This window comes from Schistocerca piceifrons, chromosome 4 (assembly GCF_021461385.2).
Source record: "Schistocerca piceifrons isolate TAMUIC-IGC-003096 chromosome 4, iqSchPice1.1, whole genome shotgun sequence".
Taxonomy (NCBI): domain Eukaryota; kingdom Metazoa; phylum Arthropoda; class Insecta; order Orthoptera; family Acrididae; genus Schistocerca; species Schistocerca piceifrons.
This window is the reverse complement of record NC_060141.1, coordinates 615,015,605-616,073,095: the sequence shown is the minus strand read 5'-3', so window position 1 is coordinate 616,073,095 and position 1,057,491 is coordinate 615,015,605. Positions and strand designations below refer to the sequence as shown.

The 1,057,491-nt window shown below is 43.2% G+C and overlaps 3 protein-coding genes and 1 pseudogene across 5 annotated transcripts; 1 reads left to right on the top strand and 3 right to left on the bottom strand.

The window, feature by feature from the left end:
* Positions 1–85,241: 85,241 nt before the first annotated feature.
* On the top strand, positions 85,242–751,281 carry LOC124796313 (semaphorin-5A). The gene is made up of 15 exons (XM_047260440.1): positions 85,242–85,377; positions 243,979–244,114; positions 487,582–487,681; positions 736,914–737,121; positions 737,695–738,000; positions 738,176–738,375; positions 738,874–739,170; positions 739,397–739,553; positions 740,874–741,087; positions 741,209–741,550; positions 742,311–742,688; positions 745,579–745,746; positions 748,039–748,206; positions 750,448–750,603; positions 750,683–751,281. Exons 2-15 carry the CDS (start codon positions 243,988–243,990, stop codon positions 751,129–751,131), a joined length of 3,270 nt encoding a protein of 1,089 aa, XP_047116396.1. The 5' UTR covers positions 85,242–85,377; positions 243,979–243,987; the 3' UTR covers positions 751,132–751,281.
* LOC124796574 lies at positions 563,466–563,582 on the bottom strand (annotated as a pseudogene).
* A 558-nt stretch (positions 751,282–751,839) lies between the features above and the next one.
* LOC124795429 (acidic amino acid decarboxylase GADL1) lies at positions 751,840–921,762 on the bottom strand. Its single transcript, XM_047259455.1, has 11 exons — positions 921,592–921,762; positions 856,675–856,859; positions 829,539–829,645; positions 825,744–825,859; positions 819,640–819,891; positions 800,252–800,316; positions 793,408–793,486; positions 789,952–790,151; positions 779,777–779,921; positions 753,968–754,208; positions 751,840–751,989 (listed from the first exon to the last, which is right to left on the bottom strand). The coding sequence occupies exons 1-10, from the start codon at positions 921,733–921,735 to the stop codon at positions 754,026–754,028; spliced, it is 1,476 nt and encodes a 491-aa protein (XP_047115411.1). The 5' UTR covers positions 921,736–921,762; the 3' UTR covers positions 751,840–751,989; positions 753,968–754,025.
* Positions 921,763–950,309: 28,547 nt separating this feature from the next.
* Positions 950,310–1,049,947, bottom strand: LOC124796317 (saccharopine dehydrogenase-like oxidoreductase). 3 transcript variants are annotated; one of them, XM_047260445.1, is made up of 10 exons: positions 1,049,699–1,049,947; positions 1,025,021–1,025,200; positions 1,010,057–1,010,244; positions 1,007,627–1,007,756; positions 1,006,077–1,006,132; positions 990,791–990,921; positions 990,470–990,707; positions 984,192–984,359; positions 972,883–972,977; positions 950,310–950,613 (listed from the first exon to the last, which is right to left on the bottom strand). In XM_047260445.1, the coding sequence occupies exons 1-10, from the start codon at positions 1,049,796–1,049,798 to the stop codon at positions 950,508–950,510; spliced, it is 1,392 nt and encodes a 463-aa protein (XP_047116401.1). In that variant the 5' UTR covers positions 1,049,799–1,049,947; the 3' UTR covers positions 950,310–950,507. The 3 variants fall into 3 exon arrangements, with proteins under 3 accessions (XP_047116401.1, XP_047116402.1, XP_047116403.1); XM_047260446.1 differs by lacking the exon at positions 1,049,699–1,049,947 and adding an exon at positions 1,049,385–1,049,514; XM_047260447.1 differs by lacking the exon at positions 1,049,699–1,049,947 and adding an exon at positions 1,047,745–1,047,792.
* Between the last annotated feature and the right edge of the window lie 7,544 nt (positions 1,049,948–1,057,491).

Here is a 1,057,491-nt window from a genome sequence, read left to right as displayed (position 1 = left end):
CTCTGAGTTGGACCAGTGCTATTGGTGCAATTATCATTAGTTTGGATTTGCTGTGATTGATATCCATATGATGGACTAATGTCCTTTACTTTTGTTAGTAACTCAGCAAGTTTATCCTGATTATTGGTTAAAAGTATGGTGTCACCAGCAGACCAGAGGTTTAGTCCAACTACCAAGAGGATTCTTAATGACATCTTATGCGTATTGTATGGTTGTGGTTGTAGGACACAACCCTGTCTTACACCATTTGATACACTGAAGAAATCAGACATGCCATCCCTTGTCTTCATAGCTGCATGCTTATTAGTGTATAGACTTCTGATCAGTGCTGTCAAATCTGGTGGAGACTGAACTCTGCAGGCACCCGCCACAACTTTTCCCAGGCAGTACAATTGGAGGCTTTCGTACAATTAAGGAACCAGATAAAAACAGGAACACAGAACTATTGCAATTTCTCGATTATTTATTATACATGAGAATATGTACATCAGTGTCTTTTACTTCAACAAAACTTGCTTGTTCTGTATGTATGTGAGATTGAATCCACAGCTTCAAGCGCAAAATTTTGGGTGCTTGGAATGTGAGAGCAATGGTTCAATAGTTGGAGCAGTTCCTGATTGACCATTTCCTGTGTAGGAGGATTTGGTGAAAGACTTCGCCCGGTCTTCTGGCCTCTCCCCAGTTTCTCATATGCTTGTACACAAGGAATACAGCACATCGATATATTCCTGCCCCATTTTTTTTAATCTTGTCAACAGATTACTGTACTGTCTTGACCAGGGGATTTAGTTCTTCAGAAGTTGAAATGTTTATCAACATGATCATGATCTTGTACAATTTCTAGCCACTAGCAAGGTCTCCTTTAAACACAAGCCTCTCCATGTACTCTCGTATTCTCCTCTCTCCAAATGGTTTATTCGACTCCTGTAGCAACTTGTTTCTTGGTCTCTCCGTTGCTCTCTTGCCTTCCATCTGCATCTCACGCATCTTTCTAGACATCATCGCCGCGTCCATTCTTTTCACATACACTTATGATTTGAATCTTTTTTTCCTCACTATTATCCTGCGAAGGTTCTTCGTATGTTATCTCCCTAGCCCAACCATTTCTTTCCTAAATCATATACAAAACACTTTTTAACACCTATCTGACTTCTCAGTAATTTAATTTCATTTGTTTACTCGTTACTTTTTCCTGTTGTATACATCAGAATTCGTATGTAACATTTTTAAAAACAATATTGCAATGTTAAATTCCTACTCATCACATAGAGGTGATGTTGATTCATAGACAGGGTCAATGAAAAAGGATGCTATAAATATTCTGCTATTGGACTAAGTCCTTCATCGGATATAGAAAACTTGCACACATTCATTAAAGCACAACTCAAACACATACGGTACCTGTAGTCTCCATGTGTTAAGGCCTTAGCACCAAATAGAAGATGTGGCCAGATGTAAGAGTTGTGCTTGTGTGAATGTGTGTGAGTTTTCTATGTTGGAAGTGGAACTTAGTCCAAGGGCTGAATATTTCTAACATTATTCTTCATTGTGCCTGTCTGTGACTCAGTGCTTCCTCCTGTGTGATGAGTAGCGGTATGTGCTTTCTGTATTGTTATTATTCCATTCTGAATCTTCTATGTTGTTCCTCTCACACTCATAAAGCTATCAACTGGCCTCTCACATTCACTAATCTCTTTGTCATTTCTTCCATTTTGGAAAGTGCTGAAAAATTGTTGTTGCTTGTATATAAACTGTCAAAAATTTATATGTAGATTGTGTTACTTGTCCACAGATGAGTGAAATAGTCCAGTAGATCCAACATATATTTCCAGTTTGTATGTCTGACCTGTTATATAACTTTTGTCATGTAAATACTTTAATGACAATACATCTGTGCAGTAGGTGTGTAAAACACCACATCCTGTCTTCATATAACACCCTTATGCACTTTATTGTATTGCTAATTGCCTCCATCCTTGTCCAGTCTGTGGGATTTTGTGTTCTGTGGAATGTCCATGATATAACTTTAATGAATGAATGATATTAACAATTAATATTTATTTGTACAAAATACTTCTGAGGAATCACATCTTCTACAGCAGCACCCTCTTTATTACAGAAGTTACAATTTTTTGCACTATTAACAGCTGATAGAAGTTTTTCATATCAAAGTTATGTTCGTGCTACAGAAACGATGCAAATTAAATTTTTCTGTAGATAAGTTGTTGGTTGCTGTTTAACATTGTTTTGAATAGTCCTCTTCAGAAGCTTTTTTCTATGCTTCCATCCACCCCCAGTTTTGCAGTAATCTATCCAGTCCACAGTCTTGGTGAATTCTTATTTATTATTGTTACTTAATAGAGTACATTTCAGCATCACAATTTTAACATGAAAATTAATCTCAGTTAATGTATGTGATGAAAAAGAAGTTATTTCTTATTTTTTGCACATATTGTAAGTGGTTCTGATCTGTCTAATAGTGCATGTAACTTCATAAAAAGAGATCCCCCTCTCAAACATCCTGCCCATATCTCATCAAGAACAAATGACATGGGTATCTACAGTACTTAGATTTATTCTGTTGTTTGTAAATCCAAAGTCATGTGCATGTTGACACGAAGCCACAAAGAGCATCTGTGTACAAACTGCTGAAATAGTGGCAGTTGTATCTTAGTCAGTACTACAGATACAGAAACAGGAAACTGTATTTTAAGCTTTTGCACCCTTATAAACACATCTGCCTAACTACTGCAAAAGCCAGGAAAATATCGTGGAACGGGGGAGAGAACAGGTGCCAGATGCTGATGAAGTAATTATGTGTAACTGCAAGACTGAAATTTCCTGTCTCCTCTCACACCAACAGAAATGGTCTCTGGGTCTCGATCACGTACTTGTTTCTTCCCCTCTGTCCTATCTTACATTGCATAAGTGCCTTGGCTCTTTCATCCTTTTGAGGTCACTATTTCACAATTTTCTTTCTTCTTTCCCTCTTCTTCCCTGTATCATTATTATGAAATTGCATTTCAGTCTTACAGCTTTCTTTTGCCTTGCTTAATTATCATATCATTATTTACTTTTCTGTGCTCCTCTTGCACCACAACTTTTTGTTTGTTTGCATAAGATCTTCAGTTTTGAGTTTTGATCTGTTAATTAATTTTAGCTATTGGTTATGCTCTGAAATTGCAGTATCATCTCGTACAACTCATTCATTGTTACTGTTATGCCTTAACTGTAAGTCTCTTGATATGAGAATTTATGGGTGAGTTTTGCTCTTTTGACTTACTGCGTAATGTTGTATAGATATAGGCAGTACTACATTTTCTGTACAGCTATCTATCCGACATCATCTAGTTACCAGGTTACTTGAAAATTGTATTTAGTTATGTGGTAATTAGAAATTTTCACATGCAGTGAGTAATTGTTGGTGCTAATCGTGCCTAGAATCTATATTCTTCATAAACTAAATCTGATGGTGCTTTATATTTGCTAATTAACATTTTTATAGTCTTTAAGCATTGTTGTGTTATGTAAAATAGAAAAGTTCGATGTAAAGCACTCTCTCTTTCGTGGCTTGAAATAAAACCTATTTTAATTGAACTAGGAAAGTGTATCAGAAATTAAAGATTAATTTGTTTAGAGCTGTTCCGACATAATTATCGTAAACAGTATTTTAAGTCGTGTGAAATATTTTTGTATGAAATATTATCCACAATTAAAATTATTTTCATAAATAATGCATTTAGCTGGAAATATGATCTCTAAATTTAAACCATTTATGAAGAGCAGAATGTTTAAATCGCTTGCTTTGTTATTTTCTTGTTCTCAATAGAAACTTAATAAAGCGGCAGAATATTTACTAAAGATTTATGTATTAATTTTTGTGTGTGTGCCTTTCTATTTCTAGTTAGAAAGCAGTAATTTTGACATGTAAATGAGGTTTTAGAACCTAATACTTGTATGAACACCCCAGTTCAAATTATCTGAAAATCTTTGGACGTCTGTCATTACCAGAGTCAAATCTAATTCTCCTAAAACATTCCTAGAACATCCTGCAACATTTATAACACTTTTTTTTCAGTTTTCGTTCCATAGACTCAAAAAATGAGATGATTCCCGTGGGTGTGGAACATGTCAGAAAATATAACATAAAAACATAAAACGATTGAATATAATACTTACTACCCTGATCATTTGGCAGGAGATTGTCGAAATAGGTGAATACAATGCAGTAAACTGGAACAGCTAATATTTACAGAATTAACACGTTGTCAGAATGAAACACTGTTACGCACTATTAATAAATTTATCATACACAAAATACCTAATCTTGACTGTTGTGACCAAGTGCTGTCAAAACTGAAATCTAACAGATATTTTTACTTAAGCTGGCTTAACAGTCTCTGTTAAGATATTCATCTATGGAGTAGGAGGAGTTGCCTATCATAAAGTCTTTCAAACTCTGTTTAAATTGTACTTTATCTGAAATGAAGTTTTTTTTTAATGGTTGCTGGCAATTTATTGAAAATGTGTGTTCTTGAGTATTGGACCCTGTTTTGGACCTAGGTAAGTGATTTTAAATACTTGTATTCAGTTTGATGAGTTGCCCCAGAATATGATCCCATATGACATAATAGAATGAAAGTAAGCAAAGTATGCAAGTTTTTTTTTTATATCTCTTACATCTGACATCATTCTCACAACAAATACAAACGTGTCAAGGCACTTCAAACAATTCTGTGATATGCCCTTCCCAACTGAATTTATTATCGAGCTGTAATCCCAGAAATTTAACACTTTCAGCCTCTTCGATCTGCATATCTTCATATGTTATACACGTGCCAAAAGGAAATCTCTTACAGGTTCTGAACTGCATATAGTGGATCTTCTCAAAGCTTAATGACAGTGAATTAGCTTCGTGTCAGTGAAAATTTGATTAGCAGCTATTTCTAAATTTGTACTTGACTTGCTGCTTATTGCAATGTTTGTATCATCTGCAAACAAACTAAACTTAGCATCTGGCAGTGAAACAGATGAGAGGTCATTAATGTACACAAGCAAAAGCAATGGACCCAAGATGGAACCTTGAGGAACACCACATGTAATTAATTCCCAGTCAGATGAGGACTGACTGCTCACTGCACAGGTATTTTGCAATGACACCCTTTGTTTCCTGTAAGATAGATAAGACTCAAACCATTTCGTAGCATTGCCAGTGACACCACAATATACTAATTTACTTACGAGAATGCTGTGGTTCACGCAATCAAAGGCATTTGACAGGTCACAGAAAATGTTAGTAGCCTCTAATCTATTATCTAATGAATTAAGTACATTCTCACTGTAAGTGTAAATAGCTTTCTCTATATCAGAACCTTTAAGAAATACAAACTGTGACTTTGACAATGTATTATTTGCAATCAGATGCTTAAGGAGACGCTTGAACACAACCTTTCCAAATATTTTTAAGAAAGGCAAAAAAAAAAAAAAATGAAATGGTTGATAATTTGATGGTATCTCATTATCCTCCTCCTTGTAAAGAGGCTTAACTTCAGCATATTTTAGCCAGTCTGGAAATGTTCCGCTGATAAGAGATTGATTACACAAATAACTTGAAGTAAGACTCAACTTGCATGAGCACTCTTTGATCAACTTTGCTGATATGTTATAGTACCCACTGAAATACTTGGGAGATGTAAGTGTGATTTCCATTTTACTGAAGTTATTTTTAAAGACTGTTCTCAGATACTCCATTGCACTGTTCATCAAACCTGATAACCCCAAGCTGTCAGTAACAGAAATGACGTACTTGTTTAAGAGGTTTTCAACACTACATGTACTTGTTACCAAAGCCTCATTTATTTTTAGAGCTATCTGTTCCTCCTCCTTTTTGACCCCATCTGTCTCTGTCTTCACTATATCCCATATAGTTTTTATTTTGTTGCCTGATGTAATTATTTTTTTCTCATAATAAAGCTGCTTCAGTTTTGGATTACTTGCTTCAATATTTCGCTATATTTTTTTAATATGTTACAATTCCAACATCAGAGCTGTTCATAGATAGTTGATACAGTCTCCTCTTTGTCCCACATGATATCTTTATTCCTTGTGTAATCCACAGTTTATTTTTTGACTTCTGTGTGATTTGAGTTACCTTTGTTGTTGTTGTATGGTCTTCAGTCCTGAGACTGGTTTGATGCAGCTCTCCATGCTACTCTATCCTGTGCGAGCTTCTTCATCTCCCAGTACCTACTGCAACCTACATCCTTCTGAATCTGCTTAGTGTATTGATCTCTTGGTCTCCCTCTACGATTTTTACCCTCCACGCTGCCCTCCAATGCTAAATTTGTGATCCCTTGATGCCTCAAAACATGTCCTACCAACCGATCCCTTCTTCTAGTCAAGTTGTGCCACAAACTTTTCGTCCATGTTTCACTTCCATACATGGCTACACTCCATACAAATACTTTCAGAAACGACTTCCTGACACTTAAATCTATACTCGTTGTTAACAGATTTCTCTTCTTCAGAAACGATTTCCTTGCCATTGCCAGTCTACATTTTATATCCTCTCTACTTCGACCATCATCAGTTATTTTACTCCCTAAATAGCAAAACTCCTTTACTACTTTAAGTATCTCATTTCCTAATCTAATCCCCTCAGCATCACCCGATTTAATTTGACTACATTCCATTATCCTCGTTTTGCTTTTGTTGATGTTCATCTTATATCCTCCTTTCAAGACACTGTCCATTCCGTTCAACTGCTCTTCCAAGTCCTTTGCTGTCTCTGACAGAATTACAATGTCATCGGCGAACCTCAAAGTTTTTACTTCTTCTCCATGAATTTTAATACCTACTCCGAATTTTTCTTTTGTTTCCTTCACTGCTTGCTCAATATACAGATTGAATAACATCGGGGAGAGGCTACAACCCTGTCTCACTCCTTTCCCAACCACTGCTTCCCTTTCATGCCCCTCGACTCTTATAATTGCCATCTGGTTTCTGTACAAATTGTAAATAGCCTTTCGCTCCCTGTATTTTACCCCTGCCACCTTCAGAATTTGAAAGAGAGTATTCCAGTCAACATTGTCAAAAGCTTTCTCTAAGTCTACAAATGCCTTTTCTTAATCTTTCTTCTAAGATAAGTCGTAAGGTTAGTATTGCCTCACGTGTTCCAACATTTCTACGGAATCCAAACTGATCTTCCCCAAGGTCCGCTTCTACCAGTTTTTCCATTCGTCTGTAAAGAATTCGCGTTAGTATTTTGCAGCTGTGACTTATTAAACTGATAGTTCGGTAATTTTCACATCTGTCAACACCTGCTTTCTTTGGGATTGGAATTATTATATTCTTCTTGAAGTTTGTGGGTATTTCACCTGTCTCATACATCTTGCTCACCAGATGGTAGAGTTTTGTCATGACTGGCTCTCCCAAGGCCATCAGTAGTTCTAATGGAATGTTGTCTACTCCCGGGGCCTTGTTTCGACTCAGGTCTTTCAGTGCTCTGTCAAACTCTTCACGCAGTATCTTATCTCCCATTTCATCTTCATCTACATCCTCTTCCATTTCCATAATATTGTCCTCAAGTACATCGCCCTTGTATAAACCTTCTATAAACTCCTTCCACCTTTCTGCCTTCCCTTCTTTGCTTAGAACTGGGTTTCCATCTGAGCTCTTGATATTCATACAAGTGGTTCTCTTCTCTCCAAAGGTCTCTTTAATATTCCTGTAGGCAGTATCTATCTTACCCCTAGTGAGACAAGACTCTACATCCTTACATTTGTCCTCTAGCCATCCCTGCTTAGCCATTTTGCACTTCCTGTCGATCTCATTTTTGAGACGTTTACCTTTAGGGGAAAATAATTTTCAAAAATGGAGGTAACTTTATTCTAATGCTAAAATCCAATGGATGAAGGTCTGCGGTTTACTTCAGTAGGTCAGCTATAGGCCCTTGATGCTACTGTCTTAGACTTTCTCTACCAGTGATCCAGTGATATGTGATGAAGAAAACTACAGGCATCTGTCACATAACAAGAAATAACTAACTGTTCTTCCTTGGGGCCCTTAAGATAGCAGACACTAAAATTAATATTTAAAAAAAAAAGAAAATAAAACAATGCTAGAAGTTAACTCAGTCAGAACTTACATGCTTCAATGGTTGTTCTCATGTTGGGAAATTTTTTACAATGCCTTATTGTCATTTATCAGTAAATGCCCACTGATACATTGAAGATATGGCTGATTACTTTATCTGCTCTTTATAAAGGAAAATCACACCCAGAAGGTTGTTAAATTAACAGAAAGAAAATACTTAATATTCATGATGTGTGTTTCTTTGTACAGTTGATAAAATAAACACAGTTAAATCACAGTATATAACTTTCAAATCCATATGGAATCTTCAGGACAAAAAGAGAGAGATATGCAGGGTTAGGGGGCACAAAATGTCTTGTCTTTTGAAAACAACCATGCTCCACAAGAAGGGAGGCAATTATTAAGGAAAAGGCACCAAGAGGGATAAGATAAAAATAAAAAAGGTCATGCTGCCATCACACCACGAGTACCAAAGAGATTATATAATCAAAGATAAAAAAGGTGATGCTGTCATCATACCACAGTGCTTTGCTGGGCAAGGTCTTCATCCACAATGATGCTCCGCAATCCACCTCACAGTGTATGGTGGAGGGTACCCTTCACCACTACTAGTCATTTCCTTTCCTTTTCCACTTGAAAACAGAATGAGGGAGAGACAATATCTATATGTCTCCGTATGAGCCCTAATTTCTTTTCCTTATCTTCATGATCCTTCCATGCAATGTATGTTGGAGACAGCAAAATGGTTCCGCAGTCAGCTTCAAATACCAATTTTCTAAATGTTCTTCATAGCGTTCCTTGAGAAGAACGTTTCCTTCCCTCCAGGAATTCCCATTTAAGTTCCCACAACACCTCCGCAACATTGTACGAACCTACCAGTAACAAATCTAGCAGCCAACCACTGAATTGTTTCAACATCTTCCTTTATACTGACCAAGTAGTGATCTCAAACTTCAAGCAGTACTCAAGAATAGGTCACACTAGTGTCCCGTGAGTGGTCTCCTTCACAGAAGAACCACTCTTTCCAGAACTCTCCCAATAAACCAAAGTCGACCATTCGCCTTTTGTATTGGTAGTTCCATTTCGTATCACTTTGCAATGTTATGCCCAGATATTTAAATGATATGAGCATGTCAAGCAGGACACTGCTAATGCTGTAGCCAAACATTATGGGCTACAGTCACTTCGACACCTTATCGTCCACCACCACATCATCAGCAAATAATCACAGATTACTGCCTACCCTGTCTGCCAAATCGTTTATGTATATAGAGAATAATACCAGTCATATCACACTCCCCTGGGGCACTCTTGACAATACCCGTGTCTTTGATGAACACTTGCAGTTGAGGACAACATACTGAGTCCTATAATTTAAGTAGTCTTTGAGCTACACACATATCTGTGAACCTATTCCACATGCTCGTACTTTCTGTAACAGCCTGCAGTGGGGCACTGTGTCAAATGCTTTCCAGAGGTCTAGAAACGAGTCTGCCTGTTGTTCTTCATCCGTAGTTCAAAGTATAACATGTGAGAAACTGGCAAGCTGAGTTTCGCATGAGTGGTGCTTTCTAAAACTGTACTGATTTGTGGACATAAGCTTCTCAGTCTCAAGAAAATTCATTATATTTGAAGTGAGAAGACATTCAAGGATTCTGCAGCAAACCAAAATTAGGGATATTGGTCTGTAATTTTGAGGGTCCATCCTATTGCCCTTCTTATATGCAGGAGTCACATGGCGTGGGAGTCACATGCACATTTTTCCAGTCACTTCGGACTGTGCACCGGGCGAGAGATTCACAATAAATGCAAGCTAAGTTAGGGGCCAGTGCCGTAGAGTACTCTTTCAAAAACCAAACTGAGATTCCATCCAGAACGGGTGACTTCTTTGTTTTCAATTATGATTTACTACTAAGTTGACCATATGGGAGATGTGTGATGGTAAATCTACTGTGTCCAGACTAAGCGCCTGCAACTCTTGCTTCCCGCGAAGCAGACCGGTACAGCGGGCCCCGGACCGAGTAGAGGTCAGCCTGGCCGGTCGTCCCGGAAACACAGACGCTTCCCAGAGACCACCAGGAGGCGTCCATGGCACCGCAAGAGGTCGCTACAGCCTTCCGCTCGACACGTGACTGCAAATAGAGCCAGCCATATCCATGCGCCAAGCAGTATTTAGGCTGGCGCAGGAGCCTGGAGAGGCAGTTCATGCCGAGCGAGCCCACTGGTGTCATCGTAGCCGCCGCATCATCATCCACTGCCGCCAGAGCAGCACAGCCATCTTCGCAGGGCCTCTACTCGTCCTCGGACTCTGGTGACGGCAACGTGGACTCCACGCCGCTCTTCATGAGATGCCCGGGGCTTGGTTTGGTGAAGTTGTATGGTTAGTACAGACAGTTTATGTTTGAAAGAATCTCTGATTTAGTTATTGGTAGGCTTTGAGGATCAGTCCTACCTCACGAATATTGTTTTGTAAATTTTGAAGAAAGACTTTAGTTTAAATAAAACCGCTATAACTCACACTCTGAGATTTTCCTATCTGCGGACGGCAGATACATTAGTGGCGACGAGAAACTTTACGAATTTTCTATGTGTGCATCTCTCCAGTGGAGATATAGTTTCTTCTCTTGGACTGTTTCAGTTGCTCAAGTATGAATGAACAAATGGATGTGTCCCAGCAGATGCTCCTCCTGCTCCAGCAGATGCAGCGGACGAACCAGCTTCTGGTTGAACGTCTAGAGTCAGTGGCTAGCACCCCTCCAGAGGTCTCACAGCATCTTGCACGGATCGACACCATGGTCAAGAATTTCTGGACAACGACGCCTCCTTTCCAGCAGTTTGACAAGAAGGTGGAAACATGGACCAACTACGTGGCGCGTATGGAGCAGCACTTCGTGGCCCACGGCTTCGCTGGGGACGCCCAACAGCGTGCTTACCTCCTGGCACATGCGGAGCCTGAGATCTGCCGCCTCCTGCAGCAATTACACCTGGAGGTGGAACCCCATGCTCTCCCTTACGAGATGCTGTCAGATTATTTTGATTCCCAAATTCACGTGGCTGCTGCCCGGCATAAATTCTTTAGCAGCCACAAGACCATGGGGCAGTCTTACTGGGAGTGGATTGCCCATTTACAAGGGGTATCCCAGGACTGCCGTTTTGTCTGTCATGATCCTGCCTGTAAACAATCTTACGCAGCTTCCCTGGTGCGTGACACGATTCTGGTTCACGCACCAGATGACAGTCTCCGTACCGACCTGCTGAAATTGAAAGATCCTTCTTTGGAAGCATGTCTTTTGATCATACGGGCATTCGAGCAGTCGGTTCGTTCAACTGCCTCTTTCCAGGACCCATCTTCTGTATATGCCAACTGCTCTACATGTCGGTCACGTCCTCCTACAGGCCAGAGGGACACACCGGGCTCTGGTACTGCCCTCACATTTGGTCAACGCCCACAAGCATTGCCCTCCTGTCGACATTGTTTTTCCCAGCACCCTCGACCTCAGTGCCCCCATAGGCGTGCCAAATTCGCTGCCTGTGGTAAGATTGGTCATCAAGCCGAGGTCTGCCAGTCTTCCACTAAAATGGTGGTCGATTCTACTCGCTTAGATCAATTTGATACCGAAGAGGAGGACTCGACCAGTGGGTTGCCAACGGTCTGCTTGATCCAAAGTGTTTTTCCACACTTTACAAAGGCTATATCCCTCCGTCTGTCGATTAATGCTGTTCCTCTTGACTTTCAGATAGATACTGGCTCGTCTGTAACCATCATTGGCTGGAAGTCCTATGTACGGGTTGGCTCCCCACCTTTGCGTCCCTTTGACATCTCTCTTCGCAGCTATAGCAATGACATCCTCAAGGTCTGTGTACAGTTTTCGGCACCAATCCGATATCATTCTACTGCCTTGACTGCTCGCATATTGGTCATCAATTCTCCTGGTGCCAACAACCTCTTAGGCATGGATCTTTTCAACATTTTAGGTTTGGAGATCCAGTATGCGACCCCCTCCGTTCGGCCCATTGCCAATCACTCCTACCTTCAAGAGTTGATGGCACAGTTCAGTTCGGTGTTTGAACGACCCACTACCGGCATAGTCGGGTTCCAAGCTCATATCGCCCTCCTGCCCACAGCAGTACCTAAATTCTTCAAGGCGCATAATGTGTCCTTTGCTCTCTGGGATGCACTAGGCCAGGAGCTTCAGCGACTTCAAGATGAGAAAATCCTGACACCAGTGCCTCACAGTTTGTGGGCATCACCAATCGGTCTGGTGGAAAAACCTAACGGTGCGTTGCACATTTGTGGGGACTTCAAGCATATAATCAACACCCAGTCAGTTGTTGACTCGTACCCCATTCCCAAAGTTGAAGATATCTACTCACGCCTCGCTGGCAGGCGTATCTTCGCCAAAAATCGACTTAAAGGATGCCTATCTTCAGATACCATTCGATGCTGACTCTCGGCAGCTTCTTGTAATCAATACACCATTCGGTCTCTTCCAGTACAACCGGTTGCCTTTTGGCATAGCCAGTGCACCAGCCATTTTTCAACGGTTTCTGGAACAGCTGATTCGAGAGGTACCAAGCATTGCCAACTATTCAGATGATATCCTGGTTGCAGGAAAATACGCTTGGGATCTAGTAAACAACTTTCGTGCCCTATTTTCAGTACTCCTACAAGCAAACCTTAAGGCCAACAAGGATAAGTGATCCTTTTTTGTGAACCAGGTCGAGTATTTTGGCCATGTGTTCAGCACTGCAGGGATCAGGCCGATGGCCCAACACGTAGAGGCCATCCAGCAGCTTCCACCTCCTACCAACACTAGTCAATTAAAGTCCGTCCTGGGCCAATTAAACTATTGTCGCAAGTTTATTCCCCATGCAGCAGCCATTGCTGAACCATTACACAGACTACTTTGCAAGAATGTGAAATGGCATTGGTCACCTGAATGTAACAAGGCCTTCCAGGCACTTAAAAAGGCCCTCCTCCGGCCCACTTGTCTCACCCCTTATGACTCATCCAAACATCTGGTCTTAGCAGCGGATGCATCAGATTACGGCTTGGGTGCCGTCCTGTCCCAAGTTATGGATGTTGTAGAGCGGCCTATAGCTTTTGTCTCCAAAGCCTTATCAAATGCACAAAAGAACTATAGCCAAATTGAAAAAGAAGTGTTAGCCATTATATTTGCACTAAAAAAATTTCATGATTATGTATATGGCAGAAAATTCACGTTACTTACAGACCATAAGCATTTGCTTCCCCTCTTCAGAATGTCAGCTTCTGTTCCAACAAAGACAGCCAGATGCCTTCAGTGATGGGCCTTGTTCTTGTCTAGTTATCACTATGAGATTCAATATTGGTCAACCACCCACCATTCTAATGCGGATCTGCTTTCCCGCTTACCCCTTGGACAGGACCTGGAGTTCGATGAAGATTCTGCTGTGTGCTTCCACATCGATGTTGCAGAAGAAGAAGCCATTGCCAACCTGCCTCTGGATGCCAAGCTCATTACCAAACACACAGCCACAGACCCGGTCCTGTGGGAGGTATTACACTGGGCAAAAGTGGGGTGGCCAACCGATCGTCGACAGCTTCACTACCCAGACGTGCAAGCCTACTGATATCGCTGGCACGAGTTATCCTCTTGCCAGGGGGTGCTTCTTCTCCAAGGAGACAATGGGAGAACCAGGGTCATCATCCCCTTCGCCCTCCAACATCGGGTCTTCACATTACTCCATGAGGGTCACTGGGGTGTGGTGCTTACCAAGAGACTGGGTTGTCAACATGTCTATTGGCGAGGTATGGACATGGACATCACCAAACTCATAACCCGTAACCTCCTGTCAGACATGCCACAGGAAACAAGCAGCCCCCCCCCCACATCAGTTCTTCTCTTGGCTGGATACCTCAAGCCCTTGGTCTCGCCTCCACCTGGATTTTGTGGGACCCTTCCTGGGACACGCATGGCTCATACTTGTCGATGCTGGTACTGGTTTTCCATACATTTCCCAAATGTCCAACACATCCACAGGGCAAACCGTACAACTACTTGAACGCATTTTTGCCATCAAAGGATTGCCAGAAACTATTGTTACTGATAATGGGCCCCAATTCACATCGGTGGAATTTACTACCTTTTGCACTGCCAATGGCATTGAACTACTCCACACTGCCCCTTTCCATCTGGCATCTAATGGGAGAGCGGAATGATTTGTCCACACTTTTAAAACTCAAATGTCCAAGCTTATACAGTACTATCCGTTAGAAACGGCTCTACCGCTATTTTTGGCTTTGTATCGGGCTACCCCACAAGAAGGAGCAACATCAGTGGAACGTTTACACGGACGTGCACATCGAACATTACTACCATTAATGCAGCCGTCCCCATCTCAATCTTCTAATCGACGAACCCGTTATCACCGCTTTGCACTGAAAGATCTGGTTTGGGCGTTAATGTATCCCAAAGGTCGTCCTCATTGGGCCCCAGGAGTTATATCCCGCCTGCTGGGACAGGCTATGGCTGAAGTTACCCTCCTTGCAGGCCTGTCTGTCGCAAACATATAAACCAACTGCGGCCTCATCGTGGGGAGACTTCTGTTCCTAGGCCTTTACCGTCTTCTTTTGTTCCCGATAGCGATCCTCCTTCCCCAGAGTCAGAGGGGCGCCTTCCACCACGGCCGAGTTTAGATAGCCAGTAGCCAAACCTCACATCTCCTCCAACAGCTGCACCAACCCCAATGGAGGTGGACCCAGATATTCCAGCCACCCCAGCCACCGAAGCGAGGCTGACAGAAGCACATGACGTCGAGATGCGATGTGCCCTGTCCTCCCTCATGGGGGGGGGGGGGGGGGAGAATACTGTGTCCAGACTAAGCGCCTGCAACTCTCGCTTCCTGCGATGCAGACCGGTACAGCAGGCCACGGACCGAGTAGGAGTCAGCCTGGCCGGTCGTCCCGGAAACACAGACGCTTCCCAGAGACCACCAGGAGGCGTTCACGGCGCCACAAGAGGTCGCTACAGCTGCGGACCTCTTTCCTTCCGCTCGACACGTGACTGCAAATAGAGCCAGCCATATCCATGCGCCAAGCACTATTTAGGCTGGCGCAGGAGCCCGGAGAGGCAGTTCACGCCGTGCGAGCCCACTGGTGTCATCATAGCCGCCGTGTCATCGTCCACCGCTGCCAGCGTACCGGAGCCATCCTCGCAGGGCCTCTACTCGCCCTCGGACTCAGGTGACGGCAACGTGGACTCCGCGCCGCTCTTCACGAGATGCCCGGGGCTGGGTTTGTTGAAGTTGTATGGTTACTACAGACAGTTTATGTTTGAAAGAATCTCTGATTTAGTTATTGGTAGGCTTGGAGGATCAGTCCTACCTCACGTATATTGTTTTGTAAATTTTGAAGAAAGACTTTAGTGTAAATAAAACCGCTATAACTCACACTCTGAGATTTTCCTATCCGCATATGGCAGATACATTAAAAACGTCGATAAGTTTGTGCAGTTCTTTTACGGGAATGATTTCTTGAATATGAAATTTAAAACTTTGGCTTTTGTTTTGCTGTCATCAGTTGCCATATCAGACTGGTCAACACATGACTGGATGGAAGCCTTAGACCCACTTAGCAATTTTATGTAGGACCAGAATTTTCTTGGGTTCACTGCCAGAACTTTTGCTAGGATATGACAGTGCTAGTAGTTTTATGCTTCACACACAGATCTTTTCAGATGCACAAATCTCTGCTAACATTTCCTTTCCGTCATTTGCACATTCCCTTTTGAACAAAGAGTGACAGACTCTGCTTCCTCAGCATTTTCCAAGTCTCATTACTAAACCACAGTGGGTATTTTCTGTCTTTAATCCACTTACTTGCCACAAAATTCTCCAGACCATGATTTACAATCTGCTTAAACTTTGCCCTTAATTCCTCTATGTCCATCTTACTGGAACTAAGTGATTTCAGTTCACTGTCTAAGTGAGATTCTGACAACAGCTTATCTGTTCTTTCTAGCAGAAACGCTCTCCTAATCTTCTTAACTGAATTATTAACTTTTGTAACCATAGTTGCCATAGTGACGACATGATCACTGAGCCCCGTTTCTATACTGACATTGTCGGTAAGGTTCGGCATCTTTGTAGTTAACAGGTCTAAGATATTTCCATTGTGTGTGGGCTGCCAAACTAGCTGTTCAAGACAGTTTACAGAAAACATGTGCAAAAGTACTTCGTACAAGTTCAAAAGTACTTTGCAAGGCTGTCTGTCTGTATCCCCTGCACCGAATCCATAGATATTCCAGTCAATACTTGGTAGGTTTAAGTCGCATACAACTAGTAATGCATGATCTGTGATACACACAAGCAGATAACTTCACTGTGACACTCAACTTTGATCTCAATAGAGACAATATTTTTATCAGCTGCAATGAACCCCCCACCCTCCTATGGCCTGTAATCTGTCTTTTTCTATATACATTTCACAACTCACTGAATATCTCAGAGCTTTTCGCTTTGGGTTTCAGCCAGCTCTCGGTCCTGAGAATAATTTGCATGCAAGAACTTACCTGGAGGGCAGTAAATTCAGGAATGTTGTTACGAATACTCCGACAATTTACTGATAAAATTTTGACAGTCAAAGTTTCTATACTCTGAACGTGATCTGACTTCAACTACCGCCCAGCCCAAAAAGCCTAATGTGCACTCTGCAAGTACTCTGCTACTCAAGTAGCTGTTTCCTTTGGGCAGTGCATCCCTGACCTATCAGGGGAAGTCCTACGAATCCCCAGACGATTACGCATGTCTAGAAATCTGCAGCCAAGACCATCACAGAGTCGACAAAGCCTTTGCTTAGGACCCTGTTCAACTCTGGGAATGATGATGTAAATTTTGACCTCTACTTGCACTCCATGCTTTAGGCCAGCAGCCTTCACCATTTCCGCCAGCCACCTCTATGAACTGAGCATGGTCTCAGAAACCACATATGTGACAGGTGTCATTGGTGCTGACATGAGCCACAACTTGTTGATGACTGCACCCTGCACACTTGATAGCCGCTGGCAAGGCCAGCTCCACATTTCAGCTGAGGCCCCCAGGCAGACATAGAGTGTGCATTGGCTTTGTTTCCAGCCCTGAATGCTATCTGCATAAGAGACTTGTGCCTAACATTGGAGCTCCCAATAACTAATAACCTTCCCCCCTCCCCATGTGCCCGCTCAGTCAACTGTCCACTCACTGGGTGAACCAGTGAGACCAGATGACCAGTCTCTTCATTGGCCACCTTGAGCGACACGAACTCGTTAAGACCCACCACTCACTCTGCTGTGAGGGCAGATCCACTGTGTCAGGTACGTTAGAAGATGCCTTGATAGTGGCGCCCGTGGGCGAAACGAGCAACACCTGAGGTGTCATATGTGACGTGCCAAATTCTCCGCCACACTACACTCCGAGGCAGCAGCCAAAAGCACAATCAGCTGTTCACAAACTGTGGTCTGCTCCTCCTGCGTCCGCACACATCCTACCCATCCTAACAAGACTAACTGAAAAAGTGAACTATAAAAGCAGACAGAATCCTAGATATGCAACTTGCTGCGCTCCTGATTTGTCGCGAATGCACACTGGTGCGTCAGTGAGCTATGTAGTGTAGAAGAAATGAAAACTGCACTACAGACTGCTTGAATTTACACTTACAAAATGCAAGCTTACATGTCTTAAACAGTAACATGCACAAAGTTTTAGAAATATACTATGAGGAGAAGATAAACAATTAACTTGTTGTTCTGTTGATGTGTATCAGCTGAGAGCTGGAGTGTGTTTTAAGTGGTATGCCATTACTTCCATGTGATCTTTGAACTACTTACCCAACCAATTGTATGGTGACCTACAGTTTAACATGGACTCCGAACTACGGTGCACCTAGCTGACAAAGATGGGCCAATAAGTGCTGCAAATGTCAGCAGAAAAGTAATCAAATGTTAGAATAAGAAGTAAACACAGAAAATGAAATGCCAGGGGTGACTAGAGTTGAGAGGGTAGAGGGGGTTTAGAAATGAAGTATGATGATAAAGGGAAAGGGGGTATGGAGGCTACCAATTCAAGAATCTGGGTACTAGACATTTTTTATATGTCTTGACAGGCAGGTTGGATTTGTGGCATTTTACTTTTTCAAATTGTCACATTTTAATAGGATAACTATTTTATATGCTAAGCTGAATAGCACCTTTGTAAGCCAGGCTATGGAACAGCTGACAATTTGTGTACCGTTTCATACACTGTTTTCACTACAATACCTGCTGTACAGTTGCAAACGTGATATGGGGATTTTGCTAATGCAACTGTCAATTTTCCTTGGTTAACAACCTGTCTCACTCATGATGAAGTTTTCAACTAATTACTGCCATAGTCTTGTTGGCCCACAATATGGATGCATTTCACAGCATGAAGACAGTTAATGATGATGTTTTTCAATGCATGTTCACTCCCTGTTTATGATCTGAAGATGGTTGTAGAAAAGAACTGGTTGTAGGAAAAACTTTAAACTAGTTATTGTGCTGTAATTGTATATGATGTTCAGTTTACCTTATGCCACACTTTGTAAACTGCTTCTAGTACAGTTAGTTATTTGCAAAATGTGAAGATTGCTGCCCACATCATTAAGTTTTTGCAGCAGACTTCCACTATAAGTTTTCTTCATGCCAGGAGTGACAGCCTGATCCTTAGCTGGATTAAGGCTATCACATTAGGGGATAAATATCTTATAAATATCATCCCATCACACGATTAAGAACATTTTCATACGGATGTGATGGTGCATTGTCCAGTAACAATACAGCCCTTGCAGGTAGACCCTTCAGCATTAAATGTCCTCACACGGTAAATTGTGCATTTATTTTCTTTTGAAACAGTGTTGATTTTTAAGCTTTACCTATTACACCAAGCTTAACTTTCTGTGATCCAATAACACAGTTATTCTCTGTTTGTTTGGTTTATAACCAGGCACACTATGCTCTGTTTTGAATGTTAAAATCTTTGTTGGTAGACACTTCCAAAATAACTTGGTTTTGTCCACTTTGTTTATTTGCTCAAGCTCTAAATTTTCTCATGCAATAAACTGCTGGAAATATGACCTCACTTAACTTTTTCCCTTGGATCGCAATCTCTCGTATACCATGACAGTATTTAAATTTTGTTAAACAACCAGAAGACGCATTTAAATCCCATTCAATCCCCAAGATTTTGAAGAAAAATTGGAGCTGTTTGGAGCATATTAGGCCAGATACTTACGTGCACTCTGCTGTTTCCTTTTGAAACCACTCCACCATGGCTTTACCCAGTTTTGTGTATGTTGATATTTTCATAGCCTTCTGCTGTGACAAAGCTTTAGATTAGTCACAACTGCTACCAAATTGAATTATTTTGTCTTTGTTTTTCCAAATATAATGGCTCATAGTTTCACCCACATTGCAAATAAGATTTCTTGTATCCGTACTGCCTTCTTTTATTTTGCATATTATTTCTAGTTTCTGCTGTCGTTAACACCTTTTCCAGACATTGTTCAGCACCTTTGAAACTGGTGACTATCTTTCACAACTGTTAATAGTCCAGCACTTGCAATGTTCGAACAGCACATTGTGTACTATACTTGTGTTGTGATGTGAGATTATTGCGACCATTCTCAGGTTAAAGAAAAATTTTCAGCAGCAAAAACAAAGTGGGAGAAAGAGGCTCTGAGAGTTTATTGTTTGGGTCTGTGGAAAGTCCAGGAAGAAATTACTGAATTACAGACAGATGCCATGAAAAGGAATGCTAGAAAGAATTAATAAAACATAGAGAAGTAGAGAAAGTATAGGAGAAATACTGAGTTGTGTAATGCAATAGAGAATAGTAACAAAGGGAGACAGCACTATATTGTGGGATAATAAAACTTAGGAAGACAGAAAGGGATGAACACAGAAATATGATGTGATATAGAATAGTAACGAAGGGAAGCAGCACTGGATTGTGGTACTGCAAGACATAGGAAAGTAGAGACAGAAAAATACGGACACTGTGTAATTTAATGTTATAGAAAATAGCCAAAAAGGAAACAGTGCTGGGTTGTGGTATGCATTCTGTTTCATTGTACTTGTGTGTGACTCAGTGCCTCCTCTATGTAGTGAGTAGCAATCTAGCCTATAACAAGTCCAATATCACTAACAAGATAAGATATAAAAGTCTCAAAGAAGTGGCTTAATAATTCTTTTAAGCAACAAAATTATCAAAGACACAAAGGATTAATATGTAGTAACTTAAAAATTAACTTTCCTGTAAAATCAAACAAGAGAATGTAATAAAGAATCACAAAACTGAAAACCCTTATGGCTGCAAAGGGCAAACTGAAAGCCCTCATTTAGACCTCACACTCCTCCGTAAGAGGTGTGAAATGATGAATGGGAACAAAAACATTGCCAAGTCATTTTGCAGAGATGTTTTAAGCTGTTCATTTTTCTGAGTTTATTGTCTGCTGTGTTGATCATGCTGTTATATTGGGATTTCTGTCTTGGTTGTTGCTTTGAATTGTTCTCACAAGGCCTCAATGTCATCTTGGTTAGTCTCACACTTCTTTGAATTATGAGAGTCATACTTGAAGTGTGAGGCTCTGGTGGTGTTCTCTCTTGCACATTATAGGAAAGTACGACATGGGATAGTAATGCCAACTTTGCTGCACATTTATGTGCCTTACAATCAAATGAAACACTTCACTCAACAAATAATTGGTCAATAAGATAACAATGATTGAAAGTGAAACTGTGCAGTGGTTACGATGCTATAGAGGCACATTCATAGTTAGCATCTTCTCTGTCCAAAAACTCAGCATTTTGTATGTATTACAGAAAATTTATTTTGAAGTTTTTCATCATATTATCACGCCACATCCAGTGCCATTTTCTTCTCAAGCCATAGGTTATCAAGGATACGTCTCATGAGGGAGTTGGAACATTGTAGATAATGCTCCATGTCCTGGACTTCACAACATTCACATTTGCTATCTACTTCATCTTTGAGGCCCATTTAATTAGATTTCTTTTCACTGGTGCTACACAATTTCTTATGCAATTCAGTGTTCTCCAAATCTTCCAGCCGGATATATTGCCATTGGGCATCTCTTGTGAGCCAGGATAGACCTTCAGGAGCTCACTTAAATCAGTACTAATGGATTTCTTGCAGGATTTAAGTCTTCCAGGTCCACATGAAGCACAATCGAGGGAGTGGTGCTCATCGAAAGTCTGTTTAAATTTTTCTGTACGCTCATTTGCAATTCTTCACGATTCAGGATCTGAGAATTCAGTTGCTTTATTTAGTTCCGCAAGTGGTGTGTGTTTCTGTTTTAACCTGCATGTGTCATTTAGGCTTGTATTGACTTTTTTGACACATGTGGATCTGGACCATACAGGGCATGTGTATTTCGACGTGGGCTATCAAAGTGCTTGGCCAGTTGTCCCTAATACACATGGTCTGGGTCCCCATTTACTGTTCACTAGGTTTCTCAAGATGATGTTCATAGGAGCAAACTTTTTTGGCAGGTCTTCTCACAGTGATATTTGTATGTCTATGATCTGTCCAGCACGACACCTAGGTATGTTGGTTTGTCTGTATGTTCCAAGGTTTTGCCATTCCAGATGACATTCAGCTTTCTGTTTTCCTGTTTTGAGTAAGATGGAAAGTGCTGACTTGTATCTATGAGGGGTTTGGTTTGAGGGAACTCTCTTGGTAATATTCAGACTTGATGTTTAGCAGGATTTCCAGTTTCCCTTCCAGTTCCTCAAAGCTCACATCATTGGCATACGAGAAATGGTTAGTATGTTCTGGTGTTAATTGATAACTTTTATGTAAATTAAATGAAAAGGGGCCATGACACTGCCCTGGTGAGGCTGTTCTTTTGTCGATGCCCTTTAGCATTACATAAAATAGTTTGTTTTCTAATAGAGACTACATAATTTTTGTGAGATATTGATTCTTAAATATGTTGTAGAGTTTTTTCAAGAGCGCTCTGAGGTGGACAATGTCATATGTAGAACTTACCTCTGCTAGAGCTAAACCTGTTATTTGTTTGAAAACAAACCCTTTCTCTACGTGTTCTCTAAGGGACATGATTTGACTAGCATCTGATTTTTCGGGTTCAAGTCCATGCTGTTGGGGAATTAGCTTCTGGTCGGTGAGATTTTCTATGCAGTTTAAAATCATTCGTTCATACAGCTAATACAGATGGCATAGAAGTGCTATTGGCCAGTAGTTCTTCTGTTGGCCTGCCTCTTTCTCAGGTTTCAATAGCACTACTATCATTTATTTCCTCCACATCTTTGAAAGCATGCTTTTAGGCACTTGTCTTCTGTATAACAGAGGATGGAGTTACGTAATGGAAAGTACCTGAAAAAATAGTCCATATCGAAAACAAACAGTGGAAGGCATTTCTGAGAAATCGTGTGAATTTGGAATGATTAATTAAGAAAGAGATCAAAGATGTAAGAAAATGGTGCAATATCTGAAGAACATAAACAGCTGAAAACACAAATTTTGGCTTAGGGCAGACAATGTCATGAATGCAGGAAACTTTCTTGGTCTATTGAAACTGCTTGCTGATTTTGATCCTCTCATGAAAGAACATCTCATCTGTGTGGGAAACTAACTAGGTACCACATCTTACCTATCCCCAGTTGTCCGGAATATGCTCATTCAACTGATGGTTTCCCTCATTGAAATTAACTCGGGAAGATATGTAAAAACAAATACTATGAGCTTTTGTTAGACTCCACTACTGATCATGTGCACCATGAGCAGATGTCACAAGTTGTCAGATGTGTGGATATATATTTTGATAGAAAGACAATACGTCTTCGTTCAACTTGTCTTGGTTTCATTGACATAAGCCAGAAAAGTGATGAAAGCATCATGAATGACATCATAGGTTAACAGAAAGAGAGCAGGTTGGATAGCCAAGATTGTAAGTCACATAGTTAGAACACTGCTGCAGGCTGGCCACAAGAGTTGAATTAGTCACAGATCAAGAACAAAAATAATACAGCTCTCTTTGAGGACTAAGATGGCCACTATATGAATTTAGTACCATTTGGCAAACCATGACGTGATTATAGTATTTTTGTTTTGAATTATTCAAACACTTCAGATTTTCTTTTCTCTTGTTCTGATAGATACAAAATCAGTGTGTTTACCCTTAAGTTTGAATCAGGGTGTGAGAAGAAAAGCCGTACATCTCATTAGGCCTTATCTTGCAAAGGTAGTTACAGATTACCAGGACATGACAGAAGATAACTACGAGACCAAAAAGACAAGATCTGACCAAGTCAAGTGCTGAACTACAATTTTATGACTACGATTCTAAGGTGAAATACTCAACTCACATGCTCAGAGTTCAGAAAAAGCTCCATGATCCTTCCATGGCTCAGAAAAAAATGGTGTTGGTGACTAAGTAACTTAAAGGAGCGTTACCCCTCTGCAAGGAATGGGATGTCAACATTGCAAAGCAAGTCACACAAAGAAAGCCGTTGGCTGGTGAGAAGCCCAGAGGTCCCAGACTGACAGCTGATAATAAATGGAAAGCCACATTGAGCCGTCATACTGGGCAGTAGGTTCTCCTCATTGAATGGAAGAGACAAAACTATTAGGTTTCTTTTCAGCACAAGAGGATTGTGCTATAGTGCAAAAGTTTTGGCCAAGTTTACTGTCATGATCTGGGTAGTGAAGAGTTGTATGCAGACATTTTGGCCTGCAGGTAACTGCTATCAGGCTGCAATTTCATCAAACTACATTTAAGCACCCAGAAGACATGGTTGTGCATTAGTCTTGTCTGTGTTTGGTGGTGTTACCAAGCCTGGTTGGTTATATAAGGGGTGTGAAGGTATGGGGGCTTGCATTTTCCATCCCATCTATATCTGCATCATGAGGGTCCTGGATGATTTACGAGGTGCATTCAAGTTCTAAGGCCTCCGATTTTTTTTTCTAATTAACTACTCACCCGAAATCGATGAAACTGGCGTTACTTCTCGACGTAATCGCCCTGCAGACGTACACATTTTTCACAACGCTGATGCCATGATTCCATGGCAGCGGCGAAGGCTTCTTTAGGAGTCTGTTTTGACCACTGGAAAATCGCTGAGGCAATAGCAGCACGGCTGGTGAATGTGCGGCCACGGAGAGTGTCTTTCATTGTTGGAAAAAGCCAGAAGTCACTAGGAGCCAGGTCAGGTGAGTAGGGAGCATCAGGAATCACTTCAAAGTTGTTATCACAAAGAAACTGTTGCGTAACATTTGCTCGATGTGCGGGTGCGTTGTTTTGGTGAAACAGCACACACGCAGCCCTTCCTGGACGTTTTTGTTGCAGTGCAGGAAGGAATTTGTTCTTCAAAACATTTTCGTAGGATGCACCTGAAACCGTAGTGCCCTTTGGAATGCAATGGGTAAGGATTACGCCCTTGCTGTCCCAGAACATGGACACCATCATTTTTTCAGCACTGGCGGTTACCCGAAATTTTTTTGGTGGCGGTAAATCTGTGTGCTTCCATTGAGCTGACTGGCGCTTTGTTTCTGGATTGAAAAATGGCATCCATTGTCACAACCGACGAAAAGAAAGTCCCATTCATGCTGTCGTTGCGCGTCAACATTGCTTGGCAACATGCCACACGGGCAGTCATGTGGTCGTCCGTCAGCTTTCGTGGCACCCACCTGGATGACACTTTTCGCATTTTCAGGTCGTCATGCAGGATTGTGTGTACAGAACCCACAGAAATGCCAACTCTGGAGGCGATCTGTTCAACAGTCATTCGGCGATCCCCCAAAACAATTCTCGATCATATCGTCAGACCGGCTTGTGCGAGCCCGAGGTTGTTTCGGTTTGTTGTCACATGGTGTTCTGCCTTCATTAAACTGTCGCACCCAGGAACGCACTTTCGACACATCCATAACTCCATCACCACATGTCTCCTTCAACTGTCGATGAATTTCAATTGGTTTCACACCACACAAATTCAGAAAACGAATGATTGCACGCTGTTCAAGTAAGGAAAACGTCGCCATTTTAAGTATTTAAAACAGTTCTCATTCTCGCCGCTGGTGGTAAAATTCCGTTTCCCATACGGTGCTGCCATCTCTGGGACGTATTGACAATGAACGCGGCCTCATTTTAAAACAATGCGCATGTTTCTATCTCTTTCCAGTCCGGAGAAAAAAAATCGGAGGCCTTAAAACTTGAATGCACCTCGTATGATCCTCTCCTCCCCCACCCCTCCTCCTCCCCCTCTAAGCTAATTGCCTTACATATAAATGGTGGGCTGTTATCCTGTGGTTTTGGAACAGTGTTTATTTACAATTCTTATCAGTATAACTTATTACCCAGGCTGTGGGTGTTTATTTTGGATTCTTATCTCTAGAATTTATCATCCAGGGCAGGCTGTGGGTATTTGTCAAGGATTCTTATTGCTGAAAAAGTGTCATGATGATCTCTCCATTGTCAAAAGATTCTTGACTAGTCCCCCATTCAGAGCTTCAAGAGGAGACTGCCAAGGTAGAGGTCACAATGAGAAAAAGATTAAATAAGCAATGAAAGGCTAATGTTCTGTGAGTTGTGGCATGGAATGTTAGACGTTTGAACATTGTATGGAAGCTAGAAAATCTGAAAAGGGAAATGCTAAGGCTCAATCTAGATATACTGGGTGCCAATGAATAAAAATGGGAAGAAAACAAGGATTTCTGGTCAGATGAGTATAAGGTAATATCAACAGCAGCAGAAAATGGTATGGAGCAGGATTCGTTACGAATAGGAATGTAGGTCAGAGAGTGAGTTACCGCGAACAGTTCAGTGACAGGGTTGTTCTCATCAGAATCAGTAATAAGTCAACACCAACAGCTTTAGTTCATATATACAAGCCCAAAGGACAAAGAGAAAGAGAACATACGTGAGAATATTGAATGGGTAATTCAGTACATAAAGGGTTTTAAAAAATTTGATTGTTGAACATTAAGTTTGGTCTATAGCTGCCTTACCTCTTTTTTCCTTAGTGCAGAATGCAGTGAGAAATCATTTTCAATTCCTGAGTGAATGATTTTGAAGTGATGTTCCCTTACTTCTCAGCTGATACACTTGCACAGCACAGTAAACAGTCACATTTGTTCTTACATGGGTAATGAAATAGTTACCCATTCTGAATGAAAGTGATAAGTTTATTGGTGTTTGCTTGAACACATCATCATTAGAACAAACCAACTAAGTATCAATGCCTAAATCAAATTACCCAGGTTAGTAAATGTTTGACATACACACAAAAAACCTAATGTGCACAACCTCATGCCTATACAGTCAGCTAAGAGGCTGACAATGTAGTATTATTGACTCACAATGTAGCATTCTTGACTGACAATGGAAGCTGCACAAGAGAAACAAGCAGTTGTAGTCATGAGCACAATATGAGCTCAGTAGAGCAATCCTGATTAGCTAGCCTGAGAGTTACCATAATGTACAAAAAATGTCCATATGACCTACCAGTTGTTCATGATTGACAATCTGATGATTACTAGTGTGTATGAAAACTCTGGTAAAAATCATATGCATACCACATGCTTACACCATGCAGTGTGTGATGGAGAGTACTTCTGGTAAGAAACCTCTGTCATGTAATAACTTATTCAATGGTTTTCAGTGATGTAGCCACATTTGGGTGTTGAAATATATCAATGGCAACAGATGAAAAATTTTGCCGAACCAGGACTTGAATTTGGATCTCCCACTTTATGCAAGCGGTTGCTTCAGCCACCTCAGCCATCCGAGCACGTTTCCCGTCCAACCCAAATTCCCAAGTTGTTACACACTACTAGCATAATGTCTCCTACACATGGGTGGGTGTTTTGTACATGTATTTGTATGGCTTCTGGATCACATAAGGTGTCTGTTCTTTGGGACACGTTCAAAAGAACAGACACCATATATACATGTCTATCATTTAACTCACATCCATATTCCATATGCAAATGGTGTGTGGCAAAAATGATCACTGGTAAACCTGTGTATTAGTTGCAGATCTCTCAGATTTTCTTGCAGTGATTATTTCGCAAGATGTATATGGGAGGAAGTAACATTTTGCCTGACTTATCAGAATGTGCTCTCTTGCATTTTCAACAGTAAACCTCTCTGTGATGCATAACACCTCTGTTGTCTGCCACTGGAGTTTATATACCATCTCCATACCCTCGTGCTGACTGATCGATCATGTGTGTGTTGCCTGCTGTTGGGTCTTTTCTACCACTTCAATTATTGTGATCTGGTAAGGAACTGAAAGTGATGAGCAATCCTCAAAAATCTGTAGATCAAGTGTTTTGCAAACTACTTCTTTCATTGATGAATTACATTTCCTTAAGATTCCTGCAATGAATCTCAGCCTGACATCTGCTCTTCTCCTACAGTTTGTTTTTGTGATCACTGCACTTTAGGCCACAATGGATGGTTACTGCCATGTATTTTATGATTCATATTATTTCTAGTGATTTGTCGTCAACAGTGTGATCATACAGTATTGCATTTATTAGCATACTAATGCATCCCACATTACAGTTACTTACATTTTGTGTCAACTCTCAGTCTCTGTATCAATCATCGATCCTCCACAGGTCTTCGGGCAATGCACTACTACATTTTGCTGCTGCTATCTTCTTATGGACAACCACATCATCTATGACCAGCATCATAGATCTTTTGGCATTATCTACTGAATCATTTATATTGGTGTGGCTCCGTGGCAGGCATGCCACAATCAATCAACCATGTTACATGACTTTGTAAGTAGTGCCAATATGTGTTCGACATGTATCTTTTTCTGCTAAAGAATAAGTTAGAACAGTAGCAGCATGATGTTTTGTACTCGAAATATTATGTATGTTGGTAAGTAATAATACAGAAAATTTTGTTATGACACAAGATCAAATTTTTATCGTTCGCAATCAGAGATATGTAACCATAGTTACCCTTCACTCAAAAACACTTATTTGGGATAGAAATTTAGCACTGTATGTTAATTGAAGCGACATCACCCCACCCGCCTCCTCACTTATAATGCAACTCGACAGCTACATTGTATCCTTATGCGTCAAAGCAGTACATACTGCAAGGCCCCATTCTATTTGTGATGTTATTGTCGATTTTGACCAGCAGTCTAAAATCTGTACTCATACGTGTGCATTACGACAAGCACCATGCATGTATCTTTTTTTTTGTATACACTGTTACTCTACAGCTCAAAACACCTAAGTAGGTAGGAAATTTAGTCACATATATTTATTAAAGTATCACGCTCGGTATCTTTTTTCATGTGAGATGTTACTCCCAAATGAACATTACATCCAATCCAGGCAACTGTATAGAACAATCAAAGAAACAATGAGGTAATGCCAACCAACTGTTAACATCGCAATCCACCCTAGCATGAGAGTGACTGTAATGTATGAATGACTTCGGTATCCATTTTATCAGAACTAAGACGAGTTTTTTGACAAAATAATACAGGCAGTTTAGATGTGGAAATAACATTGTCAAATGAATTTTTTGTTCGCAATCAAAGATCTGAAATCATGCTTGTACGTTACAGTGAGCAACGTGTTCATTTTTAAATAACACATTTACACACAGGGAAGAGAGTGTCATGGAATAACAATCTGTAAAACATTGCGAAAATATTTTGGTGACCCCTTCTACAAAGGAAGAAATGACCATCGTATCAAAATATGAGAAATCGGAGCTCACACAGAGAGATTCAGGTGTTGGTTTCTTCCGCCTCCCCCATAGACCTACATACCGTGCAGTGGGTGATTTGGCTGATCACATTAAGTCTTAAGCGAACAACAACATATGAGTTTTGGGTTAGATTTGTGACTGGATTCAGAAACTTCCTACTGGATGGAACATCAATACGTGGACAAAATCGACAGATGTAACCCACTCCCGCAGATCTGGCGAGTTGATGGCCAGCACATCAACTGGAACTCGCCACTGTGTTTCTCGAACCACTCCATCACACTCCTGGCCTTGTGACATGGTGCATTATTCGAGACTGGAGTGGTTGAGATATAGCCTGTGAATCTTTTGCCGAGAACTTGGATGTGAACTGCAGATTAGTTTTTTACAAATGTGCTTAACATAGCGGCTTATGGAGTGAACTATCGTAATGGAATGTGATGTTAAAAAATGTATTAAAATATCTCATTTAGTGATGTTTAGCTGCAAGATGACAGAATGTATTAATTATAAATGGTCTGTGAGAAAGTAAATCTTCAATCTTCAATGTATGTAGTATGATTAATCGGATAATATACACTGATCAGCCAGAACATTATGACCAGCTGTCTAACAGCTGGTATGTCCATCTTTGGCACTGATAGCAGCAGCGATGTGTCATGGCATGGAAGCCAATGAGGCCTCGGTAGGTCGCAGCAGGGAGTGGCACCACATCTGCACACACAAGTCATCAAATTCCCGTAAGTTCTGGGGAGGGTGACAATGAGCTTTGAGGCCACGTTCGGTCACATCCCAGATGTGCTCGATTGGGTTCAGATCTGGCGAATTTTGGGGGTCAGCACATCAACTGGAATACGCCATTGTGTTCCTCGAACCACTCCATTACATTCCTGGCATCGTGTCGGCGCATTATCTTATTGAAAAATGCCACTGCCGTCGGGAAACATGATCGTCATGAAAGGGTGTATGAGATCTGCAACCTGGGAAACATGATTGTCATGAAGGGGTATATGTAGTCTGCAACCAGTGTACAATATTCCTTGGCCGTCATGTGCCTTGGACGAGCTCCACTAGACCCATGGATGTCAACGTGAATGTTTCCCATAGCATAATGGAGCCGCCGCCAGCTTGTCTCTGTCCCACAGTACGGTTGTCTAGGAGCTGTTGCCCTGGAAGCTAATGGATTCGAGGTTTCCCATCTGCTTGATGATGAAGGTATCGAGATTCATAGAACCATGTAACATTTGGGCACTGCGACTAATGTTCACTGCTGACCATCACGTGCCCATTTCAGTCATAGTTGCTGATGCCATGGTGTTAACACTGGCACTTGAATGGTTCATCAACTGCGGAGGCACACTATTAGGAATGTTCAGTACACTATGTGTTCGGACTCACTTGCACTCTGGCCAACTTAAAAGTCTGATGTTTGTTCCATCACAGTTCGCCGCCTGTCCTGTTTTGCTAGTCTGTCCAGCCTACGACGTCCGACATCTGTAATAAGGGGCGGCAGCCCAAACTCACGACGTCCGGACGTGGTTTCACCTTGGTTTCGCCACGTATGGATGAAATTCACCACGGCTCTCCTCGAAAGCCTGACAAATCGTGCAGATTCGAAGTGCTTGTCATAATCTGCCCTCAGTCAAACTCATACAGATCGCGCGTCTTCCCCATTCTATACACGGTTAGCACACTCACTGATACTACATGCACAGTACGTTTGTCTGACTAACAGTCATTCTCCATCAGGTGACGCTGCTATCGCCTGGATGGATTTATCGATAGTAAGTTGATGGTCATAATAAACTATACATCTACCCTCATTATTAGATGTGAGTCTTTATAAACATTCCAATGGATTTTTGAATACTAGCTGGAAGAGGACATGATTTAATAATGAGTGAACCATTGCCGAAGAGCCTTAATTGAAGTCAGAAGCTACAGAAAAGCATTAATCTGAACCGGATTTTCGAAAAAAACCATAGATTCGCAGACACGAAATTTAACCGACAGGAAGGAGATGCTGTGATATGCAAATGATTAGCTTTTCAGAACATTCACATAAGGTTGGCGCCGGTGGCGACACCTACAACGTGCTCACATGAGGAAAGTTTCCAACCGATTTCTCATACACAAACAGCAGGTGACCGGCGTTGCCTGGTGAAACGTTGTTGTGATGGCTCGTGTAAAGAGGAGAAATGCGTACCATCACGTTTCCGACTTTGATAAAGGTCGGATTGTAGCCTATCACGATTGCAGTTTATCGTATCGCGACGTTGCTGCTCGCGTTGGTCGAGATCCAATGACTGTTAGCAGAATATGGAATCGGTGGGTTCAGGAGGGTAATAAGGAACGCCGTGTTGGATCCCAACGGCTCGTATCACTAGCAGTCGAGATGACAGGCATCTTATCCGCATGGCTGTAACGGATCGTGCAGCCACGTCTCAATCGCTGAGTCAACAGATGGGGACGTTTGCAAGACAACAACCATCTGCACGAACAGTTCGACGACGTTTGCAGCAGCATGGACTATCAGCTCGGATACCATGGCTACGGTTACTCTTGACGCTGTATCACAGACAGGAGCGCATGCAATGGTGTACTCAACGACGAACCTGGGTGCACGAATGGCAAAACGTCACTTTTTCGGATGAATCCAGGTTCTGTTCACAGCATGATGATGGTCGCATCCGTGTTTGGCGACATCGCCGTGAACGCACATTGGAAGCGTGTATTCGTCATCGCCATAGTGGCGCATCACCCGGCGTGATGGTATGGGGTGCCATAGTTACACGTCTCGGTCACCTCTTGTTCCCAATGACGGCGCTTTGAACAGTGGACGTTACATTTCAGATGTGTTACAACCCGTGGCTCTACCCTTCATTCGATCCTGCGAAACCATACATTTCAGCAGGATAATGCACGACCGCATGTTGCAGGTCCTGTACGGGCCTTTCTGGATACAGATGATGTTCGACTGCTGCCCTGGCCAGCACATTCTCCAGATCTCTCACTAACTGAAAACGTCTGGTCAATGGTGGCCGAGCAACTGGTTCGTCACAATACGACAGTCACTACTCTTGATGAACTGTGGTATCGTGTTGAAGCTGCATGGGCAGCAGTACCTGTACCCGCCATCCAAGCTCTGTTTGACTCAACGCCCAGGCGCATCAATGCCGTTATTACGGCCAGAGGTGATTGTTCTGGGCACTGATTGCTCAGGATCTATGCACCCAAATTGCGTGAAAATGTAATCACATGTCAGTTCTAGTATAATATATTTGTCCAATGAATATCCGTTTGTCATCTGCATTTCTTCTTGGTGTAGCAATTTTAACGGCCAGTGGTGCATATGGTGTCATTTCTCTTCTACATTATAATCTTATTTAGTCAAGCCATACAACGCATAATTTGATGTGTAACTTAGAATGTTTCATCATTCCTCTATTAAAGTATAGATATGTGGTGCATCTCATTGTTACATTGCAGCGTAATCTAATTTGACGACATATTTTTACACTGTTTATTCGACCCATGCACTGCGTATTTTGAAGTACAACTTAGAATCTTTTGTCTTTCCTCTATTAAAGTATACATACTGGAAAGCATCTGGGAAAGAAGGGAGAAGAAAGAACTGTTTTACGGTAAATTTTATTAGTTTGTAACACTTATTTTTATCTGTACGTAGTAGCAGGAACTAAGGAAACACAATATCTTTGAAGTCATCAACGAAAGTCGGAGTTTGGGCTACATTCATTTTTTAAAATTACGTTCTTCTTTATGTACGAATCGTTGCTGGAGCATGTTGAGCGAATCAGCCGTATTAACGCTCTGTAACAAAAACTCCGGTTTTAACGGGAAAAGTACGAGTCTTAACGGAAACAAAGTTATTCAACTGATTTTTTTTATCAGCCCTACACTAGGAAAGGATTTCTAGTGGATAGGCCACCTGACGTGGCGGCCACACATCGAGATCGTCAGGGACAAAGCATGGGTAGACTCGGCTGCTCTACCCACCGCGAAATCCCACCTCGACGCTTCCCGCGCACTATAAAAGCCCGTCATTCGACCTCTGCTCAAATAAGCGTCCGTAGTGTGGGGCAACCCGGCTCACAGCAGCCTCCAGCGCCTACAAACTCTTCAAAACTGGGCGCTCAAGGCGGCGCTTCACATCCCGCGCGACTTCCCGATCGAGGACACCCACGTGTTCGCTGACATCCTGCCACTGTGCAGGAGGTTCGAGCAGATGGCTACAACGTTCTACAAGAAAGCCGACACCTCTCAGAACCCACTAATAAGAGACCTCGACCACAGTCCACACTGGCGAGCAGCCTTGCGCTCGCCTACCAGAAGACGATGCAGAGCCTCACTAAACAAACAGCTAAAAGAAAAATGTAGCAGCTTAGCCAACACCTACTGAAAAAAAAGTGCAGGTAGCCTCGCATAAAACGTTCCTCACGATGCAGCACAATATACGTAGGTTGGAACTTAAATAGCGGCAACACTGCTGTGGAGACACTATGCAATGGAATCTACTATTGTCGCTGATAGTACACGTTGTTGACATACCTTCCTTACCTCCGAGCAAATGGACTCGCCCCTCCCACGTCACCGGCGTGCGCACAATCGAGGGGGAAAACAGGCAAGTGTGAGCGAGCGGTGTTAACGTACGGTGTCACTGCTTTCGAAACAAGAACAACGGAGTTGGATCGAGATTGAACGTGCCAGAGGTCGTACAGCACGACAGTGTCATCAAAGTCTTCGAGAGGCGTGCGGGGAATCGGCATTGCCGTACAGAACAGTGGCATGTTGGGTAAAAGCCTTCAACGAAGGTCGGCAAATGTGGCAGACATGCATTGGGCAGGTCGTCCTAGCGTGTGTGAAGTAGTAGTGCATGCTGTTGCCGCGTTAGTGGACAGTGATCGACGCCATACGATTCGTGAGCACGCCCATGAAACCGGATTAGCTCATACGATTGCGCTTCGCATCCTGAAGAAACGCCTGCGCATGCGGAAAATTGCATCACGATGGGTTCCGCATGACTTGACGGAAATGAAGAAATGGATGCGTTACGACGCTGCTCAGACACACTTGGAGCGCTATGAGCGCGAGGAGAGGATTTCTTACGCCGTATCGCAATACCGGATGAGACATGGGCCACATCTTACGAGCCAAAACTGAAACGGCAATCCAACGAATGGCGTCATTATGGGTCGCCGCGATAGTCGAAAGTGCGTCAGAGGCCCAGTATGGTGAAAGTTGTGGTGATTCTCGTGTACGACTGTGGTGATGTTATCCTAACGCATTACGTTCCTCCACGGCAGACCTTCAATGCACACTATTCCTATTCGTTTTTTGAGCGTCACCTGCGACCAGCTTTGTGAAAGAAGCGGCGACACTTTCTCCGCAACCCACCCATCATTTTGCACGACAATGAGCGGGCGCATACAGTGCAGCCTGTGGTTGCTCTCTTCAGTCGATGGGACTGGGAAGCACTGTACCATCCATCATACTCCTCAGACTTAAGTCCTTGTGACTTTGATTTGATTCCCAAGATGAAGGAACCACTTCGTGGTATTCGCTTCAGAACTGTTCCAGAGATTCGACAGGCAGTAGACCACTCCATTTGCACCATCAACAGAACAGGCTCTGCTAACGGTATGCGACGCATTCTACATCGCTGGCAACGGGTTCTACACAACGTTGGAGACTACCTTGAAGGACAGTAACAGATGCAAACATGTAACTCTTTTGTATCGGTTGTGAATAAATAGTTGCCACTGTTAAAGTTCCAACCCTCATAGAAAACCAAAGGCTTAAATACTAACAAGAAACATGGATCAAGAAACTATAAGAAGACAAGCACTTCAGCATCATCTCTGTTAACCGAAAAAATTCAAATAAAGCAGCGCTTTGCGTTTGCTGAATGCCTGAATACTACAGGGCACCAGTAACCCACACTCGATGATCACTGCTTCTGACATTGTGGTCGCAAAGGCAAAAAGCTTCGTTTATTGGAAAAGTTGGAAGTCCTTAAACATACATGTAAGGTAGACGAACACTTGCTGAGCGACCAACTCACAAGTCGGAACCAATGTTATTACTATTCAGTGACGTCAGTTTTTAACATTTCTACGTAATCTGGTTATGTTTTTTAATGGGTTGCCATTTCGGTTTATTTATTCCATCCCTGCTCCTCAGCTGATTGATTCTTAGACATTATACTTTTCAAGTATAGTGGTGACTTGCTATTTTAAGAATTTGTTTTATCCCAGTTATCGGGATGGCGACCATCTTTGGTGGTTTTCTCACGGTTGTATTTAGGTACTGCTGGTGTTACTATTATATTTATTTGGAGTAATTTACAGTTTACATCTATGTACGACTATGTTTTGATTAATTGTAACCTCTTAATTTCATTACAACGACTCAACCATTTTTAGATGTTTTTTGTAAGCGTTAAATATGCTCATTGTCATATAAGTGACACCTATGTGTGTGCTTTGCAGTCACTGTAAGGAAGCCTCACTCCGTTGCTCATCTGTGTTCACACGTAACGCATCTCTTGTGAGATTGTGGCGATACCTCAATGCCTTCGGTTTAAATGGGTATACTTCTTGTTAGTGTGGTCTACCATTGAACTAGTCTAGTCTGCTGGTACGACTTTATTGAGGTAAGTTTCGTTCAATTTCATTATTTGTTTAACACTAGCTGTACCTGGCCGCACTTTTCTGTGGCTCTGTCTGCTTAAATGGAAGAGAAAGAAGAGACATCGCCCACGTTTCTAATATGTATGGGAACAGGATACATGTCCTAATCTCCTTCTCTTCTGTCTCCTCCTCCCCTCTCTTTGTTCATCTCCTTCTCCTTCCCCCTGTCTCTGTCCATCACCTCCTCCCTTCTCTCTGTGCATCTTCCAGTCCCCCCCCCCCTCTCTCTCTCCCCATCTCTTCTTGCCCCTCTCTCAGTCCAGCACCTCCTTCGCCCTTTCTCTGTCCATCTTGTCCTCCCCCATTCCTCTCTCTCCATTGCCTCCTGCCTCTCTCTGTCTATCTCCTTCTTCCCGTTTCTGTGTCTATTTCTTCCCACCCCTTTGTCCATCTCTTCTTCTCTGCTCTCTCTGTCCTTGAACCGTGCTTACTGTTGTTGTTACACATTACTGTAATAAAAGTTTAGGCACATATAGATCATATACTTCACACACTCACACACACATATTATTTACATGTATAAAGTCCGTACAAAAATAAAAACTACTTACGTGTTTGGGCTAAACCTTTTTTTTATTTTTTGACATAGTATCCTTTTAGACTTATACACTTCGGCCAACGCTGTTCTATAATTTGTTGATCCCTTCTGAATCATAGGAATTGCCCAAGTCTTCAAAATCAGCTATCAGTTGCTGCGATCACCTCTTCATTTGAATAAAATCTTTGTCCCGCCAACCATTTCTTCAAACTGGGGAACAAATAGTAGTTCAAGGGAGCCAAGTCTGGAGAATAGGGGGGATGTGAAACGAGTTGGAATACTATTTCCATTAATTTTGTGACCACAACTGCTGAGGTGTGTGCTGGTGCATTGTCAGGATGGAAAAGGACTTTTTTGCCGTCCAATCGCCGGTGTTTTTCTTGCAGCTCGGTTTCCAAACGGTCCATTAACAATGAATAATATGTACCTGTAATAGTTTTACCCTTTCCCAGATAGTCGATGAGGATTATTCCTTGTGAATCCCAAAAGACAGTCGCCATAACCTTTCCGGCCGAAGGAGAGGTCTTCACCTTTTTTTGTGTAGATTCTCCCTTGGTAACCCATTGTTTAGATTGTTCTTGAGGAGTATAGTAATGTATCCATGTTTCATCCACAGTGACGAAACGATGCTTAAAGTCCTGCGGATTATTCCTGAACAGCTGCAAATCATCCTTGCATCACTTCACACAATTCCGTTTTTCGTCAAGTGTGAGCAATCGCGGAACCCATCTTGTGGATAGCTTTCTCATGTCCAAATGTTTATGCAAAATATTATGTACCCGTTCATTCAAGATGCCCACAGCACTAGCAATCTCACGCACCTTAACTCTTCTGTCACCCATCACCATATCATGGATTTTATCAATGATTTCTGGAGTCGTAACCTCCACAGGGCGTCCAGAACGTTCAGCATCACTTGTGCCCAATGGCCATTCCGAAAATTTTGAAACCACTTATAAACTGTTCTGATGGAAGGTGCAGAGTCACCGTAATGTTTATCAAGCTTCTCTTTAGTCTCCTGAGGCGTTTTGCCTTTCATAAAGGAATGATTAATCACCAAACGAAGTTCTTTTTCGTCCATTTTTTAACAATCACTCGACTTGCTTGATTCACACGAATACCAAACACAAATAAATAGACCAATATGGCTGAAACTTGGTGTGCGTTCTTTCCAAAGATGCTACTAACTAAACATGACCTCGATACGCACTGGTGGTGCCATCTCTCGGACTTTGCACGGACTTTTCAAACGCCCCTTGTGACACTATGTGATCAAAAGTATCCAGACACCCCCAAAAACATATAGGTGCATTGTGCTTCTACCTACTGCCAGGTACTCCGTATCAGCGACCTCAGTAGTCATTAGACATCGTGAGAGAGCAGAAGGGGGCACTCCGCGGCACTCGTGGACTTCGAACGTCGTCAGGTGATTGTGTCATATGTCTGTACGCGAGACTTCCACACCCCTAAACATCCCAAGCTTCACTGTTTCCGATGTGCTAGTAAAGTGGAAACGTGAAGGGACACGTACAGCACAAAGGGGTACAGGCCGACCTTGTCTGTTGACTGACAGAGACCGTCGACTGTTGAAGAGGGTCGAAATGTGTAATAGGCAGACATCTATCAAGACCATCACACAGGAATTCGAAACTGCATCAGGATCCACTATGACAGGTAGGCGGGAGGTGAGAAAACTTGGATTTCATGGTCGAGCTGCTGCTCAGAAGCCAAACATCACGCCGATAAATGCGAAACGACGCCTCGCTTGGTGTAAGGAGCGTAAACATTGGACGACTGAACAGTGGAAAACAGTTGTGTGGAGTGACGAATCACGGTACACAATGTGGCTATCCGATGGCAGGGTGTGGGTATGGCGAATGACCGGTAAATGTCATTTGCCAGCGTGTGTAGTGCCGACAGTAAAATTCGGAGGTGGTGGTGTTACAGTGTGGTCGTGTTTTTCATGGAGGGAGATTGCACCCCTTGTTGTTTAAGTTTCAGAGCAATCGGTCAAGAACTTTCGGAGATCAACGGTTTTGAACAAACCGACATTTACATTTTTATAAAGTTTTCCCTTTTATTACATACATATTCCATGTATATAAGATGTCGTTACAGTAGCTATATAAAAACAGGTGATATTCGAATGCAATGTTGTGTCAAATTTTCAAAGCAATCCGTGAAGAACTTTCGGAGATTTGAGATTTTGAAGAAGGAAAAAATGGTTCAAATGGCTCTGAGCACTATGGGACTTAACATCTATGGTCATCAGTCCCCTAGAACTTAGAACTACTTAAACCTAACTAACCTAAGGACATCACACAACACCCAGCCGTCACGAGGCAGAGAAAATCCCTGACCCAGCCGGGAATCGAACCCGGGAACCCGGGCGTGGGAAGCGATTGAAGAAGGAAATAGCTACGTTTGTACTCATATCGAAACTGTAAATCTTCATAATCGCAAATCTCTGTATGCTTTTGATCGAATGCTTTGAAATTTTGACCCAACGTAGCATTGGAGTACACGTGTGTTTTTGTGTGTCAATTTTTAATACATGTAATATATATTTTTATAAATTTAATAATATGGAAATATTGCTCCAAAAAATCCCAAAAAGTTGCTATATAGTATTATATCAGTTGTTTTTGGCTGGGCGTCTGTGGGCTCATCTGATACAACAGGTGCTTCAATCTAATTTTTTTTAATGTTGTACATTTAGAAACAAGCATGCTAGGACCATACCCTAATTTTTGCTTTTTTTGTTATCCCTATCGATAATCTGAAGATGCTCCCTGAAGGCGAAATGTATTGTTAATAAAAGAAAAAATTGCAACCAAGACTGTTTTTGATTCAAATGTTCTATGTGCTCACTAATGAAGTGGAAGATCTATTTTAGTATCTCATTTTCACTTATATGTTGTACATTACCTTCTCCTTTAAGGGTTAGTGTTAGTAATCTCTTTTACCCCTAATTCAATCGACATTGTTAACATATCCATATCGCCATAATACTGGATGGCGCAGATAAAAGTCGCTCATGTAAGTATAAAGGGAACGCAGTGAAGTCATAGAAACGAAGAGCTCAAATAAACTTACCATTTATTTACAACGAAAAATACTGTGAAAAATACATGGTGACAATTATTGAACTATATGTAGTAAAGGAGTTTTGCTATTTGGGGAGCAAAATAACTGATGATGGTCGAAGTAGAGAGGATATAAAATGTAGACTGGCAAAGGCAAGGAAAGCGTTTCTGAAGAAGAGAAATTTGTTGACATCGAGTATTGATTTAAGTGTCAGGAAGTCGTTTGTGAAAGTATTTGTATGGAGTGTAGCCATGTATGGAAGTGAAACATGGACGATAAGTAGTTTGGACAAGAAGAGAATAGAAACTTTCGAAATGTGGTGCTACAGAAGAATGCTGAAGATTAGATGGGTAGATCACATAACTAATGAGGAGGTATTGAATTGAATTGAGGAGAAGAGGAGTTTGTGGCACAACTTGTCAAGAAGAAGGGACCGGTTGGTAGGACATGTTCTGAGGCATCAGGGGATCACAAATTTAGCATTGGAGGGCAGCGTGGAGGGTAAAAATCGTAGAGGGAGACCAAGAGATGAATACACTAAGCAGATTCAGAAGGATGTAGGTTGCAGTAGGTACTGGGAGATGAAGAAGCTTGCACAGGATAGAGTAGCAGGGAGAGCTGCATCAAACCAGTCTCAGGATTAAAGACCACAACAACAACATGAAACAAAACACAAATTAGTTTCAAACTATGGCGTGGACACACTTTATTCAACATGTAAACCTCACTACAGATATTCGGATTTAGATTATGACGTGTTCAATATGTCTGGCATCATTGGCGATGATGTGGCGCAGACGAATAGCGAAATTCTGCATGATCTGCTGAAGTGTCGGAACATCGATGCCGTCGATGACCTCCTGAATGGCTGCTTTTAGCTCAGCAATGGATTTGGGGTTATTGCTGTAAACCTTGTCTTTAATATAGCTCCACCAAAAGGAGTCGCATGTGTTCAGATCCGGAGAATATGGCGACCAATCTAGGCCCACGTCAGCGGCCTCTGGGTACACCAGAACTAGAATGCGGTCCCCAAAGTGCTCCTTCAGGACATCAAACACTCTCCTGCTTCGATGGGGTCGAGCTCTGTCTTGCATGAACTACAACTTGTCGAAATCAGAGTCACTTTGAATAATGGGGACGAAATCACCTTCCAAAACCTTCAGGTACCTTTCAGTAGTCACCGTGCCATCAAGGAATATCGCACCGATATTCCGTGACTGGACATTGCACACCATACAGTCGCCCGTTGAGAGTGAAGAGACTTCTCGATTGCCAAATGCGCCAGTTTTGCTTATTGACGAACCCATACAAATGAAAGTGGGCATCGTCGCTAAACCAAACCATAATGCACATACTAATTCCCATCATGTCCCGCGACCAACCGTGCAGTTTGAACGTCCTTACACAAACTGTTCAGATGTTACGACGATTTTATTTCATATATTTCAATAATTGTCGCCCTGTACATTGCTCCTGCAACATCAATACACAGCTGTGTACATCTAAGCATATTCACATACACTCGGCGTAAAGTTCGGATACTGATGGCGACAACTTCACGGCTGGTCTTGTCGTTCAGTTTCTGTATTGTGTGTGAATTTGTTTCATAGCCTCGCTCTTGAGTGTCCCCACAGCAAAAATCACACGTTAGATCCGGAATTCGTGATGGACATAAATGCTTGCTGACAGTTCGTTCCTCAGTGAAGACGTCACGGACTCGTTCCAGGGGTACCTTAGACATGAGGCATGTTGCACCGTCTTGCTAGAATAAGCAGTATTGTCTTTCATAGTCAATGTGTTGAGTACAAAATGGACAAATAATTTCCATGTATGCAACCATGTTGAGAGTAACGTCAAAAAATATCGGTCCACTGACGCGCGTTCCTGTTACACATAATCAAACGCTGATGTTTTCATCATGGAGTAATTGCTGACACACAGTGTTAGGTTCTCCGTTGCCCAGCACCTCGTGTTCTGTGAAGTATATGATCTGAAAGATGAAACCATGCTTCATCACTAAAGATGTAATCGGAAGGGTCTAACAAACTAACGTTGATTTTATTCAAAAGCCGTGTGCAGTCATCTACACCATTCTGACTGTCGTCCTCCCGTAATTGCTGCACAACCGTAACACGATACGGCATACGGCCTCACATTAAGGCTTTTCGATATCCGCTTTGTAACTCCTCCTACTTGCATGCACCTGTTGGGCCAGTTTACGTGTAGACTTCTCTGGGCTCTGAATAATTCTTCGGCGAATGTCTGCAACAACTCCTGGGGGAATTCTTCGTCGTTTTACATTTTGCACAGATCCCTAGGTGCGCCAGTTTTCGTACAGACTCTGCATTGCTCTCTTTGCTGGTAGTCCTCTATCCGGATACTTTCACGGGTTTCCTTAATCGATGCTGTTATCACATATGCTTCCACAATTTCAGTTCTTTCCTCTATCGATAAAGTCATTTTACAGATAGCAAACTAGAAACGTGTAACTTCACTGATGAAATAAACCGAAACGCTGACAAAAGAATGCTAACAATCTATTACTGCGTAAAACTGTCCATCGTTGTAGCTGTTTACTCTATTTCAGAAATCTAGATACTACCGTCGCACTCTTTACAGCGCCACCCCGTATAAACGATTTCCTCGTTTACTTTGCGTCGAAAAAAGAAAACTTTATTTGTCATTACGTCTTATGTGAGTTGCCTCGTATCTCTTGGCTCCAGATGTAAAAACAGGTTACAGTTACTACTATGTGGCCTGGATAAAAGAAGGGCTTCAGCGATAGAAACGTATGAATCTGGAAAGAAGGAAGATAGAACCGGTACTCTAGATGGAGGAGAAGGAAAGGAAATGAAGTGGTTTGGACCGACGAAATAAAGAAGATAGATCCCCAAAGACAGCTTACCTCACCACCTCCCACTCCAAGGTATTCTTGCTGATGAGTTCTTCACCAAGACGCAGAGGAAGAAATGTGGCCTGCGAGCCCTACGGAACGGACTGTCCTATTTTCATCTGTACAGTCTTCTAAAACTGATCCTAAATGCACTCCCATGAGCATCCAGTGGAGGCTGAGTAACTACACGTCAGTCGTCTGTAGTAATTAGTCTTTTATTCGTCAGTCTATAAGTCAACGGTCGTTCACATTATTTCACCTCTGTGAAACATATAATGTACTTGATGCATTAAAAAATGCAGCCTTGGTCATAAATTACTCTGCACTTAATGACTTACAGTACATAATTAACGTCTTAGATTACCTAATCTCCCATATAAAAGATATGCGAAACTCAACCATTGTTCAGAAAAGGAAAGGAAAAGGCGGATATCCTACATAGAAAACATGCAAATTACTTTCAAATACAGCTTATAATCATTATTTAATAATGTATGTTCTTTACACTTGAATAACAGACTTTTCCTGTCACTTTCATGTTACAAGATAGTAGCAGGGCTGTAAATTACAGACAATAGGATAGATGATCAGTAAGAAATTTCTCCACGTAAAACTAAATACTGTATCTGTGATGGTTTGTTTAATAGGATAAAGTTGTATATACTTCCATCAATATTCTGTAATCATAAAGATGTAAGTTTCCCCTACTCAACCTGTATGTAATTGTCCAAAAAGTCATCAGCAGCCAAATCGTGTATGTCTTTTGGTATAAGTGAATATAACTTCCGTCTTAGATGGCCGTTATCATACCTCAAAGGAGCACAGTAAATTTGCTACACTGATCAAAAAAATCGCAACACAAAAATACAATTAATGTAAAGTAATGAAATTTCGGAAATACTTTTGTCTAGGTAACACATTTAATTGATAAGTACTGTAATATCACGGGTTAATGTAAGTGTGACATAGGCCATTGCAAACGTGAAATGCTGGTACATTAATAACCAATATAACCGCCAGAATGTTGAATGCAGCATGTAAATATGCGTGCATTGCGTTGCACATGTACCGGTGTCAGTTTGTGGGATGGAGTTCAATGCCTGTTGCAGTGGTTCGGTCGGTACAGGGACAGTTAATGATATTTGTGGATGACTCTGGAGTTGCCGTCCGATGATATTCCATATGTGATCTGGTGATCGAGCAGGCCAAGGTAACATGTCGACATACTGTAGAGCTTGTTGGGTTACAACAGCACTATGTGGGCGAGCGTTGGAAAACACCTCCACTTGTTCATGAATAGCAGCACAACGGGTCGAATCACCACATTAATGCCTAAATTTGCAGTCAGGGTGCGTGGGATAACCACGATAGTGCTCCTGCTGGCATATGAGATCGCACCCCAGACCATAACTCCAGGTGTAGGTCCAGTGTGTCCAGCACGCAGACACGTTGGTTGCAGGCTTTCAATTGGCTTCCGTCTAGTCAACACACATCCATCACTGGCATCGAGGCACAACCAGCTTTCATCAGACGAAACAAGAGACCTCCCTGCTCTCTAACGATGTTTCACTTGACGCTACTGAAGTCGCAAATGATGGTGGTTTGGGGTGAGTGGAATGCACACTATAGGGCATCTGGTTCAGGGCTGCCCTTGACGTAACCGATTTGTAACAGTTCGTTGTGTAGGTGTGTTGTCAACTGCAGCTCAGATTTCTGCAGCAGATGCAGTAGGATGCGCCAGAGCCATATGTCGAACATGATGTACTCACTGTCGATAGTGCCACGTGGCCTCCTGGAGTCCGGTCAACTTGCTATCGTATATTCTCGTGACCACCGCTGCCAGCTATCATGTACAGTGGCTACGTTCCTGCCAAGTGTTTCTGCAATATCACAGAAAGAACATCCAGCTTCTCGTAGCCTTCTTACATGGCCTTGTTCAAACTCAGTGAGATGTTGATAATGGCGTCTTTGCCGCCTTAAAGGCATTCTTGGGTAGTATCAACTCACACCTCCAATCTCAAAGGTAACTAATGCTCACGACCATTACAGCGTGTATTTAGAGCAAAGTTGATTTGCATCCTCTTAGTGGCAGTACTAGCGCCGCTCTGATGTGACTGGCACGAAATTTGAATAGATATCATCTTTCAGATGTAGAGTGTTTGATGCACTTGCGGATACCGAAATGGCTGTATCCCTTATATACAACCACACTACATCTTCTTCCACACTTCGAGGTATGCATAACTTCCATGGTATTGTTCGGTGTAAAATAAATTACTTCAATACCTTAGTGTCTTTCTATTTAAACAATTTTATTTCAGACTTTCTCTTATGGTTCTGCTATAGCAGTGATGCAGGCCGATTCTATCACGTTCAGTTAAAGATGGTGAGATGATGATTTTTTTCCTCTTATCATTAAGCAATACTGAAGCTCAAGAGAAGTTCTTTGCTTCATTTTCCGTTAATAAACCATTTCTTTCAGCTACTACTGAACAGTTCGAGGATAAATCTTTTTCTTGTTGCATCTTAGAATAAGTTGTGTCAGTACAACAGGTCGAACCACCAGATTAATGTATAAATTTGCAGTCAGGGCGCGTGGGATAACCACGATAGTGCTCCTGCTGTCACGTGAGATCGCACCCCACGACCATAACTCCAGGCGTACAAAATGGTCCAAATGGCTCTGAGCACTATGTGACTTAATATCTGAGGTCATCAGTCCCCTAGAACTTAGAACTACTTAAATCTAACTAACCTAAGGACACCACACATATCCACGCCCGAGGCAGGATTCGAACCTGCGACCGTAGCGGTCGTGCGGTTCCGGACTGTAGCGCCTAGAACCGCTTGGCCACTCCGGCCGGCCAGGCGTACAATCCTGACTCCACACACGGACAAGTTGTCATTTGACATCTGACGATATTGACCACGTGTTGCTACCGCTATTTTCTATTCGATGACCATCATCTAAACATCAATATAATTTTTGAGAAATGAAATAATTATGTTATAATAATAAGGAAGTACTTGTGATAATCACAGACCCATTGCTCAATGACAATATATAGTACGTTATGAGAAGTAAATTGAATATGCAGTCGTAAGAAATGACATTGTTTACTAACTTATGTCAACTGGAGCTCAAGTGATTTATACTGTATAAGATGGAATTGCATGTATACTCACATATTTACCACAGAAATTGGATTTTATGAACATATTTTGATTGTTTAACTGCAATTTTTGCTGTGTATGCAAATGTATCTTCGAGAAACACTAATTTTTTATTGTATGATAATTTAAATTACATGTAACGACATGTATATATCAGCTCTGGGATCTATGATTAATTGTAACGTTTTTAAATATGTTACCATTAATGTCTTTACACAAATCTGTATGGCATTCTTGTTACATGCCACATATTTAGTATGTTCTGGATCAAGACATGTACATTATGGTACACTGTGTGCTGTACCATCAGAAAATGAATTTCTATAGCACAATTTGACCTAAACGTCATATTTACAACTGTATTTAAAGGAATTTGCCACACGTATGTAATTATCAGTGGTCATACGCATTTGAGTAATTTACTGAGTACTGAGTTTGTGTGCCTATTCGCACAATGTTGACTTTTATATTGAAGTGCATGTAACTTATTATTATTCATTTATTCACTATTATTTGTTTCTGTTACCAGGTCATTTATGAGACTTTTGATCTCCTAGATCAATTATTAGAGCCTGTTTTCTCAAAGGATACGACACCAAAGTTTCATGATAATCATGAATTCTTTCGTATTCAAGAATGTATACTTGTACTGTACACTAGTACTACTGATTCTGTACTGTATCTTTACCTGAATATGAAAAGGAATGACACACTAAATCATTTTTGGTGTGGTTATCAGTGGACATAGTGTGAGTTGTTCCAGAGTCTGCTGCACCTAAAACATGTGTTCCTTTACCTGGTTTTCTATTGCCAGATGATTTTTACTCTGTTAGAGAATTGTAAATAACATTTTGTTATCTTGTCAAATGAACTACCGCAAATATCAGGCAGATTTGAGTCCTCACCAGTACAATAATACCTGTATAAATAGTTCGAGGATAAATCTTTTTCGTGTTGCATCTTAGAATAAGTTGTGTCAGTACAACAGGTCGAATCACCAGATTAATGTACAAATTTGCAGTCAGGGCGCGTGGGATAACCACGATAGTGCTCCTGCTGTCACGTGAGATCGCACCCCACGACCATAACTCCAGGCGTACAAAATGGTTCAAATGGCTCTGAGCACTATGTGACTTAATATCTGAGGTCATCAGTCCCCTAGAACTTAGAACTACTTAAATCTAACTAACCTAAGGACACCACACACATCCACGCCCGAGGCAGGATTCGAACCTGCGACCGTAGCGGTCGCGCGGTTCCGGACTGTAGCGCCTAGAACCGCTTGGTCACTCCGGCCGGCCAGGCGTACAATCCTGACTCCACACACGGACAAGTTGTCATTTGACATCTGACGATATTGACCACGTGTTGCTACCGCTATTTTCTGTTCGATGACCATCATCTAAACATCAATCACCAGTACAATAATACCTGTATAAATATTTTCTCTTTCTTTGTGCTATGTGCAGTTCTATGAAATATTTGTATCTACACAACTGAAAGACTTTTTTTACGCTCTTGGAGAACTGTAAGTAACATTTTGTTATCCTTTCAAATTAAGTACTATCAATGTCAGCTGGAGATGGGTGCTTACATGCACAAGATGATACTTGTACATTATTTTTTCTTCACTACATTTTACAGCTTATCAATTTCCTATTATGTACATAAATTGTGTAATCTTATGCTTATGTTTATGTATTCTTCCACTTTTGTAAAACGTTGGATGCTATTCTTCTCAATTTTGTTATGTAAGAGTTTTGCATTTGCTCCTTACCAACATGTTAGGCAAGAAATATCTCCCAGAATTTTAAAAAATGAGGGTGCGAGTTATGATGTTAGACATCTAAGATTCTGCAGAGTGCATATACAAACTCTGAGTCTGAGATATTATTATCGTGTGTAGTAGCGAGCGAGCAATTGTGGAGGGGATTCGGAAGTGGTGCGACACAGTGTGTGGTGTAGAGAAGCCATGTGAGATGAAAGGTCGCAGCCTGCCATTATCTTGCTAGTAGTGTCAGTATTAATTGAGGATTTTTGGTAATTTGCCTTTTTGCTGCACGTTCTTTTAGGCTGCTTCTGCACTGGAGCGATTTTGTCAGATTTGTATATTGAGAGTAATATTCGTATTTTTGCTGTGGCCGGAAATGCGTTTATTAAGTACAGACATTGTGGAATAATCACAAGTCGGTGACAAGTTTGGCAGTGTTTAAGTAATATATTGAAAATGTAATAGACTATAGACTTTATTGGTTTCTTTCATTTTTCTTTATACCGTTTAAGGTTAATTGACCAAACCCGTCCTAATAATTCAATTTCTATGTATGAAAAATATGGCAGTAGTTGTTGCAATTAGCCCATGCATTGCTCTCTGCATGGATCACAGTATTGCTTTTGAAATATTTTAGCATGTTGCTGATCACGCAGTTGCCGAGACAAGCTGAGGTAAGTTATCTGTTGCACACAGGAGCATTGCAGAACAATTGTTAGGAGACGTTAGAGAATTTCTTCTAAAACTTGCAGTCAGATAGTTGAGAATTGATTTCTTTATAATTTGTATGAAGAGTAATTAATGTTCTGTTGCTATTTTGTTTTCCGTCAGAATTACATTATTGTCAGAGATGAAAAGTCTTACAAAAATAATTACCAAAAGAGTTTCAACATCCCTGAATAGGGATGGCGGGGAGGATTCGGGAGGGCACAACATACGATATGGTGGTGGTCGCCAAGGCCGTCAGGGAGGATTTGATTCTTTGCCGAGCGGTTTCGTTGATCGATGATGCACTGATGGGAATCCAGTCTTGTTCCAGGTTCGTCTGCATTTCGCCACCGGCTTCAACTTCGAGCTCCGCTCCTTATCTCGCCTTGCTCGCAGATGCGCCAAATACTGAGCCGTTTGGTCTGGTGCCCACAATTGAACTTGCTATCGGCCGCTCTCTGTAGCGTCGCGCCAGCAGAAATATTCCGATTTCTTAGTTTCATTTCGATTTCCCCTGATCCCTACATGAACTAAAAATTCTCCACCTCCTGGCATACATTTTCCTCATTTCTTGTTCCTACTAATCCAGGCCTGGCCAACATTTTCGCTCCCGGAACACGCTCAGGCTCTGCAAGCGCAGTCCAATTTGCTGAGCACTCCGACTTCCCCACCACTGCGCTATTCCGTTGAGCTGTGAGCGAGACGGCTACGTGGGAAATTTAGGAAGATGAGTTCGGAACACAGTGTGGCAACTTCTAAGAGACGAATATTCCAGCATGCTTTTATAAGCAGGTGTTTATCATGTGCGTCTATTTTCAGCTTTTTATTTCTCTGCCAAAGCAATTACTTTTATTACACAGTTAAATAAATACATTACATAGTGCTAATACAGTGATCAAAACTACAAGAAACATTATACACAGCCATTTAAAACAACGTTCGCTGTTTATAAACTTATACATATTTCGGCTTCAGAATATGTAATAATTCTGGAGCTATGATTCGCTATATAGTCAAACACATAGAGTTATGCAGATTAGAATCTGTTATACCTGAACGTTGGCAGGACTTCGCCAATTTCGTAAGAGAAGAAAAAATGTTCACAGACATTGTTGAACCGCACACCTCGGGCATGGATGTGTGTGATGTCCTTAGTTAGGTGTAAGTAGTTCTAAGTTCTAGGGAACTGATGACCTCAGAAATTGAGTCCCATAGTGCTCAGAGCCATTTGAACCATTTTTTGAACCGCACACTGAAATAAATTCAGCAGCTTGTCTGTGCAGTAGATGATATTGCTCTTGGGATAAAATTTTATAAAAGTTTTGTAAATTCCTGGATTGGACAAACAGATCACTGATCTGGTTGCTCCCCCTGTGCTTCTACCACATGAAGTGGGAAGTAATGAGGTACATCAGCAGCGAAAAGCAAAAATGGTTTGACAAATAAATTGGAACCATCTTCAGTCCTCCAGTGTCTTGCAGTTTATTTGAGAACTCATGATGAAACGATCCAATTACTGCAAAGTATTCAGTCGTGTATAGTCCACAAACAACTGCCTTGAGTAATGGTAAATGTTTCATGTCATGAACTTGAAGGTGATTTTTCCACAGGATTAAATTTTGTTTGAGAGCATCAGTCTCGTCTGCTACATCTGTTACCAAATGATTCTCCCCCTGGGTTAAGACACTTGAAAAAATAACATAATTTGCGATGTCAGCAATAAAAAAATTTATCACCACAGTTTTAATCCCCAATGGCCGCCTTCAGCCAGCATTCGCTGCTGTTCATCAGAAAAAAGTGCATCCTTTATCTTTGTGGCTGGAAATGCAACGACGTTCCAACACATGTTTTTCCAGCTCATAATAGCGCGATGGCATATTAAGTCCTTTCCTTGGTCTTTATCGATACGAAAAGTAAGGCAGTTCCCATTCGGCAGTCCGCAGCTCGTGGTCGTGCGGTAGCGTTCTCGCTTCCCACGCCCGGGTTTCCGGGTTCGATTCCCGGCGGGGTCAGGGATTTTCTCTGCCTCGTGATGACTGGGTGTTGTGTGCTGTCCTTAGGTTAGTTAGGTTTAACTAGTTCTAAGTTCTAGGGGACTGATGACCATAGATGTTAAGTCCCATAGTGCTCAGAGCCATCTGAACCATCTGAACCCATTCGGCAGTGAAAGAGTGGTTTTTCCACTTTTTTTTTTTTTTTTTTTTTTTTTTTTTTTTTTTTTTTTGGACAAGTGTGTAGACGCCGTAGCACTCCTAATGCAGAACATGTATCTAATTTAACGCAGGTAGTATTGGGGGCACACTGCCTGGCGTCTGACAAGGTGACTGCCTCTAGCGGCGACCGGCTTCTGTCTTGCTTTTCCTCCTCGCCCCTGAGCCCCATTCACCAGTGAGCTCAGAGCGTTAGGTAGGAGCGCGGCTTGAGCGCCGTTTGGCCAGGCCTGTACTAGTCTTTCAATCTGGAATATTTCCGGAAAAACCCTTCCATCCTTGACAACTGGTCAACAGTTTTTTCGCCACAGATCTACTATTCATCTTCCACTCTTGCCTTTTGTAGAGAACTTTTTTCTTGGAGCTCATTATTAACTGTCATAGCAAATCCTCAATAATAGCTGCTCCAAATTCTTTCAAAACCAAATCTCCTCTCTTCAGATCCATATTCTAATTCATGTGAACTTTCCTCTCCCTTGGTTTGTAACTCTTTGCTATTAGAGACACCGGAGAATACAACATTTACTTCTTGTGCATATGAAACTTTATTCATCTAGTAACATTAAATTTTCGACGTCTAATTCATCGTTCCCGATACCATTTGCTCCTTTAGTTCATTTTTACAAGCTTGCTGCATTGATCTGAACTGCTCTGCTAGACTTCCAAGCCACCTGTTTCTTTCTTCCACCCATTCCTTCAGCTTACACTCTTCCTCAAACCTCTTCTCGACTCTGTCTCGTTCCTTTTACCTCCTTTCGCGCTCTCCTAGCCCCTTTTTCTTTTCCGCCTCCCTTTCTTGCTTATCTGCTTCCAACTGTGCTCTCCTGGCTCCTTTTTCTTTTCCGCTTCCCTTTCTTTCTTATCTGCCTCCAACTATTCTCTCCTAGCTCCTTTTCCTTTCCCGCCTCCCTTTCTTTCTTACGTACTTCTCCTTAGACTTACGCTAAAACGTTTGTTGACACGCCTGGGTAGTTTCTAGACCCTGTGCTAGAAAGCGAAATAAGGGTCGCCAACCCTGCTTACACCTGTGAGACAAGATTAAAACACTCTCTTCCTCTACAACACTATTCAATGTGTTGAAGCCATCTGACAGTAGTGGAACAAAGTCGCCACCAGCGCATTTTGTTAGTGAGGGTTGCCAACATCAGGGGCAGATATTCACTCTGGGGCAATCCTATTGTTCTCCCCTTATTGTTCTCCTTTGATTGACAGGTCCTTAACCTATTGTTCTGTAAAAGAATCATTTCTTTTAATTGACAGGTCCTTAACCTATTGTTCCCCCCCCTCCCCCCATCAGGAAACATCCCCCCCTCGCTGCTACAGGTACACTTTCAGGTCTGAGTTAATGGATAGCCCCTCTCACTCTTATCAATTTGATTGACTACTTAATTAAATTGATTTATTTAAGCAATTTAGGGGATTCAAGGCAGTGTATAAAATACAGTTTATTTATTCATTTAAAGAATTTTTCAGGAAATCGATCACCATCTCCATCATCCCACCCCCCTCCCCTCCTCTACCTGGAAATTGGCGGTTCTGCAGAGGAGAGGAAGGCTCACACAAAGGAAAATTTGAGAGTATAGTGTCTTTTATTAAAAAAATCAGATTGCGGGGCTTGGATTTCACTTTCTCATCATTCTCTGCTGTTTGAAAAGATGCAGGTCTTGAGAGAAGTAATTACATCGATCGCATTTCTTTTTTATTCCGATTGCACAAGAAATACCATCATGAAACACACATCACACGCGATTACACACAGTTAAAAATCTTTCGGTCACGAAGCACCCACTGCCCGCCGTCCCCTGTCCACTGGACCGCTCAGGACGCTACCGCACAGGCACCCAGGAGTCGGGATGCACCGGAAGCACCCCTGAAGTGACATCACGGCCGTCAGGTGCTGAACCACGCGCAGACGTCAGTTCGGGTCCCGCAAGAATGAGGTGGCGACATCCCTTTGATACATGACACCTGAGAAATACCTGTGGAAATAAGTGTTTACCTAGGTGCCGTTGCTGGCGCAATGACAGAGAGCTGCAGGTCCAGTGCTGTAGAAATCTGTTCCAATCCTTCCCAGAATAGCGCAGGGTGTATTGTTCCTTGCGATCCTAATGGGACATGCAAGCTGCGTCTAGTGATGCACGCGTGTTTACTTGCCCAGCGTAGCTGACACATTGTCGCGAAATGTTAGTGTAGTGACTCACCATCACAGGTACATCTAAAAGGTTCTCAGTGTTCTACTGAAATCACATGGCTATGTAAATAAGAGCCAAGTCGACCTCTCAGAAATTGTAAACTACCACAGAAATAGTTAACGGTCGCATTTGTAGGTGCTTTCATGATGTCTCAGCTTGCCTGCATGGAAATTCTTGTCCTAACAGGAACTGTTTACAAAAAATAGCCCGAATAACACCGAATGCATTCTTCCTGTTGATCCTAGTGGGACAGCCCATCTCTTACTGAATTTACCCGTCAAACTGCTTCTGCCAGTGTGGAAGCACTGTCCGCCTTTTTTTCTGCAGATGAGACTTTCAGGGGCAAAAAACTATTTTGTACAGATCGACATATTGCACTGACAAGTAAACCCTGCAAAAAGTGGTCTACAGATCGTCAAATACATCCCATGTACTCACCGTGGTGCAGTGCAGCGCTGACAAAGGAAACTGCCGCCACAAACACAGCCCATGACAGCAGCCGCAGAAGAGCGTGTCAGCCAGAGAGAGGCCAACAGGCCGTGGACTAGCGCCCATCCCAGAAGGATCTAACAAGGGAACCTCCCCATCGCACCCCCCTCAGATTTAGTTATAAGTTGGCACAGTGGATAGGCCTTTAAAAACTGAACACAGATAAATCGAGAAAACAGGAAGAAGTTGTGTGGAACTATGAAAAAAATAAGCAAAATATACAAACTGATAGTCCATACGAAGATAGGTAACATCAAGGATGATCTGAGATGAAAAGCGCCGTGATCCCGTGGTTAGCGTGAGCAGCTGCGGAACGAGAGGTCCTTGGTTCAAGTCTTCCTTCGAACGTAAAGTTTTATTTTTTATTTTCAGACAATTATCAAAGTTCAGGCACTCACACATAATCAACTTCGCTCTCTAAAATTTCAGGACATGTTCATACTTGCTTGGACATATGCAGGATTTGACGGTCAACACACGGAAAAATTTGAAAACGTTAAAAACATATGTTTTGACAGAGCACAGGGAAAAGTGTACGACTGTGAAACTATTCGATTCATTTGTTGCAGTTTATGTGACAAACTCTTATGTTTTCATCACTTTTTTGGGAGTAATTCTCACATCCACAAACCTAAATCGGGCAATGTAGAAGAATCTTTTTACCCATTCGCCAAGTGCACAAGTTAGGTGGGTCGACAACATATTCCTGTCATGTGACGCACATGCCCTCACCAGTGTCATATAGAATATATCAGACGTGTTTTCCTGTGGAGGAATCGGTTGACCTATGACCTTGCGATCAAATGTTTTCGGTTCCCATTGGAGAGGCACGTCCTTTCGTCTACTAATCGCACGGTTTTGCGGTGCGGTCGCAAAACACAGACACGTAACTTATTAGAGTGAACAGAGACGTCAATGAACGAATGGATAGATCATAACTTTGCGAAAATAAAGAAAACCTTTTCACTTGACGAGAGACTTGAACCAAGGACCTCTCGTTCCGCAGTTGCTCACGCTAACCACGGGACCACGGCGCTCCTCAGTTCAGATTATCCTTGATGTTACCTATCTTCGCATGGACTACTCAGTTTGTATATTTGGCTTATTTTTTCATAGGTCCACACAACTTCTTCCTGTTTTCTCGATTGATCTGTGTTCAGTTTTTCAAGGCCTATCCACTGTGCCAACTTATAACTAAATCTGAGGGGGGTGCGATGGGGAGGATCCCTTGTAAGTGGTAGGAGCTCGAATGCTATCAATACTCCCTGCGCAGACACTCGTCGTATCGAACCTTCTCAAATTTACACGGAGTATGCACATGACACTTGCGGCCCCAAAGACAACTCAGCGCAAACTGCATATTAGTTCACTATTCACCCACCCAAGAGGAGCCGTGAGCCAAATTGTCGTAAGCCAGAAGCTTTCTCAGACTCTTTGAACAGGTGTACAAAGGATGGGTAACCCCCATCTTGGAACAAAGGCATTACTGTTTCCAGCCCTGACCTGCTTGCTTGCTGCTATGCTTTCTACGGCCATCTCCGGACTCGCAAGAATATTGAGAACCAGGCACATATTTATTAGTGTAACTACAATTAAATAGGATTGCTGCTGCAGTCTGACATCGAGCAATGTACTGGAAATATATCCTCTCAACGGCCTTGGTTTTGGAACGAATCTCAGTATCTATAGGGCACATAATTTTCCACGTAAAAAATAAATCTTTCATTCCCCTTACGGCTATCGATGTGCTGGATCTATACCTGCCTCACGATAAGACACACAGTGATTTTCTCTGGACATGCCGGAACATAAGCCACAATAACGTTACACTGCAACATGTACACATTTCAGACAAACAGTGCAGCACGCAAAAAAATTATAGCATGCCCACATTCACGCCAGATACATGTTTCGATTCTCCTCAATCCTTGGAAGGTATCTGACGTTCAAATTTTCCAGTCAGTGCTTTTGGAAGGTGCTGCATTCTGTCAAGACCGTCTCAAACAAGTGTTATAAAGCACAGGCGTCTGGCACTATGCGATAATCAACAACGCCCCCACGATCGAAAGGGTTGTAAAGATATAACGGATACAGGTTGGTGTACAGTAATCAACATCATTGTCGATAATGCGACTTTGAAAACGCGAGGATACGCTTACGGGGTGCCGATGAGGGGACTTTTTTTACAGCCATATTGCCCATCCTGTTTGTACACTACAGAAGGTCCAGTTGAGCCCTTGCAATGCTATATTGTGCAGCCATTTACGAAATGAATCTATCAACCCTTACGTTCGGATATATTCTTCAATGCACTGAAACCACAATTCACCATGTCAAATGTATCCTTTCCTTACAACAAGACATACGTAATTTTCTTTTTTACACGAATAGTAGTTTGATTACGTCCCACAAACGTCTGGTGATATGTTGGAACATAAGCCACAGTCCCTTTACGTTCAAGCAGCAGTACAATATTTCTGGCTGTCAGTTATAGGTGTATAAAAAAATTATGATACGTCCACACTTGCACCAGCTGGGTGTCGTTTACGCACTGTGAAAAAGCCTCCTGGCATCACAGACTTATCGATGAATAATGGATGTAATTACAATTTTTTTAATAAAAGCCCTAGAGTCTTTTAGGTTTATCGGTTTCACCACTTCCACGAAACCTTTTGGTATTTTGAATTCTTGTTAATCCAGCCAACACACAGTGGCGTCTTTTATATATTCAGACAGCCAAGGCGGGTTTTGCGTCGTGCGTTCCATGCATAGATTCCACCACCCAGTTCACATAATTTTCCCCTGACTAAGAAATCATTGTGAGTGCCAAATATACTAGCGTACGTTCATTCAGAGTTAATTTTCACAGGCGGGGCAGGTCGGTGGAGAAACCGCAAAACTGTTGTAGTCTAAGCGAATTTTTATGTTCGTGTTGCTAAGCACTGTACCTGTTTTATCACTTTGGAGCTGGAGGAGGATCATCGCGAGACGGTTCTCTTGTTACAACTGGCGAAATAGAGTTTGTTACAAAAAATCAAAAGTGCCTCTTAGAATGTCATACAAAGAGTTTGTTTGTTACATGTGGAAGAAATGGTGATATAGTGATGCAGCCTTATTTAGATCCTATACACTCATCATCATAGAAACCATGAAGTAAAGAAATAGGTCATAAAAAAGTAATAGCATCTTTCTTGGCTATTGAACAATAGGTTAAGGACCTGTCAATCAAAAGAAAGGATCCTTTTAGCAGAGCACTAGGTAAGGATCTGTTAATTAAAGGAGAAAATACACTCCTAGAAATGGAAAAAAGAACACATTGACACCGGTGTGTCAGACCCACCATACCTGCTCCGGATACTGCGAGAGGGAGGGCTGTACAAGCAATGATCACACGCACGGCACAGCGGACACACCAGGAACCGCGGTGTTGGCCGTCGAATGGCGCTAGCTGCGCAGCATTTGTGCACCGCCGCCGTCAGTGTCAGCCAGTTTGCCGTGGCATACGGAGCTCCATCGCAGTCTTTAACACTGGTAGCATGCCGCGACAGCGTGGACGTGAACCGTATGTGCAGTTGACGGACTTTGAGCGAGGGCGTATAGTGGGCATGCGGGAGGCCGGGTGGACGTACCGCCGAATTGCTCAACACGTGGGGCGTGAGGTCTCCACAGTACATCGATGTTGTCGCCAGTGGTCGGCGGAAGGTGCACGTGCCCGTCGACCTGGGACCGGACTGCAGCGACGCACGGATGCACGCCAAGACCGTAGGATCCTACGTAGTGCCGTAGGGGACCGCACCGCCACTTCCCAGCAAATTAGGGACACTGTTGCTCCTGGGGTATCGGCGAGGACCATTCGCAACCGTCTCCATGAAGCTGGGCTACGGTCCCGCACACCGTTAGGCCGTCTTCCGCTCACGCCCCAACATCGTGCAGCCCGCCTCCAGTGGTGTCGCGACAGGCGTGAATGGAGGGACGAATGGAGACGTGTTGTCTTCAGCGATGAGAGTCGCTTCTGCCTTGGTGCCAATGATGGTCGTATGCGTGTTTGGCGCCGTGCAGGTGAGCGTCACAATCAGGACTGCATACAACCGAGGCACACAGGGCCAACACCCGGCATCATGGTGTGGGGAGCGATCTCCTACACTGGCCGTACACCACTGGTGATCGTCGAGGGGACACTGAATAGTGCACGGTACATCCAAACCGTCATCGAACCCATCGTTCTACCATTCCTAGACCGGCAAGGGAACTTGCTGTTCCAACAGGACAATGCACGTCCGCATGTATCCCGTGCCACCCAACGTGCTCTAGAAGGTGTAAGTCAACTACCCTGGCCAGCAAGATCTCCGGATCTGTCCCCCATTGAGCATGTTTGGGACTGGATGAAGCGTCGTCTCACGCGGTCTGCACGTCCAGCACGAACGCTGGTCCAACTGAGGCGCCAGGTGGAAATGGCATGGCAAGCCGTTCCACAGGACTACATCCAGCATCTCTACGATCGTCTCCATGGGAGAATAGCAGCCTGCATTGCTGCGAAAGGTGGATATACACTGTACTAGTGCCGACATTGTGCATGCTCTGTTGCCTGTGTCTATGTGCCTGTTGTTCTGTCAGTGTGATCATGTGATGTATCTGACCCCGGGAATGTGTCAATAAAGTTTCCCCTTCCTGGGACAATGAATTCACGGTGTTCTTATTTCAATTTCCAGGAGTGTAGGTTAATGACCTGTCAATCAAAGGAGAACGATAGGTTTGACCCTGAGTGCATACCTGCCCCTGATGTAGGCAACCCACAGTAACAAAATGCGCTGGTGGTTTTTGTTCCACTACATCTCACTACCTTCAAAAAGCTCACACATCCCACCACTGGATCGCTAGACTGGACAAAAAGCACCGCTGTCAACCACCACACCATCAACAACCAGTTTCTCCCATGACTTCCGTAACCCACAGGAACAGAGCCTAAGACTCAAAGAGGGTAAGGACATACACAAGAACTCCACACTTCAAATTTCTGTTGGAGCAAAATTCAATTTATTCTTCTTCTAATAACTGTCGCCAAGTTGCACAATGCCTCGAACTATCCAAGTGCTCCACACTCTATTAGGTGGTCTCTTGCTTAACAGACAGTGTACACGCGCTAACATCAACACCCACCTGCAAAGCAGGCAATAGATGAAAAAGTGTCCCATGTGCTTGAGAGAGAACGCCTTTCTGAACACTTTCAGAATCTTCCCTACACGAAAACAGCCTTAGTGGCCCCTGACTACAAAGTCCCGAAATACTTCTTCTCACCACCACCGCCCCAGAGGGCTCAAACTCACCTCGTACACCCTACCTGGGCCACCGAGCGACTCCTCAATTGTGAAGCTGTTGCCAGCTCCATGACATTCTTTTCACATGAGGACTTTTCGACCAATCAGATCCAGGAGCAGAGAGCAGGCACTGTGGTTCGCCGTTTCCAGCTAATGCTCATTGTAATATTGTGAAGTGCTGCTGTCTGCCAACACTTTCAGCAGTTTGTTTCCCAAAGGGTACCAGGAAACATCACCCATTTTGTGGGACATACTCTCCTTTGAAGTCTACCCAGTAGGACTGGGTCACCACGCATTAGTGGAATTAGTGGAACCCAATCCTTTATCTTCTGGCTAGAGAATAGCTACATTTTTAAAGTCATTCAGAAACCATTGCTGTCAATCATAATAGCGCCGAGCATTCGCCAATGGTCGCAGCCCTTAAATGATCCGTTACAGACTGTTATTAGGAGATGGGAGACAGTGACATTTTGAGAGATGCAAAGGGATAATGATAATGAGTTGGGCCAGATGAATGAGTAAGAATGGGAGTGGATGGCTATGAGCGACTTCCAGCAGTGAGCTAGTGGGTGTGAGCGAGTTACAATTAGGTGAGCTTGCGGAAATGAGAGGTGAGTTACATATTAAAAAGGGAACGAATATATTTGCATTCCAAAATTTCTGGGTAAACTTTTTAAGACGCTGAGGAAGGTAGAATGAGGCAGCTGGTATCTTACTTTTCATTCAGAATCTTTTAAAAAGGAGGATATCCCCCCTTTTTGTGGTCTGATACATCTATGACCAACCATGGGATACTGAAAGACCACTTCTTTTAAGAAGAAATCAAGGGATGAAGACGGATGAACACCTTTGCTTCACATTTCAGCAGTGCAGACAGGCCAGAAGTTTATGGACAATTATCGATGATATTTTGTTCTGGAGACCAAACCGCATCTAGAAGGAATTTATGCATACCTCGATATTTGGAAGAAGATGTAATATGGTTGTCTATAAGGGATACGGCCTTTTCCATATCTACGAGGGCGGTTAAGAAAGTAACCTCCGATTGGTCACAGTGCGGGTTGTGGGGGGAGTAGCGACGCCATCTGTGCGTTCACGCACTCAACAGGTCAGTCGGCATCAAGCCGTGGTCGAGTGAACGTCGTACCTGCGCTAGTTTAGTTTTTGTGGCAGTTTGAAATGTGTGCTGCAATAGAAACCCCGTCAAATGTGAAGTGCGTGCTGTCATAAGGTCTTTTACAGCCAAAGGATATTCTGCAGCAGCTATTCATCGTGAGCTTTGTGCCGTGTACGGACCAAGAGTTATGAGTGAAGGAGTTGTCCGTGAATGGGTACGTTTATTTAAAAGTGGACGAGAAAACGTTCATGATGAAGAGAGGAGTGGTAGACCATCATTGGTGACTGACGAACTCGTTCAGACAGTTGATGCAAAAGTTCGTGAAAATCGACGTTTCTCAATGTCGGAGTTGTCTACTGGTTTTCCACAGATTTCTAAGACTCTCTTGTACGAGATTGTGACAGCAAGATTGGGTTACCGTAAGTTCTGTGCACAATGGGTGCCCAAAATTCTTACCGACCACCACAAAACTCAAAGAATGGCCTCTGCATTAGACTTTCTGTCACGTTATGAGGACGAAGGAGAACCATTGTTAAACAGAATCGTGACCGGTGACGAAACCTGGATTAAGTATGTGAACCCTGAGATAAAAGAACAATCAAAGATGTGGGCACATTCAAATTCGCCTACCAAACCAAGAAAAGCCTCGCAGGATTTTTCTGCCAGAAAACTGATGGCAACTGTGTTTTGGGATGCCAAAGGGGTGTTGTTGGTTGAATTCATGGAACGTGATACGACCATTAATCAAGACGTGTACTGTGAAACAATAAAAAAGTTACGACGGGCTATACAGAACAAACGCCGTGGTATGCTGACTTCCGGTATCGTTTTTTTGCACGATAACGCCCGTCCTCACTCTGCTCGCAGAACAACGGCCCTTCTTGAGTCCTTCAAGTGGGACGTTATCAACCATCCACCTTACAGCCCAGACCTGGCGCCAAGTGATTATCACCTCTTCATGCATTTGAAGAAATGGCTCGGGTCACAGCGGTTTGATGACGACGAAGAGCTCAAAGATGCGGTCACAGGCTGGCTCCAAGCGGGTGATTTTTATGCAGAAGGAATTTCAAAGCTTGTGAAGAGATACGATAAGTGCCTCAATCGCTATGGAGACTATGTAGAAAAATAGTGCAAAGATGTAGTTGTAAGATGTATATATTAAAATATTTTTATTTAACTTGGTGTATTTTTTTAAATCAACCGGAGGTTACTTTCTGAATGGCCCTCTATAAGTGCATTAAACACTCTACATCTGAAAGATGATATCTATTCAAATTTCATGCCAGTCACATCAGAGTCGTGCTAGCAGTGGCACTATGAGAATGCAAATCAACTTTGCTTTAAATACACGCTGTAATTGTCATGAGCATTAGTTACCTTTGGGATCAGACGTGTGAGTTGATGCTAGTCGAGAATGCCTTTAAGGCGGCAAAGACGCCATTTTCAATATCTCACTGAGTTTCAACAAGGTTGTGTAACAGGGCTACGAGAAGCTGTATGTTCCTTGTGTGCTATTGCAAAAAAATATGGCAGGAATATAGCCACTGTACACGATTGCTGGCAGCGGTGGTCACGAGAATATACGGTAGCAAGTTGACCGGACTCCGGACGACCACATGGCACTATCGACAGTGAGTACATCATGTTCGACATATGGCTCTGCCGCATCCTACTGCATCTGCTGCAGAAATCTGAGCTGCAGTTGACAACACACCTACACAACGAACTGTTACAAATCGGTTACGTCAAGGACAGCCCTGAGCCAGATGCCCTATAGTGTGCATTCCACTGACCCCAAACCACCATCATTTGCGACTTCAGTAGGGTCAAGTGAAACATGGTTAGAGCCCTGGGAGAGTCTCTTGTTTTGTCTGATGAAAGCTAGTTCAGCCTCGGTGCCAGTTAAAGTCGTGTGTTAACTAGAAGGAAGCCAATTGAAGGCCTGCAACCAACCTGTCTGTGTGTAGACACACTGGACCTACACCTGGAGTTATGGTCTGGGGTGTGATCTCATATGACAGCAGGAGCACTATTGTGATTATCCCATGCACCCAGACTGCAAATTTGTACATTAATCTGGTGATTCGACCTTTTGTGCTGCTATCCACGAACAACAAGAGGTTTTTTCCAACGCTTGCTCACATACTGCTGTTATAACCCAAATTGTTCTTCTGTGTGTCAACATATTACCTTGGCCAGCTTGATAACAAGATCTGCCTTCAGTCGAGCGCATATGGGACGTCATTGTACAACAACTTCAGAGTCATCCACAAATATCATTAGCCTTCTCTGTACAGATCGAGCCACTGCAACAGGCATGGAACTCCGTCCCACAAACTGACATCCGGTACATGTGCAACGCAATGCACGCTCATTTACATGCTGCATTCAACATTCTGGCGGTTATATTGGTTATTAATATACCAGCATTCCACATCCGAAATGGTTAATGTCACACTTACATTAACCTGAGATCTTGCAATGTTTATCACTTAAGTATGTTACCTAGACAAATGTGTTTCTGAAACTTCATTACTCTACATTAATTATGTATTGGTCTAGCGATTATTTTTCTTCTTTGTAGTAAATTTACATTGTTCCTTCAAGGTATGATAACGGCCATGGGATGGGATGGGAAAGGATGGGAAGGGAGGGCTCAGGGATTTCCTAGGAGGGGGAGGGGTTAGTTAATTTGTCAGTTCATTTGATATCAAAAGTGTGCTTGTATCTGTGAGTGGGAGGGGAGAGGGGTTGAGGATTTCTGCCCTCAATGTATATGCTTGTCCCTGAATGTATGCAACCCACACTAACAAACTGTGTTAGAACCTCCATTATCCTACTACTAGCGTACATAGATGTTAAGTAAGAGGCCATCCATCAGAGTGTGGAGCACTTGGCCAGCTGGAGGCGTTGCGTAACGAACGAAGTGGACTTTGCGAAGGTTATTAGAAGAAAAATGAATTGAGTTCTGCTCCAAGAAAAATTTGAGGTGTCGAGTTCTCATGTACGTCCTTACTACAGAAGATCCGAGACAACGGAGGAGAAGGAACTTTTCAAGTGTGCAACTACTACAGTCTCCTCTCACTTTCAGTGTCTCCCTCTTGCTCTATCTTACTACTACTCTCTCATTCGTTCCTTCCCACCATTGCTGTCCCTTGCCGCTGTCACTATCTCTCTCCTCCTCGCTGTCAATGTCATAAACTCTGTATCTCATTATCTCTAGCTCTTACCCACTTCTACTTTCTCATTCTCTCTATTCTGTTTCCTTCACTCTTTTTTTTAGCACTATTCTGTCAATGTCAACTATGTTCCAATGCACTATCTGTCTCTCTCTCACACACACACTGCCATTGTCTCTTTCGCTATTTCTGTACCACAACCACTGTCTACTATTTCCAGTATTTATTACTTTCCCGCCTCTTTCCCACTGCCAATGTCTCCTCCTCTTTCAACACATAAAAAAACGCGAATATGCTAGCATGGAAATATTTTTGCGAAAGGAGGTAGAATGAAGCATCTGGTACCCAATTTTTCAGTGAGAGTCTTTCAAAAAAAGGACCATATTAGCCTTTTTTTTTGCTACGAGAGGAACATTTTTCCGCTGGTTCCCTTCTTTTCCGTGCTACAGTAGGGCATGTCACTCATATGTCACTCATGTGTCTCAATAAAAGTTTGATAGTTGACTTAAGTGAAATTGAAATAACGCAAACTAATTTTACCCCTCGGATTTTAAGCGCACGAAAATTTTGCATGTGCTTCAGTACTACAAAATGGGATTCCCAGAAATCTTCTGATGAAAACGAAGGCACTTTACAGCATGTTTCTCCGTGTTTCGTTACTTTACAAACTACGTTTTTGCCTCACACCGGATTTTACGAGCGTATTTTACAGGTACAAGTAAGGTAACTGTGAACCTCTGTATCTCAGAAACGGATAAAGATATCAGGAAAATTTTCAAGCTTTTTCGAGATCAGAATCTTACGAACATATCGTAAAAATTATACCCATTTGCTATGCATAGTCATCTTGGAATCTGCGGCTCGGTTTTCGTACCCAAAAACCATGTTTTTGGATTGTTTCTTGATAACGGATAAAGGTTTTTGGAAATGGGAAGATGGCACTTTCAGATAAATCTGAGCAATTTTCTGCAGTTATCTATAATTTAGATTTCGCCTCACATCGGATTTTACTCCGCTCATTCTCTTGTTCCTTCCCTTCAGCTAACTCTTGTAGACGCTTCTCCAGGCTAGTCAAAGCATTTAGGGTACCAATTACTTCGCCAAAATGTTTACTTTGTTCTAAGGCTTCTGGTGGGCTTTGTGGTTTTTAGATTTGACTATATCTTCAAACTCCTGGCTGGGGATTTCTCATCCATAACGGCTATTAATGTTGATAGACATAATTTCCAAATAAATCCTAGGGACAGAAGTGTCTTTTGACAGTTGTAAAATTTGCAATAAATGTGAAACTAGAATCATCACATAAAGAACAGATGCTAAATGTGACACACACACACACAGACACACACAAAATGATGTGCACACTTGCTTAGCTGTACAGTTCTATTATCATATTCTTAATTAAGCATATTCTGTGGATTCAGGTTCAGACAATACTGCCGATATACAGGGCTATTACAAATGATTGAAGCGATTTCATAAATTCACTGTAGCTCCATTAATTGACATATGGTCACGACACACTACAGATACGTAGAAAAACTCATAAAGTTTTGTTCAGCTGAAGCCGCACTTCAGGTTTCTGCCGCCAGAGCGCTCGAGAGCGCAGTGAGACAAAATGGCGACAGGAGCCGAGAAAGCGTATGTCGTGCTTGAAATGCACTCACATCAGTCAGTCATAACAGTGCAACGACACTTCAGGACGAAGTTCAACAAAGATCCACCAACTGCTAACTCCATTCGGCGATGGTATGCGCAATTTAAAGCTTCTGGATGCCTCTGTAAGGGGAAATCAACGGGTCGGCCTGCAGTGAGCGAAGAAACGGTTGAACGCGTGCGGGCAAGTTTCACGCGTAGCCCGCGGAAGTCGACGAATAAAGCAAGCAAGGAGCTATTTTCATCTTTCAACAGGATGGTGCTCCACCGCACTTCCATCATGATGTTCGGCATTTCTTAAACAGGAGATTGGAAAACCGATGGATCGGTCGTGGTGGAGATCATGATCAGCAATTCATGTCATGGCCTCCACGCTCTTCCGACTTAACCCCATGCGATTTCTTTCTGTGGGGTTATGTGAAAGATTCAGTGTTTAAACCTCCTCTACCAAGAAACGTGCCAGAACTGCGAGCTCGCATCAACAATGCTTTCGAACTCATTGATGGGGACATGCTGCGCCGAGTGTGGGAGGAACTTGATTATCGGCTTGATGTCTGCCGAATCACTAAAGGGGCACATATCGAACATTTGTGAATGCCTAAAAAAACTTTTTGAGTTTTTGTATGTGTGTGCAAAGCATTGTGAAAATATCTCAAATAATAAAGTTATCGTAGAGCTGTGAAATCGCTTCAATCATTTGTAATAACCCTGTACTTACGATTATGAAGTATTACTGCTACGTACGTGATGTAGACACTGAATTATGTTGTGAATCCTAGATAACAATTGAGCAATGCAGAGCAACAAAATAATGCTTTGTGCTTCGGGCCCCTAGGAAAATGAATATCCGAGAAATCGGTGAGACAGCTAGTTGTGAATATTCATAGGTGCACTGTGGCGCTACAGCTATAGATAAATCTAGTTCACCGTAAAACGAAGATGCATCAGGATCATGCGTACATGCTGCCATCTCAAAATCGGTGACTGTGTGCTTTAGGCCCTTATCGTTCTCAGCGCCTCATCTGTAATATCATATTATTCACTTTTTTAAACTGTTCCGTAACCTCGTTCCTGGCTAAGTCGCTTTGCTTTTCTGTTTCAGTTTATAACTCTTAAGTAATTTGGCTGTGGTCGCGTCTGTATAGAAAATTTTGCTACCTCAAGAGTCTACTTCTGTAGCTACTTCCTAAGGCATGTCTTTGTTTATTAATATTACTAGATAATTCTCCTTTACTAGTTTTAATACTACTTTTTTATTCCTCCCTTGAGTTTGAAGTGTAAGGACAACAGTATGCCCGCTAAACAGCAATGAAATACCGCTACGCGGTTTTAACACTACTACACAATACTAGAAAAAATACTTCTCTACAATTCCACACTTCAAATAACTAAAACAAAAATCTCGGCTAGGTTCTTTTACAGCTCACCTAATGGGGTGCACAGCAGGCTGCTCTGCTCTGCTGATGCGTAGTGCGTGGGCGTAGCGACGTCTCGATGAGCCGTTGTGTATCTGTTGCCAGTCAGCTGACCGGCTGCCGCACTGCTAACATGACCGTAGGACCTTCCCCTCACCAATTTGATTCATACTGACTGCGTGTGTAGGGCACGATTAGGACTTCAATATACGAAAACATGCAGACACAACCCTCAACCGTTTTCGAGAAAAGCGAATTTGGAAATTTTATGCGTGCTTAGGTACTATGTTTGGTCGCCAGTATTTAAGAAGTCCGTAGCTGAGCGAGTAAGCGCTCAGCATCGTAAGCCTAAGGACTCTGGATCGAATCTCGCTGCAGATACTTTTTTCGTTCGAATTCTAACTTCAGATTTATTTTGGCTGTACGAATTATCAGTATTTAGTATTTCACTTGTTACTTTCATAATCCTTATTCCAAAACAAGGATAAAATAATTTGGGTACACGAGAGTTTTCACACAAATCAGTATAGTCCTTTTTTATTTATATTTTTTGTGTGTACATTTGTGGCAAGTGTAATGTGTAACCTACGGGGCACTGCACGCATCAGATTGATACTGATTGTAAAAATATGGAATCAATAATTATTGTGATATACAGCATATGTAATGAACCAAGATAGCCGGCACGGTAGCTCAGCGTGTTCGGTCAGAGGGTTAGCTGTCCTCTGTAAGAAAAAAAACTGAGTAAATGGATCAATAACGGACTTTAATGGGCGTCAGGGGACGTCCGCCACGAACAATTGCAACGAACTATAACGAGCAAAATGAGATTAAAAAGTCCTCCCTCGGGCATGGGTGTGTGTGTTTGTCCTTAGGATAATTTAAGTTAAGTAGTTTGTAAGCTTAGGGACTGATGACCTTAGCAGTTAAGTCCCATAACATTTCACACACATTTGAACATTTTTTGAACGATACATTGAATTTTCATACCGTCTCCTCTACAAGCTAGCTCTCTCTATCCTACTGGTTTTATAATGTTTTCACCTAATGTTTTTCACTTGCCTGTAAAAATAAACGGTGCAAGGCTGTACCGGCAGAGTACCTTTTGGACAAATTACTTTAATACTGCACGTTGGCAGATCCTCATCATCGTGAAAAGTTACGTCGTACAAAGCCCGGTTCATTTGTCCTCCCCACGAATTGAGAAGCAAAAGATATTGTTCTTCTCTCAGAAATGGCTTCAGTATGGTGGTTAGAAAAATTTTCCGGATAAGGTAACAGCAGGTTGTTAAAATTATTGGGAATAAAAGTAAAGAAAAGGAGCCGCAGTGGGATTCGATCGAAAGATGAAACTAAGCTCTTGGTCGCTCGGCTGCGGATTTCTTCAATACTAGCGACACCATCAAGTTTATATTGAACGTCTAGGGATGAGACTGAGAAGTTGCGCAATAATAATCACAACATCGAAAACGTTTGAAATATTTTGCGCTGTCCGGAAATATTGTGGGCAGTCTTGACGATATCCTTACCAGTCTGCCGCATGCTACAGACTGTGGGTATCAGTGTGTTCACTGTTCGTTTTGTTGTGGTATTGAAAATGAATTCAAAGTAACGAAAAGTTTTGTGATTGGAATGCGTCGAAATGTATAAAGAAACTGCCGCCATGGGGGATGTTAGGGCAGTTGAATACAAAAACAGAAATGTTACATCTGCATCTACAGGGATACTCTCCAAATCACACATAAGTGCCTCGCAGAGGGTTCGTCGAACGACCTTCACAATAATTCTCATTTTTGCACTCTCGAATAGCGCGCGGAAAAAAAACAAAACTTATATCTTTCCGTACGAGCGATGATTTTCCTTATCTTATTCTGATGATAGTTTCTCCCTATGTAGCCCGGCGTCAACAAAAGTTGGTGATTGAAATTTTGTAAGAAAATCCTGCCGCAATGAGAAGCGCCTTTGTTTTAATTATGTCCACCCCAAATCCTGTATCATCTCCGTGACACTCTCTCCCCTATTTCTCGATAATACAAAACGTGCTGCTCTTCTTTGAAATTTCTCGATGTACTCCATTGCTCTGTTAATCTTATCTGGTAAGAATCACACGCCGCGAAGCAGTACACCAAAAGAGAACGGATAATCATAGTGTAAGCAGTCTCTTTAATACATCTCTTGTATTTTTAAGTGTTCTGCCAATAAAATGCAGTCTTTGGTTCGCCTTCCCCCACAACATTTTCTACGTTTTCTTTCCAATTTAAGTTGTTCGTAATTGCAAAACCCAGATACTTACTTGAATTTACAGCCTTTAGATTTGATTGATTTATCGTCTATCCAAAGTTTAACAGATTACTTTTAGCACTGATGTGGATGATCTCACACTTTTCTTAATTTATGGTCAATTTTCAATTTTCGCATCATTCAGATGTCTTTCCTAAATCGTTCTGAAATTTGTTGTGATCTTCTAACGTCTATACTAGACGATGAACGACAACATCATCTGGAAAGAACCTAAGAGGGCTGCCTAGATTGTCTCCTAAATCGTTTAAAAAGATAAGGAACAGCCGAGGGCCTATAACGCTTCCTTGGGGAATGCGAGAAATCACTTCTGTTTTACTCGATGACTTCTCGTCAATCAGTGTGAGCTGTGAGCTGACAGGGAATCACGAATCCAGTCGCATAACTGAGACCATGTTCCATAAGCACACAATCAGATTACAAGCCGCTTCTGAGTTGCAGCGTCAAATACCTTCTGGAAATCTAGAAATACAGGGTAAGTTTGAAACCCTTGCCAATAGCACTCAGCACTTCGTGTCAGTAAAGCGCCAGTTGTGCTCCACGTGGACGATTTTTTTCTAAATCCTTGTTGACTGTCTGTTATTAGAACGTTCTCTTTGAGGCAATTCATAAAGTTCGAACACAATATACGTTCCAAAATCCTGCTGCAAGGACCTGTAATTTAGTGGATTATTCCTACTGGTTTTCTTAAATATTGGTGTGACCTGTGCAACCTCCCTGTCTTTGGGTACGGATCTTTCGTCGAGTGAGCGGTTGTGTATGACTGTTAAGTACGGGGCTATTCATCAGCATACTCTGAAAGGAACCTAATTGGTATACAGTCTGCACTGGAAGCCTTGACTGTATTAAGTGATTTAAGTTGCGTCACTACTCCGAGGATACCTACTTCTAAGTTACTCATGGTGACAGCTGTTCTTCATTCGAATTGTCGAATATTTACTTCGTCTTCTTTGGCGAGGGAATTTCGGAAAGCTGTGTTTAGCAACTCTGCTTTAGTAGCACAGTCGTCGATAGTATTTCCTCTGCCATCATGCAGAGAAGCCATTGATTGTATCTTGCCGCTAGCATACTTTACATACAACTAGAATCACTTTGAATTTTCTGCCAGGTTTCGAGAGAAAGTTTCATTGTATTGTAAACATTTCGCTAAATTTCGGGCTTCTGTAAAAGATGGCCAGCGTTGTAGATTTTGCGTTCGTTTAAATTTGGCATGCTTTTTTCGTTGTTCCTGCAACAGTGTTCTGACCTGGTTGTGTACCAAGGGGGATCAGTTCCGTCGTTTATTAATTTATTTCTTATAAATCTCTCAATTGCTGTGGATTCTATTTCTTTGAATTCAAGCTACATCTGATCTACGCTTATATTATTAATTTGGAAGGAGTGGAGACTGTCTCTCAGGAGGCGTTAGGCGAATTTTTATCTGCTTTCTAGATTAGGTATATTTTTCGTTCATTTTTGGACGATTTGGGAGTTAAAATATTCAGTCTCGCTACACAACCCTGTGTTCACTAATCGCTGTATCCGTTTTGATGTTCGTTGTGAGTTCAGTATTGTTTATTGCTAAGAGCTCAAGTATGTTTTCACAACCGTTTACTATTCGGGTGGGCTCATCAACTCACTGCTCGAAATAATTTTTAGAGATTGTGTTTAGCACAATTTCGGACGATGTTTTATGCGTACCTCCGGATTTAAACGTGAATTTTCGCCAACATATTGGGGGTAAATTGAAGTCACCACCAACCATAACTGTGTGAGTTGGGTAAGTTTTTGAAATTAGATTCAAGTTTTCTGTGAACCTTTGAGCAGTTGTATTATCTGAGTTGGGAGGTCAGTAAAAGGATCCAGTTATTATTTTATTCCAGCTGCCAAGACTGACCTCTGTACAAGCTAACTCACAGGAACTATCTACTTCAATTTTGGTACTTGATAAACTACTTCTAACAGAAACAAACACGGCACCGCCAACCGTGTTTAGTCTATCCTTTCGGAATACAGTTAGGTTTTTCGCAAAAATTTCGGCTGATCTTATCTCCAGCTTTAGCCAAATTTCAATGCCTATAGCGACACAGCTGCGACAATTTTCAACTGTTATACCGATGGTTCCTGGATATGGGTTCTTCCTGTGTTCTACCTGCACCCTTTGAGACTGAAGCCCTTTTTGTTTCCCCCGAGACCCCCCAACCTAAAAAACCGTCCAGTCCACGCTACACAGCCCCTGATACCGGTGTAGCCGCCTCCTACGTGTGTGGACTCCTGACCTATTTAGCGGAACCTGAAGCCCAACCACCCTACGGCACAAGTCGAGGAATCTGCAGCCTACACGGTCGCAGAACTGTCTGAGCCTCTGATTCAGACACTCCAATTGGCTCTGTACCAGAGGTTCGCAATCGGTTCTGTCGACTATGCTGCAAATGGTGATCTCTGATTTCATCTTGCAAACAAGACTGGCAACCTTTACCACTTCTGATAGCCGCTCGAAACCAGAGAGAATCTCTTCCGATCCAAAGCGATACAAGTCATTGCTGCTGATCTGAGCCACCATCTGCAGTTGGCTGCACACTGCGCTCTTCATGAAATCTAGAAGGATCTGTTCCAAGCCTGAAATAACTCAACCCGGTATGCACGAGGAGTGCACAATGGCTTTCTTCCCCTCCTTACCATCTGTGTCCCTAAGAAACCCCATAGCGCACCTAACATTGGAGCTTCCAGTTTCCAGTAATCCGCCTTTTGTGATTGCCCAGATCTTGCAGGCTGAGAGGTTTCCTCTGAAATAGGGCAAGTGATTCCATCTGGCTGTGGGAGAGTGTCAGCCACAGGCAGCACCTGGAACGTGTTTGTCAGACTAACCAGGGAGGCCTTACGTTCGAACCCCGGGGAAGTCTTTCGCCCCCTGCCAAAGGCGGCGTCCCGCTCGACTTCAGGTGACGGGTCAACCTTACAGTGTACAGTAACTGGGATGGCCACCGGTGCAGACCGATCGGCTGACTCAGATGTACTGGACATCTGTTGGATCCCCATGGCCAGCCCACAACAGTGGTGCCCCTCCACTGCAGCTTCAAGCTGTGTAACCGAAGGCATCACAACCTAGAGCTGAGAACGAAGTGTCACCAACTCGGCTCACATCTGCACATGACAATCAGAAAACGAATGATATGATTTGTTTCTCAGGAAGTATGGTGAAATCCCGCAAAGAACGATATTTTAAAACAATTAATTAATGCATAATTATGGATAAAAATATATATAGATATTTATTTGTGCTTATATACTAACTACCCATATACAGGGTGTTACAAAAAGGTACGGCCAAACTTTCGGGAAACATTCCTCACACACAAATAAAGAAAAGATGTTATGTGGACATGTGTCCGGAAACACTTAATTTCCATGTTAAAGCTCATTTTAGTTTCTTCCACCTACGCTCAATGGAGCACGTTATCATGATTTCATACGGGATGCTCTACCTGTGCTGCTAGAACATGTGCCTTTACAAGTACGACACAACATGTGGTTCATGCACGATGGAGCTCCTGCACATTTCAGTCAAAGTGTTTGTACGCTTCTCAACAACACATTCGGTGACCGATGGATTGGTAGAGGTGGACCAATTCCATGGCCTCCACCCTCTCCTGACCTCAACCCTCTTGACTTTCAATTATGGGGGCATTTGAAAGCTCTTGTCTACGCAACCCCGGTACCAAATGTAGAGACTCTTCGTGCTCGTATTGTGTACGGCTGTGATACAATACGCCACTCTCCAGGGCTGCATCAGTGCATCAGGGATTCCTTGCGACGGAGGGTGGATGCATGTATCCTCGCTAACGGAGGACATTTTGAACATTTCCTGTAACAAAGCATTTAAAGTCACGCTGGTACGTTCTGTTGCTGTGTGTTTCCATGCCATGATTAATGTGATTTGAAGAGAAGTAATAAAATGAGCTCTAACAGGGAAAGTAAGCGTTTCCGGACATATGTCCACATAACATATTTTCTTTCTTTGTGTTTGAGGAATATGTCCTGAAAGTTTGGCCGTACCTTTTTGTAATACCCTGTATAATTGTTTAGTGCATGTGCTATTGCATAACGCGACACGTTTCCATTAGCATGTCTCAAATACTGTAATGGGGAACTATTTATCCAAGGGGGAGGGGGAGTGTAGGTGAGTTGGTCAGTTTGTCAATTTTGAAACGTATCATGCTGTAAGAAGTAAATTTTATAGATGACACAAAAAACGCTATATCACAGGGGACTCATGGTTATCCACTCGATATCTGTTACATGTACATTACTTAGATATTTAAAACAACAAACAGTTAAACAGTAATTGCTCAAAGCACACTGTCGTTTCACTGAGGTCAGCCACGTAGTGCTACACTTGGCTAAACGAGGGTTTTCACAGGAAATCACTCCTAGAAGTGTATAAGAATTTTGTAATGAATAAAAACGCTGTACGCCAGATTCCAAGGGGGGAGGAGGGTGCAAGTGCCTATGCATGGGGACGCCTATGCATGTTGACCGCCATTTCCAGTAAAACATCAGATTGAGATTTTCACTCTGCAGCGGAGTGTGCGCTGATATGAAACTTCCTGGCAGATTAAAACTGTGTGCCCGACCGAGACTCGAACTCGGGACCTTTGCCTTTCGCAGACAAGTGTTCTACCATCTGAGCTACCGGAGCACGACTCACGCCCGGTACCTTTCATATCAGCGCACACTCCGCTGCAGAGTGAAAATCTCATTCTGGAAACATCCCCCAGGCTGTGGCTAAGCCATGTCTCCGCATTATCCTTTCTTTCAGGAGTGCTAGTTCTGCAAGGTTCGCAGGAGAGCTTCTGTAAGGTTTGGAAGGTAGGAGACGAGATACTGGCAGAAGTAAAGCTGTGAGTACCGGGCGTGAATCGTGCTTCGGTAGCTCAGATGGTAGAGCACTTGCCTGCGAAAGGCAAAGGTCCCGAGTTCGAGTTTCGGTCGGGCACACAGTTTTAATGTGTCAGGAAGTTTCAAAACATCAGATGTTGGACCATCAACACCTGAAAAGACTCTTTTCCTTCGTTCAACCTCAATTCTCTCAACAAGTTTTCCTGAGATACGTTTGACCAGATTTTTCATCCACCTTCTTTTCTGTTGCAAAAAAGTTGAGCAATTATGACAGCAACAGCTTCTCTATCGTCAACATTTCGAAACATTATTTTTGGGCAGCCTATGGAAAATGTCAATAATACTGCACAGTATGGGCCGCTTAAGATGTTGACAGTTATTTCAACATATAAATGTTTCTTGTTGTTAGCGTGCTTGCTATGTTCAACTAATCTCGTTTATCTCTTATGGTGAGACAATTCACTTTTGTTTGGTTTTTACCAAATCATGGACTTATTTCTTAAATACTGTGACTGTACTGAGCGACACCACAGTGAGTGCTCAACTACATCTTCCTCGCTGTTTACTTCGCGTTGCTGTAGGCAACGTCGTACATTCTTTCGCTGTTACTTGAAAAATATTTTTTTATCACAAAAGCTCTCTTATTTCAGTGCCTCTTATGCACATCCTTCACCTTCGGTGGCGAAATGAAATGTTTCGGAGCTCAAGTTGCGGGTTGTAATTCAACCAACAACTTCAGTAACGATATGTCAGCTTGATGAGCCGGCCGCAGTGGTCGTGCGGTTCTAGGCGCTGCAGTCTGGAACCGCGAGACCGCTACGGTCGCAGGTTCGAATCCTGCCTCGGGCATGGATGTGTGTGATGTCCTTAGGTTAGTTAGGTTTAACTAGTTCTAAGTTCTAGGGGACTACTGACCTCAGAAGTTGAGTCCCATAGTGCTCAGAGCCATTTTTCAGCTTGATGTTCAAAAAATTGTTAAAATGGCTCTGAGCACTATGGGACTTAACATCTGAGTTCATCAGTCCCCTAGAACTTAGAACTACTTAAACCTAACCAACCTACGGACGTCAGACACATCCATGCCCGAGGCAGGTTCGAACCTGCGACCGTAGTGGTCGCGCGGTTCCGTACTGAAGCGCCTAGAGCCGCTCGGCCGCAACGGTCGGCCAGCCTGATGTTGTTCATGAACGCTTTTACTTTATTCAATATTTACGGTCACCTTCTCGTGTTTTTTTTTTATGCTTAGGACCTGCTATGCAGTGCAACCAGTTCTGGTGTTAGACTGCCGGCCGGAGTGGCCGAGCGGTTAAAGGCGCTACAGTCTGGAACCGCACGACCGCTACGGTCGCAGGTTCGAATCCTGCCTCGGGCATGGATGTGTGTGATGTCCTTAGGTTAGTTAGGTTTAAGTAGTTCTAAGTTCTAGGGGACTTATGACCACAACAGTTGAGTCCCATAGTGCTCAGAGCCATTTGAACCATTTTTTTGGTGTTAGACTTCTTCGGCATCTACAGAAGGTCGAGGGCCCTAAGAGAGCTCACATCTACGCCAACTCGATGCAAAATGATGTAACTGCCTTTTAAGAGAACTCTTCTGAATTTGGTTGTTCTCGTATTCAACATTTACAACGTTAGGTGATAAATCTCTTATTACGCAGAACATCTCAAGTGAATGTCAGAATGGAACACAACGGCATCACATTTCTCCTCAGCTTTTTTCAACTGTTTCTTCTGGCGTTTACGCTGAAAGCAGCGATGAATGCTTTGTGCCTCCCAAAACACTGCCAAGCCGCGACACCAAAGCAGAAACGCCACTCCCACAGCAGGTGGACACGCTTGACAGCAATGCGCTTTGCCACTGTCCTGTGCTCACGCTTTTCCCATCGTCTCTGCACAAACCAATCTCAAAGCGCGCGCAATGGAGATTCCCTACACCAGGCCTGGCTAAACAGCGCTCCGCGTGGGCGACTCTCCAGTCGCGCTGCTACACAGAGATCCGAGCGCAGTCGCCACTGGGACAGAGGGAGGAAAATGAAGGCTGCAGTTGGACGCCTTTAGAGCGAGGCAGTCGGCTTGTCACAATTAGCTAACAATACAAGCTAACAATACAGGGATAAAATACAGGGAGCGAAAGGCTATTTACAATTTGTACAGAAACCAGATGGCAGTTATAAGAGTCGAGGCACATGAAAGGGAAGCAGCGGTTGGGAAGGGAGTGAGACAGGGTTGTAGCCTCTCCCCGATGTTGTTCAATCTGTATATTGAGCAAGCAGTAAAGGAAACAAAAGAAAAATTCGGAGTAGGTATTAAAATCCATGGAGAAGAAATAAAGACGTTGAGGTTCGCCGATGACATTGTAATTCTGTCAGAGACAGCAAAGGACTTGGAAGAACAGTTGAACGGAATGGACAGTGTCTTGAAAGGAGGATATAAGATGAACATCAACAAAAGCAAAACGAGGATAATGGAATGTAGTCGAATTAAATCGGGTGATGCTGAGGGAATGAGATTAGGAAATGAGACACTTAAAGTAGTAAAGGAGTTTTGCTATTTTGGGAGCAAAATAACTGATGATGGTCGAAGTAGAGAGGATATAAAATGTAGACTGGCAATGGCAAGGAAAGCGTTTCTGAAGAAGAGAAATTTGTTAACATCGAGTATAGATTTAAGTGTCAGGAAGTCGTTTCTGAAAGTATCTGTATGGAATGTGGCCATGTTTGCAAGTGAAACGTGGACGATAAATGGTTTGGACAAGAGAATAGAAGCTTTCGAAATGTGGTGCTAGAGAAGAATGGTGAAGATTACATCGGTAGATCACATAACTAATGAGGAGGTACTGAATAGGATTGGGGAGAAGAGGAGTTTGTGGCACAACTTGACTAGAAGAAGGGATCGGTTGGTAGGACATGTTATGAGGCATCAGGGGATCACCAATTTAGTATTGGAGGGCAGCGTGGAGGGTAAAAATCGTAGAGGGAGACCAAGAGATGAATACACTAAGCAGATTCAGAAGGATGTAGGCCGCAGTACGTACTGGGAGATGAAGAAGCTTGCACAGGATAGAGTAGTATGGAGAGCCGCATCAAACCAGTCTCAGGACTGAAGACCATAACAACAAACCAGTTGTGTTAAATTAGATTTACGTCCCACGTCAGAAATACGGTGGCGCCTACACACTTCGTTCAAATAAAGAAAAAGTAGAGAAGGCACACCATTAAATGCTGAATGGGCATTACTTTACTTTTCGTATGGTTTGAAGGCCATGAAAAATGCTTAGTGTGCCATCGCACTGTTATGAGCATTTATTGGAAGAACATTACAAAACCAGCCACAGAGACGATATGATGCAGTTGTCTTCTGATGAAGCCATAAGGATGACATGATGTATTTGGTTCTTACAAACGAAAGTGAACACTATCTGAACTTAAGGCGGCCATTAGGATAAAAACTAAGTAAAAGGTATGTAAAGTAGTGAGAAAATCTATTATGGTTGACATCAGAAATTATTTGATTTCATTAACACTTTTAATGCAAGGGGAGAATAGTTACGTAACAGCGGACATTGATGCTATCAAACAAAACTTAATCCTGTGGAAAAATCTGCTTCAAGTTCTTAACATGACACATTTTCCAGAACTCAAGGCAGTCACTTTGTGGACCAGACATGACTGACTACCTTTCAGTATTTGAAACTTTTCATTATGAGTTCTCATACAGGTTCCAAGACTTTGCACATTGAAGACTCATTTCGATTTATTTGTCACACCGTTCTCACTTTTGGTTACCGATTTACCTTCTCATTACCTCCAGCTTGAGCTAATAGGTGTAGAGTGTAGCACCCGGCTAAGTGACCTGCTTGTCCAGTCCGGGAATTTACAAAGTCTTATAAAATGTTATCCCAACAGCACTATCACGGACTACACAGACAAGTCTCTAAAGTTTAAAGTTATTTCATTGTTTGTATCAAATTATGTTCAAAAATGGTTCAAATGGCTCTGAGCACTATGGGACTTAACTTCTGAGGTCATCAGTGCCCTAGAACTTATAACTACTTAAACCTAACTAACGTAAGGACATCACACACATCCATGCCCGGGGCAGGATTCAAACCTGCGACCGTAGCGGTAGCGCGGGTCCAGACTGTAGCGCCTAGAACCGCTCGGCCACTCCGGCCGGCTCAAATTATGCATTTTTCTTTGGAAAGAAATTGAGAAAGTGCCGCCATAGTTCAGGTTTAACAGATGTTAATCTTCAAAAGACCAAGTGTTTTTGTTACGAACCACAATTCCAGATACATTACACATTCCAAAATTGTAATGTGTATAAATTTACAAATTTCACAACTTAATGTTACAGAAAATGCCTGTATGTTAAGTTTTTGTAGTTTTGTCCACTGTGTCACCACTGTCTAGTGCACTTATTCAATTAAGTTTGTAAAGTTGTTGTTTTGGCGGAAAATAAAAAGTTGAAAATAAACGACAGTGATAAAGTTCTTCTTATAAAAGTGTGTCTTACGGCAAGAAAAAGGAATAAAAGTGAGATTGTGTCAATACTTTCATCCTTCTTTACCTCCTCTGCATTACTGCAGATGACGTGTCACTGAGCACATTTGTACTGTGCATGCAGTACACGTGAGGTGCCTAATTGCCCTGTGTGGAATACATAAGTTCTTGTACACTTCACTAACCTGCTGTCTTCATTATGATGATGTCCCCAGCGCAGAAAACAGCACCCAGGTCGTGGATTCTTTTTCTTGAGGCTGAAATTAACTTCGCAAGGAACTGCTCCTACGAATAAACTATAACTCATTTGGGATGCCACTCGCGTTTTTATTGATATAGACACGAGAAACTATTCTTGATCGCAACGTATTGAACATATCTTTCAACAGTCATTATATCTGGCTAAAATAACATGAAATACGTCCTGCCACAGACAACATGTCTGTCTACTGGAACCGTCAGAACTGGAGAATAAAATTACATGAATCAAATACCACTATTACACACAACAAGTCTGTACATAGCGACGGTCGGAACTGTAGTAAATAAAATTGCATGAAACACATACTGCTACAACAGACAAAATGTCTGTATACTACAACGGTCAGAACTGGAGAGCCGGACTGCCTGAGACACTTTGCGCGCCAAGCCAGCAAGGCCTGACCCGAACGCCACCGAAGTGCATCGGCAGTAATATCGTCAGTCATTTGTTTTAGTAATACTTTGATTTTAATAATTTTGAAATGACTGATTGATAGCTGGCTGTTGAGAGATGTTTATTTAAAAAAATGAAGTAATTTGGATGGCAGGTTTAATTAATAATAGTAACGTTTTGGCGCCCTGCCGCCGAACACAGCAGCCAATCACATAGCAGCAGCATCATGCAGGCGGTCTTTCTCACAGGAATGGTACCGAATCTAACATCTGTCACCGGTACCTCATGCCACTTTGCGTCATCTCTATGCTTCCTGCATCTCCACTGCCCTGGGAATAGCTTCCTGTAGCCTAATATGATGGCTGAATAAGCCAGAAATATTACAGTCTCTTAGAAGTAGTCGCACTGTGTTGCAAACAGGTCTTCCCGCGTGTGCAACTTTCGGCATATAGCTGTCTTTTTCACACACTTGCTTAGAACAGCTCAGTGGTGGGGGAAGCCGGAGCAGGGAACAGACTAGGCTGCGCTGGAGCAGCGCGAGCGAGCTCCGTAAGCATGTCTTGGCCAGCCCTGCTCTACATGCTAACTACCTAAAGGACGGTTTTGCACCATCTTTCATCTGATTGGAACAACCTGGTACTCCATAATTCCAAGTAACCATCAACCTTCGGAGCCATTGAGCCACCTTTGGGTGCCTGTACGGTATGCAGATATTTTCGATATAAGAGCCACAAGCCGGCCGAAATGGCCGAGGGGTTCTAGGCGCTACAGTCTGGAACCGCACTGCCGCTACGGTCGCAGGTTCGAATCCTGCCTCGGGCATGGATGTGTGTGATGTCCTTAGGTTAGTTAGGTTTAAGTAGTTCTAAGTTCTAGGGGACTGATGACCTCAGCAGTTAAGTCCCATAGTGCTCAGAGCCATTTCAACCATTTTCGATAAGACCCACAAACTCCATAATCTGCGACCCATTCGCCTCGTCTTTCATTAGACCGATAAACTTGTTGTTATCATGCTTCATGCCATAAGGATTATCGACCCCTCGTCCAGACGTGTGGAACGTGTTGGGATGGTACATTGTCACTTTGTATGAACTGCAACCCTTCACCCAATAGATAAAACTGTCCGTATCCATATAATATAACTTCGGTTTTACAAAGTGCGTCTTTGCAAAACTACTTAAACCTAACTAACCTAAGGACATCACACACATCCATGCTCGAGGCAGGATACGAACCTGCGACCGTAGCAGTCGCGCGGTTCCGGCCTGAAACGCCTAGAACCGCTCGGTCACCGAGGCCGGCCCATACGGGGTTTGAATAGGTCCAATAAACAGGTTTCGTGAACTCCACAGCAACCTTAGCCATCTCTAGGGCCACGAAATTTTTGTTGAAGATTGTCGCCCATTTAAAATTTAGCTTGGCAATCAGTTGCCTTCCACTACAACGCCTCCCCCACCAACTGACTAAATAAATATTGCAATGATTTCTAACATTCTGCATTGTATTCCCAAAAATTGCATTACTCATGAATTTTTAAAAGCCTTTCTCAAAGGCACACGTTATGGAAGCTCTGTTACCAACGTACTTCTTCAGCCACTATGACTAGTCGAATTTAATAGCACGAGTGCCTCTAGTCACTTTCATCCCCATAGTGAGACATTGCTGGAGGTTTTCATAATGCAGTATATTTCTTCTCTTACCCTCCAGTATCGTCAACAGCTAGGGGAGGGAACAGTTTCGGTGCACTAGAGTGCTGTGGACGTAATGACAAATCGCTGTGTATGTCATGCAAACTCTTAGAATACGCCAAGTCTGCCTCTGATGCATGTTCTACACCCGAATCTACCTAATCAGGCGATTTATTTACGCTTCCTGATGGAATGCCCTTTTTTTAACCATTTACGTTCCAGCTTGGGTTTGCCGCGTAATTTATCAGCCGTTTTATGTCGACTGCATTTTAATTTTTATCTGTCGAAACAATATGGCAAAGGCCATTTAATTTTTAGTTTTGGACCTCCCTTTTTCCACATGCCTGTTTTTAGCTGTCTTCTATTATGTCAATTTGGACTGACGTATAGTTGTTTTTTAACTCCTGTCTATCTTCGTGACCTATAGTTTTAACTTGGGCGCGTAGGACCCCATTTGTTTTTGCGCACTAAAGCTAAGTAAAACAGACAAAACAATGTCAACATCGCTTAAGAGTTTTATGTTGAGTTGTGAGCTTTTGCGCATTGTGTCCCACGGAAGCCATGGTATGACGTAGTAGATAATTTTAATAGTTTTCTAATAGTCAGTGACACATGCTGAGTGGCTACACAGTAACATAGTGAGTGCAGTTTGTTCGTTGATCGGAGAAGCTACCTTCTCCCCAATTCGCATTTGACTAAAGAAATTTCCGACTTTTGCTTCATTTGGACATTGAACTAACTCAATGGCGACAGAAGAAAATTTGTGTCAGACCATGATTCGAACCCTCTTTATGCGAGCTGTCGCACCTATCCGGCCACGTCTCCCGTCCGACCCAAATTTGCCGTATGCCGCTCTCTACGGAGTAGTCTCCCCTGTCCATAAGGGTACGCTCGGGCAAAGGTGCGCACTTAACACTTTCCTGTTTTTCCCTTCCGCTTTTCTGGTTACATGACAATGAAAATTGTATACAACACACCTAAGATCGTACTTTACACGATACCATACGTACAAGATTACTTATATGATGTATTAAAGTTATATTTAAAGATATTAAAAGAAAAAGATATTAAAAGAAAATGGATCTTCGCCCCTGGCCTAGAGTAAACATCCTATTGTGGTTTGCGTCATTACTTTCGACATAGCACATAGGCGGCCGGGATGGCCGAGCGGTTCTAGGCGCTACAGTCTGGAACCGCGCGACCGTTACGATCGCAGGTTCGAATCCTACCTCGGGCATGGGTGTGTGTGATGTCCTTAGGTTACCTCAGAGTTAAGTCCCATAGTGCTCAGAGCCATTTGAACCAATTTTTTTTAGCCATAGCACATATAATCCAGATTTACACAGTACCCTACCAATTCAGTTTTCTGTCTCAGAAAACATCTTCTTGAAACTAACCCAATGATTCCATGCTATAGCATGCTGTAAATCTTTTACGTAATATGAATTCATTACATTCAAACCTTTTCGCTGCATTTGTAAAGTAATATGCATTTTCCGTTAGCTTCTTAGCCTCCTCTAACTTTTCAGAAGACAACGGCGTGGAGGGCGTTTTTTCTCAACTGGTTTCTGTAACATGAAGTTGAACTAATCTTATTCTGAACCAGTCGATGTGAAACAGTAAACTATAAATTACGGTACATTAAATATGTCAACTAAACTTATGGGTTCAGTGTCAAAACCGAAGAAAGAAGAGGCAAACGTTTTGGAGCAAAGTTACTCATGCTGACCCTTTGCCCCTGCTAGTTTGTAGGATCTTTGCCCCGTGGCCTTGACTTCTGATCTTCTGGTATCAGCTGCCGTATATGGTTCAAATGGCTCTGAGCACTATGGGACTCAACTTCTGAGGTCATCAGTCCCCTACAACTTAGAACTACTTAAACCTAACCTAAGGACACCACACACATCCATGCCCGAGGCAGGATTCGAACCTGCGACCGTAGCGGTCGCGCGGTTCCAGACTGTAGCGCCTATAACCGCTCGGCCACTCCGGCCGGCAGCTGCCGTATATGGCAACTTGTTAAACTAACAAGGAAGTTTAAAGTGAGAGTTAGGTTATGTACGTACATGTGAGATACTGGTAATTCTTTGGGATCCTGTTATAGCAGACAGATAGCTATCAATTGCGTGGCAAACTCTTAGCTCGCAAGTTTCAAAAAACTAACTCACCTCATATCTCGAAAGCTTCATAGTGCAAACAAGGAACACAACACACCTGGCTCTTATATCATAAAAACCCTAATTTTTATATACAGGGCTGACATACTACACTCACAAGCAGAAAAAAGCACTAGATTCGGATCGTTGCCCCGTGCGCATTTGCCCCCGCTCTTCGCTCGGACGCTACTGCATTCCCACGAGAAGTCGGACATTATTCTACATCTACATCTACATTTATACTCCGCAAGCCACCCAAAAATGTGTGGCGGAGGGCATTTTACGTGCCACTATCATTACCTCCCTTTCCTGTTCCAGTCGCGTATGGTTCGCGGGAAGAACGATTGCCGGAAAGCCTCCGTGCGCGCTCGAATCTCTCTAATTTTACATTCGTGATCTGCTCGGGAGGTATAAGTAGGGGGAAGCAATATATTCGATACCTCATCCAGAAACGCACCCTCTCGAAACCTGGACAGCAAGCTACACCGCGATGCAGAGTCTGCCACTTGAGTTTATTAAACATCTCCGTAACGCTATCACGTTTACCAAATAACCCTGTGACGAAACGCGCCGCTCTTCTTTGGATCTTCTCTATCTGCTCTGTCAACCCGACCTGGTAAGGATCCCACACTGATGAGCAATACTCAAGTATAGGTCGAACGAGTGTTTTGTAAGCCACCTCCTTTGTTGATGGACTACATTTTCGAAGGACTCTCCCAATGAATCTCAACCTGGCACCCGCCTTACCAACAATTAATTTTATATGATCATTCCACATCAAATCGTTCCGTACGCATACTCCCAGATATTTTATAGAAGTAACTTTACCAGTGTTTGTTCCGCTATCATATAAACATACAATAAAGGATCCTTCTTTCTATGTATTCGCAATACATTACATTTGTCTATGTTAAGGGTCAGTTGCCACTCTCTCCACCACGTGCCTATCCGCTAAAGATCTTCCTGCATTTCGCTGCAATTTTCTAATGCTGCAACGTCTCTGTATACTACAGCATCATCCGCGAAAAGCCGCATGGAACTTCCGACACTATCTACTAGGTCATTTATATATATTGTGAAAAGCAATGGTCCCATAACACTCCATTGTGGCACGCCAGAGGTTACTTTAACGTCTGTAGACGTCTCTCCATTCAGAACAACATGCTGTGTTCTGTTCGCTAAAAACTCTTCAATCCAGCCACACAGGTGGTCTGATATTCCGTAGGCTCTTACTTTGTTTATCAGGCGACAGTGCGGAACTGTATCAAACGCCTTCCGGAAGTCAAGGAAAATGGTATCTACCTGGGAGCCTGTATCTAATATTTTCTGGGTCTCATGAATAAATAAAGCGAGTTGGGTCTCACACGATCGCTGTTTCCGGAATCCATGTTGCATCCTACAGAGTAGATTCTGGGTTTCCGGAAATGACATGATACGCGAGCAAAAAACATGTTCTAAAATTCTACAACAGACCGATGTCAGAGATATAGGCCTATAGTTTTGCGCATATGCTCGACGACCCTTCTTGTGGGTCTTGACAAATTTTCATCTGTCGCCATAGATTTATTTCAATGTCACAAACACGTCTGAAAGGTAAATATACAGGGTGTTACAAAAAGGTACGGCCAAACTTTCAGGAAACATTCCTCACACACAAATAAAGAAAAGATGTTTTGTGGACATGTGTCCGGAAACGCTTAATTTCCATGTTAGAGCTCATTTTAGTTCCGTCAGTATGTACTGTACTTTCTCGATTCACCGTCTGTTGGCCCATTCGAAGGAAGGTAATGTTGACTTCGGAGCTTGTGTTGACATGCGACTCATTGCTCTACAGTACTAGCATCAAGCACATCAGTACGTAGCATCAACAGGTTAGTGTTCATCACGATCGTGGTTTTGCAGTCAGTGCAATGTTTACAAATGCGGAGTTGGCAGATGCCCATTTGATGTATGGATTAGCACGGGGCAATAGCCGTGGCGCGGTACGTTTGTATCGAGACAGATTTCCAGAACGAAGGTGTCCCGACAGGAAGACGTTCGAAGCAATTAATCGGCGTCTTAGGGAGCACGGAACATTCCAGCCTATGACTCGCGACTGGGGAAGACCTAGAACGACGAGGACACCTGCAATGGACGAGGCAATTCTCCGTGCAGTTGACGATAACCCTAATGTCAGCGTCAGAGAAGTTGCTGCTGTACAAGGTAACGTTGACCACGTCACTGTATGGAGAGTGCTACGGGAGAACCAGTTGTTTCCGTATCGTGTACAGCGTGTGCAGGCACTATCAGCAGCTGATTGGCCTCCACGGGTACACTTCTGCGAATGGTTCATCCAACAATGTGTCAGTCCTCATTTCAGTGCAAATGTTCTCTTTACGGATGAGGCTTCATTCCAACGTGATCAAATTGTAAATTTTCACAATCAACATGTGTGGGCTGACGAGAATCCGCACGCAATTGTGCAATCACGTCACCAACACAGATTTTCTGTGAACGTTTGGGCAGGCATTGTTGGTGATGTCTTTATTGGGCCCCATGTTCTTCCACCTACGCTCAATGGAGCACGTTATCATGATTTCATACGGGAGACTCTACCTGTGCTGCTAGAACATGTGCCTTTACAAGTACGCCACAACATGTGGTTGATGCACGATGGAGCTCCTGTACATTTCAGTCGAAGTGTTGGTACGCTTCTCAAGAACACATTCGGTGACCGGTGAATTGGTAGAGGCGGACCAAATCCATGGCCTCCACGCTCTCCTGACCTCAACCCTCTTGACTTTCGTTTATGGAGGCATTTGAAAGCTCTTGTTTACGCAACCCCGGTACCAAATGTAGAGACGCTTCGTGCTCGTATTGTGGACGGCTGTGATACAATACGCCATTCTCCAGGGCTGCATCAGCGCATCAGGGATTCCATGCGACGGAGGGTGGATGCATGTATCCTCGCTAACGGAGGACATTTTGAACATTTCCTGTAACAAAGTGTTTGAAGTCACGCTGGTACGTTCTGTTGCTGTGTGTTTGCATTCCATGATTAATGTGATTTGAAGAGAAGTAATAAAATGAGCTCTAACATGGAAAGTAAGCGTTTCCGGACATATGTCCACATAACATATTTTCTTTCTTTGTGTTTGAGGAATGTTTCCTGAAAGTTTGGCCGTACCTTTTTGTAACACCCTGTATATACCTGGCAGGACTATTTACATATTGACATAATCGTCGGTATTGCTTTCGTTTCCCAAAAGTTATAAATATTTCAATTTCGGAAAAGAAGCTCTGTATTTCGCCAAGATATCGAAGAAGAAGGTTCCTTACATACTGGTTGTATCGAGTAAGAACTGGAGACGGCGATTAGAAAGCGGACAGAAATAACGAAGAAGGGTGTCCCTTATCCGAGGGATCGCTACCTGGTGAAGGGGCAAGTGTGGAAAATGTCCGGCGTGGCAAATGTCCGTAGTGGCAAATGTCCGGCATTCGTAAATATGACGGTGTGGAAAAGGATTTGGGAGGCAGCCGATGTCTGGTTTGTGGTTAGGGCTGGTATTGTTTGAGGTCCAGGCAGTGACGGCTACCGCGTCCCGAGAGGAACCGGTCGCCGGTCGGGTGCAGGTAAGCCCATGCGTTGCGTCCTTGCGGTCTGTGGAGGGGGCAGGACTGTACAGCTCTGGGGGGGGGGGGGGGAGGAGAGGGGGGGGAGTGCAGCCTCAGCCCGCAGAGGCGGTGCTCAAGGCCGCACCCGCAGTCGCTTCGCGCCGTCCGACGCGATCTGATCTGGTTGCTGGTGTTGTGTGTTGTGAGTGCCCGCCGAGCCAGTGTCTGACGCCGAAAGAAACCACGCGAGCGATGCTGCTGCACCCGCCTGCGCGCCGCTAAACTACAGCCGCGTCTGCCGGTGAGTGGACAACACCACCAGTGCGTCCGCCCTCGCAAGAGACGCGCCGTTAATTTGTTTATAAGCTAACTGAGGCGTCGGGCCTGTACAATTTTTATCGATTTCACATTTGTCGGTGTTTTCTGATGCAGCAACGCAAGTGTGGCTACTGAGCCACACACGCGCGCCCGCAAAAATGTCTATTGTCACCAGTAAATGAAGCACCGCATCCTCTTGTAACCAATTTATTAATATACGGTTTGGGGTGAGGCAGGTAATTCGCACACCACCCTTGCACCTTGTTTCAAACTCGGAAACAAGATTTAGCCTATAGAAAAAAAAAGCCGTCAAATGCGAGCAACATCAGGAGAAACGTGATTCCGGACTGCGCGTGGACGTGCGAGCTTTGTTTACATGTAGCGTTTGCCGACAACTTCGGTCAACTGTTACGGTGTTGTACCACTTTTCGTGTTATTTTATCCATGCTGGAGTTGTTGAACTCTGCCCTATTGTTTGGTTGACGCAGAACGCAATCAGCTTCAAGTACTTTTTAAAAGAATAATTTCACTGACCTGTTTCAGTCGTTATGCCCATCTTCAGATGGTTACACTTGTTTCATTAGAGTTGCCAACAACATATTCTGTGCTCCCGTGTTGCATAAGAATTTTATGAAGTAAGCGCACTGCTTCATATGCTATGCAGACGACTTGCATAATACAGAAAAATATGCTAACGGGCATGCAGATGAAAACATATAAAATGACTCAGTTATGTGCAGTTACATTTCTTCAGGTGAACGCGTTGTAATCTGCATTAGCAATCTATACATTTTCTATGTTATTTGCGACTACTGTATGAATATATACACTTTTTTTTACAGCAAATTCCGATAGGTGTGTGTCTCACAGCACTGGATTACTTGCACTAACTTGTTTTTCGCACTCTTCAAAATACCACCCCTTATCAGTGACATTTCAAGAGCAGGTACGAAGAACTTGGCCTTCTGGTTCTGCGAAAGGCCGACGCTGTTTACATCTGCTGGCGCATAGGCTACCCCCCTCCCTTTTTTGTCAAGTGGGTCGTATTTACATTCGGGCTCACTTTGCTTTCATAACACCCAACATTTTTAGAATGTTGTATCCAAGCGACCTTTCGTACTAGTTACCGTGCAATTTGCAAAACGAACAGCTTTCAGACTCTGCCAGAAATACCGACTAGGTGGTCTGATATTATGTATCTGTTGTGACAGGAATCTCTTTATATTGTAATTTCGTTTCTTTGTTTTGTATGTGTGGAATACATGACAGTAACAGAAATTAACACATTGTTTGGACATCAGTAAATTAATTGGAAAGCCTTACTCCTATTGGCGTCCATAGATCTTAATCAAGTATCTCGATTAATATCCCATGAGATATTCCATTTTCAGCAAACCGAAATGTGGCATGTGGTGATCGAACTGGCCACAGAACGGGATGATTGTGCCCAATCTATCTTGCTCATCTCATTCAAGACTTGCATGAAGTTACTTACTTAGCGTGACCATTACATTACATATCAAAACACAAAATCATTTACGTAAACCTTAATTCTCAGCAGCCAAATTTGGCGCTGGTGCGTCTTTGTTAGCAAAAATCAAGTGTTAGTAGATAAAATTATTAGCAGTCTTTTGTGTCTATATCCAGGCATTTCGATGCACAAGCTGATGACATGCAGACAATCTCTTATTGTTCAAATTGGTCTTGATGATATTTACAGCAACGGATGATAAGCATAATAAAATAAAATAGAATCGTTCTAAACCCACCAGTTAAGGAAAGAATGCAAAATCTTGCTACAAGCTGTACATTTGTTAGCATTTTAGTCCAGTTCGTGATTAAACTTTTGCCGGCGTCTTGCAATGTAACTTAAGTGCCATTGCACTTCAGCTCCAATAGAAGAGATTTTCATCATCTTTGAAGCAGTTCTGCCTCCAACTGAAATGTCTGCCTCCCAAGCTTTAATTTCCTCCAGTTTATTTGGATATCAAAGCGTTTCAGATGAGGTGGATTGAAAAGTTCTGTTTTGTGCATAAGTTAAAACAAGTACGTCTGTTACGGCGCGCTACTCTGTTCTTAGTTCGTTGGATCATAATTTCCCCAAATATAAAATCCTGTGGTACAGTGTTTCATAGTTTTGAAGGAAAGGGTTAAGTACATGATTATGAGGTGATGAATTCAGCCAATTGTTTGCTGTTCGTGAATTTATGACCATCATAGGAGAAAACTGTATTATTTTTTTCTATTTAAAAAAATCTGTTAACAAAATAGTCAACATTATACGTTGCAACTTAACTTGTATCAAAAAATTGCTTTCAAAAATATTATTTGATTTGTTCGGGGAAAGGGGGGGGGTGGATGTTGTCTACATACAAAAGGAGACATAACACACTGAGTTATAGAAATGTTATATGTAAGTGAATTTGAAATGGTATAAATTTGTTGATATATTCAGTTAAGATGCTCTTGGCACATGGTATTGAAAGCTATGTTTGGTAACGACCGGAAACAAGTGAATATCGGTCCGTAGTCACACACCTATAGACTACTCCACCGTAACACTTCTAACAGTGAACCAATAATATGTATCGTTCTTCAACGAAGTAAGCCGCGAGTAACGAAATGAATTTCGTAGGATCATGGGTACAGCTTGCGTGGGAGCATCGTTGCAGATCCGCCCAAACTGCGAGCGTCTTTTAAATCCGGCCTTGGCGAAGCTAGCATGTCGGCGCGCCACCTGCACATGTGTTTAAATCTCCGAAGGCGGAGCCAGATGCGCCACATGGCCACGCACGGATTTTGGTCACCCTTCGCGGTCGGCAAAAAAGACGAAGACGGCAGGAGAGACCCCGCGTCCCTCGCCGCGTGCTGACCAAACCAGAGCCAGCGTCAGCTCAGTGACACGGTTCCTTGCATCGCACGTTCAAAACAGGGCCGACACTCGGGCACTTTTCACAGTATCTCTAGCGATCCTGTGTGAATGAAGCAGACAATCTCGATGTGCACACATTAAGATACAGTTTAAATATCTCCACAATAACATTCTGCCAACTGGCAGTCATTTGATGGATTAAAACACCCTTTATTTTGCTCTGTTGTCAAGTAATGGCACAGTTAGAGACCCGTCGCATTGGTGTTTGCTTTATTGAAAACTTGCCGTTAATGGTATTGGATTTACAAATACATAAATAGATGACTTGTACATTTTTCGCAGAGCACATGATACTTTAGTTTATAGATGTTTAGCCCTACAATGAACAGAGCTGCACAGCACCAAAAGTATGGTGATTATGGTTGAGCTGAAAATTCGAGTGAGAATGAAATGACTGCTTATCTGACATTGGTGTCAGTTTCATTCTGCATCAAACTTGTAGCGCAGCTGTCATTTTTACACTTGTGAAGCTAAAATCTCTATTTGTCCCTGGCCAACTCACATACAAACCAACGCGCCATGTCGTTTTAATAAAAGCATGCTAGCCGTCTGACGATGAATGAGTAAATTATAAACGGGGAACGGTACTTTTTCAATAAACTAAAACAAACACAAAGTCAACGTTTATATCCACTACCAGTAAGATACTGAAGCAGATATATTTTCGTTTATCGGTTATGTACTTATTCTTTAAAATATATTCTTATTTATTTAAAGAATTATTATTTAAAGAAATCTTGTTTGGTTTATAGTGTATGTTTAGAACAGGAAGTTATTTAGATCTCTCGTTACATATTAGTTAAAGAGCATTGCTTTAATTAATAAAATGGCTCTAAGCACTATGGGACTTAACATCTGAGGCCATCAGTCCGCTAGACTTAGAACTAATTAAACCTAACTAACCTAAGGACGTCACACATCCATGCCCGGGGCAGGATTCGAACCTGCGACCGTAGCAGCAGCGCGGTTCCGGACTGAAGCTCCTAGAACAGCTCGGCCACAGCGGCCGGCTTTAGTTAATAATCGACGATTTCTGTAGGTAGCTAAATAGTTCAAAATGTCATAAGTCATCGAACTGTTTTCAGTCAAGTCTCATGGTTCCTCAGCTACGACGCTAGAAAAACGTAGTGCAGCTGTAATCGAAAAAGTCAGGTTTATCCATACTCGTAGAATGATCGGAGTCTGCGTGCAAGTACAGCTCTTCGATGAAATTTGCATGCTAGCTTCCGGCAGGAGTAGGATTTCATATATTAGAAACGAGATAATAATTATTCCCAAAGAATTAATGACCGTGAGTGCACGTTCTACGCGTCCAATATCATAGACTGGAACAGTCTGTTGGCATACTCAATTTCCATAGTGATGAATCTGTATCTTGTTAAAGAAAACTGTATCATACCTTTTCCAATCGACAAACGTGTTCTACAACTCCTTTTACATTGGCTCAAACACGGAAAATAAACATCTGACACCATTCGCGTCGGTGACCAACAATGCTTTTCTCGCACAAAATGAGACTAATCACAATTCACGTACTCTTCGCTCCAAGCTCAAGACAAAAGTGTTTTTTTTTTTACATTACGTTAACTTGATGAATAATGATAAACTCCACAAAATAGAGCTACATCCAAAGAGCGTCTAATCTTGCAGTCAAGACTTAGTCAAGTTAATACTCTTGTGTTACAACTGACCTAAACTTTATCACAGCATAAAAGAGTTATTGCCCCTGCAGACAGATGGCAGGGAGGTTTGCCAATAAATAATATGTTGTGTTTTACGTTTTCCGATATCTGGTGGCTTCTGTATGCTATAACCATCCTGCGTCCCGTTATTATGCTTTCATTACTGCGAAGTCTCGTCCGTGAAGCCATATTTTCAAATCATTCTACGAAATAAATATCAAGGGTAACATAAATAAATATAGAACAACCATTGGCTCTTCAATCGAAAGCATGACGTGTTATCACAGTGCTAATTGTCTCTTCAAGCTGTGTCAAAATATCAACCGTTTAAGTTGAAAAGGCCACATTCGTAAGGGGATTGCTCATTAATTGAGAGAACATGACATTTAGTCGCTCATTGGAACTAGCATCTCTTTTGATAAAATGGGTTGTCATTATGGACTTTAATATTACATTTCCAGGTTGAACATAATGGTACTGTACATATCGTTCCATGTGATGTGGGCATTCCTGGTCAGTTGAAAACGATGACAGAAGTGATAGAACAAAGTTTCTGCATGCGTCATAGAGTCAACATTTTTATCTAATAAAGAGTCGAAGGAGTGAAAGAGTAGCAGTAGTAGAGAAGACAGGCTTGTTGCCTATCCCCCTTGTATTCAGTACGTACATTCAGCAGTCAGTAAAGAAAGCAAAGAAGTATAGAAAGTATCGAGGGAAAATAAATAAAAATTTAAAGGTTTACAGGTGACGTAATTCTGTCGGAAACGTCAAAGAACTCATGAAGCTATTCAGCTTATCGCACACCGGCAAGAACAGTGACACATCTCAAAAATGCAATGCCTGAGAAAAGTTGACTTAAAAAATAGTATACAACTTATGCTGAAGTCGTGTAAGCTTCCTCAGGCAAATATTTTTGGCAGTAAATTCCATTATATTTTATGCAATACCTTTCGTAGTCGGTTTTTTCTCAAGTGTTGAATTTTTGAGTCGTGTTACTGTTCTAGCCGGGGGCGTGGTATCTGGATTAAGGCCACTGGGATGCAAGAGGCATTGTAATTGCAGGAGAAAGGAGAAAGACAGTAAAATTCGCGTGTGATCAAGCAGTGCTGGCGCTATCAGAAGAGGAGCTACAGAAGATGTTGAAGAATACTGCAAGGGCAAGGAGTATGGAATGAAGATAAATATAGAAAAGACTAAAGTGATGAGAATAAGCGTGAAGGAAGCTCCATTTAACACATTCCTAGACGGAATAATGACATAGCAGGAAACTGCACAGAAGAAATAAGAGAGAATTTGAAAAGGTAAAGCAGAAGGTGAAGACATTACTGACATCTAGAAGAATTCCATTGGGGCTGAGAAAGAAGATTTACTAAATTTTGGGTGTTGAATGTATTGTTATGTCATGGACAGTTAAAAAGAAAGAGGAAGTATATTTAAAAACTTCTGAAATGTGAATGTGGAAAAGAATGTTAGCTGAAGTGGACTGACAGACATAAGAATCAAGAAGTAGTGAGGAAAACACGGGAATTACTGGAAATGATCTGAAAGAGTAAAAAAAATCTTGCCTGGAACATACGCTGCGTAGGAATGGTCTGGAACAAGGACATGTAGAGGGAAAGGTGGAAGGAATGACAGGAAGGCGTAGGAAGAGAATTGGAATGGTGGATGGCATTAGAAGGGGACGAACATACAAACAGACGAAGCAAAATGCTCTAAACAGGACACCCTGGAAAGCTTCCAATTGAAACCTGTCATAAGATAGATACACCAAAGAAGAAGTAGTACAGGTCACTTGTAAGAACACGACACAGTACAACTATGTTAAATTTTATGCAGATACACGCAGGAAGACTGTGTTAATAACGGCGTTAGCGTAGAGAGAAATCAAGTACAACGACCCCGCTGTGTTATAATGTGTCCGTCGCTGCCGCAAATGGAAAAAAACGCACGTACGCAATTTTTTTTGCCGTTTATCTTTATCCGATAAGAGCCCCTTAACAGAAAGAGAAATAACGCGACCGATGCCTTGCTGTTATCTCTCCTCTCGCGATAACTGTAAGACGATACTGTTTAAATAAAAACGAGAACAACTTTCTTAAGCGACGCCGGTAATGATCGTTTGCCTAACCGTAACATGTCACAGATAATGACGCGTTGTGATTCACGTCGTAGCGTAGTAGTTTCGTTTTCGCGGGGTTCTTTTCGGTTCGAAAATGCTCACATTGTGCGCTTACTAAAAGCTAATGCTAACGGTACTGCTACCGGTATCCTGCCTGTCAGTTAGTTTCATGTCCCGTGGATCATTTTTTACGATTGATCGTTATTACACTACTGGCCATTAAAATTGCTACACCAAGAAGAAATGCAGATGATAAACGGGTATTCATTGCACAAATATATTATACTAGAACTGACATGTGATTACATTTTCACTAAATTTGGGTGCATAGATCCTGAGAAATCAGTACCCAGAACAACCACCTCTGGCCGTAATGACGGCCTTGATACGCCCGGGCATTGAGTCAAACAGAGCTTGGATGGCATGTACAGGTACAGCTGCCCATGCAGCTTCAACACGATACCACAGTTCATCAAGAGCAATGACTGACGTATTGTGACGAGACAGTTGCTCGGCCACCATTGACCAGACGTTTTCAGTTGGTGAGAGATCTGCAGAATGTGCTGGCCAGGGCAGCAGTCGAACATTTTCTGTATCCAGAAAGGCCCGTACAGGACCAGCAACATGCGGTCGTGCATTATACTGCTGAAATGTAGGGTTTCGCAGGGATCGAATGAAGGGTAGAGCCACGGGTTGTAACGCATCTGAAATGTAACGTCCACTTTTCAAATTGCCATCAATGCAAACAAGAGGTGACCGAGACGTATAACCAGTGGCACCCCATAGCATCACGCCGGGTGATACGCCAGTATGGCGATGACGAATACACGCTTCCAATGTGCGTTCCCCGCGATGTCGCCAAACACGGATGCGACCATCATGATGCTGTAAACAGAACCCGGATTCATCCGAAAAAATGGCATTTTGCCATTCGTGCACCCAGGTTCGTCGTTGAGTACACCATCGCAGGCGCTCCTGTCTGTGATGCAGCGTCAAGGGTAACCGCAGTCACGGTCTCGGAGCTGATAGTCCATGCTACTGCAAACGTCGTCGAACTGTTCGTGCAGGTTGTTGTCTTGCAAACGTCCCCATCTGTTGACTCAGGGATCGAGACGTCGCTGCACAATCCGTTACAGTCATGCGGATAAGATGCCTGTCATCTCGACTGCTAGTGATACGAGGCCGTTGGGATCCAGCAAGGCGTTCCGTATTACCCTCCTGAACCCACCGATTCCATATTCTGCTAACAGTCATTGGATCTCCACCAACGCGAGCAGCAGTGACGCGATACGATAAACCGCAATCGCGATAGGCCACAATCCGATCTTTATCAAAGTCGGAAACGTGATGGTACGCATTTCTCCTCCTTACACGAGGCATCACGACAGCGTTTCACCAGGCAACGCCGGTCAACTGCTGTTTGTGTATGAGAAAACTTTCCTCATGTCAGCAATTTGTAGGTGTCGCCACCGGCGCCAACCTTGTGTGAATGCTCTGAAAAGCTAATCATTTGCATATCACAGCATCTTCTTCCTGTTGGTTAAATTTCGCGTCTGTAGAACGTCGTCTTCGTGGTGTAGCAATTTTAATGGCCAGTAGTGTGTGTGGAACGAGTCATGGCTACAGGCTGACTATTATATGCGTCCAGTCACACTAATGTGACCATCGCGAATGTTCAAGATCAACGTCCGACAACCACTCACACACGGCGGGTGGCAGCACTGGCAGTGGAGGGTATGTAGTGGGGGGTGAGTACCGGATTTGGGGGGGGGGGGGGTGGCAGGGACAATGCAGGCGTTGTAATGCAGAAACGTAGCGATTTATCTGACGTCCAAAAAGGTATGGTCATTGGCTTACGGGTCAAGGGTGGAAGCGTTCCCGAAACAGCCAAATTTTAAAACTATTCGCGTGCCGCCGTACTTAAAGTATACAGTCCATGGCAAAGTGGCGCTGTCGAAGACTGGAGCTGAGGTGCACCATTGGTCGCAGTGTGAACGACGGCTGCGGAGATATATACGGGCGAAGAGACGTGCAACTGTTGAGAGCAACTGGCCGCCCAGATGAACAAAGAGGCTACGAACAGTGTCTCCTCGAATACTGTTCAGCGAACAGGCGCCTAGTTCACGCACCCATGCTGACTGCTGTTCATCGGTGACGAAGGTTGGAATTTGTACGCCAATAGCGCAACTGGACGTCCACTGACTGGCGACGTGTGGCCCCTCCAGATGAATCATGTTGTGTGTTCCATTGGACAGAAGGCAGCTGGCATGTACGGCCCTGCAACTATACTCGCAAGTGTCCAGGGCGGAGGAGGGTGTTTTAGTCTGGGGAGTGCTTTCATGGCATTCCCAGAGTGAGCTCGTCATTCTGGAAGCCACAATGGATCAACACAAGTATGCAACTATAGTTGGGGACCACGTCCACTCCTACAGGCAGTTTGTTTTTTCTTGGCACGGCGGCATCTACCAGCAGGACAATGCAACGTTTCAGCTCACAGTGTACGTGCGTGGTTCAAAGAACACAAGGGTGATTTAGCTGTATGTATATATGTATGTATGTATCAAACCGGGGACCTAGAAACGACGGAGAGCTTCGTCCTGCCATAGCCCTCAGTGGTTCACAGTGCCACAACAGGCCACAGCAGTCCACCCACCCCACTGCCGCCCCGCCCCGCACCGAACCCAGGGATACTGTGCCGTTCGGCCCCCAGTGGACCGCTCCGGTAACGTCTCATACCAGACGAATGTAACCCCAAATGTTTGCGTGGTACAGTAATGGTGGTGTATGTGTACGTGGAAAGGTGTTTGTGCAGCAATCGCCGACACAGTGTAACTGAGGCGGAATAAGGGGAACTAGCCTGCATTCACCGAGGTAGATGAAAAACCGCCTTAAAAACCATCCACAGTGTGGCTGGCACACCGGACGTCGACACTAATCCTCCGGGCGGATTCGTGGCAGGGACCGGCACGCCTTCCCGATCGGGAAGCAGCGTGTTAGACCGCGCGGCTAGCCGGGCAGGTGATTTAACAGTACCCGTCTTTCCACTAAACTCTCCGGATTTTAGCTAGTCGAGAGTCTGTGGGACCATCTCGATCGGGCTGTTGCGCCAAGGCTTCTCAGGCGAGAAACCAAGAGCAGCTGGCCACAGTATTGCATTCGGCGTGTTTCCACATCCTGTCGGTACCTTCCAGATCCTCACTCTTTTCCTGCTCTGTGAAATATGGTTATTCTTGCTTTTGACAAGCGGTCACTTTAATGTCACTGGACAGTGTTTTATGAAAGTAAGGATCTTATAGGTTCCAACAAGAGCAGTTTTGGTTCTGTAGATTTGTTTACTGGGGTGGTCTCATATTTTGCCGCGCGCGGTAGCCGTGCGGTCTACGGGCGCCTCGCCACGGTTCGCGCGGTTACCCCGTCTTAGGTTCGAGTCCTTCCTCGGGCGTGTGTGTGTGTGTGTGTGTGTGTGTGTGTGTGTTATCCTTAGCGTAAGTTAGATTAAGTAGTGTGTAAGCCTAGGGACCGATGACCACAGCAGTTTGCTCCCATAGGACCTTACCACAAAAAATTCTCATTGTTATATGACATGACTAAGTACTTGTTCCAAGACGGTTGAATCAACTTAAGATGTACGTGATCCAAACTGCGTAACGGAAGAAAACTTGCGGTTTTGACGATCATTGTTTCAAAAGTGTATCTCGGTCAGTTTCTTCCTCAGGTCAAATCGCGAAACATCTAAAATTTTCTGATCGACATTTTTGCCCGTGTACTGTATTTCAAAGCATTGGGTTCGGGGCTGCACGAAGGAGCAGTTTGCACGTGATGGCTGAAATCGCCTTCCGGCAACGGTGCACGGACACGATCGGTCTGATTGGTCTTTCCGAAGGCCTGCGATATTGCGCGTGAAATCGCGAGAAGGGCGTCAGCGCTGCATGACGACGGCGGAGTAGAGAGCAAGCGAGGCGATCGGTATCGGCTGCGGCGTCAGGATGTACAGGGCACTGGGCCAGACAATACAATATAACACTCCCTCCCTGTGTAGCAGCTCTGCACTGGCCACTAGAGTAGGCGTATCACCAGAGGCCGAGCATGCGTTGTCGTTGTTGCTATGGTCTTCAGTCCGAAGACTGGTCTGATACGGCTCTCCCTTGTAACGTCTACCGTGGAAAACGGTTGAGCATGTCCATTACACTCTTACTGAACCTAAAAGATTTAGCTAATTTTACGACTAGCTCTTTACTATTGTGTACGCCTATTTGACATCCCAAATAAGTGAAGGACGACACTGGATCTAAAATCATATTATCCACAATGATTTTGGTTCAAATGGCTCTGAGCACTATGGGACTTAACTTCTGAGGTCATCAGTCCCCTAGAACTTAGAACTACTTAAACCTAACTAACGTAAGGACATCACACACATCCATGCCCGAGGCAGGATTCGAACCTGCGACCGTAGCGGTCGCGCGGTTCCAGACTGTAGCGCCTAGAACCGCTCGGCCACCCCGGCCGGCCAATGATTTTGGATCGAACCAGATCTTTGCCCCAGAAAGCCGTCACTTTAGCCTTGTTTTTGGAGATCTCAACATCTCATTGTTTACAAAAACGGCCAATCGCTTCGTGAGAAAATATTTGCAGTTTCCTGTGGCACCATGATTGTACCCAGGCGTGCATCTCTTCCTCCAAAGCAAACGACTATGAATCCATTTCTTCAGGCCTTCAAAAATTTGGAAGTCGGATGAAGTGTGATTGTGACTGTACAGAGAGTGTGTAAGGGCTTCCCAGCGAAACTTTTGGAGCAGAGTGGAAACTATTGTGAAAATTCGTGGTGAACCTTCAGCTGTCCTTTATTTTGCACAATGCGCTTCGCTACTAAACTCCGCCCGAACAAGCCATGGAGGTCCAATGGTACCGACTGGCTGCCGTGTCTTCCTCCGTCCGCAAGCGTCACTGGATGCGGATATGGAGGGGCATGTGGTCAGCACACCGTTCTCCCGGCCGCATGTCAGTTTACGAGACTGGAGCCGCTACTTCTCAATCAAGTAGCTCCTCAGTTCGCCTCACAAGGGTTGTGTGCAGCCCGCAGGACAACAGCTCTCGGCAGACCGGACGGTCACCCATCCAAGTGCTAGCCCAGCCTGACAGTGCTTAACTTCGCTACTAGTTTCGGCCAAATGACCATTATCTAGCATAAGCTGGCATGAACAGCTGGAAAGTTGTACCATAATAAGAGTAATTTGCTCTTTTGAGCCCGCCATAGTAGTACATAACTTTTACAATAAAAGCTGTGTACAAGAGATTCCATAAACAAGCAAAGTTCACGGCGACAACTAGCCACACACTCAAAACTGTAAAAAAAAAAAAAAAGTGTTACAATGGTTGGCCCAAAAGAGCAAATTACTCTTATTATGGTAAAAGTTTCCATCTGTTCATACCAAGCAATGCTTGATAATGGTCATTTGACCGAGCCTTGTAGTGAAGCGCTTTGTGCAAAATAAAGGACAGCTGAAAATTCACTAAGAATTTTAACAGTTATTTGGCGGCTGCACCTGCAAACATGCATAATAATAGTCGAAACAGCCTGCCAACAAAATGCCCGCTCACATGTTGCCAAGATTGCTTCGGGTATGCTGTAGAAGTCTCGCTGGGAAGACTTCACACATTCTCCATACAGTCCCAATCTCTCCCCCTGCGATTTCCATATTTTTGGAGCCCTGAAAAAATACACTCGTGGCCGTCAATTTGCTTCGGATGAAGAGTCGCCAACCTGAGTACAGTCATGGTTCTCTAGGCAACCGCAAACATTTTTCCTTGAAGGTGTTGGCCACCTTGTCTCACAGTGAGATAAATGTACAGTATTGATAGTTGTGAAAATTACTTTTGAAATAATAAACAGTTTATTTACTTTTTTCCTGTCTCGTTTTCATTTGAAATGAAATGAAGTGATCGTATGGCATTGATGGTTGGGCGTTTCCACCGGGGGAATTCAGCCACCGAGCTGCAAGTCTTTCCAGTTGATGCCATGTTGGGTGACTCGTGTGTCGATGATGATGAAATGATGAGGAGGATAACACAGCACCCAGACCTCAAAGTGAAGAAAATCTCTGACCAGTCAGGAATTGAGCAAGTGATCTACACAAGTTGCTGTGGATCACTAATAACGGCTCTTCTAGTCCCTCTCTTCATACTGCGTGGTTTCTAGTGCCGATCTTCTACTGTCCGGCCGAGGCTGGCGGGAGCGGCGCTTATATTCTGTTCGTACAGGGGCCGCTCCTATGCGATGTCGTCCTAGTCAGCATTCTATTGGCTGACGTCGTATCGCAGCCTTCTCTGCTCTTGCGTTCTTCATTTTCGTGTCCGCGTTTGTCGGTACGACAGAACAGATGTCAAGAGCTGGAGTTTCTCTCCTGCTGCATTATTTGTAATGAGTCTTCGTACACTTTGAGAAGTACAAATTAAGTGAATCTTCGGTTCACCGTGATAACTTGTTAACTAATCATTTCCGCTCCTATCCATCTTTCCTACAATGACAGTTGCTGCGCCACTCTTTAGCCCACCCCTCCTTATCATTGTGTATGAAGTCGTACACAACATTCCTCTATTTATTCAAATTTCTCCTGTTCTTGTTTCACAAGTATGTATTATAATTTTTTTATAGGCATCTTATGGCCTTTACTAATTCGCTAGGATATCCATTGCTTTCGATTACAGTCCAAGTTTGTGTCTGTTTTCTTTGTCATATAATTTGACCAAATCTCTAAATGCTATACGTGTTTGTAATTCTCATATTTTTTCTGTTACCTGTCTCAGAGTAAATACACTGTTTGTGATTGTTCTTCCTTTTCTAAATCCAGTTTGTTCTTCACTAACGAGAATTTCCGCAACCGTTTTAAGTCTGTTATTTATTATTCTTACATAAAACTTATATACTGAGCTGAGAATAAGTTTTATAATTTTTTTACAGTCAATAAATCTTACAATCTTTCCGTGCACTATCTTGAACAGAGATATTACTTCTGTTGTTTTACATGACTGCCGGCCGCGGTGGTCTTGCGGTTCTAGGCGCTCAGTCCGGAACCGCGCGACTGCTACGGTCGCAGGTTCGAATCCTGCCTCGGGCATGGATGTGTGTGATGTCCTTAGGTTGGTTAGGTTTAAGTAGTTCTAAGTTCTAGGGGACTGATGACCTCAGAAGTTAAGTCCCATAGTGATCAGAGCCATTTGAACCATTTTTTTTCTTTGCTGGATCTTCCCTGTATCCTCTATTAAACCAACCAGGTAAGACTCCTAGTGTAATCATCAATATTCGAGAGTCGGTGTTACAAATGTTTTGTAAGGCACTTCTTTGTGGATGAAGTACATTTCCTTGAGATTCTTCCAGTGACTGTCAGCGCGGCAGCTGCTGCACCCGTGAAACGAAGCATTTGGCTGCAGTATCTCTAGACACATGTGTCGGTGCACTTTTGAGGAGAAGTTTAGAGGAAATACGGAGACACCACTCGACTGCTGATAGGGCTGCTTGCCTAACGGTGCGTAGTTCGTAGCTAGCGTCCATCCGGCTGATCTTTGGCCGAGCAGGAAGTGTCAAAGAGCGGCAGGCGGCAGTGGACGTTGTTTGAGCACAGCAAGAGGCGAGCCCCTCCGCGTCTCTGCGCTGTCTGATCTGACGCCGAACACAGCACCACTCAGATGTTTCCGGAATACTCGCGTCAAGGGCAACTCTAACTGCATTAAGCAGTTCTCACCATCAATGTGGACGTACGAAATACTTTTTTCGAATATTCCTATGATATCATTAAGTAACTAACGGAGAAGTCTGGAGAAAAATCAGGTTATAGAAAGGGACGATCAAGTATTGACAATTTTAACTAAATTTTTCCGTTGGTGCTTGGCATACATGATAATAATATTAAAAAGGAAAAACACTACCTAATATTCTGCAAAATTATATTTGTCTGGTCACGAACCGGCTTTCGGCTTCTCAGGCCATTATCGGGTGACAACTGAATGTGGCGAACACAGATAAACATGATCTCCGACTTACACAGATATTATTTGTACAGAAGATACAAAAATGACAAAATGTTTACATCGGAAAACATTGCAATAATTGCATTAACTAAAAAAAGACTTGCAAGCGGCGTAAAAGTTTATATTGGTCAGTCAGGAAGAGCTGTGGCAATTAGGCTACGTCAACGTGAGAGAAGTTGCCGACTAAGGAAGAAAGATTCTATCTTTACTAATCATCTTTTGGCACAAAACCACTCATATGAAGTAGAACGAGAAGTTTTGCATTCTGTCAAGAAAAGTAGAAAGATGACCCTACTGGAAATACTGGAAATCAACAAACACTTGACACAGAATGCCAGCCTAGCATTAAACGATCGGACTAAATTTCCATTTTCCCCTTCGTTAAATTTTTTGCTACAAATACTAGATTCATACTATAAATTCATCGTATTTCTCATCATTTGTTAAATGTATCTCCACATAAAAAACTTTATTTACCACTCTTTTAGTTAATGTAATTGCTGTAATCTTTTCCTGTGAAAACAGTCTGTCATTTTTGTATATTTTGTATAAATAACATCTATGTAAGTCGCAAATCATGTTTATCTGTGTTCGCGATATTCAGTTGTCACCTGATCATGGCCTGAGAAGCTGAAAGCGGTTCGCGATCAAATAAATATAAATTTGCAGAACATTAGGAAGTGTTTTTACTTTTTGATATTGTTGACAATGTTTTTTTGTTACGCTACAATAAATAATAGAAAAGGGACGAGAATTAAGAAAGAATTCTGGCTTTTTAGATACTGAAAAAGCATTTGATAACGTGAACAGGAAAATGCTATGGAATATTGTGACTGAAAGAGGTTATCCGTCTCATCATACAAGTGCTGTGAAGAATCTATACACGAACACCGAAATTGTTGTAGATATGAGAAATAAAATCACAGAGCCAATGATGGTGTGGAACTACCTCATTTTATTTACTTTCATTCGATCGTCTAAGGCAGCGGTCACCGATATCGGTGGATTCCACCGACGACCGACATACACTGCTGATGTATGCAATACACGACAACTAGTATTATATGGGTTCTACGATACATAGGCCAAGGAATGAAAGTATTTTTTGGTTTATACTGCACCTGAAGATGGTGTAAGTGTTGCGCCGAAACTAGACACTTGAAATATTTTTCTTTGATGGTATGGCTGTGGTGGTTCGTTTCCTTTATTTACTGATAACTATAGTCAAAGAAGGAGTTTGTAGCATTTTGAGGATGAAAAATATCATAATGGGATATAGCTCGGAATATATGGACTGAAATGTCAGGTTTAGCTGATACGACAAGTAGGCAAAACATTTATCGGAAATTTTAGGCGTAAATTATAACATCAAATGACGTATCTTATGCTTAACGGTATAGTCCTGGATCTTTTTTGGATTGTTGTAGGTGGACGTTAGCCGTATACAAATTATTATGTCTGATTATTGGCGTTTTTATGGCGCCGGTGTCCGACGACCGTTATCGGTGCAAATGTGAACGCAGCCTAAGGTCGCGTTAGGACGTTCACTGTGGCACAGACAACAGTTGCCAAACGCTGTGCCAGAGGTCGCCAGATAACATCGGACGACAACTTGACCGTAGTGCTTCCGATCTCATTCCTCGGCGGCCGGAGTGGCCGAGCGGTTCTAGGCGCTACAGTCTGGAACCGCGCGACCGCCACGGTCGCAGGTTCCAATCCTGCCTCGGTCATGGATGTGTGTGATGTCCTTAGGTTAGTTAGGTTTAATTAGTTCTAAGTTCTAGGCGACTGATGACCTCAGAAGTTAAGTCGCATAGTGCTCAGAGCCATTTTTGATCTCATTCCTCAGTTTTTGACTGAGCCGCGGAGGTTAAATTAGGTTAGAATCTCCTCTGTGTATGAACTAGATGACATTTTACCCTCATAGGGGGTATGGATACCACCACATTTCTGTGCTTGGAGACGAGTGCAGCTATGCGGCTTTTGCTATTAAAAACGAGTCGAATGCATGTTAATGAGCTCTAAGTGTCTTTAAAAGAACGTGGCGAGAGCTGTACAAACTGTCCTCAGTCACTGGAATTACCGGACCAGTTTTAAGGATATATGAGATGAAGGGAGAAACGTTCTGGTACATACTGTAAACGATTCGTGGTGATCTTGATTTTTTGCTGTATTTATTTGGGTTGTGCGGACATCGTCAGTCAACCTTCAATGAAACTAATTGAGCATACGTGTGAAAACAAGCGCACAGCTTAGAATAAAAACTCTGAACACCTGCAACACTGAAAACTGGAAACACACACTCTACATTTGCAAACCACGTCATGCAACAGAATCACCAACCTACTGGCGTAAGAACGCCGACAAGCAGTAATACTAATCTGTAGTACCAACCTACAACAATCCAAAAAAGAACCAGTACAGCAAAAATAGGCCTAAGCATACGAACGCCACCATTCTCACTTTAACGAATTATTTTCGAATTATTTTTTGAGGTTATAAAAAATGGCTCTGAGCACTATGGGACTCAACATCTTAGGTCATAAGTCCCCTAGAACTTAGAACTACTCAAACCTAACTAACCTAAGGACATCACACACACCCATGCCCGAGGCAGGATTCGAACCTGCGACCGTAGCAGTCCCGCGGTTCCGGACTGCAGTGCCAGAACCGCTAGACCACCGCGGCCGGCTCTTTGAGGTTATAATTTACGCTCAAAATTTCCGATAAAGAGTTTTCTTACTCGTGGTTTCCAATAGAACAGCGATTTCAGTCCATCGATTCCTTAGTAAACCCGATTATAGTACTTTTTTATCCGCGGCATCCCACAAACTCACATTTTCTTGGACTAAACCTCTCAGCTTCTCAGAGTGTGTGAGAACGTCGGTCGATTTGACCGAAGAAAACAAACTGATCTGATATAATTGCGTAGGCTTCCGCGGCCAGAGTCAGTCGACATAAAAGTTTTCTGGGTATGGTACCGCGCTGTGCTGGGCTGGTACTCCGAGCAGCCTTCAGGTCATTAGGCGATACAGACCCAGAAGAAGGCCGCTGCAACCGTGGCCGAAACGTTGGTTTTTCTCCAGCAGCTGTAGTTTTTTTTTTCTTTTTACATTATGACGCGGTACCATACCCAGAAAACTTTTATGTCGACAAACTGATTTGAATTTCACCGATTTTCGTCCGAAATCTGTACGTTTCGGACGATGAGATCGGCTGCAGTGTGACCGCGCAGGTAGTGGCGTACTGATTTGAAAGGATCGGCCGTCTTCAGCCGACGTCGGTCGTCGGCGGAATCCACCGATGTCCACTACCTATAAATAAGCAGCGGAGTGGGACTACGCACCAGGGACCCGTGCGGTGGGCCTACGCAGGAGGGTAACGGCTGGCCGACGCCCGCCTGGCAACCCGGCCGCCTCCAAACAATGCACCTTTGTCCACAGCTGGCGGAGCCGCTGCCCACACGCCCGCCGTCTCCACTTAGCAGGTGGACACGTACAGTATCTGCTTACTTCACCGACACTTTGGCTTCACCAAAATTAATTTCACCCTTCGCGCTTTTTACGGGAGGGGGGATTCAGAACACCCGGAGTACTATGGCGGCGTTTGCGCGTCTCGTTTACGGCGCCTGTGGACCGCGGTGCTTTTGCCTTGCTGTGCTGTGCTGTTGGTGAAATTTAGTAGCCGTTTTCTGGTTGGTACCCCCAGCTTTTCTTTTAGCTCTGTAATCCTTAATTTTCCTGCTGAACTCTAACCTGATCTCATTGTGGTTAATTTCCGTTAGGGATGTTAGGAAGGGCGTGATTTCAGCAGCTAAGTGCCAGTTACGCCTGTTAGTTATTATGTCCTGCTCAATATGAAGTTCTGCAAGGCCTTTTTCTATTTGCATGATCCAGAGGGACCTAATGGCCTTCCCTGTTATGGCTATTTTCAAAATTTTATAGGACAGCCTGTTGGGGTTCATTCTGTACAGATGTCCGTAGAAACTAAATACTTAGGGATTACAATTACAAATAACCTAAATTTGGAACGATCACAAATATAATATTGTGGGTAGAGCAAACCAAAGACTGCGATTCATTACCAGAACACTTAGAAGGTGCATCAGGTCTACCAAAGAGACTGCTTACACCACGCTTGTCCGCCCTATTCTGGAGTATTGCTGTGCAGTGTGGGATCCGCATCAGGTGGGACTGACGGATGACATCGAAAAAGTACAAAGAAGAGCAGCTCGTTTTGTATTATCGCGAAATAGGGGAGATAGTGCCACTGACATGATACGTGAATTGGAGTGGCAATCATTAAAACAAAGGCGTTTTTCGTTGCGGCGGGATCTTCTCATGAAATTTCAATCACCAATTTTCTCCTCCGATTGCGAAAACATTCTTTTGGCACCCACCTACATAAGGAGAAATGATCATCACAATGAAATAAGAGAAATCAGGGCTCGCACAGGAAAATTTAAGTGCTCGTTTTTCCCGCGCGCTGTATGGAATCGCGCGACCACTACGGTCGCAGGTTCGAGTCCTGCCTCCGGCATGGATGTGTGTGATGTCCTTAGGTTCTGATGACCTCAGAAGTTAAGTCCCATAGTGCTCAGAGCCATTTGAACCATTTTTTCCCGCTCGCCGTTCGAGAGTGGAACGGTAGAGAGACAGCATGAAGGTGGTTCATTGAACCCTCTGCCAGGCACTTTATTGTGAATAGCAGAGTAATCACGTAGATGTAGAAAACTGGTCGTCTCCTTTTCAAGGCATCGTTCTTGGTGTTTCGAGGCGTATATTTTTCTGAAATAATTTTATGCCTTATCTTGTTTGATCTTCCTTTGTTCGTGAGCTGCCGTTTCACCGAGACCATGTTTCCGCGTAGCTCATTGCCTGGTGGAAACATTTCCGTAGGACGCTATTTTGGCTGCTTTCGAGTCGGATTTGTAACTTGTAAAGAGTTCCCATTAAAACGTTTGGCTGGCGTCGAAGCAACCGTAGACAGTAACCCAATCTAAAGTGGAACGAACTCATAGAGCTAGTTGCACAAAAAGTAATGATCGGACTGAGATTCATTGGAGGCATCCCATGGAAGTGTTATCATGCACGAAGGGATTGTTCTTCAGTCTATGTCTCTTTCTTCATGTTTTCGTTTGGTAAGTGCGAGAGCTTTGTGAAGATGTTCTTCGAACCGTAGTGTCAGACGCTGCAGGAGATGGGGTCTCGTGTTCATATACCGAGGGCGCATGTCTCGAGAAGAGATGGCCAACATATTACTTCCTCCCAGATGCGTACATTGAGCAAAATGACCACGACGAGATCAGAAAAAAAATTAGAGCTCATATGAAGCTTTCTCGACACCTACTCGTACAGCATAATGCGCAGCACGATAGTTCACGAGAGTGCAAGGGGAGCCAGACCCGCATCGTAGCCGCGCTGCGTCTGAACGAGACTGGGCTGGTACTTTGAGCAGCCTGCGCGTCGTTTTTAGGCGGTTTCTCTCGCTCGATTAGGCAAATTCTGGGCTGGTCCCCACTTTCCGCCTCAAAGAGTACAATACACAAACAGTTCAAATACGATAACACTTAGAAGAAATGCACTTAGAAAAACAATCTATATCACATTTGGTGGTGACCCGTTTCAGTCCAAAGGCGGAGCCTCTTCAGATCGTACTCCGAAGTTGATGTGTGGAGAAGGACCCATGGAAGAAGAATTGCAGATGTCTCCAGATGCTGTTGATAGCATCGGTTCACGCCATGGCAGCTCGTAGCCAGGGAAATCGTCGCTGCCAAGCAGTGCGTGCGGAGGGGTACGGGCAGGAGCGTGCGTCTATGCATCGTGCTATTGAAGTAGCTGTATACTATACGACATGTACATTTCTACAACAAGCTGAATACATTTATTAAATGATTTACGTTTACTGATGTAAAGCAAGATGTTCCGTTCCCCACTTCACATTCTCAGGGATCGATATTTTTTATTTTAACTTTCTAAAGTAGTCAACGTTCTTCCTCGGGCTTTAGCCTGTCTCCATACCAAATTTCATCGAAATCGGTTCAGTGGGCTAGACGTGAGACAGAGTTACTTTCACATTCAATAATATTAGTATGGATTAAACACGTTTATGCTTGTATAGCCATGGTATTCATTGGGTTGAAAACGAAGTGTTATATAAATGGTATCAGGCAACAAAAGCATTTTCACAAAAATTTTAAAGTTCAAAAGTCAAAGAGCAAATACGAGGGCTGACCAGAAAAAACACATGTTTTGGTCTGTCACGGCGGTGGGCGGGGCTACAGCCGCCATCTTGGTCCTGAGGGTATTTACGTTCCGTCGTTCCAACTACAAGAAAATGCGTATTTTTCTCCCTAGACGCGTTTCGCTTTATTGACGGAAAGTATCATAGTGGCGGTGACTTCTGCTTCGTTTCTCTCCTACATCGGAAATTGCCGTCTGCAGAACTGTGCATTTCTTACGTTTTTTACAGTACACTTTTCGCACGAAAAAGTACTTGCATGCATGTTCGAAGGAAATTACATCGTTACTTGGCATAACACAGGCCTGCACCGGGGCAGCGACTTTCAAGTAAAATGTCACCTCTGTACGGCATTATACATAATGGATGCGCGAGTACGGGTTGTAGACACGAGGTTGTCGACACGTGGAAGTTCGGGTCTGGCGGTGAGTCGTGCTCAGATGATCAAATGGTAAGACGACCGCTCGTGATAAACGGAAAAATCCGAGTTCTAGTCGCGGTCCCGCACAAATTTTCCTTGTTGTCATTCCATTATACAGCTGTTGTTGTTGTTGTTGTCTTCAGTCCTGAGACTGGTTTGATGCAGTTCTCCATGCTACTCTATTCTGTGAAAGCTTCTTCATCTCCCAGTACCTACTGCAACCTACATCCTTCTGAATCTGTTTAGTGTATTCATTTCTTGATCTCCCTCTACGATTTTTTCCCTCCACGCTGCCCTCCAATACTAAATTGGTGATCCCTTGATGCCTCAGAATATGTCCTACCAACCGATCCCTTCTTCTAGTCAAGTTGTGCCACAAATTTCTCTTCTCTCCAATTCTGTTCAATACCTCCTCATTAGTTATGTGATCTACCCATCTAATCTTCAGCATTCTTCTGTAGCACCACATTTCGAAAGCTTCTATTCTCTTCTTGTTCAAACTATTTATCGTCCACATTTCACTTCCATACAATGCTACACTCCATACAAATACTTTCAGAAACGACTTCCAGACACTTAAATCTATACTCGATGTTAACAAATTTCTTTTCTTCAGAAACACTTTCCTTGCCATTGTCAGTCTACATTTTATATCCTCTCTACCTCGACCATCATCAGTTATTTTGCTCCCCAAATAGCAAAACTCCTTTACTACTTTAAGTGTCTCATTTCCTAATGTAGTTCCCTCAGCATCACCCGACTTAATTCGACTATATTCCATTATCTTCCTTTTGCTTTTGTTGGTATTCATCTTGTATCCTCTTTTCCAGACACTGTTCATTCCGTTCAACTGCTCTTCCAAGTCCTTTGCTGTCTCTGATAGAATTGCAATGTCATCGGCGAATCTCAAAGTTTTTATTTCTTCTCCATGGATGTTAATACCTACTCCGAATTTTTCTCTTGTTTCCTTTACTGCTTGCTCAGTATACAGATTGAATAACATCGGGCAGAGGCTACAACCCTGTCTTACTCCCTTCCCAACCACTGCTTCCCTTTCATGTGCCTCGACTCTTATAACTGCCATCTGGTTTCTGTATAAATTGTAAAATACGGCTGATAGTAGTCCATACTCCCAGCTACGAATACATTTCGTGTATAACAAGGAAAAAGTTAAAAAAAAGAACTGCTCGTTTGTGTTATCGCGAAATACGTGAGAGAGTGTCACGAATATGATATGTGAGTTGGGGTGGCAATCATTAAAATAAAGGCGTTTTTAATTGTGGCGAGAATCTTTGACGAAATAAAATTTCCAGCTTTCCCCTCCTAATACGAAGATATTTTGTTGATCCCCATCTACATAGGAAGAAACGATCATTGGCTAAAATAAGAGAAATCACAATTAGTACGGAAAGAGTAAATGTTCGCTTTTTCCCGCGCGCTGCTCGAGAGTAGAACGGTAGAGAAATAAGTGCCAAAGTGGTTCGATGAACCCTCTGCCAGACATTAGAGTGCGAACTGCAGAGTAACCATGTAGATGTAGTGCGTATAAACAGACGGAAGGAACTATTACTGTGTGACGACTCGATTGAAGAATAGTCACTGGAAGCAGCCACATTCATCACATACAAGGGCTATTCGGAAATAAAGTTCCAATCTATGTTTTATTTGGAATAGTTAGCTACACCTTACAGCTACTTCTCTACACAGTCGCCGCTGCGACTTAGACATTTGTCGTAGCGTTGTACCAACTTTCCAATACCCTCGCCATAGAACGCAGCCGCTTGTGCTTTCCACCAATTCTCTACGCTCGTCTACAGCTCGTTGCCTGTGCCAGCGGTTCATGTGAGCAGAGAATTCAGGACGAGCCAATAACGGGCTGTTTTGTGGGTGATCAAACTGCAGCGTGCGGCCGAGAAGCAGAAGGGAAGCGCATGACAGTTATGTTATGTGGGCTGCACGATATCAGGCGAAATCTCACACCAGGCCGTCATACTTGGCGGGAGACACTGTTTTCTAGGCATCTTCACGTGTTCAGTGTGCGCTCAAAATTGAAAAGAGCAACGTGCGCGATCGACGGACATACTAGAGACACTGCCCAATACATCTGTGCAAAATTTCATCGGATTTTCACTGTGGTTTCCATTTCGCGACCGATCGGAACTTACTTTCCGAATAGCCCTCGTATCTGGGAGTACGCATAGGGAGCGATTTAATGTGGAACGACTACATAAAACTAATCACAGGTAAGGGAGATGCCAGTCTTCAGGAAGTAAAATGCACTCACAAAGGAGTTAGGTTACAAAACCCTCTTTCGACCGATACCTGAACATTCTCTTTAATATGTGACGTGTACCAGACAGGGTTGATAGAGGAAGTCGAGAAGATCCGACGAAGAGCGGCATATTTCCTCACTGGTACATTTAGCAGGCACGAAAGCGTCACGGATGTGCTCAATCAAACCCAGTGGTAGTCGCTACAAGAGAGCCGGTGTGCATCACGGTGTGGTTTGTTGTTGAAATTCTGAGAGTATAAGCTCCTAGAAGAGTCAACCAGTATATTGCTTCGTCCTAGCTATACCTCACGAAAACATCGTGATGGTAAAATCAGGGAGATTCGGTCTTACAGGAAGGCTTACCAGCAATAGTTCTTCCCGCGCACCGTTCATGACTGGAACAGGAAAGGGAGAAAGTGAGAGTGCTACACAAAGTACCCTCCGCCACATACCTTGGGCTGACTTGCGTTGCGTAGAAGTAGATGCAGATGTAGCAGCTACTGGAGCATGTACGGGCTCTGCCCCTCGGCTCCTATCTTTTGTTTACTACACCAGTTTCAAGTGGTCCGGTGATATACCTGCTGCGTAGTTATCAAGTTTATACTCGTAAAAAAGAAGTAGCCGTATACGAGCTAAGTCCATGTTATCTCATATTATCCCTTGCCACACCGGCGCCCAACTGTCTTGCAAGACTACAAGGACGATTCCGAACACACTAGTACCATCTGGCGGATTCTTTCGATTGTCCAACTCCGACTTTTGTGTCACAACGAGTTGACTACAAACTGTTTATGTCGCCTGCGACGGTGTTTGTTGTCATAGTGGAGTTCATAATTCTTGTGACGGCACCTGTAATTCTTGAGGAACTTATGAGTTTTCCGATGTCTGGACGCCTCCTGTCCTATCAGAAACGGAGCGCTCCCTCGTATCTTATCGCCGAATGCCGGAAGGGAGCACTCTCGAGTCCTCTGCCTCCAGACCCCAGACGATAAACCAATACCGACTGTCGCCGCTGGGTAAAGTGTTTGGAAACAGATCGATAGCTACAATATTCCGGAAATAAACGGAACCGCTGCTTTAAATGAGAAAACGTGTCTTCTGATACTACCAACGGACTGATACTGTCCTTTTTTACTGTTTCTGGACACTTGCTTCAGTTTAAGAAGACCGAAAATTGTGCACAGTATCAGATACTTATTTGCTATTAAATAGCGGTGTAAATTTAGTCTCCTATTGATTGACAGAAACTGCTCAAAAGAATTTTTGCACCATTCTCATCAGTTTCACAGTTTGTGTTGTATACCTTCTATCTGTCTCTTAAACAAATACAAGATCCATTCACATTAATGTGACCACCTCCTACATTCGATGTCAACATGAAACAGCTACTCACAGGTGGCAACACTAGCAGTGGAGGATATTTTAAGCCAGTCAGGGGGACGCGGAAACCACTGCACTCGTCGTAATGCGAAAACGGAGCGATTATCCGGCGCCCAGAAGGGCACGATCATTGGCTTTCGGGTCGATGATGGAACCACTATCGAAACGGCTAGGTGTGTAAACTGTTCGTGTGCGGCCATATCTAAAGTAAACCGAGCATGACAAAATGGCGCTATCCAAAACTGGCGCCGAGGCAACAGTGGTGTACCAGGGGTCATAGATGTCAGAGTGCACGACGGCTACGGAGATGTGTACGGGCGAATAAACGTGCAACTATCGAGCAACTAACCGCGCAGGTGAACCAAGGGGCAACCAGCAATGTCTCTCCTCAAAGACCGTTCAGCGAACGTTGCAGCGTATGGGCCACCGCAGAAGATGCCTGGTTTGGAAGATGGAAGATCGCCAGATTTAAATCCAGTCGAGAATGGGACCACCTCGATCGGGCTGTTCGCACCATGGATCCTCAGCTGAGAACCTAATGCAGCTGGCCACTTCCTCACGGTGGCCCGCTCTGAAAAAAGTGTTTATTAAGGCTTTTGGCAGGTGGTCACATTAACGTGACTGGACGATGTATAAGGTTTCTGTTACATTCTGGATAATTACAGTGCTGACTGCTGGAATTTGCACACCAATACTACGACTGGTCATCCACTGAGTGGCAATAGGTGGTATTTTCAAATAAATCACATTTTATGCTCCATCGGACAGATGGCTATTGGCGTATGCCGCGTGAAACGTATGAAAGCCAACACACTGATCGTCAGAAGAATCAAGGCTAGAGGAGGGAGCGCTATGGTCTGGGGAACGTTTTTCTGGCACTCCCTGGGTGATATCGTCATTCTAGAAGACACACTAGATCAACACAAGTACGCATCTATCGTTGGGGCCATGTCCACCCGTATATGCAGTTTCTATTTCCTCGGCACAATGGCATGTACCAGCAGGACAATACAACATGTTACTCAGCGCAGTGCACGTACGTGGTCGAAAGAGCACCAGAATGAGTTTACCATCCTTCCCTGGCCACCTAACTCCGCGGATTTAAACTCAATCGCGAATGGGATCACCTCGGTAGGTCTGTTCGCTCAGCTGAGAAACCTTGCACAGTTGGCCATTAGAGTGGTGTCTGCATGGCTCTGCATCCCTGTCGATATCTTCCAGAGCCTCACTGACTCTATTCCTGCAAGTCTCACGGTGGTCCGCGCTGGAAAGGTGGTTATTAAGGCGTTTGACAGGTGGTCACATTAACGTGGCTGGGCAGCGTATTACGTCCCTCATCACGGTTTCTGCTACCTTCGGTCTACTCTCAGTAGTGACTGTAGGCATTTTGAATCGGTTTTCGTTAATAGACAGATGGATACACGATGAAGGTATGTGTGTTGTCACCGCCAGACACCACACTTGCTAGGGGGTAGCCTTTAAATCGGCCGCGGTCCGCTAGTATACGTCGGACCCGCGTGCCGCCACTATCAGTGATTGCAGACCGAGCGTCGCCACACGGCAGGTCTAGTCTAGAGAGACTCCCTAGCACTCGCCCCAGTTGTACAGCCGATTTTGCTAGCGATGGTTCACTGTCTACATATGCTCTCATTTGCAGAGACGACAGTTTAGCATAGCCTTCAGCTACGTCATTTGCTACGACCTAGCAAGGCGCCATATTCAGTTACTACGAATGTATTCTGAACAGATAATATTGTGAATCATGTACCGTCAAGAGCGACGTTCATCATTAATGGATTAAAGTTAAGTATCAAACTAATTACGTCCGCTTCCTGAATTCTAATTCCTTGTCATGTTCCAGACCTCACGTCAGTATAGTTCTTGCCTCCTCACGCCAGCCTGCGTGAGCTAAAACGCCTGCATTTCGGCATCCACTAGTAACACGGTGTTGGCTCTTCTGCCAACACAACAGTTTTTTTTTGTCACCAGTCTACTGACTGGTTTGATGCGGCCCGCCACGAATTCCTTTCCTGTGCTAACCTCTTCATCTCAGAGTAGCACTTGCAACCTACGTCCTCAATTATTTGCTTGACGTATTCCAATCTCTGTCTTCCTCTACAGTTTTTGCCCTCTACAGCTCCCTCTAGTACCATGGAAGTCATTCCCTCATGTCTTAGCAGATGTCCTATCATCCTGTCCCTTCTCCTTATCAGTGTTTTCCACATATTCCTTTCCTCTCCGATTCTGCATAGAACCTCCTCATTCCTTACCTTATCAGTCCACCTAATTTTCAACATTCGTCTATAGCACCACATCTCAAATGCTTCGATTCTCTTCTGTTCCGGTTTTCCCACAGTCCATGTTTCACTACCAAACAATTCAGTACTCCAGACGTACATCCTCAGAAATTTCTTCCTCAAATTATGGCCGGTATTTGATATTAGTAGACTTCTCTTGGCCAGAAATGCCTTTTTTGCCATAGCGAGTCTGCTTTTGATGTCCTCCTTGCTCCGTCCGTCATTGGTTATTTTACTGCCTAGGTAGCAGAACTCCTTAACTTCATTGACTTCGTGACCATCAATCCTGATGTTAAGTTTCTCGCTGTTCTCATTTCTACTACTTCTCATTACCTTCGTCTTTCTCCGATTTACTCTCAAACCATACTGTGTACTCATTAGACTGTTCATTCCGTTCAGCAGATCATTTAATTCTTCTTCACTATCATTCAGGATAGCAATGTCATCAGCGAATCGTATCATTGATATCCTTTCACCTTGTATTTTAATTCCACTCCTGAACCTTTCTTTTATTTCCATCATTGCTTCCTCGATGTACAGATTGAAGAGTAGGGGCGAAAGGCTACAGCCTTGTCTTACACCCTTCTTAATACGAGCACTTCGTTCTTGATCGTCCACTCTCATTATTCCCTCTGGGTTCTTGTACATATTGTATATGACCCGTCTCTCCCTATAGCTTACCCTTACTTTTTTCAGAATCTCGAACAGCTTGCAGTATTTTATATTGTCGAACGCTTTTTCCAGGTCGACAAATCCTATGAAAGTGTCTTGATTTTTCTTTAGCCTTGCTTTCATTATTAGCCGTAACGTCAGAATTGTTTTCTTTTCCATTCTTCTGCATACTGTTGCCAGAACACAACAGTATGTGTACATAATTCCTAAATATTTCGTGCAAATGGGCTGAACTATGATGAATTAAATGCCCCTACTACTGTGAATGTCTGTGTAATTAGTTGAGTGTGTGCTATGGCTGACTCCAAATGCCTCTCTTTGGTCATCTCTGTTGAACATATAAAAAGGTATCTTCGTGACTATTTTGTTTGTGTACGTTTGCTGTTTTTCGCGCCTGTTGCGCACAGTAAATTGTGTGAGCTGTCAAGCACGATAACGAAAAAAATCGCAACACCAAGAAGTTGTGCGACATAAACGAAAGTTAGTATGCGTGTTTCTACACGTGAAAGACGATGTCTATTCAAATTTCGCACCAGTCGCATAAGAGTGGCAGTAGTAGCATCACTTCGAAGGTGCAAATCAGGTTTGCTATAACGGTCGTTAGCACTGGTTACCATTGAGATTGGACGCGGTGAGTTGATGACAGTCAAGAATGCCTTTAAGGCGACAAAGACGCCATTATTAACACCCCACTGAGTTGGGACGAGGTCGTGTAAGAGGGGTACGACAAACTGGATGTTTCTCCAACGCTACTGGAGAAAGACTTGGCAAGAATGTAGCCACTGCACATGACTGCTGGCAGCGGTTGTCACGGGAATGTGCGGTCGCAAGAAGACCGGACTTCGGTCGGCCACGTGGCACTACCGAGAGGGAAGACCGTCGGGTTTGGCGTATGGCTCTGGCGCGTCGTACTGCATCTACAGCAGCAATCTGAGCAGCAGTTGGCTTCATAGTGACACAAGGAACTGCTGCAAATCGATTACTTCAAGCAGAGCTCCGAGCCAAACGTCCTGTAGCGTGCTTTCCACTGAACCCAAACCACCGCCATTTGGGACTTCGTATGTATCAATCGAGAGCTGACTGGAGGGCAGGTTGTGTTTCCTGCCTCGGTGCCGGTGTGTCGGCTAGAAGGAGGCCAGTTGAGGGCTTGAAACCAACCTGTCTGCGTGCTAGACACACTGGACCAACGACTGGAATTATGGTATGAGGTGCGATTTCGTCTGACAGCAGGAGCTCTCTCGTGTTTATCCCACCTATCCTGACTGCAAATTTGTACATCATTCTGGTGATTCGACCTGGTTTGCTGCCAGTAATGAACTAAATTTCAAGCGATGTTTTCCAACAGGATAATGCTCGCCCACGTACCGGTGTTGTAACCCAAGATGCTCTACAGTGTGTCGACATGTCACCTCGGTCTGCTCGATCACCAGATCTGCCTCCAGTAGACCACATATGGGACATAATCAGACAACAACTCCAGCATCATACCGTCTCTGTACTGACCGAGTAAGTGCAACAGGCACGGAACTCCATACCACAAACTGACATCTGGCACATGTACAACACAATGCATGCACGTTTGCGTGCTTGCATTCAGTATTCTGGCGGTTACACGGATATTAAGGCAGCAGCATTTCACATTTTCAGTGGGTTATCTCGCGCTTACATTAACGTGAGATCTGCCAGTCACTTACATATGTTACCCAGACAAATGAATCTCTCAGATTTCATTACTCTACATTAATTATTTTCGGGTGTTCCGATTTTTTCCGGCAGTGTATGTGTGAGTGGACTACAAGAAAATTGCAAGTAAATTTTCAAATTAATGACTAACTGTATATAAAGATCGTTCATTAATGCCACAATTGAGCATGTTGATATATTATAGGAAAGACAGCCGAACCATGCAGCACCTCACACACCCAAAACATGACGAATAAATGCCATAGTACACGAAAAACCCTCTTGAGAATGGTCATCATTCCCAGAAACACGTGTCAGAAACATAAATAAAACGAAAATCGTGACTGGAATTAAAAAATGTTATTTTATAAACAAATCCATTTTAAAGAAGTCTACTAAATACTCATTTTACTAAGGTTTGAAGCTTCTCTTTTCTTTCTTCCGTGTTTGCTGGGTGGTTTTGGAAATCAGCCTTATGCAAACACAATTAGTTTATTTTTTTATATTTACCCAGACATGTTTCGACACGAATGTGTTATCTTCTGTGGGTCAAATTTTTATTACTTAAAATTACATCGCTAACTGAAATGCATTATTATACATCGATTTTAGTGCTCGTTTTCGTCGACTTTTTGACAGCATGTTATCTGCAAAATTTTCCGTCCTGTTTCGTGTCCCTGGTTGGTGTCTCAATCAGCTGCTGTTTAGAGCATTGCCTTCACTCAGTTTATCACAAATTTCCGCTCACTACTTCACCTCACCTGCACTTACACTAAATGTGGCGAAATGTGATTTGCTCAGACACTTCTGACAACATACTCTAAATTTCGGCAGCATGCCTGTTTCTCATACGTCGAAAGGAGACACCTGCATTTGATTTACCAAGATTTCAAATAAAAGAAGTTATCTTTCAGAACGATCGTTTTCAGATTGAAACAAACTGATAGAAAGCCTCCAACGACATAGAACATGTAAGTCTTCGCAAAGTGTCACGTACAAAGTAATTCCTAGCTTTCCCATACGGATGTAATATGAAATATATTTACAATCACAGTCGCTCAAATCCTGAATACATTCCAGATCTGTATAATAGGATACCGACTTGTCTTGAAAACCTGAAAAATCTAGAATTCCTGGGGAAACTGAATTTATTGGAAACGTCTGGAAGATCCCAGGGAACTCTGACTTAGGGAATTCTGATCGACTATAAGGGGAGTTGAATTGTTCGTTGACTGAGTTTTGATTCGGAAACAACCGGTTGTGAAGGAAGGGGCACCGAGTTGATGTAGTTTATTGCTCGATAGCTGCTTCTGGCGCATTTGCTGTCCTTGTGTATCTTTGTTATTTCCCATTGCACGGTCGTCAATGCAACAGTGTATGTGCGTGTGAGAATTTATCACGTAGTTGCGAATTCGTCATTTAAATAAAAGTAAAAGTAGCTTTTTTAAATTAAATAACAAATTGAAATAAGGATGCATTATCAAACACGCATACTATGTAGATCAGCACTGACTATTCATGCTTCGGTTTTCTCTCTCTCTCCCTCTCTCTCTCTCTTTCTCTTTTTAACACAACTGTAAATTGAAAGCAGTGCTTGCTCGCTTTCTCAGAGTATCATGTATAAAGTCTGAAGTGACCTCAGATCCTCCCGTTTGAAACTTGTGCCTTTGCTAACAATGTCTTCCGATTCTACATTGCAGAGACAATAGTTCGAAGCGTATTCCTGCGAGAATTTCTCGTATATGGAGTTGTAGCAGAATAAACGCCTCCGTCACCTTGTGGCTAGCGTCGCTGGCTATTAACTCGGAGATCGAGGAATCCAGTTCAAATTTTTCTAAGCTCTGTAACAGTGTTCACTCAGAGTAGTGAAACCATCTGAGAAACCGCTTGAATTAAGGAAAAACTGACACACATGCCGCATGAGAAGTGCGTCAATTAGGAATGCTTGTAACAGGCGGGCAGCGACACGACCTTTGTTGTTCTATCGCGGAATAAGAACTCGTAAGTGACGTGACACCTCGATAACTGTATTTGCGGCCATGAAAACTAGTAACGTAATACTAGTTTTCACAGAAACCAAAGACTGGTTCAGGGAAATTTGGAATTTCAACCTGGAAAAGCCTGGGGATCCCAGGAAAATCATTTGATCAAACGAAGTAGCTACCCCGTACGAAGACATCGAATTATCTTCCGTAAAAAGAAATTAATTTTTTTTGGTAGATGGTCGAGACGAAAAGCACTGCTCAGGATATTTTTGAAGAAAATTGTCTAGCTTGGCGGCTACAGAGAGGTTCCACAGACACGTAAATGATATGTTTGTAATGCTCGACATGGAGGCAAGGCAGCGCTGTAACGTATCAGTACTCAGTACGCGACTTTAACAGCGGAGGATCGGTGTTGGGGAATCTTTGGCTCCGTATGAGTCTGTCCACAGCTGTGGTCAGCCGCTCACAGTCGCTGATAAGGAGGCAACGGTTAGCAGTTATATATGGGCCTAGACGCGGAGTCGTGACCTTCCCAGAGAGCGCAGCAGGCTGCTCTACGCAGTTACAGAAGCAGGTCACAAGTGTTGAAGTGATACGGCGGCCACGTCTCTAACCGCCCGCCTTACCAAGTATAGCTGCAGAAAGCTCTGTAGACGGCCTTGTGAAGTCTTGCTTTTACTCGCCGTAAAAAGTCAGTTGTCAGCTGTCCGTCTAAATTGGGATATGGTAACAATTGTAAGTCAAATTAAAACTGTGTGCCGGACCGAGACTCGAACTTGCAGAACTAACACTCCTGAAAAAAAGAATCTTTTCTTCCCGGAGTGCTAGTTCTGCAAAGTTCGCAGAAGAGCTTCTGTGAAGTTTGGGACCTTTGCCTTTCGCGGGCAAGTGCTCTACCAACTGAGCTACCCAAGCATGACTCACGGCCCGTCCTCACAGCTTTAATTCCGCCAGTACCTCGTCTCTTATCTTCCAAACTTCACAGAAGCTCTTCTGCGAACTTTTCAGAACTAGCACTCCGGGAAGAAAAGATTCTTTTTTGCAGGAGTGCTGGTTCTGCAAGTTCGAGTCTCGGTCCGGCACACAGTTTTAATTTGACTTACAATTGCTACCAGCTGAGACGGACAGCTCACAATTCTAATCTGCCAGGAAGTTTCATATCAGCACACACACACACAGCTACAGAGTGAAAATCTCATTCTGGAAACATCCCCTAGGCTGTGGCTAAGCCATGTGTCCGCAGTATCCTTTCTTCCCGGAGTGCTAGTTCTGCATGGTTCGCAGGAGAACTTCTGTGAAGTTTGGAAGGTAGGAGACGAGGTACTGGCGGAATTAAAGCTGTGAGGACGGGTTGTGAGTCGTGCTTGGGTAGATCAGTTGGTAGAGCATTTGCCCGCGAAAGGCAAAGGTCCCGAGTTCGAGTCTCGGTCTGGCATACAGTTTTAATCTGCCAGAGAGTTTCATATCAGCGGACACTCCGCTGCAGAGTGAAAATCTCATTCTGGAATTGATTTGGTTGGCAGAAGAGCCAACACCGTGTTACTAGAGGAGGCCGAAAGGCACGCGTTTTAGCTCACGCAGGCTGGCGTGAGGTCTGGAACAGGACAAGGAAATTAGAATTTAGAAAAACTGACGTAGCTGGTGGAATACTTAACTTTAAACCATTAATGGTGAACGTCGGTTTGGACGGTACATGATTCACAATATCTATAGTAACTGATAATGGCGCCTTGCTAGGTCGTAGAAAATGACGTAGCTGAAGGCTATGCTAAACTATCGTCTCGGCAAATGAGAGCGTATTTTGTCAGTGAACCATCGCTAGCAAAGTCGGTTGTACAACTGGGGCGAATGCTAGGAAGTCTCTCTAGACCTGCCGTGTGGCGGCGCTCTGTCTGCAATCACTGATATTGGCGACACGCGGGTCCGACGTATACTAACGGACCGCGGCCGATTTAAAGGCTACCACCTAGCAAGTGTGGCGTCTGGCGGTGACACCACAGTAATTGTAAGTCAGTTCGCTGGGCACTAGATTGGTCACCCCCTTAAAAGAAATTTCCAAAAATTCTCCAAACAATCTTAAAAAATCCTTTAAAAATTTATTTTTGAAAATAAATGAAACTTTTGCATGCCGCATTAGCTGCATAGACGTTTCTTTACTACGCAACACAAACAGGTCCCGTAGATAGAATTGCGTCCTCAGGTGATAATAAGTTTTCACTTCGTAAGGCTAGATGGGACGTTGGGATATCGTACATTGCCCGGCCATGTTCCTAGTTGCATTACGTGTTCCCAAGGCCAAAGAAGGGTACGTCCACCATTGCCGAACTGTCCGGCTATGTTTCTAGCTGCATTACGTGTTCCCAAGGCCAAAGTAGGGTACGTCCACCATTGCCGAACATAATCGTTTTGGTTGTCAAGTGCTATTGTGTGGAAGGTGTAATGTTGTATAGGCAGACTGAACTCAAAAATCTTCCAACACGGTACATTCACCTATCAGCGCTATTGTGACACTGTACTCGTTCTCCAGGTGCGTGAATTTACATCTTCATCTACATCCGTACTCCGCAAGCCAACTGACGGTGTGTGGCAGAGGGTACTTTGAGTACCTCTATCGGTTCTCCCTTCTATACCAGTCTCGTATTGTTCGTGGAAAGAAAGATTGTCGGTATGCCTCTGTGTGGGCACTAATCTCTCTGATTTTATCCTCGTGGTCTCTTCGGGAGATATACGTAGGAGGGAGCAATATACTGCTTGACTCCTCGGTGAAGGTATGTTCTCGAAACTTCAACAAAAGCCCGTACCGAGCTACTGAGCGTCTCTCCTGCAGAGTCTTCCACTGGAGTTTGTCTATCATCTCCGTAACGCTTTCGCGATTACTAAATGATCCTGTAACGAAGCGCGCTGCTCTCCATTGGATCTTCTCTATCTCTTTTATAAACCCTGTCTGGTACGGATCCCACACTGCTGAGCAATATACAAGCAGTGGGCGAACAAGTGTACTGTAACCTACCCTGACTTCATTTTTACGGATGATAAAGAGTGATCGCATCGAACTGTGCACGTGGAGAAGCTCTTGAAATCAGTGGACTGGCCTGCCAGTTTCTAAGACTTAAATCCAATTGAGCTCGTGCGGGACGCATTGCACGTCCGCAAGCACCAACGACCATCCACCTCGCTGATGGAGCAATGGAACGCCCTGCCCTCTGGAAATCCACATCAGTCTATAGTCAGCAAGGGAGCACGTTGCAGAGGATGTACTGCCGTCTATGACGTTCACACATCCTATTAAGAACCACGTCGAGCCTTTTGTAATGTCCAGCGGACCGTCATAAATCGTGGTGACTTCACTGTAATTATTGTGTTTGAACAAAAGCGTCAATACCATTCGTCTCATTGCATATTTCTTTCAGTTACGTTTTATACTATACTGCAGCAGTTCTTTTCTGTGTATGGTCCGAGTCTCGGCAAGCTATGTTACTTGACGGTGAGACATCACGCGGAATTTGAAACTTCCTGGCAGATTAAAACTGTGTGCCGGACCGAGAATCGAACTCGGAACCTTTGCCTTTCTGGAGCAAGTTCTCTACCAACTGAGCTACCCAAACACGACTCACGACCCCTACTCACAATTTTACTTCCGCCAGTACCTCGTCTTCTACCTTCCAAATGTCACAGAAGTTCTCCTGCGAAACCTGCGGGACGAGCACAACTGGAAGAAAGAATGTTGCGGAGACATGGCTCAGGCACACCCTGGGGGATGTTTCCAGAATGATATTTTCACTCTGCAGTGGAGTATGCGCTGATTTGTAAGTTCCTGGCAGATTAAAACTGTGTGCCGTGCCGAGACTCGAAGTCGGGACCTTTGCCTGTAGCCCTGTTGGTAGAGCACTTGCCCGTGAAAGGCAAAGGTCCGGAGGTCGGATCTCGGTCCGGCATACGAAAAAAGCGTACCAAATTCAGAAGAACGCAAAATCCCCAAGACTGGCTAAGTTTCACGGAAGCTCGAAATTTAGTGCGGACATCAATGCGGGATGCTTTTAATAGTTTCCACAGCGAAACATTGTCTCAAAATATGGTAGAAAACGCAAAGAGATTCTGGTCGATTGTAAAGTACACCAGTGGCAAAAAACAGTCAATACCGTCACTGCACGATAGCGATGGAAATGTTACCGACGTTGGTGCCACTAAAGCGGAGTTACTAAATACAGTTTTTCGTAATTCCTTCACGAAAGAAGACGAAGTAAATATTCCAGAATTCGAAACCAGAACAACTGTTAGCATGAGTGACGTAAAAGTAGATATCTTAGGTGTTGTGAAACAACTCAAATCACTTAAGAAAGGCAAGTCTTCCGGTCCAGATGGTATACCAACCAGGTTCCTCTCAGAGTAAGCAGACACAATAGCGCCTTTCTTAGCAGTCATATACAACCGCTCACTTGACGAAAAGTCTGTACCTAAAGACTGGAAAGTAGCACAGGTCACACCAATATTCAAGGAAGGAAATAGGAGTGACCCATTGAATTACAGACCCATGTCACTGATCTCAATTTGCAGTAGGATTTTGGAGCATATACTTTACTCGAACATTATGAATCGCCTTGAAGAAAATGATTTATTGATACATACCCAACACGGATTCATAAAATATCGTTCTTGTTCAAGACAGCTAGCTCTTCATTCCCATGAAGTAATGAGTGCTGTCGACAAGGGATCTCAGATCGATTCCATATTCCTAGATTTCCAGAAGGCTTTTGAAACCGTTCCTCACAAGCGACTATTAATCAAATTACGTGCATATCAAGTATCGTCACAGTTGTGTGACTGGATTCATGATTTCCTCTCAGAGAGGTCACAGTTCGTAGTGATAGACGGTAAATCATCGAGTAGAACAGAAGTGATATCTAGCGTTCCGCAAGGTAGTGTCATAGGCCCTCTGCTGTTCCTGATTTATATAAATGATGTAGGTGACAATCTGAGCAGCCCCCTTAGACTGTTTGCAGATGACGCTGTAATTTACCGTCTAGTAAAATTATGAGACTATCAATTCCAATTATAAAATGATCTAGAGATAATTTCTGTATGGTGCGAAAAGTGACAATTAGCACTAAACAAAGAAAAGTGCAACGTCATTCACATGGGTACTAAAAGAAATCCGATAAATTTAGGGTATACGATAAATCGCACAAATCTAAGGGCTGTCAATTCGACTAAATACCTAGGAATTACAATTACGAGCAACTTAAGTTGGAAAGACCACATTGATAATATTGTGGGGAAGGCGAAACAAAGACTGCGCTTTGTTGGCAGAGCACTTAGAAGATGCGACAAACCCACTAAAGAGACAGCCTACATTACACTTGTCCGTCCTCTGCTGGAATACTGCTGCGCGGTATGGGATCCTTACCAGGTAGGATTGACGGAGGACATCGAAAAAGTGCAAAGAAGGGCAGCTCGTTTCGTGTTATCGCGCAGTCGGGGTGAGAGTGTCAATGATATGATGCGCGAGTTGGGGTGGCAGTCACTGAAGCAAAGGCGGTTTTCTTTGCGGCACCCACCTACGTATGGAGAAATGATCGTCATAATAAAATAAGAGAAATCAGAGCTCGAACGGGAAGGTTTAAGTGTTCTTTTTTCCCATGCACCATTCGAGAGTGGAATGGTAGAGAAGTACTATGAAAATGGTTCGATGAACCCTCTGCCAGGCACTTAAGTGTGAATTGCAGAGTAGACGTACTGTTTTAATTTGCCAGGAAGTTTCAAATCAGCTCACACTCCGCTGCAGAGTGAAAATTTCATTCTGGATCACGCGGAAGTTACTTCCGTCCTTCAGCTTTGCACACCAGCATATGTTTTCATAAGCCAATTTCGTTCTTAAACATTTATTTGCTAATTGTAAATCACCCTGAGCTTTTCAGAACATCAGCAGCCATTAGTCACCCGAGAAACCTTCCCCCAGCTACAGACAGGGAAGAACAATGGCAAGATTTTGGCACGATTCCAGAGACGGGGCATTGAATTACGATCTCATTAGCGGGATATTTCACGAACCGGCAAATGCGGGATCGGCTAGATACGTTTCGTGGCCTTTGCTGCGGATGCCTCGGCATTGTCTCCACAAGACTGTCGGTTGGATCGTGCGCCAGCAGAGGTCCGCGGTCCACTGCTGACGCCAGCAGCTCTAGCAGCCAGCGCTGGTAAGCGAAGGTCGCACTCGCGCATGCGCACCAGTACACTGTTTGTATACAACGGCGTGCATTGTGTGAGTTCATTCGCTGGGGCGCTGGAAAGTCCATTACGATTGCTTTTAATCCGGCGGCACGGAGCTAATTCAAAAATGGCTCTGAGCACTATGCGACTTAACTTCTGAGGTCATCAGTCGCCTAGAACCTAGAACTAATTAAACCTAACTAACATCCATACCCGAGGCAGGATTCGAACCTGCGACCGTAGCGGTCGCTCGGTTCCAGACCGTAGCGCCTAGAACCGCACGGCCACTCCGGCCGGCATGGAGCTAATTTCGATGTTAATTACATCATTCTTAATTCTAGATTCATTGTACCGCTCCACAAAAAAGTATTTCATTGATACCACTAGTGTTCTTAAACGTTCGTGATACTAAATACGATTTTGTCAAGTGATAAGTTCAAGTTGAGACACAAGACGCGTTGTTAAAATATTTCAAGAAACAACTAATTTTGCTTAAAATTTAATGCCACTTTATTGCCAGAAGCCTGCCGTGGTGGCCGAGCGGTTCTAGGCGCTACAGTCTTGAACCGCGCGACCGCTACGGTCACAGGTTCGAATCCTGCCTCGGGCATGGATGTGTGTGATGTCCTTAGGTTAGTTAGGCTTAAGTAGTCCTAAGTTCTAGGGGACTGATGACCTGAGAAGTTAAGTCTCATAGTGCTCAGAGCCATTTTGAACCATTTTTATTGCCAGAAGACCACAGTGAACACTTCAAACGCTACGACTGAGAGTAACGGTACGAAGACGCAAAGAGGAACTGATAATAGGATCAAGGTGAAAATAAGAATGTAAGACCGACAGAGCAGTGGTCGGATTAAAAAAGGCAGGGATGTGATCTTTCTCCTCTACTGTTCAAGTGGTTTACCTAAGAAGCAATAAAGAGAATTTTAAAAAAAGGTTCAGAAGTGAGATTACAATCAACAAACATTAAAAAAATGGCTCTGAGCACTATGGGACTTAACTACTGAGGTCATCAGTCCCTTAGAACTTAGAACTACTTAAACCTAACTAACCTAAGGACATCACACACATCCATGCCCGAGGCAGGATTCGAACCTGCGACCGTAGCGGACACGCGATTCCAAATTGACGCGCTTAGAACCGCACGGTCACACCGGCCGGCCCCAACAAACATTCCTCATTAATTTGCAGTCCAGTTAACTTCATTAAACTCAATAGCTCACTACAGGCCTGTAGATATATTCGTTACCGACAAGGGCAATCAGGAACCAATGTGACTTACAGTTCTACTGTAGCTTTTTCTTTACTGAAATCGTAGAGGAAAATAAGCTTTTGCTGGTCTAAGACACCGTTAACAATTGTGCCACACAGCACTTAACGGATAATGTGTTGTTCTGTTAAGTCATCTACTGTACTGGTACGTAACTCTTAGGACTTACAGGATATAGAACCAGTTGTGAAGACTTTTAGTCAAATAGATTTCTGCACGTGGCTGTCGACGAGAAGAAATCGTCAGATGTAAATACAGTTTCGGGCCTAGTCCACGGGAGCGTTGCCGGACCACTACTAACTACTCTGTCTCTATATCTCTTGACACACACACACACACACACACACACACACACACACACAAACGACGTGCGCACGCACTTAGCTGTACAGTTTTAACATAAAACCAAAATGTCTGCTCAACTAACTGACTGTTTGTGAACAAGGAATGGCCTTAGCAAAATGCTGTGCGTCGGACGTGAATGCTCTTTGATCTCTGCGACAGTGGCCTCCTTGCCGCTTTGTATAACACTGATATACTGACCTCGGAAACAAAGTCAAACAAAACCAGACGTAAACACTGAAACAAGTCTCACTTCATGTTTAAACAGTTATTAATCGAACGCGCAAGTACCAAACTGTATGTGTAATTTCAGAACTCAGATGAAAGTACGCGAAGTAAAGTATTTCTCCCATAAAAGTAAATTGGCGTTAAGGTTATCCAGGCACCTGTGGCATGTATTTTCTTTCCAATTCCATTCGCTCAGTTAATCCGATAGCAGTACACAGAAAAATAAATGATGGTAGTGACTCGTGTCCGAACTCCGTATTTATTTATTCTAGTCAATTCCCCTGATAACAATTGACCATTACAGAACATATTGCATTTATGTAGGCCATCATTACAATAATTTTTACAGTGCTTTCTTATATGCTGAACTGAGATAACAGTATCTATAATATTACTTTACCCTTATTTGTGTTCGTTATTTCAATCTGTTTAAATTAATTCTATTACTATCCTTGTCACCTGGCGCTATTACTGCCATTATAACAACTGTGACTGCAACTGTGTATACAAAAACAACAATCATTTGTATTACAAGAGCTAGTAGTGTATATTACTAATATCACAACATTGGATTTTTACAGCAACTATTGCTACTAAACAGTATGTTACCAACACTAAAACCAATTCTATTCTTGTACTACGATTTCGTTTGATCACAGTTATGGCACAACCTGACTAAAACGATCAAGGAATACTTTTGAATGCATTACGGGAACAGCAGTGATCAATGTCTTATAAATAATTACTATTAAAAACAGTCTTGATCACGATTTATTTAACAAGGTGACCGGTTTCGACCACTACTGTGATCATCTTCAGACCATTGAGTAGGAACCTCTTTCTGTTGGAGATTCTCCAACAGAAAGAGATTCCTACTCAATGGTCTGAAGATGACCACAGTAGTGGTCGAAACCGGTCACCTTGTTAAATAAATCGTGATCAAGACTGTTTTTAATAGTAATTACTGATCAAGGAATAGTCATCTGATATGGAGGGAAGTGTGGGGGGGGGGGGGGGAGGTGGGAAGGGGTAAAAATTGTTGAGGGAGGTCGAGAAGTGAATAAGCAGATTAAAATGGATGTAAGCATTCGAGCGATGTGATGGTCTTCACAAGTTTACCACTAATGGTATAATATGCTAAAATAGAGCTCTTCTCTTATTCTTTCTAACGTTAGAAAATCATTCAGCGTTGACTTCGGTCAAGACCGTCACCACAACTGAGTGATATAAGTAAGATTTCGAACATAGCTCGCCACCAGTGACTATTTCCGTGTCTGCATCAACTGGAACGCATGACGCGCATATAAATGTTAGAGTGCATAAATGGCATTTACGGCGTGAAAACCTTCATTATTTTCACATTTCTACGTTTGTCTTTTTTCCATTTGTGCCTTTGCGAGTTCTGCAATGAGACTCAAGGCAATGTTTGGTCCGCAGAGCACAGTTAGACTGCGTTGTTTCGTATCGTTACCCACATTATGTCTTCGCTATACGAGGTGTGTTCAAAAAATTCCGGATCATTCGTAATTTCGCGCCAATGGTGTGTTGGAGGGAAATGCGGTTGGTATTCCTGCGCACACCTGTGTTTAATGTGTAACTGACAGAAGTTGTTGTATGTATGTTAGTTATTGTTCACTGCTGCATTGAGTAGAACGTTAAGTCTCACAGTTTGCGAATTTCGAGATGGCGGAGCTAGAGGAGCAACGCGACTGCATTAAATTTTGCGTGGGGCTCAAGAAAATCTTTACAGAGACACACAAAATGTTGCAGGAAGCCTAAGGTGATGAGTGCTTAAGCCGTACTCGGAGTTAAGAAAGGTTCACGCGATTTAAAAATGGCCGACGGAAGTTAAAGATGACCCTCGTTCAGAAGGCCCTTCGACGTCTGCCGATGACGCTCATGTTAGGAACGTTAACGAAATTGTACATGCCAATCGAAGACTGTCCGAGAGATTGCAGAAGAATGTAACATTTCAGTTGTATCATGTCATGATATCCTGACACAGAATATTGGAATGTATCGTGTTGCCGCCAAGTTCGCCCCACGAATACCAGGAAGACCTTCGCCTTGCAATCTGTGATGAGCTTTAGGATCGCGCAAATGAGAACGATGTGTTCCTTTAGAGCAGGGGTCTCCAAACTGCGGCCCGCGGGCCGAAACCGGCCCGCGAGAGCCGGCAAACCGGCCCGCGTTAGCTGGCCGGGCATCCCCGTATCCGGCCCGCCAAATATTTGAGGTGGTACCTATACTGCCAATAATTGAGTTTCGAGGCCTATCGCGACCAATACACCGCGACATTGTCGGATTTTGAGATTTCGTTAACTTTGTAGGACGCTTTCGTGAAGAATGTGTAGTGACATACTTTTTTGTCGGTGAAATTCGCCAGAATAAAATACGCCAGAATTTCGGTCAGGTACGTCCACCAATCAAAATTATGTAATTAAATAAAAATCGTAGTTCGTTTCAATGCTAGCATTCCCACAATGTTAGATTTTTGCGATTTCATCTTTCCTTTAGCCTTACATTACGGTGATCATGGAGTGCTAGGGTGCTTTAATCCCACTACGTAGATCTTGGCCCTTATGACTTCGTGGAGAAGTCAATGTGGCCCGCGGACTAAAAAGTTTGGAGACCCCTGCTTTAGAGAATCATAACTGGTGATGAGGCGCAGGTCTACGGTTACGATGTTGAGACCAAGATTCAGTCTTGACAATGAGTTGGGAAAGTTTCTTCAACACCAAAAGAAGCTCGTAAGGTCAGATCAAATGTCAAAGCCATTCTGATAGTTTTCTTTGACTTTGAAAGATTGTCGGCCGGTGTGGCCGTGCGGTTCTAGGCGCTTCAGTCTGGAACCGCGTGACCGCTACGGTCGCAGGTTCGAATCCTGCCTGGGGCATGGATGTGTGTGATGTCCTTAGGTTAGTTAGGTTTAAGTAGTTCTAAGTTCTAGGGGACTGAAGACCTGAGATGTTGTCTCATAGTGCTCAGAGCCATTTGAACCATTTGAACTTTGAAAGATTAGTTCATCATGAATTCGTGCCAGAGAGACAAAATGTTAATCGATCGTACTATCGGAATGTGCTGTGACGCCTGCGAGAAAGTGTGAGGAGGAAACGGCCTGAAATGCGGCGAGACAATTTATGGGTCTTGCGTCACGATAATGCACCCTCACATTCATCCCTGTTGGTGCGTGACCATTGTACAAAAAACGAAATCACTGTGCTGCCTCATCCTCCGTACTCTCCAGACATGGCCCCTGTGGAATTTTTTTATTTCCCCGTTGAAAGGACGAACATGTGCTAATAGAATAGATAAAAGAAAATTCGCAGATGGCGCTTCGCGCGATCCAGCAAAAGGCGTACCAAGACTGCTTCCGGAAGTGGAAAAAGCGTTGGGAGCGGTGGATCGGTTATGAAGGAGAGAATTTTGAAGGAGACCCTGCACAATAAGTGGAAGGTAAGCGAAAAAAAAATTTTGTGGACAAATTTCCCGAATTTTAAAGACAGACCTCGTAGACTGACAAATACACACACATGACTTTTCTATTAACAGACTGCATTGTTCCTCCGGTGTCTCTGCACATCTTGTACCTGATCTGACATGCTATCGGGACCAAAAACGTGTGGTTGCCTCCAGACCACATACCTATCTTTCACTGACCCCTTCTTGTTCTTCTCTGGTAGGCCTGCTCATGTGCCCACCACACTTCACTGCGGCCAAGTCAGCGTAGTGCTGTAGGGGATCCGTTTCTCGTTCCCTATGCTCGTTCAAAGGTCTTTGCTGTGGTGCCTGTTGACTATAGCTACGCCTTACCTTTTCTGAGACAGCATCGGCTAGAAGGTTCAGAACATCAAAGCGATCCGTAGGAAGGCTGATAACGAATGTGGTAAGAGTAGCAGATAGCGGAGCGTCCAACCCGATAGCAAAAGAAATAAGGCCGCTGCAAAAGACCTCGATAGAGAAGCAGACAAAGGTGAAGAAGAAACTCATCCCCCCGGGCGCGATCTCCAAGGAGAAGCGGAGAATTATGGCCGCGGTAGCTGCACGCCGATGACGCAATACGGCAATAAAAAATCTCGCGCTGACACATTCTGCGATTCTTGTTCGCCAACATAATTGCTTCCTTTCTGGATCTTGACGCGCGTTGAATAAAAACAATCACACGCACACACACACACACACACATACACACACACACACACACACACACACACGCACGCACGCACGTTATATAACCGAACGTTAAAGCTTGATACTAGAATCGCGACACTAGCGCTCATTCTTGTTTTATGCACTATTACAGCAGAGCTCCAAGCCGCTGGTAAACTGCGCTGTTGAATGCGGTATCCGCTGAAACTGAATAGAAGGGTTTATGTTGATTTGAAACATGAATTTTACTAAAGGAATCCTATGTCGCACAATTAATTACAACATTAACAAAAATAACGTACCACGTATGTTATTCTTACACTTGCCGTGGATCATGAGTGATACGAAACACTACATTACAGGACACTTTAGCAATCCTTCTCTTCTTACAGGCATTAAGTGAAGAATAACGTTCCATTTTAAGAGCAAGAAATGCAGGAGACATGCTCTGTTGTAAGGTAGGATGTTATATACCTACATAATAATCTGAAGTTTTGTCCGCTACACGTGCAAGGAAACCAGTTTAAGAATGTGAAAACAGGAAACTGGTATGGAATGCAATACCTACACTATTCTATCTCGGTATCTGGTTACACTAAAAAAAGACTACGCAATTCAAGAAATAAATGCCGAATAAAGTAAATTCCAGTAGACAGCGTGTTACGAAATGGTATTAATTTTAATTTTGGTCCGCAGAAACCTGTACACAATTGAAGCAACACTCAAACGACGGAGCATCGTATGAAGTCATTGCTCTGTAGGGCTTCACATAAGTTTTCGATAGAGTAGATGACATGTAGATCTTACTGTCTAGGTCCATAGTGTGAAGCTCCTGAAGGTCGTTGAACATATAAAACAATAATACATAATACATTTAAAAAAAACGATAAGCTGATGCCCACTACAAAGATCCTATATGAAATTGGAAGAACATTATCATTTATGAGGCAATAACAAATGTGTCACAAAACATGTGAATGACCATACACGAGGTGTATACGATTATTCTTAGGTTATTGTTGACTCACACCATTACACACACAAAAAATCAATGTATGTGCAGAAGTCAGATTTTCGCAAACACATGCGTTATTTCTACTATCATTAGCACCATTAATTAGGAATCCCTACCATCTTCAACCCTCAGTGGGACAAATATCACCTTCTCTACTTCATCAAACAATATAGTAGTAATAGTAGATGAAAAACTAAATTCGACTGAGTGCGTAACTGCAGTTTGCAAGAAGGCGTCGGCATCTCGCCATGCCCTACGAAAATATAAAAACATGTCCTTGTTGACCTGAAGAAGAAAACTGTACAAACACTTGCGCTTTCTTTTATGTCGTCGTCGGCATTGCAGAGACTTGTATCATGGGAAGCAATGAGAGGATCTTTTTTGGTGGCCGGTATCCTCTTTCTACAATACAACTGCACACATGTATTAACAGGGTTCTTTATTAACATAAACAGAGAGCTACTTATCTTCAAGCAAGTTATCGGTCTTCATGCAACCTCTTTGCCCACCGTTGTGCTGGCGACAGCTTACGCCAGCACACTTTCCATTACTGACTACAGCGATGTTATCCTGCAGGACATTTCTCAGGAAAGCTCACGGCATCTCAAACTGGTCATGAATGCCTGTCTTCGTTATATCTGTGATGTTCGACTCTTTGCTCATACGAGTATTTCACTATCGTGTGCACAGCTATCCTGGCTGCATGCAGACAAGCGCAGAGATTTCCATACCCTCTGTCTTCTCTGCTGTCTTATCAGTGTACACCGTCCTCCACATATCTCATTGATCTTATCGCTCTTGTCTGAACAACATGGCAGAAACACCCGTTCCCATCAGGGCAAAACCTTTCTGTTCCACTACATCGTTCAGCCACTTTTCAGAAGTCCTTCTCAGTAGCAGTAACCTGACTCTGGAATAACCTCCAACATTATAGTATTTGAGAGCCTAATAACATCTGCTTTAGAAGATAGTTAATGACTTACCTTCTAAAGCAACAATAAGGATTACTTTTGTCCCTGTACACACTTGTCACTCTTGTACATCCTTCTTCCAGCCAGATGTTTATTCCCCAATATTCTAAGCTCGTGCAGTCTCCTTAAATTTCTTTTTCCCAGAAAAGATCTACTTTCTAACACATATAAATTCTATTTATGTCTGCCACTATCATTGTTGTCATTATTGTTTATTATTATTACTATCATCACTATTAGTGGCAGCAGCAGCAGCAGCAGTGTTACAAGTTCAAATGGTTCAAATGGCTCTGAGCACTATGCGACTTAACTTCTGAGGTCATCAATCGCCTATAACTTAGAACTAATTAAACCTAACTAACCTAAGGACATCACACACATCCATGCCCGAGGCAGGATTCGAACCTGCGACCGTAGCGGTCGCTCGGCTCCAGACTGTAGCGCCTAGAACCGCACGGCCACTCCGGCCGGCTATTACAAGTACTGCTACTATTAACATTATTAGTTCATAGTCAGTATTATTTACTCACACTGTAACTGTAGACACTCAAATCATTTTAATACTATTTTCAAGTTAAAGCTGTCATTTCTTAGTTAAATCTGAAATAAAAAGGATAATGTATGTTTGAAACCCTGGTACGACGTAAGAGAGCCGGCTGCTGTGGCCAAGCGGTTCTAGGCGTTTCAGTCCGGAACCGCGCGACCGCTACGGTCGCAGGTTCGAATCCTGCCTCGGGCATGGATGTGTGTGATGTCCTTAGGTTAGTTAGGTTTAAGTACACTCCTGGAAATTGAAATAAGAACACCGTGAATTCATTGTCCCAGGAAGGGGAAACTTTATTGACACATTCCTGGGGGTCAGATACATCACATGATCACACTGACAGAACCACAGGCACATAGACACAGGCAACAGAGCATGCACAATGTCGGCACTAGTACAGTGTATATCCACCTTTCGCAGCAATGCAGGCTGCTATTCTCCCATGCCATGGAGACGATTGTAGAGATGCTGGATGTAGTCCTGTGGAACGGCTTGCCATGCCATTTCCACCTGGCGCCTCAGTTGGACCAGCGTTCGTGCTGGACGTGCAGACCGCGTGAGACGACGCTTCATCCAGTCCCAAACACGCTCAATGGGGGACAGATCCGGAGGTCTTGCTGGCCAGGGTAGTTGACTTACACCTTCTAGAGCACGTTGGGTGGCACGGGATACATGCGGACGTGCATTGTCCTGTTGGAACAGCAAGTTCCCTTGCCGGTCTAGGAATGGTAGAACGATGGGTTCGATGACGGTTTGGATGTACCGTGCACTATTCAGTGTCCCCTCCACGATCACCAGCGGTGTACGGCCAGTGTAGGAGATCGCTCCCCACACCATGATGCCGGGTGTTGGCCCTGTGTGCCTCGGTCGTATGCAGTCCTGACTGTGGCGCTCACCTGCACGGCGCCAAACACGCATACGACCATCATTGGCACCAAGTTAGAAGCGACTCTCATCGCTGAAGACGACACGTCTCCATTCGTCCCTCCATTCACGCCTGTCGCGACACCACTGGAGGCGGGCTGCACGATGTTGGGGCGTGAGCGGAAGACGGCCTAACGGTGTGCGGGACCGTAGCCCAGCTTCATGGAGACGGTTGCGAATGGTCCTCGCCGATACCCCAGGAGCAACAGTGTCCCTAATTTGCTGGGAAGTGGCGGTGCGGTCCCCTACGGCACTGCGTAGGGTCCTACGGTCTTGGCGTGCATCCGTGCGTCGCTGCGGTCCGGTCCCAGGTCGACGGGCACGTGCACCTTCCGCCGACCACTGGCGACAACATCGATGTACTGTGGAGACCTCACGCCCCACGTGTTGAGCAATTCGGCGGTACGTCCACCCGGCCTCCCGCATGCCCACTATACGCCCTCGCTCAAAGTTCGTCAACTGCACATACGGTTCACGTCCACGCTGTCGCGGCATGCTACCAGTGTTAAAGACTGCGATGGAGCTCCGTATGCCACGGCAAACTGGCCGACACTGACGGCGGCGGTGCACAAATGCTGCGCAGCTAGCGCCATTCGACGGCCAACACCGCGGTTCCTGGTGTGTCCGCTGTGCCGTGCGTGTGATCATTGCTTGTACAGCCCTCTCGCAGTGTCCGGAGCAAGTATGGTGGGTCTGACACACCGGTGTCAATGTGTTCTTTTTTCCATTTCCAGGAGTGTAGTTCTAAGTTCTAGGGGACTGATGACCACAGATGGTAAGTCCCATAGTGCTCAGAGCCATTTGAACCATTTTTGACCGTAAGAGAGGACCTAATGGCCCTAATCGTAAATTTAATGATATAAATAGTATACGTATCGGTTGGTTCTGCTAAGAACTTCGTCAATGCGGTCGTCATGGCATTAGTTCTAGCGAATACCTTCATTGATCTAAAACCTATTCTATATTTTATGTCTCAGAATTCTAAATGTCGGTTGTGGTGAACTTCCGGGTGGCGAACTTAAATTTCGAACATGGCAGGGCACCTGTGTCTATATGCTACATCTGCATCAGCGGGAACGCACCGTGTACATAGATACGTTAGAGTGTATAACTAGTTGTAAGCTTATTTTCGGAAAGATTACAGGCATTTACGGCGTGAAAGCCTTCATTATTTTCACATTTCTACGTTTATCTTTCTTCTCTTGTGCGCTGACGCGTTTTCCGATGGGACTCGAGGTAGTGGTTTTTACTGCACACCCTTCTCGTGAAACGGTCGTAATGGGTGGCCACCTAGGGGGGTTACTACACTGACTGTTTTATCTCTCAGTTCCAAGACTCACGACAAAGTACAGCAGGAAATAATAAAATAAATGGGGAATAACGGGAAGAATCCCGACAGATCTATGAGTGAAATTAGACAACGGTGACTGCTGCAGGTAAATGTCTAAGGCAGTTCAGGTCTGAAGTCGCTCCACACATGCTGCATTGCATGAACATAAATGCAGGTGCTAGCCGGTCCCGTAGGTGGCACTCTTGTATTTGTCCACGAACGGCGCGTGTTCACTGGTCTCAATACATCACAAGTGGCATTGGTGGTAAGAACAATTTTTTGTGTTGTTGTGAGCATATTGTATCGGAGGTACGTGAATTCGGAAGTGGGCAAATTGTTGGTGCTTGTATGGTTGGTGGTTCCGTAACCGAGGGAATCGAAATGTTTTGTGCGTCAAGAGGCTCTGTATCGAAGAATTATACCGCGTACAGGGAAAGCGGAAAACATCGTTATCCACTAAGTCACAACGAAAAGCGTGTGTTGGGTGATCTTAACGAACGTTCATTGAAGAGGATTGTTACCAAAAATAAGGGGACGACAGCTGCAAAAGTCCCTGTAGAACTGAATGTCGCACTCGCGATCTCTGTCAGCGCCAAAACAAGAGGAAGGGAGCTCCATAAGCAGAGAAATCCAAGGCGAAATGAAATTCCAAAACAATTCATCGGTAACGCAAATGCGCGTAACAGAACGTGGTTCCGAAGCCATAAAACATGGACTATGGAAGAATGGAAGAAAACCATTTGGTCGGATTAGTTTTGTTTCAGACTGTTTCCAACTTTTTGCCGAGTTTATGTCCCAAGAGTGATACATGGCGGGGGTCTGGTGATGATTTGGACAGCCTTATCGCGGTATTCCATGGGCCCCTCGGTTGATTTGTATGATTGCACTACTGCCAAGGATTATGTGGATGCCGCGCGGAGTGGACGTGCGGTTTGAGGCTCCATGTCACGGATTGCGCGGCCCCTCCCGCGGAGGTTCGAGTCCTCCCTCGGGCATGTGTGTGTGTGTTGTTCAAAACATAAGTTAGTTTAAATTTGTTGGAGTAGTGTGTAAGTCTAAAGACCGATGACCTCAGCAGTTTCGTCCCTTTGCAATTCACACACATACACACACACACACACACACACACACACACACACACACACATACATCTGATTATGTGGCCTTTTCAGCTGTCCATCCCATGGTACAATACTTGTTGTCTATCGTGATGATGTGTTCCAAGATGAGAGGGGCCCAATTCACAAACTATCTCCAGGACTTGTTTTGTGAGCACGAGGATATATTGTCGCACCCCTTTGGCCACCACAGTCATCCGACTTCAGTATCATTGAGCATTTTTCGTCTACTTTGGACAGAAGGATACGTGACCGCTATCCTCCATCTCCATCGTCGTTACCTGAATTCGCCACTATTTTACAGAATTACCCTTGAAAATCATGCAGGTCTCGATTTATCCATCCCGAGACGACTGGAAGCTGTTTAGAATGGCAACGAGTTGGCTACACTGTATCGAAATGTGTGTTTGTGGTGTTTTCATATTTCTGTCCACCTACTGCAAATGACAACTATCGAGCCAAAGGATACTGACCAAGTTTCAAGAAACATCATTAACTGAATTAACTAGGAATATAACACAACCTCCTACGTGTTGTTGACTTGAGGCAGCAAAGATTAGACTAATTGCAGTGCTCTCACAGGCATTTAGACTCGCGCCCATACACGAATGAAACAGGAAGGAGCTCTAATAAATGGTACGATGTGGTTTGCAGAATGTAGATGTAGATGCAGATGTGGACCGCAAGTCTCAATGCATGCATTACACTGGCTCAGCAACCTATCGCTGTTGTTCGTTGTACAATAAAGCACACAACTACAAACCTAGTCAGCACTTAGTCTTCAGTTTGTAGTGAGGTTTCAAACAGCGAACCCACAAGACAGAATCGATAAGGGGGAGACTGGCGATCGTGCTGGCCACGGGGAAAGATCTCTCCTTCCAATCCAGCGATAAAAGTAGATGTAGTTCAGGTGCCCGACGACGTTAAAAAAAGCAACAGTAGTCGGACGGCGCTTAGCGACGCCGTCTTTAGCACTGAATGCCACGGTGAAGTCCAAGGCCGACGTGTCGCCTCGATGGCTCACACTGAGTTGCAACACGCGCGCAATCACAGCTCACCATTTCAGTATTTATTTGTCCTGGAAAGGTCGGGCCTGGTGATCTTTTAAGCGCGTGTCAGGAAACTGAAAGGTCGCGAGATCGAATCCCGGTCGGTCCACGGAGTATTCAGCCTGCCTTTAACCCAATACAACCTTCACCTCTCACTGATGTGAAGATTCACCAGGAACGACATGTGCTTCGGATTTCACGCTCAACTGTAGATGCCATTGTACGAAAGAGTGGTGTCTGTTCCTTCGGACATGTACGAAAGAGCAGATACCGCGCATTCGTATAATTTGATTGGCCTAGCTGGACAATGGATTCAGCTTCTTCAGTGCGGACGCACAAATTCGTCCGACCTGCTGTGGGAACCTCAAAGAGACAACTTGGAGGAAATGAACAGGGCTACCGCATCTGCCTAGTAGGCAGGAGAGCCCCAGTTCGAATCCCAGTCCGGTACACATTTTCAGTCATCGCCACTAATTCCCGAAGCAGCTGACAGCAGTGATACCCACCCTTTCCTTTCCTTTCTTTCCTTCTCCACCTTCAATTTATATGTACTGTAGACCCCCATTTCCCTGGTGGGATTGCCGGCCGGTGTGGCCGAGCGGTTCTCGGCGCTTCAGTCTGGAGCCGCGCGACCGCAGCGGTCGCAGGTTCGAATACTGCCTCGGACATGGATGTGTGTGCTGTCCTTAGGTTAGTTAGGTTTAAGTAGTGCTAAGTTCTAGGGGACTGATGACCTCAGATGTTAAGTCCCATAGTGCTCAGCCATTTTGAACCTGGTGCGATTGCTCGGGTAAATTGCGGAAATCAAAGTCGCCGAAGTGGCATCAGATAGATAGACTTGCACCAGACAGTTGAGCGACATTGTACTATTAGTTTTCTGACATGATTACGTCCGATATCTCTCACATTTGGCCAGGCGTTCTACATATTCTGCGTTGTGTTTGTTAGGGTATGTAAGAGGAATGCAAGACTTGAAAAATCATGATGGCGTAAGTAGTGGTAACAGCAGTGGTTATAGCAGAAAGTAAGTTTGCACAGTAGAATAATAAAGGGAAGTTAAAAGCATGTAGGTTAAAACTCTGAGTACTGGCAGCAATGGACGTGGTAGAGGGGAAGAATTAGGCACGTGTTAGAACACAAGCAATAAAGAGAGCAGAAAAGAGAGTGGTATGGATGACTCCGAAACGAATAGAGAAAGAAGCGTAAAAGCGAGAAGGCAGAAGCATTTGACACAGAGAAACAGGCTGCGTGTGTTAAGTTTTTTACGGAAAAGTTATACAAAAGAAAGCGCTTCAATTTCTTATTAAACGCAACAAGGCACTGAATTGAACGCAGAGGAAATCAGGGTAGCTTGTTCCATAGACGAACAGTAATACCGGACCAGGAGTTTGTGAAAGCTCTTATACTACTGATGGGAACAGCTAGGATTCTACATGAGTGAGACCTTGTATTACAATTACGATGAGATGATACAAGGGGACTTCTGAAAGGAAGTTACACATTATTATAGCAGGCCAAGTAACTTTTATTGAATACTGCACTACAATTCAAAGTGACAGAGATAACATGACACTATTTTTCAACATAGCAACCAGTGTGTGTAAACAACAGTTGGAACAATCTACCAGTCGTTCAGTTCCTCCGTGACACAAATCTGCACTTGGTCACAGAGCCATTCAAGAAACGCTGTCTGAAAGTCCTCATCGTCGGAAAATTTGTGACTGCTCCGAATCAGTTCATAGGTAGCTCAGATATTGTTGTCTGTGGTCGCTATCAATGGCCTTCCTTCCCGATCAGCATCACTCACATTTGTATGGCCTTCGCTAGATTGTTGGCACCGTTTCACTACGGCTGGACCGATACTACATTTGGTCTATATACCGTCAGAATTTCACGGTAAATCTGTGTGCAATTTCGACGTTTTTCCCACAAGACTTGTACTGTCCCGCGTGCTTGAATTTTGAGTACGTTTCCAGTTGCCATGATTATAATTCGTCTGGGTGTTGTACCGCGTCAACGTATAAATTATTAAACCGACATTTCGACCTATTACAACGGCCTGCCTCAACCTTGCGCTGAGGAAGGCCGTTGTAACACGGTCGAAACGTCGATTTTATAATTTATAATTCAAGTATTTTATACATTGACGCGATACAACATACAAAAGCATTTTAATCATCGTGATTTCGGCCAGGGAAGCCTATGTAGTTAAGTTTCCAATTGCCGAGCCATTTCACTCCGACCCTGTGGTGCACTTATTAACTGCCCGCAGCAGAATCGCGTCTGCACGAAACTCAGAACTGTATCGTATTTTTTTCTGACAGTGCGCGACTCTTGAATCGCTGTGGTCTTATCGTGTAACTTCCTTTCTAATATCCCCTTCGTAAGTATTTGGTCAGTAGTGCGAAGTATTGGGGTTGAAGCGTTCCTCTCGTGGTTTGATAACTTTTGAATTTTTTCTTACGAAACACAAAATAGTTCTCGAAAGCAATTTTATGAAACTGGCTGTTATTCGATACGGAATGATGAAAGATGCCGTCGTGAAAAATAAGATGAAATTGTTCGCGGACTTCTGGTTCAATCTAAATATCTGGCTCAATCTAAATATCGTAATTACACTTTTCTTTTGATGTCTGGTGAAGCATGCACAGCCACCACCAAACCAGTTATTTGAGTCTTATTGAGAAGATCTCTGGCACACTGATCATGTTCTTATAACTGAAACGAGATTTCAACTTCGAATCGAACATCAAAGGCTGTAAAAGAAGTTACTCTGCAGAAAGAGAGAGAGAGATAGGGAGAGAGAGTGCTAACGGTGTCCATAGCAGAAGTGGGTATTTTCACCTGTAATTCCACGCTCCGTGATCGTAAAGAGGTATCTTTTGAAAGAGGGTTACTTTACAACATTGCGGGGGTATGTTAAACGTACACCACGAAATTAGTAAGTTAGGTCGCGCAAGCGGTGTCAAATTGTCACCATGTGTCCGACCCACACTGGGCAAACAGCATCTGGAGGCGGGAAAGCGGGTCGCAGACGCCTGATCACTACCCTCCCTCCCCCACTCCCCCCTCCCGCCCAGCTGCTGCTCACACACACACACACACACACACACACACACACACGGAGGTACTGGTGGCTGTGCGACGCGACCAGCGATTGTCGCGTGGTGGAAGTTCAGTTTGCCGGGTCATCAACCGCGGCGCCACTGTCGCCTTTGCAGCGATGCCGCTGCACTGCCTGGAAGCTGCAGATCCGCTTCGACTTGCTGCACCCGTATTGTATCTCGCTGTGCGTAAAAAGCCCACCGTTTCACACAGCGGTCACGTAGTTACAGCGTGCGGCGGTGAACTAGTCTGGTACTCTACCCACCGCTGTGTCCCTTATCAGTTGAAACCGAAAGGACATTTTGCTTAGAATTAGAAGTATAGAGTTTTGAGAGGAATTTATCCACTCAAAGATGGCTGTATGCTTTCTGTTAGAAATAAACAACGAGCATTAGTATAGGACATTATATATATTTTAATAGGAGCCTATACATGGACGAGGTAAAAATATACCCAACCAGCTTTTGAAAAAAGAAATGTCAAGATCTTGTTCTCAGTCAGCTCCAGATCATTTTCGCTTGCTGGAAACTAGGCGTGCGTGTATGTGTTTGTTATTTCCGACTATCAGCATTCAGCGATACTGATCAGTGACTGATTTTGCAGCGTCCTAGCATTACGAATGGTATGTGCAATGTAAGTTCTGATCGGTCGCGAAGTGGAAACCAAGTAAAAATTCGATGAAGCTTTGTGTCTCTCATACGCCCGTCGATAGCGTCATGTCGCTCGTTGCAGATCTGAACGCTCAATGAGCATGTAAAGATGCTTAGGAAGTAGTGTCTCCCGCCAAGTACGGATGCTTGCCGAGAGATTTCGCCTGATTTCATGCCACCCTACGTGACGTATCTGTCATGCATTTTCTTCTTTATGTAAATTCTCGGTTGCACAATGCAGGGGCAATGAAGGCGCTCCTGCAGCGTTTTCGACGATTAGTGTTTGATCACACATCATACTGCCCGGGCATGGCTTCCTCTGATTTTCATCTCTGTTCACATGAAATGCTGGTTATGAAGACAACATTTTGACACAGACGTCGTGCTACAGACTATCGTAGAGAATTTGTGGAAAGCAGAGGCGGCTGGAGCGACAACTATGTAGAGAAGTAGCTGGAAAGTGTACCTAACTGTTGGAAAAAAAAGAAAGAAAAAAAATTCTGATTTTGACCTCGGTTTCCATTTCGCTATCGATCGGAACTCACTTTCTGGACAACCTTCATATTATCACGTATGAAGTTTGATTAAGTTACAGTATTGGTCAATTATGGTGTATCTTAGCCTAAGTATATCTTTTTTGAGCTGTGCTTCGCAACTTTTATGAAAGACCTTTTTACACATAAGCGCCATAATGCTGCTAATATCCTTTATTCCGGAATTAGTTCCACAGCAGGGAAAAAAAGTAAGCAAACAAAATCCGAACAGGCCTTGAAGGCCCAACGGCACCGACCGGCCGCCGTGTCATCCTCAGCTCACAGGCGTCTCCGAATGTGGATACGGAGGGGCGTGTGGTCAGCACATCGCTCTCCGGCCGTTGTCAGTTTACGTGACCGGGGCCGCTATTTCTCAGTCAAGTAGCTCTTCAGTGGTTGAGTGCACTCCTCTTGCCAACATCACTCCGCAGACCAGGACGGTGATCCATCCAAGTGATAGCCAAGCCCGACAGCGCTTAACTCCCGTCATCTGACGGAAACAAATGTTACCAGTGCGGCAGACGCGATTTTGAAATTTTGAAGCGATGACACACTCTCAGAAATAGCTGCAGAATACTAAAAGATTTTAGCGCCTTTGTAGCGACTATACATAAAAATGTCCAAGTTAATCGTCTTTTTGTATTCTAGTTTGGTTTGGTTGTTTGGGGAAGGAGACCAGACAGCGTGGTCATCGGTCTCATCGGATTAGGGAAGGATGGGGAAGGAAGTCGGCCGTGCCCTTTCCGAGGAACCATCCCGGCATTTGCCTGGAGTGATTTAGGGAAATCACGGAAAACCTAAATCAGGATGGCCGGACGCGGGATTGAACCGTCGTCCTCCCGAATGCGAGTCCAGTGTCTAACAACTGCGCCACCTCGCTCGGTTTTTGTATTTTAATTTATGTCTTTAATCAACACTTTTTAAATTCTTATTCATCGAATGAAGCTATGTAGATAGAAATTTGGGGAATGTTTTTATGATATATTACAAGCTGATTAACACGAGAGTGAGGAAAACTGAGGAAATGTAATTCATGAACGGTGGTTGTGGCTTACAAAAGACTCGTTCGACAAATTCTTGCGACGTGCTAACCAGGTAGAATTAATAAAGGAAAAGGAGAAGATCCGAAGGAGAACTATGCTTATCCCTACGGGCAAGAGAGTTGCATTACCTAGAGTTTTGGTATTCAAATTCGTAGAGCGTAAGCTTCAAGGAGAATAAATCGAGATGCTGCAGCGTGGTATATACATCTCGCGAAATGAACATGACGAGAAACGCTGAGCAATACGCGCTTTCTTTCCGCGCAGCATTCGCCAATGGAAGAAATGTTGATTCTTTCCAAAATGCTTTATCAGATGGTGCCCTGTCATATTGATACAAACACTCACCGTCTCTGAAATGTTCCTCTACTGTTCACAGTACGCAATGTTGTGAAATGCATTCATATCCTTGTGCATTTAGCATTTCCTTAAGCGCAAAAAGCGGATCACTCGCTGACGATGTTAAACAGCTGTGAAGAGCTGGTCGCAGGAATTTCTGAGACATCACGCCTCCTGTCTCCAGAACCTTTTCGAGACAACGCAGCAGGTCGTCAGTTTGTTACAAGCCACTAGCACGAAGGAGAGCTTACTTCGCAGTTGAAAACTCGTAGTTTAGTTTCCCCATACTTGTGTGTGTGTGGGCGCGGTCTCGTGTGTTCACAAATCAGCGATTAGATAATGTTAGCAACGGCGCGCTACTGTATCGAGGTCAGCCGCGATATCAGCCGAGTAAGCAGTGTGTAGAGGCGCGCCTTCCGTGCCCGTGAGCTTCCGCTGCTCGTCCGGCGACACGCGGGGTCGCCCCTGGTACTCGTAAAGCCGGCCTACAACATACCGGTACCTGTTCCGGCTGCCGAGCCGTCTCAGAGCGCTGACGTTTACGATCTGCTCTCGTATATCCCTCATGTGCCAACACAGATCGGTTGCTTCGGCTCCTGTTCGAGATAAGCGTTCCCAGTCGGCTTCGGTCGCCTCGCTTTACGAAGGCGACTTCGCGAGTACGCGAGTTTGAAAATAGAGGTCACTGCTAACCGGTGGCGTCCCAAGCGACACAAACCGCCGCGTGGGGCTCTAAGATGTGAAGGGCACCAGAGGCGTCGCAGCTGTAAGATTTATGTGCGGGGCGGCTTGGGCGGCCATGCTGAGAGGGCCGCCCGAGTATAAGATTTGTAAACAGTTGTAGCACAATTAGTATCGAGAAAGGGCGAGGGTGAAAGTGTATCCGAGAAAAGGGGGGTGGGGGTGGGGGAGGAGTAGGAGATGCGCCAAATCATAACTCGCTTGTGTGGAAAAATGTTGTCGAACCGGCACTTCTGCTAATGCAAGTTGGCGTGGCCGTCGTGTACCGTCAAATGTTAAGGCTGCGCCACAACAACAATCCTGGACCAGTAATATCGCCCCCCCCCCCCCCCCCTCCCCTCACCGAGCGAGGTGGCGCAGTGGTTAGCACACTGGACTCGCATTCGGGAGGACGACGGTTCAAACCCGCGTCCGGCCATCCTGTTTTAGGTTTTCTGCGATTTCTTTAAATCCCTTCAGGGAAATGCCGGGATGGTTCCTTTGAAAAGGACACAGGCGACTTCCTTCACCATCCTTTCCTAATCCGAGCCGGTCGGGATGGCCGAGCGGTTCTAGGCGGTACAGCCTGGAACCGCGCGACCGCTACGGTCGCAGGTTGTGTGCGATGTCCTTAGGTTAGTTAGGTTTAAGTAGTTCTAAGTTCTAGGGGACTGATGACCTCAGTTGTTAAATTCCATAGTGCTCAGAGCCATTTGAACCCTAATCCGGTGGGACCGATGACCTCGCTGTTTGGTCCCCTCTCCCAAATCAACCCGCCAACCTCCTCTCCCCCCGCCCCACCCCACCCCCCACCAACCCAAATACGATTCATAAAAGATCCAAGTCCCATGCTTATAACGGCTTCAAACGTCCGATTACTTTAGAAATACGTTAATGTGTTACATATTCACATTTTTCTGAAAAGCTAAATTTTCACGTGAAATGTGTATCAAACAATGATATAATTTTGTAGTATACATGGATATTGTTTGCGGAATGGGTAGTGAATAGACTTAGTAGTAAAGAAATAACGCATGAACAACGAATATTTGGGAAACGGTAATGTGTTTTCCTTTCTTTATTTTGTGGGGCTATAGGGGAGGAAATGTTTGGAAAAAAAATACGCGTGATGTGCGCTGGAAGTCGCAAACTGCCCTCTGTCTCAAATATTGCGTGAATATACAGGGTGTCCCAGGAGGAATGGTCGGCATTCAGATACATGACACAATCAATCATTCGAAGCAAAAAAGAAAAAAAAAAAGTTTATTTATACTGGGTTCTAAAATGGATACCTGAATAGCTTTGAGCACTGCTTCATCTGCGATACTCTAAAACAAATCTCTTTTACTGCAAGCTCTTTCTTTCCGTATTTTGCGAGAAGATAGTATGGATGAAAACAAGAAAAAATTGTCGAGTACACATGGGCCCTGAAATGAACATCTTAGGAACTGTGCGCCCTTGTTCAGTAGAATAGATGCGTTTCACAGTAGCGAAGATGAAGTGCTCATAGGTCTTAAGGAAAGCATTTTCGAGATCGTGTTTACTAGACTCTTTTGCTTCGAATGGTCGTTCCTGTCATATCCCTGGATACTGACCATTCCTCATAGGTGATAAGCGCGCTATGAGTCAACACTACCTCGAGACATATGCAAAATTTGTGACTACAATACTTACTGCATTGAGTTAGACCTTTAACGTTAGACTGTACCTCTTAATGACTTGATCATAACAGTATTTTATATCCAGAATGAGATTTTTACTCTGCAGCGAAGTGTACGCTGATATGAAACTTCCTGGCAGATTAAAACTGTGTGCCGGACCGATATTCGAACTCGGAACCTTTGCCTTTCGCGGGCAAGTGCTCTACCAACTGAGCTACCCAAGCACGATTCACGCCCTCTCCTCACAGCTTTACTTCTGCCAGTACCTCGTCTCCTACCTTCTAAACTTTACAGAAGCTCTCCTGCGCACCTTGCAGAACTGGACTCCTGAAAGAAAGGATATTGCGGAGACATGGCTTAGCCACAGCCTGGGGGATGTTTCCAGAATGAGATTTTCACTCTGCAGCGGAATGTGCGCTGATATGAAACTTACTGGCAGATTGAAACTGTGTGCCGGACCGAGACTCAGTTGGTAGAACACTTGCCCGCGAAAGGCAAAGGTCCCGAGTTCGAGTCTCGGTCCGGCACACAGTTTTAATCTGCCAGGAAGTTTCAGTGTTTTATATTTTTAAATTTGGTCAGTAATTATATGAAGCACTGGTAATCAGATATTTGTTGCCTCTGGAAGCCATTGAATAGGAAACCAGCCAGCAGCCGGCACCTAGTGGCTGATGTAACCGTTTAGTGACACACCCAGATTTTATCATCAGTGACAACTGACATGAAAATCTGCAGACTTAGATAAATACAGATGTTTGGATATCGAAATGAAAAAGAAATAACTAGCATTTCTTTCTCACCCGAAAACATCCGACAAGAGAACGCTTGAAAAGAGGCCGTCGCCACGTGACACTTGCGTTTCACGTAGACAGGTGGCCCTCGGCAGCCGGTGTGGGCGTGCCGATTCCGAGGAGCGACAGCTAATCCCAGGGAACCGGTCTCTTTCCTCGTGTGCGCAGACGTCCCAGCCGCGTTCTCGGAACGCGTGCGACGGCGGAGAGGAGACCCGACGTGTTCGTTCGCCGGCGGAAATGCCACACACCGGCCCCGTAGCCGGTGTCTGCTGTGCTGTGGCCCGGCACGCATCTGCCAGCGCTGCCGTCCGAGGGCCGAGCAACTCAGTTCTGCACCTCGTGCGAGGCATCATTACTATCACATTTAGGGTACCTCCATTAACACAGTTTCCTGCACCGCACGGCGAATTTGTATATGTACCTACACGAATAAGAAAGGCTTGTTTTGTAAATAAAACAAGCCCCATACCAAGCCTCTGTGCAGAGGCTGGTGAACCGCCACTTTATATGCGGCGACGGCTACTTACGGTGCGCCAGGCGTCTAATACTTTGTCCACACCATACACACCTGTATACCATACCGTTGCTTACAAGGGAACATCCCCATCGCACCCCCCTTAGATTTAGTTATAAGATGGCACAGTGGATAGGCTTCGAAAAACTGAACACAGATCGATCGAGAAAACAGGAAGAAGTTGTGTGGAACTAAGAAAAAAGTAAGCAAAATATACAAACTGAGTAGTCCATGCGAAAGATAGGCAACATCAAGGATAGTTTCAGCTCAGGTGCGCCGTGGTCCCGTGGTCAGCGTGAGCAACTGCGGCACGAGAGGTCCTTGGTTCAAGTCTTCCCTCGAGTGAAAAGTTTAATTTTTTTTTTATTTTCAGACAATTATTATCTGTGCATCCGTCCGTCCGATGCGAGGTAACTGCGCCGTAGTATGGGGGCGCTACATCTAAACAAACATCGAAACACACGAAGTCAGTCGACTACAGCGCACGGAAGAGAGAGTATTCCTGCTAACGACGCTCCTTGGCTGGCAGTTGACTGTTCGCCACTTTGGACGAGAGTGCATTAAATACGTGAGATGTATTCCGTGGACAATATGAATCCAGCAAATATAGCTCGCGACTTCAATAACAAGGTGAATGAACGAACGGACAGATCATAACTTTGCGAAAATAAAGAAAGTAAACTTTTCACTCGAGGAAAGACTTGAACCAAGGATCTCTCGTTCTGCAGCTGCTCACGCTAACCACGGGACCACGGCGCTCCTGAGCTCAGACTCTCCTTGATGTTGCCCATCTTGCGCATGGACTACTCAGTTTGTATATTTTGCTTATTTTTTTCATAGTTCCACACAACCTCTTCCTGTTTTCTCGATTGATCTGTGTTCAGTTTTTCAAGGCCTATCCACTGTGCCAACTTATAACTAAATCTGAAGGGGGTGCGATGGGGAGGTTCCCTTGTTAGCTTCCTCTGGCACGGCTATTTCATAACCGCCAACGTGCGACGCGGCCCCATGGGATTCGCGCACAGGATTGCCTCTCAGCGATGGATATGGCTGATCCTCATGTTTTACGTCGCGGTTGGAGCAGATTTTCACCTTGGCTGCTCCGGAGACCAAGACTTATTTTAGATTTGACTAATTTTAAGAAAGATAGTACACCAGATTTCACATTCCAATCTCTGTTTTTTAACATTTTAGATGTGCATCACGATTTTACTGTCGTTTACACTGATGGCTCCAAACAGGAGAATTTCCTTGGCTGTTCTGTGGTGTTCCCTGATCATGTTACCCGGATTCGCCTCCCTGCTGAATATACCGTATTCGCAGCAGAGCTCCACGCGATCCTGAAGGCACTGGAGCTGATGAATCGTGTTCGGGGCAATCGATTTCTCCTCTGCTCCGATTCTCTTAGTGCCTTACAATCACTGCAGACTCAGTACCCAACTGAGGTGATGGTCCAGCTGATATATGACCAACTGTACTTGCTCCAACGGCGGGGTAAGGAGGTGTCCTTCTGCTGGGTGCCTGGTCGTTTCGGAATATGGGGCAATGAACAGGCCGATCGGGCTGCCAAGGAGGCCTGCAGAGGGCAGGATGTGGTCCAGTATCCTATTCCCTTGCAGTCTGTCATTTCTGCACTTCTAACAACCCTACCACAACAAAGGTCAAAATTTAATAGTGATCGTGGTGTTGATCACGCTGCTAAATACTGCATTTTCGGGCAACAACAAAGTTATTGTGTGGCAGGTGTCATTACAGCACAGTTAATAAAGTCATTTCATGTAATAACGAATAAACTAGGCACTCATCTTTTCGTGTTTCCCACGCTGGTCTCGTTGTAAAATCATGGCTCAATCGTCGAAAATCTAGGTGGTGATGATTCCAAGCTCGGATGCAAAGAGGCCTAGGTTTTATTCTGCTATATTCAAAAGTTTTATAGATGTGTTCCACAAACCATTCCTGAAGATTAAACCTTTGAAAGTTAGCACAAAGGAGATGTAAAAAAGTAATCAGCACTCCGAATTTAAGTTACACTTCTTTTTTATTACTTTCGCTGCAATATCACGTAACACACAAAACATCACAATACAAAACATACTTGAAAACATCTTCCTCACTGTTAAAGTTCACATTTTATAAACTGGCTACAATATGCGTCTTTTCAACATGACGTCCAAGACTTGACTTTCTAAAGGTCCGACTCTCTAATAATCGCCTAAGCGCCCAAATATCAGAGTTACATGTACGTCAAAGATCATAGTGACAAAAGAAAGACTACACATAAGAATAATATCATTGCAATATAAACATATCGATGAATCAAAGTACTTCTACATTAATGAAATCAAATCTGAATGTTGTCTCAGAAATATGTCAACTACTTTAAACACAGTAGAATATTGCTGGTATCGAGAGGTTGAGTTGAGCTGCCGTAATGGTTACGTAATTCAAGTTCCATTACACACTCCACAAGAAGTGCATGGAGTTGTGGGAGGAAGAAGTGCATGGAGTTGTGGGAGGAACAATGGTTGGCGGTGACGACCAATAAACTGCGGTTGGTGAAGTCAACAACTCGGCCGTGGCGTTCCTCCTGCCAGTTGCTCAGGCAGGAAGAAGTGACCCTCACGCGTCTTCGGATCGGGCACTGTCCTCTCACACATAGCTTTTTATTACGGCGGGAGGATCCCCCGTTTTGTGATGCTTGTGGTGTGCACATCCCTGTCCGGCACATTTTAACAGATTGCATTTTATACCGCGATGCAAGAGCAGAAGCACAAGTTGAAGGGGATCTGCCCTGTGTTTTAGCTAACGATCAGACGTGTGTGTCTAGGGTTTTAAAGTTTTGTGATGTGTCTGGACTCTGCATTAAACTTTTAGGCTGGGGGTTTTAGTGTATTGCAGAGTGGCTAGCTCCTCCCTTTTTTCCTTGCGGTCAGCCACCCACTTCCATCTGCTATATTGTTTTAGCTCCCTCAACCTCTTTCTTCCTGTGTTGTCCATGTTTTACTGCTGACGACATGCTTCGTCCCACACTTCGGTGTGGGTAGGCACATATTTTTTAAACCTTGTTACCAGTGTTTTACGTTCTGTTTTATCTTACTGTTCTTAGTATTTTCTTGACACCCGTGTCAATTTGTTTCTGAGCGGGCGCTGAAGACCTTGCTGTCGTGCGTCCACAAAACCCTCTTCTACTAATACTACTACTACTACTGTAAAACTGCCTTTTCCTGCTGCTAGTTACTTTATTTATCCCATACGCGTTTCGCCTTTTCCTGTTCTAAGGCATCATCGCTGGGATCTATAACGATAAAATGGCTCTGAACACTGTGGGACTTAACAGCTGAGGTCATCAGCCCCTAGAACTTAGAACTACTTAAACCTAACTAACCTAAGGACATCAAACACATCCATGCCCGAGGCAGGATTCGAACCTGCGACCGTAGCGGTCGCGATGTTCCAGACTCAAGCGCCTAGAACCGCTCGGCCACACTGACCGGCGATCTATAACGATACAGTTTTGTTAGTTTTACATTATTAAACAGTTCACTTCGCGATGTATTTGTACAAAAAGTAATTACTTATGGTTTTATGATCTGCATTTCCTCACATCTGGTCTGGAAGCCGCACTACCACTTTCATCACTGCCATATAATCACATCTTTGTGCTCTGGCCTTCCTCACACTGATCACCACTTTCTCACTCTTTTTTGTGGTGTACTATTGTTCTTTTGTCACTCGATACAACTAGTTCGTCATATTGCGTAATTACGTAATACGTAAATATTGCGACTCCATTATGTGTTTCATCTTGTTTGATATGTTTACCTGTTTGTTGCCAATCTAACAAAGTCTATGTTCAAGACTCTGACTCATACGCACACACGGTATAACCATCGTAAATAGAAGGTTCCTATTTAATTAGGGTTCCTATTAAAAAACGCAGTTGATATCCATTTGGTCGGCCGGAGTGGTCGAGCGGTTCTAGGTGCTACAGTCTGGAACCGCGCGACCGCTACGGTCGCAGGTTCGAATCCTGCCTCGGGCATGGACGTGTGTGATGTCCTTAGGTTAGTTAGGTTAAGTAGTTCTAAGTTCTAGGGGACTGATAACCTCAGAAGTTAAGTCCCATAGTGCTCAAAGCCATTCGAACCATTTTGATATCCGTTTGACCTATCGCAGCGCCATCTAGTGGGCCAACCATAGCGCCATCTGGTTTCCCCCTCCTAGCTAGGCGAGTTTCGTTCTTTGTAATTTTTTCGTTTGATGCTTATTTCGTGAGATATTTGGCCCGGTCACTATCAATGGACCATCCTGTATAAGAGCATCATCTGCAGATTGCCTCATGGAGCTTCCGAAATTTTCTACTTGCTCACATTTATGTATAAAGAATGGTAATAGTCCTGTATCACTCCCTTCGGGCTCGCCCGAAGCTATTTATACGTCTGCAGAGATCTCTCTTTCAAGAGAGACATGCTGTGTTCTGTTTGTTAGGAACTCTTCCGTCCAATCAGAAAATTGGTCTGATATTCCATAAGACGGTATTTTATTCGTTAGACGATAATGCAGAACTGTATCGAACACCGTCGGGAAATCGAAGGAACTGGGCATCAACCTGAGCGACGGTGTCTGCTGCTGGGTCTCGTAGACGAACAGAGCGAGCAGTGTCTCAGTACTCAAGTTTCAATATTTCAATCGCTGTGCCATGAAATATTGAGGTGGAGAGCTAACCTGGCTCTCGGTAACCATTGATCTTTCGGTCTGCTGTACTGTAGAAGCAAATATCTGTCACTGTCTCCGCTAGTCTTCGATGTATTTGGCAGCCTGCATTGTGTAGCCGTTTTAGAGTAATCGAATAGTCGGAAGGGGCTCATAAAATAGTGACCTATGTCTTTTCGTAACCTAATTGGCCGCCGAGATAGAAATAATAGCTTTGTTTTTCCAGATAGCTCTATGTTACGCGTTAGCCCCAGAATATCAGTTTCCCAGCGATACAAATACAGCTATACAGTTATTTGGCAGGACCTCACAACAAATCAAGGACTAAAAATAAATACAAATCAGGCAAAGTTTTGAGATATGACCTGCCCGGATAGCCGTGCGTGTTAAAGCGCCGCTTCTGGGACCGGGTGGTGCGTCGGCCCCAGATCAAATACGCCAGCCAGACCGCATGTGGATTTTAGGCAGTTTCCCACATCCCACTAGGTGAATATCGGGCTGGTTTCGAGGTCTCTCGTTAATTACGCGACTCGCAAACATTTAGAAAATTGTCGATCACTTCCACATAATTAGCACTACACGCAGACAGGTGGGGTACATGTATTGCTTTCCTGGAGGGGGTTTGGAGGCGGGGGTTGGAGGGGTGGGGGGTGGCTGCAGGGCGGGCATCCCACCACCTCTCAAATTAACCATACCAAATCCGTCAGCAACCATGCCGATACCGTACAATGGTACAAGGAAAGGAAGTACAATGATGGGCGCTCAGAAGTGTATGGCACTGTTCCCGAATATGAGCGGTTGCGGGATAAAAAGCAAATTCACCTTTTAGTCTCCCGCCTCTGCTAATTTTTAAACGGCCAGTATGTGGTACCGATGAAATTGTAACATGAGAGGAAAAAAGTACTGGATTCCCCACTTAAGCTTCCAATTTCAAGTAATTACCTTCTGATAACCTAATCTACTTTGGTTCTCATTTCAGGGTTTTTGTTAAGATAACTCGTCACTTTTGAAAGGCGTTCCTGAAGTATTTCTTGCCACACTTGTTAAATAATTATGTCAATATTACAGTGTAACCCCGAAATCTCAACGAAAAAAATTTCGGAGGCAGTTCGTCTATATTTTATGCGTATTTTGGCGTAAGAGACACGTGCTCTCCAGTAGTTTGTTACAGAGTAATTGCATTTTACTGATTTCGTAGGTCTATTTATTTTTGTACCTGTATTGTACTGAAAGTGTCGATGATATTAGCTGTGTGTGTAGTGTGGAGACAAACTCCTTCCATTTACCCATGATACTTGCTGTTTACAACAGTAATGCTCACTTTACTCTTCATCCTCAATCCTGCATTCAGTATTGCTCGGTTCTGCCTCGGGTTTGTTTACTGTGGGAGTGTTGATTGTAAGTTATGAGTGATATGTAGCTACATGGGTTTTGTGTTTTGGTGTTCGCATATATTACATGCCTTTTCACTTCTGGGAAGGTAGTTTCACAGAAACAAATTGGGGTGATAAACCAATAAAAACACAGTTTCTCATTAAAAGTAAGTATGTCCACCCTTCGCTTTTTGACGGCTCAGCTGGGAACGTTTTCAAGTAGGTGCCTAAATGTCTATGGAGGAGTGATAGCCCATTCTTCCTCATGAGCCGAAGACAAAGAGCCGGCCGCTGTGGCCGAGCGGTTCTAGGCGCTTCAGTCCGGAACTGCGCTGCTGCTACGGTCGCAGGTTCGAATCCTACCTTGGGCATGGATGTGTGTGATCTCCTTAGGTTAGTTAGGTTTAAGTAGTTCTAAGTCTAGGGGACTGGTGACGTCAGATGTTAAGTCCCATAGTACTCAGGGTCATTTGAACCATTTGAAGACAAAGAAGGTAGTGATGTTGGACACTGGGGTCCGGAGCTAAGTCGACGTTGTAAATCATCCCAAAGGTGTACCGTTGGGTGCAAGGCAAGATTCTGCACAGGCCAGTTCATTTCAGGAGTTGTCCGCAAACTATTGTCTCAGAGGTGCTTTATGAGGGTGTGCATTGCCCTGTTGATACAATCATCGTCTCCGAACTATACGCCGTATACAGTGCTGAGGATATGTGTTCATATCTTTTAGTATTTACTTAAGCGCAATAAGAGGGCCACACCATAACCCCAAAAAACACTGCCATTCCGTAACACCACCACATCCGTTCTTCACTGTTGGCACTACACATTACGGTAGATAACACTCTTTAGGAATTCTCCAAACGCTAAAAGCCATCCATCGAAACGGCACAGGATGTAGCCTGATTTCATTACTCTAAATCACTCGTTTCCAGTCACCCACTGTCCACTGTCGTCGCTCTTTACACCACCTCAAGCTCGCTTACCATTGGCAGCAGAAATGTGAGGCTTATGAAGAGCTGCTTGACCAGTGCATTCCATTTTTTTTCACTCCCTACGGACAGTCAATGTGCCAGCTACGCTGCTGATAACACTCTGGAACGCACGACTGATTCCTTCTGCTGATTTCATGCCGTTTTTTACAGCCACCCTCTACAGTGCTCACTGGTCCCTGTCCGCCGGTACATACGGTCTGCCTCGTCTCGGTTTAACTGCGGTTGTTCCTTCTCGTTTCCACTTCACAATCACTTCGCCAAGAGTCGACTCGGGCAGCTTTAGAAGGGTGGAAATGTCCCTGGTGACGTCCAGTGACATGTCTACGTTCGAAATGGCTGAAGTCTGCTGACCGCTGTTGTCGCTGTTTCTGTACTGACAACTCAGCATTCTCGACCTCCTTTTATAATGACAAGTCCTCCTCTAGTGACATCTAGTGATTAGTTCTTCATTACGTAGGGATGTCCGGACACTTTCGATCAGATAGTGTAGTATTAGAGTAAAGACACTAACTATGATAAAATTTATGAGCTCCCAAACGAAAATGGATAACAGATGTTCTTGAAAAAGTTTGCATGTTAGACAGCTGCAGCGTGAAACAGCTAGAATAGTGCTGTCGAAATATCTCAAACATCTACATTTATTTACTAGAGACTGCACATGGATAGAAATGTGTATAATAGCATTTTTCTCAGACCCCATGTGTTTTATTTTCCTGCTAGTACAGATTAATGCCAAAACTAAAGGATTCTTCGTTCAATTACTGTAAAGCCTGAATAACATTTCGTTTTCAGGTACCTGGCCTCTTTTGTGAAAGAACACTCATAGGAAAAATAACCAAATCCTCTTGGAATCGTTGCAATGTGTAACGAAAACACAGCAGACAACGAAATAAAGATCAAGAAGATGCAAAATCCTCAACAATAACAAAAACGTCACCGACGTAACTTTTTTTTCTGAAGAACTTCGATGTTGATGTGTCGTATCGTCGATGGGTTGAGTGAATGCCGCAATTCGCAGTGCATTTTGGCATATTTTGACCTTCCATTCTGTTTTGTCATGTGAGAATCGAACTGCCTACACTACAGTAGTCAGTTATCTTTTGGAGTACTGCTGCTCGGTAGTGGATCCTTACCGGGTAGAACTGACGGAGGACATCGAAAAAGTTCAAAGTAAGGCAGATCAGTTTGTATTATCGCGGAGTAGGTGAGAGAGTCTCTCGCATGTGATAAGCGAGATGGGATAGCAATTATTAGAACAATGGCGATTTTCGTTGCAGGAAGATCTTTTCAGGAAATCTCAGTCATCAACTTTGTCGTCAGAATACCAAAATAGTTTTGTAATGCAGGTAGATTTGATAGTAATTTAATTTAGTTAATTTAGCTGCTATTGGCTCTGAGGTGTGCATAAAGGACCAACAACTATGTTTTATTATTTATTTCGTTTCCTATCGCAGCTGCATACATATTCCTTAATGGTTTCGACAGAGTCCGTTAATTTTCGAACTGTCGACAGCGTCTTTATAAAGTGATTCTAAAAGAATTCGAGCGTAATATATACAGTTTTATTCCATTCGTATAGCACACATTCGAAGTTTCTGTTCTTGGCGTTAATTGTTCGAAAATGCACGGGCTCGTTCGTGCTAGTCTCTACTACGGCGAATGTATGCAACTATAACAGGTATATTTTTTTTTTTTTTTTTTTTTACTACGACCTACATAGAGAGAAATGACTGTCGTAATAAAAAAAGAGAAATAACAGTTGGCTCGAAAAGATTTAGGTATTCATTTTTCCCTGGTTCGAAAGTGGATCGAACGAGAAATAGTCTGAAAGTAGTTGTGTGAACTCTTGGCCAAAACTTAAGTGCGAACTGCAGAGTAATCACGTAGAGGTAGGATGGATATTAGGAAGAGGGTCAGTCTGCAGTACGGATGTTAGTTAGGTTAATAAATTGACAAGTGAGTTTCTAAGAAGTGAGCAGCTCGTCCCGTATCTGTAATGTTACCGCTGATACGTTTGCGCGTCAGTCGGAATCAGAGGCGTGAAACCTCGCGTGATCTGTCATCATCTCACTTGGTATACAAGAACTTTGGAAATTTGTGATCAGAGGCTATGGGATCGTACTGCTGAGGTCATCGGTCCCTAAGCTTACACACTACTTAATCTAACTTAAACTAACTTACGCTAAAGACAACATACACATCCATGCCCGCGGGGGCAGCTGCGCGAAGGGTATACAAGTATACAATGAAGTAACGAGCAGAAAGGCGGTAACTCGCGTGTATGACAAAGACGAGTCAGAGATGAGGCTGGGTGACGGTTCGCGACATCATTGCAATTCCGTGGCGGCGTGTCCAGCTCACAGCCGTTGCACGCGCGCTAAGAATAGCACGTGACCTCCCCGGGAGAGCAGAGAACGGTCTGATGGACGGGTTGGGTCGCCGCCAGCTGAATGCAGGCGCACGTGGGCGGGAATTACTTCGCGGAACAAGGGGAACGGGTTTACCTGCATCGGTCCTGTTCTGCTTTGTGCTGTGTGGGCCGTAGTAATACTGCGAGCCGAGATGAACGACGGCAGTGCCTTGCCAGGTGTGGCCACTCCTTTTTTAAAAGCAGACGCGAGTACCACGGGGCTCCGCTGTCAGCATCTATACACACACACGGCCAGAGCCTGCGCTAAGTAGTACCTGCTCGTGTAGCCTTGCGGCTTCCATAGTGGTGCAAGAGGTGGAGGCACCGGCTACTAAGACTTTCACGGCAGTAAATAAGTACTACTTATGCCCTGGCCCTTTGTATTTATATATTCAAACTGCTCTGCTATTGCGGTCCAGTTTTATTCTTATTAATGGCTTTAGCTGTCAGTTCTTGTAGAACAGATTCATGTGTGTTTTGGTCTTCAGTCCAGAGACTGGTTTGATGCAGCTCTCCATGCTACTGTATCCTGTGCAAGCTTCTTCATCTCCCAGTACCTACTGCAGCCTACATTCTTCTGAATATGTTTAATGTATTCATCTCTTGGTCTCCCTCTACGATTTTTACCTTCCGAGCTGCCCTCCAATACTAAATTGGTGATCCATTGATGCCTCAGAGTATGTCCTACCAACCGATCCCTTCTTCTAGTCAAGTTGTGCCACAAATTTCTCTTCTCTCCAGTTCTATTCAGCACCTCCTCATTAGTTATGTGATCTACCCATCTAACCTTCAGCATTCTTCTGTAGCACCACATTTCGAAAGATTCTATTCTCTTTTTGTCTAAATTATTTATCGTCCACGTTTCACTTCAACAGATTGATATTCAATGTTAAGTACAGTTGAATAGGATTGCTGCCTGGCAGCCCCGAAGGGCAGGTGCAGTCGCCTAACTGGAAAGTTTTTCCTGTCTGTCGCGCGCAACGGCACCTTTCCTTCGCGAAGTGTGGGAGTTCCGTGTTTAAGTGTACCTGGGATTTGTAGGTGACCGTAATGCGCGCGTGAATATCTTTAGGTGACAAAACTCATGGGATACCTCCCAATATCGTCTCGGACCTCATTCTGCTTTACGTAGTGCAGCAACTCAACGCGGCATAGACTCAACAAGTCGTTCGAAGTCCCCTGCAGGAATATTGAGTCGTGTTGCCTCTACAGCCATCCATAATTATGGAAGTATTTCCAGTGGGGGATGTCTTGCACGAAATGAGCTCTCGATTCTGTCCCATAAATGTTCGATAAGATTCATGTCGTGCGATCTGGGTGGCCACATTATTCGCTCGTGTGATCCGATGACATGGCGCATTGTCATACATAAAAATTCCATCGTTGTTTGGGAACCTGAAGCCGGCCGAAGTGGCCGTGCGGTTAAAGGCGCTGCAGTCTGGAACCGCAAGACCGCTACGGTCGCAGGTTCGAATCCTGCCTCGGGCATGGATGTTTGTGATGTCCTTAGGTTAGTTAGGTTTAACTAGTTCTAAGTTCTAGGGGACTAATGACCTCAGCAGTTGAGTCCCATAGTGCTCAGAGCCATTTGAACCATTTTTGGGAACCTGAAGTCAATGAATGGCTGCAGATGGTCTCCAAGCAGTTCAGTTGGACCAGAGGACCCAGTTCCTTCTATGTAAACAACGTTTTGGAGCCGCCACCAGCTTGCACAGTGCCTTGTTGACAAGTTGCGTCCACGGCTTCTTGGGGTCTGCGCCACATTCGAACTCTACCATCAGCTCTTACGAACTCAAATCGGGACCGGCGCATAGCATACTCCTCTCGAATAGCACAGATGGGGCGGCCCAGTTGAATGTTCCCATTCGACGGATGGATCACCATCATCAGTGTCGCATGCGTTCGCTTCATAAGACACTGCGGAGGGATTTGGAATTTAATCTAGGACATTAGCGTTACGTCTGGTGATCTTACGAGAACTGGTCCATTCAAAGAAGCAATGCCATTGGCTTTTATTCAACTTGAAAAGCAGGTTGACTGCTTTTCTTCTATTAAAATTTACTCTATATAGAGACGCGTTTCGTGTTCTCTCCTATGTTCAATCGGTGTAATTGTTACACTTCACGTTTTTCCCCTATAAAATAAGCGATTCTTACGATGTCTTTTTGGAAAAACTAATGAATCAATCAACATAAATCCTTTGAGACACTATTTATTGATTCTTGGACAACATTTAACATTTAAAGAAATTCAGTCATCATTAAGACCCCCCCCCCCCCATGCGAGAAGTAAAAGTTACTCTGTCCAAAATGCGAAGTGGCCGTGCGGTTCTAGGCGCTACAGTCTGGAACCGTGCGATCGCTACGGTGGCAGGTTCAAATCCTGCCACGGGCATGGATGTGTGTGATGTCTTTAGGTTAGTTTGGTTTAAGTAGTTCTAAGTTCTAGGGGACTGATGACCTCAGCAGTTGAGTCCCATAGTGCTCAGAGCCATTTGAACCTTTGACCCTCACCCACTAGTCTCCCCGATCCTCTCCCATCCCCGCTCGCTGCCGCGCCTGTATTCCCACGTCCCACCCGGTCTCCATCTCTCCACCCTCCTTACCCTCTCCCAAGGTGGCTTCCGCCAGCTCCCTCTCCCTGATGATGCCCTCCTCCCCTGCATCTACCCCTCCTACCAACTTTGATCCTCCCACCCTCCTCCTGTGTTTGCTCCTCTGGGCACCCTCCCTCCCTTTTCTCCCTTTTCCCTCCCTCCTCATTTTCACCCCACTCCTCCCCCGGGCTTCCCCTCCCCTGTCCCTCTCCTCCTCCCCCATATCCTCAGCCATTGGCATCCTTGTTCTCCCCTCTCCCCCACCTCGCCCTTATTCCCCTCTTGGCAGGTCCCTGGACTCGCACACGCTAAGAGGAAATTCGCGCGCCGGAGATCATCGCCATCAGTGTCTTGTGTGTGCCGTCGTATTTAGTGTTCAGTGTTCACCGTCACACTCCATCGTTCACCAGTGCCATCGTCATCTTCAGTGTTTGTGCTTCGTGTCACCGGTTTGTCGTGTGGATTGTCATCGAGTGTGAACGGCTTCATGTTTTTTATGTTCATGTGTATACTGTTTTTTCCCGCCGTTTTTCCAAGTCATGTATCTTCTTTGTTTATATCATTGTGCTATCTTTGGCTGAAGAGCGGCGTATTGTGCTGCTGCCAGCCTACCTGTTATCCAGGTTTTAAAATCACAATAAAGAAAGAAAAAAAAATCTGACTTTCAGTAATCCCTACAAAAGAATGGCCCTGACTAACAATAACCTATACCTTTCATGAATTCTTACCTCACAAAAATCTTCGTTACTCGAACTACTGCAATACAGCGAACGCCAATACTGCCAGCTAAATAAAAGATTCTAACTACTGAAGGCACTAACTACTGATAGGCATAGTTAGCAAATAAAATATTTTGATAGAGGACAAACAATGTATTTACCTTAATAGTGTTCAAAAGTCATAATATATATATCAGTTCATGACATCCAGTCTTACAAATTTACTGTCTCTGTCCAGATCATCCGCTCTCAAAACTCCGCCATCTCATTCCCCACATCCACCACTGCTGGCGGCTCACCTCCAACGTGCTGTTAACATCCAGCTGCCCAACACTACAACAGCAAACAACAGTGATAACCAGCCACAGAATGCACACAGCACAGCCAGTGATTTTCATACAGAGCGCTACGTGGCGTTACCAATAAAAAAAAAAAAACCTAAACAGCCTACTTACAATGTCTGTTCCTAGGAAAGAACAGCAGGAGATCCCGGGTTCGAATCCCGGTCCGGTTCACATTTTCGCTCGTCGCCGCTGATTCCGCTTAATGCCCCGCTGCAGCTGACGGCAGTGCTCACCCTTCCATTTACTTATAGAAAACCAGTGTTCACACCGCGTAGCTCTTGGTTCACGGTTCAGGACCGCGACCCTCCGCTCCCCGGTGCGGCCGGCAGACGCGGCCCGCCACGCTGTCTGCAGGGGGTCTGGCGGCACCTGTTGCGCAGTCGCAGATCTGCCGCGCCGCGAGTCAACGGCCGAGTCGCTCTTTCCAGTTTGCGCTTACGACGTGTTGCAGAGAACGCGCAGGTCCGGTTTGATAACATTCTACCGTACAAGAGATGTGTCATACATTCCGCCAACTTTCCTCGGGCTCTCTGTAATGTCTTTAAAATCCAAGTCCAGTGATCGTAGAAAAGGGCTGTACTTTCTTTTAAAATAATTATTACATAATTCCACCGTAACAAAAACACCTTTATGGATTTTATTCCAATGATAAATATTAAAATAAGACACAATTTATTTTCATTTAATGTACTACCTGAGATCTTTAAAAGCTTTTAGTAAAGCAAATGAAAGTAGACTACTGTTCCAGGTTCAGTAAAATTTGCAGGCCATATACACAGAGATACCCTATTTTCAGTTTGATCCAAATATAAAATTAAATGAAATAACTGCATTCCCTTCAAAAATTAAATTGTGTGTCAAGCTGAATAAAAAAAATTGAACATCAAATCAAAACATTTCCACGTGAGCCTCTGTATTAACGCGAACAATGTGCAGTCTGTATTCAGTTTCCATCCAGGTTCGCTCCAACATGTCCGAAATGATGGTACGGGTGACTCCCACAATCCAAGTACGGCGGTCTTGAAGGTCCCGCACTAGAGCGGCGAACACTCGGTACTTCACATAGGCCGGCCGCTGTGGCCGAGTGGTTCTAGGCGCTTCAGTCCGGAACCGCGCTGCTGCTACGGTTGCAGGTTCGAATCCTGCCTCGGGCATGGATGTGTGCGATGTCCTTCGGTTAGTTAGGTTTAAGTAGTTCTAAGTCTAGGGGACTGATGACCTCAGATGAACTTCACATAGCTCCAGAGGTAAAAAGTCAATGACGCGATTTTAGGAGAACGTGGAGGCCAATTCACGAGTCCATATCTTCCGATGCAGAGTCCTTTAGATGTTCGACTCAGAGTTATCCGAACATCCAACGACCAGTGTGGTGGAGCACCGCCTTGTTAAAACCAAAGGTTTGGTTGCAGGTTTCTACCTGGGGAAAAGCAAATATCTCCATCTTGTCTAGGAACGTCGTTGTGACAGTCTTCTCAGCAAAAAGAGCGGTCCAGTCATTCTGTCGCAGGTGAGGCCACACCAAGCGTTCACTTTCGGGGTGCCCATCACCTCTTCCCTGACACTGTGTGGATTCTGTGAATCAAAAGGGATCCGTTATTCTTATTCACAGCTCCAGAGATGTGGAGTGCGGCTTTATTTACAAAAATATTCCGATCGATTCGGTTAAGCATTTCAGATGCAAATTCATAGCGCCAATGCTTGCCATTGGCCTTTGTTCCCTGCAGAATCTGCACCTTGTACGAATACAGACGCAATTGCTTTTTCAGGACCTTGTGAATAGCTGCACGTCGCAACTGAAATTTCCGTGAAGTCTGAGGAATTGATTTGCATGGACTTCGATGGAAAGCTCGGCGGACGTTCTCAACTTGTCCTTAACACGCCCACACCCTGCATGCGGCTTCGGAATTCTGGCACTGTCCAGAAGCTGGTATGACATGCTTTTACCGTCCCGTGCTACTTTCTGGTAAACAAACCGAAACTACCTTTGCACCATAATAAAAGATTTAAACCTCTGCGCAACAAAGCATACTTTAAATGTTTTAACTGGGTCGTGTCTTGCAGCTCTGAAATAGTGAAGAAAATCATTTTTAACACCAAAGCTGCTATTTATTTCCTGTCTGACTTGTTTAGGCCCTTGCCATTTTCACAAATCGCTTATTACAGAGAGCAGATTTTGTTATCTGTGGGCCGGCCGGAGTGGCCGAGCGGTTCTAGGCGCTACAGCCTGGAACCGAGCGACCGCTACGGTCGCAGGTTCGAATCCTGCCTCGGTCATGGATGTGTGTGATGTCCTTTGGTTAGTTATGTTTAAGTAGTTCTAAGTTCTAGGGGACTGGTGACCTTAGAAGTTAAGTCCCATAGTGCTCAGAGCCATTTGGACAATTTTTTTTTGTTATCAGTGGAAGTGTCGAATACGGATAATAAAGATATCACTGATAATGTGGATCATATGCTAAGTACTTACGTGTTTTGTATGTGGGATATATGTGGAGTGGATAGCTGTATTGAAGTCATCACACTGCAGTATGTCTCAGACCGATGTTAATGGATGTCACAATTGTAGGACAGGGCATTTGTCTGACTTAAATACAAAATATAAAACGTAAAGTATTACATAAAACCGGATTATATAAACAAAAATTAACAATCGTAAGAATAGCTTGTCTAAAAATTACGTTAGTCTGATTGCGCCGTTACAATAAAATATATACATTTTTAACCTAACATTTAATTACATATCGGGTGTACCTCCTAAGAATCATTACACATTTTTTCTGATGTTTCGGTAGATACGTGCAATTTTGCCTTTGCAATATGCGGCTGGAGTCAGCCCAAACAGATACTGCTCACGACGCCTTTCATGCGACGCCCAATGTCTATGGAAAGCGTCGGTATGTTTCCTGTCAGAAGCAAAATGATTTAAAAAGCGAAATTTTGCGTGCTCATTCGATAGAGCGGCCGCAAATTAGTCTAGTGCGATATTGGTTTTATCTAATTGTATTAGCAGGAACAATAAAACAGGAAGAATAACCAGTACTCCAGCACCGAGCCGGCCGAAGTGGCCGTGCGGTTAAAGGCGCTGCAGTCTGGAACCGCAAGACCGCTACGGTCGCAGGTTCGAATCCTGCCTTGGGCATGGATGTTTGTGATGTCCTTAGGTTAGTTAGGTTTAACTAGTTCTAAGTTCTAGGGGACTAATGACCTCAGCAGTTGAGTCCCATAGTGCTCAGAGCCATTTGATCACTCCAGCACCGACTGAATAACGTTGGTGCCTGGCGCTGACCGTCAGCGCGGGGCAGGAGGACACGGCAGTCGCCTCTTTTTTCGTCTGAGTGAAGACAAGAACAACAACAACCACCACATGTATTATGCAAGAGAAAAAGAGCAAAATCGAAACCAGCTGGTATTGGTTGGAAATAGATCCTGGTGGAAGTGACGTTTTTTAAACTTATCGAAGCTGCAGTCCCTTTCTAGAAGAAGGCAGTTCGAAACTTGAGCAACGAACCACTGAGCTGCGCAAGAAAGGCAGGAAGATATCGACCGTGACCTTGTCGAATGCACCAGCCCACCACACCCCCGAGATAAACTGAGAAAACCGAGCGGGATTTCAAATTGGCTGTTCTGTAGTGAGGCACGAATGCGTGCCCACCACATTTGCACACGGTTCGCTGATCCGGAGGAAGACTTAAAGCAGACGCAGAGTATTATGCAAAGCAGGCCGCTTACGAATTCTCGGCCAGGTGTGTGTGTGGGAAGCCGAGCCAAACTGGGCCGGCAAGGCGCAGGGGAGCGGACAGATTCAAATAAGCTCGGTCGGACGTTTAAGTGGTAATGTATTTAACTCGAAAGTCACAGGCTGATGGGCGAAACCCGAGCCCGGCGGATAAAAAGAGGAGTCGGGGGAGCGGTGGTGGTGTCGGCGCGAGTGCAGCTGCGCGGGCGGTTCCCAGCCAAGGCACTGCGCCTGCTGCCCCTAATCCGATTTCGCGAACCGGCGGCTGCCCCGCGCTCCACGCCACGCCGCATCCGTCTCGGCGGCTTTCTCCGCCGCGGGCCGCCGCTCTGCTGCCGAAGCCTCGCAGGCGACACCCCGACACCTCCCCAGTACACAGTAGCGACATCGCAGGCACACTGCACATCATCCTCTCTATGGGTGTTATAGCTCTTCTTACATTCTGTGCTTGGTGAGAAAACTTGCAGATAAACTCCACTTTATGCTAGACGCTAGGTAATTAAATCTCTGTTGATCCACTGTAGAGACAGGACAGCGGCGGGTCACATATTTAGCAAAGAAAAATCGCCCAACAGCCGTATGTTTTCAGAAGAAACCTACGTTTCTAGCATTTGTAGACTTAGAGAAAGCTTTTGACAATGTTGACTGGAATACTCTCTTTCAAATTCTGAAGGTGGCAGGGGTAAAATACAGGGAGCGAAAGGCTATTTACAATTTGTACAGAAACCAGATGGCGGTTATAAGAGTCGAGGGACATGAAAGGGATGCTGTGGTTGGGAAGGGAGTGAGGCAGGGTTGTAGCCTCTCCCCGATGCTATTCAATCTGTATATTAAGCAAGCAGTAAAGGAAACAAAAGAAAGTTTGGAGTAGGTATTAAAATTCATGGAGAAGAAATAAAAACGTTGAGGTTCGCCGATGACATTGTAATTCTATCAGAGACAGCAAAGGACTTGAAAGAGCAGCTCAACGGAATGAACAGTCTCTTGAAAGGACGATATAAGATGAACATCAACAAAACCAAAACGAGGATAATGGAATGTAGTCGAATTAAGTCGGGTTACTACTTAAAGTAGTAAAGGACTTTTGCTATTTGGGGAGCAAAATAACTGATGATGGTCGAAGTAGAGAGGATATAAAATGTAGACTGGCAATGGCAAGGAAAGCGTTTCTGAAGAAGAGAAATTTGTTAACATTGAGTATAGATTTAAGTGTCAGGAAGTCGTTTCTGAAAATATTTGTATGGAGTGTAGCCATGTATGTAAGTGAAACATGGACGATAAATAGTTTGGACAAGAAGAGAATAGAAGCTTTCGAAATGTGGTGCTACAGAAGAATGCTGAAGATTAGATGGGTAGATCACATAACTAATGAGGAAGTATTGAATAGAATTGGGGAGAAGAGGAGTTTGTGGCACAACTTGACAAGAAGAAGGGATCGGTTGGTAGGACATGTTCTGAGGCAACAGGGGATCACAAATTTAGCATTAGAGGGCAGTGTGGAAGGTAAAAATCGTAGAGGGAGACCAAGAGATGAATACACTAAGCAGATTCAGAAGGATGTAAGTTGCAGTACGTACTGGGAGATGAAGAACCTTGCAAAGGATAGAGTAGCATGGAGAGCTGCATCAAACCAGTCTCAGGACTGAAGACCACAACAACAACAACTTTATTTAAACGACCAGTTTCGGCGGTTCATTAAAGCCATCTTCAGCCCCCTGTGCACTTCATGTATAGACAATCAGACACATCGAACACCTCAGTTGCTGTCAAATCTTCGAGGTTCAAACTCCGCAAAAAATTCAGATATTGATGGCTCCAGTTATGCGAGCATCGATGTATCTGATGGTCTATACATGGAGTTCATAGGGGGCGGAAGATGGCATTAATGAGACGCCGAAACTGGTCGTCTGAATGAAATAACTTCTGAAACATCTGTAAATACATCTTTGGAGGAACAGTGTTATCTCGAATACAAGGTGTAAACAGTCTGGTTATAGAACGAAAATACATTATTCCGGAAACAGCACCCTACATCATATACAGGTTTAAATGAAAAACATCCATGCATCAGCGCAGTGCAGAACAATTATAAACGTAACAGAACACAACTATCTGTCGTATCTTCTTGTGAAGTGGGCCTACGTGTCATGCATAAACATGGTACACAAAATTACGAAAATTGGCCATTAAGATATTATGTGTCGTAACCAATACGTTGTGGAAGATATATAACGCATGAAATATAGGGAATTAAATACAGCCGCTCGGAGTGACCGCGCGGTTTGAGGCGCCATGTCACGAATTGGTGCAGCAGCTCCTGCCGGAGGTTCGAGTTCTCCCTCGGGTATGGGCGTGTGTGTTGTACTTAGCATAAGTTAGTTTAAGTAGTGTGAAAGACTAGGGACCGATGACCTCAGCAGTTTCATACCTTAGGAATTCACACACATTTGAACATATTAATTGCACGGTTCACGTAGTGATCGAATGTTTATGAATACAGAGGGAGTGTTACAGGGGGGAGGGGGGGCAGAGAGTGGTCGCGAGGCGGTGGGGGGAGGGGGGGGGGGAGCTGGAATGGAGTCGGGAATAAAGCGTGTGGGACTGTTGCTAGGGAGGTGGTGGAAAAGGTTTCAGTGCGATATAAGCACAACTACTAAAAGGGGGAGAGTGGGAAGCAGGGAGGAAGGGGGGGAGGGAAAGATGACATGCAATAGCGTGGATGAAATGGGTAGGGAAGATTATCACTATATGATTAGTTTTGTTTTACCCAAATATGTTTCAGCACATTCTTTGACATCTTCAATGGACTGTTTTTCCTGAAAATTACAATGATGTGATGACACTGTGGTTTGCCGATGACATTGCTCTTCCATCAGCGATAGCTACGTGGCTTGGAAGGGCAGTTCAACGGAGTAGATTGAGTCTTCAAAACAAGTTATAAAATGAACACCAGCAAAAGTAAAATAAGGATAACGGAAAGTACTCGAATTAAATCAGGCGGCGCTATTGGAATTGGATTAGATTAGGAAACGAAACAATAAATGTAGTCTATGAGTTTTGCTATTTGCGCTGCAGATCAGCTGATGGTGGCCGAAGTGAAAAGTATGTAAAATGCAGATAAGCTATGGCAAGGAAAGCAATTTTGCAAAAGAGGAAGTTGTTGACATCGAATATAAATTTGTAGCCTTGAACAAAAGTGGAACGTGAACGGTAAGCAGCTTAGAAAAGACGGGAACTTTTTTGAAAAGTGGTGCTACGGAAGAATATGGAAAATTAGATGGGTGGATCGTGTAACTAATTACGAGGTACTAAATCGAATAGGGGAATAAAGAAATTTATGGCACAACTTGAATTATTTAAAAATGAACAGTGGAGATCGCAATAATATTTCTTTGTTAACCGGTTTCGGCTTATCTACAAGCCATCACCACAATTTTTTGGCGCTCTATGGCTGGTGCTGGCGGCTCCTCGAATTTTTCAAGATCCCGCGATCGTACGGCTTGTAGATAAGCCGAAACCGGTTAACAAAGAAATATTATTGCGATCTCGACTGTTCATTTTTAATATAGAACCAGGCCACTGCTCACAGTGGATTATATTGTCAAAATTTATGAACAACTTGAATTAGTGAAGGTATCGATTGATAGGACACATACTCAATCGCCAAGGAATCATTAATTTGGTAATGGAAAGAGATGTGGGGTAAAAGCTGTGGAAGAAGATCAATGTTTGAATAAATTTGGCAAGTGCAAATGGATATAGGTTGCAGTAGTTACGCAGAGATCAGAGACTTGCAGTCTTCAGACTTAAGACCATAGTAACTACAGCATCTTGTGGAGGTTATGCATGATGTATGAAGCAACGGCAATTAGGCGTTAAATTTTATTTTCATATGCAGGTAAAGAAACATGTCACAGAGTTGGGGCATTAAATTTACGTTTGTGCAATGTTGAAAATTAAGCTTACGATACTAATTTGGAATGTTATGTTGGCGGCTGTTCTTTCGAGAATCTCCGAAAGGACAGACACCATTTTGATCCTGCAGCCACTACGACCATTGCGCCATCGGGACACAGTGGCCGTCGTAACTGCAAGGACTACCCTTGCACGCCTCCCGCGAGTAATGAGAATAACAGACAAGGACAAGGGGCACTACACCAGTAGTGTATGAATAAGTTGAGAATTTGGGTCTGGCGGGAGGAGTAATAGGGCAGTCCGTCCTGTGGCGCCTATCACTGCGTCCGGATGGGGCAGTGGTCAGCGCATCTGCGTAGTAAGCAGGAGACCGTGTTTGAATCCTGGCCCTGTACAAATTTTCAACTTTCCCCATTAATTTAAATCAATGCCCACTGCAGCGTATGTCATTAAATCCTTTGCGACTAATTTGGAAATACAGCAGTTACACAGTTTTTCACCTAGCTCACGCGACGCTATGACTTATCTACCATCCATTCTACAACTTGTCATCTATAAATAGCAAAAACTTTTTCTATTTTTCTTTTGTGTGTCTGTTTGAAACTGAAGATCGCTATATTACCATCAGTCAAACACGCAACAAAACAAATGAAAGTCATATACCTACACAGCCGGTCGGAGTGGCCCTGCGGTTCTAGGCGCTACAGTCTGGAACCGAGCGACCGCTACGGTCGCAGGTTCGAATCCTGCCTCGGACATAGATGTGTGTGATGCCCTTAGGTTAGTTAGGTTTAAGTAGTTCTAAGTTCTAGGCGACTGATGACCTCAGAAGTTAAGTCGCATAGTGCTCAGAGCCATATACCTACAATAGCAAGTTAACTGAGGGCAAAAACCATGTGTTTTACTAATAAAGTACATGAAATTCGTGAGTAACAGTTTGAATAGTAGTAGCAAAAGAAATAACCTTTCTAACACGTCTAAAACAAGGGAAGCAAACAGATTTTATGCAACAAGTTTCTTATGGTGGCCGTTTTCGCAGCAGCCGTATATAAATTGCAATAGTTTACAAGAAAAGCGACTTTTGCATGTTGCATATTATTTTCTTTTTATTAATTAAAATAAAAAATGTGCAGCATGCAAAATGCATTTTTCTTGTAAACTACTGCAGTTTGAATATTATTCATCTTGAACATTAGAGGAAGCGGTTGTGAAGATAATCGTTATCGTTATTTAGCATAAACCATACAAATGTGATGAATGTTATCCACAACTGCGCGTTGCGGGAGCCAAGCTTGTTTGCGGAACAAGCCAGCATACGAGAAGGCCGCTGGTGCGACTTCAAGCAGATGTGGTCGGTGATACTTTGGCGAACAGGCGGTAGTAAGAAGAGGCAAAACCCAGGATTAAGAGTTGCCGATTTTAAACTAAGACAAGGACTTTATATCCGAATATCTTTATTTTATTTCACTATTGTTTTGTGCGTTTTTAAGTGCATGTGTATGAAGGGTTGAATGCAGACATCCAAATGACGGGGGCTTGACAACCGAAACGCATAATTGTGGATAACGTTCCCCACATTAGGTTTTGTCTGCAAAATAACGTTAACGAAGGGAAGCAAAACCACAGCGTCTTAAACCGTAAGTAACACAGTAAGTAGCGCGACACATTATAGCAATTTTCAGTCTGAAAAGTACAAAAATAGAAAAACTGAAAACGTTTCTGTCGCTTGCAGATGCCTAACAACCCGAAGAATTCACTGTATATATAAAATTTCCAACATAAATAGCTGAGGTATGTGAACAACTGTATAACTATCGTACTTCTAAATTGCTACCCTAAGCTTAATTTTCAATATAGAATAAGGGTATGACATTTAATGCTTCAAGTTTGTGACATATGTCACTGTATATGTAAACAAGCGTAAAATTTAACGCCTCCTTTTAACAAATAAATAGCTTTAAGGCGAAAATCATACAACCTCCACAAGATGCTATTATGTCATAGTAATTTTCAGAAAGAACAATTAACAAAACGCGCTGAAGATAGCAAAGAAAGTGCTGGAACATGTTTTGGTGAAACAAAATTAATCAATGTCTTACATAAAGTGAAATTTCTCTCCGATTCGTCCACACTGTACGTGGTAAGAAAGTCAGCGCCTTTATTCTATCACACAGACAGACATTCTAACAGACACCAGACCTTATAATTTTTGTGTGGAACATAATTTGATTTGATCCATTGTAAATGGCTTTTGAAAGCCCGCGACTGTGAAAACAATAGGTTTGTTTATAAATAACTCTTCTGCTACCAGTCACGATTTTTCATTATTTACTTTTCGCACGACGCGTTTCGACAAACGATTCCCATTTTCAAATGCGTTTTTTTGTGTGCATTAAGCGATTTCTATTGATGTTGTCAATAGAGTTCACACATTGACAACATGAATGAAAATCGCTTAATGCACACAAAAAAACGCACTTGAAAATGGGAATCTTTTCCCGAAACGCGTCGTGCGAAAAGTAAATAAAGAAAAGTCGTGACTGGTAGCAGAAGAGTTATTTATAAACAAACCTATTGGAACATAATTATTATAGTTTAGGTATGTAAAGGATATATCGTAATTAATAGCGAAACCTGGAGAAAATGTAGAATAGCAGAAGCAAGACGTTATAAGCAATGGTCCCCAAAAGACTGCGAACATGTGTTTATAAGCCGCCACTGATGAAATATTGTCCTATTTAGTAGACATGTATTTGAAATGTAAACTTTTCGATTAAATCCCCGTCTAAACTGGGCGATCAAGAGGAGAAAAATATTTTGTTGTAGTCAGACTTCAAGAAACTACATTTTAGCTGTCACACTACAAGAGAAAAAAAATTATAACACTGATGTCACAGATCTACAATGGTATAAATAAATAATTTTTCAAACGCTTCACAATCACTCACCTGAAATAAGATCTCCTACATGTTACGATACCAGCTGTAAAAGTCGCCTGACGTATTTCTGAAAGCTTCGATTGCGAAACTGCTCCGGCTGAAGGGCGACTTTCTAATGGCCACAGGCCAAAGTTGTTCCCCAGAGGGATTTAAAACGAAGAAACAAATTCGAAGGCAGTGTTTGACTGCCGAAGTTGACCAAGGAGGGCTACAAGTTTGATAACTAAAATTTAAGTGTGGTATTCGGTATTTGTCGCTGCTGACAGTTCCACAGTTTATAGGCATCATGAGTTTCTGTGATAACACATGGTGACCATTAGCATCCAGCTCGATCGTTGTTGGACTACAGCTAATGACTCAGGACCTGGCAGCAGGTTTTGTTATCAGACAAGTATCGGATGAAGTGATGACGATATACGGGTTACGTGAATAGTACATTTTGCTTATTCTTCGAAGTGCCATGCTTCAGAGGACACCGCTACAAATTCGTGCGGCAGCAAACATGTATCTCTTTCGTGATGGATTATACGTCCTCAGCCATCCTGCATACGTTGTAAATAAATGCAGCTCATGAATGACATATTTGGAGCCGGCCGAAGTGGCCGTGCGGTTAAAGGCGCTGCAGTCTGGAACCGCAAGACCGCTACGGTCGCTGGTTCGAATCCTGCCTCGGGCATGGATGTTTGTGGTGTCCTTAGGTTAGTTAGGTTTAACTAGTTCTAAGTTCTAGGGGACTAATGACCTCAGCAGTTGAGTCCCATAGTGCTCAGAGCCATTTTTTTGACATATTTGGATTTGTTGCATAATACGCGATATGGGACTCAGTAACCAGTGCTGCGAAGTTTCAACAACACCGTCTGAGCCGTATATCAGACGTGCTTACAGCGAATCCGGAGCCCTGAGAAATACGGCCCTCGCAACGAACTTGTGAGTCACACTTCGCGAACGCAAGGCTTCGTGCAGAACCCACGGGAAATCAGTATGTAATTGAAGAGATTCCCACTAAAGGTCTAAACTTTGTCGTGTGCTATCGATGACTTGTACATATTTAAATGCACAGTCAAGAATTATTAAACTCGTCTGAAATAGTTACTCGCTCCCCGCCGGAGACAGCTGCTGGTACTCGTAAGACCTGCGGTGTCACGTGCTCTTTCTAGTGGACCTCGTACGAATCACTTCTTGGTCAGCGTCACCTTCCGGCAATCCATAGTTATCTTTTTCCTGATTTCCCGATGTTGCTTAAGATAAATACGGTATGGTTTCTTTTGGAGGGGGTAGTCGATTTCTTTCCACATCGTTCCTCAATTCGAGCTTGTGTTCCATGTCTGACTTAGTCGTCGACAGGATGTTGAATCCTAATATTCCTTTAGTTTTTACAAGACGTTAAACCCTAATATTAGTTAATTTTTCTTCGTCGGCGTCCGGTACACTGTCCAATGTGAATTTTTTAGTAGCATATCGGTCACCATCTCTAATTTACTGAAACAGTAAGTCTGTGCGTTAACATCTTTAAAACGTCACGCCCGCTATAGTTAGGTGTGAGTGATGGAGACCCACAACCCAAGTTCACCTCACGTGTCAACATTTGGTTCTGGAAAGTGTCACGAGCTCAGAAAGTACTTCCAGAAGCAGGCCCGACCGGCGAGAAGTGTAGCAAGAAGTGTATTTCACGGATTATCAGACGGACTGTGTCACGTCCGGCACGAACCATGGGAGCGCGGTCCAGCGGATTTCCTCCACGATCGCTGTCTGGGCGCCTCTTCCTCGTGCCAAACTTCTCCCTTCCCTAGGGAAAAGGCTGCCACAATCCTAAGCAGTGCTACAATTCGCCACTGCTCTACTTTTGTTAATGATTCAGGCCAGTCGTTTTCAGTCCGGACTATACAGCAAGGATCCGAGATCTGAGTGATTGTGGAAGTGGGGTTTCCTGCTGTGAGAACATAAATTAACCAATAAGAGAAAGCTCACGTCGGAAAAAAATAACATACAAGACGAGAAAAAAGTCCTAAATAAAGAAACAACCGTCTCCTGATATAAAACTTTATAGCTTACATTAAATGAAAGCAACGGAAAAAAATCTGATACTGCATAAAATATACTCTATTCAAATTTAGACATAACGTCTGTGGAACGTCAGCGGCTGATAACACAAAACGAATCTCAAAACAATCGAAGTCGCTTTAAATGGTTTCGGTTACACTATCTAGTAGTTCAGCATATGCAGAGCGTCCCTCCTAAGAGATGTCAGGCGCATTTCGGCACATACCTGCAGATTTGTATTTACAATGTGTAGCTGGACTCATGCTAAACAAAATTGCTTATTGCATCTTTCATGCGACGCCCAGCCTCGACGGAAAGCTTTAGCTCTTTTCCCATTCTAACCACAATGATTGTTAAAGCGGAATTTTACGTCCCCATGCGTTAGAGCGGTCCAATATTAGTCTAGCGCGATATTCATTTTATTGCTATGTATTAACATGTGCAGTAAAATATGAAGAATAACCCGTACTCCAGCAGCGACTGAGTAGCGCTGCTGCATGATGGTAGCAGACAGCGCGGGGCAGGAGTGCACGGGAGCCTCTGCTGGAGTACGGGTTATTTTTCGTGTTTTACTGTCCCTGTTAATACATAGCAATAAAGCGAATCTCACGTTAAACTAATTGGGACTGCTCTATGGAACGGACAAGTAAAATTGCTCTTTAAAAATCATTTTGTTTGTACCAAAGCTTTCTGTCGACACAGGGCGCATGAAAGACGTGATGCGCAATATTTGTTTGGGCTGAGTCCAGCTACCGTTCGGAAAAACGAATTTACAAATATATGCGAAACACTATATAAAATGCACCTGACAACTCTTTTAGGGACACCCTTGTATATACATGAGACAGGTTATGGTACCTCTGCTACGGCATCGAGGAACAGTCCGGTCTGTGCTGGGAGGAGCAGTAACGGGGAAAATAATAAGGGAAAAGAAAGGGTAGATCATGCAAACAGATTATAGACGATGTTGAGTGTAGTATTTTCTTCGAGATCGACAAATTAGCTCCAGGTGAAAAAAGTTACTAGAAGATTATTTTTTCATGTCTTTAGTGACTGTCTACCACCGAGAGTATGGCATCTACCAGTAACAGAATGTGCCTTTGCCACACGGCTTGGTAAGTCTGCAAATGGCTGGAACAGCATTGCCGAAGTGGGCCGTGTGAAAATTGCGCCATGCAGTTTTCTTCAGCACTGCTCCTGATAGGTGGAGAGATCTAACAGTACCTGACAGAAACACTTGCCGCTCGTGTAACGGCTACGCTAGGTATCAGGACCTGGTCGTATATGAAGGCCGTTCAATAAGAAATGCAACACATATTTTTTTCATTAGGATACCGATATACCCCCATTCTTTTGGCTATAAAATCCTATTTTTCAACATAATCTCCGTTCAATGCGACGGCCTTACGCCACCTTGCTGGGGGGGCCTGGTACCACTCTACTGGTCGACGTCGGAGCCAACGTCTTGCTGCACCAGTAACTTCCCCATCATCCACGTACTGCTTCCCGCGGAGTGCGTCCTTCATGGGGCCAAACTCATTGCTCTTAATGGTGTCCTGCTAGTCAGCAAGGAACTCAGCGGGCACACACCTTTGTGTACACCAACTGGTGGACAAGTTTGTCAGCACTACCAAGAGAGACGTCCAGTTGAGTAGCGAGGTGTTTGATTGTGATCCGTTGTTCACCTGAGCGAGAGTGTGCGCACGCTCCGACATTGCAGGAGTCGCGGCTGTGTATGGCCTGCCGGCACGCGAAAATTCGGTTAGGTTTTCGCGACCTCGTTGCGATGATGACAGACGCCTCGCCCGAGGACTCACCGCGCTTTTGTTCACTGCCAGGGCTCCGTAGACATTCTACAAGCGCCAATGAATATCTATAAGGGTCTGGTTTTCCGCCAAAAGAAACTCCATGGTTGGAACGCACCTCCGTTGCAGCCGCCATTTTGAAGGCTACGTATAGCGCAGGTACCTAATGGAAGTTGATAAGACTACAAAGCCTGAAGCGGGAATATTCCACGATGCCCCGCAACAAATATCGCATTTTTCAACCACCGAGAAAAAAAGTGTTACATTACTTATTGATCGCAACTTGTAATATGACTTAGCAGTGAGTCCAGCAGTCAAGATACCGCAGCACTCAGCTCGGTACGGTTTGGCTATACTGTGCGAATACACACTGGACCACGGCTTCAGTGAGCAGGTGACGGGCCGCACAGACAGCTGTGGAGACGGCGGCGCCGCGGGAGACGCTCTGGCCAGCGCCTGCCGGCCTGCTATTCCCGACGCCGGAGACCCACGCTGCGCCTCTGGCTGCTTCCTGTATTAAGGCGGCGCTGCGCACGCAATCCCACTGCGCACGGACCATATCCCACGCACCCGAACCGCGTATGTCTAAGAGACACATCTACATGTACAGTCGTGGAACAAACGAGCGAGACCCCTCGCCTTTTCGTTATGCTGTTCCGAACAGCTTTAAAGTCTGCTACACAGCATAAAGGGCAAGGCGACGAAGTGCTACCAACATACTATGCACAGGCGTGACATTGAAAAACTATAGAACTTTGTCAGACTGTTTTCAATCATGTGTAAGACTATATTAATGCTGATAAGTGTGTTAAACAGAACTCGTAAATATAAGATATAAATGAAAGAAGAAACGCTAATTAGTATGAACTGTACTAATAAAAATGAATTTCAGATAATCTAGATAACATAACTGTTTTAGTAAGACAAAGTACCCCAGACCGTTACGAATTAGCAAAATATTATGCTCATTCGACCGCGAAATGGTCTGTGTCAACGTTCAGACCAGTCATACTGGATTACTGTTGCTGACCTACCATGAAAGTGTGCAAATTTACCAATGCGTGAAGATTCATAACGAAATTCAGTTAAAAATCGTTCAGTGCCACACTTAAGTCAATTCAATTACTGACAGAAGCGGAAAAAGTAGGCAGTAACAATTGTGAAATTCTACAAGTGTTTCATATTGACATCCACAAGGCGCCAGTACAGAATAAAGGTAGCAATAAAAATATTTAGGTTACGAAATCCTAACAACGAAAATAGCTACGACAGTTGCTGAAGATGTGGGCCGCCTAAATAATTCCCCCTACTCTTTATTCTAAATCCTCTAGTTGCAGTCGATACTTCAGCATATTAATCGTAGCTGCGCTTTCGATCCAAATCACGTTTACAGGAATGCAAATAAAATCCATTTGCCTATACACGTGGTAATTCAGATCCCAGTATTAATGCCACCGCGTTTTAGAAGTCCCAACATTCCCACTGCTAGCTAGCTTAAGAAACACTTTGGCTAATGAACGTTTTCTGGCTGTGACGAGTCTAATGGAGAATTCTAAACATTGTACAATACGTTTGGCAGCTATGTCGCCATTTATTTCCTGGGGTGGTGCAGAATTATCGTACTAAATTTACTCGCTAATAACAGTATTTTGTTAGTTCGATAAACATCCAGAATTATTGTCACATAAGCGGTGACATAAAGGTCGAAAATTCATGTTTTTCAGTCCAGAAAGCTCTATGCAACAGAAACTGCAGATCATTTTGCCATATTCATTGCGAAATTGCTGGCTTATTCATGTCTGGCGTAATAATACAGGGCTGTTTGCCTGGGTTGTCTGCTAGCGTAGTGAAAGGTGTTTGCTACTGCAAGGGAGGTCTGGTTTGTTTTCGGCTCGAATCTCGATGGACGCAGATAGACTATTAGTAAAGCAATTTTAAGAAATTCTCGCGCCCCCAATACTTTTATTCTGTACTGGCACCCTGTGGATGTCAATATGAAACACTTGTAGAATTTCATACTTGTTACTGCCTACTTTTTCCGCTTCTGTCAGTCATTGAATTGACTTAAGTGTGGCACTGAACGATTTTTAACTGAATTTCGTTATGAATCTTCACGCATTGGTAAATTTGCACACTTTCATGGTAGGTTAGCAACGGTAATCCAGTATGACTGGTCTGAACGTTGACACAGACCATTTCGCGGTCGAATGCGCATAATATTTTGCTAATTCGTAACGGTCTGGGGTACTTTGTCTTACTAAAACAGTTATATTATCTCGTTAATCTGAAATTCATTTTTATTAGTACAGTTCATACTAATTAGCGTTTCTTCTTTCATTTATATCATATTTACGAGTTCTGTTTAACACACTTATCAGCATTAATATAGTCTTACACATGATTGAAAACAGTCTGACAAAGTTCTATAGTTTTTCAATGTCACGCCTGTGCATAGTATGTTGGTAGCACTTAGTCGCCTTGCCTTTTATGCTGTGTAGCAGACTTCAAAGCTGTTCGGAACAGCATAACGGAAAGGCAAGGGGTCTCGCTCGTTTTGTGCACGGCTGTACATGCGGAGGTATGGGAACCCCAGAACACACAATCCTACTCTGCGGGAAGTACAGACATCACAGGAACACACCAGGAATACAACACTTACAAACCGAACGACACATATACGATGCAATCGGAACACCAGAATTAGGGACGAACTAAACGTACTGTCAGAAAAAATCTCAGATGAATGCCATAAAGAGTACAGGCGCGAGAGACCGTACAGACGACAAACCTAGATGCAGCACCTACATAGACGCCATAGTGTGGAGGATGAAAAGCGAGACAGAAAGAAGACCGACAGAAATGCATTAGTCTAAACATAATGTACAGATATCACAATAGATTACACGTAACTAAAGCTCAACGTGAATAGATGTAAACAGTGTCGGCATACCGTCGCAGTTGCCACAGGCAAACTCGGCACTTTAAACCTGTCAATAGTGTAATTATCTTAGTAAGAGCTTTAGTAATTAGCATAGTAATTATAGATTAGCATAAATCTTCTTAGTTAAAGGTAAGCAAAGGATTGGAGACTGAGGATCAATGGCTTGATGACTAATTCTAAGGCTTTCATCCAAAGTTCCCCATGGTAGAGGGACTATAAACTTCTTCCTTTCCTATCTTCTTTTCTCTTCTTCATTCTAAACTATATTTTTGTATTTCTTTTTCAAAATTTAAATTTCATGTAAATTTTTGTCAAACGTTTTGGGAAAGCTGCCATAAAGAAAAGAAAAGAAAAGAAAGACAAATAGCAATCAAAGATAACCAAGTAAAAGAAAACCAAATAAAAGAGACAAAAACAAAACACGATCAACTATGGTCTGCTTCCACGTGGCGGGACACGGGCAACGGTGCGATCGGATGCGGGAACTGGTGTGGAGGTTCAGTCACATAAGCGCCCATATACCGATCGCAGCGGACAAGTGGTCAATAAAGACCCACCGTAAGCAGTTAGGTGGTGGGTCGTAAAATCAGGGCGGCAATTGAAAAAAAAAAATTCCGTCGCCAAAATGTTTGTTTCCCGTGAGTCACTTAACCACTTCAGATTCTTTCGATAAGGATTACTGTCGAGATTCTGTAAATTTTATAATGGTCGAGGATTTCTTCGTTGGGAGGATGCAGAAAAGGGTTTGTGACTGCATCAGGGATTTCTTCATTGGAAGAGCAGAAAAAGTTTTGTGACCAAATTGAGTTTGGAGCGTGACATCCTGGCTAGAGAGTCATCGTAGATGTGCCTCATCTGATGGCAAGTATCTGGACATCCGTCTGTCATGCGGAGTTGACAGCTAGAGCTCACGGGAAACGGTCTCGTCACCATAAAAGGAGGCGGGGAGTCAGCAGTAACAGCAGACTCGATCGATCAGAAGAGCCGAGGGACTGCGAACGTAGACCCGTCAATCAATGGCAGCTGAGTGATAAATCCAAAGCTCCCCTAGTCAGCTGTTGGTGGTGTGATTGTGAAGTGCAAAGGTGAAAGAACAAACACAGCTAAACCAAGACCAGGTAGCGGCCGTCGGGCATTCCAGAGGATGGATGTAAAAAAATGGCCTTAATTTAGCGGAAGTGATTTCCAAAGTGCTACCAGGAGTCCAACTGGCACAATGACTGTGCCGGGGGTTTAATGGTCCAGCAGCTCCTTGTGAGCCACACATTTCTGTATTCGGTGGCAAAGGGCACTCGGTGTGACGAGGAGAGCGCCTTGCTAGACTGGAATGGACTGGAAACGAATGGTTTGGAGTGATGAATCGCACTGTACCCTGCGGCAACCCGATGGAACGGCTTGGGTTTGGCGAATGTCTGGACAACGTTACATACCATCGTGCGCAGTGCCAACACTGAACTACAGAGGTCGTGCTGTTACGCTGTGGGGGTGTTTCCGTGGTTAGTATTAGTGTTATTGCGCTTAGAAAACGCTAAATGCGGAGGGATATGAACACATTTTACAACATTGTGCACTGCGTACTGTAGTGGAACAACAGTTCGGGGACGATGATTGTTTACATCAGCCTGACAAAGCATCCTTTCATTAAGTAGCATCCGTGCGTCAATGGTTTGTGGACATCAACGTTCCTGAAATAGACTGGCCAGCCCGGTCTTTACCTGAATCCAATGGAACAAAAAAATGCCTCTGAGCACTATGGGACTTAACTTCTGAGGTCATCAGTCCCCTAGAACTTAGAACTACTTAAACCTAACTAACCTAAGGATATCACACACAGTCATGCCCGAGGCAGGATTCGAACCTGCGACCGTAGCGGTCGCGCGGTTCCAATCTGTAGCGCCTAGATCCGCTCGGCCACTCCGGCCGGCACCCAATGGAACATCTTTGGGATGAGTTAGAGAGTCACCTCCGCTCCAGACTCCAGTTTCCAACATCACCATCTTTCCTTGTTTCGGCTGTTGAGCAAGAGTAGGCTGCCATTCCTCCAAAGACATTTTCAAGCTCTCATAAACCCGAAGAATCGACATACCGCTTATTTACTAACAGCTGTACGGATACTGTTGATCAGATAATGTAGAAGTAACAATGAATGTGTTTAGACACTTGCTGTTTAACGTTGTGTCTTGGTGACTGGCGGACAACATTAATAGTCGATGCCGCGGAGTGCACAAGATCCAACATATATAAAATAACGTCAATGGTAACCTAACACATTTTTAGATGAGGTGGTGTATACAATAACATACTATCTGAAAAAAAAACCGAAGTTCCTACAGATGTTGAGTCAGATCTAGATACGATTATAAAGTGTTGTAGAGATTGACAACTTGTTTTACATGTTCATAAACGTTAATTTTTGTACTTCACAAATCGAAAAAAAATCGTATCCTGTGACTGTAATAAAAGTGAGTCGATGCTTAAAATTCTTCCTCACTCTCTCAATTATGAGTGTTTTCTATAGTGCAGTAAATAAGGCAGCCACGTGCACAACCCTACTACCCCGCTGCTCTTCAGCCTCATACAACTATCTCACAGGAAGGAGTCTGTAAGAGGGGGTCTGGCGATAGTGCTCACCATGAGACAGATCTCCTCTTCCAATGCAACGGTGATTTACAGGAAATGTATTCGCAACTGCGAAATACGAACCACCATCGTCTGTATATTTGAATAACGACAGTGAAAATTTGTGCCGGACCTGGACCCGAATCCGGATTTCCCGCCTTACGCGAGCGGTAGCCTTAGCCGCTTCGGCTATCCGTGCACGAATCACGGTCAGATCCAAATTTTCATATGTTGTCCACGTGTCACAGCCTGGGCTCGTACGTTACGTAGGACATATTTATTGAGAGTTGGGGGCCTGGTACTGGCAAATAAATACGAAGTAACAGTGCCTGCTCCGGCCGCGGTGCTCCAACGGTTCTAGGGGCTTCAGTCTGGAACCGCGCGACCGCTACGGTCGCAGGTTCGAATCCTGCCTAGGACATGGATGTGTGTGATGTCCTTAGGTTGGTTAGGTTTAAGTAGTTCTAAGTCTAGGGGACTGATGACCTCAGATGTTAAGTCCCACAGTGCTTAGAGCCATTTTGAACCTCGTGTCATCCACAGGCAAAGTAGTTTCTTTTAGATGTGATGATTGTCTCCTTGCCGGCCAGGGTGGCCGTGCGGTTCTAGGCGCTTCAGTCTGGAACCGCGTGACTGCTACGGTCGCAGGTTCGAATCCTGCCTCGGGCATGGATGTGTCTGATGTCCTTAGGTTAGTTACGTTTAAGTAGTTCTAAGTTCTAGGGGACTGATGACCTCAGATGTTAAGTCCCATAGTGCTCAGAGGCATTTGAACCATTTAACAGTGCCTGCGTTATTCAGAACTACGATTCACTGTTCCTTCGGACATGCATAGAATTTCGTATTCCGCAACGGTGGTTTGATGTCCAGGTGTTCAAAGACGTTATCGAAAGCATCAGTCGGCCAGCACTCAGCTCAACGTTTTTAATACTGAATGCCACGCTGAAAACCAAGGCTGGGATATGAAATAGTATGGTCACATAGGATCAGTAATAGGAAAAAGAAAACTGGTAAACTCTTCAAGACTGACGACAACTATCCCACGAAATGTTATTTAGTAAGTTTCAAGTACCAATATTAAGAGAGGAATCTGGCGATATACAACCCTTACGTAGCGCTTTCGTAGGGACCGCGCAGGCAAGCTCAGACTAATTAATCCATTTAAGTAGTCGTTCATTCCGCGCGTCAGGCGCGAAAGGAACTAGAAGAAGATCTAATACCTAGTACAATGCGTACGTAGCGTGGAAGGCCATCACTAATTCCCTTGTCCTCTGTGGCAAAGATATAACTCCGTCTCTAATAATCTGGTTGTAGACAAAAAGTTAAACCCCAGCCTTTCTTCCTTCCATCAGTAACCGTCCTATCTGGATGAGTGACATTCCCCGATATTTTACTGTCACAAATATCTCAAAAGGGATGCACGCCCTTGCACTACATATAACGATGAACACCACTCGAATTTTGAATTGGACGTTGAGTATTTGTCACAAAACTCTTTCCTTTAACAGAAGTTCGACCTCTGTACCTTGTTTCAAAGGCCCTTTTTACACGGCCGCTACTGCACACCCGCTCTGCCCACATTACGCCATTGAGTTGCTTATTTACGGAATTTCCTTCTGTGTAAGAACAATTCAGCGACAGTTTCACTTACCTGGACACGAACTCGTGCATCACCACTCTTACGACAGTTTCTTCATCGAATATATAAACCACTCGCAGTGCAGTAAAAACAGAAAATTGTTGTCCGTGAAAGCACTTAGACGATAGAAATAGAAGAGTTTGTTTATATTCGGAGAGGATGTATTCAGTACTTTAAACGTCGCATATTTTAGACGTAAACTTTATCGAACGTAACGACAATGTAGATAGTTCCAGCATGCCTCTGTAATGCGAGACGACACAAATGCAAATAGGTAATTAGAATGTCAGTGAAATTATAACGCTATGAATGAATATTAATGAAAATTCGCTGTCTCGTAATTCTTGCAAATATCCATTCAATGTTGCGTGCTTCTGTGATCAGTTGTGATCACCAGGTAATGAATATTAAATATAATGGAGATAACTAGACTACGTACGTAATTCCAAGTAATACAGCCCACGCTCGATAAACTAGGCTTGCAAAACGCTTCGCAGTACCTGCACGTCATCGCATCGCCTCAAGGGTGGATATGGCAGTGACGATCCTAGTTTCCAACCTTGGAATTAAGAGTATCATCAGGAGAGCAGCAGGATGTGCAGAGAGATGAAGCTGTAATCTTTCTCTTGTGGTCCCCTGAGGCGCGCCCGGGTTCCCGGGTTCGATTCCCGGCGGGGTCAGAGATTTTCTCTGCCTCGTGATGACTGGGTGTTGTGTGATGCCCTTAGGTTAGTTAGGTTTAAGTAGTTCTAAGTTCTAGGGGACTGATGACCATAGATGTTAAGTCCCATAGTGCTCAGAGCCAGCCCCCTGAGGTGACATCATTTAGACACAGCAGGGCAACATTTCTCCTCTCCAACCTTGGTCACGTGCAGCACAGAAGAAAATTGAGTTCCTGCACTGCACCTCTTCCTGAAGATAATAAGTGATGAATGTGTATTTTTACTTTATTATCTTTTCTTTTCATCTTTTGAAAGAGTCTGTTTCAGACGAATATTGTTTTGATACGTGGACAAAACTACTTTCTCCTTATGTTTAAAAATCGCAGAAATTTACACCCTCGTTGATCAGTTTATTAATATTGCCTTCGCTAGCAAATGCTTTACATTAACTATATCACATTGCTTAAACAATATGTCTGCATCAGTTCCACTGTCATCGAGAGTACCTTTGAATACATGAGATACGAATTTCATTGTTCGACATAATCTCACTTTTTTTTAACTTTAATGTAATGCGTTATTAATCTCCCACATATGTGTGATTTTTTTTTAAAAAATCATCACCTTTGACGAAGTGAAATTTTTAATTGGTCGTTATCAAGCAATATTAATGTTAATAACTTCAAAGAATTGTCTGCAGAAACTGTTGACGCCTTGTAGAACACGTAATGTTTACAAAGAAATTAGTATTACCGGATGAGACCTCCATTCGACATTGTGATCTAAAAGGCTCCACAACTGTAAATATCTCGTCTGTAGCGTCACCTGTCAGCATGCGTGGGGTATCAGTGACAATGTAGCAACGCGTTCTTGAATCTGTGGCAGATACGTAGAACAGATTAAAAGCGAAGGAGGAAGGTGGCGCAACTTCGATTTTATGATCGATATCAGTTAGAGGTACAAAGATAATAAAACATAGTATCTCAGAATGAGTCAAAATAAATTAGACCGTCACGTACTCCAAAGGACTGATCAACAGGTAAAATGTAGCAAAGTATAACAGAATTAGGACGTAAATATATGACTCGCGTCGTCTTTCTCAACCAACAGTAGCGGAGAACGTCCAAGGGGAGAGAGAGAGAGAGAGAGAGAGAGAGGGAGGGAGGACAGGCAACCTGAAAATACCAGACAGCTTAATGCATGAAGCGGATGAAGATCATTATAAGCACTTTCGCAATTCATTGAAGTCGCTGCTTGGGCTTCCAGGGAAGGCGCAACGACTGCAATCCGCTTTGGAAATCTGTTTATTGGTTGCCTATATGCAGGAGTGAACTTATTCGATGCGACAATACGGAGCAAATGATTTGTCTACATGTTCTGACACACCTGCCACCTCTGCAACTACGCCACGGGGCATGTTACGAATCGAAATTTCCAGATAAGCTCTATCGACGGATTGAGTTGTTTTCATGTATGTGTTGTACCTTCCGCACAGTTGTCTTCTGAAACCCAATGGTACTTACGAATCACCCTGTATTTAAAATTAGAAAGTCTTGGTTTTTATATTAAAGCGCGGTCCCTCTTAAAATCATAAAAGACAGACAATTTTTATGTGTGGGCTTAATCGGCGGAATGGTTCGGTGAAAAGCTGATATGAATTATTGTCAGCATTCAACATTCATAGCCCCCCGCCCGCTCCGTCACTTCAAATTCCCAGTGGCGGCCAGTCAAACGAGTAGCATTTGCTTAGGAAATATTGCTAAGACTTTTCAAAGAATCGTTAAGGGAATTCTTCCACACCTAATATCATCCAAATCAGATCACACAAAGTTTTGACCTACTGTCGCGAGGCGCGGATTCTCGAGCACTTGAAGCCGGCGAAAACTACCTTCACTTATTAACGATATATAATAATATAATAACAGAATATTTCTTTTGAGAAATGCCGGCTACAGGCTGAAGATTACCAAGAAACATCAGACGGAATATTACAGCACAAAATTTCTTAAAATCCGTAGCGTCTGACGGGTAGCTTACTGGCTGGTGATATCACCACCCGCCGTGAACCTTTTGGCGGGATTTTCGTAAACCAAATAAACAAATTCCTTTAGAAAAAAGGTAAGTTTATATTTTTATACAAAATATTTTTTGTTGTGCCAGTTATATTAGTATCAAATACAGAAAGTTATAATGTGTTATTTTTAAAATTGAAACACACACACACACACACATATATATATATATATATATATATATATATATATATATATATATATATATGCCGCTCTTCATAAAGAAAACAGTTTTTGATCGGTGTGTCCTACCGGTTTAAACGTATGGGTTTGAAACTTGGACTTCAAATGAATTTTTCAAAAGGAAACTTACAACTTCTCAGAGAGCTATGGACAGGTCAATGTTAGGTCCCACAAAGAAAGATCGACAGAAAATTGAAGACATTCGAGCAATAACAGGAATAAAAGATATTATAGAACGGGTTAAGACTCTAAAACGGCAGTGGGCAGGACATATTGCACGAACGAAGGATGGAAGATGGACAAAATCAGTTTTAGAGTGGAGTCGCAGAGAAAAACGAAGACTCCCAGGGAGACCACCTCATCGCTGGGATAAGGAACTCAGGAAAGTTGCCGGCTTCAACTGGCTGAAGACAGCAGCGGACAGAGCTGCATATATATGTATACGATATGTAATAAGTTAAAATATGAACTGGAGACGGAACAGAACAGTACCATAGTAAAGTTTTATAGACCTTGAGACTGAACGTGTGTTGCAGGAAATTTTGTGAAAATTATCTCTAAACAATGCATTTTCGCATTAAAAGCCTATTCAGCAATACTGGGGGTTTATTATTTAACTGTATAAAACTTTAGCACACAGTTGTATGATATAAGGAATCAATAAAATATTATAAAGGGTGATTCATCCGTCCCAAACTAAGGGTTGTATGCAACCCGCAACGCCGTCAAATTGCACACGCAAAATTTTCATATTCTCTCGCTCGTTACTTGCAAACTATTAGCCGTACAGAAAAAATGTGCTTGACATTTCTCTAGGAAATTTAATGAAGTTAAATTTTGTACAGGGATACGTTTTCGCTAGAGGCCGTACTTTTGAATAATTTAAGAAAACGAACAAAAGTGGCCTTCAAAAGTGTTTATCTTCAATAACTCGAAGACCGTGGCCTCCAGCAGAAACATATCACAGAACAAACTTTACCTACATTAAATTTCCTACAAAAAGGTCCTCTTTAGTTTTTCTGTAGGACTAATAGTTTGTGTGTAGCGACTGAGAGAATATAAAAATCTCCCACATGGTTTCTGAAGGCACTGCGGCTTGCATAAAACAGATAGGGGCAGTTGAGTCTCTCTATATATGCTTTCCCAGGAGGAATGGTTAATATTCACGGATACTGCAGGAACTATCATTTGGAGCAAAATTGTCTACTAAACACGGGCTCTAAAATACATCCCTTAACAGCTACAAGCACTTCTTCATCTTCAACACTGCAAGCTTTTTGCTTTCCACATTCTGGGAGCAGGTAGTACGGACCAAAAACAAATAAAAAACTGGCTAATAAACATAAGTTATAAACTGCATACCTTAAGAACTATGGGCACTTGTGCCGTAGGAGAGATGTGTTTCACAGAACTCAAGTTGAAGAATTCCTCATGTTTACTAGACTATTTTGATTTGAATGATCCCTGAGTACTGATCATTCCTCCTGGGAGAAGATGTCCTCATGTTTACTAGACTGTTTTGCTTTGAATGATCGTTCCTGAGTACTGATCATTCCTCCTGGAACACCCTGCATATATATATACTCAGCCGCCCCTATCTGTTTTATGCAGGCCGCAATGCCTTCAGAAACCATGTGCGAGATTTTTATATTCTCTCAGTCGCTACACACAAACTATTAGTCCTACAGAAAAACTAAAGAGGACCTTTTTGTAGGAAATTTAATGTAGGTAAAGTTTGTTCTGTGATACGTTTCTGCTGGAGGCCACTGTCTTCGAGTTATTGAAGATAAACACTTTTGAAGGTAACTTTTGTTCGTTTTCTTGAATAATTCAAAACTTCTCCCTCTAGCGAAAACGTATCCCTGTACAAAATTTAACTACATTAAATTTCCTATAGAAAGGTCCTACTCATTTTTTCTGTACGACTTATAGTTTGCAAGTAACGAGCGAGAGAATATGAAAATTTTGCGTATGCTATTGGACGGCGTTGCGGGTTGCATAAAACCCTTAGGTTGGGACGGTTGAGTCACCCTGTATAATATTTTATTGATTCCTTAAATCATACAACTGTGTGCTAAAATTTTATACAGCTAAATAATAAACCCCCAGTGTTGTTGAATAGGCTTTTAATGCGAAAATGCATTTTTAGAGATAATTTTCACAAATTTTCCTGCAACACACGTTCAGTCTCAAGGTCTATAAAACTTTACTACGGTACTGTTCTGTTCCGCCTCCATTTCTTATTTTAACTTATTACATATCGTAAACAGTGCGAGGGAGACACTTCCTTTCAGCCACGTTGAGGAAGTACGTAACAGTTCCGCTGCTAGGAACTTTATTTTTCGACGACCGTAGTGGCCATTTCCTAGAGACGTGGCGAACGAAACGTCGCCGTTACTCGGCCGACGCCGTTTACGAGCGGCCGGTGTCAGCAGCGCGGCTTTCCCCGGGCTTATAAGACTTTGTTTAGAATCGCTGGATGTGGGTCGGCGGCCTTGCAGGTGTTATTAGTGCGGGCCGTTACCGCGGGATGTTAATGCGGCGAGATGCGCCGGCCGCTTGCGCCTATCTGCGCTTGAGCGGTGATTCACGGCTTCCGTGGGAACGCCGCGGCTGCCGCGGGCGGCCGCAGTTCCGCGTTGCTGCTCGTAATCTCCTGCACACTGCTGCTCGCACCCGCGGGATGACTGCCCGCCCATTTGGGCTCTCTTCTTACTCTTTGCGAAGCGTTTTTAGATTTCTGAACGAGGCAGAACATAGCAGGTGTATTTCAGTTCCGTAAGTCTAATTGTCTACTGTATAGATAGAGGTACTCAAGGTACCCTCCGCCACACACCGTCAGGTGGCTTGCGGAGTATGGATGTAGATGTAGATGCAGATGTATGCACAAGATAACTTTGGACTTAATACAAGGCGATCGTTGCAAAGAAGAAAACGGTAACCAGCTGCTATTAATGATGCTATTTATTTACAGGTTCATTTTCAGTCGGCTGTTCACGTTCGGATTACTTTTCTTGTTGTTTACATTAGTTGTCAGCTGTTTATTTCCCCTTAGTGGTCCGCTTAGCCATTCATAAATACAAAAATCACTCCGTCGTCAGGCCACGAGTGTCCTACCGGGACCATCCGACCGCCGTGTCATCCTCATGGAGGATGCGGATAGGAGGGGCGTGGGGTCAGCACACCACTCTCCCGGTCGTTGTGATGGTTTTCTTGACCGAAGCCGCTACTGTTCGGTCGAGTAGCTCCTCAATTGGCATCACGAGGCTGAGTGCACCCCGAAAAATGGCAACAGCGCATGGCGGCCTGGATGGTCACCCATACAAGTGCCGACCACGCCCGACAGCGCTTAACATCGGTGATCTCACGGGAACCGGTGTAGCCACTGCGGCAAGGCCGTTGCCTTATTCATAAATACAATAGATAATTTAATTTAAACTGTCAAGTAGCTATCACAAGTTAATATAATGCGTGATTTATGTTTAACTGTTAGTCATAATTTGTTTCCTTTTGCATACATCAATTTCTATGTAATACCTATTTCTATAATATTAACTAACAAATAGATTTCTTTATTTGTCTATTTTAATTGTAACTAGCCAACAGCCTTGCTGCAGTGGTGACACCGGTTCCCGTCATATCACCAAGGCTAAGTGCTGTTAGGCTTGGCTAGCACTTGGATGGGTCACCGTTCGGGTCTGCCGAACTCTGTTGGCAAGCGGCGTACACCAAACCCTTGTGAAGTCAACTGAGGAGTTACATTAGTGAGAAATAGCGGCTCTGGTCACGAAAACATAACGGCCGGGAGAACGGTGTACTGACCACATGCCCCTACATAACCGCATCAGATGATGCCTATCGGCAGAGGATGAGACGGCGGTCAATCGATACCGTTGGGCCGTATGAGGGCCCGCTCTAATAGAGAAAGAGTTTTAATTGTAACTAATGCTCATTCAGTGTAAATTGCAGCTAATGACACCTTCATACGTTGTAAATTTTCTGATGTCACATCAGTGTAGCCTACATACGAGAGCGTTTGAAAAGTTCGTGAAAAGTCCGAGAGGTGTCATATTTAGTTAGTAGCAACTTTGGGAAGAACGCACACCAAGTTTCAGCCATATTGGTCTATTTCTTTGTGTTCAACTGATTGTCAAAAAAAGGACAAAAAGAATTTCGGAACTTCGTGTGGTGATTAAACATTATTTTATGAAAGGAAAAACGCCTCCGGAGACTAAAGAGAAGCTTGGTAAACATTACGGTAACTCTGCACCTTCGATTAGAATAGTTTATAAGTGGTTTAAAAATTTTCGGAGTAGCCATATGGGCACAAGTGATGCTGAACGTTATGGACTCCCTGTGGAGGTTACGACTCCACAAATCGTTGATAAAAACCATGATATGGTGATGGATGACAGAAGAGTTAAGATGCGTGAGATTGCTAGTGCTGTGGGCATCTCGAATGAACGGGTACATAATGTTTTCCATAAACATTTGGACATGAGAAAGCTATCCGCAAGATGGCTTCCGCGATTGCTCACGCTTGGCCAAAAACGGAATCGTGTGAAGTGTTGCAAGGACTGTTTGCAGCTGTTCAGGAAGAATTCGCAAGACTTTAAGCGTCGTTTCGTCACTGTGGATGAAACGTGGATACATTGCTATACTCCTGAGACCAAACAACAATGTAAAGAATGGGTTACCAAGGGAGAATCTGCACCAAAAAAGGTGAAGACCATTCCTTCCACCGGAAAGGCTATGGCGTCTGTCTTTTGGGATTCGCAAGGGATAATCCTCATAGACTATCTGGAAAAGGGTAAAAATATTACAAGTGCATATTAATCATCGTTATTGGACCATTTGAAAACCGAGCTGCAAGAAAAACGCCGACAATTAGACCGCAAAAAAGTCATTTTCCATCACAACAATGCACCATCACACACCTTAGCAGTTGTGGTCGCAAAATTGATGTAAATAGGATTCCAACTCGTTTCACATCCCCCCTATTCTCCACACTTGGCTCCCTCGGACTATTATTTGTTGCCCAATTTGAAGGAATGGCTGGCGGGACAAAGATTTTATTCAAACGAGGAAGTGATTGCAGCAACTAATAGCTATTTTGCAGGCTTGGACAATTCCTATTATTCGGAAGGGATCGACAAATTAGAACAGCGTTGGACGAAGTGTATACGTCTAAAAAGAGACTATGTCGACAAATAAAAAAGGTTTATCCAAAACACGTAAGTAGTTTTTATTTTTGCACGGGCTTTTCAAACGCCCCTCGTATCGTAACATCTCTGAGAGAGAAATTATTTGTCATTAATGTATCTGTGATATCACTGTCTGTGTGTTCAGTCTTCCGTTTCGCGAAAACTATGTTGTGTGTGTGTGTGTGTGTGTGTGTGTGTGTATGTTTGTGGGTGGGGGTGAATATTTATATATCAAAAACTGCTCCATATATTTTTTACTAATCCGTGAACACAACATAATGACTCGGGAGTTCATTTCGTTATTTGGAACTTTTACCGTTAAATAGCCTGTTCCGCACACTGTTTGCTTTAAAGCATCACCAAAGTACTTTCGCCGCACAGGAGGAAAAAGAGGACTACTAATGTAGACAACGACAAATATAAACTAAACATGAACAGCTGTCTGAAGACGGGCATGTCGGTTCCAAACCGGCAACGGCACTATTTGTGTATGTAAGTAGCATTATCAACAGTGTTTGGTTCCTGTTGTCTTCTTCGTGAGATTGAACTTGTATTTTGTGCATGACCACAGTCTCAAAATATGTGTTCGACAAAATAGCAACTTGGCGCTGTTCTGGCAGCGAAGGAATCGGTGTTGGGATGATGACTTTGGGCCGGTGCGGAATATTTCCGCCCGTTGCCAACCTTAGTTACTGAAGAATACGACACACCATAGCATTGTTGTAGGTACTGTGAATGCAAAGTTGTTTCCAGTTGCTGCATGCTGTACGAGAAAGGGATGCGGCGACTGCAGTCATTACGAAATAAATAATATGTACTCGCAGTTGCGAATACGCACGACCATCAGCTGTATAACGGAACGACGACCGTGAAAATTTGTGCGGCACCGGGACTCGAACCCGGATCTGCTGCTTTACGAGAGCGTTCGCCTTAACCGCTTTGACTGTTCGTGTAGGACCCACTTCCAGCCCCGGACTTCCATGTGGTCTGCCTCCGTAGCTGCGCGGAGAGTGCGGCGGGTACCTAACCGATGGCGCTCGGGTTCGGTTCCCGGCCGGGTAGGAAATTTTCTCCGCTCAGGTACTGGTTATCCTCGCATCCGGTATCACATAATTGATATTGATATTGAGTGACAGTATAGGAACATCCCGAAAGCCAATAAATTAAAAAACAAAACAAAAAACTTCCACGTGCCGTCGTCCCTGCGTCACAACCTGCACTTGTATACACATTACGTAATTCCCATACAGGGGACAATGTTTTAACTGAAAGTCGCTGCCTGGTATCGGCGAATAAATAGGATATTGCAGTGCCTGTGTTGTTCAGAAGCACTACGGCGACTGCAGCCGTTATGAAATACGCGAGATATATTCCCAGTTGCGAATTAGAACAGCTATCAGTTGTATAAGGGAAGACCACAATAAAAATGTGTACCTGGGCGGGACTAGACCCCTGATTTCCCTCTTAACGAGAGCAGTCGCCTTAACCGCTTTGGCTATCCGTGCGCGACACACGACCAGACCCAAACTTCCATTTGTCGTCGTTCATGTGATTAAAATGCCATCCCTTGCACGAGAATTACATAATGTGCTATGATGCAGGAACGACGATATGAAAATTTCTCTATGTCCATCTTTTCGGCCGTTCAGTACAAAATGCCAAATCAAACACCTTCCAGCCGTCTAAATTTCCAAACTTTCATTTTATTGGGCAACAGATAGCATTCAAAGAGTGGTATCTGTAGGTTTTAGAGACATCGATCACTTCAGACATCACCTGCCGACCATATTTTGACCGGAACCGAGGTTGGAATCTTCCTACACGTCTGTCCGGGGTCCTGAAGATGGAGCAATATATCGCCGAAACTGTAGCCCCATAAAATAACAATTTGGAAATTTGGACGGATGAAAGATGTTTCCCAGCGTTACAAAAATTTCATGTTGGGAGAAGGAGAAAATACAGAGGAAATGGTTCAAATGGCTCTGAGCACTATGGGACTTAACATCTGAGGTCATCAGTCCCCTAGACTTAGAAGTACTTAAACCTAACTAACCTAAGGATATCACACACAACCATGTCCGAGGCAGGACATCTGACCGTAGCAGCAGCGCGGTTCCGGACTGAAGCGCCTAGAACCGCTCGGCTACAGTGGCCGGCAAACACATATGACAATCAAGTCTAGTAGACTAGTCTTCCTAAACATGATCAAGTAACTGTGCAGAAATAAGAAGATAACTGGTTGCTGTGTCCCACTGTGAACTGGTGATGTTTTAAGTGACCGCTGTCGCAAAAATGTACAGATACCAGTCTTTGAATGCTGGCCCCTATTATTACTGGAATCGAGGTTGGAATCTTCCTACACGTCGGTCAGGCACCGTAATATATTGCCGAAACTGGAACTCCAATAAAATAACAATATGGAAATTTAGACGGCTGGAAGGTGTTTGATTTGACATGCCTTTTGAAATTTGGGTCTGGCCGTGTGTTGTGCACGGATAGCCGAAGAGGTTAAGGCGACCACTCGCGTAAAGCGGGAAATCCGGATTCGAGTGCCGTTCTAGCACAAATTTTCATTTACGTCGTTTCCTTTTACGGTTGATGGTTGTTCGTATGCGCAACTGCGAATGCATACAATATGCACCAAGAAAGAGTAATTTGGTAATGGTGAGTATGTGGGGGGGGGGGGGGGGGGGGGAAGGAAGCGGAGGGTAAACATTTAGAGGAAACCAAGGCTTGCCTACAATAAGCAGGTTCAAATGCAAGTGGATTGCACACGTTATGCAGAGACGCAAAGGCTTGCATAGGATAGAGTAATGTGGATAAGTGTATCGAACCAATCTTAGGACTGAAAACGACGACGACAACAACAACAACAAGTTGTACCAGAACTACTACTACTACTACGACAGAAGACAATAGGTACGAACCAGCATCTATCGTCAAGTATCTCTCTTATTGTAAATGACGCACGACTACGTACCAAATGAGTCGGAAACTAACGAGAATGTGTTTGAGTTTTTACATTTCTTTGTGACAGGAACAGGCCCAATTTCAAGTAGTGCGACCCGGAACTTGCTGCACCGAGCGAAGAGCACGTGTTTCTGGGGAAACTGCGCTGAGTTACCCTGAGTGATATAAACTGCAGCCCAACGATAGGACGGTATATTGAGCACGGCGACTCAAGTCACTCTCTCCTATTTTCCGGGAACTAAACTGGTACTTCGTGTGTAATGACCTCTGCAACAACGGTACTTTAACTGTGAAAATTCGCTACAGACATTTCTAGAGTCACGAAAATGTCACGTTGGGAGAAGGAAAAAATACAGAGGACAACGACGTTTACTAGTCATTCCTGAACATGATCAAGTAACTGTACTGAAAGAAGAAAGTAACTAGTTACTGTGTCCCCATTGCCAATAGACGTACGGTTATTCGAAATCTTAGCTTTATTCTCCATAATGCATTACTCCTCTGGTCGATTAGACCTCGTTGTTTTACGTCCGTGTGTATCTCGTACAGAAGCGAGGGACAGTCATGTACTCATTGTTCAAACTGTTCTTTATTGCTTCTTTTGTCTTTCGTTATCTGCATTTGTTAGAACGTTACGTTTGTTCACAGCAAACGAAGTAAAGCAACACGACATTGTCTATGGCATTATTACAATTTCACATGGGAGGTCTACAAGGCGCAGGTGGTGTGATTATGCGCATTCCACGACCCGTAGCTATTGTTTTCGAGCATGCATGATTTAAAACACTACTGCTGCGCGCAGCGTAGGTGAGCGAAGGGTGCGTTGGTAAATACACACCGCTCGAGTGCTGATCGATTTATGATCCAAGCAATGCTTATGATTCTCAAGCGACAAGCAAACATAGCCAGGTTTTGTTAGCTCCTGAAATTTATGTGAGATGCACTGCCAAGACCACACCTGTATTTACGCCTATTGAATATTCTGATTGAGACTGAAATCCGTCAGAATTATAAACTGATAAAGCCCTTAATACTATTGTACTCAAAGTATACTAAATTAGTTACTACTGAAGAGAATATGAAAAATAATCAACTGTTTCTCATCGTGTAAATTGCTTTCTACTTTAATATCTGATAAACAGTGGAGTTTTTTAAGCCTCCGACTAAAGATGATTTGCGTTTTGCTAACTGTAAATCTTGAACAGCGTTTCATTCCATTTCGCAGAAAAGTAGATCGCAGTTACAGTTAAATTCGGTGCCGCTCAATATCACAGGAGTAGTGCACTGTTACATTACCTCACCATGATGAATGCGTACTTTTGCAAATGGAGAAACCAGCCCACTCAAGTAAAACAGTTGTCGCGTTCCATCTCCATATAAGACAGAAAGCTACATTTGCTTTTTGATGCGATGGAAGTGTCCCGTAATTAATTTCTTAAATATCTTAGTGCTGCACTGACATTTAAACAACTCTGCTTCACAAAGTCACCGGAATACTGTGTCCCTGTTTCGGGAATCAACGCAGTAACAACTAAAAAAGACGCACGTCTGAATGAAACCTCAAGTACTTTTACTTGCATTGTCAGGTCTACTCCCTCTGAGTAGGTTGCCTGTTCTGCTCACAGCTACACCTCTGGGTCTGAACGGAAAAACTGACGGGATGAGAATTTCTAAGAAGACAGAATCCCATATTAAGGCACTCCTAAATAGCCCTTACCAGAAACCACCAGCCTTAGGGACACAGTCGTTCCCGATGTCAACAGGAAGTGGAAAGAATGCTAGAATTAAGATCCACCCCAGAAGGCCCCTAATTCAATATCCAGCGAAGAAGGCTGTCCCTAGTGTTCAAAACTCAAGCACATCAGAACGGAAAAGAAGGGTGTGTCTACATCTGGAGGAAGTGATGTTATTGTTAAAGTGCTGCTTACGACTGTGCGGAGTAAGGAACAAAAGGATATACTATGAAGATCTGTCCACTCATGCTTGTAAAGGAGGCCTGAAAGATTTGCAAAAAGTGACCAAGAGTGCTGTCGTCTGGCTATCAGTTGTCAACATTAACTTGTTAATACATTGTGTGTATATGTGTATGTGTTCTGTGATATCATACGATGATGATGACGATGATAATGATAATAATAATGTATTATACAGGGTGAACATCAATAAACCGACAAACTGCAGGGACGGATCCCTGACTGGAAATGGGAAAAAAATGTGCTATGAACAAGTTTCCGGAAATGGACGGTGTGCATGCATGGACAACAGATCGCCCCGAACACAGTACAGAGCCGCATCGCATCCACGTCACAACAGATGTTCAAAGCGGCATCCATGCGACTGCAGGTGATACGGATAGCAGCGATTGTCATGCAGGATACACGGAGTCGTACTTTGGCGTATACCATGTTGTCGGGCCACTTGCCTAGAAATGGTTCAAATGGCTCTGAGCACTATGGGACTTAACATATGAGGTCATTAGTCCCCTAGAACTTAGAAATACTTAAACCTAACTAACCTAAGGATATCACACACACCTATGCCCGAGGCAGGATTCGAACCTGCGACAGTAGCGGTCGCGCGGTTACCGACTGAAGCGCCTAGAACCGCTCGGCCACACCGGCCGGCGCCAGTTGCCTAGAGCTTGTGCTATGAATCGTCTGAATGTCCTGTAGAACCTGAGGATCGGGATCCTCCAGATCTGGTGTATGCATACTTCGCCGCCTCTTTGCACGTTCGTTTGTGTGCAAGGACGCAAGATAACACAAACGCCTAAAAAGCCCTTTAAATGTTGTGTGATGTGGTTGCTGTGCTTGAGGGTATTTGTTTAGTAGAGCTGTTCTGCTTCTCGACTGTTTTCATTTGCTTGGCCGTACACAAACACCTTCTCGGCTTGTTTCCGACGTGAATGCCGGACCATTCTGCTGCTTAGAGTGCGCTACGTCAATCACACAGCGTGCAGCACACAACGGACATACGGCACGTGGTCAGAGGAGCTGTCGTGGATCAGCGTGTTCATAGGACCTTCTTCCCCTCATTTTCAGTCAGGAATCTGTCCCTGAAGTTAGTCGGTTTTATTAATGTTCACTATCGTATGCATCAGTTAGCTTACAACAACAAAACTGTTTTTACATACTTAACAAAATGGCTCTGAGCACTATGCGACTTAACTTCTGAGGTCATCAGTCGCCTAGAACTTAGAACTAATTAAACGTAACTAACCTAAGGACATCACACACATCCATGCCCGAGACAGGATTCGAAGCTGCGACCGTAGCAGTCGACAACTTAACAAAAAATACATATGTACAACTGCTGATACTACATAAACACTTCAACCCATGGCCCATATTATACACGAATGTCGGAAGACAATCCAATGGAGCCCATTGTCGGAAGTTTCATGTAGGCTCCTGATACTATCATGGAAATTTCTGTAAGGACATTCATTTGCAATGGGGATCCTTGTCTGACTATCACTACTGCCGCACATAGTGTCAGTGCAAAAGCTCCCCTTGTACATTTTCCATTTGCACGTATCCTCTCCAATCGGAATCTGTTGAGCTGTACCGTCATCTTCTAAGGACTCTGGAACAGTAACAGCTGGATTGTCAATGAGTTTGTGCTCCCGTGTTTTCGCGGCTTGGCACTCATGTTTCCATTCAGCGTTCCTGTTAATCCCAGTGCAGAACATTTGGATTCCTTCTTCATATGGTAACCTTCTTTAACGGAGACGTCTTCTAGGCAGCAACAGTGAATTTTCGTCAAGAGGGAGTGATTTATTTTTACAAACTTGCTGATACAGATTGTAGAGAGCCTCCTTTCGACGAAGGTGAGCTGGAAAGATGTTCGAAAGTATTGGTAACCAGCATGTAGGTATAGATCAGACTGTGTGCCGTCATTACATACGGCTTCGAACGCATCTTCGGATATGTTGGTCACGTCGGGTGCTCCCTGGCCACCTAACTGAACAGTTTCAATTAGACTAAGTCTCACAGAAAGCGTTTCGGATATAATTTCAACATCGAACACAAATTATATACCAATATTGTTTCCTATGTAGACGACACTTTTGAGAGGCAACTTGAAACGGGCTCAGAATTTCTCACCTGTATTTTGAGGGATTCTCCAGAAATAATAATTATAATATTAATGATAATCGGTAGAATACCAAATATTATTGAAAGAATAGCGTCCATTCGATTTTCTTCTACGTGCTCTCCGACTCTCTCAGTTCCTTTCACCTCGTTTACGCATGGCTTGTGCTTGACTGCGTTCACAGCAGTGCATTGTTTGTTACAGTCTGCTCGAGAATGTTTCCAGGAAAAGACAGCACTGATGAGACTATCAGTGTTGACACTGATCAGTTAAGCCATAGACTTGCGATATCGTGAGTTCTTTTTTCCTCACATGTCATTTTCTACGAACAGGCGTAGTACAGATGTTGATAAGAATGGTGCGTCGCTTGTTATACGAAAATGTTTCAATTATGAGTCCTTCTTTCAATATACAGATTGTGCCGGTCGATTTAAGATTTGTAATTTGAATCCGATTCTCATGAAATTTATCTTGTGACTAATGGAAGCGTAAAAAAGATTTTATTTACCAAACTGTTTCGCTGGCGGTCTTTTAACGAAACTAATTCTGTTTCCTTAGTCCTGTTCGCTGCTTGTGAGTAACCTGTTAAAACTAAATCATATCACTCAGGTGCCTTGCCAGAAGGCGTCTCTTGCTATTTGTTTGCCCATGTGAAGGTCATCAGTCCCCTAGAACTTAGAACTACGTGAACCTAACTGACCTAAGGACATCACACACATCCATGCCCGAGGCAGCGCTGTTCCGCACTGAAGCGCCTAGAACCGCTCGGCCACAGCGGCCAGCACCCCACTGGCCAACAGCGTCCCGTAGCCTAGACGGTCACCCACCCAAGTGCTAGCGAAGCCCGACGCATTCAACTTCGGTTATCTGGCGGGGACCGGTGTTACCACTGCGACAAGGCCGTTGGCAGAAGATGACTGAGAGTCACTAAAATTCTATTTAAATTGTGCAAGTTATTGTGTCTTAACAGCACATCGCATTTTGCTTTGATGAATGACCAAGACTTCTGTACAGGTAACAACATCTGCTATGAGACTGTTAAGTTGTTCAATTTTTATTGCACGTCCTTGTAATGGCCACGATATTTTCAGTCTTGTAATGTATGTGTTCTATTTGAAAAGCTAGCAAGCAACATTGATCATAATATCTTAGGAGTCAGTTGGATATTAAGTGACTTTCCTTCTGGGTTGATCTTTAGAGCTGAATATCTCGAAACATACACTTTCTTGTTGGTTCACTCTGGCGTAGGACCTTCAAAGAGCTGACGTGCTCATCAGTGAAGTTGTGTAAGCCGTTGCTGCTGCGCAGCTTCTCAAATACTGCTCCCGCGTTAAGACGGTTATACGAAATGATGAATTTTGGTGTGAAGTGTGTGGCGGGACGTGACTGGCGTCAGGTTTTGCAGGAAGAGAGGGGTCCGCGCCGTGGCCTTGATCACGGCCGGCCTTGGCGGAGTCTGCAGAAGCAGCAGGCAGCGCGAGCCGACTCATCCGCCGCGGCTGCGTCATCGCAAATGTTGGACCACGGAGATCAGCATTTTCCGCGTGCACGTCTCGAGGATGAAAAAAATTCACGAAGTATGACCTTCATCCACATATTTTGCTATTTATCAGCGATTCGGTTAGGATAAAACATTACCTGTGTGTCAGTTTACTTTCGTAAGGATGCACAGGTGAAAGATTCGCAGTAGTGGGTCGCACGACCACCTATGTTAATCACTTATATTTTCTTTCTTCTTCTCCTTATTTCTCTCTATCTTCGTTTTGCCTGCTTAAAGAACGGGACTGAACTTGATATTTGGCTTGAAGGTTTTTGCCTTCTCGTCCTTCCATATGAATTCATTACATGTATAAGCGTTCATCTTGATAGCATTTTGCCAGTCTGCTTTTTTTTTTAATTTTTACGTGAATCTGTTCTTTCTCACTAGCGTTCGAAAGATTATACGGTTTATTATGCTTCCTTCTCTGATGTTCATGTCTTGTGAATCGTCGTCAGGTTCTTCTAACCAGCTGTTTTTGACTCTCTTTGAATTAACACACGGTGTCCATAAAGTCCCGCTATCAGTACAAAAAATCATAAGTTGGGAAATGCTAGAGACAGAACGTTGTACCAGATCTTCAGCGTGTGCCCTAGTCGTCGCTTCTAGAAAATCAGGATGATATTCTAGCTACGCCCATGTACCGGTGTGCGCCGCAACATTAACAGTTCCTATTGGTTTATTTATTCCTGCACGAAGGGCAGCAGTGTCGTAGATGCTGTTTGGCATACGCGATCCTCGGAAATAAGAAGTGCTCTCCGAACCACGGTGCGACTCAGCATTTTCCACAGACACAAATCACTCTCGGAGGTGATAAGGGACAGCGAAGTGTACTGGGAATTATTGGGGATCCAACACCAGACCTTTATATTTTTAGTCTGACGCCTAACCTTTGAGTTACCGATGAAAAACTCGACTGCTCGAGCTTCAGTAGCTTGTGTGGTGACGCAGTGCAGCTCACTATTGCGTGCGTTTGCTCTTTCATTAATCAGAATACACGTACAGAAGCTTAACTACGAAGTGAATCACTTACAACAGACAGTAGATATATTTAGGTGAGATTAACATCTGCTTGGGGAGTCCTGTCGCCTCAGAACTAATTATTCTGGCAATACATCTCTTCCAGTCTAAAAGAAAATGGCTACGTGTGAATTTCCTTGTTATTGCTGGAGCGGCAACTTGCAGTATTTTGAGATTTGTTGCTTTCCTTGCCAGTTTTTTCTGTTACGTTTGAATCACGCAGTAGATTACCAAAGGGCTTCACAAAAAACAATTGACTCTGCACTACGGTGCATCTTGGCGTTTTCTAACGTCAACAAATCGTTGCCACAGAAGAAAGAAGTGGTATGCGACAGAAAATAGTTATTATTGGAAGGACCCATGATCGAACTCCAGATCCTTGGAATTGTAATGTGGCGCTTTCCAACTTTTTTTCCAATTGAGTTATCAATCCAGTTTTTACAGTTATGGGGTAATCTGCTGATCAGCAAACGGTAATACCACAATTCGACGAACCAAATGTTGACAATGGTAATACGACAATTCGACGGACCAAACGTTGACATTGGGTGCAAATGACAGTGAACGTCGTAAAAGAAATAAGGGTATACATCCATTTTTAATCTGAGCACAGTGTTCATTACATCACAGAAGAATACACTTATCTTTCGATGAATCAGACTGGCTTTCGTTTCCCTCCCAACGCTGTCGTCCCATATTAAATTACTTCTCGCCTACGGTCGTACATAGTGTATCCACAGCTCTACTAATCCTTATTTTCATTCTAGATGTCGGTACAGCTTTGACAAGTGATTGTATCAGTACCAAAAAGACGAGTGTGTTCTTCTTGGTTAATTTTTGTGTCACTTCTGTATCTGTAGGGGTACTGAAGTTACTACGAGTAGACTTTTTTAAAACAAAAAATATGTTTTTTTAACGGCCTTTGAGTTGAGCGATAGTAAGGCTCGTTAACCTTTGCAGGGGATTCCTAAATTGTAGGAAACACTTCACGGCATTCGCTTCAGAACTGGTACAAATTCGTCGGGCAATAGACCGCGCCGCTAGAAGTGTCAACATAACTGGCACTGCTACGAGTATCCTACAACTTCCACACCGCTGGCAACGGGTTATACACAATGCTAGTGACTACTTTGAAGTTCAGTAAAACTTTGAAACACGCATCTATTTTGTACGAGCTGTAAATAAATAGTTGCCACTGTTAAAGTTCCAGCCCTCGTATTTTTATTCTCGCAACTTATTGTTTCCAACTGTTAGCAAAAATAAATTCCAACTCGTTTTTATCACACTTGTTTCGTAATGCTTTGAACGAAGAATCTTTGTCTGTCGGAAAGAGCGATTTTCGTGTCGTCACATGCAGCAGACCGTTCAGTCACATGCGAAGAGTGTTTGTGTCTAAAGACACGAATGAGCTTCGAACAACGTCATATGTAAGTAGCACAGCAACGACTGATGAATGTATTCTGATAGAGGTCTAATCTTTCTTTCATGGTGACGTCCGACTATTTACAGCAAAGAAAGCAGATGCACATGTTAATCAACTCTAGGCGCCACGCCGGCGTGACGTCGGTGGACTGACGTGCATACAAAGTATGTGTAAAACAAAGCTGACATCGGAGAAACGTTTACTAGAAATTAAAATTGCCTGCTTTAAAGGCATTCACAACTAGGCGCCTGCTTTTTGGCTGCAGTTCTCTTGTCGTCTGTGCCATCACTCGACACGTGAACAGACTTAAATTTTAATTTACTTTTACATTGGTGTAAGGACGAAAGTAACTTTTGCATTATATGTCAAGTCAGATAACATAGCTCAATGAGACTTTTATTCACATTTACACACGATGGAATTACAGCAACCTTAATTCAAAGACAACACTGAAATTACGGCGATTAGTGATGGTCCCGTGGGCGTTACAAAAGACGGGACGTGGTTGTCGTCTCAGTAGGCTTTGTGCTCGCCACGGACGGCGATGCATGCTTTCCAACGTGCTCCCATCCTGATCACAAGGTTCGTAAGCAGTTCTGTGATAGGGCGTTGGTGCACGTGGAGGTGTATTTCCTAATGCATCCAACACGTGCTCGATGGGGTTTAGGTGGGGGGAACGGGCCGGCCAGTTCGTACACCGAATACCCTCTCGTTCCAAGAGGTGCACCACCAGTGCTGTTCAGTGCAGTCGTGCATTGTTATCTATAAAAACGATGTCAGGGCCTAATACGCATCTGAAAAGACGCAAGTGGGGAAGGAGTACAATGTCGCAATAACACTGATTGGTGGGTGTACCGTGTTCAGAGATTTGCGATGGTGCCAACGGTATAGGGACTGGAGCATCGGGGAGTGGGTTCGCGTGCTCTTCTCGTATGAGAGCAGCATCAGCCTGAGTAGTGGTTCTGGACGTACCCTCATTTGGTGAGATTTGGGAACACGTAATTCTCCCAGGAACATTGTCGAACACGATCGTTTTGCTGATCCAGATAATATAGTGTGGGTAGGCACAATGTTTCATGAGCGTACTGAGGCCGGTGCACTCACCAGCGTTACTGTGACGCTGTAATCTTTCTCCGTATGCATCTCTTCGCAGGGTGCATTTGACCCCGTTTTTATGGATGACAGCGCACGGCCGCATTGAACATTGCAGGTAGAGTAGCTCATGGAGCGAGAGGATGTTCGGCGTATGGACTGGCCTACCCTTCTCTTCCCTCCCTGCCTCCCTTCCCATTTCTTCCCTCCCGAGTTAAATCCCATCGAGCACGTGTGGGGAGACGTTCTGCAGCACATCCACATGCAGCAACGGTTACTTAGAGTTGTGAACCACTCTGGTGGAGGAATGGAACGCCCTACCAAAACTTCTCACCGAGTTGGGGGCCAGCATGCGAGCCCGTTGCGGACTATGCACCACCGTCCGTTGTAATCACACATCCTAATAAGAACCACATACCGTCTTGTGTAATGTCCAGGAGATCATTATGAGACGCTAATATATCAGCGTAATTGTTGTTGTTGTGGTCTTCAGTCCTGCGACTGGTTTGATGCAGCTCTCCATGCTACTCTATCCTGTGCAAGCTTTTTCATCTCCCAGTACCTACTGCAACCTACATCCTTCTGAATCTGCTTAGTGTATTCATCTCTTGGTCTCCCTCTACGATTTTTACCCTCCACGCTGCCCTCCAATACTAAATTGGTGATCCCTTGATGCCTCAGAACATGTCCTACCAACCGATCCCTTCTTCTGGTCAAGTTGTGCTACAAACTTCTCTTCTCCCCAATCCTATTCAATACTTCCTCATTAGTTATGTGATCTACCCATCTAATCTTCAGCATTCTTCTGTAGCACCACATTTCGAAAGCTTCTATTCTCTTCTTGTCTAAACTATTTATCGTCCATGTTTCACTTCCATACATGGCTACACTCCATACGAATACTTCCAGAAATGACTTCCTGACACTTAAATCAATACTCGATGTTAACAAATTTCTCTTCTTCAGAAACGCTTTCCTTGCCATTGCCAGCCTACATTTTATATCCTCTCTACTTCGACCATCATCAGTTATTTTGCTCCCCAAATAGCAAAACTCCTTTACTACTTTAAGTGCCTCATTTCCTAATCTAATTCCCTCAGCACCACCCGACTTTATTAGACTACATTCCATTATCCTTGTTTTGCTTTTGTTGATGTTCATCTTATATCCTCCTTTCAAGACACTGTCCATTCCATTCAACTGCTCTTGCAAGTCCTTTGCTGTCTCTGACAGAATTACAATGTCATCGGCGAACCTCAAAGTTTTTATTTCTTCTCCATGAAGTTTAATACCTACTCCGAATTTTTCTTTTGTTTCCTTTACTGCTTGCTCAATATACATATTGAACAACATCGGGGAGAGGCTACAACCCTGTCTTACTCCCTTCCCAACCACTGCTTCCCTTTCATGTCCCTCGACTCTTATAACTGCCATCTGGTTTCTGTACAAATTGTAAATAGCCTTTCGCTCCCTGTATTTTACCCCTGCCACCTTTAGAATTTGAAAGAGAGTATTCCAGTCAACATTGTCAAAAGCTTTCTCTAAGTCTACAAATGCTAGAAACGTAGGTTTGCCTTTCCTTAATCTTTCTTCTAAGATAAGTCGTAAGGTCAGTATTGCCTCACGTGTTCCAGTGTTTCTACGGAATCCAAACTGATCTTCCCCGAGGTTGGCTTCTACTAGTTTTTCCATTCGTCTGTAAAGAATTCGTGTTAGTATTTTGCAGCTGTGACTTATTAAGCTGATAGTTCGGTAATTTTCACATCTGTCAACACCTGCTTTCTTTGGGATTGGAATTATTATATTCTTCTTGAAGTCTGAGGGTATTTCGCCTGTTTCATACATCTTGCTCACCAGATGGTAGAGTTTTGTCAGGACTGGCTCTCCCACGGCCGTCAGTAGTTCCAATGGAATATTGTCTACTCCGGGGGCCTTGTTTCGACTCAGGTCTTTCAGTGCTCTGTCAAACTCTTCACGCAGTATCATATCTCCCATTTCATCTTCATCTACATCCTCTTCCATTTCCATAATATTGTCCTCAAGTACATCGCCCTTGTATAGACCCTCTATATACTCCTTCCACCTTTCTGCTTTCCCTTCTTTGCTTAGAACTGCGTTTCCATCTGAGCTCTTGATATTCATACAAGTTGTTCTCTTATCTCCAAAGGTCTCTTTAATTTTCCTGTAGGCGGTATCTATCTTACCCCTAGTGAGATAGGCCTCTACATCCTTACATTTGTCCTCTAGCCATCCCTGCTTAGCCATTTTGCACTTCCTGTCGATCTCATTTTTGAGACGTTTGTATTCCTTTTTGCCTGTTTCACTTACTGCATTTTTATATTTTCTCCTTTCATCAATTAAATTCAATATGTCTTCTGTTACCCAAGGATTTCTACTAGCCCTCGTCTTTTTACCTACTTGATCGTCTGCTGCCTTCACTACTTCATCCCTCAAAGCTACCCATTCTTCTTCTACTGTATTTATTTCCCCCATTCCTGTCAATTGCTCCCTTATGCTCTCCCTGAATCTCTGTACAACCTCTGGTTCTTTTAGTTTATCCAGGTCCCATCTCCTTAAATTCCCACCTTTTTGCAGTTTCTTCAGTTTTAATCTACAGGTCATAACCAATAGATTGTGGTCAGAGTCCACATCTGCCCCTGGAAATGTCTTACAATTTAAAACCTGGTTCCTAAATCTCTGTCTGACCATTATATAATCTATCTGAAACCTTTTAGTATCTCCAGGGTTCTTCCATGTATACAACCTTCTTTCATGATTCTTAAACCAAGTGTTAGTTATGATTATGTTGTGCTCTGTGCAAAATTCGACCAGGCGGCTTCCTCTTTCATTTCTGTCCCCCAATCCATATTCACCTACTACGTTTCCTTCTCTCCCTTTCCCTACACTCGAATTCCAGTCACCCATGACTATTAAATTTTCGTCTCTCTTCACAATCTGAATAATTTCTTTTATTTCATCATACATTTCTTCAATTTCTTCGTCATCTGCAGAGCTAGTTGGCATATAAACTTGTACTACTGTAGTAGGCGTGGGCTTCGTATCTATCTTGGCCACAATAATGCTTTCACTATGCTGTTTGTAGTAGCTTACCCGCATTCCTATTTTCCTATTCATTATTAAACCTACTCCTGCATTACCCCTATTTGATTTTGTGTTTATAACCCTGTAGTCACCTGACCAGAAGTCTTGTTCCTCCTGCCACCGAACTTCACTAATTCCCACTATATCTAACTTCAACCTAGCCATTTCCCTTTTTAAATTTTCTAACCTACCTGCCCGATTAAGGGATCTGACATTCCACGCTCCGATCCGTAGAACGCCAGTTTTCTTTCTCCTGATAACGACATCCTCTTGAGTAGTCCCCGCCCGGAGATCCGAATGGGGGACTATTTTACCTCCGGAATATTTTACCCAAGAGGACGCCATCATCATGTAATCATACAGTAAAGCTGCATGCCCTCGGGAAAAATTACGGCTGTAGTTTCCCCTTGCTTTCAGCCGTTCGCAGTACCAGCACAGCAAGGCCGTTTTGGTTATTGTTACAAGGCCAGATCAGTCAATCATCCCGACTGTTGCCCTTGCAACTACTGAAAAGGCTGCTGCCCCTCTTCAGGAACCACACGTTTGTCTGGCCTCTCAACAGATACCCCTCCGTTGTGGTTGCACCTACGGTACGGCTATCTGTATCGCTGAGACACGCAAGCCTCCCCACCAACGGCAAGGTCCATGGTTCAGGGGGGGGGGGGGGATCAGCGTAATTATTGCCTTTGAATAAAAATGCCGTTTCTGTTCGTCTCATTGCGTATCTCTTTCCGTTATCATCAGTACTACATTGCAGCAGTTATTTCTACATATGGTGCAAGTTGCATCTAGATATGTTATTTGGCAGTGACACATAATACTAATATTACTTTATCCTTAAGTTTTGCACACCACTTGTAGCCGCCCTCCGTCGATCTGCTTTCGTCGACTTCTCTGGCGTAATATATTGATGTTGTTATCTGCAGTATATGCCCGACTTTTCGTTATATCTACACATCAGATGGAGCAGCCACAAACATCTTCACTGTAACGGCAACTAAATTTCGGGTTTTAATACTAATAATTAATGTTAACATTTTGCTCAGTCGATCACCCTTCATTTATTGATGCGTTACCCAAGACAAGATAGTTAATAACGTCTGTGAATGTTAGTTATTATTTGCTAATACGCTATTGTGCAAATCACTTTATTTTTTTTACTAACAAAATTGATAATAATTAAATGATCGTGAATGATATCGTTTTATACATAGGGAAAAGGAGGGTTGATCCTATAATTACTCTCAGCAATTACGGCAACTAAAATGTGCGTGATTTTTATAGCACTCAAAGATATTATAGCAAGGACTATGGTCCATTACGATACTTCGTTACAGTCATTCAAACTTCGTACGCTTTTACTTTCACAAAGCTAAGTGTCTAGTCCGTTCTTATATTCAATTTAACGACCCTGCGTATCAGGGCCTAGGCCGGCCGAAGTGGACGTGCGGTTAAAGGCGCTGCAGTCTGGAACCGCAAGACCGCTACGGTCGCAGGTTCGAATCCTGCCTCGGGCATGGATGTTTGTGATGTCCTTAGGTTAGTTAGGTTTAACTAGTTCTAAGTTCAAGGGGACTAATGACCTCAGCAGTTGAGTCCCATAGTGCTCAGAGCCATTTGAACCATTTATCAGGGCCTATTATCGGTTATTCGGCATGTAATAGAATTTAATACTGAGCGCTACTTTATCTCGCGCACACAATTCCTCAGACATTCTTAGTCCGTGACTTTCCGGCAAAAGTCTGTCCCGTATACATTAACTATAGCCAGTTTTCTTGCAGTTTAACAAAAGTGCCCTGGTCCCTTCCGTAGCATATCATGCGGGAATGCCAGCTAAATTGCACGCCGCAGCTACATAGACTTAACGCAGAGCGCAAAAAAACAAGAGAAATAACAATACCCGCGCAGCATTCTTATAGTAGAATTTAGAAACAGAAATAGCCGCATTACACCCTCTCTGATTTCCTTGAAGCGCTACTTTGCCGCGGGCGTTTTTCTGATGAGAGTCTGTATATCGATAATTTTAATTAAAGCTTTTTCACTGCTATTACTTACTTCGGATATTAATTATCACCTCTCTCCTATATGAAAATAAGCCTGATAGTATTGTTCTCAATTAAAAGGGCGGTTTTAGGTGGAGTAACACTTTCGATGTGACATCAAATTTCTGGTTCGGCACGTTGATACTGGTTAGAGCCAGATTCAATAGTCAAATTAATACACAGACTATATGATGTGTTCGACATGTTCGCCGCTAATCTTTTAATAGCACACTACGGGGTTCTTTCTCTTTGTTGTAGCCGTTGACTTGCATCGCCTTCCTGTGGTCGTGTGCAACTGACAGTTCTTGTGTTTTCCGGCCACATCACGGAATTGATGCCTGTCAATATGACGACGTGACATGTGCACAGCGAGAAATACCAACTACGAATAAAGCGTAAGCTACAAAGAACAAAAGCGGAGTTTGTTAAAGTTTTGCAACTTCAGCTGAGCTAACAAGTCTATCGCTCTCCCTTTGCCCACTAACAAAAGATAGATAATGTGTTTTAGGATTACTGCCAACTGGTAGATATAAGGGGCCCTTATACCAATAGTTCCCCCCCCCCCCCCCCCCCAAAGAATCCACAGCTGTTGTATTCTTCTAAAATAAAATATTTTCCCTGTGCAGGCTGTTCCTGTTAATTTGAGTAAACAATTTATTTAATCATTTCACAATTAGCAAATTTCACCTTCTTGGACGTTATCAAGATACATCGCAAAAAAACTGTTATTCTTACAGCATGTTACGGTCACATATGAATGTGAGGGAAAGCAACGAGCAATCTCGTATGTAAGAAGAGTTTCGCAAAGCGATAACAGGTACGGGCCCAACTATTACAAACACGAAGTCCATATGTAATTTCACTTTTTACGTGTTACATACGGACTTCACGTTTGTGTTAAATTATGCTCGTATGTATTATGGATGTGCGAAGCTTGTATTAGGATCACCAGCTAATGTTGCTTCCCCCCCCACCCCCCCTCCCCCCCTTCCCACTACTGTTTGAGTCATAACATAGTAATTTTTAGCGAGATGGCACGAAAAACTGATAACGGCTGAGGGAGCGGTGTTCTGACCACATGCTCCTCTATATTCGTATCCAGTGACGCCTTTCGGTTGAGGGTGACATGGTGGTCGGTCGGTACCGTTGGGCCTTCCGAAACTTGTTCGGACGGAGTTTAGTTTTAGTTAGCTTGATAATGTCGAAAGGGCCGGAATTAGCGAACTGCTAAATAATGAAACAGAGTGCTTATTTCAAAATACGAATACGGGCTACACAGAAAAATGACTTCCTATAAGAGCTTTACATCCGCGGGAAGCATAAGAGGGCATTACTGTAGGGCTTCAGCCGTTGTGTGTGAGGAAGCCCTTTAGGTGGCCGGAAGGCTGGGCCAATTAACGGCTCTGCCCTGTGCTACGTCGTCCTTCGCCGAAGCGTGCGCAGCTTTTCTGCTTACAGCAGCACGCGGGAATGTTAATCGTTCATTCACTCCACTTTGCACGCACTCCTCCCCCTCGAGATTACCTGTTTGTTTTAGATGCCTTATAACGCCCTTACTTCGCGCTAACACCGTCCCGGAATGCCGTAAGCCAAATTTTAACGAGTGCCGCTAAGGAATATGGCACTGGAGCGGTGATTAAGGTTAAGCAGCTAAGCGCGACAGCTCTTAATTAGCATTCATAGTTGCGCGATTTATTTATGGCCGTTATATATCGAACAGCGCTGATTACAAAACGGTTAGTACATTATGCTGCGAGCTCGCTGGCAGCATTTTTGCGCTCTCAGTAGCTGCATGTGATCAGCCAACGAGACGCGTGCTTTTTGCAGCATTAATTACAGAATTAATGCCTGTGCTGCTTTTCGTGTCTGTGTTCGTGGTTCACAACCGCCACTGACATAGCTCGCAATTACGTTGGCGTTGTGTTTATGCAAACGGTGCTCTACAAGTCCATCATTTCTAATTTAGACTCGTTTTACATATCATCCGACGAGATACATAACCGTTTTTGCGACAATAATTGTTTTTCCTCGATAGCTGCAATGACTATTCGTGGAGGGTGCCATGCGATGTCCAATATTACACGCGCGAGAAAGTCAGACACCAACCAAAAAAAAGCTTTCGTACAGTTTTCAGCTTCACCAACACGAAAAATGATTTCGATTTATTTACTTTTCTTTTCTTTTCCTCTCTCTCTCTCTTTTTTCCACGAACCAGCTGCATGGACTAAAATTCCCGTCAGTACACTATACACAACTCCTATCCCAGAATATCATTCATAAAGGCAGATCTTGTCTAGTTTCAAGGGTGTACATTTTATTTGTTTATGTTATTTACTCGTATTATTTACCCTAATATGATTAGGACAATCAGGACCTCTCTTAGATCGGACCAAAGTTTCACACAAACAGTATCCTTTTTTACATCATAGTTACCTAAGAAAAAGTAATTTTAATATGGCAAACAATATTAAAGATAGTACTTCTACTACTGCAGCTGCTGCCACTAATAATGACTGTAGTAACAATAACGATAATGATAATAATAATAATGACAATATTAACTGAAGCCGGGCGGGGTGGCCGAGCGGTTCTAGGCGCTTCAGTCCGGAACCGCACGACCGCTACGGTTCTAAGTTCTGGGGGACTGATGACCTCAGATGTTAAGTCCCATAGTGCTCAGAGTCATTTGAACCATTTTTTTTATTATCAGAATGATAGTGGCATATATAAAAAGAATTGATGTGTGTACAAAATAGATGTTTTCTTATACAAGGAGTTCTGGGGAAAGGAAATTTAAAGAGACTGCACCAGCTAAGAATACTGGGAAATGAGAAAGATCTGGCTGGAAAGAAGGATGTACAGGGGTAATGTGTGTGTACATGGACAATGGTAATAATTATTCTTGCTTTAGTACGTACGTCATTAACTGTCTTCTGAAGCTGGAGATGTAATTCAGTTCCGTAAGACGATGCGCGAGATTATTCCACAGTCGATTTCCGGCTACTGAGAAGATTTTAGGAAAAGTAGCTGAACGATGGAGTGGGATAGGAAGGATTTTGCTCTGATGGGCTCGGGTGTTTCTGCCATGTTGTTCCCACAAGAGCGTTAAGATCGAGGAGATATATGAGGGACAGTGTTCGTTGGTAAGACAGTAGAGAAGACAGAGGGTATGGAAATCTCTGCGCTTATCTGCACGCAGCTAGGATAGCTGTACATATGATGGAGAAATATGATCAAAGAGACGAACATCGTAGATGTAAAGAATACAGGCATTCATAACCAGTTCCACGCGCCGCGAGCTTTCCTGAGAAAGGCCTTGCAGGATAATATCGCTGTAATCAGTAACTGGAAGTATAGGTGTTTCTACAAGTTTCTTTTTCAGGCCAAGAGGAAAGAGATTTGTATATTTTTGTAGGACATGGACGGATGCTCATTCCTTCTTGCACATTGCTGCTAGGTGCTCAGTCGAATTTAGATTTTCATCTACTATTACTCTTAGACTCTTTGCTGAAGGAGAGAAGTTGATATTTGCCGCATTTAGGATTAAAGATAGTAGTGATTCCAAATGTCTTGGGCTAACGAGCCTAGAATGAACAACAGCATCGCTTCGGTTTTGGTTGCGCCCATTTTAATATTACACACAGGTAGGTATTGATATTCTCGATAACTGTGTTCAGGTTTATAGGTCTCGCACTTAGATACAACTGGAGGTCAGCAGCGTATATGCATTATTTACAGTAACATAGAACTGATGACATCATTTACGTCTAATGGAAAGAGTATAAGGCCTAATACTGAACCGTGGGGGACGCGTAATATTACCTGCCTCCATTGTGACTTTATGGCGCCGGACATGACGCATTGCTGGTGAGACGTCAAGTGTGAGGGAAACCATTTACACTGCACTTGGAGAGAAATTTAGGCTGCTAAGTTTGGCAAGTAAAATATCGAAGTCGACAGTGTCAAAGACTTTGCTGAAGTCTAAGAAGCACACGAGAAGTGCCTGTTGCGCGGTAATGGCAAGCTTCGGGTCATCCGTTATCTTTACTAAGGCAGATGTGCTGCGATGTTTACGGCAACCTGATTGGTATTCGTCTTGTAAGTTGTTTTGTAGTTAGGTAGTTTGTTAGTTGGTCGTGGACTATATATTCTAAGGCCTTGGAAAGTGCAGGAAGAATGCAAATAGGTCGGTAATCAGAGGCTGCTCCATCAACGTCCATTTTAGGTAGTGGCTTAACTAGTCCCTGTTCTCAGGCGTCAGGGAAAACACTTGAGGTTAAGGAGTGGACTCTGTTATAGTGGACAGTAGCGCGTCACTAATAAGCTTCATCATTTAGACTACGATTCCATCGTGTCCAGTAGATGCTGATTTGATATGCATGATGGCTTTTTCGACGGTTTTGCAAGTTACACGCTTTAGATAGAAGTTTTCGTGGCTGCAGTCGTTTACCACCACGGAGTAATGATTGAATCCCTGTTTCGTTTGTGGTTCAATTGTGGCTGTAGGTAACATGAAGTACTGGTTCATTTGTTCCACTGGAACAACGGGAACAGCTGCAGCTTTTACTATACCAAGACCACGCAGGTTTTTCCATAGGACAGCTGGTCCATTTCCGTTTGTCGGTTATTGTATGGGCCTGCCTGCGTTTTGAATTTCTCGCAGCTTGACCGACTCTGTTGCGCTTCTGCTTGTAAGCAATGCGATTTTCATGTGCGGGACGACTCTGAGATACGTGAGCAGTTTTAATTCTTCAGGTAACCAAAGTGAAGGTTTCATTCTTACCCTTCCGGTCTTCAGGGGAACATATTTATGATATAGTTGAGTAAGTTTGTTAGTAAACTGTAGGGTGTTGCAGAGTGAGTGACTTACCAAAAATGGTTCAAATAGCTCTGAGCACTATGGGACTTAACTTCTGAGGTCATCAGTCCCCTAGAACTTAGAACTACTTAAACCTATCTAACCTAAGGACATCACATACATCCATGCCCGAGGCAGGATTCGAACCTGCGACCGTAGCGGTCACGCAGTTCCGGACTGTAGCGCCTAGAACCGCTCGGTCACTCCGGTCGGCTGAGTGACTTATCCATTTTTAGTTTTAGACAGTTATACACATCCGTTGTCAATCTTTAGTCGTTTTCCAATCAGTCTGGAACACGTTTAACTGTAAATATTAGCAGACGTGCCCGAGAACTCCTCATGGCAACCTTCGAATCACCAGAGAGTCCGTTTACGAAACGAACCACATTCCTCCTTGTACTATAGATATTAAGGACTGTGCCGGCCGGTGTGCCCGAGCGGTTCTAAGCGCTTCAATCTGGACCCGCCCGACCGCTACGGTGGCAGGTTCGAATCCTGCTTCGGGCATGGATGTGTGTGATGTTCTTAGGTTAGTTAGGTAGCTGAATGTAATACAAGGGGAAGTCAAAAAATAAAGGGCTTTTCAGGAAAGGAATATTACTTCTAATGATAGAAATCTGGAACATACATTATTTTTCTACATAATCGCCCAGCAGTTCAACGCACTTTGTCCACCGTTTCACAAGTTTCTTGCTTACGTCGGGAAAAGGTTTTTTGGTTGCACCTGTAAACCAGATTTGCACCGCATCAGTGACTTCCAAACGGCTGCAAATCTTATTCCTCTGAGCACTTCCTTCAGTCGTCCAAACTTACGGTAATCACTTGGAGCCAGATCTGGACTGTATGGCGGGTGTTCCAGCAATTCGAATCCCAACTTCTTTATTGTTTCAGCCGTATGCAGAATGTGGCCGAGCGTTATCTTACTGCGGATGACACATTTTCGTAAATTTCCGGGACGTCTGGATCTGTTTGCAGGTTTCAGTTTAGTTTGCAGCACATCGCAATAGTTCTTAATGTTCACAGTTTCGCCTCTTGGGGTGAAACCAGTAGTAACTACACTTTCCATGTCCCAGGTAGCGTCAGCATACTCTTACCAGCTGATCGTTGACGTTTAAATTTCTTAAATTCTGGCGATCCATGCTCGCAGCCTTACTTTCCGTTTCTTGATGACACACCCACGTTTCGTGTACAGTAACGTAAAAAGGTCTGTAAAAATCCATATCCTCGCGATTATAACGGGTCAAATGTTAAAGAAAGACGTCCATCCTTTGCGCCTTATGCTGTTTTAACAGTTCTTTCAGGACCTACCTTGCACGCACTTTCCGAAAATGTAGTCTGTCCTGGAAGGTGGAATACGCTGAACCATGACTGATAAGTAAAGTATTGGTGATTTCGTCCACTGTGATTCGTCTGTTTTCCATCGCCATACCCTTGATGACTACCAAGTTGTCTTCAGTTGTTGACGTCGATGGCCTGCGTGATCTTTTCTTGTCACACAGAGAAGTTCTTCCCTGTTTCAAGAAAAATGATTCAAATGGCTCTAAGCAATATGGGACTTAACATCTGAGGTTATCAGTCCCCTGGACTTAGAACTACTTAAACCTAACTAACCTAAGTACAACACACACATCCGTGCCCGAGGCAGGATTCGAACCAGCGACCGTAGCAGCAGCGTGGTTCCGGACTGAAGCGCCTAAAACCGCTCTTCCACAGCGGCCGGCTCCTGTTTGAAGAGCTCTGTCCGTTCGTAGACCTTGCTTCGCGATAAACGCCTGTCACCATACTACGCTTGCCGGCGGGGTAGCCGAGCGGCTCTAGGCGCTGCAGTCTGGAACCGCGTGACCGCTGCGGTCGCAGGTTCGAATCCTGCCTCGGGCATGGATGTGTGTGATGTCCGTAGGTTAGTTACGTTTAAGTAGTTCTAAGTTCTAGGGGACTGATGACCTCAGATGTTAAGCCCCATAGTGCTCAGAGCCATTTGAACCATACCACGTTTGCATTCGATGATTAATTTCCGCGACTTGCCGTCACGGCAGTAACTGTACCAGTAACTGTCCCATGCGGTCTAAACTTCACTGACGTTCTTCCGCATATCTTGCCGGAGTACCACTTGTTTCTTTCTGGAGTGCTACTCCTGCAAGGTACACAGAAGAACTTCTGAAAGTTTAGGTGGCTCGACAGAGGTGGTGGTGCAAAGAAAGCAGTGAAGGCGAGTCGCGAGTCACGCTCGGATAGCTCAATCGGTAAAGCATTTGCCTGCAAAAGGAGAAGGTCCCAGTTTCTTGTTCCGGTCCGGTACCGAGTTTTAATCTATCACCATGTTCCAAAACAGCGCTCACCTCGCTGCAGAGTGAAAGATTCATTCTGAGAACGGAGTAGGTTCGTTCAAAAATATTTCAAATGGTTCTAAGCACTATGGGACTTAACAAGAATGGTTCAAATGGCTCTGAGCACTATGGGACTTAACTTTTGAGGTCATCAGTCCCCTAGAACTTAGAACTACTTAAACCTACTTACCTACGGACATCACACACATCCATGCCCGAGGGAGGATTTGAACTTGCGACCGTAGCGGTCGTGCGGTTCCAGACTGTAGCGCCTAGAACCGTTCGGCCCGTCCGCCGGCGGTGTGTGCCCTATGTTGTACCTGATTCGCCAAGGCGACAATAAAAAGAAATTACAGCCACTAAACAGGAAGAATCCGTTTCAAAGACTGAGTTTAATTTCAATTCCTTTTTTTATATTAAGAAAAACTTGTCGGAGCCGGGAACTCATCCTTCGCTGGTCACGACGTGTCGAGTCATTAAGCGTCACGCTGGCCGGTCGCAGTAAGGAGTCTGTCGGGAAGAGCGGTACCACAGTGTCGCGTTTGTTGACAAGCTTATATTTGCAAGGACAGAGAGTGAGCGCGTGCCTCGCAGGTATTTAAACGCGGGACAGACGCACCGCCGGGGACCACAAAAAGAGCGTGCGTCTGTCGGCGGAGGTGCCGTAAAAATACCGCCGCCACGTGGGTCCCTGCCACGTGCCGGCACAAAAACTGTAAGCAGCGACGCGCCGTGGCGCCTACCGCAACACGGAACGGCAGCGGCTGTCCCTCCACAGCACAGCACAGTGCTGCGGAGGGGGCCCGAGCGCAGTGCCCGCTGGGTGACGCTCGCCTAGAACTGTTGATATTTCTAAAAATATCAGATCCGAAATATCGATATTAAAAAAGGTATCGTTAACGGCCGTCTATATACAGGGAAAAAGTATCGATAGGCCTACGTATCGGCGTAAAAAGCATCGACGTACTTGCCTATAAAAATATCGGTTGCACATTCTAAATATATTGCCAGTTTTAGAGCTGTATATTTAAGTATTGATTTGCTATCAGATGTTCTGTAAATCAACAAGTTAGCAGCCTGCCTATCCCCCTTAGAACAGGAACTGATAGGAAAACGATGCACGTTCACGCTAGGTAATTACCACCTTGCTAACAGTGAAAGCTGCAGGTAACTGGCACAATGAAAGGTGTCTGATGGCTCCATCGTTCTGCTTCGTCGTATATTTGATTTGTCCGGAACACTTAATATTGACTTCCCTGGTTTTTTTGTTTTTTGTTTTTTTTTTTTTTTTCATTCCTGCAAACGCTAGCATCCTAGCAGTTGAAGTGTCAAAACTGTGTGGTGAAGCTAAACGCCGCGGTTTCTGTTGGTAGCGCCGCTTACGTCAGCGTTTCCATCTGTTTTTGAAGAATGTCTATGTGAAGAAATTACACACTATTTGCGTTAAATATTGTTTTTTTAACGAAACTAATGTCCTGTTTGTTCACATCGGAAACCTTGTTATTCCACTCCCACCGCAAACCCCTAGAGCAATCGCTGTTATTGTTTTGTGCCATATACACTTGCTTCACACAGTGAAAGCATAATTATGTTCAATACAATGAAATGAATACCCTTAGCTGCATATAGGCGTTGATATACGTCCACGAGGACAGTTGAAAATGTGTGCCCCGAACGGGATTCGAACCCGGGATCTCCTGCTTACATGGCATATGCTCTATCCATTTTTTTTTTTTTGCCTCATTTTGTTATATATTGTTCGTTGAATTTGTTCGGGGTGGACGTCAGATGACACCCGTTTAGGTTGTTAGTTGATCCATTCACTCAGTTTTTTTATTACAGAGCGTAGCTAACCCTCTGACCGAAAACGCTGAGCTACCGTGCCGGTATCCATCTGAGCCATCGAGGACACGGAGCATAGTGCGACTGCAGAGACTTATCTCTGGCACGCCTCCCGTGAGACTCACATTCCCTACTCATTGTCCCGCACTGTATTCGTAGTGTCCCCGCCCATTACACTCATTACTCGCGACTTTACCGATTCCCGTAAGACTTCGGGCAATCCGTGTGCATCCGCACAGATGGTCAAATGGCCGGTGAGCCTTAAACATATATATGAAGATGGTGTCTGTTCTGTCGGACATGTCCGACAGAACAGACACCATCTTCATATAGGTATATATAATGATGTTCTACTACAGTTTCAAAAGAAAAACTTCATATATTTTCCGAAAACTGTGAAAAAATACAATATATAATAAGAATATCGTTTCTCGATATTGCCGTTTTGATATCGATATATACGGAAAAATACTGTCGGCGTTATATATCGATAATTTGTGGGAAAGTAGTATCGAGCATTTGCATCAACAGTGTCGCGACATTTGTAAATTCAGAAAGTATAACTAGTTAAATAGAACAGTGTAATAATAGATCACGTAATAAATGAATGATCGTTATCTTGAATTCCAACATTTTTTGGAAAATATATCGATATTTTGTCAACAGTCCTACTTTCCACACTAGCTGTCCCGACACCCTGGGGTGTCGAGCAGTAGCATCAACAGTGTCGCGAGATTTGTAAATTCTGAATGTAAAACAAATGTAAAACAACAGGGTAACAATAGATCACGTATTAAGTGAGTGACCGGTATGTTGAATTCCAGCATTTTGTGAAAGTAACTTCTGATTACGGCACTAGATGGCCCTCTCCTGCTGCTCTACATTGGCGCTCCCTATCGGTCCATGTCTTAACAAGATCTTCGAGTGGCGATAGTGGGAGATCTATACTGTTCCTTAAGTCTATTTTTTTTTGTTTCTTCGTGACAAGAGTCATTATTTTACGTCTTCAGAGCGATATAATTTAAAAAATTCATCAGGAATTGATAAATTTATTCTCAGGGACAAAATATGCAGCGCGACGTAAATAATGAACGGAAGTCGTCGTAATTCGCGCTACAGTTTTTCATAGTCTTTCATGCCACATGCGATACACCTCTCGCGACATACGCGAACAGCAAGATGCGTAATATTCTGGATCAGAAACCAAGTGCGAAAATTTTGTTTTTCTGTGTATAAAAGCAGCTACATACCATCCAACGAACGTGAGTACACGAATAGCTAAGTAACAGCTCATTACACACCGAATAACTGGATTCCACAACACTACCACAAACGCAAGTATATATTGCTGACATACGATATTCACCTTTCAGTATTTTGTTTACTAACAGCCGCTCACGCGCTTGCAGATGACATGATGTTCGCTGAGTAAAAAACGGCAACAGAAAAAAAGCGCACAGAATATATGTCGCAAACAGCGACAATAATTCTTAAAACATGCTGTAACATACAATAAATAAGGTAGTTATGAAAGTATTCATAGAAAACTATATTTCAAAAAACGAATGGTAAAAATGTAATAATGTGCTACTGTGTTTGTATAACAATGCTATTTTCTGCATGTTTTAGATTAAATAACCCCACTGATGATGGTGATATTTGTCGCCGAAACTAGTTTGCGAGAATAAAGAAATAAACGAACAACAAGGTGTTTTGCATCAAGGCGGACTTATTGTCTGATATTAATGTTTGTCTATGCAAACGCGGACCAAATGGAAGAGTTCCAAGACAAAATTATTGATAGACGTACAACTTAACGAGGCCATACGAATTGTTTGTGGGTCAACACGATCTACTCCCACACACTGGCTACCTAACCTGACGGCATTCCATCTCCTGATATCAGACAGAAGAGCGCGCTATTGCATGAGTACCAGAAGATTGCTAATAACACCGACCTTCCAATAGTGGACGACGTATTTTCTGCGGAGCGGAAATGACTAAGATCAAGACATTGCACTCTCGTCACAGCCGGGACTCTCATGGAACCTGAATTCACTTCCATAGATGAGTGGAAACATTGCTGACAGCTAAACTGTTCTCCACAATGCCTGAAGCTGTCTTGTATGCAGAAGAAATCTCCTGGATTCGACGAGCCTCGGGAAATTTGAATTACCTTAAACCACATGGACGACGTGCAGACCCTCTACAAGTGGGGAAAATCTTCATCGTTGTATGACTGTGGCGCGGTACGACATACAGCTGCTCATGTTGTATCGATAGGTCCCGCACGTGCCTACAATGGTCCTTTCGAAGAGTTCCTGACAGCGACAAGCGACGTTATAGAATACATAAAAGACCTTAATATCCATACATAGCTGTTGTCATTTGTGAGCCACCCGCTGTGGCCGAGCGGTTTTAGGCGCTTCAGTACGGAATCACGCAGCTGGTACGGTCGCAGGTTCGAATCCTGCCTCGGACATGGATGTGTGTGATCTCCTTAGGTTAGTTAGGTTTAAGTAGTTCTAAGTCTAGGGGACTGACGACCTCAGATGTTAAGTCCCATAGTGCTTAGAGCGATTTGAACCATTTTTTTTTTGTCATTTGTGTTATTTTATGCTGGAGAGCTGTGCTTAAGTGTTGACGTGTAGGAAATTTTTAATCTTTGTATGTGTATTGGCATACTATAAATAAATAAGTCTGTCAGCAATCGTCGCAGGTAGACGGGGTAAATCGCGATGAAGACTGTGAACACGTTGATGGAACGGGAAGCCAACTGCTGGAAAAGGAACGTCGCATGTGTTATTTTAAACATCAGACGATCATGCTCGTATTGAAATGCACATTTGCTCCCTTGTCTAGACGCTAGCCAAGTTGTCCTCCCTGTACTATATACACTTTATTGAATTGAAATGGAATCATCCTGTAACGTAGATAGATATCTTGCAATTCATTGATCCATGTTCCCTGGCACGTTCACAAAATCGAACAAACTCAGTCCTGAACCGTGACATCTAACACTCCACGACACACTTCTATTAGAGCGCCAGAATGATTTAGAAAAACAAGGTAGCGAATAAAAAATATTTGCATAAGGCTGGTTGCTAACCTGCAATCCTTCAGTGCGCACCAAAAACGAGCAGTTTTTTTGTAAATCTTGAATATGCCGGAGCCTTGAAACGCATACTTTCTTAACATGCATATTATAATACGGAAAGTACCAATTACGAAGCGATTTAACCACCGGTATATCGTTTCCCGTCATTTTATTGTAACAGATCGTACAAAAAACGACGCGTTTTTGTGATATTCTCAACGTTCCACTGTTTTGAAACAGTGAGTATTCGTACCACGTGAAGTCGTAAACCATCAAATACGAGCTTCAGCTGCAAACGACGTAATTAATATGGCATCTCCTAAGTTCTGCCTGTGTCGTAGAGAGCGCATCTTGCATGTCTTTGGCCACGTTCCACTCCACGAAGCAAAAATGTAAAGCTGTCCTCACACGGGACGTGTTTGCCATGGCGAAGAACTCCACACGTGCTGTCCGTCGTGGTTGCCGCACGCGCTGAAACGACCTGCTGCATCTCATCGAACATAACGTGCTCTCCATAATGATTTGCGACTTCAGCGCGTCTAACGGCAGTCTTCGGCATCTTGCGCGTAAAGTCAAACAATTTGTGTACGAAAATGGACGCGCGTAAAATAGCTGCGTTAACTTTGTTAAGGATTGTCGAACGGGAATTGTGAAGAAGATTCTGGACTCGCCGATGGCTCGAACAGCGAACAGTGCTCTACGACGATCGAACTAGAAGTTATTCTTTAACACAACTTTATTTTCAGTTTCAAAGTGAATGTAGTTAAACTACAGTGTCTAATGCCAGTTTGCACATGCTAGAAACCATATTCTCGATGTTGCAATGACTTTGAAGTAACGTACCTCATCATATAGATTTCAAGATCGTTATTCATTTCGTAATTCCAGTTGAATGGAAGAGGAGATTTATTTTCATCATGTAGAACAAGATATTTGCCGACATGATACAAACATGAGGCAGTCCATAAAACCAAGAATAAATGTGTATATTTTACACAATGTTTCATGGCAGCAAAAACTTCCAGTGTATATCTTGTGTTCGTGTTCATATAGACTGGCAGCACACGAAGATTTGTGGCCATTGTGGTAACATACCAATCGTTTGTCCTTGTAACACGAACTGCAATAAATACATTATATAAACTGAAGAGCCAAAGAAACTGGTACACCTGCCTAATATCGTGTAGGGCCCCCGGCGTCTCGCAGAAGTTTCGCAACATGACTGGCATGGATTCGACTAAGGCCTGAAGAAGTGCTGGAGGGAAATGACACCGCGAATCCAGCAAACCTGTCCGTAAATCAGTAAGAGTAAGAGGAGGTGGAAACCTTTTCTGAAAAGCAAGTTTGCAAAACATCCCAGATATGCTCAACAATGTTCATATCCGGAGATTTGGTGGTAGCAGAAGTGTTTATACTCAGAAGAGTGTTCCTGGAGCCACTCTGTAGCTGTTCTGGACGTGTGGGAGTCGCATGGTCCTGCCGGAACTGCCCAAGGCCGTCAGAATGCACATTGGACATGAGTTGATGTAGGTAACCAGACAGGATGCTTACGTACGCGTCACTCGTCAGAGTCGTATCTAAACGTATCAGGGATCGCATATCACTCCTACTGCACATGTCCCACACCATTTCAGAGCCTCTGCCGCGCGGAGTGGCCGCGTAGTTTGAGACGTCATGTCACGTATTGCGGCCCCTCCCGCCGGAAGTTCGAGTCCTCCCTCGGGCATGGGTGTGAGTGTTGTTCTTAGCATAAGTTAGTTTAAGTGGTGTGTAAGTCTAGGGACCGATGACTTCAGCTGTTTGATCCCTTAGGAATTCACACACATTTGAACATTTTTGAACAGAGCCTCCAGCAGCTTGAACTGTCACCTGATGGCATGCAGGGTCTATATCTCCATACCTGTACACGTCCATCTGCTCGATATAATTTGGAACGAGACTCGTCCGATCTGGCAACATGTTTCCACTCATCAACAGACAAATGTCGCTGTTGACGGGCCCAGGCGAGGCGTAAAGCTTTGTGTCGTACAGTCATCAAGGGTACACGAGCGGGCCTTCGACTCCGAAAGCTGAAATCGATGATGTCTCGTTGAATGGTTCGCACGCTGACACTTGTTCATGGCCCAGCATTGAAATCTGCAGCAATTTGCGGAAGGGTTGCACGTCTATCACGTTGAACGATTCTCTTGCCGTCGTTTGTCCCGTTCTTGCAGTATCTTTTTCCGACCTCAGAGATGTCGGAGATTTGATGTTTTACCGGATTCCAGATATTCACGGTACACTGGTGAAATGGTCGTACGGGAAAATCCCCACTTCATCACTACTTCGGAGACGCAGGGTCCCATCGCTCGAGCGCCGACTATAACACCACGTTCAAACTCAATTAATTCTTGATAACTTGCCTTTGTAGCAGCAGTAACGGATCTAATAACTGCGTCGGACACTGGTTGTCTTATATAGGCATTGCCTGCCGCAGTGCCGTTTTCTGCCTGTTTACATATATCTGTATTTGAATACGCATGCCTACGCCAGTATAATGAATAACATCGACTACCGCAGGTAAATATTTCTGTTAAATTAATAAGAAAGACACGGGATATTTCAGAATAGAAAAGGAGAAAAACAAATATTTGGAAAGAGTTGGACACCCACCTGCAATCTTTCTTTTCACAGCACATGACACTTTCAACTATGCTACAGCTTCAGCATAGCAGCTGCGCCTTCGTATATGGTATATGTAGTCTAAAGACTGTATCTACAAATCTTATTGTTTGATATTTGACTATGACAGAATGTTTCAAAACGAAGTGCTTTTGATAGATCATTATTGTGCCGTAGCTTTGGAACGGCATCCTTTCGTAGCACACAAGTTATAACACTTAGAACATCAAATACAGGAGGCCTGTATCTACCAGTATGTACTTTCCTGTCATTTTATTATAATGTCTCGTAGCGTTTTCGAGAGATCCTCAGTTTGCTGATGCTCTGAAACCGCTTATACTAATACTACGTACTCTATTATAAGGAAAACCCACCAAATACGTGGTTTAAAAGGCGATAGTGGAAGGAAAAAGCGTAATAAACAAAAACACAACACTTTGCAACAACACACTCTTCACCGACCTAAGAGAACTGATGTAGGACACTGAACAGGAAAACACACACACACACACACACACACACACACACACACACACACACACACACACACACACAAAACCCACTCCACCCAATACACAGATACATAAATAGGGAACAGAAGTCAGAACTCCCGCTACAGTTTTGATAATCTCTCGCAATATGCGATGCGTACCTCGCGACACACGCAAGATGGAGTAAAGTTTTGGACCAGGAAAAAGGTGTGTAAGTTACGTTTCTCTGTGTCCAAAAGTAGCTGTAAACCGTCCAACGAAAGTGAGTACATGAAAAACTACGTAACAACGTAGTACACACCAAAGCTGTATCTACAGCACATTGCAGTCGCATTTGTGTAACGCTGACATACATAAGTTCACGTTTTTTTGTATTTGCTTATTAATAGCCGCTCAGTTGCAGATGACATGATGTATACCGAGAAAAACAGCAACAAAAAAATGGAGTTAAATATGTCCCAAACAGCAGCAACGATTGTAAAATCATGCTGTGACGTATAGTGAATAAGGTATTATGAAATTATTCTACACATATAGTAACGTTTTACAATGTTTTCACTGAACCGCCAAAGAAACTGGTATAGGCATGCTTATTCAAATACAGAGATATGTAAAATGTAGAGTACAGCGATGTGGTCGGAAACATCTATATAAGACAACAAGTGTCTGGCGCAGTTATTAGATCCGTTACTGCTGCTATAGTGGCAGGTAATCAAGATTTAAAGGATTTTGAACGTGATGTTATAGTCAACGCACGGGCGATGGGGCACTGCATCTCCGAGGTAACAGTGAAGTGGGGATTTTCCCATACGACCATTTCACGATTGTTCCGTGAGTCTCAGAAAACCGGTGAAACATCAAATCTACAACATTTCTGCGGACGGAAAACAATCCTCCAAGAACGAGACCAAAGACGACTGAAGAGAATCGTTCAACGTGATAGAAGTGCAACCCTTCCCCAAATTGCTGCAGATTTCAATGCTGGGCCATCAACAACAGCGTGCGAACCGTTCAATGAAATATCATCGATATGGGCTTTCGGAGTCGAAGGCCCACTCGTGTACCCTTGATGACTGCACGACACAAAGCTTTACGCCTCGCCTAGGCCCGTCAACACAGACATTGGACTGTTGATGACTTGAAGCATGTTGCCTGGTCGGACGAGTCTCGTTTGAAATTGTATCGAGCAGATGGACGTGTACGGGTATGGAGACAACCTCATGACTCCATAGTCCCTGCATGTCAACAGGGGACTGTTCTAGGTGGTGGAGGCACTGTAATAGAGTGGGGTGTGTACAGTTGGAGTGACGTGGGACTTCTGATACGTCTAGATACGACTCTTGACAGGTGACACGTACGTAAGCATCCTGTCTGATGACCTGCATCCATTCATGTCCATTGTGCGGAACGACAGACTTGGGCAATGCCAGCAGGACGATGTGACACCCCACACGTCCAGAATTGGTGTACAGTGCCTCCAGGAACACTCTTCTTAGTTTTAACACTTCCACTAGCCACTAGACTCCGAAGACAAGAACATTATTGAGCATACCTGGGCTGCCTCGCAACGTGCTGTTCAGAAGAAATCTCCACCCCCTCGTACTGTTACGGATTTATGGACAGCCCTGCAGGATTAATATTGTCATTTCCCTCCAGCACTACTTCAGACATTCGTCGAGTCCACGCCACGTCGTGTTGCGGCACTCCTGCGTGCTCGTGGGGGTCCTACACGATATTAGGCAGGTGTACCAGTTTCTTTGGTTCTTCAGTGTACAACATGACGATTCCTAAGCTCTGCTTGTGAAGTAAAAACGATGTCGGATCTAAATGTTAAAAAAAAAGTTCAAATGTGTGTGAAATCTTATGGAACTTAACTGCTAAAGTCATCAGTCCCTAAACTTGCACACTACTTAACCTAAATTATCCTAAGGACAAACACACACACCCAAGCCCGAGGGAGGACTCGAAGCTCCGCCGGGACCAGCCGCACAGTCTATGACTGCAGCGCCTGAGACAGTCGGCTAACCCCGCGCGGCACATGTTGAAATGTGTGTGAATTCCTAAGGGACACAGTGCTGAGGTCATCGAGCCCTAGACTCACACACTACTTAAAATGTTCTGCCTTACGCGCTTGGCAGTTCCCCACAACGTGATATTCCATGTCGTAACGCAACAAAACTCGGCCAGTCCGCCGGTGGGTGGCGCGCACGCCGGGGCACTCGCAGCTCTGCACAGAGCGTCGAGTTAGCGCGGGAGGCGGCGAGGCTCCGAAAGCTTTAGTGGCCGCTTGCGCGTATGAAATACGGGCCCTCTTAATGTTTCCACGACGCCGCCTTTTTATTTTCCCTCGTGGCGCGGCGGCTATTTAAAACGGGGTAATTGCGGCCGTATTTCTCCCGCCAGTGTTGCGGACAGACCCGACTGCTCCACTTGGGGCAATAGTCCGCATAAAACAGCAGCCAACCCTCCGCACGGGAAATTATTTAATAACGCCGACAAGAAATGAGGCTTCTGGATCACCGCTCTGGCTGGCCTCTTACACTTCCCTCGCCTCGTTTTTCATACCTGCTGGCTTCCTTCCCGCGTTTCTGTGAAAAACTATCGCTCCTAAATAAACAAGTCTAGGGTAAATACACCCTATGCTGACGACACACTGCTACTGGTAGGAAATGTAACGCAGCTATAGGCACTGTTGAAGAAATTAATAGAGTCGAGAACTGTTTTGGCCTCAAAAAGAATTGTAGCAAAAGCAAATACTTGATTATGAGCAAAACTCAAAAGATCTCTTCACGAGTCACTATTAACACCAACAGGCGACAGGCAGCCGCTGTCTTCACGATATGGCGACTCGAGGCGGGGGGGGGGGGGGGGGGAGGTGTACCTGTTACGGAACTGTCACCCCTCCTCTGAATAATAAAACTTTAAGACTTCCTTGAGACTAAGTGTGTATCTCTATCAATTTAGCATTAAACTTCAAGCAACTGGAACACAGCATAAGGGCAATAATGAACACAAGTGGAGCCGGGCCGGGGTGGCCCAACGGTTCTAGGCGCTACAGTCTGGAACCGCGCAACCGCTACGGTCGCAGGTTCGAATGCTGCCTCGGGCATGAATGTGTGTGATGTCCTTAGGTTAGTTAGGTTTAAGTAGTTCTAAGTTCTAGGGGACTGATGACCTCAGAAATTAAGTCCCATAGTGCTCAGAGCCATTTGAACCATTTTTTGAGGACCAGTGAAAGGACAAGCTAAGTTTAAAAATGGTTCAAATGGCTCTAAGCACTATTGTACTTACCATCTGAGGTCATCAGTCCCCTAGACTTACAACTACTTAAACCTAACTAACCTAAGCACATCACACACATTCATGCCCGAGGCAGGAATCGAACCTGCGACCGCAACAGCAGCGCGATTCCGGACTGAAGCGCCTAGAACCACTCGGCCACAGCGGCCGGCTAGCTAAGTTTAAATTTGGAATGCCAAGAACATAACCCAGAGGAAACAAATTTTAAAATTCTCAATATATTATTAAGTAGGCTTTACACTAACTAAAGAGCTGTAACTGAAATCATCATTTTACAAGACTGTTCAATCATCAGTTACGAGAGACGGGCACAACACGCCCCCAGGCCGCTTATAATGCCGACAGCTACCGCCTACAGTAACAAGAACGGTCTTGTCACAGGGTGGTGCAGGTGACCTCTAGAACAACAAACTTATAACACCTAAAACGCGGTTATTTTAAAATCCATGCTATCAAGGATTAACACCCGTCCCGAGCTCGGGAATCGGTGGTTGGTGCAATAACAAACCCTGTCTTTTAATTACAGGCAGCACATTGGGTAATAAACGTAACAGACAAGAAAATATATTAACGTAGAGCTAATAAAAGCCATTGCAGTTGGTCACAGGACGGAAACCCAGCCAAACAATCAAACCACGGGCAGGTAACAGACTTTATTTCATAGATGCTCACTCTTATGACGCTCACCCTTATAATTCCGTAGTGAAGTTTGCCTTTATCGAACCTCATATGAGTATACCATATTAAAGCTATTTAGAAAATATTCTTAATTCTTCAGGTATAGAATTTTGCTTGAATAAAATGCACTGTATTTTTAGAATGAAATATATGACATGTGGACAGCTAAGCCATGCTTCGTCGGTCGTGCACCATCTTGTACTTTCAAACAGAAGAAGATATTTTACCATGGAACATGTGACGCTTGCAAGTGAACTAAGTTTCTTTGATACCTGGCTATTTTACCTGTTTTGAAAATGGAAATTTGCGTTATTTTCCAACACATTCTATTTCAAAATGTGTTTAACTTGCACCTGGTTTTTTATAATACTTCTATTTAATTTGATTTCACTTACTGATTATTGATGTGTAGATAAATAATAACGTAACACATAGACTATCAAATTCAGTATCGATAAAATTTTCTCGATTGTAACGCTTTTAAATTTCAATCGAAAATTTATGCCGTTACACTTGGAACAGGTTTCACATTTGGAAAACCTTAGTTTTCCAGAGCGTTTCTTGTAATTTCAGAAAAAAAGACCGCAGCACACAAAAGAGAATGCCATCACTTACGAAGGGAATAAAAAATGTACTCAACAATAATGTTTAACTAAATAAGCCCTCGGTCACAATTTTTAGTCTTTTTGACCAGGTTTCAACGCTTCTATGAGTGCCTCCATCAGAAATTAAATATTTAAGGTAGTCTACAATATCACTACAAATTTATGAAATTTTTTTAAAATATAAACGTGTAAGTACTGACTAACAGTACAAGAAAGAGTCAGTACTTACATGTCACGTATAAAACAGATATCAAGCCAGAAAGGATTTAGTCACAAAAATTTTAAAAAAGAATACATGGAAGGCGAACCACCGTGGGCTGCTCATACCTATAAAGCCACAGGTAGCAAGACTGAGGCGCGCGCGTTAGCAAGTGCGGGCAGGTGAACATTGTGCCATCTAGTAGCCGTAAATATAAGTAGGCTACTTAATGTTTAAAATACAGACAGCTGAATGTTAAAATGAACAGTATACTCTAAATCAAAATAAACTAAAAACGACGCCTCACGAAGGAATTAAGTGAATGGGACGGAAATTGGTAGATGTGATGTTTATGTACAGACAAACAAATGATTACAGTTTCACAAACGCTGTGTGATTTATTCAAGAGAAGGAGCTGTATAAATTGAGTAAGTCATTAACGTTGGTCCACCTCTGGCCGTTATGCAAGAAGTTGTTCGGCTTGGCGTTGATCGACAGAGTTGTTGGGTGTCTTCTTGAGGGATATCGTGCCAAATTCTGTCCAATAAGCATACCGCTCTTGTGTAAGGGTGGCGGAGGTGATAACGAAAGGGCTCCTGCTATGAAAAGAAATGGCAGGCCAGACCATCACTCCTGGCTGTCGGCCATATCGAAGGCGACAGTCAGGTCGGTAAACCACTGCTGACCCGGACGTCTCCAGAGACCTATTCGGGCTGGAGCAGAATTGTCTTTAATGATGAGTCCTGTTTCGAAATGAACCCCGGTGACCAGCGGAGACGTGTCTGGGTACTCCCTGGACTGCAGTGGGAAACCAACCTGACTGCCGCCCACCATACGGTCCGACAGCCAAGAGTGGTGGTCTGGGGTGCCATTTCGTTTCATAGTAAGATCCCCTTTGCCCAGTTGGCCGTGCGGTCTAACGCACGGTTTTCCGGGCGGGAAGGAGCGCCGGGTCCCCGGCACGAATCCACCCGGCGATTTGTGTCGAGGTCCGGTGAACCGGCCAGTCTGTGGATGGTTTTCAGGCGGTTTTCCATCTGCCTCGGCGAATGCGAGCTGGTTCCCCTTATTCCGCCTCAGTTACACTATGTCGGCGATTGCTGCGCAAACAAGTTCTCCACGTACGCGTACACCACCTTTACTCTACCATGCAAACATAGGGGCTACACTCGTCTGGTGTGAGACGTTTCCTGGGGGGTCCACCGGGGGCCGAACCGCACAATAACCCTGAATGTTTCGGTGTGGGGCGGCGGAGGGGTGAAGTGGACTGCGGTAGTCGTCCTGGGGTTGTGGACCACTGCGTCTGTGGCGGGGACGGAGCATCTCCGTCGTTTCTAGGCCCCCGGTTAATATGCAATGCAATACATACAAGGCCCCTTTGATTGTCATCCGCGGCACCCTTACCGCATATCGATACGTCGACGGTATTCTACGCCCCGTTTTGTTGTCCTTCATGGCAAGCCATCCTGGGCTTACATTTCAGCAAGATAATGCCCGCCAGCGGACGGCTAGAGTGACTGCTGCGTGGTAAATCCTACCTGTTTCGGACTGCCTTAACAGACATTGCGTATTAATCGTCTAAGAACTTTACCATTGTACTCGACAATGGAGTAAAAGCCTAAATGTAGATAGTGCAGAAGATAAATACAGTAATGCGGTTTATTCTTTCCGAAATTATTTCATGATTGAGTCTCAGCGCCACCAAAAACTTTTCTCAGAAGAGAGTACCGAGGTACATCACTCTCCCCCAGTACTGCTGGTACTACTGCTTCTTTTTGTTGGTTCATTATGGTAATCGCTAAACTACGGAAGGTTGTTTCCGCTACTAGGTTTACTCGTGTAAGGAGCTGGATCTCCGGTGTTGCCCGCACGCGAGGTGCCGGTAGGGGGCGAGAACACGTGTAGAGCGGCAGCGGCATCTTGTAGTGGCTGCAGTCGGTCGGCTCTGGCCGGGTCAGTGCCCAAGGCCGGCGGCGGCGCGCCGTCACGACTGCCAACAGCTGCTCGACCTGGACCAGCCTCCAGCCAGCGCCGCCCCTCCCCTCCTCTTTTCTCTTTTCTAGCCCGGCTACAGCTTCCTTGTACGCCAGCCGCTGTCCTATCAATATCGTGTAACATTGTTTTAACACTGCTGTCCATATCTAAATGCGTACTACAGTGCATTGCATTTTGACATGATTTCGGTACCACGTGCATTTCTACAGTGTGGTCAGAAACAGCCTGAAACGCTTATGTGTTGTAGGTTGTACCGGGAAATATTTGTTACGAAGGAAATTTAGATACGTTGTGCCTTTTCCCAGTTAGCAGTCAGCTAGTACAATTAATGTAATGTAATTTGAAGGTGGAGGGGGGAGAAATGAAAAGGAAGGAATTAATGACATCAACTGCATCAGGACTTTATGCGGAATCAGTGGTGACGAGAGAAATTGTGTGCCGGACTGGGATTCGAACCTGCTCCGGCTTACTAGGCAGTCACGCTAACCGCTGCGCCACCCGGACACAGTACTTACCGGAATTGCGCGGACTACCTCGGCACGCTTCCCAGCCGACCCACACCCCCACCTAGCGCCAGCTATCTGCGGACGCCGTCCGTGTGCTCCGTGCTCGCTACTTTGAGATTCCCGCAGAAGGTCGACGTATTTCTTCACCCGCACTGAAGGTGCTAGATTTACTGCCCATCGAGGCATGTCCGAAGGAACGGACACCGTACACTCATACAATTTAATAAAAGAATACATCGTCCGTTATAGGCTGTATGGCATTTTATTAAAATAGTGCTATTAGCGAATTTCAGCCTTGAGCCATTATCAAGCACATTTGCAATGTCATGTGTCACGTATCATGCTCATCACATTGTATGTAATACCTGACATGCAGACGTGCTTGATCATGGCTCACGGCCGAAATTGGCTGATAGTATGATTTTAACAGCTGGCCGGAATGGCCGAGCGGTTCTAGGCGCTACAGTCTGGAACCGCGCGACCGCTACGGTCGCAGGTTCGAATCCTGCCTCGGGCATCGATGTGTGTGATGTCCTTAGGTTAGTTAGGTTTAAGTAGTTCTAAGTTCTAGGGGACTGATGACCTAAGAAGTTAAGTCCCGTAGTGTTCAGAGCCATTTGAACCATTTGATTTTAACAAAGCACAATACGGCGTGTAACAGACAATGTATTCTTTTATTAAACACTCAGAGCAAAATCATCATTCATACAATTGATTCGACCTCCTGCAGGAATCTCAAAGTAGACAGTGTGGAGGTCATGGACGGAGACTGTGGATAGGTAGCGCTCGGCAGGAGTGTGGGTCGGCCGGGGTGTGTGCCGATGTAGTCCACGCAATTCCGATAAACACTGTGTTCAAGTGGCGCAGTGTTTAATGAACTGCCAAGTAAGTACGAGATGCCGGGTTAGACAACCTGTCCGGTACACATTTTCATTCGTTGTCACTGATACCCCATACCCCACATAGTCCCGATGCAGCTAACATCAACAGTTCCTTCTCTTTCCTTTCCCCTCTCTCTCTCTCTCTCTCTCTCTCTCTCTCTCTCTCTCTCTCCCTCCACCTTCAGTTTACATAAACTGTATCGCAGTTGTGGATCCCGCGTGGTGTCTGTTCCTTCGGACCTGTTCGAAAGAGCAGACACCATCCCTTCATATAATAAAGAGATAGTGTCACTTGTTGTCATAGTGTAGATGATAGTGCACGAGACTCCTCCTCAGCCTTTGGCTCGGGTTCGATCCTTTTATACCGCTCTCTTCATCGGTTCTAAGAAACCAGACGAAAACTCGTTTGGCGACACCATCTCCGGTGATCCGCTTGACTTTGCGCGCGTTACTACTTGGCTGCCGAACTTCAGCGCCAAGTAAATCGGAAACGGCTCAATGTGCCGAATTCTTTTCTGAACAGTTATTTTCCTGCACAACGTACCCTGGAACATACTTACAGACTTCTCAGACTGTATATTTGTTGTTGACTCCAGTACCTAAAATTGTGTCAATACCTCGATGATATTGCTAAATAATATAGATACCGACAATAACAAAAAGTGGAATGAAATAACAATACCATTCACTATTTAATCCACAACGCGTTTGAAAGTTTTAAACCTCCATCATCCGGTGGCTGTATGTGCGTTAATATGGCGTATGTGTGCTGCATTACGACTTTGGGATAACCTGTCGCACTGTCTCCAGTGATCACAGCCTTCTTTCATTGTCGTAATACGTCACATGTAAAATCGTGTCTCAAAAGTACATCACGTTTGTTTACAAAAGCCGGTCGTTGTGGCCGAGCGGTTCTAGCGGCTTCAGTCCGGAACCGTGCTGCTGCTACGGTCGCAGATTCGCATCCTGCCTCGGGCATGGATGTGTGTGATGTCCGTAGGTTAGTTAGGTTTAAGTAGTTCTATGTTTAGGGGACTGATGACCTCAGGTGTTAAGTCCCATAGTGCTCAGAGCCATTTGAACCATTCTTTTGTTTACAAAATGTGACAGTTTACATGCGATGTATTATGACAGAGAGAGGAGCCCCTGACCTCAGGAGACATTGCGACAGGTTACCCTAGATTTTCAAATAACTTCCGGGAATTCAGCCAGGTAACACTTTCAGCGACTGCCGATATTTCGGCGGGAGAACACCCCGCCATTTTCAAGGCAGTTTGCCTTGAAAATGGCGGGGTGTTCTCCCGCCGAAATATCGGCGGTCGCTGAAAGTGTTACCTGGCTGAATTCCCGGAAGTTATTTGAAAGTTGTATACGCCAGGAGAAACTCAGGTCTCACAGGTTACCCTAGAGTCGTAACACAACGCACACGTCATATTAAAGCACATAAACCCACCAGACGATGGAGATTGAAACCTCTAAAAGCTTTGTGTATATAAATAGTGACTGGTAACAGTAAACTTGCCGTTTCATTCGATATCAATGGAGCCCGAAAGTTAGACTCCAAAAATCAAATTGTTTCTCCTCTAACTCCCAATCCCTGTACCCTTCCACGATCACACACAAACTATCCCACTACTTTACACCTTCAGACACTCCGCATGCAGAAATTTTCTTTCATTTTAAATATCTCTTTGCGAAACTGGAAGACATAGCTGTATTTTTACATGTACATGTTCATTTAGGGCTAATCAACTTTCCGTTGACGTCAGCTGCTCTGTGGTTAAAAATCTCTGCTCTGCTGAGAAAAAGGACTTTGTCCGTCTATCCGAATTATTTTCACACGGATCATGTAAATATGATAATTACCAGAATGAGATTTTCACTCTGCAGAGGAGTGTTCGCTGATATGAAACTTCCTGGCAGATTAAAACTGTGTGCCGGACCGAGACTCGGACTCGGGACCTTTGCCTTTCGCGGGCAAATGCTCTACCAAATGAGATACCGAAGCACGACTCACGCCCCGTCCTCACAGCTTTCATTCCACCACTCGTGCTTGGGTAGCTCAGTTGGTAGAGCATTTGCCCGCGAAAGGCAAAGGTCCCAAGTTCGAGTCTCGGTCCGGCACACAGTTTTAATCTGCCAGGAAGTCTCATGATAATTACCAGTTTGAGCTACTATGTTAACTGAAAATGGTAGGTGTCTTGCATGGTTACTGACACATCGCGGCGCTGCAGAGGGTGTCGAATCCAGCTCTGAAGCTCGCTCTGTGGCTCCCGAGGTGGATTCAACTCGTCTGCTGCACGAAGACACTGGAATTCCGCTTTTGCGGGTCAGAATACGGCAGAGTGCACATACTTTCCACGAAAGGATGGTCAATCCCGCAATCGACTCATCATGGAAATGGGACGCCAACCACACCACAGGCCGACAACACGTTTGCCTGACCTGCGGCGAGAATGATTTTATCCGCAGCAGACTGAGGAAAAATCACCTCCACAGCACCAGAGGCCAATCTTTGTGCGAGATAAATTTTCCTCGCAGCTGTTGGAGGAGAAACATTATCTGAGGCCAATTCAGCGAGTCAGGTGAAACATAACACCACACCGAGGGTTTCAGCAGGAGTAACATTTTAATATTTAACCTGTACACATGCCGGCAAGGAATACTCGACAAATAAGCGACCAGCATGATTACTGCAAAGATATTTCTGCTGGTGAATAATTACTTGTCGAGCAAAAAGCGTTGCTGATCAGCATATGATATACTCGTATGCATGCGGACGAAGCACGCTATTTCTGAAGCACCTATAAAGACAGTGGAGGAGAGTGTTTATCTATTATGGGATGATGTGTTAGCGAAGGACGCCCAGGCGAGCTTCCGTGCGGCCTTGAAGTGGCGCCAGCACCAGGGAGACGTGTTTACGTCCAGGAGCCGGCCGAGCGGCCGGGGAGGCGCGCCAGCGCAGCGATGCATGCACAACTCTTTGGCGACAGGAGAGCGTGCAAGATAAATTGCTGCATTCCCTACACATCAGCGAACGTGTGTGGGGCTAGATTCAAGGGGAAGAGGGAATGAAAGAATAAGCCTTATGAAACTAAAAGAACAACATTACTTTGAACTAAAAACAAGGCAACAAGCAAAATACACTGAGGTGACTAAAGTCATGCGATCTACATCTACATCTACATGGATACTCTGCAAATCACATTTAAGTGCCTGGCAGAGGGTCCATCGAACCACCTTCATAATTCTCTATCATTCCAATCTCGTATAGCGCGCGGAAAGAACGAACGTCTATATCTTTCCGTACGAGCTCTGATTTCCCTTATTTTATCGTGGTCATCGTTCCGCCCTGTGTAGGTCGGTGTCAACAAAATATTTTCGCATTCGGATGAGAAAGTTGGTGATTGAAATTTCGTGAGAAGATACCGTCGCAACGAAAAACGTCTTTCTTCTAATGATGTCCAGCCCAAATCCTGTATCATTTCTGTGACACTCTCTGCCATATTTCGCGATAATACAAAACGTGCTACCTTTCTTTGAACTTTTTCGATGTACTCCGTCACTCCTGTCTGGTAAGGATCCCACATCGCGCAGCAGTATTCCAAAAGAGGACGGACAAGCGTAGTGTAGGCAGTCTCCTTAGTAGGTCTGTTAAATTTTCTGAGTGTCCTGCCAATAAAACGCAGTCTTTGGTTAGCCTTCCCCCACAACATTTTCTATGTGTTCCTTCCAATTTAAGTTCTTCGTAATTGTAATACCTAGGTATTTTGTTGAATTTACGGCTTTTAGATTAGACTGAGTTATCGTGTGACAAAAGTTTAATGAGTTCCTTTTAGCACTCATGTGGATGACTTCACACTTTTCGTTATTTAGGGTCAACTGCCACTTTTCGCACCATTCAGATATTTTTCTAAATCGTTTTGCAGTTTGTTTTGATCTTCTGATGACTTTATTAGTCGGTAAACGACGTCGTCATCTGCAAACAACCGAAGACGGCTGCTCAGATTGTCTCGCAGATCGTTTATTTACATAAGGAACAGCAAAGGACCTATAACACTACCTCGGGGAACGCCAGAGATCCCTTCTGTTTTACTTGATGTCTTTCCGTCAATTACTACGAATACCTCCTAATATCGTGTCGGACCTCCTTTTGCTTGGCGTAGTGCAGAAACTCTACGTGGTATCTACTCAACAAGTCATTGGAAGTCCCCTACAGAAATATTGAGCCATGCTGCCTCTGTAGCCGTCCATAATTGCGAAGGTGTTGCAAGTGTAGGATGTTGTGCACGAACTGACCTCACGATTATGTCCCATGAATGTTCGGTGGGATTCATGTCGGGCGATCTGAGTGGCCAAATCATTCGCCCGAATTGTCCAAAACTTCAGCTAGACCAGAGGACCTAGTCCATTCCATGTAAATACCGCTCACAACATTATGGAGCCACCACCACCTTGCACAGCGCCTTGTTGGTTCCATGGTTTCGAAGGATCTGCACCACAGTAGAACGCTGACATCAGTTCTCACCAACTAAAATCGGGACTCATCTGACCAGTCCACGGTTTTCCAGTCGCCTAGGGTCCAACGATATGATCACGAGCCCAGGAGAGGCGCTGCAAGGAAAATAACTCGCGTCGGTCGTCTGCTGCCGTAGCTCATTAATGGGACGTTTACCATCTTTGGCCCGAAAAAAGCATGTTCTTTGACAATTGTTTCTCGGGATGTGTTATAGATATCAATGTCAGATTTGGTCAAAATGCTTACTGATATTTCCTCTAGAAACAGGAATTTTTTCGACCGGAAATGTCGAAGAGCAAAGGCGGAAGTGCCGCCGGGACTAAACGAACTTTCGATGTAGACCTCCACGCACGGTATGTCACAGGTCAGCCGGCTCATCTGAAATCAAAATTGAGTTGACGTTAGCGAAGTCTATAAGATTCTTTAGGAGTTGTACCTCGCTTAAGTTATTTGGACCATAGGAAACAAAATGGAGGCCATTTGAAGAAATATAGGGTTTTTTAATCGATTTTTCGACTTCGTCGGCCAAGTAAAAATATTTAATGTTGATGGATCAGGATAAAACTCCTATACAATTTAGTTAGCTTCGTCGGAAACAAAGAATCATGACAATCGGTTCAATAGATTCAAAGCTACCATACCGCGCGGTAAAAAAAAAGGTCATTTCGAGAAAAACGCATTTGAAGTTTGACTACATATAAATGCAATATTATGCAACGTACGTTCAGTCTGCTATTCCGGGTCCATAAACTAGTCCTGCCGCTTCCTCATACAGAGCGTTCTGCTCGATCTGGGCCATCCTGCGTTGCTCTAGAGCCGCTCGTATGGCCGGTGACAAGCGGTTTTCGGCCGCTTGAGTCCAGTGGTCGTCCGAATGCTTGGCGAACTGCGTCGAATAGAGTCCCAGGGTGACGTCCATCGTTGTCATGGTCTTAGAATTGCTGAATACCCTTCGTTGAAGCTGCTCACTGCCAGGAAAGTCGCAATTCCACAGTATTCGCACCAGAATGCAAATGAATGGGGGCTAACTTGCAAACACACGCCTCCAAACTTTTGTTTGAATTTTGTGTGTTTCCTTCCAGGCACCGGTACAATAACTCGTCCTCCGAAAGAAAAAAACTGGTGCGTGAAAAAGGCCGATTTCAGGCAGGTGCATTTTGTTGTTCAACCGCGAATAACAAACATTTCCGTTCCGTATTCGGAAAAACCGTTTCAGGGGTGGACTCTAAACACTTTTATGGGTCCAAAAATGCAATTTTTAAAAAATCGATTTTTTGAACCAAAAGATAGTAAACCTCCCCTTAACGGCAAATTTCGCCGCACTGTCCTAACGGATATGTTTGTCATACGGCCCATATTGATTTCAGTGGTTCTTTCACACAGTGTTACTTTTCTGTTAGCACTGACAACTCTAGCAAACGCCGCAGCTCTCGGTCATTAAGTGATAGCCCTCGGCCACTGCACTGTCTTCGGTGAGAGGTAAGGCTTGGTGTTTGGTATTCTCGCACGTTCTTGACACTATGGATCTCAGATTACTGAATTCCCTAACGATTTCCGAAGTGGAATGATCTGTGCGTATCGCTCCAAGTAAAATTCCGCGTTCAAAGTCTGTTAATTCCGGTCGCGCGGCCATAATCACGTCGGACACATTTTCACATGACATCTCCGGCAACGCACTGCCCTTTCGTACCTTGTGTAAGCGTTACTACCGCCATCTGTATATGTACAAATCGCTATCCCGTGACTTTTGTCATCTAAGTGTAAGGACAGCATGTACGAACGTGTACGTCTTTCCACATCTTTGAAGGTATAAGCTGCTGTTGGATAATATACAACTCAAAGTTGCGATCCAAGACAGGAGGGAGGACAGCATCGGCCGACAAATTTTAATCTGTATACTACACATCGATTCTAGCTACTGTGTAGCCATCTTCAGTGCCACTACTGATACGAGAAATGCCGTGTTATTCCACCTCTTGCATTCCAACGCGATTGAAGCGTCCTTGAAATCCTGTCAATTTGCTAGCCGAGACTTGCCGGTCAAGCGCAGGTCATTTCACTCTGCTGGTAAAAACCTATGTATGCACAACCCAACATTACAGAGTATGACTTGCGTCTATCTACAGTAAGTTTTGGTACAGCTGTTCTCAACCAAGGATAGATCTGTCCGTGTCGTGCTTGAACTGCAGTCCTTTCTTGTCTCCCCAGGCTCACTACTTAAGATTTGTTTTCTACGCCATTATGAGTAGCTGTCTGTGAATAATTACGCTTGAAGGCTTCAGTTGTCTGCTTTTGGAGAGTTTGTGAGGGCTTTGTGTCTACTGAAGTTAAGCACTGCGAATATTGCTTTTTCGTTGTGCCGGGTGCATGTTCCCGGTCCGGCACCTCCCTCCCAGCTGCTGCAGTTTGCTTGTGCGCCTGTCGCTTTTGCGGCAGGTAACAACAGCAGCAGCAAAAACAACAAAACAAATTATTGCTCAGTAGATACCTTAATTTTGAGCGTGCAAAGGGGGTTGTGAGGCTTAAATATGTGTTTCAGTTGTTAGTACAGTACAGTTTTGTAATCTTTACTAGTAGTCTTAACGGCCATTCACTAAAGTAATTAATTTTAAATATGAGGAGAGAATTATTTGCGAGGTATTGTATGGTTCCGATGTAAGAAGCGCTTAGTGGATGAACACACTATACAAATGTTATCTTTGCAATAATACCTGTCAGTTGTACCTTATACGCCGTTTATAGTTGATTCGTACTGTTTAGAGTATGTCCAGCGTATGTAAAGAGGTGTGCTTTTGTGCATCATGTTTGTATGACGTAACAAGCATTTGTGAGCAATATGTATAGGGACATGGTCTTTTGCAGAAGGTGCTTTCTGTTTTTAAATATTTTAGCGATGACAAACATTTTATAATGTTCTGATTTAATCCACTTGACATCTTGTGCGTGATGAACACGTTTTACAACAAAAATATCTTTACAGTATTTAAATGTATATGCCCATTTCCGGGTTCTATAATACCAAATTAAAACTTGTATGTCAAGTGTTGCATCTGAACTTATGAAATGCGTCCAATGTATATGCTCTTTCTTAATAAAATCGCCGACTTCGGTCAGTAACCGTCTTATCTCACACCACACACAACACCAGGCCGCGTCATGCTGACTTCCTATGGCCTCCAGGAGAGTGAAGTAGACGCTTCTGCGGAGGTGAACACAACAAGCGCGGATATTTTATTTTAGGAGCTCCCCAACTGTGTTGGTTGACTTTTTACTGCTTTAGCCTCATGAGTTAAGTTTTTATAGCCTAGTGATTAGAGCAGTGTCCCTTGAAACGCATTGTTAAGTTCTACGTAGGACAGAAATACGGTCGAATGCTACCAGTCATTAGTGTAGAAAGTAACAAACGCTCACAGACCTGTTGCATAACATTAAACAAATTTTCGGCTCCACTTGCAACTGTCTGTCCGCATTGGGCCTGTTCTGTGATAGCTCGTACTCATATGAAGCTGTGGACGAGCCGGAGCAGGAGACGGCGGCGCTGGTCAGCCTGCCAGACGTGTGGTGTTTCATTTCTTTTTCTTTATGTCCTACTGGTGGCACGGCACGGCGGGCCGGGCTGGGGCTAGGCGGTCCGTTTTCTGCTTTCACCGACCCTCCCAGCTCCTGTCATCGCTGTGCCTCCTCAGGATCCGTCCAGTTCGGCGCATACATTCCATACGCAGGCGGAAGCGCCACTGGCGGCGAAGGCACGAAACATACAGAGCACGGCCGAGCATCCGGCGACCCGCGGAAGAAATTCGTGGGGGAGAGAGAGGCGCCGCAGAACTTTATAACGGAAATTTTGAAGAGAAAAAACGTAAAAGCATCGTTTGTGAAGACACAATGATCAAGACGCATAAGTAAATATAAACAGCTGATGATGGGGGAACATAAAACGCTCTCAAAAGCAAAATGTTTCGAGGTAGGTGTGACGTGTCGGAAAGGGGTGCCATTCATATCGTTACCCCATAGACATTAACGTCACCGGCGATATATTTTTGACTTCATGCTCTAGGACAGTGGTTCCCAACCTTTTTTATACCATTATCCCATGATACTGAGGGAATTAGATTAGGAAATGAGACGCTTAAAGTAGTAAATGAGTTTTGCTATTTGGGGATCAAAATAATTGATGATGGTCGGAGAGGATATAGAAGATACACTGGTAATGGCAAGGAAACCATTTCTGAAGAAGAGAAATTTGTTAACATCGAGTATGGATTAAGTGTCAGGAAGTCGTTTCTGAAAGTATTTATACGGAGTGTAGCCATGTAAGTGAAACATGGAGGATAAATAGTTTAAACAAGAAGAGAATAGAAGCTTTCGAAATTTGGTGCTACAGAAGAATGCTGAAGATTAGATGGGTACACCACATAACTAATGAGGAGGTATTGAATAGAATTGGGGGGAAGAGAAATTTGTGGCACAAATTGACTAGAAGAAGGGATCGGTTGGTAGGACATGTTCTGAGACATCAAGTGATCACCAATTTAGTATTGGAGGGCAGCATGGAGGGTAAAAATCGTAGAGGGAGACCAAGAGATGAATACACTAAGCAGATTCAGAAGGATGTAGGTTGCAGTAGGTAATGGGAGATGATGAAGCTTGCACAGGATAGAGTAGCATGGAGACCCGCATCAAACCAATCTCAGGACTGAAGACCACAACAATAACAATCCCTGAGTGCACTTAGACATTAGCTAGTACCCCCGCCCTCTGGTACCCCTCCTGTCTGTTGCCATTCCCCATCTCCCCTCCCCACATTATCACCAACTTCAGTAGCTAATTAAACTGTAGAATGAAAACTTTTCTTGGAACACTTTTATTTTTTAAATGATGAAAGATGAATGATATTTAATTTGTGTTTGTGTTAGAATGAATGACAAAGGAATTTGTGGTGCATCGCAGTTGCTACCCACAACTCATTCTCAGACAAGAAAGCTAGCTATCCACAGCAAGGGTAGACACTTGTTACACAACATACTTCCCCTGCGTTACTGCTCTACGTTGCGGCACTTGCTTGACCAGCACACTGCAATCCCACTTAAAATCAACAAGTTAAAATGTGTGCACTATACTTACTGTTCGTTAATCACTTGATTGCTGCTCTTTTTACTTCTTAATTGGCACAAATCGGACGACTTCAGGCTGTTAATGCTTTGTGTCTGACCACAGCCACTAATAGTAATGATGATAATAATAATAATAATAAATACATCCAACTGGCTGAGGAAGTCAAGGACATGTGGCATCAGGATAAAGTTGACATTATACCAATTATACTATCAACTACAGGAGCCATACCACCCAATATCCACCAGTACATCAACGCAATACAGGTACATCCAAATGTATATATACAACTACAGAAATCTGTAATTATTGATACATGTTCAATTAACCGAAAGTCCATAAATGCAATGTAACATATACAGTACAGTTAAAAGGAACTCACGCTTGATCAAGGTCCGCGTCACTTTCCATTTTAACCAGACATAACGTCTAAGAAATGAAAGAAATAATAATAATACTGTGCACAGCATTATAGTAGCCCTAATGTAGTTACTGCTGCGTCGTGCTGTCAATTAATTTATTTATTTGTTTCGAAGCGAGTAATGAAGCAATTCCTGACTACTGCAGGTACTATCAACAACTTGGAGAAGATATTTTCTTGATATATTTAGTATTGATTACGTATATCTCTCCCTTTTATCATCAGGCGATGTACGGGCCAAAGCACAACATGTGTGTAGTAGGTGGACTATGTGGGGAACTTGTAATCTCCGCCTCATTAATGCTACTAATAGAGAAAAAGTAATTATTGATAACTTACATAATCAATATTAGTGTCTAACAAAACTGTGATGATGATGAGGTCCCAAACTCCTAGGAGCGTAGGGAACGACGCGGGAGACCCGCGCCGCCATACTAGGCAAGGTCCTAGCGGAGGTGGTTTGCCATTGTCTTCCTCCGTCCGTAATGGGGATCAATGATGATGACGAAGATGATACAACAACAGCCAGTCATCTGGAGGCAACGAAAAATCTCTAACCCGCCGGAAATCGAACCCGGGACCCCGTGCGCGGGAAGTGAGAACGCTACCGCAAGACCACGAGCTGCGGACGTTATGATAGCAATGATCTTCTGAAAATAATTTAGTTTCGTGGCTGAACTGAATCGTTTAGTTTTTCATTTTAACCGTCAGGGGGTGATTGGCCCCAGAGTGGGAACCACTATGCTAGAATCTCTGCTGTCGCGTCGCGTTGACTACGTGGCCCGCGAGCCTAAGGGCTCGTGAATCAGGCCCGCAGGTCACCTAAGTTTTTCCTTGCCTGGTACAGAGTCTCCAACGGTGCTATTCACCCCATGATACTACAACGTTGACTATATTCTGATTTAAATTAATTGGTACTTGACAGCCAATGGACTGAATTGCTACTGCGAACGTTCCTTACAAGCGGCTTCTAATTACCTTGAGCACCGATAGGGTATCGTCTCAACTGTGCAACTGGATCCGTGATTTCCTGTTTAAAACGTCATGATATGTACGAACTGGCGGGAAGTCATCTAGTGAAACCGAAGGTATGTCAGGGGTTCCGCAAGGAAGCTTTATAGGCCATCTCCTGTTCTTAACCTATATAAACGGTTGCGGAGACAATCTTACATGTTTGGAATGAAGCTGTCGTTTACTGTCTAGTGAAGTCATCAGCAGATCCTAACTAATTACAAAATGTTTAAGGCAAGATATCTGCATGGTGCAAAAAGTGATAGTTGATCATGAGCAATAAAAAGTGTGCGATGCACCACATGAGCACTAAAAAATTCCGTTAAATTTTGGTTACACGGTAAATCACACAAATTCAAAACTTGCAAGCAAGCATAACTCCGCGTTCTGGACCCCGTGTCAACCTCTACCAATGACGTCATCGGATGCGGTGTGTGTTTTCGGTGGAAGGGGGGGGGGGATGGGCAAGGGGCGGGTCGTTTCGTGTGGCCAGCACACCGATCTCCCGGCCGTTGACGGCTTTATTTACCTTGGAGCCGTCACTTCTCATACGAACAGCTCTTCCACAAGCACAAATCCTTGATAGGATCAGGACTCGAACCCTGGCCTACGCATAATTACCAGATGCGCTGACCATTGAGCCGGGAAAATGGACCTGCAGTTATAGATTCAACTAAATACCTGGGGACTACAATAACGAACAAATGAAGCTGGAACCATCACATACAAAATGTTGTGGGGAAGGCGAACCAAAGACCGCGTTTTATTGGCAAAACAATTAGAAGGTGCAACAAATCTACTGAAGAGGTTGCCTACAGTACACTGCGCTTGTCCGTCCCCTTCTGAAGTACTGTTGTGCGGTACGAAGTAGGAACGACGGAGGACATCGAAAAAGTTCAGATAATGGCAGCTCGTGTTTTATTATTGCGTAGTAGTGGTCGAAGGGAGGAGGGGGGAAGTGTCACAGATAATATGAGCGAGCATTCGTTAAAACAAAGGGATCTTTCGTCTTCGAATGTCAAAGTCGTTTATTGGCTCCTACCTACAGACGGAGAAGTTACCATCGCGACAAAATAAGAGAAATCGGAGCTTGTACGGAAAGATATATGTGTTCATTTTTCCCGCTAGCTGTTTGAGAGTGGAGCGGTAGCGAAATAGTTTAAAAGTGGTTCTACACTGCATCTGCCAAACAGTTCGGTGTGAAATGCGCAGTAGTGGTGTAGATATTTTTATTTATAGAACTTTTCTACGGCTTTAATTATAATTGAGAAAAGATTAAAAACACTATATATGTACACTATAAATATCTACACTATTGAAAAACTGCACGAAATCGCTTCCAAAACTGGACTACAGGTCTCTTACGAAAAGACACAGTTTATGAGCACAAAGAAACTCTCATCTCTGAACACAAAGTATGGCACGATTTACAAAACGGTAAACTTCAAATACCTCGGTGAAACACTACAAATGAGTGGACATAACAGAGACTCAAACGAGGAAAGAAAGACTAAACTGGACAAGGCATACAGAGTAGTGTGGAATCATTACAACAAGAAGTCTATCTTACAAAAAGCCAAACTACGCCACTACGACACGGTGGTGTTCCCCGAGGCACTATATGCAGCAGAGACCACACTAATCCTAGGGCATACAAGTATCAGAGAACTAGAAAAAGTAGAACGGAAAATACTTAGGAAAATATTTGGCGCAACTAACAACAATGAATTTGGATCAAGAAACCTACAGAGGAATTATACAAATATACGGAGACAATCACAGAAAAGATTAGAAAACGCAGACTACAATCCTATGGACACCTGTACAGAATGCCATCACACAGGCTGACCAAACGGATCTTTGACTGGGTAACCACTAGAAGCAACAAATGGGTGGCAGAGGTAAAAAACGACCTGAACCAACTCAACATAACAGCAGACACAATAAACGACAGAATAAAATTCAGAAACATCATTAAGAAAAGTAAACTACGTGAGATACAATGTGACAAACGAACAGGCGTAAAATGGACTGAAGAACGCAAGCAAGATCACAGCCGGAAGATGAAAGAAATATGGGCAACCAAAAAGGCAATCTAGATGAAGCCGAAGACACAAAGCCGACAAGAAGCATGGACAGAGGACCGGAAACAGAAACACAGCGAGCGAATGAGGGAAGTTTGGGCAGCAAGGAAGGCAGCAAAAGGATCTGGCCATGTAGTTTAGTCCAAGTGCGCTCTTTAAGGGCAAAACACCAATAATAATAATAATATTAATAATCTACACTATATACCAAATTCAGAATTTTTACGTGTTTCTTTGTAGAAGATAGAGACTTGAAACTTCATACTTGGTGTGAGTTCAATATGAAAAAAAAGAAAAAAAAACGACTTTTCCGAAAGTTATAGATACCACATGCAGTGCGATACGCAAATATGGAAATATTAATTTTGGTAACCAACATCAAAAAATTTCACAGAGTTCAATAGTTTTCGGGATCCGACGTGATTAGTTTGACGGTAAAATTCCACCTACTTCGAAAAATTTCATGTAATTTTGGTCCATATTAAAATTAAGAACAGGTTTTTAATATGATTAAAGATGCTATATAGATATATACTAACATAAATTTCAGGTTTTTAAGTGATTTTTTTGGAGATTCGGATCTTAAAGCCGTTTTCTATTGCCATGGATAGTGAAGCGCCGTGGCGGCTGCCTGCAAGACAGTACTTATGACGACAACATCGTAGCTTTGGACCTTGAAGGTCAGATGCCAACTAAGTGAAATCAGACTATAAACGATGTTATAAATGAAAAAAAAGCAACAACAACAAAAAAATGGTTCAAATGGCTCCGAGCACTATGGGACTTTTCTGAGGTCATCAGTCCCCTAGAACTTAGAACTACTTAAACCTAACTAACCTAAGGACATCACACACATCCATGCCCGAGGCAGGATTCGAACCTGCGACCATAGCGGTCTCGCGGTTCCAGACTGTAGCGCCTAGAACCGCTCGGCCACTCCGGCCGGCACAAGAAACAACACAAAACTACGAAAATTAAGAGGGAACTTAGCACTTGATGCCCACGAATTCCGAGCAAACTTTGTCGTTGAGTGTGCTACGATCAAATGCAGTGCCCTCGAGGAAAATACGCAACGCAGATACACAGAACTGCAAAAATTTTGACACGGCTACTTTCTTGGGAGCTCTGCTACTGAACTAGAATCCAAAACTGTCACCTGACCTAAGAGCAAAGCCTCCGGAACACATCGTTAAAGTTTGGCGACTGGTTACGTCGTATCTGTTTATTTATAGTTGTGCGGCAAGATTTTTTTTGTCGGCTGAAAGGAGTGAATGTCGCAACTTAAAAACGTTAATTTGCAGTAAACCTGCTTTCTCTTTCCGACTTCGCTGCCCCTCCGTCCCCCTTACGTTTTTTGTTTACGTGTATTTTTAGTTTGTATGAACGGAACGCAATTAATATTCAGAAAGCTGCTTTTGCTGCGCCAGGTACCCCCTTGCCTCGCAGAGAATTAGAGCCGTTTTTGAGTGCATTTAAAGAAAAAGAAAAGCTTCGAACCAAAACCCGTCACACTGCGCAGCCTCGGCTACGAACAGAAGAGCGCAGCTGTGTATTTTTTGTATAGTGCCCCGGTGCTGAGCTCGCACTCGCTGCTGTGTTGCAGAGTGGCGAGATGGCGGCGTGGCCACTTCTGGTGTCGGCTGCAGCTCTGGCGTCGCTGTGGAGCTCGTGCGCATGCGCAGCTTCCGCCCCCTCCCCACCGATGCCTGCCCACGACTTCCGCTTCATCTCGTACGAGGGTGAGTAGCTGATGCAGCAGCCGCGCAAGCTTGCGACGGTGTCTGCGCAACAGGTACCTAGCCGCCACCGCACATTGCCAGGCCTGGTAGCTTTCCTGTGACGTCTTTCAAAACGTCACAATTAACAGAGCATCGAATTACATTCTTTTGGAAAAAGCGATGTTCTGTTACGGAGGTGAATGACTGAAGTGTTATACATTTCTTTTTATTTCAAGCAAAAAAACATAATGATAACATTCATCGGTTTCGGCCATTTTCAGATTCTACACATCACAGTTCCATTTATGGCCGAAATCGTTTATAATGTGAGTCTAAAATAGAAAGAAATATAAAATTCCATTCTTTCCTAAATACTGGAATTATTCATTTGTCGAGGCCATAAGCAAAAACTTGTCTCCACAGGAATGTTTCTTATTCAAACAACTTTTCTTGTAGTCATCAGCACACTGGTGTTAAACTGCGTTACACCTCTAGGCCCAAGAAATTTTTGTATCCCCCAAATATTTCTGCGAATATTCAAAATAGGTAAAAACAAAAAGTAAAAGTATGAAATCAAGTAAAAAATATTATGTGTTCCTCTGTGTAGGAGCCAGTTTGTCAGTTCTGTGAGATCTGTATCTCCCCGTTTGAGGACCCGATGGATCGTTAAACTTTCGTACATCCAATTACTCTGTGATCAAGGGGCTCCCAGTGACGGTAAATTTGTTGTGTCACTATTACAAGCCTTCTAATAACTTAAAGGCGAGCTGAAATGCGATCCTCATCTAGAGTATGAACCCAATAATCTCGTTCTGAAAAACCGTCATTTGAATGGAATGGTTTGTGCTTTGAAAAGAGATTTGTGCAATGAACATCAACAAAAGTACGAAGTCTACAAAGAACATTTCTCTAAAGCGAGACAAGAGCGGAGTTATTGAACGCAGTTTTCCGCAATTCCTTCACCAGGGAAGACGAATGGAATATTCCAGAATTTGAAACATGAACAGCTGATAGCATGAGTTTCTTAGAAGTAGATACCTTAGGGGTTGCGAAGCAACTCAAATCGCTTGATACGGACAAGTCTTCAGGTCAAGATTATATACCGATTAGGTCCCTTTCACATTACGCTGATACAATAGCTCCCTACTTAGCAATCATATACAACCGCTCGCTCACCGATAGATCTGTACCTACAGATTGGAAAATTGCGCAGGTCGCACCAGTGTTTAAGAAGGGTAGTAGGAGTAATCCATCGAACTACAGACCTACATCATTGACGTCGGTTTGCAGTAGGGTTTTGGAGCATATACTGTATTCAAACATTATGAATCACCTCGAAGGGAACGATCTATTGATACGTAATCAGCATGGTTTCAGAAAACATCGTTCTTGTGCAACGCAGCTAGCTCTTTATTCGCCTATGGGGTATCGTCTCAGTTGTGCGACTGGATTCCTGATTTCCTGTCAGGAAGGTCGCAGTTCGTAGTAATAGACGGCAAATCATCAAGTAAAACTGAAGTGATATCAGGTGTTCCCCAGGGAAGCGTCCTGGGACCTCTGCTGTTCCTGATCTATATAAATGACCTGGGTGACAATCTGAGCAGTTCTCTTAGGTTGTTCGCAGATGATGCTGTAATTAACCGTTTAGTAAGGTCATCCGAAGACCAGTATCAGTTGCAAAGCGATTTAGGAAAGTTTGCTGTATGGTGTGGCAGGTGGCAGTTGACGCTAAATAACGAAAAGTGTGAGGTGATCCACATGAGTTCCAAAAGAAATCCGTTGGAATTCGATTACTCGATAAATAGTACAATTCTCAAGGCTGTCAGTCCAACAATTTCAGTTGGAAAGACCACATAGATAATATTGTGGGGAAGGCGAGCCAAAGGTTGCGTTTCATTGGCAGGACACTTAGAAGATGCAAGTCCAGTAAAGAGACAGCTTACACTACACTCGTTCGTCCTGTGTTAGCATATTGCTGCGCGGTGTGGGATCATTACCAGGTGGGATTGACGGAGGACATCGAAAGGGTGCAAAAAAGGGTAGCTCGTTTTGTATTATCACGTAATTGGGGAGAGAGTGTGGCAGATATGATACGCGAGTTGGCATGGTATTCATTAAAGCAAAGACGTTTTTCGTCGCGGCGAGGTCTATTTACGAAATTTCAGTCACCAACTTTCTCTTCCGAATGCGGAAATATTTTGTTGAGCCCAACCTACATAGGTAGGAATGATCATCAAAATAAAATAAGAGAAATCAGAGCTCGAACAGAAAGGTTTAGGTGTTCGTTTTTCCCGCGCGCTGTTCGGGAGTGGAATCGTAGAGAGATAGTATGATTGTGGTTCTATGAACCCTCTGCCAAGCACTTAAATGTGAATTGCAGAGTAATCATGTAGATGTAGATGTAGATATGCGTATTGAAACTTCAGAAATCCTCGTCCAATTTTAATTCTCTTTTACACAAACGTACTAAAGGGGAGTTACATTTAGTAACAAGCCTATTCATGGAACTAAGACTTACTCTAAGATTAAAACAATCTTTAAGTTTTAAAATATTGTTCAATGTTCCAGTGTTTATCGTTTTCTATTAAAAAAAAAAAGCTGTACAATGTTCTCTTCAGTGAGGCAGGAATCACAATTGGTAGAGGGTATTAATTTTAACAAATGTCTCATTTTATTAGTGTTGGTGTGACCTAACATTGGTCTGTTATTTATAACAGTTTCCTTTCTCGTGAGCGCCAAGTTGAGAAACCAAGGGTTGCGTAGAATTTATTCCTGAATTGCGGAATGCCATATGCCTTTATTACGTACTCTGATCCATGTCCCCTAGCATAGTCCACTCCGTTATTGCGTGCAGGTTTATGTTCTTAACAACTATACAGCGGCATATCGGCTGCATATTTGTACACTGCGCGATAAAACAAAAGGATCAGCTTTTCGAAACCGCGTAATTGTCTTCCATTCCGACGCATGTCCGAAATTTGGCTCGAAAACTCCCAGAAATTTACTCTTTAATGGTGCAAAAAGCGTGGCGCTCTGTGACGTCGCCCTGGGACTGGCTGACGCTAAAACAGCAAGATGTCGACAAATGCAAAAATAAAGAACACAGCCCAGAAGTTCATTTGAGCTGTAGGGCGAATTAATGATGTCACGTTGGCACCACAACTCCGCCCAATCCTTCTATGATGTGTCACACGATGGGGAGGTCGTCACACCCCGTCTTATCCACATTTCACCCCTTCCTTTAACGCCTCTCAAACTGAGGAACTACTTGATAGAGAAGTAGCGGCTCCAGTATCGGAAACTGACATACGGCCGGGAGAGCGGTGTGCTGACACATGACCCTACATATCCGCATCCAGTGACCATTGTGGGTGAGGATGAAACGGCGGCCGGTCGGTACCGTTGGGCCTTCATGGCATGTTCGGGAGGAGTTTAACGCCTGTGCGATAGTGGTCAGAACCGCGACACTCAGCGTTGAAATCACGTGGTTTTCGTATGTGTGCCCGAGGAAAACATTCAGGGACTTCCGTCGCTCGGAATCGACACGAAAAGGGTGCAGCGGGTGACATAAAGGACCTCAATGAAAGCACCCCTTTCCTGGGACGTTGGTTTCCACAGATTTGGCGATCGAAAACTACAGTTCGTAGTGCGATAAGCAACAGGACGACGTTCTTGACACCGCTCGACACTGCTACCGCCCCCTGGCCGTTTCTACCCTTCTCTAAGGACATCGTTGCAACGCCATTGGTCGTGATGTGATCCCTCTGGAGTGCAGGCGGTAAAGCAGTTTTTGCTCTGCTGTACAGATTGGAGTCTTTAGCGACTGTTAAAATCCATTCGACGAAATCTGAACGTGATGAGAAACACGAAGCAGGAAAGGGTTCATATTATTTTTCATCCCTCGTTTCTCGCGCTCTCCTATGGCGTTATCACGGCGGTGGGGGGGATGTACGGCAGTGACATCTGCGTGAACAAAACAGCAAAGGGTCACTACTTAAGAACCCCCGCCCCCAGTTTGGCAACACCCTCGGTGCCACCCAAGCACCTTAGCTGAGCACTTTACATATGTTTACTATCGAAAACAGTCTTGATCACAAATTATTTATTCCGGTGACCAATGAGCAAGAACCTACTTCTGGTGGTAAATTTCGTAGTGATTTACCAGCAGAAGGAGGTCTTGCTCATTGGTCTGAAGATGATCACAGTTCTGTTCGAAACCGGTCACCGGAACAAATAATTTGTTATCAAGACTGTCTTTGATAGTAAATATTTGTGATAACACTGATCACTGGCTGCTCCCACAATGTATTCAAAAGTAATTAACTTTACATATGTACCTGTAAGACACTTCGATACACATTCTGCCTTGTGGCTGCTCTAGCGCCTGAAGGCGGGCAAACACCATCTCAAGGTGTTTCGAAGGGTTGCCTAATCTTCGACCGCGTAATGTGTGTGTGTATGTGAGAACCAACGTCGCAAGCGAAGGGGTGATTTAATTTATGCCACCCCCTTAGGTGTCTTCATGCTTCTCACCCCCCTCTCCCCCACCCCACCCCAATCTTTCCAAAAACCACGTGATTTCAACACTGGTAATGGCGCTTCTCCGGAACCGCGCTGCTGCTACGGTCGCAGGTTCGAATCCAGCCTCGGGCATGGATGTGTGTGATGTCCTTAGGCTAGTTAGGTTTAAGTAGTTCTAAGTCTAGGGGACTGATGAAATGGTTCAAATGGCTCTGAGCACTATGGGACTTAACAGCTGAGGTCATCAGACCCCTAGAACTTAGAACAACTTAAACCTAACTAACCTAAGGACATCGCACACATATACATGCCCGAAGCAGGATTCGAACCTGCGACCGTAGCGGTCGCGCGGTTCCAGACTGAAGCGCCGAGAACCGCTCAGCCACATCGGCCGGCGGGGACTGACGACCTCAGATGTTAAGTTCCATAGTTCTCAAAGCCATTCGAACTATGTAATCGCGCTTCAGACCTCTATCGCTGAGGTGTCAAAAAAGTGGTGATATGTTGGCAAGAAAGCGTGTGACGACCTTCCCATCGTGTGACACGTGCATATTGGGGTTCGGCAAAAGTTTGGAAAAAATTGGTGCAAATGCGGCATCATTAACTCACCCTACAGCTCACATGATCTTGTGGGTTGTGACCCCTTTTTTATTTATTTTATTTTATTTATTTATTTATTTATTTATTTTTGCACGCGACGACACGTTGCTGTTTGAAGCGCCACCGCAGCCGAGAGTCACGTCTTATCGTGCCATCCTCTGGCACGAATACAGATGAAGGTTGTGGGCGGTTTTGAGCCAAATTTCAAATTTATGCGTTGGAATGGGGGACAGTTACGGGGTTCTGAAAAACTGATCCTTTAATTTTGTTGTGCGGTGTAGTTTTCTTTTAAAGAAAGTTCAATTCTTGAAGATTATTATCACATCTAGATTTCGGTGGCCTCCAGCCGATTATTCAGTTCGTTTTGTAATTTATGAGAATGCCATATTTTTCGCCGGTGGGTTCCTCGGAATGTTCCGGCTTGGTGACACGTACTAGCCGTTACGTCTGAGGTCACGGCCGCCATTCCCGTTCCCTTTGAGCGGCAGCCTCCGCCTCACGACAGCTGCGAGTTACGCCCCGTGAAACGTCCGCCAGCAGCGGCCGGGCCCAAAGCCGGCCCACATTCGGCCGTTGCGCGGCGAGTTACGGCGGCTCCCGCCGCGTCGCCGCCTGTCAGCGCCGCCGCCCTAAACACGTCCCGGCTCACTGCAGACCAACACCTGTGCAGACCCCGGTCATTCCGTTTCGCTGGCTGTAGCAGGCGCTGCTCACGCACGACGCTTCGCAGTCTCACCTCCCGGATATATTCCTTATGCCGTATAACTTAATGTTGTTCACGGGTTACAGGCCTCGCTCCTGGGTAGCAGATTCGTACACCCCATTCGCTGTGCCGTAACCAACCTAACGGCTGTTTGCCTGTCACGAAATGCCCCAACTGCTCGTGTCTTCCTTCCGATTTTATTTTTTCCTATCTCGATTCAACTGCTCAGTTATTTTCATGTATACCGCACGTGGGTAGAAGCGAACTCGTGAAACGCCATCTTCTGTCTGGTGTGCTGTAAAAGTAGCTGTGCAGCATATAAGTTCACGGAACGAAATATTAGACACTTCCTTAAAAGAACCGGCTGGGCGCTCTGAAGCTTAACAGCTCGTGCATCCGAGTGGCTGACAAGAATAATATAAAGAAGAATGGAAAATTGGGAATCTGTTACATAATGATCAGTTTGGCTTTAGGAAAGGTAAAAGCACCAAAGAGGCAGTTATGACGTTACAGTTGATAATGGAAGCTAGACTAAAGAAAAATTAGGATACGTTCATAGATAGGATTTACCGACCTCGGAAAAGCGTTCGACAATATAAAATGGTACAAGATCTTCGAAATTCTGCGGAAAAATAGAGGTAAGACGGAAAGATGGGTAATATACGATATGTTCAAGAAACAAGAGGGAACAGTAGGAGTGACAGACGAAGAACGAAGTTCCCCGATTAAAATGGATGCAAAACAGGAATTTAGTTTTTCGTCTCTACTGTTCAATTTTTACATCGAAGAAGGAATGAGGGAAATTGAAGAAAGGTGACAGGGCGTCAATGATAAGATTCGCTGGTGACATTGCTATCCTCACTGACAGTGAATAAGAATTACAGGATGTTTCACAAGCTGCGACATCGTCGCCAAAAAACAGTAACCCGCATATGTAATAAGTTTCCTTTAATTTATGTCTATAGTCACAAACTTTTTGTTAATAGACTACCGGTTTCGGCCTTTAATGACCATCATCAGACCTGTTTCATTTGTTTAGGACTTTGTTTTTATTGAAACAGATCTGATGATGGTCATTAAAGACCGAAACCGGTAATCTGTTAACAAAAAGTGTGTGACCATAGACGTAAATTAAAGGAAACTAATTACAGAATGCGTTAAATGGAGTCATTGCTCTAATGAGTACAGAACATGGACTGAGAGTAAATCGAAGAAAGACGTAAGTAATGAGAAGTAGCAGAAATGAGAACAGCAACAAACTTAACGTCATAATTGGAGGTCACAAAGTAGATGAAGTTAAGGACTTCTGCTACACAGATAGTAAAATAACGCATGACGGAGAGAGCAAGGAGGACATAAAAAAGTAGACTAGCACTAGCAAAAGGGGCATTCCTGGCCAAGAGAAGTCTACTAGTATCAAACATAGGTCGTAATTTGAGGAAGAAATTTTCGAGAATATATGCTTGGAGCACAGTTGTTTACCAGAGATACAAGAGCGGTGGGAAAACCAAAACAGAAGCGAGTGGGAGCATTTGAGATGTGATGTTACAGAAGTATATTGAAAATTAGGTGGACTGATAAGGTAAGGAATGAGGATCTTCTCCGCAGAATCGACGAGGAAATGAATATATGCAAAATACTAAGAAGAAGAAGAGACAGGATGAAAGGACATCTGTTAGAACATCAGGAAATAGCATCCATGGTACCTGTAGAGGAAGGCAGAGTCTGGGATACATCCAGCAAATAGTTGAGGAATTCTGGTTGTAATTGCTACTCTCAGATGAAAAGGTAGGCACGCAAGAAGAATTCGTGGCGGGTCTCATCAAATCGGTAGAAGAAAAAAAAAAAGAAAAAAGAAAGAAAATAGAGAGAGAGAGAGAGATTTTATAGAGCGGGAGATGATGGAGAGTTCGACCAGGCAATCACGTGACTCTCCAATGCTGACGTAAGTCATGGCTGTAAAGTGTTGTGTACAGGGGTTGGACAAAAATATGGAGACAACGCGAGAAATGCATAGCTGAACGCAAGTGCAGATGACAGCCAAGTGTGCAGGTGGCGCTATTATATTTGACCACGAAAAGCACCTCGTCACCTGTGCAATGCCCTCAGTGCGTTGCGAGTGTCAGTCGTGGGCAGAACAGTTCTCTGTGTAGATTAGAGCGCATTATGCCGGAGCTAAATGAATTCGAAAGTCGGCGAATTTTTGATGCTCGTATTGTGCGTACTTCCGTAATCAAGCGAACCAAAACGTTTGGCGTTGCCAGAGGCACCGTGCCGGAGACATACATCGCATGCAGAGGGAAAGCGGAGAAACATCAACCGCCAAGTCACAACGCAGACGAAAGTGTGTGTTGACTGATCGTGATGGACAGACATTGAAGAGGGTTGTAACGAAAACTAAGAGGACGACGGTTGCTAAAGTCACTGCAGAACTGAATGTCACACGCGCGAACCCTATTAGCACAAAAAAAAAAAGCCAACGCCAAGGGACTTGCACGGCGACCTGGAATTCCAGAACCACTCATCACTAACGAAAATGCCCGTAAAGGGAAAACCTAATGCCTAAGCCACAAAACCTGGACTGTGGACCAATGGAAGAACGTCATTCGTTCGGAAGAGCTGTCTTTCATGCAGTTTCCAACTGCTGGCCGAGTTTACGTCCCAAGAGTGACCCATGGCAAGTGTTCGGTGATGATTTGGTCAGCCAGTTTTTGCTATTCTATGGAGCCTACGATTACTCTTCGAGGTCGCATTAGTGCCAAGCGTTACGTGACAATTTTGGGTGACCAGGGCCATGCCATGGTACAATGTTCACCATTGGTGATGTTTTGTTCCAATGCGACAAAGCCCACGTTCACACAGCTCGCTTCGTCCAGGACTGGTATTATGGGCATGACCATGAATTGTCTTACCTTTGCTGACCACTACAATCATTTCTCAATGTTATTGAATGCAGGTTCATCTGTACCAGTTACCGAACGAAAATCACGAAGGCAACTCCAATGGACTCTTGGAGTCGAATACCTCGCAAGAGGCCATTTTATAGTCCGTTGTGGTTAGATCTATCTTAGAAATGTATCTCTGACTACGCTTTGGTTTACGGCACGAAATCAGTGCTAGAAAACTGTTGAAATAGCATATTAAGACCTGAAGAGGTTTTCCGTTAGAATGAAAATAAGGAAATAGCATGTCACATCAATTAAACGACGGCACACTATTGCTGCTACAAACGATGTGTAGTGAACGTGTGGCGTCAAATTAAAAATGTTGATCTTGCGTCGGGAAAATGGTTGGTTGGTTGATTTGTGGGGAGGAGACCAAACAGCGAGGTCATGGGCTTAAGAAAAGATGGGGAAGGAAGAAGGCCGTGACCTTTCAAAGGAACCATCCCGGCATTTGCCTGAAGCGATTTAAGGGAATCACTGAAAACCCAAACCTTGATGGCCGGTCGCTGGTTTGTGCCGTCGTCCGCCCAAATGCGAGTCCAGTGTGCTAAACACAGCGCCATCTTACCGAGTATCGGGAAAATAATTCTTGGAATTTGTATCTTATCTTCTACTGAACTCGTTTTACGATACATGTGACTGACAGTTGTTCTCGAATATTGTTCGTGTCATTTCGGACTGAAAAATATACAGTTAATGAATTGGTAGGTCAGTTTATTAACACGACACGAAGTTTCTCCTGCAAAAGACGGTGAAATAATTTCAAATATGACTCTAATTACGTTTAACAATCCTGATGACCCTTGCAAAAGGCACAATTATTAGACGGGAAGGAACAGTACGCGTAAAAAGCAAGGGGAAAATGAGGATTCGAATAATACGAGTAACAGTGCCAAATGTAGCCCTCCCTACACAGACAATCATCTTTAAGTGTGTAGATGGAAACTCAGGACACGATCGCTCTCATAAATAATGGTTCCGATGTGTTTTATCATGCGGACGAAAAAACAAATTGAATATTGCAGGACATCCTCTGAAGGCGTATTGTCAAAAGACACACTGCTCTGGATGCATAAATGAAATAAAAGGTTAACGTGCAGCATGGAAAAGGCAGTTTTCTTGTAAAATTTCGTTATTTACTACTCTTGCAGCTACAGTTTTGATGGTTGTCAATGTAGAATCGGACTGAATGATGACAGTGATACACGTACCAATGCAGTATGCGAACCAGTTAGAAAGAAATCACATTAACGTTGTTTTAGTCATATTAGGCAAGCTCGTCCAAAACCGGCATGATTCAGACTATCCGTAACTGGCACGATTCAGAGTATCCGTAATTCTCTGGGTCATCAATGATGAAACACACCTGCTTCTTCTCTTTCAGATAGGTCATCAGTTATCCTGAAGATTCTGAATTACATTCCGCCCACACAGGAAGTATATTTGACCTCACTGGAAACCAGATCCGGCGCAGCCAGACAAAAGGAGTGCTCGCGTTACCCGCTCCTAAATAAGGGCCTGGTAATAGCTGACATAAAGACGCGACCGAACTGCGTATTAATTACACTGCTCTGCCGGCCATCTTAGCAGGGCGCAGCGGTTATCTCCGTTGCAGATACAAATAAGCTAACCCGCTCCTCGTACCGTGGCAGACCTGGAATGCGTCCTCAAGTACGAGAGCGGCGCCGTGTGCGGTGCCCGAGAGCGGCCAGAGGCGCCGTCTACGTGTGCGTCCTCGGGCCTTAATGGGGCGCCCAGATAAGCATCGCTCCGGCAAAGGCGTCCCGTCCACACGCGATACGGCCCTCTTCCAATATCATTAGTGCCGCATCGGAAACCCGTTTGGCGTCGTTCCGGAATTGGCTATTTGCCTTTATTGCCCAACTACTCGAAATCATTAGACTTAATGGCACCGGGAACGATTGTTGAGCGCTCTGCTCGGCGGGAGGTCACAGATTGGCATGAGTAATGCGACGCCGGCCCGCGTTTAAAGCACCGTCCCTCTTAGCGATCTGGACCACTGGCGCGCCAGCCGGGCAGCTGGCGCCAGTTCCGCCTCTTCTACCTCACTGCAGCTGCAGTCGCTGCGTCGTGTGGTCAAAAGTATCCGGACATCCACGTGTAATGCGGAACTCACCACTAGGTGTCAAGCGAGGCAGACCCGCCGGTATAACAGGAGGGGAATACAGAAGCAGTAACAGCAGAATGAATCGGTCACCTCCGGACGTGGATGAGTCATTGCGTGTCGCCTGAGTAACAGACGCAAGTCAACTGTTGTTCATTGTCAAGTGTACAACACAGGTAAACCAAGACCAGGAAGAACTCATGAACGGACGGACAGGGGCGTCAAACATTGCAGAGGATGACTGAAAAAAAAGAAAAAATTCATAAAATCAGCGGAAGGAATCAGTCGTGAGTTGCAAAGTGCTGCCAGCAGTCCGATTGGCACAATGACTGTGCGCAGGGAGTTAAAAAGTATGGGGTACAATGGTCGAGCAACTCCTCGTAAGCCACGCACTTCTGTCGTCAAGCCGGCCGAAGTGGCCGAGCGGTTCTAGGCGCTACAGTCTGGAACCGCGCAATCGCTACGGCCGCAGGGTCGAATCCTGCCGCGGGCATGGATGTGTGTGATGTCCTTAGGATGGTTAGGTTTAAGTAGTTCTAAGTTTTAGGGGACTGATGACCTTAGAAGTTAAGTCCCAAGGTGCTCAGAGCCATTTGAACAGCTGAACAGTTCGACAACACAATGTAATGGTTCCAGCACGAATTACAGGAAAACGAAGCTAGGAACGCCGAAACCACAAGTGAAACGTCTGCTACCAAGAGAAAATGTTAAAGGAAGACAGAATTGTGCAAGCACTAACAAATCGATACAGTCCGTCTGACTTGCTAGTCAATCGGCCCTTTCTTTTAATATTTAGAAGAGATCCGTTCTTCACTGAATTTCTGGGCCACTCAATCATTACAAAAGAAAATATGGTATTTGGATGATACTACGCATTTCGTTTTATTTGTTGAACTCCTTTTCGGCATCTTAGGGCCCCATAAGGTGACAACTGACTTAGACAAATGAGGTATAGAACTAATATAGATATTATTAAAATAAGCTGTCGCCAGCCCGAAGGTTGGTTTGGACACCACAGTGCTTTACTAGACGTAGTGCTGTTGGAGATGGTAAGCCGTTGCCTTTTTCTGGCCCTTGGACTGACTTAATAAGCCTCAGTTCCAGGAAAAAGACAGAACGATGATGCAACTCTGTATTTTTATGCATTAACAAAGATCGCCAGAGGAGAAAGACGCGATAAGTGACACACAGAAATTCTGGGACTAGTTAGGGATCGGCCCCTTGACCTTTGAATTCAGTCTGGGGCTGAGGCACCAAAATACATGCGAATATATTATATGATACAGAAGTTATGACATATACATATTCGGGGTCTTTAAGTCTTTGCATAAAACGTCTAGGGGCGATAGATCACGTCGCGGGAAACAACCTTTGTTAAAAACGAAATGTTTACTGGCAGTTCCCGGCGACGCTAGCCGTCGTTTTGTACTGGTTATGCCCCTCAAAGGCTGCGGGGCGCAACCGGTATGCAGCGTGTGTATTCAATGTGCGTTTCGTATAATCCAGTCATCTGCTCTGTATGAAAGGGGGTTGGCACAGCAAAATTAGTTTCTCGTTCGCGTCTTAAGAAACTCTCTCCGGTTAGAGAGACTCATTCTTAAGATTTTCTCGTCATTTCACTGAGGTAGGCAGTATGCAGCATACCTGGTTACTAGACCCTGTTAGTTTGATCAAATCTCGTCTTCCTGGAGTAGGCGAATACTGAAAGATGCGTCACAGAACATTTTGTGTCTAGCAAGAGTTGTTGCCCGTGACGTGATCTGTCGCCCCTACATGTTTGATGCAAAGACTTTGAAACACCCTCTATAAAAAAGTGCGTATCTGTTCAGACGTGAATCGCATGGATGGAAATGCCTGGTGGCTAGGGCCTCCCGTCGGGTAGACCGTTCGCCTGGTGAAAGTCTTTCGAGTTGACGCCACTTCGGCGACTTGCGTGTCGATGGGGATGAAATGATAAGGACAACACAACACCCAGTCCCTGAGCGGAGAAAATCTCCGACCCATGCGGGAATCGAACCCGGGCCGTTAGGTAAGACATTCCGTCGCACTGACCACTCACCTACCAGGGGCGGACATCGCTTGGAGGAGCCAGTTTGATTGAGGGAAGAAGCAAACGGAAAACTTCAAGCCAAGTATTGAGGTATGTAGGGTTGTTACAAAAAGAAAGAATCCAAGTTGGTAATGATCTCTCCATGCTTAAGTCTATCACATGACAGTGTACTGAGAATTGTCGGAGGCCCCGCACGTGCTCTCAGAATGGTGTCGCCTTAAGGTGAGCGCAGTACGTCGCCGGCCGATCTCCAGTGGCAGCTTGCCTTTGTCTTATCCCCAGGCTACTGGATGTGAGGAAATGAGTCAGCCGTACCGAGGCGTTTCATCTGAGACGGTCTGAATGAGGCCGGGGCGTGAGGTATGGGGCTCAGCTGAGGCGCCCCGGTCACGTAGCCGCGCCGGCCGGCAACCGGCACGTTCCCGCTTTTGCGCAACGCCCGCGGCCGTCCGCGAGGTCGCACCAGCCCAGCTGTCTGGCGGGCCAGCCAGCTAGCCGCCCGCCTGCCTCGCTCTCCCAACTCACGGCGCCTCGAGGCCCTACCTACTGCAGTGCAGGGATCAGCCCATCACGCGACCGTCTCGCTCGGTGGGGATCTGCCCTCTATTTTCGCTGATGATGCGACGACTGTGGCTAAGGTTTTGAAGTTTTGTGATGTGTCCGGACTCTGGCCTAAACTTTTACGCTGGAGATTTTAGTGTAGTCGGCCGGAGTGGCCGAGCGGTTCTAGGCGCTACAGTCTGGAACCGCGCGACCGCTACGGTCGCAGGTTCGAATCCTGCCTCGGGCATCGATGTGTATAATGTCCTTAGGTTAGTTTTTAAGTAGTTCTAAGTCTAGGGAACTGATGACCTCAGATGTTAAGTCCCATAGTACTCAGAGCCATTTGAACCATTTGAAGACACTTAGTGTCTTATATAGGCGCTTCAGTGTATCTGCGCGTGGAAGAACTCCCTCACTCGTACTAAACGTCCAGAAATGTCTCAGTTTAGCCGGTGAGTTCGTAAGTGGTGCTATAAACAACGTACAGTGTAACAGGCACGCCTTCCCACCCAAGTATTGCAATAATTAGGCCAGTCTGTCCTTGAACTGACTTAGTGAGCCGGCGCATAGCTATTATTGGTTCAAAATGGTTCAAATGCCTCTGAGCACTATGCGACTTAACTTCTGAGGTCATCAGTCGCCTAGAACTTAGAACTAATTAAACCTAACTAACCTAAGGACATCACACACATCCATGCCCGATGCAGGATTCGAACCTGCGACCGTAGCGGTCGCTCGGCTCCAGACTGTAGCGCCCAGAACCGCACGGTCACTCTGGCCGGCCATAGCTATTATTCCCACCTCATATATGGACATGCTGGCGTAGTTTTATGTCCCCTTGCAGAGCCATAGCAGCGCCATTGGATTTTGAAAGTGCAATACTACTGTCTATGTTTGACGTAATGAATAGGGGACAAGTTTTTTGTGCAATGATTTTTGTATGGAATGCCATTATGGTGCATTTGTTTAAGAAACACCGTAAAATGAACTTCTTCACCCTGATTATAAGCTAACTATTAACGGCAAGAGAGCATGACTATACCGAAAGTCATCCTATCGACGTCTGCTAACTACGGCGTACAGACTGTAACTTAAACATACAATTCGTATAGTTCGTAAAAGATCTTTGATTATGCCAGAGGTATTCAATTATTTATTAATATGAACGTTTCCTGAAATCGTAAAATTACTGAAAGGATTTATGATCTGCACGATTCCTCCTAGTCTCTGTGTGGTCAAAGGCAACTTTTTTTAGCAAATATTTATTAATAACAATTACTTGATTCGCGCCAGAATAAATGTACTTTCCCTATGTATATCTTTCTGACGTCATGAACGATTTCTGTATCGGCACCTCATTCCTCTGGCTTTGAAAACGCCAGACGGCCAACCGCCTCTGCTAGCTGGCGTAGAACCTAGAACCGACCGCTTGCTTCTTACTCCTTACGTACTGCAGCGTACATACATTCACTTCAGGTATGCGAAATAGAAAAACCGGAAATAAAGTAAAATGCGCTCTTATCTGCAACGTGCCTAGAAGACATTTTAAATAGTGGAATCCAGTACATCGTACTGGATGACAAGTGTTCATCAGAAACAAGGGTCATGTCCAAGGAAAAAAATAAATCAATTCTACCTTCAGATATTGGTTTACGTTGTGATAGGACAGCTATTATTACCTATATACACAAAAGATATGACGAATAGGGAGAGAGCAATCTGCGAATGTTTGCTAATGACGCTGTAGTGTGCGGAGAAGTGTCGTGTTTGAGTGACTGTTTCATTCAAATGTTATAGTGGTACATTTTGTTTTATCAGTTTTAAACAAACTCACCTTATGATATTGTAGGATGTCTGCTGAAGCCTTCGCTGTCGAACAACATACCACCACCACCACCTTATAAGTATAAGATGACACCACTGACGATAATATTAAGCTTACTAAGCCTACGGACACTTTTGATACTTTCGGTAGGAGGTTGGTTGGTTGGTTGTTGTGGGGAAGGAGACCAGACAGCGTGGTCATCGGTCTCATCGGATTAGGGAAGGATGCGGAAGGAAGTCGGCCGTGCCCTTTCAGAGGAACCATCCCAGCATTTGCCTGGAGTGATTTAGGGAAATCACTTCGGTAGGAGGGGGTGGGGGGACGGTGAGATGGCAATTTCTAAGATCTGGTATCAAAGATATTACAGTTCTTCTTTTTGGACACTATTACTAAATTCCTAAAAGGGTCCGATTTGAACCACAAGCCGATCCACAAGCTCTAAAAACTTATCTCAATGTTTCACACAACATTGTTTTAAAGAGAGTCATGGATGTCGTGGTGCAGTAATTATCTTCACAACCATGAAGGCACTCAGTACGTCAATGGCAGTTGGAGTACTGTGATACACGTTACTCAAGCCGCTATTAAATTTTATCTTTAAATGACACTGTCACTAATTTCACTTCACTCATACCAGAAACTCGTCACGAGTATGACCAGAGAAGAAATATCACGGCAGATCAAAACAGTGTACTGGACGAGACTCGAACTTCGGACCTTTGCATTTTGCAGGCAAGTGCTTTACCGACTGAGCTGTCCTAACCCCGTCCCTCACAGCATTACATCCACCGGTACCTCTTCTCCGACCTACCAGACTTCACAGTCATGTATTCTGGGATACAACGGAGAATGGGCTGATTTGAAATTTCCTGATTGATCAAATATGTGAACCGGATCTTTGCCCTTCTGTGAGGACGGATCGTGAGTCAAGGCTGGATAGCTCAGTCGATGGAGCACTCGCCAATGACAGGCAAGGTTCGAGTCCCAGTCCAGCACTCTGATCTGATCTCCCAGGAAGTTTCGAATCAGCACACATTCCGCTGCAGAGTGAAATTTCATTGTGGATGACCAGAGATATAAGCAAGAACTGAGTAGTTGACTTGAGAGTTGTTTACAATCACTTCTCAACCTCCTCAGTTTACAGATTTTCCAATTCCCATCTTGGAGAATATTGGTGTCAACAGTTCCCTTCTCATCTGTCACCTACCTTGTAGGCGATCGACCTCTTTTCGTTTGTCCCTCTAGGATCCATCTCCCTACCTTTTTGTGTCATACATTGTCATCTATTCGTTCTAAATGGCCGTAATTAGAAACCCCTTCCTTTCAATAGGTCACATTGTGTTCACTTCCACTTCAAAAAACATGATCAAGTTTGAGTATCATGACTCAGTTGATAGGAGACATCATGATCCATCAAGGAATGGTCAGTTTGGTTATGGAGGGAATATATAGAAGGACACAAAGTCTTGAATACAGTAAACTCAAGTGGACCCAGGTTGCAGTAACTACGCTAATATAAAGAGACTTGTACAGGATGAACTAGTGTGGAGAACTGCATCAAATGAAACTTCGAATTTAAGACCACAGCGACAACAACATTGGTTCATTAGACATGTGCTCTCAAGTTTTGCTTCAACCTATAATCCAGCTTACCACGCCGGTAATAGGGTACTTCTAATGCGTAACGTGGAACCTAAATGAATCGCATGCTAAGTATTTATCACGTAAGCGAAACAGTGCCAAAGGTGAAAGTCACTTTAAGTGCCTACAAAACTAGGATCGTCTGGGAGTAGAGCCGACGTTTTTGTCTCGCTCAGAGGCAGCGAGCTATTACTGTTGTGGCAGCCAACCCCAACATTTTCTACTTGGTAGCAAGAGGCTGGAGGCGGGAGACGCAGTCCCTGTAGTTTTTGTGGGCTCCCTCCCCCTCCTCCCCCTAAATCACGATAACACCTGCCCCGGCTCGTAAACCGGCCGCTGCTTAGCCCCCATCGCGCTACCTCGTTTCACCAGGGACATCCAACCCCCAGACACGCCCAGCCGACACTCCAGGTATATTTCCAAGGCTCTGCTTCCGACTGGTTTGCGTGGTCGCCTTTGCACTCAAACAAGGCAGTGATACTATGTCATGAGACACTGTATGGTATTCGGGGCTAGTGGTGGAGTAGTTTCAGAAGATACACGTTAATTCTTACAATAAAAGCAAAAACAGCTAACAGCCACTGTTAATAAGGCTATTTCGTGAGGACACATAGCACCGTTGCCAGTTTCGAACCGACAGCTTATCATGAAACGGCTGTTCGTATTTGAAATTACATTTGTTGTACAGGAGATGTTCGCTAAATGTGGCGCTGGTGATGCCCTACGTCAAAAGGAGAAAAAAGTACTTCATTCCAGATAAGCCTGACATTAATCGCAATAACGTAAGCGACTTCCTAAGAGAAGAACTGTATTAGTTTTGTGTTGCTTACATCTAAATTCTTGCGTCCTTTTATTCACTGCTGACTGTTTTCAAACAAGTGTACATTCCGCCATAAGCCTTCGACAAAATAACTGACTCAGCAGGTCGAGAATCTGTTTAGTGTCACGAAATGCGGCATGACGTCCAAGTGATTTTTCTTCCACATTACCTTTTATCTCTAGAACATTGAATGCGCAGAACTCTATTGTTAGATTTGAATTTTTTTCAGTTTTTTTTGTGGAGGTAGCGCCATCTAGCAAACTTTATTCTGAGGATGTGATCAGTTGCTCGGTTCGAAATCCGTTTGTTGCAATCCTATTGGTCTATCTCAGTACTGTTTTGGTTACAGGAACGTTTCCAACTTAAGTCTTACGTTAATAGGCGTTCTGTTTAAAAGCGTGCCCACGGACATGGTTTGTGAATTTCATCTTCAGCTCTTTTAACGTTCTGCTTCCTTCTTCGTCACGTAGCACTGCCTTCTAACTCTCCAGTAATCTAGAAGTTGGATACATCTTCTTCCACAGCCTAACATAAAGGTATTATCAGCTCAGCACATCACCAATTAACTCTACGCAAGGGCGTAGTGGCGTCACGTGGTAAGCCCGATTACGACCTCTCTCTCGGAAGCTCTGTCGTGGGCGTCGTGACTTGCCTGCTGCAATCCCATCCCGGTCAAGCTTTCATCCGGTCTATCCAACGCAATGGTACGCGTCCTCTAGGTCTTTCGACCGTCGACTTTTTCCTGTGTCATTGTTTTTTACATTGCCTCTTGCCATCTGGCAATGTGATTAAAAGGTTTTAACCAATTTTGGGTGACAAGAGTCGAAAATTCAGTACTTATGCCGAGCTGACTCATTGTTTCGATGTTCTGTCTATGGTACTCGAAGTACCACATACCCAGAGCATCAGTCCTGCGAAGGTCCGCCGTCTCCATCGCCCAAGTTTCCGCTGCATGGGTCGGTCTACGTAAGTGTTGCAAAATTATCCTGAGAACCTGAGTGTTTTTACACTGACATATTTGTGGCATTCTTGATGTGAACTTGTAAACGAAGGTTGTTGTTGTGGTCTTCAGTCCTGAGACTGGTTAGATGCAGCTCTCCATGCTACTCTATCCTGTGCAAGCTTCTTCATCTCCCAGTACCTACTGCAACCTACATCCTTCTGAATCTACTTAGTGTATTCATCTCTTGGTCTCCCTCTACGATTTTTACCCTCCACGCTGCCCTCCGATATTAAATTGGTGATCCCTTGATGTCTCAGAATATGTCCTACCAACCGATGTCTTCTTCTGGTAAACGAAAGTATATTTCTAATTACTGACTTATCCTACTTCCTCGAGAGCTGTTTCGCTTAAGTCTTCTCTCTTCTTGTCTAAATACGTATTTTGCATTTAATTTTTTATGATATGTTCTACGTCGTTGAGAATCTCCTCACTATATATCTTTATGGTATGTCTATTTATCTGGAAATCATTTGTGAAGACATGTCCAGTCTAAGCAGATTTCCCCTAGGCAATTTAATTTAGCCTGAATCTTCCCTCCGTAAATATTATGCATATGTATTGGCTCTCTTCTGTCCGTTTGAGTACTTTCGTTGAGCAAAATAGCTGATGATGGTCGAAGTAGAGAGGATATGAAATGTAGACTGGCAATGGCAAGGAAAGCGTTTCTGAAGAAGAGAAATTTGTTAACATCGAGTATAGATTTAAGTGTCTGGAAGTCGTTTCTGAAACTATTTGTATGGAGTGTAGCCATGTATAGAAGTGAAACATGGACGATAAATAGTTTGGACAAGAAGAGAATAGAAGCTTTTGAAATGTGGTGCTACAGACGAATGCTGAAGATTAGATGGGTAGATCACATAACTAATGTGGAGGTATTGAATAGGATTGGGGAGAAGAGGAGTTTGTGGCACAACTTGACTAGAAGAAGGGATCGGTTGGTAGGATATGTTCTGAGGCATCAAGGATCACCAATTGAGTATTGGAGGGCAGCGTGTAGGGTAGAAATCGTAGAGGGAGACCAAGAGATGATGAATACACTAAGCAGATTCAGAAGGATGTAGGTTGCAGTAGTTACTGAGAGATGAAGAAGCTTGCACAGGATAGAGCAGCATGGAGAGCTGCATGAAACCAGTCTCAGGATTGAAGACCACAACAACAACAACATTAACACTGTCGCAAATACGAGACTTTGTACCTGCAAAAAAGAAGATTTTATTCGATTTGGCAACAGGACAGGCTGATCACCACATTTTTCTACGTGAAGAAGAGAACAAGTAAACCAAAGTAACATAAATGTTTGTGGTAATTAAAAAATCTTGTACTTTAGCAGAATTTTAAATCGAACTGACCCAAAGCTTCAAACGAGACGGAAAGAACCCGTAACAAGGTATTAAGGCTAATGAATGTTCGTGAGGCGTGAATAGTTGCCCGCGATAGGCAGGAAACCGGGTTTGACTGTAGGTCGGGCATACAATTTCATCTTGTCACATACATTCATCGCAGAAAATACTCTGAACGGAGTAAAATAAATAGCAAATTAAGCTTAAGTTATTTTCGACTCGTATCGTCCGGTTGTGAACCTTCAAGAGAAAATGACGAAAGGAATGAAATTTATCTTTCTTTTGACCTTGTGCTCTGACACTTGGTTTCGTTTTAACTGCATAGTAACCTTAAAAACCTGCAGTATTCCTGGTTACTTGGCTTAGACGGCGTAAGGCCAAGTACAACGGCGAGATTCCGGTTCTACACCTTTCACACACATAAAATGGCTCCCGTGTCAGGGACCCTTGTACAGCCGGCCGGAGTGGCCGAGCGGTTAAAGGCGCTACAGTCTGGAACCGCACGACCGCTACGGTCGCAGGTTCGAATCCTGCCTCGGGCATGGATGTGTGTGATGTCCTTAGGTTAGTTAGGTTTAAGTAGTTCTAAGTTCTAGGGGACTTATGACCATAGCAGTTGAGTCCCATAGTGCTCAGAGCCATTTGAACCATTTGACCCTAGTACACTTCGCTGACGCAGTTACAGCTATTTCGGCCTACAGAAGGCGGTTAGATGCAGATGACATTCGTTCATCTAATAATACTCATCTTCAAAAGGGAGCAATTATTCAAACAGAAATATGTTAATTCAGTAATGAAATGCAATACCAACAGTTTCAGGATTATACCAGTCTATTAAAGCCAGTGTACTCTTCTTTTTCTTGTGTTTTTGTCCCACATCGGCGTAGGGCCGACATTATTAATTTAAGGGGTGGTCAGATGCCCTTTCTACTGCCACCCCGTTTACTCTCGGGATGGAATATGTGCACCCAAACTGTCTGCGTGTAGTGTCATTCACGTGGCAGTGACGCGAAAGTTTTCGAAATGTTTGCGAATCGTGTAACTAAGGCGTGAGGTGGGTACCAGCCCGGTATTAACCTAGTGTGGTGTGGGAAACCGCCTAAAAACTACATACTGGCTGGTCGACACACGAGCCTCGTCGTTAATCCGCCCGGCGGACTCCAGCCGAAGTCGGCGCTTCTCCCCGTCCCGGATGCGGCCCTTTAATGCGCACGGCTATCCGGGAGGGTATTAACCACTGTCTACTGACGAATGTTTAGCAACTGAAACATTTCTTACCGGTCCCGTTTACGTCGTAGACGGTTCTCTGCTGTAAAAGTGTAAACATATCACGTCTTAAGAAGAACAACAGTAAGCTAATAATGGTGTTAATACGAGGGCGGGGTGAAAAGCAACGCCGCAGACTTTTAAAGTGAAAACTCTTAAATCTTTTTAAGTGAAACAGTCGTTATTAACATTCTACATCTTTATTCTTCGTGTCTGCATATTTATTTCTCAACATAATCACCCCGGCGCCGTGCAGGATTAGCCGAGCAGTCTGAGTCATGGACTGTGCGGCTGGTCCCGGCGGAGGTTCGAGTCCTCCCTCTGGCATGGGTGTGTGTGTTTGTCCTTAGGATAATTTGGGTTAAGCAGTGTGTAAGGTTAGGGATAGATGACCTTAGCAGTTAAGTCCCATAAGATTTCACACACATTTGAACATTCACCCCGGCGACGAACACATTTCTCCTAACGAGAGGCCAATTTTTGATAGAATGTTTGCGTTGCTGACGGATCTGAAACCACACCTCTGCTTGCGCCGCCTCATCACTATCCAAGTGAAGTCCTCGAATGTGTTCTTTAAGTTTTCGAAACACATGAAAATCGGATGAGGTCAAGTCTGGACTGTATGGAGGGTAACTGATTACAGTGAAACCTAGGCGTCCGATAACTGGAGATGTCGCAGCGCTCGTGTGTGGTCTGGCATTGTAAAATTGAAGCAGAGGATGCTCTATATATGGACAAACTGTTCGATTTCGAAACTCTATTATAGCACCTAGTTTCTGATGCGCAGACATAGTTACGTTACACACCACCATGTTACGCGCTACAATTCGGAGCCCTTTAGCGACAGAGGGTTGCAAAAATGTAGGCTTGAAGAATAAAAATATAGATTGTGCATAACATTTGTTTTGTTTTCACATAAAAAATTCGTAGGCATTACTTCTCAGCACGCCCTCGTATTTGTAGCCATTCTTCTTCAGTTGGTACTTCAATTGTTTATCACGAAGATAAGAATAATTGTATCTTTTACAGCTGCATCACTATTTTCTTTTTAGCCAAACACGTTTCAGGTTCAAAAAATGGCTCTGGGCACTATGAGACTTTACATCTGAGGTCATCAGTCCCCTAGAACTTAGAACTACTTAAACCTAACTAACCTAAGGACATAACACACATCCATGCCCGAGGCAGGATTCTAACCTGCGACCGTAGCGGTCGCGCGGTTCCAGACTGAAGCGCCTAAAACGGCTCTGCCACAGCGGCCGGCCACGTTTCAGGGATTTCGTACCGGGTGTACTGGTCCATAACACAAATAAAACTCATTAATTATAGATAACTTATCAGGAAATGTGTGGTGTTTCCTGACAACACTTTTAAATTATCGAACTATTTACAAATATGTGGCTGTGTTTTAACTCGTACATTCATCTTGCTATACTTTCCGTATGTGTACTGGTTATTTTGCAGGCACTAGATACAAATAGTATACGTTTCCCGTTAATAGTATATCACATTTATACATTTCAGTACTAAGGTAATGGGCACATTACCTTAGTTACCTCGCTACATGGTCACTGACAAATCATGAGGGCAGCAGAAGGCGAGAATGAAGTCGGGTTTTGGGGTTGCTATGAAGAGACGGTTGGTGGTAGGTTCATTTTGTGTGTGTGTATTTGAAATTTTCTTTTTATTTTATTTCCTATTTTTAATTTTAAGTAATTTTTTCGTTACTTTTCAGTTAATTTTTAATTGGTATTTTGTTTTATGGTAATCAATAAATCTGTGAAAATATTACCCCTCTTCTATTGCTATTTTGTCATTGACCCTATTTTCGTTTTTATTTACAGCGCTCTGTAGGAAATTTACTGAATAGGGAGTATTTATTTTATTTTGTTATGATTACCGGATATTACCGTGTCTGTTTTATCGCACTGCGACGGTGAATTTCTTTCATTAGACGTTTCCACATATACAGATGTGAAATACGTGGAGCACGAAATATTGTCTTCAACGTTGAAGCTGTCTCTTCGAGATGGTAACTCATTGCATTTGTTTTAAATTAAAAAATTGTATTCTCTCAGAATACATACAAGAGTTACCATGGCCGGCTGGGGTGGCCAAGCGGTTCTAGGCGCTACAGTCTGGAACCGCGCGACCGCTACGGTCGCAGGTTCGAATCTTGCCTCGGGCATGGATGTGTGTGATGTCCGTAGGTTAGTTACGTGTAAGTAGTTCTAAGTTGTAGGGGACTGATGACCTCAGATGTTAAGTCGCATAGTGCTCAGAGCCATTTGAACAAGTTACCATGACTTTTTAAGTAGTGTGTAAGTCTAGGGACCGATGACCTCAGCAGTTTAGTCCTTTAAAAATTCACACACACACACACACACACACACACACACACAAACAAACAAAGTTACTATGACTTTGCAGAACTGTGGTAGTAAGCACATCGGAATCTGTTTCCGGTTTTCACTGCTCTCTGGCCTCTTGCAGGCAAACCGTCGTAAATCTTGAAGACGCCATAGTTAATGCCCGCCGGAAGTCGCCTCCCGCCCCATCCTGTGGCCGGGGCCCGTATATCTGTAAGGCACACACGTACGCCGGCACCCGGGGATATGCTGAATGCGAAATCACGGCGACTGGTCTGTAGAAACAGCGAAGTTGCGCGGGGAGTAATACATGTCTACAGGAGAACCTTTGTGCTCCTTTTTCAGTTGAAATGCATATACATTTTTAGAATGAATCATTCTATTTGTTTCACTAAATTTTGTAAATAAATCGTGTAGCGTGACTAGTAGTTATTGGTATACCACAAGGCGCACTACTATTGTTTGCTTGTCAAGATTAAGCAGTTGTTAGATTTGTTAGTACGATACATCGAACAGCTTGATTTCCTTTGTTTCCTTTGTAGATTTTCGCATCCAAATAGGCGAATTCCGGGACGGTTCTCCATTTGCGCGTCAGACAAAATGGTTCAAATGGCTCTGAGCACTGTGGGACTTAACTTCTGAGGTCATCAGTCCCCGAGAACTTAGAACTACTTACACCTAACTAACCTAAGGACATCACACACGTCCATGCCCGAGGCAGGATTCGAACCTGCGACCGTAGCGGTCGCGCGGTTCCGGACTGTAGCGCCTAGAACCGCTCGGCCAACCGGGCCGGCTGCGCGTCAGACAGTTTGCAGACATTTGTGCAAGGAAGTTAGACGAAATAGAGTACTGTTATTCACTGAAAGCTCTCTAGGCCTTAGGGTGTTATCTAAATTGTTGGCGCCAGGGATTAGCAGTGCCGAAGTCTAGCGCGCCAACGGGTGTCAGCTTCCGTAGAAAACTAGTAGTGTTTTTGCAGAGGGAAACTGTATTACATAGCCGTAATATCTGATTTAAATGGTCGAATAAACACTATAATTTATAACGCTGTTTTGTAGAAAATTGACATAGTGAGATAGTGGATGTCTGAAAGTACACGTTGATTCCTTCAAAAATGTTAAAACGGTAGCCAGAAACTGTTAACAATGCTGTTTATTAAAAATAAATAGCTTTATTACGTTTTCGTTCTGACAGTTTCATCCTCAGGCACTTATTCATGTTTTAAGTTTCGTTTAGCTTATACTATACGTGCAAGTTAATTGTTTTTGGTTGTGGTGAAAGTTTCTTGAGGTGCAGATGTCCTACAGAAAACAACGATGTGGTAAAAGGACCTCCTTTACTTTAGCTGGACCTAACAGTGAACAAAAACAGCTTTCTAAGATAAGAACTGAGCTGAAATTTCCTGGCTGATTAAAACGGTATGCCGCACCGAGACTCGAACTCGGGACATTTACCTTCGCGAGCAACTGCTGTACCAATTGAGCTACCCGAGCACAACTCACGACCCTTCCTCACAGCTATACTTCCGCCAGTACCTCGTCTGAGGTCGAATCTCGTTCCAGCATATATTCGCGCACACTCCAGTCTGAAGTGCTGAGATAGTTTCATGTTACTTACAATGAAAATCCTATGTCGTTTTACAACACAAATGACTACTTTTGACCACGTTATTTTTCAAATGGACAGGATTTTTAACAGTGGATGATTGCTGTTTTTACTTTTTTCTGATAATTAACCTGTACTATATTTTATAAATTACCTTCGTGAAAGGACTAGTTCCTACCAAGGAATTACCGAAGCGGTTTTAAGATATTGGCCATACCTCTCGTTGCGTGTACTGATTAATAAGCTCCGCTCTTGAAGACAGTAGACAGAAAGCTTTTGAAGCGTAGCTTTTTAGTGAAGAGAGGGCAATGAGGCAAAGTAATCCACGGGGAAAAAAATCCTCTGCAATATTTTTGGTGGGTAGTGGAGTATCTGGCGGACTACGCTTGCCAGCAACGATAGTTCATGCATGAGTTTGCTAGTAAGTGCATAACTATCGTTCTTTGTCGGTACCTATGATAACTCCCGGGCCGTCTGAAGCAGTCCCCCTGTAACGTACCAAAGTCGTCGCCTGATGGATCATATTGAACCGGCCTCTCTCTATGATTGGTATATGGGTTACGCCTGGCTTTTTTTTGTGGTATCGGCTTGCTTGTTGCAGCCAGGTGCTAGACTGCATGAACATAGCTCCTATAGTCAGATTTGGTTAGGTACAGGGATTCGTTAGCATCGTGTTTTCATAGAGCGGTTTGAACTTGACATCAGTGTTTAAGTGCTCCTACATAAAAGGGTTTCTGGCCAGTTCCGCTTCCACCTATGATATGTGATTTGCCAGGTTCAGAATGTCTTTGAGTCTTTGAATTCCCGTGCAATTAGGTGGCGAGTTGGTGGAATACCTCCACTAGGACTCGAGGCAGAATTCCCTGTGCATGTGCGCGGTGCGTGAATTGCATGGAGCATTGCTTGCGATGCGTAGGTCCTTGTTCTGTATGGGCGGCAGGCGACGCACATGTGTCGGAGATGCGTATCTCTGAGTGCTGCTGGGTATGCCGTCATACACCAATGACGCAACCGAGGGTTTCATAGTCTATCAGTTAGCAAAGTGAGGCTTATTATATTTTTATAGGGTAACTGAGATAATCGCGCGAAAAGTTTTTTGTGGAGTGTAACGGAAAAACTGCACTTGTGTTTACGAAGGAATAGCAAATACAGGGTCCGGCAATCAAACCTCCCGCATTTGACGTAGCCGGCGTGCGAGTTGTGGTGAGGATACTGATATGGAGTGAGTTTTGTTTGAAAGCGGTGTACGTGCGCCATGGCGTGGCTTGGTGAGCATCGTGCGTTCGTTGTGGAGGAATTTACTCGGAACAGTGGTTCTGTGATTAGCACTCAGCGGGCGTTTTGGAGACTATTCGAACTTTGCCGACATAAATCATGTCCCGGATAGAAAAACCATTCAACTGTATGTGGACTTTAGAAAGACAGGTTCAGCACTGAAAAGAAAAGACATGCACACTGCGTTTACAGTGCACTGTGCTCATATTTCGTTACCCAAGCGTATGAAAAGAGAGGAAATCGTGATTGTTTACAAATATTTGAGCTACTGTTTGTTTTCTGAAATAACTCAAATGTGCTTCTTCCGACCACAGAGTTTAAAAGTGCCCAAACCGGTAAATACAGCTCGTAGATATATGAAGAATGTCATGATTAATAAAGTAAGTCTGGTAACATAAACAGTGACCAGTTGTTACAATTCTTTTATCTGTTATATGCGACATAGCCATAGTGTTATTTAATTATTTAATCCATTGTGGGAAAAGAATCATGGTTCTATAAGGTAAAGTACTTTGAATCAGAGTGGATATTCACATATACATAAGCACTCGTTGGCGACAAAGTGATGGACAACGAGTCAGTGTATGTTACCCGTTTCCACAATATATTTAAACTTTGTGCTCTTTTTCCTTTATATATATATATATATATATATATATATATATATATATATATTCCTTTACACACACACACACACATATATATATATATATATATATATATATATATATATATATGTGTGTGTGTGTGTGTGTGTGTGTGTGTAAAGGAAATATATATATATATATATATATATATATAAAGGAAAAAGATCACAAAGTGTAAAATATATTGTGGAAACGGATAACGTGCACTGATGCGTTGTCCATCACTTCGTTGCCAACAAGTGGCTACATTGTGACTATGTAGAGTTTGCCAGCGTGTTAACAGATCAGATTCTTGTCGGGTCTTCGGTAGGATCAAACTGTCATCAGCACACAATAATTCCGCGGTCCACGTGGCAGCCGTCATCAGATGAGAAAAGCTAAGCCGCTCTCGCCGATAATCGGCTGGTGTGTTGATGACAGTTTGATCCGGCTGAAGGCCCGACAAGAATTTGAAGTGGTTGCATTTACGATTGGCGGATGCCATTCCAGCTAATGCGCCGACGTACCTCGTTCCCACACGTAAGCCGTGTGTGATGACATGGGCCGCAGTTCGAGGAAGAATTTGGGCCGAGTACTATGGGGACTCTGAGGCAACCAGACGCATCTATGTCACTGAACGGTTAAAATGCAGCGCAGTGCCAACTTCAGGTTTCGAGTCGAACGCATTACTGACGAAACAAAAATTTGATTTCAATATTTCGCATAATTACTCATCGAATTTAAAATGCTGTCATAACCCGTTCGTTACGACGTATAATCTTACATTAAAGGCTTACCACAATAATTCAAGTATTAAACTTAGAAACTGTACACGACTTGAGGCAGAAGCGCACAAGTTACCCAGACTATATTGATCCAATATTTGAGAATAAGACCGCATAGCCAACTTCAACAAACGTCAGAAATAATTTCAGCACATTTCTAAACTTTTTCTCCATGAAACCACCACAAAGTAAAGAAAGAAAAAAAGTTTATCACTTGCTACATTTTTCTCTATTCACATAATAAAACTTCAGCATCAGGCATCACGTTTTCATTTATTATTTGCCGCGTGGTCTGGGGCGCTTTGCCACGGTTCGCACGGTTCCCCCAGTCGGAGGTTCCAGTCCTCCCTCGGGCGTGTGTGTGTGTGTTGTCCTTAGCGTAACTTAGTTTAAGTTAGATAAAGTATTGTGTAAGCCTAGGGACCTTTTATCTCAGCGATTTGGTCCCGTAGGAACTTACGACAAATTTCGAAAAATTACTTCTTTACACTTAAGTCTATTCGCAATACTTTTGCAGACAGCATACACATATACCACTAATTGTAACTACAAAATTATATCATTGTACGATATATACGAAAGCAAGGGGAAACTACAGCCGTAATTTTTCCCGAGGGCATGCAGGTTTTAAATGTGGTGCTACAGAAGAATGCTGAAGATTAGATAGGTAGATCACGTAACTAATGAGGAGGTATTGAATAGAATTGGCGAGAAGAGGGGTCTGTGGCACAACTTGACAAGAAGAAGGGACCGGTTGGTAGGACATATTCTGAGGCATCAGGGGATCACAAATTTACCATTGGAGGGCAGCGTGGAGGGTAAAAATCGTAGAGGGAGACCAAGAGACGAACACACTAAGCAGATTCAGAAGGATGTAGGTTGCAGTAAGTACTGGGAGATGAAGAATCTTGCACAGGATAGAGTAGCCGCCCGCGGTGGTCTAGCGGTTCTAGGCGCGCAGTCCGGAACCGCGCGACTGCTACGGTCGCAGTTTCGAATCCTGCCTCGGGCATGGATGTGTGGGATGTCCTTAGTTTAGTTAGGTTTAAGTAGTTCTAAGTTCTAGGGGACTGATGACCACAGATGTTAAGTCCTATAGTGCTCAGAGCCATTTTGAAGAATAGCATGGAGAGCTGGATCAAACAAGTCTCAGGACTGAAGACCACAACAACAACGATATATACGAGGGTTCAGTGCAAAGTAATGCCTCCACCTTCGTTAATTGGGATTGGATGGAAATATTTTAATAAATCAAACGCAGAAATAATCCTTAGAATGTCATCTTTAATTACCAATATTCACTTTTCCACATAATCACCAGCCAATTGGAGACATTTCTGTCAGCGATGAACAAGTTTTCTGAAGCCGTCACGGAAGAAGTCGACACTCTGTTTCCGCAACCACAGTCTCACAGTCCTCTCAACGTCTTCATCAGAAGCATCATGATGTCCCCGCAGATCGTCTTTCATTATCGGGAACGGATGGAAGTCAGCCAAATCTGGACTGTATGCAGGATACCGTGCGGTGGTGAGATTCAGTCTCTGAAGTTCTGCTGTGGTGGCACGTGAAGTGTGTGGTTTGGCATTGTCATGCTGCAGGAAAACATTTCCCTTTTCCTTTCGGACCCTTCTTAGCCGTCGTTTCAGAGCTCGCAGCGGTGTGGAGTAATGCTCTGAATTTATTGTTGTTCCACGATCAAGGAAAACAACGTGGATAGCACCATCTGCGTCCCAGAACACTGGCCATGATTTTTCCAGCTCAGGGGCTGCGTCTTGAATTTCTTTTCCTGCGGCGAGTCTTTTGTCGATATCCCATACACTGGCGTTTCGTCTTCGGGTCGTAATGGTGTACCCACGTTTCGTTTCCTGTCACAGTTGAATGGAGAAAGGCGCCACCTCCATTCTTCTAACGCAAGAGGAGTTCCTGACAAAATTGAAGTCTGTGCGCTTCCATTTCAGGAGTCAGCATCAGGGGTACCCATCGTGCACAGATCTTCCGATAGCCAAGCAAAGCAATAATGTGACCCATACGTTCTTGTGACATACTGATTGTGCTTACAATCTCTCTGAGTGATACGACGATCGTCCTGAATCAATCTGTCAACATTTTGCCTGTGAAACTCGGTGGTTGCTGTCACAGGACGTCCAACTCTTCGTTTGTCACGCAGATCAGATGTTCCCGCCTCAACATCTTTAAACTTACTCGCCCAACGACGCACAGTACTCACATCAACACAATCACCATAAACTGCTCTCATTCTCTGATGAATCTCCTTTGGGGTGACACCTTCGGTTATCAAGAATTCAATGACTGCACGTTTCTTAAATCGCCTTGACCGACCGTCTGCGCAAAGTCCCAAACTTTACACTGCAACAACACAACCGTTCAATGCTAAGGCTTCCCGCCAACTGGAGCTGTAGAGAAGAGGCTACAGAATAAGCCAGTACCTGCTGCATACCAATGCTACCAACTGTTGAAGAGTTACGAAGGTGGAGGCATTACTCTTCAGTCAACCCTCGTAGTTCAGGAGATATGACGTCATGAACAGTCAGATGCGTGAAAACTTTTTTTTTTTTAACGGAATATGGTTCCTTAAAGAATCGAAGGTGGTGGAGGGAGCACTGTTTCTTCCTAAGAGGACGCTTGACTGGACATCAGTTGCACGGACTAGCTCTATTCGGTTACTGTTTGACTAATATGCGACCTGTCTCCATCTTCTCTGTGCTGGCGAATCACTGACGTGACAGTTATTGAATATCTTTATTTTCTCAAAAGAGAACCCGCGGGAAATTTTCCGCTCTTTAACGTAGGATGCTGAACGCCGTACTCGATGACGCTTAGTGCGGATTTCCTGTGGAAACCACTCGCGACTTTTACACACCCGTCCTGTGACGAATCGCTGCTACACGCCAGAGGGAAGGTAATTTATCGCCTTATTAACCGTGTTGCTCCACCTCTGCCAATAATTAGTGTCACACCTGCGTCTCAGCAATACGCTGCAGACATAAAGGCTCGGTGGAGGACTGCTTTATGTGCCACGTTAGTAATGGAGGTTCGTATTTGGATCCTGCTCTCCCTGAGCATTTGTGACTTTCTCCTGCAGAAACAGCACGGTTATGCGAAAAGCGTTAAGTCAGAACACAGTTCCGGTGCAACCTTAGACTGCAGGACCTGCGTAATTGCTCAGGCAAGTCATTTTCAGTTCGTCAAAACTAGACGTATTCGTCCTGATGGAGTTACCGCGACCGTTACTTATATAAAAAAAAGTGACCAAATACTGTCTCCATATGCTATCTTAACTTTATTTCCGTATGACCGGTTTCGGGCCAGCTGCCGATCTTCAGATCATTTGTTACAGTTATAGAGCAACCTGTCGATTGAAATTTTTGAAATCGGTCAATAACTGTGTGTAACATTGAAAAACAAAATTTTGTTGCCCGTGGAAGCCTTTAGATACGCAAGCTCCAACTGGCATCGTGCCTGGGGTTAAACGTTTAGTTAATATAGATGATGCGTGCGAGAGGGATAGATGGTGCCAAGCTGGCCGCTGTGACCGAGCGGTTCTAGGCGCTTCAGTCCGGAACCGCGCTGCTGCTACGGTCGCAGGTTCGAATCCTGCCTCGGGCATGGATGTGTGTGATGTCCTTAGTTTAGTTAGGTTTAAGTAGTTCTAAGTCTATGGGACTGATGACCTCAGATTTGAAGTCCCATAGTGCTCAGAGCCATTTGATGGTGCCACATGATTAGAAAAGCCGATCCCGTATAACGAGAAAAGGCAAGGAGAAAGAAATTTATACATGTGGGGTCACCGGCAGACACCACACTTGCTAGGTGGTAGCCTTTAAATCGGCCGCGGTCCGTTAGTATACGTCGGACCCGCGTGTCGCCACTGTCAGTGATTGCAGACCGAGCGCCGCCACACGGCAGGTCTAGTCTAGAGAGACTCCCTAGCAGTCGCCCCAGTTGTACAGCCGACTTTGCTAGCGATTGTTCACTGTCTACATACGCTGTCATTTGCAGAGACGACAGTTTAGCATAGCCTTCATCTACGTCATTTGCTACGATCTAGCAAGGCGCCACATTCTGCTACTATAATTACTTCAAGAATGTATTCTGAACAGATAATATTGTGACTCATGTACCGTCAAGAGCGACGTTCATCATTAATGGATTAAAGTTAAGTATGAAACTAATTAAGTCCGCTTTCTGAATTCTAATTCCTTGCCATGTTCCAGACCTCACGTCAGTATAGTTCTTGCCTCCTCACGCCAGCCTGCGTGAGCTAAAACGCGTGCACTTCGGCCTCCACTCGTAACACAAAAATACAGATACAGAGATAAATATTGACAATAGATTGAACGAGATTTAATTATTCAGTAGCGAGCCACCAGAGACCAACCCACCCTAAACACTCAGAAAATGTCTCTGAATGATCTCCAATATTTTGTTGGTGGAGCAGTCCCTGAAATTTTGTCGGTGGATTTCCGGTTCGCCCTGTAGTTCGTTGTGGGAACAACTACGACAGTAGAGATAAAATGTTGAAATTGAAGCAAATGATAGTCGAGTTTGCTGTTATAATAAATGGAGACTGGGGAGACAAGTACATTTAGTGTGTAATGAGGCGCCAGTGCGAACGAAACTGTATTTACTGTCGTCACAAAGGAAGACGGCGCAGTTGCGAGCGTTCGTGGAAGCTGCGTCTAGGTAGGTAGGAAGGTAGGTGAGACTTGTTTGCGGACTCTCGGGTCGCGGGGAGATAGCGCGGCTCTTCCGCGCCGCAGACAAAGGCCGCTTGCAGAAGCTGCACAATGAGCCTTCCGGAGAACGCGCCAGATAAACGCGGGCGCCACCTAGCACGCCGCCTAGGCCGCGCTGCTAAAGGACAGCGCTGCGCAGCAGGTTCTCGCCTCCCCACAACAGCGCGACGGATGCGAGCCTCACGTGTCCCACGCGCATTGTTTCTGCGTGTTCCTGTGTCTAAAGCCGTCCTCACACGGGACGGGGCAGCTAACGTTGACGTGGACGCGTCACGAAAGACGCCGTTGGCACAGGGGACGAGCTGGTTAACGTGATTTGTGCTGTCAGCGCTCACCAGCGGCAGTTTTCGGCTGCATTTGGCCCGGAGGCCACACGATTTCCTTAAACTCCGAAATGAAACTGATCTCCGCAGGAATTCCGCAGGGCTCAGTCATTTCGCCTCTGCTTTTCAACTTATATATAAATGACATCCCAACAGTCCCCCTTGTTATGGCGAGTTTTTATGCGGACGACACGGCCTTTCTGACAACTGGACGACACTTGGACCAGCTAATCGGTAGGATGCAACGGCAACTTGCTGTAATGGAACGGTGGGCGCTGCAAAATAAGATAACGATCAACCCGACGAAGACGGCAGCCGTTCTGTTCACACGGAGGAAACCAGTTCTGAACGACAGACTCCAAATAGCTGACCAATTTATCCCATGGTCGCCGGGAGTGAAGTATCTCGGTGTCTACCTCGACAAAAAATTACTCTTTACGCAGCATATTGCCGACAAGAAGACGGCAGCCCAGAAGATGGCCAGGTCATTGATTCCGTTCCTGAAGAGTAAGGATCTCAAACCTAAGACTATACTCCAATTGTATAAGGCAACGGTGGAACCCACAATGTTGTATGGCTCCACCTCGTGGGGAACTACGTGCGTCTCCAACGACAACAAACTCCAAGCGCTGCACAACATTTGCTATCGGTGGATCACAGGAGCTCCATGGTGGACAAGAAACGTCGACATCCGCACCGCACTCCACGAGACCACTATACAAGAGAAGGTCCATGACAAGGCTCTACGAGTTTTTGACAAGATCGATGCCCTTAGGGACGAAGTTCGACAATTAGAATCGGTAGGAACGGTAAACCCTGCAAAATGGCACAAGTATCGAGTACCGAAGTCAATAACGTTTCACCCCCCATAGGCAATCTGTCACAACACGAGGAAGCAGTCACACATAACAGCCTTGACACATTTCACCCTCCACAGGAGGTAGACATCACCAAAGACAGCAGGCTAAAGGACCCATTGCGTGCCCAAGCCTAACTGAATGTGTAATAAATAAAGTGTTTTCCTTTTATCCTTACATCCCATCCTAGAAGAATAAGTCATCAAGGATGATCTCTTCAGTCCACACTACACACTATATTATTAAAAAAAAAATAAAAACAAACGATTTCCTTACGAAAATGGTTGCGCGTGAAATGTCTGTTAGCCATCGTGGAAGAGGACCGTAGAAAATCAGGAAGAAGATTTTGGACTCGTCGATGGTTTGAACAGCGTATTTGGTGGTAGAGGAACACTACTTAATGCTGTACAGTGATCTGAGATACATACGAGCAGAAGTTATTCATTAACTCAATTGAAGTTTGATCTCATTTTCGGTTTTAAATCGATCATAGTTAAGGTATAGTGTCTAATGTCAGTTTGCGCATGCGTAATATCATATTCTCCATGTTGCACTGACTGCCGACACTCTGAAATATCGAACTACATCGCACAGTTTCCAACATCGAGATTCGTTTCGTAATTTAATTCGAATGGAAGAGGAGATATTTTTTAACCTGCTCACTATCCGTGAAAAATATACCTGCTGGCAAGATACAAATATGAGCCACTCCATAAACCCCGAAGGTAACAATTGAAAGGTATGTGCTAAGGTCTGATCAGGGTAGATCCAGAAAATAAAGTCGATAGTTGCCAACCGCAAGGTGGACTGAGTATAATACGTTTGAGTAGGAGGATCTTTGATAGTTAAGAGAGCCGGGCGCGCGCAGTAAAAAACTCGGGCCGTCGCAGCTAGGTGCCCGGAGGAAGCAGACGTGTGGCGACAGCTTTAAGGTAGGATTCGCGCTACGCATTTTCCAGGCTGTACACTGAACAAACTTTAGCACGTTAATGGGAGAAGCTATAAAATGATTTCAAAATGGTTTTTGTTAGATAATGTTCATAGTTAGGGTTTGTATGTCCAAGTTTTGACGCAGTAAGCGTTTTGTAAAATTTTTTGGTAAGAATGATTCGTGCTGCAAAAATGTAGGAAATGGCAGTTTTTGTACATGACTTAAATTTTTAACAATATATACTGAGATTAACATTGTGTTTAAATCTAACAGCCTGAATCATAATCCACAAATGGCTCGCTCTGAGCACTATGCGACTTAACTTCTGAGGTCATCAGTCGCCTAGAACCTAGAACTAATTAAACCTAACTAACCTAAGGATATCACACACATCCATGCCCGAGGCAGGATTCGAACCTGCGACCGTAGCGGTCCCTCGGTTCCAGACTGTAGCGGTTAGAACCGCACGGCCATCATAATCCACATCCTTTGCTTGTACTGAATATGAAAATGAGTAGTAAAGTAAAGTTACCACCAAATGAAAGACTGTAAGGAAAATGAGACCTCTATGCAATATATATGTGGAGTTCATGGTTTGAAATCGATTTTGGTACATCTAAAGTTATCAGACCAAAGTTATTTCAAATAACTAATTTTGTGCCATTGCACAATGGCATTATTTAAGGTATAATTTCATTAAGAAAACATCAGGGTCAAAAGTTAATTTTTCAGTAGCATCTTAATGCTGTTGCACAAACGGCATTATTCTCTTAAACTTGATTGCTGAGCCAGGTACATGTTTCATTACTGGCAAAATGGAGGAGTGCACGAAACAAATTCGCAGACGCAGTCAGATGCGGGTTTGTTGAATAATTGTTTTGCAACAATTTTATCTTTGATATTTTCACTAAATAAAAAGGAAACAATTTTGGTTAGATACTTTCACTTTTAAAGGTAATTTTGGACATGATACTCTCACAATTATTAAGCTATGTGCAATAAAACCGTCATACCTTCTGGACGGTTTGCGTTAGGACGACGAAACTGCGCGATTGGGGGATGACAGAAATTAGAGTGGGCATGCATGGTTTGGTTTAGCGACGAAGCTCACTTTCATTTGAGTGGGTTCGTCAATAAGCAAAATTAGCGCATTTGGGGGTAGACAATCCGCATTTCGCGATCGAGAAGTCTCTTCACCATCAATGGGTGACTGTGTGGTGTGCAGTGTCGAGTCACGGAATAATGAGTGCGATATTGCTTGATGGCACGGTGATTACCGAACGGTACGTGAAGGTTTTGCAAGATGATTTCATTCCCATTATCGAAAGTGGCGCTGATTTCGACGAAATGTGGTTCATGCAAGCCGCAGCCCGACCCCATCGACGCAAGAGAGTGTTTGATGTCCTGGAGGAGCACTTTGAGGGCCGCATTCTGGCTCTAGGGTACCCAGAGGCCACCGGCATGAGCCTAAATTCGCCGCCATATTCTCCGGATCTGAACACACGCGACTCCTTTTTTGTGGGGCTATATTAAAGACAATGTGTACGGCAATAACCCCAAAACCATTGCTGAGCTGAAAACAGCCGTTCAGGAGGTCATCGATGTTCCGACACTTCAGCGGGTCATGCAGAATTTCGCTATTCGTCCGCGCCACGTCATCGCCAATGATGGCAGGCATATCGAACATGCTCAAAATGGTTCAAATGGCTCTGAGCACTATGCGACTTAAGTTCTGAGGTCATCAGTCGCCTAGAACTTAGAACTAATTAAACCTCACTAACCTAAGGACATCAAACACATCCATGCCCGAGGCAGGATTCGAACCTGCGACCGTAGCGGTCGCTCGGTTCCAGACTGTAGCGCCCAGAACCGCACGGCCACTCCGGCCGGCCTCGAACATGTAATAACCTAAATCCGAATAACTGTAGTGAGGTTTACATTTCGAATAAACTCCAGCAGCGCCCTGGTCTGCGCTGACTGCTGCCGTCAAGCATGCAGCGCTGCTGTGTCGCTGCTAGAGTACTGGTTATTGGTTGGTTGGTTGGGTTGGGCTGTTTGGGGAAGGAGACCAGACAGTGAGGTCATCGGTCTCATCGGATTAGGGAAGGATGGGGAAGGAAGTCGGCCGTGCCCTTTCAAAGGAACCATCCCGGCATTTGCCTGGAGCGATTTTAGGGAAATCACGGAAAACCTAGGATGGCCGGACGAGGGATTGAACCGTTGTCCTCCCGAATGCGAGTCCAGTGTCTAACCACTGCGCCACCTCGCTCGGTACTGGTTATTCTTTCGTGTTCTACTGTCCCTGTTAACACATATCCATAAAACAAATATCGCACTACACGTATCTGGGAGCGCTTATCGACTGAACACGCAACATTCCGATTTAAAAATCATGTTGTTAGTAACGGGAAACAAACCGACGCTTTCCGTCGACGCTGGACATCGCATGAAAGACGTGGTGAGCGCTGTGTGTCTGGGCTGATTCCTGCTGCACAGTGTAAAAACGTGACTGCAAATGTCTGCTGAAACACCGGACATCTTGCGCCTGACAACTCTCAGCCGTAAGAGAACGTCCTATTAAGTCGGAAGAAAATGCTACGACATCACGAGACTCGCACCCCGGATCTACGAAACTGTACTTAACAACAGCAACACCACCAACCTACGTCTTCTCGAATGAGCAATTTGCTTCTTTGCCGGTACAATGATGTCCACCTCCGTCCTGAAGCTTTTTTACGAAAACAGAAAATCAGAATAAGAAGCTGAATTGAGTATTTTGTTCTACGAAGCGGAAAAACTTGCTTCGTTAGTATCTGATTCTGGTGCAACGTGGATGCCGTCGGACGGACAGCTGAATATAATTCAGAGAGCTCGCCGGCGGAGCGTGTTTTTTGATCGGACGCTGGTGGCGCGGAGCTTTCATATACGGGGAGCGCCGGTCGGCGGTAGGGCTTTCATGCATAAAACATGGCGGCGAGGGGCTCGCCGGCCCGAGCCGCGGGGCGTCGTATGTCATAAGGCACCACAATGCCTGCGGGCCCGCGGACAGGTGTTGGGGTCGGGAAGTGCTGCGCCCCTGCCTACGTTTTGTTTCTCCCCGGGCCACCGCACCGTCCGAGGGACTGCTACCAAATCTTCAGTTCCGTGTTATTCTTTTCATTTCTTGGTTATTTTAACGTAATTTCTTTACCTTAGATAGACATACTGTTTCCTTTTTTGGTGTCCATTGGTTCCCCTTCCCAAATTTCTTTCCTCCAATATTTTAAAAATCTTTGTCGCATCCTGGCACAGGTGCAAACTACCTGTATAGAGTTGCTGTTACCTGTTGGCACAATCAAGACGTCGAGTCAATATTGTTCTGCTGTGTTTCCCGTAAGTAAACTTCTGAACGGAGTCGTGAGGCCGTAGAGGCTCCTTGGGGTTGGTGTTGGGAAAGGAGAAGAATCTCTGACAGAGATGGTGATCTGCCAAAGCAGCAAAATGATTCGAACTCTGTAAACTGATGTATTTACCATGAGACATATTGAAATGTGATGTGGCTGACCAACTAACATATATAGGGTGATCAGAAGCAGTCTCGAAATTTTGTAAAGGTGTTGCGACGCAGATTATGCAGAGAAATAGTTTTTTGTGAAGAAAACTCGATACGTTGCCCAGTTTCCGAGTTCATTAGCACTGAAGTTAGGCAATCAGGCCGTTGTGCGCGCAGAATAAAGCGGCCCACCAGATACAATTAGTTGTTCTCATAGCGTACACGATAGCGCACGAGACTGCTCAGCCTTTGGCTCGCATTTGGTCCTTATTGCCACTCCGTGTCCAATTTTTGTATCGCTCTCTTGTTCGGTTTTAGAAAACCAACCGTAGTACGCGTTTGGCGATACCGTCTCTGGAGGGTCGTATGAACCTGCGTGCGCAGTTGTGTGTGTCGCTAACTTCAATGCCAATTAACTCGGGAACAGCGCAAAGTATCCAGTTGTTTCTTAACAATTATTTCTCATCACAACCTACCATGCAGCACACTAGAAGCTTTTCTAAGTGTTTCTGATCACCTTTTGTACATAAGCCAAGCTTTTTATTAAATTTTTACTGTCGAAACTTCTTACACCTATTACTCATAGGCTCCCCGTTTTCAAGTGACAAGAGGCACTTGGCTTCTGTTCTGCTCACTACTACGAGGGTGAGTCAAATGAAGACCTTAAATATTTTTTTAAAAATATTATTTATTGTGCAGAAGTAGCACAAAGCTGTATCACTTTTCAACATAATCGCCCCCACGCTCAAGTCCTCCAGCGCTTACAAAGTGCATAAATTCCTTTAGAAAAAAATTCTTTTGGTAGTCCGTGCAACTACTAATGCACCGCGTGGCGTACCTCTTCATCAGAACGGAGCTTATTTCCTCCCATTGCGTCTCTGAGTGGTCTAAACATATCAAAATCACTTGGTGTTGAGGAATGGCGCCATTCCTTGCTCGCTCTCTTCGTTTCCGGTTGGTGGAAGTGAACCCAGGTTTCGTCCCCAGTAACGATTCTTGCAAGAAGCTATCACCTTTTCGTTCAAAGCGCCGAAGAAGCTCTTCACAAGCATCAACACGTCGTTCTCTCATTTCAGGAGTCAGATGCCGTGGCACCCATCTTACAGACACTTTGTGAAACTGGAGCACATCATGCACAATGTGGTGTGCTGACCCGTGACTAATCTGTAAACATGCTGCAATGTCATTCAGTGTCACTCGGCGGTTTTCCTTCACTATGGCTTCAACTGCTGCAATTATCTGTGGAATCACAACTCGTTGTGCCTGACCTGGACGAGGAGCATCTTCCACTGAAGTCACACCATTTGCGAACTTCCTACTCCATTCGTAGACTTGCTGCTGTGACAAACATGCATCACCGTACTGAACCTTCATTCCTCGATGAATTTCAATACGTTTCACACCTTCACTACGCAAAAACCGAATAACAGAACGCTGATCTTCCCTGGTCCAAGTCGCAATTGGGGCGGCCATCTTTATACTGATACTTCGACGGTATGTGTGCATCTGCACTATGCTGCCACCTACAGGCCATTCTGCACTCTCTTTGTAGCACTTTTACCAACTTACAGGATAACGGCGCGAAATTTCGATTTGTTATTACAAATTTAAGGTTTTCATTTGACTCGCCCTCGTATAACCCGTTACTATCTTCAGGCGATCTCCAGGTACGACGAAGTTATTTACGGCAGCCAACGTGACAACAAACAATCCTGCTGGAGGAACATCCGCAACTCACAAGGGAACATCCCCATCGCACCCCCCTCAGATTTAGTTATAAGTTGGCACAGTGGATAGGCCTTGAAAAACTGAACACAGATCGATCGAGAAAACAGGAAGAAGTTGTGTGGAATGATGAAAAAATAAGCAAAATATACAAACTGGGTCGTCCATGTGTAATATAGGTAATATTAAGGGCAGTCTGAGACGAGGAGCGCTGTGGTCCCGTGGTTAGTGTGAACAGCTGCAGAACGAGAGGTCTTCAGTTCAAATCTTCCCTTGACCGAAAATTTTAACTTTTTATTTTCAGTTTATGTGAAAAACTCTTATGCTTTCATCACTTTTTTTGGAGTGATTATTACATCCACAAGAAAACCTAAATCGGGCGAGGTAGAAGAATCTTTTCACCCATTCGCCAAGTGTACAAGTTAGGTGGGTCGACAACATATTCCTGTCATGTGACGCACATGCTGTCATCAGTGTCGTATACAAAATATCAGACGTGTTTTCCTGTGGAGGAATGTTTTCGGTTCCCATTGGAGAGGCACGTCCTTTCGTAACTAATCACACGGTTTTGCGGTGCGGTCGCAAAACACAGACACTAAACTTATTACAGTGAACAGAGACGTCAATGAACGAACGTACAGATCATAACTTTGCGAAAATAAAGAAAGCAAAATTTTCAGTCGAGGGCAGATTTGAACCAAGGACCTCTCCTTCCGCAGCTGTTCACGCTAACCACGGGACCACGGAGCTCCTCGCCTCACATTGCCCTTAATATTGCCTATCTTACGCATGGACGACCCAGTTTGTATATTTTGCTTATTTTTTCATAGTTCCACACAACTTCTTCCTGTTTTCTCGATTGATCTGTGTTCAGTTTTTGAAGGCCTATCCACTGTGCCAACTTATAACTAAATCTGAGGGGGGTGCGATGGGGATGTTCCCTTGTCAGCATCACAGTAGAGGTTGAAGATAGCGCTTCAGTTGAAGGTTGTTTTTATTTTTCAGTACTTGAAGCACGACCTGTTCGGGCTCTTGCAAGCCCATCACCAGGTGTGACACCTTTGTGCTGTAGCCCCGTTCGCCGTGATGGACGAATATAGGACGCTGTGTACCGCCAGCGAACGCTGTGTGCGGCCGGCTGCCACGCGGGAGGTCGGACACGTTTGCGCGCCCTCATTGCGATGGCTACAGAACCTCGCGCAAACACTCACCGCGCTTTTGTTCACTGCAGGTCTCCGTAGACATTCCGTAAGCGCCTTTGACTATCTGCGATACTCTGGTTTTCCAGCAAAAGAAACTCAATGGCAGCTCTCTGCTTGAAATGCGTCTCCGTTACAGACGCTATTTTGACGGTTACGTATAGCGCACTTCTTGAAACCATAGGGGCTGAAGTGCGAATGCCCCACTATGTCCCATAACGAATTACGCAGTTTTCAACCGAAATTCACCGAGAAAATAAATACCAGGGTCACTCCAAAAGAAATGCACACTATTTTTATAAAAAATACAGTTTTCATTCTGCATGTGTGAAAGTTTTACAACATGTAAATACATCCTTCCCGCTTGTTTGCAAACTTAGTTCAACCTATTCCCGTGAGTGGCGCCGTCACAGCATGTCTTCAAGATGGCTGCTACACTTGACGTTCGTCAGAAGCAACTTGCTGTCATAGAATTCCCGTGCTGTGAAAACGGCAATATTGAGGATTGTCCTCGCAGCGGCAGGCCTCGTACTGCACATACTCCAGACAATGTGCAGAGAGTTAACGAATTTGTGACTGTTGACAGACGCATCACAGTGAACGAATTGTCACGCTACGTTGGAATAGGAGAAGGAAGTGTTTGCAAAATACTGAAAGTGTTGGCATTAAAAAAGGTTTGTGCCAGGTGGGTTCCCAGTATGTTGACAGTGGCTCACAAAGAAACACGAAAAACGCTGTACAGCGAACTTTTGGAACAGTATGAGAATGGTGGAGATTAATTTCTTGGAAGAATTGTGATAGGTGATGAAACATGGCTCCATCATTTTTCACCACGAATGAAAAGGCAATCAATGGAGTAGCATCATGCAAATTCACCCAAGAAAACTAAATTCAAAATGTTCAAATGTGTGTGAAATCTTACGGGACTTAACTGCTAAGGTCATCAGTCCCTAAGCTTACACACTACTTAACCTAAATTATCCTAAAGACAAACACACACACACCCATGCCCGAGGGAGGACTCGAACCTCCGCCGGGAACAGCCGCCCAGTCCATGACTACAGCGCCCCAGACCGCTCGGCTAATCCCGCGCGGCACAAAATTCAAAACCACACCTTCTGCTGGAAAAGTCATGGTTACGGTGTTTTTCGATTCCGAAAGACTCTTGCTTGTGGACATCATGCCAAGTGGAACCACCATAAATTCTGATGCATATGTGACGACACTGAAGAAACTTCAAGCTCGACTGAGTCGTGTTCGACCAAATCGGCGAAAGCGGGATGTTTTGCTGTTGCACGACAATGCACGGCCACATGTCAGTCAAAAAACCACGGAAGCGATCACAAAACTCGGATGGACAACACTGAAACACCCGCCTTACAGTCCTGACCTGGCTCCATGTGACTATCAATCATCTCTTTTGAAACTGAAAGACTCTCTTCGAAGAACAAGATTTGAAGATGATCACTCCCTTGTGCACGCTGCCAAACAGTGGTTCCAACAGGTTGGTCCAGAATTTTACCGTGCGGGTATACGGGCGCTGGTTCCAAGATGCCGTAAGGCAGTTGAGAGGGACGCAAATAATGTGAAGAAATGAAAATATTGTTCCTAAAGGATGTATGTAGACACTGTAAAACTTTCAAACATGTAGAATAAAAGATGGATTTTTAAAAAAATTCTTTTGTAGTGACCCTCGTATATTGCGTTACTTATTGAACGTCCATCTAGACATGGATGTTGAGTTTCGTTATTTTCTGTCGTCCCTGGTTTCGCAGTTTTAGTGGCCAGCTGTGGAAGTCGGCTGGCAGGCGCCAGGTTATCTCGCGTGCCGGTGCTTAGCCGTCGCGGAGTGAGGGAGATCCGTGTTTACTGATGAGACACTGCTTCGCAGTGCGGCAGGCAGCGCACAGCACCGGCTGGAAAGCGCCGCGCCCGCTTTCTCTGGTCTGGTTCTGCCACCACTCGCTCTGAATTATCAGCGGCTGCTGACAGCCAGCTTACCGATACAGTGATCTGTGTGCACACTTTGATAAGAACGGGCTTTGCGTGTTTGGATATGCGAATCTGTGTTCGGACTTAGGTCCATCTGGTAGTGTTGGACAGCACACTACTGGCCTTTAAAATTGCTACACCACGAAGATGACGTGCTACAGACGCGAAATTTAACCGACAGGAAGAAGATGCTGTGATATGGAAATGATTAGCTTTTCAGAGCATTCACACAAGGTTGGCGCCAGTGGCGACACTTACAACGTACTGACAGAAGAAAAGTTCTCATACACAAACAGCAGTTGACCGGCGTTGCCTGGTGAAATGTTGTTGTGATGCCTCGTGTAAGGAGGAGAAATGCGTACCATCACATTTCCGGATTGTAGCCTATGGCGATTGCGGTTTATCGTATCGCGACGTTGCTCCTCGTGTTGATCGAGATCCAATGACTGTTAGCAGAATATGGAATCGGTGGGTTCAGGAGGGTAATACGGAACGCCGTGCTGGATCCCAATGGCCTTGTATCACTAGCAGTCGAGATGACAGGCATCTTATCCGCATGGCTGTAACGGATCGTGCACCCACGTCTCGATCCCTGAGGCAACAGATGGGGACGTTTGCAAGATAACCATCTGCACGAACAGTTCGACGACGTTTGCAGTAGCATGGACTATCTGCTCGGAGACAATGGCTGCGGTTACCCTTGACGCTGCATCACAGACAGAAGCGCCTGCGATGGTGTACTCAACGACAAACCTGGGTGCACGAATGGCAAAACGTCATTTTTTCGGATGAATCCAGGTTCTGTTTGCAGCATCATGATGGTCGCATCCGTGTTTGGCGACATCTCGGTGAACGCACATTGGAAGCGTGTATTCGTCATCGCCATACTGGCGTATCACCCGGCGTGATGGTATGGGGTGCTGCTGGTTACACGTCTCGGTCACCTCTTTGTTCGCATTGACGGCACTTTGAACAGTGGACGTTACATTTCAGATGTGTTCCGACCCGTGGCTCTACCCTTCATTCGTTCCCTGCGAAACCCTACATTTCAGCAGGATAAATGCACGACCGCATGTTGCAGGTCCTGTACGGGCCTTTCTGGATACAGAAAATGTTCGACTGCTGCGCTGGCCAACACATTCTCCAGATCTCTCACCAACTGAAAACGTGTGGTCAATGGTGGCCGAGCAACTGGCTCGTCACAATACGGCAGTCACTACTCTTGATGAACTGTGGTATCGTGTTGAAGCTGCATGGGCAGCTGTACCTGTACACGCCATCCAAGCTCTGTTTGACTCTTTGCCAAGGCGTATCAAGGCCGTTATTACGGCCAGAGCTGGTTGTTCTGGATACTGATTTCTCAGGATCTATGCACCCAAATTGCGTGAAAATGTAATCACATGTGTGTTCCAGTATAGTATATTTGTCGAATGAATACACGTTTATCATCTTCATTTCTTCTTGGTGTAGCAATTTTAATGGCCAGTAGTGGATAATGCGCTGACGGGGAAAGCAAAAGTAAATTTAATCTCACGGCGATGTCGAGGTGTTCATGATTGGTGCACTGTCCGATTTGGACGTGCGTAATGGACGGGAAAAATGTATATTAGGTGAACCATTAAGAACGAATTTAATCTTGAATCTCACAGAGTCTGCTATGACTTACAGGAAGGAAGGTCAACGTTAGACTTTCAAAGGATAATAGTCGTTGAACAGAGTTCTCAAATATGAACGAGTTAATTATGTTACCGATGTAACCAGTTCAGACAAGGAGAGAATAAAAGCTTCTGAAATATGGTCCTACAGAAGAACGTTGGTTGGATGAGTACACCAGATAAGCAATGTAGACGTTGTGAATCAAAGTGCAGAAAAAAGAAATTTCTGGCACAACATTGGTAGCACCTGAAGCACCAGTGAAACAAACTTTAGTAATGGAGGGAAGTGTGCGGGGTAAAAATTGTAAAGGGCTCCGAAGTCTTGACCATAGTAAGCAGTTGGAAATGGATGTAGGTTACAGTAGTAATGTAGAGACGAAGAAGTTTGCACAAGACAGGCTAACGTGGAGACTGCAGACCAGAATGTAACTCAGAATATACCCAGAATACATTTATCCGGTGTTTAAAAATGAGAGCAATTAACGGCTTCCAACAAACTTTATACATAATTTGAAACTGTTTCGAAACTTTTCTCGCTGACACAAAATAATGAAAAGAAGAATGTTTATCGTCTACTACATTTTCGCTGTTCATGCAGTGGAACGTCAATATGCAGCATGACGTTAGAGTTTATCATTTATTTAATAGTAACTCTATTCGCGATACGTTTGCCGGACAGAGCCCACATGTACTATTGAGTGTAGCTGCAACTTTAAATAATTGTAAGACTCATAGTTTGGGAGATTTGTTTTACACGAGAGGCGTTCAATAAATAATGAAACACATTTTTTTTCTTAAAGGAGATAGGTTTTATTGAAGATTCCGGTACACCATAATATTCCCCAGTCCTTTGGGTACAAAACACTGTTTTTCATCATAATCTCCGTCCACTGCGACGGTCTTGCCCCACTTTTCTAGGAGGCCCTGTATGCCCGTATGGTACCGCCCTACTGGTCGAAGTCTTGCTGCATCAACAACCAACCATCAGCCACGTACTGCTTACCGTGGAGTCCATCCTTCATTGGGCCACACAGATGGAAGTTGGAAGGTGGGAGATCCGGGCTGCAGGGTGGATGGGAACGATTAGTCCTGTGAAGTTCAGTGAGCTCCTCTCTAGTGCTCAGACTTGCATGAGGCCTAGCCTTGTCACTGAAATGGAGAAATTCGTTTGTATCTTTGTGCGGACGAATGAGAATGTCCGCACGTTCCAACATTGCAGAAATCACAGCTGTGTGAAGCCGACCGGCAGGCGGGAGAGCGGACCATGTTGCAGATGCCTCGCCCAATGACTCGCCGTGCTTTTGTTCACTACCAGGTCTCCGTAGACATTCTGCATGCGCCTATGAATATCTGCGATGCTCTGGTTTTCCGCCAAGAGAAACTCAATGACAGCTCTCTGTTTATAAGTTACCTCTGTTACAGACGTCATTTTGAAGGCTGTCGGAACGTCATGAAGCAACAGGGCCGAAGCAGTACTATTTATCGATGTTCCACAACAAACTGTGTATTTTGTCAGCCGAAATTGGCCGAGAAAAAAATGGATTGCATTACTTGCAGAACGCCCCTCGTAGTAACTCTTAACACATTATGCAGAAAGTAATTGTACGACAGATAATGAGGGAGGTATGAGGTTTTATACTTTGCAGGCGATATGTTAAAGAGCCGGATATGAAGGTTTACAGGTCATTCCTCTCTCCGATAACTACACCGATCAGTAATGTGCTGTACGTTGTTACCAGAGCTGCTTCAAGGGAATGCCTCGCTTACACGAAAGCTACGCTTTGCTTCCAAATACAAACGTACTCTAACGCGGTGTATACGACCTGGGAAATTCACTGTAGACTCTCGCAACGCCAATAGAAGTTATTGTGGTTGAGAGCAGTTTTTTCGATCTCGTGCTTAACAAGAGAAGATCGCGGCGCGCTGCGGCTGTTTGCCGGAGCGGCGACGTAGGCGTGTACGAGCTGCAGACGGTAGTGGGTCCGTGGGCAGCCCCCTTGACCCGAGCCCACGCGCGCCTGATCTGACCCCCCCCCTCCCCCACCCGTCACCCCCCTCCCCACCGATAGCTCGCCTTTTACCTCTGCACCACCTCACCTCCAGCTCGCGCGATCTGGCGTGAAGTAAGCGCCGAGCTGACACCAACACCGACCTGCGCCATTAAACTTCTACCGGGAAACTCTGTTGCGTAATACACACCTCGGGCGAGCGGTGAAAACACAGCCAGCCACGGCAGTTGAGGGCCTCGCCGGCAGGCGGCCGTAAGAAACTCGTTGCAGCTGTCGTTAGCGATGCAGTTCTTGCTACGACCGGTACGGTGACACTCTTTGAATTCAAATTAGAGAATATGATGATTATTAGATTGCTAGTTATTATGACATAATTCAGGTTTCGAATATTTATGAACCAGGAAATCAGTGACAGACGATGTGATTAACTGGAGCAAAAATGTAATGATCGCATGGCTTTATTGGTCGTGGGTCGGGAGACGCCGTCTGGGGTTGTTAGCCGTCGGGTGCAAAATTCTCTCTTAGACGCCTCTTCGGCGACTTATGCATCTGATGAAGATAAGGCGAATCATGAGGACATCACATATACACACACACACACCTAGTCCAGAGCGGAGAGGAAGTCCTGGACCCGGTCGGGAATCGAACCTGGGGCCCCGCGATCTAGAAGCAGCAGCGGCAACCACTAGACCACTTTTATTTTTTCTTTTTGTTGTGTTGGCTGAAGAGCCAACACCGTGTTACTACTGGAGGCCGAAATGCACGCGTTTTAGCTCACGCAGGCTGGCGTGAGGAGGGAAGAACTATACTGACGTGAGGTCTGGAACATGACAAGGAATTAGAATTCAGAAAGCGGACGTAATTAGTTTGATACTTAACTTTAATCCATTGATGATGAAGGTCGCTCTTGACGGTACAAGATTCACAATATTATCTGTTCAGAATACATTATTGAAGAATACGGCGCCTTGCTAGGTCGTAGCAAATGACGTAGATGAAGGGTATGCTAAACTGTCGTCACTGCAAATGCGAGCGTATGTAGTCAGTGAACCATCGCTAGCAAAGTCGGCTGTACAACTGGGGCGAGTGCTAGTGAGTCTCTCTAGACTAGACCTGCCGTGTGGCGGCGCTCGGTCTGCAATCACTGATAGTGGCGACACGCGGGCCCGACGTATACTAACGGACCGCGGCCGATTTAAAGGCTACCACCTAGCAAGTGTGGTGTCTGGCGGTTACACCACACTTTTTTCTTCTTTGTCTATTTTTCATCTTAGTGTTCAAAATTAAATTTTCCATCTTCGAGATTATTCCTTCAAATGGTTCAAATGGCTTTGAGCACTATGGGACTTAACATCAGACGTCATCAGTCCCCTAGAACTTAGAACTACTTAAATTTGACTAACCTAAGGACATTACACACATCCATTCCCGCGCGAACCGTGGCAAGGCTCCCTAGATTGCACGGGTACCCCGCGCTGCCGACGGATAGACAGACGAACAACGAAGTTGTCCTATAGTGGTTCAGTTTCTACCGACTGAGGTACGCAGCGCTAAAAACGAACCGCGTCTGGCCACATCTAGCCACCTACTTGTCGAACGTTGTGCAGAGCGCGGAGGTGCCAGCAGTGCGAGTGGTTACGTGCTGAAGCAGCGGGCGTGCAGAAGAAGCCAGCCGCGACACCGCAGGGCGCGCCGAGGTTCGAACTAGTTAGCCGCTTTCCGGCAAATGGGACACGGATGGACGGGCGCGCGTGACGGCCGCATAAAAGCCGGCTTTTTGTTTGACTTGCCGGCGAAGGCCGCGCGCTTACAGCTGCGGCTGCAGCCTCCGAGGCGCACGTCTCGCGCAACTTCTGCGGGCCTTTCCGTTATCACTGGCCCCTCGTGCCGTTCCTAGTTGTACGTCTGTGGGAGGTGTTGCAAACCTCAGACTTTTCCGCGATGTAGCACTTACACTCGGAGACGCCTCAGCGACTGCACGGTCCACTCCCTTGCAAATGAAGAGTAGTCAGTTACGTAATGCGGACTTTCGTAGACGCCTCAGGTTCAGTTTCTTGTACAAGACCGACGTTCCGATTCCTCTACTGGCGCTCTTTGATGTTGTCGGTCAGCTAACCGCGAATACCACAAGATTCTGAAAAAGATCGCAGTAGAGCGGTCGAAATGACGATCGTGTAGAAAAAATTGAGCATGAGTCGATCTTATATCCTAGACGATTTTACTTTCAGTATACAATTAACTCTTCATCATCAGTGTTCTGCCAAAAGGCGCGTTTTCACATGGTAAACTCTCCAGGGTGTCCGGTTTTCTGCCATCCTCTTCAGGTCTGCATAATTTCCTCTTTCCTTTATGTCGTCTAACATCTTGTGTCTCCTTCTTCCTCTCAGTCTTCTCTCACAAACCAACCCTTCCAAAGCATCTGCTAGTAAGCACTCCCTTCTCAATGAATGTCCCAACCAGTTCTTTTTCCTTTCTCTTACAACCTTCAGCAGACATCTTCTCTCCCCTACTCTTTCCAATACTCTTTGACTTCTCACTCTTTCCATCCAACTTATTCTCTCCATTCTCCTGAACATACAATGAACTGATTAATAATATTTTCAATTACAAATTCATACAGGAAGCAAAATTACGAATCCAGTGACGGACCGATTAAGTAAATATTGAAGAAGTCAGAGAACTTAATGGGCCAATATCACTAATAATATCAATTTTCTTCGACCTCCTGGACGGACAGACGCGTTGCGTTGATGCGTGACCTTTAAACGATGGTGATTAATCAATATTAATATCAGCCAAATAATTAATTCGAAAAAGTTGCAGGACGCCAGAAATCGGTAAAAGGCCTGTTACGTTCAAGTTCGCAACGCAGACACGCCAGTCAGAAGGAGACATAGGAGTCGCTCTCTTGGCGCTACTACCTACTAAAACGCCAGGGAGTCTTTTCCCGCCTCTTTGTTCAAAAGTCGCTGGAAAGGTGAGTGCTGACCCCCCTCCCCTCTGCTACAGCAATGTCTTTGTGGTAAAATGGAAGTGAGCGTTTGGCGTCATTGACCGGGAGGCCACTTGCGGGCCAGGTCCGGCAGCCTTGGTGCAGGTCTTATTACATTCGACGGCACATTGGGCGACCTGCGTGCCGGATGGGGATAAATAATGATGAAGACAGCACAACACCCAGTCCATGAGCTGAGAAAATCCCCGACTCAGCCGGGAATCGAATCCGGGCCCGTTGGACGGCAATCCGTCACGCTGACCATCAGTTTGTCCTATATCGTTCGTTGAATTTGTTCGTGGCGGACGTCCGATGACACCCGTTCAAGTTGTTCGTTGATCCGTTCACTCAGTTTCTTATAACAGAGGGTAGCTAACCTTCTGATCGAGCATGCTGAGCTACCGTGCTGACTATCACTCAGCTATCAAGGCGGACATGTCTTTGTGGTGTACGCTCTCTACTAACTTTCCTACGGGACAAATCCTGGAGACCTGCTCTCCGAGCGCACTCAGACTACACAAAGAGCCGATTCGACTGCGGTTTGTTGTTCACACGCGCCTCCGTAGCCAAATTCGCTTACGCATGCCTCTGCGGTGGCGTTTGACTTTGAAGTAAGCCGGCTCTAATCCTGGTTGGGGACAATTTTCCCTGCTAGTATTTGGCCGACAAGGGCAGGAGACGTGACATAAAGTTTCTGCTCTTCGGTCTTTGCGCCAATGTCCTGGGTTAAATTCCAAACCTCTCAGCAGTGTCTCATAAATTGAGGCATTTGACTCTGTTGACGGTGGTCCATCCGTCGGTTGGGAATTTTAAGCTCGGCGACCCTTCTTGGTGCTATGCGCCGGCACTGGCCTTCACCCTCTCCCTTCTCTCATCACCTCAGACACGACACTACAATACAGGTACACATTAGTCATCTACACTTAACAGGTTCTCTTGCACACACAGCTCTCATTTTACGCGCAAGAAAGTGCCAGCGGGCGCGGAAGGTAGGCAACTGAACCTCTCAACCACTCACGCCATATGTTTAATCTACTTTGTTGTTAATTTGTAGAGTGAAAGGCATTTCCATATTTAGTTAACGTGAAGTGGTTTCCATTACTTCGGAATCAAGCAGGTGGTAAGATCACATTGACAGGATTGGCAGGATTCTGTTGCTCCAAATGTATGCACGCGCAGTCCTTGAGTGCTGAAATCACATACGCTCGCAGCTTCCATGTGACAGCCAGCACACCACTCACGGGTGCTGGTGAGATAAGAGTTGTTTTCCAAGCTTATCGTCCTTTGCATCCGAATAGTTCGTCTCTCACAGTAGTCACAACTTCTCCTATATGTTTCTTATGATGGTATGTCACGTCTCACTAGTTAGAACAGTCTAGGAACTGCACACATTTATATTTCTGTTCCATTGTTTTCTCATATTACTTTCATTTCGTACAAAGGACTGGCTGCCGACAAGTAGTTCAGAATTGTAGGCTGTTGTTTTCCATTGCTGTAAACGGATGCCTTGCGTTTAAGCTTGTTTTTGAAAAGTCGGCGTATTAATATTCACTAATTTACCATTTGTCTGTTATGACATTGTGGCCTTCACACGGCACCTCATTATCTAACTTTTTCTGGCGTAAACGCTCTAGGAACCAAACTCCGATGCTCCCTCGGTCACAGGACAGAAGAGTTGCACGTATAACTCCTTTTATCTATGTTGACTAATTCTAATGCAATTTCGCGCCCACAGATAGGAAGGCGAAGTCGCGCTGCGGAACATGATATGCCGTCTCTGCACCGATTACGTCGGCTCAGCAGACACACATCTCGTGTGCGACTGGTTAGTCGTATCGAGTAGTGTTCAGCAACAAGTTGGTGCTTTTTCTCGACGCCGGTTGAGGCCAACGCCGACCGAGACTTCTTCACTGCTTTAGTGAGAGCCAGGCTTCAAAAGGGGAACGATGTAATGACAGTGGACACCATCATACCCGACACCACGTCCCCAACACTTCCAAGCGGAATACTGCCATCACGTGTCTTCACTCCTTTACAGAACTGATGCAACGCCTTTTTCCAACAGAGTAACAGCTGCCTTCTTGTTTTAGTCGCAGGGCTACCTGTTTTGCGCTGACATGCTACCTTGTCCTAAAGCTGCGTGTAGGGAAACATGACCATCCTTGTCCCCTCTTCATCTGCCAGACATTCGGGCTTTCGGCTGTACTTTCGCTGCCATAAAGAAGGAAGATTGGAGTTTAAGGCTCAATGGCTCTGAGCACTATAGGACTTAACAGCTATGGTCATCAGTCCCCTAGAACTTAGAACTACTTAAACCTAACTAACCTAAGGACATCACACAACACCCAGTCATCACGAGGCAGAGAAAATCCCTGACCCCGCCGGGAATCGAACCCGGGAACCCGGGTGCGGGAAGCTAGAACGCTACCGCACGACCACGAGCTGCGGACGGAGTTTAAGGAGCCTTGGACATTGAGGTCATTGGAGCACACGCTCGGAATGTTGCAAGGACGGGGAAGGAAATCGCTCGTGTCCCGTCTCGGGAACCACCCCGGCATCTGCCTACAGTAATTTAGGGCAATCACGAAAAGCCTAAATCTGGACGGCCAGGCGCGAATTGGAATCGTCGTCCTCCCGAATGCGAGTCCGGTGTACTAACCACTTCGCCGTTTCGCTCGGTTCCGACATCAGAAGGCAGGAAGCTAGATTTCTGCTGTGGTTAATCCTCGTCACAAAATATATTTTTCCAAATTTTTTTCTTAGGATTGGAGGCGTTCGGTCTGAAGCCAGTTCCCTACCTTGTCAATACATGAAGTAGCGAACTCGCTTCTTTAACATCAAAGCTACCCCGTGGGCACAAAATGGAGGTGGCCGGGACGTTTGCTGTACTTTCCTTTTACAGAGGTTTGACCTTGCCCTGCAAGGTTTTCATACGTACCTCTCTAAGGATAGGCTCCGTACCAGACGGACTGGCAATTTCTACCATCATCTAACGGAGGGGACATGGAGTGCCCGTTCCAGAAGTTACGGAGCGAGTATGCAAGCACGCAAGTTATCACCACGTCCCGTTCGTATTACCACCATAACCCGTCGTACTTTACGGGGTATAACATACTATTCATTTCATTGTGAGTATGCTGATATCTCCTAGTGCAATGTGGTCCTGGCAGAAATTGTCCCAATGCATCATTGTTTTATGAGTGATTTTTTCTTTACTTTTTTTTCTAGTGTCGATGCATTTGGTTACTTGGTTACAGAGTACGAAATTCGAGACAACTCTGGAGTTGCTACGTGACTACGAATAACTACCGCCATTTTTTTCATCGGCGATAAGATTACAAAAGATGTTATGTGATAACGAGATGTTGCAATATACTCTTAACGGGATGAAGAGCAACCTCTTTAATGTTTCACTTAAGGTAAATGCGCATACGAAGGTACTTGAGAGTCTATAGCTTGCACAACTGTTTTTACTCAAGTACATTCGGAAAAGGGACCAAAGAAAGATAAACTTTCAAGAAACATTTGATATGAGATTGATAATAAATAATAATTGCTTACAAATACAGTGGAGTAAAACTGTTAGTCGTAAGCACAACCGCCCATGCGCTGCTGGAGACCAACTTTTCATCACTAACGTCCTGGGATTAGGATCCACAGGGACACTTTGCGACATTACATGACATTTCTTCACATATGTTTCCGGGGACACAATACCAACCGCATACTTGTTATGTCATTAATTCCATTCACCATTCAATAACCACAGCTACTCTGGACATATTAGACTACCACCCTTATCTGCAACAGCAACATTGAATCATGCGACAAAAGCGCGGCAGTAAATACACTGAGTAATCAAAATTATCCGGACACCCACCAAACACATATATTTTTCAAAGTAAGTGCATTGTGCTGCCAGATACTCCAAATCAGCGACCTCAGTAGTCATTAGCCATCCTGAGAGAGCAGAAGGGGGCGCTCCGCGGAACTCACGGACTTCGAACGTGGTCAGGTGATTGGGAGTCACTTGTGTGATACGTCTGTACGCGAGATTTCCACCTTTCTAAACATCCCTAGGTCCACTGTTTCTGATGTGATAGTGAAGTGGAAACGTGACGGGACACGTACAGCACAAAAGCGTACAGGCCGACCTCGTCTCTTGGCTGACAGAGACCACCGACAGTTGAAGAGGGTCGCATTGTGTAATAGGCAGACATCTATCCACCCCATCACACATGAATTCCAAACGGCATCGCCGGCCGGGGTGGCCGAGTGGTTCTAGGCGCTACAGTCTGGAACCGCGCGACCGCTACGATCGCAGGTTCGAATCCTGCCTCGGGCATGGGTTTGTGTGATGTCCTTAGGCTAGTTTGGTTTAAGTATTTCTAAGTTCTAGGGAACTGATGACCTCAGAAGTTAAGTCCCATAGTGCTCAGAGCCATTTTTGAACCGAACGGCATCAGGATCCACTGCAAGTACTATGACAGTTAGGTGGGAGGTGAAATAAGTTGGATTTCATGGTGGAGCGGCTGCTAATAAGCCACACATCACGCCGGTAAATGCCAGACAACGCCTCGCTTGGTGTAAGGAGCGTATACATTGGACAATTGAACAGTAGAAAAAGTTGTGTGTTGTGACGAGTCATGGTACACAATGTGGCGATGCAGTGGCAGGGTGTGGGTATGGTGAATGCCCGGTGAACGTCATCTTCCAGCATGTGTCCTTATTGTTTTGCGTGACACTATCACAGCACAGTCCTACATTGATGTTTTAAGCACCTTCTTGCTTCCCACTTTTGAAGAGCAATTAGAGGATGGCGATTGCATCTTTCAACACGATCGAGCACCTGTTCATAATGCACGGCCTGTGGCGGAGTGGTTACACGACAGTAACATCCCTGTAATGGACTGGCCTGCACAGGGTCCTGACCTAAATCCTATAGAACACCTTTGGGATGTTTAGGAACGCTAACTTCGTGCCAGGCCTCACCGACCGACATCGATACCTCTCCTCAGTGCAGCACTCCGTGAAGAATGGACTGCCATTCGCCAAGAAACCTTCCAGCACCTAATTGAACGTATGCCTGCTAGAGTGGAAGCTGTCATCAAGGCTAAGGGTGGGCCAACACTATACTGAATTCCAGTATTACCGCTGGAGGGCGCCACGAACTTGTAAGTCATTTTCAGTCTGGTGTCCGGATACTTCTGATCACTTAGAGTATGTTGTGTCGTTCCGAAAAGTTTTCAATAATCTTTCTTGGTTTGCATTAGCGAGCAATATAAGCTGGAATTGCCGGCCGGAGTGGCCGAGCGATTCTAGGCGCTTCAGTCTGAACCGCGCGACAGCTACGGTCGCAGGTACGATTCCTGCCTCGGGCACGGATGTGTGTGATGTCCTTAGGTTAGTTAGGTGTAAGTAGTGCTAAGTTCTAGGGGACTGATGACCTCAGAAGTTAAGTCCCATGGTGCTCAGAGCCATTTGAACCATTTAAGCTGGAACTGAACGAGGACCGACGACGCTCTTGGGCTACTAATCGTCTTTACTGGTCCAGAAAGAATATCATAGCCGGCCGATGTGGTCGAGCGGCTCTAGGCGGTTCAGTTCGGAACCACGCGACTGCTCCGGTCGCAGATTCGAGTGTTTGTCGTCATTGCACGCTCCAGCGAACTGCAAACATTATCCTTCGTGTGGAAGAATTGCGATCCATTTCCAACTACATGTTGTCAGATCATTTGCCAAGAATCTTGTTAGTCGAGGTACGGGTTTTGCCCTCAAGGCAAGTTGGCGAGCAGCACAGACAGGGCAATTTGTAAACAAACAATCGGCCAGATCGCCGTTAAGGCCAGGTTCTCATTCAAAATGGTCGAAAATTCGATTTTTTAATTGCATTTTTTGAGAGCATATGTGTCTAGAATGCTGGGACGAAAAGGTTTTTTAACGTGTGCGTTACAGAAGTTTCTACAGCCCATTATTCGTAGCGGTGCCACGGCCGCCATGGGACTCTCAGGTATGATTATACTGCAGTATGCATGCCGACACATTCGCCGACAAAGCTGACGAACGACGTGTACAGGCCACATCGGCTTTTCTCGCCAGGGAGAACGAGGAAATTGCTTTCCAGAAACAATTCGAGTTAGAGGAAGGGTTAATATATGGCTCTGAAATTGCAGATTAGTCGTAGCGAAAACTATTTTGGTCTAATTTGGTCAAAGTTGATCAAAACATAATTTTTGGTCCGCCATATTGGAATAGCAATTTTGATATTTGAAAATCTGACTTCAGATTTGTGTTCAGTGACATCAAAAATATATAACACGTAGTTTTTATGCAAACTGAACTAATAATATATATGAAAGTTTTCCCTAAACTTCAAACAGGTTTTCTCGATAAGCGATTTTTCAAAACTGCGTGCAGCATAAAATGAAAACGGTTCAACACATTACCTTCTACCTTTGACAACCGAAAGGTAGCCACTTTTCGTGGGAACTTATACCTATAATACATGAAATTTGTCAATATTAATTATTTTTTAAAGCCATAAAGAGTGAAACAAACCTCCAAAAATCGAACTGAAAGTTCGAGTAAGCATCATATCGTTAAATTTAAGGTTATTTCGTTGTGGTTAGGTATAAACTCCCATAAATTTAATGTAGTATCGACTGATGTTATCCATTTTTGGTTCCAGATAACTCTTGAGGGGCTACACCGCATGCACTCTGCGTACCTCAAACTCGCAGACCTTTGATCAAACCATAATTACGAGCGCTATTTTTTGTGCTGAAAATCTAAAATAAAGTTTAAAGTATGATCAGTCACAATCCCCAAACAGTTCCTTTGTATGTCATTTCGTTATTTCAAAATAAAATTCCAAACTTTGCTTGTCTTCAAATAATTTCCATGAGAACCTGGCCTTAAACTGTTGTGGAGCGGCCGCTTCGATATTTAAATGCCCGCCGCCGTTAACTGTATGAGGAGACGGACTGTGATACACTGGCAGTTCGCCAGAAAATGAAAGCGTAGCCTTTCCGAAACGCCGCGTTCGCACTGCGATCTTATTTATACTTATATTTAAGACAGGCTCTAAGCAGTATGGGACTTAACATCTGAGGTCAACAGTCCCATAGACTTAGAACTAATTAAACATAACTAACCTAAGGACATCACACACATCCATGCCCAAGACAGGATTCGAACCTGCAACCGTAGCAGCAGCGCGGTTCCGGACTGAAGCGCCTAGAACCGTTCAGTCACACGGCCGGCCTCTATTTAAGAGATGAAGAAAATAAGGCTGCTTAATTCAGAGTTAAGCAGACTAAGAGTAAGAAATAGTTGGCTTAATATAATAACTAAAAGACATGAGTCGAAACAAGGCCCCAGGAGTAGACAACATTCCATTAGAACTACTGACGGCCTTGGGAGAGCCAGTCCTGACAAAACTCTACCATCTGGTGAGCAAGATGTCTGAGGCAGGCGAAATACCCTCAGACTTCAAGAAGAATATAATAATTCCAATCCCAAAGAAAGCAGGTGTTGACAGATCTGAAAATTATCGAACTATCAGTTTAATAAGTCACAGCTGCAAAATACTAACACGAAATTCTTTACAGACGAATGGAAAAACTGGTAGAAGCCGACCTCGGGGAAGATCAGTTTGGATTTCGTAGAAATATTGGAACACGTGAGGCAATACTGACCTTACGACTTATCTTAGAAGAAAGATTAAGGAAAGGCAAACCTACGTTTCTTGCATTTGTAGACTTAGAGAAAGCTTTTGACAATGTTGACTGGAGTACTCTCTTTCAAATTCTAAAGATGGCAGAGGTAAAATACAGGGAGCGAAAGGCTATTTACAATTTGTACAGAAACCAGATGACAGTTATAAGAGTCGAGCGGCATGAAAGGGAAGCAGTGGTTGCGAAAGGAGTGAGACAGGGTTGTAGCCTCTCCCCGATGTTATTCAATCTGTATATTGAGCAAGCAGTAAAGCAAACAAAAGAAAAATTCGGAGTACGTATTAAATCCATGGAGAAGAAATAAAAACTTTGAGGTGCGCCGATGACATCTTAATTCTGTCAGAGACAGCAAAGGACTTGGAAGAGCAGTTGAACGGAATGGATAGTGTCTTGAAAGGAGGATATAAGATGAACATCAACAAAAGCAAAACGAGGATAATGGAATGTAGTCGAATTAAGTCGGGTGATGCTGAGGGTATTAGATTAGGAAATGAGACACTTAAAGTAGTAAAGGAGTTTTGCTATTTGGGGAGCAAAATAACTGATGATGGTCGAAGTAGAGAAGATATAAAATGTAGACTGGCAATGGCAAGGAAAGCGTTTCTGAAGAAGAGAAATTTGTTAACATCGAGTATAGATTTAAGTGTCAGGAAGTCGTTTCTGAAAGTATTTGTATGGAGTGTAGCCATGTATGGAAGTGAAACATGGACGATAAATAGTTTGGACAAGAAAAGAATAGAAGCTTTCGAAATGTGGTGCTACAGAAGAATGCTGAAGATTAGATGGGTAGATCACATAACTAATAAGGAGGTATTGAATAGAATTGGGGAGAAGAGGAGTTTGTGGCACAACTTGACAAAAAGAAGGGACCGGTTAGTAGGACATGTTCTGAGGCATCAAGGGATCACAAATTTAGCATTGGATGGCAGCGTGGAGGGTAAAAATCGTAGAGGGAGACCAAGAGATGACTACACTAAACAGATTCAGAAGGACGTAGGTTGCAGTAAGGACAGAGAGATGAAGAAGCTTGCACAGGATAGGGTAGCATGGAGAGCTGCATCAAACCAGTCTCAGGACTGAAGACCAAAACAACAACAACAACAATATAATAACTGATGTAATATTGAAGGAAGTATGAGAAAGATTCTTAATAAGTCGTACATGCAACGATAACATCTCCACTGTAAAATAAATAACAGAAAAAAGCACCAAGATTCCAATTGGGGACCTCATATTGTATTTATCGACTTAAAAAAAGGCCTTTGAGAAAGTAAACAGATTTAGAATAATGGAAAGTATTGGCCCACGGAACACCCCTGTCATTCAATTCAAATAATAAAACGAATATACCAAACAACTGATATTTTAATCAACACCGAAGGACTAAGATTTTCAAATTAACTACCCAAGGGCAAGCCTGTAGCAACAGAAGGAAAATATTGTATCGTATTGTAGAGATTTTAGAGACGATCTCTTAAACAGAAAAGAGGTTTGCACGTATCCATTGCAGCCTGAGGCCTGGAGGATACATACTGGTTCATTCTAGAGTCTTAGCAGAACATTTATTCTAGACTTATGCAGCTGGGTGCGTTTCGCGTAGTAGTTAATTGAATGTACTGACATGCAGTGGACTTTCTAATATAACATTAGAATGCAGGTCAGAACTTAACTGGCTTGATGCACCGGTACCCAGTCCGTAAGAAAATACGGCCTTCCCACCTTCAGCAGAACCGTGCCTGGCACAACATGGCGGTGTCTGTAACCAAGCTTCGGATTCGTGATCGTTTGGGAATGTATACCATTACGAAATTTCAGTCTACCCACCTCTTGCAGAAATGGAACCTTTTAATTTTAACAACTGTAGGATTATTCATAATAATACACCTCAACTTGCTTTTATTCCGTTCATACGATTTGTCTGTTTCCTGTTAGAACCGGTTAGATTAGATTCTTGTAGTGAGCAAACGTGATGCTGTGTTTGTAGCCTTCCCGCAAAAAGAGAGCGTTCTATTACACTTGCGCATTGCGTCACTTATAATCTAGGCGAATATATTGCGAGCTAAATACTTCTTTTCTAACAGCGATAAATATAAATTCGTTCTTCGTACTCCCGTAGCAGATAATCTTTCCTAGATATACACTCCTGGAAATTGAAATAAGAACACCGTGAATTCATTGTCCAGGAAGGGGAAACTTTATTGACACATTCCTGGGGTCAGATACATCACATGATCACACTGACAGAACCACAGGCACGTAGACACAGGCAACAGAGCATGCACAATGTCGGCACTAGTACAGTGTATATCCACCTTTCGCAGCAATGCAGGCTGCTATTCTCCCATGGAGACGATCGTAGAGATGCTGGATGTAGTCCTGTGGAACGGCTTGCCATGCCATTTCCACTTGGCGCCTCAGTTGGACCAGCGTTCGTGCTGGACGTGCAGACCGCGTGAGACGACGCTTCATCCAGTCCCAAACATGCTCAATGGGGGACAGATCCGGAGATCTTGCTGGCCAGGGTAGTTGACTTACACCTTCTAGAGCACGTTGGGTGGCAGGGGATACATGCGGACGTGCATTGTCCTGTTGGAACAGCAAGTTCCCTTGCCGGTCTAGGAATGGTAGAACGATGGGTTCGATGACGGTTTGGATGTACCGTGCACTATTCAGTGTCCCCTCCACGATCACCAGTGGTGTACGGCCAGTGTAGGAGATCGCTCCCCACACCATGATGCCGGGTGTTGGCCCTGTGTGCCTCGGTCGTATGCAGTCCTGATTGTGGCGCTCACCTGCACGGCGCCAAACACGCATACGACCATCATTGGCACCAAGGCAGAAGCGACTCTCATCGCTGAAGACGACACGTCTCCATTCGTCCCTCCATCCACGCCTGTCGCGACACCACTGGAGGCGGGCTGCACGATGTTGCGGCGTGAACGGAAGACGGCCTAACGGTGTGCGGGACCGTAGCCCAGCTTCATGGAGACGGTTGCGAATGGTCCTCGCCGATACCCCAGGAGCAACAGTGTCCCTAATTTGCTGGGAAGTGGCGGTGCGGTCCCCTACGGCACTGCGTAGGATCCTACGGTCTTGGCGTGCATCCGTGCGTCGCTGCGGTCCGGTCCCAGGTCGACGGGCACGTGCAACTTCCGCCGACCACTGGCGACAACATCGATGTACTGTGGAGACCTCACGCCCCACGTGTTGAGCAATTCGGCGGTACGTCCACCCGGCCTCCCGCATGCCCACTATACGCCCTCGCTCAAAGTCCGTCAAGTGCACATACGGTTCACGTCCACGCTGTCGCGGCATGCTACCAGTGTTAAAGACTGCGATGGAGCTCCGTATGCCACGGCAAACTGGCTGACACTGACGGCGGCGGTGCACAAATGCTGCGCAGCTAGCGCCATTCGACGGCCAACACCGCGGTTCCTGGTGTGTCCGCTGTGCCGTGCGTGTGATCATTGCTTGTACAGCCCTCTCGCAGTGTCCGGAGCAAGTATGGTGGGTCTGACACACCGGTGTCAATGTGTTCTTTTTTCCATTTCCAGGAGTGTATTTAAGATCATATCAGTGTTCGAGTAATCGTGAATGTGACGAACATAAAGCTGTCAAAGTGGTCGAAAACCAAGGCTCAAGGGTGGGCAAAATACGTCAAAGTGCCAAAGAAACTGGTATAGGTATGCGTATTCAAATACAGAGATATATAAAAAGGGAGAATACGGCACTTCGGTCGGCAACGCCTATATAAAACAACAAGTGTCTGGCGCAATTGATAGATCGGTTACTGCTGTTACAATGACAGTTTATCAAGATTTAAGTGAGTTTGAATGTCGTGTTATAGTCGGAGCACGAACGGTGGTACACAACATCTGCGAGCTGAATATCAGGGATCCGGTAAAACTTCAAATCACTGACATCGGCCGGAAAAAGATCCTGCAAGAACGGGACCAATGATGATTGAAGACAATCGTTTAACGTGACAGAAGTGCAACCCTTTCGAAAATTGCTGCAGATTTCAGTGCTGGGCCATCAACAAGTGTCAACGTGCGAACCTTTCAACGAAACATCGTCGATATGGGCTTTCGGAGCCGAAGGCCTACTCGTGTAGCATTGATGACTGCACAAAGCTTTACGCCTCGCATGGGTCCGTCAACACCGACATTGGACTGTTGATGACTGGAAACATGTTGCCTCGTCGGACGAGTCTCGTTTCAAATTGTATCGAGCGGATGGACGTGTACGGGTATGGAGACAACCTCATGAATCCATGGACCCTGCATGTCAGCAAGGGACTGTTCACGCTAGTGGAGGCTCTGTAATGGTGTGGGACGTGTGCAGTTGGGGAGATATGGGACCCCTGATATGTCTAGATACGACTCCGACAGATGACACGCACGTAAGCATCCTCTTGGATCAGCTGCATTCATTAATGAGAATTGTGTATTCCAATGGCCTTGGGCAATACTAGCATGACAATGCGACACCCCACACGTCCCATCGCATTCTTATGGACGTATGGACAGCGCTATAGGATTCATGGTATCAGTTCTTCCCAGCACTACTTCAGACATTGGTCGAGTCCATGCGTCGTCGTGTTCGGCACTTCTGCATGCTCGGGGGGTCCCTACACGATATTACGCAGGTATACCAGTTTCTTTGGCTCTTCAGTTTGTAACAAGCAACTCCAATTACATCGTCTGTCTTGGGTGTGCATGACGCAAGTTTTGCTGCCTATATTAAAGTGCGTGAAATACCTTACGGAACAGTTATATTTTGCCCACCTTGTATTATTCTCTTTTAATTTTTTTTAAGTTTCAGAATCACTTTAAATGTGGTATCTTGGATTTTAGTCGATTACAAAAATGTACTCTGTCTGGAAATACCGAAGTACATTTTTACAAATGACAGCGGTGTAGCGCTCACACCTTTGAATCACACATAGCAGCAGCCAACAGCAAAATAAGAAAAATAATCTTTTCAAAAAATGTTACCGGTTGCGGCCGTATACTGTATGAGACACGCAATTTACTCATTCAATATAACATCATATCCGTTAAAAATATTTGTAATCGATTTTCACCTTGACGATTAGTGACCATGGTCTGAAGGAAAAAAGAATAAAAAATAAAAAAAACCTATACATTTCATTAATCACCGAGATACAATCTTGAACATTATTTTGCCGGCCGGAGTGGCCGAACGGTTCTAGGCGCTACAGTCTGGAACCGCGCGCCCGCTACGGTCGCAGGTTCGAATCCTGCCTCGGGCATGGGTGTGTGTGATGTCCTTAGGTTAGTTAGGTTTAAATAGTTCTGAGTTCTAGGGGACTGATGACCTCAGAAGTTAAGTCCCATAGTGCTCAGAGCCATTTGAACCATTTTTTAACATTATTTTTAAATTGAAACTATGGTACTTTTGATAGATCCAGACTAATAGAAGCGTGTGATAAAAAATCCAGTGATATAATACTTTTACAGGTCAGTCAAGGAATAACGAAGTAAAAAGTTACAACAGTCTATACGGACTCAATATCGGCATAAATCCATGTGTATTTGAGGACGGAAGCTTTTCTATCTCAAGGTAATTTATTACGTTCGAACTTAAAATAGCCCCAGCATGCTACAGCTAAATGACGTTGAGGATATTGGTCTGTAATTTTGCCGATCCATTCTTTTGCCCCAGTGAGGAAGATTGTTCTGTATAGAACCTAATTTCGATTCCGACCAGACCTAACGATTTATTTGTTTTCGACTGCTTCAGTTGCTGCTAAACGCCAGGAGTACCTACTCCTACGTCCTCCATACAGGAGTCTGTACGAGCGTGAAACGATAGAGCGTCTCGACGACCCACCTGCTTGAATAATTATTTAAACTTAAGATTTAAATTACAGCTTTGTCTGTGGTCTCAGAGTTTGTGTTGAAAGTACTACAACGCTTATGTGTCTAGAGGCACGTCTGCCCCAGTCCACTAACTAAACTGAACCGAAACTGCGGTTACTATTAGTCACTTGTTCTTCGCGGAAAGTGGGAAACTCCCGTCGATGGAAGGCATACGGCTTCGGATTAGTTCTAGCGAGACCGACCTGCGGCCGCCTGACGGCGTTGCCAAGGTAACGCGCCAGCAACTTTCGCTGCCAATACTAACTACGTCGTGAGCCAGAGCGGTACAGCCGCCAGCGGGAGAATGACGATTCAAACCCGCGACCGACCATCCTGATTCAGGTATTCCACGATTTTCCTAAATCGCTTCTGGCAAATACCGGGATTGTTCGCTTGAAAGGGCGCTGCCGACTTCCTTTCCCATCCTTCCCTAATCCGATGTGACCGATGACCTCGTGGTTTGGTCCCCTCCCGCATACCTACCAACCAGGCAGTAGCGGACCTACACACGACATTACGTTCACAAATCTGTCTGAAACATATAATGCTGTGTGCCACTAGTTTTACTCGTACTTAAGCTATTTTTTGTCTTTTCCTTCTAACTGCGAGCACGAGAAGGCCTTCTCAACTCCACACCAAAAGCTGTATCAAATAACAAGCTGCTTCAGCGGTTCCAGATAGAAATTATCCTCCAATTTTTGAAGATCAAGTAACAGACGTGCAGCACACGTTCAAGGATTTTTCAGCTTGACGCATGCAGGACGGTATAAGTAACATTCTGCCCTCTAGCTAAACACTAAGGTTTCAAAAAGATTAACAAGTTCGTTTGTGTGGTCGTGTGGTCATCCTCCGCAGCAAGCATATAAATACTTGTTTTGTGAATAAAACTGCCGTTTCCTGCTGCTAGTTTCTTTATTTATCCCATACGCGTTTCGCCTTCTCCTGTTCTAAGGCATCATCAGTGGAATCTATAACGATACAGTTTTGTTAGTTTTAGATTATTAAACAGTTCACTTCGCGATGTTTTTGTACAAAAAGTAATTACTTATGATTTTATGATCTGCATTTCCTCACATCTGGTCTGGAGGCCGCACTACCACTTTCATCACTGTCATATAATCACATCTTTGTGTTCTGGCCTTCCTCACACAGTTCACCATGTTTCTCACTCTTTTCTGTGGTGTACTATTGTTCTTTTGTCACTCGATACAACTATTTCGTCGTACACTGTTTTTCACAACGTAAATATTCCGACTCCATTACGTGTTTCATTTTCTTTGATATGTTTACCTATTTGTTGCCAACATAACGAAGTCTATGTTCAAGACTCTGACTCATACACACACTCGGTATAACCATCATAAATAGAAGTTAGTCACGAACATAGACTTCGTGAGGTTGGCAACAAATAGGTAAACATATCAAAGAAGACGAAATACGTAATGGAGTCGGAATATTTACGTTGTGAAAAATAGTGTACGACGAAATAGTTGTATCGAGTGACAAAAGAACAATAGTACACCACAGAAAAGAGTGAGAAACATGGTGAACTGTGTGAGGAAGGCCAGAACACAAAAATGTGATTATATGGCAGTGGTAAAAGTGGTAGTGCGACCTCCAGATGAGATGTGAGGAAATGCATATCAGAAACAACTATATTCGCCGCGTAGTAGACAACAATAAGAAAGTTCGCTAGTGATGAAGCTGCCGCCGGCCGCTGTGGCCGAGCAGTTCTAGGCGCTTCAGTCAGGAACCGCGCTGCTGCTACGGTCGCAGGTTCGAATCCTGCCTCGGGCATGGATGTGTGTGATGTCCTTAGGTTAGTTAGGTTTAAGTGGTTCTAAGTCTAGGGGACTGATGACCTCAGATGTTAAGTCCCATAGTGCCTAGAGCCATTTGAACCATGAAGCTGCCACGAACTTTATCATTATATCGCCGCATTAATGGCTGATGTTCTTGAATATCGTGCAGCGTGAGTCTCGTTTCTGTGCTGTTCCCCACTCCTTTCTAGGCGAATCCCCGGATGATTCGCAAGCTCCTCCTCAGGGACGAGGTAAACAGTTGAAATATGAATACTCACACATAAAGTTTCCCTTGAATGCAGAAGTATGGCAGACGCGAAATTCGTTCATCTCTTAGGTCGACGTGACGTTGTAGCGACTAGAAAGATGCCCAGCGACACAAAATAGTCCCACAGTAAGGAGAGCGAGTATCCATTGTGAGCTGACCCCGAAAGTGGGTGTTACTCCTGTGTTTACTAAAGGTTTTCGAACAGTGGGCCACGTCGTCCATTACTAAGCAAGACACGACCACACGGAGTGTCTTAACAAATGTGTGACAAGATCGAGTAATACCTAATGAAACCTGGTAGGCTATTCTGGAACGCGTGTGGACCACAGAAACGAAAGTGATATCGGGCGTGTCGCGGGGACTGTAGTAGTGCTTGTAATGCCCTCGATGTACATAAACGATTTAACGTAAACACAACTCAGCTATTAGGTCTTAAAGCTGGCCGATGTGGCCGAGCGGTTCTAGGCGCTTCAGTCTGGAATCGCGCGACCGCTACGGTCGTAGGTTCGAATCCTGCCTCGGGCATGGATGTGTGTGGTGTCCTTAGGTTAGTTAGGTTTAAGTACTTCTAAGTTCTAGGGGACTGATGACCTCAGATGTTAAGTCCCATAGTGCTCAGAGCCATATTAGGTCTTAGACCTTTTCCCACTCTCCCACTGTTGCCTACAAGATAGTATGAAGAGCGATCTGTGACCCAGGGACGTGTAATCTGCATGTCGCCAATCCTTTGAGCCGTCATTTTCAGTGGTTGAATCCTGAAGAGGATGCTTGTTTCTTTTTTTTTCTAAAAGAGCACTGTATTTGGCGTCACGAAGCTGAGCGGAGCCCGTTCCAGACCTCCATGTGGTGTCACCGCCAGACACCACACTTGCTAGATGGTAGCCTTTAAATCGGCCGCGGTCCGTTAGTATACGTCGGACCCGCGTGTCGCCACTATCAGTGATTGCAGACCGAGCGCCGCCACACGGCAGGTCTAGTCTAGAGAGACTCCGTAGCACTCGCCCCAGTTGTACAGCCGACTTTGCTAGCGATGGTTCACTGAAAAATTACGCTCTCATTTGCCGGGACGATAGTTAGCATAGCCTTCATCTACGTCATTTGCTACGACCTAGCAAGGCGCCATTATCAATTGCTATTTATCTTGTGATGCATGTACCGTCAGACCGATGTTCACCAATTATGGATTAAAGTTAAGTATTCCAGAAGCTACGTACTATTTTTGCTACTATAAAGACCTTTTCCTGTTCCAGACCTCACGCCATCCTGCGTGAGCTTAAACGCGTGCCCTTTGGCCTCCCGTCCTAGTGGATTGGCTGTCTTGCTAGTCCACAAAACTCCAGACCTCAGAAAAAAGTCTGAGATACCGGTTATCGAACGCAGGTCCTTGTGCACCGAAGGCAGTGAGGCTAACCATTTTCGGGTGGAAGGGGAGTGCAGACACCGTCTTTCCCTTAGCTCCTATTTTCTTGCCGTCTCGGCCTGGCTTCATTGCCATTGTCCTTACGTATTCTCTTTCTGGTTCAGAAATAATGACAATTTCTTCTTATAACAATAAAATAATGGTTCTTTGCCAAAAAATAATTCTCTTTCGGCTTTGAAGGAGAAAACTGTACGACTACAAATAAACTTATTTCCTCTAAGGTAAATTGCAACATAATCAATTTAAAGGGCTCTTCTACCGTGATATTTATAACAGTAAAAATATCAAATTATTTAAGTATTCTACCTTTTTTTGCTACCTAAGGTATTTTCTTCCTTTGCATCTGAAATTATAAAAATGTAAATAACAGAAGTTTCCTTCTGTAATACAGCTGAGATAGCTCATATGAATTAAAGGTGCCATTCACTGTAAAGTGGGAACGAGCCCATGCTGATTTTTCAAAGAATAGATGTTCTCCCGTAACACATACAGAAACGAAACATTTGTAAAGAAACTGCGTGATGTGGTGGATTTCCTGTCTAAATGTTATTGGTTGTTTTTAATCAGTCTATGAACACAATGATTTACTGTGTAAGTAGGCTGTTTATGTTTTCTTATTGGCAACGTTACGTAGCGCTCTGTATGAAAATCACTGGCTGTGCTGTGTGCAGTCTGTGGCTAGTTTGCATTGTGTCTAACTTTTGAAGATTTAGTTCCATTGTGTCTAACTTTTGAAGATTTAGTTCCATTGTGTCTAACTTTTGAAGCTTTTGCTGTGTTTGTCTCTGATTTTGTTCCATTGTGTCTAACTTTTGAAGCTTTTGTCCCATTTGTTGCATTAATTGTAATAACAATGGACTGGTGTCTGAAACATGTTCCTCAGTGCTTTTCGGCAGTGAATTTGCACCGGCAACATTCACATTTTGACAAGCGGAAAATGTGTCTTGACTCATTTGATAAAACGGTGAGAACCCAAAACCTGAATCTACAGTATTTGCAATATTGTGTTCTGTCATTCCCGATTCCTGAGGCGAGCTGCTGCCGACCGATCGATCGATAATGCTTCCCTGTTCACTACCAGTTTCATTGTCTACACCATTATTTGACGCCCGCTCCATTTCCCTATGCACAGTTACCAAATTACTACTTCGAATGTCTGTTAATTCATTACGCAGTGGTGCTGATAAGCTACGCTCGTCGTCACTATTATTTCTCTGTTTACTTTGGAGCCTAGTGTTACGTTTTTCACACGCCATTATTGTCAGAATATTTCACACGATAACACAGAAAATAAGAGAACACATTAACATAGCGCTGAAAATAATATCTAGTTAATTGCAAGCTGCGAAATACTTGGTGCAAATTTACATGCGTGCCACACCTGTTTTACTGTACAACAATGAAAGACTGCAACTACAAAGGAGATTCTCTCTACAATTACGCGCTAGCAATAAACAAAATCTGCACTAATTACACAAACTACAAGAAAAAATCAGAAGATTCCAGTGAGGTATCCTCGGCTAACGGTCGACATATGAAACGTCCCCTTTGAACAATTATACATGACTGTGCTTAAACTGAGACACAATATTTTTTAGCGCAACGCAATCTGTCTTTCAATAATCCCTACAAAAGAATGGCCCTGACTAACATTAAACTATACCTTTCACAAATCACTTACCTCACAAAAATCTTTGTTACTCGAAGTACTGTAATACAGCGAGCGCCACTACTGCCAACTAAATAAAAGATTCAAACTACGGAAGGCACTAACTACTGATAGGCATAGTTAGCGAATGAAAGATTTTAATAGAGAACAAACAATGTATTTACCTTAATAGTCACAATATATATATCAGTTCATGACATCCAGTCTTACAAATTTCAAAACTCCGCCATCTCTCTCCCCACATCCACCACTGCTGGCGGCTCACCTCCAACTGCGCAACGCTACGCGCTGTTCACATCCAGCTGCCCAACACTACAATGGCAGACAACAACGCAAACTAGCCACAGACTGCACACAGCACAGCCAGTGATTTTCATACAGAGCGCTACGTAACGTTGCCAAGAAGAAAACATAAACAGCCTACTTACAACTATAATGTTCAGCTTTACGTGGTGTCGTTTGCCGCTAACAAGTGATACAGCTCGAGGATCGTAGTGCCTTCAGGCTGTTGCACGATTTTTGTATGAGATTAACACCACACATACATTAATTGTTATAGCTTTTCCTGCATCACCCACGACATTTCTCCAACACTGGGATAGCTAGTACTCGATTCTGTGTTCGAAGAGCTCTGCTAGAACTGAAGAAGTCGTTAGCTCGTTTGAAAATCGGCCTCACTGTCGGCTAGAGTTCGCTTAAAGAAGGTTAGACAGAGAACGAGAAAGTGAATGTGGAAGGGAGTGTTCAGGAGTATCTCGAATCACCTTCCAACCGAGATCCCGTACAGCTGATATATTCAAGTTAGACGCGAATGGGAGTGAATTATTGCACAGCATGTGCGATTCAGGTCTTCCAGATCGTTTGTCTGCTATTGAAGCCGCAAACTGTCAGCGTTATTGGCAATAAATGCCAGCATTAATGGCTACATTCCTGCAGACCATCTCGTACTACAGGACTGTTCCTTATCCCGCTATATGTGTCACATCATTTACAGTGGGTGGACGTGAACTTTTACGGATATTACTTTTTTTGTCAGAGCTCAGCTACTCATCTCTATATTTGCTGTTGATGTAAATGTACCATTTACGGTTACTGGTAAGAACCTTGGATAACAGAACTCAGTATTCCTCACAAGCTAATTGACAACCTGGCAAGCAGAAATGGTTAATCGCTGATTTTTATAGTCTCTATTGATAAAGATCGGTGGTAAGGCACCAGATTTACGTGCCTTGCGCATAGATTAGAAATCAAGCGCGTTGGTTCGTTAGGCACAATCTATCACTTATAATACTCGGACGCTGATCCATGTGGATTGTAATGTTTGGACGTTCTTCGTGAAAGCTCGATCGACTTGGTGACTGTAGAAAATCGCATATTTGACCTGTTTCAAAAAGGAAGATTTATGACGTGGTCGGCAGAAAAATATCGAGGATTCTTTCACCCTCGTAATCGGAAGAGGTTTGTTCCTCTAAGAAGAGTGACTCCTTGCGTCTTAAGCATGTGTCTTGAATGTAGGTGGTCGCAATGTGTTAGGGTGTAGTGTGGCGTCACGGTTGTCTTGCCTGATGGTGACGGAAGGGAGGGAGTGAAACTCATTGCTGGCTCTTCTTGAACAGCGCCCATACGACCACAGAGCTTAACGCCCCCATCCGGTAGCTTTTGTATTATCATCGACAGAGTCATATCAACTCATGAGATGTTGCGGAGAGGTCTGGAACTTTTTCAACGAAATTTATTACTAATAACTTTGTAAATTATTGTGTATAGTGATATTACAACAACAAAAGTAGAATAATAACATAATTTCCGCCCTGTGATGTATCTTGGGTTTCTTCCTTCATGTGAATGAAAGTTCTACGCTTTGCAACATTCAATCTTAAACGACCATTATTGCAGCCTTTTTTTTCGTTCGTCTTCTTCTTTCTCTATTTAATCATAATTTTCTTCTTCTTTTTTACTTATGGTGGTGTTATCATTGTGTTCAGCCAGTTGCAAGATAATTCTACATATTTCTTATTGTTTGATGTTCTAACTGTATGTATAAGTAACAAACGTTGAAAACGACTTATCGATTGTGAATTACGTTAAGCAGCCGCGTATCCGGTCATCCACATTGCAGCGTTGATTAAGAACGCAGCTTCTGCTACCTTATCATTTCCATTACTTCAGTACATTTAGGGGTTGGGCGAACTATGTCGCCAGACTCCTTCGTCTATAAGAGATAGTTACAGGACAACATCGTTGACGTCAGTCTGTTGTAGAATTGTGAAGCATGTTCTCTGCTAAAAAATTATGATGTTTTTGGACAACTAAAATCTCCTCCATAAAAACCAACATGGATTCCGCAAACAGAGGTCTTGTGAAACTAAGGTCACTCTATTCCTCCAGAAGAACCATAGCTATGTAGACAAATTAAAATGGCTCCAAGCATTATGTGGACTTAAAATCTGAGGTCATCAGTCCCCTACACATAGAACTACTTAAACCTAACTAACCTAAGGACATCACACACGTCAATACCCGAGGCAGGATTCAAACCTGCGACCGTAGCGGCAGCGCGGTTACGGACTGAAGCCCCTAGAACCGCTCGGCCACAGCGGCCGGCAGTTATATAAACAACGGCACTTTAATTGATGCCGTGTCCCTTGATTTCAGGAAGGTTTTTGACACCGTCCCGCACCGCCATTTAGCGAGAAAGAAAAAAAAAAAGAAACACAAGTTTACCGAGTATCGGACAAATGTGCGATTGGATCAAGCCTTCCTTGCAGATAGAGCTCGACACGTCGTTCTTAGCGGAATAAAATCAGCAGATGTAACTATACTTTCTGGAGTACCCCAAGAAAGTGTGATAGGACCGTTACTGAAACTTCCTGGCAGATTAAAACTGTGTGCCGGACCGAGACAAGAACTCAGACCGTTGCCTTTCGCGAGCAAGTGCTCTACCATCTGAGTCTCGGTCCGGCACACTGATTTAATCCGCCAGGAAGTTTCATATCAGCGCACACTCCGGTGCAGAGTGAAATTCTCATTCTGGAAACATCCCCCAGGCTGTGGCTAAGCCATGTCTCCGCAATATCTTTTTTTTCAGGAGTGCTAGTTCTGCAAGTTGCGCAGGAGAGTTTCTATAAAGTTTGGAAGGTAGGAGACGAGGTACTGGTAGAAGTAAAGCTTTGAGGACGGGGCGTGAGCCGTGCTTGGGTAGCTCAGATGGTAGAGCACTTGCCCGCGAAAGGCAAAGGTCCCGAGTTCGAGTCTCGTTCCGGCACACAGTTTTAATCTGCCAGTGAGTTTCATATCAGCGCACACTCCGGTGCAGAGTGAAAATCTCGTTCAGGACCAATTGCTGTTTTCAGTGTATATAAATGATCTAACAGAAAGCGATGGAAGCTCTTTAAGACTGTTCGCAGATGACGCGGTTGTCTCTAAGAAAGTAGCAATGCCAAGGCAATATCGATTTCTAGAATGACCTTCAGGGAGCTGATGAATGGTCCTAGCTGTGGCAGTTGGTCCTTAACGCAAATGCATGTAACATATTGCCCACACATACGAAAAGAAATCTACTACTGTACAACTACTCTTTGATGCTTAATTGCTGGAAACACTACATACCATAAAATATCTAGGAGTAGCTATCCACAGCGACCTGAAGTGGAACGACCACATAAAAAAAATAAGTCGTAAAAGTAGACGCCATACTGAGGTTCGTGAGCAGAGTGTTAACTCATCCACAAAAGAAGTCGCACATGGCGCTTTTTCGACCGATTCCTGAGTCTTGTTCATCAGTACGGAATCCTTACCAGGTAGGGCTGATAGAAGAGATAGACAAGATCCAACGAAGAGCGGCGCGTTTCTTCACGGGATCGTATAGTCGACGCGGGGGCGCTGCAGAGAAGATACGCAACCAATTCCAGCGGCAGGCGCCACAACAGAGGCGTTCTGCATCGCGGACATCATTTCGAACAGCATATCACTTCCTCCCGCATACATCTCGCCATATGACCACAACGACAAAATTCGATAAATTAAAGCTAATACGGAGGCGCCGTTCGCGAGTGGAGCGGGAAAGGGGGGATCAGTTATTAGTTACTCTCAGCCACACATAGTTGGATGGTTTGCCAAGTATGACGTATATGTAAATGTAGATCTAAGATGCGTTTGCGCAAGTGAACTTGAGAGTTAACGTATCAACCAGACATATTTCACACGTGAAAGTGGAGCTGAAGTGAACGTTGTGTAATTTTTCGTTGGTTGCTACTATTTTTTCGATGACGATCATGTACCAGACATGTTTAACATGGGATGATAGAACGTTGCTGTGTAAATTCCTCCAGATAATATGCTAATACACGGGCGCAAAGTATGATGCTCAGCAAATTTACGCTACCACCCCTCCGCCCCTTGAGAGCTAAATACTGACGCTGAAAATTTTTTCGATCATCAAAATTCGAACCAGTCGAGCTTCACTACATAGGCGTGATTTAGCGACTTGGACTTCTGACGCGGCACGTTCTTGAAAATACGGTTGGCTGCTCTCACCAACGACATTCTCCCCTATAAGCGGTAGATGACGTTTAGCTTCGTTTGCTCAGAAAAAAAAGCAGCTATTATCTTACGATCACTTTACTGTTACATTGTGTTCTGTAGTTTTGAAATTAAATTAGTAGTTCTTACTGGTGAAGGGGGGGGGGGGGGGTGCAACCTTTACACCGTAGTACGTTTACGCTCTTCCTTATTGGAGGTTACTGTGTGTTTTATGGCTTTGATTGCTGTCAATGATTTTTATTATTTTGGTTTTATCGTGAGTTTTGTTGAAGTGGTCAGTGCTGCTGCCAAACATTTTTTATTGTAATGGTTATTATTAATGTGATCCATAATGTTCTAAGTTAGCTGTTTCTGCTGTAATTACTGTTAGGCTGTAATTGCTTTATATGTTTCCTTCCTTTTGCATTAGTTGTTCCACAGCTTCGTACAGCTACATATTAATGACAATTTGGGACATAATTCCTCTAATGTCACTGAAGAATTCAGAGACATTACAGGAATTACGTCAATTTACTTTTGTTTAACCCAATCCATTGGTCTTACGTAGAGGCGATAATCTTTAACCTGTAATTAGTGACTCGCTGGTACATGAGAGAAATTAGTTTTCACTGCAGCGGACGATAGTTCGTCGTTTCTTAGACCTGTTGTTGGCGGGTACATTAATCCAAATTTTGATTCCGTAAATTGAAAGACAATTGGACTGCTCACTCAATCTGACGGTCAAAATAGGTGTCGGGCCGTTAATATCTCGTGTATGTTATTCCAATTAAAGGTGGTTTCCACTCTTTTAATTGGGGCCTTTGTCCTTTTACGTAGGTCCTCCTCTGCGAGAGGCTTTCTGGCAGACCTGGGATTCAAAAAGATATCTCCTTGCATGCCACGTACCAGGCATGCACCATTTCAATATGTTTTAATCTATTTTAACCTCAGCTATGCATCATTTGTAGACTCATATTGTAATGTACGTATAGGGCGCTTTTTTCCAAGAATTCCTGTTGGTTCTGTTTAGCTTCGGTTCTCTCAACGATGTGGACAACTGTTATTATTGATTTACAATTTTGCAGATGCAACTGAAGATGACACATGTCCTGCAATCGGGTTGTGCTTTCCTTTTTAGAGATAAATAATTTTTACAACTGTAGCAGATTTCATCATTAATGAAGAAAAGCAGTACCTGAAGCTGTGTGCTCAGATTTCTTTGCGTAGAACATATGAACATGGTAACCCTTGTAGCTATTAGGAGATTTTATTGTATCTGATGTTCTGAGTTAAAAACCACTCAGTGTTGTGCGGACAGAGGTGCAGTTATTCCTACGATCATCTCTTACATAGGACTCCAAACTACCTACTGCTGCGAATTTTTCCGCATTTAAATTTCATCTTTCAAAATTGCTTACTACAAGAAAGGATCGTGCGTGAAACCAGTATGTTGATTACACGGTGAGGCAACTAATGAGCGGTGGCGAAGGTCCTCGGTCCGGTCATTACCTCTCTTTCTCTCTCCTTCTCTATCGTTGTCCGCCACCCTCTGCTTCATCCTCCGACATGCAGAGGCGGAAGAGCAGAGATTGAAGGCAAAGAAGGGAGATGAGTGGGTCCCTGATCGGCCGCCCAGGCGTTCGGCAGCCGGACTGCCATTATGGAGGGGGACACACACGCACACGCGAGGCACGCAAGCGCGTGTCCGCATCCGGTCTTGTCTAACTGGCGGGCGAGACACATGGCTGCAGGTTCTCGGGCTGGCGTGCCGCGGCCGAGATAACTGGCGACTGGCGAGCGAGCCACCGCTGGCAGCGAGCACGAGCGCGCCGCTACCGCAATCGCAGAATTTGTAGCGTCGTTTGTCAGCACCGCCGACGCTCGCGCATGCGCAGATGTGGCCGGGCGGCATGGCAGACCCAACGAGCCGATGACGCATCGTGCGCATGCGCGCCACTCGTAAATTTCCGAGTGGCAGCGGTTGCCGGTCTGTACTGTATGTCGGACAGGATCCACATCTGTGCGTGCACTTAAAACGATGTACTCGCAGTAACGTCACGTAAGACACTGCGGAGCAGACACTGATCTGGTCTACTAAATTCATTCACTACTGTCTCGTAAACAGATAGTAACTACTCAACTGTTTGTAGTTTACATGTAGCTTCTTTCAATCAGTATACACATATCTAATCGATTACTTGCGTATGTACACATAGCAAAAAAAAGTTTTGCATCACTTTGGTTCCGAGAGCTCCGGAACCTGTACAGAAAATTGGAATAGAGATAAACATAAATATCATAACCGCCCTTTTTATTGCTCACGAAAACCACACGTTGCGTGTTATACTACCATATAGCGAGACCTTCAGAGGTAGTGGTCCAGATTGCTGTACACACCGGTACCTCTAATACCCAGTAGCACGTCCTCTTGCATTGATGCATGCCATCCACAAGTTCAGCAAGGCAGTGTTGGTCCAGATTGTCCCACTCCTCAACAGCGATTCGGTGAAGATCTCTCAGAGTAGTTGGTGGGTCACGTCGTCCGTAAACAGCCCTTTTCAATCTATCCCAGGCATGTTCTATAGGGTTCATGTCTCGAGAACATGCTGGCCACTCTAGTCGAGTGATGTCGTTATCCTGAAGGAAGTCATTCACAAGATGTGCACGATTGGGGCGCGAATTGTCGTCCATGAAGACGAATGCCTCGCCAACATGCTGCCGATATGGTTGCACTATCGGTCGGAGGGTGGCATTCACGTATCATACAGCCGTTACGGCGCCTTCCATGACCCTCAATGGCGTACGTCGGCCCCACATAATGCTGCCCCAAAACAGCAGGGAACCTCCACCTTGCTGCATTCGCTCGACAGTGTGTCTAAGGCGTTCAGCCTGGCCGGGTTGCCTCCAAATACGTCTCCGACGATTGTCTGGTTGAAGGTATATGCGACACTCATCGAGGAAGAGAACGTGATGCCAATCATGAGCGGTCCATTCGGCATGTTGTTGCGCCCATGTGTGCCGCGCTGCATGGTGTCGTGGTAGCAAAGATGGACCCCGCCATGGATGTCGGGAGTGAAGTTGCGCATCATGCAGCCTATTGCGCACAGTTTGAGTCGTAACACGACGTCCTGTGGCTGCACGAAAATCATTATTCACCATGGTGGCGTTGCTGTCAAAGTTCCTCCGAGCCATAATCCGTAGCTAGCGGGCATCCACTGCAGTAGTAGCCCTCGGGCGGCCTGAGCGAGGCATGTCACCGACAGTTCCTGTCTCTCTGTATCTGCTCCATGTCCGAGCAACATCGCTTTGGTTCATTCCGAGACGCCTGGACACGTCCCTTGTTGAGAGCCCTTCCTGGAACAAAGTAACAATGCGGTCGCGATCGAACTGTCTAGGCGTGGTTGAACTGCAGACAACAGGAGCCGTGTACCTCCTTGATGGTGGACTGACTGGAACTGATCGGCCGTCGGACACACTCCGTTTAGTAGACGCTGCTCATGCATGCTTGTTTACATCTTTGGGCGGGTTTAGTGACGTCTCTGAACAGTGAAAGGGACTGTGTCTGTGATACAATATCCACAATCAACGTCTGTCTTGTGGAGTTCTTTGAACCGTTGTGATGCAAAACTTTTTTTATGTGTGTATTTGTAGGCTGATTTATGAAAACGAGGAATTTGGTAATATCAAATATAAATTAATGTGTTAGGAAGACTTAGCTGAAGATGTCTGTCTGGAGTAGTGGGAGTAATGATACGTCGGCGATAAACAGTGCAGACACGAAAAGAATAAATGGATTGAAATGAGTTGCAAGAGAAAAATGCTGAAGATTAGCTGGGTAGATTGGGTAACTAATGAATAGGAACCAAACGGAATCAGTGAGAAAAGAAATTTATGGAAGAATCTGTCTGAAAGAAGGGATCGACTGATAATAAACATCCTGAGACATCAAGGAATTGGAGAGGAGTCCGCTCGTACGAGCAGTGGAGGCAGACAAAGGCGTGAATACAAGCAGCTCCAAACGGATGTAGGTTGCAGCAGTTATGCAGAGATGAACAGCCTTTCACAGGAGAGATAGTGTTGGAGAGCTGCATCAAACCAGTCTTCGGACCGAAGGCTGTAAGAGCGACGAGTACAGGGTGTAACTAAAACAAGCACAAAATTTCTCGTAAATGTGGGCTCTAAAATGCATACCTTAAGCGCTACGAGCACTTGCTCATCTTCGATACTGCGAAACACATCCCTTTGTCTTCAAGCTCTTTGCTTTCCATATTTTGGGAGGACGTAATATGTACCAAAACAAGAAAAAGTATGTCCAGTAAACGTGGGCTCTAAAGTCCATACCTTAAGAGGTATGTCCACTTGCTCTTCTTCGCTGCTGTGAAAGACATCTTTTCTATTGAACAACTACTCGTAGCTTTTAAGGAATCCATTTTAGAGCCAATGATTACTGGATATTTTTTTCTTGCTTTAATCCATACTACCTTCTCCGAAATATGGGAAACAAAGAGCTAGCAATACATGTGTTCCACTGTAACGAAGATGAGGAAGTGCCCACAGCGCTTAAGCTGTGCATTTTAGAGCCCATATTTACCAGACTTTGGAGCCTGCCCTCAAATCTGTAAAGGGAATCTAGTTACAACGTCTATAGTCGAATGACGGCATCTCTAGGAACTCACATTATATTTTTCGCTTCATTTGATACAACTTACAGGTTGTTAGCCATCAAAGTAGTTAACAGTTCATAGTTATGAAAGTCACCTGCTGATTGGACGAGTCCGGCCTTAGCTGGGAAAAATGTGTTAATTGAGGTCTCTTTTAGTGAAACAGTCCGCAGCTTGTGGTCTTGCAGTAGCGTTCTCGCTTCTCGCGCACGGGATCCCGGGTTCGATTCCCGGCGGGGTCAGGGGTTTTCCCTGCCTCGTGATGACTGGGTGTTGTTGTGTCGTGTTCATCATCATTCATCCCCATTTCGGTTGGAGGAAGGCAATGGCAAACCACCTCCACTAGGACTTTGCCTAGTACAGCGGTGCGGGTCTCCCGCCTCGTCCCCTACGCTCCTCGGAGTATCGGACATCATCATCATTAGTGAAACACTATTATTTCACGGACTTCCAGATTGCTGCAATAGTTGTGGGTCAGCAACTTCTGTTAATCAGTACAACGAAAAACCATTCCAGAGTTGCAAAATTCGCTTTTTTTTATTCACTCGATGACTGGTTTCGGGCCGGGACCCATTTTCGAATCATCGTAATATAGTAAAAATGGTATTTCCGAAAAAGCAAAAACATGTAGAAAATATGGAAACGAACAGTTACAGCGCATACTAGTCATCGAATGAATAAAAAAAGTGAAATTTGCGACTTTACCCTAGTTGTTCGTTGTACTATTATTTCAATTTGTTGCGTAAAAAGGTCTCAACGCAGTTGCGTGCTCTATAGTGTGTGATATTTATTTAGTGATCTCAGATTTTCTTCCAAAATAGTATCAAGAACAGTTAAATGAACATATTTTGAGACTGTTATTTTTTCCATCTCTTATTACCCTAGCCGGCCGGAGTGGCCGAGCGGTTCTAGGCGCTACAGTCTGGAACCGCGCTACCGCTACGGTCGCAGGTTCGAATCCTGCCTCGGGCATGGATGTGTGTTATGTCCTTAGGTTGGTTAGGTTTAATTAGTTCTAAGTTCTATGGGACTGATGACCACAGCAGTTAAGTCCCATAGTGCTCAGAGCCATTTTTTCTTATTAGTCTGGTGATACTCGACTCGGATGTAAGCCGGTTCGAATCCTGGTGGTGGATGAAATTTTCACTGCTGGTATTTGGCAGGCAAAGGGAGGATGGGTTATGACGTTCACTTCATGATCATTAGTCCCTGCGCCAACATGCCACATTAAATTCCAAACCCATCTGCAGTTCGTCACGAAGTGAGGGTCCGTCGAACTGGGACGATAACCTCGACTGTCTTCCTGGTGCTATTCCGGAGGAGCAGGCTATGTTGTGGTACCAGGTTTCACTATCTCTCTTGTCTCATCATCATCATCATCATCATCATTGTCATCATACAACACAAACATAGCACTACACTATACACGATTTCATTAGTCACCTACATTTCCCAAGCCGCGCGGAGTGGTCGCGCGGTTAGAAGCGCCATGTCACTAATCGTGGGGCCCCTCCCGCCGGAGGTTCGAGTCCTCCCTCGGGCATGGGTGTGAGTGTTGTCCTTAGCGTTAAATTAGTTTAAGTAATGTGTGTAAGTCTAGGGACTGATGACCTCAGCAGTTTGGTCCCTTAGGAATTCACACGCATTTGAACAACATTTCCCAAATATACACACGACGCATCCGCAAGGAAAGGGACCTTCGTACGCGAAGGAAGAACATCCTTTCCGACAGACAGCTAAACTATCCACGTGGGATATCCCAGCCAACAACGCCATATGACACTGACATTTTGTTTTTGAAGGACTATATTGTGATTGTGTTCTGACAAGGGGACCCTCCAAACTGTAAATTGCGGATCTTGATGCGTTTCAAATATGTTGTAGAGGCACTCACCCTGAATACATGGCTATCCGGTTTTTTAGCGACGGGCCTTGGACTTTGAGAAAATCGATTTGAACTTCATTGCGCGTTTTGTATACCCGTAACATTACCTATATTCCGATCAAGTCAGCGTAGCGCGGCGGAAAAGATTCGCGGATATCGCGCTGGAGGTACCGTGTTCGAATCCTGCTCGTGCATTTTTTTTTCAAAATCGACCGATTTTTTCAATTTTAATTCAAATAATATCAACAAACAGTGTAAGGTGTGTGAAATTATAAAGATAGATTCTGTTATTAATCTTTTTCTGTCATACAATATTACAAAACCTTATTTTTCATCGTCCACATTGCTTGATGTGCCAGAACAATATTGTAGGTGATACTTATCATAGAAACAACCGAAGCACAAAGTTTCGCAGCACTACGCGCATTTTATGAAAGCAGCCGTCTTGCAGGCGCACCGTTTCTTCATGAGCGATACCGGGAAACACAATTCTTTTGCATTCAAAAAGATTTCTCTTTCATACGCTAATTTCAATGCGAACTATGCGTATCTAATCATGCTTTCACAATTAGGTGCGCTGAACTGATTTAGGATTAGCGAATGTAATTTTATCGAATCTTCCCTAGAAGCGATCTCTCTATTGTCATCAAGTCGCGAGCATTCTGAATAATTTTCGTGAAGATTTTCACCTGTTGGTAAAAATAAACCTCGCAGAACGGGCAATAAGGAGTGCACTTTGGTGGGACTGAATATATCTTTATAATTTCGCACAAATTACACTGTTTGTTGATATTCTTTGAAATAAAATTGAAAAATCTCGTCGACTAGTACACGAGCAGGATTCGAACACGGTACCTTCAGCGCGGTAGCCGTGAACCTTCACCGCTGCGCTACGCTGACTTGCTCGGAATATTTGTAATGTTACGGGTGTACAAAGCTTCCAATGAACTTCAAAATCGATTTTCTCAAAAACAAAGGCACGTCGCTAGAAAACCGGATAGCCAGGTACTCAGGGTGAGTGCCTCTACAACACATCTGAAACGCATCAAGATCCGTAATTTACAGTATTCCCCTTGTGAGATAATAAAATTCCACTTTATGGAATAAAGAGGTTGCAGCAATGACAGTGTGTTTCATCGAAAGGTGTTTGGAGCAAAACAACAAAAGTGGAAATAATTGTATTTTGCAAAGGTAGAGCTTCACTAGCATATTTTTATGGTAATTTTGTTGTTTGCTAGGAGAAAATGAGTGATACATAACACCATGCAGAATCCTATATCCACATTTACAGTCTCTGTTAGCAACATAGACGTGCCTTTTACCAGCTACGAACTTTGATTATTGGTAAAAACTTGTCGATTAGTATGTCGGTATTTGGCGCGTGTGCGTTATCCAACTTCCGTGACGCTTAATTTGCAAATAAGGTTATCGTGCCGTGGATCTTTCACTTTTACCAACTCAATTCTCCACGGCAGCTTAACTGTAATCTACCTGTTCCCTCCAACGTCAGGATCGTTTTTCATCAAGCTACCGATATTCCTTACATTAGTTGCTGTGAAAATCTTAACGAGTACATTGTGGAGCGGAACGATTGCGATAAAAAACCGTAATTTCACGGCGAATATACCGCCTTTCTAACCTTTGCACACATTAAACGGAACAGACTGCAAACGCCACACTTTGTACGACTATGTTAGTTGGGCGTGTAGAGGCACAAGGCAGTCCATCAGCAGAAGGTGCTTTGTCTGTAGAGCTCAATTTAACGTAGATAACCTAAGGATATTGGTATGGAAAGAAATTCATTGACAGTCTCGGAAAATAGATCACGAACTGTAAAAAATAGTAGCCTTAATAGTTTTTCTTCGCTGCGTGCTAACTAGCTATCAAAATAAACAAATTTTGTAGTCTGTTCAGTACAAATATCTTCTACTCTCGTTAAATGTAACATAAACCGAGAAACGATACAGATGCCGGCAGCAGGAGGAAACTCAGATTAACCTGTTTATGGAAAGTTTCGAGTAAAAAGACAACCGTGGTTTTTTCTTTGAACTGATTAGAACGTCGACTACGACGACCCCAATCGCTGTTCGGTAATATAGTATCACTCATCTTCACTTTACAATACATAGCAAACCAGGAGAGTAAAATAAATGTATTGAACGGTCTGTCGACTTCACCAGCATTTTGAAGGGCTATAGATTGATAAAGAGGCAGAAATGACACTGATGGCCTTTAATAGATTGCTTTCATAATCATCTTTTCATTTGTGAGATTACAGAAAAAAAACCACCGGAAGCATAAAAAATTGTTTCATGAGATGTTAATCTGTATTAAATAATGAACTTTAATCGATAATAATCTACCTTCATATACTGAAAAAGTGGCGTTTAAGCCCCTAAAATGTGCTTCGTGTTTTCACCGGTAATTACTTTTCCAACAGGTTACAGTTAATTACAGTTCAAGTCCAAGAAACTCATGTCTAAGGAAGTCAACGTTCGAGATGAGTCTAGTGACAAGTTAATTGCTGCCGTAAGTACCAGAGATGACCACACACTGTCGAAAGCTATGTCATTATTTCGAGTCCCCTCTGATGAAGAATGCGGAACAGGGTTAGAAAACACGGCAATTTTTCCACTTAAGTTGACACGCAAACCGGAGAGCTCAAAGCAGTTTGCAAGAGACAGCCTATGAAACTTAATGAAAGTTTTCATTTCTGAAAAAAAAGTACAGCAAATCAAGGAAACATATCACGACTACTTGTGCATATTATCGCTCTCAAAAATTATTTTTTCTTCTTTGTATTTAGAAAGACAATAATTTGACTTATTTAAAAACTTTCAGCACCTATAAACCACAACGGTCACATGATTTACAGATGCAAACCATGAGCAGAAAGTTGTCAGAGTCACGAAGTAGAAGATTGCAGCAGCGAACGTGGAAAAGTTTAGCGTCGAAGTCGAAGCCATTGGTGCAAGAATGGGGAAAGAAATTGTCCGTGTCCTTTTCAGACAAACCAGAGTGGCGCTCGCATTCACTGAGTTAACAATAAACATGGAAAATGGAAATCTTGATCGCGTAAGTGGAATTTGAACCCCGTACTCCGTAACGGAAGCCCAGATTCTTAACCGATGCGTCATCCCTACATCTACCCCCTTACTCTACAGACCACTGTTAGTACATGGCGAAGGGTACTGGCCAGTGCACCAGTTGTTACGGCTTCTTCCCGCTCTATTCACGTATGAAGCGCGGGAACAATGATTGGTTAAATGCCCTTGCGTGCGCTGTAATTGGACTGATTTTGTTTTCGCGATCCCTACGAAAATTTTACATAGTGGACTGAACGCTGTGTAGTAACGTTAACGTGACCACTTGTCAAAAGTTTGAATAATCACTTTTGGCAGCGCGGATCAAATGGCTCTAAGCACTATGGGACTTAACAGCTGAGGTCATCAGTTCCATAGAACTTAGAACTAACTAAACCTAACTAACCTAAGGACATCACACACATCCATGCCCGAGGCAGGATTCGAACCTGCGACCGTAGCAGTCGCGCGGTTCCAGACTGAAGTGCCTAGAACCGCTCGGCCACTGCGGCAGGCGCAGCGCGGATCGCCGTGAGGCGCGCACGAATAGTCAGTGAGGCCCTGGAAGGTAGTGGCAGGGAAGTGGAGCCACGCCAACTCTTGTGTTGTGGCCAGATGTCCTCGTTTTCTGTGTTGACGATCCATGGCGCGAACACCCCATTCGAGGTTATCCCACAGATACATGCATACAATCTAAATGACTGCTTACTTCTTCCGTATATTTTAATCAGACAATAATCTCTAGAACCTTCAACATCGCAGCGCTTCAGCAATCGTTGGTTAATATATTAAAAAACTAAAAACCCGCCTCGATTGCGAAAAAAGTACCTAGTGTTAACCTAGGTTTCGGCGTAGATAACTACACCTTATTCAGAACAACAATAAAACCCACATGTGCCTAAGATCTTTGTCAATGACTAAAAGATCTTCTTAGGCACTTGTGGGTTTTATTGTTGTTCTGAATAAGGTGTAGTTATTTAAGCCGAAACCTGGGTTAACACTAGGTGCTTTTTTCGCAATCGAGGCGGGTTTTTAGTTTTTTAATATAAAATAATCTTTAGGGTTGAGCCACGTCGTTCGTTTCCGTCAAATTCTTCTCTTCTTCTGAGGAAACACTGACGGTTACTGTTTCTGTACACCAAACAAATTCCGAAAACACAACCGTACATTTTCAGTTAGCCGAAACCCAAGCCAGGTTAAAGTATACTGTAAAGCTGAACTTTTGGTTACTAAAACGGGACTGCAGATTTGATTACCATACTTAAATTAAAGCAGCGCAACTTAGATTGGTACTTACAAATGCAGGGCTTATTTCAATAGTGGTAGAAGTCCATTACCTCCACTTTTTTGCCTATAATGATTCTGAAATTAATGATCCAAACAAACAGAAAGAAAGGTTCGTCTCTAGCAAGAAGCCATATGCTTGAATATTTCTGGTATCTCATATGCAGATTTTTCAGCGCTCATTTCACTTTAGGACTCTGTATCTCAAGATGAACAAAAATGGACTTGTACCACTATTGAAATAAGCCCTTCAAATGAAGTTCGACTTAATTCAGCACCATATCCGATGTGTGTCATAGTGTGAACAAAACATAAGCCGACGGGGTCGTCAACTTCGAAATTCAAAATTTTTCCTATTAGATTGGTTCCTTTTCAAGTCCGGAAGACAAGCCATTGAATGATATTTCCATTTGTCTTCCAACATGATAACATACAAGTTCTTTGGAAGTTCCGTTTCTACTCACCCCATTGTTTCTATTCTAATTTCCGTGTAGCTCAACAATCTGGTGCAAGTCTTTCAATTGCAAATCACTTTGGCGACTTGCGTATCACTAACCTACACCAGTTATCCAGCCACAGCAAGGGACCCTACAGTTTAACGTGGAATCCTAACCACGTGGCGTTTCTAGCGGCTCCTCACATCGCTGAGAGCTGAATGCAAGGTTGAAGGCAGACGCAAATGGTCCGAGGTCCGACCGAGATTTTATCCCGCAACCTTTCAGCTTCCAGGCACGCACTTGAAGAGATCAGCACGGGAGAATAATTCATGGCGGACAGACTCAGATCAGTCAGAAGACTGAAAAAACTTTCCAGCTGGATTTGGATTCCGTCTGGTCATCCACAGTGAGGTTTCCGTGCTTCCCCTAAAGCACACAAGGAAGGTCTTATTCGGGCCAGCCGGGAGCCCCTCCTCTCGTGGGCAAAGCATCGCGCAAGGCTGTGCTTTCGAGTAAAAACGAGCGGCGCACCTTATGTGGCCACTGCAGACCAATTTTCAGACTTGCGCCAAATGCGGGCTCTGCAGCGCACCTTCTTCTAGGGAATAATGCAAACACCCGGCTGGATTTCGCAGCCTGTCCCACTCCCCGCGAGATTCGGCGGCAGCGGCACCAGAGAGAAGAAGAAATAAAAGAAAAGGCACCAAAATGCACGCGCAGCCTGTTCCCTTTAGGGATGGCATTCCTTGCGCCTCCCGAATCGCGCCGCTTTTTCGCTCATTAACGATCGGTCTGGGCGCTTGGGGAGCTCGAGATTCCTTGCCATTAGTGACTGACCGGAACACAGCTTGTAGCCTTGTCGAGAGCTACCTGACGCAAACCTTATCTACAGTTATTCTCTAATTTTGGAACGACAGCATTTGCGCCATTGACTGACATTATTGTTAATCTGTATTACTAAACAGCTAACACAGTTGCGCCGGCCGTGGTGGCCGAGCGATTCTAGGCGCTACAGTCTGGACCTGCGCGACCGCTACGGTCGCAGGTTCGAATCCTGCCTTGGGCATGGATGTGTGTGATGTCCTTAGGTTAGTTAGGTTTAAGTAGTTCTAAGTTCTAGGGGACTGATGACCTTAGAAGTTAAGTCCCATAATGCTCAGAGCCATTTTTGAACACAGTTGCCTATCCAACGGCTTCCAGGAACAACAGAAATAGGATTTTCAGTAATTCACGTAATTACTGAGCTAATTTAAAAATTTAAAATGCTGTTATTATCTACTCGTTAAGAGCAACGATCTTACGTTGAATGTATAACGCAATAACGCAATTATTAAAGTTAGAAAATACATATACACAGTAGCGCCAAGGAAACTGGTATACTGTAGGTATGAGTGTTCAAATACAGAGACATGTAAACAGGCAGAATGCAGCGCTGCAGTCGGCAACGCCTATATAAGACAAGTGTCTGGCGCAGTTAGGTTGGTCGCTGCTGCTACAATGGCAGGTTATCAAGATTTAAGGGAGTGTGAAGGTGGTGGTACGGTCGGTGCACCAGCGATAGAACGCAGCATCTCCGAGGCAACGGTCAAGTGGGGATTTTCCCGTACGATCGTTTCAGGAATGTACCGCGAATGTCAGGAATCTGGCAAAACATGAAATCTCCGGCATCGCTGCCGTCGGAAAAGATCCTGCAAGAACGGGCCATCGACGACTGAAGAGAATCGTTCAACGTAACGGAAGTGCAACCCTTCTCCAAATTTCTGCAGATTTCAATGCTGGACCATCAACAACAGCGTGCGAACCGTTCAACGAAATATCATCGATATGGGCTTTCGGAGTCGAAGGCCCGATCGTGTACCCTTGATGACTGCTCGACACAAAGCTTTACACCTCGTCTGGGCCCGTCAACACCGAGGAGAGGAGGAGATTTGTGTTTAACGTCACGTCGACAACGAGGTCATTAGAGACGGAGCACAAGCTCGGATTGGGGTAGGATGGGGAAGGAAATCGGCCGTGACCTTTCAGGGGAACCATCCCGGCATTTGCCTGAAACGATTTAGGGAAATCACGGAAAACCTAAATCAGGATGGCCGGAGACGGGTTTGAACCGTCGTCCCCCAGAATGTGAGTCTAGTGAACTAACCACTGGGCCACCTCGCCCGGTCGTCAACACCGACATTGGACTGTTGATGACTGGAAACATGTTGCCTGGTCGGACGAGTCTCGATTCAAATTGTATCGAGCGGATGGACGCGTACGGGTATGGAAACAGCCTCGTGAATCCATGAACCCTGGATGTCAGCAGGGGATTGTTCAAGCTGCTGGTGGCTCTGTAATGGTGTGGAAGTGTGCAGTTGGAGTGATATGGGACCCCTGATACGTTTAGATACGACTGTGACAGGTGACACGTACGTAAGCATCCCGTCTGATCACCTGCATCTATTCATGTCCATTGTGCATTTCGACGAACTTGGCAATTCGAGCAGGACAATGCGACACACCATGAGTCCAGAATTGTTACAGAGTGGCTCCAGGAACACTACCCAGACATCAACATTATTGAGCATATCTGGGATGCCTTTCAACGTGCTGTTCAGAAAAGGTTTCCACCCCTTCGTACTGTTACGGATTTATGGACAGCCCTGCAGGATTCATGGTGCTTACTCCCTTCAGCACTACTTCAGACATTTCTTGATGCAGTAATTTACCAACAGCCGTACGTATTGTGGAAATTTATTTTATGGACTTCTTATGTGCCACTAGTTTCGGCATTACATTGATGCCTTCTTCAGGCCCCACACGTCACAGTCGTAAAACGCTATACACCGAAGGAGCCATGTAACTGGATCTGTGAATCAAATCATTAAGCAACAGCTACACAGAGAAAAAAAAAGACCTTCAGACATTAGTCGAGTCCCTGCCCCGTCGTGTTGCACTTCTGCGTGCTCGCGGAGGTCCTATACGATATTAGGCAAGTGTACCAGTTTCTTTGGCTCTTCAGTGTATATGTCCTGAGGCTGCGTAACTCACAGCGCTCAAATTAGCAGTCTACATTCGTCCATTATTTCAGAATGAGAACACTTAGTGACTTTCAATAAACTTTTTACACAGCTGCAAACTATTTCTAAACTTTTTGTTTCTAACTCCTCGCCCCAAATAATGATAGGAAAATACTTTATCTCTTACTACATTTAATCTGTTCATGGAGTAAAAGTTCAAATTTTAGGCACGATTATTTGATTTATTGCATATTTCCCACTAAATCAGTTCGCAACGCATTTCACAGGAAATATCCACATACACCACTGAATGTACCTGCAAAATTATATCATTGTCTGACACAGAGTTCAGGGGACATACCGTCATAAACATTCACTGGCTTTTCTTGAAACGGAGCGAAAATAGCCCACACTAAGGGCTTAATAATGAGAGCACTTAGCTACTTCTAACAGACTTATAATTTCAGACATAAAAAAAAATCTGACGTTTGAAGCAGGAATTGTTACTGCGAATGTTAGTGGTGTTCCACTAATGGCTTGTATGCCATTCTGAAGCGTTAGTTGACGTGCAAGAGCAAGAGACGACGAGCTCCAGCCAGCAGTATATGGCGGTGCAACATAAAACTTAAGCAGGCAAGCGTAAAATCGATATAAATCACTTTAACGGCAATAGCAGAAACGAGAACACTGACCAATGGGACTCTACTGTAATACAATAAATACTGTGTTGACACGTACAAGAACAACGCTTCAACGTGCATTTAATTTGTGGCATTATTACCTGTTTGGTGATTGCTGCTGCCCTGACACTTTATTTATAGTATCTCTCTTGGAACGACCACACTCATATTTTCGAAAAGAAAGTGCGATTCACGACTTCACTTCGCACTACGACAAGTCAACGTCAAGGATTCTCTGGAAGAAAGTTTTGAGGTTTGTAACTTCTTTATTTGAATGCGTATGTGTCTGTACTTAAATTGCTGAATGACTGAGAAAATGAAACTTCTTCGTTATTTGATTCTGAAACGTCTGAGTAAAACTGAACGTACGGAGCCTACTTTCTCTTTACTTTTTCTTATCGTGTCAACACTGGCCCACAATATTCTAGCGCAACGAAATCTGACTGCTCAAGAAAATTAAAACCTGATTTCAAATAATTAATTCAAAAGAAGGGCCCTAACTAAAAAGAAATCTTAACAATAACCTATATATTTCATTAAGCACGTACCTCACAAAAATATTCATTACGCGTACTACTGCAATACAGCGAGCGTCAATACTGCCAGCTAAATAAAAGATTCTAACTAGTGAAGCCTCTAACTACTAATAGGCATGTGTTTAGGAAAGGAAAGATTTTGTTGCAAACCAAATAATGTATTTTTTTACCTTAATAATGTGACATTCAGTTCAGACACGAATATAAATCGTCATTGACATCCAGTACAAAGATATATACCCATGAATAATTCTCAATCTCCAAGTCGGATACTTCCAGGTCGTTAGCCTACGCTAACACTTCGGACCTCTATCCTCCATCAATGTTAACTTCTCACATCTAACATCCATCACTGCTGGTGGTTCACCTTCAACTGCTCAACAGTACTTCCATCACTGTTGGCGACTAACTTCTAACTGCTCAACAACACTGGCGATTAACTTCCAACAACGAGTCCAACCAGCCACAGAGTCTCACACAGAGAAAGCGCAGTCAGAGGCCCAATGCAAAGCGCTACACAGCGCTGCCAACACAGAAGCAGCCCACTTACGATTTGATATCACTGTGACGTCGTCTGCTAATAGCAAAACTTAATATATTCTCATTTGAATTACCGTTGTTACTGTTGTGAGTTTTGCACTTTTGTGCTTCTTAATTTTAATTTGATTGTTTTCATTGTTTTTGTGGCACATTAAAAGGTTGTGAAGGGTTCAAAATGGCTCTGAGCACTATGGGACTCAACTTCTGAGGTCATCAGTCCCCTAGAACTTAGAACTACTTAAACCTAACTAACCTAAGGACATCACACACATCCATGCCCGAGGCAGGAGTCGAACCTGCGACTGTAGCGGTTGCGCGGCTCCAAAGTGTAGCGCTTAGAACCGCTCGGCCACCCCGGCCGGCGTTGCGAAAGGCCTTGATGCGTTTCAAACGAATGTTCTGCCACAAAACACACGGAGGTGAAAAATGATTAAGGTTTTATAGTAAGTAAACGAAGAAAAAAGCCGCATTGTGCATAAATAACAACATAAATAGAATGCCTGCAAAAGTTGTTTAAAAAATATTGTTGCTTTAGGAGTGAAACAGACATTGCCATGGGTGCGATGGGGAGGGGGATCATTTTTGACCTTATTTGATACTTAGAAAGATAATACGTTCGCACGGTAAAGCAGATGGGTGATATGTACCGCTTTGCAAGCATTGTTATTTTGCTCGCATATATACAGTGTGTTCCAAAAATGTTGCGACAAGCTTCGAGGCGTTGTAGAGGGTGTCTTGAGGAACAAATCGAGGGCGGGTACCCGTGTCCGGAGAATTCATCCAGCTACGCTATGGAGCGTCGAAGTTGTAAGCGGCGGCGCCTGCTGCAGGCCACACCTTTCGCAGTATACACTGTCGGGACGGGTCGTAGGCGGAACGTCTCGCAATGCTGTTTGTTACTGAGTGATCGCGACCTATTGCGTCAGTTGGCAGTGGAGGAGACGGAGCTAGCTGCTGCGTCTCCCAAGAATACGGTACTCTGTTGCCTCTGTGGGTGACGGTTTCAGACACTAGTTTCCATCTGCAGTTTATTTTGCTCCTGCATCTGTCTAGAATCTCAAGTATTTTTCGGTATACATTAGAAAAACAAACTGCAGATGGAAACTCATGTCCGAAATCGTCACCCTTCAAAACAACAAAGCATCGCGTTCATACGACACAAGGCCTGACTACGCAGCAGCTAGCTGCACTGGTGGTCGTGGCAGTCAGTCACGAGCTCTGGACAGCAAAAGGTCCCGCCTACGGTCCGTCAACGCACACAGTCACGTTTTATGCCGAATGAAATGATAATTTTAAAGACCTATTCTAAAGTTATTCCTTGCATATGTCATTCGTTTATAGTTATATCTTTAGCATTACCAATAAATTCATCTTTGACAATACCATGTACAGAAACATCTGTGAAGTGTTTATAAACATGTGTGTGCAAATGTACATCCTGAATGAAGTGACATGTACTAAAACGAGGGAGAAAAGAATGTTTGCCGGTACTAAAACGTTGAAAATGGTTTCCTTGGATTAAGTGGTAAGTTTACACTGTTCATTTTGCACATATTTCCCGCGTTCGACTTACGAAATTGATAACCTAACATTAAACCTTTTCGTGACAGGAATATGCATTTCACCTCATTCAGGAGAAGAAATAAAATATGTATTAAGACAAAGTACACCTGACGATGGACCCAAAGGGTCCGAAATGCATCGTGTAGTTAATAAAACACGAATAAGTTGTAACTGAAGGCGTTGTTTAATTCATGCCTCCAATGATAATTAAATCAAGACCCTAAGCTGTCGACAGGCGTTGATATACATCAATGGGGACAGTTGAAAATGTTCTTTCGGACATGTCCGAAAGAACAGATACCATCTTCATATAGTTAAGGCTAACCGGCCATCGACCTTCTTCTTCTGTGCTGGATGCACATGCGTTGCCCGAACTCTTACGGGACTCGATAAGATTGTCTGCCGCGAGTAATGAGTGTAATGGGCAGGGGCACAACGAATGTCGTGTGTCGACATTAAGTTGGGAATGTGGGTCTCACGGGGAGCGTGCAAGGGATGAATCTCTGCAGCCGCGCTATCCTCAGTGCCCTCGGTGGCTCAGATGGATAGAGCGTCTGCCATGTAAGCAGGAGATTCCGGGTTTCGAGTCCCAGTCGGGGCTCACATTTTCAGCTGTCCCCGTTGATGTATATCAACGCTGTCGACAGCTTAGGGTCTTGATTTAATTATTATTTCATTCTAAGAGAGCTGCGTGGTCACCGATGGTATCTGTTCTTTCGGACATGACCGAAAGAACAGATACCACTTTCATATTTTTTGCCGAAGGTGCGGCCTAGTGGCCGGCGCTGGCGCCTGTAACTTCGAGCTCTGTAGATGACGTCTCTGGACAGGGGTTGCTATCCACGATTTATTCCTCTCAAGATACACTCCAGAACATGTCACACGACCTTTGTCAAGAAAACTGATTATGAATTTTGCGTTCGCCGTTATAAAAGTTCGGCTACCTTTGCTAGACAAGTAATGCTAAGACTGCGTTTAAACATTTTTTAAGGCAAACAATCCTTGAGTGCCTTCACACCGTTCAGTATTGGCCAGTGCGACATAACGTTATGATGACGTTGTGTCTGTTTTAAACAAACCGCCATTTATCGTTCCTTTACGTCACACATCTTTTTCGTCCGATTGATTGAACCTGTAAATCTTTTTTGGGATGCAAATTTATTTCTTGCACTTAGCAGTGCAGCATGAGTAATTCTATGATGCTGTCGCGTCGACTAAATAATTAGGTACGGAACGTGTAGTCTCTCGATTTATAGAAATTAACAGTGGGTCAAGTATGATAAAATAGTACGCTGTATTTACGAAACGATTACATCTGTTTCGAACGTCCCCTAAGTAGGGTGCGATAGCGGTGGTCACGAGGGCTATCCTTCGCTCGTTAGCAGCAAACAGCGGAAGGGAGAGACAATATACACGAAGAGCCAAATAAACTGGTACAGCTGCTTAAAATCGTGTAAAGCTCCCCCGAGCACGCAGAAGTGCCGCAACACGACGCGACATGGACTCGACTAATGTCGGAAGTAGTGCTGGAGGGAACTGGCACAACGAATCTTGCAGGCCTGTCTATTAATCTGTAAGAGTACGAAGGGATGGAGATCTTTTCTGAACACACGTTGCAACGCATCTTAGATATGCTCAATAATGTTCATGTTTGGGGAGTTTTGTGGTCGACGGAAGTGTTTAAACTCAGAAGGGTGTTCCTGGAGCCACTCTGTAGCAATTATGGACATGTGGGGAGGCCGGTCGGTGTGGCCGAGTGGTTCTAGGCGCTTCAGTTCGGAACCGCGCGACCGCTACGGTCGCAGATTCGAATCCTGCCTGAGGCATGGATGTGTGTGGTGTCCTTAGGTTAGTTAGGTTTAAGTAGTTCTAAGTTGTAGGGGAGTGATGACCTCAGAAGTTGTGTCCCATAGTGCTCAGAGCCATATGACCCGTTTTGAACCATGTGGGGTGTCGCATTGTCCTGCCGCAATTGCCCAAGTCCGTTGCAAAGCACAATGGACATGAATGGATGCAGGTGATCAGACAGGATGCTTACGTTCGTGTCACCTGTCAGAGGCGTATCTAGACGTATCAGGGATCCCATATTACCCTAACTGCACCGGCCCCACACCATTACAGAGCCTCCACCAACTTGAACAGTCCTCTCCTGACATGCAGGGTGCATGCATTCATGAGGAGGTCTCCATACTCATACACGTCCATCCGCTCGATACAATTTGAAACGAGACTCGTCCGACCAGGCAACACGTTTCCAGTCATCATCAGTCTAATGTCAGTGCTGGCGGGCCCAGGCGAGGCGTAATGCTTTCTGTCGTGTAGTCGTCGAGGATACAAGAGTGGGCCTTCGTCTCCGAAAGCCCATATCGATTACGTTTCGTTGAATGGTTCGCAAGCTGACACTCGTTGATGGCCCAGCATTCAAATCTGCAGAAATTTGGGGAAGGGTTGCACTTCTGTCACGTTGAACGAGTCTCTTCAGTCGTCGTTGGTCCCGTTCTTGCAGGATCTTTTTCCGGCCGCAGCGGTGTCGGAGATTCGATGTTTTACCGGATTCCGATATTCACGGTACACTTGCGAAATGGTCGTACGGGAAAATCCCCACTTGATCGCTACCTCGGAGATACTGTGTGCCATAACTCGTGGGGCGACTCCAACACCACGTTCAGAATCACTTAAATCTTGGTAACCAGCCGCTGTAGCAGCACTGACAGATATAACATCTGCGCGAGACACTTGTTGTCTTATGTAGGCGTATGCTGCCTGTTTACATACCTCTGTATCTGAATGCGCATGCCTAAACCAGTTTCTTCGGCGCTTCGGTGTGGAAAGGAAGTGGCCGCTGGAGACGTGGCCGTACTTGAGTGAGATTAAGGAGTAGCAAAACCGTGGGTCCGCGGCTGCGGCATTGGCGGAGCTTCCGGCTGCAGCGGCCTTGCCGCCGCCGGTGGGTTGTTCGCCACTGGACGCCGCAGGCACGGCGAAAGGCAAGGGCGGCCAAGGCCGCGGGCTGCGCCACAGTCTCCGGCGCTCTCCGCCGCTGACGCCGACTTCCGCCGCCGCCGCGGGCCGTGCCTCGCTGCCGTGGCCTGCGGGCAATCTGCATGTGGCAGGCACCTACAGCACCCCCGTCGCCTGCAACAAACGGTTCTCAGATAGCCAACACCCTGACGCCTCTTTTGATTCACTTCTGCCTTGTGCCGGCCGGGTCGGGGATTTTCTCTACTCGGAGACTGGGTGTTTGCGTTGTCCTCGTCACTTTATTATCATTTGGGAAAGTGGCGAGACTGGGTAGTACATAGATGGTGAATTTGTATGGGTGCTGGTAACCACGTTGTTGAGCGCCCCACAAACAAAATATCTTCAAGAAGGGTCGTCGAGCAGATGCGCAAAACTATAGACCTATATCTCTGACGTCGATCTGTTGTAGAATTTTAGAACATGTTTTTTGCTCGCGTATCATGTCGTTTTTGGAAACCCAGAATCTACTCTGTAGGAATCAACATGGATTCCGGAAACAGCGATCGTGTGAGACCCAACTCGCTTTATTTGTTCATGAGACCCAGAAAATATTAGATACAGGCTCCCAGGTAGATGCTATTTTTCTTGACTTCCGGAAGGCGTTCCATATAGTCCCGCACTGTCGCCTGATAAACAAAGTAAGAGCCTACGGAATATCGGGCCAGCTGTGTGGCTGGATTGAAGAGTTTTTAGCAAACAGAACACAGCATGTTGTTATCAATGGAGAGACGTCTACAGACCTTAAAGTAACCTCTGGCGTGCCACAGGGGAGTGTTATGGGACCGTTGCTTTTCACAATATATATAAATGACCTAGTAGATAGTGTCGGAAGTTCCATGCGGCTTTTCGCGGATGATGCTGTAGTATACAGAGAAGTTGCAGCATTAGAAAATTGTAGCGAAATGCAGGAAGATCTGCAGCGGATAGGCACTTGGTGCAGCAAGTGGCAACTGTCCCCTGACATAGACAAATGTAATGAATTGCGAATACATAGAAAGAAGGATCCTTTATTGTATGATTATATGATAGCGGAACAAACACTGGTAGCAGTTACTTCTGTAAAATATCTGGGAGTATGCGTGCGGAACGATTTGAAGTGGAATGATCATATAAAATTAATTGTTGGTAAGGCGGGTACCAGGTTGAGATTCATTGGGAGAGTCCTTAGAAAATGTAGTCCATCAACAAAGGAGGTGGCTTACAAAACACTCGTTCGACCTATACTTGAGTATTGCTCATCAGTGTGGGATCCGTACCAGGTCGGGTTGACGGAGGAGATAGATCCAAAGAAGAGCGGCGCGTTTCGCACAGGGTTATTTGGTAACCGTGATAGCGTTACGGAGATGTTTAGCAAACTCAAGTGGCAGACTCTGCAAGAGAGGCGCTCTGCATCGCGGTGTAGCTTGCTCGCCAGGTTTCGAGAGGGTGCGTTTCTGGATGAGGTATCGAATATATTGCTTCCCCCTACTTATACCTCCCGAGGAGATCACGAATGTAAAATTAGAGAGATTCGAGCGCGCGCGGAGGCTTTCAGACAGTCGTTCTTCCCGCGAACCATACGCGACTGGAACAGAAAAGGGAGGTAATGACAGTAGCACGTAAAGTGCCCTCCGCCACGCACCGTTGGGTGGCTTGCGGAGTATAAATGTAGATATAGATGTGCTGCATAACGCTACGGATTTCCATTTCTTACTCCTTCTAGTCTTCCTTCTCGTCATCAGATCGTGGTCCAGCGGCTAGCGTTGCTGCATCTGGATCACGGGGTCCCGGGTTCGATTCCCGGCCGGGTCGGGGATTTTCTCCACCCGGAGACTGGGTGTTTGCGTTGTGTTCGTCACTTTATCATCATTTGGTAAAGTGGCGAGACTGGGTAGTACATAGATGGTGAATTTGTATGGGTGCTGATAACCACGTAGTTGAGCGCCCCACAAACTAACATCATCATAATCACTGTAGGCATATTCTGGATCAGGTGGTCGAGCAGCTGCTGAAGTGCAGCCTCCCATTCTTGCACCAGTGCCTGTCGGAGCTCCTGAGGGGGGTTTGAAGACGTGCAGCGATACGTCGACCGAGACCATCCCAGACGCGTTCGATGGGGTTTAGGTCTGGAGAACAGGCAGGCCACTCCAGCCGCCTAATATCTTCTGTTTCAAGGTACTCCTCCACGATGGCAGCTCGGTGGGGCCGTGCGTTATCATCCATCAGGAGGAAGGTGGGACCCACTGCATCCCTGAAAAGGCGGACATACTGGTGCAAAATGACGTCCCGATGCACCTAACCCGTTACAGTTCCTCTGTCAAAGACATGCAGGGGTGTACGTGCACCAATCATAATCCCACCCCACACCTCAAACCACGACCTCCATCAGGTCCCTTTCAAGGGCACTAACTGATTAGTATCTGGTTCCTGGTTCACGCCAGATGAAAACTCGGCGAGAATCAGTGTTCAGACTGTACCTGGACTCGTCCGTGAACATAACCTGAGACCACTGTTCCAATGACCATATACTGTGTTCTTGATACCAGGCTTTACGGGCTCTCGTGTGACCAAGGGCCAGTGGAATGCACCTTGCAGGTCTCCGGGCGAATAAACCATGTCTGTTCAGTCGTCTGTAGACTGTGTGTCTGGAGACAACTCTTCCAGTGGCTGCGGTGAGGTCCCGAGCAAGGCTACCAGCAGTACTCCGTGGCCGTCTGCGGGCACTGATGTTGAGATATCGGTCTCCTTGTGGTGTTGTACACTCTGGACGTCCCGTACTGTAGGGCCTGGACACGTTTCCTGTCTGCTGGAATCGTTGCCATAATCTTGAGATCAAACTTTGTGGTACACGGAGGGCCTGTGCTACGAGCTGAAGTGTTCGACCAGTCTCCAGTCGCCCTAGTATTCTGCACCTCATAACGTCATCAATATGTGTTGTTTGAGCGATTTTCAAAACACAGTCACCATTAGCACGTCTGAAAACGTCTGCACACTTACTCGCTGCACCGTACTCTGACATGCACCAACACACCTTTGAGTATGTGGACTGCTGCCAGCGCCACCGTGCGACGACTGCAGGTCCAGTGCACCACATGGTCATATCCCGAGGTGATTTAACCCGCAAACCGCCCACGAGAGCGTTGTTTCACCATGTATCAGCATTATCCTTAATTTATGAGCATGAGTGTATTAGAGTATGCTGTCGTCCAAAGATCACGGCTCCACACCAAAGTCGTCAAATAGCATCAATACCACAGACGTTTGCGATGTCTCGTTGTAATCCGCAATGTCAAACGAGAGACACTCCTGAGGACATGTCCTTTCTCTCAGCACCGCAGCGCCATCACACAGAGATCAATACAGAGCTGAGCATGGACTCGCTCTGCCCAGTTTGTGACCTTGCAAAAAGCAGTGAGCATCATCTGGTGAGAACAACAGTGATACTCAAGCCTCAGATGCAACTGTACATTGAACATGTACTTCAAAAGATGAGTTTTTAATTGTGTGCATCAGACGATGCATAATGTCCAAAGACAGTTGTAAATATTTCATACACTGCTGTGACAATGGATTTTATTAAATTTTATTAAATTTTTTTTATCATTCTTGTAATAAAGTGCAATAATGTTTGGTAGGTTGTAGTTCCGATCAACGATCTTCGAGATCGATCAACGAACCCGTAGTCGTGATTGGACGAATGTAGTTTCGTCAGGTCATAACAGGGTGTGTCCATCCCTCTCCTTTTCGACGGCTTGAATTCTGCTGGGCCACTGTCAGTGAAGTTTGTGAATGTCTGTGTAGGAATGGCAGACCATTCTTCATTAAGAGCCGAAACCAGATAAGCTAGTGCTCGGCTCTGTATTGATCTCCGTGTGATGGCGCTGCGGTGCTGAGAGAAAGGACATGTCTTCAGGAGTGTCTGGAGCAAAGACGACGTTCTAACTCATGCTGAAGGCGACCCATTGCGTTCAGGTCAGACTCTAGGCAGACAGCCCATTTCAAAAATATTGCCCACAAACCACTCAAAGATGCTGCTTTATGACAGACGGCACTGTCATTCTGACACAGTCTTAGTCACTAAACTGTTTCCCTACTTTAGGTTCAAATGGCTCTGAGTACTATGGAACTTAACATCTATGGTCATCCTACTTTAGGCAGTACACAATGCTGTAAGATGTGTTGATATCGGTCTCCGTTTAGCGTTGTTTTAACGGGACCACACCCTAACCACGAAACGCACCCCCAACTCCAACACCACCTCCACCGCACACCATGCTGGCACTACACTGACGGCAGGCAACGTTCTCCAGGCCTTCGCCGAACCTAAACCTTCCCACCGGCTTGCCACAGCGTGTAGCGCGATCAAATCATTCGACTGCAGGCATCCACTGTCCAGTGGCGTCGTTCTTTACACCCCTGAGGTCTTGCTTAGCCTTGACTACAGAAATGTGGGGTCTATGAGGAGCTGCTCCGTCATTTTTAACTCCCAGGCACAGTCACTGTGCTAGCTGAACTGCTGATAGCACCTTGGGACTCACGAGTGATTCCTGCTGCTGTTTTCATGACATTTTTAGAATCTCTCTCCGCAATGCTCGATGGTCCCTGTTTTTAAGTGCATGAGGTCTGCCTGGTCTTGGTTTAATTGTCGTTGCTCCTTCGCTTTTCCACTGGACAATCGCATCACAACAGTCGACTTGAGCAGCTCTAGAAGGGTTGAAATGTCCCTGATGGGTTTTTATTTACATCACGCTCGTCGTTCGAAGTCACTGAGTTCTCTTGAACGACGCATTCTGCTATTATTGATTCTCTAATGACGTTTCAATACTCCCCACCGCCTTTGTGACATTTATTCGTCAATGCTGTATTGCGTAGCGGTGTCCGGATACCTTTGGTGTAACAGTGCATTTATTAGTATCTTGCGTGTGATGCGTTCTCTAGTACGAAGGGAGTCTTCGCACAAAAAGGGTAGTTATTGGTTTTGACAGTAAAACGTTTATTCAGCGTGAACTCGCCGGGGAAAAATTACTCCACCCTGTGACCGTACCGTGAAATTAGTTGCCCCGTGTGGCCGTGAAAGAACGTTGGCAGACCTGCGTGTCAACCAGCAGTGGCGTGCCACTGGCCAGCACGTAACACGGCGGTGGCGCACTCGTCGTAAAAACGTCGTAAACGACAGGGCCCGCAGCCGTGTCACGCCTTGCCAATGACGATCGGTTTCAAACCCATCAACAACCGCTGTTACCCGTGAATACAGGTCCGTATCAGCCAGTTTCCGAGCGAACATCTCGAAGGTAACTTCACGCAGTGGGCATTTGGAGTGCGATACTTCGTAAAAGGGCATTTTCCATTTTTCAAAGTGGCTAATAAAACAGCGTATCTTTTCTGGGGCGGTCAACACAGCTACAGTAGAGTAAGTAGCTACAGGCGTGTGATGGGGCCGGCGAATACGGATTTTGCCTCTCTTTCAAATGATGCAACGGTCGAGAGCAGCGACCATTCAACGAGGCGTTTAACCTTGCAGTTTATTCAACCGATGGTGGTTCTCTGATGTTTTGCGGATGTTTTTCGTACTACGACTTGGTCCATTCGTTCAGGTTACCGCGAACGTGAACTAAGATTTTTTACTTCAGCGTTATCGGTGACAACGAGTTGCCCTTTCTTCTACATATTTATGATGAATATCCTTCGGACACTTGCGTCCTGCGAGATGACAACAGCCCTGGTTTGGTGAACATTTAGGCACACTATGGCTCCTCGACTGCCCCACAAAATCACCCGATCGTAATCCCGTAGAAAATAGCTGAGACTACTTGAACGGCGAATGAAGCACAGCAATCAACGTCCCGGTAGTTTGGTAGCTACAGGTATATGGGTTACAATCATCAATGACTGGCTCAGCTGTTTGTGGTACATCCGAAGGGAATTATTCCTCGTCGAATTGAGACGGATGTCAACGTTAGAGGCGGTGTTACCCGTGATGTCTCGTTGACGTTGATTCTTTTTAGGCCGGTATGCTTATATTGTTCCTTTGAAAAGAGAACAGCTGACCTGCATTCATATCCTTACCCAGTCTGGGCTCGTGGCCCGCCATATGTCCTTGTCACCGACGGGACCTTAATTCCTAATTGTTCTTCATTCTTCCATCAAATCTTTATAATGTTATCTTTTTGGTATGTATTAGTTAGTTCTGTATTCTTCTGATTTGTTACTTGTGAACTACATAACAGTAGCGACAGCTTCCTAATGATCAGTTTACGGGAAAAATGGTAGGCAGCTTTTCCATTTTCTTTAGCCAGTATAGTGATTGCGAGTCTTTTTAACAATACCTCAGTCTGTAAAAACGGAAACGTTGTTGGATCATTTTATTGTCCATCAGTTAAGACACCTTTTTCTGAGGAACTTACAGCTGTATCAAGTTGAATATTACCTCACAGACTAAGGTCTGTGATGCCATGGCGATGTAAAAAATTTAAGTTTCTACGTCAATGCAATCAAAAGGTACGATTACTTATGTCACATTTTTTGATCCTGGCAAAGTCAGTCATCAAAACCTATACGACACTTCCCGTTGACCTAGAATCGGAAATTCTGCAAGAAGCAAGGTTTCACAGTACAAAAAAACGAAAAATCCTATAAATGTTAATTTGTAATTACGTCACCCGAAAAAAAATTTTATTCTCTTTCGTTACTCGGCTATCTGTGTAGAATCGATATCGATAACAGGCAAAAATTTGTCGAGCTTCTCGACTCCCGGGATGAATTAACTACCTACATACATAGTTTAGTTTGTATGGAACTCCCGGAGCGCGAGTCCTAATCGCACTCGTCCATTTTTTTCCTAATAGACCACATGTATGCTGAACTTGCCAACTCACTTGTACAGGCGTACCGAGGGCGTGGCAAGATAGGTTTCCGCTAAGGACGCAGAGAGGGCCCAAAAACTGAGCTGAAAAACAAGAAAAAGGAGCAGTTTAAGAAGTGACCGGGAGACAAGAAAGCGGTATTATTCCGTATGAAACTGGCAAACAAAGAAAGTAGTCTTTCCTATAGCCACTTGCATGCGGTTGAGTAAGATCAGACACTATTAACTATATAAATACGCGAGAATTGTGAAATAAAATTAAAAAAAAAAACAGTCCAAGAGGGGCAAGTGCGAACGTTTGCGGACGCCTCTGGTCACAGTGCCACTTCTAAGCTGTCATTTCGTTCAAGCAGCAGCATAAAGAAACGACTACTACCGAACAGATGTCTATCGCTGACATGGTTTACGTGGCAACAGTACGCTCGGTTCACACAGCTGCCGCCTACACGGCTCCCTCGTGTTGAACAATGGAGCTCATGCTGCTACTTCGCTACGATATTATAGGAGCTTAAAGGTCGGTGAGAGGGCGCTGAAGCAAACAAGCTTCTCATTTTTTCAAAGACTGAGATAAGAAATGCTTACCCAAGCATTGAAAACGCTATGAGGATATTTATGACAATGGTAAACACAGCAGGATCAAATAAAAGAAATGCAAAGTGAAATAACAGTATTAGAAAAGCACAATCCCTGAAAACGGATATGTTCTCCATTCTTAATTATACTTCCTTCCCTTTTATTTCTATTACATAATTTACGCACTGTTAATAATTTGCATTATCATCATCATTATACGAGACGTGTTTTTAAGTAAGGTCCGTTTGAACATAAGTACACAACGAAAGGTTATTTCAAAAAAGTAAATTTATTTTCAGAAAGTACATACTTCATTCTATTTTTCGACATAGTTGCCAAGTTTGTTCAAACACGTATCAAACCTCTTAACCAATTTTAAAATACCCTCTTCATAAAACCTTGCCGCCTGCTCCGATCGATAACCAAGAGTTCTCTGCCGTTGTCATCATTGTAACGGTTGCCACTGAGGTGTTGTTTGAGGCAGAGGAACAGATGGTAAATGCTCGGCGCAAGATCAAGACTGTAGGATGGGTGGTCTAAACCTTCCCAGCCAAAACTGTCCAATAAATCGCCGGTCTGACCTGCAGCGTGAGGTCTTGCATTGGCATGGAGAAGGACAATTCCCTTTGTCAACATGCCACTTCTTGTGTTTTGAATCGCTCTGCGTAGCTTTCTCAGGGTTTGGCAGTATGCTTCCCCATTGATAGTGGTTCCTCGCTGCATGAAGTCGACCAACAAAACACCATGCCTATCCCAAAACACTGACGCCAAGATTTTGCGCTGGGATAGAGTCTGTTTGGCCTTCACCTTTACAGGCGAGTGTGTGTGTGTCCATTCCATGCTCGATTCGAGTGTGCTATGCGAAACCTGTGTTTCATCTCCAGTTACCATCTGACTCAAGAAGCCGTCACTTTCTTCGTGAAAACGAGTCATGAACTTCATCGCACACTCAAATCTTTGGTTTTTGTGGTCCTCTGTTAGGAGTTTCGGGACCTAACGGGAGCAAAGTTTCCTAAACTTTAGGTGTTCAGAAACAATGTTTTAAAGCAGTGATCTCGACACGTCAGGAAATTCGTTTGTGAGACCCGTAATTGTGAAGCGCCTATTCTAACGAATCCTCGCTTCAACTGAAGCCACCAAATCGTCCGTAATCAAAAAAGGGCGACCGGAGCGGTCCTCATCATGGACGTTGTCACGGCCATCTTTGAATTCTCGTACCCACTTACGCACTTTGCTTTCACTCATAACAGTATCACCGTACAGTTCGCAAATCTGCCAATGAATTTCTGCAGCAGACAGGGTCATTGCTGACAAAAACCGTGCCGCATCTCGTGGTCGTGCGGTAGCGTTCTCGCTTCCCACGCCCGGGTTCCCGGGTTCGATTCCCGGCAGGGTCAGGGATTTTCTCTGCCTCGTGATGGCTGGGTGTTGTGTGCTGTCCTTAGGTTAGTTAGGTTTAAGTAGTTCTAAGTTCTAGGGGACTGATGACCATAGATGTTAAGTCCCATAGTGCTCAGAGCCATTTGACAAAAACCGTATCACTGAGCGAACCTCACACCCAGCAGGCGAGTTGATAGTCTTAAAACATTTTGAAAGCACAGAACAGAACTGTACAGGTTAGCTACAGAGCTGAAACTGAGCACAGTTGTTCCTGAGGCATGCCGGTACACGACGCACGCTCTCGTTGCGGTATGCGCGCGAACTACTAGAGTCTACAACAACACGGAATTTTACTTAAAAAACACGCCTCGTACATCTACTATAACCAATGTACACTGAGGTGACAAAAGTCATGAAATACCTCCTTACATCGCATCTGACCTCCTTTTGCCCGTCATAGTGGAGAAACTCGACGTGGAATGAACTCAACAAGTTGTTCGAAATGCCCTGCAGAAATACTGAGCCATGCTGCCTCTATAGCCATCCATAACTGCGAAAGTGTTTGCCGGGGCAGCATTTTGTGCGCGAAATGACCTCTCCAATATGTCCCACAAATGTTTCACGGGATTCGTGTCGGGCGATCTGAGAGGCCAAATCATTCGCTCCAACTGTCTAGAATGTTCTTCAAACCAGTCGCGAACGGTTGTAAATGGTCCTCAGGTAGCCGAACATAACCATTTCCAGTCAATGATCGGTTCAGCTGGACCAGAGGATCCAGTCCATTCCATGTTAACACTGCCAACACCATTATGGAACTACCACTAGCTTGCACAGTGGCGTGTTTACAACTGCGGTCAAGGGCTTCGAGGGATCTGCGCCACAGTCGAACCCTACTGAAATTTGTACTCATCCGAGCTGGCCACGGTTTTTCATCTAGTGTCCAACCGATATATTCACGAGCCCAGGAGAGGCGCTGAAGGCGATGTCGCGCTGTTAGCAAAGACACACTCGTCGGTTGTCCGCTGCCATAGCCCATTAACGCCAAATGTCGCCGCCCTGTCCTAACGGATACGTTCGTCGTACGCCCCACATTGATTTCTGCAGTTATTTCACGCAGTGTTGCTTGTCTGTTAGCACCGACAAGTCGACGCAAACGCCTCTGCTCTCGGTCGTTAAGTGTTGGTCCTCGGTGACATACACTTGACATTGTGAATCTCGCAACATCCAATTCACTAACCATTTTCTAAATGGAATGTCCCATACGTCTAGCTCCAACTACCTTTCCACATTCAACGTCTGTTGGTTCACGTCGTGCAGCCATAATCACGTCGGAAACGTTTTCACATGAGTACAAAAGACAGCTCCGCCAATGAAGTGCCCTTTTATATCTTTTATCCGCGATGCCATCGCTATATGTATATGTTCATGTCGGTACTCCATGACTTCTGTCATCTCGGTGAACAGCACTTGCCACAAAAAATAAGGTATAGATATTTTTTTACTTACAGGTTTTCAGAAAGAATATACAATTTAATAAGGAGGATATAAGATGAACATCAACAAAAGCAAAACGAGGATCATGGAATGTAGTCGAATTAAGTCGGGTGATGCTGAGGGATTTAGATTAGGAAATGAGACACTTAAAGTAGTAAAGAAGTTTTGCTATTTGGGGAGCAAAATAACTGATGATGGTAGAAGTAGAGAGGATATAAAATGTAGACTGGCAATGGCAAGGAAAGCGTTTCTGAAGAAGAGAAATTTGTTAACATCGAGTATAGATTTAAGTGTCAGGAAGTCATTTCTGAAAGTATATGGAGTGTAGCCATGTATGGAAGTGAAACATGGACGATAAATAGTTTGAACAAGAAGAGAATAGAAGCTTTCGAAATGTGGTGCTACAGAAGAATGCTCAAGATTAGATGGGTAGATCACATAACTAATGAGGAAGTATTGAATAGGATTGGGGAGAAGAGAAGTTTGTGGCACAACTTGACCAGAAGAAGGGATCGGTTGGTAGGACATGTTCTGAGGCATCAAGGGATCACCAATTTAGTAATGGAGGGCAGCGTGGAGGATAAAAATCGTAGAGGGAGACCAAGAGATGAATACACTAAGCAGATTCAGAAGGATGTAGGTTGCAGTAGGTACTGGGAGATGAAGAAGCTTGCACAGGATAGAGTAGCATGGAGAGCTGCATGAAACCAGTCTCAGGACTGAAGACCACAACAACAACAACAAAACTTTCTCAGTCTTCCAGCCCCGTCCAGTAGTTTAAAATCCACCAGCTTTCGGCGGAGTTCTCCTCGCCCATTGTCAAGTGGTGACTGTCGAACGACTGCGCGCAGTCTTCAATGACCTCACTGGTGCTCACTCCAGCGCCATATATCGTAATGTTTTGATTGCGTGCCAGCCGCCCCCGCTTCAACTTTCCGATGGCCTGTTTCCAAGCTGTGCTTAGCTGCAGGACATCGTCTTTATTGTGGGTGCTGTCAGAAATTTTTAAATCGATTGCTTCTTTTATAACAGTGTCCCAAAAACTAGTAACCCGCGTAGTGACAGATGTCTCGGCAAATGCAATATAGTGTTCGTTTTCTAAAGCATGTTCCCCAACCGCTGATTGCCTCTCGTGTTCCACATGGCGCTGTTCAATAGTACGTACAGCCTGTCCAATACAGAACTGTCTACATCCACACGGTATTTTATATACTCCTGGCGTTCTGAGTCCAATATCGTCTTTCACATCCCTCATTAGCTGTCGAATTTTAGCCGGTGCCCTAAAAACCGTATCGATTTAGTGCTTCTTTAGAAGCTGGCTAGCCGCGCGGAGTGTCCGTGCGGTTTGAGGCGTCCTGTCACGGACTCCGCGGCCCCTCCTGCCAGAGGTTCGAATCCTCCCTCGGGTATGTGTGTGTGTGGTTCAAATGGCTCTGAGCACTATGGGACTCAACTGCTGAGGTCATTACTCCCCTAGAACTTAGAACTAGTTAAACCTAACTAACCTAAGGACATCACACACATCCATGCCCGAGGCAGGATTCGAACCTGCGACCGTAGCGGTCTCGCGGTTCCAGACTGCAGCGCCAGAAACGCGCGGCCACTTCGGCCGGCTGTGTGTGTGTGTGTGTGTGTGTGTGTGTGTGTGTGTGTTGTTCTTAGCATAAGTTAGCTTTACTTTAAGTAGTGCGTAAGTCTAGGGACCGATGACCTAAGCAGTTTATTCCCTTAGGTATTCGCACAAATTTGAACATTTTGAGAAGCCGGCTAATCTTTCCTGTTATGGAGTCACAGAACGGCAAGAGCGCCAGTTGCCTCGTGCCCTCCTCGGAGGTCTTCTGCTTATGTTTCGTCGGCGAGATGGCTTGCGAAATATGGCGGTTGTTATGGGCATTTTCTTTGGAGACTTTCCATAAGTGGCTCAGTTCCTTCGGAAAGGCCGGCAGGAGTGGCCGTGCGGTTCTAGGCGCTACAGTCTGGAGCCAAGCGACCGCTACGGTCGCAGGTTTGAATCCTGCCTCAGGTATGGATGTGTGTGGTGTCCTTAGGTTAGTTAGGTTTAAGTAGTTCTAAGTTCTAGGCGACTGATGACCTCAGAAGTTAAGTCGCATAGTACTCAGAGCTATTTGAACCAGCCTTCGGAAGGCTTTCAGCGACTGAAACGTCATCCGCTCGATGCACCAATGTCCTCAGACCAGACCTTTTCTGCGAACGGTGGTGGTAACTAGTAGCATACAGATATCGATCTGTGTGGATGGGTTTCCGATAAACACTGTGGCTGAGACACCCATTTTCTTTTCGGCGTACGAGGACGTCTAGAAAAGGCAAGACACCATCTGTCTTTCCTTCCATGTAAAGCTTGCAATGTACTATACCGATACATTGATTTGTTTTGTGTAATAATTTGATCAATATAGTTGATTTAAATAATATTCTTCAAAAATGCTTAATTTTTGTTAAATCTGCTAACAAATTATGAAATTTTCTAATTTTGTGTAGAAAACGTTCCAGCGAGGTAGCAGGGGCGCAGGATCACGGTAGTTACCGTTCTGCTCAGCAGCCAAGCGTGATGAGTTCAATCACCCGAGCATTCGCGTCCCCACGCTGTTCCGGCCAAAGCGTCGCGGGTAATTGTTCCTTGCGGGCGCTACTGTCTCCGACTGCAGAAGTGAAATCGATCCCTTCGAGCGCCGGTCTGGTCGTAACAACAATTTTCCTCCCGAACGGCGACTTGTGCGAATCGAAAGGATTCGTAAGGCAGGGTGTCGTGTTTCTGCGGATGAGTGCGGAGTATGCGCGGACAGGCCCGGAGGCTGCGGCGCTGTGGACGGCGGCTAACCGCAGACCGCTCGGTTGCAGATGAAGGCGTTTACTGCCGCAGGAATTAGCGGGAGTGCGTCGCTGTGCTGTGCGCATGCGCAAGCACGGTTGCCGCCGCGAGTAGCGTTTGCGCGCCGTATTTATACAACCGCGAAGAAGACCTCTATTGTAGCAAAGCCACTAACTTCACACAATCGAGGCGTGCACACGTTGTGTAGAAACAAAACACATTTACGAGTGTCAGCGACTCGGCAGTTGTCAAACCTCCTTTCTCGCTGCGGGGAACGACCTGTGTACACAGCGTGGTGCTCGCTGGGAAGTATTAAGAGCGGGCTGTAATACCTCGGGCGTTGTTAATGGCAAATTAAATCCCGAAGTCCTGGCGACGCGCGTATCCGTGTGAAACACACCCGGGAAGTTAACTCAGTACGGTAACTACTGGAGCGGAGCACTGCTTACGAGTGTTTAACGGTGTCGTTATGGCTGGAGAACGTGTCCAAGCGGCCGTCCACGAATAAGAGCGAGCAGTCCGGCTGTCGGTGGGAGTTTAACGTTCTGCCAAGTGCTGGGCGAGGTTCACACGACAGCTTCTTTACTGCGCACTTGATCTGTTGTGGACCGAGGTTGTTCAGTATTGCATCAGTCGGCAGCTCATAGTACGCCGAAGGATTCACATTTCAGGTGTTACTGCATCCAGCGCTGTGAGTCTGCGATTCACTGGATTATTGGCTGAAACCAACGATTTCGACACAAAGGCTTTGGGAATTGAGATACTTTCTTCCTCAAGTAAATAATAGTCTTCTATGTAATCTTCTGTCCCGTTGGCAGAGTAATAATGTCTTTCTTTGGAACGAAAATTTTTTCGCGGAAGTAAATTGCCGAGATTGTCTATCACCATTTTAAGCTTCATTTAGTTCAAAGGGAAAAGGTTGTAACAAATTAATTTCAGTTGGCAAGAAACGCATAATTATTGACGAGTATTACTGATTTTCATTTTACTAACCTACCTGTCTCGACGCGCCGTTGTGCCAAGCCATTCTTTCTTCTGACAACTCCACGTGTGTGCGAAACTCTCCTCCTTCAAACAACGTAGAGTATGCAGTTCCAACATGTCCGCCCACGGTAGCTGAGTGGTCAGCGCGACAGAATGTCAGTCCTAGGGAATGCCCGCACGGTAGCTCAGCGTGTTCGGTCAGAAGGCTAAATGACCTCTGTAATTAAAAAAAAAACCCTGAGTGAAAGGATCAACAAATCAACAACGAACTTCAGTGGATGTCAGCTGGCGTCCGCTATGAAAAAAAAAAAAAAAAAAAAAAAAGGACAGGGGTACAGGGGTTCGATTCCCGGCTGGGTCGAAGATTTTCTCCTCTCAGGGACTGGGTGTTGTGTTGTCCTCATCAGCATCATTTCATCCCCATCGACGCGCAAGTCGCCGAAGTGCCGTCAAATCGAGAGACCTGCACCCGGCGAACGGTCTACCCGACGGGAGGCCCTAGTCACACGACATTTAATTATAGTTCCAACATGGCGTTAGCATAAAGGAGTAGCCACTCAATTTCTCTATTATTTATTTAGTATTCTGATGCAGTTGCATATAATTTTTAAAGGTGGATAGTTTCGAACGACTGCGTTCATTTTGATACCATTGCTTACATTAAATGATAAAATATTAATAAGAAATATAAAACACAGATGATTAAAATACGTAAATAGTTTTCAAGCATTTTGTGTCCACAGATCACATCTGTGTAAAACTTTGGTTGGACATACGTACAAATGAAATGTTTGGCTGTAACAAAATTGCAGTGGAACATTCAAAAGACTTGACCGTACACCAGGTCGTCTTAACAGGAGAACTAGTTAGTTACCCTCAGTTGTTTACTGCCTGTTCACAAAGTCATACCCTTCCCTGACGACAGCTTACGACTGACCACGCATGTCAAGTCGTCCTATCACATTTGTTAAGTTGGACTGTTGCACGAACAAGTATTGTGAATGCTCCATTGCAATTTTGTTACAAACATTAGAGATGCTGGTATGCCATAACAGTACCAACGTGTCCGTGCATACAGAGTGCTTGATAACTATTTATGTACTAACATAAATTTTATTCTTTTATTAATGTTGTGTCTTGATGAAGACGACGATTTTAAAATGAACGCAAACGTTCGAAGCTAGTCACCATTGAAGATTGTGTGGAACTAGACCAAATGTAATACTGCAACATGGGTTAACAGCTTGTTTTTTTAAAAAGTTTATTATCTATAATATTTGTTACGAGAGGATGGGAATTTGCGGCAGGCTGCAAACCGATCCCGCTGCTAGCAACATACATTTCGCATAGGGATCGCGAAGACAAGGTAACTTAGAGCTCATACACTAGCAAACCGAGAGCTTCTTTTCCCTCGCTCCGTTTGCAAGTGGAACAAGAAAGTCGTACAAGGTATCCCCCACCGTACACCAGATGGTTGCGTGCGAAGTTTGTATATAATGTAGAGGAAGACACGTGAGTCGTATTCTGGAGAATATGTAAAGATAAGGACTAGACAAATATGAAAACAAAAGAGCATCCACGCCGTTGTGTCCCTTCGTGCGCGCTGGACATCGGCCATTCTGTGTCGAGGGGGACAGTCCACCCCGCCGTGCGACTTACTGCAGAACTTCTCCCAGAGGCTTACTCATCCCGCCAATAACGTTCAGCTTCAGGAGGCAGCTACAGCGAAGGTAGGCGAGCGAACCAGTTCCTTTTACTGAGAAACCCACCATTATCTGGTGTAACCGGTCAGTGGGGGGTTCGACGTCTCGAAGGAATCTACCGACGAGGACGCGCACGTACGCTTAAGTCTCCTTTCAGTCGGGCAGCTTCACTTAAAATTGATCGTCGTCGCTTGTCACATTACACACTTGATGAACGTGACGATACTTCCTTATTGATAACCCCACTCTCGAGTATTACGAGATCGAGTATCGAACCAGATTTGTCACTGGATGTACGACTTTCTTGCAGATAGAACTCTTTACTCAACAAAATCAAGAGATGTAGAGCTTTTCTTCAAGTGATTATCTACATTATTATTTCCTGTGAAGATGGTGACCAATACCGAAACCAGAAGCGAATGGCACTAAACATTAATTTTTCCCAAAAGATGTAAAGGTAATTTCAAAAGTGTCCCAAAGAAGTGTAATAGGGCTGTTAATATTTTACGATATACACGTAAACGATCGATTGGATTACGTCGGGAACTCCATGAGACTGATCGCAGACGATGCGGTCATCTGTAACAAAACCGTAGCGAAATTCAAGAAATCCTGGAGAGGATTCATGATTGGCGCAAGCATTGGCAGTCGACCATGAATGTAAATAAATGTAATGCTAGGTGAATGAATCCACTAGTGCTCCATTACTCTGTTGTCGACAAATCACTGCAAGCAGCAACTACCGTACGATATCAGGACTACCCAGCCAAAGCGATCTGATGTGGAACGACCACATAAAACAAACTGTAGGAAGAACAGATGACAGGCTGACATTCGTAGGAAGAATCTTAAGAAAGTGTAAGTCAGCCACGAAAGAAGTGGCATGCAAAACGCTTGTTGGATCGATTCTTGAGTACTGTTCATCGGGCTGGGACCCTCAACAAGTTAGAATAATAGAGCAGATATTTAAAAAAATCAATGAAGGGCCACGTTTTTCGTCGCGGAATCGTTTAGTCGGAGCGAGGGAATTACGAAGATACCCAGCGAACTCCGGCAGCAGACGTTACAAGAGAGGCGTCGTGCATCACAATAAAGCTTAGTGTTGAAATTTCGAGAGCGTCGGGCGACGTATTACTTCCTCCCACATAGTCTCGCGACGCGACCACAACGATAATATCCAAGAAGTCGGGACTAACACGGAGTTTTAACGACAATCATTCTTCATCCGAGCTGTTCGCGAATTGTTACCAGAAGTGTTCTTCACCATACAGCGTCATTCTGTATTTCATGAAGTGCGTCTGAGTTACTGCAGCGCAGAGGTACTGTAGGTTGCACTGTTGTCGAGAAAGAGGACGCAGTGGTCAAGGCGCTGGACTTATATTCGCCAAAAGTGGGGTTCAAATACTCGTGGAACCGGCCAGAGTTTGGTTGAAGTGGTTTCTCGAAACACTAGAGGCGAATGTCGATTGGTTCCTTATCCAGCTATGTCAAAAGACCTCAGAATGGACGCGACATCAAGTGCTAACCTTTAAGCCTTCTTTTATTCCTCTTTTATAACAGTTGACCGTCACTCAGTAATACTGAAACTGGGCCACAGAATCCGCTGCAGCTCGCTTTCGTGTTCTGGAGACAGTGACTGACAGCTCTGAAGTTCATACCTGTACCTTTCGTAACTTACAGCACTGCCTTTGGTGGTAACACATAAAGACACTCTGTCCCAGTTTGACGAAGAGATATTATGAACTGTCTTCTGACACATGTTCGTTAATCTCTGCTTGTACGAACATTGTGGTAGGCCTGAGTTTGTATCGTACTACCTTATCCATTATTGATTCCTTTTTGCGATGATTGACGCCCGGGACCAGTATTTTGTGTACCTGTCCTACCTACACACGCTGTGCCATTCAGAATTTAATAACATGGTACCTTTGTAACAGGTGCTCCCGTTAAACATTCACCATTACACCAGTAATCCACGCTCTTTTTGGTATTGTTACGTCCACCGTTCATGTTTCATGCAAGAGCTCCAATCGCTTTGTACACGAAGACGGTGTTTATATTTAAAAAATGGAGCTGTAGGAACGGATAGTCATTCAGCACTGTCATATAAGCAGTAATAGAAGCAGTGCGTTTGCAACAATTTGTGCAGTCCTTATATATTGTGATTTGCCGTTGACAGTTGGCCCACGCGAAGTAACCATGACGTGAAAAGTGCTGGAGCATTCTGTCTCAAGCAGGTGTACCTACTGGTCTATATGAAGAATTTGTGTCACTGTGTTGAGACGCATCTTGAACATCTTTATAGACAATTTTGCGTTATCCATCGTGCATCTGGTTGCTAAACCAGACGGAAGCAGTATACGTTATATTTTCTCTTTCTATCGAACTTTAGGACTACACCATTCAAACTTGTAAGGTGAAGTTCATGCCATAAGAGTTGTAACAAGTAACATCTATTTGCGCGCATTCGATAAAGCAGTGGTACCAGAGCAGCAATACTGGCACTTATCAACACGCAAGAGCAAAAAATCGTTCAAGCTAAAGAATTCCAAGAAGTAATTAAATGTCTAGAACAGAAAGACAAGACAGTTACTGTGGTCTCTATGGTAATGTAAACGCAGATTGTCTAGCCAAAAACGGCACAAAAATTAAACAGACTGGAAAAACTAAGGTGTCATATATTGCATTGAAACGCGTTATTAACAACACATATTAAGAAGAATTAAAACGATCCAATAAAAGAAATGGGATCATATGGGGAAAAATGCCTAAAGGACGAAGAAGAGAAGCAGTAGCCATATTCAGCTTGATTACTGGACATGGTTGTTTGGCCGCCTATCTGCATAAGAACTCCATCCTCCCCGTCTCCAACATGTATTCTGTGGCGCAAAATTGGTTCGATAATGAGTAAAGTACATTTGAAAGAGTGTACAAAATGAATGGATTGTAATTCAGACTGAACGACACTGTATTGGGGAGATGGCTCAAATGGCTCTGAGCACTATGGGAGGTCATCAACCCCTAGAACTTAGAACTACTTCAACCTAAGGACATCACACACATCCATGCCCGAGGCAGGATTTGAACCTGCGACTGCAGCGGTCTCGCGGTTCCAGACTGAAGCGCCTAGAATCGGCCACACCGGCTGGCTATTGGGGAGAAAGAAGGCGAATGACAATAAGTCAAGTTTCAAACCTTGTACGTCAGAAGTGAGTAAATCAAATAAAATACCGCCAGAATATACATGATACAGGAAGTATATCTCAGTGAAGGCGCGTATGGAAAGGAAGTCTGTGACCCAATTTCTATGACTTTTTCCTTCGTCAACATTTTGTGAAACGTATGCTGGAGTTAGTGATATGTACTCGAACTCTTCTTCGGATGTACGCTCTCAGAATTCCAACCGTAACTTTCTCCGTTGTGCAAGACGTGTCACTCGTAGCGACCGCCGTTGGAGTCTGCTGAAGTAGGTGACAAAGCTGCACACACCAGACGAAAGGCTTTTACTTTAAATACGTTTTTATTTAGGGTCTGTAGACGACATTTTTGCAGAAAAAAATGTCATAGCTACACTTGATTTCATTGTTTACTTAGTCGCAACTATAAGTCGAATAAAATAACCTTGTGACTGACGGACAACAACTGCGGGGTCAATGCTACCAGCGTGCAGCCAACCACCGTCAACAAGGCCCTGCACGTACCTACAAAACAGCAAAACACAGCGAGCACGCGGCGCTTGGCAAAGAAATACGGCTGGCTGAGGGATGGTCGTCGCTGCTCGAGTCTCTGAAACGTCAGTCAGAACTTTATTTTAATCGAGGTGTAGTTTGATGGCCGGAGCCTCCTCATGAGTCGCTCATGCTCGTTGAAGCCAGACTCAAGCTTTTTTCATACTACCCGCCACACATATGAATCAACCTACATCTAACCCGCGTCTCATCACCGGTTAACTGTCGAGCCCGGTGATCTAGTGGCGAAGCGCGTGTCTAGAATCCAAGAGGTCGCGCGACTGTCTCCCGTCGGATCACGGAAACTTTCAGTCTGCGTCTTACCTAGCCTCCACATATCAGCGATGTGAGAAGTTGCCAGGAACGAGACGTGCTTCGGGTTCGACTTTAAACTGTAGGGTTTCTTTCCCAAGTTCGATAACTGGAGGGGTTTAGGGACACAAGCTGTCGAAGTGGCGTCCAATTGGAAGACTCGCTCCTGGACATTGAGTGACACGAAAATATTATTATAATGGTCAACTGACTCGAATTCAATAGGAATAAATAAGTAAAAGATAAAATGTAGCTGTAGAAGAGTAGTCACGAGACTCCTTCAGATTCCAAACAACGGTAAAAATCACGGTAAGGCGAGATGTGCGATGCTATTTTGAGTAAACCGCTACTGTATCTCGGATTATTGAGATGGCACAGTTGCGAATTACCGTAGCACTGATGTTGCCGAGCGCTGCCTAGAATAATTGATACTACTCATGGAGCTAACAAATACCTACTCCTCGATTTCCCCGCCTACTGGTCATCTTCTACTTACCTCAAAATCATAGTTTTTTATCTTCCCTGAGAACCATTGTCCTTTATGAGTTTACGACTGTATGAGGATATCAAACCTGGAACTATATTAACTACTTCAGTGAGTGCACGGCCTGTCCATGCCAAACCGCCACTGTTGTTTGAAGTAAACAGTCAGAAGCCATGTCGGATTGTCAGTTACTTTCGTTTCCTAATTTCCGGTGTATATTTGCCACTTTTTTAAAGCGTAGCTTCAGGGTGTTGTTGGAAACGCAATATTTATTTCCATAGACGTCTGCCGGGCAAGCGGGTAATGTGACCAGCCCAGAGAAGTTGGCGTTTGCCAATTTTTCCTCCAGGAAACTTCTATTCCCACGCTGATTCCTGAATCGTCGGTGATGATGTTTCTCGAGGAGTTTAACGTCTTCTATAGATGATCCAAGCTTCATACCCATAAGTGAGAGTTGGTATAATGATGGGTTGACAGACGGATCATGGTTGTCGCAGACCCAGTACCGCAAACGGCCAAAAGCTGCGCCAGCACATCTTATGCGATACTAGATTTGATCTTCAACTTTTGCTTTATTTGAGAGAAGTCTGCCGAGATAAGGAAAGTGCTCAACATTCTGCATGATTTCATCATTTAATGTAGTCGGCAGATCTGTGTAGTTGGTATTTGGCGAAGGTTGATGCAAAATTTGAGATTTCCTGATGTTAAAATCTAGGCCGATGCTCATGTATGCCTCACTGAATACATCCAAACGCTGCAAGTGTTTCCTCCGAGTAACCCACAACAATATTTTCACATGCGCACTGGAGTTCGATGACAGAGATTGTGATTACGTCTTTCATAGCTCTTGGTCTGCTCATATTTAAAAATCCACCTTCCGTTCTCTACAGTATTTCAACTCCCGATGGTACTTTTCCTTCAACGAGATGCAATACAGTTCCAACAAATACTGAAAATGAGGTAGGGGCAGTGACACATTTTTGCTTGCTTCTCAAGATGAGACAACTGACTGGATCGTTGAATCAGGAAGTTTCACTAATGAATAGAAAACGAATAGTTCAACGAATATGTGCAAAACTTTCCTAAATCATTGTAGCAGGTCTCGAATTTTTCTTTATCGCCAAAACAATAGAGCATCGGGAGAGGACGCATTGGCAGCATATTGTGGCGCAGACCGATGTGTAGTGCGGCGCTGCCTACCTTTCAGGTGATCACTCGCTGTCGCGTTCCGTGCGTTGCAGAGTCGTACGTAGTCTTCTAACACGGCGCTCATGAAATAATGCCTGTTGAGAGCAGTGGTTCCTAATATCTGCTCCATAAGTATTCATTGTACGAAAAGTTTTGAGTAGAAAAATGCGGTACGTACGTAGACTATCTGTTATGTTATTATTCTACTACATAGCGATAAACAGTAAGTGAACTTAAATTAAGTAGAAGTATTCTGACTAATAAGTTATAAGTTATGTACATTTTCAAATAGAAACTGTTGAAAACTAACACAGTTTTACGGTTTCAAGACAGGTAAAATTGTTAGGACATTAAAAGAAACTGTTCGTTTACACCTACCGCGTATTTCCTGGTAGAAGACCTCTTTCCGACGAAGTATTGCATAACCGTCTACATGTTATACGACTAGTTCTCAAAATATACAGAATTTTGCTTAACATAAGATTCTGTAAGTGGAAAATTTGCAATATCTTCCAAATAGCTTTAATGTATTACACAGCACTAAATGTGTACAACTCAAATTATTTAGAAATTCCGCACAAAACACCTAAGGTCAAACAAAAACTGCAGAAAACGGGCGAAGCTGCTTATGGTGGTCTCTAGGACGCATTCATTCATGTGAATCTAAAATTGGTCACTAAATTGAAACACTGAATAAAAAAACGTCGTGTGAAAACGGATACAGTATCCTCAAGGTACAGGACTATCGCCTACGTCGCTCAGCGTCCACAACCGGTAGTTAATATCGTTGTTATAGTTATACATTAAAATTTCATCAAGAGGTCACGATTCGCTTGAACTCACTTTGCGACATTCTAATTCATGTTTTTGAAAATAAATTGGTAATAATTTCCATTTTAGTTTTCACAAATTATGTTTATCGATATTAGTGTTCATGTTTGCAAATACAGGGCCATTTCGTGACGATGTTGCAAACTTTCAGGGATGATGGAGAAGGGTAAAGGTATCAGTTTGAGGTAGGGGACCCTGGTTTGGAAACGACCGACTCGAAACAAATAAGAGAAAATCGTTCTGACACCTCTTATAGTAGGCCTGTTCTACTGCAAGGCCTTTGCTTTCCATTTTGGGAGGAAGTAGTATGGACCAAAACAAGGAAAAAAAAGTCCAGTAAACAGAAGATCTAAAGTACATACCTTAAGAGGTATGAGCAATTGTTCATCTTTGCTATTATGAAACGCATCACTCCTACTGAACAAGAGCTCTAATCTGTTAATTCTGTGTATCTATTGATGAACCCACTAAAACTTATTAACCGTGTCACAGGATTGTTTGTAATTTCACTTGTGAAGGGAGACATAACAAGTTTATTAGATGAGTGCACTGTATGGATAAATGACAGTCAATATAACAAATTACTATATAGTTGCTTAAGCAGCTGGGCAGTTAGACGCCATGTAATAATAGAGCAGAAATAACGTGTACAGGCTTAATTCAGTGGGCTTGTAATACAGCGCTAACAAAGCGCACGTAAAGAATACAGCATCTCTCTCGTGATTTTATGATTAAAACCGTCTTGATCGCTAAATAAAATGTCTTTAAATAATATTACGACGCCTCGGCGTCTGCCAGCATGACTAAAAAAGCTTCGAACTTCCTAAAAAAAGGTTCAGTGTCAATTTTGAGCCTTCTTTAGCAAGCAAAGTTTATTTGGTATCTGATGACGGCAGATGCCGAAACTTCGTAATAAGTAAAGACTTTTATCCAGCGATGTAGACGGTTATATTCGTAAAATATTCAGGCTGATCGCGGATTCGTACCAGAAATTTGTTTCCTTTGCTAATCTCTCGCGATTGCCTTGGACAATGAAAAGAATTAGTTGGTTCCACATTGTGTATAGGTAAATCAGAAACCACCTAAAAATATGTCGTTTACGGTTATACTCGTAGCATAAGACGCAGTTGTTACTAGCGACCGAGCTGCATTACTGCACGGTCACATGTAAATTAAAATTAATCAATATGTAAGAACTGTATGTAATATTTTCGAACAGGCGTGTTGAATGTATGTAACATCTCTTAGTGTACTGAGGTGCAAGGAGAACTGACGCGGTTACAGTACTGCGAACCTAGTTCCTTAATGAGATTAACTTTGTGATCTTCCAAGAGAACATTCATCCGTGTTACTAAATAAATGCTGTGTATAGTATGAAAATCACCTCGAGAGTGGTACACGTAACAACAAGCGCTCTCCGTCTTAGAACGATATCGGCCATCTGAACAACTGTATTCATTAGCGTAAGTGGAAACTGTAATATCTGTAAGCCGCGAGTATCCTTGCCGTCGCAATTTGCTTGAACGGTACATGTTTGCAAATGTAAAAATACATGTTCCAGAAGAGTGTCTAACTTGTTATTCTGCAGAGGAGTAAGAACTAACTTGGGAACACTGCCATCGCTAATGACGTTAAACCCTGATCTTCCTTCTTGGAAACTCTGTTAGCTAAATGAAATATCTCTAGTACACATAATGGTGCGAGAGATGTATTTGTAAACGTATACTTCTGATTTTTCCATATGGAACACGCGTAATTACCATATGTTATACTTTCGACTCAACGCAATCAATAGCGAATGGATTACACGATACATTTCCAGTGCGAAGAGTCGATATACATATTGCGTGCTTAATAGGACATTCACACATAGTAAGAAGTGCCTGCTCCTGAACCTCTTTGTTGGAACATAAATAATCAGTTTGTGGTTGGCGTAATACATTATAGCTTTAAAAATATGCAAGTACATTAACTGGAAAATATTATTTACGTCAGCGATCGCTAAATTTTCTTTACAATAACCGATTTCGCCAGATCGCTGACGGAAATAAAACTGTTTTCAAATAAATCATTTTTGATCGCTGAGTCTTACACGCATATGTCTGTTTTTTTTTAATTATTATTAAAGCAGAATATTTGTGGCTAACATGGATGAAACACAAATTACCGTTAAAGAGCTCACGAAAGTGAGGCGAAGGTTTATGATGCAAATCAAGTGCATTAAATGATACTGGATTGACACAGCAACCGCCCTATTTTGTTCTATGAAATATATACCGGACTTGATACGTGACATATTTGTTCCTAGGTGCATGAGCATGTTGTAGCGTTAAACTTATTTCACTTTCGGAAAATCTAACTATTCCGAAATAATTTTTGAAATTGCTGGAAAAGACTGCATCGCACAAAAAATGAATGCTATTATTCAAAAATTGGATGATGAAATATGTTATTGGGTGGCCTAGAGGCGACAAACTGAAAAAATTTCTAAGGTGCAATGCTCTCCTCTACTCAAAGGACGACAGAAATGGAACGACGGACGAGTGACCAGCCGAAAAAGAATGAGACTGACTGAACGAGTCCACGGCATGGACGAAAGTGGTGTTAAGGGAACGATAAATGACGCATCTTTAGAAGTCGTTCCTCGGGCCTTTCGTTCAGTTTATTGAACTGTTCCTTGTGACACTCTACTTCTCAAACGACTCAACGGTAACCCTAAAGCTATATCTTCCTAGGTGCGGAAATTTATCGCAGTGTGCTGCGGAATGCGCTTGCGTCTATCGCTTTCTGTTGCGGGCCGCAGGACGCTACGTGAAACGTTTTCCTAGGCGCGGGGCGGTGCGTGGCAGAAGGTAAAAAAAGTGATAGTGGCATTTTTTACTATTTGACAACTGTACATGATAGAGTGATACTAGAAATAACTTCCGATACCTGTTTTTAATTCAGTTGAAATATTGTGCTTTTGAAATCGAGAAATATTTAAGCTTCTAAGAAACTTTTAAGAAGTAGTGTGTAAGTCTAGGGACCGATGACCTTAGCAGTTTGGTCCCTTAGGAATTCACACACATTTGAACGTGATTGGCTTCAGTAGTCCATGTAGATAACGTGTCCCAACTTTCTGGCCAATTTTTGTCAGTAACACTAAAGTAATAAATTAAAATGTCACGCATGAAGCGGAATTTTCAGCAAACTAACGTTCGAAATGCAGTAAGCGACAAAATTTTTCTGATTGCTTAGCGCTTCATGAATTTCACGATATAAGAATATTTCTCTGACTGTTTTGCGCCTCATGAGTACTCTTCCCAATAATATGCAGTCTTCCTTCTCTTCCTCCTGTACTTTCGAAGTGCCAAAATCAACATGTTTTTAGATCGATCACTGCACTTTATGTTTTGCCTTCGCTGCCTCCGCTACTACTGTCGCGCTGCACTTCACTGCGCCTGTAACAGCAAAATGTTCCTCGTAGCCCGCTGGAACTCACGTCGCACCAATGAACCACACAATACTGCTCTCGTCTTCGGGAAACTATAGCACCTAAAGACTCCCAAAAAACTGTAAAAATAAATTCAAACCTTTCTGAAATATTTTCTTGCTTTGAACCCCCACAGTCCGAAACCGCGCTGCGGCTACGGTCGCAGGTTCGAATCCTGCCTCGGGCATGGATGTGTGTGGTGTCCTTAGGTTGGTTAGGTTTAAGTAGTTCTAAGTTTAGGGGACTGCTGACTTCAGATGTTAAGTCCCAGAGCCATTACAACCATTTTGTTAATGGATCTTTTGTATAAGCCAAAAACGCCACGTTACCAGGTGGACGAACTGGCTAACGCTAAAGGGCATAGTTTAATGAGGTTTCCTCCGCAATACTGCTCATTTAAATCCGATTGAGAATATATGAGCCTAGGTGAAAAGTAATATGGCAAAAAGCAAAAAAACAACAAGGAATTTAACGCTCAGTGAGCCTGGAATGGTGACAAAAGAAGCCACTGGAAATGTTACACCTCAGGATGGCTCTCGAGTTGTCAGCCAAACCAAGAAGGTAGTTGAGCAACATGCATACACGAAGGACTATGACGAGTTTTGAGTAATACTTAACTTCTCTTGCGCCATGCTAAAATCTGCTTCTTTTGCCTAAAACCAGCAGAGTTTACAAATAATCATCTCACTAACATCCTAATGCAGTCTATATTGTGACAGAGTACTGAAACAGTGTATTATTAAACTAGCAACTGAGGGTGAGATAGGTCAACTGTTATGAGCAAGCTCATTCTGAGTATAAAAGTAAATGGTTAACTTTTTAGCTTATGTTGTTGCAAAACCCACAGCAATTCTCGTTTCTCAAGCTGTTGATGGGCCTTAAAACTAACACTGTTATCTAACAGATTTTAGGGGTTCCTTGAATATCGCGTTAGATATCGAAGTTTCGCATATTAATCATATGGCAAAATATTCGTCTTTGTGTGCTATCATTTGCCGAAATCTTGTTTCGATATCTCAGACCGTTTATGAGATACTAGGGGTTTATAAGTATTTCATCGTGGTTTTTTTCAAAGGCGCGTGCGTTCGTGATGGAGCCCCTTACATATACTCCATGCTCGACGGAGACAGATAGTGATATCCTTCCAAGTCTAAAGAATAATTCAATATTTTATCTAAATGTAATACGCAGTTACATATGATCTAACATGCACCAAACGCAAATTCATAGCGACACATAGTTTTCACTGCAAACTTAAGAATTTCGTGTAGTACGAGGGTCACTCCATAAGAAAAGCACACTTTTTTTTTTAAATCCCTCTTTTATTCTACATGTTTGAAAGTCGTACAGTGTGTATGTACATCCTTTAGGAACAATATTTTCATTTCTCCACGTAATTTCCATCCCTCTCAACTGCCTTACGCCATCTTGGAACCAGAGCCTGTATAGCCGCAAGGTAAAATTCCGGACCAACGTGTTGGAGCCACTGTTTGGCAGCGTGCACAAGGGAGTCATCATCTTCAAACCGTGTCCCACGAAGAGAGTTTTTCGGTTTCCCAAACAGATGACAGCCACATGGAGCCAGGTCAGGACTGTAAGGCGGGTGTTTCAGTGTTGCCCATCCGAGTTTTGTGATCGCTTCCGTGGTTTTTTGACTGACATGAGGCCGTGCATTGTCGTGCAACAGCAAAACATCCTGCTTTTGCCGATGTGGTCGAACACGACTCAGTCGAGCTTGAAGTTTCTTCAGTGTCGTGTCACATATGCATCAGAATTTATGGTGGTTCCACTTGGCATGATGTCGACAAGCAAGAGTCCTTCGGAATCGAAAAACACCGTAGCCATAGCTTTTCCAGCAAAAGGTGTGGTTTTGAATTTTTTTTTTTCTTGGGTGAATTTGCATGATGCCACTCCATTGATTGCCTCTTCGTCTCTGGTGAAAAATGATGGAGCCATCTTTCATCACCTGTCACAATTCTTCCAAGAAATACGTCTCCACCATTCTCGCACTGTTGCAAAAGTTCGCTGCATACCTCAGAAGTTGAGTCCCATAGTGCTCAGAGCCATTTTTGTAGCAGCCTTCTTGAAGACATGCTGTGACGGCGCCAAACACGGGAACAGGTTGAACTAAGTTTGAAAACAAGTGGGAAGGGTGTATCCACACTCTGTAAAACATTCACACATGCAGAATGAAAACTGTATTTTTACAAAAATAGTGTGCATAATTTTTGGACTGACCTTGTAGTTTACCTAATATCGAAATATCGCAATGGCTACGTCCATTAACGAAATGATAGGCAATTTATCATGAGGCCGTCGAATGAAGCTGTAAGATGTGCGAGAATCAGAGTTTATTACCGAATAGTTTCATCATAATCGTTTGTGGAAGACTGCAGATCGGACGGTTTGATGTTCACGCAGTCAAGGGAGCCTGACAGGTTCCGTGTTGAGTACACGCAGGCGACTACACTATTTAAACGCACTGTAGGAAAACGTAGCCTAGTGTCCTGCTGGCTCCTCGTGAAGCGTAGGCGGCCGAGACGCGTCTTTGTCCCGCACGTGTTGCGTCTGGTGCCCCGGCGACTGGGGAGCGCAGAGCGGCCGTGATTTGCGCAGCACGGGAGCGGCCGCGGCCGCGGTCGGCCGGCGTCGGGCGTTGCTGCGCTGTCTGTCGGTGTTGCGGCTGCCGGGGCCCACGCGCCGTTGTCAGCGGCCGGCAGGTTGGCGCCGCCCACGGGCCGCGCCGCTCATAAATATTGATACTCCGAGAGACCGCTGCCTCTGCCTCCGCGGTTTAAACCTTTTTTAAAGGCGCGCCCAATTCCTGCCGCGGCGGGCGTCGCCGTCGCCGCAGCGCCGGCCCTCTCGCGGCGGACCGCCGCAACTAAAATACGCCGCCCGTAAACGCTGACGCGAGATTTACTCGCGCCGGACGCCGTGCGCTATTGCCGTTTGATGCCGTCAGCGCGCGCGTAATATACGGCGCTGCCGTCGCGGGGCTGGGGCGGCGCGCCCGCTTCGACGGCACTCGCGTTCCCACCCCGGACGTTACGGCCGCCCGATAGTGTCGCGACGGCTTTTCTTGTCCGAGCTCCGCTCCCCGTTTTATTTCTGCGCTCGTATAAATACCGCATCGCCGCTCTCTCACTCTCGTGTCGGTGCAGCTTCTCAAGGTCTGTGCGGAGCAAATGGAATGTCTGCGACGGGGCAATGTAGAGAAACTTGCCCGGAACGGAGACCGTGAAATGTAGGGTAACGCAAAGCCTCGTACTGAAGCACTACCACTAATAGCCACACCCGACAGGCGCACTGGGATACTTTTCTTCTCATTGGTCTCCTGACCGGTTTGACGCTACACTCAACGATTTTCTCTTCTGTACCAATGTAGCCGGCCGGGTTGGCCGAGCGGTTCTAGGCGCTTCAGTCTGGAACCGCGAGACAGCTAAGGTCGCAGGTTCGAATCCTGCCTCGGGCATGCAAGTGTGTGATGTCCTTAGGTTAGTTAGGTTTAAGTAGCTCTAAGTTCTAGGGGACTGATGACCTCAGAAGTTAAGTCCCATAGAGCTGAGAGGCATTTGAACCATTTTTCTGTACCAATCTCTTCATTTCAGAGTAGCAGTTACAAATGGTTCAAATGGATCTAAGCACTATGGAACTTAACATCTGAGGTCATCAGTCCCCTAGACTTAGAACTGCTTAAACGTAACTAACCTAAGGACATCATACACAGCCATGGCCGAGGCAGGATTCGAACCTGCGACCGTAGCAGCAGCGCTGTTCCACACTGAAGCGCCTAGAACCGCTCGGCCACAGCGGCCGACGTAGCAGTTACACTCAACGTCCCTATTTTATTATTCGATATCGGTACGCCTGCTACAGCAAGCGCTGCCCAATATGTTCCAGTGTTGCCGATAGCCCTGGGTCTATGGACTGTTTGTATCCCGAACTGAAGGATCGTCTTACTGTAGCCGTGCGGGATTAGCCGAGCGGTCTAAGGCGCTGCAGTCATAGACTGTGTGGCTGGTCCCGGCGGAGGTTCGAGTCCTCCCTCGGGCATGGGTGTGTGTGTTTGTCCTTAGGATAATTTAGGTTAAGTAGTGTGTAAGCTTAGGGACTGATGACCTTAGCAGTTAAGTCCGATAAGATTTCACACACATCTGAACATTTTTCTCTTACTGTAACTATCCTCCAGTACAGGGTCAAAATATGAATATTACACACATCCTCCAACATAGGCAAATGGAGAAAATCCGTTGGTTCTTTTTGAATTTTGTATGGATTATGCTGCATCTTGAGGAGATTATGGACGAGCCAAGGTTTTTGGGCACCGAAATCGAGCCGCAGATTTAAAGATGGCTAAGCACAGCAAATGACTGAAATTTTTGTGAATCCTAAGATTCCGATCTGGAACAACCATGAAAATTTTCTCGATATTGTTATCCGTTTGCGAGATACAGAGGTTCGAAGTTACCGTACCTGAACACGTATAATACGCACGTAATATCCGGTGTAATGCGAAAACGTAGTTGACACAGTGGCGTACCGCGGAGAAATGTACTGTAAAGCGTCTCCGTTATCATCGGAAGGGTTCTGTGAATCCCAAATCGTAGTATTGTAACATATCCAAAGTTTATGTGCATCTAGAACTTGGTCTCAGCTGTAAAACTAATTTTGCGTTGTTTCAATTCCATACAAATAAACTATGGCCGGCCGGAGTGGCCGAGCGGTTCTAGCCGCTTCAGTCTGGAACCGCGCGACCGCTACAGTCGCAGGTTCGAATCCTGCCTCGGCCATGGATGTGTGTGATGTCCTTAGGTTAGTTAGGTTTAAGTAGTTCTAAGTTCTAGGGGACTGATGATCTCAGATGTTAAGTCCCATAGTGCTCAGAACCATTTGAAACTATCAAAATTATGGTGACCCATAAAATTCTTCTCGTATGAGTGACGTGCCTGCTGTGGCAGGGGAAAAGAGGAGAACCAGCGGAAAAATGCTCCTATCGCAGCGCAGAAAAGGCAAATCAGGCTGGTTGTCAGGCCGTATGGCGAGCAACAGTCAAGTTGATACCCCACAGCTAACACGCGCACCTCCAGACGTGTCTTCGCCGGTCATCAGAGATCGTTTGAAAGCGGGGATCAAGACAGTTCCATTCCGGTCAATAAGATTACAGACTGAAGACGTGTCTGGAGACATCCCGGACAGCGATGTGATACTAACCTGACTGTCGCCTGCCATACTGCCCGACAAGCAGGAATGACGGTCTGGATTTCTGTTCATAGCAGGGCCCCTTTTGCTGTCATCCTCGACACCCTTACAGCACAGCGATACGTCGGCCATGTCCTACGCCCCCCTTTGTTGCCCTTCAAGGCAAGGCAGCTTGGGCTTATATTCCAACAAGATAATGCCTCCCCGCACTGCTGTGTTCGAGCTTGCCGAAGCCTACCTTGGCGAGCAAGACAGCGGGACCTCTCCCCTACTGAGATAGTTTGGAGCATTATGGGCAGGGCTCTGCAACCATCTCGGGATTTTGACGACATAACACAATTGGACAGAGTTTGGCACGATATCCCTTAGGACATCCAACAACTCTGTCAATCAATGCGAAACCGAATAAATGGGCCATAGGTGGATAGGTGGACTAACGCGTTATTGACTTGCTCAATTTTTGAAGCTCTTTCTCTTGAACAAATGATGATTTTTTTTCCGAAATTGTAATCATTTGTTTGAATGTGTATGTATATCACATCTAACGATCTACGTACCATTCGGATAATTCCTTCGTGATGCGTCGTTTGTTCTTGTTCTTTGTCGCCTTAGAGCGTAATTATGAGGGTCAATTACAATTTAGATAGGACGCTCCATGGCGCATATAATGAAGTTTAAAAGCAGGTTCTCTAGAAAGAAGGAAACAATAAGCAAAAATACAGTTTCAGATTTTTAATATTAAGACCACTTCCGCGGCCAAATGGTGCCGGCACGGTAGCTGAGCGTGTTCGGTCAGAGCTGACTGGCCTCTGTAATAAAAAAACTGAGTGAAAGGATCAACAACGGACTTCAACGGATGTCATGTGACGTCCGCTACCACAAAATACAAAAAAAAAAGGTTAGCGTTGCTGCCTTCCGTGTACAAGGACGCGGGTTCGATTCTCGCTACTTCCTCCAGTTTTTTCTTGATTAGATAGTTTTGGAACAGAGTCCACACAGCTTCTTGAGGCCAGAAGAGGAGCTGATTGCATGAAGAAGCTGCGGCATCAGCATTAATATTCCGTGAGTTATGGCTGCAGGGATTGGCGGCATTTGCCCTACGATCATAGATCGCTCTTCTTTCTGCCTTGTAGGGAGCAGTCAGCCAGTTGAAACACGCACGAGATCTAATCCCTGAGTGATGTTAAGGCTTATTTATAATCATCACTTAAAACTTCCGGGCTGAGATGCCGTGGTCCATATATCCTGACGTTTCGCGTTCGACTTCGGAAGGCATCCTCCGAGGACAATAGGCGAACTGCTTATTTATAATGTTTCTCATTTTAAAAGTTAGGATTCATCAGATCTGAAACAGGTACTTTCTTTGCTATGTTACGACGCTGGATATTTTTAAGTGTTCTGTTAGCTTACGTCAGAAATTACGTGTGAATAGAAAATGTGACAATGTTTACGTATTTGACAAAACCTGCATTGCATGTGTTTAAGGTTGACGTAGTGATCAGCAAATAGCAATAACAATTACATAAGATCATTAGTCAAAGTGCTTACGAATGTGAAAAAATGTGTCTCGGATAGCGAACTTGGTCTGGTATCGAATAGCACGTCCATATCTCACCACTGACTTCTAGTATCAGCCGCACGCAGCTGACGTCAACAAGTGTATGGGCCTGAAGACGACGTTGTTACAACGTTGAAACTAGTTGCCAAAATAAAATCGACACCTTAAATAAAGCTGGAGGAATTTCTTAATTTTTAATATAAATTTATACCAGCTGTCCTCCATTTCAACTACGGATGTACGAAGATTAAAAAGTTTAATATGTGCCTCTCGGTCCGCTACAGCCTGATATTTGTACAGTCTGTCTGAGTAATTTTTTTCACACTTCTCCGTGTGGAATGTACGGCTGCAGTGCTAGGCTGAACATTCGCTCGAAGCCGCGATGCCCGCTGATCAAGTGCGAGGGCTGGGCTCTCGAGACCCGTGTCAGGGGCGTCGTCACTGTCGAGGCGAACACGGGCTGGGCAGGCGCAGGCAGCCGGCTGCGGGCAGCGCGGAGCCGCCCCCCATTGTCCGCACAGACAGCCGCCACTGCCTCCGCTGTCACACTCACTGCTCCAAGCCGCGCTGGAATCGCACGTGTACCTGCGATGGCAGAACCTGGCTGTGCAAAGGAGCCACATTTCTCTTGGGGATAAAACTAAACTAAACTCCATCCGAACAGGCCTTGGAAGGCCCAACGGTACCGACCGGCCGCCGTGTCATCCACATCCACAGGCGTCACTGGATGCGTATATGGAGGGGCATGTTATCAGCACACCGCTCTCCCTGCCATATCTCAGTTTACTCTCGACCGTAGCCGCTACTTCTCATACAAGTAGCTCCCCAGTTTGCCTCACAAGGGCTGAGTGCACCCCGCCTACCAACAGCACTCGGCAGACCAGATGGTCACCCATCCAAGTGCTAGCCTAGTCCGACAGCGCTTAACTGCGGTGACCTGACAAGAACCGGTGTTACCACTGCGGCGAGGCCCGTTGTCCTCCTGGGGATCTAGACATAAATTCTGGAGGCTGTCACTGCCGATGTGGCCGAGCGGTTTTAGGCCCGTCAGTCTGGAACCGCGCGACCGCTACGGTCGCAGGTTCGAATCCTGCCTCGGGCATGGATGTGTGTGATGTCCTTAGGTTAGTTAGGTGTAAGTAGTTCTAAGTTCTAGGGGACTGATGACCTCAGGTGTTAAGTCCCATAGTGCTCAGAGCCATTTGAACCATTTTTTGTCATTATGGACCATTTCTCGAAAATCAATCCAATTTCTACATAGATGTCAGACGAGGTTGTAAGGCTGCTGTATCAACACCCTTACCAACGATCGACACAGCAACTGAAAAGCAAGCAATAGGGATAGTTTGTAGTGTTCACCTGTAGTCATGTTGTACCTCTTCTACGAAATAGGAATTTTATATGCACCTTCAGAAAAAATACACTCACATACATATATTTATTCTCTGATCAAAATAACCTGACACCCTTATGTAATGCGGAATTGGCCACTAGATGTGACGAGAGACGGATTCGTCAATGTAAAAGGAGGCGGAGAGTACGAATGCGTCGATCGGGAGAGCTCAGTCACCTCGAGCTGTCACCTGAGTAACTAAACCGTCAGTGACACATCAACCCTTCTGAAGCTACCCAAGTCGACTGTTGGTGATGTGTGAAGTGGAAATGCGAAAGAACAATCACTGGTACATCACAACCCGTACAGGACTAAATTGACGGAAGGGAACGTCGAGCATTATGGAGAGCGCTTGTAAAAAAATCACGAAATGAACAGAAGGAATAACTCTCGAGTCCCAAAGTGCTACCTTCACAATTACAGTGCGTTTGGTGTTAAAAATATTCTAGCAGCTTCTCATAAGCCACACATTTCTAAGCACCACTTTGATGCTAAGCACCACATGAGGTGTAAATAGCGAGAGTGGAAACGAATTATTTGGAGAAATGAATCACTCTGTACCGTGTGGCAATCCAATGGAACGTTTTGGGTCTGGCAAATGCCTGGAAAACGTTACGTGTCGTCGTGTGTAGTACCAACAATGAAGTACAGAGGACGTGGTGTTACGGTATGGGGGTGTTTTTCGTGGTTGGGATGTGCTCTAATTATTCCGCTTAAGATAAGACCAAATCCAGAAGGTTATGGACACATTTTACAGCACTGTGTACTGCGTACAGTAGAGGAACAGTTCAGAGACGATGATTGTATCAGCGTAACATTGTACCCAGTCATAAAGCAGCATCTGTGAGGCAATGATTTGTGAACAATGAAATTCCTGAAATGGACTGTCCTGTACAGATTACCGACATGAACCCAATGAGAAGAGTTAGAACGTCGACTTCGCTGCAGACCCGGGCGTCTAACATTACTGCCTCGTCCAGATCGGCATCTGAGGAAAAATAGGCTGCCATTTCGCCGCAGCCATTTAGACGCCTCATACGAAGGGCCCCTCGCAGAGTCCAGGTCGTCATGAACGCGCAGTGTGGATACAGCCCATATTAACATCTACTAATATGTGTCTGGGTACTTCTGATCAGATAGTACACACACCGCTTCTGTGGGATAGCTTATTTCACTGGTTGATCAGATAGTGTACACACCACTTCTGTGGGATGGCTTGCAACACTGGCTGGTCCGATACTGTACACACCACTTCAAGTAGCATGGCTTGCAACACTGGTTGATCAGATAGTGTACACACCACTTCACTGGCATGGCTTGCAACAGTGGCTGATCAGATAGTGTACACACCACTTCAGTGGCATGGCTTGCAACACTGGCTGATCTGATACCGTACTCACCACTTCAGTAGCTTGGCTTCCAACACTGGTTGATCAGACAGTGTACACACCACTTCAGTGGCATGGGTTGCAACACTGGTTGATCAGACAGTGTAAACACCACTTCAGTGGCATGGTTTGTAACGCTGATTGATCAGCTAGTGTACACATCAATTCAGTGGCATGGCTTGCAACACTGGATGATCAGATAATGTACACACCACTTAAGTTCAAGTGGTTCAAATGGCTCTAAGCGCTATAGGACTTAACTTCTGAGGTTACCAGTCCCCTAGACTTAGAACTACTTAAACCTAACTAATCTATTGACGTCAGACACATCCATGCCCGAGGCAGGATTCGAACCTGCGACTGTAGCAGCCGCGTTGTTCCGGACTGAAGCGCCTAGAACGGCTCGGCCACAGCGGCCGGCACCACTTAAGTGTAACTTACAACACTGGATTATCAGATAGTATATACACCTCTTCAGTGGTATGGCTAACATCACTGATTGATCAGACAGTGTACATACCACTTCATTGGCACGGCTTACAGCATTGGCAAGAGGGTCACATGACCGCCTGGTACCAAACCTGTGCTCCTTTAAGGGCGGTAAGTATTTTGACCGGTGTGTTTGAGCAAATGTAGACGAGAGGGCGGAATGGGAGGAAGACTGTGGCTGCAGACTCCTCGGTGAGGAGAGATGGCTGGTGACGGCGGCGGAAGTCCGCGATTAGCGCAGAACGGCCGTCGGCGGCCAGGCCGATGTCAGCGGGCACGCGATGGAATGCCGCACCACGGCCACTGGCTGTGAATGGTGCGGAGCGGAGCGTCGCTTTTTGGCCTGTCCTGGTCCGCTGCTAACATAACGGTACGGACGCAAAACAGCTCAGCAGGTGCCGGCCTTGGACGCAGCCTTTGTCTCCCAGGCCCACCGCGGTCCAGATGCCCGCAAGGTCGTCTCGGGATAAACGTGCTACTCGCGTCTCGCAATACATGGCCAGAGGAATGGCCGCTTCTTAACAAGCTGCTCACTCTTTCCTGAAGGCAGTCCAGCGCTACTCTTTTCATTCATTGCTAATATCTATAGCAACATTCCGAGGTACACTGTTGGCCATTAATACCGCAACCTTATGAAGGTGGCACGTAAAATAGCATGAAGGGGGTACGTGCTTGGATATGCAGATGATTAATTTCAATTGCAACCTCACGAAGTTGGCAGGAGAAACGCCATTCACATTCTGTATGCAACAAAGATTCTCATTAAAAAAATCGCAACTGGTTGTTGTCTCTGAGAAGATGGTGTTATGACTCGTCTAGGGAGAACAGTCCACCAGTACGCGTCTAATTCCACATCGGCAGAATCTTGCCCTGCACTTTGTCATACTGTGACATGTCTGCCTTCGTTGGTCAGGTTCCCATGGGTGTCATGTGATGGGTTCAGGAGGGTCATAGTTAACCCCATTACTGTAGGATCTCAACAGCCCCACGCGATTAGCGTCCGAGAGAACGGATTTTTTATTCGTTCGGCTGTGCAAGATGGTATAGTTACAACCTCGAGTCAGGAAATGTGTTTGTCTGTGCTTGTTTGCAGCTGGAAAAGCATCCACACAGACAGTACGACGTTTGGAGACCACGGAGTGTTACTAAGGGGACCACAGTTGGATCTTCCACTGAGGCGGCAGCAGAGAGAGGCATGGAAACAGTGGTGCACCCAAGATCAAGACTGAACACACGGAAGACACGACTTCGTTCTTTCATAGTATCACGACAGGTATACCCATATAAGGAAGCTCCACTGAGAGTGAACGTTACCAGACCGAAACTCTCGTCGTCACACTGACCCAAACCTTGCTTCATAGTATGAGGTACCATATTGTACAGAAAAGGATGGCCTCTAGTTCGTAGAGATTGTGATTCGGATACCAGGCGTATTAAGGGCAGTTGCTATGCCATAGTCTTGAGATGTGCGTGACGTTTCCTGTCAACGATATAACGCAAGACCGCGAGACTCCCGTTCTATCGTGCCAGAAGGTATTGTTGCCCTGGTCAACACATTCCCCTGGTCTGTCACCCACTGAAAGCAACTCATTACATGTTCGTGGTAAACAAATTTGTCACAGTTCTAAAATGTTTTTTATAAACCGATGTCTTACACGACAGAAATCGGAATAAACTACCACAGTTTTTGGAGTCTTAGCCCCTCATCAGGCGTATCTGAAACTTAAAGTAAAACAAATGAACCACGTTTTCTTCAGTCTTGAGGCGCTGATTCACCTTAGTGTATACGAGAATGTTCAAAACATAATAATTTGGTCAACCCAAAATCCAGACGTCTTTCAGGAAAATACCTTGCACTGTCAGAAAATTTGAGTGTGGTGTGCTTATCGCGTCGCTCGAATACTGGATGCTATTTTCTTGGAAACGGCACTGAACGGTGTTGTGTTCCGAGACATAATCGCACAGTTTATGACGTTTGTTGAAAAAGATGTATGCCGTTGTTGGTTGTAACAGGACGCCGCCACTTGTCGCACGTGTTAATCGTTTCTTAAGCGAAGTTTTTGGTGGTCGAATCATCTGGCCCCTATGTTCTCAAGATTTAAGGCCTCCAGACGTCTTTAGGACTAACTTAAGCAAATGGCTTACAAAAATAGGCCGCATACACCGTTGGAACTAAATATAAACGTAACAACGGAGATTAACCATGCCAGTGTCAATGTGCTCCACAAAGTCGCCTCAAACGTGCCAAAACAGATTCGTGCAAGCGTTACTCAACAGGGCAGTGGTTTTGGGTTCAAAAAATGGCTCTGAGCACTATGGGACTTAACTGCTGAGGTCATCAGTCCCCTAGAACTTAGAACTACTTAAACCTAACTAACCTAAGGACGTCACACACATCCGTGCCCGAGGCAGGATTCGAACCTGCGACCGTAGCGGCCGCGCGGTTCCAGACTGTAGCGCCTAGAACCGCTCGGCCACCCTCGCCGGCCAGTGGTTTTGGGCATACGTTGTAAACAGTGTGTGTGAGGTTATGGAATAAAATACATGGTGAACCGGAACTCCATGGACAAACTTTCAGAGGTTGCTCAGGGATACCTCCTGAGTATTTTGCTATAAGGGACCCCTGTTCTCTGGTGACTCGTTACAGGGTAATACTGTAATTATGATTTATTCGGTTTGTTACCGCTGTTACTAAGAAAATATCTTCACAACAGTGAAGAAATCTGTGAAAAACAATAACCAAAGCGTACACCGCTAAACACAGAGTAGTGCAACAACACTCAGAGGAAACACAGTGGTGTGGTGTTGTACCCGTCGCTGCGGGAGGACCTCAGCATTGCGTAGTTGTGCGGCTTTAACAGTGCATTGAGTGAACCCGTACACGTGGTGCGTATTGGCATACTCTTGGTCAGTAAACCTATCCATACTGTTCACGTCCAACTAACACGCCCCAGACAGAATCGAGCACCACTGAGTACAAGCTCAAGGGCGAAGTGTAAAATGGGTATTACTGTTGTCAACAATAGGCACCATGAGCGATTGGAAACAAGACACAAAGCGCATACCGTCGACAATTGCTCCTGTGCAATATTTTCAGTGTAATAAAGACACGATGCTAAGTGAGGCAAGAAACCAAAGGAAATGCAAGAACTCTGTACGAGTGGCCGAACACCGTGGGTCCCTTACACCAAAATACCGTCTGCAGAATTCTGGTTTGCTCTGTGCATAGTCTGAAACGAACTTCATTGACAAGTTTTCAGAGGTGGTAGTAAGTGCCAAACAACAACAAAAGTCTAGTGAACATGGATTCTATAACGTATACATTAAGAGCTATGAGCAGATCCTCATCTGCGCTATTTTGAGACACTCCTCTCCTACTGAAAGCTCTTTGCTTTCCATATTTTGAGAGGTGGTAGAAGGACCAAAACAAGAAAAAAAGGTCCAGTCAACATGGGCTGTAAAGTGCATACTGTAAGAGCTATGAGCACTTATTCATCTTCACTACTGTGAAACTTATGTCTCCTGCTGAACAAATGGATCTTTAGGTATGCGTTGTAGAGGCTATGTTTAATGGATTTTTTTTCCTTTTTCGGTTCGTACTACCATCTCTGAAACTTTGTCAGCGAAGTTCTGATTCCTACTGTTTGGGATGTGGGCGACTTTTCGATCACCCTGCAGTAGAAATAATATACGTGAAATTGTACACGCCATATCCTAACGTTACGTGTGAAAATGCATCTGTATACAGACACGCAGGTATTGAGGGGAAGTCATGTAGAGGCGAGCATAAACAGCTTTCACATAGCGACGCTCCATAATGCAACGAAGACGACAGACAGCCGCCTCGTGAAGCGGTCTTCTGTCGAAGCGTCGTGGGCGTCGTTGAAGGCCGTTTATCTCGTTTAAGGTGGGAGTCGCTTTCCCTCGTAGCAGATAACCTGCCCGTCAGGCTGTGGGGGGCAGAAGAGGGTCTGTGTTTGCTCCCAACCGTCCGCCTCCCTACAGTATATCGCCGGAACCTGAGGCCCCTACTGCTGTGACGATACGACGTCACACCGTCAACCCTCAAAGCACACCCCGAACTTACTGCATGTACTCTCCACCTCTTGTTGCCTTTCTTTGAACGTAACAAACAAAGCACAAATTGATTTTTTAGAAAGAAGATACGTCAGTTACTCCAAAAGTTAAGGTATTTTTATTTTAAACGTTCAGAATATCATGCGTGCACGTACGGAAAGTCATATCGCGTGAATATCTGCCAAAAATTACTGTTACATAAATATTTTCATACATTTCTGTATCGATTTCCGCAATAAAAGGCTCTATTTGGTCCCGTAATTTCACGTAGTTTCACAGGAAATAGCCACTTGGCATCATATGATCTTGGAGGCCAATAGTGATGAGATGACACGACCCAGAAAATTCCCCTGAAACAATGCGCGTGACTCATACGCGGTATAACATGCTGTTCCATCTTGCTAGAACCACTTGCTATCAAGGTCCAAAGAAACTCGTGAGAAAATTCTCGTCGCCCCAAGACCTGACAGTTATGCTTGTTAACCTAGCCGTCCAGTTAGAAACGCGCTTTCTCCTAAAAAAAGTGACGTGTCGTATGCTCGGCAGAAGAGGAGTGAAATAAAACATGCCCACGATCATTTCGTATTTTACACAACCGAGCAAATGTTCAGTCTGTCTTACCACGTCCACAACATAATGTTAAACTCCAGCGCTGGTTCATTTTCCCTTCCGTATGTCCCGTTAGCAAGGAGTCAAGTAGAGTACAGGTTGCGAGTAGCCAGAGAAATAATACACACCTTCCCAGTGAAGAGCTACAAAGAGAAACATTCCTTTGTTTGCTCTTGTTGCTTTTGATATGCTATTCAGTATTAAGACCTGTTTGACTCAATTCTGCATGGATGTCTGTCCTATTTAGGCCTCTTTATCTTTGCATAACTACTGCTGCCTACATCATTTGAGCCTGCTTATTGTAGTGAAGCGTTGCTCTCCTCCGCAATTTTTACCCAATGGCACTGGCAGCCATGACCAAACTGACGATTCCGTGAATGTGTCCGATTAAGCGACTCCTTCTTTTACTCAAGCTGCGTCAGAAAATTCTTTTCTTCCCAGTTCGATTCAGTGCCTTCTCATTGGTTACTCAATATGCGCATGTAATCTTCAGCATGCTTGTATACCATCATATTTCAAAAGCCTCTACTCTCTTCTCGTCTGAATACAAGGCTGCACTCCAAATAGATATCTATGGAATTAAACCTGTTGCGCAGAGGTAACGACCTCGTAAACGTTTGAGATGGGCGATGCTGCCCACCAAGGAGGAGTTGTGTAGAAGTATGATACTTGAAGCGTTCAGCACCTTTCTCGAAGTCCTTCTCAGTAGCAAGAGCCCGACTCTGGAATGAGCACCTGCATGATATTAGAGAACTGAATAACATCTACAGCTTCGGAAGACTGTTAATGATATGTCTACTAAAGCAACAATAATGATTATCATTGTCCCTCTAAGCACTCGTTACCCTTGTATATCCTTCAAATGTTCAAATGTGCGGGAGTTCTTAAGGGACCAAACTGCAGAGGTCATCGGTCCCCAGACTTAAACTAACATAAACTAACCTATGCTAAGAGCAACACACACAGCCATGCCCGAGGGAGGACTCGAACCTCCGGCGGGAGGGGCCGCGCATTCAGTGACATGGCGCTTCTAATCGCGCGGCGTATATCCTTCTTTCCAACCAGAGTTTCAACTTTTCCCCAGTATTCTTACCTTTCGCAGTCTCCTTAAATTTTCTTTCCACAGTACTCGCCATATCAGAGAACATCTGGGTTATAAATTATTTTTATATCTGCCATTACCATTATTGTTATTATTGTCATTACTGTTACTGTTATCGCTTTTAATGGCAGAGTCTGCAATAGTATAAGTACTGCCAGTATTAACTTTATTAGTTCACAGTCGGTACTATTTACTGACAATGACACATCTGACACTCAAATCATTTTAATAACTGTTTGTCAAATTCAAACTTCCTGGCAGATTAAAAGTGTGTGCCGGACCGAGACCCGAACTCAGGACCTTGGCCTTTCGCAGGCAAGTGCTCTACCAACTGAGCTACCCAAGCACGACTCAAGCCCCGTCCTCAGAGCTTTAATTCCGGCAGTCTCTCGTCTCCTACCTTCCAAACTTCACAGAAGCTCTCCTGCGCACCTTGCAGAACTAGCACTCCTGGAAGAAAGGATATTGCGGAGACATGGCTTAGCCACAGCCTGGGGGATGTTTCTAGAATGAAACTTCCTGGCAGATTAAAACTGTGTGCCGGACCGAGACTCGAACTCGGCACCTTTGCCTTTCGCGGGCAAGTGCTCTACCGACTGAGTTACCCAAGCACGACTCACACCCCGTCCTCACAGCTTTACTTCTGCCAGTACCTCGTCTCCTACCTTCCAAACGTCACAGAAACTTTCCTGCGAACCTTGCAGAACTAGCACTCCTGGAAGAAAGGATACTGCGGAGACATGGCTTAGCCACAGCCTGGGGGATGTTTCTAGAGTGAAATTTTCACTCTACAGCGGAGTGTGCGCTGATATGAAACTACCTGGCAGATTAAAACTGTGTGCCGGACCGAGACCCGAACTCGGGACCTTTGCCTTTCGCGGGCAAGTGCTCAACCAACTGAACTACTCAAGCACAACTCACGCCCCGTACTCAGAGCTTTAATTCCGCCAGTACCTCGTCTCCTACCTTCCAAACTTAAAGCTGTGAGGACGGGGCGTGAGTCGTGCTTGGGTAGTTCAGTTGGTAGAGCACTTGCCCGCGAAAGGCAAAGGTCCCGAGTTCGGGTCTCGGTCCGGCACACAGTTTTAATCTGCCAGGTAGTTTCATATCAGCGCACACTCCGCTGTAGAGTGAAAATTTCATTCTATATGTCAAATTGTTATTTTTTAGGAAACTGTGATATAAAAAGGTATTTTATGTGTGAAACCCTGGTCCGACGTAAGAGAGGACCTGATAGCCCTAATCAGCTCGGGTTAAATAAATAAATAAACAAACAAGTACATAAAATAAAATGAAGATCACGACAAACTCAAGTAGGCGCACCACAATTTGGCTGCTTGCGATTCGGTGTCATTGGTGAACGTAATATTCGGAAGATGTATTTCGGAGCTTTCAGCCGCATTTTTTCCTGCGCATTATTTCAGGGAGAAGTGAGGCGCGGTGGCGGTTGCTTTCAGCGGCTGCCGGCCCCTGCTGAGAGGTTTTTTTCTCGCGCCGCCCACCGCCACCGCCAGATAGCCATCGGCGCGGTGCGGCCGCCACGCGCTAAGCACGCGCTACGCTGCCGCTAGCTGCCTCCGCATTCGCACTCGCTGCTCTGTTCTGCTGATTTATGTCGCTGCCGCCCCTGTATATATATATCCTCGCAGCGAATGCAGCCGGCCACGCTGCCTTGCAGAGATCGCACCTGATACCTTCCGCATTCCGGCTCGTTCTCGGCAAATTACCTCTTTCCACAGTGACCTCGATTTAGTCGAGCTAACTGCCTTAGAACTTTTACACCGTACAACTGTGTTCGATGCACTGATAAGCGTGATATGATCTCTTGAAAATTCCTCCTACGCTCGTGATTATAGGTTAAAGATATCGTCAGGATCCAATAAACGTCATAATGCGCGGCAGCAATGTGTGCAATAACATCGTCAGTGATGTGCTTACATTTTACGAAAAGTTTCTATTGGTGGTCGATGCATTGCTCTGGGACAAAATAAGGTTAAAATACTGAATTTAAAAAATTGATGCTATTCGCAAAAAATTCAGAACGTGTTCAAAATGAATAAAATCTTCTGAGTTTCCAAGCCGCATCTGTTCCAATAAAATACTCGACTTTTCGGTAGCTATCTCTGCCATCGTCGCCAGGAGTAAAAACCACTGACAGCGGGACTGGCACGGTTTTCCGCTTATACGGGCTCGACTCCCGCCTCTGGCACCAATCAGAGGGGCGAAACGACGCTTGCTCGGGAGGTGAGTTGGGCAACTCACCTAAAGTTACGAGGTAACTTTCTTTTACGTACGTGATTTTACCTGCGCGACAAAGTGGTACTGCAGGATAACTGTGATTATGTCGTGTCCGCGCATGGGCGTGTTTCATTGAATCGATGGAGATGTGACTGGAGAGCGGCTCTAGGCCCTTCATACTGGAACCGCGCGACCGCTACGGTCGCAGGTTCGAATCCTGCCTCGGGCATGGATGTGTGTGATGTCCTTGGGTTAGTTAGGTTTAAGTAGCTCTAAGTTCTAGGGGACTGATGGCCTCAGATGTTAAGTCCCATAGTGCTCAGAGCCATTTGATGTGACTGGAGTTGGAACACTTGCGGCTAGGGACACCTCTGCGGAGATACTTTTCTGCGGAACCTGGGCTTCTTGCTCGGATAACAGGATTTTCAGTGGTAGCGTGCAGGAAAACTAAGAATTTGTTTCCTGTCTAGCAGTGTAATATAGCATGCTGTAGTCGTCGACTCGTGTTACCAGGAATTAGTCTTAAAAGGACTGAAATTTAAAAAAAAACTGCGATCAGTCGCTGTTTTATGATAACTTATTTTGTATTTTCCAATTTCAGCCTGGTTTCGCCAGCGTCAGAATGAATTCTAGTTTAGGTTGGAGTATGAGACAGAGAAAAACCTGATTGTGGTGACGGACTCGCCTGTAGTGTAGCCCTAGTTAGGTTGGAGTGTGAATGCAAAACCTTCCTGAAGTGTATCAGCTTCCGCAGACACGCCACCACATTCCACACAGTATCGCTGCAACAGCGGCTACAGATTCGATGTGATTGGTCTCTATGTACATCTAATGATGACATATGCGTTCCGAAAACGAGCACGTATGTTGTGTGAGCAATCAACACCAATACAGTATCCGTCCCCGGTAGCTGAAAACTGAGTGAACGGATCAACAACGAACTCCAACCAATGCCACCTGACGCCCGCTACGATCAAATACAACGAACAATTAAGAACAAACAGAGAGGAAAAAAAAACGAAGGTAGAGCATAAAAAAAATTGGTCAGCGTGACAGAATGTCAATCCTGAGTGTCCGGGTTCGATTCCCGGCTGGGTCGGAGATTTTCTCCGGTCCGGGACTGCGTGTTGTGTTGTCCTAATCATCATCATTTCATCCCCATCGACGCGCAAGTCGCAGAAGTGGGAAATGTGTTGGAGTTCGTGTGGAACCCAAGACACTTCAAGTAGTTCTTGGCTTTCATATTGGTTGGCTTTACCAGTTTTTAGCCTGTCACATTCGAACCTTCACTACCACAGGCTGCGCAGAAGTATCACTTGGAGCCAAGTGCCACCTTTACTTAAACAAATCAAATTAGCTCTCCGGTCTGCGGCTGCGAGCCACCTCTGACGCCGTGTGGTGGAAGTGACACCGGTGTTGATAGAGCAATCAGCTTTCAGTGAGGCGCGGCTGTGGCATTTTCTCGGCCTGCGGAGGACGTGCGATCACGCGCCACAGCGGCCGAGGCAGGGCCCCAGGGGACAGTCGTGATTGCGGTTTGGAAGCGGACCGTAATGGTCGCGTGTGCCGGGCCGGCCTCTGCTTTCTCCAGCACACACGCATCCGCCAGGTCACCGCTCCGGATCGCACGCCCAGCCCCACCTGCTGCCCGCTCTCCGATGTGGAGCGACGATCAGCAAATTTGCACGCCAGGGCAGTCGGCGCGGGAAATCCCACGTCCTGTTGCACGTTCGAGAGGGTGGGTGGGCACCTACATCTGCACTACATATGTTCTTCGTAACTCAGCATATGGGACATTGCGGAGGGTACCTTCTGCCACTACTAATCATTCCGTTCCTCTCGCAATTGGAGCGAGGGAAAAGTAACTGTCTGCATGCTTCCGTACGAACCCTAATTTCTTTTATCTTGTCTTCGCTTCCCCTTACGAGAAATTTACGTTAGCGGCAGTAGATTAGTTCTGAAGTCAGCCGCAAATGGCGGTTCTCTCAATTTTAAAGACATTAGCTGCCAGTGAGCGTTGGTCTATCTCAATGAACCGTAATTCGAACAGGAGTACCTCGCTTACAAGGCAGATGCCTGACCATTACGCCATTCGGAAACAGTGGTCACCACAGCCTCACGGACCACCCGTCAGACCCAAATTCTCAGTTTACACCACACACTGCTGATGTAGTGCCCCTGTTTATTAGCCTCATTACTGGCGACTTCTGGCCGCCTTCCGTACGAGTTCGAGTTTTCTGTGCGTCTGGATTGAAGGCTTCATTGGCCGCTCTGTTGTTTCGGACATGTCCGAAAGAACAGACCCTAGTTATATATTCCCAGTTGCGTTTCACGAAAACAATGTCCTCTATCCTTCAGAGGTTCCCATTTGAGTTCACGAAGCATTTCCGTAGCACCTGCATGTTCATCGAACCTACCGGTAACAAATCTAGCAGCACGCCTCTGAACTCCTTCGATGTCTTTCTTTAGTCTGGCCTGGTGGGGATCCCAAACATTCGTGCCATACTAAAGAGTGGATTGGACTAGAGTCCTGTAAGCGATCTCATTCATAGGTGAGCTACACGATCCTAAAATTCTCCCAGAAACCGAAGCCTGCTATTCGCCTCGTTTCATTTGATATCGCTTTGAAAACGATAGGCATGCTCATTTATTCGACGTGACTGTGTCAAGTAGCATACCGCTAATACTGTATTGGAACGTTACACGGCTGTTTATCCTACTCATCTTCATTAATTTACATTACTCTACATTTAGAGCAAGCTGCCACTCATCACAGCAAATACACATATCAAAGAAGTTTCGCATCACCCCGATTCTCAGAACTCCTGAAGATAGATGTTGACTGTGGATATTTCATCACAGCTACAAACCCTCTGACTGTTCAGAGAAGTCACTAAACCCGCCCCAAGATGTAAACAACCATGCACCTATTAGCGCCTACTAGACGGAGGGGGTCCGACAGCCGATCAGTTCCAGTCATTCCACCAGGATGGAACCATACAGCTCGTGTTGTCTGTAGTTCAACGATGCCTAGACGGTCAATACCGCTTTGTTCCTTTGTGCCAGGAAGGGCTCTTAACAAGGGAAGTGTCTAGGCGTCTCGGAGTGAACCAAATCGATGTTGTTCGGACATGGAGGAGATACAGAGAGACAGGAACTGTCCGTGACATGCCTCGCTCAGGCCGCCCAAGGATTACCACTGCAGTGGATGACCGTTAACTCGGCTCGGAGGAACCCTGACAGCTACGCCACCATGTCGAATAATGCTTTTCTTGCAGCCATAGGACGTCGTGTTACGACTCAGACTATGCGCAATAGGCTGCATGATGCGCAACTTCACTCCCGCCGGCCGTGGCGAGGTTCATCTTTGTAACCACGACACCATGCAGCGCGGTACAGATGGGCCCAACAACATGCCGAATGGACCGCTTAGGATTGGCATCACGTTCTCTTCACCGATGAGTGCCGCATATGCCTTCAACCAGACAATCGTCGGAGACGTGTTTGGAGGCAACCTGGTCAGGCTGAACGCCTTAGACACACTGTCCAGCGAGTGCAGCAAGGTTGGAGGTTCCCTGATGTTATGGTGTGGCATTATATGGAGCCGAAGTACGTCGCTGGTGGTCATGGGAGGCGCCGTAACGGCTGTACTATACGTGAATGCCATCCTCCGACCGACAGTGCATCCATATCGGCAGCGTATTGGCGAAAATTCGCGCCCCCATCGTGCACATCTTGTGAATGACTTCCTTCAGGATAACGATATCGCTCGACTAGAGTGGCCAGTATGTTCTCCAGACATGAACCCTATCGAACATGCATGGGATGGATTGAAAACGGCTGATTACGGACGACGTGATGCGCCAACCACTCTGACGGGTCTACGCCGAATCGCTGTTGAGGAGTGGTACAATCTGGGCCAACAGTGCCTTGGTGAACGTGTGGATAGTATGCCACAATGAACACAGTCATCCATCAATGCAAGAGGACGTGCTACTGGATATTAGAGGTACCGGTGTGTACAGAAATCTGGACCACCACCTCTGAAGATCTCGCTGTATGGTGATACAACATGCAATGTGCAGTTTTCGTGAGCAGTAAAAAGGGCGGAAATGATGTTTATGTTGATGTGTATTCCAATTTTCTGTACAACTTCCGCAACTCTCGGAACTGAGGTGATGCAAAACTTTTTTTGATGTGTGTAGAAATTCTGTCTGCGACATCCTGCATCCTCCTACAGTCACACACAACGACCACACATTTCCATACACTTCAGCGTCATCAACAAACAGTTGCAGATTGCTGCTAAAACTACCAGTTAGATCGTTTATGTATATCGTATAGAGAACAAGATTAGTCGTATCACTTTCCTGACGATACTCTTGTCTGTAATGGAGACTCGCCGTCCGAGACAACGTACTATTACTCAAGAACTCTTCCAGCCACTCACATAACCTGAGAACTTGATTCGTATGCTCAGACCATCGTTAACAGTTTGCTGCAGGGCACTGTGTCGAATGTTTTTCGGAAATCTAGGAATACGGAATCTGCCTGTTCCCTTTATACATGGTTTGCAGGCATGTGAGAAAAGAGCAAGCTGAGTTTCAACGAGCGATGTTTCCTAATTCCGTGCCGATTTGTTGACAGACGCTTTTCTGCAGGGAAGATATATTGTTCATCAGTTCACTCCTCTCACCATTCAGAGATCTATAACGAGATCACAACTAATGTATGCATCCACACCAGTAACACACAAGCCGCTTTTCGGTGTATGGCGAAAGGTACTTGCGATACCATTATCACTTCCCTATTCCCTGTTCCATTCGCGAATGTTGCGTGGGAAGAACGGCTGTCGTTAGGCCTCCGTATGAGCTCTGAATTTTCCGGTTTGTCTCTCGCGAGACGTGTGTGGGAGGGAGTATTATGTAGCCCAACACTTCTAGGAACGCTCGCTCTCGGAATTTCAACATTAATCCTCAGCGTGAGACACAACGCCTATCCTACAACAATCTGTAGATCCCACTTCTGACTAAACGTTTTTTTACCAGGAAGGCGACATTGATTCGTCATGAGAAAAACAGATATTGTTTTATAATAATATGAACAAAGCACACTCTATACCAGGTGTTGTTATTGTTGTTGTGATCTCCAGTAGGGCTGTGTTTGAACACGACTCGAACAGTTTACGTTACAGTTCGGGAGATCTCCGGTTCTGTTCGATCTTTTGATCAGCCTGCGATCTGGTGATTTATGTTCGTACTATCACGACGACCTGTGTTAGCGTTTTTAATAATAAAAATAACTGTCAAACACAGACTGAAATAGCTTAGAGGGTGCAGATCATGCGTAAAAACGGCAACTAACGAATAAACAAAAGACTGCAATTATGATTCCGTCCAATTCTCAAGCTTTCGCTCGTCCCGCGATCTTGTGGCTTCTGATGGTACTATCTCCAAGACGGGTCTTGCCGCCAAAATTTACTCTCGCGATAAAAATTACAGTAACTTTATCACGATTTATTTCATTTGTTCGACAATGTCTCGAGTGTCTCATCTGAATGTTGCCGTAATCTTTTCAAACTGTTCAAAATCTGGTAACGTATTTATCTGTTATTCTAATATGTAAACAGTGACTGAATTGCTTTTTTCGTACCTGCTCGGTAAATCATTAACTCCTCTCATAAGCAGTTAAAATATGCTACTGGGTTCAGTTAAGTAGTATATTTTGGAGGACAACAGTTTCATCTTTGTTACCCTTTCCTAAAAACCAGCGTAAATGTTTATTTATCTATACATACTGGTACTGAATGAGAAGTAGTAATTTTGTTCAAATATAATAGGAGTGTGTGCAGTGGTAAGATTTAATGCCATTACCTCCTGTATTCTGTCCTCTACTTCAGGAAATTGTGAAAGTTTAAGCAGAGGCATAGCTTATTGTTGTGGTTAGTTCGTAGTTACTTGCGTATCCTCTGCACTTGACGCGGCGTGAGGCAAATGTCACGTGACTGCTCGAACACGCTCCATACTGTATCGAACGCTGCGGCGCATCGGGAAATCTCGAGCCTTTGACCATCTCTAGTCCCCAGTCCGAACACAGGTTTGACGTAGCTGTCCACGCCAGTCTAGCCTGTGCGAACCTCTTCATCTTCGAATAACTACGCATTTGAGGCTACTTAATGCATTTAACCTATTGTCTCCCTCTATAGTTTTTACTCCTCACACTTCCTTCCATTACCGATACACAACTCTTTGACACCTCAGCCTGTGTGCTATTGACCAATCCCTTCTTTTAGACGCGTTGTGCCATTTTTTTCCCCAGTTCTATTCAGTACCTCCGTATTTGTTGTTCGAACGACCCCTCTCATATTCTGGAATCTTCACTAACACTACGTTTCAAAAGCTTGTATTCTCTTCTTGTCTGTTTATCGTCCACGTTTCACTTTTCAACCACGCTACGCTCCAGACAAATACCCTCAAGAAAGACTTCCTAACACTTAATGTAAACAGAATCCTCTTTTTCAGAAATGCATTTCTTGCTATTGCCTGTCTGCATTTTATATTTTCTGTATTTCGGCCATCAGCGTTATATCACTGTCCCAATAGCAAAATTTATGTCTCATTTTCTAATGTAATTCTCTCAGCATCGTGTGATTTAATTCGGCTACCTTCCATTGATCTTTATCTCACAATCCTTTTCCAGGGTACTATCGGTTGATTGCAACTGCTCTGTCAAGTGCTTTGCTTTCTGTGACGGAATTACTATATCATCGGCAAATCTAAAAGTTTTTATTTTTTGACCTTGAACTTCAACTTCTTTTTCAAATTTCTCCTTGTTATATAGACTATAATATCGGAGATACGTTATAGCCCTGTCTCACTCCCTTCTCAATAGCTGCTTCCTTTACACGTCCTTTAGCTCCTACAATTGCAGTGAAGTTTCTGTACAAGTTGTAAATAACCTTTCGCTTCTTGTATTTTGCCCCTGTTACGTTCTATGAGCGTAGTCCACTGAACATTGTCAAAAGCTGTCCCTACATCTACCAGTGCTATAAACGTAGCCTTGCTTCAATCTGTCTTCTAGGATGAGACGTAAAGTCAGTAGTGCCTCGCCTGTTCATACATTTTTCCAGAACCCAAACTGATCTACCACGAGACTTGCTTCTACCAATTTTTCCATTCTTCTGTAAATAATTCGTGTCAATATTTTGAAACTGTAATTAATCTTGATCATCTTGAGCTCCACAGCTGATACTTGTCAATATTAATAAGAAATCACCACAGCTATGTTGATAGCTATTTAGTGTGTCACGACCGGTTTCGTTCAGAGGAACATCAAGTTACGGTGCAACAGTCTTCAAAAGAAATCCTCCCAGAGTTGTGCCAACGTCATGAATTAAGAAATTAAGTTATCTTATGTAAAGTTAAAGGCGAAGTACAGAACATGACGTTCATGTAAACACTCCAACGACCGTCTGGCAGGAGCAAGGCAAGGCTGAGTGAAAGCTTTGTACACTAGTCTCCTACCTTCCAAAGTTGAGAGAAGTTCCGCTTCACTATCTTGCGGAACGAGTACTCCTGGAAGAAAGGATATTGTGGAGACACGACTTAGCCACAGCCTGGGAATTGTTTTCAGGATGAATTTTCTCTCTGCGGCGGAGTGTGCGCTGATTTTAAACTTTCTGGAATGTACGATATGAGATCCTGGTGGAGGTAAAGCTGCAAGGGCGGATCGTGAGTTGCGCTTGGATAACTCTTTCGATCGAGCACTAGTTCGCGAAAGGCAGAGCTGCCAGTTTCGGGTTGCAGTCCGGCACGTAAGCAATAGACTTCTTGTCTGCCTGAATTTCTAGAGGGGCACATCTCCTGATAAGTTCCGTGATTTGGATTTTCTTCCCTTTACTTTTTATTTTTCCTCTTTTTCTTCCTGCTAGCGTTGGTCAGTAGTCACGGAGTCCCATTGTATAGCGCCACTCGGAAGCTTTTTCGAGCAAACTGGTTTCCAGAACGTGCGTTTCCAATACTCATATTTTCATTGAGTATGTCTACTCACCGTTTCCTTTATCTTCCTCGTAGTCTTCCACACTGAGCAGGGAAGCAGAGTTTTTCGCTACTCCCTGTCCTGTTCCCTTTACATGCCCGTTCTGATGGTTGGATTTTTTCCGTATACCAACTGACGACCGTTTTCACAGCAACTAGAAAATTGCAAAAATGAGGTAAACGTTATTCGTGTACTTCGAAATGAGACGAATCCACTGCAGTACACGGATTTGAAGAAAACTGACTATTTGCCTGTTCAATCTTTCACACTAAACTGTGAGATTTTTCTAAACTCGACATCTACAAAAACGAGTTTCCCAAATGTGGAAATTTAATGCTTGTCGTAGACTTTTATCTTTAGTTTTAGACAAAGTAGGTCACTACCGTAATTCCCGATCAGGTGTCACTGTTACATTCCCCCTGATAGCGTATATCATATTATAAAAATTGGAATTGAGGAAATTTGAAACCATAACCTTACCATCACAGTGTCGTGATACTAGGCAAGGACCAGCTTGTGTACGATTTCAAGATCAACGCGGACAATTTCATAAAGAGAAGCTACCACTCAAAATGCCTGAAGCCAGAATCCTTATTGAAAAAAAAGAGAGAGAGAGAAAGAGAGAAAGAGAGAGAGAGAGAGAGAGAGAGAGAGAAACGAAGGTAGTGCCATCTGTAAAGTCGAAACAAGATAAGCCTCTCCTTTCATTGCTGAAATGGAGAAAACTAACATAGTTTCAAGGACATTGAAATCATTTGAGTGCCAAAAAAGCTGACTATGTAACGAAACTAAAGACTTTTTTTTTGGTACATCGTCAGAAGAAGCCCGAGAGTTCTACGGGAAGCTCTTAGACTGTTGCGATCGATGTGACAATGAAAATATTGAAGTAGAGTACCTTAATGAACCAGTTTCTTAAATTATTATTTGTTCAGTAGTTTAAAATAAACTAAAACGTTACTGGAATGAGATTTTCACTCTGCAGCGGAGTGTGCGCTGATACGAAACTTACTGGCAGATTAAAACTGTGCCAGACAGAGACTCGAACTCGGGATCTTTGCCTTTCGCGGCCAAGTGCTCTACCAAACGAGCTCTGCAAGGTTCGCAGGAGAGCTTCTGTTAAGTTTGGAAGGTAGGAGACGAGATACTGGCAGCAGTAAAACTGTGAGGACGGGACGTGAGTCGTGCTTGGGTAAAACGTTACTGCTACAAAATAATCTGTAGATGTTCAGTTTTGAAAAAAATCTTCGTAATTTTTACATGTTTTTTATTTGCAACTGAAAACTGATAGAAATTCTTTTCCGCCATTCTGTCATGTATCTAAAGTTTATTTGTGAAATGTAATTTTGCAAACCATCAGCATTGTATACAGTCAAGTAATTCAATAAAAAGTGATTCTTGATCTTTTTTAATTTTTTATAATTTTTTTTTTTAGGTGTTGACTTTTGTGGAAACGGTCGTCAATTACTCTTTTGTGAAGCGAAGATGGTAACTCATTATCGACATTTACTTTTTGTGATTATACATGCAAAACGCCGATTACTGACAGAGATCATCCTTCGTTTTTCCAGAATTACCCAAACGGACAGTAGGTATTAGTGAATGAGAGGCGAGGGCATTTTGCGGGAAAGCTTGTACTCTTACGTCAAGCCTCTTAGCTGGGAAAGACGGACAATGTAGGAAGAGAGGGACTGATGATCAGAGGATGTCAGGAGAAAGAGGAGGCGGTGGAGAAGAACGAGCAGATGAAGGTAGAGAAGCTGGAGAGTGGACGGACGGCTGAGGTGCACTTGACAGTGATCTCCGGCCAAGGCCTGCGCGACCCCTGGCACGCGCTCCAGTCATGTAGGGGGGGGGGGGGGGGGATGCGAGGCAGTCCCTGTGCCCCGACCCTCAGGAGCGGCAGGAGGGGACACCGGCGCCAGGAATGGCGGCTAACGGTGCAGCCGCGCAAAAACACAGAGAGCTACTGCTGCTGCTGCCGCACACAAACCGCAGCGCGCTCTGCCCGCTCTTTCACCTTACTGCCGCCGTCTCATCATTCACAAGTCGTCTGTCTGTACCTGCAGTTACTCTGCGTGCAGTACACAGCCTAGGTTAGCTAGTGCAAAACTCTTGCATCTGCTATGCAAGATGTGTGACACAGGCGAAATCCCTCGGACCTCGAGAAGAATATAATAATTCCAATTCGAAAAAAAGCAGGTGCTGACAGCTGTGAATATTACACGAATTCTTTACAGAAGAAAGGAAAAATTGTTAGAAGACCACCTCGGGCAAGATCCGGTGAAATGTAGGAACACGCGAGGCAATACTGTCTCTACGGCTTCTCTTAGAAGAAAGGTTAACAAAAGGCAAACGTGCGTTCATAGCATTTGTAAATTAGGAAAAGCTTTTGAGTGAGTTGACTGGAATACCCTCTTTGAAATTCTGAAGGTAGCTTTCAAAATTGTTCAAATGGCTCTGAGCACTATGGGATTCAACTTCTGAGGTTATCAGTCCCCTAGAACTTAGAACTACTTAAACCTAACTAACCTAAGGACATCACACACATCCATGCCCGAGGCAGGATTCGAAACTACGACCGTAGCAGTCTCGCGGTTCCGGACTGAAGCGCCTAGAACCGCTCGGCCATGAAGGTAGCAGGGGTGAAATAAATAGAGCGAACGGCTATATACAAGGGACAAAAACCCGATGGCAGTTATAAGAGCCGAGGGGCATGAAAGGAAAGCAGTGATTGAGAAGGGAGGGAGTGTTATAGCTTGTCGCCTTTGTTATTCAATCTGCACATTGAGCAAGCAGTAGAGGAAACCAAAGAATAATTTGGAGAAGGAACTTAAGTTCAGAGAAGGAATAAAAATTTTGGGGTTTGCCGATGACACTGTGATTCTGTCAAAGACGGCGAAGGACTTGGAAGAGCAGCTGAACGGGATGGATAGTGTCTTGAAAAGAGGATGTAAGATGAAGATGAACAAGAGCAAAACTAGGATAATGGAATGTAGTCGAATTAAATCAGGTGATGCTGAGAGAATTTTGTTAGCAAACGAGACTCTTAAAGTAGTAGATGAGTTTCGTTATTTGCGCAGCAAATGAATAGCCAAAATAGAGCGGATATAAAAAGTAGATTGGCAATGGCAAGAAAAGCGTTTATGAAGAAGACAAATTTGCTAACTTGCAATATAGATTTAAGTTATAGGAACTCTTTTCTGAAGATATTCTTATTTAGCTTAGTCATGTATGGAAGTGAAACATAGAGGACAAACAGTTTAGAAAAGAAGAAAATTGAAACTTTTGAACTGTAGTGCTACAGAAGAATGCTGAAAAAAAAATGATTGAAATGGCTCTGAGCACTATGGGACTAAACATCTGAGGTCATCAGTCCCCTAGAACTTAGAACTACTTAAACTTAACTAACCTAGGGACATCACTCACATCCATGCCCGAGGCAGGATTCGAAACTGCGACCGTAGCAGTCGCGCGGTTCCAGCCACTCCGGGCGGCTAAGAATGCTGAAGATTAGATGGGAAGATATTGTAACTACTGCGGAGGTGCTGAATAGAATTGAGGAGGAAAGAAATTTGTGGCACAATCTGACTAGAAGAACGGATAGGTTGATAGAACACATTCTGAGACATCAAGGGATCTTCAGTTTAATACTGAAGAGAAGCGTGGGGACTAAAAGTTGTAGAAGCACGGCAAGAGATGAATATAGTAAGCAGATTGAGAAGGATGTAGTATGCAGCAGTTATTCGGAGATGAAGACGCTTTCACGGTATAGAGCAGCATGGAGAGCTTCATCTAACCAGTCTTCAGACTGAAGACCGTAACAACAACAATGAAAGAGACATTTCCTCCCTTACTAATCCATTTGTGCGTACGGGGGATGAGTAATAATGAAAACTGACTCGGGTGGAATTGTACGATAATAGAAGCAAAAACGTTAAAGTAAACGTGAATCCGCAAAGGCGTAGTTTGCGAGAAAACCGCGAGCTGCCACTGATAGATACTGGCTGTCCTGCAAACTGTGCCTAGAATAGGTCGAGGAAAGATCCATTCATACCCCGGTCCCAACTCCACAAGCTGCCCAGCATGTAGAAGAGCCGAGGGCTCATACGTGGCGTACTGATGAAGAAGATTACAGATGCTCTGGCAGCAACTATAATACCAACACTTTTATATTCCGAAGAGGTCACAATTTATTTTATTTTCAGTCTGTTGCAATCGAAAAATTTGTTACTTGCGGCCGAATCTTAAGAAGCTATAACGGAAAATATGGAAACCGAATTACAAACATAGAATTTAAAAATCGTACTACCACAAAGCGTACATTAAAATAAATATGAAATAAAATGTGGTCCGAATCCATGGACCAGCACGTCGTGCATCTAATGTAAGGGGCTAGGAGTATGCACATATATAGGTGATATAAGGTGTACCTACCTTTTGCGTCTGCATCTGCAGCTACACCTACATCTACTTACATATTCCGCAAACCACTCTATGGAGCGTGGCGGAGGGTACCTTGTACCATTAACATTCATCTCGTCCTGTTCCACTCGCAAATAGAGCAAGGGAAGAACAACTGAGTGTATGCTTCCAAAAATGTTCAAATGTGTGTGAAATCTTATGGGACTTAACTACTAAGGTCATCAGTCCCTAAGCTTACACACTAGTTAACCAAAATTATCCTAAGGACAAACACACATACCCATGCCCGAGGGAGGACTCTAACCTCCGCCGGGACCAACCGCACAGTCCATGACTGCAACGCCTGAGACCGCTCGGGTAATCCCGCGAGGCTGTATGCTTTCTTATGAGCCCTAATTGTCTTATCCTCGTGGTCCTTACGCGAAATATAGGGTGACGGCAGTAGAAACGCTCTACAGTCGGCTTCAAACGACAGCTATCTAAATTCTTCTACCACTCCTAGCGCTAAATTCGCGCATTCTATGTATGTGACTTAAAAACACGAAAAAAATTATGTATATTTATAATTCATCATATAATTCTTGTGCTTGCCAAATGGAAAATTTATAAACATTATAAAATTATATTCGAAGTAATATATAATTTAAAAGGACAGAGTATGATACATAAAACAACCTGCCTGATAGCAACCAAAGCAATTTTAAAGGTGAGAACCCTTTACGATTTTTCGCATTAGGACAGAGTACGCATAATAAAAGAAGGCAAAGCAGGATGTAAACGTAAAAACATCCGCCCCGATAGCTGAGTGGTCCGCGTGACGGATTGCCGTCCTACTGGCACGGGTTCGATTCCCGGCTGGGTCAGAGATTTTCTCCGCTCAGGGACTGGATGTTGTGTCGTCTTCGTCATTTCATCCCCATCCGGCGCGCAGGTCACCCAATGTGGCATCGAATGTAATAAGACCTGCACCAAGGCGGCAGGACCTGACCCGCAAGGGGCCTCCCGGCCAATGACGCCAAACGCTGATTTCTATTTCCATTTCAACGTAAAAACAACTAGAACCTCCGCAATATGCGGTTGTACAAGTGTCTATCGTTGCTGGTCATTTGCACGGTGGCGTTGACACGGCGCGGACAGAGCATTACAGCAGCCCACCTACGTAGCAAAAAATGACCATCGTAATAAAATAATAAAAATTAGAGCGCATACGGGAAGATTTAGATGTTCATTTTTTCCACGTGCAATTAGAGAGTGGAACGGTGGACAAATAGTCTGAAGGTAATTCTGTGAATCCTACGTCAAACTGACTTGCAGAATAATCACGCAGATATAGATTAGAATTAAGATCAGCTGATCTTAGAGGTCAAGATGCAAGATTTGGTCGACGTATTCGTCTTGGATCATATTAGCGCTTTAGACGTCGTCTCACATTAACAGCGAAATGTAGCGCTGCATCATCATGCCTGTACCACAGTCTCCAGCCGTGGGCCATTATCTCGCAACTGGCTCGTTTGCGGACTGATGTTTACTGGAATTTTATTGCTCGTATTATCGTATATTTTCAACGGCGTCAGTTTTCGTTGTTAATTGTGACACACCATTTAGAAGAAGCAGTGAGGCACGTTAAAGTGTATCTCGATGTTGGAGGACTTAATCGCGGACAGGAAATCTACATGACAGGTTCGCAGTACTAGCAGAAAGTTAATACTGCGGTATCTGCGTCGGGTGCTTAATGAACTGGCACATTTGCTATAATGTGCACATAAACAAAAATAAAAGCAATTTGATGGTGTGCGCAGCAGATGAAAGTCGTAGACAGACAAATGTTTAACTTTCACAGTGAACTATTGGATAGGTGGGTGAATCAGAACAGGGAAAGAATGTTAGAGAAAGATATTGTGGCAAGGACTTCACGTTACAAAAGGGCTTCCTGTACAAATAAGCAGCTATTAATATCCAAAACTTCAAACCAGAAAAAAAATTAGGTTTAACCATCTTCGGATTACAGCTCTGTATGGATGTAAAACATGGACAGTGGAGAACACAGAAATGAAACAATTAGAAGCCATTGATTCGTGATGTTACAGGAGACTGCTGAAGACGACATGACTTGATCGAGTAAGGGATGAAGTAGTCCTGCATCGAGTCAGCGAAAAAAATTTGTCTAGTGAATGAGATGGAGAGATTGAAATGCAGATAGGGGCATATATTTTGACATGCATCATGGTGAAAACAACAGTCGCAGAGGCAGGCGTGCGGTCACCATACCTGGGTTTCGGATTTGGTAGGTAAGCACAGTAACCTACGTGCTCCGTTTGGCAAAAAAAAAAAAAAAAAAAAAAAAAATAAAAAAATAAAAAAATAAAAAAATAACTTTTTTCACCTCTGTGTCCATTACGTCAGAGTTATGTGAGAGACGTTAATGCGATTCTTGTGCAATTTATCGTCACACCGCAGAAGCGCTGTTAACAAATACCGGGTGATCAAAAAGTCAGTATAAATTTTAAAACGTAACAAACCACGGAATAATGTAGATAGAGAGGTAAAAATTGACTCACATGCTTGGAATGACATTGGGTTTTATTAGAACAAAAAAAAAACAAAGTTCACAAAATGTCCGACAGATGGTGCTGGACAGCAAAACTGCTACCGTGAGGGGTGAGAGGTACGCCGCTACATTACAGAATCGCATCATCCCCAGCCTGGCTGATAAACACCTGTTGGAACGTACGATGTTTATGCAGGATGGCGCTCCACCTCAAATTGGTTCAAATGGCTCTGAGCACTATGGGACTTAACATCTGAGGTCATCAGTCCCCTAGAACTTAGGACTACTTAATCCTAACTATCCTAAGGACATCACACACATCCATGCCCGAGGCAGGATTCGAACCTGCGACCGTGGCGGTAGCGCGGTTCCAGACTGAAGCGCCTAGAACCGCTCCGCCACACCGGCCGGCGCTCCACCTCATATTGCTAGACGCGTGAAAGGTCTCTTGCGAGCGTCGTTTGGTGATGATCGTGTGCTCAGCCGCCACTTTCGTCATTCTTGGCCTCCTAAGTCCCCAGAAGTCCGTGCGATGATTGGCTTTGGGGTTACCTGAAGTTGCAAGTGTATCGTGATCGACCGACATCTCTAGGGATGCTGAAAGACAATATTCGACGCCAATGCCTCACCATAACTCCGGACATGCTTTACAGTGCTGTTCACAACATTATTCCTCGACTACAGCTATTGTTGGGGAATGATGGTGGTGGACATATTGAGCATTTCCTGTAAAGAGCATCATCTTTGCTTTGTCTTACTTTGTTATGCTAATTATTGCTATTCTGATGAGATGAAGCGCCATCTGTCGGACATTTTTTGAACTTTTGTATTTTTTTGGTTCTAATAAAGCCCCATGTCATTCCAAGCATGTGTCAATTTGTACCTCTCTATCTACATTATTCCGTGATTTATTCAGTTCTGAAATTTATACTGACTTTTTGATCACCCGGTATGCCTGAAAACGTCGCGCGCAGTATCGCGGTTTGGGATGCCGGGGTCCTTGGTCCTCGGTTCCTGTTTGAGCTAGGAACATGGGGTAAAAAGTTTTTGGGTTTGCCCCCACCAGCATGCATTTATATAGCCATTCGAAAATCTTACTGTAGCTATGTTCACGCCACTTCTATGTTTCAAACTTGTGGGAATCGGTTCAAATTTTGTAGTAAAGTAGGCAGATACATGTAATTAATGGTTGTCCTTTTGCCTCATAAAATCCAGTGGAAGACTCTGCAGGAGAGACGCTCAGTAGCTCGGTACGGACTTTTGTTGAAGTTTCGTGAACATACCTTCACCGAAGAGTCAAGCAGTATATTGCTCCCTCCTACGTATATCTCGCGAAGAGACCATGAGGATAAAATCAGAGAGATTAGAGCCCACACAGAGGCATACCGACAATCCTTCTTTCCACGAACAATACGAGATTGGAGTAGAAGGGAGAACCGATAGAGGTACTCAAGGTACCCTCATCCACACACCGTCAGGTGGCTTGCGAAGTATGGATGTAGATGTAGAAATAAATGCTCAGCTAATGGCACCTTTTGTGTGAGGAGCGTTCGGATTTTACGTGCAAAAACAGCCAACCTTAAATAACTCCGGACTGGAGCGAGACTGGTAGTTCAAACTCGGTCCATCGGTCTATCGGGCCTTTGTCCAACATAAAACTAACCATTTCAAAAAATCTTGCTCCGTTTCTCTGGGAGGTTTTTGAAGCACGCCACTTCTGTACTTTGAAGTTGTACGAATCAGATCAAACTTTGCACGTAGGTAGATAAATGGATGAAGTCAAAATGAAACTTTTTAATTCAGCAATCTTCAGCGGTTGTCGAGATACTATGGTTTAAAGTCGGGAGAAATTGTGCATATATTCGTTCTTACTGAATGCGTGGAAACGATTTGAAAGTAAATTAAATAAGTAAAAAAAATGGTTCAAATGGCTCTGAGCACTATGGGACTCAACTGCTGAGGTCATTAGTCCCCTAGAACTTAGAACTAGTGGAACCTAACTAACCTAAGGACATCACAAACATCCATGCCCGAGGCAGGATTCGAACCTGCGACCGTAGCGGTCTTGCGGTTCCAGACTGCAGCGCCTTTAAATAAGTAAAAAACGCATTCTTACGACAAAATTGAAAACTCGCTTTCAAGAGCTTCATTCGGATGTTACGTGTAAAAATCACGTATTTTGCCAGTTTTTTTACGCACGCCACTTCTATGTTTCAAACTTGTGGGAATCGGTTCAACTTTTGTAGTAAAGTAAGCAGATACATGTAATTAATGGTTGTATTTTTGCCTTATATCGGTTTGCAAGCTTTGGCGCTTTAATGTCGGAATAATGGTAAAGTAAAAATTGGGAACCAGAATAAAAAATAGGCTGCCTCTATCGTAGCACAAAAAAGACGAATAGGTTCTGGACAGGGTTAGGGATGTAAAAGAGTGGAAATACCTTTTAAACTTGAAACGTCCCCTTTGAAGAACAATTTATACATGACTGTGCTTAAACTGACATACAATATTTTTAGCGCAACGCAATCTGACTTTCAGAAATACCTACAAAAGAATGGCCCTGACTAACATTAACCTATGCGTTTCACAAATCACTTACCTCACAAAAATCTTGGTTACTCGAACTACTGCAACACAGCGAGCGCCACTACTGCCAGCTAAATGAAAGATTCAAACTACGGAAGGCACTAACTACTGATAGGCATAGTTAGCAAAATGAAAGATTTTAATAGAGAACAAACAATGTATTTACCTTAATAATCATAATATATATATATAGCAGTTCATGACAAATTACAAAACTCCGCCATCTCTCTCCCCACATCCACCACTGCTGGCGGCTCACCTCCAACTGCGCAACGCTACGCGCTGTTCACATCCAGCCGCCGCTGCCCAACACTACAATGGCGAGTATTACAACAACGCAAAGCAGCCACAGACTGCACGCCGCACAGCCAGTGATTTTCATACAGAGGTGGCTTTACCAATAAAAAAACCTAAACAGCCTACTTACAAACTTATTTGGCAGCTTCAAAGAGATTAAAATCGAAGCGTCTTGACTTATTCACGTTTTTTACGATTTAGTCCTACTTCCCCAGCGCAGTGAGCTCTCTTAGACCAACCTTTTGGTACATGTATCGTGAGGGGTCTAGAAACAAATAGACATAAATAGGAGTACCTCTGAAAAGTGGGATGCATCTACAATAGGTAGTATCTATAATATGATGTACTGCTCAGTGGGAATGCATTTATGCTAAACTTTAATCACATATTGTGTCATACTGAACGACATGACAGATGCGGTGTTGAATGACGTGTGGCATGTGTCATGTTATATGACATAGCATCATGTATTTTGTTTCGTAACACTATCATGGGTATTCATTCTAACAAGTAAAAATGCGCGAATACGCCAAGATGTTTTGATTTAAATATCTTTGGAGTTGGCAGGTAAACCGAAAAAGCTAGTTCCCTTCTTTTACATTCTTCGCTCTGCCCAGGACATATTCATCTTTTTTTGTGCTACGATAGGAGCGTTTTTCATTCTGGTTGTTTAATACATTGATTTTTTATACATAGAAATACACAGAATAGTTATAGAAACCTGTTAATTTTTAGGTTTTAAGTTTATTTTATTTTGCGTCTCTCTTGGGAAGGTCTACATTTATTTAATTTAACACTACACTATGCAAATAAGATCCCTGGTGTTTTTTGTGCCGGTTTACACGCCACTTCTATGCTCTTCATATCAGTGTAATCATGGAATCTTTATATGAATGAATAACGTGCACACTTTATGTCGTACACATGAAAGGTTCAACCCAGCTGAGTTTCCAGTTGCTCGTCAACAGAGACTTCAGTTCTTCCACGGGATGAGCAGAATGTAGTAGCGGGTAAAATTGACTGTAACCGATGGAACGGATAATCAAATGCGGGGTTGCGTACACTCCATATTATTTTATTACGTTACAAACCGGTTGTCGAAATGCTAAGCTGACATAAATGACAGTCGACTGTCGGATACACTGAAATGTATGGACGCCCTCTCGAGTATAAATCTAATGTAAGCGGTAGCTTAACGACCATACGGAATGGCATAAAAGTTATTGCGAAAGACAGGTTTGCGACAGACAGTCAAATGTCAATATAGGAAAAGTTGGATGAACTGAAATTATGGATGTGGACGTGTGGTATTAAAGAGAAAATTCAATTACTGTTAACAACCAGTTTCTCTCTGATGTAAAATCTCCTTAATAATATATTTATTCTTTACAATCTGCTACCGTCCGATGACTGCATGGAAGGAAGAGGGAGACTCAGGTTCATATTCACGCCTACCAGAGATGCAGGGCACCATGTGCTCCGTAGCGTGTGGAGAACACGAAGTACGCTGGCAACTGGGGCTCTATCTAGCGATGTGGAAAAAATCATTGTTTAATTGTCGATTTGTAGTAGTGTGTCAAATATTAGCTCGAAATCCACGAATGTGAGTTGTCGACGTACCAAGGCAAGATATTTTTGTACTTATTTCGATAATGTGCTCATATGACTCTTCCCGGTACTGCTGTCGATTCTGACAGAAGCGTTCTTTCCCCTAATAAAATATAAAATGATTTAATGTTTTTATGAAGTGGTATAGGCTAGACAAATGTTGTGTAATAATTGTTGATTTTATTGGTACTTTATATGGTATAAAAAACGTTAGCACACCTCTTTGCGTCCAGCCTTCCACAGCTACTAGGAGAAGACAAGTTAGGTATGAGATATTCATTTATTTTGAGACAAGTGAAAGTGAGACGGCGGCAGAGATGAAATTGCTCAAGTGAGCACCTAAAGAATAATAAGTAATACTTTACGTCAAAAATATGATGAAAACAAAACCTAAAACAACAAAATTAAATTGAGAGGGTTATGTCTTAGCGAGATGATATATTACATGATTTAATGAACTTGTACTTCAGGTTTTTACTTCTGTTATATCTCTATCCCGAGAATCATTGAGTGCATAGCTGATATACATTACTATTGATTAGCTGTTAAGCATTTGATGGTAATTTATTAAGTCAATATTAAATAATAAATAATTCCGTTTATTTAATCTTTTAAATGAACATCGCCGGATTGTGTGGCCAAGCGGTTCTAGGCGCTTCAGTCTGGAACCGCGTGACCGCTGCGGTCGCAGGTTCGAATTCTGCCTCGGGCATGGATGTGTGTGGTGCCCTTAGGTTAGTTAGATTTAAGTAGTTCTAAGGTCTAGGGGACTGATGACCTCAGATTAAGTCCCATAGTGCTCAGAGCCATTTGAACCATTTTTTTGATAGTTTATGAGTGTTTTGATATAGCGGGGCCCACAGTATCATTTGTGTCCACTAACGGTTATTTACATTCTGCTGGATAAACGTGTTTGCTTGTATGTTGTGAGTAACTGGTCTTAAATAATGTCAAGAAATGTACAGTGCTGCAGGTGAACGCGAAATAAACCGAAAAATTTGCTAAACGAAAAAATACCTGGGAAATGAGGAAGCAGGCGATACTTCCAGACGTAAGCGAAAATCAGACAGAAATGTTTGGCGAAGTTTTACATAAGTATATTGAAAAGTGCTTGGTAAAACGATGACGCATTGTTTAGCCGTTGCAAAAACGGATTGTAAGTACCACTAATAATTGTAAAGCAACTACGGTCTGTACGGCAATGCAAAAGAAGAACAAGTAAAAATTTACATGACAGTAATTATAGTCTGTAAAGTTTTGGGATTGTAGTTATCATTTAAAACGTTTTAACAAAATAATAAGTTAAAAGCACACACTGCTCTGCATTATAGCAAATATTTCAGTACAGATTGTCATCTGTGAGAAATCTATATTTAGATCACAGTCAGCTACATGGACAACAGTATTTGAATTAAGGCGTATGCTAAAACACTTTGAATACAATTACCACAATCCCACAATTACATAAATTATTCCCATGTAATATTTTAGTTTCTGTCTGATAGAAAAATAAAAATAATACACTCATGGCTACGCCACATTACCGAAACCTATATGGGTGAAAAAAAGCAAAATCCTTTCGAAATTTCATTACAGTGTTTGTGACATCTTATGTGGGGACCACCTTTGTAACCAGACAGAGAAAAAGAGACGGAGTGGACAAATCTGGTTGTCCACTAATTACACTGTCAGCCATTAAAACTGTAAAGCCAGGAAGGATATCAAATAACGGAATTCTACTTATTTTGCATGTACAGTGCAGTCTGAAGAGTACACTGTGTGATAAATAGTTGGTGGCGCCATCCATCGGTAACGCTGGAATTCAATATGGTGTTGGCCCACCCTTAGCCTCGATGACAGCTTCCACTCACGCAGGCATACGTTCAATCAGATGATGACAGGCTTCTTGGGGAAAGGCAGCCCATTCTTCACGGAGTGCTGCGCTGAGAAGAGGTATCGATGTCGGTCGGCGAGGCCTGGCACGAAGTAGGCGTTCCAAAACATCCCAAAGCTGTTCTATGGGATTCAGGTCAGGACTTTGTGCAGGCCAGTCCATTACAGGGATCTTATTGTCGTGTAACCTCTTCGACACAGGCCGTGCGTTACGAACCGGTGCTCGATCGCGTTTAAAGATGCAATCGCCATCCCCGAATTCCTCTTCAACAGTGGGAGGCAAGAAGGTGCTTAAAATATCAATGTAGGCCTTTGCTGTGATAGTGCCACGCAAAACAACGAAGAGTACAAGCCACCTTCATGAAAAATACGACCAGACCGTAACACCACCGCCTCCGAATTTTACTGTTGGCACTACACACGCTGGCAGATGACGTTCACAGGACATTCGCCGTATCCACACCCTGCCATCGGATTGCCACATTGTGTACCGCGATTCGTCACCCCACACAACGTTTTTCCACTCTTCAATCGCCCAATATTTACGCTCCTTACACCAAGCGAGGCGTCGTTTGGCATTTACCGGCATGATGTGTGGCTTATGAGCAGCCGCTCGACCATGAAATCCAAGTTTTCTCACCTCCCTCCTAACTGTCACAGTACTTGCAGTGGATCCTGATGCAGTCTGGAATTCCTGTGTGATGGTCTGGATAGATGTCTGCCTATTACACATTGCGACCCTCTTCAACTGTCGGCGGTCTCTGTCATAGGAGTGTGTAAATCTCGCGTACACACGTATGACACATGCGATACCCAATCACCTGATCACGTTGGAAGTTCATGAGTTCCGTAGAGCGCCCCATTCTGCTCTCTCACGATGTCTAACGGCTACTGAGGTAGCTGATATGGAGTACCTGGCAGTAGGTGACAGCACAATGCACCTAATTTCAAAACGTATGTTTTGGGGGTTGTACGGATAGTTTTGATCACATAGTGTACATGATTAAATATCTACATGACATGGACCACACGCAGAGTTCTTTGTCAGCTCCTTAATGTTCTGATGAAACAAAAAATTTTATTTTCTGGGAACTGTAACATATACGAGGGCGTTCTGAAAAGTAATGCCTCCGAATTTTTTATGTGAAAACTCTTAAAAACTTTTCAAATAAAACAAAGGTTATTGACGTTCTATACTTTTATTTCTTCGTGTCTACATATTTGCAGCCGCCGGCCGCGGTGGTCTAGCGGTTCTAGGCGCTCAGTCCGGAGCCGCGCGACTACTACGGTCGCAGGTTCGAATCCTGCCTCGGGCATGGATGTGTGTGATGTCCTTAGGTTAGTTAGGTTTAAGTAGTTCTAAGTTCTAGGGGACTGATGACCATAGATGTGAAGTCCCATAGTCCTCAGAGCCATTTGAACCATTTTTTATTTGCAGTCCTCTGCCGCTAGAGGCCTCCGAATTATAACGTTACGTGGCGATGTGTAACATAACTATGTCGGTGCCTGAGACACAAAGTGCTGTAATCGATTTTCTAACCCCACAAAACGTGCCACAATTCGAAATCGATCTCCTCCAATAGCAGTGCCAGACCAGACACGAACTCTATAACATCTGTAAGAATCCGAAGCCTTTGGTTCACCGACATCAATCATCGATCATCTTCCATAGAGTCCTGACGTGGCCCCAGCCGATCTTCATCTGTTTCCAGAATTTGAGGAACATCTTCGCGGATTTCACTGAAGCGGTACAAGCAGAAGTGAGGCTGTGGCTCCGTCAGCAAAGTCAAACTTTCTACACTGACGATATCGACAAACTGGTTTCTCTTTGAGAGAAATATGTTTATCGCTGGGTTGACTATGTTGAGAAATACACATGTAGACCTGAAGAATAAACGTACAGAATGTTAATGGAGATTAGTTTATTTTTAAAAACTTTAAGAGTTTTCCCGTAAAAGATTCGGAGATACTACTTTTCAGGAGACACTCGTAGAAGTGAATGGAAAAACCATCTCTTCTCTCGGTTAGAATGAGTTTTGTAAATTTATGTTAACTATAGAATTTTGTTCTTGTGGCATGAAATGTCTCGAAAATGACCAACTCATTTATATAAAAAACTGAAATTTTCTGATTTTCCCCCCTCCCTCCTCTATAATTTTTTTGCGTACGACAGTGCTCATCAGTGTGTGTGTGTGTGTGTGTGTGTGTGTGTGTGTGTGTGTGTGTGTGTGTGTCGGGGGGAGGGGAGGGGAGGGAGAAGAGGGGTGCGTCACGTGGGGGGCTGGGGGGCCGTTGAGATGCTGCGTGGCTTGAGTATGTCCCTGCTAAACCCAACCCATTGATACCGTATTCCCACGAGAATCATGGGATTCCGACCAACGGACACAGGAAATTGAAGTCATCGATTTCATATTCTTGAGAATCATGGGATTCCGAGTAACGGGAGCAAGGAACTAAACCCATCGATTCCATATTCAAATGAGAATTAAGGGACTCCGACCATTGTGTGAAGCAAACTGAATCCATCGATTCCATATTCGCATGAGAATAGTGGGATTCCAAGCAATCCGATCGGCAAACTGAACCCATCGTTTCCATATGAGCCTCAGCATCATGGAATTCTGACCAATGTGAGTAGCAAACTAAGCCAATCGTTTCTGTATTCGCGAGAGTATTGTGGTATTCCTGGCAACCTCAGCAGCAAACTTAACCCATAGATTCTGTATTCGCATGAGAGTCATGGTATTCTGACCAACGCCAACATAGACTGAGCCCATTGTTTCCACAGTCTTATGAAAATCGTAGGATTCCGAGCAACGGGAGCAGCAAACTGAACCCACCGATCCCATATTCACATGAGAATCATGGAACTCCGACCAATGCGAGCAGCAAACTGAACCAATGGATTCCTTTTTCGCATGAGAATCTTGGGATTCCGACCAATGTGCGCAGCAAACTGAATCCATGGATTCCATATTCGCATGAGAATCATGGGATTTCGAGCAATGCGAGCAGCAAACTGAACCGCCGATTATATATTCGAGAATTGTGGGATTCCGACCAACGCGAGTAGAAAACTACAATGATCGTAAGTCATGATACTGCCAATATCTGATTCTGAACGTGATGGTGGAGATTTGTCTTTATTGCGTGAGGCATGACACGATCATCTCGTAAACAACATACAGTCGAATGCAGTTTCTGAATGAGAATCCTGCAACGTGACAACGGTCATGGGATTCCAGCTAACATGTTGTCGGATCTCCGTTTGTCCGGCGTACTGCAGCAACTCGAGATGTCATTGACTCGACAATTCGTTGGAAGTCACCAGCAGCAATATTGAGCCATGTTGCCTCTATAGCCGTCCATAATTGCGAAAGTGTTGCCGGTGCAGGATTCTGTGCACGAACTGACCTCTCGATTATGTTCCCTAAGTATTCGATGGAGTTCATGTCGGGCGATGTGTGTGGCTATACAATTCGCTCGAATTGTCGAGAAAGTTCTTTAGAGCAATCGCGTACAACTGTGGCCCGGTGACATGGGTCATTTTCATCGTCGTTTGGTAATGAAATCCGTGAATGTCTGCAAATAACGATTTCCAGTCATTGATCGGCTCAGTTGGCCCAGAAGGCGCAGTCCATTTCACTTAAACATGTCCCACACCATTATGGAGCCACCACCAGCTTGCACAGTGTCTTTTTGAAAACTTGGGTCTACGGTTTCGTGGGTTCTGCGCCACACTCGAACCCTGCCATCAGCTCTTAAGAACTGAAATAGAGACTCATTTAACCAGGCCACGGTTTTCCAGTCGTCTGGGCCCCAACAGCCCAGGAGAGGCGTTGCATGCGATGTCGTGGTGTTAGCAAAGGCAAAAGCGTCGGTCGTCTGCTACCATATCCCATTAATGCTAAGTTTCGCCACACTGTCCTAACGGATTCGTTCGTCGTATGTCCCACAGTGATTTCTACGGTTACTTCACACAGAGTTGCTTGTCTGTTAGCACTGACAATTCTACGCAAAAGCTGCTGCTCTCGGTCGTTAGGTGAACGCCAACAGCCACTGCTTTGTCCTCGATGAGAGGTAATGCCTGAAATTTGGTAATCTCGGCACTGTCTTGACACTATGGATCTCGGAATATCGAATTCCGCAACGATTTCCGAAATGGAATGTGTCCCATGCGTCTAGCTCCAACTACCATTCCGCATTCGAATTGTGTTACTTCGCTGGCCGGTGTGGCCGAGCTGTTCTAGGCGCTTTAGTCTGGAACCGCGCGACCACTACGGTCGCAGGTTCGAATCGTGCCTCGGGCATGGATGTGTGTGATGTCCTTAGATTAGTTAGGTTTAAGTAGTTGTAAGTTCTAGGGGACTGATGACCTCCGCTGCTAAGTCCCACAGTGCTCAGAGCCATTTGAACCATTTTGTGTTACTTCCCATCGTGCGGCCACAATCAATTCGGAAAGCTTATCACAAATGATAGCCTCGCCAATGCACTGTCCTTGTATACGTTGTGTACTCGATACTACTGCCATCTGTATTTGTGCATATCGCTGTACAGTGACTTTTGTCACGTCAGTGTATATCGAATGCAGATGACGTTACCCCTAACTGCTGAAATGCTAGTCATTTGCACATACAAGAAGCATGTAGTAAGTACACTTCGTGCCAGTCTGACGTTTACGGCACGCCGACTTCATGGTGTTGTAATTTTATAGCGCAGCAGTATATTTTTATAGCTGTAAGTACCTTCCTAGGGCAGTCGTTAACTTTCCGTCATTCGCTTTCAGCAGTAGCTATTAGGCGTGTGGTGCAGAATGCGACGTGCATAAACACACACACAGCGCGGGAACACGTTTAGGCCGTCACGCAGCCGTCTGCTGGCAGCAGAGAGGGGCTGCTGTGTAGTCTTACAAGGGAACCTCCCCATCCCACCCCCCTCAGATTTAGTTAAAAGTTGGCACAGTGGATAGGCCTTGAAAAACTGAACACAGATCAATTGAGAAAACAGGAAGAAGTTGTGTGGAAGTATGAAAAAAATAAGCAAAATATACAAACTGAGTAGTTTATGGGAAGATAGGCAACATCAAGGACACAGGGAACGTAGGAGCGCTGTGGTCTCGTGGTAACGTGAGCAGCTGTGGAACCAAAGGTCCTTCGTTCAAACCTTCCATCGAGTAAAAAGGTTTAATTTTTTATTTTCAGTCTATGTTACAAACTCTTATGTTTTCATCACTTTTTTGAGAGTGATTATCACATCCACAAGAAAACCTAAATCGGGCAAGGTAGAAGAATCGTAACGTGAGCAGCTGTGGAACCAAAGGTCCTTGGTTCAAACCTTCCATCGAGTAAAAAGTTTAATTTTTTATTTTCAGTCTGTGTTACAAACTCTTATGTTTTCATCACTTTTTTGAGAGTGATTATCACATCCACAAGAAAACCTAAATCGGGCAAGGTAGAAGAATCTTTTTACCCATTCGCTAAGTGTACAAGTTAGGTGGGTCGACAACATATTCCTGTCATGTGACGCATATGCCGTCACCAGTGTCATATAGAATATATCAGACGTGTTTTCCTGTGGCGGAATCGGTTGACCTATGAGCTTGCGATCAAATGTTTTCGGTTCCCATTGGAGAGGTACGTCCTTTCGTCTACTAATCGCACGGTTTTGCGATGCGGTCGCAAAATACAGACACTAAACTTATTACAGTGAACAGAGATGTCATTGAACAAACGGACAGATAATAACCATGCAAAAATAAAGAAGGTAAAATTTTCACTCGAGGGAAGACTTGAACCAAGGACCTATCGTTCTGCAGCTGCTCGCACCACCACGGGACTACGAGGCTCCTGTGCTCTCATTGTCCATGATGTTGCATATGTAGCCCATGGACTACTCAGTTTGTATATTTTGCTTATTTTTTCACAGTTCCACACAACTTTTTCCTGTTTTCTCAGTTGATCTGTGTTCAGTTTATCAAGGCCTATCCACTGTGCCAACTTACAACTTAATCTGAGGGGGGTGCGATGGGGAGGTTCCCTTGTTAGAAACTTGGGCCCCAGCGTGGTATACGCGATCACAACGCATTCCAGCGGCAGTTGCGGGATGTTTCTAGTCCGTAAATCACACTGTTTACTAAACGGGCGCACCTAAAATTCCCACATTAGCTCTATTAAAACGCACATTTCCTCCATTGTCTAGTGACGTTGTTCTAGATGTAATACACACGAATAAAAACTTCAGTATCCATATCCATGTTTTAAGACGAAAAGGAAAGTACCATGTCCAATCAGTAAGGACACAGGCTTACAAATATCCCATTACAAACAGTGCGATACAAATTTGCGATAGTTCTCCACATAGATAAACATTGTTTCATCATTCCCACATTTTAGTAAAATCTCAAGGTCATTCTTACTTGATCACTGTTCCTACCCAGTAGCTGAATCTTTGCAACATGTAAATTACAAACGTATAAAGATATTTTGCTCCTTTTTCTGTTACAAATAGCGCAAGCTGTCCTGTAGATTAATCTAACAAACTCACTCCTCAATAAAGGGTGAACTTATATTTTCATAACAACAAATATTATAGTATATACATATATTAAACTAATAACAAAGCATCAGAACCTATTAAAAACACGAAAGTTAGGGAAAAAGATAAAGACTTAGTTGGACGCGAACCACCAGTATAACGCGCGTTCCGTTTATAATCAGCGACGCTACTCTCTACGCTACAAGAAGACATTTTTCTGATAGCCAATTATACTATGTTATGACTGCGTAAAAGCTTACATCTTAGTTATACTATTAATTAAAATTTAATTATAATAAATTGTAGCAAGAAAAATTTTATAGTGGATCTTCAGTGTGTCGCTGCCTTCAATGGCATACTCTCATAATACGCAAGTTACAGTAAGTCTTTTGACACGAATATGATGTTTCTTATTATTTTATTGCAACGAATTACACAGTCAACAACGGGTTTTCGAGTGATTCTCAATTCGCTGGTGCTCAGAAACGGCATATACACGTAGAGGCTTGAAGTGAATGCCAATATGGCGCCTCACAACTCCATGCTGAACGGAGATGGCGTGCAAGTGACGTAGATGGCGTTGTGCCACCTCATTGGTCAACGCTCAGACGCGCGCTCATAATATCTGACATGCTAGATAGTGCTCTGCACGTTCGGAAAGACTCCCGAACGTGCTATTCAACCGTATGACGTCAGAAACGCGACACACTCAACGCTCAACGTTCGGATGCACGGCCTTAAGCCGTCGGCACACGGACCGTGCTGTCGAACGTTAACGTTGAGCGTGCCAAGTTCAACGTGCTGCTGAACGCTCAGGAACGATGCAACTTGTGCATACGGTACTGGGCCCCCACGTGGTATACGCGATCGTGACGCACTCAAGCGGCAGTTGTGGGATGTTTCTATTCGTAAATCACACTGTTTACTCAAAGGGCGCGTGTAAAATTCCCACGTTAGCTCTATTAGAACGCACATTTCCTCCATCGTCCACAAAAGGGAAAGTCCAATCAATAAGGACACAGGCTTATAAAAGTTCCATTACAAATAGTGCGGTACAAATTTGGAATACTTCTCCGCATAAGATAAACATTGTTTCATCATTCCCACATTTTAGTAAAACTCCCAGGTCAGTCTTACTTGATCACTGTTCCTACCCAGTAGCAGAATCTTTGCAACATGTGAATTACGAAGCGTAAAAGAAAAAGGAGCAAAATATCTTTATAGAAGAAGCGCAAGCTGTCCTGTAGATTAAGCCAATCGAACTAGGTCACCCCTCAAAAAAAGGGCGAACTTATACTTATGTAACATCAAATATTACAGTATATACTTATATTAAACTAATAATAAAGTATGAGAACCTAATAAACACGTGAATGTTAGGAAATAAGTTTGGAAGTGACAAGACGCGAACCACCGCTCCAACAAACAACTCTATTGACGCTACTCATTACGCTAAACTAACAGCGCAATCATCCAATCTAATCATACTATGTTACGGCCTGCTGAAAACCTTAATCGTAGATATGTTACTAATTGAATTTTAATTATAACAAATTGTTGCAAGAACAATGCTTTTTGGGTGGATCTTCAGTATGTAGCTGCCTTCAAATAGCCTACTCTCATAATACGCAATTTACAATCATTCTTTTGCCAAGATATGATGTTTCTCATTATTTTATTGCAACGAATCACAAAGTTAACAACGGGTTTTCCGGTGTTTCTCAATATGCTCGTGCTCAGAAATTGCATATGTACATATAAGCTTGAAATGAATGCCAATATGGCGCCTCACAAGTCTGTACTGAAGGGAGACGGTGTGTGTGTGACGTAGGTAGCCTTGTGCCATCTCATTGGTCAACGCTCTGACGCACGCTCAGAATATCTGACATGCCAGATATTGCTCTGCACGTGCTATTCAACCCTATGACGTCAGAAACTCAGCACACTCAACGCTCAGTGTTCGGATGCACGGCTTCAGTGTACAGCCCTCGCTGCAGGACGGGTCGGCGCGTCGCATCGCGGCAGCCACCTGCGCGCGCCGCAAAAAGCTCGCCTGCCTGCCTGCCGCCACAAAGCGGCCCCATTGTCGTCTGCGGGCGCGCCTGTCCCCTCCTGAGCCGCGCTGTCCTCTGGGGGCATTCCGCAGGCGGCGGACCGGCTCCGGAGACCAGACATCGGCCGCCTCGCTGCCCCGCCGCTCCGCACTCCGTCGGCGCGAACCTTACCCGTCCACCTCGGACACTACAGACTACTGCATCGTGATCGTACTCGCGCAATATGAAATTGTGATTGTGACTGTCTGACTTGTTTGACACTACGAATGTGAGCACGTACAGTTTCAATACTTCCAACGACGACTTTATGTATTCAGTAAATATTGTATTTCAAACTTGACGCCAGCACATATATGTTGACACTTTCGGAAGTATCATGTTCACTGCTCATGCACTGAGGTGTCGAAAGTTGTGGTACAGCGAAGTAAACATATACGGATGGCGACAGTATCACGTAGACAAGGTATAAAAGAGCAATACATTGGCGGAGGTGTCATTTTTTACTGAGCTGCTTCGTGTGAAAGGGTGTTCGTACTTACAGGCGGCCTCCTATATTTTTTCTTCATTTCCTTTTCATTCGTTCGATTTCACTTGGTATAATCTTACAAAATTGTATAGGACTTATATGTAGGGAGATAGACGTTTCTTAATATACGGAGATGGAGAATCTTCTTTGTAACTATGACTATATGAGGCAGCTACTGTCGTTGCATTAATCCACTCACAAGGGAACCTCCCCATCGCACCCCCTTCAGATTTAGTTATAAGTTGGCACAGTGGATAGGCCTTGAAAAACTGAACACAGATCAATCGAGAAAACAGGAAGAAGTCGTGCGGAACTATGAAAAAAATATAAGCAAAATATACAAACTGAGTAGTCCATGCGCAAGATAGGCAACATTAAGGATAGTGTCTGCTCAGGAGCGCCGTGGTCCCGTCGTTAGCGTGAGCAGCTGCGGAACGAGAGGTCCTTGGTTCAAGTTTTCCCACGAGTGAAAAGTTTGCTTTCTTTATTTTCGCAAAGTTATGATCTGTCCGTTCGTTCATTGACGTCTCTGTTCACTGTAATAAGTTTAGTGTCTGTGTTTTGCGACCGCACCGCAAAACCGTGCGATTAGTAGACGAAAGGACGTGCCTCTCCAATGGGAACCGAAAACATTTGATCGCAAGGCCATAGGTCAACCGATTCCTCCATAGGAAAACACGTCTGATATATTCTATACGACACTGGTGACGGCATGTACGTCACATGACAGGAATATGTTGTCGACCCACCTAACTTGTACGCTTGGCGAATGGGTAAAAAGATTCTTCTACCTCTTTCGATGTTTGTTTAGGCGTAGCGTCCCTATAGTGCGGCGCAGTTACCTCATATCGGAAGGACGGACGGACAGAAAATAATTGTTTGAAAATAAAAAATTAAACTTTTCACTCGAGGGAAGACTTGCACCAAGGACCTCTCGTTCCGCAGCTGTTCGCGCTAACCACGGGACCACGGCGCTCCTGAGTTCACATTATCCTTAATGTTGCATGTCTTGCACATGGACTACTGAGTTTGTAGATTTTGCTTATTTTTTCATAGTTCCACATAACTTTTTCCTGTTTTCTCGATTGATCTGTGTTCAGTTTTTCAAGGCCTATCCACTGTGCCAACTTATAACTAAATATGAGGGGGGGTGCGATGGGGAGGTTCTCTTGTCAGCACAGTGCGGGGTGGTCTTAGATAGTGGTTCAAATGAAGTGCCTACGGTGACCAGGTGTTTGATGGTTTTTATAGTATGACTGCATTGGTTTAAGTCGTGGATGAAATTGGGTTTTAAGGCACTCTCTTTTATGCTTTTTATCGTTAATATTGCGGCAGCTATTTGTCGTACCACACATAATACGACCTAGGCTACACTTATGTAACTTATGTATTCTGACATAGTTATGCCACATTTTCTTGTATTTTAATTTATTTTATTATTTATTTACATTAGTTAATTATTTTAAAAAAATTCTTCCGCTGGACATGTGATTGTATGCAGTCCATTTGATTTTTGTGTTGCATGGCCTATTACAACTGTGTGGTACGGATTTATGAATAATAGCGTATACATATGTTCATCTATCATGCTATACTCGAGTAAAACAGTGAAAACTATTGACAACAGCATGACATAGGCAGAAGCAAATTTGGCCTAATGTTACATATAGTTTTAATGACATACAATATGTCTTTTTGAGCCACTTACATACACTCCTGGAAATTGAAATAAGAACACCGTGAATTCATTGTCCCAGGAAGGGGAAACTTTATTGACACATTCCTGGGGTCAGATACATCACATGATCACACTGACAGAACCACAGGCACATAGACACAGGCAACAGAGCATGCACAATGTCGGCACTAGTACAGTGTATATCCACCTTTCGCAGCAATGCCGGCTGCTATTCTCCCATGGAGACGATCGTAGAGATGCTGGATGTAGTCCTGTGGAACGGCTTGCCATGCCATTTCCACCTGGCGCCTCAGTTGGACCAGCGTTCGTGCTGGACGTGCAGACCGCGTGAGACGACGCTTCATCCAGTCCCAAACATGCTCAATGGGGGACAGATCCGGAGATCTTGCTGGCCAGGGTAGTTGACTTACAGCTTCTAGAGCACGTTGGGTGGCACGGGACACATGCGGACGTGCATTGTCCTGTTGGAACAGCAAGTTCCCTTGCCGGTCTAGGAATGGTAGAACGATGGGTTCGATGACGGTTTGGATGTACCGTTCACTATTCAGTGTCCCCTTGACGATCACCAGTGGTGTACGGCCAGTGTAGGAGATCGCTCCCCACACCATGATGCCGGGTGTTGGCCCTGTGTGCCTCGGTCGTATGCAGTCCTGATTGTGGCGCTCACCTGCGCGGCGCCAAACACGCATACGACCATCATTGGCACCAAGGCAGAAGCGACTCTCATCACTGAAGACGACACGTCTCCATTCGTCCCTCCATTCACGCCTGTCGCGACACCACTGGAGGCGGGCTGCACGATGTTGGGGCGTGAGCGGAAGACGGCCTAACGGTGTGCGGGACCGTAGCCCAGCTTCATGGAGACGGTTGCGAATGGTCCTCGCCGATACCCCAGGAGCAACAGTGTCCCTAATTTGCTGGGAAGTGGCGGTGCGGTCCCCTACGGCACTGCGTAGGATCCTACGGTCTTGGCGTGCATCCGTGCGTCGCTGCGGTCCGGTCCCAGGTCGACGGGCACGTGCACCTTCCGCCGACCACTGGCGACAACATCGATGTACTGTGGAGACCTCACGCCCCACGTGTTGAGCAATTCGGCGGTACGTCCACCCGGCCTCCCGCATGCCCACTATACGCCCTCGTTCAAAGTCCGTCAACTGCACATACGGTTCACGTCCACGCTGTCGCGGCATGCTACCAGTGTTAAAGACTGCGATGGAGCTCCGTATGCCACGGCAAACTGGCTGACACTGACGGCGGCGGTGCACAAATGCTGCGCAGCTAGCGCCATTCGACGGCCAACACCGCGGTTCCTGGTGTGTCCGCTGTGCCGTGCGTGTGATCATTGCTTGTACAGCCCTCTCGCAGTGTCCGGAGCAAGTATGGTGGGTCTGACACACCGGTGTCAATGTGTTCTTTTTTGCATTTCCAGGAGTGTAGTTAACATGGTACCTGTCAACTGTTAACGTATGTTCTATATTTTTTATAATAGTACATTTGTTCTACTCGTTGTACAGGAGCCTGAAGATAACATCAGTGTAATGCCGAAACTGGTAGCACATAAGAAGTTCATATAATAAATTTCTACAATACATTCGGCTGTTGGTAAATTCTTGCATCAATAAAAACATGATATTTATTGCGATTGATGCAGCCTTATGATGAATGTCTTTTTCGGAAGAAGCTTAAATTGGGATCAACTTGTATTTGGAGACTATTTTAGTGACACGTTAAAAATAGAGACACTGTCTCCCAGTGAAAAGCTACCTTTATTTCTCTTTTCACTAAAGCGCCAATGTATGGTACCATTTCTTGAACACTGCTAGTTCGAAGATAAATTTGTAAATTGAAGTCAATCATCGACCTATTATGGGTGGATTTCGTTTTCTTCATTGCGGAGGGACAAGTTGCTCGCACAAGTACGTAGGTCCAAACATCGACATAATTGTAATTGTAAATTTGTGAAGTTACGGAAATTAACTTTCAAGAAAATTTTGATACTAGTGTACAAGACAGATTTTATTACGAAATTCATCATTCAACTGCCCATCACACTGTAGATAAGTAAGCTGTAACTGTGGCTAGGCATCCCGCACTGAAGTGTTATAAATTAACACTCGTGTGTCTGATCTTGGACTTGAAGTTCCTAACCCGGCAATAGTGCTGCTTTTTATAGATTTCAAAAGAGGTACTCTAAACTTTTAAGCAATGCGACATTAAGTTTATACGCTTGCGTTTAATCTTAACATAGTGTTATACCTCCGAACACACCAAAGAATGTTTTTCTTCGAAATGTGGGAGATTTGAAAGGGACACCGTGTGGAACGTAATTGATAGGTATGTTTTCATTTTTAACACAACACTGTAAAACTATGAAGTAAGACAAAAATAAACAACTGACGGTACTTCAGAGATAATCTGTCGGAAAGTAATACTGAGAGTGGTATAAAACATGACCGAAATTGACAGAAATTAACACCGAAATTTTCGAAAATATGACCCAAAAAAATGACTCTGAGCACTATGGGACTTAACATCTGAGGCCATCAGTCCCCTAGAACTTAGAACTACTTAAACCTAACTAACCTAAAGACATCACACACATCCATGTCCGAGGCAGGATTCGAACCTGCGACTGTAGCGGTCGCGCGGTTCCAGACTGAAGCGCCTAGGACCACTCGGCCACACCAGCCGGGCAATATGACCCAGATTTGCAAAAAGTAATAAAAACTGTCAAACAATTGAAACAACGTGGCCCTACCTGTAAGGTCACGCGTTGTGAGCCTCGCTGAGGAGGAGTGGTGGAGACAGAGAAGTGAGTTCAGGTGGTGTGGGGTGCCGGGGCCCCGCGGCGTGGCGTGACCGAGCCGGCCATCCGCTGCGGGTCGCCCGCGGCCGGCCGACCTGTCCCTGTGCGCTGCGGCCGGCAAAAAACTTAATTACGGCGTGGCGCGCTAACTGTGCTCCCAGATGCGGCGATAGCGGCCGCGGCTGCGGCTGGGCCGCCCGCTGACCCTGCGGCAGGCGCGAAGCATCGCAGCGCCGGCCACTGCCTGCCCAAGAAACCTTCTACACCATCAACTGACTACGCGAGACAAGTGCGTCTACAGCAGCGCCCCTGGCGTTATATTACCGTACTGAGTCTCGTCTGCATCAAAACTGAACGTGTTGTGAGAGCTGCCCGCTGTGCAGTTTGGCACGTGCATCGTGAAACTGAGGTTACGAGGGTCTATCTGTACGACAAAATTGAAATATGGTAACAAAACGTAGGAACAAGCAATGACAATAGAGTTGATTAATGCCAAAAGTAGAACTGATAGTGGAAGTTGCTGTCAAACGTCTTGTGGTAAACTGTTCACGCTCGTGAGAAATGTAAGAATAGTAGAAGTGTCATCCATACATCTCAGAACATATGCACTTATATGCTCGAGAAAATATAGACTAGCGAACACATCAGACAAAATGCAGAACACAGTGAATGGCGACGTTTTGCTATATCCTTTGTCATATTTTCTTCGTAATAGTTTAGTACCAGATAACAACGAAATTTTTTTTAAACTGGGAGAGTCAAATTTGTTCGATGTTTACTCGATTTCTGCGTTTATTACAGGAAGGTGTGGTGTCACCGCCAGACACCACTCTTGCTAGGTGGTAGCCTTTAAATCGGCCGCGGTCCGTTAGTGTACGTCGGACCCGCGTGTCGCCACTATCAGTGATTGCAGACCGAGCGCCGCCACACGGCAGGTCTAGTCTAGAGAGACTCCGTAGGACTCGCCCCAGTTCTACAGCCGACTTTGCTAGCGATGGTTCACTGACTACATACGCTCTCATTTGCAGAGACGACAGTTTAGCATAGCCTTCAGCTACGTCATTTGCTACGACCTAGCAAGGCGCCATATTCAGTTAGTACGAATGTATTCTGAACAGATAATACTGTGAATCATGTATCGTCAAGAGCGACGTTCATCATTAATGGATTAAAGTTAAGTATCAAACTAATTTCGTCCGCTTTCTGAATTCTAATTCCTTATCATGTTCCAGACCTCACGTCAGTATAGTCCTTCCCTTCTCACGCCAGCCTGCGTGAGCTAAAACGCGTGCATTTCGGCCTCCTCTAGTAACACGGTGTTGGCTCTTCTGCCAACACAACAGAAATCAGGAATAAAAAACCGAAAGTCGGTTACTTCAGAAACCAGTTATTTTGAGCGGCTTTTAACGGTCAGGTTAAACTGGCGTGGAAAAAAAAAAGATATAGTCGAAAATAGGTTGTTTCAGCGATTGCCGCGCAGCAATAGCCGAGCGGCCTAGGGCTCTGCAGTCATGGACTGTGCGTCTGGTCCCGGCGGAGGTTCGAGTTCTCCCTCGGGCATGGGTGTGTGTGTTTGTCCTTAGGATAATTTAGGTTAAGTAGTGTGTAAGCTTAGGGACTGATGACCTTCGCAGTTAAGTCCCATAAGATTTCACACACATTTGAACATTTTCAGCGATTACCGGCATCCCTACTGCGCACAGCTCACACAATTCCCGTAAATTACGGACTGGTTGGCACTTTCTGGGCGCGGACCCACCTCCCAATAGTTCTCTAGATGACGTCTATCGGTTTCACATCGGCAGAATTTGGTAGCCGAGATAGTACTTCCGAAACCGCTGCACACGATTTTTCTCTTGCGACTCGGGCAATTGTCCTGCAGGAAGATGCCACCGTCGCTGAAGAAGATATGAATCGTAAAAGGGATGCAAATGATCAGCAGTAATACTCACCACACAATGAAGGCTTTCACGACCGGATGTTTCAGCTGCTGAGAATTCTTCCGCGTTGTAAGTCGGCAAAACGCAGAACAACCACGAGCACGTCCGAAGATGTCCTACGCAGACTTGGACGAAATGTCAGGGATAGAAGAGTTCCATGGACCACGGCCATACAACCCGGTGGAATTCTCAGCAGCTCAATAATGCTCATGTTCTCGATTATGGTGTCTCTACTGGAATCGTAAATTCACGATGTCGTTGTGTCGGCATAGGAACACGGAGGCGGTCATCTGTTACGTAGCTCCATGTTCAACAACACGCGCCTGAATGGTATACCCTGAAACACTTTCGTCTGCACCAGCGGTGTACACTGTCGTCACATCTGCCACTGATGTCCTATCCTGCCCTGCTTTACGTCTACATCTACGTGATCACTCCGCAAGTCACAATTAAGGGCCTGACAGAGGGTTCATAGAAACACGTTCAAACCATTTCCTTACCGTTCCACTCACGAACAGCGCGCGGGAAAATCGAAAACTTAAATCTTTCCGTGAGAGCTCTGATTTCTGTTATTTTATCACAATGATCATTATTCCCTAAGCATGTGGGCCCAACAAAATATTTTCGCATCGGAGGAGAAAATTGGTGATCGAAATTTCGTAAAAAATGCCTTTGTTTTAATGACTGCCACCCCAATTCGCGTATGATATCCATGACACTCTCTCCCCTGTGTCGCAATAGTACAAAACAAGATGCCCCCCTTTCAACTTCTACCATTTCCTCCGTCAGCCCTATCTGACGCGAGAAGAGGGCAGACAAGCGTGGCGTGCGCAGTCTCTTTAGTAGACCTGTTGCATCTTCTATGTGTTCTGCGAAAAAATCGCAGTCTTTGGATCCCTTACTCCACAACGTCCTGTATGTGATTGTTCCAGTTTAAGTTATTCGTAAATGTAATGCCTAAGTATTTAGTTGGATTTACAGCCTTTAGATTTGTGAGATATATTGTGTAACCGTAATTTAGCCGATTCCTTTACAGTACTAATGTAGATAACTTCGCACTTTTCATTATTTAAAGTCATTTGTCACTTTTCGGAGTATGCAGGAATCTTCTCTAAATCAATTTGTGATTGGTTTTGATCATGTGATGTCTTTACGAGACGATAAATGACAGCACTATCTGCAAACAGTCTAAGAGGGCTGCTCAGATTGTCTCCTAAGTGGTTTATATAGATTAGAAACAACAGAAACCTACCACTTCCTTGTGGAAAGCTAGAAGTCCCTTCCGTTTTAATCGATGACTTTCCGTCAGTTACTAAGAACTGCGACCTTTCTGGTCGTGTTTCATAAGAACGATATTTTCTGAATACATGTTGACTATTCGTCAAGTCGCTTTCTTCGAGGTAATTCATAACGTTCGAACAGACTGCATGTTCCAAAAAACTGCTGCACTTACCAGAGTGAACAAGCTTCCGACCTGCGCGTGGCTATGCGCCCAACACCTTGTTGCCTGTTCGTGATTTCACAGTGCTCCAACCACTTGGTACAGGTGGTCTCGGCTGTAGCACGCGAACAGCTGCCAGATTCACTGTTCCGATATGCTCGTTCCGAGGCGCCGGTCCGTAACATGATGCCCTTTCTCAAAGTCGCTTACATCTGTGAGTGTCCCATTTGCGGCCTGGATCATTGTTACAATGGTGCCCCATTGGTCTGTGCTGCGTTTACGATTTTCTGATTTTCCTTATCGCGTCACGTGTCCCCCCCACTTCCCCCCCTCCCTCCCCACCCCTATCTCGCGCTTGGCGGTGGTCGTAAAATGTTTTGGCTCAACAATGCTTAGCAACTATGTTCTCCGGAACAGAAAGACGACCAGGAGATGAGAGTACACCAACTGAATACATTCTATCCCAGTCTTCTGGTACATCGTCACACAAACATTACAAACCGCCCCAGCCTGCAAACTGTTGCAGTAACAGAGGACCGTCTAGCAGCGCTTTTGTGCATAAATGTTGATTCCAATGGCCAACATTTGAGTTAACTATAATATACTCTCCCAAGAATCAGTAAATCTTCGAATTACGGTAATTTTTGTCGTTTCGGAATCGAGGCATTATTTAAAGTGATAGTTTAAAAAATTGATGAATAACACCCGCTCATGTTGCATATGGCACATTGTGTGAGAAACCCAAAACAGACCGCAAAACAGTGACATGTGGAAAAAGTAAATAGGATAAGTTATCGAGTTTAACAGTACCAAAAAATCTAATTCAAAACGGCATTTAAAAATTTACGTATTACACTATGTAGCAATCTACATGGCTATTCAAAAAGAAGCAACAATTTTCAAACATTTATATCTTCCAAATTATAAAAGCTAGCACCGTAATTCCGGCTTTCCCGCACAGACAGTTTAAAATGTGAAGAGTCCCAGTCGATGTTCCAAACACGGCCACGTTGGCGCTGTTGCTTTCTTCTTCATGGACAAAACTGTGACTAACCTAGCTAGACATGCTTCAGAACTGATGATTTCCTCAAGTGAAGATAATTCATATTCACGCAAGATGGGACCCTGCCTCATTTCTAAATGGTTCAAATGGCTCTGAGCACTATGGGACTTAACATCTGAGGTCATCAGTCCCCTAGAACTTAGAACTAATTAAACCTAACTAACCTAAGGACATCACACACATCCATGCCCGAGGCAGGATTCGAACCTGCGACCGTAGCAGTCGCGCGGTTCCGGACTGAGCGCCTAGAACCGCTAGACCACCGCGGCCGGCGCCTCATTTCTCTAAGTGCATTCGTCGTTACCTGAACGACACCATTCCAGGACGCTGGACTGGAAGAGGAGGAACAGAAGACGAACTTCACCGCCGGTGGCCTCCAGGTCTCCAGACCTCACGCTTTATGGCTTTTATCTGTGGAGTTACGTAAAAGGCCGTGTTTTTATCCCTCCTATGACTGACACTCTTGAACGTCTGCGACATCGCATTGCTGCAGCTGTGAATTGGATAAAGAGAGAATTTAGTTAATAACGAGAGTTGTAGCTTATCGCACCCAAGACCACGAGGCCTGGGATGGGGCCAGCGTGTCTGTCTACGAGACAGCGCTCACCAAGCCTGCGTATACTTCGTGCTCGCAAACGACCGTCTCATGTGTGCAGACAAAATCAGCTTTCAACGCTGAAGATTGCTGCGCGCTATTCCATTCTCCAAGTTATCCTCTGACGACACTATGTAGATGCTGTGGCTTGAGTGGAAGACGGGCTAGCGGGCTTGAGGTCTGCGTACCTGTAGTCCACTGCCAATAATTGGTTCACAGCGGTTCATGTTGAGAAGTCTGTAGTCACGGGTCCTCTTATGTGTGCTGTTGTGGTTGTACAGTTTGCCACTGTCGCTCTTACAATGCGACGATCCTGGCGGGTGTCCGAGATGCGTGGACGCCTAAAAGCTACGGGTGTGAAAATATTCACACGACATCGTGCGCAACTGAAGCCGTACATCCAACTTTTGTGGCAATTCTCCGAAATCCCCATCCCGCCACACGGAAGGCCACAATCTGACCCCTTTCAAACTTGCTCATTTGGTTGTATGGAGCGCGAGTGCCTGCTTGCTACAAACGTCTGAACCACACTGAGCCTTCCGGCTATGAGCATTCCCTACTAAAGGTTAGACACAGGCGGCGCTCTGGCAGCTACGCCACTACGCTGTCTGTCGGCTGACGACGTTGACACCATTATCGGTACACCTGCACTACTGGCCATTAAAATTGCTACACCACGAAGATGACGTGCAACAGACGCGAAATTTAACCGACAGGAAGAAGATGCTGTAATATGCAAATGATTAGCTCTTCAGAGCATTCACACAAGGTTGGCGCCGGTGGCGACACCTACAACGTGCTGACATGAGGAAAGTTTCCAACCGATTTCTCATACACAAACAGCAGTTGACTGGCGTTGCCTGGTGAAATGTTGTTGGGATGCCTCGTGTAAGGAGGACAAATGCGTACCATCACGTTTCCGACTTTGATAAAGGTCGGATTGTAGCATATCGCATCTACATCTACATCTACATCTATACTCCGCGAGCCACCTTACGGTGTGTGGCGGAGGGTACTTATTGTACCACTATCTGATCTCCTCTTCCCTGTTCCATTCACGAATTGTGCGTGGGAAGAACGACTGCTTGTAAGTCTCCGTATTTGCTCTAATTTCTCGGATCTTTTCGTTGTGATCATTACGCGAGATATATGTGGGCGGTAGTAATATGTTGCCCATCTCTTCCCGGAATGTGCTCTCTCGTAATTTCGATAATAAACCTCTCCGTATTGCGTAACGCCTTTCTTGAAGTGTCCGCCACTGGAGCTTGTTCAGCATCTCCGTAACGCTCTCGCGCTGACTAAATGTCCCCATGACGAATCGCGCTGCTTTTCGCTGGATCATGTCTATCTCTTCTATTAATCCAACCTGGTAAGGGTCCCATACTGATGAGCAATACTCAAGAATCGGACGAACAAGCGTTTTGTAAGCTACTTCTTTCGTCGATGAGTCACATTTTCTTAGAATTCTTCCTATGAATCTCAACCTGGCGCCTGCTTTTCCCACTATTTGTTTTATGTGATCATTCCACTTCAGATCGCTCCGGATAGTAACTCCTAAGTATTTTACGGTCGTTACCGCTTCCAATGATTTACCACCTATGGCATAATCGTACTGGAATGGATTTCTGCCCCTATGTATGCGCATTATATTACATTTATCTACGTTTAGGGAAAGCTGCCAGCTGTCGCACCATGCATTAATCCTCTGCAGGTCCTCCTGGAGTACGTACGAGTCTTCTGATGTTGCTACTTTCTTGTAGACAACCGTGTCATCTGCAAATAGCCTCACGGAGCTACCGATGTTGTCAACTAAGTCATTTATGTATATTGTAAACAATAAAGGTCCTATCACGCTTCCCTGCGGTACTCCCGAAATTACCTCTACATCTGCAGATTTTGAACCGTTAAGAATGACATGTTGTGTTCTTTCTTCTAGGAAATCCTGAATCCAATCACAAACCTGGTCCGATATTCCGTAAGCTCGTATTTTTTTCACTAAACGTAAGTGCGGAACCGTATCAAATGCCTTCCTGAAGTCCAGGAATACGGCATCAATCTGCTCGCCAGTGTCTACGGCACTGTGAATTTCTTGGGCAAATAGGGCGAGCTGAGTTTCACATGATCTCTGTTTGCGGAATCCATGTTGGTTATGATGAAGGAGATTTGTATTATCTAAGAACGTCATAATACGAGAACACAAAACATGTTCCATTATTCTACAACAGATTGACGTAAGCGAAATAGGCCTATAATTATTCGCATCTGATTTATGACCCTTCTTGAAAATGGGAACGACCTGCGCTTTCTTCCAGTCGCTAGGTACTTTACGTTCTTCCAGCGATCTACGATAAATTGCTGATAGAAAGGGGGCAAGTTCTTTAGCATAATCACTGTAGAATCTTAAGGGTATCTCGTCTGGTCCGGATGCTTTTCCGCTACTAAGTGATAGCAGTTGTTTTTCAATTCCGATATCGTTTATTTCAATATTTTCCATTTTGGCGTCCGTGCGACGGCTGAAGTCAGGGACCGTGTTACGATTTTCCGCAGTGAAACAGTTTCGGAACACTGAATTCAGTATTTCTGCCTTTCTTCGGTCGTCCTCTGTTTCGGTACCATCGTGGTCAACGAGTGACTGAATAGGGGATTTAGATCCGCTTACCGATTTTACATATGACCAAAACTTTTTAGGGTTCTTGTTTAGATTGTTTGCCAATGTTTTATGTTCGAATTCGTTGAATGCTTCTCTCATTGCTCTCTTTACGCTCTTTTTCGCTTCGTTCAGCTTTTCCTTATCAGCTATGATTCGACTACTCTTAAACCTATGATGAAGCTTTCTTTGTTTCCGTAGTACCTTTCGTACATGATTGTTATACCACGGTGGATCTTTCCCCTCGCTTTGGACCTTAGTCGGTACGAACTTATCTAAGGCGTACTGGACGATGTTTCTGAATTTTTTCCATTTTTGTTCCACATCCTCTTCCTCAGAAATGAACGTTTGATGGTGGTCACTCAGATATTCTGCGATTTGTGCCCTATCACTCTTGTTAAGCAAATATATTTTCCTTCCTTTCTTGGCATTTCTTATTACACTTGTAGTCATTGATGCAACCACTGACTTATGATCACTGATACCCTCTTCTACATTCACGGAGTCGAAAAGTTCCGGTCTATTTGTTGCTATGAGGTCTAAAACGTTAGCTTCACGAGTTGGTTCTCTAACTATCTGCTCGAAGTAATTCTCGGACAAGGCAGTCAGGATAATGTCACAAGAGTCTCTGTCCCTGGCTCCAGTTCTGATTGTGTGACTATCCCATTCTATACCTGGTAGATTGAAGTCTCCCCCTATTACAATAGTATGATCACGAAACTTCTTCACGACGTTCTGCAGGTTCTCTCTGAGGCGCTCAACTACTACGGTTGCTGATGCAGGTGGTCTATAGAAGCATCCGACTATCATATCTGACCCACCTTTGATACTTAACTTAACCCAGATTATTTCACATTCGCATTCGCTAATAACTTCACTGGATATTATTGAATTCTTTACTGCTATAAATACTCCTCCACCATTGGCGTTTATCCTATCCTTGCGGTATATATTCCATTCTGTGTCTAGGATTTCGTTACTGTTCACTTCCGGTTTTAACCAACTTTCCGTTCCTAATACTATATGCGCACTATTTCCTTCAATAAGAGATACTAATTCAGGAACCTTGCCCTGGATACTCCTGCAGTTTACCAATATTACGTTAACTTTTCCTGTTTTTGGTCTCTGAGGACGGACGTTCTTTATCAACGATGATAATGTCCTCTCTGGTAAGTCGTCAGGTATTTTATCGTTTCGCCCAAGGGGGGGGTCCCTCTAACCTAAAAAACCCCCGTGTGCACGCCACACGTACTCTGCTACCCTAGTAGCTGCTTCCGGTGTGTAGTGCAATTACGGTTTATTGTATCGCGACATTGCTGCTCGCGTTGGTCGAGATCCAATGACTGTTAGCAGAATATGGGATCGGTGGGTTCAGGAGGGTAATACGGAACGCCGTGCTGGATTCCAACGGCCTCGTATCACTAGCAGTCGGGATGACGGGCATCTTATCCGCGTGGCTGTAACGGATCGTGCAGCCACATCTCGATCCCTGAGTCAACAGATGGGGACGTTTGCAAGACAACAACCATCTGCACGAACAGTTCGACGACGTTTGCAGCAGCATGGACTATCAGCTCGGAGATCACGGCTGCGGTTACCCTTGACGCTGTATCATAGACAGGAGCGCTTGCAATGGTGTACTCAACGACGAACCTGGCTGCACGAATGGCAAAACGTCATTTTTTTTTCGGATGAATCCAGGTTCTGTTTACAGCATCATGATGGTCGCATCCATGTTTCGCGAAATCGCGGTGAACGCACATTGGAAGCGTCATCGCCATACTGGCGTATCACCAGGCGTGATGCTATGGGGTGCCATTGGTTACATGTCTCGGTCACCTCTTTTTCGCATTGACGGCACTTCGAACAGTGGACGTTATATTTCAGATGTGTTACGACCCGTGGCTCTACCCTTCATTCGATCCCTGCGAAACCCTACATTTCAGCAGGATAATGCACGACCGCATGTTGCAGGTCCTGTACGGGCCTTTCTGGATACAGAAAATGTTCGACTGCTGCCCTGGCCAGTACATTCTCCAGATCTGTCACCAACTGAAAAGATCTGGTCAATGGTGGCCGAGCAACTGGCTCGTCACAATACGCCAGTCACTACTCTTGATGAACTGTGGTATCATGTTGAAGCTGCATGGGCAGCTGTACCTGTACACCCCATCCAAGCTCTGTTTGACTCAATGCCCAAGCGTATCAAGGCCGTTATTACGGCCAGAGGTGGTTGTTCTGGGTACTGATTTCTCAGGATCTATGCGCCCAAATTGCGTGAAAATGTAATCACATGTCAGTTCTAGTATAATACATTTGTCCAATGAATACCCGTTTATCATCTGCATTTCTTCTTGGTGTAGCAATTTTAATGGCCAGCAGTGTACTATGCCCCAGGTGCCATATGGCGTCATCGGATCAAAATCGACGTCACCTCTCCAGGTGTACTAATTTCTTTTCCCCGTAATGTAGTTAAGCTGTTACGCAGTATGTGCGAGATGGCATAGTGATGGAAATGTATCAGCGGTTGAGAACAGTGGAAGAGCCTGGGAATCGGAACACGAGTGTTTTGGGCAGAAGGCCAACACGCGACAGCATCGGCCCGGCGTGGTGGGTGGTGGGTGGTGGGTGTGGAGCGGAGAAAGCGCACGAGGACGTCTCTGCTTGTGTGCGTGCGTGTGTGTGTGTGTGTGCGTGTGTGTGTGTGTATGTGGAGAAGACACTGGCCCCTCTCATTACAGACCGCTAAGCGAGGAGTGGAGTGGCAGAGAAAGCGCGCCGCACAATAACTGAACGGAATTAACATTCCGGTCCTTCCAAATATGGCCCACAGATAATTTAAGTGAAACATATACTCCCTCCGTTGGTTCGTGCTGAGACCCGCACCGAAGAACAATAACGAGGAGGCCCAAAAAACCTTTTACTCGGAAGCGCTGATCATTACACTAGATATTCCGTGCTGTGGAAGCGCCTGCTTCCTTATTCGTGCGCCGAAACCGGCTGCGCCTTAAGCGTTGCAAGCATTATTGCTGTTATTATTTAAAATAGAGGAAGAATCAGAGTGTCCAAATGCGAACGGAAATGTGAAATACATTTGAAAAGAACATTAGTCTCGGAAGTGTTCATTTTCCTCTAATCTTCTCAAAGGATGGTGAGAAGTCCGTGGTAGAGTGAAGCCTTGAGTTCACACTGGTTCTGGGGGCGTCTTCTGGCAATGCGACTCATACGTACGACCCGCATTTCGCGCCCCGAAACGACAACCAATGTTAATTTGTTGCACATGATCAAAATGAAGGGTAATCCAAAAACGTTGACAATATTTCAGAGCAATCGAGAGATGAAAACTGTCAGTAGAAGTCTTCTTATTGGTTCACTACTGAGGTCGTTTCACTAATATTCGTGTCAGTTGCGTTAGGCTTTTCAGCTATTCAGCATCAGATGACCTGTAAAAAACAAATAAAGAGCAACTTGGTAGTAAATACCAGAAAACTAAATTACGAAGATGTAACTTCTGAACACAAGTACAAGCAATTGAATACGTTACATAGTAATGGTACAAGTACCAACGGTGTAAAGAACACTTCGCCGTGCACTGAGAAATGACCCATAGAGATTGTATGTAGATACAGATCTACAGCCAGTAGACTTCTAGAAATACTGACCATCCACGGGAGTTACAGAGCGATGTAAATGACGAAAAATGATCACTCAGAGACATGTTGTAATTTTTTCTCCTACACTGCATTGTCGCAGATTTTCCCACCATCGTACGTGACTTGTAACTGCCCTTTTATCATCTTCATCGTTAGTTAACGACATTTAGCGCGCTTCACCACTCGTATCCTCGAGATTTATTGAATGATAAGCGAGCACTTCGTCTTATACGAGCGCGCCAATAACGTAGCGTATTCAGTTATGAGTGGTTGTGTATATAAGTTACTTTGTTTCGTAATTTGCTGTCCTTACATTTCACTATCCCCCCTTTTCTTTGTTTTTAAACAGATCATCTGAAGATTTGCCAAAAACCGGTATTGTTAGCATTGGAGAGATGCTCCGCTTTATGCAAGATACCGTCTGTTCAGTTGTTCTTCACCCAAACATGTTTCAGCACTTTTTGTGCTATCGTTGGTGGAATTTTTGCACTGCTTCATTATTCGCCTGGCGTGACGCTGATATAGTACTAAAAGTCGTTTACGAGGAAAAATTCATTTACAAGGTGGTATGTATAGTCTGGCTTTACTGTACATAGCGTCGTCTGTATAGAGTGCTATCACTGTCACACCACAAAAACTACTATAGGCGTCACTGGAGCAGTTCATGTAATTTGATAGCCTAAGTAAATAACGTAGGATTATTTTTACTAGTACTACGCCGTCTTCATCTTAATATTTTAATCAGACATTGTTTTTTTAGTCTTAAGCTTAGTGCAGTTAAATAGTATTTTTCATATTCAGCGTTACCATCTACTCCCAATGTTTTATTTGTAATAGCTGTCCCTCCTCCCGAAAGCAGAAACAACCGTTTTCGCCCCATTCCCACCACTCCCATTTCTGCTGAACGTGTAACACATATCCATTAATCATTAATTTACTCATAATTTACACACACACGCACTCACAAGCACGCACGCATGCTCACTCGTGCGCGCGACAACGAAATAAGATGCATTCTCAGGTTGCGCAAAACTCGCAGCCTACATAGAAAATAAATGAATAAGAATGAACACTGTGCTCATTGCGGAACACATAGAGCAAAAGTAATATTTCCCTTGTGAAGTGGGTAAAATAACAGTGCGCGTAAGTAAAAATCGGCTGAAGAAAAAGAGAAAGTTACCAAAAGTGAATGTGCAACCCAGTTTATCGTCCTCAATCTCCGCTAACAACTCCGCTAGTGTGTAAACAAGAGGAAAACACACAATAAGTAAACTGGCCACCAATTTTGTGAGGAAATACTGTTTTAATCCAAATACACCCGATGAAAGACATGATGTATCAGTATCACAAGGATGACCACTGAAAATGCTTTGTAAATAAAAGCGAAAAACGCCTGGTGAAAAAAGAAGTGGCCAAAAGTACTCTTAAACTGCGGTATGCTTAAGACAGAAAAACCAATGAGAAGTGATTATAAAAGCTGCTACGGGAGAAGGCCATGCAAAGAAGGGACTATTTTAATTTTCTTTTTTTGTCCAACGTGTTTCTGATCTGCAACTCTTGACTTTTTTTTTGTAACAATGAAAGGCGTTGAATTAAAACTTAAAAACAGAATATGGGGATTGAAGACGGAATAATTCTAACAAAAATGTTCCTGACCGGTAAGTTAATCACGGAAAGCCTTTCGTGAAAAGCCTGTTAACAGCTACAGTAAATATTAAAAAATTCGAGTTCCTGCATCCAGTTGTTATAATATATTTTGTTGCGAGGTGTAGCCTACTGTTTTGCTCAAACGTAAGTGTTGCAGACCGCTGATTTCCTGCTATTAGCTACTACACGCCAGTGTTAAATGGTGCTTATTCGCTTTTCTTTCTCGGTTCTCCTTATTATTACTCAGGCTTCTGCTGCACGAGCCGTTTAAAACTGCAAGGTTGTGGCTCTTAAAGTTTTCCCGCGATGCAGCAAGCCGCGGGAGTCTGGGCGTCGGGGCGATTCCTAACCAGCGCTAAAGGGCAGCAAAACGAGAAGTCATCGCGAGCCAGAAACGCCTGCGGCGTAAGTGGGCTCACGTACGGACCTCGTTAGTTGCCAGTAATTAGCCGGGCTCGCGTTTTTGTCCGCGCATTTGGCGAGCAACCGCGCATCAATTGAAATGTAATCTCGCATCGCGGGCCTCGCGGCTCTGTCGATTAATAACGATACTAACTGGGCTCCTTACGCCGTTTTGTTCCTTTCACTAATCAGGAAGCGCCCGCGCTAATTATGGGGGAACGGGGCTGGCGGGTAAACAGCGCGCTGCGTCGGACTCACATTGTTACGTCGCCGACCTTGCGATGCTGCGTTCCGCTGTTAGCAGAGCCGATGTGCCGTATCAGATGGTGCTTGTAAGTTAAAAGCGCTCGCTTGTCAGTTAATGGATCTGGAGCACACGAGCGATCAAGCGCGCTAAATGTCATTAACGTACATATGACGAAGAAGATAACGCAGCGCTCACAAAGTCACGTACTAGGGCTGGGTACTCTGCGACAATGCAGTGTAGCCACACATTCCAAAAAAGAAAAAAGAACGGGTAAGTGTGAGTAGGACACGAGTACTGAGGGTTCGGAACAAACTTAATTACGTGTATACATAGTTCATCCATCCCGGAATCGATCATCTCGATGATTTTTACCAGTCACCGATATCGGTACTGCCTATATATCGAAATATGTGACGCAAATGGGCGGATTGACGCAGAAGCTATAACATTTTTCACCCTCAAGTGACCATAGATCTTGAAAGGTGTCTACACAGTCGTACAGATGGACAACAAAGTGATCTTATAAGGGTTCCATTTTTACCGATTGAGGCACGAAACCCTAAAAAGCAGCAAAGCCCTCTCAGTCAGGGCTGTTGATACAATATCGAGGTACAGATATTTCTTTCCAAAAAATGTCAGTATATATCGGCGATAATTTCTTCACAGAAATATCGATACATCAACATCGATATGGCAGTATCGTGTGCCGATATTTTTATTTTGCATTATATTTTTTTCGCAATTTTCGATAAATGTTGTTCTTTTGAAATTGTAGTAAAACATAATTTTACTTTTACTGTGAGAAGGAGTCTTATTACTTTTTGAGCTTTCATCACGTCCCGTCTTTTTCTTTGACTGTGCAAAGCAAGTACAGGTGTCACAAAGAAGAAGTTTTTAGACAACATAGTTGTTGGTAACTGTCACCGACCGTGCAGTGGCAGGATGACGATTCCAGCGAGCAACCAAATGGTGTAAATTGCCCTGAAGATGACCTCATCGCGGGTTGAAACTGGTTGTCGGCAAAATAAATAATGCGATTGTGACTATCATTTTGAGTAATTGACAAAGAAGAAGTCCGATTACAAAATGGCTCTGAGTACTATGTGGCTTTATTTCTGAGATCATCAGTCTCCTAGAACTTAGAACTACTTAAACCTAACTAACCTAAGGACATCACACACATCCATGCCCGAGGCAGGATTTGAACCTGCGACCCTAGCGGTCGCGCGTTTCCAGACTGTAGCGCCTAGAACCGCTCGGCCATCCCGGCCGCCCGAAGTCCGATAGCATTGTGGCATTGTGGTATGAATGGAATACCGATCACACTGGGGGGGGGGGGGGGGGTGAATGAACGGAATTACAGGACTTTCGATGTGATGAAATAGCGTACCAGTTGCGGTGAAAAACAATTTTTAACGCAACTAGTGTACTATGCCTTCACATCGCGACATTCTTCAAGAACAGTTGCTGAAAATGGCGAACAAAAATCTGAATGACAAGATTCGTCCTTGCGGTGGGCGGAGACGTGTGAGAGGAAATGCTGACGTAATCCGGACTCGGTGCTGTCAACAGAAACTGTAACGTTTATCTTCAACACGCAATTTTGACACTGCAATTGTTAGGTCACTGGCGTCTGCAGAAATTAAAAAAAGAAAAAAAAACAGGAAAGTCGACATGAAGTTCCGGACAAATCCTATATGTGACGAAATCGAACGGCGGATCCATCGGGCACCTTTTATTGTGCCACTTACATGCAGTTATCATTGTTAGCAAAGTGGTTATCGCCAAGCGTGAACGTGCTTCGTTTCCTTTCAATTGGTGCTCTAGCGGGGATAAGTAGGCTGCTAGCTTGTTGATGTACAGAATTTCTAATAACAAATCAATACTTAAATATACATTCCCAATACTGGCAGTGTATTTACAATTTGTAGCCGACTTTTTCTTTTACTTTTATGCCGGAGCGCCGATAAATCGATAGTTTTTGTCGATTTGTCGATGGCATAAAACGATGTTTCTTTTAAATATCGACATATCGGATTCCTGATATTTTTAAAAATATCAACAGTCCTACTCTGAGTGATCGTCTTCCGTTAGACACACCCGGACGTGTGTGCTCTTCCTCCCAAAGAATGTCCGTATATGTGGGAGTCTTTCTGGTCATAGACCTACGTCTACAAAAACACTCCAACAAACCGCTGTTCATTGCATGCTGGAAGGTGTTTTGTGCCGTTTCTACTCATTCCGATTCCAATTCCGCTTGTAAATGAGGCTAGGGGGAAACAGTTACCAACATACCTCTGAAGGACATCAAATCTCCCTTATTTTGTTCTTCCTCGAGACGAATTTTGGCGGCATTGTAATCTTCCTTCCGACATATTTTGCTGATTCTTGTTTGAAACAGATTTCTTTTTGGCGAAACAGAGAGAACACGCTTCGTGACAAACCTGGCCGTCTTGCCGAAAACGAAAAGATGTTTCTCTTTTTTAAAAAGTTCTTGAGTTTTAAGTGAAAGAAGTTGCTTCGAAACGGTAACATTTCATACCAGTTGTATCGTAATTGAGAACGTAAGTAGGCCTAATACAATTCCTAACAATGGTTAGATCCAACTACGCTAATATTAGAAGTTAAATTTAGGCTAGTTCCTCTTCCGCGCTGAAGTTTGCTATTGCTGCAGTGCGTTTTCAGATTAAAGTATCACGCTAAAACAATTGCAGGTCGCCTTGATGATTGTTCAAATAATATTTTAACCCGCCAGCGGGTGCTATGGCTAGGATTGATCTGAAGGAAACTCATGGACGGCCTGGTAATTCCTTGTGGACCAAGAAGACAAGCAGTAGTCGTACTCGGCTTGATTACTCGACATGACCGTTTCTCCGCCCACCTGCATAAGATTGGTTCGATTTTGAAGAAAGAACATACAAGAGAGTGTACAAAATTAAGCGTCTGTAATTCAAACTAACGGCAAGGGAGCGCTGACGGTAAATTACGTGCCACAACACTAAAATAGTAATAATTATTTTTCACGTATAGGCCCAACAGGACCACGCGAGGTACAGTCCAATAATGTCACTTGATGGTTGGACTTCGTTTGCGTCCAAATTCCTTTCAGAATGAAGTCTCTTTCTTTCATCAGACCACGGTGTTCCCATTCGTTTACTAATTTCCCTCTGACCAACTTTCCAAGCAAATACCTTTAGTCTGTAAAGTCTGCGTGAGTTATGCCGGTTTCTTTAATATCCTCCTTAATCGCACCGATGAATTTACTTGCCGACCGCTGTGACCGAGCGGTTCTAGGGGCTTCAGTCCTGAACCGCGCTGCTGCTACGGTCGCAGGTTCGAATCCTGCCTCAGGCATGGATGTGTGTGATGTCGTTAGGTTAGTTAGGTTTAAGTAGTTCTAAGTTCTAGGGGACTGATGACCTCAGATGTTAAGTCCCATAGTGCTTAGAGCCATTTGAACCATTTGGGCATTTAATTGGCTCAGTTTTGGCCTTACGTCTGTTTTCATAGAATTCTACGATTTGTTTTGTCAATCTAATGGGTGACATTCTTTTAATGTGACTATAAAATGTAAGTCTTCGTTTTCTCAAATCAGTATTTAATAATAATAAATATGAATGGAAAAGTCAGCTCGTTAACACTAGGCGAAAATCAGAGTGTGTGTTTTTGTCAATGTACTCAAACTGTTAAGCGATGTTGCTGAGACAAAAAAAGGTCTGGTTGATGTTGAGGTCATTATAGGAGGAATACCACTTGCGAATGGACAAGGATGAGGCCAGTCTGTCGTGAATAAGTGTAAGAAGCAATTCCGGCTTTCCATGTCAAATAAGATTTATTCAGGCGGGGAACTAATTAGACGCTGGTCCTTCCGAACATTCTTAATTTACGTGTAAGGCTGCCTCGGAGGGTAAGGCAAGCGAGGCGCTGGAAACCACACAGTCGTGCATGTTGAGGGTAGTGCTCCGCCGCGGAAGCGAACGCAGTACGAGGTGCATTCAAGTTCTAAGGCCTCCGATTTTTTTTTCTAATTAACTACTCACCCGAAATCGATGAAACTGGCGTTACTTCTCCACGTAATCGCCCTGCAGACGTACACACTTTTCACAACGCTGACGCCATGATTCCATGGCAACGGCGAAGGCTTCTTTAGGAGTCTGTTTTGACCACTGGAAAATCGCTGAGGCAATAGCAGCACGGCTGGTGAATGTGCGGCCACGGAGAGTGTCTTTCATTGTTGGAAAAAGCCAAAAGTCACTAGGAGCCAGGTCAGGTGAGTAGGGAGCATGAGGAATCACTTCGAAGTTGTTATCACGAAGAAACTGTTGCGTAACGTTAGTTCGATGTGCGGGTGCGTTGTCTTGGTGAAACAGCACACGCGCAGCCCTTCCCGGACGTTTTTGTTGCAGTGCTGGAAGGAATTAGTTCTTCAAAACATTTTCGTAGGATGCACCTGTTACCGTAGTGTCCTTTCGAACGCAATGGGTAAGGATTACGCCCTCGCTGTCCCAGAACATGGACACCATCATTTTTTCAGCACTGGCGGTTACCCAAAATTTTTTTGGTGGCGGTGAATCTGTGTGCTTCCATTGAGCTGACTGGCGCTTTGTTTCTGGATTGAAAAATGGCATCCACGTCTCATCCATTGTCACAACCGACGAAAAGAAAGTCCCATTCATGCTGTCGTTGTGCGTCAACATTGCTTGGCAACATGCCACACAGGCAGCCGTGTGGTCGTCCGTCAGCATTCGTGGCACCCACCTGGATGACACTTTTCGCATTTTCAGGTCGTCACGCAGGATTGTGTGCACAGAACCCACAGAAATGCCAACTCTGGAGGCGATCTGTTCAACAGTCATTCGGCGATCCCCCAAAACAATTCTCTCGACTTTCTCGATCATGTCGTCAGACCGGCTTGTGCGAGCCCGAGGTTCTTTCGGTTTGTTGTCACACCATGTTCTGCCTTCATTAAAGTGTCGCACCCACGAACGCACTTTCGACACATCCATAACTCCATCACCACATGTCTCCTTCAACTATGAATTTCAATTGGTTTCACACCACGCAAATTCAGAAAACGAATGATTGCACGCTGTTCAAGTAAGGAAAACGTCGCCATTTTAAGTATTTAAAACAGTTCTCATTCTCGCCGCTGGCGGTAAAATTCCATCTGCCGTACGGTGCTGCCATCTCTGGGACATATTGACAATGAACGCGGCCTCATTTTAAAACAATGTGCATGTTTCTATCTCTTTCCAGTCCGGAGAAAAAAAATCGGAGGCCTTAGAACTTGAATGCACCTCGTATGGTTTGCAGGTCGTGTGTGCTGGCGGCTGGGAGCGAGTCGCGTGCTGTGCCTGCGCGGTGCTGACTCGCAGCTCGCGGCCTGTGGTGTAGGTTACGGAAGTGTGCTCCTGTCGTGGCGCTTCCCAGGCCTCTGCTTACTACGGAGACAGCCGTGGGTACGCCGTATCGTATGGGACACCGGTGTAAGGCGCCGCTCGAGATGAGCCGTCAAGTTCAGGTAGATGAGAAGCGTGCGTGCCGGTCTCCATTCTTACCACACTCATCCACACTGTCCTAAACGAAGCGAAAAGAACTGCGTGAATGGTCGCATATTTTTCTCAGATACCAGTTCCGCCACTGGTTGTAATGACACACGGCTCCGGCCTTCGTACCAGAGGCATAACTAGGGCATTATATGAATAAAACCATCAAGGTCAGTTAATATATCAGGGTTATTCGAAAGAAAAGGTAAGAAGAAACACTTTGAATGTACTTGGGAGTCTTTATTCCAAAGAAATTACCAGAAGCCTGAGCACCAAAACCGCACTGTTTCACGACCCGATGGATTCCCTGTGCCCAGAATTCCTGTGACTGTGACAGCAGCCAGTCCTCCACTGTGTCCTTCCGTCCGTCGTCCGAGTTGAAATATTTCCCTTTGAGGCGATTTTTTAGCGGACCTAAGCAGTAAAGGAAACAAAAGAAAAATTTGGAGTACGTATTAAAATCCATAGAGAAGAAATAAAAACTTTGACGTTCGCTGATGACATTGTAATTCTGTCAGAGACAGCAAAGGACTTGGAAGAGCAGTTGAACGGAATGGACAGTGTCTTGATAGGAGGGTATAAGATGAACATCAACAAAAGCAAAACGAGGATAATGGAATGTAGTCGAATTAAGTCGGGTGATGCTGAGGGAATTAGATTAGGAAATGGGACACTTAAGGTAGTAATGAGTTTTGCTATTTGGGAAGCAAAATGACTGATGATGGTCGAAGTAGAGAGGATATCAAATGTAGACTGGCAATGGCAAGGAAAGCGTTTCTGAAAAAGAGAAATTTGTTAACATCGAGTATAGATTTAAGTTTCAGGAAGTCGTTTCTGAAAGTATTTGTGTGGAGCGTAGCCATGTATGGAAGTGAAACATGGACGATAACTAGTTTGGACAAGAAGAGAATAGAAGCTTTCGAAATGTGGTGCTACAGAAGAATGTTGAATATTAGGTTGGTAGATCACGTAACTAATGAGGAGGTATTGAATAGGATTGGGGAGAAGAGAAGTTTGTGGCACAACTTGACTAGAAGAAGGGATCGGTAGGTAGGACATGTTCTGGGGCATCAAGGGATCACCAATTTAGTACTGGAGGGCAGCGTGGAGGGTAAAATCGTAGAAGGAGACCAACAGATGAATACACTAGGCAGATTCAGAAGGATGTAGGCTGCAGTAGGTACTGGTAGATGAAGAAGCTTGCACAGGAAGAGTAGCACGGAGAGCTGCATCAAACCAGTCTCAGGACTGAAGACCACAACAACAACAACAACAACAACAACACCTGGAAGTCGCAGGGCGACATGTCGCTGGTAGGTACGGCGGTTATCGCTGGAACAAGCAGTTTTCGATTATATCGGATTTTTTCCACGCCAATTTGGTAAAACCGCTAAAAATAACCGGTTTCTGTAACAACCGATTTTCGGTTTTCTTATTCCTGTTATTTCCTGTAATAAACGTGGAAATGCAACAGAGACTGAACATTTTTGATTTTCTCAGTTTCAACATGTATAGATTCAAAATATTAAAATAAATAGGCAAATAAAAGACAAGTTAGTGCGTCCACCTTTCGCTGCTATTCTCGAAAAGTGGTAAGTGGTTGACTACTACAAAAAATCACCAGTATCGCCCTACTGATTGCAATTTTTTGAAACTCTTCTAAAAAATCATGTAGTCGGGGATCATATCACTATTTGGGCATTACGAATAGTCAGCGCTACTAGGTAAAAACTGAGGTTCAAGGACTTTGTTTTTCGTGCTAATTTGCCATTTTCAAGGGTTACCCACATACAGGCTTGTTATGTAGATAGAGGCAGCAGGTCAGCTATTTTCTATTTTTATCGTGTAGTCTGAATGAATCGTGGTTAAGTTTCGAATTTATTACTTTTACCATAATTTTCTTCCTCTTTTATTGTTTCATAGAATTGCCAGACAAATCTTTTCCTTTAAAGCAAATGGAGCTTTTGTACTTCATTATTAAGTCACTTCGTGAAAGTATTTCCAGGCTAGGTTTGGTGTCATTCTGCAAAACAACGGACGGCAGAGACAAAGTATGGCACAGACTAGGGGGAAGCAAGTGTTGCACAGTGCACATACACGCGTACCTTAAACCATGACACACGGCAACAGGGCCGTTGTTATTCAGCAATGCTGTGCCACTTCTTATGCCATGCGTTTGTTCCTCGTTTCTGTCGGCATTGATAGTAAAACAGTACTGGCACTATCCCCATTTTCTGTAATAACGCAATATTTCAAGCCAATGCAAAACTCACGAATAAAAATTACTTCTTTTCTGAAAAAAATTTAAAAAGGAAAAATTTCAGCATTGCTGCTGTGGATAATTGTTATTCAGGTTTTTTATTCGGTTATTAGTAAAAATAATTAACACCGGTTATAATGAGACCAAACAAATAACGAAAAATATCGTCTATTCGGAACTAAAATACCGGTATCGGTTTCAACCGGTCGGTTTTTCCCATCCCTAGTTTCGTAGGGCAGGGCAGATATTCAAGCTGCTCCCGCCTGAACTGGACCACTGCACTTTGTGTGAACCTTGCAGGCCTGTGGACGCGTGTTGTGGAGCAAAATCACTCCCTCCGTGAACAACCCAGGCCGTTTGCTGTTGACAGACTTGCGTAGGCTACGGGGTGTCTCACAGTACGCATCACTGTTAACGGATTTTCCGGGCTGGAGGTATTCGACGAGTATAGGACCTCGGACATCGAAAGAGGCGGTGAGTATGACCTTGCCTGCTGAAGGCACAGAGCTTCGAATTTTTTAGGGAGATGTGATGGCGCGTCGTTCGCGTTCCTAGATGCATCACTACTTTATACCAAAGTGGCGTAAGCTAAATTCATCCGGTTTTGTTGTTACGACTTTCTGTACCTTTTCATTTGAGCATTCCTTACATTACGTATGTTTTTGGACAGGGTCCGCCTTTAGCAAAGCACAATTTTGTTTCTTAACTCAAACATGTTTCACTGCAGTTGCAGCATCTTCAGTGGGCTTTTATTTTTCATCTTTTTACCACATGGTGTGGTTTTTCTGATGTGTTGTGTTTCTACAGTTTGTCATCTGCAACCACTTATACATTTTCTTTTTCTTCATCTTCATCACTGTCAAACACTATATACTGAGTTGCCGCTGTCACTGTTTCTCTGTTTACCAGTTGCACTAGTCACCCATCCGTAATTTAGGGGAATTGCGTGACTTGTGCGTAGTCGAAAGAAGTAAGGATCGTCAAAAAATGTAGGGATTCTTAAAACGTGTGCGGAGAACGTCACATCAGTGCCGAAGACAGCCTGCTACCAACTTGTTATATTGTGCAGGCCGAGGCCTAAGCAGAGAGGAGTGGAGTGGTGAATCGCGCTGAGGGCTGCACAGCGGCTGGCGTCTGCAGCGCGTCCCTCGCCACCTTATCTGAAACCCTCCCCTCCCCTCCTCCCTCCTGTGCCGGAGAGGAAGAGCGGCGTAGCGATACCGGTGTTTGCTGACAGCCGCAGCCTCGGCACGGCCAGGTGTCGCACCTCCTGGTCTTCCCTCCAACATTCACCACGCGTCGCTTTTTCCTTTTCTCTTCGTATTACCAACTGTTCGTACAGTCGACTCGCTTCTCAGCTTGTCGTTGACACGTCTGCACATTTCAATTTCTTAATTACACCTGTGTTACTTACTTCTATTTCTTACTTCTGTTTTTCCCCGCTTCTCTTTAAGCTGTAATAAGTACCCAACAGTAACTCTGATGAAAGTTTCACAACGAACTCAAATTTCAGGATGCCTCCAGAATTCTTGCGTGCTTCTTATATCCTCCTTGCTTCCCCCGCTATGGGTTATTTTGCTTCCAACGTAGAAGAATGACTTCACTTTGTCGGCCGCTGTGGGCGAGCAGTTCTAAGTGCTTCAGTCCACAACCACGCGACTGCTACGGTCGCAGGTTCGAATCCTGCCTCGGGCATGGATGTGTGTGATGTCCTTAGGTTAGTTAGGTTTAAGTAGTTCTAAGTCTAGCGGACTGATGACCTCAGATGTTAAGTCCCATAGGGCTTAGACCCATTTGAACCATTTGGCTTCACTTCTCTGCTTCGTAGTTCGAAGTTTAATGGTTAAGATTCTCATTAATTTCATTTCTGCTGTTCCATACTACTCTCGTCTGTCTTCGCTTTATTTTCAGTCCGTATTATGTGCTTTGCAGACTTCATTCCATTCAATGTTTTCCGAATTTTTTCAATGACATTCTTTCAGTCAATTGCACCCATAGTGTAAGCTGTTGAACTCCGTGATCGGAAATAGGGTGTAAAATAAGATCCGCTACCAATCATAACTGAAGGTGATTTAAGATGCAACCGGTTTCGAGCTTGTGCCCATCTTCACGTGATTATTGATTCATTTACATAGTTTTGCATTCAGTATTGGAGTTTTCTCTTTAAATAAAGGAAAATTACGACACGCTCACTCAATAACACAACTGAAACTGTGCAATACGATTTGGAGACTCCTGCTACATGAAATTACACACGTCACTTCGCCATTTCCAAATGTTTCAGTTGTGTTTCTGAATCAACATCTCGTTGTTTCCCTTTTATTTAAACAGTGAACTCCTACACCGAATGTGGAAATCTGTAAATGAACGTATAACCACCTGAAGACGGGCACAAGCTGGAAACCGGTCGTGTCTTAAATAAATCACCTGCAATTGTGACTGGTAGCAGATCATATTCTATACCCGATATTCTTTCAATCTGTGTTTTAATCCCATTCCTGCACCTACCTTTTGTTTCCGTTATTAATTATTCGGCGTATAGATTGAACAGTAGGGGCGAAAGACTGCATCCTTGTCTCACAGCCGGCCGCTGTGGCCGAGCTGTTCTAGGCGAGAACCGCGCTGCTGCTACAGTCGCAGTTTCGAATCCTGCCTCAGTATGGATGTGTGTGACGTCCTTAGGTTAGTTAGGTTTAAGTGGTTCTAAGTCTAGTGGACTGATGACCTCAGATGTTAAGTCCCATAGTGCTTAGAGCAATTTGAACCGTGTCTCACACCGTTTTCAATCGGAGCAGTCTCTCATTGGTCTTCATTCTCCACTGTTCCCTCTTGGTTCTTCTACATATTGCACATTACCTGTCTTTCCCCATATCTCACTTATATTTTTCTCAGAATGCAGTACATCTTGCTCTGTTTTACATTATCGAGTACTTTTTCCAGATTGGCCAGTACTTTGAACGTCTCTTGATTTTTCTGAAGTCTTGGTCCCATTATCAATGACAACGTCAGAACTGCCTCTCTGGTGCCCTTAGATTTCCAAAAACCAAACAAATTTTCATCTAACAGATCCCCACTTTGGTTTTGCATTCCTTCAGTTTTGTTACACAATGTACGCTCAGCTCTCTGTATTCCCCTAGGCCCCAGAATTTTGGTCCTCCATGGATCCCTCTAGTACCATGGAAGCTACGCCCTGACAACACGTATCTCATCATCGTGCCTCTTTTCTAGCTAATGCTTTCTGCGTATTCCTTTCCTCGCCGAGTTTCCGGAGAAATTCGCTTTCATTTCTCGCGAGACAGCTGAATTTACAACATGGTTTTGTCATACCATACCACCTGTCAAGCGTTTAGGTTCTCTTCTCTTTATTTTTTTTTTTTTTTTTTTTTTTTTTTAATAGTCCTGATTCACTGGGATCCAAACGTACACACTCAGAAACTCCTTCATCCGTTGGTACTGGTACACATGTTTGGATGTTCTAGTTTGCCTCTTACGTGATTGGCTTGCCTCAGTTACCAAACCACTGCCCACGAGCGGCGAGGAAGTGAGCAAGTGCTAGCACGGCACGAGTCTTAAATGTCAGCAACTTGCCTTACCGCTGCACAGTGAAACGAACTTCACATACTACCACCATTTTCGGAGGAAACAAATCGTGCTTGTTATTAATAACTCCGCAGGAGGCGCTGTTTCAAAGCGTCTGTTTAACAGCAAACTAGCTAACAACGCATGACAGACTTCAAGACGTAAACGTTGTCAACCTGGGACTTCTAGAAGTGGCGTCTTTGAGATCTGACCGTTCCCTGAGCCACTGTAAGATTTGTTTTTCTCGACAGTTAGCCTTCGGTCACACTTCCCATCCGAATTCCCAGAAGCTTCAGAGCCTGGGCAGGAAATTCTCCTGATGTAGCGGAAAATGCGTGCAGGTGGATAGTCCGGGGGAAAGCCGGGCCTCAGGCGTCCGGCGTCTGCAAAAAGTGCGCGCCGCCCCGCGCCGCGCCGCGCTCCACATTCCCTCTGCGTTCCCTGAATTTCGCAGCCGCTTAATTCACTCGCTCTAAAGGCCACACAACCTGCAAAGAATGTCAGTTAATTCAACAAAATGTGAGAACTCGTGCTTGCTCCGGTAGCTCACTTCTACGCGCTGCTGACAGACACACTACTCTCAGATTTTTATTTCTAGGTCTGTATCTTAAATGGGGGCCCGTTTTTTTTTTATGAGACTGCCCAATATTATTCATTCTGTACACTAAGCAAGCAGTAAAGGAAACTAAAGAAAAGTTCGGAGGAGGAATTAAAAGTTAGTGAAAGAAATAAAAGCTTTGAGGTTTGTCGATGACACTATAATTCTGTCAGAGGCAGCAAAGGAAAAACACAAGAAGAAAATTAACGAAAGCAAAACAAGGGTAAAGGAATGCAGTTGAATTAAAGGAGACGATGCTGAGGGAATTAGATTAGGAAGTTTGGCACTAAAAGTAATAAATCAGTTTTTCTATAACTGCTGCTGCCTGAAGTAGAGCGGATATAAAATGTAGACTGGCTATGGCAAGGAAAACGTTTCTGAAGAAGTGAAATTTGTTAACAGTGAACATGAATTTAAGTGTTAGCGAGTCTTTTCTGACGAGATTTGTCTGGAGTGTAGCATTGTGTCGAAGTGAAATATGGACGACAAGCAGTTCATATAAGAAGAGAACTGAAGCTTCTGAAATGTGGTTGTGCAAAAGGATGCTGTAGATTATATGGGTATATCGTACAACTAATCAGGAAGTGCTGAATATAATTGGGGAGAAAAGAAATTTGTGGCATAACTTGACTAAAGAAAGCGAGTGGTTGATAGGACACATTCTGATATACCAAGAAATCGCCAGTTCGTCAATTTAGTACTGGTGGGAAGTGTGGCGGTAAAAATTGCAGAGGAATACCAAGAGACGAGTAAAGTAAGCGGGTTCAAATCAATTTGGGCTACAGTAGCTACATCTACATGTACATGGATACTCTGCAAATCACATTTAAGTGCCTGGCAGAGGGTTCATCGAACCACCTTCACAATTCTCTATTATTCCATTCTCGTATAGCGCGCGGAAAGAATGAACACCTATACCTTGCCGTACGAGCTCTGATTTCCCTTATTTTATCTTGGTCATCATTCCTCCCTATGTAAGTCGGTGTCAACAAAATATTTTCGCATTCGGAAGAGAAAGTTGGTGATTGGAATTTCGTGAGAGGATTCCGTCGCAATGAAAAACGCCTTTCTTTTAATGATTTCCATCCCAAATCCTGTATCATTTGTGTGACACTCTCTCCCAATTTCGCGATAATACAAAACGTGCTGCCTTTCTTTGAACTTTTCCGATGTACTCCGCCAGTCCTATCTGGTAAGGATCCCACACCACGCAGCACTATTCTAAAAGAGGACGGTCAAGCATAGTGTAGGCAATCTCCTTAGTAAAATGGTTCAAATAGCTCTGAGCACTATGGGACTTAACTTCTGAGGTCATCAGTCCCCTAGAACGTAGAACTACGTAAACCTAACTAACCTAAGGACATCACACACATCCATGCCAGAGACAGGATTCGAACCTGCGACCGTAGGGGTCGCGCGGTTCCAGACTGTAGCGCCTAGAACCGCTCGGCCACCCGGACCGGCCAATCTCCTTAGTAGACCTGTTACATTTTCTAAGTGTCCTACCAATAAAATGCAGTCATTGGTTAGCCTTTTCCACAACATTTTCTATGTGTTCCTTTCAATTTAAGTTCGGAGATGAGAAGCTTGCACACGATACGGTAGCTTGGAGAGGTGAAGACCACTACAACAACGGTCAGAAAACACCACATATAATTTTTTTACTTTCGCACTTTCTGGATGAAGATGATGAATCCGAAAGTTGTTCAGTTAACTAAAAGTCGCTCGAGTTGCTTTTTTGGAACTTTTATTAAGTTCACCCCGACCGGTTTCGTACGTTATATTACACCATGCACCTGAAAGTTATGATTTAGAGAAGCGTTTGACGTTGCTTCTCTACGGCAAAACATCCAGATGCACTCAATAAGGCGTAATATGTGGGTCAAAACCGGTCGTACGAAGTTAATAAAGTCCTAAAAAAGCAACTAGGTCGGCTTTTCATTAATTTATATAAATTTTGTTATATTTATAAACGCAACATGCAGCCTCGCAGGGCTATGTTTCTCACGCGATCTAAATGCTACTTTAGGACCATTACTTCCCGAAGTACAACGGGGGACGCAGGAGATGTACCTGTGTCAAGTGTGCGTCCTCCACTTAGGCACCTGATGGAGCACGTAACTACGAGACAAAACAAACAAAGCACTACGGGAGACCTTTTCACATAACAGTGACATATCTACATCTATGAACTGTTGTCGTGCAGCAGAGCACAAAGGAAGTGTTTGAAAGCAAACAAAGCGGTGCATAATGCAGTCGTAGATGGCGGGGTGTGCTCCCCGTGAATCGGCCATAACGCGCTCTGTGCGACACAATTTACATGTTTATTCAATTTGCCTTAATTTATGGTAAACGATTCAGATCCTGTTTAGGCGCATACCAGAGGAATGCGGCGCGCATATCCGATTAGGCTCTCGGCGCGTAAGGACGCTAAAGAATGATGATAATGCGTTTTAATTGTCTGAATTTTAAGGACGCGTTGCTAGCCGGCAAGGTCGTTGTTATAGGGCATACGAAATCGTAAATGAATACCCCGCATTCCTTTCGGCTTTCCTAGGGGTGCAGTTGTGTTCGAGCTTTGTTATGAGCGACTGCCGAGCTGGAGTCATTAATTTATTTCACTTTGGCGGTCATAAATATGGAAGCGGGGAACGAGGTGGGCAGAGGAAAGCCCACACACGCGCGTGCTCTTGCGCCACCGGCGTCTTATTTACGACACGCATCTTCCCAGGCCGGACATGCCTTGTGGATGTTGTTCCGAGAGATCTGCATGTAATATGGCCGTAATGGAGTCGGGAGAATAGAGACAGAGCGCGTGGGTGGACTAATGGAAACAACGGACAGCGCTCTGGTGCGATTGCGTTGTTGCACGCGGAACAATACATCTTGTAATCCGATCCCGTCCATTCCTTGCTTTTACTTTACATTCTGCAGTGGGAAAGACGTAATATCAAGGTGTTAGGTAAGACGATGTGGCAAACTTTAAGCCTGTTGATACTAATCTCGTTGGAAATGGTGGGTTGTGACAAGTGTGAAACAAGAACAAGGACTGCTTTGTAAATAACCTCTCCGCCCCACTTACGTAAACCCAAAGACGACAAAACGCCAGTACCTACAAAACTAACTCCAGCTTTCGTGTTTTTGTTGTCGTCTCCAGACTGAAGACTGGTTTGATGCAGCTGTCCATGCGACTCAATTCTGTGCAAGTCTCTTCATATCCAAGTAACTACTGCAATCTACATCCTTCTTAATATGCTTGCTGGTCGCCCTCTACGATTTCCCCCCCCTTCCCCTCCCCCCCCCCCCCCCCCCGCCCGCAATCTAAGCTGGTGATCCTTTGATGTCTCAGAATGTGCCCTGTTAACCAGCCCCTTAATTTAATCAAGTTGTGCCACAAATTTCATGTCTCCCCAGTTCTCTTCAATAGCTCAGAATCAGTTATGCGATCTACCCATATAATCTTCAGCATTCTTCTGTAGCACCACATTTCCAAACCTTCTATTGTCTTCTTGTGTAAACTGTGCATCGTCCATGTTTCATTCCGTACACAGCTGCACGCCATACAGATGCCTTCAGAAAAGACTTCCTAACACTTAAATCGATATACCATATTAATATATTTCTCTTCTTCAGAAGCGCTTTTCTTGCCATTGCCGATCTACATTTTATATTCTCTCCACTTCTGCCATAATCAGTTTTTTGCTGCCCAAATTCAAAACTCATCTGCTACTTCCGGAGTCTCGTTTTCTAATCTAATTCTCTCAGCATCGTATTGGAGTGTTGTCGAATTAAATCAAATTCGACAATACTCCATTATTCTTCTTTTGCTTTCGTTACTGCTCATCGTATATCCTCATTTCAAAACACTGGCCATCCTATTCAAGTGCTCTTCCAAGTCCTTTTGCTGTCTCTGAATGAACTGACAGACTCAAAAGTTTTTATTTCTTCTTCCTGAGCTTTACTTCCTTGGTTTGTTTTGCAGTTGCCTCAATATACAAATTGAGTAGCATCAGGAATAGGCTAGAACCCTGTCTTATTCCTTTCTCAACCCCTGGTTCCCTTTCATGCCTTTCGACTCCTACAACTGCCATTTGGTTTCTGCAAGTCTGTAGCTTCCATAATCAACTCTGCTCGTAAACAAATGCAATCCAGAGATTTCTTCAGATATCCCGTATCACACTGAAGCCAGTCACTGATGAGTAGATCCCGCAGAGCTACCGAATTACAAGGATATTAATTGCTGCCACTGAAGATGCCTTGCAGAAAATAAAGGCGAAACGCGTATGGCTCGAAAATTGTGTTTCATTCAGTTGTAGTCAGACGGTCCGAAAAGTAAAACTTATATACATACCACAATATTACACGCAACTGAGGAAGACAGAACTACAAAAGTTGAAGATGTGTCTCGGGATAGTTTAAGTCAACCTTCCAAGTGTCTGCCCGTTCAGTTTCTTCAGCATCTCTGTGGTACTCTCCGACGGCTCAAACAAACTTGTAAGCGTTCGTGCTTCCCTTCTTTGTATGCGTTCTATACACACACAGTTAGTCCTATTTGCCTAATTGGTACGGGTCCCACACACCTGAGCAATATACTAGAACTGATTGCATGAGTGATTTGTAAGCAAAAATGGTTCAAATGGCTCTGAGCACTATGGGACTCAACTTCTGAGGTCATCAGTCCCCTAGAACTTAGAACTACTTAAACCTAACTAACCTAAGGACATCACACACATCCATGCCCGAGGCAGGATTCGAACCTGCGACCGTAGCGATCGCGCGGTTCCAGACTGTAGCGGCTAGAACCGCTCGGCCACCTCGGCCGGCAGTGATTTGTAAGCAGTCTCCTTTGTACACTGATTGCACTTCCCCAGTATTCTACCAATAAACCGAAGTCTACCACCTGCTTTACCCGCAACTGATCGTATGCGATCATTCCATTTCGTATCCGTACAAAGTGTTACAACCAGATATTTTTGTGAGTTGGGCGATTCCAACAGTGACTCACTGATTTTATAGTTATACGATACAACGTTTCTTCGTTTTGTGAAGTGCACAATTTTATATTTCTGAACATTTACAGCAAGTTGCCGATCTTTGCACCCCTTTGAAATCTTACCAAGATCTCACTTAATATTTATGCAGCGTAGATAACTGCATAACGTGTAAAAACTCTGAGGTTACTATTAATATTTTCTGCAAGCTCATTAATATGAAACATGAACAACTTTACTGAAATCAAGAAATATTGCATCTATCTGACTGCGTTGATCAAAAGCTTTCAGTACGTCACGTGAGAAAAGTGGAAGTTGGGTTTCACATAATGGATGTTTTCTGATTCCATGCTGGTTGGAGTTGAGGAGGTCATTCTGTTCAAGATACCTCGTTATGTCTGAGTTCATAATATATTCTAATATTCTATAACAAATCGATATCGAGGATATTGTATGGTAGTTTTGTGGATCACTTCCACTACCCCTCTTGTAGACGGTAGTGATCTCTTCTTTCTCCCAGGAACTGGCCACGGCTTTTTCTTCGAGGATCTACGATAGTTGTAACGTATTACTATGTTTACGACGTTTCTCATCGCGCCATATACGTTATCTCGCATTTATAGCTGCTTCTCTCACACAATTAATGATAAAAATTCAGAAATCCAGGGTCGCCACCAGCCCAAACCCTTCTTAACCATTTAGAAAAAAAAGGGAGCTGGAAAATTATTAGTTTAATTACTTTAATAATTTAATTACAAGTACGCAAATTTCTTTAAGCAGCCAGATAAATAGCACTCCATGTCGTGCATGAAGCAACTTGATTAATTCAGGATTGGAAATCGGGGTAAGGGGGTAAGATCGACACCAAAAAATTTATCTTTCACGTAGTTTATTTATTGTAACTAAATATTTGGTTGCACATCCTAACTACACATAACTGGTGCCTGAGTTTAGTAAACATTGCAGATATACATAGGAGAGTCTTTAGTCATCAATAATATGTTCACCTTCACTATTTACAACAGTCTCCAAATGCTGGGGTATCTTTTCGAGCCCGCGGCTGTAGAAATCGCGTGGTTTTGAGGCGAAGAACTGGTCGAGTCATGTTCGGAGCGCATTTTCATCCGGAAAGGAAGTTCCTTGAAAGTTGTTGGATGGAGAGCGGTAAAGATGAATATCCGAGGGCGCGAGATCAAGTGAATAAGGCAGGCGCGGAATGACTTTTCAACCCAGTGTAGTAGAATGCGGGCGGCCATTAGCGTGGAGTAGTATCAGTTCACGTTGTCTTTCTCGCCGTTGTTTCTGAATAAACATCGACCTCGGGGAAGCAATTCTTAGTACTCCACACTATCGCTGTTCCGAAAGATGCATATTATCTTTTGTGGATCTGCGCAGGTCTCTTTACGGTGAATTGCTGCTTTGTTTGGGATCAACCATTCCTTCCTTTTGTCTATGTTTGCATAAAGTCACCAATTTTCGCCACCAGTAACGATACAGGATGGATTGGAGGCATGAATTAAAAAACGCCTTCAGTCACAACTTTTCGTGTTTTATTCAGTATACGATGCATTTTGGACCCTATGAGTCCATTATCAGATGTAATTTGTCTCAATACATGCTTTATTTCCTCTCTTGAATGAGGTGAAAAGCATATTCCTGTCACGAAAATGTTTATTGTCAGGTTATGAATTTCGTTAGTCAAACGCGGAAAATATGTGCAAAATAGTGTAAATACACATAATCCAAGAAAAGCGTTTTTAACGTTTTAGCACCACTGACCTGTATTTATCTATTCCGTGACGACTGGAAGCTGTTTTAAATGCCAGTGGCTTCCCTACACCTTGTTAGGCATGGTAGTGTCTTGTGTTTTTGGTGTTTCCATATTATCGCCTAATCCCTTGTGGGCCTGCCGTCGATGTTTCAGTCGTGGTGGAGCTGACTCACCTCATTGCACCAGGGCACCGCTGGATTCTAGCCTCTAGCGCTCTACAAGTCTAGAGGTGCCCTGGCTGCAACGAATATACAGTTGTGTGTGGAATTTTGTGAATTACTCTGTACATTGTGATTTTAACGTTGACTTACCGATGCATCATTCATGTTGGTCCTCACATTCCTGGCAGCTGGTACAGGAGACATGCAGTACCCTGTTATCGAGATCTGAAAATGATAACCATTCTTACCGAAACCGAAAATCGGCAATAAAAGTTGTTTACAAGGGATTTTAGCTAAGCAAATCTTCTCTCAATTAAAAAAAAAGTTTTAATTGAAATACAAAATATGTACTGAAGTGCCAAAGAATCTGGTATAGGCATACGTATTCAAATACAGAGATATGTAAACAGACAGGATATGGCGCTGTGGTCGGCAACGCCTATATAAGACAACAAGTGTCTGGCGCAGTTGTTAGGTCTGTTACTGCTGCTACAATGGCAGGTTGTGGATTTAAGTGAGTTTGAACTTGGTGTTATAGTCGGCGCACGAGCGGTGGGACACTGCTTCTCCGAGGTGGCGATGAAATGAGGATTTTCCCGTACTACTACCATTTCACGAGTGTACCGTGAATATCAGGAATGCGGTAAAACATCAAATCTGCGACATCGCTGCGGCCGGAAAAAGATCTCGCAAGAACGGGACCAACGATGACTGAACCTTTCAATGCGACAGAAGTGCAACCCTCCCTCAAATTGCTGCAGACTTCAATGCTGAACCATCAACAAGTGTCAGCGTGCGAACCATTCAACGAAACATCATAGATACGGGCTTTCGTAGCCGAAGGCCCACTCGTGTAGCCTTGATAACCGCCTCGATAGCTGCGTGGTCAGCGTGACGGAATGACATGCTAAGCGTCCGGGTTCGATACCCGGCTGGTTCGGAGATTTTCTCCGCTCAGGGACTGGGTGTTGTGTTGTGTTCATCATCATCATCTCATCCCCATGGACGAGAAAGTCGCCGAAGTGGCGTCAACTAGAAGGACTTGCACCAGGTGACCGGTCTACCTTTCAGGATGCCCTAGCCACACTACGTTTCATTTTCACCGCACGACACAAAGCTTTACGCCTCGTCTGGGCCCGTTAACACCGACATTGGATTGTTGATAATTGGAGACATGTTCCCTGGTCAGACGAGTCTCATTTCAAATTCTATCGAGCGGATGGACGTGCACGGGTATGGAGACAACGTCATGAATCCATGGACCCTGCATGTCGGCATTAGATTGTTCAAGCTAATGCAGGCTCTGTAATGGTGTGGGGCGTGCGCAGTTGGAGCGATATGGGATCCCTGATACGTCTAGATATGACTCTGAAGGTGACACGTACATAAGCATCCTGTCTAATCACCTGCATCCACTCATGTCCATTGTGCATTCAGACGGACTTGGGCAATTCCAGAAGGACAATGCGACACCCCACACGTCCAGAATTGCTACAGAGTGGTCCCAGGAACACTCCTCTGAGTTTAAACACTTCCGCTTGCCACCAAACTCCCCATAACATTATTGATCATATCTGGGATGCCTTCCAACGTGCTGTTCAGAAGAGATCTCCACCCCCTCTTACTCTTACGGATTTATGGACAGCTCTGCAGGATTCATGGTGTCAATTCCCTCCAGCAGTAGTTCAGACATTAGTTGAGGACATGCCACGTCGTGTTGTGGCACTTTCGCGTGCTCGCGGGGGCCCTACACGATATTAGGCAGATGTATCAGTTTCTTTATCTCTTCAGTGTAGATTATCTCCACGTTTATCGGAGACTCTTCGTTCCATTTGGTTCAGTAAATAACGTTGATTCGATATAATTTGACAGACTTGGCTGTCCCGCTTGAGCCCTCTCAGCCTGGAGTCCCTGATGCCGGACTATTCTCAAAGCAATCGACTGCTCCGTACAGATGGTAAAACCATAACGTAACGCTTGCGGCGTGGTGAGTAGTACTACGGTGCTAACAACACATTTAATTTGCATTATAGTCGAACGAGTTTTTGTTTATGCGAGTTCGGCCTAATTGATGGAAAATAGTGCACAATTACGTTTTATGGTGATTGCTTCCAGCCGTCGGTGAGACGTAATTGCGAGGCATGTATAGACGCTATTCTCGGCGCTGCATGTCAGAAAACCCCGGCCGTGCCGCGAGTCGGCTTTCGTTTTGGTGCTCTGTGGCACCCTGGCCGGACTCTTTCATTACGGAGGAGACGGCAGGAAAAATATGATGAGGCACAGGTGGAGGGGGGCGGTGTGGCCCCGCAGGGCAGGCAACACGCAAGGCGGCCGTCGCCGGCGGGCTGCTGTGCGGGTCAGCGGCCGTCCTTCACAGCGCAGCTCGCCTGCCTTAGTAGGGCGGGAGGGGGGCAGCAACGGCGCTCTCGTTTCACTCGACGCCGCGTACACACAACACAGCGGCTGCATTACCCATTCTCTGCTGTTCGCGGAAGCGCAACAATATACACTACTGGCCATCAAAATTGCTACACCAAGAAGAAATGCAGATGATAAATGGGTATTCATTAGACAAATATATTATACGAGAAATGACATGTGATTACCTTTTCACGCAATTTGGGTGCATAGATCCTGAGAAATCAGTACCCATAACAACCACCTCTGGCCGTAATAACGGCTTTGATATGCCTGGGCATTGAGTCAAACAGAGCTTGGATGGCGTGTACAGGTACAGCTGCCCATGCAGCTTCAACACGATACCACAGTTCATCGAGAGTAGTGACTGGCGTATTGTAACGAGCCAGTTGCTCCGCCACCATTGACCAGACGTTTTCAATTGGTGAGAATCTGAAGAATGTGCTGGCCAGGGCAGCAGTCGAACATTTTCTGTATCCAGTAAGGTCCGTACAGGACCTACAACATGCGGTCGTGCATTATCCTGCTGAAATGTAGGTTTTCGCAGGGATCGAATGAAGGGTAGAGCCATTGGTCGTAACATATCTGAAATATAATGTCCACTGTTGAAAGTGCCGTCAATGCGAACAAGAGGTGACCGAGACGTGTAACCAATGGCACCCCCTACCATGACGTCGGGTGATACGCCAGCATGGTGATGACGAATACACGCTTCCAGTGTGCGTTCACCGCGATGACGCCAAATACGGATGCGACCATCATGATGCTGTAGACAGAACCTGGATTCATCCGTTAAAATGACGTTTTGCCATTCGTGCACCCAGGTTCGTCGATGAGTACACCATCGCAGGCGCTCCTGTATATGATGCAGCGTGAAGGGTAATCGCAGCCATGGTCTCCGAGCTGATAGTCCATGCTGCTGCAAACGTCGTCGAACTGTTCTTGCAGATGGTTGTTGTCTTCCAAACGTCCCCATCTGTTGACTCAGGGATCGAGACGTGGCTGCACGATCCGTTACAGCCATGCGGATAAGATGCCCGTCATCCCGACTGCTAGTGATACGAGGCCGTTGGCATCCAGCAAGGCGTTCCGTATTAGCCTCCTTAACCCACCCATTCCATATTCTGCTAACAGTCATTGGATCTCGATCAACGCGAGCAGCAATATCGCAATACGATAAACCGCAATCGCGATAGGCTACAATCCGACCTTTATCAAAGTCGGAAACGTGATGGTACACATTTCTCCTCCTTACGTGAGGCATCACAACAACGTTTCACCAGGCAACGCCGGTCAACTGCTGTTTGTGTATGAGAAATCGGTTTGGAAACTTTCCTCATGTCAGCACTTTGAAGGTGTCGCCACCGGCGCCAACCCTGTGTGAATGCTCTGAAAAGCTAATCGTTTGCCTATCACAACATCTTCTTCCTGTCGGTTAAATTTCGCGTCTGTAGCACGTCATCTTCGTGGTGTAGCATTTTTAATGGCCAGTAGTGTAGTTACCCTCACTCAGCTTGTAACTTTTATACTTGCTACTCAGTGTAATTTTTCGAAAGAGACTTTTTAGTTTCGTTTCTCACGTGGAGACCACGGCAAGTGCCATCACCCGTTTTCCCAGAAACTTCGCTCAGTGGGAGAGGAGTCAAAATAAGCAAAACATGTCTCAGCTTATCCGACCGTTTCTGAAGAAACGACGGTCAAAGTTTGCGAGGTATTTTCGAGGTACTTTAGGTGCCTTTACCGCGCGATCTCCTCAACCTTAATGGTGGCTCAGTGGTCAACGTTGGGGCTTCTTAATTTTGCCGCCCGTGTTCAAAAGCCGATTATTGGTTTTATTTTTTTTTATTTCATTTTCAAATTTTTTATTTATCTACCCACGTCCGTAGATCGTTACTACACGACTGTTTCTTATCGAATTATGAGATACAAGGGTGTTATATTAAATGTAAAATTGTAGCTGGATTTCATAAAAAGTGTCACACATGTCATATAATACGTGTGTACAGTACGTTGAGGGGTTACCATCTTGTTAAATTCTCATATTCTGATATTTCATTCTCATACCAATTCTTATATTAATTCTTACGTTTTATTCGTATGTTTATTCCTCAGAAAGATTGGTACGTTCCCCTGGATGATACCGATTCGGAACACCTCGAGCATCATGCGAAGGCAGGTTTGCCACAGTGACGTTTCTTTGTATGACTCATACTCGGGAAAGAAACGTCCTTAACATTCGTGAAGATTTCGCGCGTTGGCAAACATTTCGCCGCAGACCATGCATAACGGATCACTTTTCCGAAAACTGGCGCTTGAAATTGATTATCAATCAAGATTACACTACATGTATTTCACCGAAAACAATTTAAAATAATTTTCTCAGTTTTTAAAAATTCATTCATCTGACATACAATCAGTAGACGAATATGGACAACGTTATGTCAATACACACTGGAAAATATTCTTGTAGTAATCTTCTACAGACATGGCCATGTAAAAACCAAAATAAAAACAATAACCGGGTTTCGAAGACTGGGCGAAAAATTAAGAAGCCACGACGCTAACCACTGCGTCAACATTTCGTCTGGGGATATCGCGTGGTAAAGCGCTCACAAAGTATCCGGACAATACCTCGCAAACTTTGACCGTCGTTTTCTCAGAAACGTCTAGTATCTATGGATAAGCCGATACACGTTTTCGCTTACTTTAACCCCTCTTCCAATGAGAGAATTTTCTGGGAAATCAGTTTATAACACTTGCCGTGGCCTCCTCACCAGTGAAACATTTAGGCTTTAACCTGACTGTGTACATGGTGTAACTTTATTTTCACTAGTAGCTGTATGTAACCTCAATTGTACTGCATATGAAGCTTCCTGTTATCGAATTAAATCGGGTGATGCTGAGGGAATTAGATTAGGAAATGAGACGCTTAAAGTAGTTAATGAGTTTTGCTATTTGGGGAGCAAAATAACTGATGATGGTCGAAGTAGAGAGGATATAAAATGTTGACTGGCAATGGCAAGGAAAGCGTTTCTGAAGAAGAGAAATTTGTTAACACCGAGTATAGATTTAAGTGTCAGGAAGTCGTTTCTGAAAGTATTTGTATGGAGTGTAGCCATGTATAGAAGTGAAACGTGGACGATAAGTAGTTTAGACAAGAGGAGAATAAAAGCTTTCGAAATGTGGTGCTACAGAAGAATGCTCAAGATTAGATGGATAGATCATATAACTAATGAGGAGGTATTGAATAGAATTGGGGAGAAGATAAATTTGTGGCACAACTTGACAAGAAGAAGGGATCGGTTGCTAGGACATATTCTGAAGCATCAAGGGATCACCAATTTGGTATTGGAGGGCAGCATGGAGGGTAATAATCGCAGAGGGAGACCAAGAGATGATGAATACACTAAACAGATTCTGAAGGATGTAGGCTGCAGTAGGTACTGGGAGATCAAGAAGCTTGCACAGGATAGAGTAGCATGGAGAGCTGCATCAAACCAGTCTCTGGACTAAAGACCACAACAACATGATGCTTCCATGTTTAAATTGCTTACGTACATTACATGCAATGCTTACGAACACAAGGCATCTGACCTACCACATGAGATTCATATTTTTCGGTATAAACACTGCACTTAGTTTAAATATTTAGATTCCTGATGCAAAACACTTGCACAACCACTGAACTTAATAATATTATAATGTATATCAAACCAGTTATTGTTTCGCGGAATGTAATCTGACTCATTGAATCACTGTTTCCTAAGAGCAAAAAACTGTGTTCAATACTGGCCCTGATAATCAGATGGCTTACCTGTGCGACAACGGATAAACATGCTGTTGCGATGCAATTGCATTCCTCTGGAAAAAGCTAAAAGAAATCACGGTCCAGTTACCAATATTTAAACTGAACTTGTGGAGTGCATTGCAACTTGTAAGTAGGCTGTTTATGTGTTTGTATATTGGCAGCGCTATGTAGGGCTCTGCATTAATAACTCTGTAAGAGACTCTGTGGCTGGTTGCACTAGCAGTTGGAAGTTAACAGTCAGTGGTGATGGCAGTTGGAGGTGAACAGCCAGCATTGATGGAAGTTGAGAGTGAGTGTTCAGCAGTGATGGAGTTTAGAGGTTAATAATTAGCAGTGTTGGAGGTTTACAGTATTAGCACGAGTGGACCGTCTGAATGTATATCCGTCATTGAGATTTATTACTGATGATTGTATAATTTTTGAACTGGTTGCCATATTCTAAAGGTAAATACATTGTTTGCTCTGCAAAAAAATCTTTCCTTTGCTAACCAGATGCCTATTAGTAGTTAGAGCCTTCAGTAGTTAGAATCTTATTTATCTGGCAGTATTGGTGCTTGCAGCGTTGCTGTAGTTTGTGTAATGAAGATTTTTGTGAGGTAAGTGACTTATGAAATGTATAGGTTATTGTTAGGATTTCTACTAATTCAGAGCCATTCTTTTAAGTTAATTTGAAAGCAGTCATATCGCGTTACCGTTGAATATTGTGGGTAATTAATGAATAAGAGAAGTTTGAGCTGTGTTTGTCAGGGCAAATTCTGGAGGTCAGTGTTGAGATGACAAAGACAAGCAACGTGACAGTACGTTAGTTTCACTCAGCAGTTTAAGAACATTGAGCAAGCATTCAACAGTTTAAGTAATTTTTTTTTAAGGAGTAAGCATTCAGCAGTTTAAGTAACAATTTTTTAAGCAGTTTCAAACTGGCAATGTAGACCACGGTTCGGACGACTGGCTGCGTCAAAGTTTCGAGAAAAGCAACAGCATACCACCTCCAACAGGTCTGTGCCTACTAAAGCACAGTGGTGTTCAAACCAAACTTCGGGTTGACAGCTCTACCTTTTCCTAACTGTATAAGTTACTGCTGATGCCAGCAGGATCCGTAGTACGTTGTCGGTAGATTGGTTTTTGTGGACTCCAAACGACACACGCTGACAATGCTGGTTCGGCACCGGGTGCCGTGTAAGCAGAGTCCGTGTAAAGTTTGTCGTGTCACTGATCTCGACCGCAAGACGATCTCTTGATCCCCTCTACGTCGCATTTGCGGTTGAACACCTGTGGCCCTCCAGCCGCGCAAATTACACCCGCCTCCCACCAGAAACACTCGCCTCTGGTAACCGTACGAGAGCTATCTGCTTTTCCTAACACCGCACACAATACACACTCGCACACACACATTCCGGTGTCATTTATTTCTGCGGTGTCTCGTAATTATGAAAGTTCCTTGTAAAATGAGTGGTAGCATGTTTCTTTGATGGTTATGTGTACTGTTGTTCAGGTGCAAAACTATTCTTTATTGCGAAAAATATGCCAGTCACAAAGCACTGTCCACTCATTTTATATATCTGTGAATGAGGGCTCTACATGTCAGTAAAAACGCTAGGCTTATAAACACACAACTTATACGATCGTATCAAAAGCAAATACGGGATGTGTCCACATCTGCTGCAGGCTCTTTCAGTCAGGTGTCTGAATGCCTGCGGAGAAATAGCAGCCTGTTATTCCTCAAAAAATAGCAGGCAGGAGCTACACTTCGTACAAACGTGCACTATTTAACGATATACATTGTATTGACGTTTTAAAGTATTTGACCCGATGATGGGAGTTAGCCGAAACGCGTAATCAAAATAAGAAAGTGTTGCAAAGAGAGAAACCAGAAAAGGTAATGACTTTGGACGCTGGGGTCTAGAGCGAAGTCTACGTTCTCATCCACTGCGCCCTGGTTGCTTTCTGGCCGAGCCAGTCCATTTCAGGAACGTTATTGCCCACCAGATGCTGGTTATGACAGGGTGCATTGTCAGGTGGATGTAAACAACCGTAGTCTCCCAACTGTTCCTGTCCTGAGCGCATTAAACAATGTAAATTGTGTTCACATTCTTCCGCATTTGTCGTTCTCGTATTCGCAAAGAGGGTACCACAGTCTGACCACAAAAAATATCCCCATACCATAACATCAGCTTCTCCGTTCTCTAAGCATTCACTGAACCCAAACACTTGCACCGGGTATGGCGTGGTTCAGCAGGCCAAATTACTATTTTTCAGACATCCACCGACCAGTGGCCTCGCTATTTACACCAATTCAAGCGTCGCTTACAGAAATGTGTGGCTTGTGTGAAGGTGCTCGGCCATTGCACTCCATTCTTTTTTTAACTCCTTGCCGGCCGCGGTGGCCGTGCGGTTCTAGGCACTGCAGTCCGGAACCGCGGGACTGCTACGGTCGCAGGTTCGAATCCTGCCTCGGGCATGGATGTGTGTGATGTCCTTAGGTTAGTTAGGTTTAAGTAGTTCTAAGTTCTAGGGGACTGATGACCTAAGATGTTAAGTCCCATAGTGCTCAGAGCCATTTTTTTTTAACTCCTTACGTTCAGCCATTGTGCTACCTGGACTGCTGGTTGAACTTTTGAACACAAAGGTGATTCCTTCCGCAGATTTCACGCGATGTTTTATAACCAACCCAATGCTCGACGGCCCCGTCTGTCGGGTCGGCTTTGCCTGGTCTCTGTTATCTGTGGTTGGTCCTTCGCATTTCCATTTCAGTCACGTCACCAACAGTCGACTTGTGGATTTGATACTCAGGTAACATGCGATGACTGGTCCACTTTCGAAGTCAATGAGCTCAGCTGGCCGACCCAGTGTGTTATTAGTGCTTCGTTACTGAAAACACAGTACTCCCCGCCTCCTTTCACAGTGGCGGGTTCGCTTCTTGTGACATCTAGTAGTCAGTTCCGCCTTACGCAGGGCTGTTCGGATACTTATGATAAAATAGTGTTGCAGTGTGCATCCGTCTGAAGGGGAATAACTAACATTTCTCTCATGTGCAAGAGCATTTCTCGATCAGTCCTGCCACGGAATATTCTAGGTTAGAAATATTTTTGCTATTGTACGCTGTCTCCGGTCACCATGTTTTTTGTTTCCACTGACGTCCCACGTGCTTTGACTTAAACAGAACATTAGCGCAGTAGACTTTAACAGAAATTAGCGTATTAAGGCAAAACGCGTTGGACTTAAATACAAATACGGCAAATAAATATTAAAAATATTTCCAGCTTCGAAGCTGTATTTGTGATAGGCCCACGACGAAATGTTTTTTAACGGCATTTATAGCTTTTGCTAAGAGCTGAACTGACTACTAGTTTCATTCTAATGTGGTTGTGCCTTTACCTACTGAACGGCTGCAGTAACCGATGGTGACGACTGCAGTAACCAATGGTGAAGTTATTAAACTTACGTGTGAGAGAGGGAAATCATCCAAGGACATTTGAGTTTGAACACAGAATTTCCGCACTTACAATACCGACACTACTTGAGGACAGTCATTATGCAAAATTTGAGATACATAACTATTGCACGCGGCCGAGTGCTTCTAGGCGCTCCAGTCTGGAACTGCGCGACCGCTACGGTCGCAGGTTCGAATCCTGCCTCGGGCATGGATGTGTGTTTTGTCCTTAGCTTAGTTACGTTTAAGTAGTTCTAAGTTCTAGGGGACTCATGACCTCAGATGTTAAATCTCATATTGCTCAGAGCCAATTGAACGATTTTTAACTGTTACACGTAAATAAACAGACTGCTTTAATTCCTATGTTGCGTAAAAGTTCATCTCTGTTCAGGTGAAATGCTAGTTTGAGCACTAGAATGTGTTGATGCCACTAGCTTCCTACTAACTGTGAAATGGGCTCTTCAGCCGGCCGAAGTGGCCGTGCGGTTAAAGGCGCTGCAGTCTGGAACCGCAAGACCGCTACGGTCGCAGGTTCGAATCCTACCTCGGGCATGGATGTTTGTGATGTCCTTAGGTTAGTTAAGTTTAACTAGTTCTAAGTTCTAGGGGATTAATGACCTCAGCAGTTGAGTCCCATAGTGCTCAGAGCCATTTGAACCATTTTTGACCTCTTCAGCCGGTTGCAGAGGGGCTTAACTGTAAAGTAAAACCTACCAAATAGCAGATGTCTTTGTTTCTGCTACAGAGCCGGCCGGGGTGGCCGAGTGGTTCTAGGCGCTACAGTCTGGAACCGCGTGACCGCTACGGTCGCAGGTTCGAATCCTGCCTCGGGCACGGATGTGTGTGATGTCCTTAGGTTAGTTAGGTTTAAGTAGTTCTGAGTTCTAGGGGACTGATGACTTCAGATGTTTTAGGGGATTGATGACCTCAGCAGTTAAGTCCTATAGTGCTCAGAGCCATTTGAACCATTTTTCTGGTACAGAGGAAAACATGATGTACCATAATTGCCTTCGAAAGATATTCACGGAGAGTCTTTGCAGTCAGATGCCTGTGTGGATTGTATACAGCCATAGATGTACAGTTAAAAAGGTCACGCGTAGAAAAGTCTTCATCCCTAGTATCAAGGCACGTGGCAGGGGATGACACGGCGGCCGATCGACTTCGCGTGGTCTTCAGTGCCCGATCGCGGAGTTTAGTAGTTTTATCCTTCACTTGCCTACTAAATCTTTGAAATGAAATTTTCTTCCACAAACCACAACTGAACAAACCGCAACCGAACCACCAACCACCGTTCGTTCTTCTGGTGGTCAGTTCGTGGGAATTACGACTACGAACTTAAATTGGAAGCATCACGTAGACATAGGAAATTTGCGGAAGATTAACTGAAGACTGCATTTTGTTAGCACCGATACTTGAAAGGTGCAGGAAATCAACTAAAGACACAACCTACAGCATATTTATTTGTCCATCCTCTTCTAGACTATTACTGCTCGGTAAAGGAAGTTTACCCGACAGGATTGTCGAGGCTCATGGAAAAAGTTCAAAAAAGACCAGCTCATTTTGATTTATCACGAAATAGGGTAGAGTGTGCCATGGGAGATGAGACGGCTGTCATTAAAATAAAGACGTTTTTCGTTGAGGCGACATCTTCTCACGTAATTTCAATCATCAGTTTCTCCTCCAGACGCAAAACGTATCTTGTTAACTTCCATCTACACAGAGAGAAATGACCGTTGTGATATAATAGGAGAAATCAGAGCTCCCGTGGTAAGATTTAGGTGTTCAATTTTTCATGTTCTTTTCTAGAATCAAACCGTAGGGATATATTCTGAATGTAGTTCTTTTTCTGTAGTCAATATCGCGTGTTTAAATATTATTTCCTCCGTGACTGGTTCCGATAGAGTCAAGCTACCATTTTCGGATGATGTGGAAATAAAATCACTATGCATGAATTGCACAACCATAACTCGTGGTTGTACGATTCATGCATAGTGATTTTATTTCCAGAAGGCCCGATGATGACAGCTAGACTCTGTCGAAACCCATCATTGAGGAAATAAGAATATTTCAAAGTGCGATCTTAGCTGCAAAAATTCTTATTTATTATCAAATATCAAATCGCGCCCAGCAACATGTGCAGTTTCTTGAAGCCTGAGCTGGTGAGTAATCAGGAAGCTGAAGACAACGAAAAATTTGGGACGGGATTCGAACCGGAATCCCTGGAATGAGCACCATCGAGCTAGATTGTCTTAGGCACCGCGTCTACAAATGCAGGTGGTTATCGGAGTGAAAGTCAGGAAAAGCATGAGATACAGTGCGCGAAACCTACATGTGTAGAAATGGGGGCGGCAAACCCATTATGAAAAGAAACGTCCTTCATCACTAGTCACTCGCGAAAGCGGCGTGACTAATTCCGAGTTTTAAACAACGCTGTTGCTACACGACTGACTTTTCCACGCTGATGACAAACCGCCAATTGTGAAAACAGCTTGCATCACCGGGACTCAAACCGGCAAACCTCCGGTCGTGCGCCGACGCGATCTGGCGATACAGATCGGAGGGAGTTTAGCGGGCTGCAAAGCACCGTCCCTAATAGCAGCTCTTAGTAGGCCGTGGAGCGTGTCTTCGCGTTAGACGGCGCGTCTTCTCATAGCCGCAGAGTATTACCGTCCGCGGCTGCGCCATAGGTCAGTGCTGTTTGACTCGAGTCACGGATTTCGCTTCTAATTTCTGCGACCTCACTCTGCCATCACGACCTTCGCTGTCCGCTCAGTGCACCCCATTACGGACCGGTCGTAATACCGATGAGCCTTTCACAACGTGATTATTCAGTCAGAAATCGGGTCGAAAATAACAATTAATGAGATGTTTCTTATGTCGATGTTAAACCATGATGCAAATACCAAATGTGAAAACAAGAGTTTTTGTTTGATTGGTCGGACCGGCAACTTTAACAACATAAATCCATGACTCATGAAATGATAACATTTTCTCCGGGTGAAATGATAACATTTTCGCAAGGTCACTACAAGAGATGTGGTGTTCAGTTTTTTCCACGATCGATTGTGGCACGTGCACCACTCTCATTTTGTTCTTCAACACCATGGATACCATGATAACAGCCCATGGTATTAATGACTCGCATAAGACTGTGGCACCAACAAGATAATTGGGGAGGGGGGTTGGGGACTAGGTTGAAAGTATAGGTCAAAGAGTCCTCGTAGACTGCTTATTTCATGAAAACTTCAGTAAACGGCAATAGAATTTTAGTACAAACCATCAAACCCGTTGTTAAACAACTACGAGATTGTGGGTGGAAGAGTACTTCGCAGTCGCTTTCCCAAATTGCTTTCATTGAAAGAAACGGCAGCCTACGATGTGAAAAATTTTGGTGCAGACGTACAAGCGGGCTCTTCGTGTGTGATTACGCTAATCAGGGTGTCCCAGGAAGAGTGGTCATATTCATTTGTATGACAGGAACGATCATTCGAAGCAAAAAATTCTGGTAAACGTGGGTTCTAAAATGCATACCTAAAGAGTATGTTCAGTAGAGGAGGTGTGTTTCGCAATAGCGAAGATGAATAAGTACTCATAGCACTTTAGAGCCAATATTTTTTTTCTTGTTTTAGTCCATACAACCACCTCTCACACTACGGAAAGCAAAGAACGTGCAGTGGAAGAGATCCGCTGTCACAGGTCTATAACGATTTTCGCCTGAAACTTCCGACTCGGTCATTTCCGCTCCAGTGTCCCTCAACTCAGACGGATACATTTATCCTTATCCATCATCCCTGAAAGCTTGTAACATCATCACGGAATCACCTTGTACGAGGCTAACACATTATATTCGCACATCAACACAACACACGAACACAAGTTGATCTCTACATGTTTTGGCGCTCAAAGGTGTTGAGTGACGAGAGATTTTTGACTTCGTTACCACAGCTTGACTTGCTATATAGTAATGCAACAGTGTATACTATATAGGATCGTTTGCTTGTCATACTGACTTATGAGCTAAAGTATATAATTGTATGTTTAAGACAATGAGCTTTGATGACAACTTGCTACCGTTTTTATCTAAATGGTCAACAATTAGCCAAGTAGCGAGCCAGAGTGTGAATGGGACATTCAACAAAGATACGATCGCTCTTGAAAATGTCCTCCGCAGATGGGGACGAAACTTTGGGTTTTAAAGCGAAATCCATTCGACCACGGCATAATAGTCCGGAATGTTCTATTAATTGTGACAATTCAGGCCGTGAAAATGTACATTTTACAATATGGTCAACACAGGATTACATATGGAGAAAGACCGGTGTTCTGTTGATATTTTGGCATAAACAAAGTTTTGCAAGCAAGCAGCAATGGTTTCAACTTTTTACTAATTAATAGCTTACAATAAGTGGATTATTTTTTAGTGAACACAGTTATTGTTCGCTTTATATATTTAGTAATGTGATATGCAATAAGCAGATTTCTTGGTTCCTTCGTTTGTGCTAGTATTTTGTGCCATTTCCACCGGGTGACCGCAATTCATCTCTGAGGCTAACAGAAAGAAGTTTTATAATGGTGGTCAATTTGTCAGTTCTCCTGTTGAAAAGATGGATCAGGTATGACATAATGGACCCCTCTTGCTGAAAAAGGAAGATGTGTGGGCTTTGTACGTGAGGCAGAAAATCAAAGGGAGATGGATTATAGGGAGGTAGTACCACTCGCAGCGAGGCTTAATTTTTAAACACCGCTATCCGATGCATAAGTATGAAATACCACGCTTGATTTTACACCATAAATAATAAAGCAATAGAACTGTACGTATAGAATGCACGCCTTATTTGTTTTAAGGTGATGCTATACGTAGTTTCTCAATCAACGTATAATTCAACTGTATTGTTCAGTGTGGCGATAACTAATTCCGACGCTAGCATCACTACGATGCGTGGAATATTGCCCGTCGTGGAGATCCCTCTTGCCTGTTGCACGAGGAAACAGACGGCGTGTGACCTAGCACGGAGGCCTTATCCCATAACGTAGGCACCAGAAAGCCTCAGATCCAGCGGTTGCATCTGTCAACATCTCAGGCCAATGAACACTAAATTTCTAGTTACCACGTTCCGGTATTATTAATTTTTTTTGCTGAGACATGTAAATTTTTTAATTAATTGTCGTCATGGAAAACCAGTTTGTTTCTTTACCAACAGCGGGCAGAAGGACATCAATTTCCGTCACCGGCTTAGGATTGCGTTAAAATATTCTAAATGGTTGCCTAACTATGTCATGAGATTTTAAATGATCCATGCCATGTAAACCATAACATTACGAATTTTTTGTGACTAGTACTGGCAAAAGAAACGGTCATTCGTAGTAGACAAGCCTAAAAGATTTTCTTTACTGAAAGTGGCAATAAATTCCAGCGGGGTTAGCCTATATCGTCAGAAGTTTTCAACGAGGATATCGTCATACATAGGTGATGTAAAAATAAAAAAAGGCTAATATATTTTTGTTTGCTTTCATTCTCTAGTGTCATACGGGAACACTTTTGGATAACTTTTTAAGCCAAGCTAAAGACAGACGCCTGTTTGAGGAACTAGGGACACTAACTACTGCTCCCCAATATACTTATTCCTTAATGAAATTTGTTGTTAAAATAGATATCAGTTTTCCAAATCAAAGACTTAGATCATTGAATGATCACTACAAATAAGAATAATTTTCACAATGATTTAAAGTCACTTAACTTTGATCCAGAAAGGTGTCCATTATTCAGGAACAGATATTTTCAACAACTTTCCAGAAGCCGTAAAAGGCTTAACTACTAATAAGGTTCATTTTAAAAGGAGCCTTAAGGGTTTACTGGTGATCATCTCCTACTCCATTGACGAATTTATTAGCAGAACCGATTGATGTTTATGTGTTATTAATAATATCAAATAATGCAGATAATCGTACACTCGTACACTCTGAGCCATCATACTTTATTGTAGTAATGCGAACAACGCAAACAAGTGTTGCAAATGATTATTCTATTTCAAGTGTGGCTACAATAGCTTAAGAATTATCACCTTTTCAATGAAAATATTTTTTTTACTTATTCCACATGCTCGGGCAGCTGTACCTGAACACGCCATCCAAGCTCTGTTTGACTCAATACCCAGGCGTATCAAGGCCGTTATTACGGGCAGAGGTGGTTGTTCTGGGTACTGATTCCTCAGGATCTATGCACCCAAATTGCGTGAAGATGTAATCACATGTCAGTTCTAGTATAATATATTTGTCCAATGAATACCCCTTATCATCTGCATTTCTTCTTGGTGTAGCAATTTTAATGACCAGTAGTGTATGTGTATATGCTATCCCATGACTTTTGTCACCTGTGTCGTGTTACTGTTCCGTCTGTTTTGGCCTTTACGCTTAACGGAAAATGATCGCGCAATAACAATGCAGGCTCGGGCTTTTAGAGACAGGTGCGAGGACGCTGAGGAAGCAGCTGTTGGAGGAGTTGGACGCACAGCGCAGAGTTGGCGGCGCCCCCGGCCCCTACCTACCCACCAGCCACCAGCCACCAGCCGGCGGCTGCGCTTGCGGTCACGCCTCGGTCAAGGGCCGCGCGCTTCTCTGCGGTCTCCCGCAGCTGTCTTTTTCTGCTCTCCTCACCAGTAACGAGCAGCCTGCCAGTAGCCGTACCCAACACCTAACTCATTGGCGAGCGTGCCCAAAATGTGTGACTACCATATCTTTCTCTTGACGAGGGACGAGGCCCTAGTCAAGGTAGCGTACCGTTGCCTTCCCTGTCCGTGGACCATATTGTGACGTACCCTCACACCGTGCATCTTTCGTTAAATGAGGATTTTTTTCTGAACACAACGTTGCATCACGCGTACTTTACATTGCGCACGTATACAGTTGGCGGTAGAATCGCGTTCACTTTGAATGCAGAATGGTGGTTGGAGCTAGACACATAGAACACTCCATTTCGCAAACTGTTAGGAAATTCGATATTCCAGGATCCACAGTGTCAACAGCGTGCCGAGAATACCAAGTTTTATGCATTACCTCTCACCACGGACAATGTGGGGGCAGACGGCTTTCGCTTTGCCACCGAGAGCAGCGGCGTTTGAGTAGAGTTGTCAGTGCTAACAGACAAGCAACCACAGAAATCAATGTGTGACGTACGACGAACGTATCTGTTCGGACGGTGCGGCGACATTTGGCGTTAATTGGCTATGGCAGCAGATGACCGTCGACCGTGCCTCTGCTAACAGCGCATCGCGTAGCGCCTCTCCTGGGCTCGCGACCATATCGGCCGGACACTAGATGACTGAAAAACCGTGCCCAGCTTGGATGAGTCCCAATTTCAGTTGATAAGAGCTGGTGGTAAGGTTCGAATGTGACGCAGATCCCGCGAAGCCATTGACCACAGTTGTAAAGATGGCTCTGTGCAAGCTGGTGGCAGCTCCATAATGGTGTTGGCAGTGTTAACATGCAATGCACTGGATCCTCTGGTCCAGCTGAACCGATCATTGACTGGAAATGGTTATGTTCGGCTACTTGGAGACCATTTGCAACCACCCATGCACTTCATGACAGTGTGCCATGTCACCGGTCACAATTGTTCGTGACTGGTTGGAAAACCTTGGAAAACCATTGTAAACAGTTCGAGCAAATGATTTGGCCGTCCAGATCGCCCGACATGAATCCCGTGAAAGATTTGTGGGACATATGGGAGAGCTGAGTTCGTGCACAGAATCCTGCCCCGGCAACACTTCCGCAATCATGTATGGCTATAGAGGCAGCAGGGCTCGGTATTTCTGCAGGGCATTTCTTGTTGAGTCCATTCCACGTCGAGTTGCTGCACTACGGCGGGCAAAAGGAGGCCCGACACGATATAAGGAGGCAGATGACCGACGAGTGTCTCTTTGCTAACAGTACATCACCTGCAGCGCCTTTCCTCGGCTCTGACCACATCCGTTGGACCCAGACAACTGAAAAACCGTTGCCTGTCAGATGAGTCCCGATTTCAGTTGGTAACAGCTAATGGTTGGGTTTGAGTGCGGCGCAGACCTCACGAAGTGATGGACCCAAGTTTGATAGTGGCTCCATAATACTGTGGGCTGTGTTTACATCGAATGGACTGCGCCCGTTGGTCCAACTGAACAGATTATTGCTGTAATGGCTTGTTCGGCTACTTGCAGACCATTTGCAGCCATTCATCAACCTAATGTTTCAAAAAAAAAAAAAAAGTTATGTCACCGGGCCACAATTGTCTGCGACAGTTGTTTGAACAACATTCTGGAAAATTCGAATGAACGACGTGGTCACTCAGATCGCCCGACATGTTTCCCACCGAACATTTATAGGGCATAATCCAGTTCGTGCACAAAATCCAGCATCAACAACACTTTTGCAATTATAAAACGCTGTAGAGGCAGCATGGCTGAATACTTCTGCGGAGTGCTTGTTGAGTCCATGTCACGAGGAGTTGCTGCACTACCGGGGAAAAGGAGGTCAGACACGATATTAGGAGGTGTCTCACGACTTTTGTCACGTTAGTGCATTTTAACATAACCACCAAAGTCGCGTTGGGTATTTTCCAAACGATTTCAGAAAATGATTATGAACTCAGAGAAAAACAAAATATTTGGAAGACAAGTTTTGATAATAATACGAACACGGTTTTATTTTCAGTTCTAGAGAAATATTTAAGCTCTGTTGTAACAGATAAAAACCATTCAGTTATGTGACAAGATTTTCTCGGTGTGTTTATCAATCGTATGCCTTCTTAATTACGCGGAGTTAAGGAGACTATCGAAATGAATCTGTCGAAATCCTAATAAGCTGAGACGGAGGTTTCAGTTTAAATAAGGTTGCCGGTCTCGATTGATTAAGAATTCGACAGCCGTAACATCCACCAACCTTGGGAAATGCTGAGAATATTTGCGTTGGAAGGAATATCAGTGCGCTTCAATGGTCATGAATGGTAGTAGTGGGCGTCAGAAATCGAACGGAGCTATAAATAGCGACGCGAAGCCAACAATAATTTGCAGATTTATTTGGAGTCCAAGTAGCGTAACTCACAGCACCTGAAGGAGAGATCTGCACTTGCTTCTAGATACTTAGCACGCAAGCCACCATATGGTGCTTAGCAAAGGGTACTTTGTACCAGTACAGTTCATATCCTTCATTGTTCCACTCTGAAATGAAGCCTCTGTACGGCCTCTAATTTCTCGTGACGTCATGGTCCTTACACGAAGTTTATGTCGGCGGCTGCACAATCGTACTGTAGCCAACCGCAAATGCGGTCTCTAACTTATCTAAATAGCGTTTCGCGAAAAGAACGTCGTATTCCCCCAAGGAATTCCCATTTGAATTCACGAAGAATTTCCGTTATACCAGCGTGGGTAAGAAATCTAGCAGCACTCCTTTCAACTCCGTCGATGTCTTTCTTTAACCGTTTCAGTCACAGTGGTTTCTGCCGCAAGACATAATTTTATTCATTTTGTTTTGAAGTATCCGTTCTTTTAGCATGAAACCTCTGATGCTACGAAACCGCTAAGATATTTAACTGCCGTGGAGGTGTCAAGCAGTAAACCACTAATATTGTATACGAACATAACAGGAATGGTTCCCGAATGAAATTTTCACTCGGCGCTGGTGTGAAAATTCGTGGCAGATTAAAATTGTGTGCCGCAGCGAGACGTGATCTCGTACTTTTGCCTTTCGCGGCCAAGTTCTCTACCAGCTGCAGAGTGAAAATTTCATTCTAGAAACATCCCTCATGATGTGTCTAAGCCATGTCTTTCCTTTCTTCCACGAGTGCTGGTCTTTCAAGTTTCGTAGGAGAGCTCAGCTGGTAGAGCACTTGCCTGCGAAAGGCAAATGTCATGAGCTCGGGTCTCGGTCCGGTACACAGTTTTAATATGTCAGGAAGTTTCATTACAGGATTGTTTTTCCTGTTCATTTCCTTTGACTTGCACTGTTGTGCATTCAGAGAAAGTCATTCTGTTTCCTCCTACAGTCATCAATTTCCAGTGCACTACGGCTTCATAGGTAAACAGTTGCACTTTGCTGCTCACCCTGTCTGTAAGATCGTTACGTACACAGAGTACAAGAGCGGCCCTGTCACACTTCCCTGGGGCATTTCTGACGATATCAATGTCTCTAATAAACACTCGACAACTCCAGAACAGCTTACTGTGTTGTGTTACTTAAAAAGTCATCAAGCCACCAACATACTCGAGAACGTATTCCGTATGCTTGAACCTTCGTTGGCGTTGGGGCGTTGCGTCAAACGCTTTCCGGCAATCTAGGACTGTGGAACCTGCCTATTGTCCTACGTCCATGATTCGCAGAATATCATGTGAGAGAAGGACAAACTGAACTTTGCACGAGCGACGCTTCCTAAATCTGTGCTGATTTGTGGACAGAAGCTTTTGTAGCAGAAGGGAATTCATTTTACTCGATCTTAGTTGCCCGTCGAAATATTGTAGATAGAATGAAAATAACAACTCGGCTGAACATCCGGAAGCAAGGCATTAAGCACAACGTTATTTTCACTTAAAATAAACATCAATAGAATTGGAAATAAATTTGGATTGCCACTATTTTCTCCTGAAAATGGCGTGAGAGGGACTGCGTAGTAAAGATGTCATACTAATCCAATAACAGTATTATTTTATTTTTAAACAAAGAGTAAAGTGATATTGGAAAAACTAACTTTAGAAACGGGTGTAACTTTGCTTCGTTTATTTAACAGTTTTCTATAGAGGGTCGACAAATGACTTTTTTGTGGTGGCTTGTGGTACTGCGTCATCAGTGGATAGCGCTCTTACTGTCTTGGGCTAGGGGTAAAATTTTCCTATCTTACAATTAGATTATTGCAATAACATCATTCAAGTGCACTAGGACTGCTGATACTTTCATAACTTTCGGGAATTCGATACATCGATATTTAAAGAATATCAAAATCGCCCGAGAGAAACTATGACTGAAAAATTATCGACTACCGACCCACAAAAATTTCGGTTGCACATTGTAAATATACTGCCGCATTGATTTATTGTTACATATTCTGTACATCAACAAGCTAGCAGCCTCCTTATCCCATTTACGGAAGGTGTCCGATGGGTCCGTTGTTCGGTTTCGCCACATATCGGATTCGTATCGAACACTTCATGTCGACTTCCGTGGTTTTTCATTTCTGCAAACGCCACCCAACTAACAGCGGTAGGGTCCAAATTGCGTGTTGAAGTTAATCGTTGCAGTTTCCGTCGAGTACCGAATATGTCAGTATTTCCCCTCACACGTCTCCGGCAACCGCAAATTTTCAGCAATTATTTTTGAAGAATGCCGATATGAAGAAACAGCACACCAACTGCATTAAAAATTATAAGACGTGATAAAAGATAAAAAGTAAGAAGACTCCGTCACACGATGAAACCAAAATTATTACTACAATTTCAAAAGAACTCTTTCAAATATTCACCGAAAGTTATGAAAAAGAATAATAAAAGATCCAAATATCAGCTCTCGATATTGCGATTTCGATACTGATATTCCACTCTCCGACGGTAGATGTTGTGGTTGGCAGGAGAGCCAACACCGTTTTACTAGAGGAAGCCGAAATGCACGCGTTTTAGTTCACGCAGGCTGGCGTGAGGTCTGGAACAGGACAAGGAAATTAGAATTTAGAAAAACGGACGTAGCTGGTGGAATACTTAACTTTAATCCATTAATGGTGAACGTCGGTCGTGCCGGTACATGATTCACAATATCAATGGTAACTGATAATGGCGCCTTGCTAGGTCGTAGCAAATAACGTAGCTGAAGGCTATGCTAACTATCGTCTCGGCAAATGAGAGCGTATTTTGTCAGTGAACCATCGCTGGGCGAGTGCTAGGAAGTCTCTCTAAACCTGCCGTGTGGCGGCGCTCTGTCTGCAATCACTGATAGTGGCGACACGCGGGTCCGACGTATACTAACGGACCGCGGCCGATTTAAAGGCTACCACCTAGCAAGTGTGGTGTCTGGCGGTGACACCACAGTAGAAGCTCAAGCTTGCGACAAATGCCCTGAAATGCTGCTTTATGGACGCAGACACGGCAGAAAAGCATCCGAAGAGCGAGAACGGTACGCCACCTGCAGTGTGCCCCTAGCAGCTGGGCTGTTCCCGGTGGTGGGACGTGTATTCGAGTCCATTTGGTTAGGGAGAAAAGAGTTGTGGATTGCGCCCACCACTAACGTATAACACCCGCTCCCTGTGACTCTGTGTGGAGAGTGGGGCCCGTCGCCTTGCAGTGTGTCGCTGCGAGTGCAGCGCAGCGCAGCGGGGCATTGCGTAACCACCTCGCGCCCGACGCCACGCCGGCTGGGGTAGCAGACTGCAGCGCCGCGCCGGCCGCCCACGAATGACAGACGGCAGGGCGGGCCGAACCACGCGGCAAGAGCTGCCAAGTGTGGTACGCCGAGTATACAGAGGACAGAATAGTAGCTTAAATTTATCCATGTTGTACGGAACTGGTTGAGCCCACGTAGCCGCGTGCGATAAAGCGCCGCTTTTAGTATATACATAACTGTAATGCATCTGATGACATCAGCGTGCTGCCGAAACGCGTGCTGCTAATAAACATTAGTAAAACTATAACGAAATAATAAGCAACGAGTTGCGTAAAAGAATTCTGGGGCTATATATGACAATGGATGAAACGTAACAGCAAGTATCCCGGCCATTTGGTTGCTCTACGGGATGTAGTTACCAATAAGGGTTATAGCTCGCTGTGGCATACCTGAAGACACATGTCGAGTCCCTTCTTCACTGAATTAAGGCCGTTATCATTTCACTGACGTACAGATCATTGCGACAAGACCCGCCAATAAGTTACCACGAGCCGCAACATCTTGAGGAAACTAGCGAAAAGTAAATCGGGAGGCGGACAAAGTGTTTTAAGAACAACAACCCAAGTTGTATCCACGCCCCGTATGGTCCAGACATGCACACATAAAAAAACATGCATAGTACCCAGTACGCAGCCTCACAAAAGGAAGCATAGAACCCACGCCATTTAGGAAGCTATATACAGCGAACGGATCCTCAGATTCTGATTCCCGAAGAATTGCACGTAAGCATACAGAAAAATTTAAACAGACATTCGATGACCTCCACCCCCTACACGATACTTCATTTGGGACTGGCAGACTTTAATCCCGCAAGAAATTCCTTAGTACTAAACTAAATGACCCCCATAGGACTGTCCTGACTCACAAAAGATGTCAAGCGACAATACATCCAGCTGGAAGATTTGGAGAATACTGAATCGCATCAGAATTGCACTAGCGCCAGCGAAACCAAATCTAATCAAATTGGGCCTTCTCGACGAAGCAGACGACAAATCCGATTGTGGGGAAGTCCAGGACATGGGACATCTACATCTACATCTACATCTACATCTACATGACTAGTCCGCATTTCACAAGTAAGTGCCTGGCAGAGGCTTCATCGAACCACTTTCAAGCTATTTCTCTATTGTTCCTCTTTCGAACATCGCACAGGTAAAACGAACACTTAAATCTTCCCGTGCGAACTCTGATTTCTCTTATTTTATTACGATGATTGTTTCTCCCTTTGTAGGTGGGCGCCAAAAAAATATTTTCTTATTGGGACGAGAAAGCTGGTGATTAAAATTCGCTGAAAAAATCCTGCCACAAAAAAAACGCGTTTGTTCTAATGATTGCCACCATCTCTGGCGTATCACATCCGTGACACACTCTCCCCTATTTCGCGATAATACAAAAAGAGCTAACCTTTTCTCAACTTTTTCGATATCCTCCGTCAGTCCTATCGAAACCTTCGGAGCCCACACCGCGCAGCAGTATTCCAGAAGAGGACAGAAAGAAGTCTCTTTATTAGACCTACGATTTCCCAACTGCCCCACGCGATACACCCTTGACGACCTAGGGCTATACAAGAATGAAATACTGAAAGTAGCTCGATAGTGGCCTGAAAAACTTTAAAAGGAATTTTCCGGACATGAAAAAGTAAAGTACGGCCGTTATCGAGGATGGGGTGATATTACACGCTATTACCGTGATGTTTTTAGGGTTGAATAATGTTTTGTCCGTTTGCTTATGTTATGGGGCGAATAACTAATTAACATCTGCCGGTATGTGGATAATGATTTTTTTCGTATTTCTGAGACGAGATGAAAGTGAGATCATTTTATTCTTTGTAGTTAGGTCACAACGTTCGAGGTCAAGTTAACGTATATGCAGTATTTCATTTGCATTTGACAACGGCTTTATATGCCATTGTTTTTCTTTTGCCGCGGTGTAGTGGACTTTGGCTGCGGGATAGTGGTTGCTGTTATTGATTAATGACGTGGAGGTCTCACTTTCGATCCTTAGCAACTACCTCAAATTTTCCTCCGCTAGAAAGTCGAGTCCATTGACGCGAAATGAGAAGCTGCAGAATTGACGCGCGAGTCGCCAAACTGGAGTCAAAAAAGGTTTAAATGGCTCTGAGCACAATGGGAGTTAACATCTGAGGTCATCAGTCTCCTAGAACTTAGAACTACTTAAACCTAACCAGCCTAAGGACATCACACACATCCATGCCCGAGGCAGGATTCGAACCTGCGACAGTAGCGGTCGCGCGGTTCCGGACTGAAGCGCCTAGAACAGCTCGCCCACCGCGGCCGGCAAAGTGGAGTCAAATCGGAAGGCTAGCACCAGTGTGGGAATCACCCAACATTATTTTTCATAATTATGACGACCGTCGACCTCCGTCTGGTTATTCGACGCTAGTGCTGATGCTGATTCACCGTGCCGTCGTTACGACATGCGCTTGTGCCCGAGCCGTGACGACTCTCTGTGCCGCAACGTCAGAGCCACAAAGCCGGGGGCCCTGCTGCGGAAAGCGGAAAAAGGGTTCGGTGACACGGCCGGCGCGCCCTGTGAATGCGTGCACCCGCACCCGCTTCTCCACCCCGCCAAGCCCACGCGGCCATTGTGACGACAAATTGAAATCCGGCCGGCTGTCCCCGCAATCACGGGCCGCGGCGACGCGCCCCATCAGAGCCGGCCAATGCCGTCATCTTTGTCGCGCAACCGACCAGTTCCACGAATCTGCGAGAAAAACAGGAAGTGGCGACGGGAGTAATCACCAACTTGGTCGCCTTGCGGAGTAGCCATTTAGCGCGAATGGAGCCGTAAAAAACCGAGCGTCGCAGTTCGCTTCCAGTGCGTAGTACTGGTGCCGCGGTGCTCACCGCTTCGTACCTCATAACATCAAACAAAATCAAATACACTACTGGCCATTAAAATTGCTACACCACGAAGACGACGTGCTACAGGCGCGAAATTTAACCGACAGGAAGAAGATGCTGTGATATGCAAAAGATTAGCTTTTCAGAACATTCACACAAGGATGGCACCGGTGGCGACACCTACACCGTGCTGACATGAGGAAAGTTTCCAACTGATTTCTCATACACAAACAGCAGTTGACCGGCGTTGCCTGGTGAAACGTTGTTGTGATGTGTAAGGAGGAGAAATGCGTACCATCACGTTTCCGACTTTGATAAAGGTCATATTGTAGCCTATCGCGATTGCGGTTTATCGTATCGCGACATTGCTGCTCGCGTTGGTCGAGATCCAATGACTGTTAACAGAGTATGGAATGGGTGGGTTAAGGAGGCTAATACGGAACGCCTTGCTGGATGCCAACGGCCTCGTATCACTAGCAGTCGAGATGACAGGCATCTTATCCGCATGGTTGTAACGGATCGTGCAGCCACGTCTCGATCCCTGAGTCAGCAGATGGGGACGTTTGCGAGACAACAATCACCTGCACGAACAGTTCGACGACGTTTGCAGCAGCATGGACTATCAGCTCAGAGACCATGGCTGCGGTTACCCTTGACGCTGCATCACAGACAGGAGCGCCTGCAATGGTGTAATCAACGACGAACGTGTGTGCACGAATGGCAAAACGTCATTTTAACGGATGAATCCGGGTTCTGTTTACAGCATCATGATAGTCACATCCGTGTTTGGCGACATCGCGGTGAACGCACATTGGAAGCGTGTATGCGTCATCGCCATCCTGCCTCGGGCATGGATGTGTGTGATGTCCTTAGGTTAGCTAGGTTTAAGTAGTTCTAAGTTCTAGGGGACTGATGACCTCAGATGTTAAGTCCTGTAGTGCTTAGAGCCGTTTGAAACATTTTTTTTTACTTCCAATGACGTGTTGAGTCCATGCCCCGTCGGGTTGCTGCACTACGCAGGGCGAAAGGAGGTCCACCACGATATTACGACGTATTCCATGACGTTTATCACTTTAGTGAATGTCATCGTGAGTACTGAATATCGTAACACGCTATGGCAATAAATTGACGAAATAGTTATGTCATCACGATACTTGGTATTTCGCCAGTGCGTGGACCGTGCGTATATCCGAGATGAGTGGTTCCAGCGTTCTGCGTTAAGCCTCCCGCGCACATCTTGATGAATGTTCGGTAGGTGCTGTGTTCTGTTGCTCGCATTTAACAGCAGCTGATGTCAGTATGTTTGCTTCTCGTTACATCGCCACCAGCTTCTGGAGATGAAGTGGGCGGTGCAGATACACAAGACCGGATGCGGCGTTCACCGCTAAGGCTGGCCACGGGGCTTAAACGGAGAGCTGCTGCTCGCGTGTGGGGCGATGTTCGATAGCGGCCACAGGCGGCTACCGGCCGTACCTGTAATTAAAGGTCCCACACACCGCCAGGGTCCCGACCTTCAGCGCCGCACGGTGTGGGACCTGCCTCCGGTCACTCTGTCTCCCAACAAAACTGGACAACGTCAGCGCCGCACCTCTGCGCCACTGTCGCTCAACCGCGTCCACATTCCGTCGTCGCACCACAGCGGTATGTTCCCTTACGACCTGTATGACAGCAAACGGCTTCTAGGCGTCTTTACCTGACAAAAAACCTTGTATCCGGCAGTGAATCAGATTCTCTACAAGCCGCAGTACCGATGTAGAGTTGTACCGATGTAGAGTTTCAGATACTGCAGCTGACAATTACTATTCGCTCACAGCAATTCGCATCAAGGCTGCCTAGTTCTGGATCGACAGAGGTCGTTAAAAGTCGGCCGACTTCGGCCGCGCACCGCGTTACCCCCCTCCCCTGCCTCCCCTCCCCACCTCTCCCCCTTTCCTACTCTGGCGCGGTTCGGTGCTTAAATACGCGCGCGCGGCCGGATGCTGACACTAGTTTGTTATCGCTTGAAGCGTTAAACTGCAACATATGATAGTAATGGTGATAAAATCTTCTGAGTCGTTACGCCGCCTCATATTCCTTTTCCGACTTCCTTTTAAAACTGGTTTGGTGCGGCCCGCCACGAATTCTTTTCCTGTGCCACACTTTTCGTCTCAGATGTATGCCAATCTCCGTCTTCCTCTACAGTTTTCAACATCTACGGCTCCCTCTAGTACCACGGAAGTTATTCCCTGGTGTATTAACAGATGTATCACCCTGTCCATTATTCTTTTCAGTGTGTTCCATGTACTCCTTCCCTCGTCGATTCTGTGGGGAACCTCCTCATTTCTTACCTTGTCAGTCCACCAAATTTTTAACGTTCTTCTGTAACACCACATGTCAAAAGCTTTGATTTCCATTTGTTCCGATTTTACCAAGGTCCGTGTTTCACTATCATACAATCCTGTGGACCAAATGTACATTCTCAGAAATCTTTTCCTCAACTTAAGCCCTATTTTTGATACCAGCAGACATCTCTTGGCCAGGAATCTTGTTTTTACCAGTGCTGTTCTGCTATGTACGTCCTCCTTCATCCAGCGTCATGGGTTAATTTGTTGCCTACTTATCAGATTTCCTTACTTCGTCTACTTCGATATCCCCAGTCCTGATGTTAAGATCGTCGCTGTTCTCATTTCTGTTACTTCTCATTACTTCCGTCTTTCTTCGATTTACTCTCAGTCTATATTCTGTACTCAGTAGACTGTTTATTCCATTCAAAAAACGTTTCAAACGGCTCTGAGCACTATGGGACTTAACATCTGAGGTCATCAGTCCCCTAGAACTTAGAATTACTTAAACCTAACTAACGTAAGGCCATCAAACACATCCGTGCCCGAGGCAGGATTCGAACCTGCGACCGTAGCGGTTGCGCGGTTCCAGACTGAAGCGCTTAGAACTGCTCGGCCACTCCGGCCGGCCTTCATTCCATTCAACAGACTCTATAATTATTCTTCACTTTTGCTATGTACAGAAGTTGTAATTACTCTTCACTTTTGCTATGTACAGCAGTCTCATCAGCCAATTTTTTCATTGATAACATTTCACCTTGAATTTCTATTCCTTTACCGAACGAGGTCGCGCAATGGTTATCACAATGGGCTCGCATTCGGAAGGACTACGGTTCAAATCCGCGTCCTGCCATCCTGATTTAGGTTTTCCGTGATTTCCGTAAATCACTTCAGGCAAATTCCGGGATGGTGGCTATGAAAGGGCATGGCTGACTTCGTTCCTTATCCTGCCCCAATCCGATGGGACCGATGACTTCGCTCTTTGATCCCTCTCCCCCAAATCAAACAACCATCAATCAATTGCTCTCCTGAACCTTTCGTGTTGTTATTGCTTCTTCCATGTGTAGATTGAACGGTAGGGATGAAAGACCACATTCCTGTCTTACACGCTTTTTAATCCAGGCACTTCGTTCTTGGTCTTCCAGTCTTATTATTCCGTCTCGGTTCATGCACATATTGTATATTATTTGTCTTTCCTATAGCTTACCCCTATTTTTCTTAGAATTTCCAACATCTTGCACCATTTTCGATTGTCGAACACTTTTTCCACGTCGACAAATCCTACGAACGTATTTAGTTTTCCTTCAGTCTTCCTTCCACTATCAACCGCAGCGTCAGAACTGCATCTCTATCATATTTATCTTTCCTGGAGCCAAACTGATCGTCATCTTACACATACTCAGGTTTGTTTTCCGTTCTTCTTCACTATAACGGAAGGCTTAGACTTACATGTGCTACAGTGCTTGCTTTGCAGTATTCGCTCTGGATTCATCCTGAACACTTATGACGGCCTTATGGTGGTCAGACGTTCACTACGTGATCTTAATCGTTACCAATCGCTCTCTCGTTTGCTGCACGAGTCACGACGTCACTACATGCAGGCAGATACAAAACTTTTGCTACTTACACTGAATGCGACAGTAAATCCTGTATAATCCAGACTGAACGCTTTATGTGGAGAACGAAAATCACCACTATATAAAGCAATATGGATTCCGTGGCATCTCGCTAAACACAGCTCCTTCTGTTCGCTCATGAAATCCAGAGCGCTGTACGGAAAGGCGTACAGGTTGATGCCGCGTTCCTTCGCTTCTGGAAGGCATTCAGTACCGTTCCGCACTGAACAAACTACAAACTTACAGACAAGATTTGTGACAGGATTCAAGACATTCTAGGTGCTAGAATTCAATACGTTATTCTTAACAGGTCGAAATCGACGGACGTGAAAACAATTTATAATTAGCGTGACGACACTGGAAATAGATCCCCATCTATGTGCCAGGTATTTGGTTGTTGTTTTAGCGCTAATGCAGTCTGGTGGCTCATAACGACAGAGAGAAGTGTTTAAAATGTGGGCTAACGCATACACAACACCATAATTTTACTTGTGGTGGACAGATAAGCGAATAGAAACGGATGCGACAGAAATTAGCAGTGCTCGGGAGAAGTGCGGCAAGAAGTTATACTACGGAGATACTACTACACAATGGTTTGGTTCATAGGTAACTGCGCAATAGATACAGCAGTGACAACATACAGACAGCATGGAGACAGCATTTTGGAAGCCAAAACCATATGGTAATATCAAAACTATCTTCGGCAGTATGTTAGAAAATGCTTTAGAGAAAGATGGAATAGAATAATGATGTTTGAAACAAAGGCAAACCGCTTTTATGAACAAAGTTTTAAGCTTTTGATCAAGAACTTTTCATGCAAGGGGGTGTCTACTTCGTATGCAGGAAGTCCTGGATCCATATTTCAGCTCCGATAGTTTTTTTTCTAAATGTGGCGTATTCTAATGTCTCTAAATCGTTTAATTTGTGTCTAAATTTCGATTTATTGTATAAATATGTAAGAACATTGCAGTAATTAAAGAAAAAGAGCCAGACTACACGTCCAATGGTATCATGTTCGATCCTCGGTCAAATATAAGGTTGTTATCTGTCGCTTATCACTTATTTCCCTTCTCGCACCGTTTGTTAACCTGCAAAATGGCGGAATGCACCATTGTTGGGAGACGATGTTTAACAGTAGCCCTGCACCCCCCCCTCCCCCATTCCTCCTACAACTTGCTGGATAAAACAGTTCAAAGGACGTAAGGAAGCAACTGCGAGCCATCCCCAGTAGGACCACGCCTAGTAAAAGTGTATGGAGTTGAAACCAGCCATCGGGCTGATAACAGCTTTACCTTTTAACGATATGTACACAGAGAGAGCGCCGACCGTGTCACACGACACATTTCTGCTTTCGACAGACCCTCATGTCGCGGTGACAATGCGGCACAGATACTCGTCAGTCGTATTTGATGCAGATCCCACACCGCTCAGTAGTATCCCAGAAGAGGGCGGACAAGCCCGGTGTAAGCGGGTAAGCAGTCACTTTTGTAGATATGTTGCACTTTCTGAGTGTTCTGCTAATAAATTGCAGTCTTTGTTTGCTTTCCCTACAACACTATCTGTGTGATCGTTCCAATTTAAGTTATTCGCAATTGTAATCCCTACGTATTTAGTTCAGTTTACAGCCTTTAGATTTGTGTGATTTATCGTGGCTCACCTTACACTTTTCACTTCATTAGAGTCAACTGTTACTTTTTGCATCATACACTTAACTTGTCTACATCATCTGATTACTTTAAGATAGACGGCCAGAGTGGCCGAGCGGTTCTAGGCGCTACAGTCTGGAACCGCACGAGCGCTACGGTCGCAGGTTCGAATCCTGCCTTGGGCATGGATGTGTGTGATGTCCTTAGGTTAGTTAGGTTTAATTAGTTCTAAGTTCTAGGGGACTGATGACCTCAGAAGTTAAGTCCCATAGTGCTCAGAGCCATTTGAACCATTTGAACTTTAAGATACAGCATCATCTGCAGACAATCTTAAGAGGGCCACTCAGATTGTCTCCTAAATGTTTTACGTACGTAACAGACGAAATCTGCTGCATTAAGTTCGTAATCCATTACAAAAGGAAAAGATGAAGCTTTTTACAGGAATACTACATGCAGTTTTTGATAAAGTAGAAGCAAGTTTGAGTGAGACGACACTGCGAAATGCAGATGAAATGCTTGGTACATAATCTATAACTTGACACCAAACGGCGTGAACCTCGAATAAGGAACAATATGATTTGATTTTCGCATTGTCTCTGGAAGATAAAATCTCGTTATTTAAATTTCAGCATATATTAATAAACAAAATAAAGTCTCCGAAAGCTAAACCCCGTCCGAAGAGGTGTCGGAAGGCCGAACGGTGCTGGCCGACCACCTTGTTGTCCTCAGCTAATTGCGTCATTGGGTGCGGACCTGGAGGGACATGTGGTAAGCACAATGCTCTCCCGGCCATTCAGTTTTCGTGACCGGAGTCAGTCAAGTAGCTCCTCTGTTTGCCTCACAAGGGCTGAGTGCACCCCGCTTGCCAACAGCGCTCGGCAGACCGGACGATCACCGATCCAAGTGTTAGCCAAGCCCAACAGCGCTTACCTTCGGTGATCTGATGGCAGGGCCATCGGCAATAAAATTTATTTATTTAATCGTATGACTAAGGCCCCCCGTCGGGCAGGCCGTTCGCGGGGTGCCGGTCTTTCAATTTGACGCCACTTCGGCGACGTGCAGTCGATGAGAATGGTAGGATGATGACAGCCCAACACCTGGGCGGAGAAAATTCCCCGACCCAGCCAGGAATCGAACCCGGGAGCAGAGGATTGACCGTCGCTCTGACCATTCTCCTACTGGGGGCGGACGGCAATAAAATAAAGTCACAGGATAAAATATTGGCTACACCCTGAAGGGAGCACACTGATCGCTTTAGGGTGCTGTAGTTGTTGAAGGACTGTTACCACACGGTCATGTCACCTTCCATATCTGTCGTAATTTACGTCAGTATGTGGAAATAGGTTTTTGGAATGAGGGCAGTAAGATGGATCGATTTGGAGACGTGATACAATGGCAGAAAGGAACTGGTGTGTTTGGACGTACCCGTGACCAGACCGTCAGCGAAGCTGACCGATTTGTTGGTGTATCAGTGCGGACTCTCCAACGTATCTACAAGGACCGATGTTCCACTCTCAGCCACGTAACGCGGCGTGAGGACAGTGGTCGTACAAAAATCCTAATCGACCGGGAGCGGGGAGGAGTGTCAACGACACTCGGTTTACAGTCTGACAGGAATTGCTGTCAGTGTGTGGAAGTCAGTCTCCATTAGTTTCCCAACAAACTTTGCGAAGTGAGCTACTCTCTAAGACAAAAAAAAAAAAAAGACCTACCACTAAAGAATTATACGAATGAGACGGAAATCGGTAGATGTGATGTACATGTACAGCCAAACAGTTGATTAAAAACTTCGTGACAGATTAAAACTGTGTGCCGGACCAAGACTCGAACTCGGGACCTTTGCCTTTCGCGGGCAAGTGCTCTGCCGGAATTAAGGCTGTGAGGACGGGTCGTGCTTGGGTAGCTCAGATGGTAGAGCTGTTGCCCGCGTAAGGCAAAGGTCCCAAGTTCGAGTCTCGGTCCGGCACACAGTTTTAATCTGCTAGGAAGTTTCGTTTGTAATCATTTGTTTGTCTGTACGTGTACATGACGTCTACTGACTTCCATCCCGTTTGTACAATTCCTTCGCGGTGTGTTTTTTCATTTTTTCTTAGACTGCACATGCAATGAAAATTTTTAGTCTCGTACCCCGTAAAAAACCATTGCTCACGACGACACCACACACATCAAAAGAGAAATACCAGCAAAACACCAGACTACGTTTCCCAAAATATCAGGAAGTATTATAGAAAGAGAAAGAACAAGCTATTTACCCACCAAAATGACGAGAAAGCTTGCTAATTGATATGGACGCTTGAGAGAAAACAAAATATCTAACATTAGAGTGTCAAAGAAATTAGGTGTAAACACACTACAGGTGCTTACGACAGCAGGTTGCGTCCCGCCGTTTATGCGCTAGGCCCCTTGCCAGAATACTTTCTCTGCCGGATCGCTTTCGTAGACGCGCACGTGACTGAAATACAAATTCCATGACCGTACGCACGACGCAAAAGGAAACTTGCCCGCAAGACTATTTTCGTTACTGGGTAGCTCGCAGATCAATCAGTTGCGACACAATTTATTCATTCCGCTTCTATGTAATTACTTTGTCAGACGATCGTACCATTCACCAATGTGTGTCAGATTTCCAATGTAAACATCTGTTTCTCTCTCACTGCGCTCTCTTCTTTTCGAACTGCAATTTTCTTGCACGTCTTACATTTGTGTTAGACTTGCTCCGTGCTTCGAAGAATGATGTGATCGGCTGTTTTACGGGAGGTAACCGAAGGCCTTGTATCTAGGACACTGGATCTCTATAAATGCACCCAACAAAGTTTCCCAATTACCTTCTTTGACACATCAATGGGCTACGTAAACATCTTGTAGTTGTGACAAAGAGTAGCAGTAACCATGGAGTGAACAAACTGTACTGGGCATGTCGCCCATATCAAGCCGTCTTTGGCATATCAGTTATGACGCTATTTTTCTATAATTTGCTCTAAAACTAAAACTTCAGTAGCACCTAAAGTTGTCCTGCTTTTACACATTTAGTTATTAGTAGCAGCAGTTATGAATAGTTTTTGCTGTCACGAACGCTAATCTCATATGTCAAGAATGTACGGCGTGGTTATAATTAAACTTTAGCTACTTGAGAGGGGCCCCATAAAAATTGAGTCATCGTAGTTCCATGGAACACTGTCGAAACATTTGTAAGGACATAAGGAAGAGAAATAACGAATAAACCATTGAAAGAAACACATTTTAATTTCTGCGTGAGAGGTTAACATTTGTCAACTGCGAACCATGTTTACGTTCCAAGTTACAAAGGTTGCTCAGTGTGACAAACATCTGCATCGACGACGGCCTGGAAGCTTGTGCGGATACCGTTTCACAGCTGTTCGTAGCATTTTTCGAACGGTGGGCCACGGAATTTCCAGCTGTCGTGACACAACCCGTTCACTGCTTGTAGTCATGGCAACAATTTGTGGCGCAATTGGCCGTCAGCGTCTTCCAGGACCGATTCCAAAACCACCAGTTAATTCTATCTTCCGAATCAAGTTGTTCAACACCGGCCGGAAAGAAGATCCCTCCATATTCTTTAAAGCAGGGGTCTCCAAACTACGGCCCGCGGGCCAAGACCGGCCCGCGAGGGCCGGCAAACCGGCCCGCGTTAGCTGGCCGGGCATCCCCGGTATCCGGCCCGCCAAATATTTGAGGTGGTACCTATACTGGCAACGATTGAGTTTCGAGGCCTATCGCGACCAATACACCGCGACATTGGCTCTGCTACTCGCTACAAGACTACATAACTAAACTTATTGTTGCGCCGCTTGACATAACAATGCGTTGACATACTCCACCTCTGTTACGTCTTGCAGTAATTGTGTTGCTAACAATGATTTTGAGATTTCGTTAACTTTGCAGGACGCTTTCGTGAAGAATGTGCAGTGACATACTTTTTTGTCGGTGAAATTCGCCAGAATAAAATACGCCAGAATTTCGGTCAGGCACGTCCACCAATCAAAATTATATAATAAAATAAAAATCGCAGTTCGTTTCAGTGCTAGCTATTCCCACAACCTTAGATTTTTGCGATTTCATCTTTCCTTTAACGTTACATTACGGTGATCATGGAGTGCTAGGGTGCTTTAATCCCACTAGGTAGATCTTGGCCCTTATGACTTCGTGGAGGAGTCAATGTGGCCCGCGGACTAAAAAGTTTGGAGACCCCTGCTTTAAAGCGTCGATATTCGCGAAGAGCAGCAGCGGTATTGCTGTTGTTTTGATAAAACAGATTTACGAGTAAAGCCGTGCTCACCTTGTCCAGACCCATGTTCAGCTATCTGCAACTTAAAGCCTAGTTTACATGACGACATAGGGTTGCGCCACTCGTTGCGTGGAATGAGTTGCACGCAAGTGGTTTCATATATGGCTATAGACACGGCGACACCAGTATTCACTTCAGTTTCGTCGTTTTGTGGGTCCCTGGGTCGTGTCTGAAATTAAAGTTTTGGCAGCTGCCCGTCGTATGAGTTGTGTAGAGTTAAAGCTTGTTGCGTAGAATCGCTGCATAAGGCAAAAAAAAAAAAAAAAAAGAAACGTGTTTCGATTCGTGAATGGATGAAGAAAAGACGTCAGCTCGGTTGCTCAGCATCCTTTCTGAAATAATTTATAAGGGAAGATCCAAGAAGTTGTTTAATTATCTTAGAATGTCACCAGAACTGTTTCTTCTAAACAGAGTTAGTTATACGATAAGGAATAAAGGTACTGTAATTCATGAAGCACTGTCGCCAGAACTGAAATTACGTATCGTATTATGTGCATTACAATCGAGAACACTCGGCATGCTATAAGATACGGTTTTAGTTGGTGACGACGCTATTTCATTAACACCAATAATTATTAACGTTAACAGTAATAATTATTGACATTAGCAACAATAATTATTCGAAGCAGGCCGCATTAAGAGTTAGGTTAGTTAGGTTTAAGTAGTTCTGAGTGCAGGGGACTGATGACCTCAGTGCTTAGAACCATAGGAACAGTTTTTTCTGCTACGGTCGCAGGTTCGAATCCTGCCTCAGGCATGGATGTTTGTGATGTCTTTACGTTAGTTAGGTTTAAGTAGTCCTAAGTTCTAGGGGACTGTTGACCTCAGATGTTAAGTCCCATAATGCTCGGAGCCATCTGAACCATTTTCAGATTCAGGGAGTTGACTTGGGCGTTATCTAGCAATACAGTCGCAGTAGGTGGTGGGTTTTTTGAGTAAAATCGATAGATAACGCTGGCACGCTACTCAGCGCTCAGCACAGACGGATGGTCAGATACGTGGTCGGGTAATCCAAGGAATCAGTTAATCAGAGGTCGGGTAATCGAGGTTCGACGATAATGTTCTGCGGTAATGTCATTACTTCGTAGCATTATGGTCATGATTAATAAATGAAGCTTATCAATAGTCTTCGGTAGCCGGCCGCTGTGGCCGAGTGTTACTAGGCGCTCCAGTCCGGAACTGCGCTGCTGCTACGGACGCAAGTTCGAATCCTGCCTCGGGCATGGATGTGTGTGATGTCCTTAGGTTAGTTCACCAGGGAAGACGAATGGAATATTCCAGAATTTGAAACACGGAACAGCTGCTAGCATGAGTTTCTTAGAAGTAGATACCTTAGGGGTTGCGAAGCAACTCAAATCGCTTGATACGGGCAAGTCTTCAGGTCCAGATTGTATACCGATTAGGTTCCTTTCCGATTACGCTGATACAATAGCTCCCTACTTAGCAATCATATACAAACGCTCGCTCACCGATAGATCTTTACCTATAGATTGGAAAATTGCGCAGGTCGCACCAGTGTTTAAGAAGGGTAGTAGGAGTAATCCATCGAACTACAGACCTATATCACTGACGTCGGTTTGCAGTAGGGTTTTGGAGCATATACTGTATTCAAACATTATGAATCACCTCGAAGGGAACGATCTATTGATACGTAATCATCATGGTTTCAGAAAACATCGTTCTTGTGCAACGCAGCTAGCTCTTTATTCGCACGAAGTAATGGCCGCTATCGACAGGGGATCTCAAGTTGATTCCGTATTTCTAGATTTCCGGAAAGCTTTTGACACCGTTCCTCACAAGCGACTTCTAATCAAGCTGCGGGCCTATGGGGTATCGTCTCAGCTGTGCGACTGGATTCGTGATTTCCTGTCAGGAAGGTCGTAGTTCGTAGTAATAGACGGCAAATCATCGAGTAAAACTGAAGTGATATCAGGTGTTCCCCAGGGAAGCGTCCTGGGACCTCTGCTGTTCCTGATCCATATAAATTACCTGGGCGACAATCTGAGCAGTTCTCTTAGGTTGTTCGCAGATGATGCTGTAATTTATCGTCTAGTAAGGTCATCCGAAGACCAGTATCAGTTGCAAAGCGATTTAGAAAAGATTGCTGTATGGTGTGGCAGGTGGGAATTGACGCTAAATAACGAAAAGCGTGAGGTGATCCACATGAGTTCCAAAAGAAATCCGTTGGAATTCGATTACTCGATAAATAGTACAACTCTCAAGACTGTCAATCCAACTAAGTACCTGGGTGTTAAAATTACGAACAACTTCAGTTGGAAAGACCACATAGATAATATTGTAGGGAAGGCGAGCCAAAGGTTGCGTTTCATTGGCAGGACACTTAGAAGATGCAACAAGTCCACTAAATGAGACAGATTACACTACACTCGTTCGTCCTCTGTTAGAATATTGCTGCGCGGTGTGGGGTCCTTACCAGGTGGGATTGGCGGAGGACACCGAAAGGGTGCATAAAAGGGCAACTCGTTTTGTATTATCACGTAATAGGGGAGAGAGTGTGGCAGATTTGATACGCGAGGTGGGATGGAAGTCATTAAAGCAAAGACGTTTTTCGTCGCGGCGAGATCTATTTACGAAATTTCAGTCACCAACTTTCTCTTCCGAATGCGAAAATATTTTGTTGAACCCAACCTACATAGGTAGGAATGATAATCAAAATAAAATAAGAGAAATCAGAGCTCGAACAGAAAGGTTTAGGCGTTCGTTTTTCCCGCGCGCTGTTCGGGAGTGGAATGGTAGAGAGATAGTATGATTGTGGTTCGATGAACCCTCTGCCAAGCACTTAAATGTGAATTGCAGAGTAATCATGTAGATGTAGATGTAGTTAGGTTTACGTAGTTCTAAGTCTAGTGGACTGATGACCTCAGATGTTAAGTCCCATAGTGCTTAGAGGCATAGTCTTCAGTATTATTTTGTGAGGAATTGTGCTTTATTTCCTCCACTCTTTTCCTTCCCGGAAAATAGATAGCCACCGCTCTACCCCCGCCCCCTTCAAGAGCCCCCTCCCCGTCCACCCTCCTCCCACAGTTCAGATCCTGGCTACGCTCTTGCTGTGAATATTACGCCGAAACGTTCCCGCCAAGGATGCTCGACGCGGCGTGTTGTCAACTTTACGCTCCACTGAAGGCTATTGCGAATGCCGCCACCGCGCCCGGTGCTTTATGAATCAGGTTTAAGGAGGTGTGTGTGTTTTGGCGTAGCTTGCGCGCTGACGGCCCGGCGTGTGTGTTGCAGACCTGCTGAGCGCGGCGGACCGGTTCAGCGACCCCGCGGGCCGCGACTTCTCGCAGCTGCTGTTCGACCCGGCGCGCCAGCAGCTCCTCGTGGGCGCCAGGTAAGGCCACACCTGTGTCCCTCGCCCCACCCTCAAGGTCACCCACTTTACATCACCGTTGTTTTCACTCGCCAACAGAAGGGTGGAGGCAGTAACTCGCAGAGGGAGGTCGCTCTAAAGTGATCGGCTGCCACCGGCGTCCAACTGCTGCTACTGTTAGCTCGTATCATCCTTCTGCATCCCTCCACCTTTTAATATTTTTTGTGGGATCTAAAATTTAAAAACCTCTCTCACACCGGCCTGATTTAGCTTCACTGATCAGGATAGTAAAAAACATGTGTATATTAAGGGAATTTTCATTCACAAAGGCTTATCACATTCACACAGTTCAATACTGTTCTATGCTGATTAAATTGAGCTTAACTTAAATTCCATAAGGCAGTGAAGCAATTTCGAAGTCTCGGTGCGACGAAAATTGTCAGTCGATCTCCTGAAAACATTTGTAATAATTATTAAATTTCGGTGATCCCTTGGGGAAGACCGGAGATCTGCTGGTAAGACCGTGTTAGCCTATTTATTGGAAGTAATAAGCTGGATATCTTGAGCATACAAAACGGCAGGTTCGTCCAGTGTAAATCAGTCGTTCCCCACTGATCCCGTGCAACACAGCGTAGTAAGCAGACACTGTCAATAATAACCAGTTAAATAATACGCGAACACACTTACTTTAGCTTAGTCCATGTATTAAATTCCTTCTCATACAGAATCTCATCAAGATGGCGACTAGCTCGACAATACATACATATACATCTTCGTTCTTTCACGGCTAATCGGCAAGATCCGAATCCTTCTTTTCATAAGAGAAAACATAGATAGCAGAGAAACTATTCCATGGAGTAAATGGACGCTCCAAGGAATAATAGGGCTTGAAACTACTTTGCATTGATAATCATCGTATATTAAAGTTTAGGAATCGGTAAGATAAGAAGAGATATTTCGGGATATGTACTGAGTTATGTAATTTATAAAATTTCTGAAAATATCGCGGAGAGACCGCAGCAAGAGACATTACATCCTCCCACACTTCAAATAGCCAGCGGCATATATGTATACACGGTTTTTAAATAAAGGTATTTGAAAATAAGAAAACATGGCCTCTAAAAAGCGTACAATAAACCTAGCTGATTTGATCCATTATAAATGGTTTTTGAAAGCCTGCGACTGTGGAAACAATAGGTTTGTTTATAAGTAAATAAAGCTTCTGCTACCAGTCCCGATTTTTCTTTATTTTACTTTTCGTAAGACGCGTTTCGAGAAATAATTCCCATTTTCAAGAGCGTTTTTTGTGTGTATTAAGCCATTTCTTTTGATGTTGTCAGTGTGTGTGAGTCTGCTTCATTTCGTTGACTTTTACTGCATACATAAATTTCGCATCTAACTTCACAAAAAGAATTGATACCCAACTAAAAATCGCGTGTTTCTTATTTATTGCAGTAAAAGTCAACGAAATGAAGCAGACTCACACACACTGACAACATCAAAATAAAATGGCTTAATACACACAAAAAACGCACTTGAAAATGGGAATTATTTCTCGAAACGCGTCGTGCGAAAAGTAAACTAAAGAAAAATCGTGACTGGTAGCAGAAGATTTACTTATTTATAAGCAAACCTATAATAAACCTAGCAATAGCAATGCATTTTCCATAGCACATAGCCAAAAGGGTAGGATAGGGGCGGGGGGGGGGGGGGGCGGCACTTAATGACAACCTTATAAAAATTTAAAAAAACAATATTCGTCAGTTGTTGTTGATTTATATTAATAAAGTACTTTTTAAAAAGGTGTCAATTTGTAAATGGGTTCCATAACCTGAAAATATCTTTTAGCTCACTCTTAACATATCGTCACACTTACAATACCAGCATCAGGAGGAGAAGAATGAGGGTTAAGGGGGGCGGACTTTATGATCACCACAAAAATATTTTAAATTCAAATTTAGATCGTTATTGTTGACTTTTACTCCCAAAATACCCTTTAAAGAGATATTGATGTGTAAGTAACGACCGGAACCTGGAAACACTGGGTATGGCAGTCATTGGAGAAACATTATGTAAATTGAAGGTGGGGAGGGGCAACAAGAGGAGAAAAATGAGGATTAGGGGCGGGGGTACTTTATGATCACCAAAAAAATATTTCAAATTCAAATTTCGATCGGTATTGTTGACTTTTACTCCCAAAATACCATTTAAAGAGATATTGATGTGTAAGTAACGACCGGAACCTGGAAACACTGGGTATGACAGTCATTGGAGAAATATAATGTAAATTGAAGGTGGGGAGGGGCAGCAGGAGGAGAAAAATGAGGATTGGGGGGGGGGGGGGTACTTTATGATCACCAAAAAAATATTTAAAATTAAAATTTAGATCGTTATTGTTGACTTTTACTCCCAAAATACCCTTTAAAGAGATATTGATGTGTAAGTAACGACCGGAACCTGGAAACACTGGGTATGACAGTCATTGGAGAAATATAATGTAAATTGAAGGTGGGGAGGGGAGAATGGAAAGGAAAGGAAAGGAAAGAGAAGGAATTATCGATATCAGCTGTTTCGGAACTTTACGCGAAAGCAGCAGCGAAAAGTGAAAATTTGTACCGGGCCTGGACTCAACGCAGGATCTCCCGCTTACTAGGCAGGTGTGTTAACCACTGCACCACCTGGACACAGAGTTTATCGCAATTGCGCGGACTATGCCCGCGCACCTCCCGGCCGACCCACACTTCCACCGAGCGCTACCTATCCGCATTTCCCGTCCGTGTCCTCCATGCTCGCTACTTCGAGATTTCCACAGGAGGTCGAACGTAACTTTGCATTCGAACTGAAGGTTGTGGATTCATTGCTCATCGAGGCAAATGAACTGTATGAACGAGTGGTGTCTGTTCTTTTGGACATGTCCGTAAAAAATAGACACAACGCCTTCATATATCACTGCAGAAAGTGACATCTACACTCCTGGAAATTGAAATAAGAACACCGTGAATTCATTGTCCCAGGAAGGGGAAACTTTATTGACACATTCCTGGGGTCAGATACATCACATGATCACACTGACAGAACCACGGGCACATAGACACAGGCAACAGAGCATGCACAATGTCTGCACTAGTACAGTGTATACCCACCTTTCGCAGCAATGCAGGCTGCTATTCTCCCATGGAGACGATCGTAGAGATGCTGGATGTAGTCCTGTGGAACGGCTTGCCATGCCATTTCCACCTGGCGCCTCAGTTGGACCAGCGTTCGTGCTGGACGTGCAGACCGCGTTAGACGACGCTTCATCCAGTCCCAAACATGCTCAATGGGGGGCAGATCCGGAGATCTTGCTGGCCAGGGTAGTTGACTTACACCTTCTAGAGCACGTTGGGTGGCACGGGATACATGCGGACGTGCATTGTCCTGTTGGAACAGCAAGTTCCCTTGCCGGTCTAGGAATGGTAGAACGATGGGTTCGATGACGGTTTGGATGTACCGTGCACTATTCAGTGTCCCCTCGACGATCACCAGTAGTGTACGGCCAGTGTAGGAGATCGCTCCCCACACCATGATGCCGGGTGTTGGCCCTGTGTGCCTCGGTCGTATGCAGTCCTGATTGTGGCGCTCACCTGCGCGGCGCCAAACACGCATACGACCATCATTGGCACCAAGGCAGAAGCGACTCTCATCGCTGAAGACGACACGTCTCCATTCGTCCCTCCATTCACGCCTGTCGCGACACCACTGGAGGCGGGCTGCACGATGTTGGGGCGTGAGCGGAAGACGGCCTAACGGTGTGCGGGACCGTAGCCCAGCTTCATGGAGACGGTTGCGAATGGTCCTCGCCGATACCCCAGGAGCAACAGTGTCCCTAATTTGCTGGGAAGTGGCGGTGCGGTCCCCTACGGCACTGCGTAGGATCCTACGGTCTTGGCGTGCATCCGTGCGTCGCCGCGGTCCGGTCCCAGGTCGACGGGCACGTGCACCTTCCGCCGACCACTGGCGACAAAATCGATGTACTGTGGAGACCTCACGCCCCACGTGTTGAGCAATTCGGCGGTACGTCCACCCGGCCTCCCGCATGCCCACTATACGCCCTCGCTCAAAGTCCGTCAACTGCACATACGGTTCACGTCCACGCTGTCGCGGCATGCTACCAGTGTTAAAGACTGCGATGGAGCTCCGTATGCCACGGCAAACTGGCTGACACTGACGGCGGCGGTGCACAAATGCTGCGCAGCTAGCGCCATTCGACGGCCAAACCGCGGTTCCTGGTGTGTCCGCTGTGCCGTGCGTGTGATCATTGCTTGTACAGCCCTCTCGCAGTGTCCGGAGCAAGTATGGTGGGTCTGACACACCGGTGTCAATGTGTTCTTTTTTCCATTTCCAGGAGTGTATTATTACGGCTTAAATTCTTAAGTTACGTTTAAGTGAAAATTTTAAAACGTATAAAAATCTGTTAAAGAATTAATTAAAAACTATAAATATTTTTTCAGACCTTCAAAAAATAAAGTAATTGACTAGATTACAGTATTTTCGAAAGGTCTGGATAAAGTACCCCTTCACCCTCCCCCGTTGGTACTGCTAGGTTTACAACCTATGAGCAGTTATTCATCTTGGCTGCTGTCAAACACATATTTCTGTTACGCGGACAGTATATCGTGGCAGTCGGCCGTGACCATAAACAAACGAGAACTTCTACAGCCCGAGGCGAGAGGAGCGGCGCGGGGAAATAAGCCCCGGCTCCATCTCGAAGGGCTGTCATCCTACATTCGCGTTCTGTGCTTCAACGAAAGCAGAACTGACATATCGGTCATGGGAATCCTCATTTCTCTTGTTATGGTGAGAGTCGCATACGAATCCCTTTATGCTCCAGCATTCGCCTCTTCAGTCATTTCAAAACAAGAGAAAAGCAACTTCCTGGCAGATTAAAACTGTGTGCCGGACCGAGACTCGAACTCGGGACCTTTGCCTTTCGCACTTGCCCGCGAAAGGCAAAGGTCCCGAGTTCGAGTCTCGGTCCGGCACACAGTTTGCCTTTCGCACTTGCCCGCGAAAGGCAAAGGTCCCGAGTTCGAGTCTCGGTCCGGCACACAGTTTTAATCTGCCACGAAGTTTGATATCAGCGCACACTCCGCTACAGAGTGAAAATCTCATTCAAGAGAAAAGCAATCTGCAACACAAGGTAAGTTGGAGTAACAAAGCATCTGACAGTGACTACAGCGCCATTGTGTGCTGCGGTTGGCAGTGGTAGTTCAGGCCCGCCCTCTGTCGGTAATAACGCAACCACAGTTCAAAACACTTCCCCGCCTCAGACTGCCGCGATATAACCACCATATACCACTCCAAGCTCTTAGACCCTAGCTATTACGAACGGAGTAATACTAAGGGCAGATGTGCGCCACAGACTTAAACCGTACGTTGTTTCGAAGGCTGCACCCCCATGTCAGATGCTACCAAAACATTATCAGACTATTGTTAACAACACAGCATCTGGAAGGCATTTTCAGATGTTCTTCTGGTCTTAACTGCACATTTTTTCCAACAATACGACAAATTTCGTCGAATTAATGTAACTTTCCTATAGTGAAATGTTACGAATAACCAAGAAATGTTACGAAAAAGCTGTTTTTTTTTTTTTTTTAATTTAATCCAGCATTTTCCTTAGTACGGACTGACGAAACGTTCTCGATCGATGTCCTCTTCACGAAACTGGTGAGAATTTATTTTGAGATGCTTAGTCGGTTTCCAAACTTTCCTTCTCACAGGTTTCGCCCAAAGAGCTTTTCGAGTTGAACTGACAGTAAAACTAAAGTCAAATGACAAAAATAAAACCACTACAGTAAAAATAAAAAGCGCAACCAAAATTAATGTATACAAAAGAAAATATCGCTTACGAATGAAATGTGATTGCTTTACACTTTACACTCTAATCGGCCATTACGTAAACCACGTGGTTCAACCAAATTGCATCAGTACTATTTATATCGTCGCAGTCTGTCCCGTGAATTGTTGCCGTTTTATTTACTACGCTAAATTAACATTGTAATCGTGTGCCAGCGAAACTAAAACTAGCGACAACTGGCGCATAGTTCCGTACACCCGGGATCTGCCATTTACATAGGAGGATCATGCTCTGAATAAATCAGGAGACTCCTGGCAATGGTTCGAGCCACGTATGTCAAGTTGACCAACGTCTGGAAAGGGGCACACACATTATATGCAACAGCAACCTGTGCTTGTCAGTTATTCTACCTTCTTGTCCCTGTAAAGGAAGAAATATCAAAATATACGGCAGGAATTGGAAGTTTTTGTGTACCTGCGTATACTCCGAATTTGGAGGAAGAAATACTGCACAAATTCTTCTAGTTCTTATGCTGCGACAGCTTATCTGTAGTGCTGGTAGTTGCCTTATGATTCCAGAAGCTGTGTAACTTAAATTGCAACTCCGGTGCTGTCTCACTAACCCCGGGATTTGTATGTTTAAAACACTTGCCACAAATATCAGCTACTGCATATCTTTTTTATCGCGCTTTCAGTGTTGAACTTCACTTTGACAAAAATTTTGCTGGATAGGAAATAACCTACCTTACATGGCGATAGTGTGTCGTTATCATTACAATTTTCAAAAAGCCAGCTGTTCAGCTGTTGTCTTGCAGCCGGCCGGTGTGGCCGCGCGGTTAAAGGCGCTACAGTCTGGAACCGCGCGACCGCTACGGTCGCAGGTTCGAATCCTGCCTCGGGCATGGATGTGTGTGATGTCCTTAGGTTAGTTAGGTTTAAGTAGTTCTAAGTTCTAGGGGACTGATGACCTTAGAAGTTAAGTCCCATAGTGCTCAGAGCCATTTTTTGTTGTTGTCTTGCATGACTTAAACGTTCGGAAATTGGGGCGGGTGACAGTTCACAATATGACATAACTTGGAATCGTTTGCCTTGATGGGGATTAGATTTTCAGACCTTATTGTATCTTACACAGGAAGTGCATTAAATCAAAGCATTGAATTAAATCATGCATTCAATTAAATTATGCATTCAATTAAATCTCAAAAATAAAGATTTAGTTTTAAAAATAGAATTGGAAAATATTAATATCACGATAGGAAAAAGCAACCGGTGATAGTAACATTCATCAGTGACGAACACGACTTGTCCTGAAGCGTAACTATCTCCATTTATTCGAAAGGTACAGTTGTTCCTCCTGTATTATGCTATTCGTTTTTTCCGACTGCAAATTCCTCTTCTGAATGATATCATAAAATAACAAGGAAAATCGAATCGGATATCTTCACTAAAGTTGTACCGAAAAAATTATTAATATTTTAGGAAGTTTATCAGCGTCCTCTATCCATACCCTCAAGCGCAAATCGTAATTTCGTGGATCATCAATCTCTTATTCGCGTTTATTTCGGGAACTGCCCACCGTGAAGCTGTAACGGTAGTTCTGATGAGCAGAAATGTTTACTGATGACCGCTCGCGCGATTTTGAATTAAAACAACGGTGTGTGTCGAAATGGCAACAAGTTGTCTGTTTTCGTTGCACGCACTTAACTTTGGAGTGTTTTGTTTGCAAGTTAGTAATACTAAATTTCGATATATCTTTATATACACTTTATATTATTCTGTACACTGTAGAGTGTGACAATGTGTAACCTAGGTAAATACAGCGGGAATGGTAAACTACCGCAACGGTGCGTTCGGGTTGTATCGGACAAAACGTATAGCATAAAAACTTAAGTTTTATGGTTTTTATCTTTGACAGGCAAGCATCGAGAAGTCCGAACATAAATGGGATGAAAATAACTTGAAGGAAGCCGTAGAAAAAGTCAGACTTCTTGACGATCAGAGAAGCTAGCAAGAAATACTGTTCCAAAAAGTGCATTAGGAGATATGTTTTAAGATTTACAAGGAGGTGGCCATAAAACATTCGGTAATGAACAGAAATCTGTATCGTAAGACCGTCTTAAAATTTTAGATAGCCAACTTATGTCTTTGAGTAAAGAAGAGGTCTTAAATCTATAGTACAAATATGCAGAGCGATTGAAAATAAATCATTGGTTTAATAAGACAAAAATGAAAGCGGGTTAAGGCTTCTGCTATGTTTTTATAAAAAGACACGAAGACGTAAGTCTTAAGCTATAGCCGTATGAGCTCCAATTAAAACTTTTTTGTAACAAAAATGACTTCTTTACGAATTAAAATTTTGTGTCCCATACAACCCTCGAAAATTTTAAACGACCAAAATGTAAAGGGCGGAAAAACATAAAAAAAATCAACTGACATATGTCTTTATGAGCTCGACTGTTATCGTTTAACATGAAGAATGATCCAATACTGACTCCCTCGCCCTTAATTCTCTGTCTGCAGAGAAGTATAACTGATTTAAAAGGTTGGGATTGTGGTTGTTTGGGGGAGGAGACCAAACAGCGAGGTCATCGGTCTCATCACATTAGGGAAGGAAGTTGACCGTGCCCTTTCAAACGAACCATCCCGGCATTTGTCTGGAGCGATTGAGGGAAATCACGGAAAACCTAAATCAGGATGGCCGGACGCGGTATTGAACCGTTGTCCTCCCGAATGCGAGTCCAGTGTGCTAACCACTGCGCCACCTCGCTCATGTGCAGAGAACAATGTTGCAGTTAGGAATATTCTCCGTGTAACTACAGATATGTGGAAGTTTTTGCGCTAGTGAATGACACAGCTTTCTAATTAAAGCTCATTACTGTGTGAGGGCGTCATAGAGAAACCTGTGTGCGAATGTGGTAACGACAGCAGCGGTTTAACAACTGCCAATTTGCAGAGTTCGGCTCTGGTGATGAGTACTATGCGCACAGTGTCACTAGCAGTTAAGGTGCAAGCCTTTCACTTTTACGCCTGAAAACGACAGTCACGAACACCGTTTATATCAGACTTAACAGCGGTTACTCTTATTGCTTTGTGAAACCGTCCGGGTAACAAGTTACCACGTGCTTTCCTAACTTCCTGTGGCGCCTGGGAACAAGGATATTAAAAGCAATGAAGACTGTCATTGACACACTCTTAACAAATCGTAATTTATAAACAGTTCTCTGCAACAACATCTCACTTACGGATGCAGCATTTTTACAACTGGGAAATCTTGTTCAACTTTAGGGCAATTATACTTGAACTTGTGCGTCGTATCTTTCTTGAAGCCTGAAAAAATTTAGGGATTTAAGAAAATGTTATGGACATTCTTTTAATGAGGTGTACGGACATTTTTCGCACTCAAAACAACACATATGTCCTCATAAGATAGATTTATATATAATAGGAATGGCGGTCAAATGGCTTTTATACGTTGAATTTTTGTAGTCCTCATTTGCGTGTTATATTACGGTATGTTGATAATTTTTACTTTGGGACCTTCTAATTACAACCGAATGAAACACAGTTTTCGTGCCATACGCGTTTCGCCTTTATTTTTTGCAAAGAATCTTCAGTGGCCTGTAATGTGTACATATTTTTGTTTATAGTATTTGGTTTATATTTTGTGACTATATATAAAGTTACAAACAGTTCTGGTATTTGGCTTGTCTATGTCGTAGTAATAACTTAAAATTACCATTTCTCACAAAGAAAGAGCTCCAGTAAACAAAAAATACTGATGATCATAACGGTCTCTTACTTTTCTTTTTCAATACAGGACGCGGCGGTTCTTTATTGTTCAAATATGGCAACTGAGAAGGCCAGTGAATTCTGTTATTTGATCTTCAGGCTCATGAAATCATTGTAGAAGAGTATGACGACGTCAGTGGCGCATTCTGGAGATGTACTACGTTTCACACTCTCACAGCCAATCGCTGAGTCTGTCCTGAAATGCCAGTGTTATTGAGATTGAATGCAGTCAAAACTATCTCTATCCACATAGTCAAAATAAGAGTCCAAAGTCTAAACTACAGCAAAAAAAGTATCTCTTTTTCTGGACGTGCAAGTACGTGCATTTTACTCTGCAGGAGTTGCTCGCTTGGCAGAGCATTGAAGTCTCTTTTTCTTAACAGGTCTTCTATTATGTGACATAATTGCGTCGCGTAGTGTAAGGTCACGTACGGTTACGCAGCTGTATCACACAATGGAAGAACAGCAAGAACAGAGATTAAGTCGCAGTTGACACTGTGGCGGTTAGGGATGTCGTTAGTCTGCATTTTTACGAGAGCTTCCCAAGTTCCAGGTTCACTGAGAGTAGTTGCAAACCGATATTGGAACTTACGCTCTGGTTACTGATTCGCGTTTTCGTCTCAAATACAGAATTACGGGAAGCGAGAATAAATATATATGTTAAATATGAAGAGATACTCTCGTAGCAAATTACAATGAATCTACCAATTAAATCGAAACAGCTCAGTGTATCTCTGATGAACTAAATGCTAAAAGATGTAGAATACTACAGTTTTGCCTTATTGACCTAGCCCTCGCAACCAGGGTCTTAAACTCATATGTTGACAGAATGTTGTAAAATATAGAAACAGTGTTGACTCTGAATCTCTGAATACATCATTCATAGAACAACTTTTGAAACAAGAACTGTCTGTGCTTCTCTATTCGAAAAGTATTATTCAGCAGATATCGTAGGGACAAATGTATCCATCCATTTTATTTTCATTTGCCGACCAATGTGTCGGCTAAAGCTGAACTGTGTCTAAATTCTTTTACTGTATGGTCCAGCCTCAGACGGTGTACAAACAATGTCAGTAGCAAGAGTTCAAGTATTTGACGCCATTCTTACTCAGTTGCTACCTCAGTTATAAGGGGTGATCAAATAATTTCCATTCTAAGGCTGTACAGACCAGAACATGTAAGCTAAGCAGGGAAAATCGTCCTGAGCGTTGAGGCAGTCATCCCACCGACACGCCAGGTTGAAGATGCGTCTCTGCTAAAACACCGTGTCTGTGCTGCTGCGTGAAGAAGTCCGTAGCAACCTGTTGCATGTCATCGTCCGACAGGAATTGTCGACCCTTCGAGGCCTTTTTTTAAGGGAGCGGAGGCGTTATAATTACGTGGGGATTTGCGATACAGGGACGAGCGTTATCATGAAGCAGCAGCGCCCCTTGTCGCACGGAACTTGGCGCACCATTCCACAATGGTGGTTTCCGACAGAGATGTTGCATATCTACTGATGTTTGTCCTTCAGCAAGCAAGAAAAGAATACCAGCACTATGGTCCTGTTTGGACGCATTTGGTAATAACGTCACCATAGTTCACGTTTCCGCATTTACCGCAGGCGCGTCGGATAGACATTAATACCACACTGATCCCTGGTCTACATATCGGAGCTTATATACCCAGATCGGAGTCGCGCTACGTTGTATATATGCTGCAGCTACACCACAAACGGAAAATTTTTGATCGTCCCTTGTATGTTATCGTTTTAATAATAAAAATCACGTCTTCTGCAAGTGAATGTTTAGTTTCTTTCCAAGCGAATATGTTTCACCCGTAAGGTATCATCACCATAATGTAAAGGAAATTATTTATTTACACATTCTTAGTGGGAGATCTGTAGTGTTTCTTGGCAGCACATGTAAATACGTGGTTTGATTTATCACTTATTCTCAATTTTCTATTCTTTTCGTGTATCCACTGGTTCTTATGTAAGCACAAGAGGCACACAGTACAGGTTTCATACATTTCACTGTACACAACCCTTCCTGTTGTAAGTGGCACATGCCTTCTTCACTTGCTGTAGGGTTGACTGAGAGATCATGGTAGCTGAGCTGTAAAGAAGCGAAGTACGTTCTCCTACAAACAAAATAAACGTTGTTCTGAAAGACGGATATTTTTTATCTATGTGATAAAAATTTATATCAACACCAGTTTAGGCTCATTAACAAGTCACCAAAAGATGATCTGAATACCTTACCTAGTAACTCATCATAGTACAACAGAAGATGCCAAATGTTCGTGTGTGAATGTCTAAGGGACCAAACTGCTGAGGTCATCGGTCCCCAGACTCAGACACTACTTAAACTAACTTATGCTAAGAACAACACACACACCCATGCCTGAGGGAGGACTCGAACCTCCGATGGGAGGGGCCGTGCAGCAGAAGATGCCACATTTAAGCACTCTCCTCACCTGTTCAATTGAAGACATGTGTGGAAAAGTGGGCTAACCCTCAAATGTAAAAACGTAAGTGTTTCCATCTGTTGCTGGGTACAGGTTGGTCTCACCCTTAAATATTACATAGGGTGGAAACCAATGCCAATTTAGATAGTTCCCGTATTCAGCAACAGATGGCAACACTTATCTCCAAGATTTTACATTTGAGGGTTGGCCCATCTTTCTGCACATGTCTTAGTTGAACTGTGTGTGGTTCCCATGGAACATATTGAAGTCATCCGATAACTTATTGAGAAGTCGCAACTGTTAATGATAATATTTGTGTGACACTAACACAATATACGATTTTCGTTATGACACGGTTCCCCCAACGCAATATTCTTTCTCTACAACTACGTCTATATCTCAACAGATCCTCGAGCGCTATGCACTCCGCCTCGCCTTCCATATACGCCTCCCGTCCCTCATGTGGATCCTCTATGGCCTGACTCCTTTCACCCATATGCTCCTATTACTCGAACACGTCTGCATCCTCTACAGCTCCTGCCAACTTGATCCCCCTCATCCCCTGGTTGTTCCTCTCCTCTCCAACCCCCGCCCGCTGCCGCGCCTTCACCATTGTGTCCCCCCTACCGTCCACCTCTACAGCCTTCATCTCTTTTCCCGAGGTGGCTTCCGTCAACTCCCCCTCCCGGATGATGCCTTCTCTCCCTCCATTTATCCCTCCTATCAACTATGATCCTCATTTCCCCTTCCTCCCTCTGTCCTTTTCCCGGGCTCCCTGCCCCCTTCCATCCTGTTTCTTTTTTTTCTCCACCTACCCTCTCTTTGACTCCTTTCTCTCTCCCAAGTCCTTTTACTTTCCCCTCCACTGCCCCTTCTCGCATCCGTCATGCCTCCCTCCCCTTTTTCTGTGCCCTCTTCCTCGGCTGCAACCCCTTTCTCCCTCATCTGTCCGGGTCCTCCCCCCCCCCCCCCCCCCGATACCCCTATGCCTTCATACCCTCTAGTGCAGAGTTTTCCGTGAGTGTTCAGTGTTGTGCGTCCCCATTTTAAAGTGTTGCTAACAGAAACCATACTATCGCCGTGTTTTTTAATTGTGTCTGTCCAGTTCCTTAGTGTTTTTAATCCGCATCATTGACCCCTTTGTTTTTTATATTTTCTTCACAACTTTTTCGCCATGCACTAGTTATAAACAGTCACCAGTTTAGCACCTCTTTTTATTGTTATATCTCCTCATTATGTTTTTTAGCTTTATCTGTAGGCTGCAGAGCGGCGTATTACGCTGCTGCCAGCCCGCCCCCTCTCTATGGGGGGGGGGGGGGGGAGGAATTGAAATACAATAAAGAAAAAAATAGTCTATACTTCTGATACCTGTATCATTTCTGTGTGAATTTTTCCCTATTTCATTAGAATAAGAACGCACGCCATACGGGGATTTCGACGCCAAGGAGGCTTGCTTGCAGTGAGCGTGAAAGCGCTCCGCCGCAGTGAGGGAAGGCCTCCGTTGACGGTCTCGTGTGGGCTGCTGGAACCGGTTGCTCAACGCCCTGTCCTTGTTTGCACCTGTTCTATCGCTGTCGTCGATACGGGCTAATGGCTTCTACAGACTGACAGCTCTTTAAAGATTAATAAAAGTATAGTCAACATAACGCGATAATCTTCACCCGTACACCTAATTTCAGTTGCGTACAAGAAGCCGAAATCACGCGGCTCTACTATTCGACCAACGTGTACGAACGTCAAGTTTTCTATTTTGTTCATTCCGGTCCGGGACCACAACAGACTAAGTTCTAACTTATCTGATGAAGACTTGAGGCATTAATGGAGGAACCATTAGGCATTCGTCTGGAATTGTTTTGTCAAGACAATACCAACCAGTGTTACCAGTTTGGTATCGGAACCCAACTTCTTTCGATTTTGATTAATCTATTTTCAAATAATTTTCGCCATCCTTCCGTCTACAAAGGGCCAGTCTTCCTGCAAAAGGTTCAACAAAGAAAGAGATTGCGAGGCGAAACAAGACCATCGAGCATACACACTGATTTCAGCTGTGCCAGCTCCCTGTTGTGTATCGTTTAACAGGACACACGGTCACTCTTGTCCTCGTCATCAGTGTTAGTACTACGTTGATAATTATCTCCCCCCCCCCCAAAAAAAAATATTGTTTCTTTGTTTACACACACACACACTCGAGTAAATAACAGTGAAAATTTAGATTCATTCTACGTTAGTATCACAACATGGTAAGAAATCGGAATTCGTCAACTATATCGCTGAAATTAACATTGACATCCTGAAAGAAATGTGGTATTCAGTTCATGCTCACTTACAGAATTGTCACCCTCAGGTGACCGCATTCATAAGCTAGTTTGAAGATTAATATTAGTTTTGTCTTGGAATTTTTTTTTTTTTCGAACAGTGTGACACTGTGCTTGCTGTCCGCTTAAGATTCTCAAGACAAAATGAAATTCTGACGTAATACTGAATGGTTAGATTTGTTTCATCTGCACCGATACCGTTCACCTGTTATCTCCAGACCTTCTTTCAGAAGATATCTTTTTTATCTATAGCGCTGTTTGGGGTATAAGTGCAGAAATTTCTGTTGATCACTAAGGACCGTGTGCTGAACAACTTTGCATCAGTATTAACTTCGCTTGCAGACTAATGATCATAGCTATTACAAATAGTAGGTTTTTAGGCTGCTTAGTAAGACTTTAATGTTTACTTCTCCCACGACATCAGGCCAGATACTGAAGTGGGGATGTATGGACGCAGAACGGCCAAGTCTATAGTGACAGGCATTGCCCACTTCGTGGCGCAGTTAGGACGGAGCAGAAAACATCAGATGTGAGATACAGAGGAAAAACAACTAACTCGCAGCAGTGGGGTGCATATTAAGATACCAGAGATCAAAATACCCGTAACACCGTGTGTGTGTGTATGTGTGTGTGTGTGTGTGTGTGTGTGTGTAATAACAGAAGGGAATAAAAATGTGACTGAGAAGTGGGTTTAAAATTCGGAATGATGTCAATAATATTCGATGATGACATTGTTGTTCTCTCTGAAAGTGAGAAAGAATTACGGGGGCTATTGAATGGAATGAACAGAACACGGAATATCGACTGAGAGAAATTCAAACGAAGACGAAAGTATTAGAGAGCAGCAGATATAAGTTTAGTAATAATTTAACATCAAATTAGGACCTATAATAGAAGTAATAAAGCAATCCTGCTACCTTAGATGCAAAATCACGGGTCACGGAAGAAGCAAGAAGGATGTAAGATGCAGAGTGGCACAGACAAAAATAGCGTACCTCTCCAAAACAAGTTTGTTCGTGCCAGCGTGAGCCCTAGACTGAGACGGTACAGTATTGTATAAAGTGAAGTGATTGTGGACTGTGCGAAGACCGAAAAGGAAGAGAAGCGGATAGGACCCTGAAAATACAGCGACCTTGTAAGATAAGGAACGAGATGCTCCACAGAATCGGGGAAAAAAGGATTTATGTGAAACTAAGAAGAAGGGAAATAATAGAGCAGTGTTAAGGCGTCAGGTAACAGGTTCCGTGGAAGTGTTGGGAGCCGTATAGGGCAAAACTAGCAGGGGAAAACAGAAATTTTAATATGAATATGAGGATAGGACATATGTTAAAACATCAGAGAATAGTTCCGTGGGACTGTAGGATTGTAAAATATCTTAGTAAATTATGAAATAAGTTGTAAACAGCATTTTGGTTTTCCTTTTGCTGCCCACTAATGCGGTTTTTTTGTAATATTTTTAATTATGTGCCACGTACGTTATATTTCTGCAGTACGATTATTTATAAAGTTGTGTGTCCCTTATGAAGGCCGAGGTGTTGACAATCGCGCCTTTTTCCTGCTCTTTCAGTCGACGCCGTAGTTCTGGAATAACACTGACCCACATAAACAAGCAGTGGACTACGGTCGTTCCCGAGACTCACAGCCACCATCTGTGTTTGATGCATTACAGATTACAACTCAGATGTGCCAGAATTTAGGTGTGTGTGTTTGTGTGTGTTGGGGGTTATGGTCGCTCAACGTCGAGGACATCAGCGCCTTGACGCACATTAAAAGGAACGAATGTGGACAGAGCGAATAAAACTCCGGAATTGATCAACATTTTGTGTCCAGGAGTTTATATAATAATTTGGTGACTGTGTTATATGATTAATACTATTGTGAATGTGTAATTAGTATCATGGACTGTATCAAACTTCAGATTTCGTCTGCTGCGACAATAGGGTGAAATGTGAAACGTGTTGTTTCCAATAGTTACTTACTGTACGCCACGTTTTCGTAGTAATATGACTGTAAGACTTCAAGAACAGCGATTTAAGGACTTATTCAGTGACTGTGTTAATTACATATTTTTGCCACACGTGAACTTTTGTGAACAGTGACGGTTACGTTATATTACCGCGCTCGAATAATGTTGCATAACATCAGTGCAATATGTGACTAGCTGTTTATCTGTGCGTGACTGTAACAGATGGTCTGGGTGTAAATAGAATTTTATTCAACATCTCAATACATACAACGCGTCTGAACTACAAATCTGGTGTAGCCTGCATTACTGACAATAGCCTGCTTTCAACACATTTTCAGCCAGATTCGACGGAGTCGCAGCTACCGAAGGCATACTTGTAACGGCTACACTACAATAGGGCTGTTGATAAAACATTGATATATCGATGCATTTCAACAAAATATCGTTAAATATGGGCAATATATTTCCCGAAATATGTGGATATCGAAATGACAATACTGAGTGCCGATACTTTTATTTTACATTATATTTTTTTCGTTGTTTTAGGTAAATATTTGAAATTGTAGTAGAACATAATTTTACTTTCACTGTGTGAAGGAGTCTTACTACTTTTTGGGTTTTTATCGCGTTCCGTCTTTCTCTTTGCCTTTGTGAAGCAAGTACAGGTGGCACAAAGAAAAAGTCCGATTACACTGGGTGGGGGGAGGGGAGGTGGGGGTAGGAGCTGTGTATGGAACAACAAGATTTCCGATGTGAGGAAATAGCACACCACTTGCAGTGAAAAACGATTTTTAACGCAACTAGTGTGCTATTTCTTCACAGCGGCATTCTTCAAAAATAGTTGCTAAAAACGATGAACAAAAATGTGAATGACAAGATTTGTCTTTGCGGTGGGCGCAGATGTGTGATGGGAAATTTTGACGTAATCTGCAACATTAAACTTCACGGCGCAACTTTGACTCTACAACTGCTACGTCGCTGGCGTTGGCAGAAGTAAAAAAACAGGGACGTCGACATGAAGTGCTCTGGACAGATCCGATATGTGACGAAACCGAACGACAAATCTACTGGACACCTTCTATTGTTCCACTCACACGCGGTTACCATTGTTAGCAAAGTGTGAACGTGCATCGTTTTTCTTTCAATTATTGCTGTAAGGAGGGGAATAAGCAGGCTACTACCATGTTGATGTACGGTATATCTGACAATAAATCAACACCTAAATGTGCAGCTCTAAAACCGGCAGTACTTTTACAATGTGCAGCAGTTATTTTTATGGGCCTGTCCGTCCATACACTACTGGCCATTAAAACTGCTATCCCAAGAAGAAATCCAGATGATAAACGGGTATTCATTCGACAAATATATTTTACTAGAACTGACATGTGATTACATTTCCACGCAGTTTGGGTGCATAGATCCTGAGAAATCAGTACCCACAATAACCACCTCTGGCCGTAATAACGGCCTTGATCGCCTGGGCATTGAGTCAAACAGAGCTTGGATGGCGTGTACAGGTACAGCCGCCCATGCAGCCTCAACACGATACCACAGTTCATCAAGAGTAGTAAGTGGCGTATTATGACGAGCCAGTTGTTCGGCTACCATTGACCAGACGTTTTCAATTGGTGAGAGATCTGGAGAATGTGCTGTACAGGGCAGCAATCGAACATTTTCTGTATCCAGAAAGGAGCTGAAACATGCGGTCGTGCATCATCCTGCTTAACTGTAGGGTTTCGCAGGGATCGAATGAAGGGTAGAGCCACGGGTCGTAACACATCTGAAATGTAACGTCCACTGTTCAAAGTGCCGTCAATGCGAACAAGAGGTGACCGAGACGTGTAACCAATGGCACCCCATACCATCAGGCCGGGTGAGACGCCAGTATGGCGATGAGGAATACACGCTTCCAATGTGCGCTCACCGCGATGTCGCCAAACACGGATGCGGCCATCGTGATGCTGTGATGCAGCGTCAAGGGTAACCGCAGCCATGGCCTCCGAGCTGATAGACCATGCTGCTGCAAACGTCGTCGAACTGTTCGTGCAGATGGTTGTTGTCTTGCAAACGTCCCCATCTGTTGACTCACGGATCGGGGCGTGGCTGCACGATCCGTTACAGCCATGCGGATAAGATGCCTGTCATCTCTACTGCTAGTGATCCGAGGCCGTTGGGATCCAGCACGGCGTTCCGTATTACCCTCCTGAACCCAACGATTCCATATTCTGCTAACAGTTATTGGATCTCGACCAACGCGAGCAACAAAGTCCCGATACGATAAGCCGCAATCGCGATAGGCTACAATCCGAGCTTTATCAAAGTCGTAAACGTGATAGCACGCATTTCTCCTCCTTACACGAGGCATCATAACAACGTTTCACCAGGCAACGCCGGTCAACTGCTGTTTGTGTATGAGAAATCGGTTGGAAACTTTCCTCATGTCAGCACGTTGTAGGAGTAGTCACCGGCGCCAACCTTGTGTGAATACTCTGAAAAGTTAATCATTCGCATATCACAGCATCTTCTTCCTGTCGGTTAAATTTCGCGTCTGTAGCACGTCATCTTCGTGGTGTAGCAATTTTAATGGTAGTAGTGTATATTTACGGTCGATACATCGATGCATTTCTTCAATGTTTTGCGGACACTTATCGATATTGATTAAATATCGGTATAGCATATTCCTGACATTTTTAAAAGTATCAACAGTCCTACACAAGACGCTGTTACAGGATATTAGCGGGATGCTTCTTGGGAACGACTAGTCTCTTTCTGTGTTGCTTACCGTCGTTAAGTACAGGCGCTTTTCAACCTTGCGCGCCGCGCTTCGATACCTGGAGCTTGCCACAGCGCAGCGCAGGCGAGGCCCGTCTGTCCCTCGAACTGCGTGAGGTCTGTGAGGGACGGCAGAGGCAGAGGTGGGGGCGGCGGCAGTAAACGCGCCGCTGCCCAAATACAGGCGAGATTCTATTATCGATACCGCTGGCCAGCAGCTGCCGACCGGCCGCCGGACCGCTGCGTCCATCTCACAATAAGCCCGGGCACGCCCGCCGAATTCTGCGTCTAATTTCTTCTCGGGTATCTGGATTTTATTACGGCTCCGAGGGTTACGCCGCCGGAATGAGCGGTGGAAATCGTTTTGACTCGTAAAATTTTAGTGCTCTGCCGGGAGGACGTGAATCAGCGCCGTCTGCGGCTCTCGCTGTAAATGCACGCTGCGCGGACCGAACGCGTCGGGTCCTCAGGCTTCGGAATCACTAGGCTGCAGAGGCCGAGGCACCGACCGAGCCGAGTGGCGCATTGGCTAACATCGCTGACATGCGTTGCAGGATATTCTCTTTCTTTCTTTTCCAGATCGGCTTTCTGCTTCGGTGCAACCCCCCACGAATTTCTCGCTTGTGACAATCTATTCATTTCAGAGTGATACTAGCACTCTACTTTCTCAGTTATTTTTTGGATGAATTCCAGTCTCTGTCTTCTCCTATAGTTCTTACTCTCTTCAGTTCCCTCTTGTACCATAGAAGCTATTCGCTGGTGTCTTTGCACATGTCCTGTCATTCTGTTCCTTCATCTTGCAGGTGTTTTCGGTACGTTCCTTTCTTCGCAGATTCTGCCGTGAATCTTCTCATGTCTTATTTTGTCATTCCTCGTAATTTTCAACACCCTACTAAAGCACCAAATCTCAAACGGCGTCGATTGTCTGTCTTTTTGATTTTCCCTCAGTCCATGTCCCACAACCATATAACGCTGTGCTTCAAAAACATTCTCAGAAATTTATTCTTCAGATTGAGGCCGATATTTGATACTAGCAGACTTCTCTTGGCCAGGAATGCCCTCTTTCCCTTTGCTAATCTGATTTTTACGTCTTCCTTGCTTCGTCTGTCGTGTGTTATTTTACTTTCAAGGTAACAGGATTCCTTCAGCTCATCTACTTCGTGGTCCCCAATTTCGATGTTAAGCTTCTCATTAATCTCCATTTCTGCTACTCGTCATTAGTACCGTCTTTCTTCGGTTAACTGTCAGTCGATATTCTTTACGCATAACGTCCTGTAATTCTTCTTAGCTTTCGCCGAGGACAGCAATTTCATCAGTGAATCCTATGTTAGAGCTCATTTTATTACTTCTCCTCAAATCACATTAATCATGGAATGGAAACACACAGCAACAGAACGTACCAGCGTGACTTCAAACACTTTGTTACAGGAAATGTTCAAAATGTCCTCCGTTAGCGAAGATACATGCATACACCCTCCGTCGCATGGAATCCCTGATGCGCTGATGCAGCCCTGGAGAATGGCGTATTGTATCACAGCCGTCCGCAATACGGTCACGAAGAGTCTCTACATTTGGTACCGGGGTTGCGTAGACAAGAGCTTTCAAATGCCCCCATAAATGAAAGTCAAGAGGGTTGAGGTCAGGAGAGCGTGGAGGCCATGGAATTGGTCCGCCTCTACCAATCCATCGGTCACCGAATCTGTTGTTGAGAAGCGTACGAACACTTCGACTGAAATGTGCAGGAGCTCCATCGTACATGAACCACATGTTGTGTCGTACTTGTAAAGGCACATGTTCTAGCAGTACGGGTAGAGTATCCCGTATGAAATCATGATAACGTGCTCCATTGAGCGTAGGTGGAAGAACATGGGGCCCAATCAAGACATCACCAACAATGCCTGCCCAAACGTTCACAGAAAATCTGTGTTGATGACGTGATTGCACAATTGCGTGCGGATTCTCGTCAGCCCACACATGTTGATTGTGAAAATTTACAATTTGATCACGTTGGAAGGAAGCCTCATCCGTAAAGAGAACATTTGCACTGAAATGAGGATTGATACATTGTTGGATGAACCATTCGCAGAAGTGTACCCGTGGAGGCCAATCAGCTGCTGATAGTGCCTACACACGCTGTACATGGTACGGAAACAACTGGTTCTCCCGTAGCACTCTCCATACAGTGACGTGGTCAACGTTACCTTGTCAGCAGCAACTTCTCTGACGCTGACATTAGGGTTATCGTCAACTGCACGAAGAATTGCCTCGTCCATTGCAGGTGTCCTCGTCGTTCTAGGTCTTCCCCAGTCGCAAGTCATGGGCTGGAATGTTCCGTGCTCCCTAAGACGCCAATCAATTGCTTCGAACTTCTTCCTGTCGGGACACCTTCGTTCTGGAAATCTGTCTCGATACAAACGTACCGCGCCACGGCTATTGCCCCGTGCTAATCCATACATCAAATGGGCATCTGCCAACTCCGCGTTTGTAAACATTGCACTGACTGCAAAACCACGTTCGTGATGAACACTAACCTGTTGATGCTACGTACTGATGTGCTTGATGCTAGTACTGTAGAGCAATGAGTCGCATGTCAATACAAGCACCGAAGTCAACATTAGCTTCCTTCAATTGGGCCAACTGGCGGTGAATCGAGGAAGTACAGTACATACTGACGAAACTAAAATGAGCTCTAACATGGAAATTAAGCGTTTCCGGACACATGTCCACATAACATCTTTTCTTTATTTGTGTGTGAGGAATGTTTCCTGAAAGTTTGGCCGTACCTTTTTGTAACACCCTGTAGATTGAACATTAGGGGCGAGAGATTACATCCCGTCTTACACCCCTTTTTAATGCAGGCATTTCGTTCTTGAAACTTCCGTTCTTATTGTTCCGTTTTGTTTCTTCTACATTTTGTATATTATCCATCCTTCCTTATACCTTACTCCTGTTTTTCTCAGAATCTCAAACGTTCTGCACCATTTTGCAGTGCCGAACACGTTTTCCAAATCGACAAATCCTACTAACGTGTATTAATTCTTATTGCTTCCATTATCAGTCGCAACATCAAAAGTGCTCGTCTGTTCGTACCTTTCCGAAGCCATAATGATCGTCATCTGGACTTTGGAGCATAGTAGGACTCAAATTCACTACCAGCCGGCCCGACTGGCGTGAATCGCTTCCTATTGTTTGCGATAATCGCAATATCGTTCGCGAAGGCAAGGCATTTTGCTTTAGTACAGTTTTTTTTCTGATACCAATTTGGACACCTTTTACGTGAGGTTACCATTTTCTGTTGATCTTTTCCCGAACAATATTGAAAAGAACCGAGGATAATCCATCCCTCTTCCTTACTCATGGTCTAATTTCAAAGGGTCACCCATGAATTTCACTTTGGAGGTTGTTCTTGTAAGCGTATATTCTATGATTTTCTGGGTCATTCGGACGCTTCCGAATTCTTCCATGGTTTTAAAGAGGGTTTCGCGGTCTATTGAGTAATAAGCTTTCCTGTAATAGTGTGGGGTTGTTAGTACCCCCATCGGGCGCCTCCCTGGGGGGCGGATAGGGGAAAGCCTCCTCGATATAGGAGGTACTGGGGAAATGAAATACCCAGAGTGGTCCAAAAACTAACAAACATCACAAACCCACTGACATCTGTTTGGGATCCGACGGTCACTGGTCGACGTCTGTTCCTCTAGTTGAGGCGGCTGCACTAAAGTCTTCTCGAACTCAGAAATCGAGCTGTAAACATGTGGTCTCAGTCGAGATAACCAACAAAAACTTAAATTCAACTTGAAAGCATGATGGAAAAGATGATCATTGAATAACTACCCCAAGCACCAGTCGATAGACCGGACTCACCTGATCATCGGATTCTGGAAGATCAGGGACACAATGCGGAAAAGAAAAGGTTTTTCTTTGGGGGGGGGGGGGGGTCTTCAGCCCGCCACGAATTCCTCTCCTGTGCCAACCTCTTTATCTCAGAGTAGCATTGCAACCTCCGCCATCTATTATTTTCTGGATGTATTCCAGTCTCTGTCTTCCTCTACAGTTTTTGCCTTCTACAGTTCCCTCAAATACCATGTTCCATCATGTCTTAACAGATGCCCTATCATCCTTATCAGTGTTTTCCACATATTCCTTTCCTCTCCTATTCTGTACAGAACCTCCACATTACTCACCTTATCAGTCCACATTATTTTCAACGGTCGTCTGTAGCGCCACATCTCAAATGCTTCGATTCTCTTCTGTTCCGGTTTTCCCACAGTCCATGTTTCACTGCCATTGTATTGTATTGTATGTTAACCGGGGACCTAGAAACGACGGAGAGGCTCCGTCCCCGCCCCAGCCGCAGTAGTCCACAACCCCACGACGACTACCGCAGTCCACTTCACCCCTCCGCCGCCCCACAGCGAACCTAGGGTTGTTGTGCGGTTCCGCCCCCGGTGGACCCCCCAGGGATCGTCTCACACCAGACGAGTGTGACCCCTATGTTTGCGTGGTACAGTAATGGTGGAGAACTTGTTTGCACAGCAACCAAAAAATTGCTCTGAGCACTATGGGATTTAACTTCTGTGGTCATCAGTCCCCTGGAACTTAGAACTACTTAAACCTAACTAACCTAAGGACATCACACACATCCATGCCCGAGGCAGGATTCGAACCTGCGACGTAGCGGTCGCGCGGTTCCAGACTGTAGCACCTAGAACCGCTCGGCCACCCCGGCCGGCTTGCGCAGCAACCGCCGACATAGTGTAACTGAGGCGTAATAAGGGGAACCAGCCCGCATTCGCCGAGGCAGAGGGAAAACTGCTTAAAAACCGTCCACAGACTGACCGGTTCACCGGACCTCGACACAAATCCGCCGGGTGGATTCGTGCCGGGGACCGGCGCTCCTTCCCGGCCGGAAAGCCGTGCGTTAGAACGCACGGCCAACCGGGCGGGCTTCACTACCATACAATGCTGTACTCCAGACGTACATTCTCAGAAATTTCTTCCTCAAATTAAGGGCGATATTTGATAGTGATAGACTTCTCTTGGCCAGGAACGCCCTTTTTGCCGTTGCTTGTCTGCTTTTGATGTCCTCCTTGTTCCATCCGTCATTGGTTACTTCCTAGGTAGTAGAAATCCTTAACTTCATCTACTTTGTGACCGTCAATACTGATAATAAGTTTCTCGCAGTTCTCATTTATGCTGCTTCTCATAACCATCGTCTTCTTTCGATTTACCCTCAATGCATACTCTGTACTCATTCAGCAGATCACGTAATTCTTCTTCACTTTCACTCAGGATAGCAATATCATTTATATTCTTTCACCTTGAATTTTAATTCCACTCCTGAACCTTTCTTTTATTTCCATCACTGCTTCCTCGATGTACAGAATGAACAGAAGGGGCGAAAGACGACATCCTTGTCTTACCCCTTTTTAATACGAGCACTTCTTGGTCGTTCACTCTTATTATTCCCTCTTGCCTGTTGTACATATTGCATATGACCCGTCTCTCCCTGTAGCTTACCCGTATTTTTCTCAGAATTTCGAACATCTTGCACCATTTTACACTGTCGAACGCTTTTTCCAGGTCGACAAATCGTGTGAACGTGTCTGGATTTTTCTTTAGTCTTGCTTTCTTTATTAACATCGTAAGTTCACTGAGGCTTTTTTCGGATGATGCTGTAGTATATCGAGAGGTTGTAACAATGGAAAATTGTACTGAAATGCAGGAGGATCTGCAACGAATTGACGCATGGTGCAGGGAATGACAATTGAATCTCAATGTAGACAAGTGTAACGTGCTGCGAATACATAGAAAGAAAGATCCTTAATCATATAGCGGATCAGCAACTGGAAGCAGCTAATTCCATAAATTATCTGGGAGTAGGCATTAGGAGTGATCTAAAGGGAATGACCATATAAAATTAATCGTCGGTAAAGCAGATGCCAGACTGAGATTCATTGGAAGAATCCTAAGGAAATGCAATCCGAATACAAAGGAAGTAGGTTACAGTACACTTGTTCGCCCACTGCTTGAATACTGCTCACCAGTGTGGGATCCGTACCAGATGGGGTTGATAGAAGAGATAGAGAAGATCCAACGGAGAGCAGCGCGCTTCGTTACAGGATCATTTAGTAATCGCGAAAGCGTTACGAAGATGATAAACAAACTACAGTGGAAGACTCTGCAAGAGAGACGCTCAGTAGCTCGGTACGGGCTTTTGTTGAGGTTCCGAGAACATACCTTCACCGAGGAGTCAAACAGTATATTGCTCCCTCCTACGTATATCTCGCGAAGAGACCATGTGGATAAAATCAGAGAGATTAAAGCCCACACAGAGGCATACCGACAATCTTTCTTTCCACGAACAATACGAGACTGGAATAGAAGGGAGAACCGACAGAGACACTCAAAGTACCCTCCGCCGCACACCGACAGGTGGCTCGCGGAGAATGGATGTAAATGTAGAAGTAGAACGTCAGAATTGCCTCTCTCGTGCGTATTATAGAGTGTTAATAGTATTTGTTTTATTGAAAAAGCTTTAAGAGTTTTCACATAAAAAATTCGGAGGCGTTACTTTTCAGCTGACCTTCGTATATGGCGGACTCGGAAGACATTCTGCCATCCGCCTCACAGTCGGGGAAAGCCTTGGCTAGACCGCATGCATGTCCTGCGTACCGTAGCTGCGCGATGACAGCGCGAGCAGTGACGGAAGTGTGTGTCCGCGCAGGAAAGCTGCCTCCGGCGCGTGCCGAGTGTTAAGAGGCCTGTTTGCGAGAGGAAGGACGGTAGGGCGGCGGTATGCGCCACAGCCGGCTGCCTCGCTTTCTGTTTGACAAACGCCCAGTGTGCCGCTACCTGCGGCACGCCCGTCAGCCATCCCAGTTTCTCCTGAGGTTGACTCTTGTGCTTGCCTTTGATATTCATAGCATCTAGGCCGCGCGTTCTATCTCCCGGGATCCGAGACGCAGGAATTTGAGCGCCCGTCCTGAAGAAGCTCTATGGAGACGGCGAAGTCTCTTTCCGTAACGGAAGGCAAACTGACCCATTCGTGAGAACGCTGCAAACGAAATATGTATCAGCACTGGAAAGTCATCTTCAGTGCCAGAACGTTGAATCAGTCATAAGCTCAACGATCAAAATTTTGCTGATTAAAAAACAGTCTTGATCGCAAATTTCTTTTAATCGGGGTGTCCGGTCTCAGTCCTTAAGGATCATCTTCAGGCTCTGAAATAACACGCGTACAGGCAGAGCGATCCTTACAGTAACGTATATACACTGAAATAAGATTACGAACTACATATACCCAGACGGCAGGTGGACTTCCGTGGAGCAGGCTGCGCCGATCCACGACGCTGAACTGACTGCTAAATGGATAGGCAGGGAGTGGTCTTAAATAGCACTAATCCCACTCACCGTCCTGTGTATGACACCAGTGTTAACAAATCAGAAGCACAGTGTGTACTATTAGCATAAAATGTATTACAATAGCCTATATTACTGTTGTTGTTATGATCTTCAGTCCTGAGACTGGTTTGATGCAGCTCTCCATGCTACTCTATCCTGTGCAAGCTGCTTCACCTCCCAGTACGTACTGCAACCTACATCCTTCTGAATCTGCTTAGTGTATTGATCTCTTGGTCTCCCTCTACGATTTTTACCCTCCACGCTGCCCTCGAATACTAAATTGGTGATCCCTCGATGTCTCAGAACATATCCTACCAACCGATCCCTTCTTCTAGTTAAGTTATGCCACAAGCTCCTCTTCTCCCCAATTCTATTCAATACCTCCTCATTAGTTATGTGATCTACCCATCTAATCTTCAGCATTCTTCTGTAGCACCACATTTCGAAAGCTTCTATTCTCTTTTTGTCTAAACTATTTATTGTCCACGTTTCACTTCCATACATGGCTACACTCCATACAAATACTTTCAGAAACGGCTTCCTGACGTTTAAATCTGTACTCGATGTTAACAAATTTTTCTTCTTCAGAAACGCTTTCCTTGCCATTGCCAGTCTACATTTTATATCCTCTCTAGTTCGACCATCATCAGTTATTTTGTTCTCCAAATAGCATAACTCATTTACTACTTTAAGTGTCTCATTTCCTAATCTAATTCCCTCAGCATCACCCGAGTTAACTCCACAACATTCCATTATCCTCGTTTTGCTTTTGTTGATGTTCATCTTATATCCTCCTTTCAAGACACTGTTCACTCCATTCAACTGCTCTTCCAAGTCCTTTGCTGTCTCTCACAGAATCTATATTACTAAGATTTGAAAAAGAGTTATAGATAAGATACATCGTAAAATTGCTATGAAATAGCTATTCGTCAAAAAATAAAAACTGTAGCAAATAATTAGCTAAAAATAAAGTAGTATAGGCTGCGGATAACAGAATTATCGAACAATTAAGCGGCTTTTCTTTGTAAGGGCTGGACGACAGAGCCGCGTAGTGCTCTCCGCGTGTGGATAGTAAGTCACGGAAAAGCCTCAGATTTTCAAATGGATTCTGTCCTCTCTGCAGCCCGTCTATTACAGCAGGGAGTAGGTTACGTTCCCGGAGAGCAGCTCCGTAAGGTAGAATAGCGTCATTCGTTTCGGGCTGCTGGATGCGTTGTGTGTCAGTGCTGTGAGGAGGCGACAGGTGCGCAATTTACGGCTCGGCGTGCCGCAGTAATTGTCGGCGTGCCAGCGGCGAGCGCACGCGCACGGCTCGCGTCCATTCAGGGCCGCCTCACTTCTCTACTCCGCCAGCAGCGCCGTACAACACACGCGGTTCGGCGACACCAACCGCGTGGCTCTGTGCAGAACGCGGGCACGTCTATATTTCTATACAGGGCGAGTCAGCTGCCCCCACAGACGTCGTTTTATGCAACCCCCAACGCCTCCAAAAACACGAGTGAGGTCTTCATATTCTCTCACTCGCTACACAGAAACTATTAGTCTTACAGTAAAAATGATCAAGACGTTTTTGTAGAAAATTTAATGCAGGTAAACGGTCGCAGGTTCGAATCCTGCCTCACGCATGGATGTGTGTAATGTCCTTAGGTTAGTTACGTTTAAGTAGTTCTAGGGGACTGATGACCTCAGTAGTTAAGTCCCATAGTGCTCAGAGCCATCTGAACCATTTTGAATGCAGGTAAATTTTGTACCAGGATACGTTTCCTCTACAGACTAGTTTTCAAGTTTCCAGAATGGGGGAATGGGGGGTTTGGAAGGTAGGAGACGAGATCCTGGCAGAAGTAAAGCTGTGAGTACCGGGCGTGAGTCGTGCTTCGGTAGCTCAGATGGTAGAGCACTTGCCCGCGAAAGGCAAAGGTCCCGAGTTCGAGTCTCGGTCGGGCACACAGTTTTAATCTGCCAGGAAGTTTCATAGTTTTCAAGTTATTCGACTAAAAATTTCCAAAAGTTACTTTCAAATGTACCCCTACTCCTACACTCTTTTCCCACCGTCATGATTTCTAATATGTTGTTCGTAGCACTCCCTCCTACCACTGTACAAATATTTGCGACTACGGGAACTATTCCCAATATTAGACCAAAAAAATTGTTCAAATGGCTCTGACCATTATTGGACTTAACTTCTGAGGTCAACAGTCGCCTAGAACTTAGAACTACTAACCTAAAGACATCACACATCCATGCCTGAGGCAGGATTCGAACCTGCCGCCGTAGCGGTCGCGCGGTTCCAGACTGTAGCGCCTAGAACCGCTCTGCCACCCCGGCCGGCATATTTGGCCATTTTGGCCTCTACTGATTGGGCTATTACGCCAACATAGTCAGCTATTTTATTGACATTGTTAATTTAAATGTGCTCGTGAGTGTAATGAAGGAAAAACGACTTTTGTAAATGTTACACTAAAACTAATTACACTGACAATTCGATATAAAACTAACCCTTACAAGCACAATAGTTATGTAGTAGTTTGACGATTACAACAATGTAATTGTTTATTTTATGCTTTTAAAATTCACAAAACTTAGATAAAATTAACACAAACGACAGTTATACAATTTGTAAGGGCTCGACGAAGCTGGTGGCACAACAAGACCAGGCAGTGAAGCCCAAAAAATATCGAATGTATGAAATAATTCGTGCAGTCAAACTTTTTTGTTCAATGGTACGATGGAGTGCCATGAACAACGTAGTAAAAATCCTGACCCGTGGGGCCTGAGTGTGGGAGGGGGGATGCGTTTGAAGGTAAGCTTAGTATGGTTTTCTTGAATAACTGGAAAACTACCTCTAGTTAAAACGTATCCCAATACAAAATTTAACCACATTGAATTTCTTGTGAAAAGGTACTGCTCATTTTTACTGTAGGACTAATAGTTTGCGCATAGAGAGCGAGAAAATACGAAAACAGCGCGCCTGCACTTTGAAGGCCAGATGTAACATTGTAGGTTGCATAAAACGACATCGGTAGGGGCAGCTGATTCACCATGTGTACACATATAGCGTACACCTAGGTACACAGATGTCCCACTCCCACCTACAAGACATTTGTGCTGCAACCTCGCTGCTCGCAAATTGCTGATGCATTTAACCTGCAGCATCGCTCCACGCCGCACTATTTGCTACGATACCAAACTGGTCTTCCTGAAACTTGAGCTTTATTTGGCTTCTTTAAGGTCACTCTAGCGGAGCCATTGATTAGAGGGCTGCTCCTTGTTTATGATCTTTATCCATACACTGCAAAAACACTGTCAAGTGCATGGCAGAGGGTCCTTCTCATTACACTACACCTTTTTTTCTTCCTGTTCCGTTCTAGCATGGAGTGCGGAAAACGTAACCTCTAAGAGCCTGCCATTTCACCTCTTCCAGTGTTACTGTGTCGCTCTCCCGTGGGTGAAGCGAAGCTGTGACTGACTATTCGTGCTGCCCTTCTTTTCTTTGTGCACGTTCAGTATTTGCTGACATTCCTGTCTGTTATGATATAACCTCATGAACGATATTTCGGGATAGATTGCTCGAGTACTTTGTAAAGAATCTCGTTTGTATACTTCATTTCCTCCGTATTGTGTCAGTGAGGCCGTCATGCAAAGAAGTAATTTATGTCGCGAACTTAGGAGATAAGTTCGAATCTGAAAACTGTAAGTGAATATTTTAAACAGGCACTTCTTTTTACTGTTTTTTCAAAGTTCTACAGGTCATTACAACGGCTTCATTCTGGATAATATTAGATGCAATAATTTTTGGAAATTAGTTCACCATTTCTAGGTCAGTACATTACGCCTTGCCACGCCATTACACCTGGACCACAAAACCTGTTCGACAGTGTTACTGGGTGCATTACGTACTTCAGGTGTTATGATGTGAGGAGGCATAATATTGCACGGACCTGCTGACCTTCAAATCTTCGAATACCGTACGCTCACGGGTCAACGTTACGGTGATCCTGTACTCCATCTCCATGTGCGTCTTTCCCGGAGTGCATTTGGCCCTGACTTCGTTCTTGTGAATGACAATACGCAACCGCAATGAACAGCGGCGGTAAAGGGGCATTTGGAACCAAGAGGATATCCGGTGAATACTGGCCTGCCCGTTTGCCATCTTTTGTAATGTCCAGGAGACCATCGTGAATCACGTTGTCTTTGAGTAGAAGTGTCGTTTCTGTTCGTCTCACTGCGTAATTCTTTCATTTAACCTCTGTGCTATACTGTGGCGGTTCTTTCTGTGTATGGTCCGAATTTCATAGAGCTACGTTACTTGACCGTCCTAACAGATCTGCAAACACTGAGCCGTAATTCTATTTTACACAGGATAAGTCTTCCAAAACTTTTTAAGTTTCATCGCATGTGTTTCATGTTCATGGGCAGCAACTTGCCAAATGTCCTTTTTATTACTATTTTCATAAACATTACTTTTCACGTCCCATAATGCTGGTCGTAGATGTATCTCGTTTATGAAATTCATGGTTCTCTCCTTGTACTGGTGACCGACAGTAAAATATTAACCAAAAAATATGACTCTTGAGTCCTTCCACCAGAGCGTTGTAATGTCCGGTGGCAAGGTTCAAAAAAATGGTTCAAATGGCTCTGAGCACTATGGGACTTAACATCTGAGGTCATCAGTCCCCTAGAACTTAGAACTACTTAAACCTAACTAACCTAAGGACATCACACACATACATGCCCGAGGCAGGATTCGAACCTGCGACCGTAGCGGTCGCGCGGTTCCAGACTGAAGCGCCTAGAACCGCTCGGCCACATCGGCCGGCCCGGTAGCAAGGGGCATATTGGTGAAAGGAGTACTTTGAAGACTTACATCAAACTTGTTTATGAATTATCAGACGCCAAAAACCGAAGGGTGATAGCCAGTCAGGGTGGCAGCTAGTACAGAGTCTTTCTTATCGGTTTTGCTCTTACCAATTGTTTGAACAACTAATATTACGATAAATTTAAGTCGTGTTTGAATATTCTGGAAGAGGTGTGCATTAAGAATAAGTTGTACACTTAAAGTTTCGGGAGAAGTTCGCTTACTTAAGACAGAACGCACCGGCGAAATCTCGTTTATCTTGCTAATGTTTTTCATTGTACAGTGCAGACACAGAAACACCGTAGTAACTTCCAGTAACTAGCTTACTTGTATTTCGCGGCAGCACTGTGGCCCGTCTAACACTCCACTAATCCCGAAATGCAGTGCTACAAATACAGCCGGGTAACATTGGCCGCCAGTATTGCCAATACGTGGCTGCAGTTGTAATGTATACTGTAATGTAGTCGGGCAAAGTTCCGTGTTATATTGTCGGCAACGTGCAATTTCTACTGCCCGTGTAAACGAGCCTTTACAGCTTTCCTTTCCACGCGCTGTATGTTCTCGCATTATGTTCAGGGATTTTGTCGGGAGTGTTGGAAAAAAGGCGTAGCTAAGTGCCGATTGCGCGTTGGGTCCTTTGCGAGGAGTTCAACGAACTCTTTTTGTTGGTGCGATGCGATCCAGAGAAAGCTAACCCGAGATCCGTACCGCTGCAAGTCATTTATCGCCTGCATTATGTTCGTCGTTGTACCTCCGGGAGTCGAGCACAGCAATGCCTGAGCAGTATTGTTCCAGACTTTTACGAGGAAGGGTTGTGCACGGGGACCAGCTAGGCTGCGTGCGTCACAGCCGAGGCGCTGCGGTATGGCTGTCCGTGCTCCGCAGGTATTATAACGGCGGAGTCACGGCCGCTCTCCCGTGTGTACACATCGCGCGAGCAAACAGGAGCACTCCACTCCGCTTCCTGGCTGCACACTGCATACCGCTGTCTCATTGAACCTACTGCACGGTGCCAACTGTGCTGCCTGGACGCGGAAACCTGTTCCCCGTGGTCGCGCACTTGGCTTCTCGTCTTGTTCCGGTTTTTTATTTTACTTATTGTAGAACTAGGTGGTTATAATTAAAGTGCACCTACTTACAAAGGTCTAGTGTGGGATGTAATAATCCTAAGGCAGCGAAACTTCGTAAATATTCTAATGCGTCAGTGGCGAACCGATTTACGCTGGGAAAAGTTGGTTCCAAGTATGGGACACCAGGTGGAAAACTTGCGTTGTGAATGCAAGAAAGACGTATAGAAATGTTTCCATATGTAATGGATTAGGGAAGGGGCATGGGCAGGAAAAGTCAAATAAGTGAGAAAGACAAAATATTGATTTTATTATCATCCGCGGCTTACGCAGTTTGCTCAGTATAAGCACGGAAGACGTCGACGAGGTGCTGTATAGCGCCAGGTATGCACCTGGTGGTGAAAACTGAAATTAATTTTTTTCCAGCGTAAAACTGTTCTGCATTAACACATTAGCATATCTATCGAGTTTCGCTGCCATACGATAATTAAAGCCCACACTGGACCTCCGTGTGTAGCTGCACTTTAATTATAGCCACTCGGTATTTTTTAAACCTGCTGCTTTGTCATGGGTTTTTATCTACACAACCTGAGAAATTTACATCGTAATAGTTCCACGAACCAAGGATATAGCCACGATGGTGTAGCTTACATGCCTTTTCGACAGAGATAGCCCTACCGTGGGTGCAACCACATCCGAGGGTTATCTTTGTAGACGAAAGACTAACACATGATCACAGAAGAGTGACAGCAGCATAAGCGTCCATAACTGGGAAGGGGGGGGGGCGACAGAGTGGGCACTTATACCCCTCCCCCTCCCTGGAATCTGTACATAGTTTTTATTAATTACAGTATTTGCATAAACTTCTAGAATTGATTCCACTACACCTCTCGCTTAGCCAGTTGAAGCATTAAATCGATGAATGCAGTGACACAGTACTAAGGCTTTAGCAATTACTGTAAAAAGTACTTTTTTGACAACTTTAAAGTCTCCCTCCGCCGCACCCACCGCTCCTCCCACCCCCGACAAATTTCCTCGGACGGCTGTGGGAAGTAGTTGCAGGGGCAACAGTCTGCATCTTTGATCTGGCTTGTAACCAATATGACTTCGCTGTGTTGTTACTTCGAACAGCTGAAAGCAAGGAAAAACCACAACCATTATATAGAGCATAGAGATACCACAGCCGGCCGGAGTGGCCGGGCGGTTCTAGGCGCCACAGTCTGGAGCCGCGCGACCGCTACGGTCGCAGGTTCGAATCCTGCCTCGGGCATGGATGTGTGTGTGTGTGATGTCCTTAGGTTAGTTAGGTTTAAGTAGTTCTTCTAAGTTCTAAGGGACTGATGACCTCAGAAGTTAAATACCATAGTGCTCATAGCCATTTCAACCTTTTTTTTTTTTTTGATACCGCAGCCGTTATGCAGGATAATTTTACTAAATTGGGACAAATTGCAAGAAACGATCCCTGGAAGGATAACGAAAAAAAGTGTATCAACATACGATCGGAAATGCGTTCCTAAGGAAGTATGCCCATTTTAAGGTGGAAATGAAAGAGCTTTGACAGTGTGGGTCTCAGTGATCTACGGCACGTAAGAAAACACACCTGGCAAGTGGGAATGTTCTGTCTGTGCCAGTGTTACAGCTGTACACTCGAGAGGGCTCTGAGCTGACGCACCACGATGTAGTAACCACCTTACCTTTCGTACCATCAGAGCCACGTTTCCCAGCAGGATCACCCACAGGAAATGTTCGATCCGCTGGAGGTGGGGGCCGCTGAATGCGTGGGTGCTTAGATGGAAAGCGGGAATGATTAGAAGCACACATAATCTGAAAGGCACAGTGACTTCATTTCGGGCAGCAAGTCCAAGAGAGTCCGTCGGAAGCGATCACAATACAGAGACACCACTATAAACACTGCTGAGGGTTCGGCAGACTCCACCTCGTTGCGACGCCTTCCTATGCCGGCTCGGTGATGGCGCTACGTGTGCGCAAAACGGGGACGCTACTTCAAGACGGCCGTAGGTTGGCGATGCCGCCACACAGTTTGCTGACAACCTCAGGAAGCGTCCTGGTTGGTTGGTATCGGTACTGTACGGCACTCCAGAAACGGCAGCTACGGGTCGCCTGTGAGATGTTATGGAGGGATGACTGGTCCCACAAGGCTGTCGCCAATAATCCTCGGCCACACATAGGCTGAACCTAAGCTGACGGTTCACTGTCACCATGCCACGAAAACATCTGTACAGAACACTTCCACTTTCCTGGTGTGTTCTAAAGGGAGCTTTCAATCATTGAAAGCTACACTATCAAAGATCTTTTATCTCCACTGTTAAATGGATATACCTCCCTTGGAACACGTATCTGGCCATATGTGCTTATGACCTTTTTTGTTCCTTGTTCTTTTAGGGATGGTTTTCTGTAGTTCGTTCCCATTTAACAAAATCACTCTGTATTTCCCGAAGAAGCAACTGTATTACATAGAGAGCTGCTCACAGCAGTCCACGGAGTGAACACAACAACAACTACTACTCCTACTACAGCTCGATTGAAATGTTCTGTGGTCCACCTCAGAAACTGTGCAGACAGGGAGGGGGGGGAGGGGGAGGGGCTGGGATCGGTTCCTGGCTGGCTTGAAGATTTTCTCTGTTTGGAGACCAAAGTTCCTTACATCCGTACGTCATTACAGACACAAAAGTCACCTCAAACACACGGTCGTATCGTCTTTGTATTACTGAGATGGCTCGTGGGCACGAACCGAAAGTCACTATATTGAAATGAAAAAAAAAAAAAAAAACTTTCTCGTGTTCTCATCGCGCCCATGACGATTCGGAATATATGATCTAGAGTCTGCTCCTTTTTGCCAGAAGATGGAAGAAGAGTCTATACTTACCGAAACGTCGCGGATACAGTACGCATTGACGCGGCGAGAAACCCTTAGAAAATTTCATTACGTGACATGCTGCGAAAACCTTAGTTTGTATAATAATTGTTTCATGACTTCAGTTTACAGCTAAAAGTAATCTAAAAATTTAAAATTATCGTGAATTTTAAAACAAAATTAGAAACCAGAAACGAGACTTGACCTTGCAAAGATTTCTTAAAAGAGATAACCTGCAGATTGCCGCTAGTTATGTGAGTCTCCTGCAAAGAACGTCAGGTCTGCTCACACACCAGCAGGCAACTATTCTTAATGTTGTTAGCAGTGATTAGATTTGTTGTTGGTGCTAACTTCGTCTATTGTTAGTTGTGTAGTCCGTCAAATCGTTAGAATTCTCGCATTGTTTCTATCGTAATCTAAGATTCTAAAAATTGGACACTCCACACAATTGTGTTTTTAAGTAAATAAAACCGCTGCTATACATTGAAAACAACAAATTTCAATCTAGTGCTTAGAACTTTCGTGAACATTCAAGTGCCCTTTGCTAAGCAGTATGTTGTTGACACTTCATTGGACCATCAGGAGATGGTTCCATTCACTGATGTGAGACAGCACATTCTACTTTCGGAGCAGTAAGTTGGACCTACACGCCGCCTTACGCTGTAATAGTTAGCGTCGCCGACTATTGTCACCGAGGTCCCGAGTTCGATTCCTCCTAACTGCTTCTAATTTTTCCTGCGTTAGAATGCCTGGAAGCAGTTAGTCGAGTGTGGCCAGGTGGATATCAGTTCGAATAAAGAAGCACCCACGTTGTAGCCTTGCGTGTCAAACTACCATATAACAGGAAAACTTGCAACTGGTAATGAGCCAGCTGACATCTTTATTTGAATCGACAGGGCAGTAATTGTAAAGCAACCATGGGTTGCACAATGCAGCCTTAACGACTCGAGATATAACAATGTTTATGAACAGTGATGAAAAACTACCACTCGCGAATTAGCTTTCGTACACGCAATCCACTTTTATACTAGATCAAGAAACAATGTTTGATAGAAATATGTGAGATCTTTCGCGAACTGATCACTCATAAAATAACAAAATAATAGTAGGCACAAAGAGAGAATAGCCAGTCTGCTTAGGTGCAACACGGCCATTACACAGTTCAGAATATGTGAGCTTTCATTTTAAGAATCAAGCTGACTAGTATAACTAACTCTCTGAACTACCAATAGAACCGACTACTTCGGTACAGAAGAACAGTATGATAACTACGCATGAGAAATATTTCTTACATAAGTTAAAAATACCATTCATAATCTGTGATTGTAATATGATACTAGTCGGGTGAATCGAATTTACAAACCAGCTGCGCCCTATCTTTGGTACTGATGTAATTCCGTAGAATTACCAAACAGAGATGTTTGTGAAGCTGTGGACGAGGCATCCATAAGAATTTGGCATTTCCACGCTCATTCACTGCGTAGATGTACATCTTTATAGCCCCTGGACATCATTAACAATAGGATCAATGTATTGTGTTCTCATCGCAGTATACTCAGTGTAGAGCGATTTAGTATGTCTGTGTTGCTATTACCTTCAAGAACTACACACATTTTGAGTAGTGCTTGCAGTGATATGAACGGCTCAACATTAGCAACTTAAAAACAATTACCAACGAGTATAATAAGTCAAGAGAAGCCAAAAAAATGTTGAATTTGTATCGATATGTAAAAATATTATACACAATTAAAACCAGACCGGCTGTCGAAAATGGCAGCACACACTGGCGAACCAATGGTTTTGAAGATTCCCTGTATGACTGTTGGTGATCAGTTTCGAAAAATCTTCAACTTGTCAGTGGCAAGAGAAAAGAGAAATGCATGTGCATGGCGTAACTATTGTATGCTGCCCGGAGGTTTCATGACGTCCATTATCCGAGTGCCTATAACCTTGACTGCTTCCCGAACCATCCTAATAAATTCGGAATTTGGATGCGCCAAAATGACAGTGCGATCAAGCATCAGTAGGTGGCAACAATCGTACTTTACTTCAGTGACCTCTTCGGTTTAGTTACGAAATAAGAATTTACGAAAGATGTAGACTACAGGTAATGTGACGCAACAATAAATTTAAGCTGCGCAAGTGATGGTAACATTACAAGTACCCGAATCCTTTTTTAAATTCTGTTTGCATTCCACATAAAACAAATGAAGCAAGGACTGAATAACGCACAGCTTTTTACGTCTACATATATAAACTGCTTGACAAAAAAATGTCAAGCAGCCAGAAACGTCGACGGATTTCAATATATGTAGTTACCATCCTTGAATTTTTTTTTAACATTAGCATTTCACACATTTAGCTGTATACCACTATGTGGTATGGTTCACAATTTTTGTCAGTACACCATTTGTGAATTGTTTTGATTTCGTGTAATTGTTTTATATACCTGACGCATACTATTTTCTATGTCTATTCTAGTGATGGCATTTTATACCAATGTAAAAATTGTTTTACGGCGTGTTGTATAAGTTTCTTGCTTTGTATACCTTCCTGAAAGTCGTGTTATATATTCAACAGTTTTTATGTAAGTAAATTAAAATTTTATCATTTTGTCTTCGCCGCTGTGAGGCACCATCTACGTATGTTTCACCGCCCTCTGATGCCGTAAATTGTCTATCTAGAAAGCATGGTGTAGTTTCGAAAATAGGCTGCCAAAACAGCTGTATCAGTTACAACGTGTCTTTATGAATATGAATACCTAGTTGATCAAGGTTTATATGTCAGCCCTCAATATGTCAAAACTTTTTAATGCTTGTACTCTTGTCATGTTGCTCTGTATACCTTCGAATATTTTCTGTCATTTGTACTTTGCTTTCCAGACTATCTGATGATGGGTGTATCCCGTAACGCATCAAATAAAGCCATTGGTTTTTTTTTATCGAGGGACATTTCATTCAGCTACCAGTTTAGTAATTTTGCAGCACTCATATTAATCTGCAGTGTGGTTGCATTCTTCCTGCGTGATTTTATGTCGCAACTACAATTGAATAATTAGAGTTGCAACTCTCTGACAGGTGCAATGGTTACCAAAGTGCATTAGTGTTATTCGTGTTTGGTGTTGGTACCAGACTTGATAGGGTGTATAAGAGGTGTGGACAGCGTCAGATGTTGAGTGACCACTATGAAGGACTTACAGATGCTGTGAACCTGTGTGAGATACCGTCATCAGCACGTGACACTGTTTGAAAGAGGCCTCATTGTGGGTCTCCGTTTGGCCGGGTGACCGAATCGTGCTACATCCAGACTGGTGAGGCATTCGGATGAAACAGTGGTTGAGTGTTGAACTGCACGAGTGCACGGGAACGCAAGGGCAGGCAGACTCATTGTCAAGGCTCTGGTTGACTGCGTCCAGTATTAAAACTACTCTTCATTTGCTGCTTCTTTAGCACTGGGGGAAGTGGCAACGAAACGACTATTCAGGTTTGTCTGTAGTATGTATGTGACTGATGATATATCAGACTTCCGGAAAAACACTATCCACACAATTCCAAAGATAGCGAGAGCCGACAAGTGTGAGAATTATCGCACAATCGGCTTAACATTTCGTGCATCCAAGTTGCTGACAACAGAAGAATGTAAAAGAAAATTAAGGATCAATTAGAGGACGATCAATTTGGCTTTAGGAAAGGTAAACGCATCAGAGAGGCAGTTCTCACCTAGCGGTTGATAATGGAAGCAAGACTGAAGAAGAATCAAGACACGTCCATAGAATTTGTAGACCTGGAAAAAGCCTTCAACCATGTATCATGGTGCAAGATGTTTGAAATTCTGAGAAAAATCTGGGTAATCTACAGGGAAATACGGGTAATATACAAAAAGTACAAGAACGAAGAGGGAAAAATAACAATGGAAGCCCAAGAACGACGTGCTCGGATTAAAAAGAGTGTAAGACAGGAATGTTGTCTTTCGCCCCTACTGTTCAATCTGTACATCGAAGAAGGAATGAAGGAAATGGAAGAAAACTTGAGAATGAGATTAAAATTCAGGTTAAAACTCTGTCAATGATAAAATTCGCTGACGACATTGCTATCCTCAGCGGAGATGAAGAATAATTGCATGATCTGCTGAATGGAACGAACAGTCTAATGAGTACAGAATATGGACTGAGAATAAATCGAAGAAAGACTAAAGTAATGAGAAGCAGCAGAAATGAGAAGAGCGAGAAACTTAATATCAGGATAAGGAATCGGGAAGTAGACTATGTTAAGGAATTCTGCTCCCTAGGAGGCAAAATAATTCATGATGGACGGAGGAAGCAGGACATAAAAAGCAGACTAGCGCTGACAAAAAGGGCATTCCTGGCAAAGAGAAGTGTACTAGTAACTGACCTTAATGCGAGGAAGAAATTTCTGAGACTGTCATGCACTGTAAGGTAGTGTAAGCTGAACAGAAGAGAATCGAAAGATTTGAGGTGTGGTGCTACTGAAGAGTTTTGAAAATTAGGTGGACTGACAAGGTAAAAAACGAGGAGACTCTCTGCAGAATTGGCGAGAGAAGGAATATATGGAAGACATTAAAGAATGGACAGCATGATAGCACACATGTTTAAGACATCAGGGAGTGACCTCCACGGTAGTAGAGGGAACTGTAGAGGTTAAAAACTGTAGGTTACAATTGCTACTGTGAGATGAAAAGGTTGGTACAGGTGAGGAATTCGTTGTGGGCCGCAGCAAACCGGTTACGAGACGGGTGGGGAAAAAAAAGCAGAGAGAACGATGCCAATAAAATACCATTAGAAGATAATACCTCTTCTGTGATTACATCCCATTTCCGACGTGCGAAAGGTAACACTCGTAGTTTTTACAACATGGTTGCTTCTTGATGTGCTGGACCAGTTACTGACCTTGTCAGCCCACATATACGTATGTTAACCCCCATGTAATAGCAAGCGCTTTCCCTCACGCGCCTATTCCAACAGCCGGCAGCCACGCAGGGGTGGAGCAGATCTGTTTTTTGTTGTGCCTAGGGTCGGCTGAGGGGAGTGTTGTGGGAGGGTGCGGACCGTTAGGGCCTCCGCCCCCGGGACAATCCCTCAAGCTGCCAACGGCCGCCCAACGACTCGCTGTCCCACTGGCCACGCTGAGCTTTCGGCCTGTCCTAAATTAAACCCAGCGCAGACGGCACACAACACGGATTTACGGCTGCGTTTCATGGGCCGTAATTATATCCACTTAGGCCAGCAGCTGGGGAGGAGACAGGCTTCTTTCGCGGTGTCCCGTACAAGGGACTTCTTGCCCAATCATTGACGTGATCGTACTCCCGTACGAAGCGTGCTTTCGCGTACCTGTGTTCATTCTCTCTCTTTAGCACGGTTCCATATGTTTCCAGTCATAACCTGTAAATAATTTCACGGTGAACTAATGTATAAATTTCCTTCTGACAATGATATTCTGACTGTATATCCTATAAATTTGCAATGACTGTGAAGTAATGAATTCAAGAGTAGCTTCATGTACTTGGAAGAATAATGTAATAATAAATTCTCAGTTTCGTTTTGAGATAGGCATTTCAACAGAAAATGCTATATATGCTTTCACTGATCAAATATTAAATACTCTGTAACCGAACATTGCCCACTGGTTTTTTTTTGTGATCTCTCGGAACGCCTTTGATTGTATGAGTCACGGAATTCTTCTAGATAAGCTTCAGTATTTTGGTATGAGTGGGACAGTACAAATGGTTTAATTCACATTTAACTAGAAGAGTGCACAAGTTGAAATAACTAGTTCACATAACGCGGGAAAAATCATCAGGTTTCTCAGATTGGGGAGATATTAAGAGTGGCGTCTTACAGCGTTCAATCTTGGTTCCCTTATTATTCCTAATGTATATTAATGACTTGACACTTTGTATTCAAGAAGATGCTTCATTGTTCTGGGTTAAATCCAACTTTGGCGTAGAAAAGGGTGAATTATGCTGCCACAAAAGTATCTGGTCACTTACCAAATAGCGTCAAAAGTCTGACAGATAGCTAACCAGCCCCTAAAAACAAATTAAAAGAATTTTTGAACGACAGCTCGTTCTACTCAATAAATGAAGTAACTTTCCTCCTTTTACGTATTATAATTTTATATCATTGTGCGACACAACTCACGAGATATGACGACATAAGCAATGAGGTGCATGAAAAATTAGCTTTTGTTACATCACAGCAATTGAAGCGATTTTGTACATAGGAGTTAGATTCTTCAAAAGAACTATGGTTGGAAGCGGGTGAGGGGGGGGGGGTTGCTTACTAGGTTTACTTATCTCAAGCTTATATAGCCAGCCTGTTATTGAATCTGTAAAGAAACGAGGTCCTCATAATCGTAATTCAGCGTGGACGTGTGTGTCCTTTGGAGTTAAAACCCACTGTCACTTATGACTCTTTGGTGTCAACGGTTTTGTAAATTGGCTATTCGTTGATATTAGATTTCTAGCGCCGAAGTGATCAATTACGAGCTTTATTAAGTGATTACGCGCATTTGTGTAGGTTGTAAGTAGGCTGTTTAGGTTTTTATGTTGCTAACGCCACGTAACGCTCTGTATGAAAATCACTGACTGTGCTGTGTGCAGTCTGTGGCCAGTAGTTATTGCCTTCAGTAGTTACAATCTTTCATTTAGCTGGCAGTATTGGCGCTGGCTGTATTGCAGTAGTTCGAGTAACGAAGATTTTTGTGAGGTAAGTGATTCATGAAAGGTATAGGTTATTTCTAAGTCAGGGCCATTCTTTTGTAGGGATTATTGAAAGTCAGATTGCGTTGCGCTAAAAAAAATATTATGTGTCAGTTTAGTGACGATGAGAATAAGGAGAGAGAGAAATGTCTGAGTACGTTCAATTTTGCTCAGCTGTTTGAAAATAAAATAACGTAAGAGGTTTTCCAGCCCTGTCATTTATAAATTTTTCTAAGCGGACGTTACAAGGTGAACATTTGACAAGGGCTGAGTCACATCGGCTCACTCTGAAGGTGGCTGGACGGTATACAACCGAAATATCAGAAGAAAAAGTGAAATTTATACGCGTGCACGCCCGTAGTTTTACGTAAGAACCACTGCGTTGCGAAAATGTGAAGATGCACATTTGACGAGGGCAGGTCGGCGGCCGGCGCAGGCAGCCGCTGCCGGCCGGAGGTGAGTGACCCTGCGAACCGGGCGACGAGATTCGGCCGGCCCTCTGCCTCAGACCAGATAGGCGGAGCCGAGTGGCAGCAATTTGAATCAACGGCAGACGCCCGCGGTCGTGGGCGACTAACGACCACCGCGCCCGCCCGCGCGAACCCTTCCAGCGCGGCCTAATTCCGCAAAACGACGTCGGCAGCCGCATCACGCACCCGAGTCACTGCCCGCAGGCCAGAAGCGCCGCGCTGTTTCATTCCGCTTGCGCCATCATCTCGTAGGGGGCCTTTCATCTCCAGTTTCATGCCACTTCCAGGTGCGCGCCATCCGTTGCCATTAGCGGGCAAGGACGCCTCAGTCGCTTCTGAACAGGGCAGAGGAGACAACACGGAAGTTCATTCATCATTATCATCATCGAGGGAGTCCATGCAGCAAAGTGTTTTCGAAACAATTTGCCTCCACCTGTCTATGTCTGGGTAGAGTTCCCCTCACATCACAGCATCCCAACTTTTTTCTTTTCGAGGTGTTCTTTGATCTGCTCCAGGCACCTCTGCCATGGACGTCGCACTGGTCTTCACCTCGGCCATTCCTTTAGAAGTTGTAGTTGTCGTCTTCGGTCTGACAACTAGTTTGTTCAGCTCTCCACCCTAGTCGATTCATCGTTGTCTTCTTCATCTCTGCATAACAATCGCTACTGAGGAAATTTAGAGAACCTGCATTTGAGGCCGACTGCAGTACAATTTTACTGCTGCCAACTTACATTTCGCGGAAAGCCCACATAGATAAGATAAGAGAGATTAGGGCTCGTACAGAGGCATATAGGCAGTCATTTTTCCCTAGTTCTGTTTGGGAGTGGAACAGGGAGAGAAGATGCTAGTTGTGGTACGAGGTACCCTCCGCCACGCACCGTATGATGGATTGCGGAGTATGTATGTAGATGAAGATGTAACAACGATAATCTACATCCATTTGAGACTCTTCACTGAGCTCAAGTTTTGGTCTCCCTCTGCAATACCCCTCCCCCCCCCCCCAACAAACACAACAATCCTCTTTCCCAAACTAATGATTCCTTGAGGCCTCAGGACCTGTCCTATCTTCTTTTAGTCACATTGTGCCACAACTCTCTCTTCTCTCTAATTCGACTCAGTACATCCTCATTAGTTATTGGACCAACTCATTTACTCTTCAGCATTTATCTGTGGCACCACATTTCAAGAACCCTGAATCTGTTATCGTCCACGGTAGAAGACACTAATACATTCAGAAAAGACTTTCGAACACTTACATTTATATTCGATGTTAACAGATCTCTCTTTCTCGGGTTATTTTTTCTAGCTATAGCGAGTCTGCATTTTATGTCGTCCCAATTTTGACCATCGTGGTTAGTCTGCTGCCCAAATGGCAACTTGACGAGGTTTACGAGAAGCAAATAAATTACAGTTTTTTTTCTATGGAAACGTGAAATGTGGTGCTTTTACGTTCCTTTTACCTGTCAACTTTGAACTAATTCCTGTGTTGTTTTCGTAGCGTATATGATCCGAAGTTGTCAGGAGCCAGATGGTGACGGTGAATAAACTGTTCCAATGTTATTTTCAGTCTAGCGACAGAATTTCGGAGTATTTCTTCAAGTAGGTACATATCTACAGGACTTTAATTAGATAAGACCGTCAAACGTCCTTGATGTCCATTTCTTGTAGAATCTTTGAATATATCCTGAGATCAAACTTAATGACGTATCTCGAACAGAATGGACTCTTCCATGCCACACAGCATGGATTTCAGAAACGTCGATCGTGTGAAGCAACTCGCAATTTTCTCAGATGATACCTTGAAAGCCATGGTTCAGGGCAGTCAGGGAGATGGAATATTTATCGAGTTCCGAGAAATGTTTGACTCAGCAAGACACCTACGGAAAATCTATGGAGCTTCAAGCGAAGTTTGAGACTCGACTGAGGACTCCAGTTATCTATAATCAAGTACTGTTTGAAAAATGCTACACAAATATTCCGTGGCCTCTTAATGAGATTTTAAAGTGGTACAAAGATTGGCAACTTCCTTTAAATGTTCAGAAATGTAAAATTGTAAATTTCAGATAACGAAAAAACGTGGTATCTTATGATTACAGCATCAACGAGTAGCAAGTGGAATCAGTAAACTCATGCAGATACCTGGCTGTAACAATTTGAAGGGATGTGAAGTGGACCGATTAGATATGCTGTGTTGTAGATAAAGCAAGAGGCAAATTTCCTTTGTTTGGTAGAATACTTAGGGAATGGAGCAGTCTATAAAAGAGACTGCTTACAAAATACTCGTACGACGTCCTAGAATAAATCTCAAGTGTGTGGGACCAGTATCAGTCAAAATTGACAAGGGCTATTGAACGGATGCAAAGAAGGGCAGGTTTCATTGAACCATGGAACAGTGCGACAGAGATGGTGAGGAGACTCAACTGAAGATAGACGCAGACTGTGCTGAGGAATACAAATACAGAAACTACAAAACTGTATTTTATGCGTAGGCAGACCGCCACAATAGCAATAAAGTGTCTCAATGTTCCGGGAAACACAGCAAGTGTGCGAGTACAGAACGTGGACGCGGGTGACATATGGAAGTTTGGAGGCGTGCACGAATAACCCAACTGGTTAAAGCGATCGCCCGCGATAACCCCGAAACCCAGGTTCGATTCCCGGTTCGGACTAATTTTCATGTGTCACTAACAAATTGTACAGCAGATGTCTAATCGTATTGCGAATACATTTCCCCTATCCTGCGAAAGCCTACTGCCGAAGTTTCAAGAAACAGATTTTACTGACGAATCAAAGAGTATAATGCAATCCCTTAGGTATGAACCCCGTAGGGGTGGCGAAGACAATTTAGACTGATTAAATCGCGCGCAGAAGCGTTTAAGCAATCATTCTTCCCACGATCCACAGGCGAATGGAACGGGAAGAAACAGTAATAACGGGTACAACGCATTTCGCAATACTTTTCCAGAGCATAAATGTAAATGTAGTTGTAGATGCGGATGAACACAAGAAGATGTAAGTGGGTCGTGGGTCGAAATGAGGCTGGCGATCCATAGTTAAGTAACATTGCTTAAGTGCAGATAATTGTCCTGGGCCCGCCAGTAAACATTTCCGAGTAAATCTGCGGAGCTGCGTAATTTGTTTCGTGAGTAAAACTAGACCCAAGGGCACGGGAGCTTCGAGGAAGGAGTGCTGCACTGTTCAGAATGTCGCTTCGATCTGACGTGGGAAACTCCCCATCACAGCGCCCTCAGATTTAGTGGTAAGATGGTCCATTTTCCAAAACGAACACAGATCAAGTGTGAAAACAGGAAGAAAGAGTACTGAACTGCGGAAAAGGAGCTAAATAGAAACAGTGAACGGTGGGAACTGAAGATGTGCAACATCGAGCGACCACGAATGACTTTCGCGACGTGGTCATCTCGTCACGGTGTTGAACTACGAAGGGATACAGGTTCAAATCTGCCCCGTGCTCCACCATTTTTCACAAAAATTTGAACTGTGCGTCCGCTCATTGCGGTATTCAGATTTGTGTCTGCATCGTGGTGTAACGTCCGTTTGCAGCAGCGGCGTGTAAGGAAGGGACCTCCAGACGTACGTGCCTCCCATAAACAAAAACCACATGTTATGCCTCTTGCGCTCCGTTGTGGAAGTTTTGACTTTTGAATTCCTTCATTGTAACATTTTTTTTCCTTTATTGAAAGGCAGCAGCTTATGGACGCCGCTCTTCAGCCTATAGAATAACATAAATCGTACATGAAGACATAAAAAGAGATAGACATGAATGTTAAAACAGTTGGTACGTATAAGAATGTGATGGAGGCGTTCGGTGCACGGCACATGACACATAAACAAGGTCGACAGAGCACACATACGAGGGCAGCCAGTTGTCCACCGAACGAAGGAGCACATCGAACAGAACGCTGACGCATAGTAACGACGAAGAACACTGTTGCACAAAACACTGGAGATGACCTTCAGTGCTGAGAACACTGAACGCAAGGGGGGGGGGGGGTCTGCCACGGGGCGGGGGGACAGGAAGGGGGAGGGGGAGAAAGAAGCTAATGAGAGAATGAGGGGAGCTGAGAGGGTAAAGTTGGGTGTGGAAGCCCGGGGAGGAAGGAGGGGGAGGGAATGGGAAACTGGGAGAGAGGAGGGGAGAGGGAGAAAGGAAGGTGAGGAAGGAGAGAGGGAGCCCTGGAGGAAAAGGGGGAAGGAGGAGAAGGAGAGGATTAGATCTGATAGGAGGGATATATGGAGGGAACGAGGACATCAGCTCGTTGTAATATAGTTCACACAGTTATATGAATGTGTGGTGTCAGTTCTTTCGGACATGCCTGACAGAAGTGATCCCTCCCGTTTCCATTCCTTTCTTCCCCTCGCAACGTTCAATTTACATGTAACGTATAACAAGTCCAGAAGAACAGAAACCACACATTCATAAACTTTGTTAGTCCTAGCTGGGTAATGAATCCACCGCCTTCAGTACGGATGCACATATGCGTTCGACCACGGGTGGAAATCTCAGATAGCGAATATGGAGCAAATGGACAGGGGCTGCGAAGAGGTGGCGGTCGATAGGAGTGATGACCCTCAGGCGAGCCGAAATAGTCCGTGCACTGGCGGTAGCACTGTGATCCGGATGGCGCAGTGGTTACCGCACCAGCGTAGTAAGCAGGCGATCTCGGCTTCGAATTCCGCTCCGGTACACATTTTCACTCGTTGCCGCTGATTGTGCTTAATGTTCCAAAGGAGTGATCCCTCCCCTTTCCTGTGCTTTCTTTCCTCCACCTTCAGTTTACATGTAGCCCACACTCGTTTATTTGTTGTTTTCATTTCTGTGAGAGGTGTATGTGTCACCTCGCCTGCTCTTAGTATCCATCACATTTACTTGCGACAATACTATATTTGTGCCACGTGACTCATATTTTGTAACCAGTGTACGTTATGACAGTTGCCAAGACTATAGAAGGAGAACAGACACGTCCATGATCGAACGGACAGTTCATAACTTTGTGAAAAAAAGGGAGGGTGCGGGAGACCAGAAGAGAGGTTTGAACACTGAGCTCCTACTTCCGAGTCCAACGCTGTGCCCACGCAACCACCACGCAGCGTTTCTTGCGTGTCGCTCCACGTTGCATGTCTTGAGCTTCGATCGTTCACCGTTTCTATTTTGCTTCTTTTTTCACAGTTCTTCTTGTTTTCGTGCTCGATCTGTGTTCAGTTTCTGACGGGCCATCCACTGGGCCAGTTCACCACTAAATCTGAGGGGGTGCGATGGGGAGCAGTGGCAGCCAGCTGGTGACGAGCGGTGGCGCTGGGTCACGTGCGGCCGGCGCCGTCGGCGGGCCGCGGCGAGTAAACACGGCCGCCGCTCCCACTGCTGACCCTGAACCGAGAGCCGCTTCCGTCCCGCAGCCCGTGCCACAAAAACCAACTGCTTTCCTAGCTCACGGCTCACCAGATCGTACGCTGCGCACAGAATATTTACGATGCGCCGTCCGCACTTTCTCAAAAACTACGCGCAGCTGCCAAAAGTCGTGGGACACATATGCATCTCTAGACGGCGGTAGTATCGCGTACACAAGGCATAAACGGGCAGTGCGTTGCCGAAGCTGTCATTCGAAATCAGGTGATTTATGTGCTATGGCCGTACGGTGGGAATCAACGCACTTTCAACGCTGAATGGTCGTTGGAGCTGGACGCATGGGGACATCACTTAACGACCGACAGCGTCGTCGTTTACATAGAGTTGTCAGTGACATCAGACAAGCAACACTGCGAGAAATAACCGCAGAAATCAATGTAGGACGCACGACGAACGTATCCCTGCGGCGAAATTTAGCGCTAATCGGGTATGGCAGCACACGACCGAGGCGAGTGCCTTTGCTAATAGCACGATGTTGCCTGCAGCGCTTCTCCTGGTCTCGCGAGCACATCGGTTGGACCCTAGACGAATGGAAAACCGTGGTCTGATCAGATGAGTCCTGATCTCTCTTGGTAGGAGCTGATGGCAGGGTTCGATTGTGGCGCAGACCCCACGAAGCCATGGTCCCAGGCATTGTGTGAGTTGTTGGTGTCTCCATAATGGTGCAGGTTGTGTTTACATGGAATGGACTGAGTCCTCTGGTCCAACTGAACCAATCATTGACTGGAAATGTTTATGCTCGTCTACAGGCCTTCATCGACTTCATGTTCCTGAACAACGATGGAATTTTTATGGGTGAGAGTGTGCCGTGTCACCGGGTCACACTTCCTCCCGACTGGTTTTAATACAATTCTGTGTGATTCGAGCAAAAGCATTTGGCCACCCAGATCGCCCGATAAGAATCCCATCGAACATTTATGGGACGTAATTCTGCATCGGCAACTCTTTCGCGATTACAGACGTCTGTAAGAGACAGCATGGCTCAATATTTGAGCAAGAGACTTCCAGCGACTTGTTGAGTCTATGCCGCATCGAGATGTTGCACTAAAGCAGGTCCGACGCGATATTGGGAGGTGTCCCATGACTTTTGTCACCTCATTGTACATCTCAGCGTTCTGTATTATTGAACCTCCATCATCCGGTGGATTCATGTCAATTAATGTGTGTCTTGTGTTTATGGCTTTGGAGTAACCTGTGGCACTCTCTAGCAGAAAAAAGACGAAAACAAAACATTATTTTAACACATAACTCATAGTTTTCTGTACGTCTTTGACTGAACAGACGAACAAATATATAAAAAATGTAAACACAAAAAATACTTGCAGGAGTCACAGGTTCTTTTTTTGTATGTTTCATTGAATACAAGAAATACGTCGAAGAGAGTAAAGATCGCATGCAGAATCTAATAAGAGCAAAGAACATATAAAATAATAATGTTGCAAACAGAGACAAAAAATACACTATTGCGGAACAACTCTCAAAATATTGTGATGGTGCCGGCCGGTGTGGCCGAGCGGTTCTAGGCGCTACAGTCTGGAACCGCGCGACCGCTACGGTCGCAGGTTCGAATCCTGCGTCGGGCATGGATGTGTGTGATGTCCTTAGGTTAGTTAGGTTTAAGTTGTTCTAAGTTCTAGGGGACTGATGAGCTCAGATGTTAAGTCCCATAGTGCTCAGAGCCAATATTTTTTATTGTGATGGTCTTTCCTTGCGTAGATGAACAGGAAATAGGTCTGTAACATTGGAGAAATCTATGCGCGTTTTTATAATATATAAAATGATCAAGAAAATTAAGGAATCAGTCGTATAACAAGTAAAAAATTATTGTTACAGATCCCTTTTACAGTGGACGCGCGAGATAACCGTGGGGTCAGGGGCGCCTTGCCACGGTTCGCGCGGCTCCCCCTCCCCCCCAATCTGACGGAGGTTCAAGTCCTCCCTCGGGCATGGATGTGTGTGTTGTCGTTAGTGTAAGTTAGGTTAAGTAGTGTGTAAGCCTAGGGACCGATGACCTTAGCAGTCCTATAGGAAATTACCACAAATTTGCAAATTTTTTCCAAAGTCTAGTGAACTTATAAATAAATACATTTACAACCTTCACTGTTCAGACGATAGAACGAATGTCATTAAGGAGTACGCATTATTATATTTTACACGCTCCACTAACAATGGTCATTGCTCTCTTCAGCTACACAGTGCCTTTAACTGATGCTTCACCTTGTTGGTAACTATGCACGCTGCTGTTAACCTATTGATGGTCACAGTATCTTTCTGGTTCAGGCCAGATTTAAGGAACCATGAAGTATGAGGTATCTACCGTCTGGTAAGCCAATGTCAACTTCCTTTGAAGTTAAAGTTCTCATTACAGAATGTTGATCGTACTGCGATTCTTTAGTTGTGAGCCGTCTGCAGAAACCATAGCGCAGGAGGAAAGGAAATCACATACGGGACGCTAGTACGAGCAACTACACAGACTTGTTCCACTGTCCCGAGACCTCATCAATTAGGCATAGCAAACGATCTCATCGCGCTCTTAGGATCGTAATAGGTCGATGCAGTCCATATGAAAGTGTGATTAGAAATGCTCGGGTAACTTAACACATAGTCATCCTTCCCTCCTTCAATTTGGGATAGATCACGAAATCTCTGATATCGGTACGAAGTATCCTCCGCCATGCATTGTAGAGCAGTTTGTGGGTTATATACAACATGCACGTGTAGAACGCATATTGATGCGAATGCGGGTTGGATGTTTGTGCACCTCGTTGCCCCTTGCTACTATGTGGTGCGGTTCAGACGGGAAACCGATCTAGTCAGATGCCAAAGGATGCCCTAAGCTAAATATCATTCATCTTCTTCCAACTCAAACATTGGTAGTTCCGTTAAAGGACTGAGAATCCCACTTGTTTGTAAGAAGGGCAGTCTCACGTAATTTCATTTCACCGTTCAGTACTAACAAGTGTGATGGGGCGTTCCCTGTCCATTGGCGTCCAGTGTAAATGGATCTTAAAGGAGACCAAGTGAGGGGGAGTGAGAGAAGGGGGACTAGTGCTCAAAGTAACAAACACAGTCAGTCCAGATCTCAAATGGTTTTTATTTTTATGGTGTGGTAAACTGTTTCAGTCGTACATAGACAATCATCAGAGCAGTAACGGCTACACTGGCGACGCATGGAGACGATGCGCGAAGCCGTTGAAGTGCAAGAGCCTCTTGTTGTCAGCTGCAACAGGTGACTAGTGCTTCTTGCACTTGCGAGGGCGTGCTGAAAAGTAATGCCTCCGATTTTATTATGTGAAAATTTTTAAAGCTTTTTAAATGGAACATACATAATTATTCCTCGCGTCTACATATTTGCAGCCCTCTGCCGTGAGAGGGCTCCGAATTATAGCGTATAACATGGCGGTGTGTAACGTATCGTTGCGTTAGAAGCAGCGTGCTGTAATCGAATTTTGAATTCGAAGAATTCGTCCACACATAGAGCATAGAGTACCCACTCCTTCGGCATGAGAATGCTAGAGCAGACACGAGGGCTGTAACATCTGCCACAATTTAGACAGTTCGGATTCACGGTCATCGATCATACTGCATAGAGCCCCGACTTGGCAACATCAGATTTTCATCTGGTTCCAGAACTTCGCGTTGACAGTGATGAAGTGGATCAAGCAGAGGTGAGGTTGCGACTCCTCCAACAAAGTCAACCATTCTACAGTGACAGTAGGAAAAAGCTGGTCTATCATTGGGAGAAGTGTGGTCGTCGCCAGGAGGAATAAAAATGTAGACATGAGGAATAAGGGTACAGAAAGTTAATAACGTCTGTTTCATTTAAAAAGACTTACGAGTTTTCACATAAAAACTTTTTAACATGACTGCGTAAGACGGACCGTTCCTCATAATTTCTCTTTCACCGTTGAGTACTAGGCAAGGCAGAGGGGCGTTGCCGGTTCGTTGCCGTGCAGTGTGAATGGATCTAAGCGAGAATGATAGGGAGCGAGAGATGAGAGGAGATAAGACTGGGGCGTAATGTCTTGTCGGCGATGGAGTCATTAGAGGGGGGGGGGGGGGGGGGCAAGCTGGGATTGGGAAATCCTGGGAAGGAAATCGGCCGTCTTTCTTTCCAAATCCACCATTGTTGTTGTTGTTGTTGTTGTTGTGGTCTTCAGTCCTGAGACTGGTTTGATGCAGCTCTCCTACTCTATCCTGTGCAAGCTGCTTCATCTCCCAGTACCTACTGCAGCCTACATCTTTCTGAATCTGCTTAGTGTATTCATCTCTTGGTCTCCCTCTACGATTTTTACCCTCCATGCTGCCCTCCAATACTAAACTGGTGATCCCTCGATGTCTCAGAACATGTCCTATCAACCGATCCCTTCTTCTAGTTAAGTTATGCCACAAACTCCTCTTCTCCCCAATTCTATTCAATACCTCCTCATTAGTTATGTGGTCTACCCATCTAATCTTCAGCATCCTTCTGTAGCACCACATTTCGAAAGCTTCTATTCTCTTCTTGTCTAAACTATTTATCGTCCATGTTTCACTTCCATACATGGCTATACTCTGTACAAATACTTTCAGAAAGGACTTCCTGACATTTAAATCTATACTCGATGTTAACAAATTTTTCTTCTTCAGAAACGCTTTCCTTCCCATTGCCAGTCTTTATTTTATATCCTCTCTACTTCGACCATCATCAGTTATTTTGCTCCCCAAATAGCAAAACTCCTTTACTACTTTAAGTGTCTCATTTCCTCATCTAATTCCCTCAGTATCATCCGACTTAATTCGACTACATTCCATTATCCTCGTTTTGCTTTTGTTGATGTTCATCTTATACCCTCCTATCAAGACACTGTCCATTCCGTTCAACTGCTCTTCCAAGTCCTTTGCTGTCTCTGACAGAATTAAAATGTCATCGGCGAACCTCAAAGTTTTTATTTCTTCTCCATGGATTTTAATACCTACTCCAAATTTTTCTTTTGTTTCCTTTATTGCTTGCTCGATATCGGCATTTATTTAGAGCGATTTAGGGAAACCACGGAAAACCTAAACCTGTATTATCGGACAGGGATTCGTACCGTTTGCCTGAACGTGAGTCTAGTAGAGTCTTAGCACTGAGCCACGTCACTCGATGTGTGTGTGTGTGTGTGTGTGTGTGTGTGTGTGTGTGTGTGTGTGTAAGTAAGTGAGAGAGAGGAGGGAGGTGAGGGGGGAACGGGTTTAAGAGGGAAGAGGTGTGGAAAGGTGTGAGGACTTGAAAGGCAGAGATGCATTGAGTACTTGCGTGCGTTGAGATCTTACTCGTGTGGGAAGTACGAAATACAGGCAATAATAACCTCTCTGTAGGGTCCAATACTTTCCTCCGTTTTACGAGTGGGCCTGAAAGAAGATGTACAAAAAGGCTGACGCAGCGCTCCTTTCGGCGCAAGCGGACCCCGGGCTCCTCGGCGTCGGCGTCAATGGAGACGTCGAAGTGTGCACGCTACAAAGAGCGGCGCTATCTTCAGTGGCGGTCACAGTCCCGCTGGCCGGAGTCTAATGGAGCCCGGCTAGCTGTGAGGCTGCGCCCGGGTCCTTGACTCTGCTGCGGGCACGTGCTGGGCCCACGCCACCTGCTGAATAATGCATGCCGGCACGCCCGCGCACCGCCCCTCCCCCTCCCCCCTTACCCCCCCCCCCCCCCTTTTTCCGCCGACAGCTACTGTCGTGCTTCCGAGATAGATCTCCTCCGATGATGATTGTACAAGGACGCGCTGCCCCACCAACACTGTCTCGGTGCCCCTAGCGCCGCGATGAAAAAAGAAGTGAAACACGTGTGTCGAGGTGAGGACATAAACAAGTTGTACACATAGTCTCCATCTACATATGTACTCAGCTAACTATCTACGTAAGTACGCAGCTAACAACCTAGTGGTGTTTTACGGAGGGTACATGCATAATCTCCATTTCCTTGTTATTCCATTCACTGGTGGTACACGAGAATAAAACTGTCGGTAATTATCAGTTTGTTTCTTTTGTTTTTCTACATCCTGACCAGTCTGACGTGGCCCACCACGAATTTCTCTCCTGCGACAATCTATTCATATCAGAACAGCGGCGGCCGCTGTGACCGAGCGGTTGTGGGCGCTTCAGTCCGGAACCGCTCGGCTGCTACGGTCGCAGGCTCGAATCGTGCCTCGGTCATGGATTTGTGTGATGTCCTTAGGTTGGTTAGGTTTAAGTAGTTCTAAGCCTAGGGGGCTGATGACCTCAGATGTTAAGTCCCAACTGCTTAGAGCCATTTGAACCATCAGAACAGCACTTGCAACAAAACACAGTCAGTTGGAATAAATCCTTGTAGCTCCGGCATAAGTTGCATTAAGAACCATCGTTTTTGTTTCTTGATGTTAACTGACTTTGGACACCTATGTCCATTTTCTAACCATCCGTATCGTAAGTGTGACAATGCAGGCGATAGCCTATGTACAAAAATTGTGCCTGCACTACGGCCGACTCAACGACAGTAAACAGACTATCCTGTTCAATCCCAGAATTACAGGAAAGAGATGAAACTCATGACTGGACTGATGATCGGCCATGGCAATTTCAAAAACCACCTACACACAATGGGTATAACGGAAGAGGACCCTAAATGTAGGATCGGTGATGAGGGTGAAGAAATTGCATCACACCTAATCTTCGAATGCATGGCATTGGCGAGTGAAAGATACAGAATCTTCGGAACAACTAGACCCGAAGAAATTGTGTCTAACAAAAAACTGGTAAAGGGACTCCTTGCGCTATTTAAGGGCACTGGTTGGCTATACTAGATACGCAGGGAGCGATACCGCACAATAAATCTAGTTTCGGTGCGGGCAGTGGCGGATCAGACCTAAGCTGTTTTAGCTTCCCTGTTAAAATCAATCAATCAATCAAATATACTACATAGGACAGACGTTGGAGAACTGTGTCCAGTGAGATCTATTTACTGTTTCGGCCGTAGTGCAGCTTTGATCGTTACTGAAGGGGCAATTTTAGTACAATGGCTTTCGACTGTATTGGTACGGATGGTTTGAAAATAGACACAGGTGTCGGAACTAGCCACCATCAAGAAATAAAAAAGATACTTCTTAATGCAGCTTTGACGGACCTATAATCATTTATTTCAATTATAATACAAGTTGCGAAGTTATTTTCACCCGGAGCAAGCTGCGAGCTCGTAAAAACATCGTTACTTATCTGTTGGCTTCTTTCCAATCTCTGCCTTTCTTTACAGGATTTACCTTCTACGGCTCCGTCAAGTACCTGGAGAATAGTTATCCCTTGATGTCTTAAAACATATTCTATCGTCCTGTCCCTCCTTCTTACCAGTTTTCCACATATTTCTCTCCTTACCGATTCTGTGGACAACCTCCTCGTTTCTTATTTTATCAGTCCGCTTGACTTTCAACGTCTTTCTATAGCGGTGCATCTTAAATACTTCGATTCTCTTCTTTTCATGCAATGCTATTCTCCAAGCGTACATTCTCAGAAACTTCTTCCTCAAATTAAGGACACTGTTAGATACTAGCAGACGTCTCTTCTGCAGGAATGCCCTCTTTGCATGTACTAGTCTGCTTTTTATGTTCTGCTCGCTTCGTTCATCATGTGTTATTTTGCTTCCAAGGTTACAGAATTCCGTCACTTCTTCTATTTTGTGGTCCCCAATTTCGATGTTAAGTTTATCATTAACCTCATTTCTGCTACGCCTCATTACTTCCATATGCTCATAAGACTGTTCCATTCAACAGCTTCTGTACTTTCTCCTGACTTGAAGTGAGAATGCAATTTCTTCAGCGAACCCTGTCATTGATATCGGTTCACCCTGAATTTCAATCGCACCCTTGAATCTTTTCTTTAGGTCCGGCATTGCTTCTTCAAAGTGCGTATAGAAAAGTAGGGCCCTATTCAACCCGAGCACTTTCTTCCCCTTTATTCTTGTACGTATTCTGTACTACCCGTCTTCCCTTAATGCATACGCCTTTCCTGCTGAGATTTTCGAAAACTGTGGCGGCTGCCTTTTCCATAAAAATAAAATGAGGATTGTAACCCGAGCTGTTAAGTTCAGCTTTTCCTAGTTTGTCTCGGCTGATCCACCGATAAAGGTATTGAAACAAATATCACCTAGAAACAGTAATTTATCAGTATAAGAAAGATAACGGGGTCCTAGAATACGCGTTTCACTTTTGTTAATAATGTTCCGCCGCTCGGTGTTTCGCTAAGCTCAATAGAATACTAAATGACAAAGTAAGGAATAAGTGACTGTCTCACAAGTCAGTTCCACCGATTAAATAAACTGCACACCCTGCAAGTGTCGATAGCGTCGCCGAACCGGAGGGCGACGTCGCAGGGCGCTACGCATTTGCACCCTTACAGAGGAAAGTTGTAGGCACCTTTGAGCCAAATTTCAAACTTTCTTATCGCAGAGGGAGACAGTTACGAGGCTTCTAAAAAATCTCAGTGTAAACTAATTATACCGTTTAAATAAAATTACAAGCAGTGTGGCATGTAGAAATAAAATTCCTAGCCGGATTTTAAAATTTAAATGCCATCGGAACTTGTGACAGCAGAACAGAAGGTCTTTATGTAAATATTTTGGCCAAAACAACTTGGATCTGACTTTTTACGTGTTAAGCTATCATACCACGTCGTTTATTTTACAGCTCTTGAGGTATTTTTGTTCCGTCGTTACAACTACGAGAAGATGCGTGTTTTCCTCAGCAGTTGCGTTCCGCTTCATTGAAGTAAAGCATCATCAGTGGTCTGTAATTAAAGATATTTACAGTATGATTTGTTTTCTAGACCGAAACAGTTCGTTGGCAAATTATTGGTTTTTACTTACGGTAATTTCTACTTGCTTTTTCGCCTTCATCAGGAAATGCCGTCTGCTAGCACATTTGGTTTCTGTGTTCGTTGGTTACTAATAATTTTGGTCTAACTTTACGCTGCTTTGGAGAACTATGCATTTTTTACGGTCCAGACAGCGGAATTCCGTACAGCACTCTTCACTGCTTATTTGTAATCTTCTACGTTTGTATTGCATTTTGCGGTGTTACCAACATTGTTTGTGTGTATTATTCTATTTAATTATGTTACTGGGTATTTATATATTGTATAAGAGTAACTGAAAGTGGTACTTATTATTGAAACTACACGTTAATGAAGCGTTGTTCACTACTAGCATCTTATGGTGGTAACGTGAATTTCCTCATGTGTAATACAGCTGTGGAACTCGTTTCACAAAAGTGTTTTATACTTTTATGTATGAATGAATTGTCACTGAATTTTCTGCACTTCCATGAAGTTCAGAGAAACCTCAAGTGAAGTTGTAGGTGTTCCACCGAAGAACAAATACCGACAGTTAACCAACATATGTCTGGTCTGTAAATAAAGAAGTAATTTGATTTGTGTAGATTTAATGCCTCAAAGGCAGCAATGCAATTAATGGAGAGGCCTACTCATGCACCACCAGAAGTAACTCAGGTGGTGTCCGGAAAACCTAAATCAGGACAAATTAGTTCAGGTACGACTTCGGCTTCACCCGAATCAAAATTCACCGTCTTCGACGTTCTGCTATGGTAGTTGGAAAACTATCGTGGCACTTCTATAAATACGGATACATTTCAGCAGATAACGTAAGCAAATATGATTTACCGAATTAAGCTTTCATTTGCTTCGAGATTTGTCAGTGTACTGGAAAAGCAAGAATACAGCTTCGTGTGGTCAGCAAATGCACAGCACAGGTTCAAAAAATGGTTCAAATGGCTCTAAGCACTATGGGACTTAACATATGAGGTCATCAGTCCCCTAGACTTAGAGCTACTTAAACCCAACTAACCTAAGGACATCACACACATCCATGCCCGAGGCAGGATTCGAACCTGCGACCGTAGCAGCAGCGCGGTTCCAGACTGAAGCGCCTAGAACCGGTCGGCCACACTGGCCGGCACAGCACAGGTGATACGAGAAAGGAATACTTCAGTTTTCTCTGTTCCTTCTGTACACGCAGGCTAAGTGGACAAAAACTAGCTGTTTAATTGTGTATACTATTCTCGTCTGGTATCACGCCATGTTCCCAGTATCCGAAGATGTTATAAATAAATCGGTCGCATTCATTATGTAAGCGCCGACGACTACGAGCCGAGGTACTCGTACAACGAGATCTGGGTCGACGTGAATAACAATCGACGTCTGTAGTCGTCAGACGTTCCCTAAGCAGATTTTCGCAATCTTTGCACGCAGTCTGAGCAGCGACTCGCTTGGCGTCGTGCATACCGCCTGCCTCCACCAAACAGCCAGGCGTAAGGCAAGGCACGCGTCTCGAAGACAACAAGATTTTGCGTAAGTTTTTGATTCGTTCCAGATAGAGCCAGGATCGGTAATTTCCAAAGAATGATTGCCTATCGAAGTCGCTGGGTCCAAACGAAACATATCGAACGTGCGATCGTAAATCGATCATGCGTCCCCGGTGGTGGTGGTTGTGATCAGTTATTTGTGATCGTCATTTTTATCTGTTTTCCGTCGTTCCCTTACTTGCTACAAATTACATACCTCCGCGAATTATTTGTGAGTTGCTAGGGAAACCCAGACGAATTATGTCGTTACTGAGTGGGATGTCTGGTGTTCTTGACGTTTCTTCAGCGGATTCTCTCACATGACAGAATCTAATTCCATGTTTATGCAGCGTAGAAAATTGTTCGACTTTTGTAGCAAATATGGAGTACTACCAGACAAGGAAAGAAGGGAGTGTGTAGACTGTGGTGGTGCGAAGTGTGTGAAACTCTGTAAGAACAATTTCATTGTGGACAGTGCGGAAAACGAACGAGTATCAGGAAGAATACATGGTTCGACTCTTCCAAATTATCCATCCAGATCACCATAATGGACTTTCACATGACGACAACACCGACGTCGAGTTAGGTAAGTCGCCTCCTTTGCAATTACAGGTATTTTTGTAACGCTCTTCTTTTGTCGTGGCTGTAGTGACCAACGTAAACATACTGACAACGCCCGCCAGAGTCGCATGATCGATTTACCATCACACGTTCGATAGGTTTCGTTTGGACTCAGCGACTTCGGTAGGCAATCATTCTTGGAAATTACCCCAGGATCACCGTCACGTTCATCGGACCAGTCCTTACAGATGAAGTACTTTATCGAATTCAAACTTGCAGTGTGTTCAAAAAGGAGGGAAAGACGTCAAGATTTAATTTTTTTTTAATGTTCGTTACGATATCAGTTTTCATGAAAACTCTTATCTGTGACTCTTTGCATTCATAGATACGCATAGTCCCCATGGCAAGTCTGCCCTTCAATCTGAGATGACGTCGATAAAAACCAGCGATGCGGTACGGATGAGAGTGATATTCTGGAGCTAAAACATTAAACGACATCGATACCGCTAGAGACCGAATCAAATCAACAACGTATAGCCTCTGACTTGTTCAAATGCCCCTCGAAGAGGTGTAAAAATTCCGAGAGCGCACGTTCCTAGAAGATACAACCAGTCTATTGCTTCATTTTATGATGTATGTCCCAGGAGGAATGGTCAGCATTGGGGGATATGACAAGGACGGTCGCAACAGTAAAGTCTAGTAAACATTGGCCCTAAAATCCATTTATTCATCTTCGATACTGTGAATCTCTTCTAGTGCAAGCTCTTTGCTTCCCATATTTTGGGAGGAGTAGTTGTTTAGTTGCCTCTAAAATGGATACCTTAACAGTTAAAAGCACTTCTTCACAAGAAGAGAGGTGCTTTACAGTTGCGAAAATGAACACAGGCTCTTATCTCTTGGACATTTGAATTGACATTTTTGCTTCGAATAATCGTTCCTATCGTATCCCTGCTGAGACACCCTGTGTATATATTGTGAGGAGACCATGAAGATAAAATGGTGGTGGTTCGAGCTCATACGCAGACTTACCAACAGTCGCTGTATCCGCGCATCATTCGCAACTGGAATAGGGAAGGTTGAAGCACCATCGGTACTTGAAGTATTACCCTGTGTGACATACCACAACTCGGCTCGTGGGCTAAAGATGTAGACGTGGTTTGACGCGCCGCCTGCACACTTACACTAATTGAACATATTACGTATTGTATCCGACATAAAACGATAGATTTTGTGGAGATGCAACGAACAATGAGCACAATGCTTTGAGTCTTGCTCCGAAATAGTGTTTTGTTTTGCTATATGTTCTTTGCACTTATTATTCTAGTCATCCATCTCTGTTCGCAAAATGTGTTGCTGTATGTGACGTAACACCCCAGGAAAATACCACAGTCCAACATAACGGTTGCGACACTCACTGCTGTAAAAGTAGTTACCGTTTGACAGGTGGAGCGACACCAGCGCTCCAAGCGGCGAGAAAGGAGAACTTCAGATGCGTCATAAGCATAATGTTTGTTTTGCATCCCTTTCCTACGTGATTTACGAAATACTCGAATTTTTTTGTCTTCCAAGAGTTTGTATATTCTCAGAAGACATAGATGTTTCTAAAAATGATTCTAAAATAAGTACAAGTAGGGATAAAAATCATTAATCCAGTAGCAAGTTACAACAGATTCGTGAAGAAACACCTGTGATGTTGGCTAGAACTGGAGTTTACCACGTTGATATCAACGGAGTAGGAACACCTAGATTGTTTTTCCCTACTAGGAAGCGCCATAGGTTACTGGAAAGTCACACAACAGAACATGCATGCCATATTAATCCACATAAATCCGCCTGATGATGAAGGTTTATACCTCAGAAACGCGTAGTGAAAATAAATGGATAGTGATGGCCGACAGTAAACTTCTTGTTTTACTCGATATCAGTAAAGACGTGCTAAATCCTAACAAAAAAGGTCGCAGTTTTTCAAAAGATATTGAATATAGCAGTTACTCCTTTTTTCATGTTAGCTCTACACGAAATTAATGCTAGTCCATAATCCCTTATATGTAACTTCTCTGTCCCTGTGGTTAGGTGGCGTTCACAGAGGCACAGGACATCCATCACGTCAGAATTTTCCACATCTTCTCTACATACAAGCAGCTCATTTGCCTTGTTTTCCAGACTCCTAATGTTCTGATAAAACAAACAAATTTTCCTGTTTTGGAAATTGTTATACATATTATGATCCTGTTCTGTTCTGATTTCTTTCAAGACAGTCTGTCTGTAACCTGATTCAAAAATAAAAATCTAAAAATAGTACGGAGTGATTTAAAGCGGAACGACATTACAAGTCGTCGGAAAGGCAGATCCTCAGGGAGTGTAGTCAACGTACGAAGAACGTAGCTTAGAAAACCCTTGCTCGACTGCCAGTTGAGTATCATTCGGCAGTCCGGGCCTCTTATCAGATAGGATTAATGTAGGAAAAAGAGAAGATACAAGTATGAAGAAAATCGTTTAATCACTTGGTCGTTCAGCATGAATGAAAGCGCCCCGGAGGTGCTCATCCAGTTTCAGTGGCAGATGCCAAGAGACAGGGTTTGCGTCTCATCCTTTGGATTACTGTTAAAATTTTCAGACCGTACGTCCCGAGAAGAGTTATGAAGTACAGCGTGAAAGAAATTGACACTTATTCAGTCAGATCTTGATAAGATTTCAAAGTGGTGCAAAGACTAGCAACTTGCTCTAAATATGCAGAAACGTAAAATAGTGCACTTCACAAAACGAAAAAGATACTTAGTGTCCTGTAACTGTAATATTAGTGAGACACAGTTGGAGCCGATAAACTCATACAAATGCCCGCGTGTAACACTGTGTAGGGACACGAAATGGAACGATCATGTTGGCTCAGTCATGGGTAAGGCAAGTAGCAAACTTCGCTTTGTTGTTAGAATACTGCGGAAATGCAATCAGTCTACAAAGGAGATTGCTTACAATCCACTTGTGCAAGCCATCGTAGAATATTGCTCCAGTGTTTGGGACTCATACCTAATAGGAGTAAAAGGGGATACCGAGCCAGCATAGAAAAGGGACAGCACAAATTGTTACAGGTTCGAGCCGCGGGAGAGTGTGACAGAGACGTCGAAAGAACTCAACTGACAGACGTTCCCGAAGTTGCCTGCTTAGAGAGTTTCGAGAACCGGCTACCGGCTACAAGCCCCTACACATCGCTCCCATAGGAATCGTGAGGACAAGACGAATTTAATTACAGCACCTGCAGAGGCGTATAAAGAGTCATTCTTACCGCACTCGACACGTTAATGGAATAGGAAAAAGCCATAACAATTGGTAGAATACTCTCAGCCATGTACTTCACAGTGATTTTCGGAGTATGGATGTAGATGCAAATTGGGAAACTGACAGTGGTGCACGAAACATCCTTCGCCACACCCTGGAAGTTGGCTTGCAGAGTATATATGTAGACGCAGACGTTTGGAAGCAGCGCTCTTGGCGACGTTACTGGCGCGGGGAAGTGATGGGCGACATTTTTCTGCGAAACCTGGAGGGACCACCCAAGGGGCTGGCGCCGGTTTCTGGCTGTGCGTTAATCCCCACCGGCGCTGCAGCCTTCACGACTTGAAGACCGTACTCTGGCTTTCTCTGCGGCGGTTCGCAGTGGGACGCCTCGGCGCCAGTCCTGACAATGGGGCACACCCTTCCCGTGTCCAGCCGAGTGTCCTTACCTGACTGACCTGCACACCGCCACACAATGGCGGTTCCTTTCCCACGGGATGGCAACTCACGTCTCGTAACATGCAGGCAGGTGCGCCCAATTGGAGCTGATTGTTTACGGAGAATAGCTATAGACCTGTTTAGGTGTTTATTCTTTACTTTAGTCCGCCCCCGGTAGCTGAGTGGTCAGCGTGACAGACTGTCAATCCAAAGGGCCCGGGTTCGATTCCCGGCTGGGTCGGATATTTTCTCCGCTCAGGGACTGGGTGTTGTGTTGTCCTAATCATCATTTCATCCCCATCGACGCGCAGGTCGCCGAAGTGGCGTCAAACCGAAAGACCTGCACCAGGCGAACGGTCTACCCGACGGGAGACCCTAGCCACACGACATTTCATTTCATTTCTTTACTTTAAACTCCCGACAAATGTATCTAACAAGGGGAAATGCGGCGGGAAGTATTTGTTTGCAGGAGAAGGTTTGCATCTAGTGTGTTTGGTACAGAGGATTTCTCTGCTTTCCCTGATTGTACGATGAATACTACCCGACGCACTGTGAAGACGCAGGAGCGAAATCGCGGTGAAGAAGAAAACTGCAATCAGCTATTCTGTTCTGAATGAATAATCGATTACTTCGTAACTAATTACGGGTGTAGGCCCACAACGAGATTGCAACGGCGATTTCTCTTACATATTCCATTTTAATATAAAAATTAAGTGATTTTGGGGTTTTCAAAAGCTTTTACGCTAGACCCAAGGATACATTGTGACGTAACCACACTTTGCCTTCCGCTAATATTTCGGCTGTAACTCACTCAGCTATCTTCAGAGCAAAATGAAATTACTGATCACGTAACACTAGCAAAGTGTCACAGACCACTGTTGTTGTTGTGGTCTTCAGTCCAGAGACTGTTTTGATGCAGCTCTCCATGCTACTCTATCTTGTGCAAGCTTCTTCATTTCCCAGTCCCTACTGCAACCTACATCCTTCTGAATCTGTTTAGCGTATTCATCTCTTGGTCTCCCTCTACGATTTTTACCCTCCACGCTGCCATCCAATACCAAATTGGTGATCCCTTGATGCCTCAGAATATGCCCTACCAGCCGATCCCTTCTTCTAATCAAGTTGTGCCACAAATTTCTCCTCTATCCAATTCTATTCAATACCTCCTCATTAGTTATGTGATCCACCCATCCAATCCTCAGCATTCCTCTGTAGCACCACATTTCGAAAGCTTCTATTCTCTTCTTGTCCAAACTAGTTATCGTCCACGTTTCACTTCCATACACGGCTACACTCCATACAAATACTTTCAGAAACGACTTCCTGACACGTAAATCTATATTCGATGTTACCAAATTTCTCTTCTTCATAAACGCTTTCCTTGCCATTCCCAATCTACATTTTATATCCTCTCTACTTCGACCATCATCAGTTATTTTGCTCCCCAAATAGCTAAACTCATTTATTACTTTAAGCGTCTCATTTCCTAATCTAATACCCTCAGCATCACCCGATTTAATTCGACTACATTCCATTATCCCCGTTTTGCTTTTGTTGATGTTCACCTTATATCCTCCTTTGAAGAGACTGTCCATTCCGTTCAGGTGCTCTTCAATGTCCTTTGCTGTCTCTGACAGAATTACAATGTCATCGGCGAACCTCAAAGTTTTTATTTCTTCTCCATGGATTTTAATTCCCACTTCGAATTTTTCTTTTGTTTCCTTTACTGCTTGTTCAATATACAGATTGAATAACATTAAGGAAAAACTACAACCCTGTCTCACTCCCTTCCCAACCACTGCTTCCCTTTCATGCCCCTCGACTCTTATAACTGCCATCTGGTTTCTGTACAAATTGTAAATAGCCTTTCGCTCCCTGTATTTTACCCCTGCCACCTTCAGAATTTGAAAGTGAGTATTCCAGTCAACATTGTCAAAAGCTTTCTCTTCGAATTCAGACTGTGCTATGGATGAACAGGAAAAAGAGAGGCTGTAAGTGTGTATGATGTTACTGTTTACGTAATGTGTAAAGTGTGTTTTGGACGTTCATGAAGCGAATTTAGCTGTTCTTGGACGAAGGAACTGGTGTGGTTGTCGGACGAAGTAATAGTCTTCGTATGGGTTTTGATTGGTTTTCTCTTGATGTTTTGATAAATGGACGATTGTCTGTAAGTGTTGCCTAATTATATATTGAGAGTGTAGACTCGAGGATGGTAAAACGCTCCCGTCTACCTTGTATGCCGATAGGGAGACCCAATTACGCATGCGTCCAAGAAAGATCATAGCGGAAGAAATGTCACGTAGGAGGTAAAGATATATGCCGCCATGACGCCGTCTGTGTTACAGTGTTACAAATTCTGGTCGGCAGGGGTACTGTTATCTAATAGAGCTAACTATTGTCATTTTACGAAGATTAAAACCATCATAAATATTAATTAATCACTCGTCGAACGAACTTCATTGGCTTCGTGGAAGACTGGAGGACTGGAGAATAAGACATGTTAAAAATTTGGACTTCCGTAGTCCGTACCTGGGCCTGCGTGGGTACAATGCTCGACCACGGCATATTTACGAGGCTGTAGCAGGCGGGGGTGTGGCTTCGATGATCCATCAAACGTTCTTGAACCGTACCTGAAGTATGTCTCATATATGAAAACCACACTGACAGGGAATCTTATACATGCCCTCATTCCGTAGAATGAGGTCATCCTTCACACAGCCAACAAGAAAAGTAACCTTGACTTTACTTTTAGAGAGGATACGATCTGTTTTAGAAGATAGACGCCGTACGAACGGTAGCATGGCCGTGGACTTAAACCTTTCCTTTTAAGCTTTTAAAGGTGAGACACTCAACTTCGATTTGACTTGCAAAACCTAACGTCTACCATCTTTAGAGGTTGTGCACACATCTTATTTACTCTTTAAGCTGCAAATGTCAGCTCCTTCGTAAAAGCTATCGCCTTTATGCATGAGAGAGAATTGTATCATGAATTATTACCTGTTCCCCGTAGCTTACATATATTGAAAATACAGATATATGAACGTAGACTACTATTGTCTTACCACAACTGGCATCGACTCCAATTGTAGCTGAACTTATCCTGTGCACACTGATTGTCGTTAATATTTTACGATTTTAAAATACCTTCTGCTGTAGGAGGAATGTTCAATGACAAACGCTTTCAGCTTCTTCTGAATCCCTATAAACTTATTAATACACTATAGTGCTTGTATTTGAGAGCACGTGTGTTTCCTTAGGACTTTTGTAAAGATGTAGAGGCTTAGTGAAAACTATGTTTTCTATCATGGCTGCAGAAGTCACAGTTAGTTTGAAATACATTTCTGTTGACTGGGTGTCTAATACTGATGGGCGACAGTAAATATTCCGTATTTTCAATCGGACAAAGGTTCTTTACGTTTTCGTGCTCTTGTTTGTTTAATACTATCATTTGTTCATAAACAATTGACATGAAGCGCTCTGACCTATTTCTCTCCCTTGCAAACAAATACGTGCGAGCAGACCTTGAGTTTCTTGTCATAGCTTTAAAATACTGATTCAAAGGAAAAACAACAATATCAGACATTGAGTCCGCCTTGATGCAAAACACCCTGTTATTCGTTTATTTCTTTATTTTCCGAAACTAGTTTCAGCGACAAATATCACCATCATCAGTGGGCTTTTTAATCTAAAACATGCAGAAAATAGCATGGCTATACAAACACAGTCACACATTATTACATTTTTACTATTCGTTTTTTGAACTATAGTTTCCTATGGATATGCTCTAACATACAATAAATGAGGTGGTTTGAAAGTATCCATAGAAAACTATATTTCAAAAAACGAATAGTAAAAATGTAATAATGTGTCACTGTGGTTTGTATAACCATGCTATTTTCTGCATGTTTTAGATTAAAAAACCCATTGAGGACGGTGATATTTGTCGCCTAAACTAGTTTGGGAAATTAAAGAAATAAACGAATAACAAGGCGTTTTGCATCAAGGCGGACTCAGTTTCCGATATCGTTGTTTTTCTGTGCAAACACGGACCAAATGGAAGAGTTCCAAGGTAAAATTATTGATTCAAAGGAATCTACACTGAATCGCTTTAGTGCCACCGGGTTTCCAGTTACTGCGCAGCTGTTTGTGGTGATCCTTGTCATAGGGAACATTCTCGTCCCCTCCTAGAAAATGAGCGTAACTGGTACGTGCTTGCTCTTCGCCCGCAGCCTGGGCTGGAGAGAGTAACGTTTATCCGTATGGTTTAGAAAGTGTGTGATATGCTACGTGTCGTTGATTGCCTCTTACGAGCTGGCTGTCACAAATGAGTGCTGCTGCTGACGCGCATAGTGTCATGCGCGCAAGCAGGCCTATATGAAGGCGTCGGCGTAGAGTGCGTGCGCCGCATGGGTACGCACTGCGAATGGAGACGGGCGTGCCGTGGTGCGCCTGCTGCCTGTACGATGCGCTTCGCATGAGGCGACTCACAGGCGGACGTGCCCTGCGCAGTTGGCAGCTCAATGTTGTTCGGCGTGGGGCCTGCAGTCTACTCGTGTCATCTCTCCCCTGCCTAACTGCACGTTTAGTGCGCAAATAAAAACTACAGTACCACGTTGCAGTCGTAAGGAATTGAGGAGCGATACTGTGGTATGGAACTATCAGACCAATAGTCCCACTGCATAGGACCATTATTTTATTGAGCTAAGACATAAGTTGCAATACGCCATGGCTCGAATCGAAAAGCCATTGGATGTTTTTTGGGCACTTCACGTCTTCAAACCACGGCTACACGTCATTAGTTGAGAGTCTTACAGGATAAAGGTTGAAAAGTGTCCAAACAATATTTTTATCGACAATCATTGTCCCCAAGCGCCATTCGGGAATGGAACAGGAAAGTACCCTCCGTCACATACCGTTAAGTCGCTTTCGGGATATTGATGTAGATGTAGATGCACAGGAAGACAACGTTGCAAACAGGATAAGCCGCACTTCGATGAAATTCTGACACTGGTTATTTTATTTTATTCCTTTTAAGGAGGTGGATGGCTATTCGACAGCGTATACACAGTGCTCTTTTCAGTCGCTGGGTTTTTAGTTATTCCATTTAGTTTATATTTTCTATGTTGTTGGCTGAGAGCTTCAGTAAAAAAAAAAAAAATGGTTCAAATGGCTCTAAGCACTACGGGACTTAACTTCTGAGGTCATCAGTCCCCTAGAAGTTAGAACTACTTAAACCTAAGAACATCACACACATCCATGCCCGAGGCAGGATTCGAATCTGCGACCGTAGCGGTCGCGCGGTTCCAAACTGCAGCTCCTAGAACCGTTCGGCTACAACGGCCTGCAGAGCTTCAGTAAAACATTAGTTTTAGCTGTAAAGTTTATTTCAGTCAGTGCTCACAAAATTTTGTAGCGGCTGCAGCGGTTTAGACTGTCTAGTCATTACCAATCTTCTTCTTCTTTCTGGCTTATCCTGTGCCTGCATGGGTTGAGCGTGATACGAGGTATTTCGGCTTGCTAGTGGTAGCAGGTGCCCTTGCTGACGTCAAAACTTCTCCACTAGATAGAAGTTGTACACCACACCTTTTGGCGTCTAGTGCTATTACATGTGCAAGTGTGAGAAAGTTTTCTAAATGTTTGCGAATCATGCGAGGCGAGATGTGAGTACACAGTATTCATCTAGTCGGATGTGAGAAACCACATGCAGGCTCTCCAGCACACCGGCCCTCGTAGTTAATGTGGCGAGTGGATTCGATTTGGGGCGGGCACTCTTCCCTGTGTCCCAGAAGCGTTAATGTGCTCGGCTGTCTGAGTGGGCAGTTATTATCAACAGCTCATAGATATTTCTGTTCATAATAACTAGACACTCCAAATCACTATAGACACCAAACAATTCCATGAGCATTAACTGATGGGTTGGTCAGAGAAAGGGGGAAGTGGTGCTGGACGTTGATGGTGTGGGGAGAAGGAGATGGACAAGAGAGGAAGGAGGAAGAGATTCGAGTAATATATGTGTCAATGTGTCTGCAGGCGAAGTTGCCTCCTCTCTGTACTGCAAGTATGTATAAGTATGTCTGCCTTGCATCTCCTCCCAAACCTTTAGATCAATTTCAGCCAAATTTAATAGGCAATTGGCAAACTTAACCAGTATTAGCACCATGGGATTTATCACATCCTAGCTCCAAGAGGTGCGGAGAGACAGGAAAAAAGGTATTTTTTCAGACTCTGTCCTATTGGCTGCCATGCACAACAGCCGTATGTGTGCGAACAGTATCGACCTGCCGTGTCGACCTGCTTTGCATGGCAGCCTACCAACCATGGGCAAGGTTTTCAAACCCTTGACATGTAGGCTTGTTGTGGTGGAGTAGTGCTGCCTGGTTTATCAACTTCTTTTGTAGGAACCACACATGTGGATGGCCATGGTTGTGACAGGAGAGATTGGCAGAAAGGGGGGACAGGAGGAGATGGATACAGAGAGAGGGGCATGAGGGGATGGACAGAGAGAGGGGACGAGGAGATGGAAAGAGAGTGGAGATGGAGGAGATGGACAGAGCAAGATTACCAAAGGGTGAAGAGAAGACTGGCAGAGGGAGAAGAGGAGGAGACGACCCAACGGAAGGGGAGAAGTAGATGTGTGCATTGTATGTCATACTCGTGCATGGGCGAAGCTGCGGAGAAAAGGGTGGTAAATAGCTAAGTCACAGACAAATCTGGCCACTGGTTCCTGTCCGTCTAAAAGAAGCACGTTGGTTGCAAAATACATGGAAAGTTTCAGTACTCAATCGAACGAAAGAGGGTGGGAATGAGGTACGGCGGAAGTAAAGCTGTAAGGACAGGTCCCAGTGCTTGGAGATCACAGTTGGTAGGGCAAACGACAAGTTTTAACTGCCAAAAAATTTCAAACGACAGAGAGTTTTAACTTTGGAAACCCGGCCATTGCTCCACGCTTGTCCGGCAGAGCTGTTTGGCGTATGTCGTCAGGAGAATATGCCACAATTTTTGTTGTAAGCATCCGTCACGTGTAAGTAGACAGTATAGGTTTTTTTATTGGTAACGCCACATAGCGCTCTGTATGAAAATCACTGGCTGTGCTGTGTGCAGTCTGTGGCTGGTTTGCATAGTTGTTGGCTATTGTAGTGTTGGGCAGTTGGCTGTTAACAGCGCGTAGCGTTGCGCAGTTGGAGGTGAGCCGCCAGCATTGGTAGATGTGGGAGAGAGATGGCAGAGTTTTGAAATTTGTAAGACTGGATGTCATGAACTGATATATATATTATGACTTTTGAACATTATTAAGGTAAATACATTGTTTGTTCTCTATCAAAATCTTTCATTTGCTAATATACCTATCAGTAGTTAGTGCCTTCAGTAGTTTGAATCTTTTATTTAGCGGGCAGTAGTGGCGCTCGCTGTATTGCAGTAGTTCGAGTAACGAAGATTTTTGTGAGGTAAGTGATTTGTGAAAGGTATAGGTTAGTGTTAGTCAGGGCCATTCTTTTGTAGGGATTTTTGAAAGTCAGATTGCGTTGCGCTAAAAATATTGTGTGTCAGTTTAAACACAGTCATGTGTAATTTTTCTAAGGGGACGTTTCATACCTATTGTCGACACGATCCACGAAGTCGCACGCGCGGCTGCTTGTCGTGCCACCGCACGCAACTGCCATTTGCAGGCTTAGGCGTTCCACAAATGGCACTCCAATAAACAAATATCTTGTTGTTCGTTATAAACTAAACTGTTATCCAAACAAAATAACTAGAGGAGGAATTTTCGTGTAGACATTCCAAGATGCTACTGCAGGCGGGTGTTAAATGATTGTGCGCAACGGAAAATAACTAACGCTAAAATGAAGATTTGGCCCTATCTGACTACCACCTGAAGCAGATCTTAGGATCTCTTAATGCTCTTTAACAGGGAACTAATTATACTAAATTATAAACGTTGTTGCTGCTCATACATTTATTGTATATTAAAACAATCTTTATCAGAAATGTTTATATTTCCTAACTAAAATTACTGATCCATTGACCAACTCTGCCCTTTTATTATGACTGCGCGATCTAATATAAATAACGCGAAATGACTGGCATCATCTATGTACCAGACACAAGAAGACACTACTTTTAAAGATGATCTACAATGGAGTGCAGCGTCAGTGGAAATAAATCCTACGTGATGACAGCTCAAAAAAATGTTCAAATGTGTGTGAATTCTTATGTGACTTAACTGCTAAGGTCATCATTCCCTAAGCTTATACACTACTTAACGTAAATTATCCCTAGGACAAACACATACACCCATGCCCGAGGGAGGACTCGAACCTCCGCCGGGACCAGCCGCACAGTCCATGACTGCAGCGCCATAGACCGCTCGGCTAATCCCGCGCGGCCGTGATGACAGCTGTTTAGCCTTATAGTCCCTAATAAGCCAAAGTAATTAGCAATATCACTGTGTGTACTGCGTCAGGTGCGTCGGAGTGATGGTTCTCGTACACGTGTGTGACGATGGAAAAACTTCAGCCACAAAATAAACTCTTTCAAACAGTAGGACGGCTGAAGGCCGTCCTCTGACTACTATACTGTAATACTGTCTTCTCCACTCTGTGTTCTACAGACGAGAAACGCGAACTCCCAGCCACAAGGAAAGGGTTCAGATAACGTCTCAACGTAAGTGTAGGGAGAAGAAGTGCTCTCAATCACTGATCGCTGCATACTCAACGACGACTTCCAACCCGGAGGCATTGTCCAGACTCGTATAAGTTCACAACAGTGCAATGCCTAACCGTTCTGACTATAAAATCTCGTGGGAGCAAAGACAGCAAGTCCGGCAGTACCAACAAGAAGCTGCTACTGAGCGACCGTCACACGCAGGAGCTCAAAACGGAAGACCACGTCTTCCCAGGAAGGCTTGGCTCCCCACCCTCGTAATTCCGAAAACGAATCATATTCCCGAAACCAAAGAATATTCTCCCTCTCTACAGATTCTTCCGAACGCCAACCAACCATATTTTAGTCTTTTGCCGTCCATCACGGAAAGTTTGTGAGGAAAAACTTATACTCGTGCATTGGTATGCGCCTGAGTAAAAATCCTTGGAAATAACTCAGCCTGTGTGGTTTCCGAGGTGCCGCTTCTTCGTTCCTCTCACCTGCGTCCAAGATTTTCAGCGTTTCCGAAGTATAGTCCTTCCGGTTCGACTACATTATCGCCGGCCATTGTGGCCGAGCGGTTCTAGGCGCTACAGTCTGGAACCGCGCGACCGCTACGGTCGCAGGTTTGAATCCTGCCTCGGGCATGGATGTGTGTGATGTCCTTAGGTTAGTTAGGTTTACGTAGTTCTAAGTTATAGGGGACTGATGACCTAAGATGTTGAGTCTCATAGTACTCAGAGCCATTTGAACCATTTGACTACATTATCTGCCGGTCGCGACTCTATTGTGCTCCAGGGCTAAGGTGCTACGACGTCCGTCTTGCTATTTCCTGTGTTTAAGCAAGACCAACACACCTGTGTGGGCCTCCGACCCTAGGCTTCAGTTCCGCCAACAGTTTCATTTCCACTGGCGTTCCAACCTCTACTAGTATAGGCAATCATTCATTACGCTGTTTTTATAATGAAGACACTCAGCCACCTTTTTCGTCACCTTTCACGCAATAAGCGTTAACAGTTATTTACAAGACGGAAGTGACAATGTCAGACTCCTTTATATATTCATATATACGATGTACAACCTATCACATGATACCTAATTGTGTTTGTAGATCACGGCAAAGTATGTGGATTAGTGTGATAACGTATCAAATACTGATGATTTTCACGGGTTTGCAGCCGGGTTCCATAAAAAAAATGGTTCAAATGGCTCTGAGCACTATGGGACTTAACATCTTAGGTCATCAGTCCCCTAGAACTAAGAAGTACCTAAACCTAAGTAACCTAAGGACATCACACACATCCATGCCCGAGGCAGGATTCGAACCTGCGACCGCAGCGGTCGCGCGGTTCCGGACTGAAGCGCCTAGAACCGCTCGGCCACACTGGCCGGCTCCGGGTTCCATCGTCCTGACGACAACACGATATTTCGGCGGACCATCTGGCCGCCATCTTCAGGTGAGATTGAGTGCACAATCACGCCGGAACTGAAGAGACCTAATTTTTTTTTTTTTTACTTTATTGTTATTTTAACACCTGAACAATCAGGTAGGCTGGCAGCGGCATGCTACGCCGCTCTTCAGCCATAGAGTTGACAATCACAGTACAAGAATGGAGAATGAAAAGGAACATAGTGACGGGCAAAAAATAGTGGTCACAGTCACACAAAGAACACGGAGCCTTTCACACTCGATGAGAAAGACACTGAGAACACGTTGACACGGCGCACATAACACAGATGAATCCGATGGCACAAGTGAACGGAGAAGCGTGACGGCGGACACTAAAAACACTAAACGACGTCACACACACGAGACACAGTTGGCGATGATCTCCGGTGCGCGAAAGTCCATGTAGCGTGTGCGAGTCCGGGGACCTGCCAAGAGGGGAGAAGGGTGAGGGCGGGTGGAGAGGGTGGAGATGAAGAGACCTAAGATTCGGCGGCTCCTTTGTACTGCGGGTACTGGCCGTTGCGCGTGCGCGAGCAACGGAAGAGCTGCCCTCTGTGAGGCGAAGAATTGCAGCAGCGCCAGCGGTGAAAACTGTCAAACGCGAGGAATCGCAAAATTAAAATGCACCCGGTCGGAAACCAGACCGGTGTTGTTTTATGTGTGATAAAATAGGATTCCACGTCTTAGTTAAAGAAAAACCTTTATCTCTATTAATAATATGATCAGACAGACGTATTTCAGTTGATTCTTTAAATACCCAATCCCAGTAACGAGAAGCCGAGGCAATAATTTGCGTCTCATTATACGACATATTGTGCCTTTCATTAAGACAGTGTTCAGCAATGGCTGATTTTTCCGGCTGGAGCAGACGTGTATGCCGTTGATATTCCACACATCGATCTTGAACTGTACGAACAGTCTGTCCAATGTAGGCCTTTCTGCAGTGACAGGGAATCTTGTATACCCCAAGCTTCCTCAGACCCAAATCATCTTTAACCGATCCAAGAAGGGATCTAGTTTTGGCCAAAGGCATAAGGACGCTTTTAATATCATATTTCATGAGGATTCTTGAAATTTTCGAAGAAATACTTCCCACGAAGGGTAAAAAAGCAACTGACTTGGAAGTGTCCACCGTTGGTTCTCGTGGAGGTCCAAATTGAAAAGTACGAGTAATTTGGTGATCTGAGATGGTCCGCCGAAATATCGTGTTGTCGTCAGGACGATGGAACCCGGCTGCAAACTCGTGAAAATCATCAGTATGTGGATGAGTGCTTGTAAGGTGCGAAATTATAGCCACCTTACAACATCTGCGATATTTCGAGCTGGTGGCCTTTTTCTAAGCGTCGGCAAGTCACCCTGTATAAGAGAGAAACACATCGGTCCCTGTTGTCATGCAGCTAACGGTTATCAATATGATGAATATTTGCGAAGGCCGGCGTTTTAGCTGAAGCATGTCGCGGGCTGACCACTGAGAAAATTTTGTTTATGGACGTCGCTGCAAGAAACTCCCAGTCACTCGTGTACAGACTGATGAAGACGGCTGCGACGCCCAGTGCTGTCCATCGGGATTAGCAGCAGAGCCGCGGTGAGTCCGCTCGCGCGGTCCAGACACTGAGCAGGTGAGTTGTGGCGCTGCGCCGGCGGAGTGGCGCCAGCGACGTCCCACGCGCCTCGCCGTGCTTCTCCGGAACCGGGTCGAAGGCCGAAATCTCGCCTCACTCGGACGCTTCCACGAAACGAGCGCTGCCACTCGGCCCCGATTGTATCGCCGCTTCTGTAACCGCTGCCGCCGCGTTCCCACACCCCGCCATTAGGCCTAATTTACTGATCCTATGTTTGGTCCAACTCGGCATTTGCCTACGCGGAGGCTGCCCTCGCTGCGCAACCGTCGGCGATGGCTTTCGTAACGCCCAGTAGGTATTGGACTGGTATGTCGATTCACATTATTGTAATGACCAGCTGGTATCCAGACTAGCCGCCGTTTGAAGCTTGACGAACTGTAAGCGCCTCACGACTGGTGGTCAAACGAATCGACAATCTAGAGTGCTTCGAACAGCTGATTAAATAAGGAACACCGTGACCGAGAAGCTCTTGCAGATTGGATAAGGATCCGTGTAAAATGGGGCAGAAAGGCACTCTAACACTGTTCATACCATTCCAGTTATTTGCAACACAGCGGCAACGAGTAAGATCGTGCTTAACACTGTATCATGTACATCGAGGACACCCATAAAATTTGTATTAACACTAACATCAACGGTGGATTCTGGCTCAGCCCAAGCGGCACCCCTGTATGTGTTTGCGGAGGGGAAAAATGGTTCAAATGGCTCCAAGCACTATGATGGGACTTAACATCTAAGGTCATCAGTCCCCTAGACTTAGAACTACTTAACACTAACTAACCTAAAAAATCACACACATCCATCCCGAGGCAGGATTCGAACCTGCGTCCGTAGCAGCCGCGTTGTTACTGACTGATGCGGAGAGGAAGAATATCCAAATCATAAACAGAGTGACTCACAAAGGACTTTACATTTTTGGAATGATATAGAAATTTATTGAGATAACTTACCGAATCTGTATTATGTAGCAAACAACTTAAGTAAGTGTCAATTCTTGGTTCGATGTGACTACCATTCGTGATGCGCAAATATCCTACTGGAAATCAGTTTCTTTCCACAATCGTCGAAGAAGGTCGGGGGGTAACCTGTGCTGTGGTAGCGTAGATTCCATTTTTCAGGTCGGTTAAATTGCATGGCAGGGCAGGAACATAGACACGGTCTTCTGTGAAACCGCAGATAAAGAAATCCAGTGATGTCAAATCTATGGAGCAAGATAGCCATGCGATTGGCCCTTCACAGCCCATACACCGACCGGGGAAGTGATCTCAAAAATCGTTCAAATGGCTCTAAGCACTATGGGACTTAACATCCGGGGTCGTCAGTCCCCTAGACCAATGCACTCCGTCTTCACGCCACGAGTGGCCCACTGGCACCAACCGACCGCCGTGTCATCCTGAGAAGAGGATACGGTTAGCAGGGGTGTGGGGTCAGCACATCGCTCTCCCAGTCGTTATGATGGTATTCTTGACCGAAGCCGCTACTATTCGGTCGAGTAGCTCATCAATTGACATCACGAGGCTGAGTGCACCCCGAAAAATGGCAACAGCGCATGGCGGCCGGATGGTCACCCATCCAAGTGCCGGCCACGCCCAACAGCGCTTAGCTTCGGTGATCTCACAGGAACCGGTGTATCCACTGCGGCAAGGCCGTTGCCGCCTAGACCTAGAACTACTAAAACCTGACTAAGCTAAGGACATCACACACATCCATTCTTGAGGCAGGATTCGAACCTGCGACCGTAACAGCCGCGCGCTTCTGGACTGAAGCGCCTAGAACCGCTCGACCACACCGGCCGGCAAGTGATTATCGAGGAAACTTCCAGTTTCCGTGAGGAAATGAGATGGTGCACCATCTTGCTGGCAATGAATCATCCCGTCTCGGTCAACTTCTTCGATCTGTGGAATTAAAAAGTTTTCAAGCCTATCTAGATATACAATACCGGTGACAGTTTTCTCCATGAAGAAGAAAGGGATGTACACTTTCAATTTGCTAAGGGCACTAAACACATTAACTATGGGTCTGTCACGAACGTGTTCCAGGGTTGCGTAATCTTCAGTTGTTGGTGTTCACCATGCCACATGGTTGGATGAAACCGAAACACACAGCATGCACGCTCCGCAACGGTAAAAGCAGCCATTTTAACTGTGCACTAGAGTTGTGGCGATTCGTGAATGAGTCGTTCATTTGAACGACTCTAAATAAAGAATCGTAAGAATCGAATCGTGATACGGACGAATCGTCGGTCAAAAGAATCGTAAGAGCGATTGCGTGTTTCCGAGTCGTGACGATTCCAAGTTCCAACGATTCATCGATTCTTAGTACGCTATGCTTCGAACTTCGAAGGCAACTTCCGAATCATGCCGAGTCGTGCCGAATGATTACGACCGCAAGATGGCAGTCAAGTGGAGGATGCGTGTGAACAAAGGAAGCTCGGAACGAACAAACGAAGTTCGTGGGCCGTAATATTACTGTGAAAACCAAGCTCAATCTGACACTTGGCAGTGGCTGATGGGAACGAGCGTAAAGGCATTTCCCATTTACGTCAGCTTATTTTGCGCGAGTAATACACGAACTAGTGATGACAGGAACGATATACAGCGAGTACACAGCTCCCAATACACACGATTAAAATCAAGAAATCCAAGTATGATGAATAAATACGTACCTCTTATATGTTGCAGATGCAATGCAAAACACATACACACCTTCTTTACACACGAGCAATAACACTTGGATTATGTATTATATTTCGCGTATCTCGAAAACGGCCCTAACAATTTGAATGAAATTTTGTATTTAGACTTGTTTTTGCTTTTTGAGTTCACCTACATAGTTCCATTCTTTCGTAAAAAGTCAATTTTTCAGTGTATATATCCTACATAGTTCCATTCGTAAAAACCCAATTTTATATTGTAAAAAAGGTATTTCACATGTTTTTATAACGCCATCTCGTAATACTTTGTTAGTACGTATTGAATGTAGTTCAGGTTTTGGTTTTTATCTTTATCTGTATGTAGGTGTCTTTCCTTACAGCACGCGATTTTACACAAAAGAATTTTTTAAATAAAAACGCGAATTTCATGTTTCTTGGGAACGGCTTTAACAGTTTGGATAGAATGTTATATTTAGATAAAGATTTTGATTTTTAAGTTTATCTATATTGGTGTGTTTCCTGAAAACAATCGATTTTACACAATAAGTATTTTATATCACAATGTCGTAAATCTTTGTTACTATTGGATGTTACAGTAGAGGTGTATCAAAATTTTGTGAGATGGTGGTATAACATTATCCGAATACGAACACGTTGGACTTGCTGTACATCCAATAGTAACAATCATCCTAGATATGTTTTAGGTTAGACATGGTTTCCTCTGATCGCTGGTATCTCGGAAATGAAAATTTATATTTATTTAACTGTTTGCTTTCAACTTTATTTGAATAGGATGATACGAGCCAAACCACGTCTGTCTCACTGCTAGATTTTGTTACTATAAAACAGACGTCTGTATTTAGATACGTTCAAGCCACACAACCAAACTGGCATACCATGTAATTTTGCACCACCTCTCGCACAAATCGACTCCTCTCTCCTGGCATACTGAAATAAAACAATAGATGCAATCAAATGAAACGTGACCTTTCATCAATTAAGGTATTACACGTATAAATCGAGAATCACACTTGTAACGTCGTATGCATGTTTACTCATAAATAAACTATTTCTGGCATATCTTATCTTGACACAGTTCGATTGTAATCCCATTGACAATTTGACATGTCCCGCCATCTGTGAGTAAGATGTAGAACTTTTTGCATTCCGTAAGAATCGTGCCATCACAGACTAGAATGAATCGTGAACGAATCGTAGGAATCGATTCGCAAAGTGAGATTGAATCGTAGGAATCGAATCGGGAAAAAGAATCGTGTTGCCCAACTCTACTGTGCACTACGCTGGCGCTCCTGGTGGCGGAGTGCGGTAATGGTGCACTACGTGAATCAAACTTGATGTTATTTGCTACAAAACAGCACATCTACGGATTCTGTAAGTTATCTCGATAAATTACTATGTCATTCCAAAGTTGTAAATTCCTTTTTGACTCACCCCGTATTTCTGCAGTGTCCTCTGAGCACATACCACATAAACGCCCATGCAAGTAATCTCGGACTCTTGGTCATCAGATCCCAAGCGGCCTGCAAACCTTGTTAGCGTCCAAAGACGTAGAAACTTAGAAGCTACTGTACAAGTTCGTCAACAGTGCTCCCTGCGCTGCCAGTCGAAAGCCCCTATTACACGATGCGCGTAAATCGAACACCAATGCACCAGCGCCCCAAGCGTGCATATCTGTAACTACAGTCTGGTTCATGTAGACCTATTACACCATCCACGCGGGATATACCTGGCGCAGATGCGCAGTAGACAGTAATAACGCGCGAAACGAATATAGAACTGTCTGATTTGCAAAATCGTTCGTTCTACAGCACGAAACACAAGGGGACAGTGTGACATATTGTAACGTCATTCGTTCAAATTATTTATGTGAAATCAAGGTTCCTATTTAATAAGAAATTGTTTTTTACCATTATTTATTAAGTAATTGTTATTCTGTTATGTAGGTTACTACTGTTCTGAATTACAGACTCAACAGTTAGTCTTATATTACGACACTTGTTTACACAGGTACATGTGTATCTAAATTTACGTTTTGTACCTGGAGGACCCACTTGTTTTTGGAGCTATTGACCTGGCAGTGACAGTAAATCTTCGGATTAGGAAAGAACGACAACGAAAACGAAAAGCCAGACATTGTTGAGTTCGACCCTGGCTAAAAAGAAGAAACGGAGGCAGCGGATGATATTGCTTATGAAAGCACTGAGGCCCGAAGATCCGTCGTGTAAAGCGGATATTACAAGACACGACGATGCGCCGCGAAAGGTACTGGTCTAGCGGTATAACGGGCGAAACTACGAAAATTAGCAACTTTTGAAATGATGGACTGTGCTATTCTGCAGCTAAAAGCCAGATTCTTAAAAGATTGCTCAGTCGCCAGGAAACGTAATGTTACTATCAGCCTGCAACATAACAGGGCATGTACTGGTATTTTATCAGTGATCTAGGCTGGTATGATCACAAAACGTATAAACATATGATTCAGTTCTTACTTTCGAGAAGGTTAGATAATATCCCTCATGACTGTGTCACACTTGCTGATTCCACCTTCTATCATAGACAGCAGCTTCTCGAAACAGGCCGCGTCCATCCTCACGAAGTTTCGAAATTCTTGCGGATCTTCGGGCCTCACTTCTTTCATAAGCAATATAATACTCTGCCTTCGTTCCTTCTTTTCAGCCAGGGTCGAACTCAACGACATCGTCTTTGTCGTCGTTCTGCCCTAATCCGAAAATTTACTGTCACTGCCAGGGCAATAGCTCCAAAAACAAGTCGGTTCTCCATGTGCAGATTGTAAATTTTGGTATACATGTACTTGTGTAACCAAGTGTCGTAATACAAAATTAACTGTCGAGTCTGTAATTCGGAACAGCAGTAACCTACATAATAGAATAACAATTACTTCATGAATAATGATGAAAACAATTTCTTATAAAATAGGATTCTTGAGATCACATAAATAATTTGAACGAATGACGTACCAATATGTCACACGGTGTTTCGCACGGTAGAACGAACGACTATACAAGAGAGCAGACGGTTCTATTTGCGTTTCGCGCGTTATTACCGTCTACTGCGCGTGTGCGCCAGATATGTCCCGCGTGGATGGTGTCCTTGATCTACGTGAACCAGCATGTAGTTACAGATATGCACGCCTGGAACGCTGGTGCATAGGCGTACGGTTTACGCGTACCGTCTAATAGGCGCTTTATGCGCCAGCCAGGGGCAGACCGACGCTGTATTAGCTGATTACATCCCCACGTGATCCTCTGCAGAATGCAGAACGCTCAGCCTCTAAATGTATGTCACTCTTTACCTCCTATGTGTACGTGTCTGAATTATGGTGTATTTAAACGAATGGCTGTACAACTGTGATTGTTGTAAGCTGTTCTCTTGTTCTGTCTAGACCATATTTTTCCGACTTGCACAAATATTCAATCCTCTGCCCTCAGCGGGACATACAAAGAACATTTTTATGTTAATTTAGATATGTAATTATTAATGTGGACTGGACTGGAAAAATCCCAAACATGTGCCAACAGCGATTTTATGTCGAATCAGTCTTTTGTTAATACTATGTTACATCGTACCATGAATTGTCGAAACCAATTGTATTATGACATACCAATTCTAATACACGGTGTAACATTCAGGTGTGTGGATAGCTGTATGGACATCTCCGAAAACCAATAATTAAAAAAAAAAACGTGGATTCTGTACCAAATTGTCCATGAGCAACTTCCTTGCGGACGCAAGCAAGTTCTTCATGCATTTCTCTGTAGTTTTCTGGAGTTGTGACTTTCCAATAGCTGACTAGCCAAAACATTATGAATTCGTTTCGAGTCCCCAATATTGAACAATTAACACTGTCCACATTATGTCGCACACTCCGTGTAGTGAGCTATAGGTGTATGTCGGTATGTATCAGTGATAAACGTTCCTGGACATCGTCCAAGGGCGCCATACGGCAAAGGTACGCTGTTGGAGCAGAGGAAACGGCCACCTTCGTGAACATAGCTTGCCATTTCTTGAAATTGCGTCTCGTAATGCTAATGCAGTAATGCGTCTATAGAAGATAGATGACGGTAATGTAATTACATGTTCTGCTGCATACAGAAATAGAAGTCGTGAATTTTTTAGAGATTACAATTAAGGTGGAATGACAGTTATGAACTCACTTCAAACGGGCAATGACGCAGAAACAGCAACTGAAGCTTGTAATTAGAAGAAAATTTACATTTATCATCTCTTACGTCACGCTTCGGCAGTAATTTCTAACTGACGCAAAAACCGAGATAGAGAGCAGACACATAATTCGAAATAAGATGGAATTTAAACTTTACCATATTTGTTTAACATTTCGTAGCTATACGCCCCTTCATAACGATGGAACAAAGAAGGGAGAGGAGACAGCAATGGGGGCTCTGGAAATTATGGAGGTAGTGTGGTTTCTCGAACACTCCGTTTTCATGATACGATTGTCTTTTCTAGATGGAAAGAGCTGTTTGGCTAGACAAGTTCAGATAACAAGAGAAATCTTAGACATGGCTGCGAAACAGCAACTGTGTAAATCTGAAGAGGTTGAAAAAATCAGCCAACGAATTGCAAACGAAGGTTTATTAGCCCTTGATCTAGGTTTCGATATTGTGGGCCTAGTTACATCACATGGTGGTACATCCCATTAGCTGAAGCCGAGCGGCTCTTGGCATGTATACAGTTGTCTTTATCTCTCCTTTGATGCACACGTAACTTATGCAAATATTTTATGCCGTGACTCCTGTTACAATTTTCTGTTGATAAGAGGCTCCACCTGTGGGCATTTACTAGTGAGCATTCATTCTGAAGTAAATGTAATCTGGCTGCTATCTAAAGCAATGGCTTGGGATAATTCTTATTTTTGTCAATTTTATATATGACAAGAGCCGCTCGGTTTCAGCTAACCTACTGTACCATCATGTGACGTCCACTCCATCTGAAGAAGAAATATCGCTATCAAAAATTAAAAATTATTCCGGCGATCGAAACACAGACCGTTGTTTTTTAATGTCTGATAACACCGGGTTCCAAGTCTTACTTAAAAGGTAACCCTTGTCTCTATTAATAAGATTATCAGATAAACGAATCTCTATGGATTCTTTTAAAACTGTCCCAATAGCGAGATGCAGGGGCAACCATTTTTGTCTCATCATACAGCATTCTATGTCCCTCGGTGAGACAGTGCTCCGCCACTGCAGATTTCTCAGGCTGAAGCAACCGTGTGCCGTGTGTGCCGCTGGTGCTCAGCACATCGGTCCTGAATGGTCCGGATTGTCTGACCAATATAAGCCTTCCCACAGTGGCAAGGGATCTTGTACACACCGGGCTTCCTCAAACCCAAGTCATCCTTAACGGAGCCAAGACGCGCTCCAATCTTGGCTGGCGGACGAAAAATACTTTTGATATGATATCTTTTCAGAATTCTTTCTATCTTCGAGGAAATGCTCCCAGCAAAAGGCAGAGAGGCCACCGATTTGGAGGTATCTTCTGGTGGTTCAGGCGAAGGTCCAAACTGGAAAGCACGACGGAGCTGTTTATCTGTGTAGCCATTCTGCTTGAACACAGCCGTGAGATGGTCCAATTCTTGTGTCTAGCTTTCTCCGTCTGAAATGGCATAAGCTCTCCTCGCCAACAACCACAGGATCCCCGTACGCTGGAACGATGGATGACAGCTAGAAGCATGCAGGTAACGGTCCGCGTGCGTAGGCTTTCGATAAACACTGTGTCCCAGTGTCCCATCATCCTTTCTGTACACCAGAACATCCAGAAACGGAAGCATTCCATCACTTTCCACCTGCATGGTAAACTTGATGCTAGGATGCAGGGAATTAAAATGATCTAGGAGGCGGTCAAGAGCTTCTCTCCCACGAGGCCATATCATAAACGTATCGTCGATGTACCTCCAGAAAAAGGTTGGGTTTAAAGACGCCGCCTTCAGCGCTATGTGCTCAAAATCCTCCATAAAAAGATTGGCGACTATTGGGGACAATGGGCTCCCCATAGCCACTCTGTCAGTCTGTTCAAAATATTTGCCATTGAATAAAAAGTACGTCGACGTCAGCACATGGCGACAAAGCTTGGTTGTTTCCTCATCCGCTGAGAAGTGAGTTCCGGAGAGAGAGGAAAGTCCACTGGACCTGACGGGATACCAATTCTATTCTACACAGAGTACACGAAAGAACTGGCCCCCCTTCTAACAGCCGTGTACCGCAAGTCTCTAGAGGAACGGAAGGTTCCAAATGATCGGAAAAGAGCACAGGTAGTCCTAGTCTTCAAGAAGGGTCGTCGAGCTGATGCGCAAAACTATACACCTATATCTCTGACGTCGATCTGTTGTAGAATTTTAGAACTTGTTTTTTGCTCGCGTATCATGTCGTTTCTGGAAACCCAGAATCTACTCTGTAGGAATCAACATGGATTCCGGAAACAGCGATCGTGTGAGACCCAACTCGCTTTACTTGTTCATGAGACCCAGAAAATATTAGATACAGGCTCCTAGGTAGATGCTGCTATTTTCCTTGACTTACGGAAGGCGTTCGATACAGTTCCGCACTGTCGCCTGATAAACAAAGTAAGAGCCTACGGAATATCAGAACAGCTGCGTGGCTGGATTGAAGAGTTTTTAGCAAACAGAACACAGTATGTTGTTCTCAATGGAGAGACGTCTACAGACGTTAAAGTAACCTCTGACCTGCCACAGGGGAGTGTTATGGGACCATTGCTTTTCAAAATATATATAAATGACCTAGTAGATAGTGTCTGAAGTTTCATGCGGTTTTTCGCGGATGATGCTGTAGTATGCAGAGAAGCTGCAACATTAGAAAATTGTAGCGAAATGCAGGAAGATCTGCAGCGGATAGGCACTTGGTGGAGGGAATGGCAACTGACCCTTAACATAGACAAATGTAATGTATTGCGAATACATAGAAAGAAGGATCATTTACTGTAATTTACTGTATGATTATATGATAGCGGAATAAACACTGGTAGCGGTTACTTCTGTAAAATATCTGGGAGTATGCGTGCGGAACGATTTGAAGTGGAATGATCATATAAAATTAATTGTTGGTAAGGCGGGTACCAGGTTGAGATTCATTGGGAGAGTGCTTAGAAAATGTAGTCCATCAACAAAGGAGGTGGCTTACAAAACACTCGTTCGACCTATACTCATCAGTGTGGGATCCGTACCAGATCGGGTTGACGGAGGAGATAGAGAAGATCGAAAGAAGAGCGGCGCGTTTCGTCACAGGGTTATTTGGTAAGCGTGATAGCGTTACGGAGATGTTTAGCAAACTCAAGTGGCAGACTGCACGGCAGGCGCTCTGCATCGCGGTGTAGCTTGCTGTCCAGGTTTCGCTAGGGTGCGTTTCTCGATGAGGTATCGTTCCTCCTACTTATACCTCCAGAGGAGATCACGAATGTAAAATTAGAGAGATTCGAGCGCGCACAGAGGCTTTCCGGCAGTCGTTCTTCCCGCGAACCATACGTGACTGGAACAGGGAAGGGAGGTAATGTCAGTGGCACGTAAAGTGCCCTCCGCCACACACCGTTGGGTGGCTTGCGGAGTATAAATGTAGATGTAGATGTAGATCGTGTACCAGCACTCTCACATGAAGATGGCGGCCAGTTGGACCGCTGAAATATTGTGTCAAAATGACGTTCTGATCCGGCTGAGTGGTCTAGCGGTTCTAGGCGCGCAGTCCGGAACCGCGCGGCTGCTACGGTCGCAGGTTCGAATCCTGCCTCGGGCATGGATGTGTCTCATGTCCTTAGGTTAGTTAGGTTTAGGTAGTTCTAAGTTCTAGGGGACTGATGACCACAGATGTTAAGTCCTATAGTGCTCAGAGCCATTTTTTTTATCCTGCTGCACGTCCGAGAAGAATATTATCAATTATTACGCCGGGAAAGCCTTCGTAATTACTACACTGTCTCTCTGTGTTGTCAACCACTGTTTCCTTTTCATGTTCTTCGACAGGTACTACAAATACTACTGCTGCTACTACGACAGCTATTTCAACCAGGGCCACAGTGTTAAATGCGCAGAGCGGATAAGTGTTTATCATATCCTCGTTTTCCATTATGTTCGCACAGAAATCTCTTGACAGTCTTTATTGCACGGAGGATCACTGCCCCCGAAACGCGAGCTGACGCAGGGGAGGGTTGTCCCCACTGCGGCCGGCAGAACACAGGCACCGTTGTGGGCGGGCCTGTGCGCGGTAAGTTAGCACCTTCTCCTGTTTCCTGCGGGGCCGAGGCAATAAGTCGGCAGTCCGTTAAATCTTTTTTGTGGCCGGGGCCACCAGGAGAGCCATAAAGCGCCGATTTAAGCGCGACAGTCGCCCGGCGCGTGTGCGCCGTTAGCTGCGCGCTCTCTTTCGCCAGGGCGCTCTGCCGCTTCGATAATTGGCGAGAGATTCTGCGTCTCCCGGGAACAGCTCCATTATGTATGCCTATAAACGGAAGCGATGCCACTACTGATTAAGAGCTGTCGTAGGGCAGCAACTTCTCTGTGTTTACTGTAGCGGAGTGACGTTGATGTCTATACTGCCCGGGTGCAGAAATCAGAGTTTAGAACATACGCAGTCCAGCCAAAAAGCTACTGGTTGTAGAAGCGACATCAGCGCTGCAAGTAGTACGGTGGCAGCTTTAAACCACCAACTACGAACAGTAGATATGCATTGGACCAGGCAGTTGTGAGCAGACTGGGTTACGTAGTGGGCGTACAGTCGCAGTGCGTCAACGCTGTTGCAATGAAGCGACATCTGTACATCAAGTGTTGAAGACATTCTACAGAATGTTCTGAAGAACAGAAAAGAGTATGTAAAGTTTGTCCCGCACACCTTGACTCCGAAACAAAACCAAAGATAAGTGGTCGTCTGCCGCGACATGATTGAAATACAAAATGCGGACACTTCTTTTCTGCAGGGAAAAACAAAAAAAAAATCATGGGTGATGCGACTTGACCTTATCAATATGAAACTACCACAAAACAATGAAGTGCAGAAATCCACACGAAGGGTCAACGCCTGGACGACATAACTGACATTGAAGCCAATGAGACGCGCAACTTGAAGAACATCCCGTAAGATCTTTTTTGAAAGTTTCACGTGCTTGTGTAAATGTTCTGTGCGTTACTCATTTTCATGATTTAAAAGCACACCTGTCACACCGAGGTCTGCTGTATAGGTGAATAAACAGCGACTTCAGTTATTCTGGTCGTTTCTTAGCTTTGGTTACTGATAAGAACTTGACACCAGTGCCTATGAGTTTAATTTGTACACTACAGCACTGAAGATGATCACTATGATCGATTTTGCTATCAATAAACTATCAAAATTACGGCCAACGCTGACCTTCCTTCTAATTTCGCGTATATGGTCGTTGTGCACACAGCACTCTATGGAGTCGCCAATCGACAGCAAATGGGTAGCAGCGCTAGAATACGTGAAGGCAGGGTGCTGCGCGAAACTTATAGGGCAGTTTGGGATAGTACCGGTAGACAGAGATCTAGAGCAAATGCTGAGTTAGACCGCCTTATACCAGTAGCTGTAAGAATAACGAAAAGTTGGAGCCTGGCCTGGCTTGGACATGTTCTTTGGATTGTTGCTGAAAAAGCGACAAAAAAGGTAAATGAATGGCGGCCAACTGGTGCTAAGGAACTAAACAAACATACAGGAAGACCACGAAAGCGGTGGATAGGCGATATGGAAGAGAACATAAAGACTCTTTGAGCTAGATGGCGAAGAATCGCACTGGAGAGGGCAAAATGGGGGAAACTTGTTGAAGAGGCTAAGATTCAGGCGGGGTTGTAATGTCAAAAGAAGAATTGGCAGCAGAAATATTTCGCATGCTTTTTATCTCTACAGTGTGAGCCCTGCAGTAGACTGACAAGGAGTTACATATCCTCTATCATTTAAAACGCGTCAGCTCAATTCCGCGGATCTGCAACGAGTCATCATCCAGTCACTGCGCACATATGTCCTCGTTGCGGCTATCGATAAGCAACTTGACTACACTATGCTTACAGAAGCTGCTCCTGTAGAGATGTTCCCCATGCAAAGTGCTGTTGACGCAGCTTTTAAAACCAGCGCTCTCACGAAGTCTGTTTACTCCGGTGGCAGACAGGTGTTCTGTGTACCCACCCTAAGGACGCCACAAGCTCTCGGAACAACAAACACTCTCTCTATGGAATCTAGGACGTACTCCTTGTTGTAATCGTCGAAAATGTAAATTTGCACAAAATTGTACACAATAGAAACGGGTCCAATAAGGCTCTGGTGTGAGTGGTTGACCAACAAGATTTAAGTTTGTGCAACGGTCAGTAAACACGGGGACAAATAATGGCGTCTACGAGATGCATTATTTACAGACGATCGTTTTCGGCGTGAGTGGATGGACGCAAAAGAAAAATGTACTAAGGTTTTGTACGAAGGCGACTCATTCCGAGATTAATTTCCTTATCGATCTGCCGTCTTGTCCTCTCAGGAGGAAACGAATCTCGGGGAGAATTGTACCGTTCAAAATCAGTGGGACAGAATGACAGGGCTTGCAAGTATTAGTTATTAAATGTAAAAGTCAGATTACAAATGCAGAGGACGTGTGAATTAGTGTGATTTAAAAAGAAGAAAGCCCTGCAAAATATCATGTTTCGATTTCGCTTTTTGTTATACCCATATATGTTTCGACATCTATGAGTCACTGACTGAGTTCAAAAATGGTTCAAATGGCTCTGAGCACTATGGGACTCAACTGCTGAGGTCATTAGTCCCCTAGAACTTAGAACTAGTTAAACCTAACTAACCTAAGGACATCACAAACATCCATGCCCGAGGCAGGATTCGAACCTGCGACCGTAGCGGTCACGCGGTTCCAGACTGCAGCGCCTTTAACCGCACGGCCACTTCGGCCGGCCACTGACTGGGGGTCTCGATTTTATTTGTGCAAAAATATCAAACAAACGTTTCATTCGTATATATATATATATATATATATATATATATATATATATATATATATATATATATATATATATATATATATATATATGTGTGTGTGTGTGTTCATGTTTGATTCGAATACACGAAAAAAGAACCTCAACATTAGCTTCCAACTATGTCACACTGTGTGAATTATTTTGTTACCTTAGTTATCAATAAATAACTATCTTTAGAAACCAGTTTGTTGAGGTGGAGGTGATTAATGCACGTATCATGTGACTCGTACTCAAACCACGGTTAGCTCTGTGAATCATTGCCACAGCAGGAGCCCTACCACGTCAAGAAAAGGAAAACTTAATTTTGAGTACTAGAATCTAAGTGATACATTCAATATACGTATGATACGCTTTTAGGTTTCCATCTGAACTGAAGGTTGATTGGGGAAGGAGACCAGACAGCGTGGTCATCGGTCTCATCGTATTAAGGAAGGATGGGGAAGGAAGTCGGCCGTGCCCTTTCAGAGGAACCATCCCGGCATTTGCCTGGAGTGATTTAGGGAAATCACGGAAAACCTAAATCAGGATGACCGGACGCAGGATTGAACCGTCGTCCTCCCGAATGCGAGTCCAGTGTCTAACCACTGCGCCACCTCGCTCGGGCATCTGAACTGAAGATTCCGCACAAAATAGAACTATCATGTAGTTTATACTTTCTTTTTTTGCAAAGGAATAGCCTTGATAACGTCCAAATGGTATAAAACTGTAACTGTCAGTTTGGTGCAGAAATTGGAATGAGAGGTAGAGATGACATTGCTCCATCGTTGCCACGACAGCCAGACGTTTAAGAGTATTGTTTGCAGTCTACACTTTACACAAAATTCTGTTTTTGCAGTCTTCATTTCGAAAACTGGTTTGAGACGGTTCCCCATGTTAGCATACCCTGTGCAGGCCTCTTCACCCCCGCATAGTTACAAAACCTGTGTCGTGTATTCATATGTTTGTCTTGCCTGCAATTTTTACCTCTTTGACACTGCTCTCGAGTGCTACATTGATGATTTATTGACATCTTACAATGAGTCCTATCAACAGAGCCTTTCTTTTAGTCAAACTGTGCCACCATGAATCTCTTTTCTGACCAATTCGATTCAGTACATCTTCATTAATTATTCGCCCTTCCCATCTAATCTTCAGTATTCTTCTGTTGCACTACATTTCAAGAGCTCTGAACGTTTTATTCTCGACGCTTCAAGTTCCCGGAAGGCTACAGTCCAGACAAATACCTTTAAAAAAAACTTGTTAACACTTAAGGGGAGGTTTACTATCTTTGGCCCGATAAAAGCATTTTCTTTGAGATTCGTTTTCTCAGGATGTGTTATAGATATCAATGTCAAATCTGGTCAAAATGTTTATTGATATTTCCTCTACAAACTGGAATTTTTTCGACCGCAAATGTCTTAAGAGCAAAGGCGGAAGTGCCGTCGTAACGAAACAAAATTTCGATGTAGACCTTCATGCGCGGTAGGTCAAAGGTCATCCGGCTCGTATGAAATCAAAATTCAGTTGACGTTAGCGATGTATATAAGATTCCTTAAGAGTTGTACCTCGCTTAAGTTATTTGAAACATAGGATACAAAATGGCGCCCATTTGAAAAAAATTGTGTCTTTTCATCGATTTTTCGACTTCGTCGGCCAAGTAAAAATATTTATAGTTGATGGATCGGATAAAAGTGGTGCAACTGCTAGACAATTTAGTTAGCTTCGTCGGAAACAAAGAATCATGCCAATCGTTTCAGTAGGTTTGAAGTTACCATACCTCGCAATAAGAAAAACGTCATTTCGAGAAAAAAGCGTTTGAAGTTTTGACTACATATAAATGCAATATTATGCAACGTACGTTCAGTCTGCTATTCCGGGTCCGTAAACTAGTCCTGCCTCTTCCTCATACAGAGCGTTCTGCTCGATCTGGGCCATCCTGCGCTGCTGCAGAGCCGCTCTTACGGCCGGTGACAAGCGGTTTTCGGCCGCTTGAGTCCAGTGGTCGTCCGAATGCTTGGCGAACTGCGTCGAATAGAGTCCCAGGGTGACGTCCATCGTTGTCATGGTCTTCAGAATTGCTGAATACCCTTCGCTGAAGCTGCTCACTGCCAGGAAAGTCGCAATCTCCACAGTCTTCGCACCAGAATGCAAATGCTTGGGAGCTAACTTCCAAACACACGCGTCCAAACTTTCATTTGAATTTTGTGTGTTACCTCCCAAGCACCGCTACAATAACTCGTCCTCCGAACGAAGAAAAACTGGTGCGTGAAAAAGGCCGATTTCAGGCAGGTGCATTTTTTTGTTCAACCGTGAATATCAAACATTTCCGTTCCGTATTCGGAAAAACCGTTTCAGGGGTCGATTCTAAACATTTTTATGGATCCAAAGATACAGTTTAAAAAATCGATTTTTTGTACCAAAAGATAATAAACCCCCCCCCCCCTAAAATCTGTATTAGATGTTAACCAAGTCTTCTTTTTCAGAAATTCTTTACTGCCTCATTAACGCCACAAAATTATTTGTCTACCTGTTGACGATAATGAAGGTATGAGATGTAAGATAAGCTGAAGTGTTTTCACTACCGCTGTTGCTATGCAGTTACGTATTTGGTACATCTTATATCACAGAGAGCAAACACTTCGGACTGTTGAGGTAGTATTGTTAGCTTTCGACACTGCCTCTGTGCTCAATAAGTTAAAAGTATAAATCATACGGCGTGTCCACTCCGACTAGGAGTAACTAGGGAAGGCGACTAACGCGTGGACAGTGTATTTCACATGTCTCGTGTCTGAACTACTTCATATGCAGGATACAGTGCAGAGAATGTGTGATTAAACCCGTTACGTAAGAATAGAGTGATTAAGGCCTGGTGACTTACGCGGTTTAAATCCAATTAGCCACAGAAACTACACAGATGGCCAGCAAGTGCAGCGAGCGAGCAACGCGTTCTCCCGCGTGCCCTTGCCCTTGCCCTTGTCAGCCCGGAAGGACGCGGGCTCGCCGTCACCTGATCACCTCCAACAGCCAGCGGCGCTTCTCTTCAACTCACTTCACTTCCGTCCTTTCGCAAAAAAAAGGAAAATTAGCTTTAATGCCACGTCGTCCGAGACATCATTAACGTGGCACAAGCGTGTACTGGGAAAGGATAGAGTAGGAAGTCCACCGAGGCCTTTTGAAGGAACCATCCCGACATTTGCCGTAAGTGATTTCGGAGAACCAGACAACCTAAATCTGTATGGGTGAACAGGGCTTCTGAATGCGAGTCCAGTGTTCTCACGCTAAGACACCGCTTACGTTGTTTATTCTTTCGACATATTCACGCTTGACCTCTTAGCAACAAATAATCCTGAGTTAATAACGAACATCAAAACCGATACAGGGATTAGTGAACACAGTGTTGTTGTAGCGAGATTGAATATTGTAATCCCCAAATCCTCCAAAAATAAGCGAAAAATATACCTATTCAAAAAAGCAGATAAAAATTCACTTGACGCATTCCTGAGAGACAATCTCCACTCATTCCAAATTAATAATATAAGTGTAGACCAGATGTGGCTTGAATTCAAAGAAATAGTATCGGCAGCAATTGAGAGATTTATACCAAATAAATTAACAAACGACGGAGCTGATCCTCCGTGGTACCCAAAATGAGTTAGAACACTGTTGCAGAAACGACGGCCGGCCGGAGTGGCCGAGCGGTTCCAGGCGCTACAGTCCGGAACTGCGCGACCGCTACGGTCGCAGGTTCGAATCCTGCTTCGGGCATGGATGTGTGTGATGTCCTTAGGTTAGTTAGGTTTAAGTAGCTCTAAGTTCTAGGGGACTGATGACCTCAGAAGTTAAGTCCCATAGTGCTCAGAGCCATTTGAACCAGAAACAACGAAACAAACATGCCAAATTTAAACAGACGCAAGATCTCCACGATTGGCGATGTTTTACAGAAGCTCGAAATTTAGCACGGACTTCAAGGCGGAATGCCTATAACAGTTTCCACAACAAAACTTTGTCTCGAAACCTGGCAGAAAATACAAAGAGATTCTGGTCGTATGTGAAGTATGTTAGCGGCAAGAAAGAATCAATGCCTTCTCCTCGCGATAGCAATGGAGATACTATCGTAGACAGCGCTGCCAAAGCAGGGTTACTAAACACAGCCTTGCGAAATGCCTTCACAAAAGAAGACGAAGTAAATATTCCAGAATTCGAATCGAGAACAGCTAACAACATGAGTAACGTAGAAGTAAATATCCTCGGAGTAGTGAAGCAACTTAAATTACTTAATAAAAGCAAGTCTTCTGGTCCAGACTGTGCACCAATTAGGTTCCTTTCGGAGTATGCTGATGCATTAGCTCCATACTTAACAATCAAATACAACCGTTCGCTCGACGAAAGATCCGTACCCAAAGAATGGAAAGTTGCACAGGTCACACCAATATTCAAGAAAGGTAGTAGGAGTAATCCAATAAATTACAGGCCCATATCATTAACGTCGATATGCAGCAGGATTTTAGAACATACACTCCTGGAAATGGAAAAAAGAACACATTGACACCGGTGTGTCAGACCCACCATACTTGCTCCGGACACTGCGAGAGGGCTGTACAAGCAATGATCACACGCACGGCACAGCGGACACACCAGGAACCGCGGTGTTGGCCGTCGAATGGCGCTAGCTGCGCAGCATTTGTGCACCGCCGCCGTCAGTGTCAGCCAGTTTGCCGTGGCATACGGAGCTCCATCGCAGTCTTTAACACTGGTAGCATGCCGCGACAGCGTGGACGTGAACCGTATGTGCAGTTGACGGACTTTGAGCGAGGGCGTATAGTGGGCATGCGGGAGCCCGGGTGGACGTACCGCCGAATTGCTCAACACGTGGGGCGTGAGGTCTCCACAGTACATGGATGTTGTTGCCAGTGGTCGGCGGAAGGTGCACGTGCCCGTCGACCTGGGACCGGACCGCAGCGACGCACGGATGCACGCCAAGACCGTAGGATCCTACGCAGTGCCGTAGGGGACCGCACCGCCACTTCCCAGCAAATTAGGGACACTGTTGCTCCTGGGGTATCGGCGAGGACCATTGGCAACCGTCTCCAAGAAGCTGGGCTACGGTCCCGCACACCGTTAGGCCGTCTTCCGCTCACGCCCCAACATCGTGCAGCCCGCCTCCAGTGGTGTCGCGACAGGCGTGAATGGAGGGACGAATGGAGACGTGTCATCTTCAGCGATGAGAGTCGCTTCTGCCTTGGTGCCAATGATGGTCGTATGCGTGTTTGGCGCCGTGCAGGTGAGCGCCACAATCAGGACTGCATACGACCGAGGCACACAGGGCCAACACCCGGCATCATGGTGTGGGGAGCGATCTCCTACACTGGCCGTACACCACTGGTGATCGTCGAGGGGACACTGAATAGTGCACGGTACATCCAAACCGTCATCGAACCCATCGTTCTACCATTCCTAGACCGGCAAGGGAACTTGCTGTTCCAACAGGACAATGAACGTCCGCATGTATCCCGTGCCACCCAACGTGCTCTAGAAGGTGTAAGTCAACTACCCTGGCCAGCAAGACCTCCGGATCTGTCCCCCATTGAGCATGTTTGGGACTGGATGAAGCGTCGTCTCACGCGGTCTGCACGTCCAGCACGAACGCTGGTCCAACTGAGGCGCCAGGTGGAAATGGCATGGCAAGCCGTTCCACAGGACTACATCCAGCACCTCTACGATCGTCTCCATGGGAGAATAGCAGCCTGCATTGCTGCGAAAGGTGGATATACACTGTACTAGTGCCGACATTGTGCATGCTCTGTTGACTGTGTCTATGTGCCTGTGGTTCTGTCAGTGTGATCATGTGATGTATCTGACCCCAGGAATGTGTCAATAAAGTTTCCCCTTCCTGGGACAATGAATTCACGGTGTTCTTATTTCAATTTCCATTAGTGTATATTGTGTTCGAACATTATGAATTACCTCGAAGAAAACGGTCTATTGACACACAGTCAACATGGCTTTAGAAAACATCTTTTCTGTCAAACACAACTAGCTCTTTATTCACATGAAGTGTTGAGTGCTGTTGACAAGGGATTTCAGATCGATTCCGTATTTCTGGATTTCCGGAAGGCTTTTGACACCGTACCACACAAGCGGCTTGTAGTGAAATTGCCTGCTTATGGAATATCGTCTCAGTTATGTGACTGGATTTGTGATTTCCTGTCAGAGAGGTCACAATTCGTAGTAATTGTCGGAAAGTCATCGAGTAAAACAGTTGACATCACAGCAGCTGAGAAGAGAGCTCCACCTACCATCTTCGAAGGATGCTATGGGTCTGATGATGGTCATGTGATATGACCGAAACCGGTCACCTATGTTCTTGTAGCATACGTGGTGCGATCAAGATTGAATTTTAAAAAGAAAAATTTTTAAAACAGAAGTGATTTCTGGCGTTCCCCAAGGTAGCGTTATAGGTCCTTTGCTGTTCCTTATCTATATAAACGATTTGGGAGACAATCTGAGCAGCCGTCTTCGGTTCTTTGCAGATGACGCTGTCGTTTATCGACTAATAAAGACATCAGAAGATCAAAACAAATTGCAAAACGATGTAGAAAAGATATCTGAAAGGTGCGAAAATTGACAGTTGACCCTAAATAACGAAAAGTATGAGGTCATCCACATGAGTGCTAAAAGGAACCCGTTAAACTTCGGTTACACGATAAATCAGTCTAATCTAAAAGCCATAAATTCAACTAAATACCTAGGTATTACAATTACGAACAACTTAAATTGGAAGGAACACATAGAAAATGTTGTGGAGAAGGCTAACCAAAGACTGCGTTTTATTGGCAGGACAGTTAGAAAATGTAACAGACCTACTAAGGAGACTGCCTACACTACGCTTGTCCGTCCTCTTTTAGAATACTGCTGCGCGGTGTGGGATCCATACCAGATAGGACTGACGGAGTACATCGAGAAAGTTCAAAGAAGGGCAGCACGATTTTTATTATCGCGAAATATGGGGGAGAGTGTCACAGAAATGATACAGGATTTTGGCTGGACATCATTCGTTGCGACGGAATCTTCTCACGAAATTCCAATCGCCAACTTTCTCCTCCGAATGCGAAAATATTTTGCTGACACCGACCTACATAGGGAGAAACGGTCACCACGGTAAAATACGGGAAATCAGAGCTCGTACGGAAAGATATAGGTGTTCGTTCTTTCCGCGCGCTATACGAGATTGGAATAATAGAGAATTGTGAAGGTGGTTCGATGAACCCTTTGCCAGGCACTTAAATGTGATTTGCAGAGTATCCAGGTAGATGTAGATGTAGATTTCATTATAAGGCTCATTTACTACGAGCTCACTCAAATATGAAATTGAACGGACTCGTAGCTAAGTTTTAGGCAGAGCGAAAAGCAGACACCGCTTCGTTTGCGATATATCGCACCCTTGCATGGTAAGTGACACGAGTCGAAAAACGACATCTTCAGTTTATGTCACTGAGAAATATGCGTGAAGTGCCGCAACGTGCACGAATAACGTTACGGAATTTACTCTCAACAATGTTGACCTGGAATTCAAAGCAAGCTTATACTATTTCAGAATACGTTTTATAGACTTAATTCTTTAAATAGAGTTTTCTACCGAGTGAGGTGGCGCAGTAGTTAGCACACTGGACTCGCGTTCGGGAGGACGACGATTCAAATCTGCGTCCGGCCACCCAGATTTAGGTTCTCTCTGACCTGCCGGCCGGTGTGGCCGAGCGGTTCTAGGCGCTTCAGTCTGGAGCAACGTGACCGCTACGGTCGCAGGTTCGAATCCTGCCTCGGGCATGGTTGTGTGTGATGTCCTTAGGTTAGTTAGGTTTAAGTAGTTCTAAGTTCTAGGGGACTGATGACCTCAGATGTTAAGTCCCATAGTGCTCAGAGCCATTTGAACCATCTCTCTGACCTCCCTAAATCGCTCGAGGCAAATGCCGGGATGGTTCCCCATCCTTGACACAATCAGAGCTTGTGCTCCATCTCTGTCAATCTTCCTTCCTTCCTTCGAGTTTTGCCAAGGATTGCATTTTTTAGTTGTGTCACTGTTCTGCCCTGGGTGCAAAATAGAGAAAATTACACTTCGTCCAGGAAAGATATTGCTTATATACCACAGGACAGTTGCATAATCTATAGGGTTTCCTTAAAGTCCCACTATAATTTTTAAAAAACCGGAACTTGGAAACTATTAGAAAGAGAACATTGTAGTTTATTGTAAAATGTTTAGTAGCCCTCAAAGAATTATTCTGTTGCGCAAGAATTTCAGTGTGTGTCACACTCGTCTCTCGAAGAACATCAAGCGATATTCTATTTCTGCCCATATGCATGTCAGCATGGTAGCATCAACTATTCTCTTTACTTCATTAATTCGTGCATGAAGGCTAGTGTTGTCATTGATGGCTGTTATGCACACAGGAACCTAGACATAACTCCACAAAAAGAAGTCTATTGACGTGACGTCTGCAGAGCACTGTGGTCATGCGACGGAAATCATCACGAACCATCCATCTCTCAGGAAATGCCTCATTCAGCACATACCGTACATTCCAACGTGGGGGGGTGGGGGGTATACCATCGTGCTGGAACATGATGGACAGCTGCAGCTCTTCGATCTATGGTAGAGAATTGTTCGACGGAATAGTTCGACCATGTCCAGGCAAACATTTCCCGTTACGGTTTTATCTGCGAAGAAAAATTGGACTAGTATCATACTGCGCATTAGGGCACGCCAAACATTACGCTTCTAGGTATCAAGGATGTCTTCACGTATGTTGTGTGGTTTTATGGAGCCCCAAATCCTATTATAGTGGTGATGCACGTGTCCAGACATGTGTGCTCGCACTACTTAGCAGCGTTACGAAAATATATAACAGCGAATTACAACGAGATATAAATGTGTCAGCCTGTATAAAGTTGACATGGCTTAAAGCCGAAACATCTGCACTTGATAATGGCCTAAGGCCGAAATTGCAATAGTGGAAATAAAAAGTTTAACAGTCAATGGCGTAAACATGATGTCTTTCAAAAAATTTCATATGGCTGTGGATCCTAGTTACGAAAAGTTAAATAGATTGCTTACAAATCACTAGTGCGACTGGTCCTGGAATATTTCTCAAGTGTGTCGGACCCGTACCAAATAGGATTAATTGGGGACACTGACCATATGCAGAGAAAGGCCGCATGAATGTTTACAGGTTTGTTTGAGCCGTGGGAGTGTCAAGTGGATGTGGCGGAAACTGAATTGGCAGACACTTGGAAGGTAGACGTTAACTACCCCTAGAACGCCTATTAACACAAGTTTCAACCCTGGCCTTAAATGATGAGCCTAGGAATATATTACAACCCCTTACATACCGCTAACATAGCGATCTTGAGGATAAGATTAGGGTAATTACAGCACGGACAGAGGCATTCGAACAATCATTCTTCCCGTGCTCCATCCGTGAATGGAATGGGAAGAAGCCCTGATTACTGGTCCAGTGGGACATAACCTCTGGCGAGCACCTCACGGCTGTGTGCTGCAGAGGGGGCAGGAGAGTGGCCAGCTGAGCGGCAGCCCGGCATGCGGCTGGAGGCTGGAGGCTGGAGCAGCGCGGCGTTGCCGGGAGGTCGGCCAGACGTGGCAACGCCTGCCACTGGAGGCTGGGCCAGCGCCGGACACCGCGCCGCCGGTTGCCCACACACCTACTGGCAGCCACAGCCGGCCAAACACGTGCCGGACAACCCTCCGTCTGCGAAACCTAGCTAAAACCGTTCTCTAAAAACCACTCTCAAATTAATAACTACTAATCACGTTGTTGTTGTTGTTGTTGTTGTTGTTGTGGTCTCCAGTCCTGAGACTGGTTTGATGCAGCTCTCCATGCTACTCTATCCTGTGCAAGCTTCTTCATCTCCCAGTACGTACTGCAACCTACATCCTTCTGAATCTGCTTAGTGTATTCATCTCTTGGTCTCCCTCTACGATTTTTACCCTCCACGCTGCCCTCCAGTACTAAATTGGTGATCCCTTGATGCCTCAGAACATGTCCTACCAACCGATCCCTTCTTCTAGTCAAGTTGTGCCACAAATTTCTCTTCTCCCCAAACATTTTCAATACCTCCTCATTAGTTATGTGACCTACCCATCTAATCTTCAGCATTCTTCTGTCCCACCACATTTCGAAAGCTTCTATTCTCTTCTTGTCCAAACTATTTATCGTACATGTTTCACTTCAATACGTGGCTACACTCCATACAAATACTTTCAGAAACGACATCCTGACAAATCTATACTCGTTGTTAACAAATTTCTCTTCTTCAGAAACGCTTTCCTTGCCATTGCCACAGCCCTCTCTATTTCGATCATCATCAGTTATTTTGCTCCCCAAATAGCAAAACTCCTTTACTACTTTAAGTGTCTCATTTCCTAATCTAATTCCCGCAGCATCACCCGATTTAATTGTACTGCATTCCATTATCCTCGTTTTGCTTTTGTTGATGTTCATCTTATAACCTCCTTTCAAGAAACTATCCATTCCGTTCAACTGCTCTTCCAAGTCCTTTGCTGTCTCTGACAGAATTACAATGTCATCGGCGAACCTCAAATTTTTTATTTCTTCTCCATGGATTTCAATACCTACTCCGAATTTTTCTTTTGTTTCCTTCACTGCTTGCTCAATATACAGATTGAATAACATCGGCGAGAGGCTACAACCCTGTCTCACTCCCTTCCCAACCACTGCTTCCCTTTCATGTCCCTTGACTCTCATAACCATCTGGTTTCTGTGCAAATTGTAAATAGCCTTTCGCAACGGAATAAAAAACAATTTTTGTGCGATACTCGTTTCGCCTTTACAGTTTGCAGCGCATCTTGAGTGTCTTGCAATATGTATGGGTTTTTGTTTAAACTATTTAGTTTACATTTAGGATGTCACAAAGCTCATGAGATACCTCCTCCTATAGTGTCGTACTTTCTTTTTCCCGGCATAGTGAAGTAACTCGACGTGGCATGGACTCAACAAGTCGTTGGAAGTCCCCTACAGAACTCTTGAGCCATGCTGCCTCTAAAGCCTTCCATGTTTGCGGAACTGTTGCCGGTGCAGGATTTTGTGCAAGAGCTAACCTCTGTATCGTGTCCCATAAATGTTCGATGGGATTCATGTCGGGCGACCTGGGTTGCCAAATCATTCGCTCGAATTGTCCAGAACGTTCTTCATATCAACAGCAAACAGGATGGCCCGGTGAAATTACATCGTTGTTTGGAAATGACTGCAAATGGTCTCCAAGTAGCCGGACATAACGATTTCCAATAAATGATCGGTTCAGTCTGAACAGAGGACGCAGTTCATTCCGTGTGAACACAGCCCACACCATTATGGAAGCATTACCAGCGTGTTTCTGAGTGTGCGCTGATATGAAACTTCTTGGCAGATTAAAACTGTGTGCCGGACCGAGACTCGAACTCTGGATCTTTGCCTTTCGCGGGCAAGTGTTCTACCACCTGAGCTACCCAAGGAAGTTTCATATCAGCGCACACTCCGCTGTAGAGTGAAAATTTCATTCTAGAAACAACCCCCAAGCTGTGGCTAAGCCATGTCTCCACTATATCCTTTCTTCCAGGAGTGCTAGTTCTGTAAGGTTCGTAGGAGAGCTTCTGTGAAGTTTGGAATGTAGGAGGCGAGGTACTGGTGGAATTAAAGCTGTGAGGACGGGGCGTGAGTCGTGCTTGGGTAGCTCCGTTGGTAGAGCACTTGCCCGCGAAAGGCAAAGGACCCGAGTTCGAGTCTCGGTCCGGCACACAGTTTTAATCTGGCAGGAAATTTCACCACCAGCGTGCACCGTACTTTGTTGACAACCTGAGTCCGTGGCCTCGTGGGGTCTGCGCCACACTCGAACCCTACCATCAGCTCTTACGACCTGAAATCAGATCCAGTCTGACCAAGCCACGGTTTTCCATTCGTCTAGATTCAGCCAATATTGTCACGAGCCCACGAGAGGCGTTGCACGCGATGTCCGGCGTAACATCTAGTGCCGGCACGTCGGTCTTAACGAAACAGCAGAGAAGGCTGCGAGACGGCGTCAGCCAATAGCACGCTGACTAGGACGAAACCACGACAGGAGCGGCACCTATACGAAGAGAATATAAGCACCGCTCCAGCTAGCCGATGGCTGAAAAGGAACGCCAGCATGCCCTCAAACAGCCCGCCCTCCTCCCTCAGAGGTGGCAATCAAAAGTGCCAAAAAAAAAAAAAAAAAAAAAAAACAAAGCCTTGACCGCACTACAAGACGAGCCATGGTCCAGACGATTTAGCCGTAACTTGTCAACAGTATCAATTGCTTGCATGGAAATTCTATATATCGAAGGACATTGATTATTTGCATGTTCCCAATTGCTTGCGACACCTCATTGTACGTCCACCAAGTTAAGTATTGTCAATTCATTTTACTGTAATAAACTTCATTAATAAGATTTGCTTGTATGTTGTCTAGTTTCCTAGGCACCCCATATTAGACGAGTGGGCAGGATTTCACAAAAGAGACTCGCATCGGACGTTTGCTGCCATAGGCCAGTACGCTAAATTGCGCCGCGTTGTCCTAACGAATACGTTCCTCACGTCCCACATTGATTTATGCGGTTATTTCACGCAGTGTTCCTTGTCTGTTAGCACTGACAACTCTCCGCAAACGCCAGTGCCCTCGCTCGTTAAGTGTTGTCCGTGGTGGGAGATAATGTCTGAAATTTTGTATTCTCACCACATTCTTGATACTGTGGTCCTTGGAATACTGAATTCTCTAGAGATTTCGCAAATACACTACTGGCCATTAAAATTGCTACACCAAGAAGAAATGCAGATGATAAACGGGTATTCATTGGACAAATATATTATACTAGAACTGACATGTGATTACATTTTCACGCAATTAGGGTGCATAGATCAGGAGAAATCAGTACCCAGAACAATCACCTCTGGCGGTAATAACGGCCTTGATACGCCTGCGCATTGAGTCAAACAGAGCTTGGATGGCGTGTACAGGTACAGCTGCCCATGCAGCTTCAACACGATACTACAGTTCATCAAGAGGAGTGACTGGTATACTGTGACGAGCCAGTTGCTCGGCCACCATTGACCAGACGTTTTCAATTGGTAAGAAGATCTGGATAATGTGCTGGCCAGGGCAGCAGTCGAACATTTTCTGTATCCAGAAAGGCCCGTACAGGACCTGCAACATGCGGTCGTGCATTATCCTTCCGAAATGTAGAGTTTCACAGGGAACGAATGAAGGGTAGAGCCACGGGTAGCAGCACATCTGAAATGTAACGTCCACTGTTCAAAGTGCCGTCAATGCGAACAAGAGATGACCGAGACGTGTAACCAATGGCACCCCATACCATCACGCCGGGTGATACGTCAGTATGGCGATGACGAATACACGCTTCCAATGTGCGTTCACCGCGATGTCGCCAAACACGGATGCGACCATCGTCATGCTGTAAACAGAACCTGGATTCATCCGAAAAAATGACGTTTTCCCATTCGTGCACCCAGGTTCGTCGTCGAGTACACCATCGCAGGCGCTCCTGTCTGTGATGCAGCGTCAAGGGTAACCGCAGCCACGGACTCCGAGCTGATAGTCCATGCTGCTGCAAACGTCGTCGAACTGTTCGTGCAGATGATAGTCTTGCAAACGTCCCCATCTGTTGCCTCAGGGATCGAGACGTGGCTGCACGATCCTTTACAGCCGTGCGGGTAAGATGCCTGTCATCTCGACTGCTAGTGATACGAGGCCGTTGGGATCCAGCACGGCGTTCCGTATTACCCTCCTGAACCCACCGATTCCATATTCTGCTAACAGTCATTGGATCTCGACCAAGTGAGCAGCAATGTCGCGATACGATAAACCGCAATCGCGATAGGCTACAATCCGACCTTTATCAAAGTCGGAAACGTGATGGTACGCATTTCTCCTCCTTGCACGAGGCATCACAACAACGTTTCACCAGGCAACGCCGGTCAACTGCTGTTTGTGTATGAGAAATCGGTTGGAAACGTTCCTCATGTCAGCACATTGTAGGTGTCGCCACCGGCGCCAGCCTTGTGTGAATGCTCTGAAAAGCTAATCATTTGCATATCATAGCATCTTCCTCCCGTCGGTTAAATTTCGCGTCTGTAGCACGTCATCTTCATGGTGTAGCAATTTTAATCGCCAGTAGTGTATAATGTCCTGTGCGTCTAGCTCTCACTCCACTCCACGATCAGAGTCTGTTGATTCTCGTTACGCAGCGGTACTCACATCGGGAACCTTTTCACGTGAGTCCCCTCAATACGGATGACAGCTCCGCCAATGCACTGCTCTTTTACACCTTGTGTACGCCATACTAACGCCACCTGTTTATGTGCATATCGCTATCCCTTGATGACAAACTGCCTGTCGGCTTCTGTCTCGGTCCTTCGGCCGACGTTTGTTTGATAATTTTTCTGACTTTACGCAAGCACGAGTGGCTGGCATTGTCACAGCTTGATCTCCCCATTGCTGGAGGCGGACTGAAGGGAGGGTGAAGTTTTGGCAATTCCAGCCACTCGTGATGGCGAGACGTCAGAAAAATCGTCAAACAAACGCCTGCCGAAGAACCAGAGACAGAAGACAACCGGCAGTTTGTCAACAAGTGGGTATGAAAGCCCCAACAATTTTGTGGTATCCCTTAACTTTCGCAACTTCAGTGTAACAATTCTGGCACTTTTGCTTTTACAGCAGACAGTAATAATGTAAAGTTTTCCTTACTGATTTCGTGGATGCTGGTCTACTTGTGTTCCTGTTCTTCTGTTACAGCTGTTCGTGGTATGCTTGCTGCCATTTGAAATTTCGTTTTCACCCTTCACAGCACTAGGCATTCAACGCTCGTTCTGATGTTATGTTTTGGATAGTGTTGCCAATTGTCAAGTGTTATTGCCAACTACTCAATGTGTAACATATATACAACGTCCTAAATCTAAAATAAATAGTATAAACAATAATCTGTACTTATTACAGTTCACTGAAGATGCCTTGCAAACGATAAAGGCGAAACGCGTTTGGCACAAAAACTGTATTTTATTCAGTGTTGATTAGACAGTACCAAAGTAATAATTTTCAACATATCTTAATGTTATACGCAACTGGGTATGTTAGGACCGCAAAAACTGAAGATGTTAATATCTCCTAATTCTTTTGTTGACTTTGAGTGTCCTAGCCAGATTATGTTAGTGTTGTACCAATTTTTGAATTTTCCCGCTCATGCCCTGTTGTTTTCGTTGTCCTGCGACACATAGTAGCAGTAGTACGAGAGTGTTCCAAAATTTATTTATTCGTGCATTTATTTCACCTGGAAAGAGCCTACAGGGTCTCTCTCATATCTAATTAGACATGCTCAGTCAACCAACTTTACAATTTGTATAGTACATGTCCAATATATAATGCTAATAATAATAAGATTGAATACATGGAGTTTAAGAAAACATCAGTCTTATCAACATTGTTTTAAGCAATTTTGTCATAAATATCCTCATCGAATGTGAATAATCACGTCGAGCATAAATATGCCGCAACAGTACAGAAAGAATCAACGTGGACAAGAAGTTGACCGATCAGAGGAAGAGCGAGAACGAACGGTTAGCGTTCGAACCACTGTTTGTTCTAGAATGATAATAGCTTTTAATATGATTTTGATATCTGGAAATAAAAAGTACGATCTTACAACGCCGATGCAATTTAGTGTTACAATTAATTTTCTCCCATGTCAGCAAAAACTTCTTCACAGCTCGGAACAAGACGAGCATATCAACTTCGACTTTGGAAGTTTTGTGCATAAAGCCATCTCTATCGCTTAATATACAGGGTGATTCAAAAAGAATACCACAACTTTAGGAATTTAAAACTCTGCAACGACAAAAGGCAGAGCTAAGCACTATCTGTCGGCGAATTAAGGGAGCTATAAAGTTTCATTTAGTTGTACATTTGTTCGCTTGAGGCGCTGTTGACTAGGCTGAAAACCAAACTACCCGAGGCAGCCCGTGACAGAGCACTTCATCACTGGCCTCCAAGAAGCCCTGATCTTACCCCCTGCGATTTTTTCTTATGGGGGTATGTTAAGGATATGGTGTTTCGGCCACCTCTCCCAGCCACCATTGATGATTTGAAATGTGAAATAACAGCAGCTATCCAAACTGTTACGCCTGATATGCTACAGAGAGTGTGGAACGAGTTGGAGTATCGGGTTGATATTGCTCGTGTGTCTGGAGGGGGCCATATTGAACATCTCTGAACTTGTTTTCGAGTGAAAAAAAACCTTTTTAAATACTCTTTGTAATGATGTATAACAGAAGGTTATATTATGTTTCTTTCATTAAATACACATTTTTAAAGTTGTGGTATTCTTTTTGAATCACCCTGTATTTCTTTATTTACAGTGATGTTTCGTCTACTGCTGTCATCATATTGTAACTTAAAACTTGTAAAACAAACTTCAGTGTCAGTTTCAATAAAACGTATGCGTTTCGCTTTTATTGAAAGTGTCACTGAAGGTTGTTTTACAAGTCTAAGTTTTGATCTCGTGATCGCAGTCGGGCTTAACCGAAACGATTGTATAAAAGAGAAGATTTAGGTAGCTTCGTTCACAAATCCACAGCGATCGCAGACTCTTTGAGGAAAGTTAAGTCCTCTAACTAATAAGGACTTGATGATCACTACCGTATGTAAAGAAACCTTCGATTTGATGACGACTTCATAGTTTGATCGTATATACTTTATGGAATCCAGTGTGTGCAAACGGTAACTTTACGAGGAGCTTAATTTCCTGTTAGTGAGGATTACAGGACTCAATCTGGGCAGATTCCAATGTCCGGTCCAGAAGTTCACGCCGTGCAGCTGTTAGTGCACATAAGACAACGGTCATGTTGGGTCTCTTCAAGGAAAGCAAAGACGGATGGACTGTTGAGAGACTTGCGCGGTAGACAGCGGGTTTGTGGGATGGCGATAACACGGTGGTTTAGTTTGGCGAGAGACTTGGAAGCATGAGTAATTTTAACAGTTTGCTCTTAGTACCCACCACCCGCCTTTACTCGACCGAACTAGAGGCCCAACGCATTTCTCAGTCACACACACACACACACACACACACACATGCATGCATGCAATCGCACAGCAGACAGAGAGAGAGAACGTGAGGAGGACAGGGTGGAATGAGGGGGGATGCGAAGGAGAGGGACAGATTACACACACACACACACAGCCGTGCGCGCAGCTGCAACGTAAATTACCACTGGGAGCGACTAATATTAAAACAACGGGCATAATGTGTAGTCTGCTTGCTGAGCAACGTTCGTTCACCTGCAGATAAGTGTCACAATGACAAATGTGTGGGATTTACATGTGATAAACGCAAGGAAAGCGGCGCGTTGCTTTCTCCGCTGTCCGCAATCCCTAACGCAAGACCCAACCGTGCAGCACGCGGAGAAAAATTGCTTGTGTGTTTTTGTACCCTGCAAGCGGTTTCGCCGAACTTGCCGGGCCGGTGCCACAAGACAAACACGCGACAAGGGTTAATTTCCTCGGCCTATCGTTTGTGAATGTCGCATCTCACTTTCTACGCAAGAGTTTACGGCGATAAAGGGCACGCACTGTCCATCACAGCTTTCCGTGTTTCTTTCTTGCAATGGATAATGCCTTAGTCACATGGTCTGTATCCTTAAATGACTTCGTGCCACCAGCAACTGTTGATTGTACAGTTTTTATGCACTGACGCATAATTTCAGCCATTGGCCAATTTCAAGTTCCATTCATACGCTGAGGCTGAAATTATATAGCCATTCGTTGACTAAGACCGAAATTGTGGAACAGTGCGTAAATAAATTAGAATTCAACAGTTGCAGGAGGCATGGAATGATTTAAAAAATTCGTTGCAACTGTCGTCCCTCCTTCAAAGAAAGTTATGTTGTGTTTCACTTCCCTGCCATCTCCTGAAAATATTTCTAAAAATTATTCACGAAAGAATCTACGAAGTTTGTGTAGAACAAATGACACCCATATAATTTGGCTTCAGAGATGCTGTCGGTATCCGAGAGAAACGGTTCTGAATTCAGATCTTTTTCCACCGTGGTAGAGGTATGAACTGTGACCCCTATGCCTGTTCTATTAATTCTTAGAAGTACACCCTAAAATGTTGAAAAGGAGTGTGATAATTGACAAATACCTCCGGATCATAATGATTCTATGTTGGTTCAATACTCTGCTGTAAGAGCAGAAAATGAGAACTATGGCACAGTGAAGATATGCCGAGGAGTGGGACAGGGCTGTGTTTTGTCGCCACCTATATTTACTTTTCATTCGTAATATACCCTCAAAGAAACTCTTGAAAATTTCTAAGAAGGAATCGTCTTGAATGGAGACAAGATGGACAATATCCAGTACGCTGATGATTCTATTCTATTTGCTGACAGCTTAAATAGTCTTCAACATCTTGTATCCCGAATCAACGAAAGTAGTGAGCATTATGGCCTAAAACTCAACACAAGTGAACCATAATTAATGGTTATCAGCAAGAAACACATACTAGAATATCATCTTAACATGAATGGTAAACTTAATGAACAAATAAACCAATACACATATCTGGTAACTAACATTATAACAACCAGTGGGATAACTCTGTATTGGAAAAGATAGAGCCGCGTTTTGTAAAATGATAACGAGTTCGAGACGCATTACCTTTCAGTCGAAACAAATTTCAGATTTCTACGTTACTACATATTTCCAATCTTTTTATATGGAGCTGAGACAAGGACTTTGACCGAACCGACAGGCAAACGACTTGAGGCATTTGAGATGTGGCTGTACAGGAGAAAGCGAAGAGTGCCGTGCACAGACAAAATCACTGACAACGCCTTTCTGTGAAGAAGGAAAAAAGTCCTTAAAACAGCAAAATGCAGAAAATTACTCTCCCATGTAATGAGGAATGGAAACAGCTATTAATTGCTGCATAACATTCTTCAAGGAAAGATACCAAGAGAGAACGAGAAAGAACAACAACATCTCGTCTCGGAAACTTAACGACATGGACTTTAGACACGAGGGCGGAACTTTTTCGAACAAGCAAAAGTGATATAGGCGTGATGATGATTTTCAGAATGAATAGGCACTGGTGAAGAAAAATAAGAAGAAGAAGGAAAGAAATCTGTTGAGTGTTCCTTACGAAAATTAGATTCTCATCTTCTACAATTTGTCATCTTGAACAGTGCGATTCTTCGTATTTAGCTTCAAAAAGATTGCGGGTTGTGTCTTTCTCGTATTAGCGGCCAACAACGTCACTGTGCGTTTACGTCGTCGTCTGCTACAAACCGTGGTGACAAACCATTCAGAACTAACCGCACTCCAGTTTTCACTTCAGACACTGCACGTGTTGCTGAGATTTCTCGGCAAGAGCACGAACTGTGGCAGGTCTGTTTCAGTCTGGATACGAGCGCACAGAGTCCACATTATGTCAGTGTGGAGGCGGAGCCAGGAGGCCGGTGAAGGGGGAGGGGGGGGGGAGAGCTTAAAGAGTGCACAGTGTGCTGTGTGTGTGTGAGAGAGAGAGAGAGAGATTAAATAAATGCAGGTGCTTAGAGTAATCTATTAACGTTAGACCCTTATGAGAAAATAGGCACACTATTTTGCGTCGTCCCACTCATATCTCTCTCTCTCTCTCTCTCTCTCTCTCTCTCTCTTCCTTCCTATTACTCAACGAAGTGGCGCAGCCTGCGAAGACACTGGACCTGCTTCCAGGGGGACGTCATTTGAAAACGAACTTCTGCTATACAGGCCGGGATGGTTAAAAGAACACTGTCGATTTCCTTCGTCTTCACTCTGCCGCCCTTTAACGGACGAAATAGTCACAACACTGAGATTTCATGTCTTGCATGGAAACATTTCCAGTTTCTAGACACAAATTTGACTGACTACATTCACCGTATTGTATGATAAACTTTTATTGTTTCAAATACTGCATTCTGCTGCAGTGTCCGTTGATACAGATAAAGCCATCTCATCGACGAAAAGCAGCGTCGCGCATTTTTTACAACTTTGCTTAAGTTGTTTAATTTTTAAATACTCAAGAAAGAAACCGTAAAGGTTGAAATCCTTAAGAGTCTTAGAAGACAAATGATTGTTGACTTCAGAAAGTTAGCAGCGTGGACGACACACTGGGCTTGCAAACAGGACAATCAGATTCAAAATTCCCTGACTTCCATTACGATATGAGTTTTTATCGTTTCGTTACACCAGTCTCTGCCAATCCCTGGATGATTGCTGGAGTTGGACATGGCTGCTTCCTTCTCCAACTAAACTAGCATTCCGTCTCTGATGATTTCGATATAGACTGCACGTTGCATATTCCTCCCCCAACTTCGATATGCAGTCAGACACCAGCTTCTAAGCTGTAGATAAAATGTTATATATTGTTTTCTATAAGTATGCTAAGGGCTACATTTCGATAAGTATGGTAAGGGCTACATTTACATAGCTGTTAAATACTTTGTAGAAGGGACGTTTTTCACCCGATTTCTTCCATCTCATCGCATCAATCATGACTGCAACTTGTGAAAATGATTGCGAATGCCTATGTGTGAGTTTTTTTTCTAAAATCTACTGGTAATTTACGTTTATGCAGCAATATTTGCTATTTTTCGGCCGTGACTGTTTGTTAAAACACGTTTAACATTTCACGAAACTAAGGTAGCAAATTTAAAAATACAGATGTTAGGGTTGAAATCTAAGAATATTCTTTGGTTCCTTCATTACCATTCGTACTGATCACGCAGGTTTTACGGTACCTAGCTAACGGCCTTGTCGCAGTGGTAACACCGGTTGTCTTCAGATCAGTGGAGTTAAACATTGTCGAGCTTAGTCCGCCGAGTGAGCGGGCCGTGGTGACCGAGCGGTTCTAGGCGCTACAGTCTGGAACCGCGTGACCGCTACTGTCGCAGGTTCGAATCCTGCCTCGGGCATGGATGTGTGTGATGTCCTTAGGTTAGTTAGGTTTAAGTAGTTCTAACTTCTAGGGGACTGATGACCACAGAAGTTAAGTCCCATAGTGCTCAGAGCCATTTGAACCAAAAGTCCGCCGAGTGCTGTTGGCTCTTGTGAGGCCAATTGAGGAGCTACTCGATTGAGAGACAGCTGCTCCAACCACGAAACTGACAGCGGCCGGTTTGCTGACCACATGCCCCTCTTTCTCCGCATCCAGTGTGGCCTATCGTCTGAGGATGACACGGCGGTCGGTCGGTATCCTTGGGCCTTCCGGGGCCTGTTCGGACGGAGCTTTTTATAGCAGCTGGTTCCGGTCACAATTATTTGACTATTTCTTCAATTTTATCGTGCAGTGTAGCTCGACTTGTAAACCTCATCGTCAGATGACCATGAAAAAGAAAAAAGAAAACACAAATTATCCTGAGTGTACAATGATTTTTCCGATATGTTGTTGCCTTCGCGCCGGCTGCGGTGGCCAAGCAGTTCTAGGCACTTCAGCCCGGAACCCCGCTGCTGCTACGGTCGCAGGTTCGAATCCTGCCACGGAAATGAATGTGTGTGATGTCCTTAGGTTAGTTAGGTTTAAGTAGTTCTAAGTCTAGGTGACTGATGACCTCAGATGTTAAATCCCATAGAGCTTAGAGTCATTTGAACCATTCGTTGCCTTCGCGTGTACTTCTTTCATTGACCTATTATCAAAATAGATATTTACGAAGTCACTCTCTTGTGTTCTTCGCGATGATGTTGACACTTCGAAACGCGTTGTGCAAATAAAATTTATGCAGGACGGTAGCGTTTGGTCACGGCAGAGCGGTATCGGATCGGCGCATGGCTGCGTCAGCAGCTGCACGGTTGCGTCGTCTGCGTTCCGATAATTCGTGATACGTAAACAGCCGGCGACGCACGTGCGTGTGCGGACGCTCAGCCGTGGTCGTCGCCCTCACGCATCGATGGGGTTTGTGGCACCGGGCTGTCTGCGTGTCACTGCCCTGCAACGCGGCGCACTTCCTCTGTCGCTGCTCACTCGAGGACGATAAAGACGTTAGCAGTTTCATGTCCTGTCCCTAGATACGGAGCGACAGTTCACATGGGCGGTATCGGCGGTAGCAGGTTGAACACCTGTTGCTCTTCGCGGCATTTCTCTCAATCGGGGAAAGTGAAAAAGCGAAGTCCTGCGCCGTAATCCTTGTGTCGCTTTCAGAATTGCGCACTACCAAAACTAGGTTTCAGTGATTCTGGTTCAGTACATAAATGACGTAGCAAATGGTAAGATTACAGTAGTATTGGTAGCACTGATAGGGAAAGAAACGTAAATAAATGAATGTGTGCAAGGGAAACTGGGAGCCGACCACTTCTCTCTTCATTTTTTTTTTCTCCACATGATTAGAACCGCACACCGTTCATTTAGTCCATTGTGTACTTTATTTCCTTACAAAATAAAACTATATTATTTTATAAGTATTTTATAAGTAATAAAAATTAGTTGCTTATGTAACTTCTGCACTTTTATGTACCTAAACCAGTTAGTTTTGATTAGAGTATAGTTTACATGCACAAACATAAAAAAATTATACAAGTGTTGTCGTTATTTTGTACTTAATAGAACGTTCTTCACCATAATCAAAGACAAGAGTTTACTGTTGTTATTGATAAGTGCGGAAGTTGTTTAGCAATATCTGAAACATGTTTTATGTAAGCTCGACGAAGTTTTAAAGCTATGTTTGATACGTTTTTGTTTGCGTGTTTTTAAATTTTACTTTTTTTGAGGAAATTGTATTTTCTAGCGCTGTAGATAAATCTCTATTGTTTTCTTTAGTTTGACTAGCCTACAAGGTCTTGCTAAAAGGAACTCGTTAAACTTCGGTTACGCGATAAATCAGCCTAATCTAAAAGCCGTAAATTCAACTAAATACCTAGGTATTACAATGACGAACAACTTAAATTGGAAGGAACACAGAAAATGTTGTGGGGAAGGCTAATCAAAGACTGCGTTTTATTGGCGGGACACTTAGAAAATGTAACAGACCTACTAAGGAGACTCCCTACACTATGCTTGTCCGTCCTCTTTTAGAATACGATTACTGCTGCACGGTGTGGGATCCTTACCAGATAGGACTGATGGAGTACATCGGAAAAGCTCAAAGAAAGGCAGCACGTTTTGTATTATCGCGAAATATGGGAGAGAGTGTCACAGAAATGATACAGGATTTGGGCTGGACATCATTAAAAGAAAGGCGTTTATCGTTGCGACGGAATCTTCTGACGAAATTTCAATCACCAACTTTCTCCTCCGAATGCGACAATATTTTGTTGACACGAACCTACATAGGGAGGAACGATCGCCACGATAAAATAAGGAAAATCAGAGCTCATACGGAAAGATATAGGAGTTCATTCTTTCCGCGCGCTATACGAGGTTGGAATAATAGAGAATTGTGAAGGTGGTTCGATGAAGCCTCTGCCAGACTCTTAAATGTGATTTGTAAAGTATCCATGTAGATGTAGATGTAGAAAATCCCTCTGTTTCATGTTACAAATCTACAATTTTCGAATAAAACCTGAATTAAACATTGACAATTTAATTTTTGCTATGAATAGTGTTTACTTTTAAATAACAGAGAGAAATATAACTATAAATGTATAGAACAAAGATGTTTTATAGGTTATGCGGCACCTTATATATCCACAGTTCCTAGATGGTTCACCGATTACAATTCCTAGAGGAATCTAGTGAGAGGCTTATCTCACACGCAAACAAAGAAATCGAAATGAGGTAATGTCCGATAGGTATGCAACACAGCTTACGTACAGGTAACGCAGTTACGATCTTAACTGACAGAAGGTGCTAGAAAAACTACCGTAGTGTACCCTTACTTACAACAGTCCACTGTAGCCTACCGTAGTTTTACATCTGTAATCGCTTTGCTTAGTGCTACTAAATACAGTGAACAATACTATGTCACAAGTGCCTTAAGTCTACAAGCTCCCTGGATTTCCAAAGTATCTCCTCTGAAGCGAGAGTGGCCATTAACACTTGAAGGTCAGGACACCCCACGTTTCATGCAACGATACATCGAACGAAGAAAAGCGAGGGAATATTAGGGTTCAATATATCGTCTATGACGATCATTAGAGACGAAGTAGAAACCCGAGTGAAACCACTGGACAGTGGATGACTGGGAACAAGCGATTCTGAGAGATGAATCTCGTTATACCGTACGACAATCCGATGTGTCTGGATTCGACGAATGATTATAGAACGTTACCTGCCTTATGTACAGTGCATCAGTGAACGACGGAAAAGGAAGTGTTACAGTATGGGGATGTTTTTCGTGATTAGAGTGTAGCCCACTTATGCCGATTAAGAAAATGCTAAATGCGGGAGGATATGAACACGTTTTACTGCATTATATACTGTGTACAACAAAGGAACAGTTCGAAAACAATGTTAGTTTGTATTAGGATGACAGTGCTCTGTGTAGTAAAGGAGGCTCTGTGAGACGGTGGTTTTTAGACTGAAATTTCCTGAAACGGACTGGCCTGCAGAAGTCGTGATCTGAACCTGATGGAACAGTTGTGGGATGAGTTATATCGCCGACTTCGCTCCTTACCCCGGTGTTCATCACCACCTTTTCTGGTTTCGACCCTTCAGGAACGACGGGCTGCCATCCCTTCACAGATGTTCAAACATCTCACTGAAAGTGTCCCCAACAGAGTTAAGGCCGTTGTACAGGTAAAGGATAGACACACCCAATATTAATGTCCACCAGTAGGCATCCGGTTACGTTTTATCGACCAATGTATGTCGCTGGACTTCGCAGGATATACTAGGAAGTTGCGAATCAGCGCGCACATTGAAAGACACATTCTGGCTACAGTTTATTATTTGGGGCCAGCAAAGGCAACATCCGATTGTCATTTTCAAAGACAATACCGTGACGAAATTGCTGAAACAAATCCAGTAAATGGCAGACACTGTACAGGTAACGTTGTTTTTTACACAATTGGAAATAAAATAATCTTTCTGCAAACCAAACAGTCCGCATAACGACAGACGTGATTTCAGAACAATGCAACACTATGTAATAATTACCATTCGACAAGGCGAAGCGAACTGGGTAATAACTACTTGCAGGTAAAGGCCTTCAGCAACGCGGTGAAAGCTGTTAGGAGACAAATGCACAACCGTTGTTTCCAATAATGAGCTCGTAATGAAATCTATAATCACGGCGTCAGGCAAGATTGCAACTTGTCACGAGGCTCGTTCACGCAGTATTTACTGTGAAGCGAAAGAAACCGTTAGTCGCAACAGCCTTCAACAAGATAAAGCAGCCAGTACATCCCTCTCAGCTATAGTCGGGCTGTTACGGCCGCCACTGAAAATAAATTAAAGAAAGCAGTCTCAGCTCAGCCACATCTGATAACCATTTACAGAAATTTGCCTCTGATCACAAAAATGGTCGTCAGACTATCTATGAACAACCTTAAGTTTCACATAAAAGTGTCAAGTGTCATTTTGATTCCGCGTGACTACCATGTGTCATGTGACTAACATCCCACCGGTAATCAATTTCTCCCCATACTCGTTGCACTCGGGCGTAACCACTAGTTACCGCAGCGTAGGCCTACATACGATTTTTCAGGTCGGCTAAAGGAAGAACATACAGACAGTCTTAAATGAAACCCCAGAAAAAGAAATCCAGTGATGTCAAGTCTGGGGAAGCGAGATGGCCATGTGACTGGCCCGTCACGGGCAATCCACCGACGTGGGAAGTGATTATCGAGGATACCTCGAACTTTTATGATGGTGAGGTGGTGCACCGTCTTGCTGGTAGTAAACCATCCTATCTCGGTCATCTTCATCGATCTGTGGATTTAAAACGTTTTCAAGCATATCCTGATGCACAATACCAGTGACAGTTTTATCCATGAAGAAGAAAAGGCCTTACACTTTCAGTTTGCTATGGGTACAAAACACATGAACTATGGGGCCTGTGGATTTTAGCTGGCCCATATTCTGCAGTTGTGAGTGTTCACTGTATCACTGATATAAACGTTGACTCATCGCTGAAGATTATTGTGTTCAGGGGTGCCTCGTCGTTCTCTATCCAATGCGACATTTCCACACAGAACTCCGCACGAGCAACCTTATTTGCACCACTAATGCGCTGTGCCATTGTGAATCTGTATGGTTTCAAGTGCAACCATCTACGCAATACTTGTCAAACAATCTTTTATGTAATGCCAGTCTCGCGAGACGCACGTCGTGTTGATCTCTGCGCGCTGCGGGCAAACGTGTTCGACATAATCATCAACACGTGGATGACCTGGTGATTTACCATGTTGCTGTGAACAATCCGTCTCAACAAAGTTCTTGTGCCAAGAGTAAATTGTAGACCTGCTTGTAGGTTCTTCGCGTGTTCGATGCAAAATTTACGACTAACAGTTGCTGCAGAGTTCGTTCCATTAAACCAAAACACACAGTATGCACGTTCCGCACCAATTGAAGGATGCCATTTTAAATGTGCACTACACTGGCGTTCCTGGTGGCGGAATATGGTACTGATGCACTACGTGAATCAAACTGGAGGTTGTCTGCTACAAGATGACACAACTGCCGATTCTGTAAGTTACCTCAATAAATTTCTACATCATTCCAAAGCTGTAAAGTCCTTTGTGACGCACCTTGTATTACTCCACTTGGCCGTTATCGGAAACACGTGGCGATCTTACAGTAAACAAGTACAGCAGTGAACAAGTAAAATGCATCGTATTGTGAATGCTTTGAGGTTAGTTGTGCATATACAATGAACCTCGAGTACGCACTCACGATAAGAGGACCGAATCGCCCTCGCTCCCTGGTTCAGTAATATTGTGGTCGACTAACACATCTACATCCACATGACCGCTCTCCAATTCACACTCAGGTCCTGGCATAGGCTTCATCGAACCACTTTCACACCATTTCAGGTACCGTTCCATTCTCGAACAGCGCGTGGGAAAAAGGAACACTCAAATCTTTCCGTGCGAGCTCTGATTTCTTTTATTTACTGCAATGATTATTTCTCTCTATGCAGAAGGGCGTCAAAGGAATGTTTTCGCATTCGGAGCGGAAAGTTCGTGATTGAAATTTCGTGAAAAGATCTCGTCGCAACGAGAAACTCCTTCGTTTCAATGACTGCCACACCAACGCGCATACCTCATCCGCGACATTCTCTGCACTATTTTGCGATAGTACAAAACGAGCTGCCTTTCTTTGAACTTGTTCGTCTGTCTCCGTCAATTTCATCTGGTAAGGATCCCATACCGCAGAGCAATACTGTAGCAGAGCTCGGATACGCGTGATGTAGGCGGTCTCTGTAGTAGACCTGTTGCATCTTCGAAGTGTTCTGTCAATAAAATAGTCTTTTGTTCGCCTTCTGCACAATATTATCTATGTGATCGTCCCAGTTTAAGTTGTTTGTAGCTGTAATCGGTAGTTATTTAGTGCGATTACACAAAATTTAACGGATTCCTTTCAATGCTCATGTGGATCGCCTCACACTATTCGTTATTTAGTCAATTTTTTGCACCGTACGCATATCTTGTCTAAGACATTTTACGATTGGTTTTGATCTTCTGGTGATTTTACTTGACAATAAATGGCAGCATCATCTGCAAAGAACCTGAGAGGGCTGCGCATATTGTCTCCTAAATGATTTATATACGTCAGGAACTGCAGAAGGCGTATAATACTTCCTCGGTGACCGCCAAATATCATTTTTGTTTAACTCTATGACTTTCCGTCGGTTACTGCGAACTGTCAGCATTCTGAGAGGAAATCACAAATCCAGTCCCTTAACAGAGACGATGCTCCACAGGCACGCAATTTTATTAGAAGCCGTTTGCAAAGAACGTGTAGCTTCAAATATACAAAGAATTAATTACGTAACCTTATTTCTTCGAGGTGATTTTCGAACTCTTACGATTAACGCCCTCGTTCATTGCCTCGAATACGAGAAGCAGTACAGAAGCGCGTCTCCGGAAAGCAGAACATGGAAACTGCCGATTTAAATCGGGCGCGTGCTGCCGCGCCTTACATAACGGTTACTCCTCGGTCTTGAGGTGGACGCGTTTACCTCGGAGCTCCATTTAGGAGACAGTAATGGAGCCGGCGTGGCGGGGGGGGGGGGGGGGGGGGGCGCAAGGACGTAGTCCGCCCACGCGCCTGGCACTGAGCGACGCAAATCTCCGCTCGCTTTACGAGAAAATGATTTCATGCACTGGTAGCGTAATGAGCCAATAAGGTGGCCCCGGGAACGAGTTCGCTTATCGGATTTCCTTTCGCGGTCCGTAATTGTCGGTGGGCGTCCCGGGTGACAGTGACTGAGTGTTGCCGTCGGCTCAGACGTCGAGGTGGCCGCGCTGCGGACTCTCAGAGGCCTAACCTACTTCGATTCTTGTCTCTTTGTCTTTGTTGTGCATACTTGTACATTTGAAATTTGGTTGTTGCGTGCGACTGAATACTATAGTCTAACGAATTGTGGTACATCTTTCGCCGGAGAAGTATTAGGGGCATTTTCATTGGGATTGATTATGTTTGGAAGTCACTGGATGGAACAGCGTTGTTGTTCTGTCATTCACTCCGCGTCAGACGCCGTGGATCAAATATCTCATATGGAGGGATGGAACGTAACTCATTTTCAGCTTCCAACTGCTGCTGATGATATAAATAAACAAAACGAACCACCACTGCCGTATCATCAAAGCAGCTTATTTCAAACGACTATTTTCGGCGCAACTTTTACGCCATCTTCAGGCCCACCTTAAACGAAAAGAGTTCTTTCATTCCTTGGGCCATATAATATTAGTTACTGTGGATTGCGCACATCAGGAGTGTATACTCTACACCACTGACAGTGGTAGTATTATATGGGTTGTACGATAGACGGGCCAAGGAATGAAAGTACTCTTTTCGTTATAGTGAACCTGAAGATGGTGTAAGAGTTGCTCAGAAACCAATCGTCTGAAATAAATTGCTTTGATCTCATTTCCCGTCCGCCATTATTTATAAGCTTTTAATTGCTCTAGAAGAATGTCATATATTAAATTACTTCAGATAACTAATCATACTGGATCAAATTACTTTTGTCTTTGATTAACACTCTTTCTCCAGAACAACGTATTGGGTTCAGTAACTGAAAGAATCTTCTAATCAGCCACGTCTTTGACAACCTATTACGTATGCTCGTGTACTGACAGGAGAGGAACGTAATGAAGATTCTTTCTGGTCGGTCCGGCAGATCTCGGGTTTTATTTGCAGAGCATGGGAAACTCGAGACTGTGATAACTTCAGACCCAGAGAAGGCACACGATACTATTACCAAATTATCAATTTAATGAGTTCTGCTAGAAAAATACTAACACGAATCATTTGCAGAAGAGCAGAAAAACTAGCTACAACCTGACCTCCAGGAAGATCAATTTCAGTTCCGTAGAAATGTAGGAAAACGCGAGACACTATTGAATCTACGACTTCTCTTAGAAGATGAGACTAGAAAGGCAAAATTAAGGTCATATCATTTGTAGATGTAGAGAAAGCCTTTAGCGCCGTTCACGGAAATACGCTCTTTGAAATCCTGAATATAGCGCGGAGTGCATACAGAAATCAGAGTGCCTCGGAGGACGTACAAGTTATGGAATGGAACGAGCATGTAAGGATTGTAGTGGAGAAGGCGAATGGTCGAATTCGCTTTATTGTGTTGGGAAAGTATGGTTCCTCTGTAACGAACTGCTTAAGTGCTTGGGATCAGCACCATGTCGCACTAGAGGAGGACATCGAAGTTATTCAGAGGCGGGCTGCTGATTTGTTACCTTTAGAGTCGATCAACATGCCAGTATTACGTAGATGAACTCAAATGGGAATCCATGGAGGGAAGGCTACGTTTCTTTCGAGGAACGTTATTTAGAAAATCCAGAGAACCGGCATTTGAAGCTGACTGTAGACCGACTGTGCTGCCGCAAAAGTACATTTCGCGCATGGACCACGAACATAAAGCCTAGTTTACACGACGACATTGGGTTGCACCACTCGTTGCGTGGAATGAGTTGCACACAAGTGGTTTCGTATATGACTGTAGACACTGCGACACCATTATGCACTTCAGTTTCGTCTTTTTGTGGGTCCTTGAGTCGTGTCTGAAATGAAAGTTCTGCCAGCTGCACGTCGCACGAGTTGTGATAGAGTTAAAGCTTGTTGCGTGGAATCGCTGCATAAGGAAAAAAATGAGAAACGTGTTTCAATTCGTGAGTGGATGAAGAAAAGACGTTAGCTCGGTTGCTCAACATCCTTGCTGAAATAATTTATAACGGAAGATCCAAGAAGTTCTTTTAATTATCTTAGAATGTCACCAGAACTGTTCACGTTCCTTCTAAACAGAATTAGTTATGCGATAAGGAATAAAGGTATTGTAATTCATGAAGCACTGTCGCCAGAACTGAAATTACATATCATATTGCGTGCATTACAATCGAGAACACTCGGCATGCTGTAAGATACGGTTTTAGTTGCTGATGACACTATTTCATTAACACCAATAATTATTTACATTAACAGTAATAATTATTAACATTAGCAACAATAATTACTCGAAGCAGGCCGCATTAAGAAGAGAATGCTTTGAAAACTACTCTCTTGAAGACACATCTTTACAGTGGCAATATTTCAAAATTCTAATATATGTGAATGGGGAGCACTGCAGCGACGTTATAAATAGATGAATATTGAATAAAGGGTGTAGCTTCTTGAATTTGTATAGCCTTCCCTCTTTTCAACAATATTCCTTAACAAAGAGTTGGCCAACTCGAACGAGGGGATTTTAGTCTTGTAGACGAGAGCATTGCCACAGCTAGAATCACACTTGCTTGTATTTTTCTTAATTCAGTTGTATATCTGCTCCTAACTCAATAAATTTTGCCCTGAAGCTCAGATATTGTCAAACCATCTATGTTATGATCGCACATGACGGTCTCTGCGGCAGCAATATGTTGCTTATTTTTGTTATCAGCATCTCTGAAATCCCACAAACACATATACAAAGCATAGATATCCATAAAGCGAACATTATTCTCCGTTCCCCACTTCATATTTCAGTTTGTCTACACACTACGAACACACATAACCTCAAAACTCATGCAACTAGTGTCGCCAAAGTTGGAACACAACGAAAGTGTTTAGTTTCACCAACGAGTTGCGCAAACGCGGGGCGCGGATGCGCAGTGGTCGGTAGCGCAGTTGCCTGCAACCTAGTGTCGTCCTGTAAACTAGGCTTTAGAGAAATTAACGCTCGCATGGAGGCAAATAGACAGTCAAGAAATTAGCGCGCGTACTGAAGCATATAGTCAGTCGTCTTTCCCTCGCTCTATTTGTGAGTGGAACAGAAAGGGACATGAGCAGTAGTGTTACAGCGTATCCTTCGCTGCGCACCTCACTGTGGCTTGCGGATTATTGTACGTAGACGTGAAAGGGAAGGGGAAGTAAAGAAGAGCGTTCTACAGGTTTTTAACCCATCGTCGATGTTATTCGATGTGTACACTGAGCAAACATTACAGGAAAGCACAGAAAATTTGATAACAAACCGAAGTTTTCGTCCGCCTCAGTGGCTGCCCGATCAGAGCGGCGGATTCCTAATCTAAGGGGCCTGGGATTGAGTCGCGGGCGGGTCGGATATTTTCCCACGCTCGGGGACTGGGGATTGTGTTGTCATTACGTTCGTATCGCCATTATTGACATTCCGTTGTTGAGATGGTTGTATGGGCACGCCCCAAAAGCCAGTGAATTAAACGAAAAGAAATTTCAGCGCAAAGAAATTAAAACTTCAGGGTTTGCCGATGACGTAATTGTGTCAGAGCTAAGATCTTGGAAAGTTAGTTGTATGGGATGAATATTGTCTCGGAATGAAAGTAAAACAAGGGTAATAAAATATAGTCGAATTAAATCAGGGAATGCTGAGAGAATTAGATTAGGTGAGTAGATGAGTTCTGCTATTTTGGCAACGAAATCACTGACAACCGAAGTAGAGAGGATATAAAGCGCAGACTGGTAACAACAAAAGCATTCCTAAAACAAAGAAATTAATTTTGTTAACATCGAATTTAAATTTATGTAGTAGAAAGTTTTCTCTGAAGGTGTTTGTCTGGAGTGTTGCCTTACAAGGAAGAGATACGTGGAAGATAAACAGTTTAGAAAGAAGAAAACAGAAGCTCTTGAAAAGTGGTACTACAGGAGGATTCTGAAGATTAGATGGGCAGACTGGAGAATTAAAAAAAACAGGTTAGGGATCGAACTGGGTACAAAAGAATTGTACGCGCAACTAGACTAAAAGAAGGGATCGGATGATAGGCCGGATTCTGAGACATCAAGAAATAGTGAGTCTGGTAACGGATGGACGTGTGGCGGGTGTAAACTGTGATGCTTCAGTACTGTAGTCAGGCTGAAGTGGATGCATGCTGCAGTGGTTTCTGCCGGGCGGAGTTGCCGAGTGGTTCTAGGCGCTACAGTCTGGAACCGCGCGACCGCTACGGTCGCAGGTTCGAATCCTGCCTCGGGCATGGATGTGTGTGATGTCCTTAGGTTAGTTAGGTTTAAGTAGTTCTAAGTTCTAGGGGACTGATGACCTTAGAAGTTAAGTCCCGTACTGCTCAGAGCCATTTGAACCATTTTGTAGTGGTTTCTCAGAGAGGAAGAGGCTTGCACGGGACATAACAGAGTGGATACATGCATCACGTCAGTGTTCGGACTGAAGATCACAACAACAACAATAGTTACAACTGCTGGTTACTCTCTCAGTGATTGCAAAATAAATAAATAAATAGTATAGTGAAAAGCAATTCTTTTATTTTTTCGGCGAAAAAGGTTCTGAAAAGAAAATGGCTAAAATGTTCGTAGGGCTTCATCTCGATGATGATCCTCTCCTGTATCAGGCACTCCTGTATGTTTTTGCAAGGATTACAGACTTCAGCTATCTAAAGCCATGTTGCTTCTACAGGTTTGTCCACCTGTTTCCCGTTCCGTCATATTCTCGGTTCTTCTCTCTGCTAAAAGCCGACGAAGAACGTCCTGGTCCACTTACCAACCATTCACATGGGTATGTTCCACCAACTTCCGTTTCATTTTCATTAAAAAAATGGTAAACCCGTCCTTAAGCGTAAGCTTGATTTGAAACCATTGTCTTTATTAGGCGTCGTCCTGTTGGAGGTGGTATGCCGTAGCCTTCCTCCGACCTTTGAAACGTTTCACGCAGCCTGCTGTAGGGGAAACCTACAGTTTGACGAAGACTCCGAACCACGGTGGAAGTCAGAAATTCTAGCATTAACAGATGTTGCCAGGCGTGAAGGAAGTGACAGATTACTCTCTGTTCCCTGACCCACTTGTTAATTCTCGTGTCTCTTCTAATAACTGCCAACTTGTACCTGTCCATTGCTCAGCAGTTGCGGCGGTAAAACACTGCTTATTGCGACAGTGAACTATTAGCTTTTCCCCAACGTACAGTTACGTCCAACTTCTCGGTAAAATATGTATTCACGTTTATGTAATACGTCTTCCATTGTTGAAAGAAGCACCACTGATTATTATTGTACAGACCGTCTCCGTCCCTGTGACGACGCAATGAAGACATCACAATGCGATGTTATCTTATATATGATGTTCTAAAATTTCCGCTACTGGCTTCTATGACTTCTAGGGGACTGAGCAGATAATATTTTGATTTGGAAGCCATGTCGGGAAACGTACCTTTTCCGTCCTGCAGCAATTTGAAAACGTGATGGTAACACGACCACTTTTACAAGTAAGTTATTAGGCGTGACCCAGTACATCACTTGTTTTACAATTGAACTCATTAATAGCCAATGAAACAAAAACGAAACTTCATCAACGTGATGCAGTACGGCCTCTCCTGATTCGGGTGCGACCAAGCGGGGTGGCGCAGTGGCTAGCACAATGGACGCGCTTTCAGGAGGACGACGGTTCAATCCCGCGTCCGGCCATCCTGATTTACATTTTCCGTGATTTCCCTAAATCGCTCCACGCAGATGCCGGGATGGTTCCTTTGAAAGGGCACGGCCGACTTCCTTCCCCGTCCTTCCCTACCCGATGAGACCGATGACCTCGCTGTTTGGTCTCCTCCCCCAAACAACCCAACCCGATTAAGGAATGCAGCGTCCCCTGGACCACCACACTTACGCTCCCTGACGGTGCACCTTTCTCGAAGACGTTGCGTAATTGTGGCGAGAAGGGTGTGCGACGGAGTCGGACGTTCTGGATAACGATCTTGATAAAGGCGACGAGCTGCTGTTCCATTACCGTGAGCTTCGCAATGGAAGACAATCCTGTCAGTGTATTCTGCAAACAAGTATTCAAACAGCTTGCTGTAACACTCGCAGACACGTAAATGAGGGTCCATCCAGGTCAGAGAGGTAGGATATAAGTTAAATGACATCAGCCGATCCGATGTAAGAACCCCACCACCATGACTAACTTGCTGCGTAGCTACCCAGCTACCGTTTCCGGACATGGGTCCTAGGAGTTTGTAAGGGGAATTTTAGAGCACCCAATATAACAACTAATATATTTGCTAGTCGTGAGAGCTCCGTACATTTTACATAATTTTTTTCCTTTTTGTTTTAACGGTTGATAATTTTGCTGCTGAGCGCGTAATTCGTTTCTTATCAAATGTGTTAGAATTTCCACAGGTCTCACACAAACACTTCCACTTCTTTTCCTTCCTCTTATAGACCCCAGTTTCATATGGTACAACTGTCTCACAGATCGACAAGAGCTTTCTCTACGCATTTGATTTCTCCGGATCCTCCTTGTTGTTCCATTCCGTAGTTGTTATTTCTGTGGATTGTTGTTGCTGCCGTTATTCGGGTCACTCGCGTCCGGTGACCAAAAATATCTCAAGTGCAAATCTTGTATTGTAATGTTTCCATTTTAAATTTGTATTCTGCTTCATTCGCTTTGAATGATCCAGATCTTCAAGTACGTCAGCCGTTCTGTGCCCTTCTGTATCGCAGTCTATATCACAGCAACGACTAACTTACCACACAAAGAAAAGCGTGTGCAACGAAGAATTTTGGTTGACTGTGAGTTCATTTGGTCTGTACAGGGCTTTGAAGCTTGGCGTGAATTAATTAAAGACGGTACACTGAAATAAAAATTTTGTTTGCAAAACGAAACATTAAAAAAAATGGTACCCGTGACTAAGCTTACCTATTATGGATACCGTGACTAGATAATCATTGACAGACACCTGCCACCAGTCATTTATGAAATACTTCTTTATTTCCGGGAACTAGTTTTCGATCCTCTTCAAACTCATCTTGAGATGAGGCATGCAGAAGCCGACACATTCATGTTTTTAATGTGACGCTAGGTACTGCAGGTTACTTCATGCGTTAGCACGGGCGGTGTTGCAACCTCCTGGAAACCTCTCCTTTAACTCCTCTCCATTCTTGTGTTGTATTTTAAGGGATTCATTGGAAGAAGTAAATACGAAAATGTGTCAGCGCACGTAACAGTAGTGGATGATTCGCAGAGGAAAATCTGTTCACGTAGATGTATTAGCGCTAGATGTATCAGCGCTGTTGTAATGGGTTGTGATGTTTTCAAATATGTTTTGCCTCGTCGTAAAATTCCGTTTCCACTTCGTTCTAGCAACCTGACACATTCGTCGCTACATAAGAAGCAAGTGTGTGTGCTGCCGCATCTTTTGCCGAGACACATAAGGAGCGCCAACACGTGCTGTTGTGAATATTACTGTCGCCCAGAGCTTCGAGAGTCATTTATCTTCTCGCCGCGGCGTGCAGAAACATACCAACTATGTGGGGGGAGCATCACACGTGTGAGAAGTCACTTCTCCCCTGAGACAGCGACAGCGCACGGCTGAGGGAAGAACGCCTCTGCACGGGAGATATACGATGATGACACCACAGGAGTCGCGTAGTCATCAGCGAATACACATTCCCTAAATGCGCCCGACAATATGTCGGGAGAACAACATCGTCTTTTGTCCAGACATTCCCAAATAAATTTCCAGAGCTTCTGTGCTACATTTTTCTATTGCTATGCCGACCAATTACGATCCTAAAAGGCCTTTTTTGTATTCGTCCGACGCGAACTTCAAAACCGTCACGTTAGCGTTTTGTATACGATTTAATTTACAGGTCCACCGGCTTTCTAGAACCCTTCTAACAAATGCCAGTCTCCCATTCGTCTTTCCTACTACAGATTTTATGCTTTTGACCTTTTTAATAGCACTTCTTAGTACTACTTCTAAATGTTTAAATGATGTGATGTACTACGGTTGTTGACCGTTAGTCTGGTAATCGTATTCGATAGGGTTCTTTCTCTTTGTTAAGGGCGTTATCTTAAATTTATCCACATTTAGAGAGAGCTGCCATTCGCTGCACTAGTGAAAACTTTAACCAACCTTTCCGGCATTTCATTACGATCTGCCAGCGACGATACTTCCCCGTAGAGAAGGGCTCCGTGTTTTGGTTAATAGAAGACAGTGTAGTATGGTTTCGAAGACTTTTCGGCAATCTGGGAATGAAGTGCTAAGTTTTCAGAGCTCAAAACAAAATAACTTCGAGCGAGATGATTTTGCAAGCAGTATATTAATCGACATTCTTCTGTCTTTGCACGGGGAAACTGGAACAAAATGAGACCCTATTTCTCTGTTTCCCTCTCGGACATTACGACATTTCTGAGTCCAGAATTACTAACAAAACGGAGAACCGTCACCTACAGATACGTACAGAAACTCATCTAGTAAAATCTACGAAAGCGACCTTTGTCTGACACGAATATGTGCAGAAACTTTTCAGTGTTCACGCAGCTACAAATATGTAGCGTAGCTTACTTGTAATATAATTGCTAAGGAGCAATTATGGTGGCTTTCTACAATCTGCCCCACTGGAAATCAGTTTGGCGTACCGGTATTTACGATACAGTGCCTCTGTTATTCACAGAGTACGATGCAACATCGTATTTACGATAGCGACATTCAGTTGAAATAACTCGCTTGTAGGAGGTCATCAGGGTAACGCCGAAACTGGAAATCATTTCGCATATAATCGTAATTGGGATTAACCTGCCCCACTGACAACCAGCTTGGGTTACCGGTATATACGATGTAACAGTGCCCGTGTTGTTCAGACGTACGTACTTATCCACAGACACCGGGCAACCGAGTTCCAGTTGAAATTCCTGCCCCTGTATGTGAACGTACATAATGACTGCACGAGTGCATTGACGACATATGGAAAGACTGGGTCTGACCGTGTCGTGCTCGGATAGCCTAATGGTAGGCGCCACGGTAACTCAGCGTGTTCGGTCAGAGGTTTAACTGCCCTCCGTAATAAAAAAATAAAAAAAAACTGAGTGAATGAATCGACGGCGATCTGAAACGGGTGTCTTGCGACGGCAGCCCCGAGCAGATACAACGAACGAAAGCGAACAAAATGAGATAAAAAAAGAAAAAAGAAAACTGGTAAGGAGACCACTCCCGATAAGATGGAAATTCGGGTTCAAGTCCCGGTCCGGTAAAAATGTTCATTGTTGTCATTCCATTATACAGCTGATGGTTGTCCATATTCGCAAAATGGAAAACATTCCATAAACTTGAGATATTGTTTTTGCAAAGAACAAGCTTGCGGAACAGTCCGGCAAACTGTCTTGAGCAGGGTCTGATAAATGTGAAAAAAAAGTCCACTGCAGGGCGACTTCCCCACCTCAGGCACTAGCCAACCTTTCAGTATATAGGACACTGCCCTAAGGAACCCTACAACATGAATGCGTCACATTGGACCAGTAATATTATTAAATAAACCTCCAGAAACTGCACGACTCGTCTGTACCAACAGTGAGTTTCACAAAACAGATCTGAATGTATGTTATCGGTGCCATTTACACTCAACTTCCTATTAGTCACGTTTCCAAATTTCTCGTCAATATGCTGACCGGTTTGAGGTGGTCCGCCACTTGCCAGTTACGTGCTGTGGGTGCACGTTGTGTGTCTTTGACACAGTGTTTTCCATGGAGTCTTTCTCCTTTTGCGGGCAATTCCTCGCCCCAAGGGCAAGAGTATACCCTGAACCTCTTTCCGGGCCTCCGCCTTGTTTGACAAGGCCTTTGGCTGAACCAGGGTGACTGCTAATACAGGTAGTCTTCGGTCCCCATTGCCCTTAAGAGTTAGGTTTTAAGTATGCATTTTGAGAAGCTGGCCGTTAAGCACTGGGCGGCGGTCTTTGTAGCACGCCGGCGACTGCGAGACGAGGCGGTTAGTAAAACTATTTCCCGCGCAGTCAGACGGATGTTTGTACCTCTCCTAAGGATAAGGCCCTAGAGAGCAGAACTGCGCTTTGCCGCGACGTAACGAGTGCTCGCGGAAACAGTAATTGGCGTGAAACGCTCTCCCTAATTCCCTCGCGCAAGTAGCGAAACACGCCGAGGGCTCGGTAACGAGCAGACGGGCAGCCCACACACGGGTAACTCCGGCGCTCACGCCGCACAACCTCGGTGGCTAGCGCGGCTATGGTTTTGTATGCTCTTTTACACAGCCTCGTAAACTAATATAGCACTTAATGCTGGCTTGTCGTAAACTGTAACGACGAAACCGTGGCTGTTTTTAGAATAGCTTGCTGCCCGCTGCTTCGGTCGCGTTTGCAAAGTAATTACAACAAAAATAAATTGATATATATTAGGGCTACTGCAAAATTAATGTACTAAAGATCCATTTCTCCTTTAGTGCAGATTTGACAAAGCCGATTTGTAGTTGTGACGTACATAGCTTTCTTTGATTTAGCCTTCTAAACTTTTTCACGCTACTGTTCTTTTCCTATTGTACTTCTGACCAAAAAGTGATTCTGGTAGTTGGCGTCGAAAGTTTTTGTCAATCCTGCCTTTTGAGTTCTTTCGGTGATATTTCCATAGAAACTTTCATCCCCTGAAATATATTTCTTTATTTCTAACCGAGAAGTCAAATATTAGTGTTCATAGATTTAACTTTAAAAATACAACGTAACGTTTTCATAAAAACTTTCATCCCCTATTTCACTCCCTTGAATTTCCAAAAACACCGAAACCCTCTTTTTTTATCTCTGACCTAGTAGCCAGTTACAAATTTCCATAGATTTCCACAAAAACTCTCATCCCTATTTCACCTCCTTAGGTGCTGAATTTCCAAAAACTATAGAACACCCAATTTTTTATTGTTACCCGAAAAGCCGAATACAATTTTTCGTAGATTTACTTTTAAAAATGCATTCATAATGAAATACTTTCGCTAAACTTTTCATCCTATTTTTTGGGGGAAGAATTTACAAAAAATGCTGAAACATGTATTTTTTATTTCTGACTGACCGAGAAACCAAGTTGTCACTTTAAAATTACCTTAATATCGAACTTTTTCAAAAAACTTCTCATCCCTTACTTTACTCCCTTTAGGTGTACAGTTTCAAAAAAGTCCCTACTTAAATGAAGCCTGCAATGTAAGATCAAGACCCTCTCCAAATTTCAAATTTCTATCCTTAGCAGCTTGGACTGGGCGATGATGAGCCACATTTCGTTTTATATATAAAGATTAATCCTTACAAAAAAGTAAAAAACAGTGTGCAGTCATTGTTAACGGTGATACTTATTTAGAAAAAAAAATAGCGCTATCATCAGTTTCTTGCCGATAGGTTCATAGTCAGATTACTATTCCCATTTATAATTTAATTTAGTTTGACTTAAACACGAGATGTTGACTTTTCCTCGCGGTAGTGGTGCCTACAGCAAAAAACGAGGTAAGAAAATCCGACCTAACAATTAATAAAACAACGCTGATGCTTTCCAAGATAAGACTAGGTTAGGTTTCGTCTAACCTGCAGCCGGCCGCTGTGGCCTAGCGGTTCTAGGCGCTTCAGTCCGGAACCGCGCTGCTGCTTCGGTCGCAGGTTCGAATCCTGCCTCGGGCATGGATGTGTGTGATGTCCTTAGGTTACTTAGGTTTATGTAGTTCTAAGTCTAGGGGACTGATGACCTCAGATGTTAAGTCCGATAGTGCTTGGAGCGCTTTGAATCTAACTTGCATCAAAAGTCCTGTGATACTTCATGACACTTTTGACTGTTTGTGAAGAAGCTCATATTTCGCGGAATAATAAGCGATATTCAGCTACGAGGACGTGCTGAAAAGTAATGCCTCCGAAATTTTTATTCTCTTCTCGAAATCGAATAAGGTATTGTGATATCTGCAGCAATCCGACGCCTTGGGTTCCCTGTCATCGATCATCCTCCATACAGCTCGACTTGAGCCATACGATTTTCATGTGTTTCTAAAACTTCAAGAACATCTTCAAGGACTTCACGTTGATAGTGGTGAAGGGGTGCAAGCAGAGGCGAGGTAGTGGCTCCATTAACAGTGTCCGACATTGTAAAGTGACAGTATTAGCAAACTGGTCTCTCGATGGGAGAAATTTGTTATCGCCAGGGAGACTCTGTAGAAATATAAATATGTAGACATGAAGAAAAATGATGTAGTATGTTAATAACAGTCGTTTTATTTAAAAAGCTTGAAGGGTTTCCCAGTAGAAAAAAGATGGCGCTTTAGAAAACAAGACGGTACCAAAGAATTTGTCAGTCAGAGCAGTTACAAGATGTACGTTCATAAACGTTATAACAGAAAGTTCGCAAGGTAAATCACAACATCAGGTCCCGTGTAATGTTATAGTGAATTCTTTCTGTTTTTTTGTTTTTTCAGTTATAATTAAAATCTTCATTAGTCTATGAATGAATAATTCGAAAGTTTTACATGCTTAACGTCAAATATCTAAATCGTTTGTAAAGTAATCAGACGTCAGAAGCTGCTTCATACTAGAGAGTTCGATTATTTAAAGAAGTGGATTAGAAGGTGAGGGACGAGGTTGGTAATGGCAGTATACTGAAAGACGTTGGTAGCACTTGTAAACAGAATGAAGGAACGACTCTACAGTTAATAATAGTACGAAGTAGTGAAGAAAAATGAGAAGCATACAGTCACATAGGGACCAGGAAGACAGCAAAGAAATACTAATGTGTTCCATCCCAGAGTATATGGGGCAGTTAAAGTTGGCCAGCTACCGAGGCAAGTAGCAGACAAAGTAATGTTTATGGCGAGCATCTCAATAAAATAAACTGTATACCTCCGTAATGGAAGCACTTATGCTAATGCACGCAGTTGGCCGTTTCGACGCGTAGGGCTCCACTGGTGGTAGCCCGTCTCGCCTACTACGTACGACTGTTGTGTAAAAGAAATACAGAGCCGGCGTCGCGTGTAGCGTCTTAGGGAGTAAGGCACATAATGTGCTACTGCGCGGCTGCAACCTTGTACGTCAGGGAGGGCCTACCTTCTGCATTATCTTTTGATTTAGTGTAAGGCTCGTAACGAAAGCGGGTTTCATTTCGTCATATATCCAGCTAGGCTGCCGGAGACGCCGAGCGAGGACCAGAGTGTAATGGACGGCAAGAGCTACAGTTTGCCGATTGGCCGACGGCGCGGCGTCGTCCGTCTGCCCCGTGGCCGGCTAATGCTCGCCGCTACGACAGTCGATTCTCGTTAGGAGGACGCCTGCTAGCGGCGCCGTTTATCTGCTCCGTCACCAGAAAGGCTGGCGGCCGCTTGTAAAGTGTCGTCATAAGTGGGGCCAGCGTAATTGGCTACGATGATTGTAAATGTGCCACGTGGGAGAGGGAACTATCGCGGATTCGTACTAAACAAGTAGACACAGGCAACGGGAAGAGCCGTAGAGAAGTAAACAATAGGCGAGGAGAAGACCTACAGTGAGTTCCACAAGAAAGTGTATGTCCTAATGTTAAATGCAACGTCTGCAGCGGCATCTCTGGTAGTGGTCTCGAATCTGTAATCCATGCGTTTTGGACAGTTTACAGATACCCCCCCAGTGTGAGAGTTGAATGTTTTCTTTAGTCGGTTGCAGTTTTGGCTGTTTGCACTTATTTACAGCAAAGTTGAACGCTGGAAATGTGCAGTATTTATCAAAAATGCCTTCTGAGGTCCGTGAAGGAGCTGTTTGGTTCGAACGAAGCAAAATTGCTTCAAGAGGATAATGATCCGAAACACCTCCGTACAGCCTGGAAAGGAGACAATGGGCTGTCCATGGTGGATTGGTCTGCAATGTCGCCGCGCGGGATTAGCCGAGCGGTCTCAGGCGCTGCAGTCAGGGACTGTGCGGCTGGTCCCGGCGGAGGTTCGAGTCATCCCTCGGGCATGGGTGTGTGTGTGTTTGTCCTTATTATAATTTAGGTTAAGTAGTGTGTAAGCTTAGGGACTGATGACCGTAGCAGTTAAGTCCCATAAGATTTCACACACATTTGAGCATTTTTTTTTCTGCTGTCTCCGGCTGCAAATTCGATCGAAAATGTTTAGTCGTGTACTCAGGTGAAGCTTAAAGAAAAGATAATAAATACTTTGAAACAGTTGTCATATAAAATCAGGAAGATATGGAGATCGTTAGCGAAGGAATATGCAGAAAATCTCGTGAAAAGCATTCTAAAAAGGTGCGAAGCTGTAATCAATAATGGCGGCGATTGGATTAACTACTAGGTAATTGTGCAATTTAGAGCCGGCCGCGGTGGCCGAGCGGTTCTAGGCGCTTCAGTCAGGAACGGCGCGGTTGCTACGATCGCAGGTTCGAATCCTGCCTCGGGCATGGATGTGTGTGATGTCCTTAATTTAGTTAGGTTTAAGTAGTTCTAAGTTTTAGGGGACTGGTGACCTCAGATGTTAAGTCCCATAGTGCTCAGAACCATTTGAATTTTGTACAATTTAATTATAAAATGTATTTTCATATAAACATATATTTATAATAGTGTCTATATTTCGTACATATAACGGCGTACACTTTCTTATGGAACTGACTGTACCGTTTAAGAATTCCTTAAACAAACAGGAAAGCCACTGTATGCTGCATGGGGGTCGGTACATTGTACCACTACTTTCCTGTTCCACTCGCAAACGAAGCGACGGAAAGAAAACTGTCTGTATGAGCTCTAATGTCCCTTACCTTGTCTTCGCAATCCTCACGCGACATGTACGTTGGCGGCAGTAGAGTACTTCTGTAAATTCCGGTTCTCTAATTTTTCTCAATCGTATTTCACGAAAATAAGGTCGTTTTCCTGCCAGGGATTCCCTTTTGAGTTCACGAAGCTTCTCCGTAATATTAGCTATTGATCGAACCTATCGGTAACAAATCTAGCAGCACGCCTCTGAACTGCACAGACGTCTTCCTTTAATCCGAGGTGGCGGGGAGTCCAAACACTCGAACAGTACTCAAGAATGTGGCGTACTAGTGTTCTGTGGTCTGCTTTACAGATGACTCACATCTCCCTAAAATTCTCCCAATAAACTGAAGTCAACCATTCGCCTTCTGTACACAATTCCACAATGCTCATTCCTTGTCATATCGCTTGGCAACGTCATGCCTAGATATTAAATTGGCATGAGTGTGTCGAGCAGTACACCACTAATACTGTACTCAAACATTAGAGGACTGTTTTTCTTATTCATCTACATTAACTTGCATTTTTGTATTTTTGATCAAACTGCCATCAGCACTTCGAAGAGAAATTCTGTCTAACTTATGCTGTATCCTTCTGCAATCACTCAACGGCCATACTTTCCCGCATACTCATCATCCTCTCCGTTTGTAGGACAAGAGCCATTCGATTATGCTTCTGCTGGGTACTTCTGACGATACCCTTGTTTCCAATGAAGACTCACCGTCCAGGGTTCTATAAGGGACGATCAAGAACCTCCCGTTCGAAGACCAGACTAACCCCTTGCCTATAAATTAGTGCTTGTATACTCGCATCGGAGTCGTGATGCGTTGGTTTGTAACAATAACTGGAACAATTAACACAAGTATTTATTTAAATAATAATACGTTGTTTCTTGCGTAACACTACCCGTTTCAGGGAATTTATTCCCATTTTCAAGTACGGCAGGAGTTTACATTAGAGAAGCACGTAACGTCTGCGTGTGTGTTGTTCTGCTTGTCTTGGTCTACAGTCAACTTTTTAAGGTTTTATGGCAGTGTGCCTGCTTCATTACGCAGAGCAATTCACACACGCGCAAGCCATCACTGACGCAATTTAGTTTACTTCAGAACCCAAAGAGCTCGTTCTAGTCAACATTGTGAAAAGCCTTTTCTAAATCGACAAATGTCATAAATAGCGTCCGAGATAAACGCACGCATTAGCACGCCGCTTCCGGGATTCGGGGAGTGGCGCTGTCCCCGGCGGATTAACTTGAGAGAGCCGGTGTGCCCGTCAGCCTGGAAGTGGTTTTTAGGCGGTTTCCCACATCCAATTATGTGAATACCAGGCTCGTTAACCACGTCCAGCCTCATTTACGCGACTCGCAAACATTCGGAAAACGTTATCACACTTTCACGTGGCATAACACTAGACGCAGAAAGATGTGGTACACAATTTTTGCCCCAGAAAGGAAGGTGTTGCGACAGAAAGTACATCCATTCAGCTGATATCTCTAACATTGCCAAATCCAGCTTAATATGCCAGCCCCGTGCAGACACGGAATAAGGCCAGGAAATAAGAGAAGACGAGTGTTATAAATGTGGATTTTTCTACCTTTAACCCTCCTTCTAAGAAAAGTCGTAGTGTCAATACTGCCTCGCGTAGTCCCACATTTCTCAGAAATCCAAACCGATCTTCCTTCAAGTCGGTGTCTTCGATAGAATCTGTAACCCACGCCGCCCCCTGTCGGTGACAGCAATCTTTCCATTCAGGTTCGTGAATAATTATTTCCCCAAATGTCGATCGTTTCCACAGTCAAGGATACTCTCTTCGAGCGTGTGTTACACTGCTTATCGCGTTTCCTTCACTTGTCTTTTTCCGGAAACGAATGAGCGTAACTTGGAAATCACTGATTTCTTTAAGTTAGATAGACGAGAGAAGACATACTAGAAAATTGTTATACCGTGACAGTAATACGTCAAACTGTACAGTGTAATGCAAAACTGTGCGTAATAGACATGTTACAGTGCGTTCTGAGTTGTCTTTCAGTATTTGAAGGGCGGATTTTGAAACTGTGTAAGTGTCGAATCTCGCATTTGTCAGCATAATAAAAAAAACATTTTATCTCTTTTTGTACCTAACTTATTTGTATCCAAAAAGTTGAGAAGATACTCTGATACCACAGAACTATGCTGCTCACCCGATCACTGAAAAAATAAGGAGAAAAATAAAAAAGTGAAATGCTTATTAAGAACGTTATAAGTGCCAGAACAGGGAACTCACAAGTTTCAAGTTCTAATAAGGAAGTTTTTGTTTCAAGTGCCGTTATTACTGAGGCACAACGTTTTATTTTTGATAATACAAGCACAGAAATACCACAGCGATGTTTTAACTAACAAACCATTTCTCATACCTTTTGTATTTTTTGCAAGAGAATAACAAATTAAATTCAAGAAAAAAATCTCCCGATGTTGACTTCCGTTTCCTACACAACTCCATTCTTGGGATCAGATGTTGCAAAGTTTACTGTAGACCTCCTGCTGTTGAGGAAGGAATGGCATCGTAACAGGTCTCTCCGTTTTGCAACTGACAAACACGGCTGGTCTTTCAGACAATGTACGACATGACATATTGGTGATCAATTGATTGTTCTGAGATTTAATACTGAAATACTAAATTTAGAAAAAAATGTACGATGCTCAAAAATATTAGGGCGTGTAGCATGTATATTACATCGTGACTCAAATGCGTTTTTATCTAAGTAATAAAATGTTTTCAGCAATTGCTTGATGGATTTTATGTAGCTGTAAACAGATAAATGGTATTCATAAGTATATTTATGTAAGAGCCACAAATTGCTAGTTAATTATTATAAATGAAAATGTAGTTAGAAATTTTTTCATAATACTCCTATTTTTGGTGAAACATGCAAAAAACTATTTTTCTGTGAAACAGAGATATATTTTGCATTTAGTACACTGCACAGATCTGAAACACTTACTTCCAGCAACCTAAAATCGAAACTACTTCTCTGGTTTTTATCCATCATTTCGCGTAGTGCATGACATGAAAATTCCCTGCTGTTGGTACTTTTTTAATGTCCTGGAGCGCTTCCTCACTGAAACTACATCATCTGTGTCATCATGTTTCTCCTACTCTTCTTCAAATGGCTCTGAGCACTATGCGACTTAACATCTAAGGTCATCAGTCCTCTAGAACTCAGAACTACTTAAACCTAACTAACTAAGGACATCACACAAATCCATGCCCGAGGCAGGATTCGAACCTGCGACCGTAGCGGCCGCGCGGTTCCAGACTGAAGCGTCTAGAACCGCCCGGCCACACACTCTTGTTCAATCTCTTGTTTGCCTTGATTATTTTCCTTTTGTTAACATGAAGGTATACATCGTTGCCGTTTATAGGCCTAGTGCTACAACGAAGAAAAAGTATCTCCGTATTGTTGTGATGAAATAAACACTTATTCGATTGTGTGGACTATATTAGAAGATTAAAGCGTATTGTCAACTTACACTACTGGCCATTAAAATTGCTACACCACGAAGATGACGTGCTAAAGACGCGAAATTTAACCAACAGGAAGAAGATGCTGTGATATGCAAATGATTAGCTTTTCAGAGAATTCACACAAGTTTGGCGCCGGTGGCGACACCTACAACGTGCTGACATAAGGAAACTTGCCAACCGATTTCTCATACACAAACAGCACTTGACCGGCGTTGCCTGGTGAAACATTATTGTGATGCCTCGTGTAAGGAGTAGAAATGCGTACCTTCACGTTTCCGACTTTGATAAAGGTCGGATTCTAGCCTATCGCTATTGCGGTTTATCGTATCGCGACATTGCTACTCGCGTTGGTCGAGATTCAATGACTGTTAACAGAATATGGAATCGGTGGGTTCTGGAGGGTAATACGGAACGCCGTGCTGGATCCCAACGGCCTCGTATCACTAGCAGTCGAGATGACCGCATCTTAGAAGCATGGCTGTAACGGGTCGTGCAGCCACGCCTCGATCCCTGAGTCAACAGATGGGGACGTTTGCAAGACAACAACCATCTGCCCGAACAATTCGACGACATTTGTAACAGCATGGACTATCATCTCGGAGAGCACGGCTGCGGTTACCCGTGACGCTGCATCACAGACAGGAGCGCCTGCGATGGTGTACTCAACGACGAACCTGGGTGCACGAATGGCAAAACGTCATTTTTTAGGATGAATCTAGGTTCTGTCTACAGCATCATGATGGTCGTATCCGTGTGTGGCGACATCGCGGTGAACGAACATTGGAAGCGTTTATCCGTCATCGCCATACTGGCGTATCACCCTGCGAGATGGTATGGAGTGCCATTGGTTACACGTCTCGGTCACCTCATGTTCGCATTGACGGCACTTTGAACAGTGAACGTTACATTTCAGATGTGTTACGACCCGTGGTTCTACCCTTCATTCGATTCCTGCGAAACCCTACATTTCTGCAGGATAATGCACGACCGTATGTTGCAGGTCCTGTAAGGGAGTTTCTGGATACAGAAAATGTTCGACTGCTGCCCTGGCCAGCACATTCTCCAGATCTCTCACCAATTGGAAACGTCCGGTCAATGGTGGCCGAGCAACTGGCACGTCTCAATACGTCAGTCACTACTCTTGATGAACTGTGGTATCGTGTTGAAGCTGCATGGGCAGCTGTACCTATACACGCCATCCAAGCTCTGTTTGACTCAATGCCCAGGCGTATCAAGCCGTTATGACGGCCAGAGATGGTTGTTCTGGGTACTGATTTCTCAGGATCTATGCACCCAAACTGCACGAAAATGTAATCACATGTCAGTTCTAGTATAATATATTTGTGCAATGAATACCCGTTTATCATCTGCATTTCTTCTTGGTGTAGCAATTTTAATGGCCAGTAGTGTATTATAGTTCAAAATTATTAAAAACAGAGATTGCCTTTTGTCTCGAAGCTACGCTGACATTGCGACAAAACAATTTTCTTCGAGCAGAGGCTGAAACCTACTGGGAGGTTGCAGACACGAAAACGAGCGATGCAAAGGAAGCACACGGTGTTAAGTACACGCTATAATCGTGGACAGCAAGTTTAGTTAACTCCTCGAGCATTTATGTAGTACATTAAGGAGTGAGGAGGCAGTGCAACGGGAATTACGACAGCGGATTGTAGAGTCGGGCCGGCCGAGAGCCGGTGGCCGGTGCGTCGTAGAGTCGGTTAGGGCGTCGGTGCAGGGAGAGGGCGCGTTATTAATTTGTCTTATTAGCCGGGACGTTTCACGGCCAGGGCGTTAAATGAATTCGTAGGAGAACGAGGCTTTACGGCGGGCGATTAGGCTGCGCTGCGCTGCGCCGCCACGGTCCCGGGCGACCACAATTACCGTCGCTCCGCAGGCGGCACCTTTAACACTGACTCCCCCGCGCCCTCGGACCATCCAGTACAGCTAAGTGCGCCGACCGCCGTCTCTGCCTTGCGAGGCGGATGCATTTCGGTGCTGTTGTGTCCGAGGCTTCTTCCTGCCAGATTAGTACACTGGACTCGCATTCGGGAGGACGGCGGTTCAAACCCGTCTCCGGCCATCCCAATTTAGGTTTTTCGTGATTTCCCTAAATCGTTTCAGGCAAATGCCAGGATGGTTCTTTCGAAAGGGCACGGCAGATTTCCTTCCCCATCCTTCCGTAATCCGAGATTGTGCTCCGTCTCTAATGACCTCGTTGTAGACGGGACGTTAAACACTTAATCTCCTCCTTCTCCGTCCATGCCAGACCCACACACTCTGCAAGCCACAGTACGCTGCGTAATGGACCGCACTTAATACCACTCCTTTCCCTATTCCAGCTCTGTACGAATGGGGGATGAAAAAATGACTGTCGTCTGCGACGAAAATGCGATTTTTTTAGGGGACCGTATCTCGGATTCTATTGGTCATAGAGAAGGCGTCAAGTGTTTTAGATACCCCTTGGCCTAGCGACAATTTGTACACTTATCGGAAGAATGGGCGTACTGTAGCTGTCTTACAGTACAGGGTCAAACTTTAAACATTCCGCACTTCCTCCATCCCGGGCAAACCGTTTGGTTTTTTTGCATTAGGTATGGTCTACGGTGGACTTTAGGTGACTTAAAACTTTCTTCGAAATCATTATCCTTTAGCAATATCCAGGGGTTCACAATTACCGTACCTAAGCATGTAAAATATGCACGTAATGCCCCATCTGAAACGCAAATGTAGTATTAACTGACGCAGTGAACACATAACAGCTGTTCTAGCATCAGCGCAAGGATTCTAAGGTCACCAAACAATGTTTTTTTAGTCAGCATTTTTTCACCAATAAAACTTTATGACGTGCTGTCTCTGTGTAATGGGCACTTCACGGCTATACACACTATGCCCAAAGTGGTACTACAGTGACAAAAAATGGACTGAAAGAGTCGTAACATGCATGAAAAGAACGTAAAATGACTGACAAAAATTATGTAACATTAGAAAGACGTCAAATTCAGTAAAATATTTCTAATACCTGTTTACTCTTTGCAGATACAAATCATATGGTGGGCGTTTTGGATGAATTGCAATGGGTGAACAAAGCATCCAGAAAGAAAGTAAAGCAAACGATTTTGTGTTAGCCTTATAAGTAATTATTTGTTATAATAATAAATGAAAAGCACCAGTTTGCTTTTGTTCTACAATATTATTTTTATTGCTAACCGGTTTTCGGCTTACAAGGCCATCTTCAGACATCAATGTCTGAAGATGGCCTTGTAAGCCGAAAACCGGTTAGCAATAAAAATAATATTTAATATTGTAGAACAAAAGCAAACTGGTGCTTTTCATTTATTATTATAATGTTGTTCTACCAAGAACCGACGGAAGATTCTGTTAATATAATTATTTGTTGTTTATATGTGTCGAAGTATATAAATATGTCGAGTTATATAAATACTGTCGACACTTTACGGACCTTAGAATTCGTTTTATATGAGCAGCACTCCCCAATGTAGCAGAGACAAGAAGGAAACTAGCGGAAAAATGCTTCTGTCGGGGTACAAGAAAGGTGAATAACTTCCTCTTTAAAGCACTCTGACAGAAAAGTGGGAAACCAGCTGCTTCAATCCTTATTCCGCCTTCCTAACCAAGAATTTTGGCATGCGAACGTCTTCGCGTTTTTTTGTGGTGGAAGAGAGTAACAGAGAGACAATGGGAGCGATCGGAGACAGTGCTACTTGGAGAGATAATGGAGACAGTGATGATGGAATAGAGAAGGTTGCTGTGAAAGAGAGAGAGGTGGATGAAGGCAGTAGCAGTGGGACACAAACAGAGAGGAGATAATGGTGGTCAGCTGAGATGCTATGGTACTAAAAGAGAGGTGGACGGAGATAGCAGCTGTGGGAGCAAAATAGAGAGGAGAGAGTGGAAATTAAAAAATATAGGTGAGTGGTGAGCGTACATGGACTTGGGGGAGGGGATCGGAACTCTGTCAGACTGGTGAATTTCAACATGTAGAAACAGGGGGGAGGGGGGGGGGCTCATTTCACATCGAACAAGAGGATAAGTAAGTTGCACTCACAGAATTTTCTGAGATGCCGAAGTATCCAGGAGACAGTGCCAGTGGGGAAAGAAAGGCAAAAGGAGACAGTGTAGAAAAGAGAGGGGGGGGGGCGATAGTGGCGGTGGGATGCACTGTAAGTCAGTGGGGGAAAAAAGCAGACAGTGGGAGAGAGAGGTATATGTGTAGACAGTGGCAGCTGAAGGGAGATGCTGAGTAGAAAGATTTAGAATGTTCTGCGTTAAAAAATGCGTGAATATGTTCGCATGCCAAAAGTTTTGTTTAGGAAGGCAGAATGCGATTGAGGCAGCTCGTTCTCCACTTTTCTGTCAGAATCTGTCAAAGAGGAGCCTATTCGCATGTTATTTTTTTTCTACTACAGGTACTACTGGTACACTAATGAGCCGAAACATTTATGACCAGCCACTTAATGCATTAGGAATTCAATACTGTTACGACCTAAAGTCAAGTGCCGGCAAGCCAGTCGGGAACGATAGAGAACAGACGGCTGTGAGACGTCAGCCAATCGCACAGGAACCGACCCTTCTCCAGGAGGATAACGCGACAGCAGAGGCCCCTATGTGTAGAGGACTTAGGCGCCGCGACAGACTGGCGACGGCCAGTTGAGTAGGACCTTCGAGGCTAGCGACTTGGATACAAGCGGCACCGCTCGTTACGTCGCTCAAGTGCCGGCACACGCTCTATGTAACACAGACTTGGGAATTGTTATACACAAGAGATTGCTTACTTTGTATGTCGCCCTTTGCTTGCGATACATCTGTGCAGTTGTCAAAGTTAACTGTTTTCATTTACTTTTTTGTAATAAAACTCAGTAATACGATTTGTTCGAATTGTTTGTCTAGCGAACCGAGTACGTAGGATTATTAGACTCTACATATTTGACGATGAGCATGCAGGCATAATAAATACAGCAGCGATTGCGCATGCACATGGATTCGACAAGTCCCTGGTAGATTTTCCAGGAGACGGGGCACCAGATGACTACACACAGGTCACATACGTTCCGTGGTGGTTTGCCAGCGCAGAGTTAGCTTCCGATAGCGACCTAACTGTATTCCGTCGATACAGTCTGCGATAGCAATCGAACATTATCGCAGACCACCTGCGATACAGAAGAGGCGAATTTGGTGGTCAAGACATCATCGTTTAAATTCACTATCGTCCTCCTCAAACCACTGGCGCAACACTCTGGCTTTGTGACACCGACAGTTATCTAACTGCGAAATGCCATCGCAGTCGGGGAAGAGATCAAGCACGAAAAGACGCAGGTGGTCTGCGATAATGTTCGATTGCTACCGCAGAACCCATGGAAGCCCAGCAGAATGTCCCCTAACCTGCCTTCACTGACCCGCCTCAGTGACCCGGTGCAGGTTTTATTTTCTATTTTTTGGCTTTCGTAACGTGTCCATAGAGCCATGTTAACACTGGATGTGTTACACGACAGTTGGTTTTTATAATTCATAGTGTACTCAAGTTTAAGTCGTACGCTGGTATGAAGATACATAGGCTTAACAAACGACAGATTCCACCAGGAAACAAATTTTACAGTCACACTAGACTGAAATGGATCAACAAGACGAAAATGGTTCAAATGGCTCTGAGTACTATGGGACGCAACATCTGAGGTCATCAGTCCCCTAGAACTTAGAACTACTTAAACCTAACTAACCTAAGGACATCACACACATCCATGCCCGAGGCAGGATTCGAACCTGCGACCGTAGCAGTCGCGCGTTTCTGGACTGAAGCGCCTAGAACCGCTCGGCCACCGAGGCCGGCAAGATGAAAATGGAACACAGAATACATAGAGATATTATTCTGCAAGACGTCTACATTATTCTGCAAAAATTCTACTGGCGGTACAGTAAGAAGTGATAAATCGCCTCTGCTGCACGTTAAGGATAAATCCGATTCAATAAATATTAAAGACTACGTAACTAAATTAACAATAAAATTCTTTTGTATGCCCTGTAAAAATTACTTGAGAGAAGGTGAAATTCTTAGCCAAGATCGCATGTAAGCATGGTTACGGCTTTCAGATCTATGAATGCATTCATAAAATGTGACTTTATACAGAAATAAAATTACGTGTAATCATAGATGCATTGTAATAGCAAAACTGTATTTACAACATAGCTCGATAAAAGACTATTAGATGTCTCCTATACCAGCTGCACAAGTACTCTGTCTAAAGCATTGCCAGGCATGTGAGGGACGAGATGAACGATGCATCGGCAAGTCAAGGTTAAAAGCACAGTATACAGAGTAATACGCCTAATGCTCGTGTCCCACACGACTCACTACTGTGCACTTCATTGCAGCCAGGCCATCGCTAGATGGCAGTTCGTGGCCGGAACTTTCCGGAAAGTTGACAATTGGCACCAACAGGTGTCGTTAGTGTATTCGTGTCCTCCTCATTTAAAATTATTCGTGTGTTTCAGTTACCGAACGATTCCTGTTCCGTGTCGATAAAAGCTACCTAAACACCTTCTTTACATTATTGTAAAATAGTTATTATAACAGAAGCAAAAAATTATTCTTATTACGTTCTCTTGCACTAGTGCGCCTATGCAGAAGCTGCTCTACAACTTGGTGCAACATCCACAAACTGATATGTAATAAACTGCTGTATGACAATATTTTTGTTATTTGTACAAATCTGCAGATATAATTGTAAAATCATATGAAAAATCTGCAGAAGTAAAGTTACAAGGTGGGCTTCCACTGTGTCATTTGGACAGAAATCTACACTGCGCGTGGCAATCTAAGTAATTACCACGTATGCAAATAATAAAATAATTGCAGTGACTGTGGATAACACAGACGATGTGATCGCCCATATTACAGTCACGATCTGTGGCTACATTATGTTGCAGGTGTGTACAACTTAAGGGATAGGCTAACACACGTCAAATAAATATGAAAAACATAAAAACTCTAGGTAGTGAACAAATTAAACTCAGGTGTAAGAGGCATGACACCCCAACAAAATGCTCGTTTACGACGTTATGTTAAGGGTATGTTCCCATGAGCTGTATTTATCTTCATTGCCCGCAATTCTTATCATTTGTTGGTACATAAGAAAACACAATGTCTGAAAAATGTTGAGTGTGGAAGGATGTGTCGCACGATGTCTACATGTGGAAGGGTACCACTTCACCTTATTAGGGCACGTTATCTTCATACTTACTAGGACACGATATTTTCATATGCCAACAAATTACCTGAAATCAGTAGCAGTGGGAAGATGTCACTAAACTGAAAAGGTCGCAGCCCTTAGAAATAGGCTGGAAAGAAGCTGTCAATCAGGGTTAAACAACTCCTGGCACAAAATTTAATGTGTTTTATCTAGTTAACAATCAGAGTTCTGTTGGGCAAGTGTTTTATTTTCTAAAAGAGGGCCAATTTTTTTAAGAAGAATTGGAATCCCCTGTGGTGTCCAAATTGTGTTGCTATTTGTCCTTTCACAAGCACAAATGAAACATGTCAGCAAGCTGTAATTCGCTTTTTGTATTTTTATTTTATAAAATCTAGCTTGAGAAGTCACTACTTGTAAACTAACAACTGCACACGATGAGGTAAAGTAGAAAGACGGCGACTCGGTCAGTAGACAGCGCCGTACGAAAGGCAACAGAAATTTTGCCTCTCATTCACACGAGAAATAAGACAAGCAGTGATCGTCAGTAAGTTGAGATCAAATGTACCCCTTAACAGAATTAATGTAGCACGGCTGGTTCCGCTGACGTGTCCGCGCTTCTGTTGCCGGAAGGAAGCCCTGGCATCGTCAGAGGGAGCCCCTACAACGCCGTCCTGGCTTAACGCACCGAGGCTCTGCGCTGCGTGCTGCGTCAGCTGGCGCTAGAGGCGTCCCCGTCAACTCACCTTGCGTATAGCTGCGGAACGGAACGTCAAAACGTTCCACAGTGCGTATCGAATGGCAGCATTTACGCAGGTAGTCAACAGAACGGAACGGGACTGGACGTCAACGCCATCGTTTCTCGCAAAGAAATTTTTGACGTTGACATTGGTGGGGTGACGGTGACGTCTGAAGGGGACCTACTGTCGCCGCGCTCGCCCGTGTTATAGTAGTGGACTTAGTGCTTTTCCGTCTACATTACATTGTTACTTTTATTTCGTGACGCATTCCAAATGTTCCACGACGACCTGGATATTTTTTCCATGAGTATTCTTCCACTAAAGAGGCCATACATCTGAAAACGAAAATCATTTAGGTTGTAACCTGAACGTAAAAGCCAACATTGCCCATAAATAGTTAAACAGATTCATGAAACAATTGTAATCAAATAACCTTTTATAACGCGGGCGTGCAGAAACGTATTGCATTCGCATTTTCTACTCGAAAACTCTTAATGCTTTTAAAATAAAACAAACTGTGTTGTCACCGCCAGACACCACACTTGCTAGGTGGTAGCCTTTAAATCGGCCGCGGTCCGCTAGTATAAGTCGGATCCGCGTGTCGCCACTGTCAGTGATTGCAGACCGAGCGCCACCACACGGCAGGTCTAGAGAGACTTCCTAGCACTCGCCCCAGTTGTACAGCCGACTTTGCCAGAGATGGATCACTGACAACTACGCTCTCATTTGCCGAGACGATAGTTAGCATAACCTTCAGCTACGTCATTTGCTACGACCTACCAAGGCGCCATAGCATTTGATAATTAATATTGTGAAGCATGTACAGTAACGAGAGATGTTCTACAATTGTGGATTCAAGTTAAGTGTTACATCCACTACGTACTTTATTTGCTACTATACATTCCCTTAACTGTTCCAGACCTCACGCTAGTCTGCGTGAGCTTAACGCGTGCCTTTCGGCTACCTTACAGTGGCTTGGCTGTCTGGCCAAGTCACTACACAAACATTATTGACATTCTACATTTTTATTCTTTATGTCTACATATTTGCAGCCCGCTAGAGGGCTTCCCACTGTAGCGTGTAACGTAATGGAGAGCGACGTAACTACGCCATTGTGTGATAAACAGTGTGCTCCAATTGAATTTCGAATTCGAAGAATTCGTCCGTACTCTGCTTCAGCATGACAATGCCAGACCACTCACGAGGGCTGCGACACCTGCAATAATCCGTCGCCTTTGGTTCACCATCATCGATCATCCTCCATACAAATCCGACTTAGCCCCATCAGATTTTTCACTTGTTTCCAAAACTTAAAGAACCCCTTCGAGGACTTCACTGTGGAAGTGAAGAAGTGAGGCTGTCAACAAAGCCAAACATTCTATAGTGGCGGCATCAACAAACTGTTCTCTCGTTGGGAGAAATGTGTTCATCGTCAGGACAACTCTGTTGAGAAATAAATATGTACACATGAAGAATAAAGTTGTAGAATGTTAATCACATTTGTTTTAATTAAAAGCTTTAAGAGTTTTCACGTAAAAAAATTGGAGGCATTACTTTTCCACATGCCCTCTGTTAAGAGGAGGAAAAAACCGTCTTATTACGATGTTTGGCACTTAGACAGAAAAAAACAAGCAGTGTTTACAGTGAAAAACTCTAGGTATTACTTTCTAACTTTTGTTCGATGCACAGAAGCTGCAACGGTTTGTTTTCCAAACAATTTTCAGGTGAAAGTAGTTTGGTATCACATGTAAACCTGTAACGTTACGTCGTCTTTTATGAATCAGTCTCGACGGGACATTTAAATAAACTACTACCGTCCAGTCATATCTTGGTAAGACTTCAGACTGGTGCATTGGTTGGCTACTTGCTTTAAATGTTAAGACATCCTAAAAACATAGTATCCATGACTATCACTACAAAAAAAGCTTTTTTTTTGTCGCCGTCCTAGGGCGAAAATATAAGCAGAGACAACAAAAGACCCAGAGATGCCTAAGGGCAAAACTTTTATAATTAGTAATAAAGAAAGAAAATCTTTGTGTTTTTGGACAGATTAAATGAATAATATCTATTGATATTATCTTATTATTCTTGTGGATTTCGCCCAGATTAAAAGTGAGATATATGTAATGGTTCAAAATGGTTCGAATGGCTCTGAGCACTATGGGACTTAACATCTGAGGTCATCAGTCCCCTAGAACTTAGAACTACTTAAAACTAACTAACCTAAGGACATCACACACATCCATGCCCGAGGCAGGATTCGAACCTGCGACCGTAGCGGTCGCGCGGTTCCAGACTGAAGCGCCTAGAACCGCTCGGCCACATTGGCCGGCAGATATATGTATGGTTCTTTAAATAATAACTCATCTCTGCTTTGATTGTGTCGTGATATTATTCCAAAATTATCTTTCAGGAAGTATTAATGAGAAACCAATTGAATAATTTCAAATGTGACCATCTTTAAAACGGAATCAATTCGTCTCGTACAAAAATTTTAGCACCATTTGGCTCGAGTTTATTCACTACAGTTTTAAAAACCGAACCAGCATAATTAAGAAACGAAGTCTGAATATTGCACCAAATGAGATTTTTATACAAAGAATACCGTTTAATAAGAACACGGTCGCGCAGTTATTAAACGGATCGATTCCATAAAGATTGTGAGCGTAGCCGATATTTTCTAATTTCATACAAGCTGAACGAAAACGTCGGTGATAAGTAAAAGGAGTAACATTCACTACAGTCGTTGCACTTGAACTTGTAGTGAAGACAAAGATCAATTTCATTTTTTGATGTAACCTAACCATTCTGTCGTAACTTTTGATTAAGGAAGGGTGGGAAATAATAATTCAGAGTGGCGACAGGCTGTATTATAACAGGAGGTGTCCCTTTAACACATTAGCTCACTGGATATAAACTACTTTACATAGTGCCAATTATGTACTGGAATTTAATATTTTTTTCTTACTGATAGTGGAACTGTGCACAGGCGTGAACCTCGTTGCTTGCTGTTTTGCACGTTCTTATGAAACATTACTAATTTATCAATTAAAAGACTTTAATTGACACATGTTTGGGAGGGATAGCCTTGAAGGCTGCCACTACGATACCGCGTGTGAAAACAGCCGTGAGTCCTGAAAAATGCGTTGTTAAGATGAAATCAAAACAGCCGTTGCACGAATGACGTCAGCACGCTGACCACAGAATAACGCCGTGGTGACCTTGCGTATCGCTTGCATGTGTCGTATTACCAAGGCAAGTGAGCTTTTCGTTACGCAAATTGTGCGAAGCGTACTTATTGAGCGAAGCATGAGAGACCAGTATTTGCAGATGCTAATGGTACACCGATCTGAATGATCTAACGTAGCTGGTTTGGCTGTAAAGTAGTAGTTCCGTCCATTGTGGGCTATATTGTTGTGGTCCCCCCTCCCCTCGCTCCCCCCCCCCATTAATTCTACAAACGATTTCGTATTTAATCTCAAATTGACTTAGACTGTAAAACGTCGTCGTTGATTACCCTACAAGACAATCGTTTCTGTGAGAATGGAGGAAGTACTGCGTTTCAGAAAATCTGCAGAAAATAACAACTCACTGCAGCTCATGCTAACACACACGTACCAAATATGGGAAACAATAAATAGAAAGTTATATATTTCTGTTATTGTTGTTGTTGTTGCAGTTTGCCGGCCGGAGTTGCCGTGCGGTTCTAGGTGCTACAGTCTGGAGCCGAGCGACCGCTACGGTCGCAGGTTCGAATCCTGCCTCGGGCATGGATGTGTGTGATGTCCTTAGGTTAGTTAGGTTTAATTAGTTCTAAGTTCTAGGTGACTGATGACCTCAAAAGTTAAGTCGCATAGTGCGCAGAGCCATTTGAACCATTTTGTTGCAGTCTTCAGTTGATGCATTTCTCCATGCAAGTCTATCCTGTGCAATAAACCGGGATATTTAAAGCCAAGGACTGGAAAATGGACGTTTTGGAGGAAATGTAAATATTCATCCATGGTCAAATGTAGAAAAACGAGATCCTGAATGAAATGAGTTTAAGAATTCACATTTCTTCATCGGATTTAATTAAATACTCTTAAAACCGTGTGTCTGGAGACAACTCTTCCAGTGGCTGCGGTGAGGTCCCCAGCAAGGCTACCTGCAGTATTCCGTGGCCGTCTGCGGGCACCGATGGTGAGATATCGGTCTCCTTGTGGTGTTGTACACTGTGGACGTCCCGTACTGTAGGGCTTGGACACGTTTCCTGTCTGCTGGAATCGTTGCCATAATCTTGAGATCACACGTTGTGGCACACGGAGGGCCCGTGCTACGACCTGCTGTATTTGACCACTCGCCAGTCGCCCTAGTATTCTACCTCTCATAACGTCATCAATATGTTTCTTTGAGCAATTTTCAACACACAGTCACCATTAGCACGTCTGGAAACGTCTGCACACTTACTCGCTGCACCGTACTCTGACATACACCAACACACCTCTGCGTATGTCGACTGCTGTCAGCGCCACCGTGCGACGACCGCAGTAAAATGCACCGCATGGTCATACCCCGAGGTGATTTAAACCCGCAAACCGCCCACCAGAGCGTTGTTTCACCATGTAACATCATTATACTTAATTTATGAGCATGACTGTAGGAGACATCCCATGACTTTTGTCACCTCAGTGTATGCCAAATGTTACTATACTGCCACTGTAGCGTGATGCTGAGGTCTAACCTCGAAACATGTTATTAATTACATACACTACTGGCCATTAAAATTGCTACACCACGAAGATGACGTGCTACAGACGCGAAATTTAACCGACAGGAAGAAGACACTGTCATATGCAAATGATTAACTTTTCAGAGCATTCACACAAGGTGGCGACACCTACAACGTGCTGACATGAGGAAAGTTTACAACCGATTTCTCATACACAAACAGCAGTTGACCGGCGTTGCCTCGTGAAACGTTGTTGTGATGCCTAGTGTAAGGAGGAGAAATGCGTAACATCACGTTTCCGACTTTGATAGAGCTCGGATTGTAGCCTATCGCGATTGCGGTTTATCGAATTGCGACATTGCTGCACGCGTTGGTCGAGATCCAATGACTGTTAGCAGAATATGGAATCGGTGGGTTCAGGAGGGTTATACGGAACGCCGTGCTGGGTCCCAACGGCCTCGTACCACTAGCAGTCGAGATGACAGGCATCTTATCTGCATGGCCGTAACGGATCGTGCAGTCACGTCTCGATCCCTGAGTCAACAGATAGGGACATTTGGAAGACAACAACCATCTCCACGAACAGTTCGACGACGTTTGCAGCAGCATGGACTATCAGCTCGGAGACCGTGGCTGAGGTTACCCCTGACGCTGCATCACAGACAGGAGCGCCTGCGATAGTGTACTCAACGACGAACCTGGGTGCACGAATGGGAAAACATTTTTTCGCATGAATCCAGGTTCTGTTTACAGCATTATGATGGTCGCATCCGTGTTTGGCGACATCGCAGTGAACGCACATTGGAAGCGTGTATTCGTCATCGCCATACTGGCGTATCACCCGGCGAGATGGTATGGGGTGCAATTGGTTACACGTCGCGGTCAAAAAATGGTTCAAATGGCTCTGAGCACTATGCGACCTAACATCTATGGTTATCAGTCCCCTAGAACTTAGAACTACTTGAACCTAACTGACCTAAGGACATCACACAACACCCAGTCATCACGAGGCAGAGAAAATCCCTGACCCCGCCGGGAATCGAACCCGGGAACCCGGGCGCGGGAAGCGAGAACGCTACCGCACGACCACGAGCTGCGGACCGTCTCGGTCACCTCTTGTTCGCATTGACGGCACTTTGAACAGTGGACGTTACATTTCAGATGTGTTACGACCCGTGGCTCTACCCTTCATTCGATCCCTGCGAAACCCTACATTTCAGCAGGATAATGCACGACCGCATGTTGCAAGTCCTGTACGGGCCTTTCTGGATACAGAAAATGTTCGACTGCTGCCCTGGCCAGCACATTCTCCAGATGTCTCACCAACTGAAAACGTCTGATCAATGGTGACCGAGCAACTGGCTCGTCACAATACGCCAGTCACTACTCTTGATGGCCGGCCGAAGTGGCCGTGCGGTTAAAGGCGCTGCAGTCTGGAACCGCAAGACCGCTACGGTCGCAGGTTCGAATCCTGCCTCGGGCATGGATGTTTGTGATGTCCTTACGTTAGTTAGGTTTAACTAGTTCTAAGTTCTAGGGGACTAATGACCTCAGCAGTTGAGTCCCATAGTGCTCAGAGCCATTTGAACCATTTTTTGAACTACTCTTGATGAACTGTGGTATCGTGTTGAAGCTGCATGGGCAGCCGTACCTTTACACGCCATCCAAGCTCTGTTTGACTCAATGCCCAAGCGTATCAAGGCCGTTATTACGGCCAGAGGTGGTTGTTCTGGGTACTGATTTCTCAGGATCTATGCACCCAAATTGCGTGAAAATGTAATCCCATGTCAGTTCTAGTATAATATATTTGTTCGATGAACACCCGTTTATCATATATATTTCTTCTTGGTGTAGCAATTTTAATGGCCAGTAGTGTAGTCTAGGTAGCCAACAAATTTTGTGACTGGTAGTGGTAAATCCATTTCATAAAGCAGGATATGCTGTATGTCAGCAACGCAGTAGGCTGAAGGGGAAATCAGACCGACTACTAAAGCATCTGCTAGCTGCGCAGTGTGGCGGGTAGGCGTCGCTAGCAGTTGCTCAGCACTGTAAGTCGCAGCGGGACACGAGGTCAGCTGTAATGGCGGCCCGTTATACGGGACCTCCGACCGCCGCAGACCTGTCACCACTATCAGGTGTGGCGGGCCGAGGTGTCGGTGTCACGATAGAATGCAGGGCCACACCTCCGGCCTAATCTAGCGATCGTGTTTTATGGCCGGCCGGGCCGGCGTACACAGGCCGCAGGTCCCCTGTAGTCGTACTGCACCGCCGCGCTGTATGCGGTATTTATAGAGGCGCGCCGGGTAGGCGTATCTCCGAGTGGGCCCGCGCCCGCGTCGCTCTAATTTATCGGCCGCGGGGCGAGCGACGGGGGAACGTAATTTAGTGGCCTAAGTACCGTTCCATCCATCAAAACAATTGTCGCCGTATTTCAAGGCGCGCCTGCTGGAATTCACGGTTAATGGTATGTATGTGCCGGGCCTATTTCCCCGGGAGATAAATATGATCGGCGGTCCGGCAGTCGGGAGCGCTTTATTGCTCCTTCCCGGCTACTTTTACAGCAGTGCGACGCGGAGTGTCCGAGGGACGTGACTAACGGCGCGAGGCCCGCTCCCAACAAAAGACCGAGACATCCGCGCCAACAGGTCCCGGCGATGATTTCGGCGAACGCTGCAGCTCTGTTTCCTAGCGACTGGCTTCTCGTATGCTGTTGTGGTCTGCCGTCCGGAGACTGGTTTGATACCGCTGTAATGCAGTACTCCGCGTTCGGTCGGTGGCGAATTCAATTGATATATACGATATGACAACGCAGAAACCTTCTCCCGCCACACCAGAAATATCGAATACTGATGTGGGAAAACATATTTCATTCAGTCAAATTGACGATTAAAAGTCCTCAGTACTCGTTACAATATGTGAAAATACTATCAACGCTCAATCGTAAGTAAAGAAGGTACGCCGGCCGGTGTGGCCGTGCGGTTCTAGGCGCTTCAGTCTGGAACCGCGTGACCGCTACGATCGCAGGTTCGAATCCTGCCTCGGGCATGGATGTGTGTGATGCCCTTAGGTTAGTTAGGTGTAAGTAGTGCTAAGTTCTAGGGGACTAATGACCTCAGCAGTTACGTCCCATAGTGCTTAGAGCCATTCCAACCATTTTGAACTTGGGAGTGTTGTTGCTTTGTAAGTTAGAGTCTGGCAAAGTCTCCGGCCTGTGTCGGCTAGACGCTGACCTGCCGCAGGCTGCGGTTGTCTGAGCGCGTAAACAAACAGACTCTGACCACCATCATGAGGCGGCTGATGGCCGGTTATTATCTAATAATATCGTGTCGGACCTTCTTTTGCCCAATAGCAACTCGACATGGCATCGAATCACCAAGTCCTTGGAAGTCCCTGCAGAAATATTGAGCCAAGTTGCCTCTGTAGCCGTCCATAATTGCCGGTGCACGATTTTGTGCACGAAGTGACCTCTCGATTATGTCCCATAAATCTTCGATGAAATTCATGTCGGGAGATCTGGGTGGCCAGATCATTCGCTCGAACTGTCCAGAACATTCTTCAAACCAGTCACGAACCAATGTGGCCCGGAGACATGGAACATTGCTGTCCATAAAAATTCCATTTTCGAATGGGTGCAAATGGGCTCCAGGTAACCGAACATAACCATTTGCGGTTAATGATCGGTTCAGTTGGACCAGAGGACCTAGTCGATTCCATGGCAACACAACCCACACCATAATGGAGCCAGGACAAGCTTGCGCAGTGCGTTGTTGACAACTTGAGTCCTTGGCTTCGTGGGGTATGCGGCACACTCGAACCCCACCATCAGCTCTCACCAATTGAAATCGGAATTAATCTGACGAGGCTACGGTTTTCCACTAGTCTAGGCCTCCACCTATATGGTTACGAACCCAAGAGAGGCGCTGTAGGCGATGTCGCGCTGTTAGCAGAGGCATTCGATCGGTCATCTGCAGCCATAGCCCATTAACGCCAAATTTCACCGTAGACCTATCGGATACATTCGTCGTACGTCCAACATTGCTTTCTGTGATTATTTCACACAGTGCTGCTTCTCTGCTAGCACTGATAAATCTACGCAAACGCCACTGCTTATGGTCGTTAAGTGCACTGTCCATGGTGAGAGGTAATGTCTGAAATTTGGTATACTCGGCACACTCCCGACTCTGTGGTTCTCGGAATATATAACGATTTCCGAAATGGAACATCTCATGCACTTAGCTCCAACTCCCATTCCTGTTAGTTCTCGTCCCATTCCTGTTAGTTCCCGTCCCATTCCTGTTAGTTCCCGTCGTGCGGCCATAATCTCATCAGGAACCTTTTTCATATAAGCACTGCCCTTTTATGCCCTAAGTACGCGATGCTACCACCATCTATATATGTGCATATCGGTAGTACATAGATTTTTTCATTCAGTGTAATGTAGCGTCTACGAGCAATGGTTCTGAAATGGGTTGGCCTGCTCAAAGACGCAAGCTGAACCTATTGGATCTCATTTGGGGTAAATTGGAACGTCGATTTCGCTCCAGAAAATAGCGTCCAATATGACTACCTTCTGTATTTTTGGCTCTTAAGGAAGAATGGGCAGCCATTTCCCCACAGACATTCAGCTTCCTAATTGAGATGTCCCAGACACAGTTCCAACCGTCATAAGGAGCGTAGGGTGGACACCTTTCATATTAATGTCCGCTAATATGTGTCTGCACGGAAAGCAGGTGACTTAGCCCTTAGGAAAGAGATTTTTGGACAACATGGTTGTGGAGAGAAGCAGCGATTAGTATGATTAATCAATAATTCAAGAACAGTCTTAATCGCATTTGTTATTGTTATAATACCGCCAACCGGTTTAAACCTGACGTAGGGGTCATCTTCTGGGCGTTTACACCATTGTTCGACTGCTGGTGGTGTCACTCCTGTCTACATAACGGCAGGAAACGTTAAGAATGTTCTTGAATTATTGCTTAGGAAAGAGAGACGTGGCTCACGGGACCGTTGTGTCAGTGTAAGTGTGCTGAGCTGTCTTCTTCGATCCAGACAACCGAGTCGCATATGGGTTGTTCCACTCTTCACGAGATGCCTGGACGAGTGCCCACGAGGGGAGAGATTTGCAGCAGCGGGTGCGCGTGGTGGACTCCTTATGCCGTGGCTGGGTTAAATATAGCAGCGGCAAGAATGCAGATCCGTCGCACCTGAGTAGCCGGCCGGCGACCGCGTCCCTGTGGGCGGGGCGCGAGGTCCTGGGCGTCGCCTGGGCCCGCGATAGCCGCGCCGCGGCGCGTGGGTCGAGCCTCTGCGGCGCTGCCCTGCCCGCCAAACACAGGCCGCGTGCCATCGTCGCATCTCAAATCACGATGCTCACAGCTGTCACCACTCACCGCTTACACTCAGGCGCTTTTTAGGGTGAACAAAATAGGTGGCACTTTTCCTTCAATTTAGACATACACTGACGGAAAGAAATCGCAGCACCAAAAAATTATTAAAGTGGAGAAATGAAGTTTCAGAAATACATTTGTTTAGGTAACATATTTAAGTGATTAAGGGGGGTAGGACGTGAAACGGGGCATCTTGGAGCAGGAGAGGCACCACAGGACATTTTAATTTCCACTGTCTATACTTTTACAAGTAAATTCATAAAACTTTGTCAGCATCACCAGGAAGGATTGCCGGTCGGTGTGGCCGTGCGGTTCTAGGCGCTTTAGTCTGGAACCGCGTGACCGCTACGGTCGAAGGTTCGAATCCTGCCTCGGGCATGGATGTGTGTGATGTCCTTAGGTTAGTTAGGTTTAAGTAGTTCTAAGTTCTAGGGGACTGATGACCATGGATGTTAAGTCCCATAGTGCTTCAGAGCCATTTGAACCAGGAAGGATTCAGGATTCACACTCGTAGCAGAGGAAGTTCAAAAAGATAACAAAACAAATTTTTTTTTACATGTGAAATTTCATCATTTTTTCACTTGGTATTGGCTGCATTTGTTGCTGTAGGTACACTTTTCTTCATAAGTAAGAGAGATTCTTCGATGAATTTTGCACAGCGTACAAACCATGCTTACAGGTGTTAAAAACTGTGCTAAAAATTGAGATAAATAACTATAAAATTCGAGTTTTCTCTAAACACGAAGTTTAAAACGTAACAGCCCATTCATTTTTCCATAGATTAAATAAATTCTAGAGTTTCATACACCTCTAAGTATGGTTTGTAAGCTGTGCAAAATTCATCGAAGAACCTCTCTTACTTATGAAGAAAAGTGTACCTATAGCAACAAATGCAGACAACAGTAAGTGGAAAAAAATCATGAAATTTCACATTTAAAAATATTTTTTTCGTATTTTTGAACTTCCACTGCTATGAATGTGAATCCTGAATCCTTCCTGGTCAGCTGACAAAGTTTTATGAGTTTATTTGTAAAAGCATAGACAGTGCAAATTAAAATGTCCTGTGGTGCCTCTCCTTCTCGAATTCGGCCCGTTTGACGTCCTACCCCCCTTAATAACATTACAAGGTCACGGGTTAATGTACACGCGAGATAAGCCATTGCAAAAGTGAAATGCTGGTACGTTAATAACCATTGTGTGGTACAGGTATCGGATGTCAGATTGTGATGAAGTTCCATGTCTGATGCACTTGGTCGGTCAATACACGGACGGTTAATTCTGTTTGTGGATGACGTCTCATATGTACTCGACTGGAGACTGATGCAGAGGCTTTTGATACCCTTCCCCACAAGCGACTGTTAATCAAATTGCGTGCATATGGAGTATCGTCTCAGATGTGTGACTGGATTCGTGATTTCCTCTCAGAGAGGTCACAGTTCGTAGTGATAGACTGTAAATCATCGAGTAGAACTAAAGTGAAATCTGGCGCTCCGCAAGGTAGTGTCATAGGTCCTCTGCTGTTCCTGATTTATGTAAATGACCTAGGTGATAATCTGAGCAGCCCTCTTACATTGTTTGCAGATGACGCTGTAATTTACCGTCTAGTAAAATCATCAGACGATCAATTCCAATTACAAAATGATCTAGAGAGAATTTCTGTATGGTGCGAAAAGTGGCAATTAGAACTAAACAAATAAAAGTGCGAGGTCACCCACATGGGTACTAAAAGAAATCCGATAAATTTTGGGTATACGATAAATCGCACAAATCTAAGGGCTCTCAATTCGACTACATACCTAGGAATTACAATTACGAGCAACTTAAATTGGAAAGACCACATAGATAATATTGTGGGGAAGGCGAAACAAAGACTACGCTTTGTTGGCAGAACACTTAGAAGATGCGACAAACCCATTAAAGAGACAGCCTACATTACACTTGTCCGTCCTCTGCTGGAATATTGCCTCGCGGTATGGGATCCTTACCAGGTAGGATTGACGGAGGACATCGATAAAGTGCAAAGAAGGGCGCTCGTTTCGTATTATTGCGCAATAGGGCGAGAGTGTCACTGATATGGTACGCTAGTTGGGATGGCAGTCACTGAAACAAAGGCGGTTTTCTTTGTGGCGAGATGTATTCACGAAATTTCAATCACCAACTTTCTCTTCCGAATGCGAAAATATTTTGTTCACACCCACCTACGTAGGGACAAATTATCGTCATAATTAAATAAGAGAAATCAGAGCTCGAACGGAAAGATGTAGGTGTTCCTTTTTCCCACGCGCCATTCGAGAGTGGAATGGTAGAGAAGTAGTATGAAAATGGTTCGATGAACACTCTGCCAGCCGGCCGGTGTGGCCGTGCGGTTAAAGACGCTTCAGTCTGGAACTGCGTGACCGCTACGGTCGCAGGTTCGAATCCTGCCTCGGGCATGGATGTGTGTGATGTCTTTAGGTTAGTTAGGTTTAAGTAGTTCTAAGTTCTAGGGGACTTATGACCACAGATGTTGAGTCCCATAGTGCTCAGAGCCATTTGAACCATCTGATTTGAACACTCTGCCAGACACTTAAGTGTGAATTGCAGAGTAACCATGTAGATGTAGATGGTGATCGAGCAGGCCAAGGCAACATGCCGACGTTCTGTAGTGCACGTCCGGTTACAATAGCGGTATGTGGGCGAACGTTATCCTGTTGGAAAACACCCCAGGAATGCTGTTCTTGAATGGCAGCGGATACTCAGAGAGGGAGAATTGCTGTTATGCCGCGTAGTTTGTTTCCAGGTAGCAGTTTACACTGAGGTGACAAAAAACGTGCGATACCTCCCGATATCGCGTCGGACTTCCTTTTCCGCGGAATAGTGCAGCAACTCGACGTCGCATGGTCTCAAAAAGTCGTTGGAACTCTCCTGCAGAACTATTAAGCCATGCTGCCTCTATAGCTGCCCATAACTGCGAAAGTGTCGCCGGTGCAGGAGTTCGTGCACGAACTGACCTGTCCATTATGTCTCATAAATTTTCGATGGGATTTATGACGGGCGACTTGGGTGCCCAACTCATTCGCTCGATTTGTTCAGAATATTCTTCAAACAACTGAGTCCCAGTGACTTGTTTGGGAACGTGAAGTCCGTGAATGGTCTCAAAGTAGCCGAACGTAAATATTTGCTCAGTCATCGGTTCAGTTGGACCAGAGGATCCAGTCCATTCCAATGAAACACAGCTGACACCTTTATGGAGTCACCACCAGTTTACACAGTGCCTTGTTGACAACTTGGCTCTATGACTGCGTTCGCTCTGCCTCACACTCGAACCCTACCAACAGCTCTTACCAATTGAAATCGGGACTTATATGACGAGGCCACGGTTTTCTACTCATTCCAGTCGTCTAGGGTCCGCCGGCTGTTGTAGTCGAGCGGTTCTAGGCGCTTCAGTTTGGAACCTCGCGACCGCCACGGTCGCAGGTTCGAATCCTACCTCGGGCATGGATGTGTGTGATGTCCTTAGGTTAGTTAGGTTTAAGTAGTTCTAAGGGACTGCTGACCTCAGATGTTAAGTCCCATAGTGCTCAGAGTCATTTGAACCATTTTTTTTCGTCTAGGGTCCCACCGACATCTTGACGAGGCCACGAGAGGCGCTGCAGGCGATGCCGTAGTGTTAGCAAAGGCAGACGCGTCTGTTGTCTGCTGCCGTAGCCCATTAACGCCACATTTCGCAGCCCTGTCCTAGCGCATACGTTCGGCGTAGCCCCACATTGATATCTGCGTTTATTTCACGCAGTGTTGCTTGTCTGTTGGCTACTCTAAAAAACGCCGCTGCTCTCGATCGTTAAGTGAATGCCATTGGCCACTGCGTTGTCCGTGGTGAGAGGTGATGCCGAAAATTTGGTATTCTCGGCACACTCTCGACTCTGCGGATCTCGTAATGCTGAATTCCCTAACATTTCCCAAATGGAATGTCGCACTCGTCTATCTCCAACTACCACTCCGCGTTCAAAGTCACCTGAATGGTTAAAAAATGGCTCTGAGCACTATGGGACTTAACATCTGAGGTCAGCAGTCCCCTAAACTTAGAACTACTTAAACCTAAGGACATCACACACATCCATGCTCGAGGCAGGATTCGAACCTGCGACCGTAGCAGCGGCGCGGTTCCGGACTGAAGCAACTACAACCGCTCGGTCACTGCGGCCGGCATCTGCTGAATACAAATGACAGCTCCACCAACGCACTGTCCTTTTATATCTTGTGTACGTAATTCTGCTACCATATGTATATGTGCAAATCGCTATTCCACGACTTTTGTCGCTTCAGTCTATGTTCTTCGCTCACTGCAGCTGGATGTTTACTTCCGTGGTAGCGGGTAACCTAAATGAATGTCTCTAGGTTACGGGTGAATGGAATATATTCATGCTGATCAGAGAAGATAATACTTACAGAAAAAAGTCCTTGAGGCAGTCTAAATATCAATGATTGAACGGGATATCGATAGAGATCACGGCTGCCTGCAATCACAGAAGAGAACACACAACCACGGCGATCGAGGAATATAAACAGATACCATTAGTCGACTAAGCGGCATAGCAGCAGTAATGTATTGTCCCTCTTTGTGAGTATCTACATTGAGCATTGACCCAATAACGACGGTCCGCCAATAGCAGACGGAAGATTTTAACCTAGTAACACTACTTTTCCGAGAAAGCGTGGGAAAATAGCGTTTTACAAACGATCGCGACACTGTCTTTCGACAGCGTTCACCCATCGAGAGATACCAGTGGAATCAAGAAAAGAGCATGCCAGCAGGGGGATCGAAACGTCGAGCAGTGAAATGGAATAGGTCGCGGTCTGACGACTCAGATTTTATCATCGATGAGATGTTCTCGCGAAGAAACGAAGGCGTCTCCCAGTGCTCTAGAAGGTAAATACGAGGCGGCCTCGTGGGCGGTGTGTGCGAGGTAGCGTTTGCAGCAGGCGCTAAGCGCGCAGTTCTCGCATTGCCACGGCGTGGGCGGGCATCGGTCTCGCAGCAGGTCGCCGTTTCGTTACCCTCTCCGGTGGTAGAAAAAAACCGGGGCGAAAATCCCTCTGAACGGCGTTTCACCTTCCAGCGACGTGGTGAAATCCCGCTCCCGTCGATTCGCTTCCTCAGTTACACGCCGCGCGTTTTTGTGGCATCTGGCAGTACAGTGGCCTGCTCGCCGGGGGGCACCCGCGAGAAAGCTGCTGAATTAAGACAAGGGAGCCATTCAGATTCGGTGCGGCCGGCGGTAAGACGAATTAAGACCTAACGAAGGAGCGGCGAAGAATTCGCTCTCAAAGGAGCGGCTGGAGAGCCGGCTCGCTGGCTCGTTCCGCGAGGACGTCGCTGTAAATCTCCGGCGAGCTGAAAAAACGCCCCCTCCCCCTCTCCCCGCACACCCTGTCCCGCATTGTTCTCGCTGATTTACGGAACGGCTGATGCACTGCTCGCCCGCGCGGTACACCCGCGACCCGACTGCAACAGGGGATTAATTGACCTATAACCCGGCGAGCTGGAAATGGGGGATTAATCGCCCTATAATTCACGTCCGCGACACTGAAGAGGCGCGCACCTCCCCTAATTATGGACACAGTGTGTATTTCGCTTTCCGGAGTAAGCGCCTGAAAGATGGCCTTTTAGCAGCCGTAAACAATCACTGTTAGCTCCGAGTATCCACGCCTCTGGAGAAGTAACGCGCCCGCTAATGACGACGTGATTTATGTCGGCGGCGCGCTGATTAGATTCGGTGTCGTCGTTGCCCCCTGTCGGCGCCGCGTTAAAGGAAATGGCTACTGGGCAACTAGTTTTCTCTTTCCTTTTACTGACTCGTAAGCGCGGAGATTATAAAAAGCACGCCACCCTGAAGCCGGCGTAGCGAGTCGGATCAGTGCTTCAGATCCGAAGGCAACCCGATATTGATTTTAGATTACCCATTCGAGGGGAAAGTTTGCATGCGTCTTTAACCCTTTGAGTACCAGTGCTTTCTGTCTGAAACTATCATTTTATTAATTTTTTGAAATACCAGTGTCTATAGCAAAAAACCATCGATACTGTTGCAATACAGAAACCTCTAGTGGTACATTGAGGTACTGCTCCGAAGGAAGTATATCCTGGCAGTAACTTACGTCGTTCGAAGCAACAGTCCGCCCCGACATTGTGCTACGTGACTGCATGAGATTGCGACACACTTTTTTTTTTGGCCATAATCAGGAAACCATTGATAGTGAAAGTAAGTACATCTTAACATAAATTTGAGTTTGTAATACAACTTTTATAGTTGGTTTCTAAATGAAATGACTCGAGCCGTTTGTAGTTTTGATACAAAATGCATTTAATTTAGTCCCATTTTTCCTTCTTATTTAGCACTATAATTTGTTTTAGGGATTATGAGTTCGTGAACGTTTCAAGATGTGGGACTGTGTCTAGGAAACATGCGAATTTGCTTTCAGATGTATATAATGGTGGGTGGTTGAAAACTGTATCTCCTAGTTGTTCCAAACTGAAACTACCTCTTTAAGACAGTTGAATGTTTACACTTTGCCAGTTTCTTCTTGTATTCGTTGCTTACTGTAAAAATAAAGGTTAATTTTAAAATTATGTACCAAAGTCAATCACCTAATAGGGGAGAGAGTGTGGCAGATATGATACGCGAGTTGGGATGGAAGTCATTAAACCAAAGACGTTTTTCGTCGCGGCGAGATCTATTTACGAAATTTCAGTCACCAACTTTCTCTTCCGAATGCGAAAATATTTTGTTGAGCCCAACCTACATAGGTAGGAATGATCATCAAAATAAAATAAGAGAAATCAGAGCTCGAACAGAAAGGTTTAGGTGTTCGCTTTTCCCGCGCGCTGTTCGGGAGTGGAGTGGTAGAGAGATTGTATGATTGTGGTTCGATGAACCCTCTGCCAAGCACTTAAATGTGAATTGTAGAGTAATCATGTAGATGTAGATGTAGATGTAGTCAAAACACCTCGTTAAAACAAGTGAGCGTTACTTTTTCCCTGTTTCTTCTCGTATTCGTTAGTTACTGTGATAACAAATGTTACTTTTGCGAAAAAGTGTTCGATTATATTGTCTTGCCAATTTTTTTCTCCTCTCTCTATATCCACAAAATTTATCTCCCAAAAAACAGTTGTACTCTTGACGATCGATTTCCGAAGTCGTTAAACTACTCCATCATCCTCCTTAATAGACGCCATGAAAACACCAACATTTCAAGAACTTGGTCAGAACCATGATGGTCTACAGCATATGCCACAATAGGTAGAACGGTGAACACAACAGAAGGCGCAACCACACTTCTTCTCTGGCTGTTTGTTGCCATGGAAGCTCACTTGTAAACAACTAGCTGTTATTCTGATCTGAGTATAGCAAGAAATATGCGCATTGTTATTGTTGTTGGCGAACGGTTCGGTGTCACTTTTTTTTGTGTCATCAGTCTTCTGATTCGTTTGATGCGGCTCGCCACGAATTCCTCTCCTGTGCCAACCTCTTCATCTCAGAGTAGCACTTGCAGCCTACGTCCTCAATTATTTGCTGGGTACATTCCAGCCTCTGTCTTCAGCTTTTGCCCTTCACAGCTCCCTCTAGTACCATGGAACTCATTCCTTGAAGTCTTAACAAATGTCATCTCATCCTGTCCCTTCTCGTCAGGGTTTTCCACATATCCTTTTCCTCCCCGATTCTGCGAATAACCTCATTCCTCATCTTATCAGTCCACCTGATTTTCAACATTCGTCTGTAGGAGCACATCTCAAATGCTTCGATTCTCTTCTGTTCCGGTTTTCCCACAGCCCAAGTTTCAGTACCAACAATGCTGTCCTCCAAACGTCACTTACCGAGCGTAAATAATATGTGTGTGTCTGTGTCTGTGTGTGTTGCGTTTTACATGCTAGTGTAGATGTGGGCTGTGCTAGAAACTGTCAGAAGTCGTAGCCAGCCAACACGTGTAGTTGCCAACGTAAAGAGACAGGAATGATTCAATTGGATCCAGATGAAACAAGATAACAGGTAGCTGGAATCAATCATTACGATAGATGGCGTATTTAATTACGCCGGAAGTCAGTAGGCATTAAGTTTGGATAGCACGCTCTGAGAAAAGCTGTTCTGCCACTGTGATCGAAAGCTACAGAACCAAAGTAAACGCATAGTTTGGCGTCTGTAATCGGCGTATTTGGTCCATTTGTCTGTGCTGAGAAAGCTATTACAGGGTACGTGTAATTGGACATAGAATATTATACCACAATCCACGTGGGAGGTCAAACAATGTTACCTCTTGCAGCGAGATAGGATCCCAGCAAATAGTCACGCTAACGTCATACAGTACTTAGCCTGTTAGTAGTTTGAGATTCATTTTAAGCAATGGACCACTCTTGCAGCATGGGTAGTACACATCTAACAACATATGGTAATTGAGATGGCTGATACATTTAAATCTAGCCGGTTCGAATCCCGCTAGGAAAAGAAATCGGAACCTGTCGGCCAGTTTCTGTTCACCAAGCTGTGTACGGTGTGTGAAGTTAGATGACAAATCTGTCTCTAATGTCTCGTGGAGTGAATGAATGTAATACTCTGATAGCAATCGTTCGTCTGATGGTCGTTACACCTCCATCGAAATAATGAACAAGTACTTTTGAATCGTTTTCGCATTAAATGACGACCTACTGTTTTTGCATGCAAAGATCACTGCCCCTTTAAAATCTATAATTTCCGTAAACCATCCAAAACTCAAATATACAGAATGCAAGTCGCCACTTCTTCGCAAATATACTAAAGCAACTTTCACAATGTGAAATATGTTAGATCTACATCTACATCAATTTCTACAAACCATTGTGAAGTGCATGGCAGAGGGTGCTTTCCGTTGTACCAGTTGTTAACGCTTGTATCTGTTGCTCTCACGTATGGAGCGCAGGAAGAATGGCTTTTTAAAGGCCTCTGTGCAAGCTAGTCGTCGCCATCCCTACGGAAACGAAACGTAGATGGGTTGTAGTATGTTCCTAGATTCACAATTTAAAGCTTTTTCTTTCAAACTTATAAGTAGGCTTTTTCGGAATAAGTTCTATCAACAAGTGTTTGCCAGTTTAGTTTCTTCAGCATGTCTGTGACACTCTCCCATGAGACCTGTGACTATTCGTTCTTCCTTTCTGTGCACACGTCTAATATTCCCTGTTAGTCCTATCTGATACGGGTACCACGCACTTGAGCAATATTCTAGGATGGGTCGCATGGATGAATTGTAAGTTTGCTCCTCCTTTGTAGACAGATTGCATTTCCTTAGTATATCACTTACGTCTGAGACTATGTGATGGTTCCATTTCAAATACCTGCGAAGTGTTACATCCAGGTATTCGTGTGAGCTGGTTGATCCCATTTCGGACGCGTTAATATTGTACTCATGAGACTCTGTTTTTTTTTTTATCGTCTTGTGAAGTGCAAAATTTTACATTTCTGAACATTTCAGGCACCTGCCAGTCTTTGCGTCACTTTGAAATCTTATCACCATCCGATCGAAAATTTGTGCACATTATTTCAGACAGTACTTCATTATGAGTAATTGCATCATCTGCGAAAAATATGAGGTCAGTATTTATATTGCCTACAAAGTCATTGATATACAACATGCGCAGCGAGATTCCCAACATACTCGCCTGAGGCACACCCGAAGTCGATGACTCTCGATCCAAGATAATATGCTGCGTCTTCCCTGCTACAAAATCCTCAGTCCAGTCACAACGTTCGCTTTATACCCCATACAATCGTACTTTTGATGATAAGCGTACGTGTGTTACTGAGTGAAATGCTTAAATGCTTTTCAGACATCGAGAAATACTGCATCTATTTGACTGCCTTGTTCCAAGGCTTTCAGAATTTCACGTTCGAAAAGAGCGAGTTGCTACTAATATGACCGATGTTTTCGGAATCCATGTTGGTTGACAAGGGGGTCGGGGGATCGATCATTCTCTTCTAGGTATCTGCTTACGTTTGAGTTCAGGATACGTTCTAAGATTCTACAACAAATAGATGTGCAGAATATTGGTCGGAGGTGTTGTTTATCTCTTCTACTACGCGTCTTGTAGGCGGGAGTGAACTGTGTTTTCTTCACACTACTGGGCACGATATTTTTGTTCGAGGGATATACAGTATGTAATGGTTAAAAGAGTGAGACTAATTCATCTACAAATTCGGTATTGAATCTGATAGAGATTCCATGGGACCCTTGGAGCTCTGTTTAATTTTAGCGATTTCAACTGTTTCCCAATATCAATGACATTTATCTCTATATCAATCATCTTTTCAGTGGTATGAGAATCGAAATGTAGCAATATGCCTGCAGGAGTCGCACATCACACTAAGTACTTCAAGAGAAAGTTGGTGTAAGTTGGTTCCATCCGAAGGTATCAATATAAAATCTGTACTAATGATTCTTCTCTTAATTTGTTGCGAAGGCCTAGAAACAGGCCAAATATTATGTATGTGTCATTGCTGAGAACAGGCCGTGCGGGATTAGCCGAACGGTCTAAGGCGCTGCAGTCATGGACTGTGCGGCTGGTCCCGGCGGAGGTTCGAGTCCTCCCTCGGGCATGGGTGTGTGTGTTTGTCCTTAGGATAGTTTAGGTTAAGTGGTGTGTAAGCTTAGGGACTGATGACCTTAGCAGTTAAGTCCCATGAGATTTCACACACATTTGAACAGGCTAAATTTGTTCTATATAGCTGAACTTGCTGGCAACGGCACAGTAGATGTTTTCAGAGGGAACAGGGGTGTTTGAGGGAACGAAAACGGAGAGTGCCCTTATGTCGGTCAGTTGCAGCTGCGGCTGGGAGGTGAATCCAGCCACGCAGAGCTCATGCCCACGCCGCAATCTCCGCGGACAGTAATCGCAGAGTGCGGCTCGTAGAGGCGTGTCGAGCATACGAGGGCATGCCGCGGCGGATAAGGCAACGCGCCCCCGGCCAGTTTCTCCGGATCCTGCAAAAGGAGGCGCAGGAAGCGGCCAACCGGCATCATTCATCTGTCCCACAGCCACCGCCGGCCCCGCGGCCTCATCTCTCTTCCTGCAGGATATTCCCAGGCACAGGACAGGCAGGCGAATGAATACGGAATCGAAAGGCCACCAAAGTCGATTGATGACGGAAGGCTACTGGACCTGACGTGGTGCCTGGTAGATCCGACACCGATTGTGTTGAGCGACTGGCCGCTCTACCAACAGAGTATTCTTGTATGTATTTGGAAGAACGGAACAGTAAATGATCGCATGAATATGCAAATAGCAGCATTCTTAAAGACGACAGAACTACAGGGTTATACACTGGAGAGCTAAAGAAACTGGTACACATGCATAATATCGTGTACGGCCCCTGCTACACGCAGAAGTGGCGCAACACGACTTGGTATGGATTCGACTAATGTCTGAAGCAGTGATGGAGGGAACTAACATCATGAATCCTGCAGGGCTGTCCGTAAATCCGTAAGAGTACGAAGGGGTGGAAATCTCTTCTGAACAGCACGTTGCAAGGCATCACAGATATGCTCAATAATGTTCATATCTGGGGAGTTTGGTGGCCGGCGGAAATGTTTAAGCTCCAAACAGTGTACCTAGAGCCACTCTCCAGTACTCTGGACACTTGGGATGTTGCATTGTCCTGCTAGAATTGCCCAAGAGCCGGCCAGAGTGGCCGAGCGGTTCTAGGCGCTTCAGTCTGGAACCGCGCGAGCGCTACTGTCGCAGGTTCGAATCCTGCCTGGGGCATGGATGTGTGTGATGTCCTTAGGTTAGTTAGGTTTAAGTAGTTCTAAGTTATAGGGTACTGATGACCTCAGATGTTTAAGTCCCATAGTGCTCAGAGCCATTTGAACCAACTGCCCAAGACCGTCGGAATGCACAATGGACATGAATGGATGCAGGTGATCAGGCAGGATGCTTATGTGTCACCTGTCAGAGTCGTGTCTAGACATATCACTCCAACTGCACACGCCCCACACCATTACAGAGCCTCCACAAGCTTGAACAGACCCCTGCTGACACGCAGGGTCCATGGATTCATGAGGTTGTCTCCATACCCATGGAAGTCCATCCGCTCGCTACAATTTGAAACGAGAGTCGCCCGACCAGGCAACATCTTTCCAGCTATCAACAGTCCAATGTCGGTGTTGATGCACCCAGGTGAGACGTAAAGTTTTGCGACGTGCTTACATCAAGGGCACACGAGTGGACCTTCGGCTCCGAAAGTCCATATCGATGATGTTCCGTTGAATCGTTCGCACGCTGACACTTGTTGATGGCCCAGAATTTAAATCTGCAGCAATTTCCGGAAGGGTCGCACTTCTGTTGCACATCTGTGATCTTGAACTTCTCTTCAGTAGTCGTTGGTCCCGTTCTTGCAGGATTTTTTTCCGGCCGCAGCGATGATGTACACTCGTGAAATGGTCGTACGGGAAATTCCCCACTTTATCGCCACATCGGAGATCCTGTGTCCCATCGCTGTTGCGCAGACTATAACACCACGTTCAAACTCACTTAAATCTTGGTAACCTGCTACTGTAGCAGCAATAACCCATCTAACAACTGCGTCAGACACTTGTCTTATATAGGCGTTGCCGACCGCAGCGCCGTAGCCTGTTTGTTTACATATCTCTGTATTTGAATACGCATGCCTATACCAGTTTCTTTGGCACTTCAGTGCATTACAGACATGAAGTTGTTGTAGAGTTGTGATACATACACTACCTGTCAAAGTGAAACACCCAGAAAGGAAGGACGAAAAGAAATAAAACTTCACAGTTTAGGAGGGTATGTGATGTTCTTTCAGTGATTACAAGATCGAGTCAGATTTACAAAGGACTTAACGGTATGAGCCCATTTAGCAGCACGACGTTTCAAGCCCCCGCCTGTACCGACTGAGCTATCCAAGCAGGAAAGTGCCAAGACGTTTCAAATCAACAGACACTCTGCTGGAGAGTTGAAATCCATTCTGGGAGCAATACCTTAGGCTGTAGCTAAGTCATGTCTCCACATTATCCTTTCTTTCCAGAAGTTCAAAACATGCAGGAGGACTGCTGCGGGGCTTGGAAGATAGGAGATGGGGTTACTGGCGGAAGCAAAGCTAGGCGGGCGGGTCGTGAATCGTACTTCGATACGTTATTGGGTGCAATACTTTCTCGCGGAAGTTTCAGTTACTGTATATCTTAAAGCGAACACTGGTTACGAAATTCAAAATGTAAATGACTGTCAGGACATAGAATTGATGAAGATGTAGTAAAGGTACTTTCTGGACGTCATCGTGACTCATTGTTTCTATCATTATAGTCTCTCTCCCTCTCTCTCTCTTTCTTTCTTCTTAAACTTGTTTATTTTAGGTACGAAGAGAAAGCTGTAACAACACCGAATAGGGTTATATAGCATTTAAAACATTCCGTTCAAAACTTTAGAAAACCGTCTCATTGTGTCTCTGTACCTAGTACTCCCTGTGCCTGTTCTTCACCTTGTAGTAGTATTAGGGATTGTTATTGATTGCCTGTCGTCTTTTGGTCGTAGCTCCAGAACGATCTTTTTCTGACCTAAGCTTATTTGCAAAATTTTGCTCTGTTCGATGTGCCCTGCCCCTCACTGACCTTATTATCAGGTTTATCAGTGTTGTAGTTTTTTTTAAATGGCGTTTTCGTTACTGATTTGTCGTGGAGTAAAAGAAATTAATGCGTCGTTGTTATCATTCATGTCGTAATCAAAAATAACAACACGAAAAAAATTCATGTCGTTTCGTTTTCCAACGCGGCGAGTGGTGGGACATCTACGGTTCTTCATAAGTACTTCCTGCGTTTCAAAGAAAGACTACGCAAAAATTATAAAACATACAGACACACATCAGTGGATAGAACATCTCTCCAAGCTTTCAACTCACATTACAGGTGCTCACTACGGGCAACGTTCGTGACGCGCCAAACGTCAATACGAGCGTGCAGTTCACTGACACCAGTTGTCTGGGAAAGCGCGACAGCAGCCCGCTTTGCAAATCTCTTCATTGGGTTGCCTGTGTGCAGGAGGGAACTCACTAGACGCAACAATACAAAGCAGAGGGCTAACAATGAAACTTAACCTGTAATGTATATCGTTACTTGAGAAACAGCGAGAGGCAATCGAGTTTCTAACAGCAGAAAACGTGCCTCCAAGCCTAAGAACTGAAGCTGTGTTCGGTGACCACGTACGTGCGCTGAGGAATCTGCAACAATCCGACGCCTTGGACTGGAAGCGGTACAAGCAGAGGTGAGACCGTGGCTCCGTGAACACAGCCAAACTTTCTAGAGAGACAATGTCAACAAGCGGGTCTGTCGTCGGCAGCAAAGTGTTCGTAGCGAGGGTGACGATGTTGGAGAAATCAATATGTAGAAATGAAGAATGAATAGTAGAATGTTAACAAAGTCTGTTTTATTTAAAAATTACGGAGACATTACTTTTCAGCAAACCCTCGTATTTTCTGTGACTCACGGGTGACTCGTAGCGCAGCAGCGTTCACAGTCTCCTCCATTTCTGAGGCTGGCGCGTTGGAGCCGAGTGGGATAGGGGCCGCGACCCGTCGGGAACTGAGCCACACCCCTCCTGGGTGTGACGTGAGTCATTCTTAAACGATCTCTGATAATAGGGAAAGAAGGGGTACACTCGCCGACGCTTATCACTCGGCCCGCACTGCCTACGAAATCGGCCGGCTCACACGGTGCGAGGTAATGGCGGTGTGCTGGGCGGAAGGGTGAGCAGCGCCAGAGTCGTGGCGCGAGTGAACGACCCCGGGCCGTGGGCGCGGTGCAGCCGCCGCCTCGGTCGGAAGTGTCGTCCGTCGCGGCCACGTTGGCCCGCTCTGTCCGGCATCACAAGTGACACACACCACTCCACACGCCTATCCCGCGTCTATCAAGGCTTCAGACCCGTTCGCCGTTTTCAAGTATCTTTACCTCATCTTAGGTCCTCCTGAGGATTGTTTACCTGTTCATTTGATAATTATCACTTTCTCTGGCACTCGTAGAATTGAAAAACATATGACTCGGTTACTAGAAAGTCATTACTGAAATCGTTGAGAAACAAAGCAATTGCTGATGCTATTATGCTATTTGGCTCTATTCAGCCCTGGTGCTTTGTTCAGTATGAGCGATTTCAGCTGTTACTCAACACTATTGACACTAGTATATACGCCAAAGAGCCAAAGAAACTGGCACACCTGCTTAATATCGTGCAGCCACGCGAGCACGCAGAAGTGCCGCAACACGACATGGCACGGACTCGACTAATGTCTGAAGTAGTGCTGAAGGGAATTGACACCATGAATCCTGCAGGACTGTCCACAAATCCGTAACAGTACGAGTGGATCGAAACTTCTTCTGAACAGCACGTTGCTGCACACCACAGGTGTGCTCAATAATGTTCATGTCCGGGGAGTTTGCTGACCAGCGGAAATTTAAATTCAGAAGAGTGTTCCTGGAACCACTATGCAGCAGTTCTGGACGTGTGGAGTGTTGTATAATCCTGGTGGTATTGGCCAAGTCCATCGTAATGCACAATGGACATGAATGGATGGAGATGATCAAAGAGGATGTTTACGTACGTGTTAGAGTCGTATTTAGATGTATCGGGGATCCCATATCACTCAAAGTGCACATACCCCACACCATTACAGAGCTTCCACCAGCTTGAACAGTCCCCTTCCTAAAATGCAGGGTCGATGGATTCATGAGGTTGTCTCCATACTCATACACATCCATCCGCTCGATACAATTTGAAACGAGACTCGTCCGACCAGGCAACATGTTTCTAGTCGTCAACAATCCAGTGTCGGTCTTGACGGGCCCAGCCGTGGCGTAAGCCTTTTTGTCGTGCAGTCATCAAGGGTACACGAGTGGGCCTTCGGTTCCTAAAGCACATATCGATGAAGTTTCGTTGAATGGTTCGAACACTGACACTTGTTGATGGCCCAGCAATGAAATCTTCAGCAATTTGCGGAAGGGTTGTACTTCTGCCACGTTGAACGATTCTCTCCAGTCGTCGTTGGTCCCGTTCTTGCAGGATCTTTTTCCGCCCGCAGCGATGTCGGAGATTTGATGTTTTACCGGATTCCTGATGTTCACGGTACACTCGTGAAATGGTCGTACGGGAAAATCCTCACTTCATCGGAGATGCTGTGTCCCATCGCTTGTGCGCCGACTATAAAACCACGTTCAAACTCAGTTAAATCTTGATAACCTGCCATTGTAACAGCAGTAACCGATCTAACAACTGCGCCAGACACTTGTTCTCTTATATAAGCGTAGCCCATCGCAGCGCCGTATTCCGCCTGCTTACATATCTCTGTATTTGAATACGTATGCCAATACCAGTTTCCTCGGCGCTTGAGTGTATATGACTCATGTTTCCTGTGCAATACCATATTTGTGGCATAAACGTCTCAAATGCACACAGATTCAAAGCTAAATTCAGGCATTATATGGACCAAATGCATTGTCGCCTCCAGCGGTAGTCAAGTGGTGGCATCGATTTGACCAAGGCCGCAGAGAGGTGGGATCACTGCCAGGCAGGACTGATTGAAGAGATAGAGCTGTGCGCTTTGTCACGGGATCGCTTAGGCAGCGCGAGGGCGTTACACACATGCTCAACAAAACATGGCAGAAGTTACAAGAGAGGCCTTGTGCTTCACAGATAGATTTCCTATTGAAATTTTGGGAGAACACTTTTCAGAAAGAATCGGACATCATAGTACTTCCTCCCAGATACATCTCGCGAAATGACTACGATGACAAAATTCGATAAATTAGAGCCAATATAGACGCCTACCGACAGTCGTTGTTTCTGCGCGCCGTTCGCGAGTGGAACACGGCAACGGGGATCAGTTAGTGGTACCAGAAGTATCCTCCGCCACGCACCTTTGGCCACCTTGCGGAATATGATGGTAATGCTGTTCGGGAAGGAAGACCATAGACGTGTACCACAGACGACTACTCAAGGCAGTTCAGGTACTGATTCGCAAGTGATTACTGCAGACATTGCTCAAGACACCCGCATCTCAATAGGCAGTGCTAATTCCGTGTTCCGAGATCATCTGCAGTGTCGGAAATTGTGCTGATGGTGGATTCCGCGATCACTGTCACCTGCGCACAAACACAAGTTTATAGCGTCTCTGAACATCGTTGGGCGTTACCCCGTGGAAGAAAATGACTTCCTAAGCTGCATCATTGCTCGCGATGAGACGTTGTTTCATCATTTCACACCTCCAACAAAGAGAGCGTCTATAGAATGGAGGCACAGCCTGTCGGCTCTGAAGAAGAATTGCGAAGTTGCGTCATCAATAGGAAGGTCATGCGCTTTGTTTTCTTTTACTGCGAAGGAGTTGTGTATTCGGATTTTAATGGCTGCAAAACCATTAATTAACACTAAACGTCGCTGCGTAACGGCATAAAGAACCAGAGATCTGAGAATTAGGGAGAGGCATTGTTCTCCTACAAGACAATGTGACACCCAACATACAAGCTTTGCTTCAGCGTTTTCGATTGGAGGTTTCGAAACACCTGCCATTGATGGGAGATTTCGAAGCATCTGCCATAACTACAGATTTTGCACCACGCGATTTCAAAATTTGAAAGAACTGCTGAAAGGAGGCGGTGGTGGAGGGAGAGAAATTTCCAAGGATGAGGGTGTTCACAGTTCGTGACCAAGAAGGTGGATTTCTATAGTCGAGGAATTGAACTGTTGGTCGATCACTTCGACCGTTGTTTCCAGAAACTTGTTGACTATGTTGAAGAATAGTGTCACGTATTTGTGCCACTTTGAAGCATAGTGCAGCATTCAGTAAAAATTACTTGGCTTGCCATAAAAATGTGCAGCTTACTTTTTGAAGATCCCTCGTAGATTTGGTGTCCAACGTACAGCCCTTACCGAGATGCAGAAAAGGACCACTCCAAACACACTGACGCCTGGATTCCGGCACCCATTCGGAGCACGAAATAAAGAAAAAGAGATACAGTATTCGTGGTGGTAGAGTAAACGCGCAAGATCTGCGTCGCCTTGTGTACATTACGTACAGTATTCGTTTTGCTGGCAGTAAATGCTGGGCTAACGGCTGCCTTAACGGTGCCCGTAAACAACTGACATTTGCGGTATTGTAGTGGTGAGGCCACCGACATGAAGAAACGGCGAGAGCCACGCAGTCTAGCGGCCCCAGCCGCCGTTTCGAGTGATGGCTGTCCGCTCCGACTTGTGAAATCTTCATAACCTACCCGCAGCTGTTGCCGCGCGTGACGCATTATTCACGTCCACAATGAGCCACTTACAACCGAGTCGCTGTTGGAGGGAGTTCACCGTGTCTGGCGTCTTCGGCAAGTAGAAGTGGTGTTGTGACTGCGTTGACTCTTAATTATGACTACCTACTCTCCTCAGTTGAGTGAGGTCTCGGGTTTTGAAAAAAGGATAAGATCGGTTGAGATGGTACAGAGACGTGACTCTGTAATCAGGAAGCACTGTGTCCGCCTCACCTCGCCTGCCTTGATCCGTGTACTGCCGCTGTCGAAGATCGGTTATGCTGCATGTTTCATTGTCTTGACATTGTCTTTCCTACGCTCAGTCAAATTTCGCGAATATATTTTGTAAGAATCGTTAATCTACCACAACAGGTCGCGATGTTAGACATACATTGTATATCGGTTATACAAAGTTTTGACTTTTCTGCGTATCCTCTACCTGAATCGGTATTGGAAAAGAACACCAGAATTGGAATGTTAGAAGGTGCTCTGACTGGAATGATTACGAAGTCGACGCCGAGTGAAATGTTAATAGATAGATATTCATAATATAACAGCGTGAGCCGGCCGGGGTGACCGAGCGATTCTAGGCGCTACAGTCTGGAACCGCGCGACCACTACGGTAGCAGGTTCGAATCCTGCCTCGGGCATGGATGTGTGTGATGTCCTTAGGTTAGTTAGGTTTAAGTAGTTCTAAGTTCTAGGGGACTGATGACCTCAGTCCCATAGTGCTCAGAGCCATATAACAGCGTGGTTATTTTTATATCAAATACATTAGAATATGAGCAAAGGAAATAGTGAAACTGAACTTGAAATGTTGGTGGGTGTGCGTACTGAACACAACTTGCATTCAGATTTACGTATTATAGAATTTATCAAATATTTGAGTTCAGCGTCATTTGGTCTCCGTGTGATTTTGCATTTTTGTGATGAGAGCATGGGAAAGCTGCCTTACTTTGCATACCTCTATTCATTAATGTCACGTGAAAAACTTTTCTGCGACAATCGCATACTTGGACGCAAAGTGTTGACTGCATAGAAATGTGCTGCAAGTGCAATATCTTACGTCTATCTTAAAAACTGGAAAACTGTTTAAGAAGATAAGCATAGTAAAAACAGCGTCAGCCTGTATCTTACGACGTTTGTTGCAAAGAACTATTCGCAATAGTAGTAGCGTTCTTAAATGTACCATTAGGAACAAAAATAGCCTCCACTGTCCACAAAATAACCTTACTCTTGAGCAGAAATGAGCAAAGAATGCATCAATAACAATACCCCTCCCTTGTGAGTTAAAGGAGCAGTCAGACCAAAAAAACAGCTTTAAAAAGATATTGAAATTATTTCTACTTTACATCTCCTTGCACTCAGTGGATAGATTTCTGAATGGATAACTGAGATGACCAAAGTCATGGGGTAGCGATGTGCACATCTCCTGTACACAAGACACAAAAAGGCAGTGCATTGGCGAAGCTGTCATTTGTACTCGGGTGATTCATGTGAGAAGCTTTCCGGCGTGATTGTGGCCACATGACTGGCATTGACAGAGTTTGAATGCAGAGTGGTTGGTTGGTTGGTTTGGGGAAGGAGACCAGACAGCGTGGTCATCGGTCTCATCGGATTAGGGAAGGATGGGGAAGGAAGTCGGCCGTGCCCTTTCAGAGGAACCATCCCTGCAATTGCCTGGACTGATTTAGGGAAATCACGGAAAACCTAAATCAGGATGGGCGGACGCGGGATTGAACCGTCGTCCTTCCGAATGCCAGTCCAGTGTCTAACCTGCAGAGTGGTAGTTGGAGATAGACGCTTAGGACATTCCATTTCGGAAATCACTAGAGAATTCAGTATTCTGATATCCACAGTGTTAAGAATGTGCCGAGAATACCAAATTGGGCATTACGTCTCACCACGACCAAGCAGTGGCCGACGGCCTTCACTTAACGGCCGAGAGCAGCGGCGTTTGCGTAGAGTTTTCACTGTTGACAGACAAGCAACACTGCGGTAAATAACCGCAGAAATAAATGTGGGACGTACGACGAACGTATCCGTTAGAATAGCGCGGCGAAATTAGTGTTTATGGACCATGGCAACAAGCGATCGACGCAAGTGCCATTGCTAACAGCACGACATTGCCTGCAGCGCGTCTACTGGGTGACCATATCGGTTGGACCCTCGACGACTGAAAACCCATGTCCTGGTCAGACGATACACGATTTCAGTTCGTAACAGCTGACGGTAGGCTTGGGCGCAGACCCCACGAAGCCATGGACGTAAGTTGTGAATAAGGCACTGAGCAAGCTGGTGGTGGCTCTATAATGGTGTGGGCTGTGTTTATGTGCTTGTTTCTACTGGTCCAACTGAACCGATCACTGACTGGCAATAGTTAGTTACGTTCTGCTATTTGGAGACCATTTGCAGCCATTCGTGGACTGCATGTTTCCAAACAGCGATGGAATTTTTATGGATGACAATGAGCCATGTCACCTATTGTTCCCGATTGGATTGAAAAATTTTATGGACAATTCGGGCAAATAGTTTGGCCACGCAGATCTCCCGAAATGAATCCCATCGAACATTTATGAGACATAATCGAGAAATCAGTTCGTGCACAGAATCTTGCACTATCGCATTTATGGATGGCTGCAGAGGTATCATGGTTCAGTATTTCTGCAGGGATTCCAACGACTTCTTGAGTCATGCCACGTCGAGTTGCTGCACTAGACCGTGCAAAACGAGGTCCGATGCAATATTAGGAGGAATACCATGACTTTTTCACCTCAGCGTATATCTGTGTGGTTAGCATATATTTTGCTGCAGATTATGAGTAAAATAAAATTCAAGTTTTGTAAATTACGAACACGTAGCCATATTTTCACTAAGAGAATGTATCGTATTCGTAAACCTGCAGAAACGTTCCAGATCAAAGCGAGCTGTAGCGGATACGATCCACTGAACATACGAATAGCTAATTAAAACTAACCATCCCACCCACCGATTGAAAAAGGCATCGATAAATCACCTAAGCAAAGTGCCTGGTCTCTGTCGGTCAGCGTCTGTGGTCCTGACACAGAGACCCTGCCTTCAGTTCTCGGATATCACGCAAAATTTTTCTGAAGTTGCGAAGCTCTCAAACAGGCACCACACAGTCTTGTGAGGACGCACGAGAAGTAGCGAAATCCACACACACATGCTCACGGGAAGAATCGTTATTGTTTGATTGCTCGATTGCCAGTCACCGGAAGCAGTCACATCCATTAAATTTCTGAGAATATGGTAGGGAGTGATGTAAAATGGGACGACCACATAAAACTAATCACCGGTAAGTCAGATACCAGTCTGAAATTCATTGGAAGATTTCTTAAGAACTATAGTTCACCCACGAACGTAGGTTCCAGAACCATTGTTCGACAGGTACTTTCCTATTTCTCTTCATTCTGGGAGACATGTGGGAAGTAGAGAAGATCCCCAGAAAAGAAGCGCGTTTCGTCTCAGATTCATTTAGTAAGAACCAACACGTTACAGGGATACTTGTGTAAGTCATGAAACATACGCGACAAGAAAAGCATTGTGTATCACGCTTGCTGAGTGTAGCTGTTGATGTATGTGTATAGTTGACAAGTAAACAGAATATTCCGGTCCAAAACTAAGTTCTAATCTGTCAAGAGGTATGTAGATTGCTGGAAGCATTCCTCGAGTTTGGTTTCTCAGGCGAATAGCAAAGCACTGGTTTGTTCCTTACTGCGGTGTCTCGTCGAGAATGCACAGCGCTGACCGAGTGGGCCACCGCTCCGGAAATAAAAAACAGAAAACAGCCTGGGCGGAAAGTCCGAATCAAAAAAAAAGGAGCAGCAGGAACGCTGTTAAAACTGATTAGGCCGCTTAATGAATTATTTTTCGCCTCTCGCGGCCACTTGTTACAATCGCGCATTCGGCCGACCGCAGGAGGGCCACATTAAAATACACGACAACCGTAAAAAGTTATTTGTGGAGCGGAACGAGCAATTTGGTGGCAGTAAATGCGGGAGGTGGCAGGGATTGTGTGGCGTTAAATAACCGGCCATCAGCCGCCTCATGATGGTGGTTAGCGTCTGCTTGTTTACGCGCTCCGACAACCGCAGCCTGCGGCAGGTCAGCGTCTAGCCGACTCAGGCCGGAGACTTTGACAGACTCTTCTTTACAAGGCGAGAACACACCCAAGTGGTCACCAGTTTTTCACGATTGACCTGCATACGACGGTGGTTTGATAAGTCTGGTAAAAAAGAAAGAAAAAGTGTTTGTTTCTTAAAAAAACTCACCTTACTTCTCGACCTAGTGTTCTTTGATCCTCCAACTTTGTTCAAAAAAAAAAAAAAATTGCTCTAAGGACTGTGGGACTTAACATCTGAGGTCGTAAGTCCCCTACACTTAGAACTACTTAAACCTACCTAACCTAAGGACATCACACACATCCATGCTCGAGGCAGGATTCGAACCTGCGATCGTAGTAGGCGCGCGGTTCCGGATTGAAGCGCCTAGAACCACTCGGCCACAGCGGCCGGCCCGACTTTTTCATGCCAGCGGAAAAATGGGTTGTGTCAGACCAGACTCTGCACAATACTCGTTGACTGCAATTATCACTTCCCCATTTGATGACAATTTCTTCCGAGAAAGTCAATGTTTCAAATTACGCAACGGGAAGAGGTCACTGAGGCTACGTCTGGAGTAGAATGGACGAGGAACCAATTAAAAGCCCAATTCATGCACTTTCGCCATTGTTACTGCTGACATGTGGGATGGTGCATTATCCTAGTGAAAGAGCACTATCCATGCCCGAGGCAGGATTCGAACCTGCGACCGTAGCAGGCACGCGGTTCCGGATTGAAGCGCCTAGAACCGCTCTACCACAGCGGCCGGCCCGGCTTTTTCATGCCAGCGGAAAAATGGGTTGTGTCAGACTCTGCAAAATACTCGTTGACTGCAATTATCACTTCCCCATTTGATGAAACTTTCTTCCCAGAAAGCCAATGTTTGAACTTGAGCAACGGGAAGAGATCACTGGGGCTACGTCTGGAGTAGAATGGACGAGGAACCAATTAAAAGCCCAATTCACGCACTTTCGCCATTGTTACTGCTGACATGTGGGATGGTGCATTATCCTAGTGAAAGAGCACTTTTTTCATGACAACCTTGTATTTTTTTTCCAGCTAACTCGAGTTTCAAAGGATCCAGCAATGAAGCATAATAGGGTCCAGCTATGGTCCTGCCTTTTCCCAAGTAATCTATGAGGATTACTCCTTAGGAATCTCAAAAAACAGTGGCCATCACCTTGCGAACTGACAAAATGGTCTTTACCTTCTTCGGTGCACTTTCACCAGCCGTTGTCCGTTTCTTTATTTTATTTTTTTTCCTGCCGTTTTAACTCTGGTGTAATAATGGAGCCATGTTTTATCAGCAGTTACAAATCAGCGCAGAAGGACCTGCGGACTGCGATTAAACATCGCCAGACGTTGTGTTGAAATGACGTGTCGGTTGCGCTTTTGGTCGACTGTGAACAGTTGCGGCACCCATCGCACAGACAGCTTCTTCATAGCCATTTCTCCTCGCGGGATACTATGCACTCGCTCATTTGAGATGCCTACAGTCTCGGCAGTCACACGAAGATTTTTTTCCGCGGCGTTGCATTACCATATCATGGATTTTGTCAAGGGTTTCCTTTGTGGTGGCCCCAATTGGACGACCAGAGCGCGCTTCATCTTTGGTGCTTGTCCGACAACGTTTAAATTCATTAATCCAAAAGTAAATGGCCATCAGATATGGTGCAGAGACGGCGTGAACTTCATCCTAGGGGTGACAACTTGTCCTGTGAATTTGCGTTCCCAGCAGCGGTCACTGGCTAGGGTTGGGGCGAGGTCTTGGGATGTGCAGCTGCGAGATGAGCGACGGAGTGTCCAGCTGTGCTGCGGGGCTGCCACACGTGCGCAGACGAGCCACGCCTCAGCCGCAGCCGCAGCTGCCTCTGCCGGGGATTCGGTTACCGGCGGAGCCCGAGGTCCCGAGGTCTTGCGGTCGCGCTGGCTGCGGCGGTCGAGCAACTCCTGTCCACAGCCGAGCCGCACTAGCCACCGCATTCCAGCTCGCCCACCCGCGGGCCCAGTCATTTCGCTGCTTCACTCTGCACCATTGAGCTGGCACTATTTTTTTTCCTCCGATTTTGCTTGAGGATCCTTACCAGGTAGGACTTATAGGAGAGATACAGAACAAACAACGAAGAGCGGCGCATTTCGTCGAGGGACCGTAAGTCGCCATCAGAGCGTTAAAGCGATGCCTGACAAGTCCAGTCGTCGACGCTACAAGAGATACGTTATGCAACACGGAGAGATTTAGTATTGATATTTCGAGAGAGTTCTTTCTGGGAAGAACTGAACAACATATACTCTAAGACCAAAAAAAGACGCACCACGAAGGAGTTATCCGAATGGGACGGAAATCGGTAGATGTGATCCATATGTACAGACAATAACTACAATTCCAGAAAAATTCGTTGTTTATTCAAGAGAAAAGCTTCACAAATTGAGCGAGTCAGTAATCTATTGGTCCATGTCTGGTCTCTGTACAAGCAGTTATTCGATTCGTTGTTGATTGACAGAGTCATAAGATGTTCTGAGGGATATCGTGCCATTTTCTATCTAAATGGCGCATTAGTCGGTAAAAATTCCGATATGGTTGGAGTGTCCAGCTCAGAATGCCCCAAACTTTCTCATTTAGGTACAGAACTGGTGACGTTGCTGGCCATGTAGGGTTTGGCGAGCACGACAATAAGCAGTGGAAACTCTCGCCTTGTGTGGGAAGTCATTTTCTTGTTGTAATGTAAGCCTATGATGGCTTGCCACGAAGCGCAACAAAACGGGGCGTAGAATGTCGTCGACGTACCACTGTGCCACGGATGACAACCAAAGGGGTCCTCCTATGGAAAGAAATGGCACCCCACACTAACATTCCTGGTTGTTGGGCCGTATGGTGGGTGATACCTAGGTAGATACCAAACCGCTGTACGGAGAGTCTCTGCTGGACATTGGGGCTCAATTCGAAGCGGGGGTCATCACTGAGGACAATTCTACTACAGTCAACAAGATTCCATGCCGAATGTGTCCGAAACGAGCTTGTGGATGTACAGAGGTCGACGGTAGTCGGCGCAAGGGGCGCCTTGAGCTCAACCCATTTCCTTTGACCAGCCTATTAATGGTCCTTGTGGTCACTTAAGCATCAGTCACACTTCAGATCAGTGATAATGACGAATCCGGGGCTCTAAGTGCCTCTGTGACGATTACTCGGTCCTTACGTTCTGTCGTCTCTCAAGATTAAGCGCTTCCATCTTGACACTGTTTGGCCGTGGTCCACCCACTCGTCTCGTCATCGTCTAATAGTGGCATCGCTCCTATTCAAATGTCAAGCGATTACTCCAAATGGCTTCTTAGAGCCCAAAACACTTCCCATCTAAAATGCTGTCCTCAGCGTATATTGTCCACCGTCCTGTCTGTAAGACATAGTTACAGTCCAGCTGAGTACATGGAGTGAAACTGGCAAAGATCTTATGCCCCGGTAATGGCGTGTCCCAGTTTATTATCATTGCCATCAGCGCGGTGAAATTGCGCTGTAGCCGCACACCTTCATCCATTGCCCGCTAAAATTTACAAATTTGCATTTTACCTCGATATCTGTCATTCCAGATCTGCAGTGCGTACAATATTAACATAAGTGGTCTGTCTACACTCAGACACATTCCTGCATACACGTAAACACATCTGCGTGTGCTTGAGCTTTGTATCGTAGAATTATTCATTATCCTACCAAACTTAGGTGTGCAGATCAGTAATAACATATACATCAGAGATTTGTCTTAAATATTTTGAGTTAACTGCGAGATTAAATATTGTATGTGGAATGTCACTGCCAGACACTCCTGCCGAATGTGGTACTGAAAAACTAGTGTTCTACAATCCGTTTAAATCGTTAGTACAACAGTTACCCGCATCGCTAGCAAAAGCCATCTATATCTTGATTGTCTCCAGTAACCCGATTCCGGGGAGCAACGGAGTTAACGCCGCGGTAAGTGGCAAGGAATTTCTGGTGCTAGCGATTGACTACAAATGGTTCAAATGGCTCTGAGCACTATGGGACTTAACATCTGTGGTCATCAGCCCCCTGAACTTAGAACTACTTAAACATAACTAACCTAAGGACATCACACACATCCATGCCCGAGGCAGGATTCGAATCTGCGACCGTAGCGGTCACGCGGTTCCAGAATGATGCGCCTAGAACCGCACGGCCACACCGGCCGGCGATTGACTATAGAAGATAGAGCTTCCTCAACTGCAACTCCCCTCTGTGCCATTGGTTCAGCCGTCATAGTTCTTACGGTGCGGTGGGTGCAATAAGGCTGTTACTGCGGTATAAGGCTTAACTAGAACGGATGTTGCAACAGACATCTCTTGTGGTAATATGGCAGCGGTGCCAGCATATGTCACATTTGTAGGATGCCGCCCGCGGCCATTCTTGCTGAAGGCAGACACGACCGTGACCAATCACCAGCTGTTTCGTGTCCGCCTCGCAGGTGTTTGAACCAATCGTAAACGCGATCTCAGCTCGCGGCTTCTGTTCCGTTCACTTTAACAGACTTCACATCCTCCCCTGTCGCCTTTCGTCGCAGGTTGTAACAAAACATGATGTTTCTGCGTTTCTCCATTGCGGTGTGTCTACCGGACGCAGCAGGCAAGCCTGCTCTGAATTCAGATAGACCGGCGCTACGCAGCTTTTCTGACTCTCTCTCTCTCTCTCTCTCTCTCTACACGTATCAGTATCCACGTAATTGTAACAGCAAAATACTCCCCCAGTTCGATATGCGTTCATTTACCCATTTTTGACACACCTTGTGTTAGTAACAACACCACCACCGCTACCATCATCATTATAATCATCATTTGGTGTTCGACACCCACTGCTGGATAATGGCTTCCACTTGCATTTCCCAAGTTTTATCGTCTCATCCTGTTCGTGTCTATGTTGTGCCCTAAGCGTTTTCTGTCATTTACACTCTTTCCATTAGTTCGTTTTCTCTACCCCCGCTGTCTCTTGGAATCCAGCATAGAACTTCCTGGCTCTCCTGAATATACACAGTCAGCCCGGAATCCACAGCATTTCAGAGGTTATTCAACGATATTTTTTGAGAATTTTCGCGGGCCGGAGTGGCCGAGCGGTTCTAGGCGCTTCAGTCAGGAACCGCGCGACCGCTGCGGTCGCAGGTTCGAATCCTGCCTCGGGCATGGCTGTGTGTGATGTCCTTAGGTTAGTTAGGTTTAAATAGTTAAAGTTCTAGGGGACTGATGACCTCAGATGTCAAGTCCCATAGTGCTCAGAGGCATTTGAACCATACATTTTTTTTTTTTTTGAGAATTTTCGTATAAATGAGCGGTGGTCTTCGGTGGCACTTACAGGGTAATTGCGTTTATAGTCATTTTATATGTACAGATCCACAGCCGCTATGAATTTCTTGAAGAAAGTAATTTTCCTGTGTAGAATATTATTTTATTTGGGAATGAACCCTTTATTACATAATTCAGCTCGTAGCCGATTTCGCCCCATTGAGCTTTATCAAGCTACATCACAGTGAAACTTGTCTCCTTTCTATTTTTCCAGTATATTTTCATTATTTCACTTTGTTGTTCTCTTCTTTCTTCTATCCATGTTTCGCCTGTCTTTTTCTTTGTTTTCCCAGGGAAATCCTTGAAACTTTTTACTTTCGCTGTGAACTTTTCTATTTCTCCTATTTCTTGCTCCTTTATTTCCGTTTCCCCTCAGGTCTGCTTTAACTTCTTCGATCCACGTCATTGTTGGTCTTGGGTTTCTATCAAAATTTAAAAATTCTCTTTGGTATCTGTTTTTCATCTAGCCTTTTGGGTGTCCATAGAATAAAATTCTTTTCTTCATCGATGTGTCTAATACCCGTTCTAGTCTTTCGCGAACTTACACTGGTGTCCAAAATTAAAGCAACAAACCGAAATTTTGCAGTATAAACAGGTGATAATAAAGTAGAAACAATGTAAAGAATACGGAACGTAAACAACTACAACATGCATAACGTTAGACAAAAATCTTCTTTTTTTCCAGCTTAATAGATTTTGACACACATTCCGACAACTAATGTGCTCAGCATGGGATGTGACCACCTCTGGCAGCAATACACGCCTGACGGATCGTGCTGTGAATGAAGTTATGAATGTCATGTTGAGGCAATATCGACCATTCTTCCTGCAGAACTGCTCGCAAAACAGTATAAGCAGGTGGCTGGTGGATGCTGGCGTGATGCAACCCGTCTCCCTAGTACGTCCCAGGTATGATCTATGGGACTCAAATCGAGAGAGCGAGCAGGCCAGGACATGCGTACAATATTTTCTGTTCCCAAGGAAACATCAAGCACCCGTGCTCTATGAAGTCGAGCATTATCGTCCATCAATACGAAGTCTTGGCACACAGCACCTCGCAACAACCGCACATGAGGTCCCCAGATCTCGTCATGATACCTGTTAGCAGTTAAACCTTACCGATTCACCCGTACAATTTCATGAAGAGGTGTTCGAGCGGTCATCGTAATCCCTGCCCACACCCTTAGGGATCCACCTCGGTATCGGTTTCTTTCCACAATGTTTGAATCCTGAAATCGTGTTCCAGGTTCCCTGCAGATGCGAATCCGTCGAGAATCACTCTTCAGATGAAATCGGGACTCATCTGTGAAAAGAACATTGGCCCCTTCTTCGATCGTCCGGCAGCCACGTTGACGACACACCTCTGTACGTTCTCATCTGTAAAGACGCGTCAGAAGTAATACAGCAGGTCTCTGAGAATAAAGGCCACTCTCCCGAAGCCTTCTGTACACCGTTCGTCTCGATACAACACGTCATGTGGAAGCTGCGAGGTCAGATGCAAGTTGCTGTGCAGTACTAAGGTGATACCGTCGATCCTTACAGCTAAATTACGGTCCTCTCTTTCTGACGTCACACGTGGTGGGCCCTCCCCTGGTCTTCAGGATAAGTTTCGGTCTCGAAACTGTCGCTACACCCGATAAACAACAGCCGGCCGCGGTGGTCTCGCGGTTCTAGGCGCGCAGTCCGGAACCGTGCGACTGCTACGGTCGCAGGTTCGAATCCTGCCTCGGGCATGGATGTGTGTGATGTCCTTAGGTTAGTTAGGTTTAAGTAGTTCTAAGTTCTAGGGGACTGATGACCACAGCAGTTGAGTCCCATAGTGCTCAGAGCCATTTTTGAACCGATAAACAGCAGAACGATTCACGTTAAGCCATCGCACCACATGAGTTTGCGACTCTCCTGCTTCCATTCTTTCTATGGCCCTCCACCACAGAGTCTGGTAGGCGTCTTTGTCAATGCCATACTGCACCGTTTGCGTACACAGCGATTGTGGATGTGGACTACCCGGCAAACTGTACTCCATTTTATAGGTGCCCTGACGTCATCGCTGGCGTGTTTGTCCGTTGACCGGAATGCCACCTGTCGTGCACAACACGATCTGTTGACAGTTTGAAGGACTATATCGTGAACCAGACACAGGACGGGGGAATGGCAGTTTGCTGCTTTAATTTTGGACACAAGTCATTTTTTACTCCGTAATATCCACTTACCATTGTCCTACTCTGGTCCCAAGATTTTCGTCATTATTTTCCTGTCTTTCTTTTCTATTTCACCTAATTGTCAAGCTATATGTAACAAAAGGCTTTCTTAAGCATCAAGGCATTCTGGTTCAACGACAGTGTGTCAATGGTCGATTTTGCATTTATCGACAAAGATTTCTTCTTATAAGCGTTTTTTGTTAGTTGAAAAGCCATTTCCATTTTCCTAGCCTTTGCTAAGTTAGATCCTTGGTCTAGAGTGTTTGGTTGTATTATTTCACCTAGAAATTTAAATTTTGTAGCTTTTTTAAATTCTTCCATAATCAGTTTCCGTGTATTTCGATGCCCCCTTCGAATCTGTCATGTATTCTGTTTCTTCAGAAGACGTACAGAGGCCCGCTTTTGAAGACGTCTCTTGTATGAAATTGATATTCATCGTTGCTTCCTCTATAGATTAAGTTAAGACGGCAAGATCGTCTGTAAAAACCAAACAATCAATTCTCAAATTACCCATTTCTCAACCAATTACGATTTTTTAATTTCCTTCTTCTTTTGTTTCTTCCCTTCAGTCATAGCCGGCCGCTGTGGCCGAGCGGTTCTAGGCGCTTTAGTCCGGAACCGCGTTGCTACTACGGTCGCAGGTTCGAATCCTGCCTCGGGCATGGATGTGTGTGATGTCCTTAGGTTAGCTAGGTTTAAGTAGTTCTAAGTTCTAGGGGACTGATGACCTCAGATGTGAAGTCCCATAGTGGTTAGAGCCATTTTTGAACCTTCAGTCCCTGATTACCTTTTCTAGCATACAACTGAACAGAAGTGGGGATAATCCATCTCCTTTTCTTGCACTAGTTTTGATTTCAAAAGCCTTGAAGGCTTCGCCTAAAAATTTAATTTTGCATTTTGTATTTGTTATTTTTCTTTTATAATTCCCTCTAATGTGTTGTCAGTGCCAAAGTCTTTGAAGGTGATGAATGTAACAGTTTATTGTTTCTTAATGAAGTTGCGGTCCTAAATCCTATGCAAACTCCGCAGAAATTTTTTATGAGGTCTTCTTACTATTTAGTAGCCTGTCCATTCTGATACACAGTCGATAATTCAGTACTATGCGATGAGGGGATCTTATACCTTTCGGATTGCCGTCCTTATTTGCTGTGCTTCTACAGCTGACCTGTAGAGAATGCAGCAACTCGCCAAGCCGGGTAAGTGTCGACGGTCGTTCCGTAACGGAGGTTGTTACAGGTGTTGATGAATGCCTCGAGAAACGTATTTTCGTATAGGAAAAGTACCAACAAAAGCCGTCGTAATGGTGAGAACGTGGCCTCTTCCCTGCACGCATTGTATTGGCCGGGTGCTTTATCTGCGAGTTAATCGCGGCGGAATGCGCCTGTAATATCAGTTAGGCTGGATATTGGTTGTCCGGTAACGAGCCCGGCCGTGTTTACAGAAGGTGCCGCTAGCCACTGGCTGCTACCGTCCAAATGATCGTGTCTGGTGCGGCGCCGCACCGTGGGAGACGCGCTGACCCGCCGACCCTGCCCCGGGCGTCATACGTGTACTCCGCCTGAACGGCCGCTACGGCCGCGGCACGACCAACAAGTCCGCTGTCAGCAGAGCGGCCTGTGGGCATGCGCAACTCGAGTAGCCGAGTCCCACCGGCCGTCTCCTTGTTACTCTGATGTCGTTTCGGCCTTCAGTCCGAAGAATTGTCCGATGCAGCTCTCCACGCTACTCTATCCTGTGCAGGGCTCTTCATTTCCGAATAACAACTGGAACCTACATCCATTTGAACTTGCTGGATATATTTATTCCTTGGTCTTCGTCTTCAATTTTAATCCTCCACGCGTCCCTTCTTTATCAAACTGACGATACCTTCATGCCTTAGGGTGTTGTAAACTAATACATAAGACGAAATTGTTAAGGCTTTCGTGGCCACTTGTTGACAAACTGCCTATTGGCTTCTGTCTCGGGTTCTTCGGCCGACGTTCATCTAATGATTTTTCTGACGTTTCGCCAGCACGAGCGGCTGGCATTGTCAAAACTTCACCCTTCATTGGCGGTGTGAACTGGAGGCGAGCTCGCGGCCGCAGACTATATGTACCTGGCGCGCCAACGTCCGAGGGCTTCTCCGCGGTCATTTCCGTTGCGGTTCTCCTCTTGCTACCTGCGACGGTCGTTCGCTGCAGTACGGGAAGCCAGGATCCGTTTACCTTAAGGCTTTCCTCTTTCTTGTTGAAACTGTTCGCGTGTTTTTGGATTTCTACAGCTTCTCTGAACAAGCGCGTGTGATAGTGCTTCTTTACAGCCAGATCTTCCGTGTCGGCGAATTTTATTACGTGGTCGGTCTCATTCAGTGCGTGTTCTGCCACGGCCGATTTCTCCACCTGCCCCAACCTGCAATGTCGCTTATGCTCTTTGATCCTGGTGTTAATTGATCGTCCAGTCATTCCGACATAAACTTTTCCGCATGTGCATGGTATACGGTATATTCCCGACATTGCAAGTGGGTCTCTTTTCTCCTTCGCCGATCTAAGACACTTTTTGATCTTCCTTGTCGGTTTGAAAATCGTCTTTACGCCGTGTTTGCGCAATATACGGCCGATTCTGTCCGTCACTCTGAGAATGTATGGCAGAAAGGCCGTACCCGACATTTCTTTTTCTGGTTCCTTACTTCGCCGAGTGTTTGGCTCTGTTACATTTCTAATGTAATTTGTGGAGTACCCATTGCTCCTCAGAACAGTTTCCAGGTGTTGCATTTCTCGTTTGAGGTGTTGAGGCTCACATATTCGTCCTGCTCTCGTTACGAGCGTACTAATCATGCCTCTTTTCTGGCTCGGGTGGTGGGTCAAATGGTTCAAATGGCTCTGAGCACTGTGGGACTCAACTGCTGAGGTCATTAGTCCCCTAGAACTTAGAACTAGTTAAACCTAACTAACCTAAGGACATCACAAACATCCATGCCCGAGGCAGGATTCGAACCTGCGACCGTAGCGGTCTTGCGGTTCCAGACTGCAGCGCCTTTAACCGCACGGCCACTTCGGCCGGCTTCGGGTGGTGGTTTGACAGTTTGTGCAGGTATCGGTCCGTGTGTGTCGGTTTTCGATACACGCTGTGTCCCAGGTTTTCGCTGTCCCTTGTGACCAGCACATCTAGAAATGGCAGTTTCTTGTCCTTTTCTACTTCCATGGTAAATGTTACGTTGGCAAGGAGGCTGTTCAAATGTCTCAGAAATTCACCGAGCTGTTCTTCACCATGGCTCCACACCACGAAAGTTTCAACAAGAAAGAGGAAAGCCTTAAGGTAAACGGATCCTGGCTTCCCGTACTGCAGCGAACGACCGTCGCAGGTAGCAAGAGGAGAACCGCAACGGAAATGACCGCGGAGAAGCCCTCGGACGTTGGCGCGCCAGGTACATATAGTCTGCGGCCGCGAGCTCGCCTCCAGTTCACCACCGGCAATGAAGGGTGAAGCTTTGACAATGCCAGCCGCTCGTGCTGGCGAAACGTCAGAAAAATCATTAGATGAACGTCGGCCGAAGAACCCGAGACAGAAGCCAATAGGCAGTTTGTAATACATAAGAGCTACAAAAGCACCTGTTCAAAATGCAGTCTGCTACCTTAGTCACACTTCCACGCACAGGGATGGCAAGTGTAAAGTATTCACGAGGGTATGTAAACCGTAGCTCCGATACGATGCAAATTGTTACCCTCAAGTACTACACAGTGGGACCCTGAATACAACACTTCCCACGAAAAAGTATGTGCCAGGATCAACAAACAGGGTGAATTTCAGCAAATAATGTCCGCGCTCACTATCCCTAGCATAACTAGAGGCAACTCCCTTGCCTCTCGTCGGGTAAAGATGTAGCTGTCGTCCCATTAGTTTCTTCTGCGGTGGTCGTAGGCTCTAACGCGCATGCGGTAAACGGTGCATTACGAAGTGGCAAATGGGAAAGAATTCAGTGCTATTAAAATTGAAATTGTCGAGTATTGGGATACCACTGGGTTTTGTTCCTGTTCATAGAAGCCAAAAAAGTCAAGAAAATTTTTGTGAGAGCCGATCTATCGTTAACCATACGAGATTCCAGGTCATTAGCCATTACATCTACATCTACATCCATACTCCGCAAGCCACCTGACGGTGTGTGCCGGAGGGTACTCTGAGTTCCCGAACACTGCAAAAGTCACAACAATACTTCACAAGATCTTCGAATCAACATGAGGTCGCACAAATATGTTTTCCGGGACAAATTTAACAATTAATTCCGTCTTTACGCGGCATTGCAGTTCACACACTAGTTCTCGTGTTACCGACCGTAGACTGGTAGTGAGCTATCTTAACAGTTTGGCGCCTCTTCTTCCAGGCCGCACTAGTGACTGGTTCATCCTTTCCATCACTGAGCACTGGAAGCGGAAATGTCGTGTGACTAGGGCCTCCCGTCGGGTAGACCGTTCACCGGGCGCTGCGGTCGCAGGTTCGAATCCTGCCTCGGGCATGGATGTGTGTGATGTCCTTAGGTTAGTTAGGTTTAATTAGTTCTAAGTTCTAGGCGACTGTTGACCTCAGAAGTTAAGTCGCATAGTCCTCAGAGCCATTTGAACCGTTCACCGGGTGCAGGTCTTTCGATTTTACGCCACTTCGGCGACTTGCGCGTCGATGGGGATGAAATGATGATGATTAGGACAACACAACACCCAGTCCCTGAGCGGAGAAACTCTCCGACCCATCCGGGAATCGAACCCGGGTCCATAGGATTGACATTCAGCCGCGCTGGCCACTCAGCTACCGGAGGCGGACATCAATAAGCACTAAAAGTAACTAAAATTTGATTCCCTAATGAATTGAGTGATACTGAAATTATTAGCAACAAGTTAACAGTGCAAGTAATGTCATCAGCGCGGTTGAAGCAGTACGTTAACAAAATGGTTCAAATGGCTCTGAGCACTATGGGACTCAACATCTGAAGTCATCAGTTCCCTAGAACTTAGAACAACTTAAACCTAACTAACCTAAGAACATCACACACTTCCATGCCCGAGGCAGAATTCGAACTTGCGACCCAAGCAAAATGGTTCAAATGGCTCTGAGCACTATGGGACTCAACTTCTGAGGTCATTAGTCCGCTAGAACTTAGAACTAGTTAAACCTAACTAACCTAAGGACATCACAAACATCCATGCCCGAGGCAGGATTCGAACCTGCGACCGTAGTGGTCTTGCGGTTCCAGACTGCAGCGCCTTTAACCGCACGGCCACTTCGGCCGGCGCGACCCTAGCAGTCGCGCGGTTCCAGACTGAAGCGCCTAGTGTAAGTAGGCTGTTTAGGTTTTTATATTGGTAACGCCACGTAGCGCTCTGTATGAAAGTCACTGGCTGTGCTGTGTGCAGTCTGTGGCTAGTTTGCATTTTTGTCTGCCATTGTAGTGTTGGGGATCTGGATGTTAACAGCGCGTAGCGTTGCGCAGTTGGAGGTGAGCTGCCAGAAATGGTGGATGTGGGGAGAGAGATGGCGGAGTTTTGAAATTTGTAAGACTGGTTGTCATGAACTGCTATATATATTATGACTTTTGAACACTATTAAGGTAAATATATTGTTTGTTCTCTATCAAAATCTTTCATTTGCTAACTATGCCTATCAGTAGCTAGTGCCTTCAGTAGTTTGAATCTTTTATTTAGCTGGCAGTAGTGGCGCTCGCTGTATTGCAGTAGTGCGAGTAACGAAGATTTTTGGTGAGGTAAGTGGTTTGTGAAAGGTATAGGTTAATGTTAGTCAGGGCCAGGTTAATGTTAGTCAGGGCCATTCTTTTGCGGGGATTATTGAAAGTCAGATTGCGTTGCGCTAAAAATTTTGTGTGTCAGTTTAAGCACAGTCATGTATAATTGTTCAAAAGGGGACGTTTCACTAGAACCGCTCGGCCACTGCGGCCGGCTGTATGTTAACATTTAAGTAGGAAACATAAAAAAAATTTGCTTCGTGGCCCCCAGCGATGTAGCTGAATCTCCAACATCTGTCTCTGCTCCAGTACGATACGGCTCTTGTTCGCCCGGCCATTCTCACGCTATGTGACCACCTGGCACGTCCTTAGTTGAGTCTTCCTTGTGACCCTACCTATTCGCTAGCCTCCCGTAACAAAATCTCCCTATGCTGTGAATTAAAACATAGCAACGTTGACAATGATGTGGCATAAACGTCCGTTTTTTAATCGAGTTGTGCCATAAATTTCTTTTCCCTGATTTGACTCAGTAGGTTCAAATGGTTCAAATGGCTCTGAGCACCATGGGACTTAACATCGGAGGCCATCAGTCACTTAGAACGTAGAACTACTTAAACCTAACTGACTTAAGGACATCACACACATCCGTGCCCGAGGCAGGATTCGAACCTGCGACCGTAGCAGTCGCGCGGTTCCAGACTGAAGCGCCTAGAGCCGCTCGGCTGTTTAGTTTTTCTAATGTTAATAACAGAAGATTATCATTTTGGCGCGTAACTTCCGAACGCAACAGCTAATCGCGGAGGAGGACCACAATTTAGGCGGTCTTTGTCACGATACCCGTACCGAACAAACTATCTACCATCGATACAACGCACCACATTACATCATCTTCCCACTGCTGCCTTCTCTACTACTCTAAGAAGCGCTTCATGTAACGGAATGTGATGGCTGTAAAGCCAGAAATATTACAACATGTTGGAACAGCTGGTAAAATGCCTACCTCAGCATCCTCGCGATTTGGGAGAGTTGCGCGAACAAACCCTCAGCGAGTGGTTTCACATGGATCCGACGTACCTGCACAACTACACAACCTGGTGCACTCACTTCGTAACTAAATCCAGGCGGTGATCCAGTCCGGAAGCGGAACTACACGTTATTAAACAATGCTGGTAGTAATTTCTCTGGGAGAGATTAATTTTTTGTGCTGTGAGCATAGGTACCTCCAAAGCTGGTATTAAACCAAGTCTCTGAAACTTTATGCCAAAGCGCGTGAACATCTTGTCTGAGTGAATAATGACTAAATCTCATGTGTGAGCGCTGGCGAAAGGTACTTCGACTATAGCTTTTTAGTCTTCGTTAATATTATGGCAACGAACCCAGTCCTTTCCCAATCAGCAATAACAACTTTCTGTACCTAGCAGCGGTTATGAATCGTAGTGATTTCCGTTTCGCCTTCAGCGCTCGTAACGATGCTCCGTGAGAGCGAAACGGAACAGCAGAGTCACAGCAGGAACAAGACGCGTTTTCCACCTCCCGCTGTGCCGGGCAGCCCGCGAGCTACTTAAAAAATTATCATTTAAATTGAAACTGGCACAAGCACCAGCAAATTTTTGCATATTAAGTGAGGGAAAGCAAGGGAAAAAAAAGGACAGTGATCTTAAATCAGTGGCCACCCAGAAGCAGCACTGCTTTGCTAATCTGCGGCTCAAATCGTAAAGCATAACGCCTTTCTGTTTCAAAGGCCAGAACGTTGCACTGTTCCGTCGCTACCGTCAGGTTTGATGATGAAAGTAGCTCTGCAGTCGGAGCGTTTTCGATAGGCTGCTCTGAGATAGCAGCACGCGTGTGAAACGACCGTCTGTTCGAATCCCAGTTAGGACCAGTAAAGCGACTTTCATGTCGTACACTAAACTTCGCGTACATGAGTCATGTCAGAAAGTACAGTGCTTTTGATTTAATCTCAAACTGCCGCGGTTCTCTCGGCGCAACACCACGCAGATGAGTCACCACCCCGAGGCTGCTCAAAAACGTCTGGCGGTGAATAACCACGGCGAGTATGAAAACAAGGGTTGCCACGAAAAAGGATTGTTTCATTCGGGGGAGCAAGAGAAGCGTCTCAAAAGCAACGACAGACTGGCAGAAAATTCGACTCTCAACAGCGGTCAGCTTTTGCCTTCTCTGTAGCAAGCACAGATCGTCCTAGCGTGACTAATCAAAGTTCTTTTTCTTTGTGTGACAGCAAACTGAACGGCAGGATCAATAAAGTAATTCGATTTCTTTTTCAATGCAACAGTTTATAATGCATCTCAAAATCACCGTGAGCTGCAAGTTACGTATATGAAACTTCAGTAATAAATGAAGGATAGGTGTGGCAGCTGTATCATGCAGTTAGGAAAAGTTGTAGGAATGAATGATGGAGAAAGAAAAAAATTACACACGACGTCTATTATTTAGATTCTTCTCTCTCTCTCTCTCTCTCTCTCTCTCTCTCTCTCTCTCAGGAAGGGCTTCCGGCCACCCTAAACCACTAGCATTACCCAATCAAAAAAAAAAAAAAAAAAAAAAAGAAAAAGAAAAACAGCATTCCGACAACGTGAAAATACGGGACAAAGAGCACGGAAAAGAAGCTGTACAGAGTACCATAATTAAAAGCATACAGTTGAAAGTACAGTATACTAGGCTCGAAGTCTCACTAAACATGGGCCCTGAAACGCGTACTTTAAGAGCTCTTTTCTGTTTCCGATACTGTGAATCAGATCTCTTGTACTGCGATCTCTTTGCTTTCCATGTTTTGGGACGAGCTAGTATTGAACAAAACAAGAAAAGAGAGTCCAGTAAACAGTGGCTCTAAAGTCATACGTTAAGGGTTATGAATACTTGTTCTGTAGAAGAGATATGTGTCATAGTAAGATAGTGTTCATAGCTCATAACGTATGTACTTTAGAGTCCATATTTACTAGTCATTCTTTTTTTGTTTTGGTCCATACTATCACCTCTCAAAATACAGAAAGCAGAGAGCTGTCAGTAGAAGAGATTTGTTTCACATTATCGAGGAAGTGTTCATAGCTCTTAAGGTGTGCGTTTTAGAGCCCATTTTTACTGCCACTTTTTCGATTCTGCTATTTTGTACTTTCAACTATATGCGTTTACGCCATTAATTACGAGACACCCTGTGTGTATTATCTAATAATAAACATTTGTCGTATAACGATTATCCCTGCTGTCATGGGCATTATTGTCATTTCACCTACTGGTGAAATTGTTTTCGTTGTACAGTGTCGAACTGCCTATATCAATTGAGCACTGGTGGTGTTATGTCTATATAGATTTCAGTACAGGAGAGCTTCTGTGATGTTTGGAAGGTAGGAGATGCACGGACGGGGATAAAGCTGTGAGGACGGGTCGTGAGTCGTGCCTGGGTAGCTTTAGTCGGTAGAGCACTTGCCCGCGAAAGGCAAAGGTCCCGAGCTCGAGTCTAGGTCCGGCGTACGGTTTTAATCTGCTAGGAAATTTCATATCAGCCTACTCGCTGATGAAGAGTGAATATTTTATTCTATGTACTACATTGTCATAATGCATTCCCTTTAATATCTTCTCTTACATCATGACACGTATCCGGTGATGAGATACTTCCGAAACGCGTCACGCGGTGATAAAATTGTTTTGGCGATCAGGACCAGTGTTTTACCATTTAGTGCCAATATGGTCGCAAATCTGCTTAGAGGCTTTTTGAGTAAACTGATAAAACTTATGCACCATTAGTAATTTGTGAGCATCGAATAAAATATGTTTTTTATTGTGCATTATAAAGAAGCCACCGAACTTCAATAAGATACAGATTTTTTTGGTATTAATTTTTTTTAAATTTTTAATCAGTACATAAAAACGTAAACACCATTCAGGGATTACCCCTTAAGCGTCTTCCGACTGGCCAACTGCTGCCTTAAGGCAGTCCGAGGAGTGAGACATGTGATCAGAATGTCGCCAGTCTCTCCAGCCGTTATTCCCAGTAGTTGAATTCTGACTTTGCCACTGCTTTATTACTCAAGCACCTCCTGATTTGGCCTCACGAGGCTGAGTGGATCCTGTTGTAGAGCTTACTACCTCAGAAAAAAAATTTGAAGAGGTACCGGGAATCGAACCTAGGACCTTGGGTCCTTCCACACCAAACACAATGACGCTAACGATCTCTTTTAGATCTCCATCATTAACTAAAAATTTACCTCCATCATTGATGAAAAGAAACTTTACAGGATTTAGCGAGAACTTTCCTACAGATCATCTGGATGAAAATAGAATTATGATATAAAGCTTTGTGGGACTCCAGCCTGAGACATTTCCCTTCCGTGGGCAGCTGCTCTATCAGACTTTTTTAATGTGTAGCCACGACCAAACATCGAACACGAATCAGCTGATTGTAACTCTATTGCCTTGACCGCGTTTTGTTTCTCTACCAGACCTTTTTTTTTTAGATGGGGGGGGGGAGGGGGGGCAAAGTGGGCAGGGGTCACAATCTGAGACCTAACCACGATGTCCCTTTCTCCCCATTAGAACTAAGAAGGGTGGAGGGCATAGGAACCACGAGGATCAAAATGCATCAAGGAAGAGGGGTAAAGAATTTTTAAATTTTTTTTTTCATCACTAAAGTATGTCCATTTCTGCTACCAAACAGGAAGAAAAACAAAAGAGGTCCTCTTACTTACGACGTGAGGACGTTCCGTGTTGCTACTCGCTGTGGATGCATATCTTCTCGTATTAATGTGGACGCCGTTGGCAGCTCAATCCTAACAAAATGGGTTCACGCTTCAACTTCTCCTGTCATGGATAATCCAGCTGCGAGGTGGGCTATGGAAAGCGCTTCAGAGAAAATTTGAGAAATATTGCTGGCACTTGAGGTTCCCTACGACCGCACAGGGTAGCTCTTTTAAGTAGTGCCAGAAATCGAGGACTGTCTTCTCATTGCGACCAAACATAACGGTGTCCGCGTATCCTTGTAACGGATTTCGTTTTTGCTCTCGAAAACTACACCTTATCCTGTAAGAGGGGCAATTGTGCAGTTACCCGGTCGGTAGTCGCGCGTGTGAGGAAAGCCAACATCTGGCGCACCAGGTGCCCAACATTCTTCGCCGACCCGCTGAAAAGGCGACGGTCATCCGTATCCGTCACTCCGCAGGTGACTCTCAGTGGAGAATCCGCGAGGTGAATTTGATGCAGGCGAGACCGGCGCACCTGCCTCCCGTTAACCGCTACGTACCAAGCGGACTGAACGTCCGTAACAAGAGTGCCGGCGCTCACCGCCTGCCACACAACACGCCGCTCCATATGGGAGTATTTCCTTTCAGTCACGTTCGGCGCCCTACTGTGTTGCTGGTTGGTGTATACCGCTTTCGCCCATGTCGAGCGATGTGGGCAATAGTTCGGTGCGGATGTAACTTAGTTCAAGAAAGAATTGGCCAGTAGAGAAGAAAGGCGCTGGTTCAAATGGTTCAAATGGCTCTGAGCACTATGGGACTTAACTTCTGAGGTCATCAGTCGCCTAGAACTTAGAACTAATTAAACCTAACTAACCTAAGGACATCACACACATCAATGCCCGTGGCAGGATTCGAACCTGCGACCGTAGCGGTCACTCGGCTCTAGACTGTAGCGCCCAGAACCGCACGGCCACTCCGGAAAGGCGCTGGGATGTCCAATAACGACAGTTGTGGAGAGAGAGAGATCAGCACTAAGGCCTCCAGCAGCAGGCTTGTAAGGCACGTCGGACAACGTCGCAACATCTTCATGTGGGAGTTTACAGATAAGACCTTCGCTCTGTCCTGGACATGAAAAAGGCCTTAGCCCCCTCTGTCCCTCGGGAGGGTGAGGGACTCGTAGCCGATGTTAAACAGCATGTCCATACTAACAACTATTCCGCTACGGAAATGACACTACATATTTTCGTCAATGTAGTTCATTTAAATAATATTTTTCAAATATACATCTACATCTACATGGCTGCTATGCAAATCACGCTTACCTGCCTGGCAGAGGGTTCATCGAACCTCCTTCACACTAATTCTCTATTATTCCAGTCTCGAAGAGTGCGCGGGAGAAACGAACTATATACCTTCTCGTGCGAGCTCTGATTTCCGTTATTTCATTATGATGATCGTTTCTCACTATGTAAGTCGGCGTCAACAAAATATTTTCACATTCGGTGGAGAAAGCTGGTGATGAAACTTCAAGAGAAGACACCACCTGCCGACCGCTGTAGCCGAGCGGTTCTAGGCTCTTCAGTCAGGAACCGCGCGACCGCTACGGTCGAGGTTTCGAATGCTGCCTCGGGCATGGATGTGTGTGATGTCCTTAGGTTAGTTAAGCTTAAGTAGTTCTAAGTTCTAGGGGACTGATGACCTCACGTGTTAAGTCCCATAGTGCTCAGAGAGACAAGACACGACCGTTACGAAAACTGCCTGTGTTTTAATGATTTCCATCCCAAATCCTGTATCATGTCCGTGACACTCTCCCGCCTATTTCTCGATAGTAAAAAACGTATTGTACTTCTGTGTACTTTCTCGATGTACCCCGATATTTCTATCTGGCAAGGATCCCCAACAGCGCAGCAGTACTCCAAAAGATGACGGACAGGCGTAGTGTAGGCAGTCTCTTTAGAAGATATGCATCTTACAAGTGTTCTGCCAATAAAACGCAGTCCTTGGTTCGCCTTCCCCACATAATTCTCTATGTGTTCTTTGCAATTTAAGTTGTTCGTAAGTATAGCTCCTAGGTATTTAGTAGAATTTACGGCCTTTAGATTTGACTGATTTATCGTGTAACCGAAGTTTAACGGATCTTTTTAGCACTCATGTGGGTGATCTAACACTTTTCGTTATTTAAAGCCAATTGCCAGTTTTCACACCATACAGATATCTTATCTAAATCGTCTTGTAACTGGCTTTGATCTTCTGATGACTTTATTAGACAATAAACGACAACATCATCTGCAGACAGTCTAAGACGACTGCTCAGATTGTCTCCTAAATCGTTTTTATAGATGAGGAACAGCAGAGGCCCTGAGGAACGCCAGATATCGCTTCCGTTATTTACTACGAAGTGTGACCTCTCTGACACGTCAGTAATCCAGTCGCATAACTGAGACGATATTCCACAAGCACGCAGTTTGATTACAAGACGCTTGTGATATATCGTGTCAAAAGCCTTCGGAAAATCTAGAAATACGGAATCAATATGAAATCCTTTGTCGATAGCATTCAACAGTTCGTGTGAGTCGTGTCGTGCGACTAGGGCATCGCGTCGGGTAGACCATTCGCCGGGTGCAAGTCTTTCGATTTGACGCCACAACACCCAATCCCTGAGCGGAAAAAATCTCCGACGCAGCCGGGAATCTAACCAGGGCCCTTGGGATTGACATTCCGTCGGGCTGACCACTTTTTTTTATAATTTCATTATATATATTTTTTTTCTATTTGCTTATTTTTTTAATTTTTTTTGGGGGGGGAGGGGGGGGGATAGTGGACCGGTGGGGGCTCGGGGGGAAAAGTGGGCAGGGGTCGAAACCCGAGGCCTGGCCACAGGGTTGTAGGGAAGCAGCATACTCACGCCTTATAAAATTCACGTCAGTCTTTCCATTGTGTGCCAGCCTAATCCGCTGTAACTAGCTCTGACGTCATAAATATTGCGCAATACTTTAAAAATCAAGTAAATAACCTGAAACGTTTCTAGCATGTCAGGGGTAATATTAAATCAATATGTGTTGAATATCAGTTCACTAACTTTAACCATTTTCGAAATTTGGATGTTTTTCTGTAAAAATCATTGGCGCAACAGAAAAGAGCTAGAAACTTAAAAATTTATATTTAGATTCCTTTTGCATAATAATTTAGTAGAAACAGTATTCTGGATCTCACAAACTACAATTTTAGTTGAAATTCATGATTTTCTGGTTTTTGTCTTAGAAATTAAGGAAGTAAGATAGATTAAGTAGGCGAATAAATAAAGCTAGGATGTTTAAATTTAAGTAAAAGGAAGATCCGCTATAATCATAAACATGTGAGAAGTTTCAACAGAATAACTATAAACTATAGCTATAGCGTATCTGCAAAGAGCAAGTTCAGAGCTGGTCTACTGCGTGTAGTGTAATTAAATTAATTCTCTCGCCCAAAATATTTGACTTAGCCACGTCAGACTTTTATTATGATTAATTACTTGTGTGCTGATTGCACAATTAAATTGAAAGCTTCATCGGCCATCAGCAAAGGAAGCAATAATTTATTCGATAACTTAAAGTGGTGCATTACAAGCCCAGCGGCTAGTCGGGAGAGCAGTTTGATCAGGCGTTCCCTTAGCCGTCCGCACCGCGGCTTTATATGTAAGAACGCTGCGCGAGAGGAGGAAGGCCCCAGTTCTCTCCAGACGCTGATTAGCGCACCACCTGTGCCGGGAGTCGCGTCGCGTAGCGTCGGTATCATTGCTATAAACAGCCTCGGATGCCATAATAAGTTACTCGGGATACGCGTAACCATGAAATCGTTTTCGAGTGAAGTGTTAATTCTGGGATGACTTTAATGATCTATCTTCAGTTTGCGTATGTCGTATTTTCACGTGCCGCCGCAAAACAGACATTCTACCATTATTTAGCGTGGTGTTTGATGAACATTATCATCAAATTATGGCGAGCATTCACTTAAACATTTAATTTGAACAGTTATAGTTGCATCATCGCATTAGACTCTGAACTGCTCTGGTATTTGGATTGTGTGGATTCTTTTTGGTCTGTGACTTTCAGAATATAGTGAACATTTTACAGAGAATGGTTTTTGATTATGAATCCCAGACAATCTCCTAATTCCTCAGAGCTATAAGCTGTAGCTATAAATGTTTTTCTCAGATGAAGTGGGCACTAGGAATTCTAATTACAGGCTTCACGTTTTGCTAATCACTTTCTGGTTGCCAATATTGTAGTTAGAGAGCCAGTGTTGAGAACGGCAGACAACAGCATTAAATAAATAATAGGAACAGTAACAACTATTCCACCCGCCGCCCCACAGGGTCCCCCTCACCACCACCGAGCCTGTGGTGCTTAGGGAAGCGGGAGACACAGGAATCAACAGAAGCGGAAGGCGTTGTTGTTATTTATTTATTTGCATTGTGTTTTTGTAATATTCACCGTTATGATGAAATTATGTGGAACACATCGGCGACAGAGAAAATATATATAAATTCTGGGTAAAGAAAAAGGAAATGCAAAAAGAAATAAAATCCGCGCAATCTGCGACGCGCTCTCCCATTCGCGGAGGTCAGAAGTAGAATCGATCGTAGGCGGCTGAAACTCAGACACCGCCGGAGGTGGAGGGGTGGGCGCCCTCTGAGCCAGGCACCCCCCAACTCAGTGAAGGTCTAACAAAGACCCCTCGAAGATAGATACCAAATAATGTTCGGTAACGTGGCGTGTTTTCGAGAGCTGCATGGGCTGATCGTAAATAGGTCCAGAAGTCGAGGCGGGATTTAGGTCCCTCATGAAAGAGATAAGCGACCGCCCACCCTTAGACCCACGTAATAGCGTGACATTTGGCGGCGGGAAAATGTCTGTCCTCCGGGTATAGAAACATTCGAGGTTCGATTGTGTCTGGTGGCACCCGGAGATAGAAGGCAATGATTTGCTGCACGAAGTGCCATACATCTTCCGAAGAGGCGCATGTCAGACGGTGTTCATAGACCAGGGGCGTACTTTGGTGTTAGCTAGTTGTGTTTCGCAAGAACGATGTTTTCTACACTACTGGCCATTAAAATTGCTACACCACGAAGATGACGTGCTACAGATGCGAAATTTAACCGACAGGGAGAAGATGCTGTGATATGCAAATGATTAGCTTTTCAGAGCATTCACACAAGGTTGGCGCCGGTGGCGACACCTACAACGTACTGACATGAGGAAAGTTTCCAACCGATTTCTCGTACACAAACAGCAGTTGACCGGCGTTGCCTGGTGAAATGTTGTTGTGATGCCTCGTGTAAGGAGGAGAAATGCATCACGTCTCCGACTTTGATAAAGGTCGGATTCTAGCCTATCGCGATTGCGGTTTATCGTATCGTGACATTTCTGATCCCGTTGGTCGAGATCCAATGACTGTTAGCAGAATATGGAATCGGTGGGCTCAGAAGGGTAATACGGAACACCGTGCTGGATCCCAACGGCCTCGTATCACTAGCAGTCGAGATGACAGGCATCTTATCCGCATGGCTGTAACGGATCGTGCAGCCACGTCTCGATCCCTGAGTCAACAGATGGGGACGTTTTCAAGACAACAACGGTCTGCACGAACAGTTCGACGACGTTTGCAGCAGCATGGACTATCAGCTCGGAGACCATGGCTGCGGTTACCCTTGACACTGCATCACAGACAGGAGCGCCTGCGATGGTATACTCAACGACGAACCTGGGTGCACGAATGGCAATACGTAATTTTTTCGGATGAATCCAGGTTCTGTTTGCAGCATCATGATGGTCGCATCCGTGTTTGGCGACATCTCGGTGAACGCACATTGGAAGCGTGTATTCGTCATCGCCATACTAGCGTATCACCTGGCGAAATGGTATGGGGTGCCATTGGTTACACGTGTCGGTCACCTCTTGTTCGCATTTACGGCAGTTGGAACAGTGGACGTTACATTTCAGATGTGTTACGACCCGTGACTCTACTCTTCATTCGATCCCTGCGAAACCCTACATTTCAGCAGGATAATGCACGACCGCATGTTGCAGGTCCTGTACGGGTTTTTCTGGATTCAGAAAATGTTCGACCGCTGCCCTGGCCAGCACATTCTCCAGAACTCTCACCAACTGAAACGTCTGGTCAATGGTGGCCGAGCAACTGACTCGTCGCAATACGCCAGTCACTACTGTTGATGAACTGTGGTATCGTGTTGAAGCTGCATGGGCAGCTGTACCTGTACACTCCATCCAAGCTCTGTTTGACTCAATGCCCAGGCGTATCAAGGCCGTTATTATGGCCAGAGGTGGTTGTTCTGGGTACTGATTTCTCAGGATCTATGCACCCAGATTGAGTGAAAATGTAATCACATGACAGTTCTAGTATAATATATTTGTCCAATGAATACCCGTTTATCATCTGCATTTCTTCTTGGTGTAGCAATTTTAATGGCCAGTAGTGTAAATCCGTGTTATGTGCCTGGAAAAAATTGCAAAAGCAGTTTGACGAGGGAAAGGGTGTCGGGATAGCTTTGGCAGATGTTCCAGCGGCGAGGGGTCAGCTCGTTGCGGCTGTGCCGGGAGCAGCCGGGAGCCGGGGTGCCGTCCGTGGTCTGCAGCGGCGGCGCCGGACGCCTCGAGTATTGTTAATGTCGGGCGCCACGCTGAGGCCGACGCAGATAACATTACTGCCGCCGTCGCCGTACGTATTTTATTATTCTCCGCGTTTTCTTTTCTTTTCGGGAGACCGGTTCCGCCGGTCCTCGCACAACAGCCGCGGCGATATTCTGCTACCGCGTTGACTGTTTTGAAAGCCACCTGCTGGCGCGTCGCGATATCGCCGCGGTATCGCCGATGGCGAGCCGACTACCGGATGCTGCGGGAGGATTGCAGGCGTGACAGGAGAACACGGCGCGCCTCTAACGGTCACAATAAAAAGATGGCGGCCGCTCTCTTTATAAGGAGCGCCGCACCGCCGCCGTAGAAAGCGGGTCGCGCCGTCTGCAGGGTGGGCCGCGGCATTGCAAGGCTGCAGCCTCCGCCGTTCGCCGCCTCCACCGCACGCCGCTGCTCGTATTACGTCCCCGCGCCTGTTTTTCGCGTTTCCATATTCGCCACGTTCACGGAGTTACAAAGAAAATTCGTACCTTTGAACTGCATCGTCACGGCCACCTGCAGCTGGCAGCACTGCGGAAAAAGGCCGCAAACAGCCTCGTTGTGTGTTAGTCGTGGATTATAGATTTGATACGATATTTGGTATTGTTACCGCTGTCTAAATGTGTATCGATACTATCAGTTTAATAAGCCACGGCTGCAAAATACTAACACGAATTCTTTACAGACGAATGGAAAAACTGGTAGAAGCCGACCTCGGGGAAGATCAATTTGAATTCCGTAGAAATGTTGGAACACGTCAGGCAATACTGACCCTACGACTTATCTCAGAAAATAGATTAAGAAAAGGCAAACCTACATTTCTAGCATTCGTAGACTTAGTGAAAGCGTTTGACAATGTTGACTGGAATACTCTCATTCAAATTCTGAAGGTGGCAGGGGTAAAATACAGAGAGCGAAAGGCTATTTAGAATTTGTAAGAAACCAGATAGCAGTTATAAGAGTCGAAGGACATGAAAGGGAAGCAGTGGTTGGGAATGGAGTGAGGCAGGGTTGTAGCCTCTCCCCGATGTTATTCAATCTGTATATTGAGCAAGCAGTGAAGGAATTAAAATCCATGGAGAAGAAATAAAAACTTTGACGTTCGCTGATGACATTGTAATTCTGTCAGAGACAGCAAAGGACCTGGAAGAGCAGCTGAACGAAATGGTCAGTGTCGTGAAAGGAGGATATAAGATGAACATCAACAAAAGCAAAACGAGGATAATGGAATGTAATCGAATTAAATCGGGTGATGCTGAGGGTATTAGATTGGAAATGAGACGCTTAAAGTAGTAAATGAGTTTTTCAATTTGGGGAGCAAAATAACTAATGATGGTCGAAGTAGAGAGGATATTAAATGTAGACTGGCAATTGCAAGGAAAGCGTTTCTGAAGAAGAGAAATTTGTTAACATCGAGTATAGATTTAAGTGTCAGGAAGTCGTTTCTGAAAGTATTTGTATGGAGTGTGGCCAGGTATGGAAGTGAAACGTGGACGATAAATAGTTTGCACAAGAAGAGAATAGAAGCTTTCGCAATGTGGTGCTACAGAAGAATGCTGATGATTAGATGGGTAGATCACATAACTAACGATGAGGTATTGAACAGAATTGGGGAGAAGAGAAATTTGTCGCACAACTTGCCTAGAAGAAGGGATCGCTTGGTAGCACATCTTCTGAGGCACCAAGGCATCAAGGGATCACCAATTTAGTGTTGGAGGGCAACGTGGACGGTAAAAATCGTAGAGGGTAAAAATCGTAGGGGGAGACGAAGAGATGAATACACTAAGCAGATTCAGAAGGATGTAGGTTGCAGTAGGTACTGGGAGATGAAGAAGCTTGCACAGGATAAAGTAGCCTGGAGAGCTGCATCAAGCCAGTCTCTGGACTGAAGACTACGACAACAACAACCTCGATAATATCGTAACAGAAATACCGATAAACGCAATTTCACTGAGTGAGGTAGCGCAGTGATTACCACACTGGATCCTCATTCGGCAGGATGACTTTTAAAATGACCGTCCGGTCATGTACTAAATGAGTGCACTACACACACATTGTTTTATAGTACTGCACACACTATCAGGTGACATCAGGACATTTCGTGCACCTCAGGTTCCCATTTGTTAGCATGAAAACTGACTCACCATCCCTCTACAGCTAGTGAGAATACAAAATGCAAATGGCAGAATACAGTTTTTCTTCTGGTACTCTCCTGGACAACCTTTCATTTGCCACCCTCTCTATATGTCCTCTACGTGCTCAGAGATTTGATGAATTTAGCTACACCTCTCCGTCGTATAAGTTGCTGTAATTCATACCTTATTCTCGATCCCTCTACATCTCCCACATGCCCATCGATTTTTCGCAGGGGTTTTCGTTCAGATGCATCTCTTTTATCGTTGTACACGGGAACACTCATTATATTTAGGAAGTCTTAAACACTAGCTTTCCTTTTCTTTTTTGCAAATTCTTTTTTTAACTCTGCGGCCGCATGCCCTGCCTGTCACCGTACGCTGTAGTCGGCTGTCATGTAAGGGAGGGAAGTCCTCGGTGTTACCTGATTATGAGACTGAATTTGGGGACCAGCCCAGCATTTACCTAAACGAACGTCTGAAATCCTCTAAAACCCGGGGCTGGCCAGTGTATCGGCCACAGTCGTTAACCTGCCGCGCAGATTCGATCCTGGTCTGCTTCACATCCCTGTGTCGCAAGCTAGCACGCTGTACGTCACGCTATACGAGCAGATAAAGTTCTTAAATACCTGTAAATTTTGTAAAAGTGGCTCTCTTTTTCCTACTTGGAGCCTTTTTTCTAATACGAGGAGCATTCAATAAATACTCAACATATATATATCTTTTTCTTAAAGCAGGTTGGTTTTATTCAAGATTCCAATACCATATATTATTGACCACTATCAAATGTATTTTATTCCAGTCTTTGATTATCAATTCTTTTGACTATGACCGGTTTCAGTCAGTAATGACCATCCTCAGATCTTTTCTACACTATGTCACTTTAGGACGTGGTGTAGAAAAGATCTGAGGATGGTCATTAGTAACTGAAACCGGTCATCGTCAAAAGAATTGATATTGTGATCAAAGACTGGAATAAAATGCATTTGACAGTGTTGGATCGCTGTTAATATACGTGACTATGTCGCAGCTGATGATACCCCACTATGTTGGCTACAAAACCGTATTTTTCAACAAAATCTCCCTTCAAGGCGGCGACCTTACACTACTTTACTGGAGGGGCCTGTATGACCGCATGGTACTACTTTACTGGTCGACGTCGATGCCAATGTCTTGCTGCAACAGTAACCTCCCCATCATCCACGTACTGTTTCCCGCAAAGCATTACCCTCACTGGGCCAAACAGATGCTCTATATGGTCTTCTGTAAGGCGGCGAAGGTCCCAGCATGCAGACACCTATGAATACCCCAACTGGTGGACAGGTGTGTCAGCACTGCCAACAGAGACGTCCAGTTGTGCTACGAGGCGGTTGATTGTGATCCATCGATAACCTCGAATGAGAGTGTCCGCACGTTCCAACACTGTAGGAGTCACAACTGTGTGCGGCCGGCCTGCACGCCATAGATCAGACAGGTTTGCGCGACCTCGTTCGATGATGACATACGCCCAACGATTCACCGTGCTTTTGATCACTGACAGGTCTCCGTAGGCATTCTCCTAGTGCCTATGAATATCTGCGATGCTCTGAATTCCGCCGAGAGACGCTCAACGTCAGCCCTCTGCTTGGAACGACCTCCGTTACTGACGCCATTTTGATCGCTACGTATAGCGCCGCCATCTACCAGAACTTCGTGAAACCATAGGGGCTGAAGGGGGAATATTCCCCGATGTCGCACAACAAATTCCGCATATTTTTCAACTGAAACTGGTCAATGCCCTTGGACATTGTCTCATATAAACCACTGATTGAAACGATACGCTGCGAGACATTCAGGAAGAGAGTCAGTAAAGTTGTGGAAGCTATCGACAACGATGTGGCCGGCGCAGCCGGGGTAAGTTTCTCGGTTGGGGATCCACGGCGTGAACAGCCGGATCGAGGTGGTCCCACAGATTCTCGACTGGGCTTAAGATCAGAGAGTTTGTTGGTCAGAGGTGTACCGTAAACTCATTCTGGTGCGCTTTGAACCACGTACCTACACTATGTGATGTGTGAAATGCTTCCGCCATTGGCCCGAAAGCGAATGACCATGGTCTTTCGATGTCAGATAAACACCCCCTTCCCGCATTACGACAACGATTGCACAGTTTTACGAATCCCTCCGACATGCTTATTAATTATATACTCCACTGCTAGTGATGCCACCAGCCGTCTACGAGTGGTTATTGTACGCTGACGTCGAACATGGGCGGTGGTCTCATTAGCGTGACTGGACCGTGTATAATGCCGGCCTGTTAACACTATCAAAAGCACAGCTTTACGGCCTCTCGAGTGAAATGAGAACTGACATTTCCGGTTACGCTAACGCTACATCTACAGTTGTGTCGAGAACAGTAAATTTCGTAAGCTGTCTGCAGTTTCAGTTTCGCCATCTCCCTTTTTTCAGGTTATATCTCGTGGGAGAGTGTCTGCCCTTGACGGCGCGCTAGCGACGAGTATTTCTTAAGGAAATAAATTCTAGTAAGTTGATGATTACGTAATTGCCCAATACACCGTTCCTTCTCGTGTTCCGTTTGCGAAATTCTCGTATTTTCAAAGGATGCTGTCGCAAACCTGTCTGAGCGAAGCGACACTCGTGAATTTCGCAGGGGAATCAAAACAGGCCGAGATCTCGTAGCGTTACTTTGACAACCAAACGAAGCAGTGGGTGAGGGAAGCGGAGAAGGACGGGAGAGAGGGAACTGGTTTTCGGTAGCCAGGCGCCACGCATAATGGAGCAGGATGCGTGCACGCTGCCATCTATTAGCTGTCCGACGCACTAGGGTCCTGCGAATTGAGAAACGATATACTGTTAATTATTCTAGATGCTAATCGCAAAGACGTGTTGCGTATTCTCGCAGAACCTAATGACGGCATAATATATGTAACGCTGCGTGTTACGGTTAAAGGAATTATTCTCTTATTAATATTTAAGTAGGATCTCTGTTCTCAGTCGTATGTAAATAAGTACGGAGCCGGGTTACGCCCACACACTTTATACGTTCGTTAGGAAAGAGTCCTTAATCTTAACACTAGAGTCCTTTTAATTCGAGTCCTTGTTTATCTAATGCGTCCGGAGTCCCCACATTAATTTCTCCGTCCGGATTCTGTAGCGGCGTGGCAGCTCGCTATTTCATCCCCGCTGCCAGCCTAACTAAGCCGACTATTGTTCCCCAAACGAGAACAAGTCGTGCGCCCAGGGCATCATTACCGGCCAGATATTTCACGCCTGACAGCGGCAACGGATTTCGTTTGTTTCTTGGCCTGATCGGTATCGCGGCTGCTCCTGATCGGGCGGAGGATGGGTCCCGGATAACTGAAGCTTACTTTTCCTATACGAAACAAATTGGCAGCCATTTCTTTGACAACTGTGAGGTTTAAAAAAGGGCTTTTGGCCTTCTTATACTGGTGTATCACGATGAGTTATATAGTTCGTCTCTTTTAGATACAGTCATAGAATATTATTACAACCATTACCGGTTTCAATCATGTATGGCCATCTGCTGGATATACAGTGGGGAAAGGATAAAATGTCTGCATTAAAAATCATGAAATTGTGTGCGTATGAGTCGAAATCTGGGTCTGAGCTGTCGTCTTCACGAATACTAGTCTAGGGCCTTATCCTTGCGCCACTTCGCTCAGTCGTTACACGAAGAGCCTCTAAAAATATTGTGAACACAGGCGTTTGGTGAACAGCTAGCTCTGGAGAAATAATTTTCCATGAAACCATAACTTCTGATAGCAACGCAACTATGCTCTTCAAGTCATCGTACTTTCCATCCACTCTGGCAACATTCCATCCAGAACGGGTGACAGTAATGACTCTAAGAATGATAACCACTGAAACCTGAAACGCCCTGGCAGATTAAAACAATATGCTGAAACGAGAGTCAAACTCGAGACCTTTGTCTTTCGCGGGCAAGTTCTCTGGCGCTTGAGGTACCCAAGCACTATTTACGACCGTCCTCATAGCTTTATTTCCGCCAGTACCTTTTCTCGTACCTTCCTAGCAATTATTATCGATTGTTTGTAATGAAAAAAATTGACGAAAATCGTTTTGTTTTGTTTTGTTTTTTTTCCAGAGAAGTAACAGCTATCGAACAGACATACAGTTATCGTAAATATTGCCATCCGTTTTTCCTCAGTCGCTGTTTCAGTATTGCTTTATCAAATAGATAGGAAAAATTCCTTGTTTTTTCAAGTGAATGTTTTATTTGTGTGTACCAAACTTGTTTCGCCTATTCATGCTAGACATCTTCAGTGGTCTATAATATAAAAAAAATTATTTATACGTATTTTCACACGAGATATGTAGTGGTTCTTGAGAGATCATTGAAATTACCTACCTATTTACAAATACATTATTGTGATTTTTTATAGTTACATCCATTTTTACCTCATTTTAATTTATTCGTACGTCCTTGTGTGTGTACTAAGTTCACGTACCAACGGTTGCTTCTAACTGATAGGCCTCATTCAAACATTTCAGTACCCGTAACGTACACCGTAACACACTGCACATGATCTTGCTCACATGCTGTAGGACTGTGAGAGGCGTTGGAAACTATAGGAGGTGAGAGCAGAGTGGTGTGTTGGGGTGGATAGCAGGGCAGTCTTAAAGAAAAGGAATCTTCACTCTACAGGAAGAATATTTCGTAAATAAACATGAAAATATGCTCAATGATCAAAAGAGAAATAACAGAGGAACAATAACTCACAGTTTACCATTAGAAACTAAACAGTATAAAAAATATAAATTCAGTGCCCAACCACCCACCCCTTGTCCAGCCGCACCCCAACACCTGATTCTGCGATTCCCATGATCCCTCAGTCAGTTCTAAAGCAAGACCATGTGCAGTGTGCTACAGTACAGACAATGTGCAAAGAACTGCTTAAATGTGAAACTATTAACTGGAAGGAACCTGTACTATGTGCTCCCAGTACAGACAGAAGAACACACGGATAAAGTATAAAAAATATTACTATTTATTTGTAAACAGATAATTTAAATGATTTGCCAAGAATCACTACAAATATCCTATCAGAATATGTTAAATTAAATAATTTTATTTATCTTACAGATCACTGGAGATGGCTAGCGTAACCAGACGAAACACGTTTGGTACTCGCAAATAAAACATTCAGCAGGAAAGGAGGAAATTTTTGTTGTCTGAGAGGGCTATTCATTTATTAAGGTTCTATGAGTCTCGAAATGGAAAAGACCTTTGGAATCAGACGAAGCGTTACACATTTGTGTTAGGGTCTCTAGTACCAACTGTCGATCGCGTCATGTCCCTCTTTTCAGATCTGAGAGTACAGTGAGCGCGTAAAGATGCCCCGCCAAGTACGAGTGCCCACTGAGAGATTTCGCCTGATTTCATGCAGCCCACATGACGTAACTGTCTTGGATTTCTTTCTTCATGACAATTCTTGGTCGCACACAGCAGGGACTAAGTAGATGCTCCAGCAGCGTTTTCGATGGGAAGTGTTTCATTACTCACCATACAGACCGGACTTGGCTTCCTCCAATTTGAAATGAACCTCTGGCTATGAAGAAATTTTGCACAGGCAACTAGCTGCAGACCAATGTAGAGAAATAGCGGAAAGCACAGACGGCTGCCTTCTATGACGAGAGTATTGGAGTTTCGTACAACGCTCGACTAGAGTTGCGCTCTACGAAAACTACAGTTCGGTAGTTCTGGTGCACTAGATAAATGACGTAGTAAATGGTAGGATTACCAGTAGTGTTGGTAGCACTGAGAGTGAAAGAAACATAAATGAAAATGTAAAAGAGAAACTGGGAGCCGACGACTTCTTCTTTTTGTTTGTTTTGCACATAATTAGAATCGCATATAATTCAGCGTTACTCCACTGTGTAATTTATATCCACACGGTAAGTTTATACGTAATAAAAGGTCGTTGATCGCGTAACTACTCCGCTTTTATATAACGTAAGCAATTACTTTTGTTGTAAGTACAGTTTACATGCACAAGCATAAAAATATATGTATATAATTATTGTAATTATTTTGTACTCAATAGAACGTTCTTCATCATGACCAAAGACTAGAGTGTCCAGTTATTATAGATAAATTAGAAAGTTGTTTAGCAATAATAGAAACATTTTTATGTAAGCTCAACGGGATATTGATGCGATATTTGATACATTTTTGCTTTGCGTTTTTTAAATATTACCTTTTTTGAGAGAATTGCGTTTTCTAACGCTGTGTGATAAATCTGCATTCTTTTAAATTACAATAGTTAAAAGAAAAACGCCTTTTGCGTGATGCAAGAATATAAATGTATGAAAAAATTCTCTCTCTCTCTCTCTCTCTCTCTCTCTCACACACACACACACACACACACACACACACACACAGCTTACATCAGCACGCATAGTCTCAGAAGAAAAAAAACAGTTGAAACCAAAATCTGAGAAAGTTGGCAACTCTTATAGAAACAAATTATACTGTACACACAGTAAACGGCAGTTAAATTTCTGTAGGTTGAAAACAATGACCAAAAAGAATAGTATAAACTTTCAATCATTCTGCCACCTGAGAGAAAGCTGTTTGGCTTAAAAATAATGAAATGGACGCTGATCTGTAAGTACATTTCCATTTTATCATAAAAACTTCAACGTACTGTTTTAAATCAATAACCTTTAAGTAGTGTAATATTTCAAGAGAATCACACACAAATCTGAAGGCTGTAATTTCACTAATTACAAATAACCTAAATTGGAACGATCTCATTGATAATGTTGTGGGTAGAGTAAACCAAAGACTGCGATTCATTGGCAGAACACTTAGAAAGTGCAACAGGTCTATTAAAGAGACTGCTTACACCACGCTCGTCCACTCTATTCTGGAGTATTGCTGCACGGTGTGGGATCCGTATCAGATAGGACTGACGGATGACATCGAAAAAGTATAAAGAAGGCAGCTTTAAGGTTTTATTGAACCCTCTCCCAGGCACTTTATTGTGAATAGCAGAGTAATCACGTAGAAGTAGATGTACATACCGCGAAACGCGTCTAGGTGCAAATATATGTGCAGCATGCAAAAGGCGTTTGTATTTTGAACTACTGTAATTTATATACGGCTGCTGCTAAAACGGCCAGCACAAGAAATCTGTACTGTTTTCTTTGTTTTTATTACAACGTCCCTCTGTTTCACGCCTCAAAGCAACAATTTTCGATTAAAAACCTGAATTAAACATTGACAACTTCAAGTTTGGTGCTGGAAAGAAGGATTATTAGAAAAATAATGTGTGCAATGAAAACTGCAGATGGTTCGAAAATAAGAAGTAATGAGGATATCTACAAAACTATGAGAAAATATATGAAGTAATGGCCAAACGAAGATTAACCTTTTTCGGACACCTCTAACGAATGCATGGAAACAGACTAGCGAAACAAATACAACTATATTTCTGGAAGAAGAAATCGACAATAGCATTGATTACAGAAGTAAGGAAAGATCTAGAAAGAAACAGCATCAAAGAATCAGAAATAGCAGAAAGAAACTGTTTTAAAAATTAAATTATAAATTTGGAACGTTTTCAAAGCAGAAGGAATAAAAAATCGGGAACAACATGGACAGAAGAAAGGAAGAGACTTTATGGGGAGAAAATGAGGGAACACTGGAGAAACAGGAAACAACAACAGAGGAAGAAGAGGAACTGAAATTGTTTACGGGAAAAAAAACGACGACTGAGTAACCGAACTGTTGAAGACCCACAGACTATCAGTCAGAAGGATGGACATGATAAAACTTATAGAGAGGTAGCTGGAAGGTGCAGGTAACTCTGCAAAAAAAAAACAAAAAAAAACAGTTTTGATTTTCACTGTGGTTTCTATTTCACGACCGATCGGACCTCAGTTAACGAATAGCCTAGTATACGGTGAGACTATAACGACATTGGGGTATTTAATACTGGACAATGTGCGAGCACACACTGCTAAAGTGTCTCAGGCTATACAGATTTTTTTAATGATTACGTTTTTGCGCAACTTTTTCCGTCAAAACAAAAACATATAATATTTTATTTTTAAGGCGGATGAGAATTTGATTCGTCGCCTCCGTGCAACGCCTGCCGCGCGAGGACCGACATACACGCTAGCACGTTCCTGTAACTGGAATGAGCACCTCGCACGGTGTCGGACTTTCTGACTCGGGCAGTCGCTCAGTGCCTACACGCTCCCTCGGCCGCCGTGAGCCGCGGCTGTCCGTCGCCGGGCTGTGGGCAGGCGCAGCACGGCACGGCGCAACACAACGCGCCGCTAATTCCGACTTCCAAAAGCGGCGTCGGCCAATTACAGCTCGCCGGCTCGCCGAATACATTACGTCCGCCGTCCACCTCGCCTGTCCTCCCAGGCCGATCGGCGCCGGGCAAAAAGGTGCGCCCGGTCTGCGGGAGATGGCCATCTGCCGATAAGCGCCGGTGTCCAGTCGCACGGCGCACTCGAATGGCGAATTTTGGCTGGCCCGGCACGAGCTTCCGCAGCCGAGGCTACCTTCAGACGTCTGCACCGAAAAGGAAAAGGCTGTATGCACCCGCACCTGCCTTCCCTGATTAGACCATAATGCTTGTAGCATGAGTAAAAAAGTGTCACATAATCGTACAGCAGGTAGTACTCGTCAAAGCTGGAAGTAAACTTCCTAGAACGATATGTCTGGAAACCAACATCTGGTTGGTTTGCCACGTGTGCCCAGCTGGGAACAACATCAGACTCAGACAATAACGACATTGTAGTATTTAACCCTGTGGTGCATGAATTTCACTGCAGTGGACAAATTTTAATAGCCAATTTTCTGACGTTTTCAATCATTCATGAGGCTGCAAATGCATGCAGGACACAACACCAGTAGGGAGTGCCCACTGCAGTGAACTGTGTGCATTTGCAGCCTCAGGACTGATTGAAAATGCCAAAGAAGCGACCGTTAACAGCTGTCCACTGTAGTGGACGCTATGCGCCACAGAGTTAATACTGGACAATGTGCGAGCACACACAGCTAACGTGTCTGAGGCAATATTACAGATTCTGAGTCTGAGTCTGATGTTGTTCCCAGCTGGGCACACGTGGCCCAGGCTAGAACGTAACATTTTACTTTTAACATGAGCATAGCTGCTCCAAGTTCTGATGAAGACATCCCCAGTAGGTGTCGAGACCTAGGTCAATGTACCTACCGTTTAGCTGCAAATGGTTGGCTGTTTAATTCTACGTTGAAACTAGTATACGGTTGCTGAATAATAGCCATGTTCAAAACTTTTGGGGAACTCTCTGAGCCGTTTGAAATAAAGACACGGTTAGGCACGTGACGGATTATCCCCAAATTTCTTGAATATAGCCCTGGAGAGAATAACGAAAACTCTGGAAGAAGCTCTGAGGTTGGAAGGAATAAGTGGAGTACAAAAATGGTTGAAAATGGCTCTGAGCACCATGGGACTTAACATTTGAGGTCATCAGTCCCCTAGACTTAAACTACTTAAAGCTAACTAACCTAAGGACATCACACACATCCATGCCCGAGGCAGGATTCGAACCTGCGACCGTAGCAGCAGCGCAGCTCCGAACTGAAGCGCCTAGAACCGCTCGGCCACAGCGGCCGGCAGTGGAATACATCTTGGGAAGAAAGGAAACAACCTGGAAATCAGGTGTTCAGCTTTTGCCGATGACATTGCCCTTCTTGCCAGAAACTGGAGATCTTGCATGAAATTGCTGGGAGAATGGAGCTTATGGAACGTGGACACCGAGGCGAGAAATACTTGGAGGTAAAATATTGGAAGATTAAAAGGGCAGATAAGTTAAAAGAGGATAATGGACACAATCCACTGGACTGGTTTAAGAAGTAGTCAGAAGAAGGGCCAGAAAATTAGACCTTGCTTTCAAAATAACAGAGAAGTTTCAAGAAACGAGCGATATCCTAAAGCGCCAAATTCAGTTATAAAACCACAAGGACTCAGCGTTTCGGTTTATGATATTTCAAATAAAAACGCACAATAGAAGAGAATAAAAGGAAGACGCTCAGGAAAATTCCAGGATCGCGTAAGACTTGGCAGAATACGAGAAACGAGGAGCGCCCTACAAGTATGCCGGAAAGATCGGGGACACAATGCAGAAACGACGGTTGAATTTTTGTGGATGCTTTGTAAGAATGGACGAAAGCCGACTGAGGAAAAAAAATTTTCATTTGCATGACTTCATCAAAGTTCTTCTCGATGTGGGCGGAGGAGGTCAAAGAAGATGCACAAGAAACTAGTATTGCGATATAAATGTGTTGCGACAAGGCGGAACTGCTTTCGTTCCGGTATTGACTGTGGATTATTTTGTTGCTCTGGGAGAAGGCTCGTCAAACTAGAACACATGAAACATCAGTTCACTTTATTAAACAAATAAATAAAAGATTTCCTTAGTTTTGACACCTTATTTGCCACAGGATTCTTGTATAATTTACAGCTGCCATTGAGTTGTTAACAAACTGTTCTCTTGCAGTACAAAATGCAACATTTACGAAAATACATGTCATCATAAACTTTAACTGTCACTGTCCTACACGATTCCGTTGACTGCTGCAGCTGTGGTCTTGATGTGGGCTGAGATGTTGCATGCTCCTCAGCTCCTCACTACATTGACCACTGCTATGATGAAAGGGGAGGGGTGGTCTTCAGGAGAGTCTCCCGTTGGTTGTTGCGGATTGCAGCAATCCTTCGCTAATATCTGTGACATCGCTTTGCGTAGCCGACTTTGATGTGGCCTCTGGACGATACCACAAATGATCCAAACCAGAGAAGAACTCGGAAGCAGTTAACAACATAAAATCATTTGAAGGGAAAACCATAAAAAGGAGGTCCACAGATTACATTTCCAAGGAGGACAGAAAGAAAAGAAGTGAGAGACTGAAGAGATTCTCGGAAGAGAGGAAACGAAAGGCTAAGGAGCTGTAAAGTCTACATGCCCCATAGTTAGCCAAATTCGGAAAGAATATATATGACTGGCGTTTGAAAAGTCCTTACAGAGTCCGAGAGATGGTACCACCGGCGCATATAGAGGTCATATTTAGTTAGTAGCATCTTTGGAAAGAACGCACACCAAGTTTCAGCCACAATGGTCTATTTATTTGTGTTTGGCATTCGTGTGAATCAAGGAAGTCGAGTGATTGTTAAAAAATGGACGAAAAAGAATTTTGTGTGGTGATTAAACATTACTTTATGAAAGGCAAAACGCCTCAGGAGACTAAAGAGAAGCTTGATAAACATTACGGTGAATCTGCACCTTCGATTAGAACGGTTTATAAGTGGTTTGAAAGTTTTCGGAGTGGCCATATCGGCACAAGTGATGCTGAACGTTCTGGACGCCCTGTGGAGGTTACGACTCCAGAAATAATTGATAAAATCCATGATATGGTGATGGATGACAGAAGAGTTAAGGTGCGTGAGATTGCTAGTGCTGTGGACATCTCGAATGAACGGGTACATAATATTTTGCATACACATTTGGACATGAGAAAGTTATCCGCAAGATGGGTTCCGCGATTGCTCACGCTTGACCAAAAACGGAATCGTGTGAAGTGTTGCCAGGATGGTTTGCAGCTGTTCAGGAAGAATCCGCAGGACCTTAAGTGTCGTTTCGCCACTGTGGATGAAACATGGATACATTACTATACTCTCGAGATCAAACAACAATCTAAACAATGGGTTACCAAGGGAGAATCTGCACCAAAAAAAGGCGAAGACCATTCCTTCGGCCGGAAAGGTTATGGCGACTGTCTTTTGGGATTCACAAGGGATAATCCTCATCAGCTATCTGGAAATGGGGAAAACTATTACAGGTGCATATCGTTATTGGACCGTCTGAAAACCGAGCTGCAAGAAAAACGCCGGCAATTGGACCGCAAAAAAGTCCTTTTCCATCACGACAATGCACCAGCACACACCTCAGCAGTTGTGGTCACAGAATTATTGGAAATAGGATTCCACATCCCCCCTATTCTCCAGACTTGGCTCCCTCCGATTTGAAGAAATGCCTGGCGGGAAAAAGATTTTATTCAGACGAGGAGGTGATTGCAGCAACTAATAGCTACTTTGCAGACTTGGACAATTCCTATTATTCGGAGGGGATCAACAAATTAGAACAGTGCTGGATGAAGTTTATAAGTCTAAAAGGAGACTACGTCGAAAAATAAAAATGGTTTACTCCAAACGCAAAAGTAGTTTTTATTTCTACACGGACTTTTCAAACGCCCCTCGTATATATGTCAAGTTAGTAGACAGAATGATTTACTTCACAGCCATAGAGGGGACACTGCAGGTCGATTCTAAGCTCCTTTCTCCAGCCGGCATTAGCATGCTCGTACCACTGTGCGATGCCAGCGACGGCAGTGCACCCGAGTTGGCGCCGTACGTTGTGCAACACGGCTGGAGCCGAGGCCGAGGACAAGGGCGAGGTTTCCAGAGCCGGCGCCAGCGTCCGAGGCGTCGCCGGACGTCTGGAGTGGACGCGGCTGTCGACAACACGGACGGTACTTAATCGACGCCGGGGAAAGCAGCCATTTAGAGACGCGCTCTCTTCTCGTAAACATTGTTCCGTGGAGGAGCGAGCCGGTGGCGCTGCGTTGATGAGGCGATAGCCGTTAGGCGTGGCGCCACGCCGCCGTGTTTCGTAAGCGGCGCAGCGCGTCGTGGGAGGAGCCGTCCACTCGGCCCACGGCCCATAACGCGGGCTCTTCCCTTCCGGCTCCACGCACCTCGCGTTCACAGCGCGCGCTTTTACAGGCCTAACTTTGTTACTGGCTAGCCAAATACAGCTGCAGCGTACGGATTCGCTGCATCCCTGCTTTGTCGCCGGCTGGATTCTGTAATTGAAACGTATTCTGACATTTTTGGAAGAATCGTATTATCTGTGAATACATCTGTAAATACATCTTGAATACGAGCTGTAAAGGGTTTGCTTATAGCACGAAAATATGACATTATTCCGGAAACAGCGCCCTCCATCAAATACAGGTTTAAATGAGAAGCCGGCCGCGGTGGCCGAGCGGTTCTAGGCGCTTCAGTCTGGAACCGCGCGACCGCTACGGTCGCAGGTTCGAATCCTGCCTCGCGCATGGATGTGTGTGATGTCCTTAGGTTAGTTAGGTGTAAGTAGTTCTAAGTTCTAGGGGACTGATGACCTCAGAAGTTAAGTCCCATAGTGCTCAGAGCCATTTTGAACCTGCTTTGTCTGTACGAAGTGAACCTGGACCCCCGGCGACAATATTTCTGACGTTGTTCACGGACGTTCGTTCGTCTTCTGCCAATCCAGGACTAGGCCTTCTGGCTTGTCCCGGGCTCACCATATCATCCTCGGTCTCTCCACACTCCATCTTCCAACAATATTGTGTCATCGCTTGACGAGAGATTCTTTGAGATGACGTACGCATTAGGTTCAGAAAAATGGAAAACACAGTTAGTTGCAAGTGTCTTATTAATAATGACGCATTTTCGTGCGGTTAGCGCATATTCAGATTATCTGTAATTAGTAATAACAACCTTGTTACATAACAGTTTATTAGTGAGCCTGTCTAGCACTGATTAATGGGACAGCTAAGTTAAAGGTGAGAAGTAAAGTGATTCATTCGCCTTGAACAGTGGAGACCGCGTTAGTCACATTTAATAGCTTTTGATATGACGGCGTCAACAGTGGAGACCGCATTAGTCATATGTAAAAGCAATCGATTTGATGGTGAAGGTCGCGATTGTTAAATATAAACATAGCAAAGCCTGAAATGACAAGCAAAAACCTCTAAGATAAAAGCGTGAAATTACTATGTAATAAAAAATTAAACCTGCGTGGGTGCAGGATTAGGAACCAAAAAGAAACTCACCAAACCATGGCAATATGCAGTGTAAAGAGAGGTTAGCGATCACAGCCATGAATCACAGCGCTCAACAAATACTGCTCTATACAACGTATACGTTGAAGCGAGTGGGCCGCACAGCAGACCCGCTTGAGAACGAATGTTAGTGAAATCGCGGAGGGGCGGCTTTCATTGTAAAAAGAAATTTAAATAAACTAAATGCTGAACAGAGCCAATTAAAATAATGGAATAGAATGAAATAATGTCAAAGATTACAAATTGACGAACTACTGGTGACATACCAGTGAACTGCCAGCCACTGAGATGGACCAAAAAGTCAATGTAAGTATAAACTGGGAAGGAGAAGAGGAGGGCAGGGTGTGTGTGAAAGGGGAAAAGATAAGCGATGATAAACATGTGGAGGGAGGGGGGAGAGAGAAATTAAAAAACACGAAGGCTTAAAAAAATGATGGGTAATGGGAAAGCTGAACACATAGCTCTATGGTGGTAGGAGATAAAGGCAGAAAAAGTGACTATGAAAATGTCATTAACATGCAATAACAAAAGCGTACAACACGAAACTGATCCCTCAGATGCAAAAGTGCTGTAATGTAGTTATCATCTCTCCGGGAACAGCTCACCATGGCGTCGTTCCTCCGTGAACGCCAACATGAAGTGCATATGTGCCAACTCTTCATCAATAAATCTATCTACGTATACTACTGTCTACCAACGTTAACATGTAACTAACGTTGCCAGTGAATAAACCAGAGACGGAATCGAGCAGTGCTGAATGCAACCTTGGGAGGGTTACTGTCGTCAACAGCAAGTACTGTGCGCGAATGAAACAAGTTTATTTCGAGACACTCAGAGTATACCATCCGCATTGTCGTTGTTGCACACATTATCCCCTGCAACAGAGATACGAAGATAAATGGGCCTGAGAAATCAATCGAATCTGGATGACTCTGTAACGAACCACCAGGGAACACGGGGCCCCCGTATCGTTCGACTTAAAACGACTTTTATGGCTGTTTCTCCCCGTAGTAATAGATACCTGATGCCGCACATTCGAATTACATAATGTGGACAAAAGCCTCGAGCCACGCATTGCTGCCCGACGCCAAGCGAATAACAAAGTGTCTTGGACATCATTCAAATTTAATAAAAGCTTTCCGCTATGTTCTGAGACCTGAATCGTTCAGCTTCGGTGTTCGCAGGTACTCGCGTACCCTAAGTATCGCCAGGTTTCGCCCAGTTGCACCCAGTTAACCACTCGATTACTAGTCTCATGCCAAGTCTCAGATTGTGTAGAGTCGGAGTGGGCACATTACTATTCGTGTCTGTATGTTTGGTGCCACGGCGTTTGACGAGTTATCGCCGAGAAACGAGCTCACATCCTCTACCACGCTTCTCGTACACTCTAAGAACGCCTGTTGTCCTGAAGGCGATACCAGGTATAGCGTAATTTCAGGCAGTTTTAGGGGTAAACACGGTGCGGTGTGCCAAGGGACTGCATCGTGTCCCTCAAGGAGAACTCGGACACTACAGGCCTGCAAAATAAGGACGAGTTAGACAAAGTAGTGCAACGCATTAAGAACTCTGTGGAAATGAGTGGAGTGGAGTGCGAGAGTTGCCAGAGGTCACGCAGTAGTGCACAGACAGCTGGACGTCATACGGCGTGACGTCAGCGTGACTCTAGCGCCAAATGGAGCTGGCCCCGCAAAAGAAGACAGTTGAAGGAATGGGAAAAGACTGTGTGTGTGTGTGTGTGTGTGTGTGTGTGTGTGTGAACTAGCATTTGTTTTGGTATGGTTAGGTGTGGGTGTATATTATATATTACTTTATCCACTCTGGCTGGAGAACGCCGCAGCTGTTTTCGTAAATTGCTCTGTAGAATATACAACAACTACCCTCAAGTTTTCTTGAAATTATTTTATTATACCATTACTAGTTTCGGCCCTGAGCCCGTCAGGTGGTAGCGTTGACTTCTTTCCAAGTCTTAAATTTGTGTCCGAAAATAAAACAAAATGGTTGTGATGCATCTTGTTTTTAGTTCAGTCCATTGATCAATAGGAATTATAAAAGAACATCAAACGTCTGTCCTATACTATGTGAAGGAGGGCTCTTCAAGAAGTAAGTACAATATATAGAGCACTTAACTAGTCACAAAAAAGCTGTATTATATTTCAGGACGAAAATGTAAAATCTTTTGTAAACTACGCATCACAAAAATGATGTTGTTTTTAGGACACAAGTGTAAAACTTGGAATGAAATGAACGCTACCATCGGACGACGCGCTCGGGCCCGAAACTAGTAATGGTACAATAAAATAATTTCAAGAAAACCTGCGTCTGGTTGCAGTATTTAGTATTTCCTACAGTGTAATATGCTATATATACTTTGTGTGTATGTATGAGAGAGAGAGAGAGAGGTAATATACGTGTTTGTTTCAATATGGTTGCATGTACAAATGGATTCTTTTCTATCTTGTCATTTCTTCTGTTAAGTTTAGTAGAGCGTCTGTATTGACTCTCTGAGTCTGGGAGTCTGTACTTGTTGATTATTATGTTCGTTGTCGGCAACGACTTTGTGGAGGTGGTAGATTTTCTTCATTAGTATAAGGCATTTCTTGCAGTTGTTTGTTCCGATTCTTTTCACGTCTCATTTCATGTTTGCAGAACAGTGGTTGTGGGGTTCAAGTGGACTTACTTGTGCACCAGTGTAGTTACTTGAATCAGTACCTGAACCACTGCAGGTAACTTAATGGTTAGTCTGACACCTCAGACGACTTCCCCTCCCCGGTAGTTGCCTCACTATTCCCTTCCGACGAGGAACGTACTGTCGTGCTTAAAAACCAGAGCAGTCGCTAACGTTGTTTTGCATTACTATCAATGAATAAAAATCGTTATGAAGTACAAAAAAAAGAAACAGAAAAAGAGGAAAGTGAGGTCGAAGGAATGAATACCACGGATTACGTATCGATGTTATCAAGAAACACTGTTGAATGAACTAAAATTAGAGGACTTCACCTGGATTAAAAACTTTCAAAGGCTGTCGAATGCTAATTTCTTAAATCGCTTGTCGACTGTAAAATCAAATATTCGATAACAGTACACCAAAATGTTTACGGGACCATTATAAAATGACCCAAAGTTTAATGACGTCTGTACTGCCAGTCGACTTTCCCTTCAGGTGAAACAAGTCGACTGGTAAATTCATGTCGCACTACCGTGGCTGGTGGTGCCAATTATGTGGTTTAGGAGTTCCAGACGTACATTCGTTTCGGCCTTATCGTGGATAAATACACTACTGGCCGTTAAAATTGCCGCACCAAGAAGAAATGCAGATGATAAACGGGTATTCATTGGACAAGTATATTATATTAGAACTGACATGTGATTACATTTCCACGCAATTTGGGTGCATACATCCTGAGAAATCAGTACCCAGAACAACCACCTCTGGCCGTAATAACGGCCTTCATACGCCTGGACATTGAGTCAAACAGAGCTTGGATGGCGTGTACAGGTACAGCTGCCCATGCAGCTTCAACACGATACCACCGTTCATCAAGAGTACTGACTGTCGTATTGTGACGATCCAGCTGCTCGGCCACCACTGACCAGACTTTTCAGTTGGTGAGAGATCTGGAGAATGTGCTGGCCAGCGCAGCAGTCGAACATTTTCTGTAACTAGAAATGGCAGTACAGGACATGCAACATGCGGTCGTGCATTGTCCTGGTGAAATGTAGGGTTTCGTAGGGATCGAATGAAGGGTAGAGCCATTGGTCGTAACACATCTGAAATGTAACGTCCACTGTTCAAAGTGTCGTCGATGCGAACAGAAGGTGACCGAGACGGGTAACCAATGGCACCCCATACCATCACGCCGGGTGATACGCCAGTATGGCGATGACGAATACACGCTTCCAATGTGCGTTCACCGCGATGTCGCCAAACTCGGATGCGACCATGATGATGCTGTAAACAGAACCTGGGTTCATCCGAAAAAATGATGTTTGCCATTCGTGCACCCAGGTTCGTCGTCGATGCAGCGTGAAGGGTAACCGCAGCCACGGTCTCCGAGCTGGTAGTCCATGCTGCTGCAAACGTCGTCGAACTGTTCGTGCAGATGGTTGTTGTCTTGCAAACGTCCCCATCTGTGACTCGGGGATCGAGACGTGGCTGCACGATCCGTTACAGCCATGCGGATAAGATGCCTGTCATCTCGACTTCTAGTGATACGAGGCCGTTGGGATCCAGCACGGCGTTCCGTATTACCCTCCTGAACCCACCGATTCCATATTCTGCTAACGGTCATTGGATCTCGACCAACGGGATCAGAAATGTCGCGATACGATAAACCGCAATCGAGGTGTGCTACAATCCGACCTTTATCAAAGTCGGAAACGTAATGTTACGCGTTTCACCTCCTTCCACGAGGCATCACAACAACGTTTCACGAGGCAACGCCGGTCAACTGCTGTTTGTGTATGAGAAACTGGTTGGAAACTTTCCTCTCGTTGTAGGTGTCGCCACCGGCGCCAACCTTGTGTGAATGCTCTGAAAAGCTTATCATTTGCATATCACAGCATCTTCTTGCTGCCAGTTAAATTTCGCGTCTGTAGCACGTCATCTTCGTGGTGTAGCAATTTTAATGGCCAGTAGTGTAGTACACCGGCAGTGGAGTTAGGTTTGAGCAATAAGACTGACGTGCGGCTATATGCAAGGACTTGTCGGCAGTCTTGCATGTACGCAAAGTTCCAGCCCGCCAGTGCCGGCCGAAGTGGCCGTGCGGTTCTAGGCGCTGCAGTCTGGAACCGCGAGACCGCTACGGTCGCAGGTTCGAATCCTGCCTCGGGCATGGATGTGTGTGATGTCCTTTGTTAGTTAGGTTTAACTAGTTCTAAGTTCTAGGGGGTTAATGACCTCAGAAGTTGAGTCCCATAGTGCTCAGAGCCAGCCAGCCCACCAGTCTTTCAAACTTTATTCAGTTAATGGATGACTGACGAAACTTCTGTCCACGCGTAACGTTTCATTTGATAAATTTGGCATGACCGTTCAGGACTGACGACAAAACGGCGCTTGTGGACCGGGCTTTAGAGTCGTCAGCGGTTGACGGCCGCTGGCGCCAGACCAGAGCGACAAGGCTTTCTCGGAGTGGGCCCGGGTGGCGGCTGTCACCGCCGCCGAACGCCCCGCGCGTCTTCCGCTCCGCCTGGCCGCGGCGCGCCGGCCGTCAGCCACGCTGCCAGATGCGTCGCGGATTAGCGAGTGTCCGGCCGCGAGACGTGTTCATTAGGCCGCCGCCCACGGCACGCGACAGGACCCTCTAGCGAGGACGGCCGGCCGCCACGATTTATCCGCCGATCGCTGTAAACCCTACGCTTCATATATTTAGAACGTACCGCGGCCCACGTAACACCGGGGGCAAGATAAAGCAGGTACGCTTTTAAAATTAACTTGTGCCGGGGGGAGGAGGAAGGAGGCTGCTAACGGCGCAGACATGTCGTCTCTCGCGTTCTCTCGGCTACGCCCACGACGCAAACTGTAGCGCGCTCGTAAAAACGTCTCCGCCGTAGAGGATTTTTACGTTCACGCGGCAACTTTTTTTCCGATTCCTTGAAGTATATTTACGGGTTTTCTTTCTCCGAGACGATATATTCTTAGTTGCCTGGCGTGCTGTTACATTGGCAGGTCAGAAATTTACCGAGGTTCGTTAGAAGCATCTGGGATGCCGCGCCCAGTGCCCTTGTGTGTGTGTGTGTGTGTGTGTGTGTGTGTGTGTGTGTGTGTGTTGTGCTCTTGCTTGAGGGAAAATGTTTGTAATGTTTGCCTTGGTATCCTACCCTCCTTCTAAGTCACCTAAGACCATTTAACTCCCCTTTTTGTGCACGATAAGGGCCGCTAGACCATTTAACTCCCCTTTTTGTGCACGATAAGGGCCGCTTAAGCCATTTCGTAAATTGGTTCAAATGGCTCTGAGCTGCTCAATAAATAAGATCATAAGGACGACCTCCAGCCAAAAGGATGGAAACACAAAAGCCATGTGTCTTTGGTCAATTCTCCTTTTCGATTCTGACATTTTCGTATCGCTATTCCACTCTGACATATTCGTCACTTTTTGAAGGAAAATAAAAGAAATCGGGAAGAACTTCCACCAATTGGCAAGTTCAGCAGATACTTGCAGGAAGATGCAAGAAATTGTTTCCACTAACTTGTGGAAACTACTTCCTGAAGTCGAGACTTACTGAAGGTGCTTCCACATCAAAGAATTTACAGAAGTCGCTTCTGCAACGGACTTGCGGAAGCTTAGTGGCCACAGGTCTTTAGATCGAAACCCTCTGCCTCGTGGATGAGGGCGAGTTAAGCTGCCATTGTTGATTTGCCCGTCATATGGAGCAGCCAAGCTTGGCGACCCCTGGAGATGCACAAGAGACGCAAAGGCTTCAGTACCTGCCCCTGAACCCCCGCCCCTCCCTCCCCCCAAGCAGTCCTCCAGTACAGCACAAAGGCTGCATCACAATGCAGAAGCACTCATTAGATTCATACACATGACAGAGATATACGCTCCACACACTGCAGCAAGGAAACATGAGACGGCCTTGCATGGTACCTGACACGGCCATCCATGAAAACAGCAACGATGTGTGTGCCAGTACTGATGACTAGACTTCTTGATGTGCATCCTTGTTCTGGCAGTGAGAATTGGCTGCTTAGGAAAAGGAGCAACAGAACAGCCTAGAAAACCTTCGTAAATTACATGTTTGCTCCATCGACATAAAGATCGGACACCGCGCACACACACTGAAATTTAGGATTCCTGCACTTGTTACCTGGCTATGAGTTTCCCATATAAACATTGTTTCTGGAGAAATGGTAAATATACTGCCGGAAAAAAATAGTACACCTGGAAAAACGACGTCGATTTTGGTCCGATGACGGCGTATGCATCTGGGGCAAAGTAGATGTACTGATAATATTTCAAGTGTCGTCCGCCAACAGATAGCGTAGCGGCATAGCTACCTGAGCGTCATCTGTATCTATCGTTTAACAGGGAATGCTCACAGCCAGAAGGCTCATTGTGGTGCAGAGTGTAAATCAAACGGGCAACCCTGCCACAGAGACACACTCGTGCTTCCTAAAGCCAAATGAGCGTGTCTGAAAGGAGTCGAATTGTGGCATTTCGAATGGCGGGATGGTCCTTGCGGAGAACCGCCACACAAGTTTGGCGTGTTGCGTTAGTTGTGCAACGATGCTGGTACCAGTGGTCACGTGAACATTCTCACACCCGTAGACGAGGTTCTGAACGTCTGAGCAGCACAAACGTCTGCCAGGATCGTCATATTGTAAGGGCAGCAGGGGTAGGTTGTACAGTTACCACAGCACAGAGAAGAGGATTGTGAGCCCAGACGTGTTGACAACCGGTTATTAGCAATGGGACAGTGGGCATGCACACCTCTAGCCCGTCTTCAACTCATGCCACAGCATCGCATCGACGTACACGGCTCAACTGGTGCCGTCAGAGGATCACTTGGAAGATGGAGCGGCTTTAGCAATTAAAGCACATTCTGCCTGCACACAAGTGATGGTCGTTTGCGCATAGAGTACATTCGTCCAGTACCCAATGGCGCCACCTCAGACCTTATGGTCTGGGGTGTGATAAGCTACTACACTCGTAGTTTCTGGAGGGGACGCTAACCAACACTCGGTAAACGCAGATTGTTGTTGGACCGTTCTTTTGACGTTCTTGCAACAGGAAGGTGATGTGTTGTTCCATCAGGATAATGCTCGCCCATACACTGCCCGTGAAACACCCTGTGCTCTGCAAGATGTGCAGCAACTTCCCTGGGCAGAAAGATCTCCGGGCTTGTCTCCGATCGAGGACGTGTGGGATATGATGAGATGAGAAATGACTCGTGCGACTCGTCAGCCAACAACTCTTGCAGAACTACCTGAACAGGTCGAGCAGACATGGTATAACGTATCCCAGGACAGTATTTAGCATCTGTGCGATCGACTGGATGCCAAAGCCAGCGCCTGTATTGCCGCTTGTGGAGGCTACACTACATACTAAAATGGGTGTTTCACTGTGGGTCAACACGTGGCACCTCATAACTGCTTGTGCTATTGATCTGTAAATGTAATCATTTCATGTACTCCATATGCACTGTCGCAGCAATAAATCTTCAGTGAATTGGAAACCTCGGAAAGGGTGTACAAATTTTATATTTTTTGGAAGTGCATTTCAGTAGGGATTCGCTTTTGAAGTATATAGCAGACAGCAGTCGGGAGAAAACAACATTCGTGGCTCTTTAAATCTTGAGTGAGTCTAACATAGCTGGAATTTCAAGCTTACTGTCAGTAATAATACAAGAATTTAAAGCCATTCCGCCACTTGTTGCACTCCACCATAATATTTGTTTACGTACACTAAAATGTAAATGTTGTTGCTGCCTGTGAAGGGCATGATAGATACTGTTATCAGTAAACCATCATTTCCTGAACGTGCAACTAAACAAAACGTAGAAGAACAGCCGTATTTTCTAGACTTCCAACAAGCACAAGAATTTCAATGTCGATGCACTACATACAAAGGTATGGCGAATATTACGTCAACGGATCTGTATGATTTCTTCTACACAGGGTGCAGGTGGAGATCATCCACTGCTGAAAGTTTTCTCAGTAGAAAGCTGATTAATACTATTAGCCGTTCATTGCTGAGGCTGCAGCTTCAACAACGCCCAAACTCACATGGACAGTGGTGAAAGTCATGTTACTGTGGAGATAAATAGACAGCATCATTTCTCTCAGAATTTTGTGCTGCAGTGTGATCGACGGCTGGTAAATTGGACTTGTTATCTTATCGAATGTATTGCAGATATCACGAATGTGGAGACTTGCTGGCTCCTGACTTACCAGTATTATTAGAAGACATTCCTTTGGATATGAGGAAGTGCATGTTCTGTAATAATAACAAAATCTATAGATACGCTATTCTGCCGCGAAAATCTTTGCCGAATTTCCAGTACAAACAAATCTAGAAACCTGCCATCCGTGTACGTTGTTATAAGAATAAAACAAGACGGCCACTTCTCTGATAACGTTACCTACAAATGAATCGAGCTTTTGGATTGCATCGATGCACAGCTCTTCATACAAAGGTCCCTAATTTTCTGACCAACAACAATAAACAGCACTGATCTACCGTTGAAAATATGTTGTGAATGTCTACAAGTCACACAGAAAATTTCGATATCTAGCATCGGCAATATTACATTGCCACTGCAGTAACATTTTTCATAATTTTAGTTTCTTACTTCTAAATTTGTCAGAAAGACTTCTGCTATATTATGACGCAAGGACTTATTAGTATGCATTATAGATAATTTTCCGTACACAAATTACCTTTCCTGTAAAGCCGCACGTGTTGGTTTCCAGCGAATACTTTTAACATTTATCGAAGTTTGGTCGAAATCACTTAGAGAGCTGCCAAAAAGTCTGTAACTCTTCTTTAGGAACACAAATTTAGTGATTTACAATTTGAAAACGAATAAGATCGAAAAGGACATCTGCCTTCCTGCAAAGTTTTTTTTTTTTGTATCAATGATGTAGTGTTCCTAACTGGGTGAAATGATAGAATTCGAGGTGATAACTGTGCTGTGCTCTTTTTCTTTTTGCTTGCTGGATGAACCTATCTACTATTCCGTTGGTGGCGAGCGGCACGTTCTCCGAGAAATGTCATGTGCTTCCATCTGTTGGAGCCGCGAGCCAACTATTACACAATGCACCGGCGACCTCGCTGCTTAGTTTCTTTCCAGCGGAGTGCATTGAACTATCCCTTGCCACCTGTTCGTTCAGCAGACGATAATTGGTGTGATTTGTCATTTTTGTAACGTGCTAATGAGATACCATTGTTACTCCAAAGCACAGAAACACTCTCACGTGACAAGAGTACGGCACTGCAGTCCGGAGAAAGCGGCCACTTATTTGAATAATGAAATTCTGGAATTGGCGCCAGCCGTTGCTAGCGCAGTCCTCTTCGCTCGCGCACCTGTACCAAAGCATTGAAATAAAATGTTTTCAGCTAATTCATTCCGCTTGAAAACTGAACCACACGAAAATTACATCTGAAAATTCATTGTTCATGAAATAGGAGTTCCGCAACTATTTTTAAATTAGTCATAAAGGAGATATCTATTTCAACAAGTTTACCCCTGTGGAATTCGCCGGTTATCAAACGTTTTCACTTCATTTACACGTACCGGTGTTCTACAGGTCGTAGACTTTCAAAGCAATTTGTTAATTAATTTCTGGTGGATAATTTTCCACGTAAAAGACATTCGTTACTCATCTAGATGGGAAACAACTCGTATAGATTCCAAAACTCCCTGAATGATTCTATTAGAGAAGACGTAAACAAGCAACTGTAACGTAGATTAATGCGCGAAAGGCGTCACATAATTTGCCGAACAGATTTTATCGCAATTACAATTTATCGTTGCTACAAACGTGTCGAAGAAAGTTCTTGTACTGCAGTAGTCTGGAGTCCAAGGACTTTGAAACAGTTTATCTCGACTAGCTATCACAACTCACATTAGCAAAATGTCTTGCAAAATTTTATGTACAAATGGTTCAAATGGATCTGAGCACTATGGGACTTAGCCTCTGAGGTCATCAGTCCCCTAGAACTTAGAACTATTTAAACCTAACTAACCTAATGACATCACACACGTCCATGCCCAAGGCAGGATTCGAACCTGTGACCGTAGCGGTCGCGCGGCTCCAGACTGTAGCGCCTAGAACCGTTCGGCCACCCCGGCCGGTTTTTATGTACATTTACTTTTTCTTTCGTCCTCGTCTTTTAAAGCATATTCGCAAAAGAAATTGAAATAATAACAACAGTGAGTATGATAAGAACAAGGCTACAGTTCTTTCCAGTATAGAGTGCAGACAGACAGATAAAAAGTTTTCCGCTGCTTCATAACCCGGTAGCGCTTGGGCGCTAATACGTTCCTATTAGACTATAATCTGTACAACTGTTGTGCGTCTCTCAACTCTTACAATTAAATACGGGAATGTAATCCAAGTTCTGCTTTATCAGCTACACCGTCAAAGCAAGGCGACAGCAGTTTAGTTACCGCGCTTGTTTCATTATGTCTGCTCACAAGTCAACTAACACCATTACGTCTCGTTTGTCTCAAACAGTGGTTCCCAAACTGCTCATGGCTGAGTTTTATTGTGCCGTGTATGGGTTATTTATAAAATCTCCAACTTCCAGTAACCCTGTCTGTTTGGTTCTCTTTTATTCTGCGAAAACTTAGAGTACTGCAAAGAAAATATGAGAATTTATGTGAAAAAAATTTCCTGCGAAAGTTAAAGTTACCGGTTTCCAGTCCCAACTTGTCACATAGTTTTAATCTACAGGGTGATTCTCTATGTTACGAACTTTCAAGGATGTTGGAGAAGTGTAAGCGTATCAATATGAAGCCCTAGTCCAGAAACGACGGAGTCGAAAGTTAAAAGCGAAAATCGTTCTGTTATCTCTGACAGTGGAATATATGTACTAGTACTGTTTGAGATAAACGAGAAGTAATAGTCGACTTGTGAGAGGATATATGTAATGAATAAAGCTTGGCCACTAAACTGCTGCCGCCTTACTTCGACGGTGAAGTTGATGGAGCAGAATTTGGATTACACTCCTGTATTTAATTGTACGAGTTGAACGAAGAAGGACATGCAATTTTCAGTGGACCAAAACAAGACAAAAATGTCCAGTAAACATGGGTTCGAAAATACGTACCCTATGAGCTATGAGCTCTGTGAAAGACATTTCTTCTGCTGCATGCTCTTTGGTTCCATATTTTTGGAGGAGGTAGTATTACTAAAACGAAAAAATACCCAACAAATATAGGTTGTAAATTGCATACCTTAAGAGATGGACACTTGTTCAGTAGAAGAGATGAGTTTGACAGTAGCGAAGATGAACAAGTGCTCACAGCTCTTCACTTATGCATTTTCGAGTGCATGTTTACTAGACAATTTTGTCTTGCTTCGGTCCATATCGCCTTTGAAACTCGCCTACTCTACAATCTTAGCAACAACAGTACCGATACATGTAATCCACTGTCAGAGGTATCAGAACGATTTTCGCTCTTAACTTTTGACTCGAAAGTTTCCATACCAGGGTCCCTTACCTCAAATTGATATATTTACCCTTTTTCATCATCCCTGAAAGTTTGTAACATCATCACGAAATCACACTGTATAGACTATTAAAATCAACTGCTGATCATCTCTCCATGCATTTGGAAGTGTGTCACAGGTGAAACACATACGCAGGAGGGATAGTAATAGAGTTTTGATTATCACCTCTAAAAGTCGAGCCTGGTGGTCTAGCGGAGACAGTGTGCTTGGAAACTGAAAGGTCGCGGGAGAGAATTCCTGCTCGGACCACGGATTTTTTTTTTTTTTCAGTTTGCCTTTAACCCACCATTCACCTCACAGTGAAGTGAAAATTCACGAGAGACGACACGTAGGTCGGATTCCACGATTAAAGTGTACGTACCTTTATCGTGGTCGGATAGGTTGCGGACACGCAAGTTGCCGAAGTGATTTCCAGCTGAAAGACTTGAATCGGGGTACTGAGCTACACGAAGTTATTATTGTCATCATTATTATTAATTTGGAAAAATAAAGTTACATAATTGTTTGTTTCAGTTAACTGTCTGCAATCCAGAGAAACAATGAAATCCCCACGACATAATGCAGCATGTTTCAAAAGTCCAGGAGCACTTTAAAAACTTTACTGTAGCTGAAGGAGGCATTACAAAGTAATAGACTAATATACATAATTTAAATGAGTAAGCTCGTAAGGTCTTTTTCAACAGTTTTTACTTCACATACACTCCAAGTGGGAACAATGTGTGATCCTACAAAAGTCGACGCGAGACTCGAACTCTTGCCACACACGGGCCAATATCTCTTCCGAGACTGGGCTGTCGCTTGTTCAGTTCCCTTTCTCAGTTCCACAACATCATCTGGAAGAGGAGGAGCAAGGTCCCCTACATATCCCCATAAAAAGAAATCACAAGAGTTAAGTCCAAGTAAGTGTACTGACTTCAGATATGCCCTAACATCACGGTGAAAATGTTGGTGTGTACTATCTAACTGAAGGACGAAACTCTGATTCTGCTTGCAACAGTGGCATTAACCAATCCTCAACGTCTGAAGGAAGGAACAGTTTGTTCTTCTAAGAAGAAAGGCTCATGAAGTTTCGGTGACACATGGCACCAAAAACATAGACTTTCGGAGAATCTCGCTCCTATTCAATAATATTATGTGCATTTTCTGTTCCCTAAATCCTACAATTGTGCCTGTTTACTTTCCCATTAGTATCAAACGTTGCTTCTTCCGAAAAAAATATAGATTTGCACAAAATCCATCAACTTCGATTTGTAGTGCACAGCAAAACTCGAATCGCTGGTCTTTGTCTTCAGGATATATCTTTTACATTACCGTAGTCTGGATGATATCATGTTTCATGTTTTACACAAAACACGCCACACAGCCGTTGTTTACATTTCATCACGCTAAGCTCTGCATAGAGATGTCGCCGGACTCCATGTAAAAGCTTCTCTTACTCGTTCAGTGTCATCTGAATTCACACCTGGCCGACCAATTCTCTGCTTGCCACACAAACACCCAGTTTCAACGAACTTCACGTGCCACTTGTAGAATGCCTTTCTGGTTGGTGCTGCTTTTCCGTACTTCATCCTAAATTTTCGTTGGACCTCCTTTGCACTATTTGTTTTGTCAAGTTCTAGCACGCAGAAAGCCTTCTCACCGCCTGCAATGAGGGAAAAAACTTACAAGTTTACTCTTTCGAATTATGTATATTGCTATTTTGTAATGCAACTCATTCCGCTAAAATGAGTTTTGTAAATTGTTCGCAGACTTTCGAAACACGCTGTAATGTAATAAGCCGATAGACGACAAGAAAAGAAAAGAAAAAAAAACCTAGCGCAGTCTATTAATAAAGTGGAGCGTCGTGCGATAATTTGTATTCTATAGCAGCGGAAATTTTGCAGCTGTGTGAGGCCAATCTAAACGGTTAAAAAAGACGTCTGGATTGACCTCTTGGTTACAGCGTGCGTCTTTGACAGTTACTGGTAAAGAAGAAAGCTCCGTAGGTTTCTCGCAGGTTTCATCTCACGCAAGAGATAAGCACTTAACTCTGTAACAAGTTACATTATTTGACTTATTTCAGATTTATACATAGAGGAGAGTGCCGCACGTCTCTTGAGCGACGAGTAGGAACCAGCGAAATTAGGCCTAGTATTTATCATCCACCGTAACGAGGATCGTATAACAGCCACAACTTTTATCTGCCTGCATAATGCTGTCGTAAAAGTGTTATCGCAACGCCGAAAGGAGCTACTGACAAACCTAGTATGACTCACTGGGCCGTAAGCAGGATAACTAACAGCTACTCCATGAAGTCTGGCGTCACCCATTTTACCTGACGCGAATCTTCTGCTCAGCCTGTGCGGATAATTGCCAGAATAATTGTTACCAAAGTTACTGCGAGAGGTGGCTGAGACATTGCGTTGTTTACAAAAACACTTTGGTCTACGATTTATGTAGAAAGATCTAAGACTGCATGGGATCAAAGTTAAAATACCAAAACGAGCGATGTGGCAATTCTCATTTTGTTTCTCTGGTTACTAGTTGTGTCCAGAATAAAAGTGGAATTTCGTTGTAGAAGTAATAATTGTCTCCAAAATTTTCTATGGAACACAGAACTTGGATGTCGAGATAGTCCCAATCGTGATACAAGTGACACAGTACCCATTCCGTCCAACTAAGCTTCCAAAAGTTTCGCAATCTCTGGCAGAATTAGTGTCACGAAGAAAAGGTAACGCCTGTGCTGAATGACACGGGAATAAGCTAACCCGCGTTGTTCGCATTTTATCCCTGATAATTTGTGAATTCTATAAAAACGTATTCTTGTCAACTGTTTTAAAAGCTTATTCTAAGCTTGTAAATGGTAAAATATCCATTTCTATTTCCCGAGGCATCGATGGCCGTATTTCTGAAATCCTCATAAAGACGCCACAGCAAAGTAATGACGGCGCGATAACTCCTGAATCGGTTGCGAATCGTCTGCCACGCAAGTTCTTCGACGATCAGAGGGGATGGAAAGCAGTACGTGATGCCGTACCTCTCATGCGATCTATGCCCTCCTCGCATCGTCAGTCATGGGATATATTGCTGCTTGGATATCAGAATTCCTTAACTTCGTCTGTTCCTTAACTTCGTCTACTTAGTGATCACCAATTTCGATGTTAAGCTTCTCGTTATTGTCGTTTCTGTTAAGTCTCATTACCTTTGACTTTTGGTTCAAATGGCTCTGAGCACTATGGGACGTAACGTCTGAGGTCATCAGTCCCCCTAGAACTTAGAACTACTTAAACCTAACCTACCTAAGGACATCACACACATCCACGCACGAGGCAGGATTCGAACCTGCGACCGTAGCGGTCGCTCGGTTCCAGACTGAAGCGCCTAGAACCGCTCGGCCACACCGGCCGGCGACATGGACTCGACTAATGTTTGAAGTAGTGCTAGGGGTAATTGACACCATGAGTCCTGCAGGGTCTTCCATAAATCAGTAAGAGTACGAGGAGGTTGAGATCTCTTCTGAACAGCACGTTGTAAGGCATCATAGATATGCTCAATAATGTTCATGTCTTCGGAGTGTGGTGGCCAGCGGAAGTGTTTAAACTGAGAAGGGTGATACTGGAACTACTCTGTAGGTGTTCTGGAAGTGTGGGGTGTCGCCTTGTCCTGCTGGAATTGCCCAAGTCCGTCGGAATGCACAATGGACATAAATGGATGCACGTGATCAGAAAGGATGCTTGAGTACGTGCCACCTGTCTAGACGTATCAGGGGTCCCATATCACTCCAGCCGCACACGCCCCACACCATAACAGAGCCTCCACCAGCTTGAACAGCCCCCTCCTGACATGCAGGATCCATGGATTCGTAAGGTTGTCTCCATACCCGTACACGTCCATTCGCTCGACACAATTTGAAGCGAGACACGTCGGACCAGGCAACATGTTTCCAGCCACCATCAGTCCAATGTCTGTGTTGTTGGGCCCAGGCGAGGCGTTAAGCTTTGTGTCGTGCAGTCATCAGGAGCACACAAGTGGGCCTTCGGCTCCGAAAGCCCATGTCTATGATGTTTCGTTGAATGGTTCGCACGCTGACACTTGTTGATGGCCCAGCACTGAAAGCTGCAGTAATCTGCGGAAGGGTTACAGTTCTGTCACGCTGAACGATTTTCTTCGGTCTTCATTGGTCCCATTCTTGCAGGATCTTTTCCCGTCCGCAGCGATGTTCGGAGATTCGAAGCTTCACCGGATACCTGATATTCACGGTACACACACGAAATGGCCGTACGGGAAAATCCCCACTTCATCGCTACCTCGGAGATGCTGCGTCCCATCGCTCGTGCGCCGACTACGACGCCACGTTCAGACTCTCTTAAATCTTGATAACCTGCCACTGTAGCAACAGTAACCGATCTAACAACTGCGCCACACACTAGTTGTCTTATACAGGCGTTGCCGACCGCAGCGCCGTATTCTGCCTGTTTACATATATGTGTATTTGAATACGCATGCCTCTACCAGTTTCTTTGGCGCTTCAGGGTAGTTTACATAATTACCTAGCGTCCATATGGCAGTATTGGTTTTGTCTGTGGACAGAACTCTTGAGTCAGGCCAGAGGAATATGGCAGCATTCTTAACAGGTTTCTGAGCTCCTTGCGAACAGCACTATTCTCTTCCCTACCCATTTCTAGTTCAAGTGAATCTATGCCGCAGCGTAAGCACTTGACCATATGTGAGGCATCTGTCAGTGCCGCTAAGCCACCGAGATAAACAGAGGGAAATGACAAATATTAATAATACGAGAGCTGTTCGTTTGGAAAGGAATGCAATCTGATATTGCGAGAGTGCGATAGTTTTGAAGGGCTAAGTGGTGCAGGAGACAGTGAGCGCGGTTGGCACGCCTTCTGAGTTCCCCGTGGCGTGGAGTCGCAGGTGTAGTGTGTTGTAGTGTGGTGCGGCCACTAATTGAACGCTGCGATGCGCGGCCCGCCCTCCGTGGGCGAGCGCGCGTGGGCCCAGCCCGCACTGCTGCCAACCTCGCGCCCAGTTCCGAGGGGCGTTGCACACCACACTGCCACACGTATATAGCCGCAACGGTCCTGTCTGCAACAAAGGGTACATCTGTATACAAAAGTTAGCCGTGCTATGAACTTTAATTTTCTGACCAAATGTACAAGTAAAAAGAAAGGTGAGAAGTGAAAACGGGGTGTACATTACGAGCCCTTCATACTCCTACGAAATTCGATTATTTTTCCCTTTGTGACATGACAGTTGTACCCAACAAATATCTTTCACTTATGAAAAGTCTGCGTATAAATGTTGGGAACATCAGTGTTAACGGTCCTTCTCGTTGATATACTTCTTCTCATAACAAGCGTTGTTTTCATAACGTTTCGAACATGCAAAACATTTCACAGCAAATTTTTTAAGTCACATTAATTTCAGTTAATTAGTTAGTTGTAACACTGTGTAACGGGACATCCTCTTCTAGCATTATTTTTCCTCAACAGTAGTTGTCGATACCTGTAATATTTTTCAAATTTGGACAGGTCAATATTAGCTCAGCTTCTCTTGTGAAAATTTTCATATAATTTTATACACAATTTTTTGTATTTCAAGCTAAAATTTATGTAAAGCAATTACTTTATTTTCGATGTTACAGTCGATAAGTACTCTGAATGCACAGTTAAAAATATTTTTTAGAAACACTTGAAATTACGAATAATTTGGCACAATTAATTAATTTCTATCATTAATTAAGCAATCTAATACTGTTTACTATGTTTATTTCTGGATTCATTTATGAAATAATAATCGAAACTAATAGAAATTCATTTCTCAAGAAAACTTGTAAACCCTTTGGAATACAGTTATTTCCGCTGAGTGAGATAGTTATAAGCATGCCTCTGATGTGATCGAACGTATTTTTGTATTTTGTGAGAGCAATGTAATTTCGGATTTGTTAAAGTGAAATTTCAAAAGACTGTATGATATACTAAAATATGACAAGATATATTAACGTAACAAGAAAAATTCAGCAACAACAATCTTCAAATTTATTTAGGTCACTTCAGTCATGAGGACCTAAAATGTGAGAATTTCATCTGCAAGAATCAGAACCCTAAACAAGGAGGCGGTTGGGGTTGTTTTTGGGGAGGAGACCAGACAGCGAGGTCATCGGTCTCATCGGTTTAGGGAAGGACGGGGAAGGAAGTCGGCCGTGCCCTGTCAGAGGAACCATCCCGGCATTTGCCTGGAGGGATTTAGGGAAATCACGGAAAACCTAAATCAGGATGGCTGGACGCAGGATTGAATCGTCGTCCTCCCGAATGCGAGTCCAGTGAGCTAACCTAAACAAGAAGAAATGGAGCCAATTCTACACGAAAAGCTAAAGAAACTAGAAAGTTTATTGTAATCTCAACGCTCCTTGAAATTTTTCATAAAAGACTTTGCTTATTGTGGACAATAGCTGGAATTAGGAAGGAGGGGGAGATTACAAGTGCCATTCTGTTTAAGTCCATCACTAATTTGGCATGCGATATTTTCAAGCAGGAAAGACAAACGTTAAAAAACTATTAAAACTCATCTTTACTTGAAGACAGCTGGTTGTAGTTGGTATCATTGTCTAGTAGGTTACCAGTCTCCTTCCCTCGTATAAATGAAACAATAGTTGTTTAATTTTTGTTCTTCATTGCCCTTCATGCTTTTTGCACATTATCTTGTCTCCGTTTTACAAACTCGTTTCCACACACAGACGTCGGAACATAACAGCAGAAGAATGTTTTCATACACTGCTGCTGCATCGTACAAAGAGCTTACTGGAACTACCGAGTAGTAAGGACCTCACACACGAGCGACGGGTGCAGCGATCCGTCACATGCGCGACCTGCCGCTTCGTAGAACGCACGTGCGTGGGCATATCGCAGCGAGCGGTCGCTGGTCGCATGGAAATATCGGCCAAGCTGATGGATGGCGTGCGATTCTTACTTGCAATCTGGCTGCGATTCATTTCTCTAGTTCTCAAGCGTGGTTGTTCAGTTTTGTTCTGTCTCGTTTTACCCGCGTTGAGAAAGAACTTTACTACGTAGTGAATAATAAGAGTTTGATCGGATCCTTGTGAAGATGGATTTCAAAATTACATAACTTGCACATTCATCGTTCTACATCTACATCCATACTCCGCAAGCCACCTGAAGGTGTGTGGCGGAGAGTACTTTGAGTACCTCTGTCGGTACTCCCTTCTATTCCAGTCTCGTATTGTTCGTGGAAAGAAAGATTGTCGGTATGCCTCTGTGTGGGCTCTAATCTCTCTGATTTTATCCTCGTGGTCTCTTCGCGAGACGTACGTTGGAGGGAGCAATATACTGCTCGACTCCTCGGTGAAGGTATGTTTTCGAAACTTCAACAAAAGCCCGTACCGAGTTACTGAGCGTCTCTCTTGCAGAGTCTTCCACTGGAGTTTATCTATCATCTCCGTAACGCTTTCGCGATTACTAAATGATCCTGTAACGAAGCGCGCTGCTCTCCGTTGGATCTTCTCTATCTCTTCTATCAACCCTTTCTGGCATGGATCCCACACCGATGAGCAGTGTTCAAGCAGTGGGCGAACAAGTGCACTTTAATCTACTTCCTTTGTTTTCAGATTGCATTTTCCTAGGATTCTTCCAATGAATCTCAGTCTGTCATCTGCTTTACCGACAATTAATTTTATGTGGCCATTCCATTTTAAATCACTCCTAATGCGTACTCCCAGATAATTTATGGAATTAACTGCTTCCACTTGCTGACCTGCTATATTGTACCTAAATGATAAAGGATCTTTCTTTCCATGTATTCGCAGCACATTACACTTGTCTACATTGAGGTTCAATTGCCATTCCCTGCACCATGCGTCAATTCGTTGCAGATCCTCCTGCATTTCAGTACAATTTTCCATTGTTACAACCTCTCGATATACTACAGCATCATCCGCTGAAAGCGTCAGTGAACTTCCGATGTTATCCACAAGGTCATTTATGTATATTGTGAATAGTAACGGTCCTACGATATTCCCCTGTGGCACACCTGAAATCACTCTTACTTCGGAAGACTTCTCTCCGTTGAGAATGACATGCTGCGTTCTGTTATCTAGGAAGTGTACAAAACAGGACTCAACTATTAGTTGCATCAGTAACTCCTACTTTTACCTTTTATTGACCATTACTTGCTCAAAAGAAATAATGGGATGACAAATGGTTCAAATGGCTCTGAGCACTATGGGACTCAACTGCTGAGGTCATTAGTCCCCTAGAACTTAGAACTAGTTAAACCTAACTAACCTAAGGACATCACAAACATCCATGCCCGAGGCAGGATTCGAACCTGCGACCGTAGCGGTCTTGCGGTTCCAGACTGCAGCGCCTTTAACCGCACGGTCACTTCAGCCGGCATGGGATGACAAACTTTACTTACTAAATATTACGCTTATGTATTGCGCAAGCTTGTGACTGTTATGAATGCTCTTTTGACAGATAAAGTAATATTAACACTGTATACTTATAACTGTATCGCCCGTGCGGTTCTAGACGCTACAGTCTGGAGCCGAGCGACCGCTACGGTCGCAGGTTCGAACCCTGCATCGGGCATGGATGTGTGTGATGTCCTTAGGTTAGTTAGGTTTAATTAGTTCTAAGTTCTAGGCGACTGATGACCTCAGAAGTTAAGTCGCATAGTGCTCAGAGCCATTTGAACCATTTTTTGAACTGTATCGCCAACTACGTTTCTGAAACTATGTTAGATAGTATTTGGCCTACTTCCTGGCGCCTTAAATTGTGTTGATGCAAAGTTTCTTATTCCAGACGAGGAGAGGTCTCTACGTTTTCTGCATGCACCGTTTTATCTCTGTCATCTGTTTCCTCCTCAATCCGATGTCCGAAAGAACAGACACCACCCAGTCATGTAAATGATTTGCGTCGATGGGCAATGAATCCACCACGTTCAGTGCGTATGCACAAGAGCGTTTGAACTCCTGCGGGAATCTCAAAGTAGCGAGCATGGAAGACATGGACGGGGACTATGGATTGGTGGGGACGTGGGTCGGCCGGAAGGCGCGTCGAGATAAGTCTGCGCAGATATGCAACTGCCTAGTAAGCATAAGAACCCAGGTTCGAAACCCGATCCGAAACACATCTCTAGCTGTCGCCGAAGATTCCGCATAAAGTCGTCCCGACCCAGGTGACATTAATAGTTCCTTTCCTTTCCTTTCTGCCCCCCACCCCCACCTTTAGTTTACATAAAACTACTGTAGTCTACTTACGAAAGCCTACGGTAGCCTACGGTAGTTATACAACTCTACCCGTGAACATACATGCTGACTGTGTCAGCTTTCTTGTCGCACGGAGCACTTACAGTAGTGAGTCTTCCCGCCTGCTAGTTTACTAATCATTTATTTGGTCAGACCCTTCTACCGGGAGGCACAACGACAGCGAGGACGGTGGGCCGCAGAGGCGCACGAGGCTTGGACCGCGGAGCCGGTAGCGAGTAGCGAGCGCTCCAGCCGGCGCCGGACACTGATGGATGCGCCGGGGCGGCGGCCTGAGAAGAGGGCGTGCCCGCGGCCGCGGATTACGAGTAAACAGCCTGAAATATCCGCCGCTGGACGGCGCACAATAAAACACGGCCGGCGCCGCCCACGGCCTGCAGGCCGGCGCAAGGACGCGCTGCCCTTCCACAGCTCGGCCAGCTCCTTTGTCGCTCCAACGGCTCGGGGCTCTCGGCTGAAACCACGGACTACTATCGGGAAACTCCACATGCGGTTCAAAGGTCCGGGGCTACTCCAGGCCGAAACTTCAGTAACGAGTCCGGGCGTGTCCGTGGCAGAGATACTCGGAGGACGAAATATAGCATTAAAATAAATGTAGCGGTTGAGACACGATCGGGCCGTGCTCGAGGAACCCCAGCGAATCGAGGGCGTGCCGGGTGGAATTTGATACGTTTAATTTTTCACGTATGGGAACCGAGTCGTTCGCGACGGCTCTGTTGTTGTTGTTGTTGTGGTGGTGGTGGTGGTGGTCATCAGTCCTGAGACTGGTTTGATGCAGCTCCCCATGTTACTCTATCCTGTGCAAGCTTCTTCATCTCCCAGTACTTACTGCAACCTACTACATCCTTCTGAATCTGCTTAGTGTATTCATCTCTTGGTCTCCCTCTACAATTTTTACACTCCACGCTGCCCTCTAATGCTAAATTTGTGATCCCTTGATGCCTCAGAACATGTCCTACCAACCGGTCCCTTCTTCTTGTCAAGTTGTGCCACAAACTCCTCTTCTCCCCAATTCTATTCAATACCGCCTCGTTAGTTATGTGATCTACCCATCCAATCTTCAGCATTCTTCTGTAGCACCACATTTCGAAAGCTTCTATTCTCTTCTTGTCCAAACTATTTATCGCCCATGTTTCATTTCCTTACATGGCTACACTCCATACAAATACTTTCAGAAACGACTTCCTGACACTTAAATCTATACTCGATGTTAACAAATTTCTCTTCTTCAGAAACGCTTTCCTTCCCATTGCCAGTCTACATTTTATATCCTCTCTACTTCGACCATCATCAGTTATTTTGCTCCCCAAATAGCAAAACTCCTCTACTACTTTAAGTGTCTCATTTCCTAATCTAATTCCCTCAGCATCACCCGACTTAATTCGACTACACTCCATTATCCTCGTTTTGCTTTTGTTGATGTTCATCTTATATCCTCGTTTCAAGACACTGTCCATTCCGTTCAACTGCTCTTCCAAGCCCTTTGCTGTCTCTGTTACATAAAACATTCTCGGACTTTCTGCCGCGTCAATTTAGGGCGTCTACGTCAGGAGCAACTGACTATCAAAACTTTTTTTTTTCCTTTATTGAATTTCGATTCTCCCCGAAGGGGGGCTGGCTGGCAGCAGCTTTGTACGCCGCTCTCCAGTCTACAGAATTTGTTTTTAAAAAATGAAGATAATAAATAATAAAAGCAAGACATAAAATCGGCGACTTAAATGGTAAAATGGCGGAAAATTGTGGAACTTAAAACATAAAACAAAGGGTTGGTGATGCTAATAAAATACACAGGAAGCAGATAGGTAAAATAATAGACAGGCAATTTAAAAAACGCGGCGACAGTCTGGTTTATAAAAATCACACCCAGCGACAGCATGGTTTCTGTTCGCAACACTCTGGAAAGACGCACAACACTGAACACTCACTTGAACACTGCACTAAAAAATTGGCACAAATGTAACACAGCACAGCCGAGGGCAGACAGGGGGAACTTGGACGGATGATGGAAAAGAAAAGGGGGGAAGGAGAGGAAAAAACGAAGTGGGGTGGGGGGGGGGGGGCGTCAAAACTGCTGCTGTGGTGGCATTATATAGCCCAAAGACGACTTCTGATTGGTCGACAATTATGTCTTGCTGTCGCAGATAGTGACAATGTCTGCGCCGGTGGCGCCACCGCTCCCGTCGTAGCGTAAACATTGCGACGAATATCTCTGGCTCTTCTCTGCGTCAAGAGCTCGCTTCCGTGCACCACTCAGATTATATCCGCTGGCACGCTTGAACATTTTCTCACACATTCTCATTTCTACAGCCTTTTTAATTTACAGGACCCTAGTGTATGAGATCTTGGGACAACTCTTGTTTCGTCAAACAGTATTTTATTTTTGTTTGTGAGGCTGTACTCAGCAACTGCAGCTTTCTTCAGTTCTCTATTTTTAATATGCCTCTGATGAAACGGTGCGGAGGGACTGACCGATGTAATTTCTTCCGCACATCACAAGGGATGTTGTAAATCCCAGGAATCCTGAGGCCGAGACTGTCCTTAACAGGGCAGAGTATCTCCTTTATCTTCTAAGGATGCTGACACCTCGTCTTTCAGGACTGTGCCTATTTTGCTGGATGGAGCGCCAGAGAAAGGAAGGAAGGCAATCGGTGGCTCGTCACGTGAATGATCAACATTTTCACGTTTTCTTTTCTTGGAGAATGCTGACTTCATATCACGTGACACATAACCGGTGTTTCGAAACACGTATTTCAGATGATTAATTTCGGAATTTCGCCTGACGAACGATGCAGCGGCAGAACTGTTTTGCAAGTTGTGCAACTGTGCAAGACTATTTTTCGAAAAAAATGGATGTGGAAAGTCTAACAGGAGAAGTTTCCTGTCTTTTATGAACAGACAAATGCAAAGTACCGGAATGCCGAGTACAAAGACAGAGGCTAGAAGATAGAAGTCTTTGGGTGAAATTGGTAGTCTCCAGAAAGTGTAGTTTTCTCTCAATTTTGGTTCTAATTTGCTTAAAAGTTGACATAAGATGTGCATCATCTTAAAATATTCATAAAACTTTCTCTTATCATCCGTGAGACGAGGAAATAATGTTCGAAACTCTTCCTGTACTGGTCTTGTTTCCCAGGCTCTGTGGATCCACAGATTTCTTCTTTTTTTGCCATGCTTCTCTTTCTTCTTCCTCTGAAGCAAGTGCTGCAAGTCCTAATTCACTATTACGAAAATTAGTGAACTTATTTACATCTTTCACAAACAGAAACAACCAGCAATTCCGAGTCATTATGAGGAACAACAGTGGCTGACAAGCCTCAGTTATGTGTGTGTGGTTCCTAGAGGAACGGGCTGGAGCACGGGGTCACTAGTCCGACGCTCGGTCCTGACATGTCTGAGCGGACCTTCAGACGTCGCTACCTACTACCCAGCAACTGCGCCCGTCCGGAAGAAACAACCAGAGTAACACAGGTAGAGAGGACATTCTTGCTCGATAGAAGTTTACGACGGGTGGTCGTAAGTTATGTAATTAATTAGTTATTTGTTTGCAGGTATATGTCTGCAGTTCTGGTACACGTTAAAATTCCCACGCCGCAACACCGTAGCATGGCGCTAGAGCGGCCAAAACAAACTGGTGCACCCCATTCGTTAAGTGGAGTAGCGGCGGAAACGTTGCAGCTGTGTCTGCCCAATACAGATCAACGTCGTAAGACACTATAAGTAAAATAAATAAATAAAAACGCACCACGAAGGAATTATCCGAATGGGGCGAAAATCGATAGCTGTCACAGCTACAGACTAACAAATGATTACAATTTCAGAACTACAGTTTCAGAAAAGTTGAATGATATATTCAACGGAAAAAACTTCACAAAGTGAGTAAGTCAATCACGCGTTGGTCCCCCTTTGGCCCTTAGGTAAGCAGTTATTCGGCTTGGCATTGATTGATATAGTCGTTGCATATCCTCTTGAGGGATATCGTGGTTCAAAATGGCTCTGAGCACTATGGGACTTAACATGTGAGGTCATCAGTCCCCTAGACCTAGACCTACTTAAACCTAAGTAACCTAAGGACATCACACACATCCATGCCCGAGGCAGGATTCTAACCTAAGACCGTAGCAGTCGTGCGGTTCCGGATTGAAGCGCCTAGAACAGCTCGACCGCCGCGGCCGGCTGATATCGTGGCAAATTCTGTTCAATTGGGGCGTTACATCGTCAAAATCCCGAGCTACTTGGAGGGTCCTGCCCAACGCTCCAAACGTTCTCAACTGGTGAGAGATCCGGTGACGTTGCTGGCTTAGGTGGGGTTTGGCAAGCACCAACACAAGCAGTAGAAACTGTCGCTGTGTGCGGATGGGCATCATCTCGGTGAAATGTAAGCCCAGGATGGCTTGAAGCCAAGCTTCAATATTTATTTTTTATATTTACTTTAGTTCTTCGATAGATCACAAATTTTAATATAACAGAAAGTATAACTATCCCCCCCCCCCCCCCCCCGCCACCTAAAAAAAAAAAAGAAAGGAAGTTCGAGGCGAGCTAATGAGCAAATCTCTTCCTCTTGAACTTCCAAAATACTTGCTCACTCAACAAACGTGACGTATTTGTAGCAGAATTCCAGAGAACTGCGGAACCTATCGAGTACACGCAAAAAATTACGTCAGTGATGATATTGGCTCAGAGGTTAACGACAGTAGCTATTACGTTCAGTGTTTCTTTCGCAATAATTCTAGAAATGAACAAAACAAGGCAGCACCAGTCAAGAAGCGGGTTGCGAGACTTCCGTACATTGTTGTTACATGAAATGAGTCCAATTTTAAAGCGACAGGTGGTTCGCGCGTCCACAAAATCACGGCCGACTTCTACTCGGGCACGGTCTTTGTAACACAGTCGCGGCCCGAGCTGCGTTCGGGATTGGTCTCCAAAGTGTTAATACGTATCCCTACACCGAATATCGCACTGGACTAGTTTGGGACCGTTCTGTCGAATGGGCAAGTAATACATAATTATGTCTGTAACGGGAAACAAACAGATGCTTTTCGTCGACACCGGCCATCGCGTCATGTTGAGCAGTGCTGTTTCCAGGGATCTCGCCACCCCGTACGAAGATTTCTAAGCGCCGCTCCCCCCTGCCCCCTCTCCTTAGTCAACCTTTTTCAGAATAAAGTCATTCATCCATGACGTTTTACTTTCACACACACCACACATACCCCCTACGTCTTTCTGACGTGAATACGTTTTTAATACCAGAGCCAGTAATCATGCACCAATTAGTGAAACATAAGTGAAATGCTTACAGTGCAGATTTTACTTATTCTTTGTTTATGTATTACAAAGTGTTTTTTCTCGGCGGTACTACTACAAGTGTTTAAGTTTGCTGTATAGGAACTGTTAGGCCATCATATGCTGACATTTATCTTCATTTATTCATTACGAGAGCGAGCTGAAACACAATGCCTCCGAATTTTTTATGTGAAAAGTCTTAAAGCATTTTAAACAAAACAAACTTCATTAACACACTACATCCCTGTTCTTCATGTCTACATATTTATTTCGCAATATAGTTACCCATGCGACTAACACTTTGCTCTCAACGAAGACCAGTTTTTTAATACCATCACTACAGAATCTTTGACTCCGTTCACGGAGCCAAAATTTTTGAAAGTCGCACCCAAGGTGACCAAATCTAGCGCTTCATTTGCCACCTGTTTCACAATTCCGTAGATAATTTCTGGTAAGACACTAGACCTTATGAAAGATTTGTATTTCAAACTTACTTTCACACTCCTTCATTTATGTAAAAAGTTTGTCTCGGGTAGTTCAGCCTTTTTCGAAACATATTAAAATTCCAGATTTTGCCGTTCCCAAAAATTTGTCGCCCTGTGGTACGATTCGACCCATTCGAGAACCAGCCCTGGTGTTGAGCAGTATTTCTTTGGACTGACTCGATCTATGCACTGCAAAAACGGAATTGCGAATATCTGCCTAAATACTAGACAAAATGTGCCTGATGGCTTTTAGGAGACACACCCGGTACACGTTGCACATTGCACGGCAGTGGGACAGTGAAAAACTCGAAAACTCAAAGCTTTGGTGAACAGAAAGAGAGAACGAAAAGAAGAACATAGAGGAACGTTAGAAATGCCCCGCGCTACTGTCATGTGTAACGCATTACGTTTCCCGCTACGGAATACCGAGCCCACTTTTCATCCTGTCCGGTGTCACGGAACTGGGAACATCCAGTTAACACGCCACACGCTAGTTCCTACTGATGTATTATCCGGTTGAACAGTGTACTCGGTTCTGGGAGGAGCTATCGGAGTATTTCCAGTGCCGGGAGGTCGCGGACGGAGCTTGTAAGCAAGAGCGCCACACCCACAGGCACACGGACCACATCGATCATGCTGGAAGTTTAAATCGGGCGCGATATAGACGCTGCGTTGGCAGGTGGCTGGGTACTCGGCCGCATACATCAGAGCCAAGGTCGCCCGCTGCACGAACTGTCTCGCCCCGTGGCCTATGGAAGGGCGCATTTGTATTGCGGCAGCCCTCGTGCCGAGGTTAAATGTACTGCCAGCCACCGCCCTGAGATGCTACTCTCTACGGGCAGTTAAATACAGGGTGCCTCACAAAGGGGTTTACACTGTTTGTATTTTAATAACTCGAACAAAAATAACAAAAACTATGAATTTCAAATCACATAGATGTCATGACAGGCTAAGCTCTACGGTCAGTTAAATACAGGGTGCCTCACAAAGGGGTTTACATTGTTTGTATTTTAATAACTCGAACAAAAATAACAAAAACTATGAATTTCAAATCACATAGATGTCATGACACGCTAAGCTCTACGGTCAGTTAAATACAGGGTGCCTCACAAAGGGGTTTACACTGTTTGAATTTTGATAACTCGAACAAAAATAACAAAAACTATGAATTTCAAGTCACATAGATGGTCACGACAGTACTGTGATGGTTTACTGTCGAAGATGTTCAAAATGTCCCCCGTCGGCAGCACTACGGTGTCTGCAACGCTGCGCAAAAGACCGACACATATGTAGTATGTTGCCGCTGGAATGGATTCACAGGTAATCACAATCGCCTCCCTCATGTCATCCAGCGTACTTAGCTTTCGCGCGTACCAGGTGTACCGGTATGAAATGAGCGTTAAGATACAAATGTGTCGATAGGGAACATTTGTTGTGAACGAGCCTTAATTTTTTTTGTTTGGTTGGTATGACATCTGTCAAAGATATTTAGTATACATCAAGACACGGAACGAACAACATCATATGTTTTCATCGTGTTAACAATGTCGAATTTTGTACCAGAAATTGATAATTTGCGGAAAGCATTAATTTTTTGTTTTCATTTGAAAGAAAGTGCTGCAGAGTCGCGTCGAATGCTTGTCGAGGCATATGGTGATCATGCTCTATCAGAAGCAACATGCAAAAGATGGTGTCAACGGTTCAGAAATAATGATTTTGATGTAAGAAATGAAGAACGTGGAAGACCACCAAAAAAGTTCGAAGACGCAGAATTGCAAGCAATATTGGATGAAGATGACACTTTGAGTCAGAAGCAAATGACAGCAATGCTAAATGTTGCACAACAAACCATTTTTTAACCGTTTGAAAGGTATGGGAAAGATCAAAAAGTGTGGAAAATGGGTGCCACATGAATTGAATGAAAGACAGATGGAAAACCGAAAAACCATTTGTCAAATTTTGCTTCAAAGACATGAAAGAAAATCAATTTTGCATCGAATTGTTACTGGCGATGAAAAATGGATTTCTTTTAAGAATCCTAAACTTCCAAAAATCATGGGTTAATCCGGGACAACCGTCAACATCGACTGCAGAACCAGATCGATTCGGCAAGAAGACAATCTTCTGTGTTTGGTGGGATCAGAAAGGTGAGGTGTACCATGAGCTTCTAAAACCCAGTGAAACTGTGAATACTAATTGCTACAGACAACAAATGATCAATTTGAACTATGCATTGATCGAAAAAAGACCAGAATGGGCCAGACGACATGGCAAAGTAAATTTTTTTTCCCACGACAATGCACCTGCACACAAAGCAAAACTGGTTCAGGATACAATCAAAACACTTGGCTGGGAGCTGCTACCCCACCCGCCGTATTCACCAGACTTGGCCCCTTCCGACTACCATTTGTTTTCATCAATGGGACTCGCATTGGCTGAGGAACACTTCCATTCCTACGAAGAAGTCAAAAATTGGGTGTCTGTTTGGTTTGCTTCAAAAGACGAACATTTCTATTGGCGTGATGTCCACAAATTGCCAGAAAGGTGGTCAAAATGTATAGAAAGCAGTGTTCAGTACTTTGAATAAAATGTTTTTACTTTTCAATTCAAAATTAGTGTTTCATTTTCACAAAAAAACGCTCATTTCATACCGGTACACCTGGTACATGTGTCCAGAATTCCCCGCAGAAAGAAGTCTAACGGCGTTAGATAGAGAGATCTGTGTGGAAACTCAGCACTTCCCCGTCGGCCTGTCCACCTCTCTACAAACGTTTCATCCAGGAATTGTTGCATGACTCGATGGTAATGTAACGATAAACTGTCGTGTAGAAAAAAAGAAATTCATCTCTCTACATTTGGTGAACAGCTGGTTCAATTCGTCCCTGGAACACGGTAAGGTACTTTACACCTGCCACTGATCTTTCAAAAAAGACTGGCCCTAGAAGTCCTCTGACAGACATGCCACACCACACCGATAAACAAGGATGATTAACAACTCATTCTTCATAACATAACGATTATCTCTTGCTCAGTACACACAGCAGTGGTGATTGATGGTTCCATTCAATTTAAAAGTTGCCTCACCTGACCAAACAATGCCACCAGTCAACTGTTCATTATTGCAAATCCTTTCACAAAATTCAAGGCGCCTATTCAGATTGTCTTCTTTCATCGTGAGACGCAGCCTGAGAACATACGGTTTCTGCTTTGCTTGTCTTCAAATACGGTGAACTTGGTTTGCTTACACTTGATTCATGCGCAGTGTAGCCTGTGGACTTCTTTGGGGCACTATGGACTTCTTTGGGCATCTTATGAAAGCCTGTACCACTGTGACCACCCCTCTTTCACCCGCTATTGATTTCTTCTTGTTACACAGTCCCTTCTTCAGATCATGCACACTTCCTTTCCTCATAAAATTTCCGCTCAATTTCGTTATTGTTATGCGTGAGAGTGGTGCAGTCTAAAATTCTGCCCGCCATCATCTCTGCACTTCTGTCATGTTTTCACATTTCTGCTGACACTTTAAAACACGCATCCTTTCATACAAGTTGTCAGCCATCCTGTTATTTACTTGTACAGCGTTATTACAAATGATTGAAGCGCTTTCACAGCTCTACAATAACTTTATAATTTGAAATATTTTCACAGTGCTTTGCACACACATACAAAAACTCAAAAAGTTTTTTTAGGCATTCACAAATGTTCGATATGTGCCCCTTTAGTGATTCGGCAGACATCAAGCCGATAATCAAGTTCCTCCCACACTCGGCGCAGCATGTCCCCATCAATGAGTTCGAAAGCATCGGTGATGTGAGCTCGCAGTTCTGGCACGTTTCTTGGTAGAGGAGGTTTAAACACTAAATCTTTCACATAACCCCACAGAAAGAAATCGCATGGAGTTAAGTCGGGAGAGCGTGGAGGCCATGACATGAATTGCTGATCATGATCTCCACCACGACCGATCTATCGGTTTTCCAATCTCCTGTTTAAGAAATGCCGAACATCATGATGGAAGTGCAGTGGAGCACCGTCTTGTTGAAAGATGAAGTCGGCGCTGTCGGTCTCCAGTTGTGGCATGAGCCAATTTTCCAGCATGTCCAGATACATGTGTCCTGTAACTTTTTTTTCGCAGAAGAAAAAGGGGCCGTAAACTTTAAACCGTGAGATTGCACAAAACACGTTAACTTTTGCTGAATTGCGAATTTGCTGCACAAATGCGTGAGGATTCTCTACCGCCCAGATTCGCACATTGTGTCTGTTCACTTCACCATTAAGAAAAAATGTTGCTTCATCACTGAAAACAAGTTTCGCACTGAACGCATCCTCTTCCATGAGCTGTTGCAACCGCGCCGAAAATTCAAAGCGTTTGACTTTTTCATCGGGTGTCAGGGCTTGTAGCAATTGTAAACGGTAAGGCTTCTGCTTTAGCCTTTTCCGTAAGATTTTCCAAACCGTCGGCTGTGGTACGTTTAGCTCCCTGCTTGCTTTATTCGTCGACTTCCGCGGGCTACGCGTGAAACTTGTCCGCACGCGTTCAACCGTTTCTTCGCTCACTGCAGGCCGACCCGTTGATTTCCCCCTTACAGAGGCATCCAGAAGCTTTAAACTGCGCATACCTTTGCCGATTGGAGTTAGCAGTTGGTGGATCTTTGTTGAACTTCGTCCTGAAGTGTCGTTGCACTGTTATGACTGACTGATGTGAGTGCATTTCAAGCACGACATACGCTTTCTCGGCTCCTGTCGCCATTTTGTCTCACTGCGCTCTCGAGCGCTCTGGCGGCAGAAACCTGAAGTGCGGCTTCAGCCGAATAAAACTTTATGAGTTTTTCTACGTATCTGTAGTGTGTCGTGACCATATGTCAATTAATGGAGCTACAGTGAATTTATGAAATCGCTTCAATCATTTGTAATAGCCCTGTATTTACTGGCAACTGACAATAAACAAAAGCAACATAATAGTCATGAGAGCAAATGGATCAGGTTATTGTTAATGCCTCTTCAGCTATTTCTGTTCAAACAGTGGAAACCAACATGACAACATGCTAGCAACATGACAAAAATATTAACTTTGCAGAAAAAATTATCAGAAACATATGCAGTGCAAAGCCAAGAGAATCTTGTCGGCCATTATTAAGAGATCTTAAGATACCAAGCATTCCCTTATTTTATCTGTACGAAATAATTTTTTTCACAAGTAACAACCCTAAACTCTTTTTCTCAAATAATTTCCAGCATAGTTACGAAACTAGAAACAAATAAAACTTCATGTTGCACAGACTTAATCTTTTTGCACAGACTCTACAATATATGGGAATGAAAGTATACAATAAACTGAAAGACACAAATTTTAGAAAGGTCCAAACTGAGGCAGTAAAAAGAGAATTGTTATTACTCTGTTGATTAGTTTTTTAATGATCTGACCATCTGAACAGGATAAAAACATTAATAATAAATAATATTCAGATTTTATTGTGATTATATAAAATATTGTATTCCATGTATAATTTATCATAGTTATAAGCTGACAAATCTCCTGTCCGTAAAATCAATAATTTAACTTGTACGTTATGAGACAATAAAATTCTGATTCTGACCATTTTGTGGAATACTCTGTGTTCTTCACTGCCTGACGTCAAGCAGGTGGAGACAGATGAGAAAGAGCAACACTATGGTGTTCACTGCAAGGTGTGGAAATTATTATATGCACAATATAAATGGGCACTTTTCTGGGAGCACAGGAATTGCTAGGTATGAGCCCATTGGCAAGTCTTAACTAAGATACTATGTAGCATCCCATAGCATTGTAACAGGCATTGTGAATGCAGTGCTGATTCCAGTGTGCTTTGGTGAGACAAGGAAATAGGGCTTGTTCCCTCCACGTATCAGATAAGAATTTTGTCTGAAATCTGAGGCACACTGCATGTCTGTTGGATCACAAATTCGACCAGTAATATGGTGCACAATATCACAAATTGAAATCCAAAATTATCTGTTGGGTCTCTTATGACCACTACTATTGCTGCTACCATCTGTCAAATATTAGCGGGACTCGTGTTCCTACTGACCAAATAATTCTACCTTATTTAAAGAAGAACATATCAACTATGGAAATATTCATTTGCATTACTTATTCATTTTTGCTGTATGCAGTTATTTGGTTCCTATCCGTTTAGCCTATTTGCCCATTTACTTCTTCTTTCATATATATATGGATGTCAGTACCATTGCTATGCTGCAACAGCCAGTCCATGCGTGTATAATAGAAAGATTTTAATTTGTGAATAGGTCAATAAGTAAGTCACAGTTCTAAACTACATTTTTTTCCATCCTTCAGATATATGTATTTAAATACCTCATTTCCTGTGTTTTAGGGATGCACTGTACCGACTTGCAATTCCTGATCTGCGGCAGCTGGAAAAAGCAGACTGGCCGGCACCTGCAAACAAGACTGCTCTCTGCCAGGCCAAAGGACAGACGGAGTACCAGTGCCACAATTTTGTCCGCGTCCTGCTACGCAACGGCAAGCGGATATTTGCCTGTGGCACAAGTGCCTTCTCACCACAGTGCACCTGGAGGGAGGTAAGCAGTGGCAGTACTGTAGGGTATTTCTATACATACAGCAAATGCTGAATATTAAATGGGTAGATCACATAACTAATGAGGAGGTATTGAATAGAATTGGGGAGAAGAGGAGTTTGTGACACAACTTGACTAAAAGAAGGGATCGGTTGGTAGGACATGTTCTGAGGCATCAAGGGGTCACCAATTTAGTATTTGAGGGCAATGTGGAGGGTAAAAATCGTAGCGGGAGACGAAGAGATGAATACACTAAGCAGATTCAGAAGGATGTAGTCTGCAGTACGTGCTGGGAGATGAAGCAGCTTTCATAGGATAGAGTAGCATGGAGAGCTCAGGACTGAAGACCACAACAAAACAGCAAACTAAGCTCAGAAATCATAAACATTTTTTTTCTTGCTTCTTAAATTCAAGAGACAAAGATGGCTGTGCACTTCCAGAACTTCACAGAATTTCAGACTTTAATGTAGTCAAGAACTTCAACATTTTAATACAATTTTTTTTATACTATTTTGTGTTAAAATGATGGTGAATTGTGTTTTAGTTCTGAATATTATTTTTTTATTTTAATTTCAGATTGAGAATGTGAATAATGTACTTGAATGGGTGAAAGGAGTTGCAAAATGTCCATTCAGTCCCACGTACAATATTACTGCCTTGATGACCCAAAATGGTCAGTATTTTGTGGGAAGTCCTATGGATTTCTCAGGAGCAGATCCAGCAATCTACAGGAGCCTTGGAGCTGGCTCTACCACACTTCGGACCAATCAGTACAACAGCAAGTGGCTGAATGACCCACAATTTGTGGGGTCTTTTGAGAAAGACAATTTTGTATACTTTCTCTTTAGAGAAAGTGCTGTGGAATACATTAATTGTGGAAAGGTAAGCTGTAGGACCTTGTGCAGGTTATCAGAGAGAATATTACTTCTCACAGTTTCGATGAATGAATGTGTGAAACTCTGTAATTAATAAACTGATTGTATTTTTTGTTTTGAATCCACACTGCAAGAAAATATAGATATACTCTATAGCCCATTCTGTGTACCTGTTGTTGCAGATAGTGTACTCACGCATAGCAAGAGTCTGCAAGAATGATAGTGGTGGACAGCTAATGTTAAAGGACAATTGGACAACTTTTGTCAAAGCTCGACTTAATTGTTCCATTCCTGGCGAATATCCATTCTATTTTGATGAAATTCAGGGAATGTCATATGTTGAAGAGGAAGAGACAATATATGCAACTTTCACAACTCCTCCGTAAGTACAAAAATGTTATAATGATGATGATGATGGCTTGTACCTGCTGATACAAGTATAAATTTATTGAGATTAAAAGACAATTAGGATTAATGATATTTGACTAATTTATATAAATTTCTGTTAGTGCTCAGCTGAAAAGGGGTATGAGAACGTACCATCCTTCTCTTTAAAGACAATAATTTTACGATCTAGAACTTTCAGTTATCACAAAATTCAGAAGAAAGGAAGTCCTTTCTGCAAGCCACAAATTAACACTAAATAATATAATTCCTAAATCAGATCTGAAAAAAGAAGAAAATTATGTTTTGATTATGTCAGAAGTTTATTGTCATTTTCTTGGCAGTAATCCTCTGTCAAATATTTTCAACATCTTGTTTCTCAGTTTCAGAAACTAAACCCCAACGTTGACACTTACAAAGTTGCTGAGGGGTACCATTAAAAAAAAGTTCAAAATTCCTCTACTTTTATATGAAATTGTTTGGTTTTCCTTCACAGAAACAGCATTCCTGGATCAGCCATATGTGCATTCAATATGACTGCTGTGGAAGCAGCATTTTTAGGCCCATTCAAACACCAAGATAAGCCAGGATCTGCATGGGAGCGGCACCACAATCAACACAAACAGTTGCTAGAATGCCAGGCTGCCCCACATTCTCACTTGCTACTGGATTCCTCACGCTACCAGCTGATGGACAGTGCTGTGCAGCCAGCTACAACGAAACCACTCTACACAGGACAGCTTGAGACACTCACCCACATAGCAATACATGTGATACCCACCAAGCTACACAGGTATCATCAGATTTTACATTTCATTAGTAAATTATATGACAGCTCAAATGCAATGATCATTGCACTACTAAGTGTGTGTTGTTCAGTTTTGTAATTACATCTACCACCGTTGTTACTGTTGTTGGTAAAAACATATTTATTCAATATTTTGTCTAAGTGTAGTAGTGACATACAGAATTTTTTGTTTAGTGTGTTGAAGCATTTCAGTTGGTGTGTTTAATTTCAGAGCTGTGCATATAATTTACGCTGCAACCTCTGAAGGACTTGTCAAGAAGATATCAGTTTTACCAAGAACACAGGAAACCTGTGTTGTAGAAATATGGAAACCATACCCGGGGAATACAGTAGTACCGATAAAGGCACTTCACTATCTAAAATCAGCTGTAAGTCATTAAATGCAATTAGATGCCATTTTGCTGTTTTTAACAGTAATTAATGATATGTCATTAAAATTTAAGGGCTGCATATAGTTTCTTAGACTACATGGATGATGATGATGATAATACTAATTATCCAGTCATATCCAACTTCCTTTAAATATTATACCTATATTTCAAATTTTAAAAAATAAACAAAATTTACTTTCAATAATAGGGAACAATGGTATGTTCCCAGTTTTGGTAGTATAGTTCTAAATATTGCTTTCAAGACGTGAGTATAATAAAGGTAAACTCATTTGGCATCAACTATTGGGAAACTTCTATCATGTTTCAGTCACTGAAACTCATTTGATAACTCATTACATTAGTATCTGGGCCCTAGATCAACAACTAAAATACAACATATAAATATAAGAATGTTAAAAGCATAAATAAAGTGATTAAAAAAGCAGTTTATGCAACAGGACCCTGATGCCATCATACGATAATTGCGTTAGTTTTTATTTTATAATATTCTCATCTATTCATCACATTTCAATTGCCACTCAATATTCATTCACATGATATATTTAAAACAATATATTAATTAAATATGGAGAGCACTTGCCCGCGAAAGGCAAAGGTCCCGAGTTCGAGTCTCGGTTGGGCACACAGTTTTAATCTGCCAGGAAGTTTCATTTCAGCGCACACTCCGCTGCAGAGTGAAAATCTCATTCTGAATATATTAATTGTTCCACTGGTTAACTTACATATGTATATGGTGCACTCTGCTACTAACATATCCTACAACTGAGGTTCTAACTCTCACCTACATCTAAAGTTTAGCACCAGTGTTTTCTTCTTCCTCTTTCTCAGTATTCTAGATTCCTTAACTTCAATTAAATGACAGATAGTTTATTTATTTGACGAAGTCCAAGTTTAATCTGCCAGGATGTTTCAAGTGGTGCAGAATCTAGAACCAAGTTAAATGAAATATCAAATAAATAAAATAGCAAATACTTATATAATTGTGTTCTGTAGCTATTTGCTAACTTCAATAAATAAATTAAACAGAATGTGTGCTGTTTTGGAACTTCCTGGCAGATTAAAACTTTGTGCTGGACCAAGACCGAATTCCCAGAACCTTGCCTTTCACAATCAATACTCTTACTGACTGGACAATCCAGGCAAGGTTCTGGGTCGCACACACACACACACACACACACACACACACACACACACACACACACACACACAAGTTTAATCTGCCAGGAAGTTTCAAGTTTTATCACTGCTTACTTAATATGTATCAAATTGGATTTAATGGAATCTTATTATTTTCAGGACTCTGTGTATATTGGCTCTGATAATGGCATTATTAGGATTCCTGCGCAACACTGTTCTAGACTGACAAATAAGGCTGCTTGTTTGAATGCCATGGATCCATACTGTGGATGGAATGAAATTCTCGAGAAATGTCAGACAGCTCCTAATGATAATCCTCTCACTCATCACTGGCAGCAAAGTGTGACACAGTGCCCTGTACTCACTGCTCCAGGTATTACATATCTCTGTTGCCACATTTTCACACCGAACAAAGTATAGTCATTGTAAAATTAATTTATGAGAACATATACAATCTTTACAATTGTCTAATGGTAAAATAATAAAACTTATAGTGGACGGAGGTTGGAGCAGTTGGTCAAGCTGGTTTCCATGCTCACATTCTGGAGAAACTGAGTCAGGGGATGAATGCTTGTGCAGCTCACGGCAATGCAACAATCCTGCACCGCAGAATGGGGGCTCACAGTGTGTCGGCACATCCATTCGAGTAACAAACTGCACAGTGCACGGTGGATGGACAGCCTGGTCAGCTTGGTCAGCTTGTTCTCAGACATGTGGAGTGGCTGTCAAGACACGGCGTCGCATCTGTGGTAATCCTGCACCAGCCCACGGCGGGAGAGTGTGTGTTGGGCAGGATCGTAGTGAAATTTACTGCACTTCAAATCCACCGTGTCCTGGTGAGCATGCAAACCTTCTGTTAAATTATACAATCTAGCAACCATTTAAATAAACCATAATTTATTGTGCACATATAACGTAACTGGATAGTAAAAAATTTACTCCACCAAGTGGCAGCAGGAGAACACGCTTATAAGAAGTATTACAGTTTCCAAGCTTTAGGAGCCCTTGGCTCCTTGTTCTGGCAGAAAGGTTGAACGGGAAGGAAGAGGAGTGAAGTAAAAGGACTGATGGGGTTTAGGAAAAGGGGTAGGGTTCAAAAAAGTTGCCCAGAACCCCAGGTCAGGGGTGACTTGCCATCCGATAAGTCTCCCCTGATCCAAGGTTCTGGGCAATTTTTGCAAAACCTTGCCCCTTTTTCTAAACCTCACCAGTCCTTTTCCTTCATCCTTCTTCTGCCCTCTTTGACCATTCTGCCAGAAGAAGGAGCCAAGAGCTCTGAAAGCTTGCAAACTGTAATACCTCTTATGCGTGTGTTCTCCTGCTGCCGCTTGGTGAGCAGATATTTTATCTGTCCAATTAAATTATAATTTATTGTGCAATGTTTGTATGTTAATTGTAACTTAATCCATCGTATTTCAGTTTTATGGTTTCTGTAAATCAATCATTTTTCTTCCTCTTGAAATTCAACTCAGTAATTACATCAGAGTGTTTAAAAGATTTTCTATAATGAATTTCTGATTCAGCAGTTGAGAGATTCCTTGAAATCCTTTTAATTTTAATCTGACAGACAGACACGTAACAGATTTTCTGTTTCAGCTTTGACACTGCCTCCCAGGGATGGCCAGTGGAGTGCCTGGGGAGAATGGGAAGAGTGTTCTGTTCCATGCGGTGGAGGTTTCCGAACGAGGAGGCGACTGTGTAACAGTCCTCCACCAGAGAATGGAGGTCGGGACTGCCAAGGGTGTAATCTTGACTTTGAGACATGTAATATGCATGCTTGTCAAGACAGCAAGAGATTCTCTACATGGACTCCTTGGTTGCCTCTTAGTAGCCTTGCAGCAGAGACAGGCTATGTGGAGAGAAGATTCAGATTCATTTGCAAGGCTCCTGTATCTGATCCCACACATATCAAGATATCTCAACACAAAGAAGAGGAGAGATTCTGTCATCTCAATGGTTCATGCTACAGAACTGGTACGTTCAAGTTTCAGGGGTGAATGTTGATTCCATTGAATTTTTTTACACAACACAACCTAACCATAAATTGTTTTATTTAAATATTACTCTGAAACACTTTATTGTATTAGTCAGTTCACAGTATATGACAAATTGTTGTTTTACTTGGAAAAAAGTCAGTTAAAGAAATCTAACACCATTTTCCTAGTGGAGCAAGCTTTTAAAAATCTTTTAGTTGTTCAGCCTACTGATATACAAATCAGATCATGCCAATGAATCTGGACGTGGTTTTTAAAAACAGTTTTCATTAATCATGTGTTGTAAATCTTCACACACTATGCTTGCATAAAACTTCTACAAAATATTCTATTAAACATTTTGTACAAATACTTTAATAAGTCTCGGTGAAATAGAACCTTCATCTGAAAACTAAATATTTTTTTGTCCTTTCTATGTGTGCTTCTCATTGTCTCCTTCACTTGTTGATTATTATCAACTTAGTGTTATACAGACATGCAGGGGTTTTTTGGTTCCCTGGACTGATAGATGACACTTTTACATGTTTGTTCAGCACCAAAGAGGCTATTGCTCAGTGTAACACAGAAATTTTTTCCACTGTTGATGAGTACATGACATAAGTGCATAATTATTTTTAGTTATTCTTACTTATTATGTGCAGCATATACCATTATTTTCCCTCTTCTTGGTATGTTGCTCCATAGTTAAAAGCATCCAAATTGTATTATCTCTTTTTCATGTCACCCACTTGCACTTCGTTGTTTTTTTTTTGTGTGAACTCATGTTAATACTATGACAAAATTTTAGTTTCAATTTAAAAAACAGCATTCAAGTGACCCTTCTATTTATTTTGTCTCTTTCTTACCACATACTTTATTAAGAGTCATGTATTGTCTGATTCTACAAAATTTCTCCTCAATTTATTCTGTTTTGTACATTGCCTTTGAGAATGAAATGTTATTTAGTTTTATAGCTTCCAGTTTATTTGATCATTTCATTATAATATTAATTTCTAATAGGCATTGTACAAGAATACACATTTGAATAAAATCAAAACAGAAGCAAATAGGGAGGCCTCACTGACCTATTGGTTTTCTCTTGCCTTCAGTACTATCTCTGCATGCATATTACTCAGCTTACAATTCTACTGTCTTCTGGGCCACACTTTTTTGCAGAATATGGAGAACAGCTCCAAAAGCACTGTGTCACTTGACTTGGAGGGCATCTCTTTTGACATTTAAGTTACTGTTAAGAGCATCAGATTTGCCTCACATCCTGTTTCATGTATTCATAAATACAGGGTAAACATTAGTAAAACCAACAAATTGCAGGGACCGATTCCCAACTGGAAATGGAGGAAAAAAGATCCTGTGAACATGTGTCTGCTAATACATCGCTGCCATGTCAGATGGCACTGACGAATGAAAGTTCCTCTGGCCATGTGCCATGTGTTCTTTGTGTGTTGGAGGCTGTGTGATAGACGCAGCATACTGAAAGCGGCAGAATGGTACAGTGTTCATGTAAGGAACAAGCCAAGATGGTGTTTGTGTGCTGCCAAGCAGATGGAAACAGTCAAGAGGCAGTATGGCTGTACTAATACAAGTACCTTTACAGACAACAACCACATCACACAACATTTCAAGCTCTTTGTGGGTGTTTGTGTGATCATGGGTTCTTTCAGACAGATAAATGTGCAGAAAGGTGGTGGACTGTGCACACACAAGATTTGGTGAACCGCGTTCTACAGGATATTGAGATGAATCCTAGTACAAGCTCCGGGCAAGTGGCCTGCCAACATGGTGTAAGCCAATGTACAGTTATGTGGGTCATCAGTCCTCTTTACTGAAGAAGCAAACTTTGCCAGAACTGAGATCATCCGTCTGCAGAGTCTTCATCTATGGGCTATAGACAATCCTCAGGCAGTGGTTGTGGCATCTTATCAGCATCGATTCAGCATCAATGTGTGGGCAAGGATTCTTGGTGGCCATATACTTGGACTAGTTATTATTCCACAAAACCTCAATGGAGGAACGTACTTGGACTTCCTGAGGGATACTCTACCTGGGCTGCTTGAGAATGCGCCTTTGGCAAAATGACAGGTTAGTAATTTCTGCATGATGGAGCACCACCCCTCTTCCACACTACAGTTTGTTGATACCGTAACAGAATCTTCCTCAATGTAGGATAGGATACAGAGGCCCTGTGGCATGGCCTGCTAGATCACTTAAACCCCCAGGATTTTTACCTCTGGGGGCATCTGAAAAGTGTTGTGGATGCTGAACCTTCAACAGTCTGTTCATGATTCCTGGGACACTATTCAGAGAGAGGCAGAACATGCAGAAGAACATGGTAATAATATGATGTGATGCGTGAAAGTGCGCATTGCATCCCATGGAGTTTGAACATCTATTGTGACGTGTATCAGTGCAACTCTGTACTGTGTTCTGGGACAATTTGTTGTTGTTGCATGCACTCTGTCCATGTCTGGACATCATATGACCTTTTTTACCCCATTTCCAGTCAGGATTTTGTCCCTGCAGTTTGTCAATGTCATTTATATGTTTATAAGGAATAATTTGTGTAACACTAGACTATTGCAAACTTATAAAACATGTGTAAATATGATATGAATTGTCTTGTACATAACAACAACAAATTGATTTCACTGTTGATTTCTAGGTAGGTAACAGAATTTTGTTACTGTCTGTTGATCAGATCTACCTATTTTCTCTGTCTTTATGAATGACATGGTGTAAGCTGAGAAACCAGTAGATTATCTGCAACATATGGTTACCTATTTGTTATAGCTTGTAGGCAACTGTTAAGAGATAAATACAAAAAAATAATGTATTAGATAACTCAGTCTAAATAAGAAGTTTCCGTTTTATAGGCAGAGGTGAGTCTGATGACTTGTGGTCTGAGTGGTCTGGCTGGTCACCTTGTTCAGAAGAATGTGGAGGTGGACAGCAACACAGGACAAGGGTCTGCGAGGACAAGCCAGAAAACTGTGAAGGGTTGTCACGCATGTCTCGACAGTGCAACACTCACAAATGCAAAGGTTGGTATTTATTATAACAGGGAAGTAGCTAACTAATAGTTGACAAAATTAGTTTTTTCTGAGCACGTATGCTCTACTCCAGTGCCTGCTTCACCACCCTACCACTTGAAATTCCCACTACCCCAATAACAGCTTATCTGCATTATATAGATGCCCCGTCTGACAGCCAACATTCCCTCCCCCTCAACAACATCCTTTCTTCTCAAGTACACTCCACCTGATGCAGATACTCACCACAGTCTAGCTGCAGTGATGGTTCAGTAACTTCTATATTGTTAGTTGTTACATTTACTCTCACCATTATTCATACTTCACCCAGGAGATTCCAGTATCATATTTATATTGCAGTTTTTATTTCACATACCTCTGTGGACTTGTCCGAGTGCCTTTTCTACATATCCATTCTCACACTTTATTCGTGAATTGGTCACCAGGTGCGTCACTTTTTCATTGCCACCTTTATGCAACCAGTAACCTGAGTCTGTATGTGACAGTTATATCACCAGTACATGTTTCTAGAATTGCTAACGATACTTCTATTTCTGTGACTCCAAATGCTCAACTACAGATTGGTGCATACATCTGAGATGTGCTCTTACATAAATATGGTGCAACTGCTAGGCCCACATCTTCTTGTAAATCCAACAGTGACAGTAAAGATGGCATTGTGGTATAGTTTCACCTGTGACAAAGGTATTTTATACATCAAAGCTCCAGACAGAGCTAGTTTTTGTTCAATTTTTAGGCTTCTTCCTGACTATACTGAGGCGAGCCAAAAATATCTGTTCTCATTTAAATGCAAAACTATGCATCTATATGAAAATTCCTCCTAGTTTGAGGGTACACATTCTAGTTGGTGACCACTTAGCTTTCAGCTGTAAATAGGTTGTCTTATGAACAGAAATTGAAAGTTTGTTGTTTGCTCAATACTGCAGAGTTATCATTATCGCACTTGTTGCTTTTACCTCCAACTTTGCCCTTGAGTGCTCCAAAACTACTAACAGTATTTTAACCACGTATGCTACAACTACATCTCCATCTTCCTCTTAATCAAACAAGCTTATGCTTATATGCTTATGGTCGGTATCTCTCTCTCTCTCTCTCTCTCTCTCTCTCTCTCTCTCTCTCTCTCTCTCTTCCATCCCCCCCCCCTCCCCACACACACACACACACACACACACACACACACACACACACACACTTTGTCTAAAAGCTCAGCAATATTTTCAGTTTTGTTTATGTTCATATTCACCTCTTCAGAACTGTGAGTTGCTACATTTTTTTCCTTTCATTGTCTGTATTCCACCCAGGAATTGACATTGATATCAGCAATAAAGTGAACTCTAGCCTTCCTTCTTCCTTGGGTTAGTACCCACTTAGTCTTATCACAGCCAGCTCACAATAACTAGTACGATACCATGTCCAATCAATAACATTTTCATTCAATTTAAAAATGGTTGTATATTTGCATATATGCTCCCTAATGACAATCATGAATTTAGTTGCACCGGTATTTTGTACTGGTACCTCAAAAAAAAAAAAAAAAAAAAATCCGAAACGCAGATTCTGGGATGTGGCACAATAGAACTTAATTTTTTGCCAGTACAAATATTGAATTCACACTTTTAAAATATGCAGAATATAAAAGTCTCTCCCCCCCCCCCCCCCCCCTCAAATGGTCAAAGTACCAGAACTTCTTTTTTTTGCATATCAAGAACTGCTAATACCTATTAGTACAACCTGGAATTTTACTGTATTTTACCAATCTTCACGAAAGTGCTTAAGTGTGTATGCAGACCATATTAAAACCAATGTGGTGATGTCTCTACAGTTACATGGTCAGAATCATACATAGCTGTTGCTAAAAACAAGATGTATACAAACTATACACAAATGAATTACTGGCTGTTTACCACACAGTCACAGGTAATTGGGTGATTCTGTAGAAAACAAATACTAAGTTCCCTTTCCTGTAATAGGTATACAGATAATTATTTTCCTTTTATAAGTTGTTTATCAGCTGGATATAGTATGTAGGAACAGTTTACATTAGCTGCTTTTATTGGTTAGTATGTTCATTTCTCATTCCATATCTCTTACAGTTGTGCTACGGAGCTATGGAATACAAAGTGTAAGTGCGTGAGAGAAAGAATAAATCTGTTAATATGAATAAGTATTCTCATGTCCATGCTGTGAGTTTCTGTCACGTTATCTCCAGAACTCAAAACTACTTTTTTTTAAAGACAGCTGATAACTTTGCCTCCTACTTATGTGTGACATATGCTTTCACAGCGGAATGGGGCTGCTGGTCTGAGTGGTCTGGATGTTCTGCAACGTGTGGACAAGGTCTGCGGCAGCGTACTCGCATCTGCCTAAGTGTCAGCAACAGAGCACAGGTCGACTCAGGCTGTGATGGACCTTCTGTCAGCCAGGAGCCATGTGAGCTGACGAGCTGTGAATGTAAGCCTTTATTCATATTGCTGGCATCATTTTTGCTAAATTGTCTTTTGTTAATTGATGAATGTACACTGTACACAATATTTCATGTAACTGAGTAAAATTAACTGAAAAATCCAGGATGGATTCTAAACTAGTATAGAGAACAGAGAGCAGCAGACTCGCATGTGGAAAATGAAGGTCTATAACTAGGGAGCGATGTATCCATTTTTGTGAAATGTTTGGCCTTTCCCTCACAGCTACCAACAAACCAGTGTGTGTTACATCTGTTTGAAAATTTAAACTAAGTAATTACAAGAATCACACTTTCCTACTGGCATGCAGCTTAGCAAAAGTGACGACTGTATTGCAAAAATTCACCTGATTCATCAATACATCTTGCATTTGCCATTGGAAGATCTCCACTGGGGAATTTTGCATTATTCAGAAAAGTGTAAACTGAATCTTAATCACAAGTCTGAAGTTGAACAGTATTAGTGTATCCAAACCAAAGCTAATTCCACTCTGAAATCACTCACCATTACAAAGAAAAAATTCAAAGGTTTTCTTTGGGTTTAAAATGAAAAAGCTTTCAGTGATGTGCAGGCCATTTAAATTGGGAATGATATTGTTGAGAAAGAGGGAATCAGTGGTGACATCATACATGTGGGTTTGAAATGGTATGTGTGATGACTGCACATAGATAAATGATGGTTTAGAGAATCTGGTTGTAGATGTTGATCAATTAAGACAAATCAGCCATACATTCAGCAACTGGTTTGAAGCCAGCAGTTTTAGTGTGGCTATAATGGGCAGGTGTGTGCATCTTTGGAAGATGGTAGGATAATGTAGAATCTTACTATGCAATTTCAACTGTGCAAAAACGGTTTACTACTCCTGTTGGTGTACCTTTCCACATTCCAGGTTGTAGTTTAGAGGGGAGATATTGCCCAATATGAAGTAGTTAAGTTGTAAAAGCCTTAAAGACACCTGGCATCTGTTGGACCGTGCTGACTGGAGATACAAAGTTCCCCAAGTGTCTTTAAGGGTAGTTCCTATCGGAGATGTATCAAGTTGAAGTTAGCACAAAACAGTCACAGTGTTGTTAAATTTGAAGTCAAATATCGGGGATCTTCTTCATTGAGATGAAAAAGTGATAATTTGCATTCAGATTGTGAGAAAAAAATGAATTCTTAACAAGAAAATTTTTTCATTTAAGTCTCTCTTAGGGCTAAAATGAATTATGCCCCTAGTACGAATAATTAAACAGGATTGATTGCCTGCGAAGATAGTTTATGACACTGTATCATTGCTGATAGTTCTGGTTTTGGATAACCTCAGGTTGGACAAACTGTGTTAGTGTCAGGAGAGATTCAATGAGCTGGAGTGATTTTTCAGGAATGGATTATGGTTTGTTGTTTGTACTGACAGAACTGGAAAGGAACTTGTAGGAAAACACTAATCTTAAACAAACCAAGATAGTGATGTAATAAGGATTATGTTCATCTGATACGCAGCAGATTTCAGCAGGCAATGGGTGCATTGCTATTGTACCTACTTGACAGGACCATGTGAAGTACAATGTGTGTCAGCTTTCCAATGTTAATGTGTGCAGCATATATCTTACTTCATCTTCAGGATTTGGACAGATTCACAGTAGCTCCTAAAAGCTTTAGGCACTATCCAAGACATTGACATTAATAAATGACTCTTATTATTTCCCTTAAACTGTATAGTGAAGTTTTCAATCTTCTTTTGAAGAAGTCAAAGCACATAGGAAAGTGCATGAATTTACATTGATCAACATTTGATACCTACTGCCTAATAATTATTATTTATTAAATGAATGAATGGTTTGTTGGAATATCTTAAATCTGGGCAACTGTTACCTTGTTGGTCACCTGTTATGCTATATCAACATTTCTTCTACCTAAACAACCTAAAATTTCCTTCCTGCTCACATTGATCAGTTTTACATTCATTTTTAAATGATTCATCACTGAGGCGAAACTCAAAAACAGATCCGCTTCGCACCTTTGGGAACCATTACAAAGACCTTTTACTACAACATTTTCTTGGGTCACTTGAAGAATGCTTTTCTGGTTGAGAACTAGGGGTCCTTCCAAAGTAATGAAGACTTTTCAATCATGTAGAATCATAGAAAACATCCCCACCAACAAACAATTCCATGTTTTTAGTCAAAGCATTGTTCATTATGTGTCTGCTGAGGCAAGCTACTAATATTGCATTGTGCTTTTGTCACAGCACTTATGGGATGGGAATCCTGGTCAGTTTGGTCTTTGTGTGATGATGCTGGAGAGCAGCACAGACGCAGAAAATGTCAGACAACGAACCCTGGACCTCAGCTGTGCCAGGGCCATGATCAGGAGACAAGAATGTGTGTTCAGACAACTGAAAATGGTAATTTAATCACACACTTAAAGTCCTGCAACTTGAATTCAAGAACATGTTTATTAATAATCTTTTGTTTTCTTTGTAGATCTCAACCCACTTGGTGTTCAGAGCAGCCTTGACCTCAAGAAAGCTGAATCTCTGTCTGTTGGAGTTATTCTAGGTTCTTGTGTAGCTGCCTTCATACTGGGTGTAATTCTGGCTGCTGCAGTTAGCTATTATTACCAGAAGAGGCGAAGACCGCGGATACCTGGCAGCCCACATTACATTTCATCGAAGCAAAATCCTTATGTTACAGTGCCACTAAAGGAAACAAGCAGCCATTCAAAGCGGGCACCTTCAAATAGTAGCAATGGCTCCACCAGCAGTCCTCATAGGAGTGCAAGTAACCCTAGTGGAGGTATCTCACTGGGTACACCAAAGCTGTTCTCAAAACCAGCAGTTGAGTATGAAACTGCAACTATAAAAAGGAACAGTCACAGCCTAGCAAATGGGCAAATACGAGCTGATCTGGATCAGCAGGACAAATTCTTCTGACTAAATGCAAAGTGAATCATTTCTCTGATGCGATAACAGAGAAATTGTTTGGGATGAAGTGAATTTCTGTTTCAGTGTGCAAGCAACATAATTTAACAGTTTTTCACGTGTGTGTGTGTGTGTGTGTGTGTGTGTGTGTGTGTGTGTGTGTGTGTGTGTGTGTGTGTGTGGGTGGGTGGGTGGGTGGGTGGGTGGGTTTGCGCGCATGTGCACGCACTAGTGCATGCCCACTTCCGTTTTTCATACAGTGACTTGAATGATATGGAGGATTAAGTAGATGAACATTTCATCTCGATTGTGACAACTACCCCCTCAAGATTTCAGTGCATCTGACACACTGCTGGTGCTAATAAATGACTTGTAAAGTTGTTGACTGCTGATGAAATGTCTGTTTTTCAGTATTTCAAAAAAGAAACAATGGTTCCTTCAAATGTATGTACATAAAATGAATGACTTGGGCGGACACTTGTTATAAGTGATATCAAACTGTTCTATAACAATGTTATGGATGGTGAAAGAATTTACAAGTCCCACAAAGAGATTATCTGGTGATATCTTAAGTGTAGACTGCATATGGAAGTCTTATCTTCATACTTTGTGCCAATGAACTGTTTCTTGTTATAAGTGTGTATATATGTACATATCTTCATTTGATGAATTGACAAATTCTGAACAGAATGTTATAAATATTTGTATATTTTGTGTAAATAGTATTAAGAGTTTTATTATTTTCATAAGACTTTACACATATCAGTAAATTTCCAGACTTTTTTTTATGAAAGACATTATACAGCAACAAAATTAATATGGCTCCACTGTTACTGTTAATCTGCTGTGTTGCTGTCTTCTTGTGCATTCCTGCGACAGAAAAAGACAATTATCTTTAGAAATTTATTGTTCGTTTGATCCCAAATGTTAAACATTTTTCTGTGATATTCATAGCATTCTATATATTTGTCACATATAGCTATTTATATTCTCAAGCAGTTGCAGGAATTTTTTAAACAAGGCTACAAACTATTATAGATACTTTTACAGCACAATGTACAAGGTCTAAACCCTTCTCTATATTCCTTACAATATTTCAACATCACAGAGAATTTTAAATCTAACATTCCCTGCAGACACTAGCAAAAAAAAAAAAAAAAAAAAATTTACAGATGTAATGCAATAGGATATTCTACTGAAATATATTTTCCATAGTAGCTCAATATGCAAAAATTACATACGTAAACATGAAATAAAGTCACACCACTCATCACAGTAATCTACATCCACAATGATTCATGAAAATTATTATCATGAGGTGACAGTGAGAATTTGTATCAGTCCAGGAGGCACATTTGGAGAACCAAATGATTAAGGAAGCTAATAATAAAAGCAGGAAATCAAGGTTGGAGTCACAGTCATGATATAAATTTTCATGTGTCTCTCTAGATTTATGAGCAGCAGTTATTGTCTGTTGTTTTATCGTCTCCGCCATCAGTGTTACAGAAGGATAGAGATGAACACAGCTGTTACTGACGTATAATATTGTGAGAGCTGGCAATAGATCTTCATCTGTGTCATACTAAAAACTCCAAAAGTCAGCCTGGTATTTCAACAGCTATGTTCAGTATATTACACAACTATGTGTTTCATCTTTGTTTAATACTGTATGTATCTCTATTACTAAACTTGCTATCATTCCCAGTTATTTGGAAACATTTTTCTCAAAAGTAACAAGGAATTGAGAAGCCGTCGAAAACCAAATAGTGTAGAGTGGTGATTTTTCATAATAATGAGAGAAAAAAAGATAAATAATAAACAAATAATAAACAATTGTGACACATACTCTAAATTTGTTTTTTGCAAGTTGTAAAGAAAATGATTTGTAATTGTGATGGTATATAATAGTTCTGAACCTCATTAGCGTTTCTGTCCACAAAGACAAAAAATACAGCTTAAGCTGAAAAACAGGATTTCTTGAACCAATTTTGTCTTTTGGATTTGACTGTTCTGCTCTTTTATTCTTTACAAAGTATTACTGCAAACTGTCATTATATTCTGGTTTTTGGATTTGATATGAATTCTCTACAATACATTAATGGATAAGAAGTTTACTAAATAATTTGACACAAGTTCATAACAGACAATATCATAGCAATAATTCAAGACAGAGAAAACAATTTGAATGTCAGGTCATTATTTCCAGATTATGCAGTTTATACGTAAAATGTATTCTGACGATCACAGCATAAATTTCTCTAACAACTATTTTATACAAGAATTTTTATATGTTTGTCAAATAGTGTGGTACAGAATTGATCTGTATATCATTCTTACTTTTTAACTATGGTTATGTCTAACTGCAGGGTCCAGTATCTTTTAAGCTAAAAGAGGCAACATCAGATGTACATAGTTGTATTAATAATCTATGTGACTCATATTGAGTCTGAAAAATGAACTTATTTTTAAATATTTTATTAATAAAGAATTATAAAATATAACAGTTTTAGTTTCTTTGGCTCACAAACTCCTTGCCCTTAAACTATCATGCTAGGATTTTCAGGAGAATACCAACTATGACCTACTATTTACAGGTAGCTACAGTCTTGAAATTTTCCACACAAGTCAATAACTTTATTACAACAAAATGAAATAGACTTAAAATAAAGATCATAGTAAGGAATCATGAGAAATCCTTTTATTTCTTTTGGAGGATGTAAACTTGAATTTCTACTCTGAATGCTTATTTTAAAATGTTTTGAGATACATGGAGAATGTAACATAAAAGTTTATATTGTATGACAATGTTACACTTATTACCTGACTAACAAATGAAGTTTCCTCTTACCTGTTCACATCAGACACAAAATGACAATCAGATGCAGTCAGTGTCAATGAAACCGACATCACAGTTGTGAGCCATAGAGGTCTATTTGACTAATTATGAAATCCATATCATGGTGTGTGGGTGGGGGATGACATGTAGTGATAAGACGAAAGAAATTCCGAAATTTCTTTTGTTTTAATGGCTGGTAATTAATCATCACAGTGCCTGATGTAACAAGAGATTCTTTCAGTCTTGGTGCCACCTGTAAAGAAAAATTAACTGCAAATCAGCAAATTAGTAAGTGTGTCCATATTTACAAACACATCCAAATAACATGAACATCTGGCCAGGAGCCTATAATTTTCATTAGTGATTCAAACACTGCATTTTCCTCTGGGATGTGCAAAACTGCTAGCACGAAAAACAATGACAAACAGTTTCTGTATGTTAAACAAACTACCAACAATCTTCTATAATATACTGTTTAATTAAGGACATATGTTAGTTTCATTTTCTATTCAAAAGTTTTATCCATTACACAGGAAAGCATTAACTCCTGTTTATTACCATTACACACTTCACATACACGAAGTGAACCACCTATCTTTTTCACGTTGATTAACTTTTGAGTCACTGAAGATATTTACAGGATCTTTTTCTTTAATCATATAGGCACCGATTTTGTTTTCTTTTTTAAATGGAAAGATGGCAATGTATTGAATGAGAATAGCAGATGGAGTAAATATACGTGGTATACATGAAAATGTGTGCTTCCGTAGCAACCGTTTCAATGGCACACCATCTGCAAGTTTACAACACTTTCAGTGGAGACTAACACGTGGTGTAACAATCATGTATTGCTTGCCTTGGCAGTACTAGTTTACAACCATTCAAATACTCACAACAACAACAACATAAAGATCGCCTAATTCAATGTCTTTTCACTCTGCAATATCTTGTCAGACCTATTCAAGAATTACTTCATTGAACTGTCTCATACAGATTTGTTATTCTGTACAAAAAACACAATGGTGCTATTAAAATAATCTTGGTGATTAATGGTGTTCAAAAAATTCAGTATTCTGTGTTTCATAAGACCTGGTTATTACTTATGTAAGTGAAAAGAAGTCATAAAGATCCCTAACAAGTCAAAAGTTATTTGCAGTGAAAAAGTTAGCCATTAAACAAAAGAAACCAGTCTGTCTTGTACCAGTGCAGATGCAACTTGACTTTATTAGGAATTCATCCTTAGTAATGGCAGCTATGATTTTTAATTCCCAAGTTCGGACAATTTATAAGTGAGAGGCTACTAAGCGACACTGTACATTAAGTACACAGACTGGACAAAAATATGGAAACACTGCATGCTTGAACGTAACTGCAGATGCTATCCATGCCTGCAAGTGGTGCTGTTGTACTAGATGACCAACAGCATCTTCAAAAAGTCCTCAATATGTTGCAAGTATCAGTTGTAGTAAGAACTGAGTTCTGTGCAGTTGTGAGTGCTTATGTTGGAGCTGGGTGAATTCTGATGTGGACAAACTGTTGGTGCCCGTATGATGGGTGCTTGCATAACAAAGGTAGCTGAAGTGTCTGGTTTTTCAAGAGCAACCACATCAAAGATTTATTTCACTTACAGGAAAAGTGGAAAAACACCATCTGTAAATAACAATGCAGATGAAAGAGTGCATTGAGTGATCATGACAGATGGTTAATGAAGAGGATTGTAACAAAAAAGACGAGAGCTGCAAAAGTCACAGTAGAACTGAATGACACACTTGTGAATCATGTTAGCATCAAACCTACACACAGAGAGCTGGATAAACTGGGAATTGCAGGGCAAGGTGGAATTCCAAAACTACTCTTCAGTGACGCAAATGTGTGTTACAGGAAAACAAAGTACCAAAGCCATAAAACCTGGTACTACGTAGCAATGGAAGAATGCTGTTTGGCCAGAAGAGTCTTGTTTCACACTGTTTCCAACTTCTGACCAAGTTTACATCTGGTGTACACCATTCCCAGTGTATGATGCAGAATGCTTGTTGCCAAGTGTAAAATATGGTGGGGGCTCTGTGATGATTTGGACAGCCATAGAATGGTATTCCATGCATCCCATGGTTACTCTGCATGGTAGAATTACTGCCAAGGATTATGTGACTTCACTAAACTCTCGGTAATACGGCCTAAGTAGTCTGGCCTCTCAGTAATCTGGCATACTTCCTGCTTATAGTTGTTCCATCTGAAATGATGCTTACAATAATGAAATTTTATCTGCTGCAATGTTGTTAGTTAATTATAGTGCTCAACATTCCTGTACTGCTTGAAATTGTGGCTTTCCTTATGGATGATTATCATGGCTTCTAAAGGGAAACATGTTATGCTAGACCTCAAGCAGAAACTCAAAATTAGATATAAACTGAACTGAGGCTCTTTGCAGAAAATCATTGTTGCTGGCAACAGTGTTGGATGAGCAACTATTTATGAGCAAACTTCAGCAGAAAAGAGGTAATCATAAGCTCACAGGAAAATTATGATGAAACTGATGAAGAAGGGGACATGAGGATATCTCAAACTGCTAGTGCTGAAGCTGGAGATGTCTTCCTTGAGTACATTATGCAACAATCACAAACATGGCAGGACCTATGAAATGCTTGTAAAGCCGTTGTGTGATAAAGCATACTATCATTGCGTATCATCATTGTGACAACTAAAACTTTGGGACATGTTTCATAGTGAATGTTGAGTGATACTAATATGTATGTATACACTCAAGGATTAAATTTTCTGTAAAAATGAGTGCATCTTTTGATTTGATGAAGTGTGTTTATACTAAATTTTAGACACACTCAAGAATCCAGCACTTCTGCTAATTCGACCCATATGTGCAAGGAATGGCCAGTTTAGCAAGAGTCTAGTGTATTTTGGATGATCAAGTCTGTCCCATGGTACAATATTTGTTCCCAAATGGTGATGCTGCGTTCCAAGGCAACAGAGACCCTTCTCATATAGGTCACATTGCCCAGGGCCAGTTTTATGACCAAAAGAATGATTTGTCACATCTCCACTGGCCACCAGAGTCAAAAGGTCTCAATTTTACTGAACCTTTACGATCTACTTTAAAGAAAAGGGCGTGTGATCACTATGTACCAGCATCATCATTACCTGAACTTGCCACTCTTTTGCAGGAAGAAAGGTACAATATTCCCTTGAAAAATGTACATGACCTCTGCTTACCCATTATGAGATGATCGGAAGCTGTTTTGAATGTCAATGGTTTCCCTGCTTCATATTCGGCATGGTAAATGGTAATATGTTTTGTTTTTGGTATTTCCATGTTTGTCTTTTCCCCCCCCCCCCCCTGCCCCCCTCCCCCCCCATGTGAAGGCTTGATTTACTCAAATTGTTAGTACCAAGAATATAAAAAATATTTGGACAACTTCTAGTAAGGTATCATTTTAATTTGTTTTGGAATCTTTGTACATTTCCCTAATGTTTGCAGTCAATTAAAAAATAGCTCATGTACCATAATATAGAACCCTGCAATGACATAAAATTAAGAATACAGCAATGAAGTAGAAATTGGTTTTCTTTCTTGTCCTTTAATTTCTCATATTAAAATTTTGATTTTTATGATAACAACTGTTATGACTGTCATTCATAACTGTCATGACGAAGTAAATTCATGAAACATAAACATAATGATCATGGAAAGTACCTATGTGTGCTGTTAAAATATCATATTTATGTACCAATAAACTTTAAATATTCAGCATTCTGCACCTGTGTTGTAGTTCTGTGCAATGCACATCCCCTTGGTGATTTCCAGTTCTGATGAATAAAATAGCCAGTAAAATTTTAACAAATACACTGTGCAGCACTATTAAAGGGTTACTTTTTAGAAACCCCATAACTGTCTTTCATTGTGATGCATTAGTTTCAAATCTGAGTCAAAGTTGTCCACAATCTTCCTCTGTAGTGGTACAAAAGCATGTTATCCTACAAAATCACTGTTGGGCTTGGCAACACTTCAAACAGCAAGAGCTCAAAAATGCGTGTGAGATGTAATGTGGGTTAGTTATATTACATTGTGCCATATTCCCTCTTAACCAGATTTCACCATTTCTTTTGACACCTCTGGGATGAAGATCAGAACTGCAATGCCCGTCATTTAAGTCACAGAGTTTTCTTACAGCTGGCTGAGGAAACAATTTCAGACAGACCACCACTCAATATTGAGATGAAATGGCATCGGGGATGCCATAAAGTCCGCAATGAAAACACTCCTTCACTGGGGCATTGATTCTCACATATTTCACTGTCTGACAGTTTGCAGTGGTATGAGCAACAGGACATTATTCTTGACTACCTTAGACATTTCTGATATCCTCCATATGATTCACCCCTTCTCTAAGGACGTTGTGGGCCTTCAACCTCACTGAAAGTGATCGAACCCACTGAACTGCAGTGTGATTGCAATTTTGTTCTGGTGTACATGGTGGAACCAGTTGGGACCATTCAAAACAATCCAACAAAACTTGAACATGATACGAAGCAGCAAAGGGTATTTATGTTTTTCTTATAACTCCTGTTTTACGCCCTCTTGTGGCATGACCAAAGTGAAGAAGGAGGGGATGGCATTGACACATGTGTGAAAAAATGGCAAAGGGCCCTTCTGAGAGCCCCAGACCAGCAACACCCTTGGTGCCACCCACACACCTTTGTTGAGCACTTTAAAAATTTACCTATACAGGGACAGCCAGTCGCTGATCACAAGGTAATGGCGTGACAGGCTTCCCTTTCGACACTCCTTAGATTCTGCATGCAGCCACCTGGTGCTAGGTGAGCGGCATAGTGCCACTCAATTCGGGGGTGTTCAAATTTTTGCTTGTCACGCTGGTGCCTAGTAAACAGTGTCTGGCTGTCTCTGTATGGGTAAATTTTTAAAGCGCTCAGTAAAGGTGCATGGGTGGCACTAAACTGAAATGCCCCAGAGAGACCCTTTGCAGTGTCATTCATACTATTTGCACATGCATCAGTGTCATAATCAACCCCGCTTTGGTCATGTCAGAGGAGGGTGTGAAACAGGAGGACTGAAAAAGCATAAATACCTGTTGTTGCTTCAGGTCACATTCAAATTTTGTCTAATGGTTTTGAATAGTCCGTAATGGTTCCACCCTGTACACCAGAACAAAAACTGCAATCACACTCTAGTTGAATGAGTGCAGTCACATTAAGTGGGGTTGTAGGCCCACGATGTCCTTACAGGAGGGTTCAATTGTCCATTGGGTGTCAGCAGAGTCAAAGGTTGTCAAGAATGCCATCATGTTGCTCATCACACTGCAGATTTTCGTTTTTGACTGCAAAATGTGTGGGTATCAATACCCCAAAGACACAGATTATTTCAATGACATCCTTTGTGGCACCCTGTGAGGTCTTTTCATGTTGATACTGAGTGTCAGTGTGCGTGAAATTTTTACCTCAGCCACCCACAAGAAAACGGCATGATTTCAATGCTGGGCATTCTGGTTCTGACCTCCATTACAAAAGTGTCAAAGGAAGAATTCAAATATGGCTAAGACGGAGAGTGACAACCTTCCCATCGTGTGACGCATCCACAGTGGCACTGGGCAGGGTTGTGTGAAATTTGGTGCCAAAGTACCATCATTAACCACATTACAGCTCACATTAACTTCTGAGGTGTGGCCTTTTTTCACATGTGTGAACACCTTGCTGTTTAAAGTGTTGCTGAGACCTCAAGCCATGCTTTTGCACCATTACAGGGGAATGTTGTAGGCACCTTTAAGCCAAATTTAAAACTTCTGTGTAGCAATGAGGGATTACTACAGGGTTTTGAGAAAGTGACCCTTTAACTGTGTTGTGTAGTGTAGATTGGTATGCCAAATAGAACTAACAGCGGATACTGAATATATACAAAGAAAGGACATACAAATGGTCACAGTTTTGTTTGTGGCAGACTCCTGAAGTTACATGCAAATTATTCATCAAAAACCTACATACAAAATTTCAAGAACCAATATTACATGAAGAATCTAAAGATATTCCTCAGCTCTCTACATATTGCTCCCATAAGTTCCATGAAGACAAAATTAGACTAATTACAGCACTTATGGAGGTATTTAAGCAATCATTCTTTCAATGCTCCACACACATTTGGAACTTGAAGAAACCATAAATGTGCTACCACACTATGTACCCTCTGCCATGGACTTCACAATGGTTTGTAGATTATGTATGTTGAAGTAGATCAGCAGATCTCATGCTTTACGTAAATTACTTATCAATTTTTCACACACTACAACGTTGAAGCTGTTTTATTTTGGTTTCATTGAAGGTTACTCTAAAAGAGAAGGCATACTGAAAAATTACTATATCTATAAAAGAAAATTTATCTCAAGGCTAACTTTAGTGGTGTTCCAGTTTTACTGGAAGACATTCATGGTTTACTTACTCACTGTATGTCAATGAAACACTTTCACCATTTACATAATTGGAGTTTTGCTCTATAATTGGAACATAATCATCTCAACTGTATGAAACAGAAATAAGAACAAAACAAAAGCTTTTAAAATTGTAACGTTTGCTTATGTCATGAGAATAGTAATCAATGGTTTGCAGTCAACATTGTAGTTGATCAGGCTTGTAACTGGGTCTTTAGTAAAGAATACTCATTTCATATATTTCCAAACAAGTAACCATCATGAAAGTAATTAAATACATTAAATGAGTATCCATGTGTTTCATTCCTTTGGTCCAACTGGATTACGAATTACAAATTGAAATCAAATAAAAATAATAATCTAATCAACTCCCCCCCCCCCCCCCCCCCCCTCTCCCTTGAACCATGACGTTTGACTTGATGGGATGGTCTGTGTAGATCAATGGTGAGATAGCCAAACTGTAGGTGCAATCAAGCAGGAAGAGTATTTGTGCAGAGACATATTGTTCCTGACAATGGGTAGCAGCCTTTTCATTAGTTGCAGGGGCAACAGTACGGATGACTGACTGACCAGGCCTTTTAACACTGGTCAATGTGGCCTTGTTATGCTGGTACTGCAGCACAACTGAAAGCAAGGGGAAACTAAACTTTTTTTTTATTCCCAAGCATTTGCAGCTCTTATGTATGCCTTAAAGAAGATGGCATTCTCCTGATTAATATACTCCTGAGGTAAAACCAACGTCTATTATGAACTCTGTGTGAAGACTGCTCATAAAAAATGAAATAAAAAACTGGTGTTTACAGGTTGGAACGTTGAATGTCAGAGCCCTTAAATGTGTAGGTGGAGAAATGGGTAGGTTGAGGTTAGATACAGTAAACTTAGTGTGTTGTCTGTAGAAACTGATTTTCTGGTCAGGGGATTAGAGGGTTACCAACACAAGATTAAATAAAGGCATACATAAGTAGGTCTAAAAATGAACAAGGAATTAGAAATGTATGTGAACTACTATGAACAGCATAGTGAGTGGATCCCACCCAACACAGACACTAATTCAGGGAACACCATAACAGTATAAGAGGCATGTCTACTAATTCCACAGTTTATGAAGAGATTGAGAAAAAATGTTTGATGAAATGAAAGATATTGTTCAGTACATAAAGAGGTATGAAAATTTAATTGTGATGGAGGACTGGAATTTTATAGTGTAAAAAGGAAGAGACGGTTAACTAGTACGAGAAAATGGACTGGGAAAAATGGACAGAAGGGAAGTCACCTGGTAGAATTTTGCACACATTCCTGATACATGATTTGAGAATTATGAAAGAAGGTTGTATATGTGGAAGACTCTAGGATACACTGGAAGGTTTCAAGAAGTTTATATCATGATGAGGCATGGATTTAGGAGCCAGGAGCAATTACAGACTCTGATTATAGTTTATTGGTTACAAAAAGCAGGTTAATGTTGAAGAGATTACAAAAGGTAGGAAATTAGTTTGGAACTCTACTCAAGATGGAAATATACTAGATCTAATGGCAACAAACAGACCTGACCTCATTGAGGATGAGTACACTGAAACTGGTATCAGCGATCATGCGGTGGTTGTGACAAAAATGATTACAAAAGTATAAACAGCAACTACAAGTAGAAAGATATATATATTCAGTAACCAAAATAAAAAAAGAGAAAGAGGGGAAAAAAAACAGTAGGGTTGCATGCCAATAAGAAGCTTGAAACATTCAGCACAGAACATGAGCATGTACAGTTACTAAGGCTCAGGTTTATAGTTATCCATGATCTTGATAGATATGTACCCAGCAGAACACTTCATAATGGGTGGGCCCTCTATAATATCCAGCCACTATAAAGAAACTTCTGAATAAACAGAAATTACTGCATAATAGGTGTAAAACAAAACATGACACAGCAGACAGAGATATGCTGAATGAAACACATTGAGCTCTCAAGAGAGCAATGCATGAAGCCTTCAATGAGTACTGTAGCAGAATACAATAAAAAGATCTTTCACAGAACCCAAAGAAACTGTGGTCATACGCAAAGGCGGTCAGTGGCACCAAAGTTAGTGTCCAGTCACTCATGAATGAGACAGGAACTAAAACTAAGGGTAGCAAAGCAAAAGCTGAAATGCCTAACTCTGGCTTGAAATGTTCCTTTACAAAAGAAAACCCAGATGTATTGCCCCAGTTTAATCTTCACACCAATGATAAAGTGAGTGAAATACGTATTAGTGTCAGTAGTGTTTAGAAACAGCTGAAGTCATTACTGCAGCACTCCAGAGCCCAATGGAACCCCTATCAGACTTGATACTGAATCTGAGGCTGAGTTAACCACTCCTTTAATTATAATGTACTGTAGATCCAGTGAACATAAAACCAACTCCAGTAGTCTGAAGAAAATACAGGCACACATTTTTACAAGAAGAGTAGTAGACGTGATCCACAAAACTACCATCCAATATCCTTGACAGTGATTTGTTGTAGAATCTTAGAACATACTCTGAACTCAAGCATACTGAGGTACCTCAAAGAGAATGACCTCCTCCAAGCCAACCAGAATGGATTCTGCAAAAATCAATCATGTGAAACCCAAGTCACACTTTTCTCACATGACATACTGGAAGTTATGGATCAAGGCAGTTAGGAAGATGCAGTATTTCTCGATTTCCAAAATGCATTTGACTCAGTACCACATGTACGATTATTGCTAGAAGTACAATCTTAGGGCATACCAAGCGACATTTGCAACTGAACTGAGAATTTTTTGGTAGGGAGGACACAGCTTGTTATCTTGGATGGAGAGTCATCATCAGATGTAGAAGTAACTTTGGGTGTGCTTCAGGGAAGTGTGAAATGGCCAACTCCTACAAACGCGTGGGTGTAACACTTTATAGGGATATGAAATGGAATGACCACAAAGGCTCAATTGCAGATAAAGCAGGTAGTAGACTTCGGTTTATTGGTAGAATACTGAGGAAATACAATCAGTCTACAATGAAGATTGCTCACAAGTCACTCAGGTGCCCCATTATAAAATTGAGACCAATAACAAATAAGACACATTAAGTTTCAGTCAGGCACACTGGAAAGACACTTACACATTATGTTTGGCCAACGCCGTCATCAGAAAAGGAAACACACACGCATTCATTCATTCAAGCAAGCACACATGACCGACATCTACAGCAGCTTGGACTGGACACAGCTGTCGCATAGAATGGAAGCAACAATCTGGTAGGGGTGGGGAAAGGGATGGGATAGCAGGATACAGGTAGGGAGAGAGAAGAATGCTGTGTGGCAAAGTGAGCAGACGCTAGACTCACCAGAGGCACAGTGTCAGGAGGCTGTGGAGCAGGGAACTGGGCAATGAGGGTGTGGGTGTGGGGTGGGCGGGAATGGGGAGCACAACAGGAGAGGGATGGGGAAAGGGAAAGATGGGCAGGTGCACTGGCAGAGGGCGGTACTCAGAGACAATGGGAGATGAAAATAGGGAGGAAATAATAGGACAGAGGGAATGGAAACTGTTGGGTGAAGGGTGTAGGTACAGTAGGTTACTGTAGGTTTAGGCTGGGATAATTTCAGGAGTGCAGAATTTGTTGTGTGGATAGTGGATAACTTCCACCTGCGTAGTTTGGAAGAGCTGGTGGTGGCCAGATGGCTTGCATAACAAAGTAGCTACTGAAATCGAGTATATTATGTTTAACTCCTTGTGCCACAGGGTAGTCTACCTCGCTCTTGGCCACAGTTTGGCAGTGGCTGTTCATCCTTGTGGATAGCTGGATGGTAGTCATGCCAATATAAAAAGCTGTGCAATGATTGCAGCAGAGTTGGTATATGACATGGCTGCTCTGATGGCGTAGGATAAGACTAGACAGGACTGGAACAGGAAGTGCTGGGCAGGTGGATTGGGCAGGTCTTGCACCTCAGTCTTGTGGCAAGGGGTTGGGATTGGGAGTGGCATACGGATAGACTAGGATGTTGAGGACATTAGGTGGCCAATGGAACACCACATTTTGAGGGGGTGGGAAGGATCTTGCGTAGGATGTCCCTCATTTCAGTGCATGATGAAAGATAATCAAAGGTGGTGATTAATGGGTTTAAAGTGAGTAGAGGTGTAGAGGGAGCCATCAGAGAGGAGGAGTTCAAGGAGTTCAACGTCCAGAAAGATATCATGCTGTGTTGAGGAGGACAGGTGAAATGGTTGGGAGAGAAGATGTTGAGGTTGTGATGAAATGAAGACAGGGTCTCTTGGCCCTGAGTCCAGGTCATGAAGATATCATCAATGAACCTTAACACAACTAGGGGGCTGCTATTTTGTGAGACTAGGTGGGTTTGGCAGTGGCTGTTCATCCTTGTGGATAGCTGGATGGTAGTCATACCAATATAAAAACCTGTGCAATGATTGCAGCAGAGTTGGTATATGACATGGCTGCTCTGATGGCGTAGGATAAGACTAGACAGGACTGGAACAGGAAGTGCTGGGCAGGTGGATTGGGCAGGTCTTGCACCTCAGTCTTGTGGCAAGGGGTTGGGATTGGGAGTGGCATACGGATAGACTAGGATGTTGAGGACATTAGGTGGCCAATGGAACACCACATTTTGAGGGGGTGGGAAGGATCTTGCGTAGGATGTCCCTCATTTCAGTGCATGATGAAAGATAATCAAAGGTGGTGATTAATGGGTTTAAAGTGAGCAGAGGTGTAGAGGGAGCCATCAGAGAGGAGGAGTTCAAGGAGTTCAACGTCCAGAAAGATATCATGCTGTGTTGAGGAGGACAGGTGAAATGGTTGGGAGAGAAGATGTTGAGGTTGTGATGAAATGAAGACAGGGTCTCTTGGCCCTGAGTCCAGGTCATGAAGATATCATCAATGAACCTTAACACAACTAGGGGGCTGCTATTTTGTGAGACTAGGTGGGTTTGGCAGTGGCTGTTCATCCTTGTGGATAGCTGGATGGTAGTCATACCAATATAAAAACCTGTGCAATGATTGCAGCAGAGTTGGTATATGACATGGCTGCTCTGATGGCGTAGGATAAGACTAGACAGGACTGGAACAGGAAGTGCTGGGCAGGTGGATTGGGCAGGTCTTGCACCTCAGTCTTGTGGCAAGGGGTTGGGATTGGGAGTGGCATACGGATAGACTAGGATGTTGAGACATTAGGTGGCCAATGGAACACCACATTTTGAGGGGGTGGGAAGGATCTTGCGTAGGATGTCCCTCATTTCAGTGCATGATGAAAGATAATCAAAGGTGGTGATTAATGGGTTTAAAGTGAGCAGAGGTGTAGAGGGAGCCATCAGAGAGGAGGAGTTCAAGGAGTTCAACGTCCAGAAAGATATCATGCTGTGTTGAGGAGGACAGGTGAAATGGTTGGGAGAGAAGATGTTGAGGTTGTGATGAAATGAAGACAGGGTCTCTTGGCCCTGAGTCCAGGTCATGAAGATATCATCAATGAACCTTAACACAACTAGGGGGCTGCTATTTTGTGAGACTAGGTGGGTTTGGCAGTGGCTGTTCATCCTTGTGGATAGCTGGATGGTAGTCATACCAATATAAAAACCTGTGCAATGATTGCAGCAGAGTTGGTATATGACATGGCTGCTCTGATGGCGTAGGATAAGACTAGACAGGACTGGAACAGGAAGTGCTGGGCAGGTGGATTGGGCAGGTCTTGCACCTCAGTCTTGTGGCAAGGGGTTGGGATTGGGAGTGGCATACGGATAGACTAGGATGTTGAGGACATTAGGTGGCCAATGGAACACCACATTTTGAGGGGGTGGGAAGGATCTTGCGTAGGATGTCCCTCATTTCAGTGCATGATGAAAGATAATCAAAGGTGGTGATTAATGGGTTTAAAGTGAGTAGAGGTGTAGAGGGAGCCATCAGAGAGGAGGAGTTCAAGGAGTTCAACGTCCAGAAAGATATCATGCTGTGTTGAGGAGGACAGGTGAAATGGTTGGGAGAGAAGATGTTGAGGTTGTGATGAAATGAAGACAGGGTCTCTTGGCCCTGAGTCCAGGTCATGAAGATATCATCAATGAACCTTAACACAACTAGGGGGCTGCTATTTTGTGAGACTAGGTGGGTTTGGCAGTGGCTGTTCATCCTTGTGGATAGCTGGATGGTAGTCATACCAATATAAAAACCTGTGCAATGATTGCAGCAGAGTTGGTATATGACATGGCTGCTCTGATGGCGTAGGATAAGACTAGACAGGACTGGAACAGGAAGTGCTGGGCAGGTGGATTGGACAGGTCTTGCACCTCAGTCTTCCACAGGATATGAGCCTTGTGGCAAGGGGTTGGGATTGTGAGCGGCATACGGATGGACTAGGATGTTGAGGACATTGGGTGGCTGATGGAACGCCACATTTTTAAGGGGTGGGAAGGATCTTGGGTAGGATGTCCCTCATCCAGGAGGTGCTGCGAATACATAGAAAGATAGATCCCTTATCATTTAGGTATAAAATAGCAGGTCAGCAACTGGAAGCAGTTAATTCCATAAATTATCTGGGAGTACGCATTAGGAGTGATTTAAAATGGAATGATCATATAAAGTTGATCATCGGTAATGCAGATGCCAGACTGAGATTCATTGGAAGAATCCTAAGGAAATGCAATCCGAAAACAAAGGAAGTAGGTTACAGTACACTTGTTCGCCCACTGCTTGAATACTGCTCAGCAGTGTGGGATCCGTACCAGATAGGGTTGATAGAGGAGATAGAGAAGAACCAACGGAGAGCAGCGCGCTTCGTTACACGATCATTTAGTAATCGCGAAAGTGTTACAGAGATGATAGATAAACTCCAGCGGAAGACTCTGCAGGAGAGACGCTCAGTAGCTCGGTATGGGCTTTTGTTAAAGTTTCGAGAACATACCTTCACCGAAGAGTCAAGCAGTATATTGCTCCCTCCTACGTATATCTCGCGAAGAGACCATGAGGATAAAATCAGAGAGATTAGAGCCCACACAGAAGCATACCGACAATCCTTCTTTCCACGAACAATACGAGACTGGAATAGAAGGGAGAACCGACAGAGGTACTCAGGGTACCTCCGCCACACATCGTCAGGTGGCTTGCAGAGTATGGATGTAGATGTAGATGTAGATTTCAGTGCATGATGAAAGATAATCAAAGCCCTGGTGAAGGATGTGGTTCAGTTGTTCCAGTCTGGTGTGGTACTGAATGACTAAGGGGGCACTCCTTCGTACCTGGTCCTCGGGGGGTGGGGGGTGAGGATGGGGGATGTGAGGGGAAATGGCATGGGAGATATGTCTGTGGACTAGGCCTGGGGTAGTGCATGCCTATGAAGGCATAGGTGAGACCCTCAGCATACTGAACAAGGGAGTTTTTGTCAGTGCAGGTACACCATCTCCAAGTGGCCTGGCTGTATGGGAGGCTTTTTGGTGTGGAAGGGATGACAGCTGCTGAAAATCAGGTACTGTTGGTGATTAATGGGTTTAAAGTGAGTAGAGGTGTAGAGGGAGCCATCAGAGAGGAGGAGTTCAAGGAGTTCAACGTCCGGAAAGGTATCATGCTGTGTTGAGGAGGACAGGTGAAACGGTTGGGAGAGAAGATGTTGAGGTTGTGATGAAATGGAGACAGGGTCTCTTGGCCCTGAGTCTAGGTCATGAAGATATCATCAATGAACCTTAACAAAACTAGGGGTCTGGCATTTTGTGAGACTAGGTAGGTCTCTTCTAGATGGCCCATAAACAGGTTGGCATAGGAGGGTGCCGTGCAGGGCCCTTAGCTGTGCTGCAGATTTGTTTATATACTGCTCCTTCAAAGGAGTAGTAGTTGTGAGTTAGGTTAAAGTTAGCCAAGTGTTTGAGAAATGAGGAAGTGGGTTTGGAGTCTGAAGGACATAGGGAAAGACAGTGTTCAATAGCAATAAGACCAAGGGCATGAGGGACGTTGGTGTATAGGGAGGTTGTGTCAACAGTGACAGTTAGGGATCCAGGAGGTAAAGGGACAGGATGGTGGAGAGTTGAAGAAGGAAGTGGTTGGTTTCTTCGATGTGGAAGGGTAGATTATGGGTAATTGGTTGGAGGTGTTGTTCCACGAGGGCTCAAATTCTTTCAGTGGAGTGCAATAATCTGCTACAAGGGGCATAAAAGATTTTTGGGTTCATGGATTTTGGGAAGCATATTGACGATGGGTGTACAGGGTGTCACAGGGGTGAGGAGGGAAATGGATTCAGGGTAGAGGTTCTGGGAAGGGCCTAAGATTTTAAGCAGGGATTGCAGGTTATGTTGGAGTTCTGGTATGTGATTACTCTGGTAGAGTTTATAGATGGAGGAATCAGATAATGGGCCACCAGGTAGTCACTGCAGTTCATAACAACAATGGTGGAACCTTTTTCTGCAGATAGGATATTGAAAATACACAGAAAAAGGCAGCATGAATGGTCACAGGTTTGTTTGTCTTGTGGGAGAGTGTCGCAGTGATGCTGCAGAAACTGAACTAGGAGCCTCTTGAAGATAAATGTAAACCATCCCAAGAAAGTCTACTTACGACATTTCAAAAACTGGCTTTAAATGATGACTCTGGGAAAACACTACAACCCCATATGTATCAGTCCCAAAGGAATCTTGATGATGAGATTAATTACAGCACACACAGAGGCATTTAAACAATCTTTCTTCCTGTACTCCAAAAGTGAATGTAATGGGAAGAAACCCTTATAACTTGCACAGTGGGATGTACCCTTTTCCATGCACTTCACAGCGGTTTGCAGAATATAGTTGTGGATGTAGATGTAGAAATGATATAAAATTGACCATCCTAACTATGTAGTATTCCAGTCCATCCCTACACCATTCCTACTTCCAATCCTGAGCCACATGAGTCATTTCCTGCAGACAGCTCATACTCATATACCTGCCCACTATATCCTATTACTGCAATCCAGACACAGCTATTAGTTGTCTGATCTTAGGGCCACATGTGAAAGCAGTCACATCATCTACCAGCTGTAACCATCCATAAACTTGTCAAACATGCTGCAGGCTACAACATCAGTGACATCAACATCCTTGCCACATGGATCCCCCTACCCACAATGCACCAGCTCCCACAAACTGCACAAGTGGGAACTATCCCTCCAGCACATTTTTCGTTCTCACAATCCTTATAACCAGAATCTATACTAATCAGCAAATTTTGTCTCTACCCCCTCCCCCCAAATCCTTTCCTCTCCTCTCTCTCATTTTATATTTAATTCCATTCTTGAAATTGTATTCTTCCTCTATTACCCCCTCTTCTTATCTGTCCACCTCTATGCCCACATTTTTGTGTGTGCCTCTGTACCATACAGATGTTTTCTGCTGGTAAGTGACTGACTATCCTTTTTGTTTGTTTGCTGTTTCCATTCTGGAATTTCCATTGTCATACTATTTTCTTCTGATTGGCATTCTTCCTTCCAGAAACATAGTCTTTTCCTAACTTATTTGTGGTTGCACATTTCAAGTGCCTGTTGTTGAGATAGTCAATTACACAAGTGACTGCCATACTGCCAAGCCATTCCCCCTCTACACCATGTTCCTTATTTTACACATTCATTCTTTCATTCATTGTGTCTTTTAGAGAACTTCAGGAAACATAACCTTATAACATTCAGGGATGTGGACTGAGTCAAGGCGTATGTTGAGAAAAAGACCTTTGTACTTATACTACAGAGTGTCCCACATAAGACCAGAATGCCCCACTTACCAGTTAATCAGTTCTAGTCCAACTGCTTGTGAAGTGGCAACATTGTCTCAAAAGTTGGTTACACTGCATTTTATTGGAAATTCGAGTGCAGCTGTGTGTCTGTGCATCAGTTGTGAAAAGCTCATATTGTTGAGTTGTTATATAAATGAGTCAGTTTGCATTAGAACAGCGAATTGGTATTGTGCAGTGTTCCAAAAAAGACAGGCTCCATTAAGGAATGTAAAGAAATGTTTTAAGCAAAATATCATGGTAGGAAACTCCGAATGAGCAATACTGTTCAAGATCTGCACACAAAATGGAGGGTTGTAGAATCTGTACACAATGTGCAGAGGAACTGGCAACCTTTAGTGATGACCTCTGAAACTATAGACTTAATTTTCATGGACTACAAGAAGTCCCTGCAAGCTGGTAATGAGGTTATCACAGCGGGTTGGTGTATCTCTTACATCATATTGTCTTGTACTAAAGGATATGAAATTAAAAGTGTGGTGCAAGAGTTGAAATTTGAGAATCAGAAAAAGAGAGTTCATTGTTGTAAATGGCTGTTAACTTCAATTACTAACCATTACTTGGGCCCCTTCCTTCACTTCATGTCATATGAGGCGCGGTTTCATTTGTCAGATTGTATACACTTCCATAATTGCATATACCAGTCACTGGACAACTCAATTATTCTACACGGAGAACCTCTCCACTCAGAGAAGATAGGTGTGCGTTTGGTGTGCACTGTTTGACATGGCCACTGTTGGCCCCATATTTTTCAATTACACCTTAAACAGTGTCGTATATCTAAAGATCTTTGACACTTTCTATGCACAGTTAACAGATGCAGAGAGACTGTATGCAGTATTCCAACAAGATAACAAGATGGAGCAGCAGCTCACATATCCAAGCAAAGTATGGCCCGCATCACCAACGTGTTCCCTGGAGACAGACCTGTCAGTAGAGATCTCTGGCCGCCAAGGTCCCCTGTCTAAACATCACGTGATTTTTATTTATGGGGGAACCTTAAAGGGCAAAGTGTACACTGACAATCCTCAACCCTCACATAACAGATGATCTTAAACAGTACATCACAAGAATAATTAAAAACATCACACCTGCAGAATTACACTGTGTTGCTGGTAACATGGTAACATCATCACACAAAGTCACCGATGCCTGAATGTCCATGGCCAACACTTTCAGCATCTCTTATAATAAACAGTAACTACATGTTTCCTAACATCACTATTATCTACACTTTTAAAGTCAGTTCATAGTTACTTGGATCCCGGGTGTGAGGCGTACTGGTTTTATTGGGCAGACCCTGTATTTTACAATGCACTATCACTGCACAGCTTGACACTATTTGTCCTTAGCCCAGCTACATTTCACTTAAAACATTAGAGTGAAAGCCTGGAAAAAAACTACTACTACTTCCTCAATTATCAAATAACTGATGTTTATCTTCTACTTTTACCTTAATATTTACTTTATTATACTGACATCTGTAACAACTGAGGTGTATTTATAATGCACTACTAGAGGCCCTGAAGCTTTATGATCAATACTGCTACTTGTCATACAGCTACATCCCTGCATGTAAATAACAGATAATGTCTACAAAGAGTGGCTAATGAAATAGGTTTTTAAATTTCCATTGGTTTGGTAGGTATTTCCAATTTCTTGCTTAATATTAATGCTGAACACCTTTCCCTCTTACATAATCCTTTATTTCTATGTGAAACACAAGCCCTGAAAGCTCGCAGTGTGTAGCCACACACAGAAGGCAGCTGTTAGTGCTGAAGCTAAGTGACTAAAAACAATAGCTGTCTATATGGTTGTCATAATAATGAGGTGTCTCCTTAAAGGAGTAAAAAAATTATGTTACATGGTACATTGTGGAGGGTGCTCACAGTACCTGCACCAAGCATAATTTAACTGTCAGGGTTCTTCTTTCTCCATACAGATTTTAGATAAGGAGGCAATATCTATTGACAACTATTTTTTTTTATAACTACCTCTCATCATGCCCCAAAATGAGAAACATCCTATCTGCTACCCTCCCCATCCATCCTACAGTGCTATTCTGTCACCCACTGAACTTATACAATATCCTCCCTCATCCGTACACAAACCCTCCTCCCAACTCCTTGCCCCAAGGCTCATATCCCTATAATAGACCAACATGCAAGGCCTCTCTCATACATCCTCCCACCACCAATTACTCCAGCCTTCACAAGCATCACTTGTCCCATCAAAGGCAGAGCAGTCTGTGAGACCTGTCAAGTGATCTACTAGCTAAACTACAAACTGTGACAACCAACCAGCTATCTGTCTTCATGACTGGCCACCAACAAACTGTGGCTTAGAAACATCTGGACCACTGAGTTGCTGAGCATGCTACTCATCATACTGTTCTTCACTTTAGTGACTGCTTCACAGCCTGTACCATCTGGATCCTTCCTGACAACACCAGCTTTTCTGAATTTTACAGGTGGAAACTCTCCCTGCAATTTATCCCACATTCCCATAACCGTCCTGATCTCAACCTTCATTAGTCATTGTCCTGCACCCACGTATCCCTTCTCTATTTCCACTTCAGAGCCTTCTATTCCTCACGCCCACCCACAGTCTTTCCACTTCTCTCCTTTTCTATCTCCCCCCCCACCCCCCCTCCCACACACCTGTACCCTGCTCTCTCTCCCTCCTCCCCACCCCAGCCTCCTCCTTACCACCACCACCTTCCTCCCACCATGAGCAGTTGCTTGTTTCGCAGTCTGGCCCTGGCAGCGAGGGACAGCACTCGTGTGTGTCAGCTGCATTTACATGAATATGTGTGTTTGTGTGTGTATGTTGCCTATTTCAGAAGAAGATCTTCTGGCTGAAAGCTAAGGTGTTTAGTAGTCTTTTTGTTTTGCTTGTCTGTAACTCAAAATCTCTGCTATATGATGAGTAGCAATCCATCTTTTTCATAATATTGTCATTATTGAATTCTGAACTTTCCATTGTTTGAAAATAGTGTTTGTTTCTTGTATTGCAATTGTTTGGCGTAAACTGATTTTTATTATCTACAATGAAAACCATTGCTGGGCAAATATACTAGAAAGTAACTACAAAGGATTCCAAGATCCTTGAAAAGTGCTCCACACATAATGTTCTTATGGCTCATTTCTGTTGAATAAATAATTTCTTTACTTTATGCACATTCTTCCAGAGGATAATTCTGGAAGGCAGTGGGGAGTGAAATGTGAAAAATAAACCAACACTTTTGTCTTTCATTAACACAGTCTACTAGGAAAACTTTCTAAACTATGTTTATTGATTTGTAAATCACTATCGATTGATGAAGGAAAGAAGTACAAAAATGTTCAAGGAAATTCAGGAATACAGAAAAAAGTCACTTAGAAATGAAATAAACAGGAAATGCAAAGAAGCTAAGGTGAAATGGCTGCATGAAAAATGTGAAGAAATCGAAAAAGAAATGATTGCCAGAAGACTGACTCGGGACACAGAAAAGTCAAAACACTCTTCATTGAAATTAAAAACAAGTATGATAACATGAAGTGTGCAATGGGAATTCCACTGTTAAATACAGAGAACAGGATGGATAGGTGGAAAGGGTACAATGAAGTATAAGAATCAGAATTTAAAGGAGCTTTGGAAGACTTAAGATGAATAAGGCAAAGGGATAGATAACATTCCATCAGTATTTCTAAAATCATTGGGAGGATTGGCAACAAAATGACAGTTCACATTGGTGTGTGGAATGTATGAGTCTGGCAATATAACATCTGACCTTCATAGAAATATCATCCACACAATTCTGAAGATTGCAAGAGCCAACAAGTGCAAGAGTTATCGTGCCATCAGCTTAACAGCTCATGCATCCAAATTGCTGACAAGAATAGTTTACAGAAGAATGGAACAGAAAATTGAGGATGTGTCAGATGATGATCAGTTTGGCTTCAGGAAAGGTAAAGGCACAAGAGAGGCAATTCTTATGTTGCTGTTGATAATGGAAACAAGCTGAAGAAAAATCAAGACATTTTCATAAGATTTGTCAATCTGGAAAAAGCAATTGAGAATGTCAAACAATGTATGATATTTGAAAGTCTGAGAAAAATAGGGGGTAAGTTATAGGAAAAGAAGGGTAATACACAATATGTACAAGAGCCAAGAGGGATCAATAAGACTGGAAGGCCTGGAATGAAGTGCTCAGATTAAAAAGGCTGTAAGACAGGGATGTAGCTTTTCACACATACTGTTCAATCTGTATATCGAAGAAGCAATGGTGGAAATAAAAGAAAGGTTCAAGGGTGGAATTAAAATTCAAAGTGAAAGGATATCAATAATAAAATTCCCTAATGATATCGCTATCCTCAGTAAAAGTGAAAAAGAATTACAGGATCTGCTGAATGGAATGATGACTCTAATAAGTGCAGAATATGGGTCAAGAATAAATTGAAGAAAGACGAAAGTAGTGAGAAGTAGCAGAAATGAGGACAGTGAGAAACTTTACATCATGATTGGTTAAGGAGCCCTGCTACCTAGGCAGCAAAATAATTAATGAGAAACGGAGCAACTAGTGGTGGCATTTCTGGCCAAAAGAAGTCTACTAATATCAAACATAGGCCTTAATTTGAGAAAGAAATTTCTGAAAATGTATGTATGGAGCACAGCATTGTATGATAGTGAAACATGGACTGTGGAAAGACTGGGGAAGAAAAGAATCAAAGCATTTGAGATGCGGTGCTACAAAAGAACGTTAAAAATTAGGTGGACTGGTAAGGTAAGAAAGGAGGAGGTCCTCTGAAGAATCCTGGACCCCAATGATAACCCAAGGTTCTGTGTATGCTATACGTAATCCTACTTATTTTATCTCTGTTTTCTTAACTAGTCCTGTCACATACATGCTACACAAAAAAGCTGTGTTCCATCATGCCAATCCCAATTTATCAATCCTACATAATTAATAATTATCATGTGCATATTCTCTAGAACACGTATATTTGAAACTGATCATTTACTTTTTTTTGCTATTGTGCAACTTTTACACTGTCATCTATGCATTATTAACAATCTAATTTCCTTCTTATCTACTTTATATCACAATAATAACAGAAACCAAAACGTTGCATTGAAACAAGCGTTCAGTTTATAGTGCTGTGGAATGTGCGAAAAAACCACAAATTGGCATTCATAAGAAGAAGAACAACACCAAAAATGCAACAGGAGCATAATATGTAAGAAATTGTCCACACAACTTGCCACTGATGATGCCTTGCAGAAAATAAAGGTGAAACGCGTATGGCACTAAAATTGTGTTTTATTCAGTTGCTGTCAGACAGTCCATAAGTAAAAATTATCAATATACTGTAATATTACATGCAACTGAGAAAGACAGGACTACAAACATTGAAGATGTCAACAATAACTTATTTCAGTAATTATTTCCCATTACTAGCCAAACCCTCCATGAAACCTCTGCCATTTAAGAAAAAGTATTTTTGTCCTATTCAAAATCCCAATAAACCATACTCTGCCTGAAATCCTAAAATTCTGACTGGGACTTAGTATCTTTCCCAATGGATTTCTATTCATGGCTGACTCATATGTTGGAGACTGGTACAGGTGAAAACTGATTAGCACCTCAGGATGCAGTTGTTGCACTTAAGGGATTATAGCATTGCATACAATGTGATTATGCATGGCTACCACAAGCTGATCACCTATTCTATTAAGCATTTCAAGCCTGAGGGCTTTGTACTGACAAGTATTGTGTTCTGTATATGCACCATACCAGACCATCATATTCTGAAGAAAATATTGGCTAAAAATAAAATATTAGATTTTTTTATTTACAATTGACTTTATTATTACTAAATAGTTTTGCAATTTTCTCTCTCCAGTTTTGTCTATTTAGATCTGATGCTTTACAGGACGTTACATCAAGATAACCGAGCTCAAAGGCTGCAGGCAATATTTGCAGGTGCATCAAGTACTTTGGTCCAAGTGCCCTGTGGAACTTAATTTTTGCATTAAGCTTTACATTCTGTTATGATGTAATCATTCCATGGTTTTCAAACAAGCAGAAAGTATATTTTAAAACTAATTTATTATAACACAGAATATTTTCTACAAATGGTAACAAAAGAACTGTACAAATAATTGGTTAGCAGCTAATACTGTTAATGCAGAGCTATGCCAGTAGCAATTGTTTATGGTATTTAATTGTGAACACATTATTGTTACAGTTCTATGATTCATGTGCCCTGTGGCGGTTTTTGCATTAAACCTTCAATTCTGTTAAAAAGCAATCATTGTGTACTTCTGAATATGAAGACAAGATATTTTGCAAGTAGTTTACTACAACTCAGATTTTTTTCTAAAAATGGCAAACAAAAGAGTGCCACAAGTAACTCTCTAATACTGCTACTGTGAAGTTGTTCCAGCAGCAATAGTTTACTATGGTAATTCATTATGAATACATTATTGTTATTATTATTAAACAGTATCATGGAAACTCTCATAAGTCTGCTTCTTCAACAAAACTGGTTTTATTCAACATCAGTTAAATACAAATACATCACAGAAAATAGTAGATCCCGATTTGTATTGAATTAAACAGAGCCATACATTTCTAAAGGTCTTGGCAATTAAAGTTCTTTGGAGATTTACTGAATACAACAAACATTAGTTCTGGAGAACACTGCAAATTTGCCGGGCTGGGAAATACTGTAATATCAACCAGTCTCTCAGTACACACACACACACACACACACACCATCAATGCACTCACATTAAATACAAAATGTGCTTGAACTACACTTGCAGACAGTAGCATATCAGAAAAGTACACATATCCATGTGAAAGCCAAACATTGATGACCAGGAATAACAGAGCACAAATCCAAGTCCAGGAATTAGCAGAGTATCACAAGGTTGTTGTAAATAAGTCCATTGGAGGGCAGGTAATATACATTAGTGAGCTGAGGCAAATGAGGCTGAGACAGTCTGTGCCAGTCCTTAAATTAGTGCTGTTGTTTACCCACGTGATGTGGCACTAGTGATGTATCACTCAGTGCCACGCCTATTTACCTTACCAGATGTATGTGTAATTATATTGATCGATCCATCAATAAATCTGGTGTGATTACAATAGAGACTACACTGAAGAGTTCTTGCATTATTAATATTTTTCCTTCACATACCTCATAGAAGTGAGAACTGCTGCCACAGAATTTCTAGATTGCTGCCAGTTTCTGACATACTGGTCACCAAAAGTGAGCCTCTGTGATTTCTAGCCAAACATTGTTTCACCTATCATATGAAATTAATTGTTCACTGTCATAATTGAGGTTTATAAGTCATGTTGTGTAATGTAGAGATATGTAAGGGTATCATAGACATCGAACTGTATATTCATAGCAAATGTTATAATAGCGCAAAAAATTGGCACCTGGAATGGGTTCCATAACATCAGCAATCACAAAAGACCACTGTAATGCTTTTTTGAAACCTAGATTCAGTACCACAGTTTCCACACCAAATGTAGGAATTTTGAAGTTTTTAGCAGTTGTAAGCCAAGAGTTAGCTGAAGTGAGTCTGGTATGATCCTAAGTCGATGAAGTAAGTGCATGAAATACAAGTATCAGTGATGTACAGTTGGCATGGTTCGCAGGAAATACCTGGACTGTAATATCGAGCTGGTATTTCATTTAGTCTTACATTACCAATGCTGGGTGTAATGACTGATATCTTGGCTGATTTGGCACTGACCAACTGCTGATTGTGGCCAGCATTGAAAGTATTGGTAATTTCTGATGAGTTTTTTTTCCATCTATAGACAAACAGGAGGTTCTTCTAAGAAAAACTGGTCACACCTAAACCCAGTTGCTGTTGTCATTTGGGTTACTGTAAGATGAGGTGCACATCTTTGCTGTCTGAAATGTAAATGGTACCAACACCACATCTACTGCTATTTGTTGATACTTCTGCATGCTCCCCAATGGCCACTGCCCTTTGGCTTGTGTCAGTCGACACTGTGGAATGTTTTTTCTTGCTTTGTCCCTGGAGAGTGCCCAAGTCTTGCTGGAGAATGTGGATTTGCTGCCCTCTAGTAGCACTGGTTGAAAATATCACTGCAACACTATAACCTATTGAGGTACCACACCTACATTGTCATTTTGCATGTGCTGTTCATTTGATCAGCCAAATTCTTCTGAGAAGACTGTCCTCACTGTTGTTTGAAATCACAGAACTTTTAATGGTGAAAGGGAGTTGACTGAAACACATTTAACATGGGAATGTTTCTGAAATGTAAGTGTCTGTATTTAACATTCACAGGTGATGACCACTGACAATGATTTGTCACCAAAGACTTTATTACTTAAGACTTGTATCCACTGGTCCCTTGATTTGCATACACGGCGAAGCACGTGGTCTTGAGTTGCTGATATCTGCAGACAGTGGGAGTGACATGAATAACATTTGACAGTAATAGGATACTCTGAGCATCCAATGCGCCAATGGTAAGTATAAACGGTATATTGTTGTCACACACATCATAAGCAGGAAACAAAACTTCCTGCATTTTGAACCACAGGTTGGTTGCTCTGGCAACTGCAGCAGAATCATGATGTTACGGTACAGATGATGCAATGCAGCCAACAGAGGAAATGTTCGGGGGTTGCAGTAAGCATAATGTTTTTGGTAAATGTCCATCAGCTGCATGGATAGGAGAGTGAAGATTGGCAATCAATTCATTCACTGGTTGTTCCAGTAAAATAGGCCCATTGTAATTGGTGCTGTAGATTCACACTTGATGATTTTCTCGTATCCATAGCTCCTGTGGGGGTCACCATTTGTGGCAACAATATTCAGAATAAAAACAAAATTTATGTGATGTAGAGGAAAGATTGCAATTATTATTGATCCCTGAATGGAAGATACCATACACTACTGTTGTCCCATGCTTGTCTTTAGTTACTGATTGAGTGTGGCACTACAAAGTTTTGTTCCATTGAATCTGTTCACCCAGAAACATGATGTGTCAAAATTATTATGCCACTGATTAGAAATAAACAAAAAAATTATCAAAATATACTACTCCCCACAGATATAAAGAAATCCACATATACACTCAAGAAACTGCAAAGACAAGTACTCGAAACAAATTAGATGCTAAAATACTTGTATATACAATGATGCTTTTCTTCAAGCTAATCAAATAAACAAAATATTCTGCTGTAAATATGTAGGAAAGTTCTGGCAGAATGTAAATATTTAGCAGTAAAGTAGACCACTTACTGAATAATGACAGAGGCATTGAGTCATCAAAGGCACAAACAAAAAAGAATTTACCAGACACATGCATGCATGCCCCCCTCCTCCCCTCCCCGCCAGACACACAAACACACACACATGCACATCTGGTATGTCCTGCTGGTGCAGTGTAGATGTTCATGTGTGTGTGTGGGGGAGGGGGAGGGGGGGGGGGAGAGGAGAGGGCACATGCACAGCAAATGCTAGATAAGTTTTTTCTTTTTTTTCCTTTTGTTTGTGACTCTCAATGACTCTGCACCTCTACTGTTCAGTGAGTGGTCTCCTTTACTCTTAAATGTAAATAAATATTCCACCATCTCATGCTTACTCACCATATCTACTTCATTCCACCATTTTTCATTTTCTTTTTTATCTCTCAGTCTTGGGGGAATGAACCAAAAACACACATTGGTACATTCAAATTCAGGTATAACAAGCCTATACCCTTTTCTCTTTGAAATTTCTTTTTTGAAATACCTGTGGATTAAGAAATAAAATTGTTTTGTATTTAGAAAATACAAAGATGTATTTTTATACATAAATTTTAGAATTAAGTACCAAATCACCTTATTAGTAACACAGAAACAGTAAATTGTGTCCCTTCACAAATAGCTGATACAGATTTGAAAGGAACAGTGCATTATTATTTTTATGAATGAGAGGTAAGAAGCAGGATGTTATTTATTGTAACAAAATTGTGGCACATGGCTGGTTGGTTGGTTGGTTGCTTGGTTGGATGCTTAAAGGGACAAAGCCACTAGGTCATCAGTCCCCTTTTCCTCAAACAGATAGGTCTATATGACAGTAGATCAGAGCTAGCCTAACACACAAAACATAGGAAAAGAAAACCCCAAGACTTATCAATGTCAGTGAGGCTGAGTTAAGAGACAAATAGAGGAAAGGGAGACAGAAGAAGAAAGGCAAGCAAGGGAGCAGCCGGAAGCTCCTAAAAGCAGAGCACAATGAGAGGACATACATCTGTCAGCCTCCAACTACTGACTACCTCGAAAGACTAGCTACAAGGACAGGGCAAGAGAAGCACACAGAGACAAAAGATGAACAAGTCTAACAGACCACAGAAGATGAGGGAAAGAAGAGTAAAAGAGCAGGTAGAATGAGGACCAGGCTGGATCACCAAGTCCAGACAGCTGCAGCCCGGTGTCGGCAGAAGAGGTGACAGACTGTTCTGCCAACCCTCAATGGGCCAATAAGGTTAAGCCACCCTTCCTTAAAGAGAGTGCTAAAAGTCTGCTTCATGAATAAAATGTAACTAAACTGTTGGGCCACTGTCTCCTAGCATTAGAGGTAGCACGTCAGGGAGATTAAGAGTCTGCCAAAGGGTAACTAGGTTGTGACAGTCCAGCAAACTGTGGACCACCATCAAATGGGCTCCACAATGTCAGTGGAGTGGGTCTTTGCTGTGGAGGAGATGCCTACGAGTCAGCCAAGTACGGCTGATTCAGAGTGGGTGAAAGATGGTAGAGTCGTAGCAAGAGGCCTGTATGGAGGATTGGTGAAGTCAGGGAGAGCTATTCCGTATTCCAGGCACCAAAAACTTGACAGCGTAATACCAATTGGAGGTCTGTTTCCAGAGTACCGATCTCAAGAAACAGTATACTGGTAGCCAATTTGGCCAAGCTATCAATGAGTTCATTCCCTGGGATCCCGACATGGCATGGGGTCCACATGAATGTCATTGAGCATCCACACTATTCAAGGGCGTACAGGGAATTCTAGATAGCAATGACCAAGGGATGGTAAGAGTAGCACTGGCTGAGAGCTTACAAAGTGCTCAAGGAGTCACTGCAGATGAGAAAGGACCCCACCAGTGCAGGAACAGATATGCTTAAGAGCACGAGAGGTGATTACCAACTCTGCAGTGAAAATCCTACAGTCATCTGGAAAGGAGAGCAGTTCAGTATATCCCACATGAATGAACCTACATGACTGGTAACCATAAAGCCATTGGTGTAGGTGACTTCTGAACCTGGGATGCACCAAGGGTGAAGAAAAATCGGCAGTGGAGGGCCTCAGGACAAATCGAGTCTTTCAAGTCTTGTTACAGGTCATGAAGAAGTTGTGGCCCAGCGATGCACCCTGGAGGTGTACGGGAGTGGGTCCTGAGGAGAGGAGGAAGAGGAAACAACTTAAGTTCAGATAGGATAGACTGGACAAAGATTGCAATCGTAATTCCTGATGGGGACTGTCACTGCGAGAGATGGATTACCGTGTTTGGAAAGAGGAGATGGTAGTTCAAATGCTTAGGAGAGCTGCGAACATGGGTAGTATAATTGACAAACTGTTGTTGGTGCCTGATCCACAGTGAAGGGACCCCAGCCTCAACAAGTAAGCTGATCACAGGGCTAGTTTGAAAGGCTCCTGTCGCAAGTTGAACCCTGCAATGGTGTATCGGATCCAGTTTCCACAATGCTGAGAATGACACTGAACCATATGCTAGACATAATTGAGATGGAATTGCATCAAGGCTTTGTGAAGCTCAGAAGGGTAGTGTGATCTGCACCCCAGATGGCATTACTCAGGCAGCAAAGTGTATTGAGGTGCTTAAGCTGGTGAAGATGGGGAATCCATGTCAACCGAGAATCAAAGACCAAGCCTAAAAAGCAACAAGTCTCCACAACATTGACTAGTTGTTCATTGAGGTGAAGTTCTGATTGTGTGTGAATGGTATGGCATCAACAGAAGTGCATGGCATGAGTCTTGGCAGTGGAAAATTGAAAGCCATGGGTGAGGGTCCATGCTTGCACCTATTCTTGCAGTCAATGTTCAGCGGCACCCACACTAGAGGAGGAATAGTAGAGGAAAAAGTTGTCAGCATACAAGGAGAGTGATACTGAGGACCCCACAACTGCTGCCAGACCACTGATGACTATTATAAAGACAGGGACACTCATTATAGAGCCCGGCAGGACCCCATTCTCTTGGACATGGGGAGTATTGTGGGAACCACCAACTCGAATGAATAATGTACAGTGTAACAGAACGTTCTCAATGAAAATTGGGAGTGAACCCTAGAGACCACACTTTTGTAAGGAAGCAAGGATGCGGTGTCACCATGTGGTGTCATAAGCATTTTGCAGGTCGAAGGAGACAGCTATAAGGTGTTGGTATCAGGCAAAAGCTGTTTGGATGGCAGACTCCAGGTAAACCAGATTACCAGTAGTGGAACAGCCTCGGTGAAAACCACCCTGGGATGGAGCCAGAACCCAAGGCTTAAGGAGCCAACAGAGCCGCCAGCTCACCACACATTCTAGCAACCTACAAAGAACATTGGTGAAACCTCCTGGGTGATAACTGTCTATATCTAGAGGGTGCTTACCTGGTTTCAGTATTGGGACAATGATGCTTTCTCGTCACTGTGATGGGAACTCACCCTTACTCCAGATGCAGTTAAAGATGGCAAGTATAAGACCCTGACAATCCACTGGTAGGTGCTTGATCATTTGGCTGTGGATGCACACTGGCCCTGCACACTGGGCGATGACACTGACCCATTCCCACTCACTAAATGGTGCTCCAGCTGGTGTGCAGTAAAAGATAATTGCTTTTGTTACAACTGCTGGTTTGGGGCACAAAAAGCCAGTTGATAATTCTCAGATGCTGATAGCATAGATGAGCATAGTGCAAAGTAAAATGTTTTGCAACGGCTTCTGGGTCAGTGTAGAAAGGGCCATTCAAGGTACTACCAGGTACACCTGCAGGTGTCTGGAATGCATGGAGATGTCTGATCTTAGACCAAATCTGTGAAGGATTGGTACATGGTCCGATGGTTGAAGCATACCATTCCAAGCATTCTCGCTTCTGTCTTTTTATTATAAGGAGCATTCAAAACAAAACGAGCCAGAGGCATAATTACAGAAACCAGTACCTGTATGTTATAAGTATTAACACTGGCTGTTGAGACACTTGTCCCACTATGACAAAAGGCGACGAATGGCTGTCTCATAAAATTCCCAGGGTTGCGATGTTAATCAGTTCTGCACGTACAGCTGGACATCGTCGTCCAAGGTGAATCGTTTGCCACTCAGAACCTTTTTAAGGGGACCAGAAATGGCCCCCTTCTGATTCACTTCCTGCAGCAGGAGACAACAGTGAATGCCCAGCATTACTCGCAAACATTGACCAACCTTCGCCAAGCAATAAAATCAAAACGAGCAGGCTATCTCACCCATGGGGTCATTCTGCTCCACAACAATTCAAAACCTCATACGGCTAACACAGTAATCGCACTCCTGCAGAAATTCAAATCAGAGGTTGTTGGCCACCCTACATACAGTCCGGACCTCTCTCCCTGTGATTACACCATTTTTGGTTCCCTTAAAAAGGTTCTGATTGGCAAACGATTCACCTCGGATGACAACATCCAGCTGTATATGCAGAACTGGTTAATATCGCAGCCACAGGAATTTTATAAGATAGCCATTCACTGCCTTGTGTCACAGTGGGACAAGTGTCTCAACAGCCAGCATCAATACTTTTAACCTACAGGTACTGGTTTCTGTAATTATGCCTCCGGCTCGTTTCTTTTTGAACACCCCTCATAGATGGTGGACCCAGGCACGAAGCCACTTGTAGGCAATGAGGCGCCTCTCCACTCATTTTCCTTCACTTCTTCCCATTCTCCTTCATCTCTTCTGCCAGAGAGAGAAACCACTGGCTTCAAAAGCTTGTAAAAGTTGAACCTTTTTTTGTGTATGTGTCCTCCTGCTGCCTTTGGGTGAGTAGATTTTTTTATCTATCCATCTGCGTTATATTGTCAATAATTGATTTTTTGTTGTTATATGACATTATTTGACATGCTGGGTGCAACAGCTCATACTTCTTCTTGGCCTCTTGATAACTGAGTTTGTTCCGAGTCTTGTACTCTTGTATTTTCTTTTCTCTCTGAAAAACAGCACAGTCTGGTGACCAGGGAGAATGGTGTTTCCACAGTTGACACAGATGGGGAGAGGTGCACAGGGAGCATTCGTATGCAGTGCTTGTCCACAGACTCTTTAGGTGGGGCTAGTATTGCAATGTGAAGACATGTGCCCAAATTTAAGCACCTAAAGCACCACATGGGAGAGGGGGGGGCACATATGGTTTCGCACTGCATAGGGAAACCATCACCTTGACCTTTTCAGGCAACGAATTGTCCTCAAAGGCCAAGATGAAGACACCGATAGTAATCCTATAATCCTTTGGCCCCCTATGTAAACGATGGACAAAGTGTACACCCTCTTGCTCCAAGTTGAAGTGTAGCTCTTCATCAGATTGTAAGAGCAGGTCTCTGTGGAAAATGATGCACTGAACTAAATTTAGGCTGTTATGGGGAATGACATTCAACAGTATGACACCCAGCTTGTTACAACTGAGGCAGGGGATACTGTTTTGATACGAATTGACCTACTTTTCACTTTAGAGATGGCTGCCAGTTCCCCAAACTTGTCTTCTAAGTTCTCCTCTAAGAACTAGGGCTTTGTGGCCAAGAAGTAATCACCATCAGCCCTTGTACAAACCAAGTATTGCGGGGAGCATTGCTCTGCTTGTTGCTTAGCCCTATGTTCCTCCCATAGTATAGACAGGGAAGGAAACAATTTAGTGTGATATGCCTCTCTACACTGAAAGAGGACTGTCCTTTCATATAGACTTTTGGGGCCATATGGCCACCAGTGGGAAATAGCTTCATCCACTTTGTTTGCAGTTGACCTGCCATGGTACCACTCACTCTGAATGAGGGTTTTCTCCACGGGCACCAACCAGCCTCAGCAACAGCTACCTTGCCAGTAATCCATTTCTCAGAGTCCCTGTGCCACAATCATGAGGAGCATATACTCCTTGGCAGACATGGAGAGTTTCCAGCTTAGGCACCAACTGTGTGATCCCTGTGTGGTCACAGGGCTTCCACCATGCAGGTACTTGATGACTCCCCTCACAACAGGATGGCTACCACACTGGGTTTTGCATGTATTACTGTATTAATGGGAAAGATGGACAGAAGGAAAGACACAAAGGTGGAGCACACACCACATTGGGTGACCTTCCCTGCGCAATTCACACTTCTGGAAAATTTTGGCAATTGGTGGCAGGTCAAACCCAACAATGGGGACCATCTGTTTATTTGATGAAAAGTTGTAGAACACATAAGGAGTGGAAACTCGGGGCCCAATCACAAACCAGGTCCAAGCAGGGTCAGCACCATGAAACCTTCCGATGGAAAGGCTGAGGGAGAAAGGGATAGTGGAAGTATAGGCATGCAGCATGGTAAGGAAGTAATGCTGCAAAGGCTGGGGCCCCACGGTAGCCAAGTATGTACTCACAAGGGTTGCAAGGCCCCTGGGGGAACTGGCACATGCATCTGAATGAATGACAATGTGGAGTATGAAGTGGAGATACTCAATACCTAGAATAAGTGTAATATATAATGTGCCCATTAGGAACAGGATGGAGTTAAATGGTCAATCTGGAGGATTTCCTCTTTCTTTCTTCAGCTTTATGCTATCAGTGATAGAACTCTCAGAAGTGAAAGTTCATAATCCACAACTAACAATCTCTGATTGATAATTTTCAAGTAAGTACCTTCAGTCCACCTATAAATGGTCTGTAATTTTATTTTCCACTTAGCACATTTGGATATTTTATTTACTTGTCAAAATAAGAGGGTAGATTCTGCAGCTCTAAATTTTTTCTGGTTAACTGAACCTGACAAATAGTTATATTGATGTACTGAATAACAAACAAGCCACGATAAAAATTGTCATTTAAAAAAAATAATAGACCCAAATGTGCAAAATAAACAAGACAGATTTGTGAGATTAGCAATAACTAATTGCATAAGAGAATAGATGTGACACATTCCTGCAAAAAGTAGTATTAAATAGAAAATAAAATTTTAACCAGTGTTTGAAGACTTCAAAACCAGTTGCCGAAGATCTAAGTTTTTAACTGAGCAAAAGTTGAATTAATGAGCTCTTTTGCCTCTTCATTATATTTCCATCAAATAATACTGTGGCAACCATTGGCTGCCAATGACTCTAGAACGAGGAGTGCTCTATCTTCAGAGTTATTGCACTTTGGATCTTGTTTTTGCACCGTGTTTGTTTTCACTTGATGTGCATTTTTTTCTGGTTACTGTGTGTGTATGAAGAGTGTTTGATCGTAACTGTTGATCATTTCTGCCTGGAGACTAGTCAAAGTTGATAGAAAATCCTCAGTACTACAACAGCTTTAACCTTGTAATTGAACAGAGTCCTTCATTTTCTTATATTTGTATGGAAAATGGATGAAGAATAAGTTCTTGTCCCTGAAAGATATTACAGTCACTGCCAAGTGAAGAAAATTGTGTATGTAATTATTGCAACACAGTTCCATTCTGTGCTTGGATATGTACTGCTCAGTCACTGAGGCATGTCTAACAGCAGGCCAAGGCTAGACAGACTTCACAAAGGACATTATGTGTCTCGAGGAGATCAAGAAATTAGGTTACAAGGTCATCAGTGAATCTGATCTAAGCAAGGAAAACTGAGAAGAGACTGGAAGCTCATTTCTCGGTGTAACATAAGATGGTAAATATCTAATGCAAAGTGGACCATGTATGGTATTTACATGCATGTCCTATTCTATGACCCTGTGATCAATCTGCCAAAGGGAGGCCTAATAGAGCCTGCGGATCATCTGGCTTTTCGTCAATGAATCACTGATTTTGGCAACAAGCAGATAAGACTAGAGACAGTGATGGACATCACAGATGAAAAATTTGTCACTGTAAACGTTGTCAACAATGAAGAGGTTCAAATTGCCAGTGGGTCCTGCCTTTCCAGATGATAGAAAGTTTGCAAAATGCCCACTCTTCCTCCACATGCCAGTGCCCATAATTTGCACATTTTAAGGATTGTGTGACTGTGATGATCACAGTACAGAACCATGAGGAATACTCAGCAGCATAGGCCATCCTTGAGCCACACTTAGAGCATCTCCACCACCATAGAAGCAAAGTTCTGCAGCAAAATGAGCTATCCTATCCTTGGGTAGTGACATCCAAACACATTAATGATCTCCTCCATGAGCCATGTTCTTGTAGAGTGAAAGTGCAGCTACCAGAGAAGACAAATAACAGCAGCAAAGGTCATCCTCAAGCCACTACTCATCATCCGGCTGCCCACACAGTCAACGTGCGGAGGCAAAGGGACGGAGAGATCCACCTCTTGGCTGAACTGCTTGGCATACATTGCACGGCAAAAGTGCAACAACCATAATTCTGCTAGCATTCACAATGTTTCTGGGGTCTGTAACTGGAGTACATTGCTAAGTACTGTCATGCAGAGCCCGTACGTGTGTGCTGTGTAGGTACTCACATTAGCTGAGACTGCACAACCAATATAGAACACCTGCCACAATACCGTAAGTATGGCAGCAATGGTATGACTGCCAGGCACAGCTGTGAAGTGCTGTTAGAGCAGTGAGCAGCCCTAGGTAAAAAGAGGTCCAAACACAGATGGTGGAAGATACTGCCAGGTTAACAAAGATATGAGAGCATGAAGTCATGCAGCGTGACTGCCATGCCACTGTAGAGCATGTCAACACCCAAACTCCAAGGCAGCATGAAGATGGGAATGCCTGCCCTCTCTACCAAGAACCAGCAGTTGGTCTAATGTAGCACCCACAGAGTGCTACAGCCACCAGCACTGAGTAGCTAGTGGTGGGTCATCAAAGACCGGGTGTTGCTTCAGGAACCATGGAAGATTAGTATTTAACATTCTGCCGACAACGCGGTCATTAGAGGAGGACCACAAGCTCAGACTGTTTCAGGGATGGGGCAGGAGGAAATCAGCTGCACCCTTTCAACAGAACCATTCTGGCATTTACCTGGAATGATTTAGGAAAATCACAGACAACCTAAATCAGATGGTCAGATGTGGATTTGAAATGCCCACCTGAATGCAAGTCCAGTGTGCTAACCGCTGTGCCACAACTTGGAGATTGTGGTTTTCAGTGCAGTTTCTCAAGTGTTGATGGACTTATCTGTCACCATGAGTGAGGCCTCAGCAGTCAGAGACAGCGGTTATGTGCGTGAGTTGCATTTGTGTGAGTGTGCATGTGTATGTTCTATCTCAAACAAAGGCCTTGTTGACTAAAAGCTCATTTTATGACAACTTTTTGTTGTGCCTGTCTGTGACTCAGCATCTCCACTATGGCAGTGAGTAGCAACCATCCCTTTCATAATATTGTAACATTCCATCCTGGATTTACCATTGTTGTGTTTCATTTCTATTGTTGACATGACTACAAGAGTAATGTGGAGTTCACTCCTCCCAGTTCGTGAAATGCTACTGTGCTGAGTGGAACTTGCTTCCTACACTCCTTGCTACACTTCTCTGAAAATTGCAAACAATTACAGATACTGCATGACTACCGCAAAGTGCCTCCAAATGGTTTGTATATTCTTATACCATTTTCTAACATGACATACTCCCCTCATTCATTAAGAATTGTCCATTTGGAACATTCAATATTTTCATGGATATCGGCATTAACTGTACAACATCTTATGCATTTGTAAGGTGTAACAATTATGTTTTCATGGCTGCTTCTTCTACAATCTAGGTGACACAGTGGTTATGATGGAAATAATGTTTTGATATAACTGCTCATCAGTAATCACATAATTAGAAACAGAACACTGGCTATCTTAAAGGTGGGAAACAAGATTGGCAATAGATTTGTTATAGGAATCACCCGAGCATTCATCTTAGGTGGTTTAAGGAAACCACAGAAAACCTAACTCAAGGCAGCTGTATAAAGATAAAAGTTCCAAATATTAGTTTTAATCAACATGCCATCACTCAGTACAACAGTTAATACACCATGTTTGCATTTGTAGTTGAATCTGTGTAATCTGAGCCCTGATAGTTGTAGTGGGCTGAGCCCAGCAGCTTTGCAGGCCTACCTCAACCAATAACATAACGTGATTTTGTAAACACCTCTACAGGAGCATCTCAGCATTGTCACAACTCTGTAAACATCCATTTGTTGGCACTTTGCAATTGAAAGCTTGCAACAGTGATATGAGTTGTTAGTGATCTTCTTACACCATCTCAACTATAGGAGGAGCAAGGCTGAAATCCCCATCTACACACCAAAATTTACATTTCTGTGGATTCTCTAAACCAGTTCAGCAAATGATAGGCCATGGCCAGGCCCAATTTTTTTCTCCATTCTTTTCTATTTGAGTCAGTGCTCCATGTCTAACGGCCTCACTGTTGATGTAGACATTAAACTCTAAGCTCCCTTTCTTTTCTATGAATAAGTCCATCTTTCCCTGGAAGTACATGCTATTCAGATAAACAGCAGCAAGATGACATCAACAATATCAAACTATAATTTAATCCCACTTCCATCTTACTTTTGTTGCAAATCCCAGAGTGATGTTGTTCTCTATCACTCTCATGTGATGATTCTTTGCTCACCTATTGTTAACTATAAAGTTTTGCATCTAATTGTGGATACTTACTGTGCACAATCCATAGCGTTGTTCACTAAATATTCAAATCCTTCATTCCCTCTAGCTTTCCACATTAGCCACAACTTGAATGCATCAACTTTTCGTCCACACTGCACACTTTTGTCACCAGTATCATAAGACACATCATAGAATTTGTCTTGTTGGAAAAGATATGTGGCCGATGCAGAATTGCAGTGATGCAGCAGTCCCTTTAAAATGATACACTCTATCAACATTCAAATAAAGTTATGTTAACTAAGTAAGAAAGAAATATATTATCTCAAATACAGAAGTTCAGTCAAATCTGACACAATCAGTGAAAAATGCACCAGAAGAAGATAGCCTCTCATATTTTCAATGATTGTTTACCAACATCTGAATCAGCAAATGCAAATTATGGATTGGCAGCAAGCTGCAGTGTGTTATAGGAACTTGGCATTTGCATAACATTATTAGCCTAATTGTTTAGTTTCATGATTATATTTCCGTAAGTGCCCATTTGCTTGGTTGTTTTAGTTGGGTGTGCCACTGATGTTCCTTACATTTCTCTTCAACTGTTGTAATAGTCTGCACTATGTAAGACATGCCTCATTTGAATGCAATGTGGTATATACCTAGACCTTCTTTAACATTACAAAAGAATACCTTTTATCTCTGTTGACAAGAACAAAATACTTGGGATGCTAGCCTCAATAAGGGTCTACCAATCTATCCAGATACTGAATTTTATCTTGCGATGGATAGAGTTTCAATGTTCCCAGGAACTCTTTAAGTTGTTTCATTCGATGTGGCTACACTGCAACTTGATGTCCATCTATCAATAGAAGCACAATGATTTGAATTTGGGGATTGTAGTGCCCTTGGTTTGAAGTGTTCCATGTACAGGTTCACCTTGACAGACAACAATGGACTACACAGCACCATGCCATCAGTTTTTTGATTATATTTTCCATCAAGTAGGAATTAAGTTGACACGAAAACTTGCCAAAGGAGTTCGGTGGAACAATCATTGAACTTTTCCACAATTAGTCCCAAGGACTCTGAAAGTAGAACTCTTGTAAAGATGTATTATACATCAAAATTGACCATAATATTTATATCCCAGGGCCATAACTGACAGAGGTGTTGTACAAAGTGAACTGAGCTGTGAATGTGATGTTCACAGTTCCCCATTGAGAATGTGTTTCAGGTACTTTGCCAGCTGGCTTGCAAGTGCACCAACATTACTATGGGTCTTAGAGGAATACCTTTCTACATACTTTAGGAAGACGATACAGTCATGGTGGCACAGTTGCTTGTATTCTAAGACCGTTAATGGTGTTATGCAGCAAGCCTGATTCATTAAGAATAGTCATCACTTTCCTCTCAATTTTATTCATACCATCTTTCTATCTACCTACAAGCAACTTCATAAAAAGAACAAAAATATTCTTACTACAGCCCATATGTGACATTAAGATCATAGCATTACCCCTGCCTGCTGACAAAATTAGTTTCCCCATTCTTCCACAGATTTGTCAATGCTATTCATTCTTTCTTGGACATGGAACTTAGCACTGGCACCTTGGTGACTACTCTGCAGATTTGCTCTGTACATCCACTGCTGCTTTCAGAGGGAGTAAAGCTGCAACATGCTCCACTGAGCTTAGGTCATTTGCTATTAGCAGAATTTTTGGAGTGGGCAGGGTTTTCAATTTAAACAAGGGTTGGGGATCCAGTAATCAAGGTATTAAAATCTCACTGACTGTCACAGCAACAATAGCTGGGAAACACTGAGAGAATGTGTGCTCCACAGAATGTCAATGTCAGCTCTGAAAAACAAGAGCTTCAAAAGGTGTAGTGGGCATTGGGAATCAAACACAGACTTAAGTAGTGGTACAAGGCCAACAATAGTTCACAGTCTGGTTGGAGTCCAGGCAGCATGTTCACACAACAGAATAGCTCCCAGTACATGAATGAAATATTGTACATGAAATGAAAATAACAACTCAGCTGAACACTCAGAAGCACACCATTAACCAGTCACACAGGAAATCTGGGAAATCATTACATTTCTCCATCTTGCCACCTAATTGCATCACACTACATGGACTGGAACAAGTGAAATGTGGTTGGCAAATACTTCTTGCTATATCCTCAAAAGAAGAATAGCTTCCCAAAAGTTGAATGATATTCTTGTGATAGACTTGCTTGCAAAATCTGTCCCATGGATCCTTCCATCATCTCCCATTCCAGCTCTACTAGAGGCATAGCATATACCATAGCACTTGTGAAAGCATCCATGTCATTCACGAATACTGCTGCAGTTATTGTGCAGTTTTCTTGTTGGGCACCACCACCATCAACAGTCCTTCTGTGTGAATGATCATTAATACAATGAGGACAAGCTTAAGCACCTATTACAGTGAATGCGATTCAGCACAGTCTGATAAACTGCTACTGTCACATTGACTCCATCCAATCTGATTTGGTCTCTCATAAAAACCAGATTCTCTCAACCACACATATCCTGGTACTGCAAACCTGCTGCCCTTAATCTCAACTATTCCATGGGCTCCTCTGGCCTCCCCTCAGCCCCATGTAGCACCTGCCCTCATTCCTTTACCATTTCCACCAAGCTCTTCCTGCTTCTATCACCAGCATAAATTTTCTCCCTACATCTTAATAAAATTAAGATGATATTTTCTGGCTCAGCATACACATTTACTATTCTCGCTGGGTTCATTCTGCTGTTAGCTGTTCTCTACCCTCCTCCCTACTGTTTTCTTAGAATTATCCCTCTTTCTACTCTTCCTGCTCCCCCCTCTCACTTTCCTTTTTCAATTCCTTTACCTTGTTGCCCTGTATGTAACCTGAAACTACAATTACTTACACTTATGGGAATTGTTCCTGCTAACATGCCATGGTTGACAGTCTCCTCCCAAGGACTGATTAACAAGGCATTATGCCTTTCATATGTTTATGAATTTTCATTTTACTGTCTTATATATGCGTGCATTTGTTACAGATATTAGGACAAGGACACAAAATGCTAGTCTAATCTTAAGACATAGAGAGTTAAATGGATTTGAATGGCTTGCATGCTTTGTGTAATAGTTCCGTATTCCTTAGTTAATGTGAAACAGTTTTTTATTTATTCATACTGCCATCAAACAAAAAGTGCTGACTGTAAGAAATACAAGGTTTTGAAGAGGCTTCTGCAGGATTTTCAGTCACCAACTATACACAGTTGTCTTATTACTCTTTTTCCCCATAAATATGTTATTTATCACTGCTACATTGCCATAGAAACATATAACTAGTAAACCAAGAGGTAATGGAAATTTGCAATATGCACAATAATTGTGTCTGCAGGTGAACACAGAGGGAAGTGTTTTTTTAAAAAGAAGTTTTATTCTATATCTTGATATGCTTATACACATTAAGTGAGCATTTAAAAAATAACTTTTACCAAATTCAACTCACTTTTTCTTTAAGAAGGAAGGCAGAACACTGAAGTGGAGCACCAAGCATTTTGTGAGCATTCCAGGAGACAGAATCAGTCCTAGAAAAAGGATAAGTGTAATTTATCTTTTTAAAAAGCACATTTGCAGCCATTTACTTTAAGACTATTAAATGAAAAAAGTACAGAATATAATATACTGCTCAATCAGAAAGAATGCTTTGAAATCAAATGCAGAACATTTTATATGCATATGAACAGTCATTAAGCACTGGAGATTTCCATCCAAGCAATCTAGAAAATGTGACTAGACAAAATTTTATTCAACATCAAATTTACTCCCAATCAATGTGCCCAAAATGGGTGATGTTACAGTGATACAACTGAATAACAGCTCATGCAACACAACCATTCAGTGCAAGCACTGAAATGTGATAGAATAATAGATATTTTTGTTTCTGTCTTCAGAAGGTGTGAAACATACAACAGGCAGAATATTTGTCACAAAGAAAACAACATTACTCAAGGGAGAGCATATTAGTAGGTGAAAAGATTTAAGAATGAGGACAGTGGATATGGAAATAGAACAAAAATGGCAGATCAGTAGGACCTAACTGGAAAGATGTAGAAAATGCAAAAAATAAGTTCCAATGATCTTCTCTGACTATCTGCTATAACACCCACAAGTGTAAGAAAAGGCACAGCAGATGGTCCTTCAGTATTCCCCAGCACATATCATGAGTGAAAAGTTCTTGGCAAACAGAAAGATTGTCATGACAAACATGCACAATGACTTGATAATAGATTCCACTGTTACCGCCAGACGTGCTACAAGATGTGCCAAGAGTGGAAGTGTTCCCTCCTTCTTCCACGTATCCAGCGGTGGATGAAGTATTCTGTCCTAGGTATATGCCTCAGCACTGCACTTGGCTCACTGTCATTCTGTCCACATCCCCAGCAGTCCTATGTTTGCTTGTTCTTTGAGCTCTGGTTTTGATTCTTGAACAATAGTATAGGTTCCTGCTGTTTTATAAGCAGATTTAGCACCAGGTCCCAAGGTTTACTGATATGGTGCTTTGAATTGTGTTTGGTAAGGTTTATGATTACTTAGATTTCAATGGATTCTTTTATGATGAATTCCCACAATTGAGTGCAGACATATTTTTTGCTGAAATTCATGAAATGCCTACTGCCAAATACTAGTTAGTGGCTGCTGACATGCCTGATTGCCCTAAATGTGTGTGCTTTTGGTGTTAAGTGCAACATTCTTCTTGAATTCTTATCATTTCAAGAGGGGAAAAAGCTATTTCATGATAAAGCTTCCAGAGAATTATGATATGAGGTAAAGATAACACAACAATGGAAAAACATAGAGAAATAGGGTGGCAGAAGACTTATAGTAACCAACTAAATTTATTATTACTTTTTTAAATCAAGAGATTAAAAATAAACAATGTGGTAATTACAATTTTAGTATGCTAGGCCAGGTGGTAGTTTGAGGTCCTTAGACAAGCGCTCAGCAGACGATCATATCACATCCAAAGTAAACACACTTTCGCTGTCAATATTTTAACAGTAAATTGTCAAAATATATGTAACAAAATTTCTGAATTTCCCTCCCAGAAACCTGTCACACTCAAGTTATTTACAGAATGGAGGGCTGCCTGAAACCCAAATTAGAAATCTCTGAAATATTTAGCAAGGCATGGAACATATCTCAAAACTACAGATTAGACGCCATAGGCGGGGCAGTGTTCACTGCACTCAACAAGGATATGAAGTTTGCAATTGAGTCTAACTGTGAAGTTATCTGGAAGTGAGTAACAGGCCTAGATGAATTCAGGTTAATTATTGGATGTTTTAGAAGCATTCAGACAAAGTTTATGGTTAGTAGTGCAGAAATACCCGGAGCATGCAATTTTAGAGGTGACTTATCTACAGACGTATATGGATCCATTGGAGGTGGTATGGATGGACTGTCTTGTGAAGTAATTTTCAATACATTTTTCAAAGACTCTTTTAAACATGTAGATCAACAGCCCATTCACAACAGAAATATTTTAGATCTCTACAAAGAGGCCTGACCTTACTTACAGTGTTAGTATAGAGAAAGGGATTTGTGATCATAATGTCATGACAGGCAGGGTGGTTACTTAAATTAATAAATCCCTCAAAAAAGCTATGAGAATAGTTCTGCTAGAAAAAGCAAATAAGCAGTTGTTAACACCCCACTTATACAATGGTTGAACATAATTTAGTTTCAATATGATGGACACGAGGAATTATGGGCAAAGTGTAAATTGCACTGTGGTGAAATATGTGATGAACAAGTCAACTCACGTTGGAAAAGACCCACTGTTGTTAGATAAAAAAATGTGGAAAATGCTGAGGAAGCAGAGACTGCTAAATTCTTGGTTCACAAACAAATGCACAAATAATGACAGGCAAGAGTTAGTAGAAATTCATGTACCTGTAGAAAGATCAATGTATGAAGTATACAACAGCTTCCACCACCATATCTTAGCAAAAGATCTTGCCAAGCAACCAAGATAATTCTGGTGCTGCATAAAATAGCTAAGTGGGTCATAGGCTTCTATCAAGTCACTCACTGATCAGTCTGCTATGGCAACAGAAAATCTGAAGTTTTAAATTTCATTTTTAAGAAATCACTAAAAAACATACTCTTGTTTGACTGTTTCAGACTCATTTATGGAGGACACAGTAACAGGCATCACTGGCAAAAAGAAGCAACTCAAAGAGTTGGAAACCAATACGTCACCAGGTCTGGTTACATATTGACAGGGAATACTCCATGGCATTGGCTCCTTGTTTAGCTTGCTTTTATTATGAATCTCTTGCCCAGTGCAAAGTCCCAAGCAAATGGAAAAAAACTGCAGGTGACTCCTATGTATGAGAAGTGTACAAGAGGGGCCCACAAAATTACAGACTAATACCCTTAATATCAGTTTGCTGCAGAATTCTTGAACATATTCTAAGTTCGAATACAATAAATTTTCTTGAGTTGAAAAAGTATGTATTCACACACCAACACCATTTTAGAAAGAATCAGTTGTACAAAACTCAGTTTGCCCTTTTCTTACACGATATCCTGTAAACCATGGATGAAGGGCAACAGGCTGACCCCATATTACTAGATTTTTGAAAAGTGTTTAACAAGGTGCCCCACTGTAGACCGTTAACAAAGGTATGAACATACAGAATAGGTTCACAGATACTGTAGGTGATTATCTCGAAGACTTCTTCAGTAACAGAATCCAGTACATATCAAATATCTGTCAAGAATCCAGTATATTGTCCTCAATAGCTAGTGTTCATGAGTGAAACCAGTATTATTGGGAGTGCCCCAGAAAGTGTGGTAGAACTGCTGTTATTCTCTCTCTACATACAAATGATCTGATGGACAGGGTGAGCAGCAATTTGTGTCTGTTTCCTGATGAAGCTGAGATGTACAGCAAGGTGTTGTTATGAGTGTCTGTAGAAGGATACTAGATGACATAGAGAAAATTTCTAGTTGGTGTGATGAATGACAGCTAGCTCTAAATGTAGAAAAATTAAGTTAATGCAGATGAGAAGGAAAAACAATCCTGTAATATTTGAATACCGCATTAGTAGTGTAGTGCCTGACACAGTATCATCAATTAAATATCTACAGATAATGTTACAAAGAGATACGTAATGGAATGAGCATGTATGGGTTGTAGTAGGGAAGGTAAATAGTCCACTTTGGTCCATTGGGAGAAAGTATGGTTCATCAGTAAAGGAGAATGCATATAGAACACCAGTTGACCCATTCTTGAGTACTGCTTGAGTGTTCAGGATCCCCATTAGTTTGTATTAAAGAAAGGTACCAAAGAAATTCAGAGGTGGTATGCTAAATTTGTTACTGGTAGATGTGATGAACATGCAAGAGAGATGGGAATCCCTTGAGGAAAGGCAATGTTCTTTTTGAGCAACGGTGTTGAGAAAATTTAGAGAACCATCATTTGAGACTGACTACGGAACAATTCTTCTACTGCCAACATATCACTGCATAAACACTACGAATGTAGGGTAGAGAAATTAGGGCTCTTATGGAGGCATATAGACAGCTGTTTTGCCTCACTCTATTTGCAGCTGGAGCAAAAAAGGAAATGACTAGTAGTGGCACAAGGTATCCTCTGCCACATACCACATGGTGGCTTGTGGAGTATATATGTAGATGTAGAAGTAGATTTAGATATCCCTGTCAGTCACTGCCAACAGCAAAATTAAACAGTGTGTTAACTGTAAGTTAGTCTATTGTCAGATGGCGCTACAAGGAGCAGAACAGGCCCCACACTGACCACCACAGGATGAGCATCAGTGCAGGGGGAAGAGAGCCCCACCTGTCTCGTGCAGTGCAAGCACCTTAACATGTGCTTCTTGCTTCTGGGGCAGTAGAAGTCATGCATGGAGGTAAATGTCACTCATAATCCTGAAGTATTTAATAAAGATCCAAACTGCAACAATTACATAAACTTATCATGAGGAAAAACTCAGAACAGTGTTGTAAAAGATATTAACACAGCAGACAACAGTGACTACACCACACAATACTGTCAGCTAGGTGATGTTGGCTGCAACTAAAAACAAATGACTGCCAGCCGAAGCTTTCCCTCCTCTACCGATACAAGTCTAGGGAACCCATCAGCCAAACCACAGATTCCACATTGCATTTCATCTCTGCTTATTCTGCATTATAACTATTTTATGGAAAAGTTACTATGAGTCATTGCTAGGCACACACAAAAGACAAAGAAAACTTGCTAGCATTGGAATACACACACACACACACACACACACACACACACACACACACACACACACACACCTGTGCCCCTGCATAATGCCAGGTGGCAGTGATTGGAGTTCAGCAGGTGGTCTATGTGGGATGTGGGTTGTGTTGAGGGTAGTGTGTAGAGGGAGAGAGAGGTGCAAGACAGGAAGAGGGGTTGGGAGTGGGTACCCAGCAGCTCAGAGGGAGGCAGCTGAATTTCTGACTAGAAATGTAGAGGGGAGGGGTGGCAGATGTATGGGTTAGGTGTGTGATGCACAGGTGCCGGAGCCAATGAGGAGCAGCACACAATGAAGGTGATGTGGAGACTTGAATTGGGAGGGGCTGATAGGACAGAAAAGGGGGAAACTTTTGAGTGGAGGGTGTGGAGACAGTGGGTTAATGGAGACAGACCAAGAGGGTTACAGGAGTGAAGGATGTATTGCAAGCATAACCCCAACCTACATAGTTTAGAAAAGTTCATGGTAGAATAAAGGAGCCAGATGGTCTGGGTTGTGAAGCAGCCACTGAAATCAAGCTATTGTGCTCAGGCACATGTTGCACCACTGGGTGGTCAACCTTGTTTTTGGCCACAGTTTGGAGGTGGCCATTCATTCTGGTGCACATGGTTGGTTGTCAGATCAGTAAGAAAGCTGTGAGTGATTGCAGTAGTGTATATGTCATGGCTGTTTTCACACATGGCCCCACCTCTTATGGGGTAGGATAAGCCTGCGACAGGAAGTGTAGGAAGTGCTTGGTGGGTGGATTCAGCAGATCTTGCACCTGGGTCTCCCACATGATATAATCACTGTGGCAAGGGGATGGGAGTGGGAATGGCATAGGAATGGATTAGGATTGTGTAGGTTGGGTGGATGATAGATGCCATTTTAGGATGAGTGGGAAGGATCTTGGGTAGGATGTTCCTCATTTCCAGCCATGAGTATAAATAATCAAAGTCTTGGCAAAGGATATGGTTCAGTTGTTCCAGTCCAGGGTGATACTGGGTGACAAGAAGGGCACTCCGTTGTAGATGAGTCTCGAGAGTGGTGGAAGGATTAGGGATGTGTGAGGATATGATATGGGAAATCTGTTTGCAGATAAGGTTTGGCAGTAGTGCCTGTCTGCAAAGGCCCTTGTGTTGTCTTCAGCATATTAGGCACAGGAGTTCTCTATTGTCACTGAAGACTACTGTTGGCAGGACTGTATGGGACAAATTTTATGCTGTGGAAAGGATGAAAGGCACTGAAATGCAGATGCTGTTTGTGATTAGTGGGTTTAATATGGACACAGGTCTGAATGAAGTCATCACAGAGGTGGGGGGCAACACCCAGCAATGTGTCATATTGGGTTGAAGAGGACCAAGTGAAGCGGATGGGAGAGAAGGTATTGAAGTTGTGGCTACAGTCATCAAAGTTGCTAACTGTCCACCCCAACCACTCTTCCTGCCTCCTGGCTCTCTCTCCCTCTACCTACCACACCTGACACAACCTCCCACCTCATGCAGTCCACCAGTCAAACTGCAGTCATAGCATTGCATGCCCAGCCAGCACTATGTAGGGGCACAGGTGTGTGTATGTGTGTGTGTGTGTGTGAGGGTGTGTGTGATTCCAAAAACCAGCATATTTTCTTTCTCTTTTGTGTGTGCTCCTCAATCACTCAATGTGTCTACTATTCGGTGATTGATCTTGTTCAGTCCCAAATTATTTACATTCTGCCATAACCTTCCTACTATATTTATATCTTCTAAAAGATGCATCAAACATGGAATCAGCTGCCCATTTCAGCAATAAGACAAACAGCAAAAATACACCTTATTCTACTAAAAGGTCAATAAAATATTTATATCACACCACATAATGATCACATATGTACAAAAATGAATGTTTATTTTACTCTTATTATATCTAAAGTTACCAACCTATACAAAAATTCAAAAAAGTTTGTATCTTTATAAAGTCTGTGATGAAATATCATTAGATACCAAGCAGTAGGTCATCAAATCTTTTGCTTCATTTTAATACTTATTAAAATGTTTTCCTTCTGAAATACTGTACCGGTCAATTCCTGTTAACCTATGTGAATACTTCTTTGAGAGGATTAAGCTTCCACCCCAGCAAGCCTGAAAATAAAATTTATGCTTTAGACCTGCAGGCCAGAACAAAAAGAAAAACGCTGAAGATATTAAACATTTATTCAATGGGTTTATGAAGTACAAAACAGTCAAAAGTAAAGCTTGCACTCAACAGAAAGTATATGTGACAGAAGCAATTCATAACCGGTAACCATTGACATGATAGGCACACAGAGTGGGCAAAATAAAACTGGTAAAAAAATGTTTACAGTAAGACCGATGTGGGACTAACGTTTTAATGAACCTCACGTAAATGGACTCCACTGACATTGATGCACCACCATTTTGCCACTAAGTTTTGCACTGCAGACTTTCCTACACATTTTGCCAAAATACTTCCAGATTTAACACCGGCCAAGCAGTTCCACACAGGTTTTCCACAATTGTGCTAACAATGAATACACACTTTTTTATGATAAGCATCATTTTGTGTTGTGTTCAACTGATCAATAAACATGTCTACTCCCCTCACTCACTCAAACGTAAAGAAAGAGCAAAGCAATCAGGACAGAGTATGCAGGAGATGTGCATGCACAGACATGTTACAGCAACCAATTGGTACATCAAAATTGTAGTTCCCAGCATTTTCTGTGATGGGCATTTCTCCTGTTTATTAATAAAGGTCTGTTAAGCACCAGTCTTATAAATATTTTCTGGGTCATTTTTAGTTTCCCCACCCTGTAGAATGAATAGCAACTGGTTCTAAATTATGATAACAATTTAAACTTATAGACCATAGTGAAGTCTTACTTTGTAGACAACGAAGATTAAGAGGAGACTATGGCAGAGTAGGACTGATATCTTTGTAAATCCATATCTCTGTCATTTTTTGTTCAATCTCACTGAAATTTTGCACACTTATGTATATGGATCCAATACGCTTTAAATAATTTTTATAGAAATTTTAACAAAATTTTCATGCTATGAGAGAATTTTGAATTTTTTGTTATATTATTGTTTTAAGGTACACTTTTTCATTATTTCCAGGCAAATATGGCAAATTTTTTCTATGGTAAAATAATCTACATTAATAAATGTACATTTAAGTGCAGTAACTTTTTGGTACATTATTTCTATTATTTTCTGTGATATTTTGGATTTGAACATTTTTATGCAAAAATTTTCCATATATTATCAGCCATAAAACAATTTGTAATGTCTAGTTCTACACTGCAGACTTTGCTAGATGTTTTGCCAAAATACTTTCATTTTTAACTCTGGAACAAGCAGTTCCACCAGGTTTTCCACAATTGTGCTCGACAATGAATGTGCACTGTTTTATGATGAGCATCATTTTGTGTTGTGCTCCTGATCAATAAACATGTCTAGTCCCCTCACTCACTCAAACATACAGCGAAGTACTTAGAACAGAGAATGTGGGAGCTGCACATGCACAGATATGTGACAGCAACCAATTGGTACATCGAAATCTTGGTCTCCAGCATTTTCTGTGATGGGCGTTTCTCCCGTTCATTAACAAGGATCAGTTCTGCACCAGTCTTATAAATATTTTCTGGGTCATTTTTAATTTCCCCACACTGCAGAACAAATACGGACTGGTTCTAAATTATGACAACAGGCTAACCTTACAGACCAAAGTGAAGTCTTAGTTTGTAGACAACGAAGATTATATAAAGCAGTAACATAAAAAGAGTACAAAGAAGATTTCCACAATATTTCAGAAGACATTAAAGTTAGAAAACTGTGAGACTTCAGTCATCATGATTTAGTAAGTTACTGTAGCTTTCATATTTACTAAAATTTGTATGACAGTCCTTACGGAAGGCATTACACAGAGCACATAATAAATAATAAAAACTGCATACTGTGCACAGGTGGATTCTGTGGCAGTTTTTGAGAAAATTCACCTTCCAATAAAGATGCTGCATGGTCCGGAAAAAAAAAAGAGTTGGAACTTTTTAAGATATGAAAGTTCTTCCACACTTCATTAAAAAATAACACACTCTGAATGCAAACTAACATGTAAAAAGTGAAGCTGTCCACTCAAGTAATATATTTTGAGTAAGGAAAATAGGGCTCCATTACTAGGCAAAAGCAACGATAAACAACCAAACCATATTTAAAAAATAATAAATGCGGCTCTTAAAACATATCTTTTAAACTGTTTTACAATGTAGGTGCATATTTATTGGGATAAGCTGCACATTGATAAAATAATCATATCATTATGCTTGCAAATTGATTTGTTCCGTAATTCATAGTATCCATGTAGAGCTTGCACAGTATAAGGTGACCAATGTGCAGAAATGCATTTTCATTCTAATCAATGGCAAGTGCACCTCGTTCCAGAGAGGCAGCAGACTCAGCTGCCTGTTGCACGCTGACCTGCAAGCTTTGAGCAGTTTCTTTGTAATCACTTCACTACATAGCATGAATCACAGTCTTCATGCACTGTAGGTATATATATATGGAAAGTCTTTACAGTCAGGCAAGTGTGATTATGTGCAGTGCCATTAAATTTGTGTAAGAAGAGGCAAACAAGGAAATGAAAACCTCATTAAAAACTGTCGGCACTTGAGAGGACTGCAGGACTGCTGGATATTCTAACTGTACAATAAAGAGAATAAAGAAAGAGAGGAGAAACATAGCTGAAAGTGCTTCCCAAGGATTCACTATTCACAAATACATTTTTTGAAAGATTTTATGATGCCTTCAGCCGCCACTCTCTTTATTTTATGTACGATTGTACAATTTCAGCCTTATGCCATTTTCAAATATTTTATTGATGATTTTTAGTAGTAAATTATGCCTTGTATGTCATTCCTTCTATGACTCCATGTTATGCTCATAAAACAAATCTGAGATGTTTTACACTATTTTAGGAGCACATTACTTTTGAGCAGTTGTTGTAAAGCCCTTACCGCATGGTAAGTCTCCCCTGGCCTGCGGTTCTGGGTGACTTTCCCAAAATGTACCCCTTTTGCTAGACCTCTCCAGTCTTTTTTCCTCACTCTTATTCCTTCCCCTTCAACCCTTCTGCCTGAAGAAGAAGCCACTGGCTCTGAAAGCTTGCCAATCACAAAAGTCTTTTAAGGGTGTGTTCTGCCACTGCTTGGTGAGTAGATTTTTTATCTATTCAATTAAAGAAGTTTATAGGCAGTTGTACATTGAAATGAGACTATCACTCTGAACTGCATCAGGTGATAAGTTATAGTGTTCAGCAACAAAAACAGATACAAAGCAACATTCCTTTGGATATGGGTTGTTCCCAAGTTAAGTATTTCATATTGTTCAAACTTAAATAAAGTGAGCTAATATTTTGTGTGTATTGTAGTATCCACTCAACCTCCTCCTGAAGTACATCCAGTCATGCTAGAACCCACTTCAGTACCAATGCAAATGTCTCAAGTATTTTTTCAGCCAGCACTAAAATGGTGACAAGGATGCTTGCTAGTGTACTACGGTGTGTTGTTCCATTTATCACATGCTTCACAATGGTGACAATGATGTGTGGACATTTATTCCCATGCACTGAATTCTGCTCTGGTCTGCCTTGTGGTTATTTCTGGTCTCCCTCAAATCACAGTGCCCAATATAATATTACTACATTTTTGTGTATCCTACAAAGTGTTTAACAATGTCTGAGCTCCCACGAGAAACGTTTCTAAATGAAGTTGTTCAGTTTCACGTGTGGCACATTGAACAACTCAATATACAACAGACGACAACCTTACTCTCCTAAGTTTCACTAGTTTAAAGATAAAGAAGAGGACTGGTTGGAATATCATGCCCAATTTGAAGTACATTTCACGACTTACAACATTAAAGGTATGGTCTACATAGCTTTCTTTTTATCAACTATCAGAGCCAACTTGTATGGACTGTGTCTTAAATTGTGCTCCAACTTTCATCCAGAAGGCATGGCTCGTAATATTATAATATACAAATTCACATCACTATGGTGAGATTTAAATTTTTTCATCTTAAGAAGCACCATGAACAGTGGATTGCTGAATTCAAAGGGCTAATAAGATATTGTAGGTTCAAGTGTTCTTGTGGAGTCATTTATTATGATGTGTTATGTGATGCAATCATCCAAAAGGTGTCAGATATACACATTTGCACTGCTGTCCTTAAATTAGGAGATGTGAATCTGAAAACAGTTTCATCAATTGCAGAGTCTTAAAGTACTGTGGACACAACTGAAGTTGATTTTGAGGCTCCATCTGTTTCTCTTGTTCATAGTGCACAAGGCACTCAGTCTAAAGTGCACACTAATGTTAAAGTGAATAAAAAGAGGGCTCAGAATAACAGTAAGTGTACAGATAAAACTTTTCAGTCATGTGATACATGAGGTGTACATCACAATAAAGTGGGGAAGTCTTATCCTCAGTGTTTTTCAAACCATGATAGAAAAGTTTGTCCTTGTTGTGATGCAAAGTGTTTCACATCTTGTAAACAAGATCATATCCACACAGTCTGTTTACAAGGCAGCCAGGGCAGGCATCAGTCTAGTGCACAGCTACAGCATAACTTTTGGGAAGTGAATGTCATGTTGGCACAATCATTACAGCAGGCACCAACGAAGACTCACTTTTCCGCATTGCTGAAAACTTTTCCTGCAGTTCACAGACAGAAGAACAAACTTGTTGTCCAGTTAATGGAGGTTCAAAAGACAATTAAATTTCAGTTAGACACATGTGCATCTATTTCCCTCATCAATAAAGATGCATATGAAATGATCAGTAGCCCACAGCTACAAAAGCCTTCTTATCTTTTGTTTGCTTATAACTGACAGAAAATATCAGTACTTGGAACATGGACTTTGCCAGCAACTTTTTCTATCTTTACAAAGAATGTTTCATTTCATGCACTATCTTTTGGCAACAGTGCAAACATTTTTGGTTTAGACTTGTTTGATTTGTCCAGCCTGTGCATGCAAGACAATGTGTTGCAAATCAGTGTTTCAGTGCCTACAAACCAATGTTTCCTACTAGTGCAATAACTAGAGAGAACTTTTTGAAACAGGATTAGGAAGAGTTACAGATTTCAAGTCGCACACTACTGTTAAAGACAATGTGCAACCACAATTGTATCATCCTTGGTCTGATCCCCACGCAATCTGTGAGCAGGTTGCTTAGGAAATGCAATGGTGGAAAGACAGTGGGGTGATATAACCAATTTCTGCAAGTCAGTGGGCATCACCCTTAGTCATTCTCAAACATTTATCTGGAGGTTTACATATGTTTGATGATTTCAAAACCACAGTAAACCCATAAACTGTTGTGGATTAATTCCAGAGAGGCATTAATGGACAGATTGGTACAGGGCAGATCCTTCTCCTAGATAGATTTACGTGATGCATCCTTACAGTTACCACTGGATGAGCATTCCAAGGAATATTTTGTGATCAACACTTATCTAATGTTGAGAAGTGTTTCCACTCATGCTATTTCTCAGTGCTTCCTGGAACAGTTAACAGCAAATGTCCCTTAATCTACAAACTATCTGGACGATATTTTTGTCATGGGTCATATGCCTGCTGAAGAGTTGGCAAATTTTGAAAGTTTGTTTAAAGTGCATTGGGTGACTAGCTTAAGTGTAACAAGGAAAAGTGCTTCTCCTTCCATGAAGAACTTGAATATTTATGATGTGTCATACATACACAGCATATCCATTCTGCTTATTTGCACTTGTCTGTGACTAAATATCTGCCAGTGCTCCATAACATCAAGGAACTACAGTAATTAGAGGGAATCTTGCATATTATATTAAGTTTATTGCAGATGGGTGAAAACTGCTGCTCTGCTGAATGAGCTTTGTGAGCTTTGCCAGAAAGGTGCTCCTTTTGTGCGGTCTCAAGAATGTCAGTATGCATTTCAGTGGTTTTAGGATGCATTGTGAAGTCATCATCATCTAATTCATTTTGATCTAGCTAAGTCTGTTGTGTTACTTTTGTGGCGGTGTTCGTAGCGACAAACAATTCCCTGTAGAAATGGCTTACGAAGTCACCGCCACACTTTTAATAGCGGGCTGACTGGTCCGCTGGAACAGTGAACAGAAAGATGAAAACCCAAACACTCTGATTAAATAAAAGTCGGTACTTATCTTTATTTACGAAGATACAGATACTCAGTAGGGAACTCCGTGTCTACAGAATCTGTCTAGTTCGAGTCGGAGCGGCTAGGTCAGCGTCGGCTGACGACAAACAACAACTCTGCTGCGATGAACACACAACTGACTAGCAAGTACACAATTCGGTGGCGAGTATACAACTGAGCGGCGAATACAGAACTGTCCTAATGCTCGCGACTCCAGCGCTTAAGAAGCCAGAAGCCAGCGGTGGCGCGCGCAGACTTGCGGTGATTTCCTGTCTCGCTGGCGCTGCTTATGCGGACGGCGTCCGGACTTTGATGCTGCCAACCTTTTGGCAGCAGGCTCGGTTGGCATTACTGGCTAGGATATAACAGTTACTATGGATACATCTTATGGGATTGGAGCCATGCTCTCCTATAGAACTGGTTCATCAGATCAATCCATACCATTTGCCTTGAAAGGCCTCAACAAAAAGCAGTGCAGTTATAGTCAGCTTGAAAAAGACGTTCTCGCCATCAACTATGACATTAGCAAGTGCCACCAATATTTGTTCAATTTTTCCAAGTTCATCCTGCCACGGACAACACAAAAATTGCAATGTTGGGCTCTATTATTGTCTAATTATCAATATGAGTTGTTGTACAGGTCCACTGCAAAACATCTGAATGCTAACTTCTTGTCTCCATTACCAATTGGTACCAACACAGCTTTCGATTCATCTGAGGAATCATGTTATCAAACCAATACTCAGAATTTTGAAATTTTTAAAATTTTACACTTGATTTTCAGCTTATTGCTGGAGCAAATGCTTCCAACATAGCTCTTCAGGTAGTTTTGCAATATGTGTGCCAAGGATCGTCCCATACTTTGAAAGAAATTCCCAATCCACGTCACTATTTTCCACATCATCAAGCACTATCTGCATGGTGTCAGGTGTTCCACCGTTGCATACAGAGAATGCTGATGAATGGGTGTGAGTCCTCATTTCCTCTGGCAGAAAGTTTTGTCTTTGTTGCACCAAGGTCGCTGGGGTATAGTTCACACAAAGCAACTTGCCCAACATTATTGCACTTGGCAGGACATGGAAGCCCAAATTCAGCGAATGACCTCTCATTGTACTGTTTGTGCAGAGCGCCAATTTGCTCCACTGTAATGCTTTTATCAGTGGTCACATCTGTCCAGACCATGGCAACATATCACATTGACTTCATGGGTCCATGCTAAAACATGTGATGGGTGTTAGTGGTAGACACATACAGTAAATTTCCTTTTGTAATCTGCTTAACATACACCATTACTGCTAGTATGGTATCAGATTTGTCTTCTATTTTTTTGTCTTATAGGTCTTCCTGAGGCCCTTGTCTTGGACACTGGAGCACAATTCACATCAGCCAATTTTCAATAGTTTTGTGCTGACAATGGCATAACCAAGCAAATTACTGTACCTTTTCGCCCTGCATATAATGATGAAGCTGAATGGTTCCTTTGACCATTTCAAAAATCACATGGAGAAACTCCGTTCCTCTCACACATGGGAGCAGACCTTAAAGATTTTTCTTTTATCCTGCCACTCCTTGCCACAGGTCAGGATGTCACCAGCAGAACTATTAAATGCATCTTTTGTGGTCACCATGAAAACAGTTTGGTTAGACAAAGTTTTCAGATGCAGGACAGTTTTCTTTAAAGTTGTTAGTAAGACACAGTGTTTAGAGCATGGTCTTGTCACATCAGTCTTGGGTCATTCCTCTTACATCATTCACAGTTCCTTTGGGCTGCGCAGGCATCACAAGAGCAAGGGGACTGATGACCTCGGATGTTAAGTGCCATAGTGCTCAGAGCCATTTGAACCACAAGAGCAGGGTCTGGCACACTTATGTCTATGACTTTGCCATAGAATTATTTCCCACAGACATAGCACGTCACTGGGCTCCACAGCAGCCGTCATCTCCATCTCTCCACCCATTGCGGTCAGTGCTTCCAGAGTGGCGCCAATGGAGATTGACGTCATGCTGTCACCGATGGTCTTGCAGCCCAAGCTGATGTCCATGGGGGCACTGCGCCAGACAGCCATCACAATGTCACTGGAGTTCCAACCAACCACAGTGTCTGTGCCACTGGATGTGGGTGTGCACCCTGTGGCTGATTTCCTGGCTGGTGTTCCAGGTCACTCACAAGATGGATACTGCACTGCAGACAGGGAGCTGTCATCAGTGTAGTTTCTTGTTACATTCCTTGTCTCCTCATCAACATCTCTTTTAAGATCTCCACCACTGCAGCAAGTGAACTGAGAAAAAACTTCTTAGCCAAACCAGACATGTCACTATTAATATTTATTTAAACTACATTGCTTATATTCAACTGGAAGTATTACAATGGTGTGTAGCCTACTCTTGGAGTGAGACATGTGATCAGGGAGTGGCATTTGTAACTATACCTCCTTATACTATTTGTGATTACAACAGCTAAATTTAACCTAGCTGCTACTTCTTCAGCTGTATTGAATAACTATTCAATTTCCTCTACAGGTAACTTAATATTTACTTGATTACATTGCTATTTTTCAGGCTGCACAGTTACCTACATCTGTAACAACTGAGGCCATTTTACAGTAAACTACCATTTGTCTTGCAGATTTAATGGAACATCATTACTTTCCATGAAGCTAACAGCAAATTTCAAGACCTGACTCTAGACAGCTATTTTGTATAAGGAGTAAGTAAGGAGCTATTCCTTTTCATTTTCTTTTGAATTGGTAAGGATCTGCCATTTACTGTGTATTGCTGAAGACATTTCCACCAGAGTAGATAATTCCATTCTGAACCATGGAGAAGAAGGGATAATTTATGAGAATATTATTTTTGTGTCTTCTATTATGATTGTGCAAATCACAATTCTGCTGAAACTAGTAATATATAAATGTACTGAGAAGTGAGTGTAAGAATTTCAAAAACATTAAAAGAATCCTGTGTTGAATAAATTCTTTATTTATGTCAGGCATGTAGCCACAGTAGATAATTCAACAGGGAGTGAAAATATGCAAAAAAAGTCAACACCCTTGTATTTAGGTCAACACAATAAGAGATAATTCTAAGAGCAGAACATGCTGAACTGAGCAACTTAATTAGTTTCTCTATATTTTGGCAACATTTTATCAAATAGAAAACTCAGTCAAAAAAATTTTAATGCTATATGGTGTGTCCTGTCAGCACTGGTGCCACCTATTTTCTATCTTCCTCCTTCTGTAAGGATGGAGTTCGTGATCTGCACTGCCTGATAGTACGATGAGGTCGCACAGCACCAGTGCACCAGAGGGTATGGCAGTGGGTGGGATGGGGAGTGACAGCCCGGACAAAGGGGGACAGTTACAATGTGATGGCTAACTTCGGCAGTCTGTGGATTGTGCAGTGTGCTCATACTGCTAATCTTTGGAATCACGTGCCCCAGCTGTCTATCACTCCTGGTGATTTGGAGGAACAGCTCCGAGAACTGGGTGTGATGGTTGTAATTGGAGGTGTGCATTAGCTCTGGCTGAATTGATATTGTTTATCCACTGGGGCACTCTATCACCCTTCATACTTGCACAGGGTGGATGCACATCGTAGTGGAAAAGTAAGACATGTCAGAAGTTGTATAACTTCCATGAGACACGACTGGTGCAGACATGTTATGATTGTGGGAGGAACTTGGCTTCTTGGTTACACACAGATAATGAGGGAATATGTGTTTTGTCTTTTAAACCTTAGGGTCCTGTTTCAGTATATGCTTGTTCCAGAAAGTCTAGTTCATGAAGTACTAAAGGTGATGATGTATTTGATGGAATCATTTTACTGCACCCATGTTATTTACCTGTCACAGATCCTTGAGGGTGGTGCATTTCAAAGTGTATTGTACAATTATTTTGCCAAGACTGAATTGCTGAGCACTCAACATGATGATTTACCTAACAGAGTCGTTTTAATGCATTAATGTTAATTATCAGTTTTCTACTTTGAGAACTGCTACATTTCAAAGGTTTTTCTAAATCCATTTCTCATGATTATGAGATTAATGCTGATATAAGAAATGGTATTTTTGTGCCCATTAGCTGCTTCCTTGTAATGTCCATTAATGATTAATTTTCAAGTGCTAGTGTGTTTTTTCAATTACTTGTGCATTACTGTGAAAGCTTATGATTGATACATTGGTGGACTCTTTGGATCTGCTGTATCAACAGTTCTTAGTTTATTGTGCTTTTATGCCAGCTCAGGTACTCATTCCGATGCATCAGTCTACTCAAGTCTAGTCTTTATGAACCAAATGTGGTATTTTATTGCTGTTTTCTTAAGATTGTCTCAACTTGGTCTATCTTAATAAATGTATATCAAAATAGTATCCCAACTCACATTCAATCAATCACTCTGCACCTCTACATCCACCTTTCCGTTACAAACTGGATAGCTGAGCGTGGTTGAATGGTTGATTAAGCGGCAGGGGGCAACGGGTGGTGGCTAATATTAAGTTGTGGGTACTCATTATTTTGTATTTTTCAGAATGCCTGGCATTGTTAGGCGTCCGTCTTGTCTGAGGTGAAGTGAGCTTGTTTCTGAATTGGAATGATGGAGGCTTGAACCCATGGGTATGATAGAGAAATTGACTGAACAAATACTTCTACCAGTGGTATGTAAAGCAGCCATATCAATGAGGCAACCTCGGCCGCTGATTTCATTTGTGAAACTTTTGAAGAGATTGTAGAAATTACCCAGGACGCAGAGGGTTGTATGGCTAGTCAGGTTCATAGGTTCAGCCCGATTGAATCATTATCTCAGTATAATGAATGATGTGGTTGTTGTTGATCTGGGACAGGCCACAGAGCTATGGAATTATAGTGAGAATATTTGGGAATGGTTGTGCAAGAGTGATAGAGCCACAGATGTGCAGGATCTGCACCCTGTCAATAATTCAGAGGCACACAATGGGGACATGATGGTAGCTGTCCTGAATATTACGTTTACCATGTTGTAAGATCTGTTGCAAGATATTTTAAAGCAGTGTGCTAGTATGTTGCTTGAGTCAGTGGATTCAATGGTGAAGTTTTTGTATTTTTCATTAGAATTTCAGCAAAAGGTGTTGACCATGCAAATAAGTGAAACTGATGCCTTAAGATTAATTGCCATAACAGTGAAAGATAGACTACGCAAGGAGATTTTGCAAGCTACACAAAATAAGGAGACATGGCAAGGGTGTAGGCACTGAATAATTAGGGTCATTCCTCCCTGAGCTTTGAGGGAAATGGTTTATTGGCAGTACGAAAAGGAGATAGGTTGTAATGACCCATTAGTGGAATATGTTGCCCAAGTTAAAAGAAGCATATTGGCACTGGTTCTCGATCACATGGATGAACAGGTTGTAACACACTTATTAGAAGGGTTGATCCCTGAAAGTAGGCAGAGGGTGGTATTCTGTCAAGCATCTAGGATATTTCTACAATTAGAGAATCTGATCAGGCAGATGCAAGCTAGGGAATACCTTGACTAGCAGAGGAATAAATGGAAAGGGAAGAATTGCAAGAAAGTGAATATGGGAAGAAAGACCATCCAGGTAGGTATACAATCAATAGGTAGTGAGGAATGATATTCTGTCAGAGGGGAAAACTCAAAACTGAAATATTGGAATTGTAAGAGACCAGGTCCTATGAAGATGGATTGTATGGGGAAGACATGACAATTATTATATCATGGACAGAATAAACTAATATGTGTGATTAGGGATATGTTGAATAAACTACTGCCTTTGTATGTATTGCTATAAAAATATCGAACCAGGTTGCACACTCCTGGATGTAGGAAGTACAATCTTGGCAATTGATTATGACTGGTTCACCCAACATCAAGGTAAATGTAAGTGGGAAGGACTGTCATCATAAAAGGAATTATTTATGATGGCAGACAAATCAAGTTTAACAGTTAAAGGGGGTTTGCTGGTTAAGGTGTCCTTGTGAGATTTTTTATGGAAAATTAATATGATGATTGTTAAAAATTTGGCCACATCTTGCATACTTGGAGCTGACTTCAGTGGGAAGGTGGGATTAATTTCGGATTGGGCTGGGAGGAGATATTATTTCAAATTTAAACTGGGAGCTCTGTTCAAATTCTGCCATTTTAGTGAGGGTGTTGTCACAATAGTTGGGAAGGAGCAATCCCTGGAAAACAGGACGGTTGAAGGGGAGTTGGGTAAATGTAATGATCAGTCAAACCATTTCAATGTGTCTGTTAAGAACAAAATCAAAGCTTTTTGTTCCTAATTTCCAGCAGTGCTAACAAAGAAACTGGAAGTCATGCACATCCCCAAGTATGGCACTGAGCTACTGCACCAGGTGCCAGTTACATTGACACTGTAAAGGTTATCTCTGCCTATGATGATATTAAGAGAAAAAATAAAGAAAATGTTGGATCAAGGTGTCATTTGTCCTTCTAAGTCACCCTACATGGCAGCAATATTTGTGGTGACCAAATTGAATGTGGAATATCGGCCAGTAGTGGATTATTGGGAATTAAATAAAAAGGTCGTGTTGAGGTCAGTACATTTGCCGGACGTTCACTTGTGCTTTGGGCAGTTCCGAGTGGCTCAGGTTTTTACCACATTAGATCTTAACCAAGATTACAACCAGGTACATTTAGACAAAGAATTCAAGCCAGTCACTGCTTTTAGCACTGATTTAAATTTATTTGAATTTAATAGATTTCCTTTTGGGCTTGCAATAGGGGCTGCTGTCCTGTCACAATTGACAGACATTGTATTTTCTGATGTGAAGTTCAAGTTTGTGTACCACTATTAAGATGATGGAGTGAATACAGTAAATTTATTCAGGAACATCTGATAAATTTGGAGGAAGTGTTTGGGCAGTTACAAAAAGTGGGCCTGATGGTAAATCCTGAGAAGGTGAGTTTTGCTTCTCCTTCAGTGAAACTCATGGGACATATTGTGTCAGAAGAGGGGATTTCATCAGTCCTGACTGAGTGGAGGTTATAAATCAAGTGTCTCATCCATGTAATGTTAAACAGGTTGCCAGTTCATTGGGATGGAGAATTTCTTCTGCAAGTTCACTGAGGGGTTTGCTGAGAAAGCTTCTCCACTGAATGAATTGTGCTGAAAGGGATGTACATTTACATGGGGTCCCTCTGAGGAGGCTGCATTCTTAGCACTTAAACATGCATCACAGTCTGCACCAGTGTTAGCTCTACCGGTTTTTGATAGAGAATTTATTTTACAAACTGATGCCTCAGGACAAGGATTTGGTGGGGCTCTGTTACATAAAAAAGAAGGGGAGCGCAGGGTAACTGCTTATGCCTCTCAGGGGTTAAATGAGTTGGAAAGGAAGTATTCCATGCATGAGCTAGAAGCTCTCACTGTTTTGTTTGGGGATGGAGAAATTTAAGTACTACCTGGAACACCACAAATTTATCCTGGAAACAATCGAGCCTTGAGTTGGGTATTCGCTAGGCCCCAAAAGACAGTACAAATTGAAGGTGGGCTACCAGGATTCTTACATTTAAATTTGAGGTCCACAATATCAAGAGCCCTTAGAATGTGTTGGCTGATGGTTTAAGCCACATGTATGTACAGGAGGACAATAGTCGAACGGATCATCCACCAAAGGGTGAACAGGAATAGGCAGATAAAATTAGTTCCATCCTGACTCAGATCCCTAGTGAGATAAAAGATATCAGAGAATTTCAAGATTTGGATGGACCTCTGGGGGTTGTCATGCAGAGGATTCAGGACGATCAGTGTGTAGACGATTATTTAATGAAAATCAGATGCTATGTTGTAAGGTATGTGGCATAGGACAAAGGAAGGTTGTAGCACTGATGAACTGGTCCCACTGTTATTTAAGTATTTCCTTGAATCCCCAGAGAGGGAGGGGGAGGAGTCATTTGGGGGTACATAAGGTCTGGGACTTCTTCTTATAGTGGAAAATGGGCATGAAGAGTTGCAAGAGGATATGCTTTGAGTAAATCTGCTCAGAATACCAAGGTCGAGTACTTGGCTTCGAAACCTGTTGATAAGACATTTCAGTGGGTGTATATTGATTTTGTCAGCCCATGTAGAGATCTAGGGATGGGAACAAGTATATTTTGGTTGGTATTGATGCCTGTACCAGATTTGTATGGCTGTTGCCTACCAAAGGGGTGACAATGCGCACAATCACCCAGTTAAGTAGGATTTTTGGGTCCTTTGGACTGCCAAAATCCATTATTAGTGATAATGTGAGCTATATTACTGCCAAGGCATTTAAACATCTTTATTTAGAAACTGGAGTGCAACACATGACCACAACCCCATACTATCCTAAACCTATTATGCTGAGCACCTTAATCACAATGTCAGATCTGGCCTGATCACCTACCATCATAAGGATCAACGCAATTGGGACAGTTCTCTGCTCTAGTTGGCCACAGAATTTAATGCAGTGGATTATGAGGCTCATGGATCTACACCAGCCAAGTTATTTCTGGGTTATCAGGTAGCAACTCCACAGTGCAGCTTGTGGCAATTGAGGATCTATTGCCTGAAGGGAAGAATCCTCAACAGGTTGCTGTGCAAGGGAGATTGGCCAGGAGAAATATCTGGGAGGTCCACAGGAAGGAAGCCACAAATCACAACCAGCAGCAGTGGCCAAATGCTTACCAAGTTGGTGATATTGTCTACATTAAGAATTTAGTAAATGGGTGGAAGGAATCTCTAAAAAAACTGTTGACCCGATACAGAAGACCATTGTGTATTAGAAGATTTCTTACCCCAGTAATGCTGCTGTTAGGAGCTCAGAACACTGGTAAGGATGTTACAGCTCACCCCAGCCAAGATTTAGAGTAGTAGTGGTGGTGGTGAAAGGGGGGGGGGGCAGTAGGAATATCTGCTGTGTCGGCACTGGTGCTGGCTATTTTCTATCTTCCTCCTTCTGTAAGAATGGAGTTTGTGGTCTGCTTCATCTGATGGTGCGACGAAGTCGCACGGAGCCAGGGTGCTCCAGAGGGTAAGGTGGTGCGTGGAGCAGAGAGTGACAACCATGATGGAGTTGGACAGTTATAATGTAACAGAAAACTTGGACAGACAGTGGATTGTGTGGTGCAAACAGCACTGCTAGTCTCTGGAATCATGGAACAGCTCTGAGAACTGGGTATGACAGTTGGACTTGGAGGCATGCATTAGCCCTGGCTGAATTGATATTGTTTATCCACTGGGGCATTCTATTGCCCTTCAGACTTGCATGTTGTGGATGCACATCATAGTGCCAAAGTAAGACATGTCGGAAGTTGTATAACTTCCAAAAGACATGACTGGTGCAGATGTGTTGTGATTTTGGGAGGAACTGGGCCTCTTGACAACACATAGAGAATAAGGGAATATATGTTTTGTCTTTTAAATCTTAGGGTACTGATTTAGCATGTGCTTGTTCTGGAAAGTCTAATTCATAAACTACTCATGGTGATGGTGTATTTAATGGAATCATTTTAATGTACTCGTGTTATTTACCTGTCATGGATTCTTGAAGGTGGTGCATTTCAAGGTGTCGGCTGTAATGTACGATTATTTCACTTAGACTGAATTGATGAGTGCTCAACATGATGATTTTCCTAACAGAGTCATTCTAATGCATTGATGTTAATTATCAGTTTTCCACTTTGAGAACTGCTACATTTCAAAGGTTTTGTTAAATCCATTTCTCATGCTTATGAGATTAATGCTGGTATAAGGAGTGAGAAATTTTGTGCCCATTAGCTACTTCCTTGTAATGTCAATAATGATTAATTTCCAGGTGCATGGGTGTTTTTTTCAATTACTTGTATGTTACTGAGGAAGCTTATTATTGACACGTTGACGGACAGTTTGGATCTACTATATCAATGGTTCCTAGTTCATGTGTTTTTATGCCAGCTCAGGTATTTATTCCAATGCCTCAGTCTGCTTGAGTCTAGTTTGTATTTGCAAAATTTGATATTTTGTTGATGTTTTCTTAAGATTGACTCAACATGGTATATGTTAATAAATGTATTTCAAAGTTGTATCCTCACTCACACTCAATAAACCGCTCTGCACCTTTACATCCACCTTTCTGTTACAATGGATACAGAATGATTGGCTACTGCTTACATTCTGGATGTGCAATTCCAAATAAATGCAAAAAGAAACACTTAAAAGTTAAAAAAAAAGATATATGTAGCTTTCGGAATTTTCCTCATAGAGGAATGAGGAATAAGTTGGGGAAGGTGAGAAAGGAGAGGCAAATCATCTGACCTCAGGTTGAGATGGACCAGCCTGTTGTGAATGCAAAAAGAGAAAAGATGAAGAGGGAGACATCAGAGAGAATAGGAAGGAAAAGATAGCTACCTAGACAGAGATAGTTATCTAGTATTATCCTTGACCTATTACTCTCCTTGCTGTCTCACCCTTCATCTTTGTCTGTCCTTGTCCTTATAACAGATGGGTCCTCTCATCCTTGGAGATGAGAGAACTGCTACTCCTTTCTACTATTTCCTTATCTTTCACTCTTATTTTCCCAGGTAAGGAACTAATAGTTCCAAAAACTAGGATATTTTATTGTACTTTTATATATAGTATCTGATAAAAAATAAATGAAGCACCCAGAAGTGAAGGAGGAAATGAAACAAAATTTCATGGACTGAGAGGGGATGTGGGATTATATCAGCGATTACAAAACTGAGTCAAATTTACAGAGAACTTGGCAATATGAGCCCACTTATCAATATGATATTGCACACATTCTTGGTTTCATGCATGCACTGATGCACTGACTCAGTTGTAAAATGTATCACCACACCTGGCTGTGGCATGGAGTTGACATTCAAGCTGATTTCGCACATGTGCTAATGGGGACAGGTCTGGGAATTTTGCTGGCCAAGGGAGTACCTCAACAATACACAGGATGTTCATAAAAACACTTGCCATGTGTGGAGGAGAATTTTCCTGTTAAAAAATGACACTACGATACCATCACATGAGGAGAAACATATGAAGACACAGGATATGGGTGACATATTGTTGTGCCATCAGAGTTCCCTCAGTCACCATTAGCAATGACCTGAGGTCATACCTGATGCTCTCCACCCCATGTCAGAATCAACAATGCTGTGCCTTTTCAAAGCACTGAAATAGTGAGACCTCTCACCAAAATGGCCATACTCATCGACGATTATTATTCTGGGTAGTGCTGAACTGCAGTTCAACACTGAACAGTATACAGGGCTACTATAAATGATTCATTTATTTTCAAAGTTTCATATTTTCCAAAGTATTACACATACAAATATGACTGATGCATGAATAGAACCATAAACTCACTAAGTTTGCATTATGCCCACAAGTGCAGTGTCTTGACAAAATGGTGACAAAGCAAGAAAAGAGTTTTTGGTGTTGGAATATGTGAGTGTTTATCTGTTACAGTATTGCAACATGCATTCAGAAGTAATTATGGAAAAGAACCACCACATAAACAGAGTTTTGTGTGTTGGCCTTGACAATTTAGGGACACCAATTGTCTCTGTAAAAATAAGAGTACCAGTCAACCAAGTGTGCCAGATGCAACTGTGGGGTGGGTGACAAAAAGTTTCATATGTAGTCCAAAAAATCAACAGTCTACACACACCAAAAACTTGGAATACCACAGCAAACTGTGTGGAAGATTATGCATTTGAAACCATACCATCTGCAGCTAGTGCAACAATTCAAACTAGAAGATTATGGCCAGTGCCTTCAGTTTTGTATCACTATGTATGAACCACTTGAGGATGACAACTTCATCTCCAAGCAAGATGACACTCAGCAATGAAGCGATCTTTCATTTATCTGGAGAGGTTAGTTGCACAATGTGTAAGTGTGGGACACTGAAAATCCTTATGAAATTGTGGTGCACGAATGAGATTTGCCGAAGATTGACGTTTCTGTGCAGTGTCACAAAGAAAGCTGTATGGACCATTTTCCTCCTGTGAGAAGACTGTGATGGGTAGCTCTTAGCTTAATATGTTGCAGCTGTGGTTGTTTCCACAACTGACTGCTGATTCTGAGAATTTCATCTTCCTACAAAACAAGGCACCCCCTCACTTGAGCATTGCTACCTTCTAACTTCCACATCACTCGATTCCGCATATTGCCCCCCTCCCCAAGTCACGTGACCTTGGATACTGCTTGGCTGTGTGTCGTGTGACAAAAGGAGCACACATAGAACATTTATAGAGTGCAAAATCCAGACTTCATGAGTGTAATACTTAGGAAAATATAGAGCTTTGAAAATAAATTAATCATTTACAGTAACCCTGCATAATGACATTCATCAGTAATCCATGTTATCTGGTCATGGCATCACTCCAAATGCAGCTGTTTGTGTTGTGATGTTAACAGTAACCCACACACAGGACAGTAACTCCCTAATTCAGGTGGTGCTAATTTCTGACCAATGGTATGGGACGATCAGAGTGCTGAAGGGAGTCCATTATTTGTTCGCAGATGGCAGGAGCAGAAGTGCAGGGGCTAAATTGTGTTTGGTACACAGTATGTTGAACCTCCCTTGTGGTGGTCAGATGTAGTCAACTGGAACCTAGACATTGGGTATGCCTGCCCTCAAAAGTCCCATACAGCCCAACACTGGGAAACTGCCGCAACCAAATACTCCATAATTCTGGATATTGCACAATTTGATCAGCTGGCCAAATGGAAACCTACAAGAGGCCCTTTCAAACTCTGACAGATGCTGACAACACTGTGTCACATGAGTGTGCAGCATGTCCAAGTCCTTCATACTGATACCTCAACATCTGAACATATTTGTGGCCTACCAGGTTCAGTAACAACACTAAACATGAACAACACTAACAAATTCTGGTGGCTGTTCTTCCTGTAACGGAGAATTGTAAATCTAATCATTTGCATTCCTCCTGATGGTGTGTTCATGTGCAAAGTTACATTGGCATCCAACCCATGTCTTCTGGATCCTTTACTTTTTTGGTCAGGCAGTGTATATCTATTGGCAAAACTAAGAATTTCACCTCCTGAAGGTAAGCATTGGCCAACCATCCTGTCTTGTAATTAAATTACTTGGCACAGTTTTTAAAGTTAATGTGATAAAAGCATTAACAAAACATTAATAACTTTTACTATATAAAGAGAATTACATCTAGAATATGAGTTGTTTATCATTCTCTGAAAATTTTCTGAATTTACAGTTTTTTATTGAACTAAAAATATCAGGTTGTCACTTACATCTACATGCAACCATAATTTGTGTTTCCTGCATACATTCGCTAATTGATCTATTGGATCAAATGCACCAAGAACTGTAGTCCCTGCAGTAGCACAAACAAAAAATGGGCGTTTTCCATCTGATACTGCTTCCTGAATTCTGAGCTCTAGTTCATCTACAATCATCCTGCCCATCTCATCAGTCTTTACTGAAATCAGATTGTCAGTGCCAATACCCAACCAATGTGCAGCCTTCGAGAATGAGTAATGAGCCTGAAACACATGCAGAAAACAAGATATTAATGTAGGATATATTTATAAGTCTTATGGAAAAAAATATTACATAAACATGCAATACATGCTTTCAACTTTGCAACATTAACTGCAACAAACACCAAATTAAAAATATATACTGTTTTGTAGATGACACCATAAAGAAATGACTTCATATACAAAGTCTTACATACAGCTTTTGCCAACTAGTTTCTGTACACTTCTGTGTGAAAACTGCTACGTACACCTAGAAGAGCAGTGGATGTTGCAGTGCAGCCATGCAATGTTATTTTTTTTACAAATGACAGTACTTAAGTCATTGTGAGGAGATTAGATTAGATTAATTACAGCATGCATGGAGGCATTTAAATAATCATTCATCCTGCACTCCATACATGAAAGGATGGGAGAAACCCTAATAATTGGTACAATGAGTCATATCCCTTGCCATGCACTTCAGAGCAGTTTGCAGAAGAAAGATGTAGATGTAGATTAATTTCATAGTAGCACCAATATCTCAATGTCCAAAGCTTGAAAATAAAGAAATAAGACTTGGGACGCTACAAATGGCAAACAGTGAATTCTCAGACTGCAAGTGAATTTCGTGATTCCACTATGTCTTGTCCAAATAGAGTATTTATAATAAGATGCAAACTATGTATAAATGATAGGTTTTCACATGGTAGAAATGTTGGGCTGTAAGTACCTGATTTCTCTTTGCAGCAAATCAGTCATTTGGATGCATTATCAGTACAGTAATGGTGATGTGGAGTCATTGATCAGATGATGGCCACCACATTAATGTCACAGTGCTGTAACTAATAGGTAATTCTAAATACAAGGATAAGTACTTCTAGAGCATGAATATTGCAAATGGCTTTGTAACATCCAAATACGATGTTGCAGTGTTGTAGTGTAGTTATAGTTCATGATTTGCCCAGTAGCCATTTTTGTCACTGCCTTCTCCGAGAAGCCTCTTCTTTCATATATTGTGGAAACTAGTCTGACTTTTGACATTGTCAATTGCAATGGAGCAATAAATATGAATAGTGAAGTGAAGATTTGTGAAGTATTCCTTTAGCTGTCAAATGGAACACTTGTATATTTAACAACCTTTTAGTAAGAGATACTTAGTAACATAGAATCATTAATGCCACTCTGACGTATAGGCCCAATTCACAGTTTGGAAATACTTTCAGGACTATTCACAATCCTTCTTGGTAAACATCTCTGGACATCTTATTGCACTGTGATATGCCAGAACAGTACTGACTGAGACTGGATCCTTTCGACACTAGAGTCACAGTACAATCTTCCAATGCAATAATATCCTGCGAAATGTTGTTGGGCTTGCCAAAGGGTTATTTATTTATTTACTAGCTTAGTGCCCACTGCTTCACTCATGTAGACTATATGACCTGCAGAGATCTTTTTTGTTTGTCTTTATTCAGTCAAATTTTGTTCACAAAGTGCAACACCTTCTATGCTTTTCATGCTAATTAAGGCCATATAAGCATGGTCTGGTAGCTGAAGTCCAAAGTTTTTGTTAATCATGCCTTTTGTGTTCTTGTGGAGATATTTCCAAAGCAACTTACATCCCATAACAAATATTTATTTGTATCTAACCAAGAAGTGAAATACCAATTTTCATAAATTTAGTTTTAAAATCTTTTTAGTGTAACAAAATATTTTCTTAAAAATTTTCTTCCCCTATTGCACTCCCTTAGGGGTTGAATTTCCAGAAAGACTGAAACATGTACTTTTTTTAAATTTCTAATCGAGAAGTCGAACACAATTGTCATAGATGTAGCCTTAAAAATCCTTTAGTACTTCTTTAGTAATTATTTATTTTCAAAAAATTTTCACCCACTATTTTACCACTTAGTACTTTAATTTCCAAAAATGCTGAAACAAAAATTTTTGTTTTCTGACTGAGAAACCAAATACCAGTTTTCATAGTTCTAGCTTCAAAATTTCCTTAATAGCAACATACTTTCAAAAAGCCTTTCATTCCCTATTTCACCCAGTTAGGAGTGGAATTTTCGACAATGCCTTCGTAAATGATCCTTACAGTATAAAATCCACACCCTCTCCAAACTTCAAGTTTGTAACCCTAGCAGTTTGGGCTGGGCGACGATGAGCCAGTGAATCAGGCGAACCCTATTTCAGCCCCTTAGGGGCAGAATTTCAAAAAACAGTGAAGAATGTATTTTTTCATCTCTAACCAAAAAGTCAAACACCAATTTTCAAAAATTCAGCTTTAAAAATGCTTTTGCAATGAAATATTTCCATAAAACATTTCACCCTCTATTTCAACCCATTAGACATTGAATTTCCAAAACCAGTGACATTTTTATGTTTTATTTCTAACAGAGAAGCCAAATACAAATTTTCATAGATTTAGCTTCAAAAACGCTTGCACAATGAAATATTCTCATAAAAACTCTCATCCCCTTTTTCACCCCCAAAAGGGTTGAATTTCCAAAAATAGTGAAACACATACTTTTTTTTAAACTGAGAAGCCATAGATTTAGTTTTAAAATGCTTTCATAATAAAATATTTTCGTAAAAGGTCTCATCCCCTATTTTACACACTTGGAGTTTCAGTTTACAAAACACCGAAACACAAATTTTTTTGAAACTTCCTGGCAGATTAAAACTGTGTGCCGGACCAAAACTCGAATTTGGGACCTTTGCCTTTCATGGGCAAGTGCTCTACCATCTGAGCTACCCAAGCACGACTCATGCCCCGTCCTCACAGCTTCATTTCTGCCAGTACCTCGTCTCCTACCTTCCAAACTTTACAGAAGCTGTGAGGATGGGGTGTGAGTCATGCTTAGGTAACTCAGATGGTAGAGCACTTGCCCGCAGAAGGCAAAGGTCCTGAGTTCAAGTCTCAGTCCGGCACACAGTTTTAATCTTCCAGGAAGTTTCATATCAGTGCACACTCTTCTGCAGAGTGAATATCTCATTCTGGACATATTTTTTTTATTTGTAATCGAGAAGTCAAATATCAATGTTCATAAATGGAGCTTTAAAAATACTTCAGTAGTTCTTTTATAATGTTATATTTTCAAAAGAAAGACTTTCACCCACTATTTCAGAACCTTAGAGCTAAATTTTCAAAAATGCTGAAACACATATTTCTTTATTTCTGACTGAGAAACCAAATACCAGTTTTCATAGGTCTAGCTTCAGAATTGCCTTCATAGTAACATTTTTTTAAAGAAATCCTTCACACCATACTTCCCCCCATTAGGGTTGGAATTTTGAAAAATCCCTTCTTAAACAATGCCTCCAGTATAAGATCAACACCCTCTCTGAATTTCAAGTTTCTATCCTTAGTGGTTTGGGCTGGGCAATGATGAGTCAGTCACTCAGGATATTGCTTTTTATATAGAGATTTGGTCCAGGAATTCAACATTAGTTGAACACTGACTATGGTAAATGATGTAGCCAACAGTTGCACAGTGGCTTTTCACAGTTCTTTACTTTCACTGTTCACAACCCCCCCCTCCCCCCCCCCCCCCCTCCCAATATTAGTTATATGGCCAGTTCATTATTGGTTAACCTTTGATAAGCCTCATTAATAGTTCACAGGCAAGCATCAGCATACTGCTACAATAATTTACTGTCATATATTTATGACCAGTAGAAACCTAAGTACACAGTTCATAGTCTTTCAAATAAATTGAACAGACACTGTCATTGTTTCAACACACGACCTATTGGTGTAACACTTATTTCATGATTAAGTTGATGCATTGTTGTTGTTCTAACCAGCATAGGTTCCTCATCTGAAAACCGGCCATGGACTGACTATCGTGTGACTAAAAATCATGCCTTTATATATCATCACAATAATAGGCACTGAAACTACACATTGTTCTATGTTTAATTTACAGAAATTACAATTAAAACATAACTCATTCAATTAACTGAATATATATATATATATATATATATATATATAATATATATATATATATATATAAATAATAGAGGGAAACATTCCACGTGGGAAAAATATATCTAAAAAGAAAGATGATGAAACTTACCAAACAAAAGCGCTGGCAGGTCGATAGACACACAAACAAACACAAACATACACACAAAATTCTAGCTTTCGCAACCAATGGTTGCCTCGTCAGGAAAGAGGGAAGGAGAAGGAAAGACAAAAGGATATGGGTTTTAAGGGAGAGGGTAAGGAGTCATTCCAATCCCGGGAGCGGAAAGACTTACCTTAGGGGGAAAAAAGGACAGGTATACACTCGCACACACACACATATCCATCCACACATACATGTCTGCTTGTGTCTGTATGTGTGGATGGATATGTGCGTGTGTGCGAGTGTATACCTGTCCTTTTTTCCCCCTAAGGTAAGTCTTTCCGCTCCCGGGATTGGAATGACTCCTTACCCTCTCCCTTAAAACCCACTTCCTTTCGTCTTCCCCTCTCCTTCCCTCTTTCCTGATGAGGCAACAGTTTGTTGCGAAAGCTTGAATTTTGTGTGTGTGTTTGTGTTTGTTTGTGTGTCTATCGACCTGCCAGCGCTTTTGTTCGGTAAGTCACCTCATCTTTGTTTTTATATATAATTTTTCCCACGTGGAATGTTTCCTTCCATTATATATATATATATATATATATATATATATATATATATATATATATATATATATATATATATATATATATATATATATATAAACCTTCTCTTTAAAAGCTTCTTCTACTACAAGGGTTAGGCTGCTGAATTATTTGTTTAAATGATGAAATTAACAGATATAGTTATACAAACAATACTTTTGACAAACCTGGTAATTATTTTGGAATTAATTACAGGCTGGATTTGCTAATATGTTTTTGAATAGAGCCAAATAAATACTTTAAGAATCCTAGTGATTCTTTTTCCAAATGTTTATAATTATTACACAATTTATATTTGTTTATAAGTCAACAATAGAATCTAGGTCATGGAACAATATTGATTTTACCCTATAACAAAAGATATTAACTAGGAACAGTCAAAATAAATTACAAAATTTATGACATACACAAATCTCAGCACAAAATTAGATCTGGTGTTATATTCTTTAAAACTGAGGGCCAACCTTTCTCTTTTATGAATATGAAGATTACACTCGTGTATGTTAATGGTAATTAGTTAAAATGAAAAAATGAACTTTAGGAGGCATATGGCAAAACAAGTGAGGAAGTAACAAGATCCCAGCTTGCTTCGTCACAGGGTCAGTTAGAATCAGCTTTACTGCACAGCGATTAACTGACCTTGCACCTATTTCTCTTATAATTTGCCAGGTTGCTTTGGTTTTATTCTTGGAATTACACATTAGTTTGACATTTTCAAGTTTTTTATTATTTTTTTATTATATTTTTTTAAAGGATTCATTTGTATCTTTTAAAGGGGATAATGAAATCAGGACTAGTATTTTGTTTGGAGTACCCACAAATCTCCTCTTAAGGTCTTAAAAGGTAAGAGAAAACAGCCTCATCTGTGTGGCCTTCACCTTGGCTTGTTTGGTGTGAACTAGCAGTGAAACAATGTATCATTCCATGTAGCAGGAGAGTATCTGAAAATTTTTCAGTTAATGCTGCACTATTTATAAACTTACATTTCTTTGTACAAAAGCTACATTCATTTAATTGTTCCATTGTAAAATTCCTATGTATTAACAGAGAGAAACTTGAATGGAATTTTGTGTTGAAAACATTTGTACTATAGGGAATTTTATTATAACCCAGTCATTAGTTCTGACTGCTGTGATTTTTACAACATGTTCCTTTAAATAAATAAGTTAACAATAAATTTTATGTAAACTCATTGCATACATACATCTTCAGACACAAATGCAACAAGTGGCTGAGAGCCACATATACCCTTCATCTTAACATCTGGAACAGCTTTGTATCTTGCCAGGACCATTGCATACATGTTAGATAAACTTCCACCTGCAACAAAACAGTGCTAATATAAAGAAGAACCCATTAATTCCAAGAGTTTTTTAGTAACAGCAATAATAATAATAACAATAATAACAGTAATAATACTAACTTCATGTGGCTCAATGGCCGGGTGCAAGTCCCACTTGGGCGACTTGCATGACCCTAATCTACTCCAGTTATATAACCATGGAAATGGGACCTAGAGTTTAATGTGGAATCTGAACCACACATCATTCTTGGTGACTTATCACAATTTTGAGAGATGAAAGCTAGATTAAAGGTAGACTGAAAATTTCCCTGGTCCGAGTGGGATTCAATCCCATAATCTCTCAATTTCCACCAAGCACTTTTACCACTAAACCATCAGGCCCAATGGAGCTTTTTAGTACATAGGTAAAATAACTATCTGCTAATAATTTCTGCAACAGTGCACTTATTTTAAGGGCTTCAGTGAAACCAGATTTCCTTTATTTTTACAATTCACATTCTCAGCACTAAATTTCTCATAACTGTGTGAGAGAAACATAATTGTTCTGCAGGCACTGTGCTTTCATCAGCATAATCTTGCTGATTACTTTCTAGTTTAAAGAGTGTAATTTTTGTCAGTATAATGAGTGTATCTTTGCTTATACTTATATATTACATTTTGTACATTTAAGATTGTTTGCAGATGATGTGGTTGTCTACAAGAAGGTAGTAACAGCAGAAGAAACTGTCTACATTAACTTTTACTGTGTCTTAGCTGCAACAGATGTATTTTTTCACAATGGAAACTTGAAGTACACATTTGTAAATGTTCAGTCTTTTCATCATGTGCAAGTGCTGCCAGATAACAGTTTCCACCCTGTCCTGCAACTGAAAATATACGTGGATCTACTATGGTTTAGAATGTTTGCTCAATACTTTGCAAAGTTCACTTCAAACTATCTGCTCTAAGTTATGAATGCACAGTACACAATGATGAATTAAAGTTATTTGAAATAAATCCACAGTTTACACACAAGAAATCCAAAATTTACACAAACTTTATTTTCCTTCCTTAAGTAACACATTCTGACACTCCACAATCTTTTAAATCTCATGATTGCTCAAATTAAAACATTGTTGTAGAGCTCAGTGCAAACATGCCTGATCATCATAAGCTCCATACAATGAATTCTCTTTTATTGCTGACTGCACTCAGACTCCCCTTCCTAAAGTACACAAAATTGAAAAGCTAGACATCTGTTAAACTTCTTAATTCAGAATGTCACTGAAATGTGAAAGCTATAAATTCTGTGCTTTAAGTAATTTTATATACTTCCCATTGTACTGACACTAATATTAATGCAATCCTTGGCTACTGACACTATAAATTATCATATAAAATTTCATTCCATGTGATTGGGACATCCAAATGTAATCAACCAGGGTTTGAGACACATCTATACTATCCTGTTTTTGTTTGTTTGTCGCACCAATCACGGCGCCAAATTATTATAGACCAATTCTATTAAATAATATGTTTCAAAAAATAAAATAGTCAAATTAATCCTCTATTTAAATGACTGAACTACATTTCTAGTTTCCCAAATACTGTAAGCCTGCATTTTACAACACACAAATATCCTGTTGTACATGACTTATTCACTCAATACACATCCATGTTAACATGTTTAACATGATCAGTAACTTACAACTCCAAATATTCATATGTCACATACATACCACACACATTCCTTCATTCACTGAAGTATTAAGAGAAATGCAACTGGCATTATTTATTCACTCAATAGACATCCATGTTAACATGTTTAATATGATCAGTAACTTACAACTCCAAATATTCATATGTCACATACATACCACACACATTCCTTCATTCACTGAAGTATTAAGAGAAATGCAACTGGCATTATTTTACATAAAACATAATGTCAACAAAAAATTTTAAAAATATGTAAAAATATATGTTTTACAGAGAATTGTTTTTTCCCTGGTACTGAAAAGCTAGATATTTGTTAAACTTCTTCATTCAGAATGTTACTGAAATGTCAAAGCTATAAATTCTGTGCTTTAAGTAAGTTTTTGTACTTCCCAATGTACTGACGCTAATATTATTGCAATCCTTAGCTACTGACACTACAAATTATATAAAATTTCATTCCATTTGATGTATGGTAAAGGTGAAATTCAGTTTACAGTAGTGTATTTCACATTTCACTGCTTGTAAGGTAGTGACATCTCTAGGCTGAAGGTGCAGGCTGGCTCACATGAGAAAACATCAGTTACAGTTAAGCCATGAGTCATAGCTTGTATGCAGCTAACCTCTATCCACTTCTATATGGGTGATGTATGGCACTATGCCACAATGGGAGAACAAAATTTCACAATTATCATTTATTGATTGATGAAATTTCTCATGGTAGAATTCAGGTTAGACATCAACAATGTTTTAAAATCAGCAAATGAGATGGGATTGTAGACAATTTTCTGGTAGGACCATATGCTCTCCCAACACATCTTAGAGGTAGTGTCCACAAGAGCTTTCTTCGCAACACCCTTGCACACTTGCTACAAGATGTACACTAGCAAATAAGAAGCAGCATGAGTCTTATGAATATGGATCTCCACCATGTTTTGGTCACATTATTTGAGATGCTTTGGGTGAGATCTATCATGGAAGAGGAGAGGTATGTGAGGACTAATTCCATGACTCTAACATGAGAGATGGAGAGGTACGTGACGACTAGTTCCATGGCCTCTGCATTCTCTTGACATCAATCTTATGCTAAAATATCTGTGGGGTATCCTATAACAATTGGTTTATGCATCAGATATTGTAATTATGCATCAGACATTTCTAATTCAGAGATGTTTATCAAAATGTCATGGAAGCCTAAAAATTATTTGACACTGGTCAGGGGTATTTGAAAGGGTGCAAAAGTCTGTGATCTGATGAATCCAAACACATGCAATAGCAAGCGGAAGACCTTTTTTCAAAATCCATCTTTAATTTCTGACTTGAGAACTTTGTAAAATGTTCTTTCATTCAGTAACTAAAAATTTTTGGGCATACCTAATATGGACTTCCTTTGTTTTACTGCAAGGGAACTACTCTCAGAGATTGCAAAATCATTTCTCACTCATAAAAAAGATATTGGTCAGCAAACTATCACTTTTAATTGTGATTTTTAAATACAATACTATTCTCTAATATAAATGCGTTCGAATGATGATACTGGATGTCACTTTCTAAATATTACATTGTCGCACGTTGAGTTTTAAAAATAGTAAAAATTGTTCACTATAAAATTAGATCTTAGCGGTATAGCCACTACATACAACATTATGGGTGCAAAATAAGTGTCCTATTTCAAGAACCTAATTAACAACACCTACTTCCTAATTACAAAAAGGAGAAAGAACTCATCTTTTTCAGCTAATTAGTTGAACATACTTCTACTCTGGTATGAGGGAACCCCAGATAACTTAGGACAGGAAAATAAAATGAATATGATTCACATCATTAGAATACAAGTACAACATCCTACCGATTGTTTGTGTTAAGCATACACTAGCAGATGCAAAAATCACAATCCATTTGCAAATCTGACAGGCAAGGAAGTGTACAAATATGTTTCTCATAGAAGAAACTGATTCTTCATATTCCTCTGGTGCATTTTAAACTTAATTAAGTTGTTACCTGGAGCAAAGATACCATCTCCATTGGTATATCCAAATATCTTCAACATGTGCTGCAGAACAGCATTCTCCACAAGTGTAAATGCTGGGCTCACCTCAAATGTATGCCTATAACATCAAACAAAAGAGATAATTAATTTTCTGATGTAATTAATTTCATCTATCTGATTATGAAGTGAAACAGGATAATTAAATCAAATAATTAACAAAACTTTGAAAAGGATAGTTGGAACTCACCATATAGCAGAGATGCTGAGTCACGGATAGGCACAACAAAAAGACTGTCAGAAAGTGAACTTTTGGGCAGTCAGGACTCCTGTGGAAATAGTTAACATATATACACATACAATCACGCAAACACAGCTAACACTTGCACGACCACAGTCTCTGTCTGCTGAGACCAGGAGCCAGAGACTGTGGTCATGTGATGTAAGCTGTATTTGAGTGAGTGTGTGTATGTGTGTGTGTATCCTCATCTATTTCTGAAGACGGCCTTGTTGGCTGACAGCTCACTTTCTGATAGTCTTTTTGTTGTGCCTATCTGTGACTCAGAATGTCCATTATATTGTGAGTAGCAACTATACTTTTAAAATACTGTTATATTCCATCCTGGGTTTTACATTGTTAGTTTAAATAACCACTATTTTAATATTTAACAAGTAATAGCAGTAATAATAATAATAATAATAATAATAATAATAATAATAATAATGTACACAGCAAAACACTGTATTTATTAAATACAGTAAATAATTACTATTTTAAAATTTAACAAGTAATAACAGTAATAATAGTAACAGTAACAACAATAATGTAATTAATAATGATGTATACAGCAAAACACTGTATTTATTAAATACAGTTTGCAGAAATGTCTTTTCAAATGTTTTCCATAGCTTGCCCAACAATGGTATAACCAAACACTGTCCCTATAAATAACAAATATTCTAGACTTTGTAGTATATTTCTTTTTTCTTATGCAAAGAGAGAGCATTCCAATAATTGTTGTATTATTTTTCTCTGACATGATGTACACTGAGACAAAACACAGAATGTCTTTGTCTTTACTATTCTCACAGGACTCGAGTGTTCCATTACAAACTTCAAACAATGGAAAATCCAGGATGGAATGTAACATTATTATGAAAATGAAAGTTGTTATTCACCCTATAGCGGAGATGCTGAATCGCAGATAGGAACAACAAAGGGTTTTGGCCATTTTATTTATTTATTTATTAAGGCCTCTGTCAACAATAGATACACACACACACACACACACACACACACACACACAAACACACACACACACACACACACACATACACACACACATATATGCACACTTACTTAAACACAACTTGCACACATGAATGCAGTCTCAGGCAACTGAAACCACACTGTAAGCAACAGCACCAGTGCATGATGAGAGTGTCAACTGGATGGGGGTAAGGAGGAGGATGGGATGGGGAGGTGGAGTGATAATATGGTGGGGGTGGCAGACAGTGAGGTGCTGGAGGTTAGACAGGACAGAGGGCATGGGAGAAGAGGGGGAGGGGGGGAGTAGCAGAAAAGGAGAGAAGTAAAAAAGACTGGGTGTGATGGTGGAATGATGGCTGTGTAGTGCTGGAATGGGAACAGGGAAGGGGCTGGATGGGTGAGGACTGTGACTAATGAAGGCTGAGGCCAGGAAGGTTATGGGGACATAGGACGTATTGCACAGAAAGTTCACGCCTGCGCAATTCAGAAAAGCTGGTGTTGGTGGGAAGGATCCATATGGCACATGATGTGAAGCAGTCATTAACATGATGAATATCATGTTTGGCAGCGTGTTCAGCAAAAGGGTGGTCCACCTGTTTCTTGTGTACACAAACATTCCTAATGCCCATGATCTTACCACTATTGAACACTACCTTTCCCAATGCCCGACAGATTCCAAACCAACAACCTCCTTCCTAGTCGCCATGAGCAACTACATACTCACCTACAATTACTTCTCCTTTGAAGGCATTACCTAACAGATTCAGGGTATGGCTATGGGCACCCGCATGACACCATCCTATGCCAACCTAGAGAAATTCTTCCTAAAAACTCAGAATCCTAAACCCCTCATCTGGTTCAGATTCATTTATGACATCTTTGCTATCTAGATCAAAGGTAAGGACACCCTATTCTCATTCGTCCAGAACCTCAACTTCTCCCCCATTTGCTTCACCTGGTCCTACTCAACCCAACAAGCCACTTTCCTAGATGTTGACCTCCACCTTAAAGATGGCTACATCAGTATCTCAGTTCATATCAATCCCACTAACTACCAGCAACACTCCCACTTCAACAGCTGCCACCCTTTCCATACCTAGAAGTCCCTTCCATGCAGCCTAGCCACCCATGGTCGTCACATCTGCAGTGACAAGCAGTCCCTCTCAAAATATATCGAGGGTCTCACTGAAGCCTTCAGTCACCATAATTATCCTCCCAACCTTAGTATGAAAACAAATCCCCCATGCATTATCTTTCCAGTCTCCCACCACCTCCCAAAGTCCCATCATCTAGCCACAGAGGAGCATTCCCCTCATAACTCAGTACCACCCAGGACTGGAGCAACTGAATTACATTCTCCACCAGAGTTTCAATTACCTTTTGTCGTGCCCTGAAATGAGAAATATCCTGCCCATTATCCTTCCCACCACTCCCACAGTGGTATTCCACCATCCTCCAAACCTTACAAAACCCCTGCTCCCAATCCCTTACATCATGTCTCATATCCTTGTAATAGACCTAGATGTAAGACCTGTCCCATGCAACCTCCCACCACCACCTATTGCAGTCCGGTCACAAACATCACCTATCCCACCAAAGGCAGGGCTATCTGTGAAACCAGTCAAGTGATCTGCTAGCTAAACTGCAACTACATGCTGCATTCTATGTAGGCATGACAACCAACAAGCTGTCTGTCTGCATGAATGGCCAAAGACAAACTGTGGCCAAGAAACAAGTGGACCACCCTGTTGCTGAACATGCTGCCAAACATGATATCCTTCATATCAATGATGGTTTCACAGCCCGTGCCATATGAATTCTTCCCACTAACACCAGCTTTTCTGAATTGCACAGGTGGGAACTTTCCCTGCAATATAGTCTATGTTCCCGTAACCCTCCTAGCCTCAACCTTCATTAGTCACTGTTCTCACCCATCCAGCCTCTTTCCTATTCCCATTCTAGCACTACACAGCCGTCATTCCACCTTCACACCCAGTCTTTTTACTTCTCTCCTTTTCTGCTAATTCGCCTCCCCTCCTCCCATGTCCTCCTTCCCATTTAACCTGCAGCACTTCACTGTCCCCCACCCCCACCATATTATCCCTCCCCCTCCCCACCCCAGCCTTTTCCTTACCCCCACCCAGTCACCACTCCCATCATGCATTGGTGCTGCTGCTCACAGAGTGGTTTCAGTTGCCTGAGACTGCAGTTGTGTTTTCGAGTTGCATTTGCCGGAGTGTGTGTGTGTGTGTGTGTGTGTGTGTGTGTGTGTGTGTGTTGTCTTTTGTTGACGAGGGCCTTAATGGCCAAAAGCTTTAATTGTGAGAGTCTTTTTGTTGTGCCCATCTGCGACTCAGCATCTCCACTATACGGTGAGTATCAACTTTGCTTTCCATTACAAACTTCCATGTTCACAAAATATATTTGTTACCAACTATGCTGAAAATCATACATAGCTCACAAATTTAACTAACATTCAAGTACACACTACCAATTCCTTCTGTGGAAAGAAGCTTTCATGTAAAAACGCCCAGTTAATAATAATTTTCCAATGAATGATTTAACATTCCCACCAACAAGCATTGTAATAGAGGCAGATATGCCAGCATGGGCAGCACAGTTAACTAGTGTGGGCAGCTGCCATGGGGGGCTCATGCAAAACATTGCACAGGCAGACCTGCTGATGGAAGTGTTTACCTGCAGGTGACAGGAAGCAAATGGGCCAGTTCTAACACTGAGTTCAACCACAACAGACCTTGCCTTGTGTCCCATGCCATTTCTGTGTCCTCGGTCATCAGCTACCCACACCTGTCTTGGTTTGTGCTGATCCCTATGTATGCACATCTCTATGCAGTTTCAGGCTTTCTGCTTTCCCAAAGATTGCCTCGCATGGTGAGTTTTATTGCCTCGCATGGTGAGTTTTCATGTCCTCCCATCAAGTTCTGTTCTGTGGCTTGTTGCCAAATCACCATCGACACGTACAGTACACTGTGCCGATACTGTTGTTTTGCAGTGTTTTCACACCTGTGCAGATATTAAAGTGGTGCTGAAACATGTTCTTACATGTGTGATGCTCCAATTTTTTTCCTCCCCTTTTCATAGTGTTAATTTTGGGCTACCATCAACCCAGCATTTCTGCAATGCTTGCATGAACAGTTGCACATACAGAAAGAACAGGAACAGCATGATCAGTTGCAGGCATTGCTAAACCAGAATGTGGAACTGTCTTATGCCCATGTCATGCACGTGGTAAGCCATGCACACACTGTGCAGTTTTCTTTCCTACCCCCACTGCCCCCAATTCTATTTGGAAGTTTAGATGAGTCTATAGAAAGGTGCAAAAATTACTTGCACCAGTAATTGCTAGACTGCCAGTTAAGATATACCGTTGACCCAGTCAATAAAGCCACCTTGTTACTGGCCAGCACTGCAGGGTTATGTGAAGCTGTGCAAAATATAAAGCTCTCTACTGAAACTGAGAAACTCCCCTTTCACAAACTTTTGCATAACTGGCGATTTGAGTGTCCTCAATGTGCTACCTCATATGCAGACTCGCTGATGTGGGACATAATTGTCTGGTTAGCACCTGATCCTGATGTCCAGGTTAGGTTGTTGACCTCCTCTTAGCCAACACTGCCCAGACTGCAGAATTCCATGAACTTGCAGAGGTAGCAAGGTCTGTCCTTTCTGACAACTGGGAAGTGGCACAGTTAGGTGTGCATGTTAAACAGCCCCCAGTGCCCCACGGGTACTCCAGGTGTGCTTCCCTCGCACTGAGTCATCGTGTGTTGACGCCGCTGTTGTTTTTGAAATTCAAAAGTTTCACTTTTTCTTGTATGAGTATAGGTTCCTCCTCATCACCAGCCACAAGCCGCTAGTTTCCTTATTTGGCCCTCATTCCACACTACCATATGCAGCCTCCCTATTTCGCAGTAATTATTGTTATAAATTCATGACTGCTCCTCCACCCAGGATGCAAATGCTGATGTGCCGCTAGGTCTCGATCTGGAGTTCGATAGGCAGGAGGCTCTCTTGATTGTGTTGGATAATACATTGTAGTAAACCTTGTAGGATTTTCTGTTAACGGTACAAGAGGTCGTGACCACCACAGCTACTGACCACTTTTTCCAAAAAGTCGCTTTGTCTGTCCAGGTGTGCTGACCAGAATGCATCTCTTCATATATAGATTTGGCCTGGTGTACATTTTTATCCTCTGTGATTGACTCAACATTACCCCTTGGTCCTCTTGCTTGCTATTGAGGAGTACAGCTGTCAGGTGGTAACCTCCTCAGTGTAGCGATCTCGTGTACTCCAGCTGCTGCATGCCTTGCACTGGGGTATCACTCATATGAACACATTAGTGTGATGTCACATCTACTGGTTCTGATTGATCATGACATTGAACATCTGATGCAGGCTTGTGGAGCTTGTATGCTGAACCAGGGCTATACTGCTCTGCCAGTTTTCCTCTTGGCCAGTCTCAGAGCTCTCTTGGGACAGGGTGCACGTCGATTTTGCGGTCCATTTTGGGCAGAATGTGTTGGTGGTCAATGCTTTGCCAAGTTTCCTGTATGCATCCAAGCTGTCCTCCACATCACTGACTAACACTATTAGCATGTTGCAGGTCATTATTACCACTGACACGTCTCCAGAACCCTCGTGTCCTACAACAGTCGGGGAGTTTGAAGACTTCTGCATTCGCAACCATATCCAACATCTGACTACCACCCTGTTTCACTCAGCTTATAACTCAGAGGTGGAACGTTTGGTGCATACATTCAAGAACCAGATGAAGAAGTCAGTACCTGCTTCTTCCTGCAATGATGCCTTGTCGATTCTCTGGCAACATACCAGGTGACACCAGACAACAGGTGCAGTTTGTGGGGAACTTTGGCACAGGCACCAGCGATGGGGTCTTCTGGATTTGTTGCACCCTGTGTCACATGCCATGGATCAACAGGACTCGCTGTATTTCTCCCCTATGACTGCTGTTCAGGTCCAGTCTCTCACCCACCTTTATGTGTGTGTGTGTGTGTGTGTGTGTGTGTGTGTGTGTGTGTGTGTGTGTATGTGTGTGTGTGTGTGTGTGTGCTTTCTTTTTTGAAGAAGCAGGTCTTTGACTAAAGCTCAGTGTGTGACAGCCTTCTGGTTGCACCTGTCTTCAACTCGATATCTCATCTTTGTGATGAATAGCAATCTATCCTTTTCATAACATTGTTGATATTCCAGTCTGGAGTTTCCATTGTTTAAGTCGGAGACTCTTGCAGTGCACAGCCTTAAAAGTAAGCTTTCCAAATGTTCCTTTAATTAATCTCCTGTCACATATTTAGGGTAAATCATAAGCAAGAAAGGTTTCAAATCAGCCATAGAATATGAAGCAATTGAGAAATTGCCTGCTCTCACTGACCTTATGGATTTGTAAGGATTCCTGTGTAAAATCAGTTATTATACTCAATTCACACCCAAAGTAATGAAGAGCTCTCATAATCTGAACCTCTTTATGCCAGAAAGGCATGTCAACAGACATTTCAGAAACTACAAAACAAGCTAAAATCATGACCCGACTAGCAACCAACACCTCTACACATGGGTTCAGTGGCAGCTTATCACATTAATTTCCAAATGAGAAGCCTTTGGCTTTTGCACAAAACACATGATCAACAACACAAGAATAATATTTTGAAATCAAAAAGGAGGCTCTAGCCATTAGTTTCGATTTGCAAAAATTAAAAATGTTTTTATATCAGAACCAATTTCATCTAATTGCTGACAAAACACCTTTACTCTCCCTTCTGGGCCAAAATTCAAACTGACCAATTATAATGCAGATTGGCTCCAGCTCTGGGCTTTACCATTGTCAAATTTTCAATTATTTCATTTATTATCACAAGCTGTAGCTCACTCAAAAGCATTTGTTTTATTTAGATTGCTTATGGGACCAGGTTCAGAGTACACTAGCCCATGAACTCTATGCTTCCAAGTAGATTGTCACATAATACAAACCTGGAAGAATTTTCCCATCACTTTTTAGAAGATAGGAACACCTGAAAGGCAAGATCCCATTCTCAACAATGTACTATGCTATATGCAATAAGGATGGCCAACCACCCTACTGACAGTGGAACTTTCCTATCTTCCTCAGTATTTTGCAAAACAACATAACTTTAAGATTCCAAGGGCATTCTTCTCTTTAACATCAGAAAATTAAGTAAGCAAGGTTGTTATTCCATCCTCAGAACAACACACTTGAATGGGCACATTCTGGCTAAACTGCTTCAAGGTTACTCTCTTTGGACACTCCTTTGTTTTCCATGCCACCCCCCACCCCTCCTTCCACTGCAGAGAGAGGAGGATAACATTACACCATTCCCAGTCAGCACACAAGAGTGGGCACACATGTTTTGGACCACACAGGTAATATCTGCAGGTCCATCACAGCCCATCATGGCTACTAGATGGTGACAGTTACAACATCCTGGGTCCAACTCTAATACCAGAATCAGCTGCACTTGTGCTATTTGGGCTGAATGCTGTCAGCTCTCATCAACCTTTTTGAAGGACCACTACAGCAGGTGTCACCTCAAAGACCCCGGGACAACCAGCAGCTTCCCTGTGATGACTCGTGACTGGCTCTCATGACATTCTACTCCAAGACAGTGCCATCACTAAGGAAACTTGATCATTCAGTATTGCCAGTATCTCCAGTGCCTTCCACCTTCAAGGATGGCCCAAAGCAGAAGACAGTCAGTTGCTTCTAAAGGAAGAAAGGAAGATTAGGCTTTAAGGGTCAGATTCTGATGTACAATGATGTATGGCAGATACACTAGGAGCTACCCAGCACAATGTTGGTGGCAGCATATTACATGTGCTGGTCATTGGGGCTGATAAACATCTGACCACAGCCTGCTGTAAACCACTTCAGTTCTTCTGCCGTGATCTCAGGGTGCCATTTCATAGAGAAGTGTGTGATTCCTTGGACTGTGATTGACTTGGCATTCAATTTTCACCTGTAACTGCTGCTGCTGCACTTATGCTTGCATTTAGACCGTAATAAATTTTCTTATCGTGACATGCTTCCCTTCACTTCTGATAAAATTATCTGTTTCCTACTGTGTTTATTTTGTGTGTTTGTTATGACTTTACTATGGAAATAAATTTTGAGTTCCGTCTACAAAACTCTCCGTAATTCATACAACATGCAGTAATTGACAAAGCATCATTGTCTCATTTACATTTGCCTAAGATTACTTTACTTCCCAGAAAACTGTAGGAACAAACTCCTCCTGAAATTCTGGAGATACATTGCTGCAGGGTGATATTTATGCCTTCTTTGATTATAAGGAGACAGTGGTTTTGGAATTCTAAGGAGACAATGTTTTTTGGAAGACATGAAAAGTTGAGACCATAAATTCTTAATACTAAATACTGCTTACAATCATCCATACCCTTGACAATCAATTATCAAAATTCTTATGTTTGACCATCTATTGTACCTTTTTGGATATGGCTCATTACATTTTTCTGCAGTGGAAAAGCATTAAAAATGTGCCAAGGAAACATATGGTAGTACATCTGGTCCCAGTGTAAATATTCTCACAGTGATAAATTCTGAATGAAGTTTTCTCGTTGAGGCAGTCTGAAACATGTCTCCATCCATGATTCTAAGTTTCCAGCCAATAATTAGAACAAAATTGTTGTCAGTGTCAGTGACAAAAAGCAGAACAATACTACATACTCCCACTCAGTGGGAGATGTTGAGTACTTAGCGACATACATTAGTTTTTTCCTCTAAGTCATTTTCAGTCTCTGGTAACTCAATCAATTTTTTTTATTTCAGTTTTTATGATTACCTCCCCCCCCACACACACAAAAGGAGAGCTGTTCAAGATTAAGGAAGTTACAGGAATATCATCATCTAACAAGAAAGGGTTGTGTAATTGTAAGTGGTCAGTTTGCAGGTTTATATTAATTATAGTACATTACATTATGTACTTCCATGTAGTTAATTATCTATTACAGTTCTCTACATACAGATACCTATATACAATTATTCAAACTCCTAATCAATGATCAACAACCTTCTTGCACTATTTGAGATACATGTTGGGTTCAGACCAAGAAGAATTATTTCAGACTCTGTAAGAATCTCGTATTGTCACAAAACAAATAATAACAGACAATTGCTGGTTGACTGAAACCAATTTCCTGCATCTAGTCTTTCTTTTTGTAGAAATGATACTGCCATAGCCCCAGAATTTAAAAAAAAGCAAGCAAAGTTAGCCTAGTGAATGCATAGAGAATAATGAGATCTTAAACATTCAGTTTGCACAGCGAGTTACTCCTGCCCTGTCTTTTAATACATTTGAGTGTTATTAATGGAGGAGTATAGATTACTGAGTCATCTTCACAGGATATAATGTGAGTTCACTGTGAGAAAAATTTGCAATCAGTGCACACAGAGACAAGAACAGTGGAAACAAAAATGCTGTAAACACTGTCAGAAGCAATGTTGGCAACTTCAAACAATGTTTTACGAGGATTATTTTTCAGTTAACTTCAATTTTGAAATGAAAGTAAAACAAGTGGCCTTTCCTTAGCAGTTCCATTTTTACAAGACAGCATGTACTTTAATCTACTTTTCTAAATGAAGCACCAATGAAAACAACAAGACACTGCTTTTTCCAAACATCTGTGCTATCCACTCAAAATTTGATATCAGATGAAACTGGTGCAGTGATTACAGCACTTGTAGCTAATCCACTTTATCTGCATGTGCACTCTTGGAAGATGAAATCTATTCTTTTGATCACTGTCACAAGCTAAAATCTGTCAATGACAGAAGTATAGTTCCAAAGGTGTTTACACAGTATGTAATGTTAGAAACCAATCACTTTTACTTCCACTTCTGACATATTCTAAACCAATGACCAATTCGGGTTTCATAATTTTCTGTTTGTATGCAGGGAAAACTACATACTGCACTTCATTACTATTCTGGCTATCAAGGTTTCATATAGTAAACATACTCTTGATGAAATAGCTAGCAATAGTTTTGTGCAGCAAAGGACAATTAGCACAGATGTTACAAGAACAGTTGTCAAGTTGAGTGGCAGAATAGCTTCACCAAAGTAACAAATCCACAATGAAAATTTGACACAGTAGCTTCATCCACTTTTAACAAATACAGTGTACATACAGTTTGCTTCATAATTAAATCATCCCTTAAAGATCATTTTTAGAAAAGTTACACTTTGATATGGTGTGATTAATTCCCAATTGCAGACTTTAACACAATCTGACTTAATGTGCTATATGAGTGCTTGTTGGTTGTGAACCTTTACATACTCACACGTCGCTCATTCAGTAGTGCAATCAGTCACGATTTTGGGGAAGGAGTGGCTATTCATGCAGGGAAATATTTGAAGAATTTAAAATAATGACTCTTCCTAGCTTATATATCTATGAATGTGTATACTTTCTGAAAACTCACCAGGAATTTTCAACATTAAATACTCAGGTTCAAGACCATGAAACAAGGAACAGGGATGATTTTCACAGAGACACCCACAAAGGAGCACTCTACTTAAAAACTGTAAACTAGCAGCCCAAAATACTTTTTAGTGCATTGCCTTCTACAATAAAGAAAATTAAAGACTTTCATAAATTCAAGGTAGATCTTAAACAATTTTTACTAACACATAGTTTTTATAGCATTGAAGAATATCCGAATATGGAAAAGTAATATTATTCATATACACTGATATAAAATATTTGTATTTATTATCCAAGTTTTTGAAACTATATTGTAATTGACTACATCCATACAATGTATATTGCTAATGGATGAATAAAGAGATTGATTGATTGATTGATTTAAAGACAGTAGTAAGAATATTATGTGATTTCTTTTTCACTGTAAAACACTGACCATGCTTTTCTTCTTCCCAGTTTAGCCAGTAAATTTTAGCCCATTGGTCAAAAGATTTTAAACAATGAAAAAATAGTTTTATATGAACATCTTGTTCAAAAGTTATCTGCAGCACATTTAGTTTGTCAGATTCTGTGATGTCACTGAGCATTTTGCTACTGTGTAAGATACTACCTGTGTTGTCACTACCAGACACCACACTTGCTAGGTGGTAGCCTTTAAATCGGCCGCGGTCCATTAGTATACATCGGACCCGCGTGTCGCCACTATCAGTGATTGCAGACCGAGCGCCGCCACACGGCAGGTCTAGAGAGACTTCCTAGCACTCGCCCCAGTTCTACAACCGACTTTGCTAGTGATGGTTCACTGACACACTACGCTCTCAGGGAAATAATTTGACTATCACACCGTACGTGTTCACCTCAACTGATGATAATAAAAAGGGCTGCCGCTCATTACCTCGAATTTTGTAGGCGGCAAGATGGAATCCAAATTGGCGTGACCACTCCGTCCAGCTTTCCAGTGCAGCATAAAAAGGTCGAAAAGTTGGTGCAACTGCGTGTTGTGGCTGCGTTAGCGGTGGAGTGGCTGCTGCTGCATCATTTTGCATCGCACATTGACCCTGGACAAGCTGTCCAAGGGCATCCAGTAAGGCCTGCGTCTGTTGATTCTGTAAGCAATAAAATTCGGACAGTACATCTGGAGATTGTGGCAAAGCCATTACACAAGGAAATCAGGGCAGTATCGATAAAAACGCGGTTTTGCCTCGTCGCCAATGTTGTGGTTGGCAAGAGAGCCAACACCGTTTTATTAAAGGAGGCCGAAATGCACACGTTTTAGCTCACGCAGGCTGGTGTGAGGTCCGGAACATGACAAGGAAATTAGAATTTAGAAAAAACAGATGTAGCTGGTGGAATACTTAATTTTAATCCATTAATGATGAACGTCGCTCTTGTTCTACAACCGACTTTGCTAGTGATGGTTCACTGACACACTACGCTCTCATTTACCGAGACGATAGTTTAGCATAGCCTTCAGCTATGTCATTTGCTACGACTAGCAAGGCGCCATATCCAGTTACTATTGATATTGTGAATCATGTACCATCAAGAGCGACGTTCATCATTAATGGATTAAAATTAAGTATTCCACCAGCTACATCTGTTTTTTCTAAATTCTAATTTCCTTGTCATGTTCCGGACCTCACGCCAGCCTGCGTGAGCTAAAACGTGTGCATTTCGGCCTCCTTTAATAAAACGGTGTTGGCTCTCTTGCCAACCACAACATTGGCGACGAGGCAAAACCGCGTTTTTATCGATACTGCCCTGATTTCCTTGTGTAATGGCTTTGCCACAATCTCCAGATGTACTGTCCGAATTTTATTGCTTACAGAATCAACAGACGCAGGCCTTACTGGATGCCCTTGGACAGCTTGTCCAGGGTCAATGTGCAATGCAAAACGATGCAGCAGCAGCCGCTCCACCGCTAACGCAGCCACAACACGCAGTTGCACCAACTTTTCGACCTTTTTATGCTGCACTGGAAAGCTGGACGGAGTGGTCACGCCAATTTGGATTCCATCTTGCCGCCTACAAAATTCGAGGTAATGAGCGGCAGCCTTTTTTATTATCATCAGTTGAGGTGAACACGTACGGTGTGATAGTCAAATTATTTCCCTGACGCGACGTAGCAACTCTGTCCTACGAAGAAATTTTGTCTGCATTAGATGCATATTTCAAAGAGTCAGTCAATGTAGTTGCGAAAAGGTATACCTTCTTTCGTACAAAATGTACGGCAGGTCAGACTAATTGGGAGTGGGTTGCAACCTTGCAAGGCCTTACTAGGGATTGTGCTTTTGAGTGTCAATGTGGACTCCCTTATTCAGATACTATGGTATGTGATGCAACTGCACAGAACATTTCTGATGTTCGTATAAGGGAACAGATTTTGAAACTAGTCAATCCCTCCCTTCAACAAGTGATGGATATATTGGATCGGCAGGACACACTTGACTTTGCTCAGGAATCATTTGAAACTTCACCAGCTGTGTGTCAGGTTAACCGGCCTGCCGGGCGTGCTGCACGGAGCAGTAAACAGCCCTCGCGCCCGGCCGCACCACTGCCGCTAGGCTCTCAGCCACCTGTGCCGCGCCGGCAAGCAAATGCAGTGCTAAAATCATGCCGGTGGTGTGCTACTAGACATTCGCGTGAGAATTGTCCATCACGCCAAGCTATTTGCTTTTTCTGTAATTAAAAAGGACATGTTCAGAGTGTTTGCCAGAAAAAGCTCTGATTGGAAACTCACAACCATTCCAGGCCCTTTGCTTTGTGCCGGAATCAGAATCGAACCAAGGATACTCAGGCTCGCGAAACTTCGCCCATGGAAATTCATGTAGTTCATTTCAGTCCGCCCAGTGCCACTCTCTCTAACAGTGACTGTGTTCATCCCACAAATAGTGTGCATTGACATCGCCGGAACTCCCGTCAAGTCGCAAGTGATTTTGTACCAGTGTCAGTTCACATTGCACGAGACAGTCGCTCTTGTCGTCAGCAGGACAATAAACTTTTTGTGGACTTGGACATTAACGGCAAAGTGATACCATTCCTGCTCAATACCGGGGCTGCAGTTTCACTGATCAATCAAGACACTTACAAACAGTGTGCTCCCTGCCACCGTTGGATAAGCAGCTGCAGCAGCAAGTCATATACTCCTAGCTCACTCATTTGTTACATAGTTTAATTCTTAATTTCTTTGCGTGTTTTTGGTACTTGCATTGTTTAATTCATAAATTTCGGGCATATTATAGTGTTTGAGAGTTGTAGCATCGCGTTTTAGTACCTGAATAGTATAAATTCGCGTAGTCGTCTGTCTTCTGTTTTTGTTTTGAATGGCCAGTGTCGGTTGGTCACAGTCAGTGTGCTCCCTGCCGCCGTTGGATAAGCAGCTGCAGCAGCAAGTCGTATACTCCTAGCTCACTCATTTGTTACATAGTTTAATTCTTAATTTCTTTGCGTGTTTTTGGTACTTGCATTGTTTAATTCATAAATTTCGGGCGTATTATAGTATTTGAGAGTTGTAGCATTGCGTTTTAGTACCTGAATAGTGTAAAATTGCGTAGTCTCCTTCCACCGTCGAGCAGTGTGTCAGCAGTGCGCAAGCAGCAGCATTACTGCATTTACTAGGCAATCTTGTATTTTAATAACCGTTTAAATTTTGTGTCGATTTGTTTGCGCCTCTGTAGATTAGTTCAGACGTTCTTTGCACAACAGTTTTTAGCATGGATAGGCACTGCAACTGTTGTGTTCGGATGGAGGCTGAGTTGGCATCCCTTCGCTCCCAGCTTCAGGCAGTGTTGGCTTCGGTCACACAGTTTGAGGCTGTTGCCAATGGGCATCACTTTGGGGGTCCGGATGGGAGTTTGTCGGGGACGACCAGCTCGTCATATGCATCCCCAGATCAGACTATGACTGTGGTTGCCCGGGATACTGCCTGCATTGAGGCTGATCCCTCAGCTGTGGTAGAGTGGGAGGTCGTCTCAAGGTGTGGCAGGGGGCGAAAGACATTCCGGAGGGCTGAACGGAAGGCCTCTCCAGTTTGTCTGACGAACCGGTTTCAGGCTCTGTCTCAGGCTGATACTGATCTTTGGCCTGACATGGCTGCTTGTCCTGTTCCAGAGGTTGCCCCTCAGTCTGCAAGATCCGGGTGGTCGCAGAGGATGGGCTTACTGGTAGTTGGGAGCTCCAACGTCAGGCGCGTAATGGGGCCCCTTAGGGATATGGCAGCAAGAGAGGGGAAGAAAACCAATGTGCACTCCGTGTGCATACTGGGGGGAGTCATTCCAGATGTGGAAAGGGTCCTTCCGGATGCCATGAAGGGTACAGGGTGCACCCATCTGCAGGTGGTCGCTCATGTCGGCACCAATGATGTGTGTCGCTATGGATCGGAGGAAATCCTCTCTGGCTTCCGGCGGCTATCTGATTTGGTGAAGACTGCCAGTCTCGCTAGCGGGATGAAAGCAGAGCTCACCATCTGCAGCATCGTCGACAGGACTGACTGCGGACCTTTGGTACAGAGCCGAGTGGAGGGTCTGAAACAGAGGCTGAGACGGTTCTGCGACCGTGTGGGCTGCAGATTCCTCGACTTGCGCCATAAGGTGGTGGGGTTTCGGGTTCCGCTGGATAGGTCAGGAGTCCACTACACGCAACAAGCGGCTACACGGGTAGCAGGGGTTGTGTGGCGTGGGCTGGGTGGTTTTTTAGGTTAGATGGCCTTGGGCAAGTACAGAAAGGGCAACAGCCTCAACGGGTGTGGAGCAAAGTCAGGACATGCAGGGACCAAGCAGCAATCGGTATTGTAATTGTAAACTGTCGAAGCTGCGTTGGTAAAGTACCGGAACTTCAAGTGCTGATAGAAAGCACCGAAGCTGAAATCGTTATAGGTACAGAAAGCTGGCTGAAGCCAGAGATATATTCTGCCGAAATTTTTACAAAGATACAGATGGTGTTTAGAAAGGATAGATTGCATGCAACCGATGGTGGAGTGTTCATCGCTATTAGTAGTAGTTTATCCTGTAGTGAAGTAGAAGTGAATAGTTCCTGTGAATTATTACGAGTGGAGGTTACACTCAATAACTGAGCAACACTAATAATTGGTTCCTTTTACCGACCTCCTGACTCAGCAGCATTAGTGGCAGAACAACTGAAAGAAAATTTGGAATACATTTCACATAAATTTTCTCAGCTTGTTATAGTCTTAGGGGGAGATTTCAATTTACCAGATATAGACTGGGACACTCAGATATTTAGGACGGGTGGTAGGGACAGAGCATCGAGTGACATTATACTGAGTGCACTATCCGAAAATTACCTCGAGCAATTAAACAGAGAACCGACTCGTGGAGATAACATCTTGGACCTACTGATAACAAACAGACCCGAACTTTTCGACTCTGTATGTCCATGAACCATGGACCTTGCCGTTGGTGGGGAGGCTTGCGTGCCTCAGCGATACAGATAGCCATACCGTAGGTGCAACCACAACGGAGGGGTATCTGTTGAGAGGCCAGACAAACGTGTGGTTCCTGAAGAGGGGCAGCAGCCTTTTCAGTAGTTGCAAGGGCAACAGTCTGGATGATTGACTGATCTGGCCTTGTAACAATAACCAAAACGGCCTTGCTGTGCTGGTACTGCGAACGGCTGAAAGCAAGGGGAAACTACAGCCGTAATTTTTCCCGAGGGCATGCAGCTTTACTGTATGATTACATGATGATGGCGTCCTCTTGGGTAAAATATTCCGGAGGTAAAATAGTCCCCCATTCGGATCTCCGGGCGGGGACTACTCAAGAGGACGTCGTTATCAGGAGAAAGAAAACTGGCGTTCTACGGATCGGAGCGTGGAATGTCAGATCCCTTAATCGGGCAGGTAGGTTAGAAAATTTAAAAAGGGAAATGGATAGGTTGAAGTTAGATATAGTGGGAATTAGTGAAGTTCGGTGGCAGGAGGAACAAGACTTCTGGTCAGGTGACTACAGGGTTATAAACACAAAATCAAATAGGGGTAATGCAGGAGTAGGTTTAATAATGAATAGGAAAATAGGAATGCGGGTAAGCTACTACAAACAGCATAGTGAACGCATTATTGTGGCCAAGATAGATACGAAGCCCACGCCTACTACAGTAGTACAAGTTTATATGCCAACTAGCTCTGCAGATGACGAAGAAATTGAAGAAATGTATGATGAAATAAAAGAAATTATTCAGGTAGTGAAGGGAGACGAAAATTTAATAGTAATGGGTGACTGGAATTCGTCAGTAGGAAAAGGGAGAGAAGGAAACATAGTAGGTGAATATGGATTGGGGGACAGAAATGAAAGAGGAAGCCGCCTGGTCGAATTTTGCACAGAGCACAACATAATCATAACTAACACTTGGTTTAAGAATCATGAAAGAAGGTTGTATACATGGAAGAACCCTGGAGATACTAAAAGGTATCAGATAGATTATATAATGGTAAGACAGAGATTTAGGAACCAGGTTTTAAATTGTAAGACATTTCCAGGGGCAGATGTGGACTCTGACCACAATCTATTGGTTATGACCTGTAGATTAAAACTGAAGAAACTGCAAAAAGGTGGGAATTTAAGGAGATGGGACCTGGATAAACTAAAAGAACCAGAGGTTGTACAGAGATTCAGGGAGAGCATAAGGGAGCAATTGACAGGAATGGGGGAAATAAATACAGTAGAAGAAGAATGGGTAGCTTTGAGGGATGAAGTAGTGAAGGCAGCAGAGGATCAAGTAGGTAAAAAGACTAGGGCTAGTAGAAATCCTTGGGTAACAGAAGAAATATTGAATTTAATTGATGAAAGGAGAAAATATAAAAATGCAGTAAGTGAAACAGGCAAAAAGGAATACAAACGTCTCAAAAATGAGATCGACAGGAAGTGCAAAATGGCTAAGCAGGGATGGCTAGAGGACAAATGTAAGGATGTAGAGGCCTATCTCACTAGGGGTAAGATAGATACCGCCTACAGGAAAATTAAAGAGACCTTTGGAGATAAGAGAACGACTTGTATGAATATCAAGAGCTCAGATGGAAACCCAGTTCTAAGCAAAGAAGGGAAAGCAGAAAGGTGGAAGGAGTATATAGAGGGTCTATACAAGGGCTATGTACTTGAGGACAATATTATGGAAATGGAAGAGGATGTAGATGAAGATGAAATGGGAGATATGATACTGCGTGAAGAGTTTGACAGAGCACTGAAAGACCTGAGTCGAAACAAGGCCCCCGGAGTAGACAATATTCCATTGGAACTACTGACGGCCGTGGGAGAGCCAGTCCTGACAAAACTCTACCATCTGGTGAGCAAGATGTATGAAACAGGCGAAATACCCTCAGACTTCAAGAAGAATATAATAATTCCAATCCCAAAGAAAGCAGATGTTGACAGATGTGAAAATTACCGAACTATCAGCTTAATAAGTCACAGCTGCAAAATACTAACACGAATTCTTTACAGACGAATGGAAAAACTAGTAGAAGCCAACCTCGGGGAAGATCAGTTTGGATTCCGTAGAAACACTGGAACACGTGAGGCAATACTGACCTTACGACTTATCTTAGAAGAAAGATTAAGGAAAGGTAAACCTACGTTTCTAGCATTTGTAGGCTTAGAGAAAGCTTTTGACAATGTTGACTGGAATACTCTCTTTCAAATTCTAAAGGTGGCAGGGGTAAAATACAGGGAGCGAAAGGCTATTTACAATTTGTACAGAAACCAGATGGCAGTTATAAGAGGCGAGGGACATGAAAGGGAAGCAGTGGTTGGGAAGGGAGTAAGACAGGGTTGTAGCCTCTCCCCGATGTTGTTCAATCTGTATATTGAGCAAGCTGTAAAGGAAACAAAAGAAAAATTCGGAGTAGGTATTAAAATTCATGGAGAAGAAATAAAAACTTTGAGGTTCGCCGATGACATTGTAATTCTGTCAGAGACAGCAAAGGACTTGGAAGAGCAGTTGAATGGAATGGACAGTGTCTTGAAAGGAGGATATAAGATGAACATCAACAAAAGCAAAACAAGGATAATGGAATGTAGTCTAATCAAGTCGGGTGATGCTGAGGGAATTAGATTAGGAAATGAGGCACTTAAAGTAGTAAAGGAGTTTTGCTATTTGGGGAACAAAATAACTGATGATGGTCGAAGTAGAGAGGATATAAAATGTAGGCTGGCAATGGCAAGGAAAGCGTTTCTGAAGAAGAGAAATTTGTTAACATCGAGTATAGATTTAAGTGTCAGGAAGTCATTTCTGAAAGTATTCGTATGGAGCGTAGCCATGTATGGAAGTGAAACATGGACGATAAATAGTTTGGACAAGAAGAGAATAGAAGCTTTCGAAATGTGGTGCTACAGAAGAATGCTGAAGATTAGATGGGTAGATCACATAACTAATGAGGAAGTATTGAATAGGATTGGGGAGAAGAGAAGTTTGTGGCACAACTTGACCAGAAGAAGGGATCGGTTGGTAGGACATGTTCTGAGGCATCAAGGGATCACCAATTTAGTATTGGAGGGCAGCGTGGAGGGTAAAAATCGTAGAGGGAGACCAAGAGATGAATACACTAAGCAGATTCAGAAGGATGTAGGTTGCAGTAGGTACTGGGAGATGAAAAAGCTTGCACAGGATAGGGTAGCATGGAGAGCTGCATCAAACCAGTCTCAGGACTGAAGACCACAACAACAACAACAACAACATGTGCATAACAGGGAATCAGTGATCATAATGCCGTTGCAGCATCCCTGAATATGGAAGTTAATAGGAATATAAAAAAAAGGGAGGAAGGTTTATCTGTTTAGCAAGAGTAATAGAAGGCGGATTTCAGACTACCTAACAGATCAAAACGAAAATTTCTGTTCTGACACTAACAATGTTGAGTGTTTATGGAAAAAGTTCAAGGCAATCGTAAAATGCGTTTTAGACAGGTACGTGCCAAGTAAAACTGTGAGGGACGGGAAAAACCCACCGTGGTACAACAACAAAGTTAGGAAACTACTGTGAAAGCAAAGAGAGCTTCACTCCAAGTTTAAACGCAGCCAAAACCTCTCAGACAAACAGAAGCTAAACGATGTCAAAGTTAGCATAAGGAGGGCTATGCGTGAAGCGTTCAGTGAATTCGAAAGTAAAATTCTATGTACCGACTTGACAGAAGATCCTAGGAAGTTCTGGTCTTACGTTAAATCAGTAAGTGGCTCGAAACAGCATATCCAGACACTCTGGGATGATGATGGCATTGAAACAGAGGATGACATGCATAAAGCTGAAATACTAAACACCTTTTTCCAAAGCTGTTTCACAGAGGAAGACCGCACTGCAGTGCCTTCTCTAAATCCTCGCACAAACGAAAAAATGGCTGACATCGAAATAAGTGTCCAAGGAATAGAAAAGCAACTGGAATCACTCAACAGAGGAAAGTCCACTGGACCTGACGGGATACCAATTCGATTCTACACAGAGTACGTGAAAGAACTTGCCCCCCCTTCTAACAGCCATGTACCGCAAGTCTCAAGAGGAACGGAAGGTTCCAAATGATTGGAAAAGAGCACAGGTAGTCCCAGTCTTCAAGAAGGGTTGTCGAGCAGATGCGCAAAACTATAGATCTATATCTCTGACGTCGATCTGTTGTAGAATTTTAGTTTTTTGCTCGAGTATCATGTCGTTTTTGGAAACCCAGAACCTACTATGTAGGAATCAACATGAATTCCGGAAACAGCGATCGTGTGACCCCCACTCGCTTTATTTGTTCATGAGACCCAGAAAATATTAGATACAGGCTCCCAGGTAGGTGCTATTTTTCTTGACTTCCGGAAGGCGTTCGATACAGTTCCGCACTGTCGCCTGATAAACAAAGTAACAGCATACGGAATATCAGACCAGCTGTGTGGCTGGATTGAAGAGTTTTTAGCAAACAGAACACAGCATGTTGTTATCAATGGATAGACATCTACAGACGTTAAAGTAACCTCTGCCGTGCCACAGGGGAGTGTTATGGGACCATTGCTTTTCACAATATATATAAATGACCTAGTAGATAGTGTCGGAATTTCCATGCGGCTTTTCGCGGATGATGCTGTAGTATACAGAGAAGTTGCAGCATTATTAAATTGTAGCGAAATGCAGGAAGATCTGCAGTGGATAGGCACTTGGCGCAGGGAGAGGCAACTGACCCTTAACATACACAAATGTAATGTATTGCGAATACATAGAAAGAAGGATCCTTTATTGTATGATTATATGATAGCGGAACAAACACTGGTAGCAGTTACTTCTGTAAAATATCTGGGAGTATGCGTGCGGAACGATTTGAAGTGGAATGATCATATAAAATTAATTGTTGGTAAGGCAGGTACCAGGTTGAGATTCATTGGGAGAGTCCTTAGAAAATGTAGTCCATCAACAAAGGAGGTGGCTTACAAAACACTCGTTCGACCTATACTTGAGTACTGCTCATCAGTGTGGGATCCGTACCAGATCGGGTTGACGGAGGAGATAGAGAAGATCCAAAGAAGAGCGGTGCGTTTCGTCACAAGGTTATTTGATAACTGTAATATCGTTACGGAGAAGTTTATCAAACTCAAGTGGCACACTCTGCAAGAGAGGCGCTCTGCATCGCGGTGTAGCTTGCTTGCCAGGTTGCAAGAGGGTGCGTTTCTGGATGAGGTATCGAATATATTGCTTCCCCCTACTTATACCTCCCGAGGAGATCACGAATGTAAAATTAGAGAGATTAGAGCGCGCACAGAGGCTTTCAGACAGTCGTTCTTCCCGCGAACCATACGCGACTGGAACAGGAAAGAGAGGTAATGACAGTGACACGTAAAGTGCCCTCCGCCGCACATCGTTGGGTGGCTTGTGGAGTATAAATGTACATGTAGATGTAGAACTGCTGGGCACACCTCCGTTGTGTGCCGCGAATGTTAAGTTAACTAGCTATTCAGGTTAAGATATCCCTGTGTTAGGACAGTGCAGCCTTCTTGCAACATATAAAGGACAAACAAATCTTGTGTCATTTTACGTCCTTCGTTCTTCTTCTGCAGTGAACTTGTTTGGTTTCGATTTATTTCAGTTGTTTAACTTGTCTATAGTACAGGGTTATTACAAATGATTGAAGCAATTTCACAGCTCTACAATAACTTTATTATTTGAGATATTTTCACAATGCTTTGCACACACATACAAAAACTCAAAAAGTGTTTTTAGGCATTCACAAATGTTCAATATGTGCCTCTTTAGTGATTTGGCAGACATCAAGCCGATAATCAAGTTCCTCCCACACTCGGCGCAGCATGTCCCCATCAATGAGTTCGAAAGCATTGTTGATGCGAGCTCGCAGTTCTGGCACGTTTCTTGGTAGAGGAGGTTTAAACACTGAATCTTTCACATAACCCCACAGAAAGAAATCGCATGGGGTTAAGTCGGGAGAGCGTGGTGGCCATGACATGAATTGCTGATCATGATCTCCACCACGACCGATCCATCGGTTTTCCAATCTCCTGTTTAAGAAATGCCGAACATCATGATGGAAGTGCTGTGGAGCACCATCCTGTTGAAAGATGAAGTTGGCGCTGTCGGTCTCCAGTTGTGGAATGAGTCAATTTTCCAGCATGTCCAGATACACGTGTCCTGTAACGTTTTTTTTGCAGAAGAAAAAGGGGCTGTAATAAACTTTGAACCATGAGATTGCACAAAACACGTTAACTTTTGGTGAATTGCGAATTTGCTGCATGAATGCGTGAGGATTCTCTACCACCCAGATTCGCACATTGTGTCTGTTCACTTCACCACTAAGAAAAAGTGTTGCTTCATCACTGAAAACAAGTTTCGCACTGAACGCATCCTCTTCCATGAGCTGTTGCAACCGCGCCGAAAATTCAAAGCGTTTGACTTTGTCATCGGGTGTCAGGGCTTGTAGCAATTGTAAACAGTAAGGCTTCTGCTTTAGCCTTTTCCGTAAGATTTTCCAAACCGTCGGCTATGGTACGTTTAGCTCCCTGCTTGCTTTATTCGTCGACTTCCGCGGGCTACGCGTGAAACTTGCCCACACGCGTTCGACCGTTTCTTCGCTCACTGCAAGCCGACCCGTTGATTTCCCCTTACAGAATCTTTAAACTGCGCATACCATCGCCGAATGGAGTTAGCAGTTGGTGGATCTTTGTTGAACTTCGTCCTGAAGTGTCGTTGCACTGTTATGACTGACTGATGTGAGTGCATTTCAAGCACGACATACGCTTTCTCGGCTCCTGTCGCCATTTTGTCTCACTGCGCTCTCGAGCGCTCTGGTGGCAGGAACCTGAAGTGCGGCTTCAGCCGAACAAAACTTTATGAGTTTTTCTACGTATCTGTAGTGTTTCGTGACCATATGTCAATGAATGGAGCTACAGTGAATTTATGAAATCGCTTCAATCATTTGTAATAGCCCTGTATATCATGTCCTATCAGTGAACCAGACTGTGCCTTCAGACAGTGTTTCTCGTCTATGTGAAGAATTTGCAGACATTTTTGCACCGGGCCTTGGTTGAGCTAAGAACTATAAAGCAAATTTGGAACTGAAAGTAAACGTGCAACCGAAATTTTTCAGAGCATTGCATGATGAGGTTACACGATTAGGAATCACAAGGTGTAATTGAACATGTGCAGGCTTCTCTCTGGGCATCACCCTTAGTAATTTTGCCAAAACGTTCAGGAAAATTGAGACTTTGTGTGGACTTCAAGGCAACAGTGAATCCACAACTAGTGATTGCAACTTTTCCTTTACCCTGTCCGGAAGATCTTTTTGACAAACTGTGCCCGGGTAAATATTTTTCGAAGTTGGACCTCGCAGATGCGTACTTGCAAATACCGGTGGATGAAGAATCCCAGCACGTTTTGGTGGTTAACACGCATCTTGGTTTGTATCGATTTAAACGACTGCCATTTGGGTGTGCATCCGCCCCTGCATTGTTTCAGCAATATCTACAAACTGTTTGTGCATCGGTCCCCACTGCAGCAAACTATCTGGGCGATATTGTGATCTCCGGAAAGACGGAAGAAGAACATTTAACCAATCTCAGAACATTATTTCAGGTCTTGCGACAAAATGGTCTTCACTTGCGGAAGGACAAATGTGTGTTTTTTGCTCGTGATTTGCCATACCTGGGACATGTACTCAATGCCAAAGGCATACATCCCAGTCCCACGTACCTTCGTGCCATATGAGACTTGCCTTCGCCGCAAAATTTGAAGTGGCTACAGAGTGTGCTGGGAAAAATAAATTACTATAACAGATATGTGCCACATGCCTCTTCCATTTCAGCTCCGCTTCATCACTTACGCCGTAAAGGTGTTCCGTTCGTCTGGACGATGGAATGCGAATGCGCCTTTTGCCAGTTGAAATTGGCGTTGCTTTCCAATACTTGCCTTACGCCATTCGATCCTCAGAAACCCCTTTTGTTGATGGTGAATGCATCGGATTCGGGATCAGTGCTGTGCTTGCGCACAAAGATGGATCGCACGATCGCTCTATTGCCTTTGCGTCCAAATTGCTCTTGTCTACGCAAAGAAATTATTCACAGATCAAGAAAGAAGCATTGGCTCTCGCATTTGGTGTTACAAAGTTTCATGATTTCTTGTATGGTCGTCACTTTACCATCATCACAGACCACAAACCTTTGACATCGCTTTTTCACCCGAACAAGCCTGTACCTCCACGTACAGCGCAGAAATTCATTCGCTGGTCTATTTTCCTCTCGCAGTACCACTGCGATATCTTGTATCGGTCCACTGCTAAGCACAGAAACGCCGATGCGTTGTCCCATTTGCCTGTTGCTGAGGATACAGCATTTGATTCCTCAGAACTTGCTTGCATGTTCATTGATGCGGAAACCAATGACGTGGTCAAATCATTTCCAATTGATTTTCGTCGTGTAGCTACAGCCACAGCTGCCGACCCTGTCCTTGCTACCGTTCTGTGTTTTGTTGCTACGCAATGGCCCTTGTCAAAGTCACGGATCGGGGACCCGTTGGTTCGCTGATTTTTTGCTCACAAGGAGAGACTTTTTGTTCGACGTGGTGTTTTGCTGTTGCGTTCTGATAATTATCAGTCCAGGGTCGTGGTCCCACGTTCATTACAGTCCTCTGTCTTGCAGCTTCTCCACCAAGGACATTGGGTTATACTGAAAACGAAACAACTTGCTCGTCAGCACTGTACTTGGTTCGGAATCGATGCCGCGATTACGAATATGTGCTCGTCTTGCATGGTGTGTGCCGAACAACAATCAGCACCACCGCAGAAATTCTTTGCATGGCCAAAAGCCATTTCCCCTTGGCAACACTTGCACATCGATTATGCTGGTCCATTCTGGAATGCTCGATGGTTGGTTGTGGTAGATTCATTCAGTAATTTTCCCTTTGTTGTCCGGATGTCTTCCACAACATCATCTGCCACTATCCAAGCGTTATCTGCTATCTTTTGCATTGAAGGTCTTCCACAGACTATTGTTTCTGACAATGGCCCACAATTCATGTCCGCAGAATTTCAGTCATTCTGCAAGGCCAATGGTATTCAACATCTGACGTCCGTGCTGTTTTTGCCACAGTCAGACGGTGCCGCTGAATGATTGGTCAGGACTTTCAAGTCACAGATGTTGAAGTTGAAAGAGTCGCATTCTCGGGAGAATGCGTTATTGCTCTTTTTGTCCTCGTATCGCTCTCAGCCCCAAGATGGTCGCTCGCCAGCTGAGTTGCTCCACGGTCGTCATCATCGAACCTTGATGTCTTTGCTACATCCACCGCATCAGGTTCCTGTGCAGCGGCAGACACCTGCTTTTGCCCCAGGCGATGTTGTCTACTACCGCCACTACCGAGGTTCACGGTGTTGGCTCGCAGGGCGCATTCTTCGCTGCCTCGGACGTGCTATGTATCTGGTTTTGGGGGCCTCTGGTGAGGTGTGCTGGCAGGTCTAGAGAGACTTCCTAGCACTCACCCCAATTCTACAACCGCCTTTGCTAGCGATGGTTCACTGACAAAATACGCTCTCATTTACCGAGACGATAGTTAAGCATAGCCTTCAGCTAAGTCATTTGCTACGACTAGCAAGGCGCCATATCCAGTTACTATTGATATTGCGAATCATGTACCATCAAGAGCAACCTTCATCATTAATGGATTAAAGTTAAGTATTCCACCAGCTATGTCTGTTTTTTTCTAAATTCTAATTTCCTTGTCACATTCCAGACCTCACGCCAACCTGCATGAGCTAAAACGCGTGCATTTCGGCCTCCTTTAGTAAAATGGTGTAGGCTCTCTTGTCAACCACAACACTACCAAACATCAAGTCACAAGAAACCATTTTTGGAAGTCCACAGTTTTTAGATGAGAGTATCACTCTCTTGAACAGTGCTGTTGCTTAGGTAATGTTTATTGTGCAAGCATGATCTGAGGATGGTTGTTAGTCAACAGAAACCTGTTATCATCTGGTTGTAACTACACTGTATTGCAATCAATACCATTAAAATTTATAATAAATAATACAGATCACTGTGTCTCCCTCACTTGATGATGTCAGATCTTATAAATGACTATGATGGCTGGGACTCACTGGTAGCATGTAAAAAACACTCTAATGTGTGTTTTCAAGATTTTGTTTCAGTTAACGATAATATTATGATAACTTGAGGTGCTGGACATAGATGATGTTACAGCATATGTATTGGAGATAAAGCAGAGTAGGAATCTGAGTAAAAACTATTCTTTCAAAAAGTCAAGTTTTGAATTATATCAATGTGATTCATGGATTACATTTTTCCAGAAAATATTGACCTTGCTGATGTTATGAATTATAAACTTAATCACTTACTTTTAACACCAGTGGAGACTGAAGTAACAGACACTTCACACGTTACCTAATTTCTAAGCTCCAAAATTAATTTGCACTCTTTGAGTTCATTAATTAAATTTTGGTCATTATGTAGCATTTGCCCTTTTTTGTAAAACCGGGAATATCTTCTGTAATTAAATATTAATGTTACTTATTATGGAAGCTGCTACTATGATGCCAAAAATCGCGTCCTAATATGACATTTTCCCCATATAATATGAACTTTTCCTAATGACTTTTGAACTGTACCTTAACAAGGTTTTACTACATTAAAATGTGAACACACACACTGCATTTATACCAATTAGCTTTGATCAACTGTAAGAATTTTAATTTTTATAAATATTACCTTTTTCTGCCTTTATTCCAATATTGTTTTAAGCTTTGTGTTTACAGCTTCAGCAGTAGAAAAAATGTCCTCACATCAAGAAAAACCAAAGTGACATGTTACTTCAAGTGGAATTCACACATACAACAGCAAATTGTGTGAGTTTGTGTACATAAAACATCAACTCTGTCTTTTAGATACAAGTACGGCACTCACTGATTAGTATTTAGTGATTCAGTTATCCAGGCACCTGCCAGTCCATAAGTATCTGTGCCACCATACAGCTGGTTATAAAAATGTCTGTGATTAGTTTTAACAGAGTATTGAATTACAGCTCTGCAAAGGGCCAATAATTTTTCCTGAGACTTCACAGCAGTTCCCAAATCCAGAGACAACAGTTCCTGTTGGGAAAAAAGTACAGATTTAAAATAAGGATTTTGAAATTCTTAAGTACTATCTGTGATAGGGTACAAGCAGTAGACAGAAAAGGTTGATTTTTTAAATTTCTTATTGAAACAAAAAAAAATCTTTACAAATCATAGAATACATCAGATGAGACTTTCATTCCACAGCAGAGTGTGCACTGATAAGAAACTTCCTTATATGAAACTTCCTGGCAGATTAAAACTGTTTGCCAGACAGAGACTCGAACTCGGGACCTGCAGCGCACACTCCGCTGCAGAGTGAAAATCTCATTCTGGAAGAAACTTCCTCTTGGTTAAACAGTTATGCCGGACTGAGGTTTGAACTTGGGATCATTGCCTATCATGTGCAAGTACTCTACTGACTGAGCTATTCAAGAATGTCTCATTCCCCAGTCCTCACAAGTAGGAGATGAGAAGCTGACAGAAATAAAGCTGTGAGGACTGGGTCATGAGTCATGCTTTAGCTGCTCAGTCGGTAAAGCACTTGCTAGGTAAAGGTCCTGAGTTCAAGGCTCAATCCGGCACACAGTTACAATCTGCCACAAAGTTCCACGGGCTACATTGTTTACTGGAACTAAGATGCATATACTTTCTCTCTCTTTCCTACTTTTCTCCCTTTTGTGCATGTGCACTGCCCTTCCCCCCTCCCCCCTCCCCTCCCAGCCTCTCCCCACAACTCAAACACACTATCTGTATCTGTCTTTAGCTGAGGAAAGCATAAATTGTTAAACATTATGACAAATGTTTGCCTGTGAGAATCAAAATAATTTTTGTAACATAGGAGAGCAGCTGAAACGACTTAAGATCACATGTGTCTGCAGCTGATGATTGAAGGGATTGCTTTGTTCAAAGTCTACAGATACCAAAGACTGTATACTGGTTCCTATTTTGATTGTGCAAGAGGTGGGATTCATCCTATATGCCAGTCAAGGGGGCTGAAGATGGAGTTTAATGTTGAAACTGGCAGCAAAAATAAATAAAACTGGAAATTTATATGGCTGAAGGTATTTTGATTTGACGTTTTATATTGAACAGCCAAGGTCCCACAACAATCCAATATAAAGACGGACTTACAGAAATCCACTCACTTGTGTTTTATCCTTCTCTGCTTATCTCTGTTTCCATTAGCCCCCCCTCAAAAAAAGAAAGAAACTCCTGACTGCACCTAGCACAGCACTACCCTGTTCCTATTATGTCCCTGCATGCTCCCACGTGCCATATTACACCTTCCCCCACTCTATATCTACATCCACTCTCTGCGAACCGTTGTGAAGCACATGCCAGAGGGTACAGCCACTTATATTGGTTATAAGGGTTCGTAGTGTTTCAGGATATTTGTAAACATCCCAATATCGCATTGGGAAGCCATCAACAAGAGATGCTCGTGAGTAAGTTGAAAATAAAATGCAGTGGGAAAGGGAAACTGTGTGTTTTCCTTTCTTCTATGCAGTGAATGTGGATCAGTTGTGGAGCCGGTGAGAAGAGGACCAGTAAAAATGGTATTAGAACAACTGGTCGTCCAGGAGTCATTTGTGCCATGGTGCAGCAAGTGCCTGAATCCTGAATGCACCAACCAGGGCATAATGAACATTTGAAGAGCAGTAGTTTTTTAATCCGCTTTTGTTTGCTCTCTCAGGTCCTAAAGTATGCATGTACGGACATTTTTGAATGTACTCAAGAGAGTCGTATACCATAGCAATTGCTTGTTGTGTTGTTTAAAGAAATAGTGAAAATGTTGGGCAAAATATACCCCTGTTTGTGAGAAGTGTGGCTATTTATTTAGTAGCGCAGTAGAGAGAATTTGCGAAAGCATTCCACGAATCTTCACTGCTGTTGGATTGACAGGGAGGTGGCACGGAAGGATTCAGACCATCAAACAACTACTCAGAGAAGAGAGGATAAAAATAATACTACTTTCATCTGGTGGTGTATTAGGGTCGGCAAAATATGCCCAGTTATATCAGTCAGGGACGCAACTTCCTGCTAGTGCTGGTATAAGACCCACCACAAACCCTACAAAATAAACAACAGCAAGAAAAGAGGGAAAAATACACCCCAGGTTTTTACCACATTCCATTCAAATATGGGGCATGGGAAAAATAGTAGTTTAAATGCCACTGTGCATACTGTAATTAATTTAATTTTATCCTCGCGATCCTTATGGGAGCGATATATAGGAGGTTGTGGTATATTCCTAGAGTCATTATCTAAATCTGGTTCTTGAAAGTTTGTTAGTAGACTTTCTCAAGATAGTTTCCATCTATACTTAAGAGTATGCCAATTCAGTTCTTTCAATACGTCAGTGATACTCTCTCTTGGGTCAGACAAAGCTGTGACCATTCATGCTGCCCTTGTCTGTATACATTCAACAATCCCTGCTAGTCTATTTGGCACAGGGCTCACACACTTGAGCATTATTCTAGGATGGGTCACACTAGTGATTTAAAAGCATTCTCCTTTGTTTGACTGACTGCCTTTCCCTGGTATTCTACCAATAGACCAAAGTCTGCTACCTACTTTCCCATGACTAAACCTATGTGATCAGCCACCTTCATGTTACTACTAAGTGTTACACTCAAGTATTTGTACGAGTTTACAGATTCCAGCTGTCACTCACTAATATTATATTCACAGGACGTCTGCCTCCTTGGCTGAGTGGTCAGTGTGTGTCACTGCCATACAACAGGCCTGGGCTAGGTTCCCAGTTATATCGGAGACTTTCTCTGCTCAGGAACTGGGTGTTGTGTTGTCCTCATCATCATTTCATCATCATTGACATGCAAATCAGCTAATGTGGTGCCATCTGAAAAGACTTGCAACTTGGTTGATGAAATTTGATCATTTTATTTCATAGGATACTATGTTTTTTTTTTTTTTTTTGTTTTTGTTTTTTTTTTTTTTTGTTTTTTGTTTTGTGAGGTGCACAGTTTTACATTTTTGGATATTTAAAGCAAGCTGCCAGTGACTGTACCACTTCGAAATCTTTGCCACTGACTCTAATATCTATTTAACTAATGTTTTCAGTGGTATGAGAATTAAGTTAGAGCAATACTCCTGGGTTTTCCATTGTAAATGAACATTTGAAAAGAGAGTTAGGCATTTCTGCTTTTGCTTAGCTAATCTCAACTTCGGTTCCAGTCTCATCCATGAGTGGCTTGACACTAACTTTGGTGTCAGTAACAGCCTTTACATACAACCAGAATTTCTTTGGATTTTGCGAAAAATCATTTCACAATATTTTGATACAGTAGTCACTGAAGGCTTCAGGTATTGCTCTTTTGACTGACAAACACATTTCATTTGATATCTCTCTATCTATAGCCCCCTTCTTTGTTCTATACCAATTACGAAGTATTCTCTGTTTCTTTAGAATTTTCTTTACAGATACTGCATACCAAGGATGAACTCTCCCACAATGAACTGTCCTACCAGGTATATAGCTATCCAGTGCATGCTCAACTATTTTTTTTTTACACTTGAGTCATAGTTCATCTACATGTTCCAGTTCTGAGCTAAAAGTTTCAAGTTCCTCATTGAGGTATGACACCATTGTTTCTCTAGTTTGTTGAACATATAAATCTTTCTGCTCATTTTAGTTGCCCTTAGTGTTTTGGTGTTCAGTGTTGCTATAACTGTCTCATTGTCACTGATACCAGTTTCAGTATGGACTTCCTCAATGAGGCCAGGTCTGTTTGTTGCCATTAGATCTAATATATTTACATCATGGGTGGGGTTCTGAACTATCTGTTCTAGGTAGTTTTCAGAGAAGGCATTCTGTAACAATTCACAGGGTGTCTTGTCACGCCCACGACTATTAAAACTATAATTATCCCAATTCATTGCTGGATGATCAAAGTGTCCTCCAATGATTACAGTATCATTAGGGAACTTATGTGCAAGTGAACGGAGGTTTTCTCTAAAACTTTTGGCTACATCAAGAGGAGAATCTGATAGTTGCAGAAGGACCCTACTACAATATTTTGCCCATCCTTGATACTGAGCCTCATTCAAACAATCTCACATATGGCTTCAGTTTCTTGTCCACTGCAGTAAATACACCACCTATGTTTCCTGGTTCCCTATCATCTTGGTATATACTTAACTTTTACCCAAAGATCTCACTACCATCAACTGCAGGTTTTAACCAGCTTTCTTTGCCTAAAATTATGTGACATCTAGCGTTTCTTAGGAGCGCTTTGCCCCTACCCTGCTATCGCACCCCTTCCCCTTACCTGCACCACCGATGCCAGATTGATTCTCCCATGAGGTGCAATTGCAGTCCACAGTCTGACCTCATTTGTCAGAGAGAGTTGTCATGTGTGTTGGTGTGAGTTGTGCTTGTGTGTGCGTTTTTTCTGCTTCAGAAGAAGGCCTTTGGCTAAAAGCTTAAAAAGTATAACAGTCTATTCATTGTGCCTGTCTGCAGCTCAGGGTCTCTTCCATACAGTGAGTTGCAATCTATCCTTTTCCCACTGTTTCATTTCAGATTAGTGTTATACAAATGTTACCAATTCTGTAATCATCTGCAAAAAAAATTGTCAATTAGATTTGTGCAGTTTTCTGGCATTCTTGTGGGAAAGTTGACGACTGTCCTCAGATTAAAAGAGCTTATTACATTCTCAAAATCTGTCCTGTCACTATTAGAAGAAAGAAAATTTACATTAAAATCACAAAGCATGATTATTTCCTTAGTTTTTGAAAAAAGCCAGGTTAAAAGGGATTCTAATTTATTGAGAAATATATTCAGCTTTCCTGAGAGAGCTCTGTAAGCAGTAATCACAAAAAAATAGACATTGTATTAACAGGGAACTGAATCCAGCAGACCTCAAAATGTTGATAAACAGAATAATTTATGTTGTTTTATGCCATGTACATGCTAGAAATCACTATGCTAGTGAAAGAGGACATTAAGGTCACAGACAGGAACCCAGAAATTCACAACTATAATACCAGCCATATGGTTAACAGAAGATTAACTTCAACAACAAAATGTCCTTCTGTCTAAGGAGCTGTTTTTCATAATTTATTATCAAATGGTCTTAAGATGTCGAGTGCAGATACTTTTAAAAAGTGACTCAAACAGTGACGTATCGATAAATGTGCATGTAACTGGATTTAATATGAATAGTAACACAAGCAACAATCATGTCATAGAAATTAGTAGGAAAGTGCACATAAAATGAACTGTTCACTATCAAATGAATTGTGCTTCCACTATTTGAATTATTTAATTGTAGCATATTGTTAAAAAATATTACTGTAATTTATACTTTATTGACAATGTCAATGTACATAAAATGATGAGATGTGAGTAGAAGATAAATTGAAATCCACAAGGCTTTAATCATGTTTTCCTTAGCTATACCCCCTGGCTGTGTCCCGTGTACAGGACGTTACTGAATGAGTTTTTAAGATTTGTGGACATGTAGGGATAAATTTTAAACATTTTTAAACAAGAACCCTATTTCCAGATAAATGAAAAAGTTTTTACAGTGAAATGGGAATTATGTTTCCTTTCCTGTTTGTTGACAAATCTGCTAGAATTTGGTACAGAACTTTAATGACAGCTCCAATCAAATGACAAATCAAGTCTTTGCCTTCACAGCTTTGGAATGCCAAAATACATTACATTAAAGGTTCAGAATTAAAACTAAAAACTATATTGCAGGTATATTTCAGATCAGGCTATGCCATACCCTGTTTTGTATTACACTTTATTCTACTGACACTGAGTTAGTCACATGACCAGATGATTTAAAGATATGACACTGAGCTTGAATTTGAGTGGATGGTTGGGTTAAATTCGAATCTTCCCACCTGTATTTAGTGTGATATCACATATCAATACCACCTCAAGGGCATCAAAGTTGGTAATGGAACTGCAAGTTTCCATCAGATGCCAAAAGTGGTTGTGTGGAATCCGCCCTCTGCCACCGTGATATACCTCAGCCAGTGGCAGCCACACGGCCCCACTTGCACTTAGAGCCTCTATGTTATGTGACGCTATGCAGATGCCACTCAGCCACAGCTCCAACACTATTGTTCATGCTTTAGCTCAAAGACCATCACCATTTTTGCTACTCTATATCGTGCTGCAATGTTTGCAGTGAGTCTTCATATGCTAGGAGAAATATGAGTTCAGTAAATCTTTTATTTGCTGAGTTAAATTGTTTGCTAATCATTTCTACTCCTGTCCAGTTTTCCTATGACAACAGTTGTCACATCACTCTGTAGCCCACCTCTCCTTACCATTGTCTATGAAGTCGTACACAACATACCTGGTGATGAGTACTAGAGTCTACATGTGGCCATCATCAAATCTAATTGCTTTCTTCCTGTTCTGTCATCTTTTTGGTTAACTTTTTTCACTTGCTTATTCTTTTGTGTCCACAGTGTTTGCCTTGCTTGTGCTCTTTATGTTGTAGGTTCCAAGGTTGCTGCTTTTGCACTCCTCCTCTTCCTCTCTTTTCTCTTTGTGCTATGTTTGCCTTTTGCTGTCTGTCTTGGTACATTGCTTAACTGATAATAGCTACTCAGGCACAATCACTTGCTGTGGTGCATAAAATTGATCTAACTCAATTTAGTCAGTTTCAGAGTCAACAAATGATGCAACTACTTGAAGTGATGAATCACTTCATGACAGCACAGATGATTTCACACAAGACACCAGACCAATGGCAGTGCCACGGGCTGCACAGCCTGCGTATGTGTTGCCATTTTGTGAGTTTGACGATGGGAAGGAAGGTTGAACAGAGTACATTGCACAGTTCAGCATGTATATCACAGCACATCACATATAAGGTACTGACAAATATTCTTGTTTCTGCACCATGGCAGGAGTGACTATTTGTAGGCTTTGCACAAAACTTTTTCCCACGTTGCACCCTGCTCTAATACAACATGAGTATTTCTTGTAGGCACTTACAAAGTACTGTGAGGACAGGGAAAAGTGACTGCTGTCCATTACAAATTCTTTAGATTGTGTAAGCAATGAGAACAGACGTACCATCAGTGGGTGACTGATTTGCAAGACCTTACAAGAGAGTATAGATTCAAAAGTGACTGTGGCAAATGCTATGATTTGTGATGCCATCAAGTACATTGTAGCTGACTCTCAAATTTGATAGCAGATTCTTAAATACACAGATGCTTTCTTGCAACAAGTTCTGTAGATTTTTGACTATCAAGATTCCTGTGAAAGTGCAGCAAACAATTTTGTGGTAGCACCTCTTTGTTCTGTAGACAGACAAGGCCTCACCACCAGTTCATAAACAGTGGCCTGCCCAGCCACAGTCACAGCCGCAGCCGCCGTGCTCAGGCAAACAAGTGTTGCATCCGGCACACGGTGTGAAGTCATGCCATTGCTGTAATAGAGCACATGGTTGCCAATCTTGCCCTTCATGTGAAGTGACTTATGTTTTTTGCAGCAAACAGGAACATGTAAAGTCTGTGTGCTTACAGAAATAATATAAGGCTCATTCTTCTGCTACTCCTTCATGCAAATCTAAGTCACGAATAGTGTGTACTGTATTTTCAAAGCCCCAAGGTGTGCATAACAACAATGTAATAGCCATCCAGGAAAGGCTCCCAACTCATCTGCAGTTCTACACGAAGACAACAAACTTTGTCCAAGACATTCATCTTAAGCACTTGTAGCCTTACTGCAACTTTCTGAAATTTGACAAAGACAGTGACATTCACGGTACTTTTCTCCCAAGATAGTGCTAATACTTTTGATCTAAACTCACCTGATTTGTTTGGGCTAAGCATTCAGGACAAAGTACTTTCTGTTCTTCTTTGATCCTCATGACAGTGTTGCTAAGTTATGTGTAGAATTTCAGGGTTTGTTTTCTGAGGGCTTATGCAAAACGAATAATTTTGTTGACCATGTCATGATGAAGGACAATGTACAGCCATGTTTCCTCAGAGATCATCCTGTTCCTCATGCTCCTTAACAACAGGTGGGTAAGAAACTTTCTGCATTGGAGGATAGTGGGGTCAAGCACCCATTCCTGGCCATCAATGGGCATCCCCTCTTATTATTCTAAAGAAACTGTCCAGCAGACTCCAGCTGTTCACTGATTTTAAGAAAACAGTGTATCCTCAAACAGTCATTGTCAGTTATCTCCTGCTGCACCTGGAAGAACTAATGGATAATCTGTGGTGTCACCGCCAGACACCACACTTGCTAGGTGGTAGCTTTAAATCGGCCGCGGTCCATTAGTACATGTCGGACCCGCGTGTCACCACTGTGTGATCGCAGACCGAGCGCCACCACAAGGCAGGTCTCGAGATACGGAATAGCACTCGCCCCTGTTGTACGGACGACATTGCTAGCGACTACACTGACAAAGCATCGCTCCTTTGCCGAGCAGATAGTTAGAATAGCCTTCAGCTAAGTCCATGGCTACGACCTAGCAAGGCGCCATTAGCCTTACATAGCAATTGATAATTATCATCTAAAGCATGTCTCAACAAGAACGATGTATACAACAAGGATAGATTAAAGTTAAGTATTCCAAAAGCAACGTACTTTTCTTTATAGCATTTATTGAGCGTCCTGCGTGAGATTATAGCTTGCATATCGGCCCCCTCAAAATAACACTGTGTCGGCACTTCTGTCAACACATCACAATCGAACACCAGTAGTTACGTTTCTAAAACTGATTTGTGTGACACATTTCCAAATACCTCTGGATGAGCAGTTGTAACAAGTCTTTGTTGTTAACACTCATCTGGGTCTCTTCAAAGTTTTGTGACTGCCATTTGGCAGTGCATCTGCACCCACCATATTTCAGCAGTTCTTGGAACAGCTGATACACAGGTTTGTGTTTGCTCAGATATTTGTGTTTATCTGTGACCTTCCATCCCCATACATTGTGCAGGAATTACAGTCTGTGTTAGGAAAGCTCACATATTACACCCAGTTTATTCATGACACTACTCAAATCATGGCTTCCTTGCATCCCTTGTGCAGGAAGAATGTTCCTTTCATTTACTCACATGAGTGTCAGTCTGCTTTCCAGAAGTTGAGGGATGCTTTGCTTACTGATCGATGCTTTGTTCATTTTGATCCTGCCAAACCTGGCGTCTTGGCTGTGGATGCGTCTTCTTACAGCACTGGTGCAATTTTGTCACATAAATTTGGTGCTGTTGACAGGCTGATTGCCTCTGCTTCAAAGTTATAGAACAAAGCTCACTCTAATGATTCACAAATTGAAAAAGAGGATCTAGCCATTGACTATAGTGTCACTCAGTTTCATCATATCTTTTTGGCAGAAAATTATACTTGTTGACTGACCATAAACTTCTTCAGTCTTTGTTTAGCCCTTCTCAGTCAGTCTCAGTTCAACATTTGAAGACTCCTCTGCTTTTTGTTGCTACACTGATGCACAAAACACAGATGATTCGCATAGCTTTCCACATAATCAGTGGAAAATTGCCCAGGCCACAGCTGTGGGTCCTGATCTGCAGATTCTGTTGCCCTACATCCATAATGGTCAGCCATACTAAGCCAAACAGATTTGTAGCCCCTGTGATTGGCCAATATTTTGTCCATCAGCATGCTCTTACAGTTCACCAAGGCATCATTCTACTTTACATCGATAATGACCAGTCACACGTTGGGTTCCCTGACGTGCTCTGTTTGTGGCACCAAGGTCACTGGAACATCGTTCGCACCAAGCAATTGGTGCAACGACATTGCCTTGGCATGGTCTGGATGCACAAATTAAACAGTCGACTCCTCAGTGTGGAGCCTGTCAATCCAGCCTCAGCAGTTCTTTGAATGGCGCTAACCTAAAGCACCTTGACGTTTGCACTTGGATTTTGCAGTTCCTTACTGGAATACATACTGCCTCATCAAAGTTGATGCTTTCAGCAAACTTCTCTTCATGATTCATAGCATTCTATTACAGCTCATTCACAATCCAAGCCTTGTTGTTGATATTTTGCCTCAAGGAACTGCCTGAAGTGGTAGAAACTAACAACAGACCTCAATTTGCTGCCTCATAGTTTGAACAGTTTTGCACCACATCATGAGTGTAGCATTCCAACCAAAATGCGGCAGCAGAGCTGAATGCTGTGTACAAACATTTAAGCAACAAATCAACAAACTTCACGCATCCCACAGACAGGATCACTCTGTTGCTCCTCTTGTCTTCCTACCATTCTCAGCCACTTGATGTACCATCACCAGCGGAGTTGTTACATGGACAGTACCACCACACCTTGCTTTAGTTGCTGCTCTCGTGCCCACTCCACCGAGACAGGTGAAGCATCACACTAACAGTTTTGTCTTTTACAGATTGTACAGTGGATTGAAGTGCTGGGAATGAGTCACCATTTGTATGTTTTCTGGATTTTGTGTGTTTCTCCTGCAGGTACCGAGAGGATTGCTGCAATGCCACCAAAATCAAATCCGTCAAAGTGAATTGCATGATCCTGCTGTGAGCTCTGTGCTTTCATATTCAGTGCCTGCCTAGAAGTAGTAGCCCTTGCTGTATCCAGTTCCTGCAGGTCGTGCAAAGGGAGCACCAGTCCCACAACCACAAACAGTGTAAGTCGATGCCCTTTCAGTCATCGTCCTCCCAACGGCCAGCATTGTCTGGGGATGGGCCCCTCTTCCCAGTGGCTGTCCCATGTGCCTCCTCAGATCCCTCTACAGTTGTCAAGATGTCTCCGTCTTCATTTGCTGCTCCGCCTCAGAATGTGGACGCATGCCCTCTGCCCGGTTTTACAGCTGGTGTTCCCAGGCAGATTTATGCCAGGGCACGGGCCTCAGTTTTGGCTTGTTTCTGTTCATTGCCACCTGCATCAACCCTTCTCCTGTCATCACTCACTCATCTACACTACACAACAACAGTAAGTAGGTTTGTGCGCGAGGGATTTGGTGCCACACATCACGTATCGATACCAATCCACATGTGTCAAAGTTGGCAATGGAATTGCAAGTTTCTGTTAGATGCTGATCACAGTTGCACAGGTTCTGGCGGACCCAGTGGTGTGCACCTGCTGAGACATTCCTCCTGCAGCACCATACTATGAGCACCTTATGCCACCGCAATATAGGACAGCTTGCGGCAGCCACACAGTTCCACTCACAGTTGGAGCCTCTTTGTTATGTGATGCTACACATACGCTGCCTAGTTGTGGCTCTGATTCCATCATTTGTGCTTTGCTTCAGAGAGCATCGTCGTTGTTGCTATTGTATGAGCTTGACTCTGTTTCATGCTGCATTATTTGTAATGAATCTTCGTATGCTTGGAGAAATACAAGCCAAGCAAATCTTTTGTTTGTTGTGTTAACTTGTTCGCTAATCACTTCTGCTCCTGCCTAGTTACCGAGCGAGGTGGCGCAGTGGTTAGACACTGGACTCGCATTCGGGAGGACGACGGATCAATCCCGCGTCCGGCCATCCTGATTTAGGTTTTCCGTGATTTCCCTAAATCGCTCCAGGCAAATGCTGGGATGGTTCCTTTGAAAGGGCACGGCCGACTTCCTTCTCCATCCTTCCCTAATCTGATAAGACCAATGACCTCGCTGTCTGGTCTCCCTCCCTAAACAACCCAACCCAACCTCCTGCCTAGTTTTCCTACAACAGTTGCCACACCACCCTGTAGTCGACCTCTCCTTACCAATGTGTATGATGTCATACACAAAATTTAGGATTCTCACTTTTTCCCTAAATCCCTACAACAAATACCAGAACTTTTCCTTTAAAATAACATGGCCAACATCCTTCCCCTTCCTCACCCAACCTGAGCTTCTGTTTTGTCTCTAATGACATTGTTGTAGATGTTAAGCTCTAATCTTCCTAGTCTCACAGGAAAATGTAGGGAGGAACGAGGCCAGGGTAGTGTGTAGGCAAAATACTGGACATCTACTTCCAAATATACTCTGCTTGTGAGATATGCTAAGACTAAATGATGGAAGTGTACTGTATCATCACTATGCTCGTAGCATATTCTGGCACACAAATTACAAGGAATTATCCATCAGTAGCTCAAGCTAGACATACTCCAGAAAATTCCCCAACAAGTCCTGTCAGACATCTTTCTATTTACAACCGACAAGTTGCACTGACATTCTCATGTGCTTGTCCATAACACAAATGCATCATCAGTAAGCTAAGTACTGACAATATATAGTTACCTGTAAGATGACAGATTGTTTTCAAGTCAGTTGACATTATGGAGGTAGGTACATAGATACAAGGTCCAACGAGTAAACAACTATACAATGACTCTGACAATGTGCATGTTTACCTTCTTACTCATGTTTACATTGTTCTACCTGAATCATTGGATGGTAGCAGAGTTACTGAAGGATTGGGAGTTCAAACAACTCGCGACAATGTAGATATTTTATACTCATTGTAGGTCAAGTGCTCCAAGATGAAAAATGTTCAAAACGTAACTCTATAGAACACTCAGATTTTGAACAACACACTCAATAACACCATGTACAACACCATTGTTGCTGTCTCATATAAGTCCTTCTAATGGTCTTCATCCTGGCAATACAAAAACAGTTCTTAAAAGACAAGTTTCTAATAACGTCATTTTAAGGTATGAATAATTCCTTGATTAATGGGCTGTATTAGGCTTGCGATATTGAGTGGGAAAACTTCATAATTATTTGCCCATTTTTCAACTGAGTTTCCACTGAATGATGTGAAGCGTTGTCCAACAGGAGTAGGGGTCTCCCTGGCAGCTCCTCAGATGTAAGCCCACCAACTCACAGAGGAAGCAAACCAAAAAATCTGCATATATCAATGCATTCCGATTAGTTTTGTAGCAGACAGGGACACTAGAGGTCAAGTTTTTTTGGAGCTCTTGGCTTTGATGAGTTACTAGAGGCTATAAGTGAGTTGCCTGAAGCATTACCACATTACAGGCATCATCTCAGATTGAATTTTAATTCAGTAGTTCCTCACTATTAAAATGTACTTGCAGCTCAAAATATTAAATAGAACATTCCCACACATGAGCCATCGAGTAGTAGAAAGCTTTCCAAAGAGCAGTGGCGATGTTCAAATTGACTTAAATTCTGCACCTGCATTCATCACACCACACAAGTCCTTTTATGCTTTTCATCCCGGATCATTCAGACAAAATCAGATTACCCCTATTTTTCCACATAAAATGTAATTTCCTGAGAACTCCAGGTTTTCCAGAAGATTGAGAAGAGTTGCCACCCTGAAAATGATTTTTCCACCCTCTCTAATCGGAATCATACTTTGAAAAACAGTTAAAATTTCCTATCGTCTATCACACAAAAATCTGACTGAATCGCACAAGCATTTGTAGTGGGAACTTTGCGATGCAGGCTCATCCACAAAAAAGTGCACATCTAATTCCGAAAGGTCCGCACTTCGATCACTTTTTTAGTGTTATGTCGTGTGCCGATGTTGGTAAAAACTCGCGTGATGAGTGGCAGGAACTTGATACGACGAATCGTGAGTCAGTTGTTGGTGGCCAGTCAGAATGTTCGTTCGTACTTATCTTTCGTAAATAAAGTTCGCTAGTACATTTCAGCCTAACGTAGCCCTAGTCTACTCTACAGGTCAGTATGTTAACCTAATGTAGTTTTCTTCCATTCGCATTGTTGTTTTTGTTAAATCACACCTAACTTCACACATTCCAACCTAATCTAGCCCTTAACTACTATCAACCATCTCTCAGACCGCTACTAATTTTTGTGTCAAGATATTTCTCACACCCCTGCAGAGCCAAATGGACTCTTCCAAGTACCTTCCTATTGGCTGTCAAGCTACACGTGCCAGCATTCTTGCACTGTTGCTGCTTTTTGTTTTGCAATTATTAGCCTTGAGAGGTCTCACAGACGTACCATAGTGTTTGCGTGCCACGTTTTTATTGCATGCTACTGTTTCTCCATGGCAGGGAAAGCTGGGCCTTCTGTGCAACGTGTGTTATGTGAGACAGATGTCTTCACTTGCAAGATGAGCCTCAGAAACCGAAAGAAGAGTTCGAAAATCGAAAAACATGCACCTTTTGCCCTCCTTGTCTGAAGAGGAAAACAAGGTATCCATGTCAACAGCATGGTGTTCCGATTTGTTTGGAGTGTTCCAGGAAGGTCTGCGTGAAGTGTTTGCAGGTGGAAACTGACTAAAGTATGATTCAGTGGCACATGAGAAAAATTATTTAGTTTTTACTTGTAATTTTAGAAGTAAAATGGTGGCAAAGCTTCTCCATTCATAGACTTATGGACTGAAATATTCGCTCTACACAGCAATGTGAGTCGTAAACTGAAAGCTGACTTCGCACACAATTTATCGTAAGTAATGTCGGATTTTTCCACCTAGTTATATTGTCAATTTGTAACATAATCTCTCTGATGAAAATCTATGTGTGAGTAGAGAGCTAACTATTTGCTGTTATTTTCGTAACTCATAAAATAAAAATATACTCCAGATTTCGCTTTGTTTTAATTGTCAAAGTGTTTAAAATACCACAGTGTTTAAAAAAAATCAAAATTCTACAGAAACCACCTCTAAGAAGTGTAATGAATGACTGGAAGTCAAGAAACTATATATATCCAGCAAAATTCTGGTTTAATATATAAAATAGAAAAATGCAGTCTGTGAGACCCCTCCATAGTAATTATGTTCCTGTGAATGACCATAGTAGTTAAGGGCTAGGTCTCGAGCTTCGCTGCAGGTCAGTCTAGCAGAACAATCAGTTTCTTTTCTTTATTTTTTTCAGCCACCAAATATATACGAAAATAAATAACTAACCTAAAAATCCATAATAACCAGATCAGTAAAAGATGCTCTGGTGCTCTCCACATCGAAAACAAGTGTAATCATTTCGTATCTTCCACCGAAAGAAATTTTTGAATCAGCGATTGTCATTTGCTACCGTTATGTTATCACCCGATAGGCAACGACCAACACAACGAATTGCCAACCCCAGCAAGCAACGCAGGAGCTTCCAACACCCTAAGTGACTTTAGCCCTTGTCTTAGCCCATTTTTTAATCAATGGAGCACATTTGGTTCCATGTAATTTAATTTGCTGCAGAGTGCTACCATGCCCTTGAGCTACGTACCATAATTACAATCAAATATTTGACTGCATGTTTAGTGCAACGACAGGCTATAATTACTGCTCTATCTTTACATTATCATCTTACTTTGGAAATTTCTGCTCTTGTAATTGCATGTGTCATTTTTTGGAATATTTTGTTTGTACATCTGATTTTTCATGTTATAATGGATTGCTACGTTATGTATAAAGCTGCAGTGGCAGAAATAGCAGTACGCTGCGTCCAACCCATTGCCAGTGGTTTTTTAATCCAAACTTATCTTTCTTTCCATTTTCTAACATACTTGCGACTGACATCGTACGAAGTTTGCCATTTCTTAGAAGAAATTGTGACAATAATGATCAATAAAACAGCCATTCTCTCACAGAACAGCGTTGTGCACTGGAAATTCATTAATTTTCAACTCGGCACTTGAAACTAGTATCTCCACACGAAACCTTCTGCGGTTACTATAACTTTGCACATCATACAGAGCACATACAACATTGTCGCTAACTGTTGGTTACACGTACCGCACTTTGTTGTAGGGGAGCTGCTGGCCCCGCACCTAACTGCAACTTTGACAAGCACACTTCCGCAAAGGAGCTTGCTCAAGAATGTATCCATCTTGCTCAAACATGTTTGTACAAGCATCAGTGTGTTTACCAGAAAATGTCTAACCCAAGCGATGATACGCTGGCTTTGCTGCCCTTGCTGCTTGTATTACGAAAAAAAACAAAAGAAGAAAACTCGATATGTAAAGAGTGGTTAAAGAAAAGAAAATAGTATATCTGTCATTCATTACGCCTTTGATTCTAAAGCAGGATACGGTCATGAGAGACACTGTAATGCCACATGAAAGACTAACTGCAACATTGCGACTTATGGCGACAGGAAGAAGGTACAAAGACAACAGATACAGATCTATAATTTCTGTAATTCGTTCTTCAAGAATTCATTTCTTTTATCGCCGTTTCTCTGGAGAAGCATTTCTTATGCAGCTTCTCTCTTTCCTTTGTCTTGATAGTCTTTACATTCCATAAGAATGGATGCCTTTCATAGCTACAAATGATCGCCAACAATTCACGATTGAAATTTCTGAGGTCAGATATGGCGGCTAAGGAAACACGACATTGTATTCACATCTGACAACACGTGATACTTGCACAGGTTACAGTCTATCAGTGGCGGACTAAAGGGGGGAGTGGAGTATCCGGCGGGACGGGAAGGGAAGGGGGGGGGGGGATAACGCTGGGTCCGATCATGGGGAGTAGGGAGTAGGGGTAAGGATCCAGGTCCTAGAGCAGCCTCAAAATCTCGAGGCCCTTGAGAGTTGGAGATACAAGGACCAGACCATTTTTAATCAAATCCCAAACAAAGCAAAAATACCTACCTGCCTATTATCAGGCCAGGGCAATTACCAATGGCTGTGTCCAGAACTTTTAGAATTTTTTTTAAATGTTAAAATGTTGCATGAAACTTAAATGAATGTAGAATGATAAGCAGTTGTGTGCTAGAAGCAATTATTGTATACAAAACTTTTTTTGATACCTATGCCACACAAATGTTACCTGTCCGGCTAGCAGTGTGTGTTAAAGCACCACTTACAGGACAGGGAGGTGTGCTGGTGGATTAAGGACGAGGTCAGCATGCTGGCCAGTATGGATGTGGTTTTTAGGTTGTTTCCCACATCTCGCTAAGTAAATACCAGGCTGGCACCTCAGTCCCAAAATGCTCTTTTCACAATTGTCTGGCTGGCATGTGAAACGGCGCCGGGTGCACGGCTGCTGGGAGGGTACTTTCCACAACATGGCTGTTGCGTAAACAGCGCGGTAGCTGGTGCCGACAGTACCTGATGGGCTGTAGCAGAAGTAGCGCCTCAGACATTGGCACTTGTAGATGTCTTTCCAAAGTTGACACAGAATTAAGCAAATGGATCGCAATAAATTACTGCGATGGGTGGTCTTTTAGAGATGCTTGAAGAAAAAAAGAAGAAATAGGATGCAGTGGGTTCATCTAGTCAAAATGAGATGAGACGATTTTGTGGCATCCCTTATACTTTTTGAGGACTTGAGAGATGATGATGAGAAATTTTTCAACAACTTAGGATGAGTAAGTAAACTTTTGACGATCTGCACGTAAGAATAAAGGACAAATTTTTCAACTATTCTAGGCTCAGTGTGCAAACTTTGGCGATGTGCGTGAAAGAATAAAAGATTCTGCCAAATGCCAATGCAATCTTTCAGAGCATGTGTCTAACCTACCCAAATGAGTGAAAGACATGGCACATTTAAAATTCTATTGTAATTTTTACTCCTTTTTCAGGAGACTTCAATATTATTGTGTATGTGAAACTCACTTAAGAACCAAAGATGTATCTATTACAATACAGCATTGTAAGCGACATAAATCTCAAAAGCAAAACAACGCTTGAAAAAAAAATCTTTAAATATTTAATTTATAAACTAAATGAACAAACTGATGACGTTTCAGAGTGGTCTGAGACCGCGAGGGATGTGCAAACGTTCCTGTGAAGTTTTGGTAATGTAAGTATTGAGTACAATGCACGATACACAATGCTGAGTGGTATCCATGGGACATGCTAGTGCCACACATGCATTTACTGATGTTTTTTTCGTTTTTTTTATCTCCACTACTTCATCGTCGTCAAAACCGTCAAAGGACGGAATCATCCCACTGAAAATCGACGTTTACAGACGTGGCTTTTGCTTCAAGGCACTAATTAGTTCAAGTTCAACTGGCGCTGGTTTCCTTTTTTTGTTTTAAGTAAAGTTGGTTTTTTAAAATTTTATAATTTGTTTTGTTTTAATTCAGTGATATAATGATACTATTATACAACCATCGTATGTTGCCGTTTGCAAGGTTAGATAAATTTCATATGACACTGATTTGGAAAATTTCTGTCAGATGTATAGATTCATAGATCTTTGCTATAGTTAAAGACATGTCAATTTTTCTTTTTCGTTTTCACCCATTTCTTCAAAGTCGTCACTTAACTCATTGGCTTCATCGGTCCAAGCATTTCTTGTTTAAAAATCTTGAGTTTTGTCTCATAAAATGTATCGATCACTTACTTCTGGTCTTTGCTCCAACCACGATAAAAACAGGTAAGAAAAAGTATATTTTGCACGGCATAGCCGCGTTGTTTGGGGCGCCTTGCCACGGTTCGCGCGGCATCCCCCTCCGGACGACGAGTCCTGTAGGGTGTAAGCCTAGGGACCGATGACCTCCGCAATTTGGTCCCATAGGAACTTACCATCACCAATTATAATTTCAGGAAGAACACAAAGCAGTGACAACTGGAACAACAAACGTCAGATATCGCCAGATGTGAACGACAACATTGCCCCACAACAGCCACTCCATGGCTGCCGGCTTCCCACGCTTATCGCGTTTGAACGGGGCCGGACCAGTGTTAAATGTCTGTTACAATGTATCTCCCAACAACAGCATATTTCCTATCCTTACAAGATACCAAAATATCTAGAAGACTATCTATCATATGAGTAACACACGTCACAGACAGTTGGGATTCATCTTTTCATCCCAGGCTGTAATGGGGTGGCGACACAAAGAGCTTCAAGCCACACCTTAAACCAGACATGGGCAACCTTCGGTGATTCGTGGGCCTGATCTACATAATTAAGTTCGCGGGCAACCTCGCCACGTGTCACGACAGCAGCACTCCTAGCGCATAAAATCGAAAATGTAGCGACCGCGACTTTAACAGCAAACATGTGAATACGAAATAGTATTCGCATGTTTGCAAAATTCTGTCTCATATATTTACATTCAAGGCATGCACTATACATTTTATATAATGACTAATGCAATACGGTGGCTTAAAACATTTTAACCCATCATCCATTCAGCTGGTCTAAAACCGAAACCGGTAGCTGTTTGGGTGTAAAATAAACACAGTTGATGGTTCAAATACGCATTTTATGCATTACTTAACGGCTGTTGACAATGTTGTTGTATTGGTCTTCGGTCCTGAGGCTGGTTTGATGCAGCTCTCCATGCTCCTCTATCCTGTGCAAGCTTCTTCATCTCCCAGTACCTACTGCAGCTTGCATCCCTCTGAATCTGGTTAGTGTATTCATCTCTTGGTCTCCCTCTACGATTTGTACCCTCCAAGCTGCCCTCCAATACTAAATTGGTGATCCCTCGATGTCTCAGAACATGTCCTACCAACCAATCCCTTCTTCTAGTCAAGTTGTGCCACAAGCTCCTCTTCTCCCCAATTCTATTCAATACCTCCTCATTAGTTATGTCATCTACCCATCTAACCTTCGGCATTATTCTGTAGCACCACATTTCGAAAGCTTCTATTCTCTTCTTGTCCAAACTATTTATCGTCCACGTTTCACTTCCATACATGGCTACACTCCATACAAATACTTTCAGAAACGACTTCCTGACATTTAAATCTATACTCGACGTTAATAAATTTTTCTTCTTCAGAAACACTTTCCTTGCCATTGCCAGTCTACATTTTATATCCTTTCTACTTCGACCATCATCAGTTATTTTGCTCCCCAAATAGCAAAACTCCTTTAGTACTTTAAGTGTCTCAACAACGGGGAGAGGCTACAACCCTGTCTTTTATTTATTTATTTTATTTTGATACAACATCAACTGATCACAAAAAAGGTTTTTTTTGTTCCAGTCTTCTGGATAAGTCAGAGCCTTACTTACTAGGGTTACATATTATTGGCTGGCACTTTTATCTACACAACTTTTTCTAAATTTAGTTGAGAGAACAGAGTTACATATATGGACTATACATAAAAAAATTGTTATTGCCATACTTAGATTAAGGAATCTACAGTTTGTAACACAGTATTCATATCTGACATTCAAATATTTACAGTTTGGGACACAGTCTAAGATCTGAGATTACATATATTTTTAGATAGACGGTCTTCCATCATATGAGTGTACTAAATCTAGAAACTCATCTATTAAATATACAGGATTGTTTAGGAGCCATAATTTTAATTTCATTTTTAGTTTAGTAATGGGCAATTTGGAGATATTAGGATGGAAGCAATTCAGTAGTTTTATGCCTGCATAGTGACGGCTTTTCTCAGAAAGTGTTGTTCTATGAGAGATGATGTGGGTTCTCTCTCTACCTCTAGTGTTGTGATCGTGTATTTCTTTATTAAGTGTTTTGTTACTGTTTACTGCCATAATGATTATCTTCAGCACTTACAGGTTATGAACAGTTAGTATTTTAAATTCTTTAAACAAATTTCTGCAGGACTCCCTGGCACATTTCTTTCTCATAATTCTAAGTGCCTTCCTTTGTAAGGTAAGTACACTTTTCATATTACCTTTACTGCTGGATCCCCATACCTCTATCCCCTAACTTAGATGGGATTCAAATAGTGCAAAATATATTTGCCTCAAAGTGGTGACGTTACAAAAAGGTGTCAGTTTTCTTAGGACATATATGGTAGTACATAGCTTTTTGCAAATATCATTCTCATGATCAGACCAGTTTATTTATTTATTTATTTATTTATTTATTATCATCCCAATGATCACATTTGTGATATAGGATTTGTCAGGGTACATTTTAACAACTATATAATATCTTTACAAAATTTGTATCTGTGCTGAATTCATACTAATCTATCTTATGTTTAATACAATATACAACTAATAAGTGTTTTTATAACATAATTTATTATGCACTGATGTAATTTCATTTGTCACATTAACTTAAACATATATTTTATACAGTTGCGCAGAGATATTCACTTATGCTGTAATAGCATTTGTCAAGCATGTGGTTCTTTAGAACAGTTTTAAATTTATCCTCATTTTCCAGCTCTTTGATATGTTTTGGTAGTGCATTAAAAAGTTTGATGCCTTGATTACATACACGTTTCTGGCTTCGGGTCCTTGTTACAGCTTGTATGTGGAGATCTTTACATTGCCGTGTATCGTAATTATGGAAGTCTGTATTGGTTTTCATTTTGTCCTGATTTCTTTTGATCACCAACAGACATTTCAGAATGTATAATGATGGAATTGTTAAAATTTTCAATGCTTTAAAAAGGGGCCTACAATGTGTTTGAGGTGGGCTGTGGGTCATTATCCGAATAGTACGTTTTTGCAATTTGAAAATCTCATTTAGACGACAATTTGTTTTTCCCCAGAATACTATCCCATAGGATGCAATGGACTGAAAATAGCCAAAATATACTAATCTGGTACAGTCATTACTACAAACTCTTGAAATTATTCTAAGCACAAAACATGCTGAATTTAGTTTTAGTGCTAAGTTCACCACATGGTCCTTACAATTAATCTTCTCATCAATGTGAATACCCAGGAATTTTGCACACTGTACTCTTTCAAGTTGTTTGCCCTCCATGGTGGGATTTAGGTCGTCCTGTTCACTTATTTTTCCATATTGCACATAATTAGTTTTTTTTGCATTCAGTGTTAGCTTGTTAGCACTAAACCATTTTTGTATATCTTGTAGGACATGGTCCACAGTACTGTGCAATGACTGCTTCATATCACTAACTATTAAACTAGTATCATCAGCAAATAACATGATTCTAGCTTTTCTCTCTGACACCTGAATATCATTAATGTAAATGAGGAACAGCAAGGGGCCTAATACACTTCCTTGAGGTACTCCTACTGTGACCTCCCTTGGATCTGATCTTAGTTTAATTTTTTGATTAATATTTGGTGCTGTAATTTCAACCACCTGCATCATCTTTTCCAGATAAGACTCAAACCACTTTTTTACCGGTCCTCTGATACCTATAGCTTCAAGCTTTTTCAAAAGTATGCTGTGGTCAACAGTGTCAAAGGCTTTTGACAAATCTAGATTTATCCCAACTACACTATTTCCCTCTTCCAATTTAGTGATTATTTCTTTTGTGTATTAACTCTGCACCTAGTCTCAGGCTAAGAAATTTGGTCGAGTATTGTTTTTTAATGTATTCGTCACCCATTAAGATTTGGTTTTCATGAGTTTTTTGCCTCCCAAGATCAAATTCAATATAGACAGATTTATTTGTGTTTAATTTTAGTTTGTTTTCATTAAAATACTGCAGAATTAAGCCCGCTGCAGTACTGGATTCCACGTCGAGCTGTGAATAGCTTGGATTGCTGCATATTAATGTGGTATCATCTGCATATAAGATAGCTGTTGCATGGTTTGTTATGGACTGAATATCATTTACATAGATAGTAAAAAGTAGTGGTCCTAATATTGACCCCTGTGGAATACCAAAATTTATGTCAGTGGTGTTTGATTTGTATGTTCCCTCTGTAGTGCTAATAGACGCAAACTGCTTCCTATTTGTCAAGTAGGACCTCATCAGATTATGGGCTGTGCCTCGAATTCCATATTTCCACAGTTTGTCCAGCAATATGGTCGTATCAACACAGTCAAATGCTTTTTGTAAGTCTACAAAAATGCCACATACATGTTCTTTATTATCTATTGCTTGAGTGACACCTTCAATTAAGTTGGATGCTGCTGTAATGGTGGATGACCCCTTGACAAACCCTTACTGCCCCTTAGAAATCACTTTTATGCATACCAGGAAGTTCCAGATTCTTATGTATATTACTTTCTCAAAGATTTTGGATACTATTGGAAGAACAGAAATGGATTCCTCTTTCATTTTTTGAAAACAGGCACAACTCGGGCAATTTTCAACTCATCTGGAAATAGACCATCTTCCATATGAGAATTGATAACTGTTGATAAAGGTGATGCAATTTTATGTACACATTTCTTAAGAGTGTCCAAACTAAGACCATCATATCCTGCTGCATGGGAATTCTTTAAGCTACTCACTATTTTAATTATTTCTTCTTTACTTGTTGGCACCAAAAATATACTTCCTGACACTGGTGTTCCTCTGAATTTGTATTTATGATTTTTAAGCTGATTGTTTATGCTGAAGCCAACAGAAGAAAAGTAATTGTTAAATAGATCTGCTATCTTATTCTCATCAGTTTCTATTGTGCTGTTTATCAGCAAGTGATTTTCAGTTGTATGGTTCCCAGATTTGCCTATTTCTCTATTTACTAGTGACCACGATGTTTTGGAGATATTATTTGAGTTCTGAATGACACTTTCAAAATGTTTCTGTTTTTCTGAAATTAGGAGGTCTACATAGTATTACTGATATTTTTTGAACTCTTCTTTTAATTTTTTATTGCTCAAGTCATTTAACATAGCACACTCATACCATCTTAGTTTTTCTCTAGCCGCAGTGACTGAACTTGATATCCAGTTTCAGGTTACAGCATGTGACTGAATTCTCTTTTTTATTAATGGGCAGGCTTGGTTAAGAATGTAGAATTTGCCATAACTATGAAGTGTCGTTAGAACACTGTTCCAATCCACATTCCTTAGCATATTATTCAACTGAGTTATATTTTGGTCTGTATTCATCCTAATATATCTGTAGCAACTGTGTGTAGGAACCTTTTTTATGTGCACACTTAGTTCTACTGCATGGTGGTCTGGCAAACACTTATAATAACAGAAGATGTAAGATCGTAAAGATGAATACCAGTGATTATGTTATCTATTGCAGACTGGCATGTTTCAGTCTCCCTGGTTGCAGTGTGTATCAGGTATCTTACATTATATTCAAGCAGAGTATTCTTGAATAGTCTAGTGTCTCACTCCCTTCCCAACCACTGCTTCCCTTTCATACTCCTCGATTCTTATAACTGCCATCTGCCATCTGCTTTCTGTACAAATTGTAAATAGCCTTTCGCTCCCTGTATTTTACACCTGCCACCTTCAGGATTTGAAAGAGAGTATTCCAATCAACATCGTCAAAAGCTTTCTCTAAGTCTACAAATGCTAGAAATGTAGGTTTGCCTTTCCTTAATCTTTCTTCTAAGATATGTCGTAGGGTCAGTATTGCCTCCCGTGTTCCAACATTTCTACAGAATCCAAACTGATCTTCCACGAGGTCGGCTTTTATCAGTTTTTCCATTCGTCTGTGCAGAATCAGCGTTAGTATTTTGCAGCTGTGACTTATTAAACTGATAGTTAGGTAATTTTCACATCTGTCAACACCTGCTTTTTTTGGGATTGGAATTATTACATTCTTCTTGAAGTCTGAGGGTATTTCGCCTGTCTCATACATCTTGCTCACCAGATGGTAGAGTTTTGTCAGGACCGGCTCTCCCAAGACTGTCAGTAGTTCTACTGGAATGTTGTCTACTCCGGGGGCCTTGTTTCGACTCAGGTCTTTCAGTGCTCTGTCAAACTCTTCACACAGTATCATATCTCCCATTTCATCTTCATCTACATCCTCTTCCATTTCCATAATATTGTCCTCAAGTACATCGCCCTTGTATAGACCCTCTATATACTCCTTCCACCTTTCTACTTTCCCTTCTTTGATTAGAACTGGGTTTCCTTCAAAGCTCTTGATATTCATGCAAGTGGTTTTCCTTTCTCCAAAGGTCTCTTTAATTTTCCTGCGGCAGTATCTATCGTACCCCTAGTGAGATAAGCCTCTGCATCATTGCATTTGTCCTCTAGCCATCCCTGCTTAGCCATTTTGCACTTCCTGTCGATCTCATTTTTGAGACGTTTGTATTCCTTTTTGCCTGCTTCATTTACTGCATTTTTATATTTTCTCCTTTCATCAATTAAATTCAATATTTCTTCTGTTACCCAAGGGTATCTACTAACCCTCGTCTTTTTTCTATTTGATCCTCTGCTGCCTTCACTATTTCTTCCCTCAAAGCTACCCATTCTTCTTCTACTGTATTTCTTTCCCCCATTCCTGTCCATTGTTCCCTTATGCTCTCCTTGAAATTCTATATGACCTCTGGTTTAGTCAGTTTATCCAGGTCCCATCTCCTTAAATTCCCACATTTTTGCAGTTTCTTCAGTTTTAATCTACAGTTCATAACCAATAGATTGTGATCAGAGTCCTCATCTGCCCCTGGAAATGTCTTACAATTTAAAACCTGGTTCCTAAATCTCTGTCTTACCATTATACAATCTATCTGATACCTTTTAGTATCTCCATGGTTCTTCCATGTATACAACCTTCTTTCATGATTCTTAAACCACGTGTTAGCTATGATTAAGTTATGCTCTGCGCAAAATTCTACCAGGCGGCTTCCTCTTTCATTTCTTAGCTCCAATCCATATTCACCTACTATGTTTCCTTCTCTCCCTTTTCCTACTCTTGAATTCCAGTCACCCATGACTATTAAATTTTCGTCTCCTTTCACTACCTGAATAATTTCTTTTATCTCATCATACATTTCATCAATTTCGTCGTCATCTGCATAGCTAGTTGGCATATAAACTTGTACTACTGTAGTAGGCGTGGGCTTCGTGTCTATCTTGGCCACAATAATGCGTTCACTATGCTGTTTGTAGTAGCTTACAGTACTCCAATTTTTTTTTATTCGTTATTAAACCTACTCCTGCATTAGCCCTATTTGATTTTGTACTTATAACCCTGTATTCATCTGTCCAAAAGTCTTGTTCCTCCTGCCACCGAACTTCACCAATTCCTACTATTTCTAACTTTAACCCATCCATTTCCCTTTTTAAATTTTCTAACCTACCTGCCCGATTAAGGGATCTGACATTCCATGCTCCGATCCGTAGAACGCCAGTTTTCTTTCTCCTGATAACAACATCAAATTTCCAAAAAATAGTAATGAAAGTGTTGAATCTGGCTCCAGTGTAGAGATAAACGATTGAGACAACAAACACAGGTAAATAGCCTGGTGTATGTGATTTTCATTAAGACTGTGACGTAAGTGAAAGTGAAAAAAAGATGACAAAGATATTAATGATGGAGAAATTACTGAGAAGGAACATATTTCTGATGCATCTAACTACGACTCGTCTTTATCCAAAGATAGTGCACATTGGCCTGTAACTATTCCAAAGCACACCAGGATTGAATTATTGAAAAGGTTAGTGAGATATATCAAAATGGGGAGGGAACCTATAGAAAGACTAGGTGAACATACTACAGGAACACATTGTTTTTAACTTTGTCGTGGTTTTACTCACACTTCAACCCGACTAAATACTTAAGGAAAAGGATGCTCACCATCAAAAAAGAAACTGTACTGTTTTTGCTGCCGATTATTAGCCTTTGAGGACGATAACAACAAAAATATATTAGTTCTGGTTTCTGTCGGCGGTGGAAACTGAATCGAAGTTATCAAAGTACGAACATTATCAAATTTAGCAAGATGAAAAACACTCTGTATGTGTTTGAAACTGCATGCAGCAGATCAATAGCAAATCGCTATATAAATTTCCTGGAGCATACGAAAGCTTCCCTTGTTTCATCAGCATGAAATCGAAGCATATCATGGTAAAGCGAAGAGGGATATGGCATATGTTATACTTACTTTCAACAAAATACGAAACAAAATTGACCATGTCATAGAAAAACATATCGTTATTAAAAAGATAAAGTCTCCCAGAACCAATAGCTTGAGGGGGGAAAATGAGGATTTTTTAAATCGGGGTCAGTAACAGATTAGAGACACAAGTCAACACTGGCGTTTTACATACTGTGCGTGTATAGTTTCGTATTTGTGGTTTCATAGCTCCTCCAACTCACAAGAAATTGCAAAATTGCTATCAGTCTTTTGTTTAATATTATGGCTTCTCTTATGATTGTATTCTACTTTTTAATCGATAGTGTTACTATTGATAGGAGAGCCAAACATGTTTCGCTTTGATTCTGAAATAATGATACGTATATGGACATCAATTCACAGAGTAACTTATTTTGTGAATACGTTTTCCATTTTATTTTATTTCCCCTCTCTTGCTTGTTTCGCATCACAACAACAAAGCTGGCAAAAGATGCAAATCCCTGTTCTCCTTGAATTTGAAGTAAATATTAAAGCTTGCACAATGCACAAGCATTGGACTGTTTGGAAGCGACGGGGATTTGTAAATGTTTGTCAGGTTTGTGATTCCGATTTCTTGAGGCAATCAGTCTGGAAAAAAAGCGACTGTGTATTCCTTTTTAAGACAAGTTTGGTAACTCTGTGTGTAAAGAGAGTAGAATTTTTTAAGGTAGCACGATAGAGTAGTTAGCAGGTCTCGTATGCACAACTGAATTGAAATTATAATCATTTGTCGGCCCGGGTGGCCGAGCGGTTCTAGGCGCTACAGTCTGGAGCCGCACGACGGCTAAGATCGCAGGCTCGAATCCTGCTTCGGGCATGGATGTGTATGATGTCCTTAGGTTAGTTAGGTTTAAGTAGTTCTAAGTTCTAGAGGACTGATGACCTTAGAAGTCCCATAGTGCTCAGAGCCATTTGAACCATTTTGATAATCATTTACCATGAGTAAAACCGCCGCATCGACTCACGTAAAATTTGGATTGCAATTTGAATTTGTTCGTCTCCTGCAAGCCTCGGATAATCGATGGGAGGTCACTCATTGCCGAATAAAGTCGAATAATCGGAAGCTAATCCAGATAGGATAATCAAAAGCTTTGATATCTTTTAATCGGCCTACTATAGTACTTCACTTATAATAACTGTGAAATTTATAGAAAAACTACACTGCAGAACATACGATATGAACAAGTGAAAGTGCAATAATTAACTCAAAAAGCTCTTGATTGGGAGCGTTCAAAGTTTACGAGCAGTGTTAATTTATATGAATGGAACATGCCTGTGCGTGACGTTTCATGTGGCAAATTCGATTAATTCTGTAAAGCATCTTATTTCGAAACAAGGGATTTAAAATACATTTAGTGCCTGGAATCACTGGACTTTAACTTGGGAGGAATGTGGTTCACATCTCCGTCTGGTCGCCCAAATTTATGTTTCCTGTAGTTTCCTTCAGCCAGTCAAGGCAAATGTGGGCATGGTTCCATCAGAAACGACTTTCTTGACATTCCTTGTCTAACCTGAGTTTGTGCTATGTCTTCAATGACATCACTGTCGATGGAACATTAATCCCTAATTTCCACTTTTCTTTAATCTCATAACTTAGTCCGAATTTCAGCAGTTTCATATAACCACAACTACAACACAAAACGATAGTCTGTGGTGGACGAGTATTGTACGCAGTTGTGTACTCCACTTGGCAGATGTTTCTCAGGCAGACAGTGCCTGTAGCTCTTGCAGCATGTGTAGCAGTTTGTGCGGGAGCGTTGCACCTGTTGGTTTCATCGATTCATCGATACAGTTTCCGCAGTTTCCATAGTCCACACTCGCACTTTTCTTTCTCTGGTATCAGCAGATGTCTGCAGTGGTCTGGTCACTTTTTTGCCATTCCCTTCGCACTTGCAGTAGTAATGGCAAATCGACGTGTACTAACGATTTACCCCTCAATGATCAAAATAATTCATTTTACGCCTTGGAGCCATCCTACAACTACCTAGTTGCACTAATGCTGACTGGCCTGTGCGGTACACAAGCAGACTTCCAGGATATTATTGTTCTGTTTTAAAGGCCACAGATAGTCCTGTTGCGTGCACTTCTGGGACTGACCGATATTGAGCGCCTTTCAACAGCACCTTCAGGCAGATACATCGCTACAACACAAACGTAAAATAGAAGACGTGCATCTGGCATAGTCTGTCGGCCCAGCAGCAAGTGCAATGTCGTTCAGCGTCATCCACAGTTACACCATTCTCAAGGTAAGAGCGTTTTCGCCAGTTACTCACGCGATAAATGCTACCTACATATTTCCAAAGATGCACGTCTAGGTAATGGATGTACGGAGTAACACATGTACGGACTGATTTCTCTAGATGTCATGTGCTAATCTGCTTTTTCCAATTTTCCTAATAGTCTCTCTCTTACAATTCCTTAGCTGAAGTAAAGTGTCATTATAAGAGCCTATGAAAGCAGAATGGTCATCAGATTTCCATAGACCAGTCGCTACAAGTAGCTGGAGACATTTCACCAAGCATACACCCCACATTCTGTGAGTATTGAAATTTTCTTGGAGCATAAAAACCCAGTGTTGTTCTGGGAGTGCGATTGATTGTCGTTTTCTGTCTACCACGCATCTTCATCTGGGTAAATGCCAGGGCTGGGCCGTCGAAGGTTTCTGGCAGGTCTCCAGATGAAATATCATGTGTGGTAGAAAACTACGACAGACTACATTCCCGCATCACCATCGAGATATCTCGTTACCCGTGCTATGGTGTCGTCATCTATGTCATTCTGAGCTGTTTGTGAGAACAGCTTCAATCCTAGCCTGTCACAGAGCCTACAGTGCTTGGTATACGAAAGCTGCTGTGTTGGAACAGACCCCCCCTAATAGCTCACTAGCTAATCCTGCATCTCGTGCTGCGGATGTACAGTGAGTTAGCCAGGTATTAAGTACTTTCTATAAGTAGGAACATATTCTTTTTCGATACTGCCGAAAGAGCCGGAGGATTATATCCATACATATTATACACAACTGGCCATTAAAATGGCTACACCACGAAGATGACGTGCTACAGACGTGAAATTTAACCGAAGGAAGAAGATGCTGTGATATGCAAATAATCAGCTTTTCAGAGCATTCACACAAGGTTGGTGTCGGTGGCGACACCTACAACGTGCTGACACGAGGAAAGTTTCCAACTGATTTCTCATACATAAACAGCAGTTGACCGGCGTTGCCTGGTGAAATGTTGTTGTGATGCCTCATGTAAGGAGGAGAAATGCGTACCATCACGTTTCCGACTTTGATAAAGCTCGGATTGTAGCCTATCGCGATTGCGGTTTATCGTATCGCGACATTGCTGCTCGCGTTGGTCGAGATCCAATGACTGTTAGCAGAATACGGAATCGGTGCGTTCAGCAGGTTAATACGGAACGCCGTGCTGGATACCAACGGCCTCGCATCACTAGCAATCGAGATGGCAGGCATCTTATCCGCATGGCTGTAACGGATCGTGCAGCCACGTCTCGATCCCTGAGTCAACTGATGGGGACGTTTTCAAGACAACAACGGTCTGCACGAACAGTTCGGCGACGTTTGCAGCAGCATGGACTACCAGCTCGGAGACCATGGCTGCGGTTACCCTTGACACTGCATCACAGACAGGAGCGCCTGCGATGGTATACTCAACGACGAACCTGGGTGCACGAATGGCAAAACGTCATTTTTTCTGATGAATCCAGGTTCTGTTTACATCATCATTATGGTCGCATCCGTGTTTGGCGACATCGCGGTGAACGCACATTGGAAGCGTGTATTCGTCATCGCCATACTGGCATGCCACCCGGCGTGATGGTATCTGGTGCCATTGGTTACACGTCTCGGTCACCTCTCGTTCGCATTGACGGCACTTTGAACAGTGGACGTTACATCTCAGATGTGTTACGACCCGTGGCTCTACTCTTCATTCGATCCCTGCGAAACCCTACATTTCAGCAGGATAATGCACGACCGCATGTTGCAGGCCCTGTACGGGCCTTTCTGGATACAGAAAATGTTCGACTGCTGCCCTGGCCAGCACATTCTCCAGATCTCTCACCAATTGAAAACGTCTGGTCAATGGTGGCCGAGCAACTGCCTCGTCACAGTACGCCAGTCACTACTCTTGATGAACTGTGGTATCCTGTTGAAGCTGCATGGGCAGGTGTACCTGTACACGCCATCCAAGCTCTGTTTGACTCAATGCCCACGCGTATCAAGGCCGTTATTATGGCTAGAGGTGGTTGTTCCGGGTACTGATTTCTCAGGATCTATGCACCCAAATTGCGTGAAAAAGTAACGACATGGCAGTTCTAGTATAATATATTTGTCCAATGAATACCCGTTTATCATCTGCCTTTCTTCTTGGTGTAGCAATTTTAATGACCAGTAGTGTAAAAATAGATGTATCTAAATATGTATGCATATATTTTTCACATCTCCTCATAGACCACTGGACCGATTTCAAACAAAGTTGGTACACATATTACTTACTGTCTGGAAATAATCGCTGTGGGGATAAGAGCAACATACCTATCAAAGGGGTGAGGGCTGGGGGGTCAAAAGCAGTGTAGTCCAGGACGCGCCAATACCCACACCTTAGTCATTCTGTATTTGAGAATGAGAGCACTTCGCGACGTGCAACGAACTTAACACATATTTTCAACCCTTACGAAACTTTTTCTCGCTAACGACACTCGCAAAACGATGAAACAAAAAAAAAAGATCGCTTACAACATTTTCGCTTTTCATGCAGTAGAACGGCTGCGTGGAGCATGACGTTTCAGTTCATTACTTCTTCACTACTGACCTTATTTGCGACACTTTTTTCAGATGGTATTCAAATACACCGCTGAATGTATCAGCAAAACTATATCATTGTGCGACACATAGGTCAAGAGATATTAAGTGAAACACACTGAGATGCACCAAAAACTGGCGACACACCTTTGTGAATACGCAAAGTATTGTCATTTTAACTTACTGTAATAAGCCCCATTGCATGAATTGTTGTCTAGCGATCCGAGACAGCAGCTTCCTAGGCAACCTATATTATAAAAGTGGGAAGAACACAGTAGCTACTAACTTTGTTCGCAACACATATCACAGGCAGTATATGAATGTAGCATTGAGTGTACTTGAAATGTTATATCATTGTACGACACGTTGCTCACGAGATATGACGTCATAGAGAATGAGCTGCCCGAAATGGAAACAGCAAGATAAAATTCGCTACAGACAGGTGAAATATGTGTACAAATATGTATAAAAAAACGTTAAATATGAGTGACATGAGCGTACTTTGGAAAAGCCCCGGCTCCTCCTAAAGCCTTTGATCGATTTCTACCAAGCATGGTACACATATTACTTTTCAAATGTGTGTGAAACCTTATGGGACTTAACTGCTAAGGTCATCAGTACCTAAGCTTACACACTACTTAACCTAAATTAACCTAACGACAAACACACACACCCATGCCCGAGGGAGGACTCGAACCTCTGCCGGGATCAGCCAAACAGTCCATGACTGCAGCGCCCAAGACCGCTCGGTTAATCCCGCGCGGCTACACATATTCGTATCCGGATAGAAATCCTCTAGGGTAAGAACCAGAAACCTTCTCCTGGAGTGGGGATGATAATGTGGAGAGTGAAGGGGAGGAACCAGATGGACAGAGAGAGGGGGTGGGGAGGACGACATGGACGCAGATATGACGGAGGAGTGAGGGGGAGCAGGAAATGGACAAAGAAAGGGAAGAGGAGGAGATGGATAGAGAGGGGGGAGAGGAGCAGACAGACAGATGAAGGAAAGTGGAGGAGATGGACAGGGAGGGAGAGGAGGAAATTAACAGCGAACGGGAAGAAGATATGGACAGAGGGAGAAGGGAGGAGGAGATGGATGGAGAGGAGGGAAGTAGATGGACAGAGAAAGGAGGGGGAGGAGATGGACAGAGAGTGGGGGGAGGAGGGGAGAAGGCGAGTAGGAGGGAACAGAATGTCAGGAGGAAATGAAATCATAGGGGACAGGGGTGGAGGAGATGAAAAGAGGGAAAGAGGCAGATGGAAGAGAGGGTGAGGAAGAGGAGATGGGCAGAGAGAGGGGGGGGAAGAGATGAACAGAGAGGGGAGGAGCAGATCGACATAGAGGGGAGTAGGAATGGACAGAGAGGAGGAGGAGGAGGAGGAGGAGGAGGAGATGGACAGGAAGAGGATGAGAGGAGGTGATAAAGGGAGTGAAAAGGAGATAGAGGGACAGGAGGAAATGAACTCAGAGGTGAGGGGGTGGAGGAGGCAGAAAGAGAGGAAGGAGCAGATGAACAGAGAAAGTGGGGAGGAGGAGGTGGACATAGAGAGGGAGAGAAGGAGATGGGCAGACAGAAGGGGGAGAAGGGCAGAGAGAGGAGGAGGAGACTGTCAGAGGAGGGAGCAGGAGAAGGACAGAAAGCAGGCAAGAGGAGGAGATGGGGGAGAGGGGAGCAGGAGATGGACAGAGAGGGGAACAGGAGAAGGACAGAAAGCAGGTGAGAGGAGGAGATGGGGGAGAGGGGACCAGGAGATGGACAGAGAGGGGAGCAGGAGAAGGACAGAGAGAGTGGGGTGGAGGAGATGGTGGACAGAGAGGAGGAGGAAGGAAGAGGTTGGAGAACGGAATTGGTGTAAATACGTACTTGGACCGTATCAAGTAGTCAGCCAGTCAACAGATAAATCAGTAGGATGAAAGTTAATCGTGATCCTTCCTTACAATTTAGAAACTAATATCGAACTGAAATAACAAAAACACCATGCTTTAGAGCCACCAAAAGAGACATGCAGAAAGCAAAAGCATGAGAAGAGGCTTTTTGAGTGATCACAGAACAGAGTTGAGGAACGTCTTTTCGGAAGTAATGAGACGCATTATGGTCGCCCCTCCCCTTCGCAGAAACTCTGGACGTAGTATGTTGGCCAAAAGTGTGTGGATAAAATGAACGCTACAGAAACATCTACAGAATCCTTCATCTCCCAACCTTGCACCAGTCTGACATCTGCGTTTTTTCCAGTTAAGGCATTTTTGAAGTGCAAGCTCACACCAGACGATAATACGCTGATTTCCAAGGTTGGTCTCTGACGCAATATGCGGATTTCTTCAGATGATTTTTCCACAGCTGCATGAAGTGACAGGAGGATCTACGATCCTTAGAAGTTTCCATATAGGGAATGGTTAGCAGCTGTGCCGAGTTCATTCCCCTCAATCAGTAGGAAACTGCTGCTTTGGGGGGTTCTTCAGTGAAGTTCTGAAGTTCTAGCAGTACACTGCATAGTGATAACTGGCGAGCCCGTGTAGCTTGGATTCATTTTGTGAGCAGTGGGCACCTGTGACTATGCTGTTCGGTTTCTCACTCACGTTACACTATTACAAATGGTTTTTCTTATGATTGTTCATAAGCTGCCCTTAATGAGCCGCAGCCTCTTGAAAAATAAATCCAAAAACTCCATCAGACCGATGCTACCCAGTTACTTTTCCAACTATGTGAAGGCGTAAAGTTGCGCTCGTTATTATGGATTCTTACTTTGTGTCTGCTCCAGCTATCATTCATGCTGAAACTCTATCTATAACAAAAGCAACGAGAAAGCTCGAACAGAACTACCAACCAGCAACTCGCACTTTTCTCACATGACATTCTGACAGCTATGGATGAAAGTAATCAGATAGACACTATTACTTGATTTCCAAAAAGCACTTGACACCAGTAGTTTTTAACGAAAGTACGATCAAACAAAATTTGTGACTGGATTGTGGATTTCTAGGTAGCGAGGATGCAGCATATCTTAGGTGAGGGGAGTTGTAATAGCAGCTTCAAGTGTTCCCCAGAGAAGTTTTTGGGACCCTTATTGTTAATGCTATATATTAATGACCTGTCAGAGAACATTAATAATGAAATTTCCTGTCAGATTGAAACTGTGTGCCGGACCGAGACTCGAACTCGGGACCTTTGCCTTTTGCAGAAAAGTTCTCTACCATCTGAGCTACCCAAGCACGACTCGCGCCCCGTCCTCACAGCTCCAATTTCTGCCAGTACCTCGCCTCCTACCTTCCAACATTATCTGCATCTGGAAACATTAATAATAATCACAGACTGTTTTCCAAATGGTATGATTGTTTGTAATGAAATGCTATCTGAAAAAGAAGAGCTGAAGAAATATTCTGAGAGATTTTGAAACGACCTCAAAGTGGTGTAAAGATTGGCAGTTTGCTTTAAATGTTTATAAATGATAAATTGTGCACTTCATAAAAATAAAAGCCGTACTACCCCAGCATCAGTGTGTCACTAATGGATTCAGTCAATCGTACTGGGTGTAACAGGTATTTAGATTAACGTGACCACACCTATGTTCGAAGTCAACGTACAATAACTACTCAGAAGCGGCAGGTGGCACCATTAGCAGTGGAGGGTATACAAACCGTGTTGAGAGGGAGGGACAGGACGACATGGTAAACAGTGCAGTTGTCGTCGTGACGTGGAGACGGAGTGATTTATGTGACGTCCAAAAGGGTATGATCATTGGCTTTCGGGGCACGGGTGGAAGCAATTCCGAAACAGCCAAGTTAGTAAATAGTTCGCCTGCCGCCGTAAGTCAACTACACCGTGCACGGTAAAATGGCGCCAGCCAAAACCGGCTGTAAGGTAAATGTGCTGCAGCATGGACCACAGATGAAGGGGTGAACGACTGCTTTTATGGGCGAACGGATCTACATCTACATGGATACTCTGCAAATCACATTTAAGTGCCTGGCAGAGGGTTTATCGAACCACCTTAACAATTCTCTAGTATTCCAATCTCGTATAGCGCGCGGAAAGAATGAACACCTATACCTTTCCGTACGAGCTTTAATTTTCCTTATTTTATCGTGGTGATCGTTCCTCCCTATGTAGATTGGTGTCAATAAAATATTTTCGAATTCGGAGGAGAAAGTTAGGGATTGGAATTTCGTAAGAAGATTCCGTCGCAACGAAAAACGCCATTCTTTTAATGATGTCCAGCCCAAATCCTGTATCATTTCTGTGACACTCTCTCCCATATTTCGCGATAATACAAAACGTGCTGCCTTTCTTTGAACTTTTTCGATGTATTCCGTCAGTTCTATCTGGAAAGGATCCCACACCACGCAGCAGTATTCTAAAAGAGGACGGACAAGCGTAGTGTAGGAAGTGTTCTTAGTAGGTCTGTTACGTTTTCTAAGTGTCCTGCCAATAAAACGCAGTCTTTAGTAGCCTTCCCCACAACATTTTCTATGTGTTCTTTTAAATTTAAGTTGTTCGTAATTGTAATACCTAGGTATTTAGTTGAATTTATGGCTTTTACATTAGACTGATTTATCGTGTAACCAAAGTTTAACAAGTTCCTTTTGGCACTCATGTGGATGATCTCACACTTTTCGCTATTTAGGGTCAACTGCCACTTTTCGCACCATTCAGATATCTTTTCTAAATCGTTTTGCAGTTTGTTTTGATCTTATGATGACTTTATTAGTCAATAAACGACAGCATCATCTGCAAACAACGGAAGATGGCTGCTCAGATTGTCTCCCAAATCGTCTATATAGATAAGGAACAGCAAAGGGACTATAACACTACCTTGGGGAACGCCAGAAATCACTTCTGTTTTACTGGATGACTTTCCTTCAATTACTACGAACTGTGACCTCTCTGACAGGAAATCACAAGTGCAGTCACATAACTGAGACGATACTCCACAAGCACGCAATTTCACTACAAACCGCTTGTGTGGTACAGTGTCAAAAGCCTTCCTGAAATCCAGAAATACGGAATCGATCTGAAATCCCTTGTTAATAGCACTTGACACTTCATGTGAATAAAGAGCTAGTTGTGTGTTATGTACATAGTTCCACGTAGTCAGTGCGTACACAACTTTCCCAATAGAGCGCGCCCCGCTAAGCACAATAGCTCAGTCGCAGCGCTCGTCCATCTCCGCACTACGAGATGGCGCTGTCTTAGAGACGGACCAAATTCTGCTTCCGCCGATCCGCTTATTAATATATAACGCAGCCAATGAGTTTGCTGCTAACGTAGCACCTTTTCTCCTCACGGATCACACTCGCACAGTGATACTTGAATGCGCGAGGCATTATAACGAGTGTACAGACCTCCGATTAGTCAGTCTGCATTTGTCTGCACCAGTCTGTACCAGTCTGCATTAGTCTGCATTAGTCTATAGTCGAGTTTCAGTCTGCGCCTAATAAGATTATCATATTTCTGTACATAACCATGAAGATAAATGTATAGACACTTAGTCAAGTATCAGAGATATGTGAGAATAAGATTAACGTACCAAGACCAAAGGAACTTCAGATTGTCAATTGTAAACAGCATCCAGAACCAAATTAAGTTATTTTTATGTTTGTTATTATTTTAATAAATGTGTGCGAAAATTAATCAAGTTCTGTTTAAAATTGGTCACCGTCAATCTGCTACTCTAAGCATTTCTATCCTCTGCCCTAACAGCAGAAAATAAACACGCCACGATAAGACCATGAGACATATTGCTGACACTTGCCTACTTCGTTAGAGCGACAAGTCAAATAATCTGATGGTGTGTGTACCGAAGGTCTTACAGTACACACACACCACAGTGTACATCCATGATCCAGTCACATTAATGTGACCACTTGTCAAAAGTCCTAATAACAACCTTTTGCAGCACATACGTGGTGAAAGGTAGTCAGTGAGGTTATGAAAGTTGCCGATAGGGATGTGGAGACGTGCCGACTCCAGTGGTGTGGCCAGCTGCATTAGATTCCTCGGGTGAGGATCCACGGCGTGAACAGTCCTATCCAGTTGGTCCCACAGATTCTCGATTGTTTTTAAACCCGGTTAGTTTTGTGACCAAGGGAATACAGTAAAATCATCCTGGTGCTCTTCTAACCACACACGTACACTACGAGCTCTGTTGCACGTTGCATTGTCCTGTTGGTAGATGCTATCGTGTCAAGGAAAAAAAACAAACTGCATGTAGAGGCGGACGTGGTCCCTAGGGATAGATTCATACTTGTGTTGAACCACTGTGCCTTCCAGAATCACGAGATCATCCAGTTGCCACAAAGACATTCCTCAGACCACAACATTCCCCTCTTTGGCCTGGACCATACATGCAAATGGACATGTGTCCGTTGGAACATAAACCGTGATTCACCTGAAAAGTCCACCTGTCGCCACTCAGTGGACGACGAATTGCGGAAATGGCGTGAAAATTCTGTCCTTTGTCACCGATGAGCAGCCGCCGCCATGGGTGAATGAGCCCGGCACCTGCTGCGGAGGCTCATACGCAGCAACGTTCGCTTGACCGTCGTTGACGAGACACATTTGGTAGCCCCTTGATTCATCTGGGTGGTCACTTCATTCGACGAAAGATCCGTGCCCAAAGACTGGAAAGTTGCGCAGGTCACACCAATATTCAAGAAAGATAGTAGGAGTAAACCACTAAATTACAGACCCATATCGTTAACATCGAATGCAGCAGGATTTTGGAACATAAATTGTGTTCGAACATTGTGAATTACCTCGAAAAAAACGGTCTACTGACACACAGTCAAAATGGGTTTACAAAACATCGTTCCTGTGAAACACAATGTGGTGTGTGTACTGTAAGACCTTCGGTACACACACCATCAGATTATTTGACTTGTCGGTCTAACAAAGTAGGCGAGTGTCAGCAATATGTCTCGTGGTCTTACCGTGGCGTGTTTATCTTCTGCCATTAGGTCAGACAATAGAAATGCCACTTGCACGCTTAGAGTAGCAGATTGACGGTGACCAACTCTAAACAGAACTTGATTAATTTTCACACACATTTATTAAAATAATAAAAAGGCATAGATATTACGTAACTTGATTCTGGATGCTGCTTACAATGGACAATCTGAAGTTCCTTTAGTCTTGGTACGCTAATCTTATTCACACATCTCTGATACTTGAAAAATGTCTATACATTTATCTTCATGGCTATGTACAGGAATATGATAATCTTATTAGGTGCAGACTGAAACTTGACTACAGACTAATGCAGACTGACTAATCGGAGGTCTGTACCCTCGTTATAATACCTCGAGCATTTAGGTATCACTGCGCGAGTGTGATCCGCGAGGAGAAAAGGTTCTACGTTAGCAGCAATCTCATTGGCTGCGTTACATATTAATACACGGATCGGCGGAAGCAGAATTTGGCCCGTCTCTAAGACAGCACCATCTCGTAGTGCGGAGACGGATGAGCGCTGTGCCTGTGCTGTTGTGCTTAACCGGGTGCGCTCTATTGGGAAAGTTGTGTAAGCACTGACTACGCGGAACTATGTACACAACAGAATCTATCCCTAGGGACCACGTCCACCCCTACATGCAGTTTCTTTTTTTTGCTTGGCACGATAGCCTCTACCAGCTGGACAATGCAACGTGCAACAGAGCTCGTAGTGCATGTGTGTGGTTAGAAGAGCACCAGGATGATTTTACTGTATTCCCTCGGTCACAAAACAAACCGGGTTTAAAAACAATCGAGAATCTGTGGGATCAACTCGACAGAGACGTTCGCGCTGTGGATCCTCACCTGACGCAGCTGGCACGGCACAAGAGTCGGCATGTCTCCACATCCCTGTCAGCACCTTCCATAATCTCACTAACAAACTTTCGGCACATCTGTGCTGCAAAAGGTGGTTATTCGGGCATTTGACAGATGGTCACATTAATGTTACTGGATCATATATGTTCATGGTAAACAAATCCACCACAGTTGTAAAATACTTTATTGACCGAAGTCTTGCACAACAGAAAATGCTATACACTACCACAGTTTCGGGTTCTTAGTCCCATCATCAGGTGTGTATAGCGACTTATCGTGCAAGACTTCGGTCAAAAAGTATTTCACAACTGTTACGGATTTATTTACCATCAAAATGTTGCAGAACAGTTGTGGATTTATGGACGGTGTAGATATATGACCATGTAGACTCAATCCTAGGAGATCAAGTGGCAGAATATGGGGGAAATATAGTCTACAATGGAGTTTGCTTAGAAAACAGTTGTGAACTCCTTCGGCTATTGCTCTAGTACGAGTGACTCAAACCAAACAGGATTGTTGGAGGGGACATTGAAAGTATTCAAATAAGTGCAGCTCAAATGGTCACAGCTTGGTTTGACTCATGAGACAGCGTTACGGGAGGAGCTGAACTGGAAGACGCTAACTGTCCCGCAGAAGCCTACTCACAATGTTTCAGCAACCAGTATTAAGTGAGGAAGTTAGGGATAAGCTACAGCCGCGCGGAGTGGCCGTGCGGTTAGAGGCGCCATGTCACTAATCGTGCGGCCCCTCCCGCCGGACTCGCATTCGGGAGGACGACGGTTCAATCCCGCGTCCGGCCATCCTGATTTAGGTTTTCCGTGATTTCCCTAGATCACTTCGGGCAAATGCCGGGATGGTTCCTTCGAAAGGGCACGACCGATTTCCTTCCCCATCCTTCCCTAATCCGAGCTTGTGCTCCGTTTCAAATGACCTCGTTGTCGATGGGACGTTAAACACTAATCTCCTCCTCCTCCCGCCGGAGGTTCGAGTCCACCCTCGGGCATGGATGTGAGTGTTGTCCTTAACGTTAAGTTAGTTTAAGTAGTGTGTAAGTCTAGGGAACGATGACCTCAGCAGTTTGGTCCCTTAGGAATTTACACACATTTGAACAATTAGCCACAATCCCTTAAGCATCGCTTCCGCAGAGACCGCATAGACAAGACTGCGTACTTACAACTCTCACAGAGTCAGTTAAATGTTCAGTCTTACCGCAATCCGTACGCGAATGGAACGGGAAGGAACCCGTGACAAAATGGGAAGCACCCTCTGCCATGTACTTCACAGTGATTTGAGGAGTATAGTTGTGGTAGAACATGTTGCGTGTGTTAAAGATCGCTTAATTCCATGATTCATCATTGTCTTCCCTCTGGTACGTCCTGGTGATTCAAATCTGGAATCCGAATGTCAACGGGCGATTGAAAGCTGTTTGCTTAGAACCTCGTCGTAATTTCAGTCACTTGAAGACGCTGCTTGGAAAGCGTGCCTCGTAAAAGTTTCTGAAGAAGTGCGTGCAGAAACACGAGCTAGCTTCATGTAGACTAGATAGTGTCTGTCATGCACTAGCCGCGTTGCTCTTATCAAACGTGCGTCGAGGATACTGGGATTAACGTACGGTACGAAGTCTCATCTCTTCGTTGGCTTGTACACTGTTATCTATCTAGAGAAGTTTATTATCATGTTTTTTTCTTCGACAGATATGTTGTTAGAGGCTAACTCTAGATCAGTTGAAGAAGGAATGGAAAAGGTAAGAACTGGTATCTCCTTGAGGGAAGAATCCCATTAGTCACTTGAAATGATTAGGGAGCCGGCCGGGGTGGCCGAGCGGTTCTAGGCGCTACAGTCTGGAACCGCTACGGTCGCAGGTTCGAATCTTGCCTCGGGCATGGATGCGTGTGATGTCCTTAGGTTAGTTAGGTTTAAGTAGTTCTACGTTCTAGAGGACTGATGACCTCAGAAGTTAAGTCCCATAGTGCTCAGAGCCATTTGAACCATTTGATTTAGGGAAACTACGTAACAGACACATCAGGAAGGCAGGATATAATTTGGCCCCAACTGCTTTCGAATACGAGCCACGGTTTCTAAAGACCATGTCACCTCGCTTGACCTTGGTGCCATAAAGCGTACATGTCAGTACACAGAATATTTTCTGTCGAAAAGAAAGCGATTACGCCGTGTACAGCTTGCTCAATACGTAGATTAGAGAATGTGTAAAAGAAGATAATCGAGTTCTGTTTGTCTAGCTTTGTATAGCAGAAGAGAGAGAACGAAATTTAGCATTTTTTTCTCTGATACTTACTATATTCCTTCTGTTTAGTTTTGAGGCAGCATCTGCTGTTTCTGCCTACTTAACTCATGAGATTTTTAATTTGATAATTTGGTTAACCACGTATTAAATGAGCTATCGACCTTCCAGCCGCGCTCACGAAGGCAGTACCTACTGGCGGTTGATATACTGTGTGGAGCGCGCAGAAGTCCAGCCGTGAACGTAGGTGACACTTTAAGTCATATGTCCTTCATCGTTATGACAGTATGATTCTCTTCTGGTGGTTTCTATCCGCGCTACAGCTCATAGCCATGAGAGAGTTGTAAAAATGCCAAGCACATTCTAAAACGGTACCTAAGTACTGGGTGGTCATAATTAAAGTGAAGCTATTCACAGAGGTCCTATGTGGGCAATAATTATGGTACGGCAGCGAAACTTGGTAGTATGGTAATGTGTTAATGCGGGACCGCTTTACGGTGAGAAAAAATTCGTTGCAACTTTGGCCACCAGATGCAAATTTGGCGCTGTACAGCATTTCGTCGACGTCTCCGGTGCTCGTATTGTACAAATTGTGCAAGTACTGGTTAATGATAAAATCGACATTATGCCTTTCTCACGGGTTGGTCTTCTCTAATCACGTCCCATTCGTAATCCATTACATGTGGAAACATTTCTGTACTTATATAGGATGGGGGTCGCTGGTGTTAGCTGCAGCGGGACTTTAAGCGGAATCAGCGGCGACGAGCGTAAATTTGTACCGGACCGGGATTCGAACCAGGGATGTCCTGCTTACTAGGCATGTGCGGTGACCACTGTGCAACCGGGAAACAGCGTTATCGCAACTGCTCGGACCATCTCGACACCCTTCACGCCCGATCCTCATTCCCACCGAGCGCCACCTACCCGCGTTCCCTGTCCATTATACTCCCGTTCGCTACTCAGAGATTCCCACAGGAGGTCGGACGTATTCGTGCATCCGCACTGAAGAAGGAGGATCCATTGCCCAGCCAGGCTTATCAGTTATATGAATGCGTGGTGTTTGTTCTTTCAGACACGTTCGAAAGAACGGACACCATACATTCATATAGTTTCTACATCTACATCTACGTTTATACTCCGCAAGCCACCCAACGGTGTGTGGCGGAGGGCACTTTACGTGCCACTGTCATTACCTCCCTTTCCTGTTCCAGTCGCGTATGGTTCGTGGGAAGAACGACTGCCGCAAAGCCTCCGTGCGCTCTCTAATCTCTCTAATTTTACATTCGTGATCTCCTCGGGAGGTATAAGTAGGGGGAAGTAATATATTCGATACCTCATCCAGAAACGCACCCTCTCGAAACCTGGGCAGCAAGCTACACCGCGATGCAGAGCGCCTCTCTTGCAGAGTCTGCCACTTGAGTTTGCTAAACATCTCCGTCACGCTATCGCGCTTACTAAATAAGCCTGTGACGAAACGCGCCGCTCTTCTTTGGATCTTCTCTATCTCCTCTGTCAACCCGACCTGGTACGGATCCCACACTGATGAGCAATACTCAAGTATAGGTCGAACGAGTGTTTTGTAAGCCACCTCCTTTGTTGATGGACTACATTTTCTAAGGACCCTCCCAATGAATCTCAACCTGGCACCCGCCTTACCAACAATTAATTTTGTATGATCATTCCACCTCAAATCGTTCCGTACGCATACTCCCAGATATTTTATAGACGTAACTGCTACCAGTGTTTGTCCCGCTATCATATAATCACACAATAAAGGATTCTTCTTTCTATGTATTCGCAATACATTACATTTGTCTATGTTGAGGGTCAGCTGCGACTCCCTGCACCAAGTGCCTATCCGCTGCAGATCTTCCTGCATTTCGCTGCAATTTTCTAATGCTGCAACTTCTCTGTATACTACAGCATCCGCGAAAAGCTTCATGGAACTTCCGACACTATCTACTAGATCATTTATATATATATTGTGAAAAGCAATGGTCCCATAACACTCCCCTGTGGCACGCCAGAGGTTACTTTAACGTCTGTAGACGTCTCTCCATTCAGAACAACATGCTGTGTTGCGTTTGCTAAAAACTCTTCCATCCAGCCACACAGGTGGTCTGATATTCCGTAGGCTCTTACTCTGTTTATCAGGCGACAGTGCGGAACTGTATCGAACGCCTTCCGGAAGTCAAGGAAAATGGCATCTACCTGGGAGCCTGTGTCTAATATTTTCTGGGTCTCATGAGTAAATAAAGCGAGTTGAGTCTCACACGATTGCTGTTTCCGGAATTCCTGTTGATTCCTACAGAGTAGATTCTGGGTTTCCAGAAATGACATGATACTCGAGCAAAAAACATGTTCTAAAATTCTAACAGATCGATGTCAGAGATATAGGTCTATAGTTTTGCGCATCTGCTCGACAACCCTTCTTGAAGACTGGGACTATCTGTGCTCTTTTCCAATCATTTGGAACCTTCCGTTCCTCTAGAGACTTGCGGTACACGGCTGTTAGAAGGGGGGCAAGTTCTTTCGCGTACTCTGTGTAGAATCGAATTGGTATCCCGTCAGGTCCAGTGGACTTTCCTCTGTTGAGTGATTTCAGTTGCTTTTCTATTCCTTGGACACTTATTTCGATGTCACCCATTTTTTTCTTTTGTGCGAGGATTTATAATTTCTATACGTCTTTCTTGCATTCAGAGCGCAAGATTTGCATTTGGTGTCCAAAACTGAAACTAATTACTTTACAGCGTAAACTGGTTCCGTGTTAAGGTATCTACCATGTTTCTTTGCCATATGATAGTTACAGCCCACACTGGACATTCTGTGAGTAGTTGCAGTTTAATTATAACCACTCGATACTTCGCAAAATATCACACGTCTCAATTTATAAAACCCGAAACTGCTGCAAGAAACGTAACAGCTATCGAAGGCCAGGCAACACAGGTAAGTCGCCATCAACAGATTATGCGCTGGTGCCAAGGGACCACAAAGTACAATTCTCCGACACCAAAGTTGTGTCCTAGTCTAGTCATTACACCTCTTAGAACATACAGCGTTTATAAAAATTAAAACAGTAACTTCAACGGGAAAGAAAGAGGACTCAATGCAGACAACTTGCAGGCTTCAGTGCTAACTTAGCGGCCGAAAAAGAACTGCATCCACTACTGCTCCACTTTGGCAGTATTCAACGTCTGGTTAACACCACGCTGGGATAGCCGTTGCACGAATAAACAGTTACGTTCTTCGCACTATTTCTACAAAAATAGTGTACAAACTATACTTGTTATGCTACAGGAAATTTCGAAGACTTAAATCATCTGTATGTACGGCCTCTGATGATGTCACACACAACAGAAATATAGGAAGATTCAGGTTTAACATCCCGTCTATGACAGTGTCATATTTGACATGTAGCAGATGCACAGACCTGGGGAAGGATGGGAAAAGAAATTGATAGTGTCCTTTAGACCTTTAGACAGTAGCCATCTCAGCATTTGGATTGAGTGATTTAGTGGAGAACACAGAAAACGTTCTCCTCTCGGATGTGATTGCTTTGTCTCTCACTGCACTCTCTAACTTGGTTACACAATAGGAAACCGATAGGCAGAGCATTATGCCTAGGGCGCAGCCCGAGTACCAAAGCCGAGAGATAACGAAGGAAACACATACTTGATATCAAGATCATAATTATTCATTACTTACATCGGCCTTCTTATGCCCAACAGCTTTTCGTGTTTCATTGTGTCAAATTGGGTGTTTTGGGATTGGAAACGAATTCATCCTGTTGATTACCTTTATAACGGAAAAAATAATAAATGCCAAACAATGTGTAAGTTTTCTGGACCGATGGGGAAAAAAGTATGTCGGAACAAGACTGGGTTGGCAAAGAAACACACACCGATTTTCTACATCTCCTTTCTTATGCCCAATATTCTTCCGGCTCCATCCACTTACGCGGAGCACGGATATTTCCTAAGTGTCACAATTAACTAGATGACTCAGCAGTTAATACCCTAAACTCATGCTTGGATGAAGCAGGCTTTAAATGGACCATCAGTCAATATCTGATTTTTCTGTGTTTTTAAATTTTTCTCAGGACCCATAAAAAAAGCTGAGGATATTTCTTCCTTGACCCTGTCTCAACGGCATTAGAGGTCCGCTTTTAACGATATCGCTACCAACATAAGGTTACGTCCCAAAGAAAACAAGAAGCCATATATTGCCTTCTGTGCGTCCTGTTGCAGTAGTATCCAGTACTTTTCCATTCGAAGTTCAATGCCAGTCCCTGAGAAGCTGTTCCAGAGTAAGGAGATAAGAAAGAAAAACCTGTTGATACCGCTCAAGGAGAGATCACACATGAATGTGCGCTGGACGGCTTAAGACATGCCCCAGCTTGTTCTATCTGCACCGTTACTATATTTGTTGCAACGGCTCCTTCCGTATCGACTCCAAACAAGGTCTCTCCTCCCATTACATAGCCATTCACAGGGTCAGAATACCCCCGACCCTTTCCCAAGAAAGATAAAATTCGAATCCTAATGACCAATTATTAACTATGAAACATTTTTACAACTGACGGCGGTGACCCTGAATGATCAAATTACATTCTTATTAAAACATCATTATCAAGGTGGTCAGAATTAAACGCTTGAGCTACTTGCACTTGATCCGACAACATAAAAATATGTAACCAGTATTTTGCTATTACCGTTATCGGCAAAACACAGGTAAAAACAAATGAAAGAAGGAGTGACACACCTAGCAAGCGCCAGCAGCGTGAGCTTGTCTCTGTGTGCTTCTGTCTTCAACGCCCCCATGGTACACAAAACAGGTCCGAACGCTGTTGCAGGGGCAACGGAAAAAGCATGCGAAGTTCAGAAGAACGCGAAATCCCGAAGATTGGCTAAAATTTACAGACGCGCGAAATTTGGCACCGACTTCAATACGAGATGCCTTTAATAGGTTCCACAACGAAACATTGTCTCGAAATTTGGTAGAAAATCCGAAGAAATTCTGGTCGTATGTAAAGTACACAAGCGGCAAGACGCAGTCAATTCCTTCGTTGCGCAGTGCCGATGGTGCTGTTACCGACGACTGTGCCGCTAAAACGGAGTTATTGAACGCAGTTTTCCGAAATTCCTTCACCAGGGAAGACGAATGGAATATTCCAGAATTTGAAACACGAACAGCTGCTAGCATGAGTTTCTTAGAAGTAGATACCTTAGGGGTTGATACGGGCAAGTCTTCAGGTCCAGATTGTACACCGATTAGGTTCCTTTCAGATTACGCTGATACAATAGCTCCCTAATTAGCAATCATATACAACCGCTCGCTCACCGATAGATCTGTACCTATAGATTGGAAAATTGCGCAGGTCGCACCAGTGTTTAAGAAGGGTAGTAGGAGTAATCCATCGAACTACAGACCTATATCATTGACGTCGGTTTGCAGTAGGGTTTTGGAGCATATACTGTATTCAAACATTATGAATCACCTCGAAGGGAACGATCTATTGATACGTAATCAGCATGGCTTCAGAAAACATCGTTCTTGTGCAACGCAGCTAGCTCTTTATTCGCACGAAGTAATGGCCGCTATCGACAGGGGATCTCAAGTTGATTCCGTATTTCTAGATTTCCGGAAAGCTTTTGACACCGTTCCTCACAAGCGACTTCTAATCAAGCTGCGGGCCTACGGGGTATCGTCTCAGTTGTGCGATTGGATTCGTGATTTCCTGTCAGGAAGGTCGCAGTTCGTAGTAATAGACGGCAAATCATCGAGTAAAACTGAAGTGATATCAGGTGTTCCCCAGGGAAGCGTCCTGGGACCTCTGCTGTTCCTGATCTATATAAATGACCTGGGTGACAATCTGAGCAGTTCTCTTAGGTTTACTGTTTAGTAAGGTCATCCGAAGACCAGTATCAGTTGCAAAGCGATTTAGAAAAGATTGCTGTATGGTGTGGCAGGTGGCAGCTGACGCTAAATAACGAAAAGTGTGAGGTGATCCACATGAGTTCCAAAAGAAATCCGTTAGAATTCGATTACTCGATAAATAGTACAATTCTCAAGGCTGTCAATTCAACTAAGTACCTGGGTGTTAAAGATACGAACAACTTCAGTTGGAAAGACCATATAGATAATATTGTGGGGAAGGCGAGCCAAAAGTTGCGTTTCATTGGCAGGACACTTAGAAGATGCAACAAGTCCACTAGAGAGACAGCTTACACTACACTCGTTCGTCCTCTGTTAGAATATTGGTGCGCTGTGTGGAATCCATACCAGGTGGGATTAACGGAGGACATCGAAAGGGTGCAAAAAAAGGGCAGCTCGTTTTGTATTATCACGTAATAGGGGAGAGAGTGTGGCAGATATGATACGCGAGTTGGGATGGAAGTCATTAAAGCAAAGACGTTTTTCGTCGCGGCGAGATCTATTTACGAAATTTCAGTGACCAACTTTCTCTTCCGAATGCGAAAATATTTTGTTGAGCCCAACCTACATAGGTAGGAATGATCATCAAAATAAAATAAGAGAAATCAGAGCTCGAACAGAAAGGTTTAGGTGTTCGTTTTTCCAGCGCGCTGTTCGGAAGTGGAATGGTAAAGAGATAGTATGATTGTGGTTCGATGAACCCTCTGCCAAGCACTTAAATGTGAATTGCAGAGTAATCATGTAGATGTAGATGTACTCTTCATCAGCAGCGAAACATTTTATCAAGTGGATGCTCATGTGTATATGGTGCACCGTTCACAAATATCATTGTCTTGTACCGTTCCATTGCTGTTTTACAACTGCGTACTCGTACATATTCACTCCTTATTGCTTCAGCTAACACAGTTCTAAGCTGTGCTACCATACATCCAAGTGAGCAACCGTAATACACAATAAAAGAAGAGCTAAATGATGAAAACCTTAGCATCGTTATAAGTAAATGACCCAGATTCAGAGCTAGCGGCTGAATCCTACAATGAGCCAGTTGTCTACAAGATAATTAGAAATCGAATAAGCGGTCGGCTGGGATCTGATACAACTGCGATATTTAATGCGTCGAGTGGGTGATTACTGTGAAGAGACACTTGTACACGGCGACATAGTTATGTAACGGAAGTTTATTTTATTATTGTTCAATGAAACAGCGGATTAGACCGTATAATGGAAGTTTATTGATTAATTAATTAAACTAAAATTAAACTGTGATTTTACTCATACATGTTAATCCAGAAAGGCAGCTATTCTTTAGATATGTACAAAGTGTCTCGCGCCTGCTCGAGGGTTGCGTTGCTAGCCACGGTGTTATAGCGGATTTCAAGTGCACAGTTAAGAAGAAAAAGATTACAATTTTTCTGTCGTTCTGCTGGCTTTGATTATTAGAGAAGAGGGAATGGTACGATAAGGGTTAAACATCGCGGTGACGATGAGAACTTTAGAGACGAAGCAGAAGTTCGGATTGGGAAAGGAATTGTTGCGTTAGCTTTCCGAAGGAAGCATCGTTTTGCCTTAACCGATCTAGGCAAACCACGGTAAACCTATATGTGTATGGGCAGGTGGGGATTTGAACCGTCCTCCTCCCGAGTGCGAGTCCAATATATTAGCACTGCGTCACCTCGCTCAGTTTTATTGGTATCCTGTGCGGCCAAACAATTCACACTCCTGCATGATATTTTTCTACTTCATCGGGTAGTGCGGGCGACGATCCTACGCTCACCAATACGTACGATACTGAAGATGGAGCTTGGCTGTGTTACTGTCCACGTAGTCTTTGCAGATAACTACAGCCCTACATCGCAGTCGTCAGTCTGACTTAGAAATATGTAAGTCGATTTTTTCGTATGCTCAGGTATTATTACGTTTTTGGAGAACGAAAATTTCGTCTATAAAAATCAACGTAGATTCCGCAAACAGGGATCTTGCGAAACTGAACTCGTTGTGTTTGTCAGTGGGATCCAGCGCCCAGATTATTGTCGTGTACCTCGACTTCGGAAAGGCGTTCGGTACCGTTTCGTACTGTCATTTAGTGCACAAAATATGGGTGTATCAAGGATCGGTGCATATTTATGATTCAATTCAGAACATATTTGCAGATAGAACTGAAGACGTTGCTCTTAAGGGAACACGCTGACAATTTGAAAGGTAATTTGGCGGGTAATTTGATAGGGCCGTTACTGTTTAAAAATCACAGGGTGAGCCAGCTGAAACAGGCCATCACAAATATATTCAGGATGAATAAATAGACCGAGGTGCGGTTTTCGCCAAGTTACAGCGGATAATATGGTGAATTTCCTGACATTCGCAATAATTTTGTCGTTTATAGTCGCCGAACTGCGACGAGTTTTTTTCTTCATAGAACTATAATTTTTTTCTGTGACTTTTGAAAGAAGCTTCTAACAGAATTTCAACAGCGTAACATGTACGGGACTTGATCAAGTAATATGAAGATAACAGCGTCGCAGAACACTGTCCCACAGTCAGAAGGAGAGGTTTCACAAACGTATGCCCTATTATAGCGAATGTAAACAAACACGTAAATCAAGCATGATTCTTGTGTTTGCCTGAGCGTTTGAAGCCCATCAGTCTATACTTACCAGCCAGAACATTATGACCACCGACCTACCATCGATATAAACCCCTGCTAGCCAGACACACGGATGTGGATGTAGTATCAGCGAGTGTGCTGTCCGTGTGTAGAGTGGGGAAGGCGCGCGATCTATCTGCTGACCGAGGAAAGATTGCGATGCCCCGGAGGCTCGGCACGAGCTTTTCAGAAACAGCAAGAATTGTCGGTTGTTGGAGGACTGCTGTGGTGAGTGTCTTCAACACGTGGCGAAACCAAGGTGAAACCACGTCCAGACGTTGTGGGGTTGGGCGGACACCCCTCATACAGATGTCGGACGTCGTAGTCTGTATCAGGATGGTAAAACAGGACAGGCGGTGAACTGTGGCGGAACTTTAATGCTGGACAGAGAACAAGTATGTCTGAACACGCAGTGCACCGAACACTCCTAACGATGCGCCTCCGCAGCCGACGACCCACGCATGTGCCAATGTTAACACCACGACACCGGCAGCTACGACTGAAATGGCCACGTGACCGTCGGTATTGCACGTTGGTGCGGTGGCAGAGCGTTGCGTGGTCTGATGAATACCGACACCTTCTTCACCATGTCGATGGGAGGTCGCGATCCCGTCGTCTTCCAGGGGAACAGCTCCTTGATACCTGTACTGCGGGAAGGAGATGAGCTGGCGGCAGCTCTATTACGCTCTGGGGAACATTCACCTGGGCTTCGATGGGTCAAGTGGAGCTCGTGCAAGACACCTTGACGTTCAAGGAGTATCGTACACTGGTTGCACAACACGTACACCCCTTCATGACGATCATGTTTCCTCACAGCAGTGACGTTTTTCAACAAGATAACGCTCCCTGTCTCAAGGCCAGGAGTGTGATGGATGCTTCGAAGAACATAGTGGCGAGTTCCACTTGAGGTGCTGCCACCCCAACTCGCCGATCGTCTGGGATGAGATTGAACCTAGGGCCAGAGCTTAACGCCTCCCTCTACATCTAAATCTACATCCATACTCCGCAAGCCACCTGACTGTGTGTGGCGGAGGGTACCCTGAGTACCTATATCGGTACTCCCTTCTATTCCAGTCTCGTATTGTTCGTGGAAAGAAGGATTGTCGGTATGCTTCTGTGTGGGCTCTAATCTCTCTGATTTTCACCTCATGGTCTCTTCGCGAGATATACGTAGGAGGGAGCAATATACTGCTTGACTCTTCAGTGAACGTATGTTCTCGAAACTTTAACAAAAGCCCGTACCGAGCTACTGAGTGTCTCTCCTGCAGAGTCTTCCACTGGAGTTTATCTATCATCTCCGTAACGCTTTCGCGATTACTAAATGATCCTGTAACGAAGCGCGCTGCTCTCCGTTGGATCTTCTCTATCTCTTCTATCAACCCTATCTGGTACGGATCCCACACTGCTGAACAGTATTCAAGCAGTGGGCAAACAAGCGTACTGTATCCTACTTCCTTTGTTTTCGGATTCCATTTCCTTAGGATTCTTCCAATGAATCTCAGTCTGGCATCTGCTTTACCGACGATCAACTTTATATGATCATTCCATTTTAAATCTCTCCTAATGCGTACTCCCAGATAATTTATGGAATTAACTGCTTCCAGTTGCTGACCTGCTATTTTGTAGCTAAATGATAAGGGATCTATCTTTCTATGTATTCGCAGCACATTACACTTGTCTACATTGAGATTCAATTGCCATTCCCTCCACCATGCGTCAATTCGCTGCAGTTCCTACTGCATTTCAGTACAATTTTCCATCGTTACAACCTCTCGATACACCACAGCATCATCTGCAAAAAGCCTCAGTGAACTTCCGATGTCATCCACAAGGTCATTTACGTGTATTGTGAATAGCAACGGTCCTATGACACTCCCCTGCGGCACACCTGAAATCACTCTTACTTCGGAAGACTTCTCTCCATTGAGAATGACATGCTGCGTTCTGTTATCTAGGAACTCTTCAATCCAATCACACAATTGGTCTGATAGTCCATATGCTCTTACTTTGTTCATTAAACGACTGTGGGGAACTGTATCGAACGCCTTGCGGAAGTCAAGAAACACGGCATCTACCTGCGAACCCGTGTCTATGGCCCTCCGAGTCTCGTGGACGAATAGCGCGAGCTGGGTTTCACACGACCGTCTTTTTCGAAATCCATGCTGATTCCTACAGAGTTGATTTCTAGTCTCCAGAAAAGTCATTATACTCGAACATAATATGTGTTCCAAATTTCTACAACTGATCGACGTTAGAGATATAGGCCTATAGTTCTGCACATCTGTTCGATGTCCCTTCTTGAAAACGGGGATGACCTGAGCCCTTTTCCAATCCTTTGGAACACTACGCTCTTCTAGAGGCCTACGGTACACCGCTGCAAGAAGGGGGGCAAGTTCCTTCACGTACTCTGTGTAAAATCGAACTGGTATCCCATCAGGTCCAGTGGCCTTTCCTCTTTTGAGCGATTTTAATTGTTTCTCTATCCCTCTGTCGTCTATTTCGATATCTACCATTTTGTCATCTGTGCGACAATCTAGAAAAGGAACTACAGTGCAGTCTTCCTCTGTGAAACAGCTTTGGAAAAAGACATTTAGTATTTCGGCCTTTAGTCTGTCATCCTCTGTTTCAGTACCATTTTGGTCACACAGAGTGTCTGGACATTTTGTTTTGATGCACCTACCGCTTTGACGTAAGACTAAAATTTCTTAGGATTTTCTGCCAAGTCAGTACACAGAACTTTACTTTCGAATTCATTGAACGCCTCTCGCATAGCCCTCCTCACACTACATTTCTCTTCCCGTAATTTTTGTTTGTCTGCAAGGCTTTGGCTATGTTTGTGTTTGCTGTGAAGTTCCCTTTGCTTCCGCAACAGTTTTCTAACTCGGTTGTTGCACCACGGTGGCTCTTTTCCATCTCTTACGATCTTGCTTGGCACTTACTCATCTAACGCATATTGTACGATGGTTTTGAACTTTGTCCACTGATCCTCAACACTATCTGTACTTGAGACAAAACTTTTGTGTTGAGCCGTCAGGTACTCTGTAATCTGCTATTTGTCACTTTTGCTAAACAGAAAAATCTTCCTACCTTTTTTAATATTTCAATTTACGACTGAAATCATCGATGCAGTAACTGCTCTATGATCGCTGATTCCCTGTTCTGCGTTAACTGTTTCAAATACACTCCTGCAAATTGAAATAAGAACATCGTGAATTCATTGTCCCAGGAAGGGGAAACTTCATTGACACATTCCTGGGGTCAGATACATCACATGATCACACTGACAGAACCACAGGCACATAGACACAGGCAACAGAGCATGCACAATGTCGGCACTAGTACAGTGTATATCCACCTTTCGCAGCACTGCAGGCTGCTATTCTCCCATGGAGACGATCGTAGAGATGCTGGATGTAGTCCTGTGGAACGGCTTGCCATGCCATTTCCACCTGGCGCCTCAGATGGACCAGCGTTCGTGCTGGACGTGCAGACCGCGTGAGACGACGCTTCATCCAGTCCCAAACATGCTCAATGGGGGACAGATCCGGAGATCTTGCTGGCCAGGGTAGTTGACTTACACCTTCTAGAGCACGTTGGGTGGCACGGGATACATGCGGACGTGCATTGTCCTGTTGGAACAGCAAGTTCCCTTGCCGGTCTAGGAATGGTAGAACGATGGGTTCGATGACGGTTTGGATGTACCGTGCACTATTCAGTGTCCCCTCGACGATCACCAGTGGTGTACGGCCAGTGTAGGAGATCGCTCCCCACACCATGATGCCGGGTGTTGGCCCTTTGTGCCTCGGTCGTATGCAGTCTTGATTGTGGCGCTCACCTGCACGGCGCCAAACACGCATACGACCATCATTGGCACCAAGGCAGAAGCGACTCTCATCGCTGAAGACGACACGTCTCCATTCGTCCCTCCATTCACGCCTGTCGCGACGCCACTGGAGGCGGGCTGCACGATGTTGGGGCGTGAGCGGAAGACGGCCTAACGGTGTGCGGGACCGTAGCCCAGCTTCATGGAGACGGTTGCGAATGGTCCTCGCCGATACCCCAGGAGCAACAGTGTCCCTAATTTGCTGGGAAGTGGCGGTGCGGTCCCCTACGGCACTGCGTAGGATCCTACGGTCTTGGCGTGCATCCGTGCGTCGCTGCGGTCCGGTCCCAGGTCGACGGGCACGTGCACCTTCCGCCGACCACTGGCGACAACATCGATGTACTGTGGAGACCTCACGCCCCACGTGTTGAGCAATTCGGCGGTACGTCCACCCGGCCTCCCGCATGCCCACTATACGCCCTCGCTCAAAGTCCGTCAACTGCACATACGGTTCACGTCCACGCTGTCGCGGCATGCTACCAGTGTTAAAGACTGCGATGGAGCTCCGTATGCCACGGCAAACTGGCAGACATTGACGGCGGCGGTGCACAAATGCTGCGCAGCTAGCGCCATTCGACGGCCAACACCGCGGTTCCTGGTGTGTCCGCTGTGCCGTGCGTGTGATCATTGCTTGTACAGCCCTCTCCCAGTGTCCGGAGCAAGTATGGTGGGTCTGACACACCGGTGTCAATGTGTTCTTTTTTCCATTTCCAGGAGTGTAGTTCGGGTCTGTTTGTCACCAGAAGGTCTAATGTGTTATCGCCACGAGTCGGTTCTCTGTCTAACTGCTCAAGGTAGTTTTCAGATAAAGCACTTAAAAAAAATTTGACTGGATTCTTTGTCCCTGCCACCCGTTATGAACGTTTGACTCTCCCAGTCTATATCCGGCAACTTATATATCCCCGAAATTTACGGGAATTATGTGGGTTGTGTGTGCAGATATGGCGCCAACTCCCTCCAGCGACCTACCAAGGTCTCACTACCTCCATCTCATTACGCATCGCTGCTGTTACCTGTGCCAAAGGTGTGCATACTGGTTATTATGTAGGTGATCGTAATGCTCTGGATGATCGGTGTGTCCGCAGCTCGTGGTCGTGCGGTAGCGTTCTCGCTTCCCACGCCCGGGTTCCAGGGTTCGATTCCCGGCGGGGTCAGGGATTTTCTCTGCCTCGTGATGACTGGGTGTTGTGTGCTGTCCTTAGGTTAGTTAGGTTTAAGTAGTTCTAAGTTCTAGGAGACTGATGACCATAGATGTTAAGTCCCTTAGTGCTCAGAGCCATTTGAGCCATGATCGGTGTATTTTCAGCTGCTGTAGCAATCAGATGGCTTACTCAAAAAGCTCTACAATACTGTGAATATCGTTTATAGCGCATGTCGCGAAACTATTAGTGTAGCTGTAAGATTATATGCCGAAAAGTATCCAGATCGTGCCAAGCACTCGTAATCTGTCTTTAGAAACATTACAAAAAAATGTTCTAGAAACTGCAAGCAGAGAGAATAAAATACGTCAAGGGAAAATAAGAGCAACCTATGAAAGAAAAGAAACTAATATTTTAGTAACAGTAGCACAAATGCAAATGTCACTAAGAGGCATCACGCAAGTACAGGAAGGATCACCCAAGAAAGTGTTCTGCAAACACTAGATTGCATCACATTTCACGCTCTTCATAGTTCACTGCATCTACAGCTTCACGGCAACACTTCCAAAATTGGTAACAGTTCTCCGAATGTAACTCTTCAGGCTTTCCCGGTGATCTAATGACATCTTGGGTTGTCGGGTGTTCTGCCGGATATCAGCGTCGTACTTGCACGATATTTCGGTCACATAGCTCGTAACCTTCATCAGGTGCGACCTGAGACTGCTCCTCGAGTGGACCTGGTCCAGTATTTATGCCTATGGCCTTCCCCCTCCACCAGCGGACGGAAAACGGAGCAGCAACGCTCCAGCAGGTCGCAAGGAATGGGCGCGGACCACAGAGGAAGCGCCTGCAGCCGTTGGTGGAGGGGCAAGGCCATAGGCATAAATACTGGACCAGGTCCACTCGAGGAGCAGTCTCAGGTCGCACCTGATGAAGGTTACGAGCTACGTGACCGAAATATCGTGCAAGTACGACGCTGATATCCGGCAGAACACCCGACAATCTAAGATGTCAGTTCTCCGAATGTTATCTAAGAAAAGTGCAAATTGATATGGTATATCTATGCAAAATTTAGTTTAACGAAGCACCGTTAACAAACCATGGGCAAGTCAAGGTTCGCGCCAATCGTCAGCTAAAAATCCACTCTGACTCAAAGAAGGGAATAAAAACAACGCTGTTGGTCTTAGCTGTTAAATACAGCTTAGTCGTCATAAATGGGGAGTCTAGGAAATTTGCTTTCTCGGGTCACTAGACAACATTCAAACAAATCGTATTGGTTCAAATGGCTCTAAGCGCTATAGGACTTAACATCTGAGGTCATCAGTTCTCTAGACTTAGAACTACTTAAACCTAACTAACCTAAGGGCATCACACACATCCATGCCTGAGGCATAATTCGAACCTGAGACCGTAGCAGCAGTGTGGTTCCGGACTGAAGCGCCTAGAACCGCTCGGTCACAACAGCCGGCCAAATCGTATTAATGAGTTTTATTACGAAAAGTAAATGACAATACATAACTTTTAGAATTACATAGATATATCGCAAGCAAAGGGCGACATCCGAAATAAACAAGCTTCTTCAGAATAACACTTCTGATACAAGTGAAGTAATGCAGTTGAAGCTTCTATTCACGTCGCTAGTCTTGAAGCTGCTGCAGGACTGCGCCGTGACCAGCCGGGCCCAGCGCTTATGTCCTCTTCGCATAGAGGCCGCTGCTGCCGCGTTGTCGTCCTGGAGAGGGGTCGGTCAGCGTGCGATTGGCTGACGTGTTGTCACAGCCCTCTCCGCTCTATCGTTCCCGACTGGCGTGCCAGAGCTTGACTTTACGCCGGAACATAAACGTTTGGTGCGTGTTTTTCAAGACCCGCATCACTGGTCCCTGTTTTATTGATGGGAGTCTAAATGCACTCAGTTATCTTGAGTTCCTAAGATATGCTGCTGCCGAGCTATTGAAGACATCCCGCCGACATAAGGCAATTGGTGTGGTACAAACATGATGGGTGTCCCTCCCACGCCGCACATCTAGTGACAGATCCTCTTAAGAAACGCGAAATGGTCTGCACACTCACCAGACTACATGCTTCTAGCACCTCGGTATATTTGTTCGCTTTGGATATTCATGGTGAGTTAAAAAAGTCTTTATAACTTTGGAATGATACACAAATTTATTGATATAACTTACAAGATCGATCGATGTGTCAATTTTTAAGCAAACAACCTCAACTTTCACATAAAAGTTCAAAATGGTTCAAATGGCTCTGAGCACTATGGGACTTAACATCTGAGGTCATCAGTCCCCTAGACTTAGAACTACTTAAACATAACTAACCTAAGGACATCACACACATCCATGCCCGAGGCAGGATTCGAACCTGCGACCGTAGCGGTCACGCGGTTCCAGACTGTAGCGCCAAGAAACGGACGGCCACACCGGCCGGCTCACATAAAAGTGCCAAGTGTCATTTTGGTTTGAAGTGACTACCATTTGTGGTGCGTCAAACACCCCACCGTAATCAGTTTCTTCCCACACTCGTTCAGCAAAGCAGCCATAACTTGTGCAACGGCAGCGTAGATTAGATTTTTCAGGTCGGTTAAATTGCTTGGTAGGGGAGCAACATACACATGGTTTTTAATGAAATTCCGGAGAAAGAACTCCAGTGGTGTCAAGTCTGGGGAGCGAGGTGCCCAGGCGACTGGCTCTTCACAGCCAAGAGGGGTTTCCGGGAATGACACGTATACAAATGGCTCTTAAATAATCTATTTCATCGAAATTATCAGGTTCACATTCTGAGAAAACTAGCTGACATCTCTTAACTTAAATCTGTAATTTGAGGATCTATTTTATCACTTGATGAAAATATATATATATATATATATATAGGGTGTTACAAAAAGGTACGGCCAAACTTTCAGGAAACATTCCTCACGCACAAAGAAAGAAAATACGTTATGTGGACATGTGTCCGGAAACGCTTACTTTCCATGTTAGAGCTCATTTTATTACTTCTCTTCAAATCATATTAATCATGGAATGGAAACACACAGCAACAGAACGTACCAGCGTGACTTCAAACACTTTGTTACAGGAAATGTTCAAAATGTCCTCCGTTAGCGAGGATACATGCATCCACCCTCCGTCGCATATAGTCCCTGATGCGCTCATGCAGCCCTGGAGAATGGCGTATTGTATCACAGCCGTCCACAATACGAGCACGAAGAGTCTCTACATTTGGTACCGGGGTTGCGCAGACAAGAGCTTTCAAATGCCCCCATAAATGAAAGTCAAGAGGGTTGAGGTCAGGAGAGCGTGGAGGCCATGGAATTGGTCCGCCTCTGCCAATCCATCGGTCACCGAATCTGTTGTTGAGAAGCGTACGAACATTTCGACTGAAGTGTGCAGGAGCTTCATCGTGCATGAACCACATGTTGTGTCGTACTTATAAAGGCACATGTTCTAGCAGCACAGGTAGAGTATCCCGTATGAAATCATGATAACGTGCTCCATTGAACGTAGCTGGAAGAACATGGGGCCCAATCAAGACATCACCAACAATGCCCACCCAAACGTTTACAGAAAATCTGTGTTGATGACATGATTACACAAGTCAACATAACCTTCCTTCAATTGGGCCAACTGGCGGTGAATCGAGGAAGTGCGGTACATACTGACGAAACTAAAATGAGCTCTAACATGGAAATTATGCGTTTTCGAACACATGTCCACATAACATCTTTTGTTTATTTGTGTGTGAGGAATGTTTCCTGAAAGTTTGGCCGTACCTTTTTGTGATATCCTGTATATAACCTCAGTCAAATTATGATGGACTCTCAGTGGTTCAACTACATTCAGGTTTTGATTCCCAGAATTTACTGTTGGAACTGTCCGAGGCGAATCTGTAATTAAATGCTCTAAGCGCATCTGGGGTCGTTTTGAGCCTCATAATGTTACTGCGACTGTACAGTAAATGCTCACAGCAAAATGACCTTCAACTGTTACATCAACAGCCAATATAAGGAATAAGCTTCGTTTCAACTAGCAAAACTATTTCAGTGTACGACTTGCATGCGCCTTGTTGGCAACTATCGATGTTTAAATCATTCTAAGGCAATCTTGGCAGCATTCGACGGCAGTTTTTGTGATAGAATCTATACACGATTTCAATACTGAAGACGAAGAGAACAAAGATTAGAAACCGAGGCACGTCGCGCCGACGTGTGTTGGCATGGCACATAGAAAAATTCTCTGAATTCCCTTATGGAGCGCATTTCAAACAGTTCTCTTGTCGAAAATGATTAACATACTTTTTTTGTCTCTCACAAGGGAGACGGGGCGTATCAAATGCAACTTTTCGTATCTTTACGACAACAGCATTATTAAACTTTCTAGTACAGTTCGATAGTACACCATTACTTTTATTTTTGATAATCCAGCACAGAGATTAAATCAAAATAACTGTCGAAAACTCGTTAAAATTTTAATGTAAGTTTGCCAAATGCTTTAATAACGTATTCTTATTGAGGACAGACAAACGCCGGCCGTTGTGGCCGAGCGGTTCTAGGCGCTTCAGTCCGGAACCGCGCGACTGCTACGGTCGCAGGTTCGAATCCTGCTTCGGGCATGGATGTGTGTGATGTGCTTAGGTTAGTTAGGTTTAAGCAATTCTACGTTCTAGGGGACTGATGACCTCAGATGTTAAGTCCCATAGTGCTCATAGCCATTTGAAGCATTTGAACAGAGAAACGATACGTGAGGCAACTTTGTTGAAGGAACATAAAAAAGGTGCTATACGTGATACAAAGATGCGTCGACGAACAAGATACCAAACAAAGATCCTAGACGACATGTCCGTTCACCGTGAGGGAAGTTCGGACTATACTGCATGGCATAAAAAATATTAAAAAAGTAACATTAAATTATAATCTGCAGGTCAACGACGAGGTGTTGGCGTCGTGGAACAATTTCTCAGAGATGTGAGAAGGAAGTAGGAAGTGTCCTTTTGAAAGAAACCGTCCTAGTATTTCCTTTAAGCGATTTGGATGGCAGGGCGTCTTTCTCCTGAATGCGAGTCCAGCCTGCTAATCATCTTACCTGGTAATAATAATGAGGTTATCGCTCTGAGCATCTGTGCGCAGTTATGCCTGCCTGAAGTGTCCCTCGACAACCTGGCCAAGATGGTCTGCCATGGAACCTCCAGTATGGGATTTCAAAAGCTGTAACAGTGTGATCAAATTAAAGGAAAATAGTATGAGAAAATGTAAAGATAAAGTTTTCAAAAATGCAGGGATGAGTGTTGTCTGGTCATGGCTTTCAGTGTCCATCCTAATGTCTATCAGCTGTGATATGTTTATCCCAAAACGGGACACGGAAGAGCGGTGAAAATGCCTTGTCACCGGTAAAAGCACACGCAATATTCATAAGCGAAACATAGGATAGGTTTACGTAAATGCAGCAACGGGAAAGTGAAGGAGACCGTACATCTTTCTGTCAAATGTCACACATCACAATTAACAACCAAGTAACAATATTGTTCACTGTAATTACGAGAGACATCAGGACGCAGAGAGTACAATATTCACTTTTATAGCCACTAAGCTATCACGATAACGTCTCGTAATGGCACTTAGTAGCATTGGCTTCATCACAACTTAGGTTCAGAAAATCAGAATGCATATTAATCACGTTTTTCTTACAGTAATTGTATTATCCACATAGTATCTTAACAATGAATGTTGATTTTGCATACGTACGTCTATGGCTATTAATCCAGATATCTGCAATATTCTCTGTAACCGCCCACAGCAGTGGCCAAGTACAAGACAATACAGCAGGAGGGACTCTTCAAACCAGATCAACACCTATGAGGACACTGGGAGTATATCTTCCAACAGATTTTTATTACTTCCTTCACTTATGATTCAGGATGCCGGCAGATCAGAATCCTAGTTTCCGGTAGTAATAGAAATTTCATACCTTTTCTACAGAGCGTTTATTCACTAGAAGATGCAGAGCTCTCTGCGGGCTCTCCAGAATTGAGTGAATGTGACACAGATACATACCAAAGTGTACCTTTCGTTTCAGCTGCCGATAGTTGTTAATTTGTAACAGCATAAACCACACTGCAATGCTCATCTGGGTCATCCAAAAGCTACAGTTACACATCTGTCGGTAGAGGGCAACAGCTTCTTCACCAGAATTCCACCAACAGAACAATGAAAATTGTTCTAAATCGCATCACATTCAGTAAGGGTTACAGCTGCTCAGTCAAATGGCTCTGAGCACTATGGGACTTAACTTCTGAGGTCATCAGTCCCCTAGAACTTAGAACTACAGTAGAGCGTCGATTATCCGAACGTCGGTCAACCGAATGACCGCTTAACCGAACTGTATACCTCGCTCGCACCTGTTACTCTCCCACAATTTTTATGAAGTGGTTTCTGGACGTTTTCGTACCCTCTGTAAAAGCTCATCAGGTAAAGAATGGGAAGAGGGAGAAAACACTACTTCTCCTTGACAATGCACCAACTCATCCGTCATGTGATATTTTAAACGAAAAAGACGAGTTCATAAAGGTAATATTTCTTCCACCTAACGTAACAGCCCATGAATCAAGGCGTTATTGACACTTTCAAACGATATTACAGGAAAGAATTGTTGCGTAAGTTATTGTTAGAAAGAGAAGAGGATGGAGAAGAAAGTCTCTTAAGAAATCAAAAGATTATTGACTTGAAAGACGTGTCCTACATGATCAGCGGAGCATGGAATAGTGTAAAGGAACAGAATTTGAAGAAAGCCTGGAATAAAATTTTGGACACAGAAGAAAATTCATAAGGTACGATTGAAAATGACGAACAGAATGATATGTCCGAAATTTTCGGTATGCTAAAAGAAATAGATTGCCACGAATGTGATGAAGAAGACGTTCATGAATGGATGAATATCGTTGATGCAGATCCAGTATACCAAATCATGCAGGGCAGCGAGATTGTAAACGTCGTCACTGATAAAGATGACGCCGCCAGCATCTCATCAATCAGTGCTCCAGAAAGTGAAGATGAAAGTATACCAACAGCTTCTGAGGCGTTCACTTGTTTAGATACTGCCTTGCGATGGTTTGAAGCCCAAGATGAAAGTGACCAGTTTCATATATCTGTAATGAAAAAAGTACGTGACTTAGCTGCTCATAAGCGTGTACGCTTCCTTAGACAGACCAAAATAAAGGGTTTTGTTGAAACGTTAATTTTGAATAGTGTGTGTATTGTTCATGCAAAATGCGTATGTAATATGTATATATTTTTGTTTAACAAACTGTGCCACATACTATATATTCCTACTGAAGTTGCCTTTGTATGTTACTTTGTAATACTAAAAGAGATGCCTGTTTTTATGAATAAATTTACTATACAGTACTTCTTTTTGGCAAATAAACATGTACAATTCTATAAGCCGAACAAACCAGTTTTCCGAACACCCATGTCCCCAATTACTTCGGATAATCGACGCTCTACTGTACTTAAACCTAACTAACCAAAGGACATCACACACATCCATGCCCGAGGCAGGATTCGAACCTGCGACCGTAGCGGTCGCGCGGTTCCAGACTGTAGCGCCTAGAACCGCTCGGCCACTGCGGCCGGCTGCTCAGTCAAGACATTAATCTTAAACAGGATGCATAGTGTAGAAACACACAAAGAAATGAGTGTAATAATGTACTTCAATCACATATTGGGCAGTTCACAGTCAACCTACAGGAAATGAAGTGCTGTATCTCCCGCTAGAAATGACTGAACATGTAAGCACGAAAATCACACGGTGGATCACGCCTTGCAGAATTATTGCTGCTACTGATCTTAATGCTTACAATTTCTTTAGTTGTTATATCGCTGAGTAAGAGAATGACATTGACGTAAATGAGAATGAATTTTAAAAATATGCTTAACCCTTTATGCTTCTCTGTATTTCGCGAAATTAGCACATGACGGGAGGAGTCACAGTAGAGTCTCTAGGTTGATGTGAAGAACATTTGACTCCTCTCCGTAATAAGGGTGAAAGAACAGATTTGTGCGAAAAGAGACACGTCAGCTTGCTATAAGGTAGCGGCTCCATCAATCAATAGCCCAGCGCTATGCTGACCTGGTTGTCGGAACAAAAATAGTCACACTAGAATTCCAAAAATCAGCTCGAAATTCTTGGTACTGAATACATTGCAGATTATCAAGATCGATTTTTCTTCTACAATAACTAGTAGATTTTGGGTGTTATTCGTAGATATACACGCAGTTTATTACTAACTGTGAACACGAGTCTACGCCCAGGAATTATCATCCGCGTTACGAGAAAGACACTAAGTTCACATCCGCTATGATTCCCATTCATTCAGTGATATCATATGACATCCAATGCTTTAAGTCTAACAATGATTGCGCGTAAAACTGTTTCCGTTGTTGAGTACAGGGTTTATTACAGCAAACGATAACTAAGTGCTTAAACTTATCGTAAATCTGCAAGTCACTGATACGAAACGCACTGCTCTCATCGGGAGTCTTTTTTCAGACGATATACTTTGAAATATAAACGCTCGACCAAAGTTCACCATCCATCCCCTAATTCCAAAAACACAATAAAATGTTTCGATTGTAGGACTGGAAGAATAATTCTGCGACGCAAATGACTTGTCAGACTTTTAGAACTGCGAACTATAATCGTCTTTCAGAACTAGGAAATTCATCTGAAAGTCAGAACAGTCTAAACAAAAGCTATAGATACGGCATATAGCATCCGGATGCTTCTCTTCTAAACCCGCGCATACTGGTAGCGTAAGTGTACAAAAAAAATCAACGCGAAACGAAATTCTTTGTCGTGAAAACTAGAAGAGCGTTTGGCATTAGGTCCTGGGTCATAATCGAGCGGTTGAAAATGGAGGTTGCAGCTATTCATGTTTAGGTAAGTACGTTAAGGAAAATAATACATTCTCGTGACGTATACCCACCGCAGTAGTCGTATTTATTTCTGATACTGCGTACTAAGGCCGAGTTGAGCTGTACGAAATACAACTGTTGAAACTACCTATTGTCGGCTTTCCAATAGGTGGCAGCAGCAATCGGCGCTAAATTTCATTAGAGCAGCATCAAAATAAATGTAGAGGATGAGTTTTCGATAGTCTAAATGGACAGCAAAACATACGGAAAAAACAAATCTGGACATTGAAGTTGATGTATTTAGTCCGAAGAAGATCTACTGTTCTCAGTCGAAAATGACGAGAAAATTGCAAGAAATAAAAGTCGCTACTTACGTACTAGTTATTTTATACACTGGCTCTTAACAACGTTCGTCGTGTTAGACAATATACTTACCACTGCGACAGCTACATTTTTTTCCGCTTAAAGTTGATTATTGTCTAATACACTCTGCCTTTTTGTATTTGGTAGATCTTGAAACACATCAATAGTTTGGTAGGATGGTAAATATTTCCGTGCCTTTGATCTGAAGCATAGCGGTATTATGGATGGTGCAAGGAAGGTGAAGGCAAAACAAGAAAAATTCTAAATATATATCTTGAAGTATCGACTCCTGGAGAAGTAGAAGCCATAATTAGCATATTGGAAACATCAGTTTTAAAAGCAGACTTCACAGGCGGTAAGGCAAATCTATTTTACATGCAGTTGCCTTTAATGTCTGAGGCTGTGGCTTTTTTTGTTAATAGTGCAAGGCGTCGTTTAGCGTGCGGTGTTAATCCCCGGTGACGGTTAGAGAAGCCAGTGTGCACCTGGAGCTCGGCGGGGTGTCTGAAGCGCACGACGGGCTGGTCGGTTCCGGGATTGAGCGCGCCCTCTTCTCGCAGTAGCTGCAGAACCCGCGCCAGGAACGCGTCAGCGTCTTCGCTCTCATCCCACCTCCTCCCGTTCTCCATGCCTGCCGCTACACGACTGTCAGGCCAATGGCCTTGGCGGGCCCATCGCGTGCTGCCTGCTCCCTACTCGCCTCCCTGGTAACAAATGAGCCACGCGGCTGCGCGATAGCAGCGGCACGTACTGGAGAGGAGAGGCGGTTATTCGAAAGCCAATACGGTTACTGGGAACTTCCAAAGAAAAGAAGGAGCTAAAACATAACTGCAAAATGCTAAAATCGACTTCGAAGGAATTAATTTTGTCGGCTTTAGACATCTGTCCGCAAACCGGGGCCCGCGAGCCACATGAGTGAAGCTCTTCCAGAAAATATAAGGGCGGACACTCAGCGAACAGTGCCGAAACTTTGTGGCCCGTAGACAGAAGTCAGTTTTCGCTTGCACGTGCTTCACTATTGTTAAAGTAAGCTCGAAATTGGGGGGTGCGTGAGATAATTTTTAACGTGCTTAAGGGGAAGTTTCTATCTTTGGCCCGAAAAAAACATGTTCTTTGAGAATTTTTTTCTTGGGATGTGTTATAGATATCAATGTCAAATTTTGTCAAAATGTTTATTGATATTTCCTCTACAAACTGGAATTTTTTCGATCGGAAATGTAGAAGAGCAAAGCCGGAAGTGCCGTCGGAACGAAACAAAATTTCGATGTAGACCACCACGCGCGGTATGTCACAGGTCAGCCGGCTCGTCCGAAACCAGAATTGAGTTGACGTTAGCGAAGTATATAAGATTCTTTAGGAGTTGTACCTCGCTTAAGTTATTTGGACCACAGGAAACAAAATGGCGGCCATTTGGAAAAAAAGATGGTTTTTTTCCTCGATTTTTCGACTTCATCGGACAAGTAAATATATTTATAGCTGATGGATCGGAATAAAAGTGGCACAGCTGCAGGACAATTTAGTTAGCTTCGTCGGAAACAAAGAATCATGCCAATCGGTTCAGTAGTTTGATGTTACCATACCGCGCGATAAAAAAAAGTCATTTCGAGAAACATGAGTTTGAAACTTTTACTACATATAAATGCAATATTATGCAACGTACGCTCAATCTGCTATTCCGGGTCCATAAACTAGCCCTTCCTCTTCCTCATAGAGGGCGTTCTGCTCGATCTGGGCCATCTTGCGCTGCTCCAGAGCCGCTCGTACGGACGGTGACAAGCGGTTTTCGGCCCCTTGAATCCGGTGGTCGTCCGAATGCTTGCCGAACTGCGTCGAATAGAGTCCCAGGGTGACGTCCATCGTTGTCATGGTCTTCAGAATTGCTGAATACCCTTCGTTGAAGCTACTCACTGCCAGGAATGTCGCAATCTCCACAGTCTTCGCACCAGAATGCAAATGCTTGGGAGCTAACTTCCAAATACACGCGTTCAAACTTTCATTTGAATTTTGTGTTTCCTCCCAAGTATCGGTACAATGACTCATCCTCCGAAAGGGCCTCGTAGATCGGATGAATCACTTTTTGCACTTCTTTGGAGAGCGGCTGGTCGTGTTGACATTCGTCCAGATGTCCGGTAGCCTCTACAAAGCGCCACTTGCACCAACTAGTTTCCCCAGCCGGACAATTTTGGTGTTGTGGGTGGTCATCCGTCGAACACTTGTGGACATACGTTTCCCAAATTGCCTTCTTCATCTGTTCCACCAAATTGTAATGCCGTCGGATTTTTTGTGCAACTGCGAATAACAAACATTTCTGTTCCGTATTCGGAAAAATCGTTACAGGCGTGGATTCTAAACACGTTTATGGATCCAAAACGCAATTTTAAAAAAATCGATTTTTTGAACCAAAAGATAGTAAACGTTCCCTTAAGTTGAAACAGTTGAAGGAATATCTATCCCGTTGAAGGGTGTTGAACAGTTTCTCGTGAAATGTGGAAAAAATCGTGCGATATGACGAAAGAAGAAGATAATTATGTTTTAATGAACTAACAATGGATTATTTGGAAAGCGATTAATTGAGTTGGAATAAGTGAAACAGATGATGACAATGACAAAGAAATATAACCGTGAGGAATAACGAATACACGTGCTTCTAGTGATTGGTTTTCTTATTTCTGCTTTTACATAGTTGGTGTACAGTTATCTTTAGGCGAGTGCTCTGAAGTGAGATAGCGTTTTCTGTTGTTTCCTTATTAGGGCTACATATTCATGCGGACAGTCATTTTCAAACATGAACCTTGTCAAGAGTAAATTGAGTAGTCATCTGATTGCTGAAAATCTGGAATAGCGCGTAAAACTAAAAACAACATGCAAACCTAATTACACAAACTTTGAAGGAGATGCTAGGCCATTCTTCACATTACTTTTTATGTTGTATGGATACCTTACAGCTTAATTTTATCTACAAAAACTATCGTTATTATGTGTAACATCATGTTTCATCCAAAGTACTCGAAGTTTAACCAAGACTCAAAACTTCAAATAAAGTTTATTAAGTTAATTTTAGGGAGTATTGTGGAGTGAAAGAAGATGTAGTGTCGAGTATTAAGAAAGGTATTGTAAGATGATTTGGACATTCGGACACGATGAATGAAAGAAGACAGACGAAATAATTATGTGTAAACAATTGTTGATTGGAGAGTACCTGTACAGATCGAGGGCATTTTTAGCAAAGGTCAGCTAAGGAGTACACTAATTAAGTAAATAATGATATACCTGCATACACGGTTTAATTTTAAAAATTTGCCTCTCAAAGGTAATTTCAATCGTTGTGCTGTTGATATTTCGTTCTTTGCAGTAGTGAGTCTGCCGATCACTGGCTTAAGAGACACTTCATAATTCGCGCACACATTTTAGTACTTCAAAGTGACAAGAAAATGAGGAAAACATGCATTGTAAAACAGCTGATTTCCCTGATTTGTTATGGCGATTCAGGGTTCTTCTTTTGTTCGTTTCTGTCCGCTTTATTGTGACGCAGCTGTTGCGCTGTGTATACAAGACAACTGTTAATTATACATAATCTCCCGATGTCCGTACAGACTGTCGCTTTAAACCTGTAAATACCGACTATTGATAATTTTAGCATTCTAATTTCATTTCATCGCACTGAAAAACAGAGCAAAATGGTCTTTGCATTCTAAGTTTTCCGAACTGTTCGCGTCACTACTTAAAATTGCTGTCTGTGGATAGGACAATGAGTGAAAGCGTTTTTTTTTGAAATTTTTTATTTTATTTTTCTTCAGCACACCTGCTGAGACACAGAGTACGATGGTTATCTGTTTTCAACAAGCACGTTTATTGCTCTGCAGAATACAGTGAAGTGTAATGCAGAGGGTAGGATTTATCCTACTATACACTTCAATTTCTTCCTATTCCTTACATGGATGAAGCCTATCTTCATGTTCATCACAAGGATCAGAAAGGGACTCGTGGAGGATAAATAGTTACATGCTAATGAACACTTGTTCAGTTATTAACTTCTTTGAGTTTAATTGAAATTAGTCACATCGACGAGGACTTTGCGGGTACTAAATCCTGGGACGTAGACTTTATGTAAATATTTGTGTTAATTTCTAATCTGAATGTCTAATTCGTTGTTTTTGTTTTGTATGAGTGATAGTAAATGAAGATAATACAAAATGGTTTTGTGTAAATCATAAAGCAAAATCAATAGCTCCATAAGTTTTTAATACTATGGCTAGAGTAGCGGTCAATCTGACATCAAGTGACGGCGCCTAGGTAGTGTAGTGTTCCCAAAACACACCAAATTATAAGAACTGCAAGGCCCATGCTACGAAATGGAAACAGAGAACGATAGTGGTGCTCATAGTGGCCTGACAATGGACTTCGAATGTGGGAAAGATTCGTTTCTTGCTTTGCGAAATACGATTAGAAGATTATGATAATTTTCATTTATATTTTTTGGGTGGACTTCGTAGTCTGGCGTTAAGTGTTTAATTGGAAACCTTTTTGTAAGATAAAGTAATATATTCGAGAAATCTCAACCAAAAACAAAGATGAACTTCTCCTAGTTCACAGTCGTGTAAAATTTTGCAAATGACATCTTTACAAGATCGCCTTTTGACTACAAAATTATTTAGCCTTAAAAGCCAATATTGCAATTTCGACGATGTGGCCATCATCAAGTGGAAATAATTCTGCTTTAGAACTTGTCAAAACCTAAAAATCATCTGGTATCTCATGACTCAGAAGATGGTTTGGTCGCGTTCTGTCCCTGATAATGATCGACTTCGGTGCACTGCGCTCATTGAATTACATTGTAAATATGTTGCTCGCATCCATAGTATTTTCGCTCCCTGTAAGACAGAAGGGGGTTTCGTTTGTGGAATCACGTCTGTTATTGCTTAGGAATCCATGTTTGAAATGCTGATTTAAATTTATTGTTACGTATATTTTTCGCAATCTACGTTATTTTTGTTCGATCCGTTTCTCGAACTTTCTTGCATTTAACTGAGACCTCTGAAATTTACATTGGAATGAGAGGATGAGTCTAGCTGACTGATTTTTGCCAAAATGTGTTGTTTGTAGTACCTGTTAATAACGCGTGAAGGAAGAATGCTCTAGTCACTAAGGCTATGAAGCAAACTCATCTACGAGCTTACTCTGCGGCTAACAGTGAAATGCAAGGTACTGAGTGGCCAGAAGGAGCACTATTGGAAGCAGAATTATAAACTCATTCTCCAACAAGATGTAATAAAGATGAATTCTAGTTCTGTCAAAAGCTGCTGACATGGAGTTCTACTAAATGCTTGAAAGTACAGAAAACGGATACAAACAAAAATGAAGTAGAATAAAGGCACTCTATATAAAATGCATTTTGACCGAGGAGTAAGTGTTAACAAATACACGTAAGTCCACAGAGATCCCTGTGACGAAAACAGCATTTGTATTAGATGAAAAAGAAACTAAAATGGAATCATTTTACTACACCCAGTATTACAGATGCGGGCAGAAATCAAGTAGAACACAAGCAACATATTTACAATGTTATTCAGAATGAAATACACACCAGAAGTTGTAATTGGAAACGTGATGAAACCAACTTCTCTTTACTACGATATAAAATCGAATATGGAAGACTTTAAACCACACAATAAGAAAACGGGATGACGAAGGGGTGATAAGCTTACAGCACTCCAAGTGGCCTGGCAGGGAACTAAGGTCCTGTTATAAGAAATCGCTATAAGGGTTTTACACTCGTGGTGTTCTCACCCCGGTGAAAACAGGTAGGTTAGGGCGTCTCCGACAAGGGTGATATGCAGGGGGTAGCAAGAAATTCCTGGTCCCACCTACACCACCCTTCCCCCTCCTCCCCTGGCAAGCCGACTCTTTAAAAAGCCGTTTTTGGGAGTACAGGCGTTTTTCTTAAAATGCCTGTCGCTTTAGATTCTGCAGCGCTCTTTCGACGTTTTCCCTAAATTAGCCTGTGGCCGATTATGCTGCCCTCTGTATCCAAGACGACCACCCCGAGTGATTTTAACTGACTAAGTCATAATGAATTTATTCCATAATTTGCTACCGTACGTGTTTTTAAATACTCTCATGGGATATTACACAAGTTAAGACCCTAAACAAATTATAAAACGTGTGATGGACACTTGTCGTTACGTGTCATTCTGCACGGTGGTGTGTAGTTCTGCAGCCTCTTCGTTCGACATAAAGAGCTGCTCTGAGATACTCTACTGAATGAGGTGTCGCAGTGATTAGCGGTGATTCGGGAAGATGACGATTCAGATCGTTCGACCAATCCACACTCGCGTTTTTCGTGGGGTCCCTAAACCGCTGAAGTCAAATTCTGGCACAGTTTCTTCGAAAATGACACTGCCGATTTCCTTACCCCAATTCGAGTATGAAGTACCTCGTTCATGACCTCGTTGTCGATGGTACTTTAAACCCAAAAAGACCGAAAGGCGCAATCTGAAAGGAGTCCCGTCGGAGGTTCGAGTCCTCCCTCGGTCATGGGTGTGTGTGTTGCCCACAGCGTAAGTTAGTTTAAGTTAGATTAAGTAATGTGTAGGCTTAGGGACCGATGACCTCAGCAGTTTGGTCCCGTAAGTTCTTACCACAAATTTCCAAATCTGAAAGGGGTCTTTACATGTACGGGCAGTAAAAAATTCTAGAAGAATAAAGAGACTGATGAGGCAGTGCTTGCATTTGCGTTTACAAGAAGTAGGTAGTTCTAGCCACTGTACGAGCTGGTGAATGAGATAACTTTTCTTTGGCTTTGTGTTGTTCAGAACCCTCAATGCTATGACTAGAGCCAAATCCTCTGAGGTCAGCATCCATTGCGCATTGGACATCCAGAGGCATGGGGATCTATTTTCAGGTCTCAGTGGAGACTGAGCGATTGGCTTTTTCTCAAAGTATCCAGGTGTGTACTCAAAGGAAGAAGGGGATGGATTGTGTTGGAGATAATGACCTCCCCTCCCCTCCCCTCCCCAGTGTGCGAAAGAAAATTTGACTAAAAGCGTTTATTCGAGACAATCTGTAGGATAATGCAAAACTGTACAAGTTAAATATTTTACTTCATTTTTTATCTACTTGTGTTTATCATCCATTTATGACAACACAGTTCATAATTTTAATGTTGACAACAACGAGCAAGTCACTTATCTCTTGGAAAAACGCAACAACATTGTTCAAGGATGAACTCAAGCCTGAAAATAAATTGATGGTTCATGTGTTTGTTGCCCTTGTCGCATCACTTGCCGTTGGTAACACACACCTGGTAAGGGCTATTAAAACAAAAATTTTGATTTTTGTATCCATATTGTACCAAACGTAATGTCCATTTGTGAAGTGTGCCAATTTTGCAGATTCGGTTTTGAAACTGAAGGATACTATTCAGTTGTTTCAGTAAATGTAGACAAATTTTATAGCTATAAGTGCTCTTTGTCTGGCAACAGAAATTCCCTTACTTCCGAAACCTCTGCATGGTGACTGCCAGACGCTGCAATAATCCTAAAATAGTTGAACAACAATTTTCGTACATCTACACAAAAAAGTAAAACGAAATTTCTTAAAGAAAAACATATCGATTTCAAAAAAACTGAAACTTCCTGGCACTTAAAAACTGTGTGCAAGACCGACACTCGACTCGGGACCTTTGCCTGTCGCAGGCAAGTGCTCTACCAACTGAGCTACCCCAGCACGATTCACACCCCTTCCTCACAGCTTCACTTCTGCCAGTACTTCGTCTCCAACCATCCAAACTTCACAGAAGCTCTCCTGCGAAACTTGCAGAACTAGCACTCCTGGAAGAAAGGATATTGCGGAGACATAGCTTAGCCACAGCCTGGGGGATGTTTCCAGAACGAAAATTTCACTCTGCAGCGAAGTGTGCGCTGATATGAAACTTCCTGGCAGATTAAAACTGTGTGTCGGACCGAGACCCAAACTCGGGACATTTGCCTTTCGCGGGCAAGTGCTCTACTAACTAGCGATTTTAAATTAATTATTGTTTTTGTAATTTCAGTTCCAAACTCTTATAAAGTTTCTCGTTACTCTAGTTCCTTTTTATAACTCATTTTACGTATGTTCTGTATCATTTTTAAGCCATTTTATCCATATTTTCAGTTCATTTTAGTGATAAATCTCCACGTATATAAGGCCATAAAAGTCCGATCACTGAGGCTAGAAGTCATTTTTCATTATTATAAACTAAATGTAAGGAACAGTTAAATGATAATGCGGTGAATTATATAACGAGCGTGTCGCAGATGCTGGTAACGCAGGTAGGTGTATATACAAAAGTGCCCTCTATTTGGGTTCAGGGAGGAATTGTCAAAGGTTCACCGCTGTACCACTTGCCAGTTAGACGCGCTTGAGGTCAGTGAGTCGTGTGTGCGTCCGACGTCACTATGGAGGCTGGAAAAGAGGAACAGCGAAATGTAGTGCAGTTTTTGACTCCAGGAAGTGAAATTCGTGGTCGAGTTTCTGCTATGTATGGCGAAGACAGTACGTCACTTGTGTGTGTTTGGAATAAACGACTGCGAGAAGGTCGGGTGTCATTGAAAAACAGCAGTCAACCAAGACAGGCACATCGTGTCTTTCATTACCCATTCTGTCTTTGCTGCGGTGCTTGCTGCAGTCAGAAATGCCCGACGGCGCACGACATTGGGCTCTTGTTGGGCATCAATCATGGAACCACTCACGCCACCTTGACAGACCATCTGAAGTTCTGGAAAATCTGCGCGCAATGGGTTTCCCATAGCCTGACGGAGGAGCAGATGCTGAACAGAATGTTGACATCACTCCAGCGCCTGGAATGGTATCGCGATGAAGAATATTGTTTTGTGTCCCGTAATGTCATTTTCAGTCGGAGAAGAAGCTTCAGAGCTAACAATGGATGCAAGTGGATTTACCCCCAACGAAAAATCCAAAGTCATGCACCCAGCACTGGGAGTCACGATAACCTTCTTGTCTGACCGCAAGAGCCCGCTATTTACATCTACATCATACTCCGCAAGCCACCTAATGGTGTGTGGCGGAGGGTGCTTTCGGTGCCAATATCTGATCCCTCCAACTCTGTTCCACTTGCGAATAGTACGTGGGAAGAATGATGGTCGGTAGGCCTCTTTATTGGCTCTAATTTCTCAAATTTTCTCGCCGTGGTCAATACGTGAGATGTATGTGAGGGTAAGTAATATGTTATCTGACTCCTGAAAAGTGCTGTCCCGAAATTTCAATAATAAATCTCTCCGTGATGCACAGTGCCTCTCTTGTAACGTCTGCCAGTTGAGTTCGTTTAGCGCCTCCGTAACGCTCTCTCGCCAGCTAAACGATCCCGTGACGAAACGTGCCGCTCTTCGTTGGGTCTCCTCTATCAGTCTTACCTGGCAGGAATCCCAGGTAGATGAACAATACTCAAGAATCGGGCGAACAAGCGCCTTATAAGCCACTTCTTTCGTGGATGAGTTAACATTTCCTTAAGATTCTTCCGATGAATCTGAGTCTGAAGTCTGCTTTTCCCACTATCTGATTTATGTGGCCATTCCACTTAAGATAGCTCTGGATAATTACGCCTAGATATTTTGCGGCAGACGCTGTCTCCAGCTGTTTGTCACTGACATTCTGTAACACTACGCCTCAATTAACGCCCAGCAATACATGGACACTTTGCAAAAATTGAAGCGCGCCATCAAGTCCAGACGCCCAGGAATGCTGACGGATGACGTCATTCTGTCGCAGGATAATTCCCGTTCGCATTTAGCCAAGGTTGTTTCTACAAAGCTGCAGAAATTTCCATGGGCAGCCTTTTTACAGCCTCCATTGAAACCCGACCATTCCCCACATGATTTCCATATTTTTGCAGGCATGAAGAAAGAAATTCGTGGCCATCTATTTGCTTTGGGAGAAGACGTGCACGCCTGGGTAGAGTCATGGTTCTGCAGGCAACCACAAACATTTTTTCATCAAGGCCTTGAACAGTTTGTCTCACAGTGGGATAAATGTAATAACAGATGTGACGATTCCTTTCAAAATAATAAACAGTTCACTTCCTTTTTTCGAGCTGTATAATTTTTAACTCCTCTTATAAATTCTCACAAGGGTCAGATGCCTCCTCTCCCACTCTCTGCACACACACACACACACACACACACACACACACACACACACACACACACACACACACTTGCTAACGCCCCGGTAATGAGTTCACAATTTATATTGTCATGAATAGGCCTTCGAAGTGCCAACCACTAAAGCAGCAAAACTAAAGTGATGGAATTTTAGAAAAACAATACTGGGACACATTCCATAAAGATGTACATTTGAACATTCAAACGTTCTTAATACTATAGGAAACTATAAGACATCTGTAGCCATCCTGAAAAAGGGAGCCAAAAAGAATATACCGCGTGGTTTTCGTAAGGATTATATACCGCGCTGGTCAAGGATATGGAAGTGTTGCTAAAGAGGTATGAAGAAACTGGAGATCCGCTGTTAGAAAACCAAATAATAGAATTAATAAATTTCACCAGGGCACAGACATGGAAAGAGGCTACTGAAGAAGTAAACCTCACGCATTCCAGTAGGAAGGGATGGAGCTGCCTTAGTCATTTGCGTGCTGCTGCTCCCCCATCAGAGAAGACAGATCATTTAAACTTCAACAAAATTGCTGATCGCCTAGTGGAAATTCCAAAACCTTCATCTTCAGACAAAATTTTCATCAGGGAAATGAATACAGGCAGTAACTCTAATGGCTTGTTCACTCCCACATGATTCCCTATGGTCAAAAACATTTTCCATGGAAGACCTAAATTCAGCCCTGAAGCAAATGAAACTCAGAAACGCGCTGGCCCAGACAGTGTGTTCCCTGAGTTCTTGAAAAACCTAGATGGGACTGCCAAACAGTGGTTGCTGAATTTCTACAACGAGAGCCTCCAGACCAGTGACATACCCAATGATTTTGGGAAATCCAAAATCCTTGCTCTTCTCAGAACAGGAAAGCCAGCAGATAGTCCATCGAGCTATCGGCACCATAGCACTGCTAAGCATGTGCTATAAACTTCTGGAGAGATTATTATATAACAGAATTTCCCTCACGATCGATAAATTAATAATTCAGGAACAGGCTGACTTTAGAAGTGGTAGATGCTGTGCCAATCATGTTCTGGCAGTAACCTCATTTATAGGAGCTGTTTTTCAAAAAGGACTTAAAACCACATGCACATTTATAGATTTATCTTCGGCATATGACATGGACTGGAAAAAGGGGATGATATACAAACTACGCAAGCAATTCTATGTAAAAAGATCATCACATTAATCCAGAATATGCTTAGTAACAGAAGAGTTACAGAACATGTTAATGGAAGATCCAATTCTACCCATACTCTCAAAAATGGCCTACTCCAGGGGACAGTCCTGGCACCACTTCTTTTTAATATATATACGAATGATGTATCACATACAGGATCAATGAAATTTATCTATGCTGACAATGTGGCACTGACAACCCAACATCAAACGTTAGAGGAAGGAAGTGAGCAGCTAACAGAAGACCTAGAAATAATGCACAAATACTACATGAAATGTTGCCTCAAACCCAATCCTCAAAAATGAGAAGTGATTTTCATCTTAGCAACAAGTTGGTCCACAAAAGTTTGACATTTACTTTAGCGGAGAAAGAGTACAGCACAACAACTGCCCCACATGCCTAGAAGTCACTTTGGACAGATCACTGAGGAATAAGCAACATCTGAAAGTAACTGCCGAGAAAATAAAGTCTAGGAACAACATTCTCAGCAAACCAGCAGCAACCTCATTGGGAGCAAATGGAAAGACATTGAGAAGCACTATGCTGGCCTTAACCTGTTCTGCCACAGAATACTGTGGTGTGGTATAGGAGCCATCATACCAACAAAGCCGACGTCCAGCTGAATGAAGCAATGAGGATTGTTAACAGACACACTTAAATTCACTCCTATTGCTTGGATTCTGATCCTAGCCAATATTGCACCCCCTCAAATCCGCAGAATGGCCACAGCTCAAAAGGATGGTCGCTTGATTCAGGGGGAAGGAACCAAACAGTGAGATCGTCAGTCCCATCAGATTAGGGAAGAATGGGAAGGGAAGTCGGCCGTGCCCTTTGACAGGAACCATCCCGGCATTTACCTGAAGCATGGAAAACCTAAATCAGGATGGCTGGACTTGGGTTTGAACCAACGTCCTCCAGAATGTGTGCCATCTCGCTCGGTGGCTCAAAAGGAGTGGTTAAAAGTAACCATTGGGAAAATTATCACCCCATCCAGAAAGCTTCCACCCTCCTCCAATAAATCGTCTTAGGCTCATCACCCTGTCTGGGTAGACACTGATTTGGAAAGCAACTATGACATTTTTGCCAAATGGACTGAGCATGTTGCCAGTGATAAAGAAATTAGGAATTTCGACATTATCACCCTGTCAAATACGGAGCTGCCTGAACCAATTTAGAGTAGGCATTGGTAGATGTCTAGATATGTTGTTCAAATGGGGCATGGAAAGCTCATCAAAGTGTAATTGTTGAGCACTCAATCAGACTAGGGACCACATTCTAAATGAGAGTCCTGGTAGATCACTCCCAGGCAGCATCATGGAGCTGCATTGCACTTCTCCAGCACCATTCGCTTTGCTCTCTGATGTGGATATAACTGGTTAGGTTTTTTACTTTGTGTTTTTTTTAATTGCACTTGTTCAGACTACATGTATTTCATACCGAAATGTGTACATTTTAATTGTCCTAACTGAGTATCTTGTATATCTATAACTGTTATGCTTCATGTAATATCTACATACTTAAAATGCAGCGTATACATCACGCTCTATATTGACTTCTTTATATTGCAATTTTTGAAGTTAAATTAAAGGTATGTACTAAGCACTGACGTAAGTAAATAATAATAATTATTATATTAAAACATTTCATGTGTAATTATTAGTAGTTGTTAAGGACCGGTTCAATCTTAGGAGCAAGTGGGAGAAGCAACCAATGCACATGGTGATATAATAATGTTGTTAGTGATTAGCATTTTGTTATCAGTGGGCATTCTAGATTTAAAGGGACGTTTACCTCAAGCCCAATGATACGATAAGGAGGTATAAGGTTACACTTCCGGTGTCAGGCTATAAACTTGGGTGACTTATATTCAAATTCACCTCCCACTCCCTTTCCCTGGGGAATCACTGGTAATTGATCAAAGTCATCCAGCAGAACCCCCACACACCTTAAGGAAGTGGACTACTTACATTCGAGATCATGACATAACTAGATACTGGTCACATGACATAAAATTGGCGAGAAACCCGTGGACCAATGGGAGCATATTAAAATAGCAGAAGACCGCATGAACCAATAAGATTCGAGCTCCCCCCCCCCCCCCCCCCCTTATCATCCTTCATAATTAGCTCAGTTGTGTAGCTGCATATGCATGCAGCTAGCCTTGTCGGTTTCCAATACCCTGTTATGTTATTTTTGGATCTGAATCTGGAGACATATTTTTGTCAAGGAATGTATCAATAGCTGTATTCCTATGTTTTCTTTTTCATAATAATTATGTAAGTTGTATTTATTCGAGTTTTCTACCAGATGATGGTTTGTAAATGAATTCGGTAGTACAATAAAGGAACACAGTACAGCTTTGTGCTATGAATTTTGGGGAACAACTCACATCAAACCAATTATAATCTGTTCTTACAATCTTCCCATAATTACTTTTACATTCAATATAAGTTTTCCTTTACTGTTACTTTCAATGACTTTACTCAACTGTTACTTTAATTTTACCCCATTTTATGTCATATTACCTTCACTGATACCACTTAAACCTTACATTATAGGTCATTTGTAAAACTTTAAATATTTATTAACTCTTATCCGTTTACTACTCGATTTTTCAAAAGAAATTAGCTTACATCGTTACTAAATATTAATTACTAGTAGTAGCCATGTTTACAATTTTCCACAATAAGTCAATGTATCTTAGATGGTTTTTAAAATACTGTACAAAATTCTTTTGGTTGGCATCGCTGGTCAGGGTAGGTTAGTTGTTAGTTATTCATGAGGATAGTAACTCTTGATTTCATGCACTACACGTTATACCACAGAGGTCTACTGATAGTCAGGATTTCTCTCTCAATTACCTGTGCATTGCCATATCCTTTACTCCAGGGCTACTGTGGCTACACTACATTTACCTTTTTTCTTACTAGTTCTGTTATTTCAGTCCTTATATGTATTACACTGATGGAAAAAAACTCGCAACACAAGTAAGGAGTTGTCCGACAAACGGAAATTGGTAGGAGTGTTTCTGCATCTGAAAGATGAAGTCTACTCCAATTTCGTGCCAGTAGCATAAGAGTGGTGCCAGTAGCGCCACTGAGGATGCGAATCAGGTTTGATTTAAATACAGGCAGTAATGGTTGTGGGTGTTAGTTACCTCTGACATCGGACACAATGAACTGATGTTAGTCAAGAATGCCTTTAAGGCAACAAATATGCTGTTATCAACACCTCGCTGAGTTTGAATAAGTTCGTGTAGTAGGGTTACGAGAAGCTGGATGTTCCTTCAGCGATATTGCAGGAAGGCTTGGCAGGAATCCACTGTACATGTCTGCAGACTGCAGTGGTCACGAGAATGTATAGTTGAAAGAAGACTGGACTTTGGACAGCCATGTGGCACTACAAACAGGGAAGATCGTCATGTCGATGTGTGGCGCTGGCGCATTGTACTGCATCTGCAGCAGCAATTTGAACACCAGTTGGAACCACAGTGACACCACGAACTGTTTCAAACCGTTTGCTTCAAGGACAGTTCTGAGCCAGACACCCTGTAGCTTGCATTCCACTGACCCGAAGCCACCGCCATTTGTGACTCGAGTGGTGTCAAGTGAGAGCCCACTGGAGGACAGGGTGGAGGTCTTTTTTGTTTTCTGATGAAAGCTGGTTCTGCCTCGGTGCCAGTGATGGTCGTGTGTTGGTTAGAAGAAGAAGTTGAGCCTGCAACCAACCTGTCGCCGCACTAGACACACTGGACCTACACCTAAAGTTACAGTCTGGGGTACAATTTCATACGACAGCAGGAGCACTCTTATGGCTACTGCACGAACCCTGATTGCAAATTTGTACGCCAATCTGGTGATTCGACCTGCTGTGCTACTATTCATGAACAGCATTCCAGGGCATGTTTACCAACAGGATAACGCTCGCCCAGATGCCGCTGTTGTACCCCAACATGCTCTACAGAGTGATGACATGTTGCCTCGGTCTGCTAAATTACCAGATCTGTCTCCAATTGAGCACATACGGGACATCATTGCACGACAATTTCAGCGTTATCCACAACCAGCTTTAACTGTCCCTGTATTGACCAATCAAGTGATACAAGCATAGAACTCTATCCCAAAACCGATATGAAGGAGCTTTACACAAAACGCGTGCACGTTTGGATTCTTGCAGTCAACATTCTGGCAGCTATACCGGTTGTTCATGTACCAATACATGTACAATGGGGTATCTCACTCTCACATTAACCTGTGGTATTATGATGTTAAGCATTTATATAGGTTACCTAGACAAATGTATTCCTGAAATTTCATTGCATTAATTATATTATAATACTGCGATTTTTTCCGTCAGTGTATTTTGTCTCTAAAAATGCGGCTTTCCTCTATCCATCTTCTCAACTCACTTGCTACTCACGTTGTAGGTTCTCTTAAAATTGGAGATTGTAAATCTGCAACAAAAAGATCGCAAGAATAATTCGGCTCTCGACACATACGAAATATATTCTACATCGGTTCACTGTATTTTCTACGTCCTTAAATAGTGGTTGTTTACCTTATCTCTTGTAACTCTTAAATGCTACTTGAATCCATATTTTACCATGATTCGTAGTCTGTCTCTCTGTTTAACAGTAGATCCACAAAATTTTAAATGTTCCTTCCTTCAGCATGGATCGAAAACCCTTTATCCTCTCCTCTATTTTTTACTTTCGACATTGGTTATGATTAATGATTCACTTTTCTGACCTGTCAACAGTCCAAAGAGATATATCATTACCTCACACTCTCATCAACTCCTAAAAATACTCGTCTAAATCAGAGTATCAAAACTCTCATATATCAATTCTCACAGAATCACTCAAACATGGCAGCGTCCCTCACGTCCCCTAAAACCTAACTGCAGTGTTCCTTTACATCTGCTAAACCCTAACTTTGTAGCATTTCTTCACGTCTGCGCCGGCCGGGATGGCCGAGCGGTTCTAGGCGCTACAGTCTGGAACCCCGCGACCGCTACGGTCGCAGGTTCGACTCCTGCCTCGGGCATGGATGTGTGTGATGCCCTTAGGTTAGTCAGGTTTAAGTAATTCTAAGTTCTAGGGGACTGATGACCTCAGGAATTAAGTCCCATAGTTCTCAGAGCCATTTGAACCATTTTTTCATGTCTGCCAGTAAATCGTGGCTTCTTGCTCAGTGCAACATCGCCATGTGGTTTACCTCCAAAATCTAATCTTCAATTAACACGCATCTCTTTTTCAGGACAACTACAACCAATGCTTCTCAGTATGTCCTGCATCATCTTCCTGACGCCTTCTGCCAAAAATTGCATTTGTTTCATGTGAAAACTTTTTCTTCAAATACATCTCTTCTGTTCCCTAGGATCACTTCAAGATAATTCCGCTGGCTCTTTTAACGACAGACTGGAAACTAGATATCGTAGTCCTCTTCATTTTTTTCCAGTACTTCTCTTTTCTTAAATACTCTGATGTACTAAATACGGTCGTTTTCAATCGACTTATGACAGCTTAGTATATCAGGCTCATAACGATGCGCCCATCATTTCGTTAATGGTCACAGTTATTATGATGTCTGTTCAAAAAATTCCGGAACATTTGTAATTTCGCACCAATGGTGTGTAGGATCGAAATATAGATGGCATCCCTGCACATGCCTGTGTTTAATGTGTAACTGGCGCAAAACCTTTACGGAGCCACACCAAATGATGCAGGAAACCCACGGCGATGAGTTCTTAAGCCGTACTCGGTGTTACGAATGATTCACACCGTTTAAAAATGGCTGGACGGAAGTTAAAGATGACCCTCGTTCATGATACCCTTCGACGTTTACCGGCGACACCCATGTGAAGAACGGCAACGAAACTGTGTGTGCCATTCGAAGACTGATCGTCTGAGAGGTTGCAGAAGAATGCAACATTTCAGTTGGATCATGTCATGAAATCCTGACACACAATCTTGGAATACATAGTGCTGCTGCCAAGTTCGTCTCTCGGCTCACGACAACACCAGAAAAACCTGCACCTTGCAATTTGTGACGAGCTTTTGGATCGCGGAAATGAGAACGAGATGTACCTTAACAGAATCATAAATGGTGATGAGACATGGGTCTACAGTTATTATGTTAAGACTAAAGTTCAGTCTTCACAATGGGTCGGGAAGGTTCTCCAAGACCAAAAAAAGCTCGTCAGGTCAGGTCAAACGTCAAAGACATTCCGATAGTTTTCTTTGACTTTAAAGGATTAGTTCATCATGAATTAGTGCCACAGGGACAAACTGTTAGTCGATGGTACTATCGGGACGCGAAGCCCCGATTCTAAGACATTTCCGAACCGGCGCAAAAACTTGATAGTGGCGCCCCCACCTCTCCCACTTGAGCGATTGAGACAGGACGTCAAAAATAAAAATATAATCGATTTTTCAAAAATATGTTCTTTTTGTAGTAAAACATGTATGTCCGAGGAAATGTAAGACATGTTGTTTGGTCTTAACTGTATCAAGGTGCAATTCATGTCTCAAACAGCATTCTTCTATGTATCGCATGTCACTGTATTTCGCTCTGTGGTATTCAAACGTGTATATTTTGTAATGGAAGCCCTCAAACCTGTACTCAGGACAGTGGATATTATAATGTGGTGCCCTCTTACTCCCAGGAAGCCATAAAAAAACCAAGTTCACAATTAATACTGGATGGGATTATTTGTGACTGGGAGAATAAGAAAATTGTTCAAATGGCTCTGAGCACTATGGGACTTGACATCTGAGGTCATCAGCCCCTAGAACTACTTAAACCTAACTAAGGACATCACACACATCCATGCCCGGGGCAGGATTCGAGCCTGCGACCGTAGCGGTCGCGCGGTTCCAGACTGGAGCGCCTAGAACCGCTCGGCCACACCGGCCGGTGGAGAGCAAGAATTCTTCAGAAAATATGTTCTCGTTATTGAATATCAGCTAATAACTTTCTCTTTTGTGTGATATAAAATTAAATATAGGAAACATAAAACCAGTAAAGACAAGCAAGACAGTACACATTTCTTCAAGTCTTAGATCCCAGCATTTTTTTCTTTCTCTCTAAACTTGCTACAGTTTTACAAGGCATGATTTCCTTTCTGCGAAAGAATTTATTATCTCATCAAAGTTCGCCAAACGTTTTGCTACAGAAAAAATCAAAGTGTCGTCTAATAGGTTACTGCAAAAGCTATTAATACGAATAATACCCAATACGTGTGGTTTCTCGATTTGATTATGTCTATTTTGGAAACAGTCTGCTATATAAAACGAAACAGGCCTTTCTAATACGGCAATTGTAACACACGTCAAATAAGCGAGACTGTTTTGGCACAAATGGTCTTTTTATTTACCTCATTTACATAAATAACACGACAGAATATAATTCACGAAGTACCAATATCAAATGCCTATTAGGCCTATTACAATCAAACAGCTTAATATTGGGAAGTAGTTTCACATTTCATTCATATACTCCAGTTCCTCAAGCATGAGATCGAAAAGTAGTAGTAGTAGTACAAAATTTTTATATAAATTTGGAATCGTCCATATGATTTGTGTTTTTTCCCCGTTTCTTCTCCTTCCTCGTTCTAACATACAATTTTGTTACCACTAATAGCATCACTGTTCCTGCCATTGTCATCACTTATTCTCCAGTTAACTTCACTAAGTGTGCCGGAATCGCAGGTTTAGTTATCCCGCGTTTATTCCCTTGTTAGGCGTTAAAACGTGTTCGTACAATGTGTTTTCCACGCTGTTCCGAGAAGCTGTGTTAAGATCTGGCAAAAGTTTCCTGCCAAAACTTTATTTTCTTGGATATACCTATAAGATAATATGTAATTTTTCTTGCCTGTTATTCCTGTTAGTCGTTTATTTCCACTCTGGCAGTCTGAATCTATGGATTTCGGTAATAATTATAACGACATTTGTCATTCGCACACCCAATCAACCACATAAATATACAGCGATTGGTATCCACCCGTTTTGTTTATTCACCTCAGCTCGTATAGCCCCGTCGCCTTATGTCTGCGGGAAAGCCTTTTATTTCTTGATTTGACGAGGATTCCCCTGACAGAGACATCACGAACACTGTGCACGCATTCAAAAATCAACATATGATTCGTTCAGAATAATTAAAATAGAATGTGTTATTAAAATAGAATGTGTTCATAAATATTCAAAAACCAAAAGGGATGCATTTCAAAATCATATGAATAATCGATAGAGCAAAGTGCGCTGGATGCTATGGGATTTGTGAATCAATGGTTATCCCCACCCCCTCCCCCCTTTCCAAGAATATGGATTTGGTGCCCCCCTGAAATTGCCACCCGGGGCCGATAATCCCGTTTGCCCCCCCCCCCCCCCCCCTTTCCATAGTTCCGGACCTGAAGACGTGTTGTGACGACTGCAAGAAAATATGAGAACGAAACGACCTGAAATGTGGAGAGACAATTTATGGTTCTTACATCAAGATAACGCACGCGCACATTCATCCCTACTGATGCGAGACTATTGCGCAAAAAACGAAATAATTGTGCTGCCTCATCCTCCATACCTCGCACCTGCGGACTTGTCTTTATCTACAAAGTATAAAGCCCCTTTGAATGGACGAAGATTTGCAACGATAGACGAGATAACAGAAAATTCGCAAACGGCGCTTCGCGCAATCCAGTGTACCAAGACTGCTTCGGGAAGTGGAAACTGTGTTGGGAGCGGTGTGTCAATTGTGGAGGACAGTACTCCGAAGAAGACCATGCACACTAAGTAAAGTAAGCACAGAAAAATTTTGTGGACGAAGTTAGGAAATTTTTGAACAGATATCGTACACTGAGCGAAATTCGAAAAATGATCTGATGTATCACACTCATTTGCGAGAGTGAAAATCTCATTCTGGAAACATCCCCAAGGCTGTGGCTAAGCCATGTCTCCGCAGTATCCTTTCTTTCAGGAGCGCTACTTCTGCAAGGTTCGCAGGAGAGCTTCTGTAAAGTTTGGAAGGTAGGAGACGAGATACTGGCAGAAGTAAAGCTGAGAGGACCGGGCGCGAGTTGTGCTTCGGTAGCTCAGATGGTAGAGCACTTGCCCGCAAAAGGCAAAGGTCCCGAGTTCGAGTCTCGGTCGGGCACACAGTTTTAATCTGCCAGGAAGTTTCATATCAGCGCACACTCCGCTGCAGAGTGAAAATCTCATTCTGGAATATATAAAATGTGTGCTATTGTACTACACTAACATTCATAGGATTTATACATACATTGTTATAAGAAAATACTCTAATTGAACTCATTGACGAAGCCGATCGTATAAGAAAATACTGAACGGCTAATAAAGACTCACACTCTTATAAATTTAACGGTCATTTTGCAATGAAGTCCTTCAAAATTTTTATTACAATATAATGTATCCTTTATCCCAGTGTATGTTCAAAATGATGAATTTCTTAACTTTCTTTATTAAGAAAAATGTTTATTTTCATGATCTCTACTATTTCATAAAATTAAGAACAGTTATTATGATATGCCTTGTGTAACATTCTGTTAAAATCAAAATAATTTGGGATTTAGTATATCAAAAAACAGTCTTAAATTAGCTCTGCATGTGCGCATGAGATTGCTGGCAGCTGCTTACAAGAATATCATCATGTCTCCAGTTCCTCACTGCAGCTTTGAAAGCATAAATGAATGTGTAAAGGTTAAATATTTCAAGAAAGAATACTTGCTCCCTTATGCTTTCATGGAATAAGAGACTGAAGAAATAGTAATGAGTATTGGTTTGGATAGTCAGGACAAAGACAGTTGTCAGGAACCCAAGAAACAACAACCAGGGAACTGGATAATAACCTAACTGAGACCTGTGCAGGAAGAGAGAAAACTAATATGTCTGATGTACTTACAAATTCAAGTTCAAATGCTAATCAACAATGAGTTATTGTAAAATGTATGTATGATCCATTTCACTGTTTTTTTTAATTGGCTTAATTTACTTTAACTCTAAAACAAAAGGCTCAGTATTACACTGATTTGTACGTTGAGGAATGTCTAGCATCAGTAACAATGCAATGTGGAGTGCTCTTTCTGCATTCATTTACTGGTGTGCCCACACATTGAAAAACAGACATCAGTGCATTCAAATGTAAACCACAATGAGTCACACAAAGAGTAGTATATTATACCTATTTGTCTATCATGCTATCAATGACATTTTGCAAGTCTCTCATTCCTCAAATGTTTGACTCACATTATCAAATTCTAGTTGCCTTGCCAAATTAGATTCAGTTGCCATGCTAATCCCCAACTCTGTGAGATGGCACTGATGTTTAGTTGATCTGAGACAGTTTTTAACATGAGCCAGAGTGCTGGATAACCTTCCTCCTTGAGCTACGATCACTACAAGAGTGCAAATGATGCACAAAGCTATACTTCCATATGGAATTTAGATTGAAATTTTAAATTCATGCCTTTTATTCAAGATGTCTTTAAAGTTTGAAGCATGATTTTTTTTTTTCAAATATCTGATTTCATCTTCTAATTCTATTGTGGAATTGTTATGGTATACATTGATAAGTAACTTGTGTGTTTCAGTGACCTGATTGTAAGTCATCTGTGTGTATTTCCGTAAAAAAACCAAATGTGTCACCTAAAATCTTCAATGCTTCATATCAGGTTTTCTAATTAGACAGAAGATTGTCAGTAATGACATAAAAAAACATTTTTCTTGAATTAACCTTCTGAATTCACTTCAGCCATGGTTTCGTCATGAAATTTCCTTTTCTTTGTGTGCACTCCCAAAAATTATGAATCAATATTAAATGCAATGGCAGCCACTTTAGATTCAAAGAGAATGTTGTCAAAAGCACATGGAGAACATTTTGCAAGTGGAACCTATAGAAGGAAATTTGTCTGAGCTCCTTTGTAAGCCCCACTCATATTATTTCCATCATCATAACCTTGTCCTCAGCATTCACAGACAGGAATTGAGTGTTTTACAGGTGTTGGTCATATTAAATGTGCCATAGCAACTCTTGTTTTCTGATTACAATCTATGATTTCCAAAAATTCATTTATTTCTTATTTGTCTAGTTCCTTATAGAAGTACATAAAATGCATGAGGAATGTTGTCTGTTCAACATGATCAGAATAAGGAGTTGCATCAACAATAACTGAATAATACTTCACATTTTCTGTCTGTTCCAAGATGGCACTCTTAACATGACAGCCACAACTAGAATTAAATTCATTCTGAGTATCGCTAAACAGATAATGCACCTGTTAATGCTTTCCAGCTTCTTGTATGTCTCTGACCTTGCTAATGTGCTTTATAAGAACTGGATCATTGTGACTCAAGAGCTGTAACACTCTAAGGTAATAATTTGGATCTCCAATTTTCTGAGATGTACCTCTGAAAGCCAAGCCACTTCGATCAAGAAATAGCGTCACATTAAGTAATCATCTTAGTACTGGTTTCCAAACAGAAGATTCTTTTTCATTCTGCTTCTCAATTCTTTGGAATATAATATCAGAGTGTGCTGAATCTGAAAGTTTCACCATTTCAAGTAAAGTTCTTTATGAAGATTACTAGACTGGTATTTCTGGATCTCGTCATATAATTTTTTTCACTTTAATTGATGGAAATATTCTGATCTTGAAGATAACTATGAATGAACTGTCTCCGCCAAATCAGAAAAAAGATGGGAAGGAAAACAAAATAGTGTTTGTTGACTTTCACTCCATATTAACCAGTGACAGTGCACACACACACACACACATTGTTCAGAAGCTTACACTGAAACAGATGTAGGAAATATAAGCGAAGCATAAGCTTAAAATGCAAACTATAAGGGCCTACAAGACTGTAAGTAACCTTCAACTTTCCACTTTAGCACCACATTCCAAAAGCTTCTATTCTCTTCTTGTCTGAACTGCTTATCATCCACATTTCACTTCCTTACACAATGCTACACTCCAGACAAATGCCTTCAGAAACGACTTTCTAATACTTAAATTTATATTATATGTTGACAAATTTCTATTCTTCAGAAACATTTTTCTTGCCACTGCCATTCTACATTTTAAATCCTCTGTACTTTGGCTATCATGAGTTATTTAACTGCAAAAAAAAAGGAAAAAATAAAAAAAACTACTAATACCTTTACTGTCTCATTTTCTAAACTAATTTCTTCAGCATCACCTGATTTCATTTGAGTACATTCCATTACCCTTGTTTCACTTTTGTTAATGTTCATCTTTCAAGACACTTCCAATTCCGTTCAACTGCTCTTCCAAGTCCACTGCTGTTTCTGACAGAATTGCAATGTCGTCAGCAAACCTCAAATTTTAATTTCTTCTCTCTGAATTTTAATTCCTTCTCCAATTTCTTCTTTAGTTTCCTTTACTGTTTGCACAATGTACATATTGAATAACATCAGTGATCACTGTCTACCCCCTTCTCAGTCACTGCTTCCCTTTCATGTACCTAGACACTCATAACTGCAGTCCGGTTTGTGTACAAGTTGTATACAACCTTTCACTCCCTGTATTTTACCCCTGCTACCTTAACAATTTCAAGGATTGTATTCCAGTTGACATTGTCAAACACTTTCCCGAAATCTACACTATGAATGTGGATTTACCTTCCCTTAATCTATCTTTTAATGTAAGTCGGATAAGTTTTAGGGCCAGTACTGCTTTGGGTACATTTCTCCACAAGCCACACTGATCTTTCCCCGAGTCACCTTCTATCTGCTTTTCCACTCTTTTATAGATAATTCATATTAGGATTCTGCAACCATGACTTACTGAAGTGACAGTTTGGTAAAACACACAACTGTCTTCTTTGGAAACGGAATTATTACATCCTTCTTAACTTTCTGAGAGTATTTCCCATCTCATATCTTGCACATCAGGTGTAAAAGTTTTGTCATGGCTGGCTCTCCCTAGGATATCAGCAAGCCTGAGGAAATGTTGTCTACTGCAAGGGCCTTGTTTCAGTCTACATCTTTCAGTGTTCTGTCAAATCCTTCTTACAGTATAGTAACTCCATGCCATCTACTTCCTCTTAACACAAAGATAGTATTGTCTTCACATTCATTTCCCTTGTATAGCCCTTCCACGTATTCTTTCCACCTTTCAACTTTCCTTTCTTTGCTTAGCACAGGTTTTCCATTTGAGCTTTTGATATTCATATAGCCGTGGATTACTCAAGGAATTAAGCCATGGATTACTCAAGGGATATCTTCTGAAACAAAAAGAAAACTGTATCTGTCAATCCAAAACAGTTCCGATGTTGATGCTGTAGCACATTACAAGAAATACTGCAAAATATTAAAGACTGTAATATGGACATCAAAGCAAATATATTACAAGAAAAAGATAGTCACATCAGATAACAAAATAAAGACAATATGGGATACAGTGAAGGAGGAGACTGGTAGAACCAGACATGAAGAGGAACAAATAGCGTTAAGAGTAAATGATACATTGGTGACAGATGAGTATAGTGTTGCAGAACTTTTTAACAAACATTTTATAACTGTTACTGAAAAGATGGTGTTGTCAGGTTTGGTAGATGCTGCTATGGAATACCTCAGACCAGACATTTCAAATAACTTCCATGATATGAATTTGACCCTCACTACCCCAGCAGAAATAGTGTCCATCATAAAATCTTTAAAATCAAAAACATCTAGTGGGTATGATGAAATATCAACAAAGTTAATTAAAGAATGTGATTCTGAGCTAAGTAACATATTAAGCTATCTGCGTCACCAGTCGTTTATCGGTGGAATATTTCCTGAATGGTTGAAATATGCTGAAGTTAAGCCACTGCTTAAGAAGGGAGATAAAGAAATGGCATCAAATTTCCATCCAATCTCACTGTTGCCAGCATTCTCAAAAATTTTAGAAAAAGTTACGTACAATCGGCTTTATAACCATCTTATCCCAAATAACATACTGTCAAAGTCACAGTTTGGATTTCTAAAGGGTTCTGATATTGAGAAGGCTATGTACACTTACAGTGAAAATGTTCTTAATTCATTACACAAAAAATTGCAGGCAAATGGTATATTTTGTGATCTGTTAAAGGCATTTGACTGTGTGAATCACAATAGCCTTTTAAATAAATTAGAGTATTATAGTGTAACAGGAAATGCTGCAAAATGGTTCAAATCTTATATCTCTGGCAGGAAACAAAGGGTGTTATTAGGAAAGAGACATGTATCAAGCTATCAGGCATCATCCAACTGGGAACTAATTACATTTGGGGTCCCACAAGATTCCATTTTGGGGCCTTTACTTTTTCTTGTGTATATTAATGACCTTTCATCAGTAACATTACCAGATGGCAAGTTCGTTTTGTTTGCCGATGATACAAACATTGCAATAAATAGCAAATCAAGTGTAGTCTTAGAAAGATCAGCTAATAAAATATTTGTGGACATTAATCACTGGTTCCTAGCCAATTCTTTGTCACTAAACTTTGAAAAAACACACTACATGCAGTTCAGAACTTGTAAGGGGTGTCCCACGAGTATATACCTAACATACGATGACAAGCAGATAGAAGAAGTGGACAGTGTTAAATTCTTGGGATTACAGCTTGATAATAAATTCAACTGGGAGGAGCACATCACCGAACTGCTGCAGCGTCTTAACAAATCTCTATTTGCAATGTGAATTGCGTGGGACATAGGGGATATAAAAATGAAAAAGCTGGCATACTATGCTTACGTTCATTCCATGTCATATGGGATTATTTTTTGGGGTAATTCATCAAGCCAAGCTAAAGTTTCCCAGGCACAAAAACATGCAGTGAGAGTTATATGTGGTGTGAACTCAAGAACATCCTGCAGAAGCCTGTTTAGGGAACTAGGGATACTAACTACTGCTTTCCAACATATTTATTCCTTAATGAAATTTGTCATTAAAAATATATCACTTTTTCAAACCATAATGTTTTCATTGTGTGTGTGTGTGTGTGTGTGTGTGTGTGTGTGTGTGTTTGTGTGTGTTTAAGTAAGTACAATCTAACTGCTGCACCATTTCAGTGCAGTAATGTGTTCAATGTAAATAAGTATTATAGTAGTTGTAGTACACGTTTATTACCTTATAAATAATAAAAAAAACTTTTTTATTTTAAATTCAGTGCATTAGTATTTGTAAAATGACTTTCAAATAGTGTTCATTACAAAATGACGATCATTCCACTTGCGACCTGTGGAATGGTACATTAGCTTATTTGTTTTAGTTGTAAATATTTGTCATGTATTGTTTTTTTGACATGTTCTACATCCTGGAGGACCTCCTCACTATGGATCAATCGGGATGAAAGTAAAATCCATCCATCCACAGCTACTTCTCTTTACTCCAAAGAAATCTTTAATTTTCTCGTAGGTTGTATCTATCTGCTCCTAATTATACATGCTTCTATTGACTTACATTTTTTTTCTAGTTATTCCTGCTTAGTCATTTTGCAATTTCTGTCAATCTAATTTTTTAGATATTTGTGCTCCCTTACACCTGCTTTGCTACATTTTTGTATTTTCCCCTTTCATCAAATAAATTCAGTATTTCCCATGATATTCAAGGATTTCTACTAGGTCTTATCTTTTTACCGATTTGATCCTCTGCTGCCTTCACCATTTTATCTCATGAAACTACTTATTCGTCACACGCTGTATACCTTTCCCTTGTTTCAGTCAATCATTGGCTCCTTTTGGAACTCTCAACAACCTCTTGTTTTTTTAACTTATCCAAGACCCATCTCCTTAATTTTAGACTTTTTCCAAATTCTTCAGTTTTAATCTTTGCTTCATACCCGACAAATTACAGTCAGAGTCCATTATGCTCTGTACAAAATTCTTTCAGGTGGATTCCTCTTTCGTTCCTTTCCTCCAGTCCATCTTCTCCTACTACTTTTCCTTCTCTTCCTCATGTTACTACCAGATTCCAGTCACCAATCACAATTAAATTTTCCTCTCCTTCATTTATCTTAATAATTTCTTTTATCCCATCCTACAATCTTTTAGTCTCTTCATCATCTGCAGACCTAGTTTGCATACAACTTGTATCTACTTAAACTTCCAGAAATTTCTGATTTGAATGTACTCTATGCGATAGTCATGGAAAGGTTAATGTAGATCATATCTCGTTGCCTTCTTTCACGTCAGATCTTCAATTCTTGGCCTGCAAATACTGGCCACTTAGTCTGGGTACAGAAGTAATAATTATGTTAATTTTGGTTTGCCCTGTGTATTTTATATCACCAATTTCCAACCGTATCTGAAGAACATTCTCCAATCAATTTCCAACCGTATCTGAAAAACATTATCCTATCAGTCACCTGAGGAGGTATTTGAAAAGGGACTAGCACCCACCATCAACTAAGACATGAATTTTTGCACCAGCAGAGAGGTCAATATTGGGGTGTGTTTTATTTGAAACTGATGTGTTTTCATTCCTCAAGTTTATGCCATAAGGTCACCATAAATCATCATCAGTGATGCCTTGAACTAAAAGTGCACTCTGTTTCATCTCCAACAATCTTGTGTATGTAAGCACTTCTGTGTTTGGACTCAACTATCCACAAATCCATACATCAAGACTACCATGTTCTGAGTGTTTCTACTGCATTACAAGCTTATGAAACGAGCTGGAGCCAATAAAAACAGTATGGAAACCTATGTAATCGTAAACTACAATAGATCTGATTTTTCATTTCGGCACTGAGCAGCTCAAGGGAGCAGTCTGAAATGTACAAATCAAAATTTCACAATATGAGTTTGAAGCATTTTCAACATTTTTCCATTTCAGACACTGTCAGCCACTTGACATCCATTGGTGGGTATTTACTTATTTTCCTGTCAGTCCAGGTGTCTTCCAATGACCTGAATTTAAAAAAATGAACTCCTTCTACAAGTTCATTGTTAAGTTCTACTAATTCCATTATTGTGTGTCCATTACCAATTATTTTAATCTTTTTGTAATTTATTTTGAGACTTCTGTCAAACTTGTACTATTAAATTGTTCCATTTGTTGTTGAAGTTTATTTATACTAAAGGCCAATAGTGTGATATCATGAACAAAATTGTGTTCACCTATGATCCAGTAACATGCATTTCATCTTTATTTTCACAGTTTAAGGACCTAAACACTTTCTCTAGAAAGGCTACGAATAGTTTCGATGATAAAGTGTCTCTTTACTTGATTGAATAGCGATTTTGAAGTTGGTGATAATTTTAATGCAAAACCTGTACATTAAAAAGAGAAGGCTGGTAGGTCTATAGATTTTTACATACTGTCTCCTTTCTTATGGAGCTGAGTAATCACAACATTACCCCAAAATAAATAAATAAATAAACACATTTTATTAATTCTGTTACTGTCTATCCAAATACTGATTATGTACCTTCAATAGGTAACTGAACCAACTTATCAGCACAGAGAAAGACATAACTTTCATGGCAGAGGTTTAGTAAATTAGCATCCAGAGATTTTCAGCACTTTAGTCACAATAACAAATAAATTATACACTGGATACTAGCACTGCATGCATAAAAACATAACAGCTGTGAAAGGGAACAGGACAATTCACATCACTGTATTTTGCCATATGGTCACATTTTATTGTGAGGCACACGGAAAAAAAAGTCTGTAAATAGCTGGAGACACATGTTTAAACTGTGCTGCTGAGGAGATTGCTCAGAGTCCATTGATTTGGTTTCTGGGGCTCTTCATAGTTGAAAAGGGGGGATGGAGGTGGCAACCAAGACATTTGTTTACCACATGATGAAGCCACAAGAGACCAACTGCTTAGAGCACTTAACTAGGAGAATAAAATATTGACTATTTATCAGAGATATATTTATTAATAGAGCTCAACTACAAGCAGTACAAAATATAAGAATTATCTATGTGAATAAAATAGCTCTCAGTTTCCTTAGACAAAATGTTAAGCTTCTGCACCCTCTCTTGATGACAAGATCAGTAAAAAATTGATAAATGCATACAAATTCCAAACAAGAAGATGCATACGTAAAGTGAACCTCACTTCTCTTCTGTTGAAGTTATTTCAAATGTGAGGCCATGTTTATTCAGTTCTTCTATTAATGAAGTCTTTGCAAATGCAGCACCTGGAGTAAACACACCACCTCTGAAATGCAAAACCAGATAAGAATAAATTAAACATTTTTAGGTCTGTAACAACTATATGAGTAATAGTGTCTGATTTATAAGAAAAAATAAGTGTGTTGCAAGTGCCCATTATTAACACCCATGTTAAAATAGTCTGATATATTTGGTTAAAAGATGTAAAAATTTTATTTTACGGAAGTATAAAAGCCTAAAATATATTCTTTGTCAAAAATTACTACTCACTTTCATCCACACCACAAAGTGCAAATACGGTCATTTTGCTACAACTGTTAAAAACATTGACAAGAAGAGGAGACAGAGTAAATATCAGAAATGTACTGCTGGCTGGCTGATCACTCAAAAAAATTTACACGAGCCAGCCAATGTGACAACACTTTAGAGTTACTCTCTAATAATTTACCACGGAGGCCTGACTGTTTACGAAGCCTTACTAGTTTTATGACATTAGTATCTTTTACTCATCTACTAAAATAAGATTGCATGTGCTGTTGGATTGTCTCACATCAATCAACAGCTCTGTAGCTTATTTTATCAACTTCTTATACTTTAATTCAAGTCATGTTTCTTCCTACTGATGCACTGCTCAGCACTTCAACAGTGAGATAATACTGAAAAGAAGACAGCATCCTGGACCAAAGAAATTTTCAGTACCTGTTTGCTTCACTGTTACATCTGATAACTTGTTACTATGAATTACCTAATACCCAGCATAATCATACACCATTCCCTGGCTTTTGTAGGCGCAGTAGGTTGCCATGGACAGTCTGGACTGGGTAATTTGTTATGTATATGCACTGTATAGCTTGAATGGTCGAGTTTGGCAGGATGAATGAATGATCTGCTTTAGACCCCTCATGATAGTGTGCAGACCGGTTCAAACACAATAAATTGTTTGGCAAACATATCTTGAAAACACATTCAGGAAAAATACTAGAGCATCCACATATTTGCACCAAGGCAATGTTCAAGATGGGTCTAAATGTAGTAGCAGCCCTCGTTTAAAATCACATAACATGTAGAGTTAAAAATGTACATGGAGCTGCTGCCAGGTGATTAATGGCAGTTATGGAGCCTTAGCACTGAAGGAGGATGTGGAGCTAATTGTGTATGCAATAGTGGTCAAACTAATTCCTTCATAGTGGGAAATGTAGATTTTGTGGCAAATGCATAAAACACACACACACACACACACACACACACACACACACACACACACAAGTGAACTGATGGCAACTTGTTTACAGGGCAGTCACCAAAGAAACAACCAATTAGTAAATGCTCTCAATTCCATCTTTTTGCACACTGTTGTCATACTGCCTTCTTCTGTCACCTTAGGTGCCCATTGCAAGTCAGAAGCTGACTTCATTTGCAGTCAATAAAATAACTGTAATGACCCATTTTCAATGTGGATTTTTTCCTGATTGCCAAATGGAAAGTTTAGCAATCTGTTCATGTTTTGTATGGTCAGGTGCAAGAGTGTGTGTCCTCCTTGTGGGAATCTTTCAAAAGAGAAAGGCAATGGAATGACTGTAGTGCCCCTAACAATGATAGTGTAGTGAAATATAGATGCCTTGAAGGTACACAAAAACAGCCTATTGATGGTTAGCAAAGGAGAAAGAGTGCAGAACAAGATAAGGCAAGCTCATCTAAGATGTGGACACTCAGTAATGTGGAAGACATAACAATGAGTTATGAATTCTGACATATTTCAGAAACATGCAGTTTGTCATCTCATACACGGTTATTATGAAAAAACTGAACATTCATCTCTAAAACAATTGTATGTTACTGTTCGTGGGGTCAGATTATTAAATGGCAGGAAGTCTTCTTTATTAGCAGTTGTGCAATACCTTTGTTTCAGATGCAAAGAAAATAACAGTCACAGAACTGTTATGTAATGAAGTGGCATCACTGCAAGGAGCCGTCAATTTTTGAGACATCATAAAAGTATCCACTGATGACATTCTATTGTTAGACGAAACACGGATTAATGACAGTCATATATATATATATATATATATATATATATATATATATATATATATATATATATATATATATATATATATATATATATATATATATATATAAAAAAAACAAAGATGAGGTGACTTACCGAACAAAAGCGCTGGCAGGTCGATAGACACACAAACAAACACAAACACACACACAAAATTCAAGCTTTCGCAACAAACTGTTGCCTCATCAGGAAAGAGGTAAGGAGAGGGGAAGACGAAAGGAAGTGGGTTTTAAAGGAGAGGGTAAGGAGTCATTCCAATCCCGGGAGCGGAAAGACTTACCTTAGGGGGAAAAAAGGACAGGTATACACTCGCACACACATGTGCGTGTGTGCGAGTGTATACCTGTCCTTTTTTCCCCCTAAGGTAAGTCTTTCCGCTCCCGGGATTGGAATGACTCCTTACCCTCTCCTTTAAAACCCACTTCCTTTCGTCTTCCCCTCTCCTTACCTCTTTCCTGATGAGGCAACAGTTTGTTGCGAAAGCTTGAATTTTGTGTGTGTGTTTGTGTTTGTTTGTGTGTCTATCGACCTGCCAGCGCTTTTGTTCGGTAAGTCACCTCATCTTTGTTTTTATATATAATTTTTCCCACGTGGAATGTTTCCTTCCATTATATTGATATATATATATATATAAACACAGATGATGTGACTTACCAAACGAAAGCGCTGGCAGGTCGAAAGACACACAAACAAACAAAAACATACACACAAAATTCAAGCTTTCGCAACAAACTGTTGCCTCATCAGGAAAGAGGGAAGGAGAGGGAAAGACGAAAGGATGTGGGTTTTAAGGGAGAGGGTAAGGAGTCATTCTAATCCCGGGAGCGGAAAGCCTTACCTTAGGGGGAAAAAAAGGACGGGTAAACACTCGCACACACACACACACACACACACACACACACTCGCACACACACTCGCACACACACTCGCACACACACTCGCACACACACTCGCACACACACTCGCACACACACTCGCACACACACACACACACACACATATACAGACACAAGCAGACATATTTAAAGACAAAGAGTTTGGGCAGAGATTTCAGTCGAGGCGGAAGTGCAGAGGCAAAGATGTTGTTGAATGACAGGTGAGGTATGAGTGGCGGTAACTTGAAATTAGCGGAGACTGAGGCCTGGTGGATAACGGGCAGAGAGGATATATTGAAGAGCAAGTTCCCATCTCCGGAGTTCGGATAGGTTGGTGTTGGTGGGAAGTATCCAGATAACCCGGACAGTGTAACACTGTGCCAAGATGTGCTGGCCGTGCACCAAGGCATGTTTAGCCACAGGGTGATCCTCATTACCAACAAACACTGTCTGCCTGTGCCCATTCATGCGAATGGACAGTTTGTTGCTGGTCATTCCCACATAGAATGCATCACAGTGTAGGCAGGTCAGTTGGTAAATTACGTGGGTGCTTTCACACGTGGCTCTGCCTTTGATCGTGTACACCTTCCGGGTTACAGGACTGGAGTAGGTGGTGGTGGTAGGGTGCATGGCACAGGTTTTACACCGAGGACGGTTACAAGGATAGGAGTCAGAGGGTAGGGAAGGTGGTTTGGGGATTTCATAAGGATGAACCAACAGGTTACGAAGGTTAGGTGGACGGCGGAAAGACACTCTTGGTGGAGTGGGGAGGATTTCATGAAGGATGGATCTCATTTCAGGGCAGGATTTGAGGAAGTCGTATCCCTGCTGGAGAGCCACATTCATAGTCTGGTCCAGTCCCGGAAAGTACAGTGAAACCTCTTTATAACGTTCCTCCATATAATGTTTTCCTCTATGTTACGTCCGTTTTTTCGGTCCTGACTAAAAGCCCATATAAACAATGTTAAATTTTCCTCTTTACTACGTTTCCTCTATATTACAGTTTCCTCCATGTAACGCTTATATTTTTGGAACCCTGGTCAATTATTTACCTCTTTATAACGTTTAAGTGACTGGATGTAGACGCATCGTTTTCCGTTCTGTGGTTTCACAGTTTGCACCGGCTTGGAAAGCCCGCGCTCAGCGTATTTCATATGTCAGCGGCAAAACCCGGTCACGTGAAATGTGACGCACATTCTGCTTGCGATCTTTTTGGCGCCATTTCAGTCGATGCTTTGCATTAGTACTTAGTAGCGTGTTGTGTGAGCTGAGCAGGAAACAGTTCGTGTGCCTAGTACGTGTGTGTCTTCGATATAACGTTTTTTCAAAGCTTTCATCAGTGGACATGAGTGAAAAGCGGAAGAATTTTTTTCTGGAAGAGAAGGTTTCTATTATTAAAAAAGTGGAGGCATCTCCTGGTGTGAGTCGCGTGGATCTAGCGAAGCAATTGGGACTGGCCCCTTCAACACTCAACACTATTATGAAAAACAGATCGTCGATAATGGAAGGGTTTGAGAATTGTGGAAATTCGAAACGTATGCGTTTGAAACAATCAACTTACGACGAAATGGAGAAAGTTTTATTAACTTGGTTTCAGCAAGCACGTGCTGTAAACATTCCAATAAACGGAACTATTTTGAAGGAGAAGGCGCTTCAAATATCACTGCAGTTAGGAATGGCCAATTTTAAGGCGTCCAATGGATGGATTGATAAATTTCGACAGCGTCATGGTGTTGTGTACAAATTGGAATGTGGAGAAAGTAAAAGTGTCGACGAACCAACTGTAGCTCAGTGGATGCAGACTCTCCCTACTCTGATACAGGGCTACAAACTGCGTGACATTTATAACTCTGACGAAACCGGGATGTTTTTCAATTTAATGCCGGATAAGACATTTACTTTTCATGGGGAAAATTGCCATGGCGGTAAGAAGAGCAAGGAACGTCTTACCGTTTTGTTGTGTACAAACGCTGATGGCAGTGAAAAACTGAAACCTTTGGTTATCAGGATGCCAAAAAATCCAAGGTGCTTCAAAAACATTTCCACGTTTCCGTGAAAATACACAAACAATGCCAAGGTATGGATGATGAGTGAAATATTTTTACGTTTTCTCAGAGAATTTGACGCCAAAATAGAGAGTGCTGCTGTTTGTGGATAGATGTGCGGCACATCCACCAGACGTACCCTTTCTGAGAAATGTTAAGGTGATTTTCCTGCCACCCAACTGCACCAGCCGTCTGCAATCTTTGGACTTGGGCATAATACACGCCCTTAATGTTAAAGATAGGACAGTCCTTGTAAAAAAGGCCTTGAATTCGATGGACCAAAGAAAACCAGGAAGCCAGAAAAGCTCACAACTGAAATTGAATATTTTACAGGCAATAAATTTAATTATGTACTCGTGGAGGGAAGTAAGTGCTGAAACTATTAAAAACTGTTTCACAAAAGTGTCACCAATTAATAGGCAGTGATTCTGTCACTTCTGAGGACTTTGTGGCTGTGGATGACAACATGGCAACCACAGGAGTACAAAGTATTGAGGAGCTGACTGCAGAGAGAAGCTTGGAGAGTAATAGTGGTAGTGAAAGCGACAGTGACAAGGAAGATGACCCTGTGCCCTCATATACTAAGGCAGCTGAAGCCTTTGAAACATTCAGGAGATACATGATGGCCCATAGACTTGAGGACAGAACAGTAGTTCAACTTGCTCATCTGGAGCAAGAAATGATTGCCATAGAGTCTAGGAGAAATAGAAAACAAGCAAGCCTGCTTGAATATTTTAAAAAATCATAGGTATGTTATTTTCAGATTGCTTAGGTTCCTAGATTTTTGTGCAAATTTAAGTTCCATTTGATAATTTAATTATTGAAGTAATTTTTTTGTAACTAATTCTTTTTTAATCTGTGCCATTTACTGTGTTTTTATGTAATATGTTCAGTACATCATAAACAAAATTTGGCTCATATTCTATAATTGGGTCAACTGAAGAATGGGATACTACCTGTCAGCTTTGGAGAATGATGTCAATCTTAAGAATCTGTTGTAACTTTTTACTGTAAAACTGATCCATTTACTTTCACCCATCCACCTACCGAGCCCCATGTTTTAATTAAAAAAAACTAATCAGTTGATACATTGATCATTTGCAATGAATATCATATATTGTGAAAATTTAAAATGTCATCTATGGCACCATTTGTCAAAGCTGATTAGTGGTATCCTGATCTTCAGTAATGCCCTATAATTATTATTTGGAAGCCTTCCTCTTTATAGTGTTTTCCTCTATACAGTGTTCAGAATTTGTGGTCCCTTGAAAAACGTTATATAGAGGTTTCACTGTATCCTGTCACAAGTGGGGCACTTTTGTGGTTCTTCTGTGGGAGGTTCTGGGTTTGAGGGGATGAGGAAGTGGCTTTGGTTATTTGCTTCTGTACCAGGAGGAGGAGGAGGAGATTAGTGTTTAACGTCCCGTCGACAACGAGGTCATTAGAGACGGAGCGCAAGCTCGGGTGAGGGAAGGATGGGGAAGGAAATCGGCCGTGCCCTTTCAAAGGAACCATCCCGGCATTTGCCTGAAGCGATTTAGGGAAATCACGGAAAACCTAAATCAGGATGGCCGGAGACGGGATTGAACCGTCGTCCTCCCGAATGAGAGTCCAGTGTGCTAACCACTGCGCCACCTCGCTCGGTTCTGTACCAGGTCGGGAGGGTAGTTACGGGATGCGAAAGCTGTTGTCAGGTTGTTGGTGTAACGGTTCAGGGATTCCGGACTGGAGCAGATTCATTTGCCACGAAGACCTAGGCTGTAGGGAAGGGACCGTTTGATGTGGAATGGGTGGCAGCTGTCATAATGGAGGTACTGTTGCTTGTTGGTGGGTTTGATGTGGACGGACGTGTGAAGCTGGCCATTGGACAGGTGGAGGTCAACATCAAGGAAAGTGGCGTGGGATTTGGAGTAGGACCGGGTGAATCTGATGGAACCAAAGGAGTTGAGGTTGGAGAGGAAATTCTGGAGTTCTTCTTCACTGTGAGTCCAAATCATAAAGATGTCATCAATAAATCTGTATCAAACTTTGGGTTGGCAGGCTTGGGTAACCAAGAAGGCTTCCTCTAGGCAACCCATGAATTGGTTGGCATACGAGGGGGCCATCCTGGTACCCATGGCTGTTCCCTTTAATTGTTGGTATGTCTGGCCTTCATAAGTGAAGAAGTTGTGGGTCAGGATGAAGCTGGCTAAGGTAATGAGGAAAGAGGTTTTAGTTAGGGTGGCAGGTGATCGGCGCGAAAGGAAATGCTCCATCGCAGCGAGGCCCTGGACGTGCGGAATATTTGTGTATAAGGAAGTGGCATCGATGGTTACAAGGATGGTTTCCGGGGGTAACAGATTGGGTAAGGATTCCAGGCGTTCGAGAAAGTGGTTGGTGTCTTTGGTGAAGGATGGGAGACTGCTTTTTCCTATGTGGAATGTTTCCCTCTATATATATATATATATATATATATATAAAAAAAATGATGATGATGTGACTTACCAAACGAAAGCGCTGGCACGTCAATAGACACACAAACATACACACAAAATACTAGCTTTCGCAACCAACGGTTGCTTCATCAGGGAAGAGGGAAGGAGGAGCACATGGAATCTAGTAAAACTCAAGGGGAGGGGGGGACACCAGAAAGGCTTGACAAAGATGCAGATAAAATAAGGAAAAAAGTTAGATGTCTTCGGACAAGCCAGTCAAAGTTATAAAACGCAGAACACGAGCAGCTGCTCGAGCGTCATCAGCTAAAATATCCAGTAAAGTAGATGGCAGGGACAGGACAACACGAGATTGACTAAAGCGGGGACACGGCAATAAATCATGGCGCACTGTTAATGCCTGACCACAAGGGCACTACGGGGCTGGGTCACCGGAGAGCAGGTAGCGGTGGCTAAACCAGCAATGCCCAATCCGCAACCTGGTCAGAAGGACCTCCTCTCGCCGAGATGGTCGGGAGGAGGTTGTCCAAGCAGTTGGGAGCGGTTTTACTGCCTGGAGCTTGTTTCCTTGGAGGGATGACCAAGCATCCCACCACAACGGCACAAGCCTCTTACAAACATCCCCACGAACGTCAGATGACGGGACACAATGGGAGGCTGGCCGAGGCAGGAGGACTGCAGCCTTGGCTGCAGCATCCGCAGCCTCATTCCCAGGCACTCCTACATGTCCGGGAACCCACGGAAAGCTGACAGGAGAACCATTATCAGCGAAAGAATGGAGGGACTGCTGTATCCGTTGAACCAAGGGATGGACCGGATAGGGAGCTCCAAGGCTCTGAAGAGCACTGAGTGAGTCAGAGCAGAGTACATACGATGAATGGCGGCGGGCATACTGAACGGCCTGATGGAGAGCATAAAGCTCGGCCGTAAAGCTGGAACATTGGTCGAGGAGCCGGTATTTAAAGGTGGCGGCCCCGACGACAAAGGCACAGCCGACACCATCGTCAGTTTTGGAGCCGTCGGTGTAAATAAAGGTGTGACCGGCAAGTCGAGCACGAAGTTCTACAAACTGTGAGCAATACACCGCAGCCGGAGTACCCTCCTTCGGGAGTGAGCTGAGGTCGAGATAAATATGAAACGGAGCCTGGAGCCAAGGTGGTGTCTGGCTCTCACCCTCTCTGAAGGTGGTAGGGAGGGCAAAATCCAATTGTCAAAGCAGGCGACGGAAGCGGACTTCGGGGGGCAGCAGGGCAGACACATACAACCCGTACTGACGGTCGAGAGAATCGGCGAAGAAGGACTGGTAAGAGGGGTGGTCGGGCATAGACAACAGCCGGCAGGCATACCGACAGCAGTACGTCGTGCCGGTAGGTCAATGGTAATTCGGCAGCTTCAGCATAAAGACTCTCGACAGGACTAGTGTAGAAGGCTCCGGTCGCAAGACGTAACCCCCGATGGTGGATGGAGTTGAGACGGCGTAAGAGGGATGGCCGAGCAGACGAAGATCCCATAATCCACCTTCGATCGGACTATGGACCGATACAAGCGAAGCAGGACAGTGCGATCCGCTCCCCAAGATGAACCACTAAGAACTCTGAGGACATTAAGGGAACGTGTACATCGGGCCGCCAAATAAGAGACATGCGGAGACCAACACAGTTTCCTGTCCAACGTGAGCCCTAGAAACTTAGTTGTTTCCATGAATGGGAGAACAACGGGACCGAGATGTAAGGATGGCGGAAGGAACGCTTTATATCGCCAAAAGTTGATACAAACTGTCTTCTCTTCAGAGAACCGGAAGCCATTTGCCACGCTCCATGAGTATAGGCTGTCTAGACAACGCTGAAGGCAGCGCTCCAGGAGGCATGTTCTCTGGGCACTTCAGTAGATCGCGAAGTCATCGACAAAGAGAGAGCCTGAGACATTAGGTGGAATGCAATCCATAATTGGATTGATCGCGATGGCAAAAAGGGCTACGCTCAAGACGGAGCCCTGAGGCACTCCGTTCTCCTGGAGGAAGACGTCGGACAATACGGAACCCACACGTACCCTAAACTTTCGATCCGTTAAAAAGGAATCAATAAAAAGGGGCAGGCGACCGCTTAGGCCCCACCTGTGCATAGTGCGGAGGATACCCTCCTCTCCAACAGGTATCATAAGCCGTCTCCAAATCGAAGAACACGGCTACCGTTTGGCGCCTTCGCAGAAAGTTGTTCATGATGAATGTCGACAAGGTCACAAGGTAGTCAACAGCGGAGCGGCGGCAACAAAAGCCGCATTGGACATTGGTAAGTAGCCGTCGAGATTCAAGAATCCAAACTAACCGAGCATGAACCATGCGCTCCATCACCTTACAGACACAGCTTGTAAGAGAAATGGGGCGGTAACTAGAAGGAAGGTGTCCATCCTTCCCGGGTTTGGGTATAGGAACAACGATGGCGTCACGCCAACGCATGGGGACCTGACCTTCGGTCCAGACGGGATTGTAGGTACGAAGAAGGAAGCTTTTGCCCGCCGGAGAAAGGTGTGCCAGCATCTGAACGTGAATGGCATCTGGCCCCGGAGCAGAGGACTGGGACAGTGCAAGCGCACGTTCGAGTTCCCGCATAGTAAAGGGGGCATTATAAGTTTCCAGATTCAGCGAGTGGAAGGAAGGTCGCTGAGCCTCTTCTGCCTCTTTCCTGGGAAGGAAGGCAGGGTGGTAATGGGCGGAGCTTGAAACCGCCGCGAAAAACCGGCCGAAGGCGTTGGAGACAGCCACAGGATCAACGAGGACCTCATTACCTGAGGTCAGGCCAGGTACCGAGGAGTGGGCCTTAATGCCCGACAGCCGGCGCAGGCCACCCCATACGACAGAAGAGGGAGTAAAACTGTTAAAGGAGCTGGTGAAAGAGGGCCAACAAGCATTTTTGCTGTCTTTGATGACTCTACGGCATTGCGCTCGGAGTTGTTTGTATCCAATACAATTCGCCAACGTAGGATGGCGGCGAAAGGTGCGTAAAGCACATCGTCGAGCATGGATAGCGTCTCTACAAGCCTCGTTCCACCAGGGGACGGAAACGCGACGTGAAGAAGAGGTAGTACGAGGAATGGAACGTTCAGCAGCATTGATGATAACAGCCGTGAGGTATTCGACCTGACTGTCACAACTGAGAAAATCGTGGTCCGGAAAGGTCGCCAGGGAGGAGTAAAGTCCCCAGTCAGCTTTCAGTATGTTTCAGCTCGAAGGACGTGGGGATGGGGTGTGGTGCAGGAGACGAATGACACAGGGGAATTGGTCGCTCGAATAGGTGTCAGAAAGGACATACCACTCGAACCGACGGGCAAGAGTGGTAGAACAGATCGAGAGGTCCAAGTGGGAGTAGGTATGAGTAGAGTCCGAGAGGAAAGTCGGGGCGCCAGTATTGAGGCAGACAAGATTGAGATGGGTGAAGACATCCGCCAAGAGTGAGCCTCTTTGACAGGATGCAGGAGAGCCCCAAAGGGGATGATGGGCATTGAAGTCGCCAAACAATAAAAACGGTGGGGGAAGCTGAACAATCAGCCCGACTAACAGCGGATAACGATGGAGTGTAGATGGTACAAACTGAAAAAGTAAAAGCAGAAAGAGTAATACAGACAGCTATTGCTTGGAGTGGGGTGGTCAATGGGATGGGATGGTAATAGACATCGTCCCGAACGAGCAACATTACCCCACCATGAGCTGGGATACCGTACACAGGGGTGAGGTCATACCACTCCGAGGTATAGTGGGTAAAGGCAATACGGTCAGTCGGGCGCAACTTGGTTTCCTGGAGACCAAGGACGAGCGGACAGTGCAGGCGGAGGAGCAGTTGTAATTCCTCCCAATTAGATCGAATACCTCTTATGTTCCAATGTAACAAGGCCATCGCTAGTCAAAAAAGAGGGGGAACGAGACAGGGGAAGAGCTGGTCACCTCGACGGCCGCGTAGGGCCAGGTTTCGAGGGAACAACGCTACAACCGGCGGGAGGCGGATCCTGTTCCATCGAGTCGTCGCCAGCTGCGCCCGCTGTCCCTGGTTGTGTAGGAGGGGCAGCATCATTTGCCGACGAGAGGCCAGCTGAGCGCCTGGCAGCAGAGCGTCCTGGCGAAACTGAGGACGGCTGGGAGCAGCGACTCACGGATAGAGCGTCAGACGAAACGCGCCGGGGTGGAGAGGGGAATAGAGACTTCTTCTTGGAGGCCTTCTTGGAAGTCCGAGCAGGCACAGGGATCGTGGGCTGGACCCGAAGAAGGTCCTCATGCGCGGGGTCCATTTTGGAACGCCGGACCTCGGAAGCTGCGGTCCGGAACGTTTCCCCGATGGACGCCTGAGAAGAGGATCGCTTCTCAGGCGGCGCGGGTGGGGGGGGGGGGGGCGGGGGGGGGGGCAGAGGAGGCGGGGGCCACGGGGGAGGAGGATTTGGAAGGGAGGGATTTGGGAGGCGGAGGCAGAGACCCCAGATGGAGGGGGGAGGCGGAGGGGGGACAGGATAGGGGTGAGGATACCGCGGAAGGAGTGGACACAACTGAGGCAAACGAAGTGGTCAACGGCACGGGATAGAGGCGGTCATACTTCTTCCTGGCCTCAGAATAAGAGAGACGATCCAAAGTTTTGAGTTCTTGTATATTCTTCTCCTTCTGATATGCGGGGCAGTCTGAGGATCTAGGCGAGTGGATGCCAGGACAATTAACGCACCGAGGTGGTGGAGTGCATGTATGTTCCTCACGAAGAGGACGTCCACAATCGCCACAAAGGGGCTCAGCCTCACACCGTGACGACATGTGCCCAAAGCGCAAACACCGAAAACAGTACATAGGAGGCGGGACGTAAGGTCGCACGTCGCACCAGTAGCATCTACATCTACATCTACATTTATACTCCGCAAGCCACCCAACGGTGTGTGGCGGAGGGCACTTTACGTGCCTCTGTCATTACCTCCCTTTCCTGTTCCAGTCGCGTATGGTTCGTGGGAAGAACGACTGTCTGAAAGCCTCTGTGCACGATCTGATCTCTCTAATTTTACATTCGTGATCTCCTCGGGAGGTATAAGTAGGGGGAAGCAATATATTCGATACCTCATCCAGAAACGCACCCTCTCGAAACCTGGCGAGCAAGCTACACTGCGATGCAGAGCGCCTCTCTTGCAGAGTCTGCCACTTGAGTTTGATAAACTTCTCCGTAACGGTATTACAGTTACCAAATAACCCTGTGACGAAACGCTCCGCTCTTCTTTGGATCTTCTCTATCTCCTCCGTCAGACCGATCTGGTACGGATCCCACACTGATGAGCAATACTCAAGTATAGGTCGAAGGAGTGTTTTGTAAGCCACCTCCTTTGTTGATGGACTACATTTTCTAAGCACTCTCCCAATGAGTCTCAACCTGGTACCCGCCTTACCAACAATTAATTTTATATGATCATTCCACTTCAAATCGTTCCGCACGCGTACTCCCAGATATTTTACAGAAGTAACTGCTACCAGTGTTTGTTCCGCTATCATATAATCATACAATAAAGGATCCTTCTTTCTATGTATTCGCAATACATTACATTTGTCTATGTTAAGGGTCAGTTGCCACTCCCTGCACCAAGTGCCTATCCGCTGCAGATCTTCCTGCATTTCGCTACAATTTTCTAATGCTGCAACTTCTCTGTATACTACAGCATCATCCGCGAAAAGCCGCATGGAACTTCCGACACTATCTACTAGGTCATTTACATATATTGTGAAAAGCAATGGTCCCATAACACTCCTCTGTGGCACGCCAGAGGTTACTTTAACGTCTGTAGACGTCTGTAGACGTCTCTCCATTGATAACAACATGCTGTGTTCTGTTTGCTAAAAACTCTTCAATCCAGCCACACAGGTGGTCTGATATTCCGTAGGCTCTTACTTTGTTTATCAGGCGACAGTGCGGAACTGTATCGAACGCCTTCCGGAAGGCAAGAAAAATAGCATCTACCTGGGAGCCTGTATCTAATATTTTCTGGGTCTCATGAACAAATAAAGCGAGTTGGGTCTCACACGATCGCTGTTTCCGGAATCCATGTTGATTCCTACATAGTAGATTCTGGGTTTCCAAAAATGACATGATACTCGAGCAAAAAACATGTTCTAAAATTCTACAACAGATCAACGTCAGAGATATAGGTCTATAGTTTTGCGCATCTGCTCGAAGACCCTTCTTGAAGACTGGGACTATCTGTGCTCTTTTCCAATCATTTGGAACCCTCCGTTCCTCTAGAGACTTGTGGTACACGGCTGTTAGAAGGGGGGGCAAGTTCTTTCGCGTACTCTGTGTAGAATCGAATTGGTATCCCGTCAGGTCCAGTGGACTTTCCTCTATTGAGTGATTCCAGTCGCTTTTCTATTCCTTGGACACTTATTTCGATGTCAGCTATTTTTTCGTTTGTGCGAGGATTTAGAGAAGGAACTGCAGTGCGGTCTTCCTCTGTGAAACAGCTTTGGAAAAAGGTGTTTAGTATTTCAGCTTTACGCGTGTCATCCTCTGTTTCAATGCCATCATCATCCTGTAGTGTCTGGATATGCTGTTTCGAGCCACTTACTGATTTAACGTAAGACCAGAATTTCCTAGGATCTTCTGTCAAGTCGGTACATAGAATTTTACTTTCGAATTCACTGAACGCTTCACGCATAGCCCTCCTTATGCTAACTTTGACATCATTTAGCTTCTGTTTGTCTGAGAGGTTTTGGCTGCATTTAAACTTGGAGTGGAGCTCTCTTTGCTTTAGCAGTAGTTTCCTAACTTTGTTGTTGTACCACGGTGGGTTTTTCCCGTCCCTCACAGTTTTACTCGGCACGTACCTGTCTAAAACACATTTTACGATTGCCTTGAACTTTTTCCATAAACACTCAACATTGTCAGTGTCGGAACATAAATTTTCGTTTTGATCTGTTAGGTAGTCTGAAATCTGCCTTCTATTACTCTTGCTAATCAGATAAACCTTCCTCCCTTTTTTTATATTCCTATTAACTTCCATATTCAGGGATGCTGCAACGGCCTTATGATCACTGATTCCCTGTTCTATACATACAGAGTCGAGAAGTTCGGGTCTGTTTGTTATCAGTAGGTCCAAGATGTTATCTCCACGAGTCGGTTCTCTGTTTAATTGCTCGAGGTAATTTTCGGATAGTGCACCCAGTATAATGTCACTCGATGCTCTGTCCCTACCACCCGTCCTAAACATCTGAGTGTCCCAGTCTATATCTGGTAAATTGAAATCTCCACCCAAGACTATAACATGCTGAGAAAATTTATGTGAAATGTATTCCAAATTTTCTCTCAGTTGTTCTGCCACTAATGCTGCTGAGTCGGGAGGTCGGTAAAAGGAGCCAATTATTAACCAAGTTCGGTTGTTGAGTGTAACCTCCACCCATAATAATTCACAGGAACTATCCACTTCTACTTCACTACAGGATAAACTACTACTAACAGCGACGAACACTCCACCACCGGTTGCATGCAATCTATCCTTTCTAAACACAGTCTGTACCTTTGTAAAAATTTCGGCAGAATTTATCTCTGGCTTAAGCCAGCTTTCTGTGCCTATAACGATTTCAGCTTCGGTGCTTTCTATCAGCGCTTGAAGATGCTTTTGAAATGGAAAAATTCAATTTAAGTCCTAAAAAGTAATTAGGACCTGACAATATAGGTAAAGATGCAATCTTCTTGAGATTTGTTATCTTCTTACTAGTACCTGGTGCTGGAACAGTACCATAGGTGCCAGTAATATTGACCAATTGTTTGTAGACCAGCATTCGTCTGCGACGGCAATATTCAAATTTGGATATCGCCGTCTCAGACGAATGCAGGTCTACGAACAATTGGTCAATATTACTGGCACCTATGGTACTGTTCCAGCACCAGGTACTAGTAAGAAGATAACAAATCTCAAGAAGATTGCATCTTTACCTATATTGTCAGGTCCTAATTACTTTTTAGGACTTAAATTGAATTTTTCCATTTCAAAAGCATCTGAATCAAGTACTATAGGTAATGGTTGGATTACCTTTGCTGTTGTTGTTTGTCATGACGCTTCTAGGACTGGCTTAAGCCAGCTTTCTGTGCCTATAACGATTTCAGCTTCGGTGCTTTCTATCAGCGCTTGAAGTTCCGGTACTTTACCAACGCAGCTTCGACAGTTGACAATTACAATACCGATTGCTGCTTGGTCCCCGCATGTCCTGACTTCGCCCCGCACCCGTTGAGGCTGTTGCCCTTTCTGTACTTGCCCAAGGCCACATCACCTTTACCTTCTCCGGGAGAACGTCCCCCTCGAAGGCGAGGATAAAGGCCCCGGTGTCGATGCGACGGTCTTTGGGGCCGCGCTAGACTCGCCGGACGAAATAAACGCCTCGGCGCTCCAGGTTGGCCCTGAGCTCCTTATCAGATTGCAGCAGGAGGTCCCGATGAAAAATAACCCCCTGCATCCTATTTAGTGCCAGATGCGGGACAATGGACACTGGGATGTCCCCTAGGCGGTCGCACGCCTGGAGCGCTGCCGACTGTGTGGCAGAGGTGGTTTTTATGAGAACGGACCCCGAACGCATCTTACTGAGAGCCTCGATTTCCCCGAAGATGTCCTCAATGTGCTGAACAAAGAACATGGGCTTGGAGGTGGCGAACGTCCCCCCATCGGTTCGAGAACAGACCAAATAGTGGGGGAAGTACTTCGCCCCAAGCCGGCGGGCCTGTCCCTCCTCCCAGGGAGTGGCCAAGGGGGAAAGGGCAGGAGAACCAGAACCAGAGACAGTACCTTTCCTTTTGAAAGACTCGGCCGCAGAGCGACCTGATACGTGTTGACGTTTCATCTGCGAAACGTCCGCCCCGATACCACCCACTCCGACCAGGGGCTCTCCCCACGGGCGCCACCCAGCCTCAGCAAGGGCCACCTGGCAGGATAACCGTTGCCGGGAGTCCTGATGCCCCAAGGAGACGGGCATCTACTCCTTGGCCGACGTGGGGAGGGTGCAGCTCAGGTATCGGCAGTACGATCCCTGTGTTGTCAGGGCGCTACAACCTAGAGGGTACATGACGACCCCACCACAACGGGCTGGCTACCGTGCTGGATTTCTGGTGCCATGGAAAGTCCATCATGATCGTAGGTGCAGATGAGGATGCACCATGGGCGTAACTTGTACAACCCATCAGGCGTTTAGGCCCAATTTGAGGAATAGTGGGTATGGTTACAACGCCGGTACAATGCTGAGTGCCAAGGTCTTAGTGCACTGAGGACCAGTGGTACACCACGTAAGGTGTCCTTCCCCAAAAGGCTGGCCATTGGACAGGTGGAGGTCAACATCAAGGAAAGTGGCATGGGATTTGGAGTGGGACCAGGTGAATCTGATGGAACCAAAGGAGTTGAGGTTGGAGAGGAAATTCTGGAGTTCTTCTTCACTGTGAGTCCAGATCATGAAGATGTCATCAATAAATCTGTACCAAACTTTGGGTTGGCAGGCTTGGGTAACCAAGAAGGCTTCCTCTAAGCGACCCATGAATAGGTTGGCGTACGAGGGGGCCATCCTGGTACCCATGGCTGTTCCCTTTAATTGTTGGTATGTCTGGCCTTCAAATGTGAAGAAGTTGTGGGTCAGGATGAAGCTGGCTAAGGTAATGAGGAAAGAGGTTTTAGGTAGGGTGGCAGGTGATCGGTGTGAAAGGAAGTGCTCCATCGCGGCGAGGCCCTGGACGTGCGGGATATTTGTGTATAAGGAAGTGGCATCAATGGTTACAAGAATGGTTTCCGGGGGTAACAGATTGGGTAAGGATTCCAGGCGTTCGAGAAAGTGGTTGGTGTCTTTGATGAAGGATGGGAGGCTGCATGTAATGGGTTGAAGGTGTTGATCTACGTAGGCAGAGAGACGTTCTGTGGGGGCTTGGTAACCAGCTACAATGGGGCGGCCGGGATGATTGGGTTTGTGAATTTTAGGAAGAAGGTAGAAGGTAGGGGTGCGGGGTGTCGGTGGGGTCAGGAGGTTGATGGAGTCAGGTGAAAGGTTTTGTAGGGGGCCTATGGTTCTGAGGATTCCTTGAAGCTCCACCTGGACATCGGGAATGGGATTACCGTGGGATGCAGTCCCTCAGCCACATACTCCCGACGATCAAGTACCACGGTCGTGGAACCCTTGTCCGCCGGAAGAATGACGATGGACCGGTCAGCCGTCAGATCACGGATAGCCTGGGCTTCAGCAGTGGTGATGTTGGGAGTAGGATTAAGGTTTTTTAAGAAGGATTGAGAGGCAAGGCTGCAAGTCAGAAAATCCTGGAAGGTTTGGAGAGGGTGATTTTGAGGAAGAAGAGGTGGGTCCCGCTGTGCCTTAGGCCCCCTACAAAACCTTTCACCTGACTCCATCAACCTCCTGACCCCACCGACACCCCGCACCCCTACCTTCTACCTTCTTCCTAAAATTCACAAACCCAATCATCCCGGCCGCCCCATTGTAGCTGGTTACCAAGCCCCCACAGAACGTATCTCTGCCTACGTAGATCAACACCTTCAACCCATTACATGCAGTCTCCCATCCTTCATCAAAGACACCAACCACTTTCTCGAACGCCTGGAATCCTTACCCAATCTGTTACCCCCGGAAACCATTCTTGTAACCATTGATGCCACTTCCCTATACACAAATATCCCACACGTCCAGGGCCTCGCCGCGATGGAGCACTTCCTTTCACACCGATCACCTGCCACCCTAACTAAAACCTCTTTCCTCATTACCTTAGCCAGCTTCATCCTGACCCACAACTTCTTCACTTTTGAAGGCCAGACATAGCAACAATTAAAGGGAACAGCCATGGGTACCAGGATGGCCCCCTCGTACGCCAACCTATTCATGGGTCGCTTAGAGGAAGCCATCTTGGTTACCCAAGCTTGCCAACCCAAAGTTTGGTACAGATTTATTGATGATATCTTCATGATCTGGACTCACAGTGAAGAAGAACTCCAGAATTTCCTCTCCAACCTCAACTCCTTTGGTTCCATCAGATTCACCTGGTCCCACTCCAAATCCCACGCCACTTTCCTTGATGTTGACCTCCATCTGTCCAATGGCCAGCTTCACACGTCCGTCCACATGAAACCCACCAACAAGCAACAGTACCTCCATTATGACAGCTGCCACCCATTCCACATCAAACGGTCCCTTCCCTACAGCCTAGGTCTTCGTGGCAAACGAATCTGCTCCAGTCCGTAATCCCTGAACCATTACACCAACAACCTGACAACAGCTTTCGCATCCCGCAACTACCCTCCCGACCTGGAACAGAAGCAAATAACCAGAGCCACTTCCTCATCCTCTCAAACCCAGAACCTCCTGAATGTGGCTCTCCAGCAGGGATAAGACTTCCTCAAATCCTGCCCTGAAATGAGATCCATCCTTCATGAAATCCTCCCCACTCCACCAAGAGTGTCTTTCACCCATCCACCTAACCTTTGTAACCTCTTAGTTCATCCCCATGAAATCCCCAAACCACCTTCCCTACCCTCTGGCTCCTACCCTTGTAACCGCCCCCAGTGTAAAACCTGTCCCATGCACCCTCCCACCACCACCTAGTCCAGTCCTGTAACCCGGAAGGTGTACACGATCAAAGGCAGAGCCACGTGTGAAAGCACCCACGTGATTTACCAACTGACCTGCCTACACTGTGACGCGTTCTATGTGGGAATGACCAGCAACAAACTGTCCATTCGCATGAATGGACACAGGCAGATAGTGTTTGTTGGTAATGAGGATCACCCTGTGGCTAAACATGCCTTGGTGCATGGCCAGCACATCTTGGCACAGTGTTACGCCGTCCGGGTTATCTGGATACTTCCCACTAACACCACCCTATCCGAACTCCGGAGATGGGAACTTGCTCTTCAATATATCCTCTCTTCCCGTTATCCCCCAGGCCTCAATCTCCCCTAATTTCAAGTTGCCGCCACTCATACTTCACCTGTCATTCAACTACATCTTTGCCTCTGCACTTCTGCCTCGACTGACATCTTTGCCCAAACTCTTTGCCTCTGTATATGTCTGCTTGTGTCTGTATATGTGTGGATGGATATGTGTGTGTGTGTGTGCGCGCGCGAGTGTATACCCGTCCTTTTTCCCCCCTAAGTTAAGTCTTTCCGCTCCCGGGATTGGAATGACTCCTTACCCTCTCCCTTAAAACCCAAATCCTTTCGTCTTTCCCTCTCCTTCCCTCTTTCCTGACGAAGCAACCGTTGGTTGAGAAAGCTAGTATTTTGTGTGTATGTTTGTGTGTCTATCGACGTGCCAGCGCTTTCGTTTGGTAAGTCACATCATCTTTGTTTATATATATATATATACACACACACACACACACACACACACACACACACACACACACAAAGATGATGTGACTTACCAAATGAAAGCACTGGCAGGTCGATAGACACACAAACATACACACAAAATTCTAGCTTTCGCAACCAACGGCTGCTTCGTCAGGAAAGAGGGAAGGAGAGGGAAAGACGAAAGGATGTGGGTTTTAAGGGAGAGGGTACGGAGTCATTCCAATCCTGGGAGTGGAAAGACTTACCTTAGGGGGAAAAAGGACGGGTGTCTGTATATGTGGGGATGGATATATATGTGTGTGTGTGCGCGCGCGCGCGCGCGCGAGCGAGTGTATACCCGCCCTTTTACTTCTCTCCTTTTCCACTATCCCCACCCCCTTCCCCCCTTCTCTGTTGCCATCTGTCTGACTCCCCGACTGTGCATAGCGGCCCAATTCTCTTTCCACCTCATACCTGCTCGCTCCCAACAGCACATCATCACTGTCTGCCACCCCTACCTCACTATCCCTCCCCCCTCCCTGCCGCAGCCTCCTCCTTACCCCACCCAGTTGCCATTCCCATCATGCACTGGTGCTGCTTGCAGTGTGGCCTCAGTTGTCCGAGAAACAGTCGTGTGTGTGTGTGTGTGTGTGTGTGTGTGTGTGTGTGTGTGATTTTGATGAAGGCCTTCCTGGTCGAAAGCTATATTTATGACAGCCTTTTCTTGGGCCTATATGTGACTCCGCATCTCCGCTATATGGTGAGTAGCAACTTTCCTTTTCACAGTCTTTTTCATTGTGTATGTCTGCAGCTGTAGGTATCTACTACATGATGAGTAACAATCTATCTTTTTCAAAATATTGTTGACAACAACAACTCCAGTAAGGACTTAGTGGATAGTTCAACTCTCTTGTACATAATGACATCTCTCTCTCTCTCTCTCTCTCTCTCTCTCTCTCTCTCTCATTTGTGGTGAGTATACACATCCTCAGCAAAGGAAACATGTAACTAACTTTGTATGAAGAGTATATTCCACCTATTACAAATTAAAACTGGGATCAAGACATGGCTTGGGCTCCCCATTTTGAGCGCAACACATTGCAAAGAACATTTGCGACAGTGGTCAAGTGGCGAATGGAAATGCATGAAATTTAGATTGCCAATGGTATGGCGAGGACAAATAAACCACAAGGATGTTCTTATTTCAGTGAATTCATCAATAGAAATAAGCACATTAACTGGATATTCCAACCTAGACTATGCTAAAGCCCTATTCAATATTGAGAGAAGATACCTGTTCCCATATTTACCTTTCTCCCAGAGTTATCTGAAGAGGAAGATGAATAAGCTGCTGAGGACCAAACTATAGCCAAGCAAAAGTGACAGTGATTTTGACTGACCGTCATCAACTTCACCCAGTTTCAATCAAGACAAATTTAACTATCTCATTCAAAATACAAGTCTCTCAAAGAAGTTAAATTATTAGCTTCTGGGCTGATTGAGAAACAATGATTGTTACTGAGTGTGAAAAATCACAATCTATCATAACAGAGAAAAAGATAAATTTTTTGCCATTCTTCACATAAGAAAACAAATTTGTTTTGTCTAAGAATGTACAAGGAGTGCTAATGAAACTGGGTGTAAGGAAATATACTACAACACAGCCTCAAGTGTGCACTTTTACATAATGAGAACCCAACCTATACAAGTCTATCCAAATCGGCTACTCAGTTGGTACGCATGAAAAATCAGGTTATAGTAACTATACCCTGGATAAAATCTCATGCTGTGAACAAAAATGGATCACCTCGCCTTGGCCCGTCAACATCGATATTGGACTGTTGATGACTGGAAACATGTTGCCTGGTCGGACGAGTCTCATTTCAACCTGTATCGAGTGGATGGCCGTGTACGGATATGGAGACAACCTCACGAATCCATGGGCCCTGCATGTCCGCAGGGGAGTGTTCAAGCTGATGGAGGGTCTATAATGGTATGGGGTGTGTGCAGTTGAAGTGATATGAGACGCCTGATAGGTACGATTGACAGGTGACACATACATAAGCATCCTGCCTGATCACCTGCATCCATTCATGTCCATTGTGTATTCTCATGAACTTGGGAAATTCCAGCAGGACAATGCGACACCCATATGCCCAGAATTGCTACAGAGTGGCTCCTAAATCACTTCTGAGCAGCAAGTGATCATACACATGCAAGATGGAGAGTAAAAATAGATCCACAGCTAGAACGTAGCCAGAAAGTTGCCACATTGTAAAACTGACTTCTTTCACATCACAGGAAGATATTGCAATTACGATCACAGAACACACATATAAAAAAACCGGACTTAGAAATTTTGAGCTATTAAAATGTGAAATTTTGTTTCTATTTACGACGGTTGTTATCTTTTCTTTAAAAAAACAATCTGACCTATAATTGTTATCCATAATTTTTATCACATTTTATCAGAAACAGAATCCAAAACTGAAAAAAGTCACTTTTGCTCAGAAAAAAAACAAACATGTCATTATTTACAAAGGGAATGTAATGTTTTGAAACCTTCAAGAGTAAAAAACTTACCTGAAAGGCATTTTGTCATGTTCTTTAATAATAGTTACTGCTGAAAGAATAAGTGCAGTACACGTGGCTCCATAGCCTGGATTTTGTCCTTTAATCTGGAAAAACAACATTCATTATAAACAACACCAGTATTCAATGATTGTTAATGGTTTTAAAAACATTTCTTGAAATTTTGTATGCAGGCTGTACAACTTATCTGGCAGTCTTTGTTAGTGTGTCTGCCAACATGCAGAATTAAAATTCTTATTTTGATAAAATTTATCACTGTTGTGGCTCCCAAAGACAATATCTGCCTGGTTAAAAAAGTCTCTCTTCCATTCTACATAGTAATATCAAAATACAGTCATCAGGTATCAGTGAAATAGTCTGTATCATAATCATGATCAGAGGCCTGACCTGCTGGCTGCAGCTGCAATAGATTACCACAGTCTCTGATGAAGCAAGCCAGTGATGTCATCACATGGGCTGAGCAATGCTGTAAGCACCAATGTGCTACGGGTTCAGCAGAGTTGCGCACAGACCACGGATGCACTGAGGGAGCCCATGACGTCACTGCATGGGCTGGGTAGTGCTATGCACAAGCACTGGTGTGCTGCAGCCTAGGGGTTCGTGGTGGCACTGACCACCGTTGTAAGCTACCGTCTATGAGCACCGAGGTGAGCAGTGCTTAATGGAGTGTCATGGCTTTTCCATTTTTTCTTATCGCAGACAATTAATACGCAAACTAAATACGGTTTGGAAACGAAGGTAAGCATACTAAGAAAAGGGAAGTGAAAGAAAAATTAATCAGTAGTGAATATAGAAGCGCACAGCCTGAAACTGATCTTAAAAGTTCAGTTTGGATGGTATTTAACCCTATAGTGGGCGGCAGTGAGTAGAAAGTTAATTTTGTTTACTGTGTACTGAAATTAATGCTCATAGTAACGGGTGGCCGCCTATGCATGTCTAATACACAAGAGTCTTGTTTGAACAAGAAACGCCTTCCTAAGGTTGCTCTGGAGATAATTTATGATAACTGCGTGACTGTGTGCACATGGCATCATAGGGGCAAAGGTTTTTTGGATCTTGTTCAGACATTAGTTGACACTTATGGCAAAGTAACTGCAAATGCTACTACACCTCATCTCTCAAATGTGTCGCAGCACATGGAAGAAGGTGCTAAAAGCCTAATAGGTATAATTATGTCTTAAGTAACTGCTTATAACTAGAGGTGAATGCACAGCAACTACAGATATGGAGACATGTAGCACAAGAAGAAACCATTATCTAACATGTTCCGACAAAGTCAAGTGCTGGCACAGTGGTAGGGAACATTAGAGCAGAGAGGGCTGTGAAGAAGACATCAGCCAACTGCATGCGGACCGACCCTTCTCTAGGACGACAAACCAACAGCAGTGCCCATGACATGAAGAGGATACAAGTGCTGTGTCGCCTGGCCACGACCCAGTTTGAAGACTAGTCAGTTGCAGAGTTCCACAGCAGCGGCTTAGGAACTGTATTACTTCTCGTATTATGAACTGTATATACCGAAGAGACTGCTTGTGTTGCATGTTGACCTTTGCTTGCGACAATCACTGTAAATTTCTCAAAGTTAAATATTGTCATTTATTTTCTGTAAATAAAATCATCAATACAATTTGCTTGAATTGTTGTTTAGCGATCCGAGAAGGTAGGTTTCCTAGGCACACCACAATTGACGAGTAGACAGGATACAACATCACATGTACTGTCATTTTGTTGTCTTTACTGTCAGATCTGTGGACAAAACATTCGTTATCTTGTCTCACGGTGAAGCGGAATTGGGAAACTTCCTCCAGCACTTAAATAGCCTACCCAAAAATATAAAGTTCACACATGAGACTGAAAACAATAGTACCTTGCCATTTCTAAATGTGGAAGTATACAGAGCTGCCGAAGGTAAACTGGGACACAAAGTGTACCGGAAACCAACGCACACTTATCTGTACCTGCACGCGGAGAGCCACCACCATCCAGCTCAAAAGTATTCAGTTCTGCATACTACCAGATAAGCGACAAAAATAACATCAAAGAAGAATTAAAGGAGCTACAACACACGTTTTGTGCCAATGGCTCTGATGACAACATCGTAAGAAAGGTAGCTAAAACCAAAGGGAGCAGAACACGAGAAGAAGGCAAGGAAGAGAAGCTTCCACTGGTACACTTACCATATGTAAAAGGCGTCAGTGAACGGCTAGGCAACGTCCTCCGCCGACAAGGTTTCAAACCAATTTTTTGAAGCAGTCACAGGATCCACAAAATGATAGGTTCCACGAAGGATGTAGTCAACAATCTTAACACTGCAGGTGTTTACAAACTACGGTGTGAGTGCAGAGCTGCCTACATAGGAGAAACAGGGTGACCCGTCAGCTTACGAGTAGCAGAACACGAACGCTATGTACGATTACAACAACATAATAAATAGGCGATAGCGGAACACCACTGTAACTGTGGACAACCTATCAGGTTCCAGGAAGCCCGAGTACTGGCGAAAGAATCATGGATGCGAGAATGCAAAATACGGGAGGTGACCGAAATTATTAAGCAGCCTAACAACATCAACAGAGAAGATGGCTACCAACTCCCGGCATCCTGGCTGCTGGCCATCCTGGCTGCTGGCTATCCCGGTCCAACGGGCCATGAGCGGTCGCGGGGCAGAAGCTACATGGGACACGGATGTATCTGCACAAACAGCTGTAGAGCAACTGTCAGTCCACTTCCACGCACACCAGGAGGAAAACTTGCCGGCCAAAAGCCGAACGCTGATTGGTGGACAGCTACCAATCGTTGATGACATGAACATCCACGAATAGCTTTTTTCCTTCCGTCTTCCCTTATGTCATGACTAGCCAATCATATTATAGGGCCAATTAAAAGTTTTACAACAGTGACGTCAGACATCGATAGTCTGTAATAAATAGAAGCACCTATCCCCATCCAAAACCAGTCATGCCCTGAGGAAGGCCGTAGCAATTCGGCTGAAACCTTGGTTTTAGTTTATTATTGTTGTTAGTTTATTAGCAATGACGCGGCATAATACCCAGAAGAATTTTAATCACTCTCCATTTTTGTTTAGAACCCAGTTTACAGATGAAGCAAAACCAGGCAATAACACTTTAAGAGAATTGTTGGGACCATTTCTGTCTCTCTGTATCCACAAGACTGCTTTGAAAGATATGCCTTTTATGACTGAGCAACATGGCAACATTGTCGCTGCATTGTGTGATTATTCACAATTGAACTGTCCCTGTCATATGCTAAATATAGTGCTATGAAATGCTTTTTATGTATGTCTACCAGTTCATGCTCTATTGACTGCGGCAAAAAGAAAAGTAGCCTTCTTATTGCCCTTGATCACTAAAACAGTTCAAAGATACTCACTGGAACACACAGCTAAAATTGTTAGTATCAGCTGAAAGCCAAAATACAGTTTAGTGCAAACAGCTGTAGGAGAAATAGCTTGAATTGGAGTAAGTGATATCACACTGATGAATGAACTAATTTCTCTTCTCATGGTTTAGATATTATTCTAGTACTATAAATCTTATAGATTAGTGTTTAATTTACAATGAGCCTTTTAAAATATTAGAACTGGAGGCATCACCTATACTGAACCCTCTGCTGCCATGAAAAATTACATTATTACAGCAACTTAGTCAGGTGCCTCAGAACAAAGAAGCCTCTGAAATAGGACTTTTATGGAAACACCTCAATTTGCACTTGGAGGTGAAGTTAATTATCCAGAGGTGCCATGATGTAGCAACTTTTCTCTGGCCACCATTTTGTCATAGAACATGATATCTCAGGTAAGAGACATGAAATCATGGCACAGGTAAGACAGACAGACAGACAGACAGACAGTCAGTCAGTCAGTGCACTGCTATTTTAATAGCTCCCCACTGGTCGATTCCAAAGGGAACTGCAAACTCTCAATCAGAACCGAGGCTGGCCACAGAATCGAGGATACACAATGTCAGATCAGATTCAATGTTCCCTCGCCTAAAGAATACCTGAATATATGGAAATACTTTATCAAATCACCTGATCAAAAGAGAGTGACTTGGGCAGAGCACTTAAATTCAATGAAATACTTCAAATACCTTCAATATCAGAACATTTGGTGTTTTTTCAATAAACTTGCACCTTTAAAGTAGGGCTCACACTGACATTGATTTGCAAAACGATATATTAAAAAGTTTTGGAATTTTTTCAACCATGTCAAAGCATTACAGTGAAAGAGGCATGTATGAGCCACAAAAAGGCAACTCTTCATCAGATTCCACAAATCTCCAGTACCAGCAAAAGTAAAGAAGTTTGCTTTGTCGGCATATGTGTAAGATACTCTTACTGCAACAGATGAGTTGCAGAGATACTTAAAACAAAAATGAAAGATTAAAGTAAATGTGATTTCTTACTGAAAACAAATGGGGAAAATTTTTCCACAACAAATGCTGTACCTTTCACAACAAGACAGTGACTTTTACACCCAGACAATGTTGATGCTCCTTTTTTATTCATAGTACCAGGGTGTAATACCTCCACTTTTTTTATTGTGAAATCTCTGAAAGCTTTTTAAATAAAACAAATGTTAGTAACATTGTAATCTTTATTCTTTAACAATCTAGCTGCTCTATTCACAATGGAAAGTTCAGGTTTGAATATCAACAATTATGGAAAGGATATACTGCTACTCACCATTGAAATGAAACGTTGAGTTGCAGACTGGCACAACAAAAAGAATATTACACATTAAGGTTTTGGCCAAAGCCTTCACCGGAAAAGAAAAAAAACGCACACAATCACACAAGCAAGCACATCTCACACACACATGACTGCTATCTCTGGCTGCTCTGGCCAGACTGGCCTGAGCAGTCAGAGATAGTGGTCATATATGAGTGAAATATTCTTGCTTGTGTGGATTCTGATGAAGGCTTTGGCCAATAGCTTAATGTGTAATAGTCTTTTTGTTGTGCCGATTTGCAACTCAAGGTGTCATCTTTACGGTGAGCAGCAATATATCCTTTCCATAGCTGTCGCTCTATTCGTAATCCATCCAATGTGCTGACACAACTTAATGCAACATATTCCTGGCCTTTAGAAAGGTTTAAAACAGCTTGGTTCACTACACATCCTTAAGTTTCGGAGTGCCTAAAACTGTATTGATTGTGGACTGATTAAATGAATTCCATCTCTGCCAATGTAGATACGAACAGATGGAATGTTGGTGTCATACATCTGATCACTATAGGATAAAGACCAAACAGTTTCGGTGGCAGTAATCATCGCACCATTCACAACTCCTTATTTCATGTTAATATTTGAGCAAAGCTTAACTCTCATTCCACTGAAAATTTTTAACTTCTTTTGTAATCATCCGGGCTTTCTTATAACACCTAATACAATGTTGTCCAAGCATACATTGTCAGTATTTCTTGTTGTATTCACTAGCACATCCTGATCACGCATTTCTGAAGTTCACACTCCTTGCCCTTGATATTGTTCAATGACAGCTTTGTTATGTGCATCAACTTGTGCTCGAATAGGATATGTGTGAATTATTCTACCCAAATCCAAATCAGTACAAGCCTTCGTTAGCAATGTCGACATCAATAGCCCCAATTCATGGGGGGGAGGGGGGGGGGGTGTCTTCAACTCACTGACACAGAGCATTCAGAAGATGGCAAATGTCGTGTCACCTTTTTTTGTCACTTGTTTCGATGTGGTTTCTCCTGCCACTCTTGTCCCTCTCATTCATTATGGTTAACCGCGGTTAGGTTGGTGATGAATTAACAAACCTATTGTGACACATGTTGACTTCCACTTACTTTTTACTCAATGACCAGTACTATGATCACACAGGCTGAGTTGTGATGGGAAGCCCATTATCACCTATTATTGCCTATTTGTTTATGGAAGAGTTTGAGAATATTGCATTTCCTTTGAAACTGTATTTAGTATATCTGGCTGAAAATTTGACTGCTTTGATGTATGGAATGGAATGTTGAAACAAATGCCATTCTGGTTCAGTTAGTACTGCGATTTCATCAGGAATATCACCTGTAGCTAGATACTCTAATGCGCATTTTTGAGCTCTTCAAGTGTTTATTCCTTCAATGGCAAACAAGCAAATAAATTGTAGTGGCAAGTTTCAGTGTTAAGTATGACTTTGGTGCAGACAGACATTATTTCACTACCTGATTAGGGCAACATTTTTTCTGGCATATAGCAAAGATCTTGTCACAAAACCTGTTTATGGTAGAGTGAAAAATCTGCCTCAACAGCTTCCCGTTGAGCATACACCTCATATTGACTTCATAGTCTTGTTCACATCCCTGACTTGTCTGTCTAGCTTGTAATTCAGAGTGTCTCAATATACCTCATTCCAGCTGAGATATAGGTGCTTCAGTAGTCTCAGTTGGTCTTATTTGAGCATGACTAAGTGCATCACTAGGAAGTCAAGAAACTTCCTTTAGCTCATCTACACCATTTGGCTAATCTTGGGGATTTATTTGCTTCTGGTTCCTGCTGAAGATTCCCTTGTTGTTCTTGCTTCTCCTTCTCTAAATGAAGCTTGCATGAGGTGCCTTCTCCTCAACCACAGACATAAAAATGGTCACTTATGCACTATTAATATTATTATTATATTGTGACCAGAAATTGCCAAGGATTGGGAACAACTTAAAGAACCAGCAGAGACTGACTAACTGGCCAGAGGCTGTCAACAGCATTTAGCCAAGTGGGAACAGGAGGAAAATGGACAATGGAGATGGCACAACAGAATAACAATGTTCAAGCGAGTGATCCAAGAGCAAAAGCCTAACACACAGAAAATGTCTGGAATGCATTCCAATGCTACCCACACAGCAAGCCAGTACTGCAGAGCAATGTTACCAATCCTTTTCATCCCCCATCTCACCCCTGTACGAACTAAGTGGATCAGACAGGCAAGAAAACGAGTTGATATTGCACTGTCATCCAGTTCTGAGATATATTTCAAATATCAAGTCTCTAGCTCATTAGAAAATTAATTTAAAATTATCTGCAAAGTTTGAACTGCACACAGACAAGAAATCAACCAAATAATAATGTGTTAAAAAATGAGGTTCAACTTTTGATACAAAAACAGTTGCTGATATATTCAGCAAACATTTTTTAACAGTGACATTACAAATAGATTGCAAGGCTACATAAATCAAGCCATGAATTTTCTATAAACCAGTGTATTTAGTACAGTACAACAGATCATAGTAAGAACAGTCGACTATAAAGGAAATTTAAAGAATCATTAAATACCTGAAAAATAAAAAATGTACCAAACCTGACAACTTGTACAGGGTAGGCCATTGATCGTGACCGGACCAAATATCTCACGAAATAAGTGTCAAATGAAAAAACTACAAAGAACGAAACTTGTCTAGCTTCAAGGGGGAAACCAGATGGCACTATGGTTGGCCCACTATATGGCACTGCCATAGGTCAAACGGTTATCAACTGCGATTTTTTAAATAAGAACCTTCTTTTTTACATATTCGTGTAGTATGTAAAGAAATATGAATGTTTTAGTTGGACCACTTTTTTCGCTTTGTGATAGATGGCGCTGAAATAGACACAAACATATGGCTCACAATTTTAGACGAACAGTTGGTAACAGGTAGGTTTTTTAAATTAAAATACAGAACATAGGTACGTTTGAACATTTTATTTCGGTTGTTCCAATGTGATACATATACCTTTGTGAACTTATCATTTCTGAGAATGCATGCTGTTACAGAGTGATTACCTGTAAATACCACATTAATGCAATAAATGCTCAAAATGATGTCCGTCAACCTCAATGCATTTGGCAATACGTGTAACGACATTACTCTCAACAGTGAGTAGTTCGCCTTCCGTAATGTTCGCACATGCACTGACAATGCACTGAAGCATATTGACAGGCGTTGTTGGCGGATCACAATAGCAAATATCCTTCAACTTTCCCCACAGAAAGAAATCTGGGGACGTCAGATCCAGTGAACATGCGGGCCATGGTATGGTGCTTTGACGACCAATCCACCTGTCATGAAATATGCTATTCAATACCACTTCAACCGCACGCGATCTACGTGCCGGACATCCATGATGTTGGAACTACATCGCCTTTCTGTCATGCAGTGAAACATCTTGTAGTAACATTGGTAGAACATTACGTAGGAAATAACATTATGTAGGAAATCATAATACATTGCACCATTTAGATTGCCATTGATAAAATGGAGGCCAATTATCCTTTCTCCCATAATGCCACACCATACATTAAACCACCAAGGTCGCTTATGTTTCATTTGTCGCAGCCATTGTGGATTTTCCGTTGCCCAATAATGCATATTATGCCGATTTACATTACTGCTGTTGGTGAATGACGCTTCTTCGCTAAACAGAACGCGTGCAAAAAATCTGTCATCGTCCCGTATTTTCTCTTGCACCCGGTGGCAGAACTGTACACGACATTCAAAGTCGCCACCACGCAATTCCTGGTGCATAGAAAAGGTGCAATCTATTTTTATGTAGCATTCTCAACACTGACGTTTCTGAGATTCTCGATTCTCGCGCAATTTGTCTGCTACTGATGTGCGGATTAGCCGCGACAGCAGCTAAAACACCTACTTGGGCATCATCATTTGTTGCAAGTCGTGGTTGATGTTTCACATGTGGCTGAACACTTCCTGTTTCCTTAAATAACTTAACTATCCGGCGAACGGTCTGGATACTTGGATGATGTCATCCAGGATTAACGAACAGCATACATAGCACATGCCCGTTGGGCATTTTGACCACAATAGCCAAACATCAACACGGTATCGACCTTTTCCGCAATTGGTAAACAGTCCATTTTAACACAGGTAATGTATCACGGAGCAAATACCGTCCGCACTGGCGGAATGTTACGTGATACCACATACTTATATATGTTTGTGACTATTACAGCGCCATCTATCACAAAGCGAAAAAAGTGGTCCAACTAAAACATTCTCTTTACGTAGTACATGAATATGTAATAAAAAATGGGGGTTCCTATTTAAAAAAAAAATTAGTAGATATCTGTTTGACCTATGGCAGTGCCATCTAGCGGGCCAACCATAGCGCCATCTGGTTTCTCCCTTCAAGCTAGACGAGTTTCGTTCTTTGTAGTTTTTTCGTTTGATGCTTATTTCGTGAGATATTTGGCCTGGTCACTATCAATGGACCACCCTATATAGTAAATTATTAAACTACTGCTACAACCATGTAAGTAAAATCCTTTGTCATATTTTCAATGCATCACTTAAGCAAGGAATACTTCCTGAAATGCTTAAGTATACAGTTGCAAAAATTATTGTTTAAGGAGAGAGAGATAAGGCAGATACTGCTAACTATTGGCCAATCTCACTACTGTTAAGTTTTTCCAAGGTTTCAGAGACTAATGCATGGCACAATTGTGAAGCACCTTAGTAACTACAGTGTCATCAGCGAAAATAATTTAGAATTTCAGAAACGGCTATCAAAAGAATGTGTGATATTTGCATTTTCTGTCAATGTTTTGGAGACGAAAGTCTGTGTCAAGTGACTAAATACTTTTACACAATGGCACATACTTTGGTATAATTGGAGCAGCATGGAAATGCCTTTATTTCTACCTTTCTAGCAGAAAGCTGCACTGGACATTCTAAAACGTATTTCGATACCGGAATGAAATAATGTCATATCACATCACAGAGCTCAGTCCTGGATCCATTGGCTTTTACTATTATCATTAATGATGCACCTCTCTGTAAAGACTATTGTAAATTCATCATTTTTAATGGTGAGACTATGCTGGTAATTGATAATTCATTACACAAACTTGAGGTGTCAGCTAATATGGTTTTTAGGAATATTGTGAACCGGTTTAATAAAACTGGTCTCTCTGTCAATCACATAAAAATAATTTTTTTACACCTGCATACATACTCTGAAAGCCACTACATTGTTCAGTTTCACACAAGCTCTAAAGATGAAGGAACAAACCAAATCTTGGATCTGTGTAAAAAGACTGCGTCCTGCAACTTCCAGTTTGTGCATAATTTGATCCTGTAAAAATGTGGTTCAAATGGCTCTGAGCACTATGGGACTTAACATCGGAGGTCATCAATCCCCTAGAACTTAGAATTACTTAAACCTAACTAACCTAAGGACATCACACACATCCATACGCGAGGCAGGATTCGAACCTGCGACCGTAGTGGTCGCACGGTTCCAGACTGTAGTGCCTAGAACGGCTCGGCCACCGCGGCCAGCTGGGAACTATTGAATCAGCTTCTTATGGTTACTGTCATGCTATCATAGCACATGGAATCATTTTGCGGAAATCAACCATCAGCTAGAAAAGTGCTATATGCACAGAAATGAGCAATAAGCATCCTGAGTGGAGTCTACTCTACAGCCATGTGCAAAAATCTTTCTACGGAACTTTAAATCCTCACATCCACTGCATATTAAATATTCTCCCTGGTGTGGTACATAGGGGAGGAAACCCCCTTTTTGAAGGTAATAGGGTGTATCAGCCATGATACTAAAAGAAAATATGTTATCAATTACAAGCTTGCAAATCTTAGTATGTTTCACAAGGGGGCCCTCATTTCAGCAGTATTAAAACTGCTAATGCCCCTGGTCCTTCATAAAATTAAGTGTTAAGTGGATTCTTAAGGGTCATTTTATGCTACAAAAGGGTTCCTGAATGACTAAGTCTAGTATCCATGTACTTTTAAGAATCAGATGCATTCCCAAATCCTTATTTGTGGGCATGTCCATTTACTTTTGTAAACGTAAATATTTTTCCATTATAGATTTATTTCTATAATATTTATTTTCCATAATAAAATTTAAGTTGAAGATACTTTAATTTAAAACTGATTGGCACTGTTTACATAATGCCATAGAAGGTAACTGCAACAAACCTGTGATATATTTGCAAAACGGATCACCAGAACACGAAATAAATAAATAAACACAAAAGTTTTTAGGCAGTTATTGATTAAATCTTAACAGAATTCCATTCTTTTCAAACAAATATTTAAATGAAACTGGTTATCATATTTTTATACTAAAAACAATGATACAGCACATTCATATGACACTAGAAAGTCCTGACAGGATATAAACAAATAACAATTTAAAGAATAAAGGTGTGTGTGTGTGTGTGTGTGTGTGTGTGTGTGTGTGTGTGTGTGTGTGCTCGCTCTTTTTCTGTCAGAACTTTTCTTACTGTAAACAACAGTGCTACATTACTGTACCTGGGCAGTTACTTTCTTATTCATGGGCGTTGCATGTTGATCTGTTGGCTCTGATAATTTTTCCTTCCATCCTTCAGCAAAAAGTGTAAATTTGAAATGAGTATTTTTCATCATCTCTTCAGTTGGGCCTTCGTGACTTACAAAACCACACGAAAATACTTTTGGGTACTAGAAACAAAGTACAAACACTGAGTTTAAATGTAGTTGTGTGAAATAACCATTTTAGAAAAGTAAATAATGTGATAATATTAGCAGTAATCAAAAATTCGGAGCCTAGAACATATTTACATTTATGATAAAATTAAATTTCACAGCAGTGACAAAAAATTTTCACTAAAATTGCACCCTGATATTGTTTTGCTTACTTCAAGATACTACTACATATTGTTCTCCCCTCACTTTGGTTATATTTGAAGGAAGATGACTTGTTTAACTCAATATTCATTGTTTGCATTTATTTTAATTTGGTTTTGGTGCTTCACTTTTTTTCTACATAATTGCAGCATTTTTGTTTATCATTCAAATTTCATAGTTTCACTTTTATCAATACACTTTCTGTTGAGTAAAAAACAGCCCTGCAGCTGAATGGTTACTTTATTTAAAAAGCATGACATCTTTTGTAATGTTTGTTACATTATCAGCCTAAAACCTGAATAGAAACAAACTGTGAAATAATATCAGGAAATGACTTTGTATAGGATACTAATACAAGCATTCTTAAGAAACTTAAAGGTTTCTCAACTCCATCCTTGGACTGGCAAGAGTGTCTAATTACAATAGTTCCATTAAGTACATGTACCCTTCAGATGGTTTTGTATCTTAAGAGTTCCATACTATGGTAGGATTTCATCTCATGCTGAGAAACTGCTTTTGACTCAAGATTGTCCCAGCACATTTCATTCCTAGGAATAACAGCCAGAGATTCAGACATGGTGACAAAATGAGGGATGATACTTTTTAGTCTCTGGGGGTTTACAGAATCACGCATAATGACTGCCTGTACAAATATATCAGCCAGATGGGTCAGATTTAGGGAAACATTCATCTGGCGCAGGCTCTAACTTAGCTTTAGGTACCCATTTTTCTGAGACGGGCGACTGTTCCTAGTATTTCATCCACCCATTCAGTGTTACATAGGGAATTTAAGGGCAATGTTCTAAATGTTCTAGAAAGAGATTTAGCATGCCTTCAAGCAATCTCCTAGTCATACTCTCAATACCAAGATGAAATGAAACGTAAATAGATCTTGGATAATTTTGACTATCTCAGTGGATAACCCAAACTATTTACCTGTTTGTGCACTGCCACTTCCTTTGTCCCCCCGTAATGGGTCTTTTCAGAGGATCTACTTCATATTTTCTATTGCAAGTATTTGCCTTTATAATCCTGTGCGCACCCGATTCCTTATATTTTTCTCACACTGAGTCAGTCTTATCTCCTCTGCGCATGCACCACATGTCTAGTGGCCCATCATAAGTTTCTGCATTAGTTTGCAGTCAGCTGCGGTGTTGCCCTGTACTCACTACTGTCCTGTACTCACTGATACACTAGTACACGATATGGTTTCCTCTGTTTTCTTCCATTTCCTCCACTGTACCATACTTTAATAGTTCATTTATATTCCTTTTTAGGTTCCAGCTATTGGGCCCCCGTCTACATTAGCCTGTTGTGGGTTGTGACACTGTTTTTAGAATTGAATTAAATTCTAGGAATTGGGTAAAGTTTAACAGCAACTCTACTCCAGCATCATGGGTAACTGTAAGTACCGATTGTCACATTTTGTATTACTTGCCTTCAGCCATTTTTGACAATGATCTAACTTTTTTAATCCACAGTTGTCACTTCCTGGTATTATTTCATGGTTTCTTTGTATTCAGGACTTCACCTCAAGATGTAACTAACATTATGAAACTACTCCTATTTTTTTAAGTAAAGTTTCCATGGTTTTTTTTTTTTCCTCTCTCTTCTGAACATGAAGTTTTCCTCCTGTGGATGTTGGATAGGTACACTTTTGAGTAGTTACCTCCTCCTTAGAGACTTAATGAAATTTAATCAGGAAGTAAACAGAAATATCCGCATGCAAAAAACAGTGTTTTTGACACAGAGAGAATGTATGTTCATCACATAACCGAAATAGAAGATTGGTTACCAAAGAGTTCAATGAAACATATTTGGCTGGTTACGAAGTTAGAGTTAGATTTCTTTCCGGTCATTTTCGCACTGAATGATCTTGAGTTTTTGTATTTTTTGGGAGCCTTGTATAGCCATAGACCAAACTTAGTAACGGAAACTATGTTACAAAGTGTATATTGTTTCACCTAAGTTAATAACAATAACAACCAAGGAAAGTTTAAATATAGAAAACTGACACACACTTAAAATACAGCATATGACATCCTACACCTAATGTACACTTCCAATTTGACAAACATTATCTGACTGAAGTGTCTAGCACTTCATGTTCACCCATAAGTACGTCTCATGTAGTGGAATCCAATATGGGATGGGTCCTTTGCTCATTTTTGCGCGACATCCCATTCTTGCAGATACATTTTCAGTCAAGGTAGTAATGCTTATTTAATGGAAAATGACTGCACATTCTCCACAGAATTTTATGTCATGGTACATGATTAATTTCCAAACCAACCATCATGTTAATATCAGTACCTGATGACGATCGGCCCATAACCAGAGTGACTTTGTTGCTATGAAAACCCTTACATGTACACCATACAATATGACTGTGTACTCTTTCATGTTGGTGCACACAACAGTCATTTAAAAAATATGAACACACACAGCATGGGAGTGTTACAATTCTCTTCGTGATCTCTGGAACAATAGAGTTAAAAGTCCAAAGCCTTCTATGCGATAAAGATTATATACTGACACTCCAAACTGCACATTTCGATATGGACTAGTAGGTGCAGCTCACAATATAATCTGCAAATGGAGAATATGCAAGACTGTCAGCTTTTTCTTCTTTCCTTCCTACCACCCACCTTCCCCTATCCCCTGCTAGCCTCTGATGATAAAAATGTTGTAGACTTGATCAACATTGTACTGTGGAGGTTCTGTCACGTTACACTTCACTACAGAATTACAAACTGACTTGCCAGTAGTTATGTTTAGCATAGCCAGAAACTGTCATATTAAAGAAATACAGTTATTTACGACTCAAAGGTTAAGGTCTCAAAGAAAAACTTTTTCCTTGTCTGTTGCGACAGCATACTACATACATATGTTGCTTCTGAGAAGAAAGGACAGAAAATAATATTTTATTTAATTGCCAATTTTGGCATTTTTTAACAATTTTAGTGTTTTTTAACAATGGAGAGAAGGAAAGTTGCTACTCACCATGTAGTGGACATACTGAGCCGCAATAGGCACAATAGAAAGATTCACACAATCAATCTTTTTATTGTGCTTATCGCGGCTCAGCATCTTCGCTATATGGTGAGTAGCAACTTTCCTTCTCTTGTATTGTTACATTCCATCCTGGATTTTCCATTGTTTGATTTAGTGTTTTTTTAACAATTTTAGTGTTATTTTCTGCCATTTTGGTGTCAGTTACTGACACCTTATCTTTGAAGTAACATGTGACCATAATTTGTCTTATTTCTTTGTTTTTCAGTATTATGTTGAAAATATACCCATTGGTTACAGTATATTTATAGACAAATTATTGAAAGACAGACATGATTTATATTAAATCCATTAAATCTAATCAAATCAAATAAAGAAACTTTGCAACCATACATAGATAAAGCTTTTGGGGGAAAAGAAGCATTAGCATAATTTAAAGTTCTGTTCTGAGATATTATGTTGCTGATCAATCACTATTTCACTGTAGTGTGAAAAAAAGCCATCTGGAGTCTTAATTTGAACATAAAACTGCTGTCAGCACACCATAAGACATTTGACACTATTCACATGTGCTGCTGGCATAGGAAGTTGCTTTCCCACTAAATTATGAAGTGTTTTGTATCCCTTCAGAATATCTTACATGGCTGAAACTTTATATATTCTTGTTACACGTAGCAGACTCTTTGCCATTTCATTATTAACATTGTTCATTACTATCAAGTGGCTGAAACAAAAATCTAGAGCCTTAAAAAATCCAGGATGGAATGTAACAATGTTATGAAAAGGATAGGTGCTATTCGCCATATAGTGAAGATGATGCTGAGTTGTAGATAGGAACAACAAAGAGACTATCACAAAATAATCTTTCAGCCAACCAGGCCTTTGCTAAAAACAGACATGACCCCCCCCCCCCCCCGACACACACACACACACACACACACACACACACACACACACAGTCCCCAGTAATTTACCTATCAGAACTATTTACTGACCAAACAAACATTTTAAATTAATATTAACTATACATTTACAAATTCCATAATTTTTACACATTATTTACTTTCAGATTTTTCAGTAAAGCACCTTAATGATCAGATTACTACACACACAGTCCATCTTATACTTTAGTCTTTTTATTTCTCTTCGTAACTATAAGTTACAATTTTATACAAGTCAGTGTTTCAGAGAGCGCAATCCTTTCATGATTTGTTATGTGTTGAGCAAAGAGTCTTTTTTCTTCTACTCCTGCTTATCCTCTAGGAAGTGGTAACAGTAATTTCTAACAGAAGTGATACCCAATTGGTGTTCAATTTTCCATGTATATCCTCTCACTTCCTTACATACTTACTGAGAACTTCCTTACCTGTAGCACATTTGATAGCTGTTTGTTATCTCATATTCACTCACACTCTTAATACTTAGCTACCTGGAACAGGACTTTTGTGTGCATATGCTCTTGTTATTTTCATCTTACAGCCTATTATTAACATAACTTTTGTGTGTTCCATTGCAAATAAAGCGGCTCTCAACATTTAATTAGGTGCTGTGATATGCATGTTCAGATGAAATAATTTTAGAGCATAACAGATTCCTCAAGTGGATGACCACTAGTGAAACTTCAGAAAGCCAAGAAGTAATGCATCAATACGTCTGACTATTATGAAGAACATCTGGAAGCATTCACTGGCATTGCATGAACTGATTCTATGATGCAATAAAATTTTACCTTGATACACACTAAGCAGGCATACAGCAAAGAATGTAGCTCAGCATCCACAATCTCTGGAAGAATAGTGATTGATGTGATAAAACACATCATAGTAAACCAGACAATTATTATTAAGCAGGGTTGTTAGGGCCTACGTAATATGCAGAAGGAAAGTAAGAAGGAGCAAATGAAAATTTTCCTGATGAAGTTGCATATAACTCACTTTTCTGACAGTGGAACCAACTTGTCACCCACAAATAAAACTCTCATAATTTGCCTCAGACTACGTGTAGACATGAAAATTAATAATCCAGCAGTAAGAATTTATGTACCTTCACAATACATTTCAAACAGAAATAGGAAGTGAATACAGATGGCAGCGTCCTAAAAAAAAAAAATTAGAAAATAAACTGAACAGTGCAATGAAATCTATTTATAAAATGGTTCTTGCATATCATGTAACAACATCAAGTGTAAAAGAGAGGTACTGGATGATGATGATTGGTTTTTGGGGCACTCAATTGCGCAGTTATCAGCACCGGTACAAATTCCCAACCTTTGCTCAGTCCAAACTTGCCACTTTCTTGAATGATGATGAAATGATGAGGACAACACAAACAACCAGTCATCTCGAGGCAGGTGAAAACTCCTGACCCCGCCGGGAATCAAACCCGGGACCCTGTGCTCGGGGAGTGAGACTGCGACTGCGAGATTACAAGCTGCAGACTGAGAGGTACTGGAGATTGAAATTTTTTCATGTTGCACAAAGATTTGAGTTCGCATGAGGCAAACAGTTTTAGTCTATTAAGGAATTAGCTGAAGCTGCTAATTATTCACAGAAATTCAGCTACAAATGACCTTAAAATGATTTTACTGTGTCATATTTTTTTGAACAGGTGAGATTTGTGAAGGAGGAGGAAAATGAGGGCACAATATCTTCATTAGTACCTTGCCAACTGAAACATTATGATATTCCAATTTAGCTTCAGATTTTGTCTGCTCTACTTTCTATCATGTACATGAAAACAAATTAAAGACACAGTACCACACACTTATATGATTGCAGACAAGGGCAGTTGATAACTGTGATATGGCAAGTGCTTCAGGGTTTGTTCCACTAACTTTCTAATACCCAGAAACAGCAACAATTAAAGGTGTCATTATGCGAAAGTCTCACTGACTTTATTAGATGAATACTTACATCAAGCAGTAATTTGACACCAAGCTTGAATCTGGTCAAAATACCAAATACGAAAGCCACCATTATCACAAGAAATGAAACTATTAACGATGGAAATACAGCATATGCTTCAAACTGTATAGGGCGTTTCTTATCATGCTCATAAAAATGTCTCTGGGAACGGGAGACAACCGTGCGATCACTTCCAGGGAACGGTAAGCACCAACCATTGACACCAGTCTGTTTGTGTGGCAGTACCCTACAAGAAGAAAAAAATTCGAAAGTATAAAACCAAAGGCAATACAATGAAATCTTTTATGAAAAATTTATATAAATAGTTACCGGCGTTTCATTCTTGGAGAGAACCTTGGTAATCTGTTAGGAAAAAGCTTCTGCCGTAGAGGTCGAAATTCTCCATAATTGGCTACTCCATGAACAGCTGATTCCCATGTAGTATAGTGAATTGAAGCTCCCTGAAAAGAAATACCAAATTTGATTCAATGTTACATTATAAAATAAAGAATTTATCGACGCAAAAAATTAATTTCAGAGGGTCCCTAACAGAAAAAGCGGTAAACTTGAGGGATCAGATACATGAGGTAACACATTATTTCAGATTACTCCCGTCGGTTAGTGCTGGTCGCTACAGTGAACAGCAGTTCTAGTTTTCTGTTTCCCGGGAGACGGGGGTTATTCCTCAACCTGGATATGATAAGGTCATCTTCCCTTAATCCAGATAGGTGGGTGGTGGTCTGGAGGGTTAACAGGAAATTCTCTGGACGTCGATTGGCCCAAAGGCCTGCACCTTTGAGTTTGTGAAGCAGTTTGGTAGCTTGTGGAATTGATGGTCAGCAGTCTTGAAGCTCACAAAATTGAGGGTCAGCAGGCAGCCATCAAGCAGATGTGGTGGCAAGTCATGGGCCTTCTGAAGTGCAGTTTGTGCTTTAAAGAAAATAACACGGAAGTCCTTGTTCCGTTACAGAAAACTGAAACAGTTGATACGTACATTTCCTGGGATGGGTATGCCACTCCACTTCATTACTGTTATTTCCATATAGGTTGTAATTTAATATAAATGATGACTAATGATGATACCAGTGCAACAGCATATCACCATGGGGGGACAGAAGGGCCACTTGTGCACCCCCACTTCAAAGTCTTGGGGAGGGGAGAGCAGGAGTAGGGAAAGGCATGTACATTTTCTGCTCCTCTGTCCCTCCCAAATTCACTTAAGATATATACATGGTCTGCAAGCATAGGCAGACCGATTGATAAAAATTACACTGTACATCAACCAATAGGTGATAAATACTTTGTGTGAAAGCATTTTTTGCTTACAATTGAGTCAAAATGTAATATCTTTGAAGCTGCTATCTGTCAAATAATGTTAACTGTCATAACTCCAACCACAGTTTGTCCTATCGTGTAGAGGAGGGTGACATTGGAGGTAGCTTTTTCCAGCAGTGGATGTCAAACAACTGATTATGACCAACAGCAGTCACTCATGTGCAAGGACAAAGATACAATGCACACCAATGCCACTTTTGCACAGACTCAGGATGTTGTACTAATCCCCCTTAACTAACTAGTTTGAGGTGCTGTCTTCCACTGAAACTGGGGACCTCATACAACATGTTCAAGAGGGTTTTCCAGCACCCATTGAGGGAACAGTGTGCAACCAACTGCAGATTGTGGCACACGTTGAAACAAATGATGCCTGTCGTCTGGGCTCCGAAGTCATTCCTGGGCCATTCCAGCAACTGGCAGAGAAGGTTGAGAAGACCAGGCTTGCGCATGGAGTTTCAGTTAAGCTCACAATTTGCAACATTGTCCTCAAAAGTGATTGTGGCCATTTGGTTCTGAATCGAGTGGAAGGACTGAACCAGAGACTTTGAAAGTTCTGTGACCAAGGTAGGCAGCAACTTCCTTGACTTGTGCCATAGGCTTGAGAACTGGAAGGTTCCCCTAAATAGGTGAGGTTTTGCATATACAGGCTGTATGTGGGCTGCACACAAGGATTTTTCATATTAGGCACATCTCCAACCATTCCAGATAACAATAGCTATAGGAAATTCAGAAGTATCCATGTAAGATCGAATGAAATGCCTCCCACAGATGAGAGTATTAAACCAAAATTGACACCAGTGAGATTTTTGGAGAAAATTTAAGTGTGTACCCAAGGCTAAACAAATGGGAAATGGAGGTGGTGTGTGTCACAGACTAAAAACTTAAATCCACAGAGATAGAAATTGAAGCTGCATGTGAGATTGGTTGGGCAAGAATCAGTATCATAGGTGTGCATAAAATGATAATTGGAGCCTCCTGGCATAACCAAAAACTTAGAAAAAACCTTAGTTCAGCTGAACGTAAGTTCCCCAAACATACTGTAATCATTGGTGGACACTTAAATCATCCAACAATTAATTGGAAAAATTACAATTTTGTTAGTGGTGAGCACTAAGTGCCTTCTCTGAAAACTAACTAGAACAGATAGTTACAAACCCCACCCATGACGTAAATATACTGAAGCACCAAAAAAACTGATATAGGCATGCGTATTCAAATCCAGATACATGTGAACAGGCAGAATACGGTGCTATGGTCAGAAATGCCTATACAAGACAAAAAAATGTCTGGCACAGTTGTTAGATCAGTAACTGCTGTTACGACAGGTTATCAAGATTTAAGTGAGTTTGTACATGGCCGTATAGTTGGCACATGAGTGATGGAACACAGCATCTCTGAGGTAGCGTTCCCGTACGACCATTTCATGAGTGTACCAGGAATACCAGGAATCCGGTAAAACATCAAATCTGCGACATTGCTGCATCCGGAAAAAGATCCTACAAGAATGGGACAAACAATGACTGAAGAGAATCATTCAACATGACAGAATTCCAACCCTTCTGCAAATTGCTGCAGATTTCAATGCTGGGCGATCAATAAGTGTCAGCGTGTGAGCCATTCAACAAAACATCATAAATATTGGCTTTCGGGGCTGAAGGCCCATTCGTGTACCCTTTATGACTGCATGATACAAAGCTTTACACCTTGCCTGGGCCCGTCAACATCGACATTGGACTGTTGTTGACTGAAAACGTGTCACCTGGTCGGACGAGTCTCATTTCAAATTGTATCGAGGGTATGGGCGTGCACAGGTATGGAAACAACCTCATGAATCCATGGACCCAGAAAGTCAGCAGGGGACTATTCAAGTTGGTGGAGGCTCTGTAATGGTGTGGGGCATGTGCAGTTTGAGTGATATGAGACCTTTGAAATGTCTAGATACAACTCTGACAGGTGACCTGTCATGTTCACTGTTCATTCCGACAGACTTGGGCAATTGCAGCAGGACAATGTGACACCTTACATATCCAGAATTGCTACGTGGCCTCAGGAACACTCTTCTGAGTTTAAACACTTCTGCTGGCCACCAAACTTCCCAGAAATGAACATAATTGAGCAAATCTGGGATGCCTTGCTACTTGCTGTTCAGAAGATATCTCCACTCCCTCATACTCTTACGGGTTTATGGACAGCCCTACAGGATTCATGGTGTCAGTTCCCTCCAGCACTATCCCAGACATTAGTCAAGTCCATCCATGTCATGTTGCAGAACTTCTGCGTGCTCGCGGGGGCCCTATGCAATATTAGGCAAGTTTAACAGTTTCTTTGGCCCTTCAGTGTATATTGGATCTAACGGCAACAAACAGGCATTACCATTTTGAGGATGTCCACATCCAAACTGGTATCAGTGACCATGATATGGTTGTGTCAACAATGATTACCAAAGTACGAAGGACTAATAAAACAAGCAGAAAGATATATATGTCTAGTAAACTAAACAAAAAATAAAAAAATCAGTAATGTCATGTCTCAATGAGGAACCAGGAACTTCCAGCACAGGTTAGGAGCATGTAAGAAGAACTCTTACTCAAGTTTAAAAGAATAGTTTACCATGCACTGGATAGATATGTACTCAGTAGAACAATTCATAATGGGAGACAAACCTCCGTGGCATACACTCACCATAAATAATCTTCTAAAGAAACTGAGGTTACTGCATAACATGTGTAAAAGGTTAGGTTACAGATAGAGAGATGCTGAATGAAATGTGTTTCACTGTCAAGATAGCACTGGGTGATGCCTTCACAATGAGTAACGTAGCAGAATGTTGTCAAATGACATTTCACAAAACCCAAAGAAATTCTGTTAGTATGTAAAGGTTGTTAGTGGCCATAGTCAATGTCCAGTCCCTAGAAAATGAGACAGGAACTGAAACTGAAAGTAGCAAAGATACAGCTGAAATGTCTAATCCCCTTTTCAAATGTTCCTTTACAAGGGAAAACCCAGGAGAACTGCCCCATTTTAACAATCATACCACTGATACTGTATGGTTAAATGATGATGGCATCCTCTTGGGTAAAATATTCCAGAGGTAAAATAGTCCCCCATTCGGATCTCCGGGCGGGGACTACTCAAGAGGACGTTGTAATCAGGAGGAAGAAAACTGGCGTTCTACAGATCGGAGCGTGGAATGTCAGGTCCCTTAATCGAGCAGGTAGGTTAGAAAATTTAAAAAGGGAAATGGATAGGTTAAAGTTAGATATAGTAGGAATTAGTGAAGTTCGGTGGCAGGAGGAACGAGACTTTTGGTCAGGTGAATGCAGGGTTATAAATATAAAATCAAATAGAGGTAATGCAGGAGTAGGTTTAATAATGAATAAAAAAAAAAGGCGTGCGGGTAAGCTACTACAAACAGCATAGTGAACGCAAACACATTATTGTGGCCAAGATAGACACGAAGCCCACACCTACTACAGTAGTACAAGTTTATATGCCAACTAGCTCTGCAGATGAAGAAATTGACGAAATGTATGATGAGATAAAAGAAATTATTCAGATAGTGACGGGAGACGAAAATTTAATAGTCATGGGTGACTGGAATTTGAGTGTAGGAAAAGGGAGAGAAGGAAACATAGTAGGTGAATATGGATTGGGGGTAAGAAACGATAGAGGAAGCCGTCTGGTAGAATTTTGCACAGAGCATAACTTAATCATAGCTAACACTTGGTTCAAGAATCATGAAAGAAGGTTGTATACCTGGAAGAATCCTGGAGATACTAAAAGGTATCAGATAGATCACATAATGGTAAGACAGAGATTTAGGAACCAGGTTTTAAATTTTAAGACATTTCCAGGGGTAGATGTGGATTCTGACCACAATCTATTGGTTATGAACTGCAGATTAAAATTGAAGGAACTGCAAAAAGGTGGGAATTTAAGGAGATGGGACCTGGATAAACTGAAAGAACCAGAGGTTGTACAGAGTTTCGGGGAGAGCATAAGGGAACAATTGACAGGAATGGGGGAAAGAAGTACAGTAGAAGAAGAATGGGTAGCTCTGAGAGATGAAGTAGTGAAGGCAGCAGAGGATCATGTACGTAAAAAGACGAGGGCTAATAGAAACCTTTGTGTAACAGAAGAAATATTGAATTTAATTGATGGAAGGAGAAAATATAAAAATGCAGTAAATGAAGCAGGCAAAAAGGAATACAAACGTCTCAAAAATGAGATCGACAGGAAGTGCAAAATGGCTAAGCAGGGATGGCTAGAGGACAAATGTAAGGATGTAGAGGCTTATCTCACTAGGGGTAAGATAGATACTGCCTACAGGAAAATTAAAGAGACCTTTGGAGACAAGAGAACCACTTGTATGAACATCAAGAGCTCAGATGGAAACCCAGTTCTAACCAAAGAAGGGAAAGCAGAAAGATGGAAGGATTATATAGAGGGTCTATACAAGGGCGATGTACTTGAGGACAATATTATAGAAATGGAAGAGAATGTAGATGAAGAGGAAATGGGAGATACGATACTGCGTGAAGAGTTTGACAGAGCACTGAAAGACCTGAGCCGAAACAAGGCCCCGGGAGTAGACAACATTCCATTAGAACTACTCACAGCCTTGGGAGAGCCAGTCCAGACAAAACTCTAACATCTGGTAGCAAGATGTATGAGACAGGCGTAGTACCCTCAGACTTCAAGAAGAATATAATAATTCCAATCCCAAAAAAAGCAGGTGTTGACAGATGTGAAAATTACCGAACTATCAGTTTAATAAGTCACAGTTGCAAAATACTAACACGAATTCTTTACAGACGAATGGAAAAACTGGTAGAAGCAGACATTGGGGAAGATCAGTTTGGATTCCGTAGAAATATTGGAACACGTGAGGCAATACTGACCTTACAACTTATCTTAAAAGAAAGATTAAGGAAAGGCAAACCTACGTTTCTAGCATTTGTAGACTTAGGGAAAGCTTTTGACAATGTTGACTGGAACACTCTCTTTCACATTCTAAAGGTGGCAGTGGTAAAATACAGGGAGCGGAAGGCTATTTACAATTTGTACAGAAACCAAATGGCAGTTATAAGAGTCGAGCGGTATGAAAGGGAAGCAGTGGTTGGGAAGGGAGTGAGACAGGGTTGTAGCCTATCACCGATGTTATTCAATCTGTATATTGAGCAAGCAGTAAAGGACACAAAAGGAAAATTCGGAGTAGGTATTAAAATCCATGGAGAAGAAATAAAAACTGAGGTTCGCGGATGACATTGTAATTCTGTCAGAGACAGCAAAGGACCTGAAAGAGCAGTTGAACAGAATGGACAGTGTCTTGAAAGGAGGATATAAGATGAACATCAACAAAAGCAAAATGAGGATAATGGAATGTAGTCAAATTAAGTTGGGAGATGCTGAGGGCTTTAGATTAGGAAATGAAACATTTAAAGTAGTAAAGGAGTTTTGCTATTTGGGGAGCAAAATAACTGATGATGGTTGAAGTGGAGAAGATATAAAATGTAGACTGGCAATGGCAAGGAAAGCGTTTCTGAAGAAGAGAAATTTGTTAACATCGAGTATAGATTTAAGTGTCAGGAAGTCGTTTCTGAAAGTATTTGTAAGGAGTGTAGCCATGTATGGAAGTGAAACATGGACGATAAATAGTTTGGACAGGAAGAGAATAGAAGCTTTCGAAATGTGGTGCTACAGAAGAATGCTGAAGATTAGATGGGCAGATCACATAACTAATGAGGAGGTATTGAACAGAATTGGGGAGAAGAGGAGTTTGTGCCAAAACTTGATGAGAAGAAGAGACCGGTTGGTAGGACATGTTCTGAGGCATCAAGGGATCACAAATCTAGCATTGGAGGGCAGCGTGGAGGGTAAAAATCGTAGAGGGAGACCAAGAGATGAATACACTAAGCAGATTCAGAAGGATGTAGGTTGCAGTAGGTACTGGGAGATGAAGAAACTTGCACAGGATAGGGTAGCATGGAGAGCTGTATCAAACCAGTCTCAGGACTGAAGATCAGAACAACAACAACAACAACCACTGAAAAGATGAATGAAATAACTATTAGTGTCAGTGGTGTTGAGAAACAGCTGAATCTTTAAAAATGAACAAAGCTCCAGACCCCACTGGAATTCCTGTCAGATTTATTCTGAATTTGCATCTGAGTTAGTCCCTCTTCTCCCTATAATCTATCGTTGATCCCTTGAACAGAAAACGATGCCCAGTTATTCAAAAAAGGCTCAGGTCACACCCGCCTACAAGAAGAGGCGTAGTAGCAGTAGTAGTAGTAGTAGTAGTAGCAGCAGCAGCAGCAGCAGCAGCAGCAGCAGTAGTGATACATGACACTACCATCCAATACCCTTGACATCAATTTGTTGTAGAATCTTCTAACATATTCTGAGCTCAAACATAATGAGGTATTTTGAACAGAATTACCTCCTCAATGCCAACCAGTATGGTTTTCAAAAACATCAATCATGTGAGACCCAACTCGTACTTTTGTCACGTGAGACACTGAAAGCTTTGGATCTGGGCAACCAGATAGATGCAGTGTTTCTTGATTACCAAAAAGCATTTGATTCAGAACCACACCTATGTTTATTCTCAGAAGTACAATCATATAGGGTATAAAATGAAATTTGTGACTGGATTGAGGACCTTCGGGTGGGCAGGACACAGCATGTTATCTTGAATGGAGAGTCATCGTCAATTGTAGAAGTAACTTTGGATGTGCTCCTGGGAAGTGTGTTGGACCCTTGCTGTTCATGCTGTATATTGACTTGCAGACAATATTAATAGTAAAATCAGGCTTTTTGCAGATGTTGCAGTTGTCTATAATGAAGTACTATCTGTGAGAAGCTGCATAAATACGCAATCAGATCTTGATAAGATTTCAACATGGTGCAGAGACTGGCAACTTGCTTTAAATGTTCAGAAATGTTAAATTTTGCACTTCACAAAATGACTACTATATCAATGAGTCACTGTTGGAATTGGCCAACTCATACAAATACCTGTATGTAACACGTTGCAGGAATATGAGTTGGAATGATCACATAGGTTCAGTCACTGGTATAGCTGGTGGTAGACTTTGGTTTATTGGTAAAATACTGGGGAACTGCAATAAGTCTACAAAAGAGATTGCTTACAAATCACTCATGCGACCCATCCTAGAACATTGCTCCAGTGTGTGGGACCCTACCAGATAGGACCGACAGGGGATATTGGGTGTACGTAGATAAGGGCAGCATGAATTGTCACAGGTTAGTTTAATCCATGGGAGAGTGTTACAGAGATACAGAAGGAATTGGAATGGCAGACTCTTGAAGACAGATGTGATCTATCCTGAAAAAGTCTGTTAACATAGTTTCAAGAACCGACTTTAAATGATTACACTAGGAATATACTACAACCCCTGCGTATCGCTCACACAGGGATCATGAGAATAACACAGAGGTTCAAACGATCATTTTTCCTGCACTCCATAGGTGAATGGAATAGGAACAAACTCTAATAACCAGTACAATGGGATGGACTCTCTGCCATGCACCTCACTGTGGTTTGCATAGTATAGATGTAGATCCCAATGAGTCTAGCAATTTATGGTAGTCATTTAAATTGATGGGTGCTCGAAAAGGTTGAATACTGCTTGCATATCAGACAACAATGTGTAATACTGACACAAGATGGGAAATTGTGTAATACAAGGCCTCCAGACAGATGCTTGGTATAGTGTTTGTCTGTAACCACTAATAATATCTCCTCTTGGTAGGTAGCAAGTATGACCTTCAGATGACCAGATCCTGCTGATCCACATACAATTGCCAAGAACTTTTAGCTTAAATGTGCAGTTCACTCTGTCAATGACTTCCATGGCAGTTTGAACTAGCTCGATGTTGCAGGCTTGTAGAAGGAGAAAATTACAAATGATACTGGCATTCTTATTGTGAATATTATGCAATGGAGGCAATGGCAAAAGTAGTGACCATTAGGGGACATTGTTGTTCTGTCAAAAAAAGTCTGAAAAGCCTTCCCTGACTTATCCTTCCTGTCTTGGCAACATTTCAGAAGTCATTATAAACACGGGAAACTGTCAGAGGGTTCTGTGTTGCCAAATGATAACATAGCCAACACCTACAATGTGTAGGAGATCTTGTCTGACATCTGCCTCTAGCAGACCAGGTTATCAATAATATAAGGATACCACTGAAAAAACTAATAAACAAAACAACAGATAACCACCTGCACAAAAGTCTTTCCAATACAGCATTATGACACACACACACACACACACACACACACACACACACACATAGTGCTTTGCTGTTTTCAGAAGGATTATGCTGGCTCTGTACATGGCATGGAATTGTCCTGTTTTCTAGAGTCAGCTGAACAGTGCAAGGATAATTCCTTTTTCCATCCTAGTAAGTATAACAACATGAAGCAACGCACTTCTCTTTATCAGGTGCCATGTCGGGAGCAACTGATCATGCCAAAGCTACACCTTAAGCAGACAAAGGGCATTTGCAAGTCGCTCAGTTGTTGGATGAAATGTCCCAACTGCCACCCTCAGCAATTTTTCTGTGTTGTCAGTAGACTGGATCCAGACAGGCAGTGGTGATTATTGGTGTGAAACAACATACAGCCATGGCCTGCACTATGCCACTACAGTTTGTCTGGAGAGCATAGTCTGAAGTGTTTTAACTTTTGTGTGATAGTATGTTTAGATTACGATCACTTATTTTTATTTCTGTGTCTCGATTAAGCTTTCTCTTCTGTGAGCTTAGGCTCAAAGCACTCCTGTTCAAAGCACATCTCCAAGCCAGGGCACTGTAGCACACAATAAATTGCCAGAGCAGAAGGTGCCACAAAGTGTAATAAAGCTGCTGTCATCATCCTGTCTTGCAGGCACTTTGCATCCATCCAAACCCCTGTACATGCACAATTAAGAAAAATTTCTGAACTGTACGCGATTATAAATTACTTTACTAACAAAACAAATGCTTTCAAATTTTGCAACCATCATTTGTTGGTCTGACAGATACTGCATAACATCATTTTCCCCATAATGATATGTTACACAACAAGTTCCATATCACATAGAAACTGGGCATTTCCCACCATGCTTAGAAATCAAATGCTGCCAATGGTCCTCACATTAATGCCAAGCTTGTGGAAAGATTTATGGAATTCAGGTACTCAGTCACACTTTATTTTTACTTGTATTAATGATTCATGACATTTGGTCCGTATCACCAGAATAATTGCAAGATTATCAGCAAGTGGTCAGCACTTCAACTTGCACAGAGTTGCGAGCCTCCACCTGATCACAAAGGACGTTACTCAGTCAACAGATGTCTTTGACATACATACACGAGTGAGATAGTGGATTAAGGTTATAATATGAGTAATTCACTCCTGGACACTGCCACAGCATACAGTTGGCTGTTAAGTGTCCAGTTGGCTTCATTTTGGACCATGCTTGATATTTTAGTTGTATCCGGTTTGGGAAGTCATAACTGGAAGACAATTTGCTGCTAACTTCCAAATGAGCAGTGTCAGTGAAGGCAGGAGAGTGTAATATGACTGAAAGTTTACATTTTGTCCATTACAGAGAACACACACTTCCCTACACATTATGAGCTCGTTCACAATGCAACCCCTTGAAGAAGTAGATCTTGAGCCATGTTACATATGGTGTACATTATAGTCAAAAAATACAAGGAAGACTGTGTGGGAGGGATTGAAGAAAACTTAGTAAGGACATCAATATAAATCAAATTTTGATTAATTGGAAAATGAACTGTCACAAACTGCTTGCACATCTGTAATAAGGGCAGTTAGTATGGAGTGAAATTACACCTGTACAGAAATAGCCATTCCACCCTCAGCTCTGTTGCCAGTGAGGTCAGCCTTATTTTGGAGACAATAATCCTTGGCCAAAATTTATATAACTGAAGAATGTCTTTAGTACCCTCATATGTGTGCATGTTCCGTATTACAGAGTTCCGATTCTTTCACACAATTCCTGTATCCACCATTGCTTCACTGCAGGAGAAGAGTCATCTAAGTGATTTTCCTCATTTTGTTTACTGCAAATTCATGAGGGCATAACAGAACTAGTGTAAAATGATTTTTTGCTTCACTTGAAGCTACCAAATATTGCTTTGGATGCAAGGAACCACTAGTCTGCATAACGTTAACATTTCTATCAGCTGTCTCAGGTGATACTTTGAGACAATGAATTACTTTCTGATAGTTTGCAGGTGTCAGGACTTAACATTAATGCCCTACGTTTGTATAAGGAAACTTACTGTGCCCCACTTTCTACTTATCATTTCTGCAAAGAAATGACTAAGGTGATGGTGTTGCCTCATTGTACATACCAGATGGCTTCTCTAAAAAATTAGGCACAATACATTCCCTCCAGTTTTAGATTTACTGAACACCACTAGGCCCTTACATTCCAAGGTCATATGGGCAAAGAATTATTATTTGTAGATAAGCAATGGAACAGGAATTAACTGTGATATTTCACATACAAAAAATCTTTTATTTATGTCTCCAGCACGTTCCAGTGAAGAAACCGCAAGTAAAACATTGATTGTCTTCTCCTGGTCTCCTTTCATTTCATTTGTGATATTTCTTAGTTCCAACATTCCTTCATTCTTTTAATTCACTGATTTCAACTGAGGTGTCATGATGTATTACTACCCCTTTACAATAACTCAATGTTGTGTTTTTCAGAATGTAGGGATGTATATCTAGAATAGTGCTGTTTGATTATACTTCATTATTCTAATTAGACTAAAACCATTTTGTGATTACACTAAAATCAGTTGTGAGCTTTTTATGGATTTCATTCTTCCTTTCATCCCTTTAAGCACTTTCTGTAGATAAAAATGAAAGAAGGTGACGGGGGAAGTGGGAGGTTGATATGTGCCTCCTGCTCTTGTTATGGTAATAAACACATTATATGTAATGGGACTTGTTCTGTTTGAGAGAAAATTTATTGTGATCAGGAGAAAATGTCCTCTCCCTCTCAATTCTCTGTGTGTTCTCTGTAGCCCAACAAAGCTATCTGAAGATGAGTTGTTTGAATTACCGAGTTGCTTTCTTGTTTCACAATTAGTTGGGACATGTGTTTTACAAAAAAGGGGATAGTACAATTTGGGAAATTCAGATTGGAATGAGGCTCAGTTGCCCTGTAGTATACCTAAACGGTGTTATCCTTTAGCAGTACTCAAATGCACTGGCCAGCCAGTCGCCAGAAAAAAGGCTTCAAAGTTTTACCTGTACTTTATATAATAGTTTAATGAGCACTTGAAACTGTGTGAAAATAGCTTATTGTTAACACACTTTATTTTTAATCTGCTCATCCAGGCACAATCCCAGCTTCCGTCAAATTTTTCCTTTTTTTCCTTTAGTAATAATTAGAAGGATTTTAAATAAAATGAATAACCAAAATTATTATAAATTATAACATTAATGATTTTATTTTATATATAATGCAATAATTTGTTAGATCTTATGAATAATAGCTTTTGGCAATATTAACAATTTTTTAATGAGAACAGTACTGTATTAATATTTACCTTTCCTCTAAAAAATGGGTGTACTACTACTTAACTATTTTAAAACACAATATTAATTTTAACTCATTTCATTGCATCATATGTAAAATAAAATCATTGATGCCTTAATTTCCAGTAGGTTTGGTTATTCATTTTTTTAGAACTACTTCTAATTATTACTAAATAAAAAAATTAAAAAGCTAGGCTTGATCACAGATCAGCAAATTAAAAATCAAGCGTGCTTCCAATGAGCTATTTTTACACAATTCAGGTGTTTATTAAATTAGTATATAAAGTGAGAATAAAACTTTTAAACCTTTTTTCTGGGAACTGGCTGGCCAGTGAGTTTTACAACTGTTACAGGATACCACCCTTTAGGTAAACTACAAGCCAACCAAGCCTCATTCCAAACTGAATTTCCGAAGTCATGCTCTTCCCTTTTAGGTAAAGGCATTCATAACTGAAAAAGCTAGTAAATGGCTAAAAACATTTGTTTCTTTAATGTCATAAGTAGGCATTTTTTATAAATTTTATGTCAGTGTTCATAAGGGGTACATTCTAAAGAATTATGTGTGTACGAAAGAACGCAAATTTAATTGTCTGTATTATCAAGCAAGTATCCCATAACCAGGTACCAGTTGTAGCTGCCAAGGGCAACAAAAATCTTTCTGTCCTTCCTTATTGATAGGCATATGACCAGGTACCAGTACCACATATGGTGACTGATGGTCTGTACCACAGTCTATATGAAATAAATGCGTACATCAACAGTCAAACATCAGAAATGGAAAAGAAGTAGTGAGCAATGCTTACACTACAAAATGCGGGAATAAACTACTCACTCTACAGAAACTGAAATAGACATGTACCTGAATCAGCACTCTTACTTTCTTCTGGAGAGAGTGTATCCTCTCTGTCAGTCTTCAATTTCTGAGCGCAGATCCCCATATAAAATATCCAAGATATCAAACTCTTGTCAGCTTGATAAGTGCCATTTTTACCTTTATAAACATGCGTGAATGAACTTCGAAACACTCGTACCTTGTACTTTTCTCAGTTGCCACTAGGCTGAGATAGTAAGTGCTGACCTCTGGCACCAAAAAAATTAACATCTCCACACCAAGCGAGGAAACAACTTCCGCAAGGCACTAAATGACATTCAGGTGGCTGGTAGATGCTCGCCCCTATGGGATATGGGCACTGCTGGCAACGCCCCACTGAGCGCACCTGTATGGCATATGGGCGCCGTGCTTGAAGTGTTGAAGCAAAATGTTAAATTAATTTGGTGTATAAAAACTCGCTCATCTGTGCCAATTCCAATTAAAATTTATGCTTCTATGATGATTTGTTGAAAGGGAGATAGGTAACCAAGTCTGTTAATTAAATGTTCTGAGGAGCGAGACAATTCATGGTGCTCTTTATCAGAATTACATCGTGCCTCACTTTTGCAAGGATCAAGTTCAAGCCTGATATTCTCAAGCTACAGCAAGTCTCAATTCATGACATTGATTGGATTCTTAACACTATATAGTTCTCAATCTTTTAACCATTCTTGTTTATCCAGAAAGACTACCATTTTCTACGCTTTTTTATTCATAAACAAAACAAAATCAAAATATAATGACTAGCCACTCACATCATAAAGCAAACTTAATACATTCTTTTTCCTAGTAAAAATATAAATAAAACCTACTGAAAGAAGCAAAGCAATGTCATTAAGTTTTGAACAAGCAAAATGAAATCAGTAAATTCATATATCCTAGACACACAAATTCAATACTCCGGTTTTAGAAAGTAAACCATTTGCTTTATATGATCTCAGGAAAACACAATAAAAGGATCAACAATGTTGTCACGTAAGATCAATATCCTTATACTACTGGGTAAACTATCCATGAAAGTACATGCACAAAAGAGGTGACAAACATCCCAGCTATATTCTTTTCCAATTTGTAGGAAAGCAGACAGCTAAAGCTTTTGTACACCATATGCCACAATTTCTTTATTATGGTAATTGATCCCAGAAAATTATGTTGCAAACTATGGCCTTGAGTATACAAATGTAGAATATACTGAAGGTTGTGATTAATAATACATTATGATTTGATCAAAGTGTATTTTTTCAAGAATGCTGCTTCTCTGTGTATATTATTTATTACCTTGCCAATTCCCAACAATATGACTGTCTAAGCCCGTAAAGCTGTCTCATCACCCAACAACTGGTTGCAATGTTTCCCTCAACTAAAATGTTACTATAAAGCCAAATGATGCCAGTCTTTTCCCATGTACAGTTAAAGGGCAAATTTCAAACATCAACGGACACTGACAGAGACTAACAGATATAAATGTCTTGCCCTAAGTTTTAGGTGTCTGTAGTAGTAGTAGTAGTAGTAGTAGTAGGAGGAGGAGGAGGAGGAGGAGGAGGAGGTAACTAATGAATGTCTAGGTAGGAACCATTTATTTGTCCAATAGCAATACTATTAGTCCAAATATTTATAATTAAATGCGAGGTGATCTTTGAAACTAGAGGTCAAGGAAACAAAATTGCTGTGATACATAAATTAGAAAATAAATTGAGAACTAAGGGCTAAAAGGAGAAAAGACTTGACTAAAAGCTGAATTTAGTAACTTACATGTTACAAAACTGCAATATATTAACATAGAGAAACTAAATATATTTCAGTAAAAACGAATAGTATACCTTTGGAGCACAATCAAGTTTAGACTCTAGGTATGCTTCCACAGAGTTGACATCACCTAAAAAAGGAAAACAAAAAGTAAACGTAAATACATGTACCATATTAAATTTAAAATAATTAAAGTATATACTGGTACTGTCCTGAATTGAAAATCAATAAAGTTCTTTTGCTGCCAGTGGAAAAGATCCAAACATAGTTATGTGAAATATGAAGATCTTTATGCAAGCTGTACAGTCTACATGAAGATAAGATGTGATTAATAAATGAGAAAAATATATAAACACGCATACTTCATGGGTGTCACCATGTCAACATCCCACATAAGCAAAATTAGAAACTTCATTTGCTCTCTTCAGGAGTCATTGGAGTACAAGCACAAAGGAAAATAGGGAGGGGAGGCAACTGGAGGGAGAGGAGGCGATTGGAGGGAGGGGAGGGAGGGATGGTGGAGACTATGCAGCATTCAGGAGTCATTGGAGTACAGAATTCAAAAACAAGTCAAGAGTGAACAAATTTATTTTAAAACTATTTCAGTTTGCTTCCAGGTCAGCCACTTTCACAGCTCCCACTTGCTTGAAGTTTGGAATAGCAACTGTCTTTATGCCTGTGTGCATATTTTCTTTAAAATGAGGACTGCTTAAAATTGCAGTTATAATAAATAACGAAATGTGACAGCAATAAGCAGTAATTGCAGTATTCAACAATTACATTACAGATGTGTATCAAACCCTCTTCAGACTAATGGAGTCATTCTATTTTACTTTCATTCTGAATAAGAAGTCCCCACTTTACATTTCATGAAATCTCATTTCAAAATACAGTTAATCACTTTTTGTGATGAAAAAAACGTTCTGTGATTTAATTTTTACCTTCAAGATGATAATGACAAAATAATTCTTAAGGATGAGTTCAGTATTTAATAAGAAAACTATTTCATTTTTATTGGCTCAAAAGTAAGATTAGAGGTCCTGTAATAGTTTACTAACATTATTTGAGAAAATGGAAATGAAACTTTTAAGAGGGAATATTTTTTAGGGGGAGGGAGGAATCTGATGTGTGTGTTTTCTATCCACCATCAAACAAATGACTCAAAGAATAACAAAATCATCCACCAGGAACTAACCAATACACCGAAAAAGATTTCCTTTTTAAATCCCATGATGTCACCCTAATCTATTTCAAACAACTAACATAATGTAAAAATGCTTAATAACCTACATAAAAATATAATCTGAAACAACAGACAGGTATCATTGGCTTCTAAATATGTTTATATTAAACAGTTATTTTATTTACAGCTTGAGTTTGTCACCAAAAATCTACAACTGGAGCATTTTAGTTCCACATACAAACAGATTACCACATTAGAAAGTAAGTCTGAAATACTGTGTAACAATTATTTTCAATTTTATGAAATGGTAAATGTCCCTGATTTAGAAAGCTATGAAGTAAAAATTAAAAATAAAATGGGCAAACAAGCACTACAGAATGCAAAGTGGATGTGAATTATAATTTTACATTTTATACCATAAGAATTATACTGTGTATATACCTACAAATTTATCTTGCAAAAATACAACACCCATGTCTGCTGGAATGCTATCAAAACCACAAGCACTTACAATGTAAACACCTTTCTCTTCTGCAGACTTGTTGTAGTCTAGCTGCATTCTTTCCATATACTGTTTCAGAAAGAAAGAAACATTTCATTAAAACTCCCATATTTAATAGTCGAACACAGAGTTCAAAGAATTACAAATATGTGATTATCTACAGATGAATACCTAAGGTACAGAAAAGAAGTATACAACTTTCTAAACTTCCCCTGGGGAAAGGACATTTCAAAAATACCATATTTACCCAAGTATAAGAAGGCCCTGACAATAAGACAACCCCCTTTTTTCAGAGGCTTCTTGAGAAAAAATTATTTTTAACATATTTTGGCTAATCCAAATTGCAAACCATTTTATTGACAAAGAATCTAATGAAAAAATTAACACTTCACCTACTCTAAATTTAGGCCATGTATGTATTGTCCACATTTTTACAATACAGCGAGAAATGAAATAAATGATAAGAAATGCTTTACATTAATTTGATGACTTCTTTTCTACATTTATCACTTATTAACCCTACCATCTTTGGCATCACTGTTTTTAATCATCATCATCCTAATATCACAGCTATGAAATTAATGTCTTTGTTGTTGCAAATATTTGGCCCTCTTTTCTGAATATGTAGTGATTTTTGAGGCTGTGGTTACTGTGGCATGTGAGAACACAGCTGTTTCTGTCTGAATATGTATCATATTTCGCTTCTGTGCTGATGTGAGGATAAGACAATATATCTCACTTCCAAACTTATTGTCTGTCCGCTGCTCACTCATTGGCTGCATAGGGCCACACACACCCTTTCGTTCCCATCATACATCACAGTGACTGTCGATGATATTGCAGCATGAAACTGCTAAGTATTCCACTGGCTCCTATCTAGACTTTTACTGTCTAGTGCAGAAATGAAGACTGTTGTCCAATTTTAAAGTCAATTCAATGCTGACTATAAATCCATTCAAGCAAACAGCAGTTTTAACATGGTCGATTTTCCTAAAAAACTGAAGTACACTGTATAGATTCCCACTGTTGGCAACATGACATAATTTGCTGCCCACTCATACTCCCCTCCCCATTCTCATCTAGATTTTGGTCAAGCTGGTATCACTGTTCCCCTTGCAACCCTTCCATAGTGCTGTGCTTGAGCAAGTGCGAGAGGGACTGCAATATCTTCTAGGGTGCAAGTCGTAAATAATAACAGCAACTAATACATAAAGAACAGCTCACGATAACGATACAGTCCAATTTTTGAACTTATTCTCATCTTGTGATCTAGTGATGCCTTATGGTAGTATCTCGTGATGCCTTATGGTAGTATCTCTATTATGGGTCTTGCCGCTGTAATTATTCTCATGACAACAATCAGTCATTGTAATATAATTTATTTCATTTGTTATACATTTCATTCTGGATTAATTTTCCTTCTTATTTTATCTTAATATGACCATCGTATTCTAAAGCTGATTGAAAGCTGGTAATGTTTTATCCCAAATTAACAGTGACTGAATTTCTCATTTGCACATCAATTTGATACATCAATACAATCTCTTAGTATGAGGCCTTTTGTTGCAAACCTGTTCAGGTACAACAAGACTCTCTAATACAATAGCACTAAATTCTATTTCCTCCTGTGTTTCACAAAATTGTCAAATTGTAAGCAGAGCAATAGATTGTTGTAGTAGCTAGTTCACAGTTTCTCACATATTCCTTGCACTAGCACCATGTAAGTCAAATGTCATGTGACTGTTCGAGTAACATTGATTCTGTATAGAGTGATCAGGTGTATCTGGAAATCTTGAGCCTGTTTGAGTGCAAATATAATCTGCTGACTCTTGCCCTTCTGAATTTTTCAAAATAAATCTGTATATGACGTCAGCAGCCAGAACTTCAATTGCAAATGTAAGATGACCCCTACATACTCTTAAGCAATGTAAAAATGTGACCTCAGCAGCAAAAGTTTTAAGCTATGAATGTAAGACAACCCTGTATTTTTTTGAGTGACAAATTTAGGAAAAACCTCATCTTGTAACCAGATAAATACCATAAGACTTGAACGAACCACTGAAATGTAAACAACAGAATACAATGCACAGAAGAGTACTAAGGGCTACAGTAAGTGTGTAATATGTACAAATATCCACTGCATAGTTCTTCACTTTTAAATCCCTGTTGTAAGACTTAAGAAGTTGGTAAAAAAAATGTGAATGGAATGCAAATATTACGTCTGCATAGGTTGGAGCTTTGGGAGAATATCTCAGCTAGTCACTGGCCTTCACTGTACAGTGGTTTCCAGCTTAATGCCTATTCTATCCGATAACCTATCCTATAGATATCTGATAAGAAGTTCCATTTCATGGAAATATTTTACTTGCCTGAGGTTCACCAGTAACATCAACCTGATGTGCTCCACTTTCAATACAAGCTTTCACAACTGGTTCACCATAAAATCTGTAAGGGCCCACACAGTTAACGATCACATGAACTCTCGAGGCTAGACAAAGCAGAGACTCAAAATCCTTCACATCTGCTTCTATGACTGGGACTTCTGACAAGTCTGCACCTACAGTAACAATTATTAACATGTGTGATAGTGACATTCGGCAAAAACAGAAAAGTGCAGAATTAATAAATCTAATTTACAGAAACAAACACAATGTTTGGAACTTCATCTTTCTCACTTCTTTACGATTCAATAATGATATATCCTTCCTAAATAACACGTCCCATCATCTACATGGAGTAATGTATTAAAACAATAAAAGAACAAAGTAATAATGACCAGGTTAGTATATAAAACAAAAGCGCTGGCAGGTCGATACACACACAAACAAACACACAAAATTCTAGCTTTCGCAACCAACGGTTGCTTCGTCAGGAAAGAGCGAAGGAGAGGGAAAGACGAAAGGATGTGGGTTTTAAGGGAGAGGGTAAGGAGTCATTCCAATCCCGGGAGCGGAAAGACTCCCCACCCTCTCCCCCAAAAAATATATATATATTAAAAAAAGAAACACTGATGAGTCAGAAAAAAGAAAGACTAACAAAATGAAAGGTGGGTGCGATTACAGTAAAGAATGGACGAACACAAATAATTACATTATCCCAACAAATGTTTGCAGTTCTTCATCGCGATTACACTGGGTTCCGACATTGCTTGATCCTGTCGCTTATTGTCTGTGTTCCAAGCAAATTGCTAGCTGAAAGCTACTGCAATTTCCTCTCTTAGTAAAATACAAATCTGAGGCCTATAACAATGCTTTGCAACAAACTATGGAATAAAAAGTGTGCTATTTCTATATTTTAGAAATGACAATCTGTTCTGGCTGGAATGCTATTAAATTTATTTATTTATGATTGTAATTTTGGCTATTATCCCTTTGTCAGGTAACAGCCATTGAAGAGTGTCAATGCATATTCCTTAACATTAAGATGATATTGATCTCTTGTCAACTGTATTTACATACTTATCATATGCATGTGATGCAAAATATGTAAATTTGATTTTACATACTTATCAAATGCATGTCATGCAAAATATGTAAATACGGTTGACAAGAGGTCAATATCCTCTTAAAAATAATGAATATTTACGTCTACATCCTCCGCAAATCTACTACCTTTACTGTGACACCAGGCTAGTAATCTGAAATTTAATATTGTACTGACGTCATCAGGAAACAAAAGTCCTTAAATGGCTTTCACATAAGTGTCCCAAAAATTAAGTACACCTGAATATGGAAATAGAAAAATTAAACAATCACTGAAAATTAGTGTCAATATTTTTCAAAAGCCTACTACAGCTGTAAAGAACAAGGCTACTCCCTTGCAGCAAATATGCTTGCAATCCAAATATATTAAAACACAATTTATCACACCCATATCATCTCAGTGAAGTTTAGAATATAATTTGAGCTTTGTTTTGTTTGGTAAAATCATTGCATACTTTGGTGTAAGATGGGACATGGTACACAGTTTCAAAATTACTCATCACAAAGTGCCATTCTGAAGACTTGTTTGAGGTGCCATTTGCTACAGTGCAGGAGTTGGGTGATTCACTGGAGTCCACAATATCATGAATTAATGTAACAGTATCTTCTTCCCTGACTATGTCCAACCTGATTGTTCTGCTGGGGTAGATGACTTTCTAACAGACAAAAGTTCAATTAATTGCCTGGGTAAAGAGGTCTCTGAATCTGACTGAAATAGTTGATGTCAGGAGTGCACTCAGATGGCTCACAGGAGCCTGGAAGTAGTTACCAATTATTCTTTTTAACCTATGCGTCTGCCACCATCACTTCAAATGTAGAAGGGAAAAGCGACCCATAACCCGCCAATTGAGTCTATCATTGCGATTTCCAAATCCAGTATTACTAACGTTGTTATAAAAACAACACACATACTATTAGCCTGCACCCCCCTCCCCCCCCCCCCACCACACCACCACCACCATCACCACCACCACCACCACCACCACCACCACCACCACCACCACACCATGTAACCATCTGCAGCCTCAATAACAACCTAGATTCAGTGAGAAAGAGTGTCCACAAGTTTCTTAAGGTCTGCTATATTCAGCTGAAGCCACTTTATGATTAGACACAATACAGCTACCAAACTGCAGAGATGTTGATTGCAACATTTCATACACTGTTCAAACAGACATAGGATTAAGATCAGGTGACTTGGCAAGCCACTCAAAAGGCAATAGAGTACCCAAGTTCACCTTACCATGAACATACACATGGAAACCAGTGAAGAGGACTGTCATCTCTGAAGATGGATGTGTCCACAGCATACTCGCCACAAAGACAGAAGAAAGGGTAATAGCTAGTGTAACGTCCCCTTTGAACAGTTATACAAGACTGTGCTTAAACTGACACACAATATTTTGTTAGCGCAACGCAATTTGACTTTCAGAATTCCCTACAAAAGAATGGCCCTGACTAACATTAAACTATACCTTTCACAAATCACTAAATCACTTACCTCACAATAATCTTCGTTTCTCCCACTACTGCAATACAGCAAGCGCCACTACTGCCAGCTAAATAAAAGATTCAAGCTATGGAAGGCACTAACTACTGATAGGGATAGTTGGCAAATGAAAGATATTAATAGAGAACAAACAATGTATTTACCTTGATATCATCATATATAAATATAGCAGTTCATGACAAATTTCAAAACTCCGCCATCTCTCTCTCCACATCCATCACTGCTGGCGGCTCACCTCCAACTGCGCAACGCTACGCTCTGTTCACATCCAGCTGCCGCTGCCCAACACTACAATGGCAGACAACAATGCAAACTAGCCACAGACTGCACACAGCACAGCCAGTGATTTTCATATTGAGCGCTACGTAACGTTGCCAATAAGAAAACATAAACAGCCTACTTACATAGCCCCCATGCTCCCCACAAAAAATTTTACAAATTTTTTTTTGGGCAGTGGCCAATAATGATTTGATAAAATTTTTCATAATTACAATAACAAAGAAATCAGATGCACACACTTATTGATACAATGTTGGTCAAAAGCTAAAAATTTCTCACAGTCCATAAAGACAGTCCAGATTGTTCATCACAGTAAAAATGCAGAGTTTTTCTCAAAATCTGAGCAGTAAAAGAAAATTCACACAGACGTAGTGGATTTCCATGCAGTCTTGAAGAAGTAGTGTTGTCCTTCCAACGGAAAGACAGTGCTGACTCGACATGCAGACAGGTAATGGGCCACAACAGAGTAAACCCACAGCAGAGTCAGTCAACGTTTTGAAGAATATTGGTAGGTAGGTCATCACAGAGCAGACCCACTGTAGTCCTTGTAGAGATTACGGTATTGGTGGGCCATCAGAGGCGCAGACCCACTGTAGTCCTTGTAGAGATTATGGTATTGGTGGGCCATCAGAGGCGCAGACCCACTGTAGTCCTTGTAGAAATAATGGTATTGGTGGGCCATCAAAGATGCAGACCCACTGTAGTCCTTGTAGAGACGGCCAGCAGCCATCTGTTGCGACTGTGCAGGTGCACAATCACCATTGAAGAGTCTTGCGGATAATATAGCAAGTCCATAACCACCACTTGTGCACTCACAAAGTTTTTGGAATTGTCCTTAGAACCAACAATGCTGTTATCCAGTCCCTTGCTGAATCATTAACACACGTGCAAACATTATCAGTCCCTACTTCTCACATATTGTCCATATACTATGACCAACAGAAATGTGTGCAGTGAAATGAATGCTTACAAGTTACTTAGTTTGATAAACTGGTGTCAATTACAATTTTATAACATGTGAATACAATAACAAAGGTACAAATACATCATTAAAGAACATAATGATACAGATAACATTTGTAGTAAAACAGGCTTTACAAAAGAATAGAGATAGACATATACATCAGTGTTACAGGAATTATGACATGAGTACATACATAGAAGATCAGAATAACTTGCGAAACATCAACTTCACACATGAGCATTTAAACAGAATGAATAATGTCTAACATCTTTACAAAGTAAATAACATATTATTAATGCCAATTATATTTGAGGATAATAGTATTCCTCATCATAGTGAATGTAGCTTAATATTAAAAGAGGAAAAAATTCTATGAAACTACACAGAGACAGGAAGAAAACAACTACACAAGGGTACACAAACACATAGTGGGATAACACCAATAGGAAAGGACAGGGTTCGTTTTCAGTGTAACATTTGGTACTGCAGTCCAACCCAAAACTTCATATATCTTTCCTCTTATTTCATCCTTTGTTTCCACCAAAAAAATTCTATCTAAGCATGCTTTCTGTATATATATGTTCACACATTTCTTACCTCAACATTTATTTCCAAGAAAATCCTACCTAAACCTGTTTTCTCAATGCATTTCTTCCAATTCATCGCAACTCATTCTCTTAGAGGCTACCCCCTCTTAAGCTAACTTAAATCTACTGAGCTCAGATGCTAAACTAAGGGACGAGGCAATGCAGCAGCACATAATAAGTAACACAAACAGCAATGACCAAAAAATTGGAAATTTGCAAAGCAAGGTACAGTAAATCTAAATTACCAAGCAATGCAACCTTACAACTAATATGAGCCAATGTGCAGCAACAAAAAAATAAATCTGGCGTAGCAGAGTAACACAAATTAAAGTTCAGTAGCACTATGCCTGGCAAACAGCAGCTTATATCTAAACATGACATAGCTCAAGCAGAAAAAATATTACAGTAAAAACAACAACGCAGATAAGGGAAATGTATAATCATATCTTAATGTCTATGTAATTAAAGTGGTGCACCACAAGAAGTTATCCTACCAAAAAGTTACCAAGTACTTGAAAAGAAAATTATGAATGCAGTTCCTGTGAAGGTAAATGTCATTTTGTGCTCCCTCATTTTTTTTGAAAAAATTATTTTTTACTCGATCTGTAGACAGAAAATATTTATATTAGTACATCTATAAAATTTTATTTTAACCAATGCTGCAGTGCAGCTAGAAACTAGATATCAAACGAAATAAGCAACTATGTACACAGCAAAGCATAAGAACATCGTTCAATAGCCATGTGGCATTTCATAAGTTAGTAGAAAAATCTCTCAACTAGAGAGACAGTAGTCATAATCAGGTGTATAGACATAAAAATATTTCTCGTCATTTCATTAGGCATCCAGTGTAATCATATGTTTTCAAGTTCGACCGTGTCGTTTTTGCGATGCTTTCTACAAAGGAATGTCAGAAGCGAGGTTAATGGCGTCTTTTTTTATTTTTTTTTTTCTACCTGTGCCGCTGAAAAGGGCTCGCAATAATGGCTTTTCCTCCAGGCAACTGGCACACCTGGCCGCTCGCAACGCATTACGTCACGGTCACTTACCTTTCTTACCGACATATTTACGACAGCAGTTTCCGCTACAGTGACAGTCTCATATAAACATTTCACAGGTCGAAAATTTGCGTAACAAATGTGTAGAAAAAAAATCCTGTAAATATAACAGTGTTCAAAAAATTTTCGCCAGCATTGTGATACATTCACGCATATACACACATTTCATAACTCTTAAAGTACGATTCTTGGTTTCCAACATCCTTCTTATTCCTCATATACGGTAGCATCATCTTATTGATCATAAACATATCTCAACAGCATAATACACATTGTCGTCGTAATAATAACATCTAACACCTCAGTCAAATCTCAAAAACATCGTAGCTTTCTGCAATAATTCCAAACCTAAAGAAAATTCTCTGCTCATGTCAAAAGTGTCATCTGCCTCAAACGTACTTTAAAAATCATGATCTCATACCAAATACATCATTCAAAGCTCTCATAGTATCACAATGGGTCCGAAAAACTATGAAGAGTTCACACAGTACAGGCAAAATACAATTTCGTAAGTGTGAAGTAATCCAACTCTGTAATTGCGTAAACATATGTCACTGATGTAATAAAAAAGTTTCTCTCTCAGTTAAATGATCAGATAGCTGTGTAATTTGTGTGTTAGAGAAATATGGTACCGATGTGTAAAGTTGTATAAGCAAATACCATATTAGCTAGGGTTCCTTGTGGTTGCCACACACATGGTACACAAAGCAAGCGTGTACCCCCCTGAGGATTAATGTAATTATACCCTCAGGTGTTACAGATTACAGCAATGGAATGAAATGTATCACGGAAAACTTTCTTTGTAATTCAAAAATCTTTAAAAATAAATGTTTTAAGTACAAAATTAATCACTCAAATACGTGTACTGTAGCGCTAAATGTGCGTCTTGTTGCAACATAATCTGTGTGGAAGTGTCGTAGTTATCGTCCTCCGAAAGCTAAGTTCTGCATAAGTCAGTGTACTTACCTCATAATACACAAAAGTGAAATGCTTTGCGTATAAATGTCTTAGTTATTACGCTTATTGTTGTGATGATGAAAGTACTGTGCTGTTACGTATTGTTGTGCTATGGAAAAGGCTGTCTCCTTGTAACTATACCACAAAAGTTACTAATAGAACATGTTTTGATTTCCAGAAGAATTCAGAAAAACTGTGCAGATATAAAACAGATACACCGCAAAAGCAACATCATAAATTGTCACTCATTAGTAGCGTCATGATAAAACCGTGTAGTTGTCACTTAAACTAACCACTGTGTCGTCTGGTATCTCACAGAAAGTACATTAAACCCAGAATGTATTTTCAAGTAAACCAAAATGTTGCATTAAAATCTCATTAGCAGTACCAGTATGTGTCCTAAGTATGTAAGCCTGACAGTCGTTACGTAATCGTGCAACTAACAAGCAAGAATGTACAAATACAACACTGTGTCGTCTGTTCACTATAACAATGCATTCGTAATTTCTGTTTAAAAATGTTCCCTAGGTTCTAGACTGGATATTTAACTTCAAACATTGTTGCATGTTAACAGTTTCTTAAGTCTGACAAAGCATACTAGAAATGTGAAGCGAAAAATTTTATGACAAAGACTAAGTTAAAAAGCAGATTATCTTTCAATAAATGGTTTTACATGTGAAACCTGGTGTAAACCTTTACTCTTCATAGTACTCAGAGTTTGAACTTGAATGCAATTGTCATGCGGTATACGTCGGCAAAGAATACTGGAATTTTTCTCAAGGTTAGTGTCTATATTATTTTTCTCTGAGCCAGCCGGCGCACGTGGGTGCCTGCGGCGCGAGTCATTGTCTGTCTCTTTGTTGGCGCGCGTTGTTATTGGGATTAGGAGACCTAACTTCTACAAATTCACCTTGCCGAGAGGGCCCAGCTCTGTTAGAATCCCTCCAGTTCTGATGAAATTCCCGTCTGTCGTTTTGTCGGTACTTTACATAGTTTCTTGTTTGTCGGTCATGTGGTGGAGAATTTCTCCCTGAATCTTAACTCTGCGCCGAACTGTTGCGTCTGAAGTTATTCTGCCTCCCTTGATAGTATTTATTTTGGTTCCCATATTGTCTGTTTCTCTTATTGTCTCTGTGATAGTCATTACCACGGAGATGTGATCTTTCCCTGTAGTTATTACTACTCTGCCAACGGTTGTCATATGGGTGGTGTCTGTTTTGGTCACGATTTGCGTTGTAAGAATAGCCTTTTCGTGTCCAGTTATTGTTTCTGTCATCACGGAATTGTGACATATGTGACCTGCAGTGATTGTTTTCCTGTTTTCGCATCCGGCGACTGTCTGTGTCAATTTCTAATTCTTGTAGGAGTCCCTGAAATGCTTCAATGTCGTCTTTGCAACGTCCTGCCAAAATAATATGTCGTAAATGTTCAGGCAGTTTGATTAAGCAAATGCGGATGAGTTCTGAGGGGCTGTATGGGTTTGAAAGATACTGATTCTTATGCAACATGTCTTCAAAATATTTCATAAGACTGGAAAATTCAGATTGTTCGAAACATTTCATCATTATGATGCCATGTTTTACTCGGTCTTGTGTGGGTTGAGACCAATATGCTGAGAGGAAGGCATGGTAAAACTCTCCTTCACTGTGGCAATCGTGAATGACCGATCGCATTCTTACAGCTGGTTCATTCTCTAAATAGCCACACATAAATTCTAATCTGTGTTCTAACGACCAGTTGGGAGGAAAACAATGAGAGAATTGATGGAGCCATGCTTGTGGATGAATGTCGTTGCCAGAATTCCTAAATGTTTTGAATTTACGTGTAGTAATGAACAGCTTATAGTCAAAGTCATCATGTCGGCGAGTCGCATATCGGTCATTGTTACGTCGTTTCGGCGGTTCCATTTCAAAATTCGATGCGCCTTGCAAATTTCTTTCATAACTTCCGAAATGCCCTGTGTTATTATTTTGTGGCTGTTCCGTATTTCTGTGTCCCTCTTCCCGTATTGGGGCGCGAGTATCCTCTGAAATACGTAATTCTTGTATTACCTGTGTCAGCTGATCTTGTACTTCTCGGATTTCTCTTTTGTACTGTGTATTGATTTGATTTTGATTCTGTTTGAATTTTCTAATTTGTTCATACTCTTCTGTGTCAGTGAAGGCTACAGGTCTTGTGTCATTCAGATCATCATCTATCTTTGTAGATAAGTTAGTGACCTTATCCGAAAGTTCGGCTACTTTCTCCGATAGTGAACACATTTCCTCAGCGTGTTTTTCTGAACCAAGTTTCAGAGTGTCCATTTGTGTTGAAATCGTATCTACTGTGTCCTTTAAGTTTTCCTGAGTTTTTGCAAGTTGCGTAACCGAATCGGTAGATGCAACTGAGTCAATTTTAGCTTGCAAGGTGTTGTGATTTTCATGAACAATGGTTTGCAGTTCTTTTATGGCTGCTTCGTGATTCTGTAATACATTTTCATGCCGCGAAAAAATGGGTTGAAAATGCTCACAAATTTGTGTTTTTATGTCATTACAGACTTTTTGACATTTCGATTCAATGTTATGTAACTCACTAGTTAAATCTTCACGTGTTTGTTCAAGTGTGGTGTCTAACTTTTGAAGATTTTGTCCCATTGCGTCTAACTGTTGCTGTGTTTGTCTCTGGTGTTGTTCCATTGTGTCTAACTTTTGAAGATTTTGTTCCACTGTGTCTAACTTTTGCTGTGTTTGTCTCTGATTTTGTTCCATTGTGTCTAACTTTTAAAGCTTTTGTCGCATTTGTTGCATTAATTGTAATAACAATGCACTGGTGTCTGAAACATGTTCCTCAGTGCTTTTCGGCAGTGAATTTGCACTGGCAAGATTCACATTTTGACAAGCGGAAAATGTGTCTTGACTCATTTGAGAAAACGGTGAGAACCCAAAACCTGAGTCTGCAGTATTTGCAATATTGTGTTCTGTCATTCCCGATTCCTGAGGCGAGCTGTTGCCGACCAATCGATCGATAACGCTTCCCTGTTCACTACCTGTTTCACTGTCTACACCATTGTTTGCCGCCCGCTCCATTTCCCTATGCGCAATTACCAAATTACTACTTTGAATATTAGTTAATTCATTACCCAGTGGTGCTGGCAAGCTACGCTCGTCGTCACTATCATTTCTCAATTTACTTTGGAGCCTAGTGTTACGTTTTTCACACGCCATAATTGTCACAATATTTCACACGATAACGCAGAAAAGCACAATTTGAAGTGCAAAAATAGGAGAACACATTAACATAACACTGAAAATAATATCTAGTTAATTGCAGCTGCGAAATACTTGGTGCAAATCTACATGCATGCCACAACTGTTTTACTGTACAACAATGAAAGACTGCAACTACAAAGGAGATTTTCTCTACAATTACGCGCTAGCAATAAACAAAATCTACACTAATTACACAAACTACAACAAAAAATCAGAAGATTCCAGTGAGGTATCCTCGGCTAAGGGTCGACATATGTAACGTCCCCTTTGAACAGTTATACATGACTGTGCTTAAACTGACACACAATATTTTGTTAGCGCAACGCAATCTGACTTTCAGAATTCCCTACAAAAGAATGGCCCTGACTAACATTAAACTATACCTTTCACAAATCACTAAATCACTTACCTCACAATAATCTTCGTTTCTCCCACTACTGCAATACAGCAAGCGCCACTACTGCCAGCTAAATAAAAGATTCAAACTATGGAAGGCACTAACTACTGATAGGGATAGTTAGCAAATGAAAGATATTAATAGAGAACAAACAATGTATTTACCTTGATATCATCATATATAAATATAGCAGTTCATGACAAATTTCAAAACTCCGCCATCTCTCTCCCCACATCCATCACTGCTGGCGGCTCACCTCCAACTGCGCAACGCTACGCTCTGTTCACATCCAGCTGCCGCTGCCCAACACTACAATGGCAGACAACAATGCAAACTAGCCACAGACTGCACACAGCACAGCCAGTGATTTTCATATTGAGCGCTACGTAACGTTGCCAATAAGAAAACATAAACAGCCTACTTACACTAGTCTCCAAACATGATGACGTGAATATCCCGATTCGTGTTCACAGTAACCTGAACAAGAAGGCCCAAGTCACGGTACACCGAAGATTCAGACATCATACCCACCCCACACACAGCAGGTTAAATGCCTTACTGAGCCATCCGTGCACTCAACTCTTTGCAGCATTTGAAGAGACACACAATCATGACTTACTGGACGAAGCTACATGCCTTCAGTCAGTTCCTGTCCTGTTTCTTTATTGCTCAGCCCATTAAAGGCGTGCAGCTTTATGTGACACAGTGAGAAATGGCCTTTTGCAAGGCAGCCAACTCTAAATGTTGATTGCATGCAGTTCGGCTTCACAATGTTTCCTTAGGAACAGGTTAAGATGGACCTGCATTCACTGACAATAGCATAGCAATAATTGTTCGGTGTGAAATGAACTGTCATTGACAAATCATGACATCTCTGGTCACAACCAGTTACAATTTCTCTCTCTCTCTCTCTCTCTGTCTGTCTGTCTGTCTGTCTGTCTGTCTGTCTGTCTGTCTGTGTGTGTGTGTGTGTGTGTGTGTGTGTGTGTGTGTGTGTGTGTGTGTGTGTGTGTGTTTGTGTGTTTTCTTAGGCCATGTTACATGGCTGCGAGTGGTACACCATTCCTTTTGAACAACTGGGACAGGCCATGTTAACAGACCAATAAATCAGACAATTTCATTCATGCTATGGCTACGGGCACATCCGAATATGATATCTCCTCTCAGCCATTCTTACATCTCCACATCGACCCACTCACTGAGCCAATTCTATACAACTAACCGGCACGTAAGTGCCACTTCATAGATACATTTTACATCAGTGGTGGACAGATCACATGGCTGCTTGGTACCAGTTCCACACCATCTACATCACCCCAAAAGTGACTACTGTGCTCTTAAGAAGTGATTCATATTTTGTTCTGACAACTTATATCCATTATTATTTTGTGACAGATGCTCCAAACATTTTACTCTGGAGTTATTCACGCTTCATTAGATAAAGTGGTTCTGGCCAATTACTGGCCCATCTTTACAGGTTTTTTTTAATATACTGGTCTTTGCAGAGGAAGAACAGATCTTTATAAGGAGGTAATTTATTTGAAGAATACTAAAGGCAATGAGAAAAATATGTAATTAACAAAGATATATACAGAATATGTTTCATTTTTGAACAATTTCATCTACTGTATCTGTGTGCCCGCCACCACCTCTTTCAAATGTAGAAGGGAAAAGCAACCCGTAACCAGCCAATTGAGTTTATCACTGCAATTTCCAAATCCAGTATTACTAATATTTCTTCTTTGGCACTTTTCAACAGCTTATCCTTCCTACAGTGCTCATATAGCAATTATGTTCATATAGCTAATGGACATCTTCAAGTCTACTGTAACAACTTTCTGAATGGCTTCAGACAGTAAAGTCTTCATAGCCGAAAGTACATACAAGTGCCTTTTTATTTCACTTACATCTCTTTAGTCACCTTCACAGCCATACTTCTGCCCCAGCCCACACTGTTAGCAACAGAATGGAAGTTACAAATTTTGCCATGCCATTAAAACTAGCAGTAACAATTTAGTCTCCTCTTCAAGGCATACTACCTCCAGCAGTGCTCTGGCTAACAACTTACAGTGGCATTCAGCCACTGTTTATGAAAACTGAACTTTTATTTGAAATGAGGCCCCACTGAGAACACGCAAAAAAAGTAATTCAAGTGAATAAACAAGCCTTCACTTACATGTATTATTATTCCAAGAACTACCTGCTCCCAACCAAGTGCTTAAATCCACAGCTGAACATCTTTACATTTGTTCTATGATCAATGCAATGTGTTACTGTTAGACCTGTAATCTATCCATTTTCTGTTGGGTGACAAATGATCTACATCTACATGATTACTCTGCAATTCACATTTAAGTGCTTGGCAGAGGGTTTATCGAACCACAATCATACTATCTCTCTACCATTCCATTCCCGAACAGCGCGCGGGTAAAACGAACACCTAACCCTTTCTGTTCGAGCTCTGATTTCTCTTATTTTATTTTGATGATCGTTCCTACCTATGTAGGTTGGGCTCAACAAAATATTTTCGCATTCGGAAGAGAAAGTTTGTGACTGAAATTTTGTAAATAGATCTCGCCACGACGAAAAACATCTTTGCTTTAATGACTTCCATCCTAACTCGCGTATCATATCTGCCACACTCTCTCCCCTATTACGTGATAATACAAAACGAGCTGCCCTTTTTTGCACCCTTTCAATGTCCTTCGTCAATCCCACCTGGTAAGGATCCCACACCACGCAGCAATACTCTAACAGAGGACGAACAAGTGTAGTGTAAGCCATCTCTTTAGTGGACTTGTTGCATCTTCTAAGTGTCCTGCCAATGAAATGCAACCTTTGGCTAGCCTTCCCCACAATATTATCTATATGGTCTTTCCAACTGAAGTTGTTCGTATCTTTAACACCCAGGTATTTAATTGAATTGACAGCCTTGAGAATTGTACTATTTATTGAGTAATCGAATTCCAACGCATTTCTTTTGGAACTCTTGTGGATCGCCTCACACTTTTCGTTATTTAGCGTCAACTGCCACTTGCCACACCATACAGCAATCTTTTCTAAATCGCTTTGCAACTGATACTGGTCTTCGGATGACCTTACTAGATGGTAAATTACAGCATCATCTGCGAACAACCTAAGAGAACTGCTCAGATTGTCACCCAGGTCATCAGGAACAGCAGAGGTCCCAGGACGCTTCCCTGGGGAACACCTGATATCACTTCAGTTTTACTCGATGATTTGCCGTCTATTACTACGAACTGTGACCTTCCTGACAGGAAATCACGAATCCAGTCGCACGACTGAGACGATACCCCATAGGTCCGCAGCTTGATTAGAAGTCGCTTGTGAGGAACGGTGTCAAAAGCTTTCCGGAAATCTAGAAATACGGAATCAACTTGAGATCCCATGTTGATGCGGCCATTACTTCGTGTGAATAAAGAGCTAGCTGTGTTGCACAAGAACGATGTTTTCTGAAACCATGCTCATTACGTATCAATAGATCGTTCCCTTCGAGGTTATTCATAATGTTTGAATACAGTATATGCTCCAAAACCCTACTGGAAACCGACGTCAATGATATAAGTCTGTAGTTCGATGGATTACTCCTACTACCCTTCTTAAACACTGGTGCGACCTGCACAATTTTCCAATCTATAGGTACAGATCTATCGGTGAGCGAGCGGTTGTATACGATTGCTAAGTAGAGAGCTATTGTATCAGCGTAAAGTTATAATTCAAATAAAACAGCTGACTGATAGATGATTCTGGCAGGAGGGCTATGTGGCTGGTAAGTAATGCAGCACATTTACCACAAATGTAACAAATCACACGTCTACGTTATTTTCATCATTGCCATTTTTCTTTTTGTGGCAAGGAGGGCTTTGGTATGCAGTACAGCAGCAGCTGTCAATACAATTTATACATAGATGAGATAATTACATACTTACAGGTGAGTAACCCCCACTAAATAAATGCTCATTCTCACACGGCAAATGTTAAGAAATAGATTTCCTAATAAATAAGGAAAAAAAAAACTTGTAACTGACTGTCTAGAGACTATACCAAGAACAACAGCACTTCAATGACACAGAGAATCACTTTCACTGCCATCATTGTGGTCACCAAAACAGCTCTCATGTACTTGACAGCAAAGTAGTAAAAGCAACGCATAGCTGCCTCTCTCACATCTGTTCCTTGCAGCAAATTAAAAGTGGGATGTTTCATTCTCAAGCGATGGGATTTAAATACATGAGCACCATAGAACAGCTCCCCCCCCCCCCCCCCCCCCCTTTCCCCAATATATCTGAACAACAATAGTAAAGCATTCTCATGTAAAGACATCACATTCCACCTGTACTGTACCCGCTACTATTGAAGAAACATTATGGATTGATAGGTTTACACTTTATGTGATGATATAAGCCATACTCAGATTTAAGACATTCACATACAGTTACACAACCTTAAAAATCGTTATCTCTATGATAATTTTCCAAAACAAATTTTATTAGTATTTGACCATTACAGTTTCCCAATACATCTTTCATTTTGCTGGGGAATGTCACCAATTGTGAATGTTAATTTACTTTAAAAACAATTGAAAACAATTACACTAAATGCCATTTAGTAAGAATATTTTTCTGGCAACTGAAGGCCTGAAAATATAAGCCATCAACTACTGAATTCTGCAACTTAAGGTAAAAGTTACTTTCAATAGATAATATACCAGAAGTTAAATAACTGAAAAGATGCAGAAGTGTTTGTGCCTTTGTATGTATAAATCATAAGGCAGAATTATACACCAGCAACAAGAGGAAATGTCACAATAAGTTAACAAAATATATTTACCTGTCTTTTTACTGATATCTTTTAAAACTTGCTGTAGTTTTGTCGCACTCCTTCCAGCAACACCCCATGTAAAATTCTTGTCTTTTGATAATCTGAAAGCTTCCTCAGCAACATATCTTCCCGTAAATCCACTGGCACCAAATACAACCAGGTCTAGTCTTCTGTCTTCTGTAGACATTCCTGAAAAGTTTCATTACCACATTAGAAAACTAATAGTTGTTTAACAAAATGCCTATATAATTGGAATGAGATTTTCACTCTGCAGTGGACTGTGCGCTGATATGAAACTTCCTGGCAGATTAAAACTGTGTGCCAGACCGAGACTCGAACTCGAGACCTTTGCCTTTCGCGGGCAAGTGCTCTACCAACTGAGCTACCCAAGCACGACTCACGCCCTGTCCTCACAGCTGAGGTACTGGTAGAAGTAAAGCTGTGAGGAAGGGGGCACGAGTCGTGCTTGGGTAGCTCAGTTGGTACAGCACTTGCCCGCAAAAGGCAAAGGTCCCGAGTTCGAGTCTTGGTCCAGCACATCTTGCCTATATAATTGTTCTACAGAGCATACTTACTGTAAAAAAAACTTACAAGTTGTATGATTATCCATTGATGATATTTCAATTGGGAACTATTTTTGAGTACTGTTGCGATTTAAATGGCTAGCCTGGCTACCATGTACAGTAGTTAGTATACTGTAAGACACTATCAAATTATTATAAACAATAGCATTACAGGTAACCTGGATGGAATAGGAGCAGCAGCTTCACACACAAGTTTTGAGTCTTGTGGTAGTCCTACATCATCATGATCAGTGCTGTGTTAACACTGCTGTGAGCCTTGTGATCACAGAGCTGAGCAAGCTGCTACTGCCTGAAATTTCTCAAGTGCAGTGCTGTTGGCTACAACCTGAGATGGGCATATAATGGACATGGTATACACTTGAATAATAGAGTGAAAGATGTGTTACCTGAACTTCTTGTAGAAAATGCACGAGAGGGGGTGAGGTGGGGTGTATGGGAGCAATACAAAGTCAAATATACCTATGGCTGATGGCGACAGAGGGGAAACTTTTTTTTTTTCTTTTTAAGGTTTGAGTCAGGAATCAGGCACCCTCTCGTGAAATAAGTTAGAACAGAAGAGTCTCACAAGAAATACACACAGAAGTAAGGTTAGCTTACTTCATCAGAATATTAAAGGATTGAATAATAAGGTAGAAGAGCTTCTGCCTGTTTGGAAAATTCAGTGGGCTCTGAGAAGCTAGATATCCCATGCCTGTCTAAGCACCACATAAACACAAGGTTAAATGCAAAAGATTATGGCCTAGTGTCTTATTCAGGTAAAACTAACATGGGAAGAGGAAGATTTGTTACACATATCAAGCCAGAACACAGGTTCAAAAATACAGAGACAAGTAGATTTTGTACTGATCAGCGCATATAAGTGTATGCTTGTGGATTAATACTGAAAATTAGTTAACTTTTAATTGTAACTATATATTATAGATCCCCACTACGAAATTTTGAACTACAATATTTATGAGGAATATGGATTCCCCACTATGCAAGCTGTCAGACAGCAGCAAGTGTCTAACAGTTCACAGTGATTTCGCTCTAGATTTTCTAAAGGATTCTAATAGGGAAAATGATCTGGATACCTTATTTGGATTCTACAATTTGATCTCATTAATTAACTTTCCAACATTGGTGGAGAAAGATGGTTGGAAATTATAATTGATAATATTTTCTCTGATGAAGCTCAAAACAAGAAAATAGGTGTACACCCAATAACAAATGCTCTTGCTGACCATGTTGCATTGTTGGGATAACACACTATAGATACACCTCCGTGGAAATGTAAGAATAATTAATGACTCCAGCACAAATGTTTTTAAGAATAGTTTACAAGAAATTATCTGGTATGACATTCATAGCTAATGGACCAAATCCTGACATTAAATTTAGTCTTTTCCATGATAAATTCATATTACTATTTGAAAATGGCTTTCCACATATACTACTTGGAAATGACAAACAGCTATGTAAAAAAAGCTATGGAACTTGTGAACAGAAAAGGGAATTTTATCTGTTGGCAAGAACAAGTAAAGATCTTGCAATAGTTACACACTACAGAAGTTCCTCAACATTCGTAAGGAGTATTAATTTAAATGGAATGGCTATAAATGGTCAGTCACCGGTAGTGGATATGTTTATTAATTATTTCTCAAATATAGCAGAAAATATGGGGGCAAACAGTTCAGGAGAAAATTTGTGTGGTGTCACACACACTTCTAAAATTAACAAAATTATGTATTCTCTCAAAAATAAGAGCTCATTTGGATTTAATGGAGTTTCCAACAGAACACTGAACACTTGTTTCCATATAATAAGCACATTCTTTTCTGGAATACGTAATGCAGCACTAATTCAGCACACTTTTTCAGAGAGATTGAAATATCCCATTGTTAAACCCTTCTATAAAAAAGGTGGTAGGAGAAATCTCAATAACTACTGACTCATTTCCATATGACATTTTTCAAAATTTTTGAGGTCATGTATTCCAGAACACATCTTAACTGCACAACAGTAAGATCCTCAGTAAATCACAGTTTGGATTTCATAAAAGTTGCACCTGAAAATTCCCTTTTCACATTCACTCACCAAATAACAAAATACATCAGTTGGTATTTGCTGTGACCTATCTACGGCACTTGACTGCATAAATCACAATATTATCCTGGTTAAACTGAGGTTTTATGAAATTGATGTTATAATAAACCAATGTATAATGTTTACTATTTATCCATCTATCCATCCATCCACCCATCCTTTGATCACTTTTGGTTTTGATATTGAATATGTAATGATATGCATGGATGTGTAACAAAGTATTTGGTATGTATATAAAAAAGGTACACACTAGTCTTCAGGTATTTGTACAAGAAATTTCGAGTTTATACAATATAAATAAGATTACAAACATACCTACACAGTGTAGAATCAGAGTTAAGAAAGGTCTAGACAATTGTGCGTAGATACAGTGCCCAGCACAATGTCTTTGCATTATTTACACAACATTTGCAGAAGAATCTCATATTTAATAATTTTGTATAATAGTATGTAAGAACTTTACACCAATATACTTTTATCTAGGAACCCCTTTACACTGTAACAACACGCCAGGACCAGATGACACCTTGGTTTTTGTTTGAAAGCAGACAGTGTTTTTAAGTTCTTTATACTACTTGAAAGTTTGTTATAAAATATACATCCAGCTATTTCAGATTCTTTGTCATTTGCCTTAAGTCTGTCTGCATACATGTGGTATGTTTCTGTACACCTTGTGCAGCGAAAGGTTTCCGACACACCTAATAACTTTCTTTTGCAGTTTAAGTAGTGTACCTGTGTGTATATTATCTGCATTGTCCAACACAGATATTGTTGTTGTTGTGGTCTTCAGTCCTGAGACTGGTTCGATGCAGCTCTCCTTGCTACTCTATCGTGTGCAAGCTTCTTCATCTCCCAGTACCTACTGCAACCTACATTCTTCTGAATCTGCTTAGTGTATTCATCTCTTGGTCTCCCTCTACGATTTTTATCCTCCATGCTGCCCTCCAATACTAAATTGGTGATCCCTTGATGCCTCAGAACATGTCCTACCAACCAATCCCTTCTTCTGGTCAAGTTGTGCCACAAACTCCTCTTCTCCCCAATTCTATTCAATACCTCCCCAGTAGTTATGTGATCTACCCATCTAATCTTCAGCATTCTTCTGTAGCACCACATTTCGAATGCTTCTATTCTCTTCTTGTCCAAACTATTTATCGTCCATGTTTCACTTCCATACATGGCTACACTCCATACAAATACTTTCAGAAACGACTTCCTGACACTTAAATCTATACTCGATATTAACAAATTTCTCTTGTTCAGAAACGCTTTCCTTCCCATTGGCAGTCTACATTTTATATCCTCTCTACTTCGACCATCATCAGTTATTTTGCTCCCAAAATAGAAAAACTCCTTTACTACTTTAAGTGTCTCATTTCCTAATCTAATACCGTCAGCATCACCCAACTTAATTCGACTACATTCCATGATCCTCGTTTTGCTTTTGTTGATGTTCATCTTTTACCCTCCTTTCAAGACACTGTCCATTCCATTCAGCTGCTCTTCCAAGTCCTTTGCTGTCTCTGACAGAATTACAATGTCATCAGCGAACCCCAAAGTTTTTATTTCTTCTCCATGGATTTTAATACCTACTCCGAACTTTTCCTTTGTTTCCTTTATTGCTTGCTCAATATACAGATTGAATAACATCGGGGAGAGGCTACAACCCTGTCTCACTCCCTTCCCAACCACTGCTTCCCTTTCATGCCCCTCGACTCTTATAACTGCCATCTGGTTTCTGTACAAATTGTAAATAGCCTTTCGCTCTCTGTATTTTACCCCTGCCACCTTTAGAATTTGAGAGAGAGTATTCCAGTCAACATTGTCAAAAGCTTTCTCTAAGTCTACAAATGCTAGAATCGTAGGTTTGCCTTTCCTTAATCTTTCTTCTAAGATAAGTTGTAGGGTCAGTATCGCCTCATGTGTTCCAACATTTCTACGGAATCCAAATTGATCTTCCCCGAGGTCCGCTTCTACCAGTTTTTCCATTCGTCTGTGAAGAATTCGCGTTAGTACTTTGCAGCTGTGACTTATTAAACTGATAGTTCGGTAATTTTCACATCTGTCAACACGTACTTTCTTTGGGATTGGAATTATTATATTTTTCTTGAAGTCTGTGGGTATTTCGCCTGTCTCATACATCTTGCTCACCAGATGGTAGAGTTTTGTCATGACTGGCTCTCCCAAGGCTGTGAGTAGTTCTAATGGAATGTTGTCTACTCCCGGGGCCTTGTTTCGACTCAGGTCTTTCAGTGCTCTGTCAAACTCTTCACGCAGTATCTTATCTCCCATTTCTTCTTCATCTACATCCTCTTCCATTTCCATAATATTGTACTCAAGTACATTGCCCTTGTATAAACCCTCTATATACTCCTTCCACCTTTCTGCCTTCCCTTCTTTGCTTAGAACTGGTTTGCCATCTGAGCTCTTGATATTCATACAAGTGGTTCTCTTCTCTCCAAAGGTCTCTTTAATTTTCCTGTAGGCAGTATCTATCTTACCCCTAGTGAGATAAGCCTCTACATCCTTACATTTGTCCTCTAGCCATCCCTGCTTAGCCATTTTGCACTTCCTGTCGATCTCATTTTTGAGACGTTTGTATTCCTTTTTGCCTGCTTCATTTACTGCATTTTTATATTTTCTCCTTTCGTCAATTAAATTCAATATTTCTTCTGTTACCCAAGGATTTCTATTAGCCCTTGTCTTTTTACCTACTTGATCCTCTGCTGCTTTCACTACTTCATCCCTCAAAGCTACCCATTCTTCTTCTACTGTATTTCTTTCCCCCATTCCTGTCAATTGTTCCCTTATGCTCTCCCTGAAACTCCCTACAACCTCTGGTTCTTTCAGTTTATCCAGGTCCCATCTCCTTAAATTCCCGCCTTTTTGCAGTTTCTTCAGTTTCAATCTGCAGTTCATAACCAATAGATTGTGGTCAGAATCCACATCTACCCCTGGAAATGTCTTAAAATTTAAAACCTGGTTCCTAAATCTCTGTCTTACCATTATGTGATCTATCTGATACCTTTTAGTATCTCCAGGATTCTTCCAGGTATACAACCTTCTTTCATGATTCTTGAACCAAGTGTTAGCTATGATTAAGTTATGCTCTGTGCAAAATTCTACAAGGCGGCTTCCTCTTTCATTTCTTCCCCCCAATCCATATTCACCTACTATGTTTCATTCTCTCCCTTTTCCTACTGACGAATTCCAGTCACCCATGACTATTAAATTTTCGTCTCCCTTCACTACCTGAATAATTTCTTTTATCTTGTCATACATTTCAATAATTTCTTCATCATCTCAGAGCTAGTTGGCATATAAACTTGTACTACTGTAGTAGGCATGGGCTTCGTGTCTATCTTGGCCACAATAATGCGTTTGCGTTCACTATGCTGTTTGTAGTAGCTAACCCGCACTCCTATTTTTTTTATTCATTATTAAACCTACTCCTGCATTACCCCTATTTGATTTTGTATTTATAAGCCTGTAATCACCTGACCAGAAGTCTTGTTCCTCCTGCCACCGAACTTCACTAATTCCCACTATATCTAACTTTAACCTATCCATTTCCCTTTTTAAATTTTCTAACCTATCTGCCTGATTAAGGGATCTGACATTCCACACTCCGATCCGTAGAATGCCAATTTTCTTTCTCCTGATAACGACGTCCTCTTGAGTAGTCCCCGCCCGGAGATCCGAATGGGGGACTAGTTTACCTCCGGAATATTTTACCGAAGAGGACGCCATCATCATTTAATCATACAGTAAAACTGCATGTCCTCGGGAAAAATAACGGCTGTAGTTTCCCCTTGCTTTCAGCCGTTCGCAGTACCAGCACAGCAAGGCCGTTTTGGTTAACGTTACAAGGCCAGATCAGTCAATTATCCAGACTGTTGCCCCTGCAACTACTGAAAAGGCTGCTGCCCCTCTTCAGGAACCACATGTTTGTCTGGCCTCTCAACAGGTACCCCTCCGTTGTGGTTGCACCTACGGTACGGCCATCTGTATCACTGAGGCACGCAAGCCTCCCCACCAACGGCAAGGTCCATGGTTCATGGGGGGAGGGAAGGAGATTAGGATGCATATAAAATTCCCCACACACATTTAGCAATTGCAGAGCATTTCCATGTTCACTAGCATATATATAAAAAGTTAACAAAGTAGGATAGGGTAAAGGGAGGACAAGGCAAGAAGTTGGAAATGGCTTACTCAAAGGAACCATCCCAGTATTCACCTTAGCAACAAGGCGAAACCATGCAAATCCCACGTCAAGATGGTTGGACAGGTAATAAAGCCCAGTCCTCACAAAAGCGTGTCCCGTACATTAAGAAGCATAACCATCTCACTCGATACATGATTCAGAAACGAATCACAAAATACATTTGTATTGTGAGTGTAACATTCACTTAGAATAAATCAAACTAGAAATTTTGAAAATAAAAATGCCCATTAAAGAGTGGAAACATTTGACTATAAACTTGTTCCTGTTTTTGATTATATATGTAGTGAAGTCTGCAACTGTTGTTGGGGTGTGTGTACTGTAAGACCTTCGGTACACACACTATCAGATTATTTGACTCGTCGCTCTAACGAAGTAGGCGAGTGTCAGCAATATCTCTCGTGGTCTTAGCGTGGCGTGTTTATCTTCTGCCGTTAGGTCAGACGATAGAAATGCCAATTGCACGCTTAGAGTAGCAGATTGACGGTGACCAACTTTAAACAGAACTTGATTAATTTTCACACACATTTATTAAAATAATAAAAAGCATAGACATTACGTAACTTGATTCTGGATGCGGTTTACAATTGACAATCTGAAGTTCCTTTGGTCTTGGTACGTTAATCTTATTCTCACATACCTCTGATACTTGATAAAGTGTCTATTCATTTATCTTCATGGCTATGTACAGGAATACGGTAATCTTATTAGGTGCAAACTGAAACTTGACTATAGACTGGTGGAGACTAATGTAACAGACAGGTGCAGATAAATGCAGACTGGTGCAGAGAAATGCAGACTGACTAATCGGAGGTCTGTACACTCGTTATAATACCTCGCGCGTTCAGGTATAACTGCGCAAGTGTGATCCGTGAGGAGAAAAGGTTCTACGTTTGCAGCGATCTCATAAGCTGCATTACATATTAATACGCGGATCGGCGGAAGCAGAATTTGGTCCGTCTCTTAGGCAGTGCCATCTCCTAGTGCAGAGATGGACGAACGCTGCGCCTGCGCTGTTGTGCTTAGCGGGGCGCGCTATAGTGGGAAAGTTGTGTACGCGCTGACTACGCAGAACTATGTACACAACAGTTGTATTTGTAGATTGGCCTTTTCTGAAACCATTCTGTGCCCTACTTACCATTTTATGTTTCTCTATGAAGTTTACTATTCTATCCTTTATGACTATTTCTACAATTTTCAACAGAACAGATGTGATGTTGATAGGTCTGTATTTGCCAGAATTCCCTTCGTCTCCTCTTTTATATAGAAGGTTTACTTTACTTTTCTTTAAGCAATTTGTAAATATCCCTTCCTGCAGTATTTGATTTATAAGGAACATGATAGGTTTTGTTAGGAATTTAGAAATATGCTTAATACTTTAAAGAGATATGCCATCCAATCCATCTGCCTTTTTAAGTATTTAGTTATGGCTTATGACTCATCTGTAGGTGATAGGAATAAACAACCTGTTAATTTTCTGGAGTTTTTATATTATTTACTACTTCAGTGTTTTGGTTTTTGACCAATCCATCCACTACAGCCATGTAGTACTGACTGAAAATTTCACATACTTCATATCAATCTTTTAGTTGTGTTCCTTCCTTTGTTAAGTGTGATAACATGAGCTGGTATTTTGTCTCTTACCTGCCTCTGCCCACACAGTTTTAGAGATATCTGACAAAGTTTATATTATATGTTTATAAGAGCTGGCTTTTCTCTCCCTTATCGAACTGCTGTAGGCTTGCTTCATGTCTTTACAGACCCCACCATTCACTAAACATTTATCCTCCTGATTAATATTAATATTTATATGCTTCTTTTAATTCTTCCCTACTCCAAATTTTTTCTGTGATCTAGTTTTTACTGAGCTTTTCTTGTACTTTACTAGGTACTTTTGGACAGCTAATATTTATAAAATAACTTAGTTTCACAGAAAATTTTTCCAACTCTTTTCTAATTTTTTCACTATAATCTTCTCCCAGTTTTCTGTTTTCAGTGAAACTTCCAAGACAGGTTTCCTGGTCTGGTCTGCTTCAGTTCTATCACTATACCTTCATTGTAACATTACCATGCACTTGATTGGCCATAATAGTCAGCAATTATCGTGTTCATGTACTGTAAATTCAATATGTTCTCTGATATGTTAGCGATTACACAACATATAATAGTGTGTACAGTATCTGTACATCATGTTGGACTTTTTCTGTGTGTCTGCAGGTTGAATGAGCTTCAGATAACAAGGAAGCTCTTGCACAAATATTCCCCCTCATTGTCATTAATATTAAAGTCATCTACCATTAAAAAAGTGAATTCTTTGGTAAGTCTGCCTAGTAATATCTCAAATTCAAAGAGGAAACTATCCACTCTTGAGATTGGTGAGTGATACAGACACAGCACAACACACTTTTTTCCTAGCAGCTACTGCTTCAATCACTAGTTCTGTACAGTTAAGTATATGATATGCAGTACCATCAACATACACAAAGTTGAAAAAAGTCACGAAATAGCAATACACACAGATAAAGATGGCAGTAGTATCGTGTACACAAGGTATAAAAGGGCAGTGCATTGGCACAGCTGTCATTCATACTCAGTAAGTCAAGGAAAAGGTTTCTGATGTAATTATAACCACACAATGGGACTTAAGAGACATTGAATGTGGGCTGATAGTTGGAGATAGACGCATAGGGCACTCCATTTCTGAATGGACAGTGTAGTTGCTGATGCCGTTCACTTAACAACCACGAGCAGCAGTGTTTGCATAGAGTTTCCAGTACTAACAGACAAGCAATATCATGTGAAATAATACCAAAACTCAATGTGGGATGTACAACAAATGTACCCATTAGGATAGTGTGGCAAAATTTGGCATTAATGCGCTATGGCAGCAGGTGATTGATGTGAATACCTTTGTTAAGAGCCCAACAGACATCGCCTATGACACTCTTGGGCTCTTGACCATATCGGTTGCACCTTAGAGGACTGGAAAACCGTGGTTCGGTCATATGAGTACTGATTTCAGTTGGTAAGAGCTGATGGCAGGGTTCCAGAGTAGTGCAGACCCATAAAGCCATGGATGCAAGTTGTCAACAAGGCACTATGCAAGCTGGTGGTGGCTCCATAATGGTGTGGGCTGTGTTTGCATGGATCGGACTGGGTTCTCTGGTCCAACTGAATCAATCATTGACTGGAAATGTTCAGCTACTTTGACACCATTTGTTTGGTTTGATGAACATTCCAAACAATTCAACCAAATGATTTGGCCATCCAGACTTCCTGATGTAGGACACAATTGAGAGGTCAGTTTGTGCACAAAATCCTGCACCAGCAAAACTCTTGCAGTTCTGGGTTGCTATAGAGGCAGCATGACTCAGTGTTTCTCCAGAGGACTTCCGGTGACTTGTGGAATCCATGTCATGTTGAGTTGCTGCACTACACCGGCCAAAAAGGAGGTCCAACACAATATTAGGAGATATTCTATGACTTGTCATCTCAGTACACATAGCTACATTATCACTTTTGTTTGTTACTTCTACAATAATGTGCCATATTTTATATACCGGGTGATCAAAAAGTCAGTATAAATTTGAAAACTTAAACTACGGAATAACGTAGATAGAGGGGTAAAAATTGACACACATTCTTGGAATGACATGGGGTTTTATTTGGGGGGGAAAAAAAAGGTTCATAAAATGTCCGACAGATGTCGCGTGAAAGATATCTTGCACGTCGTTTGGTGATGATCGTGTGCTCATCTGCCACTTTCGTCATGCTTGGCCTGCCACGTCCCCAGACCTCAGACCATGCGATTATTGGCTTTGGTGTTACCTGAAGTCTCAAGTGTATCGTGATCGACCGACATGTGTAGGGAAGCTGAAAGACAATATCCGACACCAATGCCTCACCATAACTCCAGACATGCTTTACAGAGCTGTTCACAACATTATTCCTCGACTACAGCTATTGTTGAGGGATGATTGTGGACATATTGAGCATTTCCTGTAAAGAACATCATCTTTGCTTTGTCTTACTTTGTTATGGTGATTATTGCTATTCTAATCAGATGAAGCGCCATCTGTCTGACATTTTTTGAACTTTTGTATTTTTTTGGTTCTAATAAAACCTCATGTAATTCCAAGCATGTCTGTCAATTTGTACCTCTCTATCTTCATTATTCCCTGATTTATTCAGTTTTCAAATTTATCACCCGGTACTTTCAGATTAGTTTATTTTCCTGTAGCTCTGCCGCTATAAAAATGTTTGGCATCTCAGTAGCTAATAATACATCAATTTCATTTGATTTAATGGAGGCATATTGCACATTTTGGTGAAGTACTTTAACTTCAAAACCTTTGCCAGCGATTCTCCTGTCAGCTACATTGGATGTGTATCTATCTGAGATTTGCTTATGTAGTCCTTTGTAATACAGATGGCACCTTTATACCACTGTCTAAATTAGTAATTCCATTACTCAATATATTATTTTCACACAAACCACTTACCTTGTGTGTTTACCCTTCCTTTGCCTACGACTAAAAAACCAAACTCTTTTGGGTTTGTTTCAGGACACAAAAACAACTGAGGTCACTAGTGCCCATGTCAACCTTAGAACACTAATACGAGAAAGAAGTTAAAAATGACTACATGTTAACCAAAATTGACAGGGGGCAAGGGAACCAAGCACAAGGATCTTCCTCTTGGAGGAAGGTCCACAAAATACACTGTAGAGACAGTGGAGATCCTGAACTAGAGATTAAATGTCCTTTGCCATATTGCTACAATGGGTAAAAAGTAAAATGCGGTTGACAGCCTGAGTATCATTCACTGACATGGCTGGTAACTCAGATAGCAGGCATACACTAGAATGTAAGTGGTTTTTAAAAAATGGCCAGACCATCAAAGGTTGATGACAATGAGCACACAGTGGTGGAAGATCACCATCTAACAAATGACGTCAACAGATGCCAATATGGAGATCATTCGAAGGAATGGAAGAGCTAGAGGGCCAAGGTAGGAGGACTGCAGCCTTGTTTGTCAGAGCGAAGTGACCAAGCACCCACAAAAATCACATCAGGTCCATCAAAAGCGAGCATGTGGAAGCTTTTTTGGACCCCTTGCACTAAGGAATTGACTGTGTACAACACACAGACACTCTGAAGGGGACAGATAATTGGGGCATACGACAATTAATAAGCCTGTGTCACTGGATGTAATGCATGGCCTCATAAAAGGCAAAGAGCTCAGCTGTAAATATTGAGCAATGTTCCTGAAGCCGATACTGAAAACGGTCAGTGCCAATGATGAAGGCATAACCAACGCCATAGTGTGATACACCCATCAGTGTACATAAAGGTGCTATCACCAAGTTGTGTGTAAATGTTGAGACACAGTGATAGATCAAACCCAGAGTAGAGTTTCCTTAGGAAGCAAATGAAGTCTAAGATGAACACTGGCCACTGCACGAAGCCAAGGTGGTGAATGGTTCACACCCATTGGAAACATGGCAGGTAAAAGCTAAAACTGTCAGACAGCACTATTTTCCTCCTGTGCACAATAGTTGACCCTGTTTCTTTTACTTTTAATTTCTTCCCCTACCATAGCACTCTTCCCTCCTTTTGATGGTACTGCTGCTGTTACCACTGTTGGTGCTGCTTTTGCTACAGATGCTGGTGTTTTTATTGGACTTGGTGGAGGTGCTGGCTTATCCTCAGGTGATTCTTAATTTGCAACTAATGTGGTTGATGATTTATCAGCTGTAGGGTTTTGAAGGTGGTGTTCCTTACTTGACACCAGTTATGAAGATTATTCTGCTGTTGCAGGTGATTGTGAGGTTGGTGATATTGTTGCTACCAATACTGTCCTTGGTATAGCTGCTTTTACTGTTGTTGTAACAATGTTGACAATTTGTTTGGCTATCAGTTACTTACCCAATCTGTTAAGATGCAAACCATGAGTAATATAAAACCTGGGGCAAATACATATTGTGTCAATCTGGACATTTACAGGGTGTTTCAAAAATGACCGGTATATTTGAAACGGCAATACAAACTAAACGAGCAGCGATAGAAATACACCGTTTGTTGCAATATGCTTGGGACAACAGTACATTTTCAGGCAGACAAACTTTCGAAATTACAGTAGTTACAATTGTCAACAACAGATGGCGCTGCGGTCTGGGAAACTCTATAGTACGATATTTTCCGCATATCCACCATGCGTAGCAATAATATGGCGTAGTCTCTGAATGAAATTACCCGAAACCTTTGACAACGTGTCTGGCGGAATGGCTTCACATGCAGATGAGATGTACTGCTTCAGCTGTTCAATTGTTTCTGGATTCTGGCGGTACACCTGGTCTTTCAAGTGTCCCCACAGAAAGAAGTCACAGGGGTTCATGTCTGGCGAATAGGGAGGCCAATCCACGCCGCCTCCTGTATGTTTCGGATAGCCCAAAGCAATCACACGATCATCGAAATATTCATTCAGGAAATTAAAGACGTCGGCCTTGCGATGTGGCCGGGCACCATCTTGCATAAACCTCGAGGTGTTCGCAGTGTCGTCTAAGGCAGTTTGTACCGCCACAAATTCACGAAGAATGTCCAGATAGCGTGATGCAGTAATCGTTTCGGATCTGAAAAATGGGCCAATGATTCCTTTGGAAGAAATGGCGGCCCAGACCAGTACTTTTTGAGGATGCGGGGACGATGGGACTGCAACATGGGGCTTTTCGGTTCCCCATATGCGCCAGTTCTGTTTATTGACAAAGCCGTCCAGGTAAAAATAAGCTTCGTCAGTAAACCAAATGCTGCCCACATGCATATCGCCGTCATCAATCCTGTGCACTATATCGTTAGCGAATGTCTCTCGTGCAGCAATGGTAGCGGCGCTGAGGGGTTGCCGCGTTTGAATTTTGTATGGATAGAGGTGTAAACTCTGGCGCATGAGACGATACGTGGACGTTGGCGTCATTTGGACCGCAGCTGCAACACGGCGAACGGAAACCCGAGGCCGCTGTTGGATCACCTGCTGCACTAGCTGCGCGTTGCCCTCTGTGGTTGCCGTACGCGGTCGCCCTACCTTTCCAGCACGTTCATCCGTCACGTTCCCAGTCCGTTGAAATTTGTCAAACAGATCCTTTATTGTATCGCTTTTCGGTCCTTTGGTTACATTAAACCTCCGTTGAAAACTTCGTCTTGTTGCAACAACACTGTGTTCTAGGCGGTGAAATTCCAACACCAGAAAAATCCATGTTGTCCACAGCACACTTGCACGTTGTGAACAGCACACGCTTACAGCAGAAAGACGACGTACAGAATGGCGCACCCACAGACTGCGTTGTCTTCTATATCTTTCACATCACTTGCAGCGCCATCTGTTGTTGAAAATTGTAACTACTGTAATTTCAAAAGTTTGTCCGCCTGAAAATGTACTGTTGTCCCAAGCATATTTCAACAAACGGTGTATTTCTATCGCTGCTTGTTTAGTTTTTATTGCCGTTTCAAATATACCGGTCATTTTTGAAACAACCTGTATGAAATGTGTGCAAATATTTGAGCAACTTGTATCAGGCACTGTGATTTCTTTGTTTACACACGACCACAGAGAGAGAGAGAGAGAGAGAGAGAGAGAGAGAGAGAGAGAGAGAGAGAGAGAGAGAGAGAGAGAGAGTTGGCTTTTTTCAAGTATCATATCCAACTAAAAGAATGCAGAAAGTTATATGTAACAACTCAACCAATGTAAGCAGGGGAGGTTCTTCTGACTGGGGAGAAATCATTTATGGAGCTCCATAGGTCTCAATCTTAGGTTCACTACTGTTTCTCATACATCTAAATGACCTTCCATTGAAAATACTGTGCAGCAAATAAGTAACTTCTGCAGATAACACTAGTACTGTAATCAATCCATGCTCGCATACATACATAGCAAAAGAAGAAATGGTAACTAATGTTCTTCAAAGAGTATTATTGATTGCTGAGTGGTTTTTTGCACATGGCCTCACCCTCAACTTCAAAAAGACAACATATTCAGTATTACACATCTAGAGATACTGCACCAATGATAAGTGTAATTTGTGGCGAGGAAATAATAACCATGGTGGGAATGCCAAAATTTTTAGGTATCTCTACTGATAAGAATTTAATCTGGAAAAAACACATTCTGGATCTCTTGAGACAAATTAGTTCGGCCACATTTGCACTTACAAGGGAACCTCCCCATCACACCCCCATCAGATTTAGTTATAAGTTGGCACAGTGGATAGGCCTTGAAAAACTGAACACAGATCACTTGAGAAAACAGGAAGAAGTTGTGTGGAACTATGAAAAAAATTAGTAAAATATGCAAACTGAGTAGTCCATGCGCAAGATGGGCAACATCACGAATAGCGCGAGCTAAGGAACGCCGTGGTCCCGTGGTTAGCGTGAGCAGCTGCGGAACGAGAGGTCCTTGGTTCAAGTCTTACCTCGAGTGAAAAGCTTAATTTTTTTTTCCAGACAATTTTTGCAAAGCTGCACAGGTACACACAGCAGTATTGTTTACGTGATCGTGTGTCAATTATCAAAGTTCCGGCACTCACACATAATCAACTTTGCTCTCCAAAATTCCAGGACATGTTCAGCTTTGCTTGGACATATGCAGGATTTGACCGTCTACACACTGAAAAATTTGAAAACTTAAAAACATATGTTTTGACAGAGCACAGGGAAAACTGTGCGACTGTGAAATTGTTGCATTCATTTGTTGCAGTTTATGTGACAAACTTTTATGTTTTCATCACTTTTTTGGGAGTGATTATCACATCCACAAGAAAACCTAAAGTGGGCAAGGTAGAAGAATCTTTTTACCCATTCGCCAAGTGTACAAGTTAGGTGGGTTGATAACATACTCCTGTCATGTGACGCACATGCAGCCACCAGTGTCGTATAGAATGTATCAGATGTGTTTTCCTGTGGAGGAATCGGCTGACCTATGACGTTGGGATCAAATGTTTTCAGTTCCCAATGGAGAGGCACGTCCTTTTGTCTACTAATCACACGGTTTTGCGGTGCGGTCGCAAAACAGACACTAAACTTATTACAGTGAACACAGACGTCAATGAACGAACGGACAGATCATAACTTTGAAAAAATGAAGAAAGTAAAATTTCACTCGAGGGAAGACACCAACCAAGGACCTCTCGTTCAGCAGCTGCTCACGCTAACCACGGGACCACGGCGCTCCTGAGCTCGCAGTATCCTTGATGTTGTCTATCTTGTGCATGGACTACTCAGTTTGTATATTTTGCTTATTTTTTTCATAATTTCACACAACTTCTTCCTGTTTTCTCGATTGATCTGTGTTCAGTTTTTCAAGGCCTATCCACTGTGCCAAATTATAACTAAATCTGAGGGGGTGCGATGGCGAGGTTCCCTTGTTAGAATCACTGCAAATCTTGGGGAGAGACAAATTAGTAAGTTGACATATTTTGAGTATTTTCATTCAATGATGTCATAAGCAATAATGTTCTGGAGTAGATCAGCTTTAAGAAAGAAAATGTTCATTGGTCAAACACATGATCACCTGTTTAAGGAGTTATGCATTTTGACTACTACTTCACAGTAGCCTACATTTATCCCCTCTTGAAGTTTGTTTAAATAGTTCAAAGTAGTTCAGAAGAAACAATGTTTAATATTGTTACAGAACCAGAATAAAAATGGGTAAAAATGAATGTCAAATGACTGATTCCATTTCACTGCAATATTATTTGCACAAATGATCCACGGAACATGGGAACACATCAAGTAGCAGACACTGAACAGCGAAAACAGCCCCCTTTTAGAAAATCACTCTTCCAAAAATCTGAATGACTAGACTAAATAGAATGTAAGACTTACCCCTCCCCCTCCAAATACTACAGCAACCAAATTAAACATAAATGAAGGGAAACCCAGATCTTTACTGAAAACTTGGTTTTAGATAAGGTACGGGTGCCGTTAGGGCTGCTGTGTCATTTGTCATAGTGCATTAATCAACTAGAGAACAAACATTGGTTCAGAGCAGACTTTTTTGATTTGGCAAAAGCTAGTGACACTCTCCCAAGGGAAATACGGAAGCGTCCGATGCCGCCCGTCTGCTTTGACCCATGACGTCACAAATATGGCTGAAACGACCATAAACCACAGTTCCAATATGGCGCATATAAAGTTGGTACGTACACATTATGAGGACGAAAATACATCGAGAAACAAACACACACACTTTCCACAAAAAGCCTAATGACACTAACGCGACAAGCGCGGTAAACGGGGTGTTTTTGGGTGAGGGCAAACTAAATATAAACAAATTTAGACACCAACCCGCATACAAAACCACAGAAAACGACGAAAAAAAACCGGCATCACAAAACTCCCCAAATACCACTAAACAATATCATCTGGAATCGGACACTTCCCTTGACCTATACAGCTCAACAGCAGCTCCCAATCCCATACATTAGGGTCAAACACTTCCCTTGGTCTATATAGCTCAAAAACATCTCCCGATACCAATATCAACATACACAGCCACACATTGGGATCGAACACTTCCCTTGTACAGCGAACAACACTAAATTAACATTCACACAAAATCGTTAACTCACTGAAACGAATTCCACTACAAAACAGACCCGACACTCTAACAGAGCCCATTACACCACACAAACGAAAACCCTGAACATACTACCAGAGAGCACAACAAACCACAACACGACAACATCTACAAACACGCCACACTCACAAACCAAACTCCGCGCCGTCATGACGTCACACACGACAACACCCTTACGTCACAGGTCAAAGCCGCCGTGTGGGATCGGACGCTTCTGTCGACCCCTCCCAAGACATTACAAAATGAACTGCAGTTGTATCACTTAAATATTGAAACACCGTTGCATTAGTAAAGATGTATTTAAATAGTAGAATGAACTTAGTTATTGTTAACGGTACAGAATCTGGCCACTTGCAAGTACGTGTGGACATTCCTTACATGTTTTTACTCGACCCAGTATTATTTATAGTAATGGCTTGCCACATAAAAATAGGACCATCTACTTGTAGTCATTTACTCTCAGATACAGCTGTCTGAATAACATCAGAAACAACAGAGAAGTTTAAATATGAAACAGATCAAACCACTGACAATGTTGAAGCTTAGTGGAATGAAAACTTCGTATGAATCAATCAAAATATGGCATATGATTGAAATATTACGTGTAATAAGGATTGAGGGCTGTTAATTCCCTTGAGATAACCACCAATTCTAAACTTCCTTGGGATAACACAGAACAAGTGGTAGTCTGTGAGAAATTAACAGCAGTATATTTTCACCTTTGTGTTCGCATCCAGAGATGAAAATTGTCTATTGTGCCTAAATATAGTCATATCATACAGTGGCAGTATGTGAGACCACCGAAAGACTGCAAGCAATGTATCTGAGGATAATATAACAGCATGCCATCCAGATATCATTAACATCACTCTGACATTTTTGCAGCACAATTCTCGTGAAGAAGAGGCATTGAAGACACCAGCAATACAACATATGCCTTAAAAACAGTACCAGAAATAATTGTGACCTGGCATCATTCCATTGTACAACTAAAAAAAAACTGTTTTGCTAACAAATCAATTACACTCATTGCCATACATTTGTTCTTCAGGGAGCTATCACATCAACAGTTCAAAATAAAAATCAGATGATTTTATTCCCGAGTCCTTACATCCCTAAGAAGTTGATGAATTCTTAATTGAGGACAAGAAAGTGATATGTATTAACGTACTTTGAAAACTGGAATGCGGTCTGTAAATAGTAACACAATGCACGTATTAAAAATAATGCAATACTCTGTCATACGTAATGACAAAAAACAATAACTATTCGAGAGAGAGAGAGAGAGAGAGAGAGAGAGAGAGAGAGACAAACGTAATTGTATTGTCGCTTGTAACGCCTCATGTGACTTTCCAGGTCTCTACAGTAATAAAAATTCTATCCAGTTCGAAGTAAGACAAAGGTTGAACGTACCGTCCACGACGAGATTAGGGAAAACGCACAAACCCTGATAGGGAACAACTGGGAAGGAAATTGGTTGCGTCATTTTCAAAGGAATTATACTGGTGCCTACCTTAGGTTAAGCGACCTAGGGAAACAACGTGAAGGGATTTTACTCTCTAAATAGAATCCAGTGCATTACCACTGCGCCACTTCGTTTGGTATTTAACTGGGGGTTTACTTTGCAGGAACTATTTCGTGCAACACTGTTTTGAATCACGTTCACACTTTTACTTATAAAATACTTTATTAAAATATACATATGTTCACTTTACAAAAGACACACGAAGACTGTCTATTGCGCCTCATCAGTCACGCATACCTATATACACAAACATAGCTGTCACCACAATCGATACTTCTCGAACATACTCGATATAACTTATTCTAGAACGATGTTCTGGAACTTTCTCATATCCGATATAAATGTATTACATAATTCCAACACACCTCCTTACATTTATATCGCGATGTTTAACATATTCCTAATTTTAATGAATTTTTCTTTACATAACGACTTTGTGAATATATCTGCAACATTTTCATTTGAATCTACTTTAACAATATCAATGAGTCCCTGTAAATAATACTCATTCACAAAATGGTAATGCACTTCTATGTATTTTGAATTCTTTGTAAAATTACCAAACTTTGCTATATTTAATGCTCCTGAATTATCTTCATATATGACAATAGGTTTTTCAAATTTAACATTAAAAATGTCTAAAATATCATGTACAAGTTTCACCTCGCTTACAGCTTCAGACAATGCTACGTATTCTGCGAAAGTGGAAGCCTTTGTAACACTCGCTTGTTTTCTTGACTTCCAAAATACAACATTACCAAATAATCTAATTACATAACCAGAAGTTGACTTTATATCCACACTATCACCTGCCCAATCTGAATCCACAAAACAATCTAATATCTCAGCACTTTCATTCCTACAATAGTTTAATTTCAAATCTTTAGTTAAATATAAATATTTCAAAATTCTCAAAGCACATTTAAAATGAGTACTACTGTAACAACTTTGGAATCTGCTCATGTAATTCACACTATAGCTAGTATCTGGTCTAGTACCCGAACTTGCGTACAAGAGTGCACCTATCAAGTTTCTATATCTAACGTCATTACAATCTTCATACGCTGGTTCTAACTTTAAATTTACTTCCATTGGAGTTTTGTACAAGATCGAATCTTCAATTTTATATTTCACAGCTAACGAATCAATATATTTTTCTTGACTCAAACTCATAACTCATGTTTCACAATCATAATTAATATTGATGCCAAGATATCTTTTTACCTCACCTAAATCTTTCATATTAAATCATTTTGACAATAAGTTCTTAATCTTAACAATTTTTTCTTTTCTCACACAGCAAATGAGCAAATCGTCGACAAAAATAATCAAATAAATCAAGACATCTCCATCTTGCAATACATAAAGACAATAATCATATTTACTCCTTTTAAAACCTAAACTTCTTAAAAACTCGTCAAGACAATTGTACCAAGCTCGTGAGCTTTCTCGCAAACCATACAATGCTTTATACAATTTACAGACTCTATCCGTACCATCATCATATCCTCTTGGCTGCTTTACATAAACTTCAGATAAAACTTTACAATTTAGAAACGCAGTCTCTACGTCCATTTGTTCTATAACCAAACCTTCTTGACAACAGTATGACAACAAAATCTTTAATTACTTTTGAATGCATTATGGGAACAGCAGTGATCAATGTCTTATAAATAATTACTATTAAAAACAGTCTTGACCACAATTTATTTAATAAGGTGACCGGTTTCGACCACTACTGTGGTCATCTTCAGACCATTGAGTAGGAACCTCTTTGTTGGAGAATCGCTACTCAAGTAGTGATTCTCCAACAAAGAGGTTCCTACTCAATGGTCTGAAGATGACCACAGTAGTGGTCGAAACCGGTCACCTTATTAAATAAATTGTGGTCAAGACTGTTTTTAATAGTAAAATCTTTAATGTTTGCGTATTGGTTACTGGAGAATAAATATCCTCAACAACTTCTTTTTGTTGAAACCCCCTGACAACTAATCTTGCTTTGTAAACACTTTGATTTCTTTGTGAAAACCCACTTTACATCAATGGCTTCTTTATCAACTGGTTTATCTACTAATTCCCATGTTTTGTTTTTGTTCAATCAATTTCCTTATTCATCGCTTTTTCCCAATAATTTGATTTGGCGCTGTTAATCGCCTCCTCAAAGCTTTCCGGACTATTTGCACTGCAAAAGTTTACATAAATAAAATTGCTGTAAACATAATCATTTAATATTTTTGGTTTTCTTTCTCTAGATGATCTCCTCAACTCAAGTACTTTCTCTGGTTCATGATTATCAGAAAGCTTTTCATTTTTCTCAATTTCCTTCTGTTTTTCTATTAGTTCAGTTTCATTTTCTATACTTTCATGTTCAGAATCACTTATTATTTATTAGCACTCTGTAGCCTACTTCACAATAACCCATTAAAACCCCCAAATCGGCTTTCCTATCCCATTTCGACTTCCTCAGTTGCTCAGGTACTTTTACAAAAACTCTACTTCCATACAACTTCAAATGATTAACATTAGGTCTTTTCCCCAGTAATATCTCATAAGGAGTTTTCTTTTCAATCGTGTTAGCTAAAGTTCTGTTTTTGAGGTACGCTGCTGTACAAACCACTTCAGGCCAAAATCTCGTGTCTACTCGCGCTTCAGCTAGCAGACACCGAGACATGTCCATGATGGATCTGTTACACCTTTCAGCAGTACCATTAAGCTCATGCACATAAGGTGGACAAGCATTCAATACAATTCCTTTTTGTCTCACAAATTCACAGACATTTTCATTTAAATATTCCTTCCCATTGTCACATCTTATCTTTTTAACAGTTTTCCCAGTGAGATTCTCAACTTCATTAATATACTCTACAAAACAATTGTATACTTGATCTTTAGATTTTATGGTGTAAACACGAGCTGCCTTACTTTAATCATCAATGAAAGAAAGAAAATATCTTTCCCCATGCATTCGAGTAGTTGAGTGAGGCCTATTTAGATCTGTGTGAACAATTTCTAAGATTTCTTTTGCTTTGGTTCTATTATTTTTAAAAGGAACAGTATGCATTTTGTTTTCGATACAGATTTTACATTTCATAAATTCTGATTCTAGTTCTGAAGGAACCCCATCTAACAATTGATGTTTACATAAAGTATCTAGATAATTGAAATTAACATGTCCCAAAATGCGGTGCCATTTTTCCTTTGTTGTCATATTATTGTCTTTACTCATAACATTAACTTCTCCTTTATTAATAGTACTACTCATTTTATACAACCGACTCTTTCCATGCAATCGCAATCAATCCATTAGCTTTATCAAAAATTTTAGCATTATTCCCTACCGATACAATTTTTTGATTATCTGTAATTTTGGCACAACTGATCAAGTTTTTGTCTATGTCTTTTACAAAGAAAACATCTCGCATATTAATTGGAACCATTTGATCATAGACAGGAAAATTACTGATTACATTACCAACTTTAGTAGCTTGCAAAATTTTTCCATCAGCAATTTTTACATTTATAGGTTGTTTTAAAGTTATACTCTTAGAAAAATATTCCTCATTATTAATAACATGATCAGTACAGCCACTGTCTAATAACCAATTGATTTGAATTTGATTGTTGTTACTTGACTCTACTGTTCTATTTTGACCTATCATAGAATTAACCTCTGTTATAAAACTACTCATACCATGATCACTCTGATGGTAACCTTGCTTGCTGTGATGCCGACCGCTGCTAAAACCATGCTGCTCTCCTCGACCACGTTGCCTGCTGCCATAACCTCCACGCTGCATGTTGCCGTAATTTCCACGCTGTACATTGCTATAGCCTCCACGCTGCATATTTCCATTACCTCTGTCGCTACTTTGAAAATGTACTCCACGATGCCATGTGCCTCTGTTACTTGTTCTTCCCAGGTTACAATCACGTTTGAAGTGACCTGCTTTGCCGCATCGATAACATACTTGCTCCTGATTTCTTGAATTCAATTTTCTTTCTGTGTGAAATGCATTTGATTTTACCTCTTCATTTCCAGTTTTTGCATTCAATAATTGAATCTTACTTTTAACGTATTCAACTGTCTGGTCCTCTTCCTTCAAGACGTCCACTAAGTCCCCAATATAGCTCATTGACTCTGGTAACGTTCGCAGCATATAATTTAACTTCTCCTTTTCCGTTACTTTAGAGCCTGCAGATTTCAGCTCATTTACAGTTTTTTTCAAATCCACTGAAAAATGTCCCCGTATCACTGTAATCACTTAACTTCAATTTGTCCAACTTGTTTCTGCATAATATTTGAAGGGCTGTAGACTCTTTCGAATATAATTCATCAAATTTCTTCATGATCTCGAAAGCACTTTCTCTGTCACTCACGAATTCTATTTGCTTATTTGTGATTGCACCATAAATATAGTTGATAGCCTTCAAGTCTTCTTCATCCCACGTTTCGTTGTCTGAGCTCACTTTTGCCGTCGTAGTCACTGTATGGCATTCCTTCATTTTTAGGTACATGATTATCCGCTGCTTCCAGTTCCCATAGTCCTCGCCATCAAATACAGGAATAGTTATATCAGCCATGTCGAACTTTCTGAATAACACGCGACGGCCACAATATAATATTTAACTTCTACTTTTCTTTTCAAGAACCACGCTCTGCTACCATGTTTTGAATCACGTTCACACTTTTACTTATAAAATACTTAATTACAATATACATACGTTCACTTTACAAAAGACACACGAAGACTGTCTAGTGTCTATTGCGCCTCATCACTCACGCATTTATACACAAACATAGCTGTCACCACAATCGATACTTCTCGAACATACTCGATATAACTTATTCTAGAACGATGTTCTGGAACTTTCTCATATCCGATATAAATGTATTACATAATTCCAACAAACACAACTGACAAAAAAACGACGCAAAGCAAGTCTATGATGCTATGTGCTGCACAAGCACTGACAATTACATATGACACAAATTGTCACCGCCGTAGCGTATATTTGGCGAAAGCTCACCTCTCCTAAACACAGGAGACTGTTGTTTGCGACAGTGTTAATGCCTTACGTTCGCATGGATATCGCCAAACTAGAAGCACGTGAAAATAAGTTGTTTAATATAATTCGTCAAATGATTAAAACCTGTACTGCTAAATAAACAATCATGCCCAAAAAGCTAAAATTACAGACAAAACTCGAATCTACTTGACTACCGGCTTTACGTACAACACATATACAGCAAGCCGCACCAATGTCATAATAAGTATTGTCTTTGTCACGAAGAATTATTTACACAGAAATGTTCTGAAAATAAATACGCACCGCTTGTTTACACGTCACCGACGTCAAAGTACAAATTGTGTTCACACTTCGCGTCACCAGTGCGTCAACCCAACTGTCAATAACTGCGATTCTACGACCTCATCCACAATGTACACACTACACAGCACCTATTGCAATTTTAGAGATTATACTCTTCACAACGTAAGTAAAGCTAATGTCACCGAAAAAATTATCCAGTGGCCAATAAAGGAATTGAAAATATTGGAAATATCTAAAACACAGTATTTAAATTAGAAAACAGAAAACTTGTATCTTCCTAGCATTTTTTCCATAATTAAACAAGTATATCTTACCATATTTCATAACGGATTGCAACTGTTTTAATCTTCCGAACACAGTTTCACTTCTTAAAGTAATATGCTGTCCACATGATCGAAGAAGCAGTAAAGACATTTCTGCACATACTCCAATTCTTAGTTATTGAGAATTCGTATGATATCACATTAACCACTCTAAAAGCCAGCTGTGAGCTCAATACTAGTATTGAGCTCACGGACTGGAAACAATAAGAAGATATGTCACGGGAGTGTCTCCCGACAGTACGCACTTGGCTGTTTTGACGTTTGGCTGCCGGAAGTCACGTGACTGTCCCTTAAGTAAACACTTTGCTGCGAGGACGGTTTTCTTGCAGTGCAGTTGCATCAGTATGGAGATCACTGAGTTGCACACGTGAATACTGAAGGAATTAGTTAAGCACGAGGTAATTTCCATCTTATGATTTAGTCCTTCATGTTCAATAAACAGAATAGTGTAAAATTTCCGCAGTAGGCCCATACTGAAATTTACTTAATTGATATATGTGCGTACAGATTCGCCGAAATATTCTGCCGATTAGTGTCAGGTTTTTTTTCCCCCTTTCTTTCTGTGGATCTTAGTTGTTATAACGAAATGTGCGTAAAATATGGAAAATAAATGTGGTTAAAAGGTTAACACAAGGCTATACTGCTCATAAGTCTGCTACCTTGGTTTATTTCGCATTCACATGTAGGGGGACCAAATCGGGGAATATGAAGTATTTTTAATACTTTGGACGACGAAAAGCGGCTTTTAAGCAGCCATAGTATAGTTCCAGCCCTGTTGAAAACCTGCATAAGGGATGCTGTATGGTGAAAAAAGATCATGGCTAGACCTGAACAGAGTCATAATTTGTACAACTCTAGAAAACGTCTTTAGCTTCCAGCAAAAAAAAAAAGCTGAAAATCTTGAAAGTGTTTAACCTGAGCTTAGATATAATGTAATGGATAATGCTACATGGCCCAAAAATATTGTGATGTATCGTTTTTTTTTATTCCATAGTGTCGCCAATATTCCTGTGAAATAATCTTTTCTGTGACAAACAGAAAGAAGAATTAAGTGTAAACGGGTCACATAGTGCTCAGAAAGGTACTCCCATAATGCCTGTATCTTAGAACTATACTTAATGTGTTATCACTTTTTATAGAAGTGAAGCCAATTTTACTGTGTGTGTAAACATTGGTTATCAGCACAAGAAGCAGAGTAGTATAACTGAATTGAATGCCTAAATTCAATAAGTGCATGGTGCAGAACACCTGCTTCCTTCGGTGATGTATCTAAATATACTAACAGAAAATCTAGTGTTAAAGAAATTGATTTAAAAAGCTACTGTGTGGACCTAGATTTTGAGTTGGCTGCTTCGGACTTATTAAATCTTATTATAATAATTGTTGTCTAGTATACCATTCTCCAGATGGCAACTTTGAAAATTTTCTCATCTAAATACACTCCTGGAAATTGAAATAAGAACACCGTGAATTCATTGTCCCAGGAAGGGGAAACTTTATTGACACATTCTTGGGGTCAGATACATCACATGATCACACTGACAGAACCACAGGCACATAGACACAGGCAACAGAGCATGCACAATGTCGGCACTAGTACAGTGTATATCCACCTTTCGCAACAATGCAGGCTGCTATTCTCCCATGGAGACGATCGTAGAGATGCTGGATGTAGTCCTGTGGAACGGCTTGCCATGCCATTTCCACCTGGCGCCTCAGTTGGACCAGCGTTCGTGCTGGACGTGCAGACCGCGTGAGATGATGCTTCATCCAGTCCCAAACATGCTCAGTGGGGGACAGATCCGGAGATCTTGCTGGCCAGGGTAGTTGACTTACACCTTCTAGAGCACGTTGGGTGGCACAGGATACATGCGGACGTGCATTGTCCTGTTGGAACAGCAAGTTCCCTTGCCCGTCTAGGAATGGTAGAACGATGGGTTCGATGACGGTTTGGATGTACCGTGCACTATTCAGTGTCCCCTCGACGATCACCAGTGGTGTACGGCCAGTGTAGGAGATCGCTCCCCACACCATGATGCCGGGTGTTGGCCCTGTGTGCCTCGGTCGTATGCAGTCCTGATTGTGGCGCTCCCCTTCACGGCGCCAAACACGCATACGACCATCATTGGCACCAATGCAGAAGCGACTCTCGTCGCTGAAGACGACACGTCTCCATTCGTCCCTCCATTCACGCCTGTCGCGACACCACTGGAGGCGGGCTGCACGATGTTGGGGCGTGGGCGGAAGACGGCCTAACGGTGTGCGGGACCGTAGCCCAGCTTCATGGAGACGGTTGCGAATGGTCCTCGCCGATACCCCAGGAGCAACAGTGTCCCTAATTTGCTGGGAAGTGGCGGTGCGGTCCCCTACGGTCTTGGCGTGCATCCGTGCGTCGCTGCGGTCCGGTCCCAGGTCGACGGGCACGTGCACCTTCCGCCGACCACTGGCGACAACATCGATGTACTGTGGAGACCTCACGCCCCACGTGTTGAGCAATTCGGCGGTACGTCCACCCGGCCTCCCACATGCCCACTATACGCCCTCGCTCAAAGTCCGTCAACTGCACATACGGTTCACGCCCACGTTGTCGTGGCATGCTACCAGTGTTAAAGACTGCGATGGAGCTCCGTATGCCACGGCAAACTGGCTGACACTGACGGCGGCGGTGCACAAATGCTGCGCAGCTAGCGCCATTCGATGGCCAACACCGCGGTTCCTGGTGTGTCCGCTGTGCCGTGCGTGTGATCATTGCTTGTACAGCCCTCTCGCAGTGTCCGGAGCAAGTATGGTGGGTCTGACACACCGGTGTCAATGTGTTCTTTTTTCCATTTCCAGGAGTGTAGAATCTTGGCTGTGCTATTTTATGCACTTGAAATCAGAAATTGCACTGTGTGTTCATTTCAATGTACGCTTTTGCAAGGAGAGTTCTAAGGAGGAAAAATTTATGAATCTTAACAATTTGTGGACTATTTGTAGCATGTCATTTACCAACCAGAGGTGATGCCTGCCTTGACACTGTTATCCCAAATCTAAATACATGGGACTATGAGATGACTTTAGTTGACCCAATGACGTCTGCCAACAGAGCACTAGTCATGGGACTTTATACAAAGAGAACTAATAATCAACCAGCTGTTTCCTAGCATTCTAATTATGTATTCACAAAAAGGATCATTAACAAGGAAACATTAAACTCTTTTCAAACAGCGCTAACTGCAGTAGACTCACAGGTGGGATTACAAGAAATGGCTGTAATTAATGAATTTAAAGAGTTGTTATAGCTGAGCGATCATTGTGGCTTGCTTTCACTCTTGATGCCCTAGAGCACTGTTTACGTTTTGAGAGCTTCACTAAGCCCTCATATACTTTGTCTCTCACTAAACATAACAAAGCATTTAATGATTTATCCAGCCTTCTGCACTTTTTCCCTTCTAGATAACTGTATTTAATAACTTTATGTAGGGACTCCAAGTAAGTGTTTGTATTAATGCCCAATCGGTGCCTAAAACAATACGCCCATTTTTCCACTCGCTGGCAGTACATCTTAAGAAAGTACCTGCCAAATTCTGCAGTATCCGGATCATTCAATAAGTCTTCCACCACTTTCTCCAGACTACAACTAAAAACATCTATATCCAGTTCAGTCTGAAGTCGCTTTAGTGAACTAAACACTGCTGATTTTTTCTCACTACCCCCAGAAATTCTCCTTAAATTCTGAAACCAGTTCAGTTGTATATGCCAAGAACACAGAAACTGGTTTGGCACAGGTCCCATTACTGCTGACCATGCATTATAAAATGCTGGTGCATCGTCAGACATAAACACATCGGTATTTACAGTGCCCACCCTTTCTCTCACACATTTGAAATAAAAAGACAGTAAGCACATGTCTCCCCTATTTGAAAAACAAAATGCAACTGGCATTCCAGCACCATATCTATCAACAATGACAATAGTAAAAAGTTGAAAATCGTATGCAGTCATGCCATGAGTGCCATCCACACATATTTTATCTTCTCCATACTTTAGAAGTTGTTTGGCCTGAAAGTCTGTCATTATAATAAGAATGAAGTCTTCATCTTGAAAATTAGGATCCACTTGTTTTTGCTGCTTGAAATACAGTACTGGGTTGTCACTTTGTCTCTTCATTTCTTCAACCCACAATTTCACACTCACAGCATCATTTTCATTCTGATTCATTGCATAACCAATATCAAAATCCCTTTATATATTATGCAAATCTTTTTTCTCAAGGAGATGGATTCTCTCCACACTTGCAGCAATTGGTGCACTTCGGACATCTTGTAAAACTCGTCCAACAGGAACACCCTGTCACAGCCGTCCTGAAAAAAGAAAAAAAAAGGAAATAAAAATGAAGCACATTGATAGACCCTACGTCTGTTCACACAAATAAATTTGATAATTTCATGTTTCATGTACATAAGTGTAACATAATCCATTTTACCTGCCAACTCTGCCCTCTCGTTCCCATGCAGAAATGTTCTTCCAACATCTTGGGTGTGTCCCATATGTTTTGGAAAAAATTTTAAGCAGCATTTGTCCTCTGTTATTGTCACTTGCATGTTGGATGGACAAGTACTGCCTATTTTATTCGTGCCCATACTTTTGACACACCTGGCACCTGTTCCTTTAGAATTGAAATTGAAAGAGCGATGGCAGTGGTAATATCGAACACTTTTTTCTAGTCGCTCCTGCTCCGAACAATTCATTACATAACGAACATGGTTTACTTTTTCGTAAGAAATTGTCCACTCTTCAAAGTCTGAAAAAAATGTTAAGGCAGTATTTTTAAGTCATGTACTTGGGATCAACAAAATTTACTAAACGTGACTAACACAATAAATATAAAAAAACAAACCTGCAAGACAACCAAATTCTATCTCCTGGCACTCAAAACTAACGTCATGGTTCTCTTGAATATGTGTTCTCACTGTGTCATAGGTGAGAAACGAGAGAGAGCACTGTGGGCAAATAATGCGGCGTTTCCGACTGTTTTCCTCCGACTTCATGCCATGCACAGTTATTTGATGACGTTTTAATGAACTGCATCTCATAAATGCAATTCCGCACTGGGGACACAATTCACTGCCTTTTCCTTTTTTAGACACATGGATATCAAGTTCATGAACTTTCCTCATATGGGTGTAGAGATTCTTTCCCATTTTAAACTCTGATCTGCATTCCTCACACTTATAGAGCGTTTCTTGGGAATCACTCATATTTGTTAAAACAAACTAAATAATAACAAGAAACAATAACAAAACGGAACAGCAGCAACGAAATAACAAGAAGCAGCAACGAAAGCAGTTAAATGGAGCACAAGGCAAACATCAACATGAATGGCGTCTTCGAACAGGATGCCTCGTCACGTAAAATCAACTTCCGGTCAGTAAACGTCAAAACAGCCAAGTGCGTACTGTCGGGAGACACTCCCGATATGTCCCAGTTTAAATAAACGAATTAGAAACATAAATGTACAGAATACAAAATACAAGGAACAAATAATTTTAAATCTTCTTCAGAGAAATGTGTCTGGATCACCGCTCTTCATGTAATCCATATTTTTTCAGTACAGTAAAGACTTAGTCTGTAACTATATCCTCTGTGGCTTAACTGCAGACTTCACATAGATGACGCATTATCAAAGATGAAATCATTGCTTCGAAATTGAAGCATTTTCAGTAAAATCAGATATTAGCCATTTGGATTTTAAAGGTTAATCAAGATTAATCATTTTCAAAAATCACGTCGTATGCTGTATAGACTGTAAAATTTCTCTATAAAACAAAGTTAATCTGAAAGTACCATGTTAAGGTCAAATCACATTGACCGTCACGTCAGAGTGTATCCACATAGTCCGTCACATGGAGACCTCGATCGTCTATAGCGACCACTTCCTTCAGTGAAATACGTAAGCGCCAGTTCACACAGAAAAGGCCCCTTCCCCCCCTCCCCATATCCATATGCCTTCGTACTATATAGTGCAGTGTTTTCCGTGAGTGTTCAGTGTTGTGCGTCCCCTTTTTACGGTGCGAACAAAAACCGCACTGTCGCCGTGTTTTTTAATTGTGCCTGCCTATTTCCTAAGTGTTTATAATCAGGATCACTGACCTCTTTGTTTTTTAATTTTCTTCACACATTTTTCGCCATCCTCCGGAGGGGGGGGAGGGGAGGGGGGAATCGAAATTCAATAAAGAAAAAAAAACAGAAAAGGCGTGTCGCGGACGCATGGCGGTGGCGAGTTCGGGACATGGCATGGACAGGACGTGAAAAATTCACACTGAAGTGACGCTGTCAAAGACGCGGGACGGTCGCGGTAAGAATGGATCAGAATACGTAGTCTTAATCAGACGAAAATATTGTTGCAATGGTTCTTTTGTAACCGTGAATTTGTCAAAGCATTGAAGAATCCGAGAGCTGCTGGAAATGACCTCTACCGATAGATAAAATTACAGTTTTCGCTATCTCATATGATAAGTTAAAAGTGCCAAGAAGAAATCCATACGTGGACTGTGACAGTGTGACTCAACTGAGAAGCAGAATTTCTGTGAGCAAGTACAAGTGAATAGTGGATTTACACATGTTTGGCAAAACCCTTTGACTGAGGATGGAAGACGTAATGCTGACAGTAAATGTTTAGCCTAATTTCAATAGGGCTAGTGTTAAATTTTTCCGTATCTTCTGCACCTGATGCAATATTAACTTAAAATGGGATTTTAACTGACTTCATAAATCACATAAGATAGAGAAACATGAGCCATAAATCCGCTTTCAGGCGGCCATAACGTCGAATGTTGCGCGTTACGGCCAAACGTCGAAATATATCACTTATTTACTTGGAACTAGAAAGGGGTAGCGCTCTCCTTCCACCGTTAAAAACAGTTGCTAAATGTTAGCCATATTTCGTATGCAGCAACTTAAGTCCTAAAACGCACCAAATGCACCATTCGGGGCTACAAAAGGTCGTGGTGGGGACGACTAAGCGACGCGGCACCACACGCTATCTCTGTGTGAATTGCTCAGTTTGTTGACATGGACGTTGCGCGAAACAGACGTCTGTGGTCCCGCCATTTCAATGTTACCTTGGCCTAAGGCCTCCGTATCGAGCTGATTGTTGGAGTCGTAGTTGGCACTGCCCCTGTAGTTCCGACACGACCGCTACATATCACTTTATTCCCCTGTGCTTTATTATGCGTCTAAATGGCATAATATTGGAAATCTCTGTTATTTCGACAGAGGCACTAGCATTACAGTTTGTAGAGTATTTCACTGAGACTAGTTTAATATGAAATAAAGACAAACTGCAGGATAATATTGTACTGTAGTCCATGCCACGTAGGAAGACACTCCCTTACAGAGAGATGAATCAACAGGGTACTGTGGAGGTGACGATGTTTGCGTGAGTGTGGCAGCATATAGCAGCCAAAAACAATGTCTGGGTCACCAAACCGCGTTGTTGCTGACAAAAATCACGTTCGTTTGCCTACAAAAATCATATTATAGATTCAAATCTGTTAGGTGAATAATACATTTTAAAACCAATTTCAATCAGTCGTCTACATGAGAGACGTACTGACGACGTTCCTTCCGCTGTTCCACAACTTCTGCATCATGTCGGAAGATAAGAACAGATGATACAGCTTTGTTAAGATATCAAACAAATTTTTTCTCAAAAAGACGATTGTCTAACGACAATGTTATCGAAACTGGTTACATATTTGTCATTTTAGTGCAAATTGGACTTTATTCAAGGTAAAAACGTG

Excerpts from the sequence above, each read along its gene's own strand:
- LOC124796313 (XM_047260440.1), top strand. The coding sequence starts at position 243,988 with ATGGCGGCGTGGCCACTTCTGGTGTCGGCTGCAGCTCTGGCGTCGCTG. Across the intron at positions 739,171-739,396 it reads ATACCCACCAAGCTACACAG|AGCTGTGCATATAATTTACG; the intron begins GTATCATCAGAT and ends GTTTAATTTCAG. Across the intron at positions 748,207-750,447 it reads TGAGCTGACGAGCTGTGAAT|CACTTATGGGATGGGAATCC; the intron begins GTAAGCCTTTAT and ends CTTTTGTCACAG.
- LOC124795429 (XM_047259455.1), bottom strand. The coding sequence starts at position 921,735 with ATGGAGAACGGGAGGAGGTGGGATGAGAGCGAAGACGCTGACGCGTTC. Across the intron at positions 819,892-825,743 it reads TTGCATTTGTGTCTGAAGAT|GCTCATTACTCATTCTCGAA; the intron begins GTATGTATGCAA and ends CATGTGTTTCAG. Across the intron at positions 779,922-789,951 it reads AACGCTATGGATTGTGCACA|GTATTTCAAAAAAGAAATTT; the intron begins GTAAGTATCCAC and ends CTTAATCCACAG.
- LOC124796317 (XM_047260445.1), bottom strand. The coding sequence starts at position 1,049,798 with ATGTCTTTACTGCTTCTTCGATCATGTGGACAGCATATTACTTTAAGA. Across the intron at positions 1,025,201-1,049,698 it reads GCAATCCGTTATGAAATATG|GAATGTCTACAGAAGACAGA; the intron begins GTAAGATATACT and ends GAAACTTTTCAG. Across the intron at positions 1,006,133-1,007,626 it reads TTTGCAAGATAAATTTGTAG|GTGATGTCAACTCTGTGGAA; the intron begins GTATATACACAG and ends TTCCTTTTTTAG.